Consider the following 1,136,213-nt stretch of genomic DNA (forward strand, 5'->3'; position numbering starts at 1 on the left):
CTGGTATGCTCCCGGCTTAAATTTTTATTAAATGGCTGCAGGAGGTGTCAGATGAAGGGCAGATGTTGGGCGTTGATGTCTGCTTGGTGGTGAGGTCCTGCTCTCGCTCCTTTGGGGCAGGAGGGTGCTGGTGGTCCTGCTCGAGGCACATCCTTCCCTCAGAAGTCTTCCCAGAAGACTGCTCTGGCTTTGCAGGTTCCTTGGGTAAGGTCAATAAGAACAAGCCAACGGGACGGCTGTTTTGGTGGGGGGACTCACCAGCAAGGCCAGCACATGTGTAGGATTGAATGCCCTGCTTGTATTCTTCCAGCGTTTCAATTTGCAGCCAAATCGTGAGAGTTGGATGCCGAGAGAAATCCATAGTTGCCATAACAACCAACAAACTATAATTAGTCAAAGAGTTGAGAAGAGGGGTCCGAAGAACAAATGGAAAAAGGAGCTGCTCTTGGAGGGATGCTGATAGAGATCAGAAAGCCTGGTCGTGAGCCTGTTACAGGAGAACTAATCTCTCCAGACGCCGCGCGGTCTTTAGGCCCCCAGTGGAGTTGTTTGAAGCCGTATAAACTCTGGGTTTTCTGATGTTTTCACTCGTGGAGGACACAGGAATTAGAATCGCCCCATGCGCCAAGGCTGTCGCCTTTGAGGCGTGGGATTGGGTTGTGCTGGTGGGGCTGGGCAGGCTGGCGGGGGGGTGCAGAGGCTTTTCTTGATCCAGAGAGGTGGGGAGGAGGATGTGAGGAGGCAACAGAGCTGGAGGAACCCGGCTGAGCTGTGGGAAGGAGTCCTTTAGCTCAGCGGATAGGTGAGGAGTGATGCTTTGACACCACTGAGCAGCCAAAAGCTACCTTCCTGTGATGTGGGAAGGGCAAACCTCACCTTTGTGCAAGCAGCAGAGCTGGCTTGAAATGCCTCTGGCATTGAAATTTCAAGCATCTGGCTTGAAATGACACCGATAAATGGCATAAAAATGCATGCTGAGGTGGCTTAAGCAAGGTGATTTCCCTCCCTGGTGGGCAGGGGAGGAAGGCACAGCCCGTCCTCTGCAGCCGGGCTCCCAGGGGTCAGGGCTGAGTTTCCCAGAGGTTTGTGCCCATACCCGTCCCAGATGATGGGGAACCTCCTTTGCTGGCTGTCCCAGTGCTGTGCAGCTCTTGCTGAGAAGTGGCTGAGCATCCCGACTCCCCTGGGGTGGAGGAGCAGAGGGCAGCCTCCTGGCGGCTCAAGCTTTGGGCTGACACACAAATTGCCGCTCCTCTCCGGTGCTGCACCTCCAGGACTTGGCTTGCTATTGGAAATTGTTAGCAAAGCTCCAAGAAGCAGCAGAAACAGCTCTGTGAAGCAGTCCCGTGGTGATTTAGGTCAGGATTTAGCAGAAAAGTCCTCTCACGGGCTATGGGACAGCTCAGCACCTGATTTTCAGCGTGGCCGGGTAGGAGCCTCGCTGCTGTTCAGTGCCCCAGTTCTGCCAGGTGAGCACCAGCAATAAACCCTCACGTGGCATGGGGAGAGCTAATTAGTTCAATCAGGACCTGGGGTGGTGCTGGCCGGGCTCTCTGCCCTCTTACCTGCCTCTGCAAGGCTCTGCAGCCCTGCGTGCAGGGGCCGGAGGCAGGCAGGCAGCATCCACGTGGGAAAAAGTCATGCTAGCATGAAAAAATACCCCTGGAACACCTCACAGACAATATAGAACAAAAAAATATATTATAATATGTCTGGAATACAATAGAAGCAAAATCTCCTGGCAGCAAACATTCATGCACTTGACTGCCAAGAAAAAAGGACCTTACAGAAGATGAGACATGAAAGGGATCCCTGCACAAAAACTAAAAGTCGGAACACAATAGTATATATTTCAGGCGTATGAAAAGGAAGTGCGACAGTAATACTAAGGAGACAAGATACTCCAACAGAACCGGGAGCTGAGCAGAGAAGAAACTCAATCAGCAGTGACACAGGCTGCATGGAGAAGGCAGCTCTTTGAATGGATCACAGCCCTTTCTTTCTTTTTTTTTTTTTTTTTTCTTTCTTTCTTTCCTTTTTTTTTTTTTTTAATATTAAAAAAAAGGCAATCCTGCTTATTTATTTTTTTTTCCCCGGGAATTAATCTTTCTCCATTTTTCTCAGCTTGTACAGGAACAAGGGAGCACATGAATAATACATCGCCAAGACCAAAAAGATACAAGGGGCTGTGTGCACGGGAACCCGCGGCATCGATAACAAATACAACGCGGTGCCAGGGTTGTGCTGCTGCCTCTGGGCAGTAGCAAGGGGTGTGCAGGTGAAACGGGAGCCAGGATGGGATGAGGAGCAGCTGGGTGGGCTGCACGGGGGAGACCTGAGGATTTTGTGGATTATCTGGCACTTGAGAGGGTTGTCATATGTGCAAGGCTTTTTGCCTAGCCTCGGAAACAATTCTCTGTGTGTGTGTGCACATATTTGATAAAAGATGCGTTTTTTTTGGTCCCACTTAAGTGGCTTGAGCTGGTGCTCCGAGGGCCAGGGCCTGTCATTGGGATAAAAGTGCAGGAGCTGGCAGCGCTGGGGCTCTCCTGGCCAAATGAGCGAGTGCCGGAGGTCCAAGAGCTGACTTTTTTACATGAAATATTCAAATGCAGTTGGAGGAGGCCTGGATTTTTTTTTCTGTCCTTAAAGGCTACAAGCTCTTAGAGGCAGAGACCAGGGCTTTCCAACTGTTTGATGGCTCTATACGAGAGGCTAAATTCCTTTTTAATAGATTGTTCTCTCCATCCAAGATCAGAGAGCTTGCCTTTCCCCTGCACGTCCCTGGCAAGGCCCCGCTGACTGCACTTCAAGCACGTACACCGCTTTTAATGATGTCCTGTAACAAGAAGCCTCCTGCAATCGCCCCGTTCAGATCTGGAGCCTCTGAAGGATGCCTCAGAAGATCTGGATTGAAGTGCTGGAGCCCCTTGGGAAGAACCAGAAGCTCTGCTGGATGCTCTGGCAGCACCAGTTTCACAGCTGGCAGTTCCAGCCCCGGTGCTGTAGCCGCGTGGATTTGCTTACCCATGATTTTCCTGATCGAGCATCGTTTTGGAGCCCGGAAGAGGGCTGGAGAGGTCTTTGGTCTGCCAGTCTCACGGGCTGTCTGGCCTTCAGAAAATAATGCCCAGGTCAGGGTAGCCCTTGCTTATTATTTTTTTCATTTTCCAAGGAGCGAGACTTCAAAAAGAAAACCCTGGCACTGTCTGAGCTGAGTTCAGCCTGCCTCCCTTGCGAGGGGATGCCTGGTGATGCAGCTGGAGGCGGCTCGTGCTCAAGATGAGTCTGCAGAAATCTGAGAGCCTCGCGAAGGCAAGACAGCTTGTGCAGGCATCCCATCCCCAGGGATGTGCAGGGCAGGTCCCCGTCTCGCAGAGGGCTCTTCTCCTGCCAGGGAGAAGCAGGGACAACCAGGGCTCGGGAGGACAGGACCTTGTTGATGTGCCCGGCTGTTATTTTTGTTTACCTGTCCTAATGCTTTTTTACGGGGCTGCCATAAAGAGCACTCATTAGACAGTGTTGATTTTCATTAATGTTGATGCACCAAAAGCTTAATCAATCTTCTGTGACCAACGACCCCGCTCCCGAGGGAGAACAAAGCTGTTGAGCAAATTAGCCGTGCAGATTGGAGGCAGAGCTCGCAGATGTGACAGCCTGGGTACCACTCCACATTTGTGCGAGGTGCCCAGGAACAACAGCACCCAAACAGCACCCACGCAGCATTTACACCTTGGTTGCAGCGTGCAGAGTTGTTAATGGGCTGACTGCAAGCTCTGCTCGCTTCCCAGCTGTGCTGCAAAGTCCCCGTGGGGTTGCCAGTCCCTCCTTCCTCAGGGCTCTGCTGCCTTGCTCTTGGTGTTGAGCACAAAGCTTGTAGGTAGGGGGCTACAAGGGTAAAAACCATAGAAATTTAAGAAGGGTTGGTTCTGCAGTGAGAATTGGCTTTAAAAAAAAAAGAAAACAAAAAAGAAAAAAAAACTGGCTTTAAAGCATCCCCTTCGTCTCCGCTAGAGCACACTGCTTGCAACATGCGTGCTGGGTGAGGAGCGCAAATGCTTTGAGCCCTTTCCACGGAGCAGAGGGGACATCCACATGCTCGTGGCCTGAGCTGTACCTGGGGAGGCAATGAAATGCTGCTAACACAGCCAGGAGAGCTGATTTGGAGCCTGTTCTTTGCTCTCTGGCATCCCTCCCGGCCCCAGGTGATGGCACTGGGCTGCCGGGGCTGTGCAGGATGCTCGGTCCTGCTCCTCGGGGCTTGCAGACCCCCGGGCAGCTGCCGGGGTGGTAATGACTTTGCTTCTCCCTCCTGGGCTGGATTTGAATGGCTGGTCTGGAGGTGAAAGGCCCCCGTTCCCATTACCGATCCAATTTCCTGGACTTTTACCGGGTAGATAGGAATTGCCAGAGCGGAACAGCCTGATGGGCCATTGAGCCCAGTGTCTCCTCTCTGACAGCAGCTACTGTTTGGCATGTAATTAAAAGCCTTTGTGTTATTTGACTTGTAATTTAATATCACCCTGCCACATACATATCTCATTCAAGAAAGAATAGGCCCTGACGTTTGCAGAGATGGGAACAAGTCCCCTTGCATGCAGTGTCCGTGGGGTTGGCTCTGCTCGTGCCATACATCACTCTGTGTGCACGGGCATTAAGTGCACCCTGAGCGTGTGCTGTGTGAGGTTCGGTGTGTTAGCGGGATGCTTCCCTCTGGCACAGAGGAAGGGGTTGTTTGGGGAGAGCTGAGTTTGCAGGGAGCAACAGCGTGGCTGCAGCTGGGGGAGCTGCTCCGTGATTTATTGGGTTCTGCTGCAAACGCCGAGATTAAGGAAAGTGCCTTAAATGGTCCTTAAAAGCTGGCTTCGGTCGAAGAGATGAGCCCGTACGATTACTCCCTGTCTGTGACCACGCAGGCTCGCTGGAGCCCCTCTCCGCTGACATTGCCGCTTGACTTTGTGCTGGAGCAGATAAGCGGGGCGCTGAGCCCCATCCATCAGCCTGAGGGCAGGGCGAGGAGCAGGCAGCGGGCGCGCATCGTGCCGCATGCAGCGGGGCTCGCTGGCAGCTGTGGGCCTGCTCCCGTCGTGCTGACAGGGGTTTGCGTTGCTCTGCCTTGCAGCGATAACCACCCGGCAGATTGCAGCCTGCTGCTCCTTGTTCGGTGTGTCACGTCCCAGGTAGGAGCCTGGTTTTGACTCAGAATCACTCAGATCGCTCTGGTGTTGATCAGAAGCAGCGAGAACCTCTGAAACTGGATCTTAGCGTCTCTGAAAATCTCGTGCTGGCCACTTTGCAGGGAAAAGCTCATTTCAGCGAGGGTTTGCAGCAGCAGCAGGGCTTGCCAAACTCCTGTGCTTTCTCCAGGGTCCCTCTCCATAGGGGGGCTGTACTTAAGACTGATTAATTTGCCCACCTGAGTGCTATTCCCTCTAATTGACTGAACCTACAAGAAAACAAACCCGTGCCGATCAATAGAGAAATAATTTTGCAAATTGTGGGCATAAATCATTCCCGATCGGCGTGTGCTCACATTTGTTAATGCATAAACCAAACAAAATCAATTTTCTTTATTAAAATGCAATTGTTCCATCTATTATTACTTTAGGCAGGTGGCATGAGGAGGAGGAGGAGGACGATGGTGGCTCCTCAAGTGCCGCAGGGCTGCGATGGGGAGCCACTAGCACTGCCGTGCTCTTGTTCTCGTGCATCGTACCAGCGGGTGCACCGTGCTCCAGCCAGCCGAGCTCCGAGGGGTATTAATTAGTGTCATTACTGCGGTATTTCTATCTGCAAGCAGGAGATAAAGGCACGAGGTCCCGGCGCCTGTGTTGATGTTTTGTGTCGCTGCTGTTGTCACCGATCACTCACACAGTGGCCGCTCAGCCCCTGGGGTGGGAGCCGTGCTCCTGGTTTTGGGGGGCTCGTCCTCTCCAGATCTCCCTTCTTGGCCCCTAGTGCTTGTAGCTGCAACTGGCCAGCCAGGCAGCCGCTGCCTTGCTCTCTCCTTTGGCTTTTCCATCATCAAACCGTGGTGATTTTCCCCCATAAAACACTTTTGGGTCCAGAGGGGCGCTGTGCGGCATCCAAACTGCTGCCCTACTCGTAGATGAAAAGCAATTTGCGTTTGCCTCTGCAATAGGAGAAGGATCAGGGCTGCTTTGTGTCCTGATTTACAGCCTTTCTGGCCAGGAGAAGACTTGCTCTGGGTCATTTGCCTCTTTCTATATGTGATAACTGCCTTCAAGAGCTGTGCGGGTGCCTGAAGACTCTGCTCGGAGAGCCCCATCTTTTTATTGATTTTTTTGAATAGTACAAATGAACAAATAACAGTACAACAATAAAAACGGGGGGATAAATAACCTCGTACTTGGCATGCTTGGCTGAGTGGGACTGCATGAAATGCAACGCAGCTGGGCGCCCGGAGAAGGTCAGGTTTTTAAATCTAGACTGGAGCTAAGTAAAATATTGGCTAACTAACTGGATTCCAAAGCTCATAAAACGTTGATAGTGCTGAATGTCGTCTAGAATATATCTCCTCATCTTTTAGACAGGGAGCCAGGGCTTGCCTTGATCCTCCCTCCCCGGGGAGATGCTCCTCTGGCGCAGGAGGCGGCCAGGAGCAGGAGAAGGGAGCCTGTCAAGTGCCTTGTTTTCCTCCGTGTTGGCAGGGCAGAGCCGGAAAGGTTGCTGGGGTTAAGAGCAGCAGCAAAAGCTAAGCTATAAGCGGTGCTTCAAGTTGCCATGCTCTGATTTCTTAAGCTGAGCCGCGGGCTGGGATCGCAGTGGAGGATGCTGGGGAGAGGCAACGGGAGAGGAGCTCCGGGCTCTGCGCGTGGCTGAGCCTTTCCCTGCCTGTATCGGCGTCAGGAGGTGGGGAGGTGTCCTCAATCCATAGCTGGGCCCCGAGGCATTGCAGGATGGCCCCTTGCTGTTAATGTCCTGGACTCAAAAGGAGAAACCAGAGTTTGTCTGCGAGGAGGGTGCTTCTCCTATGAAGACAGGTTGAGAGAGCTGGGGATGTTCAGCCTGGAGAAAAGAAGGCTCTGGGGAGACCTCGTTGCGGCCTTTCAGTACTTAAAGGGGTCTTATAAAAAGGATGGAGAAGGGCTCTTTACTTAGATAATGATAGGACAAGGGGGAATGGTCTTAAACTAAAAGAGGAGAGATTTAGATTAAACGTTAGGAGGAAATTCTTCACCGTAAGGGTGGTGAGGCACTGGCACAGGTGCCCAGAGAAGCTGTGGATGTCCCATCTCTGGAGGTGCTCAAGGCCAGGCTGGATGGGACCTTGAGCAACCTGATCTGGTGGGTGGTGTCCCTGCCCATGGCAGGGGGTTGGAGTTAGCTGGTCTTTAAGGTCCCTTCCAACCCAAGCCATTCCATGGTTCTGTGCTGTTCAGGTGCTGCCTACTGCTATACAAGGGTGTAATAAATGCACAGGTGCAGATTGGTGAAAAACCTGTGCATGCTGCCTCTCCTTTGCCCCAGCAGAGCCTGGGGGCTCCAGGGCAGGTTGGCACCGAGGGGACCTTGTGCTGGCTTGGCTGCTGGAGCAATGTTGGACACACATCAACCCGCAGAGCTTCAGGCTGGGGCCTTGACCGGGCTGCTCCCGCAGCGCAGCACACAGCAGTGCCTACCACAAAGGGGTGCAGGGAAGACAAGTCGGGTAACATTTGCGTGCTGCTTTGAAACAGGAAGGCTTTTGAAGTCAGGATTTGGTTCTTTGCGTTGCTTCTCTCTCCTCTTTGTTCCTTTCAGCGCCCCGTAAGGAGTGCAGCTCAGTGGTGTGCTGGTGTCAAGGTCTGCTGGCCTCTTGCTCCCCGGGAGAATTACATCCTCCCTCGGCAGCTTCACTTCAAGGCAGCGCCTTCGATTGGTATTCCTGGTGCAGCGTTTGCTCTTGTACATAGTGCATTTTTATTCAAATAATGGTATTGATCGCCGAAGATGTAATGGGGAAAATAAATGAAAACAAATAAACAGAGAAGATTTGTACTGAACTCCTTCAAGGTCTGGTTCTGAAAGTCAAGGAAGTGCCCGCGCCCCGCGCAGAGCAGGGCGATGGAGCTGCTGTCTCCTTAATTAGCGTGAGTTTGGGAGCTGCAAACGGCAACAGGAGGGGTCTGCCAGTAAGTTAAGGGCTGGGACAGGCTCCTGCTTGTGAATACCGTTCACAGATGTGCATGGCCTGCCCTGCTTACCGAAATATCCCGGCACATCCTCCTGCTGCTGGTGGCGGGTGGGCTGCTGCATCTGCTCGCAGGGCACTCTCCTCCATGCGTTCCTTGGCTGGCTTTGGGCAGCCTTTCAACCTGCAACAGCCCTGAAGGATTTAGACTTGTGCTTTGGGTCTTCTGTCACTTGGAGCTTTTGCCAGCCTCTGCTTTTCTGTGTTGGATGCCAGGAATGTGCTCGTTAGTTTGAAGGATGAGAAGCATCGTAAGCAGCTCGTACCACTGATGAAGGCCCCTTCAGCACCGGGCAGAGCTGCAGCTTTGTTACCAAGAAGAAACATTTCCTGGTGTTTGTAGCTCCTCTGAGAGTTTAGCGGTGAGGTGAGACTCATCTTTTGCTAGAAATGTTTCCAGGCCTTGTCGCTGATATGAAGGCCAGCAGCATTGACTGAAATAATTAGGACTACATATATATATATATATATATTAACCTGTTGCACTGGGGGGTGTTAAAGGTGAGTTCTTCAGCAATGCTGTATTTTTGCACCCAAAGAATGGAATTTCATTTCCTATTAGACCAGATGTTTTTACATTAAAAGCAGCCAAGGAAACCAAAGTGAAAGCTTGGCTCTAAAGCACCCCCAGCCTTTAGGGACGTCCTTTCCACGCTGGCTGCAGAGAGGTTGCAGGGCTGCGGGGATGGAGCAGCACAGCCAGCGAGAAACAAACGCCTGAGTTCATGATACAGTCCTTCATCTGTCCCCGATCCTTGTCCCCTCTGGTCCTGGTGCCCATGGCTGGCTCTGCGTGGCTCCCCCCAGGGTTTGCACGGCAGCAGGCGAGTGATGGAGTGCGCCAGGGAGCCGGCCGGTTCCAGCTGACAAGATAATGAACTGCCAAATAAAGCACGGGAGAAAGGGAAATCCATGATAAATCCACCTCTCACGCACCGCGGAGGAGACGGATAAACTCCCTCTCCCCTCCTGACAGTGGGATTTTTCTCTCCCAAGCCTGCTGCAGGAGGCGCAGCGAAGAGGCTGCCCTCTTATGGCACGGATGGACGGATGGACATAGGGTGCGTGCCATCACCATGTCCCTCCCTGTGGAGCCGTGTCCCTCTCTGTTGCTGCTAAGGGAAGGTCGAGCCCTCGTGCTCAGCAAGTGGGATTCATTTTGGGGACGTCAGGCTCCTGTTTTCCTCCTCTGTGTTGGAGGGGTCCTGCCCCTCTCCCCTCACTGCTTCCCCAGCCAGGTGCAGACCCAACCTGAGTCCTCAATCCTGGCCCCACTGCCTCCACTTCCGTCACCCTCTCTGTGGGACCTGGCACCGTCTGATTTTTTTCTGAAGTCAGTGAAATGCATGAATTGGCGATTTCCCAGTCTTCAGCGGCTGAAGGCAGGTGTGTGCTGCTCCCACCCTAATTGCTGAGGGGGAAAAGAAAACAACAAAAAACACATCAAGGAGGGTCAGCAGAGCAGCACATTAGCGCAGCAATTGGGGCCGGATGGACGGGATATTTCAGGTGAGGGCTGCTCACCGAGGCTGTGCATTAGCAGAGCTGCAGGAGGAGCAGGGCAGGAGCTGAGGTGCATCAGAAAAACACTTTAGCGCGTGGGCCATGGACTGGAATAACGAGGGTGGCGGGGGTCAGCACTGGGTGCCCAGGATGGATTTGGGGTGTGCTGCATGCCGGCTCCGTGCCCGCTCACCGGCTCTCAGCTCCCCCCAGCTTTGCCCAGTGGCTCGGAAGAGGTCAGCCGCTTATTTTCAGTGCGCTCGCTCTCCCAACTCCTTTCAGTGTCTGATTAATAAATCATGAAGTTTGCCCAAGCCTCCCTCTGTCCCCACCCAAATACAAACATTCCCCGTCACCGCCACCTTGCAACCAGCAAAGCTGCTCCCTCTGACAATCAATTACCCTCCGGAGATGAAATTATTGTTTAATGGCTTTTGGAACAGGCTCCTGCTCTGACATTCATCACAATCAATAATGCATCAGCGGGGACAAAAGAAATTACCTGCCTCCTGCTAAGTGAAAGAGTCCATTTGTATTCTGCGCGGCCCCTTTGCGCCCGCTGAGCCGAGGGTGGCTGCTGAGCAGGGGAGCTCGGGCAAAGTTTGCTCAAACTTTGCTGTTGGTGCTCTCGTTAGCAAAATTGGGCCTGAAAGCCACAGAATGAGGGATAATGAAGGGGGTGAGGGCATGGTTTGGGCTGGTTGGGGGCTGGAAAGGGAGCGGGGACCGTGGTAGGGGATCTGGGGAGGTTGTAGGTGTACCTGAGCACATGGCAGCGATGCTAAGCCTGGTGTGGGTTTATTTCCAGCATCGTCTCATGCAGCGCTGCTTCTCACCACAGCTGGGGTTTGGTCCTTACCTCAGACGAGGCAGGAAGCAGCTTTGGGCTTCCTTCAAGGCGAGGAGGGCACAGCGTCCTCTGAGAGTCGGCTCTGCTCTGCCCGGCGCATCTCCCGATGTGCGGTGTGATATCAGCGTGTCCCTGACACGGGATCGGCGGGATCGATGCGGCTGCAATGTGAGCAGCGTGCCGCTTAGTGTGTCTGTAGCCAGCCTGCTGGGTGCTTCCAGGTCCTCTGAGGGGCACCACTGGACCCAGCACAGGTTGGGGTGGTGTTAGGGAGCAGTGCTGCGTCCCAGCGCTCCCAGTTAAACCAGTTCTTCCCATTTCAGCAGGCTGCAGCAAAAGTTTTGCTTTTTGTATTATTAATTCTCTGGGGAAAAAAAAAAGAAAAAAAGCCTAAATGCCCAAGAGACAGAGGTGGGTCCCGTGCTGCTGTCCCAAATGTAACTTGTAGGGTGCCAGGTCTCCAGCAGCACCCACCCCCTGTGCACGCAGCCAGAGCTGGGTCCCTGCCCTTTGCCTTGCAGGACCTCGTGGTGACTGGGGAGCTTTATTTTTTAAGTGGCCATGCCAATTAGTGGTGAAGTGGGAAGCCTCATCAGCTCAGCGCCTGTGTTAGAGTCACTTGGTGGCTATTGTTTGTCTGTCCTGTGCCCTAAATACAACTGGAAGCCCAGCCCAAGGCTGGTGGGATCAGGTGGGACCAGCCACCACTCTGGGGTCCCCGTTCCTGCCATGCTCTGAGTAAGGCGAGTCCCTGCTTTTGGAATCAAGACCAAAAATAAGTAAACATAACTAAAATTCCCAAATTATTTCTTTCATTGCTTGAAAAGAAGCCTGCATTTGATAGGGAGTTCATCTCCACCAAGACTTTGGGAAGTTGGCACCCTCTAGGGCTTCCCAGGACAGGGTTTGTGTCCCGGTGGGAGTCAGCATGTGAACAGGAGCACTTATTTCTCATGTTCCACAATCCACCACTTGTGTTGGTTCCTTTTGGGGCTCTTTGCTGCTTGTTTCAGCACAGAGGTGCCTTTTCTTGTACCGAGGGGGATAAACATTGCAGGGCATCGTGTGCAGCATCAGAGCTCCATGAGCACCGCTGCGCTCTTGCAAGGGAAGGGGTGCACAGCAAATTGGGCTGAGGAGGAGCCTTCTTGTGATGTTGGCTCCCCAGATCAGCTCCTTGCTGGTTGAGCAAAGGGGTTTGCTTCTGTTTATCTCCAAATGCATCTCCGTGAGAGGTGTCTCATGGTTTGGGGGCGATTGGCTCTTGCTTTGCAGCTCCAGGCAGCGGCACGATGATGTGGAGCAGGCAAACGCGGAGGCTGGAGATGGGGAGAGGAGGCACCGAGGGAGGAAAATGGCATTCACACCAGCGCCGTGTTTAGCTGTAATCTAACATGACTTTCCCCTCTGTTGGCAAAGGGGCGCACATGATGTTAACATTCATTATCATGTCATATTCGATTGACTGCCAGAACGCATTACGCTTTCCCCTGTAACACTGACAAAACCCATTCGCTCGCTCCGCCGAGGTCTGCGCCTCCCAATGGTCACGGCACGCTGGGGAGGTGGGAGGCCATCGATACAAACACGATGAGTGTCGCTGGGGCTGTCCCTGCTGCTGCTCGGGGGGAGCTGGGCTGGGAGGCAGCTGTGCAGGGTGGCCAGGTGGTGAAAATAATGATGGTGATAACCGAGTGTAAGCAGGGCGCGTCGGGAGAGGGAATCAGGAGGGTGAATTCCCAAGGCTCAGCACGCAGGATGCCCAGGGGTGAAGTGGTGCTGCAGTCCTAGAGGAGAGCCTGTGTTTGGGAGCAAACCCTGCTCGGGGCATTGCTCTCGGCCCCTCTGCCCAGAGAGGGAAAGCAACCCTTGCAAAGAGAGGAAGAAGCCCATTGATGCACTCCAGGGAGCAAATATTTTTTATTTTTTTCTGGTTATATTTAAACCAAGCAAAGGGCAGCAGATCCCTGCAGGTCTCTGCACAGATGTTAAGGCTGGCTGTTCCCCAAGGATATATGTACACGAGCTCCCAGTAACGTGCAAGCACCTGGTAGCTCCTGCCCCTTGCCTGCCTAACGCTTCTCCCACCAAGTTTCTATAGCACCTACAGGTATGGGGTCTGGTCCCCAAGTGATCCATGCAACAGCTGGGGAGCCCAAACCTCCCAAACCGGGCGCCCCCCAGTGCAGCCCGGTGAGATCAGCACCTTCACTCTTGTTTTCTCCCTCGCTGAGGTTTCTGCAACTTGACAAACTTTGCCCAAACTCCCTATTGATTGACCTGGTGATTAAGCTGTTGAAGCACTGCTGCCATTTTTGTGGTGTCTGACTGTCATTTTTCCCCCAGATCTTAAAAGGATTTTTAACTGTCAGCTATATACAGCATACTTGCTCCTAATAATCAATATTGATTTTCTTGTAATATCGTCTATCTAGATGCCATGCCTTATTTGTTGTGAGATTAGAATCTCGATAAGCTTGTAAAATAAATCACATATTTTTCTCGTGTGTGAATGTGCACATATGCAGAAATATCTTGTTAAGATCATTATCTTGATCTGCTGGCAAAAAAAAAAAAGAGAATTGTGCCTTGCAGCTGCAAAAAAACAACTCTGCTCTGGCAGCTTTACTCTTGCTTTAAAGTTGTGAACGTGGGGAGCGAGCAGTCCTGGCTCTGGGGTGCTGCTGTCCGTGGACAGGGAGCAGGTCAGGGATGCGAGTCCTGCCTGCTTCTTTGCAGAATGATCATCTGACATGGAAGCCTGTTGGAAATTAGCATTTCTAAGTGTCTTTTTTATTTTTATTTTTTTCCAATGGGCACTGGTGTGTGCTTAGAAACCATGAAACTGGGTCTACTGGTCACGTTTAATCCTGCAGTGCCTTGGGGCCAGCCAGGAATCAAGCTGTTCTGCTCAGCAATGCATGCAAGGCAGTTACACTGCCCTAAATGTGCGCATTGTATGTTCGGTGTGGCGTTACCTGCATAAGCAATAAATGCTCTTCCTCGGTTGTTTTGTCTTTAGGGACCTTAAAGCTTATCGGCGTGCGTGGCCAGAGCATCCTGCTGGTGGGATTTCACTGGAGACGAGGTGCTGGTGCCTGAGCTGGAAAAGATTTTCTGTAAGGACCCACAGCAGAGAGAATATTAAAACAAAAGTTGATTGAATGTAACTGAAAACGCGCCTAAGAAAATAGAAGGGTCTACCCAAACTGTTGGGAAAAAAAGTCAATTTTCCCATTTTTGACAGAGGACTGCCAGATAAGATGTTTCAAATCGGCTTATTGAATTATAAAAATGCCGACATTTCCAAGCAGAACGCTCTGCTTTGAAGTGAAATGCTGAGATTTTTCATTCTGACATTTCCCAATTGATATTTTTTGGTAACTTTCTGCACACCTGGTAAAAGGGAGATGGGGGGAAAAATGAAAGGCTTGAAAGTAACTGAATTGCTGAATGGGTAAAAAAATAATGCTGTTCTCTAGATAATTCTCATTAAAGCCAAGCCACTTGGTTTCTGCTTCACCTCCCCATTGCTGTTCATAGTTGTGACCCAAAGCCTGAGTTTTTGTACCCATCAGCCTCATTTTTTAAAATCGTTTTTTATTTCTTGCACCAAGTGTGGCAAAGGTTCCACTGAGTTCTGCGTCTCTGAGCTATTGCAGGGGCTTGTTTGGAATACGAAGGCTTTCTCCTCTTCCGTTTCCTTTCCAAAATTCCTCTTTATTGAAATGAACTTCCAAGGGGTAAAAAATCTCCCCTGCTTTGCGATAACTTGCTATTCTTTTGTGTTTGGTATAAAATTGTTTTCTCCTCCTGGGTTTGCTGTGAAGGGGGTTTCTTGGAGGAAACTTGATAAATATTCTCAATTCCACACAATTCAATTTGGAGTTAAGCAGGATAATAAACTAGTTGCTGCTCTCGCCAGAAACAGACGATGCAGATGAGTCAGAGTAGGATTGCTTTGGTTCATTTTGGGTTTTTCTGTCTCCCTGGCATTCATCTAGGAAGAAACGGAAAGGACTGGGAAGTATTTGGGGAGGAAAACAGTTTTTGAGAAGTATGTTTGATTCCTCCTAGTGATGCATTTGTGTGTTGGCTTCAAAACTTGCTGTGGCAGAGGATGAGCAGCAGTTTCCCAGGTGGTACTGGTGGTTTGGACTCGCTTTTTCCCTGGTGCTTGCTCCTCATCACCCCCTTGAATTCCCCCAGTGCGTGGGTGCAGGTCCCCAGCCGTGGGACAGGATTTGTGCTGCCCCTTCCAGCAGTGGGGATGTGAGTGGGTGCTATCCGCAGCAACCTGGGGAGAGGGATGTGTGCAGAGAGAAGGCTGGAGGGCTGCAGTATGCACCAAAAGTCTTAAAAAATAATAAAATAAAAAAAAAAAAAAAAGGAAGAATAAATAAAACTAAGGAGAGGAGAAGAAAAATTAAACATCAAAAGAAGTGAAAAGGCAGCAAAAGACAAAGTGAAGTTCTGCTTCTCAAGCGTCTTTTGTGGCTCTTTCTGCACATCCCATTTGAATTTCCTCTCTGTTTGGGGGCTGGAGAAGGGGGGCAGAAAGCTGCGGCTGAGCGAGGCTGAGCCGAGGATGCTTGGTATGGTAATAACCCCTCCTGAGAGTCCCCGAGCGCCGCGCACATGAAAGCCCTGCCCCTGGCACTGCTGATTATACAGCCTCTAATTGTCTCCCATGCCTGCTCACAACATAAATACTGGAGAAGTGAGAAACCTAGATACTGTTTGCTGAGCTGGCCAAGCCAGACAAGTTCCTAGAGAAGCCCCAGTTGTATTTGGGAAGGAAGAGTTGCGTGTTGGCATGCTGAGCATCCTTTCTGCCTGGGACGGAGGGGTGGCTGCGCCCTGGGCCACTGCTGGGGATGCCGGAGATGTTCCCAGTGCCTGTGGGCTGCGGGCACGTCTTTGGGTTAGTTTTGGGTAAAGCTTCAGCTTAGCTGCATGTGCTCAATAAAGCTTTTAGTTCAATACCTCTTAGTGCTAAGCCTCAGTGTATTAACTCAAGACTTCCCCCGATCGGGGCATAAACATAACATGAGCTCTTCCTGCCAAGAAAACATCTGATGCTTGCCTCGACGTAAGCTCAAAGAGCTTTTCCTCCTCTGGTGTATTGTGCCAGACAGCTGGAGCTGCCCATTTGCTCTGGGTTGGACACGGGGACCGTTATGGTCCCGCTGGTGTGGCACGGCACGGGGTGATGGGAGCAGGACAGCTCCAGCCCATGTTGTCCTCCTTCCCCCTTGGGTCCCTTTCTGAACAACCTGCCGGCCGCTCAGCTCGGCATGACAAATATTTCAGCAAGCATTGCTCTCGCATCGTGTGCATTTGCAAAGGAGCAATTTATCAGAGCGATTTTTATCCTCATTAAGGCAAATTAAAGCCCACAAAGCAGGCAACAGAGGGGGAGAGGGGAGAAAAAAAAACGGCGTTCATGAAATATTTATTAAAAACAGCCATTGTAATAAATATTTGAAACCCAGTTATTAACATTAAATCATATCAATGTCAAGTGCACGTTGCGCATCGACTCTTCTGCTAATTGGGTGCAGGGGTCGGCAGACCCGGCGTGCTATGGGGCCGCTGCGGCCGTGTCCGACCGATTGCGGCGCTTTGCTGCTGGAGGGCGAGGGCAAAGCCTAAAACGCTGTGGGAAATGGAAACAAATCCCATTTGTTTGGGGGAGCGAGACCCAAGGCTTGCCGCAAGGTGTCCCGATTGTAACCCAAATGCCTCCACGCGGGGCGGCGGGGAGCGGCGGTGATTTGCTTTCCGGCGTGGTTTAGCACCGCTATTCCCCAGCAGGGCGAGGTAATTATCCCAAGGAGGCATAAAACAAGGGCTGGCACTATAAACCAATGTCCCCGTGTGAAGCAAAACAAGAGAATAAATCTCCAAAGCGGGACAGTAACACGGGCAGTGAAATCAGTATTGATTATTAGAAGAGGGGGCAGTAAAACTCGCGGCAAGCCCAAAGCAGGCGCACCCTGTGTAGCTGCAGTTTGGGCAGTCAGGGGGCTGTGCGGGCAGGATGAGGGCTTTTCCCAAGGGATGTTCGTGCAGTTTATTTCTTCTTCTGGACCTGGGGATTAAAGGCAAGATTTGCCGTATTTCTCCATCAGCAACTGGCCTCCATCCTGCCTCCCCGCTTTCTCCCCATCTGCCTACATCCCAGCTCCTGAGGATGATGAGGTGGAGGAAGGGGCTGCATCTGCTCTGGCCCTGGAGGGTTGTGGTGCAGGGGGATGTCCCAGCACCGATCCTTGAGTGAGGCTTTTTTTTTCCACCTGCAGAGGGGAAGCCCCAATAGTTTGGCCAATCTGTGTGGTTTTCGCCAAGCTGTTGATGTCTGGCAAAGAAAAGTAATAAAAACATCCATTGTCTAAGCGTCAATTAGTAACAGAAGCAGCCTTTTTGTGGTTCTGCTGACCTTCTGTTTGAAACATCCTTTATTGCCTTTTAGGCTTTCTAATAAATATAAGCCTGAAATGGAAGCAAAACACTTTGTTAAATCCCAAACGCTGTTTCCCTCTTCTTCCCCAAACCACTTGCCAGCCCTGAATACTTTATTTGCAGGGCTCTAATCGCAGCCTCCCAGGAGGGCAATGATGAGCAGAGGATTATTAGCTTCATGGCTATATTTACCAGCCCTCCGGATAGGTGCCAAGTCCGAGGGAGTTTTGCAAAGGAGGTCTGCAAGGATTTCCCTACAAAATGGCACTTTTTGCAGCCCTGCCTGTGGTTGCTGCTGGCTGTGGCTGCCTGCAGCGGGTGGGAGGGCTGCAGGGGCGGCTTCTCCCCGTCTTTTAGGGACAGTGGTTGTAGGGGGATGGTTGGACCAGGTGGTCTTGGAGGTCTTTTCCAACCTTAGTGATTCCCTGTGTGCATGCACATGAACTGGCTCTGCCTCACTGGCTCTCCTGCTGCCCAGTCCCCTTGCAAAATGCATTTTATCAGTGCCACTTGCCAGCCCTCCAATCAGAGCGGTTGTGGGTACTTTTTTTTTTTTTTAATATATATATATTTTTATTATTTGAAATGAACAAATAAATAAATGGTAATTTAGTTGTGGACCCAACCCAGCCGCCCATAAAAGCTGATGTAAACCAGATTTACGGCACCGTGCTGAGATGCTTTTATGCGAAACAGAGCTTCGGAGGGGAAGCCATCTATCAGGCGAGAAGCTGGAGTGGATGAGATTTAAAAGGCAGCCTCCTTTTGTTCCCTAATAGGTTGGATACTTTGGTGTGAAAGTCGGGGAGGAGAGAAGGGGGAAATCACAAGGTGTTAGGGATGACATCTGTAGCGGCGACGCCACACACCTACGTCGGTAATAGGCTTTGAACGTTTAAGGAGGTGAATCCTCTTATTTCCCATGTTTATTTCCTACGTTGCTGTAAGTTTATCAGCTGGGGTTGACTCCACTGAAAGCCACAAGGAACCTGATGTGAAATGAGAGCACCAGGGTCCTCGTTAATGCACGGAACTGCTAATTTCTCAGGCTGTACATCTCCTGCACCACCCTGTGCTAATCTGAGTTTGCTTTTTCAACTCATGACCGTGCTTGCTGCCCAGCAGCCCCAGAGGGCACTTCTGTGCTCCCCATCCCCTGTGAGCAGCATGGGGCACGAGGCTGGGCTCTTGCTGGCTTTTTGGGGGGGATAACCCCATTTTACTAAAAATCTGCTTTCCCTGGGAACACGCTGATGAAACCAGGCCTGAATGCCAGGCCGAGGTTGGCTCGTGCCCCCACCCAGAGTGGCTGTGATCCTCTCCGTGCACACAGAATTCACAAGTGAATTGCCGTTCCGTGTGGGCTTGCTATGGTTTTATTGCTGGAAGAGCACAGGCCAGTTATTCCAGTCTACCAGTGCTCTGGCACAGGAGGAGAAGGAAAAAAAATGAAAATCCTTTGCTTTAATCTTTGTGAAGGGAAGCGCAGGTGAGGGAACAAAGAGATGGGGAAGCAGAGAAAGAAAGGGTGGGTGAGAGGGTGCCAAAGGAAGTCGGCACGCGGAGAGATCAGATGGGAGAGACTCCTCTCAGGGGCACGGGGAGGCGAGGAGGACGCGGGGCTGAGGAGCGCCGAGCTGGCTGTGCTTTGATGCTGGAGCTCCCAGCACTGCTCATTTTGGAGGAGCTGGGTGCTGCCGACGTGGAGGTCCCCTCTCTTCCAGGGAAGCACCGTGCTCGGGTCCAGCCTGGCTCCTTTGCCCTGTGTTCATCGTGCGCGTGTGCCCTTGTGGCCGTGGTGTGTCCCCTGCTGGGTGGCACGGGGACGCCCTGGGGCTGCTTTTCTTTGTGTCCTGCTAAAGCCAGAGGTCCGGGGAAAAAAAGGAGCAGGAAACTGGGTTCCTGGGAGGACAGAAATTGGAGCTTTGTGGCTGTTGCTGATGGGGTTTTGTGCTTCTCCTGGCAGCGATATGCTGTGTACGTCTCGCTTTGCTGTAGCCCTTGAGATGGTCCTAGCAGAGCATCAGCTGGGTGCCCGCCTTCCATCAGGCACTGAAGCAAAAGCAAAGCCCCGCTTAAATGCAGGAAGATGAGAAAACCAGTCTGAGCATGCTGCTTCACATCTAGGTCGTGGCTGGAAGGTGCTTGGGTGCTTCAGTGATGAGCACGTCACGAGGGACTCCTGTAAGGGGAAGGTGCAGGGTTTGCCGGGAAAAAATATGTTGTTCCTACAAGGCAATATTAAAGTGATTTGGATTGACACAAATCAGCCCCCCTGAAGGAGGAAATGGCTTCTGGAAAGTGCACCAACTCCTTTTCAGGCTAGGAATGACTCAGCAGTGCAGGTGCCTGGCTTCTCTGCGCTGGCTGACACATACAGTGAGAAAACAAAGGCGGTGGGAATGCAAGGTTTTGGGGAGATCAGCAGGCGCACCCTGCTGCCCTTTGTTTTTCCCCTTTCTCTCCATGTAGGTACAGGCCATTGATCCTGATTCAGGCAGCCGGGAGGTGTCCGTTTTGGGATGTCTGTGGCTGGGCTCGGTGTCTGCGGCATGGCTGCGATTCCCCATTCAGCTCAGGGGCCCAGACTGGAGCGACGTCTGGCTGCACGTTCACAGGAGATGATTTCAGCCATCATTACAGCCACCCTGTACTGCACCGCCTAATAAAGACATCAATTTAAACCCCTTACAAGTGGCAATTACCTAATAAAATGCAGGAAGGACCTTCCAAGTTGGCAGTAAAATTAGCATTACCGGATTTTAATTAATAGCCCAAGCCTGAATGTCTCTTCCATGCCCTATGCAAGAGGGATGGCTGCATCATCGCGCACACAGGCGGGACGAGATCAGGCAAAAGAAGTCAATGAGCCCCGAAAGGGCTCCGTGCCTGGGAGACAGCTGGGTGCTGGAGGGGACATGCGGGATTCAGCTCGCGGTTACTGGAGCGAGCGGTGTGAATGCCGGGCTGTCTCCGCGGGTCGTTTGCTCCTCATGCTGCTTTCCAGCAGGCCAAGCAGGGCCTGGTGCAGTGCCGCTGGCATCGCTGCCCCATCGCATGAGAAATTCGCGTGCGAGCACAGAAGCTCCTCGCGACGGAGCTGCTGGCTCGGGGCTGGAGCTTCCCTGCTGGCTTCCCTGGGTGCTCTTTGCAAACACGTGTTGGGAAAGCTTGCAGAGCTCTGCCGCCGCCCCTCCTCTTCCCCTGGGGATGGCATCTTGCTCCCCTTGTCATTCTTGCAGATTTGTTCAATATTGTGCAGCTCTGGGCTGGGCGCGAGTGCGGCTCCCTCCCCACTGAGCCCCAGCTTGGCGTCAGCGTGGGCGAGCTGCACCTCGCCGTGCGGCATGCACAGGCAGTATTTGATCCCGTGTAAAGCGGGCTGCTACAAAGTCAGCCTGTCAAAAAAGAGAAGAAGAAAAAAAAAAAAAAAAAGCTGAACAAATCTGAAATGGCAGGGTGACTTTATACCTAGCCAGCACTTTGCGTCGTGTAACTGCAGTATTTCTGATGCGCTACAAGGAGCCCGAGAGCTCGGCTGACTCAGGCTGTCAAACCCCAGTCCTCCCCGTCCTTTTTGCTCGGTACCCGTCCCGTCTCCCTCTGCACACCCGTGGCAAGCTGCCTGGCAGGAGCAAGTGGCAGGGGGAGGCTGCCCTGATGGAGGGAAGGACCCCCGGCGCGCTTCTCAGGAGGGTGGCTCCATCAGACGGAGCAATCGCGACGCTCGGCAAGATTGCTTTTCTGGGGGCGGGGGGAGTGCAATCTGCCTGCAAATGTGCATGCTGGAGGAGGAAAATCAAAGTGGTGCGTTCAGCAGAGCCAATTTCCTCTCGGACCGGGAGGCGGCAGGGAGAGGGAAGCGGTGGTTGGGATTGGTGCTTCCCGAGCTAATTTTGTTGACAAAATAATGAAAGTATTTGTATGCGCTTGGTCTTGTTGTATATCAACTCTAACAAATAGAAATCCACAGGATTTTCTTTTTCTTTCTGATTTTGCTATTCTCAGGCAATTTGTAGCTGGGAGGTGATAGAAATTCACTGCACTGGCGGGCCAGCAGGAGACAGCCTCTCCCACTTCTCTTGCGCTCTACCCAGGAATTAGCAGGATGGAGGAGGGATGAGTTTCAGTCCTGGCTGTGCCACCGGCACCCCTCGTAACATTATAAAAGTCACCCAGTGTGTGTTATCTCCCCTGATACTCCCGAATTTAGAGGGTTGCTCTCCCCTCGGCTTTCCCTGATTATGGGGAGTGGGGTGAGGGGGGTGCAAGAGGAGTTGCTGACCCTGCTTCTTCACCCTGCTGCTGGGTCTCGAGCTGCTGGTGTTTGTGCAATTTGGAGGTGAGGACGGATCCTGCACCTGTTTGAGGCTGGTTTGGGGCTGCTCATCGCTTGCAATGAGTTACTGAAGGGGGTCTGTGGGTCTGAGCCTTCCTCTTCTGCTCATTTGGCATTGCAGAGCCCCAAGGTTTTGGGGTGCTTCTGGGGGATAAGCAAAGGATGTGCTCTGGGAAAGCCTTGCAGCATGTTGAGCAAGGTGGTCACTGCGAATCTCTCCACTTTGGGGACAGAGAAGAGCTGAGTGACCTGTGCTGTGTCTCTCCAGGCACCTTTTGGGGCTGTTTTTGCAAAACCCTGGCTCTGTCACCCTCTGCTGGCTCCGTGAAGGGGGCAGCCCTGTGTCTGCACTGCCTGTCCTGCGCTGCCAGCGGAGGGACCTCCAACTTCAGAGACAGTTATGGGAAGCCAGGGCCCCGTCATAAAGTGTCACTGATGTGGAAATACGGGATCAAATGAGTAGCAATTCGCGTGTCACCGCATGACAGAACAAAACCCTCTACCGAGGAATTAAAGCCATAAATATCCTACAGGGCCCCTTCCTGCTAACATGCTCCTGACATCTGGAGTGGCAGCCCACTGGAACCTATCTGCTGTCAGAGAGCTGTTGCAATTAAGTCGTGAATGCAGCGGGGAGAAGGGGGAAAACAATTTTTTAAATGACTTGGCAGGTGATGGAAAACCAAAATACCCTTTTCCATTAACGCTGGCAAATTTACCTTAAAAGGACTGGGTTAGAGACTAAGTGAGCTAATTGCTGGAGTCAGGCAGGCAGGTTTTGGTCTCCGTGGGGCTGGTGCGGGAGCGATGGAGGGTCCGTGGTTGAGTTCCCACTTAGGTCTCCACCACTGCGATATTTAACACTTTCATTGTACCTAAATCACCATTCTGGTCAAATTAGGCTGCGTTTTTCCCTTGCAGACTCTCTCCGCCCTCCTGTCCCTCCTGTCTCAGGTGTCTCAAGCAGCCATAACCGCAGCATCCATCCGAAACTTTGCTGCCCTGCCGAGCACCTCGAGCACGTTCCTGTGCACCTGTGTGCGAGGCTGCCTGGCGCGGCCGTCTGTCCTGGCCACGGGCAAGCGCTGCAGCGGCGGTGCCTGCAGAGCCTCATTTGAATGCAGCACGGCTGCTCGGTGCCATCCTGCTCGCTCGCCTTTCGGTGCTCTTCGCAGAGGTGGTGCTGCTCCCGATGCAATTTGCATTTGTGGAGTTTACAGGAGGTGTCACTGAGCAGATATACTGGCAAGCTGCGTCTCGCAGAGAATTTATTTTGTCGAGGTTTCGCTCCCTCCTTTCCAATCTGGCTGGCTTGGTTTCGATTAAAGCATCTAGCTGCTCCGCTAGATTATCAGACACCGAGCCCAACGGCAGGCTTTGTGTTGGGCTCGTTTGTTCCTCTTCCTTGCCCCTGCCGCTTGGCTCCTCTCCAAAGGTACAGCCGTTGCGAGACTGCCGCGTACACGTGCTCCCTGGAAATTTCTCTCGCTGGCCATCTAAAATCAGGAAGCAGAATTGATCCCGTATGCCTTAGATGGCCGAGCTGAGCTCAGAAACTATGAATTGCTGTTAATCAGAGGCTGAGAGGTTCAAAAGTGCTTCGGTGACTTTGCACAGTCCTTGTCACCTTTCTGAAGGTGCCCGCAAATGGAGCTGGGTTTCAGCAGAGTGCCCAGCGCTGTCTGAAGATTGGTCCTCTTTAAGATACTAAAGAGGCTGTCTGAAAATTGCCAATCACTTTTGGCCACGGTTTCCTAAACATTAAATTATTCCACCGGCGGCTCAGTCCTGATCAAGCTGTTTTCTGTAATTTCCACCCCCCCTCCCTGCAATTTGCACAAAGAGGGGGGGAAAAAGACTCGAGCTGAATAACCCGTGGTGAACAGGGGGAGCTGCTCTCATGTCCTCTCCCTTGTGCTTCAGGAGGGATGTTTTCTTCCCAGCCCCTTCCCAGGGAGCAGCACGGGCTCTTGAGGGATGCTCCTCCTTGTCTGGGTGAGCAAGGCTTGCCCAAACCCACGGCATCACTCAGAAAACCAAAGAGGCTCTGCGTGGAGGTACGGCAGGAAAAGATGAGTGTGAGGAGCGGAGGTGGGTAGCTGGAGTGTGCTGGAGCATCCTCAGCGTTAGGAAGCCTCCTGCAGGGCGATGTCGGGGTTTCCAGCAGCCAAAATAAGCACAAAACGCCCCAATAAACAAGGCTCTGGGGCTGCGATCTGCTTCTTCCTCAGGTCTCACCCTGCAGAGCCTGCACTTGAGGCTGTGTGACCGTCCTGGTGTATTTTCTGGATAAATAACATCGAGCTTCTCTCTCGGAACAGCCGTGGAGCCTGGTCGGTAATTTCAGGGCAGCTTGCAGCTCCTGGGTGTTTAACTCTCCAATTTGGCCCACAGCAGCACCAGGCAAATTGCTCGCAGCAACCAGTTTATTCACCCCCAAACGCAGTTTTGTGCTGACCGAAGTGATCCGCTCGGCACATGTTTTCAGCCAGGAAAAAAGAAATTAAAAAAAAAAAAAAAAAAAAGAGGCAAATTGTTTCCGAATGTGCATGTTTTCTATCAAGTCAGCTACACAGAATTTTTTTTTAAGGGATAGGGAAGGAAAAAAAAAAGTCATCTGAAAGCATTATATTCCATTTAGTTCAACCATTCCGGTCATGTTTTCAGCACTAGAAACACACATTCATGTTTTTAATTGACCTGTTGTGTTTGTTGCTTGCTCTTTCAAGTTTTATTGTGAGGCCAAACATCTTCCATGTCTTCCCTGCCTGGGAAAATTGAGGGGAAAGCACTGAAATAGGAACCATCCTGTATCAGAGAAACCTTTAGACGCATTTTGAATCAGCGCTGCATGACGCAGGGTACCTTGGCATCATCGTAAAGCTCTCAGTGTGCCACTGGATTCCAGGAGAAAGTTAATCCTTCCTTTTAGCCCTAAAAAATTGAGGTCCATCCCCACTGCAACTCTTCTCCAGCTATTTCTGGGCAAGATCCGGCCTGGACTCTCTCAAGGTCAGTGGTATTGACTGCTTCCCTTCCCCAGGAGCCAGCTGGGGCTAATGGTTTGGCTACCAGGAGCTGAAGGACAGCCCCATCTCCCCCAGTCCCTCCTGGTCCTTATCACAAGCACTGCATTGCTCGGGGGGCTGGGAGCTGGCAGCTCCCTAAGGAAAAAGGACCTGGATCGAAGAAGCATCAAAACCTCATACCAAAGGCTGTGATCCCACCCCCGAAGTGTTGCTCTCCCTTCTGGGGCCGTGCTTTGGCTCCCCAAAGCTCTCGATGGGATTTAGGGCCATGGGGTTGTGCCTTGGGGTGCTCAGGGATGTTTGCGGCTGCTCCTGGGGGTTTGTGGGTGTCCTACAGCAAATGGGGTCCCTGGGGAGGGGCGGCTGCACCGATGGGGTGTTTTGCTGGAAATCCATAAAACACTGAGACAACAGAAATTATTTAAAAAGGAGAGCATCGTCTATGGTTTTGTCTTATTTAATGCTGACATCCTGAGGTCAAACTGTTCATCTCCAAGGAAAGCACAGCACCATTAGTCAAACACAGAAATCTCTAGCTTTGTAGTTTTGCTGCATGATTTATAAGCCACAGGGGTAAAAAAGAAGTTTTTCTCTGAAAATACTAGGGAATATTTCGATCCTTTGGTTTCCTTGTTGTGCTCCCTTGCTCATTTTAACTTCGGTTTTATGACATCAAAGCGCTGGAGCTCGGCTCTCCTGGTACCAGTGTGCAGGGTTTGGCATCCTGCAGCGGCTGGCTGCTGGCTTGTGCCCGCCGTACGGCCGTAATGCATCACGCAGGCACCATCCCGCGTCCCTCTGGGTTTCTTTTAATGAGCACCTCCTGTTCGAAATGGATGCTAAGGAAGGAGTAATGGATCTAATGTATGGCGTCACGTGGCCCAGAAATCCATCTCGAAGCCACCTGGCAATGAGTGGGGTGAGCTGCAGAGCGCAGGCAGGGCAGGACAGGGACAGAGGATCACTTCTTCAGCCCCAAGTCCTTCCATGATGCTAGGGGAATGTCATTTTTTTTCCCCCTCCCTCTGATCACAAAATGGGTGTTTAAGGGAAGAGGTGGCAGTGGCTGCTCTCAGCCGGTCCTTGCATTTGGGCTCGCAGACCAAATGGCACCGCGTGAGCAGCTGAGCAGGTCAAAAAGTAGAACTCCCTTTTGGCGCAGATTTCAGAGTCATGAGGGCTTTGTTTCATTTCGCATTTGCAACTCTAATGTATTCTTCCCCTGCACTCCCACCCACTCCTCACACTCCACCCCAGACTTTCTACTCACATGGCTATCAGTGTCACTTCTGAAACATGTCTTTCCTTGAAAATCCAGCTTTTCATCAATTAAACATTTTTGACAGCTTTTTTTTTTTCTTTCTATTTTTTTTTTTTCCTGAAACAAATCCTCTTAAAAAATACTCTTTGCTTTCCTGCAAACTTTCGGTGGTTTTACCTTAAAAGACTCCGGCAGCCCGACTGCGAGGGTGATGCTGGCTCGGGTGCGAGGCGCTGGGTGCGAGGGGCTTCACACCGAGCTGCTCCCTTGGGTGCTGTGAGCTGGGGCTCGTCCCCGTGGCCAGCAGCTGAGTGCCACTCGCTGCTTGTGCAAGTCTCTGCAGGAGGGCTGGGCTGACGGCGTGTGCTGGGTGTTTCCTTCATGCCCTGCGTTGCTGAGGTGTCCGTGGGTGTTTGCAGGCTGCTTCTCCTCTCTCCTCTTCTCATCTCTTTCCTTTCTTCCCTAAAAGACCCCATGCAGCAACCTGCCCCATCCTTTCCACTTAGCAAAACCCCAAACCAAACCCTCTCCCTGCTGCCGTGCTGGTGCACTGGGGCTGTGGGCTCATGACATTGCATCCTTTTGGCAAAAAGCAGACAAACCAGAAGACATGAAAATCAAACTTCTGGGGCTGACTCTGCCAGACCCCTTCACCTCAGAAGTGTATTTTACATCTTCCCAAAATGCAGGACGGTGTGTCCCAAGGGTGTGTGCTCTTTTCCTCCTCTGAAAATACTCGAAGTCTTTCTCTCCCATCTGAATCGGATTTAATTCTCTTGCCTGGTGGCACTTTGAAACCCCTAATGAACAGCAGGTCCCGTCCCTTAGTGCCAGTCACACAAAATTGCTTTTGTGGGCATAGAAATGCCTAACTGGGAGGACAGAACTGGCAGGACATGATGGCTCTGCAATGACTTGCAGACTTCTTTAATTAAGGTGAACACGTTTAGCTGGAAACAAAGCACGGTCCATGGAAGTTGCTAAGCATGTTGATTTAATTGACAATTACTGAATTTAAAGGAAGCGTTCGAGTGTAGCCAGCCCCCTGGTAAGACAAAGTCTTAGCCCACAGAGCTCTGAGGCAAGGACTAAGAAAATGAGGCAGGGCAGGATTAAATGTCTTGCCCAGGGCCATGCAGGAGGTGATGCCAGGGCTGGGCACTGCCAGCTCTCAGTCCCAGCACCCCCAGCCTTCGTTTTCTTTATTAGTCATGGGTGCAGAATTCTAATTAAGCTCATTAGGGGTGCTTACGTTTCCCTTTATTTCTGAACATCCACGGCACCGGCTGGGTTTGGAGGGACAGCGTGTGACGGGAGAGGCTGCACGCAGCCAAACCCAGGCAGTGAGCACCAGCCAAGGGCTGGCGGAGCTCGGTGACGCTGCCCAGAAAGCAGCACTGGTGCTCCTCGTTCCATTACGGATGTTTTCATTATGAAAAGGCAAAGGACTAATTTGTGAGATTTCTTGAGGTTTTCCCACAAAGCTCGCTCCAAGCTCCCGTTTCTCCCCCGGGGGAGCAAACACTCCAGTAGGGAGCTTTTAGGAACCCCCAGAGCTGTTACCTGAACCCTTTATGCACTGCAAAGGATCACTTCAATGATGGCTTTCTAGCAGCAAAGTGTGCGCCTTGCAGCCGTGCATCCAAAATTCCTCCCTGAGCTTTAAAACAAGAGAAGCTCCTTCAACAGGTGCCCCTTGCTTCTTTTTTTTTTACGGGGTTTCTGGAGCTGCTTCAAAGCTCACTGAAGTTACAGCGGAGCCATGCCAAACAGGCACCCACGGCGGTGGCACACTTGTGACCTTGAGTTCCGAACAACCATCACAGAAATGTGGAGAAATCAATTAAATCCAGCGCTGGTTTAATTTGTTGCCTTGCGCCTCTGTGCAGCGATGAGTCGTGGCACAGCTGGGCTTTTGCATTTTGAAGCTCCACGTCCTGTATCCAGATGGAGTGGGAGGTGAAGACGGTAGTGAGCATTGGGTACGGATCTGTGCTGGCAGAGCGGGGCCAGGCTGTGCAGGAGGATGATAAAAAACGGGGTCTTCAGCGCGTCCACTCCTGCAGTTAGCTACTGAAGTTTGGACCTGCAGGAGCGAGGGGTTTGCCCTGGAAGGCAGGCGGCCGTGCGAGGAGGGAGAAGGGCCGGAGGATGAAGGTGGAGGATCCTCCAGCCCAGCTCGGAGGCATGCCAGGGAAAGGGGCCAGAAATCCAGGGAACAGGGCCAGGGCGAGGTTATTATAATTCCTTGGAGGCTTGATTTGCCAGCTCCTGAAGTGAAAGCAAGCAGCACCCTGAAATGGAGAGTAGCTATTTTGCAGCAATTAGCTGTCGCTGCTGGCTGCTGCTTCTGGAGGGGAGCCAGGGGCAGGACAAGGGGCAGGGAGGGTGGGTGCCCATGTCTGGCTGGGGTGGGCTGTGCACACCCCTCGCCGACACATCGGGGATGTCCGTCCTGCCCGTGCACTGGATGCTTGTGTGGTAGGGAGAGAAGGGGGTAGTTGCTGGCCTGCAAAGGGTCTCTTGGCTGGTGTTGCTGTAGGATGCCATATTACATGATTTTAGGTCCCCGCAGGTCCAAAAAGGCACAAAAAGCAGCTACAGGGGTCCTCAGATCAATAAACCCGCTGGCGAGGCTGCAGGTATTGCAGTGCATGGTGCTCCTCCAGCGAGCGAGGAGCTCAGTGTGCACAGGAGTCCCCGTCAGCACCTGCACCAAGCACACGGCGTGGTTTTGGATGTGCCCCGTGGGATTTCACGGGATGCCAGTGCATGCAGCAGGTGCAGGGGTGTGCGCCTGCTTTGCAAACGCTGCCAGCGCTGGGCCGCGTGCCGCGATGCGCCGCTGTGCTGCCGGAGAGGGAAGCACCGGGGGTGGCAGCTGGAGGGGGGCGGCAGGAGCCTCTTCTTTTTACAGAAAGTGAAAAATCAATCCTTGACCTTTAAAGGAGTTTATGAATTCCTGGCTTAGGGATCGATGCGCATTGATTTTTGTGTGTCTGCGTGGGCTCGCCGTGTGCGCTATCAGGTGATGAAAGCTGAGTTTTGCTGAGTCTGGAGCGGGCAGAGGCAGGTGTTGTCTCCACCGAGCTGCCAGCAGTGAAAACATTATTTTTCCTCTTTCCCCCCGCCTTTTGTTCTGTGAAAGCCGATGAGCCATGGGGTGGAGGTCAGCTGGAGGTACCACATTGGGTAAAAGAAGGATGCAGGACAGGCGACACCTCCCTGCCTGCTGCCCAGAGGCATGCAGCGTGCTGCAGGGCATGCAGCACCATGCTCCTTCCCTCTCCCGTGCCCCAAAATCCTGCCTAGGGACACCGCAGGCTGCCTCACCCCATTATTTAAAGGGCCTGCAAGAGGGGGAGGCTGCCGGCTTGTCTGGGGTGGGCAGACGATGCCCTCCTGGGTGCGTTTCTGTATGCACGCGGTGTGCCTGCGCGTCCGCCCGCTGCTCCCCCGGGACGGAGCCGTGCGAGCTGACAGCTGGAGGGGGGACGCGGGGTGCTGGGCTGGCTGGGATGGAACAGAAGGCTCCCGAGCCTGTTCAGCTGCTGCCAGCCCAGGAGGGGGGCAAGGGAGCAGAAACGCTGACGTGTCTCATCTCGCAGACGTGGAAGAGGCACGGCGCTAAATACCGACACCCGGCGGCACAGGCGTGAGTCGAGCCTCCGGTGGAGTGCAGGGATAGTTGTTGTTTTCGGCAAGCCCCAGTTATTAAAAAATAAAAATAGGAGAATTTCTGGCCCTATTTTTATGGCTGGGGTTCAGCACAGACAGGCTCAAAGGGCTCTTTCTCCACCCCATGAAGGGTGGGTAGCAAGGTGATGAGGCTCGTTCTGCATTGGGGAAACTGAGGCAGGGAGCACAAAGCAACCCAGGGAGCCTGCAGCAGAACAGGCAGCGAGCTCAGGCCCATCTCAGGGTGTTTTTCAGAAGATACATCCTTCGCATCACCTCCCTCAGGGTATTTTCCAAATCCTTTTATCTAAAGGAAGCGTACTCAGCTCTGCTGTTGTAAAATCCATCTCTGTTAACTGGAAGCATAGCGAGGTGCCAGAAATGTCCTGCAGTGCTGCAGCATCACTTGTTTTTAACTACCTCTGGTGCCTTTGCTTGATCCAGAGTGAAATGCAGAGGCTTCTCAGCCTCGTCTCTGACCATTTCCTGGTACATACGACCCAAGGAAGATGCTTCCCTGTCTTCTGGTGGCTTTCTCCCTGCATCTGCAGGACTTTGCATTGGCAGTGCCCTGTCAGATCTGCGTCTGGATTGCAAATACTTTGCAATCTTCCTGTTGCTATTGCAAAAAAAAAAAAATAATAAAACAACAAAACCAAAAACCCACCAAACCACAAAAACGAGCAAACAAAACCCAACAGATTTTCCTGAATCTTATTACTGCAAGACCCAATGCAGGGGTAGGCGCAAGCAGTTTGAGGTACAAGGGGAAAAACCCAGCCCCATCAGCGCGCATCCTGGCACTTCTTTATTTAATCCGACAATTTCTCCAGCCTCTCCTACTGTCTCTCCTAATGTATTCGTATTTGTTTGATCTCCTACAAACTTCCCCTCTCTGATCTTCTGATGAAATAATAAATCTGGGGCCCTTGAAGACACTTCGCGGCAGGAGAATCTAAACGAAAACCCTTTTAAGCATTTAGAGTTTTTTAATGTGACAATCCCCTCCTGCAAGGATACCGTATATACTGGATTGCTCGTGGCTGCTCCCTGTGAAATGCGGGTTCGTAAGCCTTGTTATTTACCAGCCTGGATCTGCTTCGCTGTCTGGGGAAGGACAAGGATGTGGAATATCCTGCTGGCACGCTGCTTGACGGCGGGCGAGCAGATGCAGAGGATATTCGCACTCATTTTTGGAGCGAGGCACACCTCTAGCCAGGGTGCAATAGGTTATAAGGGAGACCTGCTGTGAGCTCAGTGTGATGGGGAGGAAAGAGGAGTTGGAGGGAAGCTACTGCTTTTTCACTCTGCAAGCGGCTCTAAAGGAAAAAATGATGTGTGGGAGCAGTTCTTCTGATACATGGCTGGCTTACGGCAGGGATCGTGGTAATTATGGGCAGCTCTTTTCACTATGAATAGCGATAACCTTTGTACGAGCTGTGGTCTGCTCTGTTTGCAGCCGGGGAGTTAGGAGGCAGGAGCGAGTTAAAAGCAGCAGCCCGGGATCCGCAGCAGGTTGGGTGGTCTGTTAATGGAGATTGAGGTCCTGGGAGCTCCTTACTGCAGCAGAACGGCTTGGAGTACCCACAGACCACACTGAGGTGTCCTTTTAGCGAACCTGAGACATCAGAAGGTGCCTCTGGGTATCACCAGGGCTGCAGGGCCCCCTCCTGCCTGTGCCATGCTCTGTGTTACACAGGGTTTAAGTGCTGCAGCTCAAGAGACAGCTCTGTGCTGCTCTGCTGAGGCTGCTGGATTACAAGCATTGGAGCCATGACCCTGGTTTGCAGAAGGGGAACATTTTCCAGCACCCCAGCACTTGGGCACAGATGCCCTGCAAAGCCTTCCCTCAGCCCCCTGTGCCGAGCCCGGGCTGATCGGTGGGATTATTGCAAATTTCCTGCAAAATCTCAGCTCCTCCTTCGAGCTCCTTTTGGACGCACAGCCTGGGCACAGCTGCTTTTTGGTCTGCTATTAATCCTTCGGGAGCCTGGCACCATGCTGCCCGCACAGCCCTGTGCTTACGGCAGCTCCGAGAAGCAAACCAGCCGTCCCCTTTGCTGTTTCAGAGAGCGCTGCATTGTATCTTGCACGGCCAGGCACTGCTGCAAAACTGGGTGAAATCGGAGGGCTGTGGGAAACGCAGTGCCATCGTGTGGCTTTGCTGCTGGGCAGCTGCTTGCAAGGCAGGGACGGAGGCCTGGAGACCCCACGCAGCTCTGCAGGGCTTGCAGCGGGCTGTGTTCCCCCTCTTATCCCTTTACAAGGTGTAATTAGGTTTGCTCCGTTTAGTGGCTTTGGCGGCTGCTGCTCTTCATTGCAGCGCAGCGGCTGATTGCATCAGCGTCCCGCGGCGCCCTAACTGCGTTTGGTGGCATTCAGGCTCAACACTGAGGAGCAAAGCAGCAAAAAAAATCATCTGGTGCCAGGAAAGGAGCTGCTCTGTCGGTCACGGCGTTGTGGCCACACAGCAGAAATGCCACCCAGGGGCCTGGGGACATAGCTCCGTCGTGTGCTGGCTCTGGTCCCTGCACTGGGGGGTGGCACAGCCCAGGAGTGCTGGAAAAGTCAAATCCTTCATTGCTGGCCGAGGGGAGGTACCTCTGCCCCCTGCCTTGGGCTGGAGGTGGTGATTCCCTCTCTCGTGAGCTAGTAGATGTCACTACGTGCCTCACAAAGTGTGCACAGCTGCAGAAGCACCGAGTGCTGTCGGTATTCGCATCCCAGTGGCATCACAAAGCTCCGGCCAAGAGCAAGCCCAACACTTTGTGCCGGATTTCATGCGCAGGCTGGGCACAGCTCTGCAGAGAGAACAGGGGAAGGCAACAGAGACGGGGAAAATTCCTTTTCCAAGGTCACTGAAGGAGAGAACAGTCCAGGTATTTTATTTCCGGACCGACATCCTTTCTGTGAGCTCCTTTTTACTGTTGTAGCTCTCCTTTTTCCCCCATTCCAGCGCTGGCACCTGCTGTTTCGATGCCATCCATCGCGAGCATTCGGGCAGTCCAACACCCGGATTGGCTAAACAGCTTTAAATGAGTTTAAAGCGAGGGGAGAAACACGAGCTAGGAAGAAAATAATGAAGTTTGTGGCTCTGAATCTTAAGCAGCAGCTTTGGTTGGCGCTGCGTGGCGTACGTGGATGAACTCGCCCCTTCCCAAAGCTTGCCAGCCAATTGGCGGCTCCCTCAAGCCAAGCTGCTTTATAATTAAGTGATAATTGTTTTTGCTGGGGAGCACACAAGAAAGATAAACAGCTTGAGGAATCAATAAGCATCAAGGTCATAGGCTGAGTTATTTACTGAATCATCTGCAATTTATCTCCCAACTTTGCTGTACAAAAGAAAGCGGTGACTGTTTCACAGAGGGTTTAGAAGGACTGGGGTGAGCATTGTAAAATAATAACAATGATAACACACGCAGCAAATTTGGCGTCTTCACAGGAAAAATCTTTAGAATTAACCAAAGCAGGTTTGGGGGCAAACTGCCGAGCTGCAGTGGAGTTTTCCACACACACGCACCTCCCCATCCACGCAGGTACTCGCTCTCTTACATCGGTTTAACCAAATCGATGCAAAGCCCTGTCTGGACACTTTACTTCTCATTAGCTTAAATTTGTCCCTAATTGACGCAGACCAGACCGAGGTGGACTTGGTTGAAGCTGAGCTAAGAGCAGCCCTGCACACTGGCGCTCGGGGCTGCTTTGAAGCTGCACCCTTGCTCGGCAGAGGCCAGCCTGCAGCGATCAAAAGCAATGGGTCCTTCCTTTTAAAATCTTTTTTCTTTTTCTTTTATTTCTTATGGCAGCTGAAAGTGATCTTTCCTGCAAGGGCTGTGGGGTGGTCCCAGCTTCGCTCTTGGCTCGCTCTGGCTGCAAATGGGTGGTGATATGCACGCTGCCCTGAGCTACAGTGGGTAAGCAAGAGGGCTGCGTGCTGCTGGCACGTATAGATGCTGATTGTAGGGGCAGATAACACACTGGTGCCTGTATGGGACAGATTTGTTGTCTTGGTGTCTCCTGCAGGCATTGCTGAAGCCCCTCTGCATGTTCTCCAGTCCCCCACATAACAATTTCAGAGCACTGGGGGACCTCAAAGCCATTTGTTATCCCATCTGACTTAGGAGCAAGCGGAGAGCACCGATGGGGAATTGTCTTGCTCAGGATTATCAGAGCAGGCACCGAGGGGTGACTGCAGAGGAAGGTGCCCACCAGGCAGCACCATCAGCTCAGCACAGGGAAGGGGATGCTCAGTTCATGCAGCCTGCAGTGAAGTCAGGAGGGATGCTCCCTGGGCACACACGTGTGTTATCACCTTCCTCCAAGATGCTCCTGTGGTGCTCCTCTCCGTGCCTCCTATTACCAGGGGGCTGCAACTACATCTGCGACAGTTTTGTTTCTTTTGCAGCACAATGCCCCTCACAACAGGGCCTTAAATGGTTACGGAGATGAATCCTCCACAGGCATAACTCAGGGCGAAAGCAGGCATTTGCATGTTGGTTTTATTGCAGGTGAAATCTAAATAATAGCGAGCTGGTGAAGAAATATCTTGCCCAGGTACAGGACCTGCATTTGCAGCACTCCAGTGCTGCAGGGAGAGAACATTTCTGCTGAAAACACCTCTCCCTGGCCGTGGGGAGTCCCTGGCTGATCCCCTTGTGCCCCATTCCACCGTCACGTCTGGCTGTATCGATGGGGTAGGTGGGTTTAGATAAAGGAGCATGGTGGATGGCACCGTGCCGGGTGCTCCTGGCTGTTGTTTTGGCTGGGGGGCTTCTGGCAGGGGGGCTGGAGGAGCTGGAGCCCAACCCGCTCCTCTCCAAGCAGCACACTGTGCATGGGCTCCCTGCAGTGCCCTCGGTGTCCATCTGCTGGGCCCTCTGCCCACTGAGGCTTTCAGCTTTCCTTATCTCCTGCTGCCTTTCCTAGCCCTCGCTCCTTCCCTCTGTCCTCCACAGGAGCATCCCTTCCCTTCTTCAGCCTCCTGCTTTGCAATGCCCTGATGATCTCCACCACTTTGCTCTCCCTGCGACCTGCAGTGCCCATTAGTCTCCCTTACGTGGCCACCGAAGCATCCTCCTATTCCTGTCCCGTTTTTCAGAAGCAGAAGCACAGGAGCAGGTACTCCGAGCCTGGCCGTGCTCATTTCCCCGAGGCATTGGAGCTGAATTTAAACAAAGGCTGGAGAGGGCCAGCTATTAACTCAGTGAGCTGCTGGTCCCCAGTGCTTGCAGATGGGAACGGCAGGACCTGGCTGCACAGATTACGCAGCCCACAGCCGTGTCCCTGCCTCCTGTCCAGCCCTCTGCATCGAGCCTGGCCAGCAGAGCAGATCTCTAGCATTCATTTTATGCATCTCTGCTGGCTGCCTTGGGTAGCTGCTGGTAGTGTTTCACCCCAAATCTGCAGTCCCTGTGGACTTAGGGGACCAGCACTGCCTCTCTCCCACAGTCTGCCTGCCTGGTGCTTTGAGATGCTTCCCGTGCTCTGGAGCTCTCAGGTTCAAGCACCCATCAGCAGGATGTTGTGTGGCTATTTTGGATAGCAAAAAGCAGAGCTGCTTGACCCAGGAGGTCCCCGCGAGCCCTCCACACAGCTCCATTTCATTCAGCTTTTTACTCAAGCACAAACCCAGCGAGCCGTGCCACATCCCCCTCTCCTGTGCATCTGCGTTTCGTGCCACCAGATGCTGCCTAAGTACTGCGCCTGTTATCTCGGGTTCCTTTATCTAATGAATTTATCATATCAAGGAAGCAATTCACACACCTCCTTCACTCTCGGCAAAGGCTGAAGTGCATTACCCGTCATGCTAGTGTCCAAAATTACAACTTGGCATAGATCAATCCCGGCTTTTGAAATCCATTTAAATGGATGTAGCAATCTCCAGCAAGTGAGATTCGAGAGAAGAGATGCTGTGTTAATCTGTAATGAAACAAGAAGTAACCCTGAAGGGAAAGACAAGCGAGGGTGAATGGGGCTCTTGTTGGAATGAGCATTTCCAGCGATGTTCTCATTCTCTTTCCATTTTTGCTGTACACCCTCTATTTTTCCTCCATCCTTTCTTTCTGTGCATTGCCTTTTTCTTTTGGAGATGCTGTATATAATGATCCCATCCGCTTGAGTTTTCCTGAGCAGAAACGAGCTCTTTCTTTTATTTCATTTGCTCACGACCCTAAGAAATTTTAAATGGAGATGGTGTTAGCAAAATGCAAGCTGTAAGCGTGAAGATGACAACCTTATATTATATTTATAAAGTCTGCCGTTGGATGAGTTTGAATATACTTCTTGTACTTCGGGAAATGAACTTTTGAAATTATTCACCCACATTATGATTAATTTAATTTCTTAAAGTTGAAGTGTTTGCAAAGTCAAAAAGTGTTTCCATTCCCTGCATCTTGGTGTCATAAACTTCTCTCCTTTACAACACAAATTGAGTTGTTTTGAAGCTCAAGACTGAAATTTTCAAAAACGCCTACAGCACTTTGATTAGAGCTGGTTGAAAAACTTTCTAATGAATCAATTTTCAAAATGAAAACACGGGTTCACCGAAATCAAACCATTTTGTGGGACCATCACCATTTTCTCATTTCCAATTGCATAAAAATGTTTTATTTCAATGAAGCCAAATCCCTTTGGTTCAGCTCATCATTTTCCATGCAAGGCTATGTTGCAGTTTGTAGTAGAAAATGGCATTATACAGGAAAACAAAGCTTTTGCAATAATTTTGATATTGCCAAGATGATTTTTTTTTTTTTTTTAAATCATTTGGGCTGGTGGGAAATATTTTTTTTTCTGGTCTATGAAGGAAAGGATGCGGGTTGGAATTTCCAAGAGCAAAATCGTGGTGTTTGCACCAGCTGAGGTCTGGGCGCCTGTTTGTATCAAGGTTTCTCCTAGCACTGGCCCCATCCACCCAACACTTCCCATCTCGCACGCCAGAGGAGCTCAGCTGTCAGTGTAACTCATAAATCAAAACTTTGTCTGTAGTGTAGCCGGGACGAGATTGCTTTGAAGATTAATTCCTTTGAAAGATTAGGGCCGAGGGCAAGATTAGGACCTTTCTCACCCCTCGAAATGGCAGCAGCGAAGTGAAATGTCTCGAGGGCTGAAGGAAATGGCAGGGCTGGGTGCTGTGGACGTGGTTGGGGTTGTGTTTGGGGAGGGCTCGCCCGGAGCAGTGAGGCAGCAGGTCTCCATCGAGCAGAGGCTGCCGTGGGGTCTCTGTTAGCCACACACGCATCTCCGGCATCCTGGTCTCTGTCTGTCCTTGGGAACGTGCTCCTTTGGAGATTTGGGAATTGCATCCTGGAGGCCGTGCTTTCCCAGTGGCTGTCCCCATGCTGAGCCTCCATTTGCAGCGCCAATCCCGAATTCTCTGTAAATGCAGAATATTATCTTTTGAGGATGGTCTGCGTGATAGGACTCCATCAGAGGTCAAACCCGCCTGTGCTATTTGTGGAAAAGACGAAGGAATAATCCATGGAGGAGCTTCTTATCTAGCAGGTGACCAAGGTGTGGGGGAAGGAGCGGGAGGTGTCACAACCCTCTATCACACATTGCAGAAACTCGTTGTTCAGAGACAAGCCACCACCAAAATACTTGCCCAGGCTTTTGGGGGCTCAGCCTTAGTGCCAAGCCCCCAGTTCTTGCAGACCCAGCTCTGGTACATCCCCCAGGCCCGTGGTGCTTTATTTTGCCCCAGTTGTGTGTGCTAAGGGCCGGCAGAGCCCCAAGCTAAGGTCCTCTCCTGGTGCTCTCCACGGGCTGCAGTCTGGGAGCATGCCGGGCTGGCCAGAAGGTTTCTCAATTTCCCCTTGCTGGCAGGTGCAGCACCAGGGTCAGGATTTAGGGCCTGGCCTGGCTATTTCTCCTTCCTGCTTGCCAATTAATCCCCTGCCGAGTAAATACATTCTGCACGCTTCATCATCCTGCAAAGAGTCCTGAAGACAAACAGAAAAGCAAGAAGGAAACAAAACAAGCCACCCGCCAATAAATTAAATGCACCAAGGAAAACACAGAAAAGACCAAGCACACCACAAGCAGCCCCTTCCTCCAAGTTAATTAATTGGAGCCCTGTTTGAGGACAAGCACCCTCTTAAATCCCCCATTGCCGAATGCAATTTTCTCAGTACAATCACTCAGTGTCCCTGACGGACAGGAGCCCAATCACTTCTCGACAGAAGGCGAGTGCTGCCGCAGTGCTGGAGTGAAAATAATAGATTTTTAACGCTCCTGCAAGGCTTGTAAACACCCAGCGAGCACCCCCCTCCCCGGCTGCCCCTCTGCCCCTCGAGGAGGCCTGTGCTGATAGATGTTGGGCTTCGGCTCGTGTTTGCTGCACCAGGAGGAGTGCCAGTGATGGACTTCTCCTGCCCAGGTTTGCAGTGGGTGCAGGAAGCCGCAGTGGGATGCGGGGTTTTATTTCTGGTTTATTTCTCCCTGCTGCTAGCGAGGTGAAGACCACTCTGCTGTTCCCATCCCCAGGGATGGGAGCTGTCAGGGCGTGCACCACCGGGCAAAAAAGCTGGGAAGGAGAAAAGTGGGGTGGGAATTGTGTATGCACATGTGTGGCTGGAGCAAAATTCCAGCCGTGTTTTGCATCACTCAGTGTTTTTTATTTTTTTTCCGTTAAATCACCGATTGCATCCTTGACTGTGAACCAGTAGTGAAGATTTTGGTGGTTGCCTGTGCAGCGTTGGCCAGCCGCTGCGGGTCACGCAGGTCAGCGCTATTAAACGCCTAATTCTTGGGCACAAGGCTAACGACTTAACTATGTTTATAATATCAGCAAGAACCCATGTCAAATCCATTGTTGCATGATGTGACCAAATCCATTACTGCACACATGGAAATCAATTACTGCACATTAGGGAACATTTAACACTTGAGCCTTTTCCGCCGCGTTGTTTGCACGGTGTGGCTGGAGGAATCGTTATCTGTCACTCTGGAAATGGATTTTTTTTCTCTTTTTTCTTTACATCTGTAACAAATGCACGCAGGTACGAGGCAAAGCGCGCGTGCAAAGGCGCTCGGTTAATGGCACGGGGCTGGTGCAGCAGAGTGGGTGCAGGAGGGGGGCAATGGGTAGAGCATGAGCTGGCATTAACACCACTGCTGCTTACCCCAAAAAAGTGGGAATAAACCTTTTCCTCTGCCCTGCTCGCACGTACTCCTCTGTCTGACGTTTCTGTCTCTCAAAGTCACCTCACCCACGCAGGCAGCAGACATCCCTGCGCTCATTGGCCCCCACTTGTGTTTCTTTCATCTTTTCTGTGCATTTATATATTAAAAAAAAAGACAGAAAACAGGCAAACCTACATGTTCGTGCTGGTATTGCAGAAGATGGAGCAAGCAAACAGCATATTGCTGTGAGCTGCTGGTGTGCTTGTGGCCGGGCTGCAGCCACTGCCACTTGGTGGTGCTTGGGGAGCTGTGGCTTTGCCACCCTCCGTAAACCCACCGGGGTCCTGAGGGCTGAGAAGGGTTTTGAGGACACACACAGAGAAAAGTGATGCACGCTAGCAAGAATTCCCCTCTTGTGTGGCTGCTTGCATGGAGCTGCTCTTTCCCTGCCCCTCTCTCCCACCCAGGTGCATCCCTGCCCACCTGGGGCTCCCTGTTGCATCATCTCTCCTTTTGCAGCCCTTCTCCTCACTCCCTCTCCCAAATAATAACAACAACAACAAAAAAATCCCACGGTGGGGTTTTGTCCTTTTTCCACCCGCTTGCCCATCCCACCTTTCCCCTGGAGCTAATGCGCTCACTTAGCAGGCGCTCGCCACCTTTTCTCTCCCTCTCGCACCCTCGCATATGCGCAGAGATGAAGGAAATGGATGAAGGTTAATTTTTTTGGTCCCTCTCATAATGACTCATCCATAACGATTTCTATTGGTTATATTTCCTTGTGTGACAGAAACAATTTGCTGCATTCCTGCAAAGCCTATTTTCTCTGCATGATCTGCTTGTGTGGAGGTTTGGGGAAGTAATTTACAGATATTTTGCCTCAAAATAGCTTACAAAGACAAAAGAGTCCTGTTGACACCAAGGTGTACTCCTCGTGAGCTAGGAAAATGGGATAAAACAGCTTAAAAATAAAAAGGCTTTATTATAGTCACTCAAAGTCAAATCCTACATCACACGCCACTGTCAAGAGCTGCTTTCAGCGGCGGGGAAGGAGCAGGGCTTCTCCGAGGATTGTTTTCTGTTTGGGCTTGGGTCGTAGGAGGGTGTGCAGTGCCACACGTCGGCAGGGCTTTGGGATGCCCTGCCATAACCTGCACACCCCCGGGCTGCTGGCAGCCTCCTGCCTGCTCCGTGAGCAGCGAGCTCTGGGCTAACGACTGTTGGAGGTGATTTGCTCAGGCAGATGCTCCGGCTGATGAGCTCGATGCTCTTTGATGGATAGCTCCGTTCTTGCTCAGGTGTTCGCTGTGCCGGGACACTGCTGGTTTGTGTGGCCCCAGGAGCTGAGCATCACCTGCAGTGTGAAATGCTGATCTGAATGGAAGCACTGGGGGGCAGAGGGGCTGTTTGCAGTAGAAATGCAAGAGCATCTCCTGTGAGCCCGTGCTGGCTCCACTCAGGGTCAGGGAGTGCACCAAGATACCAGCTCGCCTCGGTGTTGGACCTTGTGCCAGGCTGGGTGCTGCCATCCCCTGCCTCCTATTTGGGGTTTTCTGGGAGCTCTGCATTGCCTTTTTGCTTTCCCTTATTTCCATGCTCTGTTGTTCCTTGGGTGATGAAAAGGCCACCTTGGTGATGCGGTGCTGTGAAACCCAAATGGACCAGGAATTTTGGGAGCTGACTGCAGGTGTTGAGATCAGGACAAGTGTGGGCTGGGTCTCTGTGTGCCACTAATGGCAGCCCACCACTCTTCACCCCAACTGGGTGCATTTTATAGGCAGAAGGGTCAAGGGGCTGTGTCAGCAGTGTGCTGGGGTCTGGCACAGCCCCGCTCGGTCCCAGCACATCTCCCATCAAACTTCAAATCCTGGGGTGGACCAAACCCTGAATTTGCCTTTCACTTGCACCTCCCACTCTTGTGCACAAACTTTTGGCTCCTCGTGGAGCCAAAAATTTTGGCACCTGCCTTCTCCCAGCACTTGGGCACCCTTTGGTGCTCCCTCCCAGGGCAGCAGCAGCAGCATGGTGATGCTCAAGCGCTGGGAGGGGGTCAGGGGGGTGCGGGGAAAGGCAGGCACTTGTTCTGAGCGCGGGTCAGCCGGCAGCGCCGGCGGCAGCAAACACTGGCTCTTTATCCTCCCGCTGCCCTGCGGAACATAAAGCCCTCTTGTTGCTGTGCCTCGCGCTTGCAGCAGCACCCGAGGAGCCAGCTCGGGTGCCGCTGCAGGCTCAGGGCAAAGGCTATCAGTGAGCGAGCCTCAATGAGCCCTTTGTAGGGGAGGCGGAGGCAGAAGGCTGTGAGACCAAGCATGTGGCTCCCGACCAAGCGGGGTGCGGGCTCATCACCACCATCCCTGCTGCAGTTTTGGGTCTGGAGGCTGAACACCAAGGGGCTGAACAAAAGCAGGAGGAGCAGAGGCAGCATCGTCACCCCCAGCTCTCCCCAGCACCACCTTTCTCCTCCCCCTGCTCACTTCCCGATCTCCCACCCATTTAGATAGAAAAACTTCTCCAATTCCCCAGCAGTGCCCCACTGGTGCTGGTGGCTGCAATGCTCTGCACAGTTCCATGTAAATAGCCCCATTTTGGAGACAATTTTTGAATTCGGAACCAATCTAACCCATCTAACAAGTGTCCCCAGGCGGTGGCAGCCACTGGCACTGGAAACCAAGAGTGGTTGGGGCTGGGAGGTAATGTCTAATGCCAAGGGCCCGTTGCTGTGCTACTTTCCTCATTTTTGTGGGGAATTTATTGAGGTGCTGCATGTTGTCCCAGCCCAATTAAATCCATTGTAGGCAATTAGGGAGCGTAATTGGCTGATTGGATTTGGGAGGCAGAACGCCACGAGTCAGCTTTCCGGCAGCGGGCAGGGAGGCGTTTGGAAGCCGCTCGTGGGCGAGCTGCTTGGTGCATGGGAGCCGAGATCCGAAATGCTTTCTCTGAGCTAATAAATATGGATTTGGGGAGGTGTGGGAGCGCTCTGCATCTGATAGACCTGGGAGCCAGGCTCCCAGAGCAAAGGTGCTGATCTGGGGTCCGGGAGAGGGAAACCTTCTCCTGGCCCTGCTGCAGGGTGGCACTGAGAAAACAAATGTCTCTTTCCCCCTTTGCACAGAGGTGTTTATCAACCTATTTTCAGCCTCACTGCTGCAAAATGGGGGCAGAGGTGGCCCTTCATGGTGTCAGCATACAGCACACAGCAAATTCAAGAGAACTGTCTGCTCCCTGACACCTGGTTTGTGCCTGGTGCACCCACCCACCCCCAAAATATATTCCGAGTGGTCATTATCAGAGAGATTTGGACCCAAGTTTCCTTGAAAAATATTGTGGGGGTTGGTTTCCTATAGCCTGGCTGATTTTGAAGTTTCAGAGCATCCGCTCAGCATTGATGTCACGTTCTCACTTGAAATTTTATCCATTGAAAATTCCCATTTAATAAAAGAGAAGCGAGCTCTCTGGATGTTGGATAGGTTTGGGGCAAGTGGGGTTTGAAGCACGTTCTGAAGAGGAGATCCTCCAGCCTTCCTGGTCCCCTGGGAATATACAGCCCAGTCCCAAGTGCTCCCAGTCGCAAAGAAGGTGTAACATTTCCCTCCATAGGGCTGCTGTCGTGCTCCCTCACTGCTTGCATCCAGGAAGGGATTTAAGCCATATATACACCTTCTGCAGGTTTGTTGGCATAAGGGTGAATTCCTCCCAAATTTAAGGACTTTTGGCTGTGTTCGAGGGGCTGCATTTAATCTCCTTTTTTTTCCCCTACCTGCTGCAGTAGGACAAAACCCTGCGCCACCTGCTCACGGAGCCAGGAGCAGGGACCTTGCATAAGCGAGCCCCAGCAGAGCAGCATCGGACGGCGAGGCTTCGTTCTGTGCTAATTTGAAATGAGGTGAGCGATGGCAAATTGAGTTTCAAGGGCAGCAGAGACAAGTTGTCAATTTAGCCTGGGCTCCGCGATGTCGGCACAATCCTTAGTAGCTGGATCTGAAGCTTGTTTACGGCAGTGGATATAATAGCTGCAATCCCCCAGGTAGATTAAGCAATTTCTTCATTTAGGACTCTCAAAACTCGATGACATTTGGAGGGATTTTTCTTGACCTTGCAAAGGGCGAATGGCGGCTTCCCGTGCCACCATTGCGGCTTTCCTAATGACTCCGGAGAGGGGAAGCCGAGCTTGGCAGGATGGAAATAGATGCTGGTGGGGCTGGGTTTTCCAGGGAGGCAGCACGAGGCCAGGGCTGGCTGTCGGTGGCTGTATCTGCAGCTAGGAATGAGCATTTTTGTTTTTTCTTTGCTGAGCACTGGGCAAGCACATTATGTCCTCTCTCCATGCCTCAATTTCCTTGTGTCACAGCCCTTCAGCAGCCCCCCAGTGCCTGGGTTTGCCCTGCTTCAGGCGATGCCGTGGCAGAGGATTTCCACAGGCTGTTGGTGGGGAAAACAAGCCACGAGGAGTCTCCGCTTGGGTGCTGGAACTCCTCCAGCAGGAAAAAAAAAAAAAAAAAAAAAAAAGCAAATGGAACTTTTTAAATTAAAAAAGCTAATAAAAAAGAAGCAACCCAAAAGCTTTCGAGGCAGGGGAGTGATCGGTGACATCCCTGCTCTGCCTCCCCGCTCGGCTTGCAGCTGATGCGCTGTCTGATGGCGTCTCAGTAGCACGAATGTTCACAGCTGCATGTAGGACACGGGAAGTGCCTAATGACTGCTCGAGCTGGCGTCGGTCCTAAGTAGGTATGGCATGTGCTTGCTCTGTGAAGGCTTTCGGGACTGACAGCCTGTGAAAAGTGATAGAGGAGAGAAACGCCAGCGCGGGGAATTAAGCGCAGATGCACAGATTAAATGGAGGCCGTGCTGATGAGGCGGGGATGCTCTGGCATCGCCCCAGCCTGGCGTGGCTTTGTGGGGTCAGGGAACATTTTGGGGCACACATGTGGGGAGCACAAATTGAGTGCTCAGACTGATGCTTCTGGGGTGCCCCCGGTGTTTCCATGTGGCTCTTGAATGGGGCAGGGCCCCGCAGGCTCCCTGATGCTGGCACTGAGCAACAGCTTGCCTTGCAGTGACTTTCTGTGCTTTTTGAGCCAATATTTGGGACAGAAAGGTGCAGGATCCACCCCTTTGTCCTGAAGACTTTCTCCCCATATAAACGTTTGCTGTAGGAATCGTGGCTTAAAAAATCACCTTCCCCATCTGCCTCCTGCCTCCCCTGCACGTGCATCCTCTCCCCAGGTTTTCATTATGATAATTAGGAAATTAAAATCATTTTCAATATTTTTAAACCAAATTATGAACTCACGGGCTGCTTTCGCTACTGCCATATTGTTAAGTGTCTTAATAGGCCTATTTCCTATTTAAATATACTTCAGATGTCATTGCTCAGATGGTCAATGTGCAACAGCCACTATAACCACTGCTGCTTAGGCAGCGAGGGGAAGTGACCAGTTTGTGGAACCCCATAAAAGAAATTATCAGCTTTTTGGAACCGAAATAAATACCTGGCAAAGGCTGCATAGCTTGGCACGGGATGGGAATGCACTGCCTCTTTAGCATCAGGATGAAATGTAAAGGAAATTGGGTCCCCCAAGCTGTGCCTGTCCTTGGGTGGACCCTGTGTCCCCGTGGGTAATGCAGGTGTGAGGGGGGGACCAGTGGCAGGCAGGTAATTAATAAAGGAAGCTGATGAGCTTTGGAGGTGGGATCTTAAATTTTAATTTGGGGGCAGGATTCTGCTCAGGGCTCTTAGGCTTGAAAACCTCTTATCAGCCCTGGTGAGCTGCTGTGGTTGGCTGAGGGCAGGAGCAAGTTTTGCTCGAGCAGGGGATGGCAAAAGGGAGCTGGGGAGGTTTGCTCTCAGCTGGAGCAGGCTTTCCGCCATCCCTCCCTCCCTCCAGTGCTGGCGGGGCTGTGATGAAGCAAATGAAATCAATATACCAAGAAAAAGAAACACCAACAAAAAGCCCAGACCCCCAAAAGAAGTCAAAAGCATCACAATAAAGTGTAAAGTGTTGGAATAAATATTATTAGAGTGTCTTCAGCAGCAATAAAAAGATTAATTTGCTATTGCAGGAAAGAAAAAAAAACAACAATGTGTTTATGCTAAAAATTGCTGCCAAGAATTGCTTTTCATCTAGTGCATTCTGTTTTATTGTTTTTCCCTTTTCGCCCTCCCTTTTCCCCCATCTCCCCGCGATGTCTGTATTGCTGTAGGTGGTTGTGAAGGCCTGATCTATTGGTGGGATATCCCTCAAATGTCTTGCGCATCTCCCCAGGGCTCTGCAATTCAGGATTTTACCTTCTTTTTCCTTTTTTTTTTCTTTAACCCGATGAAACTGATTTGCCACTGGCTGCTCTAAGAGGGTTATGCATCCTAGACTGGCAACATCTGATGTATGGCCACATTTGGAGCCACAGACTACACCAGCCTTAATAACATTCTTCTTTACAAAGTGCTCACTGTTAAATATTTATGAGATGATGCAAGAAGAACCACCGCCACCATCCGCGAGTGCATGAGCATCCCTCCTCCCTGCGGTTTAATGGGGCTGCATTTTGGGAGGTAGGTGGGCAGCCGCGCCTTTATTGCTCACACATCACCTCGACGTGCCCTCACTGTGTTTTCAGTGCCCAAATATTGGGCATCGCAGATCTGGGACCGCATGAAGCCAGAGGGCCGTGTTTCTGAGCCCTCCAACTGCTTCAGCCTGGCGTGGCTCCAAGGAATATGATTTTTTTTTTTTTTTTGATGTGCAGGAGCTCATGGCAAGCACTTGGCTGCAGAGCAGGAACAGTTTGAGTGAGATTACGTCCTGTTACAGGATGCTTTTTGGGTTCTTTTTGGAGCACAGGCTCCCCTTGTGTCCTTCTGTGAACCCCTCAGGGGAAGCAAAACAGGACCAAAACTGGCGCATTCTTAATTTAGGGTCAAACTCTTGCCCTTGCCCTAGCCCCACTGAGCCCTGGGGAGGTCTCTGGGCCTTTTTGTGCCTCCAGTTTGGCTTTTGGTCCCCACAGCGACCTTTTACCAGCTCAGTGCCAGTGATGTGCTGCTTGACGAGAGGCTGGAGGGTACAGAGGAGGCTTTCTTCCACCCGCAGGGAAGATAAAAGTGCCACTGCCGCCGGCTAACGATGCCCTGCCTTTGGTTTGGGAGGGTTTATTTTGACGATTACAGATCCTGACTCTGCTCGGTGGTGGGATCATGTCACGGCTGGCACCTCCACCCTCATGTACATGCAGCATCATTGCAGCATGTATCACATCCCAAGGGGAGAAGGTCTAAACCCAAAGCTCACAATTGTCTTAAAGTTATCTGATTTTACCTGAGTGATAAGGATCTACAAATTGTGCTAGAAAAGGAGACTTTCCTCTGACATCCTATTCATGTTCTTGGTGCTGGCTTCAAGGGAACTGCATCAGTAACCATACCCAGCTCCTATCAGCACTCACAGCCCTGCCTTTGGGTCCCTGAGCCTTGCACGGAGGGGACCAGTGCCCAGGACACCCACGGGCGCAGTGAACTGTGGGCAGCCTTTGGTGCTTCTCTGAAAGCACACAGAGCAGCTTTAGCTTCTGTTGGCTCCTTGAAACGCTGCCTGTTGAATTTCCAGCCCTGGGAAGGGGCTTTGGTTTGGCGCCAAGATGAGTTCCAGTTGGCGTGCTCTTACTTTTTGTTTTTTTTTTGTATTATCTGAGCACTTAGCGGATGTGTTTGTAGCCTCCAATTCAGAATAAAGCGATAACGCCGTGCTGCTGAAATGCTTTTTACTCTGGGAGCTTCCACTCTGCGATAGAGAAGGAGCTCTGAGCCCGGTCACGGTGGCAGAGCTGCGCTTCCTTACAGCCTGGCACGGCAACTCGAGGTGCCTTTAATAAAGAAATGAGATTATGGAGAGGAGCCTTGCAGCACAGACAAATGGGGGCGATTCTCTGCCTTGCTGCTTGCTTGCTCCGGCAGTGGGCTGGGTGGTGATGGATGGGGAATGCCTGGCCGACGGATGCGCGGCTTCACTGCCACCCCACTATCCCTCCCTTGTGGCTGCCTCTGAAGTGGTCCCTTGGGAGTTTCTGTGTGCTCAGAGAGGGCACAAACAGAGTCAGGGCTGCACAGCCCCATGTCCGGGACTATTTCATGCAAAATCATAGCTTTTGCCCTCCAACACTGAGGCTTTAATCGTTGCAAGGGGGAATAAAGTGACTGGCATCAAGGACCAACGAATGAGGACAGCACGTTGATGCACTCCCGGGATTTTTATAATTACCTGGAGATGTTTGGGATGGAGAATGTAGCGTGTAGGTATTTATTTCTTCCCTTGGTGTATCTGTATGGGTGGCACGTATACGGGATGTGCTCGCTGCCCTGGGGCTGTGCTGGAAGCCTTCACCTCCCAGCGCCTGCATCACCACGCCCAGGTACAGCGAGTGACAGCTGGGGACATCTGGGTGGGCGAGGAGGGGGGACAGGGCTGAAGGACCAAGCTCGGAGCTGTAATGACTTGGCAGGACACTGGTATTGGAAATGTCACCTGGCTTGACAGTGGTTGCTGTGCACTTGAAACAAGCCCAGCCATTAGATTGCTTGCTGCTGCCGGGTGAGGCCCCGGGCCGTGCATGTTGAGCTGTAAATGGGACACATAATATTACTAATAATTTCACAGACAGCTCTGTTCATTTCTGAAGTGAGAGGAGACACTTGTGCTATTCCGCCTGGCTCTCTTTATGGTATAATCTCCCATTGAGATTCAAGGCACAGCTCCGCTAATTAAAATGATGAATGCCGGAGGAAGGCTTTGGGTTTGGGTTCGGATTTTTTCTTCTTCTTCTGGTAGGTCTGGCCGGTATCTGCACACACAGAGACTGCTTCAGGCAGAGGATATTTGCTCACTGAATGCGTACCCAGGATAGATAGAAACGCTCACATGCCCCTGCACAAATACAGGTTGAGAGATACCCGAATCCTGCTGAAATCTTCCTGTGCTGTGAGTCCTGGAGCTTGCGGTGGTGCAGGCAGCTGGACCTGGACCTGTAGGGGCCAGCCTGTGCAAAGCCACGGCCATGGCCTTGTGGCAAGGATCTCACCCAAAGGTGGGCTTTGGGGTCGGCTGGCTTCATGGTTTGGGGTCTCCCAAAAATGTACCATTGTGCTGGGGATGTGGGGACACCTCGGGCTGAGCTGTGCTGCAGCTCCTGCCTTGACACGGCCGCTTCTCTGCTGCTGTCCCTCATGGCCCTGAGAGCTCTCCAAGAGCTGCTGCGATGCTCCTGCTGCAGCCACCCATGGGGGACACAGGCTGGGTTTGCAAACAGCACTGGGACTTGGGGCAGAAGCGATGAGCACGGCCAGCTCACGCCTTGCTTGTCCCCACAGTGAGCCACCAGGGCTGGGATCTCAGTTGCCCACTGACACTTCTTTGCCTTAAACATCTTGCATTTTGATTAATAAAAAGCCAGGTTAAATTAAGAGATCTGATGGGCTCTCTTCTCCTGTAATTAAAGCCTTTTTTTTTTTTTTTTTTTGGAGTACAGCCTGGAGCGCGGGCATGGAGGCACTTGAGAGCAGAGCTTCCACGCGATGGGAAGGTCTGGGAGCAGCTGTGTGCTCCGGCGGGGGTTAAGCAGAGGGAATGAAGAGCAGAGACACATCGGGACGGCTCGCATGGGGGCTGGAACCTCTGTGTCATGCGCTGCCACCAAAGCAGAGCTTTAAATAGGAGCGTTTTATAAGGTGCTTGCATGGCCGCGTGCTAACAATAGCTCCTGCACGGGGCAGGGAGGCTATATGGGGAAAGGGGCTAATCTGGAGGAAGCAGGATTCTTTTTCTTTTTTTTTTTTTTTTTTTTTTTTTCCTTTTATTTTCTTTCCCCTATCTTGTTCTCGCTGCCCTTTCCATGTCCCTGAACCTGAGGATGGCTGCGGCGGTCGGGCTGGATGTAACCCCGGGGGTTGCAGATGCTGGGGGTGGCACCGGGCGCGTGACAGCCGGGCTCCAAAGCTCACCGAGACGGCCCCGAGAGCGTGTGCGGGCAGCGAGCTGCCCCGGGCATTCACAATTGTTCCTCCTCCTCCGAACAAGGGCCTCTTGTCCCCGCACTGGGGACAAGCCTCGGGGCTCTCAGCTGGGGCCTCCCGTAGCCCGTGGCAGACACGTCCCAGCGGTGCCTGACTTTTGGCTTTCTCCTTTTAGCTCCTCGCTTCTTTCGGGTGGCAAGAGCTGGAAACATTTCCCAACCCAGCACGTGGGTTTTTGTGCTTTGCTCCAGAGGTATCGGGGAGTGTTCCCTTTCCCGTTTTGGCTCGGATTCGGTGACCTGCACCGCTCACCTGGGTCTTTGCTGCTGACACAGAGAAGCTCACGTCAGTGTGCCAGGGTGAGACCAGGGGAAGGTTCCCTCTGTGATATGTAGTCCTGATCCTGCCTGTCCTTTTACAGTGGTTGCAGCTCCAGCTGCGTTGCTGATTTAAGAGCAAAGTGCAGGACTGCAAGGAATAAATATGCCTGGGCCAAAGGGACCAATTTCCAAGTGCCTGCTCACTGACACATCCTCTCTGAGTGCAAGGACCAAGACACAGCCTATGCAGAGAGGTGAAACACATCACTGCAGGGTCCCGGTCCCCTCTCTGGGCCCGAGGAGCAGAGGGGCTGGCTGCATCACCCTGCCGAAGCTGGCTGCTCTGCTCTGGAGCTCCTCCTGAATTGTGCCCGGGGAAGGGGAGGGAGCTCGTCCCCATGCTCGGGGACATGCAGGCTCCCAGCAGAGGTCTTCGGTTTCCATCACTCCTCGGCTGGAGGTTTTACAGCAGGTTCCTGTGCCTGTGACCCAACCAGCTGTGCTCACGGGGACGTGGAAAAGCAGGAAAATCTTGAGGCAGATGCTCTAACTCGAACTGCTCTTTAATTCCGATGATTTAAATGGAAATCACGAGAGCTTACCAAGGGATGAGTCCAGCCGCACCGCAGCAGTTGAGCATCGTGCGCGTTAGGATCCGAGCTTTTGCAGGACTGGATTAGTTTGTTTTCATTTCTCCTCTTGCCTGCTGATCATCCAACTGTCTCAGTGTTTGGGTGAGATGCAAAGATGCTTAGAAACACCAATAATAATTAAAAATAACAAGCAATGGAACCAAAACTGCAGCCTGTAGTTTGGCCGGCAGCCCTTGGAATCCGTTCTGTCCTCGGGCACCGAGACAGGACCTGCAGGAGAAGCCCCTGTCCTGGAGGATCTGCCGGTGGCGGTGGGGTTTAGACGGGCAGCAGCCCCCGCCCCCTTCCCCAACGCTCCCTGGCACATGTGCTTGAAGGCTAAGTTGTATTTCCTACCTAAATAGAGTCATTTGGCTCCAGGGGCCCACCCTCCGAATCCATCTGGCTTTCTGCCCGCGAGATTATGTTATATAAACCACCCCTAAATGCAGCGTCTGGGAAAGTGCCTTTATGTTTTAATTTCCAAATAGGCAGGCAAAATTGAGTGCTCTGATTGGCATCTGCAATCAGAGCCCCATTCAGCAGGAGCTGTGAAGGGAGCTGATTGCAGCAGGCGCTGCTCTGACCTTCTGGGGCCTCTGCTGCTGCCTCGGCTTCATTAACAGGATAAATATTTTTCCAGAAACAACATTTCTGAGCTGCCAGAAGTCATGACAGGCATGGGGACTATTCTGCAGCACGGTCTGTGTCGAGGCAGCGTGCTCCTGCACTGTGTGGCTGAGATCCGAGTGATAAATCCGTGTTTTTAGAAGGCTGGGGGGGATGCCTGGGACGTGGCAGGGGACACCTGGGCTCTTTTCCTGCCCTGCCACCAAGTGGCACTGTGTTATCCACCCTCCCTCCGTGCTTGCCTTTCCTTTGCAGCTTCCCTCTGTCCTTTCCTACTGAGTTGAGTGATGCAGAGCGAGGTTTGCAGCGTTTTGTGCTGATGGAGCCTCGGTATCGTCCCAGTGCCTCGGGACAAAGTCCCAGCACTTGCAGCAGTGCTGGTTACAGGAGAGTGAAGAGCGGTTTGGGGAAGTGTCCAGGAGCACTCCTGGAGCACATCATGGACATGTCCTTGGGTAATAATGCCCGGTCCTGAGCAGTGACCGCGCTGCGTTCCCGTGAGCTGCTGCAGCATCAAACCCTGCCGCGTGCCAGAGCCTGGTGCTCGGATAACAGCATCTGCAGCATCAGCTGAGCCCCTCGAGTGAGTTACAGCCTGGTCTCTGCTCCAGGGGCCTCTTAGCATCCTGCAGCCGGTAATAGATGTTTTTAATTCTCATGGAATTATTGAACAAACATCAGGGAAATATGTTTTACAGTCCAGGGCCGGCTCTGAGCATCGTTAACATTGTTATTGGAGCTGAGGCGGATGATTTAAGCAGGGACCTCTGACAAAGACGCACACCTGTCCATGAATAAAAGGCTGCAATTTAATCCCCACGCTGTTAATTAAGAAGAGGATGAGGGTCGAGTGCGGTGCCCGCTTTAAAGGTCTCCTGAGCCCGGCGGGCGAGGTGAAGGCACTAATGCCTCCTTGGCTGCTCCTTGGCACGGTGAGCGGCCACAGGCTGCGGGATGGGGTCTCATAAGGGCACACAAGCATCGGGCACCTCGTGTCAGCTGTGGTCTGGTGCCACAGCATCTGAGCGCAGGGCTGGGCGGCGTGGTGATGGAAATGAGAAGATGCTGCCAGCTTAAAGAGCATCCATCTCCTATCAGAGCGGAGCAAGCTGCCCTCCTGGCCACTGTGCTGGCAGCCGTCAGCATCCGTGGGGCTGGCAGGTCCCTTCGCTCCATGCCAGTGCCTTGGTGGTCACAGCTTCCCCCTCATCCGCCAGCCTTTGCTGCCCCAGGTGAGGGGCAAATGCAGCCAACTTGAGCACCCGTGTCCCTGCGGTGCGACCCGAGCAGTTGCATCCCCGTGGGCAGTGCAGCACTGTGCACCAGTGCTCAGCACCACCATGGTGTGGCCATTGGGATGCTCCTGCTTACAGCCTGGCACTGCACGGCATTTTGGCAGGGAAAAGGCTCTGTTCCCACTCCCCAGAAGTCCCCCTTGGGCTGCTGAGGTCCCTCCTGTTGTGGTAGGACTCGTGGTGCTGCTTGAGCCCCCCGCCTCAGGTACACCAGGAATGCACCAGGGTATGGCACGTCCTGCCCTGGCCTGGTCCTGCCTTTCTGCAGGCTGCCCTCGTTAACACCTTGGCCAGGGGCTGCCAAGGTTGACAAAAAGCCAGTGCTAGAAACACGAGAATCCTAGGAGGGCCTCCGAAGCAGAAATCTTCTATTTTGGCTGCTGTGAGCTCTAGAAGTGCTGGTAAACACTGATTTGCTTCATTTGGATGCAGCAATGAGCTGATGGGAGACTCTGGAGAAGCAGAGCTTGTTTGCATGCGTGTTTAGGCACACAGGCACAGTCATACACATGTTGGCTCACACTTTGGTTCACTTCACTTGCGTCCTGCGTAGGCAGCCATGCAAGGAAATTACTTCTGCATTGGTTGTGCTGCTCTGCTACAATACAGGACCAGCAGCTGGTGAGCTGCGAGTTCCTCATCTGCCTCCCCTTGGACCAAACAACATCTCTTCCTCAGTGCAACGCATCTCTTCTCTGCCCACACGTCTCAAATCCTTCTGGTGTCCTACTCTGCAGCTTCCCTGCTGCCTGTGGCTCCTAGGAGAGATGCAAACGCTGCATCTGCGGTGGCGAGATGCTGGGTTTTGGTTTAAAAAGGTTTTTTTCCTGCTGTCTGCAGTGCCTGCACTCCCGTGTCGTGCAAACAGCTCGAGTGCCCCTCTTGCACACAGCAGCGTCAGTTGGGAAGTCGCTGGCAGCACTTCGCAGCCTGATTGCTGGGCTCCCTCGTGGCTCCGTGTCTGCCTCGCGCTCCCCCGTGATACTTTTGAGCTTTTTCAACCAAATCGTGCCCAAAGGTAGCGTGGGCAGGAACACCCGGGTGAGAGTGACTGTGGGAGGAGAGCAGCAGCGTGGGCTTGTCCTCCACTAGTGCCGGGGAGGATCCTGGCTGAGCACATTGTTGTAAATTCCCCGACGGTGGGGAAAACTTTGATCAGAGCTTGCACCTCATTAGACATCAGAGAATTGAGCCGTGAGACACCAATCCATAGGCAGCCAGGCTTCATTAGTTTTGCTGCTCGTGGGACTGCCTGTTTAAAGAGCACGTAGGTTCTGCAACGCTGACTTCTGTTTTTAATTATTTTTATGAGGACTTGGTCTCCTCCCCGCCTTGTTTCTTTTGCTGGGAGGGCTGTAGTGAGATCTTTAAAGCAAGTTTGGGAAGCCAGAATTGGTATGTTTTGTCAAAGCAAGCCAAAAGTTTTCATTTTTTTCATTACCAATGTGTGTATTGGTCTGCTGTGCCCATGGGGTTGTATTCTGGGTGATCCGTGTGTTCCTGATCCCCTTCTGCCTGTCCGTGCTGCAGGAACTAAATCCACAGGTCAAGAACTTCAGGAAGAAGAGATGTTAAAAAAAATAATAAAAAAAGAAACATTATGGCATTCGCCAACCAAACTCTTTCAGAGATCACTGATAGCAAACGGATCGAGAGGCAGGCGGACTTGTCAGCTCTGCTTTGGGGTCGAGGAAGATTTTGGAGCAACAGAAGTCCCCGTGGGCTGGAAATCTGAGCTGGTTTTAGCCATTAAGACAGAGCTGGCTCCGTCGTGGGGCTGTGCTGGGGGGTCTCTGGGAGGTTTGGTTATTTCCATGCTCAGCTTTGCTCTGCCCTGCCCGTGGTTTCGGGGAAGCCCCCGCCTGAGCATCCGTCTCCGCCAAGCGCGGCGGAGGGCAGCCCCGCGCCTCTGAAGCATAATTTCTGCGCTGGCTGTAAAGCGCCTCGGTTGAAAGACGCCGAGGAAGATGAATGTGGCTCTGAAAAGCCTGATTTGCACCATTCTCCTTCTCAGCTGTGCTCCGGGAAGGGAAGTGGCAAAACACAGAAGCCCCACGTGCTACAGACGGACCCCACAGCTGAGGGGAAGGAATTACTTGCTCGCGGACCGTGTTCCAGTCGAGATCACAGCTCAGCGAGAAAATAGAAGCAGGCGAGGTAGTCCTGCTATTGCCTCCAACCTGCTTGATATAAAAATGGAGAAGAAAAGCCAAGCGCAGAGCAGATGAGAGAGACATTTGCCTCCTTGTGTGCAGGCTGACAAGGACTGGGGATGGATGAATTCATCGCAGGTTCTCTGCCTAGCGGAGAGGGGGGAGAGGGAAGCCGTCCAAGCTGATTAGCGAGAGGTCTCTCACAGAGGCAGGCTGCCTGGACTGAATTCCCTCGTCAGCATTCCCCCTGCATTGATCTCCTCCTAAGTGGGAGAGAGGGGTGAAGGGGAGGGGGCAGGCTGGGGGAAAGGCAGTGGGAAGGTGGGGAGAGGATGGAGATGAAGGAGACAAAGAAGGTGGGAAGGGAAAAGGCAGGGATGCAGCAGTTGCATCCTCAGAGGTTGCATCCTCTGCTTTGGAGGCATGGATGCAGAGCCAGCCTCGGTTATGCTCCACTCTGCCATGTGCAACAGAGCCTTTGCTGGTGAAGAACGAGGGAACCCACCCTGGCTGTCCTCACCTTGGACCACCCTGCCCGTGGCAGGAAGGGAGCAGCCCTCTGGCACCCTGCCATCAGCCACCAAGGAGGGGCAGGAGGCAGGAGCAGTTTGCTGCACCCCAAAATGATCTGGCTGGGGAGGAAGGATGGTGTCCGCACCCCGACAAGCATCACAGGCACCTTTGTCATCCCCTACCTCCTGGAGCACCAAGGTGGGATTGGGGAGAAGAAGTTTTTGCAAGGCAGGATCCCCCACTTGCAACAAGCACGAGGCTTTCATCTCCAGCCCCAGCTGGTTGTGAAATATCGGGCATTAAAATAACATTATTCTGATTACTGTCTTAGTACTTTTTCCACTTTTATTCCTCACTTGGATTCCAGCTCGATTTTAGTGTGTACTCCCTCCAGATCCCCCGGTGCCAGCAGTCAGTGCTGTATACCATTCGAGAGCTCAGCCTCCCAGCTTTCAGGCGGTATAATTAAAGCATTAATCTCTTACTCCAGCAGCCTGTGAGACAGCAGCTGCTAAAATAACATGGAAGGACTGCTACAAAAAGGTGCCTTGGTTCCAGGATCGCTGCAACAATTTTTAGGGTCAGCAAACATCATCTCCTGCTAGGGAGGGTCCGGGGGCGAGAACAGTACTGGCCTCAGAAACTAGAGGCTGCTGTTGGGTCTCGAATCTGCTCCTCCCCAAACAGCTGCAATCTCTGATAGGGTAAAGGATATTTAAACCTCTTTGTGCTTTGCAGAGCTTGGGTTGTCCTGGTGGCTTCTTGGGTCCAAACCCACCTCGCTGTCCTTGGGAGACCTTTGGGAAATGCAGCCTCAGGCTCGGCACTGCTGGGGGAGGCTCAAAATGCGGCTCGTGCATACAGGCTCCAAAGTTGTTGGTCTTTTTCTTGGCACGGGAACATGGAATTTTTTCTTTTTTAATCAGCTTTGTGGGAGTGCTAGTTTTTTTTTTTTTTTTTTTTTTTTTTTTTAAGAAGCTGTTGCAAGTAGCTGGACTTAATCTCTGTGAAGAATATTATTCTCCGGGACAATACCGAGCCTTAGGAGAGGGCTCCGCGATTCGGTCTGGGAGCTCTGCGGTAGGGCTGCAGCAGGAGTAAGCAGCGGGTGCTGGAGTGTGGCTGTTGGGATTACTGCTGGCCTGTAGGACCCGCTGCCACTCGACAGGAGGGTGACAGTGGGCATTTATCCCTGATTAAACTCCCAGTGCTGATTTCAGAGCCCCCAAGAGGACAGCCTGAATCCCTCCCCTCCTGTCCCTTTGGCAGCCGGTTGCAGAGGGCAGAGCAGCAGCAAGGTGCGAGGGGAGGCTGGGGACCTTCCCTCACCTCTGCAAAGCTCCAGGTTGGGGCTCACGTAAACGTGGGAAGTGGGGGAACCTGGGGAGAAATTATACCTATGAGGCTGGGTATTAGGAAAAATTGGCTAGGCATGGGGTTGTCCAGGGGATTGATGGAGAAACCATCCCTGGGGGTGTTTAAGGAAGGGTTTGATGGGGCACTTAGGGACATGGCTTAGTGGGTGATGTTGGTGGTAGGGGGATGGATGGACCAGATGATTTTGGAGGTCTTTTCCAACCTTAATATTCTGCAGGGATGCCCTGCTCATTTGCAGGCTTGGCAGTGCCGTGCCCAGGGCAGCAGGATGCAAGGCTCTCTGTAGCAGTCCTCAGAGAGGGGAAAATCCCTTTTTATCTCCTGATGCATGTGCTGAGCTCTGGTAGAGGGAGAACAGGCTCCTCCCAAGGTGCTGTGGCCTCTGAACACAAGCTGGGTTTCTCTTCCTCAAGGCGTGAGCTGCCGATGATTTCCATGGCTTGATTAACGCTCTCCAGAGCCATTTCCATCGGCGGCTGCGGAGGAGCTGAAGAAGATGGATGTTTCCCATTACTTGGTGTAAGGACTGCGAGGCAGCCTCATGAAACCTTTACACCCAAAGTTTACAAGAAGACCACAAACAGTGATGAATAGTGAGCTGGGGCTCCGGCACCCAGATCTGTGGGGCCATGAGGTTGGGGCTGGAAGCTGTGGAGCAGGGGAAGGACGGAGGAGGAGCGATGTCTTGGGTGTGAGGTGGGATATGGACAGAGGAGAGGAGAGTGTCAGGGGTTTTTGTTGCTCCCACAACATGTGCCTGCTTTGTTCAGCTCTCCAGTGCAACATCAATGGCTATGCTATTCCTTCAGGGGGAAAAAAGCCGTGCATCTCCTGGTGCTGAGCTGCCTGCACATCTCTGTTCAGCTGCAGTGCCCTGAAGGAGGAAGGAAGGAGCACGAAATCCCTGGGTCAGTGCAAAAATTCCTCCCAGGAGAATCAAGGTGGGTCTAGACTGAAAATGAACCTCATAACCCAGCTCCCTGCTGCCCACCCTGCCTATGGGGAGCATGGCCCAAAGCCAGCCCTGCCCCAGGGTGCTGGGGCTTGGTGAGCCACTGCGTCGGTCCCCTCTGGGAGCGTGCCCACCAAGTGAAAAATGCGTGCAACACAGCCAGGGTTCATCGGCTGCCCTGCTGGTCGATGGGCAGCAATCCCCAGAAAGTGATCGTACACCAAGGATGATCTCTGCATGCATGGCCGCAAGGTGATGCTGGCAACTGGCTTTGTGGACGTGGACTTCATTACACCGAGAAGGGAAAAGTGTGTTCCCTGCGGAGGAGAGGTTAGTCTGTAATTTTCGGCTGAGCGAGCAGGGCTGGCAGGGTGTCCACAAGACAGCAGATACCCTAGCTTTTGCTGGCTGCAGAGGATGGCTCCTTCAGGCTCCCATCTTCTCCTTTGCAGCTGGTGGCTCCCACCTGCAGGAGGTGCAGCACTGGGAGGGCAGAGACGCTGTGGTGTTAGCACCACCAGGCACAGGCAATAATGGGATCCACCTGCTAGCACACAATGCTGGAGAAGTATAAAATGCTCCACTGTGCCTCCAGAATGGCTGCAATTAACAGAAACTGAGCAGCCAAGGGCCAGATTTGTGTTATGGAGGCTGTGGGAGATAGCTTGAAGTGCACCCATGAGCACTGAATGGGGTCTTGAGCCTAATCAACCCCCAGGAGGCACACGAGGTGGATGCTGTGTGAACTCCAGGCTGCTCCATCCTGTGCAGGAGCATGGTGAGTTGCTGCAAGAAGGGCTGAACACCAGCCTCGAGTTGCTCTGATCCTGCAGCTGTTGCAAGAAGGGCATGGGGGCAGTGTTGGAGCCTGTGCTGTGGTGGGTAAAACCATCATTGTGCCACTGAAATGATGCAAGAAAGCCTCCTCCAGCCCTGGGTTTGGGCTGAGCAGATGTTGCCAGGCTCAGGAGGTGGCCACTGCTGAGCTCCCTCCTCCAGAGATGCCACCAGACCTTGGGCACTGCGTTACCACCAGCCAAATTTCCAAATCCAGCTGTGTCCCAGCTGTACCCAGGCAGCTCCTCATCCTCCGGGGCAATGGTGCTGACATCGGGCAGAGCCTGGGCTTGCACCGAGCAGCTCTGAGGTTTATCTATATTTCACAGGGACCGAGCAGCAGCTTACGGCTGCGCAGACCTGTGTTTTATTCATGACTCAGCCATTTCCCCATCTAGAAAATGAGGATAATGACACATTCTTCCTTTAGAAAGACATTTTTCTTCTCCAAGTGCGTTAAAAACTCTGGCAACAAGGCACGTTAATTGAGCACTTTTTTTTTTTTTTGAGTTGCAAGAGAAAGTTTTAAGCGAGGATAATTCTCATTTTATCTCTGTTTGATGCTGTGGAAGGCACGGCAGAGTAAGGACAGCCCCAGCCCAGGTGGGAGGAGGAGGAAAAAGGAGAAAGCACCGCGTGGGTCCGCTCCCTGTTGTGGCACAGGGCTCAATGTGCTGAGCAAGCACTTGTAAATCAAGGCAGCAAAAATTAAAGGCCCCGGTAATGGGCTGGATTAATCTGCCCTGACTTCCATGTCTAAAAGTTAGATGTCAACGCCGGGGCTGGTTGCCTCAGGCTTCCTCCTGGTCGGTGGAGAGAAATAGGCATCTCCAGGGGCCATTTATTTCCTCCCAGCCAGGCTGGCGAGATGAATCACCTGCCGGAGGTGCTGGGCTCTCTCCATTGACACAGGAAGCTCAGGGTGTATTTTTATATTTTATAAATATGTAGCTGGGGGTGTGAAGGTGAATCCTGCCTGTGGGGCTTGAAAGGAGACAGGTCTGCGGCTGGATGGGGCCTTTGGGTGCAGAGCTACAGGGATCGGGGCCGTTGCCACCAGTCGGGTTGACCCGTTTTTGGGGAGCTGCCTTCTCCCACATGCCCTGCACCCCAAGGGGTGTTTCCCCATTGAATCTCCCAACTGATGCTGGAGTTTTTCCTGGCTTTATATCCACATACACTTCATGGTTTGGTATGAAAAGCGGCCAGATGCCCTGCGAGCATTTGCTGCATTGCTGCATAAGCCACCAGCCCTCGTGAACAAGCAAACAGCACGGGCTCAGCTCGCAAGGATTTGCATGTGGACACGAGAGCGATGGGCCACATTATAAAATCATAAAACGAAGGGAATGGAAATACCAGGCTCCTAACTACCAAACCCCCAAGCTCCGTGCGTTTTGTCTTTTTAAAAACTATGCGAGAGAAGTCAGAAACAAACTGCGCACTTCCACAGTCTCTTGTGTCCTCCTTCTGTATTTCAAATGAATAATAGATAAAGGAATCATTTTATTTAAAGAGGATGAGTTGAATGGAGTTTGCTTTAAAAAAAAAAAAATCCACACAAAAAAGCACCGCAGCACTCGCCCCTGATTGCTATTATAAAAGAAAACTCGCCTTTTCATTTATTATTGAAGTAAATTAGGTTGATTGTCAGAAACTTGTGTGCAGGGTAAAAACGTTGCCATTGTGGGTTGCAGTGAGATGAATGAATTTAATTTACCCCTTCCGTACGTTCAGCAGGCAGCACGGCGGCCGGCGCATAGCTCCTCTGCCTCCTTGCAGCGACATGACTGCTGGCTTTGGGCAGGGGCTTTTTGGGGCTGCAGGTGTCCATCCCCAAGGGCAGCTTGTCACCCGTCCCTGGGGCTGGGAAGGGAAAAAGAGGGCAAGGAGATGTGTTGTTGTTTTCCTCCCTGCGCTGGTGTGACGCAGCACCGAGTCCTCACGGGGGTTTTTGGAGCCAGAAAGCTGCTCGAGGTGCTCAGGAGCCAGGTGCTGCTGCCAGATTGCCTTGGCCCCTGATGCTGTCCCGTGATGCTGTCCTGTGACACTGTCCTGTGACGTTGCTGTCCCATGGCGTTGCTGTCCCGTGATGTCCATCAGAGCTGCTGCCCGCAGGGGAGCTGGGCTGCGTCCCTGGCCAAAGGATGGATCAGCAGCCAGAAGATGCAGCCTGGATCTTTTTTTTCAGAGGTTTTGCTGCTCTCCATGTACTTGATTCAAATTAGGAGAGACAAAAATGTTTCGGTGCCATGCTGGGTACCAAGCGTGAGCCTGCGACTTTGTTGTGAATCAGCGATGCCAGGCTCAGGACCAGGCACGGCAGGTATGCTGGCAGCCCTCCCAAAGCACCGTTTCTGGTCTCGCCTGGATCAGGAATGCTGCTGACTTCAGGCTTGCAGCCAGCTCTTCCACAGCTCGCTTCGTGGTTGCGATTGTGAGGACATCCTCTCCTTTCTTCCTCCGGTGCTTTCAGGTGCCAGGAACAAGGCAGAGGAATGTTTGCTTCGATGGCCCCGTCTCAAAACTCAGATCCCAGTAAATGCAGAGAGGGTGGGAGCAGAGCCTCTGGTGGAGCAGCAGAGGCAGAAGAGAGGTGGTCATCGGTTGGGTTAATGCTGCTGCTGCGATTTAAGCCCTGGCAAAACATTTGCTGAATTTCATGCTATTACTATTGCTGCTCTCACCTCCCAGCCAGACGGGCAAAGGGGAAGTCTCCACATTCCCACCTGCTGTGTGCATCGAGTGTGTGCAAATCCACATCTGGGTCAGTGGTGCCAGAGGCAGAGATAGGTGGAAGACTCCTCGGGGAAGCCCGTGTTGGGAAAAGGCATAGGTTGAACTGTGCGCTTTGCTGCTAAACAGAGGGAAAACCCTTGCAGGAGAGCAAATGAACCCAGACCGAATGAAGGGCAACCTCTTGGAGAGCAAAGAGAGAAGGAGCTGCAGCTGGGTCTGCGCTGGGAGTGTTTGCTGATGTAAACCAGCAGCAAAGAGAGATTTTAGGGGGGGGTGGTATCAGGCTGCACTCCCCTTTGTGCACTCCAGCTTCCAGCACAGTGAGAGCCACCTGTGGGTCTGTGCCCGTTGTGCCCACAGGTTGTGCAGCAGCCCGTGGAGCTTTTTGGGTGGTGCATGAGGCAGGAGATGAGCTGCATAAAGCTCCAGTGACTGCTTGCAACCAACAAGTGTGGGAGCTCAGGGCAAGAGCAAGCAAAGGACGGTGTCTTGGAGGGGGAAGGAGCCACGGCAGACCTTGGCACTCAAAGCGTGAGTTGTTGCAATGATGCTGGCTGGAAGCGGGATTTCTCCCTTTGCCAGTAGGTCTGTGCACACAAAACTTCCCCCGCCGTGGCAATTACACTGCCCTGAAGTGTTCTGTTACTGCTGGTTCTGCTCAGCCTCCTCGTCTTGCACAGCGCCTGGAGCCACCTGCGTGCAGCCAGCACTTGGGTGCCTGGGAAAGCAAGGCCAGATGCCCGGTCTGTTTGTTCCTTGTTTGGCTTTGGAGAAGAAGGACCTTTACATAAACATCTCTCCAGCTGCTTTTTTTTTTTTTTTTTTTTTTTTTTTTTTTTTTTTTCTTTTTTCTTTCTTTTCTTCTTGATTCTCACCAAAAGTCATCTGTAAAGGGGCAGGAAGAAAAGGCAAATAGGCAGAACGCTTGATGAAACTTTCCCCAAGCTGCTCGTGTTTGGTTTAGCCTGAATTTCAGGTGATATGCAGGCAGAATATTCTCCTAGCAGGACATACAGGGAGCAGCTCCAATGACAAACTTCAGGGCTTGATTGGAAAACACCAGAGATCCAGGCAGGAGGTTTGGCTGTGCAGGATTTTGCTTCCCTTGATCAATTTGGGATCAGCTGTAGCAGCACAATGAATTTAGGGCCAGAGGGGACTTTTAGATCACATAACCAGGCCCCAGAAAGTCATTAGATGCCTCTTTCCTGAGCCTCGGATTTTGTGTGTGTTGGACATAAATCTTCCAAAAAGGTGTTCAGGGTTGATTTAAAGATCTCTGGAGATGCTGAATCCAGGACTGCCATTGGTAGTTTAGTGTAAAGGTTAATCACCCTCGCCGCTAAACATTTGTGCTTTATTTAATTTGTCTGCCTTTACCTTTCAGTTGTTGGCTATTGCTGCGACTCTCCCTGCTAAGAGAAAACACCTGGCATTTTCTCCCATGACCAAACTGTACCTCCCTTCACTCCCCCAGACTAAAGAATTTCTCAGTCCTTCATCTCAACTAGTTTTTATCAGGCAATTTGTCCTTGCAGCCTTTTTCACTTCAATTTTTTTCCAACTTCCCTCATTTTTTTTTAATTTATTTTTTTTTCGGTGTTTATATTAAAAATAATCATCCTAAACCCATGAAAGGGCTCTTATAACCTGAGCACAGGCTTTAAAAGCTGGCAGGATTTGTGGGATGGGAGGGCTGTGCCCGTGTCCTGCTCCCCGCTAGCAGAAATATTCCCAGTAAAGCACAGGGGGAGACTGGTTACTGCTGGGCTTGAGCCAGAGAGGGGGGGAAAAAAGCTTTGTGTTTTAAGAACTGTAATAGATTTTAAATTGCATTTCCTCTAATGAATGACTCACCCAATTACCACAGCCTGAACACCTGTGCCCGAGGTTTGAAGTCTCCAGGGAGACTTTCACTTCTAACAATATTTATTAGGATGAGTGTCAGCGCCTTGGGTGGGATCAGCCTGGGGCCAGGGGGCTGTCCCCCCCCCCCCCCCCAGGTGCTCCAGCGATGCCTCTGCCTGTGTGCCAAGGCAGGAGATCCTAAATGTGTGTCTCCCCAGGATGTCCCCAGAGCTATTTGTCCCCTTCTTGTCATATTCTGCCATGCTAATGTCTTTATCTAGAAGCCAACACAGGCCAGGAGTGTTGCTCTTGTTTGGTACAACCTGGGTGCTTTGCCCCAAATCAGGTGTGGGCTGGTTCCCCTGGTGGCCCCAGGAGATCCAGGTGGGGACAATATGCCTGCAGCTGCTTCCTGGACAGAACAAGCTCAATAATTTTTGGCTTCACAAGTAGGAGTGATTGGGGGAGAAAATGCCACACAGTTATGCCTGGGTTAGTGCCTGCAAGGTCCTGCTGTTAGCAGGGAAAGGAGCAGAGGAAACCCATGTTTGCAGCCTGGTGGAACAGGAACCAGGGCAAAGCAGGGGCTGGCTGCTCTGTGCAGGCTGCTGCTCCCTAACAGGTGAAAAACCCAATGAATTTATCAATAACCACAAACCACATGAGCCTGATGAGGCTCGCTGTGCTGCTGTGCAGAGGAATTGGGCCTGCCCTGCCTGGTGGGGTGAGCTGCCTCCCAGGTGCTAGGGCTTGGTGGGGCTCCTCCTCCTGCAGGAAAGGGTTTGGCCAGGCCCAGAGCTCTCCATGAGGAGCTGGGGCCACAGAGGAGGAAAATTAAGTTCATTTTTGCTGTCCCAAGCTGTGCTGAGGAGCTCTGTCAGCGGGTGAGTTGGCTGCTCTCCTTTGCTGTCTGGAGACCTGGCAAAATAGGAGAGGGGTTTTAGGCCCCAACTCCCATCCCCATGGCAGCTTGCTTTGGACAGGGTCTGTGAGTGGGGTGTCTGGGGAGTGTAGGGAGAAGCTGGAAAGGAAGAGAGAGGTTGGTGTGGGAGATCCGATAATAGGCAAATGCTCTTTGATGCCACCCCCTTCCCCTGCTACTTTTGGGGTAAAAGGCTGCCCCTCTTTTGGGGGGTGACTCTGCAGGGCACAAAGGTATTTTGTAGGATAAATGCCAGTAAATTGCTGCTTTGGGGACAAAATCAGAGGTTGTGTGCTTGTGTTACGTCTGTCTATGTGCACAGCAAGCCTTCTCCAGTGCAAATGAACCTGTATCCCCTGAAATGGTGGGGGAAGGGGCTGTGCTGTGCCCTGTGACCCTTCCCACCTCTTGTAGAAGAAAAGAAAAAACCTTCCAGGTGAAATATTTGGTTGCACTCATTTTGTTTTAAAACTTTAAAGGAGGAGAAAACAAAGCAAAAATAAAGGAACAAAATAACCCCCTCCAAATTTACACTTGCAGCAGCTGGTGCAAGGAAGCCTAGTCCCTGCTGGGGCTGGAGAAGCTTTGGAGATGCAGGCACAGAGCTGGCTGTGCTCTGACCTTTATTTCAAGCAAGCAAATCTGGGAAACAGGTGATTAGAAAAAGCACCTTGTCCTGTTATCCTGCAGCCCTCCAGCATGGAGTATTTTGAGGCCAAGAGCCCCTGGTGTGGGGCTGGGTGCTGCATGGAGCCAGAGGTGTGATTATCCCAGCTCCTGCTGCTCCTTGCAAGATGCTGCTGCTGCTTCCCCAGGCTGGAGAGCCCAGCTGATGTATTTATGCACTTTCCCCTCTCTGTGTTTAAACAGCACCTTGGAAAATGCACTAAAAGAAGCCACAACTCTTCTCAGTGTCCTCCAGGGGTTTTAATTTATTTTTATTGTGTTGGATGCTTGCCTTTTTGTATTTTTTTTTTGTTTGTTTTGTTTTCCCCTGGTGCTGGAAACTGGCCTTACCGCAGAGCAGAGGTGATGCAGTGAAACAGAGGCCACTGAATTGCAGAGTGCTAATAGGTATGATAAGTCAAGATAGGACAGAGGGCTGTGGCACGGATGCCAATGAGTTGTGGAATTACTTTAGATTTGTGTTTAACAGTGAGTCTGTATTTTTCCCTATAGTTTTCCTGGTTTGGGGTTTTTCTCCATTCCCAGGGGCACAGCTTGAATTCCCCTGTCTGCCTCCTGCAGAGCTGGGCATTCCCCTGCATCCTTGTGTACAGGTGCTGGTTAGGGCTCAGGATGCTCAGTGCTTTTAGTCTTGAGGCTGATGTTACCAAAATCCCCCCAAAATATTGCTGTGGAGTTCATAGAATTGGAGAATATCCTGAATTGGAGGGGACCATCGAGTCCAGCTCCTGCCAGTTGCATTTTCTAGCTCAGGATCAGAGCATGCAGCAGGGAAAGTTTCTATGCATCAGATGACTTTGGGCATTTTGGCACGTGCACAAAAAGTGTTGGAAATTGCTTAATGTGTTCCCCAGTAACTAGAGGATGGTCGGAGCCTGTGCACCTCATATGAACGAGCATCTCCGTTGCAGGCTGGGCCATGCTGACACGCCGATGCTCCTGGCTGTGCTGGAGTGCTGCATCTCCACAAGGAGAAGACATCTCCAAGGTAAGGCTTATTGCTAATTACAAGATCACACGCGTCTGGAGGGTGCAAATCTGTTCTCCAAACTTTCAAGGTGGTTTGTGCTGTGTCTGTGAGGTGCAAGATTGCTCGCACAGTGAGTTTTTGGGAGCGCGGTTTTATCTGACTGGCATTAGGTAACCCTGCTTAATCCAGAACTGGAAGCTTCAGAAAGTGATTTTGCAAACCCAGAGACATTTCAAGCTTATGAGGCTTTTGACCTGCCTCATTTATGCTCGCCTCTTGCATTGCGAGGGCTTAGAAATGTGAATAATGTGAAATACAGTGTGAAATCTTTTGAGATATCTAAACCATGTGCATACACGTAGGAGCTTCCACCTTCCTTAAAACTTCATCTCTCCTTCCTCAGCCCTGTGGCTGATTAGTTTGTACTGCAGCAGATAGGGGAGAAGGGATAGGAGCTGGTGAGGGATGTGGACTTGTGCTCCCCACATCATTTCCCCTCCCTGTGGCATCCTGTCCTGCTTTCTTTCCTCTTTGTGCTCCACCAGGATCCGTGCACAATGTCCTCATTAAATCCTGGCTCGGAGGTGGTGGTGGTGGGGATGGTGGAATGACCTCCAGCAGGCTGGGGGCCGCTTGGTTCTGAAGCGTATGCATTTTTTTGATCCTTTCTTTTTCCTGTCCTATTTTGCAAAGCTCAGAGCTGTCAGAAAACGTCCATTAGGCTGAGAAAGTGCTGTTCCTTCCTAAAAGTAGACTCCCAGAGTCTACCTGCTCTTCATATGTGGTTGTGCACTCTTCCTGCTACTCTTCCTAGCCAACCCTTTGCTGTTCAAGGTTTGAGCCTGTTGGCCATGCTCAGTCTCCCTCCTGAACTTTCTCCTGTGCTGCACAGTAATTTCTAATTTCATGTGGCTTTTGCTCTTTTCAAAGAAAGAAGAAAGCCGAGCGTATGCCTGGCGCTGTTTGAGGCTTGTGGAGTGCTGGGTGGGCTGTGTGTCATCTTTCCAAGGATATTGGTGCAAAAAAAAAAACAAAAAAAAACCCAAAAAAAACACAATCACACAAATCCTCAAAGCTTTTGAAAGTTGCAGGTGATCAAAAAGAGTGTCCCTGGGGTTGCTGGCTGGTAGCAGCTGGGTGCTCTGGTCTGGTGCTGCTGTCCCATGGTGAGATCTGGGGGCTGCAGGAGCCCCTTCCTGATGCTGCTGCAGCTGAAATGCAAGAAAGGAAGAGAGAAACAGCAAGGAAAAGCACAAGGAGGGGAATGAAACAGAGGGGATGGGCAAGGCAGCTTGAGCAATCTTAATGATCCCAGGCTTTTCCAATCATTCAGCACTGCTGTGTATTTGCCACCTAATTTCTTCCCAAACTGAAAATAAAGCGCTGTTTAATAAACACCACTCGGCATTTCATTTCGCTGAATGTTCTGGTAGCAACTGCTAATTATTCCAATGATTTCCCCCCACTGTAATTATTCAGAACCGGCTATTCACGGATCCCTCCATTGACTTATATCTATACACGCGCGCCCTGAAATATGTATATATTTTTGGTGTCCTATTGAAAATTCAATAGGATCCAATTTCAGTTGCTATTACCTTCCCCCTGTGTCTCCCCTCTCCAATTTGCTGATGCTCCAGCTGCACGGTGGAGAAGAAAGGAGGCAGCGTCTAGCGCAGACGTAAACAGCGCCGTCCAACTGAAACGGGGAGAGAAAAATTACTTCCTTGTACTACCACGCTCTTGACAAGAGCTGGCTCTTTCTTTTTTCTTTTCCTTCCTTTTTTTTTCTACCACGTTCAATTTTCTGGCTGTGCCGGGCAGGTTACAGAACTAATCTTGAACGTGCTTTGAGCCTGCTGAATAATACCACTGGCCTGCGCAGGCTTGGATGGAGGGGAGAAGGAGCAGGCAGGGAATTAAATCGGTCTGGGGGGGCACGGCAAGTGGGAGAAGCTCAAATCTCAAATGTGGATTTCCAAAAGTGATATGTTATTTGGGAAAAGGACTCTTGCTCCTTGTAGGGCTGGATTAGCTGGGTTTCTCCTTTCCAAATTGGAGAGGGAATGGGTTTGGAGATGTGTTTTCAAGAGCCAGCACGACAAGAGGTGCCGGGTGTGCTTGGGCACTGCATTCCAGGTGGGGTCTCTGTGGTATGGGGTCTCTTCTGGCATGGCCCTTCCAGAACGGGGAATATCGGTCAATAAATACCAGATCACACGACCTGGGAGCACAGCAACCAGGGTCTGTGAGATGAGGCCACCTGGGGCACCAAGGGGGCTGCAGGCTCCTTTATTTCCCAAACAAGCCCTGGCAGCTGGCTGAGTCTCTGTCTTTTCTCTCCAATTCCCCGAGAGGAGGTAGAGAGCTCAAGGAGGAAAAAAAAAAATAAGTAGAAAGGAACATAGTGATGTGCTGGGGCTGTGTCACCCTCAAGCCCAAAGCACGCACAAGGCAGCAAACATCCTCTATCTCCTCGAGCCATCTGTTTGCAGAGTCTTTGCCCATGCAACAGTGCCTCTTCCCCGGGTGGGCTTGTTGCCTCCTTGTAATCCGTGGGTAAACAGACATCTCATCAGCCGGGAAGCACGGCGCCGAGGTGCTGAGCTGCGATAAGAGCCCGGCTGGGACAGGGACTGGTGGCAGCACGTGCTCTGGCAGGTGGGCACTGGAAAAATGTCCCTGTGAAATGTTTGGAGAGAGGAGGAATCTGGTTGGTGTGGGGAAAGGAGCAAATTGAGGGGATGGTGGCACTGACCCAGCAGAGGAAGGTGCCCATCGGAGCAGGGTGGGCCGTAGGGCTCGCAGGGGCACGAGGCTGGCGTGCACGGTGCATTGCAGGCTTCTGCTGTGAGCAGTCCTGGCTGGAGGCCCCCATTTTGGGAAGGTGTTGGGGGTGTTCGGAGCTGGGTGGTGATCTGGTGCCCTTTAGTAAGTGGCATTACCCTGTTTAATGTACTCAGCGCTAATCTCTCTCTAAACAGAAGCGATCTTGCTGAGTTCAGCACTGGAGGAGCAATAACCAATGAAGGAGATGAGGTTAAGAAAACTCACAAGAATCAAATGTGCTGGAAAAGGCTGGGGAAGTGCCAGGGGCACTGCAGTAAATGACCTCCCAGGGAATCGAGGACAAATAAAATCCATGCCCTGTCTCTCTTCTCCGAGGCGCCTTACGGCAGTGCCTTCGCCCTCCCCTCTCCGGAGCGCCCACAGACGCTGCTTTCAGGGTTATTTTTGCACTGGAGTGCAACAAATGCTCTGTGTGGCGAGCGATGCGATGGGGCTGAGATGAGGAATCCGCGTCGCTGCATTCAGAAAAACCAACCTCTTGAGCTCGAGGAGAGCTGCTTCAGCTGGCAGTAGTGTTAGGTGCTTTACGCTGTCTGGAACAGCCTGGAGAGGGCAAACAAAACCTCTGTGCCGTGGCTCTTGTTTCCCGAGGCTCTCTGCAGGCAGGGCTGCTGGTGATTGCGTTGTTCCAGGAGCAGAGCCGCGTCCCACCACCCTTACTCCATGGTGTGGGTTGCTCCATGTTTTGCCCAAACTCCATCAGGCTGTGATGGAAATGGGGTGCAGCACCCCGAGTGAATAGGCAGTCCTGGCCAGAGCTCAGTGAGGGTACAGGGAAGTCTTTGGGCCAGATTGCTGTGGAGCTGCTCCCGAATGCAACGTGGGAATTGTAGGATTTTAGCCCAAAATGGGGCAGAGGTGGTTGGGCTGATAGGGTTTGGTTGAGGGTGGTGAATGCTGAATGCCCCGTGTCCTGGAGCTGTGGGGGCTTTTCCCCATGGGCAGTGGGGAGATGTCCTTCACGGGGCCTGGGCACCCCAAAATGTCTCACAAGCGGCCGCTGCCTTTGATCCCTACCCCTAGCGCCGTGCAGGCTCGGAGGCTGCGAGGATGACTTGGCAGTGATATATTTACTACAATTACCATCTCTCTTCCCAGAGGAGGAAAAAATAGATGAATAATATGTTTTGAAGGTGTCATGGAGCGAAAGCAAGAGAGGAGCTTGAGCCTGAACTTATGAATAACTTATAGGCTTCCTCCCTTCATGCAGTCACTCCATTTGGGCTTATCTTTCTTGCCCGTAGGAGGTGTAATTAAAGGAGCAAAGCCGAGCATCCACACGCACGGCGACTGCCTGTGGTACTCGTCTGTCTGGCTCCGTGCGTCCTGTGCGTGCAAGGGCACGGGGGTGCCAAAGTGCCTTTGAGTAGGCTGGCAGATGCTTTGAGCTGAAGCTTTATGACTTTTCCCCCCAAGATCTGTATCCCTCGTTAAGAAAAAGGGGTGTTTGGTGCATTGCTGGCTGGTCCCAGAGCTGTCGTGATGCTTTGCAGAAGTATTCCCTGAGCGCACCCCTTGTGCTGGTGAAGGAGGAAGCAGAAGTGACCTGGGCTGGGGGATGTGGCACGAGGAAGCAGGGAGGTCCTGAACCCCCCGTGTAGTGGTTGGGTGATTTGTGTTCATTTTTGGCACCGCTGGAAGTTCCCCTTCTGACCTCAGGTGGTGACTTAGCCTCCTGAAGCTTTACTTCTTGCTGTAAAATGAGGAGTAATTTGCTCTTGTCTCAACACCGTTCTCTGCTTGCTCTGTTTTGACTCTCAGAGCTCAAGGGAGGGTCTGTTTTTTACCGGGTGTACACACGGAGTCTAACACAATGGAACGGGGATCTTATCAAAGGCTTGTGAATGCTATTGTAATGCATACAGTAATTATAGGTATGTATATGTGGGGATGATGAAAAAAATCCAATGAAACATGGCATTTCCCTCTGGAAAAATGTTAGCGAAATAAAACCACGCCTGGGAATATGTCAGTTCCAGCAAAAAATGTCTATTAAAAATTATGCAGTGCTGCTCAGCAAGGTCATGACGTTCCTTTTAGAGCCAGTTAGAGGTTTCATTTCAAAACAGCATGTCACTTTTTTTTTTTTTTTCCCCTGCAGACTTTTGGGTAAGGTGTTGTACTTTGGTCTTCAGATCAGGGGGAGAGGGAGGGATCTCATCTAAAACTTTGTGGAAATTTTTGCCGAAAAGGGGCCTTCCTCCCCTCTCTCTGTGGCTCGGTGTGCTTGCAGGTACAGCATTTAACACCTCGCATACGTGCGATTTCCAATGAATAACTTCTTCCCCCCGTCCCCCTATCTCGGGAGTGCAGCCCTGCTATCTGTATGTTGCTATCAGCCCAGCACATAGATATGTATGAGGGTAATGGATATTAGGCATTTATTGCAAGGCATTCTGTTGAACATCACCTGCTGTTCAACATGAAAAGTTGATGTTCCACAAAGCCACAAGCCGAAGGCTCCTTAAGAGCTGTTCCGGTGCATCGGGTAAATATACGTGCTCTGAACGAGTGCTGTGTGAATTAATAATGCATAGAACAAATCCGTAGGAAGAGCAGCTACTGCACAGGGCCTGCTTATAAACTGCTCTCTCTGCTTAAGCAAATAGACGGGGAAGTTTTGTTTTTTAAAGGATAATGTGTAGGTAATAAACCAAACTAACCTAATGGACCGTTTCCAGCCACGGGAGCTGGCTCGGCAGCCGGGGTCAGGTTCAGAAGTGCTTGGGAGTGCGGTGGCTGCTTGGCGCTCTGTGGGGTCGCAGGGAACTTGGTGGGGAAGATGCAGAGAGGGTGAGATGATGTTTTGGCAAGAGGAACCCTTACACCTCGCCAAAAGGGCCCCAAATGGGGCGACTTGAGATGACCGAGGCATTGTGCTGCTTAGGGCTAAAGGGGTGGCTCGAGCCTTGCCTGTATGAGGTGGGGAGGTCTGGTGTCAAAAAAAACTTCCCTAAAAATACCCCGTAGCCCAGACCTGGGTCACTAACAGTCCTGTCCCCTTCCCTTTGCCACCCGAGGAGCTGGGAGGCTGTGACCCTGAGATGCTGGTGGAGAGCCCTGCACCCCCTGAGGTGTGCAGCTTGACCCAAGCCATGGGGTGGGTGGGGAATGAGGCTGGGGACACTGCACTGAGCTCCCTGCTCCCTTTGGGATTGCCGTGGTCAGGAGGGACAGCAGGGGAGGGTCTGGCACCTCTTGCTTGTCGCCTTCCCCCAGCAGAGCTGCTGGCCCAGGTCCGCCTCGGCAGATCTCGCTGGGCGGCGGCGATAGGGAGGGAAGAGAGAAACGCAGCTGGATTTTCCCAGAGTTTGCAGCCAAATCTTCTGAATTGCAAAGTGAACAGCTCAGATTTTGGAAGGCTCTGAGGAGGAGTAAAATGTAAAAAGCCAAGAATTTTTTTTTTTTTGCTTTGTCATTTTTCTGCCTATAATGTTGTTTTACGGGGCCGTGAGTCACCTCGTGCAACGAAATGAGCCATCCTTACCACTAATGAAAATAATGAATATTTAACATGACACTTATTTGGGTTTCATCAGGTGGGATTCTCGGGGTTCAGTGCTTCTAGTATGCTGCGTGCTGGACAAATGCTGGGGGAAAAAAATAAGATTTTGGTCTTGGGGGCCTTATGTGTGTGGGCTGGTTGGCGTTATGCTGGTGGTGTTGGGTTGTGAAGGGTTGGATGGTTGGGATGGGATGGGGTGGGGGTGGATGGGGGGGTTTGATTTGGGGGTAGTGGAGGGATGGGAGAGTTTGATTTAGGGGTGATGGAGAGATGGGGTGGTTTGATTTGGGGGTGGTAGAGGGATGGGGTGGGAGGGTTTGATTTGGGGTTGGTGGAGTCGTGGGGTGGGATGGGATGGGAGGGTTTGGTTTGGGGGTGATGGAGGGATGGGGTGGGAGAGTTGGGGGTGATGGAGTCATGGGGTGGGATGGGAGAGTTTGATTTGGGAGTGATGGAGGGGTGGGATGGGAGGGTTTGATTTGGGGGGTGGTAAAGGGATGGGATGGTTTCAGTTGGGTTGTCTGGACCCGGCCAGGATGGTTCGGACAGCAGGAGGGTTATTTTGTGAAACAGGCTGTGGATTTTGGAGGCAAACACAGCAATGGGTTCCCGAGGACACCCATGTGAGCAGCACCCCACGGCTGACCCCCGCACAGGCTTCCTCACGCGAGGAAGAGGAGGAGGAGGAGGAGGAAGACGCCACCGCACCTTGGCACCCCTCCTCCTCCCACCTTCCCCTACCCACCCTGGGGGCTGCTGCGCGGCGAGAACCACCCCGTGGCCGTACCCCAGCCCCCGGGGGTGGGTCGGGGGGTGCGGGACGGGTGCGGGAGCGGTGCGGGAGCGCTGCGGGGCGGCCCCGGCGGCGGCCCCGGAGCCAATGAGCGCGGTGCGGGGCGGGCGCTGCCGGAGCGGCGGCTGCGGTGCGGTGCGGGCCGGAGCGGCGGGCACGCAGCGCCTGTCCCTCGCACCTTGCCGCCCCTTCCGACCCCCCTTTCCCTCTTTTTTTCCCCCCCCCTTTTTTTTATTTTTTATTTTTTTCCCTCCCCCCCACCCCGCGGCGCGGATTTTATTTTTTTTCCCGATTTTTTTTTTTTTTTTTTTAATTTTTTAATTCCCCCCCCCCCCCCCCCTCCCTCCCTCCCTCCCTCTCCCCCATCCCCTTTTCCTTCCCCTCTCCCCTTTCCCCCCCAAACCTCCCTGAAATCTGCGCTCCGCTCTGGGAAACGCTGGATTTTTAAACCTCTCCCCGGCAGGCAGTGAGTGGGGAAGGAGGGGGGAGAAACGCAGCCGGCGGTGAACATGGCCCAGGCGAAAATGCAGCACCCCGTCTCTTGGGTGATCTTCGCCGGGATGGCCGCACTCCTCCTCTCCCAAGGTAGGGCTGGGCGGGGATGCTGCGGGGGGTGCAGCCCCGAGGAGCCGGGGGGGACCCCGCGACCCCCCGGCAGCATCGGGGGGAAAGGCTGGGGGAGGGTGAGAAGCCCCCCAAAATAAGGGGGGGGGTCTCCAGCCCGCTGCTAAGTTGCAGGGGTGCGGATGCGGGGCTGCGGGGCGGGGGCATCACCCTCTTCGTGCCCCCTTTGGGGTGTGCTGGGAACTTCTCGGGCACCCCCCCTTAATTTGTGCTTAATTTGTGTTTTATTTCATTTTGGGTGGTGCCAAATGACTCTGCCATCTCCAGCAGCTCAACTTAGTTCCTGCAGGAGCGATGCATCCAACAGGCTGGGGGGTAAAAAGGGGGGTCGGGGCCCCTCTGTGCTGCCCCCCCGCTTTTGCAAGGTCGTCCCAAAAACTCGGTGCAGCCCCGATTCCTGCCTGCCCTGCCCCGGGCTGGGGAGTTGGGGAATTCGGTGTCTGGCGTGTCCCGGGCGAGCTCTGCTGGTCCCCTCCACCCCCTGGGAATGATGCTAAAGGGGGCTTTAAAAAAAAAAAAAAAAAAAAAAAAAAAAAGAGAGAGAGAGAAAACAATAAATAAAAAAAAATATGTTAATATTAAAAAAGCGAGGGGGGAAGGAGGAGACGTGAGCTGGCCCCAGCTGGCCGGCAGTGCTGAGCCTGTCAGCTTGCGTTAGTCTCCTCGCAGCCATCTGGAGGGGCTGTGGGAGCGGGGTTACCCCCGGGGGGGTTGGATGGGGCCGCATCCTGCACCGGGCTGTCCGTGGGGCTGGGGCTGGAAGGGGAAAAGCGGCCGGGGCTGCACGCCTGGTGCTGGGGATGGATGGTCCCGGGGTGCTGGATGCCTTGGGGGATGTTTGCAGGGTGCAGGCAGCCCTGGAGGGGTGTGGGGGGTGTGGGGTCAGCCTGTGCTGCTCCTTTTGCATGAGGAGGGGGGTTGTAGCAGGGGTCAGCCCCCTCTGTGCTGCCCTGCAGCCTGCTGAGGGTCGGGGATGGGGTTTAGGCACCCGCATGCCCAAAGCAGCCCTGCCTGGTCCCCCTCCATCAGCTCCTCTGCTGCGGGGTCCCAGCGGGGCGTGCGGCCCCCATCCACGCGGGGCTGGGGGCTGCTGTGCCCCCCACGGCTTGGGGGGAGATGGGCAGCAGCAGCCCCGCGCTCAAACTTCTCTCTCCTGGGCAGGCTGGGCCCGCTCTTGCGGAGAGCCACCCGTGCCATATCGACCGGCGCGGGCTGCTTAGCATGCACAGCACACGCCGAGGCATTTCTCCTCTTCGCCTTCCTCCCGCTCGCCCTCCTCGAGCTCCCTCCTGCTCCAAGGGTTGCGGCTTCCTTCTCGCGCTGCTGGGCACGGCGCCCCGCTCCCGGGGGGTTCCTGGGGCTGGGAGCCCTGCTCCCCGCTGCTGCCACCTCCGAGCCTGGGTTGTGAGGAGCTGGGGCTCCCCCGGAGGGGTGGCCATCGGTCCTTCCCCCCCCCGCTTTCCCTTGTGCAGAATCCGTGCCTTTTGATGCTTTCTTTTGGCTTCCTTGCAGTCTTATTCTCTGCCTCTGCTCATCTCTCACGCTTCTTCCCTCTGCTTCCATCAAAGCCTGCAGATCAAAAAGTTGATTTTTTTTTTTTTTTTTTTCCTCTCCTTGATTTTTATTCCCCTCAGCAGCAGCAGAGCAGTTGGGGGGGGATGGATGAACGGGCTGCCTCCCCAGGCAAATGTGCTCCGTGCCCCCCTGCGCCCAGCCGTGCCGCGCAGCAGCGATGTGGGTGCCACAAGTCCCTGAGTCACTGCTGGGGTGGGGAGAAGCTGGGAGCTGCGAGCCCTGGGGGGGCCAGGGCAGAACTGGGGGGTGATGGGGAAAACACTGCACAGGGCAGCCCTCAGCAGGGCGAAGTTTGGGTCTTTTTGGGGTAGGGAGGCATTGGGAATGCTGGCTTGTCAGCGCTGCGTGGCTGGGGGGAAGGAGTCCCCCCCTGGGAGGACTTCTTGCGTAACTGTGTGTAAAGGAGCCGTTTGAAGAAAACAAACTTCCCAGCCCAAATAATTGTGCTTTTTAGCAAGAACTTTCAAAGCAGGGTTGGAGAGACCAGGGGCTGTTCAACCCCAAAGGTAATGCATAGGATGGAGTCCTATATGAGAGCGTTGCCGAAGATGAAAGCAGCTGGGTGCTGCTGCTTCTTGAGCCCTTCTGCCAGCCGCAGATCGGCTTGCATTTTTTAACTTTTCTGTCTGGCTGCGTATACAAAAGTGGAACTGTTTTGTGTTGGAAAATGCGAAAATTATCGTTATGCAGGGGAAAAAAAAACTGTTTTGCACAAATCTACTCCAAACAGCTCAAGAGATCTGTGCTGCCCTCTGCAGCAGTTTATCAATACTCCAGGTCATTTACCTTTTTACAGCCAAACAAACAATAAGGAGAGTGGTTGGTGAGGGTGCTTGAGAGTAGAGAGGAGCGTGAAGTGGGGTAATTCATAGGTGCTTGACCATCCGTATTTACGCAAACATCCAAACATCCATAGGTCGGCCAAGTTTTGCAGCTTCCCCGTGCTTTTTTTTATTATTTGGAAAGGTGCCCCTGAAATAGAGACTGGTGGGGGTTGAGTCTTGTAGGTATTTCCAGGAGATCCCCAGGCGTTGGGGAGCAAGCCCCCTTTGGCAGCACAGCTCCCCTTGTCTTTGTGGAGCTCTTCTGCATGATGCAAAGCAGTGGCAATGAGCATCAAAAGTTCAAGGACCCATTGTTTTCTCTTCCCTCTTTCCCTGTTTTAGATTATGGGGATGCTCTAGTGTTTTCCCGGTGTCCCTTGCTCCTAACCACCTGGATTTTTTGAGGATAGGGGTGGGGGCTCGTGCAAAAATCCCACCCCAGCTCCTTGGAGGGGGAAGAGAGAAGAAAACTCCTCGCTCAACCGTGCGGGGAAGGATTAACCAGGCTAAAAGGTCATAGAAGATTTAGCCGGGCCTTTAGCACCAGTAAGCCAAGAATTATGGGAAGTTGATTTCCCAATTAGCATAAAGACCTTATTCTAATAAGCGTGCGCGCTGCAATAGGTATGTAAAATAACAGCATATGTCAACAGCGTATGCTGAGTGCTCCTCATTTGAAAGAAATATTTGCTCCCTCGGTGTGGTGGGGTGGCAGATAACTCATGAGCAGCACCACGGGCTGGGTTTATGTGTGCATGGAGGGCAGGATTTGGCCTCGGGACGTGTCCCTGGGTAGGAGCAGGATTTGGGAGTGCCCTGTTGGGGCTAGAGAGGACTTTTTCTCCGTGGAGGCGGGCAGGAAACCTTCTGGCAGGTCGTGCAAGAAGGTAATTGCACTAATGAATGTGTATAAGAAAAATTGTGTGTATCGACGTCTTTCTGTGAAAACCCGGATTTATTGTTCCCTGGGGGAAATGTTAGCTGTGGCTTCGTTGGTGGTTAACGGTTACCGTGCGGGTCAATAAAAGGCAATATTCACCCCCCAACAGCAGAAGATAGCTATTTAATAGGTAATAACAGCAATAATCAATACCTACATGATTAGATAACCCAGTTATATGCAGTACATAAAAGGAGGGGGATGCGGTTTGGGTACTCCATGGCCTGGTTTTGAGCGTTGCCCAACATCTGTTACTCTTGTTGATTTTAACCGGAGCTGTAAGCAGGTATCCGGCACCCCTGGAAATCAGGCCACCGCATGAGATTAATTGGCACATTTTTAAGACTCAGCAGAGTAAACAGGAACCCAGGCAGACCTTTGCCATGAAAAGGATGCTTTTGAAAGCAGGCTGCACTGCGCAAAACCCTGGGGTGGCACCGGGAGAGCTGGGCTGGCGCTCAGGGGGTCGGTGCAGTTGGTGGGTTTGCAGGTGGGATGCCTCGTGCAGACCTTGTTGCTTGCTGCCTTCTCTCCATGCACAGACACAGATCTCTTCATGCAATGGTGGGCTGGGGAGCAAAGCTGTTTGTGTTGCTTTGCACTGCATATACGGGGAGATTTTATCATTAAAAGAGTTGCAATATATGATGCGATGCCTTCTGGTGCAGTGTGGTGGGGAACACAGCATAGGGTTGGTTCACTCTGTAGCCACAGCAGCATTTAGGAGTCATCGAACAGAGATTGTGTCATGCGAGATGCTGTGCATGAAGCTCTCCTTCTCTGGTGCAGCAACATTTCTGAAGCATCTTTAGGACCATCCCAGCCTGCCCAAACCAGGCTTGTGTAGCCCTCTTGCCCCCAGTTGGCCACACTGGGTTCTCTGAAGGCTGCAACCAGTTTTGGGATGCCCCAAAGGACTCTTTTCCTTATCTCTGTAGGCATTTTGACCATCACAGTAACACCAGCTCATGTTTTTTTCCCTCTGCCTGTTGTGCTAGCCCTGACTCAAGCATGAGACAAGTGCGTTCAGTGTTCCCAGTGTCTGCTTCGTTTATTTTTCTTGCTCCTTTTGCTTAAAAATATCCATATTTGTGGTCCCCCTCCCCAATTTATTTTTTCCCTATGGGGAAAAATGGATCAGTTGACAGATCTGGGTCAAGTCAGCAAGCAGGGCTCGCTGTTTTCTGCAACAAACCGAGGTGGAGGGGGATGGCTCAGCAGCTGCTTCCAGCAACTCGTGGTCAGCCTGGCGAGGTGGGCTCCAGCCCTCCCCACAGCACACAAAGCACCATATGGGGACGTCTTTTTGGCCAGAGGATCAGAAAAAAAGCTCTTCTGCTTTTGTCTTTTCAAACTTCAGAACTGGCAGGAGAGGGCAATGTTTTCTTCTCTTGTTCCCTAGTCCAAGGGGTGCCTAAAAGCAAAGCCCTAAAGAGGATAAATGTGATTTTTTTTCAGTGTTGCTGATAGTACTTTGATGCGCGGTGGCAAATCTCCTGTTACGCGGTGGGACCAAACCGTGATCCGTCTCAGATGTTCATGGCAAAGGCTTGCAGCTGCCTTGGAGCTGCGACTTGGACTTGAGCTCTTGGTTTCAAACAGGGGCCAAGAGGAGCAGGATGCCAGGTTTTGGGATTCTGCGCTGGAAGCCCAAGCCGTGCTGCTGTCTCCCATCATCAGCCAGCATCCTGCACCTCCACACGTGCAGCTTCTCGTGCATTTAGTAGCTTTAATAGGCAAAAAAAATAATAAAAAAGCCCTCCATGAATCATCCCTTGGGACACCCCAACCCTGGGGCCATTCTGCAGGTGCTGCATCCCGCAGGCATCGCACGCCTCGTGCTCCTGGCACCTTGGGAGCTGCAGCTGCAGTAGCCCAGAGTTGCTAGCCCTCTCCCTCTTCCTTCCCGAAGCACACACCTTGCTCTTGGTTAATAATAAATCAGAGGTGCTGCCTTCACCGCTCTCTCTTATCTCCTGCCAAGAAGGATATCATGGATTTTTGATGCGCTTACAGTTAATATGTCCAATGCTGAAAGCTGTTGTAAATTAATTGACCCTTTGACCCCCTCGTCCCGTTGTCTGTTCCCACTAAAGACAGTGTTCGCTTCTTGGCATCCTCCCCCCTTGCTTTCCCTTCCTCTGACTCCTCCACCTCCCACGTGCTGAGCAGAGGAGGCTGGAGAGGCGCGATGCAGCTGAGGACCGTGGCTCCAAGCAGGAGCAAAACCCTTGTTAGTGGGCACCCTATGTGCACTGTTGGGGTTTTTTCCTTTCAAACACTGGGGAGATGCTGATAGGAGCTGGCACGGCTTCTGCACAGCCCGTTCCCCTCCCTGGGTGGCCTAACATAAAGGTGCCAACTTTCCCCTCTTCTTTCTGACCTGTATTTGCTTTGGGAATGGGGTCTTTCCCCCACTCTCCATCACCAAGCGTGGAGAAGCCTTGGTTCAGTTTGGGAAGGAGCCTGGCGCACCCCAAATCCTCCGCCTGTCCTGCCGTGACTCATGGTGGAAAACTACAGCTGCTCAGCAGTAGGAAGCACCACGGGAAAATGTGTAGTACTCGAAATGAAGCAGAGTAGGTTTTTTTTTTTTTTTCCATTCCAAAACAGGGCAATGGCAAATTCCTACTGACAGAAAAATCTGGGAAAGCTGAGGATGGATTTGAAGTATTTTTGTTCCGTTTCTGAGCTTACAGAAGCCGCTGTACAAAGTTGTGAAGTTATTTCAAGCAAAAGAAAAGCAATCTGAAGGCGGTATTCCAGCACTATCAAAAGAGCCTCGAGTCTCGAGCCTTGTCGCATCTTTTATTGTTATTTCTTCAAAACAGATCCTCTGCTAATGTTTTGATTTTTGTCAGAAGCAGCGTTCTTGATTTAAAGACCTGGTTTGAAAGCCAAATCCAGCCCGCCTCGTTGGAAGCCCGACAAGCGCTTGAAGTGCAGCAGGGTTCATTAGTGCCGTAATGTTATCTCGCCCTGTAAGCGTGCCTTTTTTTCCCCCCCCCTCCTCTTTAGGAGGCTGTCTGGTGAACAACGCGAAGTTCCTGGGTTTGTTTGGTTGTTTGCAGGCTTTATTCCCTTTCTGCAGGACAGATGGTATTTAGTGATGGGAGGGTGCCTACACGAGACTTCTTGCGAAGGCAATCCCCAACGCCAGCGCCGGGGTTTTTGATATTGGGCCAAGGAGCAGCGGGGCTGGCTGGCGAGGGGTGGATTTGGGTTTTGCCTGAGTGACATCTCTCTTAATGCAGCCCAGTTTGGAACGATGCTGGCGGGGAGCAGGAGCCACCGGAGGGGCCCGGGCAGCCGAGCTGTCACTGAATGCGACATTAAAAAATTTGTATTATTTATTGTTTACCTTTTTGTGCCGCTTTTCCGCACGTCAACGCTTCCCGTTGTGTGTTTTCAGCTTCAAAACCTGCCGTCACGTTAGCAGCCGGCTCCAAAGCCCCCAAATAATGCATAAACTATGATTATTCCTTCTGATCCACTTGTGTTTATGTAAATGGCGGGAAAAGCGGTTTTCGGCTTATTTCAGCAGCTTAAGGGATTCCTACCAAGCCTATTATTGAAAAATCAGAAAGTGAAAAGCAACTTCTGAGACGACGAATTAGCAAGTCCCTGGCTGCGCCGCCTGCACGGGGCTCTGGGGGCTGCGTTACCCCGGGGAGTTCCCTTGGGATTCGGGACCCTCCTGCAGCAACAGGTTGGGGACAGCCTGGAGGGGTGAGGTTAGCCCAGGAGGAGAGGAACGGGACCCGTGGAGGGGTTTGGGGCTGAAGGTGTGCGGGGGCATCACCCAGATGTGAAACCCACGAGGGGCTGGGTGCCTGTGGCTGCGGGGGATGCAGGATGTGCACGGGGCAGCGTGCTGGGGGGCACCTGTGGGACCCCACCGCGAGCATCCCCACCTTGCACAAACCCTTTTATTCCACCCCAGAAGAGGGGCAGATACTGGGCACACCCCCCTTTAGGGCGCAGATCCCTCCAGCAGCCCTGGTGCCTCTCGTCCCTCCTCTCCTGCTGCTTTCCTTTCCCCGTTCGGTCCCTTTCCCCCTTCCTTATGTTAATTTCCCACCTGAGCACCAAGTACTTTATAAATAGCAAATCTGAAATGAATTTCCTAGCAGCAATCATTATCTCCCTCGACAGCCATTAAACATTCACACAAGCAGAGCAAAATGACAAAGGGGATTGATTTTTACAGTATGTTGGGGGGGGAGGCAGGAGAAAGGAAATATGTTGACAAGGCTTTTTTTTTTCCTTCCCCCTCCTTTCTCCCCTCCCTTCCAGATCCTCTATCTCGAGGAATTTCAAATCACCCCATGACTTTTTTTTTTTTTTTGGAGAACAGGGTGGGAGAGGGCGAAGTTGGGCACAAAAATACAAACCATGGATTTTTATTTCCTTCTTCCCCTTCCTCCCTTCGCCTTTAGCCCCTCGCAAGCCTCGCGTGTGCCTGGCAAGCACCAAGTTAGTTCCGCGGCCCTGGCTGAGATGAATATGTCAGAGCTAATGCCTGCGAAGACGGAGGGGTGGGGTGGGCTGGGGGGGGCCCCATCTCCGCAGCCGCCTCAGCAGAATAAATGTGTTGATGCAATAGTTGGGAGCCGGCGAGCTGCTGCCGTATGAGGCACTGTAGCTGAAAATTTAACTTTGATTTCAATTTTCATATTTGTCAGCAATAATTAGATTCAAGAAATGTTTTTGCCGCTGTTCTAAAATACTAATAAGTAGGAGCCTTTGTAGTATGGCTAATGGAGTCTTTTTTTTCCTAGTGGGCTAGAAAAATTCCATTAAAGGGGAAAGTCATACTGTATTACCCTGCTTCAACATGCATTGACTTCGCCACTATGGTAATGTCTGTGCTGGGAGACAGCGGGGCCCGCTCCCAGCTGCAGAAATGGGGCTGGCATCCCATTTGGGGCTTATAGGGCTTCCTGGGGAGTGATCAGGAGGGAAGATGCTCTTTTTTTGGGGGTTGGGGTGCTCTTTTTGGGGCAGCTGGAGGCTTTCAAAGCACTCATAGGTTACCATATAGGTAGCCTGGCTCTCTTCCTATCAGCTTGCTTCATCTCTTGGTTTTGGTGTTGCAAATCCCCTTGGGATTTTTGAGGTTGGGTCAATTAGGGGTTTCCCCTTGCTGGATCTGCCATGCTCTTCCAAAGGGAAACTGCCTCTTCTCCCTCCTCACCCCTTGTCTTGACTGCTCTATGGATTTCCCCGGTGGCGTGTACCAGATTTTATCCCCGAGCAATGCTGTAAAATAAAGAGTGATTAAATTTGCTGGCGATATGCACAGCAAATGGGGGAAGCTCTAAGTTGTGTCATTCTCAAGTTACTTCAGCCTATTAAGCAAACAAAAGCACTTGTGGAGTGAGAAATGAAAATGGCCAACACGGCCCGATTAATCCTGGATGTACAATTCCATTAATAAGTCAGCTTTTAATAGTGGCTCTTTCCAGGAGCTGCTGGGACCAAGAATTGATGTATTCGCTGTAATTGTATTGCAACTAATAGGATATGAAGAAAATTGTATGGAGAACCTGTTCTTTCGCCACCGTTTTCCAATCAGCTGAAATAATGCCTTCCTCTGGAAGAGCCCAGCGAGGTAATGATACTTAAATCTAAATAGGAACGGGTGTTTTGCATTCTGGTGCAGGTGGTTTGGGCTGGGTGATGGAGTGTGGATGCTGGGAGCCTCCAGGCGGATTTTCTGGGTGCCCTGGCACGGGGCTGCCCCCCGGCATCTCCCCCAGCGCCTTTTGTTCCTTGCGTGGCAGCGAGAGGGGCCTTCGCTCCGCGGAGTCGATGCGGTTCATTGGGAGAGTTCATTAAGGAGCCCGAAGCCCTCACTCAATTCATCCTGTGTATTTATTCAGCTCCTGGATAAATAGGCTGGGCTCGGCGCTCCGGGGGCGCTGACACGCTGCTGGTTCTCATTTTGCGCCGAGCTCCTGCGGTCGCACCCGTGCCCAGCTCACCTCCCGCAGCCTGGGGAGCATGCACGGCATCGTGGCGCAGCATCCCCTGGGCATTTGGGGAGGATTTGGGTTTTTATTGCTGAGCATCCCGCCGAGGGCTCTCGCAGTAGCGATGCGGCTAGCGGGAGCGTGGCACTGCTGCTCCTGCAGCGCTGCAAAACCTGGACAGGCTGAGTGCATCCCAGCAAACACACAGCAGTGCCCCGGGACGCAGGGCCCCAAAATTTCTGTGCAATTGCAGAATAATGTGCGTTAAAGCAAATGAAACATTAAGCTAGGAGCTGGCTGCTTGAGAACCAGGCAGCCGCTGATTATTGCAGCCGTTCCCCTGCTAATGGGCTGGGGAATTTGGAGGAGTTCGCAGCCGCCACTTGTCTGTGCATCACTGCCGGTCACTGGTTCGGGGCTGTTTGTTTTTCCCTCTTCCTCCCTATTTGTATGCACGCTCTGACCCTTCTTTGGTAGCAGGCTAGAGAGTAAATATAAAAGGGGAGTGAAAAAAAAAAAAAAAAAAAAAGCCAAGGCACAGTTCAGCTTAAATCCCCAAGGAAACAGATGCAATTGCCTTACAGAAATGGCTCCAATAAGGCCAGAAAGGAATATTGCTTTTATAGCTTTTGGGATATAAAACATTTAGGAAATGTGATTGACTGGCAGGGCCTAATTTATCATTTACCCATTTCCCTCTCTCCATCCTCGTATCCACCCAAACACAGAAGTGTGCTCAGATGGCCTCGCTTTTCCCTTTTGGTGTCTCTCCTGCACGTAGCACATGTGCAAACCCACATTTCCTTGCACGCTGACGTGTGCACACGTGGGCACACATCCCTCTGTGCTCCTGGCTCCTTGTCCCTCTGCCTGTGTCATGGATTTATCATCATTCTGCTAAGCACTAGAACTCCTGTGGCTATTTATAATTAATGCTCAGAAACCTGCCAATCCATTTAATGACACTAGGAGGTCATGGCCTCCCTTATAGCTTCCCATTAATCATCATTAGAACAGTTCTGGGTTTTTTACATTCTTTTTAAATGTTAATTCACCTTTATAATGCTCCTTTCAGCTATGACTGTAAAGGGAGACTCTGCAGTTACTCCAGACTGTCTTGCAAGTGTGTGCAGGTGAAAGGCGCAGTGGGACAATTGCACTTGATAAAGTCTTTTGGATGTCTCCCGCTGGAATGAATTACACTCACAAACTCTGCGAGATGGGATTTCTTCACTGCCCTCTGCTGCCTGCTCCTCGCAGTGATGCTGGCACAGCTCCCTCCCTTGTGTCTCCATCTCTCGGGTACCACCGAGCCCGTTGTGATCCCTCCCCAGCCGCAGAGCCCCGCGCACCGTGGGGGAACGAGCAGCGACGAGGTCCCGGAGGGGAGTTGCCAGCTTGTTGCTGCTCGTGCTCCGTCCCAGCTCATCCATGCTGACACGGAGCTTGCTCAGCGCCGGGGGCTTTGCTAGGCAGCTGTGGTTGCATTTGGGCAGGTCTTTGCTGGGCGACTTTGGTTTTGGCTGGTCCACAGCCTGGTTTCATGGGGTTGTGGTTGCGGTGGCCACTTGGCACCTTGTGGAGCATCGCACTCATCCATCCCAAAGCTTAAGAGCCAACGCAGAGAGCAGGAGGCACGGTGCTGTGTGGTGGTGAGCCCGTTTTTCCTGCTGCCCCCTGGAAATGGGAAGCCCTGAGCCCTTTCCCCGTGTCCCAAACCCCCCTGTCACTGTCACAGCCCCCCGGTGCTCCGGGAGCTGACACAGTGGCACAGCAGAGGGGCCGTAAGAGAGATGTCAAGCGGCAGCTTGGAGGAGTGAAAGCTCTGGGTGCAATCTGGGAGCTTTTGGCAAACAACAGCTCTCACACAGCCCTCTCTTGGCTTGCTGCTGGAAGCCGTCGTCCCCTGTCTGAAGCCAATCTGTGCTTGCCAGTAACGGGACCGGCTCTGAAGGGGTGCGTGTCTGACCCAGGTTCCAGCTCTGATGCTCTCAGGAGGGGTCCCGGTGTGATGGGGCACGGCTTCGCAGCCCAGGCTCACTTCAGATGCAACAAAACCTTTGTGCAGCAGTGGAGACATCCCTGATGGAGCTCCTGGAGACGTTCCCCAGCCCTGGATGCCAAGCACCCCTTGGCACACTCCGTGACCACCCCCTGCGCAGCAGGATGGGGCGAAGCACCCCCAGCACCACCCATGGGTGCCCCTGGCAGGGTTGGGGAGGCACCACAGCCCCTCGCAGGCTTGGCTGGGTGCAGCTTTGTGCTGGCCTCGCTGCTGGCAGGCTGAGGGCTGCTGCTGCTCCCCCGAGGAGCCCTGGTCCTGACGGGAGCTGAGCCCGGCCCCGCTTCTCTGAGTAAATACGCCAGCAGCATTTGGCTTAATGAACTGTGGCTTTTAATAAATGGCTCTTATCTTGCTGAAGTGCTGCTAAATTGTCAGGATTTAAAATTAGCCTAATAGATTTGCGGGCGATGTTTTATTCACTGGTTAGTTGGAAAAAGACAGAGGGAGAGGGGGGAGAGAGATGGCTCCACCCAGCTCTCCCTGAATTATACAAGAGTTATTTATTTGTTTGGGCCGAAGGGGAAATGTTCTGGATTAATGTGCGATGCCTCGGCACCTGACTTAATGAGAATTTAGAGACCTATCCCAAACTGATAGTCTCCAATTAATCACTCGGTGGCCCCTCTGCTCGCCTGTCCCTGGAATGTATTTTTCACACTGGGGTTGGGTTGTGGCACCCACTGCTGCCTGCTGGGTGGTGCGGCTCTGTTTCCTTTGGCTGGGAGGATTTTGGGTGCTGTGGCTTCCAGGACCACTTCTTGCAGGTTCAGTCCATGTTGAAGAAGAGCCCGTATGGCCGTATGGATTTGGGTGCTCTTGGAGCAAAGTCGACCTCATCTTAGCGCAGCTTCTGATGTGTCCCATGAACTCAGGCAAGTTTCTGTGAGCCTTTATGCCTTTTGGCAACGTGGAGCCAGTTATGATCCTGTTGACAGTTTGGAGACATATGGAGGATCAGGACAGAAGAGTGTTTCATAATGGAGTAATATGGGATCTGGTCGGGATGAAGGATGCCAGGGAAATGTCAATCACTATCATTATCCTAACAAACTGCTGTACCTGCTGAGATAATAATAATATTAAGCAATTATATAGCACCTAACAAGCTCAAACAGCACAGACGGCAGCTAATTAAATCTCCCAAGACTTCCTCTGGGTGGGTGTTTTCCTAAAAGCGTGGCCCGGCTTCCGCACACAGTGTTTTGTGTGACGCTGGGTACGCTTCTGCCCCATTTTACAGGTAGGGAAAGTGGAGGAAGAGATCAGCCCTGCTGGAAAGCCTCGGCAGGGGCGAGCTGGGGCTCACAGCTCGGTCAGCAGGCAGTCGTGGCATGGCGTTGTGCTGGCTCTGCTTGCAGGAGCCCCATGTGGCCTTGGCTACATGACCCAGGTTGCCAAAGGTGCTTGGATGCTGCGTGCCTGGGTGTGCTCTCTGCTTGTGCTTCATTAAATTGGGGAGTTCAGGTGCTGGGCATCACACTGAAAATACAGCCAGCATCCCTCGATGGTACAGACGCTTTGCAGGGCTGGATGGGGAGTGCTGCATTTTGTCCCAGGTGCTGTCACTTCCCCCTTGGTTCATCCTGCCCCTGCCCAACCTGCATCCCTCTTGCCCTTAGAGAGCTTTGCGGCGCATAACACTTCCCTGCGAGCATCCCAGGCTGGGCTGGGGCATCCGAGCTCGCAGCAGTCGAAAGGAAGGCTTTCAACTTGTCCCCGCTCGTGCTCTTTTCCCCTTGCCCTTTCTGCAGAGCAGCGGGGGGAACGGCGCGTGGCCGCTCGCGCCCAGCCGCGATGCTCGACCCTGCGCGGCGAGGCAGCGGCCTCCCCGTGACTTTGGGAAGGTCAGCGTTTGTGTCTGAAGTGGGGCCGGCAGTGGCAGCGCGTGATGCACGGTGTCAGCCATAAAGGAAATATTGTATATAAAAGATAAGTTCCTGCCTTTCTTGTGGCAGTGGAACAAGGCGCCGGGTTCATTTCGCATTCATAAAGTCTTGCTGTGGAAACGCCTTTAAGTACTGCTGAGGGAGACTTGAAGGAGCGTGTTTGAGAGTCAAATGCACATCTCCTTGGGCTCTCCTTTCATCTGCTTTAAAAAACACAATCTCTTTTTTTTAATCTTTTTTTTTTTCCCCCTCTGTAAAAATACTAATCTTCTCCAACAGCAGCAGACACCCAGGGTGCAGGCGCTCAGCAATTAGTTCGGCGAACAGAACGAGCGGGGAGCGGAGGGAAGGGGAGGCTCAGCCGAGTGCAGGGGGGGGGGGAGGATGGCGAAACGCAGCCCGCTAATTAGGAGGTGCTCAGGGATGTGGGGCAGGGAGGAGGAAGGAGGACCTGGCAGGGAATTAGGGTCGTGGTTTGGATGGGAAACCAAGTGGCGAAGGTGCCCAGGGAGGATGAGGGGTGGATGAAGCCCCAGTGGGAGCAGTTGGCTGAGTCCTCTCTTGGCTGATATGGGAGAGGAGCAAACATCCCCCATGAGCTGGGCTTTCCCAGCAGGGATTCGTCACCTCGGGCTCAGCGTGGGTGTGGAAACCCCACGGGTGGCTCCTGTTGTCATCGAGGGAGCTGCTCCTTCTGGCTGGGCTTGGGAGCACGGGGAGAGGGGGCGGCACGCGGTGCTGTCAGCACCCGACCTTCCTCCTCCTGCCAGGAGCCAGCTTCAGTGTGGGATGGGCAGAAGTGCAGCTCAGCCTTTTTGTTTTTTTGGCTGAAACTTTTCCTGTCCTTGAAATCTCTTCTCCTCCGCTCTTCACTTGAGGGAAGGGAATTTATTGCAATGAAATATGTTGTCTTGTGGCTTTTTATGAAAACAGCACATGTCACTGCCCCTATTTCCTGGAGCCAAAGGATGTGGCTGGGTTTCAAAAAGAAAAGGGCTGGATGATTTCATTATTGCTAACAACTGTTCCCACAAAGATAAGGACAGTCTAATCACATTCCCTGTGCAGAAGTGCCAAGGGAACCAAAAGGGTACGTTTCCATTTGATTTTTCCGGGTTGTCTTCTGCGGTTTGGTTGCCTCCAGTGCCTCGTGGTGCCAGAAGCAGGCTGCAGGGCTGTTGTCGTGGGGGGGACAGCACAGCCAGCAGGGTGCTGGTGTCCCAGAGCAGAGATGCTCCAACTCAACACGTGGCTTTATTTTGCTAATTGTATGTGATGAGGAAGGGCTTGAGCTCTGTTGCCCCAAATGCCTTGAGCATACCCGCTGTGACTTGTGCTGCCAAGAGGAGATGTTTGCCCCAGCCCAATGTGGGTACAACCAGTTTGGGTACAACCTGGGGGAAAGGGGAGGGCAGGGTGGGCACAGAGAGGTGCTGGGGGCAGATTTTGGCCCCATGTCATTGAATCGTAGAATGGCTTGGGTTGGAAGGGACCTTAAGGTTCATCCAACCAACGTTGCGTTGAGGGAGGGAGCTCTCCAGGCTTTGATTTGCCTCGTAGTGAGAGATAACATTGTCGTCTCCATCCTTTAATGATCTGAGGATGTATTTCACATCAATTGATCTATCTCCGTAGCCCTGATTCTGCGCTCCCGCTGCCAGGGTTTGGAGAAACCCATTGAAGTCAGTGCTGTAAAACCGGGGCGAGCGGGGAGGGGATGAAGTAACGCTGCCTTCCTCCTCCTCCTCCTCGCCCTGTTTGCATGCCCTTGGCACTTCGTGCTCCGCAGGGGCTCCCGTTAGCACCGTCGGCGAGGAGCCGCGTTCGGCGAGCAGAGCGTGGCTCTCCCTCTGGGAGCACGGGGTCACTGCTTCGGGTCCCAGCAGCGACCACCCAAAGAGAAAAGATGACTTATAATTACATTCATAATTGAAAGTGATTAATGGTAGCAAAAGAACTTCAAGCGATTTCTTGTAATTAAATACTAATTTTAATTCCTTTGCAGTGCTGAGCACCATGTTTGCTTTACTGGCGATATTTATGGCTGCGCCTTAGCATGTATTTTTAAGATGTTAAACTGTGCAGAGTGATTAACATTTTTTGTAACCGGGTAAACAAGTAAATATCAATTAATTTGTTTACTTTGTGCCTGTAATTAGCAATTACTATTTCATATTTTTGAGTATCTCCATTCTTGAGGATTTGTGGCTTTGAGTGAAACCAGGGAAACCTTTGGTGCAAAGTCGGGGGAGACCTGGCCTCTGCTCCGGGTTGCTGTAGCTGGAAAAAAAAAAAAGAAGGAAAAGGAGGTAGGGAAAGGAGGCAACACATCTGCAGGGGCTCGGGCTGGGAGAGGGCTCTGGGGAAGAGCTTTGAGCCTGGGCATGGAGCTGCCAGCGCTCTGGAGAGCCGCGGTGCCCTGCTCCGACTCTCAGCACCACGGGGCGCGGGTCTGTTCATGGCACGGAGCCTCCACGCGGCTTCTTTCCAAGCACTGCGAGGTGTAGGTGTGCTCGTGCCCTTCCCGTGCCTTGACAAAGTTGTTTTCAGATGAGCTGGGCTGGGAATCACTTCCCTGAGAACTCGGTCCTGCTCGCATAGCAACACACCGGGCCAGAAAGCACTTGATGGAAATCGTGTCTTTTCCTCACCGGTTCCTTGATTCCTTGCTAATGCTTTTCATTCCCTCTTGCTGCTTGAGAGAACTGATCGTCTGATTAAATTAAGACAGACACAAAAGCAGCTGGCCTGCCAAAGCCTAGGATTTTATTAAAAATAATATTGTTTACAGAGTTCTCTCCTTTTATGGCGCATATAAAACAGCGTGTTCCGCCCGAGCAGCCGGCAGGCTCGCCGCAATTTACCCAGGAAGAGGAAAGAGATGGAAAGACATTAAACCTTGTCTTGATGGAGAACAGGGAGGGCATGGAGGAGAGGGAGGTTGGGGAGAAGAGGCAGAGCGCATCTGTGAGAGCTAATGAGAGGGAAGGGAAGACGAGGAAGGAAGCGGCGGAGAGCCAGGATGGTTCCCTGCTCCCCGCCTCTCCTTCGCCCCTCACGTACCTGTGCCGGAATGAAGCACTGAAATGGGGAGAGGGTGTGGAAGGGAGGAGATAAAGCAGGTCAGAGAGCCTCCAAAGCCTCCACTTGTGTGGGGAGGAGAGATGTTTGCTCTCCTCGTGGTATTTGTGACCCTCCCTTGGCTCCCGTGAGGGCTTAGCGGTGTTGGTGCTTTTCAAGCCCTCGGGCAGCGGGTGCTGGGAGCACTGCTCCTCTTTGCCCGGCACACCAGCATCTCCCCAAAGAGCCCCCCTGGCTCCTACATCATATATTTGTGAGTTTGCTCTCCAAGGGTCTGCCAGGGGCACAGGGAGGGTGTGCTGCTCATGGCACAGGGGGCTGGCGGCAAGGCGAGGGGGCACGAAGGGCTTGCTCCAAGGTCGCTGAAGCATCTCGGGACAGCTCCGAAACTTGAACCAGAGCCCACGCCTCCCACACACCCACGTGCTGGATAAAAGGGGTTCGTGGCTCGTTTTGGGAGGCATGGGGAGGGGAGGGATGTGAGGAGGAGCCTTGCTAACACCCCGCCGCAGGAGCGCCCTGCCTCTGCTCGGCTTTCGCTTTTCTTTCTGTGTCTTCTGTTTGTTTGTTTGTTTGATTCGGTTCCAAATAATTAATTGTAAAAACCCGTGGCGAATGGTTTGAATGAAGGATGGATGGGTACTTTAATTAACTTGTGAAAGGATTATACACTTATGTTTTCAGTCTCCCTGACCCCAGCTGAAGTAACAAGGCTGGAACGTCCCCGCCAAGATCAGAGCGTGCTGGGGAGGGGGCACGGGCTGGGGCTGGCAGAGCCCCTTGGGCCACGCTGGGAAGGTGTGATTGGGACATTAGCACATGGGGGCCACTCTTCCCCCTTTCAGGATGGGTTTCCAGGTCCATTGGGACCCCAGGAGAAGGATTTCCCACCCCGCTTCCGTGGTGTGCTGAGCCCCGGTGTGCTGGCTCCACCGCGTGCTGGTTTTGGCACCTCCAAGGGGTCGGGTGCAGGTGAGGGAGGTGTCCCCGAGTTGTGCAGAGATTTCAGGGGTTGAGTTGATCTGAGCAACTTTTTGGGCTAATATATAGGAAATTTGGATGGAACCTGAGCGATCTGCCCTTTGTTTTTAAGATAGTGATCCTACAAGCTTCTGGTGTCTTGCGTGAGAAGCGATGCTGCCTGCCTTCTGCCCCAGACCAGGCAAATTTCAGTCCCTGAGGCTGGTTGGGAGCGAACTCAGCCTGCCTGTCTCGGGGAGCTGAAAGCACGGGGCAAGGCACTGCGGGGTTGCCAGGAGAAGGGGGATCACGAGATGGAAGAGGGGTCTTGGTGGCGGCCCCCAGTGGATCCTTGTTAGCTCACAGGCACGAGGTGGATGTCAAATCCTGGATCGATTCCTCCCTCTGAAGACAGGGAAAGGTTTGGGGCTATAGCAACCGGCGCCGCAGCCTTTGCAGCTCAGCACCTTGCTGCCTTGTTTGTGGCTTGCGTCTGAAGAATTGCTGAGTAAGAAGCAGAGAAAACCTCTGAAGAAAAATGCCGAGCTCCCTCCATCCTCCTGGCATCTCCACGTGCTGTCCCAGCAGCCCGTCCCCAACGCTGGCTCCTTCCGATGGCATGCCAGCTTCTCAGGATGCTGCCGTGGGGTGCCTGGTGCCTCCTGCGTGGATGTTTTCATGAGCAAACCAAACTGGGAGCCGATTCCAGCAGGAATAGCGAGGGAGCGGGGCTTGCAGCTCCACCGCTGTATGGTGCTGGGTCGAGTCCTCCTCCACATGAGTCAAAAGGGCTTTGAATACCTCCGGGAGGGAGGGGATGAAGCTTGCATCGTGCCACTGAGTCACCCAGCAATTTTCTGTCCCCCCCAGTGCCCGGCAGAGCAAAACTCTCCAGGTGGGAGCCTCGGCACCGCCGCTCCAAGCAGGGCTGATTGGGCTGCGGCTCTCATGGAAAATGTATGAGCAGAAATGAATTTCTGTGCTGTATGTTGGATCAAAAGCTGTTTTGACTCTAAACAAGGCCTTTTTGGCCTTCCTTCAGTAGTGGTATGTGCCCCCGGAATCCTCCTCACTTATCGGTCCCTCGGCAAGCTGCTCTGTTTGATTGCTGATCTGCCTTATTATGTTTTTAAATGCGCTTTAATATTTTAAGTTTAGTGGCTTTTTTTTTTTTTTTTTTTTTCTCAGGCCAAATTCCAGCTTCTGAAGTGCCGTACCTCTCTCCCACTTCAATGGGAGCCTTTCACATTTATCCCAAGGCATAACATGGTCCTTACAGTGTTTGAAACGAGATGCGCTGATTAGAGCATCGCTCGGCTGCCGCTGTCGCTGTGCTCCTCAAAGGACAGCTCCAAGAGGGGGCTGGAAGTTGGAGCTGGGAGCATTTCGGCACTCAGCACGCCTTTTGCTGGGGCATCATGCTTGTTGGAGTTGTCTTTGAGTGACCTGGAAGCAGATGTTGGCTTGTAGGGTCATGAAGCGCCTTGGTGGGGTCAATGGGGTTGGTGGAAGGTCTGAGATGGGTCTGTGGGTCACGCCTGTGGGTATGTGCGGGGAGGTGAACACACAGGGTCAATCTGAGTTCTTGCCTTTGCCTTGTTTTGTGGTTGTTGTTGTTGTGTATGTGCTTGTTTTCTTTTTAGCTAGAATGGTGAAATACCCGAGGAAGTTGTTAAAAGATTGTTGCACCTGATATCTGAGGCTGAGAGTGCCTCTGGCCAGGAATTCAGTATTTTTAGTTCTTGCTGAAGCCAGCAACAACCTCAAATCTGTTACACATCCTTGAAGGTGCTCAGCACCCATTGCAGCAGGGTGCAAGCCTTGCACGGTGCTGTCTGATCGATGCCAGGGAGGGACCTGAGTGCTGCGGGGAGCGCGGTCAGGCTGCTGCTCTGATCCTAATCGCTCCTTGGAGAGAGCTCCCTTTGTGGAAAAAGAGCCAAGCATTTCGTTACGGGAATTCCTTTGCTTGTTTTGAGCTTTTCCCTCAAACCTCAAGGTCTTGGGGAAATCGTACGTGCCATAGGGAGGACGAGTGAGGGATGGGACAGATGCTGCTGCTGAGAGTTTGTGCTGCTGGTCCCTGCGAGAGGTGCCTGGAGGCACAGGATCCATGCGGGGCTTGGCAGAGGATCAGCCACAAGTCCTGGCAGTGACACGTTGTGCTCTTAGAAATGTCTTTCGTTCTCTAAATGCTTTCTGCCAGAGGAGAAAACTTCAGGATGGCAGCGTCGGGTGGTGGTGGGTTGTCTGGAGGGCAGGGCTGTGCCCAGAGCTCTGCCCTGGCTTGCTTTGGGCAGGTGGGATCAGAGCCGGCTTGGAGCTGGGTACCTACCCACCACAGTACCCCCTGAGCCTTTAAACCTTTCCAAAATGGATAAAAGGCCATCCACACCCTGAAATGAAGCCTTGAAATGAGGGTGGCTTCAGTTTGCAAAGATGGTCAGAAAACCTGGTGTGATGGGGTGGCCTTGGGAGCCGTGCCGTGCCTTGGTTGATGTCTACAACCCAGCTGTCGGTTTTGGCCAAGCCTTTTCAGTGCTCCCCTTTCCAGGGCCCTTGAGTGGTGTGAGAGAGGGGACAAATGAGTAACAGGATGGTGACCTAAGATGCTGTGAGCTCCTAGGGTGAGTTTTTAGGCAGAGCCCCTGTTAGTACTCGAACAGCAGCGGCACCGTGCCCAAATACCCACAGTGGGGGTGTCGGGCTGGGGGCGGGCAGGGAGGAGAGGCAGTGATAACTCTATCCAGTGAAGCAGGTTGTCCCTGGAAATAGAACATGAATAAGTAATCCGGATAAATAATGGAGCTGTCTGAACTGTAACAATAAAGAATAAAAGTGCTGAGTGTGGCTTGCGGTGATTTGTGGGGTCACGCTGTCTGGACGGAGGCGCCTGTGCTCCCGCTGGTGAGCAGGTGCTTGGGGACGGAGCTCATCGGCGTCGCGGAGATTGCTGCTTGTCCGGCGGGTGGTTGCGTGCCAGAGGAAGGAAATGGTTCATGGTCTGCTTCTTTGTCATGCTGCCGACGTGTTTGAGCAACCTGAAAGCTCGCTGCGTCTTAATCTGCTGCCGAACAACCTTGACGAAGCTTTGGGGCTAGGTGGGGTCCCACGCCTGGGGCGACCTTTGTGGGCATCCCTCTGAGTTGCTCCTCGGGATCGGAGGTGCTGTGGCTTCCTGGAGGCCTTCTGGAAGGGTTTCACGAGCCTGAGTGAAAGTTATGCCAAGTACCCACCCAGAACGTCTGCAGCAAATTAGGCTGCTTTCTTCTCCTGCCGCCTCTAAGGGACGTGGCAAATAATTATTCACCACTGCCTTCATATGATATTTATGTATGGGGAGAGTGCTGTCATGTCTTGCTCGGTCTTTTCTTCTAGAGACAAAGCAAACCCCAGCGCCTTTCATCTTCCTTTGGAGTTGTCTGCGTCCCTCACCCATTTCATTGCTATTCCGTGGACTAAGCCCGGCTTGTCCGTGGCTCAGACGTGCGCTCAGCCGCAGCACATCAGCTACAGACGTGCCTCCACCCCTGTGTGGTGGCAAAAGCAATTGGGATTGAGCCAAGGAGAAGGGGAACCCCCAGCTGTGGGTTTGGCAGAGGATGAGTGTGGTTAGCACGGGTCAGCTGCTGGGTGGCAGCCCTCAAACCCCGGCGACTTCACCTCTACCTTCCTGAAAGGCTGACAGCGGGGTGGGGATGGAGTATTGCAGCCGAGGCCTGAATTAGAGCAAACGGAGCAAAATAATCCTCCTTTGTCCCTCTTAAAACGCTGGTTCCTCCTCCCGAAGTGCACCACGGGGCCCCTGTGTGTGCTGGGTTTCCTATAGCTCGTGTTGGGTTTCCTCCTGCTCGCTCCGGAGGAGATTTGAAATTCTGCTCCTACCCTCGGAGCGCTGCCAGTCCCTCTCCTCCTGGCTTGGCGTCGGCTGCAAATTTTAATAAGCGCGCCTGTGGCTCCGTCATGCGAGTTGTTAAATGCAAATGTCGAATAGAGCGGGGCTCGGGACGGGCCTTAGAGGGATCCCACTCTAGGCTGCCCTCCTCGCTTGGTCATAAATAATAGATGGAGGCTCTTTGAGAGCGCTTTGTCAACAGGCTGTTAGCCCTCCTCCTCGGCGCTTACATCCAGAGCGTTTCCTCGCCTTTCCGTGCGGGGTGCCGTGTGGGACCAGCATCAGAAGCCTTATTAAAGTCATGGTGTATCATGTCTACAGCTCTCCTCTTATCCACCAAGTCTAGTTATCCTGTCACGGCGGAAATTAGGTTGGTTTGACATGATCTGTTCTTGACAAACTCATGTTGGTGGTGGTGCTGGTGTTTTTTTTCTCGCTTTATTAAATTCTCAGGACTTACAAGCTGTGATAGTTTCATCGTTTGTTTTAGTATCTTCCCAGTGATTGAAGTTGAGCTGATTGCCTACAGCTCCCGGCTTTTTTTTTTCTTAAAGATATGAAGATTTCTTGCCCTTTCTGCCGGTCTCCGTGAGCTCTCGAAGAGCAGCGCTGGTGGCTCAGGGATGATTTTGCCCGATTTGCGAGTGCACTCAGGACAGCTTCATCAGTCTCCTGACTTGTTTTTTAACCCTCCCAGCTCTGGCGTGCCTGCCTGCCTCTCTGCTAAGCTTGTATTCGGGGCGATGTGCTCGTGCTATGCCTTCCTTTCCAGGGAGGGAATCAAACACAGCCCTGAAGCTCCCTGCCACGTCCTTTCCCCTCCTGCTCGGTGATGGACCCAGCCTTCCCTTCCCTCTTCCTTTCAGCACATCCAGGAGCTGTCTTGTTCTTGTCTCGTGTCCCTCGCTAATTGAAACTTGTTTTGCATGTTAGTGCTGCTGACTTTATCCCTGGATGCTGTTGCTATTCTGTTACACCCAACCCCAGTTATGAGCCCTTGTTTCTGTATTTTTTTTTTTTAAGGATCCTTCTTTATTTCTAGGTCATTGAACGGCTCCTGATCAGCCGTAGCAGCCTCTCACTGTGCTTCCTATCTTCCCTTTGCATGGGGACAGCCTGCTATTGTGCGGGTAATACAGTCTCTTTCAGTAACTGCCAGCTCTCCCCTTCTTTGTACCTTAGACTATTTTCCCAGGAGACCCCTTCCACAGCTTCCTGAATTTATTGAAGTCTGCCTTTTGGAGTCCATTATCCTTATTCTGCTGCTTGCTTTCCACCGAGTTGCAAACTCCATCGTTTCATCGTCCCTTTTCCCAAATTACCTCCCTTTGAAGCCAGCCGAGTGTCCTGACTGTGGAGCAGACCCAGCCTCGACCTCCCCCCGGCACAGAGCTCCCTCGATCACATAACAGGGGCTCAAGGGACCGAATCCTGCCCCGGTGTGCTTCTGTTTCAGCCACAGTCTGTCCTGCTGTCTGTCCCATGGTGATTCTTGCTTTGGCAGGGATGGAGCAGCCAAGCCCCTGGCTCTCATCCTCTCAGTGCTCTCCCATCTCGTGCCCGATCTGGGTGACTTGGCTCTGAAATTCCAGGCGGCAGAGGCGGGCGAAGCGAATCCCACCCTCTGTAACTAAGATATGTGGGGGCTGGATTGACAGAGACCTTTAAATGTCAATAAAGCAATTCTGCCTGGCCTACAAATCTTCCTGGGGAGCTGACACGGGCTGCGGCACTGGGCAGGGAAGTCATCCAACCCCTGGGTGTCCGTCTCGGAGCAGCCTCGTGCCCAGACCAGCGCCCTGCAGCAGACTCTGTTGCAAACCGAGGGGTTGCAGCAGGATGCACCTGCCTTGTGGTTGCTGGTGCAAATCCATCTTTTTATAGCGGTTTCGGTGGAGAGAGCAGGGGGGAGTTCCCCTTCCTCGGGGGGTTGTGGTTGCTCTTTCAAGCAGGCTGTGGCAGCTCAGGCATGGCTTGTGCAGGGCTTGGATGCACACGCGGAGGTGGTGCAGGGTGGCCGGTGCTGTCAGGAGCTGCCCAGCAAGCTCTAGGATTGCAGCAGCAGACCCTGAAATCCCTCAGGAAAGCAATCCCATCCGCTTCAAGTCTAGCACGAGGATAAGGGCAGGCTTTGCCCCTCCAAAATCCCCCCAACCAGTTCTGTTTGCTTTTCCAAAATGCCGGCAGCAAGCACGGCAGAGAGGCAAACGCTGTGGAAACTCCCAGCTGGTGGTGCCGGGGTTTTGGTGCAAAACACGGGGATTTCAGGACAGCGAGCAGGGCCGGAGCCCCCCACCAGCTGCCTTCTGTCCGGATCGAGAGCGTGAAGCTTGTGCCTGCTTAGCCACGCGCGAGGGATGCGATTTGGCATCTGTTCTCAGCGGGGCCGAGCGCGGCGCAGCGGGGTCCCAGCCCGCCGACACGGCCGCGGGGATGCACGCAGGCTGTGTGACAGGCACGATCCCAAAACAGGCTGTTCTGTCCTCAACCTGCGCTTGGGGACACGTCACCGGTGTGCGGCTGCTGACAGCTGGGTGCGCTGCTGCAGGGGAGGCAGGGATGTTCAGGCAAGGGATTGCACCGAGGTAGAAACGCAGCCCCAGGGGGCACAGGCACTTGGGGACCTGTCGCAGGAGATGCATCCCCAGGGGGCACAGGCACTCGGGGACATGCCGAGGTGCTGGCCAGCAGGGCCTGGGCGCTGGAAAATCAGCCGGGACCTCGCCCCGCTGTGCGCAGGGGTCAGGGAGATGTGGTCCTTCCCAGTAGCCCAGGAGGATATTAAATTTAATGTGTTGATGCCCAGAAATTATCATATTAGGGAAACACTCATTAATCTCCGTCTCCCTCCCTGGGTTTTATTGTCATCCCTTCTCGTGGGCCCTCCTCCACCGTGCCTCTTGCTCCCAGCTCACGTCCAGCTCTCCCCAGCCCAGTTTTGCCTCCCGCCCCTTCTCCCCTCCCTCTGCCGAGGCTGCACCCCAACCCCGTCAGCTGCAAGCTCGGAGACAGGGGCAGAGCTTTTATAATAGAGCTAGATTTTATTTATGGCCATTTTTATTGCTTCGTAAGGGCTGCAAGAGCAGAAGAGCTGCTTGGTAGCTTGTGCCACGGGCAGGTGACAGACAGAGGGGCTGGCAAGCGCGGCGCGGAGCGTGGGGATGCTCCTGCCACTGCGCCTGGTCCTCGGCATGCAGCACACATGCTCTGCTGCAAATTCAGTGTCCCCTGTCCTCCCCTCTGTCCAGGCACTCAACGAGCCAGGATTTTTTGCTTTCCCATCATGTGTAGGGTGAATTTTCCTGCTCTGATGGGGAGCGGGCTCGCTTTTGCGCAGCAATGGGGAGCAATAACTGGGGATCCTGCAGCCGCGCTGGGCACGTCCCTCGCCTTGAAGTTTCCTGGCTGCGAAGCGTGTTGCTTTGTAGAAGCTGAGCAAAATAGGCTTCTTAACTTAATGAGTAAACTAATTTGTCAGGCGGGCGCTGTTCTGTTTCCCTCCGCAGTGCAGGTCCTCTCTGCCAGCGCTGCACATCTTGACATGCCCGTTACTGTACGGCTGGGAATAGCTCGGCCCCATCAGCAGGGCTGTAATTTGGCACGAATTTGGCTCCTTCCACACAAAGATTTTTTTGTTTAATAAAGCATAAGACTGAACAGTTTGCTCTCACTCGTAGGTTCTGAAATATGCATTTAATTTCGGCGTAATGAGGAAATTATTGTATAGAAAATGAAATGCCTCGCCACGGCTCTCCAGGACGGGGCTGCTGTGGGATGGGAGCTGCCGTGACAAGTTGGGCTTGGAAAATCTGGGGAGTTGGGGATGCTGAGGGCTGGGCCTGGAGAGATGGGGATGGAGCTGCAGGGCAGGAGGGGAGGATGCTCAGGGGGAAAGCCTGGGGTGGGAAAGGCTGCAGGAGAGCAGAGAGAAGAGCTGTGCTGAGGAATGACTTGAATTTTCCAAGTGGTAGGTGTTTGATGAGCATCTCTAGCATCTACGGACTGCTGGGGTCATGGGGAGGGGGTCTGGGCCGAGCTGTGTTGGAGGAGCTTTGGTGCCTGCATCGGCCATCTGCAGAGCTGGGACAGGGCACACAAGCAGGGCTGCAGAAAGTAAAATTGCCTATTTTTGGGTATGTCCAGCATGAAAAACAGGCAAAGAACACGGAGGTCTGTAGATGAAGGGGGCATGGAGGGGTGCGAGCTGATGGCCAGGCGTGGAGCTCCCCAGCGCCTCGGCTGTGAGCGCAGCGCACCTCCGGAGAGGCGCAGACCTCAGCGGCTGCGCCTGGTTCTAAGCAGGGCTGGCTCACTGCAGGCATTTAGGTATTTATTTTGATAATTCAGAAAATACAACCACTTGTGCAAGGTTGCAGTGGTCTGTAAGGAAAGCCTCTGGCTCGCTGAGGAAGGGCTTTTGATGAAAGGGCCTCAAGACGCGAGCTCCATCCATCCCCTCCGGTTACGGGGATGGAGCGGTGGGGACGAGTTCAAAGCCACTGCACAAATAAACTCTAATAGCTTTCCTCTTGCATTTATGTTATTAGGGGGTTCGTTTGACTGGCATTATGATGATAAATGAAAAATGCTTTGCACCATTACGTTGGCCGCTAATGCGTAGTGGGAAGAATTTCTGCTCGTTTAAAACCAGGAAAAAAAGCGGCGGCTGAGGGGAGCGCGGGGGGTTTGAGCAGTGGCACCGAGCTTTTGGTGGCTCCCACCCCATCCATGCTGCTGCTGCTGCACCCACCTCACACCTCTCCTCTCGCTGAGTTTGGGGCAGGGAGGGTGATAGGGGGGTCATTGGGTGAAGGCAGTCCTCTGAAGGGTCGCCACCCCCCCGTAATGGATAAACACGCGTATTCGCGCCCCGGCGTTGCTCCATCTTGTAGGTTGTGCTCCTTTTTGCCTGGAGTCCCACCTAACCTCTTCCCTGCAGGGCTGGGGATGCCGCCTCCATCCCCAGTCAGCAATTAAAGTGAGATGGGAGCTGGGCACCCTGGCTGCCAGCACTGAAATCTTGCGGCAGAGCCCGCAGGCACCCTGGGAAGGCGGAGGAGAGGAGGCTGACAGTCCCCAGCCTTCCCCTGGTTCTAAAGCCGTGGAGCAAATTGAGTTCAGAGGGTCACTGTTACTCCCAGCTGCCGCGACAGAAATCCCTAATGCACCGTATGCCAGCTTTCTCCAAAGCTTCGGCTTCCTTTTTATGAGCCTCTGTCACTCTATTATCTGTCTCTGAGTTGGTCTTTAGCTCTTTAACCTCACGGGAAGGGAGGGAAGAGGAACCTTGAAAGGGGGAAAAAAAAATAAAATAAAATAAAAAAAAAGGGAAAGAAAACAGGATGCTTTCGAGAGCGGCTTTTCATCCTTGGCCATGGAGCCGTAATTGGGTGCTTGGCGAGAGCCTCGCTTGAAAGGGGCAGGTTTGGAAAGGGTCCTGGGGCGGGGGGCCGGGGGGGCTCGCGCTGCCCTTTGGGAGGGACGCAGGGGCCGGAGCTGCGGCCGCTCGGAGGCACCGGTGTCCAGCGGGGACCGGCGGTGGCTGCGGAGGGAAGGGACGAGGTGGGGCCGTGGGTGGCAGGTAAGGGGGGTGCTGGGCAGGATGTGACCCCTGGGGTGCTGCCTCTGGGGGTTGATGGTCCCTAGGGCGAGCTGGCAGGAGAAGATGCCATTGGGAAGAAGGGATGGAGAGAAGCAGCGAGCTGCCCAGGGATCCTGCCCCATGGTTTGGGGTTGCAGTGAGGTGTGGGTGTGGGATCCGGGTGGTGTCCCGCTGCTCTGAGCTCCTGCTGCTGCTCCTCAGAGGGAAACTGAGGCAGGGGGGTTGGGAGCCAGACCCAAACTCTGCCTTGCAGCTGTGAGCCAAGCTCACGAGTGGGTGCTCAGCTGCTGCTGGCTCCGTGCCGTGCCAAAACAGCCCTGGTGGTGCTTTGCACGGGGCAGGTGCCGTGCCACGGGGTCCCTGCGCTGTGGCGGTCCCTGCTGGGAGCAATGTGAAGGCCTTGTGAGTTCAGCACAGCCCCAGCACCCCGCTCCTTGCAGGCAGCGTTGGGCCACTGCTGGCCCTGCGTGCCGTGGCACAAGACAGGGCTTCTGCTCGGCTCTCCCTCCTGCATGCTAAATACGCCGGCTCCCTGCAGGATCCTGCAGCCTTCTGCACTGCTCTGCTGCAAAAGGGGGTGGGGAGGCGGATTTTGTCTTCAGCACGGCAGCGGGCGGGCGGCGGGGAGATGGGAAGCAGCAGGAGCCAGCCCTCCTCCCTCGGATGCATTCCTCCGGGGCCCATCTCCCCCAAAAGCATCCCAGCTGGGGTGCAGCGAGCGCCAGAGCCGAGCCGCCGCGTGCCCGCGTGCTGCTGCAGTGCATTAATAACAGCTGCTGGCCCTCCTGCACGCCTGCCCTGCAGGGCTGTGCGGCCCCAGGGGTCGTGGTGCCACAGGAGGGGCTCCACCGGTGCCTTTTTGCAGGTTGCTCACCGGCTCGGGGGCAGCAGGGAGGGGAGGTGGCAGCGTGTGCTGCAGGATTTTGGGTTCTGCTCATCCCCAGCGGCGCTGTGCAAAACGCTGCGCGGAGCAGGAGGCTCCCTTTGGCCCCGGTGCTGTGTTTATCAGCCGTGCTGTCTTGCTTTGGTTTCTGCTTCCCGCAGCGTCTGTGGGTGGCATTGTCCCATGCTGGGGTTTGCAAAAAGCAATGGGATGCTGCGTTTGGGGGCAAATTAAGGAAATTAAGGTCTTGGATGTTTTGCAGAGTGGAAGGAAATCGGCCTTTGCTTGGGTTGCTGACAGCGGCAGCGTGGCACGGGGGTCTGCGGGGCAGGAGTGGGTGAGGAGGCTCGTGGTGCTCGTCCCTGGCATTTCCAAGCCGTCTGTGTTTTTAAGCAAGAACCAGAAAATATCTAATTGCTTTTTTTTTTTTTCTCTTTTTTCCTCTCTTCTAATAGTTCCTCCTTTTTTTTCAGTGCTAAAAATAAGGCGCCGAGAGGGAGAGCACACCAAAACTGGGGGGAAAAAAGTGGTAAAGTTTTTATTCGTGCCTAACAAAGGGCCCCCGTGGAAATGTGTTCTTGCTCTGGAGAAAAAAGCCATTTCGAATGGGGTGCGCGTAGAGGAGGAAAGAGAGATCACATTAAAAACTTCCACTCCCTCCAATAATGAGATTAAGGGAGCTGCCAGATGAAACCATCTGCCTAATCTTTTACCCAGAGCAGCTCTGTTCCCAGCTCCCATCCAAGGATGGCACCGAGGCCACCTTCTGCCACAAAGCGGCCTGGCGGAGGATGCCCGGTGCCCGCAGCCCTGCTGGACACAGCCCTGGGCACCCAGCTCCTCGCCGCCAGCCTGAGGGGGGAAAGAAAAGGAAAAGAAAAAGAAAAAAAAAAAAAAAAAAAGAAGGGGAAAAAAATAGAAAAAAAAAAAAAGCGGAAAAAAAAAGGCACTCATAAAAAAGACAGTTTGACATTTTCTTGACTGTTTTGAAATTTTCCTAGCACAACAAGCTGTTTATCCGCCACTCTAGCTCTTATTGAATTAAAGTGTGGAGGGGGTGTTAGGAAGAAATCAATTCGTGCTCCATATGCTGCTCTGCCGAGGAACGCGGCTCTCCGCACACTATGGAATATGTAGGGAAGGGTGGGGGAAGGAGAGATAAATCCATCAGCTAACAAGATAAGTGCCTTGTTCCTCCATCTGTTACTGCTGTGTCCTTATCTGGGATTGCAGCGTGGCAGCAGCGATACATCTTGTGTCAGGTATTATATTCCAAATTCATATGAATGAATTTTCATGCTCGCACCGATCCATGATCCGGCCCCAACCTCCGCCGGCTCTCTCCGTCTTCCCAGCGCCGTCGGCGCGGGATTGCTGCGGCGAAGCCATGTCCTGCAGCCTTGTCCTCGCCCGGCTCCTGCCCCGCTGCTGCCTTTGCATCCTAATTTGTAACTTGAGAGGGATCAAACGGGCACAGCACCGCTCCCGGCGAGGGGACGGAGCAGCCAGGAGGAGCTGGAGGCTGGCCAGCCTCGGGACGCTGACGGCGCAGCCATGTGCTGGTGGAGGGGATGGGAAAATCCAGCCTGGGAGGGAAAGGCAGCTTTGGAGGAGGAACAAGGACTTGAAAGGGCTTTGCTGATCCGCTCAGTCTCTTTGGGTGGAGGAGGATGATTTACGACAGCAGCTGCGGGTGGCGGGGCTCTGGTCCAGCCGCGTGTCTGGTGCGAGTGGTTAGCAGCGGGAGAGGCAGCGCCAGAGCGCGCTTCGTCCTGTTAGGTACACGGGGCCTTTGGAGGGAGCTAAAACCTGCTCCTGGCGGAGGCAGCCAGATTTTCGGCGTTGGACCGGATTCCCAAGTTTTTGGGAGCAGAAGTTGGCTGAGATGAACCCCTGCCCCGCTGAGCCGCTCGGGGAGCTAATTTGGAGCTGGACACGCCTGCTGCTCCTCTCCGCCCAGCTGCAGGCAAACTCCAAATGCATCTGGCTGTGAAAGCGCTGAATTTCGGGATGCTGCCTGTGTTTAAAATCAGTTTAGCTCTGGACCGGCCTCAAGACTGTGCTGGATTCAATGTCTCAATCTGCAGTGAGCCAGGCTCTTCGGAGCTGGGAGCTGCTCTGAAGGTCTGGTCTTAAAGTAATCCAGGGCTGGCCTCGGCAGATCGCTGCTGTGCTCGTAATTGAGGGTACCAATGAAAGCTGCCGAGGAATTTTACGGGCAGTCTTCAAAACCCCAGCCTCTGTATAACCAGCTCGCCCTAAAACCTTGGTTGTTACAGCCGTCTGGGTGTCTGTGGAGCGCTCTGCATCGGGAAGGGATAAATCAAAGTCTGGACAGGATGCGAGGAGGCTTGTAAAACCCACGGCGTTATCACCGAGCGGTGCGGCTGGGCTGAGAAGCGATGTCAGGCCTCGTGTTTGCCGCTTTGTCTTGTTTGAAGGCGCTGGCGTTTGCTGGTGTCCCAGCTGCTCCTGGAGAGGAGGTGATGGGGGCTTCGTGGGCTCGAGGGGGGCCAGCCCTCAGCCCTGGCAGTGTGGTTTCACGCCGGGCTTTTTGCCGGAGGTGCAGGAGCGCACGGGGAGGTCAGGGCCAGCTCCTTGCAGGGCCCAGTGGTGTGTGGCACGGGCTGGATTTGTGCCTGTCGTTACTCTGGGTCTGTGTTTGCTAGCGGGAGGCGCAGGCTCTGGCACCGTTCCCCAGGCAAGAATTTAGAAACCTGCTTTTAGAAGCGAAATCTAATTTGGAATTAAAGCACAGGAATCGCTAATGCGCTTGTGGGACTGAAATGTGGCCGGGCCCTTATTTCCTCCTAATTTCCCATTTCCATATGTGTGGCTCTCCTTTGAATACCAGCCCTGGAAAGGGGGCACTCCGGGTGACATTTAGGGCTGGGAGGAGGTGAGAGGAGGCGGGCGGAGATTTCCACATCACCACAATTTATGGGAAGAGGGAAGGAGAGATGTTGCACTCAAGTACCTGGCTCCTGAGCATCCCTCTGGCCTGGGACTGCGCTTTAGGAAGAATTCAGCACCTCTAAATAAATAGCAGGTTTCCAGAGGTGCTGGTTGAGGTGAGCTAGCTGGGTGTGAAGCTGCCTTTGTGCTGCTTAGGGAATCAGTTCAGGTGTCCCTTGGGCACAGAGGGATGTGGGAATTGAGGTCCCTCGCCTTGGTGCTTGCACACCCGGGCTGCAGACAGGAATAAAATCGAGGGCACTCAGCTGGAGTGAGCATTAGGGCAAAGAACGTGCTTCACTTGTGGAGTGGTTAAAAATAAGTTTCAGGAGAAGGCAGGGAACAGGACCCGAGCTTATCACTCACCTGGTTTCACCAGAGCAGGGGAGCTGCAGTTTGATCCAAAAAAGTCCTGTTTGAATGGAAAAGGGGCGAGATTCCTGCATGGGGCACGAGCACCACGACCCTGCCCAGCCCAGCACAATCCGTGCTGCTCCTGGCGATGACAGCCAGGTGTGCCAGAGCCGGAGAGAAGCTTTCTTATCGCTACCCACCTTCTTCCTTGTTCCCGAATAAAGATGCTATTTTTATTTTCCCTTCTGTTTAGCCCCGGTGGGCTTAACCCATCTCTGCAGAGGCACAGAAATCCCAGCTCTAATTTCAATTAAGAGCGCTCCTTTTGATTGCAGCCCAGGCTGGGGTTTGGGATCCATTCCTAATCCCTATATTAGCACTGATTCATCTCTTCCATGAGCATTATCATCAGCTGCCCTTAGGGAAAGGCGGGGAGGGATATTTCGGGAGGATAAATACCATTTGTTTGTGTTTGTATTAGCTTCCACGCCGCATCCTGATTACATCCCGCATTTTGACACAACAATTATTATTAATTTCCCGGCGTCTGCATTTGGATTCTCGCCGACACAAAGGGAAGATGACGGATAATGTCAGGCTTGGTAATTGGGTGGGGGAGGGAGAAGGAAGGGGGGGGCAGATGGGATATTATTAGATTGTAATTCTCGTTGTGGAACGGGAAGGTATTTCTCAGCAGATGTCGGCACTAGCTATTTATCCACGCGTTAGCGCCGGTGGAGCGATTGTCTCGGCCGCGCTCGGCTCCCTCACCCCTGCCTGTCTTCTGCATAGAAATCCCATCAGCTCCTCATTGTGGGAATTGGCTTTTCTGACGAGCCCTGCGGATTGCCTTCTGCTCAGGCGCTGCCGGCTTTGCAATTAACTTTGCAAAGGTGAGTCCCGGCCACGGCAATGGCAAGCGTGAGCCTCGCTGCTGTGGGACGGCTCCTCTGCGCCCAGCTGGCGAGGAGCTGGGAGATGTCCCGGTGGGTCTGAGCCCTTTCAGTGCAGAGTTTTGAAGAGCTGGTGCTTGCTGGGGGTACAAGAGCTCCTGTGGCTTGCCCAAAGCTGCTGAAGGTGGAGTGGAAGGAAAGCTGCCACCAGCCAGCCCTCCTCGATGCAGAGATGCCCTCCTCGACCCGAAGCGCTGGACATCTGGCTGGGGGAAAGGATGCAGCTAAAGCACAGGAAGGTTGATGGAGAGAGGTCAATGGTGGAGAAATCGGGGCAGGAAACAAGCCCCGTCCTCACTGGGGGGGGACTCTGGTGACTGCCCTTCTTTCCATTCAACTGGGCTGTGTGGGAGAACTGCAGCGTGGCAGAGATTGCACCCTGGCCCCACCGGGCACCCCTTGGGGTTGCGTGAGCCTTGCTGAATGCAAATGAGAGCCAGGAATGGTCCAGATGAGGGGTCTCAAGGATATTTTTGGCATTCCTGAAGCCTCCCACTGTCCAACCGTGGTCAAACATTGCTGCCTGTGTCAGCAGCCGGCACGCAGAAATGCCAGAGGTTGCACCCATCACCTGAGTGCTGCCCACACTGGGTTGTGCCTGGTGGTACCCAAGGCAGGGGAAAGCTCTGGTCCCTCCTGAGTTCTCAGCATCATCTCACCTTGCACAGCATTCGTGCGTGTGGAGTGCTGGGTGATTCCTCCCCTGCTCTCCCTGTGCAGAAGGAGGCTTGAGATCAAGCTGGGAAAATAATAAATAAACCAAAGGAACTAACTGTGATTTAGTGAGCATCGATTTCTGAGGCTGCTTGAGAAACACAGAGAGGTGCTTGTGGTGGAGCAGGGGTTAGAGGAGAGGAGGAGCAGGTGGGCTTCTGTATCTTGGGAGAACCTTAATTGTAAATGTGCCGGGCTGGTGACTTGCTGGGATATTTTTCCCTCGCCAGCACAGAGCCCAGAGGTGCTGAGGGAGTTGCTCTGGTGGCTCGTGTCTGGGGTTGGCAGGGGAGGAAGGAGCCAGAGCCCTGGTCCCATTGCAGGACTGTCCCCGTCCCCCTGCGCTCACCCCAGCCAGATGCTGGTGTCAGCACCTCACACCGCAGCCGTGCTCCTGCTCCCGGATTCCCTCTCCCAGCCCGTGCTGTCCCTGATGTTGCCAAATCCCTTTTCCTGAGCTCCCTCATCTGCTTAGAGTCCTGCACATCCCGTCCCAGCTGAGCCCAGCTCCCCTTCATGTCCCCCATGAGGCCGGCAGCCGGGTGGGTTTTCTCTACGGGGCAGGACAATGGGGTCGTGTGTCCCCCCAGGTCTGGTCCATCACCCGTGTCAGGGCAGTTCGCCACCGAGTTTGCATTGCTTGAAGGTTGCAGCTGGTGGCTGGAAGGGTTTATCCGTGTGCGTGCAGCCGCTGAGACGTCCCGCTGAGCAGCATCTCGCTGCCTTGGTGGGGGCAGAGCTGAACCCGGAGGAGCCAGGACTGCAGGGAGAGATCCCGGCCCTGGCTCCAAGTTGGAGTCCTGCCCATGGTTGGGAGTGGAGGATTCTTCTGAAAGCTTTTCCCCGAGATGGAGCTGCCTTCCCCGCTGTGCCGGCTGGTGCACAGTGCTGTGTCTCCACCAGCGACGTGAAGGTGCTGGGCCATGAGCCCGCAGCTCTGCTTGGCTCTTGGAGGCAGGGCAAAGCCTGATCTGCAGCGGGTGGGAGCACAATTAGGAGATTTGTTTCGGGTTTTGTCCCTTCTGGCAGGTCACTGTGTAAGAGGGGCAGAGGAGAGGCTGGAAGCACCTTGCGGGTGCGGCGGTGATGCATTTATCCATGGGGTGCAGGCGCAGCGGGCTGGACAGGGCACAGCCCCATGCTGCGGGGTGAAGTTTCCAGTTTGCTTTGCTCTGAAGCTGGGCCAAAGGAGAAGATCCAGCTGCCGAAATGCAGCAGTGCCCATGTATCGTGGTGGCAGCAAGGGAAGCTGGAAGGGCAGGGCAGGTTGGGGCGGGCGGGGGCGATGCAGCAGGGTCCCACCACGGCTCAGCACACCCGAGGGCCCGATGGCTGCTGGACACCGGCCGGGGGAGCCTGGGCAGCCCCCTTCTCCTTGTCCCTGCTCCCAAACTTTGATCTTTTCAGCCTTTAAGCACTCCCAGCCGTGGGTTTGTGCGCTCGATATCCAGCACAATTCCTGTGGTGTTGCTAGGGGCTGGCATAATGGAAATAGCAATGCGGGGAATTATCAGAGACGTTATCGGTGTGGCCGCTGCCAAACTTTGCAGCTTTTCCGATTCTCCCCTAAAGCAGGACCCTCGTCTTCTGTGCTGTGACCTGTAGGTGCTGGAGCCAGGCCGCCGGGTCAGCTCATCTAATAGCAAAGCCTTTGTCCTTTAGAACAATGAATCTGACGTTTCGTTCCCCTTCTTGCATCTTTTTTATGTCCATTTGCACATTGAAATCTCTTCAGCTGGCTCCTGCCAGTCTTCACAAAAAGCTTTTACTGCTTCAGATGTTTCAAAGATTTCGGGTTGCCCATCAACCGGAGCGCTTTCCTTGTAAGCAGCTCTGGATCTGCAGAAGGCAGTGGGAGGGAAGCGAGCGTATTTTGAAGAAATGGGGAAGGGAGGCAAAAAGAGAAGGGGTTTTGTACTCGTTTTCTCTCGGGGGAAGCATTTTTATCTCTAAATCTGTGTAATTGATGCCCAGATTCTCTGGTGATGAGTGCCTTAGAAATGCATCTGCAGTAATAATCTAATATCCGTTTGTTAGGACTCCAAGGAAATCTAATAATACTGATGCTTTGCCTAATAGAGCTCCTTTCATCCCAGGATAAAATGCAAGGAGTTTGAGATGGAAAAGACCAATTTTAGGTCGTGCAGTTCATCTCCCTTCCGATGCGAGTCTCGAGGTATCTTGCAGCCATTAAATAATTAAGGAGCAGTTATGGTCAGGGAAGCAACTGGGTGAGGAAAGCAGCAGCTGGTGAGCGCCCAGCCGTGTTCCTGGGTGTGCCAGGTGATGGGGAGCTCGCTGGGGCAGCTCACACTGATCCTGCACCCGTAGCGGGGTGGGGACCAGTGCTTTGGGCAGGAGTGCTGCGAGTGGGCTCGTGTTGGTGCGCCCCGAGCACTGCTGGAGGGGGAAAGCAAAGAGCGAGCAGCGAAATGGCTCATCCCAAAATAATGAAGGGGCAGGGTGGGTGTACAGCTGATGCTGCTCGGGTTGATGACGGTGGCTGTTGTGGGATTTCATCCCTGCTAGATGGGGATTTATTAACAGCTTTGGGATTTGAGGCCAGCTCTGCTCCTCACCTCACTGAGCATCCACACGGGCGGCTCCAAGAGGAGCAGAGTTTCCATTCACCAGCAGCCCCTGGGAGGAATTGCAGCAGGATCTCCCTCTTTTTTTTGCTGGTTGCAGTCACTTTGTGTCCATTAGCTATTTTCAGGTGCAAAAAGACTTTTGTACATACTTGGTTTACATTTAGAAGTGCCCACATCAGCTCTGTCCTTCAGCTTCACCCCACAGCAGTAGGAGCTGGCACGGGAGTTGGGCCAGCCCCACGTTTGGGTCCCTCCATTGAGTACAGCCCCAAAACAGGGGTGAGCCCAGCTCTTCCCTGGCTCGGCTGCTCACAGTGGGGCAGCAGGAATCTCGCTCCCTCCATGTGCAGCTTGTTCCCAAATTGTGCATAGGCCAGGCAGGATGCGGATCGCGGGGCTCCCTTTGCTGGCTGAGCGCAGCTCCGGCTGCCATCAGCCTCCATCAGCACGTGGTGCCTGCAGGTTCCCCGGGCCGGGGGTGGCAGGAGGGTGGGATTTGGGGATTTGCAGAATTAACGACATCTGCAGTGAGAATCTGGCCCCCGCGGCTCCGCGCGGAGCTCAGCCCGCAGAGCCGGCGGCGAGGGGAAATCACCGGTGAGCGGTTGTGGGGATCTGCCCTCCTGTAAATAATCGGAGATGAAAATGTCAAGCCCGGAGCTCCTAATGCCAGGCTAAAGGAGGGGATAAGCAGAGGGAAACGCGTGCGTTGGCGTGGGAGGGCAAGAGATGGAGAGAGAATGATGGAGGGGGGCGGTCAGCGCGTGCCTGAGATGCAAACCCTGGGCACGACGGGGGCGAGACCCCCACGGGTGACAGGTTGGGGTGGTCCCAGGAAGCTCCTCGTAATCCTGGGAGGTGGCCGGGTTGTACGGTGCTGCTCTCCCTGAGTCCGTGGTCCCTGCTTTTCTGGCCAGCGTTAGCCTCGGGGTGGGGATTTGAGGAGTTAAACATGCAGATGTGCCCTTTCACCGCCCGCAGAAGCGCACAGCGGAGGGGAGCTGCTCCTTTTCCCCCCGGCCAAGGCTTTGCCACCTCCTCTGGAAAGATGCTCTCCTCCCGGTCCTCTGCTTGGCTGCTGAGAGTGCTAATTAGAAGGCCAATTAGTGCTCAAGGTCAATTTGATTTGCACACTCACTCCGCCAGGAATTGGAGGGAGCCCGTCTCGTAATTTTGCACAGCAGACGCGGCGGTGACCGGGGGTCAGCGGCGAGCAGGGGGGCCGGGAGGTGAGGTGCCTGCTCCCTCTGCACCGCTGCCCGGCCACATCTGGGCAGCTGCCGCGCACATCTGGGCAGGGGAAGGCGTGCTGCACGGGGCACTGCTCTGCCACGGAGCCTGCCAGGGTTTGCTTAATGGAGGGTGAAGCTCCGAAATGCTCCAAAAAGGAAAAAAAAGGAGTTGGGAAGCTCATAGAGGTGATAGTGGAGAAATGAAGGGTTTGGGATTTAATTCCCTTTGAAGCACCGGAGCTGGGGGGTTTGGTGTGGAGGACAATGGGGTGGAGGAGCAGGCAGGTGCCAAACCTCCTGTCCACCCAGTCCACATCCAGGGGCCTCACCCATCTCTGTCCCCAGTGCCAAATCCTGCTGCAGCCTGGCCAGCCCTGTGGACAGGGCACCTGGTCTTCTCGTGGGCTGTGATGCACCCAGGGGGATGCAATGTCCCCAGAAGTGATCGGTGTGGGATGAGCCTGGCAGCTCCAGCGCGGCACGGCTGGGTGTTTGGTCCTCACCTGCGAGTTTGGGTTGCTCTGGTATGGCACAGGGAGCAGAGCCTTTTGAGGGAGCCTGCCTTCTGCGGCTGCCCCAAATACAAGGATACAGCAAAGAGAGAGAAAATACCTTTACCTGGTTCTCTCTTGGCCTCCAGTTTTCCATCTGGCTTCAACAGGGGGTGGATAAGGTGCATGGAAAGTATTTTATACCGAGATGGAGGCTGCCCCTCTGCCCAGCCAGCGTGCCCACAGCCCTCCAGCCCTACAGCCACGAGTTTGGGGCACAAATCAAGGAGCAGACGGAGCAGGAGCGTGCGCAGCAGCCCGTGCCTGCACCCAGGCGCGGGGACCCAGCTCCCTGCCCCATCCCGGCACCCCCAAGACCCCACGGGTCCCTCCGCATGCCCCACGAGGGGTAGGCACGTCTGCCAACCCCGCAGCCAAACCTGGCTGTGTGCAATCCGTGCTGGGGGCAGCCGCTTGATACCAGCTTCCAGCCCAAAGCCGATGAGAAATGCAGAGAGCGGCGGTGCCGGACTGCATACTAATGGCGCGAGAGCTCGGAGGGAGCAGGGAAGAGAAGGGGAAGGAGCCAGACTGCAGCTCCTGGCTACCCGCGATTGATTTATTACCAGGTTTGCTGATGAATGTGTGAGAAACGCTATTGGTGATAAAGCAGAAAGGCCGTAATTAAAGTAACAGCTTTCAGTTTTTAAGCACCGCTCGTGTGTTTCTCCTCCCTGGCGAGGCGTGCGGCGCCGCGCCGTGCCCCCTCCATCCCATCGCCGCCTTTCCGCCCCTGCGGGGTGGTGCTGAGCCCAGCCAGGTGGGAAGGGGAAGGGAGCAGCGTGGCGAAGGGGCTCTGCAGCAGATGTGGAGAGGGAATGGGGGATTTCGGAGACCTGGGCTCTGCTCTGCCACGGTGGCATGCCCATCTGCTCGGTGCGCCGGCAAAATGCCCTCTTGCCTATGCGCGCTGCTGTTGTAGAGCACTGCAGAGGACCTTGGAAGGATTCAGGGGGGATTGGGGACTGTGGTGCTCCCTGCTAGCCTGGGGACTGGGGTTTTGCTTTAAATCTTCGCTGCTGGTGATACTGAGATGCTGGCAGAGGCTGCTCAGCACCTTCCTGAATCTGGTTGAGGGCACGGCACGGGGTGAAGTTCTAAGCTGCTGCCCATGTTTTAGGCTCTGCAGTGGCTTGTTCCTGCTCAGAGCTGGAGCTTGTCCCTTCCTGCTGCCTGTGCATGCACGTGGCACGGCCGTGCGCATCCCACTCAGCCCAGCGGGCTCAGCACCACGGCTGCTCCTCATCCACCCCATCACCAAGTCCCTCTGGCTGGCTCCAAGCACCGTGTCCAGCAGCTCAACCCATGGCATCCCCTCCTGCCCTACCATAGCATGGGAGGGGTGGGACCCGCTGCTTGCTAGGGCACGGATCCGGTGATAGATGGCAAATGTCGCGTGCCCTCGCGTAGTAAATCCAGCAGAGAAGCGCCCCGGTTATGATGGATGAGCCGACGGATAGAAGGATACGTGTGGTGAGGGATGGAGGGCTGAAGGGGCAAAAAGGTGAGCGCTGCTGATGACAGATAGACAGACGGGGGTGTGTGTGTGTGCACGTGTGTGTGGGTACGTATATATATATATCTGAAGGTGGGTAGGGAAAGGGTCTCGCTGATGAGAGAGAGATTGGGAGAGATGGATGGATGGGATATTTATAGTGATGGCTGGGTAGATAGAGCTGGATGTGTGTTGATGAATAGGTGGATGATGGATAGAGGGCACAGATTGTGAGAGCTGGGGAGCTAAAGGGTCTATATGGTGCTAGATAGATTAGATAGAGGGATGTATGTGATGATAGAGAGATAGTACAAGCAGCAGCCTCTGAGTCCCCGGTAATGCCGCTGCTTTTAGCTACTCGGAGCTGCGGTGTAATCTCATTTTGCCCTGGTAAATTCCTTATCAAGGCAGCTTTTTTAAATGAAATCCCCTTAAAAGAAATGAAAAAAAATGAACAGATCACAACCGGCAGCACTCCCCCGCTCCTCCGCCGACAGCGGCTGACCCGGGCTGGCCGTTTCCATGATGATGAATTAACCGCTGCGCTGCAGCAGCCCCAACTTCCAGCCGCGCCTGACTCGGTCTGCCCGGGAGCCACCGTCCTTTGGTGGCCACCTCCCGCCTCCTTCCCTCCTTTGGGGACACCTTTCTGCCCTCGTCATCCTCACCCCAGCCCCGTGTGTCCCCAAAAGTGTGCTCGTGCGGCGGTGCCGTAGGCACGCGATGGTGCGCGGCGCCTCCAGTGCCCGGCTCGCCGTGCGTTTTTTGGCAAGCCCCGTCGCCATTCCCAGCCTTAGCCAAGATCGGGCTGGGAGATGAGCGCTGGCTCCTTTCCCTCTCCCCACCTCCTCCTGCAAACAGCTGAGGAGCCCCGGGGACAGATTGTGCACGGCAGAGACCGAACTTGCAGCCTGCGGGATTCGGGGCTGCGCGCCGGTGGTTTTCCCTTCTTCCCGAGCAGGCAGACAGACTCGGCAGACGTGTGAAAGTCTGTCGTTCCTCCGCGCCCGTAGCAATTAAGATGTGCTAATGGGTTCAGATGAGCCCCTAAAAAATGTGGATGTTTCACCCAGCCTTCTGGAAGCTTTCGCTCATCTGCAAACATTTCTGCGGGTGGGAAAAGAAAGCTTTCCGCGGGAAGTCCCAGGACAAACACGGCTCTGTGGTGGCATCTGGAGTGACCCACGTCGTCCCCCACGTGACAGGGAAGGTCGGGAAGCCCTTGAGATGTTGGATGAGCATCCCCCAGGGTTCACACATTGAGGTTTGACCTGAGCTGGCCTCTGGTTGCTCTTTTACCCATTGCTTTGTGGCTCCGGGGCTGTGCTTTCTGCTGGCCAAGGACACGGGTGAGGCACAGGAACCTCTGCTCCTGGAAAATAAATCTCAGCCCTGGTTTGCTTCACTGTCATGGGGTTGCTGGTGAGGAAGAGGGTGATGAGGTGCTCCCCGTCCCTTGGTGTCACCCGAGGGTTGGCTGGGCAGGTGGCATCAGCTGGTGATGCTCAGCGCTTGTGGGAGTCCTGGCAAGTAGTGCAGGACCCCGATTCATGGACACCGATGCCTTGCAGGGGATGGCTGCAGTTGTCCCCTTTTGGTTGTGGCCACCACTGCTGGATGCCAGCTCTGCGTTGCCACTGGTTTTGGCACGGGACGAGGTGGCGCGGGGATGTCCCCGCTTGGTGCTTGGTTATCTGAGCGAGCAGGGAGTTGGCTTTCCACGTGGGGAGCGGGCAGCCAGCAGAGCACCTCTGCTGCAGGGGTGTCATATCCTGCCTCTCCACTGAGCAAGACACAAGTTAGTACACCCTGGTTTTTATTTTATTTTGTGTTTGCAGAAGTTGGGGACAGCTCTCTGGCACCCGCAGGAGAACCTTGTGTCCTGCACTGCTCCCTCTGCCACCCCCAACAGCAGCATTTCCAACAGGAGCAAGGGTTTCCAGTCCCCTTTTGGAGATGCTGCCTGCGTGCATGACTCGAATGCACAGCCTGGCTGGGCACAAAGTGGAGAGAGGAAGGAGAAATGAGTTTTACTGCTGGGGGTGTTGCACTTCAGCCCCTTGCCAAGCTCTTATGCAGCTCTGGATGTCCCATGGTGGGGTTTGGAGCTGGTGTTGGAGGTGTCTGCACGAGGACTTGCTGGGAGCCAAGGGAAGTCTGGCCCCGCTCCCAGTGGGGCAGTGAGCCTCTGGCTTCGTCCCCGTGCCGTGAGGATGCTCAGATCTGGTGCTGAGGTCGGTGGGCATGGGGATCCGGCCCAGAGCCTTCCCCTGGCGCACCCACTGAGGGGAAACATCGACGGCTGCTTGAAGAACTTGATGCGTGCCTGAAGAACGTGATGGATGCCCGAAGAACTCCACAGGAGGCAAACATCGGGTGGAAAACGAGTCAGGGCTGCTGGGGGGGCGCTTTCTGTGCTGGATGTGACATCCTTTGTGCTAAGTGTCCAGCCTGATAGCAAACGCTTAGCCAACGTTATTATTTTTACATGCCTCTAGCACGCTTCAGCGACCGGAAACAAAGCTGGGATTGTGCATGAGGCTTAATGGGAAATATCCGCAGGTTTGGGGCTTATTTCCCCCCCCAAAAAAAAGCTGCAGAGGCTGGATCCTGGCAGCCTGGCTGAGCCGGAGCAGCACCGCGTCGCTGCCGGCCGGCTCCGTTCCCTTTTGATTGATTGATCGGCGTGGCAGCCTAATAAGCGATAACAGCACATATGACAAACTAAACAACCGTCTAATGAATTGATTGACATCCGAAGGATTTGACTTGATGCACAACCCCAGTCGCAGATAAGGTTAATGAGGGAGAAATTAAAATGTAGCTCGATGGGTAATGAATACAGCATGTGCCTTGTTGTAACACATGCCAGATCCATCACTCTGAATCAAGTGATGGTAGCAATTTCTAAATTATTTATTGCGCCCCTCATCCTCCTGTCTCAAGGGACAAGGCACTCGGACTGGCTTTTGTATTTCTGGTACATACATATATAACTGGATCTATCTGTCTGCGCATTGTGAGAATCCATAGCCAAAGAAAATTGCTTTGAATTTTGCAATTTTCATGTTTTTTTTTTTTTTTCTTTTTTGCAAACTCAATAGCAAAAAAATACAACAATCCAGAACCTGTCATGCCATTTGAATCATAATAGCTACAAATTCACTCCCCTGAATAAATGGAGAGGCTTATTTATCAAATATATACAAGATGTCTGTCTAGTTGTTAACACACAGAGGTATGAGTAGGCAGAGGAAATCGAGAAAGTTTACATATTCGCTGCTATCTCCAGGGACCCTTCCTTTCCTCCTACTTCTTATTCCCCATCCCCTCCCCCAGACACATCTCCAACTTGCTTTGGCTTGCTCTGTTTTTCTTTTCTTTTTTTTTTTTTTTTCTCTTTCCCTTTTTTAAATGTGTCTGGCTGACAAAACTTGGGCTGTCAGAAATGATCAAGCGATGAAGTTGCCAAGGAAGGGGGGAGAGATCTGCACGGAGCCTTTCCCTCTGCCCGTGCCGTGCCGTCTGCACGGAGGGTCCCTCCTCTGCCAGCCAGGAGCAGCGCAGGGGGCTGCCAGCCTGCCCGAGGTACTTTCCTGCTCCTGATTATCTCCTGCATTTATTTCTGGTTTGTGAAGGGGCGAGAAGGACTCAGTCGAGGCAGGTCTGCACTTTTTCAGAGGCCAGGGCCAGATTTGTCCGTGTGGATGGAGAAGGAGGAAGCCCCTCGCGCCGTATCGGCTCCCTGTATTAGTTTTTATCCCTGGTTTTGGGGTACCTGGAGCCAGGAGAAGAAGTCAAGGTTGGGGACGAGCACTTCAGGGGCAGGGCTGAGCTCTTTGGCTTGGTGCTTTCCCCACGGAGGTGCTGCAGGCGAGGGGCCGTTTGCTGCCCATGCTGGGGAAATGCCTCTACCTGGCACCCAGCCCGGCTCCTCCTGCGAGCCCAGCACTGCCCGCCCAGCTCCAGGAGGGCAAAGCCACTTCTCCTCCCTCTTTCTGCACTGGCAGTGGCTAAAGAGTTTGTTTCCAGCCTCAGCATCCTTTCCCTAACAGCGAGGCAGGGGCAGGACGGACTCAGGTTGCGTGACTTCGGCGCAGATGGAGACGGGGCAGCCAGAGGGGAAAAAAAAATAAAAAAATAAATTCATCTCCTTGCTTATAAACTGCAGCTGGGTCTGGAACCATTCCGAGGAGATGGCTGGGGATCCCCCCCGTGCCATTCTTCAGAAATGGAGCCGTTCTCCGGCAAGCACTCGTCTGGGTTTCATTTGAAACCCCACATTGTACCCCCGTGGCTCTTCGGGTTGGAGCACAGGAGCTGGCTGCTCTGAGGAGGTCTCATTCCTGCCACAGGTGTCCCTTGGGGACAGTGCCTCGCCGTGAGGGTGCCGCAGGTATGCTGCAGCACCCAGCGCTGGGGAGAGCGGCAGAATTACCCTAGCAAGGCGCCGGCATTTCAATTAACCGGCGAGACAGCCGGCATTTCAGCACCTGTACATCTCTCTCCCTAGCAGCCAGGATGTATTGTATTATAAATAACAATAAGCAGGCCCAGTCAAAGGCTGTAATTGAATCTCTTCATTTTGCTGACTCGGGCGAAAAAGCCCCGTGGAGTGAATTACGCCGCGTGTAGGCAATTTGGGCGACGCGTTGAGGTGACGCGCTCGGGGCAGGTATGGTGCGCTCCCTCCTCGCGGTGTCGCTGCCCCCCGAGGGCTTTGGTTGGGCTCCTTGGTGTTGAAGGCATCCAAGAGCATTCAGCTCACCCCAAATTTTCCTTCTCCTGATGGGGAGTCACCAGCGGCTGAGCTTTTTATACCTGTTAGGGAGAGAAGCCAATTCCCTCCTCTTCTTGCAGCATGGGGCTCAAACCCAGCTCCTTGTCCTCACCCTCTCTGCCCCCTTGCAGTCTGTCTTGGCGATGGGTGGCCCAAAAAAGTGCTCTGTGCACCCACTGAACTCCCTGCTGGCACACTGTGGTGCCTTTCAGCAAGGCACTAAGGGTCGTAGCAAGCGTCTGGGAATGAAGGAGCAGCAGGTGCCCAGCACTGGGCGTCTGCTGGGCTCTTTGCTTTTCTTCTGCTGTGACAGCTCCACGTCTCGGGGTGTTCTCTGCACCCCGGAGGGTGGCAAGGGGTGGGAGATTTGCTGATGGCTCTGGGTCCAACCACAGCACTCATCCCCATGCCCAAGGAGGGACACGTGGATAACCCCATGGATAACTCCTGCTGCAGCTTTTCCTTGTAACATCGGTGTGCATCCTTCCTGTGCTGCCCAGCTGGTTCCCCACTCCCCAAATTCCTTGTGCCAGTGGGCACAGAGCCCTCCTGCCTGCTAGCGAGCTCCTGTGAAGTGTTCATCTCGTGCACCCAGCTACGGGCTCGGCAGTGAGGAAGTTCTGTGCGTTTAGGCGCGTGCTGGATTCCTCTTGTGGCTGAAATTGAGGCACGGCGCAGAGTTGCACGGATGATGTTGCCGTACAGGAATGAGCGTTCAGTTTTGCTTCCCTGGTCCTTTGCTTTGAGTATCAGCCAAGGGTGCCTGCTGGTAATGGAGAGAGCCAAAAGTTGATGCCTTCCAGATTTTCTGTTTCCTTCCGTCTCTTGATGCTCTCGTTAGGCACGCAGCCTCCTCCCCTCGCCCTCCCTTCCCCTCCAATTCAATCCAGACATCTCCCGAAGGCCGGCGCATTTTTCAGCCCAAATTTTGCACTGACAGAATATATTACATCTGCATCGAGGCGGAATATAAAGTGAAGAGGAGCTTCGGGGAGCGCGGAGAAATGAGGTTTGCTACGCCGCAAGAGCGCAGGGTTAAATTGGCAGCTGCAGCCGGTGCTTCGTGGTCCCCGCGCGCCCCCCTCCCCGTGCTGCTCCTGCTCTTCCCAAACATCTCTGCTTCCTTTGCCCTGTTGCTGTTTTGGGTTTTCTTGGTGGTTTGCGTTGAAAATGCACTCTGCTTTTTTGCCTTTTTTTTTTTATTATTCCTCTAGAATCCACTTTGTGTGCCACTTTCTTTTTTCTTTCCTTTTTTTTTTTTTTTTATTATCTTAAACATCCATTATTTAGAAACTGCTGGAGCCTGGAAACCAATTTCCATGCTTATTTCAAAGAGTTTGCAGCGTTTAGGTAGCGGTGTACAGGCTACGCCTGAGCTGACCGCGGGGAAGCAGAGCCAGGAAGGGCTGGGCGCCGCGGGGAGGGGACTTGGGGAGGCTCTGGGTGTCCCCGCTTATGGGACATCGAGCTCCATCCCCCAGGGATGCACTTGCAACAAGCGTCCTTTGCTGTTCTTGGCTTTGCAGGGCTCGGCGTGTAAGGCAGCGAATCCCTGGGGATGCTTTAAGCTACTCGGGGGATTAGGCAGGGTTATGAGCAATCCCAGGACGCAGGAGATCCCAAAGTAGCTTGCAGCCAGCCGCCTCCTCTTCTCCTGTGGCTGAGAAAAGGAGCGGTGGGATCCTGATGTCAGAGTTTTGTGGATTTTTGAGGAAGCCTCAGGTGCAGGAGGGATGAACCAATGAACCCTACTGATCACGTTTAGGACGAAGGTGGTGGGAGAGAAACCCAGGATTGACGGATTGAGTTCATCCCTGCAGTAAGCCCGTCAAAGTCAGAGGAGTTGCAGCAAGAGCAGCACTGGCTGGGTGCGTTTGTGGACTAAGAGAGCGCTAATTAGAAATCCCTAAATGCTATTGACTTGGTGTAACCCTCTGCTGAGCTGGCTGGCGTCACACAGCATCCCTGCGTGGGCTCAGAGTCGCCAGGATGTGTCGGCAAATGGCACTGCGGGCAGGGGACCCGGTGCCACGTGGGTGCCCTGGCTTGGAGGCGAAGCGGGGCTGCACAAGTCATCGCCACGAGGATGTGCTGATAAAGGGGAGGGCTGGCCCAGCAGGATGCGGCCCTTTTTCCCTGTGTTAAGCCCTGAGCCTTTCATCCGGAGATTTCAAAAAGGCTGGAAAAGATCGGTCGGTGGAATTATCTCCGTTGGCTTTGCAAATGGAGAAGCCGAGGTGGCAGAAGTGGAGGCAGCACTCTGGTTCCCTGGGTGCACCCACCTCTGCCAGAACTGCCCTGTGCAAGCTGCGGTTTGCACGGTGCCCTCTGCAGGGTGTCTCTCCCTCCCAGATCCCTTTGGAAAACCGTGGGGCATTTATTTAATTCGTGAACAAATCTGGGGGCTGGAGGGGAACAGAGCGAGGTGAGGCACCATCTCCTCCTCATCACCCAGGGATGGCACCGGCAGGTCGGCATGTTGCTCCATGCGGTGCTGGCGACCTCCCTTCCCTAAATTTGATGAGCTGGTTTAATGAGCAGAGCTGTAGCGTGCCCATTGTACAGACAGCAGCACCAAGCCTCGTACTGCTCCTCTCTGCTCTGCACCACAGCAGCTGCCACCCTCATCCTTACAAAACTGATTAAAGGCTAAAAATCAAGCTGTGTTATCAGAGCTGCCCTCGGTGTCCTGGTGCTGTAGCATCCACCTGCAGCACCTCGAGCCATGCAAACCCACATTAGCCCTCGGGGCAAGGCGGGGGAGCCCAGCAGAGAGGGCAGACTGCTCCGGCCAGCCGGCGTTTGCAGGAGCGCAGTGGGTGCTGCTGGTGGGAGGCAGGCAGCGGCGGCGTTGGAATTTTCTCCGCGTCGCTGCAAGTTAATTCATTCCAGTAAATCATCCAAAATAATTTGCGGCGAATATCAATTTTCTGTGTGAACTTCTCGCTGGCTGCACAGAAGTATCTCTGCCGACACGGCTCCCTAATTCTGCTGATCTGAGACAACAAAGCAGCTGGGGAATAAACAGGAGGCAAGCTGGAGTCCCCAGGGCTGCCTGCACGAGGGAGGTGCCAGGGCTTAAACACGCTTGCAGATAAAACCCAGTGAACGAAGGCGATGATTAAAGGCTAATTTGCTGTCTGTGTAGTGTTAAGTGCCCCCTTTCCTAATGAGCAGAAGGCACTGCCAGCCGCATTCGCCTTTGCCGCCTCTCTTTTATTTACCTTTTCAATTATTTTAATGCCTTTCTGTCTTTGATAACGGATGCATCTCCTAGGCTGGGACTGCATGCCCACCTCTGCACCTCGGTGGCAAAGGATGTGTTTTCTGTGCTAGGAGGGACTTCAATGGGCAGGAAATTTCTCAAAAGCTGCCCAGCTGCTCCACCTGTCTCGCGATGGATGTCGGCCTCCAAACGCCTGTGCTGGAAGGAGTTTGGCTGTCACTTGGTGGACCTCTCTCCCCACCAGCTGGTAGAGCAGAGCTGTCTCAGAGCCAAAGGCAGGGCTGTGCTGGGACCCGAGGAGAAAAAAAAAAATCTCAGGAAAAGGTTTTGGGGTTGGTTTGGTGCTTTTCAGGGTGGCGTTTTGGCATCTGCCTTTCTGAAGGGAAACGTGGCACGATGTCGGGTCCTGGCTGCGCACACACAGGGTGATCCCATGGACATCACCCGAGGGGCACGTGTCCGTACGCTGCACCCTGATGCCAGCTTTTGGAAGCACAGCTCTTTCTGCAGCTTCCCTGTGCCTGGTTGCTCCTGTCCCCCAGAGCTCGGGTGTCAGTGGGGATGGTGCCTGGGGAAGAGGGGACACGCGCCCCGTGCCGCTGACCTGCTGTAGCAATGCACTGAGGCTGAGCTGCATGGCACGGTTGCAGCCAATGCTGCTGTTTGCTGACATTTATGGACAGATACACCCTTAAAAGGGTCCAACTCCTGTTTAATTCATGCAATCATTGACTGGTTTGGGTTGGAAGGGCCCTTAAAGCCCATCCAGTTCCAACCCCCAGCTGTGGGCAGGGACACTTCCCACTAGACCAGGTTGCTCAAAGCCCCGTCCAACCTGGCCTTGAACACTTCGTATGTAATTGGGGATGGCGTTAACAGCTGGCAGATGTGGTTTGCACCTTGGAATTTTTTATTTCTTGTTTATTTTTGCAAAGCACAGATAGCAGACAGCTAGGGCAAATCACTGTGCTGTGTTTGGGGATCAGCAGCACCGGCAGCGGGGCTGTGCCTGGCTTGGCGAGCAGAGGCGATGCACCAAGGGTTTCCTGCATCCTTCCCCAGACAAGGGCGAGGGAGCAAGCAACCACTTCATTTTTTATGTTGCTCCATAATGACAGCGCCCATTTATTGTCTGGAGCTGGAAGTGGGGGCCGTTTTTCTCACTGCGCCCTCTCCTTGGTGGCTGTTAGAGGAGGGGGAGTCCTGGGGGCATTCAGAGAATTGAATCATACAATCATTAAGGTTGGAAAAGACCTCCAAGATCATCGGGTCCAACCTGCCCAGCCTGGATTTGTGCTTGGGATTGCCCCAGCCCAGGTGCAGGCCCTTGCACTTGGCCTTGTTGAGCCTCCTGAGGTTCGCACAGCCCTGCGTTATCGCAGACAGGAGCTGCTGGGCAGGGCTTTACCAAGAGAAGCTGCAGAGGGGAGACAGGAGAAGTCATTTCCCCATCTGCAGGGCCTGCTACAGCGGATTTCCAAGTAAACCATAAATGCATTTAGCATCACAGCTCCCATCCACGGAGAAAGAAAGTCGTTCCCCCTGGATGCTCCCTGTGGGAGCAGCAGCTCGGGCACCCTCTCCTGCCCCGAGCCAGCTCGCACGGCTGCTGGTGGCCCGAAATAGATCTGGGGCACCCATTTGCAACCGGTGTCAGCGTCGCGCATCTTCTCCCAGTGGGGAAAGAGGCCCTGATTAAAGGAACTATTTATAAAGAACCTGGATGCGGGAGAGGAAGAGGTGATAATTAGCTGGTGGCGTCGGCTGCGCGCGGAGCCGGGGCTCGGAGCGGGACCCGCAAATACAGGCTGCCAGTGCAAACAGGACCGGGGTGGGGAGAAGGATCAGCTCCACTCTCCTGTGCTTCTCTCCAAGAGGCCGTGCTGATTAACGTTATTATTTTATTATCACTTTTACTTTCATCGCCCTGTCCTCGGTTTGCTCCCAGCGGTGGGTGCGATGGCAGCGGCGAGGCTTGGTTGGAAATCGCCTCTGTGCGCCGAGGGGGACACATCAGAGATGGCTTGGGTGATGTTTTCCACCAAGAAGAGTTTATTTGTTTGTTTGCATATTTGCTTCCTCAGATGGTTGTGAGACAGGATGAATTTTTCATGCAGAAAAATTCAACAGTGTTTTATTGTTTGAAAAATTGGCTTTAAGTACATGTGAGTATATGTGCATATAGGAAAAACCGTGGAGCTTTTCAGCTGTCTCCACTTATTTATTTGTTTGTTTGATGCATTGTGCAGATTTATTTAATTGATGGCAGTGCCTGGAGTGTGCCAGGCACTTGCGAAGCTCTCCCAAAGGCTGCGTTTGGGGTTTGTTTCAGCAGCACGTGGCCTGAGGACAGGCAGGCGCGGCGGTAGAGGTCAGCAGAAGGGGAAGAGCCGAAGTCAATTTACGTGCGAGCTAAATCTCTTCCCTCTGAGCCACCGAGAGCCAATACCTGAAGCCTCTCGGGGGGCTGGATTAGCTCCCTGTCACCTCCCCGGAGTGGATTCAGTTTATATATACGTGTGCGTGTATTTCTTTTTCATTTAGCTGGGATAAAAATTGCTGAGTCAAAGATTCGTTTTCCAACGGAGCCCCTTGGAAGGCAGATAAAGGGGACCGTGGCGCTAGGCAGGGCTATAAATAATGAATAAGGCACGGGAGCAGCCCCAGCAGCCCTCTGTTACAAACAGCACATCCCTCCGTAACAGATCACACTGTTTGCTGTCCCCAACACGGGGACTTCTTCACTGATGTTGGGCCAGCACCTATCACTCCTGGACAGAAATAAAGAAGCCTCACAAAGCTGCCAGCCATCACCAGTCCTGCCTGATCCTCCCTCACAGCCCTCGCAGCACCCTGCTTGGTGTCCTCATCCTGTTCAGGTCCTGGGGTTTAATGCTTCACAAAGCCACCGTGCTGAAGGTGATGGGAGCACGGGGGGCAAAACGTGCCTGGCTAGCCTGCTGCCTGCGTCTTTGGGATTTTGTCCATCTCGATGCAAAACCTGCACCTGTGCGTGGCTCTGCTGGGCCTCAACGCTTGAATGCCAGGTGGGTGAGGAGGCTAAAGTTAGCTTGACAGCCACACAGCTTTTTGATGAACAAAAGCACATCTTGGATTCAGTCTGGCTCTATATCAACCCAGGGGAAAAAAAAAAAAAGCCTCGTTTACCAAATTGCTTCCGACTGCTCCCAGAAGTCTTCTCCATTGCCAGGTCCAGCTGCCAATCCCCTCTGCAGATGACTTGGGTGGGCTCGGCGGTGGCTTCCCAGCAGCTTGGGGAAAATTCAGTCTCGGCTGCTCGGCAGGGAGCTCAGTGCTGAGCTGCGGGGGGCACGGGGCTGTCAGAGGCTCCTGCAACCCTGTGGGGAATTAGATCAGGGTTGGGCTTCTGTGGGCTCAGTCCTGGGCTCGCTGCGAGGGTGTTCTCGAGCTTGCAAGGGCTCGCGGGGGCTTTTCATGCAGTCCCAGTCCGCAGGGGGCTTCAAAATCCCTTTGAGAGGCTGGTTCAAAGGAGCCACGGCACTCGAAGCAGAACTCCGAGCAAAACCGTCGCATTTTATCCAGTCCCCATCGAGTCCTGATGCTGAGCCATAAATCAGCCTCAGGTTGGCACAGGGGATCCGGGTGGATCACGGGAGCTGCTGGGCCCCTTGCGTGAGGGCACACGGGCAGGAGGAGCTGCTGAGCGCAGCGGGGAAGCACCAGGTGTCAAAGCGATGAAAGCAAACCTTTCTTCTCCCTTTTTTCCCCTGCCTTCTTACACGATGTGCTCTTACTGCTGGAGTTTCTCAGCCTTTCTTCTCGGTCTTGGGCCTCGAGTCCCTTGTCATGAGACACCTTTGAGTCCAGCAGCCGGAGGGAGGCGAGGACATTTCGTGGCCAACCCGGCCACCCACGGCAATGACCTTGGCGGGTTTGGAGGAGCTCTGAATCATCCCGCTCCGGGCAGCGGGCAGCCTCTAATTAAGGAGGGTCAGGGAGGCAGCTTCGCTCGGGGAAGGGTGGCCCATGAGTGCCATCTTCAGGACTGTCGTTACCTTGAAGTTGTAACGAGGAGCAGGTTGGGTGCTGCTCCCGCAGCGCGCAGGAGGCAGCCGCCGTGCTGGATTCAAACACGCTGAAAATCCACTTTGGCCCAAATTGTCGGTGTTTGGTCCCAAATCTCCTCCCTGCCTCCTGCAGGCCCTGGGTGCTGCCTCTCCAGCACCCTTTCTCATGGCGTGGTTGCGCCATGCTGCATGGAATTGCCCGGTTCCACGTTTTCAAGGGTATTTGGAGGAAATGTGGATGGTTCGTTGACTGGTATTTGAAGGAAGCGGAGAATTTAATTAAAAAACATGAGGGAAAATTAGCTGTAAAGGAGACTGATTGCAAGGCTTGACGTAGGGAAGCTTTAGGTAGGGCAGCCCAGCTGACATAGGCCTGGGACCAGGAATTGCTGGCTCCGCGCTCAGTCCTGGTCCTCTGCCCTTGGGGGGAAGAAAATAACAAGGGGAAGAGCAGAAAAAAAAAAAAACAAAAAAACCCTAGCTGTTCTTTTATTGTTGTTTGTGATTTTTTACATAAATTTTGCAGATTGCACAGTCTGCCTTTTTCCCCTGTCTGCTCTGTTTAATGCAAACGGCACCTTCCCGTTGATTGCAATCACACACTGATTGAGAGATGCTCGCTCATGGGGCTGGGAGGGAAGCAGCCAGCCTTAACCCTTTCTCCCTCCTCCCCTCATCCCATCTGGCTGCCTCACTCCTTTCTCCCTTGCCAGCCTTGCTCTCTGACTCAAAACCCCGCTCCCCAAAGGACTCCTGCTTTTACATGCACGAGGCTGTCCGCAGCTCCACCAGTGAATTTATTTTAATAAGCGAGGGCTTTCAGATAGATACAGACCTGCTTGCTTCAGGGCACGGGCCCAGCTCTAGCTAATGTGATTAGGAGGAAACTTTTCTTGTAGAGAAATTGTCACCTATCTGTCTGTAGCAGAACCATGCTGCAGGAGCAGTGGGAGAGGGGAGACTGCTTGGAGCAGCTTTGCCTGCTCTGTCCTGGTCCTCGTATCATCCTCATCACCACGGCTCCTTCCTACGGTGCCCTTGCTCTTCCCCATGACTTGCAGATGGTTTTAGGTGTACAGGGTGCTGCCTTGCAGCCCTGCTGGGCTGGGGGGTGCAGGAAGCGGGGTTACGGACATCGAGGGCATCCTGCAGAGCGGTCAGTTCAGCAGCAGCTTTGCACAACTGCAGGAGCTGTACAGGTTTCTTTATGCAAAGTCCTGCTCTGTGAAAACTTGTGAAGACTCTTACACATCCGTAATCCTTACTGCAGTGGACACAGACCTGCTCGTGGTGGAGTTTGATGGATACAGTTGCTGCTCGCTCGCATTTAGGCATGCCTGTGGTTCTGCCTGCAGAGCTGTGTGATCTCAGATCTAGCTCTCGCGTCTTGCCTTGGGGCTTGCATCACAGCACACCAAGACCTGGCACGTGCTTGGTGCGTTGCATCTCCAAAAAATCCCACCTGGGGATGGGGTCGTGGTGGTTGCTTCCATTTTGCTGAGCTTCGGGCTGGGAGCCGAGCAGCTGCGGGGCCGTGTCGGAAGGGTAAATAACTTCACACCAAGTGATGGTGCCTGGTTTGAGAGCACTGGGCAAAAACAGTGTGTGTGAGCACAGTGCTCCTGGTCGGCGGGAGCTCAGCCAGCCACGAGCATCCCAAAGCTCAGCCATACTCATCCCCCTGTCTCTTGGTGCGATGCAGGAGCCGAAGGAGACGCGGAGCCGAGCACTTTGCAGGCGCAGCGATGCCTGTGCCGAGGTCAGGAGCAACGTGGCCCACGGGCTGATAAGTTACCTGTGAAGGCAATGGCTTGGGGGATTGGATTGCGTTGCCCAACTCGGTTACGTCTAGATAACATCGCGGTTTAAGGCATCGATCATTTCAAAGGAACCTGCAGAGGGATTTTAATGCCTCGCAAATTGCTTTTCCTTCTATTCAATTTACATTCACGATTGCACAGAGCATATTTAGGAGCTTTCCAAACCGCCACAAACAATGACAAATCTCTCCTGAAATGTTCTCCTGTTGCAGTAAATTTGACCTGACAAAAGAGAAGGAGAAAATTCAGCCTCCTCCCACGGCACGGTGGCCTCTGAACTCGGCAGCGAACGAGGCTGGGCTCGGCGGCTCCTCACCTGCTGCCCTCAGTTGTGAGCGCAGGGAAATGCTCTGCTGTGGTGCTGCAGCATCATTGCAGGCTGTGCCGGGGTGTACTGCACGAGAAAAGTCCCTGATGCTGTAATCACGGCCCCATGGGAAGATTTGATGATGGAGCTGGAGGAATGGAAGGGCTGCTGGCACAGAGCCCCAAGTGGGATTCACGTTGCCGTGCTGCTGGGGTCAGGAGGGAAGGACAGGGATGGGTTCTGCAGGAAGAAGCTCCCTTGCTTTATTTGAGGCTGTCGGATCGAGCCCTGGGTCTGAGAACTCCCAGGAAGGATTCCTGTCCTGGTGCCAAACAGGAGGAGTTATCTGGGAAGGGAGCAAGGAGCTGGAAAAGCAGCAAAGCACACAAGGAGCTGGCTGGGATTCATCGCAGAGGGGATCCCCTGCACTTACCTCTGGCAGGTTGTTGCTGGGATCCCGGCTGCAGCACGGGGCACGCAGGCTGCCTCTCAGCTAAAATGCATTTTTGGCTGCTAGGCAGGCTCAGCAGTGCTGCCAGCCCTCCCAGCCCACCGTGCAGGCAGGGTTCTCGCTAATTGAAGTGTAATCAATAGGACGGTGATGGGTTGCCTGTGGGAGAGAATCCCTTCCTGCTGCCGCAGGGACGGGCTGCCCTGATCTCTGAGGAATGCGTGGCCTTGGCTGGGCATCTTGGCCATGCTGTTTTGGGGTTCCCCAGCTGCCCAGCATGGCTGGGTCTGGCCCTTGTCATTTAGGGGATACGGTGCCCTTTAAATTACATCCTTATGGGCCCCATGATCTCTCTGCTTCCAACCCCGTGGGTTTGGTGCAGGTGTGCAACCATATCCCTAAAGAAAATGCAGAAGACCTGAGGGTTAGGGATTGATGCCTGGGTGGTGGGATGGATGCCTGGCATCCAGCAAGCTCCCCACAGGGCTTATTTCCCTGGTTTTCCCAGGAGGGGGCCGCTGTGCTGTTCCCTGCCCCTTATGCTTTGTGCTCACCCTGTTGCTCCCTGCTTGCTAGGGGCTGTTCCCAGCACCCTGGTGCTGCTTTTTCCATCCTTGCCCAGCCATCAAGCAATGGTCGGGAAAAAAACAAGCATCTTGCCTGTGTTATTATTTCACTAAAGGTGTTAATTCTGGCTGGCTGCCTTCCTGCCCCACCTCTGCATATTCCTGAGCTTGTCCACGAGCAGGAGCTTGGACAGGAGCCTTGCCTGGGTCAGCCTGGCTCCCCCCAGCTCTCCCCTGCTGGTTACCAGGAGCTCTGAGCACCTCTGGGGAGATGCAGTAGGTTTCCTCCAAAACTCTTATCAGTTTTTTCCAGGAGTGTTTGTTGCCCCAGAGGAAATCTGCATGCCCGCGTGGCTCCTCCTTGCCCAGATGCACCCAGGTGACCCCACAGGGCTCCCCGAGCTTCTGCAATTAGTTTCCCAAATGGGAAGCTAAAAATCTCAAAGAGGCCAGCTGAGCTCCTGGCTTGTCATGGCCAGGACATCTGAGTGAAGCATCTCGCTGGGTCCGTGTCCCCTGATTTTCTGCCTGGCACCTGCCAGAGCATCGCCCGCTGGATAGAGCTGGAGGTCTCAACTGGGAAATGTCAGCGAGCCTTCAGTGGATTAAGCCCAGGAGTTCTGGCATCAGTCCTGGCACATTTTTATCTCGCTCCTCCATGAAGCTATGGTCCCTGGAATGACCATGCTCCAGGCAAAAGAAGCAATCAAATGCAGCAAGGAGAAGAGCTCCTAGCACAGAGCAAAGCCCACTGCCAGATGTGGGCAGGCTTCCTCAGCCCTTCATTTAGCCATTTCATTTTCTCTTTCTCTGATTTTCTCGTGCTTTGAGGGTCTGAGATGGGGCTTCAACAACTGCTCCTGTGTCCTGGGAGTCTGGGAAGGGCTCTGAGGGGCTGGGCACTGTGATGGGGTTTCTGCTTTCCAGCTAGAGGTGCTGCAGGATCTCTAGGAGGGGATTTCCAGCTGATAGTCAGCATTTGCTGCGTGCATCTGTCCCAGCTTTCTTCACCTCATCACCCTTTCTAGAGCCGTGTGAGAGCTGAGCACAAGCTTCGTAGGCTTTCACACCCTAAGATAGCTCCAGGAGGCTGCCAACCCTGTTGCCATCATTGATTTAATCCTGGCCTTTGTGTTACAGTCTGAAAATCCTTGTGGCCATCAGGGCACATCACACTGGGGATCTCGAGATGCGCGTTCAAGCCTTGCTCTGAAATTTGCCTGTGGCCATCACAGCCACGGAGGTGTGCCTGGCTGCTCGGGCACTGGGAGAGGACTTGCTGCATCACTCGAGCCTGTGCCATCAGCAGCTGACGTGCCCCAGGGCTTTGGGGAGCACGCTGATGTACCGTGGGGTGGCTGGGAGGGTCACTGCTGTCTGCTGGGCTGTGCTGAGCCGTGGTGCGGAGCTGCCTGGGGGGCTCTTGAAGGAGCTGAGCTGCCAGAAGCTGTAAAGTGTGGAAGGAAACAGCAGTGAGCAGCAGGTTGGGGTCATGCGTTGGGCATCAGCGTGTGGTGGGGCAGAAGCTGCTTGCCCAGGAGCCCTGGGATGGGTGGAGGTGTGCGGACAAAAAGCCACCTCCAGCAGGGCAATCTGCCCCTGCTCGTGTGCCGTGCTTAGTCAGGCTGATCTCCGAAGCTCACCCATCGCAGGTGATGGGGATATACCCTGAGAAAATGAGGCGAGTGCATGCTCACATCTCTCCAGCACTGCAGTTGGGTTGGGAGAGAGATTTGGTGCTCCCCAGTCTGGAGGAACACATCCCATCAGCACGGGAGCCTGTTCCCCTTGGGCAGCCCCAAAAGGCACAGAGGAACCTCTGATTTCCAGTCTCTGTCGCCCTGTTTGCTGCCTTGTCCACCCAAATCCAAGCTGGCACTGTGAAAAATACCCTGATTATATTCCTTTCCCCTCCTTGCCCCTTTGGAGCCAGCCTGCTCGTTGAATTAGTGGATGCACCATGGCTGATCATTAATCTTCGGCAGCTCTTGAGCGCTGCTGGTAAATCTCCTCTCCTCGGAGGGCTCTGACCTCGCTCGGGGCTCGAGAGGAGCTGGCTCTGGAGAGGGTCCCCGGGGTGTCACCAGCTGCTGGTGGCTGGTGGCTGGCGGGGAGGGCGAGCGCCGGGCTCGCTGCGTCTCTCCTCCTGCCTGGAGCTTGCCAGCTCGCGTGGCGCAGGAGGAAACGGGTAAGTCATAAATCAATCTCGAGTGTTTCTCTTCTCTTTAGGGGAAAAATAATAACCCCAAACAAAACAAGCTTGCAGTCGGGAGAAAGGAATTCCTAATGACAAACTTACTTCAGCTAGGACACCAGGGGCTTCAGCAATATGAGATTAAACCTGCTGTGCTGAGACTCTATTACTCCATATATTACTGTGTGCTGCTGGACTGATGGTTCTCACAGGCGGAAATATAACCCTTTGAAATGTCAAGGCACATAATAAAGAGACCTAGCAGGGGAGGCTGGATGGCTCCAGGGATTGATAAAGCCTTTACAGCGCTGGCTCTGCCGCGAGCAGGGGTGGATGCCTGGTGGAGCTCACACGCTTTGCTGGCCATTTTGTTCGATGGCTTTAAGGGAGAGGCGGCTTGGGAGAAATTCTCCTGGAACAACCCTGCCTCGCCAAGTTTGCTTTGGAAATAAAGAACGAGCTTCAAAATGAATGCTTGGATGAATAGTTGACTTCTGCTGCAGTCCTCAGCTGCAAGTGTTCGTCCCTGGGGTGGCAGGCACAGAGCACGGGGAAAGCTCCTAATGCCTCCTGCTCCCTCGTTGCATCGCTAATCTCATGCGGACAGGACCATGTCCTTGTAAAAGGTCTGAGACACTGCTAGGGAGGTGCTGGGTCTCCTGCCTTTGTGTGAGACCCCACCATAAACCCCCTGAGAAGGGTCTGGTAGATAAACCATGGCAAGGTGAAGGCAGGCAGCAAATGAGAACGTCGTTAAGGATCTCATAGCAAATCCTCAAGGGTTAGGAAAAGCATTTGCTCGTTGGACAGTGGATCCATAATTCCTATTCTGTAGATTTTCTGCTCCTCGGAGGAGGCTGATTCCTGCCGGAGGTGGGCAGGAGCTGCTGGAGGAGCTGATGCTGGGGGCCTGTCCTGTTTGCCTCTGCCGTGCTCCCCGTCCCTCCCCAAAACCACCGGCCAGTGGCTGTGCAGTGCAAATCTTCCCATCTCTCCAGGGCTGCTGTGGGCTCGTTAAGGCGAGAGGAGGGGAATAAATAAATCTCCTGGAACTCATGAACTATTTACAGCCATGCTGAGCAAGCAGTCCACAATTATTTATTTATTCTCCCCAGCCAGGCCGTGCTTGTGAGCCCAGGGAGAGGCTGGGGCTGCTCGTGCCCGGCCCCACACCATCTCCTCTGCATGCTGAGAGCTCGGGGCTCCCGTGGGATGTCCCCCAGAACCTCGAAATGCAGCTCAACATGCCCTAGGAGCGCCTGCATGTGTTGTTGGCTCCTGTTTGGGTCTTAGGAATTAAAATATCCTCGTGCTGTGCCTGCCGAGTCCTTGTGCCCCAGGCCCCAAAAGGAGGAAAGTCACGTTGGAGAGGTGGAGAGGATTTCACGTGGCCAGGAGTCAGGGGAGGTTTGTTAGAGGTATGTGAGATGTGCAAGGGGAGGGTGTGAGGGCACGCACAAGCACTGCTGGGCAGGCACATGGGCTCCAAGGCTGTGAATTTTGGGTTGTTTCCCCTCTCTGGCCTCAGCTTCCCTTTCTGTAAAATGGGTGCATGGGCTTCCTGCTCAGGAGAGTGCTTGGTGAGCCAAGGTGACAAATGCTTGTCACTTGCCCTCTCCGTGGGCTCCTTCTTGCTCAGGCACATGATGAAAACATGAAATGTCTTCAGGTGACGCTTACTTCTTTGGCTCTGAAGTCAAGACCTGTCCTCAAGGGGCTGAAGATTCGGTGTTCATCCCCTCTTTTGGGTGTCTTGCAAGCTGGTGCCGCTGTTTGCTCACTTTTAGTAAACAGCTTTTTTTTCCTTCTTCCTGCAGCATTTCCAGACAATCGATATAGATATTTATGAGTGATCATTACAATAATTATGCAGCTGCCAGCGGTTGGTGAAAACCAGTCTCTAAAGCAGCAAGGCGCCGGGGGCATCCGTGTGCAGGGCAGGCAGCACTGGGGCTGGTCCCATTGCCCCTCCTGCCATGTCCCCGTGGTGCTGCTCCACCTGTGGGTCTTCCCCCAAAAAATTTGGGCAGGAGGGGAGGCTGCGAGAAGGCAGGAATGGTCTTTTGCTCCCCTGGCAGCTTGCTAGGAGTGGCGTTGCCTTCAAAGGTTTTTTTTTTTTGTCATGGGGCTTATGGGCCAAGGACACTTCTCGCCTGCAGCTTTATATCTGTCAGTTTGATCAGCAAATGGGGGAGAGGGCCATAAAACTGCAGAGGCTGAGTCCTAGTCCCTTTAATCCCGCCAGGAGGGCCCGCGTTATTTCTCCGCCGGGAGCGCTAATAGGATTCTAATACGCCAGCAAATGGGATTTTTTACAACTGCCATTCTGCGGTTACTGAGATGGTGTGTCACCGGGACGGCCCCGTAAATCCTCACGGAGATGGAGGGGGACGGTGTCTTGGGGAGGGGCCCTGCTGGTGGCTCTGCCACCCTCCGTTGATGTTTTTTCCCTGCTCTCGGGGCATTGCTGTGGCTCCATCGGGTGGCATCTCCTGGTGGTACCTGCTGGTGGTTGGGATGATGGGGAGAGGGGCTTGGCTGGCTCTGCAAGGCTTGTAGGGTCGGTACCTGGCACTAGGGTTTTGCTCTCCTTGCTCTCTCCATGCCATCCTTGCACATGTGTGCCAGGACCGAGCATCCCCGTGATTGCTCTTAGCGAAAGGCTTGGGTGCCCGGTGGCCTTGAAGGAAGGAACAACCCCAAAAGCCCTTTTGGGGGGCTGGCAGGACACATTTATTCCTCCCCCCATGGCTGGTCCCTGGACGAGTCCCCTGTGTCTGTGGCTGTGCAGGGGGACTGATGAGTCTGGGGTCCTGGGCTCGCTCTCATGAATCTGGAAATGTTCGTGCAGTTACAGGGCTCGCTGCAGGTTTGGGTGATGCTTTCACAGCCTCAGCTAGCGTGGGCATGGGGGCAGCAGAGCGGGCTGTGCCTGTGGGTACAAACAAACCCCACTCGATCCGAGTGCTGCTCGGGGACCCACAGGACCCGCGTGCCCCCGCACTCCATCCCCTCCTCTGCCTCAAGTGCCAGCACCATAAATATTGTATCACTCGATCCAATCTCAGCTCCGGATTGATTTTTCTCCGGCCCTGATCGCGGTAAGCCAGGAAGATGGGATTATTTTCCAGGGCAATCACAGGCTGATGGGTCCTTGCAGCTGCTTCCACACTTTTGAACACCAGTAAATAAGCTGCTCCCCATGCTGCTCTCCGAGTAGCGCCTATTTCTTGGGACATCCACTGGGGTTTCGTTGTGCTCAGCTGCAAATTGGCACAGCAGACTGGACCGAGCCCTCTTCTCCTCCAGCAGTACAGGCATGTCTGTCTTATCTCGTCTATTATCACCTGTGCCCGATAGCTAACAAGCTCCTGTCCACCTTTCTGGCAATTCTGGGTCGTTCTCGTGTTTCTGCAGTCCCAGCCTGACATGGGGCATCCTCGTGCTGGGTGCTGCACAAGCAGATTGCCAGGGCCAGAGCTGCCCCGCTGATAACAAAACACCTATCCCGTATCCCCATTTTACAGACAGCTTAGCCGAGGGGAGACGCGTAGTCCAAGTTAATAAAAGCTCACAGAAAAGAAAAAAAAAATCCCTCTTGATTTATCCGAGGTTATAAAGGAAGTCTGAGGTTTGAAAACAGATCTCGAGAGCGTTAAACACAAATTTGCCTATCTGTAAACAGCTCGCTCCAGATTTTTCAAATCGCCATTTTAGGAATGCAGCAAAAGTAGCAGAGTTTCTTCCCCAATTAGAATAAAAAAAAAAAAAAAGAAAACGAGGAGAGAGTTCCGCATGTAAATCGACGCTGGAGAATGAGATTGTGTTGTGCAATAAATAGGTGAAGGCAGGAAAATGTCACATTTTATTGAGGCGAGATATGTGATGAGAGAATATCTCCTCTTAGGGCTAACTGGTGCGTCTGGGGAAAGAACGACAAGCCAGCTCTTGCCTGGGTAGCAGAGGAGATGGAGAGATGGAGAGGGACGTCCCTGGCTGGGGCATCGCAGGCACCTCTGCAGCGAGGACACGTGAACAACGCGGGGACAGCTCCTGAGCCGCCACCATTTGCAGCAGAGAGTTAATGCACAATTGGTACCATCTGCTGTGCTTCAGGATCTGCTTCCCGTGCTGTTCAGCCCTGCCTGCTGCACATCTGTGCCAGGCGGGGGGGCAGACAGGCTGCTGGGGCCAGCAACCCTTGCACCGAGGCAGTGTTTTAGCTCCAGCTGCTCCGAGTTCTCCCAGATGCTGAAAATCCCAAGTTTTTCTTCCCCGCTCAGCTTGGTGGCTGCATCTCACCAGCACGCAGGTGCCCGAAGCGCTGGAGCTGGGCTTGGACCGAGGCTTTACGTGTTTTGCTGGGGCTGGAAGTCCTCTCCTGGAGCACAGCCACAAAAGGTGAAATTTAACTGGGATCCAGCCCCAGCTCAAGCCCTCGGGGTATGGCCAAGGTTTCCATTGGGATGAGGTGCTGAGGTGGGAAGGAATCAAGAGCTGAAGGGGAGAACTCAAACCCGCTTCTTGGCTGCTTCCTCCTCCCCAGCAAAGTCAGCGGGGACGCATCGCTTGGACAAATTTAGCCCATCCTATTGCATCCCATTTATTTATTTATTTATTTAACTTCAGAATGAGCCTTTCTAGGAAATCATGCTCTCAGTTTCCTGATCCTCATCAGCAAAACAACACCCTTCCCCGAGGCTTGGAATTAAACCAAGAGAAAAAAAAAATAAATAAAATAAATCAGCACCTGAGCCACGCAGGCAGCTCGGCATAAACAACCCGGCACCTGCTGCGGTAATGGCACGGAGGAGAGGCCGTGCTGGGGGCTTCACACTGTGCCGAGCTGTCACCTCGGTAGCTTTGTCTGTAGGGTGCTTGTGCAAGGTCCCCGGGGGGCTGGGGTTGGGATTTTGGGATATAGCATGCCCCATGCGCACCTCGGTGATGTCCTGCGCTGGGTGGGGTGCTCAGGTGGAATTTGGGGCTGAGCTGTCTGAGGTTGTCATGAGACTTAAAGAGTGTCTGCCTGTGTTTTGGTAGGTCCTACTCTGTGTGCTTTCGGGGTGTGAATCCCACCCAGAGGTTGGGCCAGGACAGAGCTTTCCATGGCCCACTTGCAGTCTGCATTTTTTGGTTTCTCTCCCAGTAAAGCAGAAATAACAACCCGAGGGAATTCGCCTCTTTTCCATATCACCGAGTCTTTGGGCAGCACCCAAAGAAATTAAAAAAATTGAATAATATTCCAGTGACTGTTTTTAGCTGTTCCTTTCGCTAACCTCCTCCGGTTCTCTTACGCACAACCAAGGGGGAGATCCAGGAGCAGGAGTTTTCTCTCTGATGCTCGGGACGGGGCTAAACGCTGTTAGGAGCTAACGCCCGAATCTGTGATGGGAGATGGAGAACGGGAGGAACAGATCAATTTTCATTGCAGCCAAAGCTTAACAGTAGAGAGCCTCAAATTTCCTCTGGGGTCTAATGTTGTTTAACTTATTTCTTAATGGTCTGAAGCAAGGGGTGACCGAGGCTGTGGCCTTTGACTGCAGGAGAAATATAAAGTTGCCCTAATGGCGGAGTTTGGGGAGTTATGAAAAGGAGCTGGATAAATGAGATTGCAGTCCTCGCGGCAGAGACCGTGTCCTTCCAGAGGGGTAAATATCATTATTAGATAAAGGGAGAGGAGAAAAAAAAGCCAGGGCAAATCTGCTTCATGTGTAGGAGAACTCGTTGCGGGGAGAGAAGCCCTGGGATGGCACGGCTCTGCCTGTGCGCACAGGCGAGAGCAGAGCAGTGGGATTTAGGGTGAGCCCCACGTCCCCGGGGCTGCAGCACTCTGCGGGCTCAGCAGAAATGTGAGGAGAGGAAAAGGCAGAGGAGCAGGATCCTGCCTGTGCACGTAGTCCCTGGCAGGAACCAGCAAATATCTGCGAGCACGTGGTGCTGGTCTCCTTAGTCATGTTGTGTGGAAGTGATCCGGTGTGAAATGCATCTGTAGGTTGCTGGTGCTGCTGGGCATATGCCTAGCGTGGGATTTAGCGCTGGTTTTTCAGCCTGCGGGTGCAGCTGTAAGTGGAAGGCAGCGCGGATACGAAGTGCTTCACGGAGGTCCTCCACCACTTCCATGGAAATAAAAAAATACAATAATAAAAAAAAATAAGACGTAGTTTTATGAAATGCAATATTGTAAAAAGAACCCCAAACTGAATTTTGGCACTTTATAGGAAACAGAATGATGCTGTTGCAGAAGGGTGACTTTTTCTCCCTGCAGCTGTTCCATGAAGCCAGCAGAGCCTCTGCAGACCCCTGGGGGTGTTCACCCTGCCCCAAGTGTGCGCGAGCCCGGTGCTGGCATGGGCAGACGGTGTCGCTGCTTGAAATTCCCACCTTGCTCCGTGGGTTGGCTGCGTGGAAAGGAGCTGTAGGGAGCGAACAAGAGGAGATTTATGTTCCCTGCAGCGAGCATTTGGGCCGCCATCCCACTTGATCTGGGTGATTTGTGACATTTCACCTGTCGTTTCAAGTGCTGGAATTGTCGCACTTGGGCAGGGCAAACTTCTGTGAGTGATGAAGAGGGGAAAAAAAAATAAAATCCCCCAAACCTCAATACGTTCATGTTTTTCTTTCCGTGCCTGCAGCTTGTTGAATATTCTCCCCCATCGTCGGGAAGCAGGAATAAAGTTCATGGCATTGGAAACATAATCGAGCAAATGGCCTTTGCGCTTATCAAGTGCCTCTGCTCTGCTTGGGCATTTAATCACCCGCAAAAGCCATTTATTGCCTCGTATACTCCTCTTCTATGAACATTAGCCCTTAAATACCTGGCATAATTAGAGGTGAAACTGCAGCGCTGTGCTGAGCCTCCTGCCCGTGGAAGGGTAACAGATGAGGTAGGAGTTCTGGTGGAGTTCAAGGTGAGAGCCGTAAAGCCGATTTTCTGCATGTGTCAGGGACATTATTTTAGGAATGTATAATTCTGCTCGCGAAAATTGAGGCTGGCTCAAATAATAATTCACACTTAATGAACTTAGAGTTATAGCCCTGGCTCTGAGATTCCCTCTGCGCCTTGCATGGTCGATTTGCCTTGTCAGATGTTTAAAGGATGGCGAAGAAATGACAAAAAGGATTTGGTGGAATTATGCGGAATTCCCCCCAAAACCTATTTCTCTGTGTTTAGATCCCTGTCTAGGAGAAAGGGAGAAATTCTCTGCAGCTTTGCCTATAATCCACTCGTCTCCTTGATCGCGACTTTTCATGTTTTTAACCTTGCGCGTTCTTCTTGCAGCTCAGCTCTTCAAAACCCTCGTGCCTTTTCTGTAAATGGGGGAAAATAACCAGAAAGTATCGATGAAGGGTTAACGCCTGGTGCAGTGTGTAGGTAGCAATTGTAAGTACCTGTCTATCACGCTCCTGACGTATCCTCTGCTACCCAGCAATCAGACGTTCAAAGACTCGATCATTAATGCGGTTATCCTCGTAACACCCCTTTGATAGTAAATTAATGGGCTGTGCTATGTAGAACATCAGCCTATTGCTAGTGCTGGTTTTATACACCATCAGGCTGTATCACGGGGAAATATTCACCCTCTTAGGAGCGTGGGCAATGGAAGCACTGTGGTTGACCTAAACCCAAGCATTAATTATGGCGAGGAGGGAATAAATGAAAGTCTGCCCCGAGACCCCAGCTATCGTGCCAGCACCCAGAGGTGCTGGTTAGATACCCGCGAGGTGACCATCCCGCTTCATGCTCCAGGGGTTGAAAAACCTCTGGGGACATGGATAAGTGATGGTGTTTGGTGGGTCCAGCTGATGGTTGCACTTGGTGGGTCCAGCTGATGGTTGTAGTAGAAGATCTTGAAGGTCTTTTCCAACGCGGATGATGACTGCGGTTCTGTCTGCTGGTGGCAGAGGCGTGTGGCCGTATGGGTTGTCCCACGATGGGGGAACCGTGGTGCTGAGGAGGCTGCAGACCTGCTTGGGGCTTGCAGAAGAAGCTGGGTCTCAAGCAGTGTGCTGTTTCATGGGCGGTAAAGGAAACCTTGTTTTTGCTGCTGGTGTGTTAGGAGCTGAAGCTTATTGTTAGGGTTGCTTGGTGCTCGTTTCTGCCTTCCCTATGGAGCTGGCTTGTTCCTGGGCTGCTCCAGGTCCTATGTATGACCTGGGCTCGTCCCCAGTGTCTTCATCACCACCAACCTTGGGTGAAACAGGCTTTGCTTTTGGGATGGGCACCAGCCCCGTCACCCACCCCATTGGCTTCCCAAAGCCACGGGGCCAGCAGCTCAGCCCCGGGTCCAGCGCTGTGCCGCCGAGCCCTGCGTCGCTTCCTAGGAAGACGGGGATTTTTTTTTTGCTGCTGAGAACACTAGGCATCTGTATAAACAATTGTGTTAAGCCGATGTTGTAGTAATTGTGTTTGTACAGTGAAGCAAAAAGGCTCGGTTTACCCCTCTGCTGTCTGGAAATGATTCCTCCAGGTTATGTGCGAAGCATTTTTCAGTGTGCTGATTTCATTCAGGGGAAAAAAGCCTACTATTACAATGACATATTCTTCCCCAATGGTAACTTTATCCCTGCTTCTGGCTCATTGCAGAATCATAATTCATTTTGTCACAAGGATAGCAAATAAATAATAAGAATAAATTGAGCAGATTATCTCATCTTTGAGCCATGCCCAGCGTTCATCAAATCCGTGCCAAGAAGCAAGATGTATCTGCAGCCAGCCTGATCCTACAAGAACACCTACCTTAAGCTCCATTAGTGTACCTGGGAGCTGCTCACCCAGCTCCCCTGGTCCTCGCTTACCTAAAATGAGTAGTCATTAAAGTGACACGCGTTCCCAAAGCGCCTTGCTTATAAAAGGTCTAGTGAAAATGTATGTGTCGCTATTTCTCTCCATTGATTTTTACTGGAAGGACCAAAAGTACAAAGGACTAAATTCAAGTCGGGAGAAGTTTGCTGCTCTGCATTCCTCACAGTGCACATGCAAAACCATCCATTTCTTCTCTCACTTCAAGGAAGTTTTAATAACAGATGCTGCAGGGAGCTTGTGCAGGACTAAGGTCTCATTACTTTTACAGGAGATGCTACTGTACATTTACGGGTGTACTGCAAAGCGTTATAAATAATTAACACAGAACTGCACTGAATAAACCTACTGCAATCCTACTAATTGGTAAACAGACACGTATTTCACTTGGAGTGTATGAGGTGTATTACCACTTTCACTGGAATGATTCACTTATATAAATTCAAGCTTATGAATAATAGTTTAAAGGGCTGAGGCTTGCTTTTATTTATTTCGCAGCGCTCCGAAAACGGTAGGTGTGTCATAAGGCATGAATAAAGGTGAGGTTTGTTGTCCCAGAAAATATATACTCCAAAGTCTCATCTGTGCTAGAGCTGGAAGGGAAGGAACTAACTTGTTAGCAAGTAACAATTACTGCTCTGGAAGCCAATGTGCTAAATTGAAATAATGTTCACTGAACCCACTCTAAGCCCCCCCACTCAAAGTTATCGCCGAACGGCACACGCTGAATGCAAAATGAGGCTGTTAATTTGCAGCCTTGCTCTCAAGGTGTGTGTAACGAAGGTCTTGCTGACAAAACAAGGCTTGTCTTCCTGTACAGCTTAATATGAATTTAACCTGATATATTTAAGCTGGGAAACGTGCAAGGGTGAATAGCTCTGCTGCGACTCAGGTTGATTGCGAGCATATTTAAGTTTAAGCTGAAACAAGCCCTTCTTAAACCACAATGGGTTCATGCTCCTGAAGGTGTTCGCCCCCCATTTAGGTGTTTTGGATTAATAATTGACTTATATGAAAAGGCGCTGGCTCCTGCTTAGCCACCCACCCTCTGTTAGTCCCTCCAGGTGGGCGCCAGGAGCAGTTCTGTGCTGCGGGTTTGAGTTGCACTTCGCAGAGGGAGCACAAAGCAGACATTAAACCATTACCAGGTGAGGGGAGAGGAGTGCTGGCATGGGTTTGTGCAGCAGAAACAGAGCGCTGAGTGAAAGCTGGCACGGCAGCAGCACCAAAGCGTGGACCCTTAGCAGGATGTACCTGCAAACTACGTGGTGTTGGAGCAAGCACAGCCAAAAGTTACGCTGCGACTCAAAAGGCAAGCTGCCAGCGTGGTGGCACAAAACATTTCAGGGCTATATATAAATATCTGACCTATTTCTTATGGATAGCACAATAAGGACTCGATCAAAACCCCATTGAATTCTGCAGGAGCCTTTCCATTGACTTCAATGGCTTTTGGATTGGCCCCTATAAATGGCTCGCGAGGAGCGGGTAGTGGTGCATTTGCCTGCCTATTTTTATAACGTGTTTGATCACTCGCTCGGTGATTTTTCAAACTTCAGCCATTCGCCATGGGGAGCCAGTGCAAATTACAATGTTCGATGTCCAAAGAAATGTCTCTTGAAATTGAACTGAGGCTCATAAAGCAGATAAATGCGTTGGCATCCCATGGCCGTCGACATGAAAGGAGAGCATTAACACTCATTAAAAGGGACAAGTCGGTGCCACGCTTCCCGTGACCCTGTCACGGGAGCACTGGGTTTTTGTCGGTTTAGTGTTCAGCTCTCCCAGCCTTTGGAGTGGCACGGGGTGCAGGATCAGTGCGCCAGCTCGTTCGCTGCCCTCTTTCTAAAGATCTGGGGAAGGTCCAAGAAGTTTCTCTCCAGCCTGAGGCTCCGAGTGCCCCGGAGCACGAGGGCTTGCTTTATTCCACAACGGAGCCGTGCAAGTTCTTGTTGCTCACGTACAGCCTCCATCCCTTCGGTTCTCTTTTATGCTCATCTTTTTAATGATGCCTGGTGAGCGGGAGGTTAATTGCGCCTTGCAGAAAGAGGCATCTCGTCTCAAACCTTTCCGTGGAGTTGCTGGTTGAATTTTGTGGAGAGGCTCCTCCGCTTCTCTTTGAGGAGGAGAAGATGAGAAGTGCTAGCTGGACAGCAGGTTTGTGGTAGCAGGTTTCTCCATCAGCAGCTACCAGCAGAGAAATCAAAACATGCAGGAAGGTCGCTTCCACCACAGCTTTTGCAGAGCGCTGCCAGTTGGTCTCATTTCCGGAGGCTGGAATGTTAGGTCCCAACCTTATCTTTTTGTCTTACTTCATATAATAAAAGAACCTCGCAATCAAAATGAAAGCTTTAGGTGAAGTTAAAAGACTATTCCTGGGAATATTCTGTGATGTGGAGAAAATTCACTGTTTCAGAGCTTTGCCCCAGGTGAAGTTCAACCCAGATTTCAAAGTCTCAGAACTTCCTATAGAAGAGAATTTCCATGTTTTGACTTTTTATTATTTTTTTTTTCCCAGAGAATAAAGATGCTGCTTTTAGTCCTATTGTATCACGCTCATCTAGATAGCAATATTCAATCTTTTATGATTTGTCAATCTCTGGAAGTTTTGAGTGAAGGCACAGAGCATTTGAGAAATATTATGTGCACAGATTGCTTTATACTATAATAATAGAGTTGTTTTTTGTTAAAAGCCTTTTGTGGATGTCTTGGAAACAGTCGGAGGATTAAGTATAGAAAACCACTGTGTGTGAGGGTTACTTGTGATGTCTCAGCCAAATTGCTAGGTTCTGCAAGGACACCTGCTTGCTCTGTCAGCCTGGTACCACGCTTTCTTCAGATGAATGCGGCACTCGCTGTCGGGCTCAACATTTGGTCTAGCGGCTGGTTTTGAGGGGAAGTTTTTGCTGGAGTAAAGCAGCTGATGCTCGCGCACAACCTGCGGCTGGAGGTCACCTTCCCGATGTCTCTGCCTGTCCCAGGGCTCGTCATTTAATTCGTCTCTCCCTGCTCTGATCCTGCTCATGATAAAGTCCGGGGCAGCCTTCTCCCCCGTGCCCGCTGTGGCGAAGATGGAAACCAAGGCGCTTTTTTCATTTCTCCTCCACGTCCTTCCGCACTAATTGCTCCCCAGAAGACCAGCTCCCCCTGGTTTTACTGGAAATCTTCCTGCTGTTGATATTCAGGGCTGGCTGAGGCTCTGGCCCCCGGGTTGCTCACAGCCAACTTTGCCTGCAGAGCTCCTGGAGGCTGCGGCGAAGCTGGTCCCGTGCCCCCCTTTTGCACCCCAAGATGCCGCTTTTCCTGGGTCACGGTGTGCTGCTCTGCTATTTACTGAGCTTTAAGGCCTTCATTTTCTCAGCAAATCCAGCCTTTCTGTTGCTGAAGACAAACAGAAGAACTTCTCCAGCAGACCTACACAAGTTTGTGTCTATATTTGTCTTCTAAACATCTTCCCGAGACGGGCCCAGACAGCAGCGTCTGCCCCAGCGGGTCTGGCTCAAACCCATGTGTTTTTAGGTTGTGTTAGGTAAACACGTTCAAGAGATGTTTCTAGGTCTTGTGAAAGGCCAGGATTATTTTGACAAGGAGGAGTTTCAGCTACAGTGCTCTTGTGTTTCATGCACTCAGGGGTTGCTCCTTGGAAAGAGTTTCTCCAGGAGGCACCACTGCAGAGCTTTGCCACAGGATGCTGGAATGGGCTGTTAGGGCAGGTTGGCCAAAGACCTTTAAAAAAAACACAAAAGAGGTAAACAGCCAAGGCTGGTGAGCTTTGTGTTGTGGTAATAGGGAACAAAACGTTGAAGGTCCATCAGGAAATAGCTTTCTGTGCAGCTCAGTACGGGCAGGAGGAACCCACAGCCCTCTTGTCTTTGAGTGACTGGGTGTAGGGCTCGGATAGCTGAATCCACTGACAGTGCTTGGGTGGACCAACACAAACTTGCTGCTGTGGAAGATGTGGTCTGTACAGCAGAATGGGCAATTAATCTGATTTTACATCCCTTTGAAAGTAAAGAGAGTTCCATCCTATGCTTAACTCGAAGTCCCCCTGACATGCCATGTGCTTGTGCGTAATTGCATATTCCTTCCTGATGGACTTTTCCTCCAGCACTGTCCTGGAGGGCCATAAAATGGTGCTGTGCCAGCTCCTCGTGTGTCCTCAGGATACGTCCCCATCTGTCCCTCCGATGCAGATCCTCCTCGGTTAGCCACAGCAGGGCTCTCTCGCGATTGCAATGTGTTATTTTTTTGCCTACAGCAGAACTGAAAATTAAGCGAACAGATCTGTTTAAACCTTTATAAATACATGTTTAATATCCACTTAATGTGAGATGGAATTTATGAGCCGTTAAGTGATGCTAGATCGTTTTTATAAGAATAGAGAAGTCTGGTGGGAAAACTTCCTCCTGGGACATAATCTCATATTATTATTTTTTTAAGAGAGAGAGATTTAATATGTTAGAGTTGACGTTTTCAGTGACATTCGAATATTTCCTATGCAGGAGCTTGCACAAATGCTTTATAAATCTTTAAGTGTTTAAACTAATGAAGCCCTTCTGCCAGTGTAAGGACTGTGCCTCCTCTGCAGATGAGGAAACTGAGGCAGGGCTGTGGGTGTGGGTCTGCAGCGCTCGCTGAGGAGCACAGAGCCAGAAAGGGGTCCTGGGTTTGCAGGAGCCCATGCATCCACTTCACAGCTTTCCCCCAGAGGACGAGACAGGTTGTGGGGTGTATTTTGTAGCCCAATTTTGTAGCCTTTAGCGTGGTTTTGCCTGGGGGCTTTTTGCACGTCTTGCAATCCAGGAGGCAGGGAGCACGCACAGCATCCCTGTGCTGGGTGCCAGCCCACGGGGCCCCATCCTATGCCCCTTTTCTTTCTCCCATTGTCCCCCCCTTTTTTTTTTCATCTATTTATTTTAATGAATGTCTGCAAGGAGCCATTGATCCACCTGATCCCATCTCTTGCTCCTTTTGGATGCTCCCATGGCCTTTCCGAGCTGCCAGGGCTGCAGCAAGCGACTGCCTCCAGTCCCCTGGTGCAGCAGAAGCCGCCCCCTCCCATGCAGGGGCTGGAGGGGACACAGGGAGAGCAGTGGGGATGTGACACGGAGCAGAGGCTTGGTGACATTGGGGTTCGCACTGCTGCTTTGGGGAAGAAAGAGCTTTCTGCTTCCTGCAGCTGGTGCTGAAATGAGCTTTTTTTTTTTTTTTTTTTCTTCCCTTTCCTCTGTGAAAACGCCAATGGAATCCCTCTGTTGCTGTTGCAGTTTGTTGCGAACATTATGAGCATTTCTGAAAAATCCCCGATCATTTTTGATATGAAACTTTTATATTCTTCTCTTCTTTCCTCCACCTGCAAGATCACACGTTTTGAGGAGAATACAGATTGACAAAAGGGGATGGATGGGGGAAACGCAACAGTTCTCATCTCACCAGATAGCGCCTTCCCCTCAGAAGAGGTAACTCAGGGCTGAGTTATTTTAGCATTTCCAGCCCTGTTTCCTTCCCATTCTTGGGAAATTCGGGGGTTGGACCCGATGATCTCTCAAGGTCCCTTCCAACCCCTACAATTATGTGATTCTGTGAGTACTTTGGGGTTATGAACTGGGTGCTGCAGGGATGTAAATGCCTGAGCACGTTCGCACTGTCCAGATTTAGGGCTCTGGCTTGAGGTAGAGGATCAAAGCAAAGTGTGTGCTGTCCCAGCAGTGTCCCCGTCCCATCCCCAGCTGCATCCATCATTCAGCTCCTGTTCTGGGTTCATTTTCGGTCCTCCAGCCTGCAGCTGACACAGGACATTTGGAGGCTGGCATCCCAGCTCCCCCCTGCCTGCAGCTAGTTAGGGTCAGCCTAATTGGGATCCGCTCTAGACCAAGGGGCTGACCCTTGCCAAGGGGGCTCTGCTGAGTCAGGATGTGGCCCGTGGGGTCCCTGCTTGGGCTGCAGAGGGGACATCACCGTGCAAGGGGCTGTGACCACAGGCTCTGCCCAAACCCAGATGCAGGGAGGGACCCGGTGAGGTCCCAGCCTTGAGTTTTGCAGCTGTGAGGTCCTGTGCCCTATTTTTGGGGTGCTGGGATGGCAGCATCCCTGTGGGATGCTCTCCCAACCCCTGCCCCAGGTGGATCTGGGATTTTCCAATAACCCCATGGCAGAGCGGGGCTATCTCAGACTATCGGCAACTGATTGTCGGGTTCCTTGTGAATAATTAAAAGGGGGAAAAAAAGGAGAGGAAGGCAGAGAGCTGAAGAAATAATCTTTTTACATTTTAATCTGAGCAGTTTTCAAGCGGTTTGATAAGGCGGGTTGTAGAAATGTCAGCTTCCCCTTATCTCTAATTGACTTAAAGTAGAAGCAGGCTTTAATCCTTGCATGCAGAGGAGCTTCTGATGGGGAGATGAGGGCAATTGATTTCTGCCTTTTTAATTAACAGCCTGTCTGCCTTAAAAACAATAGGGAGGAGGCCGGGGAGAGGGGAAAAGCACGTGGTGACATTTAGAGCTGGCGGGGTGGGCCGGGTGATGGACAGGCTGTGGGGTGAGCTCAAGGCCAGCGTCTGGCTGTGCCTGCTGGGGTCTGAAACCGCTGTGCTGCTGCCCAGTTGCCAGCTGGTTACCTCAGACTGGTCCCAGTTTAAGATGCGAGTTGCTTCCCAGTGGCTCCGAGCAGAACAGGTGAAGGTTTGGGCTCTGGGGATTTTGGCAGAGCGGCTGTGTTTAGCAGGCTGTGAGGATTAGGGTTATCGGTGCTGCTGTTTCCTCGAGCTGGGATGTGTTGTGCTGCCTCGGTGCAGGCTGGTCCCCCATCCTCTGCCTCCTCCGTGCAAAAAAAAGGGCCCCAAACCCACCTCGTGGAGCTGCTGGGAGGAAACGGGGAGTTGCTGAGCCCTCCTGCACGTCTTCAGGCTTTAGTAGGAACGGGGCCACGTCACCCCCTTGGATGCCCTTCAGCTGCAAGACTTCCCTCTTGCTCCTGACCTTGCTGCAGCTCTGCTCACCCGCACCCAAGCACAGGAGCGTGCACACGCGTGCACGGCACACAGTTGACTGTGGGATACAGGGAAGTGCTTTCTGTATGGGCAGCCAAGGAGATTGAGGTTTTGCCTGCTCGCCTCCCGCTTGCTGGACCTGCAGCATCCCCTGGGCGAGCTCAGCGAGCTCCCACAAACCCCAGATTTGGGGTGCTGCAGCACAAATCCCATCTCTGATGGACCCCACAGGTCGTGTGGAGGCAGCAGCTTTTAGGGGGGGGGGGATTTTCTGCTGACTCGCCCCTTGCAGCCGTGTTCTGGGTGGGCAAACAGCGCAGATGTGCCGGCGATAATGGTGTTGGCAGTGTGGGGAGCTGGCTGCTGTGCCTGTTACGGCTCCATTTGCTGTCCTGCTGCAACACACTTACACTTGTCCGCTTAAGTGTCAGCTGCGCAGCAGAGAGGGTTGTTTATGCAGCACTTAGTAACATCTACGGGGTAATGGGCTGTGCAGAAGACCCCGGGATAATTGGTGAAATGTCTGGAAGTGGATTAGCTGCGTGTCTGGGTGGCAGATATTTGGAGATAGATACACACGCAGTCAATGTTTAAATACATATTAGGCAAAACCCCTGTTTCTCCCTCAGATTGCAGAGGTGGGGTCAGTGTGGCGCAGAGGAAGCGGGTTAAAATCCTGGGGCTTTGGGCAGGGCTGGGAGAGGCGGTGCTGGGTGCCAGGAGGGGCCGTGTGCCATCAGAGGGGTGCTCCTGGTGGGCTGATCCCCCTGGTATGACTCTGTGGATATAAAGGGCTCCAAGGCAAGGGGTATTGGGGACTGCGTGCTCCCCATGGCTGAAAGCAAGCAGGGAAACGCAGGAGGCAGCCCTGGAGCATCCTGGCTGCATGCAGCGAGCTGCAATGCCCTCCTGCAGCTGGTCTGCACTTTGCTTTGGCTCTCATGCAGAGGAGGTCAGGCCTTTATCTGTCTGCAGTCCCCCGCCTCCCCTGGGCTTCGTTCTGCTCTTTTCCTTTCCTTGTGCCTTTTTTTTTCTCCCAAGCAGCCCACTCCTTCCCAGAAGGAGACAGCAGAGTGAGCAAACTTGCCTGCCCAAGGACGCTCTGTGCCTCCCAGGCAGGAGAAGGCCAATTCCAGATGTGCATTTTCTGCCTGTCCCACGTGCCCCGGGGATGCTCAGCCACACCTGCGTGCCGGATCCGGCCCCTACACCTCCAACTTCTTATTATATTCCAGAAATAAATGATTTAATGAGCTTTGTGTGAGGCTGAGCAGACGAAAGGAGCACGGAGTTTGGAGAGGAGATGGATAAACGGGAGATGCTTTGGATTTATAAAGAGCAGTGATGAGCAGAAGGGAAATGTGAGCTGGGGCATTGCTGTTCATGATTAATAGTGAAATAGGGCTTAGGATCCGAGACCGGCCCTGTTCTTGTCGGGGTTTTCAGTGCAGGCAGCGCCAGGACGCGGCATCGCAGGACCTGCGCTGTACGAGGGCAATGCGAATCCCAAAGGGTTCAGCCAGCAACTTGTTTTCTGTGTAGTTTACAGGTATCAAGTTCTCCACATTTTAAGGTCCCTAATAATTCATAATTTCTTAATACAGTGTGTGTTCTCTCTCCTTCTGACAAATCGATTTGTTAAGGGTTATATCTGCCGCTGCACTGCAGTGGGGAGGAGAGGAAGACCGGCGTTTTCTCTCTGCTTTTCGCATTCCCTTTGATATCCTAAGGGTTATCAAGTCAGCCACCAAAATACCACAGCCTACCGTGACGGGTATTTAAAAAAGAAAGAAAAAACACCAAGTCATTTGGTAGCAGAGCCTCCAAAACGCATCTAAAATGATGAAGCGAGGTGCAAGCGCTACCTCCCGTGTACAAACGTAATAGAAAAGCATTATCCTTGTGTGAGCCGCTAACGGGGCCTGATTGAAGGAGCCTACAATTCAATTTATATTGTACAGGTCCAAATAAATATGAAAATGCTGCCAAATCTGCCCAGATAAATCTTTGCAGACGATGAGGAGTCTGCAAGGGAATATGAATGGGGGAACAAATGTAAGGCCAAAGGTGTAGACACCAAGGGCGAAACCGCCTAATGATGGAGAGGCTTTGCTCCAAATTTTGGATGAGGTTTGGCAGACCGCAGCCTTTCAGCAGAAGCAAGCAGGGATTAGGCTCAAAACCACTGAAATTTCCCAGAAAATTGGAATTAGGCCCTTAAAACCCCCTTTACATTGGAAAAAGGATGTCCTTGTGATGCTGTAGGTAACACATGGTTCCTGTGCCCAAAACTGGGTGCAGGGAGGGATCTGCTTGGTTTCTCTGCTGGTGTAAACCAGCACAGCTCCAGCAGCTGCACTGATTTCCCATCAGCTCAGGATCCGGCCGGAGGGGCTTTCTCCAGCCAGTTTGAGATTTTCCAGCTTCGCGTTTCGGTATAATTAACATCTGGGAGGAATTAAAGGGGTCTTGGGGGAGAAAAACGCGATCTGAAGTTTAAATAACAATTTGGTTTCAGCACAATTAAAAATAAGCTGCTTTGAGATTACCGGGGCGGTTGCTTAAATAAATGGAGAGGAGGAGGGAGGTGGTTTGGGGAATGCTCACCCGGTGGAAATGGGAGCTCTGGAAGGAGGAGATGAAGGTAGAGATGAGCAAGGAAAGGGCAGGAGGCTGTGGGGACCAAAGCTGATCCTTGAGCTCCTGGGAGTAAGTTCAGGTTGCGTTTTCATGTAGTGCCACAGCTCCGTGCTGCAACTGCTCGCTGCTTTGGGTGCTTACAGAGCATCATTGTCCTTCCTCGTGTGCAAATTCGGATGGATCGGGGCTCCAACTCCACACTTGAAGGAAAAAAAAGCACTCTAGAAATCAAATATTGTGCAGGTTGGGTGCCAAGACCCTCTTGAAGCTGATTGGTATCAATGGCCATCTGTGAATCCCCTGAGATCCCTTTAATTGCTTTATTTTCACTCATCTGATTGCATCTTACAATATCGAATTTGAAAGTAGAAGCGAAAATTGAAGCAAACACAAATTGTTTTGCCCAAATGAAATGCTTCAGTTGCCCAGCAGCAAAACGTTAAGAGCAAACTTCAAACCGCCGAGGTTCTGATTTGAAACCCTGCCAAATTGTCACAAACTTGGAGCAAATGAAGGCGCTCATCCTGCCGTCGGATGGGGTGAGGCTTTGTGGTCATACAAGCATTAAGGAACAGCTCAGGAAAAGCTTTCTGGGGGTTTTGCCTGCCGCCACCCCGGCAGTAAGGAATGACCGAATTCCTGGGGAAATTGCAAAGCCATAAATAGAGGGGTGATCAAAGGAAATATCTTTTTAACCAGGGCTTAACTGGGCTGTAGGAGATGGAAACCGTAATGGGAGAGCGCACAAAGCTCCCAATCTGCAGGCTAATGACGGGAGAGCTGGGGCAGGGGGGGATGCTTTGCTGCATCCCCCCAAAACCGGGTGCTGCAGCACCCCACTGCAATCCCCCTCCTCTCCCCTGCCTTGCCCCATGCAGAACCTTTGCTGTGGGGTGAAACCGAGCGGGTTTTTAGCAGCTTTGGCACGGCAGCACGGCGGCACCTTGCTGCTTTGCTGGTGGGGAGCAGGCGCCGGGAGAGCGGCTGCCCCCTGGGCTGTGAACCGCGGGCACCACTGTCAGAAAGCCACCTGGCACCGTGAGGGGCCAGCAATAAGGCGAGGAACTGGGGAAGGTGCAGCCGAGGAATAAACCTGCTCATTTCCTCACGGAGCCGTGCTGTACTTGGCTGGCGAGAGACAGCGGAGTCGCTATTTTCGCCGGCTTTACGGATTTCCATATTTATTACTTGTTTTGTGCCGCAGGGGGGGAAGGATGCTTTGCGATTGGAAATTTAAGTGGAGGATGTGAGGGTTTTTTCTGATTTCGTGATGCCTGCTTTGCTCCTGCGTCTTTAGGGTGGCGGTGCCATTTGTTGCTGGGTAATTAAGTAGAATCTGTTACGGTGTTTTTTTTTTTCTTTTTCTTTTTTTGGGTGGTTTCGTGTTCTCCTGGTTTTCTGTGATGGCTTTATTTAGATCCTGGCTTGGACATAAAAGAGAAGTCCCGAAGCACAAATGCAGCCTCTGCTTTGTTCTGGGGGGCTGCACCCCTGGGAATACAACAGTTTGGTAATTTTTAATTCCTTGCATGTGAAGGGTGGGTGGTAAGCAGACGCCGACAGAAGAGGTGTTAGGGAGGAGAGAAGCAGAAGAGCACCCAGACTTTGGTAGCGAAATTCCCGGAGGATCCCATAAATATAACTAAACACTTGCAGGTCTGTTAGCTTCTGAGCAGCAGCAGTGTGGCACGCTCGCTGCTTCCATCCCTGCGCGTGAAAGAAAGGCGGTGGATTTATGGGAAGTTTGAAAACTGTAGCCATAAAGACCAAAAGGCAAGTGGAGAATGAGGCAGGAGAGATCCCCAAAGGCGCATAAAAAGTGAAAATCCGATTTTTCAAGTGAACATGCGCCCGCCTTCCCTTCGAGGCATGCTGGCTGTGGCCGTGCCACTGGGTCTCGGCGCGATGCTCGCCCTTACCCATCCCCAGGATGGGGACGAAGCCGGGTCCTGTCTCCTGGGGATGGTGGGGACTGGTGGGTCCTGAAGGGTTTTGCAGAAATTGCCTGGTTGGAGCTGTCTTGGCCTCACCGTGTGGTGCACAGGGCTGCGTTTGGTTGCTCTCCCCCGTCTGCCCTTTCCTGTGGGAATTTCTGTCTTCTTACAGACACTGAGACTTGCTTTCATTTCCCTGCTATCTTCCTCTCTTTTTCTTCTTCTCCTCTCCAAGATGAATGGAGAACAGAGAGCAAACCGACACCCCAAAACAGCTTATGGTAGAAATGACAAAGGATTTTTAATCCTTTTCTCTTGTATTTTTTCCTTTTTTAAAGGAAAATTTGATCCAAATAATCCCCACAGAAGTATTAATTTTGCACAGAAAGCCAGCTTGTGTTTAGAGAATATACCCAGGCTTTCACCAGCTGCCACCAACTTTTATTTCATATGGGAGCAAGAATCCCATTTGTCATCTCGTTTCGCAGGGCTCACTCACTGGCTAGGTTTGGGCCCGGACATATTGCAGCGATTATTTCCAGCCCAGTACATCGCCGTTTCTAGACCATATATTTGGTGGTTTGCGTTGCGAACAATTTGGGTAACGGTGATGGTTTTGTTCTTTGTACGGGGTGTTTGCTTGCGAAGCTGAGGTTGGCTCTTCTGGGTATTGCAGTTGCCCAAATAATAAATATCATTAGCAAAAGTCAAGAATGCTGGATAATTGGTCAGTGACATACTTTGTGTTGGAAATCCTCATGCTCCTGCAATGGACTTGTTCCTTTCCCTTATTGACTCTTGATTAAATTTTTGTAACAATTACCGACCGATAATAGGCAGATATTGATTTCTCTGGAGGTGAGCATCAAGATTTACCGACGTCAGGGTGGAAGCTATCGACTCCGAGGAGAATTATAGCTTGTGTTGCGTATGGGGTTGCTCATGGCAGCCCGATTATTGGCGTGCCCGATCGGGCTGCTTTCATGTCTCTGCAGCCTCGGGATTGACAGAGTACAGAAACACAGCCACTTGGTGTGTGCCTGTCTGGTGACAGCTCCTATTTCCTCCTGGCGTGCCATCAAATGCATTTTGAAGCTGGAAATCTAATAGATATCTACCTTGAGGACGTGGAAGAGCAATTTAGGCTCCTGCAAACTGCCCGTCATTGTCCTCTGATTGCAGGAGAGCTCTGCAATTCGGGCACGACGTGCAGGCTCAGGCTTTCTGAAGCTCTGTGGGGCTGCCCCTCGGTGGGCTGACAAATGCCCAGCAGCCTTGATCCCTCAAGAAATGGAACCTGCTCTTGGCAAAACCCAGTTTTGCCGAGTCCCCAAATTCGTGAAGTCATGGCCTTCTGAAATCCCCTGAATGCTTCGTTTTGGCGTTTTCGATTCAACCCTTCTGTTGAATGCAGCTCTTCTGTTTCAGGAAGTGGTTTGTGCTTTTTATTTTATTTTATTTTATTTTTTTCAAGGTCTTTCACTTCATGCAGCGTTTGGGAGGAAAAAGTGCTTGTCTGCTTGCTTTTCATCTGAAAAACTCTTGTAAGATCCCACTCTTGTGCTTATCACCTTTTCAAATGGAGGCAGTGCATGTCATCCTGGGCACTTGAAATTAAAAGGTACTTTGAAATACTGCCTTTAACTGCATCCTAAGGATAATAGGCAACTTGAAATCGACTGCTTCATCTCCAAAATTACAAGAACCCGCTGCTTGAACTGCTGATCTGTATCTGGAGATGATGCTATCTCCTCCTCGCATGTGCCGATATGCCAATAGGTGGCAATCTCTGCTCGCACACAGATGTGGCATGTGTCACCTCTCCTTGCACATGTCATCCCTGGTTTGCCAGGCATGATGCGATGGGAGCAGGAGCTGAGGTGGGAATTGCGTGTACATTTACCTGCTTGGCCTCGTGTGGAGGGAAAGAGCAGCAGCAAAAGGGTTTCGTGCTTTTTTTATGAAGCTGTTTTAGGACTCCCTGTAAAGTTTTGTGGGTCTGCTAGGATGCAGAAGGGCCGCAGACCAAATTCCCTGTACCTTTAAGAGCCTTTGTTGGCGTAATAGGATCCTTGATCTTGCGACTGCATAAATCACAGGCAGCCAGTTCGAGTCAATTCATATTTTTGCAGTTCGTTAGCAGCTCGGGAGGAAATTGCATTTATTATAATTGCCTCTAATTGCACCAGATTAGTGATTACAATTATTGATGGTGGCTGATTATTCATTAGGCTTCAAATCAATTCCCCTGCTTCATCATTACCCAAAACAGTAACTCTGATGAAGAGAGAGGGCTGGAGGAGTCCACGTCCACGCTCCTGCCAGGGAGCCCGCCTGCCTCCAGAAGCCATCTGAAATCAGCTCTTGATGCTGATTAGTGCGAAGGGAGAGGTCATTAGCCAGGACGTGGGATGCCTTTAGAGGCTGGGAGCTGAAGCAAGTCAGATCCTTTCCGTGGGGCTGGCGCTTGGCCCGACTTGGGTGGCTTCCTTCGTGGGGCTTTTTGCACCACGTGGGGTTCATGGAGAAGAGCAGCAACAGCTCATTTTGCTGGTGCACCATCTCCAAGTGATTTGCAGTCCTTGTACTACCTCTGAGGCAGGTGGAAAAGTGAAGGCAAAAGCAGCAATACCCCAAAAGCTGTCCAGAGGGGTCCACAGCAGCCCCCAGCACTTCCCCTCGTGGCAGCACATTGCTTGCAGAAGCCGTCCTGGCGCTCGCAGCGTGCAGCCCCAGGTGCAGGCAGCCAGGCACCTGCACTGCTCCGCCTCGCAGAGATGCCTAATTGTGGTGAACGCTGCCTGACTCGCATAATAACCTGTGCTTCAGGTCGAGCCCATCCTCAGCCTGCTCGGATGCTCAGCTTGGATGCTGCGTGATGGAGAAGCCCGGATCTGTGAGCGTGGTGCAGCTCTCTTCCGCAGCAAGTAAATACAGCCACCTGGCTGCTTCTGCAGTGGGGCTCTGCTGCCCTCCCACCTGGGCAGGATTGCTCTAAAGAAGCCCAAACTGGTCAGGATAAGGACAAGGAGATTGTGCAGGTTGGGAACAGGGTGGTTTTGTGGCTGGTGTGTGTGTGGTGTCGGCACTGCTTGGCGATGGTGCTGCCCTAGGTGGCTGCAGGTCCGAGCCATCAGTGTCCCTGGTCTGGGAGCTCAAGGCTGCTCCAAACCCAAGGTGTCCCAGCAGTGATGGCAACTGCTCCTCTGCAAGCCTCAGCTCCTGCAGTGCCTTTGTGTCCTGCTGATTGCTGGGTGCTGTGCTGGCTGCGATGTGGCAGAGCTTGGTCGTGTTCCCAGCAGTGATGGATGGCTCAGGGCCCTTCCACATGCTGGGGTCAGCTGCCCCATGAAGCCAAGGTCCTTGATCCTCTCCTGATGGGGATCAAGGGACAAATTCATTCCCTGGAGCGCTGCTAGACCTTGACCTCTCTCCAGTGATGTGGGTGCTTTGAAGGGTTCAGTGGGACTGTGCCAAAATCAATGCCAGCTGGGCAGGATCGGGATCGGCGGCTGAGCAGGGCACCCGGGTCCCAGATGGCTCCTTTACAGCTGGTTATGATCTACATTTCCCCGAAGTTGTGCTCAAATATCACTCAGAGAAAAAAAAAAAAATCATAAAAAGGAAAAAAACCCAACCCCCTTGTTGGTTCTGTTCATTAATCTCTCCCGTTCCCGTCAGCGGGAGGAGCGGGGCCTGAAGGCTCAATTAGCCTTGGTGGCTGCGGCTCGGTGACACACGACAGCTTCTCTCGCTTTCTTCCCAGAGACTTTCCCTCCCCGCCTCTGTCTCTGCCTGCTTGCCCGCCCCAGCTGGGTGCTGCCGTCCCCACGCAGGTTTTTGGGGAGGCACGGTGGGGGCGGTGGAGCTGCAAGAGGACGCAGGCATGGAGGGACGCGGGGGCAGATGGGGCAAATGGTGCCTGCACCCCCCGAGTGCCTGATTTATAAGGTCTGTAGGGACATTTCTCTTTGAAACCTAAGGGATTTACCACTGGTGGCTGGAGAGGGGCTGGGGGTGCGCACTGGTCCCAGTTGCAGCCCCTCACTGGTGTATGGCTGTTTTCTCCCTCGGCTTGCCACCTTCTCCACCAGTCTCTCCTGGGCACAGCAGCACCTGTTTTTTTGGGATGTTTCTCTCCCTTCCAGCACATCTCAGTGGCCGCCCTGTGCATTCATTCCTGGTTTTCCTTCTAATTTGCCTGAGCATATGCTCAGGAATGATTTGTTTTGGTGTTTGTTAACCCCCCAAAATAAAGTTATCCTTCTGTCCTACTATTTCAAATAGCCGTGAGCATCTGAAATCCCCAATTACTTTGCAGTTTGCATTCAGCAGGTATTGAATGTTTTTATCACAGCAAAATTCAGACGCTCTGATTCCTCTCCCCGTGCCGTCATGCACACAGCCCGTGCCGTCGGCGCTTTGCAATCGCCTGTGGGATTTTGGTAATGCCGTGGAGAGATGCCCTCTTCCACCGAGGTGAGGAATGGCTCAAAAGCATGGACCTAAAGCAGTTTTTAAGGTTCAGAACTGGTTTTTAAGGTTCAGAAAGGTGTCAGCAGAGAGAAAAGATGCCCCCAGTGATTATTAAATCCCCTGATTTTGAGGACTGGATTGCTGTGGAAGGTTTGGGATCAACACGGCCGTGAGCGGCTTCCCCAGGTCTGAATGGAATTAATTGCCGTTAATGCGGATTTACAGAAAGTGAGTTTTGAGCGTGTCTGTTTGAAAACTTTAACTGAAAAAAGTTATAGAAAGGATAAAGTACCAATGGGGAATAAAAATGGCATCATCAGAGCCTTTCTAATAGAGCAACACAGCTTGAATTTGACTAATGAGCCTAAGAGCTTAAAAATAGATTTATATATATATAATATCACCTCTGTAACATTGAAGTCCTGGCAGTTGGATGCTTTGGGTTTTGGGTAGCCTGCAAACACGCTCTATTTGGCATGACATTTGATGTCCACTGCTTACTCCTGGTTTTCTCCATCCTCCAGCCTCAGTGCCAGGAGCTCTCCGGCTGCGGCAGCATGCGAAGCCAGAGCTGATGGCAGCGGGGCAGCTCCCTGGGACTGGTGGCTGAGGGGAGTTGTAGGGGGGTTTTGGGGCTGGGTGTGGTTAGCAAGTTGAAAGAGGTCTGCAGGCTTTTTGGGAACAGAGATTGTCATTTTGGGAACAAGAATTCTCATCCTGGGAACCGGGACTCTCATTTTGGGAACCAGGATTCTCATTCTGGGAACCGGGATTGTCATTTTGGACCAGGGATTGCCATTTTGGGAACCAGGATTCTCATCTTGGGAACCAGGACTGGCATTTCTTCTCCTGCAGGTAAAAGAAAGCAGGCTAACAAACCAAAGCTCTGGAGATGATGTCCTCGCAGGGTGCAAACCCGACCAGAGATCTGTAGTTCCCCACCCGTCCTTCCCTCTGCGCCTTCCCCTCCCTCCTAAAGGCACCGAGGGAAATTTCAGGCGATTTACGGCCGGCTTAGGAGATCAGTCTCTCAGCAGACAGAGGAACTCATTTGGGGGTTTTGAAGCAAACAGCTAAATCTTCCACTCCTGGCCAAGCCGCTTGTCCTGGCCTTGGTGGGGGCTTATGGCTGGGAGCTCTCCTCTGCTTTTGTTGCAGGATGCTGTTCTGGGGGTGAAAGCCCAGATTCCTTCTGTCCCCAGGCCCAGGGGAAATTTCTGAAGAAGTGGAAGTGTTTTTTTTTAAAAATAAATGAATAAACATCCCATGGAAGCATCCGTATCAAAAAGCATCTGAGGCAGCAATGCCCTGTTCTACTCGTGTTGCAGGAGGAAAATGAAATGCTTGAAGTTTATTGAAGAGATGAGAATTGATAATTCTATGTTTTTGCTATGCCATCACTCAGGTTTGGGGAAACACTCGTATTTAATGGCATCAGCGTTTTCTGTGCTCGTGTGTGTCTACCTTGGTGTTGCATATCAGAGTTGGGAGGCAGTGATGGTGTTTTAAGAGCGTTCTTGTCTGGCAGATGTGGAAGGCTTCCTCTGAGCCGTGCTGTGGGATGCTCATTGAAGCAGTGCTGGCTGAATGCAGGGGAAAAAGCCAGGATCTGCAGATGTTCATTCCCCCTTCTGCTCCTGTCTGCTCTCGGGAGCAATCTGTGTGCTCTGCGCCTCAGTTTCCCCTTTTTAATGTGACTTTTCCTTGACATTAACAAGTCGTGCAGGATGTTACTGGGGCACAGCCCAGGAGGGAGGGAGCAACCTGGAGGAAGGAGCAGCTCAGAAATAACTTTTGCTCGGTGCCCAAATCCCTGATACAATCGAAAGCACTTCAGAAAGGTCCCAGATGCTCGCAGGGAGGCAGGCTGCTCAGCCAAGCAGGACCGAGAGGCGCATGATACAGCGATGCAGTGCCGGAGAGCGACAGCCTTGTCACGCTGACTTATGATGGATGAGGAAAAAGCCTATTTCTCATCCGTGGTGGGAAGACATGAAGTGTAAAGAAGGATGCTCCAGGAGTCTCTGGACGATTCATCTTGTGTCGGGCACGCTCCCGGAGCTGGCGGAGTTGAGAGCGAGCGTGTGCCAGCAAAGCCAAAAGGCCCACAAAAAAAGGAGGGGCCGGGGAAAATTCATTACGCGCCGGCTAATCTCACAGGGAAATATCAAAATGTCAGCAGCACCCCCGGTAGGGGTAGAGGAGGAAAATTAACTGGTGGCATTTGTCAGGTGCTAAACCAGGCGTGGACCAGAGCAGAGCGGGAAGCGGCCGGGTGCCCGCGCCTCCTGCAGATGAAGGGGCTGCGAGCGGTGGTGGGTTTGAGGTGCTGGGATGGGGAAAGGCAGGAAGGGGGGACCTGAGCCACCAAAGTGCAGCATTTTGGCATCAGGGCTGGGCTCTGCACCTTGCAGCCTTGCAGCATGCTCTCTTGCTGCACACTTTAGCTCCCTGTGGGTGCTACAAAGCAGAGCTCTGAGCTTGTTTCAGGGGGAGGAATTAAAAAATCACCGTGCCCTTCTTCTCCAAGAGCTGCTTTTTTTTGCCCCTCAGGATTTTCTGTAAATATCAGCTTGATTTGATTTAATTGCACCTTTCTGCCTGCACAGCAGGGGCTGGTGACCTCAGGCCTCGTGCTGCTCTGGCCGCAGCCCCGCTACCTGCAGCAGGACATGAAGCAAGCGTAGCAGGTCACCGGATCCGTGCCGTTATTTGCACAACTGCAAGCGGCCCGACTTCAGTTCCCAGTGCCTTGTTTTCTGGGAAAACTAAAAGCGGTTTTGCTTGGAGACATCTCCCGAGTCTGGTGGCAGCAATAAATAGCTGGGCGTTTAGGAATGATTGAGCCATTATTTCCAAGTGCCACCAAGGCTGCTGCCCCGGCAGTGTGTCTGGCAGCGCTCTCTGCTTGGTATGCACATAGCAAAGAGGGGAAGTTTAATAGCTGGAGTCCCAGGGTACGGTATTTGGTGTAATAGTTGGGGCTTGACACCAAATAAAAATCCCCTATTAAAGAAATCAGGTTAATTTACTGTGTGAAATGAACCAACTTAAACTGCTCCCAAATAGACAATATATTGTACTTTTTCAGTAGGAGCAACGAAAATACTTGGAGCCTCTGCAGCAGCGGTTCGGTTTCCTCCCCGTGCCGCCCGCTGTGAGCTCTTTGCAGTGCCGGGGGCTGGCGCTGGTGCCCGTGGAGGTGGCATTGCAGCAGCCGTGTCCCCAGCTCTGCAGGGCAGCCTCCCCTTGCCCGACTGGTGCTCTCTGCTCCCAGCCGCTTGCAAAATGAGCACAGCCCCTGCAAAAAAGCAAGGGAGAGGTGGGGAGAGCTATGAGTGAGAGATTGTGGGGGTAAGACTTCAGCTCCTAGGTGCTGTAACGTGCCAGAGACCTGCCTAGGGCCCCGTTCAGCTCTTAAAAATCAGATTGCAATGCTGGCTGGGCTTGTCCAACTGGCTGTGGGTGGGCAGCCTGGCTCTGGAGAAGCTGGAGGATGGGGGATGCTTGCGGTGCTGTCTGGTGGACCCCTGGGACCTCAGCTCTGCTGCCCTGCGAGGATGGCTGTGTCCTGGGGACTTGGAGCGCAAAGCCCTTGGTCTGCCCATGGGGCTGGTGGGCATGGATTAGGGGCTGAGCAGCGTTAGCAGGCTGCACGGGCAGCTCTGCGCCGTGCTGCCGGGCACCAGACCTCATTTCCCCAGCGGGGAAGGATGCTATTTACACCTGCTCCGAGTCTCCTTCATGTTCCCTTTGAGGTGGAGGGGTCTGATGCACCTGGGTGGTGTGGGCACATCCAGGAGGTGGCCCTGGGCCCCTATGGGTACGGGTCTGGCTGCTCCAGGTCCCCCTTTGGTCATTTCCCCTTCGCAGAGGCTCTGCAGCCAAGGCGTGGGCTGAGCCCCCTCCTCAGCAGTGCCCCAGCACCCCTGGTGCTGCCCTGCCGGACCCCTGCCCTGGGGGCTGGGACAGCCTGGATGTCCCAAACGACTTTGGTATCGATCCTCAGCGCGAGCGATGCGAGGAACTGGAGAGCTTTAACTTGCTGCTCTTTTCTCCAGTGCTCTGTGAAATGAGACTTTTTCTCTGCTGAATCCTGAAAGGAAAAGACAGTCTCCTCCACAACCCGAGACCCCTTCTCCTTCCCGCCCCAGGAAACCGTGGTACAACTTGAAACCGATTAATAATACACAAAGGGATGAGGTGGCTGGGCAAAGTGCGGCGGTTTCCTCGGCTAGCTTGTGTTGTGCTTTTATTAAGCTGCGATCTGAAGCAAAGGAGAGGGAGTGATTTTATAGCCTGCAGCATCTTGTTTGCAGATGATTTTCCAAAGATGCTCGGTAGAATATCAATTGCCTGTGATGAGAGATGCTGGCAGGTACTGCCTTGAACAGGAGAGGCTTCACGGTCCCTCCTGGCATCGCAGCACTGGTTGCTGCTCAGTCCTGTGCTCTGCACAGGTGCAATAAGGGATGGAGATGGACACTGGGGTTGGGGAGAGGCTGGCGGGATGGGTAGAGGACGATGGGCACTGATGCAAAATGCCCGTGCCTCCTGCCTTGCTGTTCCCATCCCTGAAGCCCCAAAATCCTGAGGTTTTAGTGCAAGCACAGATGTTCAGCCTGGGTTTCGGTGGCATCGCTTGTCAGCTCTTGTGCGTGCAGGGAGCAGTGCAGCAGCTGGGGCTTGGACATGGGACAAGGAAACAGCCCGTGCGTTAGGCAGCGGAGAAGGGCAAAAGGAAAAAATGAGGGAGGAACCGGAGCAGCGCGGGGACTTGCCCAGAGTCATGCTGCAGCACACGGGGAGGGAGCCAGGCGCCTGGCTGCTCTCTCTGCCCCGTGACCTGTCTGCTGGATTAAGCTGCTCGAGGTAAAAGCATCTCTCCGCTACCTCCTGGAGATGCATAGAGGACAGCGCAGCTCCTGGCGTGCTTCCTAGCTGCTGTGGCGAAAGCAGCTGAATTCCTGAATGTACGGCACGCCGTAGCTGTCAGGAAAAAAAAAAAAAGGATGAAAAGAAGCTAGGTAGGGGTTTTGCTTTAAGAAAATAATACTTTCTGGTTCTTTGCAATGCTCTGAACCTTCCGTGGTCCCTTTGAGCCCTCTTAGATGCTAGATGATCAAGGGTGCAGACAAGCTCCTGCCATCAAGCAGAAGCTCTCCGCGAGCCACAAAGCCCAATCAGCAGGAGAGGAACAATCGAGGCGCTCGCGGTCTCAGAGCTCTTCTGCTGATGAAGAAGAGCAGGGTCCGGACAAATTTGGAATAAGAAATCAGCCGCTGAGGAGGAACACCTAGTGACCTAGCTGGGGAAGGAGGCAGAGGAGCTTGCACAAAAAGTTCGCATCGATTACTTCAGTGTCTTTTCAGAGCTTCTTTAATCACTTCCCGCCTCGTCTCCATCAGAGGGAAGGTGGCAATCAAGGCTGCTGCCTGGGGACAGTGCTGGCTTTCTGTGCCAGCAAGGCTGTTCTGCTGTGGGGCAGGCAAGAAGCAGCTCTGGGGGATGGAGGGATGTGTTTTTGGATGAATTTGGCTTTTTTGTAGCCAGTTAGGAGTTGGCTCACAATGTGCTAAAGACAGGGATTGAGATGCTCTTGCAGAGGGAGCTAATGAAAGACAAATGCAATGTAGCCCCTTATTTATTTTTTTTCCTGCCTTCTTTCTTTGTAGTGGTAAAATGATAGAATTTCATGCAGTCAATTGAGGCTATTGAGTTGTTTTGCCACTAAAGTGCTGGAGCATTGACTGTATAGATTCACAGTGTCCCCTCGGAATAACATCCCTTTTAACAATGCGCCATCACGGGGGAACTGGGCAGGCTTTAAAAGGTTTTCCAGGGTTGTATTTCTCCCTCTCTCTCTTTCCACTCAATGCACTGAAATCAGACCTGAAGTGAGTTTCAAGGGAAAAGGGAGGGATTCGGCTGTGCCCGTGCCCTGCTCTGTGGCGAGGCACCAGATCCCAGCTCTGCCTGGGGCTGGGGCCACCTGCGATGCTCATCCCTTCCTCCCAGCTCCATCACACCCGCAGCGGCTGGGAGGTGGCAAACAAGTGGTAGTTGTAAGGGATAAAAGGAAAGCAAAGGTCTTCACGGGAAAGCATGATGCTGAGGAAACTGTATTTTCTCTGGATTCCTGTGATTTTTCCCCCCTCTGTGTGTGCTCGCCCTCGTTTTCTGTTAGCTCTTGTGTCTGCTGCCCCTCAAGGAGAGACCTTTGCTTGAAGTGAGCAGCACAGGGACACGCCAGGCCTTTCATTCACGGGCTGAAACCTCATCATGGCCCTTTTCTGATGTGATTGAGCGGTGGCGTCAGTCTTTGTTCTCCGTGGGCAACCCGAACACTATTATTTCCTCCAGAAGACCAGAGCAGCCTTGCAGTGCAGCACCTTGTCACTGCTCTGCGGCTGCGTGGCCACCTCCGGGGTCCCACAGGGTGCCAGTTTAGTGGGGCAGACCCCATTAGGGCACAATGCTCGCCTCTGTGTGGGGTGAACTGTATTGCCTCTCTCTGGCATCCTTGCTGTGTCAGCCTTGCTGCTGATCAGGCGGCGCCTGTGATATTTATGAAACCCGGCTTTCCAACTTCCAGCTTGTCTTAACCTTCCGTCCTCGGTTTCCTGGCTCTTCGGTGTGTGCTCTTTTAATAACTGTAACCCATCTGATAATGTTGTTATAAATTAATGATCTGTTTACAACCTTAACTCTGTTTTAATGAAGACTTTTTTTTTGTTGAGGAAAATAAAAGCTGCTGTAATTATACCTTGTAACTGCAGGGTTTTATAGCCGGTGAACTCATCCAACAAGCAATTTCGATTAGTTTATCCAGGCAAATATTCTAGTGTTGATTTCATATATATAAAAAACACACAGCTACTTCCGTGAGCAGCAGAAATAATTATGCCCGGATCCCTCTGTGTCTGTGTCTCAAGAGTAAGCTCATGCTAGATTTTCTGATGCCTTAGAGAAGTTGAAATCACAGTCCTGCCTTTCTCTCGGTAAGAGTATTAATAGTATCTTTCATCTGATCAGCTTCCTGTGTTCCCCAAACTTACATCTTGGAGATAAATGTCTCCTTCTATCAGATTTTATTGAAATGGGTTGTAAGGTATAGAAGTCACTGGAGATGGGGGCAGGATGCAGGCGCACAGGCACTGCCTTTGTGTTCCTTATTTCCTCAGGAATCAGGCTGAAAATGCCTCGGGTGCCATTACAGAGCTGGAGGTGCTGGTGCTGTCATTTATGGGTAGAGCTTTGGGAGCTCTTTTCCAAGTCCTTCTCCTGCAGGTCTGGGTTTTCCAAAGCTCTAAGCTTGGGTGGTTGGACAAATTCTTGACTTTTCTGAGGAATTCGACAACCAGTTTCTTGAGCATGTTGGAAAATGTAGGCATTTTGGTAACTGCACGGAGCTGGGCCCACCAGAGCCTTCTGATGACGTTGGCCATTGCAGGCCCTGAGGCCTGCTCTGTGGGGCTGCCCTGGGCTTCATCAGCGAACCTTCAATCCGTGAGCTGAGATCAAACCTCGCTGCCAGAACACATTTGGGTGAGGAAGATGATGGAGGGTGAAAGCAGCGGGTTGGGGTTTGGGCCACCCTCAATTTTGGGTGGCCCTCGGTGCTCCTGGCAGAGTTGTGGTGGTGACTGCAGAGTGCAGATGCCTGGGAGCACCTACTTTTAGGGCTCCAGAAAAGCCTGTGGGGTTGGGGGAGCTGGGTTATCCCTCAGTGTTTGCTCCTGTCCTTATTTACAACGCTCCTGTCCCACTGGAGCCGTCTTTGCACCCCATTTCCTTGTTGTCTCTCCCCCATTGCCAGTGGTGGTCAGACCCTGCAGGCCTTGCTTGCTGCCTGTCCCATCCCCCCTCATCTCCTCAGCTCTTTGGCTCGCCTTCAATTAGCAAGTTTAAAAATAACCAGTGCTGGGCATGAAATATGAATTCTGCCTAATGAGGGCATCAGGGAGCCTGTGCCACGCTGCACCTGAGGTAACTCCAGTTCACACCTGGCATAAAATGTGCAAGGTTTCTGCTTCAGCAGCAGCCTCTGCGGTCCTGGTGGTGGCATCTACCTGGGGTTCCTTTGCTCATCTCCTCATCATCTTCAGTGCTCTGAAAGAGATTATTTTCCTGCAGCTTTTGCTTATTGCATTTGGTTGTCTGTGCAGTACCTTGCGCGGTAGGACCCTGGCTCTGTGTTGCAGATTCAGCTCGTTACCACAATATCAATAGCGATGGGGGGGGAACGATTTTTTGGGAGACTGCCTGGAGAGGACGCTGGTGGGGGATGTGCTGTCCTGGCCAACTCCCTGGCCTCTGTGTATTGAGCTGCTTCCTTGACCTGCAATCAATTCCTCCTATTCCATCCCTGTGTTGCAACAACAAAAAGTTGTGCAAAAGCATTTCCCACCCCTGAAAATCCATTACTGTCCCTGTCACTGTCCTTTTCTCAGCTGTTTTTTAAAATTTTTTTTACTTTTTTTTTTTTTTTTTCTTTTCCCTGGGTTCAGTGGGGCTGTTTTTCCAAAGCGATTACAAGCAGTTATCAGAGGAACACTTTGCCAAGTGTCAGCCTGCAGCCACCTCGGGCGGGCGAGGCGGCGCAATGGGTTATCAGCGTTTGAGCAGGTATTAAACAGGCTCCTGGCTACGGCTGGGGCAGCGTCCTTCCCCACGTCCTTGCAACAAACAGGAGAGATCATCTCGTTACAGAGACTGAGCACAGATGGGGGAATTGGGGTTCAGAGAGGAGTTTGGCCAGCACTTGGTGGCTCATTCTGTGACTCCGTTTCTCCACGTGTGACTTAAGGGGATGTCGTGTCCCTGAGTGCAGAACGTGGGCCACATGTAGGGACAGTCTTGCCTCTTCATCCCACTTTGAGCTGTGCTGGCAAAGCTGCTCTTGCACCCATCATTGTGCTTTTAAATCCCTTCTCCTTTTTCCTAAAAGTGCAGGTCTTTGGACACTGGTTTTTGTTTGTTTGCTGTTTATTTTTTTTCAATTCTTTGAGTTTACTTATTTTTAATTCTCGAGCGGTGCTGGTATATGAACCCTGGGGAGGGGAGCAGGAACCTCACAGGAGATTTGTGCCTCAATTTTCTCTCTCTTATTTTTTTTCCTGTCTCCACCACGAATCTGCATAAAGCAGCTCCTCCACGTATCATTTATTCATACGTATTTTAGTGGAAGAAGCTCTGCCTTGCGATGGAGATGTCATTTGCAAAATAATAAGGTCCCAGTTGTTGTAAAAAGAGCACCCCCACTCTTCCCCCAAGAGGTCATTCCCTCTAAATTATAAATCTTTTTTAACCAGTTAGCTTGTGGGTATACATGAGCACCGCACTTAGATTAATTCCAGGTCTTCCTCGTCGTTGCCTCCTTTTCTTTCTCTAACACACACACACACACAAACCATTCAGCTCTCTTGAATGTCGAATCTGTATTCCTAATTGGTTCGCATCAAAGGATCTCTTTGCCTTCAGCTGCCGAGGTCGCTGCATTGTGAGAGTAAGTAAGTAACAGATATCATCAGATAATTAAGCCGGCATTAGGTGTAGGGAAGCGCTGCTCTCCTGTTTGATCCCTCGCCGCGCTGCACAGAGCCACAAACACCCACCGAGCCCCACGTCCCCTTGGCGAGGAAGGGGAGAAGGGGCAGCGGTGCTCCCCAGGACATGCAGAAGGGCATTGTTCCTCTTTACAATTTTTTTCCTGGAGCAGGAAAAAAACCTGGAGCAGGTTACCTTCTCTAACCAACCCCGCTTGAACGATTCCTGACCCTGTGTTTCATCCCCTTTTTCATTATCCAAGGTGGATTTTCCCCGAGTGGCTCTGGATGGTTCACGTTGACACCGAAGGTTTTTAAGAGGAATGCCCTCCCTGGGCTCCATGCTGTCCGTGTGGAATGAGAATGCTTGCAGGGGTCTTGGGGAGGGAGATGGGTTTTAAATGAGCTTTGCTGGCTGCAGTGGGGGCCCAGGGGGAGCTGTCATTCGCAAGGCTGCCCATGGCAGCCGGGGATGTAGAACTGGTTTACACCTCCAAAACGCACGACCACAGCCCCAGCCCTGGTTCATCCCCATCTCTGGCAGCGAATCCCCTCCTGCTCTCCCGTGCCTCTCCGTGCTGCCATCCTCTTCCATATTTATGATGCATCCCGGTGCAGCAGGGGACATCGGTGCTTTTATAGGGCGTCTTCCTTGGGGCCACCCCATTACCCTCTTTCCCATCCCAAAACATTGTGCTTTATTCCCTGCATCTGCCCTGAAAACCACCTGAGGCTGAGGCAGCTGCATCACAGGAGCTGCTCACGTGGCCGCTCTTACGGAGGGGAAATTATTAATAACCCGACGTGTAATTATATGTGTCTTAAGCCTCGCGCAGCCTGCACCGACATCTTTTCCAGAGGAGGGAGGAGGGGTTTCAGGGAGACACCTTGCTGTTTAATAAATAAAAGAAGAGATTCATAAAGTGTCTGGCAAGCACATTCCTCACATAGAAATGTTACGGAATAACACAGGATGAATAATAGAAAAGGTTATTGAAAAATTCATAATTTCCAAGTGCCAGCGAAGGCTAGGCTTCCATGCCGTTTATTTGCCTGTAGAAAAGTGATTAAAATATATATTATTGTCCTGTCTATAGGAAAATGTATTATTAAGTGGATACTAGCATGACATTTGAAAAATCCATTTCATTCCGTTTAGTGGCGGGAGGTGGGATGGGGTGGGTGGGCCTCCGCACGCTTTTGTGTAGAAAAAGCCTTGGCGAGCGCTGTAGTCAGACCTGCAGAAAAACATTAAAAAAAAAAGGGGGGGGGGGGAGGTAATTATGGCCCCTTGCCTCTCAGCAGTGCCGTGCTTTCTCCATTTTGGTGTTTTCTTACATTAAAAATGAAATGAGATTCCTTTGCTTTATTTATCCCTTTAATTCACAAGGGGCACAGCGGGGTTTTCGCCATGCCTGGGTGGGTTTCTGCCAAGTTGGCCACTGGGGGAAGTGCCGAGATGGATGCAAGGAGGTTTTTTTGGGGTGCTTGTTGGATTTTGGTGTTATCTTGCTGGTCATCAGCTCAGCCTCGGAGGTGTGGAAGCGGACGGGCCCTTCTTGCTGGTAGGTGGGCACTTTGGGCAGAAACATTGCACCAAGCATGGCCAGAAGCCTCTAACCCCACGGGAACACAGCTTTTATCGCCCATCTGCACTGAATTTACCTGGGGGCTAAAGGGGAAGAGCTGGACCCTGTGCCCTGTTGACGTCGGTGAGGTTTTGTTGCTTCACATCAGCCTGGATCTGTCCCCAAGAAGAGGTGGAAGCTTTTCATTCCCCCTGCTCATGTCTTGATCTTGAGCAGAGTCTATATTTGCTGCGTTAATGACTCGGAGCCTATCTCCAGCTCCTCTTTAGTTTTATTCATAGATCCCATCTGGGACTGTCAGAAATAGAAAGGCAAAACCTGCAAAGAAGACGTGGCAGGAGAGGACATGAGGCAAAGAGCTGCTTCTAAAAAGAAAACAAGGGTTGGGATTGATTTAAAATGTTTATCAATCTAAAAGGAATTGCTGCATATTTTCAGTTAAAACAGATTAAAAGCCAGGACCCCTTTTTGTGTTTTTTAAGTGAAATGCTTTCATTTTAAGGGAGCGTTCCATGTCCAAAACTTAGTAAGACCTAGAGCAGCTCCAAAAAGCAGTGCACAAGGCGTTGATGTTGATCATCTCTGCAAATCCATCTGTCTATCCATCCATCCATCCGTCTGTCCGTCCGTCCATCCCTTGTGTGGGAAGCCTAGCACCCTGCCTCTCAAATTAGACACCCAGAGGTGCCTGAAAGTGAGCGTTCCTGCCTGTGTGCCTGAGATGTGGCACCGTTCATTGTGCAGAGCTCTTTAAATCCGCGTGGAAAATCAGGCTGGGAGCAGAGGACTAGCGAGATCGCGCTGCGGAGGAGAACTTAATGTACCCAGAAGCCGTTGATGGACTGCCTGATACCCAGCAGCCGCAGCCAGATGGGCAGCTTCTTCCTCTCCAGCCTAGAAAAATACCTCGGAGCACAACACGAGGCTGTGCCTAGGATGAAATGTCACTGCTCAGTGCTGGGGGTGCTGCTCCCCCAGGCAGGGGCAGTGGCGGAGGACAGGGCAGTGGGGGCAGCCGGGCTGCTGTGCACAAGGCTCCGTGGTCAGCATGGCAAATGGCTGGGTACAACTTCTGAGATCAGCTATCTCTTTGCCTGTTTGTATTTTTATTTATTTCCCCCCCCTCCCGCAGTCTGGAGCTAAGCTAGCCTCTTTCTCCAGCTCTCCCTCCCCAGCCCCGGTACCCATCTCGGATGATCTAAATTAAAATCTGTTATCATTTCCCGGATAATCCCCTTTGATGCCCTGAATACAGCAGAATCTGTCCTGCTTCAACCTTGCATGTAAGTGCTGATAGCTTTTGAACAGCTAAATGGCTTTGTATATCTCATACAAATGTCTGTCTCATCCAGAAGCTGGCAAGCGCGGCGCAGTCGGCTGGGGAAGCTTTATGAGTTACAAGTGGAATTACTTCGGAGAGATGCTAAGGAGGCCAGACCTTTCAGTGCACGTTCCCTTGGCATCTTCTGTCTGGCAGGGACGGGACTTGCATTGTTTTAACCTCGCCGAGCAGCTAATTGTCACCGCGGCGCTGACGCCTTGCAATTTGTCATTGGGGCTTTCCTGGCTGTCGGGGATCACACTGTGCCAGCCCCAGATTTGCCACTGGCTGCTGACCTCTGAGTTTGCACCAAACTGAGCTCCCGGTGAGCTTTGCGTGGAGGAGAGCCTCATGCACGTGCTTTCTGCAGGGCTGAGGCTGGAAGGAGAGCTCCCTCCAGCTCCCTCCAAGGACTCAGCAGGATCTACTGGCACGTGAGGAAGGCACTGGGGAGAGAATCTGTGAGGAGCTGGTGACAGGGTAGAGATGGGGGTGGCTGGAGGTGGTGTGGGAGCATCTTCAGGGCTCTCAGCCCCAGGTGATGGGGTAAGGAAGCAGCCCCCTGTTTGGGGAATGGTATGTAGCAACAGGGCCAGAGGAGGTGGAGGGGGAAGGAGCCAAAGGAAAAAAAGATACAGGGTGTTTTCCTTTTTAAATGAAAAATAAAAGAAGCTTTTTTAGTTGCTGTCACTTCCCTCTGCCTTGCCTCACCCGCTGTGGGAGCACGGGGCTGCACTTTTAGGTGCTCCCCTTGCAAAGGGCTGCGGCGTGGATGGCAGCAGGGACCCATCCCGGGCAGGGAGGTGCTGTGCTGGGGGAGCAGGGCACGGTGTCACCCCGTGGCGTCCCTGTGGGGCTGCATCCATTCCTCAAAACAGCCCAAACAGGAGCCATTCCCTGAGCCTGGCTGGCTCCTGGCACCGCTCTGCCTCCCGGGATTTCTTTTTTGGACAGATGCTCGCAGCTGGGGATGGGATGGCAGGGGTACATCCTCTGCCGAGAGGCAGATGTGGCCTTGCAGGCGGTGGCTCTGCTCCTGCTGGTGGCTTCTGGTGCTCCACGTGGCCGAGGGCCAGGCCAGCACTTCCCAGCCTCACCTCACCCCGCTGCAGGGCTGGGATCTTGCTTCCACCACCACTGCCGATGCTTTGCCCACTTGGGGAGCAGCCACGGTGCCTGCGGATGCTGCCCACCCCGGGGCTCTGGGCAGGAGGGAAGGAAAAGCCCCCCCTTAATGAACGCAGCATTAATTGCTTGTGTCAAATCCTGTGCTAACAAGGGGCTGAAATCAAACAGACCTCCCCGGGGAGAGCCGGGAGTCACCGCTCAGCCATTAAAATGGTAATTTTGTGTTTTTCACCCAGGCGTTTGTCGTGCCCTCGTGCACTTGTTAGTGCTTTGGCCTTTAAATTATAGGGTGTTTTTTTATTTTTTTTTTCATTAAAAAAAAAAAAGGGAAAAAAAAATCGTTTTCAGCTTTCCTCTCTCCTTCCCCCTCAAACTGAGAAATGCCAAAGGAACCGGAGCTGTGCGCAGGGCATGTGCAGGCCATCGTTTGGGCTTCAGTGATGGTTAGAAAGGGCTTGTTGCTCCTCAGCAACTGCTTTCGTCCTGGCGGGGGGATCACAAAACAAATCCCACCCCTGCCTCCTCCAGACAAGTGACCTGGGAACATTGTCTTCGATGCAAGTGGTAGTTGCAGGTCCCCCTTGTTCATGGCCTTGTTTCTTGCTCCCAGACTGGCCGCTGGGATTTCACGCAGGTGTTTGCAAATCCCAGGACTTTTGCAAATTTCCCTCAGTGGCTCTGGCTTGCTGCATGCAGGAGCTGCGGGTTTGCTGCTTTTTGCTGCTCCCCTGCTTAAAAAAGTTGGAAAGCAGGGAAGGGACTGCTCAGGGGCGAGCTGCTGTCGTGCAGCTGCAGAGGCAGGTAGATGTGGCATCCCTTTGTCAGGGCTCGGCCAGACCCAGGCATTCAGCACAAAAATATTTCTGTGCCTTGGCTCAAAGCGATGAACTTGGTGCAGCAGAAACGAGGAGTTACTGAAGAGCAGCAGCTCCAGGGCTGCTCGGGCAGACAGGAGCGAGACGGTGCCGCGTGGGTCAGGGGAGGACGCTTTGCTGCCTCAGTTTCCCCATCAGCAAAACTACGAAGAAGGAAACATCCTTCCCAGCAAAATCAGCATGTGGAAAATGCCACAGGGGGGCTGTAGCTTGCTGCTGTGGCTGTGATGCTGAAACCAGGGTGGTAAATCAGGAGAGCCGAGAAACAGGCAGGAGCCCGAGGTGCTCTGGCACGGGATGGCTGCTTGCGCCTTGGGGCTGGCCCATGGGTTAAGCGCCTCGTTCCCCACCTCTCAGACCCCTCTGTACCCACTCACTGAAGGCAGGGAAGGTGTAGTGTTGTACTCGGAGCTCTGGGAGGCAGGGGCTCTCTCATCTCTCGAGAGCGAGCGCAATTAAATACGTCCTAACGAGGTGTCAGGCAGCGCGGGGAGGCAGGCGCCATGGCGGTGTTTCCCCGCGGAGCCTGCCTTGTAGAATACAATGAATAATCACACCCATCCTGCTCTCCCCACATGGAAATATTCTGATAAATAAATAAAATAAAATACATTTTTCATTTCGTTAATTTTTTTCCCTCCCTTTATTTTTTTTTTCCTTCTATTTTTCATCAAAGCTCTCCCTCTGGTGAGCAATTTCCAGGCAGCGTGGCTCTCGGAGGCGAGGCTCTGCCGCAGCTGATGCGTTTCTTATCTTCTCCCTGTCCCATTTTTGGGGCTGAAGATGAGGGGTTGTTTTCCTCCCTGGAGCGTTTGTTGCTGCTGTGAGCCCCTTTGCTTGCCTGGCCTGGTTCCATTTTTATCCAGGAGCCTCCACCAGGCCAAAAGGCTGGGGAGGAAAGTGTCCCTTGGTCCCCAAGGACCAACAGATGCTGGCACTGAGCAGCTTGCCAAGGCTCAGCCAAGTGCCTTTCCCAGCCTTCATCCTCTTCATCCTCTCCTTGCTGGTTCTCCCCATGCTGGGATGTGCAAACCAGTGCAGGTGACAGCAAGGGCCACCCATGGCAGTGCCACCAATGTGCCAGGGCTGTCCCCCTGTCACGGCCCCATGTGGCAGGGTGTTGGAGGCAGGATTAATGGCTCCAGCATCCTTCAAGCAAACTGTATCCCCAACCGCTTGCTGGAGTTAAATGACACAAGGCGGTGGGTAATATATGGTGTAAATTGCAGGAAAACAGCGGCACGGCGCTATGGCAGGGGGAATAAATTAAAGCCTTCCGTCACAAAGCCAATAACGGGGAAAGGGGGAGTGGAGAGGTGGAAACAAGGGGGAGAGGATATTTATTTCCAGTTGAGATATGAAAGCGGTGGAGAATCGATGACTGGGACGTAGAGCATCTCATGCGTGTCCCCCGTGGGTACACGGCCCTCGCCGCCAGCCCTGGCCGGATCCTGGTGGTGCTGAGGGTGCCCGGCTCCTTCAGCCACCATCAGAAGCGATGCAGCAGTGCCTGGCTCACCACACCGGGCTCCTCTGCCTAAAGCTGAGCTTTATCACGTTGCAGATGCTTATTTTCAGAGCTGCTTTTGGAGTTGGTCTCAGGGGGCTGTTCCAGGGGTGCTAAAGGTGAGCTTTTACCCCGTAACAGAGCTGCATTGAATTTTTGGAGCCCAAATCACTTGTGCAAGCAGGGCACCCCTTGTTCCCCGCAAGGATGTCGATGAAATTCATTGAGGGTCGCACAGCGGAGTGAGCCGAGCATCCTGGCCAAGCCTGCTTGAATCGGGGAGGGGGCGAGAGGCAGCTGGGGGGGAAAATGTCCCCCGTGCTCCTCGTTCAACAAGTTTGCAAGCTGGGGAGCGGGCGTGCGGGCGTCCTCACGTCTGCCGAATGTGCTCGCTGCTCCTCGGCTCCCCGCTCGCCCCCTGCGATAAGGTAATGAGATGCAAGGCTTTGGTGTGTTTGACAAGCTGCTGTCCTACAGCGAGCGAGCCGAGAGTGCTCAGAGGCTGGGAGAGGAGATTAATTAATGCTAAAAGACACAGTTTGATGTGGCAATGAAATTTCGATTATAATAATCTCTAATTATCTTGTAGCACAAGTGCCTCGGCTCTCCCAGGTGTCTTCCCCAGTCTGAAATTGTTATTTGTTGGCATCAAAGGCAGAGAGCAGGGGCTGCATGCGCGGCCCCTGGGGAAGGGGAGCCTGTCCTATAGCGGGGACATCTGGCTCCTTCTGTGGTCAGTGCTCGCTGTCCCAAACTGGGGAAAAAAAGAAGGATTTGGGATCTTCACCGCTCCCTGCAGCCTTTTCCATAGGGTGCGATTTTTTGGAGCTGCTCTGGGGGCTGTGCAGCTGTTTTGTGGCACTTGCCAAAACACGTAATTCAAACATTTGCTCCCCGATGCTTTTCCTTCATTACCAATTTATTATTATTTTTGTCCTGAGGGTTTTTACTTAAAATCAACTCATTCCCGGGGAGTTCGGTCTTAACCAAAGAGCGCTTTGCCCAGGAAAGCCATTTACGTCAGGTTTTCAGGAGCTTTATTGCCCGTCCTCCAGGCTCTGTCCTGCTTTTCTCCCGTCAGCCTGAGCACTTCTGTCCCGACGTCTGCACAGAAAATTGTGACCTGTCCCTTCCCAGGGGAACCTGCTGTCCTCCCGCAGACGGCCGGGCGCGCGGGGCCGGGCGCTCGTGCTCTGAGTGCTGAGCAGCAGCTGGGCCCTTCGGCATCTCCAGGAGCAGGAATAATTGGCTGCTGTGCTGAGCAAGGGCCGTGCAGGGCTCTGCGCTGCTCTGAGTCGTGTTTATCCACTTAAAATGATGTGCCAGTGCACGCTGGGGAGGGGAAGGATCCGGGCTTTGGGTGTGCTGCCCTCGTGGTGGGACCACGGAGGTTTGCAGGGTGCTCCTCGGGGCTGCGGGGCAGGAGGCATCCCCTGCCCTGGGGCACGGCGAGCTTCAGGGTGATGCTGGCATCGTGACCTGTTGCATATCGCTGCTGCTCGGAGCACCTTGCTCCTGCTGGGATGCAGAAAGTGCAGGGGAAAGCGGCCGAGTGGGAATTGGGCAGCTGCCCCCTTGCCCTCCAGCAGGTCCCTGCTGCGAGGAGGCTGCTGCGAGCTCCCGAAGCCCAGCTGTGTCCCACCTCCGTGTTCCTGCATCTGCGGAGAGAGAGCAAGGAAAAAGCAACACAAAACAAACCCAAATCCCCCGGCGGGCTGTTTGGAGTCACAGATCTGTTTGCAAATGAGCTCGGGGGCTCGCCGGGTAAAAAGGGGATGCTTGGTAAATCCTATTTCACTTCACCAATGAGCTGCGAAACTATTGGATAATGGGTTATGAGTTGTAGATCTGTTTGATTGCATTGTTGCAAAGTGGGAATTGTTTTGCAACATAGATTCTTAATCACTGAGGCATCTATGATTGAATGCGTCGAAAATTGGTTGAAATTGAAAGTTAACTATACTGCAGACGGCTTATTCTTGTGTATAATTGAAAATAAATTCTAATAACTCTTCTTGAAAAGGGCTGCCAGGAGGAAATTTCCAACCTTGTCTTCTCCTCAGCTCCCTCCTCCAAAACCGCAAATCCCCTCCGCTTCCCCCCATCTTTTCTTCGGAGAGCTGGGAAATAAAATCCAGTCTCGGCACGTCCCTCCCTGCATCGCCAGCTGCAAAATATCCAACTTGCTAATAGGCACTGTCGGAACGCGGGGATGGGGGTGCTAAGAGGCAGGAGAGCAGTGCACGGCTGCAGCTCCCTGCTGCAGGGAGAGGGGCAGGAATAAACGGGAAGAAATGGGGCATGGCCAGGGAGGGGAAGGCTGCTGCAGGCTCTTGCATGGGTGGGTGCAAATCTGTGGTGGCTGAGAGCATGAAATGATTTCTGTTTTGTTTTGTTTTGTGGTCAAGTGTGGATGTGCTGGTGGCCATTGGTGAGGCTTGCAAATTAATCGCTCCTCTTCTTGCTCACCGAGATGGTGGAGAGATCAGAGCCCTTTTTTTTTTTTTTTTGTTTTCCTTTTTTCCTTTTTTTTTTTTTGTTTTCCCCCAGATATTTCAGCATCTCGCCGCGTTCATGGGATGGTTGATGGCAGAGAGAAGGTCAACTGCAGCTCCTGCTCGGCTCCCATAATTCAAGGTCCAAGGGATGTCCCGTGGAATTAAAATTGTCAGAAATTAAGCCTGATACAAGGGGATTTTATATCCCTAATAAAATTTTAGTGGGGACACAATTGCCCTGCGAGACCTCCTGCCACAAGTTATTCTGAAGGTTTAGCAGGGAGGATGGAGTGCTCTGGAGAACAGCATCCTCCCTGCAGAGAGGGCTTGGGTGGGGAGAAGCTTTTGAGCCATGGTTTGGAGGTAGCTGGGACCTGTTTGCTTGTACAGGCTCAGCACACATTCCTGAGTTTGGCCTTCAGGTACCGTTTGGTGATGCAGAAAAGATAAATCGTGCCTCCATGCATAAGCCCTACACCAGAGAGTGTATGCCCCACACTCTATTTTTGGGGAAAAATCACGGTTCCTTCATTTCTCAAGGAACAGCAATGGGTAATTCATGTCGTAGTGGTTTATGTCACCTTTTGGGCTGTCCTACACTGAGTAGACCTCTGCAGCCCCACACCTCGATGCCCCAAACCATCCTCGTGCCAGCCGTGCATACCCTGCCCCACAGGGCTGCAACGCGCCCCCTTTGCTCGGCATTTCCCTCCGCCCCCTTCCGCTGCTGGGCTCCCCACGCTCCAGCAATTTTCTGGTCTGGCAGAAGGAGAAGCACACAAAAGGTCCTGCCTCGCCGTTTTATGCAGACCACAGAGGTGAGAATCAAATGATAGCCTGCTCTTTGCAAGCTCGTGGCAGTCTGCTGGGGGGTTATTCTTCGTGGGACGAGAGGTCAATTTTGCTTGACAAAGAAAAGAGGCTTTCATTTTTTTATTTTTTTATTTTTTCGTGCAGCGCTGTGCGCTGTGCTCGAGCTATTTTTATCCCCTTCTCCACCCTCGTGATGGGATGAGGCAGTCAATAGGGTGCTTTCATGGCCTCGTTTCAGAGAGGGCTTTGCACAGGTTGAAGAGATGGGTTATTATTAAGTACTCCTCGTGCTAAGGATGCTTTGAAGCCACACCTGGAACTTGTTTGAGATCTAAGCCGGACCACCAAAGCAGAGAGGGCAGGCCAGTACCCAGGGATGGGGAACAAAAAGATTTTTGTGCATCGACTTTCCCTTTCTTTGTGCATTGACTCACCTTGGCTGCTCGGGAAAAGCAGGTTGGAGTCTGCTGTGCCGCCGAGAAAACTTTGGGCAACGCTAGCTCCTTTTGGAGGAGTACCATACGTTGTAGAGGGAATAATAGCTGTCTGAAGCTGGGCTAACTGCGGGGCTCTTCATGAGTTCTGTTATCATCATTACTTAAAGTTATCATCCGAATTTGGCATTTGACATCTTTTGGGCAAGTGCCAGCGCTGAAATAAAGCGGGCAGCGGACCGAAACTCCAACTGAGCTTCGCAATGCCTCGGCTTGTATTAGAAAAGTTGCACAAAATCAAGTAAATTGATTTTAAATCAATTTATTTAAAATGGTGCAAACTCCTAATACAGACAGAACTAGTTTAACCTTTGCTTAAATTGATTTTGCTTGCAACAGTAAATTACGGAGTGAGACTGAACTGATTTACTGGCGGGTTAAGCCTGTTTAAGTGTGTCCATTTTCGGGGTTTTCATTGGTTTGGAGAACGGAGATGGCCCGGTCGTGGGGAGCTTGTGTGGCGCTTTGGAGACCTGAGTTTTCTTTCTTGTTCTGCCACAGACGTTGGCAAGTCCCCATCTCTGGGCCTCAGTTTCCCACGTGGGAATGGGGGATTATGAAGCTTGCTTGTTTTGGAGGAGCGCGGGGGCACTGAAAGTCCTCGGGGTTTCCTTGCCGAGAGCTGGGTTGTCTATCCTCCTGGAACAGATGCTTCTTACCTAACTCAAGTTAAAAGAAGGGCGAAGCTTTAACCCACAGGTTAGCAAAAATGCACATTTTTGGAAGGTGAGGTCTAAAAGCCAGCTGAGCACAGGATGGGCACTGCGGCGTGCTGCCGGCATCCCTGCCGCGTCCATCACGCGCCGTGCTTCGGGCCGTGTGGGGGCATCCCCTGCTCACTCCACACTCATACACGCTTTTTCATTTGACATTTATCTTTCAGGGAGTTGTTCAAAGAGATGGGCTGGGCAGCGTTCGGACGTGTGCTGGTGCTGCTCCAGCTTTGCTGGTTCCTCCAAGGCTTCTCCACGGCTCGGGCGGAGAATTTCCAAGGTTAATGCGGTTTTCCCGGATGCTGGAGCGGCTCAGACCTGGGTCTTTGGGAGCCCAGGAGCCTCAGTCCAACTGAACAAATGTTTTGCAGTGGATAGTAAATTCGCCGTGTTGCCTGTCTGGGGCTGATGTGATTTGAATTAATCAAATCCTGCTCAACTGCAGGAGGGGAAAAAAAATAGGGTCTAGATTGACGGAAGAAATGGAGTGGTGATAACTGTGTTTTAATCCAGTGGTTCAGGGCTTAGAGCAGTCGCCTGGGAATCAATCCTGCTTCATGCCCGGGGAATTGGGGTCCTCAGCTCCCTGGGAGCTGCTGAAGGACGCTCAGGGATGGGAGGTGCTCGGCTGTCCTCCTGCTGGAGCTTTCTGCTTTGTGTACCAATAGGTATTTATTAATTAGGAATCCGAGTGGCTCCCTCGTTCAGAGGTTAGGCTGCTCGCTAGGGAAGCTCCGGTCCCTATTCTCATTAAGCTTTAATTATACAAAGTAAAATACCATCGACGGGAGGCGGTGAGCCCCCCTGAATGCTATATGAGGGGCGGCTGGGGCATCTAATGGGAGATGGCCACAGCATCCAGCCCCTGCTGCTGGAGGAGCTGAGCCAGGGCAGGGGCCTGATGCTTCACCTCCTGGGCAGAGGAGGCTTTTTCACCTCTCCAGGGCCTCGCAGAGCTGGGCTGCACATCCTACAGCTGTGGTGGGTGCTGGAGAGGGAAGGTGCCACCCGTGGAGGTCCTTCCCCCACCCCATAAGCAGTGGATTTTATCCCAACGAAGCCAGGTATCGCCACGGTGCCGGTGGCAGACGATCCGAGGCTGCCACCAACTTCAATACCCATCTGCGTGCGTCCCGGGAGCCTATAAATTTTGAGGGATAATTAGCACTTTTGCTCGAGCGTTGGAGCATCCCCACCCCTCATGGCAGGGAGGAGGGGCGGCGGCGTCTCCTCTTCCTCACCAGAGGGTCCCAGGCTGCTGAGGGAGGACGTGGGGAAGGGGCTGCAGGTGGATGGATCAGGGAGAGGGTGCCCAGTGAGGGAAAGCACCTGGAAATAGCCACCCCAAGCGGTCAGTGGACAACAGCAGGGTTCAATTCCCTCCAATTTCCTTCCACCCGCCTCATCTCCTGATATTCTGGAGGGAGGGAAGCATCAGGCAGGGATGCTGGGGTCGGAGCACGTCCGTCTGGGTGCTGGGGGCTCGGCCTCGCCGTCGGGAAGGGGCTTTAATGAGTTCACGTTTTGGAAGCGCTCTCGACTCTTCAGGTGAAAGTTGCTCTCCGGGAGAAGTGCAAAGAGCGCTGATTTGCATTCTTATTGCCGGCAATATCCATAGGGAGAGAATGTCAGAACAGCTGTTATGTCAAATTACCTTCCTCCAGTAACAGGGGATTTTATCTGTCATCTCGTGGAGGGCAGAGGCACTTGCACCCCTTGGGGGAAGCCTGGTTTCGCATATTTTTTGCAGCCAGTGCTGGGTGGAATCGCTCAGCCTAGCCCAGCACGGTGCTGGGGAAGCACTGGGAGAGCAGTGGTGCGGGATGGAAGGGGACAGGGCTGGGGACAGCCCGGGTCCTGCTCCGTCCCCATCACCCACCTCCTTCCCCACTCCGGGCTACGGCAGCGCCTCGCTCCGTCCCGCATCCCGCAGCCTTCGTTGCAGGCTTTTCCCATAATCAGTTCTTAATTAACTCAAGCGACGGCTTTATTTCTGGGAGCCCATTTCCAGGGCCTTAATTTTATTTCTACACAAAATTAATATTTTACGTGTGCCGCTCAGGAGGAGCCCAGGGAAGCGGGCGAGGAGGAAGCGGGACCGGCGCTGCTGCCGGTCCCGAGGCGTTGGTGCTGCCGTCTGTGTTTTCCCAGGCAGCAGGCAATTTCCAGCGAGCGTTTGCAGGGAGGAAAAAATAAAACCAAGCATGAATCAAGATCATTAAAAGGCTCCATCTGGACTGAATTAAGGATGGGTCGTGTCAGCAGAAGTTGGCGTTTTCTGGACTGTGCTGTGCTCATCGCAGCCAGGGCGCAGGCAGCCCCGCTATTGCAGCCTCCCCCTTCACATTTAGGGAAAAGCTGGGGGCTCCAAGAGCTTCCAAGTGTCCTTTGTGCCTTTTTTTTACGTAAAACCCCACAAGAAGGGGACACTGAGCCCCGTTCAGTGCTTCCAGGCTCTGTGTCTGCGTTGCAGGGCTGGTTTGGGGCAGGGTTTTTGTGCCCACGCGGTGCTGGGCAGGGGCTGTCACCCCGCGGGGGGTTGCTGGTTCTTCAGGAGCACAACGTGTCCTCGTTTCTTTGCTCTCCACCTGGAGACCTCACTATAAAGCTCTCTGGGCAGGGCATGGAGGCTTGGTGCTGAGTCGTGCCTCAGTTTCCCCTGCTGGCCTCTTTTTGGAAATGCTTTGGAGCATCTGGGGGGCATCAGAAGGGCAAGGCACCTCCTCCGTGTCCCCACCCGTGGCTCCAGGCCGTTCACCCCGGTAGCTCAGGGAGCAGCCCGGAGCAAGTGTAATTCCCGGAGGGATCTGTGCCTTCCCCTGCTGCTAATGCTGCTCACGGGGTTCAGCCCTAAGCTGCTCAGCAGCATTAGGTTCCTAAATAGGCTCCAGATGGGACGGGGCACCCTTGGGACAGGGCCACAAATAGAGCTGGGTGCCCTCAGCCAGGTGACCCAGAGAGCCCCAAAATAGTTTGGATGGATGGGCTGGGTGCCCACCGCCCTACACCTTCATCTTGAAGGAACCTTTTGATGTAAAACCCTGTTTTTCTCCCCAGATTAAACCCACCTCAGGGCCCAGCTGCTCTTGATGGCAAGCGAGGAGCAGCCTGTCCTGCGTGCAGGATTACGTGCTGACCTCCTGGCCACAGCACCTTCAGCCCAGGAGGGGTTTTGGCAGCACTGGGGACCCTGCAGCCGTCCCAGCCGTCCCTTGGCTCTGGCAGATAAGGACATCAAACGGGCGCCTGTCAGGAGCAATTTGCCAGAGCTGCAGGGACGGAGCGAAGCTGGGGCTTTCAGGGGTCGCAGCCTGCACCTCGCCTCCCTGCTGGGAGCTAAGGCCTCTGGTTCAGGCAATTGGGTGAAAAAAAATAAAAATATATATATATATAAATAAAAATTAAAACATTTTTTAAAAAGAAAGAAAAAAAAAAGCCTGGGAGCTGGGACTTGGTCCTAGGAAAGGAGCAAAATACTGGCAGTCCTTAGGGGCAGTTTCCTAGCATGGAGATAGGAGCCCCAGGTAGCAATTTGATTTTGACAGTCTGCTTTCCAGAGAAATATTCCATGCCTCGTGAGTCTTCCCGTGCTCAGGCAGTGGTGCGGGTGCTGGTAATGCTCTGAGCACCCGTGAGGCTCTGCTGGTGCGTGGCGAAAGCGCTGCGAGAAGGTGCCACCGAGCCCTTCGCAGAGCAAAGACCGTGGGTGGACTGGGGAGGATTGGATCAGGGTGGTGGTGCCCAAATCCCTGCAAAAAGCATCACGGGCTGGTGCTGCAGCCCTGGGCAGGACCCCCAGGCCCTGCTCTCATCACCCAAATCCCTGCTGCTGGTACCTGGGGATGGATGAACCACGCGCCCCCAGGTCGGAGGTGTCGGATGTTCCGTGTTATTAATTGTAACCGCTGGATCACAGGCGTAAGCACCGATGTTTAATTACTTTGCTGTGCTTCTATCGTTCCCCACGCTCCAAACATAAAGAGCAGAGAGGCGACGCCAGCTCGGAGTGAAGGGCTGGAAGTGAGGCAGAGGGACGCTGGGAGATATTAAATCTCCGTAGTCATTCAGAGGCTCCATAATTCATAATCCTGAAACGCACAGGCTGATAATTGCCCTAATCACTGGAGAAACATGGCCAAAATGTACTGAAATAAGCCATAAAACTCATTACAAGATAACAAGATTCTATCTATTCTCGGAGGTCGCGTTAAAGCTCGGCGGGTCAGGGAGTTAATCACCTCCTCCAGCGGATGCAGTGCCGATGCACCGAGCCGCGGCACCTCGCCGCCTGCACTGCTTCGCACAGGGCAGGGCTGCTGCCTGGGCACTGCATCCCAGCCCGTGGGAAGTGAGTTTGTGCTCATGACAGAAGCATAGGAACACACAAATATTATTTTTTTCCAGGGGATTGGTTTGGTTGCTCTCCCTTCCTCCATCACACCCCATTTGTGGCAGCTTTGCCCCAGCCCAGGGCCGGGTTGCGCTATCCCCTGGGTACCTTTGAGCATCGTGGCTTAGCACCACAGGAACATTGCTGGGGGGAAAAACCCATCAGCTCCTATTCGGGAAATGTCCCTGGAAGGTTTTCGTGGGCCACTCTGCCCTCGTGCCCCTCGGAGCAGCCGGGGAAGTGGCCGGTGCTGCTGGCAGATGCCTCCCCACCGGATTTGTGGTGATGGATACCGTGCACACAGCTAATCCGTAATCCTTGGTAAATGCTGCTGATGAGTCAGTGCTCATTTAACGTGAAACAGCCCTCCTGTGAAATCCAGCTCCTTGCATTTAGCAGGGCTGCTTGTTGACTAAATATTAATTGGTTATTAAAAGTGTCAGCGGGGGGCAGAAATGATGAGTTTCCCCAGGACTGTGGCTCGTTCCGCATCCTCCGCTCGTGCCCTTTGTGCCCCAGCTCCCTGTATGTGGGCACCCCTGTCCCTTTGGTGCCTGAGCTCAGCTTTCTTATCCCACGGTTATTTATCATGCTCAGCCTTGAAGAAGATGCGGAGAGGGGAGCCGAGGTCCCCTGGTGCTGACATTGGCAGCACCTCTGCACATCCATCCTCCTTTCTTCCTTTTTCTGGTTTCACTTCCATTTTGCTTCCTTTTCATGAGCCTAAAATGTATAATATTAATATATATATAGAGAGAGAATAGTTTTTTTCCCTCTGCTCTGGGGAGATAACTGCAAGCAGGGATGTGGGACTGGGGGAGATGTCCAAGTCTAGAAGGGGCCATGGCCCAAAGCATCTCCTCTGCTCATGTAGCACGTGTGGGTGGAAGTGAAGGAGACCCCACAGCCCCAGAGGTAGGGCTGGGATTTATTTATGGATTTTGGAAGGAGGGCTGGTGCTTGAAACCTGGCAATAATACTCCGCAAGGGAATTCGCAACCCTCCGTGTTGCTGCTTTGGGAGGATCCTTTTGCTTTGCTGTAGCCAGTTTAATTTGGGGCTGGAATGGACATTTTAAGCAGAGAGTTAGCAAAAAATATACACCCAGCATGAAGTTCAGCTGTTCATAGGGAGATCATCAGTCAAAATACGGTTCCGTGCTTGGTGCCTGTCTGAGTGCACCCACCGCAGCATCCCGGGGTGATTTGCAGTGATTTTCTTGTGGACATGCTGTCCGTCAGGATTTTGAACAGGGAAATCATGCCAGTTGGGCAAATGCATCATTTATTCAACAAGAAACAAGTAAAAGGAATGGTTTTGGACATTTTAATTTTTATTTTATTTTTATTGTGTGTGTGTACGTGTTTGCATGGGCCCGTGTCCTGCTGGGTGACAGGAGCAACAGTTTAAAGCTGCCGTGCATTTTTCTGTCCCCTAATCCTCCCTCCTGTTTCATGAGGGATTGCAGGCAGCCCCGTGGCTCCTGCAAATGAAGCTCCCCACAGGTGCAGAACGCGTTGCTTCGCCCAGCGTGAAAAATCGATAAATATGCTTGCTGCAGAAAAAATACAATGCACAGAAAAACTTGCTACAAAGCAGGGAGGAGGGAGAGCAAGAGCTCCTCTCAAAGGGACGAGCATCTGAGACCTCAGAAAAGCGATACTAAAGGGAAGTGCTTTGCTGGGCAAGTAGAGCAGCGTCAGCCTAGGGATGCTGCGGGTTCACGGAGAGAGGTGTTCCTGGGTGAGGCTTCATTTCCCACCCTGGGTTTTCCAAAAGGGATTTTCTCCCCTTCCCACAGCAGCTTTGCAGTGGCGAGTGGAGCTGCTTGGTGAGAAGGGGCCGTGGTCCTGCTTGGCCCCGAGCTGCCCTCTCTTGGGGTGTCCCAGGGTGCAGGATCCGTGCCCAGCTGCAGCGCTGCTGGGCTCCTTCCCCGGCTTGGTGGGACTCTGTCCCCATCTAGCGATGCTGCAGCCTGAGCCAGCGCAGAGCAGCTCCGTGCTGTCATGTGCAGAGGTTGCTGTTTGCACAGCGCTGCCTTCTCACGCCTTTCTGCGTGCCAGACCCGCTCCTGGGGTTTGATTGCTCCCACGCAATGGGAACAAGCAGCTCTGCGCCCTGCCCGCCCCACAGCAGCCAACCCTGGGGAGAGGAGTTAAACCCATTGCAGCTCTGCTGGAGCAAAAGTGAGTGGGACCTGCTGAGCTGAAACCCATGGGGAGCAGGCAGGGGTGTTATAAGAGCAGCCCCGCTCGCTCCTTGCAGCCCCGTGTCTTGCCTCGCTCCCGGCCGGGGCTGCACACAAGGAGGGCACCCCCCGAGGAAATATCAACCCCAAGGGTTTGCAGCAGACAAAGGCAGCTGGGCCAGGCGAGGGGAGGAGGAGGACGGAGAGGACAGAGCGCTGGCAGCCGACCGTGGCGTTTGCGACCGCAGGGGACGGAGGTGACGGAGCGCTCAGCGCTCCAGCCTCCCGTTACAAATGGGCAGCGCCGGCCCGTCTCAGTCTGGTGCTTTGCAATAAAAACCCACCGACGATCACAAGCTCATGAGCGCGACGAATTGAGCCAGCCTCAATCAGAGGAATTTCTCTCTTTTTTTTTTTTTTTTTTTGATGCGTGCTGCTCCTGGAGGATGGCTGCTGCAGCCATGAGCTGTGCCCAGGAGCGGGCAGGTGGCAGGGATGGAGCAGGGCTGCTCGCAGGCAGATGCTCTGCCGAGGGATGGGACCACGTTTCTCGTCCCTCCTCGCTGCAGCAACCGAGGTTGGACGTGGCTTTTCTGCACGTGGAAGGGCTTTGGCTACACAGCTCGTATAGTAGCAATGAGCAGGTTGTAAAGGTGGGCAGGTAGATGGATGGATATGATAAAACGGCTCTTTAATAATAAAAATCTCTTTTAGTACTAAACTTTCCCAAGGACTATGGCCTTTTAGGCTGCACTCCTCCCTGCTGCCTCCCCAGCACTGTTTCTCCCCCGTTAGTTGTTATTTTGCTTTATTGCAGGCTCCCTCTTAGTCTTCTCTTGAGTTCTTCTGCAATTTCTCCAGCTCCTTCCTTTGCCCTTGTAGAAGGGCAGCATCCTTGCATGTGTGCGCACACAGATGTGCACGTGTGTGTGTGTGTGTGTGTGCCCACGGGTGTGCTTGTGTGTGCTGGGAGGAGGTGGGCATTGATGCAGCACACAGCAAGGAGAGCTGGACACAAGGAAACACTTGGAAAGTGCAGAGTCCTTTAAAACAGGGGAGGGAAAAAAAAAAAAAAGAAAAAAAAGAAAGGGAAGTGGGAGGAAAATATCCTTCAATTTTTGCCATTTCAAAGCTTTAAGCTGACCTGATTTCAAAGGATTTCTTTTCTCTCTCTCTTTTTTTTTTTTCCTTTAATAGGTAAGTGACATTTCATTCCACACGTCCTTAAGGCAAAGTTGGAGTGGCTTTGTTAAAAGCGGGGGACTGGGACGCGCAGCGAGAAGTGGGCAGGCGCCGCGGCCGGTGGCACCGGGAGCGAGGGACCAGAAGCAGCACAGGTAGGCGGCTGCCTGGGGGGACGGCCACCAGCCCTGGGGACACGTGTGGCCAGCTCAGATCCCTGCCTTGCACCCAAATCTGAGAAATTCCTGGGGTTTCTGGCAGCAGAAGGAGATGCTGGTGGGTGGGAGCAGCGCGAGGGGCCCCTGCTGGAAGCTGTTGGGCTGTGGTGATGTTGTGTCCTCTCGGTCCTGATGCTGTTTTTGGGGGAAACGAGCGGTGCCTGGGGATATAAACGTGTGGGGTGTTCCTTCCCTGCTTCTGGGCAGTGCCGTTTTGGGGTTTTGGGGTTGGCGTGTGGGATGGAGGCACTGGTGGTCGGGTGTGTGGGCACAGTGGCTTCCAAGCATCTTTGCAGCCTGCTTGGTCATCATTTTTATTACCAGCGTGGGGTGTCGCGGTGCTTTTAGTGTTCTGGCGCATGGCAAAACTAAGATAGATGCAGAAGTGAGTCCTGTAAGCACACGGAAATATTACCGTGGCTCCTGGAGTAAGTAGTGCTAGAAATCTGCTCCCTGCCCTGTGTTGTGCCCTTGTCATCTCCCAAATCTCGCAGGGCTGCTGGGGAAAGCCTGGCTCCTGCACTCCTGGGCTGCTCCCCAGGTATTTGGGCATCACTGGAAGTGGAAGTGCAGGAATATCTGTGCAGGAGGGGTTTGAGGAGCTGGTTTTGCTGGCACTGCGGTGGGAATGAGGTCATTTCTCGGGGGCCTTTCCAGGCGAACCTTCCACCAGTGCGCTGACTCCATCCGAAAATTGGGCCTGGCACCACGGGCCTAAATTACAACAGCAAATGCACTGGGCAGTGTCCAGGAAGGGGCGGGAAGGAGTTATTGTTTCCTTGCCCTGTTTTGCTCTGCAGTGAGATATCTTCATAACCAGATGTATGTGCGCAGGGCGGGGGACTGCCAAGCCAGGGTATGGCTGCGGGGCTTATCTGGAAATCCAGCAAGAGGGAAAGCAGGGTGAAAAAAGTAGCTATAAACAACAGGAAAAAAAGCACCTAAACAAGCAGTGGTGCATCCTTTCTCTGCTGGCCTCCCCATCGTGCCCAGACGAGCATGGAGCAGCGTGTTGTGACCCTTGTTGTCAGCTCTTTAGTTATTTTCCACCCCCTTTTCTGCTCCTCACCAGCTGAACTGACCACCAAGGCACAGACCCCTCTCTGCTCATGCCCCAGATAATGCTCTGAGTGGGTAGACGTGGTGGGAAATGCAGGGAAATCTGTGGGTTTGACTGGAAATTAAAGACAGGGCTGGGAAAGAGGCAGGTAGAGAATAAACACGGACCATGGAGACCTCAGGTCTATACGGGGTGCTTTTGCTGTCCAAAAAACGCCCACCCTGAGTCACAGCCATGCCCAGATGCTCAGCATCCTGGAACCCTCTGAGATACCTGCTGTTCATTCACAGCATGGTTTGGGGGGGTCACTTCAAGCCATACCCTTGTTTCTTAGCAGCTCTTTACCAAAAGAGCCATTTCTGCAGAGAAAAGCCCTCTCCAAGCATGCAGAATTTTGCTGCTCTGGCATGGGGGTGATAGGAGGAGCAGGGATGGAGGCGTGGGGAAACCTCGGAGACAAGGTGTGTGTGTGTGGGGAGAAGCGTTTTCCTGACAACAGTTAATGAATTTGTATTAAAAGTCCAAATTGAACCTTTTTCTTGATAAGAAATGAAAGGTTTGGGAAAAAAAAAAAAAAAGTGTTTCAGCACCCATTATGAACTTTAGTTGTTTTGTTTTGTTTTTTCCCCAGCTTTGCAGAATAGAAGGGAAATCAGGAAATAAATGGCAGAAACCCTTTGCTCCCAGATGACAGCTTTCCCTTTCCTTTGGCGTGTTGTTTCGGGAAGGGGAGGGAGCTGACGAGCAGGCTCGAGGTCTCGCCGTATCCCCACAAGCCCCGTGCATCGCCGGTGGCAGCGGTGCCGCGGCGGCCGGGGGGGACCCGAGACGGATGGGAAAGTTGGAGCGAAACACCCCGGAGGGGAGCCGAGCCGAGAGGCAAAACACAGCGTGTGTTTGAGGCAAATATTTGGACAATCTCAAGGCTTTGTTTAAACGAAGCGTCAACTGCTAATAGCCGATCCCGCAGGGAACAGCAGATCCTCCTGCCGTGCGCAGATTAGAGAGGGATGCTCGGGCTCCGCGGCGCAGGGATTGCGTTGCCACCGGGCACGCTGTGAAGGCCACACCAAGTCCCAGCTCCCGAGTTTCTGCTCGGACCCGTTGCCTGGAAGAGCAACAGACTGAGCTTTTTCTTCCCCAAAAGTATGAGCTCGCCGTGCTCTAGCATTGGGAAGATAACCCGCGTGGCTCGGACAGGGGCTGCAAGGGATGGGGCTGGGGAGCTGCTGGACTGAGGTTTCCTTGGATATTTTAACAAGTGAGCTTAATGAGGCCAGGTGTGTGTACAGGCTGGGAAATCACTGCAGCGAGGAGGCCTTTCACCAGCACCTCGAGCCCCGTTATCAGACTTCACAGGAGCTGGGAAGCAGCAGGATAGAGATTTAAATATTTTTTTTTTCCTTTGATCTCGCTTGTCCTCCTGCCTCTCCTGTTCACATGCCCCTTTTTGATCTCTCTTGTGAAAGTAAAATGTTTACACCCCACAATTACTGTAATTACTTGTCGAAAACCCAGCAAAATCCTGCCAAGGCTGCGTGAATCAAAGCCTTGTTAACCCTTTCGGTGCTGGCCAGCCCAGGCAGCAGGTGCCTCTGCTGAACACGCTCCCCGTTGCCCTGCCCCGCTGCTCCTGGCTTTGCCCTCTTAAATGTGTTAAAAACAAGCAAAACAACAACAAAGCGTTGCAGGTGTTGAACTCACATTTCTCAGGCTCAGGTTTTAGTGCACGTGCATGGGAAATAAAACAGCTTTTGCTCCTTCTTGTCCCCTAATTCCCTCTGTGAAGCCGACACTGGAAGCACCTTGGCCAGGTGCTCATAAATGCAAGAGAAACGCCCACAGAGGTTGGGGAGAGGCCTTAATCAGGAGCCAAGGAGCAAACAAACGGTGCTGGAGCTTTTAATGCCTGCTCCCCATGCACTGGTCCCCCCAAGCACCCACGGTTTGGATGGCTGCAGCTTGGCAGTGATGAGACCTCAGTGTCCTGGTGCTGGGCATGGATCCTGCTGTCCCCTCGCTTCCCACCAGCCCCCGTTGGCACTGGGTGCATTTCTCATGCAGGATCCATTTCTGCCCTCCTGTGAACGATGGGCTGTAGGTGTTGGTGTTGGGGCACTGCTGGCAGGGCTGGCAGAGGACAGCTTTGCTCCAGCCCCAGCCAAGCCAGCGGCAGCTTCCTGATGCAACAGGTCGTGTCTGCTCCCTTCCCTCGTTCAGTCCCCCGGTCCTGGACAAACCCCGACCCAGAAGGGAGAGAAGAGGAATTAAATTAACGAATACAATTTCTCCCTGTCATTGAACTCTGACTAATGAGTCTATTTCTGGGTAATAAGAAGGAGCAGGAAGTGACAAGGCACTGTAATGAATTAGTGGCCCAGAACCTCGTTAGTCAGAATAATCTTTCCATGAAAGATAAACGATGCAAACATTAATTATGAAGCCGCTGCGGAAATGCATTTTGTTATTTGGCATCCCAAGACGTCTCTCCAAGTTATTGCTGGAGCGAGGTGCTTTAGGAGGAGAAAAAAAGGATTATAAAAGGCAGTAGTAATAATGTGCTGGGCTCCAAACGCGATCACCTTCGCGAGGTGACGCAGGAGGGAGCAGCAGGGTGATTTCCAGGGGACACCCGGCTTTCCGGGAGCGTTCCTCCCTGCTTGCATTAATTGCCCGCCTCGCGGTGGTGCCTGCAGGTGCTTGCCAGCCTGGAGGGTTCCCCCGTGCTGTGCAAACCCGTGGGCATGAAAAAACGCAGATTCAAAGACATGCATCCTAAGGGGGGGGTTAAAAAACCAGCTGGGGGTGATAGCCAGATTCTTCACCGTGCAAATGGGGGCTTGCAGAGGTTTGGCTGCTGAGGCGGGCGCCCATAGCTCGGCCGTTCCTGCTTCCTGCAGGAGATGGCTAAAAACTGGGGCAGGTGCAGCCCAGCAAGCCACAGCCATGCCTTGGCTCACCCCGTATGTAATGCCAGAGCAGCAGCTGACAGCAGGCTGGATTTGAGCAGGGAGGGAAGGAAACAGGGCCACCTTAATCTGTATATCTCATTAGGGGATAGGGAAAATCTTCCCACCCCCACTCTGCAGCTTCTGGCTGCTCCCACCTCCACCGTATTAGCGCCGCTCGTCCCAATTTCCTTCTTTGTTGTTTTTATTACCGATGTATTCAGGCGGCTGCTTGCAAATTTCAAAGAGGCAGCGCGTGGAGGTTGGTCGCCGCTTCGTCTCTGCCTTCCAGGTGCAATTACTTTGCAACACAACTTTATTTTGCGCAGCGCCTTCCCTAGCAAGCAGCTCGGGAAAACGCTTTGTGGGGTCTGGCGCGGGTGGGGAGGAGGAGAGGGATGGAAGGGAAACTTCACCACCAGCGTGTGCACCGGCTTCCAGTTCGGCAGTGACACCTCGTGAACCCTGATGCTGGGGAGGGTGCGAGGCTCCTGTGGGACCCAGCTTCTCCCCGTTGCTCCCCCACAGATGTCTCGAAGCCCCTGGGTTTGGTTCTGGTGCTCCGGGTGGGCTTTATCCACGGAGCAGAACAAGTCAGGTACTGACACGGGCGCTTTTGCAAATCCTGCTGAGAGCATTTCTAGGCTGATGTAAGTGTTGTTCTGCAAACCTTTCTCTTTGCCTCCCCGGATCGGAGATCACTGCTAATGGGAAGTAACAGCGCTGCGCTGCCTTTCCAGGGGGTTGTGGGGAGGCAGCATCTGTAATTAGGAGGTGCTCAGAAGGTGCCGTGATGGGGCCAGCTCGGTGCTGTGGCAATGCAAATACTTCATAACGACATCTGTGCTGCTGCAAGAGCCTGCCTCCAAACACAGCCACGCCACTCCAGCTGCATTGCTCCGAGATCTGTCGAGTTAAAGCAGTATGAATCTTACAGCCTGCGTGTAGCCGTGCTGCTGAAAGGGCGTTTCTGTGTCTGGGCGAGTCGATCCTGCCAGTGTAGGGCATTTCTAGGAAATGTGCCCATCCCTCTGCCAAAAGGCACGCAGGGTCCCAGCCCTACAGGGCTGCAGCAAGTGAGGTGCCCGTACCCCAGTGATGGGGCTGTGGGGTCGGGACATGGGGGAAGGAGAGGTGAAACCCCTCCAGATATTCCCAGGAGCCCAGTCCTGCCTGCAATGGGGTCCCAGCAGTGGTTTGCCCATGGCCAGTTCACAGTCTCCGTGCAGCCCCATTTCTCTGGCCGTGCCCCCACATGTAGCCTGCAGCAAACACCAAAATAAGTGCATTTGCACGCACGTCTTCCCCCAGAGGTGCAAGCAAACGCAGTTGACTTCATATTGCAAAAGGTTAAGAGCAGCCTGTTACTGCCACTCCGCCTGCTCGGGGCAGCTTGCCTGCAGCCTCTGTGTCCAAGCCCTTACATCTCCTCTGAAATCCCAACCTGTTTTTTTTTAATATTTTTATTTTTTCCAAGGTATTTTATGGCTAAACTTGCAGTGACAGCACTTGCATAAATGGTTGGGTCTTTCCCCTGCTTGCATAGGACATAAGAGGGGAGGGGTGGGGAACGGCGTGAGGATGCTGACCCCATTTCGACGCAGCCCCTGGTGCTGAGCCATCATTTTAGGAAGGATGCTTGTTCCCCGGCAGCTGGGAGAGGGGCTGGCCCTGCCTGCCACCGCTTCTGCCCTGCCCTGGCACCTCCTTGCCCTGGAGAGGCCTAAGGCAAGGGTGAAGAAGGATTAATGAGCGATTCCGGCTCTTCCCCGACTCGCTTTGCTGAGCCGCAGTGAGCTCTCAATCACAGCATTAAATTATGTTACACTCCCAGCAATCATCACCATCATCATCGCTATTGTCTCAAGAAGGGGAGAGAGAAAGGAAATAACCCAGATCTCATCATCTTAAAATTTTATTATTGTTTTCCATCAATTGTTAGCTGGTTGTGCTGGCACTTGAGTTAAGGGAAGGGAGAAACAAGCTGGAAATATGCTCAGAAATAGCCGCACTAAAGCACGTCCCAGAGCTGCAGGACTCCTGTGCCTGGATAATTAAGCAGCCCGGGAAGCCCCCCACGCACCGGGTTATTGTGTTTCTGCCTCAGGTGCTCGTCTGCATTTTCAAAGTGCACAGGAATGGATCAAACAGGATTTACTCCTTTCTGCAAGGGCTGGCTGACAAACCGGGCTTACGCTCTGTGAAAGCGGCTGATGAGGAATGAAATGAGATGTTTCAAAGAGCCGGCCTGAAAAAATGCAGCCAAGCAGGTGGGAGTGGAAGGGAAGCCAGAGGAGGACAGCAGAGCCCCCCAGCAGTGTGGTGTGGGGTCCCCTGTTCCCCCCCACCAGGGCTGGCCAGGCTGTTACATCAGGAAATGTTGAGGTTTCAGTTGTGCCTGATTTTGGGGAGGGGCTTGAAAATACATAAATTTTGCAGCAGGGGTCCAAATCTTCCGGGTGGGCTGGTTTCTTCTGCAGTGTCCCTGCCTCTCCGAGACCTTCTCCAAAGGCCAATAAACTGACCTTTTATTTCAGTGGGTGGAGGACAAAGCCCTTGGAGGAAGGGGGTTCCTAATCCTAGCAAACCCCAAGGGGTTGTGGCACATTTACTGTGGTGGGTCGGCTGTTCTGGGGGTCAGGACCCATCAGGGCCCTTCTGGCCGGTGCTGCTTCTTGTCGAGGGAATCACGGTGCCCGTGTGCTACCGGTTGCCTTCTGAAAGCGATTGCCATTGCAGAGGTTTTGTCATCCCCACCAGGGCGCCGTGTTTCACCCCTTCCTTGTCTCTCTCTCGCTGTCCCTCCCCGGTTTCTGCCCCCCTGGCACGGCGCTGGCAGGCGGCCGGTGCGTGCCGCAAGGCTGAGCCGAGCGGGGAGCACAGCCCCCGGGAGATAATTGACTTTGGAAGCGCCTCGTATGAGATCTGGGAAGAAAACAAGCGAAAATATGTTATTTTACAACCTTGATACTCCTGACCTCATTGGAAATAAATATACACATAACAGCCTGGAGAAATCAGATGTTGCATTTAATGGCGAGGCGGGGACGGGAGCGCGGGGCTGTGGTGGCCTCGCACGGCTCTGCAGGGTACTGCAAGCCTCCGAGTTGTGAGGCTGAGAGCTGAGAGAGGCCTGAGAGGCTGAGAGAGCTTTTGGAGGGTGCTCAGGCAGCAGGGGAGCCCCCCCAGTGTCCCCCATCTTCATCCCAAATCACTGCTCAGGGCTGGCGCATCCCCAGAGGGGAGATGCTGCTTGGGCGCGGACGCCTCGCGCTGTGCTTGGAGTGGTTTTGGGGGCACTGGGGGTGCTGGGGGACCTTTCAGCCCCCCCATACACCACGTCCCACAGCAGCTACACCCCCAGAGCCTGAAGCTGTGGCCTCCCCGCTGCACCCTCATCCCTGCCCCAGGCAGATGCCGAGGTGCTGGGGGGCGATGCTGGGACCCCCAAAGCTCCCACCCCTGCCGCAGCCCCCCCGGGGGCCCAGGGCACCTTGGCTGCTGCCTCCTTCCCCAGCCCCTCTCTGCCATCTGCGCCAGGGTCGTTAAAGGTGTGAATTAGTGCTTGTCGTGCAGTGCTACTTAAAGGTAATGAAGTTTACTTGGCTGGGTAAATTACCAGCTCTCTTTAAATGGCCCTTTTTTTCCCTTCATTGCTATGCAGATGTATGCTAATGCGATGGTCTCCAAACACAACTTTGATGACCTTCTAATTTTTATTTATTTATTTACTTGACGAAGCAGTTTCGGCTGGAAGTGTAATTTAATTAGCAGCCCCATTTCGGAGGCTTTCCTGACAGCCAGCCCGGCGGGCAGGGGAGGGGAGCGGGGGCTGCTGCAGAGGGCAAGGGGGGGCTCCCACCAGGGTCCTGCACCCCTGGACCCCCCCAAGGGATAGAGACCGCACGCTTTTGGGGTTTATCAGCGCTCTGCATTGCATCAGCTTGGAAAAAAAAGGTGTTTCTGAGGCAGGAGGAGGGCGCTGAGTGTGAGTGTAATCTGGGGAAGCCTTTTGCATGTAGATTGAAGTTGGCACCGCAGGGAGCATCTCCTGCAGGTAGAGGATTTGCTGGGCCTCCAGGTACCCCTTGGCTGGGTGAATTTGGGATCCGGGTGTGTGGAGCAGTCTGGGGACGGGCCAGCCTCGGCCCTGGGGACGGGGACTGCAGATGAGGCAGTGTCACCTCCCCTCGCAGCGTGCCTGCCTCCCCGCAATGAATCACAGCCCAGGAGCGGCGCCTCCGACACGGCCGTGATAGATCTGGAGTTTCTCCCCTGCAAGGGAACGTGTGGCACAGCAGTAATCAGGGGCTGGCCTGGGAAACCAGCCGATGGACACCATCCGTGACCAAATTAGCATGGGGATGGGGGGCAGCTCGCACCCCCAAACCCTGCTTTTCCTCTGCCTTTGCTCCGATGCTGCTTCGCCCCTTTGCGTCCCCAAAGCCGTGCCCTTCTTTCCCCATCTCCAGCATCCCCCCTCCTCGTGTCCCCACAGCAGGCGGCGTGCCCCGGGGCGCCCAGGCACAGCAGCTCCAGCTGCTGCTGTTTAGGTTGAAGTGTTTACATTTGTTTATCCCAAAGACACCCCTGAGACTTCCCCGCTCATCTGCAAGCGGGGCCCGAGCGCACGGCGAGGAAACCCGTGAAAGGCGCTTGTCAGCAAAACGCGCCCGGCTTTGTCCTCTGCAGGCACTGCGGGTGCTGGGACCCCCGGCAGGATCTGGGCCCTGCCTCTGCATTTTTGGGGGTCTCCAGAGCAGGGCTGGGTGCTCCCAGCCTCGTTGTTAGCGTGGGATGCTCGTCTTGCAAGTGTCGCTCCCCATACCTGCCGTAGATGATAACGCACAGATATTAGGCTGGTGACAGGGCTGCAGCCTCGCCTGCCCGTTCATTCCCCCTGGCCAGGGGCTGATGTGGCACCCAGGGAAGGGGACAGCAGCGCTGAAGGACCCCCTCCTGCTACCTCTGTATTTTTCAAACCCAAAGCGAGCCCAGGCAGGGAGCCAGGCAGCTCTGGCAAGGTGCACGGACGCACGGCACAGCCACCGGAGCTGTGTCTGTTGGTGCTACCCAGAGGAGCCATCAGAAAAGGCCAGGAGGAGCCCGGGGGGGACATTTTCTGGCCGTGCCAGCAGTCAGAGCTCCTTCACTTCTGGTTACAATGGTTCAGGAGCTGCTGGGGCTGGCCCTCTCCGCGAGATGCCCCCCATCCCCTGCCCGCTGAATGGCAGCAGCTGCGTGCCAGGGGGGCAGAGAGCGCTGGAGCAGAGGCTGCGTGCCTCTCCCCAGCCCCTCGCCTCCTCTTGGTCCTCCTGCACGAGCAGAGGGGCACAAAACCATCCTGGGACCACCTGGAACCCCCTCCCTGCAGCCCTGATCTGGGCCAGAGCGCGGCTGCTAGCAGCAGGAAGGCAGTTCAAACTTTTATTGGCGTATTCATGTCCTCTGATTGACTGATAAACTGGCTCCTCGTTATGTTTTTGTGTTTTACTCGTCTTTTTAATTAGCCTAAGGGCCTCATTAGCGGCAGCAACAGCAACGGCTCTGTGATCAGCCTCGCCTGGCATCCAACCTGCAGCTTGTCGCAGGGGCTGGGCGCAGAGGGGGGGTTACCTGCGAGCGGGGCACCCCCACCACCAGGAGCCGTGCGTGTCCTCCTGCTGCTGGGGGCAGCCCCACGACCCCCCCAAAGTCCCCACGTCCCCAAATGCTGCCCAGCACTTCCAGGCCTCCTGCTTTGCTCCCTTCCTAGCTCCCATTGAGTCCCACCGGTTCCCTGCCCTTGTATCCAACCCCTTCCCCTCCTTTTTCCCCTAGGGGAATTGGGGAGGGCCCCCCCCCACCAGGGTTTGGGTTTGGCAGGGAAATGCTGCCAGGCGGCACCGCCCCGAGGTGCGGGGACCTGGGCTTTGGCACCCGGCTTTGCCGGAGGAAGCCCACGAGGCAGCCACACAAGGCACTGCTCCGGCAGCCAGCTGGTGCCCCCTTGTTCTGCCTGTGCCATCAGGCAGCCAATTAGCAAGAAATTAATATTGTGATTAGCAAATATTATGATTTTCTATCCGAATCTGTAATAAGCTGATTATTCACTCGTAAGGAGCAGCCGCGGCCGGTAGCTGCCTCTGCCTTCTTCCTTGGGGAGCTCCAGCATCACCGCCCGGCCTCGGCGCCTCTCACGGCCCCAAGCACCCAGCCACCGGGCAGAAGGGTGCCCCTGCCCTCCCGTGGGGTGCCAGCATCACATCCTCGAGCAGACACCTTCCCTCCTGCTCCACTTGCTCCCCTCTTCCCAGCAGGAGCATCCAGGGTGCATCCAGGGTGCATCCTCATGGCCCTGCTGCCCCAGGCACGTCCATCCCTACAGGTGCTGGTGCCAGCCCGCTGGGATCCCTCTCTCCCACCCCACTGTGGGGCCGTGGGGGTGCTCCCATGCCACCAATGTCCCCAGTTTGCCCTGGGGAGCTCTGCAGGGCAGCCCGGACCAGCAGGAGCGCAGCGTGCAGGCAGGGCTCGCCGCAGGAGCATGCAGGGCTGCGGCTTGTCAGCAGATGGCAATCCCCTCCTGCAGCACTGCAGAGCAGCCTCGGTGGCATTTTGGGGACCAGTGGGGGCTGCTGGAGACCCCTGGGCATCCTGCAGGGCTGAGCTCTGATACATCAGGTTCAGCTTTACGCCGTCTGCAGCTCGGTTTGGGGCTGGGGCTGGTTTCCCTGCTTGCTTTTTAAGCATCTGCTGTGCTCCTTCCCAGAGGTGGTTGCAGGTTTTTGGTTTTGTTTTTGTTTTTTCCTATACTGATTAAAATGCTTTGTGATTTTTAAGTCAACAAGTGTCCGGGCTGATGTGGGGCATGCTGCTGGATATCAGATCGTCCTCCCAAAATCTCCTTGCACGGTCTGCAGGGAGGAGCACACGTCTCAGGCCCTACAGAAAGCATCCCATTTCAGCCTCCAGGAGGGCATTGGCAAACGTTCAGTCCTTCAGGTTCCCAGCATACTGCCGAGGTACAAAAACAGACAATTTCCTCCACATTTTTAAAAAGAGAAGTGTTTCCTCCCTCCTACCCTTTTTTGGCTGGGGAAACCGAGGCACTCGCAGTGATTTCTGTGGCTGTGTGGGCACGGAAAGCAGGAGCAGCGTGCGCAGGGCTCTGAGCACAGCATGCCTTCCCTGTAACCCCCCTGTGCCTAGCTCAGGCCCATCTGGGCCCATTTCTGTTTGTTTTCTGTATCCACAAGCAACAAATTCTCCTTAGAAATGGATCAAACGCGGTGAGTGTTTGCGGCCACCTCCTGCTGTGGGGCTCCAGGAGCCCAGGGGCAGGTCTGAGCCATTTTGGGGTCTGCCTTGGCAAGCCAGGTTTCCATCCCTGTACTGTACGTGTGAAATCACCCCTATTTTTTGGCCTTTTCTTGGTGGAAAAAAAAATATATAAATGGCTTTTTGGTGGAAAGCTGAGCACTAGATGGCGAAAACGAGCCGTGGAGCAGCCCGCTGGCCCTCACCCTGCAGCCCTCCTGGCTCTCACCCCAGCATCTGCGCTGAAGATTTGGGGGAAAAAAAATAATTAAGAGCACTAAATCGGGGAAACACGACTAATAGGAGCGTGGCTGTGGCGTGGAGCTGAGATGCTTCCCTGCCCTTCAGCATCCTCCCTCCTGAGGGTGCAGCCTGGTCCTCCTGCTCTGCTCGGCGCTGCCACCAGACCCGTGGGCTGCAGCAGAGCCCTGCCTGCTCCTGCCAGTGCTGCATCCCCTGCCCCGTGCACGTGCATCCAGCATCCCTGTAGAAGCAGCTGGGAGCTGTCACCTCCCCTCCTTCCTCCTCTCTACCCATCCAGCTGCAGCGTTTGGGTCATTTTGGGGTGTGTTGGGCGCACACCCTCTGGCTCCTGCGCCCCGCGGGCAGAGCGGGTTCCCACTGCCAGCCTTTTGTTTGCTTTCCTGCTGTCGGGCTACGCCGAGCTGAAATTACTTCTCATTCCAGCAGCTTCACCAGGCGTGTGTTTACGACCTGTGCCTGAGGCAGATTCCCTCCCATGGAGAGCTGGCTGGGGCTCTTGCAGCTGCTTTTCCTCCCGGTGCCAAGTCTGGAAGGAGTTTGTTGCATGCTAAACCGCGGCAGGCCGGCCCAGCAGGGAGCGGAGGCAGAAGCGTTGGCTCAGGGAGGGCGAAGCAGCCGTCTGTTTGTCTGTCTGCACACGTAGCCGTCCTTCTCCACAGCCTCTTCCTAATGCCAAAAAAGCCCCAACGTTCCCCTCTGCCCAGGGACCAAGGGAAGAAGGGGCGAGGATGCTGCCAGAGGCACCCGTGGCATTTTGGAGAGGAGCTCGGGAGAGCCGACGTCTCCAGAACAAGAACTGGGGCGGCTGTTTGAGGGGGGGAGAAATGAGGATGGGTGAAGTGAGAGATCCTGGGGCACGTCTGGGAGGAAAATGGGATGGGAGAGGAGCCGTGGTGCTGGGGTTGGGAATGGCATTGTGCTGCAGAGCAAATACAGCCTCTCCTTGTAGGGTGCACTCACGGAGAGAATTTATGTTCGGCTCTGGACCAGTTGCCACAATCTGGAATGTAGAGCTGAGAATTTCAACTTTCTTCCTTTTTTTTTTAATTGAAATTTCCTGTCTGTCGGTTTTAGGGAAAATCTGGAAGGTAAGGCTCTACGTTCGCCCGGAGGCTCAGCAGTTTCTAAGTGCATTAAAACCCATCAGATAACACAGCAGGGCCGCCGACCGCCCGCGTCTGCCCGTGGGGCTGGGGATGCTGCAGGAGCGATGCAGAGCAGCCAAGCGAACAAAAGGCAACCCGATGGGGACACGGGGACTCTTATCCAGGCAGAGTTAGAGACACACCAGCTCTGTAATCACTGGCAAAAAGGAGATTAAGAAGGGGCTTCGTTGTGGGCTTACACATTTCTGAAGGGAGTTGAGCGGATTGATGCCACGAGGCTCTTTGAGCTCGTGTCAGATTAGAGGAACAAGTGGGCATCAGTTTAAGCCAAGACTCTGCAAAGCAGGACACTAAAGGAATTTGGGTGAATATACATATATTTAAAATATTTTCCCGTGTGCTGATTCGTTAATCTATGTCATTGACTACCCAAGGCAGCAGTCGGAGTAATCAGTGCAAATGACTTCAAAATGAAGCCAAGCTGGTAATTAGGGATAACAAATGTCACGTCAGGAAAGTGGTGGCTTTTCTCGACAGTGGTGCAGCTTTGCAAAGGTTGTCCGCACCCCGTGTCCACCTGGGGAGGTACCGGAGATGCTTTGTGGCTCCTGGACAGGTGGCAGAGCTGTGGGGAGCTGGTGGTGTGAAGGATTTTGGTGTGTTACCCAGCTCTGCGTGGCTGCTAGCTCAGAGTTAATGCCCTCTGACTGCCTTTTTGGGTTGGTGTGAGGGTGCTAAGCTACCTTCACTTGGAGGGGAAGCAGAAGTCTGAGAGCAAGCCGAAGAAGAGCTCAGCAAGGCACTGAAACACAAAGGAACGAGGCACTGAAACTGAAGCATTTAGCTTGCCATCGGTATGCTTCAGAGTTAACAGCATTTGGTGTGAATGAGTGATAAGAAATCTGCAGTGCTTAGCACCAAACCTCCGCAGGCTGTACCATAACACGGAGCAAGTGCTGACTTTTTCTGGAGGGATGGGCTGGGTTTGCATGTTTGTGAAGTGCACAGCAGGGTCCTGATTTCAGCCCTTATCTCTGGGGCTCACGGCACAATGACAACACCCGAGAGCTCGGAGCTCCTAACGACTGTTTTTACCAAGTTTTTCCTGGTCGTGTTTCAATATATATATATTTTGGAAGTTGTTCTGCAAATAAAATCAATGCAGACAGAAAAAAAAAAATACTAAAACACAACAAGCAGCCAGACCCCTGCAAAGTGTCACCTTCACAGTGACGCAGACCGTGGCGCTGACAAAATCGCCTGTCGGGGTGACGCGCTGGCAGATGGCAACCTCCGCTGGGACGGAGCACACGAGCAAGGAGAAATCCTACAAAGAAACACCAAAAAAACCCCGACCCACCCAGCAGTGAGGGCAAGGGCTGCGTCTGCTGGGACAGACATTGCAAATTGGGAAGGGTCTGGGGCCCTCACGCCACCTTGCACCCTCTCCGCCGGTGCTTGCTGAAGCATTTTCCCAGCACAGACCAAGCTAAAAGTAGCCCTCTGACTATTTTTTCTCCCTTTTCTTCCCTTTCTTTCCTTCCACCCCCTGTCTTCCCTGCCTGCGACTCCAGCAGACATCTGTCTAATGAATGTGAAGGCATTTATACTGGCCAAAGTGAAATGTATGAGGCTGATCGCCTTCATCTTATTACCGCTAATGGGAGCCCGCGTAGATAAATCCTCCTGGATCCTGATGGAAACTTACCTTTAAATATCTCGCGTTCGGCGTGAAATATGGTAATGCCAGGGCCGGGGGAAGGGTGAGACGCAGACACTGCCTGCTGCAAACCACGGGGCTTAATTTGCTCCTGTGGGGATTTGGGGAGCGTTCCCATTGGGAACCATGGGGGGACTTTAGGATGTGGAGGTGCAGGGCTTGGGTTTTGGGGCTGGGGGCTCAGTGCCTGCTCGTGTGGGTGATCAGGGCTTGGGGGCACCTTGATTTGGGGATGCCTCGGTGCTGTGTCACGTCCCTGGTGGGAAAAGTACAAATAAATGGCAATAAACCCCCAATTCCCTGGCTGGTTGGATAGCAAGTGGCTATTAAGCACAAGGCAGCACCAGGCACTGTGCGTTTTTACACGTGTATCCAGCCCTAGGTGGTAAAACCTCGACCCAGGTGCTCTTTAAATAATCAATAGTTATTTATTAAACATGGAGCAGCTATCCAGTTAAATTTAAATTAAAGGTCTGGCCGGGAGATGAGCCCGGATTTCCAGTATTAGGCTGGTGGCGGTCCCGCACCGCCTGCGCTGGCACCTGAAACCTGCTTTTCTCAACCCAAACCCGCACCTCGCCACATGGAAAACCCCTTAAAGACGGGGAGGAAGGCCCCTGTAGGTTTTTTAAGGCTCCTGTAGGGTTATAAACCAGTGGCACGGCAGCTCTGAGGCTGTGCAGGGCTGGAGGAGAGCCCTGGGCTGGGGGCTGAGCCCATCCCCGTGGCCTCGGGGGGCTGGGGCACCGCGCAGCTGCCGGGTGCCGGGGGAATAGCAGAGAAAAGCAAAACATTGGCATGTCATTTCAGCGAGCTCCCTGTTTGCTGTGTAAATACCAGCAGTTAATGTTTTTAAAAAGTTTCAGGCTGGCTTCTTTCTCTCCGCTGGCAATTTGTACGTGTAGGAGCCCAATTTGGAGCCCCCTCTGTGCTGCGGGCTCCACCAAACGCGTGATGCCCGGTGATGTGCAGGAGCGGTGGGGCAAAATACCCCAATTGGGGCAGAAAAAGTGTCTGTGGGGTGATTACAGATGCTCAGGGCGTGTGTGTTGGTACAAAGTTAAAGCAGCTCTCAGCATCGCCTTCTTCTACCTTGTCTTTGCGTAGCTTGGAGATGGGCGGATATTTTCCGCTTTTTCCCCCTGAGGAGGGACGGGATGGCTCTGTCCTGCTGCCAGTTGAACCAGATGGTTTTTTTTTGGCATCTGGGGGCTTGCAGACGTGCCCCCGAGGCTGCAGAGCTTCAGGCTGCGAGCTGGTTGCAGCAACTTGTCAGCACCCACGAGCAGCTCGCTGCGTGTCGGCGCCTTGGCTGCAATTGCTTCAGCATTCCTCTAGGAAAAACAACCAAAAAAAGAAATAATAAAAAAAAAAAATAGAGGCACCTTAACCGCTACTGTTTATCCCTCTTATTTTCGGTTCATTTTATGCAGTTTCAAACACAGCCGACACTCGCCCGGGTCCATTAATGGAAAATAAAGGTCAGGGCCGGAGGCACCGAGCGGCGCCTCCCCGCGCGCCGTGCGTGCGCGTGCCACAAGCTTTTCAATTTTCTCCCCGAGCCAGCGGAGGCGATTTGGGCAGGATTGGCCCCGCTGTGCCTGCCTGGCCGAGTGCGTGTCCCGCAGCACCGTGCAGGATGGCCCCCTTGGCCCTGCTCTTTGCAGGCTGGCTGTTTTGCAGCTCCGTCCCCTGGGATGAGGAGTGCAGCTGGATGTAGGAGCCAGTTCCAGCTCGCTGCGGGGATTTCGGATGATGCCGGGCACGCTGCTGCCCCCAAGCCTCGCTTGTCTCCTCTGGATCACTGAAATTGGGCTGCTGATCCTCTCCTTAAGGGAGATTTAGTGATGTAAAGGGCTAAAAGGAACGGAAAACGGTTTGCTGGTGGGTTTGGGGTTGGTGCCCCTGCTTCCCCACCGTGTGGCAGGAGCTGTGGCCAGCCCCTGTGGGCAAGGGCTTTGGGGTGGAGGGTCCTGGACTCCATCCCCACCATTGCAGTGGGAAGTGAGGGTGGGACCTGAGTGTGCTGCCCTTATTGTGGCCATAGCTGGGGTTTGGGTCACTGCTTGGGTGTTTTCTGGTGGGATGAGGCTCTCTCGTCCTCCAGGAGATCTCCAGGAGCAGGGAGTTGTGCAAGGATGGACTCCTGTCCCTTCGTCTTTGCTGCTGTTTCACAGAAGCCACCCCACAAGCCTGGGGGGGGGGTCTCAGGTCCTTGTGTGGTGCCTGAGGCTCCGGCAGCCCCTCAGCAGGGCTCCGAGACCTCGCTGTGTCCCCTGTACCTCTGCAGCCTCACACAGCTCAAAAATTCACTGCCTTTAACCTAAATGTGTGGCCAAAGAGCAGACCCAAAGGCAGGAGAGGCGGCAAACCCGGGTGGGCATCAGCCCCGTACATCACCGGGGTTTTCTCCTCCATCCTGCCTGGATCACCTTGTCACAGCCGGTCCTTTATCTTGCCTTTGTCTGCAGCTTTCTCTCCCTCCTGCTTTTAGCCACGGCTGAGGACAGCTCTTCCCTCTCTCATGCACAGTCACCCGTGATGTCTCTATCACAGCGCCCCGTGCCTCGCATCCTGCCCAGCACCACCCCGACCGGAGCCATCCTCCTGCTGTCAGCACAAAAACCACGCTGAGGGCTTCAGCAGCCACCCCTAAAGGCAGACCCGGCTCCACGGGAGCACCTCCAGGACGTCCCCACGGCCACAGCACCGTCCCTGCCGCGGGGAGCTGTGCTTCGGGAGCTGCACAGCCTCCTGCTCGTGCTTCGAAGCGCTGCTGGAGCGGGGCTGGGAGTTTTGCCAGAGTCTTGCCAGAGGGGAAGTTTTTCCCTGGCTCAGTTCACGCCATGAAGGGCTTTTTTTTGCCCCCTCCGCTTTATCCCGATACCTTTTTAACAGGATCAGCTAAATAAGCAGCTACACTCTACCAGTCCACAGGCCCCTAGAGGTGAAAAGCCACCGCAGATTAAAGTCTTTTTTCGTGATCTCCAAAGCAGCTGTATTTTACATGCTGACCTTGTTTTGCTGATCCTATTAACGCATCATGAAACACAGACCCTCATGGCCAGGCGTGTTTGGCTTTGGCGCCTGAGAGGGAGCTTTTGCATCCACCTGATGCGCTGGGGGCTTTTTTGGGCTCTTTAACTGGAAACAAAAACCGTGTTTCCTTTTGGGGATGAAAACCTCACCCCCCACGTCTTGAGGATCGCCCTCTGCTCCTGTGGGGTGGCTGATGAGCTGTGTGGATGGAGGGAGCTGTGTTACCTGAGGGGCCAGGAAGGCAGTTTCTTACTTCTGTGAATCCCAGCGTGAGGTGCAGATGCTGTGGGTGAGGCTGGGGGCCGTGCCATGGGCTTCCCAGGTTTTTTCCCCCAGGTTTTGCAGCGCAGATCTGGCTCCTGAAGCAGCCCTCCGGCACCATCCTGGACCCAGGGGCCTCAGCTACCTGTCAGATCCAGAGGAGCCTGTCCAGGGACCCCTTCTCACGTTAATGAATAGGGACAGTAATTAATGAGCATCATTATTTGCGTTGAGGATTGCGAGCGCTGTCACCGCTGGCTGCTGGCAATTGCAGAGGCTGCTTGTGCTTCGTGCTGGCCGGTGGCAGAGGGCGAGGAGTGACCACGGGGACCGACCAGCCCCAGGGTGCCCCTGCTGCCCTGCCTGGGTCCCTGTGATGCTCCAGCCAGCTCCTCTTCCTCCTCCTCCTCCTCCTCCTCCTCCTCCTCCTCCTCCTCCTCCTCCTCTCAATCAGCCCAGCTTCCCCAGATGGGTCTCTCTCTTCTGTTCCATCTCATTTGACACTTCATCAGCTGTAGACGGCAGCGAGACATGTCAGCTCCTGAGCTCCATCCCCTACCTGCCAAAAGGCTTGTGCTCCCTGGCAGGAAATGTGATTAGTCTGCTTCGCAGCGCAGAACTCTCTCGGGGTTATCTTGGGGGAGGGAATCGCAGCCCCCAGCCCGTTTCCTAGCCCCTGGTCCAGCCGGGAGGCGCTGCTTTTCCTGGCCTGATGCTGTGGTGATGCAGAGCTCCGTCCTCCCAAGTCCTCCTGAATCCAGGAGGATGCTGAGCCCCCCGAGAGCCTCCTGCTGCCCCTGCTCGTCCCTCTCCATGCCCGGTCCCGAGCCTCATGTCCTGATGTCCCTGCTGCTGCCTGGGCTGTGCCAGTGGTGGAGGCACTCAGCTTTTCTCTGCATTTCCTCGGCATTACACGTGCATACTGATGTCCCATAAACTGTAACGACAGGCATTATGTTTTGAGGCCATTTGAAGGGAGAATATAAAAACTAACGGGTAGAAATACACTGCTCTGGGCAAGACCCTTAGGACACTGAACACTGCCCTTGTGCCAGCGCCGGTCAGCAAGCCACCGGCGCGCAGCGGTGTCTGGAGCAAGCTGTAGGGGTGACCCCTTGCCATAGGGCTGGGATGCTGTCCCTGGGCTCCCTTTTCAACCAGATGGGGCAGACGATGTCTCTGGATCTGTTGGCAGGTGGAGAAGCTAAAGGAGGTGAAGATTTAAGAGCCTCGACTCCTCCTGTCGCATACTGGGGCTGTGACTTGTGATAATGCCCCCAGGCACCGGCTGTAATGCACGTAATAAATTAAAACCCAAAATGTGATTACTTTGTCGCTTGGAAGACAAATGTATGTGCCTAGGGAGTAACAAAGCATGTTTGATTTGTTGTTGTTTTTACTATGTTTACTATTATTATAACTTATTCCAAATTATTCCAGTCTGAAACAGAACGGAGGCTGCAGCTCGCGAACCTCCTCGGAGTGGAGATTGGGGTTGTGGGAAGGAAGTGGGGTTGGGGAAGGGGCCTGAAGGAGGCAAATCCTATAAAGCAGGGGACCAGGAGCCTCTTGATTGTCTGAGCACCAGTGGGGGACTGGCAGGGTCTGGGTGCTGGGGATCTGAACAGACCCAGGCCCTGCTGGGGGCAGAGGCATGATGAGAGCGGGCGCTCTGTGGTTGGAGCCGATCAGCTGGAGGTGCTGCCACTTTTTTGGGGCAGAAAGCTGAGGTTGAGCCTTTCTGGGTGCTTGCTTGCCCCAGGTAACTTTTGGCTCAGAGGTGAGTCCTTGCCTTCAGGTCTGTCTCGCTTTTCCATCCCTGCCACCGAGCTGGGAGCTGAGGCCCCACGAGGTGCCCAGGGGCAGCTGGAGCAGGATCTGCTCTTACTTGCTCCCCGGTCGGAGCAGAAATCTCCTACGAAAGCTCCGTCTCCCGTCATTCCTGACTGGGGAAAAGAGAAATGGAGCTTTTAATACCCATCTCTGCAGGAGTCTCTAATGCTAAAGAGCTTAGAGGGAGCACTCATGACTTTGAGAAGAGTAAAAGCCTCCCTCGTCCCCTAAGCGGTGTCCGGCTCAGTGAGCCAATGCGCTCTGATAACGTGGCAGATGGGTATTTCTAGCATTTGTTTTGATGATGAAAGTGTACATTGTGCTCAAAGATGCCCCCAGGACACATTGTTCTCTGGATAAAGCGATGAAAATTAAAACTAAGTTTCCTAGGTCAAAAGGACGCTCGTTAAACCGTTCAGGCCTAAGAGCGAAAAAAAGGGAGAAAAAAAAAAAAAAAAGAAAAAAAAAGAAATAAAACCACCAAACCCCTTAAAGGAAAGTGGCTCTGGGGGAACGGGGCGGGCATGCGTGGTGAGGTGTTGGAGAGGGCAGCTGTGGGATGGGGGCTGCGGTGTGTTGGGCACCGTGCGTGTGGCTGTGCCCAGCTGGGGAGAGGTTTTGGGGCTGGGAAGGCTCCGGGGTGGCTTTTGTCACGGGGTGGCAGCCAGCCAGCCAGGAAAATGCAAAGTCACGGGATTTAACGCAGGGAGAAGGCAGCACGGCTCGGTTCGCTGCCTCCACGGGCACCGGCCAGGGGCCTCTGCCTTGGGGATGTGCCAGGTGGTGGAGCTCATGGCTAAAAAAAAAGAGCAACCGGAGGAAACCGTGGGGTTTGTGGGGGTTTGTGTCCGGGTGGGACAGCTTGCAGGCTGCTGGAGATGCCAAATGCCAGTAGTGGCCGTGCACACGCAGGGCTTTTGCTGGGCTTTTGTCTCGTGCTCTGCGGCTCCCTCGCTGTCTGAGGGCAAACCGGGGGCCCCTAGAGATCTGAGCTGCCCTTTGTGAGCGGCCAAACCCCCGATGTGCAGATGGAAACGCTCGGAGCAAGGGGAAGAGAGGAGCAGCGTGGGGCCTGTGCAAACTGCAGCAAAAGCGAGGCAGCTGTTCAGGTGGCTCACGGAGGGAAAAGTGGCCCTGGCTTCCTTTGTAACCCCAGTATTGAGACAGCACTGGTGAATTATTTCCCCTCTCCGTGCCCCAGTTTCCCCAGTTTCTTCTTTTTTGGGGCATGGGCACCCCAGGAAGGCAATGCCCTGCGAGGAGGGCGCTCCAGGGCTCTGCGCCCCTCAGCTCTCACCTTCAGGCTCCACCAAAACTGAGAATACCCAAAAGGCAGCCGGGCCACCCATCGAATAATCAGCTCTCATTACTCACAACATTTAAGAGATCAAACAGGGAGAAAAGCTCTGCTTTGGAAGCAAGCAAATACGTCCTTCCCCCCCTCCAGGAAATAACCCCAAACCGGCAATCCTGGTGCTGACTTTTTCTGTGCGTCTATTTTTACGCCATACAAACTGTGCTGTCTCTTTTCCGACCGCTTTCCCCCTTATTTGTTATTTGATTTGCCCTCCGGAGATCGGCAAAGAGCATCAAACGTCGTTTTAGCTCTACCCTCCAGATCAAGGGAGAAGATTAACGGAGGAGAGCGTGCCTTGTGCGGGTTGCTGTGCGCGTGCCCGGGTGCAGCTCCCTGCTCCCGAAATACTTTTTGTTTGTAATCCCATCCGGACTCTGCCCCCCTAAAAACCCATCAGAAATATTAAATCCCCTCGGCGGCAAGAAATGCCCCGGGGCCGCAGGGTTTTTCGTCCTTTCCTCCATCCTCCACCAAGCCCATTTATTTTCTGTCATTAAACGCTTTCCTTTTGATCTGGAAATTAATTTCCAGAGAAACCCAGGAATCCAGATGCAGGCGTGGGCTCGGGGGGCACCTCGTGGTGCCACTGGGCTGCTGCTGGAGCTGGTTTGCTCTAGCAACAGGCGTTTGTGGCATTAAGCTGTTCTCTGGGATCATATATATATATATCTATATATCTATATGCATTTATAGGATGTTTTTTCCCCATTCTGTGCAAGCTTTTTCTTCTTTGGGGTGGCAGGGTTTTTGTTGAGGAGCTGCACACCTTTCTCAGAGCAATGTTTGCAGTGCACAGAGCTTGCAAGCACCCACTTTTTTCCTTTTTTTCCCCAAAGAGCCAGCGGGGAAGGGAGCCTCTCTGTAATCCCAACTTTCCGTTTTGCTTTGAAGTAAGCCTCTATTCAGCGTGGCTGAGCACAAAAGCTCAGAAATGCAGATCCTGAGGGCTTAAAAACTAGGAGGCAAAAGGCATAAAAAAAAAAAAAAAGTGTCTTTCTTTAAATCCCTGCACATTTTGGAGACTTCAGTGCACGGATCTCCATCCCTGCTGGCCGTGCCTCAGTTTCCCTTGCCTGTTGGTGCCCGTGCTGGCCGGGGAGCGCAGCCCTGGGCGATGCCAGCAGTCATGGGGATGGGTGATGCTCTGAATCCGAGCCCTAAAAGGTGCTTTAAAAATCCTTTCCACTTCACTTTAAAGTGGATTTATTTGTAATTCACTTTTCATGTATGTACTATTAAGGATTTGGGCTCTCAGAGGTGGATTTTTTTTTTTTTTGGACATATTATTATTTTTTTTTTTAAAGGGAACGCATGAGGGAAAAAGCACTTAGGTTCACCTTTAAGGATTTATTATGGTTTCTCTAGAGCAGGTATTTACTGGGGGTATTTCTCCGAGGAAATGACTGTAGATTATAAAAAATAAAATAAAATAATAAAAAAAAAAAACACCTCTCTCCTGAAGCCCGTAACCTTGTGGAGTGATGGATTGTCTTGCTGAAAGTGGAGCTGGGGAGAAATGGAGAAGGAGAGGAAGAAATGTAGATACCTTAGTATACTCCAGGGGGTCGGGAAAGGGATATGAATTATTAAGTAAAATTAATAATTGAAATAATTAACAGCTGCAAGAGATTTTTGTCCATTCTCCACATAATAGGGTAGTAATGTTTAGTATCAAGCTGTAGTAACCACCAGTAATTTGATGTTAATTAATTCGTTGGCTCAGTATTCCAAGCATTTATGGGTGTTTTCTTTCCTTATAAATATATTAATAAGTTCAAGTAATTCTACAAAGTAATTTCAAATATATATATAAATATATATATAAAAGCAAGAAGTCCTAGCAAATGGCAAGTCATTTATTTCTGATCAGTAATTAAAATGGCTTTTTCCCCCATGAACGTACATCAGAGGAAAATAGCTTTGTTCGTGGAACTTCTAATTTTTATTTTTCCTCCTCTGATGCTAATCGATGGCATTTGCTCTTTGGGGGTCAGAGCGCTGTGCGCTCGTGTTGCCAACGTGGCAATTTCCATCGTGGGCCTTTGGGGTTTGTTGCTGGGTCTCCTAAAGATTGGGGTTTTTTCCCTTCCCCAGCCCCGTAGCTCCAAGCCCCGTGGCCAATTTGAGAGTTTTTTGGGTGAAAACTTCTAAAAGGGAGGGTGGCTCATGGGGTGCTGGGTGGCCGGGAGGTGGCTGTGGTTTGGAGGAGCCAAACCCCTCCAAAAGCCCCCCTGGGCTCGATCCATCTACCCCCAATGCACAGGCAGATAAATGGGGTGCAGCAGGTCTTGTTCCCAAAAATAATAAAAATTCCTAGGTTGCAGATGGAGGTGAGGACATCCATGGGATTTTTAAGCATGCACGTGGCAGGGAGGGCTCTGCTGAGCTTCAGCTCCCTCCTTGGCAGGAGGGGAGGGGACCCGTGCCCATCCCAGTAGCAGACGGAGGGGACAGGAGACTTATTTCTGGCCTGGCTGCTGGGAGAGGAGGCTGGCAGGCGTTACGGACACCCAGGTTGGCTTTATGGAGGGCAGCAGGCACACGTTAGGGTCCCAAACCTGAGGGATGGAGAAGAGGCAGCGACAGGCTCTATTTTCCCTGCTGCAAACGCTGCAGGACCCCGAGGTGCCCGGCGGCAGGGACCGATTCTGCTCCTGCACCAGGGAGTCGGGGAGCACTGCAAGTCTGGAGTTAAGCTAACGGGGCTCAGCTTCAGCAGCAGACTTCTGCAGCCTTCTCCCACTCAGGGACTTGCCCTATATTTAATTTTTTTCCTGACTGCTTTAGTGACTCTGTAAACGCCGCGGAGTTTTTGTGTATTTTTTTTTTCCTTCCTGCTAGATGAAGTGGGTTTAGTTTTTATTGAATCAGTTTCCTCCGAGGATAGAGGTTGCGAGTGGATAAAACCTCTTTCAATCCCATAAAAATGCCGTCAGGGGATTCACTTAAATTTATTTAATCCTGTGCACTTTATCGCGGTCACTTCATCATGGCAGGTAAGTGGATGCTAATGGATCCCTTCTCTTTATGGCCTGCAGCCTCCTGGAATTAGATCCCCCAGCTGCAAATCTCTCGTTTGTGGTTGGCATTTTATCTTCTGTCTTTTATTTGATTAGCAGGAGGAAGCGAGAGGCAGGGAGCCCGTTTCAGGGTATTAAGGCCAGGAGAACTCGGTGCTCTAATCTACTCTGACCTTCTGGGGAGCACCAGCCAAATTTCCACCTGGAGGAGATGCTCCGTGGATGGCAGGACACGAAGCTCTCCCTCCCTCGCCTCCCAGCCCGGAGATTTGGGGTCTCTGGATGTGGGGCCGCGTTGCCATGTTGGGCTCTTGCTCTTTTCTGCTTCAGGGATGAGTCAGAGCTGCTGTGAACGTGCCCCTTTCGAAGGCCTGACTCACTCTGCTCCACATCCGACAGGCCCTTTCCATTGAAACGCTGAACTTCTCTGTAACTCAACCATTTTCCTTCATAGAGTCGGAGTGTTTGGATGCTTTCAGGTGAAGGTTGTAGCACGCCTGCTCCATTAATGCTTTTAAAACCGGGCGATTTTTTTCCTTCGGTGTCACAATTCTGCTTTTTTTTTTTGGCGACCTGCTTTAGTATTCTGTTTCGGCTGCTAAATCTGAAGCGCTCACTCTGCCCAACCTCTGACTTCAGACCGTGTTGGTCGATGCTGGGGGACCCAGCACGTGGTCTGGGCCCCGTTTGAGCTGGAAAACCTACAGATAGAGAGGGGCAGCAGCCTGGGCTGCTCCTCCTGGTGCTCTCGAATCCTTTCCCATCAGAAGAATACATTTTTCCAGGTTTAGCATCGTGTCGGTGATGGCGTGGAGGTTGGATGGAGATTCAGACCACCAGGGTGAAGCTGATGGCACCGTGCGTTGGGGCATCCCCATCACGTCCCTGGGGGCAGCAGGAGGGACTTGTGCCCTTTGCACATCAGCTCTGGAGCACCAAAAAGCAGATTCTGGCCGCAGCTGGGTGGGTTGCAAGGTCCTGTCTCTATCAAAGAGCAGAGATTTGGAGAATAGTGGCTGGCACAAGAGGGAGGCTGCTTCTGGGGAGGAGTTTGGGAGAGCTTGGGCTTATCTGGCATCTGTATCCTGCACCGGGGAGGGCTTGGGACTCGGCATTTCACACCTTGGGTCCTTCTGCTGAGGCACAGGCACCCGTCAGATCGTAGATGGGCTGAAACTGCTTTGGTTGTGCTTCCCCACGGCAAATGGTCCCTGACCCCCTCCCAGACGGAACGGTTTCCTTCCACCAAATCGTCCTTTGGCAGCAACAGGCACCAGAATCAGTCCTGACTCCAGAATACTCTACAAAGGTTAAAAAAAAAAAAAAATAATAATAATAATAATAAAAAGCAAAGACAGGTTTTGGGGAAATTAATTTAGCAAGGAGCTGGTATTGGTGGGGTGGGAGGAGCGGTGTGCACCGATGCCCAAAGGGATTTACTGCCTTGGGGCCGGGGTGCCCCGCACTGTCCTCCTGGCCTCACCCCAGGCAGGGGGAGCTGGTGTCAGAATTAATGAGGAAACACAATAATTGCTGCAGTGCAAAGCCATCGGCCTCCAAAACAGACGCCGAGCTTGAGTTATTGAGGAGCCCCACGGCCGCTCAGGGAGAGAGGGGAAGGGAGGGTGTTGGTGTTTGGGGGGTCCAATTATTTCTGAACTGCAGACAGCCTTATTAACTCGGGCAGAAAATTAATTGGTGTAATTAGAAAAGCTCATTGGATTTTGGTGGGGAGTTACTGGGGGAGGTGATGGTGGTGGTGGGGCGAGCAGGGGAGTGACAACAGCCACGGGAGGGAGGGGATGGAGAGAAACTGGAGCGGTGGGGAGCTGGGTGGGTTGGTGGAGAGAAGTACACCCAGGAGGAGATGGGAGAGAGGCAGGAGGAATTTTTAGTTATTCTGCTCTAAGTTTGGCCTTTTTTAAAAAAGAAAAAGGAATATTCCTCTATATACATGCAAACATATATCTATATCTATATAGCATAATGTGGAGGAGATGTATTGGAAGGTTTCCGTGGGTGGGTGCATTTGTTTCTGGTACGCCAGGCCGTCAGCGCGGGGTTTCTCTGTACGTGCTGGGTGGGTGGGTTTTATCTTTGTGGATTTACAAACTCCTTAAAACGTCTGTTCCGTCCTGATCCCACTGCCTGCTGCTGGCTGGGGAGAGGAGATGCCCGTCGGTGGGCTGGGAGAGACATTAACAGCGGGGATGGAGGAAGGGAAACGGGATCAGGGCTCCTCTTCAGGAGAAAAAAATTCATCCCTGCAGTCCAGGAGTGCTGCTGGTGGGGTATGAGATGTTGCAGTGTGGCAGGGGAAGGTGGGGATTTGGGACAGGGGTTTTGAAGGAGACATGAGGTGCTCACAGCCCGTAGGAGGCAGGTAGGAAATCAGCATTTTAGTCCTTCCTCTTTGAAAAACCTGATGTGGAAGTGGGAAGGCCTTTGCCATCCTGCTTGTTCCCAGAGGAACGGGTGGCTCGTGGCACTACACAACAGCTCCTGGGGTCACCTGCACCGGGAGCAGGCACCAGTTTGGGTAGCTGAGCCACCGACCTGCGTCCTTTGCAGGGGCAGCTTTGAGGCCAGCACTTTGAGCACAGACACCAGCTGCCCAACTTGCCAAAAAGGCTGGCAGAGAGGGTGATGAAGCCACCTGCAGACAGCCCTTGGTCAGAGGGACAGTCCTCGCCTGGGGACCCAGCCACATGGGAGGGGACACGGTGATGGTGTGAGCTGCTGGTCCCTGCTGGGCTGATTCTTGGCCTTCTGGCTTCAAGAGTATTAAGGCCAGAGATGGGCAGAGACCAAAATCAGGGCACTTTCCCCAAACCATCCTGGGCATTCGAAGCCAGCAGCTGACCTATGGTGAGAAGAGCTCCAAAAACTGAAATAAAACACAGCTTGGGATGGAGCCGAGTGCCACGGCGTTGGGGATATCAACCAGATCTTCGGATCCCTGCTTTTCCAAACCAAACCAAAGCGTGGTGCAGCATCCAGCCCATCCACAGCAGGGCTATGTGTGCATCTGCCACCTCATGTGCCCCTCCGTGGGTCACACAGCGCACGGCCGAAGGAGCAGCTGCCCGTGGGTGACATTGCAGGTTTCGCAGTGGCTGAGCAAGCTCTCGAGCCTAGCGAGCTGCACGGCCCCTGGGTTCTCCCCGGTGCCTTTGCCCTGATGGCTTTTCTGCCTGTTACTGAAATAACCTGTCAAGCTGAAGCTAATAATGAGCCACAAGTCAGATTCTCTCTGGTAGGTTGCCCTGGGTGTCTATCACAATCTTTAGGGGTGACCCAATTATGATAATTGGCCAATCTCGCGACTGGTGTTCGAGAAGAATTGGCAAACAAAGGAAGGAAGGAGGAAAAATAAAAGCTACTGTGAAATCTGCAGAAAACACATACATATATATAAATACATAGCTTTTACAGGGCCCCTTTTTGGCACGAGGTGCCTTTAGCATTAACCTTTTTGGCGTGCCCTGCTCTGATACCTGCAGGGAGCAGGGAAATAAACCCCCAAACCCCAGGGGTGATGCTCTGCATGGGTGGCTGGGGAAGTGCTGGACCCCCTGGGGACGAAGTGGGGCAGGAAGGGGCCTCCCAGCCCCCGGCTTCCTCGTTCCCCATCATTACCCCACGGCACAGGACCAGCTCGCCGGCTTGTTTGACTTCTGTCAAAACGTTCCTGCTGGCGAAGGAGAACTAGATGGCTTTGAGAAGAGCTGGAACGATTTCCCAACTGGAGGCTGGTTTAAAGGCAGCCCTCGGAACCCCTCAGCCTGCTGGTGTTTGGAGATGTTACATCGCGGATCGCCGCGCCTGGGACCTGTCGCGGTTTACTTTCTGAGCCTCTGTCATGATTTTGACAAATATTGTCGTAGGAGCACTCCGTTACTCCTTCCACGGGCTGGCTGGTGAGCCAGCAATGCAGCTGTTTGCACAGCTTCGTGTCCGAGCCATGAGTTCAGCGCAGCAGCTCCTCTCCCCCTCTGTGGCTCTGCGTCAGACCTCGGTTTTGCAGGAGTGTTTTGAGTTATTCGCAGACAAATTCTAGCAAAAAGGGAAGAGGAGTGATTCCTGCCCCACTCTGTACCACATACACCTTCGGTCAGGGCAGGAGAAATGGAAAAAAAAGGCAATTTTAGCCCCAGCCTTGCTCCTTCCCACTCCCCTCACCTTCTCTTTCCCTTGTGCCGTGCACCTCCCCCTTGCAAGCAGCTCTGGTATTATTTCTGCATCAGAATAATAATAATACAGAGAGAACACACTGTTATGACTGCTGTGACCTCCTGCCCAGCGTGCTCCGCCGAAACGCTGCTGGAATTGCAACTTGGCACCGATCTTTTTTAGTGAAGGATCGCTTCTGGCTAATCTATAATTTACAAAACACACTCAGATTCATTTTTTATGGGGTGTTTTGATATGATGCCATTTCAAAATCTGAAGGAGACCAGGCACCTTTTAAAAGGTGCTCCCGAGTCCTTTTTATTTATTTTTTTTGGCCGTGTTTCAGTTGTTCCTGTCTGGCCAGAGAAGGGAACCTCTTGGTGTGAAGCTTTCCGTCCTGCGGCACTGGGGCCCTGCACCTTCAGCATCCTCGCTCGCTGTGCTCGCCCCGACCCTCCATGAATTCCTCTGGTCTTTTTTTCCACCTTCTTGCCTTGTGTTGTTTAGCAGCCAGAAAATAGTGTGTTCATTCCTCCCTTTGCTTTTTGCTCAGGGAGGCTGGGAAGGGAGGGTGAGGAGAGCTGCTGGAGCTTCCCTCCCCATCACCTGGTTCTTGCAGCAGCCCCTTAGCCCTGGAGCAGCAAAATGTCCCCACATCTCAGGGGACATAAAACTTGTGATATTCCAACGACTGCGGGAGTTTCTGCCAGCAGTGGGTGGGTGGGCACTGAGGGCAGAGCCTTTTTGGGGGGCTTTGTGCAGGTGTTTTATTGCCCGCAGGCTCCCTCTGCCTTTTCGTGGTGCCCCTTCTGACTGATGCGGATCCTGCCCGGCGTATATCAGCAGGAAGGGCATCGTTAGCAGGAGGAGCAGTGCTGCAAGAAACCAAACATGAATCTTGCAGGGCTCTGCGAATGGCACGGGAGGGATTAAATATGTTCGTCTTTACGGTCTGAAGGGGAGGGAAGAGCTTTCTCATCAGACCCCGGCTGCAGCGTGTCCGTGGTATGATTATGTAGCTATAATTAACCTCCTCCCCCATGCAGACTGATCTGCTTGGCAATCACCCGCGAGTTGCCCAGCCTGGGAAGGAAAAGCTTCGTAGCTGTTGATAAATAGAGGCTGTGATCCTCGGCAGCCAGGTACTTGAATGCAGCAGGCGTCGGCAGACCTCGGGCTGGTTTATATCCACGCCGGGGCTGGAGGAGGTGCTGCTTTACGCCTGCCTTCGTACATGCAAATGGGGAGCGCGAGCCCACCGGCAAGGAGGGCGACGTGCTTGGAGACAGAGCTCAACATTTCTGACACTTCTGCACAGACCCGAGGAGTTTTGTATGTAATTTTAGTAAAACCTTTAGGATGGAGGTGAAACAGCCATTTTCTGTTAAAAAATAAAAAGGAAAAGCAGTTGAGTCTTGCTCAATCACTCGGGGAGTGATGTGGTTGAAAGAGAAGCACAGGTAAAGGGGACATCCTACGAGGCTGGGGGGCTTTTGGTGAGTGTTTGGGGACAGCTGGCTGACTGCTCGGGTTCTGCACGGATGTCCCCGTGCCCAGAAGCGCTCTCAAAGCTGATCCCTGCTGACTCTCTGACCCATGGTCCACTGCTGATGCACAGAAATGGGGTAGAGCACCCCAAAACCTCTGGAGGAAGGTGGATTGTGGAGCAAGAGGTGGCTCGGCTGTGTCTGGAAGGCAAGAGCGAGGGATATGCTGGATGATCAGTGCACAAAGAGCCCCGTCCTGGGGGCTGCCACGATCCCAGGGACTCGGTGGAAAGGTTTCAAGCTCCGTGAGGCTCCTGAGCAGGAGGAAAGCAGGCTCAGGGGAGCAGCACGTGAGTGAAGAGCATTAAACAGAACAAAACTGATAATGAATGCTGCTGTTATAGCACCTGTCAAAACTGCTCAGGAGTTTAATACCATTCAATTTCAGGAGAGAGAAACATCTTTGTGATGACTTTTTTTTTTTTCTTTTTAAAGAGGAAAAATGCTCCATGCTGCTATTGTGCTCTCAGCGCTTCACTCCCATTTTAGCCTTTTTTTATCCCTTTTGTGAAGATGGGGAAACTGAGGCAGGCTGTGGCTGCGCATGGATCACTGCGGCATTGCCCCATCTCCTTCCCACGTGTCCCCAGTTCCTCGGGAAGGAGCAGTGCAATTTTCTGCTGAGATCTCCACGTAGCCGCGAGTTGTCGCGCAGCGAATATTTAGGTCAGCAGAATCTAATTCCTTTTAAAATCATAATATTATCATCATAATTGCAAATGTTTTCATTAGGCACTGGCTCTTGGGAACCTGTCGGGAGGCTGGCACGTGCCTGGTGGGGGTTTGGGTTCTTGCTCTTGTGTCCCATCTGCATGAAAGGCTTTGTCCCCCTCTAGTTTTTCCCTAAAAATAGTTGGGTGGGCATTTGGTTTGGAAAGGTTAGGGGGAATTAATGGAGTGGAGAGCACACAGTGATGGGGAAATGCCTGTGCTGGTGGCCTCCCGGGTGACCCCGGGGCATCACCTCCCCAGATTAAGGTAACATCATTTGCAAATTGCTTGGTGATACTGGGATAAAAATTAAACCCTCCATCCTAGCTGGTATTACTGAATCTCCACGGAGCAAACTTGGCTTCCCATATGGGGCCAGGTTGTGTCCTGTGGCCATTCACACCCAAAACCCAACCAGCTTTCCCCTGGGTGACCTCCTGAGCTACCTCTATGGGGTGGCGCTGCTCTCTGGGGAAGCCCTAAACCCCCATTGGCATGATTTGCAGTGACTGTGACATCTCTAAATGCCTCCACAGCTCCTTCAGCTCCGTAAAGGGTTTTTGCTTTTCACTCTTCTTGCGGAGGCAGCTGGAGAGCTGGGGATGTGCAGCCCAGGCAGGGCAAGACACTCGGGGTGGTGCCAGGCTGTCATTTCAGTGTCGCCCTTCTGCTGGGCTCTAAGCTCACCGGGAGAGGGAATCAGCTTTCTTTAAGGGAGTTTTTGTGTCTCAAAGTCAGGGCTCTGCTTCCCGAGAATAAAACAAAACTCTCTCTGGAGATCCGGTCTTAATACCACCTGCCTGGAAGTCCTGATACGGGACTTAATGCTGAAATGAATATTCATCCCTTGCTGCAGGAAGCCTGATCCTGGTCCCCATCTCGTGGGGGATTACAGCCGCTTCCTGGAGGGATGGCGTGGTGACAGCTAGCTTCGGGATGGGGAGCATCTGTCCCTAAATATGCACGCAGCTGGCTGTAGTCCTGATTTTGGGGCAGATGCTGACTTGGGCTGGGACAGGGTGGAAAAGCGATGATGACTTCCCCATGTGCTTGCATCTCTCAAGTCTAAAGATCCCAGAGCAAAGGCTAATACCGTGTTGACGGTCAGTCTCTGCCTGCAGGACGATTTTGTGCATCCTGGATGTGTTGCTCCTTGTCCCGTGTATCTGGCAGAGCCCAAACCACCTGTGCTGTGCGGGAGTTGATCCACGGGCTGGAAATGCCAGCGAGCAAACTGCAGGGAGCAGATCCTGGATTGCAGAGCTCCTGAAAGCTTTGTTTTCACCAAGAGAGGATGGAGAGAGCTGTGCCAACCCCTGCCGGAGGAGATAGCTGGACTTTGCACGCCTTGTGTGTAAATAACGTTTTGTTGTTACAGCAGCTAAGCTCCTCGGTTCCCCCGATGTGCTGCAATGTGCGTGCCACCTCCCCGGCCCCCACAAGAGGGTTTCCAGCTGGATCACACGGCAGTTCTCACCAAAACCACAACCTGCAAAAAAAAAAAACCACCTGTGACTTAATCAGATCTATCAAGCCCCAGTTGAGGATTGAGCTGCTGTGTGTTTATCAGGGAGATGGACCCAAAATTGGCCCTTGGATGGGATCCCGGCTCACGCACAAGTGTTTGAGTGAATGGCAGCGCCCGCTGCGAGCTGGGAAGTTGGGCATTTGCTTCCAGTTACAGGAAATTGCCATAATTTCTGCTCGGCGCTCCTCTCGAGTGACACTAAGCATCCCTCTCTTTCTCTGCCTGTTTCTTTATTTATTTTCAGATGGCATTGTACGTGGGCGCGTTCCCCACCCGAAGCAGCCGAGGGCTTGTCTTGTTATCATGGCAACCCCTGCTTAGCGGCAGACCTTTTGTGTGCTACAGGAGGGAGAGAAAAAGGGAGGTCTAGAGGAAGAAAAGGGACGGTTTGGAGGAAGAAAAGGATGCAAATAAGATCCTGAGGATGGTTTCAGGATTCAGGCCAGTGACAAGTGACTTTTGGGTGCTGTCTGTGGACCCCCTGCTTCCCCACAGCCAGAGTGGGCTGCACGAGGCGAGGGGCAGCGCAGGAGATGCTCCTGGAGCTGGTCCACAGCAGAGTTTTGGGGTCCCTGGGGGTGATCCCCACCCAGCACCCCCTGGAACAGCCCTATGCAGGGTGCTGGTCCTGCAGCACAGGCACCTCCTTGGGTGCCCTTTCGGAGAGGCAGCTCTGCTGCTTTCAAAGGAGAGTGGCTGCTGGATTTAGGCACCCGAGTGCACGAATGCAAACAGCCCACCCCGCACTTCGGTTGCTGTGGGTCGGAGCTGTTTGCTTTCTCTTTGCCTGAAGGTCGTCCCCATCCATCCCGAGATGTGCAGTTTTTGGTGCTTTTTTCCCATCTTTTTCTCTCCTGCAAGCAGAGGTTACTCAGGGAGACCCGACAGCTCGGGCTCTGCTCCTGCCTGCAAAACTGGGAAAATCGCGAAACCCTCGTTTGAGGGAGGGCTGTGAAGGCGATTGCAGGGATGTTTGTGAAGTATTCAACACTGCCTTGGAAGTGCCAGAGAAAGGCTGAGGAGGAGATGGATAATTTTGTCTTTTAAGGGGGTTTGAAGAGAGTAAAATCAGTTCAGTCCTGAGCAACGAGGGGCCTTGCTGGAGCCGGCTCTGTGCTGGGCACACTGAGTGCTGGAGCAGGCAGCCGTAATTATGCCTCCCCAACTTCCAGGCACTTGACTCCCTGACCGTGGTGGTGGTCGCTCTGCGTGCCCTTTGCCTTCCCTAACGCAGGGCAGAGAGCTGAGCAGAAATCTCCTCGAGCAGGAGGTGACTTTGGGCGTGCAGTGCCCGGGGATGGAGGGGGGGTCCCGCATTCCCTGGTGGCGGGGGGCCGCTCGCTTCTTCCTCTGCACCTCTCCCTGCAGCAGGCAGGGCTGCAAAACAGAGCACAAGAGAGTTTCTTTTTTCTTCCTTTTTATTTTTTTCTCTGCTTTTAAAATTATTTATTGAGCTATTGATTTGCTGCTAAAAGCCTGATCCGGCGGGGAAGCCGGCATGGTCCTCGCCCTCGGCCGGGGTGAGCCAGCGCAGCCGCCCTGGGCACGGGCTGGCTTCCATCTGCTTGAGTTAGCATCCTTTTATCTTTAACCAGCCCTGGCCCTAAGTCATGCAGCCCTCCTCGGCGGGGCCATAAATTCACAGAGGCAGCGGTGTACGGGCATTGCAGGGAGGGCTGGGAGCCGCCTGCATCCCTTTGTGTGTGGGGAAGGGGCTGCAGGAGGGTGGTGGGGGGTCACAGGGGCGATCCAACGACCCCAAAGCACTCCCCGTGTGCCAAAACCTGGTGAGGGGCTCCTGCTTTCTGCCTGGAGGATGGTGGTTTTAAGAAATGATGGATAGGGCAGGGTAGGACAGTAAGTGATGCACAGGGGGGTGTAACACACAGGTGTGCATTGGGAGATTTGGGGAGAAACCCCTGGGTACAGCCCCGATGCCACCCAGGCATCCCAGCAGCATGGTCACAGCGCTCTCTGCCTCCCCCATTCCCAGCCCCGGAGGCGCTGACAGCCAGCGCTGTCCGTGATCCCAGCTGACCTTCTTAAAAGGGATCAACCGCGGAAAATGAAGAGATGAAGACTAACGGGAGGAGCGAGGGGAGGGGGAGGAGGAGGAATGAAATTAGGAGCAGATATTAATAACCATGTTAAATATTTATCTGACCTCCTTTCACATGATCCTTTTAATGGTGACCCAAAAAGCTGATGTGCTAATATGCGCTCTGGCTGCTCTGTTCTGCCTCTCTGTCAGCAGCTTTGGGTTGTACTGGGGGGGAAAAAAAGTTTTTTCTGGCTTGCTTTGGGAGGAGTTGGTGGGTGATGGAGAGATTAGGGTCCCGAAGGAGCCTTGCTCATCATTACAGGTTGGCACCGGTGATGATGGGGATGCTGATGGGAGCAAGTGTTCATCGTGGAGAGGGAAGGAAAATGCAAAAAAATGAGGTGATGGATTGGGTGGGTGGGAAAAGGGTGAAAACGCCCTGTGGGAATGCAGGGGATGTGCCTGGCAGTCACCAACATCTTTACCCTTCTCTGCACTGCCTATTTCTGGCCCTGGTTGGCTCCAGATTGGTGACTCTGGGCTGACCAGCAGGAGATGTGCTAGGTCAGCCTAGTTTAGTTTAGTTTAGCTGATTTTTTTTTTATTTTTTTTTGCGAGCAGTCCTGTTCTAAGTGGCTCCAGGTGCTTGGAGCTGCTGCTCGGGGAAAAATCACCGCCTTGAACGTTTGGGCTCTGACCCCAGGGTCGCCCAGCACTCTCGGCTCGACAAATTACAGGTGATGTGCAAGTCATTAGCGAAGGTCCGTGGATTCCTGATTGGATTCCCTTCTCCGTGCCTGAAGCCCATCATGTTGGAGCACGGAGCTAGGTGCTGGGTCTGACCCGTGGCTGGGGATGAGAGCGGCAGCGCCTCGGTCGCGGCTGTGGTTTAACAGCTCTCATTTCCAGGCAGGTCGCAGAGGGAGTGCAGGGGAAGATCAGCAACAGCTTAGTGTAATTTTAACGCGGGGAGCCTCTTTCATGTCTTTTTCGGATCACATTTTTGCTGCTTTTCCATTTATCCCCTCCATTTCCTTCCCCTGTCAGCCCCTGAGCCGCAGCAGCACTGACTGCACCCGAACCCGTCCGTGTTTTCCATCAACTCGTCAGCTTGCCTTTTGCTGCTGAAGTGCCTGCTGTGCTTCCTCTCTTGCTTTGGTGGCTCAAAGCCCATAAAAAGCTCTTGAGAGCCGGTGTGAAATATCCTCTCATATTATAGTATTTGTCTTTTTAAAGGAAGCTGCATTCATTAGAAGTGGGACTGAATAGAGTGCTTGGATTTTTGTCATCTCACCAGCATCAGCCCCCTGGGACGACACCCTTTCACTTCACTGGGGCTTGACTGGGTCCTCCGAGCTGTAATTCGTGTTTTCAATTGAAGTGTCAATTAAGCAATAGCCTCAGTTTCCCCTTTGCAGGGTGGAGGTGGCGACACTTAGCCAGCCTGGTACAGTGCTCCTGAGATGTGAAGCTGGCGAGTTTTTTCCTTGTCACAAAAAATAATGGGGCAAAGCCTTTTTTTTATTAATTGGACTGGGGATAAAAAGCAGCATTTGAGTCCAAAATCAGAGCCCGGTGTAGCAAAAGATGGCATTTTTCTGGCAAGAGGCTGTTTCCAGGACCTGTTAACAGGCATGTAACTTTTGAAACTATTTGAGTTTATTTTTAGGGGAAAAATATATTAAAAAATGAAGTGTTCTTTCGCATTCCATGGCTTTTGCTGAATGCCTCTGGCCCTGGGAGTTTTCCTCACTGATTTTCCTGGCTGATGCAGCAATATCTGGAGGAAACTTTTTTCTTTCTACACTCTGTCCTCGCTTAGCCCTAAGCGATGTGGGTAAATCTGCACCTCTCTTTTTCGGTGCCTCTGTTTCCCACCCTACAAAATGGGACTACCAACACTGAGGAGATGTGGACGGGGAGTGCTGCTGCTCTGTCTGTGGCTAAGTCCCTCTCACCACCGCCGCCAGCAAAACAGAAAGGCGTTTAATCTTACTAAATGTAATCTTGTTGTAGAACAGGAAATTCTCCACTGGTCAGAAAGGATATTAAGATCCCTGCTCCGAAAGTGTTTGAAATTATCATCATTAATCTGGAAATGATTATTGCTTAGTTCAAGCTGAGTAACGTGAAAAATAAAGTTAACCTGAAGTGTATATGGTGAAAAGTAAATTGGATTTTTAAAAAGCTTTCGTTTTCCTAATGGAAGATAAGATTAATAACACGGCTCCAGAATTTAGAAAAAAAAAAGAGCACATTTCCAAAATTTAAAAGCAACTGGTGTTTAAGATGTTTGGAGAGGCCCAGAGAACTCAGGACTTCAGGAGCAGTCGAGGAGGTGTCTGGTGTGCTGCAGGCACCAACCTGGGGAAAAATCAGGTCCCTGTAAATCATCTTAAGAGCACCCCAAGGCATCCAGGTCTGCCCTGCTGCGGGACGTGATAATGTGGAGGAGTTGGGAATCCCCATCAGTGGATGTGAGAATTCACCCAGCTCCTCTTTCTGGAGGTTTTTGGTGGTTTTCTCCCTCGCCAGCTGGTTTGGGTGATGGATGTGTCCTTGCAGCCGGAGCTGTGGCTGACCCCATCCCACTGCAGGAGTCTGGCCGATGGCATCGTGGTGATGATCCCGGGGCTGCCTTTGCCTCCTTCCTCCCCGATGAGCTCCCCATCTCGCGAGGCCCCAGCACCAAGGTGTGGGGACCCCCACACATCCCCCCGAGCCTGTGTTTGCGTTGACGGAAGGTTAACGCCGATGGGGCCTCACAACTTTTTGATTTATTGTCTTTCGGCGTTCATCACTCTTTTCTTTAAATTAAAACTCCCTCCAGATGGGGTCTCTGACACAGATTTATTGATCTGCAATAAAACCTCCCTCATAACCTGTGCAGCTGCCCATTCATCTTTCAGCGAAGGAGGGATCATTTCTCCATGGATGTCCCAAGAATGAAAGTGAGCTGCTAACTTTATCCCTCTCTTGCCTCTTTTTCCTCCACCTGTTTTCCCCCGGGATTTCCACACCATTTTCCAATTGCCTCACCTCTGAGGCGGCTTTCAAGGCACTAGATGGGAACAGCACCATCTCGGAGCTTACCTCTCGTGTCCCCTCCATCTCCAGGTGCCCAGAAGGTGATGTGGTGGCAGAAAGGCCAGCTGGAAAGGTCCCGAGTGATGCTTGCAGGCTCCGAGTCTATTCCAGATACCGCCAGTCCTAACGAGGTTTCCATCCCCGACTCTCCTGGGGATGTGCAGAGGGAGGGCATAGTGGCAGCCGTCTGTGGCTTCCCGGCTCAAGGAACAGCACTAATTAGATGCTGGAAGAAATTAGAGTGAGATAAGTTGGCTGGTAACCGTAATGATCTCCTGGTTCACGACTTCTTGTGTTCACTTGTGGTTTTTTATTTTTCGCAAATGGCTCCACTTCCAGCCTGGAAGGGACCCATCTAGAAACGTTGTCTGAGCTGGTGATGTGATTTAGCTCAAGTTTTTGCGGTGTGATCCCATTTCCCAGAGTGATTTCAATCTCAGACCAGAGTTACCAGCAAATTGGATGCTCTGCGAAGTGTTTTTCCAATGACAAAGGAATGAGTGTGATACCAAATAGGGTGAGGAATTTCTGGACTTTCAGGGAGATTGACAGCAAACTAAGTCTCCAGAACTGGAGGCAGTAAAGTCTAGACTTGCCCAAATCATTTTCTCTAAATTTCAGTATTATTTCATTTATGGTTTGAAGCCCAGTCCGTGGCTCGATAGGCCTGATACTGAATGTCCTGAGGAATCACGAACAGTCACTTGCTCTTCGGGAAGTAAATGGGATTAGGGAAGGATCAGTCGCTCTGACAATTGAGCCAGGGGTTTTTAGGTGCCTCACAGCACAATGCTGCATGAAGCAGGATTATGGTCTGTCTCACCGGAGTCACTTGACACACTGAATGTGCATAAAGATGACTTCACGGGTGAGTCCGTCAGGGGACGGCTGTGCGCACGAAGTCTGTCTGTGGGCAGCTCTGGAGACTCACCTCCATCCATCGGGGTCACAGGCATTCCCAAGAACATCCCTTCTATTGCTTTCCCCAACCTGTGGAGGTGGTCAGAGCTGCACCAGCAGCTACTGGGAAGGATGTGGGGGCAGCTGGGGTGGCAGGAGAAGCCCACGGGCTGGCAGAGAGGTGAATGCATGGGCAACACGTCCCAAACCAGTGAGTGGGCAAAACCTGGGAGCTAGACGGGACTGAGCAGTGCCCATGGATAGCTCAGGAAGAGTGCTGGCTCGAATAGGGATAACCAGGAGGCTGGGCAAGCATCGAGTCAGAAGGGAGGGCATCCTCATTTATCACCATAATCAGGAAGCCAGGCTGAGAAGGTTTTAATCACTGTGCACGGAGCTGGAATGCAGAGCAAGTTTATGGTTTACAGTGAGCGGACTGACACAGCTGATTGATGTCAAATATGTCATGATGTATATTGTAAAGCCAGGAGATTTAATGGTGTAACTCCATGGTAGTCTTGGAAGTGAGGCGCTGCAGAGCAGGGAGTGATGGATGGGCTCATTTACATGTAAAATTGCCGATGGCATTGACAGCACTGGTATGCGGAGGGAAGATAAGAGGGAGACAGTGAGATTCACTCTGACCCTGGTATTGAAATATTAAAATACAGCTGTAGGATCATCTGGACTTTGCAAACGGAGTGCATGTCTGGGTGTATTGGAGCACACACATACACTGGTGCCCATGGTTATAATTACGTGCACAGCGTGCCGTTGCAAAGAAGACAGCTCCGTGCAGCATTATCGACTCCTGGCCCAGGCAGAAATAGCTTGTGCTGCTCCTACGTCCCGCAGGAGAGGGACTCCTGGAGAACCCAGATATTGCTTCGTAACGAGGAGCCCCAGCGCCTTGTGATGGGCTTGTGGTGGGAGCGGGGCTCGGAGGAGCTGGTCCCAGTAGCAGACTGGTAGGTGGCAGCCAGGGCTTGACGTGTGCCACGGCACGAGGCTGCTTCCCAGCTCCTCTGCAGCTCAGAGGCTCCCTTCTAATTTTGGTTGACTTAAGGGGAGGGTGGGGAAAAAAAAAAAAAAAAGAAAAAAAAAGCAAGAAAAAGGAAAATTTTGGCTGCTGAGGTGATACAAACTGAATGTGGCAGAGCAGAGAGCCTAGCCTAAATAAACTGTCAAAGGATGTTTTGTTTCCATTATGCCTGCTGCAAGCCCTTAACATTCCCGGTTGCGCTCTGTAACACAATCTTCAACTTATTTCTCGAGGAAAATGTCACTGAGGTTGGGTGAGCTGCGTGTGAGGAGCCCAGGGAAGGTCATTAGGAGCAAACCCTTTGCTTCTAGGTGCATGCACCACTGCTGGAAAGCCTGGAGGGGGGTGCGTGACTCCAGGAGGCTGAAAGCTCTGTTTAGGATGGTTTTATCAGGATTTAACTCTCCTTCGAACCTTTCCAGCCTATCTGTTCTCCCCCAGCCCAGGGAGCACCTATCTCTGCTGCAAATGACTCCACTGAAGCTGATGGACTTGCCCAGGCGATAAGTCTGCCTGGTTATCTCCTGCGGAAACTTTGAGGGCTGAGAAGCAAGGGAAGAGAAAATCTGTCCCTCAGTGCTCAGACTGGCTCAGAAGGGATCTGAGGAGCAGGCAGAGGAGGGGAAGGGTGGGAAAAAGGAGGCTGTGAGATGTCCTTGCTCCCTAATGAGGGTTATTACGCTGCTTTTACCTTGGTCCCCGTTGCCTTTGATCCCATCCCTCATTTCAGCCTACTTGACAGTCAGCGGATGGGTCTAAATTGGGATATTTTTCCAAGGCAGGTTGACTAAGCACCAACTGAGCTGACCCTGATATAAACGCTTAAGAGGCTTTGCAGGGGATTAAGTGACTGTATTTTAATCTTGCCTTCTTCATGGGGATGTGCCGTGGGTCCCAGCACTCTGCCTGGGTCTGCAGGTTCGTTTTCTCTCCCTGCTCCTAGGACAGATGGCCTGAGCGGGGTGGGCAGGCAAAGGACAGTGTCTCCAGGAATTACCTTGAATTGCTCTTTCCTCACATTAAAAGCCTCATATTAAAACTCTTATTGAAAAAAAAAATACATTTTTTTGAATTTATGAGCTGCTCTGTCATCTTTGCAGACAACATATCAATTATAGCCACATCTCTGAGCCATTTGAGGGGGCTCTGTCAGAGGGAGCAACTGTGGTGGGGGGAGGCACAAGGGATTTAGACTTTTTTTGGCTTCCAGAGCTCATTGTGTTTCTGAACCCAAGTCCTCAGAAGATAGTGTGAATCCCTTTTTCCATTAGCTCTCACGGGCTCCAGAGGAGAGAGCCCTTTGCAGAAGAGGAGTAGGGATTGCAATACCAGATTGGTGGTGTCCTATCTCCAAAAGCTGCCAGTGGCAGATGCTCAGGAAAAAGTAACAGAGAGTTCTGCTGGAGTCATAAATTTTATCCGGGAAGCCGTGATGGGGGCTGTGCAAACACTGCTGCCAAACTAGTCCCTGTCCAGATGGGTTCGTGAGATGAAACAGGAGGTCACCAGTATTTGAAATGTGGTCGCCGGTGGGAGAACCAGTCACAGGAAAGACTGCCCGTGCTAGGAACTACACAGGAAAAAAAAAACAACAAAAGGTCATCTCTGTCTCCAGGTAGCCCTGAGTTTTAAGAATAAGACAAGGGAGTAGAGAAGTGTTGTTGTTGGCTTGTTATTTTCTTGCAACTCCCCCGTGCAGCTCCTTGAATCTGTCTCCAGGGCGAGAGCGCTGGCACAGTCACTGCAAGCGCCTCGTGCAGCGGCAGCCTTGGGAAGCGGCGATTTCTGTGGATGTGGGGTCTGCAGGGGGAATCTCTCAGGCACGTTTGCTTGCAGGAGCTCTGGACCCATCCCTTGTTCTCTCCTTCCTCCAGGGTTTCACGTGGTATGAAATGCTTGGGTGCACTTGAGGTGTCCCTAACCCCTGCCAGTGCGCAGGGTGCGCAGCCGCTGCGTTTCCCCGGGGACCCCTCCTGCATCTCCCCTCCTGCAGAGCGGGGCTGGGAGGATGCCGGGTGCTGGTCCTGGGCGTGGGAGCATCCTGACAACACGTCCTGCGCTCATCCCTCGTCAGGGGAGGCAGCCAGCCTCCCCGCCATCCCTTCCCCGTGAAGTTGTGGCTAGTTTTTGTTTGTTTATTTTAATTATCATCTTTCTCCCTGGCTCGGTGCTCCCGCAAGGGAGACGGCGTCTGTGTTAATGGGATTATGCGTGCTGTTTGCTGATGTGTACGTGTTTGCCACTTCCTCTCCCTTTGAATTTCACCCAGATAATTGATTTCTGTCTCTTCCTTGGCACTTGCTTTTGCGGCACAGGGTGTTATTACTCGCCTTTTGTTTCATTGCTGAGCGACGAAGCCTTTACAAGGCAGCCCGAGCAAAAACAATTGTTGAGTCTCTCGCTTTCCTTATTAACTAACAGGGGATTGCAGGCAGCTTGAAGCCTTCTGAGAGGAGTAATAACATAAGTGATGGCTTGGGAGCAAAGTGGCTCCTTCCCACTGCAAGAGGCTGGGCGGATTATCCCGGTCTCCCATTGCCAATCCTCCACCAAAGTCGGCTCTGGCTGTCTCTTGTCCACGCTTTTATCCCCGTTTCTCCTCCGTTTTGAGCTGTTGTGTTAGTGCAGCACCTGGAGCCTTTAGGGGAAAATCAGCCTCCGAGCAAGGCAGCAAGCCATGCTCAGGCAGTGAGTCCTGCCACAGTTTGCACCAGGGGGCTGGAGGCTGGGCTGAGGTTGGTGGCGCTGGTGTGGGCTCTTGTTTAGTCCGCAGGGGACCACATCTGGTCAGAAAGGTGCTTTTGGTAGAGGTGGGTTGTGCTGATTTAGGGAAAACAGCCTTTCCAGGCCAGTTTCAAAGCAGCACTTGGGCAGAGTTGGTAAACAAAGGGAAAATAAAAATGTTTTTAAAGTTTTAAAATATAGCTGATTTTATTTATTTATTTTTTTAAGGATGAAAAGCAAATTTTCTGGCTAAAAATAAAAAGGGCACAGCTGGATCTTTGCTTTTTACTTAATAAGGAAAAATGGTTGAAATTGAAAGGGCACTTTGAATTTGTCCCTATTTTTTTATTTGAGTTCAAATAATTTGAGAACTTTGGTTTGCAAATCTTTAGGTCTTCCTCACCCCTCCTGCCCTTCCTTGGAAAGGACAAAAATTTATTGTAGAGCAGGAGACTGCAGAGACTGCCCCAGGAACATCCTAACATCGTGCACACACTTTGGGCACAGCAAGGAAATTCAGTCATTGAGCTAACGAGTGGCTCAGCTGTATTGAAAATAATACAAATGAGTCCTAACCGGTGAGATTCCCCATTGCTCCAGTGCTTGTGCACCAGTAGGATACGCTCCCCCAAAACACAGAGAACTGTCCGTCCTCTCTGTCTGCCCTTCTAGCTCATGGCTTTGATTTCTTGTATGTGCATAGTTTCTCAGCTTATTTTCTCCTCCTGTTGTCTTTTTTCTCTCTCCTTCCTTTCATTTACTTTCTCCTCTCTCACAGACCGTTTTCTGTTTGATTTCTGCTTTTTTCTTCCTTCCCTCTCTCTCTCCAGACTAGAATGTGGCTAGCATGAATGAGTGATTTCCAGAAGGAATAAAACTGTTTAAGGAAGGAAAAAAATCAACAACAACATATTTGGAGCATCGCTGTGTAAAAAGTACAATAATAAAGCAGAATCACACTGAATGAATTATGTTTTTAAAAAAAAATTACCAACATGTCAAACACTATTAGCACTCGGATTTATAGAAAGTCTGTATGTACAGATGAAGCTCTTGTCATTTGTTGTGTGTTGTTTGTTTTATTTATTTTTTTCCTGTTCCCTTCGTAAAGCAAATGCCAGCCACTTATAACAGCTGGTTTTGGTGCTTGGGATGAATAACTGATAAAAAGAAGAAAAGCAAGACACGTTCCCCAGAACCATTTTTCATGATGTCAGGGTATCAAGGTAATGTGTTACTTGTTGCAGAAACTTCAGATGTGTTCCTATATGTGAGCGAAAGTCTCATTTCCTTTGACGGGATTAATGATCACTTACTCCACCAGAGAAGGGAGATGGAAGAGAATCAAAACCAGGAGGGTTGAGAAAGAGAAATTCTGTCGAGGAATTGATTTGCTGGCATGGACTAGCAAATCAAGAGAGGACTGCTTTAATAAGAGAGCTTCCTAGGGGACTGGGTATCAAGCAGCATCCTCAAGGACTGTGCTTATTGCTGGTGGAGTTTGCAATTATTTGGGTGGCCCTATCCATCATTGGAGGCCACGGTGGCAGCTAGCGTTCAATAATCCAAAAAGCTGAATTAGGGCCCCTTAGAAAGCGGAGATATTGCTCTCATCCCAAGCACTGTTTTCTAATTAATAGTATTATTGCTCTTGTGATTCCTGTTATAGTTATTTTTACTTGCACACTTGAGTTTGAAAGGATGATGTGTTCAGCCAAGAGCTGCAAATGTTTTGGGCTTGGCCAACAAAACCACACGGCCGCGTTGTCAATGTTTGCTCCTGGGTGAGTTCTCTGAAGAGCAAAAGTCTCTGTCTTTGTTTCACTGAAGCTGCTCCACTTTGCATGAATAAATATTTGTTGGGCCAGCAGAGATTTTATAGCCCATCAGTAGGGCACTCAGCCGGGATGGAGGAGACGTGTGTGCAGGTCCCTGTTCCAATGCCTATTTAATTATTTATCGGCAGCAGAATGGCTCAGAGAGGAGACAGAGAAAGGGCCAGAGGCCAAGTCTGTAGCATGATAGCTGAGGTATTCAGCTGCCAAGAGAGGCCTTGATTTTTATTACTGCAGATAAACTGACTTTTGTAGGGTTCAAGTGGGTTTTCTGCTCTAGGTTTGAGCAGAATGTCTATAGTAGTGTTTTGTTTTGATTTGATTTGTTTTTTCAATGTCCATTTTTTTTTCCAGGATGGGATAACTCCCTTCACATCTTATCTCTTGGACCTCTTTGCTCTCATGCTCCTCAGATATCTTCCACCAAAGGACATCTTGCCCAGTCCATATTACAGCATGCTCTTTGTGAGGTTGCTGGGACATTATTTGAAGAGCTTTTGTCCCAGCTCGGCTGCTGCAGCCACCACGAATTTCTGCTGGGGTAAGCTGCCAAGCCATGTGTGTCCTGGCACTGAGGTCTGCAAAGAGTTCACTTTATCCTAGATATAGGCATTTAGTTTAAAGTGAGTTAATTAGCAGCTGAATTAAAATGGAGACGTTCTAGTCCAATAGATCCATGACTTGCAGAGGCTTCTTCCATCCGTGCTTCTTCAGAAGGGCTAGGGCTTGGGAGATGTTGCATGGCTCATAACAAGGATGCACTCAGAAGTCTGTGCCTCCAGCAGTCAGATCCTCAGCCTCTGCCTTTAAGTGAGAAGAAAAAGGTTGCTCTCGCTGACCTTCCTGGGCAGATCTTACACCAGAAGAAAGCTGGAGCTCCTCGATGGAAAGGCTGCGAAGCAAATTAAATAATAGAAAGTATTTGTCATTCCTTTGAGGCTAATTCATTACCTATTTGCAAAATTATGCTGCTATAAAAAAATAAATAAATTGCAATACTTTTAAATAATTACCCAAATCAAAACAATTGACTCAACTAGAAAATGCTTTAGCAAACATATTACTTAGACATCTCCTTATTAGAAAGTGGTTAATAAGAAATAATGCATTAATTGTGCAGTTAGTAATGGTAGGTTCCAGCCTTCCCAAGACTTGGAGTGGATTCGGTATGTGAATGAAATGAGCTGTGAGGTTTAAATACAAATTAGGAGGAAGCTTAGGCTCAGCTTCAGGCAGAAACCTACCTCTGCTTTGGGGGACCAGATCAGATATTTCTAGAGGGCTCTTCCAGCCTGAATGATGTCCCTGGGAAAGATGTCCTTTGTGGCTCGGTATGTTACTGGGTGGGTTCTTTGTCCTTCAGTGGAAGGAAATCTCTGAGCAGCTTTGAGAACTTGATCCTTGTTATCACCATGCTTTGGTTTCCTCCCTGTAAATTTGGGAGTGTTGAGGAGCTCCAGGAGACAAGCCCTGAGATGGGACGTGACCAGGGCTTCCCAGTGGCGATGTCCTTGTGGTGCTGGTGGTGGCTTCCCCCAGTGACCTTCATCTCACCATAGCAGACCCGAGAGCAGGAGCCTGTGGTCCCACCAGGGTCCTATAGTGGAGAAAGCCTGAGGAAGGCCATGTGTATAGTACCACATTTTATATTAAACAAAAATAAATTCCCTTTAACGTGGGTTTTTCAGACAGGTTGTCCTAATATATTAACTTCTGTCTGTGTTTTGAATAGTCAATTTCACGGTGAAATGAGTTCTTAATAATATATTTACCACCTGGGAGAAATCTCCCAGCCATCTGGAAAGGAGTGGGGATTTAGTGCCTCCAAATGGAGATTGGTTTGTTATTTATTTATTTTTCCCATCCCTCCTCCCCCCAGGCGGAACCCAGAGGATGCTTTGGGTGCGAGCTGCCCATTGCAGCTTGGTTTGGGGTCTTTCTCCCTCAGCTCTTGCTGGCGTGGAGGTGTCGAGAAGCAGCCAGGGGTTCCCCAGTGCCTCCCAGTCTGGGACTGGTGTAAGGCAGAGCACGGCTACGCGTCCCCTTCACCACCCCTAGGCGAGGACAGCTTCTGTGTCAGGCACTGAAAGGGTGCTTTGGGGGAAGAGGAGTTTCGTCTGTAGACGCTGGCAAAGCCCAACGCCTTCGATGGAGATGTCAGTGATACATGACCTAAATCCAGCCTGCTTTGTGTAATACATCTTTTGAACTCCAGTAAGATGGAAGCCAGATGCAAACCAAGCTATCCTTTGATTACGTGGGAAAATGGTAAATTCATCATCACTTGAAGTCTTTTAAGCAAGACTGATTGTCCCTCTAAAACCTATATGTTGCATCAGCAAGAAGTTATTGGGTTTGATAGTGTTTGCCTGAGTGCAAAGGAATAATCCTTCTGTTTGCTACAGGGCTTACAGGGTGAAATTGTATGGCGTGGCATCTTCAGGCTGTCAGATTTGATTGTCTCTCCTGGCCATTGATGCTGGGGATTGATGGAAAGTCATCATGGCCTTTCTCTTATGTCCTTACATAGCTTCCCTATGTGTTAAAACCTCATCTGTTACATCGCTGGAGTGTGAAATTCCCACGTGCCTGGAGGGGACTCAGTGTTCACCCAATGCGAGTCCCTGCAGGAGCAGAGGAATCTGGTGGCTCCAGGGCTTGAAACGCATTAATTTTGTTTGCAAAAGTGATAACATTTGCATATCCTGATCTGCTTTAATACTCTGGAGAGGTCACTCGTGAGATTAAAGGAAACTCTTTGTTAACAGGGCTTTGCAAACCCATGCGTGGTGCTATCACATCCCAGAACTGCTCTGGACGTGTTGCATGTCGTTGCAGTGGGGATGCTCGGCAGCCTGAATAACCTCTTTGCTATCTAAATATTCTGTGCTGTGGAAATGGGCATAACCTGGTGAGTTTTAGCTGCCAAAATCTGCTTTTGGAGAATGGTGGGACATGCCAGAATGCTGTGAGCACTGGGGGCAGCAGGGTTAGCATGCGCCGGTCTCTCCATAGTGCTTGCTCACAGCCTTTAATGTTGTACACGCAGTTCAACGTGATGCAGGTTGCCCTCTCTGAGGAAGGCATAAATCTCCTTTGCATTTTTCATGGGCTGAGTGCAGGCAGGCAGCTCTCTGAATACCACTTTCTGCTGCTCGACCCCCTCTTTGCGGGCTGTTAGAGGTGGGTGTTGAGGGTGAAGGTCGTCTTCCAGGGAGGCTGAATGCGATAAGGATTTGCTTGTCCATAATATTTATCCCATCTATTTCAGCTGTACGTGGCAGGGGATGCCTCTAGCAATGCACCACCTTGAACTCCGTGGTCTCTAATTTGGCGCAGACACCTGGCTGCTCCTGAAATATGGATGGAAAAAAAAAAAAAAAAGAAGAGAGAGAGCCCTGTTAGGAGCAGCATTTTACAACAGGTTGCACCAAACCCCTGGATTTAGCTCTCCTTGAACTTAAAGTTGGCAATAATTGAAGACCAGATTTTGCAGCTGCTGTTCTGACATGATATTGCTGCCGGGTGTTATGAAAACCACTAGAGCTAGAAGCCAGTGCTGTATACTCCTCTTGGAGTTTCAGCTTTCAAACACACGAAACATCAATCTCTAGCTAGCGGCTCATGAGCTATCAGCTCCTACAATCAAGTGGAAAAGAGTATTTCAAAGGTGCTTAGTTACTGGAACAGTACAAATGCTTTCTGGACCAGTAAATGCTTCCATGTATTGGTCCTGGACCATGATTAGAAAGATAAAATCTGGTCCCTCGGAAAGTGCACGGCCCCGCTGCCCCTGGTGCACAAAGGCAAAAAATAAATGGGGGGATTAGGAAGGGTGCTGGGTAACTCTGCATCCAGTTAACTCTGTCCATGGGGCTGCCTTAAGGTGTGTTTGAGCACTTTTGTATTATTTTTTATTCTTCCTAGTAGTAAATAATTATTTTTCTCCCTAGACCTTTTAATGCAAAGCCTTTGTTCATGAACCTATGAGTAGGCTGATTCCAGAGCCCTGATTTAAGGATTTATTTTGAAGGCTTAGGGTAATGCAGCCTGTGCTAAAAACTTGTAGAGAGATGGAGGAGCCTGTGGAGGACCAATATACACTTAGATCTACCTAGAAAGTGCAGAAGGTTGTCACTCCCTGCTCAATGGTGCTCCCAGGTAGCACCCTTTTAGGGACCTGCATATGAAGATTTAGGATCTGCAGTAAAACTGTCCTCGACTTCCCCCAAAGTGACCCCCCAGTCAGGGGCATGATGGAGGCTGAATTTCTATGTGTGACGTCACTGCGGGCACAATTTATTTTTTAAAAAATGTAAAAGGTCGGAGTGTTTTAAATTGAAACCATCTTCATTCACAGCCCATTTTCCATGAGCCGTTTTACTGGTGATGTGACATGATATCAATAACAATGAGGTTTCTTGCTGCCTGCTATGGTTGTTTATGGAAAGGAGTTTCAGAAAACATATTATTATAGAGGATAATGGATGGGCTGTAGGGAGACAAGGAAATAATTGCATTGAGGGGGCTTGAAAACATCATAAAGCCAAGAATGGAGTTTGGTTGGACTCGAATGTCACAAGGTCCCTAGGACTAAACTAATTCTCCATAAATCTGTGCAGCCCATTTAGGCTTACTGGTTTTCTTTTCTTCTCTTCTCTACTAGTCTTCGCTCCCCTCCCCCTTTTCTTTTGAAGAAACACCACGGAGGAGATTGAAGTGAATAAAAACCCCACCCAGTCTGCAATTACAGCAATTAATTATCCAGCTGCATTTTGTTAGCACCTCTGGATTCTCTGTCACGGGGCTGAGAACCATCCGAGCACAGAAGAGAAAATGCAGCCCCTTTCCTAAGGATCTCGAAGCTTAGCTTTGAAAAATAAGTAAATAAAAATTGAAAACCCCAACCAACTGAAGAATTAAAAAGGAAAGAAAACAAGCTGCTATGTCATTGACATTGGGATCAGAAATAAAGTGGGAAGGAGCTGGGCACCTCGGTGCCGGGAGCCATGAGCTCAGCCTGTGCACCGAGAAACACTGGGGGGGACAAACGTGTTCCTGAAGTTTGCTGAGTATTTCTTCTCCAGTGGTCCTCCTGTTGGAAATTTCAAATTGATATATCACAAAAGGCCCATTGACTGGCCATTTCACAGCGAAATTTCCCTCTATTTTCCAGTCAATCATTCCCCGCCATCTTTGTAATTTTTCTTTGCATGACATCAGCGCTGGGGGGGGTGAGGGTGGAATTCAGAAAAAAATCAGAACTTTGACTGGTTCTTTCAGAGATTGCATGAAAGAGCCTTTTCTGCCTCAGGCGGGGTTTGTTTGTTCAGATTTCCAGGGTCTGGGAAAAAAAACAACACAATTTGGAAGCATGGCATTATAATTATGGGATTAAATCACAGCCTGGTGGGGGTTGGTGGCTGCACTTCCAGGAGTCATCTGGGAGCCAGGCAAGATGAATTGGTATTCCCTGACGGTGCCGGCCGCCTTGTGTTCCAGCTCCATTTTCCCCCTTTTTTTCCCCATTTGTGGGGTCTAGCAGCCTCCATTAGAGCAATGAAGACAGGAGCTGGTTTGCTCCATGCTGGCTGCTGGTGGTGGCTCCCTGCTGGCAGCTGGCTCCCGGTGCCAGCACGGCACGGCTGCTTTCCAGGGTTTGATGGTCTCAAGAGGGAAAACTCCACTTGTGAGATAGGATTTGGGAATTCAGTGCCCCAGGAAGGGACGTGGGGAACCGGGCAGTGCCGTGCCAGGAGAATTTGGGTCATGGGAGCTCTTGCTCGGTGCCGAGGCTGGGTTTGGAGCAGCCTGTTTGATCCCAGAGGTCAGGGGATTTGTTTTTATTTTTATTTTTTTTCCGGCGTGAAACCAGTGTTTCTGTCAACTTATAATGAAACAGTTTATGCAAACCTGAAAATAAGTCCATATGCTTCACTTATGTAGCCTTTTTTTTAACCTTTATTTAAATGTCAATTTTTTGGAATGACAATGGCATTTCAAGTGAGAGATTGAAATGTAACACACACGAAACATCACCGTGAGATGTTTTGACTTCTCTTCAGCTCCCTCCTCTCTTCATTCTATTTATTTTCTGTGAAAAATGTTCGCTAAACCTGACTTGAATCTACAGATAGTTTCGGTTCCTGAAAATGACATTTTCTAGCAAATACGCCATCAGTCGAAAACAAAAGAAAAAAATCCTGCGGGCCTCGCTCACCCCCTGGTGCCAGCTCCAGCCCTGTGGATTTTGGCATGTCTCGCTGCACGTGCTTCAGCACCATGATGTAGGCAAAATTTGGGCCAGAAAAAACCCTGTCTGGGGGAAAAAAACAACTGTCTGAGGGACACCAATGCATTTTGAACCCTCTTTTGCATGTGGAATTTTTAGTTTTCCCCCTTTGTGACTCGCGCGTTTTGCATTTCTGGCCAAATCCCGCGTTTCAAGTGGGTGGGCTCTGCAAAGTCCGAGTGCTTGATTGCTGCCCGAGCTGATGCAATGCATCGACCGCGCTCCTCTGCAATCAAAAGCAGGCTCCGAAGCCGAAACCCGTCGTGTATTTATTGCGTCTCGGTGGCACCACAGAAGAGCGATGCGTTCGCATCGTTATCGCCGGTTTACCCGTGGATTAACGGAGGCGCGGGTCAGCCGAGTGACATTCGCAGCCGTACGCCAAATGAGCCGGTACGGGAGCAAGAAGCAGCCTCTGACTCAGGAGAGCAATGAAGTGCAAACCCGAGTACTTCATCAGTCAGGGTATTGCTTAACCGCCGCCTTACAAACCAGCCCACGTGCCTCTCTGAGTCACCGTCTAGAAGGGGAAAAATGCTGTGGCTCAGCGGCTTGGTGCGATGGGCAAAGCGTCTTGCTTCACCCCTCTTTTCTTTCCTGCTGCCGATGGTGTTGTGAAATAAAAGCTTCACTTTGGTTCTAGTCATTGGAAAAGGGATAAATCCCATTCTGGTAGTGCCGTTTTGCTTCTGTTTTACCCCAAAGGGCACATGGCTTTTCTGCAGCAGGGTAGGGATGGCCCCACAGGTGCACGGGGTGGGCTGAGCACATCCTGAGCAGGAGCTCTCCGCTTGCTGCACCCGTGTGAGTGTGCATCCTTATTTACAGCAGGGGAAAATGAATGGGACCCCGCTTTCCAAGGTAGATTATTGCATTATCATCGTAATTGGTACCTATAATTAGTTGTTACTGTGGTGTGTGATGTGCCCTGAGCACTGTGGCCAGAAAGTGCGGAAGGAAAAAGAATTATTTTTTTATTATTAATTATGACTATTATTTATTTTGTTATATATTTGCTCACTTGTTATTTCAACCTGGGCTTGTTTCGCTGTGCACTAGGCAGGCAGCAGGGCTTTCTTTGCTCTGCTTCATACTCAGATCGGCCTCATGCCCCCGTGCCTCGATTTGCCCAGTTTGCTCACATATTGGGAATATTTCTGCCTGCCTCATTCAGAGCATTGCCGGCCTGACCCAGCCTCTCCACAGGAAAACTCTCTGCTGCTGCTATTAATTGCTGCAAAGCCTTAGATGCAGATCCGAAGCAGCTCTGCTGCTTTTCCCAGCGGGAATAGGTGAGGGGCAGGGGGGACCCCGGTGCCACCACAAGCTCGGGCATCTTGTTAGAGCACAGAAGCCTCTTGTCAAAGCCAATTCACCCTGGAAAGCCCCCAGATATTTGTACAGTGCCCGCTCCGAGTCAGGCAAAGGGCTTCCTTTGTGGCGCTGAAACAATAACTGGCCTCATCCTCGTTAGCTGACGCAGCCTAACAAAGCGCCATTGATTTGGGTAGGTGCTCGTTCAGTGGCAGGGATGCGAGGGACAGGGACTGCCACCCCGGTGGCTTTTCCAGCCTTTTCCAGGCTCCCACATCCGTGCGGTTGGGTTTTAACAAGTGCTTTGGAGCACGAAGTGGGTCAGTGCTTTCATCTGCTCTGCTTTGCCCCCAGCTCCCTTCCGCAGCACGGACCCCGGGCACTCGCCACGCGGTGGCACGAGCCCCTGCGGCCCCGTCCCCAGCTTGTCCTCGCTGCCAGGGGGGGGGGGACGTGCAGGGGGGGACCCCGCTGGGACCAGTGCTGTAACCTGCTGATGCGGCTCCCCACGGATCCATGAGCTTTGTGCAAATGGCAGTCCTGGTGTGCTTTGAAGCCTGAAACCTTGAGCACTTCAAACAAGCAGAGGACAGGCAGATGATGTATGGGAAATTAATATCTAACAGGGCTAAAAATTGTTCTCAATGTCGCCCTAACTCCCCTGCCCAGCTGAGCTCTATTTACTTTCATCCCATCTAGAGCATTTAGCACAAAGAGACCCCTTACACCCTTAATTTTCTAAAACACAAAGCCTTCCATTTCCCTGCATCCAGCTGAAACCTTCCCGCTTTCTCTCTTGCTCTCCCTCATTTTCTGGCTCTCTTTTGAAAGGCTCTTCTCCCCTGCCACAGCCTCTCAGGGGAGGAACGGCAAAAGGGGGAAATTTGGGAAGGAGAGGAATTGCCACCGGGTCCCTGTAACCCTTTTGTGCCCAGCAGCTCGCTCCCCTGCTGATCTCAGGGGCGGCAGGATCCGGCCCTGGGTGGGCAGCAGAGGCTTTCTGCGGAGCCCTGCTGGCACAACAGGCACGTTTAGCACCCGTCAGCACATGGTGGAGAGTTTGTAACTGGAAATCAGGACGCCTGAAATTTCATTTATGTCACAGTAGGAAAGAAAACAAGTGAGATGTGTCGCTCTGTGCAGGCTCAGAGCAGAGCATCCCGCCGTAGCGCAGCCCAAGCCCGGGGAGCCAGGTTCAGCCCTGCCCGGCGTTGCTCAGCCATCTCTGGGGTTTGCTCCCCGATCCCTTATTGCAGGTGGGGAAATGAGGTCGGGGAGGATTGCTGGGTGGGAATGGTGTGGGCTGGAGCGAGCCCGGTGTCTCATACCCCACCCTGCACGGACAGGGAGTGCCCAAGGTTATCAGGGCTCGGCGGGGAAAACAAGTGACGTGGGGAGGTTTCAAAACACCACCAAGCAGATTTTCCCAGGCTGATCGTTTCAGGGCTGGTGCAAAAACACCAAAGGAAAAAAAAAAAAAAAAAACAAACCACAAAAAAACAACAAAACACTTCTTTAGCAATAACAGATCAGAGCTGGGTGCTCGTGAGCCTTCTCCAGGGGCCCTGATCCGGGCGGTGACAGCGCTGCAAAGAGGAGGGGTGCTGGCAGCCAGAGCCCTTGCTGGGCTTTATGTTCAGGTCCTGATCCTGTAGGGTGCTGCCTGGAGGACTGGGGAAGCTCTTTCACTGCAAATGCATTTTGTGTGCCTTGGGTTGGTGTCCTGGGGTGGTGAAACGTGGAAGGATGGGATGTCTGTGCCATGCACGGGATCCAGCTTTCCCCCAGGGCCTCTGGTTGCTGTAATGTTCTTAATGCAAGGTGCCGAGCTGCAGCGGTGAGTTGGTGCTCGGGTCCCCTCCCTGGGGAGCACCTGCTTGTGCCTGCAAAGCTGGGGGCTGGTTCTGCTCGGCGGGGGTGCTGAGCACAGTGCAGGGGTCAGTGCTTCTTGGTCCTCTGCATGGCCGCTCCAGGACCCCAGGGGAAACTTTCACCCAGCTGGTTTCATAGAATCATAGGATCATGAGGGTTTCCAACCCATGGGTTGGGTTGGAAGGGCCCTTAAAGCCCACCTAATCCCCAACCCCCTGCTATGGGCAGGGACACCTCCCACCAGCCCAGGTTGTTCACAGCCCCATCCAGCCTTAAACACACCCAGGGATGGGGCATCCATGCTTCTCTGGGTGGCCTGTTCCAGTGCAAGTTTCCTTTTTTTCTTTTTTTCTCATTTCCTTTTTGCACAAAGGGATGTGGCACTGGGATGCAGCCTTTCACCTCCAGCCTGCACTTTCTGCCTCTCAGCAGCCCCTGTAGAGCCCTTGTTAGCATCACTGGAGGTCTGACACCTCCTGTATGTGTTCCGGGACGTGTCACTGGCCTGCCTCCCATCCTCCCCAGGGATCATTGTTCTTGACCCAACAGGGTGCCTGCAAGCAGCTGTGGTTACCGGCCGTGGGCCCCCGAGAGCAGGGCAGCACCGAGTTTGGCACCCGCCGGCCGCTGCGGGTCCGTGTTTCCCTAGCAGACAGCAGGAGCTAACAGCCCGTGAGCCATTCCCACAAAGCTGGGATGCCTTCCATCACCGGAGGGCCGGATCCTCAGCTGGTGTAAGCTGGCACCGTGTCACCGAGCGAATGGGCCAGCTGCTCGGGCAGGGGATGGCGATGGCCACCCCTCAGCAGCCAAGCCCGCTGCGTGGATCTGCAGCCGAGGGCCGGTTTGAGCTGCTCTCCTCTCTCCCCCTCCTACTCTTTTCCTCACTTCTCCCTTCCAATTCTCTCCCCGTCTGTTCATCCTTCTCCCCTTCTGTTCATCCCTCTCTATTCTCGAGCCATCCTTCTTTTTTCTCCATTAAAAAAAAAAGGTAAGGGAAGGAGGGGGGAGGACAGAAGAGAGACAGTCCAACTCGATCGGTTTTTCCAATAACCTTCCCTAAAACCTCACCAGGTTACATTATGCTCTAATAGACTTTAAGCCAATCTGCCTAATGCCATTGCAAAGGTCAATTAAATTCACCCTAAAAAATTTACTCCTGGCTCATTATACATTTGGAAAATGAATTAGAAGCACAAGCTGCCCCAGAGGTTTCTGATATTTTGCTAATGAACATGTCTTCTAATGGAAGAAAGAGAAAGAAAAGCACTGCCAAAAAAACCCTTGAAACAAAAGTCTTTGCTGGTCCCACTGGGGAGCGTGCCGTGGAGCCGAGCATCTCCTGGTAGAGGGGACGGGAGGTGCTGGGGCTCGGCGAGGTCACCCACACCCAGCAGAGGAATTCGTCAAAGCCAACTCTTGCCCAAGCATTTGCTCAAAGCCTCGACCTTGCGTCCGTGCCCGTCCCTGATTGCAGGCTGCTGTGGGTGGCTTGGTTTCACCTCCAAAACGCTCCCGTTGAGCCATCGATGCTGATTTCTTGCTCCACGACTTCCCAGGCTGGCTTTGCTTGCTGGCAGCCCACCCCCGGTGTAATTACGCCCGTGGCATGCCGTGTCCGCGGGGATTCGCCGGCTGCACGCCGGCAGAAAAGGAGGCGAAATTAATCAAGGGAATGATTAATTGCAAATTGCGACCTGGGTTTCTGTAAGTGACGAGGAGTTTTGAGGGATTTTTCAGGCTGAAGGTGCTCAATGCAAAATACCTCGGAGGAGCACGAGCCGATTTTTGCTTCGGTTTGGGTTTTCTTTTGGAGAGCGGTTTAGGGGGCTCTGCAAACCCTCCGTGCCTTTGAGCACCCAGAGTTGCTCGCTGCTGGCCAGGCTTTCATCCTCCTTGCTAACGTGTAGATGCAGCCAGGTGCAGGGCTGGATTCATGCAAACATGCGCCCCAGCCCTCTGAGCACCCGGCTATGGTGGCGTTAGAACGTGCTACCAGTGGTGCCCAGGCTGGAGTTAATTTGGGGCTGATATAAATATTGTGTTAATTTGGAATTGGTTTTGAGTCTGGGATTTGATTTCCTCCCCCAGCAATGGAGCTTTGCTGAGGGGAGGAAGGGTGGCTCGCTTGCCCTGTTTGCATCGCCCAACCCAGAGGTTTGCTGGTTGGGGATGTAAAACACGAGGAGTTAGAAAAGGTGCCTGGGAATGAGGCGAATCACTGCCGGTAAAATCCTAAGCATCATTTTTGTCAAAATCAACACATTTCTGTGGAAAATGTAGACTTCAATAAGGCAGCATTTCGGACCAAATGTCCACATCCCTCTCATTTGTGCAGGAATTAAATGACCTGGGAACTTCTAGGTGAGCATCTCTGGGGACTGAATTCGTTGCCTCCACTGCTGTAGAGATGCCACCACGGGTAAATACGGGCTGGGGTTCATGTCACCAGCCGCAGTTGCCTAAGCAGTGGGTGCCAGGCATAACCTGGACATCTGCGCTCCTCCCGTGGGGCACAATTCCCCTCCTGAAGCGGGTGGCTGAGTTTTATGGGGTACTGGGCACCATCGCCCTCCTCTTGGCTGCAGGGGAAGCCTGGTGTGACTCCTCTGATCTGAAGCAGGTTGCCACTCCAGCCTGAGCTGCTGCCTTTTTCCAAGAAGCTGCTGGGAGTTTTCTTGCAGAGAGGTTGTTTTTTATTATTATTTTTATTTTTTTGGCACGGGGAGAGGCTTCAGGAAAACTGAGAGACGGGGCGCAACTCCCTTCAGTTTGTCTTTAATTACATCTAGGGAAGAGGTGGTAATTACAACACACCCTTCTCTCGCAGAGATCCTCAGGTGAAATCAGGGCTCGGAAGCATGCATGCTAATCAGGAGAGCGTTTTTTTTTGCCAGGATTGCTGTTGTTGGGGCTGGGCTGAGCGGCACACGGCTGCCCAGATGGCACACAGGGCAGCGCCTGGCAGAGCAGGGGCTGCGGCACGGGCAGGACGGGGAGAGCTGCTCCCTCCCTCCTGCTCCGGGGATTAGGCAGGAGCTGGGGACAGCAGCGCGGTGCTTGCAATGTCAATTATTAGCGTGGTTAGTAAATTACCTAGTAAATTGGCCCTTAAAATTTCCAACTGCGTGTCCTCTCTTGCACTCCAAGCCTGCAGCTGAGTTGTTTACGCTCTTTCAGCAGGGAAGATGGATCAGCTCTGAGCTGCGGGCGTCTTGCAGAGAGGAAGCCGGAGTCGATCCCGCACGCTGCTGCATGCACGGTCTCACCCACCAGCCCTGGTGCTGGCCGAAGTTAAACCCCAAAGGGCTGTGGTGGGGAAGGGTGAGCCCCAGGAGCCTGTGATTCCTTGCCGTGGTTGCGTACGTGGGTTCCCAGCATTTTTGCTGCTGTTCGTGAGCAGTTTGCCTGGTTGCCCTCCCTCCACGCGTCTTCTTCTTGGCCAGGGCTGGGCCTGGTGTGGCAAAGAGCTGTGGGCACAGGGGGTGCACGTGGCAGCCTCGGCATCTCCACCCGTGACTGAGCAAAGTGCTGATTGAGCCTCAGGTGAGCCCAGCAAGGCCAACTCCCCATGCTGGGGCTTCTTGCTTTGCCCCCACTAAGCTCATTTCAGGGCTGGGATGGGCTGTGGCAGCAGGTCTGCCCCGCAGAGAAGCAGCACCCACGTGCTTTTGGGCTAAAGCCACTCAGGACATACCCCTGGCGGGGATCAGGAAGGCGTTGGAATGAAGATTTGGTTTTGGTGGGGGCTGATGCGTTGCCAGAGACCCTTGCTCCATGCGGCACATCCCATCTCCTCTCCTGCTGGCCGCGGTGTGCACGGCCGGTTTTCCATTGCAAGGCAGATTTTCCCTTTGTGCATTTTCCAGCTCCCCTTTTGCTTTCTCATGTGTGCTGTAAAGGTCAGCCTGTATCTGGAACATGCTTTAAATTTGCACAGAGAGCAGGGGGCAGGAAGAGAGGGGAGGGCACTGCTGCAGCAGCTCCAGCCCCGGGAGAAGACAGTTCGCTGCTTTCCCTGATGCTTCTAGGGGACACAGGACCACACGCATGTCCTTGGCACCCAAGGAAATAGCTCTTTTTTAGCAGAAATGCCCCAAAACATAGAGCAAGCATGCCGTAACCCCTCCAACTGTTGCGAGCTGCCATCCCTCCACCTGTCTACCACCCTCGTCCTTCCTCCCTCCCTCCCTGGGGGATGCTCACCTCCAGCACCCCGCTGCCGTCAGCAGGATGATGTTGACCCCCTCCTCCTCCTCCTCCTCACCCATCCCCTTTCTGCCGAGCCTCCATCCCCGCCGTGTCCTGCATCCCCTGTGCTCATCACGGGGGGCACCTGCAGCAGGCTGCCCGGTCCAGCGCCGTGCCCCCTCCTGTCTCCGAACCCGGCCCTTGCCTCCCCCTGTCAGCCGCTGCCTCCTCTCCCCAGGACCTGCTGCTGCTTCGTTTCTGTTTTAATTTTGCTGCGGTTTTGCGACAGCCACTGCTAGGTCAGGAGTTACAGAAAGGTTATTGGTGAGTGATGGGTATTGACATCCTTAACAGTGCCCTGACCCCATCAGTCTCGCTCTGTTCTTCTTTTTCCTTACACTTGCCCTGCCTTTTTTTTTTTCTTTTTTTTTTTTTTTTTTTCCGAAAGGCTGGTCTGCCACAGATTGGCCTTTCTCATGCATAAAGCTTACTTCATCAGATTTTTACCCAAAGCCACAGTGCACACACTTGGCTGCAAAGCAGGGAGGGAAGCACTGATTTCTCCTGGCTGAGCAAAGGCATTGAGTGAGGTTTTTAACCCCCTGATTATTTTTCCACCCCATAAACCTCATGTGCTACTTTTTCCCTATCTTTTTTCTCTCCTAATGCCCTTGATCTGCCCGTGCACCGTTCCCAAGAACGTCCCCAGGCATCATGTTGCCCATGCCTGGGGCTGCCACGGGGACTCTGATGGCCAACTCCACCCTGCAGAGCTCAGGCTGCACACCGGGGGCTCAGCACCGTGTCCCCCAGCCTGGCTCCTCCGTGTTTTCCCCCTCTCCAAAGAGCCCCCCTGCACCATGGGGACCTTGTGTGCATTGAGCGCGGCGGTTCAGGTGCACCCTGCGATGCTCAGTAGCCTCAGTAGGACTTTGGGATGGGGAGGCAACGTTTCTACCCAACAATTACAAAAATTCCCCACTCCAGGTGAGGCGCAGCCCTGGCACGGTTGGGTCCCCAGCCCTACAGAGCCACGCTGCACCCCATCAGCACGGACAGCCTCGGTGCGGGGGCCGCCGCGTGCCGCTGCCCAGATAAACGGGGACCTGTCAGCCCATCATTGCATTCATCTGGAAGGCCGTAAACCTTGGCGCAGGCTATTTGGAAATACGGCGAAGCTCGTTCGAAGCGCCTCGGATCTCCCCATTGAGATCCGAGCTTCTGGGGCTCGGCACCGCCGCGCGCTCCTGCCGCGATAAGGCGGCGTGGCGTTATCAGATGCTGCGGCCGTAAAACGCACCGCACGCCGGCTTCGGGGCTTTTATTGTCGCATCCATAAAACCGGCTGGGAAAACTGCTGAAGCAGTAACCCTGCTCGGTTTTAAAGGCAGCTGCAAATCAGCCCCGCTCTCTGGTGCAGCGCTGAGCTGGTTTTTACGAGCTCTAATTAACCGGGATCTGCCCTGTGGTCTGCTTTCCACCCAGCCCATCCGAGGGGTGGGACTGAACGGCGAGGTGCTGGGGTTGTGGGTCTGCACTCGGGGGCTTCGGAGTGAATGGGCTGTAATAGGGTCGGGGTTTGGTGGTGTGGTGGTGACAGAGGGATGGTTGGGAACAGCCCGTGCCACGCCACACATCGTGTGTGTCTGTCTGACGAGTCTCAGCGGGGAAATGGGGACACAATAAACCATTTTGGGGTTTCAAAAGGAAGCCACCTAATGACATTTTGTGACTGTAAGGCATGGGAAGGGGCAGTGACCTTGGGAATTGCTCAGCTTGGAGTGAGCACCTCCAGGCTCCTGATGTTCCTGGGTGCTCCTGCCCATCAAACACCAGGGAACAGAATTTTTTTTTTGGTAGCTGTCCTGAGCTCCTCGGCCCCAGGAGGGGTATGGGCACGGGCTGTCCATTTGCTTGCTTTCCCGCTGGGAATTTCCCAGGTTTGCTTCTCCTGACATTTCTTAGTGGCAGCAGGAGGGGCAGCAGGGTGCCTCCGTGCTTCCCTGTGCTCGGCAGGGCCGGGAAGGGAAGGGAAGGGAAAATTCCAGCTCCGAGGGAGGCACCACCGTGCTGTGGGGTGGCGAGGGAGATGGGAGCTGCCTGCTGACACCCAGCAATTTATTTGGAACCCGCGAGTCTTTTCAAGCAAGCAGTTTCTTTGACATTTTCTTGTGGCATTTGAAGGGGAAAAAGAGGTAGTATTTCCCACATACGCTCGCCGTTTCCGTCCCTGCCCCGAAGTGATTTAGATTTCTTGCTCTGCGAGAGTCAGCCTCGCCTTGCAAGCTGTAAACCGTGCCTGGAGGGAGGTGGGAGCGAGGAGTGGAGCCTGCGAGGGTGCAGACGTGCAGGGCACGTGGGGAAGGCAGCACAAGGAGCTGATCGCTGGGTGTGCGCAGGCAGGAGCATCCGTGGCGGTGTCCGTAGGGATGCCAGGAGCTTTGCAGCCTTCGTGGGCTGCCTGGTGAGAGGCTCCTTGCAGGCAACTCTGTGCACCCAACGCCGGGCTCCCACGGATGTGACATCCGCAAGCAACAGTGAAATATCATCAGCATCATGGCGAGGCTTAAATCTTTACCGAGTCTCCATTTTTCTTTCTTTAAACGCTTACAGAATAAATGGAATTTATAATCAGAAACCATAAAATCTCTGATTTATGGTTCATCTTGATGACAATATTTAATAACTCGTGTATATTTTATTACATCTTTTTAATGCCCTGTTGTGGAATTTTACTTAGGCATTTCGCCCTCTATATCAACCTGTCGCAGCACAGATGGGGCTGACTTTCTGCTGTGGGCTGCGGATGGAGCCAGGCTGGGCTGTGCCCAGGGCTGCCGTCAGTCCTTCCAAGCGGGCTCCGAAAGCAGACCTGGATGGCCAGACGTGGTCTGGCTTCTTCCAAAAGCTGCTCTCTGGATTGCAGAGCTGATGTTTTTCCCTGCCCAGGCAGCTCCCTTCCAGCATCCCCAGCCAAGTTCCAGCGCAGGTGGGAAGAGAAATTCAACTCTAGGTCCTCTCTTCTCTCCTAAAGGACTTTTTGCTTGGAAACTGGTGTCTATTTAGGTTATTGCTTCCCCAGCTCAAGTGCATTCTCCTCTGGAGAGCAATCCCTACCCTTTCTGGGACCATTAGAGTAAATTAGCTGATGCATCCTATCAGCCCGCAGCCTGCTGCACCCGAGGTACTGATCCTGCTCTCAGCGCCTGCGTGCAGAGGGGAGCTCATCAGCGCCGTAGCCACATTCTGGCTCTGTCAAACAGCAGCAGCTCCCTCCCTCCCTCCCTCCCTCCCTCCCTCCCTCCCTCCCAGCTGGCTTTTACAACCCATTTTCCTCCTGAGCACAGTCCAGAGGGTTGATTTTCTCTCTCCTCGAGATGCAAGGTTCCCAGCCACAGCGTGAGCGAGCGGGAGGTGATGGGACGGGGTTGGAGTTAAGGTCAGGGGCCTGGGGAAGAGTTGGGGGTCCCATGAGCACGTTGGTAGGTTCCTCAAGGAGGAGGAAAGGGTGGAAAGCAGCCAGGGAGGGAGGAAAAAGCAGCCTGGCCACACGCTGCATCATCCCAGCTCAGTGTTTTCCCCATCCCCATGTTAACAGGAGCACTGTGCTGCATGCAGAGGGTGCTGGCTCCATGTTTTTGTGTGCTGCAGCATCAGGCTCATCGCGTTCGGGCGCAGCACTGTTGGGTGCTTCATGTCAGGGCTACAAATGAGGACGGGGCTGTCCCACTTGAACCCTGATGCCTTCTTTTGATGATGGCCAGAAAATGTAAGCCTCGTTCATGACGTTATGACAGCCTTTTTGGACCGCAGACAACTCGCAGGGCTGGATGAAATGTTTGCACTGGGAAATCAGCCACCTCCATACGGGTTTTTGTTCCCTTGAAAAGCATTTGCAGAGTTTTCGTCTGCGCATTTCGTCTCCTCTGGTAGGAGGCAGGAATCATCCTGGGAATTGTCTTCCCCGTGGTGATTCAGCTGTCTGCTTCTGCTCCTGCCTTGCTCTGCTAGGAGATGGAAATGGCAGGGGTGAGAACGGCTCCGAAGAGCTGCCACCGAGAGAGCACCCCCTGCCCTGCCGGGATGACTTCAGGCTGGAGGGCCTGGGTGCTGCTGGTCAGCCCTAAATAAAATCATGCCCTAAAGCAGCTGAGGGCCCACGGTCTCAGATCTCAGCATTTTGGAGGATTTTTTACCAGCCCCAGCTGTAAAACCATCACCCTGCCCTTCCCTCCCGCGTGTGCTATTTTTGTGCCGACCACGAGCAGTCGATGAGGAGCGCGCACCAGAACCGTGCTGCTGCCCGGGAGGAGCGGGATGACTCCTGCACAGATCTGAGCAAAAGAAAAAAATCATTGGCAGGGTAAAACTCCCTTCCTGACAGTTTAGAGAGGAGCCGGTGAGGTGACTTGATGGGCACAGCGATGCCGGCTGCCTGGGTCTGACTCTAAATTAAAGTCTAGCAAAGGAGAGGCCTCCTGAGGAGGTGGGAAGTGAGCGCAGCCTATAAATACCTTCCAGGAGAGGTTGGAAATGAAGAAAGGGAATTATTCATGGTCTCGGAAGGTGGTAGGACAAGGAGAGATGGCCGGGGGCTGAGGAAGGGAGAGATTTTCTGCCTGGCCATTAAGAAAGTTCCCTGCAGCCGAGCGTTGGGCAGCAGGAGACTCCCCGGGGAGGGAGCCCCGGCGCCGACAGCAGCGCGGAGGACGAGGCATTGATGGGGGAGACGAAGGGAGAGATCTTTAGAAAATGCACGAGGTCAACCTGCTGACCCAAGCCGGCTCTCTCCCGGCCCCACGGTCCGCCCGGTGCCTTGATAAATTCCACTTAGGCTACTTCACTGCGGGCACTTGATAGCGCAACTTAATGGCTAGGAAGTCTCTTCACTTGGCTGCCCCCCTCCAGACGAGGATGCTGGCTGTGATCCGTGGGCTTAAGCAACAATTCCCCGCCTGCGTGGCGACGCTGCCTTTTTTATTAGCTTCCCTCTCAGAGTCCGGACCCTGGAGGTCCTGGCTCCTCTTTAGCACCGATTCGCCTCCTGACCTCGCTCCGGCCCCGGCCATGTGCAGATCTGCAGAAGCTGCCTTCAGGAGCACATCCTCAGTGCTTTGCAGCCCCGCAGCCCCTCTGGCAGGGAGCTCGAGTCCCCTCCTAAAGGTGCAGAGCATGCTGCTGGCAGCAGATGTGCCAGCAGCCCCCCCTTTTTATTACTGCAGGTCTCGCAGGTCTCATCAGTGCCGATGTTTTTCCGTAATGCTCCTGGAGTCGTGTGATTGCACAGGAATCTTGGCTCTCATTTAGGAGCAGTTTTGACATGTCACAGTTGCAGGGAAAAAAAAAAGCACAGAGACACTGCTGGAACGTGTAGGTTAATAAAACCAGCCCGTCTTTATCACAACCTTTTTTATTTAAGATGTCAAAATGAAGGTCTGGGGGGGTCTGACGTGGGGTGGTGGAGCTGTGAGGGGTGCAGGGCTGCGGTGGCCAAGGGGCAGTGCTGAGCTGTGGTGCTGGGAATGAGCTGGGGAGCTCTGAGTGCTCATCCCTGGAGGGAACTAAGCCAGGTGGGATGCTTTGATTTAAGGAAATGAGCAGCAGGCAAGGGAAGGATGGCATTTGAAGCAGTGCTGAGGTCGGATGGCTGTGTCCCCACACTGGGGGTGAGTGGGTGCTGGCCGCATCCTGCTGAGCCAGCCCTGGGGAGCCTCCTGTGAGCAGCGTGGAAATGCCCCAGGAATCCGTGTTGCTTTTCAGAGGCTGTTACAGGGAGTTGTTAGCAGGCTACTGCACAGCGCAGGAGCTGTCGCTGTCGGCTGCTTTTTGTTAATGTGATCTGAAGGGTCCCCTTGCGATCGCATCTGGAGCGCTCCCTTCCTCTGTCTGCAGAGGCAAATTGCGACGGGCAAGCGCCCGGTGCTTCGGTGGGGTTTGAGGTCCAAATAAGAGGCCAGAGCCCACGAGGTTTCCCCACCCAACATCCATATTTCCACCTGGGCAGTGGAAGAAAGCCCATGTGGTGGTTCCCCGTGCATCCTTTCATTTTGTCCTTTGCCAGCTCCTGAAATCGCATCGCTGCGTGCCGAGTCAGCGTGGAGAAAGCCATCTCTCCACCCCTGGCTAGGAATTTTCCATCTAAGCAAGTTTCCTGTCAAAAAGAGCCTTCATTGCAAAAACCATGCCGTTTCCTGGGACCATTTCAGTTTTTCCAGAGCAATTGCTTTTCCCTTGGGAAAATCTGATGGCAGGCTGATGGCAGGAGGGTGCAGCAGGGGAGACCTGCAGGGCAGGAACCCCTGCAGCTTGTGGCCTCGTGTCCCACCTAAAGGGAGTTTGGGAAACCCAGGGGACTTCTCCAGGAGCCAGGAGCCAGCTGAAATGCCCTTCTAGGTTCAGATGTAATGGCACTTCCAAGGGGGAGGGAATCTATTCTGTGGAAATTCGGCTTTTTGGGAATTTCATACTGAGACGGGGAAGTTAGGGGAATTTTTTTTTCATTAAAAGCACACACACACAGATATATATATTTGAGTTTCAGTGGATTTCCATTTTCTAGTCAGCTCTCTGTGTGATGCCGTTTCTGCAGCAGTGTATGACTTTTTTTCCCCTCAGGAAATTTTCTAATATCAATTTAATTTTGACTCTCACAACTGCATCTATTCCACGGGGAACATATTCTATGGCCTCACCAAGAAAGTGTTTCCTCTTAGCCGCGAGTTCATTTTCCAGTTTAAAAACATCATCCAGTCATTTCTAATGAAAGATATAATCAACTTTCAGGCTTCATGGCTTAGCTGAGCCCCTAATGGAGGTGGGGGAACCATTCCTGCAGGAGCTCAGCCCATATTTCCCACGGCAGGCGTGCTCACACCCGGCAAAGGAGCACAGGGTGAAATTGTTTCCAGAGAGACTGATGCCCGTGCAGGGGCTGTGGGCCCATGGGGTAAAATTCAGGAGTTGTTCCCTTGGTTCCTGGTCTCCCAGCCTGCAGGATTTGCCCTCCTGCAGCCCCAAGCAGAGGGTTTGGGGCATTGCTGCATCCCAGCCCCGCTCCCACAGCCCTTGGGGCAACTGGGACCTGGTGCTCTGCTTTGCTGGGGCTGCACGACTTCTGCAGGTAATAATTTGGCCAAGCTTTATTCTTTCTGTAGAAGCAACGAGAAAGAAGGAAACCCCCAGAAAGCCCCATTTGTGTCCCATCTGACTGTATTTCCATGCCCACATACCTGCTCTGCGTAAATGCTGTTGGATAAATGCAGAATGGGCTCGGGTCGTTTGGAGACCTCACTGAATTACTCCATGGATGCTGCACCCCACATCCCCTCCTGTGCCCAAATCTTCCCAGCACTGCCTGGGGAACGAGCAGGAATACAAATACAAATAGCAGCAGGTGAGGGAGATCAGATGGCAATACCAGCAGGGGAGCTGGGAGCCGCATCAGGTGCGTCTGCCCAGCTGGGGCTGCGCTGAGGATGTGAGCCGGGGTGGTTTTAAATGAGCTCGTGCAGCACTGGAGGTCCAGACGTGACCTGAGAGCTGGTGGGAATTAATGATCTGAATATTTACCCAGCCTCACAGCTCCCAGCCCACCCATCGCATCATCCCAGGGAGCCGTACGGCCAGAAAAATGTCTCAGGGACCTCAGTGAGCTCTGATTTTAGGGAGTGAGAAAGACACAAAAGCTCCAAATCCTCCTCCCCCGCAAAAAGACCTGGATGAGATAACAGGAATTTCTAATTTAAACATTTGGGTACAAATTACCTGACAATCCAGAGAGGCATCTTGAGCCGGCACTCGAGTTTTTCACTCAGAAAATATCGAGGTGTCTCGATCTGACAATCTCACAACTTGCCTATAAAGCTTCTGAAGTGAAAAATTAATCCGAAGTAACCTCTCTTTCTGCTCTGCAGAAGCAGATTGGCTTTTGATGAACGCTTGTGCCTCCTCGCTGGGTCCCAGGCAGCCGAGCCCGGCTCTTCCCTTGCCGGGTCTGGCTCCGTGGAGGGTTGGCATCCCCTTGGTTGGTCCCAGCACGAGCCGTAAGGGTCCGGACCTGCAGCCTGGACTCCTCTACCTGCAGCATTCCCACTCCCAGCTCCTCTCCTCTTGCTGCCCCCGTCAGTCTGGGTCTGTCCTTCCTCCTGTCGGCGCTCGGATGCCTTTCCTGCTGCCTTTTATCCCTCTGAATCTAGCTTATAGGATTAGGCACAAAATGGAGGGTTGTAGTGTATAATAGTGGGGATGTAATTACCTTACAAATGGAGTGTAATTACCCCGTGGTAATGCTTTTGAATAACTTCATCACCACCCGCCAGTCCTTACAGCTGGAATTTCTCTCCATTTCGGCGTTAAGGTTGCCGACTTCTCCACAATTGTGTCTTTGGCTCGCCGGCCACCACGTCCGTGTGGTTTTAGCATTCAGTGGCACCACTGATACCGCACTTACACTCTAATTAACGTGCAGCCGTGGAGCTGGCCTCCGAGTTATACGTGTGTGGTGGAAATTACAGGTGTGGAAACTGCAGCTGCTGTGTAATCATCCCGTAATTGCACCCGTCGTGCTGCTAGTGCCTTACCCAGCTCGAGTCTGGGTGCAACTTTGCGTGGGTCCCTTGGCATCGGTGGGAGAAGACGTGGAGGGAGAGAGCTGCAGGAGCTTCTCCTATTGCTGGAAGACAGGGACCTGTCTTTTGCTCTCATCGGTGGGATTTTTCCATTTTTTTCCCAAACCCACACCTGGTGAATTCACGGTGCCCCCGAGCAAAGCCACCTCTTTTCCCTTGGGTGCTTTTCCATGGGTGACAACCCCGCTGTCCCTCCCCTGGTGAGAGGGGTCCCACACACCAAACCCGTGCTTGACGAGCAACCTGAAGCTAATTGCCAGCCCTATCACACACCTCGCTCTCCCTGTGCCCCGTTACAACACGCAAAGCTGTTTTCCTGCCTTTTGGAGCTGGTTGAGACATACAGATGACGAGCGCTGTAACATAATGCATTTTTATTATTATTAAGCTCCCAGTGCCTCTTTCCCTGTCAGCATAATAGGGCTAATGAAATGTACCTACTGCTCACGGGAGCTGGGAGGACAATTTGGGCCGGTTCTCCGCAGCATTTGGAGCGCTGCTGGTTATTTATTCCGGCCGTGCTCTGCTCGGCGCTGCGCTCCTGGAGCCCGTCTCCCCCCGGCGGGGGCAGGATGCGGCCCCCGACGCCGTGCCGGTGCCAGGCATCCATCCTGCCACCGCCAGCACTGCCAGCTGGCCTCGGCACCATCTCCGCTCCAGGACAGTGGGCCAGGGTCCTCCCTGGTGCACCATCATTGGCTTTAACGAGGCTCCACCAGGGAAGGATTTGGCCTGCTCCGGTTGCGAGCTGCCTGCTGCTGCCAGCTGGAAGGCACAGCGGGTGCCGGAGAGGGGTCTGATGGCCCTGCTCGGTGTGGGATGGGGGGTCCCCGAGTCTCGGCTGGTCTTAGGGCACCAGCAGGCACCAACTGGGTGGGAAGAGCAGCGTGGTCCTTGTTGGGCATCCCCTGCCTCGCAATCTGCCAGGCTTTGCCTCCCTGCCCTCTCCCCTGGCTGCCTGGAGATGTGGAGGGAGAAAACCCATGAGCGAGGGGAAAAATGGGCAGTGGAGGGGGAAAACGGGCAGTGGATCCTTAAATGCCATGAGGGCTGATTCGAAGCTTCTGTGATCTGATCGGGCCCTCTGGATCCGACCCAATTTGCACATTACGTGGCTGTGATTGGCACTGGGGATGTGCGCTGAGAAGCCAAGCCTTGTTGCCCTGTGCCAAAGTTACCCGCTGACATCAGAGGGCTCCCGAAAACACCTTGTCTTGTTTCTCATGGCCCAATTACTTGGTTTGTAGCCCTCAAGACCTGGCAGAGCCCCCCACCAGCACTGTGACGAATGCCTGTGTACCACAGCATCCCCATGCAGGGCAATTTGGGTTTCAAGTGCCCAGAGATGGGGAGATAACACTGCTAACGTGCTGGAAGTGGAGGAAAAGTTTGTGTGCTGGCAGATCTGGGGCAGGATTTAAGGGCTGTCTGAAGCGAGGCACATCCAGGACTGCAGCCCTTGGCTTTCATCCTCCTCCCCGTAGGCATCTGTGAACCCTTCTCCTCTAAAGCTGCTCTCCCATTTTAATATTCCCTGCGGTGCTTTAGAGCTCGCTCAGGGCTATTTTTTGGGGGGAGGTGTATTTATAATTCAGTCGAAATGCAACAACGTTGTGGGTGATGGAGTGAGGTGGTGGGGTGCAGGTACAGGGGGACGTGTTGGGGCCACGGGGTTTCATCCCCCGTGGAGCTGTCACCCTGCTGCTGTCACCGGTCCCTTTGCACCCACGCCGGCACCTCGGGGGTGAGCTGAGGACAGGGGCACGAGGAGCAGCGGGGTGGGAGAGAACAGGGATGTGCTACAGCACAAACCCTCGGGAGCCGATAACTTGTGGGGAAGGCTTTGCCAGGAGGGAAAAAAAAAAAAAAAGGGAAAAAAAACTGTAAATTCGCTTTGTTTTGATATTCCAGTACTCCTTCTCGGGTGCTGTACGTGCTAATGTGTACGATATCGGAACAAAGTCTTCAGATGGCTCCTAACAGTTTGTGCCTCGCCTGCTCTGTGGAAATGTTGACGCCGAAGCAGAAGCGTGGTGCTGGGCGCCTGCTCCTCCCGGGGGAGGAAAAGTGCCCCCGTGTCAGCCCCCGGCCCGGCTCTGCCTCCGTGCCTGCGTGCCTCAGCTAAGACTGAGCCGAGGCTCTTAGGCCTCCCTTCCCAGCGAAATGAGCAGCAAATCAATGCAGGCCTAATAAAAGATGATTGGAAATTGCTAATAGGAGCGTGGGAGGGCAGCCCTGCCTCCCGGAGCCAAGATGAGTATGGATTTTCTCATGCCAGGGACTGTAAACACTTCTCCAGCTCCCCGGGGAGCCCCGGATGCTCACCCTCTCCCTGTGTCCTCGTCGTTCTGTGTCCACAGAGGGAGCCCAGTACTGGCAATTAGCTGGATTAATTAGCCAGCTCCTTTCTGAGGCTGCCTGCTCTCTGCAGGTGGCTCAGTTGGTCTGGGACGGGTGGTGTGGATGGGGGCAAAGCCTGCAAGATCTGCTCTGCTCCTCGCCAGCACTCAGCCCCCCTCCTACACATGTGGCCTGGAGGGGCTGGGGGTGAATTAAAAGGGGGCAGAGGCTGGGAGGCTTCAACCTCTGCTCCCGATGGCTGCTCACACTTTATTTATGGACCCAGACCTCCACCACTCCTCTGACATCTGCAGCTCCGTGCCAGCACCCAGCGTCCCAGCTCCCCGCAGCCCCCCGATCCCAATAACTCTGCTCCGTGCTCTGCTGGGGGGTGATGGATGAGATCCGAGGTGTTTGATTCATACGAGCTGTGCTCACCTTGCAGAAGGGGCTGTCACAGAAATAATAAACCTGCTCGGTGTAATGCCCGGAGAGGCCATCGGATGGGCAGAGGGACCGGCGTAGATCCTCTTCGTTGTGGTTTCAAGGAAAGAGTGCTTTGGAGAAAGACTGATTATGGGCTGCAGGACGGCTGCACAGACTGTAAATAATCATTTGAGCCGTGTCTGCAGTGGGAGCAGGGTCCTGTCACCCTCCGCGTGGTGCTGATGCTCTGATAGGGACAAACGCTGACCCGCGGTCCCTGGGGTCTAAGGGGATGCTGCAAGGAGCAGGGGGTTGGCAGGGAGTGGTGAAGTGACTGCCCCTTGTCACCCAGGGGGAAAGGTGGCACTGTCTGGGTGCTGTGGCACGCCAGCTATCACGCCTGTGCTGGCTGCATCAGCACCTGTTTCATTCAGGAGATGCAAAACCCTGCAGGGCGCTGCATAGGGTGTGTAGTCCATTGCTTGGTCCATCAGGAGCTGCCTCACATCACAGCATCGCCCCTCCTTCGGCCAGAGGCAGCTTTCAGGATGCTTTTTCTTTTGGAGGAAGGTGTCCGGGTGCTCAGGACACGGAGCTTTGAGGTGCGATGCCCAAAGCCCCGCTGGCACCTCTGCGGCTGGCAGCAGCCCGTGCACACGCAGCACCACGGCAAAAAGTATTAACGGGGGGGAGAAGTTAACCACATTTATTTAACTGCAAAAAAAGGTTGTTTTTATATGCCTTTATTGGAATATAAAGACAGCTTTTATAACCTTTTAAAGGGACATAAAAGCAGCTTGGAGACTGAAAAGCTCACACCAATTTAAAACAGACGGAGCGGGAAGGGAGGAGGGCAAAGATCTGCAGCGTCCTGGGGTCAGGAGTGACCGGCGGGGGGATGCTGCTCAGGATGGGCTCAGCTCCAAGCCGGCTGCAGCACTGACAGGCTCTGGGCAGCTCTGGAGCCTTCACTGCTGTTTGCAGCCCTGTCTCTGGGCTTTGCTGTGTGTTCCTCTTCTCGGCAGCTGCAGAGCCAGCGTCTCAGACCTCTGTAGGGAGGGGAGGTGTCACATGTAATGAGCTAACCCCTTTATTGCATTGCCCTCCCCAGACCACTGTGAATAAATCCTGCTTTGCCTTTGTTCCTCCTGGAACGAGGGAGGAGCGGCTCGGTAAAGGTTTGGGGCTGGAGCAACTCTGCAAACTGCACGTAAGCTCTCCAGTGGGGTTCGAGCCCAGACCCTATTTCTACAAGGCAGCAAGGGCTGCAGCAATGTGGATGTATTTGGGGTGTGTTTGCAGGGCTCTGGGGATGTGAGATAGCAGCGAGGACCAGGAGGGACCCGGGCAGCCAGCGTGGGACCCCCTGGAGGCTGGGCTTGCACCTCCTGTCATTGCCCCACTGCCCTGAGCTTTTGGGGTCAGTGCAGGGCGCGTGCTGCAAGGGAGCCGGGTGCGCTCCACCTGCCGGGGCAGCCGTGCCTTGGTGTCTTCATCCCTTCCATGTTCACACAGCGGGCGAGCTGCTGCGACATTAAAAGCAGAGAGTGACCTTTCCACCGGCCTCCAGAGGAGGGGAGAGCCGAGCCCCTGCCTGCAGCAAGGCAGGCGTTGAATATGGATGGGTCGTGATCCTCCGTGAGCCCCGCGCCGGCTCCCAAATAATGGGCTTCCAGAGGTAATGCTGGATGGCCGCAAAGGGGACGGCAACAGCAGCAGCAGCTGCTTCTAATTTTTCTTCATGGGGAGGGAGGTGGTGCTGAGAGCACCCCGCATTGTCTGCACATATTTTTCATCATTATAGGCAGAAATGCCAGAGCGGTGACAGATATTAATGCAGTTCGCTCCGGGAGAAAATCTTCTTTCCATCAGACTCCATGTGCAGCAAGAGGGCAGTGCCATTTGCAACCCTAGGGAGGATGTGTTTGAAAGGTGATGCGTTTTTTACCCGGGAAGTTTTATTCCAAGACGGAGCTCGGGTTGCAGAAAGGCCACCTGGAAGCATCACGCCTGGGGCCGCAGGACTGCTCCGTGCCCATGCCGGCGACCCAAACGAAAGTGAATTGGTAGCAGTGCTGGGAAGTAATTGGGATTTGGTGTGAGGCAAATTGCCCTCCCAGAGCTCCCCATGAGACAGCAGTGGCTACACGTGAGCACGGGGGGGTCACTATCCCCTGCACAGTGGTTTTGGTGACCTGGGGTGCCGGCCACCCAAGCACGCAGCGATGCCGTGGTGCCAGCTCCCAGCCATGAGGTTTGTGGAGTTACTCTACACAGGGCTGCACTTCCTTGCACCCCTCAGCCTCCTTTTATTTGCTTATCCCACTAAATATTCATCAGTAACATTTAAGACAAAGGAAAGAGATAATTACAAGGGGAGAGTTTTTTTGCAGTATTAAAGGTTAACAGAATTCTTGGCATTTGTGCCTTGTCGATCTCCATGTAATTATGCTCATTTCCCAGAATTCAGAGGCGACTGTGCCTGTTAACGCTCAAAGATGGTACCCCGGGAATTAAATTTATGAGATCATTTCTCAAAATCTTCAGATTCAAACCAAGCGTCTTGCTTAATGGCATGACTATTATTAATATTATTCTTGGATGCGCAGCGCCGCGAGGGTCAGAGGACCAGTGGCACAACTAAAATTGATGCACGCAGGCAGCACCGTGCCCGGCTTTTGTTCCCGAGGAGCGAGCAATTTGGCAATCTCGGCGCTTGTGAAACGAGACTTTGTCACTTTGGGTTGGCAGGAACTGGGAGAGTTTGATTTTCAGAGATGCCCAAAGCCTGGCAGGAGGCTGGGCTTGCATTGAGGGCTGCTGGGTGCTCGGTGCTTTGCCAAGAGGGACTGGAGGGGCTCTGCTGTTAGTGTCTGTTTTTTGGAAAAGCCTTGGCCTAAATCAAGAAATCTGCTCAGCTCCTGGTGCCTGCTCATCCTGGTTTGTGCACACCGAGCAGTATCCTGGTAGGAAAGGGCTGGTGGGAGTTGGCTTGGCTGGGGAAACGAGGAGGGGAGGTGGGTTAAGATTTCCCCTCCCGCTCCCCCCAGGGGTTAGGTGGCACCCAGCGGGGCTGGGGGTGCTCGGCTCCCTGCTCCTTGGTTGTCCCTGCTGCCACCTCTCCCAGCTGACCCTGCTGAGGGTGCCTGGGCTCTGGTCCCCATAGCCCCGGGCTCATGGACGGGTCTGGGCTGGAGGAGAGGCTCACGGGGAGGCGAGAGGAGGAGGAGGAAGGTGGAGGGCTGCAAAATGCCTGGCTCCCCACAGCCTCTTTCAGCTGAGATCCTCTCGTGTTTAATGAGAAAACAGCTGTTAGCCCACACAACACGCCTTATCGGTGCATGGCAGGAGGCAAACCGAGAAATTCAGGGAGGAAAGCTCATGTCTCTGCGTTGGACGTGTCCACGCTGCAGCTCCCAAATATCCTCGGTGGGAACCGAGGCATGGCTTGCTTTGCTTTCCAGCCTATTAAGCTCTCTCCCCCTGTCGCTCTTCCCATGCACGCTTACTCCTGTTAAAATGCAGAGTGGATTGAGTTGTAGAGCACTGGGTTAATGTCATACGCTTATAAAATGCTATTAGATGGCTAATGGCATGATTTTATCCGATGTCATCAGCTGTCTCTGGCACCTGATTCATTCTGATCAAATGCTGCCGTGGATGGAGCGTGAGCAGGGAGGATGCCTTCCTAAGCATTAATGCAGCCACGTAACTTCCCTACGAGGAGCAGATTTATATAAAACCAATATTGATCTGTACCAAGGACGGCCGGGATCAATCCCGGTTAATGACTTCCCCAGTGCCAACGTGGCTCGGTATCTCTGATAATTTTTTTAAGTCTCTGTATAGACGTTAAGGCTGCACGGATGGAGGTGTCACTTGGTAAATACATATGTTGTGTTGGGTGGGCTGTCGTCAGAGGCTCGGGTGCTGAGAATTACGAGAAAAGAGCAATCCTGAAGGAAAAAAACAGGCCGTGGGGACCGCTGTGCGTCCCCTCCCGAGCCGCAGTGCTGCCTGGCCCATCTGCAATGCAAACCAGAGCATCCTCAAGGTTGCTGTGGTTTATCCCAAGGCGTGACAGTGATGCTGCAGGGTGTTGTGGCAGCTCGTGCTGAGGTCTTCCTCCTGCCCCAGCCACCTTCCTCTTCCTCAGGTGGTACATACGTTCTGGGTTGCCTCTTGCTGTGCTGCAGGGAGGCGAATCCTTTGCTAGGTACGGTTACTGCGAGGTCAGGTAAATGCCAGTGAAATATTAACAGCATTGTTAGTTGGGATGTTAAAGCAACCTGGGCTGTTTTAAACCCGGTTACTGTGGTCACTGCTGGCTTCTGATGGTGCTGCAACAGGTTGGAGATGTCTGGGCAAAAGAAAGAGCAAGGAGCAGGTGCTGGGGACAGCTTTTAGCCATCTGCAACCCAGCCTGTGCCTGCTGTGGTCTGAGTGCCCGCGGGGACACTCCTCACGTTCAGAAAAATGGCCCAGAAATGTCCCCAAATGGGCGATTTCACTGCTTGGCTCAGAAATGCCTTTGGGGTGAGAAGGGCTCAAAATGGCTCCAGCCCAGTAAGGCTCTCAATCATCCTTCCTTAATTGGGGCCAGTGTTAACAAGGGGATAAATGAGTCAGGGTGGAAGCAGAGCAGGGCCCACGGCCTTTGTGCCTTGGTGAATGGTCGCAGGCACTGAGGGCTGGGGGTTATTCAGGAAAAGCTCCCCCAGAGCCATGTGTCATTCACCTGACTAATGCCAAGAGAATTACAGCACTTTTTGCAACTCTGGGCTTATTGAGGAATAATGTGCGCGATAGCACGGGTGGGGGGTTGGAAATGGTGTTTTCATTTCGAAGGAACGAGAGCGGCCGGAGCATAAATTATGTTTCTGATCATATTTGGCAATTTCAGATTAAAAATAAATTTCTGCTTTGGGGTTATAGATTGCCATCTATCAGCTTCGTGAAAAGGAAAAAAGGAATTAAAAGCAAAATCTGGCTGTACAAATTGCCTTGCTATGACCTACTTATTGGAAGTCGTTTTTTCTTTTTTTTTTTTTTTTTCTTCGAGGAATGAAATGTTTCGGTGCTGGGAGGTGTGGGATTGTATGGATATAGGCTCGTTGGCAGGTATACAGGCAGGGGTGGTGTGTGGGGATCAATCATCCTTCCCTGCAAGCAGCTACACGTAAAATAGATGCTGGAGCGCTGCTAGGCGTTTCTGAGGAGGCTGGAGAAAACGTGACAATTGGGTTATTTCAATTGATGGGGGAATGTTGGCTGCAGCTTTGCATCTGGATATTGGCCTCTGGGACTGCTCGGATCTGCAGATGAGGCTCCTGGGTTTGGTTCTCTGGTTTTGCTCAAAAGATGGGAGTTTGGGCAGCGTTTGCTTGGAGGCTTCTGGGCCGTGCCAAGGAAGCTGGCTCCTTGCAGCAGACACTAGCCCAGGAGGGGCAATTTTTCCCCTGGGGGCATTTTGGGCCCTATTTTACCTGAAATCAGCCTCGTGCGAGGGCCCCAGCTGCAGCAGCAAAGGGCAGAGAGACATTTCCAGGAGTCGCTGCGAATTGGCCCTGCCGAGCATCTCCCCGTCCAATCTCCTCGAAAATTGTGTAAATATCTGCTGAAAATGGTTCTGCCTGGCTCCGTGCCCCCACTGCCCTCCGAGCGTGGTCCCCAGGCGATGCTTTCCTTCCTCCGCTGCCCTGTTTATGGTCTCTGCCAGGAGAGGGGGGCCTTTAGCCTTGCTGGGAAGGAGGAGACGCGGCGAGAAATCTGCGCAGAGAGGCCGTGCGTGTGCTGTGCTCGTTCCGCTTGTCTCCCGCCTGTTGCTCACGAAGGGGAGGAAAAAAAAAAAAAAAAAAAAAAAGACTTTTATCTGAGCGGGAAGAAAGCGAGGGAGCTGAAAGCAAGGGGCCGCGTTTCGTGCTCGGCTAGGTGCTGCTTTGCAAGCATCTTAGCCCGTGTATGGCAGGCTCTGCTGCTGTCTGTGGTCAAAAACCAGCGAAGGAAAAAAGGCTCTCTCATCCCTAGAGGAGGCTACAAAGCTCCCTTTCTCTTGCTACTGAACCTTCACAGCTGGACTCAGTTGCTGGCTCCTCTGCTGCTGGAGCAACTGAATTATTGAAAGGAATCTTGATTTCGTTTTCTCTTTGCCGTTTTCGTGTGTTGTGTTTATTGTCTATAGATATTTTTAAAGTCTGAAGCAATTACAGCTGTCAGAAAAGAGACGAACTGTGACAGGCTGATTTATATGTACATTGGATGTATGCAAGAGAGGGAGAATGGAGCCGAGGAGACAGCCCAAGGATTCTGCTGGGCTTTAGGGAGCAGGAGCCAGCGATGCTGGGTTTAAATTCCTTGGGATGTTCAAATAACGCCCGTGATTTCCTCACACTGAGCCAAATCCAGCCCTTGCATGGGCTGGAGCTCCTCGGCAGGAGCTGCCTCCCTTCGTAGCGGGGGGTTAATCGGGGCTGGGATGTCTGGAAGTCGCCCCAAACCCACTGCACCAAGCCCAGCCAGGTCCTTCCCTCCCTATTTAAGATGTTCCTGGTGATCTGGGCCCGGCTATGGTGTTAGGAGGTTAACTGGAGGGGTTTTTGGGAGCCCTCTGCTTTTGATAAGAAGCCCAGCTTTGCATGGGGAGCAAGCTCTGGAGTGATGAGTGATGGTTTTGTGGGGTCCTGTGCTCGAGGGCGTTCCCCAGCAGCTCACAGGGGGGTCCCCATCCTGCCGGGGTGCTGCAGCAATTGGCAAAAGCAGCTCCTTCTGTTCCTCACCACTTCGTGCATCCCTGAAAATTGCCTGGTCTAAGGGAAACGCGATCCTGCACAAGGGGTTTCATCCGATGATGGATGACCTTGCGGTCTCGGAGAGCTCTGGCATGGAGCTTGTGGCCCCAGGGGGTCTGCGGCTCACACACTAAACCCCTCCTGAACCCAAAGCAGGCGTTTGTCCCTCCCTGCCACGGGCAGAGGCAGCTGCAGGGCTCAGCTCCCCCTGCCAAGAGCCGGGGAGCAGAGAGGGGAAGGCTGGAGGCAGCACATCCCACCTGTGCCAAATTTGAAGAGCAGAGCCTTCGGGAGAGGGAGAAGTCAAGAGGGACTCGCGAAGCGATCCCCTTCTCGTATGACCTATCGGCACGCACCATAATAATAAAGCTCTGTTTGATGGAGTGTTTCCTCTGCCCGGCACAGCTCATAATGTTGTCGAGATTAAATAGCACAGTTAGTGAATTAAGTGGTAGTTTACAGGGGATTCGGAGGCTCCGGGGATTAGTAACGGGCTACGGATCCTTTCACATCTAGGTCACCCATTTGAATCCCGCTCAGGTTGGCAGCGATTTGAAGGAAAAAAAAAAAATAAATTATTGGTGCTGTGTGATGCTGTGGTGAGGCACGGGGGGAGGCAGGACTTTGGGATAAGGTCCCATGTGGAGAAACCCTTGGGGACAGCGGGTGGGGGAGGCCTGGCAGCATTGGGGTGCAGCACCCCAAATTTCTTCTCGACCATCCCAAAAGGCAGGAGCAGCCCGGGGCAGGGGTCCAGCAGCGGAGGATTTTAGCTGAAGGCGAAGCCGTGTCTCGGCTGCTGGCTCTGCACTTGCTCAGAGGCTCCAGGACTTTGTGCTCCGAGGCTGGCTCCCCGGCACCTTGCACCAGCACGAAACTGTGCCTGGAAACATGAACGTGTTAGCTGCTAGCGGGAGGAAGGAGGAATTGCCAGGCATAAGCAAACGTGCTATTTGTTAAATTATGAGCTGATAAAAAGTACTCGGGGACCGTGCGTGCAGCTGGGGAGGAATTCACCACCTACACTCACGCTGTGCCTCTGTGAGGTGCGGGGACCGGGAGGGCACTCGCTGCCCCCCCCGATAACGGGGAGAATTGTCCCGTGCCTCAGTTTCCCCTCCTGCAGAGGGGCTTTGCAGCCTGGGGAGGGGCAGGCGAGGAGGTCGAGGAGGGCAAAATGTCAGAGGTGGCTCGGTGCCGGCCGCAGGTAAGCACGGCGGGGAGGCGAGGGGAGAGGCGCGCGGTGCGTTGGGGGTTAAAGCGGGCGTCCTTCGCCTGCCAGGCGCGCTGCTGCCGCTGCCTGCGTGCGGTGCGGTGCGGGGTGCGTGCGGGTGTGCGGGAGCCAAAGTGGCGGTCAGCGATGGAGCCGCTGCCATGACAACCCCGGGCAGTCAGCCTGAGCCTGCCTGCCGCGCAGGGATGCTCGCGGCCAGCCGCGCCAACGGGGCTGGGATGCTGCCGCTCGCCCGCGCCCCGCCGGCCACCCCGCTTCTGCGCTGAGACATCGTCCCGGAGCTCCCGGCATCATCCCGCAGCTCCCGGCATCATCCCAGCATCGTCCCCACACCCCGCATCCCGCCCGGAGCAGCCTGCTTTTGGGAGCCGGCAGTGGGGCTGGAGGAGAGGAGGAACTGCTGGGCACCTCGGAGCCCTTTGCCCGCTGTGCCTTTTTTTTTTTTTTTGCGTCCGGACCTGTTTGTTAGCTCGCTCCAGGGGTGGTGTTTTTTCTGGCTTTTTTAATATATATATATATATTTTTTGGTGGATTTTTCTTTTTGGTGTTTGGTTTTTGTTATTGTTTTTTTGGTTTTGTTTTTTTTTTTGGACTGCCCCCGCTCGGGGAGCCGTGAACTCGGGACAAGTGTGTGTGTGCGGGGCGGGAGCGTGGCGCAGCCGGGCGGCTCCCGGCACCTCCTTGCCCAAGTGAGCCTCGGACTGCTTCCCGGGAAGAGCCGGCTCGCCCAGCGTCCAGCACCTTTGCCACTTCTCCTCCTCCTCTTCCTCCTCCCCCCGGCCCTCCCGTCCTCCTCCCTCACCCAAGGATACTGGGGACTCCCTCCGGATGCCGCTCGGCAGGCTCAGTGCTCGCAGGCTGCCTTTCCAGGGGCTCTCCTGATCTCCGTGGAGCTCCGCATCGCTCGCCTCCGCGCCTGCCCCGGTGGTTTTGCTCCCCCCCGTCCCCACACACACGCACCCCCTCCCTCCTCTCCCCCCTTTTCGCTCCTGGTGGCCTTGTCGGGTGTGTTTTTTGCCTGGTGGAAAAGTCCCTGCTGCCCAGGATGGGGGTCGGTGGGTGCTTAGCCCTGCCCTGGAGGTGCCTAGTCGTCCTCTGTCTCAGGCTGCTCTTCCTTGTGCCCGCAGGAGTGCCCGTGCGCAGCGGAGATGCCACCTTCCCCAAAGCTATGGACAACGTGACTGTGCGGCAAGGGGAGAGTGCCACGCTCAGGTAGGAGCCGCTGCCTTTCTGCCTTTTGGGGGAAGGGGGGATCTGGGGGGGTCGTGCAGCGCGGGGCGCGGTCGGTGCCTTCGGGGACGTGCCTCAGTTTCCCCGTGGGGGACGCATCCTGTCGGCTGGCGGTGCAGGACGGGCAGCGAGACGGAACGGAGATTTGGGTGCTGGGTTTGAGGGAGGGGGGCACAGCTGGCGTTGGCTCAGCACCCCCCAATCCTCACTGGGAAAGTTACTGCGGGGTTGGAGCTTGGTTTCTTTGTGGTCCCCCTGCTGTGGCTGCGGGGTCCTGGTGAGGGGTGTGCCGGCAAGGGGGGCTCCGCAGGGGTGCGGCGCTGGTATGCATCACCGCTGGAGTTGTGGAAATCCCGGAGGGGTTTTGTGCCTCTTTCCTCATGTCTGGATCCGCTGTGATGACGGGTGGAATATCTCCCTTAAATATCTCCCTGCTCCAAAGGCAGGGGGGTGCTGCTACCTGCTGGCATGCCCTCTTTGGGGTGGGGGGAGACGTGGGGCTGGGGTTTGCGCCCTGTGCCGAGGTCCTGCCTGCAGCCACAGCCTGAGGGGTGCAGGGGCTGATTTTGACCAGTTTAGCCCCTGGGATGTGCTGCGCCCAGGTACCTGTCCCGGCAGCAGGTGGGTGCAGTCCTCCAGGAGGTGCTGGCCAGGCTGTTTGGTAGCAGCGTTATAAATAAAAAGCTGTTTTTAAATTTTGCAGTGCTTACAACTCAAGTTTGCTCGGGAGGGACTTTGGTGGCAGCGCCGTGTGTAGGTGACACGCTCACATCTGGGTGTGTGCATGGGGGCTGCGCTCCTGCCCTACGCCAGCGAGTGGAGCAGGGCCAAGCCAGGGCAAAAACCCTGCCTTAAAAACCCCAGGGAGGTTTCTAAGCCAGCGCCCTTCTGGCAGGGTGGAAGGATTTAACCCAGGGGTTCAGTTTGGCCCCCAAAAAGTGAATCCTGCTGCTTGCAGCCCAGCCTCTCGTCCCTGCAGCCCCTGCACCTTCCTGGGAGGAAGGGATGGAGCGGCCAGGTGGCTGTCTCTGGTTTTGTCTTGTGTCCTGGCACAGCTGGACCAAGAGGCTGGGAAACTGGTGCATGAGGGAGGAGGACAGGGTGTCTTAAATCAGAGTGCACCCTATGATTTTTGGCTAAAATAAAACACCCCTTTTCCTCCCCAAATTATTTGGGCTCTCCTAAGCATTAAAAACCCTATAGGTCTTGCAATGGGGGCGTCAAAGAGGGACGATTTTGTGTTAGGGGAGGTCTGGGCAGCAAAATCTGCAGGAGGGTGGCAGTAGCAGGGTAGCACGAGAATGGGCTCCCTGAAAACTCCCTGGGAGGAGGAGGAGGAGAAGTGCTTTGGGGTTTGTGGCTCTGACTGTGCCACCACGGCCCCACTCAGCCCTCTCCCCACGTGCAGCGTGCGTGCTGACGCACCGGGCACTCGCCTGGTGTCCGCAGAGAACAAAGGGAGGCCGGGGTGAGTCAGCAGCAGAGATGCTTCCCTCGTCCTCGGCGAGGCCTGTTGGGTGACAAACGGGTGACAAATCCTGCACCTGCTTCGGGAAGCAGCCCTGGGGAGGGAGGGCGGCAGCTCGGCATCGCCCTGGGGCTGCAGCGTGTGTCCGAGCTCGGCTGGGGACCTGGCTGGTGGCGAGGGATGTCCGTGTCCCTGTGCAGGCACCTGGGCACGAGTGTGCCCCAAGAGACAGGCTTGGGAGTCCTGCACGTGGGCTTTGGGGTTTGCAAACAGTGCCGGTGACATTCCCAGCGCCCTGCCCCTTGGAGCAGGCGTTGCTCTTGGAAATTATGGTGTGCTGCTGCTGCCAGCTCCTTGCTTCAGTTGGGGAGCTGGCGAGGTGGAGGATCGCATTTTGCAGTAGCAGGGGCTGTTTTATTTTTCCTTCTGGTCTAAGGTGGGGATGACCAGGAGCTGTGGGTCCAGCGTGCTGCGTGCCCACGTAGGTCCCAGTCCCTGCAGGCTCCGTGAGGAACCGAGCACGTGAAAAACGCACGCTTCCAGCCGAGGAAATCAAGGGAGCGTGAATCTTCCTCCCTGCTCCCCTCCCAGCCCAGCTCCCGGCGTAGTGATCGATGTGCTGGTGGGGAGTTCACTTGGTCGGAATAGCAATGCTGCTCCGAGAGGCTCCGGCTGCTGCCCTCAGCACCCACCAGCGACCCCAGCAGGGTGGCAGGCAGGGGCTGGAGCTGGAAGCGTGCACGAGGCGGGGATAAACATCCCTCCTCTCTTCCCACTCGTTTCCATGCAGGGTGGGAAGATGGCGAGGTACAGCCAAGGACTTGGAAGGAAGCATATGTCTCTGGAGGTCCCTTCTTGTGCTTTTTTTTTTTTTTTTCTTTTCCCCAGCTGACAAAAGGAAAAGCAAGCTGAAAAAACGTAGCGGCTTCTCTACAAGTCCCTCTTTGGGCGAGCTGCAAGTAGGTTACTCCGTCGGTGGTGGCGGGGTGCCAGGGACCCCACAACGCCCTCGGTTCGAGGTGCCAGGGCAGAGCGAAGCGCTGTGCGAGCTGAGGCGTGTGCTGAGGGCTGCACCCCAAGGACTGGCGCTGGTTAATTGCTTTGTGCTCCCCTGCCCAGCCCTAACGTCTGTTCTAAAGGGCACGGGCACTGCTCCGTGGCTGTTGTGTAACCGGGTTTCACATCGCCGTGTTGCGCAGCCGCTGGGGCGTGTGGCTGCAGGCGCTGTGGTTGGGGCTGGGGCAGTTTGGGGGCAGTGAGGTTTGGGAACCCTCTTGCTGCCAGATCCCACAGGCTCCGGGGATGCAGAAGAGGGGTCCCCAGGCAGACGCGCTGCCCTGTGCTCATTTACCTCCAGGGATGGATCACAGCAGGTGCTACAACTGGGAGTCAGTGCAGGACTGGAGGTGTTCAGGTGTTTCCTTCTGTTTTAGGATGTCTGCTGTGCCGTGTTTTGGTACCAGCAGTGTAGGTCATAATTAAATTGAAACCCCTGGTTACAGCTAGGGATGGAGCTGGAGCCTGGGGCTGGAGGCGCTGGATTCACTCCTGGAAGCAGCAAAACCTGCAGGGATAGGAAAAGGGTCGGGGGATGCTGGGTCCCACAGCTGAGGTTTTTTTTACTGATGGTGCATTGCTCTCTGAGCTGAGGCTCCTCCTGCTTTTGGGGTTACACTTAGGACTCGAGCAGAGGCTGGGATAGGTCAGAGCTGTCTGTGTTCCTCCCACCTGAGGATGGGGTCCATCTACTCTCCCTGCAACCCCACAGCTCCCGGCCGGTGCCTGCCCTCTCCAGGATGGGACTGCACTGTTTGCAGCCCCATCCAACGCTGGAACCGAATCCAGGCGTTTCTGAGACCCTTGGAGGAGTTCTCTTAGCACCAAAACAAATGCCTTGATTACGATTTCGCTTTAATTGGCAGCAGTCAGCGCTTTCCACTGCGAGGCTCTGACGATGCCATCAGCATGCCCTGGCACGGCATCCCCCCAAATTCACCGGTGCCCCGAGCGGGTGCCGTGCAGATCCCACCGGAGGGCGAGGACCACTTATTTCCTCGGCTCCTCTCCACATCGCCCCTGGCTTTCTTGGCTTTATTTGCTCCCTCTTTGATTTGAATGGGAAAAGTCAAATCTGAGTTTAATGTGAAACGAAGCTTTTTTTTTTTTTTTTAACCCCGATGTTTCCTGTGGTTTCCACTCAGGCTTTGAAAAATGCCGTGCGCTCTGCCACTAATCTCTGCAGTGTTTTACCCAAGCCTGCTTTGCAAATGTATTTTGCCCCTGTTGTGCTCTTGAAGTAATTTTCGAGAAATGATAACTTGGCCGTGAAACAAAACAAAATCAAGCGTGTTTGTTTGACTTTCATGGATACAAACAGAAACTGCCTGTTTGCGAAGCAGAAAGGGATCTTACTCAGAAATGGGTCTGCTTTCTGCGGCTCTGTGCTGCTCCATCTTACTCCTTTTACCCATGGGAATTCGTGTTTTTGTGCAATGTGACCAACAGGGCTGGTTTGTGGGGTCCGAACCCGGCCCCCTCCCAACTACCTGCAGCCCCCCGGGATGGGGCTGCCCCTGCTGGCTCCCTGCTGGAGCCGTGGCAGCCCTCGGCTGAGGTTTTGGTCAGCTGCCGTCGTGGTTTTGCAGTCGATGAGCAGGGAAGAGCCTGCCAGAGCTGGGGGACTGGGCTTCAGGTTGTGCATCCGTGAGTTAGCGGTGTGTGCTGCCTGGGAGCAGGGTGGGGCTGGGCTTTTGGTGCAGGTAAGGAAAGCAAGACAGGGCCAAATGCAGAGTAGGGGCTGTATAAAATGGTCTGGTGCTTATTATAAAACTTATTTGGTGGCTTGTGGCTCTCTGCCTGTTTTCCTCAAGGCTCCCTGTGCCTTTTGATGGTGATGGGGGCTGCCATAACCCCGGCAAAGGGACGATGCTTGTCCAGCCCTGTCCCATACGTAGCATCCCAAGGGCACCCCGAGCCGTTCCCCATTCCTTGTGGTGCTCCCATGCACTTGTACAGCCCCCTCCTTGCTGGTTCGTGTTCCTCCCCAGGGCTCAGCCCTATGGCACGCTGCTCCCATGAAATATTCACCCCATAGAGTGGCTTGAATGGGCGTGGAGTGGGTTGGAAGGGACCTTAAGGATCATCCAGCTCCAACCCCGCCTTGTTCTGATGTTCTCCAGTTTCGGTACCTGCTGCATCTTTTGTTCTGCTGCTACCATTTAATGAGGACCTATAAAGACCGAAGCCCAGGAGCTTCCCTGCCTGCTCCCAAAACCCAGGTGAGGCAGGGCCATGGCCTGGGCTCTGATTGCAGAGGCTGAGGTGTGATTACTTTGCTGGTTTCTGAGCAGTGAGGGACTTGGGAGAGCGTGGGCTGGGCTGGGACCAGCCCCCAGCGCATGGGGTAAGGAAGGAGCTAAGCCACTGACCACTATGTTAACAACACAGCTTTTTCCCCTGTCTTCTTTGGTGTCTGGTAAGATCATCTTCTCCTGCAAACCTCTCTGCTTTGGTTCCTGAGGGTTAGGGAATAAATTCGGGGCTGTGGTCACCCCTCCCATGTTAAAATAGATGTGTGCGCGTTCTGCATCCACGCTCGGGAACTCGGCACAAACACAAGCAGTGCAGAGGGTTAGGATTTGAGCAGCTGCTCGCTGTGCAGCCCAGTGCCACTTCACCCTGCCCCTCTCCTCCTGGAGCTGCTGGATGCTCCTTCGTGGTGAGGGTTTCCTCTCTGCAAGCCTCCAGCACGGGGCTGCAGCACCCCCTGCGCACCCACACGCGGTGTTTGCGCCTGGCGAGTCGATGGCTTTGCTTGCGCTGGCACGTTTCTGAAAGAGGAGTTTATTGCTAAAGTGACATGTCAGCAAATCTTAGCCACCTCTCCCCCATCTCCGAGATGGAATCAGCTTAAAGTGGAAAAAAAAAAAATTGTCATATGCATGGATTTTTTTTTTTTTCCCCGAGTGCAATTTCCATCTGAGATGAGACAAGCTCCTGATTGCTGTGCCAGAGGAGGGTTTCCCTTTATAGCTCTCCTGGTGGAACTGCTGCCTGTAGTTTGGTGGCACTTGCTGGGCTGGGGTCACCTCCTGCGTTTCTGGAGCTGTCATCTCCACCGTGGAGCTGAGTGCCTCCAGCCTACCAGCTCTGGAAAGATGCAAATCCACCAGGCTTGCACCCTGCACCCCTCGGAGATGGGAAGGGCTGGTGGGACCGAGGGGACTGAGCAGCCCAGCAGCTACAGGGCTGGCCAGTGGAAAATTGCTGGGGTGGCACTTCTAGTCGCTAAGGCAGGGTTATGAAATGGAGGTTCAGTTCTTAGCCCTGCCATCACCACCTCACGTGGTGTTAGGTGCCCTCCTAGGTCCTATAAATGCCTGTATTTGCGTGCGGCAATTGCAACGTTTCCTCTCCCCGGCTCCATGAGTCATCTGCTTGCTCTGCAGTCTTTTTGTGGCAGGATGCGTCCCTCTGGAAGGAAAATGTGTCCTCCTGGAGGGCACCACAGATGGGCAGCGGTGTCCTGCTCCTGCTGGGAGCTTGAAGGGGCTGCTGCGAATGTTTTTCAGTCGTAGGCACTGGGGAATGGTTGGTGTGGGGTTTGTGGTGTGTGGCTGTGGTGTTGTAGGGCTTTCCAGTGGGTGGATAGTCTTTAGGTTGGGGTAGGGCTTGGGGATGTGGGTGCTTGCCTAAGGCACTGCTTCTTCTGCTGGCTTCAGAGCAGTTGCTCCAAGTTATTGGGCTGGAAAAAGCTTTTTGGTCTAGCAGGGCTGTCCTTCGCTCCTTCCACACCCTGCCCATTCCTGCTTATGGTATTCGAGCTCAGAGGCCCTTATTTTCCTCTAGGAGGAAAGGGGGGAAAATAGGAAGGAATTAATCTACGGCCACATCAGTGGGAGAACGGGCTAATAGAAATTGTAATGAGAACACAGTGCCAAACAAACGAGCAAATGGGAAAACGCGATCCCACCAATGCAGTCGGGAGATTTATGCCGACAAAGGGGCCGATCCAGTGCTCATTAATGTCACCACGAGTCTTTATCCTAACTGTAATGGAGTGTGGATCGGGTCGGAAGACAGCGTTTGAGTCTTGCTACAATATGCAAACTGTTACGGCGCCGTGTGCGGAATAGCAATGCGGAGAGCCCTCTCCCAGCAGAAACAGTTTGCTCTTTGTTGCATGCGGCACCTTTGCAAGGCGAATGTGAAATACCTTCTGCTCCCCTTGGGTTTGCTTTTCGGAGGTGCAAGGCTGCGAAGGAGCCGCCAAAGTCTGAGAAGCGGGCTTAGCTGTCTGGGCGCAGCAGCGTCTGCTGAAATGCCAAGCGCGCCTTAATCATTAGTATATTAAAAACCTCGCCTTAAGTAAGGATTCTTCAGCCGGCAATTAGCGGTGTTGGCTCTGCCCAAGCAGCAGGCATGCTGGAAGGCAGTCGATAGTTTATATGCAAAGAGAGGAGATGGGAGAGCAGGCGGGTGGCTACGGGAAGCCCAAAGGCAAAGGGGTCTCTGCAGCTGGATTCCCCCCGGGAGGAGAAAAGGGGGTCAGTGGGGTGGGGACGGGGTGCAGGGGGGTGAGGTGGGGACACCCCAGGGAGGGTGCCGCGTTGGAAAGGACACCGAGGGTCAAACAGGAGACGTGTGAGTCCAGCTCTGCATGTCAATGAGGACAGAGTAAATAAGGAATAAAACCACCTTCCAACACGAGCAGCTGGTGAAATATCACAGGTTTTTTGTTGGCTTTTTTTTTTTTTTCTCCCAGAGATGGGAGATTTTGACCGGCTCTGCAACCAGAAATGGCTGTGACACCTGCATCTGTTTTATCAGACACATGCAGAGCCCCAGACATGATCCAAACATTGGATTTTTGAGTCTGATTTTTTTTTTTTATTATTATTATTTTTTTCTCATGGTGTGACCATTATTTTCCCAGCATCACATTTGCTCTTCAGCAAAACCAGGGTACTTAAGTTCGAGCACAGTGGAGAGCTGTTGGCCAAAACAAATCCTCAAAGGTATGGAGGAAGAGCAGGGCAGCTCCAGGTTTAGAGTCGCTCCCAAATCTGTAGGTGGTTTGGACCTACGGGTAGGCACAGCACTGACATTTGAGGTCACATTTGGGTTCTTACCCTTAAGTCACCCAAATTCAGTATATTATAGGTGAGGGGCTTTATTCCAGGATAATCTTTATTACATTTCTGTTCTTCTGCTACAATCCAATATCAAGGTCTTGACTTCAAAGGAGGAGCAACCTAGGTGAAAACTTGAGCAAGTGTTTTCCAAGCCTCTGAAGGTCTGAAGTTCATCTCGCATTGGCGTTCGGTGTGAGCTAGCACCTGCCTCCTGTACTGTTATGTGAAAATCTCACACTGAAGTTAGAGTTTGTTATGTAAGAAAAAAAAATATATATATATAAATATATATATACATATTCTGAAAAAGATCTTTTTACAAGAAAGAAACATATATATATTTTTTTTCTGGTAGGAAGACAGATCTATTTCTTTCTTGCGCACCTTGACTGGAAAATGTTTATTTTAGAATTTTCTTGTTGGGAAAAGGGCAGATTTGGATTTGGTTGAAGGAAGAATGTTTTTCTTTTAGTCAGGGTTTGAGTTCATTGAAGTATCTTGTCAAATTTTACAAGAAACATTTTGATTCAGCTGAAGCAAGATTTAGGGATTTAGAGCGTCTTATGGGAAATAGTGTAATTTTGACTTCATTCAGTCTCAGAAGGGAAAAATTCCTGGAATCAGTTTCCCTTGAGCTGCAAAACATCTTTTCCTGCCCACCTCTGCAGCTTTATGTTTTGAAATCAATTTTTTTCTCTCTTACTATGTCCTTCCTATTGCTTCCTTCTAGTTGTGGGAGCTGTTCTGCTCGGCTCGAACACGGTTTCTGTTGAGTATCAGCTCTCCGAGGCTGAATTTCAGGCTGTCCAATGCATGTTTTGACCCTGTTTGCTCAGCAAACTCGTGCAGCGTACAAGTTGGCAAAATGTTGTGTTGTGTGGGGAGGGAGCAGTTTGGGTGCGGTGCTCCAAAGCACCTTGGTGGTGTACGTGGGACGTGATTTAGCTCTCTGCAACCGTGAGGAGCAAAATGTGTCCGATACCCTTGACGTGTGTGTGCCTGGGAGATTGAAAGAAGACCAGAATCCCCTCTCTAGATATTTATGCTCTGTGCCATGGCAGGACCTGGTTATAAGGCCAAAATCCCCTCGTGGGTCGTGACTGCTTTGTCACGGAGATGGGTGTTTGGGGGAGATGCCTTCACCCGTGCACATCAGCTGCATCTCCTAAATTTCTCTGCTTGTCCTTGGCTGGTGGAGGACGGCAGCTGCAACCTGGTTCGAAGCCAGCAGCGTGCAGGCTGTTGATGTTGTTTAGCAAGACGTGGGGCTTCCAGCCCAGGCACGTTAATGTGTCTGGAAGCAGCATGTGTGACACGTTGGGTGCGAGAGGCCCACCTGGATCAGCTCGGTGCCCTCTGCCTGTTCCAGTGGTGCTGCCCTAGGGAGTCCCAACAGCAGGCCATGGTCGTGGGGCGATAAATGTCCTCCTGGTCCATCTAGGAGTGCCAAAATCTCAATGGGTGGGCATCACATAGGAGCTCCAGCCACCCTGCTAGGACCAAGGCCAGGCTGGATGGGGATTTGAGCAACGTGGGCTGGTGGGAGGTGTCCCTGTCCATGGCATGGGGTTGGAATTAGATGGGCTTTAAGGGCCCTTCCGACCCAACCCATTCTCTGATTTTTATGACCTTGGTTGGTCTCTGGGAGCTGTGCCGTGCCCCCTGTGGTGACCTGGGGAGGAGGGGACATTGCTGAGGGGAGGTGTCCTGGGGACAGAGGGCTTCTGGAGGCAGCGAGGTGAGGCTGGGACCTCGCGGGGCCGGGAGATGGGGAGATGTCAGCTCTTCCTCGCAGCTTCCCTTTGCGGCGCCAACTGTCAGTAATTTAACTAACGTTTTGTAAATAAATGTGGCATTCGGACAGCTGTCACCGCGCCTGTTATAAACACTCCTTTTGTCACTAGAAGCTGGCAGTGCCGCTCCGTTTCCCCTGCAAATGCAGCTACCACTGCCAGTTAGCTCCTGGAGCCAGGGCTGTCAAGGAGCCGCATGCCGGCCGGCGGCTGAGAGGCTGTGGCTTTGCGCAGGGAGCCCAGCGAGGCATTGCCAGGGCCTGGTGCGAAGGCAGCTTTTGCATCTCAGAAAGAAATAAATGGCCTGATCAGCGAGCGAGAAAACCCATCTCGGTGATCCCAGGCGGTCCAGCTGCAGTGCCGGGGGTGGCGCTTGTCCCTCTGCCACCACATCCCTGCCCTGTGGGGACTGCAGGTAGGGTGCACCCAGCCAGACCCCGGCTTTGGGGTACCCAGGGAGCAATTTGGCAGCAGCACCACAAATGCTTTTCACGTTGGCACCCAGGCTCTGTGCACATTAGGCCTCGGTTTCGGTAAATTCGGTCTCTCCGGGACTGGGTTGGATTGGAGTGCGGAGATCTGTCCTTGGAGCCTGTTGGTCTTGCTTGTCCTACTAGGAGCATATTCCAAAGCTTCAGGCAGTCTGGATGCCTCTCCTCCTAACAAGCCTGACTGGAGAGAGGATGCTGTTGTCTTTTTCCTGGACGGGAAGTCTCGATCCCATCTCCTCTCATTTTTCAGGGGCCCTTGCACCTCCAAACCGCCCTCCCCTGACCCACGGTGCTATCAGGAGGCTGTCTCCTGGTGTAGGGTGTCTGAGCTCTCTGCAGTCAGCACCTCCAGCCTCGCCGTGCTGCATTGATGTGTGATGCAGGCAGTACAGGAGCCGGCACATGACATCTCTCTCTCTAAGCTGCTGTAAAATTAGCTTCATCTCAAGTGGCAGAAAATGATCATATCCTCGCTTGAGGGCGATGAAGAATATTCCTGAGTCACTGCTAGTGATGAAACAGGCAGAAAATCCAGAGTGATGCACAACTGCCCACTCGGTTTTAATCGCCGAGGCTATTTGCTTCTGCAGAGCCTGCAGAAGCAGCTCCCTCCTCCTCTCCCTCGTCTCCATCCATCACCCCGTAGTGACCCAGGCTGCTCATCCCAGCAGGGCAAGGCCATTTCCAGTCCCACCAGGGCCATAAGCACCCGGTGCCTCTTTGCTGTTCCCCTGGGAGGAGAGGAGAGGGTACAAGCTTCCTTTTCCGAAGGGAATAGAGGCAAGAGAAGCAGCCTGTGGTCCTTAGTTCCTCTTGCAGGCTGCACAAATTCTGAAGCCTGTGAGAAACCCTCCTCCAGGATCACCCTCGTCTCCACAAATTTCCCCTGCACTCGTGTCTCAGAGGCAGCCGCCGCGCCTAGGAGAGCGTTGCCTTTCATGTTCCTCCCATCAGCTTTAGTTCAAAGCTAGCTCCCTGGATTTTTATGTCGCTGTCTTGGAATAAAGCACCCCCTTTCCTGCAACTGCCAGCTCAGTGCTTGGGAAACGCCTTGCCAAATTTGCTGGTGACTAGGCCAAGAAAACCCTTCAAAACACTGATGATCAGAAGCACGGCGCTGCAATGCTTTCATCCCCTGCATATGCTCCCTGCCAGCCTGTCAGAGCTGAGGACTCCTCGAAGGAGGCTTCCTGCAAGCCTGGCCGTGCCAACCATCCCTGTGCTCAGCATCAGGTCCCCCGCACCCAGGGGGGAAGGGTCTGTAACCCCCTCGGGAGGTTTGCAGGAGGCTCAGGGATCTCCGTGTCCTGCTCTTTGCCCACCCCAGGCTCTGCAGATTTGCTTCGTCATTGTTTTGGGTGGAGAACTGCAGCAGTTCCCCAGACTGTGCGGAGCTAGACGCCTGAATGAATGGTCTCTTTTCTCCTCCCAGGACTTGTCAGTATTTATCCCTTAACCTGATTTTAGATATTCTCTATCCTGCAGATTTGCCAGGATATGCTATTCATACAAAACTCTCCTGGTGTCACACTTCTGCTAGCATAGCTTAATATCTCATACCAGCCTGCGAGGGGAATAAGCAGTGCTGGCGAAAGCACAGATGCGCAGGCATAAATGTGTCAAAGCGGAGGTTTTGCCAGCATAAAACCATTGCAGAAGCTCGCTCTCCTGATGGAGATTGCCATACCAGCGAAGTTTTTACGCGCTGCTTGGCCGAAGCCAGGCAAGTTTCCGCGAATCCTGCTCTCCTCTCCATAATCCCCGGCAGCTTTGCACGCCGCGCGTTGATTTGTCTCGGTGATCATGTCAGCGCAAGCAGGTGCAGAGCTGCAGGACATACGCTGAGCATCTTGCTTTGGTGGTTGTTCCAACGCGGAGCCGCTTTATCCTCGCGCCGCACGGTGTGATAAACGCGCCTTCCTCCTCCCCGGCTTAATTTCCTTTTTGCCTCATCCCTTCCCTAATGCCCTGGTGCTTTTTGGGTGAGGTTCAGCAGCAAGCTGGAGGGGAGACGAGCGCTGAATTGCAGAGCTGGGTGGCGATTTGGGGTTTTTGAGTGTCAGAGCTCACCATCCTCCAGCAGGCTCCTCTTGCATTCTGCACACGCCGACCATCGGCGCGCACGGAAACCGGCTATCTCTCTCTCTATCTAGATATATATCTAGATATATACATGCACCTCGTGCACAGCTAATGAACTGAGATGGATACAGAGCAGGGGGAGAGTAATTCCTGCGGATACCTGCCGGGAGATGCAGGGCACGGAGATAAAGGCAGCGGGGGCCGGTGCAGATGGCGAGCACGGAGAGCACGGGTGCCTGCAGGAAAGCGATGCTTTGCCAAAACGGAGCCGGGGGCACCTGGGGCAGGTGGGGGGACAGGCCAGCAGTAAATGCTCTAATCTTTTCGCCCAGTGCTGCCAAGTGCTGCTTGTTGCTCCTGCTGTGGCTCTGAACCGGCCCCGCTAACCTCTGGAAAATCAGGAGGCTAAGAGGAGAGGGAAGGCTGGCTTTGTTTGTGGCGTTTATTTTATTTTCGTTCCTGGCTTGGGAAGGAAGAAATAAAGTTGGATTTCAAGTGGGGTTGTTGCAGTAATGGAGGGAAATGAGAAATGCTCTTCAGCTGCCTTCTCCTTCCTCGCGTCCCCATAAATAACCCTTCTCGCTCAGAGACGGCTCGCCTCTTACTTGGAGAGCCCATTTTTGCTGGCTTATTTTTTTATTTTATTTTTATTTTTATTTTCTTTTGCTGCTGCTCAAGGGCCTCTTTCCTGAGGGCAGTGCACCTTGTCAGCACCTGGCGTCCCTTGGGGCTGCTCCCTGGGAAATTGCTCTCTCTCCTTCTATGCGCCCTGAGCTCCCAGGCTGGTTTTGGGGATCCCTCATGGTGGGGAGCACTGCTCCCCATCAGCCACGGCTCTGGGGCACTGGTGCCCTCTCCGGCTTTCCATCCAGCTGCTGATGCCACAAAGGTCTCAAGCACTAAGGGTCGGTCCATGGGGGATGGACTTCCAGGTGAGAGAGCCAAAAATTGCTTAAAACACCCACAATGCCCTTTAAGGATCCTTCAGTGTCCAGCCAACACCCAGTCTTCATAAAACCAGGTCCAGCCATGGAATGGCTTTATCCAGCAGTGAAGCAGAGCCTGCTAATTGCATTTGGGAACCAAGGAACAAAAAGCGTCATTGCAGAGATGTTTCCTGGTATCTGTGTGATCGTCCTTCAAGGATTTTTGGGCAGATGTCCTGTAGAGTTTAGCCACCACCCTGGAAGCCACTCAGACCTTCCTTGTGAATTTATGGAAGCAGGGTGTAGACGATCGCTCTTCCCCTGCGTGTCCCCTTTCCCCTTCACTGTTTCTGTTGATTTTTGTGAATCCAGCAGCTGATTTCATTCAGGTTTTGCAAAGGGCTGGGTGTTGTTTCTGCTGCTTCCATGAGTGCAGGCAGGCTGGGTAGGTGTTGACAGACCCCAGTAGCTGTTGGAAATAGTGAAGAAATGAGCTCAACTCTTGCACGAGACACCTGAGAATCCACACCAATGTTGGCTTGATGCAGGACTCGGGGGTTAGGGAGCTTCAGTCTGAATTGGGGACACGTAAAACACCCAGATGTGCAGGACACCATGGGTTCGTCGTTGTGGTGTGCATGGAGCTGCTCATTAAGCGCAGCAGGGACACCAGGCAGGAGGGCTGATCCCTGCAGGCTGTGGTGTAAGGCAAACGGTGAAGAAAATGTGATGGTGGTGGAGACGGGCTGCCTGTCCTGGTGCCAGGAGGAACCAGAAAAGCTCGAGGTTTCATTCTTAGGGCTGCCGATACCAACTGGGGGAGGCTGCGCTTTGCTAGGCTGAATCTGCAGGCTGCAGCAGCTGGTGGCTGGGGCACTGCTGAAGCCGGCTGGCTCACCCCTCGCTTCGGTGGGGAAAAAAAAAAGCACATCAGCAATGACGAGAGAGGAAAAAAAAAATTAAAAAAGCCCGTAGCTCGCTTTCCAGAAGTTCCTAATGCTGCAACAGGCAAAGCATTGGAGATAAAAGAAATAAAAAAGCGAGGGAAAGAGGGAGAAAATGCATTTATGAGCTCTCAAGCTAACAGCATGCAACTCTCATATTATTTTTCCTTCTTAGCCTTTGAAACAGAACAACGGCCCGGAGCCTTCTCGGCAGATGGACAATGTGCATGCCTTAACCACTTAACAGCCGTTAGCCTAATTTCACGTACCGGAGCCAAATTAAATAATAAGTAAGAGGCTATGAAAAGCTGGTTTGGAGACTGCGTTACTGCCTTTCACTTGATAACCTTCTCATAAACAGATGCTCTCTCTCTACCCTATTAACCTTGTCTGAGAGCGAGGGGGGGCTTTGGTGAGGCGAACAAGCCAGGCTGGGATGGCGAGGGGGGGACGAGGTGGGCTGGGGGGGCACAGATGTGCAGGGACCAGATGTGTGGGTCCTCCGGAGCTCGCCGCCCACCCCCTGGCAGCGGAGGAGTAGCAGAGCAGGAGCCCGTTGTGCGGCTGCGTCCAGGTCGTCCTAACGTGCCAAATGATTCCTCTCGCTCAGCGAGCCCATCTGTACCTGCCGGGAGAGGCTGCGCCACCCGGAGCTGGCTCCGTGGACAAAGCTGCTTCGCTTGGAGGAGAGGGAAAACGGAGCCCACCTCCCCTCCCAGGTCTGTGGGCCTGTGCTCCGAGCCCCTCTGCTCCCCGATTTTGTCTGCTCCTTTCAGGTGAAGGCATTTTGCTGCTTTTTGCCTCTTCCCGCCCCCCCCCCCCCCCCCCCCCCATGTTGCAATAGGAGCAGTAGTACTTGCCTAAGCTTTGGGAATTTGTGAGTATTAATTAGCTTGCAAAATGCTTTTGACGTTAATGTGGTCATGGGAGGGTGAAGCATTTGCAGGTGTGCACAGAAGCAATTGGTTCCTCTTTTTTTTCCTTTTTTTTTTTCTTCCTTTTTTTTCTTTTCTTTCTTCTTCTTTCTTTTTTTTTTTTTTTTTTCTGCAAAAGCTTTGGGGCTGGCTGCTTTATTTCTGCACCAACCTCCCCGCCACTACCCCCCGTTCTGAATTTCAACTTTGATCCTCTTGAAGTTTGCACCCCACCCCCAAAATTATAAGATGACCACGCAGCTATGAAAGGTGCAAGGCTTTACTTATTAAAAACCTATTTTCCTTCATTAAAAAGATGCATCAACGGGGAATAGGTGGGCAGCTCCTGGTAGCTGGTGCCCGAAAATAATGCGCTCCCGCTGGGTGCTTTCTCAGCTGCAGGAGCTGTGAGATGTCCTCTAGGTGCGAGATTTCCAGCAGTTTCTTGGTGCCAGCTGCTGGGTGCACAGCAAGGTCTGGAGCAGAGGCAGAGACGTGGCTGCTTTGCTCACACGGAAATCTGACTTTTGTTCCTTGCTGGTTTTGCTCCTTCCTCCGAGCTGTCACACAGGCTCTGCTTTCGTATGCAAAATCCGTCATCTGACTGGCACAGAAGCCAGCTTTCTTACAAGTTCGCTTCATTTCGGTCCAAGGAGGAGTAAATTACTTGCAGCCTGTGGCTGGGACGCCTGGAAGGGCTTTGTACTGGGTGGACTCTGAGGTTGGGATGAGGCTGAATCTCATTTCATGTGGCCTTTCCCTCCTTGGGGCACTTGCAGCGTCCCTCTCCTGTACCTGGCTGCCTGTCTGTACGAGACTTGCAGGTACTTAATGTCTTTGAGCCATCTGTTCTTCTGTCAAATTTAGTTAAAATTGGCCCAAGACTTCACAGATTATTGGGGAATATTGCTAGACAGAGGCTCGCAGGCAAAGAGAACGAATGCATAAGCTCATTCCAGCAGAAGTCTGGGCTAAAAATACATCGGGGTGTATTATTCAGAGCCGAGACAGCTGGGGAGATGGGAACCACATCCAACCCTTCCCCATGCGGGGGATGCTCTGTGGTTTTGACTTGGGTCTGGTTGTTTTTTTTGGTGCTGTAGGAAGCTTCTTTGTGGAGATGGGCTTTGCCTTGGGTGGGATGAGAGCCCTGCTTTTCCATGCCTGATCTCAGCAAGCCTTGGGAAGAGAGAGGGGAATGGGGCACCCCTTGGAGAGTGCATAAGGTGCCCGTCTTCAGACAGGGAGACTCATTCTGGAGGTGCCTTTCTCTTGTCTTTGATGTAGGTGACCAGCACAGGCTGAGGTGAGATGAAATGTATCTGTTCCAGGAGACAAAAAGCAAAGGAACCGGCAAAAAGCCCCCTCAAAGGCTGGGTGGCTCTCAATCAATTAGCATTTCTGTAGGAGCACAGAAAAGCACGAGCAATCTGGGATACTTGCTCATGTAACTGCAGGTGTCTGGGATGATGGATGTCTGCATCTGAGCGTGTTGTCTAGTCCCCCTTTGCAATCGCTGGAGAGCAATGGGCCTTTTTAGGGTGCAATTCATCCCAGTCTAAGGCAGATGTCTAAAATAGGTCAGACAGATTGTGTCCTAGCAGTGCCTTTTTCTCTCCATTTGCTATAAAATGGGGTCCAAATGGCTAGCTCGCATGTCGATGTGATAAATCCCAACCCAAGCATTTAGAAGAAGCTGTAGGATCAAAAAAGGAAATACCTAACACCGATCAGAGGGTGGCATTGGAGCCAGGTGCAAGTGTTTGGCTGGCAAGCTGCAGGGATGCCCCAGGTACTTCCTCAAGCAGAAATGGGGCAAGAACAGATGCGTTTTGGTGCTTTTCTCTTATTTTCTTTTGAGTTGGTTTGGGGGTTTTGATTTCTTTTATTTTATTTTGGATCCTGAGTCCATTTTCATCTCATCCCTCCAGAAGACTCAGCTAAGCAATTCTGGACGTGGCTTGTCATTAGGCACCTCGCACAGCAACCTGCGAGTTCATTAGCATTCTTCTAGCGCTAACGAAATGTCCAAGCTGCATCTTTTCTGCATGAGAGGCTGAAATGCTTTAGCAGTAAGGGAAAACCAGCCTCCGGTTCAGACCACCCGGAGCAGACCTGCTCTGCCAGCAAAGCGCCGTTTGTGTCAGCGAGGCAAAAACGACCCCCAGGAGCAAAAAGAAAAAGCTGGTGGGGAGAAAGTTTTATCTTTACGAACGCATCCGCAGCCTTTATAGATGCATCTGCAGCGGGGGCTCTGCCAACACAGCTGCTGGAGGTGAGCTCGTGCAGAAGACTGTGTGGCTCCCAACATCTGCAGACACAGAGGAGGCACCGGGGTTATGGTACGGGTGCTCTGCCCTCTCCTGCTCCCGTAGGAACCCAGAGGGCTCCCAGTTCCTCTGTGCTGGCGTGCCCGAGGAGCCCCGGGTGCAAGCATCCCCTCTGGCTGAGCCCACCAACGTCGAGGGGCACAGAGGAAAAGTCAGCAGGAGGGGGTCGCTGTGCCCTGCCTGCCTGAGGGGCTTCCACTGATTTTTGTTTTTTTTTCAGTGGAAACAGAGCTGGCATCCATTAAGCAGCCTCACAGCCTCTCCAGAGCAAGGCATGGAGGCAGGTGAGGCTTCACTGCTGGTTTTCTCTCTTTGGCTTCTGCATTTCTCTCCTGCTGCTCTTTGCTAACGCTCAGCAGCTCGGGCCTCAGTCTGGGAGGCGTAGGGGGGTTTGAGAGAGGAGCAGGAGAAACATGAGGTGGGACTGAAGCTCCCCTCATCTGACTCATCCCCGGTATGTATCCATGCTTTGGGAGGCCCAATATTTATTTAACCAGCCTAGACGTCCACGGGCAGCTTGTCAAAACAGCCGTGGCCGAGGATAGCTGGGAGAAGCCATCCCTCCTGGCTTTGTCTGGCAGCTCTGACGTTTTTCCTGCCCGTCTGCAGGTGCTGGGCTCGTGTTGGGATTGCAGAGGGGGCCCTCGGGTGCCTTGGTGGGCGCTGGGTGCTGCTCCACTGAAAGGCAGCTGCAGTCACTTGGGCAGAAGGATTTCTTTCTTCCTCCCGTGTTTGCCTAAGAAAGAGGCTTGAGGGTGGGTGGAAGCAAAAGAAATAATAGATACCTAACATATGGTATAGATTAAGCTTATACAGATCACATATAAATGCACGTTTGACGTTAGATATTGTCTGATGAATTCTCAGCACAATATTTTGCTCCGTGTTGTGTTTATTTACTCTTTCTCCCCTTACTTTTCAGTGTTCTTGTTTCCCGTTGCTAGCTGTCACTGTGCAGCTCTGCAATAACTGAGTTTTGTATTCAGTTGCCGAGTTTTCTTTGGGGGGTTGGTTTTTAATATACTGTTTATGAAGAAGCCTGATTTTTGGGAACGGTGCAGCAGAACATTTCTGCAGTGAAGGGGAAGGTCTCAGGAAAAAAAAAAAACAACAGAACACACAAGAACAAACAAACAAGGAGAGGATAAAAGGATTGCTGGACCTTTTGGACAATGAGTGCTGCAGAAATACCTTTGACATTTTCCCCAACTTATTAGACGGGTCCTGAGCTTACCCTGCTGCCCAGTTTCCAAATGTCTCTGCCTAGACCAGACCTTTGCTGCTGATTTGATTGCAAACCGCTTGTTGCTGGCCCAGCCTCGCCACACAATTCCCTGGAAAAGCAGGCTGGATCTGGTTTTTAATGAAGGAATTGTTAATGCTGGCATGTACAGAGGCTCCTGTCTCTGTTTAGGAAAGCAGGAGCTTCACCACTCCCTCTCTGATCCCCGTGCTCTCGGAAGATGTTCAAGGTTCCCGTACATCGATCCTGCTCCCGTTCCGGGCACTGGTGTGAGGAAGTTGATTAAACTGATTAGAGCATCTCTCCTGTAGATCAGGGCCCTTGTTGGAGTGTCTGGGTGAGGATTTTCCATGCTCACCTTGCAGCCTCTCCAGCGAGCTGGTGCCATGTCCTGTAGCAGGGTACTGGCGTGCTGGTACTGGCTGCGAGAGCAAATCCTGAGCAGGGAAAAACCCAGAGCAGGAGCTGGAGGCACTGGGAGCTGTGGGCTTTGTGCTTGATTGCCTTCCTGCTTGGTACTATGTATATTAAAAACGCAAAATGCATTAGAGGAAGAATGCTTGATTTAAAGAAGGCCTGGGTGCCGACACCATCTCTGTTTGTTTTTCTTCCTTGAGCAGAACCTTGTGAAATTTTTATGAAGCATTAATGGATGGGAGAATTTTCTCAAGCAGATTGTACGAGGCAGATGTAACCCCTCACCCCATCCAGCCCGGTTTAGCACTCGTAGGACACGGAGTGCAGTGGGATAGTCCCTGGAGCCTTTCCTCGCAGAAAGGGCTCGTCTCCAGCCCTGGTGCCTGCTGTGCTCGGTCCTGCATGGGGGGAAGGCTCGGGGTGTGTTGAGGACTGCAAAGGTGGCTGCTGGGCTCCACTTTGTAAGCTAGCCCTGGGCCTGAGGACATTTGTGATTCCTGTCTCAATCCGTGCTGGAAAGCCATTTAAAGGTTAGAGAATATCAGGGGGAGAAAGAGTGAAGCAGCATCCCAGCCATCCTTATCTGGCTCTCCCTTCAGCATGCTGGCAATGCGCTCGCAGGCAATAACTTGATCAGAAGTGATGGATAAGAGGTTTCATTCTTCCCTTTTTTTTTTTTTTTCCCCCCTTGCTGTTTAAATCTTCTGTGTTGAGCGCTGTCGTCCTCCTTTAAAGGAGGAAGGCTAACCTGGCAGCAGCAGAGCCAAGGCCCAGAGACTGCGGTTTCTGCGTCCAGCTCTGCCAAGGACTTCCAGGCAGGGCTGATGGTAGGCAGGGTTTTTTTACAACAGTGCCTCAAGCCGTTTCCCTTCAAGACTTAGCTGGTATGGGGAGCAAACAAGCCCTGGCAGCAGCCCTGAAGAAAACCATGGAAAACGTCCAGCTCCGAGGAGCTTAATGGGAAGTTATTAGCCTGAATATCCTCCTTATTGTGGAGGCTGGGCTGCCTTATCATCCTGACAGCTCCGAGTAATTGATGTCCCTTCAGCGGGAAGCCGAGCTGAGGTTTTGTGGTTCGATGGGAGCCCTCGCTTCGGTCGATATTCCCGTTGGGGACCGGCTGGGCCTTGTGACACGGTCGGAGCGGCTCCAGGAGCTGGGCACGGGGCTCTGGCCAGCTGCAGGCACACACGGGAGAAATAACAGAGGATGGACAAAGGGGAGCTGAGGATACACCAAATACCAGTGGCTCGTGGTGGCATTCAGAGCCTGGGTGCCACTGGGTCTTGTGTTGAATTTTCATCACGTCCCCTTGCAGAGTGGGTTCTGGTGTTGCTGGTGATGGCTCGGGGCTGTGGGGTGGCTGACGGGGCTGTCTTGCTTTACTAATGAATGGTGCCTGGAGCTCGCTGCACTGGGAAATTTAGAGCCTGCTCAAGGACGGGTTGATATATCTGCAATTAGCACAGGTGGAGTGCAATGGGATATATTTTAAGGGGAGTAAAGTAGTCATCTTTGGAATGGAAACCTACTACCGTGAGCCTACGAATGTCTGTAGAGAGCTGGCAGGGGCTATTTCTGCTGCTTCTTGCAACTTTTCTAGTTCAAAGAAAGTTTCATGGGCTGCTACAGAAACGGTCCTCTCAGGTAGAGATCTGTGTGCGCCCTTCTGGCAGGGCTGTAAATGCCTAGGGCTGCTCGGGTGCCAGGAATGAAAACTGCATCAAACTCACTGGTTGTTAATGCCTCCCGTGCTGGTCCCTGTGTGCTCCCAGTTGGGCCCTCCTGTCTCCTGTCTTTTTTTCCAAACTTTCTTGAAATATGCTGTAGCAATCAAGGCAATTAACTGTAATTGCAGAGAGACTACCTCGCGAAGGCGGGCCGCAGAAATAGGCAGGTAATTACAATGAGTTATAAATGGATGGTTATTTACATCCGGAGTGATGCAGGGGGATTTTTGGAGGTGTGGGCTGGTGGCTCCAGCACAGGACAGCTGCCTGGGGTCGTTCCTCCGCGGCGTTTGCCCGCCCAGGCAAATGCTGTGCACGTCTCAGCTTCTTCCTCACGAAAACAGGGGAATACGTGCTCACTATCTTGGGAACATGAGCAAACTGTTAGGATCTGTAAGTGCTCTCCGCTATCTGCAAATAAAATGCAAAATATTGTTTAATTAGGCACGTATCTGAAGAGACACGGACTTTAAGGGCAAGCTGTTAGATCCGATTTCCTCCTGGAGCAATGCGCTGCTGGCAGGCGGGCGGTTCTGCTGGCTGAGATGCTCGGGGTGGGCTTTGAGCGTGCTGGGCTCAGAGTTGACCACTACTGGTGGCCACCTCTTGGTTGCAAAGCCCTGATCTCAGTTCTTGGGGTGGAAAGGTGTGATCCCTGTCGCTGTGCCTTAATTTAAGGAGGATAACTCATCCAGACAAGGGCTAGCCATGTCGTAGCTGCGTACCATGCAGTACAAGAACCTCGGGTTACCCTTCTCCCTGGCGGACAGCTTTGCAGGCATCGTACTCCGAAATAATTTTTCAACTAGATTTGAGAACAGCGTTAGGAATAACGGTGGACACCTTTCACCTGCTGGCGACAAGCACCCTTGAGGGAGCAGCCGCCGAGGCAGGCAGCTCGGAGGAGCGGTGCCGTCGGTCTCGTTGCAGGAGATGAGGTGCTGCGGTGGCAGGACATGTCATGAGTTATGGAGATTTCCCGGCCCGGGTCTCCCCAGAGAGGTTTAAAACTTTTAGTGCCCTCTTGCTTTGGATGTACTTAGCAACAAAGAGATTTCAATTATTTAAAGACACAGGAAGACATGAAAGCCATTAGGAAGGGACTTGGCACCCCCAGAGACATCGCAGCCTTCTCCATGCTTCCCCTAAACAGCTCGTGGGGCTAACTGCAGAACCCAGCATCGGTGGAGGGAAGGAGCATGGCACAACAAAGCAAAGACTGCCTTGGACTGAAGGCTTGCAAATGGCCCCAAGGGTGTTGTTTTTTTTTTTGCAGTCAGTCACCCGGGTGCACTGAGGGGCTGGTTGTCACTTGGTGTGGACCCTAAAAAAAATAATAATAAGAAAAAAATAGAATAGCAAAATTTGTGCAAGGCAGATTGATCCCAGAAGGGGAGGTGATGCACAAGGGTGTGCAGCTCCAGCTGGTTGTGGGCAGGATGAGGACGTGCTATGCCTTGTGTTCGTGGCTTCTTGACCAGAGGCAGGGCTTGGTTCCTGCGATGCCTTTAGGGCTGTGATGTGAAGACTTCCTCGCAGCCTCTCCTCGGAGGAGGCTCGGCCCTGGGTGATGTACACACATGCACCAGAAGGAGAGCGTCTCAGCTGCACGCATTTCTTGTGTTTCACCGGCTCGTCATCCTGCTAAGAGCCTGAATTTACGTGATGCCTGTTAAACTGCGGAGGAATTGCAACCCTCATGCAGAGCGAGGGATTGGATATGTCAGCTTTGTAAAGGCAGACGCGGGGCTTGACGTGCTCGAAATGGCTCGTACTCTGTCTTACACCTTGAAATCCGTTTTAACAAGACAGGCAGCAGGTCAGGACAACGTTAGCCTCTCCTGGTGTTTCTCCAGGTCTCGTGGAAGTTGTTTCTCCTCCTGCAGCTCCTAGTGATGATCAGATGGGTCCGCAGCCTCGCCTGGCGTGCCTTCCCCTCCGGTCTCCTGGCCACTCGTGCTGGGAAACACGATTCAAAGCGAGCCCCTCCTGGGCAGGTGCTGCTAACAGAAAGGGTTTTGTTGTCTGTGGCACAGCTCCACCTCTGATACTTGTCACCATTTTGCATTTTACGGTGATTACAGCTAGCTGGGGAGATGGCTGCTTTTTTTTTTTCTTTTTTTTTCTTTTTTTTTTTCCTTTTTTTTTTTTTTCTTGAAGGAAGGGTTTTTCTCGACAGAAGGGTTTTTAGGAAGCTGTTTTATGCACAGAGAGGAATTTCTGATCAGAGAGAGATCTTGCTGGTTTATGGTGAGGTTAATGTCACCTACTCCAGCCCTATAAAACTTAGTCATGTAATCAGCCTCTGCAGTGATTGTAGAGGAGCGAGCAGCTCATCTGTTGTAAGATATCTGCAGCGGCTTAGAGGTGCCCTCCTAGGACAGCAGAGGAAAAGTCGACTGCTTGCTTGGGCACAGGCAAATGGCACCCAGGGCTAGGAGCAATGAATTCCCTCCCTGCTCATCTTGGTGGCACAGTTTAGGGGTGATCTGAGCACAAGGTGATGCCACCTCGTACACCCAGAGGAATTTGGGGCCAGCTGCCTCCCAGCCTGGCCGCAGGAGAGCCTGGCTGCCGTGGCAGAGCTCGCAGTATCTCACGCCGGAGCTGTAATTAGCTCAATCACAAAGCTGGCGGCAGTGATTGAAAACTGCTCGTTAATGCCTGGTCTGCCTGCAGCACGTTGGGTTTGCTGCTGCTCGTGAGCACGGCTGGGGCAGTGCTGTTGATCAGCCGAGTGAAACCAAAGTTTTTGACAGGTTACCACATCCCAGCTAGCACTTTAATTATTTATTTTTGAACTTGCTATTACTTTCAGGGTCTTCTACATCTCACCATTGTTCTTTGCTGAATTATCCCTTCACATCTTGCTGGTGGCTGTCCCAAATGGCCACGCAGGTGGCGTCGGGCTGTTAAATCCTGGGCCTTTCAGCCCAGAGGTGGCTGTGACCTCAGGGAAGGTAATGCACAAATAGAGGGTGGTTTTAATTGCAGCTTTAATAGAAATGAAAGTGGAATAGCGTGCCGCAGGCAGCTCTCTGGCTGGGCTGAGGACACGTGGAGGAGGCAGAGGGGTGCCCACCAGGTCTTCTCCAACTGCTGATTCTCTTCTTTGCACGGAGCAAGTGCAGCTGATTTATTACAACTGTGACTGAGAACAGTCCTGGAGCAGTAGGAGAATTAAAAACATGCATGGCATGTATATGATACGGAATAACTAATCTTTCCTGACATTTACTGTCAATCACGGGAAAAGAGGAGATAACTAACTCTGCCTCTCATGTTCTGTGGTCTACAGTCTTCAGTCATGAAGATAAATGTCAGGCATCAGCTGTCCCTTAGTACAACCAAATTCTGGCAGGCAGCAGGGCTTCAGCAGATCCTTGTGCTGGAAGGTGAGGCTTTGTGGAGCCCAGATCTCACGTCAAAACCCTGGGGACTCGGAGTTAAAAGGTTTTGGTCCCAGAAGAGAGGAACACTGCATTGAGAGCTGCCACGGTGGCCCTGGCTACCATGGCAAGGTGCCCACGAGCCAGGCTGGGCTTCAGAGGAGCTCCTTGGGCTGCTGTGATTTCTGCAAAGTGTTTGTGTCCTACATGCAGCGGCCTTTGTAGCCAGCCTGCTGTGGGATGTCTCTGCTGGTGACAGCTGGATCAGATTCCATATGCAAACCCCATTTTTTTCTGCAGAAGTAATAATGCCTTTTTAGGTCATCTGAAATCATTTTCCCATTCATCCTAGCACTCTCAAATTATTTCTGGGGAAAGGGAAAGCATGGAGAAAGATGAAGATAAAAACAGCTTTTTATTTTTGAGTGTTTCATTTGAAAGGAGGGAAGGGGAAAAGCACACCGTTCTTGTAGTTTTAAATTGAACTGCTTAACTCGGAGTTATTTCAGAAGGAGCGTTAAGTGAAGGAGGTTTCAGCTCAGTCACCAAGGGAGAAAATAATGTTTTGGAGCTAGGCCAAAGGGATTTGTTTTTCTTCTCAGGGAGTGAGGGAAGCATCTACCCCAGCTTTATCCTCCATGCAGAAAGAGCCAGAGGAAGGACACGAGGAGCAGAGGGGACGGGAACGTGTGCCCTCGTTTAATGGCGCAGGGAGGGAGCCCGGCTGCTTCTGGTGCCCACGCCTTTTGGGAAAGCGTTTATCGACATTTGCAAACACTATTTCCCTCAGAGAGGTGCCTGCAAGGGCAGAGTTAACATTACTACTATTAATAATAAATAACGGTAGTACAGTAAAACGTGTGCCGAGATATTCGGTGCCATTCAGTGCATCGCCCCGTGCTCTGCAGAGGAGAAATCGTAAGCACGTGTGAGAAGGGTAAATATGAGGTAGGGAGATGAGATGGAGATCAGGTGGCTCAGCTGTTTCCCCTTTTTGTCCTTTCTCTTCCCAGCAGTTTAATTTCCCATTTAAGCCAGATTTGGGTGCTTTTTAGGTCTCCGTGGTGTTGGGGCTGCCTGGGGCGCAGGTTGGTCCATGCAGGTCATTTCTGCTTGCAGAATGAATCCAGGGCAGGTGAAAGTGGGGATAAAAAGGTCCTGTAATGCTGCTGTCATTGCAAATCTGTTAGTGAGGGGGAGAGCAGGGGTATCACATCGTGCCGTACAGATAGAGCTGCTAGCGTGCGATCTGAGCGCTGCCGGGCATCGATAGCGCTTTATCAGTGGGATAAAGATAAATGTGGAGATAAGAGAGTTGGCTTTGCCTCGCCGCCGGCCCGCGGTTACCAAAAGAGTGCGTGTCACGTTGATTTCTTCATTCTGCTTCCGCGGTAAATGCCAAGTCTTGAAATCTTATTTATGGCGGAGCTAATGAAAAAATGTCCACGCGAGCCAGTGCTTCACCCAAAGGATATGGAGATCTTTTGTGCTGTCTTAATTAAGTGAGGTAACAGGGAGACTTTTGAAGCCACCTGATGGTGTTTGGATAGCTAATTCTCTCCAGCGCTGAATTAAAAATTAGAAATATTTAATAAGCAGGGTGAGGTGCCCCCTGAGTTATGGTTTTAGCAAGACGCACTTAAGCTCCGTCTTTCTGTCTTTCTGCGTGTTTTTGGAAGGCTGACTCATATTTCCCAGCACTGCTCGGCAGCTGTGAGGGCATGAAACTTTTTTAGATGGAAAATAAGGTTCTTGTGGAAGCACATGATTCAGGGAGCTGGCACTTTAAGTGAAAGAGTGCTAAAAATAGTGAGAATTGGTGACAAGATAGTAGCACTTTGGGCTTTTTTCTACCGTGAAGGGCTGTTAGCCAGCCCTATGGAAAGGAGTCAAGGGCTTCATCTTGCACTGTGACTCCAGGACATGGCTATCTCCATGGCAAGATTTGGAGTAAAAGAGGAGAGGAAAGGGCAGGGATAGGGAGGAGAAAATGTGGGATGACAGGGAGAGTAGAGAAGAACGGTAAGGGAGAGATACTGGAGGGAAAAAAAAGGCCAGAGAAGCAAGGTGCAGCATTTCTTGAACTGGTGCCGCATGGGCTGCGATGGCATTACAGGAAGACAAAAGGAGAGAGACAGGCTGAGAAGTACAATGACTTTAATTTGTAGGCAGAGACTGTTAAAAGAGAGGAGGAGGAAAAAAAAAAAAAAAAAAAAAAAGTGCTTTGGGTTCTTTTATTCATTACTAACCATAAAAGGCCCAGACTGTGTTGCCAGTGGCTTTAAAATCCAGGACCCTATTAAACCTTCCTTGGTAGTAACTCAGCACTTGGTAGCTGAAGGAGGAGCGAGCTGCACAGGAGGGATCGGGGGGCTGCTTTAATCAGGACTTCGGGTCCTGATTAAAGAATCGGGTCTTGCTTTTCTGCTGGGAACGTTTTTGGGGAGCAAAGGGCTCCCTCTGACTGCCGGAGCTCAAAGGGACCGGTGTCACCCTGGTTGCGGCACCCCAAAAAAGGGTGCTGCCCTTCCCCTTCCCAGGTAGTAAATCAGGATTTACGCCCGCTGCTCACGAACCAGCTGCAGCTCAGGGGCGGGCGCGCTGAATGCGAGATGAGATGGTGGAGGGAGAGATCAGCAGATAAAGGCGATGGATAAAGCCAGCAGCAGAAGGTTCTCTGGATTAAGTCCCTTTATGATAAATAGCAGGCACGTTCCTGTCTGTTTTGAAGTGCACGCCAGGGTTAGGAAGGGCAGGGATTTGCTATCACGGCTTGGACACTTTGCAGCAGAGGAGGATGAGCGGGGTCGGTGCCCAGGTGGGACGGGGAGCGCGATGCAGGGCACGGATCCCTTCCCTCCCTCTGCCTCCTGCAGCCCTGCCCCGCATCCAGCCCGGGGGAGAGGTGTAATTAAAAGAGCTGTTCCCCGAGCCCCAGCGACTTATTGATTGTGCGCCTGTGTGTGTGTCTGTGCCGGGTGTGTGCTCCTTTCTCCTCGGGGGAAAGAGAAGGAACCATTCATTTTTGAAGCGACGCTGGGACGTGACACGCGGCTCCGTGCCGTGCCGCGTCCTTCGCTCTCCCTGACAAATGCGCAGCGGTGCGACAGGGCGAGGAAATGGCTCGCTGGGGAGATGCTCGCTGGGCAGCCCAGGTCTCAAAACCCCAACCATTTCCTTTCCCTGCGTGGGTTTTGGTTCAGAAATTGAGTGTTGGAGGGAGCCTCGTGTTTGGGAAAGCTCTGCTTGGTTTAATGTAGCCTGGGAAAAGGGGTGCAAAAACCAGGGGTGCACTTCGCCTGTGTGAGCATCCCTTCCCCAAGCCTGCATGGGGAAAACGGAGGCACTTGGGGTGTGTAATCAGCCCTTTTGACGAAGGCCGACTCAGCCTCTTTGAATTTCACCCCGTGTCCTCCCCGTTGCGGAATAGGAGCGGGTGATAACGGCCTTATCTGCTCGCTGCGCTTGAGGGAATCGGTGCTGGTGGAAGAGCGTGGCTGTGACCAAAGCCTCATTGGGGATGCAGTGTGCTCGGCGTGGCTGGGAAGGAGGGCACGGAGCGAGGGAGGAGGCAACAGGAGGCGTTGCTGAAGTGGCCGAGAGATGTGGCAAGGAAAAGGGTTTGGGGGTGAGCCACTTTCCCCATAGGGATTGGGAAATGCCCCCTGCAGATGCGTAATTTCCCCTTCCTGAGCCAGGTGCAGGGGGCTTGCAGGTTGGTTCTTTGTCTGCTTTAAAACAGAGGTGGCAAAAAGCAAGATGAAGCTGAAGAAATAACACGCTTCTGTCATCGCTTTCTCTTCCTAATGGAAACACAGAGGATCCCTCATTTTAATGTACAAAAATGCACACCTCGGTGACCCGTCTGTGAGAGGTGAGGCGGTGTCACACCTCGTTATAGACAGGAGAAGGAGCTACTGGCAGCTTTGCCTCTTCTGCAGTGAGGAGAGCATCAGGGCAAGCAGATTTGGGGATTTGGATCCCCCAAAAGCCCTGTGTCAGAACAGAGATCCTCAGGACCTCTCGCTCTTTATAGTTGTAAGAAGAACCAAGAAAATGCTGCGGTCCACAAGGTCTCACCCTAAATCAGACATTTCTGAAGGGGCTGAGAGGAGAGGAAGGAATCTCATTAGCTGCTGTTTGAAAGCTTCATTTCATCCGAGCCTGCCAAAGCGCCGCTTGCCCCTCGGAAGGGAAGTGTTAGCAAGCGCCGACGGCGGATTTCCGTGCTCGGAGCCTTAACAGGCTTGGAGAATATCTTTAAGTATTATTTGGGGATTTGGCCTGCTGGAACTGGGCAAGCTACAGAATCCAGATATTGTTGTACTTGGCAGGAGCACGGCGCTCCTTGCAGAGGGGGGGCGGCTTTGTCCTTTGCCGAAGCTTGAACAAACTTCCATTAGGACTTAAGTGGAGTCCTCTGCATTTCAGCAGTCCCTTGCAGCAGTCTCTGATGGCTTCCTTCTTGTTTGCCGTGCCTAGCTCGTGGACATCTGCAGAGCATCCATTTTCCTAGAAAGATTTGCTTCCATCTGCTCTATCGACTTCTGTAATGGAGTTAAGACCCCCCCTGCTTCCTGAGCCAGGGCACGGAGATTATCCCTCTAATATAATTCAAGGAAACCCCTCAGCTCCCAGATGGCTCCAGCAGTTGCTGGGTGATAGAATTCGCTCCAGAAACACGAACCTGGTCAATCTGGCTCGATGCGCAGCACCCACTGTTGGAGATGAGTCTGGAACGACAATTTAAACCGCTCCACCAAAGCTTTTCTCATTTTCTCTCGATTTCAAGGCTGGCTGAGGTTGAATGAGCTTTTTCACTGAGGATGCTGGTGTTTTGCAAACACCCGTGGAGGAGGAGAATGAGGATCCGGGGGAGATGAAATGTCTTTTCCAGCTCATGGAGTCGGTCCTCCAACTGGCCCAACATGACAGGGCTCTCTGGGCTTTAAGTGTGAGACCTCCTCTGCTTTTCCATCCTCTGTTGCTACCTGGGAGCTTTGGATGCTGTGGGCATCGTGGAGCTTGGGGAAGTTGAGTGTTAAGTGCTGAGCCAGGGAGGGGACAGCATCCACCTTCCAGTGCCTGTCCTGTGACACTGAGCGATTCCCATCACGTCTCTGGCACAGAAAACTTTCCATGAGAACGTCGTGATAGTTTTTTAAGGGCAAATTTTGCTCTGAAAAAAAAAAATCAAAAAAAAAAAAAAAAGGAAACACAAAACAGTAGAGACAAAAGGAAGAGATATTGATTTTTAGTTTGGATCCTTACAGAGAGGAGACTATGCAATCATGCAGTCTCTGTCTGTCTGCCTTCCCCACTTCTTTCCCTCTGTAGTTTTTGAGCCCTTTGGCCAATTTCTACCCAATTTGACAGAAGGAAAGAGGTCTCAGAGATATTAAATTTCTATAAATTTCATTAAAATAGGTGGCTGGGTAGAAGGGACCAGCTATTACAGCAGCCCCATGAGACGGGGGCTCCAGCATATGCAGAGCCTTTGTTAAACATCAAACGGTATCCGAGGAGAAAGACTTTCTGTAAGAGCAATTTCAGAAAAAATCTTTGACCAGCCCTTGCACCTTAACAGCACCAGGGAACCTGGTTGGAGAGCCCTTGAAGGCTGTGTTACATTTGTTCCACTGACTGTGGATGGCTTGTTCATTCAGAAATGAACTTGTAAGTCCTCAAAATAGGTCATGAGTGGGATGGAAGAAGCGTATGGGTCTTGTTCGGTCGTCTCTGCACCAGAATAAATTGCAGCCGTTGAGATCTGGCTGATTTCTTCCCCTGGCACGCTTCTGCTTTCTTGCTCAGCTAAAAGTGCTGAGCTCCAAATTGGGAATTGGTTCCGAGCAGGGAGCCGGCAGGGAGGGGAGGAGGGTGCGGAGGGAAGGCCAAACAAAATCTCTGTATTATTAAGATTTTAGATATACAGTTTTGATAAAAGCTTGCAAGTAGCAAATTTGCTATCAAGCCTAATGTAGCATGGCAGATTTTGTCTGAGCTAGCAAAGGATCACATTTGCAGCTCCTCTGAGGCGGGGAAGTGGGCTCAATAGGCTATTTTCCACATCCATGCTCTGTTCCAAAAAAAAAAAAAAGGGGGGGGGGGGAGGGGGTGAGGGGAGAAGGAAGGGAAAATAAAGACAGTTTCTCTTTTTTTCACTTTACCCTGATTATGAATGTGCTTGCTCTGAATGTTAGCCAAGAACGTGCATGCTAAGTGCAGGCCTTGCCATGGGATTTGTTTTTGTTGGGTGTGCAAAGTTGCTTAGGAATATTTTTCAGGAGGGCTGCAGCATTTTGACAAGTCTGACACGTGGCTGATTTGTTGGCATTTTCATTTAGAGCCCTTTTTAAGCGGCATTGATGTCTCGCTGCATCTTTCTGCACCGTGCTGAAGCTGCAAGACTGCTGAAAGGGCGGAGGAAGGCAGAAACAGCGTGCTCCGCAATATCCATCAAAAGTTGTTTTCCTTCTTTGTTGGTAATATTAGGCAGGAAATGATTTCTGCCATCTGAGCTTTGATTAAAAACTATTGATTGGAAAAGGAAAGTTTCAGGAGAGAGCCGGTGAGTTTGCGCACCGTCACCGAGGGGGGAAGCCGATGCAAATAACATCGCTGGAGCCCACTGAGAAATTCCCCCGGGATTACAAAGCCCCCCGAGTTGCAGCTGGGTGATTTTCAGCAGGTTGTTTGCACGCTGCTCCTACCTTTCCCAGCTACATTGCGTATTCAGCTGGCCTCGCTAGCTGGTCGGTTTTTGCTTTGCAGTTCGCTGAGAAATGCTGCAAAGCCACAACCTGGGTACCAGCCCGGGCCGTGCTTTGCTGAATGTCTGACCCAGCTGCAGCTCGGTTTCCCCTCTTGTCTTCTCAGAGTTATGAAGCACATATTTAGACATAGCATATAAGAGATGGCAACTTTCCCTCTGCTCATACACTAGCATTTTTCTCATGCATGAAGCAACTCTTCTTATTTTAGGAGGCTGTGGTGTATTTTCTTGCTCAGGAGAGCATAGGGAGATGGCTTATTTCTTGATGGGATTAGGCATGTGATCCCATTTGTTAACATCCTCTGTGGTGTGCTACCAGTTTTATTTGCACCGTTTGCTGTAATTCTGTGGTTTAGTGACCCAGTGTGCTTCTGGAGTAGAATCATAGAATAGTTTGGGTTGGAAGGGGCCTTAAAGATCGAACAGTTCCCAAACCTGTGCCTGTGTCCCTGGATCTCGTCTCATCCTTTCTGCTCGTCATTCCTTTCCCCCATTTCTGCATTGTGTTTTGTACCTTGTAGGCTTTATTAATGCCTACCTGATTTCTTTCTGCTTTCCTGCAGCATCCTTGATCTCACAGTCTTGGCTTCATTTAAAGGGGGAAGAAAAATAACCCTGCTGCTTCTGCTAAATCAAGTGCTGTTTGTGTTGGGAAATGAGAGTGATGCCATCAAACTCACTTATTCTGGAGCTCGTCTGGGTTTTGCAGCCTGGCTGCTGGAAAATCTCATTTTGTGGAGACAGGGAGCTCAGCGCCCATCGGGCACGTGCCGGAGGTGTAGGAAAACCCAGCGTTTGTCCTCTCTGTGCCTCTGATGGCCCTGCTGCTCCCTCTCCTTCCTTCAGATTCCTCCCCAAGTGTTTTGGAGGTGCCTCTTCAGTGGGTGAGGATCTGTAAAGCAGCTGCCAGGGGCTCGCTTTGTTTTTATTTAGCGACTGATAAAACCGGCCTTCCCCAGGCAGAAGGTCATCTCCCTGCCTGCAGTATATAAACCTTACAGCATCCTCCCACCTCGCCAGCTCCTTACCCCACAAAGAGGTGACACAGCTGGAGGTGGCATCCTGGAGCAGCACCCAGCACCCAGGGGCTGAGCTGAGCCTGGGTCCCCGGGGCTTCCCCGCATCATACCAACAGGTCTTGTAAACGTGCAAGACCATTTAGGCTTTTAAGACATCTGAGGCCACTTTTCATCGCAGGCTAGGCTGCTGCACAGTTTTACGGGGTCATAAAAGCCCTGACAGGAGTCATAAAAGCCTCCAATTGCACTGCACAAACCCGTGGAGTATATTTTAAGGGCCCCTGAGTTTTCATTTTGCTGCTTTTATGGGAACTCATAAAAGCCTCGATGAGCACAGCCCCTGATTGGCTCCTCAGCACGGAGGTAGTTAAAATTACAGCCACCGACAAATTGTTCCAGTCTAAATAAATCAGGGCTTTGCATGTAGCATGAGAGAAGAGCCCAGTTCCCCCCCGCACGCCGGGCTGCGTGCATGCAGGGACACGCGTGTGCTCCCTGTGTGCATTTGTCCTTCGTGCCCCATCCTGCTGTCCCCACTGAGCTGCCATCCGTGCCGACACACCTCAGCTGCAGGCCGTGGTGCATTGTGCACATCTTCCTGCTGGGCACCACACGTAGCTGCCTGCACGCTCCCTTCTTCTCCCTGGGCTTGGTTTCTGCTGCATCACTCTGCTCACATCGTGTGCGTGCACACTCACCTCGTCCCTGCTCCCACCAAATGCATGCAGGGGCTTCCAGCATCCCCAAGTCCCTGGGGGTCACTCGTGTCCTCGGGGTCCCAGCTGAACCCCCTGGTGTTGCAGGGCTGTCCCCACGCAGGACTGGCTGTCCCCAAGGCAGGGCCAGCAGCGTGGCAGTGTTTGTAACGAGGGCTGCTGGGCTTTGGCTGCCTTCTCTGGCTCAATTATATTTCCATTGAGCAATGTCAGTTTGTCAAAAGGGAAATATTTCATGGCAAAAGCTTGTTGTGGCTTTTTTTTTTTTTTCTAATGTTACCTAACTAGACTAAAATAAATGTGTGGTTGAAATTCCTGTGCAACGTTTGGAAGCTGCAGCACCAGACCTCTTGCTGTGGCGCGACTTAAGCCAAGGATGCATGGGGAGGATCCCGTCTGCCTCTGCTGTCTGGGGCAAGGAAATGCTCAGCGGTTTTGGGAGTCTCCCATTGCCCTCTGTGGGCTCCAGGAGCCCCAGCACCTGCAGGGGCTGCGTGGGCAGAGCCCAGGAGCCAGGCTGGGGTCGCAGGGAGCCAGCAGGACATCACCCGGGTGACCTTCCAGCCTGGAGAGTGTTTGTCATGGCTTGGGAAAGGGGAAGAGGGGGGAGAAAGGAAGTGATCAGAAAGGTTCCCTTTGCTCTGCGAAGATGAATGTATCTTATTTCTGTCTTGCTGTAGCTTTATATAGTAATTATATCAACTACAGCTGATCAAAGCATTTGTTAAAGAGAAAACTATCTCTCCTTTGCTTTTGTTACTGTTTGCAGCCAATTTGACAGGCTTTATATCTCTGACTACATTTTCTTTTATTTTCCACGCTTGATTTCTCTTTTCTCGTCCTTCCCCCTTGTTGGCACCTGGCACGTAGACGGATCTCTCCCCCTCCCTCCCCCCCCCCCCCCCCCCTTCCCTTCCCCCTCTCTCCATCTGGCTTAATAAAAATGTTTTTTAAGCCATCCCAGGGACTTGGGAGCAAATCACAGCACCACAGGAGTGATTCCCCTACCTGTGCCCGCTGCCCTCCGCAGAGGTGCTGAGCAGCCGGCGGGTCGGCGCGGCCGAGCAGAGGAGCCCGGGGAGCAGCTCCCCTCCCTCCTGCCCACCTCTGTTTTCTCTTTTCCACCCTTATTGTTTCTCCAGGTGTTTATCCGGGTTTAACCTCTCCCCTCCGAGTGCTTTTCATGAGGCTGGCCCACGTCAGCTGCCCTTTTGTTTGAGCCATAGCCACGAAGCCCAGAAAGAGCATCCTTGCTGCTGCTGCTGCTTTAAATTTTTTTTATTCCTTTTTTTTTTTTTTTTTTCCCATTGACTTTTCATCTTTCTCTAATCTCATTTAAAAACCTCTTTCTCCTCCAATGTCTGTTCTTCTTTCTCCCTCTCTCTGTTATTGGCTTTATGGCCAAATGCTTTAATTTATTTGCCATACAATATCTCTTTACCACTGTTCCGGGGATACAAATTGTTTGGAAGACGTTACAATGATATCAATGCCTGGCACATCTGTTTGTCAATGTGCAGCGTTTCCAGCTCACCCGCTCAGGGACGGCTGGGAGGAAGGTGTCTGCTTCTGCCTGAGCATCTGGGAGACCAACTGTAATTACCTGAGCTGAAACTTAGCTGGGATGTGGGGTTTCTGATATAAAATGCGCCGGGCAGCCCTTCTTTCCCGGTGTTAGCACCGTGGTGTTTGTGCCAGTTTTCACCGAATTGCGCTTTGGTGCTGGTTGGGAATGAATTCACTCCTTGCAAAGGAAAAGCCTCGAAGCAACATGTGGAGGAAGAGTTCTGACTCAAGTTTTGGGTCAAAATACAAACTCCTGGGGATGAGTGTGACCTTGGCGTGGTGGGGATTTGGAGGCAGCCCTTGGGCTGGGCTGGGGTGAGCCCCAGCTTGCCGGGGCTAGGCTGGCTGCAGCCCTGTTAAAATCACCTCCACGCTCCTGCCAGCCAGCAGCTGCCTCCCCCACGGTGTTTTTAGCTTTCCTTATCAATGCACTTCATAACTTCTAATGTATATTGATTGCTGTCTATTTCTCCTCTTATTTTTGTGTTATGCCTGATTGCTGCTTTAGCAATAAGAATAGGGCTTTTAGCCAAAATTGTCTTTTTTGGATTGTGGAGTCCTGACTCTCTGGCTGTCTAATAAGTTTTTTGTTACGAGCCCACATTTCTCTGTTGACATTTTCCCTTCCAGCCAATTTCTCCCATAATTTTCCCCGGCGTTGGAAATGAGTCCTTTTGAAGCACTGAGTATATATATTACTGATTGGGGCAAGCCTTTATTATCCGTAGTGAATGTAATCAGGTCCTCATCACTAGTTTCTTGATAATCACTGAGCACCAGTTCAGTCATTAATTTCGTCTTTATCCATCATGTCTTCTTTCCACGTTATTTGCTAAATAGGTTGGACGTGATTGCGACACTCAGCATCCGAGCTTGTAACTCTTTGCTTTCTTAATGTGTTTACACTGCCAGCGCAGGCTGTCCCCGCTCCTCAGGTCTGCGGTATTTTACCATGAAGGATGCTCAGCCAACTACAGTTAGGCTGCACTGAGGAGATGAATACCCCTTTGTTAGGCGATCACCATTGACAGTCTTTAGACCCTGATGTTTCAATACCGCCTGCCTGCGAGCTCTAATTTATGATCTTCCCCAAATCAGGCTCTTCAGGGCTGAGCTGTTTATTTTCGCCTCGTTGCGGTGCTCGTGTAGGAATTCATCCTTCGGTGGTGCCTGTGCCCGAGGTGGTGGGCAGCAATCCTATGTACCCGATGGCTCAGAGATACCAAGGGCTCCAGAAACGGGAAACTAAAAGGATTATAACAACAGCTTTGATGGGCCAGTCATCCCGATCAGCCTGCCTGCCACTCGTTAATGCCAGTAATGCCACGTTCCTTCTTGCCAAGGAGCTTTTCCAGTTCCTTTTGCCTCTCGTGGAGTCCTGCGGCACAGATTGGGTAACCGTGGGTAAATGGCTCCTCCGGGCAGGGTTTGCCAGGAGCACTGTGCTCACTGCACAGCCTTGGAGTTTGTGCCCTCTTTGCGGTTTTGAAGCCTTTCCTTTGCCTCAGGAGCACAGCATCGCTCCGGGGTGCTCACCTCAGTGATGTTTTATTACGAAAAGCGGTGCCCAGCAGCAAGCTGCATCACCTCTGTGGGGTCATGAGGCAGCTGTGGACATGTGGGGAGCTTTTGGGTTCCTCATCTCACCCAGGGAGGAAGGGGCAGCACCCTAGGGCATCCCGTAGCCATCTCCACACCTCTCATCCCCATTAGCAGGGACACAGGGAAACTGCATGGATGGTTTATCCGGGTGTCCTCACCAAACAACACACCCTACTGATTGCAGAGAGCTAATTAGCTAGGGCAGGGCTTAGCATCCCTATGCTCTTAACTTCTGGTACCCAAAGAAGCCTTCTTAGACCTACCCCGGGCCTCTCTTCTGGTGCTGCACTGCGCCAATTAGAGACCTTTCGAGGAGGGTTTTCAGAGCTCCTCTGAATCCTGCCAGGAGAAAGCTAAGGCTGCGGGCATTAAAAAAAAACAACAGACTTGCAATTGCTGCTGATCCTCACACCAGTCTAAAATGAGCTGAGGGATGACAGGGGCCTCAGGGGGAAGCCGCGGTGACTTGCAGCATTGAGTCGAATCCTGGCGACACCTCTGCTGTCCTCCTCCTCCCTGGTGATGTGCTGCTGCCAGCTGGTTTTCACCTGACAGGCTGCTGTGCTCCTTCCTGGCTGCTGCTGTCCTGCACCGTGACTCAGTCTGGGGGTTAAGGCATTTGCATGAGGATGAGGATACCACAGTTCCATTAGGGTCGTCAAATGTATAGGGAAAAGGGCTGTGGAACCTCCTTCAAGCCACACAAGTGATGGGGCTTTGGAGGATCACCCTGCTTTGGGTGGTGGTCACTTACGTATCTTCCAGTTCTGTTTTGATGCATTGGATTTCGGTCTCTGGTCTAAGAGGTTAAGGTTTTTACAAGGCAGAAGCTTCTTCCTGGAGATGGAGACAAGGAACGAGGTGCTGTGAATTCAGGAAGGTGTTTCATTGCCAACGGACTGACTGCGGGATGCATTTCACCACAACGTGGAGCTTTCAGTGGGGGTTGCTGGGGTGTAGAGGAGTGCCCTGAGCCCTTCAGGCATCAGCAGAGAGCATCTCCAACCCCCGTCAGACGTTCAAGGGAATTCGTAGGGCTAGTGCTAAGGGAGGACCTTAGACTGCTCCTGCTGACATAAACAACATGCTGCTAGAAATCTTGCTTGGCAAGACAAATTCCCCCTTTTAGAAAGAAATGCAACCAGCCAGTGGTTCCTGGATAAGTAAAAAGCCAGGTTGTCGTGTTGTCAGTCCGTCCATCACAAAGCAAGCAATGGCAGCCCTCAAAATAGACTTTGAAATTCTTGATCGTGTCATCCACTCTTTAACGCACATCTCGTTTTTTGGCCGTCTTTCCCCACCTCTCCTCGTTTTCTCGCTCCCAGTTTCAACTTGCCTTTCTCCAGAGGCATCAGCCCCTTTGGATAATGTGCCCTGACAGCTCCTCTTACCAGAGCTTTCAGCATCACTGTGCGGGGCTCTGTGGGAATGGAAGAAAATCCACGTTGTAAGTGCTTTTATGGGCAGAAAACAAACTGCATCGAACAATCAGACGGAGCACCTTCTGCCACCCCCTGGAACCAAGCGAAACCTCCAGAGGCTGAAAAACGTACCGGGGCTGAGCTTTGGGATTTTTCTCCTCTTTTTCCTCCTTTTCTTCCACCCCCCGCCCCAGTTGTGACAAATGAAGGGCAGGGGAGATATTTTACCGTGAGAAAATTGGGTAGTCTCCTGGGGAAGCGGTGAGAAGTGGGGAAGCGTGATAGCGCCCGCCCGGCCTCATTTCTCACCGTGGCCCCAGTCCAGCAGCCTTCCTGGGGCAGAGCCATCCCCCAGGGAGCGGGGCTGCTTCTGCTCATCCCCACCCTCACCTATGGGACCATCTCGCTCACCGACTTGCCGTCAGCTCTTCTTGTAAGTTCTTCCCATCCCAGTGCAGCAGCACCGACATCGCCAGCAGAGCCTTGTGCTTGCTCCACGGGGACCACTGCTGTGCCGGGTGGGAGCACGGGCTGAGGCTCGTGTGTTATGAGCTGGCACACAGCTCCACTTTGCCAAATCCCCCTTGTTCCTGACAAGATGGAAGCCGTGTTTTCTGAATTCCCCAGGTTTTGTTCATTTCTTTTCTTCTCTCTGTTTTTTCTTCCCATCTCATCTCTTCATCCCCCTGCACTTCCAGCGCTCCTTGCTTTTAATCTTTGCTGTGAGCACGCAGAGAGGATCCTGTCTCTTGTCAGAGCCTCGGGAACATCTTCCCTTTTAAATTAAGAGTGAGTGAAGACGACAAAGTGTTTCGGGAGAGGGCAAATCCAGCGGTGGGAAACCAGGGCAGGGGTGTCTGATAGGGCTATGTGCCAGGACCTGCTCACCGCCAAGGCAGCATGCCCAGCAGACCCATTTCTTGCTGTTTTACCTGTTTTCCCATCTCTTGACCCATGCACCTGAACTGGTTGGGAGGCTCATGGGGTGCAGACCCCAGCATGCAGAGCCGGGTTTGACCCCCGTGTGCAGGAGCTGGTGCTCGCCCCGCTGCTGGCCGGACTCGTGCCTGTGCAGCTGGGGCTGGAAATGGGCACATTGCATTTCTTTTTATGCTTTCCAATTCCGTTTATTGTTTTAGGATAATATAATTTACTTTGTTTTTAATACAAGGGCTGCATAAGCTACCATCTGTAATATTTTGTGTGCCTTGACATAAATTTCTGTTACGGCGCTTATTAAAAACTCCCTTTATTGCCCTGAACATCCATGGCACTCCACAAACTTGTGTTTTCCTTGACTGCCTTGTGAATTCACTAGATTTATACCTGCCAAGAGTCTTTCCAAGGGTGATGCTTGGAGGCAGGGAGCATCTTTTTCATCTCGCTCTGTGCAGTGGAGCCCGTGTCCCTCGTAGGGGCTCCCGGGTCACCTCGGTGTAAATAAGCAGCAGTTCCTGCTGGGGCTGTGCAGCCATGAAATAAGCCAGGATTAAAAGATGGAAAAGCTTTTACGAAGAGTGTGTTTCTGTCTCTCTCCTTACCCTGCCCCCAAAATCAAAATATTTCCCGCAAGTGCTGTTGTTTGCTCAGAGCTGGGCAGGAGCAGGGCTTTTCCTAGCAGGGACCTTTTTGTCTGCTCGGTGTTTGTGCAGTGTCTAGCCACGCAAGATCCCGTCCTCCATGTGTTCACAGGCATCCTTCTAATAACCATGATTAATAATGAATGACAACCATTAAATCACTTTAAATATCGAAGAGCAGCACGATGGAGACCCCTTGCTTCCTGGCAATGGTAATGCCATCCAGGTGCGGCAGAGCACGTTGTTCTGTCCTGTGCCACGGTCACAAAGGGGAGACCCTGCGGAGGAGCAGTGAGCCTTGTCTGCTCGTTGCTTTATTTAGCTGCTTTGCCTGGAAACCTGGGCACGAACCGGGACAGGTTATTCCCGTGTCGGCTCTCTGGGTTCATCGCAGTGCCGCCGGGGATTAGGTGAGGCAGCAGCTGCTCTTCTTTTGCAGGCTTGAGCCGAGCAAAGCTTGCCTTATGGCAGCTTTATGCCTGGAGAGCGGGTTTCCTGTGGGCAAAAATAATCCAGATTATAGGGACCTGCTGTGCTTGTGCAAGACGGGGAGCTGTGGTGCAGGAAAGCCTCTGTGCTCATGAACTTATCTGGTTAGGGGCTGTGCTATGTCAGGCTGGAATATGTCCCTTGCTGTAGTCCCTGCCCTGGAAGGACCATCTCCGTATGGCAGGACCATCAAGTGATGCTTTAGCTCTTTGCAGTTCAACCTGCATCACTTTTGCCTCTGCTCTGGCAGAATTGGGCCCTGCTTCCCAGCTTTATCCCTTAGATCCACCCGTATCGATGGGAAGGGGATGGAGGTGAGGAGCAGCTGTCTACAGCACCCTTAGGACCCTGTGTAGGGTAGAGCAGCTGGGGGGGCACACGTCCCATTTCTTCTTAGCTGGGGTGGTGGTGCTGCCGTTTCCACAGGGTGGGACAAGATTCTTCCCTGCACCCCTTGTAAAGCCTCAGCATCCCAGCCAAGTTCAGAAAACGAGACCCAAACCGTGTCCAGGTGCCTAACTCGCCGTGACTTTTGGTGGTGTCTCCACGCCACGCGTGGCTGGGAGAATAACACAATGACTGCACGGGGTGGGAGACGGTGAAAATAAGGAGCTGTTGTTTCTAGATGCTCAGCGGAGCAGAAGGAAATGAAAAGCCTGTCCCGCTGTGATGAATTCCCCTGGTCATTGCTTCTGACCACGAGCACCAGCTGAACTGGGGCAGAAGGAGATATGCTAAAACATGCTTAGGAAATGGTGAGTGAAGGGCAGAGAGTGTAGAAGAGGAGTGGATAAATTATTTAAGGCCCAATCATTAGAACAACAGGGGGATAAAGCAAATTTTATTTTATTTTATTTTTTTTTTTGCTTTTTGCTTCACTTGCAGTATTGGAAATGGGAAAAATCGTTTTGGATCAAGGTGGAATGAAACTGCAATAACTGACAGCTGAAGGAAAATAAGGGAATTCACGCGGGGTTGAACGTTACTCGTTCGGTGAGACCTGAGGAAAGCTTTGCTTGAATGTTTTCGTAGTGGGACAGGCCAGGAGGCCAAGGGAGCAGCAAAGTCCTGCAGTGGCATTGCTCTCGGTCTGGAGAACCAGGGCGAGGAGCAAACTCTTGATGCTTTGCATTCAGGTGGCTTTGCAGGGACAAATGACTGAGTTTTGGGGTGGCACCCTGAGGCATTGGAGGTGTGTACAGCATGGGATGTGGCCTTGCAGGGAGAGCCCTGCTTGCATCCCTGCCCCTTTTGTGGTGGGAAGCATCCCAGTGGCAGCTGTCCCCTTTCTCTGGGCTTCTCTGTGCAGGGACAAGGCTGCTCCAGCCTCCTGAAAGGCACACAGTGATGCTCCCAGGCCTTGGCAAAGGCGCTGCAGCCGGCTCCGGACAAGTGCTTTTATAGTCTTTTAAGATTTCCAAAGCCACTCTTGGAGGGCCGTTAAGACCTTCGGCTGGTGATAATTGGATTTGTAAGACAGTGCAACATGTGATAAAGTGCTCTTGTTGGACAGGATCCCAGTTTTCTTCTATCATTCCTATTAATGTGATAAATGTCGCTGTCTCAGCTGATAGGGCCGTGTTGGATAATAAGATTGGAATCAGCTTTGATTTCTCCAGCTCAGTTCTGCATCGCAGCCCAGCAGGAGCGGGCAGGGTGAGCCTGGAGGTGCTGCCGCGGGGCAGGGGCTGTGCACGCCTTTGTGCTCCACCATCTCGGGGCTGGCAGGGCACCAAGGACGAGATGGATCCAAGGCTGCAAGCTTTCAAGCCGCCGAGCATGGAGTGAGTGAGGAAGGTGGCCTTGGAGGAGCAGGAGGAGACGATGAAACCTCTCCTAATTAAAGCTGATGGCAAACAAACGCAGGAGTCCAAGTACAGCTGGGAAGCACAAGTCCAATTTGGAACTGAGCAGCTGTGAAATTGGACCATCGACCACAGCTGGGGCTGGAGAAGGAGTAATGGGGTGTGTGGCCACGGGAGGAGGCAGTCAGGGCTGGGGGGAAGCTGCTATGGCCTCAGGTATTATTGCTGCTCTCCGGGTCTTGATTTGCCAAGGTCCATGGGAGGTTGTACTTGTCTCTGCTCCCCGGGAGACGTGCAGCTAACCGGGGCCTGGATTACGGGGGATCATCTAGGGAGGTGGCCCCGTGGAAGTCCAGGGTGCTCTGTCTCCTCCGAAACAAATACAGGGCTGGGGCGAGCTTTCCTGGCACACAGGCATCCAGGCATCGTGCTAAGGCAGAAAAAGAGGGACGAGGTGGTTTGGTTTTTCTCCATGCCTCACCTCCAATCTGTCTGAGAAGCAATGCTCTTTGTGTAAACACAGGAGAGATTTCTTTCTGAATCCAGTAGTCTTTCGGGTGGAGACATTTCCCCCCTGTCCTTCCCTCTGTCCCTCCCTTTCCTCCCTCTGAAGCTGTATTTTTGCTGTGGTTATCCCTTGGGGATGGGATGCGTGTGCCGGAGAGATGTTTAATAACACTGCAGTCGCAATCCAGTGGGCATTGTGCTGCGGGTGAGCAGTAAAATAGTTACAAAATGCTGGTTGTGATTGTGTGGGTTGTTTGTTTTTTTTTTTTTCCTCTTTTTTTTAGGCCCCGTGCTTTTCTTGCTAAAGAAATGCCAAATTAAGTCCCCTTCTTCCACGAGGGTGGCTTGATGGGGCAGCTGGGGGCAGCAGCCTTGAAATGAGGTGGCAAACTGAGCCGCTGCGCATCTCTGAGTGGTGAAGATTGTGTACAAAATGAGGGCAGAGGGAGGAGAGCGTGGTGAGGGTGCTGCATCCAGCATCCCCGCTGCCCTTGCAGAGCTGTTATCCGTGCTGCAAGCCACGTTTCGGGACCGAGCTGCTCCAGGTCCTTCGAACAAAGCAGCTTTGATGTCTGGGGTGTGGAGGTAGCTGGTGGTCGGAAACAGAGGCAAGTCTGGAAGTGCCCCACTGGACAAAGCCTTTGCTAGCCATGCAAACAGAAATTACGGCCAAGACACAGGGAGGCTACCGCAGTGATCATCCCCGGCGTTATTATCCTCAGGTACCCTTACTTATAGAGCAGCTGTTTGCTGCACTCAAAGGGAAAGAGGAGCGCACACTGTTCAAACAGCCAGGCAAAGTACCCTGGGCCTGCTGAGCCCCAGTTTTGTAAATGTTATTTCCAATCTTCATTGACTTCCCGGCGTGTCCTTTCCACTAGCTCTGATTGCTGCCTCTCTCTCTTTGGGAAGCTGGGGTTTTGTCCTCTTCATTGATTGCTCTGATCTTTGCAGAAAGGGGAGCCCAGCAGGCAGCAACGAAGAAAATGAAAATTAAAAATAATAATAATAATAAATATATTTAAAAAAAAAAGATTCCCAGCCCTAAAAGATTCACCCTGTTTGTACCGTCCGCAGCTTGGAAGCGATGCTCTCAGGTGCTTGAGCTGAAGCTGAGCAGGCGGTGGCAAGAGGCTGAGGATTGCAGCAAAATGCTCCTGTTCTGGGCTCCCTGAGTGCGAGGAGAGAAAGAGAGAGGGATGTTGGGGGTGAATTGTGCTTTGTGAGCTGGGTTTAGGGCTAGCAGAAAACCAGCTAGTCATGCAAAGGCTTTGGGACTGGTGAGAGCTGGGGCTGGGTTTGGCAGCAGAAGCTCCGCGTGGCCTGATGTGCATCATGGTGGTGGCAGATAAGCCTGAGAGGAGGAAGCTTCGCCTCCTCCTCCTCCTGGCCATTTGGAGCTGCATCCCCTGGCCAGGCAGCTCAGGGACGGACTCGGTTGCCCCACGCCAGGGCTCCGAGGAGGACGGGGAGCTGGGTGCATGGTGCTGTGCAGCACCAAACCCGGGCTCTTATCACCGCGGGGCTTTATCTCCGCCGGGCGCTCTGCTCATTCCTCACTGTCAGCCCTGGCAGTTTTTGCTCGGGGAACGAGTGTCAGGCAGAGCCCAGCAACACGCTCTGCAAGGACGAGAGATCCCAGAGCAGAATCGGAAAGCAGCTGCTTCCTTATTACACCTGGCCTTGTACCCGGCGAGTCCATCATCATGCTGTCGTGACTCTGACACGCCGCGGAGCGCAGCAATCCTGCCGGGTACAATCAGTGTTAGACAAGCAGAGGGATGCTGCCCTGCTCTGCCTAAGAGATACCATCAGCGGGGACCAGGACACTATCGCCGGGTAACGATTTCCAGCTGCTAGATAAAGGCCGAGCAGAGCAGAGCTGCTTATTTTCGGAGGCAGAGCCATTGATCCTGCAGTAACACCCCTCGGTCCTTCCCTCCTCGCCTCCCCTCAGCCCGGTTTTGGAGGAGGAGGTGGCACGGGGGCCGGCTGGAGCAGGAGAAGCGCCCAAGCCCGGGAGCAAACCGCATCGCGAGCGGGCAGAGTTCAGTGTTTGTCAGCAAATGGTTCTGTAATTGATCCTCTGACTCGGTCAGCTAATTAGATCTCCCTCGAAATGCATTCACTGCCGGCTCAGCCCCGCAAGTATTTGTTCAGCTGTAGGATTCAGAGGCAGCAAGCAGATGCCAGAGCTGCCGTTCGCCGTCTTTGTGGCCTGGCCATTAAACACTGACCCTCGGTGCGTCTGTGTTTTAAGTTTTCTGGGGTCTAGCCCATTTTATTGCGTCCCCGGAGCAAAGGAGTACTCCTTCATGTAGCACTTTAGATGCCACACTGCAGTCTTTTTTTATTATTATTATTATTAAACGTAGGATTTTTAATCTTGAGAGAACGGATATTTATAATTTACCACCTAGGGCTTGGTAATTAATATTTGTGTAGAGCTCTCAGCAATGTCTTGGATGTGAAATGTATTATATAAATAAAGACCGTCTTGTGAGCAGCAGGGGGAGAGGGAAAAAAAAAAAAAAAAAAAGGCTTCTGCAGCGCTGCTGGGAATAGGAGAAGCCACGGAGTCACCCCAAGTCCCCACACCTGCAGGGGCTGTGGTACTTTAGGAATCTGGGGGGGTCCCAACGGGGGCTGGTGTGTGCAGGGCAGGGGCTCCTGTGGCTGCCGGCCGCCGGGGTTTTCAATCTGGAGGCTGCTCACAGCACGTGAAATGAATTTGTGTTCTAACACCGCTTCCTAGCAGACCAGAAAATACGATGCACTCGCGGGGGCTTTGGCTGCTTGTACGGAAAGCCGGGGGAGTAAATGGGCCGTGGAGACGGAGCGGTGCTGGAGGTGCTGGCACCGCTGTCACCGCTGCCCTGCTGGTGGCAGGGGGTGGCACTGGCAGCCCCGACCTGCCTGGCCATATGGGAGGGGGCATCAGGGACACCACAGAGGACCAGGGTGGGGTGGTATCAACGAGCAGTGCTCCTCGCCGCTTTGGGATTCTCTGGGAAGTCAGGGGCAGTGTCCCGGCCACATCTCCGCTCTTCTGGGGACAAATTGGCCGGGTGGCATCATCAGTAGGAAAGCCCAGCTGCCCCCTTCAGGGTCAGCAGCACCAGGAGGCTTTTGGGGGATGTTAGGTACCCCTCTGTCTACAGGTGGTTAAAATAAGTTCCAGCGGAAAAATGCACCTAGTCGGAGTTTGGGTTTAAAGGAAACCCACTGAAAACCCTGAACAAGTGGGTGAATCGTGTCCAACCCCAACAAAATGTCCCAGCACGTGCAGGAGCTGCTCACGGTGGGGCTGAAAACTTCCAGGCTGTGCATCCCACTGCAGCTTTCAGGATGATTTCCCTGGAAAAGGGAGCTCTGGGTCCACTGGAAGTATCGGGGAACTAAGCACAGGCCAGCAATTTGGGGTTGGGGAGAGGCAAAAGCAATCTGGAGAAACTTGTTTCATTTTCCAGAAAAACGTTGGGATTCTTTTGTTTCAATTACCTTCTTTTTGTTTAAAAAATATAGCAAACCGCTTGTTATTAAGGTTGAACAAACAAACTAACTACGAAGAGGGAGCCTGACAATGAAACAAAACCTTTATTTTCTGGTTGAACAAAATGTTTAATTTGACCCACACCATTTTTCACCTGATTTTTCAGTTCTGTCATAAAATCAATTTCTTGCATAGCTCTGTTCTCCCACGCTGCCTTGTGTGATGGGTTAGGGAATCCTTTTCTCCTTTTCTTTTATTCCTTTTTTTTTTTTCCTTTTTCTATTTACTTCCTTTTCTTTTTTTTTTTTTTTTTTTTTTTTGCCTTTTCCCCCTTTTTTCTTTTTTCTTTTTTTTTCCTTTTCTAATTTTCCTTCCTCTTTTTTCTTTTTTCTTTTTTTTCATTTTTTTTTCTTTCCCTTTTTCCTTCCATTTTCTCTTTGAACCTCTTTGAACTGCTCTAATTATAACGTAGCTCTTATGTAACTAATATGTGCAGGTAATATTGTGATTATATATAGAGAGCCATATGGTCCTGTGCAGTCACTTTCAGCGCTGTTAAACCACTGAAGCGGATAAACTCCATGTCCATGCACAAAGTAATTGCACAAAACTAATTTGTGTTTGCAAACAGAACTGAAATTAAGTATGTAAATAAGCAGAGCTGCAGACTAAATATTATAGTAGAGAAAGAGGGGGTGGGGAGGAGAAAGTGGAAACAACTTCATAACGGCAAAGTACAATCAGCGCAGGAGATGGAAATGTAAGTGTTTATAATGTGCAGAGAGCTAATGCTGTGAACAACTGTTAGAGGGATTCAGGCTATAAATCCTGCCTCTCTCCTTCCCCAGCCCTGCCTCCAGCTGCAGCACCAGCTCTGTCATTCAAGGGGGAATATATATGTTATAATTTAATGTTTTTGCTGGGAAATAGATGTAGTTTAACCCCGTGTCATTCGTTTAGAGACTCTGTTTTACTTAAAAACTTTTAAGAAGGAACATTTTATAGCCCGGGGTGAGCCGCGTGAATAATGGATGCAGGCGCGCGCTTCTGCGACACATAAATTTGGGCTGAGCACGCTGCGCTCGGGGCTGGCGGCGGCTCCCTCTCACCCGCCGGAGGCACAGACCCCCTGGCACTGCTTGCCCTGGCCCCAGGACTTTGGGCAGAGGCTGCTCTTTATTCCAGGAGCACTGGGGATCAGCTGCCATGGCAAGCCATGGCCCCGTAGCGTGCTCTTAGTGGGGATGTGTCCGGGGGCGATGCAAATGGCTTTTTGCAGTGCTGGCGGCGGCGAAATTTGTGTGCGGGGCACGTGCGGGGTTGGGGGTGTGTTTGCTCTTGCACATCCCAGCAAGTGGAGTTTTTGCAGCACGCAGGCTCCTTGCACCAACTCCAAAGCCATCGGGGTGCCCAGGCGGGTCCCAAGCCATCGCCACACGTGCCACAGCCCAGGAGAAGCGATGCTGCCTGCTGCAGAGAGGCTCTGCCCGGCCCCTCTGCTCGTCTGCCTCCAAAACGGCAATGGGAAGGTTCCCTCTGCTGGCAAATGCCAGGCTCTGGCCCCTGAAAAGCTTTGGTAATTACACTGAGCCGGAGTAAAGCTAGAGAGGGGTTTAATTGCATGAGTGCTTGGGAAAATGTCACTGAGTGTACACACACGTGACATCCTGTATTTACCAGGAGAATAGGTGCTGGCAATCCTGGCTCCTATTTATAACCTTGTTAAAAGCCTGTACTGGGACCGGAGGAAGAGCTCAGCTCGCCTTCCCTCTGCAAGTTTTCACTTCTTCTAAAATTAGCGTAATGTTTGCCTCCCCGAGATGGGTGCTTGCAGGTGACTGTGAAATGGGTTGAAATCTGCCAGTGGAAGCACGCTGTGCGAGTGCAATGTCATTATTACTGCTATCATCATTAATGGTGATGTCCTTGTCATGAAATTGGTGGATTTCAGCTGTGTTAGAAACCACAGAGCTTAAAAAAAGCTACCAAGAAAATAAAGCGGAATGGCTGTTTACCAGATGGATAAGGGGCAGAATTGCTTGAGGGATATTATGACTCCTTGTTTTCAAGATGGTGCAAAAGCACAAGGTAAAATAGATACATTAATTGATAAATAAATAAATACTCCTCAAAAACAGATGGGTCCCCTTGAGCCTTACGCCGCATCTCTTTGTTTCTTTTCCAAGCTCGTACTTCAGAACGGAGCACAAGTTGTGCGCGACGTGCGCGCCTTTCCCTGCCGCAGCGTGCTGCCGGGGCACGGGCTGCCTCCATCTGCACGGGTTTGTTTTGCCACTGAGAACGCATCCGAGATGGCTGCGGGCTGCAGAGGCTCTCCGAGCCCTGTGGAAAACAGCCCTGCAGATGCCAGGGTCTGCTTGGGGTTCCTCGCCCTCCTCGCCATGAACAGCACTGCGATTCTGCAGCTTGGTGGGGGAAACCCAAAACCCTGGTGGGCTTGCTGCTCCCAGCTCCCATCCCCTTGCAGCAGCTGTGGCTGCCCTAGGGCACCCAAGGGTGCTTCTCTGAGCCTCCAAGGAGCACACGGGGTGCTCCCAGTGGCAAGGAGAGGTCAAAATAGCCCTGCTTGGACAGATCGGTCCAGCAGCAGGAGGGAGGTTGTGTGGCTCTGGTGGGGTTGCTTTGGTAGAAACAGGACGAGGAGCTGGGCTGCTCGAAGCTGGAGGTGCACGTGCAGATGGAGGCCTTGCGTCTGCAGCAGCAGCTGCCCTTTGGTATCGCTCTGAACTGCTAAGGTGGGAATTTGGCTTTGATTTCACTGAACTCATTGAATCCGCTGCAGAATTGCTGCTGTAGGAGGGAGCCCAGCCTCCTCGCCTTGACCTAGGCTGAACCCCAGCCTGCAGGAGGCAAGACTTTGGGTTCAGAAAATGGGAAGGTAAAAGTTCCAAAGACGCTGGGAGAGGCTGCTGTGAGGCTGATTTCTACCCTTTGCCGTGATCATTTTGTTCTGTTGTTGTGCAAATGTTTTAAAAATAACTAGGGAGGAAAAAAATGCAAGTGCAGGGCGAAAGCACTGATAAACACAGCCTGAAATGCTGTTACAGGCAGACTTTAGAGCCTGAAATCACCTCAAATGTATTCTGAATTACCTTGAGCATATTTAGACAGATCTATTTTTCATTGCAGGACATTAATGTACTGACTTGGGGGATTTTTTTGCTCTGCGCAAACATTTCTGTCGCATGCTGGGAGGAAGGAGTAATAACCATTCCAGCACCAGGACAAGAAGAAAGACTTTGCAGGGGGGATGGCTGGAGAGATGGTTGGGGGCATGGCCACAAGTCCAGACTCCGGGGTTTTATTTTTCTTAGGATGAACCAAGCCGAGCTGGAGCTTTGGAGCTGGCTTGGGCTCTGGATCCTTCTTTGAGGAGGCTGAGAGTCTGGTTTCTTACCTATCTGCCACGCTTTTCACGGCTGCCGTGCTCTGTATCCCTGAAAGTCTGTGAATTCCTTTCCCTCGGTTAGGATTTGAGGTGCAAAGTGCGTGAAGTAATATAAATTGTGGCAAATTAGCGGTTCTTTCCCCGGGCTCTCCCTCTCCCAGGCACAGGCACGGGCTCTGTGCAGATTTTGGGTGAATTTAGCAGAAGCCTGATGGTCGTGGCTCCCGAATCCTGGCTCTCCAGCTCTCCCTGTGCCCAACCTCCCTGGCAGAGGGAGGAGGTGGGACTTCTGGCTTCAAGTGCTTCCAAGGATGCTGTACACAGAAGTAGGAGAACAACCAAAGGGGGCATCTCCCTCCTCCATGACTGGGGTACCTGTGAACCTTTTTTCTTTCCTGATGATGAGAGGCTGAGGCAAAGAAGCACCACAGCTGCTGCTGAGCTCCTGCGGTCAGCAGCCTCCCAGCCGTGCTGTGTCCACCCCGGGGAGAGGAGCCTTCCTTGGATCCCCATCCCTGGCTAACAGCCTCGCAGTCCAGCTGCGTGCCTTGGGGCTGACACCCCTTCGGAGAGCAGACTCTCAGATGTTGCCCTTTCCAGCAAGGACTTTGGTGTGAGATCAGAGCAGCGATGTGGATGCCCTCTGGGCGAAGGAGCTCACAGTGAGCGCCGTGGGAAATGGCCTCGTGCCTCTGTGCACCAAGCAGGTGGCCGAGCAGATGACTTGACAGCAGCGATGGGCGGCTACCTCGGTGGAGCAGGGCAGAAGCAACCCACGTGAAATCTCTCCTCTCTCTCCTCTTCCATTATTCCCCTTCCTGTTCCTGACATTGCCTGGCGTTTCTGTGTTCCCTGTGCCTATGGCATCTTTGTGTCCCGTAGTCCTTGGTGTAAAGGTTTCATTTCTGTTCATGGAGAGTGAGGAAGAACAGTACTGAAGGCAAAAGTGTGGGATTTTCCCCTCATCTAGGTACTTTCCAAACTAAAAAGAAAGATAAAGACGACACAGGTAGGTTTATCCTTAGGGGTAGGGTCTTCCTGCAAGCAAAGCTTAAAGAAAGACTGGGGAGGAAAAGATTTTCCCATCCAAGTTGTGCTGTCAAAAAAGTGGCCTCTTTGTTCTGATCCAAAACAAGGTTTGTTGGTCTTGTGTTGCCCTTGGCTCCAGCACTGCTGTGCACAAAGCTCCGAGGCTGCAGAGGTTGAGCTCCATCATTTTTGTGTCCCCCACATGGCCAAGTCCCTTGTAGGGCTGATGGGGACCTCCAGGCACGGCAGTGGGTAGGTAAAGAGGCTGCAGGATGGGGGTGAACCTTTCTGGCTTCGTCCTCCCCTGGTTTTAAATAGGTCTGCAAAGGAGTTTGTGCAAAAATAACACCCAAACTTGACATTTCTATATATTTTTAAAGTCAATAAAGCCTTGGTTGTCAGAGAGGAGCGTGCCCTTAAGCTGGTGACCTTGGCAGTTATCAGTGCTGTCGGAGATCTTTATTGCTTCCCTCGTGCTTGCCTGGGATGAGGCTTTTACACGTGTCGGTGGCACGTCCCCAGGCGATGTGACCCAGCAGGGGGACAGGGACAAGAACGGCTCAGGGAGCAGGGCAGCGAGTTGGCAACATTGATAAGTCCTGGTCTGGGGCAGAAGGATGAAGAATGTGGAGGCAAAGGGTGGAAGGAGACCGATCGGGAAGGAATTTGTCTGCACAAGTTGCTTCCCCCAGCCCCCCTGGTGTCCCCTGTGGGAACCGGTCACTGGTTGTTCCTGCCGAGAGAAGGCAACAATTTGGGAAGTAAAAGGCAAAGAAAGCGGCAGTGTCGGGAGAACAAAAGGGAACATTAAAAACCAACCAGCTCCTCCAGAAGAAAGCGATGTGGTCCAAAGAAGGATCCTTGAAAAATATAAGGCATCAGTCCGAAGGAAGGGAAAAGGGAGCATGCCAAATTCCCCTCTAATCCCCTCGACAACAGGCAGATATAATGCCTTGCCAGACTTTCCCCTGAGCTTGTTTTGCTTTGGTCCGGAGATTTTTGCAAACTCTGGCATGCTGGGAATTTTAATCAGGGCCAGGGCCTTGTTCTTGGTGCTGTTTCTAAATCCGAATGGAGGAGAAGGTCCAGATTTTACCCTTAAAAAAAAAAAAAAAGTAAACCGGGAAAAAAAAAAAAAAAAAAAGGAAGAAAAAGCACTGCTCCAGAGGGGAAGCGTACAAGCTGTTCCCATCCTCATTCTGTCCCGGCTGATGGAAAATCACCAGCGCTTGCCTCATGTAAATGGCACTTTATCCACTGGAAATGTGAACGCTGTCACCAGTGCCCAGGTCTGTCAAGCTTATCAGCTGAGCTAGTGAGACGGAGAGATGCACCCGGTCCTGTTCACGCCAGGAGAGTGATAGATAATAACATTTTGAGGGGAGAGAAGGCAGCGAGGCTGATGGACGGGAATTAAGGTGCCCCGTGGAAGTCCATCACTTATTCACTCCTAGTTTCATATTCAAGGGAAATGGCATTTGCTCTCTGGTTAGTTTTCTTTCTTTCTTCCATGCTTTTAAGAGCCAGTCCCAGAATTAATTCCCTTCTCCCCTCGCTCCCATCTCCTCGGCTGCTCCTCGTTTGTGCTTGTCAGGTGAATTTACACCTGGGGCTGAGCAAAGAGGGGCTGTGCCGACACAGCAAGCAACAGTGTGGGTGCTCGAGCAGGGGATGTGGCACGGGGACACCTCTGCCATGGGCGGCATCAGCCTCCCAGAGGCTATGATGGGAGCAGGCTCTTGGGGATCAACCCAGGTGTCCGTGCCTTGGATGTCTGGACAGGATGGATCACCATCACGGCCACGCTATGCTTGCAGCCAGAAACCCGGTGGCTGAGCCACTGCCGAGGGTTTGGAGGTGTCAAAAGGGAGATTGGCTTGGGAGAGGCGCAGGCGGAGGCTTTGGGGTGCCTGGCGGAGGTTTTCCCAGCAAGAGCTGGGAGGGAAGGGGGCCTGGAGATGGTTTTGTTGCGAAAGAGGGTGGCTGGGCAATGGAGCCCAGAAAGAGAAAGGTGCAGAAATGGTGTTACTGAGACTAATCATAGCTTGGTGGAAACACTTGGATAGGAAAGTTCCCAATCTACAAAGGAAAGGGTCAGCGGGAGCAAGGGGCTTCCCCTGCAGCTCACGGAGAGCCACAGAGAGTTGGGATCTCTCCCAACTACCACTGTGCCCAAACCCCCCGAGGGGTGATTAACGCGGATCCGAGCTGGTTTCCATATGTATGATCCTGAAATATCCTCTTCCAGAGTGAACCTTAAGCACGAGTGCTATAATGTAATGAGTTAAACTGCTTGTTCGCAGTTCCACTAAAAGCAAATGGACTGGGAATTTGTTTTAAAAACTGGACAGAGCTTTATCGGCCAATTAATCAGAATGTATAATGGATAAATTAAAGGGCAGAGTCAAGCGAGGCTGCCAAATAAAAACCAATAAAGTGCAATCTGCAAATGGACATGACATTATGGGATGCCACGCAACAGAAGCTGAAGGGAGAAAACAGCACACAGCCTTGGGCCTGATGTGTGCTGGGTTGCCCTGATCCCTTCGGCTTCCCAGCCCAAACCTTTGCAGCCTGGAGGTCAGCCCAAATTGCACGGGAGATTTTTGCTCCAGGCAGGAGTGATGCTGGTTGAGGGGATCACCCCTGTGACCACGAAGCCAAAAGAGCCACTGGCTCGCTCCAAGCCTGCAGGATATTTGGGAGCCCTTGCAGAAGTTCAGATTAATTTAGGCCTGGGTGCCTTTATGGGCAGCCCAAGGGGTGAATTTTACAGTGCCGTGGGACCCGTTTTTTGCCTTAGTTTTAAATTTATAGTCAGAAATAGCAGCGTTTGGGGACAGTTGGGCATTCCAATAACTGCTCCGCCGCTTTCCTGCGCACAGCCGCTTCTTCCAAGGAGTGCAGGCAGGGGGCTGAGAGCAAGAGCTGGCAATTGTCGGAATGAGTTGGAAGAGCTAATTTTCTCCCAAACTGTGCACTCTCTCCACAGTTGAGCAGACACTCACGCAACCGTGCACATTCACGAGCATCCCAGTGCACTCCCTCGGCAGTGCGGCTCCATTCCTGCCAGTGGGGCAGCATCAGCAGATTTACGGCCCTCTTCCTCCCTGCATGTGTACGTGGACGGGGAATTTTCTCCCCAGCCTTGAGTTTCTGAAGTAAACCCAAGCAGTAAATTGTTTTTTTCAGGTTTGGAGCTCTGGCTGTGGCAGAAGCAGGGTCCCCGGGGGGCTCGGTGCCAAGCAGGGGTGCTTTCCTTCGTGCACCCCTGGTGGTGCTCACACTGCGTGGTGGTTCTTTAAATAAAAATAATAATATTAATAAGAATAATAGACTTTGCTTTCAGCTTCCACATGGTACCTGCAGGCAACGGTGTGCACTCCTGGGAAGGGAGAGAAGAGGATAGGAGAGGAGAGGAGGCTGCGGCTGCGCTCATGCGCCGGGTATCGCTTTACAGCACAAACTGGGGCCGCTTCCAGGTCACTTGGCACATCGCAAGCGTTTGATGCATCCTCTGAAGGGACAACAAAGGTGCGAACCCGCCAGGAAGCAAAAACAGAAATAACTAGAAATAGATTTTTAGTTGATTTTTTTTTTTCTCCGGTGCAAGTGTAAAAAAAAAATTATCAAAGAACTCCGTTTTGGCCTTTGCTAGCTCAGTATCAGGAGGGCAATGGCAACATCAGGGCACGATGGGCAAGGAGGGAAAGGTATTAAATGGCTGGAAGCAATATTGAGTTGACAGAGAGGTGAAGCTGAGGGAGAGGACGTGACCAGGCCTTTCTTCGGGAGGTTCGGATGCCAGGCTGGTCCCGTCGTGCCTGTTCTGTGGCATCGCTCCCCGCAGAGAACCTTCCATAAGGAAATCTTCAAGTTGAGAGACGAGGCCAAATCCTGACGAGCATATTGTTTGTGAGCAAACACTAACAGCTAGCTTCTCAGCTGCTGCAAATGACACAGCCATGTGGTGACTTCCACCCAGCTCTATCAGATTGTCTCTTGTCTTCGTGCTATTAACGTGGCGGTCCTTATGGTGCTGTCACAGGTGGAGCCAGGGCTGTGTCTGCATGGCTCTGACGGAGCCGTGGATACGTCTGTAAAAGTATTTGGAAGTTCCCATGTCCTCTTGTGTGATTGGGTCTCCTTTTGGAAAACCCACTGGGTGCCTGCTTCTCCAGATCTCCTTAAATACCTGTGCTGATTCTCCTTTTGCTGTCTTTCCCCCCAAACCACAGGGGAGTTTGGGGGAAATCTAAGCAGGGATTTCCATGGACATCTGTAGGATCCGGACACAGATAGCACTCCTCATTTTCCTTGCTGGGTATCATTAGCATCAGGAGGTCAGTGTGAGGTCTGTCAGGGTGCTGAGCAGGGGTGGAGGACGAGTCACAGTCCCCCTGCTCCAGCCATCCCCAATGTCCTTTGTGCAGCTGCAGCAGCGAGGTCGTGGCAGGATGGTTTGGGGGGGCTGCAGCATGGCAGGGAGCTGGGTCACATTTGGGACAGGCTGTGTCCCCAAGTGGCACTGACAAAACCCATCTCCTGCCTCTCCTGGAGGAGCTCACAGGGCGAGGCAAGCTCATGGGCTGCATCCTGGTGGGTGCTGAGCCCCTGCACTCCTCGAGCATCAGCCCCCACTGCGGATGGAGGTGCTCAGGATCACTCTCCCTGCCTGGCTCTGCTTCCAGAGCCTCTGAATCCAAGAGGATTTGCCCAGCAGCAGGGGAAATCTGAACCAGCATGGCTGCTTGCTCACACGTCACAAGGGTTCCTCTCCGTGCACCCAAATGCCAAGCTTTGCATCGCATTTATGGGACCAAGGGAACCCTCTCAGCCAGCACACAGCCCTGGCTGGGTGCAATTCTCCATCCTCATTAGCCAAATGGCGAGGCAAAGTGCAGCAAGGCGTTAGGAGCTGTTGCATCTTCCTCGCGGAAGAAGATGCTCTTTGCAAGGGATGCTCTTTGCCCGCCTGCACCCATCTGCTGAAGGAACAGCTTCTCGCCCACTCCGGGCGAGCTCTCCTCCGTGCAGCCTCTTGCTGGAGTTTCTGCCGTGGGGTGGGAGAGCTGACGGCTGCAGCGGCACGGAGAGCAGCGTGGGAGAGGGTTGGAGCCTAGCAAATCTGGGCATGTTTTCTTCTTTTGGACAAATAGCTTATTCTCTGAAAATTCAGTTGTGGGTCAGCCAGCACCATCTGCGAAGCCCTGCCAAATCTGGTGAAGAGTTTCAGCCAAGAAACAAAGAAAGAAAAGGAAAAAATTAAAAAGCCTGGAAAAAGTCCATCTTCAAAGCCACTTTGCAAAACAAACATTTCAGGTCTTTCTTTCCCGAATTATGTTTCCTGCTGACATTTGCCTGCTTAACAATATATATATTTTAAAGGGTTTGGGGAAGATGGCCTGAAGTGCTTAGTTTATTTGACTTGTTTGTGTGGGGGAATCAGTTTTGTTCCCAGACATGGACTTATGCAAAAAACAGCCCTGGTCTGCTCGGTGCTTGGATGGTGACCGTCAGAGCCTGGCTCTGTCCTCGGCAGGGACAACACGCTGCCACCGAGGCTTTGATGGTGAAGGGGTGTAAGGGCTGCCCTCTGTTGTGGGGAGATAATCTCCGGGGCAAACGGTCCAACGACTGCTCTGAAGCTGAAAATGGAAATTGGGAGCTGTGGGTTACTTTAGGGGCTGGTGGCCGTGGGTTTGCTGTTGTGAAAGGAGCTGGCTTTTCTGCAAGAGCTTGCAAACACCTGCCTGTGTTTGCTCTCTGCCCCTCCAACGCTGCTCTTCCGTGGTATCTCCTCTTCCCTGATGGTCTTGGTTTCCCGTATGCTTTTCTGCAAGAGCCGTGAGCCTCAGCACAGCATCACTAATCCTTTCTCGCTATCAGATTTTAATGGGGAAGAGGGAATAACTGAAGGTTGTTGCCAGCACCTGGGGCCACATTCTTGTTGAGCGTAAGTGGGCAGAGTCATGGAATAATTGAAGTTGGAATAGACTTTTTAGACATCATCTGCTTTAACCCCCTGCTGACTTGGAAGTTAGATCCATAGCAGCAGAGTCAGCTCGCTTCTTGCTTTTAAAAACTGCTCTACCTGCAAACCACAGGGTGTTCCAGCAAACCACGGGGTATTCCAGCAAAACACGCAGGCAGGCCGATGAATGTGAGGAGACCTTGGAGTCATCATCTTGCAAAGCAGTTTATTTGACTAAATATGCCATTGATTTGTTTGGGCTGCATTCCGACTGTGTGGGCTTTGTAAGTCAATACAGCTCCAGTCCTCCTCTCTGTGCTCAGTAATTGCTAGGTAGTGAATTATATTTAGAAAGTGAGATGCTGAATGTGTGTCCGTGCGTTTAAACACAGGTGATGGGAGCATCATCACCAGGAGAGCAGGGCAAGGGCTCAGCGAGGCTCTGCATGTGTTGGAGAGCAGGGGAAGAAGGCAGCTCGTGAGGGTGTTGCTTTTCCAAGCTGCTCGAGGAAAGGACATGGTTGTGTCTGCTCTGCTCCTGCTGGCCGTGTCTGGGAGTCCGCGCTTTCTGGATGTTGGTTTCCATCAGCTGTCCCCCTTCTGTGTGATGATGGCATCAAGAAGGAGAGTCCCCGAAGGTGATAAATGTATGGGGAGAGAGGGGAAGGACAAAATATGGGCAAAGCAGCACCGGGGCTGGATGGAGTGTGAGGGTTATCATACATGGCTGGTAATGCAGGGAATGCTGGAAGGGGATGGAGTTCCCTTCGTGCTGTGCTGTGCGTGGGGGGGTTTAGTCTCCTGCCTGGGTGATCCCACTGATCCCACTGTAAGGTGGTGGTAAATGGGTTAATTGGCAGCCTGTGGGAGCCAAGGGCACAGTCAAGTGGGATTTGCTTTTCTTTTCCCTTTCTCTTAAGAAAATGTCTCTGAAAGCAAGCAGTTGTAAATATTCATATTTTTTTCCCCATAGAAATGCAGGGTTTTTATCAGGCACCTGCAATTCCTCCTGGCCAGCACAATGCAGGGTTCCCCAAACCTCTTCTAAACTGAGGCAAAAGCACCTGAGAGGTCCATTCCTCAGCGAGAAATCAAATATTTCTTTGACAACAATTCTTTACATGCCTACACCAAAAAGCAGCCACATGGGCAGCCTACCCCGTGCACCTGCTATGTACGCGTTTTTCCAGGCAAATCATGCCGGTAACCTCGGTGCCCCTGATTGCAGGGACAGTCCGCGCTGATTTCAGAGGGAGCCCTTAATGCACCTTCATGCCGAGCCTGCGGGGCCCCTGCAGCCCCCCTGAGCGAGCCCACCTTCCCCTCACACACACGCCGTGCCTTGTTGTGGTACAGCACAGCGGAGCCGTCGGCGCCAATCAAGGCGCATTCACTCGGCCGTGCACGCGGCGGCACCGTGTCACCCTGCTCTCCTGGTGCACAGCGTGTAATTAGTGTATATTTAGAATAACGAATTCCTGTCTTTGTGGCTGGGATGGGTTTAAGGCTGCTTTAAGGTTTGTGCAAAGGGGAGGCTTGCATGGGTGCCGTTTTGGAGGCAAGGGGCACCTGAGCAGGCAGGATTTTTGTTGTGTGCTCGTTGCCTCTTGTGTTCAAGTGGATATGCAACAGCTCCAAGCATGGCTGGGGAGCTTTACCTCTCCCCTGAACACACACACAGGCTTGAGAGAAGGCAATCTCTGCACTTTAAATGCCTTCCCTGCTCCATCAACGCTGTACACAGAGAGCTTTGTGATGGGACGATGGCAGAGGAGGCTCCTGTCCTGCATAGATGCTGATTTGCAGTGCTCTGCACACGCGAGTTGCTGAGATGCTGTTCCTTATTAGCTGCCTTCCATCTATTGTCATTGTCGCTTCCCCATCCACCGCCGATTGCTGGGGAATAAATACAATTAAGAAATGAAGTGAATCAGCATCTCCCTAGGATGGAGAGAAAGAAAAAGCAATGCCTGTGCTGCTTCTCCCCCCTTGCTGGGCATGCTGCATCCGTTCGCCATCTGAGTCTATTCCCCCAGCAGCTTTTAGTCTATCGTTGCTGGTGTTGGAGCACAAATAAAGTATGTAACAAGAGTCTTTCAGGTCCATTAGAAACACAGAGGGAAGTAGTCAATGTTAGCCAAAGGAAGCCAGCAAAGGATGAAACTGTCAGGGCTGAAGAAAAGCCATTTCCAGGCAGTGAGGAGTTGCTAATTAAATTAAATTTGAGATTTCTGCCACTCATTTCTAAGCAAAGCTGGAGAAACTTCTTTTTTTTTTTCTTTTTTCTTTTTTTTTTTTTCCTTTTTAAGAAAGGGGGGTGCTGCTGACTAAATTACTTGCTGCAGTTATTCACCCGGCGCCTCCATCCGAGCGTGCGTATTGCTGCATCCGAAGGAGCCCTTTGGAGATCCCTTCCTTTTGATGCTCTGATTGATTCCCCTGAGGGACAGGCAAATGATACCTGGGGAAGCAATTTCTGATTATTTTTAGCTTTGTGAGCACCGAGGGGGATTCCGCAGGAAGAGATGCATCCTGACTGCATTAACCCCTTGCAGCCCACCTCGTCCCCACCGGGCACAACCTGTATGGGATTTCCAATCCGAGGAGCTTCGGGGTAGGCAGCAACCCTGTCCTGCGGGCAGTTTTGCAAGGAAGTGATGGCACTAGGAAAATAGAAGAGTTTTGGAGCATGAGTTAAGACTCCTTGCAGCTCGCCCACCTCTTACTAAGCAGCTGTGACCCGTGAGGAATTGCGGTGTGATTGCAGGCAGCGGCGCTGCCCCGTGCAACCTGTGCGCAGGAGAGGAAGCATTGAGAGGCGCTGATGCAAGCGGAGTGCTCTCGTGGGTGGGACGGGGATGGAGGCAATGTGGTTCTTCCAGAGGGCAGAGCAAATGGTGTAGAAAAATGAGAAGGTGAGGCTGGCAGCGGTGCTTGCGTTGATGGCCCTATCCAAAAAATCATTCGGGTTCAGCTTGCAAACAAAATGTTTCAAAATGTCACCGGATTTAAAATCCGGAAAAATATTCGGACTGGATTTCACTCTTTTGCCGCAAGAAAATCTAAGTAGTCTTCTGTTTGCTTTTAAGCTTTCAGATTTATGGCTGATATAAAGCAAATGTAAAGGAAAGGTTGCTGAGAAAGATTGGTTTAAATGCAAGAATTTGGAATTAAAAATCCGAACAAAAATGCGGGCGAATTGGTGTGCTCGTGGAAATACGTTGGTGCTTCTCCATTTGCGAGCCTGTAATTGAATAGCAAAAATAGCACTCTCTGCAGAGCATCTCATCCATCCCTAATGATGAGATCAGGGGAGAGGGAGCCAGAGCTCCTGGGTGCTTTTCCAAACTGTGGGAAAAGCTTGGGCCGGGGCCAGAGCTGTTGGACAGTCGGGTGAGCTGGCAGGAGGATGCACTTCCCTGCTGCACGGTGCCCTGCTGGGGCGCAGGAGGATGCAGCAGAGCACCACGTCCCCGTGCTGGTGGGACAGATCTGGGTTTCTGGAGCTCCTGGTGAGCCAGAATGCCTGGCTCGAGCCCATGAGCAGGACTTGCTGCCTCCACCCGAAATCCCGTCTCAGCCCTCTCACCTCCCAGTGGGTTTTTGCATCCTCTGGGGTTGGCTTTTGTCATGCAGAGCCACTTGGGCTCTGCTCTGCCAGTGTAAATCTTCCCGTGAAATGCCACAGGAAGATTTATATTGCAGCACAGCCTCTCCAGGTACTTATTTTGCCATAGGCCATTGGATAATGGCTTGTGGAGAAAATAATCCCCGTCCCCTCCTGCTCTGTCTGCCCTCCCTCTCCTGCCTTTTCCTTCTTTTTGTTCTCCAGACTCTTGGTCCTGGAGGGCTGGGAGGGCTGAGGAGGGGTGAAGTCCAGTGCTGTGTGCAGGGATGGGACATTGTGTCTGCTGCAGAAAGTGGGAGTGGGCTTTGTAAGAGTGGGAAATGATAGAAGACATTGAGGCTGAGGCTGAGGGGATGGGATGGTATCGCTTTGGGTATCACTGACCCAGGCACAAAAAAGCTTGGGGCTGGACTGGAAACACTTTCTGGCTGCCGTGTGGTTCTGGGGGAGCCTTGTCTTGGGGTCTCAGAGCCCCCTGGTGAGGGGGAAGCTCTGACATCCCAGGCCCCCTCAGCCCATGCAGAGACATCAAGGTGTGAAACTGGGCCACCCCTGATGGTTTCCAGCCAGCCAGCCCTAATTTAGGCAATCCCGAGCAAGGTAGCCCTGCTGGAGGTTGCTGTGTGTAATCAATGATACGTTTCTGTCAAACAAGACAAGTTTTTTTCCTTCCCCAACTGAAACAACAATATTGATCTTCTTGGTCAGTTACATAAAGACCATCTGCATTAATCTGATTTAATGGGGATTTAGCTGGCACTGGAGTGAACCTGTTACTGTTCTAATCTCATTTCAGCAACACATTGCTGTTTTTTTTAATACTATTTTACCTCTCCCCCTCTCTGCTGTCCCAGTCTATTTGGATCAGATTACCCCCAGCCAGTTCTTCACTTGCTTTTCCACGTTTCCTCTGCCATCCAAACCGCCCACGGCGTGCACGGCACCCCCAAAATCCCTCTCCCAGCAGCTGCTGGACCACGCGCCGAGGTCTTGTGCTGCGCCCCCGGAGGCGAGGGCGGGCTGGGGCTGCAGCAGCAGATTGCCTGCTTCGTGATGCTGCAGGAGAGCCGGGCAGCCCGATGGGTTTTCTCACCTCCAGATGGCGAACACTATGAAAAGCACGCGGGTATCAGGGGAGGGGAGATCAAACACCATATTTCTGGTGCTTCTGCCGGAGGCTGGGGAGTTACCAGGACCGAGCAGCGAGAGGCAAATTAAAACCTTGCATTAATTCCATTAGCTATGATCATCTTCTCGCCGGGGATGAATCGAAGCGCTCGCTGTTAGTGTTATTACAGCCAAAAAAGTTGCGCCGAGATGCCCATGCAACATTAACCCGACCCCGTGGCGGAGATGCGCCGCTCCCCTCCCCTCCCCAGCCCTCCCCCGTGTCGCTTTGACTGCGTGCTGAACCCGAAGAGCCTCCGTGCCTCCTCCTGCTGCCTCCCAGCTGAGCCAGGGAGGTGTTAAGAGGCAGAGCAGGGCACTGCTTTAATTTGCCAAGCCACCGGCTCTGCCGTCACTGCAGCACCAGCTGTGCCATTAGTGCCTGCACAGCTGGACTGCTGCGCTCGTGGCAGGCAGGGCTGCTCGCCCTCATCCCGCTGCTGAACCAAGCACAAAGAGGCGATAAACGTGCCCTTGCCGGTTTTAGCTCGGCTTTCTGTTCGGAAGTTGGCAGCAGGTGGGAATTTCGGAGGGTTTGCGGGGCTTTGCCGAGCTCGGGTTTTGCGCCCGGGGAGGGAGGGAGGTTTTAGTGCTGGCACCTGCTTGCTGCTCCTCATTCGGTGCGTGGTTTAACCCTGTTTTCCCCACTGGCCTGGAAACGCTGCAGGGGGAAGTGGTGGGAGGAAGGAGAGCTGGACTGGTCCCATCTGTGCCATACACAGGGCTGAGGTGCTCCTTGTGTCCCTCTGGCCACCTCTGATGTCCTCTATGTCCATCCACCATGTCCTGTGTGCTTGCCTGTGTGCTCTCTGCGTGCTGTGGAGGCTCATTTCGGGTCCCTGCTTCTCCATTTCTGGGGTTCATGGAGCAGATTCCTGGTCCTTCCCTCCCCACATCGGATCTGCACCTCCTCAGGTCTACCTGAGCTCTTTTCTTTCCCCTCTGGGGGATGCAAAAATGACATCCTTGGCAAGCACAGGGCTCTGAGATAGCACCATCCATGCAGGAGGAGCAGGCAGGGCGATCAGAGCTTTTCCAGCTCCGTGCCACATCGTTTTTGGGGTCAGACAGTGCTGGGCACACCAGCTCTTTGCAGTGGGGTGCATAACTTGTCAGGGAGCACTGGTGAGTTACCAGTCTGCAGCGGGTAATTTTTCCTTCTCTTTTGCATGGATTACACTTGTTCTCTGCTTGGCCTTTTCAGCAGGGAGAGCAGTTTGGATACACATTACCTGCACAGCAAAGTGAGCTCTAATTGGCCAAGAATTGGTCCCAAAATGTCAGGGAAAGATTTATTTCCCAGTGCAGCCTCTCCAGGTACTAATTTTTCTATGGGCCGCCAGATAATGGCTCCGGTGCACAATAGCTCAGAGTCCCTAATCAGGACACAGAGCTGTAATTGGGTTGAAGGGATTTGAAATCATTAAAGCTGCATTCAGGGGAATAAAAAAAGGAACCCCCCCCCCCCACCTTTCCTCTTCTCTTCTGCCCCCCAGGACAGAGTAACTGTGTTTAATGAGCAGCTCCTGGCACATCACTTACGATATTCTGGTAATTGTGTCGGCAGCAGAGCAGCCCGAGAGGAGGTCACTGAGCATCCAGAAGTGGAAAGTCTCAGGTCCTGCCATTTTGGTGATTTTGCTGGTCCAGCACCCAGCCCTGCATGTCTGGGAGCTGCAGTGAACCTGACTGTGCACACCCCCAGGTCCCTCATTTTGGCTGGCTCTGGGCATCTTCCAGCCTTGGTTTTGGCTATCCTTGAGTGCAGAGTGAGGTCAAAGCCATTATTCCCGTTTCATGGACGGTTCCAGTGCTTTGGTGTTGTCCTATAGGTGAAAAAGGTGAGAATTGATGAAAATAAGTGGTTCTACAGGCAGTTCACTACTCGTAGTGGCAGGTGTGAAGTTGAGAAAAGGTCTCCCACACAGGGCAGAGCAAAATTGTTCACTCCTGCTTGAATTTGCTTTGATTTTCCCTTTCTTCAGCACCCTGCTTCACACTTTTAATGGTTGAATTTCCTCTTTTTCACGTCGGGCTGTTTCTCCAGTGTTTTGAGATATTTTGAATTCCATTTCTGTCCTCCAAAGCCCTTGCGAGCCCACCAGCTTGGTGTCACCCAGCGGATGTAAAACGTGCATCTGCTCTGGTAGTTCGTGAAGGTGGGGCCCCGGCAGAGCCCAGCTTGATGTGTCCTGCTCTGACAGCGTGCTGCCGAGAGCTGCCTTAGCTCAAGGCTGAAATGGTGTCAGAATATAAATGCAAAACTGAGAAGTTTTGTTTGGGTCAAATGAAACATTTTATTTGACCCTGCGTGATTTTTTTCCCCCCTTTTTTTTTTTTTTTCATTCCGTTTGTTGAGCCACCAAAATCGCTTTATTGACACAACTCTACTGGAAATGCAATGTGTATTTTTTAAATAAATGATGTCTCAGATAAAAGGAAAGGCACGATGCTTGCACATGGTGGTAGCCCCAGTGGTCAGGAGTGATGGAACTGAACGATTGGGCACCAGCATCGATGTAATTTCTGGTCGATTCAGCAGCAGAGAAACAGCCCTGCCATCGTGCGTCGGGGTCTGGGTGGCACTTGGTGACTCGGAGCAAGGGGACATCACCAATTAGCTTTTGTTTTTTATGCTGCACCACCAGGGAATTAATGCTGTGATGTGGCACAGCGTGCTGCACCCTCGGGTTGTGCCTTCCCACAGGGTGCACGGCGCGCCGCGGCACTGCTCTGCAGGGCTGGTGGGGAAGGTGACGCCAAGAGGCTCGCCGATCGTGGGGGAAATATTATGTCCAGGTTTAATTGGCAGTGATTGTTTTGTCTTTTGTACAAAAGCAGCAAATCCCCAGAAGCTGGTCCGGAGCACAGCTGTTTATGGCGAACAGAAGCTGCTGCTTATCTCCTTGTAGCAACCTGTCTCCAGGAGATCACGGCTTAATTAACTGGCGTGTTATCGAAAGTGAAATTGTACAGACATTGTTGGGGAAAAAAAAAATCATAAAAAAAAAATAAAGAAGAGGAGATAAAGTGGAAGGAAGGAGGTGACCTGAGAGCCAAGCGGAGGGAACCCTGCAAAGAGCTGAGGCACGTGGCTGGCGTGGGCAGGGTGGTTTGGGTGGGAAGGACGAGCCGGGCTGCCCGGGACCAGGCTGGGTGCAAGGAGGGGCGTAGAGCATGGTGCCCAGAAAGCATTTCCACCAAAGGGGGGCTTGCATCACCCCTCTGGAATCTCAGCACCACGTCCTGGCTGTTTGATCCAAAGCTTATTTAAAAACCTGGGTCAAACAGCATCATCTGCAGCTTTACACCCATCCCAGCAGGCTGCACCTGGCCATGGCTCCTCTTGCTTTTTCCCCCACCCCATTCACCCCAGCACCGACCCGATACACCCCGCAGCAGGCAGGGGAGCAGCGTGGCCCCATCCCCATCCCCAGTGCTCCCCGGGGCTCGGTGCAAGGCATAATGAGACGTGTTGCTGAAGGCAATCGCCAAGTGGCATTTCGGCAGGGGATGCGGAGCCACTTAGAGCGCATGCAGAGGGAAATTTGACAACCTTTCCCATTCATCGCTCAAAGTGCTCTGCAGATCAAAGCCGGAGAGACAATAATACATTTTGAACTAAGAACATTAATTTGTATCCAGAGCATTTTAATAAATAATTTTTTAAAATCCAGTTCAGCCCTGTCATCTCAAGCCAATTCCATTTAATATCCAGCCCTTTGACTGACAGATTTTTAACACCGTAATTAGCATGTATGGCTCTTAAAAGCCTTTGTCGGTATCTCAGGCCTTCTCTGCATTACAGCATCTTCTCTCCCCTCCTCCCGGTCCCCTTTTTGATATTGTTATTCCATTTGTAGTTGTTTATCGTGCCCACTGAGACAGATTAAAGACAGGAAGGAGTCTGAGCGTTGTTCTTACGGGCTCCTGCAAGGTACGGAGTAAGCACAGCAGAGCTGGTGGATTCAGAACCTGAAGTCTCGCTTTTAAAACCGTGTGTCTGAAAAGTGGAGGTGGTTTCTGAAGCGTTTCATTGTTGCTCTGCTGGCTCTTTTTTGTTTGATTTGGAGTTCTACTTTTTTTTTTTTTTTTTGGAGGGGGGGTTGTCTTTCTCTTTAATGAAAGCTGAGGTTTTTTATATAACTGCTGAGCTGGGGCTTAAGAAGAAAATAAGAGAGGTTATGAAATACTTGGTCATATTGTAAGGTTTGGCAGCACCGAGAAATATCCTTACGTGCTCTTGCATGGAACAAAGCTTCGTGAGCTCCATCCGAGGATGAAAGCGGGTCCATCAGGAGGCAAACACAGCGCAGCCCTTGCTTTCCCTCCTCTGAGGCTTTAAGTGCCGTAGATTGTATATACTGCCGGTGTGCGTAGGTCTGAGTCTCCTTGCTCGAGCAGAACTAGTCAGTGACTGGTGGAGATGTTTGCCAGCTGTGCGTGCGATCTGATACACGGGAGGAGCGCGATTGTGTTTTCGTAAGGCGCTGGAGCGTGAGCGAGGGGAACCAGACCTTGTCCGGGGAAACGGAGCAGCCAAATGCTTTCTTCTAGAGATTTTGTTCCACTTCACTGTTGGCTAAGGCTGGGCCCTAGGCAAAATCCCAGCTTTGAACAAAAGCCTGCGGCCTGAACCTGCTCCCAGACTGCAGGTGCTGCTCATCTCAGCCATGATAAGAATCAAATCTGATAACCTGAATCTCTCCTCTGTAGCAGCACAGGGCCTCTGCAGAGCCATTGCCCCGTCCTGCAGGGATGTAAGCCTCGGGTGCACTCGTCTGTGTGCACAATCCACGAGTGCTGCTGCATTGCAAGACTAATGCTTAAAGCTTCTCAGCAAACACTGTGTAACCAAAATCCTTCCCGGGACCCCTACACCTTCCTTTTTGCCATGGGATGAAAATCAAAGGAAAGAAAACCAGTCCCTGGCCTTCTGGCAAAGCACCACCAAGCTGTGCTTTGCCACCCAAGCCATTCTCTCACAAACCTGTGTTACACAAGCAGCCCCATGGAAACTGATGGGGACTGATGAGAAGTGAGTGGTGGCTTCATGTGGCATGCTCAGGATGCTCCATGTGCGCGCAGCCTCCTTGGTCTATGCGAGCTGCCCTGGTTTGGGTTGCCCCCCTGCACTCCGTGCCCTTTTGAAGCATTTCCCTGGAGCACTCTGCACACCTGGTGGACGTGCAGCCCCTCCAGGAATTCGGGGCGCTCACGATGTACTGCAGGCAGCTGCCTGCAAAGCACTGCACAGCCAACTTGGACTGCAAAGACCTCGTGCCCCGCTCAGCTCCGGGGAGCCCGCAGCGTGTGCAATGCAAATTTGCAGAAGACCGTAGCAAAGCACCGATGCCAGCTCTTGCTTCCCACTCATTATCCCTTCTGCGCCCACCCTGTGGCAGATGCTTTACAGGGGGATGCTCCTGGTGGCACAGCACGGGGCCGCCCGCCCCGGCGTGCCGCAGCAGCCCTGCCAGCTGATGGTTTGTCACGATGATGTGCCTTGGCACCCACCCGTCACCAGCTTGGAGCTGGCCCCTGGCATGCTGGCTGGGTCCAGGGGGGCTCGTAATAAAGTTTCAGGCCTGTGCATGGCTTATTGTTGGCACTTGCTGCTGCTTCTCGCGGCTCCGGGGTATTTCTTCTCTCTGGCTCGTGGCTGGCTTTGCAGCTGCAGCGTGCTAACCTCCAGCCCAGCTCTCCTGCGGGCCCCCAAAATTGGCCTGGAGTTAAAGCTTCACCGAGAGCTGCCTGTGGGAGCAAGGCTGAAACCCTTCCCTCCCCTGTGCCCCTCATGTTAAAGGCTGCGTTTAGTCGCTGGGTTTGGTGCCTGGCTGGCAGAAGGCTGCTGCGTGTCCTCGCAGCTTTGTTTTGTTTTCAGATTGCCTTTTTGGAGATAAATGCTAACATCCGCCGAGGCATGATGGGCGCGCTCTTCTTTTTAAAGCCTCACTTGCCTTTTTTTTCTGGAGTGCCTGTGAAATGTCAAATGCTCTTTTCCTGTGTCCTAAGTGCACATACTTACCCAGGTTCCTGGTATTTTGGATCACATCCATTTACTTGCAGTTAGGCGGAGATACGCCGATCGGGTTGGATGCCCATTTCTCACTGTTTGCTCTGTGCCGGTCTGGAGCCCTTTGAAAGCTGGACTCTTAGGTCTGGAAGCAGTTATCTGCAAATTGCAGATTGCAAAAACTGGCAATTTCTGATGTGGTGCCCGAGGTGAGTCAGTGTGGTTTTTTTTTGTTTTTTTTTTCTCTTGGTGGCCTCTCCTGAGCCGTTTACCCACCGCTCCGCTGCGCAATGGGGTTGGTTGGAGATTTGGGCTGAGGCTGTGTGCGAGATGTCTGATACGGGGAGATTACCCCAGCACCCTTCTAGCACCAGGAACGCCCTAGGCTGGTGTCCCTGCTGCACAAAGCACCCCAGGCTCTGAGGTCGGGTCTGCTGGGGGTCAGCATCTGCTCAAATTGGGGGAAAAAAGCCCTTTGGGAAGTTGTCAGAGCAAGGAAAGTTGCGAATGCTCTGTACCGTCAAGGTGAGCAAGGTGATGGCATTTACGCTGGAGATATTTGGGACTCAGGATGTGGGATTAGTGTCAGCTCTCCTGGCAGTGTAAATTAGGAATGCAGAAGCTGCCTCTGTTAATGATACGGGGTTGTTAGGCGCTTCAGGTACTGTCATTCTTATTTAGGGATATATTTAAGGATTAACAGTAAGAAGTCCAGCATTAACAGGAGAGAAATGAATGTTAGTGAGCTTAGGCTTGGAGGGCTTATTTTTGATGATCATCATGTGAGCTGCTTTAGGAGAGATGAGCTCCAAGATGGGGAGAGATTCTTGTATTTTCGCAGGGAAAGAAAACCTTTTGCAAGTTTAAATAGAGATCAGAACTTAGCAACAATGACGGCTGCCTGGGTAAAGCCGTGTAACTCCCTGATGCCGGTGCCTTTGCTGGGCTGAGAATCTGGCTCCCAGCACCCTGCCTATTTTTAGTCTCGCTTTTTTTTTTTTTTTTTTTTTAAACATATTTTTTGCTTTGCAGAATGTGCACAATCAAACAATGTCCACAGATTTCTTTGTTCTTTGAAATCATTCAGTGTTTTTAATTGGCAACCTCTCTGTTTAGCCTTGATCGCAGTTGGCTGCAAGTAGGTTACATTTGCTATGTGTGCTGTCTCAGGCACTCGGGCTGGGCTGAGGAGCTACCTGCCGATTCTGCTCCTTTTCAATGGGTGCAGGCACAAAGATTTTGTGCTGCAAAGCATTTTCTTATATGTGTAAACTCCACGTTTCATTTTCCCTGACTTTGGCTTCGGTATCTGCTGCCCACCAGCACTGGCACCGGTGCAAAGCTGTTGATGATTCTCAGGTCTTCGCGTCCCAAGATTAAAAAGGTTCCTCTTGAAAATGAAACGGGCACAAAGAGGGGTTGTGTGTGCGATGAGCTGGGTCAGTTCTGATGGCTGGGAGGCAGCAGGAGGGAAGTCTCTCAAGGCTTTAAGGAGTAGCTTGAACTGTGCATTGCAGGCTCCTCTCTCTGACGTCCCCACGGTTCTTGCTTGCTTGGATTGTTGTTGTTTGGAATTATTATTATTATTTCCTATTTATTATAAAGGTCAGGTCAGTGGAAGCGCAGCTCATCCTTTGGGGTTATTTCAGGGCTGTTCTGAGGTATGCTCCAGCCTGCTGCATCTAGCAGGGGACAGAAACAAAGAGGGTTCCCAGTTCTGTCATCTGCTGCCTGACCAGGCTGGACAGCGAGCGAGTCCCCATTACTTATGCGCTTCCTGAAGCTGAAACAATTGCTATTATCCCACATAATATTGCATGACCTACATTTTTACTTGAAAGCCTCCAGCTAATAATTAGTTTGAATTTCGAATTATAAATAAACACATTTATATTCCAGTTTAAAAAATAAAAGGGGAGGTGGGGGCGCAAGGAAAGCAAGCAAACCTCTTGATAGATGAAATCCCCACCTCTCCCTGCCGGTCTCTGCTTCCCCTCTGTTCCCCTGCCTTTCGGGCTGGGGAGGAAGGAGGGGATTTGCAGGGCTGGTGGAAGGAGGAAGGGGTTGGATGTGATGAGACTGCTGGGCGTTCTCCTGGCAAACCGCGGGACCTTGGTGCTTGGGAGGTTCAGGCCATCTGGCTAAACAGGGTCAAGCTCTCCGTTGGCAGCTTGGCCTTGCCAAAGGAGCAGCAGAACGGGGCTGGGATAGCACCAGGAAATTCATCTTTTAGTGGGAGTAGGTGTCTGCCCTCCCTATCCCACCTCTCCATCCCGTATGCAGCTGCAGGAGCCCAAAAAGCTGCGGGCAGCCATGGTTGGGATCATTAATGGGGTATCTCTTAACGGGCAGAGAGCAAGTCGTGCCTCAAGAGGCTACACCTGGGATTTGATCCACAACTGGTGGAAAAAAGTCTGTCCTGCTGCCTGTGACGTGGCTAACACAGAAAATGCCATAGCACACCGAGCCGCACCGTGCGGCCCCACACCGGTAATTGTCATTCTGCTCGGAGCTGGTGGTGTCTGTATGCCTTGAAGCAAGACAATTGCTAGCCTTTGTAATTTCCTTTATGGAAAAAAATCCAGTCAGACTTAATAGGGACAAGACCAGTAGGCTTCTTTGGAAATTAGTGTGAAATCTATAGAAAAGGGTAGACAATGAGACGTCTCTGGTGGAATCCCACGGGCGAGTTTCGCCATGCCATAGAAAGGTTTTCGTTCTCCAGTTGCTTTGGTAGCACTTGCCCATAAGGTGTTATCCTAAGCAATGCTGCTTCAGGTGCTATTTTTATTCAGGAAAATGTCAAATCCTTTCTGGGAACTTACTGACTTGTTGTCTTGGTAATTTCTTGCAGAAACAAGATCTATAAAAATCTCCTATTTTCCTGGCACTAGGCTTTTTTGTCTATTTTGGCTGTAAATATTTTTTAGAATACTTTAAAAAAAAAAACGGGAGCAGCTTTAATAGGACACGTGCGATGTAATTTCTCCCCCAGAACAGCTCTTGTAAGGCTTCTTGAGGCACAGATGTAAGTGGGGAAGTAGCTGTGCGCACTCGGATTTCTGATACCGGCCCGGTGTCCTTTGAATAGGCGTCCTTGTGTGCCGAGATGATATCTGGCCCCGTTTTTTCTTCACGCACTGTTCCTTAATCTGAAGTGCAGCTCTCCGGGAGCTGGCAGCCCGGCTCCAAGCAGGGTTATATTCGTGCTGAATTGGCGATGGGGAAGGGAAGCTACGCGTGCTCGAAGCGCGCCCCTTCTTGGGACGAGCGGCACGCTACGAGCGGTGGCTGCGCGATCGCAACAAGATCCCCGGAGTCCAAAGGAGCAAGGCTCAGGCACGAACGCCAGAGCTGCCCTAATAAAACATTTACTGGGGTTTGGAGACCTCCTCGCTCCGACACGGCGCATACATATTAAATGATCAAAGTTGCCGGGCCTTCGGAGGAGCCGGCTGCTAATCTAATGCAACCCTTGGGCTTTGCTCGCCACTGACTCTGCATGAAAACAAACGGCGGCTCTGTTTTCCTATTTAAAAGATCTCAGAGATAAGCCAGGCGGGTCACAGTTCAGGAAGCAAGAGGATCTGGCCTCTTAAAGGCTTTGGCGAGAAGGGGCTTGGGGAGGTGGGTTGGGGTTGAGGATGGGTTGGGCTCCCTCTCTCAAGTCCTTTGTACCTCTGACTCTGCCTGTGCCATCTCAGCGCTGCCGTGGGCTCTCCTCCTCCTCCTCTTCCTCTCATTCTTGCCCGTCCCCATCCTAAATCTCTCTGCCCCATGTCCTAGTCCATGGACAGACAAGGTCACTGCTCACTTTCCAGGATTACAAAGTGCTTCCAGTGGGTGCAAACCAAACCAAACAGCAATAAAAAAAAAAAACAAAAAAAACCTACTCCGTCTTCAGATTTATAAACTGAGCACAGTCAAACTGGAAAGTGCCAAGGAGGAAAGGGATAACACAGAGCCCCCGGGGTGCCATTTCTCCAAGCGGTGCAGCCTTTTATTTGGCTGCCTTCACTTGTTTCAGCCGTGTGGGGCAGGCAGCAGGCAGGAAACCTTGTGGGGCTGCTCCTTCGGAGGTGCTGAGTGCTGGGATCAGCACCTTTGTAAGCCACTGGCTATCCCATCATCTCCTGCTGGTTCAGAGCAAATACTTCATCTGCTGATTGTCACTGCTCCACTGGTTTGGTACTGATGGGTTTGGCTTTCCGCTTGGTTACAGCATCTTTTCTGCTCCTCAAGTGCCTCCGTGTCTTTCATCTAATTCCTTAACTAGTTTCCATTTACTGACGGTCCCTTGCTTTTAAGGTACTTGAATCTGTTTGATCATCAACAAATTTCTCTTTCTGTTCCTCTGATAAAAAATTAAATCTGGGAACTTTTTGAAGGCTTTTCCCTCCACCTTTTTTTTTTTTCTCCTTCTGCACTCTATGGGGAGTCAGAAAGCCCTTTTCTAGAAAAATAAAATAAATAAAAATTAGAGTTCAAAGCGTGACTTCTCTTAAAGAGAAGAAGAGGGTGAGAAGAAGAAAAAAAACCACCACCATATATTCTTACAGATGTGACATCAAAATGGGAAACTATAAAGGACACATTTTCAAAGGCTCGTACGGGGACTGAGTTGGTTCAGTGGGAAACGGGCAACCAAAGTCTCTCCTGGCTCTTTGAAAGCGTGTCCCCAAGCCACCAAAATCCTGTTGTTTTAGCTGAAGTGTGTGGGCTTCTCCCCTGCCAAACAAACACGTGGAGCTGCCTCGGGGGATGCAGGGGGTCGGGGTGGGTGGCTGGTGGCAGGAGGGTGGTGCAGTGGAAGGGGTGGCAGTGCTGGGGGCTCTGGGGGCCACCTCTGCTCGCCAGCACCCGCTGTGTCCTTGTGTCACCTTGGCTTCTGCGTCCGTGCTTGCTGGCACGGAGACATCTCCTGCCCTGCTGCAGAGGAGCTTTTGGAAAGCACAATGGGAGACGGGGCAGGAAAAATCTGTGGTGAGTCCCTTAGGGAGAGATGAAGGAGCAGCAGAGCCCTGACAGCCCCTCCGTGTCCCGACTCTGGCTACCCCGCCTGGGTGTGTGCTGGGGAAATCCCCCTGCCTTCAGCCTCCTGATGCCACGGAGCTGCTGGAGTGTCCTCAGTGGGACCTCCAAGCCCTGGCCACCCCCGTTGTCTTCCCCACAGCATGAGGCACCAGGCAGCGTGTGCTCCCAAAAAAGGTGTCTGGATCCCCAAAAGAGGCACTTGGCTCCCCAAAAGGCTTTTTCACCCCGTGGGTCGGTGCCTGGGCGTGGTTGATGCTGCTACACCTGACCCAGGGGGTGATGGAGATCTCACCTCTGGGACCATCGAGTGAGCTGCCGCGGGGCTCGGTGTGCCCATGGGTCAGAGCAGCAGTAGTTGTGCTTCGGTGATGGAAACAAAGGGAACTCCCAAACGCCAATTCCCAAAAACCCACAAAGCCCTTTTGTGGGATTTTCTCCAATGAGACCGCTCAGCAGCCTCCACAAACCGTGTCTGTGCATGCTCAGGAGTGACACAAATTCATGGAGACTGTGCTCCATCCCGTGGCCGTGATGTCCGGGCACTTTCAGGAATGCTCCCAGCAGCTGCCTGATGCTTTCTGGGTACAATGGATGATTTGGTTTGGGTGCAATTAATCCCTGCTTGTCTTGTTTGCATGTTGTTGTCGTCTTGAGCTGGTTGTGCAAGGGGTGAGGTGCTCAGGGTGCTGCGCAGGCGGCCTGGTGGCCTCACTCTTACTTCCAAGACACTCATCCAAACATCTGCTGTCTTAAATCTTTCTTTTGGGGCCTGAATCTTTATTTTGCTGGGTGCCACGGCGTGGAGCTGCCTTGGTTTCCGTGCTGGAGCTGATGGAGCAGCTCAGGTCATGGCACGGGCTGGAGCTCAGGGACGCACGGAGGTCCTGGGCTGGTTTCCTTGCCGTGCTCAGCGCCTTGCTCCCGCTCCATCTGCCTCTGCATCACCTTGGATTAATTACAGTACAATGCAGTATACGTTTATGTGGTGTCTGCACCAGTGTCTCAGGGCCTTTTGCAATCTTAAAAATCTAATTAAGGTGCAGCCTCCAACATGAATGCTTATCACCGAAATGTGTACAGCGAGACAGACACGGCGTGCCTTCACGTCTCAACCAGGAGCTGAATCCACACTCTCGTGGCATTATTAATTACTCAAAGCTTGGTGTCCGAGACACCAATCGATACCGTGGGCCTGGCTAGATGGGAAGCTTTAAGTGAGCATGAGGGAATGGATGATAACCATCAGCGAGAAGCGGCTGAGGCCATCCTTACCCGGCACTCGGCCTGGGAGGAGGAGGAGCTGCCTCGCAGAGACACGTGCAGGAGCAGTGTGTGTTTATCAGCCACTTTGACGCTGGAAGGTTTTTTATTTTATGCAGAAATGAGCGGGCTAGCTCCAGTCTTGGCCTTGGGATGGTGCTTCCCAGGGGGACAGCGAGGGCTGGCGATGGGTGCAGCGTCTCCCTTGCATCCCTTGTGCAACTCCAACTTGTGCAGCCTCTGGGAAGGACACGGTGCCAAGCCCACCCTTGTGGAAAAATGATCTCCTGGAGCACTTGTTGTTTGGGTGAGCAAAGCCCTGTACGTATTTTATAGGAGAAAGCAACATCTCCAGTCCTCTGGATGAGCCCAAGCCCCGGTCCTGGCTCTAGTCCCCATCCTGCCCAGGCAGCAGTTCCCAGATTTGCTGCAAAACTTCACTGGCCTCTCTGGTGGGTCTGACGAGTGGCAGCAGCCATTGGGAGTGCTGGAAAGGGAAGGAGGGAGTGCCACGAGTGTGACAAAAACGTAAATAACCAGGGGGAAAAGGGAGAGGAAATGTGAAGTGGCCCTTTAAAAACGAGCCTCCAGAGCCCAGAGCCCAACTAGCGTTCCCTCAAGTATTCAAATGAGATTGCAGCATCAGATTGGTATGCATTAGGCTGGTCTCAATGAAAATTAACATGTAATTGCTTCAAATGAAGTAAGTGAGGAGGTAATCTGTTCTTAAATTGGATTCGCAGGATTTTGTGGTACCATAATGCAGCTGTGAAATGAAATATATTTTAAGGATGATGTCCTCAAGGGGAGAGGGGAGGAAGGGGGGATCTGTTCTGGGGAGGGTCCGTTCCCTCCCTCCCTCCCTTGTTTTAGCCCTCACTGGTGCTAATTTACGAATGGGCAGAGCAGCATGGCTGGGAAGGCCCCATGGCTTTTCACCACGACGTGTTCCCTTCCTGGGCATCTCTCCCATCCCCAAATTCCCAGGGAAGACCTGGCTACGTGGTGGGTTGTGAGCGTCCCTAAAGAGCTGTGTGGGTTCCTGCTGGGCCCGGAGCAGTGCTGCAAGGCTGGGGGATTCATCCCCAAAGCTTTTGGGTGCCCTAAGCCTCCCGTGGTGTCTTCTGTTGTCTGGACAATCTCTCTCTCTTAACCTTATGGGTTTGTTCTCCTCCTGGCCATCTCTGCCTTCTGCCAGAAGAGAAATGTGGGCATATTCTAAAACTACAGATACCTAAGGAGCGTGCAGCAGCGTATATTTGCTACAGGTGGACCCTCCTGGTCAGACACAGCCAGGATGGGGGGAATGTGCAGGGTCCCCTCCTCTCCCCATCACAGCCCCGTGTTACAGAGCCCTGGTCTCCGCCAATGCCTCAAAACCCCGATCCCAGATCTCGTGCTCCTCTCTGGCTGGGTTTCCCTGTGTTGTCCCCTCTGTTTGCAGCCCTCCTCGCTCCCTCTCACCCCTGCTCCTCCCAGCCCTCAGCCCCCTGACCCTCAGCATCCTTTCGTGGCCGGCTCCTGCGCGCCGCTCCGCAGAGAGCGCTTACCCCTCGCCGTTCCTGTTTTGTGCCTCAACTTATATGGAAAAGCCACTTTAGCGATAATTTTCCACTTGTAATAAGTTAAGTGCATCGCTTCCTTTCGAATACATTTTCAGTGCAGTTAAGCTCAGCAGTCCCTTGCCTGTGTGCTTAGTTAAATGCGCTCCTTTGCAGACCGTTGGGGTAGATGGCTTCACTTTATTCCTGGGCCATTAGTGTCAATTGCGCAAAGCAGAAGCAGGATTTATTCAGGGGGCACAGCTCATAATTGAGCGAGTTCAGCGCTGGGGAGCAGCGCTAACTGCTGGGAGTGCAGCGTGGAGGAACTTCCCCGCCGGGCTGCAGGAGGGGAAAAGCGAGCCGCCGGCGGGGCCGAAGCACTGCAGAGCTGTCAGCGGGGAGGGATGGGGTGCTGGGGTGCTCTTCCCGGCTCTTCTTGGGGTCTGAGGGCCCCTTTCTGCTGTGCTGAGCCCCCTTGTCCCCAGCTTTGGCTCTGTGTGCTCTGCAGGGTGATGCAGAAGGTGCGAGCACCCAGGGATGGAGCTGTATGAAGCTGTCTGGGTTGCCTGGGCCCCGTGGTCCATCCCAGTGCGCTCCTGAGGGGGTTGTTGGAGGTTAAAGGAAGACACTGAACGGCTCTTGAACATTTCTCCAGAGAAGGATTCACAGCACGGGGAGGTCTCACCAGGCTTTTGGAGGCAGAGGGAGGAGGTTTCTCCACACCTCGTTGTGCGAGGAGTCCTGATCTTACAGCTCTGTGATGCTTGCGGGGAGGCGATGAGATCACGAGGGAGTTGTTTTCTTCTCGTGTCATTTCCCTTGGCTCCTTTTGAAGGCTCTCAAGGCGGCAGCTTGCAGACATGGCACTCAGGCAGCTGGACCTGGGGTGATGCTGTCCCTGTAGCAGGGAGAAGTTTTTTACAGGTATCCCTGAAAGCCCTCTGGGGAAGGGGCGGCTTTCACCTGGGGGCGTTTGCCCACTGGCATCCAGGAGCCCCTGACAAGAGGAATGGATAAAAAAAAAATAAAAATAAAATCCGCAGGAACAAAATGCCCACGGCTCCCCTAAGGCCTGGAGCTCCCTGGTGGTGTCAGCACTTCATTAGTAAACCGGCCGTGTCCCCGCACAGCTGCCTCCATGCGGGTTGGTGCTGCCGTCACCCCCCTGGCAGCATCAGCACTTTTGGAGGGCGCCCAAGCAGATGGGCCAGGAGCGGGGTCTGGAGCGAGCCCCACGCGTGGGCAGCCCCGGGGACAGGAGCCAGGGTTGGGGACACGTGTCCTGTGTCCCTTGCCTGTGGTGCCTGCCCTCATCACTGCTTTGTCGCCCGCTCAGAGATGGAAGATGCTGTAGATGTGCAGAGCCCCGTTGTTAGCAGAGACAATAGGAGGATAAATAGAAAGGCTGGATGAGCCGAGCACGGGAGCAGGGGACTTGGAAAGGTGCTGGTGCACTGCTGCATTGCAGAGACAGGAAGACTTTTCCAGACAAACCGTCCCTGCCTGCTGCATCGCGACCTGCCTGCTCTGCACCAGACCGTGCCGTGCTGGCCTCGAGGTCCCCCAGGGCCTGGGGGTGCCACGGGGCTCGGGGCTCCTCCGCACCCCGCTTTGTGCTCCATCAGCGTGCTGCAAAGTGGGGGCTCCGGCTCTTTTTGCAGTTCTGCCTTCCTCGCTCCCTCCCCGCTCTGGTTTCCTCCTGCTTCTTTGGCATTTGCCAACAAACTCGTCTAAGGCAGCATACTGGGAGTTGTTTGCAGCTCCGTGAATCCCGGGCAATGAACCAAGGCAGATCTTGAAGCCCGGTATATTATTATTAATGTAATTAGTGCGAATCATTTGCATGTATAAACTTTCAATTGAGGAGATCAGGTACTTTACAAACATGCATTAACTCACCCTCCCTGGAAAGGAGGTGCCAGCTACGTTAAAAGCCTGGTGGAGGGCAGAAATGAAGGGCAGGGAGCTGCAAGGCTCTGCTGTGCGAGCCGGTGGGGAAGGCAGGACCTCCCGCCCCCGAGCCCCGGCTCCCTCTGCCCTCACCAAGCTGAAACTTCTGCCTGGGCGAGGAAGAGAAGGGAAAGCACAAAAGGTTTTCTTTTCCACTTCTGAGCGCTGCTTTTGACCAGCTCAGTGTGATTTTGAAGAGGCACCGGGGTGGAAGCTGATCTGAGGGCACCTGCTCACCCCGCAGGCTTTGGAGATGCTCCGGCTGCCGCGGGGGGGCTGGAGGTAGGCACCAGCCCCAGCAGGGACCCCCCTTTTCTGCCGGAGCCTGCTTCTGGGTTAATCACCGGGTCGTGTGCCGTGGGGTGGGCTCCCCCCTGCAGGGAGGGGGCTGCCCTGTGCTGGGGATGTGCCTTTTTGGTGATTCACACCACGGTGAGCGCGTGAGATTCCCTCCAGCTGATCATATAGACCTGGATGAGGATGCCCGTGGTGCTCCTGGGGGATGCTCTGAGCATCTTCCCGCTGTGTACACCCCCCAGGCATGCAGCCCCAGCAGCGGGGAGCCTGGAGCAGCCTGGGGAGCAGCTGGGGCTTTCAGCAGGCAGGAGCAAGCCTACGGGCTGCTCTGTGCCTCTGCCGTGAATGTCCCCGCATGGGTCCTGCAAGCAGCGTGGGTTTGCACATGTCCTGCTTCATCGTCCAAGCTCAGGGGGCTGAGCTGGGCATCTGTGTTACTGCGCCTCTTGCAGCACGTGGAGGGGTCAGAGGGTGGGATGTCTTGTGTCTGAAGATGTTTCAAGGAAAGGGCTTCACACCACGCAGCGGGGCTTGGCCTTTTAAGTCACTTTTCACAAGCACACAGCTGTGTGCATCGCGTTTTGAATGATGCCATGAGCCAAAACTGGTCCGGCTGTAACCAAGTGTGGGTGCGTGCCTGAGCATACGGTGCTGCAGCGAGCGGGTGAGCACACAGAGAGGGTGCACGGTCTGTGTGTGTGCACCAAAAGCAAGCAGATGCTCCAAAGGCTCCCGAAGAAGGGCCGGACTGCTAAAAGGTGCTCGTGCATGGCTTCACCCACCACAACAAGGAATAAGGAGGGGGGAGGCAGGTTGGTTGGTGGTGGTGAGGATGCTGGTTTAATATTTATCAGGCAAAAGCCTCCAGACCTTCTCCTCCAGTGCAGCATGGTCACCACGGCGCATCCCAACCTCCGGGGTCGTGAGCAGCACCTGTCCCAAAGAGCACATCCCCAGGCCCCTTGGCATGAGGTGGCAGCACACCAGGTGCTGTTTGCTTCCAGCTTTGGCTTTTTACCCAGGGAAGAGCCAGGAGGAAAGCTGCAGGCTGGGCTGAGAGCAGGGCTGGTCAGGGCAGGCATGCCTCAAACCCTCTGCTGGGGTACCAGAAATGGTCTTTTCCCATTAGCTGACTTCTCTGAACGTCTAATTACCTCCAGTGTGTGTTGAATGCCACTCCATTATTAGTCCGTTTAGCTCTGTTTTCTTCCCACCAAGCCTGCATCCCTGCAGGACCAGAGAAATCAATGCCAGCCCTCCCATGGCGGGTAGGCAAGAAGGACTGAGCATGTTACCTACATGCTTTCTTCCCCGTGCTCTCACCACATCCATGCCTTGGGTAAGCGAGGAGTTTGGGGTCCCCAGGGTGCCCACCTGGACCCAGGCTTTTCATTTGCTCAGGAATTGATGCCAAACCTTGGTTGCCACCCGAGCAAAAACATGATAGGGAAGCCTACAGGAGCAGTGAGACTGTGTTTGAATGGGATTGAGTTGTTCACAGCCCGGCCTTTAATTAATCCTAATAAATAACAATAAAATGTGATAATCACAGAAATAAATCCAAGACGTGAAGCTCCTGCCTGCGGCGGCGGTCTAGTTTAGTTGATCATTTATAGCGTGATGGAGGATGCACAAACAGGAGATGCTGTCTGGGACACGAAATGCTGCACGGGGCTGGGGGCCAGTCCCCCTCCAGCAGGGCTGGAGCAGCTCTTCTCCTTGCCAGGTGTCCACGGGATGCTTTTGCAGCCAGGTTTAAAGTAAATCCCAGGCTAGTTCCTCTAAACTGATTTCCAGATTGGGCTAACCTGTAGCAGAGACAAAATGCTGAGAGTTTGGAAGGGATTGCTTCCAAATCCAGAGGTGCCTAGAAATTGCTGAATTATTAGCCTGGATGGAAGGAAAAAAAAAAAAAAAAAAAAAAAAGGCCTCTTGGGATGCTTGATGATGGCTTGGTGCCATGGTGCAACACGTGTGAGACTCCATCAAGTGGCCTGGATGTGGGAAGGGGATTTCTCCAGGGTGGGCACTGAAAGCCCAGCCCTGTCCCTGCATCCCAGGATGGAGCTTGTACCCTGGTAATTGCACAGAAAGCAGCAGTCAGGTTGCTAATTTTGCTGAGCTCTTTTCAGTTCTAATTAACATTATTCATTTCTTGTGTGTCCTGCTGGGTTGAGACAATCTGTGCTCTCCAGCCCAGCCCTCTGAAACACCAGCGATCTGCACAAGAGGCAACAGAAAGTGTTGTGCACCAATTACTGCACGTCAGTAATTAAAAACCTCCTTCCCCCCGCTGTCGGGCCACCTCCTCTCCTGACATTTGCTGTGTGCAAACTGGAGAAAGCAAAGAGAGAAACTGAAGAGGGCACGGCGCTGCTGGCTTGTGCAACCTGGGTCTGTGCCGAAACCGCGGGGAGGTGCCGGGGGCAGGCTGAGACACAGACAGGGCTCACAGCTTGGGTGCCCCGGTGCTTATTTATTTTTAGGACGTGAGGGCTGGCTGGTTTGGAGTCTTCATGGGCCAGCTTGCTTGCAGAGGGCAGCTAGCAAAGGCAAAAAGCTTTGGGAGATGCTAAAGGGGTGGGGAAGGGCAGGACCAGATGGGTCCCGCTCCCCTTTGGGGCACAAGAGGATGGGCAGGGGGGGATGCTCGTAGCTCTGTCCTTCTGTTGGTGCACACAGTTACCTTAAAAAGCCCCAAATCTGCTGCTTGTGGTCATTTTGGTGTGTCCAGGTGGCAGGGGGAGCAGAGGACCAGGGGCAGCGAGGAGCCAGGTGTCTGCAAAGCCTCGCTGCCTCCCCCAGGGTGGTGTGACAGTGGTGTGTTAGCAGCGTCTCCGTCTCCCAGAGGAGAGGCAGAGAGGGAGGGAGAAGGATCATCACTTCATGCTGAGAGACAGCAGCTCTTCATCTTCTTGGAGGAGAAGGCCTTGCTTTCTGAGCAGGAACGTAGCCGGGATTAAGGATCTTAAGAGAGAAAATTACCTCATCTGTGCTTAATTATTTTTACATCTTCTTTTTCGGAGGCGAGTGCTGTTTTCCAGCACCCTGGGGACCTTTCTCCCCCCTCGTTCCCTGGCACGCCACGGGGTGGGAGGAAGCCAGGGATGCTCCAGAGCGGCGGGGGAGCATCTCTGGGCTCTGCTCCTGCCCCGAGCAGGGAGGAAGAGGAGAAGCCTCCAAGCTCGGCGGTGCCTCCGCTGCCCACCTGTGCCTGGAGCCTGGCTTCCAGCCCCACCAAAGGCTTTCTGCTCAGCCGCCCGCCCCTGCCAAAGGCTTTCCAATGAGGGAGCTGCTGGGGAGGGAAATGGAGCAGATGGAGGGGTTGGAAGAGCATCGGGACGCTGCGAGGAGGGAACGAGCCACGGGGACCCTGGCTGACGGCCGTGCGAGGAGGAAGGGGCTCGCCAGCTCCTGCTGGGGGCTTGTCCTGCCGTTACCTGCACCGGGGAGGGGATCGGAGCCCTCCCCGTGGCAGCAGGCTGCCGTCCCGAAAATAGCACGCCGCTACCCGAAGGTCACAGAGCCTCTTCCCAGAGCCGTTTCTGCTGTTTATTGCATATATTGGCTCAGGAGCTTTAAGAGGGAGGAAAGAAAATAAAATAACAAGTTTAAGCTTGCCGATCCCAGGGACAGAGAAGCGTGTCTAGGTGATAAGAAGAGATTGCGACCAGGTGCTGTGAAGGGCGAAAGCACTTATTTCACTGTTGCCTCATGCGTTACCTGAGCCCCGTTGCTTTTCAAAAGCACTTAAATGCCCATATGATAGAGGGAATGCTTGGATTACACACTGTCTGCCTCCATTATTATCCAGGGATCTCCAAGCCGATGCATTTCACAAAAAAGTAGTGTGGAGGAGGAGAGAGAAAATATATATATTTTTAGTTCTGCCTGCTTACAGGTCCTCAGCGATAATTTCCACAGGAGGGCCCAGCGCGAGAAATTCAAGCCACGTCTGGATTCTCATCAGCCAGCATTTCTTTGCAATATGGCTTTAGCAGAGAGGGTGGGCACCCCCTTTTTGGGCTGAAACGCTGCTCACGGTGCTTGCAGGAGCCCATTTCATTGCATTGTGATGGGCAAGCCAGAGCCAAGGACCAAATATCCACCTGCGTTTTATTAAAGCCCCATAGGTCTGAGCTGCCGGTGCTGTTGAGGTCCAGAGCACAATATAATAAAACCGTCCTTTGGGGTGAAATCTCAAAGTTTTATTCAACTCGAGCAACTTAACTCCAAGGTTTGACTCAAGTTGTAAAGCCGCTGAGAGCAAGCAAGATCTGAGTTCTTGGTGTTCAGCCCAGGCTGAATCTATTGCTTTTTTTATGAAGATAATAAAAATCTGCTCGCATTTAATTTATTATTATCGTAATATCATTATGGAACGGCAATGAAATTGTTTAATTTATCAGATGTTTTCACACCAGAGAGGGAGGATGGGCCAACAGCTTGGGTCCTTGCCTAACAAATCCTCAGGGGACTCCTGAGCCAGGCTGCCCCACTCGCTTTGGGACAGTCACCTCGATGGGCACCCACCGTCCCCATGCTGGGTCTCGAGGTCATTGTCCAGGCTCCTTCCCCGTTCAGAGGGGCTGAAAAGATACTTCCAAAAAGAGGCAAGGGGAGAGGAGGCAGCTCGTCCCCCTGAGGTGCATTCTCTGCTGGCAGAGCCGAGCGAGCACTTAGGATCGCTCATTCCTCTGCATCTCCCTCCCACGGCTATAGACTGGGAATAATGGCATCGCCCACCTCCTGGGGAGAATCGGGATGTAAAAACGAGCTGGGGGCTGTGTGGCTGTTCGTATAAACAATCTTTCTGAGTCCACGTGAGATAAGCTAGCCCTTGAGGAGGAGGAGGAAGGCAGAAGCGTAGGCAGAGAGGTGGTGGCGGCACTGTGAGAAGGAGAAGGAGTCCCTTGAGGCTGGACTCTGCCCCACCAAGACAAAATTCAGGCTATATAAGACTCACTTCCAATATAGCTGGCACCCAGGGGAGTTCACATCTTGCAGTTGGTTCCCTGCCCAAAGTTTCCTTCACCCATATTCGCCACAAAGCAGGGTCAGTCCCTTTAGACGGGGCGCTGCCTCCCCTTGCCCTTGGCGAGGCTACCCTGAGCGACCTCACTGAGGCTGCTCTCTTTCAGTGCCTCCAAAGTTAATTTGCATCCCAGCCACTGCACAAGTAATGAAGTAGAGTGGGGAGAATATAAACAACGGAGCTTAGGCTGAGTGGTTTTATGTAGGAACATTATCCGCCGTCGCTGGCATCCAGCAAAGCTCGGCTAAGTTTTAACAGCTCTGCGGTCTCCAACTTGCTTGGAGAGAAGTGGCGTTTGGGCTGGGATCTGCATGGCCCTGCTGCATGGGAAAAGGGTTGGGGAGCAGGCTGAGATGGTTTGTTAGGGTGGAGGATGCAAACCTTGATTTGGGGTGTGGAGAGGGAGGGTTTCAGGGCTTGTGTTGTCCTTTTCGGGGAGCCAGGCTGGTCCCCGCTGCTCAGGACAGAACAACGTTCCCATTCGGGAGCAAAGCTCCTTCTGGGTTTGCGCTGTGCTGTCTTCTGGGTGGTGCCTGTTGTTAACGGGGCTGGAATTAGGAGATTTCTGCCTCTGAAACATCACCGGATGGGTGAGATGTTTAGCTGGGGAGAGATGCACTAAGCAGAGGAGAAGCAGTGGTGCAGATGATGGGAAGGGAAGGAAGAAGTGACAGGGGGGACAAATGGCAGGAAGCTCAAGGTTTCTCTTCAGAGGTGTGTCAAAGCTGGCTTGCTCCTGAGATAAATTTTCCTCACTCCTTTGTGAAGCAGAGTGAACTGCTCTCCCTGCTCTGCTCTGCATTTCTTCGCCTGGCTGCAGGGATCTGATGCTCTGTGAAGAGACCAAGCGATGGCTTTGGGCAGGAGGGAGCGACCTAGGTCTCCCCAAAAGGTGTGGTTGGGACTCAGAATGGATGCTTTTGGCTTGGCTGTGGTTGTCTCTGTGTTAGCAAAGGAGCAAATGGGAACAGAGGGGCAAAAGGTCCTTCGGTGAGTGGTGGAGGATGGCTCTGATCTGCAATAACTGCGAAATTCTTGGGTAAATCTCTTGAGCCGCGGGTTTAGATGGATATCGGTGCCCTGAGCACAGCAGGCGAAGTGCTGACATTGTCCTCTTTGGAGAGCCGCCACACTCGGTCTCCGAAACTGCTGCTGGCAGCAAAACTAAAAATAGTGCTGAGAGGAGGAGCAGGAGCTGGGGAAGGCGGGGATGGCAGCACGCTAACAGGTCACCTCTGCCTCTGCCCAGGTGCTCCGTGGACAACCGCGTCACCCGCGTGGCCTGGCTGAACCGCAGCAGCATCCTCTATGCCGGCAATGACAAGTGGTGCTTGGACCCTCGGGTGGTGCTCCTGGCCAACACCAAAACCCAGTACAGCATCCAGATCCACGACGTGGACGTGTACGATGAGGGCCCCTACACCTGCTCCGTGCAGACAGACAATCACCCCAAGACATCGCGCGTCCACCTCATCGTGCAAGGTAAGAGGAAGGGATGTCGAAGAGGGGTTGGGTGTGGTGCTTTGACTTCTGGTCCTCAATTTGAGCCTGGTGTCTCCTGCCATTGCTCCTACAATGACCAAAGAGGGGTTGGGCACGGTGCCTTGACTTCTGCTCATCCATTTGACCCTGATGTCTTCTGCCATTGCTCCTACATTGACCCTACTACGTGTAGGACAACTCGGTGCAAACATTAAGGGTGTCTTCATGCTTGGAGAGTCCAACTGAAGCTGGGCAATGCCCAAGTGTTTGCAGTCAAATTTAGCCAACTTTCCTGGAGTAGTCATGGGGCTCTGATACAGGCAGCTCTGCCTCCCAAAATAATCACTGCTAAACCCACGTTGCTGGTTTTTTTTTTGTTGTAGTTGTATTTTTTTTTTCCTATGCTGGAGGCAATGCTTGAAGTAAAATTTGTGTTGGGGGAAAAGAGAGAGCTGGCAGATTTGTGTACTTTGCGGGGGTGTGTGTATGCCTAGCAACAATATGTGTTTGTGTGCTCAAACTGTGCTCTCCCGCGAGGAGGAGGAGGGACGGCACGGGGGGCTGGAGCGCACGCGGTGGCCGAGCACAGGTGGGCTCTCAGGAGGGGACATCCGAGCGTGGCCACGCATGATGGCCGAGCAGATGGATGTTCATACGAGGCACCTCCTGGTGTCTGTGCCATGGGATTTGGTGGGGATGTTCGCTGGGCACCACGTGGTGGGATGTATGGGACCCGTCCTGCCCGTACAGAGGAGCCCAAAGGAGGATTAATGGAGGATTTCTAATCCCTTGCTAGCATCCCTTTTTTCCTCCCCCTTCTTCTGTGATTTGGCCAGAAGCCCTCTTAGCATGACACACCAGCTTGACTATTGGAATCTCATCTCGGGCTAATTTTCGAATGCTGATGGGTGTATTGATTTGGAAACAAGCTGGGTTAAAAAGGCATTGGTCTTGTACACAGAGCCGGGCTGAGCTAATCCGCCGTCGATATGCCAGGCCTGAGCATTATTGACAGCCTAATGAATAGAAGGGGGGGGAAAACCCAAACCAAGCCTTTTCCCCCCTCCTTCCCCTTCCGTTTTCTCTTCCCTCTTTGAGCAATCAAGCAAACTAAACAGAGCCGGACTTTCTCCATCTCCATTAACCACGAAGAGCAGGATGCGTTGCCATCCCGGGTCCTTGCTGTTTATCTTGCCATCTGTTATTACCTGCCTGCGTCCCTTAAGCCGAAGTCGATCACCCGCAAGTTCTGAAGTTGCTATCAGGCGCCGGGGCGATGCAGGGCAATTTATATTGCCTCCCTTCTGATTCCTGTTTCCTGACCTAAATTTCCCATATCACCAGACATCCAGGCTCATCCGTCCTGTGTCTTGCTGTAGCATTAGGCAGAGATGTTTGGATACAGGAGTAAAAGGTCAGATCTTAATTCCCTGCTGTGGTACAGTTAAGTACTGGAGGATTCGGTGATGGGCTCAGCCCTATAACCTGCTGAATATCCCTGCTGCTGCTGATGGAAATGCTGGCTCTCGGGAGCACAGCCCCTAATTTCAAGAGTTATTGCTTGGCTCAAGCAGCCTTTTCTGGGGTGGAAGGTGGCAATAGCGTGATCTGCAGCAACACGCTGGGACGGGGTGTGAAAGTGAGCATTGTGCCCAATAAAGGGAGGCTTGCTGGAATGACCCCAATTAAAGTTTGGCTGGGTGAGTCCAGGTGACAAGGAGAAAGAGGGAGGCGTGCGGCTTGCCACAACACACAGTCCAGGGCAGAAAGAAACAAAACAGCTCTCCAAACAGCTCCTGATTTCCTCCGGGTACACACAGAAGGGCCCTGGGGGCACAGCTCTGGAGGCATGAGCACACCAGCCTGGCAGGATGCAATTAAATCGTGCCCCAGGGCAGGCTGCAAGCCCCAGAGGGACCAGCCTGGGGGGCAAGGAGCTCTTCCCCATCCACCCAGGACATCAGCAGCCTGCGGCTCCCCCAGGCAGGTGTAATGGGTGCTCATCAGCCCAGCCGAGAGCCCCCAACCCATCCTGTGCATCTGTCCGAAGCTTTAGGGGATGGAGGGAAGGAAGGAGGAGCTGGTGCATCCCCAGTATGTGCCAAGGGCTGCTGGAGGAAGCAGTGTTGTGGGGGGAAAGAATAAAAAACAGGAGAGGGACAGAGAGGTGAGAGTTTTCTTTATGATATAAGGGTTGGGAATGGTCCCCCATGGCAGCAGGGAAGAATCAGCTGAAGACCACGTTGAAAACAAGAGTGTCCACGCTGCAACAAGGGAAACGCTGCACATTTATTTCTAGGTTGGCTCCATTGATGGCTGCGATCCCAAAATAGGTGGGTAGAAGGCACCTCAACAGCTAATTTAGCCTGTCCCCCTGCAATGAGGCAGAAACATCACTGGCAAACATTTGTGAAAGCTATTCTTGAAAATCTTTAACAAAGCGGGTTCTTCCATCTCCCTAGACGCTCTATTCTACTGCCTTGCTACCTTTATAATTAGGAAACGTATGGCTAATATCTAACTTAAACCTTCTTTGTTGCAAATGAAGTGGAGTTTTTCTCATCCTATCCCCAGCGGACATGGGGAACAATTGATCAATGTCCTCTTTGTAACAACCTTTTGCTTTTGGGAAGGTTGTTATCGTGTTGCCCCTTAGCCACCTTCTTTCTGAAAGGATGCAAGCCCTCTTTCTCCCACCTTTCCTGGTCAGGCTTTCAGAAACACTTGTCAGTCTTGAAATCCTTCCCCTGAAAGGCAAAAGGTGAGCGCTGGTGATCCAGGAATAGCAGGCTGGCGCATCTCTCCTCCCCGCTGCTGCACTAATGTGGGACAAATGAGCCCGGGAACGAGACAACAGCCCCGTGGTGCTGAATGCATCAAAGTTCAGACCTGCTACGCCGGGGACTGCTTCAAATGGGGCCAGGCTCAGTGTTGGGGATGCAAAGTTGGTGCTAGCAAGCAACGTAGCTGCAAAAGGCACAAGGAGGTTTGCACCTCCTGCCTGTTTATTGTGGGACCTGAAAGGAGCCCTTCAGGCAGCGTCCTTGTCATCCACAGCGCCTGGGAGGTGACCCCTGCACACCCCTCTGGTTTGTTCATCACCAATTTGTTCCTCGGAGGGGCTGCCGCAGGACCAGACGGAGCACAGGGAAGTGGCACAAAAGGCTTTTACCCCAAAGAAACAACACCCAGGAAAGCCCCACTGCCAACGGGCAAGCTCTGCACTTGGAGGGAGGCTGAAATCCTAAAGAGGAGGACTTGGGACTGACCCTGCTGACCTCTGAGGAGCGATGCTTCCCCTTCCCCTCCTCTCCTCCTTCCCCCCTCAGGTTCACCGAAGGCAGAAGTTGCTCTGGGTGCTCTGATCCTCTTCCCCCCCTACCCTCCCCCAGGACACTTCAGCTCTTTAAGCCTCTCGAGCGCAGCCTTTCTCTGGGGCTCAGGGTTTAAAAGCGAGAGGGGAGGTAGGAGGAGGAGGACGACGGTGTCTGGAAAGCTCTTATTTGTATTGATAATAAGCCGTCTCCACCGCGCGCCTGCACAACACTCCCACCGCCTTGTAAGATGCATTAAGGAAAGTTGGCCTTATCTCGGCGCTGGAAATGGACTTGGGGAAGGAGGCACGGTGCCTGCCGGAGTTTAATCTCACTTAGACACACAAATTTGCATGATAGAAAATGGTGGAATTTTAGTGCTTAGAAAGAAAAGGGGAAAAAAAATGAAAAGGGGAGGCAACTGGGGGATATTAGCACTTTCTCCTTGCTTTATCAGTTTCCCTGGCCCTATCTGGCTTTTTCTGTTGTCACTGGAGCAACTAATCACCCCTCCCCTTTTGTTTGGTGTAAATGAGTTTTCCCACTCTTTCCCGGGCCTGGCTTAATCTGCAAATCCCTGCCTTTGTTTGGGAGTTAATTACCTGCTTGCCGGAGTCGGGGGGCAGCGGGCGCAGGTGGCACGGGGCCGCCCCAGGGTGGGAGCTGGCGTCGGGGCGCAGGCGGCGTGCGGGTGGCACCTCGCCCCGTGCCGTGGCACCGCTGCCAAGGTGTGCACGGAGAGATAAAGCAGCCAGGGGGGAGGCTCGTGGCACCTCCCCGAGCCGGCTTTGTTTCAAGCCCTGAACTCTGCCCGATTAATTTTCCTTTGATGCCGTAAGCCCCTGTGCGCTCGCGGGAGAATGGGAATAAGTTTTTTTTGAGGCCGCCGCTCTGCCTGCGCCTCGCGCCGAGGCGGATGGGGATGGAGCCAAGGGGCAGGTTTCACGTGGTGGTGGTGTAGGTGTAGGGGGAAGGATCAGGCCCTGCGGTTGTTGTTGCTCTTGTCCAAAGGCCTCAAGGTGGCTTGTAGGGAAAACGAGGTGGATGTGAATGCGTGGCTTATGCCTGAGCATCTCAGACCCTTTATGAGCACCGTCTGCCTGGCAGTCTTGGCACCGCTGCTAGAGACGGTGTCCCTCATTTGGGGCTGAGCCTCTCCTTGGTGCCCCTAAAGCTACTGATGCTGCAGGTGGGAAGGGGCCAGGGAGCACTACCACTCCCCGTATTCTTACACATTTCCTCTGTGTTTCTGATCACTGTGAGCCTGGAGAAGCGACTGTTCCTGGGCGATGCTCCCTCTTCCAGGTGGCTTCGCCTGCACAGCTTTCCCTGCTGCCGTCCCCACTCACCCCAATAGTGTCCAGCTTCATACCAGTGCCTGGCAGCAGCTTGTGCTTGCTTGGTCCCTGCACAGGCAGCTTGTGGCTGAGAATGGGACCGTGCATGAGCAGAGTCGGTACTGTGAGGCTGGAAACTGCCCACGGTGGTGCAGCCCCACCTGAGCTGCCAGGAAGCAGGAGCGTGGTGTGGTAGGTGCTGTGTGTGGGGTTGGTAAAAAGGCACATCCCAAGAGCTCAAGATGTCCCACAGGGATGAAGGATACACCCCCATTTGGTAACTTGGTGATGGTAAAGGCATGCAGATGTTGTTTGTGGGCAGGAGCTGTTTCTGGCATGGGTTTCCCTGGTGCGAACGCACCTTTCCTTGCCAGACAAGCTGTTCTTGCCAGAAGCAAAAGCAAGTTTAGGTAATGCCTTAGAGTTCATCACAAAAAAGTTTGTGGGGATCTGGCAACATGAAATCGCCCTCATCCCTTGCTTCACCTGAGCTCCCAGTGTCTTTGTCTGATTCATTTCTTCCTGTGCATTTTTATTGCTAATTTGTCCAGCCCTCAAAGCCTCCCCTGCTGGCTTTGCACCATGTTCGGTCCAGGGAGGAGAGAGCAAATGTCAGGGGAAGCCCCCGGTGTGCACGTTGTGTTGGTTTAATGGGTTCACAGTGAACATCGCTTGGGGCAGCTCCCGAGGGGCAAGGAGCACGGGAGGAGGATGAGGGCTGGGCACTGGGTCTGGCCACATCCCTTGGGGTGAAAGATGGGATTTTGTGGGGTTTAACCCGCAGACATGCTCGTCCGTGCTCCCCACCCGAGCAGTCCCCAGCCTTCCCCAAGTCACTTGACCTCTTTGCAAATCAATTTAACATCTGCGAAGCAGAGATAATAATTGTCACCTACTTCACAGGGGGGTTGATGAGGATTAATTCGCTAATGTCGACAGAGGTCTTTGAAGATGGAATGTGCTATCTGAGAGCTAAACGTTATTATTAATTAGCAATTATATCGTGGGGCAGGAGGGGGGAAAACAGACTCCAGAGCTGGAACGAAGCTCTCGTCCCTGCCCTCGCTGCGGTTCTGGGCTGCCCCCATTAGGTGCCCTCTCTGCTGCTGGAGGGACCACGTCTGCAGGGACACGTCCCACTTGTGCCACAGCGCATCCTCCTTCCTGGGGAGCATGGACAAACCCCACCAGCATGGGGAATAAAGAGTAGAAGGGATGGGGAGGTGACCGGGGCTCAAGTGTGTTAACCAGTGTCTTTGTGACAAAGGGAGCGAGTTGGTAAGAGAGCAGTGATGAAGAGAAGGAAGCCTCTGTGCTTGCTTGCCCTGCGGTGATGCTGGCGGGCCGGGTGCCAGACCTGCAGAAGGGCTGCGCTGGGAAGGAGAGAGGGGTAGGGCCGAAAGCAAGCGAGTGCCCAGGGGAGGACATCTCCTGTTCCCAAACAGCGATAATTGGCAGGAGACTGGAGCGAGGGGAAGGAAGCAGCAGTGATTCATAGGACACAGACCGTTTTCATTTCCTTCGTGCTTTTCTTTTTTTGCGTACATCAAGCCTGTGGATGGTTTCTCTGTTTTCCTCCCCTGGAGATCCGCTGAGGCTGTAATCCAGAGTGTTGCAGGCTCCCCTAAGCGGAACCAACACGAACCCTTTATGGTCCCCTGCCCCCATGCCCTGCTGCTGTTACATCCCTGCCGCGGGATGCAGCCGTGCGGGGAGGTGCAGCGATGCCCACTGGGGCCATTTCCACCTGCCCACACCCCTGTGGCTCTGCTATTTCCATCCCTCCCAGCCGCAGCTGTGCGTGCCTCGGCGACGGCGAGGCGAGCTCGGTGTGCCTCTTTGCTACTCCCTTGGAGACACGCAGAGCCGTGCAGGTCACCCTCTGAGTGCTCCACTTCTGCAAAGCAAGAGCCTGCTCCTCTTCGAGCCTTTTTCTGAGCACACGGGGGCCCTGGCAGCTCCGCTCTCCCACCCTCTCCAAAGGCTTTCACGGAGAGGTCGCCTGCCCCACCGGGAGCAATTTGGCAAAGATTCCACTTCTGTGGCATGGGAAGAACTGGGAGGCCAGTGGCACGCTGCACCCTTGTACCTCTTAGCTCTCCAAGCAGGGCTGGAGGAAGACCTTGGTTGTCGGCACATCTCACGGGGGTGCTATCCTTCCCCAGGGATGTCTCCCAAAGGAGACGGACACCTCCCCGCCGCCGCACGCGGGTCCCAAAGTGCCGTTCAGCGCGGCGAAAGCCGGCGGTGGGTTAATGAGGTCGCTGCAGTTTAATGTTACTGCAGTAATCTCTTTTGTTTTACTACATTAAAATATTTGCGGTGGAACGGCAGGACCACTGTAAGGCGATAGCGCTACCTTAATGTTATTGTTACCCGGGAAACGCTAATGGTGGCTCAATAACATTATTGCAATTTAATCTTCCGCCAATAAAATTAAGGGGAGAACAGTGAGACCTCAACAACGTAATGTTACTACAGTAACAGCATTGTTATCGTGATCGCGGGAGCGGAGTCAACTCGTTGTAGTAGAGCATCGGGACCGGCTTTAGTGTTGCCATGGCAGCGCGGGGGCATCCGCGGGAAGCCGCGGCAGGGGATGAATGGGAGGAGATGGCGCTGGTGCACCAGTGCCACCGCTACCCCAGGGGAGGCAGCACGCCAAGGTCGTGCCGGTATAAAGGCTCCTCGTTCGCCTAATTCCTCGGCGGCGGTGGTTTTGTCGGCGCTTTTCTTCTCCTCCCTCCACGGCCGGGCTCTGTGGAGCAGGTCTGTTGTTTTAGCGGCAGTAACTCTGCAGGGAAGGATTTAAAGCGCTGCCTCCATCTAGTTCCAGATCCTTCTGCCCGGCGTTTTATAGCATGTGGCTGTTATGGAGCGATAACGTTTTATATTTATATGTCATCTTTCATCGTGAAGGATCCCAGCACAAGCTACAAATTACTGCCGTGCTGCAGGGCCAGGCAGGCAACCCGGCGCATGCTGCGGGCGAAGGAGGGGGCTTCGTCCAAGGGCACCTGAGCGAGCTTTGCTCCCCTGGAGAGACACGAGTGAGCATCCCCTGCCTTTGGAGGACTTATCCAGAGTCCCCAGGCTTTGTGAGACTGAGCTTGCCCAAGGTGACAGGGTGCGATGGATGGGATTTGGGGCTTGAGTCTGGCACGGTTATGCTCTGCTCCAGGCAGGGAGTCTTTGTGCATCCCGTGCCACACCGGTGTTCCAGCCAGCAGGCTGCACCTTCTTGCCTCCTGCACCCGTGGGTGAGTCCTGTGCACCCCAGACAGCACCCACCATCACCTGGCTGGGCATGGGGAAAGCTCAGCCCCTTCCCAGCTGGCTGCACAGGCTGCTTCTGGGGTGGGGATGGGTGGGCTTGATGCAGGAGGACAGGGAGGGAGGGGGAAGCACTGCAGGGCACTTGATATTGCGATGCTGTTCATTTTGGGGGGCACCAGTGTTTTGTGCAACCCCAAGCATGGGAGCTATGGGATCGGGTGCAGCTGAAGCAAGAAGCATCCAGTTTCCTGAATGTGAACCCCAAATCTAATGGAGTGCTTTGAGCCACGAGCACATCTTGGATGCATTTATAGAGCGTGGCTGCATTGTGCTGGGGTAGCTGTCGACTGGCAGCATGGAGCAGAGGGCGCAGGTGACATCTCGGTGCCGCACGCTGCCACAGGCTGGGTCAGGACAGCGTCCTGGTGCCATTCACGCCGAGTGCAGTTTTCTCCAGGCTCCAGGGGAGGGAGTCAGAGCTGCTGATCTGTCCCCAGCATCCCGGTCTCATCCCTGTCGCATCCCTCCTCAGCACGCCGAGCGATGATGCTCGCTCTGCACTTGCTTTGTCACCGTGCCTGGCAGCAGGGTTTGATGCCCAGCTTGCTCCCTGCTACCCCAGAATTACCAACACCATCTCCTCTCCTGCACATCAGGAGAGCCTCCTGACTTGGCAGGCAAGCATTTATCCTCCGCTCTGAGCCCTGCTGCTCTCTCCCTGCTTGTCAGCAGATCTCGGTCCCCAGCCAGCCGTGCTCGGTGTGTTTGAAGCCTGGGTTTGGGCACGGCGCTGCCCGTCTGCCCGCGTTTCTCCAGCCTGAGCACAAATCTGGGCCCGCTCAGCGAGGCAGCTGCTTGGCTCCCCGTGTGCATCAGCATTTGATCTCTCTTCATGGGTATTTGGACTCTGACCACCACTGTAATTCCTTGTTTGTCCTTTAATAAAAGACCTGCGAGCCCCCTTGACACGGGAGTTGGAATCAGTGGGACCTCGAGTGTCCTGCGTGCCAGCTCTTCGTGGCAATCTGGTGTCGCATCTCTCCTGCCAAACTGGCTCCTCTGGGAGTTACATGTTTGAAAACAGGAGCAGCAGCTCATCTCCCATTCAGTGTTTTTCTCCATCATTTGCTTTATTAAATATTGATTTTCTGTTGCATTATTAAACCTTAAGTCCCAAGCATAAATTCTGAGTTGATACTTTAATCTGGCTCTTCTTTTTGGCCTTTAGCACTGATTTTCTGGCCAGTCCCCCCAGAGCCGAGTCCAGAAGCAAAAGCCTGTTGCAGAGGCCTGGGGAGTCCGAGAGCAGGAGCAGAGGGCTCAGCCTGAGAGGTTTGGTCTGTTTGGGGCAGCCTTTGCCATCACATTGCCCAGGGCAGCACCCGCAGGCACCCCTTCCATGCTCCTTGAAGGTCCAGGGCATCGTGGCTTGCAATCCTGCTCAGATCAGGGATGAAACGAGTCTGGGGATTCCCTAACCAAGCTTTTCAGGGCAGTCAGTCTGTACAGCACCGAGTGCTGCCTGAGGGAAGCACGGTGCCCTCTCTTGCTTTGATAGCATGGAGAGGTTGCGGTCTGACAGAGGAGTTTTGTCTGGAGCCGGTGCCTGGGCATCCTTCTGCATCACCTGCCCCCGTCTGTTCGCTCCCTGGGGCTTTTGCTGCCTTGCCCTGCCAAAATCGCCACGCTCAGGAGCAGCACTCTGCGCTGGGGAAGGGAGCCGCAGATGGCGATGTCTCGTCCTAAACACGTCTCTTAAAATGCAGCTCCTGCGCTGTACAAAGCTGCGCTTTGCTAACACACAAATCCCCAGCAAAAGCACGAATCGGGCTTGGCCAAAACCCCAGCCAAAGCCAGGGGAGATGCGGGTGGTGGGAGAGCTGCCAGCCCCAAGCGAGGACGGCCACTGGCGTGTCCCCGATAGCCCAGGAGGGTCACGGTGACCCACGCCGGCCGGGCTGCGCTCGCCTCCCCTTCGCTATCGGAGAGCTGCACGCAGCGCGCCCGTGCCAAAGCCCCGCGCTGCCAGCAACCAGGTGTCTGAACATGCTTCCAGAGCCAAGATTGCTCCGTGGCCAAAAGGGAGGAGGGGAAAGTAGTGTGGCAGCGCTGGCAGGTTGAGGAGGAGGAAAAAAAAAATAATAATAAAAAAAGGCAGGGGAGGCTTGCAAACGGCCTTTGGATACCTATCCAAACGGGGCATGCTGGGCAGCATGAAATCCGCGCCTGGCAGCCGGTGCGCTGAGCAGTGATTTAAAACCCAGCTCCCGGCGGTAGGAAAAAGGAGGCAGAGTGGGAAGCAGATGTGAACACAATGCTGGAGATAAAGGAGAGGCCAAGGGAACAGCTGCCGAAGAGCTGGCCCGGCCCTGCCGCCTCCCGCGGCGGGTGCTAGAAAACCTTGATAAATATCCGCGAGCTGAAGGATGGGCTGGAGGGGTCGCCGAGCCTAGGGGAGAATGAAGGGGTGGGAAAATGGGGCATTTGCTGCACTTTATTTGCTTTGGAGAGGTTAAAAATGGAAAAGGGGAGTTGCAAGGATGGGGGGGACATGTGCAAAGAGGCTTGTGCTGTCGTTTACCTCTTTTTTTCCTTTCTGTTCTGGTGGTGCAGTAGGGGAGAAAGACTTAGCAAAGGCGACTGGAAGAAAAAAAAAAAAAAAAAGGCAAGTGGAGAACAAAAAGGCAAGGACCTTGAAAAAAAGCATGGAAATAAGGTCCTTCAGAAGTAGACGTGGAACTGTAGGGCTTGAAATATTTCTGGTGGGGGTTTCCTGGCGTGGCTGCTGGTTCGTCTGGGAAGCTGGAGGTGTGGGTAGCAGTGTTCCCTCCTCCCCATCCCCGTGGAAATTATTTTGGTACAGGGACGAGTCCCTGGATGAGACCTGGTCATGGCCCCTCCTGGCATGGGCAAGAGAATGGGGACGTCTCGTTGCCCTCGGTGGACCCCTGTGCACTGTTTTCAGTTCTGGGTGGTGGTCTCATCAACCAGAAGCCTTCAGCTCTGATCTCCTCTCCTTCCCTCAGTAGCTTTTGGTGTAAAACTGGGACGAGGTGGTGAAGGTGACAGCCCCCAGCCTCTCCTGCTGCCCTAGGTGAGAGGAGATGACCGGGTCCCAACCCACCCTTTGCTCCCAGCCCACCACCCCTTGCTGCTCACCACCGAGCCCTCACAGCCAAGGGGCTCCCCATTTTGCCCCCCTTTTCCTGTCCGGGGTCAGTAGGGAAGTCTTCTTCACGGCTTGCCCTCGCTGTAATGCCTCCACCTTGCAGCCAGCCTGAGAGCTCCAGCTCTCCTCCTCCTCCTCTTTTACAAACCCTTCTTTTCACTCCCAGAATTAATTCTTTCTCGCAGTGTTTTCCTTCCCTATCTTTTCTTTTTGGCCATGTCTGTCTGAAATATTATTTTTTGCTCCTTCAGCAGCAGGGCTATATAATTGATGGCCTCGCCAAGCTTTCCGAGCTGAACATTAAACCCTTCCTGCCTTGGCTCCAGCCGGAGTTCATTACTTTCTGAAAAGCTTCATGTCTGTTTGTGCTCAGATTATTGTTGTTGTGGAGGGGAGGATATTGTCAGCGGAGAGAGAGGAGGAGGGGCTGGATTTGGCCAGGACTGCTTTGTAATCAAATCCTGCTCCCTTTGCTTTTAGCAAATTTTCCGGTGTAAAAGACCTCTTTTAGCAAAATTGGAATACCGGCACCCTCCCGAAGGTGGGAGCACCGTGCTGCCACTAATTAACGTGCAGCAAAAGGAAGTCTCGCTCCTGGGGGTGGCAGGAAAGCACCACTTTACAGATTACCTGCAAGAGTGATGCTCAGCATCACCACGTGCTTAATACCTGGGGCAGACACGTGCCCCACGTCGCCTTTCCCATGGCAGGGGCCCAGCGCTCCTTGTGCCGGTGCCCGAGGTCACTGGGTGTGTTTTTGCATTATGCAAATGGCTTTCTGCATCTTTCAGTCTTTTTTTTTTAATTATTATTATTTTTTTTTTGGCAAGATGAAGCAGAAGTTTTTTCTCTTTTTTTTTTTTTTTTTTTTTCCCTACCCCAGTGCTTCTCCTGGCTCCCCTTCTACCTCACTGGTTTTTCAGCACTTAAAACACAGCAAGGCTGAGGTGATTACAAGGATTGGAGATGCAGTGACACTTCCCTGCCAACAAGTAATTGATTTATTAAAGACATTACAATACATTCATGGTTGAGAGTAAGAGTTTCCTTTGAACTCGCTCTAAAATCCAAAGGGATTGTGCCTGTTTGCAAGTACCACAGGCAGAATAAATCTGCGCTCCCCCCTCGCCTCCCCCCACGCCGCCGCCGCTCCGCTGCAATTTCATTTCCCTTTGACTGGCGCAAGTAAATATCACAGCTCGACAACTCCAGTCCAGTGACCGGTGTGATCCAATTTAATAGCATTTAAAAATTCAAAGTGATTGTTAGCCAAATGGAAATGTAAGATTTCATACCCAGCCTGCCTTGGGGAGGAAAGAAAGAATGAGGGAGGGTGAGGGGGATGTAGACAAATGGACTAGATAAAAAATAATGGAAAGTAACTTAATTAAAGTGACTCGAGCCAAGTTAAAAACAGTAATGATTTTGAATCAGAGATCTGTAGGTTTTAGAAATGAAAGGGAAAGAGGAAAGAAAGGAAAGGAAACTCCAGATAAAAAGCCTCCGAAAGGATGAAATTGGAGGGGAAGGGGGAATAGGAAGGAAGGGGAAAAAATATTCCTTCCTTCCGTGGAAAGCACGAGCGCATGGGGAATAGACAGCGCTGTTGATGAGGCTGGGCATTAGAAAGACAAATAGGAAAATTAAAGGATGCTCTGGGGGAAGACAACTCCCTGTGGCTTTTTGGCTTTCTCAGAGGCGCGAGGGTGGCCAAGAAGAAGGCTCGAGGGTTTCATTTAGGAGGAACGGGAAATGAAGGAGCATTCCTAATGCAAAACGAGAACAGCCCCCTCGTGCTCGGAGCACGCTGATATCCCTGCCTTTCGGTACCGTCGCTGCCTCCTCTTCCTTTCCTTTTAACTCCGCCAAACTTTGCATATTTGGGCTGCGGTTTCGTGATGAAATTTTAATTGCCCCTCCGTGCGCACGGATATCCTGCTGTGCTCGCTGCAGCCTGGTGGCTCATTTGTCCTGGCAGCAGGCTCGTCTCGCACAGCCCCGTGGCAGTACCTGTCCTGGCAGCGGTCCTGGCCCGGGTCAGCACGGGTTGGGCTTTCCGGTGGCTTCACCAACACCACAGGGCGTGAGAAGCAGGTGCTGGCTGAGCATCCATCCGAACGGGTGCTTTTGGGCCATTTGCTCTTCAGGCCTCGTTTCCCCAGCTGTGAAGTGATAATAACACTCGCTTGCCTTGCAGGGGTGTCTTGGCAGTAGGGTTATTAATGCCAGAATTGTTGATAGAGCCTCCAGAAACGAGCATCAGGATGTGCACGGGTACTGGGAGAAGCTGGGAGCGTGTGGGTCCATGTTGTGCTTGGTGCAGGTGAGCTGGGGAGGCAAACTGAGGCAGCAGGGACCAACCTTCCTCTGCCATCACTGAATTTGGAGATCTGACCCTTCTGGACCCTCTTTTAAGGATGCTATAAGGTGTGGGAAGGATGGGTTGGGTCCTCTCACCAGAGCTCTGCTGTTTTGCTGGCTCATGGGCATTTGCTCTCCTGTTTCTGGTGGTTTTGGCCAAGCACCGGGTTGATTCCTCAGATGTGGGACAGGCTGAGTTTTCGGTCATGGGCTGGCCAGGTGACCCTTAAAAACTGGCTGAACAGAAGTGGCTGGGACCAGAGATGCTCCATGAGAGGAGCAAGGCTCCTGGTGCGGGGCCTGGCTCATGTAAGGAAATGGCAAAGAGGGACAGGAGCTGGCTGGGGGGACTTTGGGAAGGTGGATCTGCCTCAGCAGAGGTGACGGATGGCTCGGCGAGTCTCGTGCTGAGATGTGTTCCTCGAGGACAGCATCTGGAGGCATAAATCACCTCACCCACGGTTCATCCTGAACTGCCGGGCACTGCCGACCTTCTGGTTTATGAGCACACGAACAAAGGGTCTGGGCATCAGTAGCAGCGTTGGCCTCGAGACCTCCTAATCAGAGGATAATAGGGCCGCGCTCCCTGCCCAAGCCATTTATTTCTCACCAGAGTCGAAAGCAGTCACGAGAAGAAACCTGAGCAAAAGGAAAGGCTCTGGCTGGGGGTGAGGAGGCTCCTGAAATGGATGGAGCTCAGGGAGGACGCATGCTGGCTCCATCTGAGCACATCTTTGGGGATGCCGAGGCACAGGGAGGAGAAACACCCACAAGCAGAGCCTCTGCGAGCGGTGGGGAGGAACAGGGCTCTTTGGGCTGGGGTTACTCAAGGCTCTGTAGGCAAATGAGGGATTTGAAGACGTGGTGTGTGAGGCATCGTGAGCATCTCCAGCACCTCGTGAGGTTTATGGGCTGTGTGTGGTTTGGGATTGCTTTTACCTGACCCCGTGGATCCACGCTGTATTTTTGTGTTGTGTTGCTACAGCCCTGGCACAGCAGGGTCTGAGTGCACGAAAGATGTGGTAAAGGAGATTGAGGGGGAAGGAGGGAGGTAAGTAGATAAAAGAGGCAAAAGGGACACAGACATAGGAGACAGATAGACAAGGAAGATATAAATAGACTGCAGTGGCAATTCAGCCCGAAATTCAGGCTTGGGCTCAGTTCCCCATCAAAGCCGTGAATCACGGAGGGTGTGGAGGTGGAACCATCGGGTGACCGCGGCAGCATTTCGGGATGCTCTGCTCACCCTCCTGTGAGGCTGTGCCTAGGAGCATTGTGCGCAGAGCCTGGAATCAGCTCAGTGTCGGTGGGGAAAGAGCAATCAGAAACACTTACTTCGTGCTTGAGTCAGGGGAGAGGGAGCACGAGCAAGAGAGCGCAAAGATAAGAACAAAAATGCAAGAGCATAGTGTGTTTTTAATGGAAGGGAGATTTATTTCTCTCTGTGTCTTTTTAAGCCTCTAGATAGATCATAAAAAAAAAAAAAATGAAAAAAAAAAAAACAACCCACACACAACCTGTCTGCCTGAAATAGCCGAAATGTAATTTAAAGAGCATCATTTTAACTAATACTTCACTTCAGAGACACCTGCCCTATATTCATTGGAGATGCAGGCTGCATTAGAGCATCTGATTTATCTTTGGAAAGGATGTTTGAGCTCCTTTGTTCCTGCACGTCCCTCTTTACAAGGAAGTGGCGTGGGCTGGTTCGGTGGGCTCAGGTCTCCACGTGTGGCCTGTCCCCACGTGGGAAGAGCCTGGGGGGGCTTTCTTGAGAGTCTGGGGGCAGGACCAGCACCCTCAGTGAGAGACACATGCCCTCGCCTGCTGGCTGGTCCGGGGGAGAGGAGCTGAGGTTTCACACTGATTTTAGCAGGACAATGTGTGCCAATGGACCAGAAGAGGAATGGCAGGTAAACTCGCTGCTTGTCGGTACAGGGGGCTGTGGTTTGGCTGGGAATTGCTGTTTGCAGGCACGTCCACTCAGGATGAATGCCCTAACCTAGATCCGTGCATCCCAGCTGACGTGAGCCACAGTCAGTTGTAGGATGTGGCTAGCAGGGCCGTCCCCACGTGGAAATCTCTCCACCTACGGTTCCCATGACCACAGGCTCTGGTATCTTGTCATCCCTTATTATCTTCTTCTCCTCTGGGTACCTTATCATCTGTTGCACCTTTCTCTTCATTGTCTTCCCCCCTGTAAGGATGGGAAATACTTGCCATTGCGCAGATGAGACCCAAAAAAGATGCAGTGCCTTGCGCAGGACTACTCCGTGGCCGAGCAGGGAGCAATCTAACAGTGCAGACATCAAAGCATCCTCTGCAGCTTACTGACACGCGGCAAGTGGGCTTTTCCAACCAAAAGAAGGGAATTCCATGAATGCAAATCATGGTTTTCTCCTGGGGCATGACCCAGCAGAGGAGAGCTCCGGTGGCCTTGTGCATCCATCCTGAGGCAGCGGTGCCAGGGCTGGTCCCAAAAAGCCCCGAGATCCCAAGCGGCTCTCTGATGCTGGGGGACAGATATCGAGGGCGAGCGGGAGGAAAGGCAGGAAGAGGAGAGTTATTGTCAAATCCCTAGCTCGCCCTTTCTGATCTGAAGTTCACTTGTAATATTTTTCTCGACTCCGGTTGCTAATGCGTTTTGTTCTCCAGAGTGCGCGTGGCCCGACTTCCCGCGCAGCCTTTAATTAGTTTCTGGATGATGACATCTCCGCTGAGAATCATCTCGTCGTGTCCCTCCGATCTCGGGGGGAGATAAAGGAATCTAATAAAGACGTTCAGCATTTCTAGGTGATGGGTTTGACAAGCTTTGTATTAGCAAGAAGTCGTGTTCAAACTTTGTCGGGCACGCTCAGCGCTCGGCGGCTCGTACCCTCATGGGGACATCTCCCAGGGGCCCTATAGAGCCTCCACCAGCGCCTGGTGAGACCAGGGACAGATCTAGGGACCTGTTGTGCCCCCGAGCGGGGCGAGACAGAGTCTCCATCAATTTGACGGCCAGCGTGGTCACCTTGGAGGTAGCTGTGGGAAATGCTGTCGTGCTTTGATGAGAGGTGTCAGTGATGCTGGGGAGATGATGCCAGTGTCTTAAGGCTTCAAGATCCTTCAATTTTCTGCTTTTTATGAGGCAACGCTTGTCTTGCAGGGGGAATCCCAGGTGACTTGGGGGCAAAAACTGAAAACTAGATCCTAGCTCTGTGCCGCGTGCGTGGAGCTGAAAATGAGATCTGTCTAGACAGGGAGCTGATCTGTCGAACAGTCCTTGTTCAGCTGCATTTCTTCATGGTTGACAATACAGAAACCTCACTCTTACATCTTTCTTTGTTCCTTTTTCAGTTCTGTTTGAAGGAGAAGTATGAAGTAGTTTATAAAGGAGATCTGCATCATTAGACTCATTGTAGGGAAGGAAACGATATCCAGAGCAGTGCCGCGGCTTCCTTTGGGCGTCATCATGTGGAAGCAGAAATCAAGTCTCCCAGACCTGGATTCTGGCTGTGCTTTGTAGCTATTTATTACCAGTCATACTAAGCAAACTCTTACTTTATTCCCCGGAGATGTGGGGCGTGGTTTCAGGTGTTTCTCCGTTTTATGGGGGAGATGGTAGGGTGAAGGTGCGGATCCTTTTGGAGCCTTGAAAGCAGGCGACCCAAAGCTGAGCAGGCAGCACCCTGGCTGCTTGGCACAGTGGCAAGTGACCTGGACCCATCCCAAAGTCAGAAGAAAGTCCTCGTGCTTGAGACCTGACGCTCCTCTTGTGCCGTGTTTATTCTGGCACAGCCCTTGTTGACTGTGGTAGGAGTGCTGCTGATTTATGCTGTCGTAAGTGGAATCAGATTGGGCTCCCTTTTGGCACTTAGCTATAAAGTCTGTCTGCAGAAAGCCTGCAGCTTATGCAGTGAGTTATATCTGCGTTCACAAATACTTTACTAATGAATGATTGGAAACGTCTTTTTTTCCCCCTCCTCCTCTGAATTATTTCAATGCCTTGCCATATAACCTGCTGCAGAGACAGGTGTAAAAAATTTGGTGTCCTCCAAGCTCGGAGAGCTTTGCTGCAGTAGGAGCCGTTATCTACTTGGGAAATCATTTAGCTACATCTCAGTGCTGTATGACACATCTCATTACGCCTTGCTTTAGAACGAGCAATTGCCATTAGTTATTTATTAATTGCTTATTAAGGTCATTATGTATGTCCTCTTAATTTCCAGGCTCCTTCCTTAGTGCCTTCGGCTGCTGCCAGGTTTGCGCAGAGGGGGCTGGGTCCCTCGGTGAAGCTGAGCCAAGCTCGGCGTGATTGTGCGAACCCAGGGTAGGATCCCCACCCAAAATTGGAAGGTTTTTGTTTACAGGCCAGCAAAGAAGCTGGAAGCAGGCTCTGAGGATGTGTTTCCCCTTCCTCGTACCCCCTGGACTTCTTCCATGCGGCTCCTGAGCCGTGTTGATATGATGGAAGGATGATGCCCTCACTGCTTTTCTCTTAATTATGGTCGTGTTAGAGGAGCACTAACTGATTTAAAAGCCCATTACAATACACCTATAATTGAAGGCGTAGGTCTCCCAACTTGCTCTCTGCAAAGCCGACAGAACTGAAACAAGGAGGGAGAAAAATCAGAAATCAAAGAGGGAGAAGACACAGTGGAGGTGCCTGTACTGCAGCGGGGAGCGCGGGAGCTCTGCGCATCTCCAGCCCTCCTGGTGCTGGGTGCCTGCTGGGGTGGCCACATCCCGAGGGGACAGCCTGGTGTCAGGGTCCCTGCACCCCATCCCACCCCTGCCAGCTTTTGGGGGCCTTCTTTTGGGGTGCAGGAGCTCAGCTGGACTTGTAGCATCACCAGGAGCAGGGCTGGGGCTCCGCAGAAGCTGTGCCCGTGGTAGCAGCGCTCTGCAAAACACGGCGAAGTCCGTGGGTGACAGCGGTAAGAAAGTGTTATTAAAAGCAGGAGCTCCGGCAGCCTGATGCTCAGGAAGCTGCCAGTGCACATCACAGATCGCCCGCAGAACGCAAGGCTGAGTCTCCCTCTTTTCCTTGCTTCAAGTTGCTTTTATAGTTGTTCTTTGTTGTTCCCTTTGATCTGGAGCAGATGTTGCTCGTGCGGGAAGATGGAGGTTTGCATGTTTTATGAGGGGGAAGCGAGTCTTACTGGGAGAACCTGGCTGCTGGCAGGCTGCTGGCGTGGGCTGTGTGCAGGGCACATCTGGGGGCTTTCCAGCCCTGGTGGGGCGTGGGTGATGCTGGATCCCTCACCTGGCCACCATGCAGCTGGGGAAGGCTGGCATGAGACCCGTTCTGCCTGGTTCCAGCACCAGAAGTGATTTGTGGGGTTAGAAATGTGTGTGTGTGTTTCTGCAGTGCTTGCTTGGCTCTTGGGTGAGTCCCTGAGCACACCTGGGGTGTGCTTTCCCTCACGGCACCACAGTCCCAGCAATATCCCCATGCACAGGCAGGAGACAAAGTGATGCTGTGGCCCCATCTCCCAAACTGGTCAGAATTTAGGGGGTTAAGCCAAAAAATGCAGTTTCTCCTTGCAAGCACTCAACCTGGTGAGGCTCACCCATGCTCTCCTTCCCTTCTATCTGGTGTTGAGGTTGCTCCAGATCCTCACTTCCCTAATACCAAGGGGTCTCCTTGTGTATCACTGACGCACAGCTGAAATTTGGGGTGCAGGGGGTCCCAGCTGAGCTTGCTCCTGGCTGCACCAAGAGCTGCGTCTGGAGATGGCAGTGGGGACACATTGTTGGGGACACATTTTTGGGGACACATGGTTGGGGACACATCGTCGGGGACAAGACTGGCACGGGTATCACAGCCCTTGCATGCAGGGAAGGTGGATGGGTAGATAACGATGCATTCAGGTGCTGCAGGGTACGTGTAGGGGTGTTTGCACCCACGCTGGCTCTGGGACGGGTGTTTGGAGGTGTAGCAGGGATTTAGTCGGCGCCGGCGGCAGGAGGATGCGTGCGCACACAGTGCAAGGCAGGGAATACATCTGTGTAGGCAAGTGCATATGCTTGGATCTGCAAAGACATCTATCACCTGACTGAACACCCTCAGACGTGTAAGGCGCCATATGGCTTGGTTAAATATTTAAGCACACTGTTTTCTGTCCCAGGGACTCGGTGTGTGTGAGCGAGCGCCAAGTCCGGACAAACTCCGGGTGAGCCCTGAGCGCTCGCAGAGGCTGTGGCAGTTCAGAGCAGCACAGGGACCTTTCCCATCAGCATGGCGAGGCAAGGGAGGGGGAAAAAGCAGAAGTCAGATCGATAAAACACCAGCCTGTCTCTGGGGAAATCTGCACTGTGTCACCGGAGCAGCTTGGCCAACACTGCCATGTTTAATCACTTCTGAGCAGGAGAGATGCTGAACACAAAAGGACTGCCCGCAAGGAGAGGGTTCCCGCCTGGGAAGCCAGCATTTATTTAGCTTTATTTATTTATTCATTCCCATTGGGGCGCAGCTCCATCTGCATCCCACGTTCAGCATAAGAAATTTCTCCTCTGCCCCATCTCCACGGAAATGCCAACTGATGGATAAAGCCTTTTAATGCAAGGGGAATGGCAGCACTGGTGACCATTAAATAATATTAAAGATATACTTGCGATCACTTATTTATTAAAGTTTCCCTCCCTAGTATAGTAAAAGCCTTACGACGTACCTGTTAAGTCTCAAGAAAGCCATTTTAAATAGTTCGTGTGGTTAATTATTCAAACGTTTAATTAGCATACAATAACTGTCGTGTTAAATCCTACCACTGTGCATTTAATTTAAGGGTAGGCTAAAGACTTCGCTGACGTTGTCGCTCCTGTCTGCTTCCCGGCCATGCCTGCCTCACCTCACCATGGGTGGGCTGCAGAAATTGCTGGAGGGCATCCTGAACCCACCAGGGCACGGGGACTTTTCCCAAAAGTTGCATTTTCACTTGCAAATTTGCAATTGCAAAGTCTCCCATTGCCCAGGCAAGGAAGCATCCCAGTAATTTCTCCTCCCCTGCCCGGTCTTAGCAAAATTAAAATCTCTGCAGGAATGCTGGTGCTGCTATACTGCTGAGGATGAGGTTGTAATGCTCTTCAGGATGCATTTCAGGAGAAGCGGAAATCAAAGTTTAATTTGTTTTAATTATGTTTTAGAATCTGGTCAGTTAATTTGATTACAAATTTTTGTCTGTCGCCCGTGTGGGTGCAAATCCTTGTGTGCTGTAACAGAGTCACAATGCAAAGGCTGAATTTACTGCCTGCGAGTCTCGGTGAGCTCGGCAAAACAAGCTAAATTTGAGTGATGCGGATTCGTTAATTAAAAACATCGCAAAGGCTCCTTTTGATTTAGCAGGCACTGCATGGAAGACGACAGATAATGTTCTAGCTTTGCTGGGACCGACAGCTGGAGCCAGCCAGGGCTTCTTCCTGGGCAATCATGGGCAATTCGCTCCACTGCTGCTCATCGCTTTCCACCTCGAAACACCACCAGTAATACCTCCGTGGCCTATTTTAGCTGCTGATACTGAAAGCTCTGCTCTAGAAATAAAACTTTCTGAAGCACATTGGTTTCCTGGATAGCGATCCCAGCCTCTCCAGGTGCACGGTGGGGCAATTGTAGCACCTTTGTCATTAATTGCAGCTCCTCGGTGGACTACATTGGCTTTTGGCAGAGCATCTCCCGGCTGTTCGTCCCAGGAGCCACACGCCCTTATGCCAGGCTTAATGACACTGATGAATATTAATATTTCCTTCGATGTCATCTTCACAGCCTCTGTCCTGTGTCCCCAGGTGTACTCCAGACCCCACTGTTCCAGGACCGTCTGATCCATAGCTGTCCTCCAGTGCATGATTAGCAGATTAGCCGTTGTGCCCAGAGCAGCAAAAAAAAAAAAAATGAACTCCCAGAAGCCCTTCAAAACAGGGAATAATTCATTACCCACCTTGATTTCCACTTAAAATGTACTTTAACTACACTTCCAACTACAAACCCTAAATCACCCTCATGTTCACAAAAAATCCATCATTTTTTATTTTATTGCACGGCACTGGCATGACATAATCCCTTCCAGAGCGTCTTGGAGTGCTTTACGGATCAATAAATTACTTACCTGCGCGGCAGAGGCAATGCGTGCAAGGCCATTGCAGTCATTCTGGCTCGCTGTGCGTGCACCAGCCAGTCCCTGTGCCTGCCCTGCTGGGGACGAGCAGGGATGGGGTGCCCGGGGGTGGGTTATGGGTTTGGGATGGCAGCACGGCACTGTCTGGGGCTGTGCGTGGGCTGCTGGATGGACGGGGCTCGGCTGGGGTGGGTGGAAGGAGCAGGATGCTCTGCGGGTGATTTGTGACTCTCCTGCAAAGCAGCGCAGCAGGGTGCCAATCCTCTGCTAGGCTCTGGAGAATGGCCTGGGAAAAAAAAAAAAAAAAATAATAAATCGAGGAAGGTGATGGTCTTTATTATGTTCTGCAGGTGCAGGCTGATAACGGCAGCTGATCGTTTTTCTCGCATGGCGTGCCTGAGCTCGTGGAAGCCCCAGGTCACACCACTGCGGGGGCTGAGCGCTCCCCGTGTACTCCTTGTCCCTTCCCTCTCATCAGCCCCACTCCTGGGCTCTGGGCCCCTTTTGTCTGCACAATTCTCTTGAATTCATGTTGGCAGTGTCAAAGCAGCAGGAGGGCTTTCATCCCCGTTGAATTTCCCTTCCTTTGCACAATCTTAGAGGCTCCTTGGTAGGCTCGGTGTCTTCACGAGAGCTCCTCAGTGCTCTGCTGCTTGCGAGGACATCACAGAGCCCATGAGCTGCAAGCCACGTGAGCATTTTGGGTGCTCTCGTTGCACCAGGAGTGCCTTTTGCAGGGCTGGTGTTGTCCTGGGAGGATGCAGCTCTGCTGGGAAGGGCTGCTCGTGGCTGGGAGGACAGGGTCGGTACCAGCAGTGTGTGGGGGGAGAAGCACCGTCTGGCACATCGCACTGGTGCTGGTAGGATCTGTCTGCAGCCTCCCAAAAATAACTGAATCCCTGATGACTACAAGTCCTTCCCACGTCAACTCTGTCTCCTCCACCCCCCCTGTTTCCCCTCTGTTTTCCTGTCGAGGCAGACGAGACTGATGGGCTCCTGCTCTGTTTGTCACGGTAGAAGGACGGGAATTCTACCTCCTTCACCCTCATTTTCAGATTTAAGACAGACAGAACCGGTTGCATTTTCATTTCCCTCTTTGTGTCTCTGCAGTGTCGCCGAAAATTACCGAGATCTCTTCTGACATCTCCATCAATGAAGGTGGCAACGTCAGCCTCACCTGCATAGCCACGGGCAGGCCAGATCCAACAATCACCTGGAGACACATCTCACCCAAAGGTAAGAGCCAAACGTTGCCCAAAATATTCCAGGAAGGGCACGGGGAGGGCTGGGAGCGGCTGGGAAGGTGTTGGGGGCTGGTTCAGGTGAACCAGCCCTGCAGCTGCAAAGAAAAATGGTGAGCGCTAAAAAGCTGTGATGTGCTGCAGGAGCAGATGGTTTTGGAAGAGAAACATCCATCCTGGTGGTCTGGGAGACAAAATTGTAGGGTTTTTTTAGGCAGTTACCAGCCTGGGGCTGTTGTGCTTGTCCCTTGGGAGCCCGGGGCTGCCCCAGGTCGCTGGAGCTGCCGCCGTGGGTGGTTGCGTGCAGCACGCTGCTGGCAGCTGCTTTCGGCACCTGCTGAGACCTTTTCGGGGAACAGCACACATGGCATCAAAGAGGGACTGGAAATAGTACGAATCAACAAGAAAACACACAAAGCATTAATTGGTAACCTTGTTAATTGGCAAGCAAAAACCTGAGCAGAACGGCGGGGGTGTGACTGCCGGGGAGCGAATTCCCATGCGCGCCCGTTTGGGACAGCACGGGTTCAGAGTCCTTTCCCAGCTGTTTTCGGCACATTTTGCTGCCCCGGCTCTCCCAGCTTTGTGAGGATCTCACTGATGAGCTGGGAGGAGGTCGTTTTGGGTGGGATGAGCCATCTGGCCAAGGGATCCTCTGCCTCCCAAATCGCCCATCTAAGTGCTTGCGTTCAACCTCGGTCATTTTTAACCCTGGGTCTTACCGACGTGGGCTGTTATCCCAGACCACTCCTCAAGCTCTCCTCGGGGATATCCCGGCCAGGCTGTCCGGCAGCCAAAGGAGACGACGCAGCAGCAGCAGTGATGGATGGCGCCGTGTCTGCTCCCTCCATTCAGCTGCCTGGCGATGGCTGCGGTGTCTCAGTGCAGCTCCATTGATTTTTGCTATTTGTCTGTACTGTAGCAAGCTGCTGGGCCAGATCCATCACTCTCCGTGGCCCAGGCAGAAAGCGAGCTGAGTCAGTGGCAACTCAGCCTGCTTTGTTGACAGGAGCCTCTGAAAAAAGCCATTCCCTGGTGCAAGAGTTGGCTTAGTCGCTGTAGGTGGCCGTGTCAGAGGGTGGCCTTCGGTCGGCGTCTGGGCATGGACCATGCTGGAATGCAGGGAGCAGATGTGAGCTGCTCTCAGCCCTGACCACGGCACCTACCCACGGCATCAAGTGGCTGTCACTCTATCTGTCACCATCGGGCAGCACTGATGGCTGAGCCAGTCCACGTGCTGTGACCTTTAAGACTTTTTTTTTCCTTTGTCCTCTTCCCCTTCTCCGCCCTGACTGCATCTTTTTGTCTCGCTCAGGCTCCTCACTGCCTGTTTTTTGCACATACTTGTTTTTTTCTGCAGGCCCTGCTCTCCTTCCCGCATCCCCTCCTGCTCCCCAGGACCTTCCTCTCCCCATCCCGCACCCCTCACCACCTTCTCCTGCAGCCATCCATCCTCTCCTAACCAGGCTCCCAGCTTACGACGCCTCTGTCTTCTTTCACAAGGGCTATTTTCGGTGTTTGCTGCCATCCAGCAGGTTTCTTTCCCCAGGGAATCTTTACCTGCGCTTGAACCAGATGTTTCCATTTTACTTAGGACTTAGCTGCTATGGAAACTGAGGATGCACCACAAGAGGAAGAGTGAGCTAATCAGAAATTACCTGTGGTGCTGTGTAATTTGCAACAGCAGCTCTTACCCGATTTTGGCCATGATTAGGCATTCTGCTTTCAAAACTCAAAGAGAACAAACGATCACAAAGATTTACCTGAATCTGGCCTCCTGCCGGTGGAGGGTGCTGAGCCCGGAGGTGGCCCAGGACATCTCTGGTGCCTGCCCATCTCTGTTCCCAGCTCAGCTCCTCTCTTTCTTTCTCTGGGTCTGCTGCAGCCACCATGCGGGGCCTCTGCTTCTCCATTTTTAATTCAGCACACATAGGAGAGGCGAGGATGTGCTGCATGGGGACGGAAAGAAGAGCCAGGGCAGGTGCCCAGAGGTGCCATAGAAGATGCCAAGGCTGTAGCCATTTCCCTAGCAGGACAGAGTATGATTTGGAGATCCGGGAGCCTCACCAGTGACTGGGGACCCAAAGCTGGCTGCTGGCCTCTCTCTTGGCCAGACCTGGCTCTGCCTCGAAGCGCATCCCCGGGGAAATCCTGAGCAAGCCTCCTCCTGTTCCTTTGCGCCGTCTTTCTCCATCTCGCTTGGCGTGGTGGAGAAGAGGGAGGGGGGAGAATTGGTTAAGGGAAAGCTGGTGCATAATTGAAGGGTTTACATAGCGGATGGGTAAGCGGCTCTCACCGCTGCCACTGGGGAGAGGCTTTGATAGCTCCGTCTGTGCCAGGCGCGTGTGGGCTGGGAGCTGAAGGAGCTGCTCCCCGCGCCTACCCCGGCAAGCGCTCCTCTGCGCAAAGGCACTTCACGGGCTCTATTATTTTCTTGGCAGCTGTAAGTCTGTTTTGTGGTTCTTGGTGAGAAATGGAGCAGAGAAGAGTGTTTGCTCACTGGAGGAGCGTGCAGCCTGATCCCGCAGAGGATTTACACCCGAAGCAGCTCAGCTCCCCCGTGGCTCATCCCTCTCCAGACCCTTTTCCAGCCACCAGCTCCTGGCAGTGCAGCCCAACGGGTTGAAGTGGAAGAAGGGGCTGGGGGTAGAGATGCAGTCACGTCTTCCTTCATCTCGGGGCTGTGCTGAGAAACCACAACCGTGGCCATGGACTCAGGTGCTCCAGCTGGCAGTGGGACTGGCAGCAAACTATACCAGTAAGCTAGGCACCAGCATCTGATGGGCTGTCTCCATCCCCTCCGGGCTGTCTGCTCTTGGCATCCACGAGGTGCCAAGCCCAACAGGATGGCAGTCAAGAGGGGCATCCCCAGCAGGGCAAAGGGAGAAGGACCTAGGTAGCCACGGCCAAGCTATAAACCCAGAGCGAAGGCAGCAGTGCCTATTCAGAAGGTGTGTGGGTTGTGCAGGGGGTCCGAAAGGCAGTATTGTGTGTGCGTTATTGTGCGTGCATTACTGTGTTTGTGTTACTGTGTGTGCACTGTACTTGCACCCAGCATCTCTGTTTCGAAGGATTAAGATTTTTTCTGGCCCCTAGCATCACGGTGTTGATGCCATCCGCAAACTGGCGAGATCTTCCAGTTAATAGTGTGGTTATGGTCACTCAGGTGTTTCCATAGTTACTGGGCTCTTTATTTATTTTTTGGGTAACTCTGACGTTGTCATGGTGATTGCCATGTTGTCAGTCTCTCGGTGGACAAAAGCTGGAATTTCTCGGCTTAGGGAAAAGTGCAGTGTCCCGAGCTGCTGGGCACCGGGTGATGCTTGGTGCATCGTACAGGGACAGGGGCACGGGGAAAGGGTGCACAAAGTGGCCGGGTGTGCAGATACACCACTGGCATATCTGCCTGGCCAGCACCCATCTGCCACACACGGCTATCCTACAGCCAGGGGCTGCATCCAACTTGTCATCCTTAACGACCCTTGATGGACTTTGCTGCCATGGTTTTGTCTAATTGCTGTTTGATTATCGCTGTAGTATGATGGATTCTGGTGTAAGGCTTAAGACAGTGGCTGCCAGAGTAGGAAAACATTATGGTTTGGCTTGATGGTGTATTTACTCGTAAGAGGGCTGATCAAGAGGTCTTTATAGCAGGAATCCCTCATTAATCTTAGGATTAGGCTCGGCTGTGAAAGCTGGAGCCCGTGCGGAGCCAGAGCCCCGCGCCACGTCTGAGCTGGGACGCACGGGGCCGGTGCTGCCTCGCTGCTTGGCCAGGCAGCATCACGAGGGGGGTGAGCTGCTCAGAAGGCCCCCGTCGTGCCCCGACCCAGGTGTCCTCTGTGATCAGCTGAGTTAACCTCGGCAGCCCTCCGCTTCCTCCCTGGAAGAGGCATAATAGCAGTCCCTCATCCGGCAGGACTGATGGGAGGATAAATGCATTCAGGACGTGAGGTGCTTGGGCGCAGGAGTAATCACAGCTCGTATATGCACTTAAGATAGATGAGACTTGGTGGCCTAATGTGGCAGAGGTCTCTTGAGATCATCTGTCTATACATCAGCAGCAAAGCAGCGGAGGGACTCTGGGAGAAGTCTGGTATATTTGGATATATTGATTCTCTCTGGCTCTTGGCGGGGCTTAAAACAAGAAGACAAGCTGCTGCAAAAAAAATGCAGCTTGAGGAGCTGCATTTCCCTGGGAAGGGGACACATCTCCTCCCTTCAGAGGCTTGTCCATTAAGCACATCAGTTTCTGTCCCAAATCCTTCCAGATCCTTTCTGAACTGCAGGCAGGGGCGGCTTTGCCTGGCGAGCACAGCGTGGGATGTTTGTAGGTGGGACGAAAGGTCTGGAGCCTGGCCAGGAGGCACTGGGAGAAGCCAGGGGAATCCGCTTGGGTGGCAAATCTCTGCCTGCCTCTGCGCTGTCATCGCCCTGGCAGTGATCAGCTCAGCATCCCCCAGGGAAAGCTCCCTGTAACCCTGAATCAAGTCACCTAATTAACTTAGTAACAGCGAGCTGTACTCTCTGCTGGTCATTTTAATAGGGCAGTAGCTCTCGAAGAGAGCAGAGGGTTTGTGTAAGGCTGCTTCTGTGTTCCTCCAGAGCCTCGTGTTTCTGCACTGTCTTTTGTTGTGGGTTCAGGAGGTTTTGGAGGAGGCAATACATCTGCCTTGCTTCTCTTCTCAGTATTTAATCTGAACAAACACCAGAGCCGTCCAGAGATGGTGGTGTTGGGGAAAGCAGAAGTATGAACCCCTCTTTGGGAAGAAGGACTTGTGGAGATGTTGTATGGGCCTGTAGACAGGCAGTGTCTAAAGGAAGGCAGTTGAGTCCTTCTCATGTGGCTGGAGCAGAGAGCTGGCACTGAGCTGGGTTGGGTTGAGCTGAGTTGGGTTGGGTTGGGTTGGGTCTGGTTGTGTTGTGTTGGGTTGTGTTGGGTTGTGTTGGGCTAGGTTGTGTTCTGTTGGGTTTGGTTGGGTTGAGTTGGGTTGTGTTGTGTTGGGCTGGGTTGGGTTGGGTTGGGTTGGGTTGAGCTGTGTTGGGCTGTGCTTTGAGCTGTATGTAGCATCCCAATTCACCTCGTTGCATGCATCCCCCTGGTCTCACAGTGGCCTTTCTCCAGCACAGTGGCTCTTAACCACCTACAGAAGCCAATGCTAAGGCACCACCAGGAATAAGCATCTTGCAGAGGCTCAGCTGAGATCGTCATCCTCCTTCCAGGAGGCATTGCAGGCCTGGGCTCCGGCTAAATTAACTGAAGCATTTCAACAGGCTCCAATCCTGTCGGCAGCTCAACCGTCCCCTTGTTTACTGTTGAAATAATTACTGCTTTGCCATAATATTAGCTCTGAGCCGTGACTCCATTACCATTATCGCCGGAATATTACCCATTTATTATCTCCCAGCAACCCTGGAAGATGAACACTAGGCTTCAGAGACCAATTGTTTTACAACAGACAGGATCTTGGTGTGCATTGTTTAATGAGGTAAACTACATTATAGCCAGCATTAATTTGGCTGCAGTGCACTCCACTAAATCATTGTTAACCTGTAAATCTGCCACCCATTTTGATGCACACTTAATCAGAGCCCTCTGGATGGATCCACTGGGAAAAGGGTCATGGGTGACCCAACTCTGTTGGCACCACGTGGGGTGCCAGCACCAAGGGCACGCTTTGTGCATGCTCATGGTGAAGGTGAAGGCAATGCTGGTGGCTGGCATTGCCAGGGCTTGCTTGCAAAGTTCTTGCACTTGTGCTGCATCCTGCAAGGGGATCCTGCCAGGAGTAGGGTGAATATTGAGCCCCTGGAGTGCCAGCAGCTTTCTGTGTGAGGAGGATCAAGCAGGAGTGACTTAAACCTGGTTAATGTGTCACACACCTCGTGCACGGAGCGGTTGGCTGTGGTTAGCTCTTTGTAGCATTTCCCCTCCACTGATGTGCCCTGTTTCTACCTGCTATTTCGAAGCAATAGGAGATTATGTACTTATATGCGTGTATATATAAAAGTAATATTTTTGATTCCCTGCATGGTGGAAATGAGCCCTCTCAGCTGATTTGTTTGCATATTTGGCACAGCCGCCTTTAAAATATGCATTTTAGTACAAAAATAACTAGACCCCTACCAGCTACAAATGAGGCAATGCCTTTCTCTTATGGAAAGGGGAAAAAAGAAAAAAAATAACTCTCTGCTTCAGAGTGCTCCCTAAACACAGCTTTGCAATGTCACGCTTTCCCTCCTTGCCAGAGGCAAGGCGTGCGCAGTTCCTCGCTGTCATCCGGGGATGCGTGCGGGCCGGCTGCTCGTGTGGAGGTACAGCCGCCTGCATCGGGAAGCTTTTCCCAGGCAGAAAGCAGGCGGCTCTGCCTGCACCAAGGTTTTATCCACAGACTCATCCCATCGCTGGCTCGCTGCCTTTCCGAGGCACCACGCTATTGCAAAAGGCCCCGATCTGCATTCGCACCGCGCCCTGCAGAAGGGAGCCGGGGCCCTGTGCAAAGCCATATTAATAAGAATATTGGAGATTTATTTTTCTTGCTCCCAAGCCGACCTATTTGCATGACAATCTCGTAAGCCCTGCATATGCACAGCAGCAGCAGGACTGGGCGAGAGGAGCGGGGAAGTTTCCATTCACTCCGGTGCCCGGCGTGACGCCCTCTCCGAGCATCCCTCGTTTCGGCTTTGTGCAGAGACGACGACTTTCAACCCATTCCTGTATCTTTTCACCCAGCCGCTGCAGAAGGAAGGGTTTCATTTATTTACTTATTGTGCAGGGTAGGACGAAGCGGACAAAAAAACAACACGCCGACAGCGTCGGCTTGCCGGATTTTCTGTCTCTTCTTTAGTGATCAGAGCGGCTCCCTCCTTCCCGGGTAAATGGGAGGCTTTGTGTCGCCGGCTCGCTCCCTGCCTGGGACTCGCCTTTCATTCAGCTGGCATTAGGAAGCGGAGGAAGAGCAAGGGACGGGAGTGTCTGAGATGTGAGAGATCTCCACACAAATTAAAACCTTTTATCAGGCCCTAATAGCTGTGCAAACTAATTATATTTGGGCCAAACTTTGCCAGAGACTCCCCCGAGGTATTATTATAAAAATCTGAGCTGTGGAAACGCGTCCCCATTCTGTCAACACCGGGTCGCTTCAGCTATAGAAAACTCAGCTCCGGCTCATTTTAGCTCCCGTGATGTGCTTTGCATAAGCCGTGGCAGTTGTTCTGGGGAGGATGGAGCCTGGCCAGACTGCGTAACATGTGGTCCAGGTCTGTCAAGCCCCAGGGAATTTTTTCTGTTGACATGGCTTTGGGGTTCAGACATGCATCTGGGATGCCTCCATCCCTGGAGGGACAGGAGGTTGTGATGAGTTTGGTGCATCCTCCCTTCTTCTTCTTCCTTTGCTCCCTTCTTCTTCTTCCTCTGCTCCTTTCCTTCCCTTGTAACACCTCCTTGGTGCACGGGGCACGGAGTTTCAGGGCATCCCATACCTCACCTGCCCTCAGTGGCTGTAGGTGGAAGCAGCACAGGGAAATGCTCAGATCCAAAATCTTGCTCCTCTCATGTTTGTCCTGGTGGGAAGGACAGCCCCTCGCTCCTCTCCCCATGGCCACCGTTCCCCTGCCTGCCTTGTGCTCTTCCTCTGCGCAGATTGCTGGCTAATGGGGTGGAGCTAGCGAGAGTGCTCTCTATTAATGGAGCAGAATATAAACAGAATAAAGCCTTCATTTCCCGGGCTGTGATTTCATTATTAATATACTTTACAGTTCACAGGTTGTTCATTTGCTTCCATGTTTTCTCAGCTGGTGTAATCTGCAGCTCAGAGTGAGAAGAGTCATAAAATTTCCATTTCCAGTTGAATGTGCGTCCAATTCGCCGTGAAATGTTTCTCTCTGTCGTGAATATTAAGTGCACGAGGAGTCAGTAGCTGCGGGATTAGGCAGGGCAGGTTGCCAGCCCCCTCTCTGCATCCCAGGGGTGCGGGTGCGAGCGATGCTCGTGGCATGGAAGATGCAGAGGAGGCGGCTGCAGGAAGGTGTCAGGGCATCGTGGAGGAGCAGAGAGGGAAAGGTGGCACAGGGAGGTCTAGGGACTGAGGGGAAGAACATGTGGTGGAGAGAGGAAAGAAAACACACAGCATACTAGAAAGAAAAGAAAGTTGGGGAATAGTAAAGAGATGGGCTACAAGGAGGGATGTGATGGGCAAAAGATGTCCAGGACCTGACGGAGCTGAGCTGAGCTCCTCCGCCTCACCTCCCTATCCCACAGCCGTGACATTTTGCAGGGAAAAAGTCACACCAGTGTGTGCCCGTTTGTAAATCTGTCTGCTCTCCCTGCTTGGGCCAGCACCACAGGCTTTGGGGCTGGGCCCTTTCCCTAGCCTGAGCACGTGTGGAAAGGGTTTTCTTGTCTCCAGTGTGCGTGGCTGGGCAAGGAGCTGACTGCTGCCCCGTCCTGCGCCTGCTGAGCAGCAACAAATAGCCCTGGAGTGGCAGAGCATGTGCATGGAAGCGTGCAGAGGCAGAAAATAGAGCTTGTCACATGAATTGGGGAAGAAAAGTGTTCTGCTGGTGGTTACATGGCCAGCAGAAGAAAGCGGGGAGACTTGTTGCATGTTTTGTGTGCCCTTGCATGGCTTTAGCAAAGCAGAGCGTCCTCCCTGGGGCAGGGCAGCAGGAGCGTGGGTACTTGTAGGGTGCCAGCACTTAAATATGGGTGCCTGCGTGTCTTCAGGCTTGCTTGTACAAGAAGAAGGAGCTGTGTGTGTCTGGGTACGTGTGTGCACATGCCTGCATGGCAGTGGGCACAGCTGGTGGCACATCTGGCCCCATGGTGGGCAGGTTGCTGCAGCTGGAGGTGGTGGCAGATGCCCACCACCCATCCCTGAAGTAGCACTGCACGATGCCACATCCAGCACTGTCACTGCCATCAGGAAGGGGACAAAAAAACAAATCCCAGTGGTGTGCCCTGGCCGTGGAGATAGCTCGGGTGCTGCCCGCAGCCGACACCACCGTTTCCTGCTGAAATGACTTCTGCCATGGCATTCCTTACCGTGGAGAAAAAAAATGCCTCTTCCTTTCCCATCTCCTCTCGGTCGAGTCAAGATAATAATAGTCTTTTTCTGATCCCCTGAACTTTCCCATCTGCTTGGTAAAACAATGGCAATTCTTTTTCCTCCCGGCCTCTCTCTCTGTCTTCCTCTCTTTTATTTTTATCCTCCTACAGTATAATTTAAAGCTGCAGCAATGCCATAGCCCAGGGGTTTTTCCCCTTCCTGTGATACACTGCTGTTATTTAAAATGGTTTTTCCCTCGCAGAGGGGTGCCTCTGCTCCCCTCACCACCCCACCTGCCAGGATGCTGTGGGGCTCAAACCGCTCTCCAGTCCCTCCCAGTTCCCTGGGGCCAGTATCACACATCCCCACTGGTTCTGGCATCCCCAGCTCCCTGCCCTCAGATCCCATTCCCCAGTCATCCCCCACCCATCTCACTGCCTGCACTTTCCCCCAGCTTCTCCTGATAAGCCGCAATATTGCGAATGGTCCTCCAGAAATGGAGACATCAGTGCCATAAAACATGAGGGACAGAGCAAGGCCACTGGGCTGGAAAATAGCGTGTCTGAAAAAATAAAGACGGGCTAAAGATGATGGAGAGGCGACAGCCAGTCCCAGTTTGGACGGCTCTGGTGGGTAAAAGATGGGCTTTGGGGTCTGGCTGAGAGCCACCAAGGGCTTCTGCGGAGCGGTGTGAGCCATGCGCTGGTCCCCCGGGCACCCTCAGGTCACCACATCAGCCTTGTTATCAGGGCTTCCCCGCCTCGCTTCAGTGTAACGGTTGTTCCCTGTCTTATGAAAAATTGGAAATTTATCTCCGATCAGCCCTCGCCTCGCCTGTCGGCTCCCCAGGCTCGCTGCCCCCGTTTCGGTCTGACAGGCGCCGTGTACCAAATTCCCCGCGTGACGAGCTGGCTCCGTGCTGGGCTGGGTGGTCGCCATCCAAGGGGAAGAAGGGGAAAGGAAAATATCCCCCATTCCCCGAAAGCTGTCGGCCAGGCTTGCCATGAACTGTGTGCAGGGAAAGTTTCCCAGATTGCTGGGACTTCATGCCAGCACCCTGGATGGATTTAGTCAGCACTTGACGCTTATTTTTTCACTCTAATGCCATTATGCCACTTGCTTCCCTTCCTAGGGATATTTTCTTAATGCGGCTGAAATGCAGCTTAGCTGAGGTTACAGCCATTTAACGCTTTGGATTGAAATTGCGTCTTAAGAGCTTGTCCTGCGGAGAAAGCCTTTGGGTTTAAATTTGCAGCCAGAGGGACCCCACGGTCCTGGCCACCAGCAGATGTTTTGCAGACAAATCCGAAGGAAAGTGGGGCACCACGAGTTGCGTTGGCACCGGGGATGCTCTTACAGACTGGAGGGCGAGGGGTGGATCTTGCCACCGTTATCCCCATCATGATACCTGCGATAGTGACCCTCCATGGCATTTTTTTGGGGTGCTTTGCACGACTTCTGCGAACAGCAGGCAGGAGCAGCTCAGTTCTTGGTGTTAGCCGGGGCTGAGCCTTGCGCACCGCGGCTTCTCCTGGAGAAAGCTGCCAGCAACGGGACGGGCTCCAGGAAAGCCAAGTTGCAACAGGATTTAATCGAGGAGCAGAGCTCCCGCAAACAGGATGTGTGTGTTTGTCTGAGTGATTTTCTCCAAGAGCATCTGTCACTCTCAAACATCCCGGCATCACTGCGGCAAATTATTTAAACACTACCCACTGTACCCCATCTGTCAGCCAGCCCCTCCGCGCGTATGGGGCCCTACCTTGCCTCCTCTCCAAAGGAACTCGCCGGCAAAGGCTGGGAGCCAAACAACAGGACAAATTAAATCAAAAGCACAGCTTCGGCACCCAGGGGGAAAATGCACATCAGCTTTGACTTATTGCACGGCGCACGCTTACAAGAGAGAAGCAGCGGCTTTTGTCACTGCGAGGGGCCATGAAAAATGAATTAGGGCCGCTGCTGGGAGAGGGCATGCAGGAGAATCCTTCATTCTGGCGACACTGTCCTCTCTCACCTTGCGAGCAGCAACGGGGAAAAATGGTGGGGAGGAAGAGAAAGGAGGAAAGGCGAGGGGACTGCTTGGGCTGCAGGCAGGGATGGAGAGGCTTGGATGCCTTGAGAGCGGCATCGTGGCTCGAGCGGGAGCGCAGGGCGGCCGTGAGATGCTGGCTCATCAGTAACCATCAGAAGAAAGCTTTGCTCCATTCCCATGGGGCTCCGTGTGAGCATTTGTGGTTTGCATTGGGCCTTTTGCATGTGCGCCTCCACTGAAGCAGAAAAACTGTGTGGGAAGAGACTCGGTGCTGGTGGCAATGTCTGCACTGCCAAACCTCTCCTCTAGGACCCTCGGTGCCACCACAGATGCCACCACCTCACCCTCCAAGCAGGTAGACACTGAGGAGGAAGCTGGCTGGCTCCATGCTTGTGATAATATTCTGGTATCTTGAAGAAAAGAGCCCCCCAACAAGCCCTAAACCCATCTTTGCTACAGAGCTGATACCGCCGAAGTGCTTGGTGACCTGCAGCCACTGCTAATTTCCTTGCAGAGGGTGGCACGTGGCAGCCAGCCCAGCCCCTCTGCTGCCTCTGGGCTTTGTGAGCAGCACCTGGGGAGGAGGCAGGGGCTGGGGAGCACCCATCTGCCCATCCAGGGTGCTCGCTGCCACTTGGCTGAGCCCCAAGAGGCTTCGGAGCCAGCCCGGCTCTGCCACGCATGGAAATGAAAGGGCTCGTTCTTTACGCAGCTCGTTTGCGCCTGAGTTACAGCCTCGTTCAAGGGTGGCTGGTCCCCAAGTTGTTGTGTCTTGTTTCTTTAAATATTAATTTCCATAATCCTTTTATTTCCCAAGGAACTACTTCTCGCAAACAAAGGGTTTAATGCTCCTTTTTTATTCCCGGTAACAAATAAGTCGCATGAAGCTCGCAAACATCCCGGCAGCTGCCAGCCGCGTGCACGAGCAGCAGCAAACAGCGCTGAAGTCACAGTGTGTGGGATGGGAAGGACGAGAGGAGAATCCCCAGGGGATCACGGGTCTCACGGTCACATCATCCCAAGAGGGAAGGGCCATATCTCTCCCCAAGAGGGAGGGCAGGGGCTCAGCTGCACTGGGAAGCCCCCGCGCAGCCCGGGATCCTGATTTTTTTCCATCTTGGCACCTCTGACGTGCCTTTTTGAGATGGAAGATTTGAGAGCCGAAGGCCGGGCAGCACAATAGAAGATAGACTGCTTGTACCTCATTGTGTGGAGAATAGATGGGCTGCGGGCTCACGGAGAATAGGAGCTGCCACTCAGGCGGCTTTAATAGAACAGGCGGCAGATAGATTTCAATAAAAGAAATGAGTATAAATATTGTTAGCGGAGAAGAGAGGGAAAGTGAAAAAGATCTTGTTTGACTAGTCACAGTGGGAAACTTTCAAGGACTTTTAAGCTAAAAACTCTGCACAATGGTGCTATAATGGGCAGCTCGGCTGCGGCTCACGGCACCGGCGAGGCAAGCGGACCAGGCAGGCATTCCCGGCGTGGTGTGGCTTCGTGCAGGAGGTCTGGCTGCTGCATGGCACAGGGGTGAGGTGGTTGTACCAGGGAACCTGCTCACTGCTGTCAGCACTGGGCCACCTCCTCATTTCATTTTGAGCTCCTTGTGCCTTGTGTTGGCCATCCATGGTGGATATAGGTTGGGCTGCAGGCTGTGCGTAGGGTGACCGGCTGGGGGTAGGCGATGTGATGGCATCAGGAGGGTGTCTGCAAGCTGCATGGCCCAGTGGGCAGTGAGATGTGTTGCACACACCCCTTAATGGTTATCTGGGTTGTCATGGGGCATCAGAGAGCCAGGCATGGTCCTGGGGCTGGTGGTAGATCGCCGAGCAAGCGCAACCACAGAGGTGGGGCCTGTGGTAGATCCAGCTCTGAGAGCACAGAAAGTCAGAGAGCCCGGATAGATGTCATCCCCAATGCAAAGAGAAGGGTTTTGGCAGGGGGCTGCAGAGCTGCAGCCTGTGGGATTTGTTCCTGGTTGTGTTTGGAGGACACCTGTGGAAATCCCCACATCCTGTCCGCATGCTCATGTTGTTCTGAAACGCTCACCTCTGTGTGCATCAGCCCAAAATCATGCCCAGGAGTCTGCAGGAGGCTCCTCCATCGCATCTCAAGAAGAAACAGAAGGCATCATCGGCTCCCAGTTACACCCAAAATAGCTGAAAGGAGCAGAAAAACCCAGTGCCTCTGCTGTGCCGCATGGCTGTGCATGAGGACAGGCTCCCGTGGCCCCGAGGAGGAGGGGACATCGATCCCATCGCAGAAGGACTTCACGGCAAGTGTGGATCTATCGCTCAGTGTGCACCTGCCTGGGGGCACCCGGAGCCCCCAGCACAGCGGTGTCACCGGCTGCCTCGCTCTTTTGCAGCCCACAGAGCCGTGCACGAGGACGCGAAGCAAAATTGGATGTGAAAGTTCTGCCGAAGCCAATTCAATGAAGGGTGCAAGCGAGGAAAGCACAGTGTTTCCCCTCGGCTTGGTGACACCGGGAGCAGTCGGTGACAGTCACCTGCCCTGCAGTGGTGGAGGTGGCTTCTGCAAAGCTCCTGCACTCATGAGCACCGTGCCAAAGCCAGGCAGTGGGAGCACCATGCCCTGTGACTTCACATAACATAAACCCTAGAAACATGTGAATTAATTTAAAAAAAAAAAAAAATATATATATATATATATATAAATATATATATATATATATATAAAAATATATATATATATATAAGGTGAGAGATTTCTTTCCTTGCTATCAGGAAACCTCAAAAAAAAGAGACTTGGCCCTATGATGCCTATGATCTCTGGTGGCTGTGGGCTGAATTCTGGGCTCACCATCCTTCTTCTAAAGGCTGGTGAGAAGTGAAGAGCGGGTGCTCGGTGTCCCCCCAGGAGCTGGTGCTGGAGATGTGCTTCCCAAAGGGGTCACCCTGCTGCAGGCTCGTGGATGGAGCCCGTGGCACGGGGCTGCAGTATTCTTGAGAGGAAGGAAGGCGCGCACCATGCTTGCCTGGGTCGATAGGGTAATCTTCAAGAAATCATTTTTTTACTGATTGCTTTGGATGATTTCCAGCAGGTTAATTACCCCAAATCTTTCTCCATCGGAGCGTGGCGGCGTTAAGCCAGCACCAGGGAGTTGGAAAGAGGGGGGACGTGGAGGTGAGGCTGCTGGAGCGGGGTCAGTGCCCTAATCAGCAGAACAAGAGAAGTTTTGAAATGCCCGAACTCAGCTCCTTTTGTGTTAAATGAGCAATCAGGAGCAGGTAATGCTGGTCAGTAAGAGGTGAAGGGGGTGCTTCCCCCACCCATGGCCAGGGCAAGTGATGGAGGCAGCTTTTGCTCTTTCCCCACGTTCACAGGGCTGTGTCACTCCTGCATTGAGCACTCTGGTTTGGGGCATTTTGGTGTTTCAGGGTGGTTTCCTTCCTCCTCCTCCTTCCCTGCTGCTCATCAGGAGCTGAGCTGCCCCTGCTTTGCTACTAAATCACCCGCGCTGCACTTTCCCACCCTCTGCTGCAGAGGGAAAAGGGGGAATCAGGTCTCGGACACTGACAATTCTCTCTTATTACCTTTGTATATTGTATTTATTTACTATAAACTGTTGTAAGAAGGCCATCACCACTGCACTGGCATGACGTGGGAAATAAATGGCTTTTGGTTTTAAGAGCGTCACTTTGAGCCGGGAGTCTGCGCGATGTTAATTTTTATTGCCAGAAGTAGCCATAAATTGATAGTTCAGAATTGCTGTAGGGGCTGTAATTAACTAGTTACTATTTCACCTCCAAAAGGAGCAATGTTTCACACTCTTACTTTTACTTATCTGGAATCAACCCCTGTCAACATCTGCTGAAGCCAGTATAAAGATTTATAGACCTTGGAGGTAAATATTGACTAATAGGCAGCTTGGCTTAATGTTCACCTTGAAGGACAATAAATTGTGCTATTGATTTGAAGCTAGATGTCAATATCTGCATTGTTGTAAACATTTTAATAAAATTATCTCCATAAAATATTCTCATTCTCCGGCCAGCCCGGTTGGTGCATGGCAAGCGCAGCGGCGTGGCGGTGCCTTGGGACCGGCACTGGGAATTTGGGCATCCAGAGCCCATGGGGAGACCAAAGCCCTAGCGCAGCCCTGCTTAGTGCCACGGGGCTTGGAGAAGGGGCAAGGAGCTAATGTGAGGCCTAGCAATAACAGCAGCAGCTCTGCTGGGAGCCTTGTGTTGTGGGGAGGTGTTAGCAAGCTCCTCGGGATGCTGCAGCAAGCTGCCTCGCTGCCGTGCCGGGGAGGTTTTGCTAACGGCATCGCGGCAACATCCAGCCAGGGATGCTGGAAGCAACATGTCCCAGGGACTTGAACACGGGCACAACAGCGAGCCGGGGGACGGTGGCACGTAATTAATTTGGGAACATGTGTTCGCTTTCTGGTGAGTTATTATCTTGTCAGAGGCTCAATGGAAACAAACGGGTGGGAGGAGGCAGAGGGGAGACGAGTCGGGCCGGGAAAAAGAGGAGCAGCAAGGGAAGGAGAAAGGCAAGGAAGGAGGAATATGGATGCCCGAGGCTCCCGATCTCCCCACACCACATCACATCTGCTCCGTGCAGGACCCCAAGCTCTGCTCAGCCATTTTTGAGGCTGGCTTGTTTCTCCGTGCCAGAGCAAGATCTCACCTTGGTCTGGCTGGATCCTCCCCGTCCCAGCTCCCCCAGCACTGCAGTGACCACGCTCCTCTCCTCGGAGGGCTTTGCAAAACGTGGCCCCAACTGCTGCCTTGTGGAAGGCAATCACTCAAACGTACCAGCAGCAGCTGATCTCCTCTGCACCACGCGAGAGCCGTCACTCGGTTATTTATGCCGCTGTGCTTTGGGCTGCTCGCGGCCGTCTCTGGCGAGGCCGTGCTGGAGGCTCCTGAATGCCACGCCAAATGCTGCCGAGCTTCCCAGCTCTGCTAATGATGCGGGCCACTCGTTACGAGTCTGTCCAGGCTGTTTTGCAGCTCTGGGCTGAGTTTTTCCCCTCCAGCCTTTGTGGTTTTGCTTCCCCTACCCTGAGCCCTGGCTTTTATGGACAGCTGCAGAGTTGCAGGGCTGCCAGAGGAAGCCCTAACTAGTAGGTGATGTGATGGTCTGTGTGCATGCCATGCAGGGGGATGCAGGCTCTGGTTTTCCACCTCCCCATTCCCTGTGTTTCTCCCCATGCCATGTTTTTGGCCCCTTGTCCCTGTCCACTCCCTGTGTCCCCACTTTGCAGCGGGTTAGTCCCTCATCCTCAGCGGATGAGTGAGCTTTGTTCTTTGGAGCCGTCAGTGGCTGTTCCATTTCTGCCCTGTGTTGTATTATTATTATTAATAATAACAATAATGGGTGCTAGCTGTGCTGGTTTTGTAGCTCCTGAGGAGATGAGAGAGCTCTGCCATTAACTCCTGCAATATTTCAGCCGCTAATTGTGCTCAGGCAGAGGCAGCCTTGAGAAGTTCCCGAAATTGGTTCAGGTGGAGTTGCCCGAGCTCCGGGCGGTGACAGAGGCAGGGGGAGCAGTGGCCTGGGCACTGATCCAGAACCCCAGTGCCTGTGCATTGCCCTAGCTCCAGCCGTGTGTGCCCTGCACCACAATCCCAAAGGGTGTCATAAATGCGAGACCGGTCGGAGAAACTATCCCCACCCAAAATCCGCACTGGGATGGCAGGGTTGTGCCTTGCCCCGAAGCTTTGGGAGCTGAGCTTACCCCAAAGGAGGGTCTGTGTTCCTGTGCAACTCAGTGTGTGGATAAATGTCCCTGCCATGCCCCACCAGCCCCAGCGGACCCAGGAGGGCACAGTGACAAGTGCACCCTATTGCTTTCAATAAAGCGAGGTCTGCGCTTACAGACTGTGTTTGCTTCACCCTGACCCTGCTCCCCAGGTCCCGTCTATTTGTTTTTCCTTCTCTAGCCATCACTAATGAATGAGGTTTGTCCGGATATCAACACGACCTCCCCATTGGAAGCAAGAAAAAAAAACAGAGAGGCCACAGAGCGGAGTGGAGCAGCAATTGCTCCCGGTCTGTGCCTTCACCCCTCGACCGACGTGGGCACCGGCACGATCCAGCAGTGCCGGCTGCAGCAAAGCAACTTTATGGAGCTGTTTTTTTTCCCAGCAAAGCCCGTTTTGCAGGAGGGGCTGGGAGGACGTGAGCCAGAGCTGCTGTTTCCTCGCATACCACGTTGATTTTTGAGCCCATTCATTTCCAGTGCTCTCAGCTGGAGCAGCGCATAACAAGCTGCATGGCTTCTCTCTTTATTTACTGCCACTTCCCCATCAGAAGAAGCTCTCGATATAAAACCCAAGAAGTGTTGGGTATCCTGTTCATTAAGCCCTCTGGCAGGCAGGCGCTGAAAGGAGATGAGATGAGACTTCCACGCTTAGCGTCTGCCCGGCCAGCTCCGAACCAGGCACAAATCAGCTCCGGCACCGCGCGCTGCACGACTGCAGGAGCAATAAATATATGGGCATCTCGCGGCTGCACGGCTTCTGTGCCTGTGTACATAACCATCTCGGCTGGCCTGTGTGTACATACGCTTAAAATCAGGCAGGTAAAGGAGAACACCAGCCAGCACCCACCCAGCACTGCCCGTTTTGCCAGTGCCCTGGGGCAGGAATTCCTCCTTTCCTCTTTACCTTGCCCCGGGGTACCTGGCACTAATGAGGCTGTGTCCGGCACAGGGATGGTCTTCATAATGATATCATCATTGAGATCCCATGCAAAGCACTGTGTTTTGGTAACTTTGAGGGCTCTCTGTGTCAGGGTCGATTCCATAAAGCCGAAACCCCACGGATGCCAATGCAAAGTGTCTCAGACCCTAAAACCCCGAACGCTCTGCGTCTCCGCAGGCCAATTACCGGGCACTTATTTCAGACTCCTGCACTCCGCAGACACAGAGGGAAAGCCGAGAGCCTTCATCTCTCAATTTCCCGAGCTTTTGCAGGTGCCAGGCTGACCCTCACCGTTACTTTAACAAAGTCTTCTGCTGGGTAATGAAACGCGCTCGGGCTGCCTTGCTCCCGGATCAAACCGCAGACGAGCACCGCGGTTCGGCTACGGCGAGCGATAATTCTTGCCGTGTGCGAGCCAGCTCCCACGCGCTCGGGGAAGGGCTCTGAAGCAGAGAATTATCTGGGCCTTTGCATAAACCCGAGTCAGATTTGCACGCAGAGCATCTGAAGGCCACCGGCTGTGCCGTTATTTTATCAGCAGGCAGCGCTGTGCTACTGAGAAGCCGATTCTAGGTCAGCCATAAAAGGGATCTTTTTTTTTTTTTCCTTCCCTCTCTCTCCTTTTCTTCTTTTTTTTTTTCTGCAGCCCACATTGCTGCAGGCCCAGTGGATATAAAACTGTAATTTTTGTGTCTCCAAAGGATATTGATTTTGGGGTAACGCCTTCATATCTTGCCCTTCAGTGGTGCTAAGTAGTGATGAGCTCAGCGGGTTTAACAGCCAGCCGCTCCAGTGGGATTTCAGCGCGGGGCTGAGGATGCAGGTGGACAGCAGCAATTCATCACGGCGGGCTGCATGGAAAAACTCGTGTCACCCCTCTCTGAAGTTCATGGGATGGGGATGGGACATGGGGATGCCTTCCAGGCTGGGTCAGCACAGGACAGTGTGCTGCCCGAGCACGAGGGGGCTTCGGTCAGGCTGCATGGAAAAGGCAGGGTGGGCTGGGGAGGAAGCAGAGGATGTGCAGCACCGTGGGGCTGCCCGATGCCAAGGCAGCTGCTGCTGGTGCAGGCTGTGAACGACCCCAGTGTGAGCTGGCAGGAGTGACAGGTGGGATTTGGGCATCAGGATGCCAGCAAGGTGCTCGCTGCAGGAGCTGGCCCGGTGTAGCCATACAGTGGCATTAAAACGCACCGGTGCTGGCTCAGGCCCTACATGCAACCCCCATTTAGGTGTGTGTTTAAGGCAGCTGCCTCCACGGGTGGTGGTGTGTGACTGCGCTCACTATTTCAGTACCATGGGAAGAGGAGCTATAAACGTACGAGCTGGTGGGACACGGGCAGCATGAGCCCCGCTGGGATCCTCCCGTGCGTGCATTTTGCATGCACGTCTTGGGAGAAAGATGCACCCGGTTGACCAGCCAAGCACATGGAGCCACCGCAGCACACACCGTGATCCTCGGGTGGAAATGAGGGCCAGGATGGGATTGCCCAGCCCCGCTGGCCAAGCTCAATGTGTCCCCTGGGAGCAGGGACCTGCGCCCGGCCTCGCTGCCATTGGCACTCACTCCCAGAAACAGCTGTCCAGAGCTAATTTATTTCCTAATGCTGCAGCAATGTTAATTTATAAATTACACTGGTAATTCAAGCTATTATTAATTTCAGATGGTGTAGGGCAAGCCTAATTAAAATATGACACCAATTGCCACACATATGTACCAAGGACTACCGTTTAAAATTTATAGGAATATTAAGTGTGACACCGGTCTCGGAGATGCTTCACGCCGTAATTATCGCGTCTCAGCTGCAGGAGATCTGATAAAGGCGATGGGGAGGTGTCGAGGAAAGGAAGAAGATGCCGCCTCCCCATTTGGGGCTGTTTAAAACCCGCTTGTGCTGTCGGCTCGCGGGTGAGCTGTGCTTCTGCAGGATGTTTAGCAGCCACGTCCTAATTGCTGCGCTTCCTTTTTTTAACTCAGTGCCTGCTGTAAGGCTGCGATCTCCATCAGCCCAGCGACTATCGCAGCCCAGCACCTGTGCCTGGCTGGCTGGGCTGCTGCTTCAAAGAGAAGCAGGCTCCGGCACGGCACAGGGGATGTGATGTGCAGGACAAAAGGGAAAGGAAAAGCTGCTCCTTGCATCTGGCCGGGTTGGAGTAAAGCAGGAGCTGGGGTGCGGCACGGGGGAAAAGACAGGGTGGGCGCATGGTGGGTGCTGGAGAAAGCCGGATGGTTTTGAGCCTGGAGTGGCACGGGGAGAGGGAAAAAGCCTTTCAGGTGAAGGGTGGTGTTGGTACCACAACTGATGGAGAAAGATGGCCATGAGTTAATTGAAGCTGAAAAATTAAGGAGAGGTTTGTATGGAGAGCATGGAGAGCCTGACAGCGCCTCCAGGCAGGAAGGTGGGATGGGATGAGCCGGTGCAGGTTTGGCAAGGACCACCCTGCCCATCCTACACACACTGGGGACAACGTCTCCACCAAGTGATGCTCTCAGCAGGGCTGGGGCCAGTGCAGGGCTCCAGAGCTCACAGGCACCTTTCTGGCAGGGAGATTTGGGGTAGGACTCTCCCAGCGGGTCCTGGGGCTGTGTGACACGGTCACGGCTGGGCACAGGGTCTCCGTGCGTCCCCTCACTCACATCCCAACCCCTCTGCCCCCGCAGCTGTGGGCTTCATCAGCGAGGACGAGTACCTGGAGATCACGGGCATCACGCGGGAGCAGTCGGGCGAGTACGAGTGCAGCGCCTCCAACGACGTGGCAGCGCCTGTTGTCCAGCGAGTCAAAGTCACCGTCAACTGTGAGTACCCTTAGGGCATATTGGGGACCGGCCATGGGATGGGGCCACCTTGTCCCACCCTGAGGGGCTGGGGACATTCACGCTGGGCAAACCCTGCCTTTGGCCCTGCTGCTGAGGCTGGCAGTGGCAGGTTTCTGAGCAGGTGGCGTTTTGGCCTTTTCTTCCCCTTTTTTCAAGCTCTTTTTTTTTTTTTTTTTCCACCTCCTCCTCAGCTGTCTCCTTCAACCTGGGTTTTCCGCCCATGGTGAGATGCTGTGCTGATAACCTCCGGGGAGAGGAGAGAAGTGAGCAGTAAATAGGCATTTTTTTGTTTCTAAAAAAAAAAAAAAAGAGCAAGGAAGAAAGCAGCACTGCTGATGCTCAGAGGCAGAGCTGAACACCCTCCCAAACTCCTCTCTGGCCACCCCTTGAGCTGCTGGGCATTGGCACGGGGAAGCATCTGGTGCCAGAGAGCCAGGGAGCTCCAGTGGAGCTAGGATGTGCTTTGGGTCCCCCTGCCAAAACCCCTGGAAAAAGAAGTGTGAGAGTAATAGGAGCTGGGCATGGGCTCGGAGATGATTTTTCCTCCTGGAACATGGGGAAAAAAAAGGAGTGAGAGGAGAGGGGTGGGAGGCACCAACCCCCGGCTCCCGTCTTCCCCGCAGACCCGCCGTACATCTCGGACGCGAAGAGCACCGGGGTGCCGGTGGGGCAGAAGGGCATCCTGCTGTGCGAGGCCTCCGCTGTCCCCTCTGCCGACTTCCAGTGGTACAAAGACGACAAGAGGTAAGAGCCTGGGGGACCAAGGGGGCTGGGGAGGGGGCACACGGACCCCCAGCAGCGTCAGCTTCAGCTTTTGGAAAATGCTGGGGGCTGAAGGGGCTGGTGGCGGCGTGCAGCGGGGAGCAGGAGCATCCCCAGGCAGGTTTTGGTCTCCATCTGTGCGGGCAGGGCGTGCATCGCTGCTGCCCACGCCTCCGGATTTGGGTCTCACGGTAAATCCCTGCCTGGGGAAGTGTGACAGCAGAAAGTGATGCCAGCGGCACGAAGCCGAGCAGTGAGGAGAGGATGGGAACATCTTTACAATGCGTGGTGTCGGGCAGAGGGGCAGCGTCAGCCCCCAGCTCTTGGAAGGGCAGGAGAAAGGTGGTGGCACAGGGCTTGTGTCCCACTGGGAGGTTTGAGCCCACTGTGGCTCAGCATCTCTGGGGACACCTCCACACATCACAGGGCTGGCACCAAGGGGATGGTGCCCAGCAGAGCAGTGCCCATCTCCATACTTCCCCTGTACCTTCCCTATTCTCTCCTCCTGCCTGCTCTGCTTGTTTTGCCCCCAAACCTCATGTCCCTGCTGTCTTGCCAGGCTAGAGAGCAGGGCAATGTGGAAAACAGCACGTGGTTCTTCCCGGATGCCGTCCCCATCACCTTCTCCCCTTCTGCTCTCCTCCCAGGCTGGCTGAAGGCCAGAAAGGGCTGAAAGTGGAAAACAAAGCCTTCTTCTCCCGGCTGACCTTCTTCAACGTCTCCGAGCAGGACTACGGCAACTACACCTGCGTAGCCTCCAACCAGCTAGGGAACACCAACGCCAGCATGATCCTCTACGGTGAGCGGGGCCGAGGGAAAGGGGCAGGGAAGGGCACGGCTTCACGGAGCCACTGCCAACGTGTGAGACCTGCAGTGGGAAGGCAGGAATTTGGGGATATTTGTGCTTCCTGCTCGTCCTTTCTAGCCCAGTGTTGGAAGCTCCTGACTTGGGTTTTGTGTGTGCCGCTGCCTAGAGGCGGTGGGCACTTTTTTGGCATCCGCCGTCAAGGCGAAGATAAGACTTGGCTGATGGTTTTCCATTGTCTTGCTCTGATGAATGCCCAGAAGAGGCTTTTCTTGAAAGCATCCCCTGGTTTTCGCTTTGGGAGGAGAGATGGCACGCAGCAAGGTGCCCAGGCATCATCCTTCCTCTGCCAGCCATCCCGCCGTGCTGTGCCATGGCCACAGGGCTAATTTCCTGCAAGATATACGAGACAGGCGATCCTCACTGCTGAATCCCATTGAGAAGCAGGGCTTGGGGACCTCTGTCCTCTCCCAGCTTCAGCCCCGCTGTTGTCCTCGTCCTTACCACCCATCTCCTTCCCCAGCCTGTCCCGGGCTCACTTTAGGTTTGCCACGAGCTGCCCGGTGTGTGCATAGTGTGTCACTGTCACCCTTTCCACATCATGTCCTGCTGGGGACACCAAGGAGAAACCCCAGGAGAGCACCCACGTGGCAGTCCTGTCCCGTGGTAGCAGTGACCACAGGTGACATTAATCCCAGCCCACGTTAAACAAATCCCAGAGCGGTGCGGAGGTTGGAATTAGTCTAAGAGGATTTGATAGGAGGCACCAACCTGCCTTGAACTCTCCTGGCACTGCAAGCCCTTTCCTAGCATGCGTGAATTATTGAAGGAAGCCCAGAGGCTAACAGAAACCCCTCTTCTGTAGGACACAGAGGGCTGCAGCAGGACCCCACTGTGCCCAAAGGGGCAGGCTCAGCTGGCTTGTAGGCGTGCTGCGATTAAAATAAATAAATAAAAGGAAAACAGAATAACAATTAACACCTTGTGTCGGTGGGGCAGCAGGAAGGGTGTCTGGAAACGTGGTCATTTTGCTGCTGCCCCCCTGCATTTCTCTGCCCATCATGTGTCTTCTTCTGGCTTCGTGTATGCGCGTGGGAAGCTGTTCTGGGTCAGTGCGAGTTTGTACAGTGCCCGGCCTTGTGGGTTCATTGAACATTTTGGTGCCATTTGTCATCTTTTTGCAATGGCAGCATGTGTGGTGTAACCCCCAAAAGCTGTGTTCCCCCCCAGAGCAGTGTTAACCCCAAAGGTGGCTGCTGCACTGGCTGCTCAGGGCTGGCAGGCTGCACACAGCAGCACAAGGTGCCCAGGGTCCCAAAATTTGTAGGGGATCATCCTCATCTCGTGTCGGTGCCGGCTGTTGGGTTGTGCTCCCCAAAATGAGGGCGAGTTCCTGTTGCTGATGCTCAGGTCTGCACCCGCAGCCCCCATGTAGCTCTGACCTTGGGTGTTAATGAGCACAGCGATCGTTTTTTTGCAGGAAAAAAAAAAAAATCAGTGCTGTAAGTGACAGACATTAGCATTGTTACCTGGCTGTTAAAGCCATCATTAGGGTTGCTTAGAAACTATCTCAGCTTCTTCCCCACCGGGCTTTCTGGTAATTGTTGTCCAATGACCCCATTTTTCAGGAGAGGGACAGGACACCTCCGGGGCCACATGCTTCTGCTGCCACCATCCCTCCCCAAATTCCCCACGTAGCCAGGGGCACCTCTGTTAGCTTCGAGGCTGTGGTCTCCTTATTGGGGTACAGGATTAAAATTTCAGGTATCCTGGGACCTCGTACAAGGGCTCATACTCCCACCTCCCTAAATTAAAGAATTTGGGGACTTTTCTTTGCTGATGGCTTCGTGAGAGCTGCCTGTTATTTGGGTTCCCATCTGCTAAAGGTGTTTGGTGTGTGCCGTAAGGGACGTGGGATGTGGGGAGGTGTCGCACAGGACCCTCAGCATGGCACAAGCCCCCCCTGAGCTGCCTCGGTCTGAGCGGTCATCCCACCAGGGAGGGAATTTGGAGCCCTCTGACCATGTGTAATTTCCATGAAGTTGGCTCAATGATCCTTTCCCTCCCGTTAACCGAGTCCCCCCTGGGGCTGATGGCTCCCCAGGCTGCCCTAATCTGCTGTGGCCTGGAGCAGGGGACCCAGAGGGACCCTGATGGGCAGGACATGCCCATCACCTCGTGCTGGGGGCAAAATCCCCCTATAATTCCTGCTCATAGCTGCATTTCCTAGTGTGTGTCTATTTTTCACAGCACAAGCAGAAATGCAAGTCAGGGGCAATGGGTGCCCTACCCGTTGCAGGAGAAATGTCTCATCCGTGTGGTTTTGGGGACAATTTTGTGCACATCCCCTCTTCCCTGAGGCTAAACGAACCTTTGGGAGTTTCCTCCCCCAAATACAGCTTTAATCCATGTCGGTGCAGTGACGTGAGGCTTTCCAGTGCCTTGTGGCTGAGGCTGGCATGGAATACATCTTGTAATCCTTTTTTTAATCTATTTTTTTTTCAGGGAGGTCAACCGGTGCTTTATCTAACATGTAGCAATTCTTATTATAGGCCTTCCACCTAATTCAGTGGCTCATTTGATGCTGTCTTTAATGTGATGAAGTGCTCTGAAATCAAATAATTTTCTTGAGTTGGGAAAAAAAAAAAAAAAAAAAAAAAGCCCACTCCTGCTCCCCTTTCGTGCAATCCGTGTGGATTCCCAGAGGCTGCTTTTGGGCTAAAACCTCCCTGGGAAGCCCCCTCGGTGTCCCTAGATGAGCAGGGCTGGATTTGGGTGGCAGCATCGCATGTGCTGCCCCCGCCCGCTCGTCTTCCCCAGGTCGAGGGCAGACTGGGCGAAGCATCTCAAGCCTGCCACTGCCCCTGTGCCTTAACCTTGACTTGTTCTTTGATTTTTAGAAGAGACAACAACCGCTCTGACACCCTGGAAAGGTCAGTAACCCGTGCCCCCGCAACGCCAGCTCTCCCCCTTCTCCATTTCCCCGCGGGTCCCTGCGGCTCCCGCCCCCCATCCAGCGAGTGCCTCCCCCCGAAACCCCACTGCTGCAGCTCCTATGGCGATGATTTTGGGGCTCCTCACAGCTTCCCTGTTGCTGCTTTAGAGTAGCCACTCTGGGTTTAGCAGCCCTCCTGTCTCTGTCCCTCCTGCTAGACTAACGTGGCCACCTCAGGCCACCTCCGCATGCCGCGTCCCCTCCTCTCTCCTCCCTCTTGCCCAGGGCGCAGGCAGGGATGGCTTCGTGGTCCTGTTGCCCTGTGTCACCGTGTTGCAGCCAGTCCTTCTTCCTCTGGGATGCTTTTAGTGCTGCTTTAGTGCCTTTCTTTCTGGGATGTGGCAGGGTGGGCAACGTGCTGCTCTTCCCTACATCAGCAGCCCGGGGCAGCGGGTGCCCCCGCCGCCTCCCGCCCCATCTTATCGATCGATCGATCACTCAGCCGGGTCCTCAGGACCGCTGTCATCTCCATCTGGGGCTCGGTAGCCACGTGGCTTTGTTCATAACACACTTAGCGGTGACCTCTAGATGTCGGGAGGGATTGGAGATAGCGCGGCGCGGAGGCTGCTCTTGTCCCCAGATCTGCCCCTGAGCCTGGCAGCTTGGTGCCGGGAGGGTTTGGGGCTCTGGGGCAGATGTGTGAGGTGTCTGTGGGTGTGGGAAGTGTGCTGCAAAGGGGATCCCTAATGGTTAGGGGTCCTCAGTGCCCAGTAGGGCTGCAGAGAGAGGGGACACGTCCCAGGGTCTTGAAAGTAAGGGTTGACTTGACCTCCTGGGCGGTCCCACTCGGGCAGGACAATTTGGGGTGTTTCTGCAAAGAGCCACGGGGTCAGGTACCCTTCTCCATGGCGCACTGAGCTCCTCACGCAGCTCTTCTCTTTGCTTCTCCCACCGCCCTCCTCACCCACCTCGTCCTGCCCTGATGGTGCGGGGCAGGGGGCACAGAGGTGGCACTGGTGGGACACAGGGTGGCTCTGGTTAGGGTGTGTGCCACTGGGCACTGGGTGCACTACTGCTGCCGGGTGGTTTGGGGGTGCGGGGTGAACGATTCAGCCAAACTTGGAGATGATAAACTCAGAGAAAATTCGGAGGAGGCCCTTTGCAGAGGTCTCTTCGCGGTGCCACATCCCATATGGGCTGGGGAACCAGGACCATGATGGGCTCCACGTCCCAAACCCAAGGGATGGCTGCAGGCAGGGACCTTTTAGCGGCCACCCCGCTATTTGCAACAACACCAGGGTCCCAGCCAGCATTTTCTTGTCTTCCTTTGCCTTCCCTGCTCGGTGGCTAACACCACGGGTGTTTTTCGCCCTCCTGCAGGCCCCGGTGCAGTGCACGACGGCAACAACGGCGCGTGGCGGCGAGGCGGCTGCGCCTGGCTGCTCGCCCTGCCGCTCGCCCAGCTCGCCCGCCTGTTTTGATCCCCGAGCCGGCCCCACGGAGCGGCGACGACCACGGCCAGCGAGCGACAGCAGAGAGGAGAGGAAGAAGATGTATTCACTGTTTCCGAAAATAATCATAAGAATTGAGAGAGTGTCCGGCCAGGCCTTCTGGGGGAGGGGGAGAGAGGAAAAACACGCAAAAAATGCAAAGTGAATTTGAAAAGGAGGAAAAAAAACAAAAAAAATTATCCAAGGCTTCCTGCTGAAGATGCAACGCGACTGAGTCTTTTTCTTTCCTCTTTGTTTATTTTTTCGCCCACCACTTTTTCTCCCCTGTTTCGTCGTTCTCTGCCACGGGCCAGCGCGGAGGATGGGTCGGGTGCAGCGCTGTCCCCCCCGGTCCCCTTCGCCGTCCCCGCTCGCCCGGGGCCCCTCCGTGCGGATGCGCAGGTTTTCTTCTTTGCCGCGATTTCCCCGTCTTCTCATGGACCGTGCCGCCATTTGTGTTCAGAAATATATATATATATATCCACATATACATATATATATATGTATAGATATATAGATCTTCAACAGCTACCACGCCGCCACGAAAGGAAAAGGAGGAAGGAGACCGGTGCCGAGCCACGCGTTCATCGTACCCCACGCGGACATCGTGAATGATAAGGGATTCTGAGTCACGGTTAATTTTATTAATTATATTTTCTGATATGAGCCTAGAACTCTTAGTTCCTAAAAAACAAAAACGCAAAAAAAAAAAAAAAAAAAGAAAAAAAGAAAGAAAACCAGGAGCTGGGGAGCAAGCGGAGGGGAGAAGTTTGTTCACCGAGGAGGTTTGTGCCGGCTCGTCCGCAGGCGAGGAGCTCGAAACGCCTGAGAACCGCGGCCGACCGAACAGTTCCTCTGGCAGCGTTGCCAAAAATGCCAAGGGAATGGGCGATGCTCACCGCACATCACGGCGGAGGGAGACGCCGAACCTTTTTATGGGATATATATATACAGTATATATAAATATACATATATATATATATAATTTTTTTTTTTTTTGGTTAGCGTTCTAGCCACGGTTCCCAGCAGGGTCCTTCCGCTGCCATTACTGCATGCTGTATATGGAGTTAGGTGTGTATTGGTCCTCCACAAGACGAGAAGAGGTTCTCGGGCCACGCGTGCCCAGGTCCCGTCGCCTTTCTGCCCTCGGGTGCCGGGGACGAGGGGACGCAGGCGCCCACGCAGGGTCCGGGCCCCTCTCCGGCGCCTTTCGCCACGCGGCCCCGGACCTTGGCGGCGGAATAAAGCGAACCGAGGGATGGACATAGATATAGATCTATATAGCTCAGTTTTATATTTATATATATATATGTATATGTGTGTGTGTGCGTGCGTGTGTGTGTGTGTATATATATATATATATATATAAAAAAAAAAGAAGGCGAAGCGATTGGCACCCGCCGCCGAGCCATCGGCCAAGCTCCGAGACGCGGGACAACTCGACTCGCTTTATTTTTCGCGGGGGTCTCTCCTGCGCTTTCTTTTCCTCCTTTGGTTTCCTTTCCTTCTCCGGGGGCGCGCGGCGGGGCCCGGGCGCGGGCGGGCGGGCGGCGAGGGGGCTCTCTCTGCCTCTATCCATTAAAACGATTGTTCCATGTGGCCGCTCCGTCTGCTTGTGGTGCTCTTTGCCCCCGCGGCCGTCGGGCACGGGGAGGGATGGAGGGAGGGAGGGAGCACCAAGACATTGCCATGACGGGTGGCCCCGGCGTGGAGAGCATCAGAGGGACAGCACCCTGACCTCGCTGGCAAACCCAGGCGTGATGCCACCACAGGTAAGAGTTTGGTGAGTAGAGGGTGTGGGCTGCACCTCTGCCCTCTTTGCTCCCCGCTCTGGTGGGAACTGAGGGGTCCCCACCTTACGTGGGATTTATCCCCGAAGGATGTGATTTTGGCAGGGTGTGCAGAGGCGTCCTGTTAGCATGTGTTACCCCGTGAGGGGCATTTGATTTTTGTGTCGGGACAGGACGGGTGGGTGCAGGCAGCTTTCTGCATCCCAGGGCACGAAGGCACAAAGGATAAGGGGAGTGCCAGCAAGCCCAGCCCCACGGGAGCATGCTGGAGCCCTGGTGGTGGCCTTGCCTTGCAGAAAATCTCGTGGGCAGGTTTGTCATTGCCAGCAGATGTGTGTTTGTGCCTGTCCGAGGGGAGGAGAGGCTGGAGGGAGCTGTGTCTGTTGGCTCTTGGGCAGGGAGAGCTGGCTATGGTAGAGCAAGCCTGGGAGGAGTGGGATGGACCTGACCCTGGTTATGGGGTTAATGGGGCCCCTTCCTCCCTTTATTTTTGAAACCTTGAATTTTTTGGTGCTCTAGGTGAGAGATCAAACAATATGTGGTGCCAGGCTTTGCGTGATGAAAAGTCGGGGAGAGAGAGAAAGAGATGCTGGTTTATGGATGCATTTATGTGTTTATTTATTTACACATTTATTTGTGTCTCTTGATGATGGTGGATGAATGTCATGGCCTGAAATATGCCCTTGGTCCCTCTGGATGTAGCTGTGGTCCTGGTCCTTAGGCACTGGTCAGGTGTCACCGAGGGCCGTGGGGTAAATCCCCCGTGTCCTTTGAAGGGAGCTCACGGGTGCCTTACAGCTGGGCTCGGTGTCGGGGCCATCTCCGTAGGTCCCTGTGCCAGGAAGGGGCTGTGCCACCTCCCCTGGCGTTTGGTGATGCAGCGGAGGGGTTGTGCTGTGCTTTGTCTGCCCTGCTGCATTACACGTCTGTAGATTTGTTGCTCCGCTGCCAGCAGCCCGGCAGAACTGGCACAGTAAATGTGTAGGATTAGCAAGGCTTTCCTTACGCCACACTGGGAGCCAGCTTGTGCTTCTGCTGGTCAGGACGGGGGTTTATTGCTTATACCGCAGCCCTCTGCAAAGCCAAACCATCAGCTGTGCCGCAGGATCCCCCCTCCAGGGCCAGGCTGGGCAGGGCTCATCCAGCTCCGGACAGCAGAGGCCAGGCTGATCTGAGCAGTCTGGTGTGGCCAGCGGGGTCCAGAAGAGATGGGAGCAGTGCTTCTCCCTAATCCAGGGCTGGGAGATACAAACCAGATGTACCGGACCCATCCTGGCTCCCAGATTATTTTTTTTCCAAGGAGAATATCAAAGCGGAGAGGCTTTCCCAGGTGTTAGCTATGGTTCTCGCCTTGCTGAAGGTGATGTGAGCATCACGTTATCCCTGGGTAACGTGGGCTTGGGGCCGCTGAGTTCTGCGTGGGGCTTGGACACTGTCTGCGCTGGTGCTGTGCGCTGGTTTCATGTCACACGGGTTGTGGTGCTGCTGTCTTCTTGTAAGAGGTACGCTGGGGTCTCAGGCTGCCAGTCGGGATTTGGGGAGGAGGGGGACGGTGCCATCCATCACATCACCTGCAGCTGGACCAGTGCTGAGCGTGGTCAGGGTGAGCTGCACCTCCACCGCCCGGCTCGAGGTGAGCCTGGGGGAGCCGTGGTGGTGCCCCAGCCACAATTCCTTTGGCTGTGGTGGAGCACACGGGGTGGTCCTCCCATCCCAGCCCCCTCTCCCAGGGAGGACAGCGTGTTTTGGGCAGTACTTACCTTTCCCAGGGGGCAGCCGAGGTGTACATGATGTGTGGTTCGTGGAGGTCCCCTGATGGAGCAGTTTGCTCCGTTTGCAGGCGAGAGACCCCGTGATGAATCAGGCATCACCCCGCAGCCCCCAGTCCCTCCCACTGCCCCAGCGAGGTGCACTGGTCCCCAGCAGCCTCCCCAGCACGTTTGGCTATGGGACATCAACCTCGGGAGCTGTTCTCCTTTCCAGGCTCTCTGAGTGAAGGGGTGGTTGGCACATCCTGGCTGTCAGCAGGGTGGTGGGATAGAAAACTGGTCCCAAAAGGCGCAGGTCCCTTCTCCTCCTGGTCCTGGCTGCCCTTGGCCTTTGATGAAGAGTTGTGTCTGTGTCTTGTGGTGGCAGACCTCAATAGGAGCACAGCACTGTTAGGAACACTTCGTCTGCAGAGGTGTCCCTGGCGCAGGGCTAGGTGGCTGTGTCAGAGCAGGTGTTGTTATAAGGTGGTGAGGACGATGCTGGGGGGGCACGCTTGCCAAAAGGAGGAACCTGATGAGGCTTCTGCATAAGGTAGGAGGGTGAGCAGAGCAAAGACAGTCCTTCTGCAGGGCTCCATACACAGGTACGTGCATGTCCATGGTGTGGGTAACATCAGCAGAGCTGTGAGGAGATTTCCCTGGGGGCAGCAGCTTCTGGTGCACAACAGGCTCGGGGACGGGGACAAGGAGGAGCTGACAGGGCAGACAGCAAGGAGCCTGGTTGGGAATCAGACAAACCATGGGGCTGGAAGCTGTGCCGGTACGGGAATAATTTGGGAGCAGAATGAGGCTGCAACCAAGCGTGGGGTGAGGCTGCAGAAGGCACGGAGGTGCCGGCTGCTCGGGGGCCCCACTCGCTCCCCGCGGCACGCGCGCTCCGCGAAGCAAAGCCCCGAGGGTACAAAGTTCGTCAAACTTTATTGATACACTGCACAATCACAACCATCTCTTATTCTTGCCGAATTAGAAAAGGTTACAACTACAATGTAACATGCACAAATCTCAGGTAGTATAGCCACCCTTGGAATACAATGATCGACGGAAACTCAAGACCGCGCGTCCTCGCCGTCGGGCGCCGGGGGCGAGCCGTCCGGCCGTGGCGAGCGGCGGTTGTGTGGGGCTCTGCCACCCGCCCGTGCGGCGGGGCGACGGCCTCGGACAGCCAACACGTTCCTCACAACTGCACGTTACATGGCACGAGAAAGTCGAACGCCGTCCCGACGGAGGAGGACAAGGAAGCCAGCCCAAACCGACCCGGGGAGGAGAAGAACGGGGAGCGCGGGGCGGCCCCGGTGCCGTTTCGTCCGGCCTCGGGGCGTCTCGTAGTCGTCACCTCCTGTCTCTGAAATGCCACAGCCCTTTGGCCTCGTGTCGGGGGCTAGTTCAGCGGTTCTTCTGCTGGGAGAGAGAGAAATTGGGCACCGGAGCGGCGTGCCAAGCGAGGGCTGTGCACCAGAGGACACCAGCTGGGGGGCGCGGGGGGCTCCCCGGGGCTGCACGGGCATGGGATGGGGCACAAGGGGGTGCCGGGGAGGCATGGGGCCATCACGGGGAGATGCAGACCAGCCTTGGCCTTGGGGTGACGCTGCTGAGCACCTCCTGCACCCAGGGATGTGTCTGGAGGCCCCAGCAGCAGAAGGCTGAGCAGGGGCCACCCGCTCGGCTGAGGCCACCCTTTGCCAGGCGTGGTGACGAGCAGGAGCGCCGCAGGGCAGCCAGCCCCTCTGGATGTCCCCTGCGGTTTTGGAGAGCTGGGAGATGAAGCTTCCAGGTAGGACTTGAGGGGGTTATGCCTATTTCCTTGCGGGTGATGTGTCACTGCGGTGGTGGGAGAACGTTTGCATGCTTCTGCCTTGCTTCGGGTGAGAGAGGGGGTCATGTCTGCAGGTCGATTGGCTGGGGTGGGGTTTTGGGGAAGGTCGTGTGGGCCACTGTGCCAGCTGAAGACAGTGCCATCCACCTCCGTGACAGTGCCAAGGGCCAGGGGATGGAACCGGACCGCTGCTTGTGCTCCTACCCGGGATGCTGGTGGAGAATGTACCAGAGCCACAGGGACCACGGGATGCGGAGGTGACCAGTCCGTTCCTTGCTGTACCACATCCCTGCCCATCGGGTAAGCTGGGGGGATGCCCCCAGGCCACGTGGGGTTTGCAGCTGAGCTGTGGTGCACACTGAGTGTCCCAGGCACAGGGCCCTGCATCCCTTCAGGTTCTGTAGCTGCCACTCCTTTCGCAGTAGCATCACACGTGTGCTTGTTTGCACGGGTCCTGGACGGCCCGTAAGAGACCAGGGATGAAGCCAGGGCACTGCTGCATCAAGGACAGGAATGCTGTCGGGGCTGTGCCAGGCTTTCTTTTATTTTCTGTGGGCTAGAAAGCAGGACAGGGTGGCAAGGAGGTTTGAGCAATGGCAGAGTTTGCATGGGAACGATGTGCACATGGCTACAGCTGTTGAGCCATCTTTAGAAGGGAGAAGAAACGGAGAAAAGTGGGGGAGGCATCATTTCCTGGGGGTGTTAGGGGGACACACAGTGTGCTTCCTCGGTGCTGTTTTGTCCCTGTGTTTTGGCACTTTGTCCAGCGCCAGCTGTGACATTTCGGGAGCGGTGTGGGAGGGTCTGTCCCCACAGCATGGACCCAAAGCTTCCCATCCCGGGGTGGAGAGAAGGATCGGGGTTTCTCTGCATACCGGCTGAAGGGGATCACACAATGGGGTGCCATCAGGCACTGGGCGCTGTGGGCAGGGAGCTGACACAGCCCTCTGGAGTCACCATTGTTTGTGGCAAGGGAGAGAGCTGAAGGCTTGCAGGAAGCAAAGAAGAGTCTGGCTGCGTGGGTCGGTGTCCAAGGAGCCTCCAGCAGGGAGGGTCAGGAAACAGCGAACTGGGGGCTCCAGGAGCATCCTTGTCGTGTAGATACAGCAAATTGATGGCCATAATTTTTCCAGTGGAGCCCAAGCTGCCTCCAACCAGTCGAACAACGTGGCCTCTGCTCAGGCAGGGGCATGGGCACACCGCTTGAGCAAAGGCATCTCAGCAGCTGAAGCCGCAGGGTTGTTCCTGCAGCTTCAAGCTGCCTGAACAATGAGGGGAGGTCGTGGCAAGGAGCCCTCAGGGAGATTTGGAGTAGCCACTGTGCTGACCCAAAGGAAGGGACCGCTTGGCCCCAGCCCTCCGGGTGTGCACAGGTGGGACAGTAGTGGTGGAGCCATTGCGGTGGCCGTGCTTGTCACCTGGTGCCTTCCTCTGTCGGTTAGTGCCTCCTTCCAGCATCAGTGCTTTGGCTGTCACGTTGAGCAAGTGGCTGGAAATGCCGTGAGCATCTCACGTAGCCCTGGTCCATGGAGCCTCCAAACAAACACAGGCACGGTGTCAGGGCCACATCCAAGCGGCAGGTCCGCGTGTCGCGGGCAGGGGTCCGGAGCAAAGCAGGGACCGTGGTGACCCCAAGGACTCACGTTCCCAGGAGGGCAGCCTCGTGCCTACAAAAGCACGGTGGGGTGATGTTAGCTGGGAGACAGTGCAGTGGGAGGTTTGTGGTCCTTCGGGGACTGAGCATCGCCCCTCGCTTGGGTCGTGCCAGGGGAGGCAGCTGGGAAGGGTCGGTGGGCATCACGGCTGGGCCACATCCTCGGGCAGTCAGCAGGGACAGGGCAGTGGGGCCGTGGTGCTGGAGGGGAGCACTAGGGGACGGAGAAGTGAGGAGATGGTCGGGGAGGAGCTTTGGTGGTGAGAAATCACATTCAGGACCGAAAAGGCGCAGGGCAGAGACGCAGGGCTTCAACTCTGGGGTCTGTTTGGGCGCAGGCGGCTTGACGCAACGACGAGATGGACATCCCTGGTGAGCGGTCCAGGCGGCTCCTGCCCCGCCGCACCCGTGTCAGACACGATGCCACCAAAACGCCTGCCGGGTGGCAGCGGGGAGCCCCGTCCACGCCAGACCACATCCCCGGGGCACATCAGCCGCAACCGGCTCGGCGCAAAGAGGGACAGGGCAGCGGGCAAGGCTCGGCACGGCATCGCCCTGCGCGGCGGGCGGCGGTGGCGGGTGACAGTCTTGGTGGCACGTGGTGGGGTCTGTACAGCGTGACCAGCGGCGAAAACGATCCCGGCAGGTGGGAGACGCGGCCGTCCTCGGCCCCTCGGCGCCGTTCCCCGTCCTCCGGCGCGGCGCCCGTCTGACGGAGAGGAGTCCCCGGGCGGCCGTCCCGGCGGGCCGAGCCCGCGGCGGGGCAGAGGCGCGGCGGGGCCTCCCGGGACCCTCCGCTCCCTTATCAAAAGTCGAGGAGGAGGCGAGCGAGGAGGGCGGCCCAGAGGCAGAGGCCGGTGGCCACCCGGGATGCCGCGTTGCCGCCGTCGTGCACCGCTCCGGGCCCTGTGGGGGAGAGAAGAGGAAGAGGAGGGACAGCGTTAAGGCTGGTGGAGAGAGGACACATCACGTCGTCATGCAAACAGGAGCCCTGTCATCCCCTTGTGTCCCCATCAGGGGCTAGATACAGGCATCCCCATCGCCCTGGGTGCCGTAAGGGTCCCAGCAGTGCCCAGGAGCTTCATCCTGGAGCTATGAAGGGGCAAGCAGACAAGCCCTTTCCCTCTGTCCCTCCCTCTCTCAGCATCTCTCTCATCATCCCCGTGCATGTCTCTCTCTGTCCCCTCACCCATTGTTCTCCCTCTCGGACTTGTTCTCTGTCTATCCCGTGCATCTGCTCCCCCCTGCTGTCACTGGGATCCTCAGGGCTTGCTCCATCCTACACATCACCAGGCCAGCCCCATAAACAAGCACCCGGCTCCACTCTGCTCTGCTCCGTGCTGCTCTGCTCCATGTTGCTGTCTGCTCACGGACACCACTTCCCTTCCTTCCCACCCCGAGCTGCAAAAAGCAGGAGCACGCACCGTACAGGATGATGCTGGCGTTGGTGTTGCCCAACTTGTTCGTGGCCACACACGTGTAGTTGCCGTAGTCTTTCTCCGAGACGTTGAAGAAGGTCAGCGTCGACAAGCGGCCCTTGCTCTCGATCCGCACCCCCTCCAGCCCGTTTGCTAACCTGCAGGGAGTGGTGGACGGCACTGCTCAGAGCCCCAGGTGGGGCAAGAAGAGAATAAAGCCCTCCTGGCCCACCACCACGTGCACTCACACCCCATCCAACCCCACAGGAGCCACCCTTTCACCCCACCATGCCACCAGAAGCACACCTCTCGCCCCATCCCCAGCCCACCTTCCTCCCCGGGATGCCCTGGCCATATCCACCCCCTTCCCAACCTGTGCCCACCATCCCTGGAGACCCTGGACCCCAAGACCCCCTTGGTGCTGGGACCCCAACCCTCTGTGCTGGTCCCCCGGCCACCTTCGCCCCGCTTCGCACCCGCTGTGCCCCCGCACCTGGTGTCCTCCTTGAACCACTGAAACTCCGCCACGGGGACAGCCGAGGCCTCGCACTGCAGGATGCCCTTCTGGCCCACCGAGGCGCCCGTGTTCTTGGCGTTCGAGATGTACGGGGGGTCTGCAGGGACACCACACCACGTCATGCCCCTGGGCCAGGCCCTGCACCCACCCCAGTGCCATGTCCACCCCAGGACGCCCACCCCAGCCACTTACAGTTGACGGTGACTTTGACTTTCCGGACGTCTGGGACGGCCACATCATTGACAGCGCTGCACTCGTACTCCCCAGACTGCTCCCGTGTGATGCCCGTGATCTCCAGGTACTCGTCCTCACTCACAAAGCCCTGTCCTGGGAGCCGTGGATAAACACGGGGCACCGTCACCCACCACATCCAACACCTCGCCCTCCTGTACTGGACCCCTGACAGCCCCCAAACCAACCCCAAAAAAGCCCCTCGCATCCCTGCCGTCCTCCATCCCTCTGCCACGCTGTCCCCCCGCAGCAGGAGGACCTGTGGAGCCCTCCCTCCGGCACCACCCCGCATCCATCATGGGTGGCTCCCCAAAACCCCGCGCCTCCCCTCACCTTTCCCGGAGAGGTGCCGCCACGTGACGGTGGGCTCCGGCCTCCCGAAGGCCAGGCACATGAGGGTCACGCTGCTGCCTTCATTCACGGTGATGTCTGATGAGATGTTGACAATCTGGGGGGGAACTGCAAGGCACACGACAACAGGGGGGGCATCAACGCACAGGTTTGGGACCCACCCAAATGGTGCAGTGGGTCTGCTGCACTGTGCCCGTGCCATACATGCCACCCTCCCCTCTGACATGGACAGCCATCGGTGTCTGCCCCATTTTCCTCCCCAGCCCTGACCCCACACCTGCAAAATGCCATCTCTAACCAGCCTGAGCACAGCCCTGGGGTCTTCCCCCCCACCCCAAAACACCAGCCCCCGCAGCTTCGGGCACCGCCGTGATAACCGATTCTCGTTACGACCGCCAACAGCTCTCATATTTTAGCATTTTTATTAAAGCTTGCTAAATTACTGATTGTCTGCTCCATTCAATGCCGGCCATCGTGATTTATATTAGTCTATCCCCTGATACTCCATCTAATAAATAACTTGGCATTCTCCAAACCCATAAATATCCCCGTCGCTGGCAAAAAGCAATTAAATCCTGTTTGCCGACGCCATTCTCTGGTGCTCTGGGCTGCAGGACTGGAGGATGCTGCCCCCAGGAGCTGACCCAACTATGCAGAATGGCTCTCCCTAAACCCAGCTCCACCCTGGCCCTGCTGGTGCTGTGCCCCATGAGCCCTCCCCGAGCAATGCCGTGAGCCCAGGCACACGCGGTGCCACACACCCGACCCTTTTGCTGGTCTGGCTGCTGGAAGAACACCACCATCAAGCCCCAAGAAGGGATGTGAGCCCATCAACGCAAGCACAAGCTCTCACTTCTCCCATTCCTGGGGACCATCCCAGCCCCCCTGAGGCTGCTGCCTCATTTTTCCATACTCCTGGCCCTGCAGGAAGCCTGGTGTGTGACACATCACAGCTTCTCCACCAGCCAGTGCCAGCTGGGTGATGCTCTTAGCACTTAGACCAGGCATGTCGGTCCTTCTCCATAGGGACAGTGGCACTGCCAGTCCCACTGCACCACAACGCCAGGACCCACAGCCCCTCCACCTAAGGCACCGACTGCGTGTGGAGCTCTTAGTGCAGCACTCTGCCACCAGCCCCTGCCACCCTCCCACCTGCTGGTCCAGCCCTGCTGATGCTCACCCACTACTGACGCCCGTGCCTTGTTAAAAGTCACAAGAAAAGGGTTAAAATACAGATTGGGAACACCTTTTGCTCCCAAGTGGCCACAAGGCTGGGCTTGCCACTTTGTGCGCTCACAGCCAGCCCTCTCCCCGGCGCAGCCCCCTGGCGAAGGCGCTGCCGAGCCTGCACCGCCTGATGGGCCCTGCGAGGCAGTAAATTTCCCAGCAACTTGACACTTTAATATAGAAGTACAGTCTGTTATAGCAGAGGGAGATTGTCTGAGTCCTTCAGGGGAGACTGGCAATCCAAAAATGAAAAGTGTGCGCCGGCAACCGGTGAAAAATGTAGTTAGCGCTCCGAGTGCGGGCGGCACGCTCCGACGGCTTGTCCCCAAGGGGTCTGTCGGAAGGGGCCCCGCACGTCTGGGCACCCAGACACAGAGCTGGGATTTCTCCTGCTCTACAGGCAGAGCGGTGTCAGCACTGACACGATGAGTTTCGCTCTGTGGCCAGACATTGGCACCGGGCTCCGACCCCGCTGACTCACTGTGATTCTTGCCACGGGGACCTTTGGCACGGGAACAATGCGCCAGCGACTTGAGACACCCCCAAAAAGCCTTTCCTCACTCAGATGAGGAGAGAGCTTTCTGTGCTACCACCTGCATCCTTGCACATCTCCCTGCTGCTAACAGCATGGGTTTGGGGCTGCCGGGTGGGACCTGGGAGGACTCAGGGCTGCAGACACCCATGAAATAGGACTGCTGGCTGCAGCAGCACCCAGAACCTGTGCAGCTGCCTGCTCCTGCAATAAAGCCTGGCCACCCCCATTGCTCTGCATTTCCCATGTCATGCAGGTAACTGGGAGCCCCCTGCCACATTCCCTTTCTCCACGGTCTGTGGTCCATAAGCAGAGCAGCTCAGGCTAGCCATGGGGGCCTTGTGGAGGCGATGGAGGCATCTCACCTCTTTGCCTCTTCCCATCAGAGCTGCCCTCTCCCCCAGGTGATGGTGACCACCAGAGTGACTCTCATGCAAGACCCAGGTGGGAAGCAGCTTTCCTGCAGGGCAGGGAGGTGTCATGCAGGAAGGGAAGCAGCGCCTGGTCCAGCCTGTCCCAGCACAGCTGTGCAAAGCTTAGAGGCACCTCAACCCAACACCAAGCACTTAAAGCTGCTCAGGGCCCCTCTCCATCCTGGCAGCACCCAGGGACAATGCTCAGCTTTATCCATGATACAATGGGCATGGGGCAGACCAGGATAAGTTCATTCCTGGTGCTTTCCCTGCTCCATGGAACTACCTAAGAACAAGGAGCTAAAACTGTGCCCAGGGCAGGCAAAAAAAAAACTATTAATGGAATCCAAGACCCAGAATATAGCTCAGCCCCAGTGCAGGCAGCTGCATGACCTCAGCAATGCTTCAGCATGAGGTACTCACTGCTCCTACAGCTACGCATCGCCTCGTGATCCCAACCCAGCCACACACAAACAGCCCACAGACAGACACCCTGATGGGCAGGGTGACCAGGGCCAGGGAAATGAGACTGCATCACCATGCCATGCTGCTGCCCACCCTCATCCCACCAAAAATGCTCCTGAGAGCTGTCAGGGCTGCACGGGGGTGGGTGCCCCTGGAGAGTGTGGGGCCGCCGGCCAGCTCAATACCCACCACGACAGCGATCATTGCCTACGAGGTTACAGGGACTCGCAGGAGGACATCGAAGGAACCTGATTACATTTCTATAGATCCCACCAACTGCACTCCCCTGCGCGCAGCCTCAAGGGCAGGCTGCCTTTGCCGTTGCTTCAACTCACGAGCAGGGCAGGAGGGAGCTGGGGCTGCGCAGGGATGCTGTCAGCAAACAGGACCCGAGAGCTGGGAGGCAGGATGAGGGCAGGAAGCAACATGACAGCGCCCATAACACTGCCCCATGAGCCATTCCCCGTGAGCATCACCACCATGCAGCTACGGGCATGGCACCTGCACAGCCACAGCTAAGAGCACGTCCCTCTCGAGCTGCTGTGGCTTGAGATTACCCATGGGCAGGGAGGCAAAAGGCTCTCCTGTCCCACTCCCCAGTCCCCAAAGCACCAGGAGGGAGAGCCCTGCTCATGCTTCTCATCCTCCAGCACTACTGCAGGTGCTAGCCCGGCTCATTTACATGTCAACAGCAAGCTCTTCTTGGCTTATCTTTGATTCTCCGCAGCTATCACTGGGGGCCCTCCCCCTGTCCTACATCCCCTATGCAGATAATATCCAACATTTATGACACTCTCTTGTCACTAAATATAGAACATAATAAATGATCCCTGGGCAAACGTGTTAATAAGCAGAGAAGCAGCAAAACCGGGGCCGATGCTCGAGCAAGTACGCGGAGTGCCTGCTCTGCCTCTTGTCTCCTGACACACATAATACACTTTACAACATCTCGCACACCGGCTCTTGTTAGCCCACGGCACAATGATAACACGATATTTAAGGGAACAGGGGTGAGATGCTCCTCATTTGTTCAAGGGGCACAGATCTCTGCCCCGAATTTGCAGTCCTTGGCTGCCACTGGTACAAAACAGGGCTTGCAGGGGGGTCAACACGGTCCAGCCCCATCTCCAGCTGCCCTGACACCATGCCATGGTCACTCTGGGGACCGATGTGGCCATTGCCCACCCTGGGGGACCCTCTCCAGCCCCCCTGGCACACAGCGTGCTTGTGGGACAGCAGCGAGACGCTTGTCTGGAGAGTTACAGGGGGAAGGCGACACAGCAGCGCTGCAGCTCTACCCCCTTATTAATAGTCTTGTTTTCCATTTAAAAGCCCACTACTAGGAGCAAATTGAATGTGAAGTAAATCCCTAGGAAGCCGGGAGCGGCGCGTTGGTTCGCGGTCTCGCCGGCGCAGCAAGCAGCCCGCGGAGGATTGCGTCGACCCCGTGTAATATTAATCAGGGGTAAGTTAATGCATAATGTTCACTAGGCCAAAAAAATACATTTGGGCTGTAATTTCTTGTTTGTTCAGAAAGCGGGCGAGAGAAATTGAATGTGAAAGTGATGCCACTAAATTCAATAACAATAAGCCCGTGATTTATCTCCTTCCTTTACCGCTCGAGACCCACACCGCCCGATGTGCCGGTTAATATTTTACATCAGGCCCAGGTGACTGCAGCACACCAGGTCCTGCTGGTGCTTGTGGGGACTGTAAAACCCTGTGCCTCCCCTTGCCTCCCTGCCCTCCTGGACCCCAAGCCACAGTGAGATGGTGTGTGCCCTTCTGCATGATGCTGCACGGTGCCGGAGAGCCTCTGCACCCAAAATCAGCTTCTGGTGCTCTCCGCCACGACTTGGTGTCAGTCCTGTGCCACCAGCAAGCTGTGCACACACATACAGGGGACACCCATGGGGACACCCATGCTACTTGCCCAACCTGCCAGTGCCCCCCTGTGCACTGCAGGGCACCAGAAGGAGAGCTGCTGGTGGCCCTGTGGGGCTGGCCGTGGCCTCATGCACCAGCAACACCAGCACGGCCGGTGGCCATACGTGCCATAAGCTGGGGATACATCCCCAGCACACGCAGGCAGCCCACAGGGCTCCCCAAAACTCTGGACACTGGCACCAGTCATGTCCCTGCTCGGCAGCAAACTGCTCTTCTTGCCAAGTGCTGGGAGAGCTTGGAGCTCGCGAGATGTCCCGATCCCACGACGGATGGCTACGGCGAGGGGCACTGCCCTTCCCTGCTAACCCCCGTGGCGAGAGGCAGCTCTCCGGTAATTACTGCCTGATTATTGACCCCATGCAAACACACAGGGGCTGACTTGGCTCCTGGCCCCTCCATATCCCAGATCCTTACCGGGAACGCTCGCTACCACGGCCCGGGGAGTGCAGCTGGCTATTTTTAGCCACGAGCTCATTAATGCTGCACGCCACGGAGCGGCGAGGCTGAGCGAGCACTGACATACACAACGGATGTCCCTCCAGATCATTAGCTCCTAATCCATTCAAAGAGACCTCTTCCTACACCTGGGATATGGCAGGAGAAGATGGATGCCTGCAGGCTCTGCAAAGCGCCCGGCATCCTGCAGCAGCAGGGCTACTTGAGTGTGCTCGGTGGCTTTTCTGCCCCCAAACAGCCCCTGTCCCTTCCATCCACCCCAAAATGAGAGCTGACCTGCTGCTAAGTGCCAGTTATCCATGCAAAATGGCAGTGGGGGCCCACGGGACACAGCTGGTCACCTGGACGTGACACTTCTTGCATTTGGCCTGCTTTGAGCAGGGGCAGTCCTTTAGCAAAGCACCCTTGCAACGTGACCCAAAAAAACTCCACGGGGATGCCCAAAGCCTGCCTGGAGCTTCACATTTCACTAAGGCACAGCAAATGTTGCCAACACAGCACTGCAATGCCCAGGACAGACACCCCACCACGCTGCCGTAGCCCATGCAACCCAGTGGGAAAAGTGCCTGGGCTCAAATCTCCTGCTCAGCCCCATGGATGCTTTCTGAGGACACCCTCCAGCAGCCTTACAGACCACACCACAGCACCTCTCCACCAGACCAGCAGCACTGCGTGCTCATGAGACTAAGAAAAAAGGCAAAGGGCCCCCTCTCACATGCTGCCCAGGTGGGAGGTGGTGGCTGGCTGCAGCCAGGGATGCCAACACCATCTCTGCCACGACCCCAAAGAGCAGCCCAACGTGCAGCACTTCTCCATCAGATGCCGTGGTGCCAGACATGGGCAGCCCAGGTACGATGCCACAAATTCTGTGCGCTCCCCAAGACTCCCCAAATCCCCTCCCTGCTCCCCCTTGACCAGGAGGCTTTTCCCTTCCCTCTTGCCAGAGATGGATCTGGCAGGAGAGCCGCAGCCCTCTTTCATTAAATGTTAATGCTTTTATTTATTCACCAGTATTTATGGACCTCTCATCTCCTCCCATTGCTATTCACATTTCTCCCTCTCGTTACTGCCAGATGGGCGAGGATGGACGGTTTATCTGCAGCAGCAGCGGGATGGGCGCCTGGACAGCTTCCCGGCCACCCCTGCCTCAGCATTGTCCTACAAAGGGGACAATCTCCTCCTGAGTGCCCTGCGGGGACGTGAGGACCTCCATGGGCACCATCCCACATGGTCCAGCCCCAAAGCCTCACACACTCCCTCTCTTGCTGCTCTTTTTTTGGGGGAGACGTAGGGCTTGCACTGCTCCATCCCCTCCCTGGTTGTCCCCCCAACACGAGGGAGCAGGATCGTACCCTGGCATGGATCTGGTCCCCCCCGGCTCTCCTGCTGCCTCCCTCCCAGGCACCCCCGGCTGCCTTCACCCCGCGCTCCCACAGCTCCACGTGAGCCTCCCCGGCACGGGCAGGATGGAGCTGTCAGAGGTGTCACCGGGCAAGGACTAATTAGCGTGCAGAAAGGCAGCACAAAGGAGGGAAATATGCTGAAAGCTCAAGTTTTGCTTCCTTTTGCAGATGGGGAGAACAGCGGGACGGCACCAGTCCCTGTCAGCAAACGGAGACAGGTCCCTGCATGCCGCCTGATTTCTCCCAGGGCTTGGGGTTTGGTCCTCTTATTCACCCCTATTTCATCCAGCTAACAGCCAGACCTCAGCACAGCCATCAGGGCCACAAAAACAGCCTGGCAGCCAGAAGATGGGGGTACAAACCCATCCCCGTGGCCAACACGGGGCTGCCCACGAAGGGCAACCCATGCGAATGCGCCCGGCGTCCTGCCTGGTTCCCGGGAAGGGGGCACCGCTGGGAGCTGTGCCAAAGTGGTGCTTGTCGACAGCGAGGATTATCACCTCTCATCAACTCAATTTTGATGACAGCACAATCTGAGAGGCTCGTCAGAGTTGATTTTATCGACATAATAGATTAAGCGCATCTGACAGCTATAGTTCGGGCACGGGGATGATTTTTGTCAAATTCCTCGGTCCCGCGAGTGGCACGTCACGCTGCCACCTTGCGCGCTCCAAGAGCGCTTTGGCTGGGGGGGGAATTTTCCCTTTCTCCTTCTCCTGCTCTTAAGTGCTGCCTTTTCTTTGCCTTCCCATGGTGAAACATGCTTTGCATGGCGTGGCTGGGCAAGCATCATAACCCATAACATTTCAGACAAATTATCTCACAACGGAGATGAGATATTTCACACTCAGAGCGATCTGAGCGCAGCCAAAGGGAGGGGGAAAAAGGAAAACAGACCACAACCACCTTCCTACAGATGCCTGGGAGCACTACGTGGCACATTCTCCATCTCCAGGTGTGTCAGAGCCTTCCCGTGACACCGTGTGGCCCTTTCTGTCCCTGTTTTGGAGGATTTGGAAACCAGCAGCACCATGCAGGGCTGGACCATGACACCCTCAGGCCACAATCATATTTCAAAGGATTAGTATAAACAAACCAACAAAAATCCCTTCATCAGAGCAAAACCAAAATCTGGACATGCCAAGGAACTCACGTGAACAAGAAATTGGAAAATTAAGCACAAGCATCTAGCTGCTTTTGCTGGGCTATGTCTCCCACCTGCGCACCCCTTTTTCTCTAGGTTTTTGCGTTGAGACAGTGAAAGCAATAAAACTGAAACTCCGAGTGGTATACCTACTGTGTAACCACCTGTCAGTAAATTTATGAACAATTAGGAAGTGAAAGTGCTTCCCAGGGAGCTATTTGTGCGTGCGATAAAAACGTTCTTTCTGTTTGGGGATATAATGAGGAAACAACTTCTCCCGTTCTCGCCCCCACTTTGCCGTTTCTGCTTTTTGCAGTAATTAATCCAGCTGCCGCCGCTCTTTTGTTCCTTCGGCTCCCAATGCCTGCGGCACTGACCCGCCTGCTGCCAGCTGCTTTTGGGGGCTTTTTCCTCGAGAAGAGGGGTTAGGGGATGCTCCCCATCACTTCTTACAGCTGAAAGTTGTGTCCTCCTCCATACACCCTGCTAGATTTTGGGCTAGCGCTTTATCCCAGCCACTCGGAGGATGCTCTGCTCTCCCTTCACGATGTACAGCAGGAACATGAAAGCCCCAGGTTCCTGGCACGTGCCACTGCGACATCAAATCTCCAGCATTCAGCATCTTCCAGTAACCCTTCAGTTGCTCCCCGTACCGACTATGCTGCCCTTCATCTCACACATACAGCCGTGCGCACACCGGACACGTGAGAGCTTTCCTGCTCCAACACCCACCCTCACCAGTCTCCCTAATTCCTTAATTAAGGTCACGAGTGTCCGTAATGCCACTGATCAAGACCCAACCTGTCCGTATTTCCCATGTCTCTGCTGCTCTGGCTGTTCTGATGCTTTTTGGACTCTTTTTTTGGAGCTCTGCACCTCCCCAAACTTCTCCCATATCACTGGTGTTGCTCTCACGGCCAGCCAGCCCACCCACAACCCACAGCGCTCCCCAGCAGACCATGCTCTCCTTCACCAGCATTTGCCCAAAGAGCTCTGTTCCCACCCACCCATGGCTCCTCCCTTGGCCAGGGAGCTTGGTCACCACCAGCAGCTCCATTTGGGAGGTCACTGCTCGGACCCCACCAGGGCAAGGGGCCCTGCTGCCCTTCTTTGCCATGCCATGGCATCTCACGGTGCCTCCAGCTCTTCAGAAATCCCATTTTCCTTCACAAAGCCTCCTTTGCCACTGTGGCAGCAGGTGCTGTTCTCTTCCTGCAAGCCCAGCTCTTTCTCTTTCAAGACCACCCCCTCTTTGTGCCCGGGCTCCTTCATTATTCTTTCATTTTTCTCTTTTGCTGCCTCCTGATCTTTTGATGCTGGGTGTGCGTGCACGTTTCGTTCTTCTCTTTGTTGTACAAGTCTCTGGGCTTTTCTTCTCTTCTTCTCTCTCCCCTCCAGTTGCCTTGCTCTCCATTCATTGCTATTCCTTCCTGCTTTTCTCCAGGCTCTCCTTGGCTTTAAATTCCAGTGCCTGCTGCATCTCCTGCATTTTGCGTCCTTGTGTTTTTGCCCTTTCTCCATTTCTCCAGGGAGGACGGGACGATGACTTGGGGAGCCATTGCTCCTTTGTAGCCTCTTATTTCCCCTTTGCAGGATGTAAGCCTTGGTCCTTTCCCCACTCATTTCCATCCCGAGGAACCCCTCTCCATCCCCTTTCCATTCCTGCTGCCGCTTCCCTGGCCAGCCCAGCTCGGTGCCAGCGGTGACCAGACCCGGCTGCTTCCAGCACCACAACCCCCAGCCCGCGAGCACTGTGTAATTACACCCACGGGCTCCGTTTAGGTAAACATATGGAAATAGCGCTGCAAATGGAAAACCCCAGGGCAAGCCTCCAGTGCTCTCCTTGAAGGCTGAATGTCACCGTGCCTTGACAGGTGACGCCTCCCTGTCTCAAGAAACGCTCTCAGCTCCAAGACGTGAGCTCTTCTGATCTGGAAACACCAAAAGAGGCTCTTCATGTCCCATAATTGGGGAAAAAGCAAGCATCTTCCCTCTGCAATGACACCTTACAGAGCACCTCTTCATGACCCTTCTCTGCTCCCCCGCCACCACCCCTCTCTGTACACCCTGCCTCCTGCAGTGCGATGCCACACATGAGAACCACTCCAGGTTTTTGGCCACTTACAAAGGTTTTCACTTCTTTACACGGCAGTTTTTAAAGGTTCCCTGCCCTGGAATGATAAAAACCCTCTTTTCTCTCCAGCATCTCCCCCTCCTTCTTTCTACCGGTGCCTGCACTAATTGATTTTTCCTCTGCAGTTGCTCGTGGTTCGTTTTTTCCCCTCTTGTGCCATCCAGCGAGCAGCTCAATAAACTGCTCGGCGACCGGTTGGGGCCCTTTCCATCCCCACCCCCACCTGAGCAAATACCCCCGGAGAAGGAAATGTGAAACATTAGTTTAACCGCCACGGACATTATGTGTTCTTGGCTTCTGCTCCTGCTGGGAAGAGTTCTTTCCAGTCTAAGTGATTTTTTTTTTCCTTTTCCTCTTAAAAGCCCTTTGATTTTCTCTTTATTTTCCTGCACTCCATCCCCACTGCTACGAAGCCAAACTACGGGAGAGTTTTCTGCTTAAAATCACCGTTTCGCTTTTCCCCACCGGGACGATTAACCCGGTGCAGTCAGGGTTAGCTGGAGCCTATCCTCCAAACAGAGTCATCAAGAAAACACCTAATTAGACCCCGAGGAGCAGTGAAGGGGAAGATGCGCTCGGATACAGAGTGTGTCCAAACTTTGCTGGCCCATTTGCCAGCCCACCTGATGAGCAGAGACCAAGAAGGGAGAAAAAGCAAGCAAGGAGCCTCCTCCGCCTGTCGCTGTGCGGTCCCAACCTGTGATTTCAGGCAACGTGCAGCAATTTTTGTACACTTTTCTGAAAAATACCAATAGAGGAGCTTGGGCGGGTGCCGAGGACCTGGGCTGAGCCCACAGCCTTCCAAGATTTGGGGCAAGGAGGGGAGCACCTCCTGGTGCCCCATCTTGGTATGGGGCCGTATCATAGTGAGTGCAGCACTGAGGACAAGCAGAAAAGGGACGGTTTGCTTTTACACCTTGCTTCATCCAGCGAGACAGAGACAGCAGTGTGATCCAAGACTCCTTCCTGTTCCTTGCAAACCCTCAATCCCAGACATACTTGGCCGTCCTGGCCCCACTAAATACGGTGACAGGACCCGTTGTGGCATCTGACAACATCTGGACATCGCCCACCCAGACAGGCTGCTCTTCATCCCCCACTGGAGATTCTGGAAGCTCCACATGGACCAACTCCACCTGCACCCTCAGCCAGAGGGACCCCCAAACCCCCTTCCCACATGCGTCCTGACTGCAGGCACCTCATCCATCTCCTCTTTTCCTTCTTTAAGACAAAAAAATAACCCCATAAGGAGCAAGCATCCCAAGAAGGCTCCCGAGCACAGGAGCCTGTTCCGTGGCCACATCTTGCGCTGCTGCTGCTCGCTCCCAACCCTTCCTTTCTCCAGGCTGAGCCGCAGCTGCTGAGCACCACGTGCACACCCCTCCGCCAAACTCTCCTAATAATAAGCAACACTCCTGACACTCGTGTGAAGCACTTTCTGCATTTACAGCACATTATCAGGTCTTTCCTACGACTGAAGAAGGCTGAGCTGCTCCTCTTGCCTTGTTATGCACTGTACAGCCTCCCGGTAAGGTTTTAATAAGTATCACAGTCTCGGCTCCTGCCTGGATATCAAAGGTAGCAGGATAAAAGCAAGTTTAAAAGCAGCAGTTGTGCAATCGGCGGTGGCGGGGGGGGGGGGCCCGCAGCACAGCCTGTCTTAGGGGAGAACGGCGTGAGGCCGGTGGGGGGGGGTTGCCCTTTCAGAGACTCGAGAAGTCAGTTGTTATCAGGAAGAAGGGAAAAATAAAGACTCAATTTGCTTTAGAGACGCTTGCTGAAGAGCTGCAGCCGCCTCGGTGCCACTCCGAGAGGCGGAGGATGCGACAAGTGAGACGGGAACGATTCGGGGTAAGCAGATCTGGCAGCTACCTGCTGCCAAGTGACACCCAACAGCACTTTGCTACCACGAGCAGAGGCCGTGGTCCTCCAAAACCCACCCCGGCTCGTGGGGAGAGGAAAGCAGCGAAACACCGACAGGAAAATGGATTGCACCGACCAGAAACTAACAGTAACGATGCCGACAGCCGGGAGAGGCTTTAATGAAAAATCTATGGTGAGTGGGATTAAGGCAGTACAGAGGAGGGTTCTCTAAATAAATCAGAAATAGAGGACATCTGAGGAATACCAACGACCACAGTTTGGTAGGGGTGGACAGTATTGATGGTCACTGCTGAGCTCTCTGCCCGCCGCTGTGCTCTGATCCCAAAGCAACGCCGCGCCGCGCGGAACCGCTTCGGCACACAGGCACGGCGGTGTCAGCCAGCAGATTTTTCAGAAATACTTGCAAATTGGGAATTATTCCTTGTTAGCAGATATCTACAAAGTCCCACCAACGTCTCTTGTCAGCCCAAACACTATCCCACATTTCTCCAGACCCGATGCAAAGCCACAGAAGAAAAGTCCCCCACCAAGCCTGCAGGATGCTGTGCTGCATCAGTGGCACCGCCTGACCGTGCCTGGCTCTGCAGCATCACTCTAACTTCTTGATTAACCATTTATTATGCTCGGGAAAGGCTTGCTCTCATTCCCTCCATCCCATTTCTCATTACCTCCTCCTACCTCCTCTGCTCAATCCTCCCTGCCCTCTCCGCTCTGCTCAGCTCTCTCTGCCGCAGCGCTCGCCCCGCTGCTGCCTGCGCTTTGCTGCCTTCCCTCCCTCCCTTCCTCATCCTCTGCTGCCAGAAGGACGCCAGCCTTGCTCTTTAACACCCACAGCCCCTTCCAAAGCACTGACCCTCAGCTCCACATTCAGGCCTGAAATGCATCCTGGCTCTTGCAACAACCCAGGTCAAGGGGCTTTGGCTATGCTGTGCCTGCACTCCTGGCACCATGGTGATGTTGCAGTGCGACGTGGTGCGGCCTCCTGGCTCATTGCGCCTCTGAGGACAGGCAGTGGCTTTCCAAGAGGTCACATTTGGGGACAAGAAGGGTCCCTGAGGTCCTGGGCACCCGTCCCCATGCTCCAGTGGACCCTGCCTTCACTCCTCTCCCCAAAAGTCACAGTTCCCGGCTGCATTCATCACCAGCTCAGTGCAAGCAACAGGCTTTGCCTTCCACTAATTGCTCTGACAGAGAAATTAGAGCTCTTTTGGTGCCATTAGTGCCGGTAAAGCTGCTCTGCTGTGCAGGCTCCCCTCAATTCAGCCCCTGGAGGTCCAGTTGGTTTCCCTTTCACCAGGGACAGAGGGAGCAGTGTGGGAGCCCCTGGCCCCACAGCATCCCCCAGTCAGGCTCTTCATGATGAAAGCAGAATCGGGCAGCTCACACTCTCTTTGCACTACACAAAATCCCAATCTCTCCATGCTCAGGACTCTCCCCACCGCAGGCCAACACACCAAAATGCTGCTCAGATGCCTGCAAGCATCCATCCTGTCATTGTGGGGAGTCGCCGGGAAAAAATACAAGGGGAGAGAAAAAAGCTCGCTGGCCGCCCGCCATCTCCGCTCTTATAAACCACTGTTAACTGCTGTAATGAACCAATCCAAGAGACATATTAATAATGACACGAAGAGACACATTTACTGTTGATTGTGACTCACTGGCAGATTTATCGCCGGGTTGCTAGGAGGGAAGGTTTGGCCCTGCAGTAGCGCAATTAAAACCAAATTGAACACAGGGACAAAGAATCAATAATCTATCTGGGCAACTTTTAGTTTTGCAAAATACAAATATAAATTAATTGACCTGAACACGGATGCTAACTGGTCATCACTGCCTGCTCGTGCGGGGAGTGCCGCCGGGACGGCTGCCTCCTCTGCAGAGGAGGGTCCCGAGCTTGGCACACGTATTTAGTGCCAGGAGAGCTCGGACAGAATTGGGGCTCATCCCGGGAAAGTGCATGGCCTGCGTGCATGAAAACTGCTCCCTGAGTGAAGGGCTGTGCTGTTTTCCCTCAGATCCTGTCTTGCTCGACAGTGCCTCTCGCTCTGAGCCACCACAAAGCAGCGCTGAGCAGTGCTGCTGGAGCCAAAGCTGGAACAGAGCAGGATTTGCTTCCCTTGCCACCCTGTCCACGGGACAGCATGGAGGGATCTACAGATGGATTTTCTTGGCAGAACAAATGAGGCAAATTGTGTGCTTTGAGCCTTGCTACCAGACAGTCGCTTTGGATGCAAACTGTCCCTCGCCTTCCCCTTTCCAAGGCCGGGGAACGGCTGCACTGCAGCCTGTGCTCCCTCTGCTCCCCTCCGCTCCTCGCTGCTGCGGCTCTTGGCACCAGTGTCTGTGTGGAATAAAAGGATTTTTGGCCTTGCTTTAATGAGATAAGATAATCGCACGGGGATTTTACTAGGCAAGATATTGGGCGTTAGATGCCGGAGATTTATTACGAGCTCAAGCATGAAGAGGGGAGAAGAGGAGGAGATGCAATCGCTCTTGCTCTCATACTAACATGCTCCTTGCAGCCTCTGCTGCATCCCCATGTGCTGCACCAGCCCTGCTTTAATGGCACTCTCCAGGCAGTCCACAGTGCAATTGCTACCCCCAGCCCCACCAAAATCCTTGGGGAAACCACTGTGGCTTGGTGGGAGCCAGGGAGAGGGGTTTCTTGGGCAGAAAGCAGCTGGGAGGCAGCACAAACCCACCCATCCCAGCTCGACCTGTCCTCCTCCGCAGGGTGAGGGGCTGTTGGGCTGCGTGGAGCTGCCGGCTGGTGTAATTTCATTAGGCAGAAAGCATTCAGGTACTTCACAGGTGTTGACTGGATGGATTAGCATGATTAGAGAGCAGACAGAATAAACCGATTAAACTTGGAAGATGGACGGCTCCTGCGTAAATCACCGAGGGGTGGAGGGGATGCTCCGTGCTCTGCTCCCCTCTTCCCAAGCCAAGCCCTCCCCGTTCTGCCACAGCATCGCCTGTACAGAGCCCCACCACTAAATCCCATGGCGATTTGGCAGGGAAACCAGCCCAGAGCAGCCCGTGCAAGCAGCAAGATGCCCAACGTCACCGTCTCCCACGCCTGCCCATACCTCGTGGGGAGCTGACAGGCTGAGGGAGGTTTTCCCTGCTTTGATCAGTGGCCGTAATCGAACCATGCCTCTTCCAAATGAGAAGGATACATAAATATATACATATCCGTGTTGGAGGCTTCTCAGACACATGTTGAGGCTGAGAAATTTTTCAGATTTGCTCATTGCAAAATCAATACCCATCAGCTGTTTGAAATTAAAGGAAAGATTAGGTCCTGGTTTTATACACGCTTTATTGTATTCCGAGAGCTTTCTACTCAGCCAGATAAATCTTCTTTAAGAGGATTAGGAAACTTTCATTATCTTTATCTAACCTGAACTAACACTAACTCTGAAAAATTAATCTACAGACCGGACAAAAGCCGATAGCTGGTGCAAAGGAGCTGGGATCGGAGGCACCACCCGATGGAGCTGGGGTGCCAAGCAGAGACCTCCAGCAATGGAGCCCCCCAAGGAAATGTCCTGGTGATGTTCATGGTCAGGCCAGCCCCACCACCCCATGGGGTCACCTTGCTGGTGGGTAAACACAGTTTGGATCCCCTACACTGATATCCTAAGGGTGCACCCACTGCTTGTGCCACAGTAGTGCTTGGTCTGCTTCCATAGGGAGCATCCCCAGGCAGGAGGGTTTGGGGAAGAGGGATTCATGCTGGAGGGTGGGGGGCCAAGCAGCTGACCAGAGTCAGGCAATAACCAGTGCAAAAAAGGCTCTCAGAAAAGCTCTTTGCAGCCCACACTGCCATGGGCACCTCTGATCTGCCAGCACCGAGATCCTCCCCATCAGAAGAGACTCAGGGATGCTGCTTTTCAACCCAACAGCAGCTGCTATGCCAACACGCCCCCCTACGAAGCCCTGTGCCAAAAGCTCTTTGCAGCCCTGCAACGACTTCCACACGCTCACACAATCTGCTTTCCTTCCTGCAGCCTGGTGCAGTTGCCTTCGGCTCTCCTGCTAACAAATCCCCGCTGCAGTGACCCGAGCAGCGGCCACGGCTTGTGTGCACAGTAGGGATGGGCACAGAAGTAGAAGAAGGCAGGAGCCAGCCCCAAGTTCAGTTTCCAGGTGTTCTCCTCCCCATGTCACAACCGTACAACACAGCAAGGTGCAGGAGCACGACTCCATCTCGCCTTGTATAGTGAACACTTGTCCCGATCCTTGTCCCCCAACTATTCACCACCCAAAGCAACGGATGTTGGTCTGATCCCTAAATCTCCACCACAAGAGGGTCTCCAAGCCCTTAGCCAGTCTGGACACCCTCCAGCTTGGCTCAACAACAGCACCATGAACGTTACGACTCACCTTGCACGATGAGGTGGACTCGTGATGTCTTGGGGTGATTGTCTGTCTGCACGGAGCAGGTGTAGGGGCCCTCATCGTACACGTCCACGTTGTGGATCTTGATGCTGTATTGAGTCTTGGTGTTGGAGAGGATGACCACGCGGTTGTCTATAGACCACTTGTCATTGCCAGCGTACAGGATGGTGCTGCGGTTCAACCACGCTACCCGCGTCACCCTGTCATCCACGGTACACCTGCGAAGGAAGAGCAGGAGGGTCACCAACCTGGTCCAGCATGCACGGAGAGCATCCCAGCTCCAAAAATGTGTGGGATGGGAGCTGCACCACCAGCTCCCTGACCCTGATATCCAGCAAGGAGCCCACGTGCCCCCTGTACACCATGCCCACCACTCCAGCACCACGCATCCCCCATCCCCAGACATCTCACAGAACCAGCAGGTTCCCTTTATTTTATTTTATTTTTTCCATGGCTCTGGGGAGGCGCAGATGAAAAACCCATTATGTTTGACCTCCGCGCACCGCAAAGACTTCCTGCACCCCCTGCTCGCCGAGGATTTCAGATGAAGCTGTAAAATTTGCTGACAGTTTGGCTTGTCAGCACAGCCCTCGAGCCATCCCGGTGTGATATACACCACCGCGGCGGGGGAGAGGGGCCACGCACACGTGCAGGGAGAGAGGAAGGAGAGAAACAGCCAGAGACGGCGAGCCAGCACGCAGGAAGAGAAGGGAACATTTGGATAAGCAGCTGTAAATCCTACAAGTGCCTTGAAAACACAACACAGTCATTTCAATTATTTATTTCCTGCCTGGCTCCCTCCCTCCCTGCTCCCACCACGAGACGCGTGAAGGCTGGGGAGCTCCAGTCCGTGGCGCTGACTTACGCTTGGCAAAGAACAGAGGGAAAAAAAAAAAAAAAAAAGTGGAATTAAAATGTTCCCGAAGAACATGGCTTTTTCATTCCATTTGATAGATTTTCTTGATCTATTTACTTCTGGCCTTCGCTGCCTCCGCAGTACCCGCAGCCAAACCACCGTGCATTTGGCTAAATTAAGAGCTGAACATTTCTCGGGAGCTTTGCTTTTCCCACCCAAGGACCGCAGTTGAAGAGCTTTCTCTTGGTGTGAGAGCAAACCAGAAAAACAACCCTAGGCACAAGCTCGTGCTGGCGGCTGCAGCTTTGTGCAGCCGAGATCTTAGGGAAAGGCACCTGAAGTGAGCCGAACAGCTCCCGCAGGTCCCTCTCTGCACGTCTGTAAATTTGGAGGCAGGCAGGGGGGCTGCCCTCATCGCCATCAACATCTCACGCAGAGGTTCGGGGTGCTATATGCCTCCCATGCCGGGCCTGACAAGCATCAGCCCCACGCAGATTATTAATCAGCTCGACGCAGGGTATTAATCGGGCAGAGCAGAGGGGAGGCACTTGGCATGTTTCAGGGTCCTCCTGGAGGCTCGGTTTGGAGGCACAAGCAATACGTTCTCCTGTAAATAAGGCATTTTCCCCTTGCAGGAGCTGTACATCCACACAAGCCACATTGCACGTGGATTCCTGGAAAGCCCGAAGGTCCTGAGGCCATGCCACGCTACGACCAACCCTCCTGGAGCCTGCGTGGACATCGAGCACCCTCGTGCCATCCCCCCTGGCAGGAATTCACATTTTGGGGCTGGCGTCCTGGGTGCACCGTGTGGAGCTGAGCCCATTCTTGCTCAGCAAGGTGGCCTCGTGCCAGGCATACGGCACCGTCCTTTTTGGGAAACGGAGCCCTCCCTCCACTCAAATTAACTGGGGGAGAGCTAAGCACAGCCTAGTTAAGTTCAGCCCTAGGGGATTTCAGTCTAGTGGACTATTACTGCTGTCTCACTTCATTATAATGAATAATAAAGAGATACTTACACACGGTTTCTGTAAATTATTCATTGCGTGCACTGAAAAATCAGGGCAGTAATATGTAAAACAGACAACTTGCATGTCTGCGCTCGTATAAATATCCAGACTAAAGCCCTCCGAGGTACTCCCGGGTCCCCTCATTAGGGGTGAAGTACAAGGACTAGGGTTTGAAGTGACAAGGAAGACGCGCTCGTGCCGTCTCCGGGAATGTTCAAACACCACTGCCCGGCCTCGGCTCACACTTTCTGGGGATGTTTGGGGCTGGTACGAGCCCCCTGGCAGCAGGGGCTGCTTGTTTTGCAGCTAATTCTGGCATTTCAGGCTTGAAGCCACACCTGCATGAGTCCACGGTGAGTCCCATAACACAGGCAGATGTGCTCCTATGGGGAAGAGTGAGGATGGCATCCCCCTCCCTTGCCTATAACACATGATGAATCGGATTGCTCTTAAAAAAAAGCACTCATAGTAAACAGGAGAGGGAAGCCCTCATGCTTCAGTAAAGGCAGCAACCACCCCCACCAAGCCTCTCTGCTTTGGAGTGCAACATTTGGCACCTGCGATGCACACAGGGCTACCACAGAAAGGGCTGGGCTTGCTCTCCAAAGAAAAGAGAGCTCAGGAAAGCCATCCAGATTTCATCAGAAATTACCAAGGCGCACATTTCTACAAGGGCTGGAGCATGAGAGCACGCCACAGATACAGCAGCACCTACAGAGATGGGAGGAAGCACACTGGGTGCCTTTTGTGCGCTGCCGGGGATGCTCAATGCGGCAATGGGCTTGGGAACACCTCTGAGCAAAGTCGTGCTGAGAGCAATGAGACAAAAGCCCCTTCTGCCTGTTCCTCTAGCCCTCTCTTCAGTCGCTGCTGCTTAGTAGCTCATGTAGGAGCAGATCCTTTCTGCTCTGCAACTGCAGATGGGGTTGGACCCCCCAAAAAAACACCCTTAGGGAGCTCTCCATGCCCTCTTGGTGACCCATCAGAGCCAGCAGAAAAAACGTATATTGGCCCTTAGAGCCTGCCTTTCCCTTCTCGCACAACCTCTCCTTCCCACCCCAAGATTTCCTGGGCCCTGGAAATCAGCACTTCAGAGGCACACACCGATAAATACCCCAACACGAGGAGTGCCCTGCCAACTTCTTTCCCAGGCTCCGAAAGCGATATCCATTAGCTGCTAAGCTGCCAGCACTCCCTCGTCTGCTGAGCCGTCTTTGCTACCTATTTCCAATTGACCAGGATTATGATAATGTCTCCGGTAAGCAAACAGGTAAAGAGACTTCTTCAAAGTGTTTAGATAAAGCAGACAAGCTCTGACAAAGCTGGATAATAAAGCAGGCCAGGAGGTTTTCCCTTGAAGGGATCTAATTAAGAACAAAGACAAACCCACATTAACAGTCTCCTGGAGGCACCATATCCATCTCCAGAAGAATCGCTCCGTTACGAGTCCGGAAGGGACAAAAGAAAATAAAGGATGTGTCAGGCAGGAGGGAAATAACCCCTTCCTGTCTCCTTGGTTCACCTGGAGAAAAAAAACATCAGAGAGGCAGGGGAAATAGCTCAGGATGGAGACGCAAGCATCAGCCCAAAGCCTTACCACTCTGGACCTGCCTTGTCCCAGCTCCCCTTGGCAGCCCTTCTTCATGCAGTGCCCCCCACCCCACCTGCTCCATGTCCACCCCACTCAGCTCCTCGTTTCCTCCGAGCAGAGACCTCTCAGAGCCCGCAGCATTTCAGCTGCCTCCCACTGTGTCCTCCCTCCACCAGACCAGCTTGGTGAGGAGCGAGGGCGAGACCTGGATGCTGTGCTTTGCCCGAGCTCCGTTCCTCCCCGTGTTCCCCCTGACAAATGTGTCCTCTGGCAGGTGACATCTCCCTGGCCCCGTATTTATCCCCTTGCTCTTCAGAGGGACCGAAGAGGCCGTACTGATGCCAGCACCCCATGAGAGACAAGGGCGGTGAACCCAAACACAGCAGCGTGGGAAGATGCATGAAGGAGGGAGCTGGGGGCACCGGCGCGCCGCTGCTTCCCCTCTAATTGCACCCATTCCTCATCCATAAATGCTAATTCTGAAGTTTTCTGAGGAATTATTTCACTTAGTGTCAACAATACAAATAACTCCGCGAGCTTGGCCTTTGTGTTTGGCAGCACTGTGTGACCGTCCCCCTCCTCCCGCACCTATTAGCAGGGACCCCCGCGTTGCTCCCATGGCAGGCGCCTGCCCAGCCTCATTAATGACACTGACAGCACTTTTCCCATGCACGGGACGTGAAATAACACCTGCTGTCTTCGTTCCCAGCCTTTCTCTTTCCAGATCTCGGGCTTTACCTGCAGCAGTGGCTTGGCCAAGCACCAGGACCAAGCCTGGAGCTGAGTGGAGTGGAGCCAGGGCTGTCCTCACCCCTGCCCTGCGGGGAGGGAAATAACGCACCAGGGACAGCACGAGGCTTTTTGGTACTAGTTTCCTGAGGGATGGGATGCTTGGGACCCACATAATGGTGCTGAGCATCCTGAACAGCAAAGAAAATCTTTTTGCACCTGCAGAGCGTGGCTGCAGGAAGAGCCAGAGCCTCAGGGGAGATGCTCAGCTCCGGATCGACCTGCAACCCTCCCGCTTCCTTATGCAAACAAACAGATCCATACTTTTAAATACTTTTACAGTCCTTCAGCCCCAAACCATTTTTCACTCCTGTAGGCAGCGTGTCTCTTCAGAATGACAAATGGAGATGCCAAAACCAGTCGCAAAGTCGCCAGCTGACCCAGTTTTCAGAAGCTAAAATATCTGACCCAGATCGGGAGCAAGGGAGAAGTGACTCAGAGCCACACCAGCGCAGAGGACCCTGTCCTGGGGACAGGAGCACAGCCTGGGTGTCCGCGGGCAGAGCTTGCCCCAGTTTCACACCAGGGTGCAGGAGGCTTTGGCACCCACTGCAGGGACACGGGGTGCCCATGTTATTGTGATACCCAGACACGGAGGGGTCAGGAAGGCTCTTGAAGGTTCGCAGCCCCCATGTGGGTGTCAAAGCCCCTCGGCAGTGATGGCACGGTGCTTTGGCACGGGAGGCTTCCAGCCAAAAAGCACCTGTCTGAGGGACAGAGCAAGCTCCGAGGCACCTCTGGCTTTGAGAAGCAATTGTTGGTTATGTTTGCAGGGGAATCCTGCTGGGATTTTTCCTTCTTTTTCCAGTACTGCTCCAGCTACAGAGCTAACAGGCTCTGAATGCCTTTTATTCCAGGCGGCTGGAGCAAAGGCAGAGGAGATTTATTTGTAATCATCGGAAATAAACACAGCTCCTCAGAAGTAAACACAAAAGAACAGAACCTGGCTGAGCTCCCGCTTCGTTAAATATGCAAATTAGAAACAGGCCATCAAAACACGCAGCTCCTCTAATCCTCTCCCAACAATGTAAAGCGTCAAATTAGCCGCGGGTACAATGGCATCTGCGGCGTGTGACGGCGGGTCTCGCACAATAACTCCCCGAGGGCAGGACCGCGGCGGCTGGGCTTCCGTCACTGTCATCCTGATATTTATTCTCCGGGCAGAGGCGGGAGGATCTTTGTCTTATTTCCCAGCTCCTTCCGCTGGCACCCTTCTTCCTGGCTGGGCCATCCGTGGTTTCCCTTCTGCCCACCCCATTTGGGATGCGCAGACCCCTTCCAGGGTCCCAGACTCGGGTTGTGTGTCCCTGTCTTTCCTGCTAGGCGAAACCCTGCTCCTTCCAACTAGACCCAAACTCCAATTTTAGGGCCAACACAATCCTGCCCAGTGCAGGAATCTCCAAGGCACAGCTCCTCTTCTGGCAAGGACGCAGCAACAGCAATTTCCATAGCAATACCACCGCACGTCCCAGCCACATCCCCGCGGCCAGCCTCAACTTCCATTTCTTCTACTTTTTTTTCCACAACCTCCCTTCTTACTCCCTCTGCTCCACATACCAGCCAGCCCCATGCCTCCCGCAAAGCCCTGCACTGCAAGCTCTCAATTTCTGCGAATTTAATTAATCGCCTGGCCCAACACTACAGCACTGCTGGGATTCCCCAGGCGCTCTCAGACGAGCTGAGGACCACCACAAATCCTCCCCCCTTAGCAGACCCCCCTGTCCTCCAGCATCCCTCGGGACCCTCCTCTCCATCCCGGCTGGGATGCCGTGTGGCTGGGCTGGCTGGGGAGGTTTTTTCTCCTCCGGTTCCCCCGCGGCACCGTTTTTGCCTGCCCGTTCTCCAGCACCAGATATAGAAGCTGCTCCCCGTGAAAAATCAAAGCCCAAATTGATACATTAGAGGTTGCTAAATATAAAATATCCATCTGCAAAGATAATAAGGCTGCGAGGGCCGGGGCTGTCTTGTTACTCCATTTCAGAGAGTTTAATGGTGTTTTGGTCCATGACTGCAGCTCCCAGACATTAGAATAATAACAAGATGATGAAGAAGGCGGGAGCTGTCTTTGCGAGGCATCACAAGTCAAGACTTAACTCTCGCCGCGAGGCCCCGAGGGGGTGAAACCACACAAAACAGCACCAATTCTCCACGGCAAGCTCATACCTTGGGGCTTCGTGCAGCCTTTTGGATACCTGGGGGGCTGCAGAGGTTGGGGTAGATGCCAAGCTCGAGCTGACATCGATTTGGGGGGGGGGTCTGCACCCACTCCTCAGGCAACAGCTCCGCTGCTGCTCAGCTCGCTCTAATTGCTCAACGATACACGGCTCTGCTTGGCGTTGATGCCTTTCAAATGATGCTTTTCGACACCAGCCTGAATTGGACAATTTAAAGCAGCCCTCAAACACAGCAAAATAAAGCTGTCTCCCCATGGCTGGAGCACAAACCTCACATCTCCACCATTGCAAACCAATTTCCAGTCCCTTTCCTCCCCCAGGTCTGAAGGGCTGTAGGCAGATTATGTCCAACACTTTGGCATTCCAACATTTTATTTTTTTTAACTTTTTTTTTTTTTTAACTCTTTTACATCCAACAGGCTCACTGGCAATGATGCCAATGCCAACACGGGCTGAGCTGTGCTGCTGACAGCTCCCAGACTAATCCTGCTGGCACAGGGAAGGGACAAGCAGAGAGGAACGTGGTGCCCGCATCTTCTCCCCAAAGCCCTTCACTGGATTTTCTGAATTAATGCTCCGAATCGAGCAAATCCAGCAAGCGCAGTCAGCTCTTTTAAGGCAAGTTAGGCTTTCCTTCTCATTCCTAAAGCCCTTCTTTCACTTCTCATTTCTTTTATGTTTGACTTGCGGGGACAGATGCAGCAATGCCTCCCAACAACATCACTGAGACGGGGCCGGGCGCTGGGCACGCTCCCTTCCAGCTCTCGTTTGATTCCACAACTGCTTCAAAACGTGAGTTTCTGATGAGAAAACACATCCGTGATTCAGAAACCCCCAGCAGCCTGCAGAAATGTTTGTACAAAGTCCAACGAGCTCTGGATCAGGGCCCCTTTTTGCAGGGACCCATCACGTTCCTGCCCTGCACACAGCCTGGAGGTAGCACTGACACCAAACCTCTGCTATGAACACCCCAAAAAATGGGTTTCTCAACCTCCACTGTTGATCCTGAGTTCTACCAAGTCCCATCTCCTCCTGCACACTTGTCTGTGCTTGGACATCTTCCCTCCTTAGCAAAAAAGAGGACTGGATGCCAAGACAACCAGACCGATTTCTGACTCCTGGGGTCACTTCTGGTCCCGAGCTGTTCCCTGAGATGCTCTGCCTCAGCTAATTTCTTGTTTGGAACACGTATAAAAATAATAAGCACTCATCTCTCTCTTCTCCACCTGTTTCTGCTGATATCTCTGCCAATTCATGTTTATAGGATACGTTTCTCCATACATCTGTGCCACTGTATTTCTGTCCACTGCCATGGCAGTGAGAAACCACCCAGAGGTGCAGGCGCTGAGCTCCCAGGCATCATTCCTGAGCAAATGTGCCCCGTGGCAGCTTCCCAGGGCTACAGCAGAGGTGTTATCCATGCACCCACCGTGTGTATGGCCCCCAACTCTGCCTGCCTGTGTTTCTCATGGGACAAATGTGCCTTTGGGGCCACATGGCTCCATGATGTTGTGACACCTAAGCCAGAGGAAACTTGCATCTGGTTGCTCTCAGCAACCTCCTTCCCAGTATGTCCCAGTACATCCCAGCTCGCTCCCCTGATGCTGAAACCCTTCCCGTGAACCATAGTGAGGCTGCTAACAACCAGCCTCTAACCACAGCCCCGAATTCCCCTTGCTCATCACCCCGCTGTGCTGCTCGGTCCAGTTGTGTCCGCACACCCTTTGCAGCAGGGAGGATCAGAAAGAGTCAGCCTTAGCCCCCGGGGGCCGACAGCCGTTATTAGCTTAATAGAAATCTTCATAAGAAAATATGAGGCGGCGGCAAAAGAAATAAAGCGGGAGGCCTTTTGATAGAGCAAATCAATGGGGATGTTTATAGAGCAGATGGCACTTAAATGCTAACATCGGAATAAGTCAATGCGTGCAGCCACACCTGATCTCCCGAATGGAGATGAAAATGAAGGCAGCGAGCCGGGCAGCCAGCCCAGGAAAAATGCTTCTGGAGGGAGCCCCAGCTGGGCTGCCCTGCCCTGGTGGTGTGGGCTTTGCAAGCAGCCCAGCACGGTGCCTTCTCTTGCCCAGAGAGGCACCTAAATACCTGCAATCTGTCCCCAAAGTCAGGCCCAGGACAAGGCTGAGAATGGCCTCACAGACACTGTGGTTTGAGGAAGGTTTGAGATGAGTTTGAGATGAGCTGAGCATCCTCCCAGCTCCTCTCCAAAGAGACTTCCAACCTCGGTCAGCATTTACCATCAGGGCATCGCTGCTTCTCCTGGCAGAAATCAGCTGGAGCACCCCAGGACCATGCAGGGAGGGAGATGGCTTCTCACCAGGGAACCCAGCTCTCCTCTCACCCCACGCTGGTCCTCTGTGGCCCAACAGCGGGGAAAAGATGCCAAGAGAGACCTGCTGAGGCTCTCGGCAGCCCAAGGGACATGATGAAGGGACCGATCCTGAAGCCCCCCCAGGCTCACGGCACACCGGTGTTTACCGAGCCCTGCGCCGGCAGCGTGCGCGCCTCAATCAGTGCCTGTGTAAGAATTCAATCAGTGCTAATCTAACACAATGCAGCACCTGCTCCCTGCCTGATTTCTAGTGTTCTTCAATCAAAAGGAGGAGAAGAAAAGCAGAGTTTATTGCTCACGGTGTTAGCAGCCCCGAACAGCCGAGAACCTGGAGCCTTTCGACGTGTGTGGTGTGGGTTTTGGGATGGGTTTTCTTTTTACTTTTTGCTAGCGCTTTTTTTTTTTCTTCTCCATTTTCTATTTTTTTTTTCCCACCACCTTCACAGGCAGGCAGAGACAGAAATAACTGTTTCGCTGTCACAGTTAGCCATGCAGTTAAGTACGGGTAATTAACGCGTGGCGATGCCGGGCTCCGACCGCTATGACTCAGCCGCCCTGGTGGGGCTGGTGACGGTCCCAGCATCTCCACTTTCAACCCGGGACAACGCGGGCATGGCTCTGACGACTCCAGCAGTGTGCCGTGGTCACAGAAGAAGAAAGGATGTTGGCGAGCTGATTAAAACGCAGGCCAGGGCACACCTGAGATGGAAGGAGCCGCGGCGCAGCCTGAGCAAACTGATCCGACAGCTGTCCCTGGATGGCAAAGAGGGAAAATCGGGCCAGGACCGAGCAGCTGCCACCAAAGCACAGCGTGAGCCCTCAATACCAGCATGGGCTGGCACCCACAGACGGCTCCACAAGTCCATCAGTGCAAAGAAAAATTGTCCTGAGGTTGGACACCACCAACAGACACCCCAGCCCTTCTCCCAGCCCACCGTTAATTACCACAAAAATATATTTGTCATGAGACACCCGCTCCTATCTCCGCGACTCTTAAGGGTAATGGAGAGGTTTCAGTCTTTGGAGGATAAATCTCAGGCGCTTGGCTGCTTGCCCGGGAGGATTATTTTACATCAGGTTGAGTTCTGTAGTAATTATCTTCAAAACAGCTGGACTGCTGGATAAACTCGCTGTATCTTAATACACAGTACAAGAGCAAATACGGAGAATTAAACTGCAATTTCAGACGGGCCTGATAGATAGGCGGAAAAACCACTTGCCGGTGCTTTGGAGACTGAGGCTCAGGACTCCTCAAAGGTTAGGTGTGGGAAGGCATTTTTTCCATTTGAAATCAATTCGAACTTCCCCCGAGACAGAGCGGGGGGAGGAAGAGGTTCCAGATGAAGACGTTTCACCCCAAAGCTCCCACTGGGTTGAAAAAGAAAGCACCATTTCCCTGACCCTCACAGCTGAAAAATCAGACAGCATTTGATCCTTGCCCGGCTGGAAAGCTTGACGTTTTGCACAGCCTGGAGGTTTCGATAAGAACCTGAACTTCTCGAGCGTGGAGCTGCACCCTGCCCTTCCCAGCAAAATGCAGCCTGGATGTGGAGTCGTGCACATCAGGTCACCCCGGACAGATGGACGGATGGATGGACGGACCTACTGCCAAGTAGCACCCCTAAACGCAAGTGCCCAGACACCAGTGGCCTGGAAAAATAGAGAAAAGAAATCAACTCTCCTCCGTGTGATGGTTTCACGTGTGAAAACCCTGTGGGCAGGACGAATAATGTCTAAAAAGAGAGAAATTCTACCGATGGACAACGAGGCCGTATTTCATGGCGAACGCTACGAAACACTCCTGCCAAATGAGAGCTCTGCAAATTAGCTGGGTAAGCAATCAGCCCAGGAATATAATTGCCAATTTGCAGAAATTTCACCAACAATTAGGCAAAATAAAATAACCCACCAGAGGAAATTCTCAGCTTGGCGCGCCCGTGCCTCTGCTGACCTGCCTGCTCTGCACCCGCTCGCTCGTCGCCGGTTCGGAGAGCGGGGTTGGCAGCTCCGAGTAACAGGCAGCGAGGAGCCAGACAACATCCTGTCGTCTTTGTATGTTTGAGGTACACACCTAGATTTGGGTATTTGAGGTATTTGTACACGTACATGGGAGTGGTGCTAACGTCTCAAAGCTTGGGAATGGAAAATACCTTTCCTCACGGGTTTGTCAGCACAAAACAGCGAGAGAACAATAAGGGGGATCTGCTGGAAATAACTGCTCCTGAACACTGTGATGCTAACACAGGATGCAAATGAATAAACCAGCAGTGCCCATTAAATGTGCTTGGTGAAGAGCTTGGTTATCCCACTGGGGTCAAACCTAGGGGATACGGGCTGACCTAGGGGGTGTTCTTTGCATCCCTTATAACCACAAAAGCCTGATGCCGCCCAATGCCATCTGGTCAAGGTGCTCAGGTTGACACGGATCAGCCACCTGCAAAAAAGCCCAAATATTTCCTTTAAAGCACCCCAAAAGCGAGGACCTGAGGATGACTGGAAGACGTTTGAGCCATCCTGTCCTATCCCCAGCCTGTGCCCCCATCAGGGCTCTCCAGAGCCCTGAGGACACTTCGTGGCCATGGAGAAGACCCCATAGCACCAAGAGATGAAGTCCTGATTGCAAGAGGAAGACAGAGCAAGGTGGCCACCAGGAGGCCTCTCCATCCCTCGAGGGACGTGTCCTCACCAAACGTCCCAATTCCGGGTGCCTGATCCTGGGCGCCCTGAGGGGCATCCCCGCAGCCCAACGACTTCCAGCAATTAGGGGGGGTTTATTTGTTTGAGTTGTACATGAATATACCAAATTGCATTATCAGATCATAGTCCTGCTTCTGATTTATTCCTTCTTTGTTCTTCAAGTCTTCGTACATCTAAGCAATTAACCTCTCAAAGAGCTGGAGAACACATAATTATCCTCATTTGTCTAAACGTCACCAAGATGGCTGCCTTTCAATTAACCTTCTGGGAATGGAGGAAAGTTGGAGTGATACAGTGATCATTTCCAACTTCAGCGCAGGCTTTTTTTTCTTTTTTTTTTTTTTTCTTAAAGTAATTTAATTGAAATATTCAGATGATAAAATATAGCCAGATAACTGTTACTGCAGGTAACGGGATCAAGAGGGGGCTTGCAACAGAAAAAGAAGTCAAACGAGGTACAGCAATGTTATAGCAACACGTAGCGCTCCCATCTAGGAATATCAAAAGCAATTTGTGCGTGGTAATGAACGGAGCCATCCACCCTCCCCTGCTGGGCCATGGGGAAGGGCTGGCGGCATCGCTACCAGTGGGGAAACTGAGGCAGGACCAGCCTACAGGACCTGGATGCCAGATCCCGAGCTGGCTGCACGCCGAGGGCATCTCTTCTGTGGCCCGTAACAAAGTTAGAGCCAGGGAGGTGGTCACGGCCGGGCTGCTTTCACCTTTGTTTGCTTTAATAACAGCCCCATTTTGCTGAGATAGCGTCTGACACGCCGAGCGAGGGATTAATTCCCACCCATCGCCTCGCTAATAAATATGCATCACTTCCACCAGAGAGTGCCAGGTCAAACTTTGCACCCATATTAAGAAAGACACCAGTGTTGTCTGTCGCATGCGAATAATATTTATACATACCCACACGCTCGCGCAAAGAGATACGGAAAATAAACAACCGAGCTCCCAAGTTCATCGCGTCTCCTCCCTGACAAGCGTGGCTTCTCGATTCATCGCCGTGCTGCGGCTTCGCTCCCAGCGTGAAATTGAGCCCTCCAAAAAGCAATTCCAGCTCCGGTGCCCCGCCGGGCACTGCTTTCTGCCTCCCGTCCCGAAAAAAACCTGCTCAGCCCTAGCGCCTCGAGGTGATGCTTGGGCTTACCTGGAGGGAACGGCATGGGAAGGCAAGCGGGTCCCTGGTAGGGACTCCATAAAACCACGTCTCTCCCAGTGCATTTATCCAGAGAGATGAAGCGAGGAGAACACAATAGCCATTGAGTTTATTCTCGGCACAGGCTGACGGCGACATAATTAAAATGCAAGCTGGAGTCAAGGTACCTATCGATAAATCTTTGCTTTTGGCTCTTAGGCTTGACAGGAAGCCTATACCTGGCGAGGGGAGTTCAGACAGAGGGGGAGGCACGAATAAAGGCTCTGGTTTATGGACGGCCATTTTAATGTTTCGTTTGAGTAATGGGCCTTGCAAATTAGCACCCCGGCAGCCTGAAATACATATTTTTCCAAGGACATGCAGGCTCTCGATCCGACAGGTGATGTGGGCAAGCTGTCCCCGAGGGGAGCTGCGATCTCAGTGCTTCTCAGTTGCAGTCATATTTTATCCCGGGCGGGATGACTAAGAAGGCGACAGCAGAGAGCTCAGGGAGGGGGGGATCCAAAGGCTGGGGGAGGAAATGGAGCAGAAAACGACCCCGTGCGAGACCAGCGAGGGGCTGACGAGCGGCGGCAGCAGGGAGCGGCCACGCAGCCCCAGAGGGAACCGATGCTGCAATGGCCCTGGCTCTGTGCAGCTTGGTGCAGGCAGGAAGGGATGACACAGCATGGCACGGCACAGCAAGGCATGGCACGGCACAGCACGGCATGACACGGCACGGCAAGGCATGGCATGGCATGGCATGGCATGGCACAAATATGTCAGGCTCGTGCGCCCAGATCCCGAAGGAGCTCATCCTGAGCATCACCACATTCACTGGGGTGTTTCTGCAGCACCAACCCCTCATTGAATGCTCAAAATTAAGTATTTCTTGCTCACAATGGAGCTTGTGTGAGTGTGTGGGTCTGGCCTGGCTATTCAGAATGGCCGGAGACACCTCTGACACCCCAGGTTCAGCAGGGAGAAGGCAGGATGCCTGGGCTGGGGTGTAGGAGCGGTAGCAGGGATAAGCGAGCCTGCAGGCAGCTGCCTGATGCCCACTGGGGCTCCAGCTCCTCCAGTGCAAACAAGGCAGGAAAGATTGAAAATCCCTGCATTAAATAACTTGGAGAGGTCGGTCGCAAGAAATATGTGAGGCTGAACACGAGGGGGAGCTCGGGCTGGAGCTCGCAAGGGAGCAGAGAGCAGAAAGTGGAGCCTACCCGCCTGCCCCCATCCCTCCCTCTCCATTTGTCTCCCTCCTCTCCTTCCTTCCTTCTTTTTCCTCCACTCTCACCGCACCTCCTTGTGCATAATTCGCCCTGCCATCGCCTCCCTGCACTGTCACAGGCTGTGCTGCACCTCCCAAAATCTGTACAGAGGGAAGAGATGCTCGGGTACCAGGAGGAGGCTTTGGAGCTGTCCCCAGCTGCACGTAACTGCACAGTGCTGACCCTCAGCACCAATGCTGCTGCATGGTGCTGTGCAGGTGCACGGGGGTGTGCTCATCCCCGAGCTGAGTTGCAAATTGCTTTGAGCCTCTAAGTAGGAGACAGATGCTGGTATTCTCCTCCTTGTTGTCCCCACAGCCTCCTGCAAGAGCCATGGGGTGACATCTCCCCATTGCACATCCCTGGTCCCTGCTCCTCCTCTCTTCCTAAATAACAAAGATGTGGAGACAAACACGGCCCGACAGAGCCGAAGTGTGGCAGGATCAGGGCATGAGAGCCTGCTGGGCTGCCAGGAAGCTGTGCGTTCCCTGTCCCCAACCTGTCACCTTAGGGACTTTATCTGGATTTCACTGTAAGGGCTCAGGGACGGGTCTGAAGCTGGAGCCTGCACCCTGGCTCAGGGTGTCCCAACAGAGTTTGGGAGCAGACTGGATGGGGCACAGTCCCCCCACAGCACCATGCTGCACTGCAGGACCCGCTAAGCCCTCCTGGCAGCCCTCATCCTGCCTGCAGCATCCCCGTTGCACCCCTCATACACCCTCAGCATATAACCTGCTCCTGGCCAGGCACAAACCAGCACCAGTGGCACAACCCAAAACGTTGTCTGGACGGCTGCACTGTGGGGACATCGGATTTTGGGAACGGGCGGATCCATGTGTCCCCCCTGCTGGCTTCAGGCTCTGGGATGTGGTGCAGGCAGGCAGAGGTGAACCCGTCAGCAGGGGCAGGAATTTGGGTGCAATCTATTTAGCAAAGCACTCCGGATGCCCACAGAAAGGCAGCTTGCCAGCCACAGGCACATGCCCAGCCGGTGAGAGGCGTTGGGGTGAGGAACCACCATTTCGGAGGTACTACACCTGTACCCACACCAAGATAATTCTGCTTTACACGCAGGCATCTCCCTCCAGCCACACAGGTTTGACCCACAGCCCGCCGAGGAGAACGCAATGACTTTCTCTGTAGGCGCTGGGCTGAGCTCTTAGCAATTGCAGCCATCAAGGGGCATTAAATTTCATTTATAGCTACCCGAAAGCTGAAAAGAGTGGCCAAAGCCACCCTGGACAGTTAATCTGCAGTCCTGTCACCTCTCCAAGGTTGTTCTGGGAAATTCCTGCAGCCTTTTCTAGCCATAACGACAAAAAAAAAGAGGGGGTGGGGGGGATGGTGACGCTATTTTTGCCACCCGAATGCACACAGCCACACGAGCAGGTACAGAGAAGGAAGAGGGAGGAATGGGCACACGCCCGCAGGCATCATTTTCTCCTGGCAAAGCTGCCGACTCAAGGAGAAACATAAAACCCTCGATGAAGGGCTTGTCTAGTTTATTATAACATCGGCTTTAATTTATGCGCCTGCCTTTTATGATTGTTCTCTATCACTGTTCCTGGGGCTTATTTATAGAGGGCCATTAGCACGGAGAGCAAGCCCTGATGAGCGAGCATTTGCAGCGTCTGCCAGGGCACCGGGGATATAAACCGAGAGGAGGCAGCGAGCTCTCGCACGGGGCTGCGGCGAGTCCTCTCCCCGAAAGCCGAGAAGGATAATTTGATCTCGGAGCCAGATACAACTTCATTTCACGTGGCTCTCTTCGGGCAGGCTGCAGCCTCCTTCACTTGCACTCTGCTAAATCCCCTAGCCCCAGACTCGAGGATGCGCTGCTGCAGCTGAGGGGGGAGCGCAAGGGAAGGGCAGGGAGCTTCGGATCTGCTCAGTGAGCCCAGGGACGTGGGGATCAGCCTCTGAACGGGGCCAGAGTGCTGTGAATGGGTGAGGAAACGTCTCTGGAGCTGATGGCAGGGACGGCAGCACGGTGCTGCGTCAATTAGACAAAGAGAAACGGAGCCCAGCGCGCTGGCAGCGGCCCCAAGGAGTGAGGCTCCCGCGCCAGCACCGCGGGGAGGCTGGCACCCAGCGCAGGGAGGCAGCTGGTGCCAAACCAGCCCCGAAAGGGAGGATGGAAGGAGGAGGGAGGAGTGAGGAAGGTGGTCTCAACTGCACCAGGAGCATCGCAGGCTGTGCGCGGGGGCCCTGACTCACCCTGCTGCATCCAGATTTGGAGCAGGAGGATGAGGAGCGGGAGGATGAGCAGCCATGGAGGACCTGCTCCCACCCACGCCTTCCCTGGAGCCCCGTGGGGGTCTGAAGCCTCCTTCAGGTCTTGTGGAAACGCAGCCTCAGCCATCACCTTTCACCAGCACTTGGGGATGGAAATGTTGAGGCATCCTCCTGAAAACAGGCAGCAGGAAAAAGGCAGGAGCTGCCCCATCACCACCGGGAAGCTGCTTGACCAACACCAGTGCTCATCCCCGTCTACCTCCCCAGCTGGGCATCCAGCCCCAGCCCCTTTCACCTAAAACCCAGAGTAAAACACTTGGAGGGCTGAGTTGCCTTTCTTAACATCACGTCATTTGCCTAATTCCGAAGGGAGAGTAATTCGGAGCAGGATTTCCATACAACCTGTTTGGACAAAAGCTTGGTGAGGTGAAGATGAAACCAAGAGCCCATCATCACCGAGCAGCGTTACAGGACAGGGAGGAGGCTGGGGGAACAAACACCACATCAGTCCCACCGAGCTCCTGGGGCTCTCCAAGAACCTCTGCAGGCAGGCAGCTTTCTGCTATCACACTGGCACTGAGAGCTCACAGCATCCTCAAGGCAAAGCCTGTCCCCAAAACCCAGCGACGAGCATGGAAAAATAGACAGAGCGCTCGGTTAAAAAAGCAGCTGAGCGGGTAGGTGGGTATGTTGGCAGATAGAGATGATGTAAAATGAATTTGTACGATCAAAGCCTTCCCATACAGTTCACAGGTAATTTGCAACGAGAACAAAAGCTTTAAATTCATCCACTAAATTATTCACTACAAATCGTCCTCCCCGCTCCCGTGTTGATGTCCTTCAAGCTGCTCTCGGTGGTGATTACGTCCCCTCGGCGCAGGGAAGCGGCGAAGCAGGCAGAGCCGCCGACCCCACACCAGAGGTTTGGGTTACAGAGAGACCTGGGGACAGCAGGCAGCTGCCCTCGGGGGAAAAGAAACTTCAGGCTTTAAGCATCCCTGGGGTTTCTGTTTTTTTTCTTCTTATTTTTTTTCTCCCTGTAAGAAACTCCCGGAGTAGATGATGTTGAATTGTTATGGGATATGCTGAGAATGCCCTGCTTGGCCAGCTGGAGCCTCATCAGCTCCTCTTCCTCCTCCCCATTCCTGGTCCTGATCTCTCTTTCGAGCAGGATGATGCCAGCTCCGGGGGAGCCACGAGGCATGGTTGGGGCATGCGCTGCTGAGACAAGGGGGGAGAAGACCACGGGAGCAACGAGACACGGAGAGAGGAACGGCACGAAGAGAGGAACAATTCGGGAGGCTAAGAGGTTGCTGCCTTTCCTCCTAACTCCCTCATACCATACAGGTACCATGCAGGTACAATATTTTCATGGATTAAAGTTTCTGCTGGAAGAGCTGGGCTAGCATCAGGCACGCTCCTGGGAGAACCTATTTTTACCAGCTGCAGGGGCAGCGTGAGCATCCTTACCCTAAGATCAACAGGTTTGGGCTGGAGAAAGCAACCGCATGAAAGGGATGGGAGCTGAAGCTGCCTCCAGGTGCTGGATGCCCAAACGTCTCCTGATGGAGCAGGTCACCAGGAAAGAGCTAGCAGGGGTTCCCTTCAAAGCCGAGGTGCTCAAGAAGAACCAAGCAAAGCAGAAGGAGGAGAGAGGATGGGGAGAGAAAAGCTGTGCATGGAGCAGAAGCTGTGCTCATCCCGCAGCTGTGTCATAGCTGCAGGGCTTTGTGGCTCAGGGCTGTCAGCCTGCCTCTGTCACCACATTTAAAACCCCATTTTGCACTGAGAAACACAAAACTGAGAGCCCACATTCGAAGACAGGAGGCTGCGTTCAGGGCTGCTCGGAGGAGAGAGCACTTTGGATCAGGACCCATGGCTCAGCAGAGGCACAGTCATTTTCTAATACCTTAAGTGACATTTACCGAGTCCCTCATGCTCTGCTGTGACACCGACAATGTCATAATAGGGACATGAGCGCTGCACATCTCTGTTGTGGCCTGGTACCCATCACTCAGCCGTGATGGATAGATTGCAGACTCGCGAAGCCGCTGACAAGAAGGATCAGCAAGCAGCTCTATTTGTGGCTCTGGGCAGAGAGGAAACCGATTCCCTCCTTGGCTCACAGCTGCTCAAAAAAAGGCTGATTGCTGGGTGTCAACACGCAGGAGGGACCTCAGCTGGGCATTTTGGAGGGGCAGCACTCCCACGGGTGGCAGGATGGGGGCAGAGTCCCCCAAAATGGGACCCAAGGACAGAAGTCACCCACAAATCACAGTTGGGGTGAAATCAATGCTCACCGGGCTGCGGGACGGGGCTCGGGGTGCAAGGGGCAGAGCCAGCCCTCAGCTCCCTGCATCTTACCATCACTCCATTCCGCCTTCATGTGCACAAATGCAAGCGAGGTTTTGCGTGTTTTGTTGTTGTTGTGTTTCTTTTTTTTTTTTTTTTTTTTTTTTTTTAATCAATAACCTTCCTTCCACCCCAGGAAAACACTAAAAAAAAAAATAAAAAAATACAATAAAAGCCTCACCAGGCACCCTTGCCTCTCCAGAGCCTGAGCTTTATGACACTGTAGCTATTTATTGCTTGCTGTGTTTTGCAAATACCAGATGTGACGCTCATCCTGAACAGCCTCGTTTAAGGCCCCTTGGTTATTCCGTAGATGGAGCTGCTATTTTAGACAAGACAGACGCGAAGCAAAAACAAAACGTAAAGCGGACGGGGGGAAAAAAAAAAAGCCCTTGAAGCATTGCGACGGCAACAAAATCCATCGCCAGGCATCCATCCTCGTTTTTGGACTCAGAGGAAGGTGAAAAAGCCAGGCAGGGCTGCAAATACCCAGGGATGCTGCTCCCAGCAGCCGTGTGGGGCTGGCAGGGATGCGCTACGCGGCTCGAGCATCGCCACCTCTCCCATGCCAGCCTCCTCGCTGGGAGAAGCAGTGGGAGAAGCGTGCCAAACTCCATCCCCGTGTCCTGCACGGTGTCACGGCGCTTTTGGGATGCCCGGCTGCAATTCCCATGTTCTCCTTCGGGACCTCTGTCGGCATCAAGCTCCCCTACAGCCTCGCCAGCCGCGCCGGCGGGGCGCGCCGTACCAAATATTTCATCCCCAGCGTCCCGTAAGGGCTAAGGAACATGCGGACGCGCTCCATAAACCCACCATTAGAGATCCCCTGATGGAGATGGATTATAATTTGCAAATGATTAAAACACAATTAACGGCGGTAGGGAGGTACTCGAGGCTCTGCAAAGGAGCTCTGCAAATGAGGAGTTATCAGGACCTTCGGTGTCCTAAGCACCTGTCAATTCTTGGTTGAAACAAGTGCATTAGCCTCGTCCAATATCCATCTAACCTATCCACTCTCCCTTGCTCTGTTTCCCTGGCAACCATTTAAAAGTGCTGGAAAAAGGCACAGCTGCTTTCAAAAAAAAAAAAAAAAAAAAAAAAAAAGGAAGGAAAAAAAAGGAAAAAAGGATGAAAAAAAAAGGCAATATGTTCTTTTAAGAACGCGTGTCTGCTTGTTCACTCCTTTCCCCCCTTCTCTCTGTTCTGTAGGTGCTTCTGTTTTCCCCAGCTCAAAGCTCAGGACTACAGAGAGATGGAGGGGGTGAACCCCAGGGCCAACTCGAGCACAAGACCCTACCAAAAGCAGGAGAAGGTGCCCCAAAATGTCCCATTCCCCACGCTCCCCACCCCGCACATCACAGCAGAGCGCCACACACAGCTCTCCGGAGTGGTACAAGCAAAAAACTCCGTATTTCACAGCGCTCCTGTCACTCTCTGAGCAAAACAGCAGTTAACAAAGGTCAAAACCTGAGGCTGTCACTAACCACACTGCTGCCGCCTGCTAAAGAGGGCTATTTCCCCCCCTCCTTGCTTTTTTTTTTCCCTGCTCCTCCCTGCCCGGCTGCCTGGGCATCATCTCCCAGCGCATCCGTGCCGACGAGAGCGGCATTTGTCCTGACACCTTTGGGAGCTCGGCTGCAAAGGGTAGCAGGAAAATGGCAAGGAGAGGAGCTGTCACACAGCTTAGTGGCTGGGGAATGGCTCCCCAAGCCCTCCACTGCTTCTCACTGCTTCCAGGGGCTGGAAAAAGGGCGTCCCTTTCCCAGGGGTGAGCCAGCACCCGGAGCAACCCACCCTGGGGCAAGGAGATGGGTGGGAGAAGGAGAGCTGGGTTCTTGAGGGCTTCCAGGAGCCATCACGAAGGGTGGATGCAGGGAAGAGAAGCACGGCTGGGATGGAGAGAAGGTGCTGCTTCAAAGCTGGTCATTCCCATGAAGTTTGGGGACCATAAGAACATCCTTGGAGGAGAAAGAGGCTCCTGGTGCCAGCTCTGAGCACCAACCTTCCTCCACACCATTGCGTCCCAGAGCAGCACAGCCCCAGGGGGATGGCTCCATGTGAAATCAAGCTTCATCTGCTTGGCTTGGTCCTCACGCTGATTTGATGCTCATACACCAGCCTGGCTCCCAGTAAGCACACGAATTGCTTAACAACCCCAAATCCCCAGTGCTTCAATGCGCGTCCCTCCCCAGCATCACCTACATGAGGTCTGCCTGCTCACCACGTGAGGATACGGCCTCTGTCCTCGCACAAAACAGAAATCTCACCCCGCAGGCACACATCCACCCACCTCCCTCGCACAGGTTTTGTTTTCAGCTCTCCAGCCTCTGTCGAGCCTCGATTAATTAATCATCCCTCCACCCCGGTGAGATGGGGAGGTTGCAGGAAGACACAAAACCACGGCACTTCTCCGCGCTCACCAGGAGCAAATGGGTGTGAGGGGCTCCAAAAAGAGGGGAAAAGCACCCAAAAATAGGGGCTGGGCTGTGAGGGGTTGGGGGCAGCACCCTTGGGGGGCAGGAGCAGGGATGAGATGTGTGGCATTAATTAATTGTGTGGTTTGAAGCGTGCCACTGCCTCTTCATATTCAGCATCTTAAACAGAGGAGGGGGAACAATCCATTAAACAACACAAACCAGAAAAAAAGAAAAAGAAGAAAAAAAAAAACACCAACAAAACCAAAAACAAAGGAAAAAACCACCCTAATCTAATGTTCCACAAACACTGGGCACCCAAACAGCCTATCTTTGTCAGGAACCTTAGTTCCAAGAACCACTTACAGGCTTTCATCAACACATTATAATATTAATCAAGACTCATAATGCAGAGTGATTTGCATGCCAACAAATATATTTACACTGTAAATTGTTTGTTGAGAAGCCTCAGAGAAATATGCAATTCGCCGCTATTGAACTTGGGTAGCGGGGAAAAAAATAAAAGTACAAACTCCCTGTAGAGTTTGTTCCTTCTGGTTTTGGCAACGCGGCTCATTAGCATGCCTTCTGATTTCCACGCGGGCTCGCAGCCATTTAGCTGGATCACAGCGGTCAGGGATGGCAAGGCTTGTTGAGGGGCCGGGGGCTAAATTCAGGGCACTGTCTCCTTCTTGAAAGGGATGCTGTTGTGTTGAGGTGGTCCAGCACCAGCCCAAGAGCACAGTGCATCCCCACGTCTGGGGACTCTGGATGGGACCACAAGCAGTTTACCCAGCCCCAAGGCTTCTGGTTGCTGGGGGTGATGCTGGCACAAATATTGGGGTGATCCCAGAGAAGCCCTGATCCTATGGAGGGCAGGATGGATGTGGCACCGGGACCTGAGTGGCTGGGAGGCGATGGGAGAGCTCCCGACTCCTGCAGCCCCTGCTGAAGTCAGCCCAAACGCCTAAGGAGGAGCGATAGCACAGACCAACAAACCCCTACAGCCCATTTTCCTGAAGAGGAGAAGAGGAGCGCTCATTACCTGCATTATTACAGGTACGTGGCACACTGCAGTCGATGTCTCCAGCCACTGGGGGACAGGACAAGACAGGAGGCAACGCAGAGAGCAGCAAAGCATTGGAGGAGACACATCCCTCGCACGTTTGCATGGTCACACCACACCACTCATCCCAAGTGACCTTCTGCTCCTTTCTCACCCTGCTTCACCCCCTTGCACCCCAATTTTCCCTACCGGGGTGCACAACCCCTGCCAGGTCTCTGGAGTAGGTGGGCACGAGCACATCGCGCTCTCCCATCCAGCCTCTCGCTGCGCTGCCTGCCTGGGGCTCTGGGGCTGGGAAGGATGATTAGCCAAGGTGTTAGAGGAGAATTAAAATGAGTATGCTGTGGTGCCTCTCTAAGCTGCTGAAGAGCCGATTAGCAGGAGGCATTGATCTCCTGGTTCAGAGATCTTCTAAAGAGTGAGGTGGAAAAATAATGGGCGGGAGGAGGGGGAAAGCTAATTAACACTTGCAGGGTTGCAAGCTCTCCGTGTGGAGCTGCTATTAATGGATGTGATGGAAGGTGCCCTGGTCAGCAGAGCAAGCGGTGTTTGCTCAGCCAGTGGGTGTCCGTGCCATGAAGGGGGGCTGTGCTCAGCCCACAACGAGTGGGAAGGAGCTGGGGGACGGGGATGGCACCGAGGGATGGGGGATGACAGCAGGGCAGCCTGGTTTCAGGGCACTGCTGTCCCTGTGGGGTTCGGGCCATGCCGCAGCCTCCGCAGCGCATCGTGCCGCAGGCTGCTCTCGCACAGGTCCCTCCGGCTGCGTCTGCTGCATTTACTCAGGCTTTGTAGGATTTAAATACGAGCAGAAGCTGAGGAAGTGCCCCCACATCCCAGCTAGCTCTCCTACCCGCCGGCTAGCGGCTATTTTGGGATGGCAGTAATGTTGTGTTGGCTCACACACGCGGTGCTCTCCGCAGACCTGCCGTGCGGCCATGGCTTCATCCCCGTAAAGAACGGGGGAAGGAGCTGAAAGCACAGAAAGCATTTTTGTGGGGCAGAGAAAATCACGGGAATAAACTTTCGGGGCCCATCAGGTAGTTTGATCTGCTTGCATTTAATACTCCATTTCTCTATGCATGCAAAGTGCAAGGCCCTAATCCCTGCTCCGTAATTACCAACATTAGAGGACCAAACCCGAGTCCTAACAATTCACACTACGCATACACAACAATTTCCCTAACCCTCCCCGTGCCACAACGTTAAGGAGAGGCAGATGCCTTCAAGCTCTCTGTTCGTGATGATTGCCCTGCGAAAACATCAGGGAAGGAGAAAGAGGTTGGCTGGGGGTGAAGGGGCATTTTATTTGATAAAATCATAAAGAGCAGTGCATCCTGCAGAGGAAGAATCTCCGAGACATAAATGTCAGGTTTATGAACAATTGAGCTGCTCTATGCTTGCCCGAAATTGCTCTTTAAGGTCAGTGCTGTAAGTGTTCCCTTGGGCAAATGGACTGCGGGACGAGTGCCGAGCAGAGGACGATGGCTGGCCTGGTGTGGAGCTGCCACCGAGGCAGGACCAGGACCAGAGCTGGGGCGAGGAGGCACCGAGGCCACCCCAGTGCCACCACCTCCCCACATCAGCAGGGCAAACAGCCCTGGGAGAGGCAAAACCACATGGCAGAACACAGAGCGAGAGGGGCCGTGGCACTGGCGGTGCTCAGATGGTTTCAGAGAGCCAAAAATCAGCGTTTCCATCACCCCTGCACTGGGATAAAACACAGGTCTTTGAGCAGTCACATAAACAATAGCCAGGCACCCAGGTGTGCTGCTGACAGTGCTCACAGGGGTATTTAGAGCCCAGGGAGGAACCAACATGCCAAGCAGACCTTGCTAGGAAACAAGAATGCTCTGTGAATAAAGAGAAAGCACCCCAGGATGCCTCGTCCCCTCCGGGCACTGCACCCCACAGGGGGTCATGTAACCCACGAGCATCATCCAGCCACTCAGGGCATAACTCGGAGCAAGAAGGAGCTGGGGACCTGAACTTGCAAAGGTTACGGCAAGCAGCCTTGATAGGAAGGATGCCTGCTACCGCAAGTTGTTTTGTACTCCTCCGGGTTGTTACAATGGGACCGTGATGGGCCATATGGTCTTGTCTTGACCCTTAAATCATCTTATGCCCTTCTAACAGCAGCGAGCGCTGTTGCTGGCTTCCATTCCTTGTTATTCTTGGCACTGGGAGGCCGGGCTTGCGAGGCAGCTCAGCCCCGTAATGAGATGCATCAGATGGAGACCATCTGGAAGGAGCATCTAACTTTAACCTTGAGGGCTACTTGGTAAAGGACCTTCGCCAGCAGAAGCCACCTTCCCACGGACGAACAGCCTGCTCCCAGACGCTCCCTGGAACACGCCGGGGTCTTGGGAGCTGTCGACCTCCGAAGAGCCCAGCACCGAGCCTCCTGCTCTTGATGCCTACAAGATGGGCTTCCCATCTGCTCCCTGCCAAGCCACCACGTCCTCGCCTGGGGGCAAAGCCGGAGAGCGGGGCCAGGAAAGCTCCTGCAGTCACTCGGGGGAGGTGGGCAGCAGCGAGGCAGGTGGGTCGCGGCCGGAAGAAATTAATTATCCGGCGCTTCTCGTTGGGAAAGGCAGGAGGGGACTGCGAGAGGCATCCAGCTCGGATCGGGGAGCTGCAGGGAACGAGTCTGGCCGCTGGCATTTTGGACCTTCATTTCCTTTCCCCTCACCTCTTGCTCCCAATTTCCATTTGCTAATAGCAACCCTTTGCATTTCCATATTACCGTTTATTTAAGGACTCTGCACATCTGACAGATACTGCTGACAAATCTTGCCGGGCCTCGCAGAGGGAGATAAACTTTGCTGTTAGTGGAAAACTCATTTTCCAACCGATTCCGAGGCTTTCTGTGTTTGTTTTCATCCCAATTAGGAAAGAAACCCATAAAAATGGAAATTGTTCACACAGCAAGTTTCAGAGACAAGAACCTGCTCGGGGTGGATCAAAACATTTCACATCAGCGTGGCCCTTTTAGCTCCCAGCACCGACACCACACAAAACTTATTTTTCTTGAAAGAGCTAAAATGGCGTTCAAACCAGAGCACGGCGCCCATCAGCGCTCAGACACAGGCAGAAGTTTTCATTTTCGTGCTGACTTCCTCAAAAAAAAAAAAAAAAAAGAAATCCTGGCAGACAGCGACGTGATGCACAAAGTCTCCCGACTTCAGTGCAGGCACGTTCAGCGCCACTGAGATTTTCCTGATTTCTCCTTAGTTAGCACCAAAGCAGAGAGCTGCGGGAAGACAAGCACAGGCTGCCCCCGACATCTCAAACACTTGTCCCTCCACCAACCTCCATTCCAAGGAGCCTACAAGACGTCCCTCTCCTTTCAACATCTCCTCCTTTGACCTATGTATGCCACGACACATGCATCAGTGCACGTGTGCACACACCAGCAACCACAAAGCTCCTGATTCCTGCTCTGGATAAGAGCCCTGTTGCAACTCAGCAAGCCTTTCCTCCCCCAGAAAGCACAAGGCTAAAAAATGAAGTTTGTTTCCATCTGCACCCCCAGCCTCGAAATGGGAAAGGGAACATAAACTGGGGGTTTGCCTGCACCACATAGGCACTGTCTGCAGCTGATGTGGCACGAGCCATGCATGCCGTGCTTGGTGCACACATGGAGGGCACCACAGAAGAGCCTGGAGGTGACCCTGCAACACTGGGGAGGTTGGGGAGATGTTCATGGAGAAATGGCAGAGGGGTACCCCAAACTCAACTGCTTCTGGGGGTGAAAAACAAGGGGGATTTGCACCACTAGCCTTAGGATCCCAATTTCATGGAGCAGAGCCCTGAAGCACCTCCAAGCGTGCGCTTAGCCAAGGAAAATCTATTACTTTAAGCATGTGCTCAAGTGCTTTGCTCAGTTGTGCTTTTGTTCTTTCCGTTTTTTAATTAAAAAAGAAAGGCCGAAGCTGTAAAAAGAGGCATTTGGAAGCTGCGCTCTCGCTCGCATTCATGGGATGAGGCAAAGTTCATTTGAATGGAAATTGAGAATCCAAATCCTCGGAAAGGCTTTCAAAAGCCCACCTTAAACGATTTTCTTTGTTCTTCGAGGGGTTAAACACCTCATTGGAGCTGGGATAGCTTTCCTGAAATAACTCTGCAGATCTCCACAAAGGCCACCCCTGATAAAGCCGAGCACACAGGCGCAGTTTTGTACCCAGGAGTTTGTTCCCGGGTAGAGCAGGAGGGGGACAGAAGAGAGCTCAAGAGCCGTGCTTGCAGTCGACACCTCCAGCCCCTTCTCTGCCTCTCAAGGAGCCAGGGCTTTGCCCCAGAGAAATTTCCAACCAGCCTAAGTACATCCCTGCATCCCGACCCGAGGCACCGCTTGAAATTATTCGAGATGGATCAAGCAAATTGTTTCATACAAAGCGTTCCCTTGAGACATGCAGAGAAATAAAGATTCCTTGGGGGAAAAGAAAGAAAAAAGAGCAGCGTTTCATCAGGGAGAGGCTGTGATGGAAACAGCAACCAGCAAGGGCTTCAGGAGCAGTTTCTCTCCCCCCTAAGGATGACCGGGGTGCTAGCTGTCACCCTCATCCCCCAGCACTGCAGCATCTCCAAGGCGCAAGCTCCCAGGGCCAGATCCTGCTGAAAAGGGGGGTGCAGAGGCACCCCAAGCAGCTTTTATTTACCTACAGCACAACCCCAAAACATCCCTCAACTTTTCCCGAGCAGTAGGCAAGAGGAGGGTGCTGTCAGACTTTCCTCCCTCCCCTAGGGTTTGCAGATACAGTTTCGTATCTTGCCTGGACCGCAGGGGCTATAAATCTATCACACGCCAGGCCTGATGACAGCAGCTGGCTTCCTGGGGAAGGAAAAGCCTCTTCCCGTACAGCAGGCCATTTCGTAAGTGTCCACTAAAGAAGATTTAAACCTCCTTCCTAAGCACTTAGTGCCGGTCAAGACTCCAAAAGAGGACACAGCATCCTCTGCCGTGGCCACATCGGAGAGAAGCAGCTTTGGAGAAAAGGGCACTTGCTAAGACACCACTCGCTCAGGGAAGGGCAGATTTGGAAGGTTTGGGGGCAAAAGCCACAGCTTTGGAGCAAGCAAACTCCTGACCCAGATTCTCCACAGCACAAAGTCACCTCCTGCTGCTCTGCGTGCACAAAGCAGGTCAAGAACGGCCACGAAGCTCCCCATGGCCAAGAAAGCTCCCGGGGCGGTGCAAAGGGGCTGGGACCTCACAACCTTTGCTGCTTCTGTCCCCTTCCAGTGGCAGTGCCAACGTCCCTGCAAGCCCTAGAGCGGAGCTGAGCCCAGGATGGAGGTGCCTTCGATGCAGGTGGGATGCAGCGCTGCTAACACCGAGCCACACAGGGAGCACGCGAGCCACCCCGCTGTGTTATTAATACATGAACTTTGCCACCACCCTCCCACGCTGCCTGCTGATTCTTATACCATATTGCATAATTAATCTGTCAACATTCGGTGACGAGGTATAAATATTAATAATACGATCACACACTTGGCTGTTCCTTTTAAAATTCAAACTCTGCAAAGATAAATCGTGCACTTAATCTTTGCGAGCTTTGAAGAGTGTATTAGAAAGGGGGAAGGAACAAGAAAAAAAAAAAAAAAAAGAGGATACATTTGATTTTGAAACAGGATTGCCTGCTTTTACCTGGATTTGCCCTCGCTTTTTCTCTGCCTCCCCCACAGATGCCAGTGATAGCAGCACGTGCCCAGAGGCTGGGCTCTGCCTCCTCTCTGACTGATGGCAGCGGGAGGCGGGTGCTGGATGCTGAAATGCCACGGCACCAAGACCTCCCTCCCCTAACACAGCTCCGACCCACCCACAAGGCTGTGTTTTGGGACATGCGGCTGCAAAAGGCTTCAGAAAGGGCTTTAAAAATTCCCTAAGGCAAGGCCAGAAGGGGAGAGTTCATGGGTAAGAGTTCACCCCTGCAAAGCGTTGTGTCTGCTCGCAGTGCCACCCCGAAGACCAAAGCCCCACTCAGGCTGGGGGATCGGGAAGTTCAAAGCACCGACAGGTTTGCACATCCCTTGAAAAACACAACTCTGGAGGCCCTGGCTCAGTGCTCCACAAAGTGCCATCCTTTAGGGTGTCAACGGCAGCAAGTTTTGGAGCGTTTTACGCTGTATTCATCCTCGCAGATCCTCAGCAGGAGGGATGCTGCTCTCCTACCTGAAGAAAGCCCCCGGTACAGTTTATAACCGAGGTGGCACAGCAGAACAGCATCTGCCCTCCCTAGCCCTGGGGCTGGCCAGGGAGCCCTGTAGCTGGAGAGCTCCCCTGAACCCACAGGGAGCCACTTCCCTCTTCCTTCTGGGCTGCACGACCTCGATAACCCACACCGAGACCTCTGCTCCACGTTACCTCCATCCAAGATTCATCCCCATTGAGAAGTCACCTCTTCCTGAGCTTTTTCCATTCCCTATGTCAAAAAAAGCTGATGCCCATGATGCCACTAACACGCCATGAAGGTTTCCAAGGCCACCCATCACCCTTCTGCCACGCCACCAACTTTTGCCTGAGCTACGGAGTTGGCACCTTGGGGACCAGGACAATTCTCCACACCTCCTGTCCCACACCTCTTTATCCGAACACCCCGAGGGGTGACCCATAAATCAGTTCATGGGCTGATGGGAGAAGTTCCTTTGCACAAGGAGCTCCTTTCTTGTCCAACAAGGAGAGGAAGACAAACTCACAGAGCCCGCCAGCCTCTGCAGCACAAGGCAAAGCGATGGCAAACGCTTCCATCAACACTCCAGTCACTTTGTTTTACGGAGTACTGAAATGAAAGGGATACTTTAGATTAAAAGATTTGTTTAATGGTCTGATTAATTCATTCCAAACAGACAGAGACTGTTCTGAGGATCTCTGTTAGCTCTTAACCTTTCCAGCTTGTTTTTTTTTTTCTTTTTTTTTTTTTTTGTGTATGAGTGAGGATGTGTTTTAATTTAATATTCAGCGCCTGCTGCGCTCTCTCTGGGCTGGATCACATGGCTCTCCTTCTTCACACGGAGAGGGACCAAATGCTTCTTAAAATAAACACGGAGAAGCTGGTAAACAAGGAGGGTGAAAGCAGGAGGGCTCACCTGTCGGCCCGCACACGCCATGGGCAATTACCCCATTCACCCTGGTTCAGTTCACAAAATTAATTAGCGCTGAACGCTGCTGGTCCCTATTATTTATGAGTTAATGAGCAGGAGAAGCTGCAGCTCCAAGGGCAAGCACGCCGGGATGCCAGGGGCGAGCTTCCAGCCCCCGAGGGGGAGTGGATGCCCCCTGCCATGCCACGGAGCCGGGTGTCGGGGAGGAGAGCTGGCACCGGGGGCAGAAGAGATATTGTGCCTGCCTTCCTGAGGCCTGGATGACAGAGCAAGAGCTCTGCCCGCTCCTCCATGCTGTATCACCCGCAGGAGCAGCTGGTCCTGCTGCCCTCAGCTCACGGATCCTCCTGGTCCTCATCTGAGGAGTGGCCGGAGCAGGAGCTGGCACGTGGCGCATGGTGCCCAGGAGAAATGATGGAGGCTCGGCCACCCGTTGGAAAGGCCATCTCTCTCTAGCGGCTGTCACTGTCACGCTTGCATTCAGGGAGGCCTATCGCATCATGCCTGTCTCCTGCAGGCCCCGAGCTGTTTCTCTCTCCCTCCCTCTCAAGACAGATTCGGCCTCTGACTGGAACATCAGGCCGCTTCGTCTGGAGGAGAAGGGACAGTGACAAACGGGTGTGTTAGCAAGCAGGTACAAAACGCTCTCTGAGCCCCAGATCAGACAAGCACAACATCTTGCCCTCACTGCTGCTCCCATCCCTGCCTTCCCAACCACCCCACAGCCTGGGGATCCCTCACAGCACCACCCCACAGCAGCACTGGGGCCACGACAGGGCTCATCAGAGCAATGGGGCCACAGCGACACCGAGATGATCCCAAGGCACAGCTCGAGCAGCAGGCAGGGAGAAGACAGAGAGAGACATTTAATTTCCACCTGGCGTGCTATCGCTTACAGGGGAGCACAGCTCCTGCTCTTGGCTTCACTCTTCCCCCCCTTTAGGACCGTGGAGAAATATCACCGCTCGCTCCAGGCAAGGCAGAGAGCTCCGCTGCTGAGTGCTGCACCTCCCGTGCTCAGCCCTCAGCCCTCACCAGCCCCACCATGCTGCCCACCTTCCCGATACACCAACAGCTCTGAGATGTGATGGGACCTTCCTGGGACCTTCCTGGGTCCCCCTACCCCGGAACAGCGAGCAAACGGTGCTGGGGTGCTCCTGGTCCGCATGGGGAGCTGATAAGGGGATGCAAAGAGAAACTCAGCTCGGCATCACTTCACTCAGGAGTGCTCACCTCAGTCCTGATGTCCATTTTCCAGCCCAGACATCTGCTGGTTGCTCCCAGGGCTGTGGTGCTCTTTGGGGCAAGGCAGCGTTCTGGTTATTCCTATGCTCAGCTGGCTTTTGGTGCTGCAGTTCACCTCTCCCAGTTGGCAGGGCTTTGCCTGGTGCACTGGCGTAGAACAGCCCGATGCTGTCCCTGCGAGGGAAGTGCCTGATCCCTCACAGGCAGCTGCCCCAGGACCTTCTCCAAGGGACAAGAAGAAAGGGAGATGGTGGCAGGAACCACATCTGGCCCACCACAATAATTTAGGGGAGAATGAAGGAATGTTTATTCCAGCAGGGTTAGCTGATGGAGGACTTCTAAGGTGGGAGATGACCCCAAGAAACAGACCTCCCAGTCACACTAATTAGTGGGCTAATGAGCTACAGGTGCTGCTTCCCAGAAGCGCAACTGAAACCTGCCCAACCTGGGAGGGTGCAGAAGCTGAGGGGCCCTGCAAAGCCTTGGGGAGGTGCAGGAGGAGCAAAGTAGGAGATAGGGAAAGTCCAAAACGGGCTGGTTGGTGCTCATCTGGCTGAGCCCTGTGCCTAATCACTGCAGTGTTCCACTTTCTTACATCTTTATCTCATTAAAACATAATTATTTCTCCATGTACATGCACTCTCTGTCCCATGTGTACACAAACTGCAAGGACTAAGTGCCAGCCCCTGGAGAAACCTGGATGTGGTCGGTGACCCTCAGTGCCAGCCCCTGGAGGCAGGCTGGGGGCGCAGACACCCCCAGGCTGTGGTGGCAGCAACTGGAGCGAGTGAGCACCCGCTACTGGGGCCACTGGGGTGCTGGCATCAGGGGCTGGAGCCTGGGGGGTCTTCTGCTGGGTGTAGGTGTACTCGCTGGCAAGCTTTAAGCTGGAGCAGCTGGTGAGCGTGAGTGCTGAGTGTGTGCAGTGAACCTCAAGATGGGTGAGTCGGAGAGGAGGAGACCCATGAGGTGAAAAATGGGTCTGGGCAGGGGTGCTGGGAGGACAGAGGGGCTGTGCCAGCACTCTGAGGATCTACGGATGTGTGTGTGTGCTCGTGAACTTGGGAAGTGGTATGGGAAGGGGACTGGAGAGGTGGAGGAAGGGGACTCGGCTGCCTGCATCTGTTCTGTGTGAGTCCTTTGTGCCCTTGACCAGGGCAGCCTGTGCAGGTGGTCGTGCCAGCATCCTCCCTGTGTGTCTGCTCAGCTTTTCTGGCAAAGGGGAAAACAGCAGTCGTGTCCCCAACCTGGGCACAGACCCCAGGTCCCCAGACTGAGCCCCTGTGGCTGGGGGAGGCAGCTGTGCCCTCATTGCTCTTTACCTCCCTTATCATCTCCCCAGACCAAATCTCATATTCAGAAAAAAAAAAAAAAATCAGCTGCCCAGCTAGAAAATCATTCTACTTTATTCATATGTTTATTATTTTTGTCCTATACGCTCCCATTTTGCTGCCTTAAAAAGCAGGGAGGGGGGGATGGGGAAATCACATTCTAGAGTTTTTGCTTCTATAAGCCTTTTCCCTTTTTTTAGCGCACAACAGATGTTTCACACGTCAGTGTCTCTCTTGACAAAGGCGGCCTTTTTCTGTTGGGGAAGAAACGTTTGGAAGGAAAATTTGCTCCTAGCTCTAGTCCCAAATTCTCCAGCTCTCGCATCTTTCTGTGCCTCCCAATAAGGACAGCGTGTCCTCCGGGCTATCCCAGCACCCTGGGCTTCCTCCAGCCTTGAGCAACACCTTTGGGGTGGTTTCTCCAAAAAAAAAAAAAAATACAAAATGGCACAATAATGGAAATTGCCATTAATGGCAGTAAATAACTTTCATTAACTTCGACAGTAACTGTCCTAAAAGGTAAAAGGATTCCGCAATTAACAGCATAATGCTGCGTGAGACTTAAAGGAGGAGAATATAATTAAACTCAAACTCTCTGGACAAAACCGCATTTAGGCTGGGTGGAAGGCACAAAGCCCCAAGTGAGCGCGGATGTTGATTGCAGTAACTGGCTGCCCATTATCAGCCTGATAAAGGGCAAAGAGAAAGGAGGTCCCTGCAGCTGTCACCTCAAAGAGGAATCGCAGTCAAAACAGTACAAAAGCACAGGACTCGGTGCCAGGACTTCTGGCTATTTTTTTGGCTCAAGGTATCTAACTTGCTTGTTTTCTCCCCATGCCTCAATCTGTTCTTATGAAAAATGGGAATGATAATAGCCGGCTAATGGTGGCATTGTTTGAAATAATAGCTCTGCTAAAACAGGTGAGCTGTCTCAGCTTGCAGAAGCGATGCTGTCAGCATTGCCTGAGACTGATTTTTTTTTGTCCTTCACAATAAATCACCGGCTCCTCTCTGCTCCGTGACAGTCAGGGAACCGAGGAGTGGTCAGCTAGCCCTGCTGCCAAAGCTTCCCCCCCAAAAAGTAATAGCTACTAACTCTCAGGGCACCAGGAGAGGAAGGAGACAGGGGCTTGTTCTGCCTCTCCATCTGTACATTAGGATGAGATGCTTGTAGAGAAAAGCAAATTGAACTCTTCCTCCAGAAAAACACTGAAGGAGCACACTGTGTGTGTACAGCGGGGGTGGTTAAAACTCCAGGATCTGTTTTTGCTTGTCAATGACCTGGTAAGGTGTGAAAGTGCCACCCTGGGAGCCCATTTGCCCCAGACACAAAACCCCAGGATGCTCCCACCCCTCTGAGCATCCCCGCCTTGCCGGGTGCCCAAAGCACAGAGCTTCGAGACACCTCTCCTCCGGAGCAGCCACCGTCAGCGCTGGCACCCACCCCTTCCGCAGGACGAGATAATGTGCATTATTTGCTAAAATAAGTTTGACATTAATTAGCAGGAATCGCACTGGCAAAGCCTCACACTGCGCAGCAGATGTGCCGCAGGCTCACAGCTCTTTCCCTCCCCGCCGGGTGGGTTGGGGGAAAAGCTGGAGTCACAGAGTTTGTGCAACGCGGCCAGGAAGCCTGCGTCAGGAGTGATTGTCACCACCGGTGCCAAGCCGAGACATCCTCCCAACAGCAGGCTGGATGCGTTTAACAGAGACGGGCTGGGGAAGAGACAGATGTCGCCCGTGATAGACAAGGTGACGGCGGGGGACGGCTGGCAGCGGGGCTCTCTGTTCCCTGCGGGAGATGCGGGTTGGGGACACGGCCATTTGACTTCCCCCAGAAAGTGGGCTGTGAGCGATCGAAGCGCTCGTCTGAACGCGCTTGTTTTCTCCAGAACATCAGCCTCACATTCAGGCAAGGCACTTCAATTCCTCTTCCTCTGTGCTCGATAAACCCTGGTCCATAAAATTTATTGCATGCTTCTAGATGACAAGTGCAGGAAAAATACCCAGTGCTGGGGCCTCGCCTCGTGTAGACAACCTTTACAGATGGCATTGCCACGGCTGATTTACATGAGACTAGAGGCAGGCCAGACCCGAGCACTGTAAAAAATCCCATACCTGGGTGCAAAGCAACCCTTTGTCCATGGCCACGTTTCTCTGGCACACTCGTTTGGGACAAGGGACCCAATCCAGCCACAGTTTCTTGCAGAAGGCTACAGCACGGCCAGGTCCTTCAGAGAACAGCTTGTAATGACCTGCACAAGGCTGCACATCACTGCACAACCCACATCCATCCTCCCCTGTATGGGAACTATACCTAACAGACACAGCCCCGGGCAGCTGGATGGCATGAAACCTCTCCGTGAGCCCAGAAAGGCTGCAGGAGGACCTGCTGCTACCTCTCATTTATGGCCCATAAAAAGGAGATCGGTCCTCACACGTTACATGCCTGGTGAAGCTGAAAGGGGACGGTCAGCTCCGTGGAAGGGCATGCTCTCACCAGGACCCAAAACGATGGGGAGATCTGCAGATACCTGGCACAGACCTAGAGCTCCTGGGGAAGGAGGGAGCAAAACCGTGGGGTCAGCACTGCAGGATGCAGCACTGGGAGATGCGGTCCCTTCCCTCTGATCCACACCAAAACCCCAGAAGTGAGAGCTGGGTGAGCAGCACGAAGCCTGCCGTGCTCCATCCCCTCCTGAAGCTGCACCTTGCAACCCTGAGCTTATTAATAAACAACAGGAGAGAATCATTAAGGTTGGAAAAACTCCACAACATCAGTGTTCACAGCAGGCAAGGACCCAGACCATGCATGGTCCCGACGTGAGCTGACCACACAGCTGTCCCCACGAGGCTGGAGGTGGTGGTGGCCTCCTCCATCCATCCTCACGCCGTCCTCAGTCGCAGGGGGGGCCAGGGGCTGGGGCAGCGGGGAGGTGGAAGGACGAAGGGGAAAAAAAAACGAAAATAAAAAAGAAAACAACAAGAACAAGCTACGCCATGGTGAATGGAGTGGAAAGCTTTCCGAAGGAGCCATGTTTGTCACATTAAAGTGAGTGAAAGGCAGGCGCGGGCGCTTCCCTGCCTGTCAAGTGCGTTTGTCTCCAGTCCCGGGAATTTTCATTATTCATTACTTGCCCGGTGTGGACAGCAACACGAGCGCGAGGCTCTGTCTAATCCCCCTCTGATAATGTATTTCTGATAAGCATGACGGAGCCGATGCTGCCAACCGGATTCACATTTCCAGCGTAAAAGTGCCACTTAGAGGAGGCAGGCACTGCGAATCTAGACGGGGGGATGAGGGGAGGGGTGGGCTGACGGGTCCCAGCGTGAGGACGAGGAGCAGTGACGAGGGTGTGGGGACAGAGGTGACATCCACCATGCCACCTGTGGAGCAGGGATGGGTGGCAGGGCTCTGCCCAGCTGCTGGTGGCGAGGATGCTCGCTTTGCATCAGTATTACGGGGGCTGCAGGGAAGGTCTGACATGCTTTAAATAAGGGAAGAGTCTTGGGTTGGTTTCTGTCTGATACAAGCCATGTCTCCTCTCCACAGCACAGACTTTAAGGAAGCAGAGGCCAAAAAAAGCCACCCGAGACAGAAGTCAGAGGTCCAGAGGAGCACCACGCGTGGAGAGCGTGCTAATTTGGCACCTGCCTGGGGTCCACGTCCACCAGCAATTATCACGCCTCGGATCAACCTCAGTGACTCCACTACTACCACGGTGCAAAGCAACTGCACTGGACCATTAATATTTATCAGGTTTTGTATGAGGAAAAATGGCCTGTATGATCCGTCCTGTGTAATTTATGTCATGTGTTTTAACAGTGGGTCGTGGCAGAAGCCAGATAACAGTAACCTTGTCAACTAGTGAGATTTATGGCTTGGTTAAGACACATGTAGAGGTAGGGTATTATTCCAACCCATAAGTATCTGAAGTGTGAAAACTCTAAGGAAGAAGTATAGATGCCAGAGGGCTGAAACTCTGGCTATTCGAGAGAGAGAGAGAATTTAGGTCAAGTATAAATATGGAAAAAGTTCCCGATGCCGAGATCTACACGGCTGTGCGAGGATCTCCGGGGAGGAAGGAGGAGATGCTCCATTGTTTTCGACATCTCAAACTAGACCGGACTGAGTACTAAATATTATATATGGTAGAGAGGAGCTTGTGTGCTAGCAAGGGGATAGACTGAAATAAAACCTTGCTATGAAAAATGGCGATGGGAAAAACACCACCTTCCCATCCTGCTCCAGCAAGCAGCTCCCCATATATGTCAGGAGCCAGATCGGCTGGCTTGCGGGGGCACAGATAGGTTTGTAATGCTTTCTCAGCCCTGCAGAGTTGATGTGAGCAGGAGCTGGAGCCTCCTGACTGCTGCGTGCTGGATGGCATTGCTGCCACACGGAGGTTGCTGACACTGTTGGTAATTTCGGCACGGCACAGTGGGTCCCAGACTGAGAGTTGAGGCAATCTGCTCCTATCATCTAGTGACCCTTTTGGCACAAGTGTGCAAATGCCAAGCACCAGCTCCTCCAGGAGAAGGGTTGAAAAACACAAGTGAGTCCCAGAAGAGGCCACGGGAGAAGCCCAACTTCCCAGCTCCCTTCTCGCAGGGATCATAGCTTTGCCACAGCAGCTCTTTAACAGCTTCCCTCGCTAACAAGCTGCTCTTGTTTTCATGTGGTGGAATGGCTTAATCCTGTATATGATAACATCCCCAACAAGCAAGTGCATTAAACTGTGACAGCTTTTCACTGACCTAAGCAATTGCATTACGAAAACGCCATTAGCGTCTCTCTCTTCTTCATCTAATCCCCCCTCCTCCCTCCGCCTGTTCCTTGGCCAGTAAAAGCTATGCTCAATACCACTATTAAATTACCCTTAGAAATACGCTCCTCAAAGAAAATCAATGCACATGTGTTTTAACACTTGTCACAAATAGATCAACTGGGCAATCAAACATATATTATTCCTCCAGAGGTTTAAATAAATAGGAGGGCCACATGTGGGCGGCGTGCTCGCAGGCAGCCCATGCTTGGAGCTCCTCCCGGGCTGCTTCGGTGCCTGGTTGTGCCCCCAGCTCCTTCCAGACCTGCTCTCATGGTGAGGCCTCATGTGGTATGAAAGGGGTGCACGGGGAAAGGATTGAACCCCAGTGCACCACTGCTCATTGCACCTCATTTCCCAGCGAGGCTGATGCACACCTGGGAGTGTGAAACCTGGCACAAGCACGAGCAATGCTCCCTGTTTGCAGCATCAGGCTGCACAGACACTGCTGCACGGGCTCACTTGTGCCTCAATCCCTTCTCCCCATCCCCTTGCTGCATTACATGCTGCCAGAGGGACAGTTGTTGCTGCGAGCACAGCCCCAGACAAAGAGCCATCACTGATGGTGTGCGTGGTGAACAGGCACGCAGGTCTGAAGTGCCTGATAAATACATCGTGAGCCTTGAAATCTATTCCTACTGTGAAGACATTTGCTGACACTATTTTTACTTCAACATCATTTTCTCTCTCTCTTTTTTTTTTTTTTTCCCCCGTCTTTTTTTCCTTGGTCAAATCAGGACAGAGACAGATTTCTTGCCGACTAATTAAAGCCCCACATGTTAATGAACTCCCAACACTTTACTGCCTCAGAGTGTCTGCAGCCCCACAGGAAATTAATAAGAACTTTAATCACGAAGAGACTTGAAAGGTCAGTGCCTGCTATGGGTCTCCAAACACAGAAGGCAACAGAATCATATCATATTTTAAAAACACCCCGCCGAGAAGCCGGGGGGCTGAGGACAGAGACGAAATAAGAGGCAGAAATGAGAGATGCAGCTGCTGTCATGGGGCGAGGGAAAAGCAGGACAGGGGAGGCTGTAACCACACTCTCGCCTTTGTCTTCTGTTTAATCTGCTGTACCTCTGGTACTTCTATTTTCCCCTGTGCAAGGCCAGGTTACACGTGAGCTATCCACTTTAGCAGCCCACCCAACACCTCGTCTCCTGACCTTCCTCTCCATCTGCCTGCTAAATGAGCCCTCGCCAGTTTTCCCTTCCTGGCTATTTGCGTGTGTCTTCCTAAAGCTCCTTTTGAGATACTAGGTGGCTACCTAGATAAATTGACATAGCAAGCAGACGCTCCGGATGGGCCAATTACCGAATTAATCCATAACACCTACCCAGCTGCAGTAGCTGGCTGTTTACAGCAGCCACCAGAGCCCATGCATTATCTGGTCATTCCTCAGCACCAGCTCCTCGCGCAGTATCAAGAGTTCAGCACCACAAGCACTGTCTCTGCAGTGTATTTTTAGCCCAACCCAGGCAAAACTCTCATGTTTGGAGGACTTCTGCTTGAGCAGCATCTGCAAGAAGAGGTGCAAAATCAGGAGCGTACTCAGCCCATCACAGATTTTCCCATCCACTCCAGTGGGAGCACCTAGAGAAAAAAAATCTCCTGGTCACAGCCACGAATCCTGACCCGGTCTGGGCACGCAGAGTTGCCCACAGTGAGGAAGACAACACAGGCTGAGGCTCGAGGCACAAGTCAGGAGAGACTCAGCCCTCCCAAACTGGCCAGCCACATCCAGGTAAAGCCCCCTGGGCTGGCTTTGGGACTGTCAATGGGAAGAGGCATGAGAAAACTATTAGTGAGCAGGCAGCTCCTCCTGGCCCCTCCAAACCCCTCTGAGAGGGGCTGGCAGCTCCCCGCTCCTCCCCTCTCCCAGTTTCTCTGTACTCTGCACCTTCACGATGTGATTTCCTACCTGCTTGGCTGGAAAAGGTTCAGCGACTGATCACAGATCTGTGGCCCACTGCGGGGAGGGAAAATCATCCTCGGGGGTGTCTGCCATCCCTGCAAACTTCTCTCCTCTACCTCTTTAACCCCATGCTGCCTGCAGTCCTTTCGCTTTCACATCGGGTGCTCCTTGGGACAGGAGTAGGAGGGAAGAGATGGAGGCAACTCCCCCAGGACTGCTCCCAGCACCCTACATGGGACATTTTCTCTGGTTTTGCTTTAATCAGGAGCCATTTGCCCCTTGTCTCCCTCTACCCACACAAGCTGCTTGCAGTCCCAGTGCCAAGGAGAAGCGAGGCCACACAGAAATCCAAACAGAAGCCAGTTTCCCCTGCAAGCTGGAAGGAGGCTCTTTCGTCCTCAGGTCCACAAGCTAAACCCCAGGATTACTGCTGGGCTCCTCCTTCTTCCCTCGAGCTCAAAAGCTCTTCCCTTCGGGCAGGTTAGCACTGAGCACCACGGTGCTGCCCATCCCAGCACCATCCTCTTGGATGCACAGCACTGGGTGAAGCCAATTAAGGCTCAGTTTCTCTCTAGCAACTCCCTGGCCTCATTTTGCCTCATGGATCCTCATCCCCTCTTGGGACTGGGCCCCATCTACAGAGATAACTGGGAACAAGCCCTCCGTGTCCTCCGCCTGCAGGAGCCAGCTGGCTGCTGCTCCAAAGGCAGCCTCCCTGCTCCCCAGCCTCCACAGGGCGCGTATGGGGAACAGGAGAGACCCCACTGCCTTCCCAAATCTTTCCTCATCTCCAGGCCAGCCCCAGCTTCCCCTTCCATTTCCAGACAGATTTTATCTGAGCGCACTCTGCGAAGCAGAAGGAGAAGTGACCACCAGAGCAACGACATGAGAACCATCCCTCCGAAGACACAGCTGAGGATACGATAGCTGCACCCTCTCATCACCACTAACACTGGTCCAACCCCATCCCCTCTCTGCCTGGAGCCCCCAATTCCCATTCTTGCCATCATTTTATTTGCTCTCATTCCCACCTGCCCATATTAGCCACGGGGCATGTAAACTACACGGAGAGGGCAGGAGAGCCCAGACCCATGGGAGGAGTGGGTAGCAAGCTTTGCCAGCCAGAACATCCCTCCTTTTGCTGCCGACGGCAACAATGTTGGCCTCTCGAAGAACTGGGATATATATATATATGCACACATATATATACACACTCATAGCTATATATATATATAAAGAAGAACGACCCGCTTAATGAGCTCTGATACCCTCCTTGTAAAGAGTGGGAAATTATCTGCGAGTCTAGGAATATCTTCATTAAAAATGCATTTAGCTGTGGAGCACTACGAAAGAGAGACCTGTAATACATGAAAGATTAGCCCCAGATTGCTGATTGGGCTCTTTCACATCGTTATGGTAATTAGGCTCGCACGCTGTTGTGCTGACTCCGACACTTTGCCGGGCTCGCCTTTGTCTGGGATTTAAGGTGGATTTTCCCCCTGTTCCTCACCCTTTCTCCCTTCCCCACTGATAACTCCCCCTCTGGTGGTCCTGCCCTGGCCAAGGAGCAGGCTCGACCTCGGCTCATGACTACGCAAAGTGCTCCCATCCAATTCACCCGCGCTCCCTGGCTGCCTCTGCCCACCCCAACCTGCCTCGCATGGAAGAGAGAGAAGAAATTACTGCTAATTACAAGGTGTGAGTGGATATTACAGCTCTCAATCTGATTGCCCCTGAAACCAAATAAAAATGCAACTTAATCAGCCAATTATTAAAACAGGGAATAAACAAACTGCGCTGCATGCTCGTCCTCCCCAGCACACAAGCGCTGAGCGCCGTGCCCTGTTGGATCAAACCCCCGGAGCAGGACTCGTGTCTGAGGGCATCACCCCCTAAATTGTGCAAAATTATCACTCAGAATCGCATAGTTCTGGCAGGACCCTTATTCCTGCCTGGAAATCTGATTTCAGGGCTCAAGCTGTGTCCCACCCTCCGACTTTATGCAAACTTCTGCTTGAACCAGACCGACGCAGGCCACGAGCAGTCCCTGGGGCGCAGAGATTTTGGAAACCTCCCCGTGCCACCGGCTGCTGGAGCTCCTCTGGGGCATTGAGGGACTTGGAACAAGCAACGAGGTGCGGCCTTCTCCCCCATAAAGCAGGTTCTTGCCTCTCCACGGCCTCCATCCTGGGTACAACGCTTCCCTGGTGACCCTGAGCTGGAGCCAGCCCTTATCATCACTCGCTAATCCCAGCCAGGAGCCCTCAGCCCTGTTGCTTGCCCCCTTATCTCTCACTCCCCTATCTTCCCACCTTAGATTTCCCCCAGCCTAATCCAGCTCCGAGCCTGGGGGTCGCAGCAGAGCCCCTGGCCTTGTGTTAACCTTACGGCACCGGGGCAGGGTTGGAAACTTTCCAGCTCTGCTCCAAGGCTGTGACTCAGACTAATAATAGACAGGAACGATCATAAATTAATCTCCTCTTCCATCTCTGCCTTTCTCATACATGTATTGATGTGTTTCTATAGCCCCTCCGCATCCTCCCTCCTCTCTATTCATTCATCTATCCCCTGGCATGTCCTTTAATTACCTACCCATTAGGTTTCCTCTTTCCTGGCTGCACTCTTTATCCCCTCTCTGATTACTGTGGGGAATATGCTTTAACCCCGGGACAGAGCACGGGGGAAGGCTCAGGCAGGTATCCAAGTGTAGCGGGGATGCTGTGCTCCACGCTCCCTGCGAGGGCTCCAGAAGTCCCCTCCTGCGGACAAAAAGCTTCTGATTAACTGGAGGAGCTACTGTCACAGCTGTCACCCCCCCAAGGGGATGCTTTTGGGGTTTGATGGCCCCCTGTCTGCTCCAGACCTCCACCAGGAAGGGGAAAGCCAAGCCAGAGCTACCGTAAGAACGCAGCTTTGCAAACCCATGCTTGTCCCTTCCTCATCTCCTGACCACTTCAAACCCCTCCGCAAACCCACATCTCCTCGGAGACCTTGCAAATAAGCCACAGCAAGCAAGGAGGCTGCAACGGAGGTGCCTGGTCTTTGCTAGGTGCTTGCAAAGAGAGCCCAGGCTGCGTGGAGCTCTGCCGTCCCTGCACGGTGTCAGGAAACCGTGGTGGGTGCTGACACAGCGTCTGTCTTCGGAGCAGATGAAACTTTTCCAGAGCTCAGCCCCCGGAGTCAGTGTTCATGCCCAAAAAGCACAGCAGAGGCTCTCTGTGAACAACACCACCGCCACAAATAAAACCAAGCACCAGCAGGATGACAGCTGTAATGAACCAGTGCATACGTCCCACTTGGAGGTTTCGGAGAGGCTGTTCAGCTGCTGATGACTGATGACATTTGGGTTTCAGCGAGACAGTTTGCACAGGAAATCTGCAGAGCAGCCAGTTTGACGACACCCCCTCCACTTCCCCTCGTAATTGCTTAATAAGCATTGTGTCACAGCAGCCTGGGCTGCTGCGTGCACATCCAGCGGTGTGGGATAACACCACGCCGGGGTGCTGATGGCTACAGACTCGTAAAAGGACCTCGTGAAGCCACCTGTCCCGTGCTCCATCATAACTCCAACTGCAGCCATCCTGTCCTCGGCAGATATCTGCCCACAATGCTCTTACAAGCCCCCAGCAGCAAGGCTCACGAAGCTCTCTTGCTGCCTCTCCCAGGACTCTCTGATGCTCGCCACCAGGGAGGTTCTGTTCCCAAATATCTAACCTTGATCTTCCCCGCTGCAAATTAATCCAGCTCCTCCCTGCGCTGTCTCACGGTGGACGTGGAGAGCGATCGATCGGCCTCTTTTCTGTAACAACTCCTGACATATTGGAAAAACTGAGATCACATCTCCCTCTTCTGCTGTCGGGTCCTGCGGGCAGCGCTGGGAGCTCGCCCCGAGCCCTGCTCATCTTTGGGTTTGGTATCGCACAAAACACCCAGCCCTGCTCCATCCCTCCTCTGCCACACAGGGATGCACTGGGGGCTGAAGGATGAGGATGAGGGGTGGGGAGGGATATGGGAAGCTGGTTTCTGACAGATCAGAAGGTCAGTTATAGCTTGGGCAACGGGGACTACAAAAAAAAGCATCACTTGGGTCCCCACGCACACACAACCTTATCTTCTCCCGCCCTCGTGTCTCTCCCACACACTCGCCCTTCCTTCCTGGAGGGCAGCAGTACCCGGTCCCATCTTCTGCCTCCTCCAAGGGCAGCCTTTTCCCCTTGCAGAGCCTGGCTCCTGGGGCCGTGTCCCAGCCCCGTATCCGTGCCACCACAGCTCAGCACCGCTGCAGCCCCCGGGATGTCAGAACGAGCCCAAGCAGCTCCGGCAGGAGCTGCTATTTATACCCCAGGGACTGATGAGCAGCACGGAAGAGCACAATGGGGAGCAGCAACAGCAGCCTGATTACCGAGGGGTATTTTTAGAGCATGCAGGGGGTGTAGCCGAGCCCTTTTTCCCACAGCAGAGGGTTTTCATCACCGCCCTCTCCTCCCCAAGCCGCACACACACCGTTGGCTGATGGCACGTCAATGCTGCTCGGTGGCTTGTGCATCCATCTGCTGCTAGCCCCCGCCTGACACCTCCCCGGTGCTCACGGCAGCAAATAGGTAAATTGCTGCAGTCGGGCCTCAAAAAGTCACCTCTGTCCCTCTGTGCACGTGTCCCTGCAAAATAAAGCGATGGGAGGCGATTAAAGTGCAGAGTGGATGTGCCCCGTGCTCAGCCAGCAGAGCTGGAGCCAAAACACCGCCCTGGCACCTGCTGCTCCTTGAGCCAGAGCTGGGCATGAGCGTGGGAACCCAGCAAAAAAAAACCACAACACATCTCCAGTCAAAGGGGAGGCATCGGCCCTCATAAACCCCTAGGTGACAGGCTGGCCTTCCATCGTGGCTTAATCATAGGCAGACAGGAGCTGCTATTTGCAGGCACATTAACACAGCTGTGTCAACTTCTAGGTGAATCAGCTTTGCTTCATCAGACACATCAACAGACTCAGCACTGCCATCTCCTCTCCTGCTCAGATTTATTTTAATTGCACGCTGCAAATAGCATTCTCTCTCATTTTCCTACCCACATCCATCTGGAAATATCTTTCAGATCTTCTGCTCTTGCATTGCCTACTTTTTTAGCACTCTCCTCTTTCCCACCTTGCCTTGTTCCAGATTTGGGCTCAGGTTTGCAGAAGGGATCGGTGAGTTAGAAAGGAGAAGGAGTTGGGTTGCGACAACCTGCTACTTCGTGCTTTCTCAGACTGGGTGTTTTCTAACCAGGGCCTCAAAAATTGCTCCCCAGAGGATGTGAGCGACCTAATCACACCTGTCTCCCATGGGTGCCAGCCTTCCTGGGCATTCAGAGCCATGCAGGTGCTTGCCTCATGCACGTCTCAGCCCCACGTTAAAGATGCTGGACACCCAACAGGCTCCATCAGCATGAAAAACACCAGCCCAGCATCTCCAAAAACCAGGCTGTATAAGGTGGATAACCAGGGGCTGGGAGTCCTCCCAGCTGCCCAGGCACAACCAGCCACACCAAAACCTCTCCAAAATGGTTTTGCACCACTCAGGCACCCTAAGGAAGGTGGCTGCCAGCATGAAGCTCCCTTTGAATCCATCAGCTCCTCCCTGCTTCCTTCCCCTGGATGCACAGGAGCTTGTCCTTACTCACCGAAAATTAATCCCAGCAATCAATCATTAATCAGAGCCACCGGGGAAGGGGGCCGAGGCGGGCCAGGCTCTGCTCCCATTTAGGTCAGACAAATACAAGCCCGTGGAGCGACTCAAGAGCTGGCGAGATACGGCACGGCACGCAATCGCGCGGCACCAGAAGCCAAGCGCAGCAGCCACTGCCCCAGCACCTGGCCGATGTTTTCCTGGCTCCAGCAAAAAAAATCATTAGCAGAGAGACAAGGGGAGAGAAAGTACGCCGGCTGCTAGCCACCCAGCCAGCCTCGCTAAGAGAATGCAGTGGTTAGATAGGGCTTTTCCCATTACTGCTCGTTAATGACTTGCCATTGTGTTAGGGGAGGCAGGGAGGGCAGAATCTCTCGGGCTGATTACGGAGGTGTCCTGGAATCGCCACACAAAGCCCTCGCTGGTAATTAAAGGCTGCTCCTTCCCATTTCTTAAGCGGGCCGGTTGGCAATAAAATCCGTTCTGTCAAGAATTGCATTTCCCCTTATATACATATATTTAAACGCAATTATTTGCGAAATAAGGAGCGGCCCCACTCTGCAGGCGTTGTAAAAGTGCTCCATGCTGGGCCCCATCACTCTGAAGCGTACGTCTATTTTTAATGTCCTTAATGCAGCCTCCAGCCTCCTCCAGCTGATGAAGGTTTATTTCTTCCTTGCTTTCAGCTGCGGCATCCAAGCCCACCCTGAATTACGGGAGCTGTAACCCACGTGCCCAACCGAGGCTACTAACCTGCTTATTTTAATTCTCCGTGACACCAGCTATAGATGTGCACTGTGAAACTCGTGATCCTGTGATTTCTAGCAGCTCTCTTCAGGGACCACACGAACACGGCGCTGCCAAACACGACCGACCTACTCGTAAACCTCCCTGCCTCCTCGTGCAGAGAGGAGATCATCACCTTTACGGGGGTTTTGCACCATGCCGCCTCCCGGCTCTTTGTAGCTGCTGTAAAAACCCTACAGCACTCATCTGCACACGGGCAAAGGAGCAGTGGAAGGCAGATTGGAGACCCAGCATCTCCGGTGTGCATGCAGAAGGATGCAACCAGTGGGGGAACATCCCCGCAGCCAAGTTGTATCCCTCCGGGAGATGGCACTGATCCCAGAAGGCAGCAGACCTTCTGCTGACCCCACCACATCCCCAAAAAGTCAGCGGGGTTTGCCCAGCACAAATCCGTCCCGCTGTGAGGAGCACACCATGCTGTGCAGCCCCGGTGCCTCGGTCCCTGTAGACTACTAGAGCAGCCTGCCATGGCTGCCTTTAATAACTTCGCAATCAGGTTTAAATTGCCACTGCAAAAGGTTTATAAAAGTTTGTGTTGCCTGCTAATTAAATCCATACAAATGCCGGCTCGGCATTAATTTACTGTAAAATTAGCGTGAGGCTACAGTGGGTTATTTGTGAGAAGCTTGCCCACGCTGAACCACCAGCGAGCAGCAGCTGACCTTGGGAATTATCTCCCCAAAGCCTCCCTGCCACAGATCAGATGCAGCTATTCTTCGAGGTGCCACATGCAAATACTGTTGCTTTTCAATTATTTGCCGTCTGATCCAAAGGCTTGGAGACAGCGACTAATTAAAATCTAATTGAAATAAAATTATTTCCAATTCCGGCGCCTTTCATCTCCTCCCCGACCAAAGGTTCCTCGTCTCGTGGACTGCCCGTCCCCGGTCCCGGCTGCTCCTTAGCTGTGCAAACAGCCCATGTGCCATGGCACAGCTCTGCCTTGTGGTGATGCTGGGGGGTTTGCTCCATCCCTAGAACCTCACCGGAGCATCCCTGGGGTGTTGGCTGTATGGAGGCACAGGGAACCCAAGGAGGAGCAGCTCTGCAGCGAGCATTTAATTAAAAGCTGCCTTCCAGAAGTTTGGCAACTCAGGCGGTTTTGCCTGGAGGACTCAGCCTGGGGGGCTCCTCTGGCCACGCAGCAGGGTGGGCACGGAGCAGGCTGCACAGCCCACCCAAGTTTTGCTCTGAAAAGCGAGGGGGGAAGAAAAGCATCTGCATAATTCCAGCAGAGGTGGCAGAAATGGCTTCCCGATATAGCCGCGCCTCAGCCGCCAAATATAGAACTGGACACACTGTATAAAACCCAATTACTACTGTGAAAACCTCTCTCAGACATACACACTTGAGACTGTATTAACTCCAGCAACACAGTATATCTTGTCATGCCAATAAAGTTCTTGACACTGAAATTGAGAGGAGGGAGAGCATCGCTGTGTACACGGGGACCAGGGACAGAGCGAGCCACGGAAAGCAAAGGATATGGGAGAAGCAGCTGATTATAACAAACCCATTTAATTTGCCTGACACATTTGCCCTAGTATCTTTTTTTCCTCAATGACTTCATGGCTCAGCAGGAATAATAATAATAAAAGAAAAAAAAAAAAAAAAAAAAAAAAGCCAAACAAGGTTATAAATAAAAAGGGAGACAAAGAAAGGAGCACACGTGGTGCTTAGAGGCAGCCAAGTCACCATGCCGAGGTCTTTGGAGATGGGTCCTCCTGTGTGCCCTGCTACCACCAGGACCCCAAATCCATCACCGGTGGCCAGCAGCGGGGGAACATCCCAAGGTGATACCCAAGAGCATAGAGAAGAGGAGAAGTGGCCAACCCTCCTTTTTGGGGTGCACGGAGGGATCCCCCTGCAGAATTTTTGGAGAGGTGCAGGGGGCCTCGAGGAGCTTTGCAACCCTTTGCACAAAGACAGGGGAGCTGGCAGGGCGCCTTCTCCTTCCCTCCCTGGGTGTCCTGCATCCTCCCAGCCTGGGCAGCATCCTTGGGGCAAAGCTCCCCTGGAGATGCCCGCATCCACCTGAAGCACCCCGCTGACAAAGCCTGCTTCTCCGCGGGTTTCGCTCCAGCAAAGTGCTCTTTATTATTAATCCTCACAAGAGGTTGCAGAGGATCACGTTATCAAATGATATCTGCATTAGCGGGAACACGGCAGAGATGTCACTACATTACGCCGCTCTTTCTCCCTCTCAATATTCACAGTAGCTTAAGGGCTAAACAAACTTGGTCTGAGGGAAGGAGAATGGAAACCTTCTGCCTCCATCACGCGATTTAACAGCATGCTGTGGGAATTGGCAGCGGTGTTCAGCAGCTCAAGGCTGGGGAAGCTTTGTAGGGTGCCAGGTACAGGGGAGGCAGAGCCCCTGTCCTGGCCAGGAGGATGCTGCCCAGGATCTGCTCCTCTTGGGCACAAATCGACAGCAGTTATTTGTCCCCTTCATATTTCAGAGATCATACAGAGCTCCTGGAGAACAGATTTCCCTCTCCAAACTAAAGGGAGACCCCATGTTTGGGGGAGAGATGCTGCTGGAGGGGATGGGGATGGATACCACCTCTGCTGTGCATCTGCAGGGGATGCAGAGCACCTGGGGGAGAGTTCACAGCCACCTCCAGATTTGGGGTGCAATCCCATTGAGACCTATATTGATAACTACTAAAAAATAACAATTTCAGCTTTAGTCTCATTTGTTCCTGTACAGTCTTTTTTTCTAGCTGCCCCCAGCTGTCCATTAATAATGGGGCAGCCACAGCCAAGGTCCCCTCGCATTGCCACGGTGGTCTCATGTTTGGAAGCACACCTTGCCCAGCTTTGTCCTTGTACAAACCCGAACAGCATCAGGCAAGGGGCAGGGAGAGGGGACCCCCGCATCTGGCTGCACTCCTCACACAAAACCTTCTATAACGAGTCAAATTAAAAATACAGAAATAAAATAACGAAATAAAATCATAGAGGGAAACATGAGGATTTGCACTGAGGTCCTGCTCTGCCCCTCGCAGCACTGGCAAAACCCTTTCCCAGCCCCTCGTGCTTGTCGGGGAAGCTGATGGTTCTTCATATTAATGGTGAGTGTCAGGGTATCAATTTCAGACTCTCCAAGACTTGAGATGAAACATGTGCCAAGGTCAGGGCTGGAAGGCTTAAGTGTATCTATTGTCATCCGCATAATAGCATACGGATTCATTTCTATCATTTTTATCTCTCTTCTTTTTTAATAATCCTATAGTGAGGATATAATTCTCTGTTAATACATTATAGAAGAAGCTTGATGGAAAAAAGCGGGGTGCGGCCTTTTTTTTTTCCCACTTACAAGCGGTGAATACAGAAAGGTAGGGTTTGAGGTTGCCTGTTCTTTTTTTTTTTAACTGAAAAAATGTTTTCGATAGTTTGCTTTCCTTTTTTTTATTTTTTTTTTTTCATATTACCTCAGACAAAATAGAAATATGAAGCTCTGTCTCCCGGGGAGACTCATTAGAGGTCCCCAAAAATTGGAAGTTTTTTGAGCTGTTATTTCCAGGTGCAGGGTTTAACAAGGACTTCTCTCTCAAGAGGGTTTCTCAAAAAAAAAAATCATTAAAAAGAGAGGTGACAACAAAATCCACCCCCCAAAGTGGGGTTTCAAACAGCCAGCTATCCTCTGTCCTCCAAAGAAATCATCTCTCAAACAACATAATCCTAACAAGTTCTCCAGATGTCCTCTGAGCCTTCCAGAAAACAGAAGACAGACATATCTTGAATTTTTAATGTGAAAAACAGTCAGAAAAGTAAGAAAGCAAACAAACAGGAACAAAAACAAACAAAAATGAAGCTTTTTAGTCCTTCTGTGTATGTAAATCTCATCTCCCATAGATTCCGGCACCTGTTTTTTCCTACTTTTGCGAAACTCAGCCTAGTTACCTGAAGAGAAACTCCAGCAAACAACTCGAGCTGGCGATACAAGGTCTGCGCGGGGAGAAGAGGAGCTGGTTCCCCAGATGAGCCACGGCACCTGGGAGGCAGCCCTGAAGCACTGAAATGCCTCCTGGAGGAGAGGAGATGGGGAGCGAGGGGACCCCGTGAGAGCAGCAGCACCATCCTGGCACTGATGCCAGGCATGGAGAGCATGGGCCCCAGCACCATCATGCCCCAAAGGCATTGCTTTTACCTTTGTACGGAGGCAGTAAGAAGTCCTCCTCCCCTCTGAGAGGACCGCTCTCCACAAGGGTTTCTCCCATGACTTATCGCCTCTCCGGTGGAAATGCCCTGTGGGTATGTTCCCACCAACACAAACTTACACCAGTCCCATCTCCTCCCGTCTAAAATATGATGATCAGGGCAAGCAGCTTCCAATTTGCCAACATCCAGGGCCCAGAGCAAGGAGATAAGCATTAATACTTCCAGAAAGATGTAGCAGTAAAGAAATTATGGCCAGCTCCTCTGAGGCTCCAAAGAATCCATTCTGGGGCATCGTGCTATTCCCAGCCGGGCACAAGACAAGAGCTGGATGAGGCCCAGAGGCCCACACTCTCACCTCATTTATTAAGCAGCCACGGATGGACAGAAATTTAAAATTTTTAGCATAGTGGAGGAAAAAAAAATAGAAAAAAAAAAGAAAGAAAAAAAAAAGGAAGGAAGAAAAGCCACCCTTCTATTCATAGCACGGCTCAAGAGGATACAAGTTGTAATGCTGAGTGAGAGCATCCTTGGACGACAGCCCCTGGATCCCCGCTGTGCACAGCAGGGCTGAGGCTCAGGGAAGCCGCTGCAGACGCAGGATTCAACCTCTGCCCGAGCCACACACTGATTCCAAATGCCAAAACATCCCAGGGTTCACAAGCAGGGGTATGGTGAACACAGGCTCATCAAAAATGCTTTTAATCTTTGCTCCCTAAAGAGCAGCATCCTCCCGGGGGATTTCCGCTGGGACAGAAAGGAGCTGCGCGTACATGAAGGGGTAGGGAAGAGAAGAAGCCAAGGAGGAAGAAAAAAAATGTGTTTTCCCATGCTTGGAAACACATTTTCCAGCAAAAGCCTACCCCAGCATCACTTGCTGCCCCGGAGCTGCATCCCAGCCGGGCAGGGCGGTACTCGGAGGGGAACCTGATCTCATTGTCACATTAAGCGCCGTATCAGTGCTCACCGTGTTGAATTAGTGCCGGTAGATTTCTCTGACTAGAACATGTTAGAAATCGCAGTTGGGTTACAAGAATCAATTAGGGCCAGATGGGGGTGCATAGAAGTTAAACAATTTGCCTTATTGTAGGACTTGGTGCTACGGCGGAGGGTTCTTTACATTTTCATTTAGATTTAAAAATCACTCGAGTGCACCCTCTGTATAATTCAATCGAGGAACGGAAAGGAAACTACCACGAGGGTAAGAGATATATTGTTCTCCTCCGGTAGATAAAAGTGAAGAGGGAAAGGATGAGAGTGCAGATCCTCAGCAGGGATAAATCTGTGCGGGGGCGCTGAAGCCAGTGCAGCACCACCAGTTTGCAGCCATCCAGAGGCAGTAAGAGTACATCAGTAATCATCTCCCACCAGCCCTGATGCTGATGGGTGGGAATTCGGGCTACATTTTTTTGCAGGATGAGGTTTATGGGATCTGATGTCAAGTCACTACGGGATGGGGAGACAGTCACCTTCAAAGCGATGGGACGAGGACCCGCACGGACCGACTCTGAGCAGAGCCAGGGACTGGTAATGAGATCTAGCCAAGGTTAGTCAGGGGGAAAAAATACTCGCTAATATGCAGCACACCTCCACTGCCGCAATAAAGACGAGATTGAATTGCAGAACGTGGCTGCAGGTCTTGTTTCTATACGTTTCAATGTTGTGCTCCAACAGGTCGGAATATTGTTAGCAATTCCGTCTGCAGAGGAGACATTGCTGAGCTGGGTAAAACATGTGGCAAATTTCTTTCTGCACTCATCCTGGATCAGGTGAAGGCATTTGATTATATAGGCTCGGAGGTTATTTGCATTATGGGATTCCCAACACTCCTCCCGAAATGGTTAGGAGCATTATGTAAATCAGCCGGAGGGGAAGCTCGCGACACACGTCTCAGCTGATGGAACAACTTTAATCTCAAACCTGGCTACTTTTCCAATTACCTTGTATGTCTTTTGCCACCGAGTGCTTCGTAAGGGAAATCCAGCCTTTACAGGGGATCCCTGAGTCGCTACGTTAGAAGAAGGAAAAGGGCAAAGATCCTATTCAATTTTCCATCTGCGTGCATGAGCTAATGTGATGTTCTTCCTCCAGACAAGAGGAGAGGTTAAAAAGAGCCCTCACTGGAGAGGAAAGCTGGGAGGCTTAGAGCTGAGATCTGCAAAGGAATCAGAGGGCCAGGCACCAAAACCAAAGCCAAAGTCAAAGGATGATGAACGTCCAGGTCCACGAGGCTGAACTGCCTAAATGGAAATGATCAGGGGAGATTTTCTGCCTGGGCTTGCCACTCCACAAGAGCACCAAGCTCTATGGGATAGATGCCCGGATACTCACCCACCTCTCTCCCCTTCCTCGTGCATATGACATGAAGGCAATGCAGGGCTGGCAGGGATGATCAGAAGGAGGAAAGAGATGAGAAAAGGGGCAGTGGAAGGCTGCTGCGTGTCTCAGACAGAGCACGGCTTCATTTTGCACTTGATTTTTCTCTCCTCTCCTCCACCTGCCAGGCAGGACTGCAGCCACAAAGCCCCCAGGCTTCACCAGGAGACGTCTTCACCCTTTTCCAGTCTCTTACCCGGGAAGCTCTTGATCATTTAACACGACATCTCAGAACAAATGACACTGTTTAAAGTAAGAGGAAAAATATCTAGAGAATCCTCTCCACCTGCTTATTACAAACAGCTTCATTTCTGTGGCGTGTTGACAGTTGCCAAGCTGCTCCTGAGCTCACCGGATTGCCACGTCCATCCCTCTCCCTTCAGATACACCTTGATTAATTTTGCATCATTTATTATTTAAGTCTGGTAACTTTGTGTAATATTGAAGACCTGCCTCATCCTTTATTATTAAGCCCTGCCATACACCCTCGGAGGCTGCACGATCTCCGTAGCCTTCGATCCGCCAGAAGAGAACAAACTCATCTCAATCCCTCAGTAAATAAGAGGGATTGCTGGAGGGGTGCTGTCAACATCGTGCTCCCTCTTACCACGGCCACGTTACTGCCTCGCGATGGAAAACGCTCTTAAAGGCTAATTCACTTCCCAGCATCTACACGGCTCATTTGCTGCTCCCCTCTCCCTCTCCGTTTCTCAGCAGCGGGCACTGAAGCCGGCCGGCTCCTGGAAATCCTGTTCATGGATATAAATGAGCCTGGAGCTGTGATCACGACCAATTAGCCACCAGCTGAGGGCAGCTCCTGAGCACCCCAAGGCCACGCGGAGATCTTGCCCACCCCAGGGGGTTAGCCAAAAGACAAAACGGAGAAAAAGCCCCTCATTTTGGGCACCTCCTGGGTGGGGACGGGGCATCCTGCGGTCTTTTCCCCCTCCCAGAGTCCCAGCTGGCTCCCATGATCTACAGCCCAACCTTTCAGTTCTTTTCCATCACTGACTCATCTCCCCGAGGTAGAAGCAGCCTCTGCAAGCCCAACCCCACGCGGCGTTTCCATTCATTGCAATGGCAGGATCGTGGCATTTTCCAGGGCACGCCAATCTCACCCCAGCTGCTTTTCCGGAGGCAGAGGGATGGTGGCCAACAGCCACTCCTCCCTCTGAGCAATGCTTCCCGAGCTTCCCTTCCCCGGCACTGATGCTCTTCAGCTTAAAAGCTGGGTGATCAAACCATGCCTGGCGGTCGCTAGGCTTAGGAGGAATTTACATCTGAATTTCACAGCTTGGGTCCGACTCTCTAACAGAGTGAACAGAAAATGCAGTGAATGCTTCCCTCCTTTGAGTGCGGATCTGCACCCCGAGATGAAATTCTGTGGCTAAAATTCATCCCTACTTCAAAGGAATGAGCACAACTCAAAGGCAATAAACCCAGGGAGGGGAAGGAATGAAAATATTTCAACGGCAAGAGGCGAGGCCTCGCATTTCTACAGCTCTCGTGGTGCTTTGAAACACGACGGAGCACACAGTCAACCACGGGTCGCAGAAGAAGTCAAGTTCACATCTTGAAATCAATCCCCGCTGATGCGGAGGGAATTTCTGAGTGACAAAACACTACCACTCGAAGCAGCACTTATGCAAAACCCCAGATGAGCACCGTGAATGGGATGCTCACGGTAGCTCAGCTAACTACAGCCATTTCAAAGCCAGGAACCGGGTGCAGGATCGTGTTCAGAGCTCCCACTGTAACCTACAAGGAGCATGGCCAACCCCAACAAGCACACGTGCTTCAGATGGCTTTGTAGGGTGCAATGAAGGATCCTCTTGATCGATGCACTCAACAGCCATGCTGTATTTTGCACCCTGGGGCAATGCTCCCCATTTCAGAATATCCAGAATACCCAACTTGGGTTATTCTATGATTTTCCCCCAGAATACCCAACTTGGCTTATTCTATGATTTTCCCCCAGCTGGAGCAAAGAGCCCCCCAGTAATGAACAGATTCAGGGAACCGACCCCCTGCTTCTGCACACCCCCTTGAGTCAGTGCCTTGTATCTGGATGCAGCCTGCATCAAAAATCTCCAAAAAGGGGGATTTAGCATCCACGTTTCGGTGCCGACACATACAACAAGCTCGTGCAGTGCAACCTTGCCTGTTTGGGGACAAGATTGTCTCCACTGGAGCCCAGCCACACTCAGTGTGAGTTCACACCACAGCCAGCAAGGATGGGTTACACATTTGCAAATATCATAGGCGAGTTGTTTGGGGAGAGTTCAGCATCTCGGGTTTGGGCTTTGTTTTTTCTTTCCCCCTTCTTTTTTAAGCTTTGTCAATACCAACTGTGCTTTTCTTCCTGGAAACTGTATAATGACGAGAGAAACTGTTTGTTTTTCTCTTTAAAGGGATGAAGTATTTCTCACTGATATTATATATGTCTGTAAAAACGATTTACAGGATTGAGTGGACAGGTCACACGATGCCCTTTGCCTGCCCAAGGGAAGGGGGAAAAAAAGGTCATTCTGGGGTGAGATTTCAGGAGTTTCTTTGCTTCTCAAAGCTTTTAAGTGAAATGCCACAGGAGCACAGGCAGAACTCAGTGCAGACAGAGCTCTTGTGGAGCTCATAGGCAACAAGATGCGATTGCTCGTGCCATGAGGACAGCATGACAAGCTGGGGGTCTCCAGTGACCCCTCCATCCATCAGACCCCTCCTTATAACCCCATGCAGCACCACTCCCAACATTATATGTATTTTTCGCAACCAAAACACAGATGTTTCTCTCTGCAATATCTAAATACAACGAAAGAAAATAATATACATCGCCTACTTGGAGCAGCCGGGAAGATGCAAAAGGCATTTCAGTAATCTGCCGACATGGTGAGGGGCAGGAAGGAGGGCACCAGCTGGGCCAGAAAAGGAAACCGAGTCATGGATAGCTCAGAAAAGGCAGAGTTGGGTCCGTCAGTGAGCTTTGGCACAAGCTGGGCACCCATGGGACTCCTGTGGAGCTGGGGATAAGGATCCCTGAGGATCTGGGGACAGCAGTGTCACAGGACACGTCGCATGCTCTACTCTACACAAACACATGTACATGCATGAAAAAGGGCAGAAGGAAAGAAAAGGGAGGGCATGAAAAGGGAGGTAGAGCCCTGCTCCTGTGACCTCTCCGCCAAAGAAAACAGCCAGGAATAAAACAACACCAGGGACAGTCGTAGGGATGTGATGGGAGCGGGTGCCGCTCGTGCTCACCTGGTTTGTTGATGCTGCTGGATTTTGGCAGGGGAAGAGAGACTGGCACTGTAAGCATGTGTCAGCATGGGCTCATCTTGAGAAAAAAAGATGGTGCAAGATAATTGCATCTGTAAGGGAGTGGCTGAGGCAAAGAGACGGGGAAGGCAGTGGGTGCAGTTTGTTTCAGTGCTAGCAAAACTCCAGAGGATGCCCATTTTGGGGACAGGTGAATTACCCCCTGGGCTGGGGAGCATCCATCTACCACCTCTCCACCACCTCCACTTCATTTCCTGCCTTCTCCAAGAGACACCACCTTACTGCTCCGCGACAGAAGCCAGAGACGGCTGGAAGGAGCAGATTTCCTCGTTTTCTTTCTCTCTCTCTCTTCTCTGGATTTACGACAGAGCGCTGTGCACCAAGAGCCTCTCTCTATTCCTGGAAGCGCGGCGCTGGCTGGGAAGCCGAGCGGCTGGCAGATAGATGCACCAGGCGATTAACCCCCTGCACGCAGGAAGGGAAGGGACGGGGCTGTCCCCCTGGGCACGGCCAAGGAGAGCAGAGCCCAGGAGCCCTGAGGTCCCCACTCACTGCCATGGGGTCCCTGCAGGGCCCCCAGGACCCTCCTTTCCCTGGGAGGTGATGGGGGGCTGTAGGAGCTGCTGTAGGAGCAGCTGAGATCCTCGCAGGCATTTAGGCAGTCAAATAGCTTGCAGGTCCTGAGCCCCTCGGAGCCTTCTCGTGCCTGATCCTGCCTGCCTGAATCACCCCGCGAACCCAAGCCCCACAGCACCTAGCAAGATCAGCCGCTAATTAAACCATCCCCTCGACAGCTTGCAAGTTAGTTATGGCTCATTATCCTCACTTAACCGACTGGAGAAACTGAGGAAGGAGAGAGATTAAAGGATTTGCTAAATCTCCTGCAGCAGTCAGTGGCAGAGGCAAACCCGGAGCTCATAAACAATATAAATCCCCCACCTCAGGGCTCCCAGCCCCGCACGTCTCTCCACTTGCTGTTTTTACTGCTAACTCTTGCTTATTAAGAGGGGAACGCAGGCGAGAAGCAAAGCCTGGAGAGCACCTTGCTCAAGAGCTCCCGTCTGGGGGGCAGGTATAAAGAGGAGAGGATGCTGAAAGTCAAAAGGCCATAAAGCTCGCCTCTCTAAGCACAGCCCCCGCAGGAGAGGTAACAGGCACAAAGCGCTGCACTTGACCACGCCACTTAAATGAAGCCGGTGAGCACCGTGCCCTTTTCATGCCTCTGGGCACCCCAGTGCTGCGCCCACAGCATCCGGAGGCTGCGGCAGCATCTTGGAGGAGCCGAAAACGGTGATGATTTCCTCCAAGTGAGGCAGCCAGAGCGATAAATCAGCTGCAGGAAGGGCTGGCGGAGCGGAGGGCCCCGGGGAGAGGCTGTAAAGCCCGGCCGTGGGGAGGGAGAGGATGCTGAGAGAGGAGAGCGAGGGTTTGGGAGAGAGACACGGTGAGAAATTAGAGGGAATAAAGGAGACAGAGAGCGGAGAAAGCAAAATGGGAAGAGACAGACGGAGCAAGACAAAGATGGAGGAAAGGCGCAGGGAGAAGGACAAACCCCCACCAAAGAAAAGGAGGAGAACAGGAGAAGGAGGCAGTGCGGGGAGAGAGAAGGCGAGACGGAGAGAATTACAGCAGCGACAGCAATCTAGCAGCAGAGTTTCAAGAGGGAAAACCAGCCCCCTGCTTCACGAAGGGGGATTTCTCCCAAAGGCTGCCTCTGCAGCACCTCCAGTTGGTCCTGGAGGCAGGAGGTGGCAGGATGGGGTCCTTCCCCTCCCACCACCAGCGGCTCCGTTTCTGGCTGCTGTTCATTACAGAGAGGATATTATTGCCTGCTCCCCCCCCCCTCCTTATTGCTCTACTGCTCTGGATCACATCCTCATTACCCCCTCAACGCCCGTTTGCCAATCATCATTTGGTTATTATTATTCCTGATGACAAACTCCTGCAGCTAACGCTCCCTCGGCACAAAATCCCTGCCTCCCATACCCTGCCCTGGCACGGCCGTATTTCTGCGTGCCGCAGCGTGCCGGGGAGGAAGGGATGGGAGGGAACGAAGGCAGGGAGCGGGGATGAGTAAGCCATGAAGGCGAACCTGCAGCCCTTTCCTCTGCAGAAGCAGGCAGGGAATGTTTTCCGTGCTACGGGATGGAAAATGCCACCATGGGGCTGCCCCTCGGGGTGATTTTGCTGCGCCATCGCCTTGGGATGGAGCCGGTGTCCTCTGCGAGCAGAGCTGATAGATGGCACCTACAGGGTGCTGGCACCTACAGGGCCCTCTGGTCAAATATTAGCAGAGGGAACGGGGGTTCAGGGGGTCGTGTCCTTCTGAAAGCACATTTTTCATTTGGGTCCATCTGGGGTGGGTTCGCAGCCACCACAAGTCTTTGGAAACGTCCCTGCCACCAGCCCATGAGGCCCAGGTGCTTGGAGGGAGGAAAAAAAACAGCACTGCAAGCGTGGCTTTTGTTGCTCTGCTTATCTGTTTCCTTGGGTTCTGTTTGTTATTTTGCCACAGGTGGGCTCAGGGTAGACACAAACAGGAATGACAGTCACTTCCACCACCCAAGGAAAAAAAAAAAAAAAAAGAAAAACAGCAAAAACAAAAAACACAGCTGCAGGTGGAAGGTCGGTTCCTGTAAAACCCAGTTTACGGCCCCAGAAGGGATGACACCCCATTGAGGGCTAGGAAGTTTAATTCAGAATTAAAGCCAACTGAGATGATCCAAAGCGAGCTGCGGTGACAGGGGTGTAAGGAAAGTTTCGCCTCCAGCTCTGCTGGGCTCCGTGCTGGCATCTCCTGTGCTTCAGCAGAGCATCCCGAGGGCTGCAGGGGAAGAGGAGCCCAAGGACACCAGGGCTTCTGCCCTCGAGAGCCACAGCCAGCTTTTTGGGGGTGGAGGAGCTGGATGCAACGGGACACAGCTCAGAGCTCTGCCCAGGATGAAACCGAGCGGGTACCATGGGTGTACAGCCACTGCCAGGACTGCAGACAGCTTGCCTGGCCCCAGATAGGAAGCACGGAAAGACACACCCCCACCAGGAAAAAAAAAATAAAGCCAAATAGGATCAATATTCCCCGATAAGGGCTTCCTGCCTGCCCGCCTTACAGCCCTCCCTTCAGCAGCAGCACGCCCCAGGCACGGATCACTATTTGGAGGGCAGACAGATTGTCTTCCAGCACTTGACCTCCCAAGGATGTTGGCAAGCCCACGGAGCACGGCTGCAGAGCAGAAAGAGCCCTCCAGGGCTGGGCAATCGGGGGCATCCAGGTTGTCTCCGGAACGGGATCGGGCAGGGCTGGCGCTGGAAGCGCCGCTCCTCCGAGCTTCACCTTGCAAATAAATAGCTCTGAATTGCAGCCAGAAGCAACGGGATCTTTCAAAGACATTATCTGGAAGCAGTCAGTAGAATGCACCTAAAGTCTCATTAATCATCCCGCCGCTTACAGTACTTCTTAATGGCTTTTATGGTTTATCCTTTGAACGCCAACAAAGAGTGTGATTTCTCCTGGCTTATTCTATTAAACAGAAATCAATATCTAATACAAATGTGCCGACGGTGGGATATTTGGAAAGGCCGAGGAGGCACCTGTCGTGCCTTTTCTTTCCTCTTTGATTCGAGCAGGACGGGAAAGGCTGCTCAAGAAGGAGGAGGCGAAAATAAAGAAGCAAGAGGGGCAGGAGCTGGGGAGGAAGGTTCTCATCTCTCTCTAAGGCCTCTTGTGATTTTGAGCAATGGTTGCAAGGCAGCTGAATCAACACTAAGCACAGGTATAAATAAGCTTCTAGGAGGATGGTCTCAGGAGCCAGAGCTTGTTATTAATATTTGCAGCTCAAGAGGCAGGCGGGTAAAAGGGGTTTCGCTTCTTTCACTCCCTGTTGGGCTCCTGGAAATGGGACTAGAAGGTGGAAAGGAGAGGGGATTTGCTTTGCTTAGTAGGCTGGGACATGCGTGCAGCTTTCGGGTATGAGTGCCCCTTTCCAGAGATGCTTTTCAGCCCAGCATGTGCCTAAAGCCCATCACCCCAGGTAACCCAGCAAGGAGGAGCAGCTGTGAAAGTCAAGCAGCTCTGGGATTTAGCAAGCATTGCCCAGGGCTGGCTCCTGCACGCACAGCACCAGGACCCAAACCAGCTACGACGAGCAGTATTAACCGCATTGGAAACCAATTCCAAGATCCTAATAGAAAATGAAATCTGTATTTGTTAAAAGCCACTTAGAGAGTTTGGAGCGTTCTTTATATACCTCCGCTCAGAAACATGCTGTTAAGTAATTTGCAATTTACCGGGTTTAAATAGTTAAGAAAATCCTTCCTGCAAACATCAGAGGCAAATCGCATCACTCCAGAAATGAACTCTTTTGCACGGATTTTACAATTGCACCAACCCAACCACCCCACAGCGCCGGAGGAGAAACGAGGCTTGCCCCATCCCGCCTCGGTGACTTGGCTTTTTAACACACACCAAGCATATTTTGGGGGGATATTTTGGGGAAACATTAGAGACAGGGCAGGTGCACCTGAGCCCGCTGAGGCTGATGTACAGAGCTCTCCATCCTTGTGCATCCCGACCCAGACCCAGAAACGAGCAGCAGAAAATTGACCTCAGGTCACGCCAGGGCTGCAGCGCTTGCACCAAATTTTCAGCAGCTTGGCTTCCCGTGCCCCCCTCTGCAAACCCTTTGCAGCCTGAAAGATGCCAGCAAAAGGACTCGGAGATCAGATGCAGAGCTGGAGGGAAAGACTTCAGGCAAAGGTTCAGAGCAGCTTAATGCTCAGAGCCCTGCCTGAGTCTTATCCCAGGCCAAGAAAGGAGGAAAAAGAAGGCAAAAAAAACCAGCACAGGCACTTGCCCGAGCCCCCCGTGCAGCAGGGTTTGTGGCACCCTTCTGCAGCACCCTATGGTATTATCTAGCACGGCTGATTGCGCTCACTTCCTTCTTCCCCTTCAGAAAGTTTCTCTTTGGGGAGAAAAACAAGGAGCAGAATAGTTACGGATGCTTGAGGCACTTAGCTACACTTAGCAACCCTGAGCCTGCCAGAAACATCCTTGCACAAGTGATGCTTCCAGAATTAACTCCCCGCTCTCGGCATGCTTGAAAGGAAAAAAAAAAAAAAAAAAAAAAAAAAGGCTCGATGCAGAGCGGCTGGGGCCCTGCCTTCATCCCCGCCACGCATCGCTTCTTGCAAGCTGCTGCCGAAAGCAGGTGGAGTTTGAGGCTCTGCTGAGCACAAGGCTGCGCATCCTGGCCCGGGCTCAGGGTTTGCTGGCTGGGCAGGCAATGCATAATCCAAGGGATCCCGTGCAGCGGCACCAATATGCACAGAGCAAAACATCAGCAAAAAAAAAACAGGGGCAGAAATGTGGGTGGGAACCTCCCCGCCTGCGGTGCTGGTGCAGATGTGTGAGCAAAGCCCTCTCACCACCACCTGCCCTTGAACAAACAGCACCAGCAGAGCTTCCCAGGGCTGTCCCTGTCCCGTGTAGGGCCGAGCAGGGTGCTGCCACCCTCGGTCACAGTGCCCCATGCCGGCTTTGGGAGCAGGGCGAGGAAGTGCCCGCTGCTCTGCCTCCGAGCAAGCAGAGGGAGGCGAGGCAAGAAAATGTCATTTCTCTGGCAATGCAACAAAAGGTCATTTTTTTTCTTTCCCAAGGAAAGGCATCTCCAGTTTAAATAATGAAAGCTGTCAGGCTTGTTCTGGTGCCTATCTGGTCCTCCTTATTTATTTATTTAGCCGGCTCCTGCAATGCCAGCCCATACATCACCGCCAGCCTATCTGCAGCATCGCAGTCCTTCCAGAGGCGCTCCTGCTCCCGCCACCCCGACTCCGAGGCAGAGCCCCCAGCCAAAGCAAACATCTCCGGCACCTCTCCTCCGAACTGAGAAGTATTTTAATAATTTAAAGCTTTACGGTCCTCTCGGTTGCTTGGTGAATTATTCACAAATTGCACAATGACAACAACAACACCGCCCACCTGCGCGCACACGGAGCAGGTGCACCTACACAAAGAGGGATGCTCTTTACAACTTCTGAGATGCTAAATCATGTCAAAGAGAAGGGATGAAAGACGGGGGGAGGCTGCCAGCCTCAAATCACATCCTCCGCTATTTCTCTGGAATAGATAAACGCTCCGGGAGAGTTTCAGGGGGCACACGATGATAGCAGACATTTCTGCGGTGCACAGGTGTGAAGAAGGCAGGCAGGAGGGAGAATAAAACCTGCTAACACTTCGCTTGGGCAGCAGCAGGTGCTTTTTTTTCCCAGCTGCACAGAGCCGCGAGGAGCAGGAGGGCTGGCTGAGCATCCAGGCGGGCTGGGACGAGGCAGGCTGCGATGTGCCGAGGGCTCCTGCCATGAGTCAGCGCCGTTCCCCTGCCAGGCAGGTACTGCTCTGGCACTGCCTCAGCTCTCGGTTTTCAAAACTTCTCTGTGCTGGCTTCTGCTGACAGTCTGTGCCGGGGTTGATTGTAAGCAACCAAACCCATTCGCACCAGCCAACCATTTATGATTTTTTTTTCAGAGAAACCGAAAGCACCTACGAGACACGTTTGTTTGCTGTCAGAAATGCGGAGAAGACAAAACCAGAGCAGAGCCAGGCACCTAGAACAACCCCAAATGGCAGCAAAACGAGAGGGATGGCTTCTGAACCAGGAGCTTTAGCTTCGTGGCTTATATTAGAGCCACCTAAATGGACATGTACACACACAAATACATACATACATATATATATGGTTTCTCATTCAACCAAATCCTTCTAAGCATCAATTCCAGAGCTTTGGCTCGGTCCCCAGCAGAGCCTTTCCCTGGGCCATGCTCTCCTGACCCATCGAGGTGCCTGGTCCAGCCCCAAAGCCCATCACAAGACATGCACATGGACCAGCGCCTGCTTGAATAGTGCCTGGTGAGCCCCCGACTGCTCCATGGAGAAGAACTGCTCAAAATCCAGCAGCTCCCGCAGAGATTTTAAAGCCCCCAAAGGTCTGGGGCTGTCTGCAGAGCATATGCTGACAAGGTGGTTCCGAAATGAAACCAGAAGAGCGCTAACCCCCTGATAAACCCGTGTGCATTTTTTTTTCCTTGCTTGATGAGGATTCACTGAAAGCTTGCCAAAGGAGCTCCGGCACAATTTCTCAGACATTTTATCCCATCTGAGCTCGTGCCATCTCCTCTCATGCAGCCTGTCTGCGGGAGAACTGCTCCAGTGACCAGCTAAGGGGGAATCTCGGGGCTCATTTTGCTGGTCAGAACACCCCAAGAAGCCTTTGGGAAGGGGAATGGGGACAGCAGTGCCACGCCAAGAGTCCTGCTCTCTGGGAAATATTCTGCAGCTTTGCTGAGAGGACAAGAGGGGAGGTGATGCTCACGGGTGAGGTGACAGCAAGCGGGATTTATCGCCTGAGACACTGGGAAGAAAAGCCAGTCTAAACTCAGCTGAGCACAGAGGTTTTTGCCTCTGCCTGGGCTTGCGAGGGACATGACCTTTCTGAAAACTCTGGTTATTTATTTTGATAATCCTTTTGTTGGGATAAACGCTTTGCTCTCACCACAGCCCTAAGGTCATGGGAGTTAATGAGGAGAGGAGAAAGGCCAAGTGAATGGGATTTGTCCTTTGCAACTGAGTGCATTAGTGGAGGAGAGGTGAAATGAGGGGGCTGGACTCTTTCTCCTCTGCTTTCTACTTGAAAAAAGCCAACAACAGCAACACGCAGCTGCACAATAAATCTCCCTTTCCGTCTCCTCCTTACTCTTCTCCCTTTTACCCTTCTTTTCCCCATCTCTGTCCTTCAGCCTTTTCCAGCTAGCCACCATCCCCATCCCCAACCCACACCATCTGATGGAAGGAGCCTGATGCCCACGTACTGCATCCCTCATGGGACACCCCTAAGGGAACAGCCCTGCCCTACACGAGGCTATCATGATCCTTTACAGATGTTAAGGCTCACAACTGCCCTTTGGGTAGAGCAGAAGGGATCCATCCAGCTCCCTGCTCAGCCGCAGCCATTTTGGTGCAGAGATCTGCAAGAGGAATATTAAGCTCGGACTGAATGCAGCAGCCTTGCTTAAGATTTATGAAGGATGAAGGAAGGAAGATTCTGAGGCAAAGCATCATCTCGAAATAACTGCCGAGTCCTAGCGGGTATAAAAGATCTGTCCATAAACCAGTTTGTCATCACCGGTCAATAAAAATGCAAGCAACAGGAGGGTGCAACCGCCAGCACCCCTCGTCACCCAAGTGATCCCAGCCAGATCTCCTGCACAAGGCTTTGTGAAGTAGGTCCTGCTTAGAAATACACATCCCCCTCCCCAAAGCCTCAAGGTGAGCCCAAATAATGCTCGGCAGCAGTTTAAGACCTATGGAAGAGACCTGAAAACCTGCAGGTCTGATTTCCCTGGATTTTGTGTTCAAAGAGGGGGCATCCCTGGGACAGTGGGGAGGCGACGCTGGCTCAGCAGCGAGGAGCTGACAGCAACTGGGAGGGAAGAGCCAGAGCTGGAAGGGATCTGCCGGAGCTATCCAGGCTCGCATCCAGCTGGGCCAGGCCTGGCTCCTTGCTGAATTCTCCAGTGCTCTATCAAGTCAAGTTTTAAATAGCTCGGATGATGGAGTGGGCTCTGTGGGCTTCACCATCTCTCAGACAGGAGCCATTCTTCCCCTGCATAATTATTTATTCCCTAATGGCGCAGCTCATCTCAGTCTTTGCCCACTTCAGCCTCTCCTCACCTTGCAAACCAGGGGACAAATAGTCCCGACCCCCTTCCCTGTCCCTGCAGCACCACCAGCCCACCACACGGACCCAAACAGCACAGGGCTGGGAGGTTTGGAGCCACACACCACGAAATGCACCCGACCAAGCAGGCCGGCTGCACGCTTGCTTGCTTGTTCTCCCTCTCTCTCTCCTTTTTTTTTTTCCTTAACCTTCTGTCTGAGAAAAGCCCCGCCATCCCTTCTCATTACTAATCATTCACATCAACCTCCCAGGAAACACTCTGGGGCCACTTGGCTATTAACAGGGCACTAACTGCAAGGTGGAGGAGGATGTATTAATATCAAATAAGAGTGATAGATGATGTGAACCAGTCAGGCACTCCAACTCAGGTACTCGTGTCAGGTACTGGAGCTAATTTAAAATAATAATAATAACAACAATAATAACAACAGCAGCAGCTGCCTTCATTTTCCAGGCCAATTGATTCCTCAGCAGGAATGCCATCTTGACAGATTTATTTTGATCGAATTGTCTAATTGAATACAGTTCTTGTTTCCCTTCACTTTGTGACCTTTCACGCCTGTGAAATAAATGCAATTTGGAGAATTATTCCTCAGCAGCAAACTCAGTTCCTCCAGGGCTGGGGCAGCTGCTTTGTCTCTCCACCTCACAAACTGAATGCGTCCAAAGGAGGTCCCTCCAAACGAGGAGGCAGTTCTGGGTGTGGTGTTAGCATTTCTTTTCATCTCCATTTCTACCTTGTATAAGATTAAATAAAGAGAAAAAATAATAATAAAGGAGGTTTGAAAGACATACAGCCACGTGGTGGGAAGATTTTACCTTCTGCCTCTTCGGTGTTTACTGCACTGAGGTTTCTTAGAGTTTAGTGGAAGAAGTTTTGCTCCCACCGCTGTGATGCTACGTGATGCTTCCCCTCACCTGGCAGAGCCGTGGGCTTCACCCAGCCTCACCTCCTCCCCGTGTCCTCCCAGGCCCGTGCCAGGCTCCTGCCCGGGGAGCCCTGCAGTGCCAGACACGAGGCGACGCTTCCCATAAATTTCACAGGAGCGAGGCTCGGAGATTAAAAATAACTAAGCCGTGTCCCTCGCAGACAAACGCGCTGTCTGCGCGCCAAGAGAGGTCCTGGTGAGAAGAGTTGCAGCTGAATCTTTTATAATAATATCAATCAATATTAAAAATGTATGGCCTTGTTCAATTTTTAAAGCATCTTAAATTAATCTTTAAACACAACTATTTTGCTTAAACCAAAGGCTTTGGGTAGCCTGAGAATGGTATTTCTGTCTGCTCCCTCGGGCTCGTGACAGGTATCTGGAAGAGGGCTAATAAGTAAGTAAATACTATACATCCAGCACAATTCCCCTGAACCACAAAACGGGGGGAAAAAAGCAGAATTTTCCATGAAATCCATTATTGACTTAGCAGCAAAACCGACTTTATCTGTGCGGCGCAATAGGCCCCATAGACAATATTAAGTTAGCTAAATCTGCGGGGTTTAGGCTCAATAAAGAACACGGCGACTGCCCCTTGAGACGGGGATGATGCCGAGGAGAGGGCTGGGGCTCGAGGGAGGATGCAGGGCTGTAGGAAATATGGCCTGACCCAAACGAGCATCACCTGGGGACATCCCTATTGGAAAGTGAAGCCCCTGGAGTGTAAGGAGGAGGTTATAGGAGATCAGGTTTGCAGATTGTAGCATTATTCTCCCTCCGCGCCCCAAGAGAAGCCAAAAGACCAAAAATACCAACACCTCATCCCTGACACGTGCCCATGCAGGTCCACAGCGACATGAAATCACCTGGGAAAGGGCTCTCAGCCACGCAGGGAGCATCCTGGCAGCAGTGCCTCTAATGTATTCCGGGGAACGTGGCATTTTGACGGCAAGACTTCTGCCTCACTTGCCGTTTAATGTTAAGAGGCTTGTACAGTCAGCGGCGTTTAAAGAGTAATGACTGTTTTCATGGTAAATGCTCTGTTAAATAACCCAGGATTATTGTGTTGTGTTATTGCATATATAAAATGGCATTTCAAAAAAATAATAATTGTTTTAGAGCTAATTGATGTTTTTAACCGGCTCCGTGCATGGAATTTTTATTTGGTGGAGGGGACGGGCTGCTGTCAGGAAGACAGCAGCGAAGAGGAGGCTTTGACCTAACAAATCTACTTGCAGGGTCAGCCAGCTCAGGTGCTGCTTCAAGCCTTCTCCTCCAAAGTGCCAGAAGAACCAGGGCAAAATCCCATTGCAGCCATGGGCAGGAACCTTGGTACCCCCCGTCTGCACATCCACCTGCTCGCTAAAGTGTCCCCTGGCCAACACGGGGACCATCCCTTGGTTCATGTGGTCAATGGGATGCTGGAGAGCCATATAATCATGGCTAGCAGAGAGCAGCTCCCCCCGAGACGTACCACCTGCACTATTATCCCTTCCTCCGGCATCTGCTCTGCACCGTCCCTTGTCCCAACCCCAGCTCTGTCTGAGGTGGCTGCCCACGCGGTGGCACCTCAGAGCCACCAAAAACTCCCTGGGGATGACAGGGAGGCAGCAGCGCTGATTCCCCCTCCCCTGCCCCTGCTGTTATTGCTGCAGATGGTGAAGCAGGACCAGGAGAACCGCCCCAGCTAGCAGCACAGCGCCGATGAATCACCAGTGAGCAATCCTGCCGCGGGGCTTAACCGTGACTCTGCCAGGAGGGGCTGGGGCAGCTCCGCTCCCTCCTCTCCACCTCAACGAGGCCAGCTCCTCGTCCCTACACCAGGGACGCAGCCTTTAAGCCTCTCTGACCATCCCTGGAGACCTCCTGCTCACCACGCCATGATTTTGACATCTGCTGGCATCGTGCTGCGGCGCTGCCCGGCCACGCTCTGCGCAGAAGGAGCTGGAGTGCGGCCGCCGGGCTGCCCAAGCTCCCTGTTTACGCCCCTCGCAGTCTGCAGGCACTTGGCTCCGCTATCAAAGAGCTGAGGAGTGCTCTCGCTTTCAAACCTGGAGCCTTTGAGCTCCTCTGACGGCGGCAGCCTCGCTGACCCTTGTCTGGAGGCTTGCAGGGCATTCAGGCAGTCAGAAGCGCCGGCTGAGTCCTGAAGCTTTGCAGAGGCAGTGACTTTTTGGATGTGAAGTTAATCACACGAGCGAGCGTCTCCGAGTTGCCGGAAGGGAGAGCGGGGCCATCAGAGACTGCACTTGAAAGTCTCGGCCATCTCCTAAGATCTCCATGCCCAGGCACCGAGTGCCAGCGTGCTCAGATCACGGGGTGAGAGCGGGGCTGTCACACAGCTCCTGCAGGGCACCGGGTCCCATCCCTTGTAGCCAGGCAGCCGATTAACCCGAAGGGTCCACAGCATCTCCACGCCACAAACAGCTCCTAACAAACCTGTAGAGCAGAGGCCAAAAGCCACCAGCTCTGAACCATCACAAGAAAGGAGATGAAAGCCAGCGCCGTGCCCCAGACCCCGGCAACAGCAAGGAAGGTGTAAAAGGAAAAGGTTTAAGGGAAGCAGGCTACAAGGCGGGCAGATGGGCAGGGAGGGAAGATCCATGCTCCTTCACCAGGGGAAGGACAGCACGAGGTAATTGGACTGAAATCTCACTAAAGGCTGCCAGGCCAGGAGAGGCCAGGACCACAGGCACGCTGGTTTGAAGTCGCTCCTCACCCTTAAAAGTCATTCCTGCGTCCGTCCCAGCCCAGGCAGCTCCCTTTCAATAAAAGCTGCCATCATTTCTGCAGCCTTTCCAGCCCCCAAAGCCTCACAAGAGCAACCAGTGATAAGATTGAGCTCACAGACCAGGAGACCGTGCCCTCCTTGAGGATTTGTGGAGAGGTGACAAGAGCAGCCCCCTTCCTTAGCATCACCCCACACGCTGGGTACGTGCGGAGATGGCACAGCAGCTGCACAGCCCGTGAGATAAAGGCTAAATCCAGCTCTGTGCACTGATAGCATGAGCAATATCGCTGGCTACATGCGCACAGTCACACACAGGCTCCATAGAATAAGATACAGAAGCGAGATGCTGAGGTCAAAACCTCCCCACCCTCAGTTTCTCCCCACCCTATATCCTCACAAAGCCACATTTCAGAACAAGCTGTCCCCAGCTCCTCTCAAACACAGCACAGCCATCCAATTTGCCCCCTTTCCCTCCAGAAGGAGCCTTTTCCAGGTCCCGAGGCTCTGTCCCAACCTCCTCCCTTCCTCAGGGGCTGCGGGACCCCGGGAGGCCGCTGCCCTAGCGGGTCACATCTCATTGCTGCAGCCGCAAGGTCAAACTCTGTCTCTCTCGATCCCTTCAGCATCTGTCTCTCTGTCTCCACAGTATCTGAGTGCCTCAGATGACTAAAAAGTCCCTTTGTGTGTTTTCCCAACCCTTCGCTGTACAAGTGCCATTTAATCAAGCTCGGTAATGAAGCCAGAAATGAGCCAGAGCAGGCAGCGCAGCGGCACGTGGGGACTGACCCCATTACCTGCAGGTGACAAAGGGGACAGGAACAGCCACGGGTCCTGGCACCTCAGCGATGTTCCAAAGGGCCCAAACAGCCCCAAAGCTCCCAAATAACTGTCAAGTTGTAATCTGTATGTCATAAATCCCAACGCTCTTCCCCTACGGCTGCTGCCCTCCTACATGCCATGGGATATCCATTTCTCTGAGGTCCCCAATCTCCCCCTTGCAGCTGGTGAAGGCAGCAGGTTCCACCCCAGGAGCCCTACAGCACATTTCGGGCACACAGCCCGCACTTCTGAGCAGCCCACAAGTCACCCCACAAGGCCAAGCACTGCTGCCAGCTCCCGAAAACCACATCACATCAAGCACACCATGCTGGCTCTCCCCTCCCAGGGATGCTCCCCACTTGTGCTTTTATTATCATGCCCCTCCAGTCTGGCTCCTCTTGTTTGCAGGATTTTTAGGATGACTGCCACGTTTCGTGAACCACGGAGCAGCACACATTCAGACTTCCCTGGACTGCTGCGTAGGAGAGAGTACATGTATTAATAATGCAAACGCCTCTCCTGGAGCTCTTCTTCCTCATACGCTGTCCTTGTGTGGGTCCTGCCCCTGGGCATCCCCCAGGGGACAGGGGGAGCCAGCACAGCCTGAGGGAAGGCATTTGGGATGCACAGACTTCCTAAAATACACTCTTCTGGTCAGAGCCCTCTCCAAGCCCGGTGCCGTACTGCCAGCTCCCACCTGCACACCAAACCAGCCACTGCTCTCCCCAAAAACCTGCACCTCCTGGAGCCACGATGCACAAGGGTTTCACCTGCTGCAAAGCTGATGTGGATGTGCAGAACTGTAGGGGTACCTTTAAAAGCCTGCAGCAATGAGCTGACATCACCTGAAAGGCTTTAAAAAAAGCACAAGGCGAATAGGAAACACCTCAAATCCAAAAGATTAGTAAATGACTCAAAAGGCGTGACTGATGTTCAGCACCTCACACCTCACGTGAGGTTAACCATGACTCCTACCCCGAGAAATGACCCTTCCCCAGCACCAGCACTCATCCCAGCAGGAGGAAAGGGGAGCAGGGCTGGAAATAAAATCACTGCTTGCAGCCCGTGCTGCAGAGGTGCTGGGAGAAGCAAAGGGAGAACACGAGCCTCTATTTATTGGAAAGCACCCTCGGGAGCCTGCTACGGAGACCAGTGACATGAAAACCTCTGGAAGCTGTTGTGGGCAAGGACTGTCTCCTCGCCATACATCCACACAGTGCCTGTCCCAGCCTCGAGGCGTTCCCCTGGTATAAATAATGATAATCCCTCACTCAGCAATACAATGAAACACTTGCTTGGTAGTAAAAATTACTTAAAATTCATACCTACGTTGGGAAATTATTCAGTAAACTCTAATTACTTATCAAAAGCAACGATGATATTTTTAAGGAGAGGGAGTGCCCATAAATACAGAGCCATAAATAAGCTGCTACTCAGTAGCACGAATTAATTTGTATTTAATTGCTAGAAATTGCTATCAATTACTAAACATTCCTTGCAGAATAGGCAAATTCTTTAAGAACAATTTCAATTGCTAATTGGAAGTCATTTTAATTTTTTTTTCCCTACTTTCTCATCCCAGCTCCCGCAGGGTGCCAGAGACATCAGTCCCACCTGGCAGGGCTCTGCACTTTGCAGAAGCTGGGATTCTGGGGGGGGGAGAGAAAGAAATCCACTTTAGAAACTGGGATCTGCTCTTGGGATGGAAAGGAGGGAGCTGGAAGTTGTGCAGCCAACACCCCCGTGCAGCCAGGGAGAGGAGCAGCTCTCAGGGACCGTTCATCTCACCAGGATGCAGAGCAGAGCTCAGCTGAAGCTCAGCAGTGCCAGACCCTGCAGGGCACCTCCCAAAAACCCAGCCTGTGTTTTATTGCTCCCCTCTGGAGCACTGCCCCTGCCCTCCTTTGGAAGCAGGGGGATGCTGCAGCCGTGCCCGTGCATACAGCATGCAGCAGGGGAAGCGCCGTGCAGCACGCCGAACGGCCCCGGCATTGCTTCTGAGTCATTTTCTGGTGTTTTCTGCTTTGCTGTTGGCATAACATCCCATCAGCACAGTTAATTACATCCACGCTGAGTGTGAAGGACAGACTGATTCGCAGAAAGAGCCGGAGGCCATGCAATCCATCCCACTGCTCTCGCAAAACAACTTCCACGCGTGCCGACCGAGTGCAGCGAGGCGCTTCCCTGCACCGACTGCCCCCACGGGGCTCATCCACCCCCATGGGGCTTCAGTGAGCATCAGGGCTGCTCCCACCCCCTGCCCAGCAGCATGGACCTGAGTTCAGGCCGATACTGCAAGCATCTCCCCTCCTCTCATCACCCAGACAAAGCCACCGACCACAGACACCCCAAAAATGAGTGTGCAAGCGTGCAGGACACAAAATAGAGGGGGACAAGAGGGACTGGGACCCTTTGTTGGAAAATCTCCAGGCACAAGGTGACTGAATGAATCCCTGAAGATCCTATAGGGACAGTCGGGGCAGAGGAAGGATATGGATAGGAACCAGCAGCCATCCCTGCTAGGAGCTCGGGGTGATTTAAGCACTTTCTGAGCACAAAGCCCAGCAGGAGACCGCCCTGGTCCCACCCCAGAGCTCATCCTTGGGTAAAGCGGGATGAGAAGCAGGGAGGGGGCCGGGAAGAGCTGCTGGTACCTATCAGCAGAGCGCAGAGGGACCTGGGGTCTCCAGGACTGTCACTCCAACATCGCAGCATCGCTCACTCCCCCGTCCCCCCAGGAGCAGGCTGACACTCACACGGAGGCACGTGCCAGCCATGACAGGCAGAGCAAATGACACGCGCATCTCCTGCTCCCAGTAACAGGCCTTCCGTGTCTAATCCATCATATTTGATGCAGATCTCTTACCCTGAAGTGTTGTCAATGAGGATTTAATTTAGTGCTAATTAGACAAATATTGCATGTTAAACACCCATTGATTATTAAGAGACAGTGAGCGCAGTTTAGCTCGGCAGCGTGCGGCGGACACGCCGTATTATAGCCGGGATGAGGTTGGTAAATGCCTTGCTGTTTCTAATCATCAGCTAGTAATTAATGTCCAATAACTTGTAACTTGGTTTATCATTATAGATTTAGGAAGGCAGCAACAGTGCTATATGCTAATTAAATATCAATTGATTATTTAAGGCATATAAAGATTTAACAGCTAGGTAATAGATATACACAGTTGTTAAACTTTAATAACCATCACACTTCCCCTTGTGTTATTAAGTTGGTGTTTAATGACAAAGAGCCTTGCTCTTGAAGATAACTTTTGGGGAGGATTTTCCAAAGTGCTTGGCTATGTGCAACACCCTGCTGAAGATCTCAGTCCTCTGCTATGGAGAACACAAACAAAAATCAGGAAATTGGGTGCCCCTGTTATTTAAGCAAGGAAATCAAAGCCCTAGGGTAGGTGAGGTGCTCAAGGGCACAGCGAGAGGCAGGGGCAGAGCTCAAGGTCCTCCCAAACTTTCCATCCAAAGTTTTGTATCTCAGCTTCTCTCTCCTGAGACATGCAGACAAATTGCCAGTTCCCTGCCAGAATAAAGCTCCCAAACCCAGCCCGGGAGCCGCTGGCATCCCGTGGGGAGGGCAGCCTCCCCATAAAAACCTCATTGGGAAAAACATACATGGGCTGAAGTCTGGAGCCATCTCCCTCTCAGTAATAAACAGAAAGGAATCAATAAACGTCAGGCAGCATTGCAGGAGCCCTGCTACCCCATCACCTATAGGGCAGGGTGCCTGGCACCTGCTCCCCATCAGTGTCCCCATGCCCTTTGGCAGGTGCTGACCATGGGAGTTATTGGGGAGGGCTGGGAGCTCCTTCAGTGTGGGAGGAAAAAAAAAAAAAAAAAAGATGAGAGACTGAAGCTTGTGTCTGAAATGGAAAAGATAAATGGCTTCTGAAGGGAAATAACCTGCCGGACTCAGTGGGTTTGGCAGCACCCCGCTAAGTGCAGCATCAGTCTTGAAAAACCACCGCAAGCTCAGCACCAGCAGGACGAAGCCCGGGTTTCCAAAATTGAGACGGAGCATCGGGGGCTGCCAGAGCTTGTCTCTGAGGGGATCCCACAGCCAGGGCCCTGGGGTGCTGGCCACCGATGGCTCCTGGCTTGGGACCGTGGGCTAGGAGAGGGGTGGCATAGGCAAGGGGACGGCAAGGATAGTCTGATAAATAAAAGGATTGAGGTGGAATAGAGGCCTGGCCTCAAGCTGTCACCAAAGGGTGACATGAAGCCACCCCACAGCAGGTATTTTCCTGCATTCCCTATTGCCTGGGAGGAAAATCATGGGACCTCACAGTGAATAGGAACCCCGTGGGAAACAAAAAGCCATGCCAAGAGATTTGTGAGCTCTCCAAGGGCTCCGTGCGCGTTGAGCAGGACACCAAGAGCCCTTCCCTGCAGAGCCAGGGGGAGCAGCACCCAGCCCGGGTGTATGGGGAACCCAGCAAGAGAAAAGAGCAGAGCAGAGCTGCTCCGAGGGGAGCAGAGAGCCGCAGGAGCCCCCCCGATGAGTTTTGCCACGTTCAGAGGCGCGTCCCCGCGCCGCAGCAGGCAACAAAAGGGACGTCAAGAGCAATGAGGCAAGGCAGGGGAGGCATCGCAGCAGATAAAGGATTCTGCAGGTACGAGACAAAACCAGCTTTGGAAACCTCGTGGAAGTGAGTTTAAAGTCTCCGGAGGATATCAATTGCGAGTCTGTCACTTGGTGTCAGGATAACTTTCCGGACAGCTCTCGGAGCTTGTTAAGCTCTTGCTTGGGCTGCATTTGAGCTGCGGTGGCAGCGCTGTCTGCAGGCACAAATGTTGGAATTAGAGATGAGAAAGACCCATGGGTGCCTTCTCAAAACAGGGTGGAACTGTGATAGGGACACATCACAGCGTGCCTACGAGGGCCGGTGATGCTCTCAGCATCAGATGCCTTCAGCCCACGGCCCAGCACCTTCCAAAAGTGGTGCTGTCCCCTCCAGGAGCGCACGGGCACGAGGTGGGACACGCTGGATGAAAGGCAATGGCCTGTTTTATGCAGGTGGTCAAACCAGACAGTCGTCACGGTGTCTCAGCATCGTGATCTATGGCTCCAGGAAGCAGCTCGACGCTTCCCCCATAGCAATCATTTCATCAAAAGCCCTGCGAGCCTCCCGCTGCTCCCGCCAGCCCTGGGTCCCTAACTTTAATTAAGTCCACACGGTCTCCTCACGGGAACAAGGGAGGAGAGGGTGACTCAGGCAGCAATGGGACCAGCCGGCGCAATTATCATACAGTTAAGAGCATTAATTAAAACCGGCCCTCCCCCTAGTTATAACAAAAAAAAAAAAAAAAAAAAAAAAAAAAAAAAGAGCCAAACTAATCAATTCCACTTATAGGGATATATTGGAGTAAGGAGCCAGAGCAGGGAGGGTGACGGAGGGAGAGTTCAGATGTGACGTGAATGCTAACAGCTCCCGAACGGAGCCGCTGCTGCAGCGAGCCCCAGGCCTGGCTGCTTCCAGCAGTTACTTCGAGTCTCCTTGGAAATGGGCTCAGCCTCTTCCTCTACCTGCTGCTGCATCAGAGCAGCTCCTGTGATCGCACAAAGGACCTTAAATCTCGGCTATAACCGCCTTGATTGAATTAAATGCAACAACGCTGTAAAGCAGCCTCTTCATTTAAGGTGTAAGCACGGAGGCTTTCTTCCCTGCTCACGGCTCTCTCCCTCCTTCTGAAATGATGAGTTGCTCACGGGTTGTGCTCTTTAAAAAAAAAAAAAAAAAAAAGTCATCTGATAAAGTGGGTTATAAAACTGGTGGTGGTAATAAACGGAGAGCAAGGAGCCTGATGCAAAGCCAGCCGGGGAGGCAAGGCAGGGCTGTGGGGATGCAATATCTGAGCCGTGATTAATACGTGACCGCGGGTGACGAGGGAGGGAGCAGTGCTGGGTGCCACCCGCCGTGCTGAACTCGCCGTGCCAGGGACACAAAGAGCAGCACCCTGCCCGAGAGGAGAGCTAGCCCGGGTGACAGAATGGAGGGTATCAATGCAGGGTGACAAGCGGCTCCCACATGTCAGAGCCGAGGGAGGAGAGGTGCCCGTGGGAGGGTGGCGAGGTCCCTGCTGCAGCACCAGGCTCTGCTCGGCATGGCTACAAGTCCCCACTGTGTACATCTTGCTGAGCCTCCAACACATCCCTTGGGAGCACCCATCATTCAGTCAGGTCCGTCTCCCTCTTGTTTTGTGCTAAAGGACTTGAACTCAACCTTCCTTTCCTCCCCAAATCCTCCTGAGCACCTACAAGGGTGCCTGCGCTCACCACGGCACAAATCCTGCACGGAGATGCCACGTGGGACAAAGCCAAGCAGTGCTGCAAAGCAACAGGCATGGTTTTGCAGTGACTGCTTATCCTCCAACCAGACTAACGTCCCCTTCCTGAGAGCTGCAGGGAGCTTAGCTCCATCTCTCCTTCCCAAAAAGCCTCCTCGGGACTTGCCTGCCTCTCTGCAAAACGGGGATAAAAGCACCGTGCTCCCACGGTGCCGGCATCAGAGAGCGGGATGCGCTACGAGAAGGGGCCCTGGGAGCATCCAGCACTTCTTTTTCACCAGCTTCCATTCTGGTCACATTAACATCACCGCCTCTCACCGGGATACCAGGGATATTTTCGGGTACCCAGGAAGCTCCCGCTGTCTCCTGCCCCTCTGCGGGTGACAGTGCCCACCAGAATCACGGCCGGGTGCCCGGGTGCAGACACGGCCATCGGCTCCTTTTTACGAGCCTTCATTGTTATTACCACCTATTTCTTTTTACATTCCTGCCAAAATACCAAACATTAATCTCCCCTCGCTCCCTGCAGGCAAAACATGGGTAATTGGATTTATATGGGTTAGAAATTTGTTAGATTTTATATATATATATATATATATACACACACACACTATATATATACACATTCACACACACGCATGTATGCACACACAGAGGGGAAAATACAAATAAATAGGAGGTGGGGAAGCCCTGCCCTGCTGGGATGTGGGTACCAGGGGGCGGCCTTGAACCAAAGCCCATTCATCTTGTGGACCTGCACACACGCTCTCCCCGTGGCCTCTGATTTAGGAACTCAACCCTCAGCACTGAACTCCACGAGTTCCCCAGAAGGAGTCACAGGTCATGAATTTTGCCTCCATTGACTCTGTTTTTCCTTCCCCCTTCCCCCTTACTCATTCTCTTCTTGCACCTACCATTTTCTTTCTCTCCTCCTAACTTTTCTCTCTTTTCTTGCACTTTTACCCTCCTGGCCCCCCATCCCTCTCTTCTCATGGAGCCAGGAGGTGACAACACACACGAGTCTTGGTACACCAAGAGAAGAAAAAGCTCCTTGGGTTTCTCAGCTCTGGAGACAGTCCCGAATACCTTCCTGGGGTATTTGTTACCTTACCGCATAACTCGCCATCGCCTGACCTGATCCTACTCCACAACTGCTGGGGTTTTCATCCTCCTCCTCCCTCAGCAGACTCTGAGACCCATTTGTGTCCGGAGGGGGTCCATCCATGAGCATAGTCATGGAAACAACTCGTTGGAAGCAAATCTTGGGCAATATTCATAGGAAAACAGAAATGCAATCTGTGAGTTTTTTGCACTGACAATCTGACCTTGAAGGGTTCTGGGAAGGAAGACAGGACCTACAGTCCAGCCAAACCAGTGGTAAACAACCCATTACAGGCTAAAATTGCTGGCAGGGGCTGTGGGGGAACTGTTTTTCTCATTAATAAAAAAAAAAAAAAGCAGAAAAAAAAAAACAGAACATCCTAACCCTCAAAGGCTGCTTGCAAGGACGGAAGGAGAAGTGATAGTCACCGAATCAGATATTCCTTATGAACTGTCTGCTCGGCTGCGGTATCTAAAGATTATCACTTAAAACAATATGTCCAGCTGTTGTACAAAGCATCCGCGGCGTAGGGCTGAGGAATGGAAGGATCTGCGCCGCGGCGGCACGCTGGGAGAGCAGTCAAGGGAACAGAGAAACTCTTCGGCAAGCGGGGAGGTGAGCGACAGCCGCTGTGCCCCGGTTTCGTTTTGCAGCGTTAACACCTAATCCCTGCCCAGAAACAAAGCACGGCGCTCGGCGAGCAGCGTGCCTTACCCGGGGAAGGACAGCTATTACCGCTCGCAAGCCAGGGGAGTTTATTATGCTTGCAAAAAGCTCTCGTGTATGCTATAGCGAAAGGATTACTAACAGTTCAGTCTCATCCCCCGGAGCTGAGTATCGCTGCTTGTGCCTATTTCTGGCTGGCGGAGCTCAGCAGCTTAGCACGGAGGTTGGCTCCTCGCTAGGCAGCGGCACTCGTGGCCTGGCCCTTCGAGAGGTGACGGCAAGTGACAACTCCTCCTCTCCTTGCAGGATGCTGCATTCTGCAAAACGTGCTCTCCTGGCGATGATCTGCACTCAGCAGGGCTCTAGCTCTCCGTATGGACCACAGGAACCGGTGGCATTGCCACCAAGACAGGGACAGGTCCTCCACCCAGCCCCAACAGTGCCAGCATCTGCACTGGGGCACCAGCATCTTTGCACGGGGCTGGCGTGGAGGGAGCCCCCGGCACCCTTCAGTGGCTGCAGCGGCTCAGGGAAATTAGCGGGCACTGTAATTATAACTATCGGGAGCAGCTAAGACAAGTTAAATACCAGCTACCTAGGGAGAAATTATTATGCCAGCCAGGAGGATCCAAATGCCAGAATCCGTGGCTGTAATTTCACGGAGTCGCCAATTACAGCTCCGACATGCCGCGAGCTCTACCTTGGAGACGGCAGGTATATATTTAGCTGCTCCAGAAAACTTTTTGGGGGAGGAGGAGGAGGAAGGGGGCAGCGATGGAGCAAGTCCTCAGTAATCTGCTCCTCGCTAAGCTCCACGCTTCTCGCATTTGCACACAAAAAGCATCAGTCTCTTCCCACTTCCCAGCGAGGATTTAGCAGCAGCGAGTTCACAACCCCCATAAACAGGTAGGGAAACTGAGGACCGAGCCTACATGTGATGACAATAGGGAAAACGGGCCAAAAAATCTGATTTCCTGACTTTCCAGGCAATGCCCAGAGTCCTGCTGCCTGCTCCTGCTGGTTGTATTTTCCCGAGGCCTCGTCGTGTGCTGCGAGATAGACTGCGGTAGATTATTACCCAAAAAAAAAGCATTGTCAGAAATAATTAAAACTATAATTGCAAAAATAAATGGAAGAACAGCATCTCATGATGTTTTATTCGGGCTTTTTATTTTTAATTGGAATTGTTCTCATGCTCGCTAATTGACCAAACACAGCGAGTCACGGAGTCCTCAGTGCGAATTAGCAGAGCTCCCCTGTTCCTTTGGTCCCCTTCATGGACAAACAACAGGAGAGAGGCCCTGAGCTTGCCAGCACTGAATGGAAAGGTGGAGAGGGGATTTGACTTGAAAACCTGCCTTAAATATAAGAAAAAAGCATCCCTATTATTTTGCTTAGGGAGAAGGGCAGGTATAGATGCCTCATATTTCTCATACAATCTCATCACCACCTCTGAACAGTCGCTTCTTCTAATCACCTCTGAGAAACAGCTGCTATCAGCTCCATCCTACAGATGGGGAAACTGAGGCAGGGAGCAGCCAAGGAGGCTCCTCAAGTCCTGGCATCCCTGCGATGGCAGCTGAGGAGAAAACCCAGGCACCCTGCCTGATTTTCTCCCCCCAGGCGCCCATACACGCTGCTTTTGTCTTAAAGAAAAAAAAAGTGCCAATATTTCTTAAATACAGATAAAACCATAAAGCCTTGAAATTTCGAGCAGCTGTTGTTTTACGTCTTTATGAACTGTACTGATGCTTGTTATAAAAGGTCGATTTGCTGGCGGCACAGCGATACGACCCGGTTTACTACACATCCCTGCTTTTACACCACTTGAATATTTGCCACTGCAGCGGCACCGCCTGCGGTTCAGTCGCTGCCTGGATCGTTTCTGCACTCAGGCTCGAACCCCGTGATGGAGAAGATGCTCCCAGACAGGATAAAAGACAAGGCAAGGTTTCTAGCTGGTCTCAGCCCCTTGGGATTGCTGCACATGGTGGGGACCTGCTTGTGACACCCCCATACCACCCTAGGGGACAGATGCCCGTGCCCTGTAGCTCACGGGGCACGCATCCAAGCAGCACCGTAGCAAGCTGACACTCCGCAGCACTCCTCCAAAAATAATACTAAAAAAAAAAACTTAATCCTTGTTTCCACATCGAGCCCCAACTGGGAAATTAAACCATGACCTTCCTCCACCTCCCTGCCTTTGGGTTACTGGTGTGCTCGCCGTTCCACTCCGTGTCCCCAACTGGCGCGCAGCACGGGACACTGCTGCCATCCAAGCACCTGCCCCGCTTCCCAGCAGGTTTTGTATCTCAGAGTCAGAGAGCAGGAAGCTTGATTTTAGTTTTAATAGTACGCAGAGAATTTGCAAACTGCCTGGAGTTCCCTGGAGAGGAAAGGTGCGTGACTATTATGGGAATTGTTTGTTCTTACAATAAAAAGTGGTGAATTATCAACAGCCTCTGCTTAAAGCCGGGGAATCGTTCGCTGCACATCTCAGATGACCTAGAAGTTGCCTGCAGATGGAGCCTTCATTTCTGCAAGGATTATGCTGAGCCTCCCTAGGAAAAAGGGTGGAGAGATGGAGAGGGACGCACCCAAAATCCAATACGGGAAAACCACAACCAGCCTGAAAAGCCTCCAGGTTTCCCCACCGCTACTTTTCCCACGTCTCTTTTCTGCAGCACAACGTAGGTGTAAGGACACATTTTTGGAAAGCAAAGAGCTTCCACCTGCCCTGGTGAAGACAGCAAGGCTTGGAGGCTCAGCCCACCTCGTGCTCACCTGATAGCAGGTCTGGAGGGACCTGGAAGCTGCTGGGAAGGGGGCTAACTCTGCAGGTGCAAGGAGATGGGGGTCTGGGGGTCTCATCTCTCTTTGGTCCCAGCCCCAAGGAGCCGTGCTGGAGGCAGGACAGCAGGGGACACCACGCCTGCTCCTTCCCTGGCTGCACAAAAACCACGCTGTGTGCCAGGAGCAAACCACGCTGGACATCCACCAGCAGCCACCACCTCCTCGCGACCCAAAACCACGTCAAGGACCATGCAGGGGCTTCTCCCTGCCCAGCAAAGCTCTGGTGCAGCTCCCCCAGAGGATGCCCTGCAGCCTCCCCATGGCGCTCCGGCACACCACCGCCCTGCTTGCTGTCCCCAAATCACCCTGCCACATCCTTGTAATGCTCCACGTTGGGTCGGTGTCTGCAATGCTTTTCCCAACTCTGAGCCCCAGGAAAAGGATGCTGGTGGCCCAGAGGCTGCAGAGGGGCAGCCGCAGGGGAATAGGGGTGCAGGGAAGAGGGGAACCCTTGGGAACAGCAGTGTGAGAAGAGATGGGGGGCTGAGGGGGAAAGGAGCTGGAGGCCAGGAGCCCTGGAGTGACTGTGGCAGGGAAAGCTGAATTTGGGGAGGAAAAGGGAGGAGGTGAGAGCGTGGAGAAGATGCAGCAGGGAGCAGGAGGGGATGCTGAGAAGGAAAAGGGGCAGAGAGAAAGGGCTTTGGGGACAGGGTTCCTCTAAGCACCAGCACTCGGAGTCCCACTGGGGGATGCTGAGTTTCCAACAGGAAGGCTGAACCCTCCCCGCTCCAGGGCTGGCTGCTTCACAAACATCCCCTCTCACAAACAGCGCAGAAAAGAGGCCAGAAGCTTAAAAAAATAAAAATAATAAAAAAAAAAGGAAATCCAAGTCAGCCCTCTGCTGGTGGCAGTCTTGGCCGGCACCAAGCCCGAATGCTGTGGGGTCCCTGGGGTGGGGGCTCAGCCCCCTGCAGCACTCGCCCCCAGGCACTGTTTCTGCTCTGCCCTCCGCAAGCATCGCCTCTGGGAGTCCCAAGCCCCACAGGTCACTGGCAAAAGGAATTCAGACAGCAAGGGAAGGAGCACCAGGGCCCGAGGCATCCCTCTGGGGGCTGTCCTCTCTTCTTTAGGCTGCCTCGCTCAGTCCAGCTCGGGTTAATCATCGTTGCAATGCAGTTATTGAGAGCATGAGGAAAGGCACCCTGTGCTCCATCACAGCCCCCATTCCCTGGGGTGATGGCAGCGGGGTCCCCGCGTGGCCCCACTTGCAGGCACACAGCGGGGAGCCTGGCATGGGCAATGTCCCCAGGTGCTGCACAGCCACAGCCCTGTTTGGGGACGTCGGGGGGCTTATCTCTAGCTCTCCCCACAAATCAAGCATCCCTCCATGCCCACAGTGCCTGCGGGGCCTCCTGCAGCATCCCCTGGGGCTTTGCTGCACAGAGGGGCCAGTGGGGAGCGGCACCACTCACCGTACCCAAATATCCCCGCCATCCAGACAGACCAACAACCAAGAAACGGGGTGTGGGCACCACAGAACCTTGAGCCAGAGGCTGTTTCCCACCACCACCAAATGTTTCCCCTCCACAAAACCACGGACAGCCTGCCTGAGCCCCGCGCCTCCTGCGAGCAGAGCGGCCTCCGACCAAACCAGCGCCAGCTTCACAGCCCCGGGACAGCTCAGGTGCTAAGGGACAGCGTGACACATTCAGTTCGCTTGTGCCATCCCTGTGCATGGCATGGGGAAGAGCCACTGCTCCCCACTGCAGCCCCGATACTCCGGGGTGGAGCGAGGGAGCAGCCAGCCTCGCGCTGTTGGGGCACGCTGCTCGCTGCTGCAGGGAAAGCAGCAGGCTGACTCCTCCAGACTCGCTCCTCTCCCTGCCCAGCATCCCCGTGCTCCTTCCCCACATACCTGGGTGCCTTCCCAGCCACCTAAACCATCTCAGGCCCTCCCTAGGGTGCCAGGGATGAAGCACGGCGCGACCCCGAGCCCCGACACGAGCTGAGCAGTGCCCACAGCTCTGGTCTGCTCCTCTGGCCTCAGCGCTGCGCTGGCTACTGAGAGCTGGTATCCTGCACGGGTAACGCAGCGGGCACACCTGTAACTCGCTCAGGAAATGAGAAGGGCTATCTGCTGCGCTCTGCAGCCCAGAAGCGGCCCGTCTGCGGGCAAGCTGCCTGCGTCTCTCCTACAGCACAGCGCGCGAGGGAAAGCATCCATCAGAATTCATAAGATGCACCCCTGGAGTAAAAGATTGATTTGATATTAACGGCTTCGTGCGGAGACTATAAAGTGATGGGGGCGAAGCGCTGACACCTCCGAGGCTCGGCAGCCCCGAGGACCCGCCGGCGATGCGGGCTGGCGCTGGCACGGCGCGGACCCCCCCTCGCTCCCCGCACGCACCGAGACAACTTCAGGCGCGGCAGCGGCGCTCAGTCACCGTCTGCCACCCCAGCCCCTTTGTCAGCACCTCGTCTGGCACCCGCAGCCCCCCGCCAGCCCCGGCAGGAGGCTGCCAGCCCCGCACTGCCACCGGTTCCCCCCTCCCTGGAGCCGGGGGTCCACCGCCACGATGAGCCCCCGGGATGCAAAGTCTCCAGCCAGTCCCAGGACTCTCCAGCAGCCCCGCTCGGCGCACGGACACCCCATAAGGTGCAGACAAGACCTCGCCGTGCCCACCCCAGCACCCCGAACCCCCCTCCCCAAAAGGCAGAAAGGCAGCGGCTCCTACCTGAGCGTGGCACTCTCCCCTTGCCGCACAGTCACGTTGTCCATAGCTTTGGGGAAGGTGGCATCTCCGCTGCGCACGGGCACTCCTGCGGGCACAAGGAAGAGCAGCCTGAGACAGAGGACGACTAGGCACCTCCAGGGCAGGGCTAAGCACCCACCGACCCCCATCCTGGGCAGCAGGGACTTTTCCACCAGGCAAAAAACACACCCGACAAGGCCACCAGGAGCGAAAAGGGGGGAGAGGAGGGAGGGGGTGCGTGTGTGTGGGGACGGGGGGGAGCAAAACCACCGGGGCAGGCGCGGAGGCGAGCGATGCGGAGCTCCACGGAGATCAGGAGAGCCCCTGGAAAGGCAGCCTGCGAGCACTGAGCCTGCCGAGCGGCATCCGGAGGGAGTCCCCAGTATCCTTGGGTGAGGGAGGAGGACGGGAGGGCCGGGGGGAGGAGGAAGAGGAGGAGAGAAGGTGCAGAGCAAGAGATGAAGGTCACAGATCTGTGCCTGCTCGAGACGCTACTTTAAGATTCAGCCGGGCACGCGCTGCGGAGATCTGGCATCAAAAGTTTATAACCCGAGGAGGAAACGTAAGTGTCTCCGGCAGGAAAGGGAGGGCGGCCATAAAAGCAGGCTGGGGGAGCAAAACGGGCTCGGAGTTGGGTCGCCGGCTGGCTGCTGCTCTTTTGTTTGAATAAGAGAGGGAAAAGGAAAAAAAAAAAAAAAAAAAAAAAACAAAAACAGAGAAGAAAAAAAAAAAAAAGCACAAGCTCCCCAAATGCCGATTCTGACGCAAGATCGAAACTTCCCCGCGGAGCTGCAGGCGACGTCCCCACCGCGCTGCTCCCCCGGCTCCTCCGAGCGGGTCCCGGAGCCTCAGAGGAGGAGGAGGAGGAGGAGGAGGAGAGCCTGGAGGTGAAGGCTCCTGAGCCCTGGTGCTCACTCAGCGCAGCATCCCAGCCCCGTTGGCGCGGCTGGCCGCGAGCATCCCTGCGCGGCAGGCAGGCTGACTGCCCGGGGTTGTCATGGCAGCGGCTCCATCGCTGACCGCCACTTTGGCTCCCGCACCCCCCGAGCAGTGGTGCTGCTGGTGCTGGTGCTGGTGCTGTGCTTGGCAGGGCGAAGGATGCCCTCTCCAAGCCCCGGGATGCTGCACGCCCCCCGCTCCAGCCGGTTCGGCCCCCGCTGCAGCGCAGGGGGGGAGCTGCACCGCTGCGCTGCCGCCTCCCCAAAAAAAAAAAGCACAGCGGGGGCTTCCCTGCGCACCCCAGCGGGTGTCTCTCATCAGGTACCTGTTGATGCTGCGCCCTCCCTGGTGTGTGAGGGGCTGGGGTTGTTTTCTCGCTGTGTGTGTGGCAGAGAGGGGCTGGGAGGATGCCCGCGGGCAGGGGAAGGGGTGTCCTGGTGCCCCACAGCGTGGGGAGGGAGCCCCAGGGCACCCCCTGCCCTGTTCCTGCTCCCTGCCCTGCCCTGACGTTGCAGGAGGCAGCCCGAGGGCTTCACAGCTTGCACCAGGACATCAACAAACTCTTGGGTCACAAAGCCCAAAATCTCCCTTTACCTCCTCAAAAAGCAGGTGGAGGCGCCGAGACCCCGGTGGCCACCTGGACACATCCCTGTGCCCACCAAAAGGGGCTCAACGCCTCGCTGCTGCCTCCCTGCACCGCACTGCACAACAAGGGCTGGACCATGCCGGCTTTGTTGGGTGCCTCGATCCAAAGGGCACCCCCCCAGGCTGCTGGGTGAATTTTGGGAAGGGGATCAAGCCCCTGCAGGGCCTATGGGAGGAGTGTAAGGGCCAGTGGAAGAGCTTTAGCTAATTTGTGGACCCAACCTGGTCCAGAGACCCACGCACGGCTACTAAAACTGATGGAGGAGAGATGTGCAAGGGTTATTTTGTGCTCCCAAGCCTAATTATCAGCATAGCAGGTCCACTGTGTACAGCAATGGGACGCAGAGACCCTAAATAGACCCCTAGCCACAGGCTGGTGCTGCAGAGCCGCACGCTGGCTCCCGGCACCGGCGATGGCTGCAGGCACCAGAGGGATGCTCACTGCAGCCTGGATAAATAGGGCACTCAGGAGCCGAGAGCAGGAGAAGGCACTGAGAAAAGCAGGGCTAAGTTTTCCACCAGAAAGCTCTCCATTCCCCAAAAAGTTGGCTTGACCCTGACCGTGCACCCAGCGCTGGGCATGCTTTGGGGTGGAGGAGGGACACCCCATGTCCTGCCCGCTCTGTTCCCCACGGAGGAGCTGTGCCTGCAGTGGGAAGGAGGCAGCACGAACCTGCTGCGGCTCCCCACCAGCAGCAGAGCCTGACCCCGGTGCTGCCGAGCCTCTTCCAGCAGCGGGATGAGCTCCAGGGGGAGGATGCTGCCGGGGCCAGCAGCTCAGCTGGGCAAAACGGTGTTTACCCCTTGGGATAGGAAGCTGTGGGCGCGGAGTGCGTGCAGCAGGAAGCCTGCCAGAGACGGTGCAGTTCACTAAAGGGGAGATTTAAAGGGGAAAAAGCCTCTCTGCCTCAGCAGAACATCCTCTCCCGGCCCATCACAAACACCTGCGGGTCCCCCTGGTCACCTTCACCTCTGGTGTCAGACAGGAACGTCCTGGCACGTGCGGGAGAAAAGGGCAAAGGGAAGACTTCAAAATGCAGGAGGCTGCAGATCTGAGATCCAAACACGGAGCTGGAAGGCAGGGAAGCAGAGGCAGCTTTGTACCTAGACAGTCTGCAGACCTGAGGTCGTACGGGGTATTCTGCAGGTGGCCTCAGCTCAGGTCCGTGTCTAATAATATCACGCAGCTGAGAGGGACTTGGAGGCTGGCACGAGCCCTGGGGGCATCAGGCATATGGCCGTGGCAGATCCTGCTCCTCACGGTGACGTTAACAAGCCCTGACCTTCTCTCATCATCCCAGAGGCTCAGAAAGAAACCGAGACTGCAAGGACGAGTCCCTCCACCTCCCCGTCGCCAGCTTCCCGGCCGATTGTCAATCTCAGCTTTTATTAGTGGCGCAGTTTGGCCTCCATCTCCCTTGGAGATTTCTCCCTCGTTGCTCTAATCAGGAGCTTGCAAATGTCAAGAGTACAGGCCTAGAAGTAATTAGTCAGGGACTGGAGCCCGGGGGCCATGGAGCCGCTCGGCAGCACTGCTCTGCACCACACCGCGAGCAGCCCGCGGGCTCTGGGACCCACGCGTGGCCACGTTGGACTTCAGTCTCCAGCCTCTGATTATTTCCCCCTGCTGCACACAGCTCAGGGAAGCACAGAGGTGCTGTTTGTGCAGCAGGGAGCGAGTTTGGCTTCCTTGAGATCCAACACGGTGAGAGGTGGGGAGACCCCAGGGCACCAGGACCCTACGCACCTGGCCACCAAGCATCACCACCAGCACTTTTCAGGACACTGCTTCATCCAAATGAGATAAAAAAGCCCCCAAAGCTTATTGCTAACTCCTCTGCAGCAAGACACGGGCACTCACAGCCCATGAAAGCAGGTTGGGACAAGGGAAACATGGACACAGCTGCAGCAGCAAGCGAGCAGTGGGTACAGCGAGCCACCGAGTCCTCACCAAAAACCCCCATCAGGCAGAGAAAACTGCAGATATTCAGGGCAAGGTCACGGGAAATAGCTTCTTTTTTTTCTTCCAAGCTGAGCCTTGGTTCCCTCAGCCATTCTGCCCCGTTGCGATGGAAGGGGTTAAAGCTTCACCCAGGAAAGAAAACGCCAGCAGAGCTGCAGGGGAGAGCAGTCCTCGGAGGACGCGGGCTTGTTTAATCAAAGAGCTAATCCTCGCTCGCAGGGCTTCGCCCCCAGCGCTGGTGGAAGTGGAAGTTCTCCAGATCTCCCTCCGGAGCCCCCAGAGAAGATTTTTTTCTGCTCTCGAGTCCCCTGCTCGCAGACAGCTGCTCAGTGCTTCCTAAAATTGGGGCTGCCTTAACGGAGAGCCTGGCTGGGGCACGAGGAATTTCTCTTCTGGGACAGTGTGGGCACGGCAGCTGGCCAAGGCGCGCATCGAACCTGGAGCCTGGTACCCTGCTACATGCAGATGGCGTCTGGGCTCGGGGCTACGGGGTTTTTAACTAATATCTCTCTGCACTACTGCCCCCCCCTCGCTTCTCTCCCACCCCCTCTTTCTCTCCCTCCTTCTCTCCATCTGTCCCTACCCCCTTCCTTCTCCACCTTTTCTCTTGCACACTTGCAGCTGCTAATTTTTACCCGGCGGATTTGGCAACTCATCCCAACACCTCTTCCCCCACACCCTGCCCTGCTTCTTGCTTTCCCCATTTGCTCGTTTCTTCCCCCAAAAAACGAGTACTCGATACCTCGAGCCCAGGAACAAGAGGACTGGTGTGCGTTTGGGGACACGCAACCGGCACGGCGCGAGCAGCACCGCAACCAGCACCCTGACCTCCACCCCTGAGCACACAGCATCCCTCTGAACCCCACAAGAAGCAGCAAAAAGCACCATCCGAGCCCTTTCTCCCCATGGAAAATGCCCTTCCAGGATGAAAGCCTTCCCAAAGCCACCCAGCAGCTGGCCTGGCCGCTGCCCAGCTGCTCGCACACCAGCAGCTCGCCATGCACAGCGCGTCCACCTCTCCTCCCCTCCCCGTCTGTCACCCTCGGCTCTATCGGGCAGGATTTATTTATTCCACTTAATTTTTCCAGTTGTTTTATCTTGTTTTATCTTCACACTAAATCAGGATTTCTCCGCAAACCGAACTTTTATTTTCCGTGCTGTTACATTTAATGCATTTTATCGCATGAATTTAGCAAAAAAGCGCTGAGGTAATTGTGAAAAAAATGCAGCCTATTCTTCAAATTGATCGCGGGGCTCGAGCTCGCCTCGGCAGAAAATGCAAAGTCGAGCCGAGCTGCTCAGTCATCCCCTCATTCTGCTTGAACCTCGCAGCTGCAGGGATGCAGAGGAGATTTTGGGGGGTCTGGCTGGCTTAGCACACTCCCACCGTGCCATAAAGTGTGTGTAGACAAGCTGGGAGGCAGCAAGGACTAAACCACAGCACCACCAGAGCAAATTTGCTCATATTTTGGTGCAGCCATGGGGCAGACAGACTGACGGAGCTCGCCATCCCTCTGGCACCGTCCCTCTGGCACCGTCCCCGTGCCCTACACGCAAGCACAAATCCTCCCAGCTTCCATAAAACCTTCTGAAAAAGGTTTTATGGAAGCCAAGCCCAGCCTCGGGTCGTGCTTAAGCCACGGCGAGGCAGGTCGGGGCTCAGGAGGACGTGCAAAGCCAGGCTCAACTTCTCCCCAATGGCTGTTGGTTTTAATGGGATTGCTTTACACTTAATGCTCAGCGTGCAGCTGAAATCCCCGGCTGAAGCAGAGACATATGGCACGCTCGAACCACGGGAAAACCTGACAACCGAATTTCTAAAAGGAGGCAGCTCTGACGACACCCACCTTGCAGAGTTAAAAGCAGCCTCCCCATTACACCGAATATTAAAGAAAAAAGAAATCCTGAAAACACTCCGCGCTGCTCAAGCAGACCTCAAAGAGGCTGAGAGATGCCCAGGTAACGCAGAGCCGTGCCGAGCCCATCACAGCATCGCTCACAAAGCTTCAAACTTGAGGGTTTCATTTTCCAGCAGCATTTCTGACAACAGTCCAGGATTTTATTTTATTTTTTTTCCTAAGGAAAGCAAAACGTTAAGATTTTTTCTTTCCGATGCCAAGATTTGTTGTTGCTATTGCTGTTGGTATTTAGCGCGTTTGGGCAAGTTTTCAGCTCCCATGTGGGCTTTTCCTTAAAATCCCACTCTCAAGGGAAGGGGCAGGGGGTGATTACAGATGTGACATTTCCCTTCGTTACCAAAGCATTTCCATATGAAAACACGTGAAAGCTCAGCCCCCTACACTGAGAACGTTGTTTTGAAAAAAAATCACCAAACAGAGCAACAAAAACATTACAATTCCTCAGCAGCTTGTGCAAACGGCATCGTCTCTGCTTTACAGGCAGACCACGGTGTGACTGAACTGGGGTTTGGGCAACTGAACCCTCCTGGGATTCCAGGGGTCTGGACTCCTGGGGTAATTACACTGCACAATGGCTTTGGCTGTTTTACCCCACTGTATTAGGGCATTGCAAACCTACCCCACAGCACTGCAACCCCACCCCATGGCACTAAAATCCATCCCATAGCACTACAAACCCACCCCATTATGATATTACAAACCCACCCCATAGCACTACAAATCCACCCTATTACCCTGCCCAGCCCCTGCTGGCAGCACCTGAGGGAGCTGCAGGTCCTCGGGGCTCCACGAGCCCCTTCCCAAATCCCACCCCACGCACGGCCCCAGGAGAGCCGGAGGAAACCCTTTTGGGACCACTGTCCCCAGCAGACTCCACGCCACCGCCAGCAGGGTGGGATGACCAGGCATGGAAAAATCCAACTGGGGACAAAAGGAAGGATTTGGAGCAAGTGGAAAGAAGAATTAGATAAGAGAAAAAAAAACATGGAGAAAGAAAAAAAAGCTCTGGTGCCACCCCCCAGGCTGTTGCTTTTCCATTCCGGGGCTGCTCGGGGGAAGCTGAGCGTGAGGCAGGTACCTGTGTGCGCACTGCCCCTGCCGTGCCGTGGCCCGGTGTCCTATTTAGAGCAAGCAGAGCAGAAAGTAGGTTATGCACAGCAGAGGCTGAGGAGCTCCTGCAAGCAGGGCAGAGGCACCGCCAGCTCCCGTCTGCTCCAGCACAGGGCTGCAGCGTGGTCTGGTGGCCCCAGAGCCGAAAAGGTGGAGAGAGAAGGGAGGCAGCACCCGGGAGGAGGTTGGGCATGGGGTGGACGTCTCCAGCTGAGGACACCCCAGGGGACCAGGAGCACAAATGGGTCTGAAAGCTGCAAGGTGCAGGAGTTCAAATGAGATGTGCGGGTGGGAGTGAGCTCTGAGAGCAAAGCCACGCTGGGTTGAACACGGTTTCTCCATCACTTCAGCCGTGCCCCTGGACCTCCTGGTGCCTACAATCTGCAACAAGGTGTTGGGGCACAAAGACACTCCCAAATTAGTCCAGAAGTAGGAGAAACACAGGAGAAGAGGATCTTGGCCAGAAATGGCTCGGCACTGCTCAGCATGGGCACGCAATGTGAATTCGAGTCTGCCTGTTAGAGACTAGAAATGAAAAACGGGAGCTGGGATTTATTTCTGAGCCCACCAGGGGCTCGCTCAGGTGCCCACATCAGCCCAGTGGAGCAAAAACGCTGCGTGCACCTCCTGGGAGCATTTCAAGGCTCATTTTATGGATGCTCACAAAGCGCTTTGTGAGCTCTTAACCGAATGAATGGAAGAACAAATAAATAGATAGCGCGGCGCCCTGTTCATCTTATTTCTAAATATGATGCCATCGCATAGCCTCCAGGCTTATTTACAAAATACAGAGACGTCTAAATGATCAGAGCACAGTTGTGCCACCTACGCTGGATGCTGTAAGAGGGAAACACCAGGCTCTCGGCTGCCCTGGGAGACTCAGAAACGCTGCCCCCAGCACACGTTTGGAAGGCCAAAGAAAGGAAAATCAGCTCTGTCCTCTCTCCTCGGCACACTCTGCCCTTTTTTCCTACCCAGGTGCCATGAGAGCCACCCATCCCAGTGCTGGCTGGGCAGTCACAACCGACTGCTGTGCTCAGGGTAGGAGGACCAGGCACCCCCTGCCCTGGGCTGAGCACCAAGCACATCCCCAGGCCACGCAGGCACCTCTGTGTGCACACCCTGGAGCCCTGCACACCCCGCTTCGCCAGCCCAGAGCAAACCTCAGGCTGCCGAGGCATCGACAGAGCAGCCGAGACAGCAAGATCTAAAGATAAAGAGGGAGGGAGGGAGGGGAAAATATAACTGACTAATTATAGGGAAAGGGATGGGAGCTTGAAAACCTGATTTTTCCCTGCAAGCAACAGCTTCTGCCCTGCGGCAGGAGAGCAGAGGCACCGAGCTTCGTGCTCCCACCCTGCACCATCCTCTCCTCTTGGGCAGGATCATCCCAAATGTCCCCATGGAGCAACACAGCCCCATAAAACAGGGGGAAGTGCATCCGTTCCCCATCCCTGCACAGCACTGAGATGCTGCTGGGCACAGCCGGGGGTTGTGTTATGCTGGTAAAGGTCTCAGCACCTCTCCTCAGCCTGCCTCAACCACCCAAGCCTCGTGGGCTGCAAGTCCCCAGAGAAATAAAAATTCTCCACATTTCCAGGCTCTTCTCTCTGCAGCCAGTGCAGAAGATGCTTTTTCCCCTTTGAAATTCTTCTAAGGGCTGAAGCACTGGGGAAAAGGGGAAAAAAAAAACAGGTGAGGGAAGGATCTCAGCTCCTGCAAGGTCTGGAGAAGTTCCTGGGGAGTTTGGTTTGAGCAGCGAGTGCCAGGACCTGCGCCGCGCGTGCCGCTGCTGATTTATTCCCAGTGGCACTGGGCACGCTGAGATAAATATGCAAGCTGCAAAGCCGAGGTGTGACTGCGAGCGTCTCCATCTTCCCGGGTCAGCTTTAATTCATCTTTTAGAGTCAGCCTGGCCTGAGCCGCTCGCTCCAGACTCCAACCCAATTCTCTTCAAAGCCCAGGTCTGCCTGGAATCTGGGATTTAAATCTAGGTTTGCAGCGAAGAAAACTAAGCATGCTTTATGAGCAGGAGTAACCTTGGGGGAGGGTTTGACTGCAGTTTCAAAGGCTGAGCAAGGTTTTTGTACACAGCACCGGCTCCGTTCTGCTCGCTGTCAGCAATCCCTGCTATCTCCGCGCTGCTGACAACCCGACAATCTCCGATGCCGCAGCAAGGAAACAACCCGCAGGCTGCAAAGCCTGTTAGCCCGTTTGGCACGGAGGATAACGAGGCACGAAAAGACAGAGGCAGCCAAAAACGTTTGGGGAAACGAAAGGCTCGCCCAAGAGCATCCTGAAAGCCCAGTGCCCATCCAAGGGCTCCGCTCCTGCAGCATCCCTGCCTCCGAGCATCATCCTCATGCCTCGGAGCACCCGGAGCTGGCACCATGAGGTTGGGTCACCCACAAACACCCCAGGCTCGAGGCTGGAAGGTGCAGGACACCCCGATCTCTTCATCCCCAGGTCTGGGTGTCAGATGAGGTGATGAGCCACGAGCCCCATTACTCACCCGCCCTGCCTCCCGTGCGCTGTTATTAGAGCTGGCATTTGTCACGTTAAGCAGCTCTTGTAGCAGAAAGCAGAGCCGCCAAGGAAAATACGAGCGTTGCAGATGGGTGGCATTTGCCTCCTAACTGCTTTATTTTTATTTATTTGTGGTTTTCGCTCTCATCTCCTTCACCCTTTCGGGGTGTCCCTGTGATTGCTGCACGCCGCTGTCCTGATGAGCAGCCTCTTGCTAACTTCTCCTGGGCCAGGAGCGCTCTCCTGTTCGTTGTTGTTCCTCTGTCGCTACAAATTGGCACTTCTAAAGAGATTTCCAGGCCGAGCATTAACCCCCTCTGGAGCCCAGCCACATAAACACAGGCGTTATTTGTCAAACGAGAGGGAGGCAGTCAAGCTGCGGGGAAATTTAAGTGACTTGTCTGAAACGGCGCGGAGGAACAAGCACGGAGGAGTCGAGACAGGCATCCCTAAATGCCACCCGACCTGCTTCCCTCCTCCCAACCCGAGGCAGAAGCCCTGCAAGCCTCAGCCTGCCCCATAAATCAGGAGACACGGGCTCCCCTTCCGAGCTGGAAATAGGACCCAGGAGCCCTGACATCGCACGGCCATATTTAAGCACAAAACAAGGTTTTCCTCTAGTTGCAGATTCCAGCCCAAACTCCTTTTAGAAAAAGGTTTGCGGAGGTTTTATTTATTGTCAACTTCTGGATGATAAAATGAGGCCACGGCGAGTCCTATTTATTTCCCCCTAGCAGGAATCGGAGGGGCTGAGATGGGAAACAAATGAAGGGCTCCAGCACTGACCCTGGGCTCGTGCTGGTTTGCAGACCGCTGGGTGATTATTTTATAATAGCTGATAGCATCTGTGATTTAATGCAGCTGTTAGAAATTAGCAAGGACTCCATCGAAAGCGTCCCAGTCACTCATGATAACAGGCTAATAAATCATTCCCCCAGTGCTCCCTGGCATTTATGGTTCTATTTTAGAGATGCAAAGCATAGATCCGGCTGCTCTCCCGGATTTATTTTTATTTATACTTTTAATAACGCAATTAAATAAATAAATTTAGGATGTTGTGACTCTGTTGCCAAAAACAGCACCGATGCGAACTTCCCCTGCATGACTTCCCTTCGTTATTTTCTCCCCACCAGCCAATTAAAGGGAAAACAAATGGCTGCGAGGCTCCTCAAAGATATTGTTCCCGGTGCGTGGGGTGAAAACCTCACTCCCCTGGAATCCAGGGGAGGCAGGAGGGGAGCAGGAAGAGCGAGGAGAGCTCTAGATGCCACATTTCATTTCATCCTGTTGCCCCATCTTCCACTAGCCACCGAGCCCAGCTTTGGTATTTTCTCCCAGGGCACTGATTTGGGGCATTCACTGAGCTCCTGCAGCTGGGGTCAGCAGCAGCACCCCCTAAATCTACCTCTGGTTGTGCCCTGGGCACTTAAAAACCTCCTCAGCATAGGATGGCTGATGCCAGGGCAGAAGGAGGACAGCCCCACCAGGCTGGCCATCCTGGCACATCATTCTCCAAAAAACCACATCACTTTGGTGTCTGCCCTGCCCTGTCCGTGCCCCTCCGAATAAACCCAATGCAATTCCATCTGCTGCCCGGGGTGATGTTCCCGGTGCAGGCATCCTGCTCCCGAGCACCACTCTGGGTCCCGGAGGACTCCCCAAACCTCCCAAGCGATGCACCGAGGAGCAGCGCATCCCTCGCCCTGTCTACCACCGACCCCGACAAGCCCGGGAGCCTGCCTCTGCCTTGACACACTCATTTCTGCACCTACACACGTGCCTGCTCTCCCGAGGCACGCAAGCCTCCAAAACATCTCGCTGATGGACTCGCCGGAGCTCTCGGCTCCTGTCTGAGCTGAGCCCGGAGGCAGGAGGGCTGTGAGCAGGGGGGGGGATGCACCCATCCCTTCGAGGGGTCCCCACGCATCTCCCCTGCTTTTTTTTGGGCTGATTTCCTCCCAAGATGAGTTCATTTTGGATAACGCTTTTGAGCTTCTGTAAGGTTCCTGCTCTTTTTTTTTTTAAAAATAATTCTTTAAAATGAACCTTCTCTGATCTTTCCCATGGCCAGTTTGCTTTCTCACAGGGAGCCCGGTGAGCTCAGACACCCCCGGCTGCATTTCAAGGTCAGCTCATCTCGGGGGGCTCAGCACCGGGAGATCCCCCACGTCCTGGTCCAGGTGGGAGGCGAGCCCCCAGTGCCTCCCCTTGGCACTGCCGACCTCGCTCTGCTCCACTGCGACCCACCGAGATAAATACTGGGAGTAAAGAACTGCTGCTCCCCCGTCATCCCGGAGTATTTCTGGTTAATAAGGAGAAGGAGGCGATTCATTTCTCAGCCGTGCACTCAGCTCTGCTACCAGCGAGTTCAGAGCAAGCCAACACCCGAAAGGATCTGCACAGACTTCACTGGGGCTGCATCAGATCCTTGTCGGGTCCATTTAAAATGCTCTAAGCATTTCCATCATATCCTCTCTTTTAAGTGGAGTTACAGTCAGAAAAATTACTCTGCATACACAGCCCCAGAGGTTTCATATTTCTTCTCCTGTGATGACAGTTCCCAACCAGATCTGCTTAATTTACAAGTTGGGAGATAGGGCTGCTCCCCCCCCTCCCCTTACCCCTTAAAACTGCCAGCCCTGCAAATTCCCTGGAATCAAAATATTCGCCTGTCCTCCCAGCTCTGCCACCTCAGCACAGGATATACGGCGCTGGGCACGGCTCCTGGGACACGAGAGGACAGGAGAGGGAAACCCGGCTGGCTCCTGACCCCGGAGCTGCAGCGCTCGGGGACGAAGCCCCAGAGGTGGGTGCAGTGCCAGCACCCCGGGGACAAGGCGCTGAAGTCTTTGGGGATCACGTGAAAAACTTGAGTGGAAAGCCACCACGTCTGGCTGTGGGTTTTATAATTAGAGAAACACGCTCTTTTTTTTTTCTGCAATTACCATTTAATATAATGGAATCTATCATTAAAGCCAGGGGTTCAGCTGCTCTGATCCTTTCCCATTTAAATAAAGACAGGGGGAGGCTCTGGGAATCGGCAGCACGCACAGGACAAGGGGAACGCAGGTAGTGCCAGCTCAGGACAGGGGCTCTGAGCACCTTTTCTTTCCTCCCCAAGTAAATTTTTTGGGTGCACGCATCTCCCATGGATGGAGAAGTCACAAGTCCAAACCTCACCTCTCCTGCAGCCTCCGCTGAGCTTAGCCCAGTTCCTGGCCTGATACCAAACGTCTCCATATGTCCCTCCCAACCAGCAAGGAAGTGCTTTGATGTCTGCAAAACCCCATCAACACCATCCTAAAAGAGCCAAGTCTAGCCAGGTATTCCCATGGGCACAGCTGGACCTAATCCTGCACCCAGGATCCAAGGCAAAAGTCCCAATTATTGGGGTTAGGGTTAGGTTAAGGTTAGGATTAAGGTTAGGGTTGGGGTTAGGGTTAGTCCCAGTCCCGAGTACCAGTTATTCCCTTCCCCACCTCAAATTCTCTTCTCAGCACACAGAAGTGGAAAAGTCCTGATCTCAAAAGAAAGCTGAGGGCTGTGGTAAGCACTTTCAGCAATATTTTAATAATAAAAATTCTAATTAAATTTCTACACGTTTAAATACATTTGTCATGTATTTTCATTAATAACACAGTGCTGTCTTTAATGTGATAATCTTCTCGCCCTCTGCAAATAACAGCCCCAAACTCTCCGGCATACCCAGCACAGAGGGATGAACCAATTTTCCCTGGGCTGTGCTGCGGATCGGTGGCAGGGACCCACAGATCTCTGCCGTGGTCAGGAGGGGAGGGGATTAGGAGAGCAGACCCCGAAGCAAACCTTAGAGCAAGCCTCTAACAAGCTGGGATAATGCGAGTATTTTTCTTGCAGTTATTGCTCGGATAACGAGAGGCAGAGCAAGCGAAGAAGCAAGAGAGCAACAAGGATCAGAGGCCGTTCTCCAAAAACATCCAAACCTATTTTTCAAGACTGTCAGCATGCTAAAGACAAGCCACCAAGCTTGCTGGTGCTTTGAAGAAGAGCTCATAGGATCACAGAATATCCCGTGTTGGAAGGGACCCACAAGGATCATCGAGTCCAGCTCCTGGCACCCACAGCTCTGCCCAAAAATTCAAACCGTATGACTGAGAGCATGGTCCAAAGGCTTCTTAAACTCCAGCAGGCTCGGAGCTGCTGAGCTCCAGCTCTTCCTGCTAATGTAGAAGGCGAGATATGACCTGTGATGGGTCTCCATCACTTCTGTGACACCTTTCGAGAGGAAAAACTCCGGCTCTGACGACGAATTGCAGCCCCCCACTGATGGCTGCATGCAGCAGGCTCACGTCGAGTAGCTGGCAAGGGCTCTTTTGCAGCTTTGTATTTATTTTATTAATATTATTATTATTATTTTTAACCGTGGAATCATTTTATTAATATTAATAAACCCACAGAAAGTGCTAATTTCCTCCATCATTCCCCTAATTACCTCTATTGAATTGTGAGGATCATCTGCATGAATAATGACTCCCCGTGCCTTTGCTTCGCTGCTCCGCCTCTGCTCGGCGAAGCCACCAACAAGGGCCGGATCCTGCACAGGGAGGAGGGAAGGGGCTTTTGAACCCCCCAGCTGCCTGCTGCATCCGTAATGGGGACTAATGGACTCCTCTGCAGCCTTAAAAGCCCGGCGGGGATCAGCGGGTTCACCCTGCACAAATAAAAGGGATGGGACAGGTCTGCTAAGGGCACGCGACTGCTCTAATGCTGATTTGTGACGGACGGAGCCTCTCTCTGCAGCATCCAGACCTCCTGGCCGCCCCAATGGCAGCTTGGCTTTGACCAAAGCCAGAATCAAACCCTGGATTTTGGTCCCATGAGCAGGAACCAGCAGCATCCCCCCGGACATGTCCCTTGGTCACACTGGGGCCATGGGGCCAAAGATTGAGCAGAGGACCTTATACCAGTGACAGCTGCTCCAGAAGCAGGAGGAAAGACCAAAATCGGAGCAATCCTTCCATTTACTTTTATTAATCCCAAGACATTCTTCTTTCCCAAGTCGTCCATATGGTTCTGAGACCACACCTGGCAGTGACAGCCGCACAGCACCCTCTGGCTTGCTGGGGAGCCTTTGAAAGATGTGTGATGTCCTTGGGCAGGATCCATCCCCCATAGCTACCTCCAAGCTTGTAGGACCAGAGGTCTGCCAGCACATGGCAGGCTGGCACCAAGTCCCCGCGATGGCCCCACAATGTTCTGGCCCCATTTGGGCCCCTTCTCCTCCTGGTAAATCCCCAAGCAGAGACAGGACGGGCACCCTCTGCCACCAGAAAATGTGATGCATGCAGGGGATCCCATAACCACCCTCGTTTTTATCATGGAAAAGCAGCTCCAACCAGCTGCTGGCTCAAACGGGGGAAAAAAAAAAAAACACGGGAAAACCATTTCCAATTCCCCCACCCCATATCACCTGCTGGGAGCATACTCTGCACGCACAGCACCCTTCAGCCACTGCCCCTAAAAGCAGAAAACCACATCCCTCACTGGTGGGAGCCAGGGCCCTTCAGCAAGGCTCCCACTTCACAGGAGAGCCTGCCTAGATCATATTTGTATTCATTTTCATGAACTTCCCATAAAAGTCACTAATAGAACACAATCTGCTAATTAAGTTTCACTCAGGAAGGCATTTTCACCTTAGATTAGCAGTGTCCTTGCACATTTTTTGCCACTAATGTACTAATAACATCTTATTTATCTTATAAATGAATTCCCTTAGACTTATCATTAAATTTGAGATATTAACGCGCGCAAATGAACCCGATGTGAAAGGAGGGTGAATAACTCCAAAGGGATGGAAACCACGAGTCCCATTTCCCTTCCTTTTTTACTGCTAGGGAAAAAGGCAGCGGGCTGGGAGCTCAGGGGAGCAATGCCCTACCTTTTATTGCTGCAGAGGTGCAAGGAAGGGCGAGGAGCCCTCTCCAGCACCCCAAATTCACTCCCCTTTCTCCAGCATGCACAGCTTCAGCACCCCAAATCTTTGCAGGGAGGTCTGCATCGAGTTGTTCCATATCACAGAGCACCGAGATGCATCTCACCCCATCTCTGCTCATCCCAGGGGTGGGCACAGACATATAACCACACCAAAATCTGGTATATTGGCCACAGAGAATTGGTGTATATATATATAAAATATATATTGGGTATATAGAGCCACACCAAAAGCCAGCCCCCATGGCCCCAAGGACTCGCACCCGTCCCCGAGCTGCCCCATCTGTGCCTGCAGAGAGGCTGGCGAGAGGCTGGCTGCTGCACCTGCTTCCGAAAATGTGGCCTGGGTTTAAAATATTTGTCCGAGGGAGGGAGGAGGTGGGGGAGAGGCGTTCTTGCTCATGAATCTTGGCAGGATGCAGCTGCTGTCTGTGCTTCCCTGCAACTGGCTGGAAGATGGATCACGGAGGGGAGGCCAAGCTGCAAAATTTAAATCCAGATCTGCTTTGGCTCTCTGCTGTAAATCCCCCCACTGCTAGAGCCGTGTTTTCTGCTCAGACATCCCCAAACCTTCCTTGTCCCCAGCCCCATGGGGACAGACACATCACCAATGCGCTGAGCATCGCGTGGGGGCCGCTGCCACCTCCAAGCACCTGAGGACACACTGAGCTGGGCATGAAGGAAGGAGATTTGCAGTCTGCTCAGCCTTTTTGTCCCTCTTAGTGTAATTATTTAGGTTGCCTGGATCCAGTCCTGCCCCGGCTGAGCGAAACAAGAGCAGTGACAATTTTCCTTGTACCAGCCCTGAGGTGCTTCCCTGCCAACTTTGCAGAAGGAACCACCACCAGCCCCTGCTATTCCTGTGCTGCTCGTCCCGGAGCCACGGCTCTTTTCCCACTTGTAATTGGACGAGGCAACATTGACATCCAGTGGCCGATCAGATTAATCGCAGTGGAGATGGAGGATTTCCTCCTGGGGATGGAGCACGCCTTGGCCAAGTGACCGGCCAAGCCTCCAGCACCCCTCCTGCACACCTCCCCGCCAGGGATACGGCCACAAGCTCAGGGAAAACGCCTTTTAGGGCTGCTTTCTTCCCATATTCTCCCTGCTGGAAGATAAAACGGCCCCACTGGCATAAATCAGCATCTCCACTCCAATTGGGGATGTGTTAACTTAGGCCAGTTGGCTCCCTGATTTTACATCTGAGCCTTGTGGGAGGCACAAATGCTCAGGAGGGCACGAGGCAGCACGCACAATCTGCCAGCGAGCTCCATGGTTTTATTTTACCCCTAGACTTGGGATTTTGTGCCCTTATAAACGCAATGGGATCCGGGCATGGCTCCTTCTCCATCAGCCCTATCCTGTATGCAGTGGTTGTGTGGGATACCCGCAGGAGGACAGTCCCCAGGACACTTTTTCATGCTGGATTTTTCCACCCACACCCGGTGTGAAGCCCCACACCCATCAGGACACAGCAGCACACAGCCTCTGCCCTTCACCTCCTCCCACCTCTCTCTGGGTTTTCCCTTATGGGAAACCTGGGTTGGCTGGAAAACGATCCCTGAACGCCCCTCTGCTGGGATATGGGGTGAAATATGTATGGGTAACTTATTTTCCTTCCCAAAATATTACTGAGACACAATCCATAACTGGACAACCATGAAATTTAGGGGGATTTCTGCTTTCCCTGCTTGCAGACAACAGAACTGAGGCTCCAGGAGGACACAGAGGATGGGGAAGGCTATCAATCCATGCTGCCAAACCCCGTATTCAGGCCGTGTTGCCGGCTGTAGCCTTTTATGAACGATTTGCATGCCTACAGGGGCAGTCAGATGCTGTTCCCTCCCCAGGCAGCTGTAAAAAAAAAGCGGCTCCCCCTCCTCAAATCTGCTTTAAAGGTTCTCCGGTTTCTGCGGGGGTTTCATTTTTATTTTAAAAAATACTAAGGCAGATTACATGCTATGCAATTAAATATTGATTGGGAATTCTCCCCAAGTATGCTTCCCCTCCATCTCTCTGCCTCCGCAGGGAGATGTCAAGTTCTGTTTCCTAAGCTGTCCCCATCCAGTGATTACGTTCATTAGGACACCAGCCTTGTGGTTAAAAGTACTTTCTTTGCTGCTGTACGTTTAATTAGACAACTCTTTCCTAGAAATTATTTATAGCCAGGCTTGGGAGCTATTGTTAGTCCGAATGTAAATAAGATTCAAAAGGGAAATCCCAGGGCACCCCTGTGGCTGGTGAGCCGCTCACTTCAATCCATTAGCACTGGTCCCAGCGCCCCTGCTTAGCGCAGGCTTCCAGGGGCTTTATGGCTGCAACTTGTGCTATTTAATGAAATAACACAGCGAGCCAGCCACAGGTTTCCAGCGCAACTTCTGGTGCACGAGAAGTGTCTTCCCTCCTGTCCGTGAAGGAGCTGGGAAAGCCCCTGGACTGAACCTCCTGAGTTCGTCTGGGACGGAGCTTGGTGGGAAAAATATTGGCTTTAATTAGAGCAATATATATCGCTGCAAACCCATCTGAGAACACCTGTGCAGGGTTAGGGGGGAATTTAAACAGCCTGGGGTTGGAAATGCTCCTAGGACGGGCACTGAGCCCAGCTCCGCAGCTCCTGGAGGAAAAGCAGGCACAGGAGGCTCACCTGAGCCCTTTGGCAAGCAGCAGGGTCAAACAACCAAACATCTCCAGTTTCTACCCAAAGAAAGCACTGACAGGTTCCTCCCTGTCCATGCACATCCACAGTTTGCCTGTTGCAAACGTGTTGAGTCGGGATGCTCACCCCTCATGCCAGGCCAGCACTTGGAAACCAACCAATGCATCATTCTTGGGGTCAGTCTTATTTTTTCCCACCTTCAGCTGTCCCCCTGGCTTTTGGGCAACTCTCTGCAGGCAGCTGTGGCTTTCTGCCCACAGCTCTCCTGATAAAGCTGCTCCACGCAGGGGGCAGCAGCAAGGCCACGTGCAGGAAAAAGGGTAAATCTCCAAAATAATCAACAGCAGAGGGATGAAACCTGGAGAGCAAACCCCTCAGCTGGGAAGGGGGCTTGGTCTGTGCCAAAACCTGACTGCAGAAGACAACGGAGCAGGGTCTGCTGCGCTTCTGCGGTGGTTTCTCAGCCTGTAAGTCCTGGGAGTTGAAGGTCACGGCCCCACCCGCGTTATACAGGGAAAAAATAAATGTAAAACAAAAAATGGCAAAAGCTCTGCTACCAGCTTAGATGGCACAAGGGGCCACGAGTGTCCCTTCTCCACCAGTGCCAGTGCCAGCCAGCTGCTCGTCAATGCCACCGAGCCCAGGCAGGAGCCATCCCTGTTCCGGAGGGTAGCGCCGTGGGGAGGTCTATTATTTTAAACATATAATTGATTCTAATTCATCACTTATCGCACGGTGACAGATTTTTATATAGTTTATTATCTCAGGCACAGCACGGGGGCCCGGGGGGGCTGGCTCCTATTGTTTGGCATTTCCTGCTCCTGCCTCATCTCTAGCTGCTCCCGTTATCTGTCTGATTAAGTTAGGGATTCTGGTATCTCCGGGTCCCCAGGTAACCGTCAGCGCTCACAGCCTCCCCTCGCAGGATTAGAGCAGCCTGCCTGCACCTCTCCTCCTTGACCCGTCTGTCAGACAACGTCTCTGCACTCGGCTGATGATTTGGGGATGTGAGGACTGTGATGGGTGCCCTGCGCCCAGGCCCTCAGCAGCAGCACCACAATTTGGGAAGTCCCCAAGGAGCTGGGTGCTGCAGCACCCTGCCCCTTGCAGGATGCAAAGCCAAACCCTGCCACCTCCTTTCTTCCCCTCCCCAAAGCGGGTGGGGATTTGGAAAAGCACCAAAAGCACCCAAAAGTGCCTGGTTGAGCACTGGGATGTGCAAATCACACAGCCCAGAGAGCTCCACCACACCTCCCGAGCATCTCCCCTTGCAGTACACAAATTCTCCAAATTGCCACGGGTCGATGTGGAGCATTCCCACCTCCCAAGGTGCCTCCAACTTCTCCATGACTTTGGTTTTGTTCCGTTTCAGAATGCAAAAACACAAATGCGCACGCACGCTTGCTTCTGATGAGCTCAACAACTCCAAAAATGCCAGAAACACGAAATTTCTTCTGACACTCTAAAGAGTCACTTTGCAATTTCAGTATTTCGTTTCAGCATTTTAGATTATTTGGAATTATTTCTACAACATTTCACGATGCTAAATGCAACGCTGAACATCACAAGGAGCAGCTAGAAGGATGTCATTATGTGACATAACACAATGATTGAAACATTTTACAATTTGATCCTATTTTAAAATCATTAAGGGCTGCTGCTGCTTAGCTCTGATTGAAACATCTTTTCTTTTTTTTTTTTTTTTTTCCTAGATCAAAGCGTGTCTTGTTCTAAATGTAAGGAAACAGTTTGACATTGTTCAAAAAATGGCGTCAAAACCATTTTTACAACACAAACAGCAGCGGCTTTCATCTCGATGTCAAACTGCTTCATTACAACAACAAACAAAAGGCACTTTTATCTGAGAAGTAGGATGCTTTGGTTGACTTTAAGTAGCAGCTGCCCTTCATTATTTTAAAAACAAAAGAAAACAAAGCAAGGATTAACCTGCTTCACTGGTGATGTGTCATACAAATGTATGGATAATAAAAAAAATCTCAGAACAGTGAAAATACAACCAAAACAGTGGAATTCTTTGCAATTTTTCTACCAAGGAGACCGGTGCAAGGGCAGTCCATGCCACTATGCTGGTATCGATGCCTGCATGCAACGAGCCTTTTAAGAGCCAGGCCAACAGGCAATTGCAGACCAGATCTGGGAAAATAAAAAGAAAAAGCAAACAGCCTTGACCCGAACAGCTTGCTGCGGGGTGAACACACCCCAGGGAGGCTCAGGAAGGGCTTTTTTGCCTGTGGGGAAAGAAAAACCTGCTTCTGGCTTGGTCTTAATGCCCCGGCTGTGCAGTCCCCTATGAGGGGTGCTGTGTACAGCCAGGAACGAGCAGCATCACCAGAGAGGTGCTGAGCCTTTCCAGCACCAGGAAGGGACACTGCATGCACACGAGGGACCACCACGTGTTTTTTCATGCTGCACCTAGTGCCAAGGGAGCTGAAATGATTGACCCATCAAGGGGTATGGAGTAAATGAATGACAGCACTAACTACCTGGGGGACTTCAAAGTGACATAGTGCAAACGCACGTGCCTGTCCGTACACACAGAGAGTGGATGCTGGGAGCTGCCTGAGTTGCATTGGTTGATGCTGATCCAGGTGACAACCAGAGGGACCCAGAGAGGAGCATCCCAAAGCAGAATGAGTTCACGGAGTTGCCTGATCAACCGCAGCACCAGCAGCTGAGGGGGATCACTGCTCCTCTCCACCCCTTGCACTCCCACCTGCAGCAGCAGTGCCCTGCACGGCACTCGCCTTCCCCCAAGCCCCGATTCCACACCAAATCCTTGCAAACCAAACCCTTCATGCTCCTGAGTGCCCAAGAGCCCCTTGAGGTGCCATTAGCAGCTCCCCAGGCACTGAATCCTCCTGGGTTTGCCATGGGGCCAGGCCCCCCATTGCAGGCAGATCCCTGGTTTCCCCCCCAGCTCTCGCCTTTGCTGCTGACATTTTGCTCAGTGCCTGATGAGCTTCCTCCCCCACTTCCCCTAGGAATGACACCGCTGTTATCTCCGCTGCATCTAAAGCACACACAGACTCAGTTTAGGGACAGTTAATTTCCAATTCTTTCCAGATGGGTTGGAATAATATCCCCAGGTGGTAAATACATTATTAAGAAGGCAGTTTGGTGTGAAATTGGCTATTAAAATATAGATAAAGTTTAATATATTGAGCTCCTTGTCAGAAAAATCACTTTAGAGGGAGCTTATTATTTGTTTGATATTAAAAGAGTCACAGCTCCGCTCCAAGTGACAAATGGGGAGGGGGAGGAAATGCCACCAGTAATGAACAAAAGCTTTTTAACATTTAAATTTAGGTTTCCACTCAGCACCCCGTGCTGTTCTGGGTATGCCCGCACAGGGGATCTGTCTGTGCTCCTCAAAAGCCGGCAGCTGAGGCCGGCCCATGCCCACCGAAACGCATCCCCTCGTGCCCCTGAGGGATGCTGAGCTGCAGGGGATGCTCCCCCTGCCCCTCCAGGCTCCCTTTTGGGGGAAGTTCAAAGCAAGCAGCCTCCTTTCCTTGCTCCGTCTCACCCTCCGGGGTGTTTAGGAGGAGATATCAAAAAGAAATAATTTGGAGGAAAAAAAAAAAAACCCTTCCCAACATCCCCAGCAGCCTGGCACATCACGAGGGTTAGCACGGGATGCTTGTGGTGCTGCGGCTCCGCAAACCTCCCCTCTCCACGAGCATCCCATCCCCACACCTCAAAAAGCAAAAAGATTTTAGGACGAGCCCCAGAGTTTTGGGATTGGCATGTACAGAGCACTGGAGTCCCAGCTTGGGTTGGATTTACACGGAATAATTAAGCAAAACATCTCCGGTCCAACACTGCACTAACCAGACACGAGAGCCAAGCTGCCTCTTCCCTCTGCTCCACGCGGGGCTCAAGTGAGGTCTCCCATTACTAAGACTTCATTAGTTTTACAAAATATACTACAGAACATTTACTAGCAGGCTATGAAGAATCATAAATAATTAAAATTAAATTACACTTGTCAAGGAAATGAACGAATCGCTTCTTCGAGATGCATTATCCCCCCGCGCTTATTTATTTATTTTTACATCGTTCGCCTCCTTCTGAACTTTGCGGGTTTTTATGGAGAGGGGTGAGAACGACGTGCTCGTTGGACAAAAAAAGATAAATATTGCCGACCTGACTTTTACCCCACTTAGCTGCAAAACAGAAGAAATTACAATTTAAATCAATGGTGTTGTGGTACATGCACCCACATTCAAAATCTGCGGCGGTGTTAAAAGCATTATTAGTCAGCATTATTATTATCTGGCAATTAGCAAACTTCAATAATTGGCACTTATTAGATCTTCCACTTGACAAGAATTTACTGTCAGGAGCCTTCGAGGGGAGACACAATAACAATGGAAAACATCTTAACAAATTAATTAAGCTTTCCAACAGCCCCAGAGCCCTTATGGGGGAAAAAAAAAACGGTTATCAGGGTTATTAGGGAGTCTCCTGCCCCAGAATTACGGGGGTGCTGGGGCTCAGGGGGGCCACAGGCAGCAGGAGGGACCAGGACTCTGCTCCTGAGTCCTTGGGCTTTCTTTTTGCACCTATTTATGAGTATATATTTATTCCTCTTTTTTTTTTTTTTTTTTCCTTGGTTGCCAGCATCTCCTAAAAGTCACTTCCAAAAGTTAACACCCCCCAGGGTGCGCGCGTCTCTCCGGGGGGCTGGAGGGAGCCAGGCATGTGATCATCTTTTATCTCCCATTTCTGTTCGCTCTTTGGATTCCGGTGGGTTTGATGTTTTATTAACGGCCCTGCTCTGTTCCGGGCCTGCCTGTCATTTGGGATTGGCAGCTCGGCACCAGCCAGGGAGCGGGGAGGAGGAGGAGAAGCAGCAGGAGCCACAGCAGGATGCGCCCAGCCCAGTTGTGCACCCTGCCCATGGTGCACAACTCACCTTGCAAACCCCTTGCCCACCCTACAAACCCCTTGCCCACCCTACAAACCCTGTGCCCACCCTACAACCCCCTTGCCCACCCTACAAACCCTGCGCCCACCCTGCCTTTGAGCTTTGTTAGCCCCTCTCACAGGGCTGGAGGTTTTGGGATGGAAATGCATGGTATTAATTCACAAATAATGAATTCTTTCATCACTTGCAAAACCAAAGTCAAACCCAAACAGCAGCGTTATCCCAGAAGGTTTACACACACACACACACGCCCTGGGTAGAAACACTGATCTTGGCACCTCCTTGCCCCAGAAGTTTCCTATATTTGAGGGAACAGTTGTATTCCCCATAAGGAAACAGCCTGGTAAAGGATGCAAGCAGCACCTTAAATAACCCCATTCCTCATCCCACTCTTGATAGCGAATGCACAGCGAGTGGTGCAGTACAAATATTCAAGGGCAGAGCCAACCACACTGCCTGCTTTCCCTTGGAGAGGAGAAAGGCAGTGTACGAGCACGAGCAGCTAAATCCTGATGGTTAAAACTTGGGCGGGCACTTGCATGCTGCAGGGAGGGCAGGAAGACCCCAGGGAGCATCAAAACCCTTCAGAGACAGAGGGCTAGGAAAGGCTGGTGGATATGGCACAGTGGGGACCACCATCCCTCCCCAATAAATCATTGCTGGAAGTGGGGAGCCACCAGTCTGCGAGCCCATCCCATATCCTTTCATGGCAGAAAACCCAGGGCTCTGCTGTCCCTTCCAAGCCACGTTGATGCAACCGAGCACGAGGTGCAGATGCACCTCCAAAGAAAGTTTCCCCTTCTTCATGCCTTCCCCTTCTCCTTGCCATCCCCTTCTTCGTGCCACCCCCTTCCCTGTGTCTTCCCCTTCTCCGTGCCTTCCCTTTCTCCTTGCCGTCCCCTTCTCCGTGCCATGCCCTTCTCCGTGCCTTCCCCTGCTCACACTCCTCTTCCCAGCAATTATCCGCCGAGCCCAGCTCCTGGGGCCGAGCAAGTTTGCAGTGAGTGCGCCGAGTGCCTCCGCTAGTGGAGGAGGAGGATCAAGGTTGCCGATGCTCCTTTCAAAGGAGATCTGGAGAGGTTTGGAGGAGAGGCGGGACTGCCGGCAGGCTTCCCCAGAACATCTTATTAGAGTCACTTTCACACATCACTTGAAAGCTGCCTGACAATGTCCTTTCTTTAACAAAGCAAATATTGTATAAATTAATAGCCCTTCAGGGAAAGACAGAGGCAAGCGCTTCCCATCGCTGCCCTGACGGCCACTTTCCGCAGCCCGCTCCTGCAGCCTGTGAAAAGCAAACTGCAGGCAGCGGGGAGGTGAGGTGAGGACAAGTCCTCCAGCCTCAGCCCAACACACATCGAGGCCCCTTGGTGCGCCCCGAAAAACCTCCAGAAAGGAGGCTGCAGGAAGCCAAACAAGCCGCGAATCCCGACTGCTCTGCACCGCTGCTTTCCCGAGGCAAGCCCAAGGATCCCTTTTACCGCGCTATCAATATTTCAAGCGCGCACGTTTGGAATTTATGAAGGTAAAATGATGCTGCTCCAAAAGCATGCGGCTCCCCTATGCGCAAAGCGAGGGCTGCTCCAGTTGCAGCAAGTCGCTGGTGTGCAGAGGGCTGTGGAGAGGATACAGGCTGGGGTCTTTGCTCGAAAACCTTTGGAGACACAAGATTTAACTCAAGGGATGGGATGCACCACCCAGCCTGGCCTCACCTGCAAGCAGCTCCGTCCCTGCTGGGCTTTGGGGACGTGGCACTGGGTTCCTATTGAGCTGGGACCTGCAAAAAGCATGCCTGGGAGCAGTTTGGTTTCTCAGCTGGGCAGAAAAAACCCTTCCTCCAGTCCAGTTTGAGGCAAAAGGGTGTCACTGGTGTCAGCTGTGGGGTTCTTCGTGATGGGCCAGCTCCTGGGCTCTAGGAAGAGAGGTTTGCAACCCCATTCCTCTTTTTGCTTGCATTCAAAAGGATGGGCAGCAGGCCAGGCTCCCCACAACCCCACCAACCTTATTTTTTACCTGCAGAAACCTCCTGGAGGTCCCCCAGGACCTGCACAGCACTCCTCAAAATGTCCCCACAGCCAGCATTATGTTTCCCTCCCTTCCCTGCCCCTTTTCCCTTTTATCGTGCTTAAAACCCTCGGGCTCCCCCTGCACGCATCCCGAAAGCAGCTACCTCTGCGAATCCCCACACCAGAGCCCCGCAATTGATTTAACCTCTGTTATCTCCGCGATTAGCCCAGCCACAGAGCAGATACTTGGCTCTTATCAACCCATTAAAGAGTCAAAGAATGCTGTTACCAGTTTTTTATCTGCAAAACGCACACAAAGCCCTGCTGATTATTCTATTAATTTGTTAATGAACCTGTCTTGCCAGACAGACTCGCAGAGCTTTTGCAAAGTAGGGATGGGGAATTTTAATCTTCCTGGGGGTGCAGGCCCTGGGCTCACCAGGCTTTGAGCTCCCAACCTCTGCAGGATCTGAAGCAAAAGCTCGCCCCCATCAGCAGCCGCCCAGGCACGGGGCAGCATTTCAGAAATTGCTCCAGCTGCTGAATTTGGGTGGGCAGCACCCCTTGCACAGGTAGCACCATGTCCACAGCTCTGCCACAGCCCGTGTCCCTGCTAGGTTCAACAAACAGAGGGATTTCAGATGTCTTTGGCTAGCATTGCCCTGACCCTTGTGGGACAGGCTTTGGATAGTGCCAAGAAGCCAGACCAAGCAGCTCAAATCCCTGCCCCAAATCCCAGAGCACCCAAACCAGCCACACTGTGGGCACTGGCAGCTGGAGATGCTCCTCCAGGGGCTGCTTCTGATGAAATTCACATTACAACCTACCTCCCAGACCCTCAGCCTCTTCTTGACTTAAAATACTCAGGAAGAACACCGAGGAACGCCATAAAGCTCACAAAATGGCCAGTTCCTCCAAGCACAGGTCGTGCCAGTGGTGCACAATGAAAGGCACCGTGCAGGTACTGCGGAAACCTGCAGCACGGACCCAGAGCTGGGACCCCACGGCACCAACAGTGCCACCAAAGCAGCTTCGGTGGCCCTGGTCACACAGCAAGGCAGGGCTGTCTGTGCCAAGATCAGCCCAGACTCTTCTGATTGACTCAGAAATCATGAGATATTAAAATAATAAATTTGAGGCTGCATTCCTCTAACTTTGGAGACACTGAGATATCCGAATGCGCGTTCCCTTGCTTTACCACCTTACCTTAATGCCTCCAAATCTTTAATATATTTACTCTTACAACACCCCTGTGCAGAAGTGATATTATTACAACTGCAGAGAGGCCCAGAAAGCTTGGGATCACACTGAAAGACAGGAGCAGAATGAGTGATTAAGCCCAAATCTTCTAAATCCCAGCTCTAAGCACCTAGCCACTTCTCCTCTCTGTAGCAGGACAGACACCTCGATTTCTTGCTCTGTGAAAGCTGAGTCCCATGATGCTGGGAAGTGAGAAATAAATTGCAAAGACCAGATGTGAAGCTGGAAACAGGGAGCCAGGCAAAAAGCCCATCCTACTCCTGCTCCTCTATTCACTCATGGCCAGAGCTGCTTCTCAACAGGGAAGGGGAGAAGAAAAGACTAAAATAACCAGAAAAGTGGCTGGCCTGTCAGGTTTGCGCGCTGCATCCCCGGCTTGCAGAATCCACCTGTCTCCTTGACCCACCCCTCTTGCTGAAAAACACAGGCTTTCTGTTCGGTTATTTTTAGGCGAGGGTAGCTGGATGTTTAAGCACTTCTAAAGCTGCCAATTGCACAACAAATTAAATGCATAACCCTGGAGCACTTGGAGGATGAATACATTACGGACAAAAGAAACATGTCATCACACCCACACGCAGCTTTGTTTACTTTGCATTCATACACGGCTCTGTTGTCACCTCCATCCCTGACTCCTAATGATAAAAGACAAAAGGCAGAGAGCTCCCGCTCAGCCCCCCAAAGTCTCCATCTGATATGCACAAATGCAATTTGTCTCAGAGCCTCCCGAGGCCCCCGATGGTGGGGCGATGCATACAGAAAGAGCTGCAGGGAGGATGCAGCTCCCCGAGAGGAGGCTGCGGTGGGAGCAGAGCCCAGGCTCGCCCCCAGCCCAAATCTGGCCAAGCTTTTGGGTCTGGGCTTCCTCGGTGGCATCCAAATGGCTGGGAAGAAAGGATTCCCACAGGTATTCAAGAGCTGCCCCTGTTCCTATAGGAACACTTTCTATGCATTTTGTCTCACCCCAAGCCTCCTCTGGTGCATCTCCAGTTGCAGGGCGGACTCCAAGTTTCCTTAAATCCAAGCATTTAAGGCCAAAACAACCCCAGCATCTGGCAGGGCACAGCCAGGCTGGCCTGCAGCCCCACTCCATCTGCTGCTGGCAATGGCTTTCCAGGTCAAAGCACGTTTTCATTGCGCGGAGCAGAGACAAACCATGCTGCAAGGAGTCGGAGGAGCTCTGCATTAAAGATCACAAGCATAAAAGCTCGGATCCTCAGGAGAAGGCTGTGAAAGCCTGCCTCGGAGATAACACTGTGGGCAGACCAAGCTGCACAGAACCCCACGTTAGGACATTTATTCTTGACTCAACCGTCCCCAGCTCTTTGCTAAAGGGACGGCCACAGTTGTCCCTGCTTGCCACATGCTCCAGGGGAACCTTTCAACAGCTTTTTACTACCAACGAGTCTGTTTAGGGCTCTCCTTGCCAAATATTATGGCATTATTTTTTCACTGCTGTGAGGCAGCACTCAGCATGAAGCCAAAAGCACCAGAGTTTGTCAGCTCGATGGCACCGGGGCTGCTCCGTGTTTCACACAACCCCAAGCACAGCTTGGCTCCTGGCTACGGCCCTAAGCACCACGACAGCAATAAATACCCAAATATCCCAAACTGAGCATCCCCAGCTGGACCACACTGGGGAAAGCCAGATTTGAGTTATTCTGCCTTTTTCAGCCCTGCAGAGGGAAACCTCCAGTCCCCAACCCTCGTGTTATCCTCAGAGCATCCTGGTGCCACCCGGGCATCCTCACCCCAAAGGACTTCTTGCAGCCCAGGCTCCTCCCAACAGGCACCGTCTTCCTCTTCCCTGCCTACACCTTTCTGTCTAACCAGTGCTTGGTATTTGAGTCTAAAGGTTAATTAAGTGTGGCTGCAAGAATGAAAGGCCACAATCAATTACCGCGCCTGCTTGTCCATTTGAGTCAATTTTTAATCATGGTGATTTGGTATTTTGGGAGGCGTGGGGTGAGGAGAAGGGCAAAATTCTCTTTCTTCCTCTCTTTTTAAAAGATATTTATTCGAGCTGGATGGTTCCCCAGGCTCCAGGCAGCGTGCCTTCCCCTGGCACCTGCCACCTTCCCTCGCCTCCCCTTTGTCTCTGCACAGCGCTCCAGAAGAAGGACGCCAGCAGAGATGGGGGACGTGAGAAGAGCTGTCTTTAAAACATTCCCATCGCAGATTTCCAGACCTGCTGCCTGCCAAAAAGCTCAGCCTGCCCCGAGCCCTCGGGGCTTTACCTGAGCCCAAAGGAAGGAGCACGCACGCACATGTCCCCGCGCACTCCTCTCCAGCAGCAACATGAACCCCCACCCATCACATCCATGAGCCTGTTTGCTCCATGACACACCTCTGAACCCCCAAAAGGGTTGGGGCTGCCCATCGCCACCCACCCACATCCCCGACATCCCCAAAAAACAAAAACCTCATTGCAACAAGACGAGCTCATCCCCTAACACACGCCTGCCACCCCAAAGGCAACTCCCCCCCAACACGCGCTCCTTCTGCCTTTTGTAATAATTAACTATTTAAAATTCTACCGGTGCTAATCGCAGCAGTCCGGGCTGTGTTCTCATTACCCAGGATCAATTCCTGTTTAATATTCACCTCCAGGGGCGGATGTGGCTGGAATGAGTTGCTGATTTCTCTCTCGCTACGCCAAAGCTAATGAGTGGCTGCTGCTATTGTAGTACAGTCACTCTCCTGTAATCAGTCAAAATAACAAGCAACAGCACCTTCCAGGGACGCGAGGTATTCTACATAAATATACATAGACAGGCAGCCACGCCAATGGACTTCACATCTCAATGAGCTACGGCCGAGGCGCAGCCTTCCCCGGCGGTGGGCGTGGGGACAAGCCCACCGCCCCGCAATTAGCTGCAGTCATTAAGGGGCATCACACCCATCTGTAAGGGCTTGTCTGCATCTGGAGGCTCCTTGGGATTCAGGTGGAGAATGGACACCTCTGTCTGCAGTCATGCACAGGCACCAAGCCTTGTGCCCCCCTGGCTTGCTTTGCTTCTATGGATACATCAGGTGGTCCCAAAAAACCCCGTGTGCAGGGTACGTGCCGTGCCATAACTCACGGCCAGCCTTCCTTTCAAACCTCTCTCCGCAGAAGAGCACAGAGCTCCTGCAAAAATACTAACAGTGAAAAATGCCTTGGCTGCTCCCCTCGAGGCATTTGGCAACAGGTCTTGCATGCGACAAGGTTAACCTCCATCTCCCACCCAAGGGACAAGTGGCGATAACTTTTTTTTTCCCTTGGTTTCTGTAAGCACTGGGGGTGAGCTAAAACCTTCTCCTCCAGGGAAATCAACCCAAAAAACTGTACTGGTGGGATCGTCATCTTGGCGTGCTCCTGGGGATGGGAAATCGCTCTCAGTTCCCACATCGTGGCAATACCATGAGGCCATCTCCCTCCCCAGAGCCCACCAGGCTCCACGGCACTGCTGCAGGGCTCAGAGGCCAGCAAAGGCAAACTGCAATCACAAATTCAAACACTACTCTGCCAAAAACACCCCAACCACCACCCCAAGACCCAGCAGAGGTTGCTGAACCTAAGTCTGAGATCTTTGGGGTGAGGCGACCTGTGCCGAGCTGCCCTGCTCAGGAACCTGCAGCACTGGGGATGGGCGATGCCCTGCCTGAAGCCCTAAAAGACAAGCAGGCAAGCAGTGATGTCCTCTCCCTGTTATCTCAGGAGTGCAGAAACACTAAAAAATTGGGATTTTGCCACTAGAGTTTAAAAGCAAGATTTTTTTTCCCCTTTCCAGCTCCATCTAATATAAGGCACATTATCACAGTACGCCTATGCCGGTGAGGACACGTGTATGCACACCAACACACAGCCCTTACACCCAGAAATAATTAGGATTTATACATACTCCTGCCCATTAGACCACTGCCAGCTCTCTTCCGAGCCCTGTGGATTGGCCCTGCACATCCCACCCCCTGCAACCCTGCAACTGCACCCTTCCCACCAACACAACCCCGTTTTATCAAAATAAAGAGGAGAAAGAAGTCTTCCTAACAAAAAGGACACCTATGGATGGATGTCCGAGAGTCCTGGGTGTGGGTTTGGCTTGACCAATACCAAAACCATACCAAACCTGGTACGGTTTGACCAAACAGCCTGGTTATCCCAAAAAGGGAGAGGAAACTTTGAGCCTGCAGGGGCACAGCCAGCTCCAAAGGGAGATGGAGAAGCCCCCAGCTCCACTCCGGCGATGGCACTATTAATGGAGCAAATGGAAATCGTGTACCTGGTGCTTGTCCATCACCCCCCAACTGCTCGCAAGGGAGGAGAAAACCACAGATGCCTCCAGGCAGTTTGCTCGCTGAAAATCAATAACTAGTATTAAAAAATGGATCCAGTTCCCATTGGAACAGACTGCTCAGGGCCGTGCCATAATTCTGCAGAACAGTCAATATTTACTGTAAGTGTCTCAAATAAAGATTGAGCTTCGATTTAGTAGGATCGTTATTGTGCGTTAATAATATGCCAATTGATTATTAAACATATTTACTGAGGGTATGAAAAATAGGCTAGGAGATGAAAGGGCATCTGACGCAGGAACATGATGTTAACTAGGGAACCTAATTGTGCAGAGCTGCATTAGCCAAATTATCTTTCTGTCGTTAGGAAACATTTTATAAAGGCATTAAAATGCTACAGATAGTGAAACAATGAATGTTCAGAGGAGCTGGGCAGGGGGACAGACTGCCTCCCAACAAGGCGTTGCATGCGTCTGCTCCTCCCTTTGCACCGCGCTGGCACTTGGAGTCCCCAGCGCCCCGTGCCCGGTGCCACCAGCTCTCCCTACCCCAAATATTAGACACAAAAGACCAAAAGGAGACCAAAAAGCACTCCACCTCTGCAGGTAGCCTCAGTATCATCTACTCCAGGCCTGCACCATCCTCTGCCCATGCCACAGCTCCTCTCCTGCTGCCGGGTTAATTGGGGCACACACGGCCACCGTGTCTCCCCGGGCACCGCGACGCCTCTCTGCCGTCAGAGCGCGTACGCCAGCTCAGCGGTGACATTTGGTGGCCGTCTTGAACGCGGCTTTTTGCTGCTTGAGGATTTTCACAACGTGTCCACAAATGTCACTTCAAGTAACACTTCTGGCTAAGCAGTCGATTCTCACTTTGAAAATACAGGGAAACGTCAATTTCTGCATGTTTTCCTCCTATTCTAAATCATATCCTCTTACTGAGAAAACAGCATAACTGAAGGGTTTTTTTTTCTCTCCTCCTTTTTCCACAAGCTCTTGATGAAATGTAAATGATTTTCAACTTTGATCTTTATACTTCCTGGCTGTTTCTAAGTAGGTTTCTTTCCTAACGATTGGACTCAAGCTTGCTCCCGGAAAAAAGCTCTCTCCTCCAAGTCCTCGCCATGCAAATTACTGAGCAGCCCAGTGCAGTAGCTCAGAACAGGCCACTCTTTTTTTTTCTACCAATGGAAATTATTTCCATTTGGGGTTATATATCCCACCGTTTCTACTCAGTGGACTGCGGCTCACTAGGCATTCATATTCTGCTCATCTTATGCCGCAGGGCGATTTTGAACGCACCAAAGGCCAGGCTACTCAGTCACAGGATGCTGATTGGATTTGTGATGGAAACAGGAGCCTCCTGAGCCCGCGGAGGACTGGGATACACAGCCTCACATCCTCCCTGGAGGTCTGGGTGGAAAGACTTCATCCAGAGCTGCCCACCACGCGTGGCAAAGCCGCCGCCCTGGGATCCTGCAGAGCTGGGCTTTGCACGCTCAGCACTGGAGGAAACTCATTATGTTTGGGCTACCGGGCACATTTTAAATACAGCTGGTAAATATATATGTATATATATAAGCGTACAGAGATCTAAAGCATGACTACTTTCCCACCACCACCTCCAAAAAAGGGGGAATTAAAATTAAATTCGGACCCAGAAGACGCGATGCTCTCCACGAGGGATGCTTCACGCCTCCGTGCCGTGCCCGCACCGCATCCCCGCTCTGCCCAGCCTCAAAGCCCGAGCTCCCCACGTGCGGGTTTGATCCTAGTCTCCGGGCAGCCAAGGCTGGATAATTCATGCACTCCGAGGCAGCGAGAGAAGAAGAAAGGTAAAACTTGCCTTCAGGCTTCCCACCCCCCTTCTCCCGAGATGCTCCTGCCTGGTGCCAGTGCAAGATTTTCTGCTTTCTGCTCCAAAAATTGGCTCCTTTATGCCCTTTGCTGGGGGCAGCTGGCAGGGACCCCACTGCTGGGCTGCTCAGCACCCCGAGCCCCGACACGGCTCGGCTGCCAAATCCACCTCCTCAGCCTCTTCCCACCAGTTGTCAGCCCATCTATTTACTTAAAAGTGGGAATCCCGAAAATCCTTGGTGATCTGTAACTGCCTTTCATCAGAGGATTTTGGAGCATTTTCCAGACACGAACAGAGTGAGCCTCCCTGCTCCCCGAGGAGGGCAGTAAGTAGGATTAATCCCAGTTCAGGAAACTACAGCCTGAGAAGTGAGGAGAGGGTAAAAAAAAAAAAAAAAAAAAACAAGGCAAGAAATCACTCCAAGGCCCCAGTGCCTTCAATTCACCTTCCTCTGTTCAAACTGCCGTGTCCTGAGCCCCAGTACTGCTGAGCCCGATTCCCCACCCCAAAAGGACGATTCCCATCTTCTCTCTGGCATTTTCCCCCTCCTCCCCTCCAGGGAGGCGGGGAGAGACCCAGCCACGCCAGGCCCCGGAGAGATGCATGAACCTGTTTGCAGGATGTGACTTTTTTTTGCGGCGTTTGATGGAGACGGAAGGTTCCCTCGGCAGAGACAGCTCTGCGGCAGGCACCGCCGCTGCCGGAGGGAAGGTGACGGATAGGGGAGCGGATGGCTCTCCGTTTACCTCTCCTGTCTGCCTGCCTGCTGCCGGAATGAAGATAATCTATGAGCAGCAGCGTGTATCAGCACCGCTCTCTCCCCCGGATAAATCAGAAGGGCGAAGCCGTGTTGAAGGCAGCGCTCCCCGAGCTGCCCCCCGGTGTGCCCGCAGCACCATCCGTCTGGTGGTGAAGGTCAGAGAAGCCCCCGAGGATGGGAAAATCACCAAAATGAGAGCTGTGCTCCATCACTCGCAGGGTGGAGATGACACGGGCAGGGTGCTGGTGTCCCACCTCGCTCCTCCTGGCCCCCAGATGAAGCCGACCCTTTTTCCACCCGAGCCGCTGGCCATCCCAACAGGATGGGGGCATCCAAGGGATGGGGCAGCACTGCCTGCAAGGGTTGGGTAGGCTGCTCAGCTTTCTGCTTTGCCTCATCCTTATAGGCAACCGCTAGGCTGTTCCTTGTCTCAGGGGTCACGGGATGGGTTTTTGGGACCCCCCGTGAAAGATCAGGTCCAACCCAAGCGGTCGGAGGGCAGCCCATGGGTGCCAGGCTCTCTCCGGGCGGCATGCCGAGGCACCAGGCTAAGGGGCTGCGATTTATCAGCCCCGTTGAGGTGGTCAATAACCTCATCCCTCTTTGTGACAAGGCCGTGATGGAAGAGGCGGCCGGCAGGCATTGCACGGGCCCTGACGTGCGACCAACCAAGCCATCAAGCAGCCTCCCCCGGGCTCCCACCCCAAAGGCAGCCCAGCCCTCTCCTGCCCTGCGCCCTTATCCACTCCCAGCTCCTTCCCAGGAACTCGGTAATGGCCATAATCTATCTGCCGCACAACTTAATTAAAGTCAGTGCCAGAGCGGAGCTGATCGAATCATCGATGTCGCCCCGGATCCTGCACTGTCACTGCCCAGAGCACCCGGCTCCTTCCTTCCTTGCGCTCAGGGCTTGCTTTGATTTGTGGTTTTCCTCGACAAAAGCTACGTTTTCCTTATTTGCTTTCCTCCACGGTCTTCAGCAAGCCCCGAGCTGCAGCACAGAGCTGCGTCTGCCCAGCAGGCAGAGTAGTGTGTGCCCAAAGCCTGCCTGGGCTGCCCCAGCCCCTTCCAGGGACATCCTTGCTTCCTTCCAGCTGGTAACCATAAAATAAGAGGAAGGAACAAAAGGGAGGCTGTGGGTTACAGTACAGGGTGTAATAACAACACGGGGTGTGAGCATCCTGCTCAGACAAGGGTAAGGAGGCTGCTGCAGTTTCCCAATGGGTTGGTGGTGCCCTGCTGCCATCCCTGAGCCCCTTTTCCCCCAGGGACACATGCTGGGAGTCCCCTGCCCACCCTAGGGACCGGGGTGCTGGCTCCATCCTCAAGCTCACGGTACGGAGAGGCAGGCTGGCCCCAGGCAATGCAGGCTGGGCGAGGCGGCATTTGTCTCTGCCAGTCGCAAGCCATAATTGGTCCCCGCTTTAGGGAGGAAAAAGAAATAACCTACATCCAAAACCACCTCTCCAATCAATAAGCATTTGTCCTTTGCATCTGTGGCACGGTGGCTGTGGGATCCCTGGGGCTGCTGCCAGCCGATTTTTCTTCTCCTTTCTCCGGCCCATCGCTTAAGCTAGGTGCTGAGATTCACCTCTGGACCCCCTCTGTCCCCCAGGCCGATCAATAACTAACCCTCTGCTAATGACCTTTCCTTCCCTCTGGAGGAGCAGATCCGTCAGAGAGCTGGGACAAGCCAGGAGCTTGCTCATCCCTTCTTGGACAGTGACTAATTGCTGCCATTAGATGCAGAATTACAGACAAAGAATGAAGGCAGGGAGATGACTGACCCCATGTTTAATGCAACTGATGTCCGAGTGTCCACCGCTGCCGCAGCGCCGGGGGAATGACAATGCAGCACCGAGGCCAAAGTCCTCCTGGGGCCGGTGTCCGGCCAGCCCAGCCTCCTGGCTGCTGGGCTGGGGAGAAAGGAGCTGGCCACAAAGGTTTCCCCTCCTAAAACACCTCTCCCGCTCAGACGGGAGGGCTAGGATGATTAAAAACCTCCTACAGGGCAATACTTTGCCTTTCTCTCCTCTTTGGGTTGCTTTTGAAGGTCTCCATCAACATTCAAAGCCTGCCCAACATTCTCCTCCTACAGCTCGGGGGGTTCCCAAGACAGCCCCAAGCCCTACACTTGCAAGCCCTGGGAGCAGCCCAGCACAAACACATCCCCAGCCCTGCTCTTATACTGGTGATGCAGCCGGGCTGGACCCACTGCCACAGGTGGCTTGGTGGTACACAACGTCCCCAGGGGGCTGCTAGAGCCCGTGCCACGTCAGGGCCAAATGGGAAGATGCTTTTTGACTTGTAAATGGAGAACGCTGCCTCAGAAAGCCACTGGAAGAGAATAAACAAGCAATTCCCACCAGTGTGGAAAGCAGAGGGAGCTTTTTGTTGTTGCTATCGTCATCACTGTTGTTTTCCTCCCTGCAAACCCCAGGCCAGACTCTCTCTTTTTGTAAAGCATCTCTCTGATATGGAAAATTTCAGCAGCTTTCTGTGCACAGCTGAAGCAACATATTCCCATCTCAGCTTTGCCTGCCTGTCTTTATGCATCTGATTGAGCCCGACGATCTGCACTTCTGCCAGTTGCAGCTTGCTTTGGATTCAGAGTCAAGTTTCCGTGCTCAGGTCTTTTATGGCACATTTCTAAGCCTCGAAGTGTCAGGCACAGAGCGGAACAGGCATTGCAATTACCCTGCTTTGGATCAAACCCAGCCCAAAAATCGACAGGCACCTCTCCACCACCCCTCTCGTGGGATTACCGAGGAATCAGTGCAACCGTGGAGCGTAACAGCAGGACCCTGGCCAGTTAAAGATCCCACAGGGCTCATCAGGACCGTGTCTGGTTAAAAATCCCACGGGGCTCATCAGGCTGAGCCCCTTTGGGACTGTGACCCCGCTATCTCCTGCCACACAGCAGCACAAGGCGGGCCAGAGCCAGACGAGGAACCACCTTTGGGATTTGCCTTGCTGCCACGACCGGATGGATGTCATGTCTTTGTTAGGATAAGAAATGAGTGGTCACTGGAGTCAAAGCAATTAAGAAGAACGATTACCATAACACATCCTTCTTCCCTGTCTGCTCCCTTGCTTCGCTTCCCGACTCTGCACCTTCCTGGGGAAAATTTGCACAGGACTTTGCACACCCATCCCTTAACCCAAATTGCTCAGGGCTCTGCCCCGTAGCACCAGGAGGGGCCGGGTGGATGGGCACCAGCAGCACCCGCCTCCTGCCCTCCTCTGGCTAGCACAGCCGAGACGATTCGCAGAATTAAAAAGTACTTTGCCCTGAATCTCTTCTCCAGGTGCCATAAATATTCACCAGCGCATCGGCTCCTCCACTGCCATCCCCGCCACCGAGCACGGCGGCACTCCTGCCTAGGGCACTGTTCTAATAAGGCAGAAGCCAGGGAGTGAAGGGCCATATTTTTGGCTTTTTTTTTTTTCTTTTCCTAAGCCATTTCAAGTGTCCCTTGTGGGAGAGGAATGCAGGAGACGTTTTCTAACCATACACACCCGTATCTATCTCAGGAGCACTATCAGCGGCTGCAGACAGAGACAGGAGGCACAATTGCCCAGACAAAGAGAGATTAGACAGACAGACAGACCCAGAGCAGGAGAAAAATGTGGATTTAAAGCATTATTCATCTAGAAAGACTTCCAAGTGCCTTGCGAATAGAGGAAAACTTTGCAGAATCATGCTCTGAAGTGCACCCACTCCACGCTCATGTTTATCAGCTCGCCCAGCAGAATACTAAACCTGACTAAAAAGCCAAGCTAAAATTATCTCAGGTAGAGGGAAGCAAAGCGCCAGCCCTCCTGCAGTCATTTGCGTTGCATCTGGAGCTGAAACAGCCACCAAGGGCAGGACGCATCCCCTGAGACCTCCACCCCACCTGCCCCGGGAGCAGGATGAGCACCCCGTGTCCTCCCTGGTGCAGCACCCCTGCCCAGACACAGAGTGAACAATCCTCAAAGCACTCCTGGGGCCAAAAAATGAGCCCAAGCTCATAGGGTCTCCTTTTCCTTGACATGAGGAGTGGGCACAAACCATTAATTTAATCCCAAAAGCAAATATAGCTTTATTTGGGTACCATATGGGTGCAAATCACAGAAGAGAGTGGCACAGGTGGGTGGAAAAGTGCCCACCAGTAGCACTGGGCTCTACTGATCCATGCAGGAGCTGATCCATGCCCTACATCCCCTGGACTGGAGAGATTTCTGGTGATGACTAACCTGAAGATATATATATATCAGCCAGCGAAGGATGCTGAAGTGGAACAGTTGCTCTCTATCCCAAGAAGCCCGAGCTGCCTCCCTCCCGCTAACCTATTTCCATTCACCGCCGGATCACACACGGTGAGGTTTGTTCTCTGCTTGATTGGCACGCACTTAATTAATGTTAATGGAGCACTGGCGTCACGATCAAGGAGAGACTTTGAACCCCAAAGTATACTAAATCTAAAGAATTACAGCAGAATTCATGGTCTAATTACAGAGCATTGTTGAAATACCACTTAAATATAGTGATTATTAAAAGCATATTATTGATTGAGGTTTAACTGCTATGTAAATAAATCTAGTCGAAGCAAACTGAGCTACAAATTCATTACCTAGCTGTAAATCCTCGATAAATATTTTTCCATGAATCGGTTGTTGTTTATTATACAATAAATGTCTTATTAAGTCAAAATTAATTGCATATTTGGGGAAACTTCACCGAAGGCTCCCTCCCCTCCGCCGCCGCGCGGGCGCTGTGCCAGGCGTCCTTTAATATCCACTTCCCGGCTACCTGTGCCTCCCGAGACCGGCGGGGAGCAGGTGCTACGGTTGCCTCCTGCCAAAGCAAATCCAGCGAGCAGTTGGCAATTAGCAAAGCTCGTCGGCTGTACCCCCCTTCTCGGCTCTCCTGGGGGTCCCCGTCCCGCGCCAAGAGCACGTAGGAAGCGCCCAGTCCTCACGGTGCGGAGCCCACTGGGTCTTTGGGGGCGAGGAGACATCCCCCAGCAGAGGTGGTCAAATAAAGTAAACACTTTAAGCCAGAAAGGATGAAATTTTAATGAATTTCCCATTTCTTCCGCAACTACAGGCATTCAGGCTCCATAGCTGGGTGATTTTCATAGGTCCCAGCAGCTAAAGAAAGAAAGAATCTGAATTCCTCCTTGGGCATGAACTATCATGATGAATAATAAATAAAATAAAAAGCAGCAATATTTTGCATCTACCAAGAGCTTTTCATCTGTGGAGCTCAAAATGATTTACAACAAAAAGTAAGTGTTAGAGGTGTTAGGAAAGCAGAATTTCCTTCCTCTGGGAAATCTCAGTAGTTCAACATTTGTTTTCATCTTGAGATAGGGTGAGAAGTTGAAAGGTTTTTCTGGAATCATCAGTTCCACAACGCTGAAATACAGAAACAGGGACTTTTTTCTTTGTTTCATCAAACCGGTGTGTTGTACCAAACCGCATTTGCAATGTTTTGATGTGCCAGTTTCAAACAAAATGTCTTAGGTTGGATTTTCCCCAGGAAAAGGGGAGGAAAAAAAAAAAAAAAAAAAGTGGGGCATGAGAGATGCTCCTCTTTCCAGTCCCCTCCTCCTACCATCACAAATGTAAATCCAAGTGAAAACCCAGATTGCTTTCGGAAAGGACTTTGTTCAACAACACTCGCCCAGCTGCAGCATCCCTGGCGTCTAGCTGACGGAGGAGGAAGCCGAAGGCTCGCAGAGGCAGGAGCAAACTCCCGCAGAGCGCGAGCACATTAAATATAATTGTTCCCTTCCTCTTCTGGCCTGTCCGTCACAGAAGGCCAAGAGGAGGCAATTACTGCCTGCACTGTGTTTTGTCCCCAACAACAAAGGCAGCTGGAAAACTTAGCTCAGTTTGCACAACAAAACCAGGACGGGAAAGGCTGAATCCATCTACTGCAGGAAAACGGATGCTCTCATTAGAAAAGCTTAATTATTAACATCAGCCTCCAGATCTTTTCCCTGACATTTGTTGGGTTTCTGACATCGCTGCTCTTTGCAAACCTCCGGCATGGTGGCAACGTCCCCACCGGTGCCACCGCAGCCCTCCCCGAGGTGCCCAGAAGCATCGCTCCCTCGCACACAGCCCGAGCACCCTCTTTTCCTTCCATGCCTGCTCCTCCCCACACCCTTTGGGCTCTGCACTACAAAACACAGCTTTCAGCTGCCTGTTGCTTGGATTTCCTCTCCCAGGAATCGATATTGCCTCGTTACCATGCACGATGCCTTGAACAAACGTCGTGTTCCCATTTCTGCATCCTATGGACAGGAACGTTTGCGAAGGCTGGGTGCCGTGCAGAAGGAAACGAGGTGGTGACAGGACAGGATCGTATATATTTTCCTTGACGTACCATTTATTGGAAACACATCAGTAGCCTTTCCAGGGCTCCTGATGGAGAATTGATCGCTGGGTCATAAAACTAAATCGTGGTGCTCATAATAAGAGTAAACAAGGGAGACAGGGAGGGAGAGCGCATCGGGACCGCGGGACTGTGCATGCGGGGTGATGAGCTGCATGAGCAGCTCGCTCGATACCTGCTCATGGTCCTCTGGGATTTAGGAGTCAATGGGATAAATTAGGTCAATGTGGAGCTTCCCTGAGATCCCATAAATCCCTAAATAACAAAGCAGGTCTTTCGGACACCGACAAAATGGAAACGACCAAGGTGCTCACCGAGGGTGCTACAAAAGAGTTTCTCCTCTAAGCGAGGTGCCTGTGGCTGGGTGCACCCTTCACTGAGCACCCTTCCCATGACAGCAATGCCGAGCACACCCAGGGCTGAAAAACCTGAAAACTGATGGAGAAAGAGCTTTTCGCCTCAACTTCCCTCGCTGCCCGATGGGCTGTGCACATATTGCCCTATCCTCCGCAAGACGCGCGGCCCAATTACACAGCAATCAATTTTGGGAGCACTGAGGAGATAATGGAGTGATAAGAAACAGCCACTGTGGATTTGTCAATAGCAAATCATGTCAAACCAACTTAATTTCCTTTTTTGACGGTGTAATTGGTCTCGCGGATCCGGGGTGGGGGGGAGGGCAGCAAATGCGATACACCTTGGCTTCATTAAAGCATCTCACACCGTCCTACAAGTGAACTTAGGGAAGACGACACGGGCTGCACCACGGGTGGAAATCCCAACAGAGGAAGAGCTGCCGAGCATGTGCTCATCCCCAGGGAGGGCATTTCGCATGGGTTCCCCTGCCTGCCCCGGGCTGGAGTCCGTTCGGTTTGCATTTCAGCAGGGATGGGGATAATAAAGCAGAAAACACATCAGATCCTGCACAGATGAGTCTGGACTGGGAGGAGCCGCACGCGCTCCAGAAGTGAGGATTAGAAATCAAAATACTCAGGATGAATTAGACAAACAGCTGAAAATCAGCAAGATGAAATTCAATAAAGACGGCTGCAAAGTAATACACTTAGGATGAAGAAATCAAACGGTGGATAGACAGCGGTACTGCGAGGCAGGGTGTGCAAACAGACAGTCAATCACAGGGTAAACACACGTCGACCATCACGGGGCTGCAGGGAAGCTGGGGAGGGGGTAGGAGAAGTAACTCGGGCATGGGAGGGGTGGTAGAGCCCGATTTTGGATGCCAAATCCCAAGGAAGTCGCAAACACCCTGGGGAAGGATCACCCAGGATCTCTGGCTGAAGGACGTTGGGTTGGGTGGCGCAGGAAAGGGAAAATTCATGAGGCAGGGAGGTGGGAGGGATGCCGTAAGAAACTTGTGCCTGCTCCTGAGCAGTTACACTGGGAGGAAGTGGAGTGTTCTTCCAGGAGGTTTTCAGAATAAAGATCTGCCAGAGATATTCTTGACCCTACGCTACTGAGATGGTGGCTGATCTCTTCATCACCTGAAAAAAAAACGAGGAGTGTTCTCTCCACTGCCTCGCAGCAGATCTGAAATCACAAAAAAGCTGTTCTCTCTTTAACAAGGTCCCTATAAATCCACCGCTGCAGCTGGCTGGGAAGCACCCGCGTGTTTAAAAGCTGCTTTTATTGCTAAATGCCATCAAAGCGACGTTACAAGATAACAACAGGTGGAGGAGGAACCAAGGGTTAGGCAAAGTTTGGGCTGATATTTTCAAAGTCAGCGATGAGACAGATGTCCTGTTCTTATTAAAATTAATGGCAACTGAGCATCCCCATCTCCCAGGTGACTTTGAAAATCTCCTCCTAGCTTCCCATTTTCTGCCCAGTGCCCACATCACCGCCTCCCTCCCTCCCACCTTAGGGCTGCTGAGGGAAACAGGGCAACAAAAAAAAAAAAAAATCACAGCATTTGCAGCAGAATAAATTATTCTTTTTTTTTTTTTTTTTTTGATATGAAACTTATCTCCCTCTCTTCTGTTCTCTCTGTCATTTACATGCACAGAACTAATTGCCCATTAGGAAACAGAGAATGAGGAGGGGACAGGTAGGACAGTGCCCATCCTAGGGGACACGTCCCTGCCTGGCCCCGTGGGCTCCCCACACGGCAGCCACCGGCAGAACTAATAACTCTGCTCGGGGCACTCATCCTCTGCCTGCAAAGCAAATCACACTTGCCGGCCCTGACAGCCCCAGCCCTGGGGAATCACATCAACTGCAAGCCCGGGAAATGTGCACAGATTACAGCCAATATTATTCAAGACCAGCTTAGGTCCCCACCATCCAGAGCGGCTAATATAGCAGGAAAAAATGCACTAGGCAGGAGTGATTTCTGACGCTGCTCTTTATAACCAGGAGAAAAGAGCACCGAGAAAAAGAAGAGTGAACAAAATGATACACTTCTGCTGCGCTGCGTGCCCGGGAGGGTTTAAAATATTCCTCACCTTGGCTGAGCTGGACACTGAGAGTTTCCCAGCCCAGCTGTGCTGCAAAGGATGCTCGGGGCTCTGCGTGCAGCTGTGGCAATGCGCACAGCCAGGCCATGCAAGCTGCCGTGGGTACCTGCGTGGTCTGGGGGAAATATTTCCTCCAGGCAGGCTTTACAGGGTCCTCTGCCCCACCTAAGATACCAGCCACCTGTCCATTAAAAGTCACACTGTGCATCCGCCACTAATAAAGGTGTGAGTGCACACAGCAGGCAGCTTTCTTCTTTCCAAATCCCCCATCGCTTGGTGCGGCATTAAGCCACCCGACAGCCCGTCGGTGACCTGCTGCGGTCCAGGCTCAGCAAAGAGGTGTGAAGCTCTGGGCAGAGCAGAGAGCAGGAGCGAGCCTCTCCCATCCATTTGTCACGGCTACGTGGGCTGCTACTGCATTGGTTTTGAAGGCAGCAGGGCAGAGCAGAGGCACCAAAACCCAGCTCTCTGCTTAACCAAACATTCCCTCCATCTGCAATCCCTCCGCATCCTCTCATCCCCAAACATCCATCCCACCCTGGGGTCAAGATGTCTTGAGCTGATGCCAGCCCGTGGCATTTAAGAGACAAACAAGCTGCCAGAAGCCAGCTCTTCCTTCCCACTCCCTTCCCACGAGGCTGAGATTGCAGTGAGAGGGAGGGAGCGAATTATCCTTCGGGGCGGCAGCGCCCAGGTGCAGCGAGGCGGAGGAGAGGGGAGGAGGTTGGGAGCGAGCCCACGCGGCTCACACACAAGAAACATCCTTGTGGGACTAAATTGCATTCGGTATAATAAACTATCATCTTGAAACGAGTGCTCCAATTGAGTTTTGATGTAAACACTAATATTTTCTCCACTCCACTATTCTCTTCCAGGGAGATCTCATGTATATTTCACTATGTGTCCTACCTACTATTGCTCTCATACATCAAAGGGTTCGAGGACAAGGAGCCTGATTTTGAAAACATTATTCTTTTAAAGATTTATTCACTCGTCTTGACCACCTCCTCTGCCGAAAGGGAGAAGCTCTCCATAAATTATTTTAACGCCCTATGTAAAACACGCGCAGGCACACCGCCCCCAGACTGCCTCTTGGTAAACTTGGCGAGGAGAGAGACCTGCTGGCCCCGTCCATCCTGCCTCCTGCTCTTCCTGGACATTTCCACATCCTCATAGTGCTGGACTACACAATTTGGCAGCCCAGAGCCCCTGTGGTTCAGCATCATGATCCCAAACAGTGAGAAATCGAGGCACAGATCTCCAAAGTGCCCTGCCCAAGGCCATGTGGGCACGGAGTGGCAGAGGAGGCACCTCCAGGCTGCTTGCCGTCCCCTTTCTCTTACACTTTTGCCAGGAAAAAACAGTTCTGGGGCTCAGCCTGACCCAGCCTGGGCTCCAGCACCTCCAAAATCCACTTAGAGCACAGTGTGCACCAGAACCGATGCGCCCGCCCTGCAACGCATAGGCTTTGAGCAGCCTGGACTGACACAGCTGGGGGAGATGAAGGATTCAGAGCCGCGTTTTGGAGCCGCAGACAGCGACTGGCACAGGGTCACGAAGGACACCTGCAAGAAACATTAAAAACTCTCACAAGTCCGAATAATACACGGCTCTTTAAGGAACAGGCGCATGCAAAATTTACATAGCGGTCCCTCTGCCCCCTTCTGTGGCAGATGCTGGGAGGCACTCAAAGGAAGCTACATTTATTTAAAATTAAATAAAAGCAGCTAATTTTGGCATGCAAGAGCTAATGCACCTGGGGGACTCCTTGCTTCAGGGCACTGCCAGCAGAAGAAGGGTAACAAAGTTAAGGAAGCAATTAAGAAACCGATGTCGATGCTCCAAGGGAGGCTGGCTCTTTGGTGAAGCCACGGGGCATAGATGTGAGATTTCACCCCCCCGTGCCACCGTGGGAACGTGAAGAATTGCTGCCTCCGAGTCCTCCTGAGCCTGTAGGACATTAAACTGTCCTCTGGCTGTACCCTGCTGCCTGGGGCATCGCTGTGCACGTCCAGCCTCTGCTTCTGGCTTGGAAGGGGGGGCAGAAAACACGCTCTGTCCTCTCCCCTCTGATGCGGCAAAGCAAGAGCAACAGGAGCAGGACATCTCCAGACCCTGCAGCAAGCAGGGAGCAAAAAGCCAAAGCCTGAGCATCCAAGCAGGCAGCTCTGGCTCTGTCCTGCATCCCTAGGGTCACAGTTATCGCTGCCCTGGGGACACGGCCAGCAAACCCTGAGGGATGGGGAGAAGCGCTTTAACAGGCTGGTGTTGAGGCGACGTGCAGTGGTGGCGAGGAGCGGTGAGCAGGCAGTGTGGTGGAGTTTTGTCAGCACCGTGTGGAGGAGCTGCGGCACTGCACGCTGCAACCCAGCCAGACATGGCCCAAAAGCATCCCGAAACAACTGAAAACCCTCCGTGAGCTGGCTCAGAGCTAACGCTGGGTACCAGGCAATGGCACCGCGCTTTTGCGCTCCCGGTGCCTGCTCTGGTGGAGGGCAGGAGAGAAGGGCAGGGGGGAGCCGAGAAGCCCCATGTCCTTCCAGGAGCCTCTACCCCCTCAGCCTGGCTGGTTTCTCACAGCTCCAATGCCAGAATACAAATGGAAGCAAAGCCAAATAACGTTCGAAGGCTTCAAAAACCTCCGCACTTGGCTCAAACAGGCGTGGGGATGCTCCTGTTCCTGTCCCCATTTGTGCACCAGCTCATCCCAGAGCAGCCTCCCTGCTCCCCCGTGCTATTTCACATGGGTGCACACTGACCCCACACTTCAGCAAGCCCAAGGAAGGAAACGTGTTGTCCACGAGGGCCACACGAGCTCCGTGGGAGCACTGGCACCAACACAGACACGCCGCTGCCTCTACACGCTCCCTCCCTAAGTATCGCCCCGAGAGCCAGCAGTGGGGAATCAGCCCCCAAAAGGCAATTTGTCCGTGCTGAAGCAGAGGGTTTGGAGAGCCATGAATATTCCCAAGCTCTGGAGCTGTCTCATCTGCAGTAAAGTAATAAGACAAGTTTACTGGGTGAGACCAGGAGCCTGCCAGCACCCCTGCCAGCACCTTCCTCCTGGCACGCTGTGAACTACACCAGCAGATGGGGCAAAACCTTTGGGATTTGGGCACCTGCGAGCTCAGACACAGCCTGACTTGTGCTCACGTCCTCCTGATATTGCAAACTAGAGCATGAAAATCTGAGCTCTGCCCTCTGAGGCAGAGGGATAGGCACTGGCAGGGTGACAGGCAGGAGGAACAGGAGAAAAAACAACACTGAGGGTTCCCAGGGGAAGAGCCAGTGGGAGAAACCAGCTGAGATTTATTGGCTGGCACCTCAAAATCTACACGGGCAGCATCTTGGCATCCTGACAGCCTCCTATCAGCCTCTCCTAAATACTGGGCTTGATTTCCTGCAGGATTCAGGGCTTACTCCTGAAGAAGGGTGAGGCGAAGGGCTCTCGGCTGATTAACCCAAAATTTCATCCCTAAATTGCCGTTGCACAAACAGAGCAGAAATTAAGCGTGAAACAAGCATTTCCAAAACGCGTTTGTCTGGGACCACTGAAATCCACCTTTTTCTTGCTGCCACCTGCAGAGGAGCTGCTGCAAGGCCACCGCTGCAGGACCGGGGTGCTCCTGGTGCTGCTGGGCAGCAGCAGGCACTGGGGATCTTTCGTCTGGGTGTAACCACCCCAAAAAGGTATTTCCAGATTTCCCTTTTGCAGTCACTTACAGCAGGCCAACATCTTACTCCTGTTATTCCTTTCTTTTTTTTTTTTTCCCCCTCTCAAAATCTCTAAAGCCAGAAAGCCAAGAAACACCAAATATGAATCGATTTATATATATATATATTTTTTTGTCTCTTTTGGCAATGTTCCCCAAATAAAAGCAAAACACCCCCGGGCACCAGCGAGTGGCATCGCTCCGTCCACCTTAAACTGAGCAAATCTGAGAGTGGCAGCTGTCTAGACTGAGAGCTCTCTGTGGGATGCAGGGATGGGGTCGCTTTTTCTTCTCATATGGCCCTAAAACAGGGCTGTTGGAGCACAGGCTTGTAGCTCCAGACAGAAACCTGCGCTTACATTTTGGATGCACGGGATGCTGAGTAACAGAAGGGTATTTCTGGCTCAGAAGCAGCCCAACGGTAGCTGAGACGTCAAGCACAGCTGACTTGCATGATTTTCCATTGATTAAGATGACAAAGTTGGGCCAAAATCTTACAAAAACAGATTACAGAGGGCTGATGCCATCTAATCTAAGCCTCAGTTCACTAGCTTTAGGCCTAAATCCTAGCTGAGTCTGGAAATGATCCGTGCTTCCTTGGTTATCTCTACCAACTCAGGGAATAAGCAGTCATGTAAAACCACACGCTGAAAAATGGCAAGGAAGTGAATTAATGAATAAAAAGACACCAGATGCTCTCCCCACCTCGGAACTGCTCCCTGCTACTCAGAATAAAAGGCACCGGGCAGGAGACGTGGGGTCTGGATGCCCCGCAGGACACGAGCGCGTCCTTTTGGGGTTTCCCAGCCCTGCAGCCACCAGTGCCCCCCTGCCAAAAACTCCCCAAAACAAATCACAAACCTCCCATTTCCAAAATCAGTGCAAGAGACATGGCACGGAAAGGCCGGAGATTGGCTGAACACCCTCTGACGTTGGCACTGGCCTGGTAAAACCACTCCGTGTGTGCCCCCGAATGCTGGCAGCGGGGCAGGACCAGGGGGATGTTTGGCCAAGGGTCTCACCCCGTATCAACAATAACTACATCTGCAATAAATATGCAAAGTTGTAACTGATTTGCATTGACATTTGGACTTGGGGGGGAGCTGAAGGGAGAAAGAAATAAAGTCCATTATAGCGCAGAGTAATTTAGGATATTACCACCAGCATCTGAATTACAAATCTACCTCTCATTACTGGTATGTTAACCGGGAAAGGCAGCTTCTCGACAACATGCAAGGCAGAGTTTATTAGCATGAATTTGCATAATAATTAGCTCTGCAGCAAGCAAAGGCTGTTGTGCCTTTCAAAAAGCCAACTTTCAATGTCAATATCCAGCCCCAATTTGGCTCCTGCCTGGGGCCCTCCGGCAGCGCATCGCCGCGGGGCGCTGGGCAGAGCCTGCGAGTTCCCCGATGCCATCGCGGGTGTCGGGGACCCACAGATGTCCTGCCTGGTCCCCAAGGCAGCTCTGGGGCTGGGAGGCACAGGAGAGCTCCTGGGAAGGGCTTTTGGCAAGCAAACTTCGCTGCCTGGATAGTTCCTGCATTGCACAGATAGTTTCTTTCCCTGGTGCATCAGCGGAGTTGGCTCCAAAGGGTCCCAAAAGTCCCAGCTCAGAGCAGTCCCGAGCCATTCAGCGCCTCTCTCCATCCTACCCCAAATGCTGCACCTCCCTCCAGCTCCCCCTCCGGCACCCCTGCTGCCAGCTAAGCCTTTAGACAGCATGATTCCCAAAATATGATTGAAGGAAGATGCAAGAAAAAGATATTTGCTGTCTAACAATGCCATGATGAAGGAAAAAAAGTGTGGTGATGGAGGGAATTATCTTTATTCTCCATCTACCCAATCTGGCCCCCAGAAATATGGAACCAGTTCATGCTGATGCTTCCCAGACTGGCATTTTCCAGGTAGCATTGTGCCAACAACAGACTCTTCACTAGCCAGAACGCCAAAATAAGGGGAAAAACATGAGGTTATTTTAGTCTTTTCGCTGAAACCACAAGTTTCATCTTCTACGGCTCTATCTGTAAAGATCGTCTATTTGCAGGTGCGTTTCAAACACAATTATCACAATTTAGGCATAAGAGACAAAACACACTCGCAGGTCGGGGAGAGGCTGGGTTTTGTCTCTCCAAATGTTTTCTTTGATATTTTTTCACAGTTTTTCAGGAAAAAAAAATACTATAAATATATTGTTTGAATAAAACTTGCTGTCTTAAATTCCCCGTGCTGCAGTCAGCTTCCCAAAGGCTTCCACCCTGCCATCCTTTTCTTTTTCGAGAACCTTTGGCCAGGGGAGATGCCGAGGAGGATTTGTGCAGCAGGAGGTGGTGCAGGGCATGGCCCAGCTGCCTGCAAGGCAGCCGCACGCAGCAGCAAAGCAGCTCGGCAGCACCCAGCAAGCAACAACGTGTGTTGGTGTGTCCCGTGTCACAGCAAGAGCTGCTCGTGATGAATGGGGGCTCTCAGTGTGATGTGTTAATTGCCACCCGTGTGGGTTCCCCAGCCCCCTGCTCCTCTTTGTGCCTTGCTCAGGAGTGTGCTGGGTGCTCGGTTAACCCCTCAGCACAGCTCCAGCACCCAGGGTGCTGAGCTCCCGGGGATAGAGAATGAAATTTCCGAACAAAAACCCTTCAGCGCTCACACCCCCAGTGCCCAGAGCTGCCCTACAAAGGGGGTAGCTGTTAAAGACAACGTGCCTCAGTTTCCCCTAAGAGGGGATTGTTCCCAGGGAGGGGCTGAGCCCATCTTTTCCAGCCGGCAGCACCTCATCGCCAGCTTGAGCTCGGCTGTTGCCAGCACAGGAAAAACCTTTTGCATCTCAGACCTGCCACCTCCAGGCCTTCAGGTGCAAGTCCTGCTCTCTGCAGCCCCTCAGCACGATGCGTGCAACGCGTGGCTGCGCGCTGCCTTTCCCCTTCAGCATCTCGCAGCACCAGCAGCACTTCCCAAAGCAGCTGATCAAAAGCAGCTTCTTTGGACCTTCTTCTGCCCCCAGTCCTGGTTTCATCAGAAACCCTTTTAACCAGGTGTCCTGGCCTCCAGGGCAGCAGCCTTACAGAGGAGAAAACCTCCCACTGCCCCCAGCTATTGGAGCCTTAGGCAGTGTGGTAACTCCGTGTTCCTCAGTGCAATAAAGCCTTGGTCCTACAGAAGTCTGGATCCCTGAAACCCATTTCTTGATTGGAACAGGCCTCCTAATTCTATTATTTGCAGTTATTATTTCAGGCAGGTATAAATATATCACATATATAAACATACCTAAATACATTAGGCTGGTATAAAAGGACTCAGCAACAGCAAAAGGACCTCAGCACCTCCGTACATCCTGAGCCCAATGCACCCCCACCTCCCCAGGACAGCAGCAGCACTTTCAAGCCATTCAGCACCCCCTTGGGCTGCAGGCACCCCTGCCCTTGACATCCAGGAGGGAAAAAAAAAAAGAAAAAAGAAAAAAGAAAAAAGAAAAAAGAAAAAAGAAAAAAGAAAAAAGAAAAAAGAAAAAAGAAAAGGAGGAAAGCGAGGTCCAGGTGCTGCGAGGGCTGACAGAAAGGGGCTGGTGCTGGGGGCAGTCCCCTGGGTTCCCCAGGAGGAGCAGGCAGGGTCATGGGATGGTTGGAAGGGACCTCCAGAGGTCCTGAACAAGAAAAAAGATTTTCGGGATGCTCGGACAGAAGCTCTTGTGTGCCAGTTTGTGCCCATTGTCCTGGCACTGAGCACCACTGAAAACAGGAAGGCTCCACTGTCCCTTTGGGTATTTATACACCTCGACAAGCCCCCCCCTTCTGGGATCTCTCCCCTTTGGGGGGCACAGACCTGCACCCAGCACACTGGTGCTGAGCAGAGGGGCAGGATCACCCCTCCTGACCTGCTGTGGATGCACTGCCTCATGCAGCCAAGAAAATCATTAAGCCTTTTTTTCGCAGCAAGGACGCGTGGCCGGCTCCTGCTCCACTCGGTGCCCCCCGGGACACCCCCGGGACCTTCCCTGCAGAGCTTTTTCCCCTTTTTTTTCCTCCCTCCAGGCGCTGCTGTGCGTATTTTGTGCTCGGTTGTGCCGGCCGTGGAGCAACGCGAGATGGTGCTGCTTCCCCAGGCTCGGCCAGGGATGCTCGCAGCCCCCCCGTGCCCCTGCGCAGCACAAAGCAAAGAGGGGAGCGAGAAACGGGGAGGGATGGCACAGCCGGGGTGCAGCTCCTGGTTTTCAGCTCGTTTTCAGTCTGCTCGTGGCAAGAGAGACGGGTGAATAGCCCCGTTCAAAGCGCTCTCAATCTCAAGTAAGGGATTTGTGGTTGGAAAAGGAAAGGCTTAGGTTTGGAAGGGGAAAAAAAAAAATCTGCTTGGAAGTTGAGCGAGCGGAAAGACGGCGTAAACCAGCTAAACAGGTGGATTTAAAGGCAACTCAAAAAACCTTTTCCTACTGTGCTGATTAAACCCTATTAGAACAAACATTCCCCATGCACCCCAATGACCAAGGAGCTCAAGGCAAGCCCCCAGACCCGTTATTTCCTCCAGGCTCAGATCCCAGCCCTCTGACACCAGCCCCAGTTTCTGTGTACCACAGAGATGCTCTGGAAAAGGCAAAAATCAAGAGCAGAGGGACCCAGCAGAGCTTGTCAGCAACCTGGCACCCGTATGTGCCACCCCACGATAAGGAACCCAGGCACGGACACGGGGGAGAAGGGGGAATAAGCACTTGGAAGAAGCTGATTCTGCAATGAATTTAAAGAGAGTTATCAGCTGCTGCTGGGTAAATCAGCTTGGCTAAGATAAGACCCAGAACAAATATTTATTCCAAATTTACACTGACCTAAACCTGAGTGCTGGAGAGTTGAACTCTGTATTTTTGTCAAGTCATTTCCTGGGGTTCTTGCATGGGTTGAAAGAGATTTAGGTGGGAAGGATAAATCCTGGCTGCTTATGCGCTCTTGTCAAAAGGATGGGAGGGAAACACAGATAGGAGCGCAGATAGATGGCAACAAAACGATCTCTGTGGTGTTTCAGGCTGTGCTGCTTCAGGATGGCAAAACTAGAAGAAGGTTTCTCCAGGTAATTTTAACCACCACCACGTTCAAAGGGTTCACCCAGCAGTACCTGAGAAGGGTCCCAGTTTTCAGAAAGCATTTAATAACTACTCACCTGCAGGCCCCCAGCCAAACAGGCACCCAAAATCACCGCCCACTGGCAGAAGTCTCAGCTCAATTCCTCGATACCAGGTTGTCCACAAGATTTGGCTGAGTTTGGGATTACACAGGCTAATTTAGAGATGCTCAAAGACATTTCTTGGGCTTTTTCTGGCTTGCCTGTCCTACCTAAAGTGAGAATTGGGCTTTGGGTGTGCAGGTATGGCTAAATGAGGTCCCCAGCTGTACCTGCCACTTGCTCAGCCCCAGGAGCTGCAGCTGGGGATCTCATCAGGGTTGGAGGCTACATCCGAAGGGGAGCCCCTTCCCTGTCCCCCCTCCAGCCATCGCTCCCCAGGATGGGCACACGGGTGCAGGTTGGGCTCTGCTGGGCTTACAAAGACACAGGCATTGCTGCAGTCCTCAGCATCACAGACATCGATGAGCAAGCTGCACCTGGGGCAAGGCGCAGAAACGTCCAGCTCCTGTTTCCTGGCGATGCTTTTTCCCTTTGCAGCCTTTAACGGGGAAACTTAGCCTGCTCTGTCCACTGCTCCATCCTCGTAGGAACGAGTGCACGGGCACAGCACGACAGAAAGCAGCAAAAGCTAAGTACACATAAACAGCAGAGAGCTCACCGTAAAGGTTATTTGTGCCTGCGGGCTGCTTTGGGATCCTGTGAAGCACGGAGGTTTCAGACTGACTCACGCCAGACAGAAACCTGCCTCTAACTCCAAAAGCTGCCACTTTTTCAAGTGGCTCAAGGGCTCAAGGTGCTACCTTGAGTTCATGGAGCTGGAGGTGTGATATTTTTTGGCCTCTCCCATCCCTTCCTTGTGCCAGAGCTCAGCTCGGTCCCAACTTCTGCTCACATCAACAGCCGCCTGCTGAGATTTCTTGTCTCGGTAATCACTGGGCAGAAGTGGGTAAAGACCCCCAAACTGGCACTAATGGGTATTTCATGCTTAAAGCTCCTTGTAAGCACTAATCTGCACAGCAGTAACAATTAGCCACGTTTCATGGGTAGGGAAAACAGAACCATGGAAATCAGGCAACTTGGAGCTACCGCTAGAATAAATAGCGGAGCCAGGGTTAGAGCTAACGAGCCGACAGCGACACCCCCCATAACACCACAACCTGCTGGTCCTAACGGCACAAACCCAAACCACTGCTGCCAGGCCAACTTTGCACGGGAAGGAGGAAAGTCGTGCTGGATGTGGTCTGTGGGCCAGGACAACAAGGGGAAGAGACAGGGTGGGAAGGATCAGCCAAACGAGGAGAAACCTCTCCCCGTGGGTAACATCCCTTAGAGTCTCCTCTCTGAGAGGCAGAAACTGCCTTCATCACGTTTATGGATGACCCAGATTAATTAGGCAATTCTGGAAGCTACCAGAGCGCACTACAACAAATGGCAAAAAGCATTACCACTGCTTTAGGCTTTCAGTCCAACTTCGGAGTTTGGGGAGGAAGTAACAACATTCCCTTAAGGTCTTGCTAAAGGAAAGGCAACGGAGAGAGCGGAGCTGAGCTACAATTGGGCTCAGGAAGCTGGCACAAAGCAGCAGGCAGTGTGTGTTTGCATGTACATAAATACATCGCTGTGTGTACACACGCATATGGGCTTTTGGTGAGCGGGGCGGGGGTGGAGCTCACAAACGGGGGGAGAAATAAAAGTCAAATACACCCCCGCAAAAAAAAAAAAAATAAATTAACAAGGGGAGAGAGCATTCTCCTCAAACAAAGTCATTTTGCAGCCACTGATTTCCTTTTTGGTGTTGTTGTCCCTCTCCCACCTTCTTTTTTTATTTCCCAAAGTTGGCGTTGCGCGGAGCCATGCGCCTTCTCGAGATGTTCAGATGTTGCCGTGTTCAGACCAATTCCGTTTTGTCACAATCCAAGCCTCTCCCCGCTCATTATTACCTCCAGCCCTGCGAGCAGGCAGCGCCCTGGCTCCCCTCCAAGCCCCGGGCTGGCACAGGGATGCTGCAGCCACCTCCCCAACTGCGCCGCGGAGGTGAGCTGCAGAATGTCACCTACACCTGGGTAATTTTTAATTTTCTTCCTTTTCCCTCTACTGTTAAATTACCTCCAGCTTATTTGTCTGGCTAGAGGTTAATGAAACACTAATGATGTTAATGAGCCTTTCATGCCGCAAGTTTTTTCAAGAAAGAGATATAATAGCTGTTTTCCTTCCCTTTTAATCTTTCTCATCGCTCGGGAGTTGCAGGGCCAAAGCAATTAGCGGCTCACGCGGCTCTGCCTTCCCTCCCGGTCACAGCCCAGTGGGGCAAAGAGAAGAAACCTATTAAACCCGCTTCACATGTCCGCAGGTGAGGAGCTGGTGGGCTGATGCAACACGCTGCTTTAGCCAGAAGGCAAAATGCTATTTGGGGGGAAAGCAAGGGAAATTAACAATCTGGAGCTGCGGCACGGCAGCGGCGGGAGCTGTCCGGAATGGTGAAGTGTCGCCATTAGCGGCGCGCTCTTCATTAGAGGAGACGACGAGACGGAGAGCGGGAGCTGGCAGGTGAACTTCAGAAGGATGTGAGGTGTAGGTAGGGCGAGGGTTTATCCGTCTGTTTGGGTCACATCTGCCCCGAGGAAACTTCGGAGTGGCAGCAGCCGTGCGTCCTCGCTCGCTCAGGAAGCTCTGATTTCAGTCCCGTGGCATCCTCGCGGCCCCCAGCCAGCCAGGAGTTGGCCGCTCCTCCCGAGCTCACAAATCGCGTTTTGTTTCAACACAAAAAGAGGCCCAGCGAGAGCAAACCTAGAGGATTCAGAGAAATGGCTGCTCACAGAACCGCCTGACAGCGAGGAGTGCTGCCCATGTCCTCCCTGCTGCCGCACGCGCAGGATTTCCTTATCGTTCCCTAATCCTCCCAACACCGCCGTATGGAAAAAAAAATATAATAATAAAAATAACCCCGGCCCATTTTACAGACTTGCTTATGCAAGGGGGACATGAGCCGGGTGTCCCCATGCCACGGCCGTGCCCCTGCTGCCACCGTGTCCAGAGGGGACACTGGGTCTGTTCTTATTGATGGATGCCTCAGTGCCAAAGGGCACACAACTAAATTACGAGCTGGCACTTACAAGGAGTGAGGGCTCTGGCTTGTGCTTCCATTAGAGGGTATCTATCTGCATTTAAAGCTGTGGCGCTCTGATAAGGAGAAGGGAGGAAGCTAGAGAGACCTCAAAAAATTGCCTGGACGAACTCCGAGATAAGACTTTTCAGACAGACAAAAAAGCCTGTCCTGATTTATAGAGCTCCGTCCGTCCTTGACAGTACCTCTGGAGCTCCCGATCTCAGCTGTAAAAAGAAAGTTCCATCACAAATGCATGTTCTGCCCCCAAAGTATTTATCCAGACAACCTGTCAACCTACCACAGCCAGATCCTGTTGACATGGACAAGGCAGCAATACAATCGTCTGCCTTTTATTTTTCCTCTCTCCTCTCCCCTGTTCTTACTAATCACAGATGCTTTGTTTGCACAACAATAAAGAGCCCGGGTGCCTCAGTTTCCATTTTTTGTTATCGTGCCTTTCAGCCAGCATGTTTATTTATGACTGCTACAGCGTGCTTTCGCGAAGAGATGCCATTAGGCTGGAACGATGCTCTCTTGACATTGAGATCAGAATCTGCACAGACGCCACGCAACAACTCATTTTTATGTTTGCCTACTTGTCTTAATTCCTTTTTTTTTATTATTATTATTATTTCCATCGCAAAGACTGCCAGGGAGGGAGAGGCAGAGGGGCACTTAGAGCACAAAGACACGAAGTAGCTCTGGCTGAGGCCACAGATGGTATGGGCTGGCTTGGCTAATTCTGCCCTCGTTTAGGGCAGCTGTTGGCGTGCACGCTCTTAACAAGCCCATTAAGAGAATAGGACCCTAGGCTGACAAGGGCGCAGTAATGGATTTATTCCTGCTCACGACGAGGAGACGATCCTCCTGCGTGCCGTGGTGGCAGCATCTGCAGCAGGCACACCTGGAGAAAGGCCCCAATATCTTTGGGGCCGAGGGGTGCAGCGGTGCCCGTGCGCCCCGGTTGGGCCCTCCTGGTGAGCAGGGTGCAAGAGGTGGTGTTAAGACCTCAAATCCAGCAAGACCCGCGTGTACGTGGTGCACAGCCTGTGCTGCTGGGCTCACCGGGTCTTTCTGCTTCTAAATCCCGACTGGCCACCAAAAGAGAGGAGTATGGTCTCAGCGCAGCACCACCAGGGTGGCAGCCACACAATGGGGATGTTAGCACCCTAGGATGTGCCCCATGTGACCCCAGCAAGCCCTGCTCCTCCTCCCCTTCCCAGCAGCTCCTCAAGGACCTTATGCACGAGCACAGGACCCACAGAGCTCTCCAAAGGCACACCAGCACCACTGAGGTCCCCTCCATCAGCTTAACAGGTGAGAAGGGAACAAAACCCACGGCACGGAGCCAGCTGCCCCTCCACCTCCCAGCCCGCGGGCTCGGATGCATCCACGCTGCAGGGAGGGCCCTGGGGATGCTTTCTGGTGCCGTCCCCAAAACGGCCGGCCGTGCCAAATGCCCTGCCCACCAGGTTCACACGAGACAGCCAGGCATGCAAAGGCAGGGGGCTGTATGATCTGGCATCTCTTCCAGCCGTTAGCGGAGGCGCGTCCTTCCCGGGCATCGGCTCTCTAATTAGTTCTATTGGTTTCAACAGTTCGGCGGACTCGGTGAATGTAATATTTAACACCCTAGAGGGAAGCCTTTCACGCCGATGCCTCTTTCATCATCTCTGCCCATCTGGTGCTCACTTTAAGCTCGCGGAGCACCACCTGCTTGGAAAACAATGAACCTGTGCAGGTCCCCGGTCCTGCAGAGTCGCCGGACCCTGCGGGGAAGGCGCAGGGGGCACCAGCAGCACCCGCACCTTCCCTCTGCCTGGCTGCACACCCCGATGTCCCCTCCTTCGAGCAGTGGTTGTCATTGTATGGCCACACGATGGTCTGCTGAGGACTGGTCCTGAGAAGCGTGATGGTTGCTGATGCACAGGGAGAGAGGTGCTGATTCCCGGTTGGAATGACTCCAGAAGATGTTGTGAAATGCTCGCTGTGCGCACAGAGGGGGGTGCAAATGGGGATGTGGGCAGGGAAATGCTCCCTCACCCCAACACTAGGCTCTCACCATCACCATCCAGCCCAGATTAAGCAGGGATGAAGGATGGCACACCAACAGCAGCGGCGGTGCAACTCCACAATGACAAACGGGTGCTGAGCACGAGTTGGGGTGCCAGCAGGAGCGCTGTCACTGGCCTGGACACCCCATACCCAGTGACCCCATGTGGCCACGTGCATCTCCCCACGGGGTCTGCACGGACACGGGACCCAGGCCGACAGAAACCATTTGCTGCAGCCACGGCACCGCAGCTGAGGTTGGGAGACATGGGCAGGAGGACGCGTCTGGAAATGATTAGATTGCTTCCAGTGACTGACACCTGCTAATAACCTGGAAGATGGGTAGAGGATACTTACATTGTCATCTCCAGCTATCTACAACTTCATTTTCCATCATCTTTGGCACTCAAGGACAGCAGCAAAGGATATTATTGCTGCCGTTATTGTTAGTGTTATTATTTAAGCCATGCAGCCACAAATCTGCAGGTACCTGGGCAGGGCTGGGCGGATGGATTACCCCACGAGATTCTCCTTCAGATCAGAGGGGAATTTATTGCAAGGATTATGTTCAACGTATTTCTCTATTAAGTTAAAATAAGATTCCCCTAAAAGCTCAGCACGTTAGGCACCAGCTGGAAGGACGGGGGCTTTAACCTCACGCTCAGCCACAGAGCCAGGCGTGGAGGGAAGATGGATGGAGGCTCACTCCGAGGGAAAGAGAATAATATCCCCTGGTTGCAATGCTGAACTGCATCTTGGGCCTCCTGCCTCCCCGCACAAAGCCTGTTAGCTTCATCAGGGCTAGAAACAAATAAATAAATAACTTAATTCTCCAGCACACAGCAGTGCCAAGGGCAGGGAAGTTAAAGGACATTATAACTCTTTAATTACATCAGTCTTGGAGAGAAAAGAGCTGTCGTTCCCTCCTTCTTCCCTCTGGGGAACTGCTGGTATCTACCTTGGCCAGAACCCCCTTAGGAAAGTTGTCACAACATATGTCATCCCCGTGCTTCATGCCAGGGCCGGCTTTAGCCCGGTATTAATATTCCCCACCCACTATTTACCGCGCTTGCATACACACACGGAGACACACAAACACGCCTTTCATCTCCTGCCTTGAAAGGAGGAGAGAAAAAAAAATAAAAACCCACCTTAGTTAAGCTTTCGAGATAAGAGAGTCATGTGCGAGTCAGGGCTTTGGGCTGCCAAGGGAGGATTTCCCTCTGAGAGCACCTTAGGGCTGCTCGCAACGTGGGGTTGCAAAGAAATCACGAGCACAAGGGGGGGACGTGGCTGAGCCATCCTCAGCCCCCCCAAATTCCTCCCCTGCTCAGCCCCTCGCTTACCGTGAGCCATCAAAGAGCATCCCGAGAGCGCCGCGTGCTTCCTCAAATAAGCATGTTTTTAAATAAATATCTCCCTGACAAAAACGTCCTTTGTAGAAATGAAAATGGTTGTCAGAAACCTATCACCCACCTCCTAAAAGATCCCATTATGCTGCTGTATTGAACTCTTTTTTTTTTTATCAAGAAAGTTATTGAAATAGTGACGGAAACAGCCAATAGCACTTTCGATTAAAAATGTATCACAGTGTTTTGTGATTTAAAAGCAAACAAACAAGAAAAGCCCATGAAATGTTAATGCCCACGTGAGCAGGTTTGATTGCTGGTCGTGGTCTGTTTGTCAGACATCTCCAACTATCAATTAATTATCAAAACCGGGCCGGGAGGCTGGAGCCTGGTGCAGGCACCCGGTGACACAGAGCCCCTTGCCCGGCTGGACACGGTGACAGGTGAGGAATTCAGACCTCAGAGCGTGGCCACCGCTGTCCATCACGATTTTGGCACCGAGCACCAGGTCACAGCGGGGTTCCTGCGAGGTCTCATCCTTCCGCCCCTCTGCACCAGCACCAGGAGGGGCTGCTGGCCATCGGAGCACCCTGCTCACCGTGGAGCCAAGGCTCTGTGATGTCAGGAAATGGGTAGCCACATCACAAAACCCCAAAAAATCTTTTCCAGCAGCCTCCAGGGTGATGCTGGAGGTGGGGCAGCCCCCAAAAGGGCTCTGAAAATGGACAGCAATGGGAGGCGGCTCAGCCCCGCAGCAGCCACTCCTGCAGCGCTTTGCAGAGCCCTCACAAGCAGCAGCTTTTATTCCGAAAGAGAGGAGAAAAAAAATAAATAACCGGGAAACCCTCTGAGCTGTGGCTGGTAGATAAGGAGATATGGCAGAGTCGGGAGGCAATGGCCCAAGGGGCCCATTAACAAGATTCCTCCCACACAACCTGCGCGAGCCCAGCCCATCAATAAAGGCTGCTCTCCTCCCCAGCCAGCCTTGCGTGGCTCCCAACTTTCCAGCTACAGGCTGCAGATTGGATTCTTCCGTCATCACCACAAAAGCAGATGAATCGGCCATGGCTGAGGGACCTGTGATAAGCCAGGACCCTTTGGGCACGGAGCTGCACTCCATAAAACCTCTGCAGCCTTTCAGCACAGCCGGGTCCCGTGCCGCTGGGGTGGGCGCACTGCGAACTGCCCCTGCTCCCTGCTGCGGGAGCCCGGAGCCATTTTGCTGCTGGCTTTTCCTCTTCTGCACGAGGCAACTGGTCCTGAACGGGCTGGAAATGGTGCAGGACCCTGCCCAGGTCGTGGTGGCTTTGGTCTGTACAGCTGGAGCTGCTCGCAGCCCCACTGCAATGATGGGGCATCACCACCCAACCAAGGCTGGTGGCAGCAGGGCCCCACATGGGATTTTTCTCTCTTCCCACAACTCCTAGAGGACCCCAGCTTGTTGGAAACCCAAACCCCAGGCAGGACAGCCACAAAGAAACCCAGCGATGAAAACCAGCCAGAAGCTGGAGCCGGCAGAACCCCCGGGCTCTCCAACGAAAGCGTTTTTTCCTGTTTTGTTTTGCTTTGCATTCTCATTGCCAGGTTCATTATCAGGGTCCTTATTCCTGCGCACGCTTCCCATTTTTCTCCCTCCTATCTCCCTGCCTCCAACACGGCAGCCTGTATTAGTTTATGTTAACAAGCTGTGGCAGCAGTAAGCCTGGCCTCGCCGCCTCTTCTGCTGACCAGGCACATCGGTTGTCTCTGCGGGCTGCGAGACAAACCGAGACGTGGTTCCTGGTCCCCGGAGACTTCCTCTGTCTCAGACATGAGCACCCCTGGGGGAATTACCCTGGGACACATTCTGGGCCAAATTTGTGTTCAATTTTGCCGGTGCCAGCGAGCTGCGACCACGCTGCTGCAAGGCTGGGATGAAATGGAAGTGGCAAAACCCTTTTGTCTGGTGCAGAGGGCCAAACAGATGGAAAAGCTCCTTTTCTCCCCAAAACAGACTTCTAAGTAACCCCTGCTGGTGCTGTGCAGTGATGGGCAGCAGCATCCCTGCAGCCCCCCCGTGTAGCACAGGGCAGGCTGGCTCGCTGCCCTCTCCTCCCAGCCCAGCCCTGCAACCTGACAGCACCCATTTGTCTCTGCAGCTCTGACTTCTCCCCAGCCCGGGGTGACGGCAACCAGCACTTGGAGGAAGAAGAGGAGGCGAGGAGGAGAAAAAAAGCACAGCCAAGCAGCAGCCACCTGGTTTTTGCTCACCACCCCACCAGCGAGCAGCACAGCCCCGCTCCAGCACACCGCCAGCACCATGCACCCAAGAGGAAACCGCGGCGAGAGGCGGGGATGCTCCTGGCACCACGACCTTGCTCTTCACTGCTTCAAAGCCCCATCCTCACTTGTTAGAGCCGGGAACAATCAGCAGACCCTCTTTACCTTCCCTTGCCTCCTAATTCCCAGCTCTCAGGCAGCCCGAGGTTGCCACTGAAGCCCCAGCACCACACAAAGCCCGGTGCCGCGCTCCGTGCCGCGGTGCCCCGCTGTGCTAATGGCCAGGCTGGCGCTGGCGCACGGCTAAAGAGCTGCACACGTGCCACTGATTACTGGTATGGGTCTCTGAGGCCAAAGAAGAAAAGAAATCCAGTGTAAGATTGCAAACAATTACTCCTCTTAGATAATCACTGTTTTACAGTCCAGACGTGCGCATAAATATTGCATAATGCCGGGGCTCAGCACGTAATTGTCAGATATTATTCAAACCAAGTCGCTGCTTTATTGGCAAGAGCTGTGTGCTTGTCACAGCTCGGGGTCAGCCACTGGATGGATGAAGGATTTTCAGGGAAAGCTCAGGGAAGGCAAGAAGCAGACCAGCCGTTCCCTACCCTGCTCAGCGCTGACTTCTGCAAAGAGATCTCGTGTTCAGTAAATGGCCCAAGCTGTGACACTGCAAACCCACCACAGCTAGCAAAACGGGAAAAACGTGGCTGTATGGGAACGTCAGGGTGCCCCACTGAAATGAAGAGGGTCCTGCCCAAAGCTGTGCTTTGGGGCTCTTTGCAAACCCAGGATCTTGTACTCCCAAAGCTTCTTTTCTAGAGAACAGCCAGCAAAGCGGAGGAGGGAGCAAGGAAATGATCACCCCAGCAGTGAAACCAAAGTAGATTTTGGGACAGCAAAGCAGCTGCCTGGACCTTCCCCTGGGGAGCTGCAGCGTGTCTTCCTCGACCTTTTCACCACAAAGATGCCTCCAGAGGCAGGAGGATGCAGGTTTGTGCTGAGCAGCGTCCATGTGCTGCTTCGCACAGCTCTGCACAAAGGGATGGGCAGGGCATGGCCGGATCCCTGGGGCTATATTTGTGACCAAAACCCTCATGACGTGGACGTGAGGCACTTTACAGGGGCACAAACACAAGGAAAAAGGCACTGGGCAGCTGCCCAGCCTGCTTGCCACAGGGCAGATGTCCCTGCATGAGCTCTTTGCTGGTGGCACCAGGGGCCAGGGGGAGGCAGCGCTCCAGCCACGGCCACCGCACGCGGCACTTTGGACAGGGCTCCTTCCCCTTCCTCCTCTGAAGCTGTTTTGTTGCAAACCATCTGCTCAGCACCCCACTGCACAAGGCAGCGGCGAGGGGGCCCAGATGGACGGCTTCTTTGATAATTCTTTAAAACGAGGCACCCAAGCACAACGCTGCCATATGCCGAAGGGCCGGCCAGCTCGCCGAGCTGTTCCATGACCCTCCTTCCTTGGCGCGGCCGCGGGCAGCATCCCACGCGGACTGCAGCACTCCTCACCTGCCGAGAGCTTGCAAACTCCTCCAGGAGCTGCCTTGTCTCTGCCTAAAATCCAACAACCAGAAGGAGATGTGAGATCCTGGAGGGTCTCCAGCTTGCACACCGGGTCCTGATCTCCCACGTGCTCAGGGGCAGGTGTCACGCTGCCCTTGAGCTCCCAGAGATGAGCTAAAACAGGGAGGGCAGAGAGAGGAGGATGCTCCCGCTGCAGGGTTAGGTTTGGGTCCCATTCACATCCACTTTCAGCACAGACACCTGGACAATTACCCTGCACAACAACTGGGACTTGGCTCTGAGCATCTCATGAATGACCTTGGTGGCACAGAAGCCAGCTGCTTTCGGGAAATAAACCCCGCTGGCACAACCTGCCTGGAAGCGTGGATTCTTCTCATTACGAAAGCTCAGCATCACCTCCAGAAGCTCCTCAGTCCCTCCATCCCTTCTGCAAGTCGTGCTGCATTTAGGGCAGCTCGGTGCCAGGTGTGATCCCCCACCAGGACAATCTATGGAGCCAAAGCACGAAGAGGCTTGAGCACGAGCCACCTCGTTACATCCTGATGATGCTCACAACACTACCCAAAAGAGGGAATTGCACCGTGGTCAGTGCCCAGGTGCCTCCCAAAACCTGCCACGCAAGGCTCAGCGCACCCAAAACCCTTCCAGGTACCTCAGCTGCTCTCCCCCTTTGCCCTTTGGCACCCCGACACCCCGGTGAGGCTCCTTTCTTCCTACAAGCAGAAGACAACCCGGGATTCCTGAGCGATCACCAGCTCGCAGGGACTGGGGCTTTAAGGAAAAAAAAAAAAAACACCTTGCAAAACCCACAGCACAATCAGATGGATTTCGATAGAAGCTGCAGTGAAGGATGGCTCTGTGGGATTTCAGATAAATAAAGCCACAAAGGCCGGTGAGATTGGACTGACACCTTCCAGATGATGCTTTCCTGACCCTGCGCCTTGAATATCAAATCCTCCCCATCGCCAGCAGCCCTGAACCCCAGGCTGGGGGGAGCTGGCTGGAGGGATAACAGGAGCTTCCCTGAGCCTTTGCTCTTTATAGGCTGGCATGCCAGAGCAAGGAATAGCTCAGAAGCCCCTAATCCCTCAAATCCAGCAATTTGCATCGCTGAGGATCCCTGCTGAGGTCCCACCCTGTGGTCCCAGCACAGGACACTGCTCCCAGGCAGCCCGAGAGCAGGCAGCAATCACAACATCAAATATCAGGGCTCCGGTAACGCCAGGGCCCAGCTCCCGAGCTGTTGGCATCGCCCCGGGGCAGTGTTCTCAGTAAAGATCCGCAGCAAGTGTCAATAAGGAGGGAGATTACATCGGCTTCCAGAGGGAGTGCAAAAAAAAAGTGCAAAAAAAAATGAGTCAGAGGGAAGAGCTGCTGCTTTGGAGCAGGAATGCAGGGCTGGGGCTTGCACGCAGCTGAGTGGGGTTTGCAGGGGAACGGGCAGGTGCCATGGGGTGGCTTTGAGCTCGCTGCTACCCCAGGGATTGACCAAGCTGGAGGACAGCAGGGGCTCAGCGAGGGGCTCTGTGAGCTGTGCATGGAGGCAGATGAAGCTTTGCCAACCCTGCCCGTCCTGGGGGGGATTAGGGCAGAGGTGCTCGGTGCCTCCGCTCCAGGTGGGCGCACAGGGGATGCCCTGCGAGGCAAGAGGCTGCTTGTGGGTTCTCTGTGAGGCCATCAGGGTGCTCCTGGAGCTCAGCCCTGCCTGTGGTGTGGTGAGCAGGCTCCAGGCTTCGCCCTGGGCTGTGGGATGTTGATGTGGGGGCTCAGGGCATGCTTCCACTGCCTTACCCCTGCCTGGCTGCCTCAACGGGGCCATCACGGTGATGGAGAGAGGGCCTCCAGTGCCTCCCCAACTCCTCTTCTTCTGGGGACACCAGGACTTATGTCTGTCCCATCTGGCATGCAGTGGATGAATGTTTTTGCTAAAAAAATCACACCCACTGCCTCTAACAAAGCCTGAACTGGGACTGGCCCAGAACCCAAGCAGAGTAAGCGTGGGTGTTGATAACTTCATCATCCAACACGACACACATGAAACCGTTCTCCTTTGCTAATGACACACCGGAGAGGTGCCGAGCTGCTGCAGGACAAAGCGCCTGGCTGGCTGGCAATGCAGAACGACAAACAGTGCACGAGATCAGCCCCCAGTTCCTCTCAGCAGCCCGTGATCCAGTGGCACCCCACCAAATAATGAAACCTCAGCTCCCAGGGCTGCTAATGAGTGCTGTGCTCACCGTGGCCCTGGCCGGCTGCTCACTGGGACAGACGGACCCGGATCTGTCCCAGAGCCAAGCAGTGAGCAAACAGGCACCAGAGTGGGTCTGAAACCTTTTGCCACAACCACCTGGCTTCTCCCATGGGGAAAGCTCCAGGAAAGCTGCCCAAAATGCACTTTCCCACCCGGGAGCAGAGGGGTCTTGAAGCCCCTCTGCTGCCCGTGTTTCTTTAAGGCCAGCCAGTGAAGAATAACGCTCTCCAGCTGGAATTACATGGGGAATTCAGGTAAGCAGAATGTAATTAACCGAGCTGGAACGCTGCCATGTCTAACAGATGTAGAAATGCACCTTGGGAGGAGAAAAAGGAGGAGAGAGAGAAAAGAAGAAGAGGAGCGCCGGATGCCCAGGGCTCGGTGCTGCTCCCTGCATGGCTCCAGTGAGCGCAAAGAGGGCGAGGGGGGATGCAGCAGGTGAGAAGGAAGGTTCAGTGGTGCCCCCCCTCTTCCCAATGGAGCAAGGGGCAGGATTGATGCCCTGATCCCAGGAAAATCCCATGGGAGATGCAGGCAGAGACTCCACATAGCTGGATTGTGGTTATCTGGAGGCCTCGGACACATCCTGGGCACATCGCGCCCTGTGTGCCCAGAGCAGAGGGCGTGCACCTGACCTGGAGCCACGCAATGGCCATCTCCATCCAGCCCCACGTGCTTCTCCAGAAGCAGTTTTTAAGCAATTTGCCCATGCAACCTCCTGCTAGTGTGCATCCTTGACTCTCTCTGATTTGGGCTGTCTGAAGCTGGCACCCACGGCTCCAAATCCTGCACGAAACTCACCACCCTGCCGTGCCCAGGGCGACGGACCCGAGCCCGAACATCACTTGAGCATGGCAGGAGCTCTGTCCCACGAGGCAAGGCATGACTTCTCTCCTTCTCCTTTTGCTTCGTTTGATAATTTGACTTCTCCCTGCTCTGCCTTGTAATCAGACTGGCAGTGAATTACAGCAAGGGTGGCTCCGCTCGTTTCAGATGTCAGAGCCCGCAGTAATTGCGGCACCCACTTAAATTTATGTCAAAGAGAGGAAGCCTTTGTACAGAGGCAAGCTCACCCTGCCAGCATGCAGCCTGGCACGTCGCTCGCTCCTCATCACCAGCTTTGGCTCCGGGAACGATGCTGCTGAGCAGAGCCCCCCTTGGAAGGGACCACGTTCCCAGCTCAGTCCTACTCCAAAACCCCATCTGAAAAGCAGGGCAGCCCTGGGCACCCTGTCCTGCCTGCGAGGAGCCGGCAGAGGCTCTTCAAACCATGCACGATTTACGCTGAAAAAGCCCCAGAACGTGATGCTTGCTCTTCACGCAGGCTCCCTAAATCTCCCGGAACGACTTCAGCACGCGCTCTGCCTGCCCTCTCCTCTCTCCCAGACAGCTGCAGCTCAGCGTCTCGAGACGTGCAAACATTTCCCTCTGCAGGGCTGTGCCAGGAGAGGGAAGGCAGCTGGCGGGGGAGCAGAACCAGTCCCAGCTGCGGGCAGATTTGCTCTCCAGGTGGGAGCTTTGCCCATCTGCAGCAGCGGATGCTGCTGGACCGGGGAGGAGCACGGCGTGCTGCAGGTGTCACTTCTGCGCCTGGCACAGCTGCAGCGCCGAGCCCAGGGGCACCCAGCTGCTGGGAACGCTCCCACAGAGCCGCCAGAAGGTCACCATCCTGCGGGAGCGTGGGGAAGGAGGATGTGAAGCAGCCCAGCCCAAAAGTTCCCCAGGAGGTCACCTCGCCCCTGCCGCCCCCCTTCCAGGCAGCGTGACACCGTGGTGCCACCGGGAGGGGACCGGGCGCAGGAGGAGGATGGAAAGCCTCATTAGCATCCCAGCCACGCAGGAGGTTTTTCAAGTGCCAGCCTCTGAGTGGCAACATCCCCGATGCCAGCTCTGCCCGGGGGACACCGAGGGCACCCTGTGTCACCTTGTGTGCTGTCATCCCGTCGTCACCTCGTGCAGCAGCATGACATCCATTTTTCCCCTGTAAAGGCAAGGACCCAGGGGACTTGTGGTGCAGCCAGAGCTCGCTCAGCCCCTCATTTCCAAGGGGTGGGCACCCAGAGGGGGCTGCACCCGCTGGGAGCCCCCTGAGCACGCGCAGCACGGGGTCACCTGCAGGCTGGTGCTCGGGTACGCAGGCAGTGGGGTCCCTTTTCCCCCCTGACCCACCAGCCAGATGGGTGGTGGCTGGGGGAGGATGGGGAGAAGCAGCAGAAACCTCACAGGTCAGGCAGAGCTCCCGGCATGTCTCACGTCATCGCAGTGCCCCTGTCCCTGACCCCCACGGAGAGCTGCCGTGCCTGCTGCAAGCAGGCGGCAGCGCAGGTTAGAGGGAAGCAAAAATAAAAAAATAAAAGCCAAAACCCATAATGCGGAAGCCAAACATTGCAAAAGGCAGAACACATCAAATATTAAAGGAATCAAACTCCTCCTGTCAAGCAAGGAAGACACGGAAACTGTTCCCAGATGTGGCAGGGCCGTCACCTCCTCTGATCAGCTCGGCTTCAAACAGCTTGTCAGGGGATGCTCGCGCCGCCAGCACCCCTCGCCCGCTGCCTTCCCCAACCTCCCCAGCCCGTGGTGGTGAGAGCTGCATCCTCCACGGGTGTACACCAACCTGGAGCTGCTGCAGAGAGCTCCCCGTGCTCCTGCAGGCTCGGCGATGCAGCGGGAGGAGTGACCTGGGCACTCCAGCCAAGCAGCCCCCAGCATTTCCCCCAAAATTAAGACTCTGCTTTGTGATTTCCGCAGCCTAAACACATCTCAGCTAACTCCACACTGCTCCACGCACCCCCTCCGGTCCCTGGAGCCCCGAGGAGCAGCCACCTCTTCACCACGAGCAGCATCTTCCCCCCATCACACCTGCTCAGACAGCAGGACGGCACCGCGGGGAGGTCGCAGCACCCTTCAGGCCCGGCCAGGTTCCCTGCACCCACCACGTGCACCCGCAGGACTGCAGCCCAGGAAGAAGGAGGCAAGGTGTTTGCTTTAGTGCCTCGTTGTTTTTTCTTTCATCCCGTCATTGATTAGAAGCTGGCGCTAACTGGTGATAAATTAGATTAAGGAAAAACTCCTCGGGTGGAGGCTGCTTTGCCCGCGACAGCGCAGGGCACTGATCCACACGGCTGGAGGGGGGCATCCCTTCCGTGCTGGCTTCCCTGGGCACATCAATTCACAGCTATTTTATTTGGTAAAAAGTAAAAAAAAATACAGCTGGGGGAGATGAGGGCACATCCCACCCAGGCGGCTCCTGCCCAGCAGCAGGGCTGGGGCTGGGTCCAGCACAGCCACTGCAGCATCCCTGGCACAAAAAGGCACAGCCTGGCCATCAAGCAGCCTGATCTGCTTTATCTGAGAAAATACACACCTCATCTCACCTTCCCACGGCAAACATGAATAATATCCCCATCCCAGCTGCCTGGGAAGGGGCACGCTGGCACAGGGTGCTCTTTTATCCAGCCACAAGGCAGGCACACTGCCCTGCTCTCCAAGGGATGCTAACTCTGCATCCCTGGGTGATTTCAAGCCCTGTGTAATCGCATTCACAGCCCGCATTTTGCATCGCTGCCTGCAGCTTGACCTCCGAGCCTGGTCCTTCTGAGCCTATGAAGTTCATCGTCGCTCACAGCTGATGCCAGGAATTAAAACCCGCCACCCCCCCAGACATCAGGCTTCGCCAGGCGGCCACGTGCCAGCTTCATCCATCCCCAAACTTCATGAAAGTTTGGTGAAACCCATCCCTCCTCCTGCAGCAAGCGAGCAACCTGCCTGCCCTCACTCCCAGCCCCCCAAAAACCTCCCCTGACCTCTCCCTTATGCCCCAACTTCTTCCACTCAGGCACAAAGCTGCCCGGGGGCGAAGAATAAAGCGGGATCGGATTGACCCGCGGGAGGCAGGGCGCCGTCTGGGTCTCTCCTCGCCTCGTGGCCTCTGCCCGTGCCGCAGCCTTTTATTACAGCAGCAAATTGCTAATGGACCCTGCTTAGGCGCGGGGATGGTATTGGCTTTCCCATCAGAAGCAGCTTTGCAGCGATTTCTCCCGGCGGCTGCTGAGCGGCCCCGGGTCCCATTTAGCAGCCGCCGGGGGAACTGCTGCCTGGGAGCTCCTCGCAGCACTAATTTAGGCGCATTAAATATTCAATAACCCCCAGAATAAACACACACACACAAGATCTCATGGCCCTCCGGGACTCCCTGGTGATAGGCAGAGACGCGCTGGCTTCTGGAGCCTCAGCAAAGGGCAAGGCTCAGAGCAACACTGACCCTTGCTTGGATAGCAGCAGCATTTTGCTTTTATCCCATCCACAGCACGGTGACCACCTCTGGGTGGCTATTTCACCATGGATGGACCTCACCAGCCAGGGGTGCAGCACAAGGATGGGATAAGGGCACCACCAACAACCAGATTTTTCCTTCCCCATGGTTGGGATTGCCCCAGCCCCAAGCTACAGGCTCCATCACGGTCTCATTACCACCTTACAGCACCCTACAACCTCACGCCCCACTCCGTGCCCCAAAACCCAGAGGGAACCAAGCCTTATGGGCGACCCCAGCCCCAAATGGCCATCCTCGAGGGTGGCAGCCTGCAGAGCCAGCCAGGGCCCCGCTCCCTCCGCACCCCAGCCTTTAACTTCTCCCCCAGCATGGAGCGATCTGCTCGCTAACCGAGGGAGTGCTAACGTGGTAATGCTGGTAAATTGTAATTAATTTTCCCCCTAATTGATGCGTGGGAATACCCGGGACCCTCATTCTCCTGCCTTCAATTCCTTTATAAATATCTGATTTGACAGGTTAATTTGAAAGTAAAAGTTGGGTTCTTCACAACAATCCAAGCAGAAGCCCCAGAACACAGGCTGCTGTCTTGTTATGTGAGGCGTAATGAAAAGGGTTGAAGTTAGGTTACAGTCGTCATCATCATCATCTTTTTAATTTCACTAATTTAATTTCTGTCCCCCCCTTTCTCGGAAGATAATAAAAGCTTCATTTCACAGTCCAGGAAATTTGGCAGCGAAAGGTGATAGGCAGCCAAAGAAAGATGGGGAAGATGCAGGAGAACGGCGCGGTTTCCTTCCCAGCTGAAACACGGTGCTCAGCCGCCCGAAGAAGGGCAGAGGAGGGGAGGCAGGACACCGAGGCATTAAGAAACACCTTTCCCAAGGTGGCAAAGTGAAATCAGGCATGGCTAATGATGCTGCTTGGTGCCAGAGGGTGCAAGGGCTGTGTGCTGGCAGGTAAATGTGCCGGCAGCTCGCTCGCTCGCTACCCATTGCACAAGTGCCAGTCACCTTCCAGAAGCTCTGATGACTTTGTGGCCACTGATTTCCCAGCACAGACACCCCAAAAATGCCCCGCCAGCCCTCAGCACAGCACACAGAGGCTGCTCGCCTCCCCGTTCCCCCGAGGAGTACGATAAAAGCTTGGGGAGCCGGGGGAAGGAAGGAGTGCTGGTGCCCCAGACGTTCGCCAGGGGGATTGCAGAGGATAAATAAATCTCAGCCTTAGATGTGGATGACTGGCAGCCAGGCAGACTTCAATACCAGTTGCTGAGGGGATTTACTGGAAGCAGATCTGGAACGGCGAAGCATATGGGAATAGTGAGCATCCAGTGCTGGCTCGCTCTCCAAGCTGCGTTTGGGGGCTTAGGGGACTTTTTAGTGGAAATCTGCAGGAAAATGGGATCGGGAAGGTGGAAAACATGTCTAGATTTAGTCTACAGCCTGATAAAATGACGCTCAAGTGGTAACATTCAGGACTTTTTGCTAAATCCCCGCTCCTGTCTCTCTTCTTGGTCACAAGCTGCCCTTTTCATCCACGTAGCCGGTTGCGGCAGCAAAACACAAACAAAATCAGCAAACAACGAAGGTGGAGAGTAAAAGCAGCCTTTCTTGTCCTTTTTGGAATAATTCAGAGATTTGGTGGCGTTCCAGGAAACGAGACAAAAACGCCAATCCTCAGCCCCAAGGACAGCTGATCCGATCCCTGCCTACGTCCACGCCAGCGCACCACTCGTGCCATTCGGTGCCCCGTGTTTCCAGGAGAAGGTTTGAAGGTTTTTATTTCTGCCTCCGTCTCAGACACTCTGCTTGTGCACGAGCCCTGTCAGCCTAAATTTGGGGTGGGGGAGCTGCTCAGCCCCACGGCATCAGCGAGGAGCCGGGATGTTTTCTGAGCCGTGGCGCGGTGCAGCAGGGACCACGCGTTCCCAGCGCCCGCATCTCTCTCTGCCTCCTGCCGTCTCTCATAAAGAGGAGAGAGATCAACTGCCAATTTCTCAGCAAGAAAAAAAGAAAAAGAGAAAAAAAAAAGACAGAAGAAAAAGAGGGTTTGTATCTAGTTTAGGTTATATTTTTATTGCCAGCCGTTACTGTAACATTTGCTCTGATTACCAGATTAATCAGCAGATTGCAGAGCCCATTAAATAAAATCAAGGCAGACAGTTGAGGTGCTCCACGAGCCACGTCTCCCAGCCTGCTTCTTTCTCCCTTTCCCTATCTGTTGCTTAGCTCAGGACAAAGACATTTCCCCAGCCTGGACAAAGGGGGAAATTTCATCTTTTCATCATTTCCCTCTTCCCTGAGGACACAAATCCTTGGGAAACACCAGCACGTCCCAGCCTCCCTGACATCACCCCTGCCGTGTCCAAGCTCCGTTTCCCAACCCCACACATCTCCAGTGGGGTGATGGACAGCACCACCACGTCGAGCCGTGTTTCACAACCCGTCTCAGGTCCCTGCAAACGAGCGCCGTAGATCTCCCTCTCTCCTAATGTCACCTGTCAAAGCCTCCGCTCTGCCGGGGAACGGGATCCCGCATCAGAGCACAGCTAAATGGGGTGTAAATGCCTTTTTCATGCACAGAAAATGGGCTGCTCGGCAGTAATAGGGGGAACTGTAAATGCTGTCAGTGGCTACATTTTGTTTATTGATTTACGCCGCGTAATGGGATGACTCGATGTGAATCACACGCGCAGGTGTCACGTCCCATTCCTCGCCAGCGGGTTTAATAAGAGCAGCGTCGCGGCGCTGGGCTCGGCGGCGTGGCGTGGAGAATCCCGAGGGCTCTCGCAGATCCTCAGCTCCTTGGGCACCACGCTTCTGCCTCCAGATCGTCAGCATAGCAAGCCTGGGCTAGGAGGCTGGCAGGGCTAGCGCCAGGCTTGCCATATGTCTGCGCACCTTTGCACCATCCAAACCCCACGCTGAGTTCTCCCTAACATGGAAAACTCGAGGGATTTCTTGTTTCTGCATTGTCTGTCTCAGTAATGACATGGAGGAATTAATTCCCATTGCTTAATTTCTGCTGCATCTGCCAAGTTCTCCCCCCCTCTCCAAAAAAAAAAATTAAAAAAAAAGGGAATCCAATCAAGAACCTCTAAGCACATCACCCCAGTGGTTACGACAGCAATTAAGAGAGAGTCAACCATTCAAATGGCCAAGCAAAACAAGGCAAATGACAAGTAATTTAAATCCTGCTGGGCACTCTCTTACCAAACGCAGCCTGCCACATTGCGGTGATCTGCAGCAGTCACTAATTAGTACCCACTCAGAGAGCTGCAAAAAGCCTCAAAATCCTGCTCCAGGTAGGGCAGTGCAGGATGTAAAGCAACGCTGTGTTCGTTCAGCCCAGCTCCCACCTCCTGGGGGTCCCAGGCTGGGCACGAGCCCCCTCCATATCTCTTATCAGCCACAGGAGCACTTATCCATGGACGTGTTGCACGGACAAGAGCAGCTCGCTCCACACCCTGAGGCCTCAAACCTCCCTTCCAACTCCCAAATCTCTCAAGCAACCCAGCAGGAGGAGCAGGGCTGCTGCTCCGCGGTGACTCAGCACTCCTCAGCCTGACTCAGCACCTTGGCCCCGAGCCCCCTGCCTTGCCCCGCTCCCTTCTTCGCCCAGCGAGAGGAGGCAGGCCAGGGCGGCATCGTCTCCATTTTTTCAGGTCACGCTTCCCCTTGAAATACCATCACTCGGAGCAATGAAGCTGTCACTTTTTGTATTTTTAGTTTTTCAAACCTTATATTTCATTCCACCACCAGCTGCTGAAAAGGACGAGCGAAAGGCCGGAGCAGGGAGCAAAAAATCAATACGCTGCAGGAAGACAGAAGATCTGTTTCTATTCTTCATCTCTGACATCGGGTACCCAGGGAACATCACTGAAAACAAGGCTGTGGGCTGCTGCCCTCCTGCTAAAGCCAAGTCCTCCGGTTCCCCACCCCGGGCACCACGCAGAAGGACACTCTGCCAGGGAAGGGGCTGGCTCTCTGGGAAATGCTTTTCCTACATGAATTAAAGCTGAATGAATCCTACGTGGTTGGGTTGCACGAGGGGAAGGCATCAAGGCAGCCCTCAGCCACGCACATCGCCCGCATCCCTTCCCTCCTCTCCCCAGCAGCATCCACACCCCGGCCTTCTTCTCTGAGCTCCTCCATCACCAAAATGCTCCGTTTTCACCCTAATCCCTTTATCTGCTCTCGCTCCCCCCGCGTGGGGAGTGAAGTCCCCAGAAATATCTCCAAAAGCACCTTGGCATTACGCTCCTCCAGCTACCCCGCTCCTCTCTGAATGCAAAGGAGGAGAAGCCGCTGGTGCTCAGCCCCCTTCATGCTCCGGTGACCTGCTGCCTGGTGCAGCCTGTGAACGTATTGGACACGTCCAGACAAATCAGGGGCTGCTCTACAGACGTGATAAGGAAGCCAGCAGCTACAGGAGCTCTCCTGCAGCTCAGACAGGTGAAATAGAAATGGATTTGGATCCCAGACGCTTGAAACTCTCTTGGAAGAGAGACCAGACCCAAGCCAAAGGGATGGGAAGGGCCTTTTTTGGAGGAACAAGAGGATGAGCGTGATGGAGGACTGGAGGCTCTTTTTAAAGAGCTGTGCAATCCATCTAAAATGCTTCGAAACTGAGCTTACAAAGCAGCTGAAAAGGTGAAGTCCTGGGGAACAACACAGCCTGATGGCCGGCGTTAGCCCGTCTGGCATCGCCATCCATCCATCCACCACCCCCCTTCCCGTAGGGCCCCTTCTCAGAGGCGGCCTCCCCATAAATCAGGGGGTGAGCAACAGGCGCGGAACACGGGAACTGCAGAAGCAGCAGCGCTGCAGTCATAAATCAGGACCTAATTCAATCTTGCGAGATGCCTCGTTTGATTAATTTATGTCAGCGTTTGCCGTTCCGCCAGCAGCTGCCGGCCCTTCCCCGCATCGCCTCTGCCTGCCGCCCTCCAGCCGTGGCATCCCCGGGAGCTGGAGCTGCTCGAGACGAGGAAACTTTGCCCAACTCCTTCCCGATGCAGTGCTGTGCCTCTGATCCTGGCCAGCAGCTGCCGTTTCCCATCTATCGTCCTCGCCGCCGTGACTGGCAGCAGCCCGCAGCACCTCACCAAGAGAGGCAGCCTTTAAAATGTTGGGGGCTGCTTCTGCTTTTGTCTTCCACAGCTGGAGGACTGAATGCCTGTTGCAGGCAGCAAATAAAGGCGGGCCTCATTGAAAGCCCAGATGCTGCATCCGAGCCCAGGCTTCCTTGAAGGGAAGAAATTACTGAACTAAATGAACACGGAGCAGGGAAAAGAAAGAAAACCCAAGCTAGCTATCCCTGCTGAATCTCCCAGTATTGAGAGGCTGATCAAGAGCTGCATACATTATCCGGCATCTCAAGACAAAAGGGTATACATGTAAGACTAACATGCACCCGACCCCAGCAGCCTCAAACAACCCAGTTTTTCCTGGGAAGTGTACAAGCAGAGCGCGCTGCACATCCCAAATCGCTCCCTGCACCGCTCATTTATTCAGTAAGGAGGTAAGAGACAGCGAGCTCGGTACTTGGGCCATCTGGCCTTCGCTGAGACACGTCTCTGTCTGAGCTCTCCCCCTCCCTGCCTGCACAAAATAAGCAGGAGCCTGCAAGCAGCAGCAGCACATGTTTAATTCAGCCCTGCAGGCTGCTGGAGCCATCTTCCAGGCTTGGCTTTTGGCGAGGCGAGCTCTACAACCATTCCTTACATAAATCACCGGGTCGGAGGGTGGCAAGGCAAGGCACCGCTGCTCTGGGCATCTCCACACAGTGCCAGAAGGCTGCAAAGAGCCGGGGCTGCAGCTGGCATGCGGCCCCAGCAGCTCCTTACTGGTATGGGGCTGCTGGCATGTGGGCAAGCAAAGGCAACTCATGCGATGGAGATAAGGGTTTGGTGGCCCTGTGGTTTGGAAACAAAACACTGATCTGTGTGCTTCGTTATGCAATGAAGAGATGAAGAGGCCCAGCTAGAGATGCTACATGAGGCTGCTATGCTCTGCTGTCGGCCCAAGCACCAAAACATGCTCATGGGTGTTCCCCAACGAGGCACCAACGTGATGGAGATGTTCTCACAGCTCCCCCCCACTTCCAGAGAGCTTCTGCTGGGGGATGCCAGGCTCAATGCTGGCTCTGTGTTCACCTACTGGGGGAGACAAGGCTGCCTGATCGTGTGGCTAACGTGGATGCAGACCTGCCACCCCTGTTGCCTTCCTCAGCCCTCACCCCATGGCAGAAGGAGTGGGATGGAGGCAATCCTCGGGGGGCAAACTCGTCTGGGGTGCAGGATCCACACAGAAGCAAGGGCATTGTGGAAGGAGAAGGCAAAGGAATGGGTTGTCTGGGGCACATGGCAAGATTCAGGAGGCAAGGAAGGAGGGGTGTGGACCACAAGGCAGCCTCTGATACATCACAGGGACAGGCAACACCCCCAAAACATAAAGGTTCCCAGCGCACAGGAACGACAGCTCTTCCTCCCCATCCCTGAACCTTTTCCTTCTCCCCCTCAAGCCCAAGCTGAAGAACAACCTCGCCTTTACCCCGATCCCACTTCTTCCTGCCCCAGCATCTTCCCAGAGGGGAAGGCTCCTCTCTGGCCAGCCGGGACCCTCTGCCCTGCACCACCCAGGGGCTCCCCGCTCGCCCCACACCACGGTGCTGGGTGCCAGCCCCCCTGCACGATGCTACGGGGCTGCGCCCCGCTGGCACCTCTTCAGATGAAACTCCACTCCACCTATTTGTATTCATCGCAGCGGCAACTTACAAGGTTTGGAGCTATTTCAGAACATCCTCACTGGCAATTTTCTCAAAGGCCGGTCTTCAAACAGCGACAAACCTGCCTTGATCTTCTCCGCCGAGCAGCGGGAGACGGGCTGAGCCTGTTCTCTTAATTGGTGTTACTCTCCCATTATTTCCAGGCTGGTAGAAATCCCGCAGACTCCCTGTCTGGCTGGTGGGCAGGATGGGATTTCCTTGGGACTTAGCTGAGAGCAGTACAGAGTCAGTGATATCTCAGTACGTACCTCCCGGGGGCAGGAACCCGCAGCCAAAGGCTTGCAGGCGCCGTCATTTCACGCCTGCCTGGAGCACAGCAGCAATGCCCTCTGCCGTGCTGCAGCGAGCTAAAGGACAGAGCCGTCTTCATTAGTCCCTGCTGCATGGGGTAGGGACAGCACCCAGCCCCTGCCTGCCTGCGCTGACCCCACAGATGCCGAAGCAGAGCACTCCTAATCTGCCCCCATGCCAAATCTGACTGCTGGTGGCAATATTCGGGACAGAGCCAGGTCCCCTGCACCAGGACTATGAGTGGGCACAATCAGTCGCACGGTGCCAGCACCACTTCTTCCAGGGGTGAGGGAAGCTGCTGTAAGATGATGGAGTGAAAGCAGGGACCAAGGTCTGCCTCCCAGCCCAGCCCAGCCCTCACCAAAGACAAGACCTCAAATCTTGAGCAAAATTCCTTCTAAAGAGCCCCCACCCCTCATTTTCCATTTTTAAGGTAGAGGACTGGGGGTCAGGAAGGTGGCAAATCCCTTTTTGCACTGACAGCTGCTCCGTTCAGTGTTTGGAGGCAAGAAAAATCCCTTCTGTTACCACACCATTAGTGTTAAGCGAGAGTTATGTCTGCACGGGCAGCAAGGACGAAATGGAAGCGGGTTTCCAAAGGTTGAGCTATTTATACCGAATGCTCAGCCAAGTTTGAGACAGACCTCGTAATTTTAAATCAGCCTCAGATTTGCGATAGATCACCAAAGATCATGGGCCAGAACCTCCGGCAGTGTAAAACCAGTTCAGCTCGGCACGCCTGCATTTGACTCAGGTGAAGACCCAGCTCTGGCTGTTGGCTGCTAAGGTTTTATTCTCCTTCAGCAATGGGATCTGCAATGCCGTTTGTGCCAGCTGAGAAGAGCTCAAGAAAAACTCAGATATGGAGAAAAAAAACTATTCATGTGGTCAAGGCTGCAGGACAGCCTCCGTAAGCGAGGAGGAGGAGGAGTTTTTTAAGAGGTTCTGGCCTGGAAGGCTCTGGGAGCATGTGAAGAGCCAAAAATCAAGGTAAATTTAAAGAGCAGTGGATGCAACACAGCCAAAACTCTTCCCCGTGTGAACTCTGCCATCCCCACGGAGTTCAGTGACAGGGAGTGGGAGTGCAGCTCCCGGAGAGCCCGAGAACAAAAGCGCTCCGTTTCTGTGACTCTAGATAAAGCAGCCTTGATTTCATAACCGTGTGTCAAGAGTGTGCACAGGCTGCCTACAGGCAACGGGGAGATTTATTTCACCACGAGCATCCCAGCCCAGTCACCAGAGCCCCCTCTGGGTGCAGGAGAGGGACCGTGAGACAGAGCTGAGTTCATACACCTTGGCCTGAGCAATCTCCACGGTTTTTCATGCTGCTCCCATTCCCTTTGTGCCCTTGAGATGAGGACTGTTGACGAGGCTCACCCACTCATCCTCACACAGACCTAAGCAGCACTAATCAAGCAGCCAGCGATGAGCAATTAGAGCAGGATGCTCCACTTCACCCGGCCAGTTACTGGGCACTGCCCAGCAGCTCACTACACAGAGACGACTCGATGGATCCCAGCTCCATATCACTTATTAAACACTAATATGGCTTTAGCAGCTCTGTTGACTGAGTGGTGTTAACCTTAATGAAAACAACGTCTGAGGCAGGCCGGCAGGATGATTCTCTACCCTTTTATTCAGGGATCTCGGAGCACAGAAACAGTAATTGATCCTCTCAGCACCTCTGTGGGTATTACACTTTTTTTATAAAGGATAAACAGAGGTACAAAGAGGTTAAACAGTTTATACAAAGTGTGGTTACTTCACTGGCAGTGTGGTGGTGCAGACCCTGTGCCCTCGGGATGCCTACAGGAGCATGTCCCAAACACCAGAGGTCTGGGGCTTTTTATCCCACTTGGCACCTGCCAAGCCCAGCTGGAGCTCTGCGATGATGGCAGAGCAGAAATAGAGCTTCACAGGAGTCAGAGATAGAGGAGACCCATTAAAAAAAAAGCTCATCATTATATTAGAAGAGATAAAAATGCATAAGGGATATAAGCCCTTATGCCTTGGCACAGAAGTCCATCACTAACTGACTGAGATTTGCAAAGAAAATCCTTCCCAGGCAGATGATTGCATTAGGCTCCACGCACCTTCCTCTGAGGGATGTGGTGCCAGGAGCCACCAGGTTGATGTCTGGGGGTCTGCAGAGCACCCTAAGGTGCTTGGGTACCTCAGAGCATCAGCACCACGTGTGCTGCCCCCACCAAGGACCGCAGCTGAGGGGCTGCCGCTCCCTGAGCCCAGAAAAATCAGTTTGCTCTCCTTTACAGACAGCTTTCAGCCCTCCCAAGCCAGGAGAGGGTGTAAAGGAGGAGGCACGGCAGAATATCAGGAACAAATCCCTGTGACATGCTCTCCAAGGAATTTTCCACCACTAAGACTTCAGAGGCTGCCTCTGGAGTGGGGGAGATGTCAAGGTTCGTAACATCCTCCCGTTCTTTTTACCATGCTGAAGTCTTCATTATCATCGCTTGGGTCCATCTCATAAAATTCATAAACCTTTCCCAAAATATCCCATGGCCAGAAAAGTGCAGGTTTGCCCAAATTCTGAGCAACACGCAGAGCGCTAATGACAAGCTCCTGACAACAAAGGCACTCGGGTGTCAATCCATCAGGAAAAGGGCTGGGGAAAAACACCTCGAGAAAAGGCAAGGAGACGCACGCAGTCAGAGCCGATTAACCAATTTCATTAGGGTAATCACAGTCCAGAAGCATTTGTGTTTGCAGAAGATTATTTGATTTCCCCCAGCACTGAAAGGTCTTTTATTGCACACCTCCACCTCCAGAATATCAGCCTTTGTGCCTGATGGGCAGGTCTGGCACGCCCAAGGTGACACCTATATATCCATACCCATACTTACATACACCAGAATATTTATAAGCATACACATATTCATGTATATATGCGTATATTTATATATATATATACATGCACATGGAGTTCTTTAGCAGAGGTTTAGTTTCGCCCAGGTATTCTCCTGGCCTCCGAAGGATTTATATTTTTAATCACACCAAATTGCCTCAACAGGCACTCACACATCTGTGGGAGCAAGCCTGCATATTTAAAAGCCCTTTATCTGCTTTAGTGGAACTCTGGTCCCCGAGGCCACAGGTATGCCCATGAAAAACAACAGAAAAAAAAAAATAGCCAGTGTTTGAAATGGCTGCACAGCCAGCAGGTCTGGCAAACCTGGACGTTTCCAACATCGCTGTCATGGGAGATGGGGACTGAAACAAAGTGTTCTTACCCCACAGTAATTTCACAAGATTTTATCCGCGCAGCAAAGTCACTTTCCACCGCCGACAATGATTTTATGCCATGCCTGCAGGTATCACCACGGCACCGTCTCTGCTACTGCGGGTCTCGCAACTTGAGGGGGGAACTGTGGCCATGCGAGTCACGTCCATCTGGATTCAGCTCCCCAAACCTGGGAAATGCATCCTCTCGCAGCCCCAGAGCTGACAACCTGTTAGCATCACCTATTAGCCCGATCCCAAGAGTGCTGCAATCCAACCTGCTGCAGCTCAAGGGCCTTTCAGCGAGGAGAGATGAGGGGAAAGGAGAGGCAGCAGCCCAGGGGCTGGCACGCAGCAGGTACAAATGAAAGCAGGAGGCACGGTATTTACATGTGCACAGCCTTGCTAATGGCCTTGCTGCTTGCACTCATCTGCTCAAGGTCCTGAGGATATACACCGCAATCAACACTGACTCAGCTAGCCTCACGGGGAAATGAATTCCCAGCCTTTCTCTGATGCAGTTGGAAGGCTAAATAAGTGCTCTCCCTGCACGTCGCCTCCTTTCCACGCAGCTCCTCCGCTAGCTGCATGGGCTCAGCAAGGAGCAGCGCTGCCGAGGCCAATGGATGGAGTTATTCTGCCGTACAGGCGCTGTGTCAGGGCAGCTTGTTTGCACACACGGAGGGGAACACGATGGGAAGCCCTGCCCGAGGGCAGCAGCAAGGGATGTTCATCACAGGGAGGTCCGGGAAGGAGATGGACACGGTCCTGTGGGACGGGAGCAGGCGCCTGCTGCCAGGCTGCAGCCCCAGGGGATGCCTGGTGCTTCAGTAGGGTGGTAAGAGGGGAGAGATGACACTGGACGGGCAGTGAGAAGCCATTAGTGCTATTTTGGGGTCTAGATCAGTCTTAAAACTGCAAATACAGGTTTGGGTCCAAGTCTCTGCAGTCACTTAAGCTTTCCAGTGCTTTGAAAAGCGCCTGCTGTCCTTGTCCCTTGCAAGAGCAGCAGGGACACCTGCTCGAAGGAGCAGGGATGGCAGCTTCCCCTCTCAGCAGTGGGAAGGCTTTGGTCTCACTCCCTGAGAGTGAGCCAGGGCAGGAGCTGGCCCCTGGGGACAGGAGCTGGCCCCTTCCCACCCTGAGAGCTGCGGGGAAATGCAAAGCTCTTGCAGAAATGGCACGGTGCCTGTGTGGTCCCAGGGAGGAGACCCCAGGAATCCCAATTTTTCGCACCCTTTGCTTGCACCACAGAGCCCCCAGCGATCACACACACCCTCCTGGTGCAGCACGGGCATCCACAGCCCCCTCCGTGCACACACAGCACCGCCAGAGCACGGCAAAGGCTGCCGCTGCCTCCCCTCCATCACTCAGCCCCGCGCGGCAGCAGGCGCCGGCATCCCTATCGGTGTTGTATTTTGCTGGGGAACTTGTAGGGCTTGTCTGGCTAATGAAAAGCTGCTTTGGATTCCCCTTTGGGCTTTTCAGGAAGGATTAGCAAGGTTTCTCCAAAGCAGACACGGCAAGACAGCGTGTTTCTCTAAATACATCAGGGACTTCTCCGGCGCTTGGCTTTGGCAGGGGCTAAGTGCAGTTGTCTCGCAGGTTGTCTCCTTGCTTGGGTATACAAATAGGAAGGTGCTGTCAGGCATTGATATGGGGCTGCTGGGCCTCTCCCTCTCTCGGGTGCCCACACGAATCCAGCCCAGGCTAATAGCAAGTGAAAGCTGTTACCTGCTGACAGCTCTGCAGGGCTCCCTCCGCCCGCACACACACGTGCACAAGCGATGTGGGCTGCCGTAAAGCTCTCCTCCCAGGGCTGCTGCGCCTTTTCTGGAGCCTGGCAGTCCTAGCAGGCAGGTCAGCAGAGCCCAAATAACCCCTCGCACCCCACAGAGCCATCTCATCATCCTCCTACACGTCCCTGTGCTGCACGGATCGGGAAGGACTGCCTGCTCCTAATGGGCATGGAGCAGAAAATCCATCTTGACCCGCTTTCTTCTCATCCCACAGTCAGCATCACTGCCTTCTGCTCCTGCCCAAAGCCTGCCACGACACAAAGCGACTTGCCCCCGAAATTTTCCTTATGGGATCAGGGTCCTAGAACTGCACGGAGCTGGTGGGAGCCGCTGGTATTCCTCACTGGGAGTCACTGGGGCAAGCGATGAGCTGTCTCGACAAGCCTTACAGGAAGCTGTTGTTGGCAGGGGTAATTGAATGTTATCCCAGTAAAACAAGGGGAACAAGATGCGATAGCCATATCGTCTCAAAATAGCCTACACACAGGCCATTCATCCTTCCCTCCGGGGGCCTGGCTTTGTTTGAGCAAGATTATGAACTCCCTTTCAGAAGAGCTTCATCATTTCCACATATTTCCCATTGGCCATGGGCAGGCAGGATCAATAAAGATATAATCCGAGAGACAGCTGCAAACACAAAAGTTCCTAATGAATTCCAGCCCAGCCAGCCAGCCCAAACACGCATCCCGTCAGCTGGGAATTTGTGCAAAGCCATCATCCAACGCACTTAAAATCTCCCCAAGGAGGGCAGCACTGGAGGCAAGGCAGTGTCAGATGGCTCCCGGTCCTGCTCGGAGCCCCGCGTTATCCCCAGAGCAATTATTGCACCAGGCATCACCGCCTTCGCCTGAGAGGGAAGAGGTAAAGGGGAGAATATTTGAAGACAGGACTATGGAAATGGCCTGGAAGCTGGACCTGGTGGGGAAGGACAATCGATGTGCCTACAGAGATGAGTCAGGATCCACGGCTGAGGGTGATTCACAGGCGGTGCTGCCGGCACCACGTTGCCTCCCCATTTATTCATTTTCTGTTCCCAACTCCTTCTTCTAAACGCAATTTAGCGTCTCTGAAAGTACACATGCTGTCACTTCAGCTCCACCCTCCAAACAGCTTGACTAGTCAGATGTAGCGAGAAAAAAATATGCGTGGATTTGTGTTCCTAAATCGTACCGAACAAACTGACACCTCCGTGTCAGGTAGAAGTTGCACAGAAGGGGATATCTCTCGCTTCATTTCATGACAACATCCTTTGCTTAGCTCCAACCTCTCATAGTCTCTAATAAGTTAAAAGCTGGTCAGCTCAAACTCCCTGTTATTTCAGCAAAATGCAATTTTAGGCGGTTTCCAAGCTTTTTTTCATTTTTTCTCTCTTTCAGAAACCATGTAACCAGACAAAACTTTCTAAGCCTTTTGGGGGAACGCCGGTATTAAATCCTGATTCCGATGAAGCACGCACCCATGGCTCCCAGGTGGATTCCTAAATCCCACTTAAACTGCCCAGACTTTGCATTAAGCTCAGCGCTCCCCCAGAGAACGCAGAGCAGCCACCGCCACTATTTAGTGCTGAAACTCCCCGTGGGTGATAGAGATCTGTGCTTTTCCAAAGCAAAAGGAACCAGATGCTTATCCTGCTTCTCCATCTCGGTAGAGCCCCGGCCTCTCGCATCGCTCAGCTCCGTGCACAACAGCCAAAAAAAGGGGAAACTTCCCCAACGGGGCAGCAGTGCCACGGCTGGTAAATGAAATGCCCTGAATGGGACTGCTGCATGATGGCTTTAGGCAATAAAGGGGCCCATTTGGCAGCAGATTGATATACAATTTTTATATATATATATATGTATATATATATATGAATAAATGTATAGAGACACACTTCAATTACATGGGTCTGCCAGGAGCAAGAGTAAGTACAGGGGAATTTGAGCAAAGCCCTGCAGCCAAAGGTCCAGAGATCTAAAAGTTTTCTCACTGTGAGCACAAGAAAGCACTGCCAAGGGCGTTAGTTGCAGGCTGGGCAGGTGGGAATGAAGAGGTCTCCATCCTGCCCTACAGCACAGAGGTTAAGAAGTACGTGCACGGCCTCCAGCTCGGTGCTGGACCCACAGGGCTGGGGGCAAGGACTGGGTCCGCAGCTCTTTTCATCCACTCGCAGCTGTCTCAAAACTTTGCAAAAGATGGGAGAAAAAGATCAGATGCTGCTGGCCAGGCCATTCCTAAGCTGCCAGCAGAGCCCGGAGTCAAGTCTCTAAGAATAAATCCTCCTCTCTGTGAAGGCAATTTGAATGCCCAAGCAGCTCGGCTCATGTGGCTGGCTCTCCTACCACTTCTGCTTCCCCAAAAGTTTACAAATGCTGTTACTTATGGCAATGGATCACCAGAATCAATAAGTGCTCTGCTGCAGTTTGTATTGAGCTAATAAAAACATTCAGCACGAGGCGCTGGCCCCGCTTGCAAACGCTGCTCTCCGATTGACTCCGCAGCCACCTGGTTAAGTGGTGCCAGGATTAGCAGGCAGGAGGACAAGTCGGCACAGGAGCCTTGTGCATGTGCTGCAAAGAGCCCCGTGGCTCCTACAGCAGCTTCAAACCAAGGGGCCGTGGAGCAGGTCGATCCTAAAAGGGCACGAGTCACCTGCCATTTCCTAGCGCCATCCCTTCATGGGCTCCCCGTGAACTTCATTAACGCTTCTTTGCCAAAGTCGGGGAAATAGGGGAAATACTTCCCCTCTCTGGCCAGCAGGCATCTTTCCTGCTTGCAGCAAGGAAGCAGAGCTGCTCGGAGCCTGGCCCCAGGCCCTTTAGAGGTTTCTGACGGGAAGGATTCAAGTGGCAGGACACGGGTTGCTTTGAAATCCAACACCTTCTACGCTATTATAGGTGTTGCTGTGATTTCCTGAATGGACACAGTGTGCCTGCAGTGAGAACTCGTGTATCTAGCAGTACTCAATTTAGCTGTATGAATAGGATTAATTACTGAGAGATTAAATGACTTGCTCAAAGTCAAAACGAATCAGCGGCGGCGCCAGGAAAAGAGCCCAGCAGTCCTGCCTCCCGGTCCTTCACACCTGACATCAGATCACACCACTCCAGCCACCCGCGTGGCTGATATTTATTGACTTAATTGCAGGCGACTATCATCTCCCTGCCCTGGGTCGCGAGACTCGAACAAAGCCGATCGCCCAGCATCCAAAGCAAAAGGAGGCTGAAAAGGCTGCTTTGTCATCTCCCCTCTCCAAAGTTAGCTGTCAAGAGCATCTGGGCATTTGGCTGGAGCGCTCCCTGATATACGAGGAGCATGTTGAACATGTGCTGCCTGCAGTTGGTACACGGTTCTTTGTCAACCCAAGCATTGCCTAAGTGCCCATAATAGGGAACAGGTTGCCCAACAGTTCCTCCTCCCTGATATTGATTATGGGGATATAATACTCCATAGAGCAGCAGCAGCTGTCTTTCACCGGCTGGATATCACGCATAATAAAGCACTGCAAGATCCTTCTCTCGTGCAGTTATTACTCGATGCACCACGATGACTCTTGCAAACAAGCTCTGCTGGCTCAGCCTTGCTGCAGGCAGCCCTACTTAAAACCAGCACGCAGCAGGAACAGGTATGTGCTGCAAGGAGAGCAGGAGCCCATCCGCTTCAGTATCCTGCCCCTATGGATTTGGAGGAGCATTCAGGAGCTGTATGGAAGAGAAATGTCCACGCATCCAAGAGAAAGATGCCTCACTCATCCTCATCTCATGGTAGCAACAAATGCAATCAGCTCAGCTTGCAGTCACCAGCAAAGGCACCAACTACCACGTTACACCAGGCTTGCACCCCTCCATCCCCCTCTGATTCTGAAAACTGGGACCCTCTCAGTGCCCTTGCATGCTTCCATGTGAAAGCTCTTGGGTTTAGTCCCACCTCCTACAAACGCAGAGCACTGCGTGTGCACACACAGAGCGGAGAAAAAAAGTGGAGGGTTTCAGCGTGGGTTCCCTCCTGCTTTATTCTAGTATGCTCCTTTTCCTCAAAAAGCGCACTACCTGTATTACAGCAACAGCTGGAATGAGAGGCTTTTGTGCAAAGTTCAATACACACACAGAGGAACAAAATCTTTTACTAAGCCTGCCTGCAATCAGACAAGAAGAGTGAGCAAAATGACGCACTGCTGGGGAAGAGAGAAGCAGACTGTAAAATGATTTGCTGAAGGTCACGCAGTCAAGGCAGTGACAGAGCAGGGATTAGTCCCGCGTCCCAGCTCAATTCCTGAGCCGTGCCACTTCCCAGCTCCCATACACACTCCTCTGCATTTGCTTGCATGACTTTTGCACCCCTCCACCCAGGCTGCAAAGCAAAACGAGCAAAGCTGGAGCAAAAAGAGCATCTCCCGGGGGAAGGTAGGGACCGGAGCATCCCCACCTACGTCTCCACGGCCGGACCTCTTCCCAGCTGCTCCCCGGCCCCGCAGATGAAAGCAGCTCCGCGCCACGGCTCGTTTTGCCAGGCTGTCACTCACCGTTTTGTTCATTACAGGGAAATGAACTCTGCTCCCCAGCGTCCCGGGGACAGAGAGTAATTGGGTTCTGTGAAGCCTTTTCACTTAATTCACTCAAGTTGTATTTATTTCTCACGGAATTAGGTTTTAGTGGCTGATGGACAAGACATCAGAAAAAGACGGAGGCGAATGGATGGAATAATAAACTTGGATAAAGAAAAATGATGTCTCTCTGCCTATCCTTTTCTCTTTCCCCGTCTCAACCATCTCTGCCACTCTTTCTTCCCTTTTACCAAAGAACTTGGAGGGTTACTGCTAGAAAGCTCCACTTCATCATGATGTGGCTTTGTTAAAGTTGACCTTATTATCTAAGTTCATCCCAATATGGAAAAAAGGATATTTAGTGTGGGTTAAAACATTCCAGCAGAACAATCTGCTGAATTTAATGAAATCAAAACGTTTGCAAGAACCTATTGATTGTGTTGACATTTTCCGAGAAAAATTATCAAAATGTTATTTTTGATAAGGTTGAAGTACTTCATTTCAACATATTATAATTATATCTGATATCCATATGGAGAGAAATTCAGAATATAATATGAAAGACAGAAAAAAAATGCCTCGACGTGCCAGAACGTAGCATGCTAACAGCAGCACTTCCAAAGATATTCTCATGGTGACGCCTGGGGCACAGTGAGACCCCAGAAGGAACAAGCACACCCATCCTGGGATGTTAAATCACTTCTTTGAGTTAATAGAAGATCTAAATAGTGGCCAACATCCCTAGGTCACGGTCTGCAGCAAATCTGGTGTCACCAGGCCCTTGGGCAGCGGGTGGCACAGGGGACAAACAGCAGAGAAAGAGCGCACACGGCATCACCTCACCCCGTGGCACTATAAATTATGCAGCTGTCCTCATCCATTATTCAGCATAATTTATTTTGAACATTTAGATCAGCAGTTTGTGCAAGAAAAAAAAAAATAAATTTAAAAAATAGAAGCCGGGGTGGGGGGAAGGAGGGGGAAAAAAAAAAAGGAATTAAGTGAAGGAGAGAAGGAAGCGCTGGAACGGACGGTGCGGTCATTAATCAAAGATGGGCAGCGAGATGACAGGACGAGAAGGAGCAGCTGGAAAGCCACTTAAATAATAACAGCAGCCGTGATTCCCCCGGGTCTGGAGGAGCAGGGAGTGAAGGAAGCCCCCCGTGCTGCTCTCAGGACCCACCAGCTTTTGTCCCTCTTGTCCCCAGCCCCGGGAGCATCTCATGCACCGGGCACCATGCAGGAGCAGTTTGCCAAGTGGCTGCCCCTGCAAGCAGCGGGGAAAATAAAGCCTGCAGAGAACCAGTGAGCTTGTGGAGGGGAAGGATGCTTCCCCCAAAACTCAGGGCTGCCCTGCCAGAGGGGGGGAACACCGGCAGCCACCGGTCACCTGGAGCAGCCCAGCTTTCTGAGTGATAAATGCTTCTAATATAGGAGTCTCAATATATATTAGCATATTACTCTGAGACTAATAAATTGAAGGAAATAGCAGCTTGCCCAGCAGATATACCCTGAGCTTAAGGCTGCTGGATTCGATGAATAAATTGCTTACTTGAATTATTGGCTCGCTTCTGACATGGGTAGAACTGCTTAAAAGCGGCTGCCCCAAACCATGGAGTTATCAGCAGCCCCGAGGAGCTCGGGGCAAGAGGGAAAATCAGGACCAAGATAAACTAGGTCAAGTTATCACCATGAAACACCACTTACTGCAAAGAGGAGGTGCCCCTGGTTGGCAAAATCCTCCCTTTGTAAGGAATTAGCAGGTTCCCTTTATATCTCAAAGGGCTTCTCAGACCCTAATTGCCCGTCCTGGACCTCTGGAGAGCGAGGGGTTACCTAGGACTGGGGCTGCGGGATCCCAACGCAGGAGCAGGTGGTAGAGCTGGGTTAGGGGTGTTTGATAAACCACAGGGGGTTGCAGAAGCATTTACAGAGGAAATACACAGCTATTCTCTGGAAGAAATCAATAAAAGTTTTGTTTTGTACCTTTCAAATCTGCAGGGGACCGTCGGATCCAGCTAGGAAGAGCAAGTTGTGTTTGCAGTGGAGAGAAAAATGTTTTCGTTGTTGAATTACCATGACACCTGAGGTGCTCACTAAAAACCCAAACACCCACAAGCTCCTTCCCTACCACCACACGCCTCAGGAACACACGGAAAAGCAGATTTTCTGCACAGGACCCATAGCCCAGCAGCACTGGGATGACCACCAGAGCTCGCTGAGCGTGGCCAGCTCCAGGAAAGCCACCGGCACTGCCAGCAGGAGCTCATTTAGCCCACGCACGCCCCTCTGCTCCCATTTTCCAGGCCATAGCCCTGGAAAGTCAACATGTGGGAAGGGGAAGGGCTCCAAGAGCTTTCCCAGCAAGTAAACACCGAAACGAGGACGGGAGAGCTCCAAGTCTCCATAACGCCGCAGCTGCTCCGCTCGCAGGACTGGCACCAGCAGCGTCCCCGCAGGAGGAACAGGAGCAATGATCCGAGCAGGGAGCTGTGAGGGGCTCAGCCCCACTCCCAACAGCGGTGATTTTATCAAAAGCTGATGGCAGAGCGAAGGACAGGGGAAGGACAAGGGGGAATGAGGCGGTGGGACTGCTGCGTGCACCCCACAGGGATGGGGACCGGCCGGAGGGATGCAGCAACTCCTTACTCCTGTGAAAGGCACTCGTGCTCTAGGCTGGCCATTTCTCAAAGTGTCACTGCTGCCTTCCCAAAGGGTCACCCAGGCCTTGTTCTCTCTGAATAAAGCCAGAGGAGAAGATGCTGGCAGTGTTTCACCAGGCAGGAGCAATCTGCATTGCTCCTCTCCCCGAGGGTCTGTTGAGGTATATATAGGTGGTGATTGCTACGAGAAATGCTTCGTTCCCACACCTCACATACTCTTGCTCCTCTTCTTCTCAGTTCCTGGGAAACTCAGTAGAGCCTAAGCCGACTCGCAGAGCTTTAACGGGACCAGATGGTTCCATAAAATATAAATGCGGCGATAAAAATACCGACATACCTCCCAGTGATTAACTTTGGAGCTGCCCTGACTAGGAAGGATTCAGCCGAGCTTTGTTGAACCAGCAAGCTTGCCACCTCCCTCCCGCAGATGGGTCTATAAACTCCGAGCCCTCGGCTGCCTCGGGAGCACTGCCAGGGGGGTCTGCAGCTCTTTACGGCCCCCCAGCCCCTGCTGCAGGACACGGCTGGGCTGAAAGCCTGCCAGGCAGCTGATGTGCCGGCCAGCTCCTTCCCCAAGAGGTGTTGCAAAGGGAGAAAAAAGCTCCAGCACATTTCCTATAAATGCCACGCTACCAAATGGCTGCGTAGTGGGGAGCTCTGGGCAACGACGGAGCGCAGGAGATGTTTGCACGTCGTTTAAAAATACCAAGAAACTTTCATAGATTGGAAACTAAATTAAGACTACAATTACCGCCCAATTTCGCTCGGTAATTTTTGCTGGCATGGGAATGATCACTCCTTGCTTTGGTAGCGAATGGATAATGCCAGACTTCAAAGGCTTAATTCAATATTACATAAACTTGTTAATTTAGTGGCTTGGAAGTTGTAATAAACCACCGAGATGAACATGACATGGCAAACAGCACGGCTTCTACAAAATAACGTTGCACCTCTCTCATCTATTAGAATTCTTTGAGGCCGTCGACAATACCTTCAAAAAAGGCGGCGTAATTTATGGGACCTGCAAAAACGTCTTAATTAGTAATTACCCGTGCCCCCGAAGAAGCAGCAGGCTCCGAAGATGAAAACCACCGTCCTGCAGCTGCCTCGTGAAGGGATGTCACTCCCACGGGGAGCTCGGAGCGTGAGACGCGCGGAGCAGGCAGCAGCTGGAGGAGGGCAGCAGCTTGTCAGGAGCTGTGCGAGGCAGGGATGCGGCAGAGTGAAAAAATCAAAGCCAGACCTGAGTCATGGCTCGTCCAGCCCTGCGTCGGGCAGATCCCACGTCTGCTATGCCTGGGGGAAACGTGACAATGCATTAGCTCGGTTCGAGCCTCCTCGGATGGGAGAAGCACGGACCCGAGCCCAGGGTAACAACCCAGACCCAGGCTCCTGCAGGGCTCGCGCTGCTCCTGCTGCATCTTCACCTCCCCACCTTTAGAGGTGAGAGGGAAAGGCACGAAAACCATGACTACAGAGAGGAATGAGAGCAGATTAAATCAGCCACCGCGGGGTGAGGTTTTAAATGGCATGGGGGAAAAAGGTGTCAAGTTTGAAGCGTTTGTGATCCGAACGCTATTCATTTTAGGCAGGAGGAGAGGACTGTGGGAAATTCAGCATTATCTAACACAGGCAATTAAGAAAACAATGACAGCTGAAATTTAATACAGACAAGTACAAGGTAATGCCTATCAAAGAAACATTTCCAACAATTCATACACATTGATGGATTCTAACTTAATTGTAACCGCTCAAAAAAAAAGAGAAAAAAACTAGACATCACTGTGGACAACTTAACAAAAACGCCTGCTCAACAGACCACGGTGGCCAAGAAAGCAAAACGGATGAAGAAAGGGAGAGACAACAATAACTGGAAATATTGTGATGCTGTTACAGGGGAAAACAACACTCTCAACGTCCAATATCATCTTTGGTCTCAGGCAGATAGACGTACTAAGAGGGAGAGGAGGAAACAACAAAAAAATCTGATCCCAAACGCATTTCCATGCCAAATGAAAAAAAAACAAGGGGTGTATAATTCAAAAGGGGGACAGGAAAGAAGAAAAAAGGTTGTTGAACAAAAAAAATAAGTAAATAAATAAAAAATCAAGGTTAAGTGGTACCTTATATTCATCTTCCGGTAATGAAAAGACAAGTGGGTAGTCGATGAAACCAAAGGCCAATAAATTTGGAAGCAATACGTGGCCTCTCAGCAGAAATGCACAGCCTGCTCTGGGGGCCTCTGCCACGAAGCAGCAGCGATGCACGGAGAGGATCAACTTCTGCATTAGGCACGAGCACAAGTATTGAAGGCCAAAGGCTTGCTTATAGGATCAAAATCTATTCGGATCTGAATGAAGGCCAAACTGAAACCCCTAGGAGTCCTTTCCATTTGCGGTTTTGGGTAGCATGGTATTTATTTAATGCCAGCTCCTTACAGAGGTCTGAGGCCAATTACTCGTGGCCTGGAGTTAGGAAAGAGAATTTCCCCTTAGCTGTCTCTGGAGAGGGCTTTTCCCCTCGCAAGGAAGCCACACATCTCCCTGCAAGCCAGAAATGGCCACAGCTAGAGCAAATTAGGGGATGCTGACACAGCAGACAGGCACAGCCGCTTTGCCCGGTGGTCCTGGCTGGGGAGAACCCAAATTGGGGTCCCCAGGGTGCTCCCCACCCTGCTCCTCACCTCTCCGGGCAGCAGCCCCCAGCAGCAGCAGCAATAGCAGGGCTCGGCAGCATGAGGCACTATTGATCCAGGTTTGAAGGACAGCAAAAAAGTGCCACTGGCCTCATCTGACCCCGCACCGAGACCGAAGGGAGGCATGACACAGCTTCCAAGGGCTTATTCGGCGCCGTTTATAGGATCGGCACCGTTTATAGGATCACCGTGCAGGAGGATTAATGAGGTCAGTGTCTCGGCTGGCTTCGGAGCCCGAAAAGGACGAGGAGGACCCTTGGGAAGGGAGCATTACGGCATCCATCCCTAATGCACCAGGCGGGGAGGAGAAAGCGCTCTCATTTCCCCATAGGACACTTAATTAATTCCCAAACTGTCGACGAGCGGAGAGGCTGGGGAAGGGGAGGCAGCACGGCACGTGTTCGGGGGGACCCGCGATCCACAGCCACAGGCTGCCACCGCTCATAACCAGGGGTGGATGTGAAGGGCAATCGGAGCACATTTGCAAACAGATTTAATAATAAGGGGCTGTCTGCCTCGATGTGTCAAGCTATCTGCAAGTACTGCAAAAGAATATCATCGAGTGTGACATAATGCAAAGCAGGATAAGGTCATTTGCTTTGCTTTCCTGTGTTTTAAGGCATCAGAAAAATTCTTTTCAAAATACAGCTTTCACAGAAACATGACCGGCTGCCTAAGGAACGGCTCGAGATCAAGCGTTTGATATTCAAAATTAATCCCAGGAGGACGAGGCAAGATACGTTCCCTTCCCCTTCATCCATGCACAGGCTGCAGATGTCTCTCTTCCACTAACTCAGCTCTCCCCCTCCTCCCTTATCCCCCTACCACGTTTTCTTCATAGGCTTAGAGTTCATCTCTTTTTCTTTTATTATTTTTTTATTTTTTAATGCACGCTGATCGAAAGGAGGGGTCTGATCCCATGCTCCTTATTCAGATGGCATTCAGTGGGGATTTTCAGCTGAGTGAAACCTTCACGAGTGAAATCTCAGATTTTATCACCTGAGAAAAGCCAAATACTGCAAGTCTGCAGCTGAGGAGACGCAAGGTGAAATTAAGATAACTGGGGACTCCTGCAGCTCTCACCTTTGGGAAGGAGCAGAAACAAAACCCTCAAAGGGGCTTTGGGTGACAACTTGGAAAAGTTTTTTAACTCCCATCTATTTAGAGAGGGCTTAAACAGGAGTCACTGCAGCACGGGCAAACAACAGCCTTGAGCTTGGAGATGGGAAGGTTTCAGGACACATCTTGCCTTTTTGTTTTTACACCACAATGAAAAAACAAAGCCAAAAACACCACGAAGGCATCCAGCCACCACACAGGTGTCCAAAACAGAGGCACTGAGTGGGGCTGGATGCTCCCCGCGCATCTCGCTGCCGTTGTGGGAAGCAGCTGGTGGAAAATGGCAGCACGTGCCACAGCGTGGCCCTGGGGCAGATCTGCTTTAAGTAGGGAAGTTAAGTTTGTGAAATTAAAATGTTATTTATGAAATGAGGCGTGAGAAATTGAGACCTTGCTATGATGTCTCAAGACGTGCAGACATCTGGTGACGGCGATCACTGGGGACTCAGGGACGAGCTCCCCGCCAGGAGATGCGCAGGGCAGTGCGGAGCCCAGGGGCAGGGCTGGCTGCCAGCTGCAGAAGGGGGCACGGGGATTTAGGATGGATAAACCCAAGATTTATCACCAACACAGCACAATTCGGGGAAGTTCCTGCTGGAAACCTGCTGGGGGTGTACACAGAGGAACATGGGGAAGCCCAGAGCTGCGCTGCGGCAGCACAACCACAGAGCAGGATGGTCCTGGATGAAGACACCCCAAGTTTCTTTTTGCTACCTAGCCCCTGGCTGTGCACAAATGAACTAAAAAAGACAGCAAAAACAATAAGCTGATTTTCCCAGGAAGAAACCCAATCCCTTCCTCCTCCCAAAATGTCAGTAACATCGTCGAGCTTTGGGCTGGAATCTGCCCACAGTGCGCGGCTGCTCCTGCAAAGCTTCTGCTAAAGGAAGGCCCTGAGATATCACCCAGCAGGATGTTTGCACCCTCCCGGTTCGTGCCGCAGGATATCACCACCTGCTTGTGCTTCCCAAGGTCCTCCACCATCGCAGGGCCTCTGCTCGGCTCTGCAGAGCCCTCTCCTTCCTAACAAGCGTGTTAACATAACACACAAAACCCTCGAGCACTCGGATTCCTCAGCAGCCCCAGAGGAGTACAGGAAATTCTTCTTAATTACAATGTGCGTGTTAAATAAGGACAGCAGAAAGCAGCATTTTAAAATACCTGGCAAAGGTTGCAAAGGCATCACTGCTGCTCCTGGTTTCCTCCTACTCGCTTTTTTTATTTTCTATTGTATTTTCCAAAGGGCGGCCATACACCTAAGGGCTGTGCAATCCCCAGGGACCAAAAGGGGTTGATGCTACAAGGCCAACACGACCCCATCCGAGGGGACAGGTGGGGACTGGTCCATGCAAAGCCAGTGCTTGTCCCCATGGAGGTGGCTCCTCCACGAGGCTCAGGTGTGCACAAAGCCTCCTTACACCCACTGGGGCAGTGGGATGCTCACCCGGCTCCTGCGGGTCCCGTACTGCACGCACCCATATTCCCACCCCCCGGAGCGCTGTCGCTGAGAATTTGCTAATTAAGTGCTGTTAATGAATTTCCTCCGATGCCTATTCGCAGCACATTTGTGCTCCCCCTCTGCCAGCACTCTCGCCAACCAGTTGGCTGTCGGGAACTTGACGGAAATCAGGAGGACGGAGCCAAAAAAGCCCATTTCGGCTGCGGGGCCGTGCGTGTCCGCGCCAGGAACAGAGCTTAAGGCTGTGCTCATCCCAGGAGGGAACAATCCTGCCCTGCCTGCGAGTCTGTGGCAGTGGAGAACAAGAACGTGACATCAGGGTTTTTTAATCAGGTATTTTCTGGCTACAGGAAGACTCTGCTCCCACGGCACTGCCGACAAATAAGCTACAGACCGAGTCCCACCAGCAAACATTGCCCAGTGCTGAAAAAAAACACAGTCTGCACACCAGGGCACACCAAGCAGTGAGGTTTTGGGACAGAAATCATCCCCTGCTCTCCATCCCCAATACACACAGCTGATGCTCCAGCAAGCAAAGGTAACTGGGATTTATGCTCAGTCAACGCTAAACACGCCTGTTCCTTAGACACTTCTTTTCATCCCCAGGATGTCTCAGCATCTGAGCACAGCAATTCCCTGGTGATTAACTTCTTGATTTATTTAAAACGAGTAGGGAAGTTTTCTCAAGCGTGGCACCTCTCGCTGGCAGCAGGACGATACGGGCATGGTGTGACCAATGCCCTGAGCTGATGGCGAGGTGTCCCCTGTCTCACAGCCACAGGTCAAATGATGCTCAGTGCCTGTGCTCTTGCCCTCCATCCAGAATCATGCCCAAAAAAATGCAAGACCCTTACACAAAGCGCACTAGATGCAGACTTGACACATGTGGGAGGGATGGGACACAAGCCTCAAAGCGGGGTTGGGGCATGGTGGTGATACCCAGCACCACGAGCACACAGCAAACCCTCTGAGCATCCCTCCCGGACCAGGAGCAACCTCCACACTCAGGTAAGCATCTGCTGGGAGCCAGCACGAGAGGTGGCTCAGTGCAGCAGAGAAAATCCTTAAATGCTGACAGAAATGCCGCAGAGCCAGTGGGGAGGCTTTGCAGCTGGTTTCCCTGCCTTCCCGGGGGGGGGCCAGGGCTTCTCCTAGCAAAAAAGAGGAGACACGAGAAACACTCCTGCTTAAACCGAATAAAATATGTCACTCCTGATCGTGTAGCTATTAAATCACTGGCTATACAATTACTTAATTATGTAGCAGCAAAAAAAAAGGGGGGGGGGGGGAGGGAGGGAGACAGTATTTTTCCTCCTCAAAACTTCAATTTGCTACCTCAAGAAAATAATTACTCAATTCAAACATTAAATAATTGAGACATTCATTAGTGGTCCCATTGTATGATTAGCACGAGGCAGGTAGTATTTAACGACTGGGAAATTGATTCAGCAGAGAAAAAGGAAGCCAGGCTTAATGGGAGAAAGGCGAGCACGCCTCGGAGGGCTGGCCACCCAGCCCAGGGCAGGCACAGACCAGGGAACAAGGACAAGGATGTCCCCACGCTGTCAACCATACAGCCACCAACTCCAGCCCAAAGCACCCCCAAACACCCCTGAATTTGGAAAGGGGCTGAGCTTCAGGGATGTTTGCAGCCCAATGTAAAACTCGATGACTTTTGACTCCATGCGGGTACGCGGGGTCTCCTTGTACATTCAGAAATGTGCAAGAGCGAGGCCGTGCGTGCTCACACTCAATGCAGGAAGGCACAGCACCCCTCCCACTGCCCCCCATGCTCACCCCCCTTCAGACACCCCATTCCTGGAGAAAATAAAAGCTCCTGGTTCCGCCAGCTCCTACCCGGGCTGCACCCCAACGCCAACCCTGCGCGGATTCACTGCTGCTGCAATAACCAGCTGCCAAATAATTTGATCCGGGAGACAGGAAGCAGGAACTCTTTATCCCTCTAGATGCAATCGAGCGATTTACAGTGTCTGCAAAAAAAAAACCTATTGCAGACGTGCTCCTGCTCGGCGCGGGGTGGGGAGAAAGCCAGCGGGGTGGGCAGAGGACAGCGGCTCTGCAGCTCCCGTGAAAGAGAAGAGGGCAAAGGCAGCGCCGAAGGGAAAGCAATTACAAGCAATTATTGGCAGAGGCTGCCATGTGGAAACGTTCCCATTGTTTAAAGTTTGACCCACTGCGAATATCTTTCTTAAAATGGTTATTGCCTTATCCTCTCCGATCTAAATAGCTCTCTTCACACCCGGCTGCACTAAGGAGGCAGAGCGGCTCGGAGAGGAGGCTGAATGCAGAGGATTTGGGTCGCTCGCTGCTTCCCTCAAAACTCATCTCACAAGGTCCAGAGGATACATCGGAGCCCGAAACCAGGGCAAAGCATCACTGCTCCATCCCACCGCACTCTCAGAGGGTGGGTGCTCACACCACACAGAGCTCCTTTGGCCCTGGGCATCACACACGTCTTGTCCTGCAGAGGGGACGCATGGCAAGGGAGGGCATGGGGGAAGCTGAATTGCACGGCACCCAGCTGTGATCCCTCAGCCCTACTCATTTCCCTCCAAAAAATAACACCAAAAAACACTGAAATGGGGGAGTCTGGAGCCCAAGACAAATTATTTATCCCTGATTTAAGCCTGGAGTTGGAAACTGGAAAGAGACAGCTTAGAAGTGTGCGTTTTTATAACTTAGATCATGAGATTGCAACTTCTGTGAGCTGACACCTCGTGAATGCATTTTCTCTCCCAAAATGCCATTAGGTTTACAAAGATGGGCTTTCCTAGCCAGGGGGAGGACATGCTTGTCTGTGCCTCACCTTGAGGCATTCAAAACAACCCCTTTCTCCAAAAATTTGGATTCTTCCCAACTCGGAGGTGGTTTGGTGGAGCTCTGGAGCTCCAGCACGAGGGCTGAGAGGTTTCAGCACAAGGAGAGGCCGCCTTGAACCGAGGTGGTGGCGGAACAAAAGTGGCCATGTTAATCTCGGCTCCATTAAAAAATCATAATGGATCAAAGTTGGCCAAATAGAAAAGGACAAAATCAGCAGAGAATTACTTTAATTATTACCTTCAAGCTTGCAAAAAAAAAAAAAAAAAAGGGTATTACAACCGAGAGCACACAAGAAAGAGAAACTATAAAGGAAGTACTTGACAGTGCCCCTTTAATTAAACTGCTCTGAATATCATTAGCAGTGGACCTTTGGAATTTAAAGCCAATTACAATCTAAATACAAAACTTACTTGCTTGCCAAGCTGCTTACGCAACATCTTTCAGAAGTGAGCGTGGTGCACAGGGAAGAGCCTTTGCTCTGCAAAGCACTTTTATCCAGCACCTACCAGCTGGGCACCTTGGCACGGAGGATCCTAAAAGGAGCAGCAAGAGGATGCCCCACCGGGCTGCTTACCGTGCCCTGTGATCCACACGGGGGTCACCAGCCAGCAGATAAGGGCCTTACAGACACGCAGGTGGGGTTTTTGGCTTGTGGAGAGGTCCTCACGTGGGGCTGTGATCATTTAGATGAACAGATATTGAGGGTGTGTGTCTTGGCTGGTGCCTTGTGCAGGCTGGTGCCGCACGGCTTGGTGCCCCCGGGACCCCAGCGTTCCCCACAGGCTCAGCAGAAACTCAAGCGTCTGGAAAAAGCTTTCCAAAAGAGACTCTCCACTGCTCACCGGCCCAAAAAGGCACGCAAAATCCTCTGCAGTGACAACAGCAACCTCCGAGCTTTGCCATCCCCAGGCCTGCAGCGGTACCACCAGTACGCAGCAGGGCAGTGCGAGGAGCAGGACCCGCGCTGGCTCGCGCACAGCTCGCAGCAGGGCAGGCACACGTAGCTACAAGCAGGATGACAGAGAACGAGGAGGAGCCCTCCAGCCTGCCTGCTGTCACCGCTCCTTGCCTTTGAGACGCGGCTGAAGGATCCCATCAGTTTGCGCAAGGTTTCGATCAGGCCCTGATTACCGCGCGGCACAACTCCGCAGTTTATCTTCTGGACAAAAGAATATGACTGCGCTGACAGGCGACGGCGGCTGTTCGCATGGAAACAGCTCTCCCCGTGCCGTGCTGCCACAAGGGGCCGAATTCTGCTCCCTGGTGCTGGAGCTGGCCAGGGAAGAGCTGCACGGGTGCTTGCACGGGAGTTTTGCACAGCAGAGCTGTCGGAGCGGTGCAGGGGGGCAGGATGAGGGAAGAGGCCCCCCAGCTCACGTAGTAAGGGGACTGGGAGGCAAAGAGCTCTGTTCTGTGCCCAAAAGTTGAGGTTATTAAGGCAAACCAATAATTAAAAAAAAAATAAAAAAAAATTAAAAATAATTAAAGATCAGTAATGTGTTTTTTTCTTTCCTCGCACACTTTCCATCTCCATGGAAAAACCCCACGGAAACGTTACAGACTGGGTGCTTTGTGCTCAAAGCAAAACGGGAATCGTCTCCCTGTCACAGCATCTGACGGGACGGCTGCAGCGAACCCCCCAGAAATACTCCCTGCCATATGTTCGCCGAGCCATTTCCGCAGACGTTCATTAGTAGCATCGCCATGAAGCTCTACGGGACTTTCCTACCGAGAGAGGGAGGATGTCAAAGGAAGTGGCAGTTGCTAATTAAACTGCGAGCGTCCCCCTGAGCGAGGAAGGTGAGGTTCAACATCTCCATCCGAGAGACTGAGAAAGGGGAGAGCGAGGGGCGTGCTGCGGAGGCGCTTGCTACAGCGCCACAAGACCCCGCTACCCAGCTCTGGCCCTGGCTGCAAACCCAGCTCTTCCTACCCGCTAAAGGCAGGGAGTACTGCCCACGGGAGAGTAAGGATTTCTGCAAGCCCCACACATTTACATGTTCTGGTAAACAAACCCGAGCACGGAGGAGCTCTCTTGCACAGCTTCGCTCATGTGAAGTTACTCGAATAAAACTCCAAGAGGAAAAAAAAAAAAAAAACACCGAACCTTCCAACCCTATAATTAAAATAAAAGTACCTGGGGGTTTGGGAAAGCATGGCTGGCACTCTCCTGGCGATATTGAATATTACATTGCCATTTGATATTTTTATTACCTAATTGCAGGGCAGCTGCACACCCCGAGGGGCTTGCAGGTAGCGGAGCACAGCTCCGTGCCGTCACCCACTTTGTTCTGCCTCGGCTCCGCTCCCCGGCACACCAAACCACGGCCTGCCAGACACTGCTGGGGCTGCTGCATGGGCACCCCCATGTCTCAACGCTTGAAAAAAGCTCCTTCAGACAACCTGAGTGAGAAAACGAGCCTAGATCTGGGAGATGGCCGGACCTAGGGGAGCCTTCTGAGCTGGAAGCGCCAGCTCATGGTGGAAAACAATTGCTATTCCGAAGTCACCAGCTTAAATGCAAAGATTCAGAGCCCGGAACAACAATTCAGGAGGGAATTAGAAGTGGGCTGATGGGTTTTCCAGGCAATTTCTTCCATCCTGAGGCTGGACTCCCAGAGGGATAGCACAAAGAGAAGCACAGCAGGAGGAGGAGGATGGAGCCAGCACCAACGCTTGGGCACGGTGACTTGGTTTGTCATCCTGCAGCTCCCAGCCTCCCTCCAGAGCCCACCCCACACATTTACCTGTTCTTAAGCACACTTTCCTCTTCCCAGTCCTAGAAAAAAGCACAACCCCCAGATGGGAGAACCACTGAGCTCCATTTCCAAACCAAAGAACCATTGAGCTCCATTTCCAAGCCACTCCTGCCTCGCTGCGCAATTCTGGGCTCTTCCTTGTGCGTAAAGAGGGCACAGGAGGCTCACCCACCCTGGCCAGCTGCTGAGACCCTCACAAAGAGCATCACAAATGCCACTTTTAATCATGTAATCCTCGCAGTCCTGCAGCTATCCCGCTCGAGGATCTCCCCATGGAGCCAGGCGAACACGTGTGCAGGAGGACTGCGGAGCGCAGTTATTTTGAGAAGATGGATAGACAGGCAAAAAGACAGGGCTTGACAGCAAGCAGAACATTTCAAAGAATCTCAGCTGTTCAGTAGTCATCCATCATCCGCTGCAAACACCAGCAAGACGGGGCTGTATAATCACAAGAAAGTTTTTACAACTGTGCTCCCCTGTAAGGGTTTTTAAATCAAATTCCTTGGGCAGGGCCCCCTGATCTGACTCACTGCCACCTAATGGCACCGGGGACATCACCTGGAGTTTAATATACATAAAGTGAAAGGATAAATCTGCTAGGTCTGTGTGGAGATGTCAGCTAGAAAGCTTCACACACACACCAAAAAAAAAAAAGGGGGGGTGGGGAGTGCTGGAATGAACACTTCAAGCTTTGCTGATGGGGAAACTGAGGCAGGCCAGCAGCACAGTGACCTGCCCAGCGCCCCGAGACTAAAATCCATTTCTTCTACCCACAGTCTGGTCACTCCGTCAGCAGATCACACTGCTTTGCTTTCCCCTCTGACCCCAGCCAGGAAAGTCATTTATTTTTGCCAACACACGCTGGGCAGAGGCACTTTTTGGTGGACCCCCCCCGCGGCAGTGATTAAGTGCTCTTCCCTCCCAGCTCTGCAGGCAACACAGAGCACAGCCCCACGATGCTGATGAGCAAACAAAAACCTGCCTTTTGTTCTCTCCTTCTACCTAATGAAGCTCAGTAGCACTTGAGGATGTTATTGTTTTTAATCAATACGGAAAGAAAATGTTCACCTCGGTTCCCTCCCAAGCAAGGAGAGCAACACCCCCCTTCTGCCAAGCCAAAGGAGCGAGCTGGAGAGTCAACTCCTCATGGGAAGAACCAGACTCTGGAGTTCAAAGATAAGTAAAAGGAATGAAAAATATCGTTTTTTTCTCTTTTTATCCCCTGGAGGGAGAAGCCATAGGGCTGTGCTGGGGCAAGCAGTGGCCCCTCCACGAGGCATCTCTCCTGGGGAGACAGTGATGCTCTGAGGCTCCTGCAACCAAATAAATACAGAGCTTCCAGTGGCCCTACAAGTGGCCTAAGGCCACAAAGCCACCTGGATGGCCCCAAGGCCACCTAGAAAGCTGTCCCTGCACCTTCTCCACCCAAGGGAGCCCCCCAGGTCCATGCCATGGGAGGAGCAGGCTGCATCGTTTGCTTTAAGGAATTAACAGGGAGGGAACAGAAGGACCTGGCAGGCAGCAGAGGGTTTGGAGTTTGCAATCTGGATAATCCATCTGAAACTCAGAAAGCAATGAAGGGAGTAGGAAGGAGGGAGGGGGAAAAAGTGATGAACAAAATAAAAAGGAGCAGAAAACCGCAGCCGCTCCGAGCAGGAGGTTTACCTCCAGCAGACCTCGGAGTTCCTCCAGTAGCCCGTGATACATTACTGGGAGCCAGGGGGTAATTAGGCTGCCTGGGTAATTGTATGCAGACATACAGCCTGCTCACGGACAACAGGAGGGGAACACACGGAGGGAACCGTGGCCAGGATTTTAATCCTGCTTCGCTCTTCCCTCGCAGAGCTGGAGTCTGCAGAGCCTCACTCTCCATCCTCCGAGCTCCTGCACAACCCCAAACCAGCCCCCTTGGTCCTGCTTTGCCTTTGGCCGTGCCCTGCAAAGCACCGAGGGTGAAATTTCCCCTGGATGCTCAGGGCTAAGGAGAAGGGAATGAGCACAGTGTGTCTGGAAGGAGAGATGGACAGCAGGAGACCTGCTCCCAGATCCACACGCCTCATTTACAGAGGATGAAGCTGCAGCGCAGGCATGGCATGAAAAGCGAGAAAAAAGCACAACAGCTCCAGAAACCTCTAGCAGATGGGACTGCGAGTCTACGAGAGGAGAGAGGGATGGGAGCTGGTAAACGCACTCGCAGCAAGCCCCGGGTTTTGCTCCTCTTCCCGGCATAAACTTAGAGCAAACATCAGACACCGCTTTTCTAAACACCTCTCCCAGGAGGTACAGACAGCAGAGGCAGGAGGGATTCAGAGCAATTTCCTGCACGCATGCCACTGTCAAGTCTCCAAACAGCAGGCTCAAAATGGACACCCGGGCTGGAATTCACTGTCTGCAGAGACAGCACAATTACCTCGCTGCGCATCCCTCCCCAGCAGCATCCAGCTGGCCAGGAGGCAGCGCACCCATCGGGCTCCGAGCGGGGAGCCCTGAGCCCAGGGGGGGCCAGGCTGCACCAGCCAAAGCCCCGGGGCTCCAAAAGCAGGGGGAGCATCCACAATCACAGCCCTGAGCACCTGCAGCAGGGATAACCCACCCAAAACGTGCCATAGGATGGGTGCGGCGCTCCGGGTACCGCAGCCCCTTCGCCCCCACGACTGCGCTCCCCGGGGGCTGCTGCTGCCAGCAAAACAGAAAAAACCCAACTGGGGTTTGGAAACCACTTTTATGGCAACATCACGGCTAGAAAGGCCGAATTTCTCCCCCCAGCCTGCCGAGCTAGCAAGGCACTGCCTGCTCCTGTTGCGCTTTTAAAGAAGGTGACGGCAGCGAGAGAGTGGCAGAGCCTTAGGAGCGGCCAGCCCCGCGGCGATTAAAATGCAATAATTAAGTGAGCATCTTTTGAAGCTGTCTGCCAGGGGTGCTTCCGACACACCAAGGTTAGGTAGCTATTAGAAGTGGGTTTGTTTTCCCTCTGAGATGGGCCTGTTAAGCTGCCGGCGTCTCCTCTACAGACAAGATAACTGATCTTCTCAGATCACAGTATATTAAAGTTCACAATTAATTTAGATAACTCCAGACAAGCTGGATTATTAGGGGAAAAAAAATTAAGAGAAATCTGGAGATTAAGACTTATAAATCTGCAGGCATTAGAGAGAATTGAATTCTTTCTTATATGGATGTAAAATCAAGTCTTTTTTATATGATTCAATTATAGATTGATGGGAAGTCTCAGAAACTTGGATTAATGATCTTTTCTTAAAGGAAAAATTATATAAGAAAAAATAAAAAGAGAGTCATATAACAGAAAGAATTACTACTCCCCGAACCGTGATTAAGGTTTAGTAGGTTACGTTCAGAACAGCGTAAAAGGGAATTTGTGGATTCCCAACCACATTAAGCGAGTATAAACGGAGATAAAGGAAGCAGCGTGGGGCAGTAAATTATCCTCCTGCAGCTCGGCATAGGTGGGGAAAAGAAGTCCCCAGGTGATGGGACTGGCATGAACTGGGACAAATGAGCTGGCGGCTTCATGTCAGGGAAGGAGACGTGGTTTTTATGGGACCCCGGAGCTCCTGGAGCATCCAGGAGAGCTTTAGAGCTGCAGAGTGATTGCGCTGATGGCAGCGGAGCTGGGCTGATTTATGGGAGCCAGGAGGAGGCATCAGCTTCTCCTAGAGCAAGGAAAAGTGTTCAGATGGGGTGTGGATGGTAGGGGCACAGCACCCCGTAGTCCTGGCGTTAACACCCATGGCTCAGCCTGGCCACCTTCCCACAAGTCATCCTATTTGAAAATAAATGCAATGTTTCTTACCAAAAGAGCTGCTCCAGCCCCAAAATCCCCACGCACCGAGCTTTCCCTGGACTCCTGGAGCTTCAGCTCCCAGTCTTTAAAAACTAAAGGCTAGAAACAGAGCCTCACAGGGTTAACATGCAAATAGGCACCTTCAAAACCTGCAAGGTGCTCAGACACTATGGTAATAGGGGGCATCCGAGTCCCTTAGATAATCTGCCTCAAAGTGAATATTTCTCTAATGCTACACCCGAGCACTTCTCGGCATGAGTTAGCAGTGAAGCTGCTGTTTATTGCTTTGTCCAAAAAAGCTCCATCTATCTGGGTCACTCCTTCCAGGGCTGAGCCATGCAGGAGGACGCAGCCCTGCAGCCTGGGTGCCAGACGCCAGGCTCACCATGGAAATGATGGCAAGAAATGCAAGGACAGCAAGGAGGGAGGGGACATCCCCAGGGGTGGCAGGGAAGGGGGAGAGACAACACCAAAAATCTCATCCCTTGGAAATCTCAACCCCCTTGGTTTGCACGGGTGCAGAGGAGCAGAGAGGTCACCGGGGCTTGTTTTGGATGTGCCACCTCCGAGGGCAAAAAAGAGCTCGTCCTCAGCCAGAAAATTGGGATTTGCAATAAAGATAATGCATAATTAAATAAATAAAAGGCTCATGGCTGATTTTCGCATTTGGCAAGGGGCCGGAGCTCCGCACAAAGCAATTAAAAGGAAAATGGATTCCAGCAGGAAAAAGAACAACTTCCCCCTCTTCAAAAAAAAAATCTTTCTGATGAGACAAAACCTTTGCTGCACTCAGTGTGGCGCGGAGCTAAAGGCCAAGGAAGTATTTAAGCTTGCAATTAATTTCCAGTCATTTCTGAAGGCTCTGATAAGTTAACATGTCGACGGCAGCTATTTAACACAACACGGACCCTCCGGACCAGGCAGTGACAGTGGCACTGCCACAGCACCGAGGAGCAGGAGGCAAGCCCAGACCTCTGCAAAGAAGAAGGAGAGCTACAAAACCAGCCCCTGATGAATTTCAGCAGGGTTTGCATCAAGCTCTGTTCTTTTTTTTTTTTTTTCCTTCCTGTACGGTTATGCACAGACATTGCTAATGACAACTTTTTTTGTCTTTAATCCCAGGGAGTCGGCTGCAGCACTTTCCCTCCAAATGCCCGTACAGCCCACCGCTCCCCACCCCTGCTTCCATTAATTGATTTGTACAGAGCCTCTTGTCAAAGGAAATTGCCTGACAAGCCCAGATCCTGAAGACAGCAACGAATTTCAGAAGCCGAAGGTCTCGTGAAATGGTACCAGCCAGTGGGAGCCAGGAAACTTTATTGGCTTGCCTCCTTGTTTGAAAATTAAGGGTCTTCGGTTAAATCAAAGTTTCTCTCTCCCTCTAATAAGATGACAGTCCAGACCATTCGACTGACTGCTGAGACACCGACTCCTTGCTGGCTTTAGATTACTCAAGTGCTCAGAATTTAATCTCAAATGGCTGTTATTGGATTTTGCTCGGACTAGCTGTCTGATGGGCGCAGTAATAGAAGCCAGCAGCCCCTGTGGGCCTCCCCGCTCCTGGAGTTTGACAACCTGCTGCTGCCAAGGCATTTGTGGGAGAGGTTTTTTAGCTCCAGCACCTCCGAGGAGCCGAGGCTCAGAAGGAAAGAAGATGCTCCTTCCCGTTTACTCCAGCCAGGGCTCCCTCTCCACGCACCACGGTGTTAATTGTAAGCAGCAGCAAGGAGCTGTGCGAGAAGTGATCCCTCCGGGTGCGTTAGAGCTCGTGGCAAGGCAAGCAATTCTCCAATGTACACACGTTCCTCAGAAGGGTAAATGTTTCCCTGCTTCTGCCTGCGTGCTCCTGTCATTTACACAGCGCCGTCAATCACTGCGCTCCCAAGAAGGGGAGCAGTGTAAACTCATGTTTAATGCCAGATTTACACACGTTTCCATTCGCCACTAAATGAGACCGTTACATCTGTTGTGTCAATTGATTTTGCTAGCCTGCCTTTGCGCACGCTTTGCACGGGGGCTGTGCAAAGGAATGCAGGCACTTCAATCAGACGGGGCTCCCCGCACACCGCTCCACCAGGAGGCACATCCCGACCTTTACCTTCTGACATTAAGCTTCTCCTGGCCACGGACCTTCCCGACCTTAGCAGCAGATCCCACGGCGCAGCCTCCGCTGTGCAAACCTTCCTCTCCGTCCTGCCTCCTGCTGCAGGGGGGCTGCAGCCGTGTCCTGCGTTTCAAGCGCACACCGAAACCCACAATCTGCCCCCTGTGTGCCCAGCAGGGCCGAGGACGTCAGAATGAAACCGAGCCCAGCCCTGCCCCTTAATATGGCCCCGTTGCCCTTTGCTTTGTACTACATCACAGTACAGGATGCCGTTGCCCTTGGCAATGGCACCAACATAGCCGCCGTTCGGCTGACAGGTTGATTTGCCATCCTTTCAAGAAAGTTCTTCTCCTCGCGCTTTGCCAAAATAAACCAACCTTCCTCGCTGAAATTATCCTTTGTAAATACCCCCCGAGGAGCTAGCGGCTCCTTTCTCCGCCGTGACTCATCCTCCCACACGGCGGACCATGAAAGGAGCAATCACGCTGCCGTGTCAGCCTGCTGCCGAGACGGCGCGCCCCTCTCTGATTCAGCCCCCCAGCATCACCCACACCCCCTGCCCCTGCCCAGGTGTCCCCACCGCCTTCGGGCACGCTCCCAGGTGAAGCTCCCCGAGGTGCCACCTCGGGCAGGTGCCCTGCAGGATGTATTTTGCAGCCCTTCGGTGCTCTGCCTTCATCAAAATGCACAGCAGCACCTGCCGAGGCTGGAGAGCAGGGAGCTGATCCTTCCAGGGGTGGCTCTTCACCCCAAAACCACCCAGAGCCTTCTCTCTGGAATTAACCTCTCCAGCCCCTGTGCTGGCTCGGCTCCCCCAGCAGGGAGGCACCAGCACAACCCCCAGGGGCAAAGCCCTGGCTTTCGGAGGAGCCCCCGCTCCCCACCACCAGCACAAAAAGCAGAATGCAGATGCGAGAGGCAGCGGAGCCATTCCAACCCGAGCCGGGCAGTTGAACAGAAACAGAGCCTCGATCCCACATTAATTTGCAGCATCCCGGGCTGAGCACTTCAGATAAGCGGCGCCGGAGCCAGAGAGATGACAGAGAAAAGCTTGTGTCGGTGGCACATCTGTGCGTGCACGCAACACCCTGCCTGCGGGCTGCTGCTCGGCTGCTGACGACCTGGACAACATAATAGCAGCGCACCGAGGTGCCTCGGCGAGGCAGACCCTCCGCCAAATCCCCGGCAAAATTTTCCCTCCCCGCAGGGCTTAAAACCTCACCCTGCTCCAGTTATTCTGAAAGGGAATTCAGCGCCTCGCCATGAATTATCCGAGCGTTGGACACGAGCATCATTTATGCACAAATCACTGTTCCCTAGAACAAAGCAAGTATCAGCCTCCTGACAAAACACTTTTTAGCGGGATTGGCAAACGAATAAAACCTCCCGATGAATACCAACGGTCTGATGAAAAAGTCCTACTGATTTTTATAGAGAATGATCATTTTCCTATAGGATTTTTGAACCATCTTGTTGAATTTAATGGAGATTTTCTATTCTGGTCCACAATTATGCAAGAGTTAAAATACCTCCAGAGACGAGGAGATTATCTATTAAATTTTATAGGATTGCAGAGTCATTTCCATAGAATCCTGTTATGTTTCTATAGAGCCTGACAAGTTTAATCCCTATTGAACTTTACGGGGACTTTTCCATAAGGGACAAATAGACTCTGACATCTGTTAGCTGCAAAATGAGTAATACTCAGAAAATAGAGGTCTTACACACCACTGCCGTACTCAAAACGGTTGAAAGATGTCTTGAACAAGCAGCTTAATGGGGAAAATGCATTAAATTGGTGTCACATGGTTGCATTAGTATGGTTGTGTTGCAACATTTCTTCTATACACAATGTCATTTATACAACCAACGCTTTACAAATTGCATTTGCTACCGATGTGCACTTGATCTCATCATCCCATGCTGGGACTTTCCTGTATCAGAACAGAAAGAGTGAGAGCAATCTAAATTGAGGGAAAAAATGGCAGTTTAAAGCATGGAGCTGGCAGCATATGTGTGCGCATTCCTCTGCCCTAATGCTACTAATAAATGCACAGACTCCAAACCTCCCTCTCATTGCACTCCACTGTGGAGCTGGAAGGAGGGCCGCGCTTCTCTTTCATGCACAGCACTAGAGAAAAAACATTCAGCTGAGCTATCTGGAGACCGAAAGTCTTTTAAATTCAACCATAAAGCAGCTATAACAATGCACAGAACAAGCAGGGACAGCTATAGGGTTCCTACACCAATTTGTCCTGGACTGGTTCAGGGCGCAAATGAAAAGCTACTGCAACCCCCGTGGGGCTTTTCTCACCTTTCTCCTGTGCAAGCTCACGTCAAACACGACGTATGCTTGCAATAAGCTGTATCAATATCAGTCTCTGCTCCGTTTTAGCCAGTTTTCCCTCAAAAGCCCCAGCCTCTCTTCAGGAGGTCCCACTGCTTGGACACACCACCCGTGGGGAGGTGCTCGGGTTCCTCCTTGGCCGTTCCCACACCCCTCAAATCCCTTTTTGGGGTCTGGGGGTGCTTCAGGCTCACCCTGGAGAAAGCAGAGCCCCTGAGCCAGGCTGAACCCCCCCCCCCTTGTGAGGCAAAGCTGCAGCTGAGCAATGCTCATCGCTACAGCGACGGTAATAAGCACTTGTATTAACATCGTGGCAATAGCAACAAGGTGGTAATCGCCAAATTGGCCTTCAAATTATACGCGTATCAGTGAAAAAAAGCAGCAAGAGAAGCCTGATGGAGCCCCACAGGAGAGGGAGGGATGCTCAGCACAGCCACCAGCAATACCCAGAGCAGTGGCGGGGCCGAGGGGAGCAAGCCAGAACCGGGCCCCCAGCGCCACGTGCTCGAAGGCTGCGAAGACATACCCATGGCAACGAGAAGAACAAGCGCTTCCATATGTCTCCCCGACTGCGTTTCCTTCCCAAAGAAAAGGACAACGTGGTAGCTGAGCGCAGCGCTGCGAAATATGGCTTTCATATTTCATCGGTTGCCAAACGCTAGCGGGGTGTGGACGGTGGGCGTAGGAGGGCCGGGGGCCGGTTTGGCTTTTTTCTTCTGATCTGTGTGCAAAGGAATAAAATCCCCACCGATGAGGGAACAAGTCTTTTGGCTGGCTAATGCACCGAGACCCATCCAACACCAGCACGGACCCCGAGGGGGTGCTCAGCACCCCCATGCGATGGCAGCGTGCAGACCAGCAGGTCCCGGTGTGCGTGCATCTGTCCTCACCTCTGCACACACACAATTTAATCCAAGCAGGCAGCCGGGGGTTTGCACAGCTCCCAGGAAGGAGTAAAAAAAGCTACGGAGAGTGAAGAAGAAGCCAAGCAAGATGCCAGACCCCCGTGCTTCAAGCAGAGACCCAAAGGATCTCCCTGCCTAAGCACACAGGTCAGGTGTGCTCTCCAAATCCCATCGGGTGCAGCACTGCACCAGCAGACCCCAAACCCCAACCTGGGCACCAAAACCACCTGCAGTAAGTACTGGGAGCCAAGCCACTGTCACAGCTGGGTGACAGGGACACCACGGGACAGGCAGGGAGTTCACCCACCGCTGGATGCCTTGTGTGATGTGACAGTGGGGACTCCCAGCAGCGCCCTAAGAGCAGCCCAAGAAAACGGCAGCGAAGGCACGTTTTTAGAAGAAGGATGCACTCAAAGGACAGCCCCTCTGTCACCGCTGGGAAGGCGCTGGGCTGGTTCACATCTCGGACAAGGTCAGCTGCTTTTTCTCCACCTCCAGGACTGCGTGGAAACCTACCTAAGCCTTTAATTAATTGCCTAAAAATTCATGGTGTAAAATGAGAGCAATAAAGAAACTCATTTCCATTAGAGCTGCCTACCTGAGCACAAGGAGGGTGGCCTGGTACCCAGCACAGCTTGGGAAGAGCAGAAGCAAGAGCAGGAGGCCACCGAGCTGTCCCCCATCCCTCGTTTCTCCTGTTCTTACACCACAAAACCCGGTCGGTGCTGCTGGCACGTCAAAGGGGATGGGAACCAAGGAGCATGAGGCTCCAACATCACGCTCCTTACAACCCATCCCGACAGCTTTTGCATCTGTGTCAAGGCAGAGCGAGCCACATCCCTATCTGTGAGAAACTCCTGGCAGAATTTCATCTGAGGCAGAATTAAGCATGAAGGCACCCGAGCGCAGGGCAGGGGACGGTTTGCCCCCGGCGCCGCACTTCAAATATCCACCACTCTGTGCAATTTCATCCCCTCCGAAAGCAAGACAATTTGCCCTCTGGAAGCAAACTCGGTGGGTGGGAGGAATAAAAATGAAGCTCTGCTGAGGGGAGGCAGGAGGGAAAAGGATTGGGATGGGCAGAAATGGAGAGGAATTTCTGGGTCCAAGCACACACCGAGGCAGTCAGGAAAGGCACGGAGGTGTGACAGCCCCGGTTAAAACTTCCTAAGCACATGCAAAATCTTTCCAAAGCTTCAGCATCCCCCCAAGGGCATGTTGGTCAGCCTGCTTGGACACAGGCTCCCCAGTCTGGTGGTGGGGTGGAAGGGGAAGCTCGGAGTGAGCTTGAGGATGGAGAGGGATTTGCTTCCCTCTGTCCCTCCCTCGCCACGGCACGGCACCGCTCGCCCCGGGCCGGGGCTCGCCGGGGCTGTGATTTGCAGTCTGCTCAGACACAGCCGTAGATCACTTGGGAGAATGAACCTACAGTTTTATAAACTATTTATTAGCCCTGTCCTGTAGCGCTACATCAATACGGCCATCGGTGAAGCAAGGCAGGAGCTATAAAAATACCATCTATCCAAAATAAGCTTCATAAAATCAAACAGAGGCCAGGACAGCCTGGGATGGGATTGTGGCTTGACATATAAAGGGCCTCTCAATCTTTGAGATGGACCATTAAAATCCTCAAGCCCTTTTGGTTCACAGAAGTCTAAAACAAAAGGGGAAAAATGATGACAGCTTTCCTGGCGGAGCAGGAGAGGAAAGGCAGCGCAGGAGCCGCGCAGCACCATTGCTCCCACACACCTCACATCGCTCTCCATGCACGACAACTGCCAGCTACAAAAGCTTGTGTTTTTTTCCAAAAATGTCTTCTTTTCCACTGCCTTCCCCGTACACAAATGGGGAAAGAGACAGTGTTTTTCCAGGGGTGAAAAGTTTCTTCTCCCCCCAGCAGCGATGCTGGCTGAGCCGCACGGGGCAGGCGATGCTGCGGGGCAGCGCAGGAGGCAGGTCACTGCCTTGCTGGAGATAACGATTAACATTTCCAGCCCGTGCTCCCTCACACCGCCTCTAAAGCACGTCTTAATAAACCTCATTGCAAATAGCCTTGTATTTCTACCTCGCCGCATCTGCCAGGGCGAGATAATGCTCCAACCCGAGGACAAGTGACACGAGGGAACGGGCTGCTGAGTTATGTGACAAAGCCAGACCTGCTCAGCACGCCGCTGCCCACCCTGCAAGCAGCACCCAAAAGGGCTGCGAGCTCTGAGCAAAGAAAATAAAACTTGCATGGGGTTTAGGGATCTGAGAGCCTGAGGGAGAAAATTGCTGTAAAACATGGAAATCGCTGGTCAAGGGAAACGTTTGGAAATCATGCACATGCTGCGTGTTTGCTGCCACGGTTTTGGCTGGGACAGAGTTAATTTTCTTTGTAGAGGCTCGCAGGATGCTGCGCTTGGGATTTTTGATGTAAATAGTGGTGATAACATGCTGATGGTTTTGTTGTAGCAGCGCTCACACAGAGGCAAGGAGTTTTCAGCTCTTTGCACTGCTCAATCCAAGAGGAACGGGTGCACCAGGGGCTGGGAGGGGACAAAGCCAGGACAGGTGGCCCCAAAGGACCAAAGGGGTGTCCCACACCTTGTGGCATCATGCTCAGCACTAAAAGCCAGCGTAAAGAAGGAGGAAAGGGGGGGCACTAGGAGTGATGGCATTTATCTTCCCAAGAAACGTTACGCATGATGAGCCCTGCTTTCCTGGAAGTGGCCGAACACCTATCTGCCAGCAAATGAATTCCTTGCTTTGCTTGCGTGTGTGGCTATTGCTTTACCTAATAAACTGCCTTTTATCTTAACCCACGAGTTCTGGCACTTTTACCTTCCCAGTTCTCTCCCCCATCCCACCTGGGGAGAGAGAGCGAGCGGCTGCGTGGTGCTGAGCTGCCTGCTGGGGCTAAACCACAGAGGTGCTTTGGGTGGTCAGAGGGAGGTGAGAGCAAGTTCAAGCATCATTTTCCTGGAAACACAGCCCCAAAGCTGTGCAAACTTCACTCAGCACTTCCCTTACAGCACCCACCCTGCCTAGTGCAATCCCGACAGTCCCTGGTTTGGGGCGGAAAAATCCCAATTGTATGACAGCGATGGGATCAGTGACAGGTTTGCAGAGTTGCTCTAAAACTCGGCTGTCCCCAGGAGCAGCAGGGCTGAGTGTCACCTTCCTGGGGGACGCCGAACCTCCACTTCCCCGCGCCGCAATGCTCGACCCCGTGCAGGAGGCAGACGGCGCTGCCAATCCCAATTGCAACTCAACTCCTCAAAGCAGTGAACTGTGAATGAAGCTCGCACACCTTCACGCCCTTCCCCTGCAGCATCAGCCCGCTTCAGTAACATCAGAAGAAAGAGAAAACAGCTTGGGTTGGACAAGGGGGGGAAAAAATAAAAAGGAATAAAAAGATTTGGGTTTACCTGCCAAGGAACCGCCAACCAGGCAAGGATGTTTTACATCTCCCACTGTGGGCCTTCAAGTAGTTCAACAATAAATGAATGCCACTTACCTGTGAGGGAAAAGAAGAAAAAAAATTAAACGTTAAAGTTCACCAAGTTTTCTAGCACTAGGACAACGCATTTAAAAAGCGATGGAATTTGCTTTTAAACCAGAGTGAACACAGAGGGAAAAACTCGAGTTTTAAACACGCTTTAGCAAAGGTCAGCGTGAATGGCACATTGTTACAAAGGCCACCCTGCATGCTGTTTGTTTTCTTATTTATTTCTCGCAGCCTCATTTAGCTGCTTTTTCCACCCCAGTATGCGGGCTTGCAGACCAGGAGGACGCAGCTTCAGAGGCAGCTCCCGTTACATTGCACCTCCCGGTCCCAAAACCCAACCAGACACAGGGATGTTTCTGTTTTTCCTTGCAGCACTTGTGCCCTACCAGCAGCACTGCACGCCCCATTGCAGGCAGGGCACAAGGCCATGCCTTCAGCCCCGCAGCCCCAGGCAGGGCGCTCCACCAGCCGTTCCCAAAGCCAGACCCCATGGGGAGCACCCCCACCACCTGCAGAAAACCCCCTACACGACCTGCTACAGCCCCCAGTGGGACCCCCTGTTCCTGAGCTCCCCCTCCTGCTGGGGACATCCCACCCAGCCCACGTCCATGGGACAAACCCAACAAGAAGCACCGCGAACCATCAATCCTCCACCATCAAAGAGCAATTGGACCTTCTGTAGAGCAGAGAGAAATTCCACCGCTGCCTATCCCCATCACAAATCTGCTTCGTAAATATGAAGACGTGATGGATGTCCCCTCTAGACAGGCAGGAAACCCTTCCTTTTTTTTTTTTTTCCAGGCATCTGGGAACACAGAAAGTGAGCAAGGCAGTGGCTGTACCCGTCCAGCTGTTGCTCTGTAGGCTGTTGTAGGAACTGAGGATGATGTGACAGGGCATGTCTCGTTAATGTGCGACTGTGTGTACTCTAAATTACTTAAAGGGTGCCTGGGGCTATGGACAGATGCTGCTAAAATACACAATTGAATAAATAAATGGAAGGTAACAAAGAGGGAAGGGGAGGAATGCAATCGGAGAGCGATTGGCAGAGCCGCGTGCCAAGGTGTTAAAAAAAAAACTCCCAGCGAGCTGCCTAACCCTCTTCTGAGACTCCGCTGCTCTGTGTTTCAGATGCTGAAAAGATTGAACTAATAAAAAAGAAATGAGAGAACTGTCACTGCAGATTACATGGTATTTATTCCAAAATCTGCTCATTACAGAAATTTGCAAGACAAATGGGTTTTTAGCAGGAAATGGCAGCTTTTCCTTAAGTGTATAACGAGGAGCAGAATTTGTCGGAAGCTGAATCTTTTTCTCCCTTTTCAGCTGCTCCAGCTCCAAATCTTACCAACCACCCAAGAAATACTTGCGAGGCTGAAAAAACATTTTTTTTCCCCTTTTTTTAAATTCTCCACCAGTCTCTTCATAATCCTATAAGAAACTACGATTAAGAAATATTTGAAGCAAGAAAAGCTCATTTGGCCTAGAGAGTTTCTCGACGGCGAGAGCTTCTCTTGCTCCTCAACAGCGTGCAAACGTTATTGGTGGAGCTGCTGCTAACCCTCCGGATCCTTCCTTCCTTGCAGGGAAAGCCCTTCACGAAGAAGAGTATTTGCTGGTCAGGCTTTAATCCCCCTGCCTTGATAAATGTTTAATTCCTGGTCCTGCCGTAGCATCTGAATATAGACTGGAGGTGGTTTGCATTCTGCCGTATCCAAGTGCTTCTAATGACATTTTGGCTTCTTTCCCAGTTAATTCCAAGTGCCTGAAACCCAAGCATCTCCCCTCTCCCCCTCCCCTCCCTTACATCATGGATGCACACGCGGATATTTGACTGATAATGTACAAAGCCATAATATGCGGTTTTAAAGCAAGGCTCTGCAGCGGAGTCTCAAGAAGGAAGAAGAAGAAGGGGGAAAATAGGAAAATATGCCTTGAAATATTACAGAGTAGGAGCTGTCAAGTTGAAAAAGCTTCTACAAGGTTTTCAATGCCATAACTGTGTTATTTAGCTCGGGATGAGAATTTTCAGACACACATCAACAGGAAAAAAGGGGTTTCGGGAGGGGAAAAAAAAAGAGAGGCGGCCTGTCTTATTTGCAGCTCTCCTTTGTTGGAAAGCAATTACAGCCTTACTCAATTTATGACCCAGAATGCACCCTAATCTACTTGTAAATGCGTCTTATTCACCACACAGCACTTTCAGATACAGCCAGGGTAAATAAACGGGAGATTGTTCCTACCTACGTTGCGGCACAACTGTTAATTGTAACGCCCCATGAAACTTAATTATGCAAAGCAGAGTGGCGACACTGCAGCCATTAATGAGATGTTTGATTCAAGAATAATTTGTTGTTTGGAGCCTCGGACTTGTTTTGCCTGTCCCTTCCACTGTGCTGCACTAATTCTCAATTCGTGCTTGTTTTAATAGGGTGTCAGTAGGGCACAAAATGGCGCAGCTGAGAAGACAACGGGAGAGCTCCCGGCTATGATCCCATTTAGCTGGCACGCAGCAAGCTTCCACCATATGGATTTCTTGCCCTGCAATAGTCCCGGCTTCGGTCTGCCTTCCCTGGAAAAGCAACGCCGGGACACACAGCATTAGGCCAAGCAAAGTGTTGGGGATGCTTCTGGGCATTTTTAGGCACAGGTATGGAGAAAGTCTTGGTTATTTCTAGACCCCAAAAGCTCCTATAGCCACTCTGGGAACTCCACGGACGTTTTTCCCATTCATTCCATAAATGCACAAACAAACCCCATAGCTTTTACATGAGCTCAGAAATTAGCTCAGGTAGTCAGAAACAGCCCAACAGGGAAAACCCAGGTGTGCCAACCCAAATGTTTGCCCTCTCCAAACCCCCCATGCTTTGCTTCCAGCTCCTTTGCGACGGCTGCATCTGAGTAATGTTTTGGGCTCAGCCACCACGTTGCCTGCCGGTAAGTAGCATTACAGAAACCACAAATTAAAGCACATAAGAGGATGAAGAGACAAAGGAAAAGATGATGACTTTGTACAAAAAACATGTAGTACACCCACCGATAAGGTGCGTGATAGATAGAGCTACAAGCTGCCGCGTGGAGCCCTTCGCCGCTGCTCTAAGAGACTTTCTCCCTAAATGGGGAAATGAGATTGGTAGCCAGACCAAAGTCTATTATTTAAGCCTCCGGTTATTGATAGAAACACACTATCTTTTTAAATTTACAAGCAAGCAAGCAATTCAATTTCACCCATTTACAACAGCACAAGATGTTTGCTCATATCTGCCGTGCAGATACCGGAGCCTCTCGGCTCTCCCCCAGCCTCCTCCTGCAGAAATCCCCCCGCCTCCTTCTCCTGGCCTCACATTTGTTTTTCTTCCCCGTGACACCCGCTCCTCCATTTGGCCCCGTTAATGTCTGTGATGAGTGGGCTTTGGAGACCACGGCCACCCCAGCTCACCCAGCCCATGAATCAACGGGATTTCTTCCCTGCGTGGCAGACGAAAAGGAAGGAGAACGGGTGCTTTATCTGTGATATATCTGCTCTTGATAGGAAAGACACTGTTGGCCTGCCGCAACTATCTGTTTTTTTCCTTATAAATGTGACTCTTAAAATAGCAAGTCACGAAGAGGGCTTCAGACACATCCAAGGCCCTTGGGAACGAGCCCATCATGACTACACGCTTACGGCGCGCGATATTGATGGCAACCGAGATAAAGAGTAACTTGCACTCCAGCACACTGAATCCTGCCGACGCTTCTAATAAGATCAGGACAGATGATAAGGCACTCAACTGTGCCCCAGCAAGGTCATTACAGAGCATTAATAAAGGAGCCTTATTATGAACATATCACTCAGCAATATTGCATTTCCCACCTTCTCTGTTCAGAGACGATGAGCACAGCAGTCTCTCACATCCCAGACCTGCTGGCCTGGGCTTTTGCTGTTGCAGCCATCGAGGCCAAGTACAGCCAGTCTTTTTCCTTTTTTTTTTTTTTTTTTTTTTTTTTTTCTTAAGAAATACTGATTTATTTCATCATGTAAAAAGTCGTGACCACCTACGTGCATATCGTTCAGGTACACTGAACTTCTAAAATTCTCCCCCTCGTCTTCTCCACCCCCCTTGCAGCCCCAACTGGCTTTTTCTCAGTGCCACCAATGCAGCCCTGCTGTCCCCTGTCACTCTCCTCTCTTTCTGGATGTTACACAAACAATAAGGTTTAGGTCTGTTGGATCCCCCATCCATCATCCTTTCTCCATTTTATTTTAGAGTCCAAGGCAGGGAGAACTGGCTCCACCAGAAACTCACACTGAGACTCGGCTGAAACTCCGAATGAATTCATACCGGTTCCTCTGAGCATTTTTTGGCTTCCAGAAAAATAAGAGCCATGCCTGGAGAAGGGCATGATTTTTTGTGAAACACTTTGTTTCTTTTCGACTGATATTTCATTTTGGGTGTTGCTTTGATTTTATATATAAAAAAATCAAAAACAATCTGACCCCAATTGTTCAGAAGAGCTATGAAAAAAAATCTGATATTCACAGAGCTCTGGTCCTGTTGCCCTAATTCTCACCTTCTCTTATTTTGTAATTTCCTTCTTTATAACACGGTGACTAGAGCTGTGTACAGTGTCTCAGACGTGCACTCAGCCAGGGCTGAGATATTATTGTTGATTTATATGGGCTGGCTCTGCTTAGGGAGCGGTGATTTACTTTGCTGTGTTTTCACAATGCTGCTATCTCTTTGGAGACAGATATCACCCTCATCTTTCCCATATCCAAGCGCCCGGTGCTAAGCACTCGGTCGCAGACTGCTGAGACACTTCCCCATCTTTCCTCTCCTCTCAAGCTTTGTTTCAAGGAAGGTCATTACCACTTCTGTGCTCTGTAACACTTTAACAGCCCAATTAGGAGACACGGCAGCACTTCAGCAGGTGCTGGCCAGAGCGTGCCCTTATTCCTGAAAAGCAATTCCCCCTTACATTTGTGAACACTTAAATATGGACCCAATTTTATACCCCACTTATCTCCACAATGGAACAGGTCAGGAGCTTTCCATCCCAGCCCCATCTCACATTTCAGCTCCGTCTTTTGTTGGTCCCCTTCTCCTGATGCTGCAGAACAAGCAGACCCTGCACTCGGGGTCAGCGTTAGCCCTCCAGAAGGGTTTATTTCTCTCTGATGCCAGCAATCCCACACTGTCATGTCTCATTTACAACCCCATGCCAGAAGCTTCCCCAAGCCCAGCAAAGTGGCCGTGCCCACATGTAACACGCTGCTCCACAGGTTGTTTTTGCAAGGACAGCTTGCTTTGAAAACTGTGTCCTCGGAGACAGAAAGAGGGATGGGAAAGACGATACAGCAGAACCTGGCCATAAATACCTACTAAAGGGACCTGTTATGGCTTTGCCTTCTGCAGTGTTTTTTATATGTACATATATCAAGAAACACTTTAATAGAGTAAGTCTTCTGTACAACACCTTTTGCCCACTATTTTCCAAGTGCAGGTACATCGCTGTAATTCCACACTTTTAAAAAATGCTCCAAAAGAGTTGCTTACTGGCACAAGGTGGGCTTCCAGTAGTTAGAGAGCGACGGAGCAGGACTGGGATGCATGCTGCTCTGCCGTCACGCACGCATTTATTAAGCTATTTGCATCCAGCCCCTATCAGTGCTTATTTACCACAACATACAGGTGCTAGCAGACCAGCATTGTGTAGAAATTCTGCGAAAGAAGGAAAATGAGACAGCTTCCAGCCCAAGGCCACAGAGCAAGCCCCCCGCACCCCGCTTGGATGCGCACGGCGCGGGCTTGCTGCTTCGGTTTGCAATCCAGCCCCTCCCTCGGCCTCTGTTTCCCCCACCGCAGGACATCTCGGGCGGCAGCTCGCTAACAGAGACATTGAGACGCCGAACAATCGAGCAACACTTGAGGAGCCTTTGAAGGAGCGGCGTTATGTCAGTACAATGGTTCACCACGAACAATAACGCATTCTCGCTCTTCGCGCTGGCTTCCGCGCCGACCGTCCTCAGCACAACTGCCAACCCTCCCTCCGACTGCAGGATCTTTATTATTAGTGATGAGCTAAGGAGCAGAGTGAATACAGCTTGATTTTGCAGCTCCAGCAGTTAGGGAAAAAGAATAAATCTCATAAACCTGTAATCGGTGCAAACTTGCTGTTGAAATCATTGAGCGAGCATAAATATGGAATCCCACTGCCGCCTCCCAGGTGAAGCCCTGCTTTAAAGTCCCTGTTTTCCCTTGCTGCGTTCCCCCTGCAAGAGCATCTCAGGCTAGACACCAGCTTGTCTTCTCTTCTCTCCACTCCCACAGCCCTTGCTCTATAAATTGTAGCACTTATATCCATGAACAACTTCCTACACACTTTGTAAACTCTAATATGCTCTTAAGGAGTTTTGCGCAGTTCCTCTCTGATGCTCATAAGTAGAAAATCTTTCAGGTACAGTAGCAAAAGCCAAGATCAAATGACAGCTTGATTTAGTGTAGCTCTTGCTAACAGCTTGCAGAAATTAGAAGTAAATAGGAGGTCAAACAGCTCGCGAGCAATTTGACATTGGCAAATGTGGCTTGGTTAGGCTCCTTCAGCAGGAGGAACAACCGCGCCGCTCCTTCACATGAGGGCTCCGCAGAAGTAGAAAGGCCACTGCAGCTCGAGACACTCCAAAATTAAAAAAAAAAAAAAAAAAAGAGAAAAAAAAAAAAAAAAAAAAAAAGCACTTTAAAACTTTCTTATTTTTAACAAGGCACAGGTATTTTAAATATTGCCTGGGTAATAAACTGGCAGCACGCTACGGTGATTGGGAATGGCTCAAAATCCACAAAAATCCCACCACAATGATGGCAGAAATTGGAAGCACAATATGTAACCATCCACGGTTCTTAAAATGATGTCGGGCAGTTAAGCAAAACCTATGCTGGGGCATAAGTGAGCATGAAATTCAGTATAAGCATCCCCACTCGTTCCAGACACCAGTGGTAGAGAAATAGACCAAAAATACACAAATTGATAAAATAAAAGACACAATGAGCATTATATAGATTTAAATTAAAATAAATTAAAATGAAACAAGATCCAAAACCAAAATCAAACAAAAAACAATACCAAAAAAAAAGGCAACAAACAAAATGAAAAAGCTGGAGTGATTATATAGTCGTGATATATAGCACTGATGGAAAGATCAAATTCTGTGAATGTCTGACTTCAAGTACCTTTGGATGTTGATTACCTTCTCTTTCATCAAAAAATAAAGGTAATTAGGGACAAAATAATGTCAATTGCCTAAGACTCAAGATGGCTCAAAAGAGGCAAATAATACATAATTGTTTTAAAATAAATAATAAATGGATTAGGGGCTCCAAACAATTCTTTTCAGAAGCATCCCTCACATTAGCTAACCAGATGGCCTGGGTGAAAAGGGTGAGAGGTCGCCTTGCCGTGGTCACTGATTCCTGAACTGGGGATCTCTCCTACAAGTGGGGATTATCAAAATATAGGAAATAACGCAGGGTGGGCCACTGTGACTGTTGCAAATGAGTGCAGCCATAACAATGCTTCTGAAAGAGCCCCTGATTGAATTGTGGTACCTATTTTGGATGGAAAAAGCCCATCTCTGGATTTTAAGGCCCCCCCGTGACAAGTACCCAACTCTCCCAAGCGCCGCGGAGGGGGTGCAGCATTTAATTGAGAGCTACAGTTTCCACGCAGGGACCGTGTTCCCAAAATAGTGGCAGTATCACTGAGCCCAAGTCAGCTCTTGATTTCTCCGCACCTCAGTTTCCCATCTGTCTAATGGGAATAATAACACCGACCCATTTCATAGACACATTAGCGTTTCAGAAGCACTTAGATGCTATGGTAACAGGCGACATTACACCCACCCACGCTCGCCCATGCTGACTCGATTATTCAGCAGAAAGCAGCCAGACCAGCAGCCCGGCCAGAAGAAACCTCCTTCCATGCTGGATGAGGGATGGATGAAGGATAAAGGATGGGCAACGGCACCTGGCACACCTCACCCTGCTCCCAACTCCTTTTTTTATGATTGCTGGGGTATCAGTGGCTGTTGTCTGGGTTTTTCTCCTTGGGAGAACTTCCCAGAGCTCAGCCCCAGCCCACCTCACCCCACCATCATGCCAGCCTAGTGATTTCATAAATACATCCCAACTGGCCACACCACAGGTAATTAGTGATCATGGTCATCAGGAGGATGGCACGCCCAGGGAAACCTTAGGGCCGCCTGGGTCACCTCAGCTGCTCTGCAGATGAATGGATTAATCAAAGGTACGGCAGACAATAGAGCAGAAATTTTAACTACAGGCTGGCCACGCAGAAAAGAAGAAAATCAGAAATGTCAATACAAGGTCTGCACGTTCGTGAGTCGTCCCGATGAGAGTTTTCCAGCAGAGCTTTCCTGCCTTGCCACAAGCCCCACACCAGCACTGGCCAGATAAACTGAGATGGTTAAACGCTCTGAAAACCTTCCGTGATGCAGGAGAAAATCCATAAGGGACATCCTTACACTGGCCTCCAGCTGGGCTGGAGGAAGAGGGACACAGAAAAGGCAACCAGAGAAAGGCAGGAATATCTCCTGAGCTTGGCAAAGGATGCGGCCCCAGCGCACACCAAAGCTGGGCACCGGCTCCACGCCACTCCTGACATCCTTCCCCACTTTCCCCAAGGAGCACGAGCTCTTGCCTCAGTATTTGTTGCTCCCTGGAGTGGCTGTCGTGGACGGGCTGTGCTGTATTTCAGACCTGACATAACCCAGCAGGCAGGGAAAGCTGGATACTCATTAACTGCGCTGAGATGGGAGCAGCTCCTATAAAAGGCACCGAAACAACCCAGCATTCGGTGCGTGTCATTTAGCAAGATCCAGGGCTGTGATGTGTCCCCTCTTGCTGTTGGATTTTTCTCTTTCCCTCCCGTTTTATTTTCACTTGGTGACATTTGGAAGACAAAGCCCTTGAAAGCTGCGGCATCGGCCACTGGATTCGTAGTCTTCGTTCGTTCCTGCTCCTTCCCTGTCACCGAGCAGAAAACATTCATAAACCTAATATTTGATCTTCCTCCTCCTTCTCCTCCCCTTTGATCACCTTGCACCTCTGTCACCTGCAGGACAAAGATGCTTAACAAACGGGAGCGATGGGCCGAGGAGGGAGCTCCAAGAGGGATCCAAGGCAACGGCATGAATCAGATTTACAGAGCACTCGCTACGGGCGCAGCCAAGATTTTGGCAGAGGCGTTGAGAGATTGGTGTACTTCGCGTTGTTTTGGGCCAAACGATCCGGAGAGGGGCTCTCTGCTGGTTAGCAGGGAGTTAAGCGAGGCAAATAGTTAACAGTTAATGGATTGCTGAACACTTGGCCAATGAGTCAGTGCTCAGCTTATAACCGTGGCGCGTAGCCATCAGCAGCATCATCTACTGATGGATTTATACCAATCTACTACTAATATCTGCAATATGTTTCTAACATCTGCTAACCACTTATTAACTCTATATAGACTCCTGAAGAGCTATCAATAAATGTAACTTTAATAAGAAGGGTGACCCTGTTGCTAGCATCAGAACAGAAGCAGAAATCTCATTAAATCAACTTTCCTAGCAGGGCATCTTATCTCTGCCAGCCATCTCAGGAGAGCATCGGGCAGGATCGGAGCAGCGCCTGCCCCGTGCGTGGAGATCTGATCCCTTCTGCTTCCAGCTCCTCCAGGAGCACCACGCTGTGCAGGCAGGGATGGCGATGTGTGCTCCTCGACTAGCACAGCTAAAGGCAAGAGAGGGGGCAAGAGAAGGCACAAAGGATCTGAAGTCGAGCCCAGTATTTTGGGCATCTCGTTCACTCCCCCTCAGAGATGTTGCAACTAGGAATAATTTCCTCTAGTGGAGGAAACTGAGCTAAAATGCAGCAGATCAGCTCGCTCAAGGTCAGAGCATCCGTGCCAGCTTTGTCCTTGGGACTGCAGAGCCCCTGCCCCAAACCTTGAGGCAGATCCGTGCACTAGGCTGCGCGTTCCCTTCCTCTCCGCCGCAGCCCTACACAGTTGATATTCAAGTTCCAACCCGTGAAAAAAAAAAAAAAAAAGTTCTTAACAAGCTCAAGTGCAGTGACCTCATTCTGCATGCGGCAGCTTCATGTGTTGCAGTAGATATTTTACTCTTTCTATATTAGAGGTGAAAAGCGTGTATTTAGGGAAGGCACCACGGCACAAGCCAGCAGGAAGGATGGCGCGGGAGGCAGATTTCCCTTCCCTGACGGAGGTCGTCCTCTTTGTCCGCAGCCTTCTGCCAACCCAGCCCAATAAATGGGGGAAACTGAGTCAGGCTGGCTCGCAGCAGCCAGGTTTCGACTGCCTTTGGAGCTGTTTGGTGCCAGCTCAGCTCTCGGGGGCAGTTTGTGTCAGCAGCATTCGCACGTCCTGCAGGGCTGGAGCCAGATCCCTCGCCAAAGCCCAGCTCCTCTGCAGCTCCAGCAGGGCTCGTGCTGCACCAGCTTCAGAGATACCCCATTGCCCATCACTCCTGCTTCCAAAATAAATAGGTTCATCATCACACTTGCTCCATCCGGCCAAGAGGAGCTACTCCTATGGAAAAAACAACCTCCGGCACGGCCAGTGCCACTGTCCTGCACTCAACGGAGAGGCTGTGGGTCTGGCACCACTTCCAGAGTGACTTTTCGCATCCAAGCCATTCACAAGACGCTGCCAGCCTCTACCACCTGCTCTGCTCTCCCTGCCTTGGCCCCGGCTGCCGCAGCCCTCTGTAGTTAAGAAATAAAAACAAAAAACGAAAAAATACCCTGGTTTTGCATGGATCCTTCCAGCGAGCAGTGGGGTTTACAGCCTCCGCCACGGCACCATCAGGCACGGCTGGCTGCGATGCTAATGCACTGCGATTCCGCCGCGTGGAGTAATGGACATTGCAGCACGAAATTAACGGTGCATCTGCTCCTCGCTGCAGACGCCGGAGAGAGTGGGCTGTAATTTCGTCTCCGATCCCCCAAATAATGTTTGTTGTCGTGCTGTAATCTTGGCAATCAATGTAACAGCTGAACAGATCGTTTCGGCTGAAATATTTGCTAAACACACTAAGACCTTGAAACCACACCTCAGCGTGTGCGTATTGTGTATGGAATTACATACTGAACTAAATAAGGACTGGATGGGGGAGAAATGGGAAGAGTTGCCAGCCAATTAAAACGCAAAAACAACAACAAGGAAAAGAAAACCCTGCCGTGTTTATCTCCAGCACCTTTCACCAGCAACATCTTACTGCTTCTAAACCAGAAAAAAAAAAAAAAAACAAAGCTTTGAGCAGTGAGCATTTCAAGCACGCCACCATGCACGACGTATCAACTGAAATGTATATGCAAGGCTTTTAGAAGTGGAATTTAATGGTCACAGAAATCAATTGGCCAAACCAGCTGTACACGTATTAACCTCTCAACGTCCCCCTGACTGAGTGCTGCTTTCACTCATACAGCTATAAATAGGCAAAGCCACAAAATGTTTTTATTTGGGGAATTTAGCGAGAGTTGCTTTTTTATTTCTCTTTTTTATCCTGCTCGGGAGCCGAACGCAGCAGACCTAGCGAAGACAAAGCCTGAAAGACCAGGTCAAACTCACGGCCACGCTACCAAGCAGCTGCACGCCCTTCTGCAAGCCGCAGCACACCAGTGTTTCCGTGCTTTCCCTTCAGCAGCTGTGTTTATTTTGAAGGAAGCTCTCTGAAATAAAGATCGTGTCTTCTTGTGTGTGCCTACAGCAGCTACGCCGCAGGACCCTGGCTTTGGCTGGGGTCTGCAGGCATTGATGTCTGTAAGTACGTGGGGCTCGACCACGCTGCTTCAAAACCAGGCTGCACATCTCAACTCGCCATGGTCATCGCAGTGCCCAAGAGTACCACCGAAATACCACGAGGTCTCAGGGGTCACGAGAGAAAAGCTGGTCCTTTTTGGCCAAATTCTTGTGCTCCCAATACGTTGATTTCCTCCAGCGCTGCGAAGCGTTTGTATAAATTAGCGCAGCCGTCAGGAATTCATCACATTTGGCAGGTGCGGAGTGAGCTCAAACTTGTGATGGCCACATCCATTACAGCCCCGAGCTATTTATCAACAACTGATCAACACAAAGAGGGCACACAGAACCTTTCACTCCAGTAATCGATACCAAGGACTCACGAGGGCAGGCCCACCACCTCCATCGCCACCTCCCCGTGAGCACAGCTCGTTCAGGGACCCCCAAGGCTTTGCCCTGCCAAAGCACCTCCCCAAAAGTGGACCTTGGTGGCATGGTCAGGAGACCTGACACCACCAGGGGAATAAATCCATCTCGTGGACCTGCTCAAGGCAGCAGGGACCCTTTCAGCCTTAACACTGCTATCATCCTGTAAGAATCCCATGCAAAACCCTTGATCACCTTAATGTAATGATTAAATGGGGGAAGTGAGGAGATTAGAGATGTTATGGATGGAATTGGGAGCTGGGGCCGTGGATAGGAGCGGTCAGTCCTGCTTTGCCCCGAGCATATCCTGCAGCCTCTCTGATCTCAGCTGCCATTGGGGTTCAGATCTCCTCGGGGTGCTTTGGAGACAGCACATTTGCAAGCCTGGGGTGCCAAGATACGGCAGCAGAAGGGACAAAACGATTTCAGCAAGCAGCCCTTTAATCCTCTCAGCCCTGCCAGATCACAGCTGCTGAGTCCCAGCACTCTCGACTTGGCCTTAAAACAGAGAGCTTGGGGTCGCTGCGCACCTCTGCAGTGACCTGTCAGCTCGATTGCTTGGCTGGGACACCCCGTCCATCTCTAAGCATCTCGTTCAATGGGGTTTCAACCATCTGCACTGTGCAGGGACCAGCATCTTGCCTGGGCTGCGAATTTGGCTTGGATAGAATCAGCAGTAGCCAGCGAAAAAAGCCAACGGCCAGCGGGCAAGGGCAGGGCTCGAAGCCAGGAGAGCCCCACGGCACGAGCAGCACCTCCACCACGGTCACCCCAGCTCCCACGAGCTCCTCTTGGGGGCAGGAAGGCGAGGGAACCGCTCTGCACGTCTCTATCACGCAGCAGGCTTGGATCCGGCGGCAGGAGCCAACCTGCCTTGCCTGGATCCCGCACGAAGACGCTGCCAACCTGCCGAGGGGCTGCCAGCGCTCCCAGCCTTGGCAGCAATCCCAAGGTGGAGAAGCGACGGGCTTTTCCCTAGAGGCACCGAGCAGACAAAAGAAACATCGCGGTCCTTACGAGCCCATGCCAGGGGACACGTGTCTCTGACAAGTCCCCATCCCGGCTCACGCTCCCTAGGGAAAAGGTACCTGACCTTGCGCACAGGCACCACAGCAGGGCTCGTGGAAGCCACATGTGCCAAACATGGAAAGGAAAAAAAAAAACAACAACATTGTTTCCCTTTAAAAAAAATTAATTTCGTCATTTTCCGCACATTTGCTAATTACTCATCAGCTTTTCTAATGAAGGTGCTGTGCTGGGCACCGGGAGACCAAGGGACTTTCTGCTGAAATCAAACGTTGAGTAAGTGCTGCGTTTACCAAGGGAAGGCAGCTTCAAAGCTTTCCCTTCCACTTAGATTTTAAGCACTTCTACAAAAGAGCATTGATTTTGGGTTAAATTGACTGATTTTATTCATAGCTGGTTCATACGGTGTATTCAAAAGACAAATTGTACGAGACTGCAAGCTATGGATCAGCTCTGATAATTCAGAGTCCTCTTTCCTCTTTTTTTTTCCCCCTGTTTTTTTTTTTTTTTTTTTTTTTTTTGTTCTAAATATTTTCCATGCTTATAATTTGCTATTATTTGGCCCCTGCTTGGACAGAAAAGGCATTTTCACAGTATGGGAGCCTCTCTTTGAAGGGAGGGTATTATATTTTAATGCCAATTACAACAGAAGTAAGAATCAGACATCCCTGCAACTCTTCAGAGCTCCTGCATAGCAAATAGCTTATCTGGGGAGGGGATGCGTGTTTTGTTCACATACATTATATTTATGCAGATAGTTTATTGACTCCAATTTAGTTGAAATATATAATAAACATGTGTATCAAGCACTAAACACTTGTGACAAAGATCAGCTCTAATCCCCCAGGTGCAGTGCTGGAGCTGTTAAGAGAAGTGCTGTGTGACTGCTCTTCAGATGCACAACACGCCAGGAATGTTTAAGGCTACTGCACATTAGGCACAACTCAGAAATCCCAGGAGAGCTGGGAAGCTGCTGGGTGCCCTTGGATGTGCACAAAGGTTTCTCCCATGATCAGCATCGGGTCACCATAAATGTCCCCAAATCACCCAAGGCACGGACACGACATCCTAACCCCACACCAACCGTGGCGCAAGGCTGGGCAGCCCAAGCTCCGTGCCTCGGTTTCCCCAGACTGAAAAAAAAAAAAAAAAAAAATGGGATATGCTAAAAGCTCCCAGAGAGAGGAATCCAAGAGGGAAATGTTTACAGAATGCATCTGAGGTTATAGGAGACAGGCAGCTGAATTAACATCCACGTCATCGTCACAACCCCATTAATTTGGGTTATGTTACATGGTTCCGTGCAGCAGCACCCATCCACCCCTGCAAGACTCATGGTTGTAACCACAGGGGAAAAACCTCAACTATCAGAGTTGATATTCTTTCCCCTGAGACCAAGGGTTTGGTGACCCCAAAGCGCTTCCTGCATTGAACCCACTCAATTGTATCGAGGAAGGGGAAGAAAAGAACAACTTGAAAAAATGCTGAAGCATGAAAACATGCAGAGCACTCAGTTCAAAGGCCTGCCTCAGAGTTTCCTTCTGTTTTATTTAAACCCTTTGGGAACATATTTAAATGGAGGAAATCAAAACAAAACAGTGGGGTTTTCTGCAGGAGGGGACGAGCTTTGTGTGTCTTTTCCTACCTTTTTCTTTTAAAAGGAACTTTTCCATCCAGCAAACGAGCAGGAGAAAAAAAAAAAAAAAAGAAAAAAAAAAAAGTGATACTCACACCAAGCTCTGCTCGATGCACAGAAAAATAATAATAAATAAATAAGAGGAGAAGGAGCACATCGATCCGTGCATATAATGAGAGCCCAGCGGTGATGAGCTGAGGGGGATGCAGGACAAACCAGCACGGAGGAGCGGGGCAGGGAGCAGGACCTGGCGCTGGGTCTGCAGCGCCCAGGAATTGGGAAGGGCTGGGAAACCCAGCTTAGCATCCACAATGAACTTATTCATGTCACAGCCCAAACACGGAGGCTTGGAGAGAGGGGAAAAGGGCACAGACTGCAGAGCGCGAGGTCAGGAATGCTTCTCCTTTAGCTGAATTTAATGCTGATTTGATATTAGTGAAGTGGATGCCTTATAAAAAACATCTCTTAAGTATCCCAAGAATAATTAGATCGCCTGCAGCCATGCACAGCAGCCTTGCACAGCCCCAAACCAAGGCTGGTGCCCACACCAGCCCAAGAACATGGAATCATAGAATACCCCAAGTTGGAAGGGACCCATAAGGATCATCCCATAATATCCCACAGCGATGTGGGTGCCAGCCTGCAAATTGCCCCCAGCTCAGGGAGGCGAAGGTAAACCCAAAGGTTTGGGCACCGAAGTGACCCTGCAGTGTCCAGGGAGCCCGATAAAGCATTAAGAAGCCTGACGGCACACAGGAGCTCAGCCACTTGGAAAGAAGGTGGAAACGGACCACGCTAAGAGCATCTACACTGTCTTTTTGTCACCAGGCTCAACCCTTGAGCATCTTCTCTCCCCACACAGGTCACAGCTCACTGCCAGTTTTCGGCACCCCTCGGCACCCGCTGTCACAGGCGGTGGGCACGCAAGGCGCAGATGCCAGGCACGTCTCAGAAGCCGGCTCCTCTGTTATCATTTCAGGGCATCAGATGCCACTAATTGATACACGGTAACACTCTCATTTACTCAGCAGCAAGCTGAAGCGTTGATAATTGATGGATTGGTTTGCCTTTGATGATTTGCAAAATTAAAAGCCCCAACCCTGCAAGATGCTGAGAACCCCCCCCCGACAGCCTGCAAACTCTCGAGCTTCCCCCACCACCAGCAGGCAGGAAAGGCACTCGGGACCGGGCAGGATTGGGCTTTAATTCAACAGCCCCCGTGACCGTGTGCATCTGTACCTATTAATACAGATATAATTGTGGGTTTATATTTTATCAGCATCAGCTGAAATGAAATTAGGAGGAAGGAGTCCTCCTGGTCCTCCAGGAAATGGCTACACCTCCAGCCCCCGAGGGCTTTTACTTATGGGGGAGGGCAAATAGCGAGCACTGATTTCAGCAAGACCTCTCTCTCTGCTCTTTTTTTTAAAAGGGTTTGCTGAAGAAACCACAAAACCAAGGGGACTGCAGGCAATGCATTGCACAACAGCCGTCCTTGCAGAGCCCTCCTCTCCCACCCAGTTTTGTTACCCTTTTCCAAGCTTTATTGCAGCCCAGCATCCCTAGGAGGCAGCTTGGAGCACACGAAGCGAAGCACACACAGAGCTGTCTCACAAGCCCAGACGCGGAGCATTTCTCTTCCAGCACATTCAACAAGCTGAACATTTAGTCAGAGCGACGGGGAGAATATCTGGCCAGGCTGACATTAATTGAGACCGGATTTCTCCCAAGATTTTTACAGATTTCTGACTCAGTTCTGCCCCGACGCTGCCCACACGCCAGCCCCGTTGATGTGCGGGGTCAGGCAGACGTATGCTTGAAGGATGACAGTCGCATGGCTCCTCTCAGACTCAGGCTGTCAGTCAATCCATACCCTCTCTCAATATATTATTGCTTCTCCAGCAATGACTCCCCCATTTGCAAGCGATGATTAGCGCTCTAATCTTGGCATAATTACTCCTGCCTTTCAATTAAAAAAAAAAAAGACAAAGCGGAAGAGCGGCGAGGAGTCGATCTCCCACCGTCATGCCACGCTTTGGGAGCCAGCTGCCTGCAGGACGAGCCGCAATGACAGCCCAAGTGCTCGTGAGCAATGTCACGAGGAGCCACCTGCACACATCCAGCTCATTACGGCCCACCAGCTCACGGCACCGTGGCTCAGCGGGTTTTAAGATGCAGCAAGGTCACTGCCGGCGAGGTTCTGCCGCTCACGTCCCAGCGTTTGTTCTAGCTCGTTTCTATCTAGGTTCTTCTCTTAGTGCCATTAAATTATGGAAATTTAAGCCTCCTGCGTTCTGGGCACAGCAGACAGATCGCCAGCCAGGATGCCTGCCAGGACCACGGGCTGGCTGCACCTCCTGAGCAGCTTTAATTATCTCTCCCTCTTCCTAACGGGGGGAGGTCGGAGCTCAGGTGAGTGCTCCTTGCTCTCCTCTATTTGATTCAATTCTACGGCTCATGAAATATGCTCCTGCTTTGTTCGAAGGACAAATGAAATGAAACAGCCTCTTGGAAGGAGACAAATGGAGGAGATGGGCGAAGACATCACTCAGGGGACTTTGGTGAAGTCAGGTGGTGCTTTTGAAAGGTACCCAAGGAATTAATCCAGGAAGGAAAGTAACAGGGGAATAAGTCAATTAACTGGCTGAAGCATACAGCAACTGCAAGGCTACTGCAGAAAGCATCCCGGAGAGGCTGGAAGGCAGGCTGGGGTAGAGGGAGCACCACGTTGTCAAGACAGAGGCTGCAAGGTGGATTTGCCCTGCATATAGCAGGGATGTGGATCTGGAACACCACCACGGGGATGGGCACAGGCCACCAGGATCCCTCCCCTCTTCTCCCTCCTTTGGTGAGCCTCCAACTTGAGTCTGAAGGGAGATGCCTTGGGATGGTGGCAACCACATCCTCTAGCCTAGCAGCAACTAAAAGGCTTCCGTGTTCAAGGCCTTACAAGTAGCTGCTGCAGGATAACAGGGACCTCTATGGGGTCCAAAAATCAGCTGGGCACCCAGCAGCATGGGTGCTGCAAGGCCGAGGGGGAAGCCAAACGAAATTTGGCAGAGAGGTGAGGGAACAGGTGGAGTACCTTCAGGGCAGGTGCTGTGAGCAGCCATCACCCACGTTAGTCTTCCATAAGGGTTAAGTGAGGGCCACCACCAAGGAGCCATCACCAACTGGTGGCCAGCGTTGGCCAACTCAAGTCCCCAGAGAGCCCTGGAGGTGCTGGACTCTCCCTGGGGCCCGAAGCAGGCCACAAAGGACTCACCTCCAACAGCAGCAGCTCTCGCCAGATATTTTAGCGAAGACCACTTTAACTCTCCTCTGTTTGTTCTTCGAGGTTATCCACGGCCCCAGCAGGGGCTGCAGAGGACGTCTATCTGAAGCTCCGACTAAAGCCGGAGGTAATTAAATACAAGGGGCCTCCCATTGTCAGCGTTGTGGCTCTGTTTTGGCAGCCAGCTCCAGCAGAGCAGAAGAGGGAAGATTTGATTTTAATCACACAGATTTCAGGTTTTATTTTGCTCATTAAAATTTCTGATAAGGATTTAGGCTGACATTATGCAGTATTTTGGAAGAGGATATGTGGCAGTGGGGGGGATGGCGAGGGCTGCATTTCCTCGTGATGAGATCTCTCTGCCTCCCCACGACAGACGCAAGGATATGAGCAGGTGTTACTTCAAAGGGAAAGGATTTGTGGGAAGCAGGGGGCAGGACGGCATCGTCCACACCAAGTCAAGGATCTGAGCACCTCGGATTATGGAGAAAAAAGGTCCCAAGCCTGAGATGAGGTAAGGGGAGGGAGGGCCCTGCCCCATTTCAGAGCCACCTCCCAGAAGTCACAGATCAGATGCTCTCAAAATGCATTTTTAGGCCCTGTGAAGAGGGAGGTGGAAGTTTTACCCACACAGGGTCAGCTGCAAACAGGACGATGGCATCCGATCATGAAGACACGACCAAAGAGACCTGCCCTGAGCCTCCAAAGGGGCTCCATCCTCCGAGCTCCATCCCTTTGCAAAAGGAGCAGCATCCAACAAGTACAGGGGGAGAAAACCTCCTTATCCCACTTCCACCCCCTCCCAGAAACAGAAGATGTGGGGCAAAATCATCACGCCTTCTTTCCAAAGGAGCATTTCCCCTTGATTACACACCTTAACCACCCAGGGCCAAAATTTTGTCGGGCGCAGCCTCCCACCCGCAGGAGCAGCACCTCTGCTCCTCGCCACCTGCTCATGCCCAGCAGCCGCTTTGTTTCTTGATTAGAAACCGGCAAATTCGGGCAATTTGCCTCCTATTTCTTCAGCTAGCTTTGTACGAATACTACTTTAACACCTACTAAGCATTATTCATACAGAACAAGATGTCTGCGGCACGAAAATCACCTGAGCGAGAGGATGAATTAGCAAATGGCCAAGCATTTGGATTTGTACTCATAAACTTGGAAGCGTTGTGAAGCAGGATGGATTTCTCTGTCCCCAGAGGATGTGTTCTTCTCTCAAAAAGCCTTAAGCCAACCAAGTTCCATAATGTGATTTGTGCAGAATGGGAAATGAGCTTGCAACCACGCTCCCCTGTTTGCTCTCCGCCTGTGCACCCCCGATCTAGAGGCCGGGTGGGGGATTTTGGAAAGAGCAGAAATCTGAGAAATACATTAAAATGAAACCTGTGAAATACGCAATAATTGCCACCGAATCAAGGGCAGCCAGGACTACAATGCAGAGCAACAAAGGCAACAGGTATTCAGCCAAACATGTCAAGCGTATCTGAAGGGCTGGTGCCAGCAGAGCATCACAGAGGTTCCCCGTGTCTCTATACCAGCACCCAGAGCAACAAGCTGCCAGTGCAGGAGGGATTTCACAGGCGTGGCAGTGCCAGGAGCCATCGCTTTGCCAAGAGTCCCCACTTCCACCTCCCCTCGGTCCTGACCGCGCCACGGCTGTGCGCAAGGCACCGTAATTACCGTGCTCAAAAGAAGAAGTTACGCGAGGAGAATCATTCATATATTTTTAACTTTTCCTAATGGGAAGCAGTGGGAGCATCCTGAGTGCAGCTCGCTCTTGGGGGGCCAGCAGAAAAGCAAAAAACCCACCCCAGGCCACGCTATGGGAGCTGCTCGGCAGAAGGCACTAACGCACGACTGCCCAGCACCGCGTGGGTCCTTCCCCTGTGCCGCCACTGCTGGCACCCATCCCTCACCCTCCCAACACTTGGAAAGGAAGCAAAAACCCAGGATAAGGCCTGGGGTGGGAGCCCAGCTCCCCACGACATGGCACAGCCACGAGGGAGCAATGTGCAGCCTGTGCCCAGAGTCCTGAGCAGGACATCGGTGTCACCACGAGGCCACCAGCCCTGCAGTAAGGGCACCTCCTCCCAGGCGTTGCGACTCATCTATTAGATCTCTCCTCTCCTCTCTCCCCCACCTGCCACCGTCTTTATAAATATATATATTATTTTTCAGCCATAGGGAAAAGAAAGAAAAGGAAATCTCTCCACCACAATAGCATGTCAGGCTCCTATCATTTTCAAACCCTCCTCTCCCCTCCCTTTCCACTCTCCTTACTTAGCGGAGAATTTTCCTTCATTAAAATTAAGCCTCATTTCAGGCTCATCTTCTTTTCTCTCTCTCCTTTTCTCCAAATTGAATGGAACGTGATCTCCATCAACCTGGCCTCCCCGTCCCTCCCCTCCCTCCTCCTCTCGCTTTCATACCCAAACCTTCCTCACCACGAGGAAATTATCGTGCCAGCCGTCCTCCCTCTCCTCTCGCCACTCCACTGCGGGCAAATCAGCCCCACCGAAGACGACTTTCTTTCTTCCAGGAGCCTGCACGAGTTTCTCTCCCCTCTCCCCCCCACACCTACCGCTTTCAGCTCATTCTCTTTAATTGGGAGGTATTTTCTCCCACATAATGGGACGAGACTTTCTCCCCTCCTCATTTCCTCACCACCGTTTCCACCCGGTTTATTTTTACCTGGTTTAATACAGCCTGCTTGCTCCCCTGCAAGCCAGCTGGAGCAGATCTGGGGGACCACTTCCATTAACCTACACCCTGATAGACGGCCCCAATACAAGGCGAGCCCTTGTGCCCCATGGGAGAAAAGGCAACCCGGTGTTATTAGTGGGGTTTTCTCCCCACTCCAGCTAACGCACGGCACCGCAGGGCATTTCCCAACTGCAATCTGCCTTCAGAGACAGCCTAGGGACAACAGTGAGGTTTCCAGACCCCAGCAAGAAGACAGAGGTTACAGGACAGCCCCTGCCACCCTGGCTGCATTTACAAGGTGATTTTACACCAGGCATGAGCCACCCCGATGCCCAACACAAGACACGCTCCCCAAAGACGGCTGGTGCTCAGTGGGAACGGCTCCATTTGCTTTCCTCTTCTCCCTCTCTCCCTCTCCCCAGCACCGTACTCTCACCTCCGCTCAAGCTTTCCTCCACCAAAAACGTATTTAACATTCTCTGATGCTCAAGGCCAGCCAGCTCGTTAGCTCTGCTACACCTGGATCAGGATCTGGAGACAAATTGCTGCTTCATTATAGGAGCTGAGGCTCTAATCCATTTTTTTCAGGCTGTTTAACTTGTAAGGACAACAGATGGATACAGGGCTGCATAATGCAGGCTCCTTAAGATCCATCACACAGTCTTGGAAGTGCAAAAACACAAGGCTGAGGAATGTGAAACTAGAGCGGATCTCACAGCGGTCACCTTAAATTAGGCACAAGGAGAAAATGTGCCAAGACTACAACTGGACCAAAACTGCCAACTTGTTTTGCTGAAGATTAGAGGAAAAACAAACTTTTTTCTCCTCTGCAACCCACAGTTGTCTTAGACGTATTTGCTTCTCTCCCTCTCTTGTGAAAAAGAACAAGCAAAAAGCCCAGTAAAAAAAAAAAAAAATTAGTTAAGAAATTCCACTTTATTTTAGTTACAAAGGGGCAGCGGTACAAAAGCCGTGCTCCTTGAGGCCACAGCCTGAAAATCATTGGGCTTTGCTTTCTGATTTCTCACAAACACAACTGAAAGCCCTGACCTATAGAAAAACTTTCAGCAAATACGTTCATTTTGCTCAAAAAGACTTTCTGACAGCAGCAGAAAGAAACACAACATAAAAACCCTATTCTAGCTCAGAAAACATCCAGCGCGTTCTTCCTTTCAGCACGCACCTCAGACAGGCACTGAACCCAATCAGCGGAGATTTCAGGAAGGCTCCTGCTCCCTGATCCTGTTAAAAGCAAAGTTTGGGAAGGCTCTGAGCGAGCAACGTGCCTGCTGCCCCTGCCAGGCATGTGCCATGAGCCCCCAAGACAAGCAGGTGACTGTCCTGGTGCCGTGGTTGCCACAAGTGCACTGAGACGGTGCCTGGTGGTCACTGATGGTGACACAGTGACACTGTGACATGGCCAGGTTGGTGCTTTTACCTGTTCCTCCCTGTAAAGCAGAGCCCAGCAAGACGGTAAGCACAGGCTGCAAAGTATGAGACTGGGGAGAGGCGCGGCGCAGGCTGGCTGAATTTCTGAATCACCAGCTGCCGAGAGGCTTTTTCGCTCCTCCATCAGCTTAACTGCTACCTACCGCCATCAGAAGGTGACTACCGACAACCTGGGAGCGCTCATTTTCCCCCTCTGAACACAATTGTTTAGATGACAAGCCCGGGAATGCTGCAATTTCTCAGGTCTTCAAACACTTAATTCATCTCGGAGGTGATACCCAAACGTGAGGCTGGCTTTACCCTGGCACCTCCAGGGGCTCCCAAAGCACAATGCGGCACACATCCTGCACGCATCCCTTTGCTGGAGGCAGATCTGCACCCTCAGGGGACAGTTCTGGTGCTGCCCCACGAGCACAGGGTGCCAGCGAGCTTTGGATAAGATGCTGTTCACACAGGGAGGGACAAGCAGCCTTTCCAAAGCCAGCACGGCCCCACCTTTGCAGAGCAAACCCTGGAAACCTTCCCCGATGTGCTCGCTGCTGCTTTGGGGATTTGCCCAGACAATGGCAGGACGCAGCTCCCACACTGCCTACCCGGGGGCAGGCAGATGAATGAGGCACAAGGCCGGCTATTTACCGCGCACAACAAAGCTCGCTCGGCATTTGTTCACGTTTCCCATTTCTTGGACTCTCTCCTGGTCCCTCTCGCAGCTTGGAGGCAATAACTTGCCTTCTTATCTGACCCAGAAGGACAGCCAGCTGTCAGCACACAAACATGGCCTTTGTTTATCCTTAAATGAAAGCTCAGTTAATTAAAACCAGAAATCACTTTCCCTTATCTGCAGCCTCTGGCCTGTGTGTGGCGGGCAGGAGGCTTCCCAGCGCGCTCGGCCCCGGGGCTGCAGACAAGGGCCCCGACACGCCGTGCCGATAACCCTGCCGCTACCTGGAGCATCCTCCTCGGGGCTGGGAACGTGTGGGGCAGCCAGGAGCTGCTCGGTGGGATAACACCGCTCACTGCCTTCCCCTCAGCTGCAGAGCCAAAGGATTCTGATCTTGGCTTGCGTGCAGTAAGTGTCGTGGTGTTGGAGACCTGGTTTGGGGTGCTGAAGAGGGGAGTGCGCCCCAGGGCTCTGCAGGGCTGGCACCACGGCATCCTACACACCCCGTGAGCTGCATCCCACACCAGAAACAGCATCCCAACAAACCACATCAAACCTTTCCCACACCTGCACCCAGCACAGCATCACCCCAGCAGCTTGGTGGCCAGGCAACCACACCACACCGATCCCATATCCCACCCCACAGCCTTCCATGGGCTTCGCTCGGCCCCAAAGAGCTCGCCCTCACCTTACACCAGCCGCCCCTCGCCCAGCTGGCTGCAGCAAGAGCCCCCTGGCAGGGGGGAGCTGCTGCCACAGTGGCTCGGCGCGTGCTGGAAGCCCTCGCCAGCAGCAATCAGGGTGATGCAAGGCAGCAGCTTGATAGAGTGCCTGTTCTGCATGCTGAAAATTGAAAGTGATCGACTTCCACCTTGCGCGGGAGGCAGAGAAAATCACATTCAACTCATTGAGAGGCTTCAACAGCAGAAAGATTGATCAACTTGATGAGAAGTGACTCTCTCGCGCTCTCTGCCATCCTCTCGCCCCCCCCCCCCGCTCTCCTGTTGATAGCAGTTTCGGTGCAAACAAGGCAGGCGAGGAGCAGGAGAGGAGCCCACTTGTTGCTAGTGGGGGCTGCAGCGCCCCGAGGTGATGCTGTGGGCACCCAGCCTGGGGACAGGGCTGTCCTGGCTGGCTGGGAGCATCTACCAGAGGTCACCCCTGAGTCTTGGGCTGGGCAGGGCACTGGTTTGGGCAGCGACAGCTCCCGAATAACTCAAAGCCGTGGTCCAAGAGGGTCTCCAAAGGAGAGCGATGCATCCCACAGCGCACCTAGATGGCCCCAAGAGCAGAGTTCTTGCCCTCCCCAGTGCAGAGTTACACCCCTGGGACACTCCAGCCCTGCCTGTGTCACCTCAGCACTCCCAAAGCAGAAAATGAGGCTGTTTTCTGCCCAGGGGCAGCTCCTCACCAAACAGGTGGGAAATGGTTCAAGCAGGGCATGTCAAAGCTAGACCAAAGCGCAAAGCTCACTTGGTGACCAACACGATCACACCTGGGTGTCAAAGAAGGAGCAGCAATGGGCTGCATCTCGCTGGGGAGATGGGGAGGGTGCTGGGGGGGACCAGCATCACCTCCCCTGCCTCCTGTGGTCTCGCTGCCCCCACGCAAGCCGCCCCCTCCCTTCCTTTCCACCGTGCCCGGCACTCGTCACTTTGCCATTTACACGTGTCACACCAAAAATCTTTCTCATTAAGTGGAAATTGAATTTCGTTAATTAAAGCAAAAGAAATCAATTAACCTTATCAGCAAACAGGAGCCATTTGAAATGGAATAAGGCAAAGGCTTCTCTCTCCTGCTTACCCCCAAAGCCTTCCCCGGATGCTCGGAGCCGCGCTGTGGGCTGCGCATCAGCAGCGGATCGTGCGTGCCAGCGGGGGGACTGCAGAAGGTGGGGAACTGCTGACGAGCAGAGTCGGAGAGGAAAGGGATTTCAAAGCAATTAACACCCCCAAGATTTACCATCAGGTTGACAAGCTCTCAGAGTAGCCATCACTCAAACATAAGGATTCAATTAACTTTTTTTCCCTCTCCCCCCCCAACTCCCCCGGTAGCTTTGCACCGAGCAGCAGAACGACTCCGGTGAGAGTGGAAGATTTAAAATCAGGCAGAACGGGGTTATTTTAAAGGAGATAAAAGCATCGTTTCTGTGTCCTCCCCCCCTCAAGCCGCCAACGTTTGTTGTTTTTTTTTTTTTTTCTTCCTTTTCTGTATGCCTCGTTGGAACAGCTGAAGAAACGCAGCCATCTTCCAACTACCCCTGGATACTTTTATGGACTCATTTTCTTTTAAATCCTGCAGAGCCCGACCCTGAGAAGTGGGAAGGCAGGGGGAGGCCTGGCAGGCTGCGATGCTCCATGGTCATTGCTGGAGCAGCTCTGGCACGGGAACCAGCACTGGCTCTGCACCGCCACCCGTCCCCAGGAAAAGTGGCAGTGGTGTGGGACTGGGGACGCAGGATGCATCCCCGGAACACGACAAGGTCCAAACACCAACACGTTGTGTGGGGTTTTTTGGGTGGGCCAGGCTTTAATTCCCAGCTCCCCATCCAAGGGGACGTCTGCGAGGGCCCCCATGGGAACAGGGGAGCTCCTTGCTGCTTCCCAGCTGCAGGGATGCTCCGTGGAGGGGCTGCCAACCTCCCGGCCCCACTCCTGAAGGCATCCTGCAGATGGAGCAGGGGGAGCAGGGGGCTCTTCCACCCCAGGCAGACAATCTCAGCTCCTTGCAGCTTCAGCTTGTCCCTGGGGGCAGATGCCCCTGCCCAGCTGTGCTCTGGCCAATCTTCCCTACCTCCAAGAGCCAATGCTGAAGGAGTCCTTTAATATCTCAGTCTCTCTATGCAATAAAAACATCACAATAATAATAGCTCCTGCTGAGCACCCTTAATCTGTGGAGATCCAGGCACTTTAAGAAAGGAGCAAAGCAATTACATCGAGGCGACAGAGGAGAAAAGAACCCGGACACTGGGATTTGCACAAGGAAATCAGCAACCTGAGCAGCACACACCCCGATTGCTCAAACCTCCCCCCAAAACTGAGCTGCAGCCACGCTTACAGCCCAAAAAGTGCCGGGCTGCAGAGCCAGAGCAGTGCCCAGGGTGGATTTTAAGAGCTGGAAAAGGTTTTCATGCTGCGCTCAGGACCTCATCCACAACCCCCTTCTTTTCAGGGAGGGAAAGGAGGCAGAGGTGAGCTCCAGCCTCACCCCACAAGTGTGGGGCCACCCACCTCCACCACCCCAACCCATCCCCTCCTGGCACCATCCTGCCACCGAGGGAAGGTGCCCCGAGGGTGCTCAGCTCAAAGAAACCTTTCAATGACTCACAAACCCCAGCATTGTCCCCCCACCCCCAGGCCATGTGCAGACAACCCCGCTAACTTGGGCCCCCGGTTTCTAAATAAACCCTCTGAGACCTTCTACCTCGTGCTGCGCAGGCACAGAGGCTTCTTTGTCCTCCCAAAGTGCCAGCTGGGTGCCAAGACCCTCAGTCAGCGCCAAGGAGCTGGGCAGCCCCAAAACATCCCCCTCCTGCAGGCTCACCCCACAGCTCCTACTCCTCCCGGCCCCCCTTAAATAGCACCCAGCAGCCATCCCTTCAGCAGCCGTGAGCTGCTAATTAACGGAGACATGCAGCTGGGTGAATTAATGCACAAGGAGGCTCAGCCCAGCGTTTAGCAGGCACACACACATTTTACGCCTTCCCTCCTGCAGGTGGGCAGAAACCACTTTGTCCTACCTGGTGCTCAGGCAGGGACAACAGCCGCTGCCCTACAGCCACTGGTTTTGGCAGCAGAGCCCTGAAAATCTCTGCTCTACCATGGATTGGGTGGGTTTGTGCAAAACCTGAGCCCAAGGATGAAAGGAGGAGATGGAGAGCTCCCTGGGTGCTTCAGCTTGCTCCACGCACCGGGATGTTCGTGTGGACCACAGGAGATGCTCCTCGTGGGGCAGCAGGACCAGGGAAGCCCAGGAGGCTGGGAACTGGAGAGGATTTCCTCCAGGCATCTCATCGGTATGAGGAACGCCACTCTGGGTGCAGGGCCAAAATAGCACGTGTTTTCGGCAGCGCAGACAAAAGTAGGGAAGAAAAGATGCAAATATCTCCGGAATGTGCCCAGCAGTCTTTTGTGCAAGCACATTAGAATACAATACAAATGTGACTAAAAAAGACTCAACAGAATAAATACTGCACTTATAATAGGCCTCAGAGAGAGAAAGAGATTTAATGGCAACATATTAAATGTAAATCAACACAAAAGGTAACTGGGAAGGGAAGAGATATACCAGCTTAGGGATTATAGCACAAAGCTGTAATATTTACTCACGAGATTAAGGCACTTATAGGAAATGAAAAATTGTCCTTTTGTAATAATTCAATCCCTCGCCTTTATCCAGGAGGATTGGCCATATCAAGCTATTTTAGAGATGCAGACATAAATTCACACCTATTATGAACAGAGGGACGTGGACCTGGTGTCTGCATCAGTCATGGCTCTTCTGCAAGAACTCAAGGCTTCGCAGGGGAAACTCATCCAAAAGCAGCCAGATTTCGGTGCTGCCAGCAGCCACTGCCTGCACAGCCATGCTGATACCACCAGAACCAAGCTGCAGTGGTCATGGATTCAGCCCGGACAGCTTGGATAGAGGAGAAGACGACCGTGGACATCTGGGGGGATCTCTCCTCATCACAACCCCTATCCATCCGACAGATGCTGGGACCTGTAGACCTGCTGGTGTCCATGTGCCTGGCTGCCCTTCTGGGCAACTGGGGCAGAAAAAGCCAAGGGCTAAGCATGGCACTGCTCCCCACGTCCTTGTGGGGTCGGTAAATGCCCCCACCTCAATTCCCCACCCCTCAGCTCAGCGTCTTTCCCTGCAGCGTTGGGACTATTAGCTACAACGTGGTCAAGGAATGCAATATATTATCACCGTGCTTACGTTATCTCCCAGTTTACTCTATTTTTTGAAGGCAAAAAATAAAGTTTAAAAACTCAATTTGCTTTCCAGGTGCCAGGCAGAGCGGGCAGGCAATAAAGAAGAGAGCCTTATGATTTCTCAACCGCAAACCTTTTCCTAAGCCAGCTACCTCCGCTGCTTGTGTGGCCCCAATCAGCAAAGCATCTTTAGCGCCTCACAATCTTTAATAGATTTGTCCTCTGCAAACCCGTTGGCGAGGGAGGGAAGCGTTATTATCTCCTTTAACCAGGCAGGGAACGATTGCTGGAGGCAGTGTGCCCACAGAAGGGTCTGGCTGTGCTGCGGAGCTGCCCACCGAAACCCAAATCTCACCGGGGAGCCACCAGCAGGGCTGGGGTGTCCAGGAGGAACTGGGGAGAACTCGGTGCTGCCGAACCTAGAGGCTGAACTAGCTAGTTTAGAGCATGAATATATCAAAAATAAATAAATAAATACATAAATAAAATAAAAAATGCCTAAATTCAAACAAGAAGCCCTCACCTCACCATTAAGGGAAATCGGAAAGGCAGAGCTGCCCAGCGCGCATCTCCTGGGTGTGCTGGAGAGCCCAGCCAGCACGGCACTGCTGCTGCCTCAGAAATCCGGCCCTTTTTCTGCATGTTTTACTTCTAACCAGCTGCTGGTGGAGCATCGACGTGCTGCTACCAGCACCAACACGCTGCTGCCGTGCACGGAGGGGAGCGACACCAGCGGGGCAAGGGGAGCACCGGGAGCGCCGCGGGCGCAGCAAGCAGCGTGCACCAACAGCAGCTTCCAGCTGGAAACCCCCGGGGCCATGCTGGCTCAGCACCAACCCTTGCTCACCACGGCCTCATCAGATGCCAGGTCTCCGGGTGTCCCCCACGGCACAGCTCCACCAGCCCCTCACGCAGCGCCGAAGTGGTTAACGCCATTTCAAGCAGGCGGGGAAGCTGATAGACACAGTCCCACTCTGCTCTTTATTTAATAATAATTATCCGGATAGTAAACCCGACCCTGCTGTTTTGCTCACTTAAATTTTTTTGTTTCCCCAGCTCTGGCAGTGTCACTTCTCCCGAGGCAGCCTCCCCCACTTCACGGAGTTAAATTGCATTCTGATTCTATTAAATGGTACTAAATGTCTTCGAAATCAAAGAGCAAATATAATTTAAGTGCCATTTGGGTCTTCCCACAGGTTCTCAGCTGTTCGCTCAGCAACCAACCTGTAGAAAGCCGCCTGGTGACAGGGGTATGGTTTAAAAGGAAGCACGCAGCCGGGATACACAATACAATTCCCTTCCACAACGGCCTTTATGCAAGCTCACAATGCGCCACGCTCGCGGCTTAAAACAATAAGGCTGCTATAATAAGAAGAGAGGAGGAGGGGAGGCCGGCAACCAGCGCAGCCGGGGCAGGAGGGCTGCTGCTGGCACGGCACTAGGATGGGGTGCAAGCCCGTGCATGGGGCACAAAGGGAAAAATGGGAGACCCTGCACATCTCGCCTGGTTTTGGCTCAGCACGACGCCGAGCCCAGCCTGAAGATGCTGCACGAGCCAAAGCTCCAGGAGCCTGCAGACTTGAGAGCACCCCACGTGCAGAAAAATGCCTCCCTGCTATTACAGCCAGCCTGGCAGGGGAAAGGTCTCAGCAGGCTGGAGAAGTCCCGAGGAGATCCCACGAGCTTGGGTGTGGGGGAGAGAGGGAGAAGCGGCAGCTCCAGAGAAGGAGAAACTGTGAGCAGAAAGTGAAGATGATAAACCTTAATGTGCCCATAATGTCTTGCAATTTCAAGGCTGGTTTTTAAAGGTGGAGCTCAATAGTCGCAAAACGCACTTAATTAAGGTTTTCAGGAACACCCGTTGCCTTGATGTACTTGTATATTCTGAGCGACCAGCAGAGAGGCATGTTTCAAGGAGAAGTGCAGAACAGAGCGGGGAAGGCTCCTTGAAGGCACCCAGCCCTGGGCACCAAAGCAGAAAAATCCTCACCCTGGCAATGTCTTGGCACGGAGCATCTCCCCGCTGCCTCCAGCCGAGCCCGAGCTCACCTACAAACGAGCAAAGCTGCAGCCAGCGTGGCTCTGCAGAGCATCCAGGCAGCCTGCCAGCCCCAAAGCTGCTCCTTAGCTCCCACCGAGGAGAGCAGCAGCCCCGGGTGGAGAGCTGGCACCGGCACAGAGGGCAGGACCGAGCCGAAATCGGCACAGCCCCGCCAGCCAGAGGGAAGGAGAGGGCAAAAAATGTGTGTGGCTTTTCCACGGTATAGGGAACAACAAAAAAAACAGCCCCTCTGTGCTCCATCAGCGCCCCTCCACCCGAAACCAGGGGCATGGCTGCAAATGTAAGGGAGAGCAGTGCTAAAAAGGCAGCTGTGTTAACACCGAGCACAGCTCAAGTGGCAGCAACAACAGCCACGGGGAGGCAAAGCTCATCTGCAGTCGGCCAGAGCAGGGCCAGAGCTGCGGCAGCACTGGCTCTTCAGCTTCCTCAGCCTGCAGCCACAAATAGTTCAAGCCCTTGCTCTCTCCCCGTGCTGGTGGAAGTGACTAATTGTATTTTGAGAGAGGAGCAAATCATCTCTCGAATCATCTGCACCGATTCCAATAATAGCTGCTCTTCCTCCAACGATCCTCCGTGCAGCATTAGAGCTGCCTAAGCCTCATTAGGCAGCAAGCGCTGCGCAAAGATCCGGCCAGGTCGGAGCCCAAGGTCATGCCCTGCCACGCCACAAATCCCTCCTCGAGCCACCGAAACACAGCACCAACCCCAAAGCCACCCTGAGCGAGCAATCAGCCTGCATTTGCTGCAAGAAAAGTGCTTGCAGGGGGAAGGCAGCAGACAAACATCTTGGCAGCTCCAACGGCATTTTGTGCATGCAGGCTCTCCAAAAACCACTCAGTGCTGCTGGAGAGGCAGCTCCAATGTACAGCTCTGGGCACTCAAAACTACATTTTTGAGGTGGCTGTAAGGACACGGCATCAGCTGGTGCTCACCCTCCCCGAGAGCTTTCTGGGGTTAGGGCAGAGCCAGGGAGCAAGCATCACAGTTTGGGGGGCGCAGAAGAAGGCTGCCTCTCCCCAAAAAACACAACAAAGCAGACAGCACCAAAAGTGCCTCAAGGACAGCACTTCCCAATCTTCCATGGTTTTTTCCAAGCCTTTATCTTCAAGGTTGGAGGCATTCAGGTGCTGCTGATGGGCTTGAGAATGAGGCAGGGGGTTGTAAGGAAAGCAAAGGGTCAGCAGCCACAGGCACGCTCCTGAGTCTGCCCCATCACCAGGGAGCAGCCCAGCACCACAGGGATGCTGCTCTGAGGAACAGCACTGGGACCACCTTTAGGTACAGGCACCCCATGCTTCTGCCAGGTGCCATCATCCCCGACCTCCCCAGCGCACGTCCCAGCCACGGGAGGAATTGCAAACCCGTTTCAAGTCTGTGCCTCTCCCTGCAGCGAAAGCAGCCGAGGGTTTTTAAACATTCAACACCACCCGGCCAGCGCGGGCTGCGCCACAGAGCTGCTCACATCAAAAGATCCTCAGCTCGGAAGATGGAAACGCTCCCAAGATGGGGAACAGCGCTCCCCACCCCTGGGTGGCTGGCCTGGTTTCTAGGTCGGGAGCTGGCAAAACTCCCCGTCTGTCGCCTGCATTTCCAGGAGCAGAAATGGGAACGTTGCAGGACACCCCAAAGCATACACATGGGGCAAACAGGGATGTCCCCAGGTAGGGCAGGACTTGGTGCTGATGGAAGCACCCTCAGCCCCTCTCCACGCACGGACATGGTTGCGGGGCAGCCACGAGGTCCCCGCATGGTGCAACCCTACGAAAAATCACGCTGCCTCCAAATCACGCCTCGGTTTCCTCCCTGGCAAGCCGCAAGCCCTCGTCCCTTGCCTGGGCTGGCAATCTGGCACTTTCCGCCGGCGCCGACCGCACGTTTGGGGAGCGGCGTTAAAAATACCCGCACCGCCTGCGCCCTCACCACCAAGCCTCCCACGGGCGCGCTTTCAGCTGTGCCCCCTTGGCTCTGCCTGCTGCGGGGAGGCTGTCGCAATGCAGGCAGCCATCCCTGCTGCATTCCCGGCTGATTTGCAAGGAGAGGTGGGCACCAGATGGAAGGAAGGAGCTCTTCGGCTCCTTCTCCATTTTTAACCCCGCCGCGAGCGGTTGGGGAGCTGTTGTTGAGGGAGAAGGCGGCGCTTGCAAGAAACCCACCTTTAAAGGGTCCTTGTACAACGTGGAGGGATCTCTAAAAGGAAAAACAGAGGGGAAGATCAGACTGTGTCCATGGGCTGGATCCAACAGCTCAATGGTATGGACAAAGAGGGCTTGGAAGAATTTGGAGGAATCTCTCACCATCTTGGGGATGATCCGTCTGTTCTCAGAAATCTCATGTCATCGTTACTATATCCTGTATCAAATGTTTCTGCCGTGCTGAGGTTAAGCCATCGTCTCCATTCACCAAGGGCGAGATAATTCCTTGGGACTTGATTCACATTTTGGTGTAGGAGCCCAAAGAGAGCTCTCAGCTGTTCCCTCCATTCAGGTTTTGTTCCAATATGAACAAGACTCCCTCCTACACCCCCACCAGGAGTCACCTCACCCAGTTTTTGCTTTCCAACCATTAGGTGCCAAGTCAAGGAAAGGCTCCAGGTGTCCCCTACCGCCCCCAGAGGTGCAAAAAGCGAGCAGGAACTCTTGGGTCATCCACGGCTCTCCGGGGACTGTGAAGGAACCCAGGCACCCACGGACTGGACCTCCAGGTCTACACAAAGCTAAACCCCGGTCTCTAAACCCCGTGTTAGCAAAGCAGCCCTCCTAAACGGTGCGTGTGGGGCTGGCACGACGACACCTGCCTGAGTTTGCAAGCAACAATTCGTGAGGCTTGGGGGGGGAAACAGTTTGCCTCGGCTAAAGCCTGCTGAGCTGCAGCAGATGGCTTGCTGCAGGAGCGGGGAAGGAGGAGAGAGAGCTCTGCGCAGCTACGAAAGGTTGCCTCCTCTTCGTAGTCTGCTTCTTCCCCACCTCCTTCCCCACACTCCTCCTCTCCGACGGAGAGGGATGCGGGAAACGTGCTGGTGAAATCCCACACAAGGCGCTTCCTTGACTGACTCCTCCAAGTTGCTTCGCTCCTCTCCAATTTACCCTCACTCTGCAAGCGGAGCCGCGGCCCGCTGAGAGCGAGCGTGGCCGGCGTTCAGCCTGCAGGTCACGTTCTCCTCGCCTCCTGCACCTCCGACCGCACGCAGCACGGCCAGGGCTCGCCAGGCTCCGCGAGGAGACCCCGCGGTGCTCGGCAGCGCAAGGTGAAACCGAGGGGCTGCAAAGCAGCATGGATCAAACCCAACCGAAATATTTGCACAGAGCTCCGTGAAGTGAAACCGCCAAGCTTCTCGCGGCTTTAATTGCGACTGGCAGCCTTCCACGGTGTTAATAAAACTCATGTTTCTACGGCACCTCTCATCCCACAGGTTCTTCGAGTCAAAGCCTTTGCAGACCTCGCGGGCGCACCGACACCGAGGGCGCTGGGGTGCAGCCACCTGCAGCGAGCATCGCTCCAGCCCTCACGGCAGCAAGTGAAGGTGTCCGGGTCTGATCCTCCTCCTAAATCACCGGGGTGCACAAGGGGAACGGCTCTGCTATCAACAGGCTGATATAAGCAGCCCCAAGCCTCTCATGTCCAGCTAAAGGCTGAAGGTACCGACTGCAGTTGGAAGAAGATGAGCAGCACCCTCCACATCTCAGCTCCTGACTTGGGTTTTTCTACCGGCTTGTTCCTCCTCCCATTTATTTCTATTTAAATGCACGCTGCACATCTTTTTTTTTTTTTTTTTTCTTTTTTCAAGTCCCTGAGATTTCTCTCCTTTTGGGGAGAAATCTGCTGTCTGCACCATCCCTGGCCCTTCCCCTGCCTGCTGATGGAAAGGGGCAGCAGCGTGGGGCTCGATGCCCCGCACCACCGCCTGCCTTCCCGTGCGCCGAAGCTCTTTCCATTCACAACGTGCTACAAAGGAGGGCCGTGAAAAAATATAAGCGAGCCACCCCCACTCCCACCCATATGTGCCTTTTCTCAAGGTCACCTGCAGTCAGTTGACATGTTTTCTCCAGTCGGCTCGCTGGCAGCCAAAGCCTTGTTTAAACGACAGAGCAGCCTTTCCAGGAAGGAAACAATTTCCTCGATGGCAAAGGAACAGAATTATCCATTTGGAAAAACGGCGCCTCGTCAAGCTGACACGTACAACAAAGGCAGCCTTCCTCCGAGACTGACAGAGGCACAGCAGGCGAGATGAGCGGAATCCCACAAAACATCATTTGGAGGTATAAAATATTCACCATAAATTGCGGTGCCACTCGGGACCTGGAATTCAAAGCGCCGAGAAGAAAGCGGAGCCTCTGCAATGACATTCAGCTCCCGAGCTCAACTTTCTCCCCAGGCCCCGAGGAGGGATGGAGGCCAGCCGCAACGCTCCGGCAGCGATGATCTGCCTCCCGTCCTGTGCTTTCAATCAGCATCTCCCCCGGTATTTTAATGAGGAGATTAATATCTTTAACCCCATTTTAACAGGCAGAAAGAAAGCAAAGATTTCGGAGAGAACAGCTGCCTCGCAGACAACCAAATCCAACTTTAGGCGATGCTTCCAACAGATAAGGACAAAGCATCAGATGGGAAGGAAGAAGATTTCCTCAAGGTCCCAAAGGAATGGAGCAAGGGAACATCTCCTTATTTATAAGGGGGGATATTGCCATTGATTTGATTCAGGATGACAAAGTTGCTGTAAGCAGGAGGTCAGACCCGTGTCTGCTACCAGGGACAAAGCCAGCTACCTGCACCCCGAGCCAAAGGTGGGCAGCAGCCCACTTATCCACCAGCGACCTTTCCAGTTGTTATTTGTAGTGCACTAGCAACAAGGAGGAACACCATCCGCCTCCCAGCACACACATTTCTCAGCTGCTTTCCGCTTTCTCCTTTGCTTTTCTTTCCCTCCTAACAGATCTTTGATTTCCTGCAGAAGGTGAACACTTCCCATGGAAATTTCACCCAAGTTTCCATCAAAAAAAGACACGTTCCCCTGCAAAATTTTCCAACTCTAATAAGTAACAATAACACTTGGATGTGAACCGCCCCTGGCTTGGTTTTGTTGTTTGCAAACCCTGCTGGAGGCTTTGCCCACCTGTAGTTATTATTTCATTGCTTTGTTCCTGGCTGTCAAACTCCATCTCTTTTTTTAACCTTAACACCATATGCTTCCTAATGAAAAACGTCTCCATATTCACACCTGAAATGAGAGTCTTGTGTGAGCTCTCTTTCACAGAGCCCTCATGGAATTTCACTCAAAGGCTCAAGGAAAAAGAAAAGGCAAGAGAGGCCTTAAAGAGCAGAGAGGAGACCTTATTCGTCTCATCTCCCGACGACTGTTCAGCAGGAGCCTCCGTTCCCGGCTCCCTTCGCCAGAGGTCCGGGGTTAGCTGCATGTAAAATGCAAATCCCAGTACGGGGAGAGGGAAAGGGCTTGGGCAGCACGCACCGTGGTCACGAGAGCCGCCTGTGCTTTGAGAGAGGGGGGCGGCGGGCTGCCAAGGGTGCGCTTCTGAGCCGAGGAACTCTTCAGCTGTAAAAAAAAAGTGCCCAAGAGCCTCTTAATCTTGCCTCCTTTTGGAGGTGACCTTGCTGTTTGAGGCATTGCCCCGATGGTATTTGATTCACTGACTCCTCTCACATCTTCCTGAAGGGCTGAGAAGCAGGGATCTGCAGGCAGCCTCGGCGGAGTCTCCCCGGGGACTCCTCAGAGGTGGGCACCACACGCAGCAGCTCTGCAAAAAGTCCCCAGAGCCTCTGGGCAAAACCCACACGGGTTTTGTGGCTTTTTTTTGTGCAATGCCACAGCGAGCCGTGACCCCGCTCCGCACGGAGGGTCAGCATCAGTGAAATGGGGTTTCAAAAGCTCCCCAAGAAACGTGGCGTGCTCTCGCAGGGGCACTGCAGACGAGGCATCGCCTGCAGGCAGGGCTTAAAACCAAACTTGCCTCGGCGGTGAGCGCCGTGCTGTGCTGTGCCGTGAGTCATCTCGTCGGCCGCTGCTCCTGCCAGCGCTGCTTCAGAGGCCAGGCTGATGGGGCTGTCAGCACGGCTCCCTCTTCACTCCAAGCAGCCACTTAATGAGCCAGCGCATTGCGTGTTTAATTAAACTGTGCTTTTCACATTTGTCATTCTCCAGTCTCGGGAAACTGAGCAGAGCTGGAAGGTGCTGGCGTGAAACCTGCGGGCACGGAGGTGCCGGCAGTGCCCCAGGGCACAGTGCCCCCAGTCCAAGCACCCAGCACCTCGCCCTGACCCCACAAACACTTTACAAAGTGCAGGGGGATCCGAAGCATCCCCTGTCCCATGCCAACAGCAGGGCCAGCTCCTGCTCCTGCTCTGCAACGTGCCTGGCTGGGAATGCATGAGCCCAGGGCTTGGCAGAGAGCATCATCAGGGCAACCAGGACTGCCTCCTCCCATTTCCCTAAAACCAGCGGGCAGTAATGAGGAAGAGATGCCGAGGAGGAAGAAAAGCAGAGAGAAGCAACGCTTCTGGATGGAAAAACAGAAAAGTGAGCTGCAGCAGAGGAATTGCGAGAGGTAAGCGGGTGCTGGATGAAGTCCTGTGAAAAACATCTCTGTTTTGACAAGGAGGATGTGCAAGGTGGGAAGCTGCTATGTTTTTCTCACACATAACTACAGAGCGCCGAGCTGAGAGTCGCAGGGCCCGAAGCAGAGGCCAGCAGTGCCCACAGCGATCCCCACAGCCCCCGCGGGGGGCTCGGACCCTACCTTCCCCCCGCCACGTCTCCACCAGCCCCCGGTGGCTTCTGGCGAAAATCACCGCCACGTCAAGGGTGCAGAAGGAACGGGTTGCAAATGCATTTTGTTTGTGTGTGGGAAGCAAGACTGGGGAAAAGAAAAGATTTATTTCAGACATTATGAGATGTTTTGAGCCCTTTTTCCCCTCCTCCATCCATTTAGCGGCAATCAGGCGTTTTCCTTCCCAGCTTATCCTTTGACAAAATGAGCTGCGTTACCTGGGGAGTCAGATTGCCTTTTTTTTTTTTTTTTTTTTTTTTGCCTCCCCCTCAATACCTGGAAGCGTGAAGCTTGTTGGGGGATACCCGTCACCTCCCCAAGAAGAGCAGGGCACCCTCAGCTTGCTTGCACAGCTCCCTGGCCCTGCAGCCAGCGGCGAGATTGCTCTCCCACCACACAGGGCAGCAAGGGATGGAGCAGGAATAAATATATAAATAAATGAAAGAACAGAAAATCACATTTTTTTTTTTTTTTCTCCTCCAACCTTCCCCACCAGCTGCTGGTTATTTACCATTATCTCTCCTCGCAGCGTTGGCGGTGCAGCCGGACTCCCCTCCGCAGGCTGCCAGCAGCCCAACATTACCGAGCTGCGCGGTGCTCGCTGCAAAACCAGGCGGCAGCCAGCCCCAGGACGCTGCCCCGTGCCCCAGATGGAGGAAAAAAGCAGCCTCCAGCAAGAAAAAGGAGGAGAGGGAGGAACAAGAGAGCCTTGCAAGGCGCTGCGGGCTGGGGTCGGGCTCAGCACGCGGAGGGATGGATCCTTGTGGCCCCCAGCACCCGCAGCTCCACGCTTGGAGGTGCTGAGCCCAATGTTTCTCCCTCGAAGGAGGCAGAGCTGCTTCTCTGCTGCAGGCTGTGCGGGGATGAGCACACGCCACCCGCCCAAATGGTGGTGCTGCGTGTGCTGGCCAGCTCCTAGCTTTGATTTGGCCAAGCTGGTATTTGTTTGGCCGCAGCAGGGAAGGGGCACGCACACAGCATCTTGTGTTTTAGGAGGATGTATTGCCCCTTGGTAAGAGATTTAACTAGTTGTACCACCAGCCACGGGTGAAGGAATGCTGGAAGCGACCTCCTGCACCACATCCCACAATTAATCTGCGACTTCCTAGTTAACCCGCAGCAGCAGGACAGCACGCTTCATCATTAACCCTGAGTTCCTAGGATATTTCCAAAGCCATTCCCACAAACACGTGCTGAGAAGCGGAGAGAAATGAGAGAAAGCTGGATGGGTCCCCCGACAGAAACGTGCCCGTTGCTTCCACCCATCTATGCCGAAGGAAAGCGGCGCTGTGCAGCACAAATAAATTAGACTGGGAGCAGCACGTGCCCCAAAGCTGCGAGTTCGGGCTTTGCAAAAGCAAATCCAACCAGATGAGCGAGGGGGAAGCCAAGATGGGGGCTGCTGTTGAGGTCTGCCTTGGCTTGGGCTCCTGTTTTTCAAGAAATCTCTGCCCCCAAATTCGGACAGCACTCCTCCTCCCGGCAGTCCCGGGCAGATCGATGCTCCGCCACCCTTCCTACCCATCCCCACACCACAACACAGAGGGCTCCAGAGGGAACTGCGGGTGTCTTTCCAGATTTATGGCCCTTTTATTTATTTCTATTGATTTTTAAAAACACTTAAAAAAAAAAAAAAAGGCACGGTGACTCACCTGGTGCCTGGAGGAACGGCAGGGATCAGGGATCAGTGCGCCTGCAAGTGCTCCCTGCACCTGGGGACCCCCAAGCACCGTGCAGGCACCCAAATTCGGGTGATCCCACTCCCTCAAAACCCCAGCAAACTCCAACTTCCCATAGCCAGCACCATGGGACAGCACTGTCCCCTTCCCACAGAGCCCAGGGTCCTGCAGCCAGCTGCTCCTGCCTTTCCCTTTGGCTCCTGAAACCCTCTCCCCTTCCCAGTCTCAGCTCAAAGCTTATAGCTTGTGTCAGCCCAGCTGTGGCTCGGGCTATGTTGTTGCAATGATTAATTACCCTATCTTCAGAAATTGGGCTCCACTTCTACTGTAAATGAGTCCAGCTTCACCTTCCAACTCTGGATCCTTGTGCACTCTTTTCTGCTAGATTAAAGACCTGTCGATTTGCAGTAGCCTCTTCCCCACGGAGAAATACCTAGACCACAACCAGATCACCCCCTACCCTCCCTTTGATCGGCTCACCAGGCAGAGTTACTTCCCTTGCACTCCAAGACAAGACTGACACGCCTCAATTTACCCACACGTTTTATTTTTTCCATGCTTTTTTTCCCCATTCTCCTTCCAAAATGCTCCCGTGCATGAGCAGCACACGTCCTGCTTGTACACACAAAGCCACCTCCAAACACTCGCTATTCTTCACATGCTCCCAGAGATGCTTCTTGCCCTAAGCAGTTAATATTTATACTGAGAGCAACACCGGCTCCGAGAATATCAGGATTATTATTCCTGTTGTATAGATGAAGGAACTGAAGCACGGAGATGAAGTGATTTGCCTAAGGTCAGGCGGAGTTGGAGGAGCTGTCTGTGCCTACCCATGCCAGGAGTTATTTAGCAATACGAGTATCAATAGATGGCAACGAAGGACACGGTTTAGTTCCTGGATCTCCCCGGTCTGCTGACACTCCATGCAGCAATCCAGCCCTCATTTCCCTGACAACAGGACCTAACTGCACCCGTACACCAGCTCTCCAGGACCAGAGGCTGCTCGCCGTGCTATTACAGGGGAAAAAAAAAAAAGGCAAAAAAAAGGAGCTGTGCTGCTTGCCGGGGCCAAAACCACTGCCTGAGCACCCAGAGCGAGGGAAAAGCTGGATCTGCTGGCCCAGCCCAGCCATCCGAACCTCCCCTTCAGCTGGAAATGCTCGGGCTGAGAGATGAGGACTCCCTGAGTTCTCGCTCCTAATGGGCTCGCTGCAAATCCACGCGCGCTCCTTGCCTCTGCCCCACGCTCGACTGCACACCGAAGGCAGGGCTACCTTTGCATACCAAAAGCCTTTGAAAATCAGGTTCTGATTCTCCCCATGCTCTTCAAAATGGAGATAATCCTATTTCCCTCGCTGTGCTTGCAGAGCTCGGTGTATGACTATTTATGAAGTGCTTTAAAGGCATTTCTCTCTAGAAGTTCTCCTGCGCTCCTCCCTGACCATCCAAGCCTCACGCAGCAGCGCTCCTGCTTTGCTTTCCCATCTTCCTGGTGATTTGGGGAACACCTTGGGAAGGTTTTCCTCCTCCCACCCAACATTTGGCCCCCTCCCAAAGCTCCCAGGGGCCAAACGTGCCGGGGCAGTGCGACAGCCCCATCCTGCTGGGTGCTGAGCTCGCAGCCACACACCCAGCTCCTAGCAGGAGGCTTCCAACACCCCTGGAGATGAGCACACCCGTTACAACCGATGCTTTCCAGGCTGCCAAGTACCCATGGCCAATGCAGTTCTCCTCGCTTCCTTCACCACAGCCCCACTTCATCCCCCTAAGCTGCCAATTAGGCAGGCGGCGGAGATGGCGAGGGATGATGAGAAGTGGCAGAGCCTCGCTTACTCCTCTCTGGCAACCTGACACGAGGAGATCCACTTGCTAAACGGTTAAAAAGCAAATGGTGCGGCCCAGCTCATCAAAATCACACTTTAATTAACTTTGCATTGTTTTTTTCCCCCTTTCCCCTCGCCTTTTTTTTCTTCTCCTTTTTTTCTCTCCTGGCATCAAGAACTGAATTGAGATGCAGGTGAATTCATTTTCATAAACTATCAGTTTCCATCAAATCTATCTAATCCATCTCTATATAAAATCCCTTAAGCAGAAGATCTTGCTCCCACTCTGCCTTCCACAGCTGTGTAAGCCTCGCAGAGCTAGCAGAAATACCAGGCGTGGGTGGCACTACAAGTTCCCAGCTCTCTCTAGATGTGAATATCACTGAGCTTACACGTCCTCGCCGTTCCTTCTAAAACATATGGCTTTAATGTATCACCAGTCACTTCCCATCAGGATCAAAGTTTAAATATATCCGTGGCTTAGGCCGGGAACAGCAGGTGCTGCTCGTGGGGCCGGACCCAGGGACCCGGCTCAGCAGCGCAAGGGTGGGGATGAGATGCTCCACATCTGGAGCACAGCTGCGGGGGGAAATGGAGATGGATGCAGGGACGGGTGGTTGGGAAAGGGAGGGAGCCAACTGCTCAGCCACCAGCCAGGAAGGGCTCCGTGGTTTGTAGGGAAGGGCCCAGGAGCGTTTCCTAGGTGCTCGTGCGAGCCTTGGCTCCCTGGCACGGAGGAGCAGCAGAGCCTTGCGAGTCGAGTCGTGCCAAGAAGAGGAACAACAAAGATGACAGAGCAGTAGAAAGGGACAGCTCATCCTGCACAGACACCCTTGCGGTGCCAGCACAAAGCCCAGCCGCTCAGTGCCCATCACTCTGCAGACACAGCACAACACCCCCGAGCTGCCTACCTCCAACCAGGAGCACCCACACCCCAAGCTGATGCTGCCAGCATCCAAAGCTCCACACCCCAGCCACAAACTCCCCGACCATGCTGATGAGGAGGGCAGAAAGTCCCCCAGCTTCACACTGGCTTTTTTCCAAACCCCAGCTTGCTCCAGTCCCATCCCTACCCGCTGGACAAGGCGCTTGGCAGGGAGCAGGTAGGGCTGGGGAAGGATAAGAAGAGAAGGAGGCATTTCCATGATTAAGGTAGCACCCAAATTTACTTATCAAGACCACACACAAAGGTACTGGCTGCAGATTGAATGCAGTTCATGGCAAGTGTTTCTGAAAGCTGCTGGGAGCTGGAGGGCTCATCAGAGAATCTTAATTGGTTTCCTCTTAAAAAAACCCAAATGCATAAATTAAAGCAAAATAATAAACTCCTGGCTGTTTTTCATTATTAATAATATTAACAAAGCGAGGAAACACAGAAAAACAACTTGCTGCGGATCCTCCAACCCAAGATGGAGCAGCCAGGATGGGGAAAGGTGCTGCAGCCAGGGCAGCTCCTGGGGCTGAGGAGAGCTGGAGGAAGGAGGAGAGCCTGACTGGCTGCCAGAGGACATACTGGGACGTAAACTGGGACGCCAGCAAGGCACAGCAAGGAGATGATGCTCAGGCTGCTCAACCCCAGAGCTGAAGTGTCCGGGACCCCAGGGCCACGAAGGCCACCAGCAGCAATAAGCCTTGGTGGGACAAGCCAGGCTGGAGAAGTGCACGGCGTGCAGCCAACAGCCAAAGGTAAAGTACCAAGTCCAGGTCCAAATGTACCCATACTTCAAATGCACTTCCCCTTGCTCCCCTACATAGTTAAGTTTCAGCTCGACAACTTTGCCAAAGCCCTCAGTGAATTACAACTGCTATTTAGGAACTCAGTGATACCGTTTTCTAGATAAAGGAAGTGAAAAGTTGTGAGGCAAGAAGCCAACGGGTAAACTGAGAGCAGGAGCCAGTCTCTGCTGCACAGCTGGATCTCTCAGTCAGTAACAAAAACCACGGGCCTTGCTCCTTCTACTCTTTTTTTCCAAAAAAAAAAAATAATATTTATATTTTAATTAAAATGTACACAATGTAATTCTAAGAGTTTGGCCACCAAGCATTGTCGCCACCTGGGTCAGAAGCCAAAGGAGCACAAACACTCCTCTCTGCGAGCAGCGCAAGGAGCGCCCCAAGGATCGCATCCACAACTCATCTCCAACGACACCCATTAGAGGGGAGAGAACGGGTATTAACGAGATGAAGTGTGAGAATGGGGGGGAAATGAATAAAAGCAACGGCGTGAATAGCACATGAGAGGCAAATGAAATAATTACTCTGCTCACCATTGTTACGACGCCGCAATAAATTCAATGTAATTCCTAAAGGCCAACCAGTTTTCTTTCTTACTTGCTGCTTCTTTCTTTCTCTTTTTTTTTCTTTTTTTAAGTTCCTTTTTACAGTTTCAGAATTATGCTTTAATTAGCATAACATTTAAATTAGCGAATGGAATCTTAATTAGCTGAGGAAATAGACTTTTGTTGGAGTGGTTGCTAAAACAAATAAATCCTCTTCCTCTTTCAAGAGCCATTTGCTTATGGCACATTTAATAGCCTAGTGTACCATAAACAATTTGAGACAAGGATAAGTAATTAAATTAGAAAACATGCCGGCAGAAGTACCCCAGCCTGGCCTTCTCTGAGCTACAAGAGGCTAATGCAAACCTCCCTTCATCGGGGGAAAGTGTCCACTCGGGGTCTGCTCAATTACCAGCCGCAGGTCTCCGGTTGCCCAAAATTGCCATTTCTGCACCAGAGCCCCAGGGGCTCTGATCCTTGGCCCAACGCACTCAGGATTGAAGGAGGGCTCTCGTGGGAAACAAAGGAAAGGGTTGCAGGAAGTTCAGCTGAAGAAGAAAAATCCAGAAGTGGTGTTTTCTGGTGTAGGACCTTGCTGGAGAGAAAGCCCTGGGTGATGGAGGTCTGGGTACGGTGGGAAGGGTGGGACAGGAGCCACAGGTTGTGCTGCCAAGATGAATTCCTTCCAGAAACTTCTTCAGCAACTGAGTTTGAGACAACACAACCAAGGTACAAAAGGCTTGAACCTGGCTGCACTACGGCACAAGGAACAGCCCCTGGTTTCCAGCCCAATGAGACTCACACGAGCTCACGAGAAATGATACGAGCTGCACAAGAGGAAGATCAAGAGTCCTAAGTTTGGTTTAGTCTCAACGTCAGCACTCTCTAACCAAGGGTGTAAAAACACCTTGGAAATCACAGCAGGATTGTGGTGCACAACCAACACCCCGAACACGGTTTCGGAGGATCTGGCTCCTGGAGCCCCCACTCCTGCGCATCCCTGCTGCCCCTGTGCTGCTGCTCCCCCCTTCCTTCACTCCAGGAGGTTTCTCTACGTGAGAGAACAAAATAACAGCATTAAATCTCCAAGCTGCCAATTGCCAGCTCTCCGAGACGAGCAGCAGATATTCCTGGATGAGCACCTTGGGGGAGATGCTGGCCACGCCACGCTGAGCTGCCACCCAGGGAAGAAACCATCCCTGCAAGCTCAGCGCTGGGGGAACGACGGGGAGAGCTGGGAGGCAGCCGGACCTCGGGGAAGACAGACTCCTACGCCTCCAGGACTCGAAAATGATTGCACCTTGGAGCTAACGAGCAAACCCTGGGTGGCCTTGGATGTGGGAAGGCATCTCCCCAGTGTCCCCCTTCCACTCCTCTTCCCCAGCGTGACGCAGGCAGGCGAGGACGGAGCGTTTCCAGCAGCAGGCCGCTCCATCCCGCTCCGGCCAGGCAACTGCAGAGAGCAATAAAAGTTTAATGGCTCCCAGCGGGTCGATTCAGAAAGAATGAAAACGCTATAAATCCAGCATAGTGCTTATGTGGAGCTTAAAAACAAACTGCTCCAATCACACTTAGCGAAGCCATCCAGTCTTCACAGAAGTCGGGGATGAAAAGGAAAGATTTAACCTTAGCCATGCCTTGGGCAGCACGCAGGTTAGGCAGAAAAATGAAGCTTGGACTTACTGGCAAGATTTTCTCATCTTTGCTTTTACTTAGCAGGATGTAAACCCATGTGTGCCCGTCTCACACAAGGGCTCACGCTCAGAGGCATTGCCAGGACTCCCTGGAGTGGCGTGGTGTGAAATGTGGACAATCAACCATCAGGGATCAGACAAAACCCCCTCGTATACCTGAAGATGTGGGTGAAGCCAAAGGGTCGGTCTGGTTTGGCTCTCCTAGCCCGCATCTAAGTGATGCTCAGCCCCAGCCACGCCAGAGCCCAGCAGGCTGAGATGCTCCTATCGAAACCTCAGCCTGCGTCAGAAGCTTAAAGCTGAATTTTGGCGCTGATCCTCATCCAAAGCCATGCAAAAGTGCAATATTTTGGCCCACCTTTTCCCTTCTGTTATTTCCACTGCCACCCACGGGCATCCCCGCAGCCCTGGGACACATCCATGTCCTGCAGCCCAGCTGGGCACCCTGCTGGCACAGCGCTTCCCAGGCAAACGAGCAGTGCTGAGGGGACCCCACTAAACGATTTGTGGCATGGATTTATGGCTTCCAAATGCAAACCCATGCCCTGCCCACTGCCTCATTTCTCCTCTCGGTGCATGATAATAGAGGAGGATTTTCAGTAACAGCTTCTTTCAAGGAAGATGGTCTATTATAGGTCTAACTCATTCCTCGACGCTGCTCTCTCTCCATCTTATCTCTCTCTCTTCTCTGCTTCACCACACAGCTGCAGACTATGGCGCCAGCTTCCTGGGAGGAAGGAGAAAGCAAACCCACTCATACAGAGCCCATCTCTCACCGCACAAACGCCTCCAGAGCAATGCCTCTCCGAAGGAGGCAAAGGTGCACCACAGACCTATCAATCTCGCGTCCACTTGCTCTTTTGTGTTATAAAGCAGGGGATGGAGATGGCGACAAATAACAATTAGCCTCTGCTCTCCGTAGGGGAGAAAAAGGCAATCAGTGGAGAGGAGCCAAAAAATAGGATTTCCACCCCACGTTGGCTTCTCCTCCTCCAGAAGCGGTGGCAGTGCCATGCTCTGGGCCCACGAGTTGTTTCTTGCTCCTTAGTGAGCTGCTCTGCCCTTCAGTAGGAGCCCTTTGTTAGCAAGAGGAGGCCGAGCCAGGCTGTGCAAGAAATGCGCTTCACAAGGGCACCGACACGCATCCTCAGCACACCCCACGGCCAGGTGGCTGCAGGTCTCCAGATGGCTCGGAAATCCCGAGTCCCAGGCTGCACAACTCGCTGCCGATCCCGAGCTGATCAAATCCTTCACTGCAACTATCCGGGGGATTCAGACCCATTTGAGAAGTGGCCACAACCAAACCTCTCTTTTCCCTTTTGTACGCATCCGTCATCAGCATTCCCGGCAGCGCCCAGCAAAGCATCCCACACAGCCAGCTCCCCTGACATGTTTTCTCTACCTGGAGCGAAAGGTTGATGAGATAACTCCGGTGATCTTTGTTTCCAGGCTCTGCGGGGATGTCTGTGATATAAAGAGGATGCTTTGGCACTGCTGGGAAAAAGGGCACCCAGACTCAGAGGGCAGGCTCTCCTCCAGCTCCTCTTTGGGGATCCCACAGAACAACGCTTGACTTGTCATAGAAAATCCTGTTCAATATCTTGGTGTACATCTCCTGACTCCCTGAGATATCGTGCACGTGGCCGCAATATTGCACCACAGCCTCTGCCAGACAGCAAAGCTCTCACCCCAGAGACTAATTGTTCGTCGGGCAGTAACTCTAATTACTAAATTACACGCACACTGCATCACGGAAACTGATCTGGCTTAACGCAAGCTACACCATCATCCCCAAAAATACTATCCAAAGATAGATATGCAAAAATATAAAATAGAAGTAAAAAAAAATCAAGCCCAAGCAAATAAAATACAACAGAAAAGAGACTCCCTTCCTGGTAAAACACAAAATGGTAGCCAAATTATAAATGGTGACCACTGAGCATTGCTCCCTGGGATACACTCACCCTCCGGGGGATGTTCAGGACCCAGCTGCAGAACCTGGCCACGATGCTGCAGCAGGAGCTGCAGGGACAAGGTCCCTGAGGGAGGTTCTCCTACAGCCAGGGCATTTCACTGACATTTCAGCTCCACCGAAACCCCTCCATGCCACCCTGCCAGGTCCCCAAAGAGTACACAAAACCACCTTCACCTCCAGCCCAAACCTAAAGGGGGCTTCTTCTGCCCCAACACGCAACGCAAACCCCTACCCTACACCTTCACCCCCATATATTGCACCAAAGCAACATGGTCACTTATTTTTTTTAATTAAGTTTGAGCCCCTGGAATCCAGACACACAAAAAAAGGCCAGCTTCGTCCTCCGAGCCATTGCTTCAGCAATATTTATAGCTTTCCAAGAACAAACAAACCTATCACACCGAAGCCTGAGCCTTAATGGCACAGCCTCGGGATAGATGACTTTGGGGAAATCACTGCGGCAAGTGCTGAATGATGATGGATGGCAGAGGAAAGGGGGGAAAAGGAGAGAAAAAACAGCAGTCTGCAGAAACAGGGGGACAATTTTCCAGCTTGAGTAGAGTCACACCTCCTTGCTCCAGTGACAAATTTCCTCCATTAGGCCTATAAACCACACTTTGCCACCATCGCCCTGCAAAGCACGGGCTCTTGGTAATGGCCCTCCAAAGGCAAAAGCATGCCCCAAACAAACACTTTCCAAAACGCCTAATAACTTCGTTCCAACTGCATGCAGAAAGCACCCAGCTGCCACCAAACCTGAGCTCAGACCTCAGCATTGATGACATCCAGGGCGAAAAGCAGGCTGCGAGCACCTAGAGGAGCCTTCCCTTTATTTCTGCTGTCATTTAAGGAAAAGCAAAGGGAGGGATCCCAAAAGGAGGGATTCCAAAAGGACGGATCCCAAAAGGAGGGATCCCAAAAAGGAGGGATCCCAAAAAGGAGGGATCACTGCAGCTGGCATGGGGTGGTGGGAGCAGGCTCCTGGCCGAGCCCTGCTGCCCTCCCAGCGATTCCTCCCCGCGTGCCCAATTTCCCCCAGCTGCAGCAGGCGGATGCTGACAGCGCCGAGCCCGGCAGGCAGGCAGCGAGGATTTAACAAGCCCCACGGAGCGCTGATGGGAAGATGTTACGGCCAGGGAAATGCGACACTCGGACACGAACTCTGACGTCCTATCTTAATCCTCGGCCGCGACAGGAGCGCTACCTTGGGATCTCGCCCCGTGTTATTAAAGCACTCCAGATGGTTTTGATGAGGAAGACATTCATTTCGATACCCCGGACACCAAGCTGACATCTCAGCAGCTGCAGGAACATCACAGAGAAAATCAGCTCCCCACCAGCGTGTTTGTGCAGCAAGGGGGAACTCGTGAACTGAAGCAGAAAATCCTCCGCGACTGCTCCAGACTAATAATTGCCCAAACGCCGGGTGGTAGCAAAACAGAAAAAAAAAAAAAAAAAAGCAATGCCTGGCTTTGAAACAGCCCCTGCTCCTCGACCCGGTGGCATCAGGTCTGTCCCACCCCGAGGAGGAGCAAAAAAATTCAATCTGTCTGGCTCGGGGGCTCCCTGGGGGCAGTGGGATGAGCTGCCCAGGCTCTCACAGCGTGTCCCCCCTCTGCAGTCCCCACTCAGCTTGGAGGGGAAGATCCCCAAGCCCGTTTTTGCTCTGCAGCGTGGTTATTTGCAGGTGCTTCTCCCTCTCTGCACCTTGCTGTTGGTTGACATTGCATCAGAGTGAGCGCAGAGCCCAGCCCCGAGCAATGCTGGCGCATCCTTGGTGCATGGAAAACCCCCAGCCCTGATCCAAACCCCTGCTGATCTTGCATCTAGGGCAAAGCGTCCACACTAAGCACTCAGTGCAGCTCCTGGAGACACTGCTGGGACCAGAGCAGGGTCTCAAGGTCCCACTGAACCTCCTCCACGAGCACCCTTTTGCAGAGACCATCATGCAAGCCCGGCGAGCCTGATCCACCAGGGCCACCCTGGCACAGGACAAGGGCTGTGGGCGAGCTGGCTGCATGGAGCACAGCACCAGAGGGGAGAGGAACAGAGCCCAGACCAATCCTGCTCCCCAGCATGGGGCGAAAAGGGACGAGGGCAGCGGGCAGGCTGCCCCGCGTGCGGCGAGCGGGCGGTCACGGCAGCCTTCCCTTCAATCACCGCGAGGCAGCGGTGCTTGGCTGTGAGCAACACGGAGGAGATCGCCGTGGCCTTTTAAAGAGCAATATAATCTCGTGTTATTACCATCCAGAGCGGCGCGCCGAGGGGCTCCGCACAGCAGGAGAGTTATGAGGGCTTTGGCTGCTCTGCAAAGCTGGAGCCTTTTGGAGCCCCGCTCCCCCGGTGCACCCGTGTGTGTTATTGCCGCCCGCCCCACAGCCAGGCTGCCCCTGCAAGCCAGGGAAGGTTTTGCCATGGGTGAAGCTAATGAGGCACATCATCAGCTGATGGTGCTTGGCAAAACGCAGCGCAGCTCTTGCTAATTTACACCACCAGAGAGTCCTGCCCCAGACATTAATTATCATTCCGTTTCGGGCACGCTTGATGACTTCGGGTTCCTCTCCTCCCCGAGCTGGACGTGCTGGATGCTTTCCCCCCTCCGCGTCAGCGAGGCTGGAGCTGGGCCCCCCTGCCAGCTGCAGCCAGCACAGATGATGGCACCAGCTCCACAAAGGGAGAAAAAATAATAACTGGGACAGAAAGACCTGGCAGAGCAGTGCCACAGCCGCTGTCTCTCTCTCTCTCTCCTTCACACAGCAGATGAACAAGGACTTTTTAGGGGGGTCACCAAAGTGGGGCAGATAAACGCTTTGCTAGCTGCAAAACCCTGGGGCAGATGGAGCGGGGAGGTAAGAGCATCGCTTGACAAGGCACGTAAGAGATAGAAGGCACTGTCTGGGTTGAAGGAAGCTTATCTCCAGCCAAGCCCTTCTGCTTAAGCCAAGCTTTCCCAAGGTGACCACCTGCTGTAAAACCTTCTCAGCCACTTGGGTTCCTGCCATGCAGAAGGGCAACAGGAATAACGCCAGCTCTCGATGCTTCCCCAGCTACAATGACACAAGTCACAAGGCTTCTGGAAAATGGTTGCCCTTGTTCCTGTAGACTCCTCCCTTTCAAGAAGACCAGGGGCTCACTGAGCTCCCCACTTGACCATATAAGAATATATATATTGATATATACTTGACCATATAGCTGTATGTATATTTATATGACTATATACTCCAGGGTCCCCTTGGGACCACCCCACTGCCTGGTACCCAGCCCTAAGGAGCCCTGACCCTCATTTTTGGGGCCCTCTACCTTCTGCTGCAGCCCAGATGAAGACAAACGATGATGCTCCCTCTCCCCCACCGCACCCAAGAGCATCTCCTCCTTGAAGGTCAATGGTACGAAGACGCAGACGAGAGGGCGATACCACTTAAAACTCTGCTTCCTCGGCAGCAACCAAGCCCACATCCGACCCGGTGCGAGGGAACAGCTCAGCTGATAAGGAAAATAGTACACCAGGCAAATTTAGTTCCGCTGGATTATGGGAGACCAACGCTCCCCAGGTTTTCCGTCGAAGTACTGTAGTCAGGAGTCTGCTGTGAGCTGTTCCAATGAGAGGCAATAATTGAATTTGTTTTCATTTAATTTGAAGGGCCTTTAATTAAAAGCCAAGCCTGTGTGTGCAGAGAGATAAAGCTGAGCACGTGGAGTCTGGGGGTAATTTGGGTGCTGAATGCAATAATTAATTGTAAACGTGGAGGTCAGGAGACTGGCTCTATCTCCCTGTAATCAGCACGCTGCGCTGGCCATCCGGACGGAATGGGCTCGCGAGCGCCGGAAACGCTTAAGTGATTTTTGAAGCCTTAATAGCAATTATAGAGCAGCGTGGAGGTTAATTTGCCGAGTTCATTAATCAGAGAAATAAACACGTCAGCGATCGCCACGGAGAAGGGAAGCAGAGGAGCCTGCCTCCAAGATGGAGAAGGCCGACCCCGGCACTGGATGCTGACCGGGGGACAGGGGACAGCCGTTCGGAGCCCTCAATTTGGCACAAACCCTGGCTTTTCTGCACAGAACCTCTGGCTCTAAAACCCTCAACCTGTAACCCTGGAGCTCTGCTAGCCAGCTAAATATCCCCCAGCTCCACGAGGCATTAAGTGGTAACACCAGCACGGTGCTCTCCAGCTCCCCTGCTATCGCCCTGCGACCTCAGCCCTGCTGGCAGCCCCTGGCCACCAGCCCTGGGGGTAGCAGCAGGACTCCAACAGGAGTCCTAAAGCCCTGCCCTAAAGATACGGGAGGACACGGTGCCTCATTAGGGGTATTTAGAAATAGGGAAATGGCTTGCAATCTGGTAGGGGTTAATAAAGTTGGCAGCCATGGGGCTTCCTGGCCATCCATGGTGAGAAACGGTGCTGGCAGCAGGTCACCAGCACCGGGAGGGTGGCGAGGTTTGTCAGGACCTACAGACGGTCAGAAAGGGGCTGGCAGTGAGGGATACCCATGCCAGCTTTGGGTGGTTTAGACAAAATGTAGTTCTGCACATGGTGGAAAAAAAATATCCCATTTTAGCAAGCAGCCTGCACCCTCACTGTTCATGGGAGCCCTTTTTGCAATGCTAAAACCTGCCTCTTGCACCCTGCTCTTGGCGACTTCAAAAAAAACTTCCTTGCAATTTATTCTCCCCGGCAATGGGGCCTCAGGAGCAAGCCTGCTGTGGAAGGAGAGCGCTTGCAAGACGAGGATGGAGGTGTCCAACAGCTCCTGCATCCTCCGAGCTCTCCTCCCCTTTGAGCCTAAGGAGAGGTGACAGAATGGGGTGAGGGACCGGGGAGCGCGCCGTGCCGCTGGCCCCATGCTCGGGGAGGTCTCCGGGGAGCTGGGGGGCCCCGGCCCCCCTCTGCTGTCCCCTCGTGTGCCCACTGCTCGGGGCGAGCAGGACGGGAGCTGCAGAGGCTGCACGCACACAGGAAGGTGCTGAAAGGAGCGGAGCGCTCGCAGCTTTTTCCCAGGCTGGTAATTGCTCCCTGGGGAAAGGCTGTACCTCGCGCTGGTTCCTTCCCTCCTTCCTTCCCCACGGTCTATTTCAGGAAGTGGTTTCTGATTCTTGTTTTTTCTAAAAGCCATGGATGTACCTGCATGGAAGAGCCGTGGCTCCAAATACTGCGAGGCAACGAGCAGAAGAGCTCAAACCCAGCCCAGCCACAATGACGAGCAGCCAGCACCATGCAATTAGCCCAGCCACTGTCTGGGCTCTTCTGCCACTTCAAGCACTGCCGTCTCTGGGACTTCCACAGAGGAAGAGTTCAAGAAACCTCAGCACAGCTCAAGATCTTGTTTTTAAGGCAGCAGCTGCGTTCTTCAAAACAAAGAGGAGCACCCGTGATGTCCACCTCCCCGTGGCCACCTCCTGCCCTCCCTGCTGCTCCCAGGAGCCGTGCGACGTGACCGACGGGCAGCTCGCTGCACCTCCTCCTGCCGCTCTCCTCCACCTCCTCCAACTCCAAGCCTGGGGACTTGGCCAGGATCAGCGCTAACTTTTCCGCCTGCTAGGACTGCGCTTAATTAAATGTTTTAATTAAAACCTACAAGAGTGATTGCTCCTGTCATCCTGCGGAGGGAAGGCTAATAAAGTCCCTTCTCTCCAGTCCAGCGAGCGGCCCAAGGACGTGCTGCTGGGCAGTGAGCGCAGCAGCAGGGCCAGCAAGGAACCGGGTCCTGCCCTGTACTGGGGTGGAAAAGCAACACGGGGACAGGACCTGCAGGGAGCAGCCCCAGAGCTCAGCGTGAGTGCAAAAACCACACACACAAAGGTTTGGGCATGGGGGAAGAGGATGTGAACTTGCAGCAGAGAAAGCAGCTGGGCACGCTGCAGCGTTTGCACACGCAAATTTGCCGATGCAAATGCAGGAGCAGCCAGGATGGAGGCAGCAGAAGAGATGCAGGACCTCAGCAACCAGAAATGAGCTGCATCAACACCTTAAACCAGTGCAGACAGACCTTCCCTAACAGACAGAGCCATGCACATGCCTCTTCCCTTCATTTACTGGGAAAGGATTCTGCAAACACCCTCAGGAAGCTGCTGTCCCACCACGGGAAGACCCAGGGGGTGGTGGCACGAGCCATGGCCACCTTGCCCCAGCTCCATCCCTCTTCCCTGCTCCCTTCCACCGCTCCTGCCCAAGCCCCCGAGGGTTTGTGGGGTTTGCAGCCTCTTGGCGCTGCCCCGATCGCAGGCGAAGTGTTTGAGCAGGAGCTCCCAACTCCTCTCCCACGGCGCCCGTCAAGAACAAACAAAGTATTTGTTGGCGGCGGAGTAAAAAATTCATCAAAATAAAATAAAATAAAATCAGAAGCAGAAATGCACACATCTACGCTTGAGTAAGCAGGGAGAGAACACGCTTGGAAACTTTTTGATCAGAGCAGAGAGACTCAAACCCTGACAGAGAAAATGTATTCATAATTTATTAAAAAAATAATTTATAATTTATTCCTAAATTCACCAGGCTCCTCTTTTTTTTTTATTTTTTTCTTCCCCCTCCCTCCTGACAAACAAGACTCGCTGCAACTCCCAAGAAGAGCAAACGACTGCGCAACATTGCTGAAGGCTCCTCTCTGCCTCCAGAGCTTGGCAACATGAAAAGACGCGGCCACGGTGCCAGAGAGACTCATCCCTGCTGCCCTACACCCTCCCAGAGCTGCTCCTGCATCCCAAATCCCCCCCTCTGGCCCCCTATACCCAGGCTCCTGCCTTACACCCCCAGGCAGGATTGAACCCTGCCTCTCCGCCAGGTAAAAAGCATCCAGGGCACAGCGCCGCAGCTCCGAGCCCTCCCTGCTGTACTCCCTATCCAGGAAGATTATGAGGTTTACTGCTGCTTCTCCATTATCCTAAATAAAGCAGCCTTTCAAAATTGCTTCAGAAGTATTAGATCATGTACTTTTTACACTTCCAGAGACACTGGTTATAATATCTTTTTAACAACGCTGGGCAGAATCTATTTTCTTCTTCCACTGAGCTGAAAAATACTGTTTTCTCAAGGAAAAGAAAAAGGAGGAGGAAAAAAAAAAAGCTATTGATTTTGTTTAGGGTCAGAATAAAATATCATTGGAGTGGGTGTTGAAATCCTCAGCCACGAATTATTTCCAAAGTGACAGTTTGGGCTGTGAAGATTTTTCTTGTGAAATAAAACAAAACAAATGAAACATTGTGTTCTCCTTCTGTAGGTATATATTCAGGGTTTCCACTGGCTCCAGCTGGTTCCTGCTGGGTGCGTTTACCATTTCGATCCGTTTTCTCCCCATTCCCATCCCTGCCAGAGGTGCTGCATGGCCAGAGCCAGCCCCCACTGCCCGTTCACAGCTGCACCACGCTGTGGGGCAGGGAGAAATGCCATGGGCAGGGTTTGGGGGCACGAGTCTTAGGACTAAAAGCATCAGCCCAAGCTGACTCCCCAGCTCTTCACCCCCACGGTGCCCATCTCTCTGGCCAGGCCGTGTCCCTTTTCTGCTGCTTTTGAAGGCAAAAACAGAGCCGGGAGCTCCCCACCCCGCAGCCTTCAGCTCGTGCTCACTTTTCCAAAAGAGTCAGAAAATTAACTCCCATTTATATGCACAAGCCACTTCCCTCTAATCTATCCCCCTATCTCTGCTCTTCTGCTGCTACAAGAGATGAGTATTTGCTTTAAATACAATAATTTCTTTATAAATAAAGAACAGGCAACACTTTTGAAAGGGAAACCAGATGTCTGCCTCCCTTTCTGTGGATGCGGCTCCCCAGCATTGTCTGCAGGAGATAGAAGCTTGCCACGAGCACGAGGAGATCCGCAGGTCCCTGCCTTCCTCCCTCAATTTGATTTTATTTATTTAGATTTATGCAAACGCCTAAAGAGGTCACCTACCCGTATGCTCTCGATGCCCTTGACATAACTTTAAAATGCATCATAAAAATGCCCTGTGCACAGCAGTATAATTTAATACCGTGCACCACCAGGAAGGCACGGAACAGAAAAAGCCTAAATCCCCCCCTACAGCTAACAGAGATGCTCCCTCCCCGGGCAAATACCTGCACGCTTATATTTTAGCTTCCACCAGCTCTTGCTTTTCCCTTGTCTCCCATTCAGGGAAGCCTCAGCCTCTTCCCTCCTACATCTGCTGCTCAGATCAATGTCTGTGCCCTACCAGCCACCCTGTGCCCTACCAGCCACCCTGTGCCCTCCCATCCGTGGCTTGGGGTCAGGCACTGTGAAGGTTTTGGGTCACGCACCATGCAGCCCGTTCTTGTGGCATGCAAACCCTGCCATCAGATCGGGGCCCCTCTCTTTTCTCCACTCACCTGAGCACCGAGATGTGGCTGGCTTTGGGACCTCTTGGCTTCAGGAAGGTAGAAGCAACCCAAGTGCTGCAAAAACACACCCCAAAATTCACCCCAGAGCCTGATCACTTTGGCAGAGGCTGCCAAATTGCTCTCACGGTGCCATAAGGCTCAGAGCCTCTCAAGACCTCCCCCCAAGCACACGGATGCTGTCGGGACACCAGGAGATGCTTTGGACCCAGCTCCCACTCAGGACACTGCACCCACACTGAGCCAGCACCCAGAAACCCTTCGAGCAGCAAATCCTGCTGCATGCAGCCCCCCAGGGGATGGGATTTCCCATCTCGGGAGCCTCCTGGCAGCAAGGAGCTGCCCCCAGCCCCGAGCCCAGCTCCCCACCGCTGCCTTCGGGATGCCCCGGGATCCCACGCAGCAACTCGTCACGGTTCCCGGCCACCGCTCCCTCGGGAACGTGCGCAAAGAGTGAACTAATGAGTCTATTAGACTTAATTAAGCTAATGTGAAATTATTTACTTAATCTGGGAAGATCTTATGATGGCAAGAAATCCCCATGGAAAAAGCACACAGCTGTCTTGCACGGTCTAGCAGAAGCCCGCGAGCAGGCGGTTGCTGAAGCACCAAGTGGGCATGGGGGGACTGGAGGGACAGGACCCACCCCTGCCACGGGATTTGGGCCATGCCACCAGCCCAAGGCACCTGGGTTCTGCTCCCAGCACTTCCCCCGATCCAATTTATGCCAAAATCTCCAGGAAAAGCAGCCAGGAAGCCCCAGCCGTGTTTCTCCTTCGTTTTCCAAACGCGCATCTATCCCCAGCCGGAGCCCAAATGAAATGAAACGAAGAGGAGAAATCGCTCCTCTCCTCCCCGAGCAGCCATCCCCGGGCAGAGCCAGGCCTGCTGGCACGGCGCTGCCCCTCGAGACCAATCCATCTCCCCACCTACGCACGCGCTCGGCAGCGGCACCGCCGCCAAACGGGCTCTGAGCTCTGCCTGCATAAGAGCAGCCAGAATCGGGCCCCGGGGCCCGGCTGGATGCTGACGGGGATCATCTGTGCCCGGCTGCTGGAGATGTTTGTGCCGAGCCCTCATCATCCTCCTGTGGGACAAGCAGTCCCGGGGACCTTTGGAGCAGCGTGGAGACGGACGAGGATTTTGCCTCACACATTTTGCCCTTTTTATTTTTTTTTAATGTAAAAAAGCTTAACGCTCGCTTTGAATTCTTAATACGACCGAGTTCTTCTTGCCACTTATTTTGTTTTGTCATGCACTACATACAATTACACATCTCTAATCCGCAAATCCTCCCCCGACACCAGCACACGTGCCAAGCCTTTACTTTCCGCTGCCGCCGCATTAAAGGTCTTTTTCTTTCCAGGCTCCTCGCGCCACGGCACGGGATGCCCTCCGGTCCCCAGCAGCTGCCGTGCTCAGACCCCAAAGCAGCTCCCACCCCAAGCACCAGGACAAAACCCTTGCAGCGAGGTCCCGGAGAGGCTCCTGCCCCCATGCCGGGTGCAGGGCGCTCACCTCAGCACCTCTCAGGCGGCGACGGCATCTCGCCCATCTCCCACAGCGCGTAAACTCACCAGGCAGAGACGAGCTCAGCAAAAAGCGGCAGGCAAATGATCTAATTAATAATCAGCACTAGCAGTGGCTCCCGCTTTTCGCAGGCAGCCAAGTACGTGGAGGCTTCTGGGCAAAGCGGGGGCCTCGCTGCATGGCGAGATGAGGTCGGAGGGTGCAGGTGCTGCCGGTGATCGGCACCCAGGGCACCTCCTGCAAGGCTTCGGTGGCCCTCGTGACACCCGGCCAGGCTGGGGCTCCCCAGGGAGCTCAGCTGGCCCAGATGCTGCTTTCCCCTTTCCAAAAGGCAGGAGGAGAGGAGCTAAGGGCTAGCCCCACGTGCACACCACCTATAGGGTCTCACCTGCAAGCACCAAGCCCTGGAGAGGACCTGGGTCCTTCTGGCACCCAGCCCCACGGCAGCACCCATGGGTGGGGGCTACTGAGGGCTTTTTGAGCAGAAAGACAAACAGCCAGGGGGGAAACAAGCCAACAAGCAACTCGGAGCCACCAGGATTTGCCCCCAGCACAGCCCTGGTCCTCTGCAATCAGCAGTGCCACTTGGGGAGCCGCACGGAGAGGGTAAAAGGGGACGGCAGAGCAGAAGCAATGCCCCCAGCAGCAATACTGTCACCAGCAGAACCCTTCCAGCTGCTCACTCCCAAAGCAGGGGCTGTCAGAGGCAGTGCTTCATCTCCCTTTATCTGCATCTCGCTTCCCTCTCTTCTCCCACCTCTGCCTGTGGCTCCCTTTCCTCCCTTGCCACCCGGTGCTCGGATCCCATCTGCAAACCACCAGGAGGCCACGGACATCACCGATCACCCCCCGGAGACAGCATTATCTCCTCCCCACAGCAGGATAGGGGGAAAGAGAAACCAGCTGGGGCTTTATCGGGGGCCAGGCCACCGCTGCCAGGGGAGCTGCGACGCCAGCAGCTCCTCCCGACCCCGCGCAGGTGAAGGAAATAAGAGAGACATCAATTTCCAGAGCTCAGCGCCAAAATCCAGCCTTCGCCTTTGAAAGTATAATTTATTCAAGCTGCTTTATTATTGCCGAGCCCAGCATAGACGGGGGATTATGGAGAGGTCACAGCTGGAGCAATAACAATAATAATAAAAAATATTTAAGTCGGAGGAGAATCTTGTACGAGTTCATCATCCATCGGGGAGATGCCTTTTTTCTAGCCAAGGTGTTTCAAAGAAAATGAAGAGAGAAGGCAAGGGAGGGTGCTTGTGAGCAAGGACAGGGGAAAAAAAAAAAAACTCTTGAAGGCATCCTGCACTAAATTCTTGCTCAACCAGCACACACACATCCAGGCTTGTGTACTCAGCTCCCCTCTTTTTGCCCTTTTTTCCCCCTTTTTTAAGCAAACTCTCTTCGCACGGAGAAGGTGCCAAGGCTCAGCTCCACGCACAGCCAAAACCCAGCCAGCTGCGGACAGCACAAACCCCCTCCAGGCTTCGATTTCCCCCTTTTCGGCTCCTTTCCAAGCTTGCTGCTAATTTTGCCCCCCGAGAGCGCAGCCCGAGCGTGCTGGCCGGGCGGGGGGAGCAGCAGGATGCGGCCAGCCCCGGCTCACAGCACGCCAACAAACTTCACCACCAGCTCCCCAAACTCACCCAACTTAAAGATTTGCTCAGTGCCACTTCTGTGTTCTTATTTTTAGGGGGGGGACCCAGGCTTCGCACCCCCTCTGCTCATGAACCCAATTAGGCATATGCTGAGGGAAGGGTGCATGTATATTAGATTTTAATTAAGCAGTGTTAATTATAATCTATGAGATGTGCTTACTGCTTATCTGATAATTATGAGAAAGCCAATTTGGCTGCTGGCTTGTGACTAATTAAGTGGAATTAGTAATGATAATTATAGATTTAATTTTTGTTTGCCTTTATTGGCGATGGGGGTAAAGCGGCTTGGAGGGCGGTGCAGGGCGGGTGGGGAAGGGGGAGAAAACACCCCAGAAAAAGGGCATTGCACCATGGGTTTGGCCCAAAGACCCACCTAGGATTTCCCAAGAAAAGTGGAATTTCAGCAGAAAAATAGAATAATTTGGCGGGGGGGGAAAGTTTTGTGGAAAGCGCTTGATGCGCAAAGAGCCTGCTGCTAAAAGGCAGCCGTTCCTGGGAGAAATTGGGCTGTTTTTTTGCCAGCCTGTAGGCAGGCTGCTGGGGTCTCAAAGAAAGCTTGAAAATTTGGGTAACCGGGGAAAAATCTGGTCTTCCCAGCCCCACAAAGGGAAATTCCCCGCAGCCCCTCTGGGCCAAGGCAATGGGGAGCTCCACTGCACCAGGGGAAGCTGCAGCAGAAACCCCGGGTTTGGGTGGGAATTGCCCTTTCTCAGCAAAATGTCAGCGTCTCCCGTTTCTGTCCTGAATCATCAGCAGGCAGTTTTGGGAAATGTCAGAACTCAGACTTTAGGGATTACCGAGGGAGGTGAGAAGAAGAGGCTGCAGCTCCGAGCTCCCCTCCATCCCACACTGCCCCGGCTCCTGCTCACAAGCTGCCAGGAAGACGACGACAATTTGGGGGTGCTTCTGACGTTTTCCCATGGTGTAACTGATAGGATGCAAAATAAAACATTAAATATCACTGCCTGGCTGCAAGGCTCCTCGAAATGCATCTTCTTCCCCCTTCAAACACGCTGCCAAAGTGGCCCAAAACGTTATACGATAGCAAAGCTTTTGTAAGAGGCAAAGAATTAAATCACAAGGAAATGGGGGAAAAAAAATCATTGCAGCTGGATTTTTTTAAAAGGCCCAGCTAAACTTGCAGCTGCACGACACCACGTGGAGCTGTGCAAGCTAAGCTAATGATAATTAAATCTCCTGCTGCAGGGGTGAGCAGCAATTTCTGGCCGGGCTCTGCCACACACGGGGCGGCAGCGAGCCTGGGATGCGCGGCAGGATCAGGGCCGTTCAATTCCCTATTGCTGGGGACGCTGTGCCCTGCACCCAGTCCTTCACAGGAGCTGTTTCTATTCCCTAACAGCGAGCTAAATAACACAGGACAACGCCAGGGATGAATTATAGGCAGCAGCAGAGGGAAGGCAGCGCTGGCTGAGCGCATTAAGGTGGTTGCAGCGTGGCTCATTTGCAAGTGCTGCTGCAAAAAGCGGCGACCACAGGGCTGCTGGCTGCACGTAGGACAAATCCCCACTGCTGATTGCCGTAGCCCAAAATCAGCATTGCACCCAGCTAAATTCAGTGCCCAGAATGAACCAGATCACTCGTGACACATCAGGAGCCTTCAGCAGGGACGCAGCATCCCAAGGATGACGTGGGGGTGACGCTGCCTCTCCAGGGGCATCACCAGACAAAAGCCACGTCCTGGCCCCTCGTGAGCACTGAAGATTATTTGCAAGACAGGCTATCACACCGGGCTCGGCGGCGGGTTATTAGGAGCAGCACAAGTGATTAAGTGACAGCAAACTCATGATGTTTTTTTCATTTCATTCCAGCAGCAGCTTGAAAATAGCCTTGTTTGCGAAGGAACGCGGCTCTCAGACAGAAAAATAGACTGAAATGACCATAACACGCTGCTCGAAGGGATGAAATTTGACTTCGTGCCTAATCGAAAAATGACCAGCCATGAGCTTGTTGCTACAGACACAAACCCAGTGGTGGAAGCCAGTGCCCCTTTCCCCAGGCTTTTCCAAAAAGGCCAGGAAAGCCGATGCTCGGGGCTGGTTTCCACCTGAAGCTGTGGCCCAGCAGCACAGCGTGACCCCTCACAACGGGGCTGAGCATCAACTTCAAGTGTATTTGCTGAATCACGTCTTCAGAGCCCTGCACTTAATTCCTGCACAAGGCGTTTAGTGCCTTCGTTCTGTCCTAAAGAGCTCTGGGACTCACTGCATGGAGAGCGCAAACAGCTTCGGCTCTGACCTCGCGCTCAGCTTTGCAAGGAAATCATTCATTTGGATTTCCCTGATGAGCACTAAGGTAAAGCAGGTCAGTACCCAGCCCTGCAGGCATAAATAATAGTTCGGGGACGAAGCAGCTCCATGCCGGAGCATCCAGAGGCTGGGATCTCTTGCTGAATGCTCCTACACGTGGCTGGCGGAGGATGCATTGCTGGGTGCTCACCTGCCCCTCTGAAAAGAGGAGAAATGGAGTTTTGAGAGAATAATGCTTCATAATACCAGACAGGCTGTTGGATAAAGAAAAGGCAAGGCAGGAGCTGGTAAAAGCTACAGCTTGTAATTTCATTGCACCTTCTCTGCTCGATAAATGGGTTTCAGGCAGAGCATCTCTTCCACCCGACCCAAAAAGGAGCTGAAGGGGGAGTTGATTGCATCGATCGTGCGCACATTTGCCTGGCAGGGAAAGTGGCCCCGTCCGTGGCAGCTCCCAGCCGAGGAACTGTTGTATTGCAAGAACATTGCCAGCAGCTCCAGGGCCAGGGAGCGGGACACTGCAGGGAATTCATTGCTCCCCGAGGGGTAGGAACACGGAGAGAGGGGGCAGAGCAGCAGGGCATGGCACCAGAGGAGGCTCAGCCTTTTCCCCATCACTGCTGCTATGAGTTTTGGCAGCCCCATGGGATCCTTCTCATCCCATTGCTGTTAAACCTTCTGAGAGTGGCGTGGAGCAGTGTGCCTGCAGGAATTGCAGGGTGGATCTCCAAAATGAACAGTCCCCACATAGCTCCTGCCCAAATACCGGCCAGCACCTTGCCTTATACCACCATCAGATGCCTGATGTACCTGCTGATCCTCCTCTTCGCCTAGCAAAAGACACTTTCATCATACCCACATCCCTGCTCCCAGCTGGGACAACGCTCAGGCATCCAACCCCACAGCTAAAACACCTCCTTTCCGCTCCCACAGTCCCCACTGCCACAGAGTGTCCTGTACCCATCCCCATCCCTAAATCCCTACCTCTCCTCCTGGAGGGTGTAGGAAACAGTGTGAGGAACTGCTGCTATTCCCAGCTGGCCCCAGCTCACTCTCGTCGCCTTATCTTCCTTGCCTGCAGAGCAGACACGGGGCAGGAGATGCATGAGAAGCACGGCAGGTCCTGGTCCCAAACACAGACACAGCTCGGTGAGCTCAGCACCCATAGGAACACACGAGCTGGATGTCACTGCTGCCATCACCTAGCCTAAAACCACCACCCTGGGGGGGACCATCTGCCAAAAAGATGGCTCTGAGCCCAAACTGGGCGTCAAAACCCAAAAGAGGAGCAGAGGGCTGAGCACCCTTTCTCCCACACCCTTTGCTTCCACTGCCCGGTCACGGCACCTGCAGGAGGTGACAAGATGCAGCCGGGGGTGGCAGACGGGCACAGGAGATGGGAAGGGATGGGGACATCCCCAGCCTGGGTAGGAGCTGAGGCAGGGGCTGGCACTTTGCTGGTCACCCCCGAGGAAATCCCTGGCAGCAGCAGCAGCAGCAGCAGCGCGCTCCTTCCGAGCCACCTCTGCCTTCCCTGCAAGAGGCTGAGCCGAGCCTGCTGTGGTGTCTTCGAAGGAGAAGGCTATCAGCTCCACACAGCCGAGACCTTTAGCTCAAATCCATTAATCCTCTTTATTAAACCCAGGTCACCTCTGAGTCCTGGCAAATTAACCAGCGTCTCCCCACTGCAAGTACATCAAGAGGAAACGCGCTGTACAGCGCCTGTAATTTTCATGGACCAGGGCTCCGGGGTCAGAGGGCTTCCCGGGCTCCTTTCTCTGCCTTTGTCAATTTAAAAGGGAACATCGGCTCGCTCTTGTATAAATTACGGGAGAGGCAGAGCTGGGGCCGGGGCAGCCACGGGGCGCCCTGTTGCCTCCAACCACACCACTGCCCTGCTCCAGCCTGGGATAGGAGCAGGACACAACAAGGCCACGAGCACCAAATCCTCCAGGGGATTAAATAAAAGGGCTCGGGGACATCCCCTGAGCACAGCCAGCAGCAGCTCCTCCAAGCCCAGCGGTGGCTGGGCAGCCTGGCACCCGCCAAGGCTCCCTTGGCCACTTGCCTCCTCACTGCTGCTGCGAAATGCCACGTCCCCCGTGCCAGCCCAGCTGGGGAGCGAGAGAAAGAGGCTGGAAGGGCTTTGCTCCAGCTCCGAAGTGGGTGGAAAATCGGCCCCTTGTTCCCTGGAACATCTCCATTCGGAACTTCTCCCCCTTTCTGCAGCGCCCTGGTGGAGCCACTCTACTCTGAGTGCTCGCCAGGCCAGCGCCGCTCTACTTCTGAAGAGCCGCAGGCATTTAGCTGGGCTGGGGAGGATTTGGGGCCAAATCCCTTAAAAACCCTAATTATACACCCGGTAGGAGAGCTGCAGCCGCTCGCCTACTGAGTGAGAGACTTTCTGGGCTGAGGATCAAGGGCAGAGTGGGATGGGAAGCCCAGGACAGGTCTCCTCCTGCTCCTCGAAAGCGCGTCCTCCAGCCAAGCAAACTTCCCAGAGCCCAGCAACTTTTGCCAGCAGAGTACTCAGCGCTGATACGTTCGCTGAGCGAAGAAATACACATTTTTCAAGGAAAAAAAATAGTGGGAAAACTTCCAAGCAGCGCTGTAGGAGCTCTAAGCTTCACATCCCTTCCCCTAAAACACACCGCCGTACAACGCAGCGATCACCAACACCCTGGCAAGGCACAGGGCTGGAAATCCATCAGATTTAGCTGAAATTCTCCAGTTTTACACCCAGAGGAGATGGCGGGGCTGAGGATCTGCCCTTAGCTCAGCCTGACAGTGCTGGGATTGGAGTCAGGGGCAGGATCGGAGCACAGCACTTTGCATCTCCTCTCCACCAGCTTGCGTCGCAGCTTCAGCCTCGTTTCCTCCTGTTATTAATCACCGCAAGGTCATTTCGGTGACAGTTGTCAGCATCCCAGCCACGGAACCGGAGGAGCCGAGCCCCGTCCCGCTGACCAGATAAAAGGACGGGGTGCTGGGCCTCATTTCCTTGTTTTCAATTGCGAGGTGCCCACCTCCCTGTGCGGACGGAGGTGTGGGTGGGCCGGTGTCAGCGCCCCGCGGGCTGCGCGGGGAAGCTGCCGTTGTCTCTGCTCATCAGGAGCCCCGAGGAGAGAAATTGCATCGTTCCCTCGGCGGCCCTCTGCCCACCTTGAACCAATTTCGCCTCCTTTTAATTCAATTCAGCTCCTCCTGACCTTGGCTGGCTGGCGTTGCGGAGTTTCTCTCAACAGATAGCACCAATTACAGAGGTGTGAAAATGGAAGGCTTTCAATTCGGAGAACAAACCCAAGGAGCGGCAACTTCACTGAACTGCGAAACAGGGGGTGGGGAAAGGGGGGAGCAGATCAGGGCACGGGCTCAGCAACACCCCCAATTTTCACATCAGACACCAAATGCTTGGACTAACCCCTCTAGGGGGGGAGAGAAAGGCTTTAGGGCAGGGCTGTCCCAAAGAAGGGGGCTGCGGGAGGCTCGTGCCGCATTCAACCCAGAATGAATCGAGCCTGCAGCCTTCCAGCCCAACCCATACCGTTACACAGAGGCACTTTCACTCAAGAAGTTCCCTCCCAGCCTCTGCGCTGCCTCTTTGGAGTATCACTGCTTTCTTTCCCCCCCCATCACCGCTGCCAGACCAAGGCTGTGGAAACGCCAGCCCCGAGTAGCAGCAGGAACCCGGTTAGATCTGGGCAGGAGGGCTGCTGCGGCTCGCGGAGCTGCCTGCCTCGGCAGAGATCAACGCAGGGCTGGCCTTTGTAAGAACTGCCTTCCTGCTGCCCCGCACAGCTCGCCGTGATCACAGAGCCCCCGCACAAAGGCAGGGATGTGCAGCTCGCAGGAACAAGGCACGGAGAGCAGCGCCTGGCCAGGGCGCACTGAAGCTCTGTGCCCAACATACAGCAATCCCGAAAAAATAAAAAAGAAAACAAGTCCTGGATATTACCAGCTATTTCATGGGCTGAAAGGGTAGAAAAAAGCTTTGCTCGGACCTGAAAGCTCCTCTCTCCATCCACCTCCACCCAGCTGGTGGCACCACGTCGATCAGCGCAATGCCCACGTGCCAACCAAGCCAAGTCCTGTTTTGATGCAGATGCGACCCTTCCCCACTGCATCACCAAGGACAACCTCACGCTGCACAGCTCCAGGCTGCCAGACCCCAAAATCCCAAAGGTGCCAGACCCCAAAGCTGCCAGACCCCTGCACAAAGAGCAATCAGGCCCTCCCAGCCTGGATTCTGGGCACCAGCCCGGCTGGCTGGCACATCTGAGCGGCTCAGCATCCTTTTTCGGAGGCTTCCTCCCAAACCGCAGACCTTGGGGCCAACAAAGCGCCGGGGCAGCTCGCTTCGGCCTCTCTCTCAAGAGCTGCCACGTCCCTGCAGGACTCTCAGGGCTCAGAGGCCTGTGGGTTTTTGTGGTTTTGCAGCCAGTGCACAGCACCTCCCGGATCCCTGGCCAAGCCGCGACCGCAGCTCCCCCCAACGCCAGCCCATAAATCCTCCAAGTCAGTAAACAGCCGAATTACGGCTCCCCGCCATTGCTTAGCTGCTTTTGACACTAATTGCTCTGCGGAGTGTGTGCAACTGGCAACACCTTATTAAAAGTGAAATATATTACGCTGTCCACTTATTGCTACTTTATAAAGATAAAGTGCCCTGGCCGCAGGGAGAGGCTGGCGAAGGCACCGAGGAGCGGCCCCAAGGCAGCCGGCGGACACTTGAGCACACAAAGCAGAAGCACGACAGGCATTGCCGGGACAAACGTGTGCTCTCGGTTAAATTGCAGAGAGTATTTCCATTTTGAGCCCAAGGGTTGGGTGAAGAGCGTGCTTGAGATTTCTTCTGCATTCACCTCCCGGTTTCGGCTCCGAGATCGGCGCTTTCAAAGCTTCGGGAACAGCGGACGGAGGCAAGGCACAGAAGGACGGGGGGATCAAGGACATGCTGCCCTCCTGGTGACATCAAGGGGAGAAAAGGGTGCCCGTTGACCCGAAAAAAACACCGATTGCCTGCTGCTCATCAGCTCCTGCTCGCCTACCTCCAGACATCGCCTCTCCTGCTGGTGGCACTGACCAGGGCATCGCCGGCTCTGATGGTTCCCAAAGCGCAAGCCCAGGAGCCCCTTCATGCCCCAGCTCCATATTATCACAGCACAGGAGCCTTGGGCTCCAGCGCACTGATCTCGCAGCCTTTTCTCTCGTGGTTCTCAAAGGAGGAAGCCGCAGCTCGCTGTTTCACAGGGAAACACGTGTAGCAGCCTCCTGTAGATTTGAAGCTACAGCAAGGACGCATCTTTCAACATGTGTCTCCATGCATGCCTTAGGCAAGTCATTTTCCCTCTTTATTCCTCGGCTTCCCTGTCTGCAAACACGGGGACCATGAAATTTCTCTTCTTTGTGAAGTGTTTTAAGAGCTACGGGAACAGCCGCTATACACAAGCAAGACCTGGTACCACCACGTTTTAGAAATGCTTCAATCCAGTCCCTCAAGCCTTCTCTTTCCACCCGATTTGGAGAGAAGTTTCGTTTCTTATTTGGAATTAAAATGAGATTTCTGGTTGGAAAAATCACAGCCAGCAGAAGACAAACATGGGGGATGCCATCAAAGACTTCGCAGCCTGCAGTTCTCACAGAGAGACGAGGGCACAGAAAGCCATGGGCGGGGGGGAAATAAATCAGCTTCTGGACACTCATTTTCTGCAAAATGGAGACATTCCTCACGTACATCACGAAAGTCATTACATCCCCATCCCTCCCGTACTTCGGGGAGTGCAGATGCTATTATTTACCACTTTCTGGTTATTTCCCACGGGGCAGAGACAACAGCCCCCCCTCCCACCGGTGGTACCGCGGGGTGCAGGAGCTGCGCTTTGATTCCTGAAGGAAACGGCACGTCCTGAGCCACGCGCCTGAAATACCCGGGCTCTTTGGTTCAACAAGTTCAAATCCAAGCAGGATCAATACCTTCTCACTCCTGAGGTATCAGCAGGTAATTGGGTATCACGCAGTGATGAGCAACCTAGTTTGCTCAGAAGCTGCAAACTTTAATCTTCATCCGTTCCTGGTACACAGAATGGAGAGGGAGGAACAGATCAAAGGAGAACAGATCAAATTCAGCTGCATTTGGGCCCAGATTGCAGAAAAAAGGGCTCATTCTTAAGCAAAACGGCTCGGGCTTCTAAGGTTCAACATCTTGAGAGGACTCGAGTATGACATATCCCGGAGTTACTGCCTCTCCTGCAGCCACCTGCAAGCTCAGCACCACCTCCCTTTGTTCGGGGCTGATCCTGACACCCAGCTCTGCAGCCAGCACAGTCTGCACCACAGCATTCAACCACCTCCACAGCAAACATCTACATTTACTGACTTCCTCCCCATGCCACAGCGGTGGTACCATCCCCAAACCATGGTGGTGTGCATTAGGGGCATCCCATTTCATCGCTCCAGCAGCACTGGGGAGGGCAAGGAGATGCTGGCCCCGGCTCTGTAGGTCGCCACCTGGCCCTTCAAGATCTCCACCTTGGCCACAGAAAGGAGAGGTGGCAAGGTAGATGGATGGGCAGAGACAGACAGAAGAACGCCCCGGGCAGCAGAACGACCTCTTTGACAGATCACCCCGCTGATCAAAGCTAACTTTGCTCCGAGGTTTCGACACCTGATTAATTACGCCGCGCCGGCTCGCTCCAAAGGTCCCCTTTCGGCAGCCCTCACCTTCCAGCCTCGTGGCCGAGCCTGCTCCACGGTGCCTGCAGGATGGCAGGAGGGTGGCTTTGGCAAATGTCCCATCCCTGGGTGCCCCAAGATAAGGAGGGGAGGGGACAGCCGGGGAGGGAGCCCCTTTGTGTGCCGTGCCGCTTGTGGCAGGCAGATAGGAGGCGGCTGCCTCGCGCTGACATTTCGGTGCCCAAATTAACATGCACCACCGCGGAGACTAAATGTCATTAGCCTCATTAGAGGCGATCACGTTAAAATAAATAATATGTAAAAAAAAAAAAAAATTAAAGTGGAAATTAGCCAAAGCCATTAAATAAAATAAATAAACGGGCAGATCCAGCCAGGAGCGGGCGGCCAACACTGGCTGCCAGCGCCTGGGACTGCAGGAGGGAAGGGGCAGCGTGGAGGTCTCCAGGGGCTCTGCTGCCACCCAGGAGAGGGGAAAAACAGAGGTGTAGGGTCAGGCCCAGCCAAAATTTGCCCCAAAGCGTGTGCCAGCACAGCCAAACGTGGCCAGGCTGCTACGTGGGGTATGTCTGCACGCGGCTCTGTCAGGGACTGTGGGTTTTTTATAGCAGCATCCAACTCCAGGTCTCTCTCCGATGCTTCCCGTTCAATTACCGGCCACCACCGCCCGCGCTGTGCTTATGTGCAGTGACAGGACTGCTGCACAAGGTGGAAGGCTTGGTGCAAGAAGCGCTGTTTTGTCCTTGTGAAGAGAGGAATTTTTCCTGTAACCCCTCTTGCTATGCAAACACCATTTCCTTTGGGGAGGGAGAAGTCATCAGAAGGCCCTCGCAAGAACCTGCTTATGACAGAGCAGATTTGAAAGCCCAGAGATCTCCTTCCCCCTCCTTCCCTTCTGTCAAAATTTATAATCATCATTTTCCAGCTTGCTGAACAATCAAAGTGTGGCCTATATTCGCCGGCGCTCCTTCCACACGCTGCATGCATAGCAACAAGTACGGGAGACAAAAGCCAGAAGTGAACAGTTGCGGGAGGAGAGGTGATGGGCGGGCAGCTGGACGGCACACCAAGGCTCCTGGGGGAGCACACAGGGCACACACGGCCTGGTTCCTCCCAGTCCCACCAGTTGGTGCTGTTCTGGACATGAAGACCTCGTCGTCCTTCCATGGTCTGCAAGGAGGGGATGAAATGTGCCTGGGCCATTTTGTGGAAATGGCAATGCTCTTGCCATCTTCCTAGAAGTCCTCCTGCTGCAGGCTTGCTTGGTCCTCAAGTGGCTGAGGACTTTGTCTCCATAGCGTGATCCAGGCAGGACCCCACAGCCACACCAAACACAGGTAACCCCACCTGCCCCTCAGGAAGCTTCTATCCCCTATTAAATCCCACCAACACCCCAGCTCTGGCTCACAGAGTGGACATTCCCCATGGTTTTGCTCTCCAGACAGGTGAGGCCCAGGCTCAGCATCCCACCCGAGCTGTGGGACCCTGCTGGGGGATGTGCTGGGCTGCCCCTTCCCCACGGTGCGCAGAGCGCTTCCATCTCCGGAGCTGTCAATCCAGCACTTCTCGCTAGCGCTGAATTCACAGAAAAGTAAACCTAAAAATAACTCTTCTTTTCCCCCTTTCCCTTGCCTCATCTCACACGTGTCCTGCAGGCACATGGCAGTGCTGCACAACACCAAGTTCCCATCCCCTGCATCCCCAGCACGGCTGCCAACCCCACTGGGACACGGATGCGCCGAGGTCGCTGCACCCTGCTGCCCGAGGTTGGGGTGCCCTTTTGGGAAGCTCAACCCGTGGACACAGATCCAGGACACAAGATGTGAGAGGCACCACGTGCCCTTTCCAGCCTGCTCCTTGTTTTAGATGAACGTGATCAAACACCTCCTCCGCTCACCACGCATCCCTGACCCTGCCGGAGGAGCATCACCTCCACACAACCCCAATCAATGCCCTACACCACCACCCTCCACCACCCCACTAAATTAGGGAAAGCCACCAGCCCCAAGGTGCTGCTCAGACCCCACCAAACCCAAATTCACCATCAGGTCACAACAGCACAAGTGACAGCAGCACATCCCCTGCCGTGCCGACCTCTCTAGACCTAGCAAGCCACCTCACCTGGTCACCTTTGGAGGGTGACAACCCCGTCCCAGCACTTCTGGGAAGCAGGGGCAAAGTATTTCCTTCCTCCAAGTCAGAAGCAAAGAGGAGTTCCCTGAAAATCCCACCCATCAAGCAGCAAGTGTCAAAGCCACCTCTGTACGCGCAGCTGCTGCGTTGGTAATTATAAGCACCGTGCCTTCATTACGGAAAGGGAGAGATGACTGGAGGGAAGGAGCTTTGCAGCAGAGCTGTTATTATTTTCAAGTTTAAACAAAAAATAAAAAAAAGAAGTGTGACAGCCGAGATCACAGCAACTGGGAGCATCTCAGGGGAGAGCTGGGACCAGGGTCCAGCACCACCGGAGAGGGGTGGGAAAAGGAGAAGGCTGCAAAGCCCAGGTTGGCCACAGGCAGCAGGGAAAGCAGCCAGCTTTGCACCCAGACAACCCTCTAGGATGCTACGGGGGAGAAACAAACCAAAAAAACACCCACACACAAGCATTTGGCTTTGGGGATAAGGTGGGGAGTGTCCTGCTCGGAGCGCCTGGAGGTCTCCCCTCTCCCCGCAAACGCACCAGGGTTCGTGCTCTAACCCACGAGCACTAACTTCAAATTGCAGATTCAAGTATAAAATACGAACACGGCTGTTTATGCAGCTTGAAATTCACCATAACCAAATATTCAGGCCTTTGGGGAAGATTTTCAAAGGCGCCAGTTAAGGTACCCAGCTCCCACTGGTGCCTTTGAAAGGTTTCTCAGCCCCATCAGCTTTTCCCAGGGACTCACAGCAGCAGAAGGCTCCTCCACCCAGCTGCCTGCAACCAGCAAACGCACAGAGGGGGCACTAAGGGAACCTGCTGGAAAAGGCAAGGCCAGATTCACCAGCTTGGTGCGTCCTGGAAAGCGGCCGCTGGAGAGAGCAGCCCCAAAGCCCCTGGAATTAATTCTTATGAAAATTTGCACTGCGGGGATTTGCACGGAGCAAAACCCGTGTTAGGAGTTCTCCCATCATGTTCCCTCCTGCTGTCATCTGGAAAGGGAAGAAAATGGGAACCGACCAGTGCTGGGACCTCTCCCCAGCATCTCCAGGTGACGGAGGGCAGATGGCAGCAGCTCCTTACCCACTACCAACCCTGGCCTTGGGGAGAGCACAGAAAATCCCTTTAAGTCCCTCTCACTCACACTGGAATGACACTAAGGTGGAACTAATGTGCTCCAGGTACTTATCCTCGGGTTTAGTTGCAGGGATCAGCAGCCCTCCGCCAGTCCTGCATCTCCCGCTGCAGAGGGGTGGCAGCCAGGGGGGTGCAGAGGGGACCAGGAGGCAATTTTGGGGCCAGGCTCAGCCCCGTTTCCTGGCTGCCTGCCTGCTCCGTGGCACTGCTTGGGGACAAGCAGACTGCAGCTCCAGAGAGGACAACAAAGCCATCACTCGGCCTCCAAGGGAAGCAGCTCCCGAGCCCAGCCACCTCTGCTGAACAGGGAGGGAGAGGCATTTTTAACTCCTGCAGTGTAAATTCCTAAATTTTAGACCAAATTTACAATCGGCACCAAAGCTACGCTGCCCATGAGGGGCTGCAGGGTCACCAGGGGGTGCAGAAAGCAGGTCCTGGGTGCAGAAGGTAACAGCAGAGCCCTGGGACAGCTCTGCAAACCTCACCGGGCTGCCAGATGCCCAAGAGGACGTCTCGCAGCCTGCACTGCCACGCTTGTGAGCCTGAGGGGCAGCACAGGCAGCAATACAAATGTCTAAAGGACCTAATGTGCATTGATTTTTGCCACCTGTAGAGCCATGATGTCACACCACAAGTGCAGAATAACCAAAATATCCCACCCCACATCATTCCCCAGCACAACCCACCCCAGTACAACTCCCTGCTCAGCACCCAGGGCACCCCAGCAGCTCGAAGCTTGGCAATCACATTGCCCACTGCACCTCCCTGTCCTTCAGCTCCTTAAAAACCCTCAGCATCCTCCCCATCAGCAAGAGCCCACCTCAAAGAGCAAGCGATGCCCAGAACCCGCCTCCCCCAAGGCATCGGATGCCAGCAGCATTAGGCTGCGGAATTATTTTGGATGGGAGCTTGTCTTACAACGAAATAAAAAGGCGCAGAGCAAGGCGCTGTCTGTGACCGGAGGGGTCAGGGTTTCATTACTGCATTAACCTTTCGTGTCTTTAGATTCCAGAGGAGTGAATTGGTAACGAGACGACACGAGCCCCGGTGGGAAAAACGCATCTTTCCTACCAAAAGTAAGAGGGGAAAAAAAGGGAAAAGAAAAGAACAGGGGTGGGAGAGAGAGAGGGAAAAAAAACTGGCAAATAAGCTATTACAGCTAATAATAACTTTGCAATGCTATTTTCTGCAGGAGCCTTCAAGTTGTGATGTTTCCCTTCACTCTAATTACACCTTCTAAAAGCAGGTTCCCTTCTCACTTTAACCACCCCGTGCGAAACTCCCGCAGGATTCACACAAAAATGGCGAGGAAAAGAGTTCACACTTCACAAACAGCCTCTGCATATCCCAGGGGAGCGTCACCTGCACAAGACACGTGGGATTACGCCTGCAAATAATAAACAGCCCTAAAAGCCTCCGGGAAGGTGCAGGCCCCACAGGTCGGGAAAGGACCGAGGAGGCAGCCTGGCACGCTGGAATATTTTCCTTCCTCTAACGCAGGCAGCAGGTTTCGGCTTGATGGATTAACGGCTGAGCCCAGCTGGGCAAATTCCTAGGCTGGTTTGGCTCAGGGGACATTCAGAGCCCAAGCTGATCTTGCTGCTTAATATAAATAAGAAGGGAAAGCTACAACTGCAAAGTGCAGATCAAGGAACCTCTCCCAAGTTGCCGGAGGATTAAATGCGCGGTCCTTTTTCCTCCCTGCTGTGCGCAGATGGCAAAGCCAGCACGAGCCTCGGGCCATGCATCCGGGTCCCAAGGGAACTGCAGCAGGGCACCCAAACCCCAAACACTCCGTGCCAGGTCATTGCCAGCTCCTGCAGGTTCAGCTCACCACGTGCCATTCGCCCTGCCTCTGCCTGGTCCACCATTTGAGTTACCTTGCATCCATTTCTTTGCCATTTTGACCCAACTGGAAAGAAGGTGGAAGAGCTGGTGCCCTGCTCAGCACAGCTCTGGGGAGGCAAGCTGCCCCCACGCCAAGAAAACCTGCTGCCTTATGTTGCTCAAGGTAAGGCATTGTCCTATTTTTCCATTAGACCCCCTTGAATTCTCCAAAAACGAGCAGCTCACGCAGCCACGTCATCCTCACGCTCTCCACTAAACCACGGGTGCACCATTTTGGCTCCAGGAGCTGCTGGAGAGCCGGAGGCAGCACGTGAAAGGCTCTGCCACGGGAGGTCCTGCAGCCCACGTGTGCCCTCTGAGGGCTGGTACACATCAACCCCGCTGCCATCATGCCAAACATCACTGGGACCTGGCCCCTGGCTCTTTCCCATGCTGACAGCTCGGGTTTTAGCGTGGCACCGCTCTGCCCCGGGACCCCTGGATGTGGATGGTCCCGCGGCACGAGCCTCCAGATGCAAGTCACAGGCTGAGTGCCCCCGTGCTCATCAGAGCCATGACACTGCCAACCTCTCCCCCTCCAGCCTCATCTTCCCACACACGCCAGCCCCGCACAGCCAAGCGCTGGATCCAAACCACGGGAAGCTGCTGAAATTACAGCCGTGCCTCGTCCCTGCCCTTCCCAGCCCGACATCATTCTCGCTGGCAGTCGTGGAAAACACACGTTGGGTCGAGAGCGGGTCTGAGCCTCACCACACAGCCCCTGTCTGTTCGAACAGGGACTGCCATCTATTCAGCTGCCAGAAGTGCACATCGCTGCCCAGAAATGCCAGAGACTTCTCCCCCCGGTGCACAGCCACGCTCCCCTCCCCTGGATGCAGCACGGGGCTGCGCTCGCTGCCCCACCGCCGAGCATCAGCGCAGAGCCAGCGCTCGCTCCAAAGCCCAGCATCTCCCCCTCGTCCTCCCTGGCCTGGAGGGAAGCAGGGTTGAGACCAGCCCACGTTTTGGGAGCCACCTGCTCAGCTCACAGAGGTTGCGGCACCTCCGGCGCAGCCAGACGAGGTTCCTGCAGGTGCCCGCAGCAGCGGGGGCTTCGTTTGCACTTTGCAGAGGGGAGCGAGGGGCAGAGGCAGGCTGGCACCCGGCTTTGCAGGCAGCAATCAGCAGGGATGCAGGGGGAGCACGGGGAATAGCACGGGAGGGAGGAAGGCACACAGGAGGTGCCCAACTTGGAAGGGGAAAAAAGCTGCACGACCCCATCGCACGCAGCCAGAGGGGACCGGCTCCCCACAGCCAGGGTCTGTGCACGCCGTGCGCTGCCAGCCAGCCCCCGCTGCGAGTAGCAGCACTGCTGGGACCCGGCACCCACCCGGGAGGCCAGCCCCGTGCTCTGAGCCCCGCTGGAAGCGCTTGGCAATCCCTGCTGCAGAGCAACTCGCTGCCTGCGGGCGTCCGTGCGCTATGGGCATGAAGTCCGGGTCCCCCCCGGCACGCACCGCCCGGCTCTCCCACCCTCTGTGCCGCTTCCCTCGCAGCCCCCCTGGAGAAAAAAAAAGCTTTTCGCACTACCTGGGATGAAGAGCAGGGCAGTTGTGGCGGTGAAGACGATCCAGCAGGCAGGATGGTACATCTTGGAGCTGCGCTAGGCTAGCGGCTGATTTGCTTGCTGCTTGCTGCTGCTGCCGCCGCCGCCGCTGCTGCTGCTTTCGTCTGCGCTGAATTCTGAGCAGGTTTAAATCCAATGTTTGCAGAGGGAGGGAGACTGAGTTAGCGAGCTGGAGAGAGAGAGAGAGATGGGAGCAGGCAGTCAGCGTCTCCGGTTTTGCCTCGCACACACGCGCACAGCTAGCAGAAGGAGCACCAGGCTCCGTCGGTGCAGCGGGGACGCAGACCTCCTACCAGGCACCCATTGGTTCGGGTTGCTGACTGACGCGCACGCTCTCGCTCTTCTCCGGGGCTCCCTCTGCCACCGGGGACCTAAATGTGGGCATCGACCCCCGGGCACCCCCCTCCTGGCACCGTGATGGGGATGGGGACGTGCTCGTCCCGCCGGTGCCCTCGCTCCTGCAGCCTGGTGCCGCGCTCTGCGGCGCGCACCGGGGGTTTGAGAGCTCTTTGCCCCTCGGCTCGCCCCTCCGCAGGGTGCCCTCCCCGGGGACACGCCGGCAGCTCTGCCTTTCAGCCGAGGGAGGAGAGTGCTCCCGGCTTTTTTAGCGTGAGTGGGTGGTTTTTGCAGAAAAATCTCTGGAAGCAAGGAGCCGTCTCCGAGCATCCCAAGCAGAGCTGTTTTTCCCCTCCCATGGGCTCACCGAGCACCAAAAGGACACCGAGCCTGGGCTATCTGCTCTCCCTGACCCCAGCCCACTACCATCCAGCCTCCACCAAGAAACAGGAGAGTTTTGTCAAGCTTTTTAACACAATCCTCTCCTTCCCAAGCCTCCCTGATCCCTGCTTTCCCCCAGACCCTCTTCAGCACGTTCCCACATCGAGCACCCCCAGCGCACAGCACCGGCCGTGGCCGTCCATCTCCCTGCCGCGTGCCATAGCTCCCCGACTGCATCCACAGCTTCCTCACGGGGGCTGAGTGACATTTTCCAGCTGAAATGTCCCCCCCCCCCCTCACACAGCCACCCCCAACTCAAAGCATTTACAGGCTAGGGATTGGTTTTGCTGCACTGCCAAAAAAAAAAAAAAAAAAAAAATCCAAAAGGAATACTTATTTTTTGACATTTTTTAAAAAACAGAGTTTCTTATTTCATATTCATCGCAGCTTTGTTAAAAATATATTGTAAGCATTTTAAAATGCTTAAAGGCAAACTAAGATGGTTGGTTTTGCTCAAAAACCATCTCTTTCCCCATTTCCTTGGGGCTAAGGGTCTCTTTTTGTTGTTGCAGGTCTGCCCAAGTGTGCTTTTAGGCCAATATTTTGTAATTTCAGCTGCAAACCCATGAGAGTTTTTTGGCACCAGTGGTGGTGAACTCCTCCACCTCATCCTCCCCCATCCCAGGGCTTTGTTCTGCTCCTCCCCTTGGGTCCCTGTGCTCATTAGCCTGGGCATCCTTCCACCACCCCTGGCCCTCAAAGACACACAGAGGACTGTTCCCTGGGCTATTCTCCCTCTAGACCCCTTCTTGCATTAAATTCATTAGCTGAAGAAGAAAAAAAACACCCCAAAACCAGAAATGTTAGCCCAGAGCAGCACCTCGAGGAGCACGATGGGCGCACCCCATGTCCAAAGCCACCCCGATGATGCTCACCCAGCGAGGGCTGGGAGCCACCCGGCCAAACTTTCCCCTGTCTTTAGCCCTCAATCTCCATTCATTTGCTGCTCTCCATGAATAAATCACAAGTTTTAAAAAAGCTTTTAACTCAGCCTTGTTCCCACATCATCTGCTGAAGGCAGGCACCCCGTCTCCCACATCTTTCGGTGGGTTGGAGCATGCTGAAGCAAACGTGCCCGGGGACTTTTCCTTTCAGCAGGAGTAAAGCTACATTGTTCGCGGCAGCCTTGACCTCTGGAAGAGCTAAATCACTGCACCGAGGGAAAAAACAAGCAGCCTTGTTCAGCGTGAGACGAGCATGGCAACACTTCTCTGCTGAATTGTCCCCTCGCTGACACCCAACCGGCTTGGATAATCCAACCCAGTGAATTTCCCCTCATCTCTGTGTGCACCACGGGAGCGAGCCCAAGAGGCTCAGCACCCCTCGTCCCAATGCGAGAGGTATTTGGGGGCACAGAGCAAAATCCCTCAGGTGAAGCAGCTTCCCCCAGCTCCTTCCAGACCCCAAAGGCATCACAAGGGGGTCGGGGAGCCAGCTTCTTGCAGCACGGAGGTGTTTGGGATTTCCACGGCTCCACTTTGAGCCCGCGGCTCCGAAACCTGCAGCGGGAGCTCGGAACCACCCGAGGCAAAAGGAAATATTGTTATCCTCCAGGAACCAAAGGAAACGAACAAAGAGCTCATTTCTAATTAACAGCAATGTTTGATGGGCTCAGAACAAACATGTTGCTCTGCTTTCAAAAACCGGAGTTGAAAAGCTATATTTGGGCAAATTTCAAAACAACACATTCTTACTTTTTTTCCCCTCCCACAGCATTTCTCCCGCATGCTTTTTTTTTTTTTTTCCCCACCTTGCAGTGACTATTAAACAAACCCAAGGCACATTTAGCTCCTCTCCTTGTATCTGTTTTGGCCAATTAGGCTGGCACCTAAATTACTGAGCACAGCACCAAGGACGACCTCGGACCAGACCCTCAGCACATCGACGCCTTCCCACCTGCAAAACCAGGGCTCAGCGGGGCACTGGGCTGTTTTGTCTGATTTCCAAGACAAAAGATGGATAAATATGTACTTAGCTGGCGGAGCTTCTCTGAATATTTGGGGATGTTCGGCCTTGTTTGGGTTGTGCTAACAAGCAGGGGATCTGAAAGGTACACTCAGATTTGACAGGGTCTGAAAGGAGGCATTATGGGCTGCTGGGCACGTTTCAGCACGGTTTGGGTGCGTATTTTCAGTGCTTTTTTCCAAGCTGGGTGCACGTTTCCACCCGGGCCCACCCCAATTTGGGGGTAAACACCTCACCAGCTTAAAACCCTTTCCCAAAGCTCTTTTCCCCTCACCTCTCACCGCCTCACCACCAGCTGCCCCTGCTCCTTCCACGCCTCGCCCTGCCCACAGCCCCCACGGCTGCCTTCATGGGCATGGGGTGAAGGGATTACCCCAAAACCTGCCTGCCCATGGGCTGAGGGTCCCTCTCCCCATGGCAATGCCCCACAAAGGCACTGCAGCAGCTGCAGCCCCATGGCCTCAGCCCCAGGAGCAGCCGGGCTCCCCCCGGTCCCCCCCTTTCTTCCTGTGCCCTCGCTGCTCCCTCCTCCCCTTCCCCCGTGTTTGTGTCTCTCCCCGAATGAAAGGCTACCCTTTTCTCCTTGACATCTTGTTAGAATGTGAATACGACATCTATTGATTTGCATTTCATGCAAGGAAAGACGAAAAAAAAAAAAAAAAAAGTAGTTTAAAAAAAAAAAAAAAAAAGGCTCTCTGAACTCAGAGCTACTGAAGGAGTAAACAGAAAACGCAGGCAGAGGCAGCTGAGCTGAGCACTCGGCTCTCAGCACCCAGCCCAGAGGACGAAATTTCAGCTGGGATACCCCATGGAGAACAAGGATCTGCCAAAAATTCCTGCGGCTCCACCGCTGTCCCCAGCCACGGTCCCCAGCAGGTCCCCATCCCCTCGTCCTGCTTCGGCTCCAGCCACGGCCAAGGCCAGGACAATTCAAGGTTTCCTTGTTTCCTACAGGTGCCACCACAGGAATAACCCCTCCTGCCGGCCTGCCCGAGAGGCTCCTGCTCCCCAAAATCCAGGTGGGCAAAGCAGCGAGCGGGGACACCCGAGAAACCCCACGGCACGGCGAGGATCGACACCGGCACCACGGATGAAGGTGAGCATCTCCTCGCCTCCCGCAGCGGGGTGCTGGGAGGATTAATTAGTGCTCGTAATAAAGCACTTTGAAGATAAGGGTGGCCAGAGGAGTGAGGTGGGGACGGGGGAAGCCGGGCTCCTTATCGGCCGCTCAAGCTGCAGCCCCGGCTGGGCCAGCACCATGCGGGCTCGGATGAAAGGGAGAAGGAGAAAATTTCCGCGGCGTGAAGGAAGGGGAAAAAAAAGAGAAAAATCAAGCACGTGCTGCTTGGGGAAAGTGAGAGAGAGAGAGATGAAAAGACTGGATCTAAGTCTCTAAAAGCTGGAGAGACCTGCTATTGATTCTGGCTTGGGAAGAAGGGGCCTGAACAAGAGCTGGTGTGTTGTTAAGTGCACTTATCTCCTCTTGTTAGATGGCAGAATGGGGCCAGACGGACAGGGTACTAATTCCCGTCACGAATCATTACCACAAGCACTGGATGAGGCACCTCCAAAGGACCAAGGAGCTTCCAAAGGAGCAAGGAGCAGCGGCACGGCGAGGACAGGAACCCACAGCAGATCCCAGCACCGTGCCCATCACCTCCCACAGCCAGCCTGGAGTTGCTCATGTCCCCAAACCATCAGCATGTCCCCAAAGCATGGGCACAGCCCTGCCTGAGCACCTTTCACACCTTTCCACAACCCCAATGAAGACTTTCATGCGGTAAAGCCATATTCACATTAGAGCAGGTCGCCCAGGACCACATCACTCCTGGGTATTTCCAAGGATGGAGACTCCACAACGCCCCTGAGCATAGCTTTGATCAAAATGACTCAACTTCAGGGAAAAAATTGAGGGGAAAGAATAAAAAAGCAGGAACAGCACGTACTGATCCATTAGATGGCTGAAAGATTACTCAGGTATCAATTACTGGTTGTGTACTTGGGGTGGGGAGAGTGGGGGGCAAGGGGAGTGTTTGTATTTTTGAATAAGAAGGGGAATAAACGCATTTTTATTTTTTTAAGCTCTGCCCCTTTCATTTCTCCCTGTGCTCAGTGGCTGTCCTTGTCAGTCCTCCGCAGCTCAGGTAAGAACAGAGGGCTCCAGATTAAAGGGAAACATGGCAGCAAACTGAAAACCATCAAGGTAACAGAGGACAAAGTCAGGAAAGATGAAGAAGAGAAGTCTGCGTTCTGCAAGATTCCCACTTCGGGCTTTTCTCTGGGTTAACCCAGAAATGGGGACCAAGGCGCACATTTCAGACCCCAACCTCTCGGGCCAGACACGTGAATGCAGAATAAAGCAGATCAGGAGCCTCAGCAGCAGGACTCAGCCTGTCCTGGGCTCACAGACATTTAATAATCCCTGGATTTTTATAGACATTTAGGTGGGTGGACAGACAGACAGCACGCTAGACTGACAGCTCCAAATACCTCTCTGCACGAGCGTGGGTAGCGCAGAGCTCACGTCCCAAGCACGCCCCGCCGCTGCAAACCCAGCCCTGCAGCATGCCCCAGCCCTCGCTGCTGCACTGAGGCACCCAGCAGGGCTGGGGACACAAAATTTGGGGACATCAAGCTGAAATCCCGACCTCTGGCATGGCCCAGGTGCCCTGCTCCAAGGGCACAACCCCGGTCAGGATGCGACCCTGCGAGCGCACCGCAAAGCGAGCAGGTGCCGGGAGAGGGGGCACGGCTCCCTCACGCAGCACAGAAAGTATTTTCCATATGCTGCCTGATCACTTATACGTTTCTTAAAATGCTATTGCACAGATATTTCAGAGGCATCATGTAGTGCCATCTGGTATGTTATATATTGCGCTGAGCCCGGCCAATTCTGAGATTCTGTAATTTTATCTCCTCCATTTCGTATGCGGCACATTGCGAGGCAAGTTGACGGGGAATGGGAATTTGCAGAGGGATGGAGCATGAGTAAATCAAAAGGCGAGGCCCGCAAACGAGCGGCAAGAGCCCAGCAGTGCCAGCTCTCACCCATCCCTAACGCCAGAGCGGAGATTTGGGGCTGGATTTGGCCATTTTTGGAGGGCCACCTTGCAGCAACTCCTGCATCGCCCGGGCAGAGCACTCCTTCCCCCAGCAATCCCACTGCCTCCCTGCCTCTGACAGCAATGCCGCAGGGAGGAGAGACGCCTCCAGCATCTCCCAGATGGCCCTTTCCCTGCCTCCCCCAGCTTTTCCTGGCGGCACCACGGTCCCCCCACTCCCCAGCACACCAACAAATGGCACCGGAGCTCCTCTCGCCGTGCAAACCCTCCCAGCAAGGGAAGCTGCTATGGCAAGAAACTACCCGGAGCCTGTGAACAGGGCAAAGAGAGCAAGCCCTGCCCCTCTAGGATAAGAAATCACAAAGTTTCACCATTTAAAGCGTGTGCACCCATGGCACCAGTCGGGCACCGTCTCCAGATTTTTACTGACTCCTTTGCAAGTGCCAGACGCCGCGTGCGCAAAGCTCGGTGCCGCTCCGATCCATTTATCCTCATTTTATTAGGAAAAGAGACGTTAAAAAGTGAAATCTTTCAGATTTCCTGTGTTTGGCTGGCTCCCTCCTCTGGCACTCGGAAATATTTTTATTTTGTAATTGGTTTGGCCATGAAGTAAAGGAAAATACATCCGGCATCCTCCTTGGCCCCGCTCTTCGAGGCGACGGAGCCTTGCTCTGACTCACCGCGTGCCGTCACTGTCTGTTTTTAAAAGCTGCTTTTTCTGTCCCAGCTACAGCAATTAAAAGGAAAGGACAATTCACCACAAATATTATCCCTGCCTCTAATGCTAAAAAAGGAGCCCTACACTCGGAGAAACGGGATTGCAAGCACCTGACCACATCCCTGCTGCATTTCTTACCGCCACCCGCTCTGAATGCTGCGGAGGAAGATGCAAAGAACCCCACAGCCAACCCCCAGGGCATTTCCTACCCAGAAAAATCTCCTCCTGACCCTCATTAATAAGGCAGCACCTCAGTTCCCCAAGCCCCAGGGCTTGTTTTTCCTCACCCCGGAGGCACCTGCCCAGGTGCTGCAGCCCGGGGCCATTCCCAGCATTTCCAGGGCAGCCTGTGGCCACGCAGCAAGCGCGGGAGCTGGGAGCGGGGGCAGATTTGGGGCCTGTTTTTGTTTTTAAAAAGAGACACAACCAGCTCCTGGGGAGATCTGTATTCTGGCTCAAGCATTTTCACAAAGGTTTTGGCACCAGGCTTATTTTTCTGCTTTCCACTGTATTTTATTTTTATTTTTTTTCTTAGTTCATTAATAAGCATTAATACCTTGTTTTTGTGCGTGCTTAATATTCTTCCCAGCACTTCGACTTTTCATTTGAAAGGGACACTTCAAGGGCTTTTTAAACATTATTTTGTTATTGTTCACAAAACACTTCTGATGGAAAAACAGCATTTCCATTCTGTTTTAAAACTTGTAAACAACCTTTCCCCTTTATAAAGAAATAAAACATGTTTATCCATCTCCCAAATACTAACAAGCCGAGAGCTACAGGGAGCCTGTTAGCTCCAGGAGCTCGGGGTGGTAGGTGTTCAGAAATAATAAATAACGTTTGCTTCTCCAGCTTTCCTCTAAAGTTTCAAGGACTCTTGGCTCCTCTGCCAAACTCGAGCGTGCAGCCCCCAGCCAGCGTCCCCGTACCCTGGTGCTGAGCCCTTGATTTTCCTTTGCTGCCAAATCCAGGCCACCATCACACAAAAGGGGGACCCCAGGCTTGCCTGCTTCCACCCAAAAAAAACCTACTCCAGTGGTACCAACATCTCCAAGAAGCTGGGAGGACTGGGAGGGACTCCATTTCTGCACGTTCCCAGTAACACCATGAGAAAGATCCAAGATTTCCATGGCAAGTTGGCACTGCAGGTGTAGCACCCACTTAAAACAGCTTCTGTATTAAAGCGTGGGCTTAGTTTGGGGCCACGCATCCCTCCTGCATGAGCGTGCACCCAAATAACCTCAGCCAGGGCTGGCACAAGAAGATGGAGCAGCTAAACCCGCACTAACAGCTCTCCAAAATATCAGGGGCTCACAGCAAGCACATGGTCTCCTGGCTAAAGCCTTTCCCAGAGGAAAACTCGTGATAGCCCTCCGGAGAGGGGATGGAGAAAAGGAAGGCGAGCTGCTGCTCCAAGGCATGGCAAAGTCTCTTGAGCCGATCCTGGAGAGTTTCCTCTGAGCATCAGGCATTGCCCACGCTGCTCGGGAACACCCAGCCCCGTACATACTACATAAATATTGGCAGGGTGCGTTATTAAATAAATAGATCTGTGCACGCGTTCAATATTGACCACCTGGAGAAGGCGGAACAAGGCCTGGGGGACGGCGGTTTTCAGCCAGCCCCAAATCAGATAAGCATACATGCGGCCGGTGCCCCGAGTAGGGCCATTTGCTCGTGCCCTTAGCACCAGCTGGGAGAGGAAAGGGAACGGAGGCCCTGGAGAGACAGCGAGGTGAAATTTAAGCCTGGCAGTGATGCCTTGACAAGCCATTTGTTTGTCTGAGCCTGTTCCCTTCTGGTCAAGTAACTCAAAAATTCAATAGCGCGCACGGAGAGCTGGGGCAGGGAAGGAAGGGAAGGGAAATGTATTCCTCTGGGGACAATCAGTCGCAGGAGGAGGGCCCCTGGCTGCTCACATGCACTAATGGATGGGATTAGAGAGCTCCTTCTGGGGATCAAAGGGAAGCTCTCCCCCAGGAGCACGCTGCTGCCTTCAGCAGCCCAAGTCCCAGCGGACTCCTCCTGCAGGAGCTCCACAAGTGTTTGCTTTGGGGGTCACAGTCCCCCGAGCCTCATTAAGGGCTGGGAAAGGAAACAAATCTCCGAGCAGGACTTAATTTGAAGGAACCGTGCTTCATCCAGTTTCAAGCCAAAATTACATGCAGATGCCTGCGTTGTGCTGTTTCCTTGCAAACCTTGGGTCTCGAGCCCTAACCCCATCGCTTCCCAAAAGGCGACCGCTGGCACGTCCCCTCCACCCCCGTGCTAATTAAACTGGAAGCCACCACTCTGCGTGGCTTCAGCTCCTGTGCAGCACTCATCTCTCTCATACCAACCCATAAAAAAATAATAACTACAACTGAGGCTTGCTAGGGAAAAATCAGCTTTACAAGTCATCTGGTTTGGATCACAGGAGATCAAAACCAGGAGTGGCAGCAGCCTTGCAGCTCGTGGCCCCGGTAATAGGAACTTGCCTATTTCATGAACTCAGAAAGCAATCCAAAGGAGAATCATTCTTTATAATTGTTTTTCAACTTCTCCTCCAGCTGGAGGAATAATGACTGCACAATTCTCTTAACAACATGATCATAATCTATCAGTTCTATGAACTATAGAATGAACCCAAAGAGATAATTGGTGCAGGCACTGAATGATAAACATGTCAAGATTATGATTTCTTTGCTTAAAAACGAAACGAAGATATGATTGGAAATGCCATGCTTGGGGAGTATGAGCAATATTCCCATGCTCCATCATCTAAATTAGTTTATAATTTGCATACACTTGTATTTTTAGGCATTGTTCGAAGGCAGGGGAGCTGTAAAACATTAAGATCCAAACATCGTCAGGCTTTGTCCTTCAGTGGCACCTTCCAGGGCACATCTTGGTGAGCACCAGAGCCCCACCGGCTGCACAGGGGGGCAGAGGTGCGGGTCTGCTGGGGAGCCTCTGGGTTTATCACCTCCTCTCCACGGGGTTTACAACCTCGAGGACCTGCCTGAAGGGCAGGGTTCACACCCACGCCAGCGCCAGGCAATGAATTTCACTGCTGCACCTTTCCGTCTGCCGCTCCCCGCCGCTCCCAGAAGGCCAACAAATCCAGGCTGACATTCAAATCACAGCGAAACCTAAAACACTGCAAAAATCACCCGCTTCCCTGGCCGGTAACGCATGCTGGGTTGGCTTTACCAGCACGTGCACGGCTGGTCCAAGTGCTGCTGCACCGTGCACATCATCACCCCGTGCAGAGCTGCTACCGGGAGGTGATGCTTCACCCCAAAAGCTCCTGCCAGGTGCAAAGAGAACTGGGAGAAAGAGCAAGGCCCTGCAACCTCTGCCAGCCCCAAAAGCACAGCAGGGTTTTGCTAAGCCCTCTGCTTTGCATCCCCTTCAACAGGTGCCCTCTGCTTGCAGGCAAGTCCTGCCTGAAGTCCTGCACACCAAGGGACAGCTTGGCACTGGAATAAGGACCATGGGAAGGGACATTTCTGCTCTTGGACAGGCTGCATGATCCATAAGGAAAGGGGAAAATCATAAAGGAAGCAAGAAGGAAACAAAAACGAAGCAAGAACCGAGCCCGTCCTTTCTGTGCTAAAATAGAAAGTCCCTTAAAGCAAGCCTAGTGAATTAAAGAGGAATCCCTCGAGAGCCTCCGTGCTCATGAACAAATTCAATTTGCCATCTCATTTTGAACTTCGGAAAAGCAAAGCTCTCTAAACAAGAGGCTGAGCACCGCGCTCTGCCTCCTGCCACCGGGGAGCAGCCCCATAGCTGCCGACCAAACCCCACCTCGCTGGGCACCCCTAGAGCTGGGGCAAGGAGGGAATTTGCATTAAGTCTTGCTTATTTTTTTTTTTTTTTCCTCCCTTCTTTTCACTTCATGCTGCTTTTATCCTGCATCACAGTGATGCAGTGACTGGGGGGCTGGCCGGCAGCTGTATAGGTGCCGCTCCCTCACCCACCACCTGCCAACAAATCCACTTTTTATATTAAAGCACATCAAAATCCATCCCAAAAGAGGACCCTGCACAGACACAAACCCCAGCCCTGTCCCTGTTAGGGCACAGACAACATGTTTGGGGTCATGCACAGGCAGCAGCAGGGTGGCTGGGGCCAAGCCAACCTGCAGGCATCCTCCCCTCCCTCAGCATCTTCACCCCAGCCCTAAGAGTGGCCATAAAAGCCCCATTATTTGGGACACATCTTAATGTGTGCTGTGCCCCTCGTGTGCTGGGAAGGCAAACTGCACAGCCCTGCTGACTGCTCGGGAACCAGCACCGAGGCGCACCACAAACTCAAGCCGATTGCGTTACGTGCCGCAAGTAATTCATTCAAGAAACACCGATGTTCTTGTCAAATTACTCACTTTTTTTTTTTTTTTTTTTTAAACTTTCTGACTAGCTCATCATGGGATAACACTCAGGAAGCGATCAGGATGATTTTTTTCTTCTCTTTCCCCATCACTACCACCAAACGAAGCTATTTGAGTACACGTGCTGGAAACCAAGCCACATGCGCCGAGTCTGTTCTCACCATCAGGGAGGCGAAGCTGCCGGCACCAGGTAGGGGCAGCCCCTTGTGGGGTCAGCTCGGTGCTCAAAAGGAGCTTGGAGAGAGCTCAAGGGGAAGGCAGCAGGGCAATGCTCTGATGGCACAGCCCCAATAACGAGGGCAAAGCCGTGACACGCAGGGACAAGGTGGCTGCTGGGGTAAGATGCAGGCTTTTTTGGAGTCTCCTTGTCCCAGCGCAACCCATTATCATGTCATTAGCAACAAGGTAATATTCTAGCAGTTGATCATCTGACTAATAAGCCTTTGTGACAAAGGCAAAGCGAAGACAAAAGGCGCTGCTCGAACTGGCAATTTGTCCCCACAAACTCCTGAGCAGGAGACAACAGCGGGAAGCATCCGCCCAGGACGGTGCAGGAGCTGCTCCCCACCAGCAACTATTTATACCTGCATCACACGCACCTCCAGCAGTTATAAAAAATGGGAATTCTTTGTTAAGCACACCCACACAGCCCATGCACCACCCCTACCCTCGTGGTCCAGAGCCAGAGGATGCTGGACGTGAAGGCACAGCTCCACGGCGTGGCACGAGGGGACCAGGGCCAGCAGCAAGGGACACAGCTCGGGTGGGAGCCACGAGCCACCCCGAGGCTCAGCAGGGCCCTTTCCTGGGTTTAAAAAGCTTTCTGCTCATGAAATCTTCTCCCCAAGAGGATGCCTGGAATAAATTGTCATCTGATAATAGCTACCAGGTGGTGAGCGAAGAAAAAAGCAGACATGCACAGAATGTTTTGACTTCAAACTCATGTGGATTGTCAGAGAGGGAGTGTATTTTGTGTCCCTTCCTCTTCTCTTCCTCCCCCTCACCATTTTCACCCCTTCACAGATATTTTATTTCTTGGCTCTCTCTGTGCAAACCCTCGGGGCAGCAGCTGAGGACCAAAGGCAGAGCCCCCACCAAACCCTCACCACCTTCCAAAGGGCCAGGGGTGGCCAAGTCAGGGCCACCAGGCCAGCTCCTCGTCACCTCTGTAATTAAGCAAGCAGCTGAAGGAAACCTCCACAGCCACCACTGCTCCTCTCACCGCCTCATCTCCCACTGTCCCTGCCCTCTGCCCCCTTCTCGCTGCAGCCCTCGCGCTCCGTCACCCCGTAACCTCTCCCATTAACACCAGCTCGGGCAGGGGGAAAGCTGCCTGAGCTGAAGGCAGCTGCTTTTCATCTGTTAGAAACCGAGACTTCCTTGGCCTCGGGCAAGGAACAGTCACACAACTCCCTCCCGTCCAGCCGGAGAAACCAAGACGACGTTTCTGAGCAGGGCAGCACAGGGCATCCTCCACGCGAGCTTCAGAGAAGAACAAAAGGTGAAGGCAGCCCTCCCTGCCTGCTCTGGGGAAATGCACGGCCCTTTCTTCCTCTCCCAGCAATAGGCTGCCTCTGCACGAGCCCGCGGACGCGCCCGCACGGAGATTACATCTTGTTCTTACCAGGGAGGGATATTGACTTGGAAAATATCAAAACCGCCTCCGAGCCCGCAGCACCTCTCCTTGCTAAACAAGAAAAGGCAGCGTGAGACAGAGGCTGAATCGAAGCAGGAAAGGCGTTTTGCTAGCCAGATGATGTGAAGAAATTAGCTCCCGTAATAAGGAGGTGAGCACAGAGAGCGAGGAGGAACTTTTCGAGGGCATCCTGCGCGTTCGGAGGTGCTTCCTTCCTCGTGGCTGCCCCTGCGGGAAGCGGCAGGAGCCAGCTCTGTCCCCAGCACGGGGGACACGTGGCTGGTGGCACAGCACAGAGGTGTCCCTGCACACCCTGACCCTCACAGCCCCGTCCCTGCTCCAGGAGAACAAAACCAGCCACGGGCAAGCTCTAACGACGACAGCCAATGTAAGGACCCACGTAACGCAGCCGGCTCCGTTGCAAATGTAATTGCAATCCTAATGCAATCAATGCCGATGGAAACACCGTATTTATACAGGGCCTTTCATCACTCACATGTAATGCAGTCAGTGCCAGTGCAAATATGCCAGCATCTGAAATAAAATATTTGCCATACATCTCGCGTGCATGCAGACCAAACACCGCGTTCCGGAGAGCCTCGCAAATCCGCTCATCAGGGGCTCGGGGAGGTTTCCGTGCATCCTAAAAACTCATTGCAAAAATAAATTCAAACCACAAGTGACTGCCTAGACGCAGCGTGCCCCACGTCTCACCTGAACCCCAGCCACCCAGTGTGGTCACAAAGAGGCCAGGATTTGGCCCTTCCCTTTTGGAAAGTTGGCGCGGGCTGGGAGGACGGAGCAAGCCCTCCTGCCCCAGCTCGCCGTCCCGCCTGCCCTCTGTGTTTGATCCAGGCAGTCCATCACGGGCCTCGACACATTGAATGTCTTCAGGAAAGAAAAACACGATGCGTCGATGCTCCCGTAAAGCTCTGACAACTGACAGCCTAATGGCTCCTTATTTTTTCCCAGCTGCAGTTTAGAAAATGAAATAAATTTAGCTCCTTAAGCAGGCTGGCTGCTCGGAGAGGAACGTGCTCACCGCTCTCCTGTGCGCCAAGCCACGGGACCAGAGGACAGCCAAGGGAAAGGGCAGTGAAGGATTGTTCACAACCAATTTACAGGTCCACATGTCCCAAGCAAAGAGCAAATATTCTCCACTATCCCCAGCAAGGGCTGGTTTATCTCATCTTGCTCCCATCACATCAGTATTTGGTGTCCCAGCTGGCACCAGTGCTCCCACAAACTGTTTGGTGGGAGCCAGGAGACACGGGCAAAGCTCAGAAATCCCCATCTGCCTGGTGGCTGCAGCATGTTAAGCAGTGCCCTGTAATTAGGCTGAAGCACTGAGTGGCCACAGGGCTGGGGCTGTGTGATGGAAAGTCCCGTGGGGAAGGGCCGGGTCCTTGTGGGGCGCACACTGGTGTACCCAGCACTCACCAGCAGCTCGCCCAGACAACATAGCAAGGCTCAAACCAGCAGACTGGAAACTGCCTGTGAAATATTTCTGAGGCCAGGAGTGATTGAGGACGGATGAGCACAGAGAGGAAGCCTCTGGAGGGCAGGGAAGGAGGCTCTGGGGTCCGGCTCCTGCCTCTCCGAGCGCTGTGCCGCCGGGGGAACCCGTCCACCTCCTGCTGCCTGGGTTGCAGACCCCTCACTGGGGGCAGACAGGGGCAGTGGCAGCTTATTGCCTCTCTCCCCCCACTGCGACACGCAGCCTGGGCTGTGACACCATTTCTGAAGCATTTCATGGCCAGTAACCCCGAGCAGGGAGCTGGACCCCAGGCACTGCTTTTGGGGGATCTCCACATCCCCAACATCATTGAGGAGGCCCTGCAGAGGTAAGAGCCTCTCCGACTGACAGCAGAAGCAGCGTGGTGCTGTCAGGTTCAGCTACAAGCCTTTCCTCTCCCTTTTTGCCCCAGCGAATGAATTCCTCTTAGGCAGCTTTTCCTTCTGCCCACGAGGCGCTGACCGGAGAGGAAGCCGAGCGAGGGGCCGGGACAGTTGGCAGAGCCAACAAAGACAGATGGAAGGGTACGGCGACAGGAGGAGCTGTCAGCACCGGCAGCTCCTGCCTCACCTCCTCACAACAAGCTCATCCATTCCCAGCCTGGGCACCAGCAGCCCCTCGGACAGGCACAGGCCGGGCTCTGTCCTGTATCCATCAGCAGAGGCAAGGACACGATCTCCTGCAGCCACCCATGGGGTTTTGAGCTCCGCAGCATCCTCGCACGTGTCTGGGGCTGAGCATCCCCAGCGCACACCTCCTGGTCCTGGGAAATGCGCACACAGCCCGCTGCCCACCCACATATCCCCCCCTTTGCAGCACGCCTGCCTGCAGATTGTTCCTTTCAGCACTTTTCTCACCCCAAATTCCCCGCTCTCCCCCTCCCCTTGCTGCCTGAGGCTATTTTTCTCCCGATCCAGGCCAGCGACAGCTTCAAAAGCAGGGCTCCTGCAGCACGTCTTTGCAGTTCGCTCCTGCTCTCCAGAGGAGCTAAATGTGCTCCTGGTGAGCAAATACGTGCAAAGGCCCCATCTCTCCCTGGAAGCATCCAGGAGCCAGAAAAAGGAGGAGAAGGGAGGATACCGTGCAGGCCACTCCAAGAAAAAAAGACCTTGAGATCTTTAATGAGCTTGTTAATTGCGGGGAAGAGGAGCCAGTGCTAGTATAGGGCTGGAAGTGGCCAGAGGGAGTAAAAGGGAGTGGAAGCAGCAGAGAAATGAAGGGAGCTCCAACAGCAAAGGCGGCACGGAAAGGACCCAAACAACCTAATTTCTTTGGCTCTGCTATAAATGGGTTTATCTCAGCTTAAAGAAGTTGTTTCCTTTCATTCTACCTCCCCTCTTCCCCCAAACCAAGCCACAGGGGCTCAATGAGCCCTGCGAGCACAGCTCATTGAGGAGAGCAGCAAAACCCGTGCTGGAGAGCCAGCGAAGGGGCAAGCCCTGCCAGGAGCACAGCGAGGCTCGGGGAGTGATGAAGCCGCCAAGAAGTTGTAATCAGGACTAATAGTTGGAGGTTCTTAATATTCCTGCCATCCGATAAATCAATGGCGCTAAATACGAGCGAAGGAAGGCGAGCACCGGATTGACAGGGCAAATTAGGCCGGGCTGCAGGGAGAGATTTCTCAAACAGTTTGTTCCATCTGAGCTCACAGCCAGCTCATAAACAACAAAAAAAAAAACCTGGGAGCACCTGGAAAACTGCAGGGGTGCTGAGACATCCCTTGGCTGAGCTGTGCTCCTGGCCAGACAGCCAGAGGACACCCCTTGGGAACACCCAGACACCCCCTGGGGGAACCCAGACACCCCCAGGGACTTTGTCCCCCCCAAAAAGCAACACCAGCCCCCCCTCGGCACACCAATTGTTGCCCAAAGGTTAACTAATTGTTCACCCTGCCGCTCCCCGGGCGCTGGGAGGATTAGCTCCATGTTTACCCATTGCTTTAGGGATGTGTGCAAGCCACCATTCGAGTGCCAGGAATTGTTATTAGAGATATCCAAGCGCTGGGGTTTACAATAGGATTAGCGTCCTGAAACAGAGCTGCTTCTAACCGGGGTGCAGGCAGCAGTGCCCGAAAAACCCCAGAAAGACGTGGGCAGTCTGGGGGGGAATTGGGATGCACAGCCTTCAGAACAGGAGAAAATGAACAAGGCTGCTGAGCTCTCTCGAATCATCCAGGAGACACCTTGCAATTTATATCACATCTTAACCAAATGCCACGGCTATAACCTCGGTCGAGTTATAAAATCGTGCCTGTGAACGACCCAGGTGCTTTCAGCATCCATTTCTGGGCTCAGAACTCGCGATGCCACACAGGCAGCCCCCCCGAATTAATCTTATTCCCTACTCAAGCCACACTTAACACAGCCCAAAGCTACAGAAACGTGTTAAAAAATGAAAAATATTGTGTGGACAGATGTGGATCAGTGCGTGTGTCCCCGTGCTACTGCTCAGTGGGACGTCTTCAGAGAAACAACATATTCAATGTGGTCATCTGCATCTTCTGCTCCATCCCTCAGGGAACGAGATGACCAGGCGAAATACACCACTTGCTGTATTCCTTGTCATATAGGATTTTTCCAGGTCCTTAAATCACTCTTGTCACCGTATGACAAGGGATTGGAAGGGCTGAGATTATTTATCTTAAAAAGGAGACAAATAGGAAGCCTTATGATAAATGCATGTGAATTAATGAATGAGAGAGACAAAGTACATCTGGTATTTCCATCCTCCCTGCCTCGCAACGCAAGCAGTCCCCTTTGATTCCCCTGAAATAGTGACAAATTCAGAGCTGATGAAAAGAAACACTTTCCCCAACCAGCCTAGGAAATCTGTTGAAGCCAAGAGCTCGGAAGGTTTCAGAGACATTTATATCAATAACAGGGCTACCCAGAGCTAATGGCTAATACTAATGAAAAGGGGATAATGAGTTTAAGCCGATCTCTGATGACTGCATCGGGCTGAATATAAGTCGTGGAGTTCAGCCAGCAGTTCCCACCTGGAAAAGCTCTAATTCACACGATATTTGCAAGTTAGGCTTGGCAAGGGCTGCTTGGGGGTGAGGTGGGGGTCTCCCCAGTTCTTCCACCCGTGTCTGTGGCTCAGGACCCAAACCACAGCTGCACCAGGCTGAGGCTGAGCTCTGTGAACTCCTGAACACCTCCCTCCGAAATATTTGCCTTCCACAAAGAGCTCAGGGAGCTCTGTTTGTCCTACAACAGCCCTCTGACAGCAGCTACCTGGGGCTGCGGTCCGGAGCTCTCCAGTGCTCCCGGTTCCTTGTTAAATCCCATCTATATTCCTTACCCCTGAATTACCAATACGGCAGAGCACTGCTGCTCTATTTTTCCTGGGAATTGTTGCTTTCTCTTCGGTCTCTCGCTGCCGTGATTATTATTGATAACAAAAGTGGTGCCCAGAAACCTCAGATGAGAGTCAAATCTCGATGAAGTACACACTGTAAGACACACTCCTCGCCCCAGGAAGCAGCTTAAACACACAGCACAGACACAGGAGGAAAAGAAAGATTTGAAAACATCCACAAGGTCACACAGGGAGTCTGCAGCACAGACAGGGAAGGGAAAAAAATACATAAAATCACCAGTGCTGAGACATCTCTGTCCATCAGCCTCGCCCAAAAATCACCCCTTCTCTTCCTTTTGTTCATGCCACCCTTGGCTGAGAGGTGACCATGACTTTTTTCTATTTTTTTGTTATGCTGACCAGGCCAACAGCATCTTCCTCCTTAAAACTTGGGGTCTGGACGTGCACATTGCAAGGGCATTGCTCTTATTTTCTACCTTTTCTGCAACATTTTCCTTCCTTTACCTCCCTCGTGTTCTTAATGCCTGGCAAGGACCTCTGCATGTGACAGCACCTGTGCCTGACCAAGATGTTAAGGCCATCATATTAAGGCCAGATAATTAAGGTTAGATCCCCATTAGGTCCTGATTAAATCGACAAAGCCAGAGGGACAGATTCCATCCAAGGGCAACTCACAGCACCCAAGGCAGGAGCCTCCTGTCCTCTGCTGACACAGTTTGGGACTTTTCCCATAGCTGAAAATCCTCCAGCACCTCTCTAAGCTCCAAATCGCAGCACAAACGACTTGAGCAGAATGGCATTTCCCTACCCAAACACATTGCAGAAAACCTCTGCATATCTGTCCTGGGCATCAACAGGCGCAATGATCACTGTAAAAGGTTTGAACATCGCAGAGTGTTCTTCACTCGGCAGTGTAACCTGCTCGTTATTAAGTGCTATATAACGCCGAGCTCCCGCTGCAAAAGGCTCTTCAGAAATGACAACATAAAGAATAATGGGCTCCAAGCAGGACTCAGGTGAAACCTGACAGTTAAAGCCAGGAGAATTTTATATCAAAATCCTGCGAGTTCCACAGGAGCATAACACAGAGCCATAAATCACGACGGCTCGCCTCACAAGGTTGGTAGAACTGGGGAAATATAAAGCCCCAAAACTTTTTGATGAACATCCCAAGTCCTGAGCTTGCTACGTGGTTCTGTGCAACTGTTTTTCAAACTGTATTGACCCACATGTCCACAAATATTTCACCGGCTTCTACTGAGGACCCAATACAGGGTAAACAGTACTCAAGATAGAGTCCTTCCCCCCCAAAAAATATGATATTTAAATTGCACAGTGAGGGTATGTTTCATGATGTGAGAGGAATGAGTTCTCTGGATGCTGCGGGAGAACATTTCAGCCTCTGACCCAAATCCTATTGCCCAAAAAGCAGGGGCAGGACGAGTCTTCACAATCAAGTTATGGGTTTCACCATGGGAATGATGAGCAAATGCTCAAATACTAAATAAATACCATAAAAAAAAAAAAAAAAAAAAAAAAACTCTTCCCTTCCAAAAAAAATATAGTTCCTCTTCAAGCACCCAGAGGACTACTCAGGACTATTCTCCAGCAAACCCCCAGCACCTTCCTCCACCTTCCTCCCAGTGGAGGACCCGGCCCTGAGGAGCACAGCACCACGTGGCATGGTCTAGTCCAACCCTTGCTACTTGTTTTATGGGAACACGTATATTAGCAAGCACAATTTAACCCAGGAATAAAGTTGGAGAGCAGTTTTAGTGGCTGCCTTTCGGCTGGGCTGCTTCCCCTCGCCGTGGGTTATTGATCTCTGCAGAGAGGAGTCAGCAGGCTCGGCTGACACGCCGTCCCTCAGCCAGGGGTAATGTACGACCCTGTTGGGAGCTGCTGTTAACTGATGAACCCATCTGGCAGGGGAACCAGAGCAGTGATTGATTCACTCTCCATCCTGGTACTTAGACTTTTCACCCTCAACAGGCCACGAAGCCTCGTTCATCATCTTCATCAATCAAATGGGTAAATATCATTAAATCTGCAGGCCACAGGCAGCATCATTTATATTTTCTTTTGCTTTTTTCTCTCTTTTGTGTTTCAAAAGTTTTGCCAGCTCCTGTCCCCACACCCTTCACTGAATAATGGTGCTTCCACTCGCTGGGGATTCAGCGAGGTGAAATGGAGAAGCTGAACCCTGGTAAGATGGGACATGGGAGGGCTTTGGGTCCCTCATCCCTCCCAGGATGCAGGGGAAGCTCAGAGCATTCCCAAATGCAGAGATGTGGCCCCATGCAGCAGCAGAGCTGTTATTAGGTTCAGCTTTATGACAGCTGCTGGATGGGCTCAGGGAGTTTTGCTCCACGACTGTCATGGGACACAGCAGGAGGACCACGAGCAGAGCTGGGCACAAACCCGTGCTGCTCCACTGCATCCTGTGGAGTTACGATCCTCCACCTGTGGTGTTCATCTCACCAAGCTTCCTGAGGACAAAGCCCTGCCACAAACACCACGCTCTGGCTGTCCCTGGGCAGGTAGAATGAAGCCCTTTGTAGCACAGCCAGCACCAGAAAGCCCTGGGTGAGGAGGTTACTGGTGAAGATTCAGGGAACGTGGCATAAGCAGCTGCTCAAGGTGCCCGAGGAGGGCTGACTGGTGTTACAGGTACTTGCACCTTATCACAACTGTTCATCAAAACTGTGACTCCTATCTCAATGCTCCTACAGAAGTCTCTTATCAAATCACATCAAGATACCTAGCGTGGAGCCCGTTTAACAGCACACCGACACCACAAACCAGAGGACGAGCAGAGAGGAGACAGAAAACCCATTAAAACCCAAGAGGTTGGAGGCTGTCCTGCAGCAAGCCGCTGTGTTCATCCCCCTCCCTCCCATCAGATCCACACAGGTCCCCCCTGCACAGCCGAGCGATCTGACAGCACCGCAGTGGAGGATGGATGGATGGGCCGCAGCCGCAGACAAATTCACCGCCCTCTCCCAGCAAGATGCTCCATCAAAAAAAGTTTCTTTTTTTAAAAAAAGAAGTAGAAAACGCTAGACAAAATCATCTGACTCAGGGAAATTTTTTTTCCAGCAAGTTCGGAAAGGCCTTGAGTGAAAATCCTTGTCTAGCACGACTGAGAGCCACACGAAGGAACAGATGCAGCAGCCAGCCCATAAATTAAATCACGGAGGAAAGGTTGGAAGAGCCAAATGAAATCTCCACCTGCCATTAGTCCCGAGCAGAGCGAGGGCCAGGAATGCTGAAGGAGGGCCAACACCGGCGATGGATGGGCAGAGGAGTCATCCTATTAGCCTTAATTGCCGTTTCAATACCGTACCCATGTCTCCACATAAGCCTTCATTTTGTGCAAAGTTGTCAGTTCGTGTCCTGAATGGGCCAGGCTTGTTATCAGCAAGCCGTTTACAGCCCCTGGGCTGTGCATTAATTAAAAAGGCTTTGTGCTGAGGCTCATTCATTAGCACACTGCTCCTTTAATCACTGCCTCTTCAGCCACCAGGACAATCTATAAATCTCCTCAAATATGAAATGATGAAGTGGAATGGTTCCATTTATTACAACGCAATAAGTCAGGATAATGTGGAGGTGGACAGGGTGGTGCTGGAGCTGTCTCCCTGCCCAGTTATCCCTTCTCATTACTGACAGCGACCACGAACCAGAAGAGCAGAAGGGATGGAGACACGGAGGTGAGCACAAGGGATGGGGTCTTCCTACCTCCTGCCTTCCACCCAGGTTGCTGCGGTTGACCAAGGATCATGCAGAAAGCAGGACACAGTTTCTTGGCTTTGAGAAGAAAGAAATAAGTTTTGCCCTGAAGAAATTCTAAAGATTTTGCTGTTTTATGCAGTCACCATCTACACGAGCAGCTACCTGCATGCACTCAGCACGGGGTGGAAGCCTGCCTGCTTTGCATTCCTGTTCTCCCATTTGCTCCCTCCTTTAAACGTTGTTTCATCATTTCTGGGTTGAGACAGGTAGACAAGATTGGGAGAGCATCAACAAGTACAAAATCCATGCAGGAGCACAAAGCTTCTGCTTCTCCACTTGTGGCTCCTCTCCCAGCAGCGGGGCTCCCACACGAAGTTACCAAATGAATTACGACTGCACACGTTGGGTTAATGAACAAAGGTAGAAGGGGGAAAACCAGCCTGACTTCACATTTCCTAATTAAACGCATCAAGGATGCCTAACTAGCAAGGGCGATCCAAATTTCTCCATGATTTTCTCTCTTGCTGGCAATCTGGGAGTTATTTGGCATCTTGAGGATGCGCCAAGGGAAGCAGCAGAGCTACCAGCTCTTTGAGAAAAACAGCCGCAGCTTCCAGAGAAAGTGCAAAACGAGAACTGCCCATACAAAAGTTAACAAAAGCTAATTATGCTCCTAGATAAAAGGGAAGTGTTTAGAAGAAAAGCAGGATTTGTAAAGAACGCTGTGGTGTCTTTTGACAAACCACTTTTTCCTGTCAAAAAATACCTAATAAGAAATATCCAGTTCCCACTCAATACTTCTCCAATTTGCTACTTTATTTTCTTTGCTCTCTCTATTCAGCCTTAGAAAGTCTTGAATTCTTCAGCACCAACAGTTATATAATTAATGTGTCTGTTAATACAATTAAAACTGCAAGTTGATTTATCCAAGTCAAAATTTATTCACAGCAAAGTCAGTTGTGATAAACTGACTGCATGAAAAACTGAAATAATCAAAATATCATATTTCAACATTTTCTTTAAAGCTGAAAGCTGTTCCAAAGTCTCTCCTCTTTTCAAAATCCAGGTTATCATCGGTCAGGATTTTTTTTTTAGATAAATGGTGGAACATGCAGGCTACGAACACACACCATTTTAACTGACCCAGCCTAATTTTGCAGGAGGGGATCTCTTGGCCCACAAAAATGCTCAAGGTTTTGATGTTTTGTTCCCATTCATTATCAGAAGAGCATTCAAAACGGTGCTACAGGATGGGGAAATTATTTCTTCCCCCACATTACAAAGGGCTGAGTGTGCACAGTGTTCAAACCCACAGATCTTTAATACTAGCAATCTGCTAAGTGCTAATTTGTCAACATGATACCTTTCATCTCCAGGCTTCCCAAAACACTTCATTTGCTCAAGAGTCACTTGTCCCACCACAATAAGGTTTTGGATCATCCACGCAGTGCCTCAAGGAGGAAGTTTGGGTTCCTCTGCCCCCCAAGAAGGGCTCCTGCAGCAGATGGGCCACTAATTACCACTCGAGTCAACAATTAACCCTGTCCCTGGCTCATCCATGAGCTTCGAGGAGCTTTTGAGAGGGAACAGCATGCCAGGGTCCTTTACCATCAGAAAACTCTATTATGCAGATCTTCAAAAAAGCTCATTACTACAAAGCTATGAGCATTCAATCCCATTAATAAAACACATCAGTATATAATTATGATATTAGGCACTTAAATTGCAGTTTTCATCTGCGGCTCTCAAAGTGTTTTACCATCGTAAATTAAGTCCCCCTAATTTGGGCTGGCCAGAGTTTTCCATTTGAAGCTTCTTCCTCAAGAGGAATCTGATTGTGTGCTCAAAAAGGAAATCGCACGGAGGGGCTGTTCTTCCCAAAGATGTTTGCATCCCTCCTGGGGAGGTGCACGCCAGGGGAAAACCCATAAACCCATAAAAATGCTATGGGAATGAAGAGGCCAAATGGCAGAAGAGGAATTACCACTCATCTAGAAACATCCATGGTGGCAGGGAAATTGTTTTTACTGCAAGCTGCCGAGGACAGGGACTGGGGTTGATTGCATCTTAGCCCAGCACCCCTCTGGTTGTCCCCATCACACCGGGGTCACAAAACAAGAATACCTTATGTGAATAAAACCACCCCGAGACCCATCCCTTCTTCTCGGGACTCACCCAACCTTCCTATCACCCAGTTTTCTTGCCTCCTGGCATCCCCTTGCCGGGATGCTCAGCCTGGTTTGAGGATGAGGATGGAGCCCCGCTCGCTGCGGGCTGACAGCCGCGCTCGGGCACCGCTGCCCTTGAGTAGATGGAGGCTGACAGCCGCTCCTCCGGAGCCACGTCCTGGCCCACGCCGGAACAAATACGCTTCCAGCAGGCAACGAGGCTGAGTAAATCAGACATGACAATAAAAGCATCCAGGAAATTCTCCGTCTGGGAGGCAGAGCGCGCCCGGCACACCGGGTTCAGCTTTAATTTGTGAGCAGAGCCGCGCGCTCGGGAGGTTATCGCATGAGCACCGGTGTAAGCGATATCACCATGGGCACCAAAAGGCAGCCTGCTCACAAACCCGTCAGCTGGTAAACACCAATCTTCGGTAATTCCAGCTATTAAAAACAACTCAAGGAGAAATCACATCTCATTTCGCAGGGAGCGCAGGGGTCTCAAGGACTTTTTAAAGTTTTCCCGTATTTGAGCTAACAGCCTGTGACTTTTATACGTTCAGCTTCTGCGCTGCCTCCAGGTTTATTAAATTCACATCCAGGGAGCCAGGATGGCTTTTGCTTTTTCCCAGAGAACCCCAGGAGAAAGAAAAGTGTCCCAGGCATCCCTCCAAGTTACGGTCTAGGAAACTATGGGGGACAGAGAGCGGCAGACCACACGACAAACCAGGCAGATGCTGCTCCATGCACGAATCCAGCATGGCCATGCACATTTCAGGAAAGTTTCTACATGCCTGGTACCCACACATTTCAGACACGCAGCACGAGCTATGTTCATACCACAGGGACACAGCAGCTGACCCCTTCTCCAAAAGTCCCTTTCCTTAAGCCTCTCATCTTCATTTGCAGGCTGAAGTCACAAAATCAGGTCTCCACATCAACTTTTAGCTTTAAAATACTGCTTCGTGCCCACCCCCTTGAAAACACAATGGGAAAAATGTATGTATTTTTTCCCCCACATATGACCAAAATCAGTTTTCCCCTGAAAATGCTTTTTTTCAGCTCTCATAGAAATTAAACCCATTTCATTGGGACTGGGGAGCTTTTCCAGTCTGCTCTCACACGTGTTCCACCACCAAGTTGCTCAGGGGATGATGACATCTCTGGATTCCTCTTGGGATTTACCACCTCCCTGTCACAGGTAAGAGGATTTAATGGTATTCATCCCAGACCACCACGTATGCTTCACACGATGCCTGGGTGAAACCCCATTAAATCCAGCCAGGTTTTACAAGCCACGACAAAGAAGAAGAAACTACATGACCAGGCACAAACCAGGGAGAAGAGGGGTGCTCAGGAGATTTTTCTTTTGGCACTTATTGTCTTTCTAAACTCTGCAATCTGTACAATATCTATGTTTGTAATCACTCGAAAATTTTCAATTAAATGTAAAAAACCAGAAACAAGTAAATCTATTCTCTCTTTTGACTGTTTTATTGATTGAAATGGATGTCTGAGCTGCGGCCACTGAACCATGAAAAGCAATCTGTCTTAGATGGGTAAGAGATCGTTAGGAAATCGTTGTGCTGAGGCAAGAATAACGGCGCGTGTGCGCACCAACACGCGTGCACACACGTGGTGCATGTGCACAGATGGCTTATCCTGCAGGAGAATGTGCATCTGCAATGAAAAATATGTAGGAACATATCCTAATACGAAGCTTGAGGCAACCTGAGGTGTTGGCTCATCACAAGACCTATCTAAGTCTTATAACTTATGGAATTTTGCTCAGCAGTAGAGCTTTGCAAAAATGCAAAGAGGGGGAGCACGAATCTCAGGGTCTGCCCTTTGTTACAAGCACGAAGAGCAAGCAAAACGCTTCTGGGGTCACTGGGAGATCTCACGTTGCTCACAAGGAGGTTTCCTAGCTGGTGGTTCACCTTCATCTGCAGCCTTGGCCCCTCAGAAGGACAACGAACGGGTACCAGACGTCACCAGGAACATCTCGTTTTGCACCGCCTGGGTGGTTGGGGTGTGAGCTAGCCCCCGGCAAGGCAAAGGAGGGAAGGAGCTGCCCACGTGAAGCTTCTGCCTCATTTCAGGGTTCCCAGACTGCAGCGGAGACATCGAACACGGGCTGCTAACAGATTCAGGAACAGATGGATGACGCCTTGGTCTGCACTGACAATACTTTCCTTTTTTAAGCAAGAGTATCCTAATATCAACTCGACATATCTGAGCACCTCGAGTTCAAGCTTAAATTAACTGAACACTGTAGGGTTGTTTTTTTTTTTTTAATCATAACCCATCACCATCCCACATGCTGAGAGCCTCGGGGAGTTCAGCTCAGCGAATTCTCAGCCTGTGCAAGAACAAGACTGCATTTCTTCAAGCCAGCCCAGGTACCCTGGGCATGCACCCACGCTGGGGAAAAACCATGACAGGGCAGCTCTGGCAAGCCCCGCTGCAAAGGGTGCCTTTGGGGAAACCTACCCTAATAACCACCCTCCTAAATTGCAGCAAAACCCCTTCCAAAAAGCCCCTTTTAATATTTTTTCTCTCCCAGTGGCTGGGGTCCCAGCAGCTTCCTCCCACCAGCACGAGGCATCTTTGTCACGCCAAGAGCCCCGGAGGAGGCACCGAAGATGTCAGCCTCATCCGGAGCCTTTAATATACTTTCTCTAATTAAGCTATTCAATTCACCAGCTTAAATAGCTGCCAATAGCTGCTACAAATTGATTTATCTTTTGATGAAGGTAAAATTTGCTGGAAAAATGAGAAGCAAACAACGTATGGGTTTGGGGGATTAAATTACTTTGTATTGTGTTACGATTGAAACATGTTCTGGAGACAGGATGAGTCTTTTACAAGTAAATTGTTTTTACACCATACATCCATTGCTATGTAAACAGAAGCACGCTAATTTACACATCCACCTACAATACCTGCTAGATAACAGAAGTGTATGCTTAAAAGCCAGATGAGATCCTGAGCTCTCCGTGGGCACACACACAAATAAGAAGCAATCCTCCCAAAACCCACCTCGAGATTGGAAAAAAAAAAAATAAAGTCGTCTGGAAAAAGACACAAGGCACGATCCTTCCATAATAGATGTGGCCTAGAGCAGTCCCTACGAGAAAGGTCACAAACGATGAGTGTGCTGAGGGCTGGGTCTGGAAAACTGCATTTCATTTCCCCAGCCATCACAGCCCGTGAGCCGTACCGACAGCACCAGCCTGGAGAGTTCGCCACCTGCGCTTCGCTCTCTTACTTTATTTATTTTAAGCTCATCAATCAGGAACACAAGGTGAAGAGGGATAAATATTTAGAGTAAATCACAGCCGGCCTGATGAGACTGAGAAGTAGTAGCCAGCACCAGATAATTTGCTTGAGCTCAAATGAGAGGTTTCCCCCGTGGGATGGGACATTATAACCCGGCTAAGCAGGAGAGGCGAGAGGAGAAGCTGCCCTTTGCAGCTCCAACACCCACAGCACGCAGGGCTACAGGCAGCGATGCCCACACAAATCCACATCACCCGCCTGTTCCCAGCAAAAGCCGGGCTCGTCTCACCTCAGCAGTGGAAATGAAATTTGTCTGTGTGCCTGCTCGCTCACAACCAGCTCCTTCATTTCAGATCATCCCCGACATCAGTTTCTCCAGAGAGCGAGCTAAAAAGAGTTCAGTGCAGGGGCTGCAGCAACAGCCACAGAGGTTTTGCTTTTATTGACTGTCATTTCATGCAACCACTTTATATGCTATTTTGGACATAGGCATTTTCTACACAAACACACGGCTGACATCTAGGAGTGGATAATTTGCCCAGACAGGCAGTAAATACATCCCATCTCATGCCTCTTCCTAGAATAATTTGCTTGCCAGTGTCACCTGCCATGTAAATCATCACCTTGGAATTTATTCTAAGCTACATTTCTAACTGCTCTGGACCGACCAGAAAAAAAGGAATCCAGCAGAAGGTCCCACAGCCCTCGCTGCCATAGGGGAAGAGGGATGCTCCTTTCCTCACCAGTATTTTGAATTTATCACAGAAAAGACATCTGAATTCATGGCTCCCCAGTTGAATTTCCAGCTCTTAGTTTTGGAGGAATCCTAGATTTTACTCCAGCTATACAAAAGCCAGTTACGTAAGGTTTTGTGCCACATCAAGAGCTCTCCTTCTGTAAATATATTTCTCACTGAACGAGTATCCAATAACTACCTACCACGTGGTTACTGCACCCAACAAGTTACAGCTGGACTGCAAAATGTCATGAATCTCACAAGATATTGGGACTTTCTTTTCTCCTGCTGGCGATTTTTGTTTAAATCTTCCCCCAAAATGAGAATCAAGTCAGGGGTTAAGGTCAATTGCACGGCCCAGGCTGGAGCCTTCCCCAGGAAAGAGCAAAATGCAATGTTCATAGCACTGAGCCTAAAAATCAAGCAGGGAAACCTCCACTGAAACTTCCCATCTCAAAACCTAGACATTTATTGCAGACCTTTTTGACATTTCCAACAGAAATGGCTTAAATAAGGCGGGCTTGGCAGAGAGGTTTGGGTTGCAGCTGGGGGGACACGGTCCTGGGGAGCTGCAGCTCCCTGCCCAGCACACCCTGCCTTCCCTGTCTTGTTCTCCAAACACTCGAGCATCTCTTTTGTTGCTCGACTGTCTCCCTTAATCCCTTCCTCAGTCATTATTCAATATTTGGTTTTGTGACTACATTATTTAACTTGGCAGAGCGTTTTGGGATGCAGCTTGCATGAAAGGCTCTGCTTTTAAGAATCGGGGGGGGCACCGCCATGCGGGCAGGAGGAGAGAGCTTCAGCAGTGACAACAAAGGGGAAACCAAAGCTTCACCCATCAAGAAGACTCTCCGGGGAAAGTAGGCTGGTAGTCACAAAAATCATCATTTGAGGGAATAAATCACCAAAGCAAACTCCACTGTCGGTAATTTTGTGACGCAGAAAATTGATTCGTGCTTTACAATCAACACGCATCTTCCTCCATAATGTATGCTCGACATTTTAACATAATTATTTACGCAACAGTTTTAACATTTGCAGCCTTCCCCGGCTGTCAACCTGGAAGTAACAAAAAAAAATAAAATTTTAAAACACTCTTCTTCAGAGACAGGATTAAAGAAAAAAAAAAAAATCAATCTCAGAGCAACCTCCTTTGTATTTTGTTGTGACAAGACTGAATTTAAACAGCCTGTGAAGTCAAAACAACAGGAGAAATATCAATACACATTAATTTAATCAAGAAAACACTCTTCTGCCATTCCAGGCCAAGCTCGGCTTCGTTTCTGCCGCAGTTTCCGAGGGAGCCACGAGCATCCCGCTGCCTGCCCACCGCCTCCTGCAGCGGCCAGCGGCCTCCTGAAGGCAGCGGAGCCGCCTCCGAGTCCCCTCTCCATTTGCATGCGTTTGTCACATTCGCTCGCAGGCGCGAATCAAGATTCTTGGCGTGGCACGGCCTCGCTATCGCATCTCCATCTCTCCTAGAAAAAAAAAAAGGCTCATTTCTGCTGGCAAACACGCCCCGGCTGGCCGTCCTGCGGCATCCCTATTGTCTGGCACGGAGCGAAGGCTGCTTTCAAAGGACAGCCAGATGAAAGGGTAAACATGTTAACAAAAACCACCCTCGCCACACTTGACTTCGGCGGATCCTGAGCGTGCAAGGCAACACTTTGAAACAAGAATCTCATTAAGGGAGGCAGAGTTGAAAGGATAAGCCCCGGCATACCAAATGCAGAAATCAGATGTACTTGACCTTTCAAATGAATGTACATTTTCTGACTGACTGTTCATGTCGGAGTAATTCAAACAGGCACCTGATAATCCTCTTAAAAGACTGAAATTTGGATACGGGATCGAGTACAATGCAGCACGGCCTGCGGGTGGTCTCCTCTCTCAGCTCGGCCCCAGCCTTGCCCCCAGTTTCCTGAGGCACCTTCAAGCTCCCTCCCCTCCTGGGCTTTCATTCCCCCCACGTGCACAAAGACATTTTGTGTCTGGGATTCATTAACAAGGCAGCGTCTTCAGTGCCAGCACAGCTGGAACCCCAGATCTGATGTTCCTTAACACAAATGGGTGATTAAGCACAATAAATGCCCCAAACTCAAGGTACGACAGCAAGGCCCCTGCAGATCCCTCTCCAACAGGCTCCAGCCATGCTGAAGGACCACAGGCCCCACTTGTCCCTACCTCTTGTGTATCAACATACACCACATACACAGGCTTGCTGAGAACAAGAAACTACATGATTAAACCAAGAGACTCTCCAGAAAGCCCAAAGGCTTCACAGGGAGACACTCACACAGTGGATTCCTTACAAAAGGAGGTTCCCCAAGCTGAGGGGGAGCAGTTCCTGGAGCCAAAGGGACCCAAGAGGCCCATCTCTGTCTCAGCATCACACTACTGGAGCTCCTCCTTCCACACTGGCCATGGGGAAGGCAGCAGCAGCAGCTCGAGGCCCTATTTCCCCATCAGAGAGCACTAATTACTACCCAAAGGCAATGGTAAGTGAGCACAGAGAGCAACTGCAGGATTGTTTGCAACAACAGCGCTGCTGGAGGGGTCACCAGTATGACAGCAATGCTCTGGGCACCTTCCTGGACCACATCCCCTTTGTAGGTTTTTGGCATCTCACAGATCGTGGTGAGACCTGGCTGCCTGCTTTGCCTTATGGTTCAGTCTCCATCAGCTTCTCCTGGGCTTCGTTTACCACATCCGTGGAGGAGAGGCAGGGAGGATGTCAAACCTTTTGATATCACACACCCTGGGGAGCCCACTCCCTTCCTTTGGGAGGGGTGTTTGGTACCTGTTTAGGGCCTGACCCTACAAATAACCACACACAGCAGCAAACTGCTCAGCGACTAATAATGATTTTTTGTTGAGCAACACCAAAACCGGGTAAAATCCAAAGCCTTTTCTGACCAGTAAGCAAGCTGGAAACACACCAGCCCCCTCCTGGTCTAGCAGGGAAGCCAGCCCAAGCCACACGGGGTGCACCACGCACCCACATTGCCATTTCAGAGCACGCCACCAGCTCCTGCCCGGGGCTCTCAGGCATTGCCATGCAGGACAGGTACACACAGGCTGTGCATCCTCCGGCGAGACCTCCCCTTCCTCCTCCCCCTGAGCTCCCCCGCATGTAATATTAATTGGCTAATATTTGTTTAGACCGCTCCTGACACTTCGCCTTTGGGTTCCTTTGGGCTGCGGCGCATCCGCGGCAGGTTGCTGGAGGAGAGAAGCCTTGCCTTCACCGGGGGAGCAGGAGCCAAGCAGGGATGGGGGGCTGCAGGGGACCTCTGCATTGCTCCTTCATCAGCTCCTGCACCCACCAGACAGTCTGCAAAGAAATCCCATGGAGGAGTTGAATAGAAGGGGGAAAAACAGCTCAGACAGCACCCACACGGTGACTGCTGGGGGAGCTGCATGCCTCCAGGTAACAACACCTCCAGGTAATCATTTTGGGGGTTCCTGTACCAAGCCCCAAACCCTCACAAATTCCTATTTAGGAACAGCACCGAGGTCCCGTAGCAGGCCAAGCCCTGCTATTTCCAAGCACCCATCAGCACAGCATCCAGGCTCCATCCCTGGAAGCATTTGTTTAACCTACGGCTCTCCCAAGGCCAGCCGAGAAGGCTGCAGGGCCCTGCAGATCTCCCAGCCATGTGAGCGTGTTTGGTGTCACCAGGGGAAGCCAATGTGTCCCTTTTCTGGCAGGGACCTGTCCCTCCAGCCCCCACCTCATCCCCAAAGCCAGCAGCCTCACGCCAGCGAGCATTGCCTCATGTGTTTTTCTCATGTCATGCCCCTCCTCTCACCTCCTCCTAACAGCTCATGAATTTTGTCAGCTAAATTCACTGGAACCAAACCATGAAATTGCACATTTACCTCCGTCAACAGACAAAGGCTTGGCAGGGAGCCGGTGCTGCCAGAGGCAGAGCTGCCACACACCCAACACATCCCTCTGGGGGACACCGTGCCCCGCTCGGTCCCCTTGGCACAGGGCAGCGACACGGGGCTCTGCGGTGGAGGATAAAGGCTGGAGCATCACAGCATCCCCAGCATCACTGCCTGCACCTGATGCTTCTGGCAGCAAAGGGCATCCCTTCCCTTCGTGCCCATCCCCAGCACTGACCCGAGCAGCAGCACAGAGCCTTGAAAACCCCAAAACCCCTGCGCAAAGCTGTGAGGGCTCTGCTGTACCTTTTCTCAGCTCCCACCTCTCCCTCAGCCAGCGGCACCACACACTGCCCACATCCAGGGCAGCCAGGAGAGTCCTCATTAAGTTAATGGTGTGCTAATTTGCTTGGCAGACCAAGGGGATGGATCAGATGTGCTGCCTCGTTTGTTGGGTGGGATTGGGTTCTGGAGATGGGTCCGTCACCGAGGCTGCCACACTGCTTGAGGATGGAGAGGGGTCTCCCTGCAGATGTACAAAACTTTTTAAAAGCCCAAAGCAGCCCCTGGTGCAGAGAGAGTGGGGTCGAGGTGCTTCGGGGCTGCCTGTGCTGAGCACACAGAGCATCACCACCTTGTCCCAAGCACCTGCAGTCCCATAAGGGCTGGGCTGCACAACCCATACAAAACCCTTCCTTCCATCACCCCACCACAGCTCAGCCCCAGAGGCTCACGCACAGCCCCGCCAAGCTCCCACTACCATCCAAGTGCCACCTCCCCCAAAGCCAGCACTGCCACAGGCCGTTCCCATGGAAACCAACATTTCCCATATATCCAGCACCGAGACACCAGCACTGCTCTGCTGACACTGGAGGCGAGGGTCCCTCGGGGTCACCCTGCTCACGGCCCCATCAGGACTCCCAAGGCAGAGCCCAGCCTCATGAGGTTTAAAGCTCAGACTTCGAGGCACTCCCAGCATCACCACCTGCACAAAAATGCCCCCTGGTAATGGGGCCGGGGCTGCCCAGGCCATCAGTCACAGCCAGGCTGCAGGCGGCCCCAAATCCCAGCCCAGCCTCCCATCGATCGCCTCGGCTCTGTGAAATTGAGAAAAACGCAGGGCAAACACAAGTGAGAGTCCCTGAGCAAGGCACGGGGAGCGCCTGGCTGTGAAAATAGAAATAAAAAAATAAATAAAACCCTATTCCAGGATGAAGCCAGTCCTGGCTTACACGTTGTGTCCGTGGTTCCCCCAAATGAGGGGCACAGCGCCCAGTACCACCAGCACCATCACCAACCTGCAGTGGGATCCCAGCAGGCAGGGGAGGGAACGGGGCTGGCAGCCCCTCTACCATCTGTACACTCAAACTCGTCCTCAAAGGCACTGCAAAACTGCACAGAACCACCAAAAGGTCTCCCCAACCCCCCAAAAAAAATCAATTCCCAGAGCAGAGCCGTGTTTTAAGGATTAAAAGTGGCCGAACAAGTCAACACAACATTATTAATGTCTATTTTCGACAAGTATCTCCATTCCACCCATCTTCCTCCCTCTCCCCCTTTCTGTCTTTTTAACCATCACTTTAAAGTCTTTCCTTGCCAACTGTGCATTGTCAAAGAACATTTTTTTTCCTTCAAAAAAAATAAAAAGAAAAAAGGGAAGGAATTTAAAAGCTTTAAATCTAGTTCTCTGGTATCTGACCCCCTGAAGATTCCTGCACAGCAAATAAAGTGCTTAGCCACCCTCCTTAAAAAGATTTAATCTACCCTATTTCCAGAGCTTGTATGATTAAACCCTACCTCTAATTCTGTTTTCAGAGCCACAGTTGAATCTGTTTAAAAGCAAATGGCATGGGCAACTCTTCTCCTCTCCCCTCCATGCTCGGGAGTACATGCAACACGCATGGGGGTGTGGGGGATGAGCTGGAGCTGGCGAGGCAGCTCCAAGCATCCCTGGCTCCGAGCTTTTCCTTACCAGAGATGCAAATACCCTGCTTTATGCAGGCTCCCAGCACGATTTAGCCTCCTCACGAGCAGCCCTGGAGGGATGAGCAGGGGAGGCAGCGCAGATGCGCGGGGTAGCTGCCGCTCCAGGTTGACTGGGGGCCGGCTTGCCAGCTCAGCTCACACTCCCCAGCATCGCCAGCTCCATCACGCCCACGGCAGCAGGAGGAGAAAGAGCCCCAAACCAGCAAGAAACGGAGACCCCACGCTTGATCTGGGAGAGCGAGGGCAGGATAGAGGCAGCCCCAGGCTGAAAATCTGGCATGGGAGCAGGTGAGCAAGAGGCTTGGCCACCAGAGCATTGAGGAGATGCTCCCCATCACGGCACGGAGCACGCTGGAAGGAAGCTGCTGCTGGTGGACCCTGGTGGATTCCTGGCACGTTTGTCACTTATTTCCCATCATCTGCACACGACTGACTTTATACCAGAGTCCTCTGCCCAGGGTCCACGTCAGGAGATGGAGCATTAGCACTGAAACTGCAAAACAAGAAGCTCCACGTTGCAGAAGTGGCTTCAGAGAAAGAGGCAATGTCACAGCACCTCGCTCCTTCATGATACGCACAGAGTGTGTTAAAAACCTGCAATAATAATGTGGTGCGTGTATTGAAAATCTAGAGAAATCGACTTTCCAATGAGACACCGCACGACGACCTTCACCTGCTAATAATCTGGAAGGAGTTCAAGACAAGCTCCTCAATTCGTCCAGCCAGCAGCGAGCATGTCCCAGGGCGAAATGGAGATAAATCCCCAGGGAGTGAGGCCTCACAAAGACAATCAGAGGATAATTAACCTACGAGTGCCGTAGCTCTCACCAGCAACAGGAGACTTGGGCCTGGGAACGGCAGAAAAACATCCCCTGACACTCTTGTTGGCAAACTTTTTCTGAAATTCCACATGAAACAACACCAAACCAAGTTTCAAACCTTCCCCATCCCCTTGTTCATCAGACTTTTATGCTGCCAAAACCTATTTATTTCTTGCAAATCTCTGCGAGCGACTGCTCATGAATAGAAATGCTTTTATCAAAAACTGCTTGCATTTTCCACTCTAAATTTTAAAATAAGTATTTTCGGCTGGTGGAGGGGAGGTTGCCTTCTGTGAGAAAACCACGTATAATGCCCCTTCTGAGCATTTTCATTTCAAAACCCAAAAGAAAATGTATTTTGAGATTGCCAGCCTATGAGGCAGGAACAAAACACCAATAGCAGCGTTCCTGAGCTCGGTTTCCAATAACTTCACCGCAGACAACCCCACCAGATGGGCTGCCTCCCCAGGAACCGGGGGTGATCCCATGCCCGCAGCAGGACCCCACACCCCCACCCCACACCTCCGTGCATCCCCCGGGCAGTGCCGGTGCTGCTGAGCTCGCTGCCCAGCCAAAAAAATTACATCCAGAGGAGAAAGCGTGGCTGGGAGCAGGCAGAGCCAGCCAACAAGGAGCAGCGGGTCATTTATCTTGATTTCTCTTAGCAACACCAGCAAAGGCTGGAAAACATTGGCTTCGTTTTCTCGTTTTGCATTTCACAGGAGCCAAAAGCACCGAGCTCTGTGGGGCCCCAGCACCACCCTTCACCCCATCCCACCCACAAAGGGATGGAGCAAGGACCCAAAACGCTGCTTCCCCTGGGACATCACTGCTCTGCATCCCCCAAGCCCATATTACAAGACAGAAAAACATGCAGGGGGCTCAGGGGGTGAATCCCAGCCCAGGCTGAGATGCTCCCAGCAAGCTTTTGGCAGCTGCTGCAATTACGGGGCCAAAAACTGCAGCATTTGCACAAGCAGCCGAGAGCTGCTGCACACATACCGGCTTCAGGTAGGTAATAACTGCAGTCTCCTCTCGGGTTTAAATGCAAGCCCAGAATTAGAGGCAAGCCTGCTGTCCTTCCTGAAAGCCTTAATGTACATGTCACTGCGCTTCGGAAATCGCTGCTTCTGTTATATTTGGAGTGCTCTGAGAAAGAAATCAACTCCCTAACGCCAATCAATTTATTGTCTCCTCACCCCGGTAAACATTTCCATGCAGAAGAGGGGAAAAGAAAAAACACCTCCAGTCCCTGACACAAAAGATCCAAAGGGCAATGATATGTCTGGATAAATGAACAGGTAGATGTACTTTCATTAAAATCACCACATTTAAATTACTCACAGATGAGATTGAAGACATGAGGTTAAAAACTTAATTGACTAAATCAACTGAGACACTGAGGGCTGATTATATCATTTAAAATAAATGTAATATTGGCCATCAAAAACTACACGATGTATTATTACATATCAAAAGCCATTATTCAAGAAGCACAAATAGTCTCCTCCCAAATCCCCAGCGGATTTAAGAGCATCGCCCACCCCGGTGTCCTGGGGTTGTTCTCCTTCTGCAGGCCAAATGGACAGAAGATTAGGACCATCCCCATGAGCAGGACCATGCACAAAGCAGCTCCCAAAAAAAACAACACTATATGGGAATGGAAATGGTCCTGGCTGCATCCTGCTCCCAGGAACCAGACCCAGGACTGGAGGGACAGGAGCAGGACATGTCCCCTGGAGCCACCAGGGCTGCTGCTGCTCCAGTCCTACAGCACCAGCCATACCCTGACTGCCAGCTCAGGCTGCAGGGAGCTGTTTGCAGTCACCCTGTGTGACCCCACATGTAATTTGGGTTGTTTCCTCTCGTTTCTGTACCGCACGGCTAACCATGCGCTTCGCCCACGAGACCATTCTAGGAAAACGTCCACTCGGGGGTGCGAGCGTTACCTCCTGCCTCACCCCATCCTGCTCTGAATGACTAGCAGCAGCAGCCCAAAGCCCGAAAACCCTTCAGAGGACAAGCCTGGTGGAAAGCCAGACCAGCTTGCAAATGATTTGCTAATCCAGCCTGGGAGCTCATTACAGCCGGGGTGTTATCAATAATGGATGGCTGCGGAGGGCCCCAAACCGGGACCTGAGGTGCCACAAGGAACCACCTGCAAACCTCCTTCCCCCTCATCTGCCCCTGCTCCCACCAGCAGGCAGGAGGAAGGACCCTAAAACCCACGCAAACAGGCAGGGGAAGGTTTGGGGCTAACCCCACAAGTCTCCATCTAGCATTACGAACATGCAAATCAGCCTCTACGAAGGGCCCCGGGCTCTCAATTACGCCGATTACATTATAATTACGAGCGGTGCCATCGAGGGTTTCTCAAAACCCACGTCTGTTCTTACAGGATCTGCCAGGGAAAGGCTTGCAGGGCGCATTAGTATGCACGCACCATGCGCACGCAGAGCGAGGGCTCCCACGGGAAGCAGAGCAGCCTGGAAAAAAGCAGGGCTCCTGCGGGCACCCCGACCCGCTCGCTTTGCTGGGGCTTGCAGACATCCCTCACCTCCTTCCCACGAGGTCCTGGGCTGCATCGGTCGGGCTCACCTTGGGCAAATATTCCGGGGTCCCATGGCATTGCTCAGGGGCTCTGCCAGGTGCCAGGAGCTTCTCCCAGCGAGCGCAGCACAGAGGGAAGATGACACAGAGCAGGGGGATGTCAAACCTCACTGCTCCTGCTACCAAAAGCCCTGTGCAATGCCCACTGCTCAACGTAGCGGTCCCTTTTCCTCGGACCCAGGGAGCCCAGGATGGGGGGCTCAGGGCCACAAAGCAGTGGCAGCAGCTCCAGCACAGCTGCAGCCCCTCCACGCAGCCAGCAGAGCATCCCACTGGCTTTTAGGGCATTAAGTACATTGCCTGCCCCACAGGGAGCACCCCGCAGGGGTCTGCATTACAAAGCCATTTACTGAAAATAAAAAGCCAAAATACCCAACCAAATGCACCATAATTACAGGGTTTTCAGGCACCGGGCTTTCTTACTCTGCATACGAGCGCTGTGATAAACTAGGCTTCAGGAGCCCTAGCCAAAAACAGTCCTCTGTGCTGCTCAAAACACCTCCCAAACAGGCACACAGCTCCATCAGTCCTACCTGCTTCTGGGTCTCCAGAGGAGAAAAGCTGGTGGCAGAAAGCACAGGGAGGGAAGGCAGCAGGGCTGGGTGCTGCACGCCTGGCAAAAGGGTCCAGAGAGCATCCCCAAGCAGGGTGCTGCCCCCCTGACCACTTCTCCCTGGCCCAGGAGGGTTTGGGGCTGCTGGGTGCTTCCTGAGGCAGGAGAGGTGTTAAGATTCCCTGCACAGCCCAGGAGGAGACATCCCCAGCATCCCACCTCCAAGCGAGCTAATCCTGCCAGGTTAATTCTCTCCCTTAGTTCATTGCAGCTTATTAAAGCCAGCAGGCACCCTGCAGAGGATTCATTACCTGTGTCACTTGAAGGCAAGGCTGGGCCTTAATGAGCCGAGAAACACCGGGAGGATGCTCCTGCACCCCAGGCAGCTGGGATTGTCCTGGAAGTGGGGAAACCCACAGCCCCCACACCCCTACTTCCACTGCAATAAACAAGAGGAACCCAGCAGCGAGTCTTCCACGTCCCAAACCCCATCCAGAGATATCCTTGCTGTCTTCTCTTTCTCCACACTTGCTCTCCCTGGCTTGCACCAAACACCCCAGCCATACATCACGCACTACCCGTGGAGCTCACCCCGCTTTCATTTATCTGCACCAGAGATCACGGGGAATTACTGGCAGAGGGCAAAAGGAGATGAATTTTCAGATAGGTGAGTGAGCACGGAACCAGAGAGATGGCAGCTGCTGCAGTACATCTTCATCCCTTTAAATAGTTCCCAGCCTTCCCCCACAGAGCCGGGCTGGCTGGGTAAAAAGAGATCTCTTCTAATTAATCAAGTCCTCTCCATCGCGGTGAAACAGAGCCCGAGCCGGCAGATAAAATATTGCAGGAGCTAACAGAGGATGGCAGGCTTGGGTTAGCGAGGCAGAAAGCAAGAGGTGGACTTCAGCAGAAGGGGCACAATTATTTCACCACCACGCTATGCTTCTATTCCCAGCCCTGTCTGGCACACTCCAGCACCAGCCTGCCTTTTTCATCTGGGTTTTATCCCCCCCCAACCCATTTTTCACTCCGATTCCTTTCTTCTCACCGGGTGGCTATTTAATTTGTTGTATTCCATGCTTTCCCTTTCATGAGCAAAAACTTGCATCTGGGCTTGCTTTCTCTCCTTCTCTCTCAATTCAATTTGAAAAAAAAAAAATTTGCTTTTTATAAAAAAAAAAAGAAAGAAATGGTGGGGAATGCTAAAGGAGCTGGGAGATAAAAGCAGCTGTTACACACATTCACAAGAGGAAGGATGCAAAGAGGGGTGGAGAGAACATCCACAGCCACTCATGCCACGGTTTCTGCCATGCAGGGATTGCAGCTCACCTGTCCTCAGGGAGAAGTTGGGTGGCCACATCCACGGGACAAAACCATGCCCAAAATCACAGTGCCTTCAGAACTAGCTGGGAGAAAGCCACTCACCTCTGCACAGGGCTGGGCTGCTGTTCCCAACAGCCTACCCCACACTGCTGTCCTTCCTGGAGCTCCCCCAAATCAGCATCTTCAGCAGCAGCAGCTCCTCTTCACCTCCCTGCCAGCCTCCTTTTGCTGTATTTTGGGGGGCAGAACCCTTAATATGCCTACCCCACAAAGCAGCTCAGCAAACCCCAGGCACCCCACCACACCCTGTATTTAAGGCCAGAGCACTAATTACGGCCTCTGGGGCAGACCAGAACCCGAGCAGGGCCAACCCAATCCACCTGAGCAGACACCCAGTGAAAAGAGGGCTGCTGCTGATTCGTGTTATCCCCTACGAAACCCTGCAGACAGGTTGCACAACCAGTCCCCACCCGCTGCTAACTCGTTATCTGGAGACAACCTAATGAAGGAGATGACTTCTTGCCTGCAAAACCACCTGGACAACCTCCCCCTGCCACCTTGCACCAGCACAGGTGGGACTGGGGAGGGACGGGGCTGCTTGAGGTGCTCACTGGGGTTTCCTAAAAGAGCTCTATCCCCTCTAAGCTAAGAGGTCCTCTCCATCACCAGGGTCTAGCAGCTCTGAAGGACCTGTAGAAGTCCTCTTTGGCTTGCTCAGCATTGTGTAACTCGTGGGCACCGAACGCATCGTGGGCGATGTCGTGCAGCTCTTGAGAGTTTGCCCCCAGGAAGGAGCAGACGCAGAGGAGAAATGATGCTGGAGTCTTTTTGCAGGAGCTGGAGGCTGTGTGAGACACACCAAGCACACCAGAAAGGGCTAGGGAATATGGCAAAGCAGGACTGCTCAAGGAGGAATATTATCTGCAAGAAACAGAATGGCTAAAAACCATCTTTGCTGGTGATCAGAGAAATTGAGACAACAAACAGAGCACAGGAGGGATGCAATCAGTCATTTAAACCTGAGCACGGGATCTGGCTGCCAGATCAGAGATCAGCTGATGAGAGTATTTAAAACCCAGCAGGAAGGTTTGCCATATGCAGAAGGCCAAACCCAGCCTGGAGCAACTCCCCTGGGAGTCACATCTGGTTGTGCTTTAGCAGAAGAGGTGGCACGTAACCACTACCAGGGGCTGCTTCAGAGGGAGAAGAAAAACCCATCCAGAGATGGTCTCATGTGCAAAAGTTACACACTGCTGTCCCCCCCAGCCTCCAAAGGCAGCAGCCCCTCTTATCCCACACATCCCCGTTTTGGACATCTTTTCTGCCTGCTCACTTTCCTTTACAGCCTGCGGCTCCCTCTGCCTGTCACAGCACCATGCGTGCTGTCCCCTGTCCCTGGGGATGCTCGCTGTGCCTCACCTACACCATGCTGGGCTCTGCTTTTTTTTTTTTTTTCCACCAGCCAGGCAGGTGGAAATGGGAACGTGGCACAAAGCCACCGAGCAGGGAGCATACCCGCAGCCCCAGAGCCTGACCCTACAACAGCACATCACTGGTGGCTCCCCCAGGATGCGTCAGGCTCCTTCTTGTGGTGCAGTGACAAGCAGAAATTTGCTTTTGGGACCCAATTCACTGGTGGTGGGACTGGAGGGTCACGTCAAATGAGTGCCACGACCTAGCTCAGCTAGGTGCTTCTTGTATCGCCAATGGAACTTGTATTGCCAAGCAGGAAAATGCTCTTTAACCACACAGCCAGGAGAAATTTTACTTAGAAAATGTTAAAACTTTGCAGCAGATGAGAAAATGCTGCTGAGCAGGAGACGAGACACGTTGCTGTGTCTGCACGGGCAGCCCCCATGCACATCGGTGCCAAGGATGCTTGCACACCCCTCGGGGAGCCCATGCTCATGTTCAGACCCCATGAGACGAACACAAACCCAACCAACACCTCTCATCCTGCTTCAGGTACTGCAGGGAAACGTCCCTCTCCACGTGCACCCCTCTGCACCCACAGATGGCACCCATGGGAAACGCCAAGCATTTGCTGATCGCTCTGTGCTGCTGGCAGCACCTCTTCCCTGGGAGACCACGCACGTCCCAGCCACGGGGGCCATCCAGGCTTTGAGTTGCAAAGTTCTTCGAGTTGCACATGCCTGGCCGAGCTGCTTACCCATCAGATGTCTGGATGATTAAAGTCCCCCACGAGAGCCAGCAGCTGGGATCGTGAGGCCACTTCCAGCTGCTGATGGAAGGCCTCGTCCACCTCCTCCTGCTCTGGTGAGCTGTGGCACAGCCCCACAGCCATGTCACTCACACCAGCCCGCCCCTTAATCCTCACCCACAAGCTCTCCACACATCCTTCTCCCTCCCCCAGGTGGAGCTGAGCACACTCTCACGGCTCCCTCACTGCCCCCTCAGCCTCAGACCAAGGCAGCAGCCATGTGCCAAGGCCCAGAAAAGGCCCATTTTGCGGTCATACAGCTGTGCTTTATGGCTGCAGCTGGACAGATCCCCCAGCCTCCCCCTCCACCCCTCTGCCACGAAGAGGAGCAAACCTTTTGCTCAGGCCCCCAGCTCCTCATTCCCATGGGAAGTGATAAGCCCGTCACTGCCATAATTAGTTCGCAAATGCCATCCGCCCGGTGCCATGATTTCCCCTTGATTTCCCCATGCCCCGAAGGCTGCTGCATCATTTCCATGCCGCAGTGCCAGCAGCTGTCCCTACTCCGTGGGCTTCCCCGCAGGAGAGGCCTGGGAGGATTTCTTACCAAAACACCTTTCGGGTCCTCCCTCTGCAAGCCCAGGGTCGGCAAAAGCAGTGGCACCGCGTTTTGGGGTCCCTCCTCTCCCCAGTCAGCGTCGGAGCATCCCAAGCACGGCCGGTCCCCAGCCTGGCTCCCTGTCGCACCTTGGCAAGATAAAGATGGGAAAAGAATTTAAAATGCCGCCACCGCTGTCTATCAGCAGGATCTGAAGTCCTTTGAAGGGAAGAGTATGATGAATTCACCCACAATCACAGGCACAGAGTGCAGGGTGACGACTTATCCTTCACCATACATACAGATTTATTAAAAATTTAAAATTGCTACATAGATCTGAAGAGCCGGGTTATTTATTTTTGCAAGGGCTGATCAATCACACGTGTCCCCAAAGGATGCCAGACCTTTAACTACTCATCTGATTATGCCTGCTGTACCCGCATTGCTCCAGCCCCAGTGCTTAATATTTTATCCACACGGCTCCTAGGCAAAGGCGGAGTGGAGTCTGATTTCCTGGCGGAGCCCAGGCCTGCTTTTGGATTTTTATCAGCTCCTACTCGAGGGGCGAGAGGTGGAAGGGAAGAAATAACTTTTATTCTGCCCTCTGCCCCTCCTTTCAAAGCAACAGATTTACTTAAATCATTGCCATGCTAAAAATACAGGCTTTTCTGCTGCGAGCTGACACCTGGCCTGCGAAGCGTTTAGCAGCACGTGGAGGGGAGACCAAGGAGGCTGCCACGGGCAGGAGCTGCCTCCGACCTGGCCTTGGCACCAGCCATCGCCCTGCTCCTGCATTTTAACAGCAGGCTTTCAGCAGTGAAGAGAGGAACGTGTTGGAAAAGCTTTTTTTTTTTTTTTTTTTTTTTTTTTCTAGTCTATAAACTGCTAGGGAAATAGCACACCGCCTCCCCAAGCTGGCTACAGCCCCGTGTTTCATCGCAGCCCCGCTGCCAGCTGCCCACCCCTAAATGCCATGAAGGCAGGACGAGGGCACAGCCACGGGTTTGGGGTTTGGGGTGTGAGGCTGTGGCGTGGCTTTGGGGGCGCTTGGTCCGAGCATCCCCTGGAGCTGGAGGCACAGAGGCACTTCTCCAGCCTGATATACCCATTTGTCCTCTGGGAGGATGAGGATACCCAAACCACCTTTCCAGCCAAATCTCTAGAAACCGCATATCCTGACGCTGGAGGGGAAACTGAGGCAGGGAAGGAGGAGGGGAGAAGCAGCTCCCTCCAAGCTGTGCTGCTCGCCAGCCCTAAATATCGAGCACCACGGCTCAGGACGTGGCTCACACTCTCTGCTGAGTGCTCAGCATCGAAGCAAAGGCTGTGTTATTCCAGTACATCTCCTCCGTGCGCCGGGGCTAATTGAATGGTGATGGCGCTACTAAGCAGCCCTCGCCATCCAAGACCAGAGTCAGCTGAATCTCCGAACTCATGTAATTTTTTGCATGACTGAGCGTGCAGATGTAATAAAAAAAAAAAAAAAAAAAAAAAAAAGGGAGGTAGGGAATTCAGGCCCTTAAATGAATCGCAATTGACAAAGATGCTCGGCTGGAGGGAGCTGCGCTACAAAGCACCCGGTGGGTAATTTTCCTGCTCTGGCCACAGTGGGGATGAGGCGGGTCCCCTGGTCAAAGCCGTGCCCCCCTCGGAGCAGAGGCTCTCTGCTGAGGAGCAACAGGCTCATTAGCAGGCCCGGAGCTCGTTAGGGAGATGAAGAGATGGGAATCACCCCTCCAGCCACACCATGCGGAGCATGGATGTGATATCGCCCGGGGGAAAATGATGGCAAAGCGACCCAGAGAGAGGAAAGCCAAACCCAGAGGGCTGAGACCTCTGTAGAGCTGCAGGTATGCAACCTCGCCACCGACACACAGCCACTGCATCCAGATAAGATTAATAAAGTCTACAAAGATTGACAAGGAAGAGCATGAAGGGAAAGAGCTAACCATTATTATTCCAGGCACACCGGGTGCCCACATTGCCTGCATCAAAAGGAACAAAAAGAGATTTCAGAAAAATCATGGTCAGTTAGCTAAAGATTTATGAATTTTATTCTTAGTGCACTTTAATTGCACCTATAAATTAGAAATGAGCTAATTCTGTACTGTGTAAAGTGACTGCATTCACCTAAAAAAATTGCACTTCAACTTTTAATTCCACTTCAATTGCACACATGCACAAAGTTAACACTGCGCCACGTGGAAATCTCGGATCATGCACTCTGGAAATTGCCATCGCAATTTAATTCCACCTCGGCTGCACACATCCATTTTTTAAAAGTTACTGCTGTGCCGTACGGAGCGACATTAATTGAGTGTTAACGAGCTGTCTGATCAGCTTCCCACTGTCCTTATTACTGGACATCAGGGTTTCTGCAATGTCCCAATTAAACAGAATCAAAGAATACTTAATACACGGTAAACTGGTTCCCAGCCACTTGAACCGATTAACCAGATGTTCTCTTTCTGTGGGCCCCTGTTCGACAGCATTGTGCCGCCTCTACGGCCCAGGCAGCTCCTGTCTGGTGGCAATGAGGAGGCATAAATGGGGATTTAGTGGGGAGGCAGATCAGCTGAGGACAGTGCCTCTGTGCAGACTCATCCTGCAATGTCCCAGAGCAGGATGATGGAGACACAGAACCAGGCTGGGTGTCTCGGGTGTGATTCAAACCAGGCACCCAGCATCACAAGTCATTTTGCAGGTTCTGTTTTATTTAACCAGCTCGAGTGATAAAGACAGAAGAGGAGAAAATAGATTGGATCAATGAAGAAGAAATCCTCCCATCTTAAGATGACAGAAATAAAGGACCCAGAAAAACTCGTTGGCAATACAAGATCAGCTCAAAACATAAGGACCAGCAAAACCTCCTTGCACATTCACTCAGGGCTGGATGACTGCTTTGGCATAAGATAAAGTGCTTTCCTGCATTCGCATTAGCTTGTGTGGAAAGTGCAAGTGCAAGAGACTCCCCAAGGGACTCCCCAGTTCTCAGCTGTGGGGACACCCTACATGGGCCCTTTACACTGCCCTAACACCATCCTGCTTTCTCCTGTCCTGCAATGCAGCACTGCACCAATTCCCACCGTGTAATAAATTCAAACCTCATAATGTCAGGGGGCGGGAGGGAAAACAACTTCACATAGCACCCAGGTCCCTCTTTGAATGGATTATTTTTGTAAGGCTCTCACTCTGCCACCTCCAAAGCCCCCAAGCCTCCCGGGACACACACACAGACGCAAGCAAAGCCGAGGTGCCAAGGACCATCGCATCTGCCTCAACACCAACCCACAGCACCTCAGCTGGTCCAACTGGGCCGTGAAGCTGCAAAGGTGCTGCTCTCAGTGCAAAAAAAGGGGATGAGGATGGAGCAGGGAGCCCCGCGCACACAACAGGGCTTTTTCCAGCTGCAGGCAGGAAGATGCTCCAGCTGCCTGCAGGCTTGGCGGTGACACGAGTTGAGATAAAAGAGAATTTAAGGTGCAGAGGAGAGCTAAGCAGATCCTTGTAGATTGGAGCCGAACAAGATAAGGGAGCAATGATGAATATAGACACATTACGCTAGGACAATTCAAAGCACACGCAATTTTGGCTCATGGGAAAAAGCGATAGTGCCATGTACTTACAGTCCCCGAGCGGTTCGCAAAGCTGGCGGCCAAGGTTTGCCTGTGTCAATCTCAACCAGGCTCGGGCCGTCATGCTCTAAGAGGCAAAGAAAACACATGCTAAAATCATCAGCATCTAACCTCAGGAGAGGAATTCTAGGCTTCAGCAGCAAGGGCATTCCTCAAAGCCTGGGCAACAACATTTTTACTTAGTTATTTTACAAGACGGACATGGAGCACACAGCACAATTATCAAAGCTTTCGGCTTCCCCCACTCCTAAATGGAACAGTCAAGGAAAATAGTCTAATTTGACAATTTTCAGCTAGTTGAAATGATACGTGGAAGAGACACAGAAGAAGGAAAGTGTATTATTCACTGTCTGATAAATTATCACCATTACACGGGAAGCAAACCTGAGCGCAGGGGACGCGAAGCACTGCTGCGGGCAGCACACATGTTTTTGCCAGCCACCAAAGGGCATCACCATGGGGCACAGAAGCCCTCCTCTGTGCTCAGCCCTTGCTCATGAAGCCATAAAATAAGTAAAAGGAGCAGGGATTAATGTTTGGCAGATTAGGTCCAACACTGGTCACCCACCCCAACATGCTTAGGGCAGGCAGTGCGCAACCACCAGCAACACTTGGGGCACCCACGGCAGGGAGATTGGGACAAAATAGTTGCAATTTTAGATGGAGATGAGAAAATAATACACCTTTTCCCCATGTTTCACCCATTTCCTCAGTTTGTAGCACCAAAGTTGGGAAGGCACAGGTCTGGGGCAGCGTGGCAAGGGGAAAGGTCGATTCCTGCTCCTCCCAGCCCCAAATGATGCTGCGGGCAGGCAGGGCTGGGACGCATGCCCTGAGGGGATGGGGTCATGGAGCCATGTGAGCATGGATCCCCCAGCCCTGCGGTCCCACCTGCACCCCAAAACGCCGTCCCCATCACTCCCAACCCGCACAAATGTATTCATGAATTCGTTTAGAAAGTTCTCTCTGTGCTCGAGCGGGTGCTGCTTGTAATTGCTGGCGGCCAAAATCTGTTCTGTTTTTTCTGGCTGAGGTACCAGGCAATCATCAGCTGTAATTATTTCGAGTCTTGTTACAGATGGATCTCCGAGCTTTCAGTCTTAAACAGAATTCATTATTCAAATGCCTGCTCCAGCCTTCTGCGGTGGGCTGGGCATGGGCGCCGCGGGCTCCCCGCAGCCATAGCGAGCAACAAATGGTTGGGGGAAGGCGAGGACGACGGTGGGATCTGCTTGTCAAAGCTGCCCCTCTGCCTCTCCCATGGCTTTGGCTGGGACTGGGGGAATTCGTGCCCTAGAGGAGCTTCATCCCACGGGGCTGGGGGTGGTGGGGGACCAGCTCCTGGGTTCTGGTGCGGGATTGAGATCGGGATGCGTCAGCAACCCAAAACAGCTCGGCCGTGGGCTCGCCTTGTGCCGAGCTTGCTTGCTCTGCACCCACCAGGGTCTCCAGCAGCCAAGGTCACCCCACAGCCGGTCCAGAAAGCCCCAAACCCCAGCTCTGCCCTACCTGCCAGCTCCTGAGCTCATTTCAGATGCACAACAGCACAATTTGGGAGCGCCACCAGGGCCTCAGGGGCTGGGGAATGATCAGAGCCCTGTGCAGCGTGGTACGGAGGGGCTTGGCCTCAGTTCTGCTCCTACCCCCAAATTTCCACTTGATCAAATATAAAAATGTAGTGGTAGAGGTAGGCTGAATGGCAAAAGGGTTATTTGGAAAACAAATCAATTTGAGCTTTTTCTCAGCTGAACCACCCATTTCAGCACTGTTTTCAATGAAAATAAATCCAGTTTTGCTCCCTTTACAATGTCTTTCTGCTTTCAGAATGGGTATTATCTTATAATAAAGTGCTTCTGAAACTGCAGAAGTCAAATGTTTGGGGGATCCTAAAAACAGGCCAGGATTGAAAACATTCCCCTACTGAGGACAAACACCTGCAGGGACTGCCAGCGATGTACCAACAACAGCAGCACAGGGATGTGGCACCAAAAAGCCCCAAGGCTGCCCACGGTGAGGTTTGCAGCCTGGCTCAGAGAGGTTTTGGCACCGAGGCAGCAGCTGGCAGCACACCGAGCACCCCTGTGGACGATGCTGGGTGCTGGATGATGCACACACAAAAGCAAGGACGGTTTGGAAGTTCAGGTGCTGCCTTAGGGGTGGTGAGATGCGCTTCCCAGCTCCTCCCTGGTGCTAAAGGAAAGCTCTTTTCTCCCTTCCCTGCAGTCCCCTCCCCAAATGGATTTTGGGTTTATTACAACATAAAGATTTGCAGGGAAAGCGTCTCATTTCCTTTCAAATTTTCAATTTTTGTATCGGAAAAGGAAAAAAAAAAAAAAAAGAAGAAGAAGAAAAAAGACAAAAACAAAAAACAAAAAACAACAAAACGGATTGTTTCCTGGCTGCCTTCCAGACCAAAGCTGGGGCAGTTTCCAATTTAAAAAGTCAATATTTTCCATAGGAAATTTCAATCTTTTTTTTTTTTTTTCTTCCAAAAAAGATAATTTTGTCAAAGTTTTCCACCGGGAGGGGGAGAGGCCCACTCACAGCAGGCAGCAAAGTGTTGCTAATCTTATGCACACACAAAATGGAAACGCCACTTCCTGGTGGGATTGCTGGTATTTTGTTTTGATAAAATTTTTAATCTCTGTATCCTCCCGCTACTGTTTGTATTTTTTGTGTGTCTATTTGAAAAGCAAACAATATTGCCTGCTCTCGTGGCGCTCTGGGTTTAGTTTTGCTTTACACTTATTTATTTTGCTCGGCAGTTTAAATTATTAGTCCCCGACCCTGCAAATATCTTACGGTACGTGTGGTGCAGTGCACGCAAGCAAAATGTGCCGGGCTGGTGGCAGGATGGGGCTGTGGGGTTGTTTGCAGGAAGGAAACGTGGCTGCTTTGGTGTGAACTGCTCAACGTGTTTTAACCTGAAATGCAAAAGAAATGGGCCCATCCATTTTGGACCCATGCTTCTGGAGAGCAGGGAGCCTGGAGAACTGTGGGGTGAAGCAGAAGCTGTTCAAAGTCCCAAGAGCTTAGGGAAGAGACAGGCAAGGAGAGAAGCCCACGGGCACCCAGGAAAGAGAACAAAACATCCCTTCTTGCTCTGATCCATCCCAGCTCAGCAGCCTTCGCTAGCTCAATGACCGGATGGACACGAAGAAAATGGGAAAAGGAGCTGCTTCATATCGAGCTGAAGCAGTAAAGTAAAGGAGAAAAAAAGTCTAATTTTCTTTCCTGAAATGAAAACCTAAATAAAACAAGTCATTCCGTGGGCACTGGAGCAAATGAGCCCTGCTTTCCTCTAGATTTATGCCTCCTGCTTGAACGGTTTTCAGGCCTCAGGTGCGGGTAAGAGTGGAGACCATGGTGAGGGCTCAGGGAACTGGGGTTGGTTTTCACTGGGGGTCACTGGATGTGCTTTTGGGGTGCCCTGAACTTGTTAAAACGGGGTCAGTTCAGAAGCCCTGCAGGCCCAAAAGCAAGCTAGAGCCAGGTTCAAACCTCACTGCTCACCTTCGCCTTCAGTCCCTTTCCCCACTGAAGTAAGCAGACCTGGCTCTTTCCCAAACCCCAAAACACCCCCCCACCCCAAAAGGGTCTCTCCTTGCAGCTTCTGGATCCGACCCTGCTACCCCAGGGAGCAGGGACAGAAGGGGTGGACCCCAAGTACATGGGAAACCCCAGGGGTGCACCCCAACAGAGAGGGGCTGGGGAGCCCTGGGAAAGGGGTGAGTTGTGGTCCAGAGGAGGAGGAATGCTGCTAGGAAGAGTGCTCTCCCCATCCATTGCTCACGATTCCTTTGGGAAATGTTCACTGCACACAGAGCAATTCCCCAGGGATGTGCAGGACACCTTGATATCACCCCGTCCCTGCCTGCCCCAAGCCAGAGAGTCCACGCAGCCAGAACACCTTCCCCAGCATCACCGCCCAGGAATGCAGCTCTCACCTTTCACACCCTCCAAATATGTTGGTATCAGCCAAACCAGCCAGAATTGGGGAAAAAACATTATCCTAGGTGGTGGTAAAGGGCAAACCCAGCTCTGCTTCCCCCTGGACACCCAGCTCTGGAGCAGCAAGGTTTCACCTGCGGGCACCTCGTGCTGCCTGGGCAATGCAGGGGGGCACAGTGGGACACGAGGGGAAATCGCAGGCACCTTGGGTAGGCTGTAGTAAAAAGCACCTAAAACCAGGCGTGTTCCTGAGGGTGATGTGTGGGAACACTTCTTGGTAACCCTATAAACCCCATAAAATGGCATTAAGGAAAAGAAGCAGGGGGATGTCACCCCAAAGAATCCCCCAAAGCCCTGTCAGAACTGAAAATGCAGTTTATCACTTCATTTAGCATCCATTTGTCGGTGAGTTTCTCACAGAAGGAGGGATAGTGTCAAGGACAGGGCACACATCATCCCTGCTGCAGCACCATCCTGCCCAAACCCTGATTTTGTGGGTTTGGGGGCAATGGGGACAGACCCCAATGCCACCACAATAAAAATGCCATACAGCTTCAGCAAGGGGCATGCAGGGAAATAGGGGATGTACTGCCAAAACCCCAATGTGAGGAAAAGGAGCACGATTTACCCCTCTCTCCCCCTCCACGATGTCCTGGTGGGGCTGGGGGAACGCATCCTGCTGGAGCTGGCCCCAACCCCAAAGATGCTCAGAGGAGCCCTGCAGCCTCCTGCCAGCGTGCTCCAGGGCCCAGCTGAAGCAGCACCAGCAAGGATTGTGTTTTCTCCAGTTTGCAACGCTGCCTTTGTCTCTTGCAAAAACAAAAGCCCTGAAGAAACACAATTAAAATATTATAATTATTGGTGGTGGAGTGTTTGCTTTTATCGGCTCCTATTTAAAAAGATGCAAATAGAGGTGATTTTAGCATTCCAGTCAGCCCCGCTCCCTCCTACAGGGATGGAAATATTTGGTTTAGTCAACTTTGTTGTGCTGATTCTCTACTTTCTCTCTTTTTAGTGCTGAACACACTCACGCTCCTCCAGCAGCTGAGCCACCCCGGGGGTGCTGCATCCCCCTGCTGTGCTCAGACTCACCCTACACAAGCAAAATGCCTCCACCCCATCCCCAAAACCCCCAGGGTGAGGGGGGAGCAGCAGCAGGACACGACCCCAATGGATTTTTTTTTCCTCCCAGTGCAATTTTTGCAGCAGATGTTGCCTGTGAGCAAAGGGCTCGGGGAGCTGGGTGACCCCACAGGGAGGAAGGAGGAGGCTGAGGGTGGGGGGAACACGAGGGTTTGGGATGGGATGGGTTTGGGGTCACTTTCCTGGATCAGAATAGGGTCTGGGGGCCGGGGGGTGGAATTACAAAGTGCTGCTCATGGGGCAATTGTGGGCTTGGAGCACCCTCATCTGGGCAAAGCGGAGCCCTGCACCTGGTGGAGAGCCGGGACAAGGAGAGAATGGGGTCGGGCCGCGAATTGGGGTGACCCCAGCCCCTCTACCTGTACCGGGAGGCTCTGCAGCCCCCCCGTCCCTGTGTCTCCTCAGCTCCTGTCCCTGCGAGGGAGCACAGAGGTGGCACAGGAGCAGGGACCGGGATCCGAGCCTAAATCCCTGCCCAAACCATCCCTGTGCAGCACTACAGGGTGATTAAACCCGATTATTTGGGCTGCGAGCAAAAAAAAAAAGCAAAAAACATCAGCCGAAATGAAGAGAAAGGTCTTTGCCTTCTATCACACTCACAAAGCATCTTCATCCCGTGTCCAATAATTCCCTTCACAATGCAGTACACAGCTACTGAGGATAATTAGCTGCCTAATTAAAGATTAGAGCACTGCTGTTATTTCCCCCCACAGGGACAGCCTTAAATGTGACACAGATAAGTATTACACGATTTGGTGGCAGTGGAGGTGGCCACCGTGCACGGACTTGGAGAGGGCATTGCAAAGTCCAGAGATGGCAGAGCCACTGGGAAGGGCACACTGCTGCTGGCTTCTGCTTTGTGCTGAATTTGGGGGTAAAAAAAGAAAAAGAAAAAGTGGAACAAGAGTTTTGAGCACTTTTTGATGGGAGAAGTTGGCGACATACGTGTTGGGTTAGGGCCAGAATTAGGGTTAGGGTTTGGAGAGAGAGAAAGTGTAGTCCTGTTGTGTGTGGGGTTGTGTAAAGGCTCCCAAAGGGAGTTCAGGTCTGCCCGAAGTGTTAATCACTTTCTGATGGGAAAATTTGGCTATGTATGTGTTGGGTTAGGGTCATAATTATCATTAGGGTGAGGGTTCACCTCCGGCTTCCCAGGGTCCACAAGCACCACCAAGCCTCCAGGTGGTTTCCAGCATTTTGGTTAACAACTTCCTCAGAAAGGGAGGGCACAATTAGTCTTTTTATTTAACTAATTTAAAAGTGGTATTTAGGATTAAACACAATAGGACCAGACATTTAAACAGCCGAAATAGATGTATGTAAAATATATTTTATATGACATCTGCTTATTAAAAAATTCCCCAAGAGAAATCAGACAAAGGAGCAAAAGTCTGGGAGTGGAAATAGCTTTGCAAATAATGAATATGTATTTGAAAAATTAAATATATTCACTTAGAAAGTAGAGTAGTTGCTAGGCTGGTAAATATCAGTCTATAAAGAGAAAATTGCTGTACAGACTTGGTTTATGTAGTCTGATGTGAGGTTTTGTGAAGGCTCAGGCCAACCTACTCAACAGCTCCATAAATGGAATTTTCCTTTTAATCTGAAAAAATAAATTAAAAAAAAAGCACGAGCTGGTAGTTGAGGAACAACATCAGCCTTTTTTATTACTTTTGGTGGAACAACACAACTGGGTTCGTTGTATTCTCAAGTCTCAATGAAATGAACAATTTAACCGAGATTTACGCATTCCCCTGTAGCATGGGAAACTTAGCGGTCTTCTGACAGCTCGTGAGACCCTGGCTCCAAAACGAGAGTCTAAGCAAGTAGAGCTCATATCTGTATTCATATTTGCCTAAAAAAAATAAAATAAATGAATAAAATATATATAAAAAAAAAAGAGCTACACAAAAAGGCTGGAAAACTAGCGTGCATATACAAGAAACGTGAGCTGGAACAAATTAGCGAGAGGGAGGGTGATGTAAATTCTGCCAGAATTCACCATTTTGAAGAGCAATGATGCCTCCTGACATTAAGGAGAGCTGAAAATATATCACCACCTCGACTCAGTTTTGGATCCTGCCAGCAGGCAGCCAGGCCTGCTCAAAGCACACATCCCACATCACCTTGCCACTCCTGCACCCCTAGAGCATCCTCCTGAAGGGACCTAATAAAGGCAAGGGGAAGCTCTCAACTCCTTCCCCCATTGAAGCTAATTAGTGAGAACCTCTAACGAGCCTCTGCCAGCAGCTGGATTGGGCCTTCCCTGCCTTTTGCTGCAGTGATTTTGATCAAGGACTCCCCAGATCTTACCTGGGGGAGAGGAGAGCAAAAGGCAGAGCTGGAGGAGCTGCCCTCTGCCAGGCCCTCCCAAGTCCCAATTCCTCCGTACTTCACCACTAGGTACAGAGTCCTTGGGGCCACAGAGAACGAGGCAAACTGGTCTCCCAGCACTCAGCTTCGTGTTTTCCTAAAGGGACAGGTAGTGCTGATTATCTCTGCAGGAGCTGAATGCGCGTCAGTGCCATTAACCACGAGCAATCCCAGTACCCAAACGCTTCTGCTGGTGGGGATCCGGGGCTGCGAGCTGGTCCCTAATGATCTGCTCTCATCCCAAGGAAGCCCGGTGCTTGGCTGGATCAAAACAAAGAGGTCTGAGCAGCAAGAGCTCTGGAACAGAGAAAAGGAGAGCTCGACGGGCCTTGCACACGTGTATGGGTTGCGTTTGAGGTGCAATATTGCAACCCGTCCCCACACCGGCACGCAGCTGGCACCGCGCCGGCCTCGCGTGTTGCTGCTGGTGAGCGTAAGGGCAGATCTGATATACATAAATCAACATATTACTCATTTTCGAGCATTGCAGCCTGACAGCTGTTACATGAGCACATTGTTAGGAACTGTCAGGCAGTGATACATGGTGTCTTTTACAACATATGTTGACTTTTATCTGACGTTGTTCCATAATTAGCCCCAGGGAGCAGGAATCTGGGCATCCGGCTGGCTGTGTGATCCCGGCTGACCTTTGCTGTGGGGGGGAGAAGAGCTTCGAGCTGGGGCAGGGGAGGATGGAGAGGGATGAAGGAGGAACACCGATCCATGTGGTCCCCTTGGGCTTGCATCCACAGCCTGGGGACGGAGCAGCACCATTCTCTTTTGGGTTCCTGAGTGCTTCAGAGCTGTCATAAGAGGAGCCCCATGAGGCTTGTGAGCTTTCCTCCAGGATGGAGCCCTGAATTTCAGCTTTAAAACAGGGTCATGACCATAGGGCTGGGCTGAGGAGGGGTCCCAGGTGTCCTTCCCCAGGGGACACATGTGCAGAGGGAAGGGGACGGTGCAGTCAGGGAGCGAGTCCTGGTGGGGAGAGCAGATAAAGGAAGGAGCAGATGGTAGAGTTAATGAACGGAAAGGATAGATGGATGGACAAAAAGGCATTTTTGTCGCAATGGATGGTTGCACTTCTATTGGGAGGAGGACAAATGTGCCAGCGATGCTCCCCATGGAGGGTGGGCTGCCAGGCAGCTGCAGGGCAGGCGAGGAGCAGGGCATCCCCACCAGGTGGGAGAGGGCTCTGTCTGCTGTGTGTGTGGCATTACAGCCCTGCCCTGCCTCTCCCATCGGTCCAAAAGCCAAGTGATGGCAAAGCAGGGAGCACCCCGATGTTCCAGAACCAGCTGCAGATCGCTCCCTTAACTCCTGTGGCTCCGATGCTCAGGATCAGAGCCTCTGGACCCCAAAAAGCAGGGATGGGGGCAGAGGAACAGATGCCAGGAGCAGCCACAGAGCCTTTGGAGCCCCTGGGCTGTGCACGCCTTGGTGGAGATCTCCTCGTGCCTGCACTTGTTGCAGTGGGCAGCACACAACGGGCAGCATCGTGCACTTACCTTGCTTGGATAGCACAGCGCGTGCTTGGATTCAGACACACGAATGCAAAGCAAGCTCCAATCCCTAAATATCCCAGCTTAGGAAAGACCCCAAGCCTCTGCAGCCACCACCCTGCTCATCCTCAGTCTTCCCTGCAATATTCCCAGACCCCTGCTCCATCAAAACAAGCACCAGGCTGCTCAGAGGACTTCTCTCTCTCCAAGGCAGCGCTGAGCTTTGGGGCTTCAGCTGGAAGTGGAGAAACCCACTGGGACTGCTCGGTTAGCAGGGGGAACCCGTTAGATTCCAGGAGCCTCCCGAATGCCTGGCTTGTTTTCCCATCCCCTCTGCAGCTTCCTGAGCTTGAAAAACAGGGGAGGAAAATAAATCAATAGGACGCGAAGATAAATACGCTTCTTAGTGCTTGCGTGTTGCAGCTGATTTCTCCTGCCGTGCTGTGGCGGCTGCATAATTCATGAACTCCCCGGTAAGGTGCAAAGTGGGGTCTGTGGGCACCGAGCTCCTGCTGCATGCTCCTGGCACAGGCACAGCTCCTGCTGCTGGAGGCGGGGAGGGAGATCCCAGTCCTGCATGGAACAGGGATTATTTGGGGTGTCCCCCACTGCCCTGCTGGCTCCTGGCCTCTCCACGCCACTCACTGCCTGACCTTGGGCTCATTTGCTGCAGTTTTGATCTCAGCACCTGCAAAGTGCAAGAGCAGGCAGCTATCCCCAGCAGCTGGGTGAGCTCAGGACAGCCCAGCAGAACACCTTCCCGTGGGCTCAGGTGTGGTGAAACCAGGGGACTGGGGCTGCCACAGCAGGGGCAAGAGGGTGCCTGCCTTTAGCCATCACCCCTCGTGGGGATCCCAGCTCCTCCCCACCGAGCCACCACCGATGGGTTTTATCTGAGGATCTGGGATTTTAAAGGGGAAGATTTCAGAGGCGTTTCCTTTCAATCCTTGAAACAAACACAACCGGGAAGGAGAGCACAGAGCGAAGACCTTGATGCTAGAGAAGGGCAGAAACCGACCTGCTTTTATGGGAGATTAGGGGAAACCTAGTTTCATCTTAAGCCACCAAAGGCTTCTAAAAGCCCCAAAGAATAGACTGTGCAACTCCAAAGAGCCTCTCAGGGCTTAGCTAAGAAAAGTCAATTTAAAGTTCAGGTGCAGCCTACTTAGCTAAAGAGCCGAGCTCTGCAAAAAGCAGAGCTTTTGGGTGCCCTGCGCGGAGCTGCACCACGCCACAGACCTGCCCTGCTCCCCCACGAGCAAACACCATCCTCCATCACACCAGGCGTTATTCTAAACAGCAGCAACTTCCCCGCTTGGAAAATAGTTCATTGCTCATCTTTGCATTGTTAAAGAGTCAGGAAAAAAAAACAGGGGTGATCTGTGTCCTCCATGGGGCAGCTCCAGGGTGCGCATGGGTGCTCCTGTAAGGACACATGGTAAAAAGGCAAACCAGAGGAAAAGAAAATAAAGCTCAAAATAATCAAGAGCCTGCTAGACAGCGGGGCTGGAAATCGCAGCGCAAACACCAAATACATCTGCAAGGCACCGGGGAAATTTTTAATCTTCAAAATTGGCAAAAGATTTGAGATAGCTGGAGAACAATCAGCCCTCCCCTTCGTGCCTGCAGGAAGTGACAAACTTTGCATAAAACATTTCCCTTCCCTCTGATCGGGCAAAGCTGCTGCCAAGCTGTGGAGAAGACCCAACCCCAACCCCAAATATATCTATTAAGGAGCAGGGAGCATTAGGAAGGGGCAGTGCAATGGGACAGGGTCCAGCTGTGCCTGCCCTGATTTCTGCTTTCTGGGGCAGGGAAGCTGCAGCCCCACACCAGGGCTACGATGAGGAGAGGACACCCCTCCAAAAGCAGGGGGTGCATTTCTCTGGTGGGATAAATGCCACGAAGTGGGGAGGGGATTAAAACCAGCACCTTCGTGCTGCTGAGCCTCCGAGGCAGCGTCGCCCTGAGATTCACACCAGCCCTGGATGAAGCTGGAATATTAATGCGCGGGAGGACGGCGTCTGCCTCGGCCAGGCACCGGCTCTGCGCGGGAGAGAGATACCAGGAGCTCAATTTGTGTTTGCCTGAGCCGAGATGAAAATCTAATTAAACATGGCGTTGGGGCTTGGAGGAGCCAGGGATGGGGCTGGAATATAAAGCGCGGCTGCCACCCGCAGATCAGAGGGCAATATTAATAAACCCACGGAGGGGGACCGGGGGATCAGCTGGTAATATTGATAAATGTAAAGCAAAGACAAAGCAGCCGGGGAATATTGGATGGTAATGCTGATAAAAATGCTACAGGGACCGCCTCGACAACAGGCTGCTGATGGCCCTGCCTGCTTCCCAGGGCAGGAGACAGCATCGAGGGGTGTCTGGCACCCCTGCAGCAATGTGTGTGGGGGATTTCTGCTGGATTTAGCCCCTGGAAAGGCCGGGGCTAAAGGAGGAGTCAAGGGCAGAGGGTTTCACCCCGCAGCTGCTGCTCTGCAGGCTGAGAGCCTCCTGGCCTTGCACAATTACCCAGCATCTTTCACCTGGTCCTAAGTGTGCCAGAGGGATGTTTGCTCCCTCCCAGTCTCAGCAGCTCTTGGGGATGCTGGGGGCAGTGTGGTGGTGTGCACAGGTTGCTCCCTGGGGATGTGTGTGCTAAGGGGACAGCACCGATGGGGACAGAGCAGGGAAAGGGGCCCCAGCTCTCGTGGCAGGGGTGGTGGTTGCATCTGATGTCTTGTATAGCCCTTTTGGTCTCCCCGGGAGAACCAAATGAAGCTGTATGGGAGGCACGAAGCATGGAAATTCAGCAAAAAGCTGCAAGGGACCTTCCTCACCCACTGCCTCAACTCGCCCCGTGATGTCCTTGCACCCCATCCTTGCAGGGAAGAGCGAGGCAGGGAGTGCTGGTGGAGAGTGGGGGCTGCTCAGACCCTAACCCTAATGGTGGGACCCTAACCCTAACCCTAACCCTAAACCCTAACCCTAACAGTTGGAGTCCCCTGCAGGAATTCACAGGGCCCCTGGGGAGGGACAGAGGCCACCAGCGACCCAAGCGTCCCCCACCTCCCTGCAGCCACTTCTGGGGACACCAAGCACCCAGAGCCCTGCTCTCAGCACCCCCTTTTGCCTCCCCTCCTGCAGCACACCCCGGCAGGGTGATCAGGAGGAGCCACGGAGCGCATTTTGAATCCCAGGCTGTGCGTTTCGGAGCTGCCAGAGCGATGATTTAAACATGAAGTCAGAGCAGGAACGGCACTGTCAGAGCCGCAGCGCTCGCTCCAATCGATGGCTCCCCGAGGGGCTGCAACGTGCCTGCGCTCAGAGCCACCTGCAGGCACCGTGCCACATCCAGAGCAGCCCCTTGGTTAGATGAGATCCCTTCCTCCCTTTGCTTTGCTAGGTGAGACCCTGGGACAAGAGCCCAAGGAGGAGAAAGAGGAGAAGGAGGAGGAGGAGGAGGAGGAGGATGCATGGTGCTGGTGCTGGGAGGAGGAGAGGAGACAAACCTGTTACCTGGCTGCAAAAAGGGGACCTTCAGACTCTGGAAGTGCCCCAATTCATGGCTCATCACATCCAGGGCACCTTCTCTGCACCCCTCCCCAGCTCCAGGCTCAGTTTCTGCACCCACGGAGGTGCTGCAGAGCCCAGACCCCTCCCAGGCAGCCCAAGCTCTCCTCGCCACCTTGAGAGGCATTTTGTCCTGCTGAAGGACAATGTGTGACCCCTGCGTGTTTCCCAGCCCCACCAGCACAGCTGAGCTGACCCCGTAACACTGGGGGTGCTGGGCTCGGGGGTCCCACACACATCGATGCTCCTCAGCCACAGGGAGCCCCTGCCCCAGGCAGCACCCCACAGTCCTGAAATCCCCGACCCACGAGCACCTCAATTAGCTCCTCCAGCATCACTTAGCTCCATAAATGCCTCGGTCACGGCTGAAAAACCTCGTATTTGCTGGTCGTTTCCCTCTAATTCAGCACGACTCCTTTCCCCTGGAGTCCAGGTGCAAGTGGGCGCGTTGGTTCCCCTCCTCCTTCCCGCAGGGCTTAATCAGGCGTGGAGCAAAGCTTGATTAGAGCTCCTTAATGACCCCATCACCCGCCTCCCATGGGCAGGAGGAAGGCAGCCAGCGAGGGGGCTGCTTGTGGCCTTCCCCTGCCTCCCGGTGAGCAGAGGGCTGAGCAGGAAACCAGCACCCCGAGCTGGGTGCTGCACCTCCCCGAGCACCCATCGAACACACCGAGGCGTAAAAAGTTCATGAATCCTCCCAAAAAGCAACCCGCCCCTCAAATCTGTCACTGCAGGGAGGCTGGGGGACACGGAGGGACCTGGTGCTGTGGGGACAGCACTGGTGGTGAAGGGAAAAGGGGTGGATGGATGGCAGCAGCCCCTCCATCCCGGCTCCGCAGCAGGATAACCGATGGCCAGCGATGCTGTGGGAGGCCTCCCGTGGAGATGCCTCTTTTTTTTTCTCCTCTCCCATCCTCTCCTTGTCATCTCTCCGCCGGCACTGCCACCTTGTGGCACGGCCACCAGGAGGGCTGGAGGCCTTGTGGCACTGGCCACCAGTCCTGGATGTGGCACCAGGACACAGTAGGAGCAGCCCAGCCGGTGCACGCAGCCTTTTATTTTTGGGCAAGCCAGAGCCACGGAGGTGACAAAAAGGTCCAAACGCAGCCAGGGAAGGGGAGCGGGGAGAGCATCAACCTGCAGGGAGAAGTGGAGAGCCGTAAGGGAAGGGGTGGCAGCGGCTGGGGCAGGGGCTCGGGGGGTGATAGGGGGAGGTGAGCAGTGGGGCAGGGCTCGCTTACCTCCTAGTCCTCATCGGAAAGCGGGGCCTGGCTCTTGGTGTCCAGCATGGAATCCAGCGTGGAGTCCAGTGTGGGATCCATCATGGGATCCACCATGGGATCCATCATGGAATCCATCACGGAGTCCATCCTGGTGTCTGTCCCGGTGTCCGTCCCCGTGTCCATCCCGGTGTCCATCTCGGTGTCCAGCCCAGTGTCCGTCCCGGTGTCCTTCATGGTGTCCTTCATGGTGTCCATCATGGTGTCCATGGTGTCCATCACAGTGTTTGCCATGGTGTCTATCCTGGTGTCCTTCACAGCCTCCGTCACAGCCTCCATCACAGCATTCATCACGGTGTCCGGCATGCCTTGGAGCAGCACCTGGGACACGCTGCGGCCAGCAGAGGTTATGGGGCAGGGGGCGCAGGACCCCACCAGGATGGGGCACCCCCTTTCTCCTTGCAGGGAGCCAGGCTTTGATGCCCTCCTGCTTTTAATTCCTGACCGATAAAATGAGGGTGAAAGGGATCTGGGCCTTTCCCCTACTGAGGGACCACAAGCCACAAACCCACGTTTGGGCAAAGGGAGCCCTCCCAAAAAATCCACGCCAAGGGGACCTCACCCGTTCTCAGCTTGCTGCTTCCTGTCCTCCACCAGATCATCCTCCAGCAGGCTCGAGACGCGATGGACACGGGTCTGGCTGCAAGAACCACTCCTCAGATGCTGCCACAGCCACCGCTGCCCCCAGCACCCCTCCTGGTGCCCCGTGCCCCCCCGGGGCTTTACCTCCACCTCAAGTACTGGACCTTCATCCTGTCCTCCACGAGGACCTGCCCGTGCGCCTGCACCCCACGGTCAGCATCACCCTGGGGAAAGTGGAGGGGGGGGCAAGTTAACCATGGCAGCAGGCCATCGGGGGGGTGGGATAGGGGATGGAGGGACCCTGGGGTGGGAAAGGGGGTGAGGAAACCTCCCCTGTGCCCTGTTGGCGTGGGTACAGGGGGGCTGAAGCCTGCTGCCTCTGAAGGTGCAAGCAGGAGGGTTTCCCACCCGAGAGAATGTCAGGATTCAGGCAGCCCCCCCAGAGCCCCCCACCCTAGCACCCCAGAGGGGTTTATTGGGGTCCCAGGTGTTGCCGTGGGTGCTGACCTGGGGGCTTGGACCACCGGCTTGCTGGGAGGCTGGAGGAGCTGCTGCAGGCTCTGCCCAGGGCTCTGCCCGCGGCTCTGCCCAGGGCTCTGCCCGTGGCTCTCCTTGGGGCTCTGCCCAGGGCTCTGCCCGTGGTTCTGCCCGGGGCTCTCCTTGGGGCTCTCCTTGTGGCTCTGCCTCGGGCTCTGCCCAGATTTCCAGCACCCTCTGGAACAACCTGGAGAGCAGCTCTTCGCCCTGCGAAGGGAGCAAAGCTGCAGGCTGGCTGTGGCTGCACCAGGGGCTGCATCCCGACACGCGGCACTGGCTCGGTCCTCAAAAAAAAAATGCCCTGGGTATAAAGCCCAGGCTCCCCCCAACCCCTGCGGGCATTCTCCTGCCTCATCTTCACCTTGCGCAGACACCAACTGACCGTGGCCAATGCATCCACATCCTCCACGGGGCCATCCTGGAAGAGGGGAACCCGGTGAGCCCCGGGACTCACCCCGGGTCCAAACCTGCCCCAAGGAGCCAGGGGGCACAGCCCCCGCCGCCCCCTGCTCACCGGTGGTGCGCTGTCGGTGGGGATGTGCCCACCGGTGCCTTTCCGTGCCGCGATGTACGCCAGCCACAGGGACACGATCATCCTGGGCACCCTGCCCCGGGGCAGCCCCCGGCACCGCCAGCACCCCCGGATTGTTGGGTCAGAGCCGGAACCGCCACCGTGGGGCTCCCGGAGCAACGGGGAGAAGGGTGGGGGGGGACCCGATCCTGCCCCACTCAGCGTAAAGCTACCACTGCCCTGAGCTGCAGCACTGCTTGGAGAGGGTGGCAGGGAGCAAAGCTCTCGCCCCACCAGCGATCTTGCCCCGAGAAAGTCATGAAACATGGATGGAGGTTGGGGAGAAGCGCCTCCACCTCCACCCCATCACACCCGTGGCTGTGGGATTGAGGGCACCCGACGGAATTCAACCCATGGCACCCACCCGACCCCCAGACCCCAAGGGACAAGCATCCCCCCCTCTCTGGCAACAGCCCCAGAGCAGCCCAAGAGCCCCAGCCCAACCCAATGATGTCAAACAGACTTTATTTTTTATTATTTTTTTTTTTTAGCAAATGTTTATTTATATCAAAATACAAAACATTTCTGAAGCAGGGTAATGTTACATGAGGAGCAAGTTAATCAGTTCCAAAACCCATCATTCTCCTACAGAATGGCTAGTTGTACGTAACATCGCAACACCGCCATCATTTCTTAAGTGGGTACATTAGAGGAGAAAAAAAAATAAAAGAAAGAAAAAAAAATAAGAAGTCAATCTATGAACATGCAATGTTACCAGCAATAAATTGTTAAGTACCCAGCAGGCCTTAAAATCCCAGCAGGTGGAGACCGAGGGACCAGCTACCTCCAGTAAGGCAGGGCTTCAAGCTATTCTCTTCCACTTTTTGTTGGCTTGTCAGCGTTTAGTTGGGAGCCAACACCAGCCCAGGAGCCCGAGGGGCCAGTTTGCCTTGGCAGAGCGGGTTTATTGCTTAGGGCTATCAAAGCAGACGCAGCTCGGGGCCACCCCCAGCAGCAGGCTGGCCCCGGGAGGTCTGCGTTGGCCAAGCTGGAAGATGTAAAAACCCCCCCGAGGCAGGCGGGGAGGGCAGCGAGGAGGTCTCAATTCCCTGCCCGGGGCAGGTTAGCACCCAATTGGAAGGAGAAGAGGGGGGCGAAGGGCCCCAATTCTGCCCCGTGCTGCGCAGGGCGGATGGTGGCTTCCCCTCCCCGCAGCCCCGGGGTCCCTCCTGGAGACCCTTCCCGGGGACCCCGGTGGCACCTGCGAGGCCACCGCCGGTCCCTGCTGCTGGCATTTCGGAGGCCTTCACGAGAACGGAGGCCGAGAGCAACAATACAGATACAGAGAGTATACAGAGCGCAGAGTAAGTGTTCGTATAAGGCTTTGGTACAGCACCATCATGTCTCAGATTTATTTCTAAATCGTTTACAGAAAAAAAAAAAAAAAAAAAAAAAAAAAGCTCACTGAAAAAATAGTGGTTTGTTTCTCTTTTTTTTTTTTTTTTTTTTTAATTTTTTAATTATTTTCTCTCTCTCTTGAGGAACATACCTGAAGTTCAAAAAATTAACCCTCTAGTTGCCGTCTGGGCTCACACCAAATGCAAGTTAAGAACTACACAAATCAAACCCAGCTGCTGGAAACTGCTCCGCAGCCAACCCCTCTGCTAGCAGCTGCCCACGGTTCGAAGTGCCCAAGGCAGCACCCAACACCACAGAGATTCAGCAGCCGATCGCTACTTTTAGTTAAAAAAAAAAAAAAAAAAAAGGAAAAAATAAAAGTCACAACGACAAAGAGTATGGAACCAGCGGTACTAAGGTTTACTAAAGTTTTCTTTATTGTTATTGTTATTAAAAAAAGTCAGTTCCACTGGTTACCATTGAAACAGCACCAAAGAGCACCCTAACGTGTGTTATACATCGTAATACTCGACATTCAAGAAATGGAAACGAGGTTGGATGGTCCAGTCTGTGTGTCAAGAGGCAAGAAATTTTAAAAAATAACAATAACAGTTGTCCCACACAACCAGAGACCTGTTGAGTTGTAAAGAAAATACTGTAGAGTTAGGAGGAAATGATATCAAGACCTACCTATGGAAGTCTAAGAGGGTTCAGAGACTATAAACCTATCAAAGGGAGTTAAAAAGTCTGCGGTCCCCACAGGGGCTGGGGACCCTCCTATGGAGCTGGCGCACGGATGTAAATTCTCTCTGGATGCCCAAAGGATGGCTCGAGAAACCTACAGAAACGTCGGTGTTTCCGTTTGGTTTCTGTAGGGCTTTCCCATGGGGAAGCACAGAGGGAGCAGGGTCCCCAGAGCTGGGCAGAAGGTCCCACGTCACCTCCAGGGGCACGGGAGCATCCCCCTGGCTGCTTTCTGCCGGCCCCAGGGAGAAGCCGAGGCAGGGTTGTTTCATCAAGTGCTTGGGAAAGCATTTTAAAAAGGAGAAGTTTGGCCTTAAAGTGCATCTGGGAGGGCGCTGGCCTCTCCCAGGCGAGCGACACCTCTCCGAGCAGCGCCGGGCGCTTTGCCCCACAGCTCTGCCCCTTTCCCAGCAGGGAGAGCCTGGGAGGGGGCAGGAAGCCCCCAGGAAGCAAAGACCCCGCGAGAAGCAAGCTCCCCCCAGAAAGGCGCTCAGCAACAGCGGATGGACGGAGCGGGGTTGTGTGTACCCAAAAAAAATACATAAAATGGCAGTGAGGGGAGCGGGCTGATGCTGGCCCCGCGGCCGCCCCTTGGTCCCGCGGCGCCCAGGGGAGGAGCGGCTCTTTGTGTCTGTTTGGCATCCAGAGGGTTAACGGTACTGTGGAAAGTGTGCTTTGTAAACATTGCTCCTGGTTTTTTTGTTTTTTTTTTTTTTTTTTCTGTAAGTGATTCAAGGGGAGATGGGGAAAAGGAGAAAGCTGCCCACGACCCAGCCCACCCTCCCCCAGAGATACCCCAAAGCCAGCCGGCCCGAACGCCGCCAGGGAGCGGCCACAGAGACGTCCTGTCCCTTCGCTTTCTTTTTCTTTTTTTTTTTTTTTTTAAACATATAAAATACTTCACTTATGTATTTACCGCTAATAAATGCAAGTTAGTTCCATCAAACATGCTTCGCTTTGATATCAAGAAGTGGTGCTGAACAAATCTTGGCTCGATATTAGAAACACCCTCCCCCCGACCCAACCCCAACGAAGAAGACAGAAAGATCATGGAAAATACAGGTGACACCTACGGAGGAGACGGTGCCGCTGCCAGGGGGCCAGCTCCGGGCACCCTTCGCCCTCCCAAACGCGTTACATTCGTGCCTCGGTCGGTTGGGGACGCGGCGAGACAGAAGAAAGAGGTCCTGCGTGCCTGGCACCTCTGCAGGGGGAACTGAGCCCAAAACAGCACCGGGGGCCCCCACAGGGCCATGGGATTGAGCCCATGGAGGGGAGCAGCATCCTCTGGCCCCATTGCGCAGCAATCCCTAAATTCTGTCCCCCCCAAGGAGAGGAGCAGAGGGATGGCTCCAGCATCTCCCCCAGGCTGGGCTTGGTGCTGAAAGCACAGCTGGAGCCTTGAGGGAGCGCAGAGCCCACGGGTGGACGCCCAGGGGGAGATGTGACCCCAAGGGAAACAGCGGGGTCACGGCGAGCATCAGGGGACGTGGCGGGTCTGTATTGCTTTGAAGATAAATCCCAGAGCACCCCCACCACATTCAGGGCGTTGATGAGCCGACCCCTCCATGGTACCCGCGCGGGTAAGAGCAGCCCGCAGGGCCCCGCTCCGCCTCCACGCTCTGAGATCTTCTCTTCCCAAAGAGGTATTTAAGCGCCGGGGCCAGGCCCTACACTGGGAGACAGCACCGAGGCCGCCCAGCCAGGGCTGCAGGAGCACCGAAGAGACCAAATCCCCTTTGCCCACACCGAGGGGGCTGCGCTGGGGTGGCACCGGCTCTGCCCCCCGTCCCCCAGGCGTGTGGGTTTCCAAAGGCAGCGGGGACAGGATGCACGGGGAGCCCGTCCCCACAGCACCCCCACCACGTCCCGTGCCACCGGGCTGCGAGCAGCCACGTCCTTCCCACTGCCGATAGCACCCTTTGAGCTAAAATTCCACTTGTTTCTCTGAAGAAAAATAAAAAATAAAAAGCAAGATGCGTGCCCCTCCGTGCAAGCACCACCGGGCACCATCACCTCGCCACGGCACGAGTCAAGCTGGCAGCAGCCGGGGCTCCGCGGGGAGCCCCCCAACCCCGCTCCTAATTTATTTTATTTTATTTTATTTTTTTTCCGCTTTTTCTACTGAAGCAGCAAGGCGACAGCGAGCAGCAGCGACGACGACCGCGCGGCGGGACAGCAGGCGAAGCAGAGCACACCACCTCGGAGGGCAGACCCCGCACCAAGCCCCCAGCCTCAGCCAGCCCTCTCCCCCCCTCCTCGCCACCGTATTGCTCAGACAGCACTAGGCATGGATACAAAAATAAAACAGCTATGTGGCTTAGATATATATATTTTTTTATATATATATATATTTGTATATATATTTTTTTTGTCTATTTATAGGTGGATGGAGAAGCAGAGAAGCCTAAGCGCAATATAATGTAAAAATACTCGCTCTGCTCCCGCTGTTTTAGACTCTTTCCACCTCTGACAGCCTCTCTCATGCTGCACAGAAGTTTCTGACACCTAGTACTAAGGAATTATTTTAAATAGTTATTCTCCCCCCCCTTCTAAAATAGAAAGTCACTATATATTTGTATAATTTTATATACAACGCAGTTTCGATACACCAATATCGTTTATTTAGATAGAGATACTGGGGCTCGTTTCTCTGGTCATTTTCTATTTGAAGTGCTGGGTGGGCAGGAATCACAGGGGCTTCAAGACCACAGGGCTGAAGCCTGGGACTTGAGGATGGGCACCCCCTTGGCAGCCCCCTTGGCAGAGAACTGGCACAAAACTCCCCCCTGGGAGAGAAATTGGTATTTCGATGGTAAAGCAAAAACCTGGGCAAATTCTCCTCCCTGTGGCGATGAGCAGGGGCTGGCTGCTGTGCGTGGCTGGAGCCGGTGCCCAGCAGCCCCCTCCCCGTTCCTGGTGTCCCCAGAGCCCCCAGCCTCACACAGGGACACCGCAGGGGACAGGCCTGCGCCCCCCTGCTCCGACCAGTGCAAAAACTAAAGGATGCCAGCCCCTCCGTACCGCACACCCTGCCCCAGTGCAACCAGTACAAAACCCCTATCACCTACCACTACGGCGCATGCTTGCAGCATCCAAACCCCCAAACCCTGAGCAGCCCCTCTGCCCCCTCCCCGTATTCGGTCCTTCATCCGTCCATGCACGTATCAAAAAACACCCAGAGCCCCGGGGATTTGGGATGCTTTGGGCACACGTCCTGAGGTCACCCAGCACCGCTGGGCGAGACACCCGCTGCCACACACGACAAGGGATGGGCAGTTTAGACAGCACAAACCTGCCAAGCCAAAACACAAAGAAATGGGGAAATTGGGGAAATACTGCTTCGTGTGGCCCCAGCTCCTCCCGGTCACTCGGAGAGGGGAGCAGGCTCCATCCTCCAGCTTTTCCCAGAAGCCGTGCAGCCTTTGCATGTAGCAGTGGACGTAATGGAAATAAAGATCAGTGCTAGCTTCCTTCTCTTCTGTGCACAGAAGGTGCCAAATCACACGTGCCATCACTGCTTCCTCAGCCAGCAACAGCCCTGCAGTACCTGGCTCGTGCATTTCCCCTACAGATGTTTTCCCTACAGATTTCAGCAATCACCTCTAATAGGAACCAGCTACACCTCACAGCCTCTCCTCTGCAAGGACAGAGAAAGAGAAGCAAAACCACCTAGAAAAACAAAACAAAACTAAGCTGAAGGGTGGAAATGGGAGCCAACATCCCCTTTAAAGGGTTACCCCATGCCCAAGCAGCATGGGGATGGGCTCCCTGGTGGGCGATGAGCATCCAAAAAAAAATAATTCGGCCATCCCCATGCCCAGAGCCATCACACGCTTTGCAATTTCAGCCCACGTCATCACTGCCTGCGACCACAGCGGGTCCAGCCTGCCTTTGTGCCCTGCAAGGGGCTCCCGATTCGGTGCGCAAAGCGGCAACGCTGCAGCACATCGGGCGGGCGAGCTCTGATGTCGCCTCCGGTGTCTTTGTTGGATGAATCCCCTGCCCCAAAAAGTCCTGATAATGAGTTTAAAAAAAGACCCGGCTCCACGCAGTGCCTGGGAGGGAGGCAGAACATCTCGTCCCGCAGAGGAACCGCCGCTGGGACAGCCTGGCCCTGCCCGCGCGGCGCTCCGCAGCCAATTTAGCCGTATCCCTCTCATCTCGTCTGACTCACGCTCTTCTGGGAAGCACAGATGCAAAAAGCAAAATGCTTTAACGTGAGTAACCAGCGAGCAGCATCTACATGGATTTTTAGATAAGGGATTCTGCACGGCGTTGCTTTCCCTTTGAAGGATCGCAGTGACACCACAGCTGAGGCAACGTGATGTTTCTTTCCGCTTTAATGCCCCACATGCAGGCAAAAGGCCCCTCGCTCCCACCTTCTGCTCATTATCACGGCCCAGCGATGAGTCATGTACAATGAACACAGCAAAAATAAAGGGGGGAACATAAAAAAGAAACCTGGTCCTGCATAGCAGGGACGGGGACGCAGTGAAGGGCAGGCCTGCTGCCATGGGGCAGTGGAGAGGTGCCCTGTGCCCATCCACTCCCAAATCCCAAACCTGGCTGCTCCCACCCCCTGCCCAACTTTGGCCATCCCAATCCCCCCCATCACTACCAACAGAGCTCTAAACACTCTCCCCCTATAGACAAACATTGCCTTTACATGCAAATATACCAGACTTCGCATACATATCTACCCTTGTCCTACACGTCTCTATATATTTATATCTCATATATACATTGCTTTTAGCTCCGGCTCCTTGAAAAGACTTCCTTCCACACAAAAAGCATCAGCTCTGCCAGCTCAGGGCTGCAGCGAGCCCAAGTAGGATGTGGAGAAACCCCTGCGGACTGCAAGCCTTCAGGCCTCCCAGGAAAACCTCCCTGCTCTCCGAAAAAATACCCCGAGCTCAGAAGCATGGCTGAAAACACGTGCTGAAAGCAGCCCAAAACTCAGAGAAATCCAAATTCTCCCTCACTGCCTTGAGGAGGAGGGGAAACCAAAATGCCAGGCACATTTCATCCTCACCCAAACTGCAGGATGTGAGCAGCAGTGAGCCAAGAGGCGTGTGTCATGCCCAGGTGCCACAGATGTGACTCAGCCCTCGGATGGTGAGCCGGAGTGCTCGGCACAAGCCCTAAGCCCTCAGCACCCCTGGAGGTAGGCACAGCAGGGCTGTTACTCTCTTTATAGAGATGGGGAAACTGAGGCAGAAGTCCTTCTGGGCAAACCTTCCCCTGCAGTTTGGCACCTGCCAAAACTCCCTCACGGGCAGGGACAAGCACAGCGTGGTGGCACTGGATGGGGTGACAAGGAAGCGCACACAGACACACCAGCCTCGTGCCCACCAGCCACCCAGAACAGCCTTGAAACCCCAAGTGATCAACATGCAGCAGCAACAGGGAACTCCCTGCCCTAGGAAAATCACCAGGTACCCACACAAGCACTTCCCAGCACCCCAGGAGCAAACGGGGCCCATTCTGCACGGGGGGCTTCCACGTGGAGGCACCCACACCAGCAGCATCACAAAGTGCCCTCCTGTGCCAGAGGTGCCCCTGGTCCATGAGAGGGCTGTGAGGAGAGCTCCAGGCTCCCATCCTACAGACCCCATCTCAGTGCCCACGTACACAGCCCCAGGCAGGTGCAGGAACGGAGCCCTACCAGCAGCCACAAACCCCTCCTGCTCTCCCCGCTGGCACTGATTTGCGTTTTCACTCACGTAAACGCTGCAAAACCAAACCATCAAAAAAAACAAAACCCAAGCCATCGGTGGGTTTGCACAGCCAAGTTACCTGAAAAATACCTGGCCTAGATCGCTCAACAGCTCCTGCCACAAAACCAGGCAGCACATCTCCACATCCAGACCTGCCTGCAAAGGGAAAGCACCAACTTTACGTGCAGGGTGCGCAGGACGGCACCCTACAGCCACCCTTTCAAGGGGTCCACACCTCCCTACATTATCCACCCCCAGCTTGGGGCATCTGTATCCTGCCTGTTTCTCACTTCCTAATGCTCACAGAACAAACCTGCAGCAGCCTCGGTGCTCCCCCAGCCCCACAGCCTGGCTGCAGCGGGCAGAGCCCACCAGGAACCCCTACCTAGGGCACTGCTCCCACCCACCAGCAGCACCGGGCCCCCAGAGCTGGTGCTCGCTGCACGGACACATTGGCACAGCCCAAGGACAATGCCCTCATCAGGCACAGAAGCATTTTATCCACCACAGCCCAGCTCGTTGCATGAGACCTAATGGAACACGTCGCGTTTGCGCCATGCAAGGAGGAACCACACGTTTACCACCGCAGCAAGAACCATCTACCTCGGACAAGCTTACAAAATAAGAGAGTTTGGCCCATGAAGATAAAAAAAATCAAGATATATTTTGCAGCATGAAAGAAAAAAGAAAAAAGCAGCAGCAGCCGTGTTTGCAAACAACCAAAACAAAACGGAGTTCAAACAGGGATGGAATGGGGGAAAACGTTTGGCATCGTCTGGCACAGCTTCGATGTCCCAGGTCCGCGGGAGGAGAGGAGAGGAGAGAAACCCCGTAAGGGCATGGAAACCAGAGAGCTGGGAGAAGCGAGGAAGTTGCCAAAGCAAGAGGCGAGCCCATCTGCCAAAGCACGGCCCAGCACGTGGCAAGAGTCTATCAGAAGGTAACTCGGTCTAGCGGGGAAAGGAGGTAAGGATGGTTTAGGGAAGAGACGCGTCCACGAGGCGCCCTGGCGGGATTTCCCACTCCAGCAGCGTGGCAGGTACACGGCTGAAAGAGAGAGGGCTGCAGCTCCAGCCTTTAAAGGTCGAAGACCATGAAAAGCAGGGGGGCCCATCGGCTCAAAACACCTGCAAAAAGGAAAACAAACTCTCAAAAGATTGACCAAGCAAGCTGGCGCGCTCCGTCAACCTTCCCTGCGCTCCAAATCCTCCTCCTTACGGCGGGGACGGGGGCACGGTCCCGAGGTCAAAACCTCAAGAGCCCGAAGACGCTGCCTCGCCCGTAACAAACGGGCATCGCAAATAGCTTGGAAAGCACTCGAAGGAAAAAAGGAAGCTTTCTGCTAGAGAGGTCCAGGCCACGAGAGCGAAAGGACGAGCGAGCGAGCTGCGGCACGGAGCCTACGCGCCCCCCACCCAGCGGGGCATCGCGCCGCGGAGCGTCCCCGGCCCCGCGCGGGGTGAACGTCACCTGTGGGGCTCACGTCCACGACTGAGGCACCCGCTCGCCCCATCGGGCATCCTCAGGGAGGCTGGATGCGGCCCCCCACGGCCCCGCGTCCTCTCCGCTGCAACATCAGCCACGGTCTGGGGCAGAAATCAGCTCCTCTCGCACCCACGCCAGGGAGCTGAAGTCACCCGGGCAGAGTTTTTCCCACTGCCGAACGGGCAAATGGCATTAAATCAATTCAGATCCAAGTGGATTCTAGGTAAAGCCCTAAAACACACTCAAATAAAAGAAACACTCGGTCATACTGTTAGCAAAGTCGAAGTCTCGCTCTGGTGGTTGATGGCATTACATCAGGTCACGAGGTTCTCGAAATAAAAAAAAAAAGAGCCCTGATGCAGGCTTAGGGAGAGAGGCATTTCTGAGCAACCCTCCCTCCTTCCCGAGACAAATCGACAAATCTGCTCACGGTTTGAAGACCACCTAAATGAAGTTGTTAAAGCTTGAAAATATCTCCTTATCGATTAGAGGATTCTGTCAAGTGGTTTGAACCTAAGGCAGGGCTTTGAGATTTGGAAAGACGCAGTGCTCTGCTGCCACCGTCGCAGGTTTCCGAACATCCCGATGGAAGAGGAAGCACAACATCCTGGAAAAACAGAAATTTCTAGGCAGACTGATGAACAGATTTCTACCTAGAACCTCCTGGGGAGCTTGGCTTGTTGGCATTGCCGTCCCCTGACCCCTCGCCCTGGCCAGGCAGGCGAGAGCTCGCACGTTTCTCCAAACATCGAAGCCCTTTGAGGTTCAACCAGCAGCAAGAGCAATAACCAAGGCAAACCACAATTAAAGGCGAGATTGCAGAGCATCTCTTGGCAGTTCTACCTGGGAATAAACTAAAGGTTTGTAAGCAAATGGCAAGCCCATGGCAAAAAAAGATGCCTACGGGCTCTTGGGTTCTCCTGACAATTTCTCCACAGCCTGAATCCACTTAAAGCAAGGATATCCACAGGAAGTACTTGGTATTTATTCCCAGGCAGGCTGGCGGGTTTAGCACTTTACCAGAGAGGAAGAAGTGTGCAAACCTGAATTAAGTGTTCGATCTTACCACTTCAAAAAAAAATATCTCTAACTATATTGAAGGTAGGGTTCACGTGGTAGTAATAGCACTCAGTACGTAGGTAGCGCTGGCAGCCCGTAGACAGCCAAGTGCTTGACAAAAGTGCTGAAATATGACTTGTCCCCATTTTACAGATGGGAGAACTGAGGCACAGAGAGGCTCGGTGACTTGCCCAAGGCCACGCAGTTTGAGAGTGGAGGCGGAGCAGGGAAGAGAAGCCGAAGCCAGGTGTTCTCGGAGCAGGCTACAGCTTCCCTGCCGAAAAAAAGGCCTACGTAACCCAGAGAAACGTCAATTGCCAAAAGGAACCTGCCCTAGGAAGAGGAAATACATTCTGGTGAAGAGTTAGGACAGCATTACCACGAGGGGAACAGCGGGTCTCCTGGGACGGGGCAAAGAGAGGGACAAGTCCCAAAGCAGATGTCGCAGGTCGCCTGGGCAGCTGGGCTGAAGCAGGAGGAAGGGGCAGGCAGCGAAACCAGCGGCACCACGGGGCAGACCGATGCGAAATGCTGGGCTGAGCTTTGCGAGGCTGCTCGGAGAAGCCGTCCGCCGTGAGCCACGGAGCCGGGCACTTCCCAGCCGCCCTCGCTCGGGATCAGCGAGCTGCCAACGAGAGGCTTTGGGGTCTACGCAGCCCAACCCCGCTCGCTCGCACCCCTACACCGGCGTCGCCCCGTTCTGCAGTTACAGATAAAGATGACAAACGTTACCGTAGGACGAAATCACATCACGGCACGGCACTGGAGAACATTTGCTAGTGATACACGGAGTGTCAGGAAGGATTGATCAAAACCACCCTCATCTAGGCTGACACAAGCCACGCTCGGGGGGAAGACACCCGTGGGTGAAAACAGGCCCGTACCTGCGTGCTTGCAAGGTGTTCGGCACACGGTAACAAGGTTAAAGCACAAATGCACAGACAGATTGTGATTTCTCAATCTCAGGCTGGTTTTGAAGCCTTGGGGTCTTTCTGGTTTTCCCTTTCAGAGATCGGTAAGGGAAGATGTCAGTGACATTGTTGTTGCTGTTATCTTCACATAAAGGGAGGCTGGGAAGGGGGAGGCAAGGAGATTTTCACAATTACAGCTTTCCTGGGATTATTTGGTCTCATTCTATCATAATCAGATTCAGGGGATTACCAGTTGTTAGTTGGGCTGGTAGTTTCATGTCAATTAATTACGCCCCGCGTCATTTCTTCCAGCGATTCAGGGCCAGCTGCTTAACTCCACGATTTCTACCTACACGCACGCTGCAGAAGCAGATGTCAAAAGCTCCGCCTGTGCCTTTTACATCTGGAGATCTTTTCCGAAACCAAGGTGCAACACCCCCTGCCCGCCCCACTGAAGCCGTAAGGGGGAGATGCAGATCGGAGCAGCCCCAGGCATCCCCCCTGGACCCCAGCCCACCCCAGGGTCCCCCCCAGCTCATCCTTGCCATGACCCCCCGGCCCGGCGTGCACGCAGACGAGGCTCCAGCTCCCTCCAAACCCCTATTATTATTATTATTGTTTTTTTTAACCTTCTTGGGCCGGCGCGAGGCTAAAGCAAAGTGGCGTGCCCGCTGGGGTCGTCGTGGTCCACGCTGTTGAGGATGGCTGTCTGGTCTTCGGGGAGCTGCCGGTGGCAGAGGTCGTCCTTGAGCGCCGAGAGGCGGGCGAAGGGGTCCTGACGAGGGTGTCTCTTCTTCTTGCGGAGGCAGACAGCTTCGTCAGGCCACAGTACCTGAGAGCTGGGAAGGTGCTGAACCTGGGAGGCAGAGCCGTCTGCGGAGGAGAAGAGGCAGATGGGTGAGAGCCAGTGGTGCCAGGTGTGCCACAAAACAGATTACATCAGGCTCCGGTCCTCCGCCCCTGTGCCACCCCAAACCCTGTTGCCTGAGAGGTGGGGAAGGGGGAGACTTTGGCTGGAAGGAGAAAGGGTGTTCACAAGGGAGGAAGGGGAAGGTCACCTCGAGGGGAGCGGAGAGAGGAAGAGAGGTCAGGATGGGGGCTCTGCCACGTGAGAAGCAGGTTGGGCAGCATGAAAAAGAACACAAAATCCTAAAGAAAGCCGCTAGAGATGGGTAGATGTTAAAGGATGGAAGAGGAATGCGGTTTGGAGCAGGGGAAGGACAGTGCACGGGGCAAGCAGCCATCCATTTGGGAGGCAGGAGCTGGGCAGGAGGGAGCCCAGAGACCAACCCAGTGCTGGAGCCAGCGGGGACCAGCCTGAGCTGTCCACGGGGCACCGAGGGGACGCTGCTGGGGACCGTGAGGTCCTCACACTCACTGGATTGTTTTCTGTTTTTCGAGGAGCCCTTGGATGACTTTTTGGGCTTCTTTATCCGCTGGTATTTCAGAGCTTCGAGCCTCTCAGGTGCAGCAGCGTCCCCGGACGGAGATGGACGTTTTCTAGAAAGGAAAAGCAGACACGCGCCGTCAGCGGCTCCGGGCCACGCTCGGACCGTGGGGTGTCCCAGGCGGGGGGCGGTCGACCCCAGCCAGCTCTGCCATGGAGAAGGAAAAGGTGAGAAGCCCGGGAGGAGGCAGCACGGCCAGCCAGGCATGCCAGGCACACGCTGCAGGAGACGGGAGGCTCCACACGTGTGTGCCACCGTCCCCTCCCTCGTACCCCCGGCTCGGCTGCGTCACAAAGTCCAAGTGCGGCACCCGGCTCACCTGCCTGCCACGCCGGCACCGCTAGACACAAAGGACGGGGCAGATCCCATGTCCGATAAGGCATTTTTGGGAAGCAGTGGGAAACCCCTTAGGATGGAGAGGGAGGGGGAGACGGAGAAGCAGCACGACAGCCCCGAGACCGGGGCCGTGCGCGACACAGGGCGGGTGACACCGGCGCAACAAACAGGACGGAGGCAGGGATCCTGCCTGGCCCCGCTCACGTGGAAAAGAAGAAACAGGGCCACACGACAGACAGGGACACGAAGGGCACAGCTGGGGTCGGCACCTCGCTCCCAGGTCCCTGGGAGAAGCGACAACAGAATACAGCAGCACGGGAGCTCCTGCTCTGTAAATCCAAGATGCCAGGAGCTGGATGCTCTGGCCCGGCAGGACAGGGCGCACCAGGACTCAGAGACAAAAACAGCAACAAGATTTCATTGCAAGGGACAAGGAGGGGGTTTGCACAGCAATATCTCTGGTGGGAGAGTCAGTAGTTAAAAGCAATAGTTTCCCAGACTTAGTCCCCAGGTAGCTGTTGTACAGGAACCTGCTCGAGGTGAAGTGGTCTCCCCTTTGCAAAGGGCTCTCGCTCTATTTTCCTGCACTGTACCTGTTTTTCCCTGGCCTAGGAGCGGAAGGTAGGACTGCTGTAGAGAGCAGGGCAGTAAAAGAAAACCTTTTCCTTAGGAGAGCAGCTGGTCCAGCTCTCATCTATAACACATCACAGCATCCCCCCTCTCTTCCCCCTGAGTTTTACTTTCATGTCTCTCCAAGTTGCACAAACACCTCAGGCCGCACAAGCTGAAGTCTGAGTCAAGGCAGCCAAGCCCCAGGCCAATCTGAGTCAGAGCAACCTGCACACAAGGTGCCCAGAGATGGCACGGGGAGCATCCACAAAGTACCTATCATTGCAACAAAGCCACCCCCTGAAGCCAGGTAGAGAGGAGAGCCTGGAGATTTGAAGCAGCGTGCCTCCGACAAGCGTGCGCTCACCCTGTCCCACCCTGCAGAGAAGGAGATGCACACGTCTGGTCCAACAACCCAGGCACTGCAGGTCAGTGCTCAAACCTTGTCACCAGGTCAGCCACGCAGACAGAGCTGTCAGATAGTGATGAGAGCAGCTCCTGGGTCTTCAGGCTTCTGTGATCGTGGCAGGGCTCAGACACCAGCTCATCCCATCCCCTGCTCGCAGCCAGCATGCTCCAAGTCTCCTCCTCCAGCACCTCTGAGGCTGTGCAGGGCTCCTCATGCCTCCAGAGCTATCGGCAGCAGAAATCTGGAGCTCAGCTCTTCCCCAGGGCAGGTTCCAAGTCAGCCACCAGCAAGGAGCGAGTACGTGGCACATCCCCAGCACAGTCACAGAGCGACTCAGCAGGAACAGGAGCCCACATCTTCTAGAGGGCAAACCCTTCTCAACAGGCTGACATCCACCCAAACACAAGACGCTTTTCTTCTGTTCCCACTTCATCACACTTCGGATTATTCACTCCAGGAATTCAGATTATCCAGTCCAAGAAGGCAGGAGCAGCAAATAACCACGACAGGCTCAAAACACAGGGCATGCTGAAAAAAGTGTGCATAGGACACAGCGAGGAGCCCCATGACAGCAGCACCAGCAAGGCACTCCCACCTTCCCCTTTTGACGCTGCTGCAGATGAGGAAGGCGGTAAGAATCGAATGAGAATTGTGGCAAGGATGCCAGCTAGGGCACTGTCTGAAAATACCAACAGGTTTGGGCTATACGAGCTTTTTATGTAAACCAATGAATGCATTGGCAAGAGCAAACCCAGAGCCAGGAGTGATGTGACCTCCGAGAAGGACAGGAGCCCTCATTTCCCCAGGGATTTGGGGGGAGCCTCTCCAGCAGAAGGCTTCCCTCTGGAGTCTCCACGTGTGCCACAAACCACCGGTGTGAGCACGGCTCGAAGGCAACGCTTTCCATTCAAGATCCCAAGCGGCTGCTGGATCAGCTCACACTTCAGCTGGAGTGGTGCAGGCAGAGAGCTCCCAAGGGTTCCTTTCCCCCGTGAGGAGCAGAAGGGGTTGGTTTTTGAAGATGCACGTGGCTACAAAGCCTCTCCCTCTTGCTATTAGCTTTGGAGAGCACCAAGGAAAGCGCAGCATAATTTGACGAAGCAGCTGGGGATGGCAGATGTGATGGGAACCCAACAACTGGGGTATAGAAAAGCCCCTTTCATGCCTCCCATCGCTACAGAGACATCAAGGCGTAGATGAGATGCTCCTGGAGATCCTCTCTTCCAGCTCCCAGCTGAGCAGCACATCAGCCCAAGATGAAGCACCTCGTTAGACGAGCTGGTAGTCCCGCCGGCTGGATCCACGCAAGCCTTCCCTTGTAGGAAAGACATTTACAAGCTTGTACAGCCGCTGCGCTTAAATGTGTCTTAAATGTGTTCTTCCCAAGGCCCCAGCTGCCACGTGCTGGCAGCCTCCAGCAAGAAATGCTGCCAGCAGCAGCTCCCAGCTCTGCTGGGGCTCTCCCTGCTGACTTGCACCAACGCTGCCAGCCGCTGTGCTGCACCCTGGGCACGTGCTGGCCTGGAGAAAGACCGCAGTGACCCAGAGAGCCAACAGCATGGGACATCCCTGCAGTAGTTCCTGCAGGAACGTTCAATAGCAAGCTTTATTTTTTCATTTTATGCCCACTGGGCACAAATAACCGCACACCAGTTGCATTTGGGCAAGTACATGGTCAGTCACAGCCTCAACTACTCCAGCTCCAGTCCCGTGCCTGCGGAGCTCACGTGCACCAAGCCCTGGATGCACGAGAGCTCAGAGATCCTGCCACTGCCCATCAGCATCCCTCTTCCACCACCCAAACAACTTTATTTCTATTGCTAGAGCTCCACACGTAAAAGTCTCTCCCTCTTTCCATTCTTTTTTCTTCTAAGGAGCTGCTAGTGACTGTGGCATGTTGACAAAACCAGACAGATTCACGCAAGGGATTAAGAGGAAATTGCCTGGAGCTTGTTTCCACTAGTTCTCCCTAATTGGGCTTGTATTTATGCACACAAATATCAACAGCGAGCGCACTGAACCCATGTGTCACTATAAATACTGTCTGACCTCTGGCAAGGAAGAGATGGAGAGGAGGACGAAGCGCTGCTACTCACCAGCCAAATTTTATCTGCTCTACCCACCCTTTATTCCTTCAAAGGTCTCCGATTCATTCGAATTAATTTTCATTTCGAGCCCAGCCAAAAGCCTCTTCCTGCCCCCAGAGCTGGTGTTTTGGGCAGCTGCCCGTGCGTGAGAGATCCTGCCCACCGACAGATGAGAGGTTGAGGGAGGCGGGTGAACTTCTGGAGACTTCAGTGCATTGCCAAGCAAAGGAGCTTCAAGAAACACAAACAATTTCCTGAGCCTTCTGCGAGATGCCACGAAACATCCAGCACAGCATTTTCCTCAAGTCCTCAAAGGACAGCCCTTCTGAACGAGAAAGGATCTGAATTATGTGGTCCTGGAGAGGCTGCGAAGGTACTGAGGGAGCTCCAGGCACCCCAGGACAGGAGGTGGCTATAGGGAGAGTTACCCCGACCACGCATATCTCAGCTACGTCTTCTTCAAACTTTTTTCCACATTCAAAGCAAAGATGAAGGAAGAAGGCCCCTGAAAGCATCACTACTCCTTTTCAGCCCACAAGGGGGAACCCATGAGAAAAAGCAGGCTGTGACATTCAAGGACACGGTGCGTGATGTCCCCTGCCTCCTCCTCTCCTTGAGCCAAGACAGCGACATCCAGGAACAGCTTGGACACGTCAGAGCATCCTCTTGGCCATCACCAGAGCCCACCACGCCCCAGCCAGGCTCCTTCAACCCTTCATCCTCCTCATGCGAAGCACCCAACCTGCCTACACGAGGCTCCATCTCGAGCTTGAGTCCCGTGGGATCCCACAAGGTGTCCTGCAAGCGAGAATTCGCCCTCAGCCCTGAGGTGGTGCCATCCCGGGACGCCACCACGCATCGCTTGAGATCCTTGAGCATGAGCAGTGCTGGAGAAACACGGCGGTCACAGCCCCTGTCCCCAGAGCACAGCCACGGCACCGGAGGGTGGAAGGGGCTGGTGAGAGCGGGGGGCACACCGGAGAAGGGGGGGGCCCTCCTACAGGTCTGCAGACAGCACAACTCGGCTACACCACGGACTCCACCATGCTGACGGGAGAGGAGCAGGGAGGAGAGAGGGCGAGGGAAAAAGGGACTGGAGCGGAGAGAGAAAATGGGGATATAGTCACGGGGAAAGCAAGTGGGGAAGAGAGGAAGATAAATGAAAAACAGGAGTGAGAAAATATATAAAGGAAAAAAAAAAAAACAGAGACTGAAAAGAAAGAAATAATAATTAAGAAAGGAAAGAAAAACGCACTCAGACAGGAGGACTCACAACTTCTCCAAGCGGGAGGAGGCATGAAACACATGCAGAGGATCAGCACATGGACAGTCTTTAAAGGGGAACCTGGTTGCTTTCAAGCGGGGAGCGAGGGCTGCTGCTCCTCCCGCACGCCTGGCGCCGCCGTCCCTGCGTCACCCGAGGCTCCGACGCACCCGAGCCCGCGAGCTCCCGGTGTCAGCAGCACTGCCCCGGCCAGGGGGGGCCGGGGAGACCACCCAGAGCAGGCTGCGATGCCGAGGGGCGCGGGGGCTTGGTGCCTGGTCTGTGGTTTTTGGGTTTCCCTCTGCAGGGAGGCAACAACGCCCTCTTGCCTCTTCGGGGATGCGTTGCCGCACGCTGCATCCAAGCAGAAGATGAAAAAGTGCTCGTGCTAGCCCACAAACGGCGTTATTTATCCCTGTTTGTCCATAAAAACCACCCAGGCTTCAACCAGCGAAAGCCACCGTGCAACAGCTCCTGCTCCCAGCACCACCGAGCTCGCAAACTGCCTCTCCCTCCCCTCCTCTCAGCTTTTATTGCTGCAGTACAGAAAGCTGGCTGCTCTAGTACAAAATCCCCATGCTCTGCATCCACTGACAAATTTTACGACCCCAAATCATCAAGAAATTACTTGGCTGGGCTCTTTACGGGATTCCTCGCTTATTAGAGTGAGATTTATTTTCCTTATGGCTTCTCTTTTTTTTTTTTTTTTTTGGATAATGACTCTGGACTCGCTCCTGTGACTCCGAGCAGGACACAGGGCTGCTCCTCAGCCAGCGTCCTGCTGGATGATGGGACCCTGCTCCCCAAACCCCACCAGCTCAGATGGGAGCAAACTGGGACCTGTGCAGGGACCTCAACAACTGGGGACATGAGCTGGGGCTGAGCAAGGCCGGGCTGATGCTGTATTTGCTCAGGTCTCCAGGATTAAGGGAAGCATGGGGATAAAGACGACACAAAACAGCCACAAGGGCTTCTCTTTCTCGATAAGTTTGGCACAGCCCCGATGGTTTTAACAAGGCTCAGCAGGAACTTTGCATCGGACACCCTGCTCTGGGATCACCAGAGGAGAACAGAAGGTGCCAAGCGCTCAAGAGCTTTGGAGACCGCAAGGCTCAAACCTTAAAGGGTTTTACTGTGCCGAGAGGTTTTTGGCTCCTCCATGGAGCACACATCCCATACCTGCTCCCATCACCATGATCCAACACTCCTTCCTGCCTTCTGTTCCCCACTGCTCTCCCCACCCCAGGACAAACCTCTCCGTGAGCTGGAAGAATTCCTCTCTCCTGGAAATATCCACCCCATTTCCCCAGGCACCTCACCTCCCTGTCACAGGGCTCCCTTCCACTCCTGCAAGGCTCCTCAGGGTGTTCAAGGAGCATCAGCCAGGACCTTGACTCTTCCCATCCAAGGCTGCAAGCTTCAGTTTTTGAAGACCAGTCCTAAAAAGGCTTGGGCATGGCCAGGCCCCACAAACCATCCCATCTGCGATCCCAGCTCTCCTTTTATAACCAGCCTGGCTGACAGCGCAATGGGTCAGTGTTCTGCTTTCTTGGGTTGGGAATGAGATTTATTCCACCTGATTTTATCAGATTTATTGAAAAGGGGGAAAATGTAAAAGTTATCTGCTTATAGGGTCAGGAAACCATCTCCAGACTGCTCCAGTGCTGCTCCAGGGATGCCCGTGGCCTTCTAGAAAACCAGCCCCACCAGGGGAGCCCCGGAGAGGTATTTTCTTGGGAGAATCTTTCCAGATTTGCTTAGGGCTGTTTAATTACAACTGGGTCAGAAGAAGTCTTACAGATTTCTCCAAGGAGCATTTCAGAGAGGGAGGGCTTTCACTACAACTACATTTGCCACAGGAATGATGAAACACCTCGCCGGCGGCCTCAAACTGTAGGTACACTGCTGCCAACCATAAAGTCTACCTTGAAAAAAGGCTTCTCTCACTTTCTATGATAAATAAACCTTGGAAAGAAGAAAATAGATCCAAGGTAACCAAAAATCTCCATTTTCTGGAACAGAACTGGGGACTTATTCTGGAGCTGCAGCCCAGGAGCACCATTAGGAGCTGGCTTGCCCTGTAGGAAGTTATTTCATCTGGCTCAAGGTGCAGGACTCCAGGCTTTGGAGAAAGCAGGTCCCAGCACACGCCTCACCAACACCAGCCCTGCCAGATCCAGGGGTGCCTCCTAGCATCATCCTCTGCCAAAGAAGCCACAGCCATGGGCAGATGCCAGCTCGGCGAGCCCCAGCACACACACGCGAGCATCACCACGCCCAACACAGCTGCACCACCGGGCTCTCCAGCCACGCTGCCTCCCCAAAGGGAGAGGGGAAACCCAAAAGCCACAGAGACTGTGCGTCCAGAGGTGTCGCCTAGTGTTTGACAATTCCTTATTCCCCTTTAAAGGAAGAGATGGTATTGGAAAAGCCCCTTCCATGTCCCCTCTCATGCCCCGCTCCCGGCCACCCTCCACAGCGCCCACACCATCCTTTCGGACATGGATCACCCTTACCTATTGAGCTGAGGAGAAGCTTGTCTCGACAACACTGCCCAGATAGCTGAGATTAATCAAAAACAAAGCAGTTATCAACACCCGCAAGGAGCTGAGCTCCGCAACACATCAGCACGTCAACAACTCCAAAGGAAAAAGGAGGGAAAGAAACCGAACTGAAACACAAACGAAACAAGGCTGGAGAAGAAAGGGGGAAAGAAACAGAAGAGAAAGGAAAAAGAACAAAAATAATAAATCGACGAAGCGAATGGATACACTGCATAAAAGCACGGACAACAGTGCTCTAACACAGACTTGTCCTGCACCTGGAGCTCCTCGGGGCGCCCTGGCTCTGAGACTGCGTGGAGACATGGACCTACGTGACCGTGCGTGCCTGCATCGCTACGGATCTGCCTTCCCAAAAAAGCCACGCAGAAGTCATCTCAGGCTCCTTCAGGTCTTCTCCCTCCCCGGCCTCTCCCGTGAGCCCTCCTGCACCCTACGCACCCCATCCCCAGCCGTGCCGGAGGGATTTCCTAAGGCCATAACGCTTCCAGGTACCAGAGGGTGGGAGTGAAATGCGGAGGGCACTGCGGGGTGAAAGGCTGCCTCCCCCCTCCCCAAAAAAACACGGCTCTTCTCCGAACGCCTCCGACCGCGCCGGCACATGGGGCTGGGTGCCCCGGCTCCACCGCGAGCCGAGGGGTTCGGCCCCCCCAACACAACAAGCCGAAATGAAGCGAGACGAAAGGATGGAACGAAAGCACGGCTACGGGATCTAGGGTGCTGTGAAAGAGACGGAGGGAGAGAGGAGAAATACAGAGAGAGAAAGACGCTTTTGCCTGGAGCAACCCTGGTACCTGGAAAACCAGCCGCTACTGTCTGTCTAGTGCAGCCACATCCCTCTTTAGGGCAGGATCTGAGCGTGCCGGCGGCCTCCTGATTTCCGCTGGGGTTTTTGGTTTTGTGTGTTTGTTTTTTTTTTTTCCTCTCCTGACATGCTGCTGGTGGGGCTAAGTCCTCGATCTCTCCCTGCCCGCGTCCTGGGGCTGCAGCATCCCTTTTGCAGATGGGGCGGTGACTTTTATAGCTGTTTCTGTCATGCATTAAAGCTCTCTAGACTCCGCGGGAAGGAAGGAACAGAAGGAAGACAAAGGCGCGGCGGCCCTAACGTTCGAAGAAAGCCAAGAGCCAGCAGCTAGAAGAGGAAACAACCGCCGGTGACACCAGGACACTTACCTAGGCGAGCCGGGAGCCGGGCCCGGTGGCCCAGGTCTTTGCCAGCCTGGCAGACAGCCCGCAGCCCGAGTCACAGAGCTCCCGGTTCCCACGTGAGAGGTCGGGGAGGAGGAAAGCGCGCCGGCAGCACCGGGAAGGCCGCCTGCCTAACCCCGAGCCGGCTCGGGCAGCGGCCATGCACCCTGCGCCCGCAGCACGAGCCTCTTCAGAGCCACGTCCTAGCAAAGCCCGCGGGACGCCATCTCCAAAAGGGATGCTGCAGCGTACCCAGAGCGACCCTACGAGTTGGGATGATGATGGTGGGGAAGGGGCAGAGGGACTGGGGGGGTGAGGTGGGGCAGGAAAGCCGGGAGGGGGCCGGGGGCAAGGGTTATTTTTGGGCGGGGGGGGGGGGGGACCACGGGGTCTCACGCACTTACCCCGAGGTGGCTACCGTTGTCGATGTGGGCTCCGGTCTGAGGATCTCCTCGCTAGCCCTCGTCGGAGAAGGGATGTCTCCGAAAACATCCATGGTGTCCGCGGGCAGGGAGGAGCCCTGGGAGCCTGAATAGCCGGTGGCCAGGGGGGTGAAGGCCGTGGCGGGTCGGTAGCTGGGGCTCTCTCCCCGGCTGCTCGGCGCGGGGGATCCGGTCGACGGCGTGGACTTGCGGGAGAAGCTGACCGCCGCGGGGGGCTGCAGGGTGATCTCCGACACCTCCGCCTGCTGGATGAGCCCCGGCCGGGGCCGGGCGCGGGCGGTCAGCTCCGGGGAGCTGTTGCGGGAGCTGAGGGGGCTTTGGGTCAGAGGAGAAAGCCTCGAAGGTTGTAGCACCACCTGATGTAAACTGGGCTCAGCCCTCCTGACCTGCCGAGGGCTGGGCCGAGGTCGGGGTTGGGGCTCGTACCACCTGGTGTCCAGGCTGAATGTGCTTGTGCCGCTGTGGCCGACGGGCTCGGACGGTTCGTGGTAAGGCAACACGGGTATGCCCATACCTTGACTGGTATGTCTTAGCTGCCCTTGACATCCCATGGGTTGCATAGGTTTGTCCTGCCACTTGGTGGTGGTGGGGGGCACGGAGGGTTGGCCCCTGCCGGGTGACTTGCCAGTCCAACTCTTTGGTGCCTCCAGGGGCAGGATGCCCGGGTAGGACGCGGGGACGACCTGGAGAGAGGAAGGGGGCGGCCCCCGAGGAAGACAACCGGTGGGCTGGGAGCCCTCGGCCGCCTCGCACTGCTGGAGCTGGGGGGGGAACGCCGCGGGGGACGCCTCCAGGCTGCCGAAGGGGAACTCAGCCCTGCCCCAGGGCTCGGGGGACCGGCCCCCCGTGGGGGTCTGGGCCAGGGGCAGCGTGCTGTTGGAGGCGTTCTCCCCGTTCTCCTCGGGGATGGTGGGGTGTCCGAAGGGTCCCTCGGGGTGCAGAGGCGGGGAGGACATGACCGAGCTGAGCGGGCTGACTTCTGGCATGTAGAAGGGCGGCGGGTCCACCTCCCCGGGGCTGCTGCTGCTGAGGTAACCGTAAAATTGGTGGTGGAAAGCCCGGGGGGCCGGTGGGCGAGCCTGGCCGGTGGGCTGCAGGGCGCCGGGACCCTCCAGCGCCCGGTGGAACCGGGGGCTGTATGCTGGTGGCTGAAGGTAGGACTCCTGGCTGGAGGACAGAGGGGTGAGCTGGGCTTTGAGGGCCGTGACGGAGGCGGGGACGACGGGGTCGTCGTTCTCCTCGTCCGACTGCCGGAATTCGGGGTACATGTCCGTCTCCTCCACGAAGGGGAAGCCCTCGATCCGCCGCGTCTTCAGGGAGGGCTCCATCTCGGCCGGGTCCATGACGAAGCGGCCGTCCGGCCCGCGGCTGATGAGCTCGATGGGGGTGGTGGCCTCAGCTTCGGCCTCCGCCTTGGAGACGCTGTACTTCTTGCTGCTGATGGCCCGCTTGGTCTTCTTGTAGAGGGAGAGCTCCTTCTCCTTGGTGGGGCTCAGCATCCGCTTGGCCTGCGGGCCTTGGTCGTCGGAGGACTCGGAGGGGGGACGGAGCGTGCGGATGCTCTCGGGACTCACCTTGCCGGAAGACAACCTGGACCACAGGGGAGAAAAACCGAGAGAGGGGGCGGTCACCGAGGGGAAAGGAGCCCTTCTCGCCCAGAAGAGCTGCTGGATCCGGAAAACAAAGCATTACCGGCTCTCCAAGGAGGAACTGCTAGAAGAAATTTGTGGGGACTACCGAGACGGCAGAGCCTTGCCCAGCTCCAACAAAGGCTGCAAGAAGCAAGTGGAAGAGAGGAGCCAGAAGCACCACACATCATACCTGCTCCTCGGGTACACCATCCCCCTTAGGGCAGGCAGTTCACTCCAGTGCCTTGCAACAAGCTCCACAGTCCCATCAGAATGGGAGACAGATCCAGAGCTCACTTCCAACTCCTTCAAAAGTTTTCTACGTTCGCCTGAGCTACCCACACCTGGGAAGCCCCCAAGAGGAGGTGCTCCCCGATTTCTAGGGCTCCAGAGGGATGGCAGACAAGCATCCCCTCCTGCAGACCTCAGCATCTCACTTGGAGCTGCCGACAGATGATATTAAATCAACTTTTTCCCCCATTCTGAGTACTCAAATTTAAGGCTGAGAGCCTCAAAAGACACAGAGGTGGCAAGGGAAGACAAACATCAGAACAGCATCCCTAGTCAGAAAGCCTTGGACAAACAGGATTGAAGGGCAAAAGGTAGCAGATCCAACAGAGATGGTGTGGGCACGGTATTTCAGTGCCGTGGACGAACTGAAAAGAGCAAGACTAAGATCCACCAGCACTGGGACATTTTGCAGCTGTCCAGGAGACTAAGCATAAGGAGTCCACACCTCAGACTCTTTCTTGCACTCACATCAGGAAGATGTTCCCACTGTTTAGTACCTGTAAGTGCTTTTGACAGGCTCTTAGAGTTGTGGCCAGTGCAGCATCACAATCCACAGCCTTTGGGCACACGTGGAAAGAGGCTTTGGCAGGAGATTCTTCATGGGAAATGACAAGATATGCAGTTAAGAGTCTGAATTTCCCAAGAAAAAACAAACAGCACAACTCAAAACTACTCTGGGCTTGCATGAAGGACTCCGTACGTAGCAGTAGCCCGTTTCCTGAGGAGCCACTTCAAGCCGGGCGTAATTCCTTTCCACCTGGTCAAGGTGTACAGATCCACCGGTCGTCCCTTAAAGTCTTAAAGTTTGCTGTGTTTGTCCCTGCTGCTTTCTGCTCCAAAGCCTGTTTGTCTCTTGTGAACCGTTCTGTTCCCACGAGTTCAGGGAACACGAAAACCAAACCACCAGAAGCAATAAAACAAGGCCAGACATTTCCATTTGACCTTTGCAACAACTGTAGAAAGAGGCACCTTGAAGACCCACAGCCTGGTGCCGCATCTAAGACAGATACTTACGGGGACTCCAAACTCTTCCTGCAGTGGGTTATCGAGAGAGGAGGGTCTGGAAAAGAATAAAAAGGGGAAAGAAAGAGAACGCTAAGGAGGCGCAACAAGACAGAGACAGACAAACAACATCACAACCACAAAAGAAGACACTCAACAAGAGGCCAAGGTTTCATCGCTCCAGTGCTTTAATGGTTGCTGACAACACACGGCTCCCGTCACAGTTTCCTATCAGTGCTGCGGCCGCAGTCTCACACGCTAGAGGCGAAGGAGCCCATTCCCCTGCCCTCTCCAGCTCCCCAGCCGCCTGGACGGGTGGTGGTTTCCCTACCGGGCGCTCCTGCAAGGCGGCTGCAGTCCCAGCTTTAGGGAAGCGGGGCGGCGGAGTCTCCTTCATGGGGTCTTCTCTAGCCTAGCGCAGCCGTCGGGCACTGCCCGTGCAGGCGAGGCAGAGCCCAGCACCAGGGGGACCTCGGGGAGGGTCACGGTCCCCTCCCCGGCCAAGGGGACATCCCAGCCCTAGCCCCCAAGCTCTAGGAGTTGTCACCACACCAAAGCACGCCCTCGGACATCCCAGGCTAGGGTTTCTCTGCCGCCTCTTCACCCACCCTTCCTCTCCCACTCCCGACCACGGGCGCTTTCAGGCACAGCTGGGGGATGAAGTCAGGGCTTCACCTGAAGACGCGCACGGGTGGAAGAAGAGACAGACAGGGAAGAACATTACCACCACAACACAACCAGGGAGGAGGAGGAGGAGAGAAACAACGAGGAGACAGGAGGGAGGAGGGAGGCACGCCGGGGCCGGGCTCACCTTTCTTGCGCTTGAGTTTGCGTTTGCGTTGCTTGTTGACGAAGCAGGCGGCGAGTGTGCTGAAGAGGATGGCAGCAGCCAGGAAGCAGATGGTGGCAACGATGCCAGCCAGCACCGGGCGGGCTAAACCCTCGTCCGTCAGGTCAGGCTGAGGGAATACGTCTGGGGAAAAATTAAAAAAAAAAAAAAAACAACAGCCATCAGGTGTTAGACACGCACGCGCTCCTGCCTGCTGCTTCTCCCTAGGGGATCAACTGCAGCCTGAAGGGCAAAGCTGTCTTGACGCAAGGCAACTCGCTCGCTCCTGGTACTGAGGATAACCTTGAAGCAGAAACCCTGCCTTAAACCGAGCCCACGTGGGGAGAACTGTGAACACTGCTGCAGGCTGACACTGAGTAATTTGGCAACCTCACATGAGATGGACCCTTTGTCTCTGGTGATGGACACATCAGGAAGAAGTGCTCACAGCACACAAATGCACGGTTATGCACGGATGAACACAGCTGCACAACACCCACAGTTATTCCCCTTCCTATAATAACCAACTGCAGCTGCAGCAGCACCAGGTACCTCCCTCCAAGCCCTCACCACACCACTCCACTGGCCATGACTGAATCAGAACCACGACCAGAGCCTATTTAGCTGCCTCTATTTGCAGACACAGGAGCAGTTATCGCATCCTGCACACACCAGTGCCCCTGCCACGCACCCGCACGGGGTCAGCGCGCATCCGTCCGCTGGGAGCACCGGCGCTCAGCCGCAGACAGCAGCCCAGGAGGGCCGGGACACACGCACACCCTGAGGCTGCAGCTGGCTCCGTGCACCCTGAGCTGTCAAACCCCATCAGAAACATCGTGCAAGAGGAGAGCAGCAGCTCTGGGAGGGCAGCGAGCAGGCTGCAGGCAGCAAGCAGGCTCCCTGCATCGCGCCAGCACCACTTGGGGGCAGAGAGAGACCGCTTCATTCCTGCGCGCAGCCGAGCTGGGCGGCTCCTCGTTTTTTTTTCCAGGAAAGCCATACTAGCAGGGCTCATCGCATCCTCTCCTCCTGCAGACCTTCCCTTACCATGGCCATCCCCTGCTCTGCCTGGCCCTGGCTGCAAATCGCTCCTCCGAGCTGCACCGGGGTGCAGGGGACACGCTGCAGCGAGTCTCCATCTCCTACTGCAAAGCTCTGCTGTGTTTTGTTGTGTGTGTTTTTTTTTTTTTCCCCCCCCTCTCAGACACCGCACTGCAGTGCTGCGTTTCCCTCTCTGCACCTTTCATTTCCATTTCTAGGCTGCGCAGCGCCCGGCTCCCCGCTTTGTTCTCAGGGCACCCCACAGAGCCGAGCTGCCCCTCTGCTCCGAGGGATGCCGCACCGCACCCATCGGGAAGGAATAAACGAGGGGTTGTCCTCGCCTGCTCTCAGCACCCTGCTCCATTCCTGCTGGGAGGGCCCCAGCTTCTCCCCCCACCTCCCAGATCTCCCCTTGGCTGTGGAAAGCACTGCCAGCATCAGCCCCTGCACTGCAGTGCTCATCTCCAGCGCTGAGTCCAAAACGAAGGCTTCCTGCGATCAGAGAGGCAGCAGCTGTGTGCTGGGACACTAACCCAAAGCCCACACCCATCAGCCCAGCTCACAGCCAGGGTTTTCAGGCAAAAAACACAAACCCAGTGCTCCCAACCCATGGCTGCTGGTGCACCACCCGGGCACAGCACCAGCTGCGGACAGCAGAAATGGTTCCACAGCCACCAGGCACAGGGAGGGAGGAGGAAGCAGCACCCCTTACCTGTGCTGGACACGCCAGCAACGTTACTGGGTTCGCTGATGAGATCCTGCATGACCGCCAGGACACGGAACTCGTACCAAGTGTCCTGAAACACCAAGCACATCCATCAGAAGGACGGCACCCCAAAAAGCACCTCCCCGGGGCCGCAGCAGGCAGTGCGATGCCTGCACGCTGCTGGAGCGGCGTCAGGTCGGTCCCCGCTCACCTGGGACAAGTCCTTGGCAAAAAACTCGCTCTCGGTCCCGAGGATGGCATCGTCCAAGATCTCCCACCTCTCCCCGACGCGGAACTCCATGATGTAGCGGTCGATGGGAAAGCTGTGGTTGGCAGGAGGGAGCCACGACAGGAGGACGCCTTGCTGTGTCCGGTTGGCTGTGAGGCACCTCGGTGGGGTAACCAACACCAGAGGCTCTGGAGTTGTTACAGGGAATGCTGCGGACAGAGAGGATGGGACAAGGCGCCTTTGAGGTGGGGATAAAGGAAGCCCAGAGGATGCTCTCCTCCCCAGGGTGGTAGCCACGATCTCTCCCTTGTATTTCAGAGCAGGAGCTCCTGCACAGGGTCTCCTGCAAGGTGCAGGTGAGCCTGCACAACAGCAGCGTGCCGGGATCTCTCCCACATGCTGGCACCAGCACAGACAGACCACAGCAGCAGCTCCCTCCTCCCAGGTCAGGACATGTCTCAGCACATGCTCTTGTCTCAGAGACACAAAGGCAGCTTTCCAAAAAGGGGAGGACTAAAGATGCTCTGACTACAAAAAGGGGCACAGCATCACAAAGCTTCCTCCTCCCTCGACCTACTTGTGAGGCAGCCCCCAGGCAGGTACCCAAGCACAAGGCCCTTTGTGATGCTCCCGCTCTGAGCTGCACGCAAGTGGCTTTGTGCTCTGTTAATAACTCCTGACCCAAGATGAACCTAAGGAAAATCTCTAAGGTGACCAGCACGGCTCCTTTGAACTGTCAGAACAAGCTTTTAGGTGTCCCGAGCATCTGGCAAAGCCCCCAAGTTTCATCCAGGACGCTCCAAAAAAATACCTCTGTGGCTGGAAACCACTGCAGCCAGCCACCAGCTCCATCCCAGCAGGCAGGACACGTGGCAAGGACCAAGCCCCCCTGCTCTGCAGGCCTCCTAAAGCCCCCTCACCCTCCATCCCATGTGTTTATGAGGACCCACCTAGAGTGTTCACAGTGACCACCTCACTGAAGGAGCTGGTGCCCAGCTTGTTTTGAGCCAAGACGCTGAACTGGTACGCGGTCTCCGGTTCCAAGGTATCCACCAGGAGCCAGCTGGAACCAGCTGGCACGGGGAGAGACAGCCAGTCGTGGGGGCCAAACTGGGCTCTCTTCACCCTGCCAAGAGAGAGGGGAGCATCCTCAGTCCAGGTGCCTCCGACCGGCAGGACGAAGACGCCGCTTTAACTTCTCGAGTGAAAATGGAGCCGTCCCGAGAGATGGTTTGGTTTGGCAGCAGCGATGTGCATGGACGCGGCGCTGACGCTCGCCACCCGAGAGCTGGCTCAGGGTCAGCGCACACGAGGACCTGGAGCACCATCCCATCACGCCATGGCACTGCTACCAGCCCTCCCTGCTGTCTTGTAGCCCCTGTGCCCTCAGGGCAGGGTCATGTACAAAAGCACGGCCAGCAGCCCCCCTCTAAGGGTTATCTCCATCAGATCCCAAAGGCAAAAGGGCAAATTTGGTTATTTTTTCACTTTAAGTGATGCAAAAGTGATGGTCCCCGTTCTCATTTATACCTCAACAATTCCCAAGCCAGAGCAAAGCAGCACCCCCTTAGCTGTATCCCTGCACACATAATCCCACAGGAGGCAGTTAACTAACTTACCGTTTTTGCCAGGGGTCTAACCCACAAACTCAGGGCTTTTTTCTGCACCCAGAACCATCCCACGCATCCACCTCCAAGTCATAGGAAGCCCCCTGGTGAATGAGCCCCATGTCTCAGAGCAGCACCCCTGCACTGTGGTGATACAGCAAATATCACCGAACCCCATGCATGTCCTAGAGAGATGCTCCAGCGAGCCCCAGCCCTCATCTGCAGGTTTTTGTCGTGTCCGCAGAGGATTTGGGAAAGATTACTGCAGCAGGCCTGCTCTGCATAGTTATGCGGGCACGTCTACGGCCATCAGTGAGCTGCCAGGGAAACCCACTGGGTAGGAAGAGCCGGAGCAAAGCCGAGTAATACCACTGTAAAGGGAGCAAAAGGTGAGGCAGCAGCAAGCTATGGAGAGAAGCAGGCTGGCAGAGAGCCATGCATGTGCAGAGTGCTTTGACCAAACCCAACAGCTGCGGGCAGGAAAGCCCCAAAATCACCACGGCTCTCGTGGGGGCTGCCTGTCACCCAGGTAGGTGACCCCGCAGTATTTAATCCCAATGCCATCGCAGCCCTGCTCCCGGGTGCTGCAGCGGGCAGGGAGTGCGGATGGTGGATGCAATGCTCAGCGCCCCAGCTGGGGGAGAACGCCCTCGCCGAGGGGGCATGGACACACAGATGGGATGCTCCGGTGGCCCTGGCTGTGTCAGGAGCAGGAACAGCATTTGCAGCAACTGCAGAAGCAGGAGGTGAAGCAATGCTTTGCTTGAGAATCCTGTACCACAGCATGGAGGAAAATATGTGACCACTGGCCAGCCAGCTCTCCAGATAGCACCAAAATAAAGCCAGGAGAGCAGCACCCAAGTGAGGAGCAGCTCTGTCACCTTCACCCCCATCCCCATCCCCATCTCTCCTGGGCTCTCTGGGCCCAAGGACTCCCATCCTACAGCCAGGACAAGATGGGTCTCTCCCTCCTTCTGGGGCTCCCCCCAGCACCCTGCAAATTTCCTAACGCCCTTCCCTGCCCCTGGCTGCCTCTCTTTTTGTGTGGGGGCTGGAGAAAAGAGAGCTGGGCAGGCGGCGAGAGCAGCAGCTGCCACCTCCCTCCAAGGTGAGGCACGTCTCAGGAGCAGGGAGGTCAGATCCGTCCTTCCCAAGGACGCTTTCAGAGGCAGCTACGTGAGGTCTGCACCGCTCCACGCGCTCCTCCCCACTCGCTCCCTCATTTTTCTCTTCCGCTCGTTCAGTTTCTCCCATCTCCTGTCCTCTGTCTCCCGACACAATTATCCGGCCCCACCGTGCGAGCGCTGAGCCTGCCCTCAGCCCAGAGAGCAGAATTCATTACAGGAGGCATCTCTCCAATCCCCACTCTATCAGCAGACCCCATCTGGGCAAATTAAGGAAAGGAAGGAGAGAAAGGGAGCGAGAAGAAAGGCTGAAGAAGCGGAGGAGGACGTCAGCAGCAGCCTGTGAAAGGCAAGGCGCCGGCCCCTCCGCATTTCAAAGGACATCCTTCAGAGGAGAAGGATGACGAGTGCAGAGCCTGGAGAAGAGCCTGACCTTGCTGCAGCTACGTTTTGCCCTCCCTGAGATGGGAAGGCTGGATTTGCCTCTTTGCTTTGGGTACCAGCAGCTAAAGGGAGCAAGGTCTCCTGGCCAGCACCGCACGGCGGCTGCTCGCACGCTCAGCTGGGATTTAGCAGCCCCCGGGGAGTCAGAGAGGAGGGAGAGATCGTTTCTGCTTAGTCACATTTCTTCAGGAGGCACTCTCTAAAGATTGCATTTGCCATCCTCTCCGTGGCTGCTAAGCTTCATAAACAGTTTATCTTGAAATTAGACGCCAGAGGCAAAGTTAACATGAATGCAAAGCGTCTCCCCTTGTAAGCAGAACAGAATTTGCTGGGGCGGACAGATGTAGTGGCTAGCACAAAAGGGAAAGGGAACACGGGAGACCCACAGCGCTACTGCTGCCCGTCTCCGAGGCACTGGAGGGGACTGCAGCGCCAGCAGCTCCTCTGCACTCAGAAAAAGGGGAAAAAAAAATGGAAAAAAGCTGCAGGGAAAAAATGGAAAAAAGCCCAGGGCCACCTCCACCCTCCCCATCCCTCCCATCTCAGGGCTGGGGCTCGCACCAGGGCATCGGGGGCTCTACCCCTCGCCACGGCACGGCCCAGGCACGCCGCCCATCGCCACCCGTCCCCCCCCGCCGCGGCACGGCCCCGCTGCTGGAAGCTGGGGTCGGCTAGGAAGGAAAAGAAGCAGAGAGCAAAGCATGCGGGGATGACTCACAGAGGGCCGTACCAAACTGAGAAAGTCTGCTCGTATCCACCGTCGTAGCCGGGCTCCCAGGAGACGTTGGCAGAGGTCATGGCAACCACTACATGCACACTGGTGGGGGCATGAGGGCTTGTGCCTGCGGGGAGAGAGACGGGTTGCAGCAGGAGCAGGGGCACGGGAGGGATTGCGGGCATTAATGCAGCCCTACAGCTCCTGGGAGGGATTTGCTTCCAGCCAGGATACGAAGGGGGGACTCCGAAATAGGAAAGCCTTTGTTTCATGCAGGATTTCTGCTAAGCCACACACGCAGGTGGCCAAAATAAAGGAACAGAGAATGCAGCACCACTGGTAAATTATGGTAAAGGGAGACATTGCTCATCACGGGAAGCATCCCTACCCCATGTGTGACAACCCAGGAGCACACAGTGCCTGCCACCAGCTGTCCCCAAGGCCCCGTGGCCCCCTCCTGCCCGTACCTACAACTGTAAGGTGAGTGCTGGCAGTAATGCTTGCGACGACGTTGGTGGCGACGCACTCCCACTCGCCATGGTCGTCCTTGCCGAGGGAGCGGATCTGCAGGGTGCCGCCGGGCAGCGTGTTGTGCTTGCTCCTGCTGGGCTTCCCTACCTTGGGCAAGGAGCAGGGGGAGCGAGGCAAAGAGAGGAAAAAAAAAAAACACAACTCAGCAGCACGCCGAGCAGGGCGAGGCAGCAACGCGGTATCTCAGCTATCTGCTCTCGGCTCCCCGCTCCCCACGAGGTTTCCCCGATTTTGAGAGAGGACCCGGCACGGCAACGCGAGAGACATGCGGATGGGGGCTGGTGATCACAACCCGGACACGAGTGGAAAAACCCCACGGCACTCGGATGGGCCCCGAGACCTCCGCAAGAACTCAAGTCTCCAGCATCCAAAGCTGAAACTGCCACCGCTGCTTGGGGACGGCGCACCAGCTGTCCCCAGAGAACACCCTCCAAGGTGGGTGCCTGTCCCCAGGAGATGTCCCAATGTCCCTTCTCGCCCCCAGCCAGCAGAGGAGAGGCAGGACCGCTCCTGGCAGAGGTTTTGGCAGGAGGGACCCCGGGGATGTGGGAAGCTGATGTGCACGAAGGTGCCTGGCAGCTCTCAAGCCGAGCGGAAAGGATGGATCTTGTAACAACTCGTGTTCCTGCCCATTATCTGAAGCTGTGCAAATCCCACGTCGCTCCCAGTCCTCTTCTGCTGTTTTTCATGCACGGATCCCACTGATGGGCTCCGGGGACCTGCAGCACCTGTACGCAGCCTGCTCCTGTGCAGGCGGAGCGGATGGGCACGGGGGTTAGCGGTGCCCAGCCCAGGTCTTGTGGGGTCCTTCAGGAGGAGGGAGGTCAGCTCTCGGGGGCTGGCAGGGAGCTCTCTTCTTTCCCTGGGAAACTCCTCTCAGCCCAAACCAGCCCTGGCTGAAGCCAAGGGAGGAAAAGCCCAAAGCCGTGATGTGAGGAGGAGGGCCAAAAAGCACAAAAGGGGTTGGAAAGAAACCTAAATAAGAAGGGGGTGGGGAAGGAAGGAAAAATAAGATCGATAAGAAAACTAAAAGAGCTAACAAATTCCAGGTAGGTCGCTTGAGATCTGCCCAAGCTACGGTCCTCCTTGTGCTGGTAGAACTGTGAATAGATGGAGAACCTCACGCTGCAGGGAACGGGGACGGTGCCCCCAGGGCGATGCAGGGATCCTGTGCTGAGGAGCCCTCCTGGGAGGGCTGGAAGGGGACAGGAGGCTTGGAGAGAAGATCCTGGCAGCGGGACAAAGAGCCCGGGAGGTGCCCTGCATTGTGGCTCTCCTACAGGCACAGCAAAGGTGGGAAGCAAAGGGAAGAGGGGAGTGGAAAGTCCTGGTGACACCACACTGCACCCTACCCTGCTCTAAAGGAACATCCTCAAATCACTACGTCCAGTCCAGCACGGTAAAACCAGCTTCTTCCCATGGTCTTCCAAGTCACAGGGCACCAAAGGAGGCACTGACAGGTCCAGGTCCTTCCCAAAAACTCAGCCAAGCCCCAGGGCAGAGCCCTTCAGACATGCCCCAGTGGCACATCCCCTCCTGCAGGACCAGCATCACTGGTGCCAACCTCACCAGCAAGAGGAGGAGGAGAAGAGGATAAGGGCATCCCAGCGAGGAAGAGGAGGAAGGGGCCGGGGCGGGGGCAGCGCTCAGCTTTGCAGATGCTGCTGTGAAGGTTTTTTGGAAAGAACTCGGTGGCCACAAGCCGGGCTCCCCCACCCACCTGCGGGACAGGACGGCAGTGGCTCAGCCCAAAGCGAAGCAGCTGTACCTGCAGTTTGTTCTTACCGGGACAGAGTGTGGCTTCTCTGTCTGCAATATTCACCAAAAGCCAAAGGCACTGCAGATTTGTCTGGCAGGCCGGGTACCTTTCTCCAGGCGATGATGGGAAAGGGGTCTCCCGCAGCAGCACAAGGAATCAACAGCTCCCTCCCTGCCTCCTGTCTGTACTCCCAGCCTGGTAGCACCGTGAAATAGGGGGGGTCCTGGGCAAAGGGAAAAAGGAAAAGGCAAGGAGCGTGAGCCCACACCACCAACATCCCCCCCAGCAGCTCGTGCCACCAGCTCCATGCCCCCAAACCCTCCCAAAACGAATTCATCAGTGGTTTGGGGAAGGCTGAGGTGCAGAAAGCGGGTGCTAACGAGGCTTTACGGCACGCAAAATTACACACGTGGAGGGAGGTTTTTGCTGGAAAGCCACCCAGCCACCTCGTTTAAATTTTAAGGAGGTAAACAGGAAAAAAAAAAATAACATCCACATCAGATATCAGCCTGATTAATCAGCTCGGTGGATGCGTGTATGTATGAGGAGGTTTGCAGAGCTCTGCCGTGTGAATCCCAGCAATAACACTCCTCACACGTGTCTTTTTGTTCAGGGAACAAAGCTCCTAACCCCAGCAGCGCCGATGGCTACAGCAAAGCAGCAAAAGCCCACGGAGCTTTTCTACAGCTTAAATCATCTTTTCATTAAAATCCTCTGCAAATCCAAGCCCGGGTCAGCAGGCCTGAACATTTTGTTGGCAAACAGGCCATCCCGGGGATGTGAACGATGCTTCGTCAAACCCTCCTGGTGCAGGGCTGCTAAGGCTCGATGCTACAGGCCAGCACCTTGTTTTGGTGTGGCACACAAGGGCCAGCACTTCCCCACTAACCTACGCTCATTAATGAGCAACAACTGCAGGCAGACTTTAAAAAAAAAAAAAAATAGTAATAATCTTAAAAATAGTCATAATCTGTGACCAGGAAGGCTCGCCCAGCCACACAGCAGCATGTTTTGGTGAAATGCTCACATCCACAGCACCCAGTTTGGAGTCCTAGCACCCAGTCCGGGGTCCCAGCACCCAGTTTGGGGTCCCAGCACCCTGCACACCCCAGCAGCCCCCCGGGGACACCAGCACATGCTGGCACGGCAGGCACGTTACCTTCAGTACCAGTCGGGCAGGGGGAGACTGGCCCATCGTACCCAGGGCGTTATAAGGCACACAGGTGTAAGTGCCGAGAGCATCTTCGGTTGCCTCCTCGATTCGGATCGACCCATCTTCCAGCAGGTTCCAGCCAGAGTACTGCAGCAGGGAGAAGGAGGCAGCTGCAGCGTCCTGCTCACAGCACCGCTTATTTTTCCTTCGGCCAACCCCAAAAACTAAGCCCAGGGTGGCTGGGGCATCTCCTGGAGGTGCCCAAATCACTTTGAAGTCCCACTCCCAGCATCCAAGCCACCTCCTCAAACACAGAGCAGGGAAAAGCAGGTGAGATCAGCCCGTGTGAGTGCAGACAGCAAGGAAATCCCCATCTCAGCCTTGGGTCTAAGCCTCTTTTCCAGTTAACCAGGAGACATCGGCAAACCCCGCGACGTGATTTATCCCTTCCAGGAGTAGATGCCTCAGCTTGAGCACAGACCCGTGTTTCCTGGAAGCACTGCTCTCTCTCCAAGGACTACAAAAGCAGCCTGGATGACTAGTCCTCGACACCAGCATCAGCTCTGGAGATGTCTAAAATCAGGCGAGACAAATGCCACCCACGGAGCCCAAACACCCGGCGGGCTCCCGTCAGCAGCGGTGAGCAGGAGGTGAAGGCACAGCTTGTGCCTGCTCCCCAGGAAGGATTTCCCAGCCCCGAACACACCGCTGACGCAGGGGTTTGTCTCGCTGATGCTCTCCTCTTTCTACACAGCCAGGCTCCAAGGGGCCCAACAGATTTAATGACGGCATCATACCTTAGGTAAAACAGATGGGTTCAATGATCTTCGTAGGTCCCTTCCAGCTGAACTACTCTACTGCAAAACGCATGCCTAAAGGCACGGAAGATTTTTTTCCTTTGAAAGCTCTCCTGTTTGGTGTTTATTAAAAAAGCCTCCTGTGACACAGACTTCCGTCTCTTAAAAAAAAAAACAAACCCACATCCTAAGACAAGCAGCCACGCAGCAAGGACCTCATAGGAGGGATGCCATGGCAGCAAGCACAGCAGCCTGCTCCCACCTTTCTATGCCTTGAGTAGACATTAAAATCTCCCTCTTCCTTCACTCCCTCCTTTTTAAATGATTTTTTTTAAATGCATCCTTCCAATTAACAAAAGGAGCCATTATGCCGCTGCAGGTGGGACATTTTGTGAGAACAAAGACGAGCTGCAGCTCCCCAAGCATGGCCACAGCCAGGTTTTCCCTGGCCAGAGCAATCCAAGCCCCAGCTCACACCTTTTATAAACTGGGGGGGACCAGGAGCCTCCACTCGGGCTCTTCTGCACCCCACGGAAGGGGAACTCGTCCCACCTGAGCCCTGGGGAGACCAAGGGCTGGGGACCCCAAGCCTGGTGGCACCAAGATGACCCCAGATGAGAAGCTGCAGGCACCAGCGACCAGGAACCCACACGGACAGCAGGCTTAAACCGACTGAAAACTCCAGATCGTTAATATTTAAACAAAAAAAAAATTAAAATACTGAGTGTTTTCCTTAAATATTTAATGGCTAATATCCTTGCTGAGACTATCAAAGCAAGATTATAGGAAGACAGAGACTTGTTAAAAGGGTCTATTAACCATTAGGTGCCCTTGGAAGAAAACAGGGCCATCGGGAGGTCATTGTAGAGGTCTGGGATGTTCAGACAGGCGCCGTGGGCTCCCCAAAGGAACCTAAATTAACTCAGATCAGGCTGCTCTGGTAGGAAAAAAACGGTGTCAGCCCATCCAGGGGCTTTCTCCTCTCTGGATATGAAGGTTGGGGCTCAAAACTTCGGGCAGAGACACCACAGACACCCCTTCCCCTCATCCCCCATTCCTTGTTGCTCCCTCACCTTCTCGATGCGCAGGGGCCGCCCGTCCTTGTTCCACTTGACCAGCGTGACCGGGGGCTCTGCCTCCACGGGGCAGCGGATGTACCCGTGGATCCCGATGGGGACGTAGATGACGGGGGGCATGTTCACCACGCGGGCAGGATCTGGGGGAGCAGCACCAGGTTAAGACCAGGACGGAGCCCGTCTCCCCCAACACCTGGCTGTATAGGATCAATATTGCTCGTGCAACAAGAGTCCAAACCCCAAATCTGAGTCCAGATCTCCCAGCAGCTGATATCTTCAGGCTTGCATCTACTGCAACACCTGGCACTTCTGGGGGGCTTTACTTGAACCCTGTGGGTTCCTACCTGGAGCTCATTAAGAGCTGCACTTCATTAAAAGCTTCATTTAAAAGGCAGCACCAAACACCCGTTCCCACACCCCGAGTGACACCGCCCCGCAACACGCTCTCGCCAGAAGGAAAAAAACGCTGTGGGCAAGCCTGGAGGCGCCTCCCGAGGCGCCGACAACGCTTCTGTTCCTCCTGCTGGGTACAGGGAAAACAACTCCGACCCAGCAAACAAAAACTGTTTTAACCCCAGCGCCCTAAAACACACCAAGGGCAGCAGCCGAGGCCGAGAAGGGACCCGCGGTCAGGCCGGCGTGAGCCGCTTCCCTCCTATTTGTTTGTACTCGCAGCCCATGCCTAATTGAGGCTGGGTTGCGTGGAAGAATCAGCCACCTCCACCCTTCCAAATAGGATGCAAAAAAGCTTAAAATATGTATCTAACCTCCCCACGTTTCACCACCCACGCAGCAAGACGTCTCGCAATCCTCAAGTCTAGAACGTGTCATTAACAGCGCTTCTAAGAGCTTTTTAATTAAATGCGAGTGGGTTGGAGAGAACCTAGACTTTCTTTAATAAGAAGCTTTTTTAAAAAAAAAAAGTTACTTCTAATAAGGAGAGCGAGTATTTCTACAAATCTCGTCTAGACACCAGCAGCACAAGGTTACGGGAAAATCCTAACGGGGCTTACGCTGCGTTGGGGAAGGAAATTGTTTTTTTGGGTGTGGCGTCCCCAAGCTGGGGCAAAGCTCAGGGTAAAACTATGGGGTTGGGATGGAAAGGATGGGTGCCAGAGGGGTGCAGGGCCCAGGATGTGCAGACCCATCCCATCTGCACCAGGGCAGGGCTATCTGCGAGAGAAAACCCAGAGAGGAAGAGAAATCTCATCCTGCAACTGATGGGAACGAATAAAAGTCAATGAGAAAATTCCTCGTGGCTTCTCCAGCCAAAAAGGGAGCTCAGAACCATTCCAGCTCCAGTTTGCTAAAAGCCTGCCCCAAAGCTAGGGGAAAAAAGACAATGTTCAGGGTTATTAAAGCCTGACACCTGAATTAAGACCCCCCTCATTGGTGTTTTTCTGGGGTAAAAGCACCCAAACTCGGGAGCCATGCAAGTTTCCAAAGCTGTGCGCACCGGCTGGGAAACGCAACCCCAACAGCTCCCCAAAGCCTCCAGCTGCCATGGGGCATCCCAGCACTGACCCCATAACCCAGATTAGGGAGCAGCATGCATGGGACTGGCTTAGGAAAATGCAATCAAGGGGTGGGGAGGAGGTAATGGGATAGAGAGGCTCTCTGCAAGGTCAGCAAGAACCCTGCTGCCATCCTCCCAGCTGCATCCTGCCCCTTTTCCTGTGCCCTAAGGGATCATGCAGGACCGCCAGCCCCAGCCCCTGTGGACATAGGGGTTTTCTCTAACAGGCAGCTCCCAGCAGTGGATCTACAGTCACAATCTGAAAGGTCTTCAGAAAGCGAGCTCCGAGCCCGCTTTGTTCGAGCCTATCCTTCATAATAAAATAAAATCACTACGGGCTTTCACAGCAGAGCAATATTGCAATTGCAGGCGGCAGAAATTTGGACCATTACTGTCGAATGCCATAGGATGCTGGTGGCACACTACCCATTAAAGCAGGGGGAGCCAGAAAGAACAAGCGTGGGAAGAAACGCTCCTTTCAGCGCCGCTCTCCTCCGTTTGTTTAGATCAGTTACTGCCTGAAATTATTACACGCAGCCCTACAAATTCGCAGAAAACCACGTCACGGCAACGAGCCCCCATGACAAATACCGAGAAACGAAGCGGGGATTTGATATTAAGAGCCCTGACGGGGCGTTTGCAGGGACAAGAAAAGGGAACAGCGCCCTGGGAGCGCCCACGAGATGCCCACCCGTGTTAAAAGGGGAGAAATCCCTTCTGCCCAGGGTGGTGGCACCCAGCACGGAGCGATCCAAAAGCTGCTGCCGCCTCAGCCCAAGCCTCCCAGTTCCCCAGTGGGTCGTACTGGGATGGCAGCACCTCCGGGCTGGCTCAGAGCCGGGTGTCCCCAGCCCCATCCAGCAGCTCATCCATCAGGATTTGGCCCCGCTGCCCGCACTCACACTGCACCGTCAGGTAGGCGGAGGCGGATGGCGAGCGGCCCAGGCTGTTGCTCGGGATGCAGGTGTATTTTCCAGCATCCTCTGGCTTCACCCGAAAAATGATCAGCGTCCCGTCGATCAGGATCCGCACCCTCAGCTTCAGGTCGCTGCGAGAGACCAGGGGAGGAGAGGTGAGGGGGGAGAACACCGGAGGAGGAGCAGCAGGGAGCGAGGGCAGCCCCGGCACGGGATGAGGGGAAGGCGCCGTCCCAAACTCACTTCTTGAAGTAGACGTTCTCCTCCTCCCAGTACCACAGGTAGGTGAGGTTCCCTGGGTACGCCTCGGCCTGGCAGGTGAACAGCGCATCCTGGGAGATGTTGACCGTGATGTTCTCCGGAGGGGAAACGATGAAGGGTGGGCCTGGGGATGGAGAGCAAGGTTATGGGAAGGTTACGAGCAAGCGTCACCCCTACAGGGACACGAGCTGGAGCCAGCAGCCCCGAAAATACATCCTCCGTGCGTGCCAAATGAGCCATGGGGAACCCCATCCCATGGGACGACAGGGCTGTCCCAAGGGGCACGGTGCTCCTGGGGTCCATCCCTGCACCCTCAGAGCTCCGCTGCCTCTCCCTGGGCACACAAGCTCCCATCTCGCTCAATCCCAAGCACATTTCCTTGATCTCACCACCCGCAGGAGCCCAGGAAAAAAGAGCAAGCTGCCCAGATGAGCGGTGAGGGGCACGGCTCGCTGCCTGGGCGCACAGCAGAGCGCAGGACACCTCCAGCTCCTCTCTCTGCCGGTAGCTGTTGACCTAATTAAAGGTTGATTTAATAAAAGAGGGAGCCGAGCGCCGAGGAGCGGGAGGCCGGCCATGTATCACCGCTATCTGACGAGGCGCTTTGTGACATGCTCAATCTTTCCCCGCTTTCCAAACAAAACCGAGCTGCAATCAGGGCCCGGCTGCTAATCGGCACAGCTGCTCCAGCAAGCTGACAGCCCGGCCACCGGGGTGCCCCAATTACGTGGCTTTCTCTGCCCTACAAACAGGACACAGAGCACTGGGCACCGGGCGCGGTGCCGGCGAGTCATTTTGGCCCTGGCTTTAGCAGCTCCATCCCAGTCCTTCCCCCAAAATCTCCTGCCACACCCGTGCTGGGGATGGAGGGGATGCGGGCACACGCCGTGGGGGCCGTGCCGGTGCTGGCCGGGTGCCCAGCGCAGCCGCTTCCACAGGAAGGCACCGGCCGTAATCCTGCTCCCCGTGCCATCAGATGAGCTGGCAGGCTCTGATGTTATTTAAACGTCTGGGGTTTGGGCTTCATTTCCTTGTTTATTTATTGATGGCGTTTTTAATGGAAGGCTGCGGGCAGCAGGGGTGGCAGCCTGCTGCAGCCAAACCGTGCCGGGGACCAACCCGGGGCTGCGCCACCCGCTGCTCAGGGTGCCCACCGTGCCACAGGGAGGTGGCTGGGGTGCTCCCAGGGATAATTCAGCAGTGGCACAGCCCTAACATCATCCCTAACGCACCCACACGGTCCCAAGCACATCAGGGCACCATCAGAGCCCTCCTTGCCTCCTCCCAAACGCTCATCTCCATTCTTTGATTTATCGCCAGCCCAGGACCAGCACCAGAAGGGGTCTTTGGATCAGCTGGATGCAGGCAAGCCCCTTCCCCATCAACAAAGCAGGATGCACCAAGGCAATCCACCCTCTCCCAGTTCCCAGAACCTCAGAGACACAGCACATTCAGTGATTCCCCCTCCAGCCCCTGGGGACACCGAGGATGACCCCGCAGGCACCGCGCAGGGATCCTACCTTGGACGAGCAGGCGCGTGGTGTGCACGGCCTCCCCCTGGATGCTGTAGGCTCGGCAGGTGTAGGCACCCCTGTCCTCCCGACTGACCGAGAGCACCGTCAGGCTGCCATCGCTCACCTGGGGGACAGGAGGGGACTTTGGAGCATGTGGGGACCCCACGGGGACCCCCCCGGCACGGGGATGCTCGCTCCCTCCCCGCTTCCTCAAGGGCAGGGAGGGTGGAGATGGAGAGGAGCTGCTGCTGCTGCTCGAGCCGGCTGAGAAATGGGCTTCCCCAACTCTGCAAGACTTCGATATTAATAAACCAACACACGCACTGCTGCTCGACGCCAAGGGGGGAAAAAAAAAAAATAATAAAAAAAAAAAAACCCTCGCAACGTATTCGTCTCCTGCAGGAGTGACTGACGCACAGCAGACTCCAAACTGCTCCGCTCCTGCCAAATGCGTCACAGCAAGCCGTGCTCTGCTCTGCAAGGAGCAGGGAGCCCCACGGGAGGATCCCTGCCCGCCCCGATCCCACAGGACCTGCTCTGTGTCCCCGGGGAGAAGCTGAGCCCTGTTGCTATCAGGGCCTGGGGACGTGCAGGGGGCACAGAAGCCAAGCAGCTCCCCATGGACAACAGCAGCCACATCCCATGGGCACAGTGAGACCCACGGCCCCACACAAGCCACCAGCCCCAGCCTGGCCCCACAACGCTGCCCCACGGCCCCACAAGTGGCCAAATCTCCATCAGGACCCCAAGGACGTGGCAAAAAAGGGCTGGGGAGCGTCACCCCCAGAGGCTGCAGCATCCCCCCCCCCAGCAAAAGAGAGCCGCGCTCCCAGGCAGGCTCCCTCCCCGCCGCTCACTCTGCCTCATCCTTCTATTTCAATTAGTAACAAATGATTCCTAATTACTCTCATTAGTGCCTGCGCTGATTCCAATGCCTGATTTACCAATTACGGCTCGGGTGGAATCGCTGCCTGGGAGAGGAGTGGGAGCCTCTGGGATGGGAAACAGGTCCTGGGGCGGGGAGAGCCCCCCCTGCCCGAACCGTCCCCCTTCTCCCCCTCGTTCCCAAGGTGCAGCCCCCACCCAAAACCCAGAGGGGGTCCAGCAGAGCCCCCAGCAGCTCCACCACCAGAAACCCCCCCCTCCTATGGCCAAGAAGCAGGGAGAAGTGCTGAGAAAGCAAGGCTGGCTGCAGACACACCACAGCTGCCACCACCACCTTGTCACCTACCCCGTCCCTGATTTAAGGGACATGTGGGGGTGTCCATGGGGTGCCACCCCATTTCATGCAGCGGGGAGAGGTCGTTTCCCCTCCGTGCACCTACCTGGTACTTGCTGCTGGCAGCCAGCAGCTCTCCCTCCCTCAGCCAGGTGACGATGGGCTTGGGGTTCCCGAATGCCATGCAGGTCAGGGTGACGCTGCTGCCTTCCTTCGCCTCCACGTACTGCGGCGGCGTCTCCGTGAAGGTGGGGGGAGCTGGGGGGCAGAGGGACACCCCGTCACACCCCCCGGTCCCACGCGCTGTCACCCTCGCAGTGGCACGGTGACAGAGTTGAGGTGGCCACACGCAAGGTGGGGACACCCCCTGAGCCCCCATCTCCCCAAAAAGGGGCTCTGAAATGCAAACAGGGCTCAGGCTGCGGGGACAGCAGCATCACAGGGGCTGTCCCCACCGTGTCCTACAGCCCAGAGGTAAGGGGCAGAGCCAGAAACCCTTGGAGGGCACCCCAGGGTGCCAGCCCCTTCCGCACCCTCCTCCCCAGTGGCTCCCTGTGCGGCTTTCCCCCCCAGTTCCCATCACACATTAACTTGCTATTGTCAAAACACAAGAAAACACCGCAGTGCAGATCGAAAGGCTCCTTTCTGATTAAAGAGGCTGGCAGGATTACAGCCCGCCCCTAATTACCAGCAGTTGTTAAAGCCCACTTTCGAGGAAGACAGGTTGGCAATTTAATCTGCTCGGGAAAAAAAAAAAAAAAAGAATGATATTTTGTGCCTCCCAAAATGATTTTTTTCTTATTGTCCCCCTAAGAAAATTAAGCATCCTATTGTGCCGGGGGAAAAGCCACAGCCCTCCCCCTGAAAGCTGTTTCCTGTGGCTGGAGGATTACGGTTATTGTTTCGTTATTAAACCCCTGGGTGCCCAATAAAGCCCATTTTGAGACCCCTCCGTGCAGGGCCAGGATGCTCGGAGCAGCCTGGGATGCTGGAGGCAACACCCAGCAGCTCCCAGGCACCCCGGAGCCCTTTGGGGCTGGGCAGGGAGGAGGATATAAACCCAGCCAGCAGCTCTGCAGGGTTTTCATCGAGGCCATCACCACCAGCCATCACAGCTGCCTTCCTTCCCTTTTTCTCCCTTTCTCCTCCTCCTCCTTCCTCCCTTCCCAGGCTCTCCGAGCTCACCAGCAGCTCAGCCCCGCATGGCAGGGGAGCGCACAAGGACGGAGCTGCCGCGCTCCCCGCCACCACGAGCCCTGCTTGCGCAGCTCCTGCCCGCTAATTGGGCTCAATTAGGCAGCTCTGCACCGTGCCACAGCCCCGGCGTCCCCCCCAAAGGTTAAATAAATCGCTCAAGGTCGGGCACGGCGGCGGCGAGGAGCCGGCAGCGCCCCACGGCCGCGTCCTGCCTCAAAGCGTGGCTGCCGCTAAAAATAAAGACGTCTCCCGACGTGGAAGACGACAAATTGCTAATTAGCTTAATGCGCGGCGCTAATAAAATGAAAAAGTAATTGGAGTAAATCCGGATTCGGAGAAAACAAAGATTTGATTTTCTGATCTCTTCGTTACGAGGAGATGCAGCCCCAGCCCTGCTTCTTGATGTCTTTCCTTTAAACAAGCTTGGCGTAATTAAACTGCGTGATTGCTAATAAAAGTTTGTCCCTTCTGTAAGCGGAGTTCCTGCTTGGAGCTGGCCTGGACGGCTTCTCATTTGTTTAGGAGGTGCAGATGCTATCGAGGTGCAGCGTGAGTCAGAAATCAAAGGGAAAACCGCCCCAGCCCCATGCAGCCCTGCAGCGATCCTACACCCGGCACGGCTGCGCCGGAGCCCTCTGTCTTCCCTGAACAAGGCATCATCCTAGGGAACGGCCCCAAACCATGGCAGTGACGGTGACAGGGACCTGGCCTTTGCTCTGCACGTGCCCTGGCAGTGCTGCCCTGCACCATCTGTGGCTCTGCGGGTGCTGGGTGCCCTCCCGCATCACCCTGTGCCAAGTCCCGGCCCCGGCAGCCTGTGCGGTCGGGCTTGCCAAACCTGGAGGGCTCATTACCATCCTCGTTACCTATCAGGACTAGAAAGCCACACATGAAATCACACCCTGCAGCCCGGCTTAATGAGCTGCACCATCCTCACACACCACTGTGAAACACAGGCCACAGCGCTGCGAGAACACAAGGCCCCGCACCGTGGGCATGTGAATGGGGTCAGCAAGGGATGGATGCTGATTTTACCCCCCAAGTCCCAATGTAAGAGCATTCCTGCCCTCCTCCTGGCCCCCAAAACACACTCATCCCCTATCCATCACCATCCCTGCTCACTCAGCTCATCCCCAGCCCGCTCCCAGCACAATTGTGCTCTCCAAGGACGCAACATCCCAGAGCATCTTATCCCAGGGGCCATCCCCGGGACGGAGCAGCGACACCAGCGCCAAAAGGGGCTGGATGTAGAGCTGCCCACAAACCCCGAGCCCACCCCGTGCTGCCGGCCGGGACTCACCGTTGACCGTGAGGTGCACCCAGCTGCCGTTGTGGAAGGTGTCGTACTGCTGGTCCAGCATCAGCACCTTGCACTCGTACCAGCCCTGGTCCTCGGAGCGCACCTGCTCAATGCGCAGGGACGCCTTGTCGTGCAGGCTGGCCCTGCCTGCGGGGGCAGAGAACAAAACCCATCAGCCCCAAAACCCCCATGTCCCACACCGGCTGCCCTAACCCCACAAACACATCCTTGCAGGGGATGTCTCAACCCGCTGCAAACACCAAAATCGAGCTCCCCAAGGCAGCAGCACGTTGCGACGGCTCTACCCCAGCGTGCCGTCCCCAGCCCCCAGAGGTGCCACCAGCCACACAGGGAGGGTGACACGTGTCGGTGCACAGCCACGTGGGCTCTGCACATCCAGCAGAGCCCTGCCACCTCCTCCTGGCCACCTCCATGAGGAGATGTCCCCAGAGGGGTCCGATCCCGTGCCCCGCTCCCCCGAGCATCCCCTGGGCTCGCAGCTGCTCTGGGGCGCAGCGGCAGCAGCCACCGCCGCCACCACGCATCACCCTGGGTTTCTCTGCCTCGGTTGCTCCCGTCCCACACAGCCCAGCTGGCTTCCTAGTGCTGCTGCTTAATTAAAACCAACTGGGTGGAAAGAAAGCGATGAGAGGCAGAGCCCGCATGCGGTTTCCTACGGAGGAGCAGATTGAGCAGAGCCGCACGCTCGGCAGCACGGCACCGCTCGCCTCGTGGCCCCCCGGCCCCCAGCCCCGCATCCCCCAGCCTCACCTGCATACCCCGGGTCGACATGGGGAGGGTAGAACCCGAACTTGATGAAGATGGGGATGGGGACGCCGAACTTGAACCACTCCACCACATAGGGAGGCGGCTGCCCCGTGAGCGGGTGGATAACGTCGCATCCCAGGATCACGCTCTCGCCAGCGCGAGCGGTCACAAACTCGGGCTCCTCCCTCGAGCCGAGGGCACCTGCAAGGGGAGGAAGGCAGAAACTGCGGCTGTTGTAGGGGCTGAGCCTGCTGCCCACCACTGGAACCCCTTGGGAAAACCCAAGCTCCAACCCCAAGGGCTCCCCAACCCCAAAAACCAGAAGCGCACCCACTTGCACACCCCCATCCTCCCCAAAAGCCACAGGAGCTCGGTGAGCAGGGCCAAGCACCCACAGCTGTGGCATGCCCTGGGACGTGGCCGTCCTGCAGAAGCCATTCCAGGTGGCCCAGTCTCTGTCCTTGGGTGTCACCAAGAGCCCCAGGCTCGAAACTCGTCTGTGACTTGTGATTCTGGCACCCCGCTTCCCCCCCCCTGGCTGGAGCAATTAAACTCGCTGCTCTCAGCCTTCAGCCAAGGCTCTGCTCCACCCTGGCTGCATCTCCCAGCTCGGCTGCAGCCTGTTATCATCCTGCTCTTTTCATCAGCAGCAAAGCTCGGCACCATCCTCAGCACAGCTTTCAAAAAGGGAGACGGGGAACCAGGGCAGGGAGGTGCCCGGCCCCAAATCGCCGCTCGCCTCTTTCCCACGGCTTCACCCCCTGCAGAAAGAGAGCTCACGCCTTTGAGGGGAGCAGCAGCAGTGAGAAAACACCGGCACAGCCAGCACGAGGAGGAAAAAAAAAAAACAGGCTGGGCTTTCAGAGCTCCCTGCAACCCCAAAACATCAATATGATGGAGCTTGGGGGGGGAGCCCGATGCGGCACGGGGCTCCGCAGCAGCTCCACGCACCACCTCACGCCCCTTCCCTTCCTGCAGCACTGCAGGCTGGGGATTCCCGAAACTGCAGATGCGGGGTTTGGGCTGGCCGAGCACCTCTCCTCCGGCGCATCACGGCAGGGGGGGGACCCCCTTTTTCCCCAAACATCCGCCAACACCCGGCCACTGCCCGCTCCCAGGGGGATGCTCGGGGAGGGATGCTCTGCTCGGGGAGGGATGCTCGGGGAAGCACGTTCCCACTCCTCCGTGCTGCTCTTCGGGGCCGCCGGTGATTGGCGGCGAGTGACATCACCGCTTCCCCGCCGCGGGAGCCGAGCATCACCGGCTATTTTTGGCTCCGGCACAAGCGCGCACCACCGGCCGCGCCGTGCTGTGCCGTGCCGCCATCCCTCCCGGTGTCCCACGGGATGGAGAGCTCCGCCGGCTGCACCCAGAGCCCTCCGTGCACCGTAAAGCGGGTGCCCGTGGAGGACGGCAGCCCTTGGCCCTGCATCAGGCCAGGCATCCCCGCTCCCTGCAGCACCGGGTGATGCGGGGAGGGCCGCTCGCAGGCGGAGGGGAGGGCGAAGGCATCGCGCCGCAAGCCGCTCGCCAGGAGCCTTTGCTGCATTGCACGCCCTCTGCTAGAGCTCAGCCCTTGCTGGAGCTCAGCCCTGCCGCCGGGGTCCTGCCCGAGCAGGCAAGGGGGTGGTGGTGGGGATGGGGCCACCGTGGCCCCCTTCGCACCGCCCCGGTGGCACGCTCGCACCTCCTGGGCCTCGTTATCGCTGCATCGCCGATGAGCTCAGGCGTTCGCACCCTGTCAGCAGAGACAGCGTCGGCTCTGCCCGGGTGGTGAAGAGCTGCAAGGATCCAGCCCAGCACCAACAGCACCACAGGGACCTCGGCAGCACCCCCAGGACCTCGCCAGCACCCCCAGCTCCCCTGCCCTTGCTCCCACCCGCACGTGCCCGGCCGCGGCAGCAGGAGGGGACGGGTACCAGTGCAGCCTTGGGATGCAGCCAGCCTCCCAGCAGGAGCTGAGACGGCACTGGGAGCACTGGGATTCCCCCCCCCGGCTGCCCACAGCCCCCCTGCGCCGAGCGGGGACGGCAGCTGTCACGTGCAGCTCAAGAGCATCCAAGGACAGCGCTCGCCCTGCCTCCCCGGCACGGGCGGCTGTCTCGGCCCAGCGGGTCCCCAGCACCCCGCCGGGTGCCGCGGCACCATCCACGACCTTCCAAGGGACAGTGTCCCCGCTTTCCACCGGTGACAGAGGACAAAACCTCCCCACCAACCGCTCACCGAGGCAGCAGGAGGCAGCCAGCCTGAACCCCTGTGCTCCCCAGCTCCATCCCCGGCACCCTGCTCCTACCCAAGCCCAGCAGCCCCGAGGGACAGGACAGTTTTCAACTCCTAAAAGCCCAGCAGAGCATCGACGCGCACACAGCTGAGCTTGCAGAGACACAAAGCATGCTGCCTGTGAGGGTAACCACTGCCACACGCCCAGACACCACGGGGACGGGCCCTGGGGAGCCCCTGCTTGGAAGCCGCTCGCTCCTGGGTCCCCCAAAAGGTGACCCCAAGCAGCTCCCGCCTCACCCAAAGGCCCAGCGCTCACCGAACACCCATGGCCTTGGGATTGCAAGCGCCAGAACGTGCGTGGAGGAAAAATAGGTCAGTGCTGGCAGCTCGCAGCGCCGGTGTCCCCTGCACAGGCCGGCGGGTGACGGCGCGTGGCTGCGCTCATCCTCACACAGCCAAGGCTGGCCGATGGGCAGCACAGCAAACAAGCCCCCAGCATCCCCCAAATCAGCTCCGCTGCCTCCAGATTTGCACTTTTACACCCAAAATGAAGGTCCCAGACATGGGTTCCCCACTCCAGGGCTGAACATCAAGGATGGGCATGCAGGAATCCCCTTTGAGTCTCTGTGTCCCCACTTCCAGAGGGGAATGGGGACGGCACCCAGCCCTGTGCCCATCAGGGAGCAATGGGGCACCCCATTGGGTCACCAATGGGTCAGGGACACAGGCTCTGCCCCTTCCCAACCCACAAACCCAGCCCAGGTGCTGCTCCCGACCCCACCACATTCAGGCTTCCCTCGCCGCCCCAGCTCCTGGAAGCGTATAAATAATGGAGACTGCAGCTTTCCATTAAAAGAAGTGATTCTCACCCTCACATTTGTGGAGAAATGCTTGAAAACAACCCGCAGATGCCAGAAGAAACAGAGCACAAACAGAAAGGGTATTTTTAAACGCGCTTGATTTTCCCAGCCAAGTTCAGGGGGGTTCGAGACTTAACCTGGGGCTTCAAAACGGGGTCAGCAGCGAGAGCCACGGCGGGGATGCGAACCCCAAGTGCCCCCCAGGAGCAGGAGCTCACACCGAGCTGGGGGTGCTTCGTAAAGAAAAACAAGCAATCAACAGGCTTCGTCATCAGAGCGGATCCAGGAAAAATAAAAGCACACAGTGTGCCAGGAGGCAGGAATACAAGATGTGGAGGTGGAGTTGAACACATCCCAACGGGAGAGGGAAGGCTGCCATCACGTAAGACGATGCCATCACGGGGCTCCCAACGAGGCTGGGGCCACTCAGATCCGGGCTTTCAATCCCTCCTGTCCCACAAGGAGGGAGGCAAAGCCACAGCGGCACGAGGCTTGGACGTAAAATTGGGGGATATCCGTTTGGATGCGCTTGCAGGACGCATCCCATGAAGGATGGGGCCAGCAGAAAGCATCCCAGGGAAGAGCAGGGTCACCCCAAGGACAAGCAGAGGCTGAGGAGCCCTGAAGCAGCCAGCGATGCTGGGCCAGGAGGGGCTGGCACCGGGACACCAGCTGGGGATGCAGCTCTGCAGGGCACGGGATGCACACAGAAGGCAGAAAGCTGCGAGGAGCTGCTCTGGAAACCACCCCAAGAACCAGCCCAACCCTGCAAGCCACGAGCACAGCACCCCCCGTGCACCCAAGGGTGCTCACAGCCCCCCAGGAGCATCCGTCTGTCCCCGTCCCTGGGCAGCCACCACACAGCCTGTTCCCCTTCCCCCAACTTCAAAGCAGCATCTGCTTTTTTCTCAGCCAGATTCCTGCTTTTTAAACCCGATTTTCCAGATGGACGGACTGCGCCGTGCGGAGGTCAAGCGACTCGCCTCAAGGTCACGCAGGGAGAGGCGGCGGCGGCGCGGGATCAGCAGCTTGGCGGCGAGCTCGAACCCCGTCCTGGGGACAAGGGACAGCCTGCGCAGCAGCCGGTGCCATCCCGAACCTGGGTGCTGCCCCACGGCGCTGACACCGGTGGGATGGTGCCCATCAGCACCCATGGGTGCGCACCCAATGCTGTGCCACCCATTGGGGTGCAGGGATGAAGCACACAAGGTGACCTGCTGGTGGTGACAGCACCGTCCCCATCACCCCACTGCCATCCCCATCGCCCCAGCACCATCCCACCAGGAGGAATCAGAGCCGAGGTGTCCCCGTGCTCGACACCAGCATCTGGGCACCTCCCGGGAGCCATCTCCCAGCAACAACCAGCAGCTCCCCGAGCAGCTGCTGCAGCAGAACAGCCCCGGGGGAGAGCTGCTGCTGCATCTGCTGCCCGCACACCCACGGCAGCCCCGCACCCCGGTGCCACCGCCCCGCCACTGTCACCATCCTCCGGCTCCTAACTCTGGTGCGAGCACTCGGCGTGCTGACAGCCGAGCCGCCCGCCAGCAGCTCCTGAATCACGCTGTTCCTGGCTCAGGCAATCCTCCCACCAATGCCAGCCTCTCCAGCAGGAAGCAGGAGGAACGGAGTTGTTTTTCTGAGGCCAGCTGGTCACCGAGGGCCTCGGGCTTGGGAGACGCCTGCTGCAGGGAAGAGAAGGGAAGGGGGAGAGGCTCCTCCATCCACGCGGGAAGGGACCGCGCCGGCTGCTCGCCCAGCTCCAGGGCCTCACTGCCACCCTCCAGCAGGGAGGTGAACGCGCTGACCTGTCCTGCAGCAGCTCCGGAGGGGAACGCAGGCTTGCAGAGTCCTCCCAGCACGGGGGAAGCCGCATCGTCCGCGCCGAAAGGCAACCAAGCCAGAAAAGCATCACCACAAGAATCCGCCGCCGAGCGCCACGGCGCACGCGCCCCTCCCTGCCCTTCCATCCAACAGGTCAAGAGGAGCAAAAAATCCTCCAGGAAAGGATAAAAAAAATAAAAAAGGGAGCTGGGCCAAGCCCCCGCTGGCCAACGCCGGTGCCAAGCCATCCCCTTGCCAGGGAGGCACGGGGAGAGCAGCAGCAGCCCGCGGGATGCGGCACCGCCATGGGTAAGCAAGGATCTCTCCGAGCCAAGGTCACTGCCACGGGCCGGGTGGTCCCCTCGATGGCAGCCTTGCCCAAAACCAAGCCACCCTTCAGCACGCCGTGCCCATGAGCATCTCTGCCACATCGCACTGGCGGGAGAGGGAGGAAAGCCCCGGTGTCACAGCGCCACGGGAACGCCAGGAGGACGGGCCCCCTCTAAACCTCCCCCTGACACCCACTCCCGACGCGCCCTGGCACGGGCACGTCCCCGCTCTCCTCCCCCAACCTGTAAGAGGGGATAACGTGCGCTCTCTGAGCGGATTAACGCCTGGAAAGCCCTCGGAGAGCCTCTCCAAGCCAGGGGACTGCCCGGGGACAGCAGGGCTGCAAGGCACCATGCTTCTGCCCAGCTCTGCGAGGAGGAGGAGGCAGAGGGAGGAAGGGCACCTCTCCCAGCAAGGCAGGGAGGGCTGAAACAGAGCCTGGGGGTGTCAAAACCAGCACCGTGTTCAGCGTGCAGAGGGAGATCTCAGCCTGAGAGCATCACCAGCCTGGCAGGACAGCACGCCGCAGCTCTGGCTCGCTCTGCCCGCACGCCCAGGGCGCAGTGACTCAGGACGGACACACCACGGGGACAGCACCGCAGCAGAGCCCGGCACGGGGCAGAGCCACGCAGCGTGCCCAGGGGACACCCATGGCCACCAGGACACCAGCAGCCCCACGGGGCGCTGCCACCAGCCAGGCAGCTCGGCACACGCTGCAGGCTCCCTCCCCGCAGCCACGTCCCCTGCAAACATCATCCCCAGCCGCTGCTGAGCGATGCGGGGTGACAGCCACCCACGTGTGTCCCTGCTTCCCACCCTCACACACGGCTCCCCAGCACCCTACACCCCCACCAGGGTGCTTAGGAAGAACTGGGGGGGGGGGGGGGCCACCCCCACCATAAAACCCCTGCTCTCCTGCTCCAGCCCCTGCTTGGGGGTGATGTCTCCGCGCCGTGTCCCCGCGGGGGACGCGCTGGCCCGCAGCGCCCCCTCTCCCGCTGCGCCCACCCACGCATTACTCACGGCACACTCATTCATCACGTACACGCCTCGCCGTACGCGCGCCCCTGCAGCCCACCCTGCCGGGGAGCCCCCAACCCCATTAGGGCAGCCCCAGCCCGACCCCCATCCCGCATAAACCCGCGGTTGGGGAGCCCCACGGGTGGGCTGCGGTGCGCCCAGGGGTTTTGGGAGGCCGGCAGGGCTTGGAGCTGGTGCTGCAGCAGCAGCAGGAGAGAGGAGGCAGCTCGCAGCTCACCTGCTACCTGCAGGGATGGCTGGGGGCTGGAGGCTGACAGGAGGGAAGGCAGAGCAGGAAAAGCAGGGTGATCCCCTGCTGCTGTCTCCTTCCTGACCTTGGACAACCCTGTGCCTCGCTTTCCCCTGCGTGGTGCTGCAGCCACCCTGGGAGGGGAGGAGGAAGGATGGCAGGGACGTGGGGAGGGGGGGGGGGGGCAAAAATCACCCCCAAAGGCTGCAGAAGGAAGCGCTGACCTCGCCAGGGTACTGCAGGGGAAGCAGAGAGGGCAGGCACTGAATCCCCTCTGCATTTCTCCTCGCTCTCCCAGCCTCCCCTTGCACAGCCCTGCAGAGAAAGGCGAGCTCCGTCCTGCTCCCCAAGGAGGCTGGAAGGAAAAAACGGGGAGCAAGAGACCCCCGGGGGACACGCACCCCCTGGGGACACCCTGCCTGTCCCTGCACCCAGCCAGCCGTGTCCCCAGCGAGGACTCGCCCCGATTAACTTCTTCCAAAGCGAATTTCCGAGCCCGGGGAGCAGACGCAGACACACACACGCAGCATTTGCAGCATCCCAGCGCCCGGAGCCCGAGCCCAGCGCAGCTCGGCGCTGTTGCAGGCTGCTGTCTCCTAAACTTCCCGACTCGCAGCCGCTGCCCTCTGGGAGGTCACAGCAAAAACGAGCAGCGCCTTCAGGAGATGCGCCCGGCGCAAAGCCCTGACAGCACACAACCCCTTCCTTTATGATTTTTTCCCAAAGGAGGGGGGGAATAAAAACCACCGAGACCCGCACCGCGCCCAGCGCTCGCCATGCACCAGCACCGAGGAAAACCGGCCCCATCCCGAGCCGCAACCAGCCGCAAGCCCCGCACCGCCGGGGCGTGCTCCCCACGGCCCCCCCGCTGCAAAACCCGGCCGCAAAACCCCGCCGCAAGCCGCGGAGCACGGTGCGAGCTCCGGGCGCAACCGGGGCGCAAAACCCCGGCGCAATCCTTGCGCAACCCTCGGGCGCAAACCCCCGGGCGCAATCTCCCCGCTCCCAACCGGTGCATGCCAAGGACCCCCCCGCCACCCCTCCGGGCCCCCCCCCGCACACTCACCTTGCACGGGCACCCCGCGGGCGCCGAGCACACTTGCAACCAAAGCGGCCACATACCAAATCATAGTACTACCGGCCCCCGGTGCGCCGCATCTTCCGCCCGCCGGGCGGCCCGGCCGGGGCGGGGCGGGCTTGGCCGGGCCGGGACAGGGCTCCCCGGGGCCGGTGGGGCCGGAGGGGGCGGCTCAGGGCCGGCCACCGGCCGCCGCCGCTGCTCCCATCCCGCCGGTGCCGGTGCCGGTGCCGCACCTGCCTCCGCCGCCCGGCGCGGGGGGCGCAGCCTAACCCCGGCCCCTTTAGCCGCTCGGTGCCGCCCCCGCCGGCCCGCCATTGGCCCGGCCCCCCGGCGGAGTGGGAGGCGATTGGTCGGCCAAAAAAATCCGGGGGGGCCCCCCCGGTTCAAGGTGGGTTGGCTGGTGCGCGCGCGCGCGCGCCCCGCGGGTCCCCGTCCCCCCCCTCCCCTCCCCTTTCTCCGTGCGCCGCAGTCTGGTGCGCAGTGCCCGGGCGGTGCGCTGCGGGGACCGGGCTGCTGCCGCCCGCTGTGTCCCCTGCGTCCCCTCCGTGCCCGAATGTGTCCCCTGCTGGCCCCCCCCCCCCCCGGTCCAAATTTGTCCCCTCTGTACCCAGGTGTGTCCCCTCCTGGCCCTCAAGGTGTCCTCTCCGTCCCCAGATGTGTCCCCTATGTGTCCAGATGTGTCCTCCGTCGCCAAATGTGTCCCCTGATGTCCTCCCCGGTCCCCAAATGTGTCCCCTCCTGGCCCCAGATGTGTCCCCTCTTGTCCCCAAATTTGTCCCTTCCTGTCCCCTCCCTCCCCAGATATGTCCCCTCCATCTCCACGTGTCCCCTCCTGTCCCCCAAATGTGTCCCCTCTGTCCCCAGATGTGCCCTCCATCACCAAATGTGTCCCCTGCTGTCCCCAAATCTGTCCCTTTCTGCACCCTCTGTCCCCAAATATGTCCCCTCCATCCCCAAATATATCCCCTCTATCCTCACATGTCCCCTCCTGTCCCCTAAATGTGTCCCCTCTATCCCCAGATGTGTCCCCTCCTGTCCCCCAAATGTGTGCCCTTCTGTCCTCCCCCATCCCCAAGCGTGTCCCCTCCATCCCCACATACATCCCCTCCTGTCCCCCCACCCCCAAATGTGTCCCCCTCTATCCCCAGATGTGTCCCCTCCATGCCCAAACGTGTCCTCTCCTGGTCCCAAATATGTCCCCTGCCACCCCCTTGTCCCTAACATGCCACCTGTCCCCTCGTGGTGTCTCCCCCATCTCCAGATGTGCCACCTAGCCCCAAACAGTGCCACCTCCCTGTCCCCCTGTGCCACCCTGCCAGCCACCAGCCCTGCCATCTGGCCCTGCCACCCCGCACGGGCCCATATCCCTGCCACCATCTGTGTGTGTCCCCACGTCACTGCGCTGGTTCAGTGTCACCACCCCACCGTGCCATCTCTCTGTCACCTGTGCCCCAGCCCCAGCTTGGCGTGACGTGCACCCATCACCCCAGAACCGTCACCATTGGCACCACAGCTCGGTGCCAATGCCACCCCTGGCACCAGCTGTGCCACCTGCCCACTGCAGCTCGGTCACCACCACATGTCACCTGCCATGTGTCACCTTTGGAAGAGCACAAAAAATGGCAGGAACGGGTCTGTGGGATCCCTCTCCTCTCGGCAAACCTCTGGTGACGAGACCTGGGTGAACAGGAACGTGACAGTGACAGAAATGGGACACTGAACCTCCCCGGGGTGGCAGGCAGCCTGGGAGGGGACAGCCTGGCACGGCCTTGTCCCCAGCACTCGCCAGGTCCTGATGCTCATGCCATCAGGAGAGGATCTGGAAAGAGCTTTGAGCAGCTGCTGCTCTCCCCCTTCTTCTTCTCATGCGTGCCCTAGCGAGGAGGAAAACGAGGGGACACAGGGTCCGAGGAGCATGAGGAGCATCCCATGCCCTGGTCACGGTGACACTGGTGAGCACCGTGGGGGTGGCACCACTGCCCCGGCTCGTGCAGACTTCCCGGCAGTTTGCTTCCCCAGCAAAACCCCTGACCTCCGAAGAGCCTGACTCAGCTCTGAGCCCTCAGGTCTGAAGTGAAAGCTTGCAAATCTGCACGGGAGAGCTGGTGCTGCATGCTCGGGAGCGAGAGCCCAGCCCATCTGCAAGGGCACCACGCTCTGGTCAGCGTCACCAGATCTTATGGCTTTAGTTGGGCTTCTCCATAATTTGAAAAAAAAGAACAAAATAAGCACCGAGGGCATTGATTACACACGCCAATAGAGCCCGAGGTGGGAAGCACCAGGAGAGGTGTTTGCCCGTGATGGATGGGGGTGACCCAGCCCCGCACCTCTCCACGCCGCGCGCCCAACCGCGGCCCCATCATCCATCAAGGAACTGGAAATATGGGCTCGGGTTGGAGCGCGGCTGCCGGTTCACACCCTTGTTTTTCCAGACTAATTTGCTAGTTTTATAAAATCCCTTCCCCACTGTTTTCACACTTCTCTCCCTCTCTATTTATAGCCGGGTTTATTTACATGAGCAGGGCACTCCGTGTACTTTCCCACCGCTCGGCTGTGCCGGAGCCGGGTGCGGGTGAAGGCAGCAGGCAAGGCAAGAAGTGCCCGGACCCTCGGCCCCAAGGGAGCTGCCAGCCCACCTGTGCCCGGGGTCGGATCCAGCCCGGCCATACACACACCTCTACGCCCAGGAAATGTCCCTGCAGGGCACCGTGGTGCCACCGCTGTGGGGTCAGCATCTTCCCACCCCGCAGGCAAAGCGCGTCTCTTCCCAAGGGGAGCAGCTTTGGGAGCAGCTTTCTGCTGGTACCCATCCTTCACGCCGCTGGGCTGGGGACCCCCGCTGTTCCCCAGCTCAGAAGGCCACAAAAAAGGGGAAAAAGGTCTCCCTGTAGGGCAGCACCCGGTGACAGCCCTTCCCCTCTGCCCCTCGAGCAGCCACGGAGAGCAGAGCCTGCTGCGTACGGCTGAGTCACTTGACAACTGCCCAGCGATAAATTTACCACTTTGCCTAACAAGAGGGATAAAAATGTCATTGCTTTTTATTTATTTTCTTTCTTTTTTCAGTGCTCTGACAGTTGGAAGAGGAAGGAATCCTCAAGCTAGCACAAGAGCGCTGCTCGAGCCAAGAGACTTTGGGGACGCGCCTCTCCCCATCGCACGCAGGGCACTGGGGCCACGTCCTGCTGCCAGCTCCCCGCGACCTGGCTCCTGGGATCCTGGGATCAAGGGAGGAGGAAACAGGGCTGGGTACCACCAGAAAAACAGGAACGGGCTGCAGGTTGAGGCTAGAAATTCAGCGCTGGCCAGCCCTCGGAGCGGCAAGCTTTGGGTTCAGCCCTCCATTTGGGGCTGCAAAAATAATAAAAAAGCTGACCCTAGGGAGGCTCTGTGGTACGGCGAGGGCACGGACTGCAGGAGGAGACCCAGCGTGCTTTATATAAGCCCTGCTCTTGATTAACCTGCCTGCTTGGAGAGGGGCTGACCTGCAAACAGCATCTCCTGGGGTGCCGGTGCCTGTGGCTCTGCTTCCAGCCCCTCGTGCCGTGACCCGGCCGGGGAGCACGAGCCCCGGGCTGCGCCTCCTGGACCACGGCATCTCCAGCCCCCGTGGAGCACAAGTACGTGCTTATTCACAGCCCCCAGCATTTGCATGGTACAGTCACGAGTCTCGCAACACCTGATCTCCCGGGAGAGCTGCCTCCTGCACTTCGGGAGGCAACGGCCCACATTTGGAAAGTGGGACTCGGTGTCTCACAGCATCCCACATCGCCCAGCTGTCACCTCCTCCCTGCTCTGGGAGGGGACCGGGAGGAGGGAGCCTGCCCCATCCCCACTCGATGGCACGCGGGAGGACAGGAGCTGAAGTGCTGAGCCAGCCCAAAGCATCGCTGCCAGCGCAGCGGGGCTGGAAACACTGAAAAGCTCCTCGCTGGAGCTGCCGGAGGCTGAGCAGGCAGCCGGGCTCGGGGCTGGGGTTAGGCTGGAGAGCTGCCGGCCCCTCTCCTCTCCCGGTGGCTCATCGCCGGCGCGTGACTCCAGCTGGCAAGCAAGGAGGAAGATCCTGCCATGCCTTCCCGGCTGCGCGCCCAAGGCGTGGAGCAATCCACCTGCGGTATTTCAGAAAAGACACGCTAACTTCTGCGGAGAGGGGTCAGCTGAGTCACGTTAACAACTTTTCCCTCCCGTTAGCAGGTCTCCAACGTAGCTGATTACTCATCAGCCCACTAATAGACTCACTCACACGACGCTCCCTGTATCAAGCAGCAGCAATTGCCTGTCTTGTCTTATTAACCTCCGAGAAGGATCCGGCTCCCGGAACACCATACCCCATCCTTATCTCCTCGAGCACCTCTCCAGCCAAAACACAGCCTCTCCACAGCCCCAGCTGCGAGGTGTCCCCACCCTGGGGACGGGCTCAGCAGCCACACCCCAACTTTTTGGGGAGTCCCAAAGCCGCCGGGCTCTGCTCCACGGGACCTTGCACTGGAGCAGAGGCAGCCTGGGGGGGCAGGAGACCCCCACCCAGCCCACGGGTCAGGGTTTGCCCCCAGATGGGGCAATTTTTTTCCAGTTTTCGCTGTGCAGAAGCTCCTGCTCCCACTCAGCACCCCGGCGCTGCCGCCCACCCCGTTACTCACTGGGCCTCTTGGCACGGGGAAGGCAGCCCCACGCGAGGAGCATGGGCACAGCACGTGCTCCTGGAGGCTGGGGACTTGTCATCGGCGCTGTCATCGCCGTGAGTAACGACACCTCGTCCTGGCTTCCCCTAGAACATCCCCCCAAAAAAAGCCAGGAGCGTGCAGCTCTCCTCGGGGAGGGGGGGGGGCGCAACGAGCTTCTGTGGGGAAACTGAGGCACGGGTGACTCGCTGAAGGGCAGGCGTGTGGGCTGGCTCCCGTGCTCCAACCTCTCGCCCTGGCACCCTCTCCAGCCCCTGCACATGCAGCGTGGCATCAGCGGTGACACACTCTGCTGACGTCCCCTAATCATGTGGCAGCAGCCTCTCCGGTAATTACCGGTGGCAGGAGCGCTCCCCCCGCGCCGCTCCTTGCTGCAGGCTGCAGCCAGGCTCCCCAGCCCCCGCGGCCAGGTCCTCTGGATCCCCCCAAAAAAGAGGATCGGGTCCCCCAGATCCCCAAAAAAACGGGACGGGGACAAGCAGGTGGCAGGGCTGGCTGGGGAAGCGGGGAGGAGGGAGCTGGGGAAGGGAAGGGGGCTGCAGCAGGCTCGGGGATTGGAAAGGGCTTTTGCTGCCGGAGAGAAGGGCTCTGTTGTAGCGTGCCAAGAGGCAGGGGAGGCTCAGAGCCGCCTTTGTTCGGAGGGGAGCAGGCGGTGGGGGGCTGGAGCCGCGCACATCCTTGCTGCAGTGATGCTGCTGCAAAGAGGAGGCTGCAAGTGGCCCTAAGCGGGGGCACCGCGGGGGGCTGAGAGGGGTCTCGGGGCTGTCCCCACCACTGCATAGCCAGAAATGCCCATCCTGCAGAGAGCCCCCAGAAAAAGGAACAGCCCGGGGGGCTGCATGGAGAGCCGGACCTGCAGGAGGGACGAGCTGTGTCCCTGCAGCCCCGTGCTGCTTCCCCTCTGCCCCGGGCACGGACACGCGGCCCCTCGCTGGGTGGGCAAATCAGTGCCTGCTGCAAACGAGCTCCTGTGGGGCAGAACGAGCTGGGGTGGGATTACCCAGGGCCAACACGCTCCCGGCTGCCTGCTCCTGCCTGCGCACGTGAGCGGAGGCAGAGGGAAAAGAGGCCACGGCCCCCCGACGGCTGCAGCCCGGACACCACGAGGATGGGCTCACGGAAACCCCACGTGCCCGCTCCCCACGCTGCCCCCCAGCACACGTGGCTCAGCCCTGCTCTGAGCTCAGGGCATCGCAGCCACAGCCCGAAACCTTTCCCAAGCCAGGAGGGCCCCAGAGGCTGCAGGTGACAGCCAGGTGACACTGCAGTGCGGAGACAGGGAGGAAATCCCCAGCGAGAAATCATGAACGCAGCTCTCGTTACCCACTGCACCGCATCCCGCCTGCCCTTCTCCCTCTGCTTTTGATTTGCCTGGGGGAGCAAGAAGCCGGGAGCTTTTCCTTCCCCTCTCTCTGTGCCTCCCAAGCCCCGGGATGCTGCAGGACACAGCTCCAGACAGGCACGAACCCGAGGGCTGAGTTTGCCAGTCCTCAGCTCGCCGCTGAACCGGCGCCAGCAGCACGCGGCTGCCGGCATCGCTTCCCCACAGCTGGGCTTGGCCCCGAGTCTGCTCCCCCCGCAGCAGGCAGCAATCAGCCCTGCATTCAGAGGGCTGCTGGGGAGGATGATTAGGCAGCGAGTCACACCACTTTGGGACAAATGTGCAATCAGCCTTCGAGCACAGCGCTCCCCCGGCACACCACGCAGCCCAGGGGATGTCCCGGCGGCAGCATGGGCACAGCAGGCTCTGCAGCACCCTGTGCTGCTGCCTGCCCCCAGCCCCAAACCCCCCAGGGATGCTGTGAGGTTCCAGTTTGCCCACCCATTGCTCCAGCACCCAAACCCAGAAATGTTTTTTCCCCCATTAGGCAGCAGCAGGACAGCTTTTGGGGCACCAAGAGCCTGGTCCATGGGACAGCTTGCAACCGGTGCGTGTCCAAACCCTGCTTGGCTGCAGCAGCATCCCCAGTAACCACCCAGCCAGCAGGAGAGCTGTGCTTTGACCCTCCAAATTCACCTCCAGTTCCCTCCTGGGCAGCTCTTAGAGCAGCGTGGATAAGGACATCTAACAGAAAGCGCTGCTCATCTGTCTCTATTAGCGCCTTCGTCCTCCCCAGCCTCCTCCTCTCCGCCTCCCCTAGCAGCAGGAGCAGCCTGGTCCCATCCCTGGCTGGTGAGCAGGGGGAAAGTCCCTTTGTGCCCTGCCACCCAGGACCCCATTACCCCAGTCCCCATGCCTACAATCACCCGGATCGGACCGCAGCCACCGCACCCTCTCCATCTCGGGCCCTGCTGTGTGTCACTGCCGCTGCACGCTGACATTTTTTTCCCCGGATGCCACTTATTTATAGCACGCCTGACCTTTTCCCCAAGTTTACATCCTCCTTTCCCTTCCCTTCCGCCCACCCAGCCCCGAAAGCCGCCCCCACCTTTCTCCCAGCCCGGCTGCGTGCAGCATCCCCCGGGGCCCGGCCGGGATGCGCGGTGCCAGCATCCCCTAAAAAGCACGGGAGGAGAAATCTGGGGGTGTCCGTCAGGCACGAGCCCCCTTCCCTTCTGCGAGGAACAGCTCAGAGCTAAGCCTCCAGCCCAGACGGGCAGAAATCCTCGCCGGGGGAGCGCAGCCCCAGCGCTGGAAGCAGCAGCCGGGCTCTGTGTGGGTGGGATCTGCCAGCGAGCTGCAGGCTGCGAGGGCAAGGGAGAGCCGGAACAGCTTCTGTGCCAGAGCATCGATTGCATCCCAGCCTCAGGCTGCTTGGCTGCGGGGAAATTTCATCTATTTCCCCCAAAACAGCAGGATCTGGTCCCCACTGAGAGCCCTGTCACTTGCTCCCAGGGTCCATGGGGTCCCCAGACCCCTCTTTTTGGGGGAAGCTTCCTGCAGCATGCTAAGGAAATGATTTTTCTTTGCCGAGCTTCTGGGAGATTCCCTTCGCCATGGAAATCCCCTTGTTTCCATCAGCCTGGGGTCTTTGAGGGGTGTCCCAGCTGCTGGGGGTGCAGGAGCCGCCCCCAGGCTGCCACAGGGACCCCAGGATGTGCCTCCCACCCCCCCCCCCAGACCCTGACCTCGCAGCAGCCAGCCCCGTGCCGCCCCTGCTGCTCTAATTACTCCTCTGGCACCCCGCGTGGGGCCCTCCGACCAAATTACAATTGATCCCTCGCTCGAGCCCAGTCGATGCCATTGACTGAGGCATCAGAAAGACAAATCCACGCTCCCACCCCGGGGAGGAGGCGGTGGCCTCGCTGGGGGTGCCCCCACACCACGGCCCCAACACCCCAAACACCGGGGGCTGGCGTTACGCACGGTGCCAAAACCTCGCTGCCTCATCTTGGGTAGCCCCATGGGGATACCACAGTGTGCAGCGAGGTGCAGGACGCACGGGGACACCTTCATTTGGTGCTCTCCATCCCTAGCACCGTGCACGGCTTTTATGGTTAGGGCAAAAGCCTTGGAGGACCTGAAAATACTGATTTGATGCTCCATAGGAGAGATCTGGCAGCAGGGAACGCAGCTCCAGGACCACACAACCCCAAGCATCAAGGGAATTCCCCCCCAAACCTCCCCCCGTGCCCAGCTCCAGCTGATTAATTCAATCAGAGCCCAGGCACGGGATCGCTCGCTAACCCTCGGCACGTGTTATAGGGATGGGAAACGCGCGGGGGCCGCCCCTGCAGCCCCCACCAGCCCCGAGCAGATAACACAGCCGCGCTCGGAAATTACAAGGAATTTGCAGCCCTCCCATCTAATCCACAGGGGAGCCGTCTGAATCCTACAAGGAGCATTTGGCCTCTGGGTGCGGAAGAGCTTAGAGGCACGCAGAGACATTAAAAACACACATGGGGATTAAGCCAGGCTGCGGGAAGGGAGAGCACAGCTGGGGACCACGGGTGGCTGCGGGAGGTGCTTGGGGGCACCCAAGGGTGGTGGCGAGGTAGCCGTGGGCACGCAGGGTTCAGGCAAGGTCCAAACGTTGTCCCGTGGGTCCCCAGTGCCCCTGCAGCCTCGAGCAGAGCCCAGGGTGGTGGGAACCCACAAGATGCTGCAGGACAGCTGGGATGTGACCGCGGCGTGCACCAGAAATGCGGGGCTGCAGAATTTGGGGTGGTTGGCCCCGATGCACAAGCAGGCACCGAGCACCCACTGCCACAGCCAGATGGCAAGGCTGGTACCCAGATCCCGGTACCCAGACCCCAATATCCATGGCCGTGGTGGTGGGGTCTCGCAAGGATAAACTTTGGAAGCGTCCCTCATCATTTGGGATTTATTCCGATCATCTCTAATCCTCCGCCTTGATTGCCGAGGCTCCCAATCTCATTAGCTGGGCTACGCCACGTAGTTATTTATGGTGGGGGGCTCTTTAAAATTGATATTAATCCCATCTCGGTAATCTGACGTTTATTGATTTTTATTTTTAACCTGGCATTTTATTAAGGTGAGCCGAGGCAGCTCACAGGGGCAGCCCCAGCTCTGTAGCCCCCACCCCGAGCAAAGCCTTGGAGATGCAGCGTGCACCACGTAATGCTCCCAAAATTGGGTTTGCACCACCTCAGGCTTCTGCAGACTGGGAGCATCACCAGGATGCACGAGCTGCCAACGTGGCCCAGCTCTGAGAGGCTCCAGCCCGTGATTGTTCTCCTTTAAACCCATTATTATCATTTTTGTTAATTATAACAGAACGCAGCGCCTTCCGCTCGATGCGTTTGGGGACGTCCGCGCTCACAACTGCCTGATTAAGAAGGAGCCATTAGCACCCCGTCAAAACAGCTTCTCAAAAAGGAGCTTTGACAAAATTGTCACAGTCGATGTATCGGGAGAGAGGGAGCCCGCACAGCCCGCCAGGCGCGATTTTACATCGTTTTGACAGCTCGCATTAAGGCAACTTCCAACACCTCTGGGAAATCACCTCGCCGGTGAGTGCGCAGTGAGCACCGTGCCCAGGGGGTGAGCCCAGCATCCCGTCCCAGCCAGCTCCAAGCAGGATTTGGCCCCAAAGCCAGGCAATGGGATGCTCCTTGGGGTACCCTACGTCTCCCTGTGGTGCTGGTGGAGCCCGTGCCTCAGTTTCCCAAAGCACAAAGCCCTTCTGGCCCCAAGGGTAAGCCCATCAGCATCCACTGATGTCAAAGCAAGCCGGAGGGGGTTCCTTCACCTCCAGCCCTGTTCCCTCTCTGATTCATTTTCTCCTTGCTACCTTTCTGCTGCTGCTAAGAGTTAATGGCTGTTTACCCGCCTCCTCTCTAGACCCTTGGCAAAAAGCAAAATGCCAACAACTTGGGGAACAGCTCATGTTTAGCTTGGCAGGACAGCTATTGTTCCTATATTGCAAATGCATGTATCACACCGAAATGTTGTGAGCGAAAGCAGACTGTTCCCCCTGGTCCTGCTAAAGCAACGGCAAGCACCACATTACAGCTGGATGCACATCAAGCCGAGCTTTGCACATTGAAGCTGCCTCCTCCTCCCAGCAAAGGCTTCCCAAAAATGTTTGCATCAGGATCTTCCCCGCCACAGCATCACTGCTGGGGCCATCCCAAGCCCCTCCGTCCCGTCTCAGCTGGGCTCCTCTTGGTGCATTTGAGCCCAGCGAGTTTTTGCATTATGCAGGGAGAAAGCTTGAAGGAAAAAAGCCAGGGAATTGAGATCCCAGCAGCTGAAAGCCCTAACGGGGAGCAAACCCTAAAAAGGAGGAGCAACATGCCCATCGCAGGGGGCAGGCAGGGAGCATTGGAGCAGAATGGAGCTGGACCTGGAGCAATGGGTGCTGTGCCCACAAACACAGTGAGCACGGAGCCAGGGATCTGCAGGAGAGGTGTGGGGAAGGGATGGGGAGGGCACTCGGTGGCCTTGCTGTATTTTTAGCTCCTGGGTTTTATTTAAGAGCTGACGGTTTAATAAGGAGGTGGTTTTAATTGGAACTCGAGTCACCAAGGAAAACACAAGCAATGGGAGTAAATATATAAAGATAGTCGTGTTTCTAAAGGTTGTGTGGTACCTTCCTAATTAAATGGAGTGTGTTTTAATTACAAATCAAAGTTAGTGCCATTTAAAAAAATAACCCACAGGCATTTTCCTTGATTTGAAGAGCAGCTGACGCCGACTTGGGAAAACAGAGTTGCCAAGAAAATGGTGCAGGGGTCAGCTGCGATCAGCTCCTTTGCAACACCACCAAAACAAACCCACAAAGACCCCTGAGATGGGCCACGAGCACAGCAGGACATGGGAGAGAAGGGCAAGGGCCAGCCCAGAGAGGCAAGGAGGAAAAGCAGCTCCATAAAACCAAAGCTGATGGGAAGAAGTGGTGCTAAAATCTGCTTTTAACCTCTTGTAACGAGGAAACCAGGAGGAGATGGAGCGGAGCACTCCTAAACCAGATGAAGAATTGATGGCAGTGCCTGGTTAGTGATCCCAACGGGAAGAGCTCCAACCAGCACGTGTTGAGCTTCTCCTGTGTCTCCTCCAAGAAAAAAAGAAACAAAACCAAACCAGCTACAAGCAGCCAGACACCACGAGGGGAGGCAAGCCCAGAGCCCCTTGGAGATGCCACCTCCTGGAGCCATTCCCCAGCCCCTGCCTCTCAGCCCCTCTCCTTGGGGTGACTTTTAGAGGAGCTGACCAAGACCTGGAGGTTGGGAGTCCCAACCTGCCCTCAGCTCCTGGGGGTCCCTTGCACCTTGTTCCTTCCCTGCTGGTGACCTGAGCTGTCACCTGGGCACAAGCCAAGCCAACAGGAGGCTGCTGTCCCCCAGTCCAGGGTGAAGGATCTTGGGGAGAGCCAAGCAGCATCACTGAATTATTACAGAAGTACAGAGAGCAAGGATTCAACCTTCTGGGCACACCTGGTGAGCAAAAACCCAGTTTGGGGCTGCTCCAGCAATCCCAGCTCCTGCAGCCGGGCACCACCTCTCCAAGCACCAGATCCTTTTCCAGGAGAGGGACCCAGGCACTTCGCAGCCTTCTGCTCTCGTACCCGGTGACACCCAGCCGTCAGCAGAGGCTGTGACTGACAGCTCCCCGCACAGCGCTCCGAAACATCTCCCCAGTGATTACCTCCACAAAAAGTTATTAAGGAACGTCTTTGTCTGGAAGGCGCTCATTACACAAAAAAAAGGAAAAAAAAATTGGCATGAAGAACTATGTATATTGCAAAACAAAATGTGTTGCTTTTTAATATGTTTTTATAACCCAAACAAATTTGTTTCTCACACTCCCAGGCTGGAAAAAGGAGTCGTCCTACAGTTTAGGATTGCAGTTTGCAGTCAGCTCCGCCAGAGAATCTGTTGCAAAGCTGTCGCAGCAAGAAAACGCCGTTCCCCTGCTGTGCTGTGGCTCCACCGGTGCTGGCCACTGCTCTGCACTTGCATGGCCACCACGTCCCCCAGCACGGTGGGGAAGGGGAGCCCGAGATCTGCCCTGCTGCAAGCAGGGGTCCCAGGGAAAGCAGCCGAGCAGCCACACGCACCCGTGTCACCTCCAGCTGGTAAGGACACGGTGGCTTTGCAGGGCTCCCTGTGGGCTGCACGTGCTTTGCACAGGCATCGCTGTGCCCTGTGCTGCTGCCTGCTTTTCCTGCAGGTCCTGCAGCAAGCCCAAGGCAGTGTGGCCTCACCAAAGCATCCAGGCAGTGACCGTGCCACGGTTTGGGGACAGAAACCCTTGGCTGACATCCCCAGTGCTGTGTCCTCCGCCGCCAATTGCATTCTGCTCTCTCCACCTGTGCCTGACTCCTCATTAGCAAGAAAAAAGGGAAAAAACTCCAATTATTATTTCTTCTGATGGCAACAGAAGCGCAGCCCTGCCCTTTGCAACGCCTGCGGAGATGCAGAAGCATTTGGTGCGCAACCGTCCCCCGGCGAGGACGCCGGAGCCGTGTCTGTGCCTCGCCAGCGATGCCCAAAGAAATCAGCCCCATAAAGATCCCACCCGCAGCAGGGCTGCGAGGCAAACCCACGGGGGAGCCGCCGGGAGCTCGTCACGCCGCGTGCTCCCAGAAAGGCTGATTCATGCTTTTCTTTTCGCCAGGCATCCCTCGCACAGCCTGGGATGAGGATGGAGCTGAGCGGGTGTCTTCGCTCCACGCTGGGCTTCCCTTCGGGGGGCATGCTGAGACCCAAAACCAGGTGTTTTTGGAGGAAAAAAAGCAGAAGAGAAGGGTTTTCAACTTAATGAAGGAGGACTGGGCACCCCGAGATAAATCAGCCCCAAAAAAACTGCTGCTCTTCCCCAGCTGGAGCTCCGACCCACAGAGCCTGTTTATTTTTAGATGGCACTGATCAGATGCATTTTACTGATGTATTTTTGACTTAAAATTAAGTCAGTTGGTGACAAAATGCTGGTTCAGGAGTGGGTCAGGCTCAGCAAAAGGAGCTGAAACATCCCAGCTTAAGCCAGGTTAGGTGCCAGGGGGCAAGGAAAGCAAAATAAAGGCACCAAAAGAAAGCCTCAGGAGGGGAAAATGAATCAGCACAGTTCTCAGCCCACCTCTGCCTTACAGACTGGGAAGGCATTACGGTCTGGGGGAGCTGTGCCACCTCCCCGTGCCATTTCTCCTTTGGGACGTGCCAGACACCCCAACACCTCCGCTGGCATCACCACCCGATGGGAACCCCCCTGGGGTCAGCCCCCAGCCCCGGTGGGGACGCAGAGCCGCTGAGCGCCCTCCTCGCTGCGCTGCTCTCCTCAGATGCCTCCCTTCCCCTGGCAAACAAACACCTTCGGATGCCTCCCACCCCAGCCAACCTGTTTGTCACACCAGCTGCCGTCCGCCCATGTGCATCCCTCTCCCTGACAGCCCCTCCTGTGCGCCGTCATCCTCGTGCACGGGAGAGCCCCACAGCAGCTCCCTTCCCGGGGTGTCCTCCACAGCACCCGGACACCTCGGCTGGTTTTATCCCAGAGGGGCAGGGTTGCTCTTGTCAGCTGGTAGCAGCCATCAGCACCGGGCTATATAAGCACGTAGGGTGATGCAGAGGAGAGGTAAAGCAGCCCTGGGGGTTGCATATCCCACTAGAGATCCCCTGGGGAAGTCTCCAGGCAAATACCCCATGGAAATGCCCTGAGCACACAGGGCAGCGCCCAACGTGTCCCGTGCTCCCTGCTTATCTCCCAGCCCCCCAAACATCACCAGGCTCATCCTGAATTTCCAAAGGCAGAGTTAAACAACAGCATCAACACCTTATTAATTTGCAAGGATGGAGTCAATTAACAGCACTCCTTTGTTTCCAAAATCCTAATTGGTTTTCCACCAAATCTCCTACGGACACAAATCTCTGCTCGGGCACCTCGTCTCATGGGCAGCACGCGAGGGGATGGGAGCAGCGGGACACAGGGATGCCAGCAGATCCTTACTACAGCTACTAGATAAATAGCGAGGTGATGTGGGTGACCCCCAGCAGCTCTCCATCACCGCAGCACTGAGAGCTCGCTAACTGCTCTGACGGCTCCTGCGATGGATGCTGCAGGGAGCGACAGTCGCTCAGGCAACCATCCGCAGGGTACCCAGCCTCCAAATGGACAGGGGCTTCCCCCAGCCGGGTCTGGTGGGGACAAACGTGCTGAGAGCAGGAAAAGAAGGAGGGAGAGAGATTTTCTGCATGTGGAGCAAAGGCAGCAAGTCTCCCAAAGCCGTGGCACTGCCCAAACCCAGCGAGTGTCCCCTCATCGCGCAGCCCCGCAGTGCCCTCGGTACCTGGCCAGGAGAGCTGAGGGTGGCGGAGGTGTGTGAAGCAGCCAAGGAGCTGGGAGGGTCCCCGCTGCCCTATTTATGGGCTCCCCACCCACAGCTGTGACCCCATGGGTTTGGAGGCTCCAGGTGCTCCTCGTCATGGCCATTCATCGCTGCTGCCTCCCAACCCATCCTGGTGGATGTCCCCTAAGCCGTCCCCATTTGTCCCCATCATCCTGCCTCCCCACGCCCCCAGATTGAAGCAGCGATGCTCTCCCCCACGTAAAATCCCCTTCCTAGCTCGTACCCACACTGATGCTTGTGGTTTTGCTCCGTTAAGAAGTGCACAGCTGCAAACCCGCCGCTGGCTCATCCCTCGCCCGTGACTCAGCTCCGAGTGCCGTACTACCAGCGCCTCGATCCAGGCGCTGAGGACACACACAGGGCTGTAGGGCCAGCAGGAGCTCATGCATAGTCCGTAAACTCCCCCCAGCATTACGCTGCCACCCCCGTGGCTGAGATTTGCCCCATTTCCACACCCACCTTCCCCCCATTAAGAACCACAGCGCCAGTTTGTGCTCGGACCATTGCCCCAGCTGTCCCCGGAGGGGGGCGGTGACCCATGACCGTGTCCCCCAGGCTCAGCACCCCACAGACAGAGGGGAAGAGGGACTGTCACCTCTCAGGGGGAACCATCACCCCCCTGGCACCCTCCTCCTCCTCCTCGCTGCTCCCCCAGGTTGATGGGCGAAGAATAAACCCATCTGATGGAGGGACTGAGTAATGCGCTGCGCGCTCCTCCCCGGCAGTGAGTAATAGGGCTTTTGTCTCCCTCCCCGGCACGCTGAGGGCTGTGTTATATGGGGACACGGCACTGCCGGCCCCGTACCTCGGTGGTGCTCAGCCCCAGCAAAGTGAGACCCAGGGGACACCTCGGGGAGGGGACACCTCGGGGAGGGGACGCGCAGGGGCTCAAAGCCATGCAGGTGCCACCCCAAATGGATCGCGGTGAGCAGTGCCCAGCCTGCACCTGGGGACATCTGGGGACATCTGGGGACATTTGGGGACATTTGGCTGGCAGCTGTGCCACCAGATGGGTCCCATAGGCTACAGGTACCCACGGTGCTGGTGGCAGGAGGGGGCTCCGGGGCTGCTCTCACTGATGGACCCCACAAAGCGGCAGGGCCGTGGGTAACACCTCCCTGCTGGGTGCCATGGAAACGCGGCTCCTGCGAAAAATCCCCGCTTCCACCTGGATTTCCTCCTCCCCGAGGTACCACCGGAGGTGCGAAGGGTCCGACCCCGGCAGGATGGGTTCCCAGCCCTGGCTACGAGCGGGTACCCGCTTTTTTTTTCCCCCCTTTTCAGGTCCCTTCGGTGGGCTGGGGGCATTTTCGGGGTGCACGGGGCCGAGGAATCCCAGCGCATCCCTCCCGGTGCTGAGTCACTTGGCGCCGGCGGTACCCAGGCAGCGCGGGGCTGGCGTGCGGCTCCTGCTCCGGCACCCACGCGGCAGATGGCAAGCCTCTCGCCTTGTGATAGGGATTTTTTTTATTGTTGTTGTTGTTTTTGTTTAATTTCTTGGCTGTTATTTCAGTCCGCGGCCCCCCTCTCCCGCCCTTCCCCCTGCCGTGTCCTCTCGCCACCTTCCCCTGGGAGGAGAGGAGCGGGCAGCGAGGCGAGCACCGAGTTTTTGCAGGGATGAACACCGGCCCCATCGGCACGGCACCGAGCAACACTCTGAAAGGATGAAGAAAAATGGAAAAATTTGGAAAAAAAATAGAGAAAACCCCAGCTGGGCCACCGGCTCGCTGCAGGAGGGGGCTGCAAGCAGCCAGCTCTGCCCAAGCACCATCAGCAGCATGGATGTGCAGGGCCCCAGCCCATCCCTGGCCACCCACAAAGGGTGATCAGTGCTAACGAAGAGCACGGTAATGAGGCTCCCAGGAGCTCCTGCAGGGACCTGGTTTCTTCTCTCTGTCCTTTGCAATGGCTGCACAAAGCCGATGGAGAAACATCTCCGCGACGTTACGAGTTCAGCGGCTCAGCTGTGCTGGGGAAAGGAGAAGAAAAAAGCAGCGAGAGCAAGACAGCCTATAAATAAAAGCTGGAGAAGTGGGAGGCAGCAGCCACAAGGGCTTTTTGAAGCTGCAAGAAAAGCAGGTGCATTTTGGCTATGGCACTCGGTGCCTTTGTGTTTCCTGAAGAAGCCCGGGTATCCCTAATAGCCGATCTCCGGGTGGAAGTGCTGCGCCGACGGGGCTTCCCTCCCTCGCTGCTGAAAAGTCAAATAAATCTGAAAGGCAAATAGTGCGCAGAGCAGGGGGAGCGCTGCAGAGAACAAAGGGAGAGGAGGAAGAGGGAGAAAGAGAGAGAAAACGGGCTCGGAGGCTGCTGCAATGCTTCACACACCCATCAGGCTGGAGGAAAAAGGAGGAATGGGGAGCAGCCGTGTTCCCTGTGTGCAGTGGGATGAGGACACAAAACCCAGGGGGAGCAGATTTGCAGGAGCTGGCTCGGGGCTGCTGCCCTGCTGGGAGACTCCAAGCGGGACCAGGAGGGATGGAGCAAGGCCATGGGGGCTCAGGCAGCGGCTGCACCAGTGGAAAAGGCTTTGCTGGGTGAAATCTGGGGGCTGGGGGGATGGAGAGGCTTGGGATGGGTGAGAAAAGACACATGCTTGAACCGCATCCTACCTGGATGAAATCCAGAGCCTGGATTAAATCACAAATGGGGGAACCACCAGGGCTCGGCACATCTCAGCCTCGGGGGCGCATCCAAAGCAGGAGCCCCCCCAAAAGTGCCACGAGGAGCGGGCAGCCGTGAGGCAGCAGGGGAAGGAGGCGAAATGACAGCCGGTCCTGCGGCACCTGGGGATGCTGGGGACGGGGACCCCGCACTGCACCGGCGTGCGGCGAGACGAGGGAAGAGCGGAAGAGAAGGAGACAGATGGGCAGCGATGGAAACATAAGTTAACTCGAAGGAAGCGGATAAACAGCAGGCACGGAGCAGATCTGAGCACATATGCTGCTCCGCGCACAGCCAAGCGCGGGGAGGCTCCGGCGGCCCCCATCACCCTGTCCCCACGGGGGGGCCCAGCCGCGCCGAGAGGGTGGCGGTGGGAGCTCGGGAAAGGTGTTGTGGAAGGAAAAACCAAGGCTGGAGCAGATGCTGCTCCTGGTGCTGGGGAAGCAGCTGCAGGTGACTGCTGAGGACCCGAGGAGCTGATGGGAGAGGGCAGAAAGTCAATCCAAAGCTGAAGCAGGGAGGATGAGACCCTCAGAAGTCCTTGAGCCCTGCAGCGCAGCGTGTGTCCTAATAATCAGCACCTACCCCGGTCCCACACTGCTGCTGTGGCTCCAGACACGTCCCTGCAGGGGACAGGGACACTGCCCACGGGGATGCTCCCACTGCTGCAGCCCCCAGCTCGCCCAGAATACCAAGCAGGCGAGGGCACGGAGCCACCCAGAGCATCCCCAGCCACGTTCGGTCTGGTGCTAATGAGCCCCGGGCTCTCCATCCTCGCTGAAAGTCATGACCCGGATTAATTGCTTAAAAAAAAAAAAAAAAAAATACCCAAAGGCTGCTAATAAAAGCAAAAAAAAAAAAAAAAAAAAAAAAGAGGCAAACAAACAAACAAAAGCACAACAAGCCCCACAGTGCATCCCAGCAGCCCGGAAAGCCCAGCCCGTGGCAGGAATGCGTGCCGGGGCCGCGGGCCAGCGCGGTGCAGGGCGCACACAGCCGCCCTTGTTCCCTGCTCCCGGCGGAGGGTCAGAGCTGCCGGCCGGCCTCGCCGCACAAGGGGCCGCCTGTTCGGAGGCAGCAGCAGGCTGCTAGCGCCTTCCCAGCCTTTGGCAGCACAAGAGCCCTTGCTGCACGCCTGGTGGTGCTGAGGGACCCCCCTGGGGCACCCAGCCCCTCCCCAGGTTTGCGCCTTTCCCTTTTTGCGCGGGGAAACCGAGGCACGGGGAGGCCAAGAGCTTGCCTTGTGCTCAGGACAAGGCTTTGGGAGCTGCTGTTGCCCCAGGTGCTGGCTGGAGGTGGGTGCTGCAGGCAGGGTGGGTGCTCTGAGTCCTCAGCCCCCTCCTGAGAGCAGCCTCTCCCCTCCCCGTGCTGCAGATCCAAGTTCGCCCTCGGGCTCTCCCGGAGCTGTCACTCAGAGCTCGCTGTCGCCTTCACAGGATTCATCCATCTGCCCCCACGAGGCTCCGGGTGCTTTGTTCTCAGCATCCTCCCATTTGCAATATCCCTCAAGGGCCTGGGGCACAGGGTGCTGAGCAGAGCACAGCGTCCAGCCACCCAGGTGATGCTCTGCAGGGCTGCCAGCTCCAGCTTCGTGTCTGACAGCCCCTGGGGGCTGCAGCTCCCCAGGGGTAGCAGAGGGGGATGCAGCCAAGGGGAAGCTCACAGGAAGGATTTGGCCCCATTTCTAAGTCCTTCTCTTGCAGCAAAGCCCTGTGGATGGGGGAGATTTGGGGCGATGGGAGAAGGGGGGGAATGGGATGGAGCAGGGGCAGGGATGGGGCACCCAAGGGAGGAGCAGAGAGGAGGTCCTGGCTGCCCTGAGGCCACCAAGGCTCCTTCTCCTCCACGGCCCTGAGGAAGAGGAGGGCCAGGAGGATGTCCTTGCCCTGCCAGCCAGAGAGGGAGGAGGATGAGGAGAGAGGAGGAAGTAGATGGGAGATGTCTGCCCGCCAGGCTGCGGCTCTCCGGGCCCTGTGACCTAGTTACCAGGCAGGGAGGTGAAGCACGGAGCCGAGCTGGGCAGGTCTGGAGAAGCAGAAATAAAGGGAACACGGACTGGGAGCTCCAGGAAAGCTTGACGGGAGCTTTGCCGTGGGGAGGTGGCATCTGTAGGTCCCCAAAGCAGCCGAGCCCAGCACCTCGAGGGATGCTGAGCAGAACCAGGGGGTGGCACAGGGAGGGGGGGCTTGGAGTGAGGCTCTCCGTGCGGGGAACTCCTCGCCGCAGGACGCGTGGGCTCAGAAGCCGTCAGACACCGTGGCACATCCCTGCCGGTGACACAGAGCCAGAAAAGAGCCCCAGCACAGCTCCAGGAGCCAGCAGAAACTGGAGGCTGAGCAGAAACCCCGGCTCGATGAGGGAGCTGAGGTGCCCCCACTGCTGCCCGCTGCGCCGCGGGGAAGGCAGCGCAAGAAGCGATGGCTGCGGGAGGAAAGCAGGCAAGCCCAAATTAGAATTAATAAGGCACAAATTGTCAGCGGCGAAAGGGATTAGTGCTGGGAAGAGGCTGCTCAGGGCATGGAGAGAGACAGCCCGGGTTTCTGTGCAGCTCCGAGCAGCAAGAAGGGATCCACAGGACAAAGCCCGCAGCATCCGTGGCCACGCAGGGGCACAGCCGGGAGGTGCGGAGGCAGGATTTGCACCAACCCCACATGTTCAGCAATGCCAGCGGCCGGATCCTGACCTGTCGGGGGAGCAGCACATCCACAGCAGCTCTGCAAGGCAGCACCAGCGCCTGGGGACCTGTCCCCAGCGGGCAGCAGCAGCCGTGAGCCCCTGCAGCCATCTGGGCACCCGGCAGTGCATGGGGCTCCGGCTCCCTCCTGCCTTGGGGCTGCTCTGCAGCGCTGCCCACCCGAGCGGGCACAACCTGAGAGACCCCCCCACGCCCTCCCCAAAACCCCAGGGACTGCTTTTGGGAAGCAGGAGGGGTCCCTGCAGCCTCAGCCTGTCCGGCAGCCCCGCGGCCGCCCCGCTCCGCTCGACTGCGTGAGGCTGCGGCGGAGGAGGGAGCGGCGGTGACTCAGGAGATGATGAAGCGGAGCTGAAGGAGGAGAGGGGAGGCGAGGAGCAGGCGTGGCGGGGAGGCAGCTGTGGCCTCCTGGTCCTCACCCACTGCCCCAGCTGCTCTGATTCACCCGGGGGCACGGCAGCACCGGGGCAGGGGGGAGCAGCCCGAGCAGGGAGCGTTTAAATCCCCCCATCCCCGGTGCATCCATCCCTCCTCCTGCCGGGGGTGGGGGTGCCAGAACCCCCAAGCAAGGGGGAAAATGGGGCTGGCTGCCCATGCTGGCTCCCAGTGATGCCTCTCAGCCCCCAGGCTCCTGCTGCTGCCAGAATTTGGGGTCCAGCCCTGGGGGGCAGAGCATCCCCTTGAGGAGGGGGCACGGGGCTGCTGGTGACCTGTCTCTCTGGGGGGACCTGTGCTGGGAGCCTGGGGGTGGCTTCTCATGCTACAAGGATGGCACCGAGCGCTGCCATTGCCTCAGTTTCCCCCATGCTGGAATTAAGGCTTGGCCTCAGCCCTGGCCATTTTGCCATGGTCAGGGCAGGGGAAGCACCCAGGTGCCCCCCCCGTGGCACCACAGCTGCATCCTCTCCAGCTCCCGGGGCGCACCATCTACCCACGCCACCTCCAAACCTTCCCCGGGAGCCAAGCCTTGGCAAAGGGAAGGAGCTGTTTATACCGAACAAATGGAATCAATCAAAACAAAAGGCACCGGGCCTGCTTCTATTTATTACCCATCCGAGGGTTTAAAACGTTTCCCTCTGCGCCCACGGCTCCGCGGAGAGGGGGAACCCCCAGGGCAGGGACAGCCGGACACACCCTGCGGGTGCCCAAATCGAGCCTGGGCATGATGTCCCTGAGCATGGAGAGCTCTCCCTGTGCAGATTCCTTTGCAGCTTCTCATCCCCCTGCGTGTCCCTGGTGCCTGCTGGCAGGGCTCAGGCACCGGGTGCCCGTGAAGGGCAGCGGCAGCGCTGCCTGCGAGCGGCCGGGCACGTGGAGCGGGGGAGAGGCGAGGAGCCGGGCGCCTGCTCGAAACAGCCACCACCTCCACGGCCATCACACTCGCTCAGGATGCAGGGTGGAGGATCCAGCAGCAGGATCCAGCCCACGCTGCCGAGCTAATTGAATCTCTGCCTGCTTTCCCAGGGCTGCTGCTCCTGCTCCAGCAAATTCCCTGCGCTCCGGGGAGCGTCTCCCCTCCTTCCTCGGCCTCAGCAGCCCGTGGCAGAGGTGATCCCTTCCAGCTGGGGCCGTGCCTTCGCTCTGCCATCGATGGAGAATTTGGCAGCAGTGAGGAAGGCCGGCGAGAGATGTTTTTTTAATGAGCTGATGAGACAGCAGCCAGGCATCAGCGTGCCAAGGAGCGCACACTGGACAGACGAGCTGGCTCCCTTCTCCCCAGAGACCTGCAGGGGGGAGCCCTGGAGCCCCCCAGACCTCGCCCTGCTCCCACAGCAAGGGGTGAGGGATGCTCTCGGCCATCCTCCGGGCAAATCACCCCAGTGGCCGGCCCCAGCCCCACTGCCACGGCCGAGGTCTCCCCCTGGTGGCCCTGGCCACGCGTGGGTGCCACCCGCTGTCCTGCGTGGCCACCAGGCTGGGTACACGTGGGGCTGTGCTCCTGCCTTGGCAGATGGGGAAACTGAGGCACGGCGCAGCCCCACGCAGAGGTCTCCACGTGGCACCATGCTGCTCAGGAATGGGCCCCAAACCCGGTGCCATCACCTCGGGAACATCCTCCAGGGGTCTCCACCAGCTCCTCACTGCTGTGCCCCACGCTGCCAGGCATTTCGGAGCATCCCTGCGCTCCCTCCTCCAGCCCCTTTCTCCCGCCCAGCCTCGAGCCGCCAGAGACTCCACTTAAATTCATTCAAATTGGCTTTCAAAGAGCTGCTTAATTAAGGCTTTGCACTTCGGAGCTTCCCAGCTTTGAAGGCCACACCAGCGGGAGGGCCAGGGGGACGCCGGGGAGTCTCGTGTAGGATGCACCCCGAGCCCCCCGAGGGTGGCACGGCCAGCCCCAGCTCGCAGGCTGGAGAAGGGCTTGATCCTGGCTCCCCAAACCACTTGGTGCTGAGTGGTGCCAGGCAGACAGGAGGATGCAAAGGGATACGGCCAGTGTCACACTGGGCCAGCTGCAGGTCGCCATCCCTGCGGGCTCAACCGGCGTCGCCTTTCAGGTGGAGAGTGGAAGAGCCTGCTCGCTGCCTTTTTATTTTTCCCATTTGATCTTATTAAAACTTTATTCAAAAAAAAAAAAAAAAACCACAACAGACATCTCATCGCAAATCCCGTGCGCATTTTGTGGCCCCGCAGATGGCAGAGCTGGAAAAAACTCATCCGAGGGTTTTTGACACCAGCACCTGGCCCTCGAGCCAGTCATCCCTGGAGAGGGCTGCAGTGGCTGGCAGCAGTGGTGCACCCCCAGCATCCCCACGGCCCCTCTCCTGTCCCCATCCTCTAACCCCTTTGCTGGCCTCTCACTCACCCCACGTAAAACTGCAGCGCTCCCACATCAACAAATCCCTCCTGGTGAGCCAGATGCGGGCTGAAAACAGGCAGAGGCATCGCCCCGTGGCAGACCGGACGAGCCAGGCGCTGTCCAGCCATCCCCAAATGCCACATCCCACCCCCGTGCCTCAGTTTCCCCTCTCTCAAGCAGGGATTGCCCTGCTGCTGTGCTGGAGCAGTGGGAGGCACAGAAAGCACCCGGCAGGAGCAGCAGCACCCCAGGCAGCATAGTTAAAAAATAAAAAATAAATAAATAAAACTTTTCAGCCTCCCCAAAACCTCTCACGGGACCTGGCTCTGAGTGAGACAAATGGAGCTGGTGCCTCAGGTGTCTCCTGAGGACAGCAGTGAGCCTCCCACCCCGTGGCACGGGGGGAGGCTGCTGTTTGGGCACCGTGGGTGCGGTGACTAACCAGCACCCCCAGCACCGCCGTTAGTAAGCACCCATCCTGCCCGGGTGCTGCTCGCCTCCGCGCCCAGCGAGGTGCTGATTCATCCCGGCTCACGGGCACCAGCTCCTTCGCCTCCAGCCTCCCTCTGCCAAAAAAACAAGAGGCTGGGCCTCGGCGAGGCTGCGGGGCGCTTGGTGGCCTCTTGCTCCATGCCCGGCCGCAGAGCTCAGGGTGCAGCTGCAAAGCTCCTGGGTTTGTTCCTAAATGGGGGGGGGCCTGATCCGTGCCACAGCTCGTCCTCTGCCGGGTGGAGGTGCCCAGACCTCCGTGGAGCCCCCACGGAGCCCTCCGGGGTGCAGCCTCCGCTCGTGGCCGTGGGGATGGGGGTGCCCATCCCAGCCCGGCTCCCCGGAGCTCTCACGGCCCGCTGGGGACAAGAGGGCACAAAAAAGGGTGCCGGGCCGTGGGGAGCATCCGCAGGGATGCTGAGGCTGGCATCCTGCGGGGCGGGAGGGGAGCAGGGGGAGGCAGGGAGCAGAGAGCCGGGCTGGGGAGCGAGGAGCGTCTTGCCACAAGGGGGAACCCCTGGGCTGGAGAAAAGCCGGCCCGGAGCCGCTTGGTGGCTTTGCCCCAGCCCCCGGGGCTTGGCCGGGAGAGGTTGCTGTCCCCACGCTCAGCCCGTGGGGCTCCGGACACGCGTGGGTGCCTCCTGCACCCAGCATCGTGCCAAAAACCCACCCGCGGGCACAGGGCAGCAGCACAACCAGGGGGCTCCTCCTGCCCTACACCCCCTGCAAACGCCTCCATCGCCCCAAAAATACCCCGGCCCTATTGCACCTGCCCCAGGCCAGGTCTCTGGTGGCTGGGCTCGCTGCCCGTGACCTGCTGTCACCAGGGGATCATCCCCAGGGGACGAGGACACGCGGGGCGCGCGGCTGATGCTCAGGAAGCGGAGGCGAGCTTAGCCCAGCACGGCAGGGCGAGCTCCCCCGGGCTGGTGGCACGACGAGAAGAAATCCACATATTCTGGGTGGGTGGATCAGTCAGGCAAAGCAGGGACAGCTGGGACACTCGTATCATCGTGGGGAGGGAGAGCCAAGAGGATTTCCAGGAAAACGTGGCTGGCCTGGCTCCGGTTGCCATCCCGCGGCACCCACGCAGATGTACTGGGAACGGGCGCCGTGTCCTGGCACAGGAGGGGTGTTTCTGGTCCTCAAAGCACCCGGGAAGGAGCACGAGGGTTTTGGGTGGGACAGAGGAGCTCCCAGAGCTGAGCACCAGCCCCCTGTACTGCTGGTGCCATGCAGATTTGCAACCTGAGGCTCCTAGAAGCCAGCTCAGGCTTTGTGGCAGGGATGTGCACAGAGGCTGGGACAACAAAACTCCCCCATGGGTGGCTTCCAGGCCCACAAACTCCCCCCCTTATCCCTTTTCAAAGCACTGGTGACGCTCCCAATAGGCAGCAGCCCCTCAAAAGCTATTTAGCTTGGCTACGTGGCTCTCCAAACAGGGCGGCTCCAGGCTCCGTCTCCCCATGGTGCTGTCAGAAAGAAGCCCAAAGCAGAGTCTGTTTAGGCAAAGCACTGAATAAACTCCAGGCAGGGCCTGCTCCGGTGCTGAGCACAGCTGACCAGAGCCCATGGGACTGGAAATCTCTGGTGCCACCACTGTGGGGTGCTGGCAGAGCTCCCCAGGGCTACCTCCAGGGCCCTGGCAGGGTGTCACTGTCACAGTGATGATGAGGTGGCATCTTCATCCCTTGGTGTGTGCAAAACTCTGAGCAGCCTGGCCTAAACTGGCTCTGCCTTGAGTGGGGTTGGACCAGAGATGTCCCCGCAACCTCAATTCCAACCTGAATTACCCCGTGTCCATCGCTATTGGAAGGCCCAATAACATTGATATACTGGGAGAAGGATGGGGAATGTGACTGCTCTAAAAAGGCCAAAGAGGAGAGATCAGGGGAGAAATGCAGAGCAGAGAAAGGGGAAGAAAGGTGCCAGGAGGAGGATGGAAAACCAGAGGCAGGGAGCAGCAGGATTAGCAATGAAAAACTTGCAGCTAAACTGGGCTTATGTCAGCACGTATTACCCGCGAGTGGCAGGAATGACGGGCTGGTTCATCTGCCATTTGGAAGTGGCAAATTCCCCCTCCATCCTGCTTGTTATGAATTAACTGGCATATGTCTAATCGCCTTTGCAACTTGGCTGGCAGAGATTAGAGCCCGGCTCCGCCACCACCCCAGGGCTCAGCACTTGGCTGCAAGGCCGGCGGGGAGGCTGCGGGGCTCTGCCCCTGCCCATGGGCACCAGGGGAAGGAAATCTGGGGCAGAGCTGCCCTTTTGAATCCTTGCAGGATTCAAGAAACACAACGCCTGAACGCAGCCGGGCCTTATCCCAAAAAATCCCCACTGCTACCAGTCACCGAGGTGGTCTCGATGCTGGCGTAGCTCAAACCATGAGACAAGCAGGCTCTGGTTGCTTTGTGTCTCATGTCAGATGTCCGTCACCTGGCTGACTCGTCCCCTAGCTGGGGCCACAGAAACATCGCCAGCAGCTACCCGAGAGATCAAGAAGAACCAAACTCCTGGCTCCTTTCAAGCATCCGACCGTACATGAGCACAGCAGCCGAGCCAGAGCCACCAGTCCTCATCGCCAGGGGGTCAGGAGCCCTAAAACCCAGCTTCATCCGGGTTTTTTGCTCGCCAGACACGTGGAGGGGAGCCAGGATGGCGAAACCCAAAGGCACTCATTAAAAATAAAGCAGCGCTGCGGGCGTGTGCATGCGTGGGGGGGGATTTGCATGGCTAAATGCTCGCCCCAGGGCGTGTGTTTTTTGGCCAGCAAGGTGCTGCTTGGGTGGTGGGAGACCCTTGGCTGACATGTCGGCTGCTAGTCACGCATGTCAAAACAATCACGGGGAGTTTGGAAAGCTCGGCTCGCAGAAAAAGCTGCTCTGCCACATCAGCACGAGCACCGGGAGCCAGAGAAAACAGCAGCTCAGGAAGGGAAGGAGCACAGGTGATTACAGGGGGGAGGTTTGCTGGGAGGCAGCGAGAGGTGCTGCCAAAGCCGGCTGTCCTCACCAGCAGGGTGTGGTGACAAGGATTTGGGGACCTGAATGCTCTCCTGCCACGATGCTGGGGAATCGGAGCAGCTCCTGAAGCACCAGGACACCAGCAGTAAGACTCTGCGAGCCCCACGCTCTGCAGGACATCCATAAGGAAATGTTTTCCCCTCTTTATGCCTTGGCTTCGTTCAAGAACTGAAATAAATTCAAGCCGAGCTTCTCAGTGCTGTGGGCTGCTGAGATGAAGCAGGGGACTGCAGGATCCTGCACGAGCTCCGAGGGGAGTTTGCCCAGGAATTGCTCAGGCACTGGGAGCCCCTTTTCCTCTAACAGCTTTCAGTGTGTTGGAGAACTGCTCCTGGGGCTGGGACAGAGACAAAGCACCCCCTTCCCTCCGGCACAAAGGCTGCTTTGCTCCCACCCCACGCAGAGAAGCCCCTTGGACCGAAATCCTCCACCCAGCGCTGGGGGTGATGCTGTGCCACCACCAGCTTCACCCGGGGTCACGTTAAAACCTTCTCTGGGTCACCACCCCGAGCTCCCAGCCTGCTGCTCTGCGCTGGTGCCACCTCCCTGCGGTGCCTTGGCAAGGGCCGGGCGCAGTGTAACGTGCTAATGACCAGCTGGCCTCGTCATCCGCAGCTCGGGCGTGCTGGGGGACAAGGAAGGAGAGAGAGGACTTGGCTGTGAACAGGAAAGCCGTGGCATGATGCAGCCAGCCCGAGGGGTGCTCGCTGCCTGATGGCCCAGCCAGATGCTGCTCGTGCGTCCAGGAGAGAAAAGGGCCGCGCGCACCAAGCCTCGCTGCGCCGGGGCTGTGGCAATGTGACAATGCTGAGAGCCAGGCGGCTAAAGCACGGTGCTGGGAAGCCCAGGAACAAGGTTCCTACCTGGAAAACCTGATTCAAGGCTGTGCCTGATTTGTAACGCTCTTTTCTCCAAGCCCTGGACCAGCACAGGGTAAGCGAGCTCAACTCGGGGCATCCCCAGGGCCCCAGGCTCCGAGTGCTCTCTGCACCGCTTGGAGCTCCAAGCAGCAACAGCGAAGGGGCTCCAGGAGCAGGATTCAGCTGTGTCCTCCCCTCCAGGGGCCCGCTGGCTCCTCGATATAGCTGTTATCCCCCTGTGCTGCTGCAGACAGGCCCCGAGGAGCACAGCCCTTCCCCGTCCTGCCCTCTGCGCGGGCGCACCGCCGGGAGGTGAAGGGCAGCGCTTTTATTTAGCAGGAAAGTTTCCATGCAGGGCCAGTCCCCGGTGCTCACCGCCTGCTGACCACAGACGTGAGATCCCTCCTGTGCAGAATACCCGGAGAAAAGTACCTCTAATTAGAGGGTGGAGTTAAAAATATCCGCAGTCCAGAAACGGAGGGAGGCAGACGGGGAAAAGGCGCGTGCCAGTACGACTGACGCCCTGGGAGGGAGACGAGATTAGGAGCGCCTCAGCCTCACACATACAAACGGTTCAAAATAGACGAGCATATGCCTGAGAAAGGAACCAGGGAGAGATGGTGGGGCTGGTGTGGGAGTGGGGTCACGGTCCGTGGCACCGGGGAATCAACAACTTGTCTAGACGACAGCAGCCAAAAAAAGAGATGCTGCCTTCAGCTTGGAGCGCTGCAGCACGAGAGCAGCCACCGGGAGCTGTCCTGGTGAGCGAGGCAGCGCAGGGCATGGACAGGCAGAGGCCACACACCTGCATTTATTGCCAGAGCTGCTGGGAATGATGTTGGGTAAGTGGCATATCTGCCAAGTGCTTTGAGGGCCTCGAATCGAAAGTGATGCACATCAATAAATCAGCATCTTCTTACCCGCAGCACCTAATGTCACGCTAGAAACTCTCCAGGACTTTGCTTCCAAACCCCAGGGGGGCTGCGAGCAACCATGGGGCCCATGACCCTCCTGCTGCTCATAAATAAGTTTTTCTTTGGCAGTGAACCAAGCTCATCTGCAGGTCTGCCGGGGCAGCACAATGAGCTCCCACCTCCCGGAGCAGCCCAGGGGGCAGAAGCTCTGGCAGGAACCTAACGGCAGGGAAAGGGGCAGGAGGACAGCCCTGGGGACTCAGACAGGCACTGGTCATGCCTACCCGAGGTGTCACAGCTCCTTGGCAGCCCTTGGTGCCTCTGCCTTCTTCCCAGCAGGGCTCGAAGTTCAGTTTGGCCTCCAGGCACTACAAGCACGGCAAGGACACCCATTTTCTCTGAGCTGCCTTCAGCTGCTCGCAGATCCCAGCACTGGGCACACTGTGCCCCCACAACCCTTATAAACCCAAAGGGGTTCCTTTCCCAGTCCAGCCCTCGGTCACCTTCTTCCAAACTCCTACAAACGCCCCGGGAACCAGCCCCACTGCTGGACCCCACAGCCCTTCCCCTCTGCCACGGTTCACCATTGGGTCACGCAATGCTTTCTCCTCTGTTTCTCCTCATCTCAAGCCCCTGATGGAGCTCAGGAGGGCTCCTCAGCAGCCACGTGCCCCCTCCCTGCATCCTTCAGATCCCTCTGCTTCTTCTGGCAGGGATGGGGAGCTCGCCAGAGGATGATGGGATCATAGGAGGCAGGTTTATGCAGCCCCTCATCACGCCTGACTGCACCTCAGCGCTACACAGGGCCGCTCTCGGCACATATTTTATTCTAGTTCCTCGTTTCGGCATTAAGGAACAGAAGGGGAGCTCCGTCTGTGCGTGAAAATCCATGTCTTACATCGCAGCACTTTGCCGTCCTGCTCTGACGGGCGCTACGGTTCTTGTACAAGATTTATTGTGACTCCTTTTGCTTGCTGGGTTCACGTTTCCGATGGCTCCTCGGTGGTGACGGCGGAGAAAAAGGCAGAACATTGCCGTGATAAAGCCGTGGAGGCAGCACGGAGAGAAGCCCTGGCTCTGATCATATCTGCCTGAGATGGGCAATTGCCACGCGTGTGCCGTGCAAGCAAGGAGCTACAAACAAGACGATGCTCCAGGTTTTGTGCCCTGACCTTATCCTCTAAGGTCGTATCCACGTGGCCAAGTGACTTAAAGCAGCCTCTCTGCACCAACACACACACTGCACGCCGAGGTGAAGCTCCAGCAGCTTGGAGGGGGATTTGGAGGCTCAGAGGAGCCCTGCACTCATCCAGCTCCCCTTCGCAGGGCGCAGAGGGGCTGGAGGAGCCCGCACACCGCATCCCTGCCTGGTTCCTCTTCCTCGGCTCTGCTGCTCCCTGAGCAGGCTGCTGTAGGTTGAAGGTGGACCCGACAGCTCGGTGGCATTCATCACCAGTTGCAGGCTGTGCTGCCGTATTTCACAGTCCTGTCACTGCAGTCCGAGTGTCGCGTGTTAAAATGACTTCTTGCTCCACAGGGACTCAGCCCGAGGATTTTGGGCGCTGGGTGTTCAGTCCTGGTAGGGGACTCCATCCCCTCCATCCCTGGTGAAGTGTCCCAGCTGGCCGCTAGGACTGATGAGCATCTCTCTTAATTTCACCAGGCTCGGATCAGCCCTTTGAGTCTCCTCATCAGCACCTTGAGGCCGATCTACCCCATTAGCAGGTTAAATACCATTTTATGTCCCTTCATTCCTGCCAGCAATGCCGGGCTGGTTCATGGAGCAGAGGAGAGCCGGGCTTTCGCTCCAGCTGCATCATCACCAGCATCTCGATTTCATCCCATCACAGCACTGCCAGGTAGCGACGTGTGAGCCAGCCTCAGCCCAGGCTGACTGCTGAATTCGGGGCCAAGTCCAGTGCTGGTCATTTTCCCCTTCTTGTTAACCAAGGAGAAAGGTTCTGGGATGCCCTTGAGGACCACATGGAGGCTCGGGATGGTCCCAGGGCACAGCTCAGGCCCTTGGCTGGGTCAGAGCAGCCTCAGCACAGCCCCAGGAGCAGTGCACCCGCCTGGCTCCTGCAGTCCCAAGCAGTTAGTTTGCTGCTTGCCTGCTTTAAATTGGTCAAAAATGTCCAGCGCAGCACATTGTCCTACACGAGACAGCATTTTAGGGGAAACTCTCACTCCTTGCACTTCTTAAGGGGTTCTCATTAAGCACAGCAAAACCCCACCCAGAGCAAAACTTGGATACGTCCAAACCCAAAACCCAAAACCCAAACTTGCCCCCCGAGCTCATTTCACACCCCCCCAGCCTTCACGGCTCCTTGCTCAGGGCCAATTTTCTCCTGCAGACCTTCCCCTGGCTGGGGGGCTCCCTCCTCCCTGGGGGGCTCCCTCCCTCTTGGGGGTCTTCTTCCTAACTGGGGGTCTCCATCCTCCCTGGGGGAACTCCCTCTTCCCTGGGGGGGGCTCCCTGGGGATCTCCCTCTCCCTCCTGGGGGTCTCCCTCCCTCTTGGGGGTCCTGCTACCCCCCGGGAGTCTCCCCCCACCTTGGGGTCTCCCTCCCTCCTGGGGGGTCTCCCACCTCCTTGGGGGTCTCCATCCTCCCTGGGGTGGCTCCCCCTCTCCTGGGGGGGGCTCCCTGGGGGTCTCCCTCCCCCCGGGGCTCTATCCTCCCTGGGGGGTCTCCCTCTCCATGGGGGGGTCTCCCTCTTCCCCTGGGGGGTCTCCCCCCTTCCTTTGGGGTCCCCCCCCACCCCAGGATCTCCCCCTTTTCCTCCCTCCCCTCCCCGCGGTGCCAGGCTCCGGTCCGGGCGCGCCCCTTCCCGCATCCCCCAGCGGACAGATCCCGGCTCCGCCGTCCCCATCCCGGTCCCGGGGCCGCCCCCGGTCCCCCCCCCCGGTTTTTTCTCTCTCCCCCCCCCTCGGGCCGCCCGGGCATTGCGCAGGCTCGGCCGGGCCCCGCACACCCCATCATGGCGCTGCGGCGGCCGGCGCTCGTCCTGCTCCTGCCGCTGCTCGGTGAGTCCCCGGCAAAAGCAGCCGGGACCTCGGGGGGGCTCGTCCCCACCCCCTAAAACGACCCCCGACCCGGAGGGACCCGGCCCCGGCTGTGGAATTGGGGAAGGAGTCGGGGGGGAGCCGGGGTGCGGGGCTCCCGGAGCGAGCGCGGAACGGGGAAAGGGGATGCGGTGGTCCCCGGGGGGAGGATGGGGAGATGGGGAGGTGGTGGGATGGTGCCCGGGGGAAATGGGGATGGGGTGTGCTGGTCCTGGGGAAAAAGGGGGAGGTGGTGTCCCGGTCCCGGGGAAAAAGCGGGATGGGGTGCCCCGCTCGCCATTCCGGGGAAAAGTGGGGGATGCGGTGCCCCGGTCCCAGGGAAAAAGGGGGATGCGGTGTCCTGGTCCTGGGGAGAAGGGGGATGCTGTGCCCCGATCCCTGAGAGAAAGGGGGATGCGGTGTCCCAGTCCCTGGGAGAAGGGGTGAATGTGGAGCCCCGGTCCTGGGGAGAAGAGGGATGCTGTGCCCCGATCCCCGGGAGAAGGGGGGATGCTGAGCCCCATCCCTGGGAGAAGGGGGGATGCTGAGCCTGATCCCCGGGACAAAGGGGGATGTGGTGCCCCAGTCACAATTCTGGGGAGAAAGAGGGAATGTGGTGCCCAATCCCTGGGAAAAAGGGGACATCCAGCACCCCGATTGTGATCCCAGGGAAAAGGGGCAGGGGGATGCGCTGCCCTGACCCCCTTCCCATTCCCGACCCCAAGAAGCTGCGGTGCTGGAGGCAGCGGGGCCGGGCGCGGGGCAGGAGGCTGCGGGTCGAGGGCTGAGGGTGCCAGGAATGTGCAGCCTCGGCAGGCAGGCAGGGCGGACACTGGTCCCTATTCAAGCCCAGGCACAGGCGCCTATTGTTCGGGGGGCCCCGCTTGAATGTTTGCAGTTTTAATTGCAAAAACATTTGCTAATTCCGCTCAGGAATGAATTCGGGCTCATTTGTTGTCTGGCTATTAATAGTGGGGGGCTGAGGAGGGGGACAGCAGCCGGTGGGCTCACGTCGCCCTCCCCCCTTCCAGGCAGGCGGCAGAAGGCGAAAAGGGATGGAGCAGGGTTAGGGTGACAATCAGCAACTGATTTGGAAAGTTCAGCTACTGAAATACACCGGGCTGCGCAGGGGTGTGCACAGACACACAAATAACTGTGCGTCAGCTCAAGCCTGAAGTGTGTTGGAATATTTCAAACATCTTATCTAAGGGCAAACCAAAATGATTCTTTAACTCCAAATGATTTGTAGAGCCTCTGTGGCCTTGAATGAAGTGAGATTTGGGCAGTATTGCCCAAAAAATGAAAGAAGTGACTTAGACACTCGGGTGGAGTTCCCCCGAGGGATGAGGAGCTGGTCCTGCTGTGCTCTCCAGCTTTTCACTCGCTTTGCTGTGCTTTGTAGCTGAGTTTCAGCAGGAGGAATCGTGAGTACCTGACCCTGGAGCATCACACTCTTCCAGGTCCTAACTTTGGATTCAGGTGCTCCATTTGAATGCCAAAAATGTCAGACTTCACACAACTTTTCCCTACGGCTGGGCTGCAGGGTGGAAAGGTGCTTCATTTCCTTCCTCCTCTGTGTGAGCAGTGCTGAAGTGTCCTCTTGAATCTGGCTTAAAAGGCAGCGAGACTGGAGATGAACTACAGATAGCTCTGCATTTATTTTGACAGACAAAAGTTGCTAAATACAGCCAAACACCACTAGTTTCAGGCCTCTGCCTGAGAACACCTATCAGTCGAGTAGCAGGCTTGCTCCCAGTTTTAACACAGGGGGTTCTGGCTGCCTTGGCGTGCCTCCCCCTGCGATGGTTTCCATCTGTTTTCAAATTTGGGGTCATAAGCCCTGAGGAGTAGAAAGAACCAAGGCTGAGAATAAAGCTGCTTGTTCCACTACACTGGAGTTTACATAGCGGGGGCATCCCACCACGTTAAGGTGAGGCTGGCAGCAGTATGTAAGATTAAACCTGTACTGAAGCTGGTGCTGGATAGTCCCAGAGGACTGAGACTGTAAGGATGCCTTTGATGCCAACTGACTAGTTAAAAAAAAAAAAAAAAAAGCAGAAAAGGAAGCTGACAAGGCTAACGAGATGCTGTGATCCCAAACTGCAAAACCGCCTTAGAAATTTAAGGTGTTTCTTAGACTGCAAGCATTGCAGAGCAAGGATTGCCATCTCTTGATCATGGCCTTAAAACTTTGCCATGAAACTGAAGCCAGTGAAGCATGGAGCAGTCAGCGCGTGCCCTGCTCTAGGCACTAAAAGCATCTACAGATTCTGCACATCAGGGAAATGCCATGGTCATAATTATACCAGCGGAAGTTATTGGCGTCAGTGATGGAAAGCAGGGCTTAGAGCTGACATCAGTGTGAAGTCCTGCCTCGATGGCTCTGGTGCAAGCTGGAAATCAACATTTGGTGTTTGAGGGTTTCACGTGTTGGACTGAGAGCAGAACCGTGGAGCCCTTCCCAAAATTCTCAAGTATTTCTTGATAAAAATAAAACATGCTGATGATTTATAGCCCTCGATGGGCAGATAGGACCAGTCCCAGGCACATTTCGCTTTTAAAGTTCAATGCATTCAAATCTTACTTTGATTTAATTCTGATTTTGCAAGAGACTTTTCCAAACCTACAAAGTAGAAGTACTTTTTCTTTTTCTTTTTTTTTTTTTAAATATATATGAAGTCCATCTGTCCCAGCCACCAACAACTGTTCTGAGTCAGCTGTCAGTGCCAAAAATCACTGGGTGGAAATGTTGTTAGCTTTCTTGCAGTTATGATAAGTTGCTTGTTGTCGTATTCTGATGGGAAGTATTTGCAGTATTGCTTTCTTTTCAACAGGCAGTAAAAAAAAAATAATAAAAAAAAAATAAAAAAAATCAGGTCAAACAGCTCTGAGAGCCATGCCAAAACGAGATGCTTAATAACCTCTTCAAAAAAATTCTTAGGAAGGGCTTGGTGTTCCTATTCAGGCAAGCAGTATCTGGCATTACCACCAAAGAGTACTTGGATCGCATCAACTTTACAGCTGTTGACAAAGAACGTGACACCAGCACATTCCCTCTTGCTCTGAATATTTCAGAGAATTACTTGGTTACTGAAGCAGAAGCAGATTCAGAAAATAAAATGTGGGATTTTTGTGAGGAGAAAGAGCTGCGGACAGAGATGTTGCCCTCGTCATGAACTTCAGTTCTTTTACTGACCTGTTTATTTTCCTTGTGAGAGCTGTGTCCTGGGTCTCTTGGCGTGCGTGCTGGGGCTGGTTTTCAGTTATCTGTCCGCACACTAAGGACTTGCACCGGGAACACACGCTGAACTGCCAAAACTCACCTAAACAAATAAATAAAGCAGAATGAGCTGCGTTCAACTCCACAAACAAGGACAAAAGCTGCTCTGCATAATGGCTGTGGGTGGGCCTGCTGCTGGGTCTCCTGCCAGTTTGCCCCCATCTTTTGCCAGCTCCAAAGAGTCACCCCCCACTTGCTGACGCTTCCCCTGAAGCTCTCTTGGATTATTATTTAAGTTTCTCTTGCAGCTTGCGCTCGCTGCGTTATCGCTCTTTGCGATGAGTGGCTGGGTGTTGAAGCAGCACTGGCCTCCCAGTTGTATATTTAGAGCTAATGCTTCACAGTTGATTGCATCAAGCCCTGATGATCCGGAGAAGGTTCGTGAACTCCTGAAAGTGGTGGGAGGGAGTTAGCAAGGGGAAAATTTCCACAGCAACAACAAGGATTTTTCAGGATCCTAAGTCCTCAGGAGTTCTTCTCGGCAAAAACAAGAGCACGCGTTGCAAACGTGTCCCTCAACAGGAAAAAACAGCTACTCTATGCATAAAAGCTGGTGGCCTGCTTTGAAACTGATGTTTATATATTAAAAAAAGATGAATTCACGATATGAAATTAATTAGGATAATTACATTCTCAATCTGGCTTCTCCATCAACTGGAATATGAATTGAGTATGTTTTTCCAATTGATAAGGGATGTTTGCCCTCTCTCTGAACCCCCAGGGAGGATCACATTTTAATAAACACAGGACCAAAACCAAAATTCAACCACTAAGTGTCAGTTCCATGTAGTGGAGGGTGTGTCCCATGCAACAAAACCCACTCCTTGCTGAGTCAGGACATAGCCTAAGAACCATTTAATGCATTTAATTGCACTAATGAATGTTCTGGACTTAGTCTTAATTTTCCACCCAAAGGGGTTGGATTACTGTGTGGGTACGGTTCAGTCAATAGCTGGGCTTGGGGCAGAGGAAATACCTGCTGGGTTTCAGTTCTCATACTGCACATGAGAGTTTTCGGTAGTTAGAAGAAAATGTTAAAAAATAAGAAAAACCTTGACTTCTTTTTGGATGGAAAGCTCAGCCTGTGTTTCCTTACTCCCCTTCCGAGTGCTAATCCCCTCAGTATTAACTTGAGATTAGAGGCATTGTCTGGAGAGGCTAATTCTTGCTAGGGACGTACCAGCAAACGGGTCTGTCCGTGGGGAGCAGGACAGCAGCACTCCGAGGACTTCACCTGAATATTGGCCTCTAGGATAGCCCCAGCTCCTCGCAAACTTCTGCTTCTCATTTCGGATAAGTGGAGGTCAAGCAGGCCTTCCCTGGGGATAAACGTGGAGGGAGGTGTATATTAAAGATGTCTCCTGCACAAGACTGGCCAGCTGAGGTTGTGTTATCACTTCGAACTCAGCAGTAGCTACCTTTGATTGCCTCGCTGCGTTTCATGCTGTAAGAACCCTTTGTGTGACTCCCCTGATGAAGTTCAGCTGTCTAAAGCACAGCTTGGAAGTGCAAAGCCAGTAAGACAGCTGCGTAATTGAGCTGGTGCCCAGTTCTTATTAGAGCAGCATCCTAAGCTAGGCCTTCAAAATGCTCAGAGAAAAATACTGATACAGTATTTCCCCACCAAACTATTGGTGGGGAAAACGCAGCAGATGTGGAAGGTTTTTTTCTCTTTTTCGTGTAATAAATGGAACTTTCAAAAATAAATAAATTCAAAAAATCACCTCTGCAATTTCCCCTGCCCCTGAGAGCCCAGTCGAGGTAGGATCCCCACGAACCGACCTGCAAACTGGTGACAGCCATCGAATGGGAGGCCAGCCAACACGGGGCTGACATTAACTAATTAAAAGCAGCTATGTACATGCTGTAACTTGACAGCCCACAGGTACTTGAGATAAGCTCGAAATATTAATGGGAATTGTTCTGCCGTGCAAGAATCACTTGTCGGTAAAAATAATATAAGGTATTGGGTTATGTCGTGCCCCGCGTGTGGGGTGGAGCACAGGGCTTAACAGAGTCCGTTACAAGGGGAAATGAAGGTTTCAGTGCAGTAATAAATGAAGTAGATGAAATTAAATTCTGTTCAGATAATGCTTTAGGTTTTGTGGTTTTTTTTGAAGTCATAAATCCCAGGGATTTCAGAGTTAAAGCCAGAATACATCCTAGCCTTCCCCCGTCAGTGTACCTGATTAGTACACCACAAATGTAAGATCAGCAGGTTTCTAAGAGTTCTCTTAATTCATTTGGAAACTGCTGCCTCATTTGAGGACAGTAAAACTTTAAAACTGTACCAGGGACTTGCCACATCTTTGGCATCTGGCTAAAAGTTACAAGTGGACAACGTTCAGCAGGATTTCAAGATTTTTGAGCACACTATTAAAAATATATTTGGGTGGCCTAGGTAAGATTTTCTGCTGAGCTGCAGAAATCCACTGAAGTCTAAGGGGATTTGTTCCCATTACTCGGCTGTGCTTTCAACACCCTTGGCCGAAAATCCCCACCTTAATAACCTTTGGGGCATTTCTTTGTGTAGTGGCCAGCATGTTACAGGTGGGAAGCGACTTGGGGCACTGTTACAGAATCTGTTCGGGAGGGAGGGAGCACAATATTTCTAAAAATTCAGGTCCGTTGAAAGCACCTGAATTTCCTGCTCAGTCTACCTGAGACACCCAATCCACTTGTCATTTTTGACAGTCTTGCCCAGTATGTCTCAAGGTGCATAACTCTTATAAGGCTTTGTCCTTCAGTGGTTGCTGAAGTAGCCCATAGTATTCTATCTATCTAAAGAAAGTCAGAATTTTTGTTTCATTAGCAGTAACAAATAAGACTGGTAAATGCTGCCATAGAAGGGAGTTTGGTGAAACGAAGCTTACCTGTTAATATAGCCAAGAAGTGCCCTGCATGGCAGTCCTGCTTTTTGCTCCCAGCAGAAAGGTTCCTGGCATGTTACATCTCTCCTGGTGGCTCTATGCTGGCTGGCTGAGGGCTGCTCAAGTGGAGGTGGTTGCACAGCTGAGAATTCAAGGGTTTTGTCTGGACATAGATGTACAAGGTGTATATGGATGTACAAGGCTCTGCTGGATTTACAGGTGTACATGGATGTACAGGGCTCTTGCTCTTTGGTCCAAGATCAGACTTGGAGACAATACTTTTGTTTTTCCAGGATGCTATCCTTGCAAGACAAAAGCCTTAATAATATGCTAATGTTTTACCTCCATTCCAGTAGCACGTATGGCTTCTGTTCACATATCAGTGTGTCTTTGCGTTGTGCTGTACAGAAAAAAAACCTCTCCATACCAATTGGCGTCCTCATTCAGTGAAAGCTACCAAAGGATTAATTCATTGTGCTGCTGGGCTGCCATAAAGCTTAGGAGAATTCCCCAGAGTATTGCATGAGAAGGGCTGCACGAACAGCTCGTGAATCATGGCAGTGGACAGCACCGAGTGTCCACGGGGAAGGCAGCTCTGCCACGTACCCGGAGGATCCATTAAGGAGGCTGCTGCCTGCTAATGGGCTTCCTCCTGGGGCGCTTTGGCTGCTAACACTCTCTTGAATGATTTCCGGGAGCTTACACAGTTAACGGCAGGGAAGGTGTAGCAAAGCCCTGGAGTTCTTGCTGCTTCTGCAAAACAGCTTTTATCCCGAAAAGGATCTTATCAACAGCTATTTTTAATGCACGCTTAAACCTTCGCTTTAATCTTCTTCTTCTGCATCGATCTGTGCAGAAGCTTGGAGATAAACATTTCTTCATCCCCACCATGTTGTTTGGAGCGAGTTATTTTTAGGGCCTGGAAAACATCCGTCCCGTCGGGGCGAGGTTGTCTGCATCAGTAGCATACCTTAGGGGAGGAAGTCCCAGCTCCGTGCTGGGACAGTGCTTCGTACAATGCCCCGTACCTCTGCGGCAGCCCTGGGAGTCACCCATCCTCGGAGGAGTGGGTTGGTTCTTTCAAGGTGTTTAGAGACCAAAAACTAAGGTGAAAGGAAAAAATTCAGCCCCTTATCAGCATGACTGATTGGTGTTTTGCTGGGAGGAATGGACACGCATGCCGTGAAGGCTCCTTGAGGTTGCTCATTGATCTGGGAGCTCCCGCAGCAGAGGAGGTGCTGCTCCGTATCCTGCTCTGCTCTTAGCTACTCTGCTGGGATTGCAGGTAATGCAGTGCTGGGGTGGGTCTGGTCTCTCAGGGAGCAAGGAGGTAATGGCATATCTCCTTTCTGATGCACCAGCAAGCAGCTATTAGCCGGCTACAATTCGGTCAGCGCTGATGGAGTTGCCTTTGAACTGGAGATGAAAGCCAGGGCGCCTTGTAATCGCCTCCTGCATCTCCTGGGTCCTCCCTCAAGCAGCCCTGGCTATCGAGCTGCTGAGCATCCTTACGTCCCTGGTGTTTTCCCTTTACTTTGGCCAGTTCTCAGCGCCCCATAAATAACAGGGCAGTGCGGAGCTCTGCCTGCCAAATCTGCCTTGTGCGTGCTGGAGGGGAGGTTAACCCAGGTACGAACTTCTCTCTTCTGCCCTCAAAAATTCTCCACTGGGCCTGGCCAAACAGCTGTCCTTGCCCACAGGCGCTGCATGCTCTCCCACACAGGGCAAGATAAGCCCTTTGAAGTCAGCATTTTGGCTGCCAACAGCTTCTGAGGCGCTCCAGTGCCCCCCTCTCCCCATTACCAACTGCGTCTTGGGTTCTCCGTCCCAACAGCTGAGCCGCGATCAGGGCTGGGGGGTGCAGGGCCGGATTGCTGGGGCATTGCCAGGGGCCAGAGGGAATTCGAGATCACAGTTTGTGGTGGTCCACGAGCACGGCAGGGACTGGGAGCTCCTTCCCGAGGCTGCGGCGAGGCGTGCTCGTCGCCCACCAGCAGCCCGCGGCCGGTGCACGAGAGCGATTGTTCTCCTCGCCAGGAGGATCGCGGCGTTCTGCTGCGGGCTCCCCGAGCCTCCTCTTTTCACAAATATTTGGAACAGACTCTGCTTGGCAGCTCCGGCAGTTTGACTCAGCTGCTAAGCATAGACAAAGGCACGGACCCAGCTTCGGCACGATAACAAGGAGCTCTGGGAAGAGAGGAGGTGAGGGCCGGGTCCGGAGGTGAGGCAGCAGATTTATCCCTTACCTGTCCTTAAGGGAGAGGCACAGAGGGTTTGTTGGAGCTGGAGCTGGTTGTGTGTACAAGTTCTGCCCGCAGCATGTAAGGGGATCCCTAAGCTTCTTGGCTGTAGCACTGCACAGTCTTGAAGGGTGTGTTTTTGGAGCTTCTTGTGGTCTAGTGACAAACACGACAAGTCTGGCTGCCTAAATACTTCCCAAGAGCCTTTCAGTTCCTGGCTCATCCTCGGTCACTTCTGAGACACACATGCCTTAAGTCTCACATCTGTCATTCAGCTTCACGTTCTTGACATGAGGCAAAGTTTTCTTTGCTACAAAGACTTCCCTCTTCTCCACCCTCCCTGGTTTCCTTTCTGTAGCCCTCACTGAGAAGCAATATCTCCTTCAAAGAAATGCCAGGGAGCCCATTTGCAGAATTTACAGCTGCTTCCCAAGGCTTGAGTATCCTCCTCTCCAGCAGCAAGCTGCTAAGCATGTTCTTAAGTGGGAAGATAAGTGGTGTTATGATCCTTTCATCTTCTAGCTCAGAGCAGGCTGGAGATAACTGATAAAGGGATGACAGCGAGGAAGATGCATAGGCACCTTTGGATTTAATTCCTGCTTTGCAAGGCAGTCTTTAAAGCACACTTCTGGTGTGAACACAGGCTGGTAAAATAAAGCTGGTCCTTCCTTTCACAGCATATGTCTTTTCCTCATGGCTCTGAGCAGATCCCCTGTCTGTGCCAGCAGAGCCCAAGCAGATAAGGTGCAGAGGCAGCCAGGTCTCTTCAGCGTCCTGCTTCTGGTGGGCTTGGTTTGAGGCATCAGGCTGGGTTCATTGCACCGGCAGCTGGAAAACAGCAATAAAAAACAACACGACCTGGGATCTGCTAAGGGAAACCGGGGCCTAGATAGTCCAAAGCGACTGGTGATCTCCGAGGCACTGCCTGACATGTTTTGAAAGGGAGCTGACCCACAGGGCGGCCCTCTGACGTCTTTTGAAATCACACCACTCGAGGCATCTCAGGCCGGCTTTTCAGAAACGGGGACTCCCCAGATCATTACTGACTTTAAGACTGTCTCTAGATGTTGTTTCGGCTGGTGAATTTATTTCCACTTCTTTTTTTTTTTCCACATCCACGTGGATTTGAGTTGTACTTTAAACAGGGATGCATCTGCAGTGAGGGAGCAGCAGCCTTGCACGTGGTGGGCAAAGATGCATTCCTGCGCTCTGAGGCAGTACGGGAGCAAGCACCAGCGACAGCTTCACGGTGGGTGGGAGTCTTCAGACCCCTCTTTAACAGACCGTGCATTCAGCTCCAGAATTCCTGGTTGAGTCCCTCGTCTGCTGGCTGAAACAGGTGGCTTGCACATGCCTGTGAGGGTCTTTATTGGGGATGGTCTTCGAGGTCAGCTGCATCCAGCCCGCATTCCAGCTGGGTCCCTGCACCTCAGCTTCTGGCCCAGCTGGCTCTGGGCCACCCAGCCCAGAGGATGCTAACCACGGCACGCACGCTGCTTGTCGAAAGCAAACCACTTGAAAGCAGCACGTCTGTGGTCCTGGCTTGTGCCTGCCTGCTGTATTTTCCTCCAAGGAAATAAGGAAAAGTGGTTGGGGCAGAACGTGTCAAAAGCTTAACACCACCTCCGGGGCGCATGCACAGCCTGCTGGAGTGGCCGCTGCTCGTCCCACATCCGAGCCAGAGGAGACCAGCATGAGGCCAGCGAGCAGCAGGAGATGCTGTTCCCCAGGTAGCACCTACCACAGGCTCTGCTGGTAGCACTGCAGGTGAAGTTTGTGAGCTGCTGGGCACGCAACGCCTGGGAACATAAGTAAAATTGAGTTAATTGAGGCACGTCTTGGCAGGGGTTTGGCACAGTTTGTAAGGAAGAATGATCCAGAAGAGACAAATGCTGAGAAGACCCCATTCAGGTGCTGCCACTGAGGGCCTCCAGAAGTGCCCTAGCTACCCTAGCTAGAGCCACGCTCTTTCTAAGCACCTAATCCTGTCTCCTCTATTGCGTTAAGCAGAGACATCCACTCCCAACACTGTGTGTTCTGCCTGGTGGCAAGTCTTCTACAGAGCAGGCTACAAACCTTCCCACAGAGAGTCCCTGCTTATCTGCACACCGAGCCGAGCCTCTGCTTGGTCCGGGGAGCTGCAGCATAGCCGAGCAGTGCTGAATTTTCTGCCCTAGAGCTCTTGCGTCACAGCCCAAAGTGTGAACAGAGGCCACAGCCTCCCTCCCAAATCAGCCCCCACTGCCTCTGCACCTCGGCGTTACTCAGCACTTTTTCACTGACAGGGAATTAAGTAGGATTTCTAGGTCATTGTGGGCCTGTCAGGAGGAATCGTCTCCTTTAGACCTCATTAGCAAGGCTTTCTGCAACACCAGGCTTCAGAACAATTGCAGCCTGGTTCCCTAAACACTGCCTAATGAGACAGAGCTGTTAGTAGCAGTTTGCTAAATAAAGACTGTTTCTGCCTGAGACAGAATAAAGCCAGACTGGATTTTCTTAGCTGTCTCTCACACAGAAGGTATTTCAAAAGACCCTTATTATAATAATGAGCTAGATGGTGCTGTTGGGGAGGCTGCACAGGGCCAGGGCTTGATGCTAGCGCCAGGTGCTTCCCCAAAGGTGCCTTCAAGTAATCTGTGCTCAAGTGACCTAAAAGCCCCTCCAGCTCCTTTAATGCTGTTGCCCCTTTGGGTTCGAGGCACCTTGAGCATTTACCTGAGTTCCTCTGACTTCATCCCACTCGGTGACTTGCTGCCTCATGGTGGACAAGCTGCTCTTGGTGACTTCATTTTCCCTGGGTAGCACAGGATCTTTGATCTCTGGTTTGTGACAAAGTTTGCCCAGCATTCATGCAAACAGCTTTGGGGAGGTAAGGGATCCTTGGAGCCAGGCTGCAGGGCCCTCCAGAACATGTCTGATGTGCTGCAGAGCTCAGGCCTGCCTGGCCCTTAAAACTGCTGCGGAGCTGCCAGCTCAAGATGATGAGCAGCCCTCACGTTGCCATCCCCCTTTCAAGCAGAGAACTGCGTCTGAAACAATTGATGGCAGCACAGCCACTGCCTTGCCCTTTAGTGGATTTTTGCAGCGCAGCACTCTGTCTCGTCCAATTTCAGGCGAATGCAGCGTGCTGGCAAGCTGCAGGCCACGTGCTGCACAGCAGTGGGAGAGACCCTGCGCATCACTGCCTGCTCCAGCCCCAGAAAAGGTTTGCAGAGAAGATTACTTTCCTTTACTTGGTTGCTTTTCAAAGGGTGTTTGCAGATTGCTGATAGGAGGCAGGTGAGATTTCTGCTTGTACCTGGGTGCTGAGCAGAAAGAAGGTGGGTCCTCCTTGAGTAGTGTGAGGCCAGGTGACTGCTGATGATGGTCCTGTAATGAGATTTTTCATCCTCTCTCTCTTCCTGTTCTCAGAAGAGCTCGGATTAAAGGTGAACTCTGAAGCACGATGGGACGGATCTGCCTGCCTCTGGCTGGAGCAGACACAGGAGAGCTGGGGATTATTACTTGGCCAGTGTGTAGGTTTGTTTGAAGTGGTGCTTTGATGTGGCAATGGGAGTTGATGGAAGGTAAATGGTGTCTAGACAGGTTTTTCCTCGCTCTGTTGTTGTTTCTGAAGCAGCAGAAGCAGTGCCAAACAGGCTGAACAGCTCTGGGATGCAAGAAGCAGAGCTATTTCTAGAAAGACAGAACAATGGCTCTTTAGGAAGATCCAAACCAGTTCTCATGGAGCCCCTGTCAAACCCGCTGCTCCTCCATACCCGGCACACCGCCTGGGTCAGTTAATTGCAGCAAGATGCTGGTGGGAGTGAGTGAGGGGAAGCCCAAGAGGTAGCCAGCACATCTCCAGGTGAGTTGGCATGGCAGAGAGGTACAGGAGAGGTCGATTAACCAGTGCCCTGGCCAGCAAGGTTGGGAACTCAGAGGTGAGCTGGTTTTGGCAGCATTTGGAGGGGCATCAGGCTGACTGTAGTAGCAGCGTGCTAGGGCTCCCTCAGTGCGCTTGGTGGGACGCTGCCAGGATTTAGTGCCCAGCAGAGCTGGCCTGGCTGCCCAGTAACAACTGCAGCCAGTGGTTCAGCTACACTGGGAGGGGAAGAAGAGGCAGGCCATGATCTAGAGAGACTTGTCGCTGGCTGGCAGGCTGTGCTTTCAGTGCTGTCTTGGCTCCAGTGTGCCATCTCCCCCAGGCTGTTAGGGAGGGGAAGTGGAGACTGCATTCAAATGCCTATTGTCTGTCCTTCAGCTGGGAGCAGAGCCAGAAGAGAGAGAGGCTCTGGCAGCATCTGATACAGGGGGCAGATGTTAGGGGAAACATACTCATCCATAAAACGCTGGCGCTGGGATTTTCAAGGGAGCCACAAAGGTTAAGTGCCCGTGTTTTGGAACGTGTACATGAAGGTCGCAGAGAAATCCTGGGCTCCTGGGATCCTTGCTAGGCTCGGAGAAGCTTTTTGAAGGGTTTTTTTGAAGGGATGAGTCCTCATGCAGCATCTGTGGGCTGTCCCAGGTGAATGCTATTCTTGGGCCCATTTGTTTAAGCATAGCCAGGGAGAAGGGCAAAGGTGCACAGAGCCAGATTTAATCTCCTGTGGGGGCCTTCAGAGGTGTGTAGCTCTTTGAGTTCAGCCTGGCTTCCTTTTCTTGTAGCCAGCTGCCAACTTCTGCAAGCACGAGCTGGAAGTAGAGTATTTCCTGACCCTGCCTGTCCTCTCGCTTCACCCCTGCCAAAGCAGGGCTCGGCCACAGGTTTCAAGCAGAGCTGGAAACTTGGCGCCGAGGCGAGGAGCAGAAAAGAGCCCAGCTTGCTCTCCTCTGCCTGGGTTGGCTTCTGTACTGCTGTGGGGAGTACAAATATGTTCCCAATCTGTTCGCTTCGCTGACATGACTCCAAGACACACAGGCAACAGATACACTGACCAAGAAGGGGCCATTGTTAGAGGGACCTCCTTGACTGTGGCTCTGCTGTAAGCAGCTGACCACTGCAGCTCCACAGTGCTGGGACGCAGCCACCCCGTGTCTCACCCACACCACTGAGAGCATTCAGGCCCCCAGGGACCCCTGCACATTAGCAGGGATTGGGTCCTGCTGTACTCGATTTGCCCACCTACCTCTGATTGAAATGCCTGCCTCTGGCAGGCTGGTATTAAATCGAGCCCCAGATGAAAGAAGTTGCAGTCGTTGCTTCCCTGTGAACCGTCCCTTTGTGTTAACTGATGCTTTGCTAATTGCACACAGGCAGACATCCAGAGCAGGCAGAGAGCTTGCTCTGCGCTGGAAGCTGGGGAGCCAAGGAACTGATGGACAGGTTAGCATTTTGGCTGAGGAGGAATAAGGGCCCCAAGAGAACCAGAGAAGAGGAAGGGAGTTACCTCATCGGCTTCCAGCAGCCAAGGCAGGGTTGTCCTCCAAGAGGTATTTCCTTAAGCTTCATCCAGTCCGAATTTAGTTGCAACTTTTATGAACAATAAAGGCTTCCACTGTTTCCCTTGGAGGACCTGGAAGGAATCCAGATAGATTTTGGTGCTGAGAAGCAGATTCTGTTATTAATGTCAGCCTAATAATTTCTTCCCATCTCCTTCCCACCTTTCTTGCCATTCATACTCGTAAAAAGCCTACAGACAGTTATCAAGTCCAGTCCACCCTCTACTTTAGCTCCTTCTGAAATGACAGACAGAACTGTAACCCCGCGTCTGGCTTTGGGGTCTGTGAGAGCATTTGGTGTGCCTGTACCAGACCGGTGTGCCTCAGGGGAAGCCTGGCAGCTCCGCATGTAAACCCCAAAGTCAGCAGCACAGTGACATGGGGCTCGGCTGACCTGGGGAACAGCTCGTGGCCAGGAAGGCGCTTCCCTGCAGAGCAGCAACCCTTCCGCTGCTGGGCCCACGGCGCTGGGAAAAGGGCTGTGACCAGGGCCCAACTGGGAGCGGGCGGCTGAGAAAATTCTCTGCTAAAAATAGCTGCGAGAGATGTTTAAGGAGAAAAACAAGCTAGGGTCTGGGAGAAGTTCTCAGATATGTGGCTCGCTCAACTCCCCTAGGACAAGGAAACTTTGAACCTCGCTGGCCGAGGCTCGTTTCTGCTCTGCTAACCAAGCTTGCTGTGGTCAGGAATCCAGGTTGGGACAGGGCAGAAGGGCTTTCGTCCTCCCTCTCTCCCTCTTTGCTCTGACGTTGCCTTATTTCCCCTTGCTTCTCCTGCTAATTTATGCCAGCGTCTTCCTAGCAGTGCTCCCTCTGCATCCAGTGTCTCATCTGTGTCTGTCAGTGACTTCATTTGGGCTACCTTTAATTCCTGATGTGCTTCCTAAAGAAATCTGTTGAACCCTGCAGCACAACTCCCTCTGCAGGTCTGAAGCCTGTGCTCGGGCTGATGGTAATGAGGTAAGTCCTTTCGGATCTGTTACCGTGATTCAGGGCAGCCCCTGGAAGGATATTCCCCCAGCTCATGTCTTCAGGCCTGCGCGTGGCCTGCTGAAAGCAGTTTTCCCCTGCAAATCTGCATCCTTTGTTCTGACAGATTTGTTACAAAGCTTCGAAGCGGCCGTCTCCTGCATGGAATGACAGCAGTGGTTTCACAGGCTCAGGGTATCGAGCTCCTAGGCAGCTGTGAGCACTCCCTCGGTGCCCGCAGTCACTTGCTGGCAGCATCCATTTGTACATGTTCTGTGCATCACATTAGCTACACAATTGTTTTATACCCCGGGCTAGAATTATACACATGAAAAAGAGAGGCAAAATGATACTGTAAAATCTGAAAGAAAAAAAAAATGCTCTTAAAAGGAGAGCTGTTTTCAGCCTTGTCATAAATGCTTTCTGTGTGTGCTTGCTCACGCCCTCTCCCGTTCCCTTCCCTAGCCTGCTATCAGCTCCTGGCTCTGACGACTGCTACTTCTCCCCAACTCCCATTTTCCACAGGAAGATGACATGGTTGGTCTCTGATAAGCAGAACTTCAAATTTGTGCTTTGTTGGTCAAGCTATAGGCTGGAGGAGACCTAGGGATCAAGAGATTAGAGTCACAGACAGAGGAATAGAGGATTATAGGCTAAAACCCTGTGAGTCTCTGTATTGATGGTTGGGACACAGCCAGACACTAAAGAGCATTGCAAAGCCTGGTGCTGATAGCATATCCGCTTATTTCCTGTCTTTGCATTTCAGGCAGCTTTTGATACGTGTGTCCTCATCAAAAGGCAGGGTCAGGCAGGTATTGAGCACCCTAGCTCCCGGGGAAGTCAAATACCTGCTGAGACCAAGTCTGTGCATCGGCTGGCACTCAGCCTGGAAAACGTCACTTTGGCTTATGAGATTCTCAGCAATCCTTGAGTTAAATTCCCACACAAGGGGAAAAAAAAAAAAAAAAAAAAAAAAAAAAAAAAAAAAAAAAAAAAAAAAAAAACACTTGTCCCACTTGCCCCTTTCCTGTTAGAGATCATTCTCTCTCCCTGAGCCTGTCCACAGGTCCCTGCCATGCATCACTGGCCTGACTGTACCCTGGAGACTTCCTTTAACATCTGTCTGCTGCCACGAGAGCCTGTCGGGAGGAAGGGAGAGGACAGGAGGAAGACCATTGCCTCTGGCTCTTATCACAGTTATCAGCTGGTTCCCTCCCACTTGGCACTAATTTGGTATCAGCATCTGCCACTTTGAGGAGGAAAGGGACTTGCTGAAGTGAAAAATAATGTAGGATGTGCCAATATGGCAATTCTTGGGGCTGGCTTGGAAAAGAATGGAAGGCAAGTGGGAATAGGCAGGAAGGGCTGGTTTCAGATTTGCCCTGTGCAAATAGTCCCGCTTGTCTTTAGTGCTCACCGCTTTTGTCCTCTACTTTTGCTGTTGTAAGGTCACAGAAGTGACCGTCCACTGCGGGCTGATGTTGTGCATTCCTTACTCTTCTGTAACTTCCCAATCCTCAGTTTCTTCCTCCAGTGAACTGGGGCTGTACATCCTTACAGAACTGGAGGGGACACTGAATTTGAGGAGACCAAAGCTTAACTGATGAACGTAAAGCCCTGTTAGAGATGAAAGTGATCACGGGGAAACACTGCACAAGAGTCTCAGCAGACATCCAGGGGCCCAGCCAGTTGTATTCCTTGGGTTTTCATGTCCTAAAGCAGAGGTGGGGATGAGCTGACCTTTTGAGGTCTGCTCCTGTCCTGTTTTCAGTGAATGCACTAATTTTCATGGTCAAGTATTGGCTGTGAGCCTGCCCAGCGTGAAGATGTAATTAAGCTGTTCATTTGTTAATGAAAATGGCACAAACAATGCTCAGTACAATGTGACCGTTTTAATACATTCCTAGCCAAGTCATCTGTAATTATTTCCTTGTTGCCTTATTTCTCTTCTGGCTTTTGCCAAAAACTTGGTGCCTACGTAATTAGCAGCTCCTCTGCCTAATGGCCTTCCCTCAGAGCCACACGGCAAGGCCACCTGCCCCTGTTTTTTCCTTCTGGAGGCAGTGTAACATTGCAAGCCCAAAGCATCTGTGCAAGGGGCTTGACCTCAGAGGTCAGTAGCAAGGCAAAATAAATGATCTGGGCAAGACTTAATCCCTTGGTTAGTGGTATCTGATGCAACGCAGGAGCTGTGTGCCGTGCTCCCTGATGCTTACCCAAGGAAAATGAGACTTTCAGTTCAGCCTCACATTTCTTTCCTGGGAAGGGAGGAGCAACTCAGGGCTGCAAGGGCAAGTAATGACAGCGTCTTCTCTGCACAGCTTTCCTTTACGTTTCCTTCCTGTTCCCTCTGATTACTCCTTGTTCCAGATTTTGAGAGGGAAAGTCAGACTTCTTCCATCTTTTCTTTCGGTTGGACTCTATGATCTGAGTAGGTCCCTTCCAGTTCAGGATATTCTATGATTCTGTTAAACTCTCTGACACTTTCTACTTCTGTCTCTATGGTAGTAGATTTTAGGTATCCAACCACGTATTGCTTCATTCCTATCTTGCACATATGCGCTGTCCTCTCCCAGAAAGTCCTTTCCCAGAAACTGGGATATGAGTTGGGCAAAACAGGAGAGCTAGGACTAGATTAAGGTGTTGGGCGAGGCACGTCCAGCCACATCTATGAAGTATTAAATGCCTATCTTCCTCGTGATGTCAACAGCTTTTAAATACCTTTGCGGAGCTGGCTCTTGGTCTCTTGAATGATGTCTGTTCTGATGGGTGAAGAGCTATTTCATCAAGATGGGGTAAGTAGGTTAGGCCCATCGGCCTAGGAGCTTCCTCACTGGGTCACCTCACTCTCTCCTAAAGCATCCCTCTGCTCTTAGGAAGAACAGGGCATGACAACCTGCCAGAGGACTCAGTCCGAGCTCAACATGTCCAGTAAGAGCTCAGGCTTGTGCTAAGACATTGAGTAAGCACAAACTCTCCCTGTTCAGACAGCTCTGGAGCACGGCTCGTGATGCCTCCTGATAGCACAGGCCTCAGGATTTGCAAAGCAGGTGGTGTGCAGATCTCATCACGAGAACAGGCTGCCTCGTGTTTGTGAGAGCGCAGATATGCTGCGCCTTAATCCCCCTAAACATGCCGTGATGCCATGAGCAAAACCACAACCAAAGATTGTGAAATTCCTACCTCCAGAAGGCCTTGTCAGATGGGTACGTGAAGCAATGTGTCTGCAGCTGCAACCCGACACAACAAAACCAGATCTTGGGAAAGCATCAGAAAGCACCGTGCAGTCTTCACCAGGCAACACCTATGTTTCCTTCCCTGCATGGAAGAGAGGAGGAATGTTTGTCTGGTGAAAGAAGCTGCTTTGCAGAGAGGCTTTTGTCTTAAAAGGGCTCTGTATCTGCTTGCTAGCAACTTGTTTCACGACTAAGTGGGGGTGTGTAGGCTGTATGTATACCAATGGCTTTGCTGTCTGATTAGGAGGTAGAGCAGCAAATCCTCCTGTCCAAGAGGGAGAAGAAAAAAGAAAAAGAAAGAAAAGAAGAAGAAGGAAAAAAAGGACTGTGTGCATGGTTTGGATGCTAATGGGCCTTGTCTGCAGCAAATACAGTCAGGTCTTTAAGGTGCTGGTTTAAATTAAGAGCTTTAAACAGGTTAAGATTTTATTCCACGACTCCATTTACAGACAGACATTCCCTTGCCTTCTCTAGTGGTGAGCAGGAAGAGCAAATTATGAGCAAATCCTGAAATGCTCACATCTTCAGATGAATGCAAATATTCAATCATCTTCCACGCAGCTTTGTACTGCGGGGTCCTGGTCCTGCTGAGACTACCAGAGACTCCCATATTACAAGCATTTAAGAAGAAACGAGTGCCATCACCTAGCTACGTAGGAGAGGAGGAAAGCACAAGGCAGTACCACGCGGAGCACCAAATACCGCTCTGTACCACTGCATTTGCCTTCCGTAGGTTAATCATGCTCCCCGTTCCCTGCCCAGGCAGGCACATCTCCTCTGTTTGTAGGTGTCTATCAGAGATTTGGCAACCCTTTAAGTGAGCACTACAAGCCATGCATCTAAAATAAGCCGTGCTGTTTTATGATAGCTGGTAAAAATAAAGCCTTACTAGCGCAGGCAGTTATAACAGCGTACAGGATTTACAACCGAGTGGGTTTTTTCCAGGGTGGGCTGGCCGCAGTCTGGTGATGGCCTTTTTATAACCGTTATCAGCCCCCACACAGCCCAGGTCCATCTGTTACTTAATTTGGACGGAGACACTCCTAGGCTTTTGTTTGCTAATCTCTTGCTGCACATCTACATTGTTCGCTCGCGGGGCAGCCCACCCGTGAGTCAGGCTTGGCTTGCTGGTCTCAGGCTTGGCGCCACGGAAAACTGGGATAAAAGAAAGGCATGCAGCTCCGTCTGGTCACTGAGCAGCACAGTCCACTGCCTTGTTTGTGTCAGCTTGGTGGGGCTTTTAACGGGGGTCTTGGATGCGAGAGCAAGCGTACCAACAGCTCCTTCCTGCTGGACTGGAGGCACGGTGGGAAGTTAAGGCTGAGTGCTATAAAACAAATACCTCTGACTGCATTTGTAGGTGTTGGCTGGGTTTTTAAACAGGCCTAAATGAGCTGTCATGTAGAAAGTTATGGCGAAATACCTAAAAGTGTGTATGAGGATCAATAGCCAGCCTAATCTGCACTGGAACTCAGGGAGAACGAGGTATGCCATTCATTCCCTGACTGCACGCTCATGTGCCCGCTATAAATCCAGTCTTTATATATATCTCAAGTACATTTAAGTCCCTTAAGCTATTACAAAACCCCAGCCAAGGGACAGTCAGACCGAAAAATAAATAAATACAAAAATAACAAAACAACTCAAAACTTAGCAGGGCCAGAGCACAGTAGGCATTTTTTGGTATCTTATTCCCACACCAGACCATATTGCCTATCCTGTGCCACCTTGTCTACACTGGCACAAATTGCATTGCAGAGTAGGAGTGGGGTATGCTGGTGACAGAGAGGAGGAAAAAGAGCCTGAGAGAAAAGGGATGGATATTTCACAGTGCAGAAGGCAAGATGTTTCTGCACTACAGGGTTTGTGTTGATTTTCTGAAAATGAGCTGCATGCAGAAAGCTGGCCTCTCTTCCTTGTCTTATCCAGTCCGGCAGACAGTACCGTGCAGCTTCCTTTGCTGTCCCTCCGGAGGCTTCTCACAAGTTTAACAGTTATCTTCCTTCCTCCTGCACGCCCACCACGCTTGTAAAGCAGGGGCAGCGCCGGGGTCGGCTGGGCTGCCCCTACCAGCGAGGCTCCTCTCATGCCTGCTGCTCTCCTCACTTCTGCTCTGCCAGCCCCGGCTGTTTCCTTCACGCCAGCTCCCAGTGCCGAGGATGGGTGCTGCCGGGGGCACCTCCAACCTGGCAGTCAGAAAAAGAAACGACACGCGGAGCACTTGGCTATCACACTCCCAACACCTCGCCGTGGATCGCGCTCCGCAGCGCTCCTACTGCACCAGGAACCACCCGGGAGGCGAAGGTGCCTGCCGAGGCGTGTGGTTTACAGCAGCTTTCCTGCGTGGCTTCGATGCGTTTCGAATTGCAAATGGAGCGACAGCTTATTGATGACGGCCGCCCCAAGAAAGGCATATTTTTGTTCCTTTAGTGGGTAGGTGCTTAAATACAGCTGCGTGGTTTTGTACTGCTTGTGCCTGACAGTGCATTAACTAAAATTACCGTGTCAGATAACTGCAGGATTGGCAAGGAAGGGTTGGACTATGCTGCAGCACAGACTGATGGCAGCAACTTGCATCAATTTTGTCCTGGTCATCCTTTTTACATTGCTTACAACACTTAAAGAAAAAATAGTTTACTTCCTTTCCAAACTTCTGCTTGAATTTTTAAACAGATTTAAGAGATTTGGATGGAAGGAGACAAAAGGTCAGGCTTCACATTCAACCCCGTACAGAGATAGGAGACTTAGCACAGTCTAGATGTCTATAAAGCTGCTAGTTTATTTCTTCTGTAGGTTCAGCGCAACATTTTAAAGTGATTCAGATACCATGAGTCACAGTAACAAGTATGGGCTGGATCTCTTCAGCTAAAAGAAGTGCCATAAGAATATGCTATAGACTTCAGTGCCGTGTCCTGGATTCTATTTCGGAGAACTGATGGCATTTGAGATTCAACCATATGTCTGGCTGAGCCTGTAGTACATACAGATCTGGTAGGTATTCAGAGATTTAGTACATACAGATCTGGTAGGTGCGTCTGTTGTGGCATGCATGCTGCTCTGGAAAGGAATGCGGGTCTGTGCGCAGCCCTTCCACACATCCTGGGTGCCGAGGCCTTTGAAGAGAAAGTTAAATAACACAAAACCTTCGCCGATTATTTGCGCTGGGCTGAAAAAGGCCTAAAGGAGCAGCTTTGGAAGAAACTTTCTGGAGGTGACGGTTGTCGCTAATAACGATGATTTGGCACGCAAAACCAAGCAATGCACAAGTGCGGTGACCAAAGGGAACACTTGCCAGCAGCAGGGCAATGTGACATAGCACAGATGCCCACCCTGCGCCACCAGGGGAGTGCTAACAGCTGGGAAGCACCGGCCTTGTGCAGATTTCTCCAGCCCTGGAGAGACTTTGAAAGAGGGATAGCACAAAGCAATGCTAAGAAGAGCTGCAAAGGTGCTTTGCAACTTCTTTACAATCTATGTGGTCACTTGGGAGGTTTGGTTTGCTCCCTGCACAGTTGTAGCCTTGTCGTTATTCAGAGCATGCTACTTGCAGCCTTCTTGTGCCACACACAGAAGAATAAATCTGGCTTAGCAGTGATTTAAGCAGCCACATTGATCTCTGCCCACAGTCAATACTTGTAATAATGTGAGAACCTCTTGCACGGTCTCCAAGGACTCAGCTTCTGTCTAAAATTTGTTGTCATCCTGCTTTGTGCCTGAGGGATTGACCTAAATCTCTTGTGTTTAATGGGTGGGAAATATCATGCTGTGAATAATTTCTGAGAAATGCTATGGGGCCAGAGCATGATGGAGCCCTCCTGTCTTGGAACAAATACTTGCCGAGTCATAACTCCTTGAGGATAACACATCATCATGGTAATGTGTCTCTACCTTCAACCTGTGCTGTAGCTGTAGGAGAACAGAACAAAACAGTTCGGTTGGAAGAGACCTTCAAAGATCAGTTCTTCAGTCAGACTGTTACCGTGCTATCTACTTGATGGGACACTTCTTTTGGGAGGGGGGAAAAGGATCTTTTGTAAACGAGAACATACAACAGGAAAACAAATTGGAGCATCCAGTTGCCTTTAAGGAACAAGGAGCCTTTGCCAAGTCCCTCTCCCTCCCCATCCTTCCTTGCCAAAAGGAAGATTTATAAGATAGTACAGACCAGATAGATGGCGTGCAAGCTGTCTTCCACAGGTCTTCAGGTGCATCACAGCTCTCCATAGCCACCTGCTACACCAGGAGAAAGCTATCATTTGAAGAACTGCTCCTGATGAAGCAGGGAGCTGTCCCTGAAGATGGCACCACCTACAGCTTGCCCCATTTTGAAAACCAGGGCCACCTGCCCCAAGCAGGCAGCAAAGCAGGAGCTCCACAATTAAGGCTGAGTGCTCAGGCCTGGGCCCTCAAGGCAAGACCTGTTGGTTCCCAAAACAGAAATCTCACTGCAGAAGGAATCAAAAGACTTGTTTGTATGAAGGGCCCTACAGCCGAAAACGTGTCCAAAGATTTCAAAAGGGTCTTTCCAAGCCTGGAAGCAGAAGGCCTGATAGAAGTGGGCTCTGCTTCACTTAGCAGACTTCAGCAAATTACTTGTGGTTGCTTAGACCACTTCTGATAGAAACGAACCCAAAGTGGAGCATCTGCTCCGAGCTGCGACAAGTCAGCTCTGAAAGTGGCGTTCTCCTGACTCACCTAAGTAAAGCAGCAGCAGACTGCAAGCAAAATGCTCACTGCACTGCCCTGTTACTCATTTCAGCTCTGATGCAGAAGACTTTTCCCAGGCAGGCACATTATAGTCATGAGCACTGTCATCTTGTTCGATATTGGATTTCTCCCAAATGCGGCGTGAATGTCTCCAAATGCAGAAGGGGGAAGGGTGGAGAGGTCCTGCTAAGAGCAGTGCTGCTGGGCCAGCTATTACTTTGCATCACCCGGTGGTTTTTATATGAATAACCATTATTTTGGACACAAAGGCAGCTTCTAAACCTTGCCAAACTCTAGCTCTCCCCAGTGGTATTTGGGGTATAAGAGCTGAGAACCAAGGCACTGAGGAAAGCATCAGCAGCTAACAAGCAGTGGATGATAGGAATTGACAGGGAACATTTCAGAAATGCTGAAAGGATTTCAGGTGTTCAAGGCCCTGGAGCTTTCAGTCGGAGCAACTCTGCAGCTCTTGGGCATTTCTCGGAGTGCTGCCTTGCTCTGTTTTGTCTGATCCATTCCACCGGAGGAGTTTTGCCCCCACATTGTCAGATATTCTCTTTGTCGAAAAGCTTTCCACCCTGGAGGCCAGCACGCAGGAATTCCAGCTGTCTGTCATGATGCTGAAGATCTTTTCTTTTCCTCTGCATCTTCTTTCAGCTGCCTTTTCTGCTTTCAATTCAGGTTTGTTATGACTTTTTTACTCTGAGAGACAGCCCTAACCTTTAGATACATCTGTTTTCATGTCATTGAGGCACTGGCTTCCGTCGTCTTTACTTTGCTGGTTGATCGAATGCCCAGTGAAGTCGGTGCGTATCCTATTCTAGATTTCAGCAATCTTCTGATTGGGTTTGTAACAGCAAAGCTGCATGTGGGGTCATGGCATACTGCTAGAGCTGATTATCCAGCCCTGATTATAGTGTGTATAACCGTCTGTAAGACAGGGCTTTGGAGCAGCCACTGTTTTGCAGAGTCTGAGAGGTGATGAGCTTTGCAAGAATCAGGACACCCAGTTCCAAAATACCCTCTGGGATGAAGGCATGGCTTGCCTCTGCTCTCTGGTTCGCTTTCTTCCTCCTGTGCCATGCCAGAAACTGCCTGCTTGTGTCCCTCTGCCTCAGGAGGTCTGTTGGTGAGTGTGGGTATCCCGCAGGACAGGAACGTTGTTGGTACCTGCTCTGGTGAAATGCACGGCAGAAGGGACACAAAAGGCAGATTTTTCAAAAGAAAATAATATGCAAAAGGGGGAAAATGACTGTATAAATTGGAAACATGTTGGAGTTCAGAGCAAGGACAGTAAAGGGAAAGAGCTTGTGGTATAAGGATGCAACGTTGCGTGACTGAGCGTTTTTTCCTAATGTGAGTCTGGCTGGGACTCTACCCAAAGCACCGAACTCCTGTTTTCTCCTGAATTGCTGTCCTTGCATGATTTACTACCTTGAATTTACATTACCACACTGAGTCTTAAAATACTTGAACATACAGTCAGCATGTGCTAGAGACCTGGCACATTTCATCTTCAAGGAACTGACCAAAACCCATTAAGACTGCCCTACTTCTGTCTCTTCCTCGTTATCGAATTAATTTGCAGAAGGACACATTCACTCTTGCATTACCAGAATGAGAATAACTACCATCAAAATAAGCATAAGGCATGAAGAGATGTCTTATGCTGTAACATTGATTTTGTGCCATTTTGGTAATATTCCTCTTTTAAGTGCTGCTTCTAACAATCATAATTTCCTGTATTTACTCCAGGACTGCTAAATAAACATAGGCCTTCAGGACTGGCATTGGTAGCCAGGAATAGCTTTTATGTAGAGAAGTGAGTCCTCCTAGCTGTCTTGAGAAGTTGGCTCAGCAGGCAGCGTGTTTCTAGCTGGGTGACTTATGAGCTGTGCTATTCCTTATTACCTTCTGTTTGTTTTTGCAGGCTGCAGACTCTTGGCCGTGGAGCTGACATCCAGCAACACCAAGCCCGTGGTGCAGGAATTCCAGAGTGAGTGCCGTGGGGGCCCGCTGGCTGCCTGACACCACTGCTGCACTGCCCTCTGCCTGGAGCTTTGTATCAGTCCAAACAATTGAGAAAACCTTTGCTTGGTGCTCATGGTTATCTGGGTTTCTTGGGCAAGGCAGAACTGCTGAGAGCTTGAGGTTCAGCAAAGGGCTTAAGAATATGTCTGCCTCGCTCTCTGTTTTCAAAACGCTTGATTGGAAGGGTTTGTTGAAGCCCCCTGAAAGCCATTGGTATTGCAAAGTATCTGCCTAAGTGCTTTTTTGAACTGGATCCCAAATGGAGGGAAGGCAGCCGCTTTGCAATTAATACACTGAAAAGGGCTTCGGGAAATGTCTATTTTACCTTGGCCCTAATACAGCCTGCAACGTGATCCTGGGTGAGCCAGCACCAACCCTGCTGTGCTGCCTTCTTGTGTAGAGATGGAGATGATGATGCCTCCCTCAGAAGGGGCTGGATATGCAGGATTTATCCATGGTCCCCAGGTCACTTGGGAGGACAGCGTGTTGTCGGTACATCACCAGACACCACCCAAGGAGATTCTGCAGTCCTGACTCACGCTGTATGCTCTGATTAACAGCAAGACAGCGCCATGGACTCACCCTGTCATAAGGTCTTGTTTGCCATACATCAGAGCCCGAAGAGAACAGTGTGTTCATTTCTCTCCATAGCTGATATCTGTACGGCTATTATTTTTGCTGGCCAAAATCCATCTTCCCCAATAGCTCCTGGAACCCAGCGGTGTTTCTGTTTGTGAGGCACATGAAAGAGAAGGCTTTTGCTTTGTGGGCAGCGTCTCCTAATAAAACAGAGTGTGAGGCTGCTTAAAGCAGAGCAAAAATACAGCTGCTTCCTATTAATCTGTATTATTTCCTTTATTTCTCTTTCTAGGTGTTGAGCTGTCCTGCATCATTAAATCCACCGTAACGGCAGATCCCAGAATCGAGTGGAAGAAAATCCGAAATGGCGAAACCTCTTACGTATTTTTTGACAATAAAATGCAGGGTATGACGACGCATTGTTCTCTTAGGCTTCCAAAACCAGCCTCAGTACAAAACCAGCCTGAGTACAACTGAGAACAAACAACTCAGGAAAAGGCTGCCTTGCTGCTTTCTTCTGGAACTAGAGTTCAGCAGTAGAAGTACAAGGTGGAGAGAAAGAGCAGGATGTTATTTGCCCTCTGGCAGGTCATTATTGACAGTTTTCAGTACCGAGCCAGAGAGCTGGAGTGAGATCCTAGGTAGGAAATGATTAAGAAAGCAAATGCTGCAGCTTCCTTTCTCCAGCACCTGGTGGTCCCAGTCCTTGTGTGGTCACTGGGTGCCTGGGCTCTCAGGACTAGACACCAACCTCGTCTGTCTGTCCTCTGAAATCTGAGAGCTCCACCTGGGCTTCCCAAGGAGTCTGTGCTGAGCTGCCAGTGCTTACTGCTGAGGTCGCAGGGTGCTTTTTCCTGGGAGCGTGCAGTTAGGAACAGGCAGTGAAACTCAAACATGGGGCTGCCAGTAAGGCTTGACTCCACCTGGAATTATTCCAAGATCACAGCCACTTTAAATGGGACCAAGAACCATAGCTGAGTGAATCTCACAAGGGAGACAAGACCTGAGGCTGACTCAAAATCCAATTTTGCCACAGTTTTGGAGATTTGGGGTGGTGCCTGCTAGTTCATCCTCTTACATGGTGAGCAGCAGTTCTCCTTTGTGGTCACTGCAGAGAGGAAGGCTCTTAACTTTAGAGCATCAAGTTCCTTTCAAGTGGTTCTCTGGACTCCAGAAAGAGTCCAAGACCAACCACTTCACTCAGACGCCTGAAGTTAGTTTGTGTGACTATCTTGAATTTTATCTCTCTTTCCTCTGTATCAGGAGACTTTGCAACTCGTGCAGAAATTCTGAGCCGGACATCGCTGGTGATTAAAAACACCACCCGGATGGACACTGCCACGTACCGCTGTGAAGTGGCAGCACCTTCTGATACCAAAACCATAGATGAAATAAATATCCAGCTCACAGTCCAAGGTACTGCTGCACGTCCAGATACTTTTACAAGTGCTGCTAGCTAACAGAAGCCGTGAGTCTTTCCAGAGTTGAAAAAGTGTCATTCAACAGACTTTGGAACTTGTTGCTTAAAACTGGAAATAGCTGAAAGTTTGATGCCTCTGTAGCCCAGCCATCTTAGAAACTATGTCAGAAATTATTTAGTTTTACTCAGCAGTAATGTTCACATGGTTTGTGTCTCCTCCAGTGAAACCTGTGACTCCCAGATGCGTAGTGCCTAAAGCTGTACCCGTTGGTAAGACAGCCTCCCTCCACTGCCACGAGAACGAGGGTTACCCAAAGTCTACTTACAGCTGGTATCGCAACAGCGAACCTTTGTCACCAGACACAAAGACAAACACCAAATTCCAGAATTCGTCCTACAGCTTGAACCCCACCACAGGCACTCTGGTAATGCCCTGATGGATATGATTGAGACTTGTGTTGCTGGACAGGTTCTTTCTAGGGTTGCTTCTGAAAGAAAAATGTCATTGTGTGGCTTTCCAGGAGGGTATAATTTGGAGAACTGTTCTAGGATGTGGGTGATTTGGGAAAAGGAAGATTAATATGATAGATGAAGATATTACCCTAGCTGTTTGATATCGATCACTGCTGATACCACTTGCCTTTTTACGAAGAGGGAGGAAAATGTCTCATGGCCCATCACGAAGCTTGGCAAATGGAGAACTGTGCGGTCAGAACTGCTCCTCATGCTCCTGTCAGGCCTCAGAATTCCCTACAATTATCTTTTCCTTGTGAATCCCTGAAGCAACTCTGGTCCTGCTTTCTAACATGTTAAAATAACCCTCATGGTGCCTTTCCCTTTCCTCTTCACCAGGTTTTCCACGCTGTGCACAAAGGCGACACAGGCCGTTACTCCTGCATAGCAACAAACGACGCAGGTTTTGCCAAATGTGAGGAGCAGGAGATGGAAGTCTGTGAGTGGCCCTGCATATTTCTTGGCATTGTCGATTAATAAATCACCACACACAAACCTCATCACCAAGGGGAAGAAGAGGGACATCCTAGAGCATGAAGTCATTTCACCTTTCTCGTAGCCCCTAACACAGCTAACTTTTCCAGGAAGGAATCAGGACGAGGTTTCTGAAGTGTTTTCGAAGCTGAGCAGCATTAAAGGAGGAAATCAGAGAGTAAAACTGCAAAGTCTCAGAAGGCAGCATCTCTAAAAGCTGCTTATTCTGAGTCAACAGGCACCCTTGCTGTGCTTTACGCAGGCCGTACTGCTGATAACCCACTCTGTACAACACAGAGAGGTTCCAAAAGTATTGTAATATCTAGATAACAGGTACACGGATATCCAAACTATCAAAGAAAGAACACAGACGATCTTTAAGGATACTCAGTATCTGTAGAGGGGATTTTTGTTACTTTTCTAAATTTGTAGAACAAAGTTGGTGTTACTCATATTAGGAATTTCAGTTTCCTAACGATGGTCCAGTCAGTCCTCTGTTGAAGTATCCCTTTTAAATGAACAAGGCACATCCAGAGAAAAATCTACAAATTCAGGGAAACGTTAAAACATTGTTCAGATTCATGAACAAGTTTTAGGTTCAGACAAGCAAACAGTGAATGGCACATGACTGGACCTGGTAGACACAAGACAAGACAAGGAAGATTTGTGAATTTTCCCTCTTTTGCTTGGCCAGAAGAGGAGCTGTGCTCTGGATGGACTCTTGAGTCCTTCCTGATTGGAGCTGCATTAGGGACTCCCTAGATCCTTACGAATTATTGCAGTTTGCTTAGCATATTCAAGAGATGTTATTTTATTGTATTTAAAGCTAGAATATTGCTGTCTTTAAAAAAATACTGCATTATGGTTTCTCTCTTTTTAGATGACCTCAATATTGGTGGGATAATTGGTGGAGTCCTGGTGGTCATAGCAGTTTTGGTGCTCATCACTCTTGGTATCTGCTGTGCCTACAGAAGGGGCTACTTTGCAAACAGTAAAGAGAGTGGGGAAAGGTAAGCTGGGATTCTCGTGCAAGTCCCTACACCCACAACTAGCATGAATTGGTCTGAAGGGGGCTAGAAATCAATGACTAAAATATATTTCAGTGCCTGACCTGGACATATTTCTTCCTAGTTCCCCACCAAAGAGTACAGGCCAGCCCAGCTCTTGAAGTATCCAATTCCCCACCATAAACTGAAGGTTTATTTGCCAAAGGGAGAATTTTTGGTACAGCTCCTTTTGTGCTTGCTACCAAGACCAGACAGAGGAGTTAGAGCTGTGCTCTGATGTCTTCATACCTTGCATGGGAAGGGGGAGCAGTAAAATTAAATGCCTACAGGTGTTGTCCAATGGGTTATGTGCTGTCAGCATACAGAGGTCTACAGCTTAATGAGCAGAGCTTGCTGCACAATTAGTTTAAAGCATCAGGACATGCATAGAAAATATATGCAGAAGAGTAGGCTGCCTGCAGGAAATCTCACTAGTTGTGACTTGGAACCTAAATTTGGGATTAAAAACAAGCACTTCAGAATGCACATTAGGACGTTAAAAACAACAGCATTAGCATTTAAGGTGACAATTTCTTCGCGGATCAGAAATGAGCCTTGATATCCTTACAGAACTTGTAGAAGAGATAATATATGGAAAATCGAGATTCTCATCAGATAGATTTATTCCATGTTAAATGCTGCTTTTCAGTAGAAATCCTGTAGGTGAAAAAAAGTTCCCCAGAAAAAGCTCCAAATACTCCATTTAAATGCAGTTGAGGGTTGGCTTACACTGGACCTCACAGTCCTATGCAATTTCTGGATTCCTAGGGGACTGCAAACAAGTAGTGCTGCCTTATAACTAAGCAAAATGCTGAAGGCATCTGGCAGCGAAGGCTTAAAATTGACTTTGTAATTGCCACAAGAAACAATACAGGAGGCACACAGAAAGGTAGTGCACAGGGACCAAAGTAGGGGAGACCAGACAAGTATCAGTTAATCTTTGCAGTTTTTGCAGATACAGCTTGGTATTGTGGAAACATGCAGCAATCTTCTTACCTTGTGCTGACGGGGAATTTTGAGAAAATCCCAGTGATGATAAATGATGCAGTATGTACAGACCTGGCATTTGAGCAATGAGCTAGGTTTCTCTGTTTTCTTTTCACTGGACTGCTTTTCCTCATTTTCTTCTTTCTCAGTCCCTCCTCTTCAAAATTCTGCAGGCTCCTTGTCCCAGAAGTAAGATTTTTTTTTCCCTTTATTTTAGCTACAAGACTCCAGCAAAACCTGATGGTGTTAACTATATCCGGACAGATGATGAGGTAATAAACGATTTGCATTTAACATCTCTGTTGAGGAGAGGAAGAGGGTGGGCAGAGGGCTACAAGCTTTTTTAGGGCCTGTAGACTTTCTTAGAGTGATCACCACTGAGAAGCAAGAATGTAGAACAGAGAGAAAACAGAAGGGTAAAGGCTGAGTCATTTCCTTAGAAATGTTGAACAGTTTAAGTTGCCTTAAGTGACTGATGCCAAGAGCAATCAAATGCAGCTCTGCTGTCTGTTATCTTATGGCTTGACCCCCTTAGGATGAGTTTCATTGGATTAAGTAGGCAGGCCGCGATGCTTTTGCAAGATAATTTGCATTTTGGGATTTGAATAGATCACTAAGCTTAAGATGAGAAAAAGCCTCTCCCTCTTAGCAGAGATACTGAAGAGGGAATGAGAAAGTGCCCTGCCATGGCTTGGTATTGGAGGAGGAGAGCAGGAGAGGGAGACCACCAGCCTGCTATGATCGCTGCCCCCCTCTCCTTACCAGCTGGGCAGAGTTACCCAAGTTAATGCTCCAAATTACACAGAGGGGATCTGCATTTCAGATGCATGTTACAGCTGGGGGCAGCAGGAACAAAGGGGTGCCTGGAAAGCCACTAGCGCCATCCTACAACCAGAACTGTTTCGTTGCAGGGTGACTTCAGACACAAATCTTCATTTGTCATATAAGATGCCAAAAGAATACTGCAAACCAGCAAAAGCAAGTGTGAAAATACCTCCTCCAGGAACTCGAAGTGAGAGCAAAAGATGAATTAAGTGCGCTTGGAAGAGTTTGGAACACACAAGAACTTGATAGCTAGCTATCTGTATATCTTTTTTTTCTTTGCCAAAGTTTAAAGTAACTCCTCACTGCCCAACTCATGTCTCCCCGGCCTCTGGAGATACCAACGAGATCACCTAAACCTGTCCTTGGAGTAAGGAAGAGTTTTAATACTTCCCAAGAGACTGTGCTGTGGAAGTTTGTGGAATTGCCTTCTCTTTGTGCTGCAGGGACACAGCCACAACATGGGAACCACCCAGGGGAGTAGCGTTACGTAAACGTGTAGTAGACATTACTAGTGCAAATTACTAGTAGGAAAAAAAGGTGCTGACATGGCAATAGAAGGACTTCAAAGAATAAGATTTACCCATGCAAGGGGGAGTCTTCCTCTCGGTAGTTTGTTGCCCAGGCCTGGCTGGTGACTTTTACACATTTGTGATTGTCTTGTGCTTTTGACTCCGACTGCTCAGGTGCAGAATAGGTATCTGATTAGTCAACAGGAACAGACAGCGATACAGCAAACTAATGTTCCCAGTCCTATTGTCAACTTACTGAATTCTCGTTGCTCCATTTAACCAGAAACAGGCAGCGTCAGGCCAGAAGGACTGCTTCTGTTCACTGCTTCATAGAAAGCTCACTGCACGCAGGTAACCCCTAACTCTAATCTGCGCAATGCAGGCTTGCCTCTTGCGTCTTCTGGTGTCCTAAAGAGGCTTACAGTGGAGGCAGAGAACCTAGTGCTGAGACATCCCTTTCAGGAAAATTAAAGCCAAATACTTTCATGGGCCAAGCTTCCCAGAAAAGGTACTGAGATGTCTTCAAGCTTTTTTTACCTTCTGCGTTTATTTTGTAAAATCCCACATTCTAAATTTTTTGCAAAGATATATTTTGATTACTTCAGAAAAGGTAACGTTTCTATTTAAAGTGTAAATACATGATGCCAGCAGTGTTTAAGTAACGTAGCTATTTTTTTACTTTTTAAGCTACAGAGAGGAGCTCAAACGTTGCTATAGTATGGCACTGTCAGAGCATATCAGTATTACGGCAGCACGTAATACAAAACTGCAGGTGGAACAGCATCTCTTTCCTCTTAAACTAGCCTCTGCAATTTCCTTGTCACATGAGGTCTTACAAGACACAGGACAGAGTCACTCAGGGATAGTTTTTGTAAATTTATGGCAGGACCTATCAACTTTTTTATATATTAAACTTACTTTTCTTGCCAGTGACCAACACTTTGTTTTTGTTGTTGCAAGAAATATCCAGGAATGGCTTTTTGGATGCAGTTCCAATAAGGTGACAGAGTGACTTTAATGTGTGCTACCCTTCTGCAAGATCCCTAAAGCACTAACACGGTGTGACAGCTACGGCAACTTTACAGGTTTAGCTTGCATAGCCAAGGCAACTGTTTCTGGAGTTAGGAAAGCAAAAGGTCAATACAAAAGCACTTTTGTAATGTCAGTTGCAACTTGTCTCTAGAGGGTTAAAAAAAAAAAAAGACAACAAATCTAGTTCTCTTGGCTTTAAAGAGAATACATGGAAACACGTGTTTCCAAGAAACATTTTTGTTGATAACGTTGAAAAGCATTGGGTAATGTAAAACTGCAAGATGTGGATGCAACACTAGAACTGTGCTGTGGTTTAAGATTTTTTTTTTTAATGTAGCATAATTTAGTGTTCTTGTATTTCCAATATGAATTGAGTTGTCTTAACTTTTCATGTATACAGTATTTTGAATACTTGACGATTTGGACTGTCAGTGTTATTTTTTAGTGTTCTGCATTAATCTGCTTTGTTTCCTAGGGGCCTCGCTGGACATGCCATTGCTGCATTTGTTTTGCCTTTTGCCAGTGTTGTCCCTTTCCTTTGGCTAGCAAAACCAGAAATAAGGATGGGCAGCAATACCCATCTGTTCTTTACTTAACTGGGACATTACCACTGCTACTTTGCTACTACATTTTGGTTACCTTCTTAAGACACGCTCATCAACCAAGCCCCACAGTACTGTTCACAGGTTGCATGCTGCCTCTAATCATTGTGACAGTAGTGAGTGTAACATTCCTTTGCACCTTCTGTATATCCACTACTCCTTTCCTGTGCTGCTTTTAGGATACCTATAGTAAGGGAGAGAAAGAGAAGGTTTGAATCAGGTTATCTCTGGGCCCTATGGGAGCACAATCTACAGCCTCACCGTGAGCCAAAGGCAGCCTTCACATGAAAAGCCTGCAAGCTACGAATCAAGACTTATTTTTCAGTTCTAAAATGTGACAGTGGCATCTCTAACGAGAGAAGGGGAGATGATCCCCCAGTACAGCTCATGAGATCTGATTGATGGAACTCATTGTATCATTGTGAATAATATTCAGGTTTGTACTAATGTATTACGTTTAACTTTGCCAAGAATGTTTTACATAAATACCAAGCTATAAAGCATTCTTGTGGGGTTTTTTGATTTTTTTTTTTCTTAAACAGTCATAATATTGCAGGCATCTGTTTTCAGTTCTGTGAACAAAGGGAAGGTGTTTTCTGTCAGAGCACTCACTTATTTTGGGCCGTAGGTTATAGGAAGTCCAATAGCAAGTCCTGGTAACAGTAACAGCATGTTACTGCTTATGTTTATTCTTGAACAATCATCTATCCTTGGTTCTCTACAGAAGACAGATTCAAGCTCATGGGGCTTATCTCAATGTTGCCTGAGGCCAGAACAAAAGCTAGAAAGTACGCAGTACGTAATAAACCTACTTGAACTCCAATTTACCTTGAGAAGTGGTCAAATAATATTTTAGGGCAGGAGAAAAAGAACAAAATAAATAGATGTGGCCAATAACCAACCATTGTTTAAGCCAAAGCCATTCCATGTCTCCTGTTCCCAGGTTTTGAGTTTGAGAATAAAGTTTAACCTCACTTGAAGGTTTCTCTGATCTTCAAAACAGAATAGGGAAAGTGAGGGCAAAGAATGAGATTCCAGTGCAGAAGGTAAGTGTCTCTGGAAGGGCTGTGGCAAGAATATGCTTAGCCTGTTTCCACTTGTGCAGAAAAGCCTACTCCTGTTGTGGGGTCTGTGCTTGAGTAAAACAGATCAGCATGAATAAAACAGATTCCATTTTCAAGTTACAATGAAACCCCAGGCGAGAGCTCTGTAATGAAAGTTAACAACTGGAAAACTTCAGCTAGGTTCACATGGTATCAGAGACACAGAAATGGTCAGACACAGCACATTCATAATAAGTTCTCCAGGCAGAGCACAAAGCTATGTATATGACTTACCAACCTTGATTTTACTAAATTACTCCTATCCTGCTTTCTGTCAAGTAAGTGTCTATATTTAAAAGCTGCTGGGTCCAACGTTAATTGAACAGTGCCTAAGATACCAGTGACGTAGTAGAAGAGACTTTGAGGCTGTAGAATTATATAGAAAAATAATCTTTGTCAGATCAAGAAGAGGGGAGAAGTTGTGGGTGGAATTAATTCCATAACCATTTATTTTCATAAAATTTTAATAATTGGAAATAGTACAGTTCAAGAATGGAAATATTCCATATAAAAGAACATTAAGGCTGTTCATACACACAGGAGTTTGCACAACAAATAAGAGGTGATGTAGCGTGCAATTACCAGATTTAGGGGTGTGGCAGTAACAAGCTGCTCTACCTTTGTTCAAATTAAAGCAATTCTAGTATATCACCAAGAGGGACAATGAGGGATCAAGTGAATAAGCTGAGCCACTCACTTCCCTGCAAGCTGTGATAAACACATTTATTGCAAAGCTCATAGCAACATTACGCTCTTACTTTTCCAAATGGACAAATTATACATCCTGTGAGTGAATAGCAAGCTCCCTTTGTATTGGAGCTTTCTAGTACTTCAGCAAGCTTTGTCAGAAGCAGCAGCAGCTTATAATACACATATTAGTGCCAGCTTTGCTGCATGTCCAAACTCTACAGAGTTTCACATAAAAAAATAAAAAATAGGACAGGCAGGACACCTGTCCACAGTGATTTATAATTACAGAGGAGAGGGACAGATTTCAGACAACATGATGAAGGTTCTGTACAAAAGTTCATTGAAAGGATCAGTTGTTTGGTTTCAGAGGAGTTCTCCGCTGGGACCGTCTCAGAGGGACACGCTGACTGCTTTTCCTCCTTGCTGGAGACTCTACTTTCCACTCCCGTGGCAGGGATGGTCTGGAAGGAAGCACAGTGACCATTTATTTTAAACAGTCTTTCTCACTCTGGTTGCTGTTTCAGACCTGGGTTGAACTTACGGTTTCTCTGGTGATGTTAAACAGATAATCTCTCCTGGCTGGTCCTCGGCCTCTTTCTTCTCTGCAAATAATGCATACATTTGCACATATTAAAAATGCCACAGATTTGATCATTTGGGTTTCTTACCTCGTTCAAGTTAGGATCACAGAGATAACTTGCCTGGAGCCGAACCGGGTGTGTGCGTTAAGCTGATGTAACTGACCCCAGCACCAAAAGTCAACTCATTAATGGTCTCTGAAAGAAAAAACACATCAGCCATCAGCTTGTGACACAGCCAGAGGCCAAGACATGCTGTAGGATAACACTCAAGTGTTACAGAATAAGTATATCCAATTAATTGCAAGCACATATGCATCTCTCTTTTCCAACTCAGCAGATCTCAGTCTCTCTCGTCCAGCCTCAAATCTATGTGCTAAATCTGATGGGCCATCTGTGCACATCGGCTTCATACTCCAGAATAACAGCCTTCCCTGTTCATGAAGGAAATTTGAATTAATATGGGACCCTGGTCATGCACCTCCTTGTCCTGCCTCACCTCCCACCGAAGATTGGCCATTTTCCACAACTATAGCATCTCATGAACTGTCCTTAAAAGCAGAGTCAGACCAGTTACTTTGCCTGATGAAGGCAGCACACAGGGCCCTTGAAGGCTGACAAAGGATGCGAGCAGCCCTTCCATGAGGAACTATCTGCAGCCAGACAAGAGGAATCACTTGACAAGGTACAATTTAGCTTGCCTGAATAGGCCATGCTTGTCAGCTGTCTCTTTCCTGTCATTTATCTCAGGAGAGATGTCACAATATTCAGATTTTTCTTTTCTCAGCTCTCTGTTTTATGCTCTTGTTTCCCAGAAGCCTTCACAAGGAATTACAGTAGAAAGTGCTTTATTGGATAGGAAATGGAAACTCTGCTAAAAGGAACTCTCTCTTCAGACTAACAAGGTCTGCTCTTGAACTACCTCCCTGGCCTGGAAGGGAATCATTGAGGCTTGCAGTGGAAACCAGATTTGGTTGATCTGCTTTAGCTGCCCTCTGCAGACTGCTCTGCAAGTCTCCCAATTTTGTGCAGTGTGTGCCTGAACAAGTTAACTTGGTTAATGAAAAATGTATGTGAAAGGTAAGAAGGAAAGGAAGAACTGCCATCAAGTACGGTTCTTCACGCAATCAAAGGTATTATCTTCACAAGTGTTTATGTGCCACGGTGAAGAAATCTTGCCCAGACCCACTTAGTCATTCTCCAAGTAATAAGCAGGAGAGGTAAGAAGGAGGCCCAGAGCCAGCAGGGACAGACTGGCAGAGCAGTTGAGAGAAGAGAAGTAGTCGAGAGACAGAGACAGTTGTGCTTAACTTCTCAAGTTAACTGCATCTCCAATAGTTTTAGAATGATACATCAGGCAAAGAAAAATGTTTTCTTCTGCCTGTCTGTCAGCCTGCAAGACCCAGCACCACCATGCAGATGGCTCAACACACAGCAACTTAAGTGCTGCTGCTGCTCTGTACAGTTTGTCTCCCCAGTGGAGGACACATGCTGCCTTGAAGTAGGAATTCAGCCTTAGTACCACTGCAGATTAACATTCTTCCTCGTTGTTCACCATATGGTGCTTAAGAGAAACAGCCATGTGAGCTTCCAGACAGAGATTTGGCACTTAAAAGATTTCTGCTCTCTAAAAACACACCCCTAGTTTTTTGTACAAAGATCATTACTTGCTGCTCAGGCAGCGAAGAGAAACACTGGGGCAGCCAAATCTAGCCAAACAGTGGAGCATGCAGGGAAGAGAAGGGTCAGATTTTCCAGTGGATGCACATCACTGCCACTGGTTTGCTCCTGCTTGCTCATGGATGTCAGGTATTTGCAGACTGCCACACAGCTCACTGCCTTATTGGCTACATGCCGTTGGCTCTCCTGCGTGCATGCAGGTCAGGTGTTTGCACAGACACAGGCAAACAGGGCGCTCAGATGCAGCTCTTTCCAGAACATCACCCCTGCCCCATTAAAATTCACGGCTGCCTAATGAGAGCTGACCAGAAACTCACCCAGACTCCTAACTTAATTGGAGCTCTCTCCTGAGTGGGGAGGGAGTTCATCACCACACTACAATGGAGATGACCTAAAGGAGTTCAGCAGCGAACTGACAAAGGAAGGGAATCTACTGCTGAAGCTCAGCTCCATTCATGAGACTAGAACTGTCTCTTGCAGAAAGCAAAGCTGCAGAACGCTCCGGGGCTGTCAGAAAACATTCCAATAAAACGTAACTTTTGAAGATGAGGCTTTGTGAGACGGCAATACAGCTGCAGTGGATATAAGCAGCGCAGACTCACAATTTGTGTATGAGAGATTCCTCACTGTGTATTTTTTAACATCCACAGTGGAGTAGAAAAACAAATGCTCAGCTCAACTATTTCTTTGGGTAGAACACACACGCATTCAGAAATTACCGTGCAGGTTATTAATCCTTCTTGAGCAGCTCTGTGCCATCTCACAATGGACACCGCTCACCGCCTGCTGTAGTGACAGAAGCAGGTCATAGCTCACCTGGGATCTTTTGTTTGGACAACAGGAATCCCTTGTCTTAGAGCTGGAAAGGACTGGACCGTGAGTATTTCCCTCTGCAGCAGGGTTCTGTAGCTCAGTCTAGAAGTGCCAAGCTATGCTTCCAGGGTTAAGGAGAGCGAGTGTCTCAATGCAACAGAATCCTGCACACCCCTCACAAGCTGCTAAGGAGCTCTGACAACATGCCTCCTCAGCACCCCGTAGTTGATGGAAGAAGAAAGGGCAGTGGATTTGTTGTTTCAGCAGCCCAAAATAAAAGCTCTCCTCCACCAACTCAATACTGTAATACCCTGTGACACGTAAATGAAAACCATACTGGAATGTCCTTTCCCATGTACGCTATTCATCTGAGACTTTCAGTTTCTGAATAGCTCTTATCTACCACAGCCATTTACAAAATAAGTAGCCAATACTGACTAACTTTCTTTGCTCTTTGGGGGAGCCACCCCTCTCTCAGAAAATGAGGGCTCAGTCCAATTTGGAAAGAGTTCTGTTGGGTTACTTACGTTCTGGTGTGCTGATTGCACGGCCCACCACAGAAACGTTTGATCCAGTAGACTGTTGATTCACACTTCGGAAAGATGCTAGAAATAACAAGAAAATCATTAAGAACAGAAATGCTCAGAGAACTCAAGGGTCTAACAATCAGGCTGTGTCAACCAGCCTAGTCCAATGGTGAATCATTTTGTAGCAAGCTTCCTACCTTGCTTGCTGCTAGTTGTGCTCGATGGAAACAACACAGCTGATAAACTGCCCCCGAAGCTCTTGCTGCGTTGCTTGCTTCTGTCCTCCACTGCTTTCCGGGCAGAGTTCAGGATGGCAAGTGTGCTCAAAGATGTTGGCCTACAGGGCAAAAGGCATTACAGTAACAGTGATTTCTTTCTGCAAGCTCAAAAGAGATGCTTCTAATGAGGGAAAGTTCTGTGTCCCTCCCAGTCCTTTACAATCTCAGACCCCTTTGTTAACAAAGTTATGCTGCACCATTGGTGATGTGGACACTAAGCAAGGAGTGGATAAACAAAGCAACAGCCCTGTAGAATATCGTAACCAGTGATATAAAAACCATACCTGCGACCAGGCAATGATTGTTTCAGAACATCAGCTCTAGGTGTCATAAATTCAGAAGGCACAGAGGTAGGACTCGATCGAGGGGATGAGGGCTGTCTCCTAACAGGGGACTGGGCGTTAGCATTCCAGCCACCAGAAGGAACAGCTGTCTCCGAAGATGGAGGTTGCTACAGAAAAGAAGGAAGGATCACATGTAACAATAGACACAAATGCAGGAAACCCTAGACATGAGACACCTAGACCTACTTGCTGTGTGATTGAATCCTTTGTGGGATGGACATAAAGGGGTGCTAGGGAGAAAGAGTTTATGGGACAAAGTTTTAACAAGGAACAAATAGTAAGTTTTGATGGGATATTCATGTCCTAGTTTAGAGGTCTATATATAGGTGCTCTTTAAAGTCAGGTTGCCAGGGTAAAAGTCATCTCACCTTAAGGTAGGTATCTAAAATAATTCAGGACAAATGAACTAAGCACATGCTTATTTTTTTTTTTACCACTGACTTTAAATGAGGATCTGCATGACTAGCAGAGATGTAAGTTTCCATTCCGTATAAATCTAAAATCAGCCAAAATTAATCCTTTTCTGTTTGACTTGTTTATCATTACCACTCTGGAAACAGAGAGCAACACAGCATATAAGGACGGACAGTGGGAAATTAGACTTGTCCTTCCCTTTAAATTGAATTATTTTTGTGTTAATTGTTGCTCCTCTTTAGCCAGTGTGTGCTGTTTGTTGTTGTTCTAAGCATATCAGATGACTGAAGCCAGTTTGTCAGCAAACACACAGGGGTATGAAAAACACTACCATGACCACAGACATACAGAGTCTGGGTTCTATTTCTGCACAAACTTTTTCAGAAGAGACAGCGCGCGTACGAACTTAGTGGTCCCAACCACCTCTGCCTGCAATGCTGAGGCATGCTCTTGGTCTGACTCCTTCTCCCTGCCCAGCTGCTCTTCGTATTTCTTCATATCGTACTCCAGCTCGGCTGCCAGCTGCTTGTCCACAGCAAAGAAGTCTTTGATTTCATTTCGGTAATCTTGCATCATTTCCTGGAGCAATAAGGAATGTTTAAACTCTTTCAGAAATCTCTCCTGACTACTGATTCATGTCTCCATTCAGATCACAGCTGCTTAAGTGCAAAAGGAAATACCAGTTGGTAGAGCAGAGGTGTTTTTAACAGACTAAGAGTTGAAATTCCAATTTGTACTTCAGAACATGAAAAAGCTTTCCAGCATTCAAGCTTTCTGCCCACGTTCCATGAGGAGGCTCACACGTAACACACTGTGAGATCCTTATCTAAAATCCCTCCACCTCCTACCATATTTAACACAGTGGCAGTGTCACAACATCATATGCCTTCCAAATTTCCTTCTAAGAAGACTGTTCGTTCCATTACTGATTGCACATCTAACACATTAAATTAAGAGGGAAAAAAAAAAAAAACAACAACAAACCACAATAACAAGAAAACACTTCCTCTTACCCGTAGGTAGTTCATAAGGTCCCGAAGAGCTGGGATCTTCTTCTGCTCCATCAAAGACTTCAGTGATGTGATTATTGGAATGATGTTTTCTACGAAGTTCTTCTTTTGAACCTTTTTTAAACAAGGCATGATATAAACATAGTTACAAGATGCCATAAAGGAGAAGTCACTCTGGTGTTAGATGAATGGCCTAAGTGAGAGGAATTCTCACAATTAAGTCTGCTTTTATGCTGCATGCACATACGTAGGCTTTCAAGATCTACCACCAAGTCAGTTTGCACACTGAAAGCAAATTGCCAAAAAGTGCACCAAAACCCAATGGCATGTTCAGATGCTCTCCCAATAAGATCTGTGGAACAAATTTAACCTAGCATAGGTTCACTGCTTTCAGAAGAAATGCACTTCTGTTCATTTCAACTGACCCCTCAGGTACTAGCATCCATTACAAGTTACAGATCCAGCCTTAACATTGTGTTTTCACAACACATGTTGCTTATATAGGTGCCCTCAGATCAGAGCAGATCTACAGAGCCTGCTTAACACCCTGCATGTACAGTATGTCCCTGGCATTGTTTTGTTATGTGGATAATTTTTGCTTAAGTTTCTCCATCACAGAAAAGTAAAAGTCCTCCCAGCATGGTGGACAGCCCTCTTCCCGCACCAGATTAAGTGCCACTTACCTGTGAAATGAGCTTTTTTTGTGCTACTTGCATGACAGCATTGGCCATTGCCAATTCATCATCTTCAGGCTGAATGTCCTCATCAGGTTTTGATCTCATAGTTGATAGCTTGATTTCTTTGCAGCTAAGGATTGCAAATGTATCTGAGAGCAGCTCACTGGCTTCCATGTCCAACGGAAGATCGTTATCCACAAAGCATGCTGCAACAGGCAGGGAAGAAGTAAAAAACATTTTACTGGGAAAAGCAGGGCCAGGAAAGTCAGGAAGTTACTGCTGGACTCACGGCTTTAATAGACACCAGTTGTTTGCCAGATTTGTTGTCATATTTTCGTAAAGACAGACCCCTACCTAAGACACTGTGGCTGATCTTTGTTGTAATGTTGAACCTCTGTTCATCTGTGAAATGGTCCAGAAGGAACCTGTAGATGTGCATCCTTTTTTCTTTGTTATCTTTTCCTTTCAGAGAGAAGAGATTCTTTGCCCTGAAGCAAAGCAAGAAATTTTACATGGGTCAAGTCACATTATGCAATCTCACAAAAATAATATGGCTTTAAATCAAAAAGAAACATTTGAATGTCACTTTTGAGACCCATAAGCCTGCTAGGATACCACAGGTTCCCACAAATTACACGCAGAAGTCCTCCCAGAAGTGTCACAGTGTTAAATTAAGTGTTCTGCCTTCCCTATCTCCCTGAGCTGTTTCCCCCTTTTTGCATAAGTAATTACAAAGCACCAGGAATGCTTTGCTGTAACCAAAGACCACGTGGCTGTACAATTCATCATTTAGCAGCAGGATGACACAAATGTGCTCAACTGACCGCTCGCTCTGGGGGAACCTGTTGTACTTCTCGTGTTTCTCATAGCTATTGAAATGGAAGATGCATTCAATGAAGTGTTGGGAGAACATTCCTGGATTCCTCTTCAGTAAGAGATGCACCAAGCAGAACTCTCCAAACCTGGAAAGGAGGAAAAGAAAGAATTTTCCCAGACAGCTTCTAAAAGCCACCCCTGAAACACAAGCAGTAAAGCAGAAGATGAGTCTCCCAAATCCCCCTGAATACCACATTTAATTCTTGCCCAGCTCCATCAGGGTTTGAACAAGGATACCACCTTATTGACTTTAAGCTCTTTTTCATCCAGAAAAATACACTTTCTCAGCATCCACGATACTACTTCACTTCTTGCCATTAAAGCAGAGACAGAAATAAATTTCAACTTGAATCCAGGCACAGCATTTTCATTATTTATATGACTTAAGTTCCATTGTGGCTGGGACACAGTACTTTGCAAAAAGTTAATCACCAGAAGTCCTCCAAGAGCTGAAAGTCAATCTCAGACTCGAAGAAAGTATTTTTGTCTGGATGCAGCCACGGAATGCAGATGCAAAGAAAAAGGTCCCTGGTGAAATAGCAACATGTTTCACAGCTCAAGCTCTAGGAACGACATGTTGCAATGCCACCATCTACTGGAAAGCCATTTTTACACATTAAAAACACAATGGAGAGAAAAGAAGATGTGAATATGCACTAGTAAGCAACAATAGATTGATGGCCCTGGAAAGACCAATCTGCAACTTGAGCACTCCAGGTAGAAACAAGCAGAAAGCTGTCCAAGCCTCCAGTGCATCCAGCATCTCTACACAACCTACCACCCTTGGTGGAATGTGCCCCACTCTCATTTCTTACGTAACAGAGAAACTTGAGACTTTGAAACATACAGAAGCTTCATAAATGTGCACTTAAGGTCAGCATACATAACTCTTCTAATATGTCAAAGTATTACAAAACATGGTACAAAGCTTCAAAAGACAAAGCACGCGTAAGAAAAAGGAATTCCTATTCCTAAAACAAACCAGCACACAATACAGAGCTATTAGAAAACCACAAGGAAGATTTCAGAAAGGCTTGCTTCAAAAATTCCTTTTTCCTGGATATCTGAGTCAAAAAATAGAGCAGAGATGCGTATTTTGAAGACAGCTTGCTACACTGGACCTTCAATTAACTTGTACAGAGGTTCACCACTCCTTTGCTACCATTTCAGACCCTAAAGTGTTAATGATGAAGAGGGTAATGAGAGAATCCTTTCCTCTGAAATTTTTCTTCACATGGTGAAGGTGCAAGGCAATCTTTTCTGAGTACATCTCTGATCTTCAACTCCAACGGTATTTTACCGATGAGTATTTTACCTGGCAATATCTGGATTTGGATCCACCAAGACGCTGACAAAACGGAAGAAGAGACAGTCTTTCCATTTCACAAACTCTTCCTGTAAGGATAGGACAGACAGTACGTTATAAGCCTGAACCAGGAAAAACCTCGGGTGTGAATCTTCAGACTGCAGCCAGGGCAATATCTGATGGAGGCTTACAGAACGTGCATCAGGCAAATAAGCAAGCTAAGGAACTTCACCCATATGTATACAAAATAAACCTAAAAAAGAGAATGTGCTGGGGGATGCTTTAAGCAGAATAAATGCCACAGCAGCACTCCTCTAGGTTTACCACAGATACCAATAAAAAAGTAGAATCAAGAAAAATCTGCTCTCCAATGCCAAAGACACAGATGCTATTCAACACTGTTCTCAGAGCCAAATGCACTCCAAATCTGCCTTGTTTGGCTTCATCTGAACACTGGGAGGGCAAACATTGTCAGCCACTCAACATTCACAACCTTAAAACAATAAGCAGAGACAGCAGGAGAAAAAGGTGCTGTGATGTTTTTTATATTCATTCCTATAGGAGTGAAATGCAAGGGAGTTCAAAGAAATATAAAGATGATGAGAGAGGAGATAACCGTTGAATAAAAATAATCTCGTTATCCAACTGTGCTAAGTGTCATTGAGGAGAGTTTTGCCTACCTCACAAAAAAGAGCAGTACCAAAATACATGTTTGAAGTTATCTCAAATCAGGGTAGATTGCAGCAATGCTCCAGCATCAAGCTGTAAGCAATACATCTGCTGGCCAGCATTTAGCACAACTGAGGTAACTGAAGCAGGCTGTCAGACGCATGCTTAGGACCTCCTTACCTGCAGCAGGTTGGTAAGCAGGATCAGCGTCTGCTTACGGATGAAGGGATGGGGGTCTTTCAGACACAAGGAGATGCTGGGAATGTATCTGTCCACCATGGTGGTGTAGCGGATGCACAGGTCGCACATAACGATGACGACGTTATTGCGAACAGCCACATCATGCGACACCTCCAGTTCTCGAGCTAGAGCTGCAATGCATTTCTTTGCCAGATCTTCATGCTGCAAACACAATTTACCTGTGAAATGGGGATGAGACTGTCAGTGCTGTGAACGTATCCTTCTTCCTAACCAACACAGCCCAGCTTACTGCCTCCTTTGAGCCCAGTATGAGCCAAGAGGATTCAGGAAGCAAACAGGGGAATAAACAAGAAATACAAGATGAAACTTGATGAGCAATCTGCACAACCTCTCAAAGAGATTATACTTCAAGGAGTTCTTCCAAACTCTTCTTGGACCTATACTGTGGGTCTCAATGCCAAATTCCCTCCTTCACAGAGAACTATTCCTGTGTACAGGGTATTATTCAAAGCAGCTAAAAAGAACAGCCCCAGCTGTCATAGGCATAGCAGGGAGACACCCACCTCTAAGAGCATCTCTAAACCAACTTAAAATAAAATAGCCCGCATTCTAACATCACTTCTTCCTAACTGTTTCTAAGCTCTGTACAAAAAGTACTCTCAACTGCTTTGGGAAGTTTAAAAGAATGATGTTGAAGAGAAGTTTAAAAGAATGATGTTCATAACCACAGAAGTAGTATAAAACCAGTTTCATTTAGCACTCTTCATTGTACTGCAGATGCAGATTTGACCAGGCTTCCATCACACAGTCATTCCTACTAAAGAGAACGAGTAACTATGTACAGTCATTCTGCTCTGAACTGTACCAGGTTTTCTTCAGCCCCTGTTGAGCACCTTATTAAAGGTAAGACGATCTCTCAGCCAGGAACCAATTCTGAGTACAAGGCCAGCACAAGTCTGCACTGTTAACCATTCATCACTTGCACACCTATGTAGGAAAAATGCATTAACGGACTTGAAAAATAGTTGCATGCATGGCAGTATTTTTATGGTTTGTGCAACTTGTTACCATGGATATCTGCATTGCTAAAAGCTATGAACTGAGGCACTACAAACACTGAGCACTGTGCCTGTTATAATCGACATGGCTTTGGAACAGAACTTTAACCAGGGAGCAGACAGAAAGGGTGGGAATTGGATGAACAAGGGCACAGTTCTGCTGTAGGACAGTGCTCACCTAGAGTAATGAATGCATGAGCTCTGATCACTGGAGGCATAGTTGATCCTCTAAATTGGGACAGTGGCTGAGAAGCCGGAGTTTCATCACCATCTACAGAACTTGTCACTACGAAAGCAAAAGAACAGGCCCAGAATGAAAACACACTTTTCAGGTAACAGTGTTGTTCATAAAAGCAAAATTAAAGGCAGTAAGTAGAGCGCCTCACATTGGTTAGAAGAAGCCAAAATGGACTGAATCAAAAGAAAGATGCGTTTCTCCACTTTGGCTGGACACAGCTGTGCAGCCTCACCCAAGGTGAAGAGGTGTCTCACCTATAAAGGAAAAAGAAACACTGGGGTCAAAAGGCAAACAGCAGGAATCAGTACAGTTACTTCTCCAAAGACAACTTAAAATCCCCTCAGTCCTTTCAAGAAGACAACAGCTAGAGAATAGAAAGTGAAGCTTTGAAACAGAAATCGGGCATGTTTAATGTACTATAAAACCTCCCTATATACTAACAATATTGAAGCAAACCTTAAAGCATTCTACACATTTTACAGTCTTACTTCTAAACAGCCAATCTAAAAAGTATGACTGGAAAAGCAAAGAAAAAAACAGTCACTTTATTAAAAATACAATGGGCCTCATATACTTAAAGCAATTTCTAAGGTATAAAACTGTTGTACACTCTCAGGCTCACAAACACGAGATGCCATTACCATATACAAAGGGTATACATCAGTACTTTTCCATGTGATAGTTACTGGCATGAGCTCTGTAGAAAACCCATTTTGAGAATACCTACGTCATTTGACCAGTCCACAAAAGGGAACCAAACTTACAAAGAGATCTTCTTGCAATTGCTCTGCTCCATCTTCTTTGAGGACTATATTCGAAATATAACTTTCACAGGTGGATACTAAGTCTCCATACACCTGGTCGAGCAGCTCCTGTTCCATAACAAAACAAAATTTGGCACTTAATTAAACAAAATCCTTAATTTGAAAACCCTTCTATACTTCGAATAATCTAGGTCCCGTTGAAATCCATCAGACTCTGACAGCCTTTTTCCTGCACATCAAAGTGCCAAAACAGCTTGAAGAACCTGGCTTTCAGTGATCCACAGGCCTAAGGTTTACTTCATTATAGAAATCCCATGGGTTTAAACAAAAAGAATTTAGGCGACTTTTCCACTTATATCCAGTGCATTTGAGGTTGTCTGTATGAATTTTAAGATGTTGTTTCAAAACTGTGGTTCCATTCAAATGAAAATATTATGCAAATTCCAAGCAGGAGGGAGAACCAAAAAAGCTAGTCATCTGCCAGATTGTGAATGAGAATAAAGCATCATTTATCTCTTTTTCTACCATCTAAAACTTGTAGCATAAGAAACTAAATACATATATGTATGGCAGTTATGCCATTAAAGCTGCTAAGTGACCAACATATAGGTACACCTGCACTCACAGTTGCAAGGTAACATGTTGTAATGACTGCATCTAACAGGGAGGATTTTCAGATTGTCAATTTATAAGAGAAAACAATACAAAAGAAGAAAACAACAACAAAAAAGCAACAAACCAAGCCATTAATCCACCCAGGCCTCTGAAGAATGGCATATGCAGCTTCGCACACTATTTACTAAACTTCATTGGGATGCCTATTATAAAATAGCTGTCATCAATATTAAAAGAGGATCACAACACATACAGCATTAACAAGAGAGGCTTGCACTGGTTCTATCTAGCTTCTCTGTGACTGTACTCAGGCTCACATCACTATTTTACCAGCGAAATGTAGCTCACCTCGCTACTAAACAAAGCTATGCCATAAAGCAAATGGGGAACTTGGCAGGGAAAAAAAAAGTGCAAATGATGTGTTACTAACCCCATGTTTGGGCTCACGAAAGAGGCCTAGAAAATGTGTGCATCTACAGCAGCTCTGGTATAGAATAGTCAGAACTTACAGGATAAACCTATGGCTTCTAACTGGACCAAGCCCAAGAAATAGCTGCCACCATAGCAGCAGAGCAATAGTTCTCCTTTAGGAATGCTGTAAACTTGGACAGAAGGTCAATGCAAAGTATTTCAGCTGTAAAACAAAACCAAAAACTCTGAGGAAAGATCTCTACAAGGCCACCCTTAGATGGAGGATGCTCTCCAGCAAATCTGCAGTGTACCAAGTAAGACAGCTAGGCAGAACAGACTTGAGTTGCTGCAGACAGATCATCCTCGTTTAGTGAGCTAATCAACCAACAGACTGGAGACAGAAGTTGCCTTCAAGAGACAGCCCTCCTGAGTGTAAGAGAAGCTATTTTAAAAGGTGTGTTTTAAGTCACACCTGTGTCTTCTCTGGTACATCTGCATACGCAAGGCAGAGCTTCTGCAGAGTTTCTACAGCTGGGCTAATCACCTCCAGGGGACATCGAAACTCTCTCAGCCAGCAATTGATGTTATCTGAAAAGGAGACCACACACATAAAATGAGTGTTTAAGCTAATCAACTGCTTGTGGAGAAGAAATAACAGTTAAGCTGTGAGACAAAACCAAACTCTGCCTTCCACTCTGCAGCTTCTCAGTCACTCACCAATCAGCCTCTTGCAGGTGCTCTGAGGGAGGTGCTTTGCGACATGACTGATGACACACAGTATATGTCCTATAGTGTCAGTGCTCACGTTCTGCTGCCTGAAAAACAGCAGCGTGGACAAGCCAAAATTAATGCTGCGGAACACCACCAAACCACGGTAGAAGAATCCTTTCACCTTGGCTATGTATTATCAAGGCAGACTTGTCAAGCCAAATGAAAACTCAAAAAGCTTAATGTAAGACTTCATTACTGCACAAATCTGCGGGCCATTACACCTGCTTCCTCGCTGCACAGACCAGTTGCCTGAATAAAGAACGATGATCTAAGCAGCACTTTGCCTGTCAAAGGACAGGAAGTGCTCACTTGCATTGCTCCTCATCTTTACTCCTGTCTCTTTCCTGCGGAATGGAGGGAAGAGCTCAAAGCACACACATACCTGCTGACACTGTCCCAGGATTCAATGACCTTGGAATAATCCAGCTTGGGTGAAGAACCTGCCACCTTAGCAAGCAACATCCAGGCTGGCACAGCACGCTCCGTTTCCACATGAGACATCACGTTATTGATGAAAGTGGAAGAGAATTTTTTCTGCTGGGACCAAATGTAAAAGGCTTTGTTCATGTAACGGCTACAAGGAAGAAAGAAAGAAACACAAGTTAAACAAGGAGGGAACAAAACATTTGCTCTTGGACGCTGCCAGTAAAACCCAGCATCTCTGTCCAGGATACACTGAGAAACACAAGAAAGCTGCTGTCACTTCACATTCCTACTTTTCAGAATATGTCAAGATTTCCACTACATGTTTTACTAGCAGGACTTTTGGTCTCTTTCAGTTACCTGCTCTGATGGTTACAGTTCAGATCAGTTACCAGTCCTAATGCATTACAGAGCTGCCACACAAGCATGAATGTAGTGCAGCGTGTCAGTGAGACAGAACTGGTATCACAACGAATCAAGAAAACATTTCAGCAACCTGTACCAAAGACTTTCCAGCAGTTTTTATTTGAACACCCATAATGGAACAGGACGCGATGATGTTGAGGCACCACAAGCTGCCCATTTTTCTGTTTTAGCCGTAGTTCCCTTCACATTGAGAGAGTTCTAACATTTATCAAGCTGCAAGGTACTCTAAGGTCATGAAGTAGAAGGTGCCACAACTCTGTCAACTCTGCAAACTATGTCATGAAATAGCCCAAATTAGATCACTGACAGTGGTACAGATTGGCAAGGCAGCACAAGCAGTACCTCATTTTCTATTTCGGAGCTATTATGCCCTGTTGACTAATAAACATACAGCTGCCTTTGATCAATGTTGTGTCCTTGCCATACTGTGTTATCCCATTTCTTCTGCTTCATCCCACAGCATTCTGCAAAAGGCAGAATAATTCTATTTGTCATAAGACAAGTAACATATTGTACATCAGAATTAATAAAAGACAATCTTCTCCTTTCTTTATATATCCTCTCTTACTTCTGTCATCAGAACACCTCCATTTAACATTCATGCTGCTACCAACACACCAAGAATAGCAGGTGACATTCCCGTAAACGAACGCTAGAGTTCAGGGAGACTGCACAGGTAACAAGAGCAAATAAAAATACTTGACATAAAGCAAAACTGCACTCTTCTCACCAGCTGCCAATGTGTCTGTTTGACAGTTCCTGTGTCCTAAGAGCTGGCAGAGCAGCACAAGCAGCTCACAATGTGATAGCTTCCATCTCTAGCAGCAGCAGCATGCACTTACATCAACTGCTTCAAGCTGAAAATTCAAATAACTTAAAAAAACCCAACCCGCCAATAAATTTAGTTTCTTGCCCTTATGGAGTAGGCAGCTCATGCATTTAAATAATATGTAAGCTATGATACATAATGGTCCATGGTCACATGAGGAATAGGAGAGCTAAGAGTATAAGCTCATGCTCCTACCCCAGTCCTCTGGTCAATAGGCAATTTCCTACTGTAAAGAGAAAGCTGCACATTCCAATACGATCAAAAGTTTTTAAAAAAATCTGGATTTTGTCCATGAATGCTAATGTACTAGAGGCAATAAAGATGTCCAGGGCACTAGACAAAGGGCTGTTATGGAAACGCTAGCAATGCAGGGAGAGACACTTACCTCAGCTCCTGGCTCTCTGAAGTCAAGAGGGTAAGGAGCTCCCACGCTAGAGTCTGCTTTTGATCTTCGCTCTGGAATTTCGTATAATGCTTTATATGCTGCAACAAGACCTGGTCAAGGCAATCCAAGGCCTTTTCTTGAACAGAGCTTTCAGTGTCCATCACAACAGGCACAACTCCGTGTAACCAGGCCTTCTGCACCAGGACGTTATCGTGCTGAGACTGAGAGAAACGCACTTCATATTAGAAACATTTCTGAGTTACTCTACAGTCCTATATGCACAGGTAAGATCAGCAAGACCCTAGAAACCCTGAGAGTCATTTATCAACTTTTAAAATACATTTTAATAAGCCACCATACTGCTCAACTAGCACAGTGTTGTGGCAGCACATGGGACAAGGGAACAAATTTCCTTGACACCATCCAAGGTACTGATTGTAACTATGATCAAGCTACCTGGGGTACAGTACTGTAATACTTTGTTTTGTTTTGAAACCCTATAAATAATTGCAATAGTATTGCAATAAAACTGTACAGCAGATGATTTAACACTAAAACCAACGAGTTTTGATTAATATCAACCTCACGCTCCGACACTAAGATACTAAACCTTTGAGAATAAATAGAAGAGGAAAAATATTACAGTGCTATCATCTACATATTACATCCCAGTGAAGTGATTCAGCTTTCTCTCTCCCCAGCTTGAGAAGGCCAGCAACATAAACATTTTCTCCATGACATATAAATCAGTAGTCAGGAATATAAATGTTTCCAACAGCTGGAAGCATCCTACATAAATCACAAGTATGTGTAAGTTATGACTTCAAGTCAAAAGATAATAAAAAAATAAAATGCAGTCATAAAACGAAATTTGGTGAACAAACAATTGATGTGTACCAGATTTGCCTGTGTTCTCCTCATTTCAACCTACACTTCATCCACCTCAGGTCTGAATAAGAGTTCATGGTATTTTTTTCTCACCACAAGGAGCTCTGTTATAGACTGCAAGGCCTGCTTCCGCACAGAAACCGCAGGGTCCCGGCAACGCTCCTGAAGAGTGGACAAATCTTCTGCAGTACAAGGGATCACTTTGTGTTTCAGGATGTTCATAAAAACCTGGAAGTCAAATACCAGCACACTTTTGCTGGGAATACAGGCCAAGAGCACTGAGTAACAAGTCAAAAAGACATCCTACTCCCCACCAACTTTAACTAGAGATTAAAGTATCTCACTGAGAGCAAAGAATAATATTAATAATTTCCAAGTACTGGGCAGAACTTAGTACAGAAAGCATCCTTTCAGTCATTCAGATTTTAAAACAATTCTGTATAGAATTAATGTCACAATTTCCCCTTGAAACTGACATTTTTCTTGCATGACTTATGTCTCTTACCCAGAGATAAAGGGGGGGAACTGAAATGCCTCTCAACAGAACAGTTATAAATCCTACACTTGAGAAGCTCAAAACAGCCTGGGAACTGAAGGGGAAGAACTGGGGGAAAGAAGACTTATATTAAGTCAGTCAACAGCAGATGCATATTTAATAAAATGATGAAATTTTCATTGAAGAATCTCTTTTAAAGCTCATGACTTAATTAAAAAGAATTAAGCAACAAGCAAAGCAAGGCATTCCTCAAAAGGATGGTAGATATAACCTAACGTCTCTGTTAACAAGGTTGAAACAAAATTAAGTACTCATTATGCCTGAGCTTATAAAGAAGTCACTCAAGTTGAATGGCTATTGACACTTGAAAAGAGGCTCTCTAAGTGATGGAGTAAGTGAATGCTGGCAAGAATACTAGAAAAAAATCATCATCGTGCTTGCATTGTTTACTTATCAGGAACTATTAGACACGACCTTTTTAAGGTTTATATACATTCTGTACAAATAGCAAAAAACTACAGATGGGCAAACTTGCATGCAGTTGGTTATTGCCTGATTATTTTAACTTCATTCTGGGTAATCACGCAGAACAAGAACACGTGCAGAAAACACTGTACCTGGAGAGCAGATTTCCTCACGTTGGTTTTCTCATCCCCGGCTCGCAGTCTGAGCATGGCCATGACTTCCTTTCCTATCCAAAACCATGATAAAAAGAAATTATAATACCCACCTAGACAGATTTCCCCCCACCATTTTGCAGTGCTAACACGCAGTACACTGTGCATAGACAAGGAGGGACACAGCTCCGAACTTGGATGAGCAATAAATATGTTCCCCAAGGCTTTCAGAGACAAGAGATTGGGATGGAACAAAGCACAGCAAGAAAAAAAATTGGAAATAATCTTGGGTTCTTTGCAGCTGTCATTCTGCCAGAGGAAAAAAACAAAAACAAGTTCTTAAACTTTGAAAATAAATCCTAAGACTTATTACAAAAGAAATCAATGTACCAAATTATTCGACACACACAGCAAAAAGAAATGATTTGTAATTTCCAACACATTTATTTTCCTATGAGAGATGTTAGGCTACCTTCAAAGTTTGAAAGCTCAGAGAAATCACGCCAAGTTCTAATCAAAGTGTACAGCACAGGTAACTCTGCCATATGTGGGAAAACCACACAGAATAACCCCAGATCCACCACATACACATGACAGATCCATCAACTGGTATGCAAATAGTTCAGAATGCCTACAACAACCTTTTCTGAATTATGCCTCACAGCTCCACATGATATAAAGTACTAATATATGAATTACTCTATTTTACAGAGGGCAAACCTCTCCATTTTGGATCTGACTGAATTCCCTAAGCTGCAGAATTGCAGTTGCGAAGAAGAATCCAGGAGTCTGCAAGGAAACCAGAACACATCCCCCCTACTGAATGGAAAGTTAAACCTTAAGTTTTACTTTTCACAGCTATATTTATACATATTTCTGCACATTCTTGGGAAAAAATACATTTTACTTTATAAAAATAAAGTATTTTATTAACTGACACACTACTGAATATATAAAGCAAAAACTATTTCTCAGCTTTTGAATAATTTAAGTGGACTACTGACAAACAATACTGTATCCAACCATTTTACTCTTGCTTTTAAGGCTTCTATTTATTAATACTTATTTGAATTCTGGCAGAAAGATTTCCTAAATATACGTCAAATCTGGTAACCTGGTACTTTGAGAGATTCATCTGGAGGTCTACTGCATTGCCATTAAGAAACAGGATTAGTCACAGGGAAATAATCAACAGTAGTTTGAAAGCAGGTTTTTACCAAAGGAAGCAAAGGGGTTCTGATCTGCATGATTAGTACTTTCTTAATTGGCAGGTAACTACAATTGCATCTTCCTCCTGAGAATAGCTTGATGGAAAAAGCACAGAACCTTTTCACTGCGAGACTTCGCCAAAGAAATAAAAAAAATAATCAAGCTCCTGTGAAGGTGACCAAATCTGCTGAATTAGTCACACTTTGACAATTGTCATTGATTTTTACTCACAGTGACACAGGAAAAACAAACAAAAAACCCCTGGGTCCTAAATGGCTGAGAACTAGCAAGGGAACACACTGTTTATGCACTGTCGGGCACTGAATATTCTGTAGAGCGCACTTCACCCTGCAGATTATCCCTACCCTTCTTATCTTTGCCCTTGTGCATATAGTGAGTTCTGAATATCCTCAGCTAAGATTTATTTTGCTTCTAAAATATGAGCTGTTTGGTCTTCATAGAAATGCAAAATGAGCACAGGCATAAGCCAAACAAGTGTGTGCCAGACAGCTTTGCTAATGCACCTTGACTGACTCTGAGCGCACTGTTTCTCAGCTATCCTCTTGAGCCACAGACAGTCTTTTTTCATCCAAGCCTTTTCTTAATTTGTTTTGCCAAGTGCCAAGTGTATGCTCAGCTGGGTATCGGATACAAAACCAGGCATCCGCTGCCACACAGAGCCTGCAACTAAACAGGGACTGCACAATACCTTAAGTGGCCCGGAGGACAGTTCTATTGGAGAAAGCAGATTAATGAAATTTATCAGCAAAATGTTTTAAAAGAAAGCTTTCAATAGAGAAGATAGAAGCCTGGCTCGTGGAGATAGGGAGAGAGATCCCACATGAAGAGCAGCGTGAGAAATGTAACAAAGCCACAAATGCAGGATGCGCACTAAGCAGTAAATTGAATTGTCAGCAGTTCAAGAGAGGTGAACAGCAAGAACTGAGAGCAAAGATACCAGCAGAGGCCTAAAGGTTAGGAAGAAGAGATTTTACGTTGAAGAGATTCAAAGAAACATCACGGCCACAAAAGCCAACTTCTATGCTGATTTCATGCCATCAAGAAATTGGAACCATCGGGTTGACGTTCTGCATCAGTCCATTTAACCTCACGCTTTGCTTTCAACTCCAGCCAATAGCTGATGCTGCAGAGAATTAAATTCTTCCCTGCATCACAGAGCTAGACGAAGGTGCTGTGTTTTATGCAGCGAAAATATATTAGTTCTTTGTGCACTGGAGCAAGAGACTTAATTACCCTTAAATTTATGGAGTTACAAGTATTATATCCCACATCAATTACCATCCTTTTTGGAAAGGATAAATTACCTGCTTTTCAACAAGTGTTGCTACCACATTAGTACAAATGAACATCAGTATTTCACGATTAAATGTATTTTCCAGACTTAAGTGGAAATAGTATTTCTTTATCGCTGGCACTTCTACCCCTTTCATCACCCGTAAGTGGTTTTTAACAGCTCTACAGAAAGATCTCTGCTTTCCTTGAAAAATGGACAATGAACACACTTCAGAAAATCTAATTTCAATTAAAGTTTTGAAAAGCTATCTGAAAAGGCCAGGATAATGTTGATGTACCATCAAGCACAGCAGTATCGTTGCCGCCTGTCAGCTCAATAGTTTTGAAAGTCGGCAGGGTCTTCAGTGGATTGTTGGATGTAGCTGAAAGAAAAGTTCAAAGTTTAAGAACAAAAATGGCTTACATTCAACTAAGCAACATGGTTCATTGTTAAACGAGAGCTTCATGCACGCCCTATGTTTATAGGTACATTTTTAGAAAATGGCATGCCAAGAAAAGTCTGAGGCTTATCATAAGAGAATGACTCTATACCTTCTGCACCGATGATCGAACTCGCACTGTTTGTGTTTGCTTCCAAGACTGCATGGTCATAGGCTGCCAAAAAGAAATAAAAAAAGAAATTAAATGAATCGTTTTCATTCAGGATATTCTGTCATTCCAAATTTTTTCAAGCAAGTGATCTAACCATTGGATGCTGTATGCACACTTCTGAGTTGTGCCATCTGGCCTTTAGCAAACCTGAGGGAGTTCAGAATGCCAATCATGAAAACCCAAATTTAGCAGAGGTAAAAGGCAACAAGACTTAATCAACTGATAGTCAAGAATTAATCTCTTTCTAAATGTACAATTCAATTTTTTTGGTAAATATCTGCCAAAGATATCTCATGCAGGAATCTATTTAGAGCAGATATATGACAATGAATGCCTTCCAAATGTAAGGCTTCACAAGTAACGAGACTCATCTATTACTTCTCTTTATGACACAACACACAAGGGCACTCAGTGCAAATTTCAAAGAGCCTGACAACGAGTGCTGCTGTCTCCCAATAATTACTCCCCAGAAAACTCCAGAAACATTTTAACTATTTAATTTACCCATAATACTTACAGCCTTGTAGTAAATCCTGTATACTATCCAAGGCAGCAGCACCTTTCATTTCCAGACAGCGGGCAAAACTGCTTAAAGCTTTGCTACGGACCACGGATGCTTTGTCCGAACACCGGCCAAACACCATGACCTGTACTAAAAACTTGTGCTTTAGAAACTTCTGCTGATCCTGTGACAAGGAGACACCTGAGTTTCTCTCTGGCACATCCAACAGAGCTAAAGCTACATCAAGAGCAAACACTCTGTAGGAAATCTGAAAGAGAAAATGCACAAGGTGCTGTGTTAATGTAAGCAGACACAGGTTTTACCTACTTAGTTTATCAAACTCTTGGTTATCAGCAACAACTATGCTATTCAGTACTGCTATTGAACTTTTCCTCCTCACAACACTGCTGTAGCTGAACTCTGGAAGAGTAAGGAGATGTACTTACTTTACTGTTGTGTGAGTATTTATATAGCCAAGCAATGAAGTCAGCAAACTCTATACAAGGCAGTTTATTCAGCAAATTCACCAAGGCCTGTGCAGCATATATGCGATAATCAGCCTTATCTGGGACCTGAAAAACAGGAACAATCGCACATTACAATATTTCAGCGCTCTGCTCTAGAAGCCAGAAGGGCATTTTACAGCATAAGAGAATTATTTGTTTATTTAATGAGGCAATATGGCCACATTCAGGAAGCAGTGGGATAACAATCACAGCTTCCTCGGTCACTGCTTCAGCACTCACACACACAAAGCAAATTCCCTGAAGCAGAGGTGGAGCTCAGATTAAATCAAGAGGCAGAGTTTCTACATGGCAGTCTTCAAATGGTTAGTGAAGAAAGAGCTCTCATAATCCTCATTTTCCTCTACTAAAACAGTGTTAAAAGCAACTGCAGATTTGGGAAGGCCAGAAGTAGGGTACAGTTTATTGTAAATGAGGGGAGGAAGTGTCAGGATTCTCCTAGGATGTGACGAGATTTTGAAGACATCTGGGAAATCCAACAAAAATTAACACACAACGTGATCGGGCTGTAAAGAAACGTGCAGACAATGAAAATATTTTAATTCCTTATAAAACACGATGAAAAAAAGGATTTGTTAGAGATATTGCAATATATAATATTGGGTTGAAGAACACAAGTTCTTCAGCCCAAGATACCCCAGAGAGTAGCATACCTTGGTGCAGATATGTTGCAGTAATATTCGAAGAACAGGAAAGGCAACTTCTTTCAGCTCCTCTACTACAGAACTGTGCAGGAGGAAAAACAAGCATGTTTTAATAAGGCTGTTTATATAACAAAGCAAAAATCACGTATAGAATGTTCCTTTTGAAATGCATTCTGAAAGGTGCATGTTCTGGAATCACTTGGGCTGGTGTAAACGATACTGTCAGGGAACAGACCTACTTACTTTATACATTAGCCTGACTTTGCAGGCAGAAAACATTTCTTCCAGTACTTTCCTACAAGGAGAAGGGCAATATGAAAAGCTTCTTTATTCTTAATCTACTTATTAAATGTTGTCTGTGGATCTCTGCACAAACTAGACTTTTGAAAAACACAGATCCCCACAAATAATCAAAGGCAAAACACCTTTAAGCAGGAGAAAGCAAAGAAATAAAGAGAAATGACCTCCTTACTAATATTTTATCTTCTTCATAATAATAAACTACAAAATAATAACTTACGAAACCCGAAAAACTGAAGTCACAAAGCAACAGACAGAAAGTACCTCCCTTCCACTCATTGTCACTTCTCTGTCAAACAGCTCCTAATTTTCCCTCCAACAGCAAGTTCAGTAAATTCCCATTACACAAGTTTTAATTAAGCCCCAATTGCACAAACTTCAAAGTCAGTCCCACTTTGTCTCATCCCTTTATCAACCAAAGACTAAAGCAAAAGCAGACAGAAGAGCAGACATACCCAGGAAGGGTAGTGCCAGAGCTCTGTACTTCACCTGATGAATTTTATAGCCTGATTCCTGGCACTGATCACAGCTGATGTGATTGCAAGAACCGGGCGTCTGGAACCTACACCACCTTCCACCATCAGAATGACGCTGAGGATTCGTTGGAAGACACAACGAAGAACCTGGAAGGGAAAGATTACCTTCACGTTCATCTTCAGTAGCAGCTGGAGCAGACAGTAGCATTCTTAACTAGTTTTACGAAATAATTCTCAACCAAACAAGCTTCAGCCCAAGTCATAGAACCTGACAAAACGTGACCTCTGGCAGAATTCAGAGAGAACCCATTAATACACAGAACTTCCCTTGCTGTAATGTTCTAGTACAAGTCCAGTAAGGCCCAAGAGCATCCTGACAACATCTACAGATCCCCTCCAAAGCAGTTCAATTTGCCAGAAACATTTGGAATGTGGTAAAATTCCTTGTTTTTTTTTTTTTTCTTCTTTTAAACAGAAAACATCTTAAAATGAATGCATGTTTTTACTGCCACTTGCACTAGAACTTTTGGAGTTTCCTCCCTGCCGCACTTTTGGGACCACAGCATGCCTCATCATCTTGAGGCTCACTGAGCAGTCCAACAGGAGAGACAGGGAAGATGAGGTCGGTCTAAAAAAGGGAACATAGATCTTGGTTTATGCAAATTCACCAAGCACGGTCACACCCAGAGTTCAAAAGCTCCATCTACAGGAGCAGCACACACACAGGTAAGCAGATGACACATCACGCTGGAGAATTTACCAAAATAAAAATGTAAAGCTGTAGCCAGATTTCTGGTACAACTGGATGTTCCATGATGACACAGTGTTCTCTGAACTAGCATCAGCCCTGCTTACTGTGATCTGGGCATAATGCTTCCCCTGATCCCATCATGCTTCTCTGCTGCACAATCAAACAGCCACAGCACACTACAGAAACAGTGCTGCAGCTCCACCTAGCAGGGGACAAGAAAATCCAGGCAAAGGCAGTAACCTGGAGTTCTCTTTTTAAAGATTCAAAGATCTAACGTCACTGCGGCTATCCTCCGTTTTCAGTTAATTCATCCAAAATGTCACTAAAGCCCAGAACATAACACACATGAAATGCGTCGTCCTACAAGTCAAAGGAAATATGCACTGGGGCAGAAAAAAGCATCTTGACTCTGACATGGCAAACACACGTGCACACGTGTGTATATATAAGTAAAAATACACAACAAAACAATGTGCAGAGAACGAAGGAAACAACTACTGCTTTTCAATAGAGCAGTGAGAATTCTAAAGACTTTGTTCAACTTTTACCTTATTTTCGGTACCATGCAGAGGGGAGCACAGTAGCCACAGCCCATAATAGGCCAGCTCAGGGATATACTTGGCTTCGTTAACGTTCCTAAGCAAAAGAAGGCAAAGAGATGTCTTAATCTCTCATCAGAGGAACATTTACTACAACTGTTACAATTAACTGTGCTCATTGACTGGAAAACGTTCAATAATCACTAAATGTTGTTTACTTTTAGCTAGGTGGAACACGTTCTAATTATCTCTTCTGAAAGAAATCAATGCTTTCATTTTGGTATAATCAGGATAATAACAACACAAGCGCTGAGGGCTTTACTTCTCCAAGGCACCGTATAAACATTCAGAATTAATTGCTCACATTGTTGCTGAAAACTTGAACTCGTGTTCCACCGGCTCAAAGTTTGTCATTTCAACAAAGATCTGCAAAGAAAGAAAGCTCAGCTTAGCTGATTCACACAAGGACGTGATGTGCAGGTCTGCTTGGGTGCCAGAACAGAGAACGTGAGCTCTGTAACTCTGAAACCACAGTCCCTCGCATGACGCAGAATGTAAGCAAACCCCAAAATCCCCAGGCTCAATATTGTGTCTTTTCCCGGGGAGCAGTGAGGGTTAACACCACAGAATGGAACAGGAATGGCCCAGCTGGCACCAGCCAGCAAGCACTAAGCATAAGACACAGACACAGAGCATGTACCCTGCCCTGAGATTTATAGAGAACAGTCTGTTCAGGGGACCAGTCTGTGAAAGGCAGGCCTGCCAACACTCCTGTGTCCTTACAGGGTTCTGCATCGTGTTTGTGGTGGAGGACATAAGGTTCCCTGAGTAGAATCTTATTACCTGCAGGCAGTTCTGCAAACACTGAGGTTTTTCTTTTAGGGAGAACTTTTCTAGAAGCCTTAGGATGTTTTTGAAAAGAAGAAAGATGGATTTGCGAACTTGAAGAAGATCATCAGTTGAAAAGTAAACCTCGTCAGGGTCCTCTTCCTCCTCCTCTTCAAGCATCTCGTCCACCTGTATTGGTAGAGAAAATAAACAAAATTGTCTTGTCCCACAGCAGTGGCTGATCTCTTTTGCACATTTTGGTGCTTCAAAGAGTTCCCAGGCTAGGTCCAACAGTATTTCACATCCAAAATTTTAAGTCTTTTCATTCAGATTAGTTAAACACATTTAATAATGGGGGAAAAAAAAAAAAAAAAAAAAAGGAAAAAACAGACAGAAGGATGAAAGCTGCATACACTGCAAGAAAGCTCCAGCAGAAATTATTCTCACTTGAAACCTTCATAATGAGGAAGTGCATCAGAACTGAAGACAATTATCTGAATTCTAATATGACAACTGAAAATCCATCTTCTTCCCTTGCTTGTCATGACCCCCTGGCACCAATGTTTCCTCAGGATTCTGATGTGTGATCCTCGGTTCCATTTAAAAATCACATAAGCATCAGAGTTGGCAGCTGAGTACAGCTAACCACAGCATTCAGCCCTTAACTTCCCATCAGCAAGGAAACTCAAATGCTGTTTGCAAGCTTGTCACATACAAACTTGCAGATGTCCTGAAGAAGATGATATAAATTAGCTTCTCCCTTTGCTACGGAGCTTTCTAACAATGTCACAGACAAATAAGCTTTACTTTTCTATTCGTCAGCAGCCAAGAAACTGAATTGAATCATCAAACCTCTGAAATTCCTAACAATAGCTAGAGAATCAAAAGTACAGACCAACTGCTGAAGAAAATGTTAAACAAAAGAAAAAAAAAAAAAAAAGGCTGAAAAAGAGAACTATCACACTGACCTAGAACTTAAATAGGTTGCCAACAATTTGCTCATTAATAGAGACTTTTATCTGAAGAGATTACACAAACATCTTACATTGGAGCTCCTATTCCTGCTTGGCTTTCCTTTCTTTCTATTTGTTCTTGCATTGGTCTGAGAGCTTTCAGCATGCGTCTTCTTTCTTTTCCTCATCAGGTTTGGTTCCTGAGGCCAGCTTTTTCTCAGGATTTGAAGACATTTATCAAACATCAGCACGTGGAACATCCGGCTAGCTATACTACCTGCCCAGAGAAGAAAATATGAGCCACCTTCTGGACAAAATACATAGACAGCAGAAAGTCACCTGGCCATCTCTCCATTTGCTTTTACAGAAGGAGATGGCAAGGACAGAAGCACTGTCCTAGGAACCTAAGAAAGATCAGTAGGAGAAAAAGAATCATTTGAACAAAACCTGCTGGTATCAGGTCCTACAATCAGCAACGACATTCTCCAGTAGTATCGCTACCCGACTGCCCCCTGCCAACAAGGAATCATGTTTTATCCAACCATAAGGAGGTGCATCCCTTCACTCACCTGGGATTTCCAGCAGTAAGAAGTACAACCCAGCTGCATGAAGAGCATAAACCCTCTGCTGCGTGTTAGCTTTTTTATCCAGGCCCACTTGGACAAAGTGGTACAACACAGCCACAAGAGCGTTCTGCGAGAGGTTGTTTTCAGCAAACAAGGCCCAGATATTCTAAGGCAAAATACAAGAACAGCGGTAAGAAACCCAGCAGGAACCTAGCTCTCTACAAGGACACCCACTCAAAAAAGACCTCAGACAAAACGGTTATCACAAAGGCCCTTCTCATGCTGTACTCTAAAAATTCTTGTGAGCTATACTGTGGCAAGACATTTCCTTCGCAGTTACCATGAACATTTTAACAGTTGCCACTACAACCAACCACACATACACACGTAATTTTTGGTTAAACATCGTAATTGGTTTCCTCTGAGATATTCTGATGTGTATGCCAGACAAGGGTTTTCTGGTGCAGTCTCTCTGAATATTTTTTATAAAATTCAAGCCAGGATAGCCTTGAATAACCGCAAAACACAGGACCTGTGTCTTTGCTGGGCACTACACAGCCCGGTGTGATCAGCCTTACCCGTCTGTTCTCATTATCCACAACAGTGAATGGAGAGAGAGCCTGGTAAAGGCAGGTGAAAGCGTTCAGCCCATCTTCTGTGATCTCCCTTTCTATCTTGGGGTCCAGAGGTTCAGCCTCTGTGAAATCGAGGTCCCAGACCGTGTTCACCCAGACTACAAGACATGAAAAAAAAGAAAAGAGACGTGAAGTTTGTTAAACAAACACACTGCATTATAAATAACACTTGAAAATAAATGTTGAATACAACAATTACAGCAGGGAGTCCTCAGAGAGGATCACAGATGGTTTAGGACATCAGCCCCTCCTCACTTGCATTGCTGATAAGAGAGAAGCAGGTGCTTGTGTGCTGACCACCTCAACGTCCAGACCTAAGGCAAGGTGGGTTTAGACGCTTTGGGATGTGTTCTTTATATTATTTTCAGCCCGTATAGTTGCAGTTCTTTATATTATTTTGTGGATTTCTCTGCAAAGGGGGTTGCACACACAGGCGAACATACACTAAAGCACCCCCAGACACCCACACAGGGGCACACACACACGAACACACACCAAAACACCCGTGGGGCAGCCCCATCCCCCGCCTTACACACAGCTCCCGCACAAACCACTTATTTTATTTTTTTTTCCCCGAATTTCCCTCAAAACGGGTTTGCGGGTAGGCGCTGACAGCCATTAGAAGACAACCGGGGCTGACCCGGCCCTGACACAGCCACGCCGAGGCTGCCCCCGGCGCCCAGCGCCCCGCTCCCCGCCCTCACCGTCGGGCAGCTCCCGCAGCCGCCACACCGCCAGGGCTCGCACCGCCTCCGCCTCAGCCGCCGCCGCCATTTTGTTGCCGCCGCCCGGCGCCTTCGAAGCGACCAATGGCGAGCGGCTCCGGGGCCGGCGGCCAATGGGCGGGCGGCATCCCGGAAGGGAAAGCGGGGAGGGGCGGGGCGGAGGCTGCGCGGCGGGGAGGGGCGGGGCCGGCGGGCGGAGCGCCGCGGGGACGGGGCCCGGGGAGCGGGGGCGCATGCGCGCTGCGGGACCGGCCCCGGACGGCGGCGGCGGCGGCGGCGGAGGGTGGGGAGGGGGAAAGGGGGGAGGGCCCCGGACACGGTCCCGGTGCTGGTCCCGGTCCCGGTTCGGATCCGGATCTGGGTCCAGATCGTCATCCCGGTTCTGGTCCCGGTCCGGTCCTGATCCCGGTCCGGTCCTGATCTGGGTCCCGGTCCTGATCTGGGTCCCGGTTACGACCCGGTCCTGATCCGGATTCCGGTCCTGATCCCGATCCCGGTCCTGATCCGGATCTGGATCCCGGTCCTGAATCGGCCCTGGTCCTGATCCGGTTCTGATCCGGATTCCGGTCCTGATCCCGGTCCCGGTCACGACCCGGTCCTGATCCTGATCCTGATCCGGATTCTGTTCCTGATCCGGATTCCGGACCTGATCCCAGTCCGGTCCTGATCCGGTCCCGATCCCGATCCCGGTCCCGATCCGGATCCGGATCCCGGCCCTGCTCCCAGTCTCGGTCCTAATCCGGGCCCCCACCCTCAGCCCCATCCCGATCCCGATCCCCACCCCCCTCCCCATCCCATCCCCTCCCCATCCCCATTGGGACCCCAGCCCCACTCCCCTCCCGGTCCCTCTCCCCATCCCCTGCCGCATTGCGGCCGCCCCCGTCCCCTCGGTGCCCCCCTCCCACCCCAATCGCTGTCCCCCTCCCGGTGCCCCCCGGAGCGAGGATTCGGATTCGTGCCCGGCCGCTGCCCCGGGGCCGGCCGCCCCCTTGGGAGCAGCACCATGAGCTTCTTCGGGTTCGGGCAGAGCGCCGAGCTGGAGCTGGTGCTGAGCGACGGCGAGAGCCGGCGGCGAGTGGAGCACAAGACGGAGGAAGGCAAGAAGGAGAAATATTTCCTCTTCTACGACGGAGAGACCGTGGCCGGCAGGGTCATCCTCACCCTCAAGCACCCCAACAAGCGGCTGGAGCACCAGGGCATCAAGGTGGAGTTCATCGGGCAGATCGGTGAGCAGGGTTTGGTTTTTTGTTTTTTTTTTTTTTTCCAGGTCATGCTCGTCTTGTCCTATTTTCTTGGCCCTGCTCAGGCACTGACTTGTCTCTGAAACGCACATCCTCGGAGGCAGCAGAAAACTTGGGCTCCATCCTGCGGGTTCACGCCGTAGCCTGGAGATCCTAGCAACGACAGCAGTGAGGCGGCGTTCAGCGGGGTGCCTGCATTCGCAGCTCCTTATCAGAGCACTCCAGGATGGCTGCTTGCCTTTATTCTGGGGCTGTTGATCTTGGTAGGCCCGAGGAGGGCAAATTGGGTGGGTTTTGCACGTAGATTTCACATCAGCACCCACAGCGTTGCCCACAACGCGCCTTACTCATGTCAGTGAGCTCTCTTGAAGCCTACGGGCTCTGCCCCGCTGGTTCCATCTTCTGCTCTGATTTTCCTTGCACGGCTGACCGCCCGTCCTGGCACATTCAGGTGAAACGTGTGGCTATCTGTGCGTGTAACCGATGCAGATGGAGGTGTTCCCTGCTTTCTTAGGGGAAAGGTAGCTGCCACACCCACCCTTGGAGCAGAGAGATGTCAGCATTTCAGGGATGTGTCCGAGACCTGCAGGCCAAAATAAGTTTAAGGTGTTGCTCTTGATGTGGCCGTTCTCTGCTTGTGTATTCAGTGAGCTGTGTGTGTGCGATACTTCTGTCTGGGGCCCTCTGGACCTGGGGTTAGGGCTGAAAATCACTGCACGAGCTGTACGCACGCAACCTTTGTGTTGTAAATGGTGCAGTATAGGAAAGGGAACTAGAGATCTTTCCCACCTAGCTCTGATACTTCTGTTTCATTTTTTTTTCCGGGCCCTATTTGTGTGTAATGATCCCCTTTTGGAGAGGAGGGGGAGGGTAGCCCCAGAGAGCCTGTAAATAGTGGAGCACAAGCGAGCCTGTTGATCAGGAGCTGGTTGTGGCTTCCTGTTTGGTTGAGATCCTCAGTGGAAAGTAAGCACAAACCTCCTGCTCCACTGTGTTTTCTCTGTGCTGCCTTGCCTGCTGCTGGTTACCCATTTCAGAAGACTTCTGAGCCCTATGGATTTGGAACAACTGCTTTAATTCTTCCACATTGTCCTACAGTGCGTGAGAAGCTGCTGTGTCCTTTGTTTTTACCCATCATGCTGCTTTGCCACAGCACGGAAGTTTGTGCTGCTGATGGCACTTCCTCAACGCTTTCCATTCTCAAACCAGCTTGCTTTATGTTCCGACTTCCCACGGCCACAAGGTCTGTATGTACAGAAGACAATTTAACAGGCCAAGAGGCCGAGACATAAACAGGCGATGTGTCACAGTGAAAACAGCTCTTTGCTTCTGGGTGCCAGAGTCCAGAGTGTGAATACACAGCCCTGGGAGCGTAGAAACCACTTAGGATTTCCCTTCACCTGCAGTTTCCGTGTCCTGAGCATGCCACCCAAGTGTTGGCAGGGTGCTTTGTAAATGTGGAAGCCTTACAGCTCCGAGAAGCTGACAGTACAGCTTCTACCTGTTTGAATAGTTAATGGCTTCAGAAACGTGGGAAACATCAATCTTTTTCCTCCGAGCTGAGAAGTGCCAATCTCTGCCCTTCCGAGGCAGCAGAGGAGTCAGCGCACTGACATTTGCCTCCCCTTGCTTTAAATTTGATGGTTGCCTTCCGCATTGTGTGGGAAGCTGATATATTCCTCTTATTACGTGCCATGTGTTCTCCCTGTCACACCAACAAGCGCTCTCCTCCCAGTGGACGCACGGGGTGCAGGGCGCATTGGCTTCCTCATGTCACCTGCCTGCCCAGCCTGAAGGGCTTGGGGACATTTGCTCTGTAAGTGAGAGGTGGTCTCATGCCAGTATTTCCATTAAAAAGCTAAGATGTGCAAGAACCAGGCATTACTTAAAAGCAAAAATCTCACCGTGCACCTCAAGGAGCAGAGAAATGAGTCTTGGAGCCGCTCCTGAACTCTTGTAGTACCTCCCAAAAGCCTCCCTGCGTGGTTCAGTGCTGACAGGGAACTTGCTCCTACAATTGTCTGATGACTTAGGTTTTTGCTTTCTCATCTAAACGTATCAGATTGGCTAAGGCTTTACCTTTCTGAAGGACTGTGTGGGTGTCTTGTAGTCACATAGCTCACGCACAGGGCTGGGAAGGGCAGGTTTCATTGATGGGTATGTGTAGCGCAAAGCTCTGAATGCAAATTGCAGAGTTTTAAGTTTCTGCTGCTTTGGCATGCGAGGGAAAAACTCTGCGGAAGCGCAGAGGGAATCGCTTGCTTTAAACGTGGAGCCTGGAGTCGGTTCCTGCAGACGTGGGAAGGTTGTGGGGAGAACTGAAGCAATGTGACCACATTAGTCACTTGAGCTGGTTTGAACAGTGCTTCCCCAGGTGAACGCTCCTCCCTCACCGATGTTTGCGTGGCCGTTCGTTATCTAGGTGGATACACACGCTTGGGTGTCAGGCACAGCACTGCTCAGTGCAGAGGCAGTGAGGATCTCCACTGCTACTTGTTTTCCTCGGTATATGAATCAAGGCCGCTCAAATTCTTTGTTGTCAAAGAATTAGCAGGACAGCTGGAAGCCTCTTAGCCCTGCGTTTTTGCTCTGTCACTGTTTGCTGTTCTAAAGATGCAGTGGTGTTTGTTTTTTTTTCTTTTTTTTTCTTATTAGAGTGCCAGTGCCTTTGGTCTTGAATATACAGCCGCGTAGAAAATGGCTAGAGGGGGTTGCATGGCTCCTCAAACAGCCTGGACATAATTAATATTGATTATAGATGACCCACGTCACCCTAATGCAAGCTGATGTCCTGATTTATTGTAGTAGGTGAGGCCATGCAGACCTCTTCCCTCCTGTTGAAGGGATCTCTCATCATTTATGGAGCTGGGGAAGGGTTAGGAATAGATCAAGAAAATACAGCAGGAACCTGGGCTGTCACAAAATAACCCCTTTCTTGTGCCAGGCTTTGACATCAGCTTATGAAGAACTGCAGTCAGTTCAGGCATCCATTAATACGTGTGACTGCTGACTGGTGGAGTGAGCAAAGAACTAATTAGCCTTAACCAGCAGCTTGCTTTTCCTGGTTCTTCACTGGCCTTGGACCTGCCACATGCCATAGGCTTGCTGTCCCAGCCACTGTGATGGCACACGCTCAAGTTCTGGCCCACATCTGGCTTAGAAGAAGAGCAGTGAGCAAGTGCAGTATGTCCAAGTCCAGAACCCCTGGCAGGTTCTCTGAATGGTGGTAAAAGAATTCCTGATTTGGACAGGAGAGTTGCTTGTAGCTGAGAAATCTCCTGCATTTCCTCACTGTGTTTTTGTGAGTGGGATTGAGCAGCACTGCTTAACATGGGCTTGCCTCTTCCTAGAACTCTACTATGACCGAGGAAACCACCACGAGTTTGTGTCTCTGGTGAAGGACCTGGCCCGTCCCGGCGAATTCACTCAGTCACAGACATTCGACTTCGAATTCACACATGTGGAAAAACCTTACGAGTCCTACACGGGGCAGAACGTGAAGTTACGGTGAGTCTCCTCTTTGCTGACCCCAGTTCCTGGTTCTGTGCAGTGTGCAGCTACCGATGCTTATTGTGAGGATACCGGCGTGCAGCTTCTGTTCCCAAATGTACCTGCAAGTATATAATGCAACTCAAATGAAATTTGGTGGGCTGAATTGTAAAAGGCTGTGTTTGAGCCTGTACTTTTATAAGCTTGCAGCAGGCTCCAAGGAACTTGCTTTGCCCCATTTCAGCAAGAAATCATCCCCTTCTGAATCTACCAAATGCTTTTCAATTTACTTGGTAATTCAAAAAAACACAAAAGAAATTGTTTGCTTTAGTCCCCAACAGGGACATTTTCCCCGTCTTGCAATCAGTCTTGTTGACTTTAATTGTGCTCTATATGCAAACAGATGCCTAGCTTGTATCTTGTTCATATGTTGCGAGCTGTATTTCACATCTTGGCGCTCCAGTTGACTTGACATCCCCAAAATGATGCTTAGGTAACGCAGGCTTACAAATATATGAAAGTTCAGACAAGTCTCAGAAGAATCTGTTTTTCCATTTGAAGATTCCCATTGCTCCCTGTGCAACGCTAACAGAGGGAGACTTCCCTTGCAGGTATTTCCTCCGAGCGACCGTCAGCCGCAGGCTGAACGATGTGGTGAAGGAGATGGACATCGTCGTGCACACTCTGAGCACCTACCCGGAGCTCAACTCCTCAATTAAGATGGAGGTGGGCATTGAGGACTGCCTGCACATCGAGTTCGAGTACAACAAGTCCAAGTAAGTGGCTGAAGAGCAGCCAGTGGCTGTGGGGAATCATCTCCAGAGGACAGCTTCCTTCGGTGGCCTGAAGCACGTCTCTTGCTTGTGGTCCTCAAATGATTTTCTTCTTGCCTTCCAGCGGGGCTGGCAGACAGATCACTGAAGCGCAGTAACTGGTCCTGGTGGAGGATCTGTGGGTTCCTCTCCTTGCCCGTAGATGTGCTGTCTGCCCCAAGGAGTGGGGCATAATGGCTGTGGTGTAGTGCATAGCATGAGGCCATTGCAGTAACTTCTCCTTTTCTGTATCTTTAGTGAGATCAGTATTTTCAAGTGCCTTCAAAGTATAACACTGCTTTTTACCAGACAGTACAGCTGCAGTAGGACCATAATTCAGGCACAGAAGCAGGAACTGACACTTTTAAACTACTTTTAATGCATCCTTCCCAGCTGGTGCTGGCAAATCTCCCTGCAGTCTAACATTTGGGTTAGTTTTAATTGACCTAAAAGATCGGTTTGGGGGGCTTTGGTATCGCAATCTGAAATTCTGTTTTTAGTTATCTGATCGTGCTGAATGTTCTTGCCGATTTCCGAAAGCTGGGAGGATGAAAGCTGAGGTACTGCTTACAGCAGCCTAGTGCAGGTGGTAGATACATCGTCAGAGATTTACAGCTGGGGCTAAGCATAAGAGCAAAGTGCGTGACAAGTGAGCTCCTGCTCTTCAGTCTGTATCCTGTTCTGCTGCGCAATGTTTGACTGCTTCCTTCCTTCACGTGCCAGGTATCATTTAAAAGATGTGATTGTCGGTAAGATCTACTTCCTGCTAGTGCGGATCAAGATCAAACACATGGAGATAGATATCATCAAGAGAGAAACAACAGGGACTGGACCCAACGTGTATCATGAGAATGACACAATAGCTAAATATGAGATCATGGACGGGGCACCTGTGAGAGGTGAGATGGCAGATGAACCCGTGGAAATTCCTCTCCTGAAATGCAGCAGGGTGGGAATTTGAATCCTACAGTCTTTTCGGTTGAATCTGCATGGTAGCTGGTAACATGCATCCTATTGCACTGGTGAACTCATGGCAGCTTATGTAGGTGATTAAATATGACCCCCTTCTCTGGTGGCATGGTAAGTTGCAGGGATTTTACTTCCTCCTTTTGATGAAGGAGTGGCAGAACCACGAATGATGTAAATTCACTGTTGGCTGGGGCCATCAGTTGGCATTTCTTTAACTCGGAGCAGAAAGAGAGTGTTCTAGCTCTGTGCCAACCTCCTGTGCCACTTATTTTCTAGTTCTACTGCCTAGCAGAGCTACCTGCCAGTGAAAATGTCACTTTATTTGTTTGGTTTTTTTTCCTGCAATGCAGGTCACAAATGAGTCTCATGCTCTTAAAGTGGAGATGGGATAGCTATCAGCAAGGGCAGGATCTGGCTATGGACCGTACATGCTGATGGCTTTTTGAAGGGACTCGAGGTCTTTTAGTTCATCTTAGTCCACTTGTGGAAACTGTCCCAAAGTTTGATGTGCCCTAGTGAAATTGTTTTGCTGGTGCTCTCGTGGTTTGTATCTCCAGGTTCACATTCTGCCTGTGCTGATGGTTTTGTGCTCTTTGCAGGGGAGTCCATTCCCATCAGGCTCTTTCTGGCTGGCTACGAGCTGACTCCAACGATGAGGGACATCAATAAGAAGTTCTCCGTGCGTTATTACCTCAACCTGGTGCTGATCGATGAGGAAGAGAGGCGCTACTTTAAACAGCAGGTGAGAAACAGAGCTGCCAGGTCTTGGGCCTGCAGGCTGCCACTTGGGGTACTGTGATATAAGGGCCTGCTGGATTCCCATGGGGGAAAATCACATTCTTTAATGAATATCCTTTAATTGAGTATTTTTAGTGGAATATCCTTACTAGACCTCGTAGAATGTGCAAAGAGGGTCTAGAAGAGATGGTCTGAGCAGATCAGATGTGAGTGGTGCTGGGGATGAGTGGAGAAGGTGCCCCTCAGTGGAACTTTTCCACTTTGTTGCTCTGTGTTGGAGCTTCTGTGGTTCACCTTATTGATCACGACGTGGTTGCAAACAGCAAGAGAACAGCTGCCGCAGGCATCAAGTGGGTTTGCCTGTGTGCTCAGATCCCGGGGAGGAGTGCTCTACACAAATTGTCAGGAAGGCTGCGTTGCAAGGCCTCTCCTTACCCCGGCAAGTAGCCTGGTGGGCAGCTGAGGGTGAAACAAGCCAGCGTGGGCAAGTTCTCGCTGGGGGCTCAGCAGCTGTGCTGTGCTTGGTGGCTTGGTTCAGCATTTGGGGCCGGGTGGGGCCAGGAGCAGATCTCACAAGCCCTGACGAGCCCTGCTGGCTGTGTTGCTACAGGAGGTGGTGCTGTGGCGGAAAGGAGACATAGTGAGGAAGAGCATGTCCCACCAAGCGGCCATCGCCTCCCAGCGCTTTGAGGGGACGTCCTCCCACACGGAGGCCAAGACCCCCAGCCAGCCTGCAGAGAACAACGGCCGGCAGTGAGAGGCCACGCAGAGGAAGGCTGCTGTGGAGCCGGTGGGGACAGCGGCGTGGAGGAAGAAGAAACACTTCAGAGACTTCATGAAAAAAAAAAAAAAATCCGTTTTTGACTTAATTCCTTTCTTCAGAGGACTAGTAGGGTGCGAAGGGGATGGGAGGGCAAGGCAAGCTGGAGCACTGGTGGTGTGGAGTTGAAGGTACCTCGGTGCTTCCCAGTCATCTACATTCCTCTGGGGTCGGCTGCTTTGAGAAATGTGTCTGGAGGCTGCGGAGCTGCCTGATCTCCTCTTGGCCCCGAGAGCCTTTCAGTGCGGCAGCGGGGAGGGAGAGAGCAAGTGAAGGCCAAATCTGCTGCTTCTTCTCAGCGGTATGGAGGGCGCTTTGGGGCTGTGTGGGATGGATGTTTTTCTCGCCTTTCTGAAAGCTTCACGAGGGAAAATGACACGGTGTTTAGCTGCGAGGTAGAGGAGGGAGTCAGAGGCTGAGCTGCTTGAAGCTGCTTCACGTTATCGCCTTGCTGCCTCCCCTTCCTCTTCGTGCTGCTGGTGGATTCTTTGTCACAAGCAATTACAGAACGGAGCCGAGTCAGCCCTGGGCTGCTACACAGTCGCCTTGCTGGTGGAGCACGGGCAGCATGAGAGCTTTTGTGTCCTTGCTGCGGGAGCTCCTGACTGCCAGGCTGTGTCAAAGGGGAGCTGTGGTGGTCGGTAGGAGGGAGCGAGGTGTGCAAAGGCAGTAGGATGTGGCACAGGCTGGGTGACGGTCAGGAGGGAGCAAGGAGTGCTGCTGGGTGGCCAAAAGTGGGGGCAGGAAGGCTCCTGGCTGAGAGCAGCGCCTTCCAGGAGTTGTCCCTGCTTGATTATCCACAAGATTCAGTCTCTGGTTGCTGCAGTCTTCCAGGTCCCAGTTGCTGCTGCAGAGCAGGGGCAGCCCAGCCTCGAGAGGTCTGGAGAGCAGCGTAGGAATGTGAGAAGTGAATGGGGGCTCTGCGGGAGTGGGTTTGCGTTGCACACACTGCCCTGCTCGTGTCTTGTGTCCTTGTGATGGAGCAGGCTTTGTAGGAGGACAGAGAACAGTATAGAAATGTGTTTGTTTGGTTTTTTATTTGCTCCCTCATGCCTGCAGGATGAGGACTAGTAATGTCAGAAAGTGGTTGCAGTCGCTTAAGAAGCTCGTGGCTGGTGCATGCTGATAGATGAAGCCAGGCAGCAAGTGGAAGGACATTTTCCTTCTGGAAAGGAGTTTTCCACTTCCAGAGAAATGTTCTAGAGGCCTGAGCTGAAGTCACCAGTGAGGTCTGAGGGTATGCCAGGAACTGAGAACCTGAATGCAGTTGTTTTTGTTTTTGTTTTTAATTCTAAAATAAGCTGCTTTTAGTCTTCAGCTAAGTCGAATCATGAGAACATTCCCAGAAGGGACTCACTCCTCCCTTAAAAATTAGGTGTGGCTTTGTAGATGTGATTGACTGAATTCAGAGAATATCCATCCTGGTTAGAAGCCCTTCAACGAAGCAGGTGGTCAGACCTCCTACCAGATGGAGATACAGGGCTGCACTAAATGCTGGGATATGAGCTCCATCAAGTGGGAATTGGCAGAATTTCCCTGCGAGTTTGTGGCTCACCATGGTTTTGTCCGGCTTCCTTTTGACTCTGGAATGAACCTCCTCTGCCTCTGTCCTACAGCTGCGGGTAGAACAGTTTTCTTGCAGCTGGGAAACGCAAGCATCTTCTGCTTTGTTCAGTGGAGTGGTGCTGGTGGAGGGAATGGGGTCTGGGTGGGAAGGGGAGCTTTTTATGTAATAAGACAGCTACTGTATTTCAGTGATAAATGTGTGTTTCTGCTTGCCAAAGTAAGTTATCTTTTACTCACCACGTGTAAGGTTGTGGTTTTTAGTAGAGCTGGGCAGTCTTGCTCTGTTGTAGAGGACACTAATGATCTCATCTCTGCTGAGTGCTCGTGTCACACCATGTTTCTGCTCTGTAATCATGAAGACTTGGCTTGCACTTTACCTGAGAAGTCTGTGCTGTGGGCTGGAGCCGTGTCTTCCTAAGACTGAAGCAAAAGCTTACTTTAGACAACTGCGTTATTTTACCGGGGCAAGGGGTGGTAACCCGCTGCAGGTCTCACTTGGAAAAGGAATCAGGCTATTACCTTGACACTCACTTATTCTACTCCCCCTCTGTGAAGGGGGAAATCACCTGTGCTGTGGCAATACACAATCTTCTAGAGACAAATGAAGCTCCCATTGGGAGCCCCTGGGGATAGCAGAGCACCTTTCCATGGCTAAGCTGAGCACAGCAGCACCCTAACCACCCTCTGCTTTCCCTCAACTCACATCCCACCTAGGATTTTCTTTCCTTGCATATTCCTTTTGATTGTGGGCCATGTGGTATGAAAGAAACCCCATGGACGATGTCTCTGCATTCCAGGAGTGGTTTGTTTACTGGCCAAACAGCATCAGTACAGGATATAAGATAATTGTCTGACAAGAAACGCGCTGTAAGATTTCTGTTAAATATCTGCTCATTGCTTTGGGACAGATTACTTGGAAAAGGTGCATGAGCCTACATGGTTGATCATGGGTTTCTTTTTGTTGTTTTTTTTTTTTTTTTTTTTCCTACTTTGTGCCCCTCTCCCACATCCCTACCTGCAGAATCAGAATTTAGAAAAAATCCCCACTTTTACTTAAACTAAATGGACCGTTGAACCTGTTACCCACTAGGCCCTCTGTTTGGGGTGGAACAGGCGTGCTGAGCATCTTGAGCGAGAAGTTGAAGCATGAGGTCACTCCAGGACAAGGTACTATTAGAAAAGCATTTCATTAGCATGGGAAGGGGCAGACACTACCTGAGCTGCTGTCCCCCCCCCGAGCTGGATGGTTCTGCTCATTACTTGGGTCATTCCCTCTCTCCTACGCAGAGTCAGGCAGGGGGGAGTGTGCAAGTACTAAACCAAGCAGTGCAACTTGTAATTAAGCCTCTGCTGTGTTTACATGTTTCTTAATTCGTCGTCTTTTCAATGGCTGTAATTTTAAAACTTGGGTTTTTTGTCTCTCCAATTAAAAAGAGCCAGCCTTGGCTGTCAAATGCTGTGCATGAGTGCGTCTGGTATGTTTTATATTGCCTGGCTTGGGCCTGGGGTTTTATTTTTTTAAGATATTAAGAATTTTTTCTTTATGCTCTTTCTTTAAAACGTATCACTGGTAGAAGCTGTGCTGGTGGAAGACCTGTGTGGCTTAAAAATTAACAAGCTAGGTTTATTTTCTACTCTTTACCTGATGTCAGCGCTAAAGTAGCATGGGAAGTTTTGTACCTGCAGGAAGTTGACTGTGATCTTTGCAGCAATCAGGTTGGATGTGTATACACATCTAGAATTTCTTCTGGCCAGAAGCTTAGTGACATCTTTCTGCAGAAAAATGCCCCTCTGCAGTACATGGAACTGCACTAGGTCCTGTAGTAAACATTCTCAAGGAAGATGTACCTGTTTGTTTCAAGAGAGAAATTGTAGACTTTCTCCACTGATAAAAAATGAGTAGCTGTGATTGATTCTAAAAGGCTTTATTTAAAAATAAGCAAAAATAACAGTGTCAGAATAAGGGTCATAAAGCTTCAAATCATGTGCAGACTTGTTGCTGTGATTGAGCAAGTAAACTTGAAAAAACGCTGGTTTAGGAGGAGGCATCAGTGAGCTGGGTAGAAGCTGTGCTGCTGGCACTTTCTTAATGTGGCTTTTCCTCTTCCAGGCTCAAGACAAAATCAAATTCCTCTGCGTTGAAAAGGTAAGGAAAAAAAAGGTCATAAGTGGAACTTCGTAGTTCTCTAGTGAGGGCTGCCTCTCGGAAGGAATGGCACTGAGTCCAGAAAAGGAGAATGCTCTTACCTTTTGTCAGTGGTTGGATGGAAAGACGTTGTCTTGTGAAGAGCATCATGTTCTTCAGGGGCCCTCCGTCTGCTTTATGTGCCAGGTGGTGACTCTTGATTTCAGAAAGCGGGATGAAACGTTTTGTCATCCGCACAAACTGGACATCCACCTGAGAGGTGATGGGCAGCAAAGGAGCATGATTGGAGATGGATGGAGCATCCAGGTGTCACATTAAAACTTTGGGGGAATAAGGATTTTAAACGGAAGCAAATAACTCAGGTATTTCTGGCAGGCCAGTTGTTTACATGAATCTTAGCACCGTGCACTAGAAACATCCATGCATGTGGTCACAGCCAATACAAAATGAAGATGCAGGTTACAGCAGTCACTGCCCTATAATTAAAGTGTGCCTGAAAACCATAGCTTTCTTTGCTATAGACTGAGAGTGGTGCTTAGAGATGTTTCTTTCCTAACCCAGAATTTTGTAATGGTTGCAGAACTGACCTCTGTGCAAGTAGGATTTGAAAATTTAGGGAGAAATGCTTTGTCAACCTTTTCGAAGAGATAGGGGAAAAGGTAGAGAAAGCAATCGGTATTGGATTTTCTCTTGAGGGAGAAAAAGGGAGGGAGGGAGGCCTCAACAGAAGCTTCAGAAGATAAGCAGTAGGATAATAAGAGACTCCTAATGGCACTGGGATTGCACGCAGAGCTTGAAACAAATGCATTTAGTTTGCTACATTACCATGGACCATTTGGGGTTCTCTTTTCTGCTGGAGGAATCATAGTGAGGATCCTTCTGATCAAACTGTGTGTGATCCGGGTATGCTTCCTTTACAATCTGAAGCAGAACAGGAGAAGAATGTGAAACAAGTTCTGGCCAGTTAAATACCGTTGTCAGCAAAGGGTATGAAATACCCTTGAGGAAGCTGTGACTAGACGGAGTAGAAATAATACTGGAATCAACATTGCTTTCCCTGATTTCCATTCTAACAGTGGGATATATTTCCTTTCCTTACATTCCTTGGCTGGAAGCAGTGCAGAACAGTATGGATGTCGAAACAACACTTCTTTTCAGAGCAAAGTGGAAGGAGCACATGGAACAGGGGAAAACTGGGTATGTGGGAACAGTATTTGTGACAAGTCCTCCTCTTAAGGTTCTGTACACAAGTTTTATACTACTGCCTTGCAGGCTTAGCTCAGGAGAATTTAGTGAGTCAAATATTAATCAGATGCCCTGAGTGTGGAGCAACACTTTACTTGTGTGGAACTGCTCTGAAATGACAGCAGGATAACAGCGGTTTGGTTCCATTTCTCTGGGAAAGGTGCTTTGCTGAGTCAGCTGTGCTGTGAAAAGCACATGGAGCCCAAATACCCTAGGCTCATCTGCTGCTTTGATTATTTTTCTCTTTCACCCCTCTGGATGTGGAAAAGAAACAGGACTAATGAGCTGTTTGATAACCCACTGATTACCTTTCCCCAATGCTGAAACAAAGAAGGAGAATGAGGTGCTCACCTTGACAATGGCAACAATACCAGGCTCTTTGCAGTTACTGTGATAGAAGAAGGCCTGTTGCCCAAGTTTCATGGCTCTCAGGAAATTCCTTGCCTGTCAGATTTAAACCAGATATGTTGAGTGATGTGTCTGAAGCCCTCCGGTTTTCATTATAAACAGTGAGAAACAAGACCTAACACCAGGACAGAGGTATGTGCTCCAGTGCTACTCGGATAAGCTTTCCTGCATGGGTTGTACAGATGTTTTAAACTGCGGTGAAATGAAGTACAAACAAGGCTAAAGAGTAAGATCCTCTTGATTAGAAAGTATGAGGAAATGTAACAGCTCAGCCACCCTCATTCGGGAATAGCCAGAAACTTAAGGTAGCTGTCAGCAAACGGGCAGCAGAGCAGATCGTATTAGGCAGGGGAAGAGCGTGTGGATTTCCTTCACAGGAGTCCTGGAACAGACAGCTGTACGCTGACGAGGCACAGTGTTTGGCTGAGTACTGACTTGCTCAAAGGTGTCAGGGGAAATAAAAGCTGATCATCTGTTGAACTTGCTAGAGACTAAGCGAAAGAAAAACTGGTTTCTTCGAGAGAATATTACCCAGCCTGAATCTACTTTTGACACAGAGGGAATTAAGCAGTTTTGACTCCTGACAGAATACAGCTGTCAAAGCAGGCAGACTACATAAAAAAAAAAATTAAAAAAATCAGCATTTCTAGCAAAAAGGGAACAAGTTATCTGTGAGGAGAGATGACTTTTTTTCCAGTGATATTTCACGGACTCCATCTTTGACATCTGCTCCTTACCTGGTAGTTTCTTACTCCATCCCAAAAGGTTGTCTGATTGGGCTGAGCTTTCAAGTCTTCAATGCTGAACTGCAAAACAGAGTGAAAATACATGTTAAGTTCAGGAGGCAGTCTGATCTTGGTTGCCTTATTGTCTACATTTTGCCTAAACATTTGTTCCTAGTAGTTCAATTATACTTCAGGCATCACAAAAGCTTTTTGGTTCCCACAGGTGTTAAAGGAGGAGCACTGCACTAGTGGAAAGGCAAAGCCTGACATAGATGCTGTCCCCGCTACCAAACCCAAGCATTCTGCAACCTGATTTCTTCTCTATTACAAGTATCAAACCCCAAGACTGTCACCCTTGAAGAGCACAGACTTATGTCCTCCTATTTCCAGAAAGACAGAAGTTTTTTGAAAAGTAAAGACCCAATGGTGCTGACATTGTGAACAGTCTGAATTGTTTCATCCTAAGGCACTAATGGCTGTGGTTAGGAGTGAAACCGCTTCTATACTTTGTTGACTTTGCTAAATCAGAATACCAGAAAAGATGTCAGTGCTTACTTTCACATCCACTCCCTTCTCAAGCCTGCTCTCCGGCTCTGATTTCAGAAGCCAGTGACAATACGTTATCTTGCTTTCTTCCCCACCAGAGTCAGATTCTTTCGCCTTTTTCCAGTTCTTCCATCCTGACTTGGAACCTCCAGCTGAAGGTTTTGTGGGCTTTTCTTCCTCCTCCTTATCCTCAGTCTCCTCCTCAGTCTTGGCTATTTTAGCATCAGGCTCCTTTTTATCTTAAAAGAAACAAGAGAAAAAAGACCATTCTGGTAAGATGCATTTTGTTTCTGATAAGGACTGGTGCTGAAATAATTTTAGTCACCCAAGCTGCATTTACATACTGGTATTTGACTGCAACCAAAGTTTGGTGTACCCCAGGTGTTTACATGTAAGACAGTTGCATTACTCACAGGGTTTTTGAGTATTTCTAGTTTGCATTTGAAACAAGGATTTTTTTTTGTGGTATGCACAAACATAGCCTAAGTACAAAGTGTAATTTGAATTTTTATTAATTGCTGAGGAATCAACTGCAGACAACAAAGTTGAATTAGGTGAGTCTGAGGAATAACAAGAAAATTCAACAGCAAAGCAAGCTATTTCATGTACTACAGAAGCTTTATATAAAACCTTTGCTATGCTACCAGCTCAGAGTGGGGCCCATAAGCCTGTGTGTCCAGAACCCAAACAGCAAAAATGTAAGTGATTAAAGGGCAAGAAAGTGGTTATTTGCTGGAGTCTATTCAGCATGTGAGGCACAGATAAGTCAACACTCTAATTTTCTCATCTTATGCATTAAACATCAGATAGCGATGCCTCAAGTGCAAGGTGGGGTTTTGTTTTTTTGTTTATTTATTCGGTTTGATTTTGTTTTGCAAATGGTACCACATCATCTTCCTGCCACTACACTGGGTATATACTTTGACCACCTCTAACACATGGGATCTGAAAGTTCTTAATAAACGGATGAGTCACGTTTCTTTACTGTCTTGTGCTGAGAATACACTGTTGTCCCTATTTTATGTCTAGCAGACTTGTCTCAGTCACACATGGATGCTCAGTCCGTTTTTACAGAGGAAATGCCGTATCAAAGACATGTGGCTTTGAGAGACAGACGGTTAAAATGACTGTGTCTACTTTCACTGTAGCCTAGATCCTCAGAAGAGAAACTAAATTAGTTAGGACATCAGCACAGACCTGCTACTGCTCCTTTGTCTCTCTTTCTGCTCGGCCAAGGCATCTCTGGTCTCTTTGAATTATCTCCTCTTCACCAAGAAGCACCTGCTGAACGAGAGAAGAAGAAGACGGAATTAATGCTTATTCAGGCAAGCTGAAAAAAACTAGAGGGAGCTGAGGCAGAGAATGCAAAAGCTGTACAGTGAGTGGAGAGCAAATACATCTCCTTTCTTGAGCTCAGCCATTTCCTGTATCACTGCAAATCCTGGCACTGGTTGAGGACCACACCCTTGGTGTGTTGGAGGCAGGCAGGCCGGCCATAGCAGCGCCCTGATGGACGTTAGCAGGAGGGCTGCTGTTCCTCACAGCGGGGCAGCTGCTGGAGGAAAGTCCCGAAGGCGCCTGGCCTCAGCAGGGCCGCCTCCAGCCCTGTAAAAGGAGCTGTGCTCCGAGAAAAGCTCCCCCAGGCTCCATCCAGCCTCTCCCCAAGGCAGCCTGCGTGCAGGAGGCCCGTGGAGAAAGGCAGCCACAGCTCTCGCCCCTGCCGCCTCCTGTCAGAAGTTCCTTGGCTCTGAGCTGGCCTGCAGCGGGCGGCAGCAACTTTTCCTCCTGCCGTGCCAAGCTTCTCCCAGCCCTCCCGGCTCCGGGCTCCCCCTCACCAGCTCGGCGGCAGCCCCTTCGCCTCGCAGCGGGGCAGAGGATGCTCTCGCCTCTCCCCAGCTTCAGCTCTGGGGGGGAGGAAACACGCCGTCCCCCGCCCGACGGCAGTCGGAAGTCAGTGACCGTTATGCAAAAAAAAATAAAAAAATAAATAAGAAAGGCATCGCCTCGGAGGCTCGCCTCCTTCCCGCAGCCAATGTGCGAGCCGGGAGGCTCCGTTGGCCGGACTACAGCTCCCAGCCCGCTCCGCGGCTCCCAAGGGTGCTGAGCAGGGGCTGCCATGGCGTGGCGAGCGGCTTCCCCCCGCCTCGGGGCCCACCTGCTGCTGAGCCGCCACCGCCACCACCGGGGGATCGCCTCCTGCATCGACCGTGAGGCTCCTCGGTGGAGGCTGGGGGGAACAGGGCGGCCTTCGGCCTCCTCCCCGCGTGGCTGCGGGCGGTGGGGCCGGGGGGACCCCAAGAGAGGGAGAAAGGAAGGGAGAGGGAGGGAGGGAGGCTGGGGTAGGGTGAGGGGAGGTAAAGAGGGAGAGGCCAGGGGGACCCCAAGGAGGGAGGCTGCCAGGGACGAAGCTGGGGGGGACCTGGCAAGGGGAGGCCGTGCTCACCCCCATGGAAGCCTCCTCCAGAGGATTTTCGGAGGGAGGTAAAGAATATCTCCAAATGAGCCGGCAAAGCACTGTGGGAGGCTTGCAGGGAAGGCTAGGGCTGAGGGACCTGCTGCTCAGTCGCCGTGCCCTGTGAGCAGGGTCTCCCCCGGTCCCAAAGCACTAACCCAAGGCACAGCTGTGACCAAGTCTGACTCCCCCGAGAGGATCCCAGAGTGCCTCCCGGAGGAATCACTTTGACATTTAAACAAACATTTAGGGTAGAAGCAGCAGCATCACTTAGGGGTTCCTAAAATTCGTAGGAGGAGCTAAAAAAGCAACTTTGGATCTCTGTGCAAACAAGGCAGGACGCTGATACATCGGCAGATGCTGTGTCCAGAGGGTTTCCTTAATTTTTGCTTGCTTTCTAGCATCACTTCTTTGAAGTCTCAGGGCTGTTTCCTTGTATTTCTGCTGCCCTACCCCAGTCTCAGAACTAGCACTGAGTCACCGGAGACATCTGGGTCTTGGGTTTGTTTTGTTCTAGGAATGCCCCCTCCCAAAACCCACTGCCCTCACCCAGCACAGATCTAAAGGCTCCAGGGAATGGAGAATTTGTCTCTGTAGCACAGCCCATGAACTGTTTATGTTAGTTAAGGGCCACTTTTAATTGTTTGGGGTACACAAGTGGTGGTAGCGCTTGCTGTGCCTGTACCAGACACCTGTTGGATCTTTTCCTGGGTTTCTAGCATCTGCTGGTCTGACTGAGGAGCAGAAGGAGTTCCAAAAAGTTGCCCTTGATTTTGCTACCAAGGAGATGGCTCCTCACATGGCTGAGTGGGACGAAAAGGTATGACAGCCTCAGACGGGCTGCACTGCCCACTTTCTCCTCCCTTAGCACATTATTGCCCTTGGGTCTCACCAGAGGGGTTCCTGCAATAGCTCCTCGGTGCTGTAATGACATTTATGGGGATTTTTGGTTCAAGATGCTGCTGTAGCTGGGGTGGGAAGCCATGAGAATTTCCTTGAAGCCTTCCTAGCCAGGTTAATCAATCGTCTGAAAAGTGATTTACTCCTGAAGATGGCATATATCTGTCTAGGTAACTGATGAGGGATATCCACTTGTGATGCCTCTGCCTGTCCCAATAGGAAATATTTCCCGTGGAAACGATGCGGAAGGCAGCCAAGCTAGGATTTGGTGGCATCTACGTGAGACCAGACGTGGGTGGCTCGGGATTGTCACGACTTGATACCTCCGTAATCTTCGAAGCTTTATCAACGGGCTGTACCAGCACCACTGCTTACATGAGCATCCACAAGTGAGTGTGTCTGCAGAGTGGTGGACGGTGGCTGCCTGCCTGAAAAATGCAGTTGTTCTGTGGGCTCTAAATCCAGCATGAGACAGCTTTCCTCGTGCTGCTTATTTATAGCTGGCAGACCGAGCAGACACGTCACCGCGAGGATCCCTTGACGGCAGTAAACAAACAGGCTACAAAACCCGAGATGCCACCAAGAAGTAATTATAGCTTTGTGGCACGCAAGATGGGATTAAGTTCTGGATTTTGTTCCCCACTTAAGCTGTCTATAGATAGCAACCTGCCTGGAAAAAGCTTTTTTGCCTCGGTTGTGCTGCGAGAGTGCCCAGAGGCACGGGCTGATGCTCGGGCCTTATCCAGCTTCTGCAGGCACGTTGAGGGATGGGCTCACTTTGTACACCAAGATGGAGCGATGCCTCCTTGTTCCACGGGTGGTTTTACAACGAGACAGCACAGCTTGGTGCTGAGGGGAACGCTGAGCCTGTTAAGTAGGAACGTGCTGTTCCACAAGGCAGCAAGCCTGTGGTGAAAGGAGGGCGATCTCCTTCCTCCCAGCCTCTGCAGCGTGTCATTTTGTTCCCTTTCAGCATGCGTGGGGGCAGCTGGAAGGAGGGCTGCCTCCCGGGCTGCTTCAGATTAACTGCAGCAGAGGTGGAGCAATAAGCTTTCAAGCCTCTGGTTTTGTGGGGCCAGGTGGAGCTTTGTTCTTCTGTTGAGTCAGGGATGTTCTTATATCACCCACCCTCCTTCCAGGGCCGTGCTCACACACACTTACCGTACTGCTGCTCCTTCTCTCCCGCTCCAGCATGTGCGCTTGGATGATTGACTCCTTTGGCAATGAGGAACAGAGGCACAAGTTCTGCCCTTCACTCTGTAGCATGGAAAAATTTGCTTCTTACTGCCTGACAGAGCCAGGTGAGCATCCCCAACCAAAATACCTTCACCGTTCCTTCGCTCCTAACGTGGTTTTATCAGACCTGAACGTTGCGTGGAGCTGGGGGCGAGATGTTTGTTTCCACGTTCTCCTGTGCAATCACCACAAGATCAGAAGGGGTTGGTGAATACAAACCTGAGTGGTTTGGGGTGTGATTCCCAGGAGAGCGTGCAGGCTCCAGCTGCAAAGGTCTCTTGCTACATTGCCTGCTCCCTTACCTCCCGAGCAGGAAGTGGAAGTGATGCGGCCTCGCTGCTGACCTCTGCCAAGAGGAAAGGGGACACCTACGTCCTGAATGGCTCCAAGGTACCTCTCTGCTCCTCTTAAAGCTGCTGCACGGCACTGCATGCACAGGGGGTCCTGGGTCACACCATCCTTTCCATTTCCTACTGTCTGCTCAACTCTGTCTATTCCCCGAGCTCTGCAGGGCATTCACCAGGGCTCAGTACAGCTGGGGCACTAATCACCTCCTGGCAGTGGGCTCTTTGCCCCTCTGTCTCTGTACCCCACTGCTGCTGCAGGCTCAGGGTTAGCATTCAATAGCCTCCCCTTTCCTCTTGTGCCCTTCTGCAGGCATTCATCAGCGGTGGAGGTGACACCGATGTCTACGTGGTGATGTGTCGCACCGGAGGCCCAGGGCCCAAGGGCATCTCCTGCTTGGTGCTGGAGAAGGGGACCCCGGGTCTCAGCTTTGGCAAGAAGGAGAAGAAGGTGAGACACTTCCTCTGCTTCCCTGGGGGGAATGCAGGACAGAGATGAGTTTGTCTGCAGAGCACGAGGCATCTCTTTTTGGATGGGAGCAGCTTACCAGCCTGGCATATTCTTTTCCAAGCCCCATCCAATTTTGGTGAAGTTGCACAATAACTTTCGCTTTAGTAAGCAAAGGATTTTGGTCTGAGGAACACCAAAGTTCATCAGATCTGGGCCTTTTCTCAAAGACACTCCAATTTCTAGCTCAGCACACTGACACCAGACCGCACAGACCACAGGCTCAGAGGTGCTCCTGCAGGAGCTTGGCCATGAGATCAAGGGTTGGGAGCAGGCTGGGCAGCTCTCTGCTGGGAGCTGGATGTGTGCAGCTCCTCAGTGCTCTGTTTCTTCCCAGGTGGGCTGGAATTCCCAGCCAACTCGGGCTGTGATCTTTGAGGACTGCGTCGTTCCTGTTGAAAACCGTCTGGGAGCTGAAGGTCAGGGCTTCAGCATTGCCATGAAGGGGCTGAATGGAGGCAGGATAAACATTGGTAAGAAAGACAGCAGAGAGCCAAAGGAGAAGGGCAGGGTTGTATTGTCACCTTTCTGCATTAGCTTCACACTCACTCTGTATTCTTGGCTTCTCCCACCAGCTTCTTGCTCGTTAGGAGCTGCTCATGCTTCTGTTCTCCTGGCTCAGGAACATCTCACTGTCCGCAAGCAGTTTGGGGAACCCCTTGCAAACAATCAGGTAACTTTTCCACCAGCTCTGCACTCCCTGAGCTGTGCTTTGTCTGAGATCAGAGCTTCAAGTCAGGATTGTGCTTTTCCAGAGTAACAAAGTGTGTCAGGCCTGAGACCTGTCTGCAGGTTGTGGGGGTGTGGGTTGGAGCACAGCCCCCTCTGAAGACAACGACCTAATTTTTTTTCCTCCTGTGCTGTCTGCTGGCAGTACCTGCAGTTCAGGCTGGCGGAGATGGCGACGCGCCTGGTGGCAGCACGGCTGATGGTGCGCAACGCCGCGCGGGCACTGCAGGAGGGACGTGAGGATGCAGCTGTGCTGTGCTCCATGGCCAAGCTCTTCGCTACTGATGAATGCTTTGCGGTAGGTTGCTCAAACCTCAGCTGGCATCATAACTGGAAGCTTGGAGACCGCTCTTGGTGCTCAGAATGTCAGAAAGAAGTTTAACACTATCAAGCCCCAGCCCCGAGAGCGTTCAGTGAGCCAGAAGCCTCTTTTTAGGACCAGGATATTTTATGGGACAGAATTCTGCACCCTGCAGAGGCAGCAGTACTAGTGCCTCCAGAGTTCAGGACCCCTGGCTCCTAGTGCTTTCTGTATTACGTTCTAGGGGACCAAGCAGGGAGACAGGACAGGGAGTAGAGCATTTTTATTTTCAAGTGGTAATAATGCATATTAACATGCTTATCACTTGTAGGCAACAAGTGATCTTCCCTGGACCACTGAGAAATAAAAGATTATCACAAAATGTGCCTGAAAAGAGAAAGCAAGAAGGAACAAAAAGGAAGGAAAGTGAAATCTGCACTGTGACACATCCTAGATTAGTGTCATTTAGAAGCTATCATATTTTCTCAGCACTCTGCATTTTTTCCACATATTTATTATGTTTTCTGTCCCAAGCTGATAGATAATGATAGATGGATTCATGTTTCAGTAGAAATCAAAGAACTGAACGGATTCCTCAGTTGACTGGCCACTAGATGGTGATCTGTTGTTTTGTTCTTTGTATTTGTAGCACCATGGAAATGCAGCAAAAAAATGCCTTTGTTAAGTAAAGCATTTCCTGGTTATTTACACACTTACAGTGTTGCTATTAATGATATAAATGCACCGTTAATGTCCAACAGCACTTAAGGAACACGATAGCACTGCGGGCAGCACTGATGGGGACTGAAAGCTCCTTGCTATCACACCAGACTGTGAAGAGATGAGGTTAGGTGATCAGGAAAAATAGAAATGAGCCCAGCTTCCTGGGTTCTTACCGAGCTTCTGTGCTGACTTGTCCTCAACACCACGTGAGTCTCAATGCTGTCTTCTTAGATCTGCAACCAGGCTCTGCAGATGCACGGAGGCTACGGCTACCTGAAGGATTATGCTGTGCAGCAGTTTGTGCGAGACATCAGAGTTCACCAGATACTGGAAGGTAAAACGCTCTCACTTGCAGTGCCTTGGCCATGTACCAGGAGAGGACGGGCTCTCCTGGGGCCCCTGCCTCCCACATGACTGACTCTAGGGTTTCAGAGTCCACTTTTGTTCTGAGCATGAAGTGTTCCTGCATGTCATGCGTGTGAATCCCCTGGCCAAGAGCTCATGGTGTGTTCTCCAACCATCTGGAGAAGTCACTGTGTAGTTTAAGAGGCTTACAGCAGGGGGAGATCTCTGGCTGTCATTGTTAGCAGTGCCTCTGTCCAGTTTTAACCGATTACTCCTCCAGACACCTGCTGACGGTCCCCAGCCATTCCTATCCCTGGATTCCTGTTTGCCTTCCAATCTTTGACATGAGGTCTCTGGCAGTGTCTGGGCACAACTGTGTGTGCAGTTGCCTTTCCTAATCTCAATTTGGCCTCCTAACTGTTTTGTTTTCTCTCCTTGGAAATCCCTTCACCTCATGGTACCTTGTAGGGACACAATCTTTTCTATACTAAATAGCCCTACAGTCTTTCTGTATATTGTGTATGGATCACGTAGTAAAATGGAGAACCGAGCTGCTGACATAGCTCTGGCTCTGCTCAGTGCCTGGTGACCTCATCCTCTCAGTGCCCAGATAAAAGAAGCACCAGCAGCTATCCCTCTGAACCCTGCCCTGAGCACTGTGCTGGCACTCACCAGATTTTGGCCCAACACCTCCAAAACCCACCTCAATTGCTCCGCCTGGAAAGAGCATTTCTGTGCTGTAGACAGAGCATCAGGGAAGGATTTTTTTTGTCCTCGCTGGGGGCAGAACCAGACTGTCTCTAACCTATCTTTTGCTGCAGGTACCAATGAGGTGATGCGGATGATTGTGGCCAGGAATCTGTTACAGGTGTGAAGCCGAGGAGCTAACCTCCAGCCTTCGTGTCCTCCGTCCGTGCCAGCAGGGTCTGTTTCCCTCCCCTGCTCTCTCCCTGGGAGCAGAGAGGGTGCCGGCAGTCTGTCTGTCTGCCTCATACCGGAGGGCACCACAGCAGGACATAGCACCCTGTGCCCGTGGGCTGCTGCCACCAGGCTGGCGTTGTGCAGCTTGGGGACACAAATTGTGGCTCTGAGTACAAGCCTCTGGCTGCAAATCCTGAGTTCTGGAAGAGAAGCACCACCTGCTGAGCCGGGACAGAAACAGGACCAGCGAAATCTTTAGTTTGAAGGAGCCCATTGCTCTGCTTGGGAACCCGTCCTCCTGGACAAGTTCGCTGCAAGCACCGCACCTCAAACCACTGCAGGAAGGGATCACTGATTAATTGAGGAGCTTGTTAACCGAGCCCCGTGTTTATTTAGAGGCACTCCTCTTCCCCCAGCACCCCTCTCCTGAGGTACTACAGCGGTGGGGAGCGGGGTGCCGGGGGAACCTTGTGCTCGGAGCAGCTCTGAGCAGCTCCCTGCGGCGTCTGTGGGAGTAAAACACTGGTAAACCCCGCTGCTGGTTTGCCTTTTTTTTTTTTCCCTCACAGTGTTTATTTTAGTTTCGTTTTTCCTCATACTTTACTTTCCTTTTTTTTCCTTATGTAGTTTATTTTGTTTTCCTTCTTATTTCTCACAGTGCTTATTTTCCTTTTTTCCTCACATTTTATTTTCCTTTTATTCCTCACACTTGATTTTGTTTTCCTCTTTTTCCTCACATTTTATTTTCATTTTTCTTCTCAGTTTATTTTTTTTCTCACATTTTATTTTGTTTTCCTTTTTTTCTCGCATTTTTCCTTTTTTTCTCACATTTTCTTTTGTTTTCCTTTCTTTTTCCTCACATTTTATTTTGTTTTCCTTTTTTTCCTAACATTATTTTCCTTTTTTTTTCTCAGTTTATTTTATTTTTCTCCTCAGATTATTTTTTCTCACATTTTATTTTTTTCCTCACATTTTATTTTGTTTTCCCCTTTTCCTCACATTTTATTTTATTTTCCTTTTTTCTCAGTTTATTTTATTTTTTCCTCACAGTTTATTTTGTTTTCCTTTTTTTTTCTCACATTTTGATTTCCTTTTTTCCTCATATTTTATTTTAATTTTCCTCTTTTTTTTTTCAATTTTATTTTTTTTCCTCGCAGTTTATTTTGTTTTCCTTTTTTATTCTCACATTTTATTTTATTTCCCTTTTTTTCCTCAGTTTATTTTTTCCTCAGTTTATTTTTTTTCTCACATTTTATTTTTCTTTTCTCACATTTTATTTTGTTTTCCTTTTTGTCCTAACATTTTATTTTCCTTTTTTTTTCTCAGTTTATTTTATTTTTCTCCTCAGTTTATTTTTTCTCACATTTTATTTTTTTCCTCACATTTTATTTTCTTTTCCCCTTTTTCTCACATTTTATTTTGTTTTCCCTTTTTCCTCACATTTTATTTTATTTTCCTTTTTTCTCAGTTTATTTTATTTTTTCCTCACAGTTTATTTTTTCTCACAGTTTATCCTTTTTTTCCTCACATTTTGATTTCATTTTTCCCCTCATATTTTATTTTCCTTTTTTTTTTCAATTTTATTTTTTTCCTCACAATTTATTTTGTTTTCCTTTTTTTCCTCACATTTTACTTCCCTTTTTTCCCCCTCACATACCATTTCCCTGTTCCCCCCCCTTTCTTTCTTTCCCTTTCCCCCCCACTTTCTCCCCTCTCCCCAACCCCGTTCCCCCCCTCACCACCCGGCACATCCCAACCCCCTCCACCCCCCCCACACCACGATTGGCACCGTCCCCCAACTCCTCCCCCTCCCCTCCCATGCTGGCGGCGCCCAATGGCAGAACCCGCTGCGGGGCTGAGGGGCGGGACGAGACCGAGGGCGGGCGGAGCGGCCCAAAGCCGCTCTGCGGGCGGGGGGGGGGGGGGGGCTCGGTGGCGGCGGCGGCGGCGCCGTGGCCGTGGCTGCGGGCGGCCGCCATGTGGCCGTGTGGCGGGCGGCGGCAGCGCCGCTTCGGGGGCGCCGCGGTGCTGCTGGGCGTGCTCTGGCTGCTGGCCCGCAGGTGGGAGCCCGCGGACGGGTTTTTGGGTTCGGGGGGGCTGGGGGAGGACGGGTTGTATCAGGAGGGGGGGTGTGAAGGGGTGCTGGGGTCCGCGGGTGGGTGCTGTGGGGTGTTTTTTTGGGGGGGGGGCAGCGCCTGAGGGGCGCCCACCCGGCACCCTTGGGTGCTGCTGGCCCTCAGCTGGGCGCCCGCCCCCTCACAGCGCCCTCCCCTCAGCCCCTTCCCGGCCTGGCGCTCGGGGTCCCCTCAGCATCGCCACAGCGCCTGCTGCCTCCTGCCCTTCTGCCCCCTCCTGCCTTTTTCTGCCCCCTCCGGAGCAAGGAGATGCTGGTGGAGCGCTTCAGGACCTGCTGCTGGCCACAGTCCTCCTGCCTGAGGCACCGCGACGCCCAGGGAGCTGCTGGGTGACAGCACAGCGCTGGGGGTGACAGCAAGGCTGGGTTTACCAGCACCCAGATCCTGTCTGCACCTTATGTGTGTCCTAACGAGGCCGTACGTGCGCCAGGTACCCGCTTTTCAACGCTACAGAAGACCCCTGAGAAGTCTTTGCTTGATTAGGGGCGAAATTCTGCTGTGGCCGGGCTTGGATTTGTGCCACGGGTGTTCTTAGCAGAGGATTATCGAAAACCGATGCATGGTGAAAGCACAGAAGCCTTCTCCAAGAGTGGATCTGCTCAACGCCCTGTTCATCGGCGCCCAGTGTTTTTTTCCTTTGGCTCAGGTCGCCTGAGAATGAGCCGTGCGGTGAGGAACACGGGTCTGAGCCGTGTCGAATGGAGTCGGGACCTCTCTTGCCACAAGGCAGCGAGCAGTGAGTGAGGGCAACTTAAAGCTTTCACTTTTCTGAAGGCAAAGGATGCCCAAAATAAACAGCCAATTCCTCAGAGGCAGCTCTAAGTAGGGCTTATAGATTAACTGCAAAGTCCTCTGTCCTCTGAAGCACATCCTTTAGTCTTGCCAAGGAAAGCTAATAGCTTTGATGTTCCCTACCACCACCCCATTTTGACTTTCTTTTCCGTTAGCTTTTTCTCCCAGCTGTTCTGGGTACATGGCAGACCAATACCAAAGCTAAATCTCATCTCTGATGCAGAGAGAGCTCAGCTAGGCTTTTGTTTCACAGGCATGAGTGCTGTAGTGTAGCTGTCTGGCTTAGCAGTCAGCTGATGGCTTTCTTATTCCTCTTGGAGTGTTTCCTGCTTCAACTTACATTTTATAAAGACCAACTGCTAAGGACTACATCTTGTCCAACCCAATTTCAAAGATTCTGCTCTGGCAGACTCGGTCACCTATAGCTAAGTATTTCTGCAGTGCAATCTCGCTGGTGCTGCGGTCCTGGCTTCAGAGTTTAAGTCCCAGGCTGCTTCATGCTTCACAAAATACCCAAGAATTCCTTTCCGTGACCTCCATGAGATGGCTGGCTGCAGGTATTGCTGTCCAGAGGTGGTGGCAATGAGAACCCGTCCAAGTTCAGCGACAGTGAAGGAGAATTAGTTACAGCATGTGCAGATGTGGTGCTTCCCCACCGAGGTCTCCTTCACAAATCATAACTGAGTTGCTTTTTGGGACAAAGGCATGTTGGAGATTAATTTGAAAAAAAAAAAAAAAAAAAAGACTTTCTTGAATCAATGGCTACAGAGGGATAAAGTAGGCCAGCAAGCTTTAGCAAAAGGACAAAAAAAAAAAGATTCTTTGAAATGTTCTGTCGTTACAGAAGTGAGAAGAAATCTACTGGGAGCTATGCATTGCTCTCAAGAGCTGGTACAGGGCCCAGGGGGGCTCTCAGCGATGGAAATCCAGCTCATGGTAACAGGATGAAACTCTGCTGAGTCAAGGAAGTTTTTTTCTGGAGAAGCAACTTGAACAGATTGTAGCGAGAGATGCGGATTTCAGGATATCCAGGATAATCTGTAGAAAATCTCAGGGACTTGGAGGCTTCCTACCCGTTCTCTTTGGTGAGAGAAGGCACTGGAGCCAGGGAGGTTTGAGGTTGGGAGCTTGTTTAAAACTTGCCAACTAAGTGCTGCCTGGGATTAAGAAGATGAGCTTAAGTGATTTGTTTATTTTTATCTGGCCACATATGCTTCCCGAGTGCTGCGCTCCCTCTGCCACCGGTGGCCCAGTTAGCATCAGTGCTGTGTGCAGGTATAACTTCGGGCTTTACCTGGCTCAGAAGCGGCTTTGAAACTTATTTGTTTCCAACCTAAACTTTCGTAATTGGAGCTTGGCCTCTCCTGACCCCTCTGAGCTTTCTGCCTGGGGCTCACCACAAGCAGGCAGATACAGCTGCTGTTTTGGGATCCAATGTGGGGAGTTTCCACCTGTGCAAGACTGCAAGTTGGAGCAGAGAGGCAGCCAGTTCTGCGTGTGGATTGAGAGCCACCTCCCCTGCTGGTGAAATTCACAGTAACTCCCTGGGGGCAGTGCTGCTGTTTCCTAGCCTTAAGTCATCATTCTCTGCCAGTACGTGCTATCTCGTGTAGATAAGCATTTCTGATCCTGTTCCTTTGCCCTTTGAATATAGCAGCTACGTGTTTTATGCTTATTTCCCCAAACTGCAGCTGCACTATCCTCATAAAAACCAGCTTTGCTGTTCCTGCACTACCTTCTGCCTGGGGTGTGTCAGATTTCCTTGCTCAGCACTATTTGTAAGCGGTTCCATCAAAGCACGAGTGCTCGTTGACCGAAGGCAGGGAATTTCTAACCTACACTTGCTTTTTCAGGTATTACCCGTGCCTGCTGCCTGTTGTTTCAGAGGCCTGTGAGAATGCTGTGCTACACAGGTACTCTGTGCTTGTCAGCCAGCCCTTGCAACCTGTTCAGTCTCAGCTTTAGTTGGCTTGTAGTGCCCTTGTCTTGTGCTGGAGGACAGGTAAATCGCTGCAGGCTCCTGGTTAGTAATCCCTGTAAGATGTGAATTCTGAAAAGTCCTCCCCCTCTGCTAACAGCCGCTCTACAGATAGAGTAGAAAGCAGCCAGAGGCTTAGGTATTTCCCTCTCCCAGTGTGACATTTCTCTGAGATGTGTGGGTCCTGCTTTTCTCGAGACTGGAATTCATTTCTTGCATCTGGCTGTGATGATGTCTCCGAGGAACAAGCTGCTATTGTCCAACTCCTTTGTGTATTCAGAGTCGTGGCACTGGGGTGGTCTGATGGAGGCAGTGTAACTGCTTTGGTTCTGGGCTGGTTGATAAAAAATATCCTCTTGATGCAGCCAAAAAGGACCAGGGAGCCAGGCAGGGCAATAGGAATAGCTCCTTGCATGCAGGAACCAACCTGAATGAAGCTGTGATAGCACAAGTATTCAAGTTGGTAGGTGTTTTGGAGCCCAGTGTCTCGCACTGTTTGGTGCAGTTCTTTTGCCAAACAAGTTATAAAGGAATTAAAATAAGCAGCAATACAGGCAGACATAAGTCTGTGCTGACAGCAGACTTAATCTGTGCTGAGTGATGAATTTGATCCAGGGGTTTTCTTTAAATTAAGGAAAAAGTTTGTTGTTCCTAGTGGACAGGTGAGGGTTCTTTATTTCTTCCATGCCTTGAGTTGGAAGGCATCGGAGTGGTGCTCGTTGTCACAAATACCACGTCACTCAACTCTAATGTTACACACGCTTCATGAAGACATCCATTTTTCATAAGCATGAGGCATTCAGGGTAGCAGCACTGAAATGCCATTGCTGTTGGAGCGGGGATCAGAAAGTCAGGCAGTGTTTGTCATCCTACAGCAAAGCAGGAGGCCTTAAATGTCAGCAGTCATAAAAGTTTCTGCTAGTGTTGTGAGCGAGAATTTCCCCATCTCGTGTTTGCAGCAAGTTAGTTTCACGATCTCTGCCTGAGTGTGTTACATTTCAGTCGCAGAGCGTGGCAGAGTGGCTTGAGGCACTCAGGATGGAAGTTAGTAGTGAAATGAGAATTAAATACGCGTCTTGGGCAGCTCTTTAACCCGTTTTACATTTTTTTTTGGAAAACCTGTATGCTGTATGTGACAAAAAGCATCGTTTGCCTAGGTTGGAAGGTGAGAGCTGATCCTGCCAGGTGGGGTGAAATGAGCAGTCTCTCTCAGGGGAGTCGATCTCTTTACCAGAGGCCGGATGCTCATCTCTCTCTTTCTCTTCTAGGTTTAACTGGAGTGAGCTGATCCCTATGCGGTTATGGGGGAGGACCCTCGGCTTGCAGACAGAGAACTCTCAGTTCCTGCTGGAAGGCATGCCGTTTCGCATCTTCGGAGGCTCGATGCACTATTTCCGAGTCCCCAGGGAGTACTGGGAAGACCGCATGCTTAAGATGAAAGCCTGTGGTTTAAACACCCTCACGACGTAAGTGTCCCCACTCTCTTGTCTCCGTGACATGGACCTAACAGCCAATTCCCTGCTCCGTGAGAGCTAATGGGGCCCTAGCAATGTCTTTTGGTACTTAGTATGGGGAAAAACTAATTCCTTCTTCTGCCACAACCTTTAGCATCTGCTCTCTGCGTTTCCCTGCTAGCCTGTTAGGTGCTTCTCTGAACAAGTTTCTCCAGCTGGTGGATGTGGGCTCTAGGCTCAGGTGTTCCCTTAGTTCAATTTTTTCCCTGTTCCTTTGTGCTGTGCCAGCAGCTTTACCCCGAAGCAGCCTGTGGATCTGCTGTAGTGCCTGATGAGGGGGATTTCCAGCTGGGATGTTTAGGAACAGCTGAGGAATGCCCGCATTAAGTGTTCAGGGGCCTCTGTGGTGACCCGAGTGTTGCATTTTTGGGAACGCTGCTTTATCACTGTAGTGTGCTGAAAAGAGTAATGGGGACTCGAGTCTTCTTTACCCATCACACTCAGCAGTGCACTCAAACACAGACCTGACTCATCAGACACACTGGAGGGTGCCTTCCAAATGCTGACACGATGTGGAAGGGTCAGGCCCTCAGCACAGCTGTGATTCAGAAGCTGCTCTGGAGAATGAAAGATCCATGTAGACAAGGCCCGAATTTTAAGGTGACTGTAGCCTGTGTCTTCAGAATGTGGTTTACATAACTGCAATATCTTTTAAGGTAGATTTTTCACTTAAATGTAGACAGTAATTGCCACTTCTCTGTGCTTATCTCACTACATTTGACAGTCTTGAGAAATTCAGGTAGTGCAGAGAACAGGAAAAGAGCCTTAACGAGGAAAGTGCTTATCAGAAAAATGAAAGAAAGGCACGGATAATATTTAAGCAGGGACTTTGTGATATATACATGCTGTGATTGCTGAATCTGTTACTAATGAAGGGACTGCACAGATTTTTTTCAGCACTTCACAAACACGGTGCCATTTTCAGCACTTCATTTGCACTGCCCTAACTCTGTGTTTCAGGTATGTGCCGTGGAACCTTCATGAACAAACAAGAGGGAAGTTTGACTTCACTCAGGACCTGGATCTAGAGTATGTGGTACAGACAACTCTGTTATTAACTACTCTGGGTTTGAGGGGAGGGTGTGCATGTTGGCTCTGGATGAGGATGGCATTGCCAGCAAAACCTTGATCTGGCAGTGGAGACTCTCATTTCTTCCTTTGTTTTTTAGAGTCCTTTAAAACTTGCAGGTTTAACATCAATTCAGTACAGTTGCTTCATTAAGCAATTACCTTCTAGTTCTGGTACCTAAATTTCATGGTGACTGGCACGTTAGCAGTGCATGAAGTAGGGATTCTTTAGTCAGACAGTAATTACTTTGTTTGCATCTTTAGGGCCTTCCTTTCGCTGGCAGCTAAAAATGGACTGTGGGTGATTCTGCGTCCAGGACCTTACATCTGCTCTGAATGGGACCTCGGTGGTCTGCCCAGGTAGGTGTGAGAATAGTTCAATTAATGCAAGCCTGTGGGACTCGGGGAAAAAAATAAAACACACAAAAATCATCTGATCATACAGCTGAGCCTCCTTCAAGGATTTAGAACGGATGTCTGTTAGATGGGAACTACTTGCTGTGTCCCCAGAGCAGGTGAATACTTATAATGTTATTGAGCTCTCCTGTGGAGCACAGACAGTAAGCCTGGAGCCATAATCTTTTCTTTGAGCAGTTATTTTTTTTTAATAATAACCGTGTTATGGTTTAATGGTCACAGCAAGAAAATGGAATTGAGGAAACCCATCTTCTAGTGCTGTTGCAACTTGATTGTCTTCATATGAATAGTAATATTTGCAGCTTCACGTAAGAATTTGCTTTATCTCAGGCCCAGTTAAAAAGTCCTGCTAGAACATATATATGACATACCAGACTTTATCAGTGCCAGCCAACTTTTCCAACCTCCTACTATATTTTCTCTTAAATACACAGCTTGTTGGTGCGAGGCTTTGGGAGCTGTGTTGAATACGTCAGCACCGAGGCTTGCCTAGTTACTAGATCCCAGTGGAACCAGTGCCAGGCTACGTAGCACTTGTTTTCCTTACCTTTGAAGAGCGAAAACCTCAGTGGAGACACTTGACAAAATTGAAGGGTTATTTCTTTCAATCTTTTCATTGTTTTTCAGTATGCCCTGCCTTTGGCATCCTGCATAGTTCGGATGCAGAACTGTGACTGTTTGTCAGGGACTTACTCCTGCTAGCATGGCTACTTGTGACCAGAGGTAGTAGCAAGTTCTGTATTTCATTATGAGAAGTGCACACGTTGCCAGTTGGTGCCAGGTCACTGAAATGTTTCTTTATCAGGCAAATAAAAAGATTCTGATAAAGAGCAACTATCCTAGTCTCATTTTACACATGGGGAAGCATAAAGAGGCTGTGATTTTTGTAAGCCCACTGGGCTGAATGTAGTGTGCAGGAGCTGAGTCTTTCAAACCACTAGAAGCTCTATTAGTTAATGCCTTTTGCAGAGGCAAGGAAGGGGCAAGCTTACTCTGCTTAAATTGTCACAGCAGCACTTTGTTCTGCGCTTAAACAAATTGCCCATTTCTGTGGTAGCCCCAAACAGCTAACTAAATCCTGTAAATCAGCAGTTGAAACCGTGGGACTAATTATGGGAGCCTTTGCTTTGAATGATGACTGGAGTTTTATGAGAGAGCACTTGGTTGTAGAGCGCCCTTGGGGATGCAGGGAATTCCAAGTAACCTTTAGAGTGGTAAGCTTACTTTCAAGTCTTACTGGGAAAGTTAATGAAATGAGCTTACATCTCAGTGCTCAGCCTGAAATGCAGAACTAAAAGAAGGGTAACAGCTTGGCAGTTGCAGTCAGGACTCCTCATTTAACAGCATGAGTGGTGGGTAGCCCCAGTTCGTCAGATTAGCTTTTAAAATGATTCTGTAAAAACGTTCCTGTCGTGAAATATCCCTTTGCTCATGGCACACACAGCCAGGCAAATGCACTCCATGTACACCCCGTACTTGCAGTTCTGTGAGGGGTCCTTCCTTCAGCAATGAAAGGAAGGGGTTTCAGACCCTTCCTGTATTACAGGGTGCTGTACAGATACAAAGTTTCTTTCGAACTTGCCCATTTTCTCTTCCATAATATCCACTGAAGCCATCATTTAGGCAAACACTTTCTCTTGCTGTTGCAAACAGCACGTGAAAAGCAAGCAGGGCTCTGTTTTACCTTCTGCATTATTTCCATATAAATGTCTGCTGCAGTAACTTTGTTTCCACAGTTATGTTTTTGTAGTGGAAAGTATCCAGCATAGCATTCCACTTTTAGTTTCTGCTCAAGAGGAAAAAACTTTTGACCCACAATCTGAATGTGTTTTGGTTGGGCAGAGGGTTTAAGAGGAAACTGAATAAACCACAAACGGTGATGTTCACTGACTCACTGTGTTGTCCGTACCTGCACTGTGCGCTTAGCCAAGTGGCACAAAAGGATTGATGATTCCTGCACAAATATGACTTAATGAGTGGTGTTACCTCTTGCAGTTCTGCATGGACATGAGACTTTTTAATAGATCCTGTTTGCTGCTTTTCTTGCAGTTGGCTCCTGCAAGACCCAGAGATGCAACTGAGGACAACGTACAAGGGCTTCACCGAGGCTGTGGATGCCTATTTTGATCATCTAATGCCTATTGTAGTCCCTCTTCAGGCAAGTACAATCCATTTCCCTCTCTGGCCACAAGTGGGGATTATCTACACAGACAACTGCTGGGCTGTAACAGCAGCTTGTTGAAGCAACAGCGAATCTTCCAGCTTCACTTTAGGAACCGCTGTCAGCTGTAGTTGCCAGTGTCAGCTCTGCAGTTTGAGCCATTTGATTATGTTCTGTAGACTTTGGGAGGAGATATGGGTGGAGCTGACTCCATCTGAGACTTGTGCATCTTTCCTGCAAGCCAGCACCACCGTGATTTTGGTCCTTCTGATTAGAAACCACAGTGAACCTCTCCTTTCCTTTTCCAACAGTACAAGAAAGGAGGTCCCATCATTGCAGTGCAAGTGGAGAATGAGTATGGTTCATATGCCAAAGACCCGAACTACATGGCCTATGTTAAAATGGTAATGTTGGCACGTTTACTTATTTCTGTGACGAATCTCACACACAAACTTCCTTCCTTATGGCACTTTCTTCTGAATAACTTTTGAGTGTGACTTCAGGAAGCCTTGAAAGCATCAGTGCATAATCCAGCTGGATTTCCCCTGGTATTTCTTTTGGTAGAGGACAAGACCCCATATACACCTCTCACTACTGACAAACCAGAGTGCTCATGGGTTCCAGAGAAGAGGGCAGTAGGGAAATGGAGTATCCATAATACGTAGCTGGCCTTGAAGAAGCTGTCTCCTGCTGGTCCAGTTCTGTTTCCCTTGGACATTTAAGAAGGGTTTCTCCATTCTTGTGCAATCTGAGGCTCAGTGTCAGGCAGGTTAATTTGCCTAATGCCTCCCTTATTCTTGTCAGTCAGAAGCTGATGATTCCCTGCCTCCAGGCTGCATGATCAAGTGCTGGCCAGTACCCAAAGAGGCGAGGTTCTCCAGGCGAATCTAACGTGGTTCTGACTGACCTGTCCATTTTTCCCCAGTACGGTAGCAAGGCAGACAGTTAACAAGATCTGCAGTTATGTCTCACAAGGCTTGCTTGTTGTTTTTTTTTTTAATTTCTTTTAATTGAATGCCTAAAGTGTTACAGCACCTAAGAGAGGTTACCCATCCAGCAGTGTATGGGTATGAACTGTGTGTCCCCTGCTCCTTTGCTACAGCATTATCAGATCCTTCTGAAACTTTTAGGGTACTCAAGCGTTATCCTGAGCGCCCTGAGGGTAGTTTTGGATCAGGTCATTTTATTGCTCAAAATGTATAGAGGCTCTTTAACCAAAGAAATCACATGGCAAGAGTCCTAATCTGCTTAGAGCCGTGCTTGTTCCTGCACTAACTCCATCTTGTGGAGTGTTTTATTACTGCTTAGAAAGTTAAATATGGAGTACACATACAAACAAGTTAGTTAATTGCCAGCCTGAGCTGATACTGTCAAAAATGTCTGTTTATCTACATAGTTTCCCTCCCGACGTCCTAGACCCAGTGATAAGCATGTAAGTAAATGGCTTTCAGGGCCCTAGATGAATGGGGCATAGAGACTGGTGTCTGAACAGTGTGCCAACCCCATTCTTGCTTTTCCATATCTCAGTGATGAAAGAGCTCACGATGCTTCACGGACTTGTTGGAACAGATAATGTTTCCTTGCCAGGCATGTGGGTGTATTTTGCAGTGCTGGTTTGTTAGATTCTGGTATTGTGGGCAATGTACATCTGAGGAACTCTGTGGTTAAAGAAGAAAATGTGGGAAAGCTGGATTTGCAGGGGGTTGCAACAGGGTCTGTTGAGGTTTGGGCCCTGAGCTGTGGATGTGGCAAGGTGGTTGCTTCACATCTGCACCTAGCATGTATTACCATGTTGTGATCCTGCTGGAATTAGTATAACCCATTTAAAATGAGCAAACAGAAACCCAACAAAACCAACTCACACAACATCTGAAAGCCCTGTCTGTATCTTGCTCTTTTGGGTGCAGTGTCTTCACCTTCCAAACTGTTTAGGCCATCAAAGGGTGTGCTGCCACCTCGTCCACACAGTGTGATCTGGGATTAGCTGAGCACACACCTGTGTCTGCCTCAGACGCTGCTGCTATTCCTGGTTTCTCTGCTGCACTCTGAAATCCTGTAGTGCATTTCAATGCGTTTCGGCTCCCTGCCGTTGCTCTGGTTTGCGCTTGATGAGTAAAAAAAAAATAAAAGGAAGGCAAAAACTTAGCACTAAATGCAGTGCTCAAAGAGTCATCTTAATAGAACTTGTTAGAAATTCCAGTGTCTTCAGCAGCTGATTTTTATCAGGTAATAGTAGCTGTTCAGGTATTCATTTAGTGATGACACGTTGATAAACTAGCCAGGTTGTCTTAACTCAGAATTGGGTTTGTCTTTAATGCAGATTGTGTGTAAGGCTCCAGTCTGCTCTGTATGCACAGCGTGTACGGGCATGTGCAACCTGCAAAGCTTTGTTTAAACATACAGCAGACACTGACTAGTTGGTGCATGTGACACGGGTGACTCCTGTGTGAACTCCTCTATCTTTATCACCATTTTACAGTTAGTAATTGAGTATCAAGAGTTTGAAGGCTTGTTTTCAGAGCTCCTTGAAGCTGATGGAGTCACTTTCAACACAGGTGCAATGGAAAGGGGTTAGTTTGCACCTAGGAGTTCCTAACCCCTCTTTCACACACCAACTGCTGTTCTTTCAAAGGACAAGCGTAAGAGAACACCCCTAGTCAGAAGAACCTTGGGTGTGCATACATTGTAAAAAAAGTTCAGAGTGCTATTGCAGACAGCCCTGTGATACTGAAGAACTCATAAATTTGTTCAGGCAGGATTATTCAAGAGCAAAGGTACCTGAGCTGTCCTGGGGTGGATACGTGCACTGGCAAACCAACTTTTTTCTCTTATCAGCTTCTGTTGTTAGACTGTAAGGAATGGTGATTTGGTTTTATTCTGCCACCTAAAGCATTTCTTTTCATGGAATGCAGTGAAATCATTAAACCAATTTCAGCAGATAAAATTCTGATGTGTCAGTGAGAAGCTGATCCAGCTTTTAGAAACAAAACAGGATTTTTCAGTTGTTTTTGAGCTGGAAAAAATAGGCAGGGAAACTTCAGGAGTAACGAGAGGTGTCACAGGGATAATATTTTTTTATTGGACTATTACTGATTTCAAGTACCTGTCTTGCTTTCACTAGAGAAGGTGATAATGTAGTTTAATGCTTTAATATCCTGACAAATACAAAACTCAGGCTGTTAACACAAACGTTTTCCCTCTTTTTAATTTAGGCCCTGTTAAGCAGGGGGATTGTGGAACTGCTGATGACCTCAGACAACAAGAACGGGTTATCCTTTGGCTTAGTGGAAGGAGGTATGTGCTTGTAGGAGAGCCAGGTAAGGCCGTGTTCTTTGTTGGGGCAGCAGATGAAATCACAGAATGTTGGGGGTTGGAAGGGACCTTGAAAGATCATCTAGTCCAACCCCAGCCTCTGAAAGGAGAAATGCAGCCCCTGAAGGAGAGCAGAATGCTTCATTCACCAAGCTGCGCCCCTAACTGCCTCCTGTTTGTGGTAGGAGCTCCAGCCACAGAGGAGGGACCCCTTCAGCTGTGTGGTACACACGCTGAACAAAACCAGCCCCTTCTCAGAAGGACTGAGTAATGTTTTCATTACAGAGTGTAACAGTGATTGCAGGATTGCTCCACAGGGAGGCAGCCTCTCTGCTTTCAAGGATTTCAGATACGTGCAGGCTAAATGTCTCATACAGGGCATCAGTACTTCCCAGAGAGGTTAGTCAGAAGATGGCAGTGCCTAGCATTTCTTCATGCTGTTTCCACCAGATTAAAAGGCTGGTTTTGAAAATACTACTGCTTATTGCTTCACTTGAATCTACGTTAAATAAGTCTCCCAGCAATTACTACTGCTAATAATTTAGTGCTAAGATACCTGCTCTGCAGTTAAGAAGATAAAGAGTCCATCAGAGCCTAGCTTCTGAACTCTAACTTTCTGGAAGCCTAGCAGTAGTTTCTGAGGTAGCCTTGTGTTCTCAGTGAGTGCGCTCTATAGAGCACATCCCTAGGAGGGTATCAGATGTGCACAATGCAAAAGGATTTCCACTTCCTCTTTCCCTTAAAACGTGTAAATCCATTAAGCGTATAAAACACTGCTTAGCATCTTTCCTGCTTTTCACTGTGGAAAAAATGGAGGTACAGATGTTGTAGCCTCACCGTGCCCTAAATCAGGCTCCTTGGGGGTATAGGGTGATGCTGGCTTTCAGATTTCCGAATGCAGCTCAGCTGGGATTTACTTAGCTACTTGATCTGTGGTCTCTTGGGTGTTTCTGCCAATTGCCTGCCTGAGTAGCCATTGTTTCCCCAAATTAAGTGTTCAGGGTACAGTCCTGAGTTCTCCTGTTGTCACTCAATCATAAATACCATTAAGTTTCTAATCTCAGGCATGGAAATGATTAAAAGGAAAATTTTTCTTCCATCCTTCTTTTCCTCCTCTTATTTTTATATGAAAGTATGAGAGGGACGAATTCAATAGCTCTGAAATCCACGGGCCTTCACAAGAAGTACGGCGACCCTCTTAATTTTATATTTCTGGAGCAGAGCAGTTTCCAGCCTTGACCACATCGTGTCACCCTCATCCTGCCAGCAAGCTGACGTTCAGAAGGGCTGGTGTGGAAATGCCCCGCGAGCCCTCACCATCCTCTCTGGGAGTGTTTACTGCCTCAGAGCTCATTCGTGCTTGGAGCTGTCTTTTCCAGCGTGTTGCATGCTGAGAGCTCTTTGATACCAATTTGCCTCTTAGATGTCATAACAATCTGCTCATTAGAGTCAACATGTCAAGTAATCAGATGCATGGGATAAGTAGGGCTCGGAGTGCTACAGCAAGGCGGTTATGAAAATGCAAAGGGGGAGAGAACAGAATCCAGTGTGAGAATGCTTAAGAAAATAGAGAGGAGACTCCTTATAGAAGCTGAAAAATGTTGTGGTCCTGTGAGTTTGTTCTGTTGCTCAATAGTGTACTGATTTCTTTTCAAGAAGAATTTAGATTCTTGTTAATGTCAGGAGCAGTCAGTTTGGCGCTCTGCAGAGAAAACTGTGTGTTGTAGAAGGACCTGAGAGTACGAAGCTGTTGCCTAGCACTTAATCAGTGGTTGTAGCAGTGTTTTGGGGAATGAGAAGGAAAGCTTTGGTTGGTGTGGTCCCTTTCATGCTCACAGGTACAGTGGGACATCCCATGCTGTTGGGAAAAATTCTCGCTCTGGGTATCTGTGGAGCTTCCACAGTCCTCCTCCCTTCGTGGCACAGGCAGTGACAAGAATGCCGAGCTGGGTGGCTCTAAGCTGGCCTGGAACAGCCCTCCTGGGAGCTGATGGGTGGCAAAATAAAACTCTGAATTCCCTCCAGACCATAGCTGCTGCACCACATCGGAAAGCGATGTGTGTTTGGAAATTACCTACTGTGGGAAGGGTGGATAAGGGCTTGGGGACTGGTTCTCCACACCTTTTACATCATTTTCAGTCGTGTGCTGTTAATCTGTGTGCAGAGCAGAGTTAGACATGTTTGCCTTCAAGCTCGCAAGCTAATGCCTTCCATCGATGCTAAATCCACATTTTGTTTTGCTTTCCCACTGTGTTTGCCTGTGCTAAATTCTTCAGCTCAGCACACTATGTAGATGAGCCTATTAACATCAAGGTATAAATAGTGAGAAGCTTTTGCTTCTGGAAGTATTCTGTTTGAAGTGCTCTGTCTGACACAACTGGGGCTGGGTTTGATACCAGCTCTCCGGTAAGGAGTCAGTGTTTAAAACAGGATCACATTGCTCCTGCAATTTCAAAGTTTCTTGGGAGAAACATCAGAGTGACTGAGGGGTAGAGAAGCAGGAAAATGAATCTAACATCTCGTAGGGGCTGGGATGTGGGTACCACTACTGCCTTGGGATGCATCAGCTGCTGCAGACCGGGCTTCCCATGCTGGTGCTTGAAGCTCATGTGCTGACTTTCACTGTACATGCAGCACACACCAGCTAGATGCCTGTTCCCCCGTGCTGTGCAGGGCAGGAGCCCAGATAAGCCTTCCAATTACAACTTCTGTCTGGTTCACTTGCTCTGTGGTTCCTCTCACCCACCCCCAAGGCACGACAAGCTGGAAGATATTGCCTAGGTAGAGATTCCTGCGGCTAAAGCCTGGGAGATCAGTGCGGCATCCAGATAGGACTTTCTAATGATAAGTTTGCCTTCATGTGGTGCCTTTTATCTGAGGATCTCCAAGTGCTTTACAGCCTCTAATTAAAGCTTGTGACAGCCGGTGAGGTGCTCTGATGCTCTCTCTTTCTAGTATCTCTGAATGTCAGAGCTAAAAAGCTGCCCTGCAAATATTCCAGTGTGTGCTGTGGTCCACTTAGATTTTGCATACGGAGTGAAGGCTTTGATGGGAAATCTCCGAGGAGGTTGTGTTGGTGGTTCAGATATGTTCCTGTTCCCCCTGGGCTCGTGTTGAGCTGGTGCCTGGAGAGGTGCTCCCCTAGGCGAGAACACTTTGTATGCGTCTAAATTAATAAAGGTTTTTCTTTCCTTGATAGCACTGGCCACTGTTAACTTTCAGAAACTGGAACCCGGTGTGCTGAAATATCTGGACACAGTACAGGTAAGATGCAAACATATTTTGTTCATCCAGATTTTCCAGGACACTGTTGTGAGTGGTATTTGGGAACTGCTGTTCTTGTTCAGCTTCTCTGGGGCCATTTCCACTTTTATGATGGTTATGAAGCTAAGCCTAGAGCCTGTCATTTGTGCAATAGGAAGTTTCAAAGGCCTGTGCATTTAGCCTCATCTCAGGAGAAAATTGGTGCTCCACAATTGGAATTCTTGCTACTCTTTGAGTGAAGGCAGCAAACCCCTTGTTACTCAGGCTTTATAAGGACTGGGTCTGCAAAAGGTTCCTACGTAACGAGTTAGAACATTCTGGAGGGGCATCAGTCCAGCTACTGTGCTAGAGCATGGCACAACCACACCAACTGCTGTAAAAGAACAGGACTCTGGCATCTGGTGATAGATGCACTTTGTCACAAAGCCACGAGCTACACGAAACTAAATTATTCCTCTTTCCTTGGTTGAATTTGCAGGTCTGCTTGTGTATGTCCTCTTTAATGCCTAACAGATTTGAGTGGCTGGTAATTCTTTTCTGAATATTCAGTGATTGATTAAGTAATTAAAATGAACATGTTTTGGCAGGAGAAGGCACTCTCCAGAAGGCTTTCTGGCAAACATATTTTCTGTAGTGCTGGTCCAATGTGTACCAGTGGGGAGGACAAAGGAGAATACAAAGCACAAAGCTGGTGGAGCTGTCTGGATCACTGAGCAGGCGTCCTGTTTGAAGGCCCTGATCTGCCTTGCCTACCAGGGCTTCTGTGGTTCTGTGCCGTATGCAGCTGCCGATCCCCAAGAAAAAGCCACAACTGTCAACCAGGCAGCACAAAGTTCAGCTGTTTGGCTTTCTAGGTTCTAATTCCCACCTTCATTGCTATCTCTGTGTTGAAGCACTGATACCCAGTGATCCTACTTTGCAGTTAGTCCTCTCTCTAGGTCAGTGGTCTCTCTCCCAAGCTCTGGTACCCTGATGCTGTGGAGGCCCCCAAGAGGAGGCATCTGGACTGATGTCTCTGGACTGATGTATTTGATGTACTCATCAAATGCTGGGGGCTGACCTACTGCAGTTCTTTCAGGGTACTCTGTGAGGGGTATTTCAGTCATCTTTAATGCCTCGAATTCAGTGTAGGTACACAGCGTGGTAATGGCATGCTGTGTAGAAGAGAGTCTTGGCTCCCTCAGGCATTTTGTCCTATTTCTGCTAGGACCTGCAGCAGAGCTGATCAGAGGAACGCTTGGATTTCAGAAACACTTCCCCAGGAACTTCACAGCAGCACCTTCCACACAGTGCAGTCCCAGGCTCTTCCTGCCTGCTGAGCAGCCCAGCCTACCTGGCAGTAACAGCGCTCACTGCAGAAAAACATTCACATTTCGTGTGTCACTTGAGCACCTCGAAGTCCCCGTGCTGTCAGAGATATGAATCAGCATGAAAGGGAGAGGGAATTGCCTAACGAACATCTGATGCAGAAAGTACCTTGGGTGATGCTGGATTAGTGAGGCAGGAACAAGTTTTGTTTTCTAGTGACTGGTTCTCTCTCTCCTTGCATCCTTTGTCTTCTTTCCCTGTTGCTCTGCTAACACCAAGTGTCAGCCTGGAAAGTTGTGAACAACTGACGAGTGCTCCTGGCCACGATCGATTCTTTTCTGATCTCTTCCCTTGGCTTTTGCCTAGACTGTGAAATGAAATCTGCTGTTGGCGTGCTGAAAGCTGAATCCTGCCACTAACTTTCTTTTTGTGCAGGCAAAAGAGGCTCTGCTGCATGTGCTTTTGCTTTCTTTAGGTCTTATAAAACTCCTCAACCCTTGCAAATGAACAGAAGGCACCTTCCCCACAAACTGAATATACAAATACAACACGGCCCAGTAAAAACAGCTCCTCCTTTGTCACACTTAGTACTGACAAGATAGGAAGCCTGTCATTTATATCTGCAAGGATTATGAAGCTGTTACCTCTTGTTATGGTCTCTTATTCCAGAGGACAATAAAACTTCTTTGACTTGTTTACTAGGGATGGATTGATTAAACATATTACCAAGAGCTGCTCTGAACCTGGAACAAGTAGATTATTACAGGCTCCTGCAGTTGTTTTCTCCTAATGAAACATGAGTTTCTTTAATGCCACTTACCTTGGCCATTTCATGTGACATCAGATAAAGCCCCTATCAAATAAATGCCAAACTTGCCTTGACTAGAAATAAATACCAGGAGCAGAGAGCTCCAGCCAGGCCGAGCACACGTTGTTCTGTCCGGTGTGATGGGGCCGTGTGGAATTCGACAGGAGCTAAGGTAGCTGGCAAGCAGTGACAAATAGGAAGCAATAGCTCTGTGTGCAGAGCCTTTTTAATGAATACCTAATTCCTGCAAAGGCTAATTCTTTCCTGCCAGCACCATATGCAGCATTAAAAAGGCATTAAGCCGCTAAGGTCTGCTGTTCCTACCTTGGCAGGCATTGGCTGCAGTGCACCTGCAAACTCTCAGCTGGCAGTGGCGTACCTGATAAGTAGACATATATAAATGTCTTTTTCTCGCAGAAGCTAAACAGTGACAGTTGGTTTGTCTTTTTGCTACAGCTCTACCAAACAACAATAGCCAGAACTGTTTGGTAGCACCTGATTGTGTGCGGCAGTGGTTGTTTCATCCCTAGAAGAGTATTTTTCTGCTTTTCCTGCCTTTTCTGGATGTTACTGGCCCACATTGTCTTGTTCTTCATTTGTCCAGAGCTCTTTAGCTGCTTTTTTTCTTCCAACTTGAGACCCGTTCTTGTAAACCATGCCCTTAAACTTCATTTGAATAGTGATTCCCTAGAAAACAGGGATGAGCGCAAGGCTCCCTATGTCCATTTTAACTCTTTGTTTTTGTTTTGGTGCAGAGAGATCAGCCAAAGATGGTAATGGAGTATTGGACTGGCTGGTTTGATAACTGGGGAGGCCCCCACTACGTCTTCGATGCAGACGGTGAGCACCATGCAGTACTGTAGAGGGAGGAATTAGTGCTCTGCAAATGCTTATGGAAAAATGACTCACAGCTTTTTCAAATACTCCTTCCATCTTGTAACTTTTGCTTTGTGCGAGTCTTTGTAAATGAAGAATCTCTCAGTGAATGGGTCACGTTGCTGTGCCTTGGATTTTCTTTAGAAGTGTTGGTTAACAGCAGCTTCTTTTTTAATGTTTGTTTTCCAAACCATTTTTCTTTTTATTTATTGAGGAAAGGCACTATGGGCTTGTGCAGAAAACCAAACATCTTAAGATGTTAGTGTCAGTGTGTCCCAAGGCTTCATGCTGTTCTATGTTGATGTTAGAAATGCAACCCAGTGCTTTAAATCATCCCTTCCACCTCCTGAGCTCATGTAAACACTGTGAAGACTTTATTTGTATTTTGCAAAAAGGCCATCTTTGCAGAAGTTTTCTGAAACCCCCATCATAATGACATTACTTGCCTAGTAAATAAACGTTCCTTATGAGGGGAGAATTATTTTACCTTTTGTAGGAATATGGCAAATATACGTCTCCTGCAACTATGGCAGTTTCTGTAAAGTATCAATTTTTCCTCCAGTGTAGAAGCTCATTAGGAAGGAAAGCTAGTGCTAAAAAAATAACCCCACAACCTCCAGAACATCCAACGTACAGCGAAAGCAGACCTATGTAAGACTACTTTAATGACTGGTTCATCTTCTGCTGTTGTCTTTGGAATTAGATCGTTGCTGTGTTGAATTTAGGAGTACAATTGAGTAGCTCTTACAGCTCTTCTGATTAAAAGCAAAACTCCTGCTCATGTCCATGAGTTTCACTCTGTCACCTCTATGAGAAGTATATTTGCATTTATTAATCTGTCCCAGTATGTCAGTGGACATGCTGCCCTTAATGAGGGCAAAGCATGAATCACAATACAAATCACTGTAATTACACAGGCATGCCTGACTGACAAGGACCAGAATACTTGTCTGCTTTGAATTGCTGGAAGAGTGTTAGCCTAGCTTCTTGGTCTGTGGTCTTCCTGGCACTGCCCTTCCTTTACAGAAATGGTGAATACTGTAGCAAGCATCCTCAAATTAGGAGCATCCATCAATCTCTACATGTTTCATGGAGGCACCAACTTTGGCTTCATGAACGGTGCTTTGGAGACTGATGAATACAAGTCAGACGTCACCAGTTACGGTGAGTTTTGTTTCACTGCCTTGCCCACACACATCCTGTGAGAGTGCAGCTCGGGCTCCCCTTTGGGCCAGTTAGAGTTGACAGAAGCCTGGAGAAATGACCAGGATGTCTCCCCATGATCTCCTTTGTCATGGAGAGATGAATTGGAATGTGGCTCAGAAGTCTAAAAGGGGGTTTACATTAGGGTTTCCTATTTCCACACCCATTCCAGGGTGCAGAGGATCCCCTTGTTCTGGACTGGGAACAGAAGTCACAGATAATTGTGTTGCTTCATGTTATGTCCAGGCTGGCTCTTCTTTCTAGTGAAAGCTGGTGATCTGAGATGCCATTATGTCTTTGGTTTCACCAAGCCACGTTGTACTGTAAAACTGTTTTCATCCCAGCAGCCCTTGGTTGAAGATTGATCCTGGGTGAAATTATGAATACACGTACGTGCAGGTTAGATCTCTCGAAGGATGTTGCTCCCCAGTAAGTGGGCCTTCTCCAAATTAAGAGCATCTGTATGCTTGTCTAGCCACATCCACGCTGATAAAAGCCTGAGTTTCCATAACACGATGCTAATTGTCTTGGGCTTTTACTTCTTAGATGACAGTGTGTGTGAAGGCCATCCCAGATGTGTGCTTCTTTTTCAGATTATGATGCTGTGCTGACAGAGGCTGGAGACTACACATCCAAATTTTTCAAGCTTCGACAACTCTTCAGTGCAATCATTGGTAATTATAAATCCAAGAGCCAAAATGCTGTTCTAGCCCAGGGCGCTAAATCAGAGACTTGTGCAAACTGGCCCTTCTGCTGGGGTCCTGTGGCTCTGGTTGGCTGCCTGGGAGCATTTTCCACACATGGGAGGGAGGACCAGGGACATTGGGTATTTTGTCTGCTATCAGCAGGCAGGTGGCATTTAGCAGCTTCTGTCTGTGCCAGGAAGTGTATGTTGGCTAATTGGAAGTGCAAATCTGAAAGGAGCACCACTGGTTATATTATATCTTTGTTACTGTACCTCAGTGTTTTCTGTTCCAGAGCCAGACAGGTGGCCATTGTTGCAGAATAACTGTAGTTCTCACCCAGTGCTTATACTTTCTTATTTTTTATTTTTTTGCAGCAGATACAGGGCTCTATAATGGAAAGACTGATCAAATGAAGTCTAGAAGGGCCTTAAATCTGTGACCTTATGCATCTGAAATAGTTGTTCCATCTTTCTTTCCTTTTGCATCACAGGCCAGCCTCTTCCTCTCCCTCCCATGATTGAAAGCAAGGCATCATACGGTGCAATCCTGTTGCATCAATACATCTCTCTCTGGGATGTGTTACCGTCTCTTATACAGGTAGTACGACCAATTTTAATGCATCTCAGCACTAAAAGGCATCACCTCTTAGGTGGAAAAGACAGTGCACTGGCATGTTATCCTGTGAGGATAAGGGTGGGGAATGTTTTCTCAATGATATGCAAAGGAGACACACCTTTTTATCTTAGACTTTTTACTGCTACTTCTGTTCTCCTGGGATTCCAGTTTTGCAAGTCCTTGGCTCCCTTTCCTGGTGCCTTGTCTTCATTGCTGTAGCTTTTATGGGGTTGTAAGGTAATTCAGGTTGGAACAGACCTCTGGAGGCTTATGGGGTAGATGTAATCTGTGGCAGAGTGGAACACCTGTCTCAGTGAATTGCCACTAAGTGGCCTGTCGATGCTCAGAGGCCACTTCTGACATTAAACTTGTTTCTCCTTTGCAGCCTGTTAAATCAGAGTTTCCAGTTAACATGGAGAACCTCCATCTGAATGATAGCAGTGGGCAGTCCTATGGATATGTACTCTACGAGACTGTCATATTTGGTGGTGGACACCTGCATTCGAGGGACCACGTCCGTGACCGAGCACAGGTAAAAAGAGGACAGGGAAACTCTGAGTAACTTCACGTACATCAACGCTTTGATCTTGGCAGCTGGGTAGAAAGTGGGCCAACCATGGAGTAAAATAAATGTGAGGTTTTAGATTAGAAGTGTGTCTTGTTCTCTCAGTTCTCAGTTAAGTCCCAACCCTTTCAGCTTTCTACTGAAACATCTTTAAACATGAGAATATTGAATGTTCTGATAAATGTTGTTTGTGAATCTGTTTTCCACTAGACTGCATCAGTAACAGAGCTGTGGAACCTAGGATCCAGTTCCCAGTAGAGACAGTTTTCTCCCCAAATACAGCTCAAATAACCAATGCAACACACGATTACAGTATAATTGATTAGATGTTGCTCTTCTCCCTTGTGCTCTGTTCTGCAGGTGTTTGTTAACACCATGTATGTTGGTGAGCTGGATTACAACACCGTGGAGCTCTCCCTTCCTGAAGGACAGGTAAGTGGGGATTGCTCACAGCAACAGTATGTGGGTAACAGAACCAAGACCTCTAAAGAGACGTAGCTCTCAAGAAGGCACCCCCCACGTACTCCATTTAACTAGCTAGGATGGTACTCTGGCACAGAGAACAGCTGTTACACCCTAACTAGACACAATTTCACTAGTGAAACGCAGCACGATTTCACTACCAAGTTATTCTTTGCAATTAAGATACTTTTTTTTTTGAATACTCTGCCATGGAGCAGATCCAAGTCAGTGCAGTCCCTGCTGTGTAAAATTTGCCAGCCTGCCCACCACACCCACAAACTGTAAACATCAAATGTAGGTGCTCTGTGTAAATGAAGTCTTCCGTGTTCGTGTCCATGTTCGTCTTCCTCAGCACAAAGCAGGGGCTTTGGGGGCTCTTGCACCTGTTGGGTCTCAAATGAAACGAGGGGGAGTGTCTCCCTCCAGCTCTGATGGTAACCTTAAGCTGGCAGAAGCTGGCAATAAAAATAGGATATTGACTGGATGGATGTTAACAGAGCTGTGCATGGCCTCTAGGACTGTGTGAGTGGGTGTACGTGCTAGATGTTGTTCTTATGACTCATGGCAAAGCTACATGCCTGCACTGTGTCAAGCTCCATTTCTGGCTCTGTGTGTGTGAAACCAGAATGGTACTTAAAATTTCAATGGAAAAGGAAAAAAAGAAACCTTTTCTTGAAAAGACTGAGTTCCTCAGCAAATAGATGAATTGCAACTGCCAAAGGTACGGTTGCTACCTCATCTCCTTAACACCTCTACTGACCTTTGTTTATCAAGCATTATGGCTGATGCAGCACATGCTGTGCTCTGGTCTAGCTGATGCTCTTCCATTTCTTTTTTTGTTTTTCTTCCAGGGATTCAGGCAGTTAAGACTCTTAGTAGAGAACCGTGGTCGTGTCAATTATGGCCTGGCACTGAATGAACAGAGGAAAGGTAAGTTAGGTTCTTTGTTCTTGTAGCCTCAAACTGTCCTAGATAGCTCTGAGATCAAGCACTGTAAAACTGTCTTTCTTGAGCACTTTACCCAGAATCAAGCTGAAGATCCAGTGCAGCTATCCTAGTTATAGTCAGGATGTCGGGGGGACAGTAAGATAGAGGGAACTTGTAAACAAACAAACAAAAAACCAAAACCCAATGAAACAAAAAAACATACAAACAAATAAAAAACACAAAGCCATCAGTGAATCTTATTCTACTCCAGTTTTGCCTGGTGACGTTAGGGTACCCATTTCTCTTGCTCTGCAAGCGTGTTACTTCAGACAGAAAAGACCTTTTCTAATCTCTGCTTTCCCCTGGGGTTTGATACTGAAGGATCATGGCATTTTAAAACTCACACAATATTCAACACATTCAGGAGGAATGAATTGCATCCTGTTGAGCAGAATTTGCTAAAACGTTCAAGTCCATTACATACATTTGTGGAGCTGGAAGAGGTTGAAACCCCAGGATTCTATTTTAGTGGGGAAATGTATGCAAGAAGTATACAAAATAGACTAATGGAGTTAGGCATGTGACTGTACTAATTTTATTTTACTGCAGAGGAGGTGAATAAAGCCTCTGCTGTTTAGGCAGTCTCAACTGCAGCCCTGTAATTAGGGAGGGAGCTTAGACTAGGACCAAGATTTGACCACTCTATGGAGACTACTTAACAAGAGAGGGCTAAGGGTAAATTACCTGTTAAAGTGTCTTAAGATCCCTAGATGAAAAGCAGTGGATAAGCACTGGACATTACTGCTTCCACCTGTTAAATTTTGCTGTTCCTATTAGAGAAGTAACTGATCTACTGCTTTAAAAAATCTATACATGGGCAGCTAACTAAAAAACTGCAACAACAAAACCCCATCTGCTGTGCGTGCCAGCAATGTTTTCTGCTTGGAGGGTGTTTAACGCCTTAGTGAGTTAAAGCAAGGGAGGGAGTGGAGAGGCCAAAGTATAGTAATGTTCTCCACTCAGTCTGGATGAGCAATGGGACCATATGGACTCTAATTCCATTGCAGAATGTGGCTGCTTTCCATCTCCTGCTGTTCCTCGCATTCAAATAGGAAAATCTATCAGCTTTAGCTGCTTTTCAACTCTTCATTACCCCCATTGCTCTTGCAGGCTTAATTGGTGACGTCTTCTTGAATAAAACCCCCTTGAGGAACTTCAAGATTTACAGTTTGGAGATGAAACCTGACTTCATGAAAAGGTTTGTGGGATTTTAAAGATTTTTCTTGCTCATTGAAACTGTTTAGCAGCAGTACAAAACCTAATCAGTAGCAATTAAATGTGTATCAGAAAGGCAATGCTACATACAAGTAGGTCAGTGAATTTTTGCACTGGAAGTTCCTTGCTGATACCCATGCTCAAAATAGCACAGACAACTTTCTCCCTGCCATCACTGAGGGGCAAAATGTATTCCCACTGTGGAGGGTTTAAAGACTTCCTCACAGCCTGCATTGCAGGGTTAGATCGGGTAGGTAAAAGTGTGGCTTACCCAAAGGGGTGGGTCCCAGCACACCCACGTGTTGGAGAAGGTGGTGCCTTGCTTCAAATTAGCAGTCTGGCTGATATATTTAGTAATTAAACTCATGAGGGAAGGATTAATTCTAGGGAGCTACTAATAGTACATTAACAAGTCCAGATGGCTTCCTCTCTTCCATGCTTTTGAAGTTATTTTGCTTTAATTCAAGGAAGACTGAATAAGTCTTGTGGGGTAAGTCAAGGAGCCTCCGTTAGGTTTCTGTTAGAAAATCTTAGCAAATGTTTAAGGCAACAGATGCCCTGTGGACTCCGGCCAATGTTCCAAAAAGACTATTTTCAGTCATGTTGTTAATACAAGAAGATAACACATGTGCATCCCCTAAGATATCACAGCTCCCACATTTTGTGTAGGAAGGAGAGGGAGGCGATGTTAAACTGAAATGGCTTTTAAAAGAAAAAAAAGAAAACACACAGCATCTTGAGGACAAACTTAACAGGTGCTGGGGTACTACATGAAGGGCTCTTATTGATGGGGTAACCTGCATAACCTTTGTCTGCAGAGTTGTTTTAGAAGAGTATTTCCAGTCAGGGACATTACAGCGAGTGACCTGCCATGCCCAAACAAAAAGCAAGATTAGTCAACGCTACCGTCAGTTACTGGCAATTGACCAGTAGCAGTGAAACACAATCAGCTTACAGTCGCTGCGTAGGAGGATGGAGCGCGTGGTGTTGTGAAAGGAATTGTCATAGGCTTTTAGCTGAATAATTCAGCAGCAGTTAAGCTGCACTGGATCAATAAATTCCCTGATTCCAAGAGATGCAGCTCATAAGGGTCGGAAGGAATGTGTTCTGACACAAGCTCAAGGCTTCTGTGGGACTTCTACACTCCTTATTTGCTGTTCTGTTTGTCCTCTGCTCCCAAATTGTTGCCACAGGTAAGAAATACTGTCAGATTGCCCCCAGTTACCGCAAACTTGCACAGATGTGTTCATGTTCCGTGATAGGATTGGTTTCTTGTAATTGCATACAAAATTAAAATGCTGTCTCTAGATTGGCAGACCAAGCTTTCTTTGCTTTAAACAGGATCAAGACCCAGGTATTAGTTGCATGACACAACTTCAGCATAATCCCAAACATTTGATCCCAAACACAGTCAGACGTTGTGAGTCCTGCAGCTAAAGCTTTAGCACAATTTCAGGGGACAGTAGATCTATGGAGAGCGTGCAAGAAAAATGCCTGAGATTGTCTGTATTGAAGGATGGGTAATGATTCCAGCCAAGTATTCAGATACTCCTGACTAGATCATTGTTTGATCATCAGCTCTATGCAGTGCTGTGAGCGCTGTCTTAACGTTTCTTGAACACATTGCCGTCATATGTAAATGCAAAGAGCAGTTCAAATTCCAGTCACCTGTAAAGAATGTGTCAGCTTTGCTGCACTGCATCGAGCCTAACTTCACAGTCTGTGCCTTAGCAAGCCTCGGTTCTGTGGTTATCATAAAATAAAACCACCTAGCTTGCTGTGTTATATCAGGGCAGGAAGGTCTGTTTTGTATCGTACCAGTTCTTCAGGTTTTAGGTTAGACTGTGCAGGCCACGTGCATTTAGCAACTTTATTGTATAAAAGCTCATCCACGTTGGTTTGAAATGATCCTGAGGCTTCTGTTGGATCTCCCAGTGCTGCCTGGTGCTTCCCTGCTGTTAGCTAAGTTTGGTTGTTCTCTTACAGCTTGCAGCAAGTTGCTGGATGGAGTGCGGTCCCAGATTACTTCATGGGTCCTGCTTTTTTTCGTGGAAGGCTGTGGATAGAGCATCAGCCACAGGATACTTTCTTGAAGCTACAGGCAAGTCTTTGTCTTTCCCCGCCATTTTTTTCCTTCAAGGTTTTCAGAAAGCTGATGAGAGAGGGCTTTGTGTAACAGCTCTGCATGAGTCAAGGCCACTGTCTAGTCTTCCTCTGATCTTTGAGAAAATTATCTTGCAAATTATTTTGAGGGTGCAGAAGCCTAAAGCTGGCAGGTAATTCTGTTCAGTCTGTGGTGGCCGTGATGAGAAAACGTGGGCAACGCTGACCCTGCAGAACTGCTGATGAATGGTTAGTCTTGTTCATTGATACACAAGTGCTGTTTCTTTTCTAGTTGCAGAAGATTAATGGCCACAAAAAATAAAGGGGGTGCTAGTTTTATCCCTGTCTCTTCATGTGGTTTGGGAAGAATCGCTTCTTTGTAGACACAGCATGAGAGTTAGCATTCACGTCTTGCATCTGGGGAAGATTCCTCCTCTTGCACAGAACACAAGACAAGATATTAACTATTATTAAATTTCCTCCTCTGATTTCACTCCCTTAGAGCCACCCCCTATGGTTCAAGCTAATCATTATTGTGCCATTCACCTCTCCTTTTATGATTTGTTGTAATTTATGCTAGTCAATAGCAATACAGTAGTCCTGTCACTTGGGAAATAGGTGAGGGAAGATGTTCTGTGCTTAGGAAGAAATAAAGATATGCCTGTTTGAATCAAGTTTTCTGTGTGACCATGAATCACAAATTGCTTGTTTTTGAAAGCTTTATCTTTTTAATTAATTCTAAGAGCCTTAAGGATAACTCCCGTTCAAAAAGGCTTGCTTAAATGTTCCTGGTTTCAGGGAGTTGTACAGGGAAAATGAATGGAAAACCTGCACGAAGTGGCTAGAAAGAGTGCAAGTGCTAAAGTAGGCTGAGTTTCCTGTGGGGATGCCAGACACAGCTTCATCAGTCATTCTGTGTGGTGTCCTGATTCCAGGGCTGGGAAAAAGGAGTTGTGTTTGTCAACGGTCACAACCTCGGCCGCTACTGGAAAATTGGACCTCAGGAAACACTCTACCTTCCTGGCCCCTGGTTACAGAAAGGGAACAATGAGGTGAGAGCCTTTGGTGGGGTTTCTCTTTTTCGTATTAGTAAAGATCCTACTCTGGGTCACATTCCAAAAACGCGTGAAGTGCATTAATTAGCTATCTGCAGCTGAGACCCAGCACTACAACAAAGGAAGGAGACTGTTATCTCCTAAGATCCGTGAAAATTAAGGAAGGTGCTGCTCTAAAGCTGAGAACGTGGCTCTGACAACCATTAAGACATGAGGAGGATGCCAGCTGAACTTCAAAGTGCGGCATCAAGTTCAAAATCAAGACAAATCTGATTTGGTGCTAGTTCATTTTCTGCATCATGTAGTGCTGCAAAAGAATCAGTTACTGCTCAGACTAATATTGATCGGTCTCTTCAACTGATGCTTCCTTCCCCTGCCGTGATTGTATGCCCTTTACCTCTATGAATTTTTTAAGTAACTCGGTCTTTGTATGAAGGTACATTACGTGTCCCTCTCTCCTGCAGATTGTCATTTTTGAGGAACGCACTGCAGGACGGATAATTCAGTCTGTTGACATACCTTACTTAGGAAGGACCCAGTACGTGGACTGATGGGAGCTTCTTTCCCGTGTTTGGTTCATCTTGAATATTCCTGGTTGCATGTCTGGGGACACGATGGCCCGGGCACTTGGGCATCTTAATTTCCACTAGACCCAGGTAAAGGATTTGCTTGTTGGCAGTAAGCTCAGAAGAGAGGATGGGCCCCGAAGGAACCAGAGTCCATTGTTGCGTTGATGGATGCAGAAGCTCAGCTGCCTGCACTACCAAGGACCCATGGCTCGGGCGACTGTGCATGATGTTACGGACAGGCTGGTGAATGTGGGGAGTAAAAAAACGCTGGAGGTGGGGAGAGAGAGAGAGAACTGAAGCCATCTGAACCGAAACCTGAGCCCAGCTCTCCAGTGACTAAAAACGCGTTATTACTGGCCTCTTTGTTTTTATAATTAGATAGGGAGAAAATAGTGAACATGTGAGTAACCAGGTGTGGAAAACTGTTGTTGTGCTTCCAGGCAGAATTTAGCAACTCAGTCTGCAAGAGGCCATGACTTGTTCACTTGTTGGAAGCCAAGTTGGTTGTCAAATAAGTTAACTTCGAGCTTTTTTTCCACTAAGTTTTAATATGGAGGTTATCTCTCTCTCAGAAAAGAAAAAAAGAGTTTTAAAAAGTCAGATGTGTTTTTTCCTCAATCAAAAAATAATTCTGTTTCAGGTCAGGCAGGAGTGAGAGTTTCCCACCATTCCCACCCCTGCCCTCACTTTAAAGCACCTGAAGATGAAATTCCCCCTTGTAAAGCAGCAGCAATCAGATTTTGGCTCTACAAGAAGCAAAGGGATTGCACACACAGCTGTAAATGGGAGAGCACATTCATACTTCCTAGTTACACCTGCTGTGAAATTGTAGATTTTTGTGGTTGTGTCCCTCTAAAGAGAAATGTGGAATTTATGAAAACGTGCTTTTTTTTTTTTTTTTTTTTTTTTTTTTTTTTTTTTTTTTAACCCATCAGCTCCACAGTCACTGAGGAGCTGCCACCTTTTTAGTGAGAGATGAAGCTGAAGCTGTGAATCTGTTCAGAGTCTCTGAGAAGTTGCTCAGCCCCTGCTTTCTGTTCCAGTAACCGGAGGATTCAGGCTAGGAGAGAAACACCAAACATGCGCACTGGCTCTGATAATGGAGTTGCAGGGTATTCTGGCTCTTAAAAACCATACTTAATTTTATTTAACAAATTTAAATACAGTTCATTTAAAACTGAGAACAGACCGCAGCTCTAACACTCCATCCTGACCAGAGCTGGTCTTACTGAACATGTATCTCTGCTGCCAAGAACCATGGTAGCCTCCGTGCAAGCCCAGAGCCGTGTGACCAACTTTGAGGCAAGTGGAGCACAAAAGCAGGGTTGTGTTCAGGACCTGATCCTTTTGTGTTTCTCTGGAAGTTATTTCCTTCCCAGGAGGGAAGGTTGCAACTCAGCAGGGGCTGGAACTAACATTAGTGAACAAAACATGCAGCCAGGAGGGGACATCACTTGGAAGCTACTTGAATAGCACGAGAGCTTTGTCTGCCTTTAAAACTTTCCCCTTCCACTCTAGGGTATGCAGACTGAACTGAGCTTGGGATGCTAGTACAAGAGCAGAATAAACCTGCCAGAGTGCAAAGAGCTACTGTTTAATGCAAGGTAACAAGCCTGTTCCCATACAGCAGCTAGTGGCCAGAAGGATCAGATGCTTCCTATCCAAGTAGCACTTCAGCCAGTGCATCTGAAGGAACATTTTTGTGAAGGCTGCGTAGCAAGGCTGTGACTGGGAACTCAGGAATGCAGCTCTTCCCCAGTGGGTTTGAAAGAGAGTGGGAGAAAATAAATTGAAAATAAATAAATAATAAATAAATTAGGAAATACACGGTCATTAGTTCAACGGGAGGCTCCTGCAATGTGAAGCTAACAAATCTATAATGCTTTAATGATTCTGTGTGTTAGGGCTAAAAATAACCAAGTTTCTTTTCAGGATTATGTTTTCCCTCAACTCAAAAGTAGAATTGTGCTTCAGCCCCTTTTGAAAGAATGGGGACACTGGGGATTGATCACGTTTGACAACAACTGTGGAGGGAATAAGGGTGTTCTGGTGTTTTTTTTAAAGGGCTGGAGGTGGGAAGAAGGGGTAAGTTGTACCTTTGTTTCTTTCTCAGCAAGTTTGGCACTCTCAAATAGAGTCAACCAAGGCAGTACCACCCAGGTTCCTCTTCTGCATTGCTCAGTCATGTCTCTCTCACTGAGAAGCAAAACACAGTTTCATCAGAGAATAAATACCCTTTCATCAGTGCTATCTGAGCTCCTTTCATGTTACAGAGCAGGGAGGAGGCAACTACTGTTCTCCTTAGATAGTTTTCCAACCTACCTCAAGCCAGGGGCTGTAAAAACAGAGCACTAAGCCTGGGATCCCCTTTACAAGGGTGCATCAGAAGTTAACTCCAACTGCTCCAGCGTGGCTGTTCACGCCAGTAGCTCTGCAGCAGTGTGGCATGGCCCTGAAAAAGGAGCTAGGGCTGAAGGATACATTGCACCGGGATGGTAAATGCACTGAAATCAGCGGTTATCATTCAATCCCTAGTATTAAGCAGTTAACTTTATTTTTTAAGAGTAGAAATTCAGCTTTCTGTCGGAGCCCCCTTCAGAGAATCCCACACCTACTGTTCACGTGAACCAAATGAGAGCTAAATAGAACGAAGATCTGAGTCCAGATTAAGTGTTATGGTGTAGGGCTGCAACGATCTCCTTAAAACCCTCCCCCAGTTATTTTAGCATGGATGAACAGAGAACCATGTGCTGTAAACATAACTCCATCCAGAAACACAGAGGTATGTCAGAGCGCCCTCCCAAACCATGAAACTGCTTAAGGGAAAGGAGAGGGGGTACAAAGAAACAGAAATAGTTATGGGTTTGTTTAACCTGCCTTGCTTTTCCCCCTCCCCCAAAACCTTCCTGTCTTGTGCAGCGTAATAAACACGGATCAAAGTAGGTTTAAAATTAAGGGCTAAGGTGCCATCTCAGAAGGCAGCTGTCCCCTCCACGAACAGAGAGCTGCTTAGGCTGTCGCACACATAGCCACCAGGTACGTGTGTCTCCAGGAAAAAAAACAAAAACAAAAACAAAAAACAATCATCAGGGGCCAACACGCTCCTGGGGGCGTTCTCACCCTTGCTTTCAGGTCCTGGAAAGCAGCCCCCTCAGTCCAGGCTACCATTCCAGCTGGGCCACGTCTTCAGTGCATCATGCCCTGCATGCGCTTCTCCCAAACCGAGCATCTCACGAGGCAGCTGGTCTTGTACAGAAGTCGATGTCAGTCCTGTATTTTCTGTGCTTTTTCTTCCACCTCCAGAGCATCTGGTTCTGCTCAGAGTCCAGGAGGAAGGGCAGGGGAATCCGGGTAGTTTATGTATGCAGTGTTGCTTGTTTTCAGTACACTAAAACTCTTGGAAGTCAGCAGAGGTCCTGGCTACTGCATGTCTGGCTGGCTGTATGCTGTGGAGAGGAACCTTGGAGGCTGTGCATGAAGAAATCTGCAACAGAGACACAAGCAGCATGTTTATTACCCTCCTGCCTCGCTGCAGTTAGCTGCCACCCCTTGGAACCAGCCCAAAACCCATCTCGGATTGCGGATCTGTGACTGCTGCTGCTAGGCAACTGGTGGTGGTGAGAAGCAGTTGTGACAGCAGCAAAGAGCTACGGCCTCTCTGCAAAGCTGCTATATATAGTGCAGGCAATGTGCAGCCCAGGCTTTCCTCTGCTGTCCTGCCAACAGGCCGCAAACGCAGGCTACTGCAGCACGCAGGGCTCCAGCACCACAGCCCAAGGGAAGGTGCTGTAAGAGAGCTCATTATGGTTAAAAATACACCGCTGCTGAGAAAATCCCACCCTTTCCCATAGCCCTCGCTGCTCTTCTCTGTGTGTGAGAGGAGAAGAGACCAAGGGGCAGCCTCCTCACCCCTCCAGGCCTGGTTTGACACTCCAGTTAAAGGAGGTTGTGCGTACATTTTTTTTCCATACATTTTTTCCCCATAACAATGAGCAGCAGTGCAGTCTGGATGCAGGTATAAGCAAATAGCCCAGCCTTCCCTCGAGCAAACCAGCTGCGGAGCGCGCTCTGGGGATGCAGAAGATTTAATGCACCGGGATGCAAAGGTAATTAAGGTGAGAAGCCAGGGCATGGACAACTAATCGAGATGTCAGCCACCAGTGTGTGCTCCTGGGCTTTCCTCCTTTCCACTGAAAAAGATACTACAAGCTCACCTTAGGTAAATAAATACACGAAGCCTCATGTGGGATTTAATCCTCACTCCCTGACTTGTCAGTGACTTTGTGTGGCTTGTTTGGGGATCTAAATTAAATTCTTCCCTCCGTGAAAGCTTCTGCCTGACTTTAAAATGCTTTAGCTGATACTGGCTTAGCTTCCCTCAGGCGTTTTCAGGTGGGCGAATCCACATCTCTCACCCTTGTGCTTTAGCTGTGCGGTTAATAAGGAACCCATCTTGCTTAGACAAGTTCTTTGTTTTGATTCTTTAAATAGTGTAACTTCTGCCCAAACTCTCGCTGCCTGGATTTCACCAGGTATTTCCCCTTTAGCAGCTTATCTTAGAGATTATGAATGAATCTCTCTTTTTAAAACCTCTATGTTTTGCAGTAAGGGAGGGTCAGATATGTGAAAAATTGCACTCAAAAGTCACGTTTAAAAGAATTCATCTTTTTCCTGTCATGGTCTAGGATTTTTCTTTACTGCTGCTTCTCATTACAGCTGAAGCCTGTAAGCTCTTACCTGGTGTTGGTCTCTGCCCAGCCACGCGCAGTCAGATTTCCACGTTGGGATCTGTGAATCCTTTCTTCCCCTCGTTCACCAGCACCGGCTTTTCCGTCCTCGTATGCCAGACTAAAATCTGAAGAAACCAGCAGTCATTAGCTGCATCTCTTCACTGCACTAACAAATATTCTTGCACATTAAATCAATAGTGCAATTTAACCAGCTACCCTGGAGCCTAATGGTGCATTCACAGCTGAAAGGAGGTTTGCATAAAACTTCATTTAGGTAGGCCCACTGATACCCAAAATGCACAGTGCACAGAAATTACCTATTTTACAGTGTACTGTCTTGGGACATTAACCTGCTCCTTCCATGTAGTTATCAACCATCTTCTGCGAAAGGCTCATCAACCTTTCCACTGATGTAAGGCAGCTCCCTCAGAACCGGGGAATCAGATGCATGTTTCCCAGAGTCGAGTTCCTTGCTCTGGTTCTTGGTTATGTTACTGCACACCACCTCCAAAGCCCCACGGGCCTGCCCTTTGAAACGCTGGCCCCGAGCTGCCACGGCTTTTCTCCACCAGGTGTAATGGGTTGCAGCTTGTGGAAGGGCCCTCTCCAACCTGCTTAAATCAGAGCTGAAGCACGTCGGGATCCTAACTTGTACTAAATGCTTCCCTTAGCCCTGGCAGCAAAGTTTAATGTAGATCAACAGCTGTGAAAGAGAGCTGGAAAAAAAATAATGAAGAGGTTGTCTAACGTTTGGGGTGTGGGTAAGTATTGTGGGTTCATGCTTTTTACCAGCTGTGCTCCACTACGAGCCCAGGCAGCTCTGGAAGCTGCTGAAAATGCTCTCCCCTCACCAGACTCAATTAAACTCATTGTTTTGCTCCTAAACCTGCATTGCTGGGAGCAGTTTCCTCCCTTCAGAGCTGGTTTCCTGCTTCCTTTCACCTGCTGGCTGCTATTCCCTGCCTCGCGGGGTCTCCCTCCAGTTGCTATGACAATACTCGGCGCCTTTAATCCAGCTATCTGCCAGCCGTTTCATACCCAGTCCCTGCTTTCCTGAAAAATTAGGCCACATTCTGCTTCTGAGGGACGAACAAAGCCCTCCTCAAACCCTTGCAGTTAACCAGGAGCCCCCCCACCTCCCCGAGAAGCTGTTTGACCGAACGTGGCTCTGATCTGAGCGCTCGCCTCCTGCACAGGGCTCGAATCTCGCCAGCTGATACCAAGGCAGCGAGACCAACCGCGGCCTGCAGTGGGGCCCAAACCTGCCTCATCGCTCCCGTGCAGCCACTTCCGAGCCCTCTCATCCAAGTGTGCTGTTATTAGCACCCTGCTCACCCGCTGCAGCCGCGCTGCTGCAATTCCTGCTCGCTTTCTTCTCCAAAGGCAGAAGCAAACAGGGCTCCGCGAGCGGCTTCTGGTGCTGGGAAAGCGTTCGTTGCGGGCTCCTCAACCAACACAAACCTGAACGCAGGCCAGGTGCTAGGAAAAAAAGCTCTTGCAGGCAGTTCTTTCCAGCAGGAGCAGGTAGGAGCTGTTCCCCACACAACCACTGAGCCCCGCTGGTGGCCGGGCACCGCGCTCTGCCAGCAGCACGGTCGCCTTCAAACAGCTCTCGCCACCAAGCCACGCGCTCCGTGAGCAGCAGACCACAAACACAGATGAATTGCTTTTCTTTTAGATTGCATCCTGCTTCTACGTCGTGAAACCCGAGTGCCAAAAAGACAGTTATGTTGAATCAGCTGACTAAAGTTGACTAATTTTCACAGTTTGCAGCTTGATTCAGCGGCTTCTGCCGTTCCTCGTGCAATGCTCTTTAACATGGGAGGGAGCTCACCATTTTGTACAGGAACACCTGCTTTTCCTCGCAGCCAACTGCTTGATTTTTTTCCACAAGGAGTGTGTTTATGTCTCAGGGAAGCTTTGGCTTGTGCAAAAAGCATGGCTTGCACAGGAGCAAGCAGGGTAAGGGACCACGTGTGCACCACTGGCCCATACAGGTCACCAGGAGAGTGAAATATCTGCTGCTGCAACTCCCTTCCAGCCTCCTCATCCAGAATCGCAGGACTCAGAACAGACCTGAGAGATTTCAAGGATTCGTTTCCATCGCAGACTTTTTTTGTTGCCTTCCAACAGGAAATTAAAAAGCAAACAGGCAAAAAGTTGACCTGCAGTTGGAGGGGGTCACAGATTTCAGGCCTCCATGGAGGACACCAATAATTGTGATTTGAAACGGAGGCTACTGAACATGAAGGAAAAGAGACAGCCAGCCGAAATGACAGATTTGCTTCCTCCCAGCTTGTGCTTAACCCAATTCCTGCAGGGTCTCGTAGGCATTGTGGAGGCCCCGTTCTGTCTGAAGCCTGCCCGTTGGTACACTATGGAGCAAAGTGGAGGCAGACAGTGCTGCAAAACCCAAACGACTTGGGTGTAATTATGTCTTTCAGCTGTGATGCAGGGGATGGCATTGGCACAGCAGTTCTGGTGGCTAATCAGGACGTGACAAGGTGAAAAGAGCCCTCCAAGTTCTGCACAGCTCATAAAAATCAACAGCTCCAGCACTGTTGTGGCGTGCATGTGAAGCTTCACCAACAAAGCGCTGTTGCATAGCAGCCGGGTACTGACGGCTCACTGCAAACCAGCAGGCACAAACCTCCAGGAATACAGCAGCCCCATTTCAGGAACAATCTCACCAAAACGAGGGCAGATCTGCTCCATTCGTACCCTGCTGCTCAGCCCCTGAAAGAACACAGAGCTCAGGAAGCCAATTCCTCTGCCTTCCGTCTGTAGCACCACAGGATAAAATCAGAAGGAAGCAAAGTATTCCTTTGCAAGCTTTCTTGCCTTAGGCTGACGTTTTCCTTCCCTCCTTGCCCATTCTGAGCCAGTTTTAGCAATTTTAGATCTGTGATGCCACGAAGCAGCCAGCTCTGGTCCCTTTTGCTGTGTAATTTCCTGGCTGCTGCAGGGCCCAGAGGGCTCCTCCATACACACAAGGATTTATTCCCCTCCCAGAAGTGGTTCCAAGACCCCCGGTGGTCACAATGTTGGTTTGTGGTTGAGGTACTGCCGGGACAATTCTGCTCCCTGTTTTCCAGCCTCACCCAAAGAAATGCATCTGCTGTGATCTCCCTGGGGAAACGAGCGGGTCCAGGAGTAGCTGGGATGAGACGCATCATTTCCACTGGTATCTTGTGGTCTATCCTCTCCTACCAGTACCAGCTGAGGCTTTTGAAGAGCTGGGGCCACTGCTAAGGTCTCTCCCCTTTGAGTGCCCTCTGACAGCGCACTGCAGCTCGCTTCCTCAGGCATTAATGGGAAACGGGGAGCAGAATATGTCCCAGTTACATCAGCCTTGTGGGAACACAAGATCTCTGAGACCTTGATCCTGTCAGGTTTGATGTATCAATGGATTGGAGAGAGCTCTGCCTGCTCTGGTGGTGGTGGGGGGAACTGCAGAAGCAGCAGGACGCAGAAATACACGGCAGGCTTGCACGGCCTCGTTCCCTTACAGCTCCAGTGTAAACCAGTCCTTCCCTCCTGATGAAGAGGGTTAACTCCTTTCCGCTGAACAATTATCACTGACTTCATTTTCTCCCTCATTTTGAGCAGATCTCAAATCAAAGCAAATAACCAGGATGCATGGCTTTGGCCAAAGCTCGAGCTTTCTGCAGGAGCGAGCGTCTGTGGGCCGAGGTCAGACGAACACTGCCAAGTGAATACCAGCGCTGTACCCAGGGAGAACAGCATTTTGGGAGAACAGATGTCTGTGCTTATCTCACGTAGTTCTCTGGTCCCTCCTTAATGACTGTACCTGAGCACATCATAATCTGTAATGTAAATCTCACCGCAGAGCAGGAGCGTGCCTGTGCCGAGCAGGGCAAAGCGCCCCAGCTGCCAGGAGGAGAGCTTCAGTCCTGGGGCAAGAGGACCCCAGGTCCCAGCCTGCTTCTGTCCCTCTCTGCTGCTGGTGTGGACTCTTCTCCTCGCCAGGAGCGTGAACAAAACAGCAACTGGAAAATGGAGGCTGCTGGCAACAGCTGAGAGCAGAAAGGCAAAGCTCCACCTGCAACGCCGCACGCGGGGTTTGCCAGGAGCGGCCAGCAGCCAGTGCACAACGAGGCCCCTTGTTGTGTCAGATCCCCGCAGCCCAGCCAAGGAAAGAAATGCAGTCTGCTCCAAATCCTGGCCGGCTGCTCCTGCGTCCTCATCAGCTCTGACCTGCAGCTCCCGCAGGACAGCCCCAACCCAGCAGCCTGGCAGCGCCGTGCCTCACCTCCTGCCTGCAGATAAGCCTTCCCCTCCTCTCCTTCCTTCACGTGTTCCCCAAAACCATCATTTCTTACTCGCAGCCTTTTAAACAAAGCCTCTTTCCCGTAACTATTTTACAGCAGGGATGATCTCTCGGAGATTGCATAACCACAGGGTGAAAGTCCCTGATCTGTGCACCAGGCTGGAAGCATCTCCCCCGATTGGCTGGCAGCACACATCTCAGCCAGTGCTTCCCTGTTACCTGGTGGGGCATAGAGAGGGGAAAAAGGCAGGCCCGGGTGTATCTATATCCTTCTCCACCAAACCAAACCAAACCACAACAAAAAAACAAACCAGAGACCTCCAGATCACACTCGTGAGGTAAGCAACCCACTGCAGCCCCTGCTGGGCTGGCCTTTTGCGAGCCTGTCTGACACAGTGCCCGAGAGCACAGATCTAATTTTAACCCCGTCTCTTGTCCCAGCCTTAGCAGACCATCTGTGCGATGCTGGACATGCCCAACCACAGAGATGCAGACTTAAAAAAGGAGGCACAGCAGGTATCAGATAAAAAATAAAGTCATTTCTCCCCTGCAGCGCCTCTTCCTTGTTCCTGGGCTCCTCGTGCGAGCACTGCTGAACATCGAGATCCTTCCTTTACTGGGGTGGGGAACCACGAAGCAGTGAGGATGGAAAGCAGAGGCAAAAGTTATTATTCAAAGTAACCCCAAAAGGGATGGAGACCTGGGCCCAACACGGGGTGTGTGAGCAGCACCAGCTCATTTATCAAAAAAAAGAAGAATCCACCTGGGAGGATCACACAACAAAGAGTCCCTAAATCAGACTGGGTGGCCGTCTGCTACAGACAGAGGCGTGAGCACTGCACGGGGGTCTCTGATCCCAAATGGAGCCCCTCCAGTGCCAGCTGTGCTCAGGGCACCCACTCACAGAGCTTCAAAGCATGACAGCATCGCTGCTGCTGTGCCATGATTGATGCCTGTCACGCTAACCAGCACTGTCTCATTGTATCTCACATGTTTCCCTGTCATCCCAGATAGATTTCCATCTGCTGCCTCTCATCTTTGCCTGGGAAGTCTTCAGGGCAAGAGCCATCAGTGTATCCTGTCTTTCTATCTTAGTTAGCACAGAGGGGTGCTGCTCCATAACCTGGTGGCTCCTAGACAGTGTATAAAGTCAAACAATTCACAGTCATCACCTGCAAAATCCCCCCACAAGGAAGCTTCATGGAAGCCTCCCAGGGCTCGGAGCACTACCCCAAGCATTAAAACATTTCTGCATTATCCCTAGCACACAAAAATCAGCATCGTTGTGGTCAGCTCTAGCGATATTTTACTGACATCAAGAGGGAAGAGGCAACGGTGCAATAAGGCAGCTTTTATGTGCATGGTCTTTCCCCGCAGGCAGGGAACAAGAAGGCTCGGTGCTGCTGGGCTGCAGCTCAGACAGCTCCAGAGAGCCAGGTCCCGCATGATGCTGGCTTACTGCAGGGTTACTGGCACTCAAAAGCTGTCCCAAGGAATTCATGGAAAGCAACCCACCTGCGTTTCACCCAGGGGATTCCCTGCCCTGGGAGATTAGCAAGGCCACAGACAAGCCCGTCTTGAAAATAACAGGGATATTATTTGGAGATAATATAAGGGAGACACCATATTTTAATGCCTTCGTCAGCCAGTAACAACAAAAGGAGCTTCCCACCACACTTTTTAAAGGCAATTACCCCGCTCCCTTGCTGCAGGGATGTGCTCTCCTCAAGACACAGAGGACAAGCGACCGAACAGCCTTTTGTCCCACCACCAGACCCTCGCACCCCCTCCATGAGAAGGACGCCGTACCTTAGTGCAATTGGCAGCTTTCGGCTCAAGGTCATTCAGGGTGACCAGCTCCCGGAGCAGGCTGCTCTCCTGGTAGCCCCCCTTCACTCCTCGCAGCTTGAAGTAAGCCTGAGATCGCTGGAGGATCAGCCTGAGGTTGACAGCAAAGCCTGCCATGTCGATAGCGAAGGGCCGGTGCGGGTCGAAGACGGTTTTCCAGCCGTAGACCTTCCCCGCAGCGTTCACTTTGGGCGACTCGTAGCGCAAGCCGCCGACGAAGGCCACTGGCCACACCGACACCTTCCTGGTGCTGCGCATCTGCAGGCAAGGAAAGAGAAGGGTTGGAAGGGGGCACGCAGCCTCCAAGGCCCCAGCAGCACCCCAGCAGCGTGCCTTCGCCTCGCTCGCTGCCCTGCAGGGGCCGGATTTTGGGAATGGTGCAGCAAAGAGCCTGGTCACGGCCCCAGACATCTGCTGTGGTTTGGCAGCAGGGCTCCGTGCTCTGCTCACCTCCACGAGGCCGCACGTCCTGGGGCTGGGGGAGCAGAGTGCTTTGGGAAGTGGCAGCTGGGGACCACGTGTGAGGTCAGTGCTAGAAACAGAGCTGTGGGTAGTAACCCTAACCGAGATGTGGGATTTGTCAAAAGGCCCTCGGAGCGTTGGTTCTTCAGAGCTTTTGGTTCCCCGCATGGACAGCTGGGGAAACTGGGACGCAGAGGAGGGACGCACGCTGCCCGAGGCCACCTGGGGACCCAGGGCTGGCTTATCTAGGCAGAAAGGTGTTTCCTCTGAAAGCGAAGGATCTGAGCTGCGATCCCAACGATGAGCCACATTAAGGCTAAAAGCATCCCTAGGGATGCTTAAAGATGCTCGGGGACAGCTGGAAGCACAGCCTCTCCAGAAGCTCCCAGCACACAGGGCAGGGCCCTGTAGCTGCTCCTGCTACCCGGAGGGATGTTGGAGGCTTCTGCTCCCCGTGGAGTCAGCAGAAACAGAGAGGAGCCACCAGGGGACATCTCAGATGCTTGCCAGTGTGGATGATCTGCGTGCCAGCCCGCCTGCGCACCCCCCGGCACCCTGCCCTGCTCCGCTGCCAGGCTCAGCCTTGTCTCCTGCTCTCAGCCCGGTCTCTTAGATCAGGGATCTCCCAGAGCTAATCTCATCACTGCTAATTACTGCAAACGAGAGCAGAAGAGCTCTGGCACTTGCCCTTCCGCATTATACACATGCTAACGGCCGTCCCTGTCCGCGGGGAGCAATAATGCGTGTCTTCTGCATTTCACAGCACATTTCATGAGCTCCATGCGCCCTGAGCTGCAGCTACATCTCGGAGAGGAGAAGCCTCTGCAAGCAAAGCACTCGGGTGAAGCACCCGGGTGAACGAAGGAACCCTTTCTGCTTTATTAAAGCACGGTGTCTGTCTGAGGATGCTGCCAGAGCCAGCCTCAAAGGACGATGTGGAAAAACTGCGTTCAGTTTGAGTTTGCTCTCAGCTTTAGAAGCGTGCGTGTGCCTGTGGCTGTCCGAGCTCAAGGGAAAGCCATCAGGGGGGAGAAAGGAGGTGTGGAGTGAGTTAACAGGAGATCCCTGGAATGAAATCTGGCAACCATTAAGGAGGCAATCCTGCGTGCTTGTCCCTCGCTGCAAGAGCTCAGCCTCAGCAGATGGGAGCGGGCATTTCTGAGCTGGGAGCTGGGGAGGTGCCGTGCACGTGGCGCTGTGAGGCCGCAGACAGGGAGAGGGGCAGGAGGTCATTTACAGCCCGTGCAAGAGCAGAACAGGCAGCGAATCTGGGAAAGCACAGGGGAGCCTTCCCCTGCTCGAGTCTGACAAGGTCGCCAGGATGTGCCGAAATCCTGCCTGCAGTCACAGCTCCCTGAGCCGCCCGCTTCAAGGCTGAGTGCTCAGCCCCAGCCCCTGCTGAAATCACCCTGAGCCCATCTCTCCCTGGTGCTCCAGGAGGAAGAGCTGCAGAGGGGAGCGCTGCACACACCTCCCCGCAGCAGCAAGGGCTCCTCTTTGCTGGGAGGTGAAGCAAACGCTGACAAACGCGTGCTCCTTGTGTGTGCGGCGGCCTGGAGACAATTTGCAGAGAGCATCTCCCAAGAAGACGTCCTGCGAGTGCTCTGCCTGAGCCAACGCCACTCAGGCGTAGCTCCGAAGGTCTGCTCCCCCAGCTGGGAGCTGTGCAGAGCAGCTGCCGGGCTCTCGACAGCTCCGGAGTTGAAGCAGGGAACGTGCTGGGATGAGAGCAAACAAATGCAAACGGCAAGCAAGGAGGAGAAACCCCAGCGACTCCTCCAGCAAGAACAAACAGGGATTAACAGCTGAGTGCACTACGTTGGGGCGGCAGAGAAGAAGGGAGGATAACAGCCGAGCGGGAACCAGCCTGAAATCTCCTCCGGGGTGGGACATGGGGGGAGGATGGCCAAGGGTGCTCCTCCCAGGTATATTCATGTGTCTGTGTAGGCACGAGGGAGAGCAGTTCATGTTCCAGCCCTAACAGCAGCTCCCACAGAAGGCAGCTCTTCGTCAGCTTCCCTCACAGCACATACTACCTGCGTGTTTCTCCTGTTAGGATCTTACCAGCCAGCTCCTGCCCTGAGATGACCGCTCTCCCTCATCACAAACAGCCTTTTGTGGATGTCTTTTAGCACGGGTTTCTGCTACCAAGGGAAAAGCCTCGTGCTTCCTCTCTGAGGGAGCACCAACAGGCAGAGGTGGGAGTGCAGAAAAAAGGCAATGAGACCCCTTCAAATGTAGCAAATGCCTTCAGGTGATGAGCACAGACACCCACTAGTATGCCTCCACCACGTGCCACAGGACAAACTGGGATTCCCATCGCTCTGCATTACTTTTGACCCTGCAAGTGCACACTTTGCAATGGTGTGGCCAAGCCCCAAAGGAAACTTCAGGGCAACCACTACAGAGACAAACTGACCCGGAGCTCAGGAGATGTGCACAGGATCTCCTCGGCTCACTACACGCTATCTTTTACAACTCACACACAAACCTGCTGCGTTCAGCTCTCCGGGGCTCCCCCGGCAGGCTCTTACCTCCTCGAAGAGCTCCAGGCTGTAGGTGTTATCATCGTCGGCGAAGTAAACGATGCCAGGCTGGCTGTTATTTCTGTTAAAGGTCTCTCTCAGCCACCTCAGGGCCAGGTTCCTCTGCATGGTGCCGCGGGGGATGCGGGGATCCCTCATGTCTCCCCGCAGCTTGTAGTTGCGAGGTGTCTCCACGTTGAGGTGGGTGTAGTTCAGCCCCGTGTCCCGCAGCAGCCGGGTGATGAGCGGCGTGCGCCGCTGCGAGTCCTCCACCAGGATCCAGTGCAGGTTGGGGACGTGCAGCAGGGTGTTGGCCAGGCGCGTCAGCTCTGCCTTCTGCACGGGCCGGCTGTAGGTGGGTGTAATGACGTGGATGGTGGGGAGGGTGTCCGACCACGGGGGTGGGCGGGTATAAACATATTCTGTCCTCACCACCTCCACAATGTCCCGGTCCGACAAGCAGTATTCCTTGGAGTCCAAGCCTGCAGCGAGATCACGCCGGGAGTCACCACCATCATCTGAGCAAGGGTATGAGAGAGAAGAGAAAGCCGCATGGACTCGGTCCTCCGACACCCACCCTCCCCGGGCCGAGCCCGCAGGCTGCTTGCTGAGAGCAGGAGGTCACCCCACAGCTCGAGAGGAAAGGAAACAGGCGAAGTGGAGGCTTTAATAAATAAGTACACGGATGAGTAAAGGAATCGGGGACACACCCGTGAGAAAAGAAGCTCCTCCTGGTAGAAGAGCAGCACCGGTCGAGGCCTGAGAGCCCGGCCCAGTGGTGCTGCTCAGAGCGAGCAGCTTCCAAAAGCACCCAGAAGAGACAGACAGATCTAGATAATGAAAATAGCATCACAGCCTGGCAAGCTGTCATTCCCAAAGAGCTCCAGGGTGAGAGGGAAGCTCTCCCAGCAGCATCGTTTGGATACTGCAGTACCCCCTCTCCTGACCAGCCTGGGATGCTGCACGGAGAAGCAAGGGCAAGACACGCTCGTTAAGTCCAGAGACAGCAGAAACTGAAGCCTGCAGTTGTAGGCTTTTACCTGCAGAGACTTTCACCTGCCCCTAATTTCTCCTCAACATGACCCTGCAGATTTCTGAACTCCCAGCCCATTCGGTGTTTAGGATATGAACAGCAGAGCAGCACTGCACCAGCTAACTGCGTGTAGGATCAACTGACCCTAATGTCTCAAAGCCTCACAAAGGGAGACCTGGGTGCAACTGGCTCAAGGTAAAAAATACTCCTGCATTTGTTGTTTTTCCAGGGTGCAAATTCCACGCTTTCATACCAATGCAGATGGGCAGGAACACCACAGTCTGCATTTAGGGACTGGCAGGGTTAATAGGGCATCGCTCTCCAGATATCAGCCAGCTGGTGGGCACCTACACTTAGAGACTGCCAGGAGCTTGAGATGAGAAAGAAAGGGAACAGACACTAGCACTGACCCAGTACAGTATCACTTTTAATTATTATGTGGTTGCTCATAGCATGGTACTCCTCCAGCAGCACAGACTTTGATATCAGCCCTGAATGAAGGCAAGGAGGGAGGGGGGGTGTGTCTGGAGGGATGGGGGGACAGGAGCAAAGTGTCCTGCATGTGTTGGGATCAGGCCCTAGGAAGGTAAAGCACCTCTGCATCACACAGCGCAGCTCTGAAAGCGCAGAGCACCGGAATCAGTTCAACAATAAACCCACAAAATGCACAGGGCACAGACAGCAATGCAATCAGCCAGGCTGGAGCTTGAAGGAGACACCCGAGATAGTTTGCAAACCCCTCCAGGTCAGCCCCTCAGCTGTAAATCCCGGCACACCTATCGGCTGCTGCACAGACACATCGCATTCAGCACCTGTGCTGAAGGATCTCAGAAACACATCACAAGTACAAAGAGGCTTTTCCTAAGAGCTTCAGGCCGGTCTCTACCACCACTCATTTTCCACCAGGGGCAGCACAGGCAGAGGAAGCAGCTCACCGAGGTCACCAGCAAGTTCAGGACCAGGGCAGAGCGGGGCAGGCTCTGTGCTGGAACCCCAGTGGCCATGGCCTTTCACCAAAAAGCAGCTCCTGGTTTTTAGGGCTCTGAATCAAACCACGATACAGACAGCGTGTTCTTAGGAGACTTTCAAGCCCTGTTTTAGACCCCTTGTCCTCTGACACCCTGTGCACCTTTCAGAGGGGCTCAGTCGTCCTTGCTCGGGGTGGGCCCCGAACCTCTGACAGCTCACACAGCCCGTCAGACCGCTGAGCCAAAGCATAAGCAGCCGTGGAGGATGGGTGTGAGCACTAAAACGAAAAGGGAGAGAATCTCCCAGAGAAAGGGCCTGGAGAGAGCAAACGGGTTGGCTTTCTTCCCCAGCAGCAGGGCAGAACTGAGAACAAAGGCTGAAGAAGGCAGTGTGGCTTTCTCCTGCCCGCAGGAGCTCTCACTGCCCTCGGATATTGCTGCTATGAGAAGAATGGGATAAAAACCAGGACCCTTCTGGCCAGAGAAAACCCCCAAGAAGCTCCTGCATTTGTCTGATTTGAGCCAGAGCAATATTTAATGCTTTGTGCCACAGGTAAGGTGGAAGCTGGCTTTTCTCCAGCATTTTCCCTTCACCAAACAATCAGGGCAGATGCTGGCTCTTGCCACGTGCCTTCCCCTTCAAGCCCAGGAGGACCAGTTTGCTGCTTTCCTGGGGACACAAAAAATGCTTTTTGCCTCATGTCTCCTAGACCAACTGTCTCCAGTAGCAGCTTTGCTTCCTCTGCTCTCTTTTTTTTGCAGTTTTCCTCCTGGACTCATTTCTGTGAGCACGCTGCAAACGCCAGCAGAAAGGGACCCTCTCTTCCAGGACACCAGGGAACAAAGAAAAGCATCTTCCTTCCGTGCTCTGTTCCCCTCAATCTGGATTTGGGTCATGAAGAGCTCCCCAAGTGCAGGGCCATGCCCATGGCTTGGAGTTTGATGTCTCCAAAGAAGCCCGGAACGCCTTGGGCCGTTCCTACAGCACGAGGGGAGGCTTCTGCGTGAGCATGGGCTGGGAGCTGAGATGAGCATGGCTGCCATGGAGAGATGAAATGAGAGAGGAGATGAGGACAAGGGAGGGATGCACAGACTCGGCATGGGCTGGTTTGATTTCTCTCACCCTTGTGCACTGCAAGCAGTGGAGCAATGGTGCTCTGGTGCCAGACGGTGATTAGTAGCGTCCAGGGCAGAACTATCAGCACGATAGCCAGGATGTCTCGTCTCTTCGGCATCTCCAAGACTGACTGGACCCACAGCTCCTCATTACCTGACAGTGAAAACCCCAGAGACAGAACAGCAGAGCACATGGAGAACAGAAATAAATGGGCAAGAAGGAACAAGGACAGAGAAAGAGAACGCGAGAGAGGGAGAGAGCAGCGAAGGCGACACGGCTCGCAGGTCTTACCAGTGCTCACAACCCACCCATTGCAGAAGCAGGTTTGGAGGGGCCTCGGCTGCTGGGACCAGGAGCAGGAGACAACTTCTACAGGACACTGCTGGGGCCTCCAGCAGGAACCTCAGGGACACATTTGGCAGGCGACCTGCAACACAAAGCACCGGTGAGCAGGCGGGGAACAGTACGTGGAAGCACGTAACGCTCACAAATCCTCCCTGCGAACAGCAGCTCAAGCTGACCAAGAGGAATATGTGCCACCCCTTCACGAGAGATGCCTCCTGGGTGCCCAGGGCCTTGCTTCCCTGTGCATCCACCCATCAAGCAACCTGAGCAGCCGCTCGGTGCCTGAGCCATCCCCCAGCAGCACAGGGCCCTATATCCACTGGGCAGCCGGGTCTCCCAGCACCCTGTGCTGAGCCCAAGCCCCAGGAGGATGCAGACACCGCTCCGACCACATCAGCACAGCAGCAAGTGCCCTGACCCAGCAGAGCCTCTCCCTTTACTGGGCAGAGCTCTCAGCAGCCAGGAGGGAAACCGAGCCTGTGTTCTTGGGGACATAGCTCCAGGGAAGCCAGTGACCCCACATTTTGCTTGTCATCGTCATCCCCTCGGCTCAGACCATCCCCCTGGCACCTTCCACGCCGCTGGGTTTAGCTCAGGCTTCCCACAGCCTGGTCAGGTTCGTTTCTTCCATCTCGGAGGTGTTGCGGCTGGAGTGTATTAAGCTGCCACCATGGCTTACTTTGATTCAACACGAGCACATACAAGATTTAAGCAGACTGTATTTTATCCGAGTATCTTGGCAAGCAAAGTGCATCGCTTAGCGGGGACACGCGCGGTGGACAGTTTGCAAACACGGGTAGCAGTTTAGTAGCACGGCTCCCTTGTGGGGGAGCGCATTAGCCTGCTGCTTCACGGGCTGCCCTGCAGACAGGGGAGAGCCCAGAGCACACTGAAGGCACACGTGGCGAGGTCTCGGTGCTGGGGAAAAGCACTGATCCCCCCCCTCACCACCTGGTGGGTTACCTTCTCTGCAGTGCCCTGGAAACCATCAGATCCCATCCTAAAATCGGGGGGAGCTCCTCAAGCCCAGGCTGTGCTGCACACGGATGCTGCTTTGCTGGTGTTTTCCCCCCGAGACCCTTGGAGCTTGCTTTGCCTTGAGGGCAGTGGGCAGTCAGGGATAGACCAGGGCTCAAAGCCTTCATTAGCCCAATTTGGATCAATCTGGCCTGCCCGTGGCCATGCCCTGACCACTGGGCTGCACGGGCAGCCTCTGGCACCAAGCCCGGTGGCAGACTGGAAGCGAAATGGCCCAGGGCAAGGTGCAGCCAGGAAGGGTGATGAAAGACAGCCAGTCTTCTGGAAGGGTCCCCAGAGAAAACAACAAAACCCCAACCCAGCCACCAAATACATCCCTTTTACTGAGAACAGGGTTTCCTGCAGCCCAGCTCGGGGGAGCAGCACTAAAAAGCTTTTCACAGCCCAAGGAACTGCGCCGTGCAGCCGGACACCCTGCAGTCTTTCAAGTATCTCCTGGCAACACGGATTTGTCCTTATTTTTTTTTTTCAGAACTGCTGAAAGCAGCCTCGTCTTCACAAAATAAACCAGGGAGGAAGAGGAGGAATTATTCCAGCCTCCTGCTCCGTGCCTGTACAGCTCCTAAAGCACGAGAGATCCTGCTGGCCTCGCACTGCCAAGGCACGCAGTGCCCTCAGGAAAGAGCAGCTGGCCTCATCCTGGCTGTCCCTGCAGCTGCTGTCAGTGCCTGACCAGGGGACCCCGAGTGCTGGCATCCCTTAAATCCCCTACTAAAGTCAGGACGTGTTCTTTGAGCATCCTGGTAGGGCAGAGCCTTGAGGGGCAGCTCTGAAAGGACCCAACACCTCGCCTGTAAGGTGCCTCTGCTGCAAACGCACCAGGTAAGGGACTGTGCCACTGAGGTGTCTGTGTGTGTGACATGCCAAAAGGGCCACTCGGGGTCAATTTGTAGCACTGGCAAGCTGCCACATTGGGCTGGTATGCATCAAGCACCCTGTTTGTCAAGGGCAGCTTCCTCTGAAACCAGTGCTTTCGCCTTTTCCCTGGCTTAAATTGCCAGCATCCATCCTCCCCCAGGGTAGCCTGGCTCTGGGCTCGGTGTGATGCACCAAGGCTGCCCTTGGGCTGGGGTGCTCCTCCTCTTTCCACCCCTCCAGCACAGTGGAGAACAAGCAGACGCCCCTCACTTGTCCCCTGGTCTCTGCAGCATCGATTCCTTTAAATTAGCCGCAGAACATTCAGCAGCTCCCTGGTCAATCATCTGTAGCATGGTGCTCGGGCTGCCGAGGGCCAGCCCAGGCCACGTGTGCCCCAGCAGAGAGCTGAGGGCTGCACCGTGCTGCTCGGGATGGAAGTGGAGAGCTCGTGGGGATGGGATCTGCAGGGACACAGCCCCAGCCTGGACCCAAATTCAGATGGCAGCAGTCATCTGGGGGTGTCTGTGGAGCCCCCGACCATGCTGCTCGCTGCTCGTTCATTGAGCACTGGGATTTTATGGATGACCCTTAAAACCCTGGCTGAAGGACACCGTAGGAATTCACCAGGGGCTGCTGCCTTTAACAGCGAGTCCAGCCCAGGGCCTCAGGGCAGGGCAGTGCTCGCTGCGCTGTAACAAAGCCCCCGCTCCCTGCTCCCTCACGTGCTGAGGCTGCAAAAGGTGAAATCCATTTTGTGCTACCAAACAACAGCAGTGAGGAAATATGCGCTCGATTTCACGCTGCTGGTGAGAAAAGTCACAGCTTCACAGCCCAGAACAGAGGGCTCGCCCTGCATCCCCAAACCCCTCGCTGCCAAGGCTGAAGGATGATTTTTGTTGCTGTTCATGGCACGAGTGTGCCCAGCCAAGCATCAGGACGGGGAAAATTGTGCCCCTCTTCAAGGTGTTCCCTCTCCTCTTGCCCCACCATAACACCACTCCCTTTTCCCCACCGAAATGCTCAGAACAAAACCTGGCTTTTCCCAGATTGTCTGGTTTCAGCTTCTGCCATCTCCACCTCCACCAGGAAAAGGAGGAGGAACGAATTTAAACATGAATTAATTAAAAGACACACTCCGTTTTCCACTACAGAAAGCATCTTTTTTTTCCAGGTTTGAAAATTAAAGCAAAATGCACAAACCACCAGCTCGAATGTAAGCAATTTGGGAGTTAAAATCTTTCTAAAAGAAGGGTTTTTGCACAGTTTGGGGAGCCTTTCCTTGCCAGAAACAGATCTGCCATGCCGCAAGCCACACGGTGGCAGAGATTTCACGTCCTCCGGCAGAGGGCAATGGTGTCAAGGCACGGCGATATTAAAAGGGCACTCATCTAATAGGAAAGCTTTAATAAATCCCGGAGCCATGTGTTAGCAACACGTCGGATTATTAAACGCGGAAGGTTCTTTTTTTAAACCACGTTAATTGGCGTCAGCTCTGACACTTACCGTAGGACACGCCGATTTGATCTGTAATCTGCTTTACAGGCAGCTTTCCCTTCCTTCTCCCTCTGAGGCTGAGCAGCCCCAGTGCCATCGCTCCGTGGTGTTCCCACGTTGAGCAGAAGTGATTGGGAACGTGTTAAGCCGAAGGATTGTTTTCACCGAGCTCGCGTATGTACAGCAGTCACCGAAGGAAAAATATTGTCCAGACGTAAAAAAAAAAAAAACAAAAACAAAACAACACAACAAAAACACACTCCACTCCCCCCAAACAAACACATCAAACATTTACTTGTGTAACAAAAGCAGCCGGGAATATCAGACACTGCCAAATCCCACAACAAAAGCTTTCAGAGGAAAATCAACACCGATGCTGCAGGACGCAGTGTGTCTGCTCACTGCCAGCTTCTCCCCCTGGGCAAAGCATCCCCTAAACCCAAATTCTGTGTTTTTTACCTTTAAATAGCAACTGGTTCTGATCCCTGGGGGAAAATCGGAGCCCTACAAGGCTCCCTCTGCCCTACAGGGGAGCTGGGGGGATTTGGGGCCACCGATCCCAGCCCGGCTCTGCTCCACGCCACGGGCAGGGGACAGGCACAGAAACCTCCCCTCCTGCCTGCGGTTTTGGTGTTTGGCAGAAGAGGCTTGTAAAGCACTGGCTAAAAAATAAAGGTAGTAATAAAAGCCTCTTGCTCGTTAATTACTCTGTAAGCCATAACTGCCTAAAAACCCCATAACTTTAATGGGGACTATTATAAGTATAGTAGCAAAACTGTGAAGCTAATTACTGTTTAGTTATTAAGCAGAACATCGCCAGAACTGAGTAATGAGCACGCAGAACTGCTCATTCTTCGAGGATTTAATCACGGGCATGAAGTTCAGCCCCAGGTTTTCCCAGCTTGGCAGCCGGGACGGGGCTTGGCAGCCTGGCACCCCCCGAGGGCTGCAGGACACCCCGGGGGAAGGCACCAGCTAGAGCTGCTCTGCACGGTCTGAGCTGCTGCTGCAGACCAAAAAGGGAGCGAAAATGAGCCAGAAATGTCTCAGATCACCTCTGCCACTCTGATAGTGAGAGAGGAACCGGATTCATCCACGGGAATCCAAGCGGTTACCTGTTACTCCAGTGGGTGTCAACCATTTTATGGTCCCCGTTCAGCAAAATGCTTGCAAACTTCTTCCGAAAACCCCAAATCCATGCCCCAGACAGAGGCACAGCACAACTGTGATGGGAAACCCACACCAGAACAGCACAGGGGATGCAGGAGGAGTTGATGTCCCCCAAAGCAGGCAGGCAGGGCAGCGTTATGGGGCGTTTTGTGCAGGGATGGAGAGCTCAGGCAGGGAGCACCAGGACAGCACCGTCGGTCGGGGTGATTGAAGGAAAATAGGTTAAATTCACCCAGGGAGGCCTGAGGAATAATAAGCCCCGCTGCCATAGGCTTCAAATAGGACTAATTTTGTTCAATAATAACTTGCTTTATGGGGAAAGAAAAAATAAGAATAAAAGAGAGAAGAAAAAAAGTGTTTTTCCTCTCCTGGGGTTATTTAACCCCAAATCCAGAATTTGATTTCTCCTTTAAAAAATTAAAATAAGCCCTATGGCTAAAAATACAGAAATAATATATGCCTGCTTCCTTCCTTCCTTCCTTTCCTCCTTCCTTCTTTTATCCCCTCCCGCCCTCTCTGCAAACCCAGACAATTCAGATACCCTGACAAAGCCTGGAAAGGAAGCTCAGTTTTCGGGGCTGTTTTTCCACTTGATTCTTTTGGCCAGCTCCAGCTGGGATCCCCAGGCCTGCCCGCACACTCTCTGGCTGTGCACACAGGCACAGCTTGTGTTTTCCAAGCTGTTGGAGAAACCAGGGCACAGAGACTGCAAAATTTGCCCCAGCTTGCAACAGTCGAGACAAAATCTGACCTGCTCCCCCCTCCCAGTCCCGAGTCCCTGATTTGCAATAAATGGGATCAAGAACACAGATTATCTCACAAAAAAAAATAAAAAACGGAACCGATCTTCTCAGATCAACTCTCAGAATTTAAAGCTAGCATGAGCAAAGTGGATCAAGGGAGCTCAACACAAGCGCAATTAGTTTCTGTAACTTATTGCCACAGGACACTAAGAAGAACAAGAACTTAACAGGATTCGCAAAAGGATTAGTTGTGTATGTGAATAAACTGCGTATCCAGAATTAGAATGAGCCACCCACCAGTTTGGAAAACACATAAACCCCTGAGTCTCAGAGCTTAAGCCAAATTTTAACAAGCATCAGGAACTTTCTCGTCTCCCATTAATCCCCCCGTGCTGCTCTGCCTTTGCAGGTGCCGGCGGAGCTGGGGACAGGACAGGAGATGTGCCAGCACTGCTCACGTGCTGAGGACACTGCCTCGTCCCAAGATTTTGCTGCTTCTAACAGCAAAACGGATCTTCTGTTAAATCCCTAAAAGATTGAATGCATTGTCCTGAACGTGGTTGCTTTTCTGTGCAGGTTCTCGCAGCGCCGCATCCAAGCTTCCCAGGATTTCTCAGGGACCCTTGGCTGCAGCTGCTGCGCTTCCTTCCCTTGTTGCTCCCAGGATGTATAGGGGACTGCCTTGAAACGGGCAGGTATCATTTTATTACAGTGCTTCTGAAGAGGATTGAACACGGGCTTTGCAATCTTCTTGTGATAAGCACGGCACAATCAAAAAATGTGTCATGCACTTGGCACCAGGAAGCGGCAGGGCTGATGAGGATCCTTAGCACCGGGGAGAGCCTCATCAGTCCTGGGCTGGCCACGCAGGAGTTCCTGTCTGTAGGAGACACGGCGCCGGGCTCGCTGCCCTCAGGATGCTCTGGTCCATCCATCAGGATCGGCAGAGCTTGTTCCAGCCTCCCTCCCCAGCCAGAGAAGCCGTGGGTTGACTCCAGTCTTGGATGAGAAAGCTTTTACGGCGCCCAGTGCTGCTTGATAAATGGATGCACTTCACACATGGTTTTTAAAAAGCATCTCTCTTTCTATCATGATGAAGAGCTGTTTGACTTGGAGCCCGCTTCCAAAATAGCAAGGCAACTGGGAGCTGTTATCTCGGGGGAAATGCTGACGGCACCCAAGAAAAGTCGCTCGGCTTTTCTGAGGTTGCTCGGGGGTGAATGCTGAGCAAACAACTCCAGCCAGCAGCTCTCTCACAGCCTTCTCCAGGAAGTCTTCCTGAACTGGTGACACAGCAATCCCTTGAAATATCCCCTCTGCTCAGCTCAGACCACATCGATACTGGCAGAGGCAGACGTATTTCCGGACTCCATTTCCATCTCCGTGCGCTACTCTGAATATTTTGTGCACCGCCGGCTTCCACAGATCTTTAAAAGTGACATTAACAAAAGCTGACCCAATTTCGACACGACTGGTCTCAGTTCCACAGCTCCATAATAGGCTTTGCATATGCTTTGTCCACAGGGTTTGAAGGCACTCGTGTGGTGTGATCCCGCCCGTAACGGAGGTGTCAGGCTCCAAGAGCCGAGCCGAGCCTTTCTGAGCAGTTTTCTGATTTCACGGGGTCTGCAGGGCTGAATCCTTCAGCCAGAGCTGGCCAGCACCAGGCTCCCCACGGGCTTGCCTTGCTCCCTGTGCCCAAGGAAGACTAAAAAGTTAAACATGACACGGCCAGGTGATGGAGTAAGTGGCACTGCTCTCAGAGCAAGGGCTGCAACACTTGCTAATGCCATAGTAAGGCCAACCTTACCGGCACCCTGCTCCCATCTTTTGTTGCTGGTGGCTGGGAGAAGCCCCAGATTTTTATAAAGTGCTGAAATTCAGGGTGTGGGGCTCTGCCTGGGCACCTGAGAGCCCTGGGCTGGTGGGATACACTGGGAGCTGCCTCCCATCGAGCTGTGAGAGTTCACAAAGATGACCATCAAACACAAAGAGCCGTGCCCAGCGAGCCACAAACCCTAAATTTTTTATCTCCTGGCTGTGGTATGTTTCCAGTTCCAGCCCTGGAGGTGGCACTGCTCACCTCCCGTGCACTGAAGCCACTTGGATCGCTGGGGACATGAGGTGGGGGGATGCAGCGGGGTCTGGGCATCTTCAGCATCAGCTGGGAGGCAGCTCACCGATTGCACCTGTGAGCTGCCTTCCGAGCCGCCAGCGCTTCCTTTTAATTAGCGAGCGCTTCCCCCACCCTCTGAAAAAAAATAATCCTGTTCTATTGTAAAAGAGTTATTAATAACCTGACTCCGGTGCAGAAAAAAGGGGAAAAATGAAGCCTTGCAGAGCTAGCGAGCAACCTGGCCCTCTCCTGCTGCAGCGAGCCACCGCTGTGCACCCTGAAACATATCAACAGGGGGTTTTGTTTCCAAAAGCATCATTTTTCTTCTTTTTCTGTAGCAAACAAGGATCTTAAAGGTGTTTTATTTTGGAAGGCTGGGGAAAAAAAGATAAGCAAGCATCCAAATTCTTCCTTACTTCTGAAAACAGCAGCTGTCCTAAGTGCAAGTCCCTGGAGACGCCACTGAAGGAAAAAAAAACAACTGCTTTGCAGGAGAGGTGCTCGGGACAGGCAGCAAGAAGCGTTGTCCCCTGCCACATCGTCACCGTCACTGCTTCGGGGAGGCGGCGTGCTGCTGGATTCACGTGTGCTGTCTCCTCCAGGCTCCCACCCCACGGAGGCCCTGCAGCATGTGCTGCTCACGAGGCAGCCGCGGAAGCCTGGGATATGCGCTCTGTGTTGCAGAGGCTCTGCGAGCAGCCATGCAGGTAATTCAAGCCAAGGAGCGTCTGTGCTATAAATTCGCATCTCGGCTCCTGCCTTACAGCACGTTACCTCCTCCTTGCAGACGAGCCTGCAACAAAAGGCCCAGCTTTCCAGGCTGGCTGCTGCGCCCTGCTCCAGCAGCCTGCTGGAGAGCCCTTGGTGGATGCTGCCTGAGCAGCAAAGCCTGCCCCAAAGCTCAGCAATTTATTTATATCCTAGCAGCAGTGCTTTTGGAGGGACAGGGCCACTCGTTGCATCACGGCAGCCCTTCCTGCAGCTTTTTCCTCCTGTGGCCTTGAGGGGTGGATCCGGCGAAGACGCAGCGAGGCGCTCAGGGCTTGCTCAGCTCCTGGGTTAGCAGTCAGAAATCGGGGGCAACCTGAAGAGAAAATCCCCTGCTGCCATCCCCCTTAGGTGGCTTCTTTACATGGCACAGAGAGACTGCCAGCCCGTGACCTCTGCAGAAGTCACTAATAGGACCGAGGGATTAACATCGATTCTTTCAGGCTACAGTGGGGAAACAGAAAGGGAGGGCACCCGGGATGATAAAGCGAGCGCCCAACTGTAATACAGCAGCTTGCAACGCGATCAATCGCCGCTTGCAGCTCCGCAGTCCATTAGCACAGCCACAAAGCTACACAACCTTCTCCTTGGAAACAGGATGGTCATTTTAAAATCACCTCCCTTCGATTCCTGGTCACCACCGAGACGGGGCAGGGCCCCTGAGCCCCACTGAGCCCGCCGGCAGCAAGCACCCAGGGCTTCCCGCGGCTCTGCCCTCGTCCCCTTTCTCCACAGCAAGCAATGAGCTCCACGTGCCTGGGAGCCTGCAGGCTTTGCCATGTCACAATAACGTGGCCCATCTGCCATCTGAGAGGCATTTGGAAGGAAAGGATTTGTCTTCCTCTACCAGCAGAACCCACATGCCAATGACCCCGTAACCCCCAGCCGCCCCAGCAGTGCCCAGGGAGGTGGATTTGGCTCTCGCTTTGACTCCCAGGCAAAGGCTGACCCTACCCATTTGTCCTGCTTCCAATCCAAGCCCGGTTCTGACTCCAGCTCCCCACGGCTTAGTTATTTTGGCTCACCTGCACCTCGGATGGCTCTCGAGGGGAGAGGAGAACAGCTCCCTGCTTCTGGGCAGGAATTTACACGGCTCAAGTGGCTCAGCGGCCAAACACGGCTGTGGCACAAAGCTGCTGCCTGAGGTGCTGGCACCTCTCACCAATCTGACGGCCTGCTGAGCGTGCCTGGGGAAGGTCATTCCTCCTCATTTTAGACTCACTCAAGGGCCAAACCCGTATGAGTGAGAAATGACAAAGCCAAGCAAAAGCTGGAGGCAGAATTAAGCCAAAAGCGTCTCAGCCCAAGTCAAAGAAGCGGTGACCAAGCAGCCCCCTGGGAAGACAGACCCCGAGGGGTGTCTGCCTGCTGCCCAGCTCCCCAGTGCCAGATCCAAGAGCATCTTCACCACCTCTACAAGCCTGACCTGCTCAGCCAGGCACCAACCTGCCCCCAGATCAGTTGGGACACAGGGAAATACTCCCTGTGAGTGTCTGTGCATTGGGGAGCTCTGGTGTGCAAGGGGCTAAAAGCAGGCACGTGCCACCCGGCACAGAGGGACGCAGGCAGGGATGGACAGACGGACACCCGCAGGGCTGTCCTTGCAAGGTGAGCCACGAGACAAGCCCTGGGGGAGCTCCGAGCAACTGGAGGGTTTTGTAATGGCTGCTCTAAGATTATTGTAATCATGCCGTAATTATGGTGCAGCTCAAATCAACCCGGCAAATTGCAGCGTTATTATTACGGCTGTCACCAGCCTCGCGTGACGGGGACGGAGGGGTAGGCCACCCCCTGCCCAAGGACGGAGCAGAGTTTGGAGAGTGTCAACAGGGTGTCACAGTCCCACTTCTGCACTCCTTCAGGGTGCCCAACCCACACCATGGCAGCCTGGTACCTCCTTCAAGCGACCCAGACCACTCCTGCACTTTCCTACGCTGGACCCCAATGCTAACACTTAATTCTCACGTTGACTTGACTTTTCGCAAAATTAAGCAAGTATCTTTAGCACAAGAGCAGTCCTTGTCATCTGATTGGAACCGTCAGGCTCGCAAATGTCACTGCTACAGATGACTAATCTTTAAAAATAAGACAAACTTACTAAACTCCTTGACTCAGTTGAAAATGAGCCAGAGGGTAATGGTGGGAGACACAGAGGGAGAAACCGGCGCCGCGTGCCTGCAGCAGGGCTCGGTGGTGCCCTGAATTCTTTTTGCAGCTCAAAGGACTGGGGCTCCTGATGAAAGCAGAATCCAGGCTATGAAATGGGGTGTGGGGCACGTTCATGGGGACACCTCGGCACGCTGACTCCTCCAGGTCACCCTCATGTTGTGCAAAGAGAAGAATTTCCTCCCTCGGTCACTCTGTAAGAGTTTTCTCAGCGCGGAGCAGAGACCTCATCTCATCCCACCTCCTCCACAGGTCCACTTTTGAACAGGTCTCCCCAAACCGCCTCACTTCCCATTTTCCCACATCCAGTCAATGCCACGCTGCTTTGGGGAGCATCCTGAGATGTAAAACTGGTTACAATGCTCCTGAGCAGCAGGGGAGTGCCTGTGCTGATCCCAACCCGATCCCAACACCAGCCTAGTCCACACACAACCCCTTTCCCCCCCAGACCAAGGGCTCAGCCCCAGCTTGCTGCCCTGCTCCCCACTGCCCTGCACCAAGGATGACTCAGGCTGTCACATAAGTTATTAACTTCAGCAGCCAGAGTCTCTTCCCATTAGGGCGCGATGGTACGAGATGCCTGGGTGAGACAAAAAGGCCTGCCAGGCAGAGCACAGAGCGCACGAGACGGAGATGAGAAATAATGTTGGCAGCATTATTAAAAGATAAATTGGAGGAAGAAAGGAGGTGTATGCGTGGGGTGAGAGCTTCAGAGGATTGTAACAAATCCTTTGCTACCACGAGCTTCACAGCTGTCGAATTTCTGAAAGCCAGGGGACGGGGCAGTAGCTGGGAGACAGCTCAGGTCCCCTGCTCACCTCGTCCAACACACGTCCCTCCAGCACCAGTCCTGGAGGCACTCAGCACCAGCAGGTTTATGGCATGCAATCCTTTCCTGACCACAGCACCTCTTCACACAGTGAGGTGACAATCCCAGCCCCAAGGCCATTTACTCCTCCACAAAGGGCATTAAACCGGCAGCTCCCCCTCCCGCAGCCCTTTGGGCTTTATTTATAGACAGGCACCTTCTACTGCTGGCTTCGCTTCTCCCTGAGGCTGGTCTGCCAGGCTGAAGGCAGAGATAGCATCAACACCCCCCGGATGCAGACAGCTCCACCTGGATGCCAAGGATTCATCCTGGAGCACTTTTGTTCATGGTCCCACCTGCCAGGCCCCTTCCCAGTCCTCCTGGCCGAGCACTGGCTGCTTGCACCCAGAGAAATCCAGAGCTGAAGGAACTCAGAACTTCCCACAACCAAGGTAAACGTGACTTCAGATCCAGACACCCAAGAATGAGCTGAATTCTGGTCAAATTGCTTCCCAAACTCTTAAATAATCTCCTGAATCTCACTGTTCGTCCCCAGCTGGCACAGAGAAGCCCAGCAGCATCCCTCCCCTGCCCCAACACCCTACAGCCCACCCTCACCACTCAGACCCCACTGCAGCTTTTCAGTGCTCTAAATTTTAGCACTTGTGATCCTTTTCTGGTAAAACTCATGCCAGAAAGGATGCTCATCTACCTGAAGAAGAGAAATAAGTGCTTCCAAACCTCACAGAAGGCACCGCAGGAGCTCATTGTAAATGAGCATGTTAGAGGTGAGCTTTGTGGATGGGCTACAGGAAAGGTCACCAGAAGAATTATTCACCAGCAGTGACTTCTGTAGCTCCGTAACCAGCTGCCGTTCACCCAGGTGTGTCACAGCCCACCTGAATAAACCCCTGCGTGTCCCTCCAGCCCCACATCACCCAGCCAAACCCAGGCTCTGCTGGGGCACCGCATCCCTGAGGCTACTGCAGAAGGTGAGGACGGGAAGAGGGGACAGTTCTGGTATCTCAGCAAGGCACACAGGCTGGCAGCCTCTCCAGGATGGCAGGCTTGTGCCAGATTAGACTTCTCTCTCCCAAATTAGAAGCAAAACGTGCCACTAGAAAGTCAGGTGGAAGCTGCCTCTCAGGGAAGTAAGAGGCTGCCTCTCAGCACCGCTGCATGAAGCAGCATCTCAAAGCATCCTGCTGATCTGAGCGTGGCGACTGCCTCCCAAAAAAAAACCAAAGCTCCCAGGGTCCTGCCTTGCTGCCCCAGACCTGCCTGCTTGCCCTGGCAGGTTGCTGACCCCACCATAAACTAGGATTTCATCCCAGCACCATTCCCTTCCCCTTCCCAAGCCCCTCAAGAAGGCAGCTGAATTAAACATTGCGCTGTGTTTATGTATTTCTTACACACCACAACTATTTTCCTGCCTCAGCCGCAGCACCTGGGCTGGGCAGCAGTATATATGGACTGTGAGACACAAAACAACACAGCAGGCACCTCTCTGCATGAATCACGCAGGTTTTAGCGTCCCCACCTCACCCCTGCACAGCCCTGGGGGGCTCTGAGCAGGCAGCAAGCCCCAGCTCAGCACCGCACTGACCGTACCCTGTAAATCTTCGCTCCCTCCTCCAGGGACCCAGCCCATTCCTCTGGCTGCCTCTCAGCCACCAGCATGTGCATCTATTATTCAGGAGAAATATCGGCTTATTTGTCAGCCAAAAGAGGCTCCTGGTACCACACCCAGTCTCTAGCGAAATTCCTCCTGCAAAGCTGCTCTTTTCTCGGCGTGGACACAACCAGGGAGGAGCGCGGTGCTGCTCTCCCACCTGCGTCCCTCCGGAGGGTTTTACGGCTTTGTTACGGTGAGGGACAGGAGTTAACAACCCTGTCAGGCCGCTCCCTCATCATCTGGTTAATGTACCTCGTTAATGGCCGCGGCACAGCTCACCTCCTGTACACTCCACAAACTCCAACCTTTCCCTTGGGCTTGCGGATCCCGTGCCCGCGGGGCTGGGGGGGTTGCAGAGCACGAGCCAGAAGCACTGCGGGGCCACCGGTGTCTCAGCACAGCTCCAGATTTACTCTCCGTGCCACGGGCTATGGGATTCAGGTGGAATAATCATAGATCACCTAGCCCGGTCCCGTGTGGCCAGAGTGATGCCGGCCCCCACAGGGCCACCTGTGTTAAGAGAAACGCCTCGGTACACATTCCTTCCCTAGCTTCAGAAGCTGTAAAACAGATGGGCAAACAAAGCAAGAAATCCACAGAGTTCAGCCAGAACGCCTCAGCACCCAGGGTATTTATAGAGCAGCCCAGGGGGAGGCAGCCCAGCACCCACGGCACTGTCACTTTGTGTTTCTCCGCGAGAGGCCACGGTGCTCTGCTCCCGGGCAGCATCATGCGTGCAGCTCGCTCTGCACCCTCTCCCCCACGCATCTGCAGCCAGACCCACTTCTTCACAGCATCACACGAAAGCGTCGTAGCCTTTGCTTTGCAGCACTGGGGCGAGGCAGGAGCATGGGGTATTCAAAGCGACAACTTCGCCGAAGTGGGATCCTTCTCCTACCAGTGGTGATAGGAGTTTTATAGGCTTTTTATTCACCGAGAGCTGGAGTGGGCCCCGACTCGTGCTGGCATTATGTTATCATAATGCTGGAAGTATTATAAATGCTTAGCGTGCCAGACAAATCCTGGAGCAGGCTTCCAAATCCCCTCAAAATCCCCACTTGCCTCTCTACATTCATCCATTCGTGAAATCCAGAGCAGAGCCTCGGCATCCATCCCTTTGCTTTTGGTCTCCATCCAGCTGAATGGAAGGTGAGGGGGAACGGGCAGAGTCAAGGTATTTCTTCTGGATTAGCCTTCTTTTTCCTTTCAGGTGCCAAATCCGAGGAAGAGATCGTGTGAGGGTGTTTAAGAACAGCAGCCAGCAAAGCAGCCAAGACGACTCCCGTGCCCCTGTCTCCTACCACAAAGCAAAGCGCGTCTCATTCTCCGTGAGGGCTGCCCCCATAATCCCTGTGAGCTGCAGCACTGGAGGACCCGGGGTCCTGTCCCACCTCCACGATGAGGATGAGGCTGGAGGAGAGGAGCTGGCTGGGAGGAGATCTTTGTGCTGCAATCATCGATATCGAGCTCCAGATGAAGGTCAGATGAGGGCTGCACTGGCCCTGCAGTGCCCAAGTGCAGGGCCATGGTGGGACACATCCACCCCTGCCTTCTGCTGTGCTGTAGATGTAGATCCCCACAGCCAGGCTAGATTCCTTTTGCAATCAATGGGAGAATTAATTTGGCTTATTTTAGGTGCATGCCTCCAGAGGAGGTGAGCTGCACCTTGGAAATGCCCACTTCTCTTCACTACCCAGCTGAACCGACACGAGCAGACATCTGCATCTTCAATGCCCTTAAGCAAAGCGATTCCCACCTTTCCAGCAGGGAGGTAGGCTTTGTTCTCTGCGGCACAGCTTTCAGTTCCCTATCCACTGGGCTTTGACGGGGTTCCCAGATGGCTGACAGTGCAGAAGAGCAAATTTTTCTGACAACCCAGCCCACCAGTCTAGACTGCACGAGGCACGAATGGAAGGAGAGAGGCTGAACACTCCTCTCCACGCTGCACAAACTGTGAAGCAGCTGTTGGTATTTCAGGGAGGATAACCAGACTCCAGCAGACACCAAGGAAGGAACTCGGGGATCAACTGAGATCTGTGTGCAGTGGGCTCTGCAGTGCGTGCGCGTCTCTGCACCAGCCCAGAGCTGAATGGAGAGAATTCGCCATCGTGATGCGAAGCTGTAAATCCCCTCCCCAGAGGCCTCGGAGTTGGGGGGCTTTCAGGCATTTCGGAAGCTTGTCCCACTCTAATTGGCAGCATTTCTTCCCTGGACTGCCCTAGCTCTGCCAGCAGGGTCACTGCATGACCACAGGGCAGCCACCTTGCCCGTGTCAGCATCCAGCCACCCTTCAGACATTTCCTCTGCCCGTCCCGTACTTACACGCTATGCTTCAGTGCAGACTGGATACACGCAGCACAGGGACCCTGGAGCAGCAAGGCACGTCTCAGGAGCTTACAAGAAATAGCACTCCGGGGCAGTGTGCTGCTGGAGCTGGGCCAGCAGTGACCAATGCATTAACACGCTGCTGCTGCTGCATCGCCGGCTCGCAGCAGCACCAGCAGCACAGGAAGCCTTGCCCAGAAACGAAGCTCTTGTCCCATCTTGAGGAAAATAGCTCTGATCCAGGCAGGAAGGAGATCTTGAGCGTTTCCTATTTATTCTGCTGTCGCTGCCAAGAATATCACGCTGTGTTCCCCATGGATCATCTGGGTAGCGGAGCTGGAGGGATTGCTGAGGTAGCGCTGCAGCTGGCGGATCGCTTGGAGGCTGCGTGGCACCAGGCAGGACAGGGCACTTCTCTGACAGACACGCAGCGTGTGCCTCTGCCCGCAGCTGTACGAGGGGAAGAACATACCCGTCTGTGCAAAGGCCAGGATGGAAAATACAGGTGTGCAAAGCTGCACGTGTGAGTGTGCTCCAGGCCCCGTACCGTGCCCGTAAGGTATAATTTAGGAGTTATTTGATGAGCCTGTGAACAACACGCCTTGACAAGAGCCACTTGTACAACTAAAGTGTCTACAGACAGACAGGGTGAAGTACAGGATGGGGACTAACATGCCCACATTTGTGGGACAAAGCCATGAGCACTGCAGTCAGCGGCAGCTCACAGTTCTTTCCTCAAGCTCCCAGTGCCCCAGGTCCCCGGAGGTGTGCAGTCCCCATCAGAAAATGGAGGAGGATATAGTCGATCGTGAGCAATACACGGTGTTACTTGGAGCACCTGGGGGTTCCACGTGTCTAGATCAAGACATTAAGATTAATTATGGGGCACATCCTGTGATCTCCACTCAGCAAAGCCCTTATTAGCTGAATCCAGCCCTGATGTCCACTCACCACTCCAAACACAAACAGTTGGGGTTGACAGGAGAAAAAGGGAGACTCTGTCAATGGCACTGCTTCCAGAATATGCTCTGGGGAGGAATGAAGCCACAGCAAATTCACCCCCAGCCATTTACCCAAACAAAAACTACAGTTGGAGTCTGCCTAACTTGTCAAAGCTGCTGCATGGCACTTTACAATGGAGAGCTGTAAAAAAAGTGCAGGGTAAGAAAGCCCCACAGAGGGCAACAGCCCCGGAGAAAGATGCCGGCCAAGGTCTGCTCCGTGCCCACAAGGCAGAGACCTTGCTGGTAAGCCCATACAAAAAGCAGCCTTGGAACCAAAGCAGCCTCTTGCACTGCTCACCCCTGCAAGACAAAATGCACAGTGATATAAAAAAGGCCAGGATTCTCCCTACGGATTCCCATCTGCCTGCTGGATTTTGTTTGAAGAGGAAAAAAATTCCCTTTGCACAACTTTATCGAGCTGACAGAAGTGAAGCAAGGGCAGGAGAGAGCAGAGGCACTGCAAAAGGCAAGTCTCCAAGAAACACTAAAAAAAGAACCGCAACATTTGCCCTGATGTCCCTTAAAAGACAGTTCTTTTCATTTCCCAAGGCTTCTGCTGTTTCAACATGAGGGTGCTGGGAAAGATTAAAAGGGCAGGCGCACGGCTTTCCTTTCAGAAGGCATTATTTTGACATTGAGCAGCCAGCTTTGCACAAGGGCAATGTGTGCTCACACTTCGTCACTGAAGGTTTCTTGGTCAGCTAAGGCCAGATAACGGCGTTACAGCAGATATTTGCTACAAGGAAGCACTCGGTGCATGTGCTAATCTGCAAGGCCCTGCACAACGGAGGTGCTTGCGGCTCCTCTCGCCTCTGTGGGCACACGGTCGCAAAGCCTGAAAGGCATGGGAGCAACCTGCAGGTCAAGGGAATAAATCCAGGCAGCTCTGCAGCTGGCCAGGGCTCTGCCATCCTGCCTTGATGGGACAAAGCCACAGGAGAGCAGGACGGCAGAGCCCAGAGGCACTGCATCATGCCTGGGACATGCAGGACGGCATTCAGCCCCCGCTCTGAGCCACCTCCATGGGTTGGGAAACTCTGGGATGCCAATGAACACATGTCAAAGTTCTCCCCCTGTTTTCCGTGCCACCACGTGCATGTGCAGGGAGGCCTTTTCTTGGATGGCCTCTTGCTCTGCTGTCTTAGAAGTGACACCGGATTTGCACCCCGTCTTCTGTGCCCTCGTGGGGTGAGCCCGGCTCCGAGGAGCCAGCTCTCATTAGGGCTGTTCCTGCGCTGCTAACGACTCCGAGTTCAGAGGGCTTCTTTGCCAGAGAAGCTGCCAGCTTCACCAGGAACGCCTTTGGGGGGAGGCAGGGAGGGATTTATAACTCAGCCGCATGAAATGGGAAAGTACTCCCAGCCAACGGCACTGAGCTCGCTTCTTTCCTCTCTTTCCTACACCCAGGCATATTCAAGCAGGAAAATACAATTATTGCCACCTTCCCCCCAAAACAGCATCCACTGTCCTGCTGGCTTTGGCCATTTCCAAGGCCAATATCACAGAAATAACCCTTCTGGGAGAAATATCCTTCTTTTTCCCCATCTGATCCCCCAGTCCCTTCTTCCTCAGTGCTTGGAAGTTGACACAGAGAAGGGTCTATACACAGAAAGAAGTTATTTTACCTTTTTTTTCCTAGCACCTCCATTTTCTCACACCTTTTCCATCCCACTTGCAGGTTACCCAAGCGATCCCAACCACTGCAATCTTCGAGCCAAACCTCGGCCAATTCAGCCCCATCGGAGATGTGTGTGCAGAGCAGGACGAGCCACACAGATGAGATCCACTGCAGTGTCTTAAGACACTTTCCTCACACAAGCAAGGGTTACTCACAAAACAAAGGATGGCAGAGGCTCCACCGTACATTTACAGAGCCCTTTTCCTGTATTTAGGTGCACGCACACACGGGCAGCCTCCCTCACTGACACGAGTTGGTGGCACCTCACCAAAACTGGTCCAAAAGGTCCAGATATAGCTGTGTGATGGGTGTCTCCTCGGGTCTGTAACAAACGCTGGGCCCTGAGCTTCTCGGATGTGTATAGGAGCTCCTAAGTCGACTGACGGCACATCAGAGCTCCTGACTTTCTGCCCTGTGCACATAAGCACTTCTGTGACACGTCACTGGAGAAGCATCCAAGGCTAATGCTGCCGAGCCCCGTGCCAAGCTGAAGACCCATCAAGAAGTCCTCAAAGGCAAGAGAGGGAGTGGGTAGCCGAGGGACAGCACACAGCAAGGGGCATTGCGGCAGCGAGACCCTGCCAGGGATACTGGGGGGCTCCAACCAAGGCTTGGACTCGCTGGGATGGAGTGGCAATAGGCTCCACAGCTGTAAACATCAGGACCTCCTCTGCATGTTCCCAAACAACAACGGGGCTGAGCCACCTCCCAGGACTACCTGAAGTTGTGCCTTCTGGTCTGACTGAGAGAAATCAGGGCTTTCAGGGTCACAGACCCAGGAACTGTCAAAGAGAGGCCCAGCAGGGAAAAGGAAAGCAGCATTTGAGGCCAGCTTCACTGATCACTATGGACTTTCTCCCCCCTAATCACTATTTTTCATCCCCATCCACTCCCACAGCATAGCGTGACACCGAGATCGCTCTTCAGCAGGCAAAGCATCTCTCAGCCATCTCCTCTTCCTCCAGAAGACAGCACTCGCAGAGCTTTTCCCTTTAAGCAGCCTCAAAGTTGGCTCTCGCCACTGCTGGCACAAATGAAAGGGATTTCAGTTCCCCCTCCTCCTAAAGCCCTTCTCTTTCTGTTGCAAAGAAAAGGCAGAGGAAGACCACGGGAAGAGAAAAGCAACTCTCCCGGTCGCATCTCACCTCCCTCCCATCGTTCAGCACGGACACATGGGGGGCTGGGAGGGCACAGGACCATCACCGTCCCCACGCAGCTTTTTGGGGAGCCACACCAAGCCCACGAGGGGAGCCCCAGAGCAGCTGCAGGTCTGGGAGGGCACGGCTGGGAGCACAGAGCTCCTGGAGGCGAGACATGGGCATATTTCCCCACAACCCAGCCAGCCTTCCCCCAGGCAAAGAGGCTTGGCATCCTACGGCACCCAGCCTGGGGAAGGGGGCAAAGTGATCTCCAGCACCGCAGCCCCCCGGAGCCATTCTGCAGCCTTTGAACACGCCGGGAGGGGTAGGAAAATTGCTTCGAGTCGTTCCTGCTTTCTCCCACTCCCTGCCCGCTGCAGGCACACGCACACACACCCAGCCCTGTGCATAAAGGATCTCTGTCCTGCTCTGCTCAGCCATGCAATGTCTGCAAGAGGCGAGAGTTACCTTATTCCCACAGCCCGAACCGCCTTCTCTCTCCATCGTGGCCGGGAAGCTGCTCCCATTCATGCTTTAATCCCTGGGAACAGAGGCACGATTCAAAGCAGCTGTTCACCCACTGGAGTGGGCTCCCCCCAGCAACCTCCTCCTCCTTCTCTCCTCCCTTTTTCCTCGTTTGTTGGGTCCGGATTTTTTTTTATTTTTTTTTAATGTATTCTTTCTTAATCCAGGCGGCGACCGAGACACTCCTTCATCTCATCTCTGCCTCCCCGTTCCACTCTCAAAGAAATAGCAGGGCAGAGCTCCTTCCTCCTCCGCGGACCTACAGTTCCCAGGTCTGCCTTTCTGCAGCGTGGCGTTAGGGGAGAGAAAGAGAGTGAAAGAGGGAGGGAGGGCGAGCGGGAGGGAGGGAGGGAGCGTGCAAACAGGGAGGAGGAGGAGGAGGAGGCCAACGGGGTGCGGGAGGAAGGAGCCAGAGCGTGGCTGACTGCTTTGTATCCAGAGCAGTGCCGCCAGCCCCTTCCCTCCCCCCCAGCAGCGGAGGACCTGCGCTGCTAATGGTCTGTACCAATTTATTCCACTTGGGCAGGGGCACTTCTCCCTGCGACAGGAGGAAAAGCCAGGGAAGGCTCCGAGATGGCCCCTTAAGGAATTGGTTCCTGCTCTCCTCACTCCGCGGCATCACCCACTGGGTTCGCAGCCACGGGCGAGGGGAGATGCTCAACCCGGCTCAGCAGGAGAAAGCCAAGTGTGAGGCTCAGAAGGGCTGGGTGGCAGGGATGGGTCTCTCCAGTCTCTCCAGCACCTCTCCGAGGGAATGTGGTGACCCTAGGCAGGGTGCAAGGCCAGGTTCACCTCCAGCCCCTCGGGAAGGCAGGCTGAGCCCTGCTCCCCTTTATGCAGCACCCTCCACACCTTGTAGAACATCTCCAGATGACTCCAGCTGGGCTCCGCAACCGGTGGGCAATGCTCGTTAGATCTCATGTAGCTCCCCTTCTAATTAGCACCACGGCTTTCCATGGCCACCCTCAGCCATCCCCACATGAGCAGCAAGGCAGCTCCAAAACCACCTTGGCACTGACCACGGGCCCCAGCACTGGGTGAGAGGAGCAGGAAGGGGCTCTGCCAGCGGGGAGGAGGCTCTGGGCTTCATTAGGGCTGCCCCTAATCAGGGTACAAATGCCCCGAGCCCTGTGGAAAGGCAGGATGCTTCTGTGACAGCTACATAAGCAGCAGGACCTCAGAGATATTCCCTTCCTCCACAGGGATCACCTGGAGAGGCAGGGCTAGAAGGGGTTGGGGAGCAGAGCAAAGATCTTATCTCTTGCTGCTGCCCTTTAATAGTTAACCCGGGGAGGGCTGACTCATGCTCAGCAGCAGATTTCTCCGAGATGGCTGAACACCACAGTACGTATGTCTCAGAACGCCACACTCGCAGCTAGGCAGTTTATCCCGAGCCAAAAATCAGCCCTGAGGCTGGGGGTAAGTTACCTCTCACCTGTCCTGCCACCGCCGCTTTCTCACCTGCTGCCAGCCGGGTCAGCCCCCTCTCTCCACACCCTAAATTCCTGGCTGCATGTCCCGGGGTGGACAAGCACAGATCCGCAGCTGCAGCTACTCCTTGCTACTCCCTCTCTGCCAGATCTGGTAAGGTTACAGTGCCATGGTAACATGGAGGTAGGGAGAGATTTACTTACGCTTTACCAAAAAAAGAACAACAAAGAAAAAAACAACTTGCAGTTCCTGCAAAAAGCATCGCTGCTCCGAGAGCTGAGTTCCATGTTGTGGAGCAAGCTGGGTGATTTTTGCTGGTGGTTCCCACCGTTTTCACCCCGCTGTTCGTTTTGCATCCAGAGCATTCAGCTTGGGTGTGCCAAGGGGTGCCAGGGAGCAGAGATGTTTGCCGTGGAGTTCAGAGTCAAATCATCAGCCACATCATCAGCCACAAACTAACGAGCATCAAGGCACACCGACAACCCCTGACTGCATCACAGGACCTCCAGATCCAAACTCCTTCCCTCTGAAGTCAGGCAAGCTGGAGGGCTCTGTGCATGGCCCCAGGCCTCTGCCTTGGGTGGACGTGAGCTTTGGTGAGACCAGCAAGGCTTGCACCAGAAAACCAGGGAGATGCTGGCTCCAGGTCGGGGCTGTCCATGAAGGGAGATGCTTAAAAGGCAGCTCCTTGCCTCTCCGCTTGCACTGGGGATGAATAAGGAACAACTCTGGGATTGCCAGTCCTGAACCCTTCACCATGCTGGGCTCTCTCTGAACAGACCACACAGAAGACCACAGTCAGGCTGGTTTCTGCTATGCCACTTCCTTGGCAAAACGAGCCAGCTGGTGAAATCCAAGGGAGCACGGCCTCGTTCTGTCCTTGGGCTCATTTTCTGCAAGGTACCTAGGGAGAGATCAGCTCCGAAGACTATTTGCCTGGGAATTTTGTGCCAATTCAGCTCATACCAAGGATTTCACTGAGCTCTGTGTCTATTAAAAATGCATAATGTCCACTTATATCAAAAGGGTGGATTCAGACCCAGTGTTTTACCTGCTGCTGTGGCACGCAGGAGATGGATGGGGGGAGCTGTCCCTCGAGGCCTGTGTCAGGAGACAAGAAAGGGCATCGCCACTGACTGCTTCAGAGCGGGGTAAACAAGGGAGAGAGAGATAAAAGCACTGCTGTCACAAAATATAAACACATAAAAACTCGGGGAGGAGGGAAACGAGATGTGTTACACCTGAGGTTTATAAAAATTACGGGTGAGCAGTAACATTTCAGGTTCAGCCCTGCACCAGCGTCTCCAAAGACTCACAAAGGTGAAAGGCACTGGGAAAAGTGTTGCAGAAGCTCAGGAGGGACACAGACACGTACAGAGAGACCCCTCAGCACCCCCAGACTGCAAATTACAGCCTGGTGCGCTCAGAGCTCCTTTTTGTCATCGGAGCAGCAGAGCAATGGTGCACAGAGGCTGCTCTGACATTTTCCAAGGTTGTCCCTTTGAACTTTAGCATATCGACTTGTTTGCGTGCTGGGTATGGAGCGTGCCACGTTCACCAGAGCCAAATTCCCGCGGAGAGGCTCGGGCAATGCTCCCAAAGGGCCTCGGGGTTCAGGGAGCAGGGCGCTTGTCTGGAAGCCTGGAGAGCTTCACCGAGGATGTTGAGCTCAACATGCAGCACCGCTGTTGACAGCAGTGTATATAAACAGAGCAGCATTTTCCTGCTCCCTCCCCCTTCTTATTTTAGCACAAAATACCCCGAGTAAAATACATACACACAACAATCCGCTACGAAAGCAAAACAAAGCCCCAAGTGTGCGCACGCACGCACATGCACACACATAGATATTCTTCTGGAGAAAGCGGCATATATTCAATACCTTAAATGTCATTTCTTAAATATTAATGCTGTGCTTCTGGCGAGGTTTATGTAAGGTTTATTACCGCCAGATTGGAGGCACAACAAAACCCCAGCTCGGCGCTCGCAGCCTGATGTTCTCTGCCTGCCCAAGCCATCCAGAGGCCCAGCACCACCACGGTGCCCCGTCTCCCCTGCAGACCCCGAGCCCCCCAGCCATGGAGCTGGGGCAGACCCTCTCCTGCCAGGCTGTTTTCCTCGGGGTGGGGCAGAGCTACATCTCCCTTTTCCCCAATCCCCGTGCTTGCAGCTCGCCATCTGGCACCGTCAGGAGCATCCCTGCTTGGAACCGCGCTGCAGCCAGGCGCAAGCCCGAGTGGATGCCTCTCTCCGGCTGCACAATAACCTCATTAGCCGAGGCAGCGCAGGGCGAAAGGAAGAGCACCAGGGCAAACGCTCAGCAAATAGCTGGGTACAGTTCAGCTGTGTACGCACAAGCACGGCCCTGGGCTGCTGGAAGGAGCCACGCAGAAGGCAGAGCAACCCAAGGGCTGGCAACTCCTGGCTGGCAGCAACCCCTGTGAGCCCAGCCACAGCTCCACGTGCCCAGGTCTCGTTCAGGTGAGAACTAACTCGTGCCCTTGGATGGATCCCAGACTGTCACTGCCCTGTGGTGAGAGATTTGAGAACTGCCCATCCATGGGTGAGAAACGAGGTGGGCCACCCCACCTCAAAGGCACTGCGATGGGAGGACCTCAGCTGAAAGTCCCACTCAAGGGGTTTTGTCACACAGATTGGAGGGACCCTAGGCTCTGGGAGGAGAAAAATCCCAAAGTTTGGCCTCTTTGCCCCTGCATACTGGGCAAAAAGATCCTCCAGCAAGTGCCTGTTAGCTCAGTTATTCTCCAGGGGCCAAACAGAGGCCAGAGGGTTTTGAAGCAGAGGATAAGCTTCTTAGGGAGCGCAGCCACACGTCGTGCTATTTGCACAGACCGCTTCCAGCACTCGCTGCTACTGCCCACGTTATAGCTGTGCTAGGAGAGCAAATTCAGCCTTTCAGACTGCTGGGCTGCAGTGGGGGGAAACCAGCAGATAATTCCATGCCATACCTACTCTTCTTTTTCTTCTAGCAAATGTACAGCAAGCAACACCAAAAGCATTCATCCCATCCCCAATCTCCCTACTTTTCACCCCAGAAGTCTATCTCATGGACTATCTCACCTGCACAAGCTCCCAGCGATGCTGCTCACCACCCAGCCCAAGTTGTGCTGCCCCTTGTGCCTTTGTGCTAGGACAGGGAGGTGCTCTCTTCCCTGTCAGGAGCTGTTTGCCCCCACCAAGTCTCTGTAGGTGCACGGAGGGCACTTGCACACCCTGACGGATTGATTCAGCGTGCCCTCAGGATGCTTCGTGGACACATGAAAAAAAGCAAGGAGTGGGGCACGGGAAGCATGGGGAAATGGAGAGCAAAGCCACACTGATGCATCAGCAGGTGGTGCTCTCCCCTTCAAATCGTCAGACAAGTTAAGCCCTCGCCTGGCATTTTACCACTGGGACTTCCTCCAGGAAAGGACGCTCAGCCTAACACACGACCCCTCTTCTCTGCACTGCTGAGAGAGGCAGAGGCTGCAGCGGTTCAGAGCCCTGGAAAGGAGAGACCACACACTGCACGGAGCTCCCCTTGGGCGCTGGTGCTTCTTTACAGCTTGGAAGAAACTCTTCACAGGCTAAAGACCCGTAGTAGGTAAACCTAACTCTGGGGAACATCAAAGAGGAAATGCTTTAGCACGTTGCCAGGAGTTGGCAGGAGTGATTCAATAACCCCTGGACTCCTTGTCCAGCCACAGCCTCGCTCTGATCGTTATCCTGGCCAGAATCCAAGGCAGAGATTGTTCAGAGACCAGTGCATCCCAGACGGTGCTAAATCATATGCATCCAAACTGTCCTCTGAGGGATTTTAATTCGCTGGGAAGCACCCTCTTAGAAAACAAACACAAACAGATCCAGCTCTCGCCACATTGCCGTCATTAATCTCTGCTTCCAGAACCTCCACCCAAGCCTCCGCGCACCGATCGCACCGGTCACAAACGCTGGTCTTTGCTCTGGATACCACAGCTTGAGACCAGAAGAGAGAAGAGAAAGCAAGAAAACGAGCACCCTGCTGGAATTCCTGTTGGTTTGTTGTGAGACAGCCCCGAGGGGGGGCTTTCAGATGCCCTAAGGCATGGGCTCTTCTTGTTGTTGGGGCTCAGGAGACTTCGAAGAAAGTCCAAGCAAACCTCCTGCGTTTCTCTGTACCTGAATACTTTAACTGTGCTGCTGAAACATGCATTTCTGCTCCATTTCCTGCTCTGTTGCTCCCACTTTCTCCACCACTGATTTGCCAGGCAGGTTAGGATCTTATTAAGAGAAAACTTCCTTCAGGAGCAGCTCGTGACGCTCTGGGATTGCAACACAATGAACTGATAAAGCGAGACATAGAAGCACATAAATAATCATAGTATCTCACACGTCCCAAGATCACACAAGCAATTTCAACTCTTTTTTTTCATGTCCTGTTTATAAATATTCATTTCAGGGCTGTTTTAAACCAACGGAGCCTCCTACAGAACCGCTCCAGAAGCTCGAGCAGCCTCCCGTTCCCATGCAGCACGTGGACGACCTGCAATGATTTGCAGTCCCTCCTCATCCTGCCTCTTCCCCACAGATACTCCCAGACCACGAATGCCCAGCACGAAAGCACAAGCAGCAAATATCTCAGCATCTCAGCCCATTCCTGTGGTAGCCGTGTCCATGCCATATGCCCACTCCCTGCTACTAACCTCCATCTCGCAACAGCTACGTGACAGCCACATCACCTGCTCTGGGTTCACTCACCTGCCACTAAGCAAAATCACTTGGAACCATAAAAAAAAACACTGTTGTGTTCATTTCTGGAAAAGAAAAATTAATATGCAAACGGCGATAAATTCTCTGATGTGCACATTTATGTTTTTATCATGTAGTTAATCAGGAAGGAGTTGGTTCAGTTTAGATACAGCTCCACACTTTGCCTCTATAATCCGAATCCCAGAAGGGCCTTATAAAACCATAATCTGCAATGCAAAATTGCAAAGCATATGGGAGTGTCTATAGATTTTCCAAATCACCTGTGCCCTAATTTAATATGAATAACAATTAGTTTACTCTTATCAGTTAATTGTGCCCCTTGTGGATTCAGCAACACTGCGTCTCGTCGCCGAACGCCTTTGTCTGAGCAAACTTTAATTACACTTCCTCGCGCAGCCCAGCCCCACTCGCAGCTTTGGCAACAAAGGCGAAATTGCTGCTCAACAAAAAGCCCACCACCAACCAAAAGGGAGCGGCTGCGCTCTGATGGAATCAGGGAAGTGCACAAAAGCTGCTGGGGTTAATAGCAGGGAGTGTTACCGCAGTCCCTTCAGCCCAGCCGACGTGCCCACAGCATCCTCCATGAGCTGCACGAGGAGTTTCTTCAGCCCTAGCCAGCCCCGACAGCCCTCGATCCGGTCCTGTCTCTGCTCCTGCTGCTCCGAGGGGGAGGAGATGCCTCCCAGCCCCGGGCATGAGCAGCAGAAAATGGGAGAAGGCTTTCATTTCACCTCCGGTGCTGTGATTAGCAGAGGGTTGCGAGCCAAGGCACCGGCTCCTATTTCCAGCTCAGCCGCTGTCTCCAAATGATCCTGTGCAAGTCACTTAACTCCGAGCCTGCTTCCTCGCCCATTTAAACAGCAACAATATTGTCATTGATAAAGCTGATGGGATATGAATACACATTCACTCAATGCTTTGACATCAATCCTGCAATTAAAATACCGTTAATGCAACAGCAAGCGCTGCAACTTTATCTACTGGCATTGGGTACGCGTTTTCTTTTCAAGGCCCACAAGTCCCCGTGTGAATCATACAAAAAAACAGATTGAGGATGACTGTGTTTCTACTTCCATTTCAAACACGGCAGGGTTTTGCACACACACAGACCTTAAATCTCAGTTACACCATCCCCTTGGCAGCAAAACGTTGCCTTTGCGTAGCAGAGGATGCAGGCTACAAACCCTTTGGCAGAGGCGAAGGAACAAGCCTGCAGCGTGGCAGATAAAGCCTCGGGTGTTAGGAACGTTCCCAGCCCGCCGGATCCAGCCCAGGAATGCAGAGCTCACCCTGCCCAAGTCAGGGAATTCATCTCCCACCGCATCAAATATGCTCCTCATCTCTCGACTGCGTGACCTCTGCTCCTCTCCAAATGGGATTTCTCCACCCTTTCGAAGGAATAAGTTGCCGTGCATACTTAATTGCTTTTATTACTCTCCAGTAATCATTAGCATGACCTTTCCATGCACTATTTTGGTGTGTCTCTCCCCAGGTCATTACTTCTAAACCACAGGCTCTGGTGGAACAGAAACATTAATCTCCTGCAGACAGCAGAAGCAAAGCTCACAGGGTTTGATCTCTCCTGGGAAAAAATGATGCAACAAACTGGACCAGGTTGAGCTCTGTCTCTGGCATCCTGGCAATGCCATGCAAGACCTCTGACTTTTCTCTGTGGATCCTCGTGCCTCTCCCTTCAATCCCTTGTTAGCTCAGCAAGCAGAGCAGAAAAAGCAACTACAACTACAAATTTCAAATAAGGCCGGGTGTCACTCACTTTAGTAACTGGAACAATGCGAGTGGGCTCCAAGCTGCAGTGGCCAGGATAATCCTGCAAGCAGCATTAGCTACTTGGACAGCAGAGCTAATTCCCAGCTACAGAGAGAAATCAGGCTGTGATTCTCCGTGGAGGTTCAGGCAGCAACACCTTCGCAGCAACCATTTCTGCTCCATCTCACGGAGCACTCTGCCAGACATGTGCAGCATCAGTGGGGACGAGCTGGCAGGGGAGAGCAGGGCTCATCCCGTGACCTTCCAATGCTTCTCCGAACAAAGCTTGTGGCTCGAGCAGGGCACTTTGGCTACAGGACGAAGCAAGAAAGATAAACCAAACAAAAGCTTATTCTGCAGACCTGCCAGGTTTGGCAGCGTTCACACAGGTCTGACAGCTTCACCCTGTAAATGAATTGTTTCTTGTGAAAGCACAGGAGAGATCTCATCCGTCTCGGATGCTGCAAATCCATGTATGGTGCAGAATTGAACCGGTCTTTCTGAGGGAATGTATTTTATTGAGTGCTGTTTAAATGACTGCCATCAAAAAGCCGTTTCATAAACAGAAATCTAACATTTCCTCATTATTCACTCTCCTTCCCCCTTCCCTCCCTCGTCTCCCAGCTCATTCCCATCTCGAAAGAGCCTAAAGCAGGCCAGCCAAAAGCAAGCTGAACTCTTGCTCCACCTGGGAGCAGACTGGACTCCAGGTGAGGGGCTGCCCAAACCTTTCCAGGGAGAAAGCAGCAGACTGAAACCTGGAGTGCTTGCAGGCACAAAGACGTGCTCTCCACCTGCAGAAGGAGAGCTCCAAGCTTTGTGAGCCGTGGGGCACGTGGGGTGTTTGTGCCCACAGTGCCTGGGGGTGTGCGGGCGGTGTGTGGCATGCACAGCCCACAGCATCCCGTGCCATCGTTTCAAAGGGATGCAGCACTACAGAAACAACAAACATCTCCCTTCTAAATAACCACTTTGTTTCTGAGTCTCAAAGCCCTTCTGCGCAGCTGCTGCAGTGCTTCTCTCACAGATGAGGTGGCAGGGGCAGGAATGGGGTCTGGGCTCTTCCCTGGGCCACCGGCCCCTGCTTGCACAGAGGGCATTTTCAAACTTGCCCGAAGAACAACAAAAACTTAGGGCTGCAAGTTGTTTTGTTTTTTTCCTCCTTGAAGGTAGATTCATAAAACCCTCTGCATGATCCAGCCTCTGACTCCAAAGTGTGCCCCTTGCTCTTTTGCTCACCAGTTCCTCTGTCAGCCTGGAAGCATCCCGGGACACTGACCATCCTTACCTTTTGATCCCATCAACAACCCCCATCACGTAACAGAACAGCAGATTTTCCAAGCCCTGGTGAACAAAGAACAACTCTTTGGCCATTTATTTAACAACATACTCTGAAGAGCTCCTTCTCTCCATTGCTACTGCTACTCCATTAAATGAACAGAAGGGAAACAGGGGAAAGATTTTGGCAAAGTCTACAAACTCTGTGGTGGTGTCCAAGCTTCCTATCCTCTGATTAAAGTCACTCCCGTGTTGCCAGCTGCTTCAATAGCAAAAGCACCACTTCACAAGAACATTAAATGAGGAGGGAACCTCAGACACAGAGCCCTTTCCTCCTCCTAACGCCTCTCTCCCTTAAAATACCGACTTTGAGATTTCATGTTGTCCTTAGAAGTGACAGCAGCCAGGACTTGATGTAATTAGCAGCCTGGTAAGACACTGCGTTTTTGTTCTGCTGGTAATTAAGTCAGTTTCTTGTCATGGGCTAACGAAGGAAAATGTTCAGCTGAGAGAAGTTGATGGTAAAAACGGATCTCGATACAAGGGCCCACTTACGGCAACTGGTTGCTACAGGGCAAATTCGAGGACCCTTCATTCTCCCAGGACTCACTATCCCACCTTCCAGGTTGACATTGCTTTCTAAAACAGTGGGCAGCTAGACCGTGCCCTAAATCCTGATCAATAAAGCAATGAATTTCCCAAATCCAGTGCATAAACTGGAAGAAAACTGGCTTGCAAGGACCGAAGGAGTTCCATAGGTCCTATTAGTGTCACGTCAGTTGAGGTAAATTAATAATTTTCCTGATTAATTCTGATGCATGTGAGCATCCCCCACCAGCAGCTGAGGAACAGACAGGACAAGAAAACCATTTTTCCCTTGCAAGGAAAGGAACAACTGTGGTGCTCCGCTGGGAAATGGGCCTGCAAAGACGATCACTACTAATCTGTGTCATGCACAACGCCGCTCCCGGCGGGGACACAACTGCCACAAACACATTTGGATTAACGGGAGGGGGATCTGCCCACGGCAGCACCTGGGAAGGCAGCTCCTCAGTCCCTGTCCTTCCTGCGAGCAGGCTCTGGAGCTACCCACAGAGCTGCACACACAAACCAGAGGGGACCACGGTGCTGCCCAAACCTTCACCCACCCTGACACCACGGCCTCGGGTGGGAGCACGCTGGATTCCAGCAGGTACTGGCTGAAACCATCAGGCTGAGAACTTTCTCTCTTGAGGACGTCTGCCCTCAGGCAATACCGACGGGTTTTATATTCTGAATGGTGTGAGTATGTCCTCTCCTGGCTGGTACCTCGCTCTGGGGTACTGTCCAAACACCGAGTGGTTTGCAAAACCTGCATTTCCTTGCCCAGACCTACCTCCATGAAGTGATGTGAGGAGTGTAAGCTGTAGATGTGCAATGTGCTCAAGTTCCCAGAATGGCTTAGTAACAACAGCCGAGGTTCCTGGATACCAGGCACTGCCCTAACCTGCTCTTCAGAGACTTGCGCCGCTCCAGCCAAATAACACAGGCATATTTCTGTCCTGCAGCCCAAAAGCAGCCTTACCATGCTCCAACTCCAGAGCAAGAGGGGTAATCTCATCCCTTCCCCAAGCAACATCTAAGAGGAGAAGCTGGGTTTCTGAGATAGCAAGTCCATACTTGGAGCAAGACATCCAGTATATGAATAATGGAGAAGCCAGCAGCAGCTCCATGTGTAAGTTCACCCAGACATTTCACTTAGAGCTGACTAAAATCCCCCTGCTTCACACTTCTCCGATTGAATCCAGCATCCCAACTCAGTACAATCACTCCAAGGGCAGAGAAACGTCCCATGCAACTGAAGTAAAATATTAAGTGACATTTGTAGATGATGTCTTTTTAAAATGTCTATGAAAGATTGCTCCGTTGTCCTGCATCTTTTAACTCTCCCCTAGCTAAAATGCCACAGTCTCACATACTACCACAGCTCAGGCTGTATCTGATGAAGCAGAAATCAGTATGAAAGAAGTTTTTTCCCCTATTGCTTCCCCATCTCATCAGCAGACATGGAAAGACAGACCAAGCTCTACGCTGCGTGCTCCTAATTGCCACTATTTGCCCCAAGGCAGCCCTCTCAAACTCCCTAATGTCCATTTGCTATTTCATGTGGATCTTTCTTCTCTCGTCTGCTGGCTTCCAGTTCAGGGCATCTCTGTTGCCAGGACCTGGGCTGTACCCTGGTGTCAGAGCTGTCAGTCGCTTGCAGCAACTGACAGGCAGCCGTTTCGTTCGGCACAGTTGGGTGAACAGCCCCTTCCAGCACATTTTGTTATTCACATGCTCCGCCTGCTAATTGCTTTCTGAAATGGGGAAGAAACAGATGACGAGCAGAATGCAGCTCCTGACAAATTCCCCAGCACTGTAAATACGACTCACCTTGCTGTAAACAAGGAAATGCTAAGCGGTGGTGCTGGTTTGTGCGTAAATTGGGGAAAAAAAAGAAGAAAGAAGGGAAGAAGGAAAGAAAAGAGAAACGAAAACATGCAATAAGCAAAAAAATCTCAAACTCCTGTGTCCCTGAATACCCTGCACAGGGGTGAGAACCCAAATCTGTTTTGTGTGTTTCACTCTGAAGACAAGTGTAATCCTCTCTGCGCTAATACCTGCACAACTACAAGCCATTTGGCCAGCACTTATTAGGGCTGAGCAACCTCTTCGTCTTGCTAAAGATAACCAGAATCTAGCATTCACAGGCAGGCTTTTTATCCTCAGGACTACTTCAACGAGCAAGAGCAAAGAAGGGCTTAAAAACAAGAAAACAATTTCATTTCTCTTGGACTCTAGGCATCTCTGTATCAGTTATGTTAGGTGAGCAAAGGCCGCTGCATTTTACTGTGCACAGACCGAGGATCTGCCGGCTCTGCAGGTATTATGACTCTTCTACTTTAAAGGGAAATATAATTTTCTCTTAAAATAATGAGATTTAAAATTAATAAGCTTGGGGCTTTCAGCTTGCTGGACTGTGAATCTGTAGGCTACACTTCTAACACATTTTCAGATCCTTCTCTATAGCCACAAGGCCTGGAAGCTTATTTAAAAACAAAAGCTGAAGATTCCCATGCTTCCAGGAAGAGAGGCTCTACAGAGAAACATCAAACACCATTAGATTCACAATCACATTGTAAAAATCGACAACACAAGTATATAAGCACACAGTATTACTACTTACTTCCAGATCTAAACCATTGTGCAGTGGTATGGTTCAACAGCATGAGTCATTCCACCCCAGAGGCAATTGCATTTCAATGCTAGATGTAGAAGCAATACAAAAACCAGGTGCACACTCACAGCTGGCACTCTTTGGAGAGGGAAGGTGCTGGAAGCACTGAGATTATACAGGGCTGCAACAAATAGAAAACTCCAACTGCAACAGATAAGTAAACGCTTTCTACAGATACCACGCTACTCCTTATAGGAAGATGTAGCTAGAAGAAAACTTCAGAGTGTAGGACGTGAACTGTGGTACTGTTTGGGGCACAAGGACATCAGCTCTGATAGAAGATATCGAACAAAGTCAAGGAGATTAGGGAAAATGACCAGGGAAATTTTAATTCACGGGATCCTTTTTCTGCAGACAGATGGTCATTTCAGCCTTTCTATTCTCTAATCCCTCATTCTGCAAAGCAAACATCCTAAATCCCAGATAATGTAGGTTTTACCATCTCATACATTTCCCACAGCATTAAGGTTGGTCCCGGCGATAGGATACATATGCTTAAACATCTGCATGCCTCAGTAATTCACAGCCACAAGAAGCTCCTACCTTGATCCAGCACAGAGGTGATCCCTGCATCCTGGCCTCCAGGCCCAGAAGCCAGCAGGGACCCCTGTTAAGTCAGGCACCTTTTCCAGGAGATATCACAGGGATTAAAGGCTGTTGATATGGTACCAATGCTCCCTGTGTTTGCTTTCCAGTGAGATTCTCCTTGCCAGAAATACACCCACATCTCAACACAGTTCTGTTTTCTCCACCAGGCTAGATACCAGGAGAGAAAAACTGGAGAGAAACAAGAAGGTTTTCAGAGTCACCCACCCACAACACTTGCTGGGTCTTCTTGGGACTTTCTTGTCGAGGGAAGCTGTTTCTGGGAACAGCCTTCCTCTGGCACAGCCAAGGCTCCCCAGCCGTATCTCTGAAGAGGAAAAAGAGCACATTTTACACACTGCCATGTTCCTACCATTGAGGAAAAAGTATCATAGCCAGCAGCATGGCAGGGAACTTGCATTGTAGCTGCCTGTGACTTCTGGGAAACAGACACCTCAGATCTGTTTTTTTGTTTTGTTTTGTTTTTTTTCCCCATCATTAGACGTAAAGAAGAACCAAGCTGTCAAACTGCCCTTTTGGAAGCAACAGCAAGTAGCCCAGGTTGCAGGCTGCAAGCAGCTCAGTAAAACATGATCTGAATGAGGTTTTACATGACCTACTCCTCTCCTAACTGTGGAGGTACAGAAACCATCAGATGAAAAGGGGCTGAAGAAGGTTCAAAGTTAAGAAATTCATGATCGGTTTCTCAGCTTCCTTGTTTGTTCACTCAAATGATTCACAAGGAGCAGTAAGTATCTCATAGCCTCACAGAGAGCGCTCACAATTAAACAGACATTGAAATGAATTTCATGAAATATGCATACTGTTTGCTTCCTAAAAAGCTGTTTAGATCAGACCATGAAAAGATGAGAAACTAGTGATTAGACCAACAGTCACTCCCCACTTACCCTTAATGAGCCCTGCATGGATGTGGAACAAAGGAAGAGGCTGTGAGAGCCCTAAAAGAGGCAGAAGCACCGGACCCACTCTCTACTGATGTGAATTACTATATTGACAAATAGTCCCCAGGTCTTTGAACCAGCTGAAGATCCAGCCTGTCTTCCACATAGGGAAATCTTAAGGAACTCATATCAGCAAAGTCCCAAACAGGACTTCAGAAGATGTTGCACCGTAGCACTCTGCAGGCTCCAGAGGCAGAGCAAATCTTTGGGGACCACAGAAACCCCAGAGAAGCCCATGGGTGGTTAACAAGGCCATGTTTTGAGGGCAGAGCTCTCTGGCAGGGTAGGAGACCACCCCCGTGTCCGAGGCACCGCAACCCCAAACCCAGCATTAGATTCTCTTCCCCTGCTGTGGAAGTAATATTAAGAGCTTTCCCTTTTCCCTCCTCCCGCATCATCTGGGACAGGGCAGGAGGTTTCCATCCCCTGACCAGGAGGACTCACCCCTCCTCACACACTAAAGACACAGTGCCTCAAACCCTCAGCCTCTTCCCATGGCAGATTTGCTGCACTCCAACTTGACACAGACCTGGGCACATCCTCGCTGCCGTTCAGATGCAGCACATCGCATCTCGGGAGTTTTGTTTCTGACAGGCTTTCTCCTCTCGCATGGTTAATAGCTTGCTGTTTGTGTTCATGCACGAGGAGCAAATTCTTCATTATTGGAGAGATCTGACATGTACAAACAATTGGAGTAAATTGATTGTATTTTCCAAATCATCACACTGACTCTAATTCTATCTGCAAGGCACACTAATTTGCACTAGAATTACCTCCTAAATTAGGAATTAGAGCTTTTGATAGAGAAGAGCAATGACTGCCCTTGTGTCACAAGGCTGGGGAGGAAAGGTGTCGATCCCTTCCAATTTGCACCGACAGAGAGTTTTAGGCTACCCTCAGAGCCCATGAAAATGTGATGAAGGAGACATCAGTCACATGGGGTTCCTGAAGTTTTCAAGGAGATATCTCACTGGTTTGGATGCATGCTTAAAAAGAACCGAGTATTTAAACTTCATAGTTTTATACTCAGAGTCTGCCATTTTCTCATGCAGGAATTCTCCTGGTCCTTTACAAAGTGGAGATGTACAGCCCTGCAATTTACTTATTGATTTCTTTATTTATTTTTGAATGACGACAAGCACCGCCGAAAATCAGATCTGCAAACACTCAGAAAGTGCCTTTGTGCCTGTCGGAAGCAGACGAACAGGGCGCACTGTGCTCCTCCAGACATGAGGTCATCCGTGCTGCTCCCGGAGGCTGTGCTGGACCAGCTCATTTCGATGTAAAAGAAGCTAAATCATTAAGTTAACCTGAATCATGCACCCACGAAGCGTCTCCGTCTCCAGAAAGAGAAGGGATCAGAGCGTTCAGCACTTTCCAAAATGCCACACACAAGGTGTGTTTCTCTGACATCGCCTTCTCTATCTGACACACAGCAAAATTTATAGCACTTCCAGCCCCCAGATGCTCCTTCCTCAGGGCCAGGGAAGGCAAATAATGTGACAGATGTTAGGGATGCTGCCTAAACAGTGAAAGATATAAGATATATATCTACACAGATATAAGCTAAATATTTAAGCCTATTAAAACTCTGTCCACTCTGTGAGCAGTGGAAATAAAGCACTCTGAATTTCCTGTGGACACGGATCTTGGTTTAGGCTCTGTTGCTCAGCAAGCTGCAAGCTCCCAGTGATGCTTTTCCTGTTTTGGGACATTTGCAATATCTCCCACGCAGATTCTGGTATCTAATAAGATACCTTACAGTGAATAAGATACCTTACAGGTGACCTTACAGTGCAGCCCCCATAGTGGGACTATCAGAGTGTCTTCTCTGGCCACCCATGATTGCAAAGCCTATAGAAATATAGGATTCTGCCAGTCCCTTTGGGTAATACAACTAACACTCCCTGAATTCTCCTTGAGACTGACACGTTCTAGAGAAATTTGTTTGAAATTTGCAAATGGTTCAAAAGCGATCAGAGGGCCAAAGACAGCAGCATCTCATAGGCCCTGTCTTGTTTGCAAATCCAATGAAAATCATCTCCAGGGAATAAATATAATTATCACTGCAGCCCAGAGAACGCTCACAACTTAAGCTGGACCTGACACAAAGAAATAGACAAATAATGGAGAGGGAAGGAGGAAGGCAACATCGCCTCTCTTAGATATGCAAAAATATCCTGCTAAACCCCAGGGAGTCACAAAACTGACTTTGTAAAGGCATGATTAAAGACAAAACAAACGCTGGGAGTTCTTTTTCTTTGCCTTTCAACTTCAGCAATTATAGAAACTTAACCTGAAGCACACTCCATCTGCAACCAGTTGAGCTACATGACTGTTTATATCCTTAATTTGAGCGGAAAGCTGAGATATTCATACACTTGTGCAGTTCTAGAAACTGAGGATTCGTGGAGGGAAAGTAAGATTCTTCATGACTTACACGTCTGATGAAACAGCAGGACACTGGGATGGGGAGAAGTACCAGTGCAGCAACAACTCGCAGCTGTTTAGGTCAGGAGAGGGTGTGTTTATTGCACAGCTATTTCCTTGGGTGCCCACGTGTCCTCTCCCTCCTGCACTCATTGCCGGGGAATTGCCAGATGTGGGTTTTCTGGAGGGTTCACTTCCAGCCGATTACACGCTGTAGATACGTGGATAGGGGACATGCATAACACTGCCCTGGCAGATGCTGCTGTGCTCATCCCAGGCCCCTTGCACGCACTGACAGCAGCACTGGCTGCTGGAAACCTCTTCTGGAGATCTGAGAAACTCCTCAGGGCGAGATGGAGACTGAGTTGTTACAGCTGGATGAGGACACGACAACAGCACGGTTGTTTCTGTCTCTGCTCGGTAACACAAATTTCCTGGGGTGAATAACAGAACCATGGAAGTAACACCCGCGGCCACTTGTACCTGGGAGAGCGTTACCTCTCTGTCCACGTCTGCCTACAACATACAAACAACCCAAAATACCTCCGCAAATACAACAGACCAAATCACTATCCCACTCTCAGATGCGTCAAGACAGTACTTTAAGTAAAAAGTGAGTTTCGCCTCTTCAAACAAAGGTTAAATTTCTCTTTGGTCCTGTGTCACCCCCCAGCAGTCTCCCCAATCATTCTGAGTGAGCGGGGTCTGCGTCACGGCTCTGTGCAACAGCTACACGGTTACTTCTACACTCACAACTCCATGTAACAAAAAGCATTTAATTTCTTTTTCCTAGCATTTGATCTTTTTTTCCTCTTTGGAGGGTGCATTCCCAGGATCTTTCGCTGTGCCCACAGCCATGAAAACGTGACGCTCACCATGGGGGATGAGGGTGAGGGAGGGAAAGAAGTATGCTGAAATTCAGAGAAAATAATGGGATTCCAGGAAGGAGAGATTTTAAGGAGAGAGCTAACTGCACAGGTGATGCAGATGAGAGGCAGGTACTATGATTCACACAGTTCAGCATGCTGGGCTCAAATGGCAGAGATGTGGATGGGAACAGTGGAGTGATTTCAGGCAACAGGAGCCAGGAGGGAAGCAGTATGCCTTCCCCCAGCATTTGTTCAAACGGTTTCATCCCCGCCACTCAAAAGAGTGCACAAATGCCTTATATTCAACCAAAAATATATCCATAAGCAGCGCACTTGTAGAGGTATAAAGGTAACTGATTAGGTGCTTTATGGGATGAGCATGTTAGTGCCCTGGCTTTATTGGCTGTTAGTAGTTCAGCTCGGTTAGGATCCTGCATTCTTCTGATTATGCAGATACAATCTATCACATTGTTCCGGAAACTTGGGTAGAGCTGTGCTCGGAGAGACGGCTGCAGCTGCAGCAGGCTGGGAGAGACACACATCATTGCTCTCTTTTATGAGAAGGAAAATTGGCTGTTGCTGCTCCTGCAAAAAGCAGCTGTTATTTGTTGTTTTCGGGGTGGTTGTTGGTTTTGGGTTTCTTATTTTGAACTATTATGATGAGTTTGCCTCCTCTTCCCACTTAACCAAATTACAGAGTGTTTATGTTTCCATCCTCTCATGGAGATGTACGAAGCTGGCACGCCTGCTTACAGCCAAGCAGAGGTCTGCTTGCCTCTCCTCGGGCAGAGGCACACCTTTGGCAGGACGGAGGAGCCTGCAGAGAAGAGGGGGAGCCCTGGCCACCTGCCTGAGCTGCACCAACCACCTGCCGTCAGCTTTCTCCTTCTGTGCCACCGCAAGAACCACGAATTTCTGTGCCTGGATTCGGAGGACCCAACCTAAAGGCTCTTGCAGGAGGACCACAGTGGTGGCTTTGTCACCGGTTAAGTAACAGAACTGGCATCCACCAGGCCCTTTGCCACCAGACCTGTCATGATCCTACAGATGGTGATGGGGAGCAGCCCCCAGAGAGACTCACAGCAGGAGAATGGGAAGAGTTTACCGGTACCCCTAATAGACTTTCCTAAAGCACAATCTTCCGCAGAGGTCAGTATACATTTGGGCCAAAGAAACTCATGACCTTTGTGAAGAGCTACTGCCAAGCCCTTGACATTAAGGTGCAGGTGTGTCATGTGTGCAGACAGATCCTAGACCCCTTCCATAGAAAACCCAAATGATCAGAGCTCACCCCCTGCTTTTCTAAAAAGAAAAGGGGTGGGGGGAAGTGTGAATTTGCCTTACACTCCAGGACAGAAATACAGGCACAGTTTTTCCTCCCAGTCTTTTTTAATAAAACCACCTCATCCATTTCATAAAAGAAACTCATTTTAAAATAGCACTACTTTTGCATTAAAATGTTTCCCCTTCATAAAACACCACTGCTACATTTTTAATATAATAGCAGTTCCGACTCCCTAGAAATATGTTGTAGCTTATATTTAAAGGGATCTTTAAAACGTTTCCAAGACACAGCTGTTATTCAGAGGTAACAAAAAATGCTTTCCTTCTAAATTACAACTGTTAGCCCCTTTTCAGTCAGGATTATACAAACCATCTGTGCCCAAACTACAGAAGATGGATGTGTGGTGTGCAAGCTATAGAAAGTTTGATTTCCTCTCTGGGTGTTCCCAGATCAATTCCTGGCATGCCCACCCAGGTTGCTGAAGGTAATCACAGCGCTACTTTCACGTGTCTTTATAACAGCCCAACAAGTAGCCCCAAAACTCAAATTCCAGATCACACACAGAGAGGCCAGACAAGTGAAGAGTTTCAGGTCCTGATCCTGCAGTCGGCTTCCTGTGCCCAGATCCATGCACAAACTTTAATGGGGTATTATGCTGACAAGCACTGGCAAACACATACACATTTGGCTGGAAATCACGGCCTATTCTTTTCTTTCCTAAGAAGCAGGACGTTTCATTAACTAAAAGCAAGTCATTAAGAAAAAAAGAAAAAAAAAAAAAAAAGAAATGGGAAATCCAAATATAATTTTATTCATTTTCAAATAGTGCTGCAATCACTCAGATGCACTGCAAAACACTGGCACAAAATAAATGTTAAAATAAGAGACTTACCCTCTGCTGCCAGCTGGCTGCAAACCTCGTCTGCTGACAGCAATATCAGAAGCTGGTTGTATCTTTGCACTTGCTGATGGTCAACCCATGTGTCCAAGACAATTCTAGCTATTGTCATGGAACTGCTGTTCCCTACGAGCCTTAGGCTGCTTAATATAATATATCTCATTCACATATTTGGTGTTTCAACTCCTCCAGCCTTCTAAGCAATAGCCCCTTTGCATTCACCCTGGTTGTATGCACTTTTTTCTAGTGAAACCTTCTTCCTCTGGAACTAAATCCCCTGTTATTGTCCCCAGCCCACACACCTCTGCAGGCATTCTTGGCTTCAACTCATGTTTCTGCACAACCTGCACCAAACTCCCTTTCTGTTAATGCCATTTTAGCCCTCCCCTAACCTTCTAGCTCACATTTTTCCTATGCATTTCCCTTCTAGATCTCATGCTGTCCCATATTCTTTCTTCCTTCAGGCTTTGTGCTAGGAAGGTGTGTGGGGGGGAATGCTTAGCTTATATAGCACAGCTATTGTGCAGGGTGAAAGGTGGGAACCCCTTAAGCAAGGTAAGTTTCTAAGAGTTTTGGCACATTTAATACCTTTGTGACAAAACCTGAAAGAACAATAAAAATGAAAGCCTGCAGGTCTATGGTGTGAGCTGTAAAGATGCAGCCTCCACAAACACAGCCTGGAAATTGGGCTGTGAAGGCAGTGAGAACACAGCAGTGTCACTCACGAGACACTTCATCGAGCCAGCAAGGCTGCCAGAATGGCTTTCCTTGTTGGCAGAGTCCAAAGGAGCATGAAAACATTAATCAAAGCAAAAATAAATCAGGCTACTTTTAATTTAAAACCCCACCATACTGGACTCCTGTTCAGCTTTGGCAACACACAGGCTTCAGGAACATCTTAGTTCATCCAAACCATGGAATACTTTTTCTGAAGCCACTGCAGAAACGTGTGCTCAAGGCCCAAAGGGTGGTTGTTGTCTGCACAGCGATTCTTTCCAGAAGGAAAGGGAAGCAATGCGTGATTAGCAGAGCCAATTTGCTGCCTGTCTGTAGAAGGAACTGTCACAAACACGCTGTAGCATAGTAAATCCAGCCAATTTGCACCTGTAGTTGTAGCAAAACATACCACAGGAAAAAAAAAAAAAAAGCACTGTCAGCAAGCTGACTCCTCTTCCCAACATTTATCTGTCCCTTTGCTCAAAAGTTCGCTGACCTTGCTCACGTCCCTCCTCCTCTCTGGGGAGTTTGCACAACTGCTGTCCAGCCTCATGGCTCACCCGCTGGGGACGGTCTCTGCAAAAAAAAGGAATCAACAGTCAGCCCTTCCCTCATCCTGCCAAGGAAAAGAGGGCAGATCGAACCTTAGAATACAAGTAAATGCATGGATGCTTCTTTCCAGATCTTTCCTTCTTTCCAGTTTTTAAAAGGAGCAGGGCAAACCTGGATATTCTAATATTTATTTTCCTCATGGGCACAACACAAGGCATAAAGAGGTGAAGTGATTTGCCTATGGCAGCAGAGCAAGTCAGCAGCAGAGTGAGCGTGTAGCTGTGACAGCCAGATGAGAAGCCCACCTGACTACGCCACCTCTTGCTCCAGCTGCAGCACATTTACATCCCAGCATCATTAGTTTGTTGTCTTTACACAGGCTAAATTTACACAGCAGCAAAAAGAAAGAAAAATGTGTAGAGAAAGGGACATAACATTGGCTCCGTGGGGATTCTGTATTAACCAGGCAGGGATATGGCATTTATCAGATGCAGATAAGCATTCGAGGAACGAGGGGAGAAGTATTCATTAGCTGGTGATATGTATTTCCATGCAGCAGATTTTTTTTCCCTTCTGATCAGCAAATCACACCTTTTGCAGCAGGATTAGTTGATGCCTTTAATGATAGTATAAGAAGATTATATTTCCCCTTTCTCTTCACAATTCGAAGCTCTTAAACACAGAGGAGCAGCTTCCTTGCAATATCACTACGGAATTACCACTCTCCTCACATAAACAGCCAGAGAGGCCATCAGAGTGGAGCAGGGGTATTTGCCTTGAACATATTCGCACAACAGCTCAGCAAGAGAAAATAGCAGCAGCAGATGAACCCTTCAGATCACATCGCCGCTGAGGGCCTGTCAATTGCCATTTGTCCTGATCCACTGGCAGTGCTCAGGAGATGAACTGATGCTCTTGGCTTTCTGGTGGAGACCTGAGATGTGACTGCATCCAAACACGGAGCCACACAGCCCCTTTGGATGCTTCGAGGCCATCTGAGCTGCGGCCAAAGCTGAGGGAAACGGCATTGGTCATGGGAACTGGCATGCAGGGGAAAATATTCCGCATTTCTCGTGTGAAAGGGTTTGCAGCTTTAAGCACTGGCATCCAGGGGATGTTTATAGTGCAAGATGCAAATGAAGGAACATGTCTCCGAGACAGAAAACTCTAATTAGCAAATAGTCCATCCAGGCCCAGTTAACCATTTAGATTGCCTGGCAGCACCGAGCAGGTCTTGGAAGCAGCCGTGGCGTTTTTTGATGGCAGGAGGCCTGGCCTTTCAAAGCTTAGGCGCAGCGAGGTTGAAAGCAAGCCAACGAGAGGGAAGCAGAAACCAAAGGTGCATACAGAATAAAAATGTGTTACAGGAAAACAGAAGAGTAAAAATAAAAAGCTTTCCATGAATTAAATGATTCAGCTCAGTAACTGCAGTCCCGTTAAACTTCTCCCAGGCTCTAATCCTGTTACTCAGAACAGGGAAGCATTGCTTTTTGATTAGTTTGGGCATCCACCGTTAGGGATTCCTAATCCATCCCCCATTTATCACTTACCTTGCCAAGGAAAGGCAGGGTGGCACAAAGAGCCAGTGTTCTCTTCATGTAGGCATCGTTAATGAAAACCTTTCCTGAGCAATAAAGTGCTGATTGGAGAAAGCTGTCACAGAATTTCTTTCCTTAGGAAAAGCCTCAAAGGCAAAGTGGTGGTGGCACCGTCTATAGCTCCTGAAGCATCCAACCCTTTCCATCATTCACTAATAAGGACATCAAAAATACCAAGAAGACAGTTGAGAATGGGAAACGTAACAGAGAGACAAAGACTATTTTTTCCCTACATTTTGAACCTGCTTTTATAATCCCTCATAAGAGACATTGTTCTCTATTAAAGCCTAGAGGGTGATTTGCAGGTACAGAAAGGACCTAATCTCTACAGAACTACCTTGTTTTTGGAGTTACTTCTGAAGAACCCTTTTTAATTCTAAAGAATTCTTTCAGCTTCATCCTTCTGAAGTTCCACAGGCCCCTCTCAGGCCATCGGTATAGATTTGTAAGGCTGACAAACAGCATTTAAAAAAACAACAGCACAGTAGGACAGAAACAAATCTGAGTACGGGCACCGTCAGTGTGGCTGTTTCCCTGCTGAGCAACAGTGATGCTGTTTGCTACACTGCACACCAGCCCCTGAGCCTAGGAGAGGCCAACAGGCAGCACTGCTGCTTTTCTATCTGTACAACTCCAGAATTTAGAGAAATTCACTAAAGGAACCTGAGGGAAGGTCTTCCTGGGTAGAGAGTACACAGGCACTCTGTAAAACAAAAGGGAGGCTGAGCGTGGTTTGATGTTTACTGTTTGCATACTGCTCACCGTGTCCGAAGTGCTTTGCAGACATGCACAAAGACAGTGCTGCAGTCCTGAAACACTACAGCAAATCGGGATGTAAAGGAACAAAGGGTTACGTTTCCTCTTTCCTGCACACCTGCATCAATCTGAGGGCTTTGATTTCACTGCCTGCCTGGACACTGGGATTTCAGAGCTGTGACTATTTACTCTGACAAATTATAAGACACTGATCAGCCCCCGAGATTTCTTGGAGCTACAGGTAAAAAAATAATTGTTTCTACCAGAGCGTCTGGAATAAACCCAAGCTCAACAAAGAAATATCATTTCTGGGAAGCCAGACTGGTTTATTTGTCTTCATATCATCCGTCTTCCTTGTTGCTGTACCTCCACCCATGTGTTTCTGCTGCTCCCTGAGCCAGTGGAATGAATAAAAATCCCAGGCTGAGCCTTTATTAGCATGTGTAATGCAAGTCAAGCTGCTTTGAATGTCCTCTTGTTGGGTATTAATGCAGCATGCCATTTGTTACACAAGTATTTTGCTGTGGCAGACAGAAAGTGACATTTATGGGACTATCATGAGAATGAATTTCACCATCCATTAAAATGATGTACAGGTAAACACTCCATTCATTCTAAATCTATGAGCTTTGGTTCTTTCTCTGCTCTGGTAGATGGGTCCATCAATACAGCTACTATTAGCCAAACTATTTGCTGGGAAGTGAGAACTGCTGAAAAATGTTACAGGCCTGTAATTAAAGGGATTGTAGCTTGAAGGGAGAGCACAAGAATTAAAGTTATTAGTGAACTCTCCTCTTATAGATCCGCATGTGTGCAGCAGCTGGGATGCATCGGCAGAGCTGTGCTGCTGGAAAAGCCTTGTCTCGTTCAGACACAAGGAAACGCAGCTCCTTGCTCGGTCATCTACAAGCACTGGACCCAGGACCAGCAGGTCTTCAAGATAAAAACGAGGGCAATGTCTGCAAAAGCTATAAATCTGATTTATGTATGACTCTGTGGGGTACAGCCACTAGAAAAGAGAAGCCAGTGTAAGCTCTTGACAGAGGTTCCTCGGCTACTGGCTGGAGCTGTTGCACAGTAGGGCAGGTTGGTGATAATCAGTCACCGGGTCCCACCCAGGATGTGGCCACAGCTGAAGGTCAAGATCTTAAAACAACATGGGAGGAAGGTTCAGAATCCCCTGCTAGGGAGGCTATTATATAAATGTACGTTTTGCTCTGAGAAATGTACAAGGTAGAGAGAAAACATGCTATAAATGTAAGCCACATCATTGGGAAAATGAAGTACAGTTGTTTATCCACTGTAATTGTAGAAATTAAGGTAATAACAATTACAATTAAGTGACTCATATGTACTACTGTGCAATTAATTTAGGCTTAGAGGGAATGTTATTGTGTATTAAATAAAAGCCAAATGATGATATATCAAGTTGTCTCTGTGATTCAGCCCATGCATTGCTCATCTGGACCCAGCACCAGGCCATCTGCAGAGCAACGTGACGTTGGAGGAAGCCGTACGTATGGAAGAGGCCACGCTCCCTGCGACGGAACATTAAGCCACGTCTCTGACGACCTTTGATGCTTTTTGTAAAACGAAGTTGTTCACCCACCTTTCTTAGGCAAATACTAGACTAGAAGAGTTGTGTTTGCTCTGTTTGAGCTTCAGTCATATTCATTTGCCATTCCTGTTCTTTCTGAGCATGTTCCTAATCTCCTTTTTAATAGTTTCAAGCAAAATGTCTGTGCTATGTCAGATTTCCTATGTATAAATCCAATCTGGAAGTCCTTTGTTGTGTATATTACATGGTATTATTTAGGCAGACTCCTCAGGACTGAATTATACAAGGATCTCACGTCCTGGTCCAGCATGAGCAATGTCACTAATTCAGCACAACATGAAGCCAGGAGCCCTCTGTAAGATCAGAGTCATGCACAGGCTCCCCCTGCACCCACAGACAGGCAGAAATTATGCAGAAGCTTCAAAAGAAGAGCTAGTTATCTCGGCTGTTTATTGACAGTGAAACATCACAGTGACAATCACAGGAGCTATGTTCTTAAGATAAATTGCCTGAGTTCCACACACACTTGTTGCATTTATGTGAATGCCTTTCCTGCAGGGAAGCCACAAAGAGGTTTTGCGAATGTTTTGAGTCACTGCATCTCTAATCCCCTTCGTCAGCTTTTAACTATTAGTTTGGTGACACTCACAATAAAAATATGGTTGTGCTCACAGCAAAATGTGTGTCTAGCCCACACAAATCAAAGAAGAGAAAAGACGTTTATATCTCCTTCTGAATTGAAATCCTTACATTTCCACTGTCTAAACATTTCTAGCCTGAGTTTATGACTTACCACCTGTGGTCTCCTACTCATCCAATAAGAAGTAGGGAATTCAGAAGTTATGGCATGAAAACTTTTAAGAAAGAAGCATCTTTCTTTTCAAGATAATATTGTTAGACTAAGTGAAAAAAAAGGGTACGGAAAAATCAATGCAAAAATTATTTCCAAGTAGGATATTTTATAAAATTATCCCAGAGACATCAGCAGGTCTCATATCCCTGTAAATATGTTTCCTGTAATCAGCTAGTATGTAATTAACACCCAGTAGCTACCTGACAGAGACTATATGGATTCTTTAAGACACTTCATTTAGAAAGTGTGGCTGAATTGTATTGGAAGTGGTTCCTCTGGCCTGGCTATCCAGTAGCTATTCTTCTGCAGAAGCAAAAGCTTTATCTCACGGGCAGCTTGTCTGAGTTTGGTAAACGTGAAAAGCTACAATTCACCTTCAAAGTGGATCTATTTAATTCATTCTCCTCTTTCTTTCAATTACAGTCACTTCCCCGAGGAAAGGAAACTGAAGAGAACCCGTTAGCTGCAGCTGAAGCAAGGAATCAGAAAGGAAGTAGGTAAAAAAGAGCATTTCCTTAAAACTGCATTAGGAATAATTACTAAAACTGCACAGTTCTTGTTATATCAAGCATAAGAATAATTTCAGAGTAGTCCTCACTCTCCTTGCTGGTTTCTGTTCCTATTCAGTTTGACACGTATGTCTTCAACTGCTTTTGTATAAGCTAAGCTTTTTCTTTGATCTCTTTATTAGCAGGAGCCCTTGGAACAGCATTTTTATTAAAAATCATTACCTTGCCAAAGATCCTGTCTCTCAGAGTGGGTAAAACCAAATACGAAGGGAAAACTGTAACCAGAGGGCAAGCGCACCTCTCCCCGGCACAATCTCACAGCCTCCAGAGATGGTCAGTTAAGGGTTTCTTGATTCACAGGTGGCATCTTTTTCACAAGTCATGAAGGATATTTTTTTTCCATTAAATCGTGCAGGTGTACCTGTCTATTCTGTTGTTTTCAAGTAGGTACAACTGACCTAGAAAAATTTTGCACAAGACACTTCAGGCAACTCAGACCCTTCTCCAGATGTCGCCTGCTGCAAAAGGCCCTCGTTTCGGGTGGGTGGGGAAGGCAGAAAGCAGCAGCTGTTGTAGAAATGATGAACTCTGGAGGAACGTGGCTCCGTTTTCATGCAGAGGGTCCCTGCAGCACAGCTAGCAAAGGGAACAGAAATGCCAGTTGACGTGAATGCAGCAGTGTCCCTAAATAGGAGGCTTTTCAGAGCTCCCCTTAGCCTGGCACAGCTCTTTAGTAAAAGGAAATGCAAAAATGATGGTGAACCAAAGAGTCCCTGCACTCAGGAGAGAGGGCTGGGCGCCCTAACACACTAATGTGGTGAGGCTGGACTTACTCTGTCCAGAGCAGTGCGTTTACACCAGCAAGGGGCTGCTGAAAGCTGGAACAGAATCAGGGCCAGCCTCCTCCAAGCTCCGTCTGTCCCCAGTGTTAGCACACGTTCTTGGCACTAGAAACAAAACCGCTCTGGTGGGCTTTTGAAATTCTGGGGGCTTTTCATGTCGAAACTTTGGCTGTTTTCCCATCTCGTCTTAGAAAGGTTGCGTGTATTTCGTTGCATGCAACCTCTGTATTAAAGTGCTTCCACAGCTCCAAATCAGATGAGCTACCAAGATATCATAAAACAGAATTATGTGGCCTAAAGAGACCTGCAGAACACATTTAACTCATTGCTAAAAGTCCAGAGTAGCTCCTAGAGGTGCCTGGGCTTTTAGGCACGGTTTCCACCGAGAGGGAATTCTCCTCACATAAAGCTGTCCGCATGCCCGGCCTCGGTACCTTCACAGATGTCGTCTCCGAAAAGCATCGCCGAGGCTGCAGCTGTTCCCTGGTGGCCGAGCTGTCTGCAGGCAGCTGTGCTCAGCCCATTGTCTCAGTTGCAGACAAGGGATGCTTGCAAATGCGCTCGTATTTCCCCAGCCACACTGGATAGATCTGTGCTCGATTTTTAACTGATTGTAACGGACACGAGGTAATTCACACATTACAAAGGTTGGTCCACAATGAAGAATGATTGTTTGCAGGCTTCAGGGCAAGGCTTTAAGGAACAGCCATTTCTTTTTTGAGAAGCACGGGGATTCAAGCCCACTCATAAAATGGCTATGAGTAAGAAGAAGCCAGCATCAACTGAAAAACTACCTCAGGGAACCCCATGGTGGCCACGTGTGCTCTTCCACCACTTTTGTCTGCAGGACATGAGACACATCTCTCCAGTCCAATTCTGCAGCAGTCTGGCATCACTGGAGTAGGCAGGGATATTACAGAAGCCACATCTCTGTGGTCTAGCCCTTCTCTAGAAGAAGACATTTCTGGTCAGCAGAAGAGCCCCGGACAATGGCTCAGAAAGTGGCCCTAGAAAGGTTCTGCAAATTGTGGGTCAGCAAGAAAAAGCTGAGATGAGAACAAAGCGTGGCCATGCCCATGAGAGGCTCAGAGAGCTCCTGTGCACCAAGTGCCAGGGATGGGTCCAGAAACCCAGGCTGAAGGACAGACAAGAAGCTGCTGGCCCAATGGAGTCAAGACTGCACTTAGATGACAGAAAATGCAACTTCATCATCAATTAATTCCATTCTGCAGAGCTCTCCAAGATCCTTACATAAAAGGTACCAAATAAATCCAAGGCGTTATTATTAACAAAATGCTCAGTCCTTTTACAAATTAATTAATTTGTGATTATTTCCTTAATGAGAAATATTATCTCATGAAGCTAACACACTATATCAAACAGACGTATACTACTCGACAGCTAATCCAATAAGAGAGAGTGATAGGAAAATGTCTTTAGGGTCTACCAGGGGAATGACAAACAAACAGGCAACCACATATGTTTCGTTTCATTTAATATCTGGGATCTGTCTGTGAATAAACATTTCATATCGCACCTTTTGATGGCTGCCACAACACTGGTTCAAACAGATAGCTCCTTCTTCACAAGGAAGTTGCTCTTCTGTGAGGAGAGATGAAAGACAGCTTTGCCGTGCGGTTCCAGCACAGCCCCAGACCTTTTGAACCATTAGGATTTATATGTCATTAAATAATTAACTCAATGATGCATGAGAGAAAGTAATGCGGCTCTCTGTAAAAGACCTCAATTAATTGCTTTCATTTCGGCAGACACTGAGTCTTCGTGATGAGATATAAGTGAGGTGAACTTTATTTCAGAGATTGTCTGATAAATGCAGTCATAAAAAGGGTGAAAAATGACTTGTTCAGATAAGACTTTTGTTTGCTGGAATGTTTTTTGTGTTGCAGTGTCTGTGGCTTAATTTAACTGACATATCAGATGCCAAAAAAATGCTAAGAGCTTTGCCCTTGTGCTACTCCATTTGCTTTGTACTGCTTTCTCTCCTCATGAATTCCAGGGACAGTCAGAGGCATTGCAAGGCACGTCTGAACCATGGATTTTTAATTAATTTATCTGCTGCCTTTTATCTTTCAGTATTCATCAGCCAGCATACGCAAGTTGGTTTAAACTGTTGGCTGCTCTCTGCCACTTCTTTTGGGATTATCCTGTAGTCTAATAGGATATAATTTCTGATACCGCAATGCTCTCTGTGCATCTCACTAGTTTTGTTTTGACTCTACCACATCGCCCTTAAGCCCTCTTCCCATTTTGGTGCCCACTGCTTTTCTTCCTGCAGAGACTGGGGGCAGGAACTGGAACGGTCAGGTCCTGGGCTCAATCCCCAGGGCATCCCCCTACACTAAATTAAATCCTTGGATGAGCCCTTGAGTGGCAGCTTCACAGCCCACAACCTAGTCTCCGTCCTGATCTCCTACAAGCCTATAGCCTACTCCGAGGTCAGGCTGACATGATGTTCAGCTAAATTTAGAGGAAGGCTCATTCTTGGTCTGCCACTCTGTTGCAGTTTGGTCTCTGGGGAGAGAAGTTATGGTAAAAAAAAGGCAGCAGTGGTGGAATATCCACTCATTTAGGTCTCTGGTCAAGAGTTTTCAGCTAGAAAGGGCCATTTCTATTCCCAGATTTAACACAGGTGGAAATTAAGTCACGTAACAGAATCCATTTCCAGCCATACAAGTCATGTGCCAGTGACCATGGTCTTACCTCTGCCCGTGCTAAGATAACCTGTGCTTCACCCTGAGGAACGTTAGGCTTCATTATTTGAAAAGTTACCAAAAAAAAAAAAAAAAGGAAGAAAGAAATGAAAAAAAAAAAAAAAAAAGGAAAAGACTAATCTCGAGCCATCTGCTCAGGAAGAGGTGCAAAGAATTCTGCCAGCATCTCATGTTCACCCCTGTCCACTGGGTTCACACGGGCATCCATTCCCACCTAATTACATGCTGTCACATTCACTGCTGTTGCCTTTGAACTGGCACCTGAAGGCTGGGGGTGGCTGGGGAGAGATGCTCTTCTCTCTTCAGCAGATGGCACGGCCTCCACGGCAGGAGACAAGTGGTGGTGAGGGCTGAACAGACACTCTCTGCCCTGTTTCCAGCAGTTCCCTGCTGGGATGAGCAGGCTGGCTGGGAAACTGGAGCTCTTCCCACTGGGAAGACTGGGCTCCAGCACAGCCTCAGAACAGAATCACAAATTCAGAGCTGGATGTCACCGTGTGGGAAGTTGTTCACCTGATGTAGAAGGTTACACGCAGTGCAAAGCTGAATGCTGTTTCTTCCTCAGAGCTCGGATATTTCAGCTGTCCCCAATTCTGCAAGAGGGGGAAGGTCCTGACAGGCTGGGAAGAACTCACTGCAAAGTTTCATAGTTTCTTCTTTCACCCTGGCCATGTTACACTCTGCTACTGGGCAGCACTTTCAGGTCAGGGATAATGAAGCCATACTGTGACTACCACATAGTCACTGCTGACTTTTCACAGTCTGCTTCTGTGGCAAACCTGGCTACCTGCAAAGACAGCAATCACCTCCATCACGACAGCTAAAGTAAAGGGCTCTTAATTGGATGGGCTTCACACGCAGTTGAGGTTCTCCTTGCTGGATGCTTCGGAAGCCGAAAGGATCAGACTCTCCATACAGCCACTGACATCAACTGCGGTCTTCACGTTGTCTGCCTGGAATGAGCTTCATTAATGTTTTCCTTGGTATAATCCATCATCCCTTCAACAATGCATTTCTGACAGTTAATTAGACTCCACACAGTGGAATAAGTAGTGTCGTGTTTGGAATTAGAATCTGTTACTGAACAACAGATCGTATGAGGCGTATCACCAGTCAGAGCTGTTGGACATCTTAAGTAGTTTTTATTTGAAAAGCTTGGTAAACTGTGTTTAGTAAACAATTCTGCAACATATTTGCAAATGGCTTCATTACAAAGAGGAGTCAGGAATCAAAGGCCACCTGTTCATTAGCAAAACCCCAAATAAACAAACAAATACACACGTAAATTCAGACCCTCTGAATGAAGACAGAACCCAAGTGTCATTAACTGCCCTGGATCACTCAGTACATTAGAGATGAAATCCTTGTCCAGCTGATGCCTGTGGCAAAGTTCCTGCTGATTTTAGTGGTGCCAGGACTTGACATGAGAAATCTGTTACACCAACTAGACCGCAAGAAAGGCACAAAACGCTGCAGTGATGACCTGCTTTATCTGAATTACCTGGGGCATCTGTTTTTTGGAAAGGCACTGCTATTTACTGGGTATGCAGAACAAAACCAGGAATTTGGGAGTGACACCTAAGCACAACTGTGATAAAAGACTGCAAATCGCTCATAATAAAGACACCAATTAATAATATTAGTGACTTGGCTAGAGTTTGAAGTGCCAAGCCAGGAGAATTCTTGTGGATGCACAGCAAGTGAAGCAGTGTTAGAAGGGAGGACAGAACTGATCCTGTGATGAATGATACGAGGCAGGAGAGATGTTCTCTGTAATGTACTACGTCTGCTAGTGCTCAGGTGTCCGCTTGCTTCAGACATGCAACAGTGCTGCTACCTTGAGGCCCCTGAGCACAAGCACACTGCTTTTACAGCTTACAATCAGATGAAGTGTGACAGGCAGAGAACACCAAGTCTAAACAGACCTCGGCCACCTCTTTTCACACCTTGCATCATTTACTTCCATCTTTCCATTCTTAACCGCTTTTTAATTTACTGCTTATCTAGGCAGCATTTGAAGGATGTCCCAGCCCGCTCTGGATGCAAACAATCAGTTGAACATGACCGTGAATCTTCTGTTAGGAAAGCTCACGTGGCTGTCTGGAAGTATCCTCATCTCCAGATGTTTAAAGGAGTTGGAGCAGCTATGAGTCCTTGGCAAGTCCTACTATGAGTCCTTGGCAAGTCACTCAGAATCCCACTGGCTCCCAAGGACCAGTTGCATGAAGACAAGTGATCCCTAGCTCTTTTTGCAAGCCAAGCCTAAAACGATTTTAAACTGTGGTCATTTCCTTCAAAGATATCCCTTCCCTGAGGCAGAGATGATCCCCCTATGAACACAGGCCATATATCACAGAGTGCCAATTTCCTGGGCCAAAAGCCTGCTTCTGATGCCCCTCTTCCTAAAGGGTCCCTCAGGTGCCAGGGCAAACGAACTGTCGTGGCAAAGCACAGTCTTCTCTCCTGCAGAAGAGATGAAGGCTTGTTGACTGCACATGGCTAGTGGAGCTGATCTGCACACGCAGAGAGAATCTGGCACTGCTGGGATGCATCAAATCTTCCCTGTGTGCCTACCTCGTGTATATTGCTCAGGCAGCTTTGGAGAGCTCTGGTGCACCGTCGTCTCCTGCTGGTACAAGATGATCTGAGAGCTGACCAGCCAGTTGCCCACTGAGCAATCCACCGAGAAACCGTGTAGTGTTGGCAGACGGGTAAAAGCCACAGCTTGTCGAAGGAAAATGAACAAAACCAAGAAGGGCACTTGTTAATATTATAATTTGTTTGTTGCTATAGATCCAGTGGCAAATTCTCATTTCTCCTTGATCTGAAGTCTTATCACCAAAAGTCATTAAGAAGCGGGGTTCTGCATTTATATTAATTTTAGTTTTTATGCAATAAAAAATCCTCACAAAATATTTTTTTAATAAAGGCATAGGCCACAGAATTTAACACCAGCACTGCATAAGCTGAGCTATTCCGGAAACCGTAAATGAGAGTGCACCTTTAACTTTGAATTTAATATGTTTTTTTATTTTATTATGCTCTAGACATCGTTATAACAATTCAGACTGAATTGCAAGCAGTAGAGAAAAATGTGATCAGAATTGGAGCAGAGGATTAGATACACAGACCTTAGCGCTCCTGATGGTTACTCATTGATTATTTTGGGCATACATTGTATTGATTATGGTAATGAGAAAGCCCATTGACAGGCTGCTGAGAGACAGGCAGGCTTCCCAGGCCAGCATCTGTACGGCTGAATACCATTTGCAAAGCACTGCTGGAATTCACACAATTATGAGCAGATATGGTTTCCATGCCTGAATATCCCAGTACATCTGGACCACTGATGAGAGTGCTTCATCAGACAGAGCTCTGCATTTCACACGTGGAAAAACTGAGGCAGAGGAAGACCCACGTTGTCCAAGAACATGCACTAAGGAAGTCTCTGGCAGAGCCCAAACTGATCTCAGATTTTACAACAGATTTTACAAACTGAACTCAGATTTTACAACTCCCTAGCCAAGGCCTGTTACAAAAGAGCATCTTTTGTCAATACTGAATGCCTCCGATCACATTGTTTTTATGCTGGGGGAAACCAATTTTTCAGTGTAACCTTTGTCAACAGTGAATTTATGAGAGGCTGATACTGAAAAAGTTATGAACTTCTTTTGCCAATCTCTATTGTGACTCCTGGGAAAATAGGTCAGCAATTTTTCATAGGGATGTTCTGAAGACAGATACATGAAAGATTATAAGATACTCAGATAGAACTGTATAAGACAGCAAATGAAAGCCAAAGTGCAATTGGAATTCCACAGCAAATATTACCCAGCATTGTAGCTGTTGTGTACTTTGCTGCTGCGACCAAGCTGATATTTCTCTTGACATCCTAGTTCTTGCAGTCATGTCATTAAGTGTGAATTTTCACGTTCAATTTCTAATCATTTCAGAAGAAAGAAAGGTTTTTTTTAGCATCTGCTATCATATTTAGCATAAGAGAAGAAAGACCTGTAGCTTTGGCTTTATAATGCTAGTAAATAGTTTGTGCCTGCTTTACTTAGCAGAAGGTTACACAACATTAGTGCAGAATGAAAATGTCATGCCAGGCAGAGAGACAACTGTGGCTTCAGTACAAATTCTTTTCAGACTATAAATATAGATCTTTCCCCATAATTGCAATACAATCTCGATCTGCCTGTGGTGATAAAAGGAAAAAAAAAAAGCTGTTTAATTTAATTAGAGTCCATTTGAAAACCTAGTAGCATGAAATAATTTGATACACAGGAATAATGCTCACTAGTTACAGATACCATTTTGTTGTGTCTTATCTTGGGATAACAGTAACTGTTATATTTCAGACCTTAAACTGTATAAACAGTGTGACTAGAGATAGCCCCAAGAACATTTACAATGACGTCAGAATATTACCACTTATTCAGTGCCTGTTCTCTGTCAGGCAAAGATGCTAAAAATGCTGCCAGAGTAGCATTCACCCTTGAGGAAACTTATAGCTAATTCACATCCATCCACTCAGAGCCAGTTGTGTTCCCCCCCAATGTAAGCATCGCCCACTAAAGACTCCTCTTCTTGTGGGTAGACCACTGCTGGCAATAAGGGGGGCAATGCTATATGAAAAACGCCCTAAATGTAGTTGTAAGGTATAACATTAAGGAAACTTCTGATTCATTCTACAGCAGTTCATGACCAGAGGTAGACAAATGTACGACTGAATCAAAAGTCTAGAGACAAGCTGGCAAAAAAAAAAGTGTGTTTTTTGGTTTTTTTTTTTGACAAAAATCTAGCAGGGAAAATTCTTCTACCCAGATTTTCTATGAATATGTTTTTTCTCCTTTTTGTTTACTGCTTTGCTTATTTTTGTCTAAGGAAAACTGAAAATCCTGAAGAGAACAAAGTTGCAGCAAAGCAAAATATTACCTGCTATTGAAAAATGATCTTTTCTTTGTTTTTACTAACATATTTGGCTTCCACTACTTTTTTCGAGTTTTGAAAAGCAGAGAAACAAATGCTATTACCACACACTCTTCTACTGCTTTGGCATTTTCTCTTGCAGAAGTAAACAGTACAAAAGAAAACACAGCCTTTCTCTGAAGATAAGAGGGAGCCAGCTGATTATCTAGGATGATCTCTTGTATATCACAAGCATTATATTTACCATGATATCTCTCTACTGAGTCCAGTAATTTCAGCTAAATTAAAGCATTTCAAGCTCTTATGGCTACACTGTGGTTTGCCACAGAAAAGAGATTTGCAGATTTTTTATTTTACTACTAGTAATGTGAAGATAGGCAACCCCCTCCCACACTACTTACCTTTGAAAAGAAGCAAAACCTGCTTCTGTGTGACACCAGAACTAAAGATGTAGAAATTTGCTTTCTTGTATGAGTATGTGAGAGACTATATATGTGCACAGGAGCTAAAGCTACAGGAGCTTTCCCAGCTATGAGGCAGATATACACAGGAACTAAATCTATAAAAACAGCTTTTGTGTGCATTTCTGTATGTGGATGTGTGCCAGAAAGATATAGAACTTAAACCTATAAAACACTGCGTGTGCTTGTGAGGAAAAGACAAGGGATGGGGGTTAAGTCTATTAAAAATACCTTATGTAAGAGACAGGGGCAGAGAGATTCAGAAGATAAAAATGTAGAACTCCTCTTTATGTCATGTGAGGGACCTGTCATACTAGTGGCCTCTGAGACAGGCGAATCATCCCCCTTTCTTACTTTCTATTCCCTCATTTTAGTGTGTAGATCACTTCAGTCAAATCTAAGATTTCTAAGATTAGCAATTCACTGAATCCCAAACATGGTCTAATCTGCAGTGATGTGAAGAGTATGCAATTTAGAGCCCGACGTGGCAGACATACCTTGATGAGCACACTGGCAAGGGGCTGAGATTCTCCTTCCACAAAGATTACATGTAGCTCTTACGATCTAAGGTCCCTTCTCACACTTACCCATAGCAGTCTTTTTCAGTGTGCTCTGAACAGAGCCATGCATTGCTCTATCAATAGGGAAAACAATTTCCAGCACAAGGAACTCCCTTTCCCCAAGCAGCCAGACTCGCCATGTATTAGCCAACAGTGAATAAAAAGGGGCACAAACATGGCTGAACTGAACATCTGTACCGAGTCTGAACAAAAGCTTGCAAATACTGTTTATGAAATCCTGAACCATCTCCTGCCACTGCCTGCCAATGTGGATGGCACTGAGCAAAGGAGAGTTTCAGATCATTACTCATACATCATTATTAATTATTACTATTTACACTGTGCTCAGCATCTGACAGTCTCAGCCAGGGAACAGAGATTCCACTTTGTCATCTCCAGCTATGGGTGTTTTTATATCACTCACAACATACCTGGGATAAGGCCGTGAAGTGTTGAAGTGGATCCAGTGTTGCAAGATATTGCTGATTCCTAGGTTAAAAACATAAAAAATAAAAGGCATCAGATTCATACACTTGTTCCCATGGGGAAAAACAAACAGAAATTGTATTAACATCTGCAGACCAGACTGGGGCGGACACGACTGGGTGATCATGCAGTTTTTTTTCCCACTCTCAGCTTCCAGTGATTCAAATCGTGTCCCAAGGAGATGGTTCAGAAACAGTTCGGGACATTACAGAGGTGAGGGTACAGCACAGACCACAACGCTGCTGCTCATCATTTCTGTTTTGAAAGCACCCGGAGGCCTCAGTCAGCACCAACACAGGGAGCTCACTGCCTGGGGGAGCAAACCTACTGAAGCAGCACTGGTGTGGCTCAGCTGGGATGAGCTGAAATTGGACAGCAGGTCCAGCAAACCAGCACTGCTTCTCCCTCTGTCCCCTCTCCTCTCCCAGTCTTCCCAGCCAGCTTCCCAAGCCCTTCAGACCAGAGGCTCCAGCACAACTGCAATTCCTCCACGCAGCCTGCAAACGTGCCTTATCCCTCCCCGCCTCCTGCCAAGCTGCATCTACATAAACCTGTATTTGTCTCCGACGATAGCCCAGTTTTCTCTCTTTATTTATCTACCTGTCGACTCTTTTTACAATCTCTCTCTGGACAGCCACAGAGCAAGAGACAGAACCAGCTGCTGTGTCATGCACTGAATGCCAACTAGCTTGGTGGAGTGTGCGAGCATCCTCATGCAGTGGAAAGGTCCTTTTGTAAACATGCCTTGTGATCAAAGGGCTGATGCTTGCTCATATTTTCAATATTAATAATCTCCCAGCTGCCTCACTCCATTCTGTCTACCTGTTTACCTATCCTTCATAGTTCACACTGAGGCAGAGCTTGAAACAATAAGCCAGTTGAAGGCAAGGAAGTTTTTTTAAAACAGTAATTCACACGAAGAATAATCCATATTCAGACAGAAATGCATCAAATATGCATAAAATCGCTGTATTGTCATATCCTGCATCTGGCACCGAGCAAGAGTCATCTAAAGACATGCGCACGCATACATCCAAAAATAATGCATATTTACATCCACACCCCTACAAAATCCACGTACTGCATACATGTTCACGTGCCTTGTGCATTCACACCTCCTTCCCATCCATTATGCAGATATATACAGAAGCTGAGAATCGCAAGAAGCGCGTCTCATCAATAAAGCTGACAAATAACCACCCAAAATAAATGCACTTGCAAGCTACTCCCAGCAGAAGACAAGCAGGTGGCTATTTTTTGTGATGATTTGTATGTTTGCAAAAGGGTAGCAAGGCTAAAGAAAGCCAAGAGAGAAACTAAGCAGGGACAGAAATAGCACAAGGAGCAAGGCTCTAAAAGACAATGAAGGGAGAGTATTTGGGCCAAGTGCTGGCTCAGAGAGCCCTGAAGATGCAAGAAAAAGTTATTTTCTGTTGCTTAACTCCTGCTGTGCCCTTTGAAGCAGGACAGGGTATGTTCTTAGTCAATCACCAGGATGGCACCAGAGCCCCCTGATGCCACTGCCAGTCTCTCCTCCTAACACGTCCTTTTGCTCAAGGAGAAAGCCTTAATAAAAGCTGGGTCTAAGCTATGCATACACCAGGAAAATGTCATCTGTCACTGAACTGCAGCCAGTACTGGCAGGACGAGCAGCAGACCTTACAGCAGCACACTGCCAGACAACCGAGCAGTTGAGCAGAGGCTGTAAAACACACCACATCTGCCTGAAACTGGGGGGGTGATGTACACTGAGTGGGAGGGATCCAAGCAGACACAGCTCACGGAGGTGAGCACCTCTCAACGCAGACAGCTGAACCCTGCTGCCTGCAAGCTGCAGCAAAGCCAGTTCCTTCACTCCCGTGCAGAAGGGTGCTTCCAGCAAGTGCATTTCTATAAAATTTTCTATCATTTTCTTGCATTGTGGAGACAAAACATGACCTACTGCAAAGGTACCTGACCAGGAGTGCGAGCTGTTGGAAACAAGCTCTGGTTTTGATCCATAAAAGCCTGACAATGCCACAAAGATAGGACTGCACTGACTTGCCAGCAAGGGTGAAAATTTATCACTGCAAATGTTTTGCTTTCCTTCTTTTTGGTATTTAAGGGCTTTCTAAACTCAAAGGTCACAGAAAACTGCTGAGAGGAATCGCAAGCAGAGAAAATGTTTCCAAAGGGAAGAATCTTTGTGTAAGAAACACATGCCTAGACTGACAAGAAATCACACCCGTGGCTTTGTATCATCCCAGGATCGTGCTACGTGCTGGCTGGCAAAATGAGCTCCATTTTCAGATCCCACTCTAGTGGCTGCATTTCTTGGTGTAATCCACTGAGAGTTTCAGGCCATCTAAATGCCGGTTTTATCATCACATCTCTAATATATGCAAAGCACAGTGATTTTATCTCTTGCCGGGATTGTATTGCTAGACTTGCACTTTTGAAGCCTGCTTATATAGGTTAGGATCTCACGTCTTTGCTTCCTTCCTTCCTTTTTTTCTGGCTGAGCAGAGGCTGGTCCCTAAGAAGCCTCACTGCACTTACTGGTGAAACATCTTCTTCCAGGGCTGGCAGATGGGGAGGGAGGAGAGGTGCAGTGTGAAGTGCCAACATCTGCTCGCTGCTCGGCTTTACCTGTGCTGTGCTCACAAGGCAGACCCCGTGGAGGGAGGCGAGGAGAGGATGCTATCGCTAGCAGTTTACTCCAAGATGGTTAAAGTGCAGAAAAGCAGGGCAGCTTGCTTGGGAATGCAGTGGGATTTTTTTTTCTTCAGGTGAGTTTAGTCCTGGTGAAAGGCCTCTGGCTAGCAGCCCAGGGACTGAAATTTGATAAATTTGCTGAATTGTACAGAGAAGGCAGAGCTAGCTATCCCTGGCCCCCACAAAGCTCCCTCTGCAGGTGAAAGAGGAGCCAAGCTCTTTCTGTACTGCTTTTCTAATACATGGAAAATGTTGCATAAAGCCCCACTGACCAAGTGCACATTTACTGGGAGAAAAAAAAGAGGCTGCAGCCCTGTGCATAGTCATCTTCCACCACGGCAGGTGCTCACCGTGCTGTACATGGCAGCAGGCACCAACTGAACCCTCCTAACACATCCACCTTGCCACTGCTTCGTGCTGCGAAGATATGAGAACCTGTGAATACATAAAATAACATCGTGGGGGAAGGGAGCAAGGGAAGAGCGTCACATCTATGATGAATACAGGTTAATTATTACTTTTTTTTTTTTTTTTTTTTTAATGCATAATTAAGCTGTGGAATTCACTAACAGATAAAACAGAGACCGAGAGGATTTTAAAAAGAACTCGTATAAATACTAAGCTTGGCCACAGCTGCTAGAAAAGATAAAGAAAAAGCATTAGGGGAAAGATCCCTCTCTGCAGCCAGGCGCCTGCCAGCCACTTAGACAGGACAGAGGATTAGCTAGACCCTGCGACTGGACTCGTGCAGCACTCCTTATGCTCCTGTTTGCTTCCCTGCCCGCTCCGTCCCCAGTGCTCTCGCCGGGTGATGCTAATAAGGAACCTGATTAACATTCAAGGACCAGTTGTGCCAATTAGGCCCTGGCACACAGCGGGGCTGGGTCCAAGCACTCACACTGCTCCTCCGGCTGCCAAGTGCCTTGTGGCCACGCTGCGGAGCACAGGAGGGAGCAGAGGACGTGCTCCCACAGCCAGCCAGGGCAGCAGGCGGGCACAAAAGGGCCAGGAGACCCAGCTCTGAGCCACCTGAGAGAGGCTGGATCCCTGCAGGCTGCAGGGGCTCGACCCATGCATCACTGCATGATTTGGTAGGGAGGTGCTGGAGCGTGTGTCCGCGCTGTTCTGGGGGCCTGCGGGGCACTGCTGGGGACTGGCACGTCCTGCTCCGAGAGCCCAGCCCTGCAGGAAGATGAAACCTCTTTGCAGTTCACAGAGCAGGAGTTACAAAGGCAGCCTGGTAACCGTATTTTCTGCCAGACTGCTTGTGGCAGAGGCGTGGAGGACTTCTGACAATGAGGCAGCCACCGTCTGCTTCGGACCTGGACAGAGCTGTGCTGCTCGCAGCCAGCGAGAGATGAAAGTCTTCCTGGCTCACCAGCCAGTGCCAGCAGGAGGAGGGCATGATAGGAGGAGGAGGGACAGAAGACTCCGAAGCAGCTATAAATCATAGCAGACAAATCTTCGGTGCTGTGGAACATAATTTATCATTTCTGAAGGAAAAAAACGGAGGCCCCATCCCTCCTGAATGACTGAAGGATGGGCGCTGAGGGTGTGCGGCTGCTGGCAGTGAGATGCTTTTCTTCTCAGCCTTGGTGCTCTGCAGTCACAGGAATGTGTCAGAGAGTGGAGACGGAGCAGAAGCTTAGCCTTCAAGGGGCAAGAGAGGATCTCCTTACATGCAAATGTACCAGGAGATGATGCTGGATGGAAATAGAGCTATTTCCTCACTCCTGAATGTCAAATGGAATGAATATCAGGAATAGAGGTCATGCTATGAAACAACAGAGAAGGTCTGTGACAGAGCACAGAAACAGAATAAACAACGCGTACCCTTCCTTGATAGGTCATTCTGACTGCAGAAAACAAGTAGAAAAAATGTGCAGTGTGATCATCAGATTATTTATCTTTTGAAATTCTTCAGGCAGCAAGCAAACAATTAGGACTTTGCAGTGAACTAGTATCAGAAAATGACACATCCCTGTCCTGCTTGGGTGAATAAAATATGTCCTGAAATAGTTCCAGTCTCATAGCAATGGCTCATAGCTATCACGAATGCCAGTCAGGGTTAAATCTCTTCCTCTTCAATTACTTTTTCATAAATTAAAACCCAAATGACAATAAATCATGCTATAAAAATTAAAATGTCATTTGCTTTTATCCAAACTAAAATTAAGCCATACACGCACTGAAAGCATAACAAAGAAGAGGGAAAGAGACAGACAAGGATGATAACCATTTATTCCTACATGCTGGTACAGCCGAGATGAGTCACAAGGTCTGCAGCTGGAACTGGATCACAGGACTCTCCGACTTGATGCTCTGCTCTGGGCAATTAAAAGCAAGACCAAACTGAGACTTCTTAGCTGACTTTGAGCAGTTCTCAAGCCTTTCTCTGAAGCACCTTAGCACCCTCAAAGAAAGGCAGTCCAAAGCTACCTCTACGGTTTCCAGTTCTCCTGGAAGGCTCGGGGAATGTCACATGTTTTTTGAGAATCTGCTTGCATTTAGGTCGTTGATAAAATCTGTTGCAACAATAAAAACTAATTAAAAAGTCTGTACATATTACATATTGGGTATGTGCAATGTTGACAACCAAACTACTTTTCTTCTACATAAAACATACCTGAATCAGACCATGAACTTCTGTGCTCAGCCCAGGACTAGGTTGCACTTATGGCAGTGTCACCAAATCTACCAGAAAGCCTGGGGTTTAGTTCATGGTTACAGCATTACAACAACAGCAAGCTCATCGTGGCAGATTTTCTCCTCGCAGTGTAAACATCCACTGATGCTCCTTTCCAAGAGCAGGAAAGACCTCAATGCCAAACAGTGTTAGGCAAGCTTTCAGACTGCTCAATGCTCTCCTTCAGCTGTTTTATTCAATAATCTTTTCTCCTCCCACATGCTGAAGGCCATAGGAAGAAGAGCTATTTCAAGTTTAAAGAGAGCAGGAAATGGTATTTCCACTCGCACTGGTCATTAGCCTTGAGCGATGGGACATCTCTCTGCTGAAAGGAGGTGGCTTATTCCGTGAGGGGAAGGAGAGAAAACAAATTGCATCTGCTTGTTCAAAGGCCAAAAGTGGCCGGAGATACGGCTGTTCATTAACTCCAGCACGAGCTGAAGCATCGATACAGACCTGAGCTGCTCGAATTCTCTGCCTGGCTCTCCTTTGTACGCTAACAATGGGAGAAAGAATTTGTGCAAACATCACGGGGAAGCAATGAAATATGACCAAAGTCTTGTAATGATGAAATATAATGACTCGTAATGAAGAAGAGGCAGAAGCCAAAAAAAAAAAAAGAGTGAGAAATCTATTCTCACAAAACAAAAATAGGAGAGAAGAAGAGTGGAGAAGATGAGGGGACTGAGGGAGAAGACAAAGGAAGCAGCAGCTGGAAATGACTTTTAACTTTTCCACTTAGCGTTTTAAAGCCAAAAAGCAATTACTGCCAGGCCGGCATTGCCTTTCTGCACATTAATTCCCTATTATGAATAAAATTAATGAGTTTAACAAACTCCTTGTCCTCGTAAAGTTGTGCTCTTCATTATTTGTGCTAATAATCCGCGAGGGACCCTGACTCCAAAGCTCAGTACCGTGTCCTGATTTTGTTAAAGTTTAAAAAAAGAAGAAAGAGATAAGATGGGGAAGAAGAGCTCATGAAGGGAAAATAAGAGGACTCTAAGCCCTTTCCCTCCGGTTTTAACGTAGGCTGATGGGCTGCAGAGTGAAAGTCATTCTCCAAAGGATGTGTTCAGTGGCCTGTAGGTAACATGGCAGTCTGACCCAAAGAGGATACTTCTCATTTTCCCAGAGAGAACCCCACAAAAAACAAGCCCAAACGACTCCAAGTGATACATGGCAGATTTACAGTGCTTGAAAATTCGTCAGCCTGGTAACATCTTGCAGTCTCATCTCTGCCTTTTATTTGGAAACAAAGATATCACGGAGGGGATGCACACATAATTTAAATGGCATACAGGTGGCAGTGGAGGAAATCTCCAGCTACAGAAAAGCCTACGAGGCTTTGCACGCTGGCAGATGGTGCCAATTGCTCTCTATTGCCATGTGGGATCTGCTGATTTGGAGCTGCTGGATCTACAGCCTCAGACCCAAAGCTCACCAGGGAGAGCGCAGCATCCCATGTCCCAGCAGTGGGATGGGGAGAAGCTGCAGAGGGGAAGACTGCTGGGGACTGAGGAAGCTGACCTAGGGCTGTAAAGCAGTGGGATTTATCCCTAACGTGCCAGAGGGCTGGAATATGGAAATGTCTTCAATCAGCATAGCTGGGCTTTTCGGGGCTGTGTAAACAGGAGAAGCAGCAGGAGAAAGAGAAGATAGGAAAATGGGATTAAGAGCAGGAGTCTCAAAAAGTGTCAGGAAAATGATCTAGCAGAGTACACAAAGCATGCTGTGGCCTACCTAAATACTGCCTGTAGGATACTTTTTTTTTTGGGGGGGGGAATTTAAATTATAGAGCCTGAGAACAGAATTATTCTGCTGACCTAATGATGCGAGAGCTGATGAACGAGGAGTATTAGCAGCGAGCAAGATGCAATTCCTTGTCTCAGTTTTATGTTGCCACTGCTGGAAAAATCCTGAGTCAAAACAGAAAGCATGAGGACAAGAAGAGTGAGGAGGAGCAGCTACGGCTGACGTGGAACCACTGCGGAGGCAGCCCGCAGCCTGCTTGTTTAGCAGCATGAAGTGACATTACACAACAGGCAACAGCAAGGGAAAAAGATTCACCCATCTACCCAAACGCACCGGGGAAGCCTGGCTGAGAGGCAGCAATCCACTAAACAAGGTCTTCAAAAGCTGCCATGGGATTTATGCTGATAGCACACAGGGATGGCTCTGCATGTGCTGAGGAAACTCGGCTCACCGGTGCCAGAATGCCTCTTCCAAAAGATGGCCCTTCTGTGAGCCAGCTGGAGAAGTTTAAGATGCTGTCTCCTACCTCGCAGGACCGCTACTGCCCTTCTGTCAAGGTTTCCATCCCTGCAGCTCCGCAGACAGATTGCTTCTCGAGAGCCTTCCTTGATCCACTTCAGTCATAATCGGTCAGCTTAGCTCACATGGCATAAATGCTATGTTTGCACTAACCTGGCTGAGCCTGATGGCAGCAGATTACAGAGCACTCATGTGCAACATTCCTCCCACCGACAGGCAGACGGTAATTTTGGGTAGAGATACGGGTTACATACGGCTGGGGCTGAGATGCAGCAGTTACATCCACGGGGCTCTGCAGAATAAAGACTCCCAGTGGGCAGCACGAGGCCCTCTGCACCAGCCAGCTGGGGAACACTGCACAGCGATAGGGCCCGGCCACCCGGATGGCAACCAGCACCTCCTGCAGCATCTGAGCATCCCGGGCTGGTGGAGCTGTGTACAGTGAACACAGACCGTTTATTTTCCAGCAACCCTCAGCCAAATTGACAAGTGTTTTAAGCCGGTTCTAATGCTAACAGCACGGCGCTGCCCTTAAATTTTCTGTCCTCACCAGGCGGGTGTTTACTTCTGGGAAGCGAGCAAACGCAGCGCAGATCCTTCACGGATCAGAGCACAGGAGCACATCTTGTCCCCTGCTACCGACTTCAGAGCCTCCTGGGCAGAGGGCTCCCTGTATACCATGAAGTATTTGCTGCACAAAGCCGGAGTTCACTGGGCAGTGGCAGGTTTAAGCCACCTACTTTGTCCTCTGCACACATTAGAATTTAAAACCTACAATAAAAAGGCTGAAAGGGGAACTGCAAAGCTTTAATAAAAACAATTTTTAAATCTGCTTGAGATTTCAATTGATACAGCTTCCTGCACAGCAGCTAATGTTTATACTGCACTTTGTGCTCAGATTTAAGAACCATCGATGCCCTCAAACATTTTTTTTCTTTTAGACAAATTGTTTTCTTTCCTCAGCTGTTACTTCCTAATGGTATGAAAATTTCACATCCACTTTCTCTTACTGAATAACCCAGGGCAGGATTCAGACCTCCTGAAACCTATGGACTTTGCCAGAGGGAGAAGGTTAAAAAAAAGGAATTAAATCTGGATGCCAGACCCCTATCCATCACCTGCTCTAAGCCAGAGACAGCAGAAATCTCAATCCAGTATAAATCCAGACTGGCTGGTGGCTGCGGGGTGGTGGCATCGCACACCCCAGTGTTAACAGCCAGGTCTCTGTACCAAAAAAACACCGCTTCAAGGGGCACTGACTGCATGCCAGCAGAGCCCTTGCTCAGCTGCAGATTGGGAGGCCTGAGGCATCGTGATGGCACTAGGTGTTGATGTAAGAATCTGCTCATTTTGGTCCCCTCCTGCAGAGGATCCCAACAGCTACAAAGCTGCACCAGCACCTTGCACCAGCTCTGATCTATTTAGGGAGGCGTTTAAGGCACACAGAGACTAAATTTCCATTCAATGCAATGCTCTAATTAGAAAACACCACTCAAAGATCAGACATATGTGACTCACAAATTAAGAGCAAACGGTGAAGAACAAAAACTGGGATGTCAAAATCTATTCTGAATGTGACTTGTGAGGCTGTGTAAGGTAAGCTAGGGCACAACAGGAACCAGGGGAAGCGAGAAAGAGAGCACAGGATAGCTTGGTATTTCTGATATCAAGGCAAAAGGAGTCACGTGTCAGCTGCTGCAGGGGGTGACTGATGCCAGTGGTTACAGCCCCCTGTTGAATTGCTTGTTCTCATTTATAGTCCCTCTCCACAGGTAACTAAGAGACAGCAAGTATTATTGATCAAGCTGCACCAGGCACCAAAGTATCCATTTAGAGGTTTGGTAGCGCAGGAGAGGAAACGTAAACGTGGTCTGGAGGGTAATCCCACAAGCAAAGCACGCAGGAAGAGGAATAAGGAAGCCTCACGTAAGAAGTGTGCCCTTCTTCTTTTCCATTTCCAGAAGTCGAATGCTGCTTTCATTCCTGAAAAATCCCACAGACAACCAGCCACAGGATGCGATGCTACTTCAGTAAATCCAGACGGGATACCAGTACTGGGCTTAGTCTGCTACACAGAAACCACCAGTACTAAAATCAAAAGAACCAGATTGAGAGAGGGGGGAGTAAAACAACCTTAAACACTACCTTTAATGGTCAGGTTCCAAGTTCCAGCATGCACAAGTCAGACAACTTCAGAGCTAAGCTTCCCCAGCCACGTTTAGTTCGGTTAAGTTCACGTTTGTCTCTCTGCAGCTGCACTGTGACCAGTTTGCCACCAGCGTGTCCTGGCACATGCTACCTCTGTCACCCCATCCTCATCCAAAGCCGGCTCTGCTCTTCCCAACACATATGGTGGGTGCCCTGCAAATGAGCAGCTGTTCAGCGTTTGTTATTTTTTTACCTTCAAAGCTCTTTGTGTGGCCCTAAGCCTTGTTTGCAAGTTGCTTTCCTGCTCCTGCTGTGCGTGCAGAACCATTCACTTCCTCCCAATCCTTTGTGAAGTGTTCATCTGTATGCATGATGACACAGCCTTGGGTCCATTTCTGTGTGTCACCCTGAGATGAAGTCCCACGTGAAAGGTTACTCTCCCTGTTTTACACCGTGTTCAGCAAGGGAGGGCAAAGTTGAAACAAGTGATGTAACATTTTAGTTTTCCTTTAAATCTGTGGTCTTTGAGATGCTCAACACTTTGTCATATGCAGCAAAGGCTTGCTGCATAATTGAGGGCCTGCTGTGCTTGTTCCCTGCGATCCTGAAATGAATCCAAGGGAAATACAAAATTCAGTGAAATTTGCTTGTTTGTCTTCCTTAGGTTCAATTCAAAATCTCTAATGATGATAAATAAATGCATAAAATAAATAAATACATAAGATTCTGCTGTGCTCATCAGGAGGATCCGGAAACATTGCAAAGCAAAACAAATCTGTCCCTTGAAATCCTTTCCATCTTGGGGAGTTCTTACTTCACCCCAAGACAGTGAAAGTTCAGAAAAGAAAAGTCCTGTATTCCTGAAAAGAGCCCGAGTTTGGAAATCTGTGGGGGATGTTGTAGAGCCAGCACCCGGCGCTGTGCAATGCCCAGGGTGCTGGGTGCAGCAGGAGAGGCTCCTGTACAGCATCGACCCTCGCAGCAGCAATGGTTCAGGCTCCTTCCATCACGCTGCTGATGGCCAAACATCTCCTTTGGAGCTGGATGGCAAAGCACGCTGTGACGCCTGCATCTTTCACTGACTTGATTTCACACTTGCTGGAAAAAAATGGGTTCTGCGTAGCTTTCTGACTCTGAAATTTCTTAGAAGACCTGATTTTATTTTGCCCTGTAGCTTCTTTATGCTTAAGGGGGCTGAGATTTGGTCTGGCTGTAATTTACTGCAATTTTAAACCCTATTACCCCCTCAGCATGGTGCTCTATAAATGCAGTGCAGGGCCTTTAATTTTCTAGACAAAGGTATTATTTGACTTCCTTTCATAGTCTAATTATTACTTAGCAAATATCATGTTGTGGTGAGTATTTATGGATAATTCTCAGATAATACCTAATTATATGGCTAATTCTTATAATGATGGGAAAGCCTCAAAGATTCAGAGTCCAGATTCTTTAGACTATCTCCGAACTGCAGATATTTCCCTGCACTTATAAACTGAGCTACAATTTATGATTTTTTTTTTTTCCGTTTCTAGAATATAAAACAGCTCTTGCTACAATATCTCAGACTCCTCAATGGAATTTGGATTCACACATAGGTATGGACTGCTTTGAACTGAGTGACCTGACACAGCTCGAAACCTGATTAACTCATCAGATAGCCTGAGTATGCGAACAATTTATGCAACAGAAGGGGCAGACCTTTCAGGGAATACACTCTTAGGGGAAAGTGGTCTGTGCTAAACGGAGACAAAGGTTTGACTCTATCAAAATTTCTAATTTTCAAAAACATGCGATGGGACGGATAGAGCATGAAGAGAAAGGGGAGAAGTTAGAGCTGCTTTTCTTAACCCTCGTGAATTCATAACTGTTCCTCGCTGGAAGTGCTTCCCTGAAACACGGGGATCTGCAGCAGGCTGAACTGCTGCACACTGAGTAAGACCAATCAGACAGACAAACTGTGTTTCCTGTGCAGTGGCAGGGCTGAGCTCCAACCTTCATAGTTCACGAAGTTAGTTCATTAAACCACTCTTGACATCTTGGGCAGCTCCAAATGAAGTTTAGTCTTATCAGGTAACAAACAAGTTCTTGGCCTCCTGGACTTGAATCTCTGAGTCAATACCTCTCCCAGCTGAGGCTGTGGACATAATGATTAATTCACTGCTGGCTGCCTGGGTAAGTGGCTACATAAATACAGAAGGAATGGTGCCTAGACAATCAGACACTGCAACCTGGAGACACATCGAAATGCAGAGATACTTGGAGAAAGACAGGCAGGAAGGTATAGGGCTGTAGGAACTCTTTTGAATGGGTTGGAGCCCTCCTGCATCACAGCTTTGACAAAGACCAGTAACAAATGTTTAAGGAAGAACAGGGTATGTTTAGAGCAACTCCACATCTCTCTTCAAATCATGGCAATCACAAGCAGACTGCATGTGGACCATCGCATTTTATTGCTACCAGTGGACCTGTCTCCTGTGAACCTTCTCATCATAAAGACATGGATGAGGTGAAACCTCAGTGACTCTGTAAGTGTCGGGGGGATGCCACATCCAGCCAGGGCACTGCGGTGAAGGTGAGCAGTTGAGAACCTCACCTCTGGAGGGGCTGCAGCAGGGTTTGTAGCGCGGCAGTCTGGGTTCCACTGTCAGCATCACCATAGACTCAAGCAAGGCACTTTGTATCTCTTAGCCTTGATTTACCCCTGTAAAATGAGTTTAACAGACTACTTCATGAAGTAGTCTCAATTAATTAGCATTTGTAAAACTGCTCTGAGATCCCCAGATGAAAGGCTGGCCTGGAATGGCAAATTGCTAATGATAATTAATAGTTATTCGTGAACACTTTACAGAATTCCCAATTATTTTCTGGGGGAAAGAAAGTAGGGATAGAGGCTCTCAAGACAGAGACCACTAAAAAAACCCTCACAACAGCTACACCTCCCCACCTGCCCTGCCTCCTTCCCCAGCATTAATCGGAGGAGCTGACACCTCTCATGAGCGGAGGAAACGAGATGTCACGGAGGCCCCAGGTGCTCCTGTATTCTCCGCACGTTCCTCCTCCGGCACTCAATGTAGCCAGGGAAGGGTAGGAAGGGGGAGTGAGACAGCAGGAGTGGGTGAACAGGGGTGTTACACTTCTCTCTCAAATTGATGCAAAGGCAGCCCTAATTAAACAGATGTTCTTAATAATACTCTGACAACTGTCCCTGCTTTAATTTGCTTCAGAGTAAAGATTAATATAACAGTGCAACAATACTTTACAAGGGGAGAAAAGGGAGCTGAGCTAATAAAAGGCAGTAGCTTACATGGTATATTATTGCTTTTCTTTCTGCTTGTCTGGCGAATATTTACCTCCTCTGGGAGCAGTTTTCATATTTATTTGATCACTCCTCCAAGCTAGAGCTGACTTTGTGGTACATTGCAGAAGGATTAATGCCAGGGCCAAGAGGTGTGCTGGGTACACAGTCACATCAGGGTCTCCATGGTGATTCTCCAGCAGGAGCAAAGATCCTGGTGGCACTGAATTTAGCGGCACTATTAACCACGAGCCATGGCTAGCTGAGAGTGAATTCCAGGTTCCTGTAACAGGAAACTTCTGAAGGATGGGCGGGTGGGATGCAGAAGACAGGAGACCGCTCTCCAGCTGATCCTGCAACCAAAGAAGAAGCTTCTCTCATCATATCTGTGCTGGATTAATTTCAAGTGAGAATGGCTGCATTTTTGCCCCCTTTTCCTTTATGCAGAAGGCCAAGAGCCGTAAGATAAGAATGTCACACCTCTTCTGATCACCCTGAGTTTCCCTGGGGGTGATGATGTCCCTGCATGCAGCCTGGCTGCGTCTGGCCCTACAGCACCCAGGCTGCCCAGCAGTATTCAATCTGTGCCCATCCACGTGGTCCAAGGTTTGGAGCATCCAAATCTCCAACATCACAGCACCTCTCAGCCTTCATGCACACAGTGACACTGAAATCCTGGAGCACGGTATTTGAACTAACAGGTGATTTCACTTTGATTATAACCCTGGGTAGCCTTGTTAAATACTAAAACAAGCCTTATTGTTATACTGGCTTGTGCCTGGTTTGAATTCGCAAGAATTTAGCAGCAAGAAAGAAACTAAGAAAGAAACTGCTTCTCTCTGAAGCAGCAGAGCTGTCTATAGTCACTGCAGATGAGTCTGAAGCTTTTTTGGTTCGGGTCATTCAAAAAGGCACCAGCCCACAAACAGGAACAGACTGCAAGTCCTTCATTTTTAAAATTACATTCACTGCCAGAATACGATGCTTCACACCTAACAACGCAGCATCTTCTAATAGCGTGTGTAGGCCAACAGACCAGCCCTGTGAAAGGAGAGAGAGAGCACCCCTGGCTGAATTGTCATCCATTCCAGGCGCTCCTCAGCACAAAAGGTTATTATGAGGGAGCGTGGTTTCGCTACCCTGTGCCTGAGCTGAAATCGCCTGCAGAAATGATTTGGCACCTCTGCAAATAATGTCTGTCACCGCTGTGTGTGCTCTTTGGTGTCAGCTGCTTCCTCAAGCTGCTCTCCTCCGTCTGCAAGGCACCCTGCTCGCCTATCTCCTCCTGGCAGCTTGCTGCTGGGCACAGCCTGGAGTGGGGCTGAGCTTGCTTTTACCTGGGACCCAGGGCTACAGCTCCACATCCCACAGCTCCTACAAGAGCAAACACACGTGAAAGTCTGCGTGTGGCACAGAGCTCAAACCCGACACTTGGTCCCTCGGTTTGCCAGGTGGATGCACAAATTATCTCGTTCCAGCAAGAAACAAACACAAATGGGAAACAGCTGGCTTATGGATCACCTCATTAAATTTTCCACCCCAAATCTCTTCCTTCCCAACAGCTAGGAGAGGAACTGTGCCGAGCACTGGAGGCGTTATAAGGCACGTGTATTGGCTGGCACAGTGAGAAGCTGAGGGAGGAGGAGAGAGGCAGCGGGGCAGAAGCAGAAGCAGAAAGCAAGGAAGAAGACATTGAGGGAATGGAGACAAGGTGACAAATAGAAAAGGAGGGATCTACGGCAATGGAACAAGGAAGGAAGGAAGGAAAGGACCCTCTCTCTCCAAGGAATATGGGTTACCATTCAACTATTCTTTAAATATTTTAAAGCTCTGTTTGTTATGCAATTTGTGAAGCTGTTTACGATAATGAAGTCCTTAGACAATAAGGGGGAAAGCTGAAGAAAAGAGCAGAAGCTGGCAGCTAAGTACATTGCCCTTTGCTGGAATTAATGAGGCTTGTTTACTTTCTGGCTTTTTACAGCTTTCTGAAATGTCAGATGTCACCCTGACTATCTTGACAAAAGCACGCTGTCAGCCTCTTTCCCACCCTCCACCTTGTTCCTATACCTCTGTGTCCTCATCTCTCTCCAGACTTCTCCCTCCCAAACCTTATCCACTGATGGACCTTTGAAATTTTCACACTAGGGACAGCAATTTCCATGAATGGACTCATTTTCAGGAGTACAATATTTACAGCTGTAACATTCCTGGTGCCGTTACACTTAAATGGAGTTAGCAGCATGCAAGCAATCACCATCGCTGGAGTGACTGTGTACAGGAGAAAGCTCTTCAGGCTTCTGCAGCTCCGAGGTTCCCTTGATCTCTGCTCCCAAGCAGGGACAAAGTTGTGCACGTCTGCTGGAATTACCGTGGCTAAATTGATGGCTGCTCCAGGCTTGGACTGACCCGCTCTTGTCCTTGGCAATTATCTTGCATCGCTCTGGGCTCCTTGTCCATCCGAGAACTATTCCTGGATCATCTGCAGACCCTGCAAGAATTATGCTGACTAAAAAGTTGCTTGGACTTCTTCAGTTCTCCCACACAACCCCTAGCAGCTGGACAAGTCTTCCAGAGCTTTTGACTATGGGACAGAGGGAACAGGGCTGCAGGGCCCTGTGCTCTGAAGCGGAGCAGTGTCAATTACTCAGTCTTTACTCAGAAGGTGAATGTGACTTTTAACTCATGGCAACACTGGCTGGCCTTGATTTAAAGCATTCTCTGGTTCTTCCTTTGCCAGAAGAAAAATATAAGACACAGGTGGTCAGTAGCCAAAAAGATAAGTGAAGAGTGAAGCATAAGGTAATCATAGAATGATTCAGGCTGGAAAAGGCCTCCAAGATCATCTAGTCCAACCTTTAACCTCATGCTGAAGCCCACGGCTAAACCATGCTACTAAGTTTTACGTTTATGTGTTTCTTGAAGACCTCCAGGGATGGTGCCTCATCCCCTTCCCTGGGCAGCCTGTTGCAGTGCTGCACAACCCTTTCGGTAAAGACGTTTCTCCTAATACCCAACCTAAACCTCCCCTGGCACAACTTGAGGCCATCTCCCCTCATCTTATCCCTTGGTGCCTGGGAGAAGAGCCCCATCCCCACCTTGCTAAAATGCCATGTGTCACAATCCCAAGCTTTTGAGTAATGAGATGCGTACCAGGCCCCAGCACCTACCAAAATGAACACTGCCGGAGTTTGCTGAAGGCAAAACATAGACAGGAAAAAGGAAGGTTTTAGGAGAAGGTATTTTTAGGCAGCATTATCTATGCTAACAAGAAGGTGGTAAATCCCACCCCCAGCCTCCGTTCTTATCAACCCCACGCTCTCACTGTGCTCTCCAAACAAAGATTTATCACTTAAGTATGAAAACAAGTCAGACAAGCACAGCTGCCCTGATGCAGACACGTTTATAGTTACCCCTTTCTTTCGTACCCTCCTGTCTGGTCCTGGCTCCAGTGTCCCAGGCGCAGTGAGGAAGAGGAGTGTGCCAAGCAGCTGCTCTCAGCCCGTAACTGTTCCCCAGGCACATCTCAGCCCTGGTGACAGAGGAAGAATTAATACAAGCGTTGCAGGGGCAGGCTGAATTATTTAGTTGCCCCATAAATCAGTTGGCTGGAACGCTCTTTGCACAGCAACATCACTGGCCACTGCTCATTATTCTTCTCCTTGCTAGGGCTGCCAAAGAGAGTCCCAAAGGTTAATGGCAGAAAGACAACGCCCCTTCCCATTCAGGGAAACTGTCCTTTCTCCTTCCCATCACCCCGCTCTATTTCTGCAGCTGGCTGATCCAGACACAAAGGTCCTGGGGTGCCTGGGTGCCCAGCGTGCCCCCCACAGCCTTGCCCAGCCTTGCAGCCATGCGCTTGTCGTGGCCACAACAGGCAGGGAGGCCTGACCCAGCTCCTCACCTCTTTTTGGCAATCATTTGGAGGTTCTCCCTCCAATGGCTGACATTTCTCTATGTGGGCTGACTCATTTAATGCCACTCCTTCTGCTTGTGTCCTCAAAGATTTGTCCTCCCTGAGCACAAATACCCTGCTCCATGGGGACCCATCCCACTGCTGTCCCTGTTGCTGCAGCTTGTTACACCTGAAATGAGTTTCATGCTAACAACCTGGGTTAGTCCTCCAGCTGAGCAAAAAGCATACACGGACCTGCTCCGTGGTCCTCCCTTCTCAGGGCACAGACCAGCCCCATAAACTAATGGACAGCCCTAAAAACACTGACTCTACTGGATATGGCAGATCTGCCCCCGAATACGGCTGTAACTGGTGAGGTATAGCTGTGTCTCCGGCTAATTCAAGGGCCTCAAAGAGTTTTATGGGGATAAATAAATCCAGCTGTTTTAATTCCAGAAAGATCTCCCCGTGCTGCACCAGGCCACTTCTCTCCTACTGTCTGTGCAGTCCATATGCAAGTCGCTCTCAGCATCTCCAGGTGTGGGATCTGGGTGGACAATGTGAAATTCACCCAACATCTTTAAATTACACCGAGTTACTGCAGGGTCTAACCGAGTTCCACAAAGCACCGATTCTAACTCAACATTATTCAATTAGTCCATTTTGCTGATTACCATCTGGGTCACTGTTGTCAGGGTTACAGCTGGCTCAGTATTCACCCATAGATCATATTTGAAAATACACCTGGGGAAATGGGGATATTAAAAAATAACAGACCTTGAATGTAACATGATTTCCAAACATTCCCACAGCTGCTTTACTGATCCTAGAGCGAAGCTCAGTTCATTAATTTTGTCCATCTTAAGTAAAGTAAAAATAAAAACATGCATTCCTGTGTGCCCCATGCTGACAGTGGCTGTGTGATGCAGGGGAGCGTGGCGTGGACAACTTTCTCTCTGACACAGTGTGCATCATGAAGTGGTGTGAACTCAGACCTGATGATTTCAAGGGATGGTGTCTGCCTGCGCAAAACCAACCAAGTCTGAGGGATTGTGAGACTGATTGGGGAAGTAGGAGATCCAGAGTCCATACAGGTGAAAGTGACCGTGCTTGTGATTCAAAGAACAAATGCTGGAACTGTGTGCACAGATGCACAAGGAAGAAAAAAAACCAGTATGAATATTTTTGGTTGTGAATTTGGGATTGTGTGCCTGGCTGCATGTACAAGCAAGAAAGCACATGCCCATGCCAGCCTGTGTGTTGAGGAGATTAAGCTGCACAATTCTGTTGGATGCTAAAAATGCATAGGAGCGCATCGGGAGGGAGCAGGGGGAGAGAATGGAGTGGCACGAATGATTCGGGGATGTGTGGCTGCATAGCCATGTCTCATGGTCGTGCACGTGGCTGTGCATTTGCTAAGTAGCAGCTAAAAGAGGTCAGTTTGGGATAAGCCAGTTGCAAAAATAGGATCATCAAGAGGCTGGAGCTCCAGGTGACAAGAGCAGTGAAATCGCTGCACTTCCAGCCCAAATAAGACCATGTCACAGAAGCACAAAGAGCTTGCAGCTGAGCCCAGGCTGGCGTTACCCTCCAGCCTGTGGTCACAGGGAGTACGTGCAGCAGTCGTGTGAGCACTGATTGCATTATACCCCAGAGAGAGAGTAAACTTCCAGACAAGTCGTTTGTTTTCTAAAAAGACTAAATCCTTATTTCCTCTGAGAGGTACCACTGGCCTGAAGTTCCCAAGGTCTAAGCAAAGCCATCAGTCACAGTCAACTGGGCCTGGACTGCAGGAAAGTGGCAGTCGTATCTTTCAGAGACAAGTAGGTACATAGGGACAGGCTGTTGACCTGGTAGAAGGCAACTGCTCTAAACAGATGCATGGTGGAAAGGTGCAAACTGGCCTCTATTTCACTTTCAAGAAGAGGACAAGCCAGCTATTTATTGCCTTAGGAGGGAACCTTCTTCACTGACTGTAGATGCAAGAGGCAAGGACCGTAATGGAAGGCACAGCAGGAGCAGTAAATGCAAATTAGGCGGTGTTTGGTGCTGCTTGACTGTGTTTGGGACCTGATTTACTGTACAACAGAGCTGGACAAACACTGAGTACATAGGAGGTATCCTTGGAGCGTCGTGGATGTGCATCTGCAGAGCCAGGGATGGGGTGATACAGACGGCTCTGCCAGCCGTGCCTGGCTCTGGGAAGCTGCCTGCACGTGGATAATCCAGTGTCCCAGAAGTGCGTAAGCTGCTAGATCACGGCCCAGAGTTTAGCTCAGTTTCCATGTGATATCCCTCCTGTGCGAAGCCTGAAATCACTACCCACCACTGCAACGCAGCAAATTCCACCTTGGGTGGAATGTGACAGCTGTTTAAGGATGATGCTACACAGTCTGAAATAGGAAGTGAAAGGAGCTCTAACTTGTGCAAATCCAGGGGGAATAAAGATAGACCAAATATTAGCCTGTGAATGGGAAGGCATCCCAGTTCTCAGGTACTCAGACATTCAGGTTTACATCTAATCCACCTGGCAGGGACTGACACCACCCTCTGTGACCACAGGACCCCACCAGAGGTACCTAATACACTGATGTGCTTGTTGAAAACCCTTCCTAGCAGTACGGTAACATTTTTTGCAGAAGTCCCACCCTCAACACTGATCAAACCCAACCTGCTCAGCTCGGTAACAGCAGCACCGTTCAGAAATCTGTCTCCTGCACTGATTCTGCCCTTCGTGAACCTCCGCCACGAGCTCATCAGTAAACAGCTAAGCAGAAACTTGATTATAAATGTGAAAGAAGATTTTTTCCTCTGGAGGAAGATTTAATGCAGAGTAGTTTTAAGCTCCTTCTCACAGTCGGTTTTCACAACTTGCCGTTTGAAATCACTCATAGGGAAGTCTGTCAATCTAAACCCCAGCTGTGCTGCCCAGCCCAATGCCTGTTCCTCCCACCAACACATCAACTTATCTCAGCATTTCAGCATCTTTTCGATGGTTTTAATACCTGGCACAGATTTATGCAGAGGATGGTCAAATATCAGACAGGCAATGTTTCAAAGGGATTCTCAGAGGAGGCAGAGATCTCCGTTTATGTCATGAGTGTTTGATTACCACCCTCTCAACGTAGTCCCTTCAAACCAAAGGGCAATTACTGCATGTAGCACTGAAAGCAGAATAGCTCGAGAGTGGCTGGAATCAGCAGAGATCTATGGGTCATGAAAATGTGTACTAACACAGAGTTGGAGAGCTAACCCCGCTCTCTGTGTGCACAACCTCTGATGAGGGCACCTAATGCAGTTATTTTGTTTGTGTTTTTTTTTTTCACTACTGCTGCCAAAGCCTCTCCATTCAATTGCTGTTCTGGCCATGTAAGACTAACATACAGCATCTGTGGGAGCCTTCAGGAATCTTCTTATCATATTCCCGTACCGAGCACGCTCTATCTTACAACTGAATTTAATGAAACGCGTTGGAATGCAATCGTCTTCAGAGCTGCATTCTAAGAGTTGACATTGTCTTGAAAATGATAAAAGAAATAACGTACCTATTGGGTTTTCTCTTATCCCTTGAAATGTAATCCTGGGGCTGTGTGTAAAGAAGTAATTGTATTTGAAAAAGAGATGCAGGGCCATGTAAAGTCAAGCTTGGAGAAGCTCTCAGCAGAGGCAGTGAAGATTCGAAGTGGGGTCTGAGACACAGGAAAGGATTGATAGTGAGAGGCAACAAAAGGTGAACTGGAGAAGGAGTTGCATAAGTCACTGAAATAGCATTGTAGATGGAGGGATGAAGGGACAGAATGAGAAAAACATATTACAGAGAGGAATACATTCATCTACATGCATATATTTCTGCGTATTTACCTACGAACACTTTGTCTTGTTTTCATATGCCTATGACAAAGCTGCTTCCCTATTCTTTCTCTTTTAGTCTCCTCCTTTCCTAGCTTCTTTCTCCCTCCACCTCCCTCTGTTTCTAAACTCGTTCTTCCAATGCATCTCTGCCTCCACTGAAAAACGTTGCTCTCTCCTCTCATCCCCTGAATCCATCACAAGCCACACTTACAGCTATCTGGACACAATAAATTCCAGCTCCCTGGTACAAAAACAATCACTTCTTTTCATGTAATCTCAGGATTATTCATTTCAAAGGGAGGGAAATAAAATTTAATGAATTTTTATAAATGCTGAGATTTAAAAAATAAATGACCAGGGTGCAACAGGACTTTATTAAAATACAAAGAGATTAGCAAGGTCTCAATCCCTTCAATTATTAACAATGTACTTGTTCTCCAGGAAAGTACCCATGAAAATTTAAAACAGATGAAAATGGTTGTTCGCTTAAAACTGCTCAGTTAATCTGTGAGAAATGTTTTATTCAAAGGCATTAAATGACTACTGCAAGGTTTGATATGCAATAATCCATCATTCATGTGGCACAAACATGGAGATCGATAAAATCTGTCAAAAGGAAAGGTGAACATGGTATCTTTGGAGGATTTCTGCACAGGAGGCTTGTTTCAATTCATGGGATCTCCGAAATCAATATTAAGTCATAGATTTTAGAAACTGGAAGCTTTTTATTTATTTATTTATTTTCCTTTATAACTCTTTTAAGTCTTGGCTCAGAGTTGGAGGCTGCAATAGCAGGAGGAAACTGTCTCAAAAGCTTTGCTATAAATTTTCACCACGGGCAAGGAGATAGCTGTTGGCAATGAGATTGGGAATAGCCGTATGATGGGGGGTTGGAATATGTGCTAAAAAGTCAGCCAGGAAGGAAATCTGGGTCTGGATTACAGGCCGTATTGGATCTCTCTCCAAAACCAACTTCAAAGTAACATTGAAAGGACTGGTTTAGACTACAGTGAGAATGGAAACCCATTAGGAAACGTGTCTGGGTCTGTCTGCTGCAGCCAAGTGCAGAATTTGGGGCAGGAGTTCCCTTGCAAGCCACGTGTACTATTAGCAGGACTGTGCACCTGCCTGACCCTACAAGTTCACAGCCTGAGCTCCAACACGAACAACCTTGTTTTCATTGCTTTGATTGTTTGCAGTAGAACGGGGTCAAAAGACAGCCATCTGACACCAAGGCCATCTGAACATAGGGATGTTGCTTTTGTTCTAAGAAAAAACAAAACAGGGAAAATAGAAGAAATCTAGCATCAAAGGAAAATGTTTTGTACATGGTGCCTATTGTACCAGTTAAGCTTTGAGTACAAGGAGTTCTTTTACCCAGTGTTCTTTTACCATTATTCTCGTGGCCAGGCATAAGGTTTATTTCTGCTTTTATTTGAACAAAAGAATTTTTGTAAAAGACTGTTTCCTTACAATGCGCAGTGTAAATGCACGATTCTCAGACGAGATTTGGCTAGGAAGCAGTGCAAGCCTACAGGCTCATGGGGTAGAATCAGAAAGAGGCGTTCACCGGGGTTCTCACCCCCTTACTCTTTGCTTCCTTTCTGTGTTTCTGCAATTACTGTGCTTTCCAAGGTGAGATTAGGCAAGAACAAGGCTGCGAATCTAAGCACGCAGATCAGTTTTATCTGTTATGGATGAGGCTACTCAGCTGATGATGGTCTGTTATCTGTATTCCTAATGAGCAGAGATGTGACGGAGAATCACCAGACTGCAGTGAGGAGCCAAAGCGAATTGTAAGCAGTGTCTGTGTCCCTTTGTTTAGCTTGCTCCGTGGTCTGATAACACCAGACTGGGCAAAGAGCTGCCAAGTAGTTGCTGTTACAGCAGGGACACGCAGCCAAGCCACTCGGCTGAACCACTGCAGCCAGGGGCAGATGCAGTTGTAAGAATGAGATGGTGAGGGGACAGCCGTTTGTTAGTGAAATAACGAGACTGGTAACAAAGGGTATGGAAATACATGTACAGCACAGCTACAGTGAGGTAAAATGCAAGCAAAGCCTCTATCTGTTCATATCTTTATGAGGCTAATGACAGAAACAATAACTGTTATGTCAAAGTGCCTCAGGGGCAGAAAGAACCAAGAAAGGAGATGACAATAAATATCCCTTCGGTTCTTCCTGGGTTAGCCTGAACAGGCACGCATGGTAGTGGTTTGCTGGGTGAAAAGCACATCTGCAGAAGGAAATCAGTCCTTCCACATCCTGCTAAGGCATTGCACAGCTGTTCATACCTCAGTTGTTGGAATAACTCCTTCATGGTGTGCAACATCCAAGGCATATGGCAGAAGGGCAAAAGCTAGGGGAAAAAATTTAGGGGAAGAAGATGATTCTTTTCCAGTTCCTCTGCTAGCATGGCTCAGAATGGCTCTGCGCTGGTGTGTAGAGACTGTAAACGGCCTGCTCTCCTGCAAATTGGGGCAGAAAAGCAATATGGAGAAGTGAGCAGAAGTACACAGTGCTTTTAAGTGTCCGTAACATCATCTTTGGTTGATTAAAGAAGTGTTCACATTAATCATATCTTCTGCTTAATGAACTAACACAAATTGCATCAAGCAGTGACTCTTTTATGTAATCTGCTTAGCCACGATATGAACCTCTGCAAGAAAAATAGTGTACCACCCAACAGAGGCATTCCCCTCCTTCACTCAGATGACAGCTCTTGGTTGCAAGTTATGGTGGTTCAAAGGTACCAGCGAAATACAGGCTACAGGGTGCTGCTAGGCATCTTCTGACGAGCAGGAAGACACAAACATAGATGGGGAAATGAGAGACAAGTGCAGGCAAGAACTGCACAGGCGATGTAAGAGCACTCATTTTATCAGCTTTGCTTTGTGCACAGTGAATCCTGGCTCTAGTCAGTGGAAAGAGGCAGCTTCATCTAACTAGAGAGTCCTGGGTTTTGTCCTGACCTTTCATCATTTCTGGTATGTTCAATGCCAGTCTATTTCTGGCTCTGGTTCTGACTCACAGCATGAATTTGGATACATTTATTTCATTTCTCCATGCCTCAGCTTCCATTTCGGTGACATTTAACAAGCTGAAATCACTGATATGTGTGGAGCTCTTTGAAATTCCTGGATAAAAGTAAGGCACCGGCTTCTGTTAAAAAGATGACCAAATTTGTGAATGAATAAACCCAGGGTCAGATAATGTATTGGAAACATATCCGTAAGAGATAATGGAGCATTTATTCATAGAGCCATCAGAAGGCCTGACATGGTCTTGTTGTAAATGGAAGCAACAGTCCATTTCTTTGGGCTCCGGGCCAGTTTATATAAAGGGTGACATATTACTAGAACCAGAAAAGGTCTCCTTTCCATTTTGTGAGGCAGGCTTTTTCATTGCCATATGCTTCTGCTTTTCTATCTCGCTTTTTTCCAATGATTTGAGACAGGTCTGTAATTTATTACCGTGTTCTCCGGCTAGAAAATCTGATCCTAAAAGGATCAGGGAGAATTCACGGTGTTTCTTCTTGCCTTTACACAGGATTTTCTTGTCAATCTTCGCCCTAGCACCTTGGACACTGGTGCCACCCATTTTTTGTTTGCCCATTTTGCCTGTGGCAATGAACTATCTGGTTTTCTGAGGCCTAAGCAACAGTTCCCCTTTTAATGCCAGTTGGGTGAAACACAAGGAATGATGACCTGTGAGGTATGAGCAATCCTCCCCATCCTACGCGGACTGAAACACAGGGAGCATGCTTAGTGTTGGATTAGAGTAGCTAAGAATCCTTTTTCCTCACTGTGCTGCTGTCGATGAGCCTAAAAGCAGTTACCTAAAGCCATTCTGGCTCTTGTGTTTGCCTTAGGATCAAAAGTGGGCAAGGGTTATCAATAAACAACCCACTGTGGTGCTCTGTCAGACCCCGCTTCATCAGCTTTGAGCACTGGTTTGATGAAAGTGCATTGGTTAAGTAGTAACAAATCCATTAGACAAACACAACACTCCATGATCCGCTGTATCTTCTTTGCCTGGGGGTGTAAGAAGGAGCAGGACATTACAGGATTTTGCTGTTTCCCCTAGGCTAAATTACTAGCCTTTGGGAAGCGACTTCATGGGTTGGAGAGAGGAGGAGGAGTGTGTTGGCTTGCAGAGCCTCTTCCTTGCAGATGACACCACTTTGGTCAGCTTTGCCCAGTGATGGAATTCCTCTAATTCATGGGTGTCCCTGGGCATCGGTCTGGTGACATTGGTGACATGAAAATGCATCCTCAGAAAGCCCCATCGAGGACCTTTCCTAACTGAGGATCAAAGCATGCAGCCTCACAGTCACAATACCTCAACTTCCAAGTAAAACTGGACAAGGGGAAGACCAGCGATCCCATCCTGCATGGACACAGTATGGAGCTGAAAGCACATTCAAGGCTGAGCTACAAAGTAAGGTGCAGGAATCCTTTCGGTTGTGAACGGAGCAGGCACCCACAAGCAACTTGCTCCTAGAGCTTTTGCAGTTCTGCTGAAGTCCTCGTGGTTTTTCCAGGCATTTCTGCTGCAGTGCAGCTATTTAAGCCTGGTCAATGGCTGAAAAACAGCTTGAGGGCAACATATTGAGGTCCCTTTGTTTGTTTCAGGGAGGATTTTTTCCTCGTTATATTCTTACTGGAAAGAATGATACTGCACAATATTCCTCGATTTAGGGAATCTCTCTGCCAATTCAGCTCAGCCTGAGCCAATCCAATCTACCCATCCATATGCAGAGAGATTCAGGAACTCATCTGAGAGCTGGAAAGTGAGAAAGTAATAATTTTCTAACCTGCAAAGATGTCGCTGTGAACAAGGTTAGGTGAAAGGATTCATCTTCACTGAGCAATGTTTTACTCATGGGATTTTCAAGGTTTGGCACTGGGCTGCCTGGACACTGCATCATTTTTATCATGGCACTTCATTTTTCGTTTTACTGTTAGCACTTGCCTCTTCCCCCTCCCTTTCTTTCCATTTTCAACCTTTTTGTAAATGACCCTGATTTATTTGGTCTCTCCACACCTTTCTCCCTCCCCTCCTCTCCATTTAACTCTCCATAGGAAGAATGAATTTGAAGCTGTGGCAATGCCTCCAGCCTGGACAGGAGGGCTGATCAGTTGAAATTGGCTGGTGAGTCGGAAGAGCTCAGATGCTATGGCAACAGGCCACAGAGGTATGCAGACAGATATGATAACTGTCATTTCCTTCTCACTCCCTGCTCCATACACCTCCTTTGGCAAGGGCTGTCTTTGAATTTTGGTTTCAGGAAACACCATTTTTAAGTAAAATAGCTTCATATTGGGGATGGGACACACTACGTGGGACTGAGAGTTTTTTGTTCGTTACTACAAGCTCCTATGTCCAAATTACCAAGTATTGCAAATATCATAAGGTTTAATTTGCTTCTAAATAAGCAGAACTGATAATTTCATCAATTTCAGTGATTTCCACATAAACTGACATTCTTCAAAATTTAAACTAATGGGTAAATTCCACCTACCCTGGGATTCCACTGGGAGCCCACTGCATAGCTACTGTATGCACGAACACCTTTCATCCTGTATAAAACACTCAGACCTGTAATATTTTACTGTTTTTTATGTGAGCAAGTAGATTATAAGAATGACCACAAAAAAAGTAAAACTCAGCTGAAAAAGGAGAGTAGATCATACATCAAACTATTTGTTCCGAACCTCTGGCTGATTAGAAAGTTTGAACATTTAACCTCTTGGAGTTTTATTACTTCCTTAACCAATGAAACCATGTGCTGAGGGATGTAGTGACTCACAGTATTGCCAATACTGTATTATATTCCTAGTTCGTATCCTTGGAAAAGTGTTAGCTGTCTTACTGCTCTGAGTACACAAGCATTTTGTTGAGCTATCTAATAACAAATGCAGTTTTTCAAGTTCAATTAAAAATCAAAGAGTTTTTTTGTTTTTGTTTGTTTTAAATAACTTACCTTGACTTTCCCAACAAATAAACTAATCTGCCCGCTCATAAAACCTTCTGGGAACCCTTCCTCAGTTTCCCTCAGCCTGTACTTTTGTCAGTCCTTTCCTATCAGCTTTGACAAGTTTCTCATCCTGGCTGTTGCCTGAATCCATCTGAAAGTTGGACAGGTTTAGAACCTCAATACCGAGTGAGCTGAACTCAAATCCCAGCCTCAAATTCTCTCCACTCTCTGCAACCAAGCTTCGCATAAATCCCCAGCACCCTGTGCTAAGCAACTTTCTGTATATTTTGGACAAGAGTGAGTTAAAAAAATCAGAGCTGAAATTCCAGTCTTGCATGTCTGCCATTGGAGCAGATTCACTGCTTGGGATAATTCCTCTGAATTGAACAGCACTAACCCAGGGATGAACCTAGCCTACAAGCCATACGATGCTATGCACTGTAAATCCCCCTTCTCATTTCTTGCCCTGGCTCTACAATATTTATTGTCTGGCCTAGTGAAGCAAGGAGCAGTGTCACATGCTCACAACACAAATATGCTGTCAGGAAGTCTTATGGCCTGGTAGACTAAAATGGAGGCTCAAACATTAGCAGCTTTCATCTAAAAGGGGAGGGAAAGCTCCATTTCCAAAATAGAAGACAAAATATTGAAATGATCCATCACAGCTGATGCACCCAGATGGCTTTATGAAAGAGAGAGACAGAAAATGGATCGCCCAGTTCACCACATTTAAAGCAACAAAGCTGAGTAGGAGATACACCATGCTTGTGCTGCTCTGAGACAAAGGGGTAAACTACAAGTAAAAATTAAGGGTTGTACAAAAGATTTCCCCGTATTACTTTAGTCACAGTACGATACACCTCCAGTGAACAAGACAAAGCCCAAGTAGATAGATGGGCAACAAAGAAAGAGTTAATCTTCAGTGCCTGATTCACAAAGAAAAGCTTCCAACCACGCAGCTGTGGGTTTCCTTAATAATGTTTGCAAAGAAGAAACAGTACCTATATAATGTTATCTGAGATACGGAGCCATCTTTTGGAGGACCTCCCTTACTCTTTTTGCCCTTTTAACTTTCATAGGGATTTTGCTTGGCCGTGAATGTTTGGTTTGACCAAGAAATTTCCCAAAGCTATTCTGATTTTTTTCTATACTGTGGAACCCAAAGCAAATTCAGCTTATTTGCAGTAGTCAGATACTGACTGATATATATATATACATGTTGAAAAATCCATTAAATATTATCTGTCTGGTACTAGCTCATCTTTTTATCTGCCAGCTGTGTTTCTAAGGTGCTGTTCACCTTGGTATCTAAAAACCATTTGGTAAGCCTGAGTCAATTACTGCACCAGCCAGTCCCTGTTACTGAACTGAGCTCAGCAGAGGGCAAGCACTGGTCAGGCATACTGGTATCTGGAAGGGGATTATATTTTGACACATCCCCATTTTCAAAAGTCAATCTAGATAGCTGGTAAAATGATTTGGGATCCCTCTGGATGAAAACGGCTATGGAATCATGGAACAGTTGTCATTACTGCCTTGTGGTGCTTTGTGTGCTTTTTAAGGTAATTAAAATTAATTAATGTGATATTACACAAAATTAAATTGAGAACCACTGCAAGGTCACCCTAACTAATATATTTACTTCTTCACATTAAAATTCCTCCTCTGCCATGTTTGTTGATTGGTTTGTCTGTTTAATTAGTTACAATGGGTGTCTGAATTGAGACTCTGTTGCCTGTCAGCATAACAAACAAGCATATCCATAAAGTAAATGACAACCTCTCATCTTTTAGGACACCCAACACATTATAAACGCTAAGTGACAGACCCCATAATTGCACGGCAATTGCTGTCTCCCTACTCCAGGGTTCCTGCTCTACATCCTTCTGTCTTGAGCCACGTCATTTTTATTTCTGATTTAGATCTACTCTGCCTGTTATGACCACAGGACATTTTCAACTTCCTCTCAAACTTCGTTAAAGTTCAGTGTGCCGTGGGTTACGACCAGGTTATGAACGTGGGCATTGCCATACTAACTGAAGCATGCCTGGCTACCTCAAATCTCCTAGCGGGCAATGACCAGCGTTCAGAACCAAAGGCAAGATGATAATAACAGGAAATTACAAAACAATCTGGCTACAGGATAAGCAGCTTCCCGAGCGCTGCCATTTGGATGCTGGCTGATAACCCGAGGCACAATAGTGATACGGTGACAATAAACTCTGAAATAAGTCCTGTTCTCTCCACGGGGAGCAATGAGCTAACTGTCTGCCAGGACTCTGGTGTGATGAGGCTGGAACTGTGGGCTATGTCGATAATATCGGAAAATTGCTATTGGCTAACTCTCAGAAAGAGACGCTCTTTAGCGTAACTGGGAATTGTTAAGCTTGGTATTATTGTCATCATTTATCTAGCAAGGGAAAAGAATCGCTTGGTTTTGTGAAGGAGGCCTCCCGCAGCGTTCCCTTCTGGCTCTAAATCACACACGTTTAACAGCCGTCCATCAGGTTTGGCACCTCGTGGTTTGGGCCTCAGATGATAAGTCAGAAACTGTAAGGTTAACGGAACATGCTTCACTCCTCCATATATCATTTTTATGAGGGCATTGCTTACCTTAGTTGATGAAGTTCTTTTACTTAGCTAAACAATGAGGACTAGGTCTGTTTCTCTCCTAGCACCGTTCCACAGGCAGATAAGTTCCAGGTTTCTGTCAGCTGAGATCATAAGCACCCTGGGACTAAACCTCTGGCAGCAGCTGTGTAAGGTCAGTGGAGGAGGATGCTGTTGGTGTGGCCCTGTTCAGCTCAGCTGCTGAGCAGTCCCAGGGCTCTACGTGCACTGCCCGCAAACCGCCCTGCTCTGTATGTGCTGAGGTCCCGCACAAAGCACTTGTTCCCCCCGCATTTGCCTTCAGTGCCCCACTATTTCTGCTCACTTGGCATGCCTTCCTTGGCTGGCTGCTTCCTGAGCCTTTTCTACTTCACCACAGAGCAAGTGTTAAAGGAAAGAAAGATATTTGCAAATCTTCAGCGCTTTCTGAGTTGCCTGAATTCCCCCAGCACTAAGGTGCATGTGTGCAGATGCCGATGTTTCCCCAGCGCTCCCTTCAATGACTACGCTCAGCACTTTGCTAGCACAGAGCCAAGGATTATTCTAGTGGAATTACAAGAGACGAGGCAACTCTGTCTCTGCAGAGAAAACAATTTCACAGAAGACTAAACTAAGTTAGGACGAGAAGCAGGGACACAAAGGCAGGGAAAAAGAAGCTGAGCTCTCTTTGCCTTGCCAGAATGAAGAGCCAATTAGGGTAAACTGGCATCCAGAGTATTTTTTTAAAGGACAGAAAGGCATGGAAGCATGAGGTGATTTGATTCCACATAACTTTCTTTGCCAGCTTAGTTACCATTGTACCTCCATCCATCCCCTTCCTGGGCCCTTTATTCTTCATGGTGCTTTTCAATGGTCCCACAGAAATCCCATTCTGTGTGATGGAGGAACGGGACATGATTCAGAGAGCATGGCACATGGGTACCCGAGGAAGCAGGAATGGAGAAGCCTGTGCACCTCAGCTACTAATTTCCCACCTGATTTTGGATAAAATATACATATTTTGTACTTAAGAAGTCTAGTGATGGGAGGGATGAGCTCTGCTGTGGTTTTGCAGAATTGAGATCAGCAGGAAACCAGACCAGCCAAGGTGGGAAACACATAAGAGTTGCCAAATATTTGCCCAGTGCAAAAAGCCAACCTGATGAGGTACCTTGCTCCTGTATTGGACAAAGGACTGCTCTGAGCAGAGGTTTGAAAAAAAATCCACTTGTTGCTGCATTTCCAGCTCAAGATAGCACATGAAACTTAAATAGAGAAGTATGTATGCAAACCATTGACTTTGGCCCAGCATAGCATCTATGATTCACAGGGACAGGCAGAAGCATACCATACCAGTCATCATCCGAAGCCTATGCTCCAGCTCTGAGTTGTCCAGCATTCATATTGTCATGCTGTGGTCTGACTGCAGTAATGTTGACATTGTAATGGTAATGCTGAGGACAGTAAACGTTTGCTTTACAATTGTCAGCCTGCTTAAACCCAACAAGGAGCCATGTTTCAAGGAGCCATGCACAGTCTTGGCCTGGTTTCTTCAAGTAGTTAGTGCAGACAACTAGAATCACCCAGAGATCATATCTCAGCATCCAAGAATGGTTTAGAGAAACCTCAAGTGAATAAACCCCCTCGGTGCTTGGTAGGGGAATCAACAGTGTTACAGGACATAAGACAGAAAGAAACACATCTGTTTTCTGTCTTCCTTGCAGATATTATAGGCTTGATTTGCAGATACAAAGTCTGTAAAAATGGGTAGAAAAACAGACCCAGAAGACTTAAATCTTATTGTTCATTTGTGTAAATTAGGAACAATTCAAGTGAAATCAATGAAGTGTGAAACAAACATAAGAAATAATCAGTACAGGACAAGCATTCTGATATTTGTTTTTTCTTTCTTCTTTCCTCAATCTTACAAAATGAAATACATTTAAAGAAGCACCGCACTTCTCTAGGGCTCATACCACAGTGATACGAACCTGGAGCAAATTTCTTGTATGTGCATATGAAACACAAAATAAAGTTTGAAAAACCTTCTGACAATTAATGACCTACAATGACAGAGAGCTTGGGAAATGGAAAGAAGGCTGGGACCTTTGGGAAAGCTGTCTTGTACCAGTGCTGATTCCACCATCCTCTGCCCAGCGAGATCCTGATCTCAGATTTACCCTCTCCTGGAAGGGGGAAGGCAATGTGAGCCAGGGAACAGAGTGCTGGTCTAGATGTCAAAAAACTTGAACTCTTTTCTCCCCCGTCGGGGGCCTGCTTACCTTCTGCAAGTCAAACCTTTCTCAGTTTCTCCATTTAGAAAACAAAGATAATGATCCTGACTTTTATAAAGGCGTTTAGGAGGACAGAATGTGCAATCTAAGAGGTCGGTAGTACCTCTATAATACAAATAATGGTAGTAACAACAAGACATTTGTTTTCCTCCCTTCCTGACCTTCCTCCCACACACACCATTCATGCCAGACTCTCTCTGTGCTCTCAACTCCTGCTGCTTATCAGTTTCTAGCCAGAGACACTAACACGAAATATAAAACATTTTAACACATGTGATCTCTCTCTCCTCTCCTCCCACCATCCTTCCTCTGCAGGAGAGAATGATGGATATTTGAAATGTGCATCTCCACCTCTCTCCCTGAGCTGTGACGCTTGCTAGCAAAGAAAAGGCTGTGATGAGGCTCTAGCGCCATTGCTTACACATTTGATTGATGATGACTGTGCTGGAGACTGGGAGAAGATTGGTTTCTGGGGCTGATTGATAAAGTCTATCATGCGGCATGAAACAGTTGGAAAGAAAAATAATGGGCCATCTGATTCTTTCTAGCAGGAAATATTTAGTGAGAAAAGATTACTGAGGATTTTTCCTGATTAATTTGCAATTATAGAAACTTGCTTTTACATATGAATTTCACTGGGTATTCCTTTTGTTAAGCAAGATTGTCTGACCAGTTAATTAAGGAAAAGGTACACTTACGGAATATTAAAGGAAGCCACGAATATTCCATTTAGCTGGAGTGATGAGTAGGACTGTTCAGGCAGCATCGCTTAGCAAAGGGAAGACCCAGTGAAAGATCCCATTTAAGGAGTTTGCTTTACCTGGTAGCAAAAAAAAAAAAAAAAACAAAAATAAAACGATGAATTAATGATTCAATGGAAAACAGATAATGCTGGGATTGATTTTTTTGTGGGGTTTCACGGATATTTCAGAGATCTGTTTGCTTTTTGATGCTTAAAGCACTTTGATTATTCTTTTTTAATCCTTTTTTTCTAGATTTTCTTAAGTGCCACTTGCAGTTCGGACTTTAACTTGTAGTCTAGAACAGACTGAAATAGGTAGTCTGGAGCAGGCGAGCTGTTCTTCCACAGCTAACGAAGTTACACTGCTCAGGGGACAACTGATGATCTTTAGGCATTCTTTAAATTTGGGACAGTAGCACATGAGGTTCTTTGATCTGACCATGGAGTAACCTCCACTGCCTGCTGAAAGAGAACATCTACATTATGCAGATGGGAAGTGCACGCCATCACAGAGGAAAACTGCAAATATTCTCCCTTTTAAATTTCCTTTCATAATGTAAAATTCTATAGAAAGACCCTAACTGTACGCACAAACATACAATTCATTTTCCACGGGTAATGTACAAGTGATGCTCACCTAATATTGTCACCTAAAAGGTCTTCAATTGCTTTAGCAACATCCAGTCTGTTGGAGCTGCTTACAACTCATGCATGAGCTTGGCAATTATAAATGGAAATGAAATTTTCATTTTGCCCGTGAAGAAGGTGAACTCTAAGCAAACAGGAACCCAGTAGCTGTATTGCACTCACAGCCTCAAAGATGCAAAAGCAGGAGGAATTACCAAAATCAACAAAAAACTAATCTCTTTAATCCTGGGAAATTTTTAAACTAGTTTTAATAATTGATACAGTGTCAGAAGCAGCCTGAATCCATGGAGAGGAGATTAATATTAAATGAGAATGTTTCTCCCTCTCTGTATGGGAAAGGATGGCAGAGTCATTAAACAAGTCCTTTGCACACCAGACTTGGCATAAGCTAGGTAAAATGCTGGTAAAATTGCTATGGTTGCTTCCTTGCTCCAGATTCATACATGATCTGACCAGTGGTGTGGTAAGAGGAGACCTGACAGCTCTGCCAATTTTGCTCTTACAGAAGATAAAAACTAGGAAATATTGGAAACAAATGGAAAGAAGATGGAAACTATCTGATAATCTGTATTAATAGTCTCCATTTGTGACCCTGAGCTTTATGGGCATTAAGGCTTGGCAGCAGCCTGTTTGCCCTCTCTCCTGCACTGCCCTGCTTCCAGCTGGCAGTTTTTGGCTTCCCTGCTCTGTTCAGCCTTTTGCCATGTGCAGGGCTGAGAAGCAACCGAGACACCCGCCACGCTGGCATCCCTGCATTGCAAATCTATTGACTGTGGCTTCTGGCCAACCACTGAGAAACAATCAAAGCCGATGGCTCCAGACTGCCACATGATAGCTTCCCAGTGATGATCCTTCAACGAGATATGGTGCAGCTCTCTGCAGCTGGGCAGATCAGAGGAACTGCAATTCATTAACCTTGCCTGGGGCAAGGCTGGTAACACATGCAACCCGTAATACAAAATGGCAGGTACAGTGAAAAGCGGAGACACAACCTCAAACAGAGCATGTTCCACTGTGCTAATGCTTCACTTTTCCAGTCGTGTTAACTCCTATCAAATAAGGCATTTATGTCCATATCTACAAAGGTATTTAGATACTCCAGTGCTGCCGAATTCAGTATCAGTTTGTCACCTTTGTGAACCTGCATCTCAAGCCTTATTTCTGTACCATCATGCAGTATGCTTAATGCTGAGGAGGTCACTGTTTGTATCAAAGTTATTACATTGCTCTCTCTCCTACCAGTTACGGCACAGCTCTGTCTTCATATATGGTCCTCATCGCTGTAGTATCTGAAGCTTTTCATGCGACTTAAAAGCCAGCAGCTCTGTCTTTGTCTCTCTCTTATCTCCCATTCAGAAGCAGGATCATTATCTTCAATATACCTATAAAAATAAGTATTGTGAGATTACTTGGGGAAAAAAAAAAGCAGCCTCTCTCTGTGATAGGTAGTAATGCCAGATCAGACTAGTGGTTACAAAATACAGCAGAAGAAAAAGAAAGAAAACATATATCACTGCACAACTCCAGCCTGATGCTCAGGAGACATGCTGGAGCGGTGCCTTGGAGCCCTGTGCCAAATGGCTAGGTTTTGCTAGGACAGTGAGTGGCATTGTATTAAAGGTAACACTTCCTTTAGTATTTAATGTAAATAGACAGAGTTTTATTAACCTGCCCCCTGAGGTACCTAACAAGGATAATGTCAGAGAAGAGGAGCAATAAGGAAATGAGTAACAACTTACTGTATTATATATGCATGATGATAATCAATACTACTTTGCACTAAAATAGTAGTTGGCATCCAAAGATCCCCCAACATTGCAGTAAGGACTCATTCATCAACGGGCTAGTCTTGAAAGGCACTTCAGTATTATTGCATGCTTTGTTCAACGGTGAGTGAGTGGGGGGGGGGCACAGAGAAAAGACAATGCTTGCCCAAGGACACATTGCTCACAATTGACAGGGTTCTGAAAAATAGCCCGAGTTCCTGTGTTCAAAGTCTCACGGTGATTAATGCCTGGTGGAGGCCATTATGCTCAAACCACTTAAACAAAGGCCATCAGCTTTTAGTCTCTGATTCCTAGAGCAAATCCAGTAATTGCGCTTTCTTTAGCGCTGGACTCTTGGAAAACTAAAGATGAATTAGATGGCAGAACAAGCCGTGTGTTAGGTCTAGCGGTTGTGACCGATCACTCAGGAAAGTGCCCCTCAAAAGGGGGTTTCTCTCAGGTGGGGAGGCAATAACATCCTTTGCTTGGTATCCACACGAGGCACGCAGCACAGGCAACGCAGCGATGGCAGCAGGGAGCGAGGCTGTTAGCGAGCGAGCTGGCAAACTGTAATTGCTACCCAGTGGCAATTTACAAGCACAGGCAGCCACTCTGGTAGATTTGATTTAAAATAACACCGATGCTGCTGGCCGTTGATTGACAGCCTCCTCCATCACACTTGGCAATTGCTGGGAGACTCCGCAACCGCTTGGTTCTCGCTGCTCACCATCCATCTCTGCCACAGGAGGCTCCCGGTCCGTGCACGAGGCCCCGTTGTGCCAACAGAGAAATCAGCTCCCGGTCCAGCCAGGAAACAAAGCAGAACTTGCTGCAGGTAACAGAGGCTGACGTCACTGGGAAAGTCACCAAACTGGAGCTGAAAACTTGGAAAGAGGCTGAAATTCTCCAGAAAGTGTGCTTTTGGTGCAGCTCTGCCTTCCCCCAGGGCTGCTAGGAGACCATCCCGCACACATCCATTAAGCGTGCCGTTATTACAGATGGCAGGGAGATGGAGGGTACTTGGCCCTGGGTTGCGAACGTTATTATTTCCTGATCATTAACACGGTGAGTGGCTTCTTACAAGCTGAAATATTGCAGAAAAATGTGAAATGCATAAGGAGCAGGGCACAAGTTCACTGCAAAAAAAATTTTTCACCCAGGGACTGGTTCCAGGCCACGTGGTTATGGGATGTCTTAAAGATACACGGGCCTCTTCCATAGGCACATGGTGTCTGCTCCATTCCCATCTCCAACACACAGCCACCAGTGCACGCTTGGTACTAGAGATCAGCTTAAGTGCTCAAATAGCTCCTCGGGGATTTACTTTCTGACTACAGAGTTTCCAGTGCTTACAGATGTACTGTCTCTGGCAATATTTGGTACTTTAGCTAAAAAGCCTGAGCTTCCAGAGTCATTTGATCACCTAAAATGTTCAGCTTGCAGGCAGAACACCCTACAGACATCAACGCTGAAGATTTAAACCTCAGCAGGTAAATATGGAAACCCTGGCTGCTGCTTTTTTTTTTTTTTTTTTAATTTTAGGATTAGAGGCATGAGATAAAGCCCAACTCGTGATTTTTTAATACTTCAGGTTAGCAGTTCCAGTCACCTGCAAAGGTCCTTCCCACGTGGGCCGTGCTTGTTAAACGCATCAGTTAATTCTAGCTCCGGGGTATCACACAGGGAAAGACAAAGGCTTTGAAGCAACTATGGCTCTATCCATTTTCAGCCCAAAAAAAAACCTCCTGGCTGTCCTGAAGTAGCACTGAAGTCATACCCACTGAAAATCCTGTGATTCTGATGGAAGAATAATTGCCTGCTCTCTCGGTATTAATACATCTTTGGTTTCTGGTTGGCTGCATTTGCATCTGGCTTTGCAGACTGCCTTCCCCTGAAGCATCTTTATCGGATTTGCTCAGTCTCATGACTTAGTCTGTTTTTTTAAACTAAGTTCTAAATAACTAAAATAAGCCCCAGGATGGCTTAGGCAGCCCAGGTGAGCCAGGGAGAATGTGGGATACAGCCCAGGCTGAGAGGAAAGGGTTGGAGCTGCTCCTCCCTCCTCGCAGGCCAGCGACGGTCCTTGAGCACAAGCAAGGCCCACGGCACAAACACTATAAATAACATTAATGGGGCACTGCTGGCGACATCAGAGCAGAAATTAGTGAGCCTGGCAAGTGCAAAGCAGCAGCAAACTGAAATATTTTCACCGCGAGTGCTTTCTGGAAATGGTCTATCTCAGGCCAAGTCAGACAAGTAGGGGGGCAGAAGATTTGCCTCCACCCAGCCCGGTGGTGAGGGACGGGCGCAGCAGCCTTACTGCAGGCCAGGAGGAATACCTGGCAGCCAGAGACCACAGCAGTTCGTGTTTTAGGACAATGTGCCCTTACAGATGGCACAGGAGAAGTGGTTCCTGCGGGTATTTTTCCCTGCACTGTGATTCACACCGCGGGGTGCGTGGGAAGGAAATGAATGGTATCAGGTCTTTAAAAAGTGCAGTGTCACCACACTCCCTGCAGTGACTTCTGCTCAACAAGGTAAGCATGGCAATGCTGCCCCCAGAGTCCCAGCTCTTCATTTCCCACTGCATCTCCCGGGAGGGGACTAGCCTCATCGCTGCCTTGTGCTGCTCCACAACTAGGACATCCTATCCCACACCTTTTCACATCCAAAGGAGCTGCAGCAGCCCACTCAGGACTTCTTTCCCTTTCTCAGCAGACACCTCCAACAAAAATCTTAGCAGCAAAACTGTTTGGCTGCCAAGGTGTCATTCTGCTGGGATTAAAATTGCTCCCAGCCTTTGGATGGGTCCTCCTGAATAATAAAGCCTATCTAATAAAGCAGTCTGTTAATTTTCGAGCTAGAGCAGAAGCATGAATTGTGTAGGAAGGCTCTTGGAAGCAAACCAGACTGCTCTGAAGTGGCCATGAGCACCTTCAGCACAGCCACGAAACAGCCAGGAAGCAAAGAAAGTGCAGACTGGGCAGGGATTGCCCCAGCAGGCTTGTGCTGACTTTCCTGATGGCACTTTGCATTTTCTGGTGCCCGAGCTCTCTAGCATAAAGATAGCTCGAGTACATCCAGATGTGCTGCATGCACGGGCCCCACATGCAGTATCAGCACGGCTTTTAATAGCTCTCTGGGGAAGACAAAAGTGCTGACATCTACCTCCCTCCATCATCTGAGCTCCTCTAGGTGAGGGTGACTTGCACGTCCCAAGCCTGATACCAGTTCATATGTCAGGCTACCGATACAGCCCAAACAGGGCTGCCCATCGAGGCAAACTAGGGTCAGCCATGCAGACACACAGCTTTATACCCACACGGTGATGGTAGGCAGTGAAATTCCTTACAAAGAGTCCTGCATTGGGAGGCTGAAAGGACAGAGTGCCTGCCCTGAGGACACAGCAGCCGGGATGCCAAGAGGGCAGCAGCTGCATTCACGCCCTGTGTTTGCCTTTCAGGAAGGCTGGACACTGTTCCAAAGTCCTTGTTCTCTTCTTTGCTGGGCAAACTGACTCTACCTGTGGTGTTTGTTCCCAGCTCTTCTCTCTCCTGGTCCTTCCTCTTGCAGCTTACATTGTTTGGCCAAAGGCAAATTGTGGGCAATAGGGGAAACGTTTAGCAGTGGCAGAGGAGAGCTGGCTCTGCCCCTTCCTCCCTGCTGCTTACAACATCTGCTGAGGTGTTTGTTGAAGCCCCTGACAAGCCACCTTGCCCTTTTCTACAGTTTGAGATTGGGTCATCGAGGCTGAAGCTCCCTTCAGCCTCGGGGATGAAAATCTGGGGATGAAAGCCTGTTGGATGATGCTCAGAAACGGAAGGTGACAGCACATGGTGCAACAGATAGCATCGGCAGAGTCTGACACACGCCCCAGTGAAGGGCTGTGAGGTGTCAGGGGATGCCTGATGGCAAAGAAACCAAGGTTCAAGACTTGCTATCTCTGGGTCATCACAAAAGCTGACACGTAGACAGAGCGGTGAGGTTCACATGTTAGCAGTAGCAACAAGGAAACACAAGCTATCAGTTATCAACTTGCCACTCTGTGCTTTTAGTACACACCAAGTGGTACGTTTGGATTCATACTTAGGACAGGGACTGTTTTATGCTTACATTCGTAAGCATAACCCTGACTTGGAGAAAACCACACTGCAAACAGCTAGGTAGGTAATGTTGGAAAAGGAAAGAGAAGCACAAATGATTTTCTATCAGGTCAAGACTAAAATCCTGCTTGCCCATCTCCTAGATCACTACTGCCTTGATGCTGCTTTGATGAGTGACACAGGGCCCTGAAAAGAACAAAGGTTTATTCTTGCTTCAGATGGATTCTATTTTTTTCCCATTTAGACTAGAGATAGAACACGGATAAATTCTCAATTCTTGGCAAGCTGAGACAGATTTGGACCTAAATATTACTTTCCAGATTCGCTGTGTTCCAACGCACTCCTTTTTGCATCTCTCAGGTTAGATGCCCCAGGTTCTGCAGCAAGCACCAGCCCTCTGTTCACAAGTTGAACAGAGTTGCTTTATTTTGTTCATAGTTTTATTTTGTTCATAGTTTTATTTTGTTCATATCCGCCTGCTGTTGTCCTTAATGCAGGATTAATGGATGCATTGCTTTGTGGTCGGTTTATTTAAATTACTGGCAGCAAACAACAGTCATAATACACTTTGTTGCAATGAAATGCAGTTTGTAGTGAAATCTATTATAGTTCAAATATAAATTAATTATAATCCCTTCTGCTGTAGTGAACCTTCATGTATAATTAACATTTACTGTAGGGGGAATAGAACAGGAAAAATCCCCATCTGAATGTTTCAATGTCAGTAATAATTTCCACATCCCTAATGTCTCTCAGAGGAAGTTATATTATAGCTTACCTGTCCCCCCTGCACAGCGCAAGTCACAGCTGTCTCCAGCTGCAGCCAAAATACTCTGCTGCAGCATGAAGAAAACATGAGCAATTTCACATCATGCTGAGCTCTGGTCTCCAGGAAATACGGACAGCAGCTTTTTCACTGCATCCAGCTCAGGACTTCGGAGATAAAAGTGGTAAGAGAAGGCAGCCTGGCGGGTATTGGCAACTACACCACTTCTGGTACAGATGTTAGACTCGGGAATAGTTTTTGGACCCAAGCTGCTCCAGGCCCCGTGGCACATAAAGGCTGAACTCACGTGAAAGGCAACGAGGAACCTGAAGCACCGGGCTAGCCCTGGAAATAGCCTACGTCCTGCAGATCCCTGTGGCCCAACTTGTCGGCCCAGCAAGGAGCTCTGCACCTCCTGAACAAACTATTTCTACTGGAGCTGAGTTTGCTCAAGATGGCAAAATGCACTGCTCAAACACTGTAACAGCAGCTCCGCAATCTGCAGGCACTTCACTCAGCCTGGATCACGCGCTTCTGCCAGAAGTGGTTACTTACTGCTCCAGGACTTGTAAAGCCAGGCTGCAGGAAGGTGAGAAGAGCTCTCCTGGGAATAGACAAGGTGATGGCTCAGAGTCCAAATTTGTTCAGGGCAAGGGTCAGCATAAACACTGGGAAACTAAGGCTGGTAAATGAAAATTTGGAGCATCCTTCCCCCTCATGATGAAGCCTCCTGTTCCCAATCCCTAATGAGAGCCAATTGCTGCTGATAAATTTTACATAATAGCTTTTTGCTTGTTCTGCAAATTAAGCAGAAAAATTGCCTATTAAAGGGAAAACTGGGGCATTTCTTAAAACTTAGTGTAACCTATTTAGTTGGTTAGGTCAGATGCAGGGTGGAATCCAAAGTCTCCTTATTAATTTTCTGCAGGGAGCAGCAGTTTGTACTGCTGCAACGTCTTGCTTCAGAGCCCCAGCAAGAGCTGATTTCAGATCCACATCAAAGCTGGCTGGTACCAGAGGGGCTGCGTTAGCTCCTTGGCTGACGTGTAGGTAACTGTCCTTGGGTGCAGCACACAGCTTTCTTCTCCTGCTGGTTGACTGGTTACCCACACAAGCTTCAGCTATGTACAAACCACCACCGAAGAGGAAAAATGCCAAGCTTGAGCCTTAGAGCCTCTCTTCAGCCAGGACCTGTCTCAGCAGCTCTCTGCCTCCCAGTTGTGTGCTGACCCAATCTTGCCTTTCAGCGGTCAGCTCTGTAGAGACACGGAGTGCATCAGGCTTAGTTAACCCTGGAGATAAAAACCACAATGCCTAGTAGAACTAATCTTCTGAGGGATGTGAGCACCAAATCCTGACTCATTTCTCTTTGGGGCATAGGATGGCACCACATTTACTTAATGCCGAGCTTGGCTGCGATCTGAAAGTGAAAGAATCCAGGCTCAGCCTCAAAACACAGTCAGATATTCAGGCCTTGTTAAAATATCCCCCCAAACCTTTGTTGCAAATCACAGTTGTACACTCACTTTCCATATCACTCTCTCCCTGAATGTGTCTATATTCATTGTATCCTAACCCTGTACAACTCCCCAGCTGCATTTGCCTCCTTCTGATCATCCCCCTGTCCTCTCACTCCCACATAATGAGCATTCATCCTTCCCCACATCCCTTCCTCCTCTGCACAGGCTCCACTCTACCTCCTTGCTCTTCCTTTTCCCCTGCAGTCCTTGCCAAGCAGGGTCACAGCTCACTGGAGACCAGCCCGGTGGACCCTGAATTCCATGCCAGGACCCACTCCCTCCTTCCCATTATTCTACCTTTGTCATTGCAAGGGTTTATGGTTTGTTTCTTTGAAATCAGCTCTGGACTGCAGACATTTATTTGCAGTAACACTCAGAGCTACCAGGAAACAGCAAGAAGCAAGAGAAGTTTGTTGGTCAAGCTTGGCTGAAGAGAATCTGCTTGGAGGTTAGGAATAACTAAGAAGCCGCTGGTCACTCTTTTATTATCCTCTCCATCTATTAAAAGTGACACCTTCTTATGGTCTTCCTTTTAAACCATCTGCTTCATTCACCCTCTCCCCTCCTGTTAGACAAGGTAGTGGCAAACTTACAGAAACTCCAAATCGTGGGCTTGGCCGTAAGTCCTTGTTACTTTCTCCTAACTGGCCCATTTGTCTTTCTCCACCCAGAGCATCACAAGACTCCCTACATGTTTAAGAGTCCATAAAATGCTCGCATCCCCTGGCAATGCAGCAATCGCCTCCAACTCAAGAAGCTGTGACCAAGGAGCAGTCAGCATTACCCACCAGAAAGGTCAACAGCTGATTGCTCCTTGTGGGGAGGGTCACAGAAGGGAAAAAATAGGGAAAATAGCAGCAAAGGTCACCAGATCCAACCTTGGTCTTCCTCAAATTGCTGCTTGTCCTCCATAAGCAGCATCCAGAAAACACAAGAACTCTTAAATGCTATATGGATCTGCAAAAAACACAACTGAGTCCCTTCACGCCAGTAAAGTTGCAGCCACTGGCAGCTCTGGCAGCTTGCAGGTCTCCCAGGGATAAGCGCAGTGGGGACAGATATTGTTTATTCCTTTCAATTTTGGCTGAGCCTGCGCCAGTGCTCTGAAGCCTCAGAGCCTCTTCACTTTGCGTGCACACACCAATTAAGTAAGTAACCTCTGCTGGCACGAAATAACCACTGCACCTTGGAGAAAACAGTTTTAATAGATAAGGGGAGGTGTTTTTAGTAAAAAATGTGTTGATAAACTTATGCAGAGGAATACAACAGATGCGACACAACTTCACACATTCTTCCAACCAAAGAAAAACAAATTAGAAAAACTGAAACATGCTTTGGGCATTTTTCTTTTTTAAACCAAACCTTTCTTTTGTTTCCATCACTGAGATCTTTTGTTTTAAAAATATGTCAAGTTGTAATCAGATGGATCACTTCCCCCTCTACCACCAAAACAAGTCAATGTTTCATTCAACCCAAACCACAAATTTCCCTCTTCCTCACCTGCCCCCCACCCCTTTCCTCTCTACCCTGGGAATGTAAAAAATGCTTCTGTTTCCCCCAGAAGTGTTTTTTCTCCTTTTCAGTACATTGCTAAACATAAACACCAATGATTTACACAGCTCTGCTTCTTTTTTCTTTTCTTTTTCCTAGGGAAGCCAATGCACAGCAGGGCAAACCTGTTGCAGAGTCAGAGCAAAGGCACACAGCGTGGTCCCCTCTCCACTACCAGCTCTCTGCCTACCCCCCAGCTGCCAGCTCCTGCTTCTACCTCTGCCCTGCACCCTACATCCACTTGCCACAAACAGTGCTCTGGTTCTGAAGCCTGTTTTTGAGGCTCTGCTCATTCGTGGAGCTCCAGGAGCATAAATAGAAAAGGCTCGGTGTTCTCGGGCACGGGGTAGATAAGGTGAGCTTTCACAATTTAAAAGCAGTAGCTGTGGTTTGACAAGGTTAGAGCTAAAAGCGGAGTATTTCACTCTGATATCTCCACCTCTGGCTACGCAGAGGAGGAAGACTCGTTTACTGTCATTCCCTCTTGTCCCACTCCCCAGTCCTTCTGCCCTCTGAGCTATAGGACTGATTTATACCCTCCTGAATCTGCAGCAGAGATCTGTCAAGGCATTTCTAATGCTACCTGAGCATTTACCTATGCAATCATAGCAATTCACGTTATATTAAGGACTACCCTACACATTAGCACTCGTTAGAGCAGCAGCCTAACCCCTGGCAGCCGGTTCTGCGGTAACACAGTATGTTGCAACGAGTAGCCTCATATTTGTGTCACTCTGTGAATTAAAGTTTATCCGCATCATAGCCACAGACACAAAACACGGACATAAAGCAGGAACCAGAGCTTTGGAACCATCCACAAAAATGAGATAACTACTTCACCCTGAGTTTTAATTAAAATGGGCTTAGCCACTTTATTTTATTTTATTTTTTTTCTGACAGCCATCTCCCATTTTCTTTTTAAATACAATCTGCTCTCATTTTTCAGTGCCATCGTAGGGTTGGTGACCAAAGTACAGAAATAAAAATCACATGACTGAATTACTGCATTTTCCAAACACTTAGGATTTTATTGCCAGTAGCTAACTGCATTCACAGAACATCTGCTTTCAGTTCGTGGTGCAATCTCTATCTCAAACTGCAGCTATAACTGCTCTGGAGGAGCCCAGAGACAAGCCATAGCATTAAAGTCTGACCTACTTCCATCAAAGAATTGTTATCACCTCCTTTTCCTTTTCTCTCCTTCCATTTGCTTTGCCACTTGCCACCTTCCCTTTCCGGACCAGCTTCTGTTTGCAGAAATAGCTAACATTTACATTTACTTGGGACTGGGAGAGCAGGATGGAGTGGAAGTTACGGGGGATGACAGGCTTGCAATAACTTCACACCTTGAAGCCACAAGTTCAAATCCACGCACGTGTAATTGAGCCCTTCTCTCTTCTGAACTTGCTGTACTGAGAGCTGTGAGGCACAGGCACTTGAAATCCTCAGGGATTTCAGTGGGAGGAAAAAAGCAGGTCAATACATCCTCAGTGTCTTTAGCCAAAACTGCCCTGTCATCGTTTTCTGAACTTTCTGGATATCTGTATGATGAAAGGAGAATATCCCTCAATGCTGGAAGAGCATTCCAGCTATTCCCTTTATTTATTTATTTTTCACTCTGCATTATGAACTAGCACATTAACTAGCACCTGGCAGCCACCTTCAGAGAGAGCAGCAAAGCCTTTTCTTTATTTTAAGGTTGTGAATGCAGAAAACAGAGCGGTGCATGCGGAAAATAGAATGGCATCTCTATATAGGATTCCTGACATGAAGAGAGAACTGGCAGTAAATAAAAGACAAGATGAGAATCAATAGCATGTGAAAGGGAGAAAAAAGAACATAAAAGGAAGTGCAAGAACCTGGAGAGGAAAAAGGTAGGAAAAAAAAAAAAAAAAAAAAACCAACAAGATGACAACATTGTTTTTTTACAGAAACTAAATTTGTAGGGTCTGGGGTTTCATCCAACCCTGGCAGAAATCTATAGCATAACTGTCACTGATGTCAGCACCCTTTGGGTCAGGTCCTCTGTTTTTTCTTGTATTTTAAATTCCTGCCCATCCTGGTGAAATAAGACATGTGATACCTTTGGAAAGGTACAACAGTAAATCCCCACTGGCCTCCCAAGATAACAATAAAGCAAAAGCAGGCTGAGCAGCTCACACATCTCGGCTCTGGGTTCTCTCCCCATCCTGACAACCTGTAGCACGACGCAGGGTCCCTTCTTCGCAGTTCACTGGGAATTGCAATTAAATGGAAGGTTTGCAATGAAAGCAAACATGGTAATGGAGTTAATTTTAGCAAACCACTAATGAGCAATACACCAGCCTCCTTTTTTACCCTTATGGCCAACCTCCTAATGTGCCTTCTCTTGCTTTATTGAAATCATTAACAACTAACCCGCTGTCCTCCTTTTGGAAAACACATTTCTTCCAGATTCTGCTCCACAGGGATCTGAAAGAGCTTTTCCAATCAACAATTCATTGAATGAAGTCTCCAGAAGTCTGCTGCTGTCCTTTCCATCCCGTGCTTGACCTTGAGCTATTTAAACCTAGATGGATTTCAACTCTGTAGTCCCACCAGCCTGCAGATTCTCCTCCCCACCCTCCACCTGGGATAAGAGGCTTTTCAGAAAGTGTTAGAGGAGGTCTGCTAAATGATGCATTGAAAAGAGCTGGAGAGAAAAACAACTTTATCATCATCCTGTGGTTCAAGCAGAAGGGGATAGGACTCCTCAGTGCTTTAAAAGATAATGAAAAATAAAAAATCTGAGCAGAGAGCGATGCAAAAAAAGGAAAATTAATACATTTTGATCAACTAATGAAAATGGGTTCAAGACAGCAAGGTCCCAGGAGAGTCCCTGGCATGGTGTGTTTGGACGAATGCAGGCTCCATTCTAGTACAACTTTTCTTTGGAAGATGAAAGGGTAAGGGGATATCAGGAGAAAAGCTCTGTCCAGCTGCAGAGGATATGCTATGAAGGAGCGTGGGATTGAGATGAGGTAAAAGTTACTGTTCAGAATTCAGATGCAGCAAGTTAAACTGCTGGAGCACCACTAGATAGCCAGGAGTGCAGTTTAGCATTTCTGATGTGGATTCTGCTGCAGATGTTTGTAGTAGATGCAAGACGAAACAAATGCAATAGCTCCTGAGTGCTGTATATCCTTACAGCTGCTCAGTCTCCAGACAGCTGCAGGAATTTCAGTGGTGGTACAGGTATGCTGGCAGAACTCCACGGGAAGGGGCTATACATGTTTTCATTATTTGGTCTGACCCAGTGAGTGACTTTCACAAATGCTATCACATTCCTCCAAAACTACTGTTTCTGCCAAAACACTGCTAGAAGAGCAATTTGTACACAAACCATCAACACCAAAAAATTTGCTAATTGCCCCCCACAAGGTCACACTGCCAACTGGACTCTATTAACGTGCGACAGAAGGTCACAGAAAGCAGAAGCCAGAAAAGCTGTTCCATTTGCTTGCATTAAGGATCACGATTTGCCTAACCCTGTGTAACGGATCAGAGGAGAGGGAGAGGAGAAACAAGAAAAACCTTCCCAGCAGCAGCATCTTCCCCTGCTGAGCAGTTGTTCCCTCTAGCCTCGGAAGCATGAGGATGCATTATTTAACAGAGTCAGATCAGGTTTTCTCAGGGGGGCAAGACCCCTTAGTTCGGAGATCTCCCAAGTACTCATTTATTCAGATCTTTAACCTTCTGGAATGAAAATGAGCAGAAGAACAGATTCTGCTCCCGTAGCACCCTGCATCTGGAGCTATTCCGTTGCTTTAGGGATCTCCAGAATTACACTCAAGTATTCAGGGAAATCCCAAGATAATATACTACTCTACCTCCTGCCTTCCTTCTGGAGATGCTGGGTTCCATTGTTTGGGTACACTTCTGTATTTGATGACTAATTAAATAATAACATATTAAAAGCCAAAGGTAATAGCTGTACATGAAATTATGAAGGTACAGTGCTGGAAATATTAAGTCAAGCAAGCAATGCCATCACACACCCGCCTTCTTATTCCTCTCCTAAAAAACTAATTATTTTAAACTGTACTTAGTTGGGCTGAAAATGGATGGAACTAACAAATTTCTAGAGCTAGCACAGGCAGAAGCATCCTACCATACAACTGAACACGACTATAGCTCAGTGGTGTGACAGGTTACAAATCCCCGTACAGCTGTGCCTCTGAATCACATCCTGCCACAGCATGGTCACTCCACAAAGCTTTGCCCACATACTACAGTTTTTGTCTGCACGTGTCCTGCTGGCTCCGAAGCCCTTTCAGAGCTCTGCCCACCCAGCCCACACCTTCCCATCAGGATAATATTTGCCTCTTGGTCGTTGCTGTATCTCCTGATATGTTGCTAATTAAGTTCCTCTCCACGCCTGTTTCCTGGCTCACTCATGTCCCTTGGGTGCCAACCCTGTTCTAGCACAAGGCATCGAAACAGCCGGGCAGTTCCAAGCAACATTTTCTAGGCTTCCCAATCTTTTCTTGTGCTGTGCATTTATGTACATTCATCAGGCTTTTCATCTATCTCCCATTCTTTAAAAACCATATACCAACCGCTGCCTAATGGACTGATGTTTGCATCATTTCACCTTGTACAAGGGCTGTTTTCTGGTCAGTCATGCAGGCAAGCCTCCTCCACACAGGCATTTCTCCTGGCACCAGGTATTTATTCACAAAACCATGGGCTCAGAGGTGGTGAATTTGTTTTGAAAGTGAGAAACAACACACCTTGCTCCATCACATTGCTGCAGGCACCCAGAGGAGCAGAAGCAGAAAATTTCTGCCTCTAACACTTCTGATCAGAGGCTTGTATGTATTAGTAAATAACCAACAGCACTATTGGACAAGCTTTGTTAACAACAATGGGACAGATCATAATATTTCCTGAAAAAGGCCTTCATGTCTCCTCATACTGTGCAGGGACCACCAAGGGGACATGCCGGGCTCAGTGTATGCACCCTTCAGACCACTTCCACCCACAGAGCCCCGGCCCCAAAATCCCAGAGCTCTTACCAGGGTCTCCCGAACTCCTCCTGCATCTCCATGCTGCCACCCCACGGAAAAGCCACCCTCGGCCTTCCTCAGGGGCGGTGACTTCTGAGAGAAAACGAAGGCCTGGGCGTCGCTGTGTGGAAAAAAAAAACACCCCAAAACTCAAGGAGGTATTATTGTTATCATTCTTTTTCCCCCAAAAGTCATCACATTGTCCTTCCCAAGCTGGCAAGGAACTGTTGCTGTGCAGGGAGCCAGGCACGGGCAGTTCCTCACATGCTGTCTCCCCCTCTTCGACGCCTTCACCATGTGCTTCCCTCCTCCTCCTCCAGCCCTGCGCGCACCCTGTTTAAGGCTTAAAATGGCGGCCACGTAGGGCCTGAGGCTCGTGGGTGCAGGGGAGAGAAAAAAGCAGGTTGAAAGATCAACTCTGCCCTCTTGGGAAGGAGCTGGTGAGTGTGGGGGCTTCCCTCAGCTGTGTGCTCCCCTTGCCCTCATGGTCCCTTGGCCTCCATGTGCTCCTCCCTGAGGTGGGGTCACCTCTCCGCTGCGGGGCTGCCCTCATGCGGTGGGAAGTGCTGGGGAAATAAGGGTGCTGTGAGAGAAATAAGGGTGCTGTGAGAGAAATAAGGGTGTTATGAGAGAAATAAGGGTGCTGTGAGAGAAATAAGGGTGCTGTGGGGATGCCCGATAGAGGTGGCATGCCAGAGGCAGAGGTGGCTGGAGCTATCAATCACACTCCTGTTTCTAATCAGCAGCACCCCGGCTGGTGAACAAATAGCAACTCATTTGCAAAGCTTTTGCTCCGTTCTTTCATTAGCATAAGTATTGTTTTCCATTATCCATGGTGATTCACATTAAACTAATGCAAATTCATCTGTCATCTGAGCATATCTGAGTAAAGGGCAACTGTGAATTCAATTAGTGACTATTTGCCCCTATCCTACTAGGATACTGAAGGTGTACAGTGCTGTGTAGGAGCTGCCTGATGTGTGGCTTGGATCCTGGCTGACCTTACTGTAGTAGAAGCAGACTTGCATTTGTTTGCTACATCAGATTTGAACTTGTAGATATTGATAGCATCAGTAATTCTGGCTTCAAAGGTAAACTTAAGCTTTTACTGCAGTTCCTCACCACATGATAAATGGTGTTTTTTATCCTCACTCCACCATTTTATGAAGTGACAATTTGCCCAGTAGTTTGAAATCCATTGCTGTTTGTTGTTTCCTTGGATGATTAGAAGGGAGCTTAGTACTCCTGGGTATTTTCTTGAATTTGATGTAGTCAGAGGAGAGAAGTAGCCATAAGCCAAGCTCTTTTTCATGTGCTTCACGGACATCCAGTTTCATGTAATATTCTTGCAACAGTAGAAACCTTGTCCTGGAAAAAAAAAAAAATATATATCTGTATTGTAGGTAATGCTCTTGCACAATATTTGTTCTATACTGTAATTCTTTTTGTTTCATCCAGGAGAGGTGCATTTGCTGGCAGGTTGTTGCTGTGGTCCTTTCAGTAGTGTTTGCTTGCCTGTGTTGTAGAGTACACCCGTTCTTCCTCTAGAAAGAGGAATTCAAAATCCAGATAGTACTTCATTGAGTTCTGAGAGATCCTACCAGAAAAGTGCTGCTGAAATACATTATCAGTTCATATTATGCCATGGGGAGAAGGTGATGGCAGGGGAGTTTCCTGATGCTTCTCCTTCTGGATGCTCTGAATCAGATGGGATGGGAGCTGTACGAATAAACAAAAAGTCCACAAGGTGCTTGCCTGTACCACAACCACCCAGGCTATAATTCTCTGGGGTGCATACACTATAAATTCCTTTCACTGCTGGCATGTTAATGGCACTTGGGGAGATGTCACTTCAAAACTAAAATGAGCAATGACACACCAAGCAGCAGAAGGTAAATGGCTTTTAACTGGATAACATGTCAGTTAAAGGCTAAATTATTTCCCTGCTGTCACTTCCCTTTACTATGTCGGCTGGTGTTATTGGCCATTACTGACAATGGTTGAGTGAAATGATGCCCTTGGCCCTGGGGCATGCTGATTACCTTTGTAGGTATCTGTTTATGGTAAAATAATAGGCAGACAAAGTTGAAATAAACTTATTTTCTCTAAGATACATAGAAGTGACTTGTATAAAGAGGTATCACCACTTACGTGACAGTATTTCACTAGTGACCAGATGCTTGTGGTGTCTTCCAGACAGATTTGCCATGAAAGGAAGCTTTCCCCAGGGTGGTGAATGTTTCTGGACAACGGTCGTTGTTTGGGTCTTCTAGCTCATGAAGAAAACTTAAGGTCTCAATATAAATCTGTATTGGTCTATGACTCCTACAGGAATTAGGCTCTGGGGACAAGATGTATCGTCAGGCATTCCTGTAAGACATTAGAATGGAAGAGGAAGCCTGAAACTTGGTATTTTTTTGCAGCCTTTATGGGCTTCTAGATGATGGTAATCAGAATCCATTTTTCTAGATGCTGTGCCATGTCTAATGCCAAGGTAAACATTGTTGCTTCAGAATCTTTCTGAAAGGTTGAGGGTTTGTGTGCACGTCTCAATTATGTGGGTGAGTCATTGCATGAAGGTAAGTGGTAAAAGCAGCAATAGGTGCTACAAAACTCAGCAAAATCAGAATGTTAAAGAAATTCTGAAAATTAATGTATTATTTATACAGTGGTTTTAGTATTGAAAAAGCTACTTAGTATTGAAAAAGCTATAATTTTTAAGGCTTTCTCAGCAGACTAATTGTTGTTAAGTAGCAGCAGAGCGGAGGAATTGATCTCTGGATTATAAAGCAGGAAAGCCAGAACTTTCTGCTTCTGTTGTCTAGGTAGATTTTGAAAGCTGCCCCTGCAGAAATGGCCCTGTGGTTCTGTTTACAACAGGGATGCCAGGTGGTTATAGTTTGCAGGAGGTGACTTTCTCATTTCCAGATGTTTTGAGATCCACAAGTCAAACTAGGCCTTTTCTGTATCATCATCCTCAGTAAAAAAGGTTCTGCAAGACAAATAAGGGTTTTATCTACACACCTGTACAGCCAAACTGCTTTTGTATTCATTGATGTGAACTGCTTTAGTCTACTTAAAAAAATCAGTTGAGATTTAGTAGGTTCCTATCTGCTCTCCTATATTTTGGGTATACTCTGAAGTGGCAGTACATTAAAGGTACTAAAATATTTGTTTTCCCTTCAAGCTTTAGCTGTTCAGATAACAATGAGATTATAATTAGCTGTCTAGATAACAATGACCCTATTCTTATCCAGTTTAGGACTTCAGCCATTCATTTAAATGCCTTAATGGGAGGTGGGTGAGTAAAAGCCCACGCAATGAGTGGTGTTGTGTAGTGAAGCTACTCATCATGCTTTGAGTGCGTTCATTGTGCCCCTTGAGGTCCAGAGATCCCTCAGTATCAGAGTCCAGCTTCAAAACCTGAATCGAACAGGTGCTCGGGCTTCCTTAAAGCATGTGGAATGTGGCAGGAATCCTTTAAGTTCACTAGCAAACACTTCGAAAACCAGATGGTTTCTTTGCAACAGAACCCTGAACATAGCAGGAAAATAGAAGACACTCTCCTCCCTCTCTTAGCTGGAGAAAAGAATCTTAAAAATGCCTTGCATGTGCTAAATAAATAAATTTAAAAATGAACCTTCTGGCCAATCACAGTTTAGCTACCCTGCAATTAAACAAATCCACAAACTGGCAACACATTTACATCTCATTAAGGGGAGGCAAATGCAGCAACTGCATGAAAATTTAGAAATTAGACACAATTACCATGTTGGCTGGAGGCAGGAGCAGGGAGCATTGTTGAGGGAGGCTTTTAAGAGAAGTTTGATGGTTCCTTAATTGGCTGCTGCCTCCCCGGTCCCACCCAGCTCTGCTGTTTAAATGAATTAAAAAAACAAAACCCAACAAAGTCATTGATGCTCTGCCTATCTCTGCAGTGCAGCAGCCCCAAGGAGTTAATGAAGCAAGACAAGACCCACAGAGGTCTGCCAGAGAGCTGCAAACCTCGAGGGTGCTCCCCTGACATGATGCTGGGCAGCCTTCCCAGTCACTGAGGGACAAGCCTCTGCTGGCCTTTTTATGGGGTTTGCAGAGACACGGCTCAGACACTGACCCTTTTGCTCTTGCTGTGCTCTGCAGCTGCGTCCAGTCACATAATGAGTTGTTTTGAAGGGCTAATGTACTAGGGATTTCTGTGCAATACTCACTGAAGTTTGTGGGTGCTTTTGCATCGAATTTAAGGGTCAGAGTATTGGTCTGATGTCAGTGGTGATGTCTGCTAGTACAGCGGTATTTTTTTGTGCTTGTACAGCATCCTTCCTCTTCCCTTGTCTCCAGCAGCTGCCTCATTCCTCTGTGTGTTAAGAGGTGACAGGTTTGTGTTGGTTTTGTCCTGCATTAGTGGTGGTCTGGCACAAAGCAAGAACCCCAGAACCAAGCTCTGATAGCATGCCCTATAAAAAAAAGGCCTAAAAAATAATAGTTTAGTGTTAATGAATTAGGAATGGTTGTAGTGATTGCCCATTTGTGTGCAGGGACCTTTTGTTTTGAAGCAGAATATTCACAGTAAATACTAGTTAGGTGTTCCTTTGTATATTTGGAAGGTTTGAGGTCTACACCTCTACTTTCTGAAACGTACAGCCCCTTAGCACAGCTTTCTGCATGGCTTCGGCAGCAAAGTCCAACTTGGCACAACTGAAACAAGTTAATAGGGGAATGAATAGAAGTCCTACAGGCCGACGCGTACCCTGCATACCAATTGATGCAGTCTGTCTGGTGCAGGGGAAGGCAAAGAAAGAAGAGTTTTTTCATGTGTCCTCAACTGATCCCTTGGAAAAAAATGGAAGCAGTGCAAATTTAGAAATAATTTAAAAAACAAAAAACAAAAACAAAACAAAACAAAACACCTTCATAACTGTTTAAACTAGATTTTTTTTAAAATGTTGGCATATATATGACCGCATGTCTGGACCTTTCATTGTCTGTGAGGTTCAACTGACTTTAAAGAGTTTTATCAGCATTTATATGCCACCTGCACTGTGCTTGTTTTTCCCAGTATTTCTTTTGATGTCTTGTTTTTCTTCCCTTGAAGGTAGCTTTGAAATTGGCCTGTTTCCTGATTGCTCAGGTATCTCTGATCCATTGGATTAGTCATTTTGCTGGGCTCTCTGTGACCCTGAGGAGAAGCTTTATCATTCATATAAGAATTGAGGAACAGCGTTGACTTGTGAATTGATAAGCAATTAAGGACATTGTGTCAAGGAACTGATGAAAGCTGTAAGGGTCCGTAAGGGATTTATATGCTCTGCTGTAGATGAGAAACTGTGTTGTCAGTAATTGAGGGGACTGTATGTGCAGCAGCGAACAAGTTCAGAGCTGTAAACAGTTCCCGTGGCATTAATCGTCAGCCTGTCATTGAGTTCAGGAGTGTTTTGCCCCTGACGTGTGTGTAGCCTTGATATGAATAGCTAATGTAGCAGAGGTGCGTGGTTAACACTATGCTTTGGCTGAAATGTAGGTTTCTGTTTGGGGGGCTGCAGAACCTCTCTGAACCTTGCATTTTGCTCTCCTGGCAGTGTTGCTCTATAGCTCTCTTCCATGCAGTGCATGGGAATATCATGCATAGAAGAGGAAAAGTGCAAAACTGGCAAGAAAACTGCTCTGGCCTGACACCAGTGCAGTCTGCATCCTAGCCAGCTGCCCTAGTGACTTTCTGCTTTCTATGTAAAAAACAAAACCAAAAAACCTGCACATTGCTTACTCATAAGGCAGCTGCCGAGGAAGGGTTAATACAGATGGTATTCAGTGTGTGGCTCCTGCTTTTGGCTGATGTTGGAGTTGGTTTCATTTTAATTTTATTATGAAGATATCTTGCTTAGGAAATCAGAAGAGGGCTCTAGCTGCTCTCATCTCGCCAATTCATCGCTTCTTCCCTGAATGTGCATCACAAGGATCTCGGGAGTAATTCATACAAATGTATCCGAGCTTAGCCAACAGAAGCAATTTCAGCTGGCACCGAATATAATCCATTTCACCCCAGCATCAAATAAAGGGAAGGGGCCCTTTTATTACTTTGACTCTTTGTTTTTTTGCAAATATTCAGATGCTACGATGACGTATTGAAAGATAAAATCTAGAGATAGATATGGAGGGTGGAAATCAAAAACCTGCGTATAGTTGCTCGCAGGCTCCATGGAAACTGGGCTTGTCGTCATCAGCTGGAGTTGCATATACATGAATTTGGGCATCTTTAAGAATGAAATCAAGTTTTAATCTTTTGTTTCAAATGTCACAGTGCAACTGGATTATAAACCCTGAGCTCTCGGCTTTGGCAGCAGCAGCTATTGATGAAGATGTCATATATTTAAGCATGTTGGAACATTTTCTGGATCTTTTCTGAGTGCTCCAGTGCCTCGCTCTTAGGAAGAAAGCATCAGTTGTCTCCTTGCGACCTTATTCTTTGTGTAGTGAAACAAATAATATTAAACGGATCCAAGTAGGTGTAATTCTCCTGAGGATCCCATCTTTTACTTAGCTGCATTAATTGCTTCAATATGCCAGCAACAGATCTGGAAAGCCCCGGTTAAGATAAACTCCTGCTGTGCTGGGTGCAGTTTTATGAAGAGTGGAGGAGGAATTGAGAACAACAAATTAAAACTAATCTCATCTCCTAAAATATTTGATTACACAAACTCAATTTATTACACAGAGCTGCCCTTTTAAACATGTACAAGCTGGTAAGACAAGCAGGGCTGGGAAAGGAGGGGGGAATTAACCCCAAATTTGTCCTGCAAGAAAGCTTTCTGTAATCTTCTGTAATAATGGCTTGAAAGGCTGCCCTAACCTCGCTGTAAATTAGCATGTTTAGCACACTCCTTGGAAGGGATTGTCTTATAAATCAGGGTCTTTGCAGAGTGTGGTGTCTTGGGACCTGGGAATCTGAAGTTACCTCTTTAACGAACCTCAGGCTGAGCGGCAAGCGGCCAGAGCATTTGGGCTGGAGTTGAGACACCCTCTGCGTCAAATAACCAGGAGGCTGTGGATGGCTTTCTCTTTTCCTTGTTTTTTGGACATTTCTTCTGTAAGAAACAACAGATGATTTGTGCACAACATGTTTAGTGGCTGCTTGTTCACCCATTCCCCTGATGTGTGTTTCTCAGGCTATTCTGAAATATTTTCCTTGTAAAACGTCATTGCCTTCTCATTTTAATTGATCTTGAAGCATGTTTTTGGGTACCCCAGAAGTAAAGATCACTGTGATCCCTCTCCATCTCATTCACTGCTTTATTCTTTGAGGAAGCAAGGATTCTCAAAGGCGGTCTAAACCGAGTAGAGGTTGTTTCTGCTTCCTTGCATTGCCCTCCCAGCTGGAGCAGAGGTGAGAGGCGCTGCCTGGGAGCTGCCTTCGAACACCAGGGAAATAAATGCCATGCTGGAATTCAGCAGCCCCTCCAATCAATGTACTTTCCAATTAATTCCTTTGTATAAGGAGGACTTCTGAAAACAGTGTGCTGCTGTTAGCTCCGGCTTTAATTTATTTTGAAAAATGCGTAATTATCAAGCTGTGAGCAAATTGCCATGCCTTTCACCTGGCTCCTTTCTGAACTCATTCGCATTCAGAGGAGCCATTGATTAATGAACAGAGCAGCAGAGGACAAGGATGATCCAATGCAGCTACGGGCTGCATACCGCAGGACTAATGCCGCAGGAGAACATCTCTTAGGGCCTCTGTTGGAAACCACTGGCTGAGGCAATGCTGCCCCTTATTGCAGACAAAGACAAAAAATGGGTCCTGTGGGATGAACTTTGCCCATTCCCTCACTTGAGCTGTGAATGAGCAGAAGCAAGCCCTGTTTCTCAGCCCCTTCCCCTGCTGTGTTTGTGTCAGCTCTGCCAGCACATGGACAAATGCAGGTGCCAAACCCACTTTAAATTCACTTTTTCTTTTGGGATTAAAACAAAATCAACAGTCCTTGTGGAGTACAGGCATCCTGTGCTGTGTGCAATGAATGGGACAGCGCTTGTTTATTCTGCATTCACGAGGACCAAAGGATCACGAGGACCTTAGGCACACTTCTGAGCCCTTTTTAGTGCCCCTTTTTTCCTTTGCTGTGCCTTTTCCACACCTGTGGGACAAAGAGGAGCTGGCTGTAGCCTTCTGTGTTGGTCTGTATAATGATGTTCTGCCCTTTTCCAGGGGACACACATACCTGTGAGGCTCATGCCCTGTTTCCCACGTCTGACCATAGAACATCAGGTTGAAAAAGACCTTCAAGATCAAGCCCAACCATCAGCCTGCCCAGCTGAGCCCCATTCTTCCCTGACAGCTGTTTTTTATTTACAAATGGTGATGTAGTTCCTAATTAGCACTGGGAAACTGAACTTACTGTTGCTTAACCATTGCTTGTTCAAAAGGCCAGAGATGGGAAACTTACCCGGGTATGTAGCCATCGATGTCATGGAGTTAAATTCAGAGCCAGCTGTGTAAGCCGGTGCATTTTGGTGCTCTTCAATTTGGAAATTACACATTTTTCATTTCCTCTGAGTTCTTGGTGACTGTTCTCCCCCTCAGCCTCTGTCCTTGTTAGACTGACAATCGGCACGTTACTGGGTGTCAGCCGCACATCAGCTAGCAGGTGTGAATTCGCAGGAGATGAGATAAAATAATTTCTTCTGGAGTGCAGGTGACTTAAACATTGATCAAGGTACTGGTTGAGTCTGAGCAGCAGCAATGTTACATTCCTTACGGCTTGTCATCTTCACCCTTGCTCATCTCAGGCGTCACTGTAGGTTTGCTCAGACCCTTTTCTAGCAAACAGAAGTTCGGGTCTGTGGTTTTTGTCGTGCCTTCCCAAAAGGAATCGTAGCTGTGGTGCTTTCACATGATGTGGAAATACCTAACTGCTGGAAGACAGACAGTGCTTCAAATATCCCTCTTACAGCCCACTGAGCAGCTGTCTGTTACTGCTGACTTCAGAGCATTACAACGCCAGGCCAAACTAAAATGGTTTAACATGCAGGGAAAAAAAATAATAAATTATATGCATCTTTCTCTACTCTTTTGTGCCACATTTTCCCTTTTTTTTGGAGTCCTTGGGGTGGCTATGTATTTGTCTGGGGCTTTATTTTGTTTCTTTAACTTCTTTGGGCTAAACTGCAGAAGCGCTGATAATCCAAAGCTTTTAGGAAGACTTTGCCAGAATCTGGGGCTGGCAGTGAGACCTGCCAGAATTCGGGGCTTTGCAGGATCGGACTGTGATCCCTCTGATTTGTTGGACTCTTTGTGGCTCCCTGTTTCTGCAGGAGTTAAGAACTGTGTGTTAACATAATCGGGTTCTAACGTAATAACCCCTCTAGGCTGTGCGAGCTTTAAGCCGATACTGTGAGAAGTAGGATATCAGCTCCAAAAAGGGGAGGAATACTTTATTCTATTGAATTTGCACTGAAGGAATTAAAAAAGCCTAGCATCTGAGACCAACAGTTTCTTAGAACCCTGCTACAATCCATTTAACAAATTGTTTCTACTCTATCTTCACCCTGGTTGTTCTTATTATGCCCGTTATCTGATGGTTATTTAATCTATATTTTGTAATTACTTCCCTTCTGTCTTCCACTTCAACATACATTCATTTTCTTGTTGCGCTAATGCAGTGACCTACATTATCCAAGCTGTAAAAGTCAATTATGCTGCCTGTGATTTTTCAAGTGGCGTTTAGCAAATGGGTTTGTGTATTATCTACCTGTTACCTGGTTCAAGCCAGGACCCAGTTTTTCCCAGGCACTTCTTAAAAGCATCTCTGGAAATGCAACTGTTCTTCCAGATTTGGATACCACCTGTCCTGTGACAGTGCTGGGAAGGAATACAGGACGTCTTGTCCACATGTATGGATGATAACGAATGTGCATTATACTTTGCAAATGAAGCATTGCATCAGTTGTCTACCCACCGAAATGGGAATACATTGCTCCAACCTGCTCTGTGCAGGTCTCGCTGTACTTTTGGGTGTAGATTTTGCATCTCTGATATTAAATCTCAGGCTTTAACTCCAAGCTGTGCTTGTACTGCCTGGTAGGTAAGAGAGGTATCGTCGTTACCAAATGGATTACAAAATCATCTGTACCCAGCAAACGGTTCCCAGGGGGCAGGTGGGTGGGGAGGGTTGTTTGTTTTTTAATCAAGCCTCATTCATTAATGCTTGAAGCTTCCCTGCATACAGATCGTCACCCTTCGTGCCTTTCCCCGGCTTCCTGTTACAATATTGAGATGTGAGCACATTACAGATGAAGTTAAGAGCCCATGTTAATAAGCTCTCTAGACCCATGCTAATTTTGTAGTAGAAGAAAAGGATGTATCAGAGGGAATTTATTAGACAGAGGTGCAATCATTCTAAAAACTCCTGGCTCTTTCTCCGTACGAAGGCTGATTGCTTTATTACTTGACACCACAAGACGCCTTATAGCAGCACTCTTCTAGCATCATTTTTAGAAAGACTCACCAGCCCTTTGACACTGCCACGTGTACACAATTTGATGTATGTGGGGAATATGTTTGCCTGTAACATGCATAGATGTGCATGTGTTCTTATAGGGAGAAGCTTTAGCAGCGGACAGATGTGCAAAGATAGGGATTTAAACGTGTTATCATTAAAATCATTAAAATGAATCATGTCAGAGGCATCGGTGTATGTTTATCGATTGACTTACTCAAGACTTGCACAGTACTTGCAGCGTTTGCTGACATTGGCACACACACGTGCAGGTGAGGATGTCTGCTAAGCACATGGACATGCTTTGAAGCAGAGGAACACGGGCAGACGGCTCACATCCTGTTGCAGGGTCTGTAGTTACCTGAACAGAACTGGCATTTAGCAATCGGTTCTGAGGCTAATTGCAAAAGGGTGGGCAAAGATTGTTTATCCCTACCCCTATATCACCTATCCCTAAGGTGTTTTGCCTTCTCAGATCATGATGGTTGGATTGCCATGGGATGAACCTCCTCCAGGAAACAGGGTTGTCTGGGCCTGTGGTCACTCTTCGTAAGTCTACACTGTGCCATTTTCAACTTGTCTATGCTTGCTGCATTTGCAATGACGCCTCCACCATGAGCTATATGCACACCTAGTTTATTCTGCTCCTCAACATTAGCTTCAGGCTGTAGAAATTACACTCAGAATGTGCTTACGGGGCATCCTTTCTATAGTTAAATGTGTTATATTACTTGGGAGAACCTGTCCTTTCCCACTTGTTTTTCCTTTTATCCTAAGTGCTAGCTGTATATGGCCTATATACAAAACTTTAAATCAGAGGAATGGTTCCCTGCGAGCAGCAGCTTCTGTGCTGCTTGACAGGTGCTCATTGGGAAGCATTTGAAGCGTTACAGTTTTGAATGAGGGAAGTGTGTGGCAGTTTTTCTAAGGCATTTAGGTATGGAACTAGTTGTCAGTGTGCCACTGTGTTCTCCATCAGTGCCATATTTGAGTACAGCCTAAATACCATCTGATTTAGCTTCTTTTTCTTCCCCCCTTAGAATTCCTTCTGTTAAAAGCAGCTGTTATTCCTTCATTTAAGAAAGAGAATTAAGGCAGGGAAAAATGAAATTACTTGCCCGAGGTCACTAGCAGAACTAGGAACAGAGTGGGGGGCTTGCAGATTGAAGCTCAGAGCTTTAATCACAAGCTCAGATTTAAAGGCTAATGTCTGAGGGTTTTCTTTTTTTTTGGGGGGGGTTACATATCCAAGGTTTTTAAGGGAGCATTCCATATGGTGTGTTATAAGCTAGTTTGAATCTGGTTATGTGTTGATACCTGGCTTTCTAATTATAACAGCTTCTAGGGTGGCTTGAAAGCATAATTATTATAGGACGTTGCAAATAAACTTTAAGAATAACCAGAAGGCCCCCAGGAAATCATGAATATAGCCGGAGAGTAAAAACTAAGTAGATCTTAGCATCATTTTTGAGCTTGTTTTCCTTCTTGTAACCCTATCAGCGCATGAGCATGTGCCTGGGGCTGGCTAGCTGTAGACAACATGGGGGGAGTTGAATAGCTCTGCTCTAAATGTGTTTTGTCCCTGGATTTCCGGAGATTGGTTTGGATGATGGTAAATGTCTGAATTCTAATATATGCTCGTTGGGAGGCATTTAGCAATCAGGATCCTCAGTGTGGGAAGCCCAGCTGGGAAGACAGACCTGTACAGGAGCTAATGCTACAGAAAAAAAAGGTCTTTATTTCAAGAACCTTAACGGCAAATTTGATTTCCACCAGCCTGGTGTTTATAGACTGGTATTCTCTCCTCTACAGGAAGCCAATCTGAGCTTTCACAGGGCTCCTGCTGGAAAAAATCAAATAGCAAATTCATGCAAGGTTTGCAGTAGCAAAAGGGCAGGTGAGGATGTAACTGGTTGTGTTAGTGGGAGGTGAGGGAAATAAGAGATGTGGGAGAATGGCTCAGTAGGGGAGGAGGAAGAAGTTGCTCTCGGCCTCATTGCACTTTGAACAGCTCATGGAAAATGCTGCAGTCTGCTCTGAGTCACCTTACCTAAACCAGGTTCTCTCTGGAGAGAGAGCTCTTTGTCCACTAGGGACAAAAGGGAAGATAACGGGAAGACAGTACCAGAATGCTTGAAGAAGTTGCATTCCTCAGATGGTGATTTCTGCATTCCCCTGCAATTCTAATTGTACCCAAAAGGAAAGCTTTTACCAAAGTAGTTTCATGCGTGTATTTATTTTTATTGACGAGAATGAGCAAGGAAAGACGTCAATGAAAAATGTGTAGGCTTCATTTTGCAGCAGTGAGGCTGACAGTGTGCCCTGAAGTCTGGGTCCCCATGAGCATCCCTGGCCAGGTTTGGACTGCAGAAGCGGTGTAGGCAACGTGCCTCATCTTCCTTTTCCTTGCACGTTCACTGGAGTTTGCTGCCAAAGGAAACCAGGATGTGCAGGAAGATGACAGGCAGCCAAGCCTTATCTCAGCAGTGGCAGCCGGGTTGCTTTCAGAGTGCTCTGGAAAAGCCAAATGTATGGCCATTATCCCTGCTGCAGACAGAGCATATATTCCTACTCCTTTGTGGATTCCCAGTAAGGCAAGCCAGTGTTGTTATCTAGAACAAAATCCTTTGATGCCCTTTACAAGATGCAGGGATTTTTCTTAACAGAACCTGAGCGTGGCCAGAGGGATGTGTTCAATTATGATTCTTTTTGCAAATTCTTCAGGCTGATTTGGAATACTAGTTAAATGAAAGTTTTCAAACGAAACCTGAGGGAAGCATACTTAGCACAAGATATTCACTACATTAAACTAAGCCTCTTCTTCATATAAGATTAATTTTTCAGGGCAGAGGTGCCCACTGGCCCAAAAGAATAATTATTTCTTCAGAATGACCCTCTGTAAAAGGAGAGGAAAAAAGGTATATCATAGCAAAAAAAAAAAAAAAAAGCATGCTTCCAGCAGATGAAAGTTGTATGTTACAGAAAATAGCTTTTTGACAGAATACTGTTGTGAAAATATAAGGTTATGTCTGCATATCTCTTGTGCTTTTTATTCTGAAACTGCAGCCTTTCTTTTTTAAAGAAATAAATAAAGTTACCTGGACATGCTTATTGGGTAAAATACATTCAATGAAGAGGGGGAAAAAAAGTGCTTTAGTGGTAGGGGAGTATAAAAGGGTGAATGTAGTAGTGTTCTTCTTTGAGTTATGGAATAAATAAGTCATTGAATACTATGATTCCCTCAGAAATACCATGGCCTTTACTAGTATGTCTTGGTCCAAGCAGTTTGGCTTGGTTCAAAGTTACTTGCCTGCAGAGTGTCTGAGCACCAGGGGTTTTCACTGTACTGTTGTAGGATAGGTATGTATTTGTATTTCCATTCATGTTGTTAGCAATGATATTGCTATCATTCTTAGTAGCTGATGTGCAGTAAGTGCTGTACAGTGTGACAGATGTGGGACGGAGGTGCAGGAAGCTGAAACACAATGCATCTTTTTACACTGTTACTTGCAAAATGCCAAGTTTTGCCCATCTGTCTGGAATCTGGGACAGATACTTAACTGCAAGACCACATCCTTTATGTAATCTAGTGTAAATACTCTGTCATTTTTGCATTTTACAGCTTGCCAAAGAAATAGATAAACGTTACGCTGGCCATCTACCATCCACTCAGTCTCGTGTTCCTTGTTTTGTCATGTAGGATCTTAATCAACATGAAAAGCAGCATCACATCCTCACCTGACACCTGTGGTAGTGAAGTTTGTAGCTCTTGCTTTCTGGAATTTAGTTCTAACAAAGTGGAAAAGAAAGCTCATGGTACACTGGTGAGACCCCTTCTTTGCTCAAAAATTTAACCACAGTTCTTTAGTGAGACCAGAAATGTTGCTTTCAGCAAGATATTATTTGGAAGGAGTAATGAACAAACAAGATCTAGGAATAAGCTATTATGAGGTATTAAATCCTCTTCCTAACTGCATATTCAGCACACACACAAAAAAAAGATGTAATAAGGGTTTTCCAGAATTGGTATTAATCCTACTCTGAGGCTTTCTGGAGGTAAAGGTTGGCTCCTCTGGGGCATTCTGTCCTCTTCTATAAGCAATCACTCTTCTACAAATTCTCATGAGCATGGACACTAAGTAAAGTTGATATAATGTGATCGATGTAGCTCTTAATTCAGGTAACACTCTGTTGTATCCCATGGACCTTGGCATTGGATGGGGAAGGAATTTCAGGATGCTAAAGGGCATTTATTCTTGCATAGGCTGTAATAAGACAACAGCCGCTCTTGTGATCATTGAGATTCTACTTGGCAAGAATCAGTGTGTTTATACAAAAGCTGCCATCAAGACATTGTGTTACCATTCCAAATCAATGCAGTTTGGGGCTTGTTTTTTGGTAATAATAAAAAAAAAAGAATAATTATGTGGGCCTATGTAAAAAGAAAACTTCTACTACAAAAGCTAAATGAGATAAATAACCCCAGACAGAGCAAGAAGGCGACCTCACTAAATTGAATCCAGTCAATTTTAACATTCACAGCGCTAGAGGCAATTTTAGACAGAGTGTAAATGTAATGGAAAAAAAAAAAAAAAAAAAAAAAAACACAAAACATATTCCTGAAGCTGACTTAAAGAACTTACAGTCTGAGCCCTTAATGATGATAAATCAATGATCTAGAAAATAAAATCCCTTTCCTATTAACCAGATGGGCACACAAATTCATCTCAGACTGGGATGTAAGCACCCAAAATTTTCAATTAGTTTCACATACCACTACCTTATAATTATAAGTAATTAGGCTGGAACATAGTGCAGACCCACACATATAAACTGTCTTTCTCTTGCTTTCTCTCTATAAAATGTCTATCTCCCAATTTGATACAATTCCTTTAATTCAGTTGAAAGATTCTCTGCTAACATCATAAGAGATGCACTGAAGCAGAACTCTGAAATTGAATTACAACCTTTGTATTGAGCCAGAAAGGAAAGTTGTGATTATGAGGTCCTGCCTCTGCTGTTTCTTCCTTCTGTGCTCAACTTTGCAAGGCTTTTTTTGTGCCTCGATGCTTCTTATCTCCAGTACCATGGAGTGCAAGTGTACTGCTAGCTGCCTGGCATGCTCTGCCTTCACCTGTCGCAGGTGATAACTTCTGAATGTCTGTGCCAAAACAAAAGCAGAAAAGGTGGACAGGGAGAACTTGTGGGAGCTTGGGCCTGAGTGGAAATTCTCCTGACTGGCTTCATTGGCATACATTCAATGAGTTTAAGGTAGTCTGAACTTCATGCAAGTTTTGGAAAAACTAGCAGCATCTACCTGGCTGTTCTTTGGTAGACTTGAGATTTTGCAAATTTCTGAGGTGTCATCCCAGCAGTGCCAGCGAAGACTTTTTACTATGCTGAAGTAACAGACATAAATCAATCTCCATGAAAACCTGACAATTTTGCAAGTAGGATTTATTTTGCATGGCATCTGATGGTATTTTACCTCAAATGTGGTGGTTATTCCTTGGGTGTTTCACTACTGCTGAGTTTAATACAGCATGCAAGATGCTTGCCTGTTGAAAATATTGGTTCTGGGAAGCCTGTGTGCACAGAAACCAGACAAGGGAAAAGAAGCAAAGGAAGCACAGCTTCTGAAATTGTGGTTCCAGTAAGGTAGAAGTGTTGGGGTCTCCATTTCAGCTTTAAGGGGAAAAGGAAACTTAAGATGATTGAAGAAAAAAAAGTCAAGAGGGACATCACTGTCCCAGAGGTTCTTCACTTTTTAGTTTTGTGGTATGTTTAAGTTTATGCATCTTTAATAGTGTAAAGAATTAAAATAGAGTATAAAGTCACTTTCTGTAATACAATGTCTGCCATAACATAAGTTTTCTGTCTGTAATGACAGTGTAATTACATTCCAGTTTTGTTTCCAAATATGTAAATAATGCTTATTCCTATGACTGGAAGGTTAACTTTATGACAACATAACAACCTTGGCTATTACTCTTAATGAAGTGCTATTAAACTCCAGATATCTAACTACATCATATTTATGTTGTAATTATTGCTACTTGCTTGGTGCGCTTCCAGTTAGATAAATCAGTGGTAATTTCCAAACGGCTAAAACAAATGCCTTGTGTAATTGTACTGTAATTGTTGGGTAATTACAGAGTAATTATATGATTATAAAATATGGTCTAATAAAACTTTTATCTTGTTTTGGCTTTTTTTTTTTTTTGCACTGCCACGCAAGGTTCCGAAGTAGACTTCATGACCATGCTGTATACCTCGAAGGCAGAGGGCCTTTGAATACCAGAAGTGTTGAGTCGTGGCTTCCCGTGAGTTATTCCTCATGGTTAATGGACTTCAGCACCCAGGGAATTGTGGTGAAAGCCTTTCAGGGCCTGGTGCTTTGACTTCCTTCCTAACAAAATGCCCTCACCTTCCTTCTTGCAGCACACTTGCTGCATGTCTTTGCTTACCTTTACCTGTTCACAAGATTTCTGTGAGGCTTTATTTTCTTTGTCTCTTGTCCTTCTGTCACGTTTAACCATGTTGTCTCAAATCTACTCGGAGACTCAGATGAGACAAAAAAAAAAAAAAAAAAAAAAGACAGATGAGGACGTAAAACCACTGAAAAATCTGAAGTGTTGTTTTCATGGGAAACAACAACAGAAAACCCTGTATTTTCAATAAAGCTGTAGGCAGAATGGTCCATTTACACTGATGTTATTGCCCTTTCTGAAACTATAATTTCATGCAACATCTTAAAGTATTCTAGTCTGGCTTTGTACCAGTTAGGATAATGGAATTACTAAGCACGTAAAAATCCTTGTTCTAGTTTGTGTGCTCCCAGAGGCATGTTCACAGGTACACATTATTTCCCTTTCTTTAAACTGGAATCCGTAGCTACTTGACAGAATTTCAATATGAAATACTTTGTCTCCCCCAGTTATTGAAATAACCGGGGATAAAACTGTCCACAGAAACTTTCACAATGCCTTTTTAAACAGCCCTTCTCTTATTGTTCATCACTGAACAGAGTGTTCCCTTTCATGCGCTCTGCAGTGTTCAAAAACTTGTTGGAGAACCTTTTTGGTGTCTTGCAGACTATAACTTTGTGCAAGGTTTTGCTCCAGCATCCTTGTTCCTTCTGCTCTGAATATGCAAGGCATTCCCCCTGTGCCTCCCAAATATCTTAACTAAATGGACAGGCTTCCCTTTACTCTGAAAGCCTGTCCGTGTTGGGCACGGGGACTGTGTCTGTGCTAGCCACAAGTCCAGAAGATCAGATACCAACACATGGCGTTGGAGTGGCTGCATCTCCGAGATGATCCTGTAAGTTTAACTGTGGCTGTAACCATGTAGATAAGCCTGCAGCATGTTTGTGCTCTAATTGAATGCATTATCTGGCTAATCATGAGAACTTGCTGGTGGAATTGTTTTATTTTCCAAGTCTAGACCTGAATAGCTGTCAGTCTAAGCTTTGATGTTCTAATTCTGTTCATACAGGTTCCTGGGGGGAAAAGAAAACACTATTTCAGAAGCAGTCAGGCATGAAAAGCAAAAGGTTCTTATCTGAGCTAATAGAAGAGACCTAACACATACAGCTGATAGTTCAGAGTGTTAACTTACGGTGCTGTACACAGAAACATGCCCTGAGTAACTATTCCCCGATATGTTTTCACGTATGTTTGTAAATTACATGACACTTTTGAAAATGCCTTGCACGCTGCTTCTTGGTTTCTTCAGATTTTTTTACAACCCTCAGAAAGGAAGTATTGGGATGCTGCTTCTGTTCACCAAGCTCTGTTTGACACAAGTGAGGTGGGAAACTTGCCACTTGAGTCACAGGAACTCTGGCTGCTCTATCACAGTAGGAGAGAATAGGCTCCTCGAGTTTGCAAACCTGGTTCTCATGCCTGAGGGGCTCACTGGGGCTCACTTCTTCCTTCCTTCCCTGCCGCTGTGCAGCTTTCACACAGGAGCCTTGCTGGTTTTAACAGCAGCTGAGAACTTTCTCGTGCCAGTTTCTGTACTTTTTTATTTTTACTGTTCGAATAACGCAAAAAGCTTGACTACTGGGAACCACTTCTGGAAATCTTTTCGATGGGTAAAATTGTCTGGGGCCTCATGCTCTTGCCTTTTCATCATCATCAGAAAAATAACAAAATCCTGTTCTGTAGGGACTGAGCTATAGCTCTCTTATCCCTGTCTCTGACTGGAGTGAATCCAGAGCAGAAATATTTCCCTCACAGCCTTATTAATTTACTTATTCTCCCCATGTTAGCAGACATTAATAAATCATGTTCTGATGACTAGCTGACTAACTTTTCCAAGAAAATCTTTCTACTGAGAGGTCTAGGACAAAATACAATGTCACGCTTTCATGGGTTAGCTTTCCACTTCTGAGTGAAATTCTTTAATTTTCTTGCTTGATGTCCTTTGTTCTTTTTCCATGCAGAAACCAATGAAGGAGTTGAAATACTCGGTACAAGATGTCATGCAGTCCACTTATACACATATATATGTGTTTTTCTGCTGCGTGTATTTGCATGAAGTATCGCTCTATGCTTTTATCAAAGATGAGGTAATGCAGACTTGAATACTACTGCATAGATATGCATGCATGCTTCACACAAACATATTTTCTAGACTTGTATCTTCTGATGTTTGAATGCATTTTTTGTCACGTTGATTTTCTGTTCATTGCTGTTTAGGCTTATTCAGGAGATAACATGCTGTCATGGGTGCCTAGTCAACTGGGGTTGGAATATCAAGTCAGAGAGACAGCGTGACTAAAACTGGAAACAAAATGTGTGTTCTTTTTCGTGACAGGTGCTCTAAGTTCCAGGAATTTGGAAATGTTTGCTGAAACACCCCTTGCAGAAGCCCCTGTCTTAATGCCAAATTTTCAGCACTTAAGCATTTCTAATCAGATTGAGGTACTCAGCCAACACAATCTTTTTCATGGTAAGGAGAGTTTATTAGTCTGCACTAAGTTGCACTTTCAAACCAATGATCTCAACTCTTTGAGAAGAAACCATTTTCATGATTAATCCTGAATTTCTGCTCCTAGAGCTTTTCTGAAATGAGAAAAAAAGCAGAAGCTTTGAAGCTAATTTCAGCAAAAGCAAGAAAGCTTGCACTCCATCTGTAATTCCAAACCTGCCTTCTGAAATAGTAATTAGAGGTATTTTTACAATAAAATTTCCCCATCATGTGGATGTCCAGATGGATGGGCAGGCTTTTTCTCCTCATGCTCGATGTAAATTAGAGTAGGGAACTGGTTAGGCAAGGCTCTTGGGTTTCATTTCCAACTTTACCACTTATTCCCTGTGTGACCTATGAGTAACAGTTTATTTTAGCTAATGCTTTGTTTGTAAAATTGAGATGATTATACTTTTCCTCTGGGAGAAGAGGGGAACTGTGCTAAGGCATAAATCAGACAGTGGAAAACAGTATAGGAGAAACTTGCAAAAAACTTTGGTTGCTACCCTCATCTCCCCCAGGCATTTGTAATGCTTTTATGTTGGGAGAGGGGTGTTGCACAAAACTAATAACCCGAGAAGGTTTATAATCTAAAGTTGTAATGATGCAAAGATTTAAACATTTAATGGGAGGATGCTAAGCTTGTTCCCAAGCCTTTGTAGGTTGGAGTGCAAAAAGACATAAAGGGTAAGAATAGTGTGTAAAACAGTGAAGCAGTTGGCTAGGGTAATAATAGACATATGTCTGGGTAGTTTCACTTGTAAAAGTTTGAGCATGAATCTTGGTTATTAACGTGGTTTGAGAACACAACTAAAAGTGCTACTGTCCAAATTTGTTGTATTTTATAGTAAACTGAAGCATGTAGATTAGGAATCTTGTGCCTTAAGCTCCCTCTGAAGTCAGTGGATAGGAGGAGATGTGCAGAGCACAGCTCATCCCATTTGAAGTCTCTGCTTTGGTTGTGGAAGGAGCCTGGAGTAAGTAGGATGCTAATGTGGTTACCACGGGGAACAGCTTTAAAGTAAGGAGTGATAAATGCAAGGCAATATCTGTAAAAGAGCAGGCTTCTTCTTTTCATCCCGTCGGTAAAGTGACTGTTAAAAGCCAACACAAAACATCTAGGAAGAGAGCATGTGTGGTAAGAAGCAGCCATGTGGTATTAATTGGAGAGTGCTGTCCTATTCACAGACAGGCTGCAATTCCCCTTCTTTTCACAAGGACAAAATACTGGGGGAAGAGCTTCAATGGCACAAGGGCAGTTACATGCAATTTGTCAGATCAGTGATAGGTGACCTTCCCTTGGGTTTTTGAAAGCCCCCCTTTAGTCCTTGAATTCGAAACAAAGCTCTTAGAAACATGGGTGCATGCACACACATGCTCCTTCTGCCAGTGTTGGAGGGAATCTTTTACATCTTTTAACGAGCATTTTAAAATGTGTCAGAGCTGTTTGATTTCCTTGGCCTCATAAGGGAAGAAGCCAAGAGAGAGATTTAAGCATTCACGTGCCATCAATAGAACAGCTGTGGAAGTGGAATTCTTTTTCCAAAAATGTTTTTGTTTAACAATATTCTGTGTATCAGCCGAGCTGGACAAACTGCGTAAAACTGGAAAGTTACGGGTATAGCAGTAGCACAAGATTATTGCAAAGGTGTGTGGTGCAGCCCCTAGCTCCTCTTCACCCCTATATGATGGATTTTCTCTCCAGAGAAAGCACAGCTTCAAAAATCCCTTCCTACAGAATTCACCTGCTGTGCTGTACCTTTGTACGAGCTGCACAACAGATCGGAGGGAGGCCCCTCCTGAGTGATTCCCCACTGCTCGCTTGTGCGCAGTGGGTCAGATTCTGCCTCCCAAGGAAATACTTTCATGCAGGCTATAACAGGGCTACCTTCCCCAAACCTCCATCTGTCTTTCATGTTTTAAATTTGACAAATTGAGCCACGGTGTGTGTATATTTATACAGTCCGTGTATAAATATACCTTGACTTCCATCCAACCTCTCTTTATCTCCAGAGATCTAGGCCCCTTAAAGAAAATGTTATCTTTTGCCAGCAGCACATAAGCATCCATTTACAGAATTTTTCATAAATAGAGCCTTCCCGAGGGCTGTATTATTGATTTACTTTTCACCTAGCACAGCACCAGTATCATGATCAGAAAAGGCTACCCTCAAATTGTGACGTTCTGTTTTTCCTTTAACTCCATTATCAAAACATTCACTCTTTCCAAGGCCTGTAATAAAGCAGCCTACCTCTGCCAGAGAGAAATAGTGTTTATGATCTGACTCGTGTCTCTGATAATTGAGACCTGAATGCCAGAAAGTCATAAAAAGTTCCCTCTGGTCATGGAGTTACTTCTTGTTTATTTTTCTTGCACTAATAATCTATTCTTTCCCACATTTTTCTTCCTGTTAAGCACAGCACATTGAATTATCCAGTCACTGCAAGAAGCTCTAACAGTCCTGCTGTATCTTACGAGTTGTTAGGACTGCATTTCATTAACCGTAATATACCAGCATGCAGTGTTTACGGGAATAACAACGCGTGGTACAGACAGAGATAAGCTCCTGTCAGGAAGCGTCTATAAAGCACAAGCAATTCCACTGCTTGTTCTTTATGTTTCTGATATTGTTGGTGGAATTTCAATTTTGTATCCTGCAAATGCAAGCAGTGCTTGTGATAGTTATGTGCTACTGAGATAGCACCTGCGGGCTGCAGAATAGGGAAACATCCGTCTTTGTATTTCCATGCATGAAACGACGAGTCAGGGAGAGCAGCGCGGCTGTGCAAGGCGCTGCACAAAATAAACCAAGGCCGTGCAGAACTAAGAATTAAATAAAGCTACAGCAAGAAGTGAGAGTGGAATAACAACAGCAACAAAGTGGGACTAGCTTGGATAAGGGGCACTATGAGCTAAACTGATAGCAGCATACGGTGGAGAAATCACCGTGTTCACTTTTCTAAAGTCTCCTTAGCAGGAGTAATTTTCTTCAGTAGAGCTTCATCCTACAATGAGCACAGAATTACTTCTGAGATTTGGAAATAGGCAAAGCATTTTGCAGCAACTAAATTCAGGCTGCAGCATTCTTAGGACGCGAGTATTGAAAGTGAGTTATTTGAAATGACAAAGCCCACTTCTGTGAGTTAGAGCGCTTCTGTTTCTGTTCACACTGGGTGGAGGGAAGCATCATCCTGTAGGTAATGGTCTGGAATGTTTCACTTCAACTGCAGGTTCTCACCGCTTTTGCTGTTGGTTTTACTACCTGTTACAGTATTATATAAAGAAGTTTTAGCACTGAGGAAGAACTTACTGTGACTGCTGCTGGGCGAAAACAAGTACACAGTTGTTGCCTCCAAGCCTGTTTATGTCAGTTCTCCTTTAGTCCTCCCTGATGACACAGATATTTAAATTGGGACCATTTAAACTTATAACACAACTTGTTCAAATCTCAGAAATACATGTTTTTATACTAATATGTTGCTCATGTGGCTCAGAATACAATGGTGTCTCCCTTATTTTTGAGATTAGCAAGAGAGTATATTCATTCATTGCTTTATTTGCCACAGAACCAGTCAAGTCAGTCTTACACTCTCCCAGAGCCTGGAAAATTTTATAAGGCTTAGGGGTTCTTCAGGAGGTCATAGAAACAGATGATGCCTTTCCACCTGATGTTACAAAAACAAAGTTTTCTAGGTGCTTGTCCTTTCCTATTGGGCTGTCGCAGATCTTACATGAATCGTTGGAGTACTGGAGAATTACTGGTGAAAGTATGTATTGGGCCAGGACTAGCTGATGCTTTGTCCAAGAGACTGCTATTAAGGGGATGAAAATAGAAAATTTCCATGAGATTTGCTATTTCACTCTCCTGAGTCTCTATACCTTCTGCCTTTCCTTGTGCAGCACTGATTGTTCTCAGCATTAATGGCACACTGAGGACAAAACATGTACTATCCTTTCTTTCTTTCTTTCTTTCTTTCTTTCTTTCTTTCTTTCTTTCTTTCTTTCTTTCTTTCTTTCTTTCTTTCTTTCTTTCTTTCTTTCTTTCTTTCTTTCTTTCTTTCTTTCTTTCTTTCTTTTTTTGTTTTTGTTTAAATATTCCAACCATGTAATCAGCTGGAGTTCTGCTTCAAAGGAGAAAACCACTGAAGTATCAGCTGGTTTCTTTGCTGTCAGCCCTTCTCTATCTGGGTATTTTATGCTGTTTGTCAGCATGGTTTCTAAATACCTGTGGCCTCAGACTTTGAAGGAGTCCAGCCTCTCCAAAAACCGCTGATGTTTCTTGTTGTATAGTTTGCATAATTCTTACAGTAGGCTTTTCTTTAAGATTGAGAGTCATATGTGGTTCAAACGTAAGGGGACCTCTGATTGTAATCCCCTCCTCTCCTCTTCATCAGCATGCTGTTTGTAGAGGCCAAGCACCTCTATCAGTCTTCCTTGCAACTCCCCCTTGCTTTGCTCTTTGGACTATACCTTAGGGCATAGAATAGTGTGGAGCATTACATATTTTCTGTGCTAATAAGCAAAAAGAGAAAAAAAGGAACAACAACCTGTGCAATAGCTTGTTCCAGCATGTGCTGTAACATTATTAGCTGATTCCTTTGGAAAATTACCACCAGCACAGCTTTGCTGACTTGCACATGTATAATGTATAAATGGAGCCATCAAAGTTTAATGCACCCTTAGCAATGTACTTCCTAACACTGCCTGTGACATGGGTTTCATTTTTTTTTCTCAACAGTTTATCACACTCAGCATGACACCAGTGCAGTATAATGAAGTGCAGTTCAGCTGTGCCATCCAGGTAAATTTTGTCTTGTGTTCACTTTTCCACCATGACATGCAATACTTGTTGATGGTGTGTTTGTTTTTTTTTTTTTTCCAGCCTTACGATGTAGTCAGGCTGCCTCTCTGAATTTATCCTTAATACTACAGTAGTGGCCACAGGTTGTAACTAAGGTCCAGGTATTTTCTCTCTTAAGCCTTCATAATTGCATACAGACACACAGGGTACTCTTTGCCCTAAGGAGGTTACGATTTAAACAGACTGAACTATGGAATGTGAAGAGAAATTCATTATATAGAACAACAGTAGATGAAAAACAAACAAACAAACAAAAAGATGTTTTTAACCAGGATCTTCCGTGACCAGTAGATCATGTTCATTTTTTTCTTAGTATAAAAATAAGGGAGAATGAATCTCAACTGATGGTGTGTAGAGAGAAGGAAGAGATGAACAGCAAGACAGAAAGTCACCCAGGTGAGAGAAATACAAGGTTGGAGTCTATTAAAAGAAAATGCTATTGCTTCTGATTTAGATTTTTTATAGAGGCATTTGCAGAAATCTGAAAACCATGATTTAGAGAGATGTTTGCCCTACAATTAGTAGCCAGTGTGGCAGATTGATTTTCAAAGTCTACACAGGAGTACACCCCCTCCATCTCTGGAAAGTGTCTATAATCAAGTTGTGCAGTTGCTTCTGTACATGTAGCAAGACCATGCAGAGAGCACTGAAAAAGGAAGAGATGCAGAAGGTTCAGCTTTGAGAGTCCACACAGCTGAGTAGTGGAAAATTATGATAGGATTTAGATACAACCACAGGAAAACCTAGATTTTCAGCACGGCTTTCAGCCTGGAAGTCAGCAGTTGTATGGTTTTACTTGTGAACTGAAACTCTAGGAGGCTGAAATCTAATGAGAAAAAAATGAGTAGCTATGTGAAAAGCCATGCCTCAGCTTTGTAGCATTCAGAAGACTGGACTGCTGAGCTGTGATGATCAACTGGCCTGTTTCCAGAGGGAGATCATCATCGGCTGTGGGCTCTGTTGGTTTCAAAACTACCACTTTTGGTATAGCCATCAGGGATCAACAATAGATGATTGCATAAGGTTAGATATTTTCCCTTTAATTAAATGCATTGCATTTAGCATCTTCCCCTGAAACCATGTGTTTGTTAACTTTTACTGTTGGTTGGATATATATATATATAGGCTTACATATATCCAACAGGAACTCTCGGCACTGTGCTAATTGCTTTGTGCTTTGTGCCATGTATTTTTGGACTAAACTAGTCATTGACTTCACAGATTTCTTTACATTCTTCTCTCCTGCAAAGAATTATGTTCTGTTACAGCTCAAGAGCTCTCTCCATATTGTCAAGCTCCCTTAAATTTTCAACCCCCAAAAGAGTTCACAGCACTACTTATTTTCTTCTACAAGCCAGCAGGTTTTGATTTAATAAGAAGTAATAATATTTTCCAATGTGGACTTATTCCAGGATAATCCAATGGCTTTTCAAAATGGAACTGCATTAGTTCTGTAAGGCTCTGATACAGGGTGGCTTCATGCCTTTCATTGCTGCTCTCCTGCTGGCTGGAATCCTGTTGCTTTGTGCCACAGGCTTCATATCATTTGCCAGCTCAGAGCCTGATTTTGGAAGCAAGAAGAGCTGAGCTCTCTTCCTGCTGCTGCCATGAAGTTATGAGCATGAGTGGTAGGCAGCTCTCCTTGCTGACAAGTACAACATCTCATGCTGCACTTCTTAAATTTGTGTGAACTGTTATGTTCTTGGTGGCTTTTTAAACTATTTTTTTAGCTGACCTGAATTGTGTTTATTTAATTCCTTTAAGTTCACTGGTAAATCAGTAGCAAGGAGTATTTGCACAGATTCCCAAGATGTGAAACTGCTCTGGGTTCATGGGTACTGGTTTGCACAGGGTCTTGAGGACTAACCTGATGGCCTTGGAGACAGCAGCAGCAAAAACTGTTGATCAGGGAGTGTTAGAGGAATTGATGAGGACAAAATGATTCATTTTGTGAGTAGATTCATTAGGGCTGAACCCATTTCTGAGTCCACCATGCCAGGGCAAGCAGCTCTGTAGGCTGTGTAAGGACTAGGAGTGCAAGGAAGCAGCAGTACCTCCGTGCTGTGTGAGCTGAGAGAAGGGCAAGCAGGAAGAACCTTTCCTTCCCCTCTTCCTCCCCCACTATCCATTATTCATTTTAAACATTAACCTTTTAGGGAAGTAGAAAACAATCACATATACTGGAAAGAAAAATTGGTTTGATCTTTTCCGTAATGGCTTTCGCAGCCCCAAGAAAACATGAAAGTTAATATTTAATACTAAGCCACAACAAAGAGAGGCTGTGAGTAAGGGGGGTGAGACGGGTTTTTTCTTGCCTTCAATGCTTACTGAGCTTCAGAAGCATCAGTAAGATCAGATTAAATTCAGAAGCACAAAGCACTTGATTAAGGTGGGGAGAAGAGTAAACTTTTCCCTGTGGGGAGGTGAGGTGACAGGAAACAGTTATTTCATTTTTGGGTTGCTTTTTATTGAGGTAAGTAATAGACATATTCCGTTGTCTCCGTGTTGTCAGAACACCTCTTCAGTCATCTCTTCTATATTTATTAGCAGAGAGGAGAAGGAGAAAGAGGTGAAATTTATAGAACATGCCATTAATTACTGCTTACCCTTCTGTTTTGATGCTAGCAAGTGATTTATTTCTAATAGGCGTGCACCGCAGGCATGGTAAACAGGCAACAAACCTGAATCAGTACCAGTGCTGGAACGAAAACTGTCAGCTCAAAAGTGCCCCAACAAACCTGTCAGAAAAAAAGTTTCATTAGAAGTCAAATAAATTCAGTTTATGACCAGCCATCTTTGTTCACTTTCGCTGCTAAGGTCACCAATTTGAGTTTAGTCGAGGGAAGCTGCAGCACTGAGGTCTTGAGAAATGTGCAGTACAGGCAGTAGCTGAGTAATGCTGGGAGAGTTAAATGCCATCAGAGAAGTGATCACAGAGGGAGAGAAAAATAGAGGCAGTGGAAATCTGGGCCATGCATATTTCAAGAGATAGAAGCTTAAATCTAAAATGGGTGGCACGGGTTGAAAAAATAAGACTATCACCTAACAGTGCTCCTTGAGGTTATGGGGTAGAAATCAGGGCACTTAGACTCTAACTGTAGTGAGTGGGGCTTGTTTTTAAAGTTTTGGGTTTAAAACTGGGTTTGCTGTGTTTCCAGGTACAGGAGGAAGAGCTTCGTGTCCTGTCGTAGGAGAGACAATGTAAGGGGACAGTCAGGTCAGTGCAAAGAAAACATAGAATAAATGCATTTTTCTCAAAAAGCTCTTAGGTTTCTCAGGTACCTCAGACTACCTTTTTGAAGCAATTTAAGTACTTGAGAGGTAGTTGCATATTTTAGGAATGCTGAGTGATTTACACTCAGCAAAACAGTAAACTTAAAACAGGTTCCAGGCTCATTTTCTGCTTTATTTCATCTATATTTCCTCCGTCATAAATTTGTGCTGACAATGTCCAGGTGCTCCTGCAGGGAAAAGGCAGGTAAATTTCTTCAGGGATTTTCTCTCTCCTTGAAATCTGTGATGAGCTTTCCTACTGTAATACACTTAAGTGTTTGGAAGGCTAATAAATTGAATGGGTAGGTATAGGAGATGAGATCTGTTTCACTCATCAAAACTGATTTATTTATAGTGTCATTTCTGAGAAGTTCCACTGTGGATCTTTTTGTAGTCTATCTACAAAAGATACCTAGTGAAAGCATTCATATTTTGTTAAAGTAGGAGTCAAACATTTGCAGGAGATGAGAGTATGTAGATATCCTTCTTTGTTTTGCTGTCAGAATATCATGCTTTGTCCTATACTTTGGAAAGCAATGCATTTTCCTTCTCTGGAGGGAACTGCAGGGTTTTAGTAATTGGGCCTGCAATAAACTGGGCTCATAAAACAGGGGATCACAAGCTTGCACCTCAGTTGACATTCTGGGTGAGCAGTTCACCTAGGACACCTCACCACCAGCTAAACAAGAAGCAGCTTTAGGTTCCTGAGTAAGAGATAGGACTGAAGCATCTTAGCACACGTGGCTCTCAGTCTTGTCTCCATTCCCTCATCAGCTGCTTCTTGTGCAGTTAACTCAGAAATTTTCCAGAAGCACCTGTCTTACAAACCTTGAATCTGCTACAGATTTCTGAAGCTCTTTCCCTAAAGGAAAGACCCTAAGTATCCATATACAACAGGCTCTAGCCCTTAGGTTAGTTCGGGCTAGTATGTTCTGCTCAAGCACATGACAGACTGTAAGACAGACAACATGCTGAATCAGAAAAAAAGATATTAAATTGTATGTAACAGGCAACTGTTTGAGTACCTTTATCTGACTAAAAGGCTGTGCAGCACAAAATGGAACTTGGAGCCCTGGTGGTTTATTATCAGATTATATAAGCTGACCAGTGTGCTGTTTGGAGTCTGTGCTTGCTTTCTTTCTTCCAGCTCTCTACAAAATGGAGGTCCTTAACCCCTAACCCTCTTGGTACTTGGAAACCTCAGGTTTGTGTTCACAGAGGGAATCTATCTTGCATCCTGTTCGTGCCATGCATCTGATGACTCGGAGTGATCCCTGCATTCCCAGCATGCTGCATACTCACAACTCAACTCAAACTACCAGGGTTGCCACTGTAGGCTTCTTTGGCAGTTTCCCAGCTTACTCAGAGAAAAAGAAAAAAAAAATTCTTAATATTTAATGTGAAGTGGATATCCCTGGAGCCAGTTCTTCCCTTCCTCTCTTACACAAGGGAAGCCTCCGTTCCCTTCCTCACAGATCAGTGAATCTCACAGTGCATTCTCAGCAAGTGCAGCAGCGTTTGCAGGAATTGCACCTGTAGCACAGAGCAGAGAAACAGACTCAGCAGGGAAATCCTACATCACTCCATGAATAGAATTGTGTAGTTGGGGGAAAAAAATCTGTTTTAGCCCCCAATTTTATGTAAACACAGCTTCTTTCGGTTTCATCTAGTCCAGCTTTTATACTTGCACCAATGAAAGAACAGGTGATGCCCATGTAGTACTCAATACTAAGATGATTTGACACAAACCGCATACACATGTGGATTTGGGGTGGAAAAAGAGAGACCCCAGTTTGCATGTATGTTAATGACAGGCTTCCTTTTTTCACATGTGTCCTTAAAGAAATTCATAAGCCAGTAACATAAAGAGTAGACTGCAGGTTGAAGTACATATCCTGCATTTTCTGTTCCCTTACAAAGAGATGTTTATTCTGGGCACAGGTTTCACCTGTTTTTTCATACGTAGCCAGGAGTTCCTCTGGTATTCTTTTGACATCTGATGGCATGTTTCATAAGTGCTTAGATTCTGGAGAGTGGATAGGAACATTCTCCTACTAGGAAAGCTGTCACAGTGCAGAAAGTTAGGATTTGTACCTCTTCTTTTTTGAAACTTTTCATGCTGACATTTTCTGTTCCAACAATGTAAGTAGAAAGCACTCCATTCGGAGCAATGAGCAGCTTCTTCCTACTGAAGCTAGCTCAGATTCCAGAAGCGCTCTGTGGGAAGGGAGAAAAAGGGTTGTAAGTCACATATTTAGCCAGCAGGATAATTAAGCCAGGAGGACTGAGATGAATAACTAAATTATCAGTACAAGTAAGTGTTAGAAGATTTTTTTCTGTATCTAGGTGCTAGGCATTATTTGTCTCAGCTTTTCAGTGTCCTATCCACTGTAACGGTTGTAAATGATAATTCTCTGTCTTTGCTTGGACAATCCAAACACACAGAAGGCCTCTTTCAGGGTCTTTTTTTGAAGAAGCAATCCCAATTCGTTGCCTATTCTCATAAGTCAAGGAGGAGTGTTTGTTCTGGATCTGCTTATGCCTAGAGAGGTAACAGCAGCACTGGCTCAATAGTCTACATAGTACTAAATATAGGCAAACAAAAGGGGTAGTTGGCTAAGGCTCAGCACTGGGATCTGGGTTAAGCTGCAGGAATTACTGCCACAGCAGCAGGAACGCAACAGGCCATCTCCCTGCAGATTCAGTAAGGGCTGGAGATAAATACCTTCTTTGGCAAGAGTATCTGACTTAAGACCATCCTATCTATTGTGACAATACAATTCGTGCCACTTCTCCAGGGCAGCTAACAGCTATTACAAGCACGTAATATCAATGCTAGCCTCCTATGCAGAGCCTGGTTTCACTGGGATCTTTGGCAGAACAAGATAAGCCCAGCAGTGTGTTGCTCTTCTGTTAACTGTGCACAACTTGTAATTGACGACTCCCTCATCGTCTAGATGAGCATTTCTACTACCACTTGTTTGTATTTTATGAACGTTGCAAGGTGTTTAGTATAAAGATACAACATGCATCCCTTAACATGCATTCTGTAATTATATTTTGACTTTAGTTTTGTACCAGGAGGTGGTGCAGTGTGGTATGGGATGGAGTCACAGAGAAATGTGGAGCAAGGATTTCTTTTAGAAGAGACACTCGATTAGTTCCTTTCCTCATTCTTTTCTCCTGAAGTCCCCAAGGATCCGTACCTACAAGCACAAGAAACAGTTTTCTCAGTACCATCGCTGCAGAGCAAATCTTGACTTAGGAAGATTGCCTGCTCTGTTTGCAGTTGCAAGCCACAAGTGGTGCAGTGAGAACTTGATGGTTATTTCTCTGATTAAGAAGCAAAACAGAAACCAGGCCTTGCCAGAAGCACAGTCAGGAGCTTTTTGCCCCTCTCTTCCACCTACATACAAACGCAGGGGAACAACCCCTTCCCTCGCCCTGCTACTCATGCTGCTTTTGATACTGTTGGCTTTCTGGGCTGCAAGCACACATTGCTGGCTTGTGTAGATCTCCTTCTTCCACCAACACCCCCAAGTCCTTCCCATCAGGGCCGCTTTCAATCCATTCTCTGCCCAGCCTGTGTTTGTGCTTGGATAACACAAAGGGCCTCCAATAGATACAGACAGTCTGTAATTTATCTCTGGGCAGTCAGTGTCCAGGCCATTCCCCCAGGCACCGGATCACAGCCACAACCACTCACTCAGCTTCCTACATAGTGACTTGTTAATGTGAAATCAAACCATCAATACAAGCTTCGTCTCCAGTAATCCCCAGATAGGTCCATGGCCTGAAAGCAGAATTTCATACAAAGGCAAGGGGGATCAACAAAAAAAAAAAACGTGTTTCAGGAGTCTTAAGAAGTTATTGAAGTGAAAGTTTATTCACTGGGCTTGCAGCACAGAGTACCTGAGTTCCAGTTTCTGGACTTCATTCTTAGGTTATCCTCACAGTGTATAAAATCTAATATCATTCTTGTGCTCTATAGATGTGTTTAGAAAGCCTGTGTTCTGCCTAGCTCTCTAAGCCAAAGATCTCTCACGGACCAGGACCTTGAGCAGAGCCAAGAAAAGGCTCCAAGCATGAGAAGCTTGAAAATACTTGAAGGTGAAATAAATGGCCTTTTGTGTTTCCCTGCAGGTTTTCTCCTTGCCAATTTGTAGACCTATATAGCAAGTTACTGTGTGTAGTTGGCTGGTGTAACTCTGAAAATCTGTTAGAGAATGGGAGCACGCGTTTTGCTTAGTGCTTTAAGAACTCCACATTAGCTGTGCTCTGGGATAAGCTTCACTGCTTTTTGGTGATATAAAAACTTTTTATAAAAAATCTTTGGCCTAGCAGTTAGCTTGCAGAAGGCTTACTGTCCTTGTTTTCCCTGAAAATATTGGGTTTGTGTGGTGTGACATGCCATTTCTGGCACTTTCGTATGTATGCTCAGGCAGAGCACTTCCCAGAGCATCTGGGCTTTTCTCTCATACTTCTTGTCCCCATCATCTCTCACATTCTTGGTTCTGTGCCCTCTGCACTTGGCCCCCTATTTTCTTTAGCAGAATCTTTCCACTCAGTGGTGGCTGCTTCAGCCTCCTGCCCTTAAGCTTTCTTAGAATCAGTGATTCTTTTCTTCTTGCTAAGTTTTCAATAAAGCCAGGAAAAGCCTGGTATTTATTCCTTTATGTACCAGAATATGCTGGTTAATTGAAAGGAAAAGAGATGGAGTACTTTGCAGTTGCACTAGAGCAGAGCTCAGTTAGGTAGATGTATGGTATTCATAACTATTAGCTTTTTTGCGGTTACCATCATACTGCTATACTGAATTTTAAGAACAATTTCTTGTTTAACTAGGCAGCATCAGTACCTGGAATTTTTCAAGATCTCTCTTCTCAGAGATTCTGTTCACAGAGCAACAAGATGGCTGTCTTGTGCTATAAGCTCACACGGAAGAAAGGAATCACACTGGGTTTTTCCTCCACCAGAGCATTTTCAAGCAGTTATGCATATGAATTTTTAAAAGTTTAATATCTTGCTTCAGCAGTTAGGCAGTGCAAATGCATACAAGCTAGTGTGCTAAGATTGCCTTTGCGCTCTAAATGCAGTTTCTGTAGTATTAGTAAATTTAAGGGGTATTGCCTGTTCGCAGGATTTAGTCCTATAAAACAGCTCTTGAGCCTCCAACAGCTTGTTATTAATGGGTAAGACATTTTCTACAGTTACACAGTGGGGTTTTTATCTTTTAGTATGCTAATGCTGAAAAGAAAATAAATGCTTTTAAAAGTCAGGTCGTTTTGGATGTACCTTGATCCATTTTGTAGCAAAGAGTATTCTTTAACACAACAGGGTTTTTTGCTGTCTAGGTGAAGGTATGAGCGATGTAAAAGATTCACATGCAACTAAAAGAATACTCACATTGTTAGCTTCAGGTCATTTCACTCAGAGAACAAATACGTGCTAGGTTATTTTTCCTACACTAAGAGGCTAAAACATTTGCATCAGACCTACTTTCAGTGCACCTGACCTGGGTTAGCCCTTACACTTGCTAGTTAATTGATCTGTTAATCAAAGCTGATTTGGTGTTAGTTGTCCAGATTATCTTTCTGTCAGCTGAAATATATAGCAGGTAACAGATTTTAAATCAGTTTAACAAAGGCACAAGTTTTTGGTTTTCACTGATGTTCTAGAATAAAAGCTTTTTCCTCTTGCAATTTAGCCCTAGCTGTGATATTCCATCACCAGTGTTGCTGCTTTTTACAGAGAGCATGTTAGAAAGCAAAAAACAATGATTTCCAATAAATATAAAACAGTGTCCCAATTTATAAGCCTGCTTTTCCAAATGGATCCCTATAGGAAGCACTAAGCACTGCAGTGAATACCTGTGTTCCAACGCATTCCCTTAAAAATAAACAATCAACATATAATTGCAGAACTGGCGAACAAAGAAGTGACTACAGGAAATACTCTTCTCAATAAAGTAAGAAGAAAAGAAGCAAAAGCAAAAGCATTTTCCTAACAGCAGACCAGGAAAGCTATTTAACACTCATTTCTACATGAAAGCCTTTTGTAACTTCAGGCTGTTCTTCAATAGAGCTTGGTAGCCACCTTCAGCATCTTTGCCACCTCCTCACAGTGAGTTCCACATAATGATTTTTTCATGACAGTGCATTGCATATTGAAATGTCTCCTAATCTACAGCTCAGAACTGTTGTGTTGAATTGTGCAGTGAGATTAATTGATTATGTAGACTTTCAGTTAAGAAATAAAAAGTACCCCCATGCAGGGAAATGTAGCAGCCTAATGAAACAGCAATAGTCTCTGACACAGACTGATCAACTCTATATGTAATTCTCCTGTAAGAAATTATTGCACACTCCTACCTGCTGAATTCAGAGCTCAGTTACACTGAGCATACCCCATTACTGTGAGCAAATTACAGTGTAAATGGGCAGATTATTAAAAAGCAGGAAAGGAAACAGAAAAAGGGTTTATCTAGGATCACAATACAGATAGTGAGGGGAGAATGCACAGGGCCATGGCCTCAAAGTACCCAACATATAATCAGCGTTCACATATTCACTGACTGTTTCCACTGAATTGTGATAGTGAAATCACATATAGCACTTCAGGAAAGTAAAATCTCTTAAAGTTTTGCTTTTAAATGAAAGCCTGGGATACTGTCTCTTACCAGATTTGAACAAAGATCCTTTCTTCCCAACTGAGAAAATCACAGGCTGTTATTATGTGATCTCCCCTGCTCAGATACATGTTGAATAGTGAAGCAGGTTTACAAAATGAAAATCAGGATTCCTCCTAAATTTTTAACGAACTGTAATGGATGGACAGAGGAAGTGTAGCAGTTGTGCTCTAGAGGCAATGGCAAAAATAAGTGGGATGAAAGGAATCAGATGAGTTGTTCTGCAAGCAGAATCCTGTGTTTGGTTACAGAAAGCCTGAGTGTTTCCACACAGACAGTAATACAGAGATTCTGAGCTGCTCTGTGTCCTTGATTTTCAGTTACCTCATGACTCAGTGCTCACTTGTTCAGGGCCTCTGATTAATCACAATATGAAATCTCCCAGCCTTAAAAAAAAAAAAAAAAAAAGAAAAAGAAAAAAAAAAAGGAAAAACAAAACAAACAAACAAAAAAGAAAAAACCGTATAACTCCCTGCCTTCAAAAACAAACAAACAAACAAAAACTACCTCCAAAAAAAAAAAAAAACCACAAACAAAACCAAAACCACCACCAACAAAAAACACTTCCCTGTCTGTACTGGCCTGTTACTGCTTTCTAACTGCCCTCTTCTTTGGTTAGCGCTCAGATTTCAAACTTGAGAATGGATGGAAGAAATTCTTCTTCTTCCCTTGACAGTAAGTTACCAGCTGTACTCCTAGAGGTGAAACACCAAGAGCCCCACCAATCTAGGCCAAAAAAAAATCACTATGATAACTAGCAACACTCTTTCAAGATATCAGTACTACTGTAATTTGTTTTCATCTCCCATATAGCTTCCCCAGTAGCTTATTAACCCATACAGGAATTGCTTGATCCACCAGCTATAGATATATAATCGGGGAGCCTGGATTGGTGGTCTAAGAATCTTGATGAAGTGCATGTGGAAAGAAATAATTAAGTACAAGAGCTCGTCCCGATTGCCCCCAGCATCTGGTTTAGCACACCTTCCAAAATGCTTACTGCAGTCATGCTGCCAGTAGGTAGTTTCAATACCTATGCTTTTTTTTTCTTTTGGGGTGTGTCTTGTTAAACTCTGCTTTAAAAACTTTGTGTAACATTTTGTTTGGGGACTTGGCGATTATAGCAAGCAAATGTTATCCTTATAGGTCATTAGCAACCAAGGAACTCATTTTGCATCAGGAGAGGCAGTGCACCAGATGGTGCTTCTGAGCACATGGTAAAAAACAGCTGCTTTGCTACTTACATATTTCTTTGCTTGCACAGCTAACTGCTTTTGATTAAGGTAAAAGTATAAAAAATATATGCTGTAACTATTTTTTTAGTTTGAATTCTGTTGCAAGAAAAGCACTAAGGTGCACCCTAAGCTTGTTAACCATGGTATTAGCAACAACATCAATACACTGACAGCACATTGCTGTCCCCATTCACCTTAAGTAAGCTGGTGATGCACCTGTCAAGATGAGAAACAGTGGGACAGAACATTCAACTGCATCTTATGTACAGGAGAGCACAGAATGAGAATGAAAACAGGGAATTTAGTCGTTCTATTCATTATGTGTCCTGCTGGGAATAGGATGAGTCTTCTCATCAGTGCTCAAAAGCAGTGGTTGGAGGGTTACACTTAGGAACAGCATAACTACCTTGGGCAGTTCTTAGGAAGCTGACTGTGAGTTGCAGGAGCATGGGGTGGTTGCTCATTAGCAATCCTGGAAGGCTGGCTAGCACTCCCTGCTTCTCCAAGGCAGGCTTGGGTACTAATATGGGCCAGGATGCTTCTAGCAAAGCCTGTGCTGCCCAGCCCTGTGTCTCCCTACAGGTCAGCTGCCCCGTTGGGTTGTTTTCTTTGTCTCCCACAAGATTTTTTCTTACCAGCTGGTTTCTTCAGCAGAACAAAGTTCAGCATTTTTAGGTGCCGTTACTCTTCAGTAGTAGAAATGTGCTTAGGTCAGTTCTGTGACACCTTCTGAGCCACACAGATAGGACACAGGTACAGTAATCTAATCAAAGACCATTCTGCAGTTTTAGTTACTTTACCTTAGACTGTACTTTCTCTTCTGGAGGCAGCCCCTCTGTACCCAGACCATAAGCTGCTGGTTTCCTGCCTCTCCTGTTCAGCAGGGAGCTCTCCTAGTTCTCAGTATCGTTCTCTGCAGCTGTGGCTAGGTTGTGGCAGCCCATTTCTCCTCCCTCCCTTATCCCCCATTCAGCTGTAGTCAACGCTTCATTTGAGGCAATAAAACTAGCTTTTATTGACTTTCAAACATAAAAATATACACAAAGCAATCAATTCGAGTAGCAAAACAAGAGCCCCTTGTTTACCAACCCTCCCACACAACACCCACTATTAACATTATGCATTTGTAAACATCTAGTGTTTTTATAATGTATTTATTTAGTTTGATAGTACTAATGCACTTGCTTGGTCTGTCAGGCAGAGCAAGTTATTAAAAGCAGAGGAAAGGAAGGCAAATAGTGGTGGGAAGCACTAAGAAGATACAAATTTGTACACTGCACTTTTGGATAAGTTCAGAAAGAAAGCTATTAAAAGACAAGCCCCAGTGAGCAAGAAAGAAAGGCAAGCCAAACATCTCACAAGTTGCTTTCTAAGGGAACAGAGCCATTCAGTTTTCTGCTTCTACCCCATCCAGGTTGGAAGCCCTCTGTACTACACCCGGGCTTGTGAGACAGCCAGAACTACGCAGCAGACATCCAGGCTGAAGATGACAAAAAAAAAAAAGATTTTCCTCCTATCAAATGCGAGTCAGAGTTTCCTTCTTATTAGTCTTTTTGTTGTTGTTTTGAGGATACCACACAGGGCAATTAATAGTCCTTTCATAGTCCCCAGGAAGCCTCTCCCTTGCCAGGTTATTGCATTGGGCTTGACCTTAGCTTTTTTTAAGCAGAGGACTTGAGTTTCTTCAGCCACCTGCAGAGAGGGCTTGGCCTGCACATCTTGCCACGTGGCCTCTTGCATACCAAGTTGCCTTCTGCTGGTGCCTGGGCAGTCACCACATCTTTCACATCTCTAGCTCCTGTCTCTACAGCAGCCTGCAGATGCACGTCAGGTTTTGTTACTCCCACATCCCCTGAAGCTGGCTGAGGCATTGCAGCTCTTCCCTCAGCTGGAGCACACACTGTGTCTGGACTCACCGGTGTAGCAGGCTTGGTTTCAGTCTCTTCTTTGTAAGGCTGGATCTCACCAAGGTCTTGTAGCTCTGTGGTTTGCACTGCTATCTGTTCCACAGACTTCTGCAGGTATTCTAGAGATGAGGCTATTTCATTTTCTATGTCTTCATTCTGTGTCCTTGCAGCATTATCTTGTGATTTCTCCTTTGGAAGACTGCTCTGCAGCACAGCCCCCAGAGCCTTCTGGGCAACAGGGAGATCACCTTCTGCATTTCCTTGCTCAGTTGCCAGCCTTTTAGAACTCCTGAACTTTCTACAGCAATACCTCTTGTGACTGATTTTGTTTCCCATGATCGAGATGCACAGCAATAATCCTGCTAGCAGCCTTCTCCAGCAAACCTTTAGGCTTTGGAATACTGAAAGACTTGGGCATAAACAAAGCAATGCCTAGAAGCAGACACAGAGCCCAACTTCTTCCTTGGTGCTAAGCTGACAGACCACTCCAGAGCCAATTATCCCACCTGCAATACAGTAAGAAATTCATTAGGACCCACACCCTGTCCCTTTGTATCCCAAGTATCACCTTGTGTGATTTTTCTAAGGAACATGTGATAAGAAAGTTCAAAACTCGATATGAAACCTCCCTCCAAGAAGAGAGATTTTGCTTCAAACTGTAGGTTAATTCTCTTACCTGCAACTGGAACAAGAGCAACATGATTTGCGGATTTTCCTGTGCCTAAGCACTGTTACCATCTCATTTTTATTTTGACCAGAAAAGACCCCCCTAAAGTGAAGCTCAGATTCACATCTTATTTCAGAGGGGGCTGTACACAAGTTGCAAGATTTACTGTTTTATTCTGTCTTAGTTCAAGGGACAGTCTTTTTTGGTCTTTTGATATCAATAAGAGCACTTAGGAAGGAAGTCAGTTACTCACCATGACTCTCAGCCAATACTGCACTTTGCAGCTATTAGTTTGTATTACCAAAGTAAATAGTATTTAGGTCTCCTCTTATTTCCTAGCCCATTTGTTAATTGTGGGAATAAATTCACATTCAGACAGGGTAGTCCTATATAGGCTTGGTAGGATGTGGAAGGGAGGAAGAAGGAAAAGCAAAATGCCTCTTTGTTGAGAGATCAGAAATGGGTGGATTTCAGACCCTTTGGTAATTATTTTATCAGTCATTTACTCGGTTTCTAGAAAGCACGGAAGTGTCATCACTTCAAACTCAAGTCAGAATCAGGACAGTACATTTCAAATGCAGAGAATATTTTACCTCGAGTTATGTTTGGAGAGTGTTGTTATAAAACCACAGGATCATTAGAAAATAGATTAAGTACTTTGCAGAGAAAGATTTCAAAGGGAATTAATAGATGGAGTTGTATGTGGGTCCCTCTTTCCCTTTTCTGAAAGGTTTTCTTGTACTTTATCTTATGCAGATTAGCCATAGTTGCTAGAAAGAAGTAAACACAATTTAAACTCATAATTCAGCAACAATAAAATTGCTGTTGCTGGCAGAGAAACTGCAAATGAAGCATTATTTAAACCATTTCCAGCATCACAACTTCTCAGCCTTTATTTCTTACTCAGGTTGATAAGGTTTTGCTCTTAAGTAGGGTAGTTGGTGACACCAAGCCTTTTCCCCATAAGTCCCAGATCATTAATTCTCCTAAACTGCTGTTCCGCTGCAAATCCAGTGCCACTTCTTATAGCTAAATATTTAAAGCAAAATAGAGCCACTGTGCAACCTGATATGATTACTGATGGTTCGGCACAAAGTTTAGCCATCACAATGTAAAATAACAGGAACCACAGAAAAACAGATCTATAATTTAGGGACTACAATTTTTAAATTGATGCTAATGGACCCAGAGCAGTTTTGATGCACCGTTTGAACTGTTTTTATGGATAGAATCTGCAGAAATGTGCAATTCCGTGCCAATTAGGCACTCACAAGACTGCATGAGCTTCAAACTACATAGCTCTAAGAAGGAAAAAGCAGGAAAGACAAACTCAGTCACTTTCATTGTGGAAGAAAACAATATCAGAAGACAAAGACATGCTATTTGATGCCAAGGCTAGAAAGAGGTCAACTTACAAATAAATTAGTGTTTTGTCAGGTTGACTGTTCAGAGTAGGCAATTGCTGTGGCAACAGCAATGATTTTGTGTAAATGAATATAGCAGGGAAATGTTTCATGTGATTTTGGAAGGGCAGCATAATGCTAGGAGAAGAAAGCAAAATAATAGTTTATTCTATGATGTGTTTACATTTGTTATATGTTGCCATCACTACAGCAGCTCTTCAAAAATCTGAGGATTGACAGATTCTTCTGCTGTTATCTCAAGAGAGGTGTTATTTATAGAAGGGCATAAAGATATACTTATTATTGTAAATACAAATGCACCAGTCATTTTTTATATGTAGTAAAATTGTTTCCCCTTCCTGATCCGAATTTGGCCATTTCACACTGCGAATGTTCATTCACTTTTCTAGTAGCCCCACACTCTTGCTGCCAATATTGGAACTGTTTAGTGGAGGTTTGGATGCTACCATAAGAACCACCCCTTTTGCTAAAAGCAGGAGGTAAGCCCTCCTGAAACAAGGTGACAGGAGAAACACTGAAGACTAGAAATCCCATCAGAAATGGCATGCATGTCCCTGAATTTCAAGGTGATCCCTGTCCAGAGCTCCAGCTCTGACTAATGTGCATCCACCATGATGTGTGAATTAAGGGTAAACAATGTCCCTAGACTCCCGCGGGTGCACTTGAGGATATTCTCAGATACCAGCAGGGCAGAAGATGAGACTGCCACTGAGGATAAGAGCAGTTATTTATCCCTGTCTTGTACTGATTTGAAAAGCACAGATAGAAATCCATTTTTTGGCAAGTAATCAGAGAAGAAAAGCATTGTTTAAGGCATTATTTTCCTGCTGGTACCCTGATAGCCAGTAGCTTCACTTAGATAGAAAACATACAGAATTATGACTAGGACAGAGCCTCCATAATCACCACCTTATGCCACAGCTTTGACAAAATTCTAAAGCTCTAAAGTAAGAGGAAAAAAAAACAATGAAAGCCAACAAGCTGGTGACAATCCACCTTAAGTCACTAAAGTAAGAAACCCACCCCAACATCTCACACATCAAAAGCTCCTGTCTGTATTTCTTAATTTCTTAAATAAATTCTTATTTTTTTGCGCTTCCTCAGGCTAGGTGATCTTTAAAGTCCCTTCCTTGCAACCTGAGCCATTCTATGATTTTACTACTCATCTAACACAAATTGGGATAATTTATTTTAACATACACAAAGCTTAATGCATACTACTAGGATTTTGTTCTGAGAAGAGAGCATAACTACAGTTCTGCCAATACATAAAGGTTGAACTCTACTTCACTAGAGCAGACATATAATAATGAAATACATAAAAACCTAAAAAAAAAAAAAAAAAACAAAACAAAACACACAAAACCACCACCCAAACTTGAGTCTTCCAGCATCCTCACTCACCTTTGGATGAAAACACCCCTACATACAGCTATCAGCACACAACTTGTAAGAGCAGGTGGGCCTTAAATAGGGCAGGGCAGCCACTCCAAATTACTTCCCTCCAGAACCTAATGATTGAATTATTGTTCCCTTATGCCAGCTCTGCTGCCTGAAAAGAAGAGGTGAGGAATTGTTTGCGTTCCATGTTTGTGAAACATCATATCATGTTCTTTGCTGGTTCAATTCATAAGCCTCTATGCATTTTGGATATCATCATCTTTTTTTCCTGAAATGTTTATACAAAACTGAAGAGAAATGTAATAGGGTATTTCTACCTGCAAATTGACAATAATAACCAGTATCGTAGACCAAGCAACAGCTACACAGTAGGCTTTAGGAAAAAAAATCTTGTAGCTTGGGTGTTATACTGTGGTTCTTAGGCACAATACATCTTCCTCACATAGAGGAACAGCAGATCTCAGCTGCTTTTCATCCGTTCCGAAGTGTTGCTGGCTGCTTGCATTGTGTGTCTGCAGCAAAGAAGGCAGAGCTGCTTGAGACTCTGTGATCATGTTTTCTCTGGCTGCAGAGTGCTTTCTCTCAGGAAGGTTGTTTTGACTGGCTTTTGTTTCTGAACTTGTTAAAATTTCCTGTCCTGTTGTCAAATCGCCTACAGGTTTTGTGGCTTGAAATCTGGACTTACATCTTACCAAGGGAGAGGTGCTCAAAGAAGCAAGGAAAACATTTTGTTGCCGAAGGCCAGGAAGGGATGCGCTTTTAAAGTTAAAAAAAATAATGTTTTGTATTGACAAATAATATTGACCAACAGCTGAAGCCTTGGTTAAGGGAATTGTTTGAGTTTTGACCAGCTGTTTTCAGAACACTTCACTAAGTTGTGTAAGTACTTTAAACAGTTTAGGAGAAACAGATTTCATGTGATTAAGATGCTGTTGACATTTTATGGATGCTTCAAAAGGAAAAGAAATATATATGGGAGCTCCTTACAGCATAAGTAGATAGCAGATGTTAGGCTCCTAAAAATGCCTGTTTTTTTTTTTTACTTCTTTCAGGTGTGGCCAGGTTGTATCTTCAAATCTTCCTGCTGAATGACAGAAAGCCTTATTTGTGAAAGTTAAAGATTCTTAACATCAGGAGCTAGGATTTTCAGAAAGCCAAAAATTACATTACAGTGCGCCACACTATCCACAAGACAGTTATGGGAATCGGTGATGCTACTTTCATGCTTATTTGCAGTGATTCATAGTCAATTTACTAGTCAAAGAATTTGCTGCTTATCATCTTAAGAGGGCAGCCTAGAGCCTGGGAACAGAGCTGAGTTTTACTCACACTGCTACGTTATTAATAAATTCTCCAGTTTGAACTTGCCTAAAAAGATGAGACAAACAGCAGTAAAAGGTACAGCTTGCAGTCACTCATCAGTGACAATGAGGCAGAGTCGTGGTGGCTTAGAGATGTGCTGCACTAGGTGGTATAATTGTTCTGCTCTTATGGAGTGGTCTGTCCTTTTTTTCTAAGGGTAGGAAAAGGATTTTAAAAGCATTAAAGTGTTCTCATGACTTAAGTCCTATTCATCTCACAAGAATCACATTTGGAAGTTTAGCCTTGTGTCTTTATTTTCAGCAGAGTTTGAATACAGTGAGCCCAGGAAGTGTTAAAGATCTGCAAAGAAATCATCAGGAGACAAGTACCTTTCATTCTGGGGCCAGCAACATCAATATTCAGCATTTTACCCAAATACTTTACAAGATGAAAAGGGCAGAAACATTAGTTTTGACATTAGAGGCAATGCAGATATCAGAAATGACGTAGAGTCTCTTCTGGCATGGCATTAGAATTCTGACATACCTCTAAAGCCATTAGAATTGCAGGAGCAAAATCCTCCCCGAGTGAAATTTTGAGTAGGTTAAACCAGGACAATGCAATTGCTAGTGTTTGAGAGTAAAGCTTAGCTTTCCAGTACTTGGGGGCACATCTTAAAAACCAAAAAGAGTATGATAAAGACTCAAGGAAGGAGGAGCTGTCGCTATTCTCATTTACCAAGGAATATCTTAGGAGCCATTTCTCAAGTTGGACACCTAGCCATTGGTCAACACTTTGCAAACATTCAGGTAGTTGTAAATGAAGACAGGATGTTGCCGAAACCTGTTTCCCAGAATTCGTGCAGTAATACATTTCATGAAAGATTATTCCCTTCTGCCTGATTTTTTCTGAGAAAAGAGGAAAGGGCTACTCCATTTTCAGAGCAGGAACAGAATGATGATGGCTCAGATTGCAGGTTCCTTTCCCAGATTTGCTCTCATTTTGCAATTTGATTTAAATACTAAGACTGAAGCAAAACTGAAATGAAGCATCTACCACTATTGTTCGTGCATACTGGTGATCATTTAACAGCCCATGGTGTAAACTGACAAATTAACAGCTGTACAGCAGCCAGTCGTATGTAGGCTTGAATTTAGGAACAATGTTTGTGAAACTGTAGCCTGCGGTATTATTCTGTATGATAGCATTTGGGGTGAAAATTGATCCCTGTCACCCATTTGTTTCAGTCTGTCATGTAATTATACATTCTACTGTGACTCTAGATTAAACCAATACCTTCGGTCTCAGCTACGTACTACCAACAGTCATAATGGGAATAAGAGTTGCTGAATCACTCTTACATGGCTCCCTGTTGAGTGAGATGCAAGCATTAATTAAATTGCAAGCATAAAATACAAAAACAAGTGATTTTGAAAATAAATGATTCTCTAACACAAGAATGCAAAATTCTATTTTCCCAGAACCAGAGAGAGATCTTGGCTCCAGGTTCTCTGAAATGCTTGCCCAAGCCCAGAGATGGGAAGTCACTATCAGAATCCTACATTGCCATTGCTTCCAGGATCCTTTGCCTGGAATACATGCAAGCAAGCTTCCACCTACTTTGTGCCTTAATCTGTCCCTCATAATTTCTTCCTTTCTGCTGTTTAGCACTTGTGCAGTGTAAGAAGAAAAGGTGTTCCTTTGTCTCTACTAAAGCTGTAATTCTCTTCTTGAGTATTTCACTGCTTTCTGCATTTCTTTGTGCCACATTGTCAAACATCCCCTCGGTTTTCTCAGCAACCACAAAACAGCAGATGATAAATACTAACCTTTGAAAATACTTGGCAATTAATTATAGTGGCTGTTCTGAGTAACTAAGATACTGGCAGAACAGTGCACAGAAGCTTCTGTTGCTGTTTGCTGGCTTTTTTTTTTTTTTCCTTCAGTGATTTCCTCAGGCCTCCTCGCTCTCCTGGTGTTGGTAAGGAGGAGCCTGCCTACCCATCCACTGGCTGGTAAATCTAAATTGCAAGTAAGGAGGGCACGGATTCTTCCAAACTAACATCAGCAGCAGTCTTTTTAGAAGCAACCAACCCAGGGCAGCTTGTCAACATAATCAACTGATGGAGATACTTTCAGGATTTTATATAAACAGCCGAGGGGGGTGAACGTGCTCTGTGTTAAGTGAGAGTAAAGAGACATTGCCATAAACAGCATCTCCATCCAGATTTGGTCAACAGGGAAAATTTGTTAAGGAAGGTTTAAACTGATAGGCTCATGAGGCACCAGGCTGGTCCCTTGCTTTAAGGAAATATTTAAGGATACGCTATCTTCCTGATGTGATTAAGCTAATAAAGATAGTAAAACCAATCATCCTTTAAATAGATGCATCGCTATCAAAATCCTCATATCCTCACTCGCCTTTATCTTTTTTTTTTTTCCCTCCTGTGAAGGCTGCTATTATAGGAAGTACACAAGAACACAATAGCTGGAAATGGTTTCTTTAGGGAAGATTAATCTTACTCTCCTTTACATTGTAGTGCTCCAGCTCTCTGTCTAGTACAAGTTCACTTATAATTCCCCTTGAGCTCTAGCAGAATAATTTGATGCAAACCCCTTTTTGGGGGGTTGAAACCAAGGGAAATAAATTAGACTTTTTTTTTTTTTTTTTACTAGTTCCCTTTAGCACTACATCATTTTTGAAGTTCAGGTTCAGTTGCCCAACTAACCAGGTTTGACAAGAAGCCTCTCCTTTAGGAGCTGTATAATTAGAGACAAGCAGAGTGTCTGCGGTAGCCTGATGTATTTATTACTTGCAGCAAAATGACCATCAGGAATGTCTCCTGGTGGTTATGCTCTGGAGATGACTGCTTCCACAGGCCTCTTCTCCTAGTTTATTCACCTCCATTCAACTAGCACAAGCCCTGGAGCAGCTGGCCATTAATAACACAGCAATTGATACCAATCAGTGTTAAAATATGCCCCTTTATTGATTCCAGTTGCAGCAGACTTCACAATCCACACAGCATTGCAGCATAGTTTCAAACAGTGACAGTCAGAGTAGGGTATACAGACAAGTATAATTAATAGAGCTGGCTTGTTTGTCAGAGAAGACTTAACCCTGTGCAGTCACACAGGGTGAGAAAGTTATCAAGTGCTAGCCCTGGCTTGGGTGTACATGAATTGTGGAAGAAAAAGGGAAGTTATCTACATAAACATACTTGTTCTGAGGTACACCTGCCCATATCCCATTACCTCATATCACCCCCCAACTAGGGAAGGAAGGGAATTGGTGCCACCTGCAGAAGGCAGCATACCACCTTGAAGTGTACTACCACTTTTCAAAGCAGGCTTTATGGCCAACCCTGCCCAAGTCCTTTAGGATACAAGCACCCATCAGGTACTTGCCCATCTTGGTTCCTTGCAGGATCAAGGCAGCAGGCTCATCACTCCGCAGCAGACAAACCCTGAGTCTGCTCAGTGGTTGCTTCATCACATTTCAGGTGCTCTTTCAGCAGGTCTCTGCAGCAGGCTGGTTCTCCCCCATTGCTAGCTTTAATCATCTCCTTATCCTGCAGAGCAGTTGGAGTTTCTGCCAGACAGCATGGGATCTCTTTTGATGTTTGCCCGTCATCACCAACCTCAGCCATTTCTCCAGCTTGCTCTGACTCAGAAGCATTTTCTTCCACATACTCAGTAATAACAACCTCTGCATCTTGTTCCAGCTGGAGATCAGGTGGGGCTTTAGCAGCACAGCATGCTTTTTCTTCCACTGTCTGCTTTTCTGCAGATCTCTGCATATTTGTGATGCCCCCTCTTGTCTCTGTGGTCTTCAGAGGCATCTCTGTCTCCCCCACGTTACACAGCACAGCTGGGGACTCCACTGCCCTCTCCACAGGCACCTCCTCATGCATCTGTTCCTCAGAAGTTTCCTCTGAAACACAAGTAACTGTGGCATCTTCTACTGCATGATGCGGCTGCTCAGACTCCACTAGGGCAGGCTGATCTTCACTGGGTCCATCTTGGATTTCTGCACACACATGGACATCAGCCTTTACTGTAGTCTGTGTAGGAGATCTTGCTTTATGATCCTCACAGCTGAGTTGCTCACTGGGTTTACGGCCACCAGTAAGCTGCTCCACAGCTTGAGCTTCATTGATCTCTTGTAGACTTCTCCTGGCAGACTGGGCTTCTTGTTTTGTCTTTTCAGCAGGCTCCTGATGTTGTGTCGCCTCTGTGCTAGGTTTGGCTTCAAGGTCCTGTGGCACCTCACCATCTCGTGCATCTCTAGCAGAGACAGAGGGTGGGCTCTCAGTGTGCTGTGCATGCAGAGATGCAGCCGGATCTCCTGTATCCCTTTGAGTTTGGGCAGCAGATTCACCTTCAGGAATATCTGATTCTGAAAGAGAAGGTTCAGGGCTTTCTGGGGTCTTTCTTATACGTGCCAAATGAAAATGGTTCTCTCCAGTCCATGTTGAAGCATCGTGGGACATATGTGCAGTTCCTGATGTCTTCTTTCCTTTGGCCTTACGAAAAACAACTTTCCTGGGAAACACACAGAGCCTCTTGTTCTTGCCAAAGATACCACCCATTGCCACAGCTGACAGGAGCAACCCAATTAACAGCTGCCTTCTGGAGGTGATGCCACCCAGCTACAAGCTGCACACTGCCTGAAGATGAGCAGGAAACTGTCCCAAAGCAGCAGCTTCACACCTGAAAGACATGGACACCTATTAGCTCACATCCATTCGCAGACATTAGTTGCCACGTTAGCACATAATATTAGCTGGAGAGCATTGTCAGAGGCTACAGGAGCAAGCTAAATACAGGTGGAGTTGCACATGAGTGGGAGGAACAAGACACAGATGATCCTTAAAGAAATAACAGTCTGAGGAGGAAGGTTTGATTACTTCCTAGTAATCAAACCAGGCCACAAAAAAAAAAAAAAAAAAAAAAGAAACAAACAAAAAAAAAAAAACCCAAAACACTGAAAAGACAATTGCAGTTCCACCTAAGCTTCCAGGAGTCAAGCAGCCATGCAGGCACTGCTATCACCTTTCAGCAGGATGGCTGCAGTGTCGATAACATTGTTATACTACAGACTTGTGTAGCAAAGCTGCTGAGTTTGTTAGACTGGAGTCAGACCAGTCAAGGAGGATACAGGTGAGGCAAACAAACAAGAAAAGCTACACATGAATTTGAAGCCCACAAGACACAGCATGGCTTACTCCTTAATAAGACCATTAAAAGAAGATTAACCACCTGCAAGAAGCACAAAGCAAACCAAGAAATAAAAGAAAACCTCCAGCACAAGAGTAAACCTAGAAAATGGAGTAGCAAGGCCTGCCATCACACAAGTTAAAACCAAAAATACCTACTTGTACTCAGAGACCCACACTGTAAGAACTTGCATAAAAGCAAAGAAAAAAAAATTAAAAAAAAAAAAAAAAAAACAAAACAAAAAAAAACACACTAGGTGATAGACTCACAGAGAGCACAAAAAGCACATCATAAAATCCCCATTCTTACCAACACAACTCCACAACCTTCCCACTAAACACCCATCACCTACAACACAAGGGCATCAGTCTGGCCTTAAATAGGAAGAGGTGGTCACACTCAATCTCTTCCCCCTTTGGCTCTCAATGTTAGTTCCAGCAGGTTCTTGACCCCTTTTTTTTTTTTTTTTCTTACTGTTTTTCCCAGCCATTTCATAGCCATTGGAAACAGCATATGGCTGTCCTTCCTAAAGGCAGCCGATTCATTATTTGGATGATTGTTGTTATTTGGTAATTGGCATTGACTATTAAAACAAAAACTGAAGATGAAAACAGTGCAGTCATGAACAATGAACAGTGACCACTGCTTATCACATGCAATGTGTAGTACCAGAGTAACAGGCATGCTAAAGGCAGTCAGTGCTTCAATTTACAAATGATATTAGTGAACCCCTGGTCTCTGGTATTATTTTATACTGGGCACTTAGGGGTGAAAAATTATCCCCATTACCACTTTTCTGCTGTCTTCAACTGATTGAGTCGTGCAATTAGCTATTTCATGGTGGCTACAGTTTATTTTAATGTTTCCAGCCACAGCTGATAACCCTCTGTTGGCATTAACATTACCGTATCACTCCAGTTGTGTTTACTGACTGGGAGCTGCAATGCTAAATAGGTCACCTGGGCGAAATGCAGAAGCAAATATCCAGTAAAAGCAAACTAATCTCAGAGACGTGAGCATAAAGACAGGTTCTAAACATACACTGCCAACAGCAATGCACCTGAGCAGGATCAAAAAGATCAAAATAACTGGATTCCAGACTATTTTATTTATTGTTAAATGAACCTACATCTTTTGATGGCAGATCTGGTTCAGCATCGTATACTTTGCCTAGCTACTCTGATTCCCTGCATTCAGAAATGCAGAAAGAGCTTTTGTTGATGTAATTCTGTGCATGCAGCCTGTTCTGAGACCGTAACAGGACAATGTCCATGTCTTGCCTTTTAAATGCTGTCCAACGTCTGCTTTGCACAGTATAAAGCAGGCCTCCACATCTCAGTGGCTTCCCCGATCACATTTGCATTGGCTGTAAAAGTTTCACGTAACATCTGTTTTTCTTTAACAACAGCTTTCCAAAAGCCATTTACATATTTTCTATTGGGCTTCCATAGAACTGAAATACATAGGCAGTTTAGGGTTTCTTTGACTACTGGAACCTTCTGCCCGTTAATACGTGAACTTAATCCACGATTTCCATTTGTGAGATACACAGATGAAAATATCTGTGTCTCTACAGACTGACACAGGTTGGTGCCTGTAAAACTCGGGTCACTCCAGGGCTGCAAGTCTATGCAATACACATAGATGCTTTGCAAAACAAGGTGATTGCAAGGAAATGATGCGTCCACAGCTCCCCCTTGGTTTGAAAATGCTATAAGAACTTTTGAGTTAATTTGTTGATGTTAAGTGAGAAGAAAAATGGCTCCTGGCTCCAGCTGTTGTGGATAGATGTTGTCAGTGTTGTGTACAATGGGAAGATGCTTAGTTATCAGCTTGTCACTGGGTGGTGGGAATCCTTCTGAGATTCAAAGTATAATTTTTTTTCCTTACAATTGTATTGTTGTGGAAAACAGAGACGTTCCAAAAACAAAGTCCAACTTACAACCAGTTGAAATAATCTAGGAAATCTGTTGCACGCAAAACACTGTGGAAGATGGCAATGTGACACATGGGAGAAGGAAAGAAGTTCTGTCAGAACAATCACATCTCTCTTGGCTAGATTTAGTATTTGTCTCCAAAGTCTTTTCTGCTCTCTGCTACTTTGATGCATTTAAAAGGGTGGTTCTACAAAAGCATACATCTGATTCTCTGACAACTTTAAAAAAAGCATAGACCTAAGGAAGAGCTTGGCTCAGATAGCAGCTCAGAATTGGGTTGCGTGATTGAACGCTGTAGAACAGGACTGTTACAAAGCCTTTTAGATGGCATCATCACTTGCAAAGAGTGCTGCAGTCAGTTCAGAGCACTGGGCTTTGTGGTGGGGTTTTTGATTGCAGAGAGCTCAAGCTGCTCCCTCTTACTAGAGCTGTCTCTTCCTTCCTATGCTCATGGCAGGGCCTCTCAGTACATTAACTATGGCATCTAGATACATCGGACGGTCTGCCCAGGGGCATCTCTCATTCGTCATTCAGCTGACATTACAAGACAATGACAGGCTATGTTTGAAAATTTTTCTCTTCAGAGAGTGAGAAGGGCTTTCAGACACCAAGCTGCACAGCACAGTTTGGATACCAATGCTTAGCTTTTCCAGATGGCTCATAAGTTTGTAAAATTTCTGCCTTTCCCTTGTTTCCAGGCTAAGGAACCGCATGCTGAAACCTTCAAATGGTTAGGATACATTTCCTGTAGCACAGTTACTTATTATAACCCTGCTTAACAGAATTAACTTATCAAGCCATAGGCAGGCATAAACATGATTGAGTTTAATTTCTCTTGGGATTACTTAAGCCTCTCTCCTGCCTGAAGTGAAGCTTTATGTTACCAAGATGAGTTTGGGGGAAAAAATAGCAGTTAAGGCACCCAGCTCCCTGCTAAGCAGCCCTTAGAAACAAGCTTTAGCAGGGAAGACTGCATGACTTCTGGCAGAACAAATCAAGTAAGACAAGTAACTTAAAGAAGTTGAGCTTTCAGTATGCTTTGCAGAAGTGTTTATTTAATGGCTTCCTACTTTTAGGTCCAAGAAGCCCATTGTTCAGCATCAGGATAGGAACTGTACAACTAAACTGTGAGAGTGGTTTACCAGCTTGGGCCAGCCTTGCAAGTACCAGGAAAATATTACCGGTATCTATTTCTTTGCAGCATATGGACTCACAGGTGAGAGAAGCTGGCAAGTCTGAAACATGGAATGCATTGTCAGCCTAAGTGCAGTTGGAAGAAAGGAGGTCAAAGTGTTTAAGAAAGCCTTTTCCACTCCCAAAATAGTTCCCTCAGAGTACTGAGTTATCCCCAACATCCACTGTAACTTGAAACAGTTAGCTCTGAACTCCTCAGCTTTCAGCTACATGCAGGCAAAACAGGTGAAGTTTGTTTTGACATGAATTTGCCTTTGAGATTATTTTTCTCAGCACCATTTCTAAGTTCTGATGCACGTTATAAAATCTAGAGATTTCAGCATGCCTTCATACCCCCCTCTCATATAGGCAGCTGGGCATTTTACTCCATATGGTCACTGAGTTTGTTAGAACTTTTTAAGAGCATTACCATTTATCCCTCAAAGCATATAGAGAAGAATGCAGAGTAGTCAGTCATATTCTTCACCTCAACAATTAAGACACATTCAGCATGTTTTCACCATGATCTTAAAACATTTTATTGATACAATACAGTTATGAACATTAAAAGTCAGTATATTTAAGTTACAATACACTGACTTATGCATTCTGATCAAGACTACATTTTTCTGCATAAAGAATGTCACATGAACATTTCCATTACCACAAGAAGTACAAACAACAAACCAGAAATAGCATTTCATTGACTTCTTGTGAAAATATTTGTTCAATATTGACAATATGGCAGTGACAATCAATTGTGAGCTACTTCCTTGGATACTTCCCTTACAAAGACTTGATTATTTGGAGGTAGCAAGGGAAGTGGCTGTGAGCCTCACAGGAAACACTTGACTGGGCTAGATTAGACAAGAATTTGTCTGTTCTGTTGCTGACTCTTCACAAGACTGAGGTGAAACCTCATATCACGATACCTCACTGGGGGAAACACAGTGCCTGGCATTACTTCAGTGAAACCACAGTTTAAATGAATTACTTCTCCCAGTAAGGTGTGAGAGCAGAATCAACTGAAGAATCAACTACTGGAAAAAGAAAGGAACAGAACTATGACAGAACTATAATTCAGGAGAATATCTGAAAAGGTCTATTGCATATATAATCTGTTTAGAAAAATCACTCTGAAGTCCAGGACACAAAGCACAAAATCCCGGGTTCAACAGCTTGAGTTAATTTCTTCTTTTGGCTGAAGTTCTTAAAGCCAGGTACATCATTTTTGCCATTGGATACCAATTCATTTGATCCCCAGGTCTCAAGCTTCATCATCCTCAGCCTCAATCTCTTCTCCACTCCCAAACACTTCAGAACACAGGGGTGCCACATGCAGAAACTCAGCTTCTTCCTTTACAGGCATCTGAGTGCAAGCCAGTGGTTCCTCTGGAAGCTGAGTTGTTGGTTGTATGATCATCTCCTGTGGCTCTGCCTCACCTGCTAGAGTTTCTGGATCCCATTCCCTGATCTTCTCACTTTCCACCAGATCACATATTTGATCTTTGTCACTTGACTGGCAGAGGACTTCACTCAGTTCAGACTCTGCAGAACTCAGGCTCTGCATCTCCTGTGCAGTTAGCACAACTGACTGGGTGTCTTCCTGCAAGAGGTCAAGCAGCTGGTTCGCTGACTCTGGATATTCCCCTCTTGGATACAGAGCCTCCCAAAGCATTGCAGAAGTAGAGTGCATCTCAGCCATACCACTTACTATGTCTTCTGGAGGAACCTCTGTCTTCTTGGGCTCCTGTGTAACCTGGACACTCAGTAGAGGTTCTGTCTCTACAGGACACATGATCTTGTCACTCTCAGTGGATTGAGGGCTTCCTTCAGCAAGACTAGTCCTGTCCATCTCCTCCGTGTGCTCAGCAGGAGGGCAGGGCTCAGCCTCCTTTGCCATCTCCTGCACAGCATCCAGTGGCAAGTTCCTTCCTACAGGACTCTCAGCAGTCTCTGTGGGAGACTTGATCTCGCAGTCTTGGCCAGCTGCCATTTCCCCTGTGATTTCCATGAGGTTGAAAATGTTTGTTTCCTGCAGAGTTCCTCCAGCATATGAGCCATCCTCACTGCCAGCCCCAGCCTGTTCATCAGGCTGTCCTATAAACTCAACAAGCTTCACATCCTGAGGTGCATGCATAACCAGCTGGGCCTCAGAAGCATGGGAAACAGGTTTTATTTTCTCTTCTGTGTTGCATGGTTTCTCTCTTTCTTGCTGGCTCTGTAATTGGGTTAAGACTGCAACCTCCCCTTCAGTCTCCCTATCCACAGATGCCACCAAGAAATCCACAGAGCCCCCGGCTGCCTCACATTCCTCAGTCACTCCTGTGGGATCTGCAGGAGTACAGGTCTCTGTGCTCTGCTCTACAGCATCAGCAAACAGCTGTTGGTCCCAGCATGGTGACTGCACCTCTTCAGGGCCTTGTTCAGAGGCTTTCAGGGCTGGTGTGGAAGGCTGCTTCTCGATACATACTGATGGGTCCCTTGAGGTCTGCAAAATCGGCTTGGTCTCACTGGTCTCTTCGTTTACTTCCTCTTCCTTCTTACATCTCCCACAAGTCCCACAGCAGATCTGCATGCTGAAATTGCTCCCCATGTTGTCACTTGACAGAACCTGCAAGAAACAAGGACTATTTATCTTAACTGTTTCACAACAGTGCTTTGTACACCAAAGGCTTGTTGGCTTAGCTCCTGCACTTGTACACATGCAGCAGAGAGACTGTAAGGCCCCACATGACAGGGCAGACCTCCCTTTACACCAGAAGCTGAACAGTTTCTGTACGCCAGAGGACATCTTCCTAGCACACTTCGGGTAAGTATCATTACAAGAGAAGTGACAAGTGTACCACTGAACAGTCATGATGAACTTAATGGTAAGAAATCTGCAGTACTAATGCAGTTCAAGTGCATCATCTCTCTGCTCTTAATCAAGGATTCCCATCAGCCAGCCAGGCACATTTATTAATTGCAAGGTTGCAGTCAACACTAAGTAACACCTGGTGTTAATCCCACTGAGTAACACAGTTCAGATGCAGTTTGTTTGCAGCAGGAACTCTTTCAGCTTGAAGAAGGAAACTGAGCTTGGACTTTCAGCTAGAGTACCAGTAAAGGGAAGATAACTAACCAAGGAAATAGTCTTTGTTGAGTTTGAAAGACTAACTTTGCGTAGTTAATCTCGCCAAAGGATTATTTTTTTTTTTTCCAGGTTGAAGCCACATGGGCTTGTTTTCTTTCCATGGCCATTGCAGAGGAAGTGTCAGACTGGGGGCTAACCAAGACAGCACAGCCACGCTGTAAGCCATTAGCATCTAGCACCAAGACCAATGTATTTCAGAGCACTATGCTTTGCAGCTTCTTTAAGCAGGCATCCACCCTTTCCACCAGAAGCACGGTATCATATTTACAAGATACATTAGAAAAATAAGAAACTGCAGAACATTAAGTTGAGCAAAGTACCCTCAAGCACTAAAAGGCTTCTGAAACACAAACATATTTTTTGGCTTCCCACTGAAGCCAGCCACATTTTTCTTAAAAATCTAATATTCCCAATAGTCACATGGTTTCTTCTAGGTTTCTGTATTTATACTTGTTTAAAAATAAAGAAAAAAAATCAGACCAGATAGTCTTTTCGATGCAGAAGTATAAACTCTAATTAGAAATTAAAGTAGTGAATATATTAGGAGCCTTAGCTTTCAATAATGCTTTAAGCCTTTGAAAATAAACAAACAAACAAACGACCTGCATACAACAATTTTAGGACCCGTAGTTATCTACAAGCCACACAGGGTGATCTCAGTCTCTTCCAATTTCCTTGTTTCCCCAGTACACTTCTTCCAACAGCAGACACCATAATTAGCTTCTGTAAATCTATAGAGTTGGAAAAACTTACCAGCCTATGACAAATAAAAGCAACAGAAACCTCCCAGTTGTCCTTTAGACCTCAAGCTCAACTTATATAGTACTGAGGGGCCCCACAAAACCGCTTCCCCCTGCTCCTTGGGCAGCGATTCCCTGAATATTTAGTTCCTTTCCATTCTCATTCCCTTCTGGGAACAGCTGTTACGGCTACCTCCTTTATTTTACAGCTGAAGGTGTTTTATTGGCAATTCTGTGGTTTTTATCAGAGGGTAAAGTAAAAATAAAATGCAGCTTCTGTTTATTGCAAATGAGCGATCACTGGCAGTGTGCTGTAACAACACTCTGTCGTAAAGCAGGAGAGGAAGAGGCAGACTTGAGTGGTTTTCCAAGAGCAGACTGTCAGGCAGCTTGGGCTTTGCCTCAGCTCCATCTGCCCTGCCTTCTTTGGAGAGGGTGAGTTAGCAGGCTTGCTGGCTTTGCTGCAGGGGAAATGGGGTTGGGCATCCTTTAGGCTGGTCTTCTCACTTGCATTGGTAGTAGGCTCAGAAGTATCAGTACAAAGGTGATGTCTGTACGAAATGGAAGGGCCAGCCCTTTTGAATGACAGAAACAGACACAAGAGTGGTGGGAGTCCTCATTATACTCAAGACCCAGCACGTGATGTGGGAGGAATATATATATATTTTTTTTTTCTGGTAGTTTTCCTAAAGAGGTCTGTGTGTTTTGTGACTCCACTGGTTGTGAGTGCAGACACATGTAAGTCATTTGAGGGCTTCTCTTCACCTCAGTGCTCAGAAAGCTTGAAATTAGGGGTGTTAGAATCATAAAATCATAGAATATACTGTTAGAAGAGACCCATAGGGATCATTGAGTCCAACTTCTTAGTCTGTGCACAACCACACAAGAATCAGGCCATGTGTCTGAGAGCATTGTCTAAATGCTTCTTGAACCCCAGCAGCTCGATGCCATGACCACTGCCCTTGGGGAGCCCATTTCAGTACCCAGCCATGCTCTTGGTGAAGAACCTTTTCCTGATATCCAGTCTGAACCTCCCGTCACAGCTCCATGCATTATAACTGCATTTTCAAAGTCAGCTTGGAAGCTTCCCTAAGACAAAACAAAAACCTGGAAGCAAAACCAAAAAAGAAAACCACAAAAAGATCAAATCTGCGTCTTTAGTATTAGTCACATCCTTGGAGAACCTAGCTGAATAGCATATCTTCAGTAAGTGGGCAGAGGGCACTCCTGAGGCTTGTGTATTACTCTTCCTAACATACTTCCATGTTTTTTTAGTTCATTTGTGTGTTGAAGAATATAAACACCCCAAGAGTGAACCTGATCAGTCTCTGAAAAGTACAGAGTTGCTTCTTTCTTCTTCCTCCTTGTTTCTCAGAACAGCCTCTCTTTTCTGGGTTTACCCGACTGTCATTCAAACTATTATAGATTTCATTAGCATGGGCAGAAATTCTGTCTCCTCTCACAACATACTTTTTTCTACCTCCGTAAGGTGACACTGATGCCATTTCTGAAGGAGCAGGCATTGCCCAGGTCAGTGTCAGCCCAGGGTATAGAATATTACTGTTACTGCTTTGATAATTTAAGTCAGTGTGTTGATGTGTTTATGCTACACATCCCGTGAACACCAAGTAGCAACTAAAATAATGGAAATAAAAGGTGGCTTTCTATTTATGGCTCATCGTCAACCTCAAGAGAACTGGTGCATATTAATTAAATAGAGAAAGAAGCTAAGATTTTTCAGAAGTTTGACAATTTCTAATTATTTTAGTTTTTACTGCCTCTAAGGGAACCCTTACCTTAGTCTGCTTTCAATAATTTTCTCATGACCTTTACCACCTGTAAGCATGACAGTAGGTGTTTGGCTCAGTCTCTTAGCACAACCTGCTTTATCAGGCCCAGTCTGAAAAAATACTGTCATAACTGTGCGAACAAGCTACAAAATCTGAGATAAAAGCCTGTTCTCCTTATTTGCCTTTAGAGGGGTAAGTCACCTTGCAAAAACATCACCAATTGCAGCACATGCCTGGTGATGACAGCTTACATCTTGCCCCACCTGACACAAGCTGTGCTATTGGCTGAGTGTTTGATGTGTAGTTTGCTTATCTAATACAAAATAGGAACAAAACACTTTTTTACTGTGCTGTTTCAATATGATCTACAGTTAAGATTGAGCAGCAATGTAAATATGTGTATAACTAAAACAGCATGAGAGCGCTTTTATTACACTGTTGGGGAGAAAAAAAAAAAGTCTTTTGGGCCAGAGATATCACCTATCTGGAAGGGAGTATTAGCTGTCACAGGCAGAGGACAAGTATACATGGGGAAAGCTAAATAACATTGTACTCAAATGTAAAAACTAGTCTAAAACATTATATTCTGGTAAAGCTAGGGCAACTAGCTAAAGCACTGATGTCATTTGACCTGGAAGTTAGGGCAAACACTTTGGTTGTGAATGGAAACATCAATAGGACACGTGCCGTATGACTGAGAAATATGCAAGTATGTATGTGAAGTATGGTTACACATCTAGTAACCTGAAAATTACATGTCTTGTAATACATGTGCAAAGATACACAGCTGTCTGAGTTTCATCACAGTGTTTTTATTTCCTTGCTGACTGCTGAATACCGTAGAATTTTCCACATACACTTCATTTACTTCCACAGCACATTGGGCATCTGTTATTTTTCAGGGCAAAAGCATGCCAGGCTTTGTGTTCCTACAAAAAGAACAAGGTTTAAGGCTCACTCTGATCACACTGGACTGCTTCTGAGTGCTATCTTCAGTTCCACAGCACACCTTGTTCATGCTCTTCCTCAGGCGGGGGTGGTCCCAGTGCTCAATTTCACATTTCTTTGCTCCCTGCAGCATCCTGGACTTGTGTCCTCCTCAGCCTGTCGGAAGTTCATCTTCACTTTGATTTTAAAAGTAGTCTCATTCACATAGGAGACAGCTTAGTGCAGTAATCAATACAGTTTATTTTTTATTTACACAAAATATCAGATGTCTCAGAAGACAAAAATCTTCCGTATATAATTGTTCCCAATGCTTTCAGCATCACAACAGCAACATACCTAGATAGTGAATTAACTATGCAAATATTTTAAGTGCACTAATATAGGAGACAGATTCTTAGCTGAGGTAGATTAGCTTCTGAAGAAATCAAGAATATTTTCACCCACAGATGAAGAAAATTTCATTAACATTCACACACCTGAAAAAGCAGAAATTGACTGGTTCCTGTGGGGAAGGGGAAAGGGCAGAAAAATTGGTCAAAATTTATATTGTTTCACTCAAGCCACTGATCTGGAGATGGAAGAATGGAGTTAAATACATTAGGCTTAAATAAGCAAGTCATCCATTTCATAGAATCTCAAAGGAAATTGTATGCAGATTCCCCATGGGGTATGCAAAGCATTCCAGTGGTCACAGAATGCCTTACATTTATGTCTAGAGACTTAAAACCATAGTATTGAGATCCCTGATTTAATGTGAAAGATTATGTACTTCTACAAGTTAATGGGCTGTTACACAAGACTGGAGAGCATAAGTACTTTTGAAATAAAGCATGGACTTCCCCCTTGCAGGGTAAATACCAGCACAAGAGCTCACCAACAATAATACATCAAAATTACTTTAACATGCTTTGACAACTTATTTTGACAGGTGCTTAATTACAGCTATATATCACAAGGCATTACATTCCCCCTTCATTGCTTTGTGAGCAAGTGGTACAGGAACATAGCCCATACCTATCAAAAAGAGCAACTCCACCATGTCATCTCCTAACAGTTAAACACAAAGCAGTTAAGTCTTACATTGTTCGGTATTTCAGCACACATCAAGACAGGCTCCAAACCCCATGCCCCACGCTCCACTTCTTGTGTCCCTGAACATTAGTTCCATTAAGTCAGTTCCTCCTCACACCGTTCCCTATTGTATCACACGCAAGGTGTTACTTAATGCCATTTTAAAATGTTTTTAGATCTGTATGCTTGTAACATTTTAAATAACATTGGTTTAAGACTCTTGACAAAGTACGTTAGAACAGTTAAAGGAAAGACGATAAACAAGAAGTCTAATTTTCTTTCCTTAGCCTTTGTGGATTTTTTGCATTTACAGCATTGGAAAGGTGTGCACACACTGTCTGATACAGACTGTTACACTTTCCTTGCAAAAGTTGAATTGATTTGGCAGACCAACTTCAAGGGGATGCACGTGTCAGAGCCTTCCCAGCCCCTAACTGCTCAGAGGGCTGCAGAAATCCAGCCGAACCCTTTGGCCAGCTGGGGTACAAGGAGGCACATGGCTGAACAGAACTTAGCCTCTTCAACTTCTGACAAAGCCTGTCAAAATTCAAGCCCACTGCCACCTGCAGAAGATCTGCTCCCCCAGCACATTGTGGCTTCAGACCAGTTTTGGTGTCCCCACACCTAGTCACCCACCAGTGCGCTGCAGCAGAACCCCCGCCGTGGGCACAGTGAAGGCAGCGCGTCAGCAGAATATCAGCTCCCAATTCCCACACCTTTGGTACACATGTACTGAATGTAGTGTCATAACCAATATTCCAGAGCCTTCCAAATAAATGAAGGTACTTCTTTAACTGCAATGCAAGGCCCACTGCTAACCTAGGCCCAGTCTTGTCCTGCCTCCCCAGCATGGACTTAGCACTTGAGCTCTCTATTCACACCCTAATAGGGAACAAGATTCCATGTTTTATATCAAGTGTAGCTCACATCAACCCTGTTCTCACTCTTCTTTAATGAAGAAGAGTATCTCCAGATGTTTCTCACACAGGTAAGCCAAGCTAGCTTACTTGAGACTGATCCAGGAACTAATAAGGCACATAATTAGTCATGCCATCCATATTCCTCATTCTGGCAATAGGCACTGGAAGAGGAACATTCCATACAGGCCCAAGAAAGAGCTGAATGTGGCTTTAACTCAGATACCTTGAGCACCAGATGCTGTGAAACCTAGATTAGAAGAAAAAGCAGCAGAAGGGGCCAAACTGTTTAGAGCAATGACATGGGTGGAAGATGGTTTTGTTCCAGGAACCTTAAAGCACATCCCCCACCTAAATAAGTACTGGACTGAGCAAAAACAGGGCTAGCAAAAAGATCAAACAGCTTGAGACAACAGTATGGTAAGTAAAAGATTAAAAAATAATGAAGCTGCTTTCAACCCAAGTGAAACTTCTGAGGAGAGCACACATGTTTAGAAATGCTTTGAAGAATCGTGTTGCATACATCTCAGTTTCCTTTTTAAGGGAGAATTTCAAAACATCAGTGTGACAACCTCAATTAGAAAGCAAGGCCTCTTTTCACCTTATTACAGCTCAGGCCAAGGACTTCGTTGTTCAGTCACTACAAACTCCAACCACAGTAACTGCAGGAGAGCTACATTGCCTCAGCTGTTAGCCTGGTGTTTTCCCCAGCACAATGAGGCCTCTGAAGTCTAGTTAAAACATGAGAGAAAAAAATTACTTTGGTACTAATTGGATGACAGACAGGTGCAGAACACTCAAGTTACAGAATGCCCACTACAGAGCTCAGGTTTCTTTGGGTCCTGCATTTGTCTTCATTATACTGACTCTATCCATAGCTTTCAAACAACTTCATTTACATTAAAGTTGCAAGATCTCTAGAATCATCTAAGTGTCTTCAGCCAAGTCTCAGTAGTACAGGTCTTGACACATTAAGGAACTTCACTGATGCTTTGAAATATTGCACAGAAAGTATTCATTTTAAACTCAGTCATGTCTTCAGATTATAACAGACAGCTTCTAACACTGATAAAATTTCCCAGAAGGTAGAGTTACTCTCGTAAATACACAGACTGGCCCAAGTCAGTCCAGTTAAGATGCACATCTACCAGGAAGAGGCATCTCTAGCCACTATCAATCATTCAGTACAGCCAAAATACATCAGCAAGGCCATTACCAAAGACATGAACACCAACTATTGTTCATTAGGTATTCATTCTTCACCATACAGAAGGACAACATACTTCTAAGGAAAAAAAATCAACCTGTTAGACACCAAAGAAGAATTCAGTTGCTGTAAGGCCCCCCCTTCGAAAAACCAGAAAGGATATTAAACAAGCATACTGAGAGACTGTGATATAACCCCCATCTTCAGTCTGCAGGGATGGGAAGCAGTTGAAACAAGCCTCAGCCTTCCACACCTGCATGGCCTGTAATGGAAACAGAGGACAAATACAGCCTGCATGTCTCAGGCTGACAGAACAGTTTTTACAGCACATGCTCTTGATCACTTCTACAGTCTTTTTATTGCATCTGCAGAAGCCTGAAAATCCTTACAAGTTCCCTTAGCCGGCTCTTTGGCTGTACCCTGGAAGTCCTCAGGCTTGTAAGGATGTGTTGAAGCTGTGTCTGGAACTTGATCCACCTTCTTGGCAACTGGCTTTGTGTAAACCACACTGAAGGGCTCCTTACTGAGATTATCTCCCATGTTCACAGGTATGCCTTCCAGGGAAGTTTTAAGTGATGTACGTCTCCTGCCCAACAGTAGGAACCTTCTTGCTGCTACCAGAGCACCCAGCAGGCCTGTAAAAGACTAGTTGTAAGTGACATTAGTTACTTTTACAAGTGTTAGCTATTCCACCTTAGTTTTTCCATTCCTAAAAGCATTTCTCTTGTGAAGCAAGCTAAGACAGACTGCAAGTTAATTCAGTACCTCACTTGAAGTAGTGCCACTCAACAAAACAAAAAGTTTCACATTAAAACAAAAAGATACTTCAAGATTTCACATATAACCCAGAAAGTAAAGATAGCAGGGGGAGCAGCAAGACCAAGTTTTTGAAAGATTCTAAGTGAGAAGAGCAACTCTTTATTCTTAATAGCTACAAGTCACTATTTCAGTAGAAGAACCCATATTTTTAATGCAGAGATCTAACATAATCATTATTTTTGACTCCCTTTCAAGTTTCAAGGATCTTGGTGTTGTGGGTTAGCTCTAAGCCCCACACAGCTTCTCACTCACTGTCCCCCAGTGGCAGGGAGGGGTGAAACAGCATAGGAGCAAGAAAATTCACAGGCTTAGATATAAACGGTTAAAGCAAAAAGGTAAAGTAAAGCAAAAAGGTAAAGAAAAAGCTGCGTGCACAAAGCAAAATAAAGAATCCATTCACTACTTCCCTCCAGCAGGCAGTGATTAGCCATTTCCAGGAAAGCAGGGCTTCATCATACCTAACAGCTACTTGGGAAGCCCAATAGCTAACTCTGAGTGTCCTCCCTTTTTCCTTCCCCCAGCATTTACTGCTGAGCACAGCTTGCTCCCGTGGGGAATATTCCTTTGGTCAGGTTGGTTCAACTGTCCAGGCTGTCCTCTTCCTACTTGTGCACCCCCAGCCTACTCACTGGCAGAGCAGCAAGAGAAACAGGAAAAAACCTTGACACTGTGTAAGCAGTATTCAACACTAACTAAAACAGTGTTATCAGTGCTGTCACAAATCCAAAACATAGCACCAGAGCTACTATGAAGCAAATTAACTCTATTTTAGCCTAAGCCATTGAAGTACGGAAGAATTTATGAAGAAATACTTTACTATGAGGGTGGTGATGCCCCATCCCTGGAAGTGTTCAAGCCAGGCTGGATGGGGCTTTGGGCAGCCTGGGTTGGTGGGAGGTCTCCCTGCCCATGACAGGGGTTGGAATTAAATGATCTTTAAGGTCCCTTCCAACACAAACCATTCCATAATTCTATTACTGTCACGCAAAAGATTTCTAGTATAGAGCTGTTAGCAAGTCCATAAAAATAGTTTCTGGGGAAACAAGAATGTGTCTTTAAGGTTAGTGTTTAAAGTTAGCTTTCTGAGCACAGCTATTTGGGTTTTATTCTGGTATCTCACCTAAATAGTTCTGTGCAATTTGTAGCAAGTTAGAGCAAACAGAGCAGAATCTATTGCCATTAATTTCAAACCCACAAATGATGTACCTACAGGAACACAGCATATTTCAACTTCCACACTCTCCTCTTTGTAATCTACTAGCAAAGTTGCATCAGCAAGTTACATATCACTGCCCAAAGTCTGCCCTGTAACTAGAGCTCCAAGCTGTTTCCCAGCCATCATGTCCCGTTATCAAACAAAATAACACAACCTTATCATAAGGCACTACTGAGCAATAATTAGTAAGACCTGGTGCCCAGAGCAGGAAGACATTAAAGAACACTTACCTGACTGGCAGCAAAAAGTTGCTGTAAACCTGCAACAGGCAGCACACCCCCAGCTGTAAGCACTACTGGTTGGCTGGTCTTATGTAGAATCAAGGAGTTGCACAGAATTGCTTCCCCAAAGTCCCTGAGCATCAGTTCCTCAGGCTTTATTCCTCCTCAAGCCATTGCTGTTATGTCATATGGAAGCTAAATATAAATGCTTTATTAAGCTACTTACAAACAATGTTTATAAGTTATGCATATTTTACTCACATTCTATATTCTTGTGCCCCTTTGAAATTTGAAGTTTTTGTTCATAACGCTGCATGACTATGTTCATTCACGTGAAGTGTTGGTAGCTAAACAGTAGGTCCTGCAAACCTATTTATACATTAAACACTACACAATTCATATCAGCATTCATTCTAGCATACTTAGAGTAGGAAATCAAGGACTTGCATGCAACTTTGCACCACTGGAGCCTTACAGGAGCAGACAGAGCTAAGCCCTTCATCCTGTGTATGTAGTATTTCAGTCCAACACTGGCAAATAGCAGTTGCCTGGTGGAAAGCAGCACAGCACCCTGATAACACTTGGTTCATGGAGAAGGAACAGCACGTGCTGAACAGAGGGACTTCAGGAAAGTGAGCTGCATTTCTGTTATTGGTTTCCTCTGAAAACAGAGGTGGAATCCACCTGGCTTAAGACAACTATTCAAGTACAGTGATGGCTCACACTCCAGCCTTAAAAACTCGAAGTAAACTAATTTATACCCAACTTAAGAGCATTATATGACCAATTAACTGGATTAATACCATTCTTAAATCTTTTTCACATGTGGCAAGTGATTTAGAAAGCATTACTTCACCAGCTGCTCCTGCTTTTTCTGGGAGAAAACAAACCTACACACACCATCTCTATTTTTGTGCTACCTGACAGTTTTTGTGAAAAATCACCACCGGTTCTCACAGGACCAAGTCACCATTTGTTGATACCTCGACTGTTCCTCTCATATCCTCACAACCCTTTTACAATGCAGTGCTCGCTGTGCTAAAAAATGTTTTTATCAGAAGTGACAACATCTTTTCCAAAGCTCCTTAGATGCGAAAGGCAGCACTCAGTCTTTCAGCACCTATTGCACAGCCAGGCAGAATCAAAGAAAAGAGCTGGATTTATCCTTAGAATCCTATACAGAAAATTTAGCCATCTACTTCTCAATTCAAAGCAGGAAACAGGAGATGTTTTTCCTGTCACGTTGCTGTGAAATCCAGAATCATGCTCGAAGTCACTTCTTGTCAGCTTGGACCATTCCCAGCCTCTCCTCTCACACCTGCCAAAGCACTCACATTCTGCCAGGGTGCTGCACGCAAACAAAGGGGGTTTTCCTGACTGATGCCTGACTCCAATTCATACGAAATTTGAAGCGATCATAACTGGCTAAGAATTCCATGCATTGTTGTTTCTTGTTCCTGGGGTTGAATTCATGTAAGAACCATCACCTGCAAATAACTAAAGGACTGAGCTCCCAACTGAAAGCAGCAATAAAGTTCACATTATTTTTTCAACCTTTAGTATGGGTACAGAAGATGCCTTCCCCATAGCCAAACACTCAGAGGAAAGGCTGGTGAAGAAGCTATTACTTTCTAACTGCACTAGACAGAAGACACCATGGGAAAAAACAGGGTGGACATTTAAAAGAATGGCAATAGAGTGGGCAATAAATCTGATTCACTAATTATCTGGAGATCCCATGCCATCCTAATGGTTATATTGCACATGGCTGACTCAATATAGCAGGATAGTTTCTCTTACAACAATTGAGAGCTTCTCTAGAGAACAATTGCAAATACCTATCAAGATCATCCTAATGTAAGTGAATGATGGTGGCAGCAACACGATTCACCACCTATCACTGCAGTTTCTAAATCTGTTAGGAGAATATACATCCTACTGCTGACAATAAAGAAACTGCTAAATACAGTTAGGCTTTTTTATTATTTGTTTCCCCCCTAATTACAGTTATTTTATTGCAACACTGATGGCAGCCCATCAGCATTTGTTCATTCACTGTAGCATTTCATGATGCCAAATCAGACTTCAAAATATTCCTGTGTTATAGAGCTCATGTTGAATATGATTTCTTGCACAGAGCATGAATGGTTACATGCATTAGCTTCTTATGGCTCTCAAGCTTGCTCTTAGTTTCCAAACTCACTAAAACTGCATCTGTAATCAAGCAGTATATCACAGTAGGCTATTAATTTAGAAGATAAAATAATCTGTCTATACAGTTCAGCATCCCAGGCCAACTGCCATGTGAGTGCAGGGGCAGTAAGTGATACATCCTGGCTGTAACACCAGTTTAGCTCCTTTATGTTCACCACAACGCACAATTATGGAGACTGAAACTCATTTGAACTTCAACCCTACCGTTCCCAGATAGGGAAAACTCAGGCTTTCAGCAAGGCAGAAGCTCACAGTTGGATTAAAAGCACATTAACCTCTTCTCAAACTCCAACACAGCTTTAAACTGTCCACATTGATATAACCACAGCTAAGCAGCTCTGCTGTTGGTCACTGTGCTGCGACCTAAATTTGAGATACTTTCTCGGGGACAAAGGGGCTCCTGAGGTAATGCACTGTTAAGAGGGCACAGAGGTAGAAGCTGGCCACAGTACAATGTCAGATAATAGCATTATCCCAAGTTTTAAACTTTCCTCCTTTTGACAGCTGTGAAGTGTCACTTGCACATGTAGCAGAGCCAGAAGGGCTGTAGAGAAGTGGTTTCTATCAGATAGTTTAAGTAGCTTGTGGAAAGACAAGTCATTTTAACATGACAAACCTTGGACAAGGATTAGCATGTTGATGAAAATGACATTTGGAAATAATTGCTTACATCTCTGGATTTGGGGTGAAAAGTCACATTTTTTCTTCCGAAGAAGAAACCTAGATGGGATATTGACTTTCAGTGACAAGGCCGTATGAGCACTCCTTTGTGAGGGAGGCAGAATCTCCCCATCACCTTACTTTCATCTCTGGGCTGCAGAGCCAGCCTTTGCATGCCATGAATAAGACCAGGACAGGTACATGAGTTACACTTTCCATTACATGCCTCTTCTCTGCAAGTGATTCCTGCCCCTCAAAGGACTACTGATCCTCTGTTAAACATATATTTCACACCGTGCAACACATCATTTTAAGATAACTCCCCTGCAAAAGCTTTTACGTTACTTTAATGTAATGTTCCAAATGTCCCACCAGGAACAGGGTTAAATACTCTGTTAAACATCCTGAAGCCTCTAGGCCCAGGTTAAAATTCTGCCTTGCAATGAATACTGCTGTGAAAATCCTACAGCTGGTCAGCTGCCTGCAGAAAAGTCAAACCTGTTGCTTTTCCTGTGCCTGATCATTATGGTGCCCATACCAAGCACTGCCTTTCCAGAGGGCTTCCTGAAGTGGCTTTTGTTTGACCAAGTATGTGTTGATTGAAGGCAGGTTCCTGACCAGATCTATCCCTTCCTCATGGATTACTGCAAACCTGTCTTTCACTGAACCACTTCATTCCAACTTCAGATGAGAATAAAGAATCCTAAAATATTCTTAATCAACATAAAGGTACTCTGCACTCCAGTACCAATAATATGCCTTAATATAAAGCCCACAACACCCTACTATTAGATGGAAAAATAACCAGATTTAGGACTCCAGCTTTAGTGCTCAAATGCATTAAACCAGGTTTCAGACCCTGCACTTTCTATCAGGTCGGAGCCTGCCAGCGCTTTCTCATCTACCACCCAGGTGAGAACTCCCTAAAGTACGGGAGTTTACACAAACACTTCATACCTAAAGTAGGGCAGCAGCCACCTTATGAAGCTGCAGAAAGAACAGCTAAACGTCAAAAGATTTGTTTTATATGAGCAAGTAATGCAGCAATTTAAACATACTCTCAGGTAGTCCCTAATCGAATAGAGCTGTAAGAGCAGCAAGCGCTGATTTTGTTTGCGTTGTTTTGCTTTTCCCCAACTACAATCATTACCCAATTACTACACAAAGTACACAGCAACTCATAAATTATTGATGGCCAAAGCGAGCTTTACAGAACAAGAGAGCAAACTGAATTACGCTGGTAAACTTCGAAGAAAAAACACTAAATTTTGACACACTCCCAGATCTTTAATCACTAATACTGAATTAGTTCTCAGGGATGTTTCCTTCAATAGTCTGAGGGCAACGCAGCAGATGCCTGGCCAGGCAGCTCAGAGCCCGTCACACAGGCCAAACCCCACTGACAGGCAAGCCACTGCTGCCACCATGTTGTGGGGGCAGCCATTTTGGGGCAGCCATGTGGGGGCGGCCATTTTGGGGGCACGCATGTGTCTAAAACAGCTTTAAGAAAATGTTTTTTTTTTCTCTTTTTGAATTTGCAGTATGGTTTCTGGGTGTTTAGGACTGAGGTTGTAAGGGTAGATTGCTTCGCTAGGGCAATAAGCGGTAACTGGGCAGCAGCAGGATGGTAGGTGCGTATTTTTAGCCTATTTGCAGCGGTTTTGCAGGATAAACTCAAGGGTGGATGTCTTCGGGAACTTGCTGAGAGCTTGCAGCTTCCTTTAGAGGCAGATACAAAATAACCCCTCTGTTTACAGCTGCTTGTGTCTTTGTTGCTCTAGTTTACTGGCTGCTTTCACATTTATGTTTTCATTTCAGGTCTGGAATGAGGTGTATGTGCTTGAGCTCCTGCCTGCTTGAAAATGGAACCGTGTGTTAATCTACAGAGCAAGCAGGTGGGTAGGGAAGTGGCTTATGCATGTAGAAACAACCAGCAGCATATCTGCAGTTTATCCATATAAAAATTCTATATTTTTAACTAGTACCATGTTAGTCACTTTATGTAGAAATAGATTTAGTAGATGAAGTAGTTATCAAAATGGAAGAAGTATATGCATCAAGGTAAGCTGTGTCTCAAACGAGAAGGGAAAATGCAGATACAGGTGTTAATTGTATTTACGTGATAGTTTTGTGATACCATTCAGAATCAACTTCTGGACAGGCGTATGAATGAAAGATAGAAGACGTAACTGTCCAGGAAATAAAAATAATGAACTATTTCAGCTCTGTCAGTTAAAATTCAGAGTGTCTTCCTTCTTCTGTAGGTGATTTTCCTGCATCTCAGTGCAACTTCAAAAATAACTTGGCATAAATGCAGGGACAGTAAAACCCTAAAGAACAACAATAAATACTTGTAAGATTTTTTCATTTACGGAGTTGCTGCAGATTGAGTTAGATATGAAAACTTGGAAAAGAGTGCTGGGGAAAGGATGGGTTCATTAGTACAAAAGCTCCTCAGACCAGGAAAGGTAAGTGACTTACTATCTTGTTTACAAGCTAAGGGGGTTTAGTACAGTGAATGGAAATCAGATTGGAACTAAACATAAAAAAAAGATAAGGTCAGATACCAAAATTGGGAGGTGCCAGAATATAGATGGTGGGGAAAGCGTGTACTAAGCATTACTTGAGATAGCAGCTATTTATAACTTGGTTTTCTGCCATTACATAAACTTATATGCCTTGTGAAACAGGTTTAGCCTCACTTGCAGTGAGGTTGAGGTGTAAAGCTTGGAAGATGGCTTCTTTTATGTCGGTTCTTGAAGTTGCAAGATCGTGGAGTCCCTTTGTAAAATAGTTTATGAAGTGAGCTTGCTGTGTATGGCTTCTTAAGACGTAATTAAGTAGATCTGTAAGGAATTGGAATCAAAGGTTTTGCCATGACAAAATAACACTTCTTGCTCTTGATATAGTCCATAATTGAGGCTTATTCAGTGGAAGCTGAAAGCTTCTTTTGTTCTGATTTTGAAACAAGTGTTAAAATAATGTATACCCATGTGAAACTTAGTAATTCCATAAGCCTCAGGTGTTTGTGCTAAGCAACTACTCTGTGCAGACAAACAGTGTTATGCAGTGTATGCAGTTCTTCTCTTAGAGAAGAAGCAATTGATGTCTCTAAAAATGGATCCAGCATTTAATTAACATATGCTGGTCAAGCCATACATCAACTTGCAAAATCGATAACAGCCTGCAGGACAAAACAGTAGTGCTGTTGTATAGTTAAGCTGGCAAGGAAAATCGTGCTTCATCTAAAGGTTGTTTGTTATATGTGACTACAGCAATGTAAGTAAATGTATACTTTATGCTTTTACTAGGCAGAAATGGTTTCCATTGGAAGGTGCACTTTCAGCTGTAAGGTATTAACAAGTGAACTATTAACATGCATGAATAGATTAAAAGTGGTGTAAATGAGAGCTCACTTTCTGCTGGACAAACGAGTTCTATGTTGATTTGTTCCCCTTTTTTTGCAGCTGCCACTGGAGGATCTGGGGTTTCTTTGAAAACCTGCCAAAACTGACATTGCCCAGCTTCTTGAGTGTTTTATCCATCCTGAGGTGGTTTGTTCAGACCTGCAAGAAGAGTGGCAGTGAGAGATGGCTCCCTGCTGGGTACAAGAGATGCTGGAGGTTTCTAGGGATGGCTGTCTACATGGGTAAGAAATGAGTCATGAGGTGCTTTATTACAGGTATTTTGCTTTCACGAACGGTGAAGCTGTTTTAACCACTGAAGACAAAAGGTGTGCTGTAATGCATGCAAGTATGTAAAAGGAACTTTTCAATTTCCCCACAGCTTTCATCTTGTTCCCAGAGCTGATGGAAACACAGAGGGAAGTCCCACCACTAATGAAACATGTCACCTGCAAGTATTTAGCTCCTAACAGCACTGGCAGGTGGAGCTCAGGGAGAAGTGTTAGTGAGTAGTTAGTTAACTCTCACATGGAATTAAATTATCTTTTTAGGAATGTGTTAGTTGAACAGCACTATTTCTGTCATGGTTAACTGCGAAACTGTTTTAAACTCCATAAGTTACACTATGGCTCACAGTTGTAACAGTTGTCATTTAAAGGCTGGGCTGGTAAAAATAAAAAATGGGACAATATCAAGATGTATAGTGATCATTCTGATCTCCAGAAAATAGAGGAAATTACACAGCATTTTGTCCGAAATGTATGTTGCAGTGGTGAGAGAGAATATAACAAGACTTCTGATAATCTGTAGATGTTTTTTTGCAAGTGGCAGATTTGATTCCTTGACCTTTTTGTTCACGTAAGCAGCTTACCATTCATGCAACTTTTCTTTCAGCAAGCTGCAGTGTTCTTAGTCTGCTCCAATGAGACAGAGCTACTTTCATTAGAACTCAGGACTCTGAGTTCAGTACCGTTGCTTTTCCCTCTATTTCTGTTGTCTTTCTGATTTTTGGTAGTACAGAGCTGAGCTTCACAAATTTAGTCAAACTCAGAAGCTGCATTTCCTTATAACGATTCAAACAATTGGCTTTATTCTTTGTTTTCAGAATTCATAAATTGAGATTTCTTAAATGTGTGGCTTAATGATGTATTCTTCTCTGCCTGATAAGCTTGTGCCCTTCTGAATTTAGTCTGAATACTGGTCAGCTTTTATGAACTTACGCAGTGAAGTCCTGATCCTGTAAAGAACTTGAGGTGTTCTGCCCAAGCTCACTAAGGGGTATTTTGTAAACTGGTACAGGGGTGTGGATCTTTCTGATCTGAAGTTCTGTATGTGTCCTGATGGATAAGGCTTTTAATGGAAAGCTAAATAGACTGAAATAAGTCTTAAAAGTAGCAGTTAATTATTAGGAGCGCGACCTTAGAAGTTGGCTGGTAGGACAGTGATGTTAATATGCAAGTTCCGCTGTTGGGTGGTGTTAGCCCTTCAGCACAGATGCAGTTAGCTTTTGATGCTATTGTGGGAACTGAGCAGTTGGTTAGCCTGCAGCACTTGCATCATTACTTCTCTAGGGGTAAGGAGAAGAGAGCTGGAGGAGCTGAAATGGCCTTCTTGCTGCCATCACGTTGAACATCGCAATGCCTGTAGAAGTACTGTGAGTTCTCGTCCTTCAAAGTCAGTGGCAGTAGTGGAGAGAATGTCAGCAGGATCCAGTGTACAAGCATTTTTCTGGACTACGGCAGGATATTTGGGTTTCTAGGTTATTAGTAACCCTTACTCCAGAGAGGTACTGAAGGGTAGGGCTTAATATTCAATTTTAGAGCTGTGAAACTGGTTCAAGCCTTGCATAGGAATAGTATCGATAATTTTCTTTCATTTCCTCTTGTCTGTTTCCTGCTTCTTGGTCTATGTCTTGCCTCCATGAAAGCAAAGGCTTGCTTTTTAGTGCAACATAACTAGTTAGCTTCTGGTTTATTCCTTGCTTTGCGTGTTGGTGGTGCTGAATACTGGTGCCACAGTTACCCCTTCATGTAGTAAGCTTGGGAATTAAGACAAAACCAACAACAGCATAGCTTCAAGTCTGTCAGTTCTTCAGTGCTTTGAATACGAACACCCCTGCCTTCTGGCTGGAAGGGCTGGGCCCTAGGAGTGTGTTACAGGGCAGAACTGTTGCTCTACAGCAGCAGTAGGCTGATAGAGGGTACCTGAGCTCTTAGATGTTGTCTGCACTTGCAATGAATATTAAACCCCTGACAGCTGAATCTTTGTAGCTGTTGGATGAGGTTCAAGGTGAGTCCTCTACATGGATGAAAATACAACAAAGAAATGGAGGTCTTCACAGATTCAGAGAACAGACTGAAATGGCCAATAGATGGCCTTGGGGCTGCTTTCTTGCAGTGAGGTAATTTAGTTTTTGTTGCAGATTAATGAGTCGGGTGCTTGCAGGATCTGTGGCTCTTGCTGGAGAGTTGCAACCTTTTCTAGGACACGGTTGTTGTGCCATATGTTCTGTACCCCAGGCTGTAGAAAAATGACTGAATACCAGAACTGCTGCTAGCACGAGGTCCTTAAGTACATGGCTGGGAGGTGACTGACCACAAAACTGCATATCTACTGCTAAATATTTGGAGAACTGGTGAGGCATTATACAAATGATGTTTATCTTGCCACAGATGATCATTTAATAGGGCAATTACTGGGTGAAGTATACGCTGGAGTGCAGTTGGAACTATTTAGAAATATTGTCTTAGTACAATACTTTTTCTTCCTGCTTATAAAGACAGAGCCAGTCTGCTGAGAAAGCTTGGAGAGTACTGCAAGCCTAAGTGCTAGGAATATAGAACTCTTTGTGGTTCATTACAATTCTTTCCTCAATGTTAGTAGCTTCAATTACGAATACCATAGTACTGAGGAAGGTAGGCAATGGTCCCTAAGAGTTTAGCTTCAGCTAGCTGTAGGAGTAAAGTAAAACCCAAGAACTATTGGCTATGATAATAATGTCTCAAGCTGATGGATTTTTTTCCTCGTGCAGACTGCAGATTCAAAGACATTGGTATACCTTTGGCTTGCCTCTTACCTTCTGTTTTTATTCAACTGAATTGTGGAGCAGTTCCTTGGGGATTTTTAATAGGGTAAGGATGTCCCGATTATTGTATTTACACTGTGTTTTCAGAAATAACAGTTCCTGCTTACACCTGCAGACTTCTCTGGTCTGGTTTTTGTTACAGGCTGTATATCATCACCTTTTGATGCCAAAGCTACTCACTTGGACTGCATAATAATGAAAGTAGCTCTGTACTTAGGCTGAGAAATTTTAGACAGCACATTTTTATTTGGCTGGGGTGAAGGTTTTGGGGAATTTGCAGGATGCAGATGATCATATTTCATATGAATACGGCTGAAAGTACCTCAGTCCTCTCAGCTACACTAAAAGCATTTAACATGTAGTACCTGTGTGAGTATAGATGCTCTTACTGGGGAAGAAAACCAGTAGACTACCTTTGGAAGCCTCCAAACAAAAGGCTTTAGATTGTGACTTAAAATTAGTTTCTTTCAGATGTCCCTTGAGTCAGAATTTAGTTGAATTTAGACCTCTCACTGAAGTTCTTTAAGCAACAGGAAAGAACAGGGCTTATGTCAGGGTTGCAGCTATGAATGGAATCAATTCATTGAAATGAACGTTGCATAGAAGCATGGCATTTATTGACAAACCTAAATTGTCTATAGGAATGTCCTTCAACAGCCATGCTTTTCTCTTTCAAGGCACTTCATAAGTAAACGTGTACAACGTAGAGGCTATATACCTTAAGCAGCCATAACTTCAGTAAATGCACTGTATACTTTGTTCATCTGTGAATAGTAATTGAGTCTTGGACTGCTTTTATAGTGCGCAGAGAGTAATACAACTGCCATGATGTATAATAATGCTTAAGAGCTCCAGGGAGGCTCATTTACATGATAGTGAGGGAAATGGTCTTGCAAGGAATAAAAATTAAGAGGTTGGTATTGTGCATGTTAGAGATATATTTTGAAATAGCGAAAGTCTGACGGGAAGGAAAATTATGGGGGGAAAAGTGGTGTAAAAGGCCATTTAAAATGCTGTTTAGAACAACAGTGGCCTTTATTTCTCCTCTCCCTTGGAAAACGGGGGTTCAGTTCCTTTGTGAGTGCTTGGTAGGGATGTTAAGTCTGGCTTTAGTGAACTGGGCACTTCTGTTCCTGAAGATCCTGATGATCTGGTGCAAGGAACCCAGGTGCATAGCTGGGAAATGCAGAGTTTTCCAAACTCTGATGTTGTCAGATGGGAAGGAAAAATTTTATTAACAAGTTCAATGCGTTCTCTGGGCACAACATTAGTTTTTACTTGTTTGCTGTCAGTTGGGTGCCTGTTTTCTCACTGCTTTGATAATTCCTGAGAGCTTTCAAGCCTGGCCCGGACTTAGTGGCTAAGGACTCTGTAGCTCTCATAGGCTTGCTGCTGCTTCACAGGGGTGTTCATCAAAACATCTCAACTGATGCCAGGAATGTTAGAGCAGAAAGGCAAATCAGAAATAAGATGCCCAGGCATTTAGTAATGAGCATGGAATGTGTGACAAGTGTAGAGCCTTGGCAGCGTGGTATGATTTGGGCTTTCATGTTTCCTTGATGCTCGTGCATTCATTATTTCCACCCATGTCCTAAGTATTTACTAAGAGGAACTGGAATGATTCAGTTGCATCACCTGAGTAAATTATTTGAGTTCTAAGGGACTCAGTGTTGTCTTTTCAAAAAGCAGATCTCAAATGCCAGTGAAGAACAAATATTCAGTGTCTGAAAGCTCAGTCTAATCTACACCGTATATTGATTTCCTCTGAAAGTAATGAAGGTTAGTAGGAAGGGACCTGCACACTGTAAGAGGGTGGAAAAAATAAGGAACCGTGCTTAGCTCCACTTGTATTTTCTTTCTGCACCAGTTGGCTACTGTATCTTGCATGGGTGGTGGTCTTTGTGCGTACAGTTGGTATATGCATATGCCGAGCCTGTTCTTTCAAATGAAATCTGGAAGATCAGCCATAAATCTGCAATAGATGAAGTCTGTTTTGTTCTGGCACCACAGAAGATCAGATCCTTTTCTTAAGGAAGGAGGCTGATGGGTATATCTTGTTCCAGAGCTTTATTTATGAAGTCACAGGCTTATTTTCAATAAGTAAGGTTTTCCTTGGACTGTTTTGCCTTGTATCTTTTGTCATTTGGAAACAAAACTTCTATTTTTTCCCTACCAAAGTGGGCATACACTGCTTTCACTGTAACACAATGAGAATTCCCTCACTGTATAGTTTGAGGAGCCTCATTAGTGGTATAATTCCTCAGGTGCAGGTGTTCCTTCTACTGCAGAGCAATGAAGAAGCACTTTCCAGGGAATCTTGTGTACCTGGCTGAATGATTTGAGTTCTGAACAGTCTGTGGATGCTTTTGTTCTACTGTGAAGCAGTGTCAAACTTTATTACTGTAACTGTTTGAGATTCAAGACAGTTACACGTGGTTCCCTGTTTGTTCTGTCTAACTTCAGCATAGCAATACCACAAAGGTTGTCATTTACAGCAAGGCTGAGATGGGCGGCAGCAAGATGTGCTGTGTTTGGGTGCAAAAAGGGAATTGTGCTGTCTGAATAAGCTCGTCTGTTGCACTACCAAAAAGATGAGCACGGAACGTATCAGTACAGCTTGGTGAATGGGACTGACAGTGGAAGTGCTTTTGGGAAGAGCCTTCTTGCGGAGTGAGGGGCAGGGATAAGATGACTATGCTGATTGCTCTTGAACTCAAGAGTTTTCTTTATGATTTCTGTGTCATCAGTTCTTGTGGATGATATCCTGGTGACTGGTCCATAGTACCTTTGAGATGCTGTAAACTTTTCATTACCTGTCCCCTAAAATGTTGATGTAAGCACCATGGCCCAGCTATTTTTGAGTACTCCCAAGTTTATTTTAAAGTCAGAAGAGAGTGAGGGGAGGGTATTTACAAATGCAGATTTTCCAAGGCTCCCTGTACAGATGGGGAGAGATCCTCTGGAAAATGATTTGCATCAGTCCTGACTTAGCTTCTGTCTTTAACTGCAGGATCT

General features: G+C 51.4%; 10 protein-coding genes across 27 annotated transcripts; 5 read left to right on the forward strand and 5 right to left on the reverse strand.

The window, feature by feature from the left end:
• Positions 1 to 71,821: 71,821 nt before the first annotated feature.
• LOC116497816 (protein CEPU-1) lies at positions 71,822 to 391,927 on the forward strand. Of its 5 annotated transcripts, none has more exons than XM_032201750.1 (9): positions 71,822 to 72,050; positions 259,025 to 259,109; positions 341,554 to 341,786; positions 364,447 to 364,572; positions 384,999 to 385,133; positions 385,778 to 385,898; positions 386,564 to 386,715; positions 389,622 to 389,654; positions 391,037 to 391,927. In XM_032201750.1, exons 1-9 carry the CDS (start codon positions 71,975 to 71,977, stop codon positions 391,135 to 391,137), a joined length of 1,062 nt encoding a protein of 353 aa, XP_032057641.1. In that variant the 5' UTR covers positions 71,822 to 71,974; the 3' UTR covers positions 391,138 to 391,927. The 5 variants fall into 5 exon arrangements, with proteins under 5 accessions (XP_032057641.1, XP_032057644.1, XP_032057643.1 ...); XM_032201753.1 differs by lacking the exon at positions 71,822 to 72,050 and adding an exon at positions 258,493 to 258,586; XM_032201752.1 differs by lacking the exon at positions 71,822 to 72,050 and adding an exon at positions 258,764 to 258,821.
• Positions 391,928 to 395,606: 3,679 nt separating this feature from the next.
• LOC116497817 (opioid-binding protein/cell adhesion molecule homolog) lies at positions 395,607 to 681,785 on the reverse strand. 4 transcript variants are annotated; one of them, XM_032201755.1, is made up of 8 exons: positions 681,725 to 681,785; positions 498,165 to 498,249; positions 416,684 to 416,916; positions 400,672 to 400,797; positions 400,300 to 400,434; positions 400,084 to 400,204; positions 399,597 to 399,748; positions 395,607 to 399,078 (listed from the first exon to the last, which is right to left on the reverse strand). In XM_032201755.1, the coding sequence occupies exons 1-8, from the start codon at positions 681,783 to 681,785 to the stop codon at positions 398,978 to 398,980; spliced, it is 1,014 nt and encodes a 337-aa protein (XP_032057646.1). In that variant the 3' UTR covers positions 395,607 to 398,977. The 4 variants fall into 4 exon arrangements, with proteins under 4 accessions (XP_032057646.1, XP_032057647.1, XP_032057648.1 ...); XM_032201756.1 differs by lacking the exon at positions 681,725 to 681,785 and adding an exon at positions 506,798 to 506,802; XM_032201757.1 differs by lacking the exon at positions 681,725 to 681,785 and adding an exon at positions 498,453 to 498,510.
• Positions 681,786 to 753,924: 72,139 nt separating this feature from the next.
• On the reverse strand, positions 753,925 to 795,040 carry IGSF9B (immunoglobulin superfamily member 9B). 4 transcript variants are annotated; one of them, XM_032202054.1, is made up of 20 exons: positions 794,930 to 795,040; positions 787,363 to 787,560; positions 786,592 to 786,738; positions 784,201 to 784,352; positions 782,882 to 782,999; positions 781,344 to 781,485; positions 781,086 to 781,231; positions 778,665 to 778,807; positions 776,801 to 776,941; positions 775,748 to 775,864; positions 773,819 to 773,969; positions 773,367 to 773,478; positions 770,412 to 770,587; positions 769,444 to 769,670; positions 769,239 to 769,323; positions 767,468 to 767,629; positions 766,669 to 766,714; positions 763,697 to 765,325; positions 754,769 to 754,890; positions 753,925 to 754,263 (listed from the first exon to the last, which is right to left on the reverse strand). In XM_032202054.1, the coding sequence occupies exons 1-20, from the start codon at positions 794,991 to 794,993 to the stop codon at positions 754,040 to 754,042; spliced, it is 4,302 nt and encodes a 1,433-aa protein (XP_032057945.1). In that variant the 5' UTR covers positions 794,994 to 795,040; the 3' UTR covers positions 753,925 to 754,039. The 4 variants fall into 4 exon arrangements, with proteins under 4 accessions (XP_032057945.1, XP_032057944.1, XP_032057946.1 ...); XM_032202053.1 differs by having other exon boundaries at positions 773,355 to 773,478; XM_032202056.1 differs by lacking the exon at positions 753,925 to 754,263 and adding an exon at positions 762,060 to 762,105 and having other exon boundaries at positions 754,829 to 754,890; positions 773,355 to 773,478.
• Positions 795,041 to 825,780: 30,740 nt separating this feature from the next.
• On the forward strand, positions 825,781 to 859,103 carry JAM3 (junctional adhesion molecule 3). Its single transcript, XM_032201785.1, has 9 exons — positions 825,781 to 825,842; positions 850,513 to 850,578; positions 851,485 to 851,598; positions 852,456 to 852,608; positions 852,835 to 853,037; positions 853,465 to 853,564; positions 854,480 to 854,609; positions 855,850 to 855,904; positions 856,544 to 859,103. The coding sequence occupies exons 1-9, from the start codon at positions 825,797 to 825,799 to the stop codon at positions 856,577 to 856,579; spliced, it is 903 nt and encodes a 300-aa protein (XP_032057676.1). The 5' UTR covers positions 825,781 to 825,796; the 3' UTR covers positions 856,580 to 859,103.
• Positions 859,104 to 860,138: 1,035 nt separating this feature from the next.
• NCAPD3 (non-SMC condensin II complex subunit D3) lies at positions 860,139 to 888,278 on the reverse strand. The gene is made up of 35 exons (XM_032202010.1): positions 888,224 to 888,278; positions 887,463 to 887,617; positions 886,888 to 887,050; positions 886,411 to 886,595; positions 885,381 to 885,554; positions 884,902 to 884,963; positions 884,547 to 884,634; positions 883,261 to 883,394; positions 882,481 to 882,553; positions 881,750 to 881,875; positions 881,319 to 881,571; positions 880,742 to 880,804; positions 880,489 to 880,572; positions 877,688 to 877,761; positions 876,668 to 876,802; positions 875,687 to 875,907; positions 874,006 to 874,197; positions 873,570 to 873,667; positions 873,325 to 873,440; positions 871,827 to 871,934; positions 871,211 to 871,316; positions 871,003 to 871,110; positions 869,746 to 869,984; positions 868,906 to 868,985; positions 867,539 to 867,676; positions 867,069 to 867,202; positions 866,721 to 866,920; positions 866,041 to 866,151; positions 865,430 to 865,606; positions 864,554 to 864,720; positions 864,189 to 864,328; positions 863,992 to 864,069; positions 861,095 to 861,169; positions 860,935 to 860,995; positions 860,139 to 860,854 (listed from the first exon to the last, which is right to left on the reverse strand). The coding sequence occupies exons 4-35, from the start codon at positions 886,576 to 886,578 to the stop codon at positions 860,743 to 860,745; spliced, it is 4,095 nt and encodes a 1,364-aa protein (XP_032057901.1). The 5' UTR covers positions 886,579 to 886,595; positions 886,888 to 887,050; positions 887,463 to 887,617; positions 888,224 to 888,278; the 3' UTR covers positions 860,139 to 860,742.
• Positions 888,279 to 889,145: 867 nt separating this feature from the next.
• On the forward strand, positions 889,146 to 899,342 carry VPS26B (VPS26, retromer complex component B). Its single transcript, XM_032201884.1, has 6 exons — positions 889,146 to 889,470; positions 892,836 to 892,992; positions 893,586 to 893,750; positions 894,510 to 894,685; positions 895,355 to 895,497; positions 896,104 to 899,342. Exons 1-6 carry the CDS (start codon positions 889,248 to 889,250, stop codon positions 896,248 to 896,250), a joined length of 1,011 nt encoding a protein of 336 aa, XP_032057775.1. The 5' UTR covers positions 889,146 to 889,247; the 3' UTR covers positions 896,251 to 899,342.
• A 446-nt stretch (positions 899,343 to 899,788) lies between these two features.
• Positions 899,789 to 904,926, reverse strand: THYN1 (thymocyte nuclear protein 1). Of its 4 annotated transcripts, none has more exons than XM_032201810.1 (8): positions 904,785 to 904,926; positions 904,147 to 904,230; positions 902,959 to 903,188; positions 902,416 to 902,484; positions 901,622 to 901,714; positions 900,851 to 900,946; positions 900,127 to 900,277; positions 899,789 to 900,012 (listed from the first exon to the last, which is right to left on the reverse strand). In XM_032201810.1, exons 2-8 carry the CDS (start codon positions 904,187 to 904,189, stop codon positions 899,966 to 899,968), a joined length of 729 nt encoding a protein of 242 aa, XP_032057701.1. In that variant the 5' UTR covers positions 904,190 to 904,230; positions 904,785 to 904,926; the 3' UTR covers positions 899,789 to 899,965. The 4 variants fall into 4 exon arrangements, with proteins under 4 accessions (XP_032057701.1, XP_032057700.1, XP_032057703.1 ...); XM_032201809.1 differs by having other exon boundaries at positions 904,147 to 904,233; XM_032201812.1 differs by lacking the exon at positions 904,785 to 904,926 and adding an exon at positions 904,327 to 904,349.
• Positions 904,927 to 905,065: 139 nt separating this feature from the next.
• On the forward strand, positions 905,066 to 911,942 carry ACAD8 (acyl-CoA dehydrogenase family member 8). The gene is made up of 11 exons (XM_032201862.1): positions 905,066 to 905,156; positions 906,121 to 906,221; positions 906,521 to 906,690; positions 907,493 to 907,602; positions 907,851 to 907,927; positions 908,195 to 908,332; positions 908,727 to 908,862; positions 908,965 to 909,062; positions 909,264 to 909,416; positions 910,374 to 910,476; positions 911,309 to 911,942. The coding sequence occupies exons 1-11, from the start codon at positions 905,066 to 905,068 to the stop codon at positions 911,359 to 911,361; spliced, it is 1,230 nt and encodes a 409-aa protein (XP_032057753.1). The 3' UTR covers positions 911,362 to 911,942.
• Positions 911,943 to 913,366: 1,424 nt separating this feature from the next.
• Positions 913,367 to 941,101, forward strand: LOC116497823 (beta-galactosidase-1-like protein 2). Its single transcript, XM_032201765.1, has 19 exons — positions 913,367 to 913,468; positions 917,582 to 917,779; positions 918,788 to 918,856; positions 919,160 to 919,255; positions 921,362 to 921,470; positions 921,785 to 921,877; positions 924,686 to 924,767; positions 927,985 to 928,049; positions 930,921 to 931,005; positions 932,068 to 932,205; positions 932,838 to 932,918; positions 933,421 to 933,527; positions 933,931 to 934,077; positions 934,471 to 934,542; positions 935,424 to 935,502; positions 936,670 to 936,757; positions 938,761 to 938,875; positions 939,813 to 939,929; positions 940,397 to 941,101. The coding sequence occupies exons 1-19, from the start codon at positions 913,386 to 913,388 to the stop codon at positions 940,481 to 940,483; spliced, it is 1,911 nt and encodes a 636-aa protein (XP_032057656.1). The 5' UTR covers positions 913,367 to 913,385; the 3' UTR covers positions 940,484 to 941,101.
• A 1,932-nt stretch (positions 941,102 to 943,033) lies between these two features.
• On the reverse strand, positions 943,034 to 977,641 carry B3GAT1 (beta-1,3-glucuronyltransferase 1). Of its 5 annotated transcripts, none has more exons than XM_032201768.1 (7): positions 977,271 to 977,641; positions 957,784 to 957,902; positions 957,482 to 957,628; positions 954,367 to 954,839; positions 951,332 to 951,628; positions 945,239 to 945,356; positions 943,034 to 943,988 (listed from the first exon to the last, which is right to left on the reverse strand). In XM_032201768.1, the coding sequence occupies exons 2-6, from the start codon at positions 957,785 to 957,787 to the stop codon at positions 945,270 to 945,272; spliced, it is 1,008 nt and encodes a 335-aa protein (XP_032057659.1). In that variant the 5' UTR covers positions 957,788 to 957,902; positions 977,271 to 977,641; the 3' UTR covers positions 943,034 to 943,988; positions 945,239 to 945,269. The 5 variants fall into 5 exon arrangements, with proteins under 5 accessions (XP_032057659.1, XP_032057658.1, XP_032057657.1 ...); XM_032201767.1 differs by having other exon boundaries at positions 943,034 to 943,985; positions 954,367 to 954,875; XM_032201766.1 differs by having other exon boundaries at positions 954,367 to 954,875.
• Between the last annotated feature and the right edge of the window lie 158,572 nt (positions 977,642 to 1,136,213).

The sequence above is a fragment of the Aythya fuligula genome, chromosome 22 (assembly GCF_009819795.1).
Source record: "Aythya fuligula isolate bAytFul2 chromosome 22, bAytFul2.pri, whole genome shotgun sequence".
NCBI lineage: Eukaryota > Metazoa > Chordata > Aves > Anseriformes > Anatidae > Aythya > Aythya fuligula.

What these genes read in the sequence shown, in the direction of transcription:
- LOC116497816 (XM_032201749.1), top strand. Translation starts at nt 258,943, where the DNA reads ATGGGGGTCGGTGGGTGCTTAGCCCTGCCCTGGAGGTGCCTAGTCGTC. An exon ending in AGTCAAAGTCACCGTCAACT is followed by an intron (nt 385,134 to 385,777) that starts GTGAGTACCCTT and finishes TCTTCCCCGCAG; the next exon opens with ACCCGCCGTACATCTCGGAC. An exon ending in TGGTACAAAGACGACAAGAG is followed by an intron (nt 385,899 to 386,563) that starts GTAAGAGCCTGG and finishes CTCTCCTCCCAG; the next exon opens with GCTGGCTGAAGGCCAGAAAG.
- LOC116497817 (XM_032201754.1), bottom strand. Translation starts at nt 498,331, where the DNA reads ATGGGGGTCGGTGGGTGCTTAGCCCTGCCCTGGAGGTGCCTAGTCGTC. An exon ending in AGTCCACCTCATCGTGCAAG is followed by an intron (nt 400,798 to 416,683) that starts GTGAGTCGTAAC and finishes TGTGCCTTGCAG; the next exon opens with TTCCCCCCCAGATTGTCAAC. An exon ending in GCGGCACCTCTCCGGGAAAG is followed by an intron (nt 400,435 to 400,671) that starts GTGAGGGGAGGC and finishes CACGGCTCCCAG; the next exon opens with GACAGGGCTTTGTGAGTGAG.
- IGSF9B (XM_032202053.1), bottom strand. Translation starts at nt 794,993, where the DNA reads ATGATTTGGTATGTGGCCGCTTTGGTTGCAAGTGTGCTCGGCGCCCGC. An exon ending in ACAACGGTAGCCACCTCGGG is followed by an intron (nt 754,891 to 763,696) that starts GTAAGTGCGTGA and finishes TTTCCTTTCTAG; the next exon opens with AAAACGTCCATCTCCGTCCG. An exon ending in GAAAAACAGAAAACAATCCA is followed by an intron (nt 754,264 to 754,768) that starts GTGAGTGTGAGG and finishes TCTCCTCCGCAG; the next exon opens with ACGGCTCTGCCTCCCAGGTT.
- JAM3 (XM_032201785.1), top strand. Translation starts at nt 825,797, where the DNA reads ATGGCGCTGCGGCGGCCGGCGCTCGTCCTGCTCCTGCCGCTGCTCG. An exon ending in TTTTGACAATAAAATGCAGG is followed by an intron (nt 851,599 to 852,455) that starts GTATGACGACGC and finishes CCTCTGTATCAG; the next exon opens with GAGACTTTGCAACTCGTGCA. An exon ending in TATCCAGCTCACAGTCCAAG is followed by an intron (nt 852,609 to 852,834) that starts GTACTGCTGCAC and finishes TGTCTCCTCCAG; the next exon opens with TGAAACCTGTGACTCCCAGA.
- NCAPD3 (XM_032202010.1), bottom strand. Translation starts at nt 886,578, where the DNA reads ATGTTCCACGTGCTGATGTTTGATAAATGTCTTCAAATCCTGAGAAAA. An exon ending in CTATAACAGAGCTCCTTGTG is followed by an intron (nt 875,908 to 876,667) that starts GTGAGAAAAAAA and finishes CGTTTCTCTCAG; the next exon opens with TCTCAGCACGATAACGTCCT. An exon ending in TGGTTGGGACCACTAAGTTC is followed by an intron (nt 864,721 to 865,429) that starts GTACGCGCGCTG and finishes TCTTTTCTGTAG; the next exon opens with CAACCTCCATCTTCGGAGAC.
- VPS26B (XM_032201884.1), top strand. Translation starts at nt 889,248, where the DNA reads ATGAGCTTCTTCGGGTTCGGGCAGAGCGCCGAGCTGGAGCTGGTGCTG. An exon ending in GGGCAGAACGTGAAGTTACG is followed by an intron (nt 892,993 to 893,585) that starts GTGAGTCTCCTC and finishes CTTCCCTTGCAG; the next exon opens with GTATTTCCTCCGAGCGACCG. An exon ending in GGCGCTACTTTAAACAGCAG is followed by an intron (nt 895,498 to 896,103) that starts GTGAGAAACAGA and finishes GTGTTGCTACAG; the next exon opens with GAGGTGGTGCTGTGGCGGAA.
- THYN1 (XM_032201810.1), bottom strand. Translation starts at nt 904,189, where the DNA reads ATGCCTTGGCCGAGCAGAAAGAGAGACAAAGGAGCAGTAGCAG. An exon ending in AGACAAAGGAGCAGTAGCAG is followed by an intron (nt 903,189 to 904,146) that starts GTCTGTGCTGAT and finishes GTTTCTTTTAAG; the next exon opens with ATAAAAAGGAGCCTGATGCT. An exon ending in CATCCAACCACTGACAAAAG is followed by an intron (nt 900,013 to 900,126) that starts GTAAGAGCATTC and finishes TTTTCAACGCAG; the next exon opens with AGGAATTTGATTTTGTCTTG.
- ACAD8 (XM_032201862.1), top strand. Translation starts at nt 905,066, where the DNA reads ATGGCGTGGCGAGCGGCTTCCCCCCGCCTCGGGGCCCACCTGCTGCTG. An exon ending in TGGCTGAGTGGGACGAAAAG is followed by an intron (nt 906,222 to 906,520) that starts GTATGACAGCCT and finishes CTGTCCCAATAG; the next exon opens with GAAATATTTCCCGTGGAAAC. An exon ending in AACCCCTTGCAAACAATCAG is followed by an intron (nt 909,063 to 909,263) that starts GTAACTTTTCCA and finishes GTCTGCTGGCAG; the next exon opens with TACCTGCAGTTCAGGCTGGC.
- LOC116497823 (XM_032201765.1), top strand. Translation starts at nt 913,386, where the DNA reads ATGTGGCCGTGTGGCGGGCGGCGGCAGCGCCGCTTCGGGGGCGCCGCG. An exon ending in TCTCCCTTCCTGAAGGACAG is followed by an intron (nt 934,543 to 935,423) that starts GTAAGTGGGGAT and finishes TTTTTCTTCCAG; the next exon opens with GGATTCAGGCAGTTAAGACT. An exon ending in AAACCTGACTTCATGAAAAG is followed by an intron (nt 936,758 to 938,760) that starts GTTTGTGGGATT and finishes GTTCTCTTACAG; the next exon opens with CTTGCAGCAAGTTGCTGGAT.
- B3GAT1 (XM_032201767.1), bottom strand. An exon ending in ACTGCTTGCAGTGCACAAGG is followed by an intron (nt 954,876 to 957,481) that starts GTGAGAGAAATC and finishes ACCCTTGCTCAG; the next exon opens with ATGATGGTGGTGACTCCCGG. An exon ending in GCCTGGAGCTCTTCGAGGAG is followed by an intron (nt 951,629 to 954,366) that starts GTAAGAGCCTGC and finishes CCTTGCCTGCAG; the next exon opens with ATGCGCAGCACCAGGAAGGT.